Source organism: Callithrix jacchus, chromosome 19 (genome assembly GCF_049354715.1).
Source record: "Callithrix jacchus isolate 240 chromosome 19, calJac240_pri, whole genome shotgun sequence".
In the NCBI taxonomy this organism is placed as follows: domain Eukaryota; kingdom Metazoa; phylum Chordata; class Mammalia; order Primates; family Cebidae; genus Callithrix; species Callithrix jacchus.
Window position 1 is genome coordinate 42,239,838 of NC_133520.1, and position 1,153,433 is coordinate 43,393,270.

General features: G+C 39.3%; 3 protein-coding genes, 4 long non-coding RNA genes, 2 other non-coding genes and 2 pseudogenes across 63 annotated transcripts; 7 read left to right on the forward strand and 4 right to left on the reverse strand.

Moving 5' to 3' along the window:
• The first annotated feature begins 55,444 nt into the window (after positions 1 to 55,444).
• On the forward strand, positions 55,445 to 399,121 carry AKT3 (AKT serine/threonine kinase 3). 15 transcript variants are annotated; one of them, XM_078357220.1, is made up of 18 exons: positions 56,932 to 57,094; positions 66,223 to 66,417; positions 68,324 to 68,481; positions 162,951 to 163,121; positions 163,599 to 163,778; positions 188,096 to 190,154; positions 203,460 to 203,585; positions 231,726 to 231,837; positions 243,129 to 243,273; positions 247,937 to 248,068; positions 280,529 to 280,594; positions 281,922 to 281,990; positions 327,929 to 328,051; positions 336,309 to 336,437; positions 347,153 to 347,367; positions 355,055 to 355,142; positions 386,757 to 386,859; positions 393,609 to 399,121. In XM_078357220.1, exons 6-18 carry the CDS (start codon positions 190,073 to 190,075, stop codon positions 393,692 to 393,694), a joined length of 1,476 nt encoding a protein of 491 aa, XP_078213346.1. In that variant the 5' UTR covers positions 56,932 to 57,094; positions 66,223 to 66,417; positions 68,324 to 68,481; positions 162,951 to 163,121; positions 163,599 to 163,778; positions 188,096 to 190,072; the 3' UTR covers positions 393,695 to 399,121. The 15 variants fall into 15 exon arrangements, with proteins under 15 accessions (XP_078213345.1, XP_078213351.1, XP_078213352.1 ...); XM_078357223.1 differs by lacking the exon at positions 162,951 to 163,121 and having other exon boundaries at positions 188,096 to 188,234; positions 190,057 to 190,154; XM_078357219.1 differs by lacking the exons at positions 56,932 to 57,094; positions 162,951 to 163,121 and adding an exon at positions 55,445 to 55,652.
• On the reverse strand, positions 205,336 to 217,933 carry LOC108589217 (uncharacterized). The gene is made up of 4 exons (XR_008478037.2): positions 217,832 to 217,933; positions 213,610 to 213,674; positions 211,680 to 211,734; positions 205,336 to 205,702 (listed from the first exon to the last, which is right to left on the reverse strand). It is a non-coding gene; the product is annotated as an uncharacterized LOC108589217 (long non-coding RNA).
• LOC118149568 (U6 spliceosomal RNA) lies at positions 266,628 to 266,734 on the reverse strand. Its single transcript, XR_004737146.1, has one exon. It is a non-coding gene; the product is annotated as a U6 spliceosomal RNA (small nuclear RNA).
• Positions 269,369 to 280,518, forward strand: LOC108589103 (fatty acid-binding protein, brain pseudogene; annotated as a pseudogene). Its single transcript, XR_013530025.1, has 2 exons — positions 269,369 to 269,457; positions 270,367 to 280,518. The product of XR_013530025.1 is annotated as a fatty acid-binding protein, brain pseudogene (transcript).
• On the reverse strand, positions 398,750 to 640,989 carry SDCCAG8 (SHH signaling and ciliogenesis regulator SDCCAG8). Of its 16 annotated transcripts, none has more exons than XM_078357215.1 (18): positions 640,849 to 640,989; positions 626,690 to 626,855; positions 625,895 to 625,980; positions 622,371 to 622,484; positions 613,513 to 613,638; positions 608,258 to 608,386; positions 598,068 to 598,132; positions 594,416 to 594,604; positions 586,028 to 586,166; positions 570,997 to 571,149; positions 560,662 to 560,796; positions 557,200 to 557,316; positions 524,067 to 524,209; positions 485,591 to 485,718; positions 483,326 to 483,434; positions 473,289 to 473,420; positions 409,421 to 409,547; positions 398,750 to 399,087 (listed from the first exon to the last, which is right to left on the reverse strand). In XM_078357215.1, the coding sequence occupies exons 1-18, from the start codon at positions 640,930 to 640,932 to the stop codon at positions 399,058 to 399,060; spliced, it is 2,172 nt and encodes a 723-aa protein (XP_078213341.1). In that variant the 5' UTR covers positions 640,933 to 640,989; the 3' UTR covers positions 398,750 to 399,057. The 16 variants fall into 16 exon arrangements, with proteins under 16 accessions (XP_078213341.1, XP_035136911.2, XP_002760907.4 ...); XM_035281020.3 differs by having other exon boundaries at positions 570,997 to 571,152; XM_002760861.6 differs by lacking the exon at positions 640,849 to 640,989 and adding an exon at positions 640,134 to 640,316 and having other exon boundaries at positions 626,690 to 626,842.
• Positions 627,225 to 629,550, forward strand: LOC108589215 (rRNA-processing protein FCF1 homolog pseudogene; annotated as a pseudogene).
• A 125-nt stretch (positions 640,990 to 641,114) lies between the features above and the next one.
• CEP170 (centrosomal protein 170) lies at positions 641,115 to 778,332 on the forward strand. 23 transcript variants are annotated; one of them, XM_078357202.1, is made up of 21 exons: positions 641,115 to 641,341; positions 658,046 to 658,158; positions 671,676 to 671,821; positions 680,949 to 681,038; positions 689,760 to 689,838; positions 699,156 to 699,214; positions 699,309 to 699,471; positions 700,829 to 700,963; positions 708,852 to 709,328; positions 713,704 to 713,867; positions 714,054 to 714,347; positions 732,537 to 732,686; positions 734,424 to 734,550; positions 738,060 to 739,892; positions 747,258 to 747,492; positions 760,515 to 760,692; positions 762,875 to 763,045; positions 766,058 to 766,146; positions 773,289 to 773,382; positions 774,443 to 774,494; positions 776,032 to 778,332. In XM_078357202.1, the coding sequence occupies exons 3-21, from the start codon at positions 671,717 to 671,719 to the stop codon at positions 776,319 to 776,321; spliced, it is 4,785 nt and encodes a 1,594-aa protein (XP_078213328.1). In that variant the 5' UTR covers positions 641,115 to 641,341; positions 658,046 to 658,158; positions 671,676 to 671,716; the 3' UTR covers positions 776,322 to 778,332. The 23 variants fall into 23 exon arrangements, with proteins under 23 accessions (XP_078213328.1, XP_078213330.1, XP_078213331.1 ...); XM_078357204.1 differs by lacking the exon at positions 714,054 to 714,347; XM_078357205.1 differs by lacking the exon at positions 714,054 to 714,347 and having other exon boundaries at positions 760,515 to 760,611.
• Positions 696,783 to 740,744, reverse strand: LOC118149507 (uncharacterized). Of its 3 annotated transcripts, XR_004737029.3 has the most exons (7): positions 740,642 to 740,744; positions 735,744 to 735,890; positions 720,314 to 720,484; positions 719,381 to 719,448; positions 700,314 to 700,499; positions 699,250 to 699,372; positions 696,783 to 696,980 (listed from the first exon to the last, which is right to left on the reverse strand). It is a non-coding gene; the product is annotated as an uncharacterized LOC118149507 (long non-coding RNA). The 3 variants fall into 3 exon arrangements; XR_004737028.3 differs by lacking the exon at positions 696,783 to 696,980 and having other exon boundaries at positions 698,229 to 699,372; XR_004737030.3 differs by lacking the exons at positions 696,783 to 696,980; positions 719,381 to 719,448 and having other exon boundaries at positions 698,232 to 699,372.
• Positions 778,333 to 830,561: 52,229 nt separating the features above from the next.
• Positions 830,562 to 877,489, forward strand: LOC128930218 (uncharacterized). Its single transcript, XR_008477927.2, has 4 exons — positions 830,562 to 830,638; positions 831,017 to 831,201; positions 874,322 to 874,471; positions 876,703 to 877,489. It is a non-coding gene; the product is annotated as an uncharacterized LOC128930218 (long non-coding RNA).
• On the forward strand, positions 846,415 to 846,575 carry LOC118149635 (U1 spliceosomal RNA). Its single transcript, XR_004737197.1, has one exon. It is a non-coding gene; the product is annotated as a U1 spliceosomal RNA (small nuclear RNA).
• A 221,048-nt stretch (positions 877,490 to 1,098,537) lies between the features above and the next one.
• Positions 1,098,538 to 1,105,880, forward strand: LOC118149466 (uncharacterized). Its single transcript, XR_004736908.3, has 4 exons — positions 1,098,538 to 1,098,726; positions 1,098,917 to 1,099,005; positions 1,101,930 to 1,101,986; positions 1,105,474 to 1,105,880. It is a non-coding gene; the product is annotated as an uncharacterized LOC118149466 (long non-coding RNA).
• Positions 1,105,881 to 1,153,433: the final 47,553 nt, after the last annotated feature.

Here is a 1,153,433-nt window from a genome sequence, read left to right on the forward strand (position 1 = left end):
GGATCCTGCCACTGCAGCTGAAGATGGGTTGCTGCTTACAGAATACTAATTGCTATTACTATTCTGAACTGATCTCTCTTGTGAAAGAAAAAAATATGAGAGGAAGCTCATTCTGGGTTGGTCACTTAAAACCTAAGCTAAGTTGGGAGAAATTCTATGTGGCACCTGTATACATGTATTCAGATAGATAGATATTACACACAAATGCAAATATAAATGTATAAACACACACACATATGTATACCTAGAATTTTTACTGAGATTCTTTTGTGGGTTTGTACCAAGTCAGAAGTATCATGTCTTTATAAGTTTTGTGTGCTAACTTTGTCACAGCAGTCTGTCAACAATATTTGCTGTGGTCTCATGTGTACACAGAACAGTAGAAGGCTGATCTTATTGTTTGCTTCGCTCTATTTAGACAGAACAAATTGACCTAAGAGTCTGTTTACCAGAGATTCATCATCGATCATGTATTCTTTGATGTACCTTCTCTTTCGTGGATTTAACATCAGATGTTAGCAAACTTGAAGATAAGAGGAAAGGTATTCATCCTGTACCTGCAGAGAGGTTCTTCTGATTTGGTGGGAAAGCTAGGAATTTGGAATCAGGGGACCTGGGATTGAACCCTGGCCCTGCTATGTTACTGGAGCATAGGCAAGTGACTACATTTAAGCTCCAGTTTACCATCTATAAAATAAAAGGAAAAACCCTGCCCTGACTATATCACAGGATTATCGTCAGGATTACGTGAGACCATAATATGAACCAGCTTTGTAAACTAAACTACTCTACAAAGCGAGGGATTAGTAACTATGATAATAATTTCACACATTGGCTATGAAATGGTACAAGCTGTCAGGATTAAGGATCACAGTTCAGAGGAGGGCCACTTTAAATTATTGTCAACCTATTTTCCCAAGCACCAGTTAATACTACTATAATAAGTTCAAAATACACTTCCATTTTCTCCTGCTGGGATTTCATTCCATTGGATGGATTGTTCAAAACCGAAAAATCATTAGAAGGGGCAGGAAGTAATTTGATTCAACGAAGATCTTTTCATTTTAACAATATTCTTTCCAATGCATACGCGGTAAAGAGGATCATTAAAATAATCTAGAATATATCTGAAAAAGCCTTACCAAAAAATGAAACAGTTCTGCATATTTTCTGTTTAATTACTTCCTCTCAGGAACCAAATTTATAATAGGACCATTAGGGAGATTTCTAGAGAGATATATCCTCAGTGAAGAGTATTTGAGTACTTGAATGTTGTAAGAAACATTCGAGAGCATTCTGAGAGCCTTCTCTTCAGAGGCATGCTCTTCAGGAGACGGCCCATTGCCTTCTTCTGGCAAAGACTAAATGAACTCACCACAGAGGAATGGAGGAGGGGGTTCGGATACTAGATCAAGGTTTGGGCTAGATCAGTAGTTAGCATTTTTGGCTTGCCAACCTTTTCCCCCAAGTGAAAAAAAATCATCACCACAATTTTATTTTTAAAAATGCAGAGGGTATCTTAATGCTGAAAAAGTGGAATATGTATAATCACAGAATAAAGAATAATCCTGCAAATAGAGACAATCCCTGATTTAACAATGGTTCCACTTTACTACGGTGTGACAGTGATATGCCATTTGGTAGAAACCACACTTCGAGTGCCCATACAACCATTCTTTTTTTTTCATAATGAGTACAGTATTCAATACGTCACATGAGTTACCCAACACTTTGTCATTAAGTAGGCTTTGTGTTAGATGATTTTGCCCAACTGTATGCTAATGTAAGTCTTCTGAGCATGTTTAAGGCAGGCTAAGCTAAGCTATGATCTTTGGTAGGCTAGGTGTATTAAATGCATTTTCAACTTACATTATTTTCAACTTATGATGGGTTTATCAAGGTGTGCCCCATCATATGTCAAGGAGCATCTGTATAATCATTTAGCTTTTATTAAAGAACTGACTACATTGTCCTTAGCATTCTGGTTTTACTGTGAACCTGAAAAACTTCCTCTGAAGCCAGCATCTGTTGTTGAACTCATATTTGATAGCAGTCTGGAAGTCCTTTCAACCTGAAGATGCTATGATCACACAAACACCTTTAAACAAAATTATTTACTATTTTTCTAGCACAAAATAACACTTTTCAGTTAGAGTATGTGAGCAGCTATTTGTAAAGTTATGGATAATTTCAAAATTTGAGAGTCTCCGCCATCAGTGAGAGTTTTGATGAAAAATGGTTCGATACTTTCATCACAATTCTGGTTACTCACCATCATACAATGAATTCACTTAAACAGCTAACAGAAAGTAAACTAGAAAAAAATCCATTTCAGATTTTTCTCTATTGATAAAATTGCACACGCTGTTCAGATATTGTAACAGAGGACATTTGACATTTTCCCCCAGGTGTAAGGAGGTGGCAGGTTCAATTTCTCAGCAGCTTGCACTGGTGATTTCAGTTGCTCTTTGCCAGGGGTGTGGAATTTGTCTGCTGTTTTCTATTTCTATTAGCTGTGAGTTTCTCTGCATTTCAAGTTCCATCTGAGAACCTGACTAAACTTAGCTCATTCTAGAGAGAACAGCTCCCACTGAGAAGGTGTCACTCTCATGACCTAGGTGTCTGAGAAATACAAGCTCTGCAGTTTTGTTTCTTACGAAAGAGAAAAAAAATATGAAAATCTTATTTTTTCCTAGCCATCATCAGATATTTACTAGACTGGGCCATTTTACACAGAAGCACAAGAATCATGATAAATTGTTTCTCTACAGAACAAAGAATTTTTTAAAACAACTGATGTTTTAAAAAAATGTTTCCTATAAATGGAATGAACAAGATTGTGGCTGTGTGATAATATTCAAAACTTTATAAATGTGCTATACATAGCATTTTCATTTAGTGTTTTAGGCATTCTCTGCCCAGTAGAGTGGCTGAAATGCATAATAATTGTTTCTGTCTAAATCAGGTTTCCTTTTTTAAAGCTCCTGGAGGGACTGAGTTGATTTCTTGTCCTTATTTTCTCCCCATATTACAGCCTATCCTGAACATCAGCAAATGTAGGATAATGAGTTCAGGGAAAATTAACCCATACTACACTAAGGCTCGTATATTTATTCACTCATTTGCTGAATGTCTACCCCATGTAAGGCGCTGTGCTAAATTCTGGGGTTACCAAGGTGTAAGAAAGATTTCACAGTGTGATGGGATCTAGGTTACTATGTATCAATTTAAAAGTGGTCAGGCCAGTGTTTCTCAAAGTCGAAACTTTTTTTTTAACCACAATCTACTGTAGGAAATAAACTTTATATCTCATCCCTGTACTCATATACATGCATATACACAACTTCATGGACACGTACTTGTCCAAACACAGGTACACCATACTCAACTGAAGCAAAATGTTCACAAAACAAACTTCCTCTTTCTACATGTGACACACTGCAATGTTTTCTCTTCTATCTCATTTAATTTTTATTTAAAGATGGATATAACCAACTAAGTTGATTTTATAGGCCAGTAATTAGTCACAATTTGCAACTTGAAAAACAGCAGTCTGGGAGCCTTTTGCTGTAGCTCCTTAAGCTGCTAAAAATATCAAGAACTGTATTGGACATAAAAACAAAAGACATTACTGAATTATGTTAGAGTACTTATCCTGGTTTACCTTAAGAAAGATATTGCTGGCCAGGCACAGTGGCTCACGCCTATAATTCCAGCACTTTGGGAGGCCGAGGCGGGTGGATCACGAGGTCAAAAGATTGAGACCATTCCGGTCAACATAGTGAAACCCTGTCTCTACTAAAAATACAAAAATTAGCTGGGCATGGTGGCGTAGCTAGTCCCAGCTACTTGGGAAGCTGAGGCAGGAGAATTGCTTGAACCCAGAAGGCGGAGGCTGTGGTGAGCCGAGATCATGCCATTGCACTCCAGCCTGGGTAACAACAGCAAAACTCCGTCTCAAAAAAAAAAAAAAAGAGAAAGATATTGCTTATCTGAAAATATGGGACATTCTTTGATGTGGAAGTGGTAAGTGTAGATCTAATTAGGTACCACTTTATAAAGAGTAGTCAATTTAAGGCCTTGATTATACAGCAAATGGTATATGTGGGGAAAAAATGAATAAAAATTCCTTAAACTGAATCTCTTGTTCTGCTTCCATTTGCCACACTTGCACACTACATTTTTTACAGTCTAAAGGGAAGATAAAGGTGATGCCAATATCTGATACAGTTAGATGTTTTCAGACATATGTCCAAACATTGCAAGAAGCAGCAGTGGAAAATCCAAGACATAAATGTGTTAATTTTCAAATACATTCAGACATTAATTGATAAATTGCCTCATCAATCTCTAAAATATGAGTGCTGAAACTGTTGCATATTTTTATCAGCTATGACTGCCTTGTTACCTCATCTCAGTCTCCATTGGATTGCCCACTGTGGCTCACTCCCTGGATTGCTTTTTTTTTTTTTTCATATTCTTTTTAGGGGATCCATCTAGTCTCTTGCTTTGAACTTTCTCCTGAATGCTGAGGACTGGACAGCCCATCCAGATCTCCTCCAGACCTGTTAATCAACTGCCTATTGGGCCGATCAAACTGGGGGTTCTATCTATAGATACCAGAAAACAAACATATCCAAAGCCAAACTGCCCTCTTCCCCCATGATAAATCAGGTGCTTCTTTTCCGAAGCTCCCTAACTTGCTAAGTATTACTAGATGAAATCAGCCTGTTCCTACCCATGAGTCATCCTTTCTCAGGTCCCAAAGCCAATCAAACAAGTCCCCCAGTTCTGCCAACTCTACCTTCTCAACATATGCTTTAACTTATCCCTTCTTCTTCGCACACATTGCTCCTGCTGTCCATTCTGGCCCTTGCCACCTTTCACTGCTGCAAAGCCTTCCAATTAGTCTTCTGCCCCTGGCCTAAGACCCTGAGCTGCATAGGCCCAGGTGGAGAGCCTTTCTGCTCCACTGTCTTTGGGAAGCTCCAAAGTGCCTGCCATACCCATTACCCTCTTCCTAGGGCATTCTTAAGCCAATTGCTTTTATGTTACCATGAGCCCCACACCTGGCCACAGCAGATGAAAGAATCTTCCCCAGAGGTAGCTGATGGATCACAGACCTAGGAGGAGATCCAGCATCATGGATTTGGCTGTGTCCCCACCCAAATCTCATCTTGAATTGTAGCTCCCATAATTCCCAAGTGTCATGGGAGGGAACCAGTAGGAGGTAATTAAATCATGGGGCGGGTCTTTCCTGTGCTGTTCTCATGATAGTGAATAAGTCTCACAAGACGGGATGATTTTAATAAAGGGGAGCTCCCCTCATGAGCTCTTTTGCCTGCTGCCATGTAAGATGTGACTTTGCTCCTCATTCTCCTCCAGCTATGATTGTGAGGCCTCCCCAGCCATGTGGAACTGTGAGTCAATTAAACCTCTTTACTTTTTGACGCAGAGAAGGCCACTGACAAAATTCAACAGCTCTTTATGCTAAAAACCCTCAATAAACTTGGTATTGATGGAACATATCTCAAAATAATAAAAGCTATTTATGACAAAACAACAGCCAATGTCATACTGGATGGGCAAAAACTGGAAGCATTCCCTTTGAAATTGGGCAGTAGACAAGGATGCCCTCTCTCACCACCCCTATTCAATATAGTACTGGAAGTTCTAGCCAGAGCAATCAGGCAAGAAAAAGAAATAAAGGGTATTCACATAGGAAAGGAGGAAGCCAAATTGTCTCTATTTGCAGATGACATGATAGTATATCTACAAGACCCCATCGTCTCAGCCCAAAAACTCCTGAAACTGATAAGCAACTTCAGCAAAGTCTCAGGATACAAAATCAATGTGAAAAATCACAAGCATTCCTATACACCAATAACAGACTTAAAGAGAGCCAAATCAAGAACGAACTGCCATTCACAATTGCTACAAAGAGAATAAAATACCTAGGAATACAACTAACAAGGAATGTAAAGGACCTCTTCAAGGAGAACTACAAACCACTGCTCAGTGAAATAAGAGAGGACACAAATGGAGAAATATTCCATGTTCACAGTTAGGAAGAATCAATATCGTGAAAATGGCCATACTGCCCAAAGTAATTTACAGATTCAACCCTATCCCCATCAAGCTACCAATGACCTTCTTCACAGAACTGGAGAAAACCACGTTAAACTTCATATGGAACCAAAAGAGAGCCCACATACCCAAGTCAATTCGAAGCAAAAAGAACACAGCAGGAGGTATCACACTACCAGACTTCAAACTATACTACAAGGCTACAGTCATCAAAGCAGCATGGTACTGGTACCAAAACAGAGCTATAGACCAATGGAACAGAACAGAGGCATCAGAAGCAACACAACATATCTACAACCATACAATCTTGGATAAACCTGACAAAAACAAGCAATGGGGAAAGAATTCCCTGTTTAATAAATGGTGTTGGGAAAACTGGCTAGCCATGTGGAGAAAGCAGAAACTGGACCCCTTCCTGACACCTTACACTAAAATTAACTCCAGATGGATTAAAGACTTAAACATAAGACCCAACACCATAAAAACCCTAGAAGAAAATCTAGGCCAAACCATTCAGGACATAAGAGTAGGCAAGGACTACACAGAGAGAAGAGTACTAAACACTGGGGTCTACTGGGGGGAAATGGGGAGGGCCAGTGGCAGGGGGAGGTGGGGAGGGATAGCCTGGGGAGAAATGCTAAATGTGGGTGAAGGGGAGAAAGGAAGCAAAACACACTGCCATGTGTGTACCTATGCAACTGTCTTGCATGTTCTGCACATGTACCCCCAAACCTAAAATGCAATAAAAAATTTAAAAAGTAGGCAAGGACTTCATGACCAAAACACCAAAAGCATTGGCAACAAAAGCCAAAATAGACAAATGGGACCTAATCAAACTCCACAGCTTCTGCATGGCAAAAGAAACAGTCATTACAGTGAATCGGCAACCAACAGAATGGGAAAAAATTTTTGCAGTTTATCCATCTGACAAAGGGCTGATATCCAGAATTTACAAAGAACTCAAACAGATTTACAGGAAAAAAAGCCCATTCAAAAATGGGCAAAGGACATGAACAGACACTTTACAAAAGAAGACATATATGAGGCCTACAAACATATGAAAAAATGCTCATCATCACTGGTCATTAGAGAAATGCAAATCAAAACTACATTGAGATACCATCTCATGCCAGTTAAAATGGTGATCATTAAAATATCTGGAGACAGCAGATGCTGGAGAGGATGTGGAGAAAAAGGAACACTTTTACACTGCTGGTGGGAGTGTAAATTAGTTCAACCATTGTGGAAGACAGTGTGGTGATTCCTCAAGGACCTAGAAATAGAAATTCCATTTGACCCAGCAATCCCATTACTGGGTATATATCCAAAGGACTATAAATCGTTCTACTATAAGGATACATGTACACGAATGTTCATTGCAGCACTGTTTACAATAGCAAAGACCTGGAATCAACCCAAATGCCCATCGACGATAGACTAGACTGGGAAAATGTGGCACATATACACCATGAAATATTATACAGCCATCAAAAACGATGTTTGTGTCCTTTGTAGGGACATGGATGAATCTGGAGAACATCATTCTCAGCAAACTGACACAAGAACAGAAAATGAAATACCGCATGTTCTCACTCATAGGCAGGTGATGAACAATGAGAACACATGGACACAGGGAGGGGAGCACTACACACTGGGGTCTATTGAGGGGAATAGGGGAGGGACAGTGGCAGGGGGAGTTGGGGAGGAATAGCATGGGGAGAAATGCCAGATGTGGGTGAAGGGGAGGAAGGCAGCAAATCACACTGCCCCGTGTGTACCTATGCAATTATCTTGCATGTTCTGCACATGTACCCCAAAACCTAAAATGCAATAAAAATAAATAAATAAATAAATAAAACCCTCTTTCCTTTATAAATTACCCAGTCTTGGGCATGTCTGTATTAGCAACGTGAGAACAGACTAATACAATGGGGGTACTCTGCACTGGGTTGAATGTGGCTGCGACCAAATCCTCCCTCTTGGAAAGCTAAGACGCACAAACAGGCTGCAAAAAGCAATTGCATCTCTGCATGTGGAGGCACCAGGGACTGCCTAAAGCTGAATGGGCAATAGGACAGTACCAGGGCCGGAGCTATGGAAACAAGAAAAACAGGAATAACGTCTTTCCTGCTTTTATGAGGTCTGGCTGTGCAGTGACAGACATGGTTAGATGTCTTCACTACTCTCCCATGAATCCTTTCAGTCATCCCCCATGATTAAGCAAGGCTCTATTGCTGAAACTTCTAAAGAGCCCGACATTGCTCACCTCTTCTAATCCATCTCCTACCTGGTTGTAAATGATTCTCCAAAATGCAAACATGGGGTGCGTTCCTGCCTCACAATTCCTAAAGGACAAAAATCTCGAGTCCTGAGCATGTCATACCATCCGGCCCTGCCTCTTCTCCCTGGCCCTAGGCTTCTGCCTACACTGCAGCCCAGGTGAACTTCAGCCTATGCTGTGCTCTCTCATATGCCTGACTACGCACCCTTCCTTTGACCTCAATCCGCCCTTTTGTCCCTCCATAAACTCATTTGTCAAGTCTCAGCTCACACACTCTCTCCTCAGTAATACCTTTCCCTCAGAAACACTGTCTCCCAGGCAGTGCCTTTACAAACTCCCACGAAAGCAATCATCATGTACATCATAAACCTTCAGAAGCTTGTTGTTAGTCTGCCTCTAACTGGAATGGGAAGGCAGGGCTTTGTTTAGTAATTCCTAGCAGCCTTAATTCCTTCCCTTATTGAATGAACACTTACTGGACACTTATATGCATGAGCCTTTGAAGATGCAAGACAGGCACAGTCCTTGGTTTCCCAGAGCTATGGCATGGCAGGGACAATTGGCATTCAATAACACAATGTGGTGGGTATCATATCAAGGGCAGAACAGGGGATGTGGGAGGCAACTGCACAACTGGAGAAGGTCTTTGTAACCTACAGATATTCACACCAGACCTAAGTGAGGAGCAGGGCTTCACAGGAAAGTTTTGACAAAAGAAGGAAAGGGGAAAAGACAAAGAAAGATGTCAGCAGAAAAGGAAGCAGCATATGTAAAACCATTAAGGTAAGAGAAAGCTTGGTACGTTCACATAAAAAAAAAAGCTTAGGTGGCAGGTGACGAGGCGGAGAGAGGGCAGTGGTCAACCCACTGGGGGCATTTGGGTCATGCTATTGACTTGCCATTTTATTCTAATGGCCAGTGAAGGCTTTTAATCGGGGAATCTGATTATACTTTCAATGACCAATTAGCTCTTGAGTATCAGTTAGAGGTGAGGAAGGGAGGTGAGTTAGAGGGCCATTGAAATTGCTTAGGTAATTTATGGTGGCAGTGGAGGTAAGGGAAGTGAATGAAATTGGGAGATGAAGGGGCTGAATGATCAGGACTTGGTGACTGGTTCAATGTAGATGTGTGGTGGCCCTGTAATGTGTCAACTTGGCTGGGCTGAACTACCTGTCCTGGAATTCCCTTCTGTGTGTATTTCCTGAGAAGGTGGCCCAGGAGAGAGATTCTGGTGGGAGACTTGGAGGATGGAAGTGAAGCAACAGCCATCTTGTAGCTCACACACACTTCACTGACGGGGGCAGTGGCCGGGCCTGCTACTGCTCCATCCTCCCCTGGACCCTCCTGTGGCTTCTCCCACTGCTGATCCAGCAGCTGTGGGTGTCCACGCTCCAGTTCACACCACCATGGCCAGTGGCAACAAGACCTGACCCAGGTCTCAGTCTGCCCTAGAGGGCTCCAGCTCATGTTTATGGGTTGCAGGCTGTTCTTGCTGTCCTCTTTACACCTACCTTTCCCTTCTGACTGTCCATTTAGAGGACTTTAAGCTCCAACATCAAATGCAAAAAGAACAGCCTTTCAGAGATGCATAACCATAACACTATGTATGATCAAATCCCTGTAACAAGTTCTTTCAAATGTGTGTATGTGTATGTGTGCTATCTACTTAAATCTATCTATAAATTAATATATATGTAAAATACACATACACACATACACACACACACACACACACACATCTTCTTGTAGTTCTGTTCTCTGATGGAAGTTTAGCTGATATAGCAGGGTTGAAAAATCAAGAATAATTTATAGGTTTCAGATTTTTCAGATTTCTGCAACAGGGTGGATGGTGATGTTATTTTGAGAAAGAGAAATCCTGGGTAAAGTACATGTGTGAGTAGAAGATGAAGAATTCTCTTTTGGCCAGGTGACGTGTGAGGTATATACAAGACATTCAATCTAGCAGGTGATCAAACAAGGCAGGTCTGAGTTGAGACTTAAGCAAACAGCATGAAACATGCCCAGTCACAGTAACAAAATTTCAAAATAAAAAGAACCCAAATGAAATGCCTCTTTAGCAAATTTTAATAATTCTGTATAATAAAACTCTAAAGGATCAGGTTTTTTTCTGATTCAGTACATAGTGAACCTTAAAAAAAAAAAAAACGTGTTGAGGCCTGGCACAGTGGCTGAAGCCTGTAATTCCAGCACTTTTGGAGCCCGAGGCAAGTGGATCATGAGGTCTGGAGATTGAGACCATCCTGGCCAACATGGTGAAACCCTGTCTCTCCTAAAATACTAGCCAGGCGCGGTGGCAGACAGCTGTAGTCTCAGCTACTCGGGTGGCTGAGGCAGGAGAATGGCTTGAACCTGGGAGGTGGAGGTTGCAGTGAGCCCAGATCATGCCACTGCACTCCAGCCTGGCCACAGAGCCAGACTCCATCTCAAAAAAAAAAAAGGTGTTGAGTAGTTGAGAAGCCAATTTAGTATTTTAGAACATGGTAATAACATGTGGTTTGCTAGTTCCTTATGGATAACTCAACTTTCTAAGAGTTTTCATAAGTTACTAGAACAAAGCTTTATTAAATGTATAAAAATTGTATCAACTTTCATATTTAATAAAGATTAATGAAAATTCTCCTCCCTAGCTCCAGTGAGGCCTTTGATAGTCTCATGACATTCCCATCCCACTTTCCCAGATTAAGAGAACACAAGCAACTGCTTTTACAAATGTCCTCTAAAGACCCCTCCCAAAGAGAGATGCTCATGACAGTGAAAAACAGAGTAGGAAGAGAAGGAGACTATGCATCTCAACTCCAATTATACCCACCAACCTATTTTCTCCCTCTTATAATCTGCTTTTTAATTGACAAATACAAATTGTGTATACTTATGGTGTATCCCCTGATATTCTGATATACGTACACATGGTGGAATGACTAAGTCAAGATAATTAACATACTGACCACCTCACATACCTATCATTATTTTGTGTGTGATGAGAGCATTTAAAATCTCCTCTCGGCAATTTTCAAAGATACATCATTCCTAGCTAGAGTCACCATGTTGTACAATAGATTTACAGAACTTCTTCTTCTAACTGAAACTTCCTATCCTTTGGCCAATATCTCCCCATTCCCCAGGCACACTAACCTATTTTTATGATGTGTGTCTGATGCTATTTTTGAAAAATTGATTGTGTCCTGAATTCTTTTGCTCTCAGGCCTTTAGAGTACGGTACTTCTTTTTCAAATGACAACAGTGACCTAGCAACCTATGCAAATTATTACATCTTTCAAAATGTGCTCATTATTCTAAGGGAATAATATGTATATGGAGAGCCTGTCTTATTACAAAAATGCTCTTGAGATTTCTTCAACTGCTCTAAATAACGAGTTGCTTGGCTCATATTTGCACATATTCAGTTTCAATATCAGGATGCTAATATAAAAAGAACCCACCCAAAAATCCCGTTAATAAATTTTAAGAATTCTCTACAATAAACATCTGAAGCCTAAGGCTTTTACCGAGTAAAAATATCACATGATCCCAATATCTTACCTAATAGATGGTTAAGTTTCATTGCACTATGTGAGACAGGTCAGGTTTTCAGTTCTCATTGTTTCCAGGGATGAAGGAATACACAGAAATTAGGTGACATGTGATAACGCAGTAAGCAGCTGTGTTAAAACTAGAATTTACAACTTTTAATTCTCAAGACTCAGACTATTCAAGCCACAGTCCCGCAAAGTCTGCTTTCTTGGTAATAAATGTCAACTGTATTATTTATCTGAAGTGTAAAATGAAATCTACCATAGAATTCTGTTTATTGTTTTAACTAGAAAATTGGAAAAATACAATCCGGGTGAATACAAATATTAAAACTGTAGATAATCTTTTTTTTTACAAATTGAAAACAGCCTAATTAAACCAACAGAGCAGGTAAGGCAATTCTGTTATTTAGTGACAACCTCATCTGTTTGAAATAACCACCTTAATAATCAATACCGTGTTGAGACTTTCACCTAGCATTTATTAAGGGATGTCTTGTTTTGAACAATCATTTTAAATCCTAGTAAACTGAAGAATTAATTAGCAAGCACGGAGGCTCAGCAAACTAATGCTTTAGTCTGTCAAACCATCTGCTCGGGAGCACCCCCCTCCAAATCTTGGCATTATTGAGGATGGGGGAGCACAGTGCTTTTGATGCTTCTGCTGGTAGACAAGTTGCTCCTTGATATTTAACCATTCCATCTTCCAAATACATAGGAAGAAGCCCAGTCTCAGAAAGAAGTTCATCAAAGTTCTGGCTCCTTTCACACTCACAGTCAGAACCACAGTTCTAGGCTTTCTTTAAGGGCAAAGAGCATGTGTTAAGATAGCTTACGTATGCCAAAGCAGCTATTTCAGAGGGTCTATCTTCATCCAGTTCTTCTATTCGGGTCATTTAAAAAATTCCATTCTTGGAATTTTCTTTTGCATTGTTTTGCATATTTATTCTCGAACAGTGGAAAAGAATCCTCATCTACTTAACATGGTTGGATATTTCATGGTAAAATGTTCATAACTGTGCACACCGATGAGACAAAATTTTATTTTATCATTTTTAAACTGACTCAGGAGGCAATTCAATAAAGGAGTTCCAAAAAGATGTTGAGCCAAAGACAACATGATTTGAATAAACATATAGCTTCTTCTGGGGGCTGCTCATGTTTGGGTGTAAAGGACTATTTCAAAAAATAAGAGTTTCATGTCCCTAAAAATGTTTACCAATTGAAGTGCAAACCTGTTGCTTCCCTATTCTGATAACAGTAAACTGATTTCCTTTCGAAAATCAGCCCCTCTCACCTACTCGAAGTCCATCTAGGCTGGGGAGGGCTGAAGTGGTGGCAAGAGGGGTGCACAACTCAGACCAGACCAACTAGGCACATTCCATCACCATGGCTACAATAATTGGCTCAGGGATGGGCCCTAATTTCAAGCTGGGCTAATGAGATTTAATTCCAGGACTTTGGCTGAAACTATTATAAGAGACAAACTTGCTTTCTCTTAAGAATGTAAACCATGTGAAGGGGAGGAAGGCAGCAAATGACACTGTCACGTGTGTACCTATGCAACAATCTTGCATGTTCTTCACATGTACCCCAAAACCTAAAATGCAATTAAAAAAAGAATGTAAACCGTAACTTCTAGAAACCATTATGGGGAGACCTTCCTGAGAATGTAGCCAGTACCAAGTAAGGCAGAGCTGAAAGATGGAGAAAGAGAAAACTGATAACATCAAGTTGCTAGATCCAGCTCAGCCTGAAGGTAGCTCCCTGAACGAAACTATATGAGCCAACACATTTATTTTCTGGATTTATATCCATTTGTGTGTTTCCATATGTATGGGTTCAGTCAAGGAAAAAAGACCAAAATGTTATAGCTCACATGCACATATACAAACATAATGTGGCTATGCTGTGCCCACTTAGCTTGTTACTGAGCTATTGCTATCTTTAAGCACTTGCGCAGTTCATTTTCCAATTTCTAGCTGTACAAAGTGTTTTAAATTTCTGATCTATTTTACAGTGCTGTAGATTTGATGGTGGGAATGAGGAAGAAAAGGTGGTTAATCTTTAAGACGATTTTTATCAATGACCCTTTATGTTTGAAACGAAATGATTTTGAGAAAGATGTATCCAAAGCCAGCAATTTGAACTTAACAGGCTAAGAGAATTTAAACCAGAAATCAACCCTGACATCTTTTACTTTCCCTGTGTGTTACTGAGTTCCTTTTGCCACGCAGGTCAGCAGCTCTTCAAGTCTTTCTGGCAGGATATTTCCTGGGCTATCATAAAAGACACTCCTGGTCTATGATATCTCAGCACAGTAAACCCATCAGAGGCTGTTTTTCTGGAAAAATATGATCAATAGATCAATAGATCTGTTTCCTCAGGGGTAGAGAAAGAACAAACAGTGAGTCCTGATAAACCTTCTCTGGCATTGCTCATTTCCTCAAGTGCTATACACGGAACACACTTATTACTTTAGTCCTCTGCTATTAATAAGTCCTTCTTGAGGAAAAGCTAAAAGCTCTAATTCCATCCAGATGCAAGCAGTATGTAACACCGAGCACCTCTTCCCTGATGTTCTAGCAAAATTACTAAGAGTACGTCATGACTCATGCGTTCTCAAGCATTCCTCTCTGCCCTAAAATCTGAATCCAGGGAATTTGGAGCAGGTTGCCTCTCAGCAATTTGAGTTTTCAGCAACTGTAACTCACACCGTGGCTCTGCAATATACTATCTCTCCTCATAGAGAAAAGCAGTTGCCATTGAAAAACTCACTCAGGAGTTGAGCTGTACATCCTTCAAGTCCCTCAGAGAAAAGTTGCAATGCAGTTCGCTGCAAACGCACAGCATCATCAAAAGAAGATTTATAAACAAGTTCTTTGCTGTAGACTCTGTCATACTACCACTCCACACGCAAGGAGTCAAAAACGCTTCATTCTGCTGGGTTCAATGGAGAGAAATAAGCATGCACCAAGCAGTCTTATACGTTGAACCGAAAGCTCAGATACAATGCAAGGATGTGTCTAGGATTTTTATCTGCTCCTTTTTTCTACCGGAAACCCAACGTCTGGTACCCCATTTGCACTGTGAAACTCTCTCTGTTCCTTTCCATAGTGATATTCTGGATAGTAAGTGCTTCTGAGAGGCAATCATAGCATTGGATAGTCTGAGTACATTTTTCAAGAATATTCTGGAATCTTTTGATAGAAAGTTTAGGAAAAAAATATTTCAGCCATTAAAACATATATGAAGAGCTTAACTAGAACCTACCCTACTGTACCCCATCTCACTTCCAAGTAAAGCTGTGTTAAGGGAATAGCTGTTCAAAGGAAAAATAAGTATACGGGAAACTATCGCTTCTGTCTCGGAATAAGTGCTACCTGGTGCTTAAGATTATAGTGGGAAGGGGAAGATAGTAACCCCGAGGGAAGTATGAAAAGGACAGGGTGTTTCTAGAACACTTTTTCCTATGAAGTCTATTCGGGAAAGGGCAAGTAAGGGGAGGAGGTAAACGTTTCACTAAAAGCGTGGATGTTGATACAGAAGTTGTTAAGGAAAACACTGCTTAGTCCAAAAGTTGCCTCTTTTTATTGGATTCATTTCAAATAAAACTATCTGTTTAAGATCTTTGAAAGAAATTTTAATTTAATTAATTAATTTATTTAGAGACAGGGTGACAGGGTTTCACTCTGTCGCCCTGGCTGGAAGGCAGTGGTATGATCATAGCTCACTGATAACTCATGCTTCTGGGCTCAACCATTTCCCCGCTACAGCCTCCCAAGTAGCTGGGACCACAGTCGTGCACCTCCACGTCCAGCTAATTTTTGAGTGTTTTGTAGAGAGGGAGGTCTCACTATGTTGTGCAGGCTGATCTCAAGTTCCTGGCCTCAAGCAATCCTCCTGCTTCGGCCTCTCAAAATGCTGGGATTACAAGCATGAGCCACCATGGCCAGCCTTTAAAAGAAATTTCTACACATTGCACTAATAGGTGGCTTGAGTTTTCTTTTGTTATTATGTAATTTCCAACTTTGAGGAAAATACTAGTATTTATAGGTAGTACTTACAAATTATGCAAATTGAAAATATAAGAAACCTTTTGTTGCAACGTTTATCTCACCACCTAGAGTGACTAAGTTTTCCAAATTAGTAAAGGAAGTTAGAACAATGAGTCAGTGAGTGGATCACCCTAATGAATAAAAATAAAATTTATGCTTCTCCCAGATGGACTGCATTTTTAAAATCTTTATTAAATTTTTTTTTTTTTTTTTTTTGAGATGGAGTTTCACTCTTGTTACCCAGGCTGGAGTGCAATGGCGCGATCTCGGCTCACTGCAACCTCCGCCTCCTGGGTTCAGGCAATTCTCCTGCCTCAGCCTCCCGAGTAGCTGGGATTACAGGCACGCGCCACCATGCCCAGCTAATTTTTTGCATTTTTAGTAGAGACGGGGTTTCACCATGTTGACTAGGATGGTCTCAATCTCTTGACCTCGTGATCCACCCGCCTCGGCCTCCCAAAGTGCTGGGATTACAGGCTTGAGCCACCGTGCCCAGCCCTTAAATTTTATTAATTCTCTGCCTAGATCTTGTTCATAGTTTTTCTCCATATGTGTTTCAACTGTTCAGTATGGTATAGTATTCATACATGCACAATCCAATATTAAGTCACAGATGCGGAATGGACCTTGATAGATAATCTAGACATACGAATAGTGAGGTGCATTTTGATTTCCTCAGGACCACAAACAGGCTAGCGCCTTCTCTTGCCACATTGGAGAACCACTTCAATATTCAACGCAACCTTTAAGAAAGAAAGATACTCTCTGCTGCTCATCTAAATACCATCTACAAAACTAGTGAAACCATTTATATGTCTGTTTTTTAGACCTGTCAAATTTTACATGTAATTCGATTGGTGTAGCAGGTCTTACTCTATGTTAAGGAAATGCCTTTCTCATAGATGGCAGCAGGTATATGAATATACTGAAGCATGAGTATATTGTTTCTTTCTTTATTCAGCAAAGGTTCTTGAGCACCTACTATGTGTCCGGCACTGTTGCAGGTGATGTGGTGACTGAAGAAAAAGACCCGGTCTCTGTCTTCAGAGAGATGCACAGTATAGAGGTGGCTGTGTAAACAGCATCATGGCGAAGGCTTTCCAGAAGCATGAGGGAATGGCCACTGAGTGACTTGTGCACAAACTAGAAATTATATGCCTCTAGTTTTAAAGAGCAAAGAGTTAAGAGCAAGAGAGACAGCTGGGCTAATGATAAATAAACTTTTAAGTTAAAAAAAAAACACCAAAATTTTTGTGACCAATATGGAGATTAATAGTGTGACCATAATGCTTTCTTGGAGAGAAAAGTTGAATTTTGAAGGGAAAGACGCTAAAAATCCTCAAGGAATCAGGTTAGTAGCAAAGCAATGTGGAGACTGAGAGCGTATAAGAAGTGCTATGAGAGAGTCTACGGGGACTTAAACAGCAAAGTTCGGGAGCTGTGGAGAAGCCCAGGAATATTTCACACAAGCCTAAGTAGATGAGTGCAGTGGAATCAAAGAGAATAATAAAGTCCTCTTAATTAGAGCAGCTGAGTCTTGTAGCCCAGAAACCTTTTAATGCCAACCTGGCTTAAAGTCTCAGAACTCTCATAGAAGTGTCTGACTCCAAAAGAGTTTAGTGAGTTCGATTTCCTTTCTTCTACGGCTCGTTGCAAATTGCAAAGGAAAATCGGGGCTGGAAGAAATTGTGATTACAAATACATAAACTGTAAAGGTGCCATATTTGCCTAGGTATTTGTATTTCTTCACATTTTACCCTGCTGTAGTCCAGCTGACTACTCTTTAACAGTGTGCAAAGCCCTTGCAGTTAAGAAATATATTTGTATAAAAATATATGATTAAAATTAATAATGTTTTTAACTCAGTTAATTATGCTTACGGGATTTTTGGCTCTTCAGGGGCTGAAGTACCAAACATCTGCACCCCCTGCACACACTCATACCTGTGAAGGCAGCTTATCTTAAATGCAGGCAAGAGGAAATAACAGGAACAGCAAACATCCGATGAGTTCTGCTACATGGCAGACACTGTATTAATTATTTTGCATGTTGTATTTTAATTAATTCTCTCAAGTACCTCAGAACCTAGGAACCATAATTATTATCATTTTACATCTTAGGAAACTAAAAGGAAATTTGCAGGAGTTTACACAGTTGGCAAGCAGCAGAGCCAGAATTCCAGGCCATAGGAGATCTGACCCCAAAGCCCACTCTGTCCAGGATCTCATGATACAAATTTGCCTTTTTTGAAATATAAGCAGCAGGTAAGTACTGTCTTCTGAGGAGCAAAACGGAAAGAAAATTGATATGCGTTAGGGATGTGAAAGTGGAAAATGAATGAAAGCTGGGAAGAACAGAGAGACAAAGAGCAGAGATCAAACACGGCACATACAGGCAGGGCATGGCAGCTCATGCCTACAATCCCAGCACACTGGGAGGCTGAGGCTGGGGGACTGCTTGAGGCCAGGAGTTGAAGACCAGCCTGGGCAACATAGTGACACTTTCTTTTTTTTTTGAGACGGAGTTTTGCTCTTGTTACCCAGGCTGGAATGCAATGGCGCGATCTCGGCTCACCACAATCTCCGTCTCCTGGGTTCAGGCAATCCTCCTGCCTTAGCCTCCCGAGTAGCTGGGATTACAGGCACGCGCCACCATGCCCAGCTAATTTTTTTTGTATCTTTAGTAGAGACAGGGTTTCACCATGTTGACCAGGATGGTCTTGATCTCTTGACCTCGTGATCCACCCGCCTCGGCCTCCCAAAGTGCTGGGATTAGAGGCTTGAGCCACCGCACCCGGCACCTCATTTCTTAAAAAAAAAAAGAAAGAAAGAAATTTTTTAAAAGGCACATAACAAGAATGGCACTAAAAATAATTTTAGTGAGGATCTCCCTGGATTAGTCAGGTTTCTTTAGAAAAGCAGAATCAATAGGAGATAGGTAGACAGATGATAGATAGATATATAGATAGATAGTAGAGAGATAATAGATAGAGATTAGCTAGATGATAGATGACAGAGAACGATTAGACAGATAGATAGATAGATATTGATTATAAGGGATTGGCCCAGGTGACTATGGAAACATAAGTTCCACAATTGGCCATCTGCAAGCTGGAAGCCCAGGAATGTCAGTGGTGTAGTTCCAATCCAAACTCAAAGGCCCAAGAACCAGAGTAGCCAACGTTTCTAAGTCCTAGTCCAAAGTCCAGGGCTAGAGAACCAGGAGCAATGTTCAAGGTTAGGAGAGATGAATGTCTCAGCTCAAGAAGAGAGAGCAAATTCACTCTTTCTCCACATTTTAACTCATGTCCTCAATGAATTAGATAATGGCCACTCGTATTGGTGAAGGCAAATCCTCTTTATTCAGTCTATGGACTCAAATTCTGATCTTTTCCAGAGGTATCCTCACAGATGCACCCAGAAATCATGTTTTACCAGCTACCTGGGCATCCTTGCGCCCAGTCAAATTGACATATAAAACTGCTACATTCCACAACCACTTTGCTCCTTTCCCATCTTGTTCCCCATCATCGAACTCCTTATTTCATTCGATACACCTATCATGGCTCATATTTTTGCTTCTCTTTAATCTTGCCACACGAGTAGTTCTGTTTCCCCTCAATGTACATATAGCATAAAGCTACACCTCACACATAATCAGCACACAAACACTTATTGAATCAGTGATTGAATCAATTGACTAATGTAATTTTCAAAACTAGAGGATCTACTCCCAATAATGTCTTTACCAGTCGACTAAAATTTGTTCTTCTCTAACAACAGGAGGCACTACCTAGCACATATTCTCATGGGTTTCATCTCTGCCTCTTGGGCTCATCATTCATATTTGTATAGCAGTCAAGACCCAGGGGCATATGGAAAGGAGGAGGGTGCACTTACAGAGGGAAGTATGGATCTCACTGAGATCAAAGAGAGGCTATTTTGATTAGTAGCTTCTGTGCTACTTAAATTTGTTATTAAAATCATTTCAGAATCACCTCCTCAGAAGAGGTGAGTTTTCTGAAGAAATACGTAGGAAAAAGGTGATGTCAGATGGATAAGAGAATTCTGTTTCCACCATTGAGGGCCATGTGGAAGCACACGAGGAGGTGGAAGTGGAAGGGAAGAGTGGAAGTGTTAAGCAGTTGTGATTTAAGAGGGTGGAGGCAGCAAATGTGGGAAGACGAGGAAATGACAGCACTCAGTTGAGCAGTGGGCTTAGCAATCTGGCAATAAACCGGAGCTAACAAGGCCCACCTGGAGTGGTTAGTGACAAAAGAAACATTTGTAGCTCACCGAGAAGATTTAATTGAGGAGAAAATAATATGATGTCTGGCCAGCATGAGACTCATGCTGTATCTTGGACCCAACTTCTTTTGGAATTCTGAAACGTGTAAGAAATGACTGACATGTTTGTCCTTCTGGACTGAAAGCTTGTTTCTTCGGTGATATTTTAGTACCCCTGCCACAGGATCGTTATTTGCTCCATAGAGATTGTATCTTGACTTTCATGTTTCTTCACATGAGACATTTCATGATTACGATCTTTCTTATTAAAATTGTTTTATTTTATTATTTAACTTCTTGGCACAAATGTGCTTTTTATGCTAATCATAGATTTATGCCTTTTAACTTTTTATTTTCCATCTTTTCCATGATAGTTCAACTTTGCTTGGTTATTTTATTTTTCTGCTGTATACTTATAAAACCTGTCTTCCATATTTAGGCATAAAAGATTGACTCACCTTAGAGATTCCAATATTCATTTTCTTAAAAGCCTACAGTCCATCTGTTACCATCTCATCAGATATTAAATTTTATTACCCTTTGTTGTTTCCTGCAACTTTTGGCAGAAGAGACTATTCTCCAACAAGCCCACTTACTTCATATGGCAAGAAATGTATCAAGGTTTTGTCAGCATTCACTATAGACAAATTATTAAGCGTGTCCAAAAAATGTTTATATTTACCACTTGTTATGTCACGGGTACAGGGTGTAGGGTGGGGGAGAAGTAGATCACAGATACAAAGAAAAGACGCGGCCGGGCACAGTGGCTCACGCCTATAATCCCAGCACTTTGGGAGGCCGAGGCGGGTGGATCACGAGATCAAGAGATCGAGACCATCCTGGTTAACATGGTGAAACCCCGTCTCTATTAAAAATACAAAAATAATAGCTGGGCATCGTGGTGCGTTCCTGTAATACCAGCTACTCGGGAGGCTGAGGCAGGAGAATTGCCTGAACCCAGGAGGCGGAGGTTGCGGTGAGCCGAGATCGCGCCATTGCACTCCAGCCTGGGTAACAAGAGCGAAACTCCGTCTCAAAAAAAAAAAAAAAAAAAGAAAAAGGAAGCATGGAAACTGGAGAGCGGTATTAGTTTTCTATCACACTATAACAAACTACACAGTAATGGCTTAAAAACACATATATTTATTACCTCGCAGTTTCTGTGGGTCAGGAGTCTGGCATAGCTCTGCTGGCTTCTCTCCTCAGGCTCTAGGCTGCCATCAAAGCATCGGGTATGGTGCATTCCTTTCCAGAACTCAGGGTCTTCTTCCGATCTCATGTGGTTCTTGGCACACTTTAATTCCTTGCAGCTGTAGGACTGGGCCTGGCTTTCAGCAAAGCCACTCTTGACCCCTGAACACCATATACAGTTCCTTTCCATGTGGCCCCCTCACAGGCCTTTTCACAACAAGACACCTTGCCTCTCAAGGGCAGCAGGGCACCTTGTCCATTCTGAGAAGTAGAGTCCCATAAAACCTAATGTATAATCACCAGAGTAACTGCCCCCATCATCTCTGTGACACTGGGAGTCGATGGAGACCACCCTGACTCGGCGGAATGAGACACTCCTCCGTTTCTCCACTGGAGTTATGTCCACTGGAGTTTTCTCCACTGGAGGAGGCCTGGAGGCCACTAGAAAAGACTCAGGACTTCCATGATCATCCATCGTGCTATGGACTAAGTTGTGTCCCCACAAAATTCCCATGTTGAAACCCTACCCAATGTGACTGTATTTGCAGATGGAACCAATAAAAAGGTACTTGGGGTTGAGTGAGGTCATAATGGTGGGCCTCTGATGCGATAGGATTAGTGTCCTTATAAAAACCGGCCAAGTACAGTAGCTCACACCTGTAATCTCAGCAATTGGGAAGGCTGAGGCAGAAGGATCACTGGAGCCAGGAGTTTGAGACCAGCCTTGGAAACTGAGGGAGAGACTGTCTCTACAGAAGGAACTGTTTATTTTTTTAATGAGCTGGGTCTGGTGGCACACACCTGTAGTACCAGCTACTTGGGAGACTGAGGTGGAAGGATCACTTAAGTCCAGGAGGTCGAGGCTGTGGCCTGGGCAACAGATCAAGACCCTGCCTTAAGAAAAAAAGAAGGGACATCAGAGAGCTAGCACATGTGCATGTGTCCTGCTCCAGCCCATGCTGAGGTCTGAGGGAAGGGGGTGGATGGGTAGCAGAGAGCTGAAAGAACACTCAGGGGGGCCATAGGCAGGTGAAATATGGTTTTTATCATGTTCTCTGCCAGCTTTTTTCCAGCTGCCCACTCTGGCCGCAGCCCTTCTCAGCAGCTGGCTCTGCAGCTCCTGCTGCCCCCATGGCTTTTCCTTACAGGGTCAGCAGCTTCACTCCCTCTCTCTGAATATGAGCCATAGGTATAGCATCAGCAGGGCAATTATACCTTTTACAGACAATAGTGGCTCAGCGCCAAGTATGAGCTTTACACAAACAGGTTATACAATGAGTGGAATTGTGTGCCTGTGCTCCAAACTCGCTGAGTCACACTGGCCCAGTTGTCTGCCTTGGCCTATTCTTAACTAAAGCACATCAATTTTTCCCGACATCATGCTGGTGCGCTCTCTCTCTCTCTGTCTCTATCTCTCTCCCACTCTGTATCTCCTTTACTCACATAACTGACAAAGTACTAGTACCTAGAATATACAAAGAACTATCAGTTCTTTAAAACCTCAACAGTTCAAAACAAAACAACAGCAAAAAATCCAATTAGAAAGTAGACAAAGGACAATACATTTCACTGAAGAGGATACGTAAATGGCAATATGCACATAAAACGATGTGGTTGTTGGCACACTTTAATTCCTTGAAGCTGTAGGACTGGGGCTGGCTTTCAGCAAAGCCACTCTTGACTTCTAGGAGATCATATACAGTTCCTTGCCATGTGGTTACCTCCCACCATCACTAGGTGTTAGGGAAGTAGAAATTAAGACCACAATGTGCTGTCACTACATACCTATTAGAACAGCTAAAATAACAAACAGTGACAACATCAAATGCTGACAAGGACACAACGAAGATGGAACTTTCATACGTTTACATTACTGATGTAAAATAGGACAACGACTCTGAACAGTACTTTAGCAGTTTCTTTAAAATCTAAATACACATTTACTCTGTGATTCAACAATTGCATTCCTGAGCATTTATCTCAGAGAAATGAAAACTTACATCCACACGAAGACCTATACACGATTATTCATAGCACCTTGATTTTTTAATAACCCCAAATTGGAAACAACCAAAATGTCCTACAATAGGTAAAGAGTTAAGTAAATTGTGATATATCCATACCATGGCACACCATTCCACAGTTAAAAGGAACAAACTATTAGCACATGCAATAACGTGGATAAATATCAAAAGCATTATCCTGAGTGGGAAAAAAATAATCTCAAATGGAATACTTCATAATTCTATTTATGAAACATTCTCAAAATAAAAAAATACTACAGCAATGAAGAGCGAATTAATGGTTGACAGGGATTATGGATAGTGCGGAGGAGGGGGGTGTGTGTGACTATAAACCAGCTTATAAAGGGGATCTTTCTGGTGATGAAATCAGTCTATATCTTGTGATGGTAGCTATATGAATCTACATATGTAATAAAATGACATAGAACTATACATGTATGTTATGACAGTGTCAATTTCCTGGTTTTACTATTGTGCTATTGTTACATAATATGTAACCAATGGGGAAAAACTGGGTGATGAATAGAGAGGACCTCTCTGAACCATCACTGCAGTTTGCTGTCACTTTAAATTATTTCAAAATAAAAAGTTCCAAATTTGAAAATATATGTGTGTTTATATATGTATGTATGTATCTATTTACTGGTAAAATCACTATAACCTTTAGGTGTTTTGTTTTAATGATTTTTGAAGCTACTAATTTAGGACAAGAATATTTCTATACCTCTACTATGTTACCCAGTCTGTGTGTTGGTGGGATGACCTTCAGTAAACTCTCTGAACCTCTGTTTCTATAGCTGTAAAATTGGGATAATTGAACTTTACAAGCCCACAGAGTTTTTCTAAGGGTCAAACAAGGTAAAGTGAAAACCCCAACACTCTGCCTGACAAATGACAGGCACTGAGTGAAAATTAATTTCTTTCCTTCCTTCTTGTTTTTCTTTCACTTTGCGTTGCATTACTTGATGAATCCTTATTTTAACTGGGGTTTCAAGTACAATTCTGGCTCCATCATATCATGGTTTTCCCCCTTCTCTTTGATGTAACACTTTTCTTCAGTCAAGCTACAGTGGCTTTAACCGAGAAAGTTTCTACAATGATGAACCTTCTGGAAGAGAACTTGCTTAGTTTTTGGGGGTTTTGTAAAATTCTTTTTCTCCCCTTTTTAAAAATGTCAGATGCCCCTTTTCCAATGCTTTGCTTAGGTTGCTAAAGGAAATGATTTAGCTGGGTGCAGTGGCTCAGGCTCCTGTAATCCCAATACTTTGAGGGGCTGAGGCAGGAGGGTTGCTTATGGCCAGGAGTTCAAGACCAGCCTGGGCAACACAGTGAGACTCCGTCTCTACAAAAAGCTTTTCTTTAAAAAGAAAAAGCCAAGTATGTTGGCACATTCGCAGGAGCTTCAGGCTGCAGTGAGCTATAACTGCACTACTGCACTCAGGCCTGGGTAACCCACCGAGACTCTGGTCACCCCCAATCTCCCGTAAAATATAATAAGAAAAAAAATAAAGATAATGATTCACAGCCTAGATAGATAAAATCTGATGGATAAAAGGAATTGAAGCTCTTTGTAGAAATGTTCATTCAAATATTGGGGCAGGCAATGACTAAGATAAGCCTTGATTGTCTTTTTGTGCCATAAAGTAAGAAAATGATGAAGAACTGACGGGATCATGTCCAAAGGAAACAGAAGCTGAATCAAATATATTTCCACAGGTTAAAAATGGCACAAATTGGATATTAAAAAGAATTAGCAAGAAGAAGGCAGCCAAAACAGTATAATCTCCTTCACTTCCCCCCAAAACATAAATAGCAACTAAGAGAGCGAAACAGAAGACTCATGAGTGACCTCTAACAATACATCTAGGTGACAAGTATGTTTTTGGTCCCCCAAGTACAAAACACCCTCACCTACAGCATGTCAGTAGTAATATCAGCATGTGCACTAGAGGAAAAAAGTAATGACCGATGAGCTTCTAATGGCCTTGAGATCATGACGACAACAAGAATCACCATGTGGTACTCACTACAAAGTACAAGTTCGTCTGAGAACAATGGCTGAAATTGGGAGGGGGCTCTGGAGGATACACCTTACCGGCAAATTCACAGGGATCATGTTGTAATCAGGCCTAATGATAGAAAAGGTCTAATGGAGCAGTCTGGGTCTCAAAACTCTCAGAATTAACAATCTCAATCTCCTCTCTAAGACAAAATGCAGCACTGAAAGCAAACTACTGAAAAGAGAATCCAGATTAGGCAGGATTCGAATTATAAGGGAAAATAAAGAGAAGATCTAGCTAAAAGGTGGAAAGCAAAGTAAGGAGAAAAAGGAAACAAATCTCAGAAATTACTTTTGGTCACTTTGGAGGAAAAAGACCCAGAATATTTAGATCTATAGAGCAAGAAAATTTCTTCTGCCCTTTTCCTGAAAGCACTGGAAAAAAGATTGTAGTTAAATTCATACAAAGTTTTTATAAGAAAAATAGAATAGAATAACATGCCTGTGGATAATAAAATTATGCCAGGAAAACAGGCCCATAAAAAACCCATAGAAACTATAATATTTTTTAAAACTCAAAAAATAAAAGCTTTGTAAAAATTATTAGATGAAAACATAGATCAAAATTAGAGAAATGGAAAAAATCAGATAATTATTGAAAACAAACATTTAAGAAAACAGGTGACAGGACTCAAGAAAGAATTAGAAAAAATAAAAATAATTTTAGAAATAAAAACAAAACAGAAAAAACACACATACACTTTAAGGGAAACAGAAAACGGAAATGTGGAAGTTAAAAAAAATTAAGGAAAAGATAAGAATTTGAAAGAAAGATAAATATAGAAGATAAAAGGCTAACATTCATGTAACAGGAACCTGAAAGAGAAAATCTAAACAACAGAACAGAATTAATGTTAAAAATTATAATTCAAGGCCCGGCATGACAGCTTTTGCCTGTAATCCCAGCACTTTGGGAGGCTGAGGCAGGCCTGTAATCCCAGCTATTTGGGAGGCAGAGGCAGGAGAATTGCTTGAACCCAGGAGGCGGAGGTTGCAGTGAGCTGAGATTGCACCACTGCACTCCAGCCTAGGCAATAACAGCGAGACTCCGTGTCCAAAAAAAAATTATAATTTAAGAAAACTTTTTGAAATAAAAATAACTTGACACTATATATTGAAAGGGTAAACAACTAGTAAAAATGTTGGATTTTTTTCTGTAAAAATAATCCTCCAGACATCAAACAAAAAACTAAGACTCTTGTAAGGAAGGATAAAAGGCAGATTGTCATTAGACTTTTCTAAAGCAGAAAATGTAAATTATGGATTTAATATCCAGGCAAAATTAATTTCAAGTAGGAAGGTAAATTGCTATAAACAGGCAAGAACTCACATAATACTATTCCCATATGGATGTCCAGAAAAATCTACCAGAGCTTCAAAAACTAAAACAGACTAGAGAAACATCAAAACAAGAACTAGTGCAGAGTATTATATAAGTAAATAATCACATGAAGAACTAAGACTAAATGACAGGGTCTACAGTCATGACCTTACAAGGTCAAATCCAGAATAAAATAACATAAAAAAGTGACGTTTAAAGCACTTTATGATGTTAAAGGCTACAATCACAATGAAGATATAATAGTTATTGATAGTTAGATACCTAATAAAATAGCAAGAATTTTCACAGCCCAGCAACCACAGAAGAGGAGAATTAACAAACATGCAAATAAAAGAATTTAGCAAATTCTTGAAAGAAAGAGATAGAATATAGACAAAAGCCACATACCTACAATAGAAACCCAAAAGAGGAAACCGAAGCAATAGAATAGAGCAGAAAAGGATCATTAAGAAACATACAAATAATAGAAAATTTTAACCTAGTTCTCAAACCAAGACAGATCACAGGGATAAAAATTTTAGTGAAGACACAGAAAACCTGAATACAAAATCAATGAGGTAGATGTACAGGAATATATTGAGCTCTCAAGCCCAATACTAGGAACTATCTACTTAAATTACATCAATACTCATGAAAAATGATCACATGAGGCCATAAAGAAAACCCCAATAAATTCCAAACAATTGTCTGACAATAATGCAATCCACCTAAAAATAATGAAATTTATAAAAACCAGAAAGCTCTTTCCTCCAGAAAAATTCAGTTAACAACATTTAATTCAAAGAAGAAATACAGACTGGACGCGGCGGCTCACGCCTGTAATCCCAGTGCTTTGGGAGGCCAAGGCAGGTGAAATATTTGAGGTCAGGAGTTCGAGACCAGCCTGGCCAATATAGTGAAACCCTGTCTCTACTAAAAATACAAAAAATTAGTTGGGTATGTGACAGAAGCCTGTAATCCCAGCTACTCTGGAGGCTGAGGCACAAGAATCACTTGAACCTGGGAGGTGGAGGTTTCAGTGAGCCAAGATTACATCACTGTACTCTAGCTGGGGTGACAGAGTGAGACTCCATCTCAAAAAATAAAAAACGAATAATGAATAAAATAAAACAACACACTTTTTGGACAAATAACTATTTTTCAAAACAAAAGTATTTAGAGAGAATAATAACATCATTTTATATTTTTGCAAACTTCTTTAATGTCTGGCTTAGTATGGGATAACTGGATACTCCTGTGTGTTTCTGCATTCAATTTGTTGCAATATGTTGTTTTGGTTGAGGTATGTGAAGATAATCTGGCTTCACACACTTATGTAGGTGGAAAAAAGAGCAATATGTTAATATCTTTTTTTGTATACATGTGAATATTCATCTTTGATACTATACTAAAACTTGGCAGGTGGTAGCTGCTTAAATGTTAGGTACAATGTGGAAAATGAAATCAGATCAATTGAACTTCTCACTGTTAAGTACATTAAAACCCATTTGTCTATCTAGCAATTTGAATGGTTCTTTTACCCACATGGCATCATGCATTAATCATTTGGAAAGTATTGGCTTGCTGAGTTTTATAGATCTTCAGAAGGTTGACATATTACAATATACAATATTGAAAAAACATAGTTGTTCATATCACTACTGATCTCATCCATTGTAAGCTGTCAAGTTCATGGTGACAAGTACAATTTTTCAAACCTCGAATTTTTACTTGAGAGCTCAAATGTTGCCATTGGCAAAAAATACAGCGGTAATTTTTCTTCAAGTGTCAGGATCACTACATTGCTTCTTGAGAAAATTGCTGCCATTTATCCAAGTTTGAATTACCATATTTTGTTAGTTGTTCTTTAAAGTAAAAGTGATGCTCCATTTAAACATTTAAAAAATGGCTAGTTCAGCTTGCAACTAAAATAATACCACAAATGCTTTTACTCTGGACACTATACTTCAATAGGCAGCAGAAATGCCTTATATGCATTTCCAACTCAATAAATAGAATATTTAAATGACATATATTTAATAAAATTAATATTTTACTCCTTGATCCAAAAGATCTTTAAGTGAAATTTGAATTTTTTGGTTTTTTTTTGGCAAGTACATGTTGAATGTCACTGACTACACTCCAGTTTGTTGTGACTGTCCTGATTTATGCTAAGGCAGTTTTCTCTACCATCACTTTTACACAGTAAGTGTAAATGTCCCTACATGAAAAAGGAAATTAACCTTCTAGGTTTATTATGAAGATGGTTTTCATCTCACAAACACCCCTGAGAGGCCTTTGGGTACTTCCAGGGGTCCACAAACTACACATTAATGACCTCTGGCCTAAACTCTCCAATTAAAAGGCAAAGGTTACCACACAGAGTTGAAAATAAAAAAAAGCAAAACCAAATTATATGCTGTGTACAAGAAAGAAACTTTAAATATAAAAACACAAATTCATTAATTAGATGAATAATAAAAATATACCATGCAAACACTGATCCTGAGGCAGCTGGAGTGGCTCTAATAATATTAGATGAAGTAGACATGAAAAAGTATATGCTCATCAGTAAAAAGGGACATTTCATAATGACAAAGGATCCATTTGTTAAGAAGACATTATAATACTGAATGCGTATGCACCCAATAACACTGATACTAAAGACATGAAGAAAATATGGCTTAAATAAAGGGAGAAATGGTCAAATCCCCAATTGTATTTGGAAATTTCAACACCCCTCTTTCAGCAGAGGCAGGTGGATCACTTGAGGTCAGGAACCACCAGGTCTTTCTCACAACATGTGGGAATTATGGGAGTACAATTCAAGATGAGATGTGAGTAAGGACACAGAGTCAAACCATATCGGCTTCCATCTCAACAAACTGAAACAAATTAAACTCAAAGCAAATAGAAGGAAGAAAATAATGACGACAAGACCAGAAATCAATAAAAATAGAAAATATAGAAAAGCAATAGAGAAAATGAAGTCAAAAGATGGTTCTATGGTTCTACGAAAATATTTAAAAGATTTTTCTTTTTCTCTTTTAAAAAATATATGATTTGTATTAAAATTAATAAACTTCTATCTTGACTGATTAAAAAATAAGATTCAAATTACCAATATCAGAAATGAAAGAAGGGCTATCACCATAAACATACTTGTTTTAGGAGGACTGTAAAAGAATGTTATGATTAACTTTATGCCAATAAATACAACAATTTACCTGAAATAGAAAAGTTTACTAAAAGATATGAAATGCCAAAACTGAGACAAAATGTAAAAGAAAATCTGAATATCCCCATATCAATTAAATAAACTAAATTTTTCAAAGCCTTCCCACAGAAGGAGAACTCCATGCTTACAAAGCTTTACTGATGAATTCCATTTAATATTTGAGGTAGAAATAATACCATTTATACACAAGCTTTTTCAAAAAACAGAGTAAAAGAAACACTTTGCAATTCATTTCATGAGGACAAAATAACCCTGAAAACTAGACAAGACATTACAAGGAAAGAATACTACAGGCTAATATCTTTTATGAACAGAGATACAAAATTCTTTTAAAGAATAGCAACTCAAAATTAGCAATATGTAAAAAGGATAATACATTGTGACGAAATGGGATTTATCCAGGGAATGCAAGGTTGGTTTAACATTCAAAAATCAGCTAATGTAATTTACCATCTTAACAGAACAAAAGAGTAAAAACCAAATAAGTATCCCAATGGATGCAAGAAAAGCTTTGAACAAAATATAATATAAATTTATAATAAAAATTCTTAGCAAACTAGAAATAGAAGAAATTTTTCTCAACCTTATAAAAGGCCCCAGTGAAAAAATTACAACTAACATTTTACGTAATGGTAAAATACCCCACTTCCCCTCACCATTTCTATTCAGAATTATACTGGAAGTCCTAACTAGTATAATGAGGTAAAGAAAAGAAATAAAAAGCATACGTACTTGAAAGAAAAAAATCAAATTGCCTTTATTTGCCAATGACAAGATCATATACATAAGGAGCTTCGTAAAAGCTATTAGAAATTAATAAGTCAATTTAGCAAAGTCAAACAATATAAGATCAATATACACATATCAATTCTATTTCTATATGCTGGCAACAAATGACCAGAAATTTTTTACTTTGTTAAAAATGTACCATTTATAATAGCTTCAAAGACCATGAAATACTTAATAATAAAAGTAACAAGTATATGTAAGACCTGTAAATTGAAAGCTAAAAAAAAATTATTAAGGAAAATTTTAAACTACCTAAATTGGTGAAATATGCCATCATTACTAATTAGAAATTCAATTTCTTTTTTTTTTCTGGAAATTCTATTTTCCTTTTTCTTTTTTTACTTTTTGTTGCTGTTGTTGTTTGTTTTTTGAGACAGGGTCTCACTCTGTCACCTGGGTTAGAGTGCAGTGGTGCCATCTTGGCTCACTGCAACCTCTACCTCCCAAGCTCAAGTGATCTTCCCACCTCAGCCTCCTGAGGAGCTAGGACCACAGGTGTGCACCACTATACCCAGTTAATTTGTTTCTTTGTAGAGACCAATCTGGGCAACATGGGGAAACCCTGACTACAAAAAATACAAATGTGAACTGGGTGTGGTAGAGCAAGCCTGCAGTCTCAGCTACTCAGGAGGCTGCAGTGGGAGAATCACGTGAGCCTGGGAAATCAAGGTTGCAGTGAGCCATGATTGTGCCACTGCAATCCAGCCTGGGCAACAGAATAAAGTTAAAATGGGCCATATAATCCAGCTACTGCACTCCTAGGTATTTACCAAAGAGAAATGAAAACATACTTCTACCCAAAGACCTATACAGGAATATGCATAGTAGTTTTATTCATCATAACCAAAATCTAAAAATAACTACAATGTCCATCAACAGATGAATAAACAAATTTTGAGATACCCACACCATTACTCCCAGCAGTGTTATGAAATGAATAACTGAACACACAACATGGCTGACTCTCAAAGAACATACCGCAAAGAAAGTCAGGTACAAAAGAGTACATATTGCATGATTCTCTTTATACGAAATTCCAGAGAGAACAAAACAAAGCTATAGTTACTGAAAGCAGATAAATAAGTCCCTGGAACCAGTTCCCTGGTAGGAGCCTGACTGCAAAAAGGCACAATGGATCCTTGTTCAGTGGTAGAAATGTTCTCTATTTTGACTATGGTCATTATTACACAGGTCTATGTATTTGTACAAATTTCTTGAAACTACATTTAAAATAGCCAGACATGGTGGCACTCACCTGTAGTCCCAACTACTTGGGAGGTTGAGGTGGGAGGATCACTGTAGTCCAAAAGTTCGAGGCTGTGGGAGCTATGACTGCATCACTGCATTCCAGCCTGGGCCACAGAGTGAGACACTGTCTCCAATAAATAAATAAATAAGATGTAACTTATATAAAAGAATGTTTGAATAAATTTTCTTTCTTTCTTTTTTTTTTTTTTTTTGAGACGGAGTTTCGCTCTTGTTACCCAGGCTGGAGTGCAATGGCGCAATCTCGGCTCACTGCAACCTCTGCCTCCTGGGTTCAGGCAATTCTCCTGCCTCAGCCTCCTGAGTAGCTGGGATTACAGGCATGCGCCACCATGCCCAGCTGATTTTTTATATTTTTAGTAGAGACGGGGTTTCACCATGTTGACCAGGATGGTCTCAATCTGTTGACCTTGTGATCCACCCGCCTCGGCCTCCCAAAGTGCTGGGATCACAGGCTTGAGCCACCGCGCCTGGCCAATTTTTTTTAAAAGAAGCTAGAAATTCAGATTTTTTAAATATGACATCTGTTGGGCATGGCGGCTCATACCTGTCATCCCAGCACTTTGGGAGGCTGAGGCAGGAGGATTGCTTGAGGCCAGAAGTTTGAGACCAGACTGGGCAACATAACAAGATCTTACTTCTATATTAAAAAAAAATTAAAATTAAAAGTAAAAAAAAACAACAACTAATTAAAACTTAAAAAATACTTTTAGACTAAGGTGATACATCTGTGACTCAGAATTCTGCTCCACAGTTTACCAAGTATATTAGCCAACATTCTGCAGAGAAAAAGAACCAATAGGAGATATGTATATATATACACACATATATAGATAATGCATAATATATACATATATATGTAAAATGTACAATGTATGTATGTATGTATGTGTGTATACACGTATACATATGGAGATTTATTATGAGGAATTGGCCCACATGATTACAGTGGCCGAGAAGTCCCACAATCTGCTGTCTGCAAGCTGGAGACCCAGGGAAGCCAGTCGTGTAATTTAATCCAAGTCCACGACCCTGAGAGCCAGGGAGCAGATGGTGTAACTCCCAGTCAAGTCTGAAGGCATGAGAGGGGGTTTCCAGGCCAGGGAAGTGGAGGGTGGGGGATAGGAGCACAGGTGTAAGTTCTGGAGTCTGAAGGCCTGAGAACCAAGCGCTCTGATGTCCCAGGGCAAGAGATGATGGATGCCCCAGCACAAGAAGACTGACTTTGTCCTTTTTCCACCTTTTTGTTCTATCGGGTTTTCAACAGATTAAATGATGCTCTCCGACACTGGGAGAGCATCCCAATTTTCTTTAGTCAGTCTTTCAGAAACATCCTCACAGACATATCCAGAAACAATGTGTGACCAGCTCTCTGGACCTTCCTGAGTCCCGTTGTGACACAGAAAATTAACAATCACGCCAAGTTTTCTGACAAGTCTCTTATGTTAACTTTACAACAACTATTGATTTCAGTACTATTAGTACGTCAATTTTACACTGATGTCTCATTACATATTTTTCCCAATTTCACATAACTTTTACATAGCAAAGTGAGGACTAAAACCAGAATCCCAACTTTTCAAATCCTTTGTCTGATCCATTTCATTTTATAGTTATTAACAGGTTTTTCTTTAAAAAAATTAATAATCTGGCTGGGCACAGTGGCTCAAGCCTGTAATCTCAGCACTTTGGGAGGCCAAGGTGGGTGAATCACGAGGTTAAGAGATCTAGACCATCCTGGTCAACATGGTGAAACCCCGTCTCTACTAAAGATACAAAAAAAAATTAGCTGGGCATGGTGGCGCGTGCCTGTAATCCCAGCTACTCAGGAGGCTGAGGCAGGAGAATTGCCTGAACTCAGGAGGCGGAGGCTGCGGTGAGCCAAGACTGCGCCATTGCACTCCAGCCTGGGTAACAAGAGCAAAACTCCATCTCAAAAAAAAAAAAATTAATAATCTTAGGTTTCTTCTTACTTAACGCAATAATGAAATTAATGAACAAGTGATCTTGAGCTACATCTAATTTCCTTTTTTCCTATTGTTCAACAGGAATAGTTATGTACTTAGCATCATCACACATCCCTTGAGTCCTTAACTTATTTAATATATTTTTAATGCATTAAGTCTCTCCCTAGTTCAAATTTCTCTTCTTAGGAATCTCTTATGATTTCCCTCATTTTGTGCTCACAGGATTAGAGTCTCTTTTATATCACATCCTGTTAACAAGCGTAACATGGCAGCCTAGGTCCTAAACTCCATGCTCTAACTAAAGAATAGAGAAACATAAAATAGTATGTAATTAACATCTTCAGAAAAAAACACTATTCCTCCACATTTTACCAATGTAAGGTGGGCTAGTGAAAAAGGGGTTACTTATCGAATGGCAAAATAATATTCATTAATAAGACACATATAACAATGTATCTATAAATTGTTATGCTTTAAAAAATGTATACACATGTGTGCTTCAGAGTTCCTGTACTCAAAACAAATTTGAAACTTAATAAAATTTATATTAAAGTTCTGAATGTATTTCTAAGTAAGAATTCTTAATCAACATGGAATAAGAGACCCTCCTACAAAATACAAAGTAATAATAGGAATTCTTGTTTCCAGTTGTTGTGATAAAAAAAAAAAAAAAAAAGTGTTTTTCCTAGTCTTTCACTCAACAATTGACAGAGAATATCTCTGTGACCTCGGTCACCAAAATCTGTGGAGATTTCTCCCCATCAAACAATCTTCGTGCTTCTCCTCTGGACACCAGCTGGGTGTCCTCTAATTCAATTCTGACACTATCTACCTGAGATTGTGTTACATCCTATGGGTGGAGGGCTCGGTCCTACAACTTCCCCCAGCTTCAGATGCTCATCGTAAGTAGTAGGCTGTCACTTACTTTAACTGATTGGCTATAAACTGGGGTGCTCACAGCCCCCTCCTTGCATTTGTAATTTGCTGGAGCAGTTGACAGAACTCAGGGAAACTTTACTTATTTTACTAGTTTATTTATAAAGGAGATAATAAAAGATACAGACAAACAGCCAGATAAAGAGATACATAGGGCAAGCCCTGGAAAGGACTGATGCATCATCCACCTGGTATCGAATATGTTCATCAACCTGTAGCTCTCTGAACTCGGTCTTTTGGGTTTTGATGGAGGCTTCACTATGTAGGCATGATTAATTACATAATTGGCCATTGGTGATAAACAAACCTTCATCCTCCCCAAATGCTGGGTACTGGGGCTGAAAGTTCCAACTCTCTAATCTCATGGTTGGTTACCCTGGCAATTAACCCCCACCTTCAGGCTATCCAGGAGCCTACCAAGAGTTGCCTCATTCGCAGAAAGGACACTTCTGTCACTCAGAAAACTTCATGAGATTTAGGAGCTCTGAGTCAGAAACGAAAGACCAAGTTTTAGAAGCTCTGAGTCAAAGACCAAATATTAGAACAAAAGATTATCCTAGCACCCTATCTACAAAGGCATTAGGAGCTCTGTCCCAGGAACTGGGGCAGAAACCAAACATTAGAATAAAAGATTCTTCTAACACCCAGGAAATCACAAGGGTTTGAGGAGCTCTGTGCCAGGGACTGGGGACAGAAATCAGTATGTGTATCTCTTATTACCTCACACCAGTAAAAACTGTTCCCATATGAGGAAACTCTTGGGCAGCAAAGTTGAGCACACACGTATCTTATGATCTAAAATTTCCATTGCTAAGTATTTACCCCAAAGAAATGCATACATATGTGTACAAATGACATACAAAAATGTCCATAGGTTGGGCATGGTGGCTCATGCCTGTGATCTCAACATTTTGGGAGACTGAAGCGAGCAGATCACTTTAGCCCAGGAGTTTGAGACCAGCCTGAGCAACACAGCAAAAATCCCATCTCTACAAAACATACAAAAATTAGCCAGGCCTGGTGGCATACCTCTGTAGTCCCAGCCCCTCAAGGGGCTGAGGTGGGAGTACTGACCGAGCCTGGGAGGCAGAAGTTGCAGTGAGCTGAGATTGTGCCACTGCACTCTGGCTGGGGCAACAGAACAAGATCCTGTCTCAAAAAATATGTATATCCATAGAAGCATAATTTTTAACAGCCAGAGTGAAAACAATCTAAATGACCACCAACAATGGAATAAATTTTATGTCTAAATGTGACATATTCATACAATGGAATAGCATATGGCAATGACAATGAACAAAATACTGCTCACATGAATCTTACCAAGATAATATTGAAGGAAGTCAGATTTTAAGAAATACACACAATATGATTCCAGGTATATAAATTTAATGAAACTAGCAAAATAATTTATGATGTCAGTAGTTAAGAGACTGGTTACCTTTGGAGAGAAAGATGAAAATGATCATTTGGAGGGAGTCTGAGGGGGGACTCTGGGATGGCTGCTAATGTTTTACATCTTGACCTAGGTGACGGCCACATGAGTGGATCATTTTTCATAGCTTATTGAGTAGTACACTTAGGGTATGTGCATATACATATACATATAGTACTATAGCCAAAAAGTCCATTTTAAAAATTGAAGGTTGTATTTCTATTTATGTATTTTTTACTGCTGTGACAGATTAATTTTTACACGGTTCTAAAAAGGCATTTCCAGACAGATAAAAGTTAGGTCTTCACTAAGGAAAATATGAAGCAGTACTCCTCAGTCAGGTCCACGGATTACTGTCAGTCTGTGAGTGTTTGCTCCCAGTCCTGATGGCAGAAGTCCAGGGACTGGAAGAAAGCATTCAGCAAACTTTACAACAATTTGACACAGTACTTTTTTGTCTGTTGAATCCAAAAAAATAAACATGTGGGTATGTATTTTGTATGTCTTTGGTTTTTTCATTTAATTTTTTCCCTAGTAATTCATGTTATTGTACTTTTCAAAAATACTAGGCTGTGATGATTAAAAGAAAAAAAAGACAGGTCTTTCAGCACAGAGAGTTTAAGAAGCACTGTATTAAAGGATGTACTTCTGGAAGGACGATCCAAGATACATGAAATAATGGTGAGGAAAGAAATGGAACTATTTGGATAAACAAAAAAATTAGTGACTGTATCAACATTAGTATCTTATGGGGATTTAAAAAATGACATTTAAAGATACACTACTGTAAAGATATATTCAGTTGGTAGGTGTGGAGAGAATAGGGTTTAAGCATTGTTTTTTTGTTGTTGGTTTTTATCCCTCCCATCACTCCAGGAAGAGGGTAAAGGTACTGATTACCTTTAGGCTTCAAAATTGTAATTGTGTATGTTGTGATTTCTAAAGCCATTACTAAAATGATAGACAATGAGATTAGGTACCACATCCATAGAGGACAAGAAAATGATAAGAAATCAGTCAAAAAGAAGGTAAGAACAGTGTCAGGCTAAAAGGCATACACACATATACCACTAACAGGCCAGGACACAAAAGTAAAAGTCAGGTATACTAGGGAAAGTTGAAGGCAGAGAGCAGCTGAAAATGCCACCCAGGCTCTCACTTGTCAGTATCACACAGAGAGGCACGCCTGAGGAGCAGAACTCCAGTGGAAGGATCCTGTCTTATGCAATTCTATATATTCATGAGGGACAAGGAAGGAGGCAGGGGTCACCAATGAGGCCTTCTAATGGTCAAGACTTCCTGGTCAAGAAAACAATCTTATTAAAGGGGGTTGGGGTTTCTGGAACTCAGCTGATAGTATTTTCCAGACGCTTTATGTGCTTTCATTGAGCTAATTTCTTCCAAATGAGCTTCTTGTTAAGCTACAGAAAGTGAAGATGAAAATAAGGTCTATCTCTTTTAAAAGGAGAGGAAAAGAAGTCTGGAACAGGCAGAACTAATATAAACTATGAAACAGGATAGTGATTTTTTAAAAACACAGTTTTGTCAATTGTTATATTAAATGTAAATGAACTAAATTCTCTAGTTAAAAGACAAAATTTTCAGACTTCACTTCAAAAATCCATATAAAGCCTAAGTATACAAAAAACTTTAAAAAAAAAAAAAAGGACAGAAAAGGGTGCTCCATGTAAATAATAACCAAAAGAAAGCTGATACAGTCTCTCTCTCACACACACACACACACACACACACACACACATATATGTATATTACATGTATATACATATATGTCCATATGTGTATGTATATACTCATAACCATATATGTCTATATAGCTCTATTATGCTCTATCTCTTCTCTGTCTCTCTTTATGGACACATACACAAACATGGGCACACACAGTCATGCATTGTTTAATAACAGGGATATATTCTGAGAAATCTTTCATCAGTCAATTTTGTCATTGTGGAAACATCATAGAATGTACTTACACAAACCTAGATGGTATGGCCTACTACATACCTAGGCCTATTACAAATCTATTTTCCCTATGCTGTACAGTACGTTACTGTGCTGAATATCATGGGCATAATGATATGTATAACATAATGATAAGTATTTTTGTATCTAAACACAGAAAAGGTATAGTAGAAATACAGTATTATAAGGCCAGGCACAGTGACTCATGCCTGTAATCCCAGCACTTTTGGAGGCCCAGGAGGGCAGATTTCGAGGTCAGGAGATCAAGATCCACCTGGCTAACACGGTGAAACCCCGTCTCTACTAGAATTACAAAAATAATTAGCTGGGCATGGTGGCACGCACCTGGAATCCCAGCTACTCCAGAGGTTGAGGCAGAAGAATTGCTTGAACCCAGGAGGCGGAGGTTGCAATCAGCCGAGATTGCGCCACTGCATTCCAGCCTGGGTGACAGAGTGAGACTCTGTCTCAAAAAAAAAAAACAACACACTATTATATCTTATGCAACGACTGTCATATCTGTGGTCCATTATCAAACAAAATGTGTTCATGACACAGTTATGAGGCACATGACTGTGTGTGTGCATAGTTTTTAACATGAGACAAAATAGATATGATGATCAACAGCCCTATTAAAAAGGGTCTTTTCATAATAATATAAGGTTCAATTCATCAGGAAGTCATAAGAATTCTAAATTTGTATGTTTCTAATAACATTGCCTTAAAATATATAAACCAAAAATTGGCAAAATGTCAAGAAAAATAGACAAATTCACATCAGAGTAGAAGATTTTAACATTCCTCTCTCAGTAACTGATAGATTATGGAGACCATCAGTAAAGATATAAAATATTTTAATAATATGATTATGATTTTTTAAAATGTTATGATGAACAGATATAGAACACTCAACTACAGAATGCATATTCTTTTCAAGCACACATGTAGAATATTTACAAAAATTTACAAAAAGCTGGGACTGGGACACAAAGCAAGCCTCAATAAATTTTAGGATTGTAATTGTGCAAAGTATATTCTCATATTTTGGGGAATTGAAAAATAAAATTCTAAGGAGAAGTCACAACACAAAAATTTTTTTGAACTCAAAGATAGTTAAAATATGACATCTCAAACATATAAGACATCACTAAATAAGTCATTAGAGAAAAATGTATAGATGTACATCATATGTTAAAAAAGAAGGCGGGCACAGTAGCTTACACTTGTAATCCCAGCACTTTGGGAGGCCAATGCTGGAGGATTGCTGGAGAAGGAAGGCTGGAAGTGAATAAGCTATTCATCTATGTCAAGAAGTTAGAAAAAGAATAGCAAAATAAAATTAAAGAAAGTAGAAGACAATAATCAAGACAGCAGCAATTAATTAATTACAAAACAAGTATAAAATAAAAATAGTCAACTAACCCCCCATTTGCGTTTTTTGAAAACATTGGTAAAACTGACAAACCTGTGGTGAGAATCAACCAGGAGAAAGAGGAGAAAGAGAATACGTAAATAACCCATATCAGGAATGAGAAAGAAGTTATTACAGGTTGTCAGACATTAACAATAAAATAAGAAAATATTATAAAATCTTTATGTCAGTAAATGAGTTTAAATGAAATAAAGAAATTCCTAAAATAATCATGATATATTCATGCGATAAAATATCATGTGGCAGTAAAATGGACAAATACAGCTACTCACGATATAGATGAAACTGAAATACATACTATTAAGAACAAGGAGAAAGTCACAAATAAACTTACTTATGAACCGATACATTAGAGGAAGCACTGTGATGAAAACTAAAGGAACGATTATCCCAAAGTTGGGGGGGTGGGTAGTGGTTACTCTTGAGGAAAGAGGGGCTCTGACTGGAGCAGAGCACAGCGGATCCTGAGTTCTGCTTATGCTGTTTTCTGGACCTGGGTGGTATCAATAGTTATACAGGTGTTTGTTTTAAAATGATTGGCCAATCTACATGCACGTTTTATATACTTTCTATATTACATTTCATAATTTTTAAAAAATAATACAGAACTAAAAAGATAGTCATGTGGGTACGTTATTTCACTCAGTTCTTCCTCTTTCTCAAACATGGTATGTTGCACACTCTGAGAAAAGCATTCTTTTCTAAGTTATTAACATATGATTCTGGAGGCTGGGCTGCCTCATGATTCGCCCTCTGTCAGCTGAAGACCAAAGAAGGCCAGCGGTATAGCTTGAAGGCCTGAGAACAGAGAGCCACTGGTGTAGATCAAGCTTGTTCAACCCGAGGCCTGAGGGCAGAACACAGCCCAGGATGTCTTTGAAGGCATCTGAATACAAATTCGTAAACTTTCTTAAAGCATTATGAGATTTTTTTTTTTTAAGCTCATCAGCTATCGTTAGTGTTAGTGTATTTTATGTGTGTGTGGCCCAAGACAATTCTTCTTCCAGTGTGGCCCAGGGAAGTCAGATTAGACACCCCTGCAGATTCTAGTCCTAGTCTGAAGGCTAGGGAACTAGGAGAACCAAGGGCAGTTCCAGCTTATCAGGAAAACAGTGAGAGATTCCTCCCTTCCTCCATTTCTCATTTTATTCAGGCCCTTTATAGGAGGGACTGTGATCGCTGCCTCTGGGGAGGGCTGTGCTTTACTCATCTACTGACTGACATGCTAATCTCTTTCAGAAACCCTTCACAGACAGACCCAGAAAGAATGCTCACTAGCTGTCTGGGCATCCTGTGATCCAATCACATTGACACAGAAAATCAGCTATCACAGGAATTGAGCTGATTTCATCCCCTTTTGGAATCAGAACTTTGATTGCCATAATAAGGTAGCTAATATCCAGTATATATATTTGTCTAAGGCAGTCCTTTTAATTAAAAGTTATAGTGCCCCCCCTCATGGTGGTTCACGCCTGGAATCCCAGCACTTTTGGAGGCCAAGGTGGGCAGATCACCTGAGGTCAGGAGTTTGAGACCAGCCTGGCCAACATGGTGAAACCCCGTCTCTACTAAAAATTTAAAAATTAGCCAGGTGTGGTGGTGCGTGCTTGTAATCCCAGCTACTAAGCAGGCTGAGGCAGGAGAATCGTTTGAACCTGGGAGGCAGAGGCTGCAGTGAGCTGAGATTGCACCACTGCACTCCAACCTGGGCAACAAGTGAGACTCCGTCTCAAAAAAAAATTATGACAACAACAAAAGAATCGAATATTAATTTAAGCAGATGTAAATATCACTATAAATTGCAAACAGTGGAGCTCTGCTGTTAAATTTCAATTTCCCTCCACTAAGGAGTTGGTGAAAACTCTTTAACATATGTAGCTGAGGGTGGTGATGCATGGCTGTAGTCCAAGCTACTCAGGAGGCTGAGGTGGAAGGATCACCTGAGCTCAGGAGTTGGAGGCTGCAGTGAGCTATGATTGTGCCACGGTACTCCAGCCTTGGCGACAGCCAGACCCTGTCTCTAAAAAAACTGAAAATTAAAAAACGAAAACTTAGCCAGTAGGGCTACAATAAAATCTCTTTTTGGAGTCAACTCTGTAACTCTCCTCTTTTTGTCAAAGTTCTGCTGAGGCTTTTCTACTGGTGTACACTTCTCTGCCACTTTCTTGTGTTTGCTTCTTCATTACTATTTGTGGAAAAATCCTCCTTGTTTCTGTGACTGCTCAAAGATCAATTCCTTTAAAAATCTTTTTGGAAGGAAAAAGTACCTTTTAACTGGACATTTAGGTAATGAAAATGCTTTTCTATTGGATATAAATGTTGTTATCTGGTGCATCATTATCCATCGCTTCTAGGGTTCCTATTTAATCTTTTCATTTCCACTGTGCTGCAGTTTCCACCACACCACACTTAACAATTTAGGGCTTGCTTTTACATGCATTAGTTAGCTATTAAGTATCAGGTGAATTGGAGAAAAGCATCAGGTTAATTACGAAAAAAAGTGGAGAGAAAATGTAAAAAAGAATTTTTGAATTTGAGTATGTTATATTGTCAAGATACGTCCTTTAAGTCTGAACTAAAGAATGTGGCAAATAGTGGTGTCTTTTAAATTTCGAAGTCAGGGCACGAATCACGTAATCGGTAAATAGATTTTAAAAAGCACTCTGGGGTCAGGATTTAAGAAAGGCTTCTTTCTGGTGAACATAGAAACAAAGGAAGATCAAATGAGGGAAAGAACCCAGTCCCATCTTAAAATCTGACTTTTGGGTCAGGCGTGGTGGCTCACACCTGTAATCCCAGCACTTTGGGAGGCAGAGGTGGGTGTATCACCTGAGGTCAGGAGTTCAAGACCAGCCTGGCCAACATGGTGAAACCCTATCTCTACAAAAATAAAAAAATTAGCCAGGGGTGATGGCAGGTGCCTATAATCCCAGCTACTCAGTAGGCTGAGGTGGGAGAATTGCTTGAACCTGGGAGGAGGAAGTTGCAGCAAGCCAAGATCTCATTGCACTCTAGCTAGCCTGGGTAACACAGTGAGATTCTGTCTGAAAAAAAAAAAAAAAAAAATTGATGTTTTGAAAAAGAGCTGTGGGTGGCAACCCTTGAAACAGTCATTGGGCAGTCAGGAGTGGGGGTCTGAAGTCATGTTTTGAAAATTTTAAAAGTAATCAATAAGGTATTTAATGGGAAACAGGCTTGCTTCCTGTTGTTTCCCACAGCACGGGATATTCATTTAAGAATAATCGGCGATAAAATAATTATTTAATTTATAATGATTTTCTTATAGTGATTTGGGTTGATAAATAACTTGTATATTTTAAAATTTACCTCTTTTTCTTTCTGAAGTCATGGTATTATGATTTCAAAAGACATTGATTGAATTTGGGGCAGACCTCAAACACAACTAGATTCAAAAGCTGAATAGATGGGTTGACAAATGAGGACACTGTTACCAGTTTAATCCCCATATGGGCCAATTAGTATCACATAGAGAAGAACTCTGTTCCAAAGCCACAGATTGCACCATTAACCCCAGTCAGCCGTCTCCAAATTGAGTGTCATTGATCACAAGAGGCCCAGGTATGAGTGTCGATAGCTCAGCACAAACCATCATCACCTCTGAGAGCAGAGCCCTCCTGTTACCTCATACATCCTTCCTCCTAGACATGCCAGAGAATATTACCGTAGATGGAGAAGTTGAAGGCCCCTCTGTGCCTCCACGTCCTGCACCCCACAATCCTGCTGTAAAAGGTGAAAAATTGTAGCTTCCATTTTTGTATGAAATCTGCACGCTTTAGAGGAAACTGATAATAGCATTATTGATAAGCAATATGACCGGCAAGCAACAAATGATTTATGAATTCATTTCATCATCACTTAAGGGTACCTCAGAAATTCTACCATTGCCTCAAATAGACAAGAAAAACCAAATACACGTTTTCCACCTCTTAGAACCTTATTACTTCTGGCTAGTTTGTAGAGTAATAAAATTTAATATCACAAATAGAATTATATTAAATATGAAACCTGTAAAAGATGACACCTAAAGTTCTTGATTGGTCTAAAATGTAAATTTTTCTTAATCTTATTTATTCTCTAAACAAACCAAATCATACCTAACTTCTTGCTACAGAAAAATTTTAGAGCCATCCTTAACTTGGGACTCAGCCTGCAAAATCATCTCAAAGAGTAATTTGGGGTAAAATGAGGTCAAATTAATGTAATTTAAAAATAGACATTAATAAAAATAGTGCCATCCCAGCCATCACTTCTACAAACCTATAATAGATGTTGTGATATGTGAATTCATTGAACATCCTTATCTTTTAGTAATACAATGTAATTAACTTAATGATAAAGCTGATTTTAATAAAAAGCTGACAATTTTTCTGCGTAACCAAGCCAACACTCTTGGTTTTTTTTTTTTTAATGAATCTTTTGAACAAAGCCAAAAATTTGGAGACTAAAGAGACGATTTAAATCCAATGGCTGGGGGTCTGGGTAGATTTGTGATCCACTCCTCAGGCAGAAATTACTTGCATATAGGACTAGAGTTCATGGACGTTTTCCAAATGTTGAAACGACTGTATTTACTTTATCTTCTGTCTGTATGATGTTTACTTTTTGCATTCCTTGTCGCTCTTGGCTTGTTACTTCTTATCCTAAAGAGACACCCAAACACTAAATATTGTTTCCCTCTCTTCCAAAAGTACTATAGTAAAGGTTTCAGAGAATAAAATAGCCCTTTCTCCCTGTTGTAAATGTGGATCCCAACTGAGAAATATAAAAAATAGACACTGGAAAAGAAAATAGCAGCTTGACATTAGTAAAAGCTGGATTAGAGGATGTGTATTAGGCCTGCAGACAAATAAGCTTGCAAACACTCTCCCCTAGAAGCAGAACAGTACATGCCACCCCCATGGGGCAGGCCTCGTTTGGTATGGGGGAGCATTCAGGCTAACCTGTCTTCCAAACAGGGAGCCCCAGAATGGGCTAAGTGCCCAGTACTTTTCCCTGGACTCCTCCATCAGGTAGGTCTCCAGTGAGGCGGGAGTCAGGGATGGCTCAGGCCAGGAATGTAACTTCCATCCACATGGAAACAAGAGGGCAGAAAGAAAGGAGGTTGTCCCTCCACAGAGCTGTTTGTTCTTTAAACTTGGATTTTCCCAAGGCATACTGGAGTTCCTTCCTACAGCACTGACTGAGACTCCAGGGAACATGTGCTGTCAGCAGGTTGACGTGTTTTCTCAAGCTGGAGTCCCAGTGAGATGGACTGTGGGATGGAGACAGCAGGGAGTCTGTGGAGTGTGCTCTCACAATCAATGCCTGTCAGGGGGTGAAGGAGGCAGGACTGGGCAGGGGAAAGTGCTGTGCAGTCACAACAAAGACCCCAGCTGATCCCCTGCTAGAGGCTGGGGGTCTGGGAGAGAGATGCCCAGTGTGCCCACCTATATGGGCCGGCAGACTCCTCCTGAACTGAGCCAAGGGGGCTGGACTTCTCACCTTCACATGTATGGTCATTGGGAAGGCGGTATAATTTGTGGTAGTGTGGCTCTCGGTAGATGGCAATTCCTAGAAAAGGGACTTATGTGTCAGTGGCCAACAGTTCCAGCAGCTGGTAAAGTGGCTGCTTCCATCCTGAAAGGAGGGGTCTGCAGATCCAGGCAGTGACTGCAGCATCCACCACTTCGTTGAAGGAACCCAAACACAAGACATACACCAACTAAAGCTAAAGGAACTGAAATGGAAGGTGTCACGGTTCTGTCTTCATCCTACGTTATTTCCAACAAGCACCCAACAAGCATTGCCACGTGGCCCTTCCTCCTCCACGCCATGAAGCATGAAATGTCATATTTCACTCTATCCATGCCCATCTTTTTCACATTCACTCTTGTCTTGCAGAGGTGTACACCTTCCCTTCAAAGTTTATCCCTTCCCGTTGATTCTCTTCCCATATCCTTCAGAATCATTCCTTAGTATCTGTTTTTTCCTTCATTTTCAAGCTCTCCCTCTCAACTAGTTCTTTCCCTAACCCTGTTTATATTATCTAGTTTATCTCACTGTTTTTTAAAATTTGTTTTTAAACTTTTTTCAGAGATGGGGTCTCACTGTGTTGGCCTCAAACTTATGGTCTCAACGGGTCCTCTCACCTCAGCTTCCCGAGTAGCGGGGACACACCATGCCTGGCTCTTCATTCTTAATTTTTTTTAAAAAAGAAGTTTCATTGCCTTGGATCCCCTTCTGGCTATCATTCATTTCCCAAATTCAGGTGTATAAGAAATTTAACATTATTTCTAGAACTCAACTCTGCTTCTATTTTGAGCCTCCATTCTGCTTCATGGTTGGAAACTTCCTATCTGCCTGGGATTGTGATGAAGCTCTTGAGGGAAGGCAGTGTGGTGAATGACTTGCATGGGAGCAATTCATCTGGACAGAGAAGGGCTACTCGTCTTGGTTGTCTGTGCACACTGGTGTCCTCTGAGATATTGGTCATCTTGATTGCCCCTTGACTGTCCTCAAAGTTACTTCTGACAGAGTTACCTCTGTCCCCTCATTTCCATTTGCGGGTGTGTTGAAACCAGGACGCTGATCCTGCACCATTGTAGGACATGGGAATCTGAAATCATCCTACAGCCCGTGCAAACTCAGAAATCCCGATTGTACAGGAATTACCGTGTTCTGTGCTGCTGCCCAAGTTACACTGGCCCCAGGAAGCCCTGAGGGGCCTGAATGCCTTCATTCACCATCGGGGCATATCTGCGTCTGGTCCTTCCTTCCATCCAGGATCCCTTAAGGAAAGAAAGCACAACTTCCCTCTTCTTTGGGAATCCTGAACCTTCTTTCTTGTACTGTCCCCATGGAGCAGGTAACAGAACCAACCCTTCCCCAGAGACCCGCCCATCTACTCCTGTCTTCTCTTCCTCCTGCTAGGCTGACATTCTTTCTAATGGTGGTGGTGGTGATGTGCATGAAACCTTGTTCTTATAGCATCGCATCTTCTCCCTCATTCACTGTTTTAAGCCCCAGAGTAAATTCTGTTTTCCACTGAGGGTTAGGCTTCTGGAACTAAAAAGTCAGGAGTCTTTTCCTCATGTCTCTGCTGTCATCTGTTTCCTGAGACAAGGATCTTCTAGTTCATTGGACAGCAAGTAAGGGCCACAGGGAGTCAGAAACTAGGGAACAACAGTTAATATCCCAAACTAAAGTAATGTCCAGCTACATTGAAGCAAAGTGCCAGCCCAGAACTTGGCTCCCAGTAGGTTTCAACAAATAGCAGTTTCTCCCCTCATCTCTCCGTTTCCCTCTTCCTCAATTTGCCATTTTCTTTTAAACACAGTTCAATGAAGCTTTCAATCCCATTATACCCCAAAATTACTTCAACCAAGGTAAGCAATGCCTTCCCAGTTGTAAAATTCAGTAGGCACTTATCAGGGTTTACCTTTTATTTCACCACTGTGCAACGTTCACACTGCAAACGCTGCCCTCTTCCTGATATTCTCTCCTACCTTGGCTTTCGTAACTCCTTTTGTTTCTCTTCCCACCTATTTGACTTTTTTCCCTCCATCTCCTTTTGACCTCCAGTGCTAGTGCTTCCTAAGATTTGGTTCTTACATCACATTGCTGCTCGGAGCCACTTGCCCCATGCTCCAGTGCAAGCCTCCATCCAAACCAAGTCTTTTAGTCAGACACCTCCATTTCCATATTCAAGAATGCTTCTGATACTAAATCAGTAGAGTGCTCACTGGAGCACTTGGCACAAAGTAAGAACTCAACCGTGTTAGCTATTGTGTGTATTGTTATATCTACCTGGAAGCCTCACAGGTGCATTTGCATTTTAACATGTCCAAAATGACTCATCTTTTCTCTTCATAACCCCAGCGTCTTGCCAACCTTCTTCTCCAAAATTAGCAATAACAACCATAGAGTATGCATGTTCATCCACACACACGCAGTCCATTACTCCTCCTGGTGCCAGGAGGGGAGAATTCTGGGCATCATCCTTCATTCCTTCTTCTATTTACCACCCCTCTGCCCACCATCTGATCATTCATTCCTGTTGATACTACATCATCTTATTCAAGAGTCTTCCTCTCCCTCTCCACTGCCCCTGCATTCATATAGACTCTTCTTTCCCCTTATGATAATTCAAGTCTAGTTTGAGCTTGAATTATCGTATCACTCATGTCACTGAGACATATCTCATATCACAGAGACCTTCCCTGCACCCATTTTCTTTCCTTGGAGTCCCCAGCGTTACTCTCTTGTGGTTTTTGGCGTGCTCTTTTCACCGCAGGAATGTTCTCCTCCCTCTGCCTGATCAACTTCGGACCTCATTTTAATGCTCAGCTAAAATATCATTAATCTGTCTTTAGGTTGACCTCACTCATTCCCTCTCATTTCACGATTAATTGCTCCCAAGGGTGTGTTCTCATATCCCTTTACATACATTTCTCCCACAGCACTTATTTGTGTTATAGTTGCTTATGTCTCTCTGATAACTGGAGCTTCTTGGAAGGAAACTCTGTGTTGAACTTATTTCTATCTATAGACCTTTATCTATAGGGAGAGTCAAGAAACGTTTATGGAATTAAGTTGAAGTGAATGCCAAAATACAAACTGTATGATCCAAGGCTTAAAGTATTTTATCAGGGAAGACAATGGGACTGGTAAATATGCAAATAAGTTTTATGATACCCTGAGTGGAGATTTAAGAAAAAGAGGGTTATCCCCATCAAGGAGAGAGTGCATAAAGAATAATGAAAGTTGGAGACTTTGTCTTTTTCTTTACTCTTCGTAAGTTTTCCCTCATGGATTAAAAAAGCTTCTGCTCATAAATATGATTTCTACATGTCATGTAATTCAGACTTTCTCGATATTTGGGAAAAGACAGCTATGAGGGAGTAACTTTTCGGAAGATGGGGTGGAAAGAGACAGTGCAGGCAAGCGTGATGTGTATTTAGCAAATTGTTGCTCTCTGAACATTGTATACTCAAGGATCCCGATGATTCTTTGAATGAAGCAAGAAAAAGGTAAGGAGTTTAAATTAGACCCCAAAGTCCAGTATTTTCTCAATTTTTAATACCTTGATAAAGAACAAAGGAAGGCACACCTCTCTTTGGTAATCATAGACATTAAAGGGAAATCAAGGCAGTCTTACATTATTTTAAAAAATCTGGCCAGCGTGGTGGATCATGCCTGTAATCCCAGCACTTTGGGAGGCCAAGGCAGGTGGATCACCTGAGGTCAGAGTTCGAGGCTAGCCTGGCCAACATGGCAAAATCCCGTCTCTATTAAAAATACCAAAAAGAAAAAAAATTAGCTGGGCGTGGTGGCACACATCTGCATTTCCAGGTACTTGGGAGGTTGAGGCAAGAGAATTGCTTGAACCCGGGAGGCGGAGGTTGCAGTGAGCTGAGAATGTGTCACTCCATTCCAGCCTGGGCAACAGAGCAAGCCTCCATCTCAAAAAAAAAGTATGTAAAAATTCATTATTTATAACTCATGCCTGTATCTGGAGGTTTTCATAGCTCAGCATGACCTTTGTGCAAGTGACTGACTCTCAAATTGCACATTTATCTTTTTATTCTTGATTTTGTGGCATCTATACCACAGCATCTTCTGAAATAAAATTTCAATGTGTGCAACTTTAAATTGCTTCATAAAAAATTTGAGAAATTAGCCAAGGGCAAGAGTCTCTAAAAATATTTAATAGTAATGTAGGTAATAATGTATGAAAAAGGCAATTTGTTACAACATATTTATCAAACAAAAATACAAACATGTAGAGAAGATACTATTATAATTAATTTTGTGCCTCCAACACCTGTTAAGTATCTTATTCAGTAATAGCTGATAATGTTTTAATACATGTAAGCATACATCTAAATAAGAAACAGAGAAAACAGGGATACCACAGGGAAGATTTTTCTTATTTTTTGAGATAGGGACTCACTCTGTCACCCAAGCTGCAATGCAGTAGTGCAATCACAGCTCACTGCAGCCTCAACCACCTGGGCTCAAGTTATCCTCTCACCTCAGCCCCTTCAACCACCAACAGCTGGGACTACAGGCATGAACCACCATGCCTGGCTAATTAAAAAAATAATAATTTTAGTAGAGACAAGGTCTTGTTATGCTGCCCAGGCTGGTCTCAAACTCCTGAGCTCAAGTGATTCTCCTGCCTTGTCCTTCCAAAATGTTGGGATTACAGGCATGAGCCACTACTCCTGGCTGAGAATATGCTTTTTAATATGAATTTTAAGTTGACGTTTCAACTGAGATCTCAAGATGCAAAAGTATGAAATTTCAAGCTTGGTCACTATTATGAAGGAAAGAGTTCAAAATTGAGCCTATGACTCAAATATACATATCCACTTAAAAAATACAAAATAGTGCAGAAAATTTGAGATAGAAGAGGTTTGTGAAGGGGAGACTTGCGCTCCTCACCTCCCATGCAGAGAAGATGAAGGATGCTTCTTCAGCTCATGCCAGGGGCTTCAGGGGGCTTCCATGGGTTGCGTGGAGAGCTTGGAATGTGTTTCTTGCAATGGCGGGTGGACGTGGGGCAGGGGCATTTTGTGGACTGGGAGCTGACTCTCATTCAAAAAACTGGGAAACAGGCTGCCCAACTGCTCGGAAGAGAATGGCCTGCTAGGCAAAGGATGCTTGAACGTCTCCCGTGGCCCAGACAGAGTCCTATGGGAGAGACAGAACTTGCCTGGAGCCATCTGGAGTTGTACCTAGGAGACTTTGTCCCTGAGTGGTGAGGAGACTCCAAAAGGCCTTAAGAAAGAGAAGCTGAGGGGCCATCAGGAGTGCTGGCATCACACATCACAGAGACTGCAGTTAGGGTACCTCAGAAGCAACTCTCCAAAAAGTCCCTGGACAGCTAGTGTTAAGCACACGCCAGCAGCCTCATGGGCGTGTGACCTGTATGGAATACAGGCTTATATACTCGGTTTAATGCTCTGTTCTCAAAGTTTAAAAATTCTTAGCTCTTCTCCAGCAAGGGGCCCCGCATTTTCATTACGCACTGGGCCTTGCAAATCATATAGCTGGTTCTGTGTGCTGGGCTGAGAGAATGCAAATCTGGTTGACAATGGTACCAGCTGGGTAAGAACTGTTTTGTCCTTCACTCAGACTGACTTGTGGAGTGGAAGAGAAAAATAAGATAGAGAAATTGAGAAACTGAGCCTGCCTGCTTTCCCCACTATGGCTTTCTGCCTATAGAAAGTTTGAATTCTGGCCAGGCAGGGTGGCTCATGCCTGTAGTCCCAGCACTGGGAGGCTGAGTCATGAGGTCAAGAGATTGAGACCATCCTGGCCAACATGGTGAAGCCCCATCTCTACAAAAATTCACAAGTTAATTGGGTGTGGTGGTGTGCACCTGTAGTCCCAGCTACTCGGGAAGCTTGAATCTGGGAGGTGGAGGTGGCAGTGAGCCGGTTACACCACTGCACTCCAGCCTGGCGACAGTGAGACTCTCAAAAAAAAAAAAAAAAGTTTGAATTCTAAATCAAATTCAGAGCTTTGATTCAAATCCAATTACTGAATTGAGATAGTGTTTGCCATTTAAAATGGTCTGTCTAGTCAACAGAAAAATTCTCAGACTGATTTTCTCCTGCTATGAAAAGCCAATGTTATTTAATGACAGCACAGAATCAACAGTTGAAGGACTTCATAGTGGGTTAAAATAGCGAGACGTAGATTTGAAACTTTTCAGTTAATTGTGAAAGTATTTTCACTAGTAGAAAAACTGTGTTTTAAAATGGACGGAGAAGCTTTTTGGAACAGTACTGTATTTACATGGGATAACTGAGGAAGAACAATAACTTGAGGTAATTGTCCAGGCAAAAGATGGAGATTTACCATTATTATTTCACTGCTAGCTGTTTCATTGGAAAGTTCAATCTCCATAGAGCGGATTCAGAAACAACCAGAAATGCATACCACCTCAGGAAGTTAAAATTATATACTAAGGGCCAGGCGTGGTGGCTCATGCCTGTAATCCCAGCACTTTGGGAGGCCGAGGCGGGTGGATCACGAGGTCAAGAGATCGAGACCATCCTGGTCAACATGGTGAAACCCCATCTCTACTAAAAATACAAAAAAGTAGCTGGGCATGGTGGCGCGTGCCTGTAATCCCACCTACTCAGCAGGCTGAGGCAGGAGAATTGCCTGAATCCAGGAGGCGGAGGTTGCGGTGAGCTGAGATCGTGCCATTGCACTCCAGCCTGGGTAACAAGAGCGAAACTCCGTCTCAATTAAAAAAAAAGAAAAAGAAAAAGAAAGAAAGACATCAGGGGAAGGGAGAAAAAAATTAGTACCCATAACTATTGCAATGAACTGTATGGCCTAGTCATTTCGGGATGCTACAAGAAAATACCACAGACTGGGAAGTTTAGCCAACAGAAATTCAAGCTATACCCTTTTAGAAATTGTGCTATTAATCATCTAGGATATATTCACTAATTACAGCTGTAGACTTAACATGGTTATTTCCGAACCAACTGTGGCGGAGAATGCCAACATGGATTTTCGTATTTGTTTGTAGCAGCTATTATTAGATTAATATAAATATATTCACATTTATGGTAAAGGAAGTTTAGCTTGCTGACCATTCACTGTGTTTTGGGTACTAATATTTCATAAAATTTAATTCACCTAGGTTATTGAAATAGTTGTAACTGCCATTTCACAAATGAGAAAATTAAAGCTTAGAAAACTTAAGCAACTTGCCTGAGATGAGACAAATTATGCAGAGAGAGGATTTGAACTCTGGTGTGCAAGTCTCCAGAGCACTTTTATGTTCTTTCCAATAAGTATCTTGCATCAAGAAGAAAATACTATATAAACTGTACATAGTATACATATTACTGCATTTGTTAGAACATTAGAACATGTATTTCTTCCACAAACACTTATTCTGTGCCTACTTTGTTCCATGCCCCATCCTAGGACAAAACACCCTTTCTATCAAGACGGAAGAGCAGTAACTTAATTTTTGTTATGTGATGCTCTGGTCTGCATTTTTGTGTTTCCCCAAATTCATAGATGGAAATCCTAACTTTCAAAGTGTGTTAGTAGATGGGACCTTTGAGAGATGATTAAGTCATGAGGGTTTGAGCCCTCAAGAATGAATGAGATTAGTGCCCTTATAAAAGAGGCTCAAGATGGCTAGGCAATTCACTCATGCTTGTGGTCTCAGCTACTCAGAAGGCTGAGGCAGGAGGTTTGCTTGAGCCCAGGAGTTCCAGGCTACAGTGAGCTATGATCATGCCACTGCACTCCACTCTGGGCAACAGAATGAGACCCTGTCTCCAAAAAAAAGAGGTTCAACAGAGTTCCCTCATTCTTTTTAATAGGTGAGGACACAGCAAGAAGTCACCATCTACAAATCAGGAAACGGAACCCTCTTTAGACACCAAATCTGCCGGTGTCTTGATCTTGGACTTCCCAGCCTCCAGAACTGTGAGAAATAAATTCCTGTTCTTTATATGCTACCTACTTGATGGTATTTTGTTATAGCAGCCGGAAGGGACTAAGACATTAGATGCTCTGAAATTCTAAATATCCTTCCAGTTTTAGTTACTCCCAAGAAATGAGGGAAGTACCAAGAAATAGCTCAATATCAAATTTAGACATTGGTAGTAAAGAATGAACATTTTGGGAGGCCGAGGCGGGTGGATCACGAGGTCAGGAGATCGAGACCATCCTGGTCAACATGGTGAAACCCCGTCTCTACTAAAAAAATACAAAAAATTAGCTGGGCATGGTGGCGCGTGCCTGTAATCCCAGCTACTCAGGAGGCTGAGGCGGGAGAATTGCCTGAACCCAGGAGGCGGAGGTTGCCGTGAGCCGAGATCGCGCCATTGCACTCCAGCCTGGGTAACAAGCGCGAAACTCCGTCTCAAAAAAAAAAAAAAAAAAAGAACGTTTTTCTTAAAATGCATAAATAACTACTACTGAGAAATGCATTTTTCTTAAAATGTATAAATAACTACTACTTAAGAATACTTGGTGTAATAAAGACTGAAGGCTTTCTTTGCAAAATTTAGGAGGGACATTCCCAGGGATGAACATGCTGGCTACACCCCATGTTATTGGACGCGATGACAAAGAGGAAAAAAAGTCTAGCACGTACTCTGTATGGAGCACTGCCAAATTCATACAGGCACAGTCTGAGAGAAAGAACAGTGTTATTTAAATAAGTAATAGTCATAATTAATAGTAATTCTATTATAAAATCAGACATGCTTCTATTATGGAAATTGATGAAACTACTGTAGTCCATAAACAAAAATAGAGCAGAAATAAAAATTTGCAATTCTTCAAATACTTGAAGCCCAGAGTATGTAATTCATTCTCATATACTTAATTTTAGGGTTTAATCCATCTGAGATTTAATACAATCTAACCAGACTAGGCAAAATATTTTGAGGCAGTATGGGTCATGACACCTTCAGTTCTTATAAATATATTGATGTTAAATTTGGGAACAAATGAACATCTCACTGATAAGAGGTATCTAGCAATTCAATAATTCCAGATACCCAAATTCTCAAAAGTTAAGTATTTAAAGTTTCAGATACACTTTTTAGTGCTGGTGTCATAAGGGACTATTTTCTTAAAAAGCAAGCTGGGGGTACTATGGAATAAAAATATGACCCATTTTTGTTTTATAGCAAGAAACCTGTAACCCAGTAATTTTGCCAATAGTAACTGTGAGAGGTCTAATAATTATGGGAATACATTATGTGTATTTTATAGATGAAAAGAAATAGGATGAAGTCTGTTTACTAATCAGCTCATAGCCTGCTGGGAAATATGGGAAAAGGGGAAAGGCACAGTGGAGGGCTTTATCTCAGACGGACTGTGTTATCTTAAAATGGCAAAATTTCGCTCCAGGGTGATCAGGGAAACAAGTTTCCCCTACAAATTGGAGAAAACGGAATTAAAAAAAACAAAACAAAACAAAAACCCTTTTAGCCGGTTTCCTACTCCTGTCCACAATCCCAATAGATGGACATTTGAGAAAAGATGTAAACTGAGATGTGTAAATATTAATACAACACACTATATAAATACCAGGGGTGCTTTAGTATAAAAGAATGACTACCATGAGAGTTGTCAGGACATAGAAAAGCAGAGAACGAAGTGCATGTCAGGAGAAGGAACTCTCCGCAGAAAGAAGCCACAGGCATTAACAAAAACGTTGCAATGGGAGAAAATAAAAGGTACATCAAGAAGGCAAGGGCCACGTGGCGGGATAATAGGGATGCTGGCCTAGTGTTTCCAGAAGCGACAAAACTTGTAAACTTTTATAACTTTCTGAAGTGTGCAGCATGGTAAAACATGGTCATTCTGCAAAAAAGTGTCCCCAGTGTGGTCTCAGGGGTCATGGACTTGAAAGAAACGGTCTCCTCGTAATGAATGTAGTACCTCGTGGCTTTCCCAAAGTCATTGACAACGAATATCCCTAAAAACGGTGTGATTTTAAGAGTGAATTACGATTCGCCCGCAAGCTGTGTACCGTGTGTGGACGAATGCTTACAGCTAGCGGTGCGGGAAGGCCGTTCGGAGAGGTGTTCTTGGTCTGCTGTGGTCTCCGGGGATAATCAGGAACGGTTCGTGCGCCGGACCGACCCCGGGTCCCTCTTCCCCGAGGCGCAGGGGTGGGGTCGGCTCCCGGCCGGCTCCGCGCTCTCGGGTTCCTTCCTCATTGGGCACCGCCCACCTCGTGGGCTTCCAGGTGCGAGCCCTCACGCCGGGCCGATTTTCCCCGAAGGGCGGCGGCGGGCCAGAGGAGACGCCCGGGGCCTCGTGGCGCGCGCGTCCGCGGCCAGGGCCGGTGCGTGGGTGCGCGGAGAAAGCGGCTGGGCGAGGAGCCTCTGTTCCCAGGCCTCGGGTGCCCGCCAAGGGCCACGCGGGCGCGGGGGAAACCCAGAACTTCCCGCCCGGGAACGACTGCCCCCGCTCCGGGCTCTGGCTGGCTAGGGGGATGTTCTCGCGAGAGGAGAGGGGGCGCGGGGCGCCGCGGGTTTGGGGGCGCGGGGAAGCCTGAGGACGAGGGCCGGGCAGGGAGGGGAGCAGAGGCGGCGGGCAGGGCCGGGGACGCGGGGAAGCCGCTCCCGCCAGTCGCCGAGAGCCAGCCCCTGACGTCAGGAGTTTTCCTCAAAGTCAACAACAAGCCCCGCGGCGGCGGCGAGAACCGATCGGCGGCCGCCCCGAGCGGGAGGAAGGAGGGGGCGGGGAGGCGGCGAGGGTCCCCTCGGCGAGGCGCAGCCCAGGAGGAGGCCGCAGACCCCCACCCCGCTCCGGGCGCGCCCGGGGGCCTAGAGCCGCCGCCCCTCCGGCGTGACCCGGCCCCCGCCCGAGCGGTGTTTTCTGGTGATGAATTTGTAGCCGATATCCGATTCCCAAGTAGAGTCTCCGCCTCCTCCTCTCCCCGCCGCCGCCCTCTCTCCTCCCTCCCCCTCCCGCCGCCGCCGCCGCCGCCTCCCGCTCCAGCTCCGCGGCCCGGCCCGGCCGGCTCCCTCCCTCCCTCCCCTGCAGCCCTTCGCTTGCCCTCCCGCCGGCCGCACCGGGCTCCAGGAGACCAGAGGCTCTGTGGGGTGGGGGGAGGACAGGAGGGGAGGAGGAGGGAGGGGGGACCCCCGAGTCGCCCCCTCTCCTCCCCCCGCCCCCCCGGCTCCATCCTCCGCCGCCGCCCGAGCAGCTGCGGGGCCGCCGCCGCCGCCTTTGCAGGTAACAGCCACCGCCCCCCACTCTCGTCCCCTCCCCGCCTGGCCTCCACTCCCTCCAGGTCCCCGGCCCGGGTGCGCCCTCCCTGCCACCTTCGGGCGGGGGGTGGCGGCGGGGTGGGGTGAGGCGGGGGCTTCTGGGTTGTCCCAGCGCCGGGGGCGTGGGCGGGGGCTGGGTCACCGGAGGCTTCGGGTGTGGGTGTGGAGGCCGGGGGATGCCCAGCGCGGTTGACACCGACACCCCCCGCTTTCCGGGGGAAGCTGGGGGGCGGCGGTGCGCAGCGGGCCGGGGGAGGGGTGTTCCTGGCCTAGCGGTACTGTCTGTGTCTGGGCTGCCCCGGCCCGCCGCCTCCTCTCTCTGCGCAACTCTCGCTCTTTCCCCTCGCCCCTCCCCGCCCGGGCTGCGCGGCGTGGGGAGGGGGCGCCCGCCTGGACCGGGGACGGCGGCGAGGTTATATAACGCGTGGAACGCCGGTGTCAATGTGTTTGGGTTGGGGGGAGGGAGCCGTCTGCTGCGCGCCCTGGCACTGAGGCTGTCTGCGCGTGGGGTGGGGTGAAGGCGAGGATGCACAGGCGTCCCCGGGGTCTCCTTCCTTCCCCCACCCTTCTCCGCCACCGGCGCGCAGGAAAAGACGGCACTGGTGGGGTGGGGGTGTGTGTGGGAGGTGGGTAACGTGCTTGTCTGTGTTTTTAATAGTAGTGGGGTTTTGATCCGCTTGGGAGTTGTGTTCTAAGAATAGAAATGTGCGGAAGATGCTGGGTTTGGCTGATCCAGTGATGCTGTCGCTGCTGGCGGCGGCGGCGGCTGTGGCTGCAAGTAAACAAACCAGCCTCTTCCTTGTCCACCTCCTCTTGCGCATCGGTCCGCATCAGCCATGATGCCGGTGGGGCCCTTTAGAACCCAAAGTTGAAGCCTAGCTGGTTGCTGTGTTGACCCTGACGCCGAGGCAGGGTCATCCCTTGTTTGGGATTTCCCGGGAATTTTCAGTTAGCCTAGAGATAGAGAAGCTCGTTGGGGCCAGGTTTTTCCAATGCCGGTATTTACTGTTTACGTTCTGAAAGCAGAGGGAAATGCTTACCCATGAGTCAAAGCTGGGATGCTCACATTTCTTCCATCAAAATAATGTTGTTATGAAAATAAAACCAACTCATTTCACCAATGTGGCATTTTGGTTGAAAGCCTGGTAGTTTGCAATTGATGAAGTTTCCAAATAGAAAGTCAACAGTGAAACCTATGTTTCTACACTGATTAATTTCTAGCTCCATTAAAATGGTCAGACTTCATTTTTAGTTCTTGAGGCTAAAGATATACAACAGTGACTTTTTGTGGTTAATACATTGGCAGTTGTCTGAAGTCAACAGTTTAGACATGGGTTCCATATTTGGTAAAGCATGGTCATATTACAGCTTTTAGTACAACTATAAATCACTAGCCAACCACTGGGTTTTGTCTTTGGTAGAAACTCATTGGCTTAGGTTATATATTTACTTAGGAAAGCCAAAGGTGTAAGAGTCTAATAAAGATGGTGTAGGAAATGAAGATTAGTTTTCAGAACTTGAGTATCACTTGCAAAATGTGTATAGACGAATACAAACATTCCAGGAGGTGGTTGTCTAAAATACGAAAATGTTTTATAATTAAAATAGCAATGTATTACTAAATAACTAGTTTCCCAAAGTTTATGAAAGTTAACGCACGATTACATGCAAGATATTTATCAGGACTGTAATTTTTTTCCTTTTGCCAGTATATTATCTTGATTTGGAAAATTTACCAAGGAGATTGTACTTGAAAGTTTACCAGGGAGATGGTACTTGATCTTTTTGTTTTCCTTTCCGGGGTTGATCCCAATATCTTTGATTGGCTTGAGTTTCCAATTTTAAAGTGAGGGAGGGCATGTAGTAACATGAATGAGACAACGCTGAAATTTCGATGAATGTAGGGCTTTAGTTTTCAGGTGTGTTTGTATTGTGGATTTGCAGCATGTTTTCTTACAGCATTTAAAAAAATAGTCCAAAGTAATCCTCCAAAAATTATGAAATTATTTGTATTCATTTGGCTTCCTTTCCATAACTGTTACTCGAGTGAATTATTTTCCAATTTAAAATTAATTTTTGGCTTAATAATCTTGACATTGACTCTGAGTTGTATATCTCAGAGTACTTTAAGTTTCTGCTTTGGACTTTTAAAGAGTATAATTTTACAGATGTAAAATATTTTACATAAGATTATATTTAACAAATACTGGAGTGTGAACCGTTTGCTGGTTTAATTAAAAACTTAATACTTAAATTTCATTCAGAAAATTGCTGTCATTAGAAGGGGTTTGTTTTCAGAGTCACTGGAAATCTAAACGTGTTGAAACTTACTAGGGAACAAATGTACTTAGCATACAGTCTTGTGGAAAGTAAAGACTTTAGATTTTTTTAAAAACTGTAGCTTTTGATTTAAACATATGATAAATTTTCTTATAAAAATACAGTGGAAATTTCCAGCTATCTGGGTTTTTTAAAAATGAGGAACCTGTTTTACAAATTGATTTTGTGGAAGTTTAGCCTTTACTTAAACTTGGTGTATTTCTGTGAAAAGATAGCTATACTTTCTTTTGTTGTTTTATCTTTTGGTTCTAGAATTTGTCCTTGGGAAGATAAGGCAATTTACTCTTAACAACTTGTTAATTGGATATTTAGCGTGATTTGATAGGAGCTTGTTTTTATAGTGTGATTAGGTTTTTGAAGTGTTAAAAAGAAATTTAAAGCTATCTTAGATTTGAGCAACAAAATGTAAACTGAAAAACCGTTTCGATGTTTTGAGCAAATCAGTCTTGTAATCTGACTTGCAGTTTTACTTTGAAGTTAATATGCATTAATGCACACAATTTTTGTTAGAAGATTTGTGTTACTCCAGGTGTCAGCATGTGCATCAGTATTTTAAATCCTGGTCACACAGCATACCTTCTCCTGCAAAGATAGTCTTGAATCATCTGACAGCAAATACTTTGTCATGACCTTTTGCGTAGGACAGTTTAGATTTAGTTTAGAGTTAATGCTAACCAATGCCCGGTGAGCAGTTGCCATGTGCCAAGCACTGTTGTGTGTGCTTTACCTGTATTGATTTAATCACTGAAACAACCCCTGCTATATTTTTGAAAGTGATTTTCACATAAGAAAAACTTGTGGCACTCTAAAAATGCCTTTTATTTAAACTTTCCTAATTCTGCAACACTTTAAGTGTTTTTCTTAACTTGATTGTACCTATTATTAAACAGTGACAGTTCTAAATTTGGATAATTTGGTACAATAATTTCCATAGCATCAAGTTAGTACAAAAAGTGTATTGACCCATTAACATTCCCATTCATTTGTTTAAAATGCCAAATTAAATACTTCAAATGTTTATTTTATTATAGCATCATAGTCTTTCATCAAATTAGATGTAAACTCATTTTCTCTGCCAAGTAATCCTTAAATACTAATGGATAGATAAAATTTATATATGCTTCTTGACCTGTTGATATGTTTTTTGGTTCTGCTTATTTTCAGTACTCTATCACCAATTACAGATATTTCTCATTTCTAAATATTAACAGGGGAAAGTAAGACGATATACTACAAGAAAACACTAGAATTTCAAATGAGAATTTTTCTTCCCTATATTAGATAATGCCTGTATATATTGATGGAATTTTAGAAATTTATAATTAAGAGATTCCCAAGACAGATTTTAGGAGGATTTTACATGTCTTATATTAGATAAGAAAGCATCTGACTCTATTTGGGGGACTAGGGGATGGAAGGGGAAGAAGGATAGTATTTTCCAATAACAGAGCTTTGCCCACATTTTGTCTGAGTTGAATTGCTGTTTGAATGTTTTATCTTCCAATTATAAAACTTTTGAGGATGCAAACTTTGTATATATAATCATGTCTTTCACCTATGGTGCCATCTGTATACGAAGTAGATATTCCATAGATTTTAAATTGAAGAATCATAAATATTAGCTCTGGAAGAGCTGTAAAGCTATTCAGAGTTAATCTAGTCTTACACTTTTATTTTTCTGGCTCAGGAAACTGAGGTATAGGTAATTAAAGTGACCTTATACATCATCACTTTGGATGGGTCAGGGACTGAAGTTTCTTGGTCTGTTGCTCTTCCTAATGCACCACTGTGATGAACTTTGTTATAGGATTGCGTACCTATTGGTTAGTTTAATCTGGAGTAAATCCTGTCAAGCTGATTCTTGATATTTAATGGAACATATATCAATTGCATTTTATGTGTATGGATTTTTTTAAAAATTAGGCTCCCAAGACAGATTTTAAAATGATTTTTTTTTTTTTTTGAGACCAAGTTTCACTGTTACCCAGACTGGAGTGCAATGGCACGATCTCGGCTCACCGCAACCTCCGCCTTCTGGGTTCAAGTAGTTCTGCCTCAGCCTCCTGAGTAGCTGGGACTACAAGAGCGCACCACCATGCCCAACTAATTTTTGTATTTTTAGTAGAGACGAGGTTTCACCTAGTTGAGGATGGTCTCGATCTCTTGACCTTGTGATCCACCCGCCTCGGTCTCCCAAAGTGCTGGGATTATAGGCGTGAGCCACTGCGCCTGGCCTAAAATGATTTTTACATGTATGTTGGAATAATTTGGCCAACTCTGCAACCAATTTTTTTTTTTTTTTTTTTTTTTTTTGAGACAGGTTCTCACTGTGTCGCCCAGGTCCAATCACCGCCTAGACTTCTGGGCTCCTGGGCTCAGGTGATCCTCCCACCTCAGCCTCCTGAGTAACTGCATCTGCAGGTGGCTGTAATCATTCCCAGCTAATTTTTGTATTTTTTGTAGTGGTGGGGTTTTGCCAAGCTGCCCATGCTGGTTATGAATGGTTGGGCTCAAGTGATCCACCTGCCTTGGCTTCCCAAAGTACTAGAATTACAGGTGTGTGCCACCATGTGTGGCCACCTGAAATTCTTTTAGTAGCAGTTCCCAACCTGTCCTTGGTATTACAGGTGCCTTCTCATAGAGGCAGCCTACACTTTACATGAGAAATGGAGGGAATAATTCATCTGTAGCTTAGTGATTTAGGGGAAACAGGCTAAGCATTTTTCTATTAGTTTCAAATTAAACCACTAAGTATATCACCCAGTACAAGTTGCTTTTTTATTTTTAATAATGGACCTGTTGATCGAAATGGTAGTCAGATGCCCTAAACAAGGGTAAGGAAAAGGCCAGGAAAATGCTTCATGTTTTTGTAGAAATGTTTTTAAGTTAATCAAATTGATTTTTTAAGAATTGGCAGTTTGGAAATAGCCAGGTGTGGTGGCGTGCGCCTGTTATCCCAGCTACTTGAGAGGCTGAGGCAGGAGAGTCCCTTGAACCTGGGAGGCAGAGGTTGCAGTGAGCCAAGATTGTGCCATTGCACTCCAGCCTGAGCAACAGAGCGAGACTGTCTCAAACAAAACGAAAAACAGAATTGGCAGTTTGGAAGAACTGACATGTTGTTTGGAAGTTTGGAGTTTTGCCTATTGAGATATTTTGCCATATTCTGAACCTCAGTGAAATTATCTATAGAAAGAACTTTAAGAAAATCCCACAAAGTACTCTAGAGAGAAAAGTAGGTATATAGCTTATGTAGCTCACTTTCTCTATATTATTTTTTTTTTAACAGGATAACATCTCTTAATAGGGAGACTGTCTTGGAATTATTTGAAGTACAGAGCAAATTGCCCAGAATTTCCTATTTCAGAGCATTTCTTTTTCCTCAGATCCTGCTAAAAGTTTGATATAACCCTATGTATTTATTATGGTATATATTAGTTTTACTCACTTCTTGAAATCAGAAAATGCCACAGAATTGTATTGTAATTACCCTTGACCATAATTTGCTTTTCAAAGTAGCAACATTCTGTTGTGTTTGAACTTCAGTTGTCCTTTACTAATTCAGTTTGGCTAGCATATATAAAGTCTGTTAAAAAATTGTGGAGAGCAAATACATTTTAGGTAATACTGATTACAGACAAAGAGTTTAGAGGAGGTTGTATTATTGAATTGTATTCTGGCTTTTTTTTTTTTTGAGACAAAGTTTCGCTCTTGTTACTCAGGCTGGCGTACAATGGCTTGATCTTGGCTCACCGCAGCCTCTGCCTCCTGGGTTCAGGCGATTCTCCTGCCTCAGCCTCCTGAGTAGCTGGGACTACAGGCGTGCGCCACCATGCCCAGCTAATTTTTGTATTTTTAGTAGAGACGGGGTTTTACCTCGTTGACCAGGATGGTCTCGATCTCTTGACCTTGTGATCCGCTGGGATTATAGGTGTGAGCCACCGTGCCCGGCCTGTATTCTGGCTTTTAACTTAGATATTAACTTATAGGAAATTATTAACCTATGAATTTTGTTCTTTGTAAAGAATTGCTGGGTGCCGTTTAATTTTATGTAAACTTACTTTTAGTCTTGTTATTTCATTTGTAATGCCTTAGTTATATTTAATTTTTAATTTATTTAAAAAATTTTACTTTTTGGACTTTTGAAAAATCTGATACTGAAAAAATATTTAGAACTATTTGCAAATGTTAATTACATGTTTTTGAGAGTTCATATTGTGTTACTTGGTAGAAAGCATATCAAACTGATCGAAGACTTGAAGGTAGTCAGTTTTTTTTTTTACTTGTTGCTAACTTGTTATAACTGTGGGGAAGTAATATTATTGGTTGGTCACAGGTTCAAAATTGTGACTGTAATAACTACTGCACAAATTTGTTTTTTACAAATAAATTGATACATGTGAAAGTTGTTTGATAAATTACAAGTTTGGAAAAGATTTTTATAAAGAAACCACGTAGCTTTACTTACCTCCCTGGAACTCAGTATAGTCCTTGTCACAGAGTAGACAATCAGTACATATTTATTGACTGAATAAGTATATGTGTGTTATATATTTTTGAGTTAATATTTTCAAAAGATGTTTAAAGAAGTTTAATTTTTGCTTAAAATTGAATGGCCGGTTGCTATAAGTCAACACATATCTTTTACAAATTTTTAAAATATCATTAAGAAAATATGCCATTCTTTCCCATTTTCATTTCCATAATTGATTATTTTGGTTAGATTAATGCTATATTGATAATATTTATTGTTTTGTTTGGAGTTGAAACTCGATCTCAACAAAAATGGGGAAAAACTCAAGGATAAAAAGGGTAAGTTTATTGTGCTCTAGTCCTAGTGGAGGTCTATAGGAAACATACCTTAAGGAATAGGGCAGAGTATTTATTAAAATTTTAATTATAATTTATATATAAGTCTTCTTTAATGTTTAAATTCAGTTTTATTTTTAGGATGGCTTAATGCCATTCTCTCTGTTGATGTATATTTGTTTGCTTAGCCTGTCTTTTTGTTAGCTGTCTAAAGCTGCGTCTTCATTCCTTCATTTATCCACTCATCCATTTCATATTTGTCCGCATTGCTTAAGTGCTAGGCACTATTAAAATGCTTTACTAAATTATAATGTGATTGAATGAAGTGAAATATGCAAAATGTTTTGTAAATTATAAAATGACATTCCAATGCCATTATTATCATCATCAAATTCTCAAGCACTCAGTTCTGAATGAATATACCTTTAGTGTAACTGCTTTGTGTAAAATCTAAATTGAATCTGTCAAGAGTTTTGTGTGAAACTATAAGAATGGGAAAAATGAAATTAGCAATGAGATGTCTGATGCCATGAGCTTAAAAGAAAAATAAGCCAAATTTTTTCTGTTATCGTTCATTGGATGGAACACATTTGTAGAAAAGTTAGGGCTGTGTCTAGAAGGAGGTGAACTTTTGTCTACACTAGGAAACGGATGACAGAGTTCCAGCTCATCTTGTGGATTAGTGTTTTTAGTTAACCTGGAAGACTGAATGGGAGAGCGAAGATGCTGTGGTGCAGGAGTGTTCCTTCTGTAGGAAAGTTAAAGCACATGGTTTGCTGCTTACTAGTCAATACAATTGCTTTTATACACAAAAGACAGCACTTATTTCTAACTTATAATTCCAGAGTAGTCTACCTATGACAGCTTTTAAATTATGTCCAAAGAATGTATTATTTTAGCCAGTAGAGACCCAGGAGCTGTTTTTAAGGCTGAAAATTATGATTATAGGGACTATTTGATAATAGTTTAAGTGAAAATGGATAAAGCCATCTCTATAATATATGCTTGGGTTCACTGCCTCTGATGAAGGTTGTAAATTCTGTCCTGTTGATATACATTTTAATAGTTTAATCTTTATTTCCCCCCCCTTTTTTCCCTGCATGGGTAGGGTAATGGGATTTAACAGTTTAATCTTAAACATATGAGCACTGATAAAATTTATGTTAAACTAGTTTTTAGAAACAGTTTCATTATAAAACAAAATTGATTGATTTTTGGGTGGGTCTGGATATGTCAGTGTTTTGTTTTATTCTGAAGAGGTGATGAGTTGAAAGAGCCTGTGCTTGGTTGTCTGGTCCTGGTTGGCCATTTGGTGACTTTTTGATCTTGGGCAAGTTACTTGATCTGTCTTGGTCTCTGTTTCTTCAGCTATAAAATGGGGGTCCCTCCATCTTTAACATTCTGGTAATAAAATGTTCACTTCAAAAAATAGAATCAATTTTGAAAATGTTTTTCAGTGTTCTTTAGAAACACTAAATATATTGTAATACAAGCCATTTTAATAGAAAGTATGTATTTATATATGTTAATTGGATATATATTATGTTTTATTACTAGTTATTATCCTAATCTCCTTTCTGTTTCCACTCCAAGAATAGTAAGATCTGAATTGTCTTTTACCGATATTATATAGTTTCATAGTAAGGAACCAAGAATGGCTTTAATAGATGTTGAGCCCCTTGCCACAAGTATTACCAAAGAGAAGTGCCACAGTGCAGCTCTTCTAGAGACATCATGCACCAGTATCTTGCCAGTTTTGAACTTAGAATTCTTTAGGCACTATAAGTAGTTAACCCTTTCAGTTATTTAGCCCTATATTACGTAGCCAGTTGACCATGTTGGATTCTTGAGGATGTTAAATCCAATTAAAATGATGTTTAGATTGTTTACTGAAGGTTTTTTTTTTTTTAAATATGTGTGGTGAAATGAGGCTTGTCATTATGTGACCATGTTCTATGACAGTAATAAATTTAGGCTTTGCTGAGATAAAGTTATACATATTTCTTTATTTTAGAACCTTTAATATGCCAATAGTGATGTTTCAAGAGAAGGAGATGTTTGTGGAATTTCCCACTTACTGGCCCACAGAATTTCTCTTTTTCATCTTTATTTTCATTATTTTTCTAGAATTTCTCTAATTTAGTATTCTGTCAAACGTACTTTGGGAAAATACATCCAGATTCTAATACCCACCTCCCCGTTTTTTTTTTTTTTTAAAAGAGAGAGGGTCTCACTCTTACTCAGGCTGCAGCAATGTAGTGCAGTTATTGCACTGCAGCTTCAAACTTCTGGGCTCAAGTGATTTCTCCCACCTCAGCCTCCTGAGCAGCTGGGACTGCAGGTGCACGCCACGGTGCCCAGCTAATTTTTCTTTTTTTTTTTTTTTTTGTACAGACGTGGTCTCACTTTGTTGCTCAGGCTCGCCTTGAACTTCTGGATGTAAATGATCCTCCTGCCCTGGCCTCCCAAAATGCTGGGATTACAAGCTAATATACCATTTTGACTCTCTACAGCAACAGACTCCCATGGTGATTTTGAGCAGTCTCAGCGTTACCTCTGGGTTCTGCATGTGTCCCCTGGATACATGAGGTTGGTGGTCTTGTATTCAGCTACAAAGCTTTTGTTGGGCTGTTTAGAAAATATTTAGTCTTGATTCCTGACTGCTAAATGGTTAGGCTCTACACTTAATTTGCATTGAAGAAAAACCTGTAATCTATTTTAGCACTAGCTTGGGAGTGTATAATTTATCACAACTCAAGTCGAGAGAGAGTATGTTTGTGCAGTCCATCTATCCATTTTTCTAGTTATCTAACATTCTTACATATGATTTTTGACCACATAACACTGGTGTACCTGGACCACATTTTTTGGTTCCTTTCTGTGCAAATGGATTTACTCAATTATATGTTGGCGTTTTCCTTTTTAGTTTGAGAGTGACAATAAGAAATATTGCTGTGTATGAGGATGATTTTGAGGACTTCATTACAAACATGTTATGAAGAAGACCCATGGGATAAATTAGATTTTTGTCCTAGGAAAAGTGGTATTTCTTCTGAGGATTTTTTTTTTCCTTTTTTAAAAAATTTGTGCAGTGTCAACAATATGGGGGACCCCATTACTACAAGAAAATAATTTAAAAAAAATTAGCTAGGCATGGTGGTGTCTGCCTGTAGTCCAGCTACTCAGGAGGCTGAAGTGGGAGGATCACTTGAGCGCCAGTGAAGGCTGCAGTGAGCTATGGTTGTGCCACTGTACTCTAGCCTGGGTGATAGGGGGAAACCTTATCTAAAAAATTGTGGATGCTGTAAATGTTGAAACCTATTATGTTGTCTTATTTTCATTCTTTTAAGAGCTCCATGTCAAATTTGTGGCTTATCTTTCCCATATAGGTATGCTTTGACTTCTTTTTATCTTGAGAGAGTGTAGTTTTGGAATGCAGGCTCTGGAGTCAGACATTCTGGGTTCAGATCTTGGCTCCATCATTACTAGGTGTGTTGAAATCAAGCAAGTTGCTTAGTCTGTGTGAGCCTCAGTTTTGTCCTATCTGTGAAGTGGAGTTAATCGTATCCTCACAAGATTAATCAAGATCACATGAGAATAATAGGTGTAAGCATCCGCAGTGGTTCTTGGCACATCCTGAATACTCAAGTTTTTTTTTTTTACTTTCACATTCCCTTTGTTTCACTTTTATCTACTTTACAAAATAATTGATGTCATATTATGTACTTACTGTAATCTTCCTAAAATATTTCTTGAAACAGGCAAAGAATACATAAATGATGGGTTCTTGGTAGGTTGTAGTTTACATCAATTAAAGTATTCATGGCCTGGTGCGTTGGCTCACTCTTGTAATCCCAGCACTTTGAGGGGCTGAAGTGGGGAATCATGAGGTCAGGAGTTTGAGACCCCGCCTGGCCAATATGGTGAAACTTTGTCTCTACTAAGAATACAAAAATTAGCTGGGCATGGTGGTGGTCACCTGTAGTCCCCCCTACTCAGGAGGCTGAGGCAGAAGAATCACTTGAACCCGAGAAGCGAAGGTTGTAGTGAGCCGAGATTATGCCACTCCAGCCTTGGCAGTAGAGTGAGACTCTGTCTCAAAAAAAAAAAAAAAAAAAAAGTATTCACAATTGCTTCTGAAATTACAGGGATTTAGGGCACTTAACTTTCATTCTGTTCCCTCATTCTTCACCTCAAATGAACATCACCAAACAAATTTTCTGTATTATTTGGGTAGGTGTGACGGGTTTTCTTAAGACTTTTGTTGAACCCCTTAGGTTAAAAGTTTCACTATCATTTGAAATTGGTCACAAGACTAGGGAAGTGCATTCACTATAGAAGTATTTAATAAATAAGTTCCCCAGTTTGAAGAGCTAGACTTTTATGTGAGGTCAGGCCAGTTGAAGACATTTACAAAGAATTAGTTGTTTGTTATTGCTATGTGAGTTGCAAGAATGGAAAAAAAAGAAATTCTTTCTTCAATACTTCCTTCCAGGCTGAGTCATCACTAGAGAGTGGGAAGGGCAGCAGCAGCAGAGAATCCAAACCCTAAAGCTGATATCACAAAGTACCATTTCTCCAAGTTGGGGGCTCAGAGGGGAGTCATCATGAGCGATGTTACCATTGTGAAAGAAGGTTGGGTTCAGAAGAGGGGTAAGTGCTCCACAAACTGAAAATCATACGGTTGTTAAGAGTGCTAGCAGTGAGTGGTGTCTTAGAAGTTGATCTTTCTTTCTGATGCTCTTAAAGTAAACTGTGACAGGCTATTCCAGTGAGAGAGAAATGATATTTAACATGTGTGCTAGGAATTTGCTTGTTATTAAGGTATTTGTAATTCTTGATTTTGGGCATTTATAATCTAGTTAAGTTAGGTTTGACTTTCTGCTATGCTGTGCGTATGCATGTTACAGAAAGTGTTATATTTTTCTGTGGTGTTTACAGGTTCTATAATCTGGAGAGATATCTTTATAATTTAATATATGCAAAGTACTATCTTGTATGCATTTAATCACATGTAAATATATATATAAGAGAATGAAGCCAATTTGGATGGTGGAAGGGGAATGGCTTAAAATAGGACATGGGATAGGGTTCACCCACAAATTCATGGATTAATCCCATAAATTAGGTAAGTAAAGCCCTGATGTAAAAGGCCAAATGAATACAAGGATTTTTGTGTATGTATGTTTATGTTTAATTTCATATTTTTATTTTTCATTAGGTGTAGTATACCTTGTTCACTCCTTCTTTAGATAAATAGCAAGTATATTATTTTTTATTAAAGGAAGAACTCTTCAATATAACAGTTTATCATCTGCGAGATCACCTGTTTATGTGGTCAATGTATTCATTAGAAAATTAGAGTTTAGATTAGTTGCTAGGCAACTGCTGTTTACTCACATGGCCAAGTTGAGTAGGATGAGGACTGTTCCATTCTCAGAACTTTTTCATTCCTTTCTGTCTTCTTTCTGGTTAAAAGTTGCCTCTTAAATTTTTTTTTTGTTTTTTTTTTTTTGAGATGGAGTCTCACTGTCACCCAGGCCGAAGTGCAGTGGTGTGATCTCAGCTCACTGCAGCCGCCGCCTTCAGGGTTCAAGTGATTCTCCTGCCTCAGCCTCCCGAGTAGCTGGGACTGCAGGCGTACACCACCATGCCCAGCTTATTTTTTGTATTTTTTAGAAGAGACAGGGTTTCACCATGTTGGCCAGGCTGGTCTTGAACTCCTAACCATGTAATCCTCCCGTCTTGGCCTCCCAAAGTGCTGGGATTACAAGCGTGAGCCACTGTGCCTGGCCTAAATATTAATTTTAATATTCTTTGAAGGTCTGTGCTAAATACCTATGCTGCACAGCTGTTGTCATAGTTAAATGTGATTATGCATTATTTTAACAATGAGGCTTATTGAGTTGTAACTTGCATAATTAAGCAATGTTAAGTTATAATTTGATGAGTTTTGTTAGATATATACAGTAGTGTAGCAGACACTATGATCATGATACAGTGGTTATTTTCATTACCCCAAGAAGTTCTTTTGTTCTCCTTTGCAGCCCAGTCCTCCTCCCTTAACCCTGGCAACCACTTTATCTGCTGATACTATAATTTTGCTTTTCTAGAATTTCGTATAAATGGAATCATGCAATACATAGTTGTTTTGTGCCTGATTTCTTTTACATGGCGTAATACTTTTAATATTCATGTCGTCATTAGTTTGTTCCTGTTGACGGTTGAGTAGTGTTTCATGGTCTAGATATATCACAGTTTATCTGTTAAACACTTGTGGATGTTTGGGCTGCTTCTAGTTTTTTGGTTAATATGCATAAAAAGTGTGGACATTTGAGTGTCTTTGTGTAATATGTTTTCATTTGTCTTGGGTAATAACCTAGGAATGATATTGCTGGGTTGTATGGTAAGTGTATGCTTAACTTTGTAAGAAGGGTTTAACAAACTGCCCAGCTGTTTTCCAATGTGCCTGACCATTTCTATTGTCAAGTGTAATTTCTTTCAATGTCATTCTCTTGTTAGAAATTAGGAAAGCATTTTCAGGTTTCAGTGCTTTATAAAGGCTTTTTTGATTTCCTTTTAAAACATATTTATATTATTTTCCTACTTTTTTTGGAGGAGGAAAAAAATCACTTAAACCTTTTTGAGGTTTACTAACCGCTAAAATCTACTTTTACAAGATTGTTGTGAGGGTTAAATGAGGTGATGGATGTGGATGTATTTTTGACAGTTTTAATACAATCTAAGCTATTGCTATCGCCACATGTTTATCGAGGATTTAGGATGATTCCTGAGTCTGTTTAATTGATTATATCTTTGAAATACCATAATAGAAAGTATTTAGTTCATGGATTATAAAAATGAGAAGGAATATTTTTCCCCCAGTAAGGGAAAGGGGTCTCAATAATGTGTATGTGTTTATTTGGAGATGAATAGTCACGTAAACATAAGAATTTAATACACAAAGGTATAAAATGAAAAATACAAGTCCACTCCCTATCTTTTCTACCTCCTTTGTCAGAGGTAATCATTTTGGAACTTTTTTCCTATTTTTAATCTTCTCATGATTATGCCAATTTTATATATAATACTACTAAACTTTAACCTTAAGTAACCTATCTCCTCATTGAAAAAAAAAAAAAATAGAAGGATTTAACTTCTAATACCAATTCTACCTTCTTCCTTTTATTTGTTTTTTTGGTTGGCTTTATGATTAAATTTAGAGTGTTCAGACATTGTCTCTAAACTTGTCACTTTATAAGTTTTAAAAAAGAAATAGCATTCCTCCTCTTTCCCTTGAATTCCTCACATTGCCTGTCCAGTTTATGCCAACTATAACATTTATTTTATATGTCAAAGTTTATAATATTTACATTTGCTGATTCTGAAAAGCAGTTAAAATATTATGTTTTATAAATACGGCTAAACAAAGTGATATGATTAAAATCTTAGAGAACAGATGGATTTATTTTACTTAAAGTTCTGGGATACATGTGCAGAACGTGCAGGTTTGTTACATAGGTATACATGTGCCATGGTGGTTTGCTGCACCTGTCAACCCGTCACCTAGGTTTTAAGCCCTGCGTGCATTAGGTATTTGTCCTAATGGTCTCCCTCCCCTTGCCCCCCACCCCCTGGCAGGCCCCGGTGTGTGTTGTGATATTCCCCTTTCTGTGTCTGTGTGTTCTCATTAGAGAACAAATGGATTTCTTATACTCTTTTGGTACTCCAGAGCCGCCATACTTCAATTTGGTTTATAGTTTGGACTGTGACTAATTTTCCTGGATTTTCTAATTGCCACATTTACCCTCTGTTGGTGGAAGAGTTCAGGCTTTCATTATATCATCTGGTTATCCAGCTTTTTTATTATACTTTTGAAATTCTAGCATGAAGTTAAACTACTTTTTGGATATGATAACATGTTATTTGGTTCTTGGACAAATTCTATACTTTCTTAGATCTTACGTCTTTTCATTTTAGATTTGTCTTACCATTCTTTAGAGTACTTCCTGAAGTAACTTTTTCAGAAGGAATGTGTGTGGGTGCTTGTCAGTATAATGTTTGAAAATGTCTTTTTCACTTTCACACTTGATACATAACATACATTGGCTGGGTATAGAACTCAAGTTTAAAATAATTCTCCTTCAGAATTTTGAAGGTTGCATTCATTCCACTGCCTTTTAGTAACCAGTTTTATTGATAAGGGATTTGATGCTAATAGGAATCATTTCTTTGTACACAGTCTGTTTTTTGTTCCCTAGAAGCTTTTTGTGTTGATGACTCCTTCTCCTGGGAATTACAAAACTTAAGGAGGATGAGTTATAGTCCTTTTAAAAATCGTTATTTATTTTTGAAATTAAAATTTTTTTAAGAGATAGTCTTGTTATGTTGCCCAGGCTGGATTTGAACTGTGCTCAAGATCTCCTGCCTCAGCCTCTCCAGTAGTTAGGACTACAGGCTGTAGTCCTTTTTATATTCATTCTCTAAATGTTTGGTGAACCCTGGGAATGTGAAAGTTTAGGTTTTTCTTCTACTCTGGGAAATCTTCTATAATTCTTTGATTATTTCTTTCTTTGTATCTTCTCTGTATTTTCTGAAGCTCCTGTATTGATTTGCTGTTTCAAAGGTTTTCTTTCATTTTCCATGTCTTTTCCTTCTTTCTCTTTTTTTAAATGGGAGATTTCCTTGACTTTTTCTTTTGGCCCTTTACTGATTTATTTGTTTCAGCTGTTACTTTGCATTTCCAGGAACGTTTTCTAGTTCATAGTCATCTACTTTTATCTTATAGATGTAAGCTTTAATATTGGGACACTACATAGATTTAAAATTTTTTTCTCCTCTTTGAATAATAACTCCTTCAATTTGTTACAGTTCTTTTTTTGTGATGTTAGTTTTCTTCACTGGTAATCTGTTTGCCTGTACATTCTAGTATGAAAAGTAATAGATTTACTAGTAGAACCTTCTCTTTTTAATTTTTCCCTGTATTTATAACAAGTTAGATTCACTAAATGAGGATTTGTGATGGTAGTAATTAACTACTCTTGAAAGCATTCATTGAAATACTGGGGGAAACGGAATTTGACATTTTTTTCCCCACCATTTTTAATTTTTTTCTTTAGAGGTTTTCAGTATTATTTTAGCGATAATTTTGTATTTTAGTCAACTAAATTTGATTATATAGTGTATTGTAATTTGGCTGGATTTTTGGGTCAAAGAATTTCTTCCAAAAGAGCATTATCAGATTTACTGCTAGTTTATCCTGGACAGAATATAATCACTTGAACTTTGGTGTACTCATTTGAAAATAAATATGATAATATCTGCCTTCTCTACCTCACAGTGTGGTTGTGAGCATTATGAGACAATGTGCATAGAGGAGTGTTTTAAAATTATGTACTCAATAAAAGATATTGATATAATAAAGCTGTATAGTTATTTGAATGTTGGTCTTTTTTCTCAAGCCTATATTTATGAATTCGTTCTTGTTATCTCTTTTCCAGATATAATCCAATTTGTACTTTTAATGTAAGTTGTTTTTCAGTAAATATCTTCTTGGAAAATAACAAAAAAAAGGACTGAAAGATAAATATTGATTATCACGTGGGGTAAATACTTTCCTAACCTTAGTTATTAGTGATATATGAATAGCAAATTTTTTTTTTACTTTTCTGGACAGTTGGAAATGATAAGTATTGAGATACCACATTAACATAATATTGTTGTTAGAAATGGCAGTAAAAGAAACATCACGGAGCAAACATCAAGTGAAGTATTGTCTGCATTTTCCTCCTTGCCGGATCCAGGAGAGCTCCTTACAGCTTGGTTGCACATCAGCATAGGAGGTGTCTATGCATATATTAAATACTAATTAAATTATCTTGCTCAAAGATGAACCTGTAGGTATGTTCTAGGTGACTCTAAGTCTCTAAATTCAATTTCAATACTTGTATTAATTTTTTCCCTTCTACCTAGTGATGATAATTGCTATGAAGATACTTAGTACATTAACAAAGTAGGAAATTTAACTAGTTTAAAAGGCCTTAATTACAGAATTAAATAAATTGCAATGCTATTGATTAAGGGCTTATTACAATTTATTAACTTTCATTTGCTGCGTAAAACTTTCATAAAAACGCAAGTAGTCTCTTATAAATGTGGAAAGCTAGTTCCTTGATAATAAGTTAAAATCTAATGTATAATTAGTTCATAATGTTATTGTTTTGAGATTGGTATAAATCTAAGAGGTGGTTTTTATCATTAAAAGCATTTTGATGAAAATGCTGCATGTGTGTGTTATTTATTATACTTTCAGTATCTAACAAATTGAACTTTCATGTTGTATTCTCTATGTGTAACCAGTTTTGGCTTTCAAATAATTTTTTCCCTTAATTTTCCTTGTACTAACTTTGTCCTTTGAATAATATTTTTGTTATATTCCATGAAATGGTTTATTTAGATTAACTAGAGTGTTGGTATTTGGTAATTCCAGGGTAAAAATTTTATGTCTATGGGTTGTCTCACAAGATAGCTTACTTCTGCAGCACAAAATATACTTTAGCAACATAAAGATTGTGAGTGGGTTATGTTGTAAGATGTGATTGTTGTTATGTAGTCAAATTTAACAAGTTGTTACGGAAAACAAAACAGTTTTTTGAGTGTTTAAGTTCAGGGGCCTTTTCTTCTTTTATTTTGTACACGCATGTGTTTTTGTTGTTGTTGTTGTTCATTTGTTATTCACAAAGTGACTTTAGAAATATAAAATGATTAGGAGAAAGAAAATGACAGTATGATTTCCTGTTTACTACCCAGCAGCAAGCTTTTTCCATAGAGAATGAAGAGCTGTGGTAGCGACCGTGTAAACCACATGGTACATTAGAGAAGCTCACTTTGACTGTTGAGGTTATACATGCAGAATAAACATAAGAAAATTAAATTTATTTTCTAATGGTATTGAAAGTCTGATATTTTACAGTATCGTAACTATATTAGTTAAATTAGCTTTTCTTATAGTTTCAGTATATTCGTTTTGAAAAATCCAATAGAAATACATGGAGCAAACCATCAAATAAGCTTTCATGTACATTTTAGAGTTAATTATAGAATTATAAAGTTGCTGTTACACACTTCCTTCTTCTCAATCAGCAATCAAGTTTTATGTATTGATTACAAAATTATGATTGTGTAATTGATGATTACAAGATTATGTAACTTGAAGTCTTAGGAACTTCACTTACTAATACTAAAGATTTTCTGCATAGATGCTCAAATTATCTGCAAAGATGTACAGCTCTGCCTTTTCATTTTCAATCTTTATTCCTTTAATTTCTTTTTCTGGTTGTATTTCACTGGATAGGACTTTCGGTACTTGTTGAATAAAAGTGGTAAGAGTGGATTTTTTTTTTTTTTTTTTTTAGGGGAGACGGAGTTTTGCTTTTGTTGCCCAGGCTAGAGTGCAATGGCATCATCTTGGCTCGCTGCAATCTCTGCCTTCTGGGTTCAAGCGATTCTCCTGCCTCAGACTCCCGAGCAGCTGGGATTACAGGCATGTGCCACCATGCTTGGCTCATTTGGTATTTTTAGTAGAGACAGGGTTTCTCCATGATAGTCAGGCTAGTCTTGAACTCCTGACCTTAGGTGATCCACCTTCCTCAGCCTCCCAAAGTGCTGGGATTACAGGCGTGAGTCACCGTGTCTGGCAAGGGTAGATATTTTGCCTTATTGCTCACCTTATAGGGAAAGCATTTATTTTACCACTGAGTATCATGTTAGCTGTTCCTTTTCTGTTGCTGCCCTTTATTAGGTTGAAAAACTTCCCTACTATTCCTGGTTCGGAGAGTTTTTATCATGAGTGAGTGGGTGGTCAGTTTTTTCTAAAGATTTTACTGCTTCTATTGAAATAGTCATTTGATTTTTTCCTTTGATTCTCTTAATATAGTGAATTACTTTCATTGATGGAATAAATTCTATTTGTTCATGATACATTTTAAAAATATATTACCAGTTTAGACTTATTGATACTTTGCTAAGGGTTTTTTTTTTTTTTTTGCATTTACAAGAGCATTGACCTGTAAATTTTGGTTTTGATATCATGGTTATGCTGGATTCATAAAATAGGTTGGGAAGCATTTGTTTCTTATAAGGTGGGTTGTATTTTTTCTTCAGTGTGTGATAAAATGTATAAGTAAAGCCATGGGTTGGAGCTTTCTTTGTGGGAAGATTTTTGATAATAAATGAGATTTCTTTAGATACAAGGCTATCCATATTTTCTATTTCCTCTTGTATCAGTTTTGTTAAATTGTGTTTTTTAAGAATTTTGTTTTCATCCAAGATGTTCCTCTAAGTTACTGGGTGTAAAGTTTTTAATATTCCTTATCCTTATCCTTATTTTTTTAGTGGAGACAAGATCTCACTCTATTGCCCAAGCTGATCTTGAAGTCCTGGCTTCAAGCAGTCATCCCACCTTGTCCTCCCTAAGTGCTAGGATTGTTGATGTGAGCCACTGTAGCTGGGCTCATCTTCATTTTTGAAGGATTTTAAAAATTGTATATAGGATTCTGATTTGATAGTTGTGTTTTTTTCATCATTTTAATTATGTCATTTCATTTTCTTCTGGCTACCATTGTTTCTGATGAAAAGTCAGCTGTTATTTTGACTTGCTGTTTTCCTATATAGTCATGTGGCATTGATGTGGTTAGGCTTTGCGCCTACACCCAAATCTCATCTTGAAAATTGTAATCCCTATGTGTCAAGGGAGAGACTAGGTAGAGGTAGTTGAATCATGGGGATGGTTTCCCCCAAGCTGTTCTCATGATACTGAGTTTTCATGAGATATGATGGTTTTATAAGGGGCGCTTCCCCTTTCACTTCTTCCTGCTTCCTTGTGAAGAAGGTGCCTTCTTCCCCTTCCCCTTCTGCCATGTTCGTAAGTTTCCTGAGGCCTCCCTAGCCATGCTGAACTGTGAATCAGTTAAACTTCTTTCCTTTATAAATTACCCAGTCTCTGGCAGCTTTTTGTTTTAAATTGAGATGGAGTCTTGCTGTGTCACCCAGGCTGAAGTGCAGTGGCACAAACTTGGCTCACTGCAATCTCCTCTTCCAAGGTACAGGCAGTTCTCCTGCCTCAGCTTCCCAAGTAGCTGGGACAACAGGCATGTGCCACTGTGCCTGGCTAATTTGTGTATTTTCATTAGAGACGGGGTTTCACCATGTTGGCCAGGCTGGTCTTGAATGCTTGACCTCAGGTGATCCACTTGCCTTGGCCTCTCGAAGTGCTGGGATTACATGTGTGAGCCACTGCGCCTGGCCTTGGGCAGTTTTTTTACAGAAGCATGAAAATGGACTACTACAGCCATATAATGATGTTTTTGTCCATAACAGATTGCTAATTATAGTGGTCCCATGAAATTATAATATGGTATTTTACTATGTATTTTCTATGTTTAGATACACTAATATTTATCATTGTATTACAGTTGCCTACAGTGTTCAGTACAGTAACATGCTGTACTGCCATCTTCCTCTCACTTTCAAGCTATTTTGGCAGCTCTGAACTCTATCATCTGTTTATTCAAGCTAGGTTTTCTGAGTTTTAGCGATTTCACTCTATTCCAAGGAATGGGAAAGCACCTTGAGTAAAGGCATAAGTGCGAATCTCATTTGTAGTTCCCTTCTTTAAAGTCAGTTTCCTTCCATTTTTGCCTGCTTTTGCAGCTTTTCTACTGATTTCAAGTTGTCATTTTTTATATTTTATATAGAGTTTATAATTATATGTAGGCGGGTTAGTCTGTTAAAAGTTACTATACTACTGAAAGTGAAATTTTGCTAGGTATGTGTTTTAACGTCTAGATACTCAAATTTGTTTAAGCTTCACAATTCACATACTGTTGCATTCCAATTTAATCTTATAAAAATTATATAGAAGATTATGAGGAGTGCAGTTTATAAAATTCATCAGAAATTATGAGGACTACGAGTATGAAACTAATAGTTTAAACCAACTGAGTTCCAATCACTTATCTAGAAAGATAACTTAATCTTTTCTTAAGCACTTATGTAGAATTTCAACCTAGAAGAGACATTAAAAGTTAGCTAGTTTTTTTCTTTTTCTTTTTTCTTTTAGAGTATGAGTCTTGGTATATTGCTCAGGCTGGTCTGAAACTCCTGGCCTTCAGAAGTCCTCACGTCTTGGCCTCCCAAAATGTTAGAATAACAGGCATGAGGTGGCCTCTCTAGTCTTATATCCATTCATCTACAGATTTGAAAACTGAAGCCGTATTTCAAGTTAGGTGTAGAGCCAGGACTATTACCTGAGATTTCTTTATTGCTGGTCTTGGATACTTCATATTTTCTTTCTTTCATGACATTTGGGAATAGATTGGATTTCTTTAAAAAATATTTTGTATCATGTTGGGGAGGGGCTCAGAAGTTTTGGGTGGAAGGGTTTAAAATCCTTTGAGAATGGAAAAGGGGGAGTGTCTTCCACCTTGAGTAGTAGTATTCACTGCTCTACATCCAAGTGGAGAATGCAGAGAACCTGTACCTCTTGAACTTGTGTTTTCTCTCTTTGGGTAACTGTTTGCATAGTTTCTATCCTTTGACATAGAGAAACTTTCTTTAGTTATGCTGGTGGCATTTGATAATCAATCGCATTACCTTTTGATGCGGTAGCCCTGCTACCTACCACTAATTTTCTCTGTTTTTGGTTATGCTAGTTTTTCTGCTTAGCATGTTTTTCCCTCTGTCTTTTTAAGTTAAAATCTCCTATGTCCTTCAAAGGCAAATTATATCACCTCTGCATTATTTACCCAGATTGTGGTCTTACAAAATTAGAATAATTTCTTTTGTCTGTATAATGCTGGAACAGTTTCCTGTCTTTACCTCCTTATGACTTCTTACTGATTTGTTATTGCATAGACTTGTTATTTCTCCTTTCCATTGTAAACTCCTTGGCAGCACTGGGTCCAATACAACTTAATATTTTGTACAGTTTATAATTTTCTTTCTGAAATACAGCTTACCATTGTCTTGAACATAGTAGTCTCTTAATCAGTATTTGACGAAAGAATTGGGAAAAAAATAGCAATTCTAGAAGTTCAAATACCAGCATGTCACAGATATTAGGGCAAGGGACTAGAATTGGGACAGCTGAGGCAAGGTAGGAAACAGACTAGATCACTGTTAAGAAAACAGCCTAATGTACCAGATAGGGTTTTGGTAAGGGCAGCATTGGAATTCTAGAACCATGTTGTATATCTGTTCAGTTTTTGTGTGTGATAAAGCAGACCTGACAGGGTAGGAATTAGCAGATTTGACTGAATGGTTATTCCTGGCAAAGGTGGTGGGCTATACCCTTATTGTCCCAGAATGGACTAGTAAATAAGGTATCTAAATCAGGTAAGTGGGACAATAGATTGGGAGTATTGTGGTATCTATGGTTTGGAAGATTGATGCATATTTTAAGGGTAATTTTTGCTTTACTCTTAGAACTGTAAAGTACCTCTGATTTCATGAAACCTAACTTTCTAAGCCTATAAGAAGAATCTTTTCTACTGTGTTTCTGATGGATCACTTACCACAGATATTGTGGGCAACTGAAGTCTCACTGTATCTGTTACATTAATTTATAGCTCAGAACACTGGTGGTCTTTGTCTGCCCTCAGGTCTGTATTCCATTTTATAGGCCTTCAGATTTTTGAAGATTGCTATAATGTCTTCCCTTACATCCTTCTTTTTAAGCAAAGTGTTCTTAATTCTTTATTATGCTTTTTATAAGACAGGGTTTCCAGCCCTCTCATACATAGTACAGTTGACCCCGGTATCCACGGGGGATTGGTTCCAGGACTTGCGGGAGATACCGAAATCTGCCAGTGCTCAAATCCTCTGCTTAAAAATGGTATAGTATTTGCATACAACCTCACACACCCTCATGTATACTTTAAATCATCTTTAAATTATTTGCAGTACCTAATCCACTGCAAATGCTATGTAAATATTCTATGTTAAGTAGTTGCTACACTGTCCTGTTTAGGGAATAATGACAAGGAAAAAAGTCTTAAGTGTTCAGTACAGATGATTTATTTTTTCTGAATATTTTTGATTTGTGGTTGGTTGAATCCACAGATGGGGAGCCCATAGATATGGAGCGCTGACTGTATTGGTGTCCTACGGTGGAAATAGCTTCGTTTGTCAGTGTTTCTCTTACAACGTAGTGCTCAGAAGTGAATGTGTTTCTGCAGATGTGGTTGATGCAGGGAAAAAGAACAGTGAGACTGTTAGCCTCTTCTCATAATCTGTCACTGTAGGGGCCTTCGGTGCAGTCAAAGGCTGTAGCCACTTTTTTTCAGTTTTACTCTTTAAAGGAACTTTTATTATATTTTGATTATATAAATCATTTACAAAGTCAATTTATTGTCCAGATGTTACCAGTTTATATTCCTAGCACTAATATGGAACGTTTCTGCTTTCATATACCATAGTCATTGCTGGGTGTTACTCTTTTTGGTTTTTGCCATTATATTGCTGTTTTATTTTGCATTTTTTTGTTATCAAAGTTTAACTTTGTTTAAATGAATTGATTTTATTCTTGTTCTTAGTCCAGTTTTAAATATGAGGCCTATCCTTAACCAGGTTAAGTTTTTATTTATTTGTAAGAGCTTGTTGTGTATTGAGAATACCTTTATTTGATCTTTATTGTTGTGAATATTTTTCTAGTTTGAATATACCTTTTAATGTTACGGTATATTTTTGCATTGTAAAATGTTTTAGTTGTGAAATAGTTAAATGTGTCAGACTTTTCCCACTCAAGGAGACCATTGAGGTGATACTTACAATCTCTTCAACTTTTTCCTTTGAGAATCATTATGATTAAAACCTAATCTAAGTATTATCTAAGTTATCTTCTTAAAAAGAGTCAAGCAGTAAATATATAGGATATGGTGTGATTCTTCTACTTCCATATTCTTTCTCAGAAATAACCACTGTCAAGTATGTCATGCCAATATAGAACTAAAATTTTTCAGAAGTATTTAACTAGAAAAAAATGCCAACTATGGGTAGTATTTTCCCCTTGTCAAGAGATTCAGATTAAAGAGATTAGGCAGGGTCAGGCAGGGGCATAATTAAGGAAAGGAGGCTTTTACACTTTATTCTATGTAAACATTACATCTTTCTGTTTAGCCTCACATTACATAAATGATATCATAATCACTCACTTTGTCTTAGAGATTTATCCATGCCATTGCAACCTGGAATTCAAAAAACAAAAGGTGACTAGTTTGACTTAACTTGCTCTTAGTGAATCTGTTCTTTCTTCTTGTCCATCTACTTTAAAAATGTCAAAGTACATCTGATGCTTGAAACAACACAGGAGTTGGGCACAGACCATCTGCACAGTCAAAAATGCACATATAACCTTTAACTCCCCCACAACTTAACTGCTAATACCCTGCTGTTGACGAGTAGCCTCGCTGATAACATGAACAGTCTATTAACACACATTTTGTATGTTTTATGTAAAATGTGCTATATTTTTACAATGAAGTAAGAGAAAAAATGTTAAGAAAATCATGAGAGAAAACGTATTTTTCATCAAGGGGAAGTGGATCATCATCCACTTCATCCTTGGTCTTCATCCTTGATATCTTCATGTCAAGTAGGCTGAGGAGGAGGAAGAGAAAGGGTTGGTATTGCTATCTCAGGAGTGCCTGAGGCAGAAGAAAATCGAGGTACAAGTGGAGCCATTCAGTTAAACCCATGTTATTAAGGGTCATCTGTACCTATATATGTCATTTGAGTGTAATGGTTTAGAGGATGGAACTTGACTTCAAATTCTGGCTTTGTCATTTATTAGTGTCTGTGGGCAAAATCCTTAATCTGTCTTAAATTTCTCTGTAAAATGGAGATGATAAAAGTGCCTACTTTATATGGGTGTAAGAAGCAAAGCTCGTAATGTGTGATTAGCTCTTATCAGACTGCATGGGACATATTCAATAGTAAATAATAGCTATTTTATTTAATCTGTCATATATTACTAGTTTGATAGGAACTTATGTTTAGTATTTACACTCATCCATTGTTTCCTTCTATATAGACAGGATATTTGCCCTTTTAAGGTTTTTTTTTTTTTTTAAACACCCTTCAGATGCTATATGTTGCTCAAAAATCATTGATATTAACTGGAACTCAGAGTGATAAGCTACTTGATAACTATCAGTATCAGTGTTTTCACTGTGATGTTTCTCTTTGGAGAAGACTAGTATAAAAGAGGAGTTAATCAGTATTCTTTTCCTGTCATCTAGCCTTAATGTTGTACTCTCTTCCTCAGTCTTTATATTTCATAATTTAAAAATTCATGTTTGTCTGTAGTAATTAAAAAAATTCATTGTATGATTTTGAACTTCTAATAGTTGTTTTCTGTATTTGGTCTTCATTATGATACTGGTCCTATGTTTTTCAACACTTTTACTTAAAGGAATTAGTACTAAAGCAACAAGTATCTACATTCATTCCCCCACCCCACTCAGGATTGGGTAAGGCCAAATGGTTATCTTTTAGTTCTTTGGTTAAACTGGATGATTAAAAATGCTTGCTGTGGAACACTAATTTCCTTATCTTACTTAGTTGGGAGCTAAGACATTTCATCTAAACTTCCTGGGTCAAGAAATAGAGGTTTCAGTTTATTTTTTAATGTAGAATACAAACCAGTTTAGAAAAGCTAAAAATGAAAATGAAAGTAACAACAACTGAGAAAACAGGGCAAGGGTATCTTAATTTCTCAATATTTTTAGTAGGAAGTCAGTTGATATGGTTTAATAGGTGACAAATCAAGAAACATTCACAATGCCAAAAGTATTAAAAGTGGCTGTTTTTGAGAAGTGGAATGGAGAATGAGGGCTTGTATGTATGTGCTCTTGTATGTATGGGAATGGTGGAAGAGATACTTTTATTTTTGAGTCTTACATGCTTTTATGTACTACTGAGTTACCACTTTCTACATGTATTGGTTAATAAAACATCCTACATGAATCCAGTTTATGAAAATAAAAGCATACTTTTATACATTGATAATATATAAAAATTGGATGGAAATATACCAAAGTATTAAAAGTGGTTATTTCTGGGTATTGAATTTTTTCCTTCCTTATGTTATTTTGTATTTTTTAAAATTCCTAAAATGCATGTATTTTATTAATATATTTTATAGGAAAAAATAGTAAGAGAAGATATTTAGGACTTCCCAGCATTTAATTTGTCCTGGGTTTAATTTGTCATATTCATTTAGCATCTGAATGCTTGTTTTTTATTTATACAAGTCCTGGAACTTCATTTAAATTAAAGGAATCCTATATCATATTCTTTGAATGCTTAGTAATGGTGGCATTCTGCTGAAAATAACAAAACCTAGCCAAAAGTAACAGCAAAAAAGGACTTTTTTTTTTTTTTCCTCTTAAGGGTATAGGTCGGCAGTTATAGTTAGCAGATCAGGATAGAATCATCAAAGATTGAAGCTATCTCTGGTTTATCACCTTTAGCTTGTTTGCTTTTCATATCCTTGTTGCTTCCAGGTTTCAAGATGGCTGTCGTAATGGGCATTACATCTCTGTTCCAGGCAGTCAGATGGAACAGAAGCAGGCAGATAGCTGGTGGCAGCCACTCTGTCCCTTATGTTAGGAACGCAAAAGCTTTTTCAGAAGCTGTCAGTCGGACTTCCTTTTCCAGAACTGGGTTATGTGCCACCCCTAGCTGTGAGAAAGCAAGTATTTGGCTTTCAATTTCTATAGTGGGAGATGGCAAGAGTTAAGAAGTTTTATAATTGATGTTGTGTTAGCCAACCAGCAGTCTGGTACAAAAAGTTTTGTAAATATAACTAATGTTTGTGTGCTTTAGTTCTCTATCAGATATCCAGGAGAGACAGTAGCCTTTCTAGAGGTCAGATTGACAATTGGCATACCAGCATTCTCTAAAATTTACTTTTGTGGGGTTATTCTGAGATGTAGCCATTTCTCTTTTCCTAGGAGTATTAGGTTTATGCTCCCTTCTTAAAAAAAAAAAGATAGATAGTTTTTTGGTATCCTGAAGTGATAAAGAATTATGAGGCTATTAGGAATAGTGCTGCAGTGAACATACGCTTGCATGTATCTTTATAATAGAATGGTTTATATTCCTTTGGGTATGCATACCCAGTAATAGGATTGCTGAGTCAAATGGTATTTCTGGTTCTAGGTCTTTGAGGAATCGCCACACTGTCTTCCACAATGGTTGAACTAATTTGCTTTCTCACCAATGGCATATAAGCGTTTCTCTTTCTCCACAGCTTCACTAGCATCTATTGTTTCTTGACTTTTTAATAACTGCCATTCTGACTGGCATGAGATGGTATCTCCTTGTGGTTTTGATTTGAATTTCTTGAATGATCAGTGATACTGAGTTTGTAATGTTTTTTTGGCTGCATGTATGTCTTCTTTTGAAAAGTGTCTATGTCCTTTGCCCACTGTTGAATGGGGTTGTTTTTTTTCCTTGTATGTTTAAATTCCTTGTAGATTCTGGATATTAGAACTTTGTTAAATGGCTAGAATGCAGTTTTTTCCTCCCATTCTATAGGTTGTAAATGGCTCATATTATTTTGAGGTATGCTCTATAAATACCTAATTGAGAGTTTTTAACATTAAGGGTGTTGAATTTTACCAAAGGCCTTTTCTGAGTCTTTTGAGATAATCACGTGGCTTTGTTTTTAGTTTTGTTTGTGATGAATTATGTTTATTAATTTACTTAGGTTGAACCAGCCTTGCATCCTGTGAATGAAGCTGACTTGATCGTGGTGAATAAGCTTTTTGATGTGTTGCTGGATTCAGTTTGCCAGCATTTTATTAAGGATTTTTGCATTGATGTTCTTCAGCAATATTGGCTGAAGTTTTCTTTTTTTGTTGTATCTCTGTCGGGTTTTGATACCACGATGATGCTGGCCTCAAAATGAGTTAGGGAGAAGTCCCTCTTCTTCAGTTGTTCGGAATAGTTTCAGAAGAAGTGGTACTAGCTCTTTTTTTGTACCTCTGGTAGAATTCAGCTGTAAATCTGTCTGGTCCTGGGCTTTTTTGGGCTAGTATGCCATTTATTACTGCCTCAATTTCAGAACTTGACATTGATCTATTCCCAGATTCAACTTACTCCTAGTTCATTCTTGGGAGGGTGTATGTGCCCAGAATTTTCCCACTTCTAGATTTTCTGGTTTATTTGCATAGAGGTGTTCATAGTATTCTCTGATAGTAGTTTTTATTTCTGTGGGGTCAGTGGTAATATCCCCTCTATCATTTTTTGAGTCTATTTGATTCTTCTCTCTTCTGTTATATATTAGTCTAGCTGGTGGTCTATTTTCTTTTTTAAAAAAACTAGCTTCTGGATTCATTGATTTCTCCCCTCCACCCCCAGAGAGCTTTTAGTGTCTTTATCTCCTTCAGTTCTGCTCTGATCTTGGCTATATCTTGTCTTCTGCCTGCTTTGGGGTTTGTTTGCTCTTGGTTCTCTAGTTCTTTTAGTTGTGATTTTAAGTTGTCAACTTGAGATCTTTCTAGTGTTTTGATGTGCACATTTTAGTGCTATAAATTTCCCTATTAACACTGCTTTAGCTGCATCCCAGAGATTTTGGTGTGTTGTCTCTTTGTTTTCATTGATTTCAAGGAACTTCTTGGTTTGTGCTTTAATTTCATTATTTACCCGGGACTCATTTAGGAGCAAGTTATTCAGTTTCCATGTAATTGTGTGGTTTTGAGTGAGTTTCTTAATCTTGAGTTCTGATTTGATTGCGCTGTCATCTGAGAGACTTTTATGATTTCAGTTTTCCTGCATTTGCTGAGGAGTGTTTTACTTCCAATTATATGATTGATTTTAGAGTAATAAGTGCCATGTGGCACCAAGAAAAATGTATATTCTGTTGTCTTTGGATAGAGAGTTTTGTAGATATGTAGATATCTATCAGGTCCAGTTGATCCAGAGCTGAGTTCAAGTCTTGAATATCCTTGTTAATTTTCTGTCTTGATGATCTGTCTTATATTGATGGTGGGGTGTTAAAGTCTCCTACTGTTATTGTGTGGGAATCTAAGTCTCTGTGTAGGTCTCCAAGTACTTGTTTTATGAATTTTGATGCTCTTCTATTGGGTGCATATATATTTAGGATAGTAACCTTTTCTTGTTGAATTGATCCCTTTACTCTTTTGATCTTTGTTGGTTTAAAGTCTGTTTTGTCAGAAATTAGGATTGCAGCCTCTGCTTTTTACTGCTTTACATTTGCTTGGTACATATTCCTTCACTCCTTTATTTTGAGCCTGTTTGTGTCTTTGCATGTGACATGGGTCTCTTGAATACAGCACACTGATGGGTCTTGACTGTTTATCCGTCTGGTTGATCTGACACCTTGCCATTCTGTGTCTTTTAATTGGGACATTTAGCCCATTTACATTTAAGGTTAATACTGTTAGGTGTGAATTTGATTCTGTTATGATGTTAGCTGGCTGTTTTGCAGACTTGTTGATGTAGTTGCTTCATAGTATCATTGGTCTTTGTACTTCAGTGTGTTTTTGCAGTGGCTAATAATGGTTTTTCTTTTTCACATTTAGTGCTTTTGCAAAGCAGGCCTGGTGGTGGTGAATTCCCTCAGCAGTTGGTTGTGTGTAAAGGATTTATTTCTCCTTCACTTATAAAGCTTACTTTGGATGGACATGAAACTCTGAGTTGGACGTTTTTAAAAAAATGTTGAATATTGGTCCCCAATCTCTTCTGGCTTGTAGGGTTTCTGCTGAGAGGTCTGCTGTTTGTCTGATGGGCTTCCCTTTGTAGGTGACCTGGCCTTGATCTCTGGCTGCCCTTAACATTTTTTCTTTCATTTTGACCTTGGAGAATCTGATGATTATGTGTTTTAGGGTTGATCTTCTCTTGGAGTATCTTACTGGGGTACCCTGGATTTCCTGAATATGAATGTTGGCTTGTCTTAGTAGGTTGGGGAAGTATTCCTGGATGATACCCTGAAGTATATATTCCAACTTGGTTCTGTTTTCCCCGTCTCTGTCAGTTACCCCAGTCAGTCATAGGTTCAGTCGTCTTACGTAATCCCATAGTTCTGAGAGGTTTTCTTCATTCTTTTTCATTCCTTTTCTCTAATCTTGTCTACCTGTCTTACTTCAGGAAGCTATTCTTTAAGCTCTGAAATTCTTTCCTCCGCTTGGTCTGTTTGACTGTTGGTACTTGTGGCTGCCTTGTGAAGTTCTTGTGTTGTGTTTTTCAGCTCTGTCGAGTCGTTTGTTTCTCTCTAAACTGGTTATTCTGGTTAACAGCTCCTGTAATGTGTTATCATGGTTCATAGTTTTTTTGCATTGGGTTAGAAAATGCTCCTTAGCTCAGCAACTTTTGTTATCCACCTTCTAACACCTACTTCTGTCAGTTCATCCAGGCGTTCACCTAGTTGTGTGCCCTTGCTGGAGAGGTGTTATGATCATTTGGAGAAGAGGCACTCTGTTCTTTTGGTTGATTCTTTCTCATCTTCATGAATTTGTCTAGCTTAGATCTCTGAGGCTGCTGGCCTTTGGATGGAGTTTTTATGGGGACTTTGTGTTGATACCGTTGTTGTTGCTTTCTGTGTGTTTTTCTTCAGTTAGGTCCCTCCTTCATAGGAAAACTGCTGCAGTTTTCTGGGAACCATTCCGACCCTATTCACCTGGATCCCTCCCACACCTGGGGGTGTCACCACTGGGGGCTGCAGAACAGCAAACATGGCTGCCTGCTGATGCTCTGGTGTAAGTGGGAATGCTCCTGTATAAGATGTTTGGCGATCCTGTTGGGGGTCTCTCCTAGGAGGCACAAGATCCAGGACTGCTAAATGAAGCAGTCCGGCTGCCCCTTGGCAGAGGGGATGCACTTTACTGGGGGTTATCCCACTCGTCCAGACTACCTGGATGCCTCAGAGCCAGCGGGGGGGAAAGAGTAAGTCTGCTGATGAACAGATACTGTGACTGCCCCTCCCTGCAAGGGCTCAGTCCCAGGGAGAGCAGAGTTCTGTCCCTAAACTCCTGCTGGAGTTGGTAAAATTCCTGGGAATTTTACCAGGGAGGCCCTGCCTGGTGAGGAGGGATAGGTCAGGATCTGGCCTAAAGAGGCATTCTGACCACCATCTGCCACAGCCAGTGTGCTGTGGGGAATCCTCCTGGGTCCATACTGTCCAGTCTCCCTGGCACCAGCAGGGGAAAAATGGCAGACTGGAGCTACAGTTGGCTGCTACCCCTCCCTACAGGAGCTCAGTCATCTTAGGCAGCAAGCAGTTGCAGTGATAGCTGCTCTTCCTTCCCTGGGGAGTTTAGTCATCTTTGTCATCAGGCAGCCTCAGTGATGACTGTGGCCCCTTTCCCTGGGAACTCCGTAGTCTTAGGCATTCTACAGCTGAGTGGCCACCAAGAATATGCACAGCTCTGTGCTTGGGACCCAAGGCCCTGGTGACGTGGGCTCATGAGGGGGATATCCTGATCCACATGTTGCATAGATCTGTGGAGCATGGTTTCCTGGGCAGGGTCACTCCTGGGCATGGTCGCTCACTGCCTCCCTTCACTGGGGGTTGGGAGCTTCCCTTGCCCCATGTGGCTCCCGTGTGGGCCGTCGTATCATCCTTCTTTTGCTCACTCTCCACGGGTTGTGCCAGCTGCCCAGTCAGTCCCAGTGAGAGAACCTGGATCCTCAGTTGCTGGTGCAGGATTCACTTGCTGTTTTTGTTGTTGTTGTTCTTTTCTTTTTTCTGTCTCTTTCTCTCTCTCTTGCTCCCTCCTTCACTTCCTCCCTCCCATCCTCCCTTCCTTCCGCCGCAGCTGTTTCTCGTTGGCCATCTTGATTGGCCCTTGTCATTGTGATTTGTATGGACTTATGCATAACATATTGCTGAATAAAATTATCAAATTAGACTTGTTTAAAAAAGTTAAGTCTTCATTGTTTTCATCAACCGTTGGATAAACTTTTATGTTAATTTTTCTTACCAGTTAGAGATACTATATTTATTCAACACCAAGCTATTTTTTTTCTTAGTCCAAAAAAAGTATTATTGCCTTATACTTTTGAGGAGTAAAAAATTTTTCTTGTAAATGAGCATATTTGTATCTAGTTTTTGGACAAACTAATTTCTTTATTTACTTCTAGAGAAATATGTGCCAGAAACTGGGATGTGTGAGATACCGAGATGAAGAAACATTTGCCCTCATGGAGTCTAGAGTCTTGTGGGAAAAAAGGACTTCAAGATGAGTCAGTTAGTTTCCTCATCTATAAAATGGGTGTAATAGTACCTGTCTACCTCATGAAGGTTACTGTGAAGATTAACTGAGTTAAATTATGTAATAATGACTTAGAATTTTGCCAGTACATAGTAAGCGTTCCATAAATGTTGGCTGCTGCTGTTATTTCTACAAAATCAAGATTTGTATAAAGTGCTGTGGGAAGTGCAGACTAGGCAGGGATCGACTTTCTAGAAAGTCAGGGGAGTGATACAGTTTTATCCTGCTCTCAGTTCTACTTCATAGTTTCCTTGTTCATCTTTGCTACTCTGATACTTAGTGCATAGTAAGTCCTCAAAAACTGTTCAATGAATGAATGAAATGAATGAAGCAAAGAATGAGAATATACCTACGTAAGTGGGATTGTTAAGACAGCTTCTTAAAACATCTTAAAATAGATGTGAATAAAATTTGAAGGTTTAATATTGTAATTTAGTGTTTATCTTCCATGCCTGACTTAATCCATGGATAGAATTTAGAATATTTTTTTCAAGCAAGTAAATAATGGAAGATAGTTTAGGAAATGAAAAAGCTATTACTTTCAGCCAGGGTTTTGAAACAAGCTGGGTTTTCAAACTATTTATGAAACAGTCTTGTTAAGTTACCCAGGGTGCCGTGCAGTGGCGTGATCTCAGCTCACTGCAAACTCAGCCTATTGGATTGAAGCGATTCTCCTGCCTCAGCCTCCTGAGTAGCTGGGAGGAGATATGCGCCACTATAGATATGCGCCACCATGCCTGGCTAATTTTTGTATTTTTAATAGAGACAGCGTTTTGTGTTGGCTAGGCTGGTCACAAACTCCTGACCTTAAGTGATCCGCCTGCCTTGGCCTCCCAAAGTGCTGGGATTACAGGTGTGAGCACCATGGTTGGCCTCAAACAGTTTAAAACAATACTTTCTAGCAGGGTTTTGAAATACAAGTATCTTACTACAGACATTATGCATATATTTTGGCAGTGTTGTGTTTTTGTAGTTCATTATTGCTCCATCAGTTACCAGCGTTGTGTAATGGACTATCCCAACCTTTATTGGTTTAAGACAATAATGACTTATTTTTTTCTCATGATTCTGTGGTTTGAGTCCATGGTTCTTTGGTGATCTCACCTAAAGTCATTTCTATGGCTGCACTTAGAAGGCAGCGGAACTGAACTGAAAGATGCTAGAATGGTTTATTTCCATATTTGGGTCCTTGGTGCTTGAATGTTGGCTCAGAGTGCCTCAGTTCTCCTCCATGTTGCCCTTCTCCAGCAGGGCAGCCTGGATTACTTCAGAGCATGTTACTACTAAGAATAGAAGCCACCAGCTCTTCTAAAGACTAGTTGCAGAAATGGCAGATCTACATTTTTTTGTGCAACAAATTAAAAGATTCACCAGCTCAGATTCAAGAGGAGGAGAAATAAATGGAGTCCATCTCTTCATAGGAAGAATGTTAAGGAATTTGTGACCGCCTTTAATTCACCATGGTAGCGTATCACTTTATTGTCTTTGACTAGATATTTGTAGCCTGTCCTCATCTGACCTTTCTCCTCTTATACATTTTTATTTTTTATCTTTTTTCTTCGTTTTTTATGAATATTTGTAGTTTGTCTTATCTTTCACTGGTTCAGATTTCTATTCTTTTGATACAAACTTTCTACAGTGGATTTTTGTTCCGCCTTTGTGTTGCTTTACTCTGCCTATATGCTTTTCTTTTCTAGTTTACAAGTCATGTATCCTACATCTTAGATGCCTTTTCTTGATACTATTTTAACTTTATGTAATCTACTTACAAATTTTACTCAGAATATAAATAATAGATGCAGTAGTCGTAGCACTAAAGGTAGTGTCAGAAATAGCAGAGTGGTGCCTACCATGTTATGTTAGTGACATTAGAAGCCTGTATCTTTAGTTTAGGGATCTAGTGGAACATGACCAGACATCCCCTTTTGCTTGATCTAGTGGAACATGACCAGAGATCCCCTTAGCTTTTGGATCATCACTATTGAGTTAAATACTTTCACAGAATAAATGATAAATTAACCTGAGAATATAAGCTGTGTAAGCAAAACTTCACAATCTAAGTATAATACAAGTGGAAAATGTTCTTCCTCATTCTACACATGAAATTTTGTAGTTCTTAGAGATAATTATTGGTCAGAAAACTCCTTTTGTCAATGTTTAATAGAACACATATTCATGAATATTCTTGAGTTTACATCTTCCAGTGATACATCTTCATCCCATGGTCCTAACAGTTCATGACCTTTGGAATCAGAGATCTTATTTTTACTCTGTATCAGATGTTCTCCCCCAGTCCCACTACCTGCCTCTGTTGCAAGGCTGCCATCTTCTCAGCCTCCCAAATTGGATTTGACTGTCACTCCACTAGTTATCTCTCACTGCATAAGAGATTACCACAAAACTTAGTGCTTTAAAGTAACAATAAGCCACAGTTTCTGTTGGCCAGGAATTCAAGACCAGTGATGCAGAAGGCGTGGGGAAACCACCATCAGCACTCCTGTTCAAACAAAGGACAGTTAGGAGGTGTGTGGGAGCCACTGATCCATAGCAGTTCTGAAATTCAGCAGGTGTTTTGAGGCAACACCTTGCATCTTTCTAAGATCTTAAAGGACTTTAAAGTCACTTCTTCAAAAACACCCTGGATATTTCTAAGGTCTTAAAGAACATGAAGTCACATCTTCAGCTTGATCTTTAGATCATGTTTTCCCATGATGTCGTAGATTTGATCTTCTCCAGAATCCATTTCTTCTTCTTCCTTTTTTTTTTTTTGAGACAGAGTCTTGCTCTGTCGCCAGGTGCCAGGCTGGAGTGCCATAGCGAGATCTCGGCTCACTGTAACCTTCACCTCCCAGGTTCAAGCAATTCTCCTGCCTCAGCCTCCCAAGTAGCTGAGACTACAGGCATGTGCCACCACGCCCAGCTAATTTTTGTATTTTTTAGTAGAGATGGGGTTTCACCATGTTGGCCAGGATGGTCTCCATCTCTTGACCTCTTGATCCACCCACCTTGGTCCAAAGTGCTGGGATTACAGGCGTGAGCCATCGCCCCCAGCCCCGTTTCTTAATTTTAATATCAATGATCATATGAAGTTGCTGGTAATTTTTAAGCCTTATAGTTCCTTGCTCTTTTTTCATTAACAGTACTCATTTAGTTTATCTCTCTTTTAGATTGTATATGTAAACACTACCTTCAGTGCTACTACTGCATCTTTATTTATATTCTGAGTAAATTTTTAAATAGATTACATAAAGTTAAATGATACCAAGAAAAGGCATCTAAGATGTAGGATACGTGACTGGTAAACTAGAAAAGAAAAGCATATAGGCAGAGTAAAGCAACACAAAGGCCAAACAGAAATCCACTCTAGAAAGAAACAGTTTGTATCAAAACAATAGAAATCTGAACCAGTGAAAGAGAAGACAAACTACAAATATTCATAGAAAATGAAGGAAAAAGATAAAAAGTAAAACTTGTAAGGGGAGAAAGGGTGGATAAGGAGGATGTTGATTTAAATGTGATTGGAAAGAAGAGGAAATTACTTTCACTTTTAACTTTCTATTTTGAAGATTTTGAAATATATAGAAAACCTGAATATATAGTGTTTATGAGCACATAAACATCCTTAACATTTTGTCACATTTGCTTTATGCAGACTTCACGTTTTTTTTTTTTTTTTTAATTTTGTGACCAGGTCTCACTCTGTTGCCCAGGCTGGAATGGATCAAAGCTCAGTGCAGCCTCTAACTCCTGGGCTCAAGCGATCTTCCTGTATCAGCCTCCAAGTAGCTTGGCCTACAGGTGTGCACCCACTACAGGTGTGGCTAATGTTTTAATTTTTAAGAGATGGGGTGCCACTAGGTTGCCCAGGCTGTCTTGACCTCCTAGGCTCAAGTGATCCTCCTGCCTTGGCCTCCAAAAAAGCTGGGAACACAGGTGTGAGCCACGGTGCCCAGTCCATATACTTTTAAATTTTTTAATTGAATCATTTGAAAGGAAGCTGTAGATACCACTTTATCTCTTAAGTTCTTGCCTGAATTTCCAAGGATAGGCTATTCATAATCACAATATCAACACAACTGAGAAAAAACATATTTCATAATTATACGTAATATGGTAGTCCATAAAAGTTTATACAATTTTTAAAATCCTGGGTCCTTACAGTATATTTTGTTACGCCACCTGAGAATTTTTTATTCTAGAAAATAAAAATCTGGCATTATATTGCTTTCTATGACATTGATTCTACTTTTTTTTATTATGTACTTTTTTATTTCCATAGATGCTTGGGGAACAGGTGGTATTTGGTTACACAAATAAGCTCTTTAGTGGTGTTTTGTGAGATTTTGGTGAACCTATCACCCAAGCAGTATATACTCATCCCAATTTTGATTCTAATTTTTTTGAGGATTTTATATCAGTTGTTTTGTGGAATGTCCCACATTCTGAATTTGTCCAGTTTTTCCTCATTATTAGATTTAGGTTGAACCTATATAAATGATACATACTTGACCAACAAGGTGACTGCTGGATCTCTTCACTATAAATATATATATATTTTTATTTATAAATCTGTGGGATGATAGTTTCCCAATAGCCTTTTACCTCCATTGATGATATTGCCTGAATCAGTTTTTACATTATGAATTATAGGGAAATTGCTTTTTAATGGCCATATGTAATAGATCCATATTTACAAGGAAAGATGTGTTACTACCATTGAAAGAACCCACTCTAGGCTTTTCTTTTATTTTAAAGTTAATATATTGTTTGGATCATGGACGTGAAGGTATTTGTTGTTTGAGTTCCATGTATGCTTATTTTCTTTAGTGAATAATTTTGAAAAACTTCGATTAGAAACAAGTTAATGCCAGATCTGTCAGATAGTTTTAGAACTCCTAACAGTGAGACACATCAAACAGCTACGTGGTATTTATTGAGACCCTACTAAGGTATAAGGAGGCACACCAGATAATATAATGTACTTAGCATTAAAAGTTGTAACCTGCAAGTACTTACCCATTTAAGAAGGTAAGACATATATGCATGTAAAGATTGAAGAATATTTGTGGCAGGAAACCAAAATGCTAAATGACTGGCTTACTCAGTTAATACATTTGGTATTCAGAAAGCTAGCATGTTCAACTTTGACACCTGCAAGGCACTGCAGGCATATGAAATGTCTTGATTATGGTTTTGACATTCTGAATGAACTTGGACCTTTCAAGTGTTTTTTCCCTAATAAATACTTACCAAGGTCCTATTGTATTATAGCAACTAAAGAAACAAAAAGAATAAAACATGCTGTTTGCGCCTGAGGCATGAGCTATTGGGTGAGGTGAAAACCACAGGAATCTAAAATAATTTAAAAAGTTCTATAGTAAGGTATCTGCTTAGCGCCATGGTTCTATAGAAGGGAGAACTAGGAAGTCATGTTCATTGGGTGACGGGTGTGTGGCAGGAAAGGCTTCGTAGAGGAAGGGACATTTGAGACTGATAGGAATTTTTTTGGCTGAGAAAGGAAGGAAGGGTATTTTAGGCAATAGAAGATGGGACAGCATGCTGACGAGAGTGTGTGTGTGTGCGTGTGTGTGTGTGTGTGCGTGTGTGTGTGTGTGTGCGTGTGTGTGTGTGTGCGTGTGTGTGTGTAAGCCACGGTTTTAGGGAAGACAAGTGATGCCATTTTCAGAAAATTTGGGGGTAGTCCTAATTTGGGAGGGAAAATGTTTATTCAGTCTTTTGTGTGTCTGTTGTAATGTTGCCTCATATTGGAGAATAACAGAGTTTTAATGGTCGATATAATTTTTCAGAGAAAGCATATGGAAAATGAACATTGAAGAATGGACTGAATAATGAACATGAGAAACATTTACTAACAGGGAATGAGAGGAAAAGGAGACCTGTTTGGAGAAGTCCAAAAGCCAGAGAGCTAAAATATAATGTCATTGAACCAATGGACAAGATTGTACAAGAGGATAGTTAAATAACATCACGTTACAGCAATGTGCAAGAGGAAGTGAAAGCTAAAGGGGTCATTGGATTTGATGATAAAAGGAATATCATGAATTCAGTTTCAGGGATTTGTGGGAAGGGAGGAAGCTAGTTTCTCTTTTGGGGAATAAGCAAAGAGCGATGCTTAAATATCAGATATTTTTTTTTTTTTTTGAGACGGAGTTTCGCTCTTGTTACCCAGGCTGGAGTGCAACGGCGCAATCTCGGCTCACTGCAACCTCCGCCTCCTGTGTTCGGGCAATTCTCCTGCCTCAGCCTCCTGAGTAGCTGGGATTACAGGCACGCACCACCACACCCAGCTAATTTTTTGTTTTTTTAGTAGAGACGGGGTTTCACCATGTTGACCAGGATGGTCTTGATCTCTTGACCTCGTGATCCACCCGCCTCGGCCTCCCAAAGTGCTGGGATTACAGGCTTGAGCCCCCGTGCCCGGCCTAGATTTAAACTGTTTGAAAAATCTGTCAGTGTGAAATAGGAGAACGATAAAGTGAGCAGTTTGGTAAAGTGTAATTTTATTTTAAAGTTAGAGAAATTTTTTGTGTGTGTGATGGCAGAGGGGAGCATGTTAGTGTGGTAGGAAATACTATAGCTGGCAGAGAAAGAGTAAGATGGAGTGAAGGTTGGGAGGAGATGAGAACGTAGGTGATGGCATTAATCTTTGAAAGGAGGAGTGGCAAGTTGCTCCAGAGGGAAGGTGAGCGTGAGGGATGAGCAGAGGAAAGGAAGAATTACTGAGGAACAGAAGAGGAAAGAGGAGGGAACTTCTCTGTGATGGTTATGATGTTATCTGTGAATTTGGAGAGGGCAAAATCATCATTTTAGAATTTCCTCTTCTATATATGTATCCCAGGAGCATGAATGAAGAAATCTCTACTCACCCAGTGTAACCTATAGTTGGTGAGTGGCATGGCAGTAGGCTGAAAAGGCAAGGGAGTAGAGTCTGGTATGTTCTACCATTAGAAAAATGTTAATACAAACAAAATATCAGACATTGCAGTATTCTAATACTATTTAAAAATGCAATTAATGTACAACATGGTGACTACAGTTAGTGATACGTATTGTATTCTTGAAAAATGCAGAGAGCAGATATTAAGTTTCTGATCACAAAATAACAGGTAATGCATTTGTTAGCTAGATTTAACTATTCTACAATGTGTATGTACTTAAAACATTATGTAGTACATGGTAAAACAAGTGCAGTTATTCCTGATACATAAAGATTTAGAATAACCTTATTTAGGAACACAAAATATATTACTGATTTAATTTTAAAAGTTTTGTTACAGTAATTTAAAAGTATATTTTAGATAGACAAAATCATTAATTGACCTAATTTTTAAATGTTTCAAATTTTACAGTGTAGTGTTACTCTTTAACTGAGGACTTCTCTCTGAGAACAGTCAGTACTATTAAAATTTTAAGCAGCAAAAATCCAACTCCAGCTTAAGCAATGAAGTAAAAAATTAAACGACAGTGGATTTATTAGATTAAGTAAACGGGAGACCAAGATGGACTGGTCTCAGGCATGCCTGGATCTAGAACCCATATGATGATGTCAAGGGTTCTCTTCTGCTATGTGTTGTTGGGTCTGTTTCCACCTTTCATGGCCTCAATCTCAGGCAGGCTTTTGTGCTGTCGTTACAGCCTCAGGGCAACGTCATCGGCTCCCTGTTTGAAAGGAAGATGGACCCTCTTCACCAGTTTTACTGTTAAATTTACTATCTGTAATTCGCCAGATAGTAAATTTCAGAGGTGACTCTGTGTTCCTCCTTATGTCAGTTTTCCATCCCTTAATGTATCACTGTAGCCAGGAACCAGGGGTACAGCAGACTTGATTGTCTAGATCCTGGGTCACGTACTCATTTCTTCAAGGAGGTCACTGTGATTATGAATTGTAGGACTAGTGGCTTTTAACATTTTTGGCACATTCCCTTTCAGTCTTAAGTATGTCTGTGTGTGTGTGTATATATATAGTGTGTGTGTTTGTATGTATATGTATATCTTTGTTCTGTAACAAACCAAGTGGTCATATGAAAGCCTTGTGTCGAAATCACATTCCTTAGGAAGGAATTAGTCTTTGATTGCTTATATAAGTGAATCTTCATAATTTTTTAGTTTATGTTTTCATAAAGATACTGTGCTTATAAGTGTTTTTCATGTACATATTCTAATATTTTTAACTCCTTCACAAAAATGAAATAACTCTACATGGATAATTTCAGTAGTAACGAAAGGAAACAAAACCATCCTGACCTCCTCTTGCCCCACCAACGTGGATTTCTCCTTGGGATTATGAAAGCAGCGTGATGAAAGAGAATGTATAGCTGGCTCTGGAGCCAGACAAATCTGTACTTTTAATGTGTTGGGAGGATTCGAGATAATTACGAAGAATCCTTCATATAGTAGTGCTAGGCTCATATAGTAGGTGCTTGATAAGTGATAGCTGTTATTTATTTTACATTTTTTTGTGACAGGGTCTCACTCTGTCCCCCAGGTTGGAGTGTGATCATAGCTCACTGCAACCTTGAACTCCTCCTGGGCTCAAGATGTCCTCCTGCCACAGCCTCCCTAGTAGCTGGGATTACAGGTGTTTGCAACCATACCTGTTAATTTTAAATTTTTTTGTAGAGATGTGGTCTTGGCCAGTTGGTCTTAAACTCCTGGCCTCAAGTGATGCTCCCACCTCAGCCTCCCAAAGTGCTGGGATTATGGGTATGAGCCACCATGTCTGGCCTGTTACTATAATTCTTATTGTTAAGCATTGATTTTTTTTGTGATGCTGAAAAGCACTGGATGTGAATCAAGTCCTGGATTTTAGTCCTAACTTTTTTGGTAACCAACTGTATGCAGCCAACATATAAAACTACTTGACATCACTGGGCCTTTGTTTTCTTACCTGTAAAAAATAAGTGGATGGATTAGAAATCTTGTCTAGCTCTAAATTTCTAGTATTTAATGAATGAGAGGTTTTTATGTTGCCCAGGCTGACCTCAAACGCGTAGCCTCACCTCCTCAAGCACCGGGACAACTGGCCCGAGCCAGAATTAAATAATTCTATTAACTATTTAATAGAATAATTTGGGTTACAGAAAAATATAGAATAGAAGGAATTCTAGTATACTGTAAGATAATGATGTGTTTTGATGTAAAACAGATTTGGATTTGAATTGTAGCTTCTCTACCTACCAGCTGTGTGAACCTGGACAGATGTGCCAAACTTTGTCTCTTTAAGAACAACGGTAATGACTGGAAAGTTTACAGTAAAAATGCATCTTGTTTGTGTTCAGTAAAATTTTGTTTTGATTAGTATCCGTAAAGTCTCTTTTAACTCCATTATTTGATATTTCCTTTCCAATAAATTCTAGCTGGGAATATTACTTTAAATTATAAATGTCTAGCTACTTTTGTTACAGCTGCTTGTCATGGTTTCGTTTGCGACCATGTAGTCATGTAGAGTAGAGGGTTCATATGGACCTTTCCATAACAAAATTTGACTCTACCTTACCAGTAGTTAGGCTTAATAGTGACTAGGCATTTGGAAATAAGCTATGTCCTTGGGGTCCATTAAGATTTCTACAGTCAAGCCAGATATCAGCTAAAATGATTGTCAAAACCAAAGAAAATAATGTATGTAAGCCTTTTAGCATAGTGTTTTCCATGTATATTAGCTTCCACTATTGTTTTTATCCTATAGGAATATTTTTTTTCTCATATCAGATCTTAGGAACGTCAGATCAGAAAGAGTAAAATTGTAGTTTGGGGTTTTGGTTGGCCTACTTCAGGTTTTGGATACAAGATTCCAGTAGCATCCTTATAAAAATTGCATTAGATTTTCCATTGGATATTTGCTTTTGACTAAATGTGGCTTGATCATTTTAATTTTAGTGCTTCAGCTTTTTTGAAAGAGTTGATTAAATTGGTAAACACGCAAAACGGCTCTTGGTTTTTACATGTTCCCTTCTGCAGATTCTGCTTTATATGGCTTTATATGGCTCTCATGGTATGAGTTTGCTGCTTTATTTCTCAGTAGCTCTTGAACTCTGTTTCAAAGAGTTTCCCTAAGCTCAAAATTCTCACGCCTGGCTGACTGGCCTCTAGGGAGTATTCCGAAGGCAGTCACTGGCTTATTATTATACTTTGTGGTTGGCTGGATAAACATCAGTGGTGTTTAAATAAAATACTTAATAACCCTGAAAAGATTTTTATTACTATTTTTAAAACTTTATCCATGGCATGGTAAGTCCTGTTTTAGCATTTACATATGAAATGCATGGGTTGGTGGAATTATTAGGTCAAAAGTGGTTTTTAATGATTTTTAAGTAATGAACAAGAAAATGTGAATGACCTTTCTTTTAAAGATTTCATTCTTTGTTACATCTCCATCTCTCTCCTAGTTCAGAGACAATAGAAATTGTTCTTAGTATTCATTCATTTATTCAGGAAATGTTTAATACTCATTATGGGATAGGCACTGAGGAATAACAGCAGTGAGCATAGATAACATACCTTATATTTTAAAAAGCTTAGTAGCTCATTTCATTTCAGAATAACTTTGTAGTTGCAGCATAAAATTAAGCTATATAGTCAGCACACAGGTGACGTTTGGGTAGGCTACATGGTAAACTTCAGCTTTACAACATGGTTAACTTGATTTAACTTCATGTTTCTGAAGTATTTTGACCTCTTCAACTCTTGTCCCCCATCACTCCTACTAATCCCACTTTCAGAAACAATAGTTAAGTATTTGCTAGGTTTCTTTAACTGCAACTGACATTATTAGGTAAATTATGTGCTATAGGGCAGAAATGGTGCATATCAACAGTATTCTATGGCTTATTCTAACTAGTTGGGTGACATTCTCTTAATTTGCCTGAGATAGTTCTGGTTTACTCTTGTTGCTGCAGTGTGATTATTAATACATAGTCTCTTCTTTAAATCTCAGAGGTGTCCTGGATTGAATGATAGATTATGTGGTCCCTTATAGCTGACACTCTCAGTTAGAAAACTTCTGTGCCAGGCAGCACTGTAAGCATTTGATGTATGTGAACCTCCCGACAGCCATGTGAAGTTGGTACTGCCTTGTCCTGTCCTTGTTTTACAGATGAGTAGACTGAGGTACAGAAAAGTAACTTGTCTAAGGCTGTACACCTAGTAAGTAGAAGGGTCAGGATTCAAACACAAGCACATTTGGTCCTAGAAAGCATATTTGTAAACAGTGTGCTTTTCTGGTATAGATGAGATTGCTCAGTCAGCGTGTTTCAGAGAACAGTGAGAGGATAGCACTCTGGAGAATACTGACTCTTAAAAGCCAGTAAAGGAAATAGAAACTTGGAAATAAGGCAGAGAATAAGAGCTAAACATAATGAACTTTAAGTCATATACAGAATTCAATTATTTGCATCCCCTCCCCCCTCCCCAAGAATTGTCTGCATTCTTTTTTTTTTTTTTTTTTGAGTTTGAGTTTCTCTCTTATTACCCAGGCTGGAGTGCAATGGCGCAATCTTGGCTCACTGCAACCTCCGTCTCCTGGATTCAGGCAATTCTCCTGCCTCAGCCTCCTGAGTAGCTGGGACTACAGGTACGCGCCAGCAGGCCCAGCTAATTTTTTGTATTTTTAGTAGAGATGGGGTTTCACCATGTTGACCAGGATGGTCTCGATCTCTTGACCTTGTGATCCACCCGCCTGGGCCTCCCAAAGTGCTGGGATTACAGGCTTGAGCCACCGTGCCCGGCCCTGCATCCTTTTTAACTGGAAAGCAATATTTTTCTTTTCACTGTTTAATAAGTGCCCCAAAGTGCTAGTTTTCTCTTGAAATACAGAAAAAGAGCATTTATTTAAAGCGACTTGCTTATGTGTGCTTTGTTTAAAAATTAGAGACATTTTATTTTTTCTTAAGTAACAGAAATCAGACTTTTGGCCGGGTGCGGTGGTTCACATCTGTCATCCCAGCTCTTCGGGAGGCCAAGGCAGGTGGATCACAAGGTCAGGGGGATCGAGACCATCCTGGCCAACATGGTGAAATCCAGTCTCTACTAAAAATACAAAAATTAGCTGGGCGTGGTGGTGCGTGCCTATATTCCCTGGTTCCCAGGAGACTGAGGCAGGAGAATCGATTAAACCGGGGAGTCGGAGGTTGCAGTGAGCTGGGATCATGCCACTGCACTCCAGCCTGGGTGACAGAGCAAGACTCTGTCTCAAAAAAGAAAAAAATCAGACTTTCAAATAAGCTTTTTAAACCTAGACTAACTTATTTAAGACATTGTCATAGATTTGAAAGTTAATTTTAGGAAAATTATAGAGCCTTTTAACCATCCTATGGCCACACTTTAGTGTTGTTCTTTTCATTTCTACCTCATTTGAAGTCCAACTTCACTGTCTCTCTGTAGCATCCCCATCCCCTATGCCCAATCTGAAGGTCGAAGAATGCTGAAGTATATTTTATTGCTTTGTTGAGTAAAACTTTGTTTCCAAAAGTATGAATTTGCTTAATGAGTCAGCAGCTATAAATATAATAAACAGTATGGTTTTTACAACCATACCTTTGTGGTAAATGTGCAGTTCTTAAAATTTTAAATGTTAATGTTCAGTGAAATTAAAACCAACAAACTCCATGAAATAGGTAGTATGTATGTATTCAGTAAGACTCACCAAACATTACTTGAGGTTCTCTTATGGTTAATTTTTCTGCTTTGTACCTAGGGATAAAAAGATGAGTAAAACTTTCCTGCATTTTCCCCCACCCATTCTCTCCCCGTTTTCTTTCTTTCCTGCCTTCCACAAGCCCTACTGAGTGTCTGCTTAATGTGCCAGATCACACAGTATAGAAAGAGCTCCAGGATGTAAAGAAGAATGAGATTCTAGTGCCTGCCCTAGTTCACTTATTCCTTAGGAAGACAGAGCAGTCCTATGTCAGCCAGCTCAGGAAAGTGCAGTAACTGTTGAAGCCAGGGCCACACCCTGTCTTGTCTGGGTTCACTACCCCACTTTTCACTCATGCTTTAAGGATGAACAGAATGTAAATCATCTGAAAGGAGGAGCAAAATTAAAGTATTGAAGAAAGTATGATGAGTAACAAAAAGAGAGGAGATCATTGGTGACTAATGAGAGAGCAACTGCTGTGTTAAGGGGTTGATGACCACGTTAGCCCCTGTGGAGTCGAGGGTTAAGGAGTGAATGGGAAATGAGAAAATAGACTTCAAAAAAGCTGGATGTCATGGAGAGGAATAGAGGATGGAGGTTGAACGTGTAGTAAGAGCGAGTGAATATTTTTTAGAATGGGGAGATACTAAGTGTGTTTGCTGACTAGGAGTGAGCTATAGAACTGTCCAGGTGAGATGGAAAGAGAAGAGAGAGAAGATACGAGAAAATCCTTTAGGAAATTAGGTAATATCAAGAACATAAATAGAAGGCTGGGCACAAAGTCTCATGCCTGTGATCCCAGCACTTGGAGGCTGAGGCGGGCAGGTTGCTTGAGCCCAGGGGTTTGAGACCAGCTTGGGTAACATAGCAAGACCTTCTACAAAGAAGGAAAAATTTAAAAATTAGCCAGGTGTGGTGGCACATGCCTGTAGTCCCAGCTATGTGGGAGGTCAAGGGGCTGAGGTGGGAGGATCGCTTGAGTCCAGGAGGTCAGGCTGCAGTGAGCAGTGGTTACGCCACTCAAGCACTCCAGCCTGGGTGACGCAGTGAGACCCTGTCTTAAAAAAAAAAAAAGTAAAAACTTTTTTTTTTCTATCCTAACATTTGAATTACTTCATAAAGATGTTTAGTGATCTATTTTATTAGGTGGAAGCCCTTCTAATAGGTATATATGCTAAATCATTTAAGAAAAAGGAGCTATATTGTCACATCAGGCATTCTTGTATGAAAATGTTAGAAAGTCCTCTTTCATCTATACCTTCCCCACTGTTCAACCCTTCCGTCAAAAGCAAATATTCTGTGGTAAGAAGAGAGAATATCCATTTTAAGGGTCATTTGTGTCAAATTGTCCTAACTAGCTTTTGGGATTGGGAGGTGTTATTTGGGTCATACATAGGAAGTTTTATTTTCAAATAAATCAATGTCTGAGAATCCTAGGATTCTCATTTTGTAGGTCTGGGTTGAGACTGAGAAGCCAGTTAATTCATTTAGCCACGAAATGTGTATTGAATGTCTTCCTATCATATATTTATTACCATATTGTGTAGGTCGTGTTAGAAGACATTCCAGGTGTCTACTCTCTAATCGGAGGACAGATAATAAACAGGATAATTTTAAATAGTGATAAATTCTGTGAAGAAAGTATACCATCCTATGGTATGGGAAGGTGGGAGAGAGAGAGCTTTGCATAGAGTGATCTTGGGAGGAGTGTTTTGAAGGGATAACTCTTGTTTTTTCATCGTGCTTTTTAAAAAATATATATAACATAATGTTTACCATTTTAACCATTTTTAAGTGCATTTCAGTGGCATTAAAGTAAATTCACATTGTTGTGCGACCATTCACCACCATCTACTTCCAGAACTTTTTTCATGTTGTAAAACTGAAACTCTATACTCATTAAACAGTAATTATCTGTTTTCCCTCCCCTCTCAGCCCCCAACAACCACCATTCTTTCTGCTTCTATAAATTTGACTGATCTAGTGCCTCATATAAGTGGATCGTACAGTATTTGTGTGACTGGCTTATTTAGCATAGTGTCTTCGAGGTTCATTCATGCTGTGGCGTGTGTCCGCATCTCCTTCCTTCCTTAAGCCTAAATAACATTCCATAATATGGATGTACCATATTTAGTCCACCTTTGAGCTGAGATCTGAAGAATGAGAAGGGGCCATGCAAAGAACTAGAAGAAGAATGTTCCAAGTAGAGGAATGAGTATGTGCAAAGGCCCTGAGATAGCAGTAAATTGGTTGGTAGTTAGGGAATAAACAGAAGACCACTGTTGTTAGGATATAGAAAGAGAGAGGAAAGTGGCAGGAAAGAATGGTATTGAGTAGGATCCGAGATACATGTACATTGGCCATATCATTTCGGGCTTTGAAAGACCTTGGCTTTTAAGTGGAGTGGGAAGTTGCTTATTAGGAAGTTTCTAGTAGGGGAGTGACTTAGTCTGATTTACATTTAATGGCAAAAGCAAAAAGCACCCAGACTGCTGTGTGGACAGGCATCCTTGTGGATTCTAATGCAGGTTTGTGATCAGACTTTGAGAAATACTGATTTAGTCCTTTTGACAAATACTAGTTTAGTCCTTAAAGTCAGTATCCTGAGATAGCTGATTTCAAAAGAGCTCTGTCAGGGCTTTTGACCAAAAATGACAGATTGGCTACACCTGTATCTCCTCCTCTTTTCTAATTCCTGCCGAAATGGAAGAAAGAAAACAAAGACTGGGAGAGGTTACAGCAGGAGACAGAAGCTTTTGAAATAAGGAAGCAGATGGACAGGTAGTGAATGACTTCGCAGAGAAATCATCACACAGTACCTGTAAGTGCACAGCAGTACCTGTAAGAAGTGCAATACTGTGTTTGTCCAAAGCCCCGAAGACACGGAGCATTTGGAGGTGCCAGATACTAAGGAAGATGGGGGTCAGAAATGGGGCTGAAAACAGGGAGGCTGGTGGGAAGATTTGTGTACACTGACAAGTGGAATCCTACGATTTTCTCCCTATGTATCCTTGTAGATGGGTGACTCTCCACCACCAAACACTTAGCTTCAGGAGAACACAGTTTATTTTTTGCAGAATTAATGAAGAGGTGCCTGGACTGTGAAACCAGGGGCAGTGGATTGTTGCTTGGTTTAAAACAAGGAGATCAAGGGGAACCTGTGCCTGAACAATAGACCCTTAGCTGTCTTCCTCTGCTCTCCTTCCAGAACTCCACAGTCAATCCTGTCCTTTCTCCTTTGGAAGACTGAAAATAACAGCGTCTTCAGATACTGATAGGGTTTCTGCTGAGAGTACTCTAAGTGAATTCTACAGTTTCACTAAGCCCTGTTCTTCCACACAGATCTTCCAGTCAGTTCTTTTCAGGGACTTACTCTTAGATACGAACTAACAATCCAAAACCATTGACCATTTGGGGGAAGGCTCCAACATTAAAAAAAAAAAAAGATCAAAGTAGGCAGAGGTTGAAGACGGAGTGATACTTGCAACACTGGGAGAAAACAGATACCATAGGGATAAAAATAAAACTTTAAAAATCTCCAGTATTAGAGAAGATGTGTATTTCTCTCCCTACTAAAATTATAGTGCATGTAAGAGCAGAAGTCCATGAGGGTAAAGAGAACGGAATGAGAGATGACAGCAGGCAAACAACGTCAACTAAAATATTGGAAGCTGAGAACCTGGTGCGTGAGTGGTAACAGAATTTAGCAGAGCTGAGAAAGCAGAGACAGTCCTCTGGTGTGGGTAGTTGTGCAAAAATTGGTATTCTTTTAATTAATGATGTGCTTTGCTCTATTTGGACTACTTGGTTCTTATTTTTGGGTAGTATGCTCTGTCCCTGTTGAAGCTGTTAATTGGCTGTCCACCAGTGGAGAAATCAGAATTATTAAAATGTGGTTCTCTTATTTTTATGGTTCTCTTAAACAGTCATGCATTATACTCTTCTTGTGTCTGAGCCAACATTTCATAGGAGTAGATAACACCCATTTCTGGTGGCATTGACAGCAGGGTTGAAAAGAAAATCACAAAAGAAAACATGCCTAACATTTAAGAATGTGCTCTAAAGTTTGTTTGTAAAGTAGTTGTTTAAAACTTGGCAGTTTTTTTTTGATATAATGTTATAAATGGGAGTTATTCTGGACCAAACTTTAAATGATGTTTCATTAGCAATTAAATGGGCATCTGTAATTTCCCAGGGAGACCTAACCACATTATATAGTATTTTTTAATGAAGAAAACCCTGGCCAGGTACAGTGGCTTTTGCCTGTAACCCCAGCACTTTGGGAGGCTAAGGCAGATGGATAGCTTGAGTCCAGGAGTTTGAGATCAGCCTGGGCAAAATGGTGAAACCTTGTCTCTACGAAAGATACAGAGAAATTAGGCAGGCATGGTGACATGCACCTGTAGTTTCAGCTACTTGGGAGGCTGAGATGAGAGAATCACGCACCCCTGGGAAGTTGAGGCTGCAGTGTGTTGAGCCATGATTGTGCTACTGCTTTCCAGCCTGGGTGACAGAATGAGACCCTGTCTCAAAAAAAGAAATAAATAAATAAAAAAGAAAAAAAATGCTTTTTAATGGTAAGATGGCTACATGGATTTAGATTTAGACTTCAAATCCTACTTCTGCTATTTTTCTACTGTGTAACCATGGGTAAATTACTTAATGTTTCTGGGTCTCAGTAAAATGAGAATAATATCTAATAAGAGGGTAGTTGTGATGATTAATGGAAATTAAAGTACGTAAGTCACTCAGTCGAGCTCCTAGACCCTATGGAGTCAATAAATAGTAGTTTTCTTCACTTTTTTCTTTTTAAGAGTCAGAGTCTTGCTATGTTGTCCAGGCTGGAGTGCAGTGGTGCGATCATAGTTCACTGCAGCCTTAACCTCCTGGGCTCAAGGGATCCTCCGTTTTGAGCCTCCTGAAGATCTAGGGCAACAGGTGTGTGCCACTGTATCTGGCTAATTTTTCGGTAGAGATAGGGTTTCACTATGTTGCCCAGCCTGGTCTTGAACTCCTGGCCTCAAGAGATCCTCTTACTTGAGCCTTCCATAGCATGTGGGATTACAGGTTTGAGCTACCTACCATGCCTAGCTGTTCAATTTTACCCGTCTGTGGTATGTGGTAGAAGGGAACATTTGTTTTCTAGAGCCTATGGCATGTGCAGGTTGGTGAAAATACATAAAAAGTTTGAGTTATGCATGGTGGCTCATGCTTGTAATCACAACACTCTGGGAGGCTGAAGAGGGAGGATTCCTTGTACCAGGAGTTTAAGACCAGCCTGGGCAACATAGTGTAAAAGAAATTTATTTTTTTACATATTTTTATCTCTAAAAATATTTAAAATATTTTTAAAAATTTTGAAATGGAATTTGTGCCTTAAAATTCAGCCTTTTTTATTCGCAATGTGTGTATTCCTTGTCATACATTTGCTGCTGTAATGCTGGTCGAAAAAGCATAGAGAGTGGACTCAGGCAGTTGAAGCTCTGGCTAATTTCCTATTCTATGAACTAGATGTGTGACATTATAAATGCTCCTTCTTCACTTCGGGTGTTATTCCTGATTTGGGCAGTGAAAGTGGTTTATTACAAGATGATTTCTAGCAGTTTCTGTTCTGACATTAGATGATCTGTGATATGTGAAGCTTAAGACATCTTTTTCATTACCTGTTTATAAGAGGTCTGAGGCTTGTGATACGTTTACTGTTATAAATTCAGCTTAATGTGTTTGGAGGACTTGAGATGATTGGAGATTATTAGACTGATAGTTGATGTTTGGCTTTATTATTGGAAAATAGTTCTAGTTATGAAACCTATTTTTGAGTGGAAATATACGAGGAATGGCCATTGGTTTTCTTCCTACAGAGATAAGTGATCTCTTGGTGTTGTACACATGAAGCTCTTACCTCTATTTTTAAAGTCATGCAGATTTTACCTTTGCTCCTATAAATCCTTCTCCCCTCCACCACATAGTTGTAAGCATTCTTACTCCTAGGGTGATATGGAATGTGTTTCAAATCATGTTTAGTGATTGTAAAGCTAACCTCAGCTTAATTATCACTGCCAAAGGAATCCTCTGACTCCTAGGCTGGATTATGTTGTTTGCTTTCATGGTATATTTCCATTTTCATAGTCTAGGTTTTATATCTATATCTATAGCTATATATCTATATATCTATATATCTATATCTATATCTGTATCTATATCTATATCTGTATGTCTGTAATTGCATAATATTTTGTCAACAAAACTGGAAGCTCTGGGAGGGAAGTGACTATCTCTTTCACCGACTTTAGACTTTTATCTATAATGTCTGGCACATAATTAACATTGGGGACATATTTTTGAATAAGTGAATAAATTGTTTTCCCGCAAATAATAATAGAAATTTAGTGGTAAATAAAAGCTCAGAATGTTTATTAGAATCATTATTATAGCCTTTGTTATTACCAAACAGTGAATTTAAGAGGAAAGAATAATCAAGGTGTTTGTATAAAAATGACTTTTATTATTGTTTATGCAAGAACAGTGAACATTCCCTAGTACAGGAAGCAACTTTCAAAAACTGCTGGCAGAACTAAGAAGTCAGACTGTCCTTGACCCTTAGATCAAATGTTTTTGAGCCTGAGTTTCCTTAAATCTTCTTCAATTGAGTGTAAACATTTTGACAAAATGGAAGATTTATTTTGTTAATATTTTGGTCTTCATAAACAACCTAACTAAATTTGCTAAAACAATAAAAACTTTCTGATTTTTACTAGTTTCATTTTTTAAAAAGTTTGTTTCCTTTGTTCCTGCATAACACTTTAAAATGAGCTCAGCTGTATTAGCAGATAAACATGTTGATTCATTTGGTCCAGAGCTACTGAATGAAGCTTGGAGGAGCACAGTTTGTTCTTTACACCACCCAGGGGCAGAATGTTTTTCTTCCTCTCTTTTCTATTGAGAGAAGGGGACTGGAATAAGTGACTGCCCTTATTTAGGTTTGCCTGAATTGTTTAGGAGGAAATGGGGAAGGATTTCTTCACCACTTATCCTTTGTCTCATTTAAATTGTCAGTAACATAAAGTATATGCACTCGTACTGTAATATACATGTTGAATTATTAACTTATTGTCATACATTTACAGCTTTTACAAAACCATTTTACTTAATGCTATGGGAACAGAGTTGTCTCTAGGCGTGTTGCATTTTTGAGGACGGACTTAATTTTGTAAGCAAAGAGAAGTATGCTCTATCCAGTGGAGTGGAGTTGAGATAATGCTCATTTGGCCCCTCATATCCATTGTGGGTTCTGCATCTGTGGATCTACCAACCATGTGTCAAGAATACTTGCGGAAAAAAAAAAAAAAGAATGGTTATGTCCAAACTGAACATGTATGGAGTTTTTCCCCTTCTTTTCCCCTAAGCCATACAGTGTAACAACTATTTACATTGTATTAGGTATTATAAATAATCTAGAGGTGATTTAAAATACAGGCCTACCTTGTTTGATTGCACTTTGCTAATCATTTCTTACAAATTGAAGACTTGTGGCAACCTTGAGTTGAGCCAGTCTGTCAGTGCCATTTTTCCAAGAGCATGTGCTTATGTTGTGTGTCTGTGTCACACTTTGGGTAATTCTTGCAGTATTTCAAAAATTTTTATTATTATATCTGTTATGGTGATCTATGATCAGTGATCTTTGATGTTACTATTGTAATTGTTTTGGGCACCACGAACTATTACCCATGTAAGGTGATGAACTTAATAAATATGTAAGTTCTTGCTGCTCCAGCAACTGGCTGTACCCCTGTCTCTGTCTCTTCTGAGACAGAACAATATTGAAATTAGGCCAGTTAATGACCCTACAGTGGCCTCTACATGTTCAAGTGAAAGAAAGAGTCACATGTCTCTTTGGAAATCAAAAGCTTAGAAATGATAAAGTATGCCAGCCGTGGTGGCTCAAGCCTGTAATTCCAGCACTTTGGGAGGCGGAGGTGGGTTGATCACGAGGTCAAGAGATTGAGACCATCCTGGTCAACATGGTGAAACCCCATCTCTACTAAAAATACAAAAAATTAGCTGGGCATGGTGGCGTGTGCCTGTAATCCCAGCTACTCGGGAGGCTGAGGCAGGAGGATTGCCTGAACCCAGGAGGCGGAGGTTGCGGTGAGCCGAGATCGCGCCATTGCACTCCAGCCTGGGTAACAAGACTGAAACGCTGTCTCAAAAAAAAAAAAAAATGATGAAGTATAGTGAGGAAGCTGTGTTGAAAGCCGAGATAGGCGAAAAGCTAGTCCTCTTGAGCCAAGTGAATGCAAAGGAAAATTTGTTGAAGGAAATGAAAAAGTGTTGCTTCAATGAACACATGAATGATAAGAAAGCGAAACAGCCATATTGCTGATAAGGAGAACGTTTGAGTGGTCTGGATAGATCAAACCAGCCACAACATTTCCATAAGCCAAAGCCTAACGCAGAGGCAGGCCCAAACTCTCTTTAGTTCTATGAAGGTAGGTGAGGAAGTTGCAGAAGAAAAGTTGGAAGCTAACAGAAGTTGGTTTATGAAGTTCAAGGAAGGATGCTGTCTCCATAACATAAAGTGCAAGGTGAAATAATAAATGCTAATGTAGAAGCTGCAACAAGTTATCCAGAAGATCTAGCGAAGATCACTGATGAAGGTGGCTACACTAAACAACAGATTTTCAGTGTAGACAAGACACTCTTCTATTTGATGAAGAAGATATTATCCAGGACATCATAACTAGAGAGAAGTCAATGCCTGCCTTAAAAGCTTCAAAGGACAGTGACGGTCTTGGTAGCCAATGCAGCTGGTGACTTTTAAGTTGAAGTCAGTGCTCCTTTACCATTCCAGACATCCTAGGGCCCTTAAGAATTACGGTAAATCTGTATTCTGCCTGTGCTCTGTCGGTGGAAAACAGAGTCTGGATGACAGCACATCTGTTGATAGCTGGTTTATTGACTATTTTAAGCCTACTGTGGAGACCTACTTCTCAGAAAGAGAGATTTCTTTCAAAATATTACTGCTCATTGACAGTGGACCTGGTCGCCCAAGAGCTCTGATAGGGATGGACAAAGAGATGAATGTTGTTTTCATGCCTGCTAACACAACATTTATTCTGCAGCCCAGGTATCAAAGTAATTTCAACTTTCAGATCTTATTGTTTAAGAAATAAGTTTTCTAAGGGTATAGCTGCTGCCATAGGTGGGGATTCCTCTGATGGCTCTGAGCAAAGTCAGTGAAAAACTTTCTGGAAAGGATTCACCATTCTACATGCCATCAAGAGCGTTCATGAATCATGAGAGGAAGTCAGAATATCAATATTAACAAGAGTTTGGAAAAAGTTGAATTTCAACCCTCATGGATTACTTTGAGGGGTTCAAGACTTCGAAGAAGGAAGTAACTGCAGATGTGGTGGAAGTAGCAAGAGAATGAGAATTAGCAGTGGAGCCTGAAGATGGAAATGAATTGTTGTAATATTATGATAAAACATTAATGGATGAGGAGTTGCTGCCTTTGTTTACTTAAAAAAATTTTTTAGAGACAAGTTCTCATTCTGTTAGGCTAGAGCAGATGCAGTGGCATGATCCTAGCTCACTGCAGCCTTGAACTCTCCAGCTAAAGCAGTCTTCCCTCCTCAGCCTCCTAAGTAGCTGGGACTACAGGTACACACTACTGTGCCTGGCTAGGTTTTTTTTTTTTTTTTTAAATCATCTTTTGTACAGAGAGGGTCTCACTTTCTTGTTCTTGAACTCCTAGCTTCAAGCAGTTTTCCTGCTTTGGCCTCCCAAAGTGCTAGGATTACAGGCCTGATCTACCACCCCCAGCCAGGTGTTGCTTCTTATGGATGAGCAAAGTAGGTGGTTTCTTGAGATGGATTCTACTCCTTGAAAAGATGCTGTGAACATTGTAGAAATGACAACAAAGGATTTAGAACATGACATAAAGTTTTGCTGTGGACAAAGAGTATGGCATGTTACAGAGAAATCTATTCTAAGGGAGAGTCAGTTGATGTGGCAGACTTTATTGTCTCATTTTAAGAAATTGCTACAGCGACTCTGACCTTCAGCAACTGCCACCCCAGTCAGCCAGCAGCCATTTACATCAAGATAAGACCTTCTACCAGCAAAAAGATGATGACTTGCTTAAGGCTCAGATGACCCTTAAAATCATAATGCTATTACACAGTTAAAAGACTATGGTGTAGTGTAAACATACCTTTCATATGCACTGGGAATCCAAAAAAAATTGTGTTACTTTATTGCAGTGGTCTGGAACTTAACCTGCAGTGTCTCAAGGTATGCCTGTATACAGGACAATGTATGTAGGTTATATGCAAACACTATACCATTTTATATAAGAGACTTGAATATCTGTGGATTTTAATAATCTTAGTGGGTCCTGGAATCGATCCGTCATGAATACCCAGGGATAGCTGCACTCGCATATAATGAATTTATAGTGGAGATTCTGTGAAATGTTTATAGAATTGTTATGATATACCTAGGATGATCATTGGTGTTTTGGGATGGCTTTTAGAATGACCAAGATATGTGACATCTATTACATAGACCTTGTGTTTCTTTCAGCATGCTTGTTTCCTGTGTTTTGTTCCATGTTAGATGTCATTAATTTGCAAATGATAAGTTATATTCCCTGCCTTCGAGTAGCTTACCGTCCATGTATCATTTCCCAAATGTACATCATTAGCAGGTGGTAGGTATTCCTCAAAAATAGATTATTGTCTTTGATTAAGCTTCAGAAACTCCTGGACTAAACAAAATTGGAAGTTTTTTTTTTTTTTTGAATAGTGTTTTCAAATGTATGCATTAGGGAATTCCAGAAAGTGACTGTGTGTTGCAAGATGTTCCAAGCTTTGTTGGCACACTTTTATTTCTCATGAGACCTCTGAGGTGGGATCTAAGGGGAATGGAGGGTGGGGGGAGAGAGTGGCAGTGGTGTTTTTAGGAAGATGATGATTAATGTTGGAGAGGAGTGGGAGGACAGTAGCTGTGTACCTGGCCCAGGCTTCTCAGTCCAGATGGCAGTAACTCTGAAGACAGGGAGAGACTTCTTCCAGAAGACGAAATTGATAGAAACCTGATGCAAATTAATATACTCAAAGGATCTTTGTCAGACTGGAGAGTCTTGGGTGAATTGGGGTAAATATATAGTAGATAAGCATGTGGAAAACTAAGAAAATGAGAAACCAATTATTAATCGCAAGGGAAACAAAATATTATGCAGGAAAAGAAAAGTAATTATTGTTTACTGCTTGGCTCAGCTCTGAATACTCTATGTAATGACAATGATATAAGCCTTAAATATTGATCTAGGCAAAGTTAGGATTGTGTTGAGATGTCGGGGGTGGGAAGTATGGAGGATGCCAGGACCAGGAAACAGCTATATCTCAGACTTCCTCAACGGCAGTCACTGAACAGACTAGAGAAAGCTTTTGGGAAAAGGAAATACTGGAGAGGGATCTGGGACTAGTTTTTTATAAGGAACCTTGTAGATCCAGTTAATTTTAAAAATATATGCATGGGTAACATTTATTTTTACCTTTTCAGATATTTTTATAAATGAAAATTTTTACAGTTGTTTTAGCTTTTCTTTGAAATGTTGTCTTTTTGGGTTACAGTTTCACAATGTGTAATTGGAATTGAAAACTGTAAATTCACCTTGTCATTGCCTTTATAATTTAGCTACGGAGATCTTACTTATGGATGAGATGATGGCTGGCAGGTCTTCCACACCAACTACTCTGGGACCAAGGTTTTCTAGATTAACCTAATCCTACAGTGCTTTATTTTGTGTTTCCCATTTCTAAATTTTAAACTTTCTATCTGTTATTATGCTCTTCTGTGTGTATTACATTACACACTGTGTTCTCACATCAGTTCTTACATGGACCACTTCTTTTTTTTGCCTCCTTTAATGTCCTTTTCTTCACAGCTTCTTTAGCATTTCAGTAACAGGGATAACTTTGTGTGGTGAGAAGCTACTGTGTGCTTTTCTCTTGACCCTTCTGCCCAAACATGGATGAAAGGGCAGAACAAGAGACCTGTGGGTGAGTAGGAAAGGCTGAGGAATGCCATCACCCTCCAGCATTTCTGGTTCAACAGCTTCTAATCATTTTTGCCATCTCCACCCTCAGTGCTTTTAATAACTTCAGGGTTCATGATTGACTGGTTTACTATTACTTGCTTATTACATACTTATCTTTTGGATTCATAGCTCTTGTTCGTAAAAACGAACTTGTTAAATTTTGCTAAATTAAGTAGAAAAGGAATTAATTGAAGATACTTGAAGTCTTGTGAATAGATGGAAAGGCCAGGCTGTTAAGATTGGGGCTGCACAGCTAGGAACAACAGTACCTTCATTCCTCAGATAGCTGTAGAACAATACTTAGTACCTGAGTGTCCTGCTTTTAAAGAGTACAGTTCTTTATTAAAACTTGTAGGTCAAGAAGTTATTACTTGTATTTTCAAATAGAAGTCTTTGAGAAAATTGTGGGATGATTGGATTTGTGCACATCTTGGGATTTTAAATCCAGAGATAGGGATAAAGGAAACCTGATTTTCAGGAGATGAAAGCATAACTTTGTTCTAGTTTGTGCTTGAATACCTCTTTTTGATCAGGATTAGAGGATAACCTTAGGCCACTGCATTTCCCTGTGTGTTACTGTTAAGACATAGTCGAGATCCCTTGATTAAAATCCTCCACTGGTGTCTTGTCTCATGTGGAAGAAAAAATCCTAACTGTTCTTGATCTATGAGGCTCAGAATGATCTGGACAGGTAGATTTACCCTGCAGCTCGTAAAGCTTACGGCCTCTCTCACTTGCTTAGTACCTTTCTGAAGCTGGACTTAATTGGTTAAGGCCACTGTAGCTTTCCACTTTGACTTCTTTCCTGTCATACATCCTGTTCTTTCAGGCTGTGTTAGGATGGGCAAAGGCAATTCTGAAGTCCTAAGGAGAAGATGCGTGGGGATATGTTTATGTGACTTGCAATCTCTTTCATGTATGTTTAGTTGTTGCTAGCTGACTCCATGTAAGAACACCTTCCAGGAATTTTTTTATGGCTGTGCACTCTGCCAGTGCAGCTGGCATGGTCCTATGAGGGTTCTTGGCCTAATGTTTGCATAGTGTTATGAACTCATACTATGGCACACCTAGTCAACACTGGAAGACTATGGGTAGTGGACGAGAAACCAAGACTGGCCTTTTGCAAGTTTTGTAAGTGTCCTTCTAATCTTATAACTCACATGTGAAAGAAACCTGAGGGGTTTTCACAGATTCAGTATTCTGAGACATTTACATGGCGTCACCATGTTGTGAAGCTGAAAGAAACTTTCCTAAACTGTTAGTAGTAAAAAAAAAAAAACTTTGATTCTCTATTGTAAATAAACGTCTGAACTATTTTCTTTGTTTTCTCTGTAGAAAATTATAATATAAAATTGAGCTGCACAGTGGCTTGCATCTGTAATCCCAGCTACTTGGGAAACTGAGGTGGGAGGATCACTTAAGCCAGGAGTTCAAGACAGCTTGGGCAACATCATGAGACTGTGTCTCTACAGAAATAAAAAATAAGGAATATAAAAGTCCCAACTACTCAGGAGGCTGAGGCAGGAGGATCCTTTGAGCCCAGGCTTGTGTGGCTGCAGTGACCTATGGTTGTACCACTGCAGTCCAGCTTAGGGGTGGGAAGGGGAGCACAGGAGGCCTGGTGGCCGTGGCTACTGTTCATGTGCCAAGAGCGTGTGCAGATGTGCAGCATGAGAGGTATGGTGGTGCTTGGAGAGCAGTGCCCAGCATGTGGGAGATCATGTTGCCTGGAGAGCTGGCAGTGGCACCCAGCATGAGGGAGAGGCTGGTATGTTGGCTGTGGGTGTGAGCTTGCCTGGTGCAAGTACTCGGAGGGGCCAGATTCTTATTTAGTATTTTTTGATGTAGTGGGCAATTTTCAAAAATTTGTAGTTTGATGTTGTTTCCTTTCTTATTCTGAATAAATATTTGATTTAGGACATACATTTGTTTTAATAGTTTTGTATTTTTTTTTTTTTTTTTTTTTTTAAGAGGGCTCTTCTGCCAGTTGTATAAGCTTTAAAATTCTATTAAAACCTGGATTCACCCTTGGATTTCCTTGTCTGCCTTTTCAATCTTGTCTCATACTTACCCCTCATTCCCTGCAGTCTAAGCAATGTAATCTTTCTGTTTCTCAAATGGATTATGTTTGTTCTCATGTCAGGTTTTTTGCACTTGCCTGGTTTACTCTTTCTTTGGCTTTTGGAAGGATTTTCATTATGTACTTCTCAAGATAGGTGTTTTCTCAGAGAGTCTTTGAACACCCAATCTAAAGTCTCTCTTTCTTCCTCCCTCATCTCTATCCCATCATCCATTTTGTTTTCATAGCATTTATCAGTATCTTTTTAATTTGCTTGTATTTTGGTTGGCTGTCTCTGCCTTTTAGAATGTAAGTTCAGTGTATTAATATGAGAGCTGTGTTGTTCACTGCTGTCTTCTGAGAGCCTAGAATAATGCCTGGACTGTATTAGCACTCAACAGATATTTTTTGGATGAAAAATTACTAAAGAGCTGGAATTTGTACATTTTCCCATGTATTTATTTATACTAGCTTAATTTCTTATTAATTTTGTGTTTGTATATGGTACTGGTTTCTATTATTAATTGTATAAACTCTTTTGATCTTTTCTGCTGAAAATATTGACTAAGTTATTGACCATTCATTTTGGTTGAACATATTTTGTTATAGACCATTCAAACAGCCAGAAAGCTGTAGAGAATAATAAAACAAGCACCCAAGTACCCATGTCCTAGCTTTGCATATTTTGTCACCAGAGTTTTTAAAATTCAGAATTAAAAATTTTAAGTTAACTTTTCATTTACAAATTAAAATTTTTTTAAATTCACTTTAATTAATTCGAAGTTTATGCATTCTTTTCTCATCTTCTCATTTTTTCCTACTTATCTAGAGGTATACCTAGTTCAGATGAAGACATAGGGTTAGATACAGAAGGGGCCTGAGCACTGGAGCTTGTCCTGTGGAGTCAGGGTACACCACGTACACCACCCTGCTGGCACATGGGTGCCTTCACTAATCCAGAAGTTCTTCAGGCCCGTGTTTTTGGCTGTTATATGTAGACATGGTTTAATCAAATCATTGACCATCGTTGAAATTTTTAGCTCCTCTTTCCTTTCGGGAGGTGAGGGTGAGGTGAAGCTGAAAGTTCTAACCCTTTCATCATGCCTTAGTCTTTCTAGTCACTGGCCATGATCCTGAACTGCTCTAGGGGCCCCCACCCACCAGTTCACTTCATTAATATACAAAAGACACTCTTGTCACTCCAGATATTCCAAGGTACTTAGAAGCTCTTGTATTAGGATTTGGGGACTGATACCAAATTTATAGCAAAAGATGTTTTATCACTGCTATTACTCATGAAGTGGCAAGAGTTTTAGGAGTGCTGCTAGGGACCCAGGATCTTGGGAGGAAAATAAAATATGTATTTCTTGTAATACCACAGTTTCACAGGCTTGAATACCAGGATGTGAGGATCATTAAAAGCCATCTTGGAGGGTAGCCACCAGAGTCTTGTATGTTTTCTTATAAAATACCTCAAGTTCTTTCACATTTAGGTCTTGTTTAATCCACCCAGAATGGGGTGTGTGCGTATGCATGAGTGGCCTTACATGTATTGTATATGGTGTTAAAGGAATCTAATCTTACTATTCTTTCAAAGATATGCTAATTGCCCCAATTCTATTTGTTAACAAATTCATCATCATTGTTCCATTTATGTATAGGTTTGTGTCTAGGTTCTCTATACTTCTCTGCTATGATCTGAATGTTTGTGCCTCCCTACCTCCCCAGGTTCATTTGTCGAAACCTAATCTTGGATATGATAGTGTTAAGAAAAGGGGTTCTGGGCGGGGGAGGTAGTTAGGTCATGATGGCTCTGCCCTCATAAATGGGGGCAAGAAGAGACCCCGGTGAACTGGTTAGTTCTTTCTACTATGTGAGGACACAACAAAAAGAGTGCCATCTATGAAGATTGGGCCCTTTCCAAACACTGAATATCCTGGTGCCTTGAACTTGGATTTCCAGCCTCCAGAACTGTGAGAAATAAATAAGTTATTTCCTGTGTTTATAAGCTACTCAGTTTATGGTATTTTTGTTATACCTGCCTAAACAGACTTAAGATGTTTTTCTCCAGCCTATTTTTCTGTTCTTATGCCAATACCACTTTACAAGTGTCAGTCCCCGTAAGGCAAGTCTTACCCTATTTGTTCTTCATGTTTGGCTTGGTTCTCTTGTTTCCAAAGGGCCTTTAAGAGGGAATAGTTGGCTGGGTGTAGTGGCTTACTCCTGTAGTCCCAGCACTTTGAAAGGCTAATGTGGGCAGATCACTTAGCCCAGGAGCTTGAGACCAGGCTGAACAACATAGCAAGACTCCACATCTACAAAAAATATAAAAATTAGCTGGGCACAGTGGTGTGCACTTGTAGTCCCACCTGCTCGGGAGGCTGAGGTAGGAGGATTGCTTGGGCCTGGGAGATTGAGGCTACAGTGAGCTGTGATTGTGCCACTGTGCTCCAGCCTGGGTGACTGAGCAAGACCCTGTTTAAAAAAGGAAGGATTAAATAAATCCATCAATCCATGTGAATTTTAGAATCAATTTACCAGGTTTCATCAGAAATCTTGTTGGAATTTTGCTTGTTTTAAGGAATATGAAAAGGTGACCTTTTTTCACTTAAGATACTTACTGAAGATAATAGATACATTTAAACAGTTGTTAAAAAATCCATAGATTCACCACCCAAACATCAACATTATTGTGGCATTTAGAAATCCATAAAGATTTGATAAGGTGAAAGTGAAATCATCTCTACAACAAAAGGTATATACTGGGTTAGAAATAAGGGTTAATACTCTTATACAGTGTGCTTCTATAAATCATTAAGAAAAAGATAAATGACCCAATAGGAGAATGGACAAAGAACGTGAACAGGCATTCAACAGAGAAGGGAAGTACAAATGGCTAAGAACAAATAAGAGCAAGAAAATGCGAAGTAAAACAAAGTGAACTAGCGCTTTCACATTCTTATAGCATTATATATAAATGAAAAAAGTTGGAGACAGTCTTTTAAGTACTCACTAAAAGACAAATGTATTTATTCATACTATGGAATTCTAAGCAACAATAAAAAGATTATTATGTACTAACATGAAAGAATGAGTTTAAAAATGTAAAGTAAAACAGTAGTTCATATAATGTGGTATCATGTTTATAAAGAAAATTGTATATACATTAGATTTTTCCATAGAAAAAAATTTAGAAGGCTATATATAGCTCTATTAACAGTAGTTACCAAGAGTGTAGAAGTATGCCAGACAAAATAATTTAACTGTTATTTGGATTTTGTTTTTAAAAATTATGCCCTACTTTGCAATTAAAACAAATTTAAAACATTTTTGCTATAGTTTCCCTTAGTGTTTGTTTTTTCCCTAGGCATAAGTTTATTTTTTAAATAGTAGTAATCTATAAAAAGGTACAATTGTGTTCTTAAAATTTTCATTCAATGGAAGGATTCATTCAAAGGAATATTTGAATGCAAACTGGAGTCAGAATCAATCTCCGTTACAATTCCACATCTACTGAACGTTTTATATTGACATAATTCAGCCCTATTTAAAAGTTAGAACAGTTACAAAGTTCATATGCTTATTTGTCAGATATTAACATTTTTCTACATTTGTATTATTTTTCTTTTTTTCTCTTCTCCTTTTCTTCCCTCTGTTCTGTCTCCCCATTCTATATATGATATTTTAAATATATAGATTTTAAGCATATTTTAAAATACTTAAATATATTTATGTTCAAATATATAGAATTTTTTTTGTTAACCATTTTAGGGTAAATTTGAGACACGGTGCCCCCTTTAGTCTTACATACTTAAGTGCATGTTTCCTGAAATGAAGGTGGTATTCTACATAATTATAGATACCAAAATCAAGAAATTAACATTGATATAACATAGTTATTCAGATATTGCAAGTAATTGCTTTTATAGCTCTCTCCAAAAAATAATCTTGAGTCATATGTTGAATTCAATTGCCTTGTCTTTCTAATCGTTTTTATTCAGGAGGCACATCATGTTGATTTGTCCCAGTCCTGGAAATGTTAACTTTGATCACCTGGTTATGGTAGTGTCTGCCAAGTTCCTTTTTCATTATACAGTTACTATTTTTTTTTCTTTATGGTTAATAGAAATTTTGTAGTATGATTCTTTGAGATTATGTGGATACCTGGTTGCTCCTCAGACTTTGGCCCACCAATTTTGGCATCCATTTATGGTTCTTACTTGAATACGTTATTAATGATTTATGGCAATTTTCTAATTCTGACATTTCTATTTCATTTTAGTTGGCTTTTTACTATAAGAAAATTTTCTCCTTCATGAATTCTGACTTACTCAATGGGTTATAATCTTTTACTATCATTTATTTTGAAGTGCTTAAGTGATCCTAGATTGGGCCCATGAAAGTACTTTGGGGCTAGCTCCTATATTCTTTTGACATGTCTCCATCAATTTTTGAGGACTTTCTGGGACAAGATATTCCAGGCTCGTTGTTTACTTTCCTAGCTCTAGAAGCAGCTCTCTAGGGAGCTCTGGTTCTTCTTGGTGGAGAGTAGTATTAACTTTCCTTTATTGTCAATTCTTTTATTCTTAAGTACCATTGTTCTTCATACAGTGTTTCGCTTATCCTTTCCTGATCCATTCTGTTTTTGCGTGAATACCATACTGTTTGAATCATATAGGTTTTGTATTTTGGTTAATTATTTATCTTATTAAATATTTCTTTGTATTTGACAATGGTGAGCAAAGTTGCTTGTCTCCTGGAACCTCATGATCTCCTATTTTCCTTGATCTCTTTGAATGTTATTCTCATTCTTCTTTTGAATTTTTCTCCCCGAATGAGGTTTTTACAGGGTAAAGTTCTCCAGGATTCTGTTTTTGCTCTGGAAAACCAGGCGTTGTCACTGCTCAATATTGTTGGAGAAGCATCTACATTGTAGGAGTACCTACAAACTTTAGGGACGGTTTGACAACATATATCAAACTTAAAAATGTATCTTTTCATTTCTGGGAGTGGATCATATAGGTAAACTTAGGAATATTTGTTATGTGATATATACAAGGTGATTCCTAGAACTATTGTGTGTAACAGCAAAAGATTTGAAGATTATCAATAATAATCCAAAAAGCTGAACATTTTTCTCCCCTTTCCTCTTCATGGCTGCATGAGACTGGATTTTCTTTATATATGCCAAGACAACGCATAGCAACAGAATAGGGAAAAGCCCAAATGTCCATTAATAGGAAATTGGTTAAGTAAATCATGGTACAGAAATACAATGGAATATTATGTTGTTGATAAAGAATACTAGGATGAGCTCCATTCAGTGATGAGGAAGAAAAAAATAGGAAGAATAGAATTTATATGGAAAATAATGGAAAAACCACCTCAATTTAAAAAGGTACTAACACTTTTGTGTAAAGGAGAGGAAATAAGATATAGCTGTATAGTTGCTTATGTTGTCATGAAGAAATTTTGGAAGGAAAAACAACTAATATTCTATTCCAGTTAAACAGGGCAGCTGGACAGGTGTAATGAGACTTTACTGTATACCTTTTTAATGTTGGATTTTTGACATATACATATAATTTTTTTTTTTTTTTTTTTTTTTTTTTTTTTTGAGACAGAGACTTGCTCTGTCACCAGGCTGGAGTGCAGTGGCATGATCTTGCTCACTGCAACCTCCACCTCCCAGGTGCAGTGATTCTCCTGCCTCAGCCTCCCGAGTAGCTGGGACTACAGGTGTGTACCACCATGCCCAGCTAATTTTTGTATTTTTAGTAGAGACACAGTTTCACCATGTTGGCCAGGATGGTCTCCATCCCTTGACCTTGTGATCCATCCACCTGGGCTTCCTAAAGTGCTGGGATTACAGATTTGAGCCACTGTGCCTGGCCTACATGTACTATCTATTTAATTCAATTTTAAAAAATTTCCAATATAATTTAACATAGTTTTGACACAGCATACGCTTTATACTTTGTACCTTTAAACCACTGGCCTATAGCACAATGTTCTTTTTTTTTTTTTCTTAAGAGACGGAGTTTTACCATGTTGGCCAGGCCGGTCTTGAACTCCTGACCTCAAGCAATCCACCCACCTCGGCCTTCCAAAGTACTGGGATTACAGTCATCAGCCACCACGCCTGGCCAGAACAATGTTCTTAACACAGTATAGAAAGCCTTTTTGTCTGTCTCTATAGGATGATACTCTGCCACTTCCAGCTTCATGCTTTACATTCTAGTGACGTTGAATTAGTAGTTCTCCACGTGGTACCATTTTATATTTGTGTATTCTTTACCTGTATCTTTGTAATGTCTTTTAAGAACCAGTTTGTGTCATCTTCTCTGAGAAGCTGGCCTCAACCTTTCCAAGGCTTAGTTGGGTGATTCAGTCATAATACTCTGTATATTTGTCTATTATTGCTTTTATATTGCATTGTAATGATTAACTTCTTTATAGTACTTAGATACCCAAAGATTTGCTTTAGTGTATTTTTTTTTTGGAGATGGATTTTTGTTCTTGTTGTCCAGGCTGGAGTGCAATAGTGCCATCTCAGCTCACTGCATCCTCCGCTTCCTGGGTTCAAGCAATTCTCCTGCCTTCGCCTCCTGAGTAGCTGGGATTACAGGCATGTGCCACCACACCTGGCTGATTTCTTTTTATTTTTTTTATTTTTAGTAGAGATGGGGTTTCTCCATGTTGGTCAGGCAGGTCTCGAACTCCTGACCTCAGGTGATCCTCCCTCCTCGGCCTCCCAAAGTGAGCCACCACACACGCAGCCCTAGTGTATTTTTCCACTATATTCCCAGTGGAAAAGCATTAATGTATTTTCTTTGCTATCTTCGTCTGTAGGGTAGGTGCCATCCCCCAAATAACGGATAGTTTTTAATGGAGACATGCAGGAATGTAACTAACATAAGATGGAGTGTAGTAAGTGAGGTAATAAGCAAGGTCATACTTTCAGAGGAAGCCAGGCTTTGAAATAAATCTTAGAGGTCCCAAAGTCCAGATGTAAACATTCTAACAGGGCCTATTTAGGAGCTCCAAATAATGTGGGGGTAGCTTCAGTATAAAGGCTTCATGCCTCAAGGTGAATTAGGGAGAAATGGAAAAACAGGGACAGATTGTGAGAGGTCTAACATTCTAATCTAAGGAATTTGAATTTGAATATTATTACCTTGTGGGCGGAGTGGCACTATTGAATGCTTTTGAACAAGGAATCAATATCTGTACTTTCAAGGTGATTTTATGCTTTGTGTAGGGTCTTCCAAAAAAGATGAGAGCTGGGGGCACCTGTTAATACATTTTGTATTATAAACTACATTGTTCAATATGGGATCCAAAAAGGAACAACCACCCACATTTCCAAATTCCATGTTTTTGACCAGATAGTTCCTTCAACCTAGAATTATGTCTGATTCTAACAGTGACATTCGTTTCATCTCAAGTTGTCATGAGAAAGACAACTTACATGTTACTTCCACTGGTGATCTCTGATAAATTTCTTACAAATGTTATTAACTGTATCCTGTTCTGACTGCATTGTATTTATTTCTGTTAGTTTTTCTCGTACTCTTCCTGTTTGTACAGTGCAGGGGCCCCCAATCTCCGAGCTGTAGACCAATACAAGTTCTTGGCCTGTTAGGACCACGTCTCCCCACCCCCTGCCATAGAGCAGGAGATGAGCGTTACCACCTGAGCTCCACCTCCTGTCAGATCAGCTGGCATGTTAGATACTCATAGGTACACAAACTCTGTTGTGAACTGTGCATGTGATGGATCTAGGTTGTACGTTCCTCATGAGAATTTAATGATAAATGTAATGCACTTACATCATCCCCAAACCGTCCTCACTCCCCATCCCCTATCCTGCCCGCTCCCAACCCTGTGGAAAAATTGTCCTCCATGAAACCGGTTCCTGGAACCAAAAAGGTTGAGGGCTGCTGTTAGAGTGCTTGCCTTACTGTACCCACAGTTGCTTGCTCCTGGAAACCTTTGTTTTATTTAACCCACTCATGTAGCACTTAACTACATTATATTACTGCCTGATGGTTTTTCTGTTTATTTCACCAAGCATTTCTTAAGTGCCAGACCTCGAGGAAGTCATTCTTTGTCAATTCATGTGTTTGTCTATAGTACTTGATTATGATTAGATACATGAATTCCTTAAGGACACCTTATTTTTTTCTGTTGCGCTTAGCACAACTCATGATACATTTAGGCACTCAGTCATATCAGTGACATCACCAGAACAGTATTGGTTAAAAGTTGGGTTTAAGTTCTAGCCCTATCACTGTCTCCTGGATCCACAGTAGGGAGTGTATTTAGTCTGTGTAAGCTATAATTTTCTCTTCTGTAAAATGGGGACATAATAGTTTCTATCTGAATTAGTCTGTTCAAGCTGCCACAACAAAGTTTTATAGTCTAGGTTTTTTCTCACAGTTCTGGAGGCTGGATACTTGAGATAAAGGTGCCAGCATGATGGGGTTCTGGTGAGGGCTCTCCTTCTGGCTTCTTGCTCTGCCTCACATGATGGAGAAAGAGTGAACAAGCTCTCTTGGTGCTCTTGTAATAAGGGCACTAATCTTATGAGGATGAGGGCCCCACCGTCATGACTTCGTCTAACTAATCTCTTCCCAAAGGCCTCATTTCAAATATCACATGGCGGGTGGTTAAAGCTTCAACATATGGATTTTGTTACAGTCTTCAGTGGAGACAGACAAGCAGGATTAACTTATGGAAAGCATTCAGCAGTGTGCCTGTAACATAAAAAATGTTATTATTTAACCTATCATCATCATTTTGACTTGGCCTAAAATTAGAACCAATTTGGTGATTTTGCTCTTCATTGATGGAGAGTATGTGATAACATTCATTAAGGAGGTTAGTGTAGGAAGAAAGGGAGAGTTGCAGGCATGCTGTGAAGAGATGCTTTCTTCACTATATCAGTAGAGAAGAAGAAGATGGTTGCCAACCTCGGATTTATGGATGAATCCTAAGTATGCTGTGAATAGAAGAAAATAAATGCTTTAGTATTCTTTATTCTGTGTGCACTTTAAAATGCAATCCTTTAATTTGTTTTTATTCAAATCTCTATTTTCTTTTCTCCAATTTAATTGATGGATTGGGTTTTTCGGTAAGCCTGGGAAAGTAGAAGTATCATTTTGATCTTTGTCTATAAATAATACTAAGTTTATTTTGCAGGATTTTGTAAAGTTCTATATTAAACATTTTGGATCTTAACTATATTTCGGTATTTTTAAATTAGAGTATAATCTCTATCTATTCTCTAGTCTTTGGATTTAGAGTTTTTCTTCTCTAATGAGTCCAGGACTGATTTTATTAGCCTTTCTGGAACTGTTAAAAATTTGTTATTTCATTTTTGACAGTAATTCTCTCCACCTTTACTTTATAGAGTTCTCTTCATTGGATCCCACAGGTAGAGAGGAGGTACAAGATTCATAAAATGGCGGGCGGGTGAGTGACTTAGAATTTGGGCTACAACTTGGGGAAAGAAAGTGGTAGTGGTTACTCCTTAATAATAGGAATAAAAGACAGGTGCGGTGGCTCACGCCTGTAATGCCAGCACTCTGGGAATCTGAGGCAGGAGGATCGCTTGAGCCCAGAAGTGTGAAACCAGACTGGGCAACATGGTGAAACCTTGTCTTTACAAAAAATACAAAAATTAGCCAGACATGGTGGCACCCACCTGTAGTACCAGCTACTCAGGTGGCTGAGATGGGAGGGCCCTTTGAGCTTGGGAGGTCGAGGCTGCAGTCAGCCATATTTGCACCACTACACTTCAGCCTGGGTGACAGTGAAACCCTGTCTCAAAATAATAATTGGAATAAAATGTGAAATTTGGACATTATGTTGTCTTGGTGAAATCTGTAAATATTGAGAAAGCATAGAGCAAATAGTATATCCTAAGTATATATTTTCTTTGGCTGTAGAGGGTAAAAAGATACCATTAAATTGTGGTTTGGGGCTTTTCTTTTTTTTTTAATAACAAAAACTTCAACTCTTAATAAATACTATTTTACTTGAAATTAGTAGGCAGGTATGCTTCTGGAACCACAGAAATCAAACTTGAGAGAGAAAATACAAACAATTATAGAGGCAGTCTAATTAACATGAACATAAAAATAACCATTAGGTGACAAACCTTTTCACAAGAAAAATGGTCTGTGCCGAAGATCAACTTCATAGACATTAGCTCAAAGCTGTGATTTTATACACAAAATAGTATTGTAGCAATGGTATAAATATAGGAAAAATTCTAGTCGTGAAAGGAGTGGAGCCCGCAAATGTGGAACTGCATGAAAAAGAGAAAAGTTAGTAGTGTGTTTACCTGTGGCAGGTGTTTATGTTTCACAGTGTACAAAATAAACTTATATACTGGTTTACTAATGAATTTATGAATTTGGATGGGACTAATTGTAAGAAATACTGCAAAGTGGGAAAAGTTTGTCTCTAGGACCCTTTTATGGCCCTTTTCTCCTTGCTCTTTCAAACTCGTCATGTAGCAGTAACCATCCATAGATGTTTCTCTGTTCACTATCAGAAGAGATCTCCAGGATCTGTAGGCTTTGTTAAGTTATCTTTAAAATGATGAGTAAACACACTAAAGTATTGATGGATTGTTTCACATTTAATTGGAGCTCTTGAAGATCCAAACAGAATTTTCTCATGGTAAAACTTCAAACATTGACATCTGTTAGGGGAGATATTTACAGAGAAAAGAGCTTTTTGAGTCGACCCCTTAATTTACAACCTGTTGCCAATTGGGAAGGGAATTAACATTGTTGTAGGCTTATATACTAGTGTCGGAACCTCTGTATGAGGTGATAGACAGTATGATTTGATTCTCACAATGAGCTTGTGAGTGTGACATTCCCATTTTTAAAAACTTTTTTTTTAGGGGGATGGGGGTCTCACTATGTTGCTCAGCCTGGAGTGCAGTGGCTATTCACAGGTGTAATCATGGCTTACTGCATTCTGGAACTCCTGGGCTCAAGCTATCCTCCCGCCTCGGCCTCCCCAGTAGCTGGGACTATAGCTTATTCACGTTTTATAAGATACAAACTAAAAGAGGCACCGAAAGACGAAATGACCTTCCTAAAGAGGCCACAGTGGAGGCAAATCGTTAAAATCACCAAGCCAGTATTTCATAGTCATTTTATTCTTCTGTTTCACTCATACTTGGTGAACATGACAATATGTTTAATTACCCTCCAGAATTCCTTTACATGCCTCCAAAGAGATGATTCTCCAGTTTCTTTTTGAATCACCACATGAGACCATTCTGCTTGTCATTGATTAGTCTTACTTGAACCTTTTGTGGTATTTTTAGCTAAGAGTATATAGAAATGCCTTATTAGCAGAGATGACTGACAACAATATTCCGTTCTAAATATATTGTTAGGTTTTTTTGTTTTTTGCAGGTTAGCTAACTCTGAAGTTTGTACTTAGAGCAAATAAGTATTGTTAAGTTATGTGTCAATAATGTTTGGAATTATCACAGCAAGAATTAACAAATTTCTTGTTACTGACACTTTTGAGTAGATGTATTCAGTATTATAAGCAGTTTTAATATATCCATTCAACAAAGAGTTACGAAGTACTTACATGTGCCAGGGCTGTGTTAGGTTCTGCACAGAAAAGAACATGGAAAACACGTGGTCTGTGCCCTCAGAAGATGATTTGGGAGGGAGGCAAACTGATGTAACTAGGAGCATGCACTCTAATAATCTTAGTCATGGAGGTGTGTAGTAGGAAGAGTGGGGGCAACAGGAAAGAAATAGTTAACTGTGTTTGAGGGACTCTGGGAAGGATTCAGAGAAGAGGTTTTAGTTTAAACTGAAGCTTAAATATTTTGACTACAAGACAATTCATGGTCTGCTTATACATTTTGCATATACAACATTTGCACATATAGCATTTCCCTCACATGTACATTTAAATGCAGTATTTAGCTTGAACATCTAGCCTCTTCCCTTTTCCCTGAAATAATATGTAATCATGTAGATTCTCCTCCCCCCATGTATCTTTTTAGAAGGCTTTTCTCATAGCTTCTCAGTTGTTTCCCTTTAGTTCTCTGCTCTCCTCCAGCTCTTAAATTGCTCTGGCTTTTAGAAGCATGGCAGACTCTATTTCTGCAGTCTTTAAAACAGCAGTGATGAATGAAGGCTGATAACTGTGGTGGGAAATGTAGGAGAGAACAGGGTGATGGAACTAGGTACCTGAATACTTTATCGTTTGTACTGTCACAAATGTTTTCTTCTATTTAGAATAATCTCCAGGCTTAAAAGTGTGACTAGCTATCTCTCAAGCAAAAAATGAAGTTAGAAACAGCTGTCTGGAAAGGAACATTGTATTCTGTCGTATATTATTTTCTGGCACATTTTGGTTGTAAGGCTTTTTGGGGATACTTAGAAGGATTCCACTTTGATTAAGCTAACATATACATACCTATCTCTGTCTTCTCATAGACCTGCAACTTCTCCCAGACAGGCACATTGGTGGATATTAAAGCAATTAGTATTACTTGAAAAACCGGCATGATATTATGGCAAGAGCTCTGCATTGGAATTAGGGACTGAAATTCAGGTCCTGCCTTCATTCTATGTTTAATTTGTTGTCTGTCTTTGAGCTAGTCAGTTAACCTCTCTTAGGTTTCAGTCTTCCTGTTTGTTAAATAATGGGATAGGATAACGCCCTCTAAGGCTTTTCTTAGCTCGGAAATTCTATCATTTTATTATTGACGGAGTTGGATGTTCAACTGACAAATCTTTATCGAGTGCTTCCCACCTTTAGGCTCTGTGCTAGGTGCAGTCAAAAAGAGACAGAGGATAGTTGAAGATCAATGGAATATAATTGAGAAGCCAGAATTTAAGCCATACATATGTGTCCAATTAATATTCAACAAGGATGGCAAGGCGATTCAGTGGGGAAGAATAGTCTTTAGGAAATGATGATGGAACAACCTGATTTCCACATGCCAAAGAATGAATTTGGACCCCTTACCGGATACTATATATAAAAATTAATACAACATCTATTAAACACCTAAATTATAAAAACTAAAACTCTTAGAAGAAAACATAGGGGTGAATCTTTGTAATTTTGGATTGGGTAATAGTTTATTGATTTGACACCAAAAGCACAAGGAGTCAATGAAAAAGATACAGTGTACTTCATCAAAATAAAAAACATGTATTTTCAAGGCTACTGTCAAGAAAGTGAAAAGGTCTCCCAAGAAATAACAATTTTTTAAAAAGTGAAAAGAATATAGTATGGGAGAAAATATTTGTAAATTATGAATCTGATAAGGGGCTAGTATCCAGAATATATTAAGAATTCTTATAACTTAACAATAAAAAGACAACCCAGTTAACAAATCTGAATAGACAAATGACCTGAATAGACATTTTCTCCAAAGAAGATATTCAGATGGCCAATAATACATGAAAAGATGCTCAACATCATTACCCATTAGAGAAATGCAGATCAAAATCATGTGAGATACCAACTCATACCCATTGGGATGGCTGTAATCAAAAAGACAAATGATAAAAAGTGTTGGTGAGGTTATGGAGAAATTGGAATCCTCATATGCTGTTGGTGTGATAGTAGAATGGTACAGCTGCTTTGAAAAACAGCAGTTCCTCAAAAACTTAAAACATAGAGTTACAGGACTCAGCAGTCAACACCTGGGTATATTTCCAAGGGAATCAAAGTCATATGTTTGCACAAAACTTGTATGTGCATGTTTGTAGTGATATTATTCATTGCCTCCCAAACCACAAATGTCCATTCAGCTTTAGAGTAGATAAGCAAATTATGATTATCCAGAAAATGGAACATTATTCAGACAGAAAAGAAATGAAGTAACCTTGAAAAGCTCAGCTAAGCGAAAAAAACTACACACAAAAGGCTACATACTATATGATTATTCCTTAATATGAAATGTCCAAAATAGACAAATCCATAGGGATAGAAAGTGGTTTAATGGTTGCCAGGAGATTAGGAGGGGAAGGAATGGAGAATGACTTCGGGGTGATGAAAAGTTCTGGAATTAGTAGTGATAATTGCACCATCTTGTGAATGTAATGACTATGGCTTGTATGCTTTAAAATGGTGATTTTTATGGTATGTGAATTATATCTCAATTTTTAAAAAGACGTGACACCTAACTAAAACTCTTTTTGATAGGGATAGAAAAGAGTTCTGTAGGAGCATACAGAATGACATTCTGCCCTACTATGTGAATTTGACAGCAGACTCATGAAATAAGTAATATTTAAACAGAGACCTGGAAAGTGAATTGGAGTTACTCGGGTGAAAAAACTCTTAGCAGTGGAAATAAGGAAACATGTAAGAAAATATATCAGTTAAAATTAACAGCTGAAAGCCAATTTTATCTGTAACAGGTATATGCTCGTTCTGTCACTATGTAAGAATTTGTCAAAGACTTTTTTGCATTAAGTAATTATCCCATAAAGAACCATAGCAATATAATATTTGTTAAGAAAATATGTATGTATACCAGCTTCTGGGGAAAACAGGGCATCTATTTTTTATTTTTTGATTCTAAATATTTTTAAATTATGTGGCATTTTATAATTTTAAATATTTTTGAAACCAGAACAAAATTCTAGAATTTGTTTATGCTTGATTTTTTTTTTCCCTCCTCTCTGTGTTTTATAAGGCAAGTTTTCCACCTTTGTTCCTATAGAAATTTTACTGTTTTCATTGCTTTTGACAGTTTAAGATTAGTTTCACAACCCTGTAAGCAAATAGTAAATACAATTAGAGAAAAATTAAAATATTTCTGTTTCCTGGTAGGCACTAAAACATTAAGAAAAATATTCAAGCATATACCAAAGTAGAGAGACAAGTATAATCAACACCCATGTAATCATCACCAGCTTCAAAAATTTTCAACTCATGGCCAGTCTTATTTTATCTATATATCCACCTACTCCTCCTTTACCCACTGGATTATTTTGAAGCAAATCTCAGCTATTATATCATTTCATATATAGGTTGTATTATCTGTAAATGACAAGAAGTCTTTTTAAAACTATATACTATTGCTGGGCGCGGTGGCTCACGCCTGTAATCCCAGCACTTTGGGAGGCCGAGGCGGGTGGGTCACGAGGTCAGGAGATTGAGACCATCCTGGTCAACAAGGTGAAACCCCGTCTCTACTAAAAATACAAAAATTAGCTGGGCATGGTGGCGCGTGCCTGTAATCCCAGCTACTCAGGAGGCTGAGGCAGGAGAATTGCCTGAACCCAAGAGGCGGAGGTTGCGGTGAGCCGAGATCGCGCCATTGCACTCCAGCCTGGGTAACAAGAGCGAAACTCCGTCTCAAAACCACACACACACACACACACACACACACACACACACACACACAATTGAGTATTTTTAACTTGAAAATACTTCTTTCTTGTGAAGAAAGATTATTTAAAAAGTTGTCTATTAGTGGAAATAGTTACTCTGTATAATTTTTTGTTTGCTTATATATCTATTTCTTCTAATATTAAGTATTTTTATAAAAATGGAGGTTATGAGAATGTGGTTCATGTGTTAGTCTTTATACTCTTCGTTGTGATTATAATTAACGAGATCTTAGGCATGATAAAACTCTAGCCACTAATTATCTCCTTTTACCATAATCAATGGCCTTTACTCTGTTTTGCCTTCTGGGTGTGTCTATCTTTTAATTTATTGATTACCCACTCCTTATTGAAACATTCATCTCCCTTGGTTTCCCTGATGGGCTTTCCTGGTTCATCACTGCATTGGAGTGCTCTTTAACTGACTCTTTTGATACCTACATAGTGTGACTATATCTCATTCTCACTCTGTTCTTGAGCCTTTTGTGCCCTCTGCAAATTTTTAGCTCTTCTGCTGTCATGGCTACAAATCTTACTTGTGTATGAGTGAATTCCAGGTGCTTATGAAAATAACAAATCAAAGAACTTCTCTTTAGCGTTGTAGTTGGAAAAAATTTCCACATGGATATGCCATTGGCATCATAAATTCAGATTTTTTAAAAACTGAGACTATCTTTTTCATTAATAACAATTTCCTTTCAGCTTTCCTCTACTGACAAATCACCAGACTTGGAACCATTCCTGTCTTCCACCTCCTCCAATCCCCTGTGCACGTTATTATCTTCTACTGTTAATTATTCCCTCAAAATATGTGTTATTTATGTTTTCATGATTATTGCCTATTCTAGGCATTTTTTTCTTCTAGGAAACTTTTTCACTACTCAGGTTGGCTACATGTTCTTCTCTGTGATTCCATAAAGTCTGTGTGTTCTTCACAGTCAAGATAATATATTGATGTGTCTTTTCCTCATTTGAATTCAAGCTCTTGAATGGCTGAGATTGGAGATTGGGTATTGTTTATGTTTGTGCCATAGAACATGAGACATTGTAATGTTTGTTAAATGTTAATTGAACTCCTACTTTCTTTATATTACTGCAATATCTACCAAGGTCTTGCCTTTCCCTGGCAGAACATTGTGCATAAAGTTATCTTAATTCTTTGTGAAGCCAATGAAGACAGTAGATTCTCTATTAAAGTACCCTGTACATTTCCATTATAGAACTAATTGCAGTTTAAAATCATTCATTTTCTTTCTCCCCCTGGAATACTCTGTAATGGTAGCCTTACAGTAGGACCTTAATAAATATTTATTGAATATGAATGGATGCTCCTCCTCACCGGTTGAGAGGAATGCACCTATACATAATACAAATTATTTAACAATAGTTACAAACCTTAAGCCTTTGCTCTATTTGCTACCAGACTGATCTTTCTAAAATAGTGCTTTTAAAAGTTCAAACTTTCTCTTGCCAGACTTTCAATAACTTTTGGGAATACAGAGGCAAATAAAGACATCATTCCTGCATTTTAGGGAATTTGGAAATAAAGGGAAAGAAATGCTTAAGTCTCCTTGGACAGGCCAAGGAAAATTTTGTTGAGGACATCTGATATCTTTAAGGTTCTTTTCAGCCAAAAAAATTGTATAATTCACAGGTGCCATTTTCTGTGACAGTAGGCAAAAACCTGGGTAGCTGCAAAGAGAAGACAGATAACTGCCAGCAGGGTATTTTTGGCTGTTCCTGAGGTTGCCCTCATTCCCTTTAACTTGACCGTTTACTTCAGCCTGAGGAGTAACTTCGGAACTTAAATCTAAGTAGAGTTTATTTTTGGATTATCCATTCTTTTGTTAGCAGAGATAATTGAAAGGAGAATTTAGTAATGTTTTATGTGACTTTACTGAAGACAGTTCAAGCTTTATGGTTTAATTTTTGTTTGGTTAACAAGGGAATCAGGACACAGCACTTCTCACTACTCATAGATTATATAACTTATTTATCATGTTTATTTTCTCTTTCAATCCCACTAGAATGTAAGCTCTATAAGAGTGGATTTTTGTTCTTTGCTAAATAAATATTTGTGAAATGAATACTTAAGAAGTCATTGGTGGCCTTACCAGGGTAGTTTTAATAAAGTGATAGAGGTGGAGCTGGTTTACATGGTTGAGGGTTGCCTGGGCTTGTGGTTCAAAATCAAACAGTAATAGTAGTTTGTTTTATTTTTTCTTTCTTTTTCCTTTTGCAAGTTTGGTGGTAAGGGAGTTATTTATGAAAATTCTCTTCTTTTTACTGCTGGTAGCTTATAAAAGCTTTTAAAATTAACATGTCCTCATGTTTCTTTTTAAAACTTAGATGAGTTTTATATTCATTAAACATATTACTATAAGCCATATAATCTCAACTACTTTGGATTTTTTAGATTTTTAGAAAAAGTAAAATTTTAGGTATTTTCCTCTTTATCTTAAATACAGCTGTGAAATGATGTATCAATAAGTGGTTTTGGATTAATTTTTTAAAGTTACTAAATATGCATCAAAGTAAATATGTATAAATGAATTTACATTATTTAAAATTCTAGAATTAGACATCTGCCTAATGAATGCTGTTCTAAATGTTGCTAAATGATTAATAGTAATTAAAAGGTTAAACACAAGCTGAAGAAAGCTTTGGATTTTGAAATGTTTGCAGCAGCTAGTAATCTGACTGTTGCAGACGTTTTTGTCAAAGTTGAAAAAGTTAGAGCTAATTAATTTCCTGGGAGACATATGATGAGATCGTAGGTGTGATAACATATTTGAGTAACATATGGTAGTTATGGGGCACCTTTCTAATGACTGCACAGCCAGTTAAATATAGACTTTTTTGGTTTCATTTATTTCATTACCATCCTTTGTTACTGTGTATTTTTAAACTAATTTTGTTTTCTGTAATAGTGGTCGGTACCCGGGATTTCAGAATTTATAATTAAAATATTAGGAATATAGTAATTCTCTTTGAAGTTGAAATAAATTTTAGTGGAAGTTTTCTTAAAAATACAGCTATTTCCTACCAATGTACTTGTATATTACACTTTTAAGGTTAAATAAATGTATGGGGAATTTTTTCCCATAAGTATTTATTATATACCTTTTGACTAATTTTATTCTAGCCCCTTTTACTTTATAGTTATGTTTCAGTTTCTGAATATTAATAAACAGATTAAAGAGGAATTAAAATTATTTTTATATCTGTTATTCAAATAGTATCTAACACCTTGGTAAAGAAAATTTTGACATGAGAATTTTGCAAATAGAGACAAAATAGTGACTTACAGTTTATGTTTTCATTTTTAAAGGTTGAAATTTTACCAACATTTATATGATTGTAATCTGTTATATAAGCCCCAAATTTTCTATCATTCAAAAATATCCACAGTGAAATCAGAGTTCAGGGTAAAAATGTTTGTGGTGCTACAGAGCCAGCCACTGGAGGGTGTCCATGTTAACTTCTTGGTCTCAGTATTCTGCTGATGAGACGGATGAAAAAGAAGACTGTCATTTACAAGTCTTTTGAGATTAAAGCAAAAGTACTGTTCGTGCCCAAAATGGAAGTAAACAGAAAACGAATAGAATTTTAAATCTTAAAGGAAATACGATACGTAACTACTGGAATTAGTAAGCAAATAACTAACATTCTTTTGCTTTTTACTCAAAAATGCTAGTCAATAACTACTGTATTTGTGAGTATACTTAAAAATTTATATGCAGCTATGAGGTTCTAATAAGTACAGAAACATCTCAAATATATTTACTAAACTTTTTTTTTTGACATTACTCTAATTGTTTTCATTTAAACTTGACTATCCTATGAAGAATTTTGATGTGTATATCTGCTCTCTGACTCCTTCCTTGTTTTAAATCTGTTGCAGATTTTCCCTTATCAGTTGGCATGCTTTTAGCCAATAGTGATAAATAGATATCCATGAAGGGCTGATAGAATCTTTTGTCCTGAATGGGCTTTGAACTCAAGCCTAAAGGAAAATATTAAGGTGAACTTTCAGGTGATGCACAGTAAAGCATTAGTTTCTCATTCATTTAATAAAATTTGTAAAGTTTGTATTATTACATGATTATAATAGCAGGATTTTAGAGACAGCAGGATTCTCTGAAATATAGTTTACCAATTGGAAAATTATTTTAGAGGGATATATTCTGAGGCTGTAAAGTTTATATAATTTTTAATTGATAAGATTGTTCTAATTAGAACCTTTAGAAACAAAAATTCTACTGATAGGCTATTCACTTCTTAAAAATGTATGGGAATTTCAGAATAAAATGAGAAATTGGTTTTAGTTTATTAATCATTAATGGCAGTAAAATAAACTTTATATCATTTTTCTTTATTAGAGTAATAAGCCATACAATTTTGTATAGCTAGTAGGCAATACTTAATGAAGAATGAGGGGGATTGATATTTGATTTCATAGTTGAGTAATTATGCTTAAAAATATCAGTTTTTTGCTTTTATAAGTTGCTAAAATATTTTCTACTCAGATAAGTCTGTCTTTATGTCATAAAATAAGTAAATGACAGATATCAGATACATAAGCCAATATTAAAATTCACTATAATATACTTGGCTCTAATCCTGAAAGCTCTGGTTCATTCTAGAAATGTTTCTGGAACAGTAAGTACATGAATTTGGGAGATTAGAAGATTTACATTTTAAATACAGTGTCAATGCTCTTTACTTTGCCATGCATAAATCGCACTGCCAGATGTGCTTAGGTCAGTGTTTTAACCATTCACATATTTATTTTGTGAAATTATTTCGTGAGTCCTGAAGGGACTTACAATTGAAAAGAAGGGTTTTTGAGAGAAAGTCTGTTATTAGTCTTCTTAATAGTATGGAAAACAGTCCATTTGGAGCACGATGCACTGTGTCACATAGAAACAGTTTTTGGATGCTTTCATAGCCATCTGTAGTGAGTGGATCATTGATTATACATCAGTCAGATAAAAAAGATAATTTTGACATTATCTCTTCTTCCTGAAATACCTTGCTTCTAAAAAATGTGTGTTAGCTTGATCAAATTATTACAAAAGAGTTTCAGAGGGGGCAGTTAATAAACATGTAGTAAATTTATTATCTATGATTTTTAGTATTTTCTGTTGATGTAAATTTAAGAACAGATGATCAGCAGTCTAGACTGAGAACAAATGATTACTTTTTCCCCTCTAGGAAGGAAAGATAATTTTAAGAAACAAAATTTAAATCTATTTATTTCACATGATTTAGTTACTAAATACATGCCAGAATTTCTTAGACACTCAGAATTCTAAGAAGATATTAAACATATTCTTTAGAAATTTGAGGATAACTGTAGATGTTTTTATTCATTTACAGTTGCCAGGTATCTTGACCAAAATCTGTTGTTTTGACTTTTAGAAATTGTCCTAGCATCCTAATTTCTTATGAGGTACTGGATTTGGATTAGTGACTACAACATTGAGGCGAGATATTCCAGGATAAAGGAACCAAAATTCTGTGCATTTTTGCTTCAACAGGAAAACACTTACTATATATTTCTTAAAATGTATACATATTTTTCAAAGCATTTCATCTTTTTCTTAAAAAATTTTACATCGTTAACGGTATCTCTTCCCAGCTAACATTTACTTCTTTTTATATATCAAACATGTTGCTATGGGCTTTGCTTATAGTTGTCATTTAATGTGTTTAAATGGTTAAGGGTAAAGTAACTTATGTGAGTGGGATCAGAGGGTATTTTTTCCTTAGTGACTGGCCTGTTTCACTTAGCATAGTGTCTTTAAGGTTCACCCATTTTGTACCATGTGTCAAAACTTTTAAGGCTGAGTAGTGTTCGATTGTATGTATATACCAAGGATTACTTATCCATTGATGTCTTTTAGTTTTTATTTGTGTGAAAATGTATTCTTTTTTCCACATTTTTAAAGGATGTTTTTACTGAGTAAAAACAGTTCTAGGTCGGGGTTTATTTTCTTTCACTCACTGAAGATAACATTTCTTTAGCTTGTCCATTGAGCCTTTATTTTTGGACATTGTATTTTTCAGTTCTCAAAATTTGTTTCTCTTCTAGATTAGACATGTCTCGTGTAGTTTTGTATTTCACTGAGGAAAATTTCAAGTTTGGCTTCTATCTCCTTGTACAAAGAGTAAATGTAGTTTTTTCATTTATACTCTGTGTCCGATACTTTTAGTCAGTATTTGAAGTTCCTGTAGGTCTGTTTCTGTAATTTGTTGTTTCTTTTAGTTCTTGCTCCTGGTGTCTTGGCTGATTAGATGCTGGTTATAAATACTGCTGATGGTTATTATTCCTGGTAGTTATGTTACAGAAAGGGGCCTCAGGTACTGAACCATTGCTCTAGGGGAAATAGAGGATTAGGTTCTTTCAAGTCTCTGATCATGTCTTCATCAACTGTTCAATTATATAACCTTGTTTTATGTGTGTTTCTGTTTAAAAACATCTTATTTAATATTATTAACTTTGGACTTATGGCCACGAACACTATAACTCATGCCTGAATGAAGCTTATTTAAACATATATTTATTATCTGAAAGGCACATTATAGCCTTCTTTTGCTGAGGAACACTAGATGAGACTTCAGCATTATACTTGAGGGCCATTAAAGTGAAATCACCAACAGGAAGCACAAAAATGTGAAAAACATGGCACTAAATATACCACAAAAAGGACATTGTTTATAGTAGGAAAGCTGAAGCAAGAAGGCTGAGCAACACCTGGTGCAGCCTCATCTGAGAACACGGGCCTCAGGTGATTCAAATGTTTTGCTGCTCTATACCTGCAAGTAACTCCTAAAGCACCCAGATTTTTTATTACAAATAATTCTTTTTAATTGCATTTTAGGTTTTGGGGTACATGTGCAGAACATGCAAGATAGTTGCATAGGTACACACGTGGCAGTGTGATTTGCTGTCTTCCTCCCCTTCACCCACATCTGGCATTTCTCCCCATGCTATCCATCCCCAGCTCCCCCCCTCCCACCGCCACTGTCCCTCCCTTATTCCCCCCAATAGATTATTACAAATAATTTTTAGGTGAGTAGGTGAATTTGCAAATATAGAATCCATGAATGATGAAGATTGAATGTGTTTGCTGGACACGATATTTGAAAATTATTTGTAGAAATACGAAGCCTTGGTTGGGCATGGTGGCTCCCATGGTAATCCCAGCACTTAGGGAGGCTGATGCTGGAGGATCACTTGAGCCCAGAACTTAAAGACTAGCCTGGGCAACATAGCAATATCCTTTCTCCATGGGAAAAAAGAAAAAAAGCCAGATATAGTGGCACAGGCCTGTAGTCCCAGCTATTTGGGAGGCTGAGATGGGAGGATACGTAAGCCCATGAGATTGAGGCTGCAGTGAGCCAAGGCCACATCACTGCACTCCTGTCTGGGCAACCAAGTGAGACCCTGTCTCTAAAGAGACAAAGACAAATGAAGCCACAAATAAAGTTACCTTCTTTTGTATTTGCTGATGCCTTTGAGGCGTTAGCAATCCAGGAATACCCTAACCCAAGTTTAAAGCCCAAATTTCTGATTTACTCAGATGACCTGAATCTGGGTTGCAGATCTGTGCAAGACTTAGTTTATTTTTTGATTCTCCATTGACATTAAATAATAGCCATTTGTGATTCCAGCTTAATATGGGAATTACCAGAGTCCTCATTTTGTCTTAAGTTTTAAAATTGTTCTCAGTGGAGTATTCATCTGAATTATTTAATCTGATATTTACAGAAGCAGAACCTTCCTTCCTTTTATCTTTCTTAATTTTAATTTCTCCTGCCTTGTAATTTTTTTATTACCATCTTCACTTTTTCCTTATTTTTTCTTCGGGTTGTGATGCATATACTACAATTGTAAGATTACATAACTGTTCTCATTTAAGTGCATTTCTTAGACTTACACTAAGATGTGGCCTTTAGATTATTTTATTAATGTAAGAAATAAGTCCATTGATTTTAAAAGGAAACCTGGACATTGGAACAAAATCATGAATTTTTATTTTTTCAATTCATAAAATTATTCATTACCCAACATATTATTTTGGAAAGGTATAGCATAAAATATGATTTAGTAATTTAGCTTTCACTTAAGGTTTTTTTTTTTGAGATGGAGTTTCGCTCTTGTTACCCAGGCTGGAGTGCAATGGCGCGATCTCGGCTCACTGCAACCTCCGCCTCCTGGGTTCAGGCAATTCTCCTGCCTCAGCCTCCTGAGTAGCTGGGATTACAGGCACGCGCCACCATGCCCAGCTAATTTTTTGTATTTTTAGTAGAGACGGGGTTTCACCATGTTGACCAAGATGGTCTCGATCTCTTGACCTTGTGATCCACCTGCCTCGGCCTCCCAAAGTGCTGGAATTACAGGTTTGAGCCACCACGCCCTGCCTGAGAATCTTAACTAATGCCTGATGATCTGAGGTGGAACAGTTTCAGTCCGAAACCTTTTCCCCCTGCCTCCTCCAGGGTCTGTGGAAACAATTGTCTCCACGAAATTGGTACCTGGTGCCAAGATAGTTAGGGACTGCTGCTCTAGATGATCTGGCTCCTCATTACTTTTCTGGAGTTTCTACTAGTTTTCCTCCCTTTGCTTCATGCTCTAACCGTTGTAGCTTTTTTATTTTTCTGCAACATGTCAGGCATTTTTCATCTTAAAGCTTTGCTGTTCCCTAGTCTAAAAAGCTCTTTCCCACAGATATGTGCATTGAGCTTCCTCACATTGTTTTAATTTTCCTTAAAAGTTATCTTCTCAATGAGACTTCCCTTGATTACTTTAGTCCACCCCAAAGTATTATACTCCCTCCTTTCCTATGTTTCTCTTCTAGCATTTTTCATACTATATATCCTTTTTTCTCCCCCATGAAAATAGGAACTCTGTGAAAGCAGTGATTTTTGTCTACCATTTTCCCAGTGCCTGTCACAGAGTAGGGCACTTAGTATTTGTCAGGTGAATAACAAATGAAATTTATTACCATAACCTGTTTAAGAGCTTTAAGTATTAATTAGCCAGTGGCAGTGGCTCACGCCTGTAATCCCAGCACTTTGGGAGGGTCACCTGAGGTTAGGAGTTTGAGACCAGCTTGGCCAACATGGTGAAACCTCCTCTCTACTAAAAATACAAAAAAAATTAATCAGATGTGGTGGCGTGTTGTAGTCCCAGCTACTCAGGAGGCTGAGGCACCAGAATCACTTGAACCCAGGAGGCAGAGGTTGCAATGAGCCAAGATCACACCACTGCATTCCAGCCTGGGCAATAGATTGAGACTCTGTATGGAAAACAAAACAAAACAAAACAATTATATAAATCTGTATCAAAAAGCAAGTAGAGACTACAAGTGTAAGAACTTTGACATTGCATTTGTTTTTGTTTTGAAATAATTTCAAACTTATAGAAAAGTTCTAAGAATAATGCTTTTTCTTTCTTGCTTTTTTTTGTTTTGTTTTGTTTTTTGAGACAGTTTTACTCTTTGTTGCCCAGTGCAGTGATGCCATCTGGGCTCACTGCAACCTCTGCCTCTCATGTTCAAACAATTCTCCTGTCTCGGCTTCCCCAGTTGCTGGGATTACAGGCACCCGCCATCATGCCCAGCGATTTTTTGTATTTTAGTCGAGAGAGCGTTTCACCATGTTGGCAAGGCTGTTCTCGAACTCCTGACCTCGGGTGATCCACCTGCCTTGACCTCCCAAAGTGCTGGGCTTACAGGCATGAGCCACTGCACCCAGCCAATAATGCTTTTTCTAATGAACCATTTGAGAGTGAGATGCTCCCTCACTGTTCATTACTTTGGTGGATTTTTGTAGCATTGACATTCTCTTATGTAAAAATAGTATATTCAGGCAAGATATTAATCGCGATATATTAGTCAGTGCTGTCTAATTATCAGATCCCATTCAGATTTTGCCAATTCTTTCAATAATGCCTTTCATTGCAGAATTCTAACCCAGGATATGTTGATTTGATTGTCAGGGCTCTTTAGTCTCTTCATGTGGAATGGGTTCACAGTCTTTACTTTTATGACTTTTATGCTTTTAAATATTATGTGCCAGTTATTTTGTAGAGCATCCTATAATTAGGGTTTGTCTAATGCTTCTTCCTGATTAGATGTAGGTTGTACATTTTTGGCAGCAGTATCACAAAAGTGATGTTTTGTTCTTACTATATTCTGAATTGATACTCAATTTTGGTTTATTCCATTATTACTGATGTAAACTTTGCCCACCTGAAGGTAGTGACTACTAGTTTTCTCCACTGTAGACGTACTCTTTTGTCATTTATTATTTTCTAAGGAGGTAATTTGAGACTATGTTAATATTACGTTTCTCTTTCACTGATGAGTTTTAGCCCCTATTGATGATGTTTCTTGCCTCATTTAATTGTGACTAAGATGAATGTCAAGTGGCGACTTTCTAATTTGTTGTTTCTTCAGCATTCATTACTTGGGATTCTTTGATAAGGAATCTCTCCATTCATAGATTCATTTATTTTTATCAGTGTGGGCTCATGGATTCTTTTATTCAACAAATGAGTCATAATTCTTTAGTGTTGTCTGTTTCGATGTGCAGAGTGTCTCAGATTTGGTCAGTGGGATTCCCTTCAAACATCTGTGTCCTTTAGCATGTCTCTCTCATTCTTTGAGCACCTTCTTACTCTCTGGCACAGTAAGATGTTTCAGGCTCTGCTGTGATATCCCTGCTTCAGCCCTGGAGTCATCAGTTTTCCAGGGAATCGTGATTCCTTTTTGTTTAGAGAATATTTAGAGCTCTAAATCTGGGTATTAATTGTGTTCCCATGTTGAGTGTCACTCTTCTCAAGCCCTCTCAGTAATAAATAAATAAATAAATAAATAAGTAATAGGAAATAATTGTATGACATGCTCATTCATGCTTATGATTTCTGCATCTGTATATTAAAAACTGAATTTGCATTGATATCTCAGTTTCTGAACCACACCAAAGAGTTCATTCTAGCTTCATCTTTTTTATATTTGTAACTTCCAGTGAGAAACTGGGGTTCAGTTATCTATGTGACTTACATGGTTCATCTTCTGTGTATAACAATCTCTCAGTCATGCTGGCCAGCACTCCTTGTGGTCACTTCCTTGATTGGGCTTCACCCTCTCCTAGCTTCCCCCTACAGTACCTGCAGATTCTTACTTCCTTTGGCCATGCCTGAGACTTAACAAAGGCCTTCACGTTTTGATGCATACTTTGGGGATTCCCTTATCCCACCAAAGTTCATGCTTTGAACTTCAGGTGAGATTGCTTTATGATAAAAGTGTTCTTTTACTGTCTGCCTTTGATGATGTGGTTGAGTCTTAAGAGTTTTATTCTGGTCTTTTTGAATATGGTTTGCTGTGTTCTAAACTTATCTAATGACTAACTTAAGGCTTGCAGGGATAACATTACAAGAAAACACTTTGGGGAATCCTGAGTGTTTTCTTTCTAATTTACTATAATTTATAATTCTGTAACATAGAGAGCATGTTAACATGAAGCTCATCTAGCTAATAGTTTTGTTTTCTTATCAGTGAATCTATCAATATACTAGTACTTGGAGAATTTCAAAGGTAGGCTTACACTTTAAACCCTTAATTTCTGTTGCTTCAAGTGGGTTTGCACATATGACAGAAGACAGGCAAGAAGAAAGAAGGAGCCAGTATAAGAATTTAAAAAGGAGGCCAGGTGTAGTGACTCATGCCTGTAATCTTCGCACTTCGGGAGGCCAAGGTGGGCAGATCACCTGGTCTCAGGAGTTCGAGACCAGCCTGGGCAACATGGCTAAACCCTGTCTCTACCTAGAAAAAAAAAGGGCAACAAAATTAGCTGGCTGTGATGTCGTGTGCCTGTAATCCCCGCTACTCTGGAGGCTGAGGCACGAGAATCACTTGAACCTGGGAGGCGGAGTTAGCAGTGATACAGGATTGTGCCACTGCACTTCAGCCTGGGGGACAGAGCTAGACTCCGTCTCAAAAAAAAAAAGGGGGGGGGGACTTGAGTGATGCATTTATTAGTTTGGCAAATTATTTATTGACAATTTCATGCATATCAAGGTTTTCCACTGGAAGATTGTGGTCAAAATAGACAGGCTTCTTGACTTGATGGAGTAGTTTCTTCAGCATTTTTGAACTAGATAATTCTTTGTCATTGCCGGCTGTCTTGGGCATTATAACATGTTTAGCACAATCCCTGGCTTCTGCCCATTAGATCAACTGTCTCCAGCCTTTTTGGCACCAGAGGCGAGTTTTGTGGAAGACAGTTTTTCTGTGAACTGGGGTGGTGGGTGGGGGATGGTTTTGGGATGAAACTATTCCACTTCAGATCATTAGGGCATTAGATTCTCAAAGGAGCATGCAAGGTAGATTTCTCGCATGCGCAATTCACAATAGGGTTTGTGGAGAATCTAAGGCCTCAGCTGATCTGATAGGAGGTGGAGCTCAGGTGGTAATGCTTGCTCACCTCCTGCTGTGCAGCCTGGTTCCTGCCGGGCCACAATCCACGGCCCAGGGGTTGGGGACCCTGCACTAGATGACAGCAGATTCTCCCCCTCCATTCCTCAGCACATTGGCAGCAGTCAAAAATGTTTCTATATGTTGCCACATGTCTACTGAGGGTGGGGAGCACATTGCTAGTCCTGGTTTTGAGTGCCACTGCCCACAGTAAAAATCAAATGTAGATAGACATTCTGTACAGCTAATCATTTAGTGTAATTATCAACTGTGATAAATGTTAATTATGCAAAGTACAGAGAGCCATGAGACTATAACCAAGACAATAATGACTCCATAATGAATTTGGAGTTCATTCAAACAAATCAATTCTCTTGAGTATATACTAGGTATCTGATGAGAAATGAAACTTAAGACATGGTCTTTTACTTTAAGGATAAGCTGGCTGTGTATCTTCCAAGCCAGTACTCTTTTGAGAGTGAACGAGTACTCTATTAATAAGGAACCTGGGACAATAAATAAAAGTGAGGCAAATTCTATGTAAGGACTTCCATAATCTACTTCCATGCTTTCATTATCTACTCAAGGGAACAAGACCAGTATATGAAACACTAGAGAATAATTCGAGACGGTACATAAATTAAGTGCTGACCTATGTCGCAGTGTTAGAAGAGAGGTTCATTGTTACTTCTCCATCTTGGCTTTATAGAAGGCTTCATGGGAAATGATGGGATTCTAGCTCTTCAATTTAGTTCTAGAGGTTTGCCATAAAATGTCTCAATGTTCCTATTCAGTTATTTTACACTCTACTATGTAAGCCCTAACCTGTTCTAGAGTTGTGTTTTATATAGCAGATGATAGAGAACAGCTGGAGGGAGAGTCTTGATGAGGAGTATATCGTGATGAAATGGTTACATCTCCTAGAAAAAAACCATTTTTATACCAATCTTGATCAGCATTGAGGTACAAAAGAACAGTATTATACAGCTATCAAATCTACATACTGAAATAATATTTTTTTATTAAACCAAATTTTACGTTTGTTTTTTTTTATTGAAAACAGATTTCCTACGATCATTCATATAAGTGGACATTGTTGGCTTATTTCTCTCTTAATTTTGGGGGTAAATTTTGAAGATACTAGATTTTGAGAAACTGTATGTTTAGGGGGGAGAAAGGAAGAAACTGTTGGAAAGTGAAAAAGTTTAGTGCTTTTAGGTTAGTCGTAGCTCACCTACCTAGGAACCTTCTGCATTCAAATACCTTGCTTTATGTTTCCTAGCTTTCTTTTTAAAGTGTTGCTTTTATTTTAATTTCTTACACTACACTTACCCCATAGATTATAAATTTATTTAACTTCTTAGTCATGCTATTACTTTTTATAAAGGTTTATGCATGTCTGGGCACTGTGGCTCATGCCTGTAATCCCAGCACTTTGGGAGGCCGAGGTGGGCAGATCATGAGGTCAGGAGGAGATCGAGACCATCCTGGCAAACATCGCGAGACTCTGTCTCTACTAATATACAAAAAATTACCCAGGCATGGTGGTGCGTGCCTGTAGTCCCAGCTACCGGGGATACTGAGGCAGGGAGGCAGGGGAATCGCTTGAACCTGGGAGGCGGAGGTGGCAGTAAGCCAAGATTGCAGCACTGCACTCCAGCCTTGTAAAGGAGCAAGACTCCGTCTCAAAAAAAAAAAAAAAAAAAAAAAGGTTTAAGCATGTTCTTTCACTTATTCCTTAGAAGCAGTTTGTATTCTTTGTGTTTCCTGTTGAAATCAGATGGTGATGTAGGGTTTAAATTTTGAAATATGGGACATTTGGAGAACTTAAGGCAAATCAAAATGGCATAACATAATGGAGGAAGCATGAAGACCTTGCAACTGGTAGCAATTTCAAAAGGATGTGGGCAAAGAATATATACTAGGAAAGGGGGTAGGAATTATGCCAAAGTTCCATTTGCCTACTTCCATTGTCTGCTTAGGACGAATTCTGTATCTAGAAAGAGGGATGAAAACTTTAACTTCTTTTCCCCATCCCCACGGTATCATCCCAAGGTCCTAGAGTTAGAGTTGATTTAACTGGTGTTAACTAGTACTGTTAAACCAAGTTAGTAGGCCTTTATGACATCATCCTCAGATTTAACTATTTATATAATTATTCTCTGGAGCAAAGCATTTAGAGTACCCAGAAGCTACAGTGAATTTCACACCACTTACAAACCGGGAACTACCTGCAAAGTGTTTCTGTTATTTTAAAATCTAAAGTCTATTTGAATTTGAAGAAAATAAAATGAAAAATTGAAAATACCAAATCTGAGACTTGCGTGTAATTGAAATGAGGTTGTTTTAGAAAATTAAATTTGGCAAGTGATTAATCCTTAATAAGGAGTAATTGTTTTATCTATTTTAGGGAAAAATTAATTTAACAAACCTATTATTATGTGAAATTTAGGTAATGAACATGGGTAGTACATAATTTCCGTAACATTTATAGCATCGACCACAAAAAGGCTGAATTAGTGTCATCAAATACAAAGAATGTTCATTTCAGAATCAAAGCTGTTCGGAAAGCACTGCTCATAGTTACCATAATTAATTCAACATTTCAGGACTATTTAAAATTGTTATGTCATATCACTTTACAGATGCATATATACCTGATTTGGAATAAGTGTATTTGTTGTATTTTTTAGTATAGAAATTTTTTTTTTTAGTTAAAATGTTCTCTCATGTAATGATTTTTGGTTTGGTACCAAAAGCAGAGAAAATTTCAGTTATCTTAAATAATAAAACAGAGGTTTCCCAACTTGCACTGTTTTGGACCCTGTATACTACATTAACCCAGCTCAGCAGGTGCCTGTGATTGGCTAACCAATCAGAGTACTAATTCTGTAGTGTCCTTCACCTTTTTCTAAAGCTAGTTGAGTTTTGGTTGAGTGGGGTGTAAATGTGAATAGCAGATTGGCTAATTTAAATGGTCTTAGATAGTTGTAGGCTCTAGAGCGGAAATTGCTGGAGGACATCCAGCCTCCTGAAACTCTTGATATTGAAGAACTCACCTGAAATAGCTACAGCCTACTTTTGTGTCCGCCTCCCTACCTTCTCTGCAAGCCCCCTTCCCCCGTGGGCTGGATCCTGTTTCAGCTCTCCCATGCATGTTTCAGGAACTATTCCTGTAGACAAAGGTTCATTCAGCAATAGAATGTCTTTTCCGTGTTGCATTTCTAAACAGGAGTCCATACATATCACGCAGATTAAAGTGAGTGCCGCTCTCCCCACAACAGTGGACTCAATTTGCCAGGACCTCATAGCAGAATATCCTGTCTGACTCTCTCTCCACTAGACTAAGGAGAAAAAGAAAAATAACAAAAATGAAGAATTGATCGTTTTAAAAGATGAGTATAGCATCCCCCAAAAAGAAATGAGTAACGATTACGTATGTAAAATGTAGATACAACTGCATTTCTTGTGGGATTACTGACTAAAGCTTCTTGATACGTAAATCTAAATTCAAACATTTGGCATGAATGTCCACTTCATTTATCATTGCCTCGGATGTGCTTTAAAGAGTCTGTCACAGCTGGTCTACAAATGGATTTTTGCACACACCCAAACTTACCTTGTGGCAAATGTCTTCTTATAAAATTTGTATAGATGCTTCAAATATTGTTCTTCATGATTCTGTGCTGCTAATTTTTCAGAAGTCCTTCTCTTTCATGGTCTTTTTCATTTTTTTGAGAAGCATTTAAATTGTTGAGTTTGGTGTAAATTAGAGTTGTGACAAATTATAGAGCAATTTTCACAAGTAAAATTGGGCCAGATAGCTCAAAATTAGAAAATTAATCCTTTTCCAAAGCATTATCTCACTTTCTCTATGTGTGTATAGACTAATAGTGTCAGTACCAACAGCTAAAACAAAAGTCAGTTTTCTTTCTTTTAAAAATTATTTTATCATTTCTTTTTAATGAATTGAACAGTTATTCTAGTATTAGCATTAATTGGCCAGGCATAGTGGCTCATGCCTGTAATCCCAGCACTTTGGGAGGCAGAGGTGGGCGGATCATAAGGTCAGGAGCTTGAGAACAGCCTGGCCAACATGATGAAACCTCGTCTTTACGAAAAATATAAAAAGGAGCCTCCCAGCTACTCAGGATGCTGAGGTAGGAGAATTGCTTGAACTCAGGAGGTGGAAGTTGCCGTGAGCTGAGATCGCGCCATTGCACTCCAGCCTGGGTAACAAGAGCGAAACTCCGTCTCAAAAAATAAAAAAAAAAAATAAAAATGAGCCGGTGTGGTGATGAACACCTGTAGTTCTAGCTACTTGGGAGCCTGAGGCAGGAGAATTGCTTGAGCTTCGTAGGTGGAGGTTGCAGTGAGCCGAGATTTTGCCACTGCACTCTAGACTGGCCAACAGAGTGAGACTCTGCCTCAAAAAAAAAAAAAAAAGTGTTAGCCTTGATCAACAAGCATTTACTAAAAGCTTACTGGTAAAGAGTAGTACATTCAGATTTAAAGCATTTTGAAGAAATACCCAGAATTGGAGGACAAGGGCATTGAACTTGCCATCCTTATAAAATACTGTGTGTGTGTGTGTGTGTGTGTGTGTGTGTGTGTACACGTGCATGTATGTGGGGGGAGAGAAAGTGGGAGAGGGAGGCATCATAATAGAGAATTTTTAAAAACCTTAGGACACATCTAAAGATGATACAAAATGTATGTTAATATAAAATTTGGTTATTAGGGACAGTGAATTATGATTGGAAATAGTGCAAGTTTAAATGAGTAGGGTTAAAGCATTACTTTGAAGGAAAGGAGGATAGTAAGCAGAACATAATTTTGAGTTAAATTCATAGGCAAATCCATTTCTGTTTAGAAACTGAAGCACTTTTTTTTAATAAAAAAGACTTTGCCTCTTTATTTGCTGAAATATACAAGACCATATTGCATGTAGCTTGTATGAGAAGGAGAAGTAAGCAGAGGAGTTATGAGGGAGATGGGACGAGAATAAAAAGATGGCTGCACTTTAGATGCCAAGCAAGAGCAATTGTTGTAGCATCATGTCAGGATTTAAGGCAAACAAGGCCTCTAAAGGGGCCACTGATAATCTCATTGGTGACTTGGCAGAGATCAATCTCAGTACAGTAGTGAAGATATATAGCAAATTGCCAGGAGTTGAAGAGTGAATGGATATTGAAGAAATGGAGACAGTCATCATAGATTTTTCTTTTATTTTTTGATAAAAGGAAAGAAAATAGCAAGTCAAAGAAAGATGATTTTTGGAGGGGGCATGTTGAACATGTTCATAGGTTGAAGGGAAGGAGTCAAAATGCAGAGGGAAATTCTGAAGATCCAAGGGAGATCATCATTTGACATAATCAAATCTTAGAGATAGGTGACTATAAAGATGGGACACAAGAAAAGAGGGGTTAGTTCTTGAAAAGAAGAATGTATTTGTCTTCCTTTGGTGTATAAGTAAAGGGGGTATTCTGAATGTTTCAGGTAGAGAGCTGGGAAGTCGAAGTTATTCACATTTAATAGTTTCCCTGTTTTCTGGAAAGTAAGGGTAGTATAAAATGAGAAAGATGGGGTTTTGGGGGGAGGGTTTGAAGAGGGGTAAAGAAGATACGGCGTGATTTCTCTAGAAAATAATCATGTGATCATGTGATTAATCTTAATCATACGAACTACAGATGAGTGAAATAATTTCCCAGGTTTGCATGAATTATGATAGATTTATTTGGTTTAGTTTCATAATTTAGCATGACAGTACTCAGAAGAGTACCACATAAAGTAGATTATATCATATACCTAGGATGGAGACTGACAAGATGTGTGTAATGTAAGAAAAAGTAGATTAGAAAAATAATAGAATGATCAGGGATTCCATAGAGATAGTGAGACAAGTAGTAGGGACCTTTTCAACTGAGAATATAGGGAGAGAATTAGGACTAGAGGTGGTAGGGAAAAGGATGGAGGAAGTTCAGTAGAACTGAGGAAATTATAATATTAGCTTAAAATGTTAAAGTTATTCATGCAACAGTATGTGAGGGCCTGCCATGTGGTAGGTACTGTACGTTTGTATTTACTACAGATGAAGTACCAAGTATTTCAGCGAAGTTACCACTAGATGTCACTCTGATTCGTATGGTAAGGATAACCTTGACATGTACTCAAGATTCGGGCTTTGAAAGTCAGACCTGTATAATCAGGCAATTTTTAATAGTCTATGAAGATCAATTCTTTATTATCCAGAAATCTTACTCATGTAACTAAACTTTTTTTGAGAGAATATTTCCATTAGAACTCCTCAAATTTGAAAATTTCAAGTGATTAATACTGTCTTGGCATTATTGATTTATTTTTATGCTAATCACACTAAATAGTATTTCTCAGTGAACTTAAAATTTTCTGAAACTCTACAGAAAATTTTTTATATTGTTTTAGTTGTCTGCTGAATTGGTTCTGGTTTTATAAAGAGTAATGAATTTTTATAAGCATGAATAAAGCTGCTTATTTCTAAGTGGTCAAGATTGTGCACGTGAACACCAAAGTCGTGAGTGTAAAGTTTTACTCTGTGTGGCCTTCTTATCAACTAGAAGGAAGAACACTGTGTCTAGCCACCTTTTTTTTTTTTTAAGTCCCATTCTTGTTTTCTACCCAGTCAGTATAGCTTTGCCTCTTTATCTTCATGTTTAAATAAAGGATCATGTTTAGTGAGCTTGTCAGACTTCTGCATATCCACAATATTTCCAGCTAGGTTCTTTCAAAACCTCAGAACAATTGTGGGTAGCTATGGAATATACTTATTAAACAAAATGCAAAAACCCAGACACACAAAGAAACCATGTTGACTTCCCCAGAAACATATATACAATACAAAGGCACACTGTATGTTTTAAAAGATACATTTCTGTTTCTGTATTTTCTTTTAATTTTTCCTTCATTTGACAGGGGATTATACAGCATAGCTAGAACCGTTAGGCCTTAATGTAAAACAATTTGCAGATCATTATGGTCATAAGAGCATAGCATCACATTTTCTGCATGTGCTATGCCTAAGTTATTCCAGTGCTTGCTTCAGACATCATTTTATTACTGACTCTTACTTATCCTTGTGATTCATTATGTTCTTAAATGATTTTTAGGTATGTTTGCAAGAAACCTATACTGTGTCTTTTTTTTTTTTTAATTTTTGAAAGATGGGGTTTCTCCACGATGGCCAGGCTGGTCTTGAACTCCTGACCTCAGGTGATCCACCTACCTTGGCCTCCCGAAGTGCTAGGATTACAGGCGTGAGCCACCGTGCCTGGCTACTGTGTCTTAAATGAACTATCTTAAATTTATCCCTTTTGATTTTTTTTGTGCTTTGGACAAAGTCAGTTTATAAGTTTAATATGGTTTTCTATCATAACTCCCAATGTAATACTAAGAGTTTGATTTGGAAAGGTACCTATTTACTAAGCATGATTATAATCTATGTAAAAACAAATATTAAGAAAGCACTTCACATCAGGTAGCCAGGAACGGAAACTGTGGCACAAACTTGGTAAGCCACAATAAAGGAAAAAAAAATACGTTGTTTGGAATAACTGACAGAAGATGCCACTGCAACTTGCTTTGAGAATTGTCAGACTTCCCTTTGACTGTGGAAAAAAACTTAACGTTTTTGTTAAGACCATGTGTTAGGTAACATTTTGGTCTATTATTAAAGATACCTCCCTTTAATCTCTTCATTGTCTCTTGGGAAAAAGTCATTTTGCTCTGGACAAGTGAACATGATCATGCTGCATTTGCTGAGCTGTGCTGGGTAGAATACAAGTACCAGAGAGAAGGTCAGCTAAAACTTAGCAGCAATGCCAGTGTAATTTTACTTTCCTCAACTTTTGTTGAAGCAGTCATTAAGAATTACATTCTTTGATAAAAGTCATGAAAATGTGACGTAAAAATTCTCTATTAGTGAAATTCCTCTTGAAATTATCCTCTAATTCCCTTTTAATTCTCAAATTCACTTTGCTATATAACTTTTCACAGGGCAGCTTCTGACATTTTTGTTTGTTCTTGGAAAAATGTTCATTTCTTTGCAGTTTTACAGTGATAATACCCTGTATTTCTTTTTAGGAATATGTTCCTTTGTTGTGTTAGAAACAATAAGTTTATTTAGGTAATAGCCATCTACACTCTCTATCTCTAATCCCCAAAGGCCTTAACCTCCATTAGGAACAAATGTAGATTTTTGTTTGCTTGAAATAGCTTCCTGGGCATGTAAAAACCCTTTTGACATCATTATTTAGGGGCTCCCATCCTCCCAATGGAATCACAGCCTAATACAAAAACTTTGCAGCTGGTGAGCTCCCAAAGCCCCTTTGGATGATTGTTGTTAAACTCAGCATGGCAGCTTGCAGTTGTTCCTTTCCCGTACTGCCCTCGCCCCACCCCCCCATGTTCATGTTCTTCATGACAATGAGAATTCTTCAGAGGTAAAACACAGGGCTGAAGATTTCTGATGCCTCCTTCATCCTCTGTTTCTTCTAATTCATTTACCATTCTAAGCATATTTATAAAGCTCAGTGGAGATTATCAAGGGAAAGATTCATCTCTCTCTCTCTCTCTCTCTCTGATAAACTAGTTTCTTAAAAAAACAAGCAATTGGATATCAAAGCATTGAATATGCAGAGGTTATGGGACCCCTCATCTTTTCTGTAGAGTATGTTAGATTCAAGTAAATTAGAAATCAGAGGTGAGGTCCTGGCTGTGACCTAGTTCAAACTAGGAAGTTTCTTGTGTTATGCTATATTCTTTATTGATAAAGTGAGAGTACAGATAACCCAAGCAAGTGGTAATTAAATGATTTATTAACTTAGTTACACACTAATTGACCAGAAATTTTCTCTAAAGTTTTTGTTTTAACTTTTAACTGGCTGTATCAAGTACAGGCTTATGTTGGTATTATTTAGGGGGAAAAACATTTATTACTCAAGATAAAGCATGTTTAGCTCACTGAAATGTAAAGACAGAATACATTTTAATTGAATAATTACATGTTTTAGATGAAAATTATAACCATAATTGAGAAAGATCTACAGAGACCTGGGGCTGAAAGGCCAAGTTAGAAATGGATGTTAAAGTATTGGAAAAAATACACAGAGACAAACATCTTAGAAAATAAAATACTACCTATGTTTGAGTTTAGTAAAATAAGCGTCGAAATAGGGCTAAATGGAAATACAGACAAAGCAAAATAAAAAATCATCTACTGAACCTGAAAGATCTTTTTGATTCCACACAGGGAATTTGTTTTGCTGAAGTTTTTGATACCTGCATTAAAATTGTATTTTAGAGTTAATGCGGATTTTGCTACATTAATTTTTTGGAAGTTCTCAATGTATTGAGGTTTGGAAACTATTTTCAGGATGAATACTACTGGTACTGCAGATGCTCACTTTATATAATTATGTGTCTTGAATTAATTAAATCCTACTTCAAAGGCATGTCTCAGACATTCCTTTGCATAATAAAACCTTCATTCCTGGTGCCAGTGATGAAATGAGCAGCAGAATGGTTTAGCAGGTGTGTCCAGTGACACCCTGGGACACACTGGAAGAAGAATTGTCTTGGGCCACACGATGAGCTAAAAAAAAAAAAATCACAAAATTCCATAATGTTTTAAGAAAGTTTGTGAATTGTGTTGAGGTGCATTCAAAGCTGTTCTGGGCTGCATGTGGCCTGAGGTTTACAGGTCGGACAAGGTTTGGTTTAAAGGGAATAGGGACAAATTCTCACTTTAGAGAGCTGAGTCCTGACTAACATCATCTAGGACCGCATACTTTTGTGACCCTGCGTAAATCACTTTTCCTGTTTTTGTAAAATAAGAATTGACCAGAATCATCTCCAAATCTTTACATGTTTTACTATGCTAAGATCATTTTAAAATAAATAATTTTGTTGTCATAGCTCATTTTCTTAAAAATTGATATGCCCAATACTTTTATTTTATTTTTGAGACAGGATCTCCCTTTGTTGCTCAGGTTGGAGTACAGTGGCATGGTGATAGGCTCAGTGCAGCCTCAACCTCCTGAGCTAAAGCGATCCTTCCACCTCAGCCTCCTTAGAAGCTGGGAGTACAGGTACACACTACCATGCCTGGCTAATTTTTAAATTTTTCATAGAGGATGGGATCTCACCATATTGCCCAGGCTGGTTTTGAACTCCTGGGCTCAAGTGATCCTCCTGCCTCTGCCTTTCCCCCAAAAACAATCCTGCTAGGATTATAGGCCTGAGCCACTGTGCCCAGCCTACTTTTATTTTAGAAATGAGAGCTTCAGTAAGATCATAACAAGAAAATTTAAAACCTCCTGCTTGTAAAAGAACATCTTTTTGAGAAATTAGTACAGTTTTTTCTAAATGATCAAGGACTCATGTATACAGTGATCACAGATGAGATCCCCTCATGGTGATGAGAATAGCCATTTCAGAAATTGCCACTGAACATACTAAAGAGTACTGGGATATTGGTGGTGTAAATACGATACATGAAGAGTTTCTGTTTCTTTTATGTGTAATAATTTCTTAAGGTATGAGATGCGTAAAAGAATCGTAAGAATGCAGCTCTGTAAATATTCATGAAGCGAGCATACCATGTAACACCTGTGTTAAAGAGACAGAATATTACCACTACCTTATAGGTCTTCCCTTCCTCTACCCTTCAGTCACTGCGTCCCACCAAGCTAACAGGATAATTTCTACAGCATATATTAGTTTTGCCTGCTTTTGAGTGTGAAATCATATGGTGGCTTTTTTAACATTTTATTTGTGAGATTTATTCATGATGTTGTGTGTAGTAACAGTTCATTCAGGCCCGTTGCTGTATTATATTCCCACTACATGACTAGACCCCAATTTATCTGTTCTATTTTTTGGATTTAATTTGTCTTTACATTTTGGGTACGTCTTTGGGTTTGCATACATACACATTTCTGTTGGCTCTGTACATAGAAGTGGGACTGCTGGATCATAGAGTGTGCATATGTTCAACTTTTGTTGATGCTGCTAGATGCTTTCCTTAAGTGTTTGTTCTTTATATCCCAGCTGCAGTGGATAAGTTTCATTTGTTCTATATCTTCACCAACACTTGGTGAAGTTTTTGGGAGAGGTGGGCTCTCCTTGTGCTTGGTTGCCCAGGCTGGTCTTAAACTCCTGGGTGTAAGCAGTGCTTCCCCAGTGCTGGGATTATAGGCATGATGTGTAATGCCTGTAATACTACCCCTGGGCAGTATTGTGGTTTCAGTTTGTATTCTCCTGATAACTAATGAAGTGGAACATTTTTCCATATATTTACTATTTATTTGGAGGACTAAAAAGATTTATGACACTTGCATTTTAAAATATTAAACTTTCTGATGTTAAGAAGGGATATTGTAAATTAGTTATCTAAAACATTTGGCATAATCATTCAGTCTGTCTCTGTATTTGATATGTTGTGAAATTCTTTGAAAATCTTTTTACTTAATAAAACTACTCTTTCAAATTACGAAATTGATTTCAAATGCTGCCTTTTCAAGTGTTATTAAAGCTATGTATTGATAGTATTTTTGAAAACAAAACTAGAAAAAATGAAGTAGTTTAAACAGTAGTTTTACCTTCCGGGGAAGTCTTTTCTAGGGAATTTCTTTCCCCGGATACGCAAGTCCCTTATATACAAAGTTTTTCCTTCCAGGGTAAAATTATTTGGCATTGTAGAGGATATAATTAAAAGTTGATCTGCCTAAATAATTTTAGTTTTATTGGCCAGCTACAACCTTATTGTGTAACACAGAGTATGGAAGGTTCTTGAGCAGTATTTTGGAGCTATGTTTTTGAGAGAGAGACCAACTTTTCCATGTGGTCTTACATTTTCCAGCTTTCCATGCACTTCCATTGGATCCACATGACTAGTTTTTGTTCAGTGGATTGTGAGTGAAGACAGTATCTGTCACTTTGGCCTGAGGCAGTTAAGAGCTAACTCCTTCTGACCTCTTCTGTTGCAGTGGTGAACATGTACACGTTCTAAAGTTTATGTGTTAATAAGCTAGTGTTTGTTGTTGCAGTCAATGTTAAGTAACCTAATAGAGTTTCATTTTAGTAAATGTTAAAAAAAAGAAATACCCTGGACCCCCTGAAATATTTTTATGCCCATGATTTTTTTGCGATTGGAGTGCTGTCTTTTAAAAAAGACTAGGGGTTTGGAGAATTTGCTTATGAGAAGAAATTGTTTTATGGGGGGAAAATGACAAAGGACAAATGTTTGTTTTATCATTCTACCAAATGAGAAGAAAACTTTTACAACAAAAGTTTAGTTTCTGATTATCAAGAGTTTTATTTATTTGAGCTGGAGTCTCACTCTGTCGCCTTGGCTAGAGTGCAGAGGTGCCATCTCGGCTCATTGCAACCTCCACCTCCTGGGTTCAAGCGATTCTCCTGCCTCAGCCTCCCAAGTAGCTGAAATTACAGACGCCCACCACCATGCCTGGCTAATTTTTGTATTTTTAGTAGAGATGGGTTTCACCATGTTGGCCAGGCTGGTCTTGAAATCCTGACCTCAGGTGATCTGCCTGCCTCAGCCTCCCAAAGTGCTAGGATTACAGGTGTGAGCCACCATGCCTGGCCTCAGAGTTATATTATTTACATGAAATCCAATTTTATGAGATTAAAAATTGTTTTAACTAGTTTTGGTTTTTAAAATAAATTTTCAATTTAGGAAGGTGGTAACTATCAGAGAGGCATATGACACAGAATGCAGTGACTCCTTGTCATCCACAGGGGATTGGTTCCAGGTCCCTTGCAGATACCAAAATCCAAGGATGCTCAAGTCCCTTATATACAGTGGTGTAATATTTATGTATATTGTTCTGTTGTTGTTGTTATTTTTTACTGTTTTTTCTATCTGTAATCATTTGAATCTGTGGATGAGAAGCTCAGAGGTTCAGAATGACCTATCACAAACTGAAGATTATGAAAAAACACTGTAGTTTACAGGGTTTTAAAAAAAATACTCTTAATACAGACTACTCACAGTCTAATTAAAATAAAAATATTTAGAAAAATAAAGTCTTTTTCATCTTTAATTTCTGATTTTTTTTCCACAAAAGTGATTTTTTGGAAAAGTTCTGGTTCCATTTTAGAAAGAATTCCCAGCAACCCAAAATAAGCCTGAGTTTGTACCAAGGTAGGAAGTATTTTATATTTTATCATCTCTGCTAGTCTTGTATTACTTAAGCAACTTTTTATTATAGGACATTTGGAAATTGAGATGTTTAGCACAAGGAAATGATCTTAAATAGAACAAAACTGGTTAAGAAATTGAATAAAAAGTCTATTATGAAAATATGCAACACTCTCATTGACCTAATTAAAATAGCTTATATAAGATTATTGTTGGAGGATGTCCTATAAATTTATATGGGAAATTTTGATTCCTTCTCTTTAACTCCATATGGTTATTGCCAAGATTAATATTCTTACATATATATTTTAACAAATATGTATGATAGAATTGTCACTTTAAAAAGTTTTATTTTTAAAAACATTGGCATGAGAAAAAGATGAATGCTTCTTAATAAATTATTGGAATAATTATTTATTAGTGTTACTGGAAATGGGTGATTTATTGTCACTTTTTGGGTAATAGGGATATGTTTTGAGAGAGAAACAAATACTCAAGGAAACAAAAATCAACAAAGACTAACACAATTTCTGCAGAGAATACAGATGCATGTTTGCATGAAACAAAGGTTCCATCATGAAAATACTAAAATTCTTTGAAGAACGAGGCTGGAGTTTATGCTGCTAGTGTTCTGTATTGACAATATAAGGAACATACAGTTACATATGTGATGAAGGTAGTGACATTAATGATATAAGTTTCCCAGATGTTCAGATTTCCCGGTATTTCATGGCTTGAACAAATATTTGATGAGACCCCTCCCTCAAATTGTATACCCTGGAACTTAATAAATATGCCTGGAAATTTTATGTAGATGAAGTATTGGGGTTTCTAGAGGACATGGTGTAAATCACGCTTCCCTACCTGGCCTTTGTAGAGTATCAGCTACAAAATGAAGAGAAAAGATAGAGGCTAGAACATAATGATGAAAGTCAAAGTGGAGGTCTTAGCTTCAGAGCCCAAGACCAGCTGATGGAATTGCAGAACCAGCCACCTTGTTGAGGCACACTTCAGGTAATATAAATAAGACAGTGCCACAGAGCAGGGGTTTTTTTCTCTAAAGGGCCAGATGTAAGTATCTTTGTAGGCATTATAGTTTTTATTGCAATTGTAGCTATTCTGTGATTGTAATGCAAGAAATAAAACTTTATTTAGAAAAATAGGCTTTAGGCTTTTGTAGTTTGCTGATCTGTTGCATAGAAGAAAAAGGCACATTCGCATTTTCTGCAGCCTACTAGTTTCAAAAGGAAGAAAAGGGGCTGAGCAGAATCCTGCATACCAAGGATTTTTCCTCACCAGTTTTTCACCAGATGAAATACTCACATCTTACCAGAATTTGAGTGAGTTCAAAGGGGGAGAAAGAAATCTGAAATAATACTAATAAGCTTTTCTCAAAGTTCCTTGACCCTAGAATTTACTCTGTTACTCAGGTACACTGCCCTTTCAGTGGACTCAAAAGTACCTATAAAACACAAAGTATTACCTTATACGGCATTTTCCATGTTTGAGAGTCTCAATGTTTTGGTCCTAATTTTGCCATAGTTTCTCTTATTTTTGGTTAGTGATAGTAAAACCATGTAATGAGCTCTGAGGAAGACCCTTCTCTTCTGGCTACATGTGGTGACATGAGGACATGCCTTTGGCATATTTTGGGTAGCTCAGGTTACTCTGTGGATTGATTCATATTTTTGGTTGCCTACAAAGTATGAGGTATTTTGATAAACGCTGGATACAACAGTGAGCAAGAGTGATCTGATTCTTAACCCTCACAAGAGCTCGTGTTGTGTAACAGAAAAGGCTCTAAAAAGAAAAAGTGATCTCTAATTTGAAACCAAGAGACTAGCAGCACATACCGAGGAGGACAGAGCTCAGCCTGTTCCAGGATTTGGAGAAAGTGTTGTTTACTTGGGGAACAGAGTGTAAGGGGAAGGTGGAGATAGCTGAGGCTGGAAGAGGAGGAGGGAGCCTAGGTTGCAAAACCTCTGTGAAGCACTTGGGTTTTGTCAGATCAGTGAGAAGTGGTTGAAGGGCTTTAAAGCCATAGGATGATGTGAATAGTCTCTATTTTTGAATATGTTGAGTCTAGCTAGGTTAGAAGAGTCAAAAATTGATAACCTACAGTTGTACTGTTCAATAACGTAGCCATGGGCCAAACTGAGCACCTGCACGGTTACCAGTGTGACGAGGAATGAGTTTTATGTTTTAGTTAATTTTGATTTAAAAATTTAACTTAAAATTTTATGCAATATATTTTTTTTAACATTAGTATTTTGATTGGACTGCATTTCACATAAGCTCTTGAAAATTTAGAGTCCAAATTGACATATAGATGTAATATTCACATTGGGTTTTGAGTTCATCATATAAAAAAGAATGTAAAACATCTCAATTTTTTCTATTGGTTACGTGTTGAAATGATTGAGTATTTTACCAAATATATCCAAAATACAATTTTACTGTTTCTTTTTGCTCTTTTATATATGGCTTTTTAAATTTAAAATTACATGTATGTGTCACATTATGTGTCTTACTGGACTACTCTGGCCAGATACTAGTTCAGAGGCTCTCATAGGAATCTAGATGAGAGATCACTGTGATCTGTACTAGGGTTGTGGCAACAGCATAAGGTGGATGAGTTTGAGAGCCATCTAGGAAATAAAGCATAGGATTTGCCATTTGATTAATTGAGAGAGATGGTGAATTTGTTATAAGGAAGAAAAAGGGAGCCTCCAAGCACAAAAATACAAGAAAATGTGGGGTAGCAGAATGGCAGCTTCAGACACGTAAACTAAGAAGAACAGTGCATGTTATTTTTCATTGAAAACTAAACTGAAACAATGTGGTTAAAACAGTGTTCTACCAGTGGATTTTAGCATTTTTAATGTTTGCTTTTTAGTGTATACTACCTACTAATTGGTTTTTTAGAGGTATATAATTTTGCATTTCTTAGACTAACTCAACACAGAATTTTACTATGTAGGTTTACCATCTTTATTTCCATATCATTATCTATTCATCCTCAACCTATACTAGGTGGGAAGTGAGACTGGAGACTTTTATGGATACTTTTGAGCATATAAATTCCCTAAACATCTTTAAATTTGATAACAAAAAATTTATTTACATTTTCTTTAAGATGAAGCTCGTTCCTTCTTAAAAGAACAAGTACTTTATTTACATATCAAGGTTTACTAGACCCCCTCCCTAGAGCTGAAGCCCTAATGGTATCTGATGCATGTTAAACGTTTAATACTTTACCCCATTGTCCTCCCAAGAAATAAGATGCATTTCTAGCTTCATTTTCCAGTCTCTTAAGCTTATGAAAGTAGTCGAGACAGTTTGTTGACCCCAAAGAGACCTTTTAGTCTCTGGCTTGTGAGACAACAGGGTCTGCACTCTTCATTGGCATTCAGATCACAGGCAGCCACTGGGCTTAGTGCAAAGCCAAGCCCAGCTTTAGGATTTAGACAAAGCCACCCTGGCAAAGGAACCCAGTTGTCAGGGTAGCTGGCTGTATTGTAAAGAACTGTTGCATAATGGAGAGACCAAGTAGAACTATTAGGATGCAAATGTGAAAAAAATGGTGGAGCTAACCTGCAAAAACAAACATTTCTTTTTTGGTGAAGAGTCTAGTCATTGTTGCTTTCTTCTGTTTTAACTTCTCTGGGCCAGGGATGTAGTTGGTGCAGTGTGAATGTATTATCTTCAGTCATAATGCTACTCTGTATTACTTTGAAAAGAACAGTTCATTTGTGGGAAGAAACCACAGTACTCCAGTGTTTTGGAATCTTTTCATAATTTACAAGTGCATCCTACTTTAGTCTAGATCAGTTTTATGTGTGATTTTTATTCCAGATTAGATAGGAAGTCCTTTTTGCCCTGGCTTTTCTTTCATCTGATTTATTACAAAATACTGTTCTTACCATTGTCATCCAATGACTTCTCCCAGTGGATTCTCATAGTTGTCCTGTTTAGTGTAGAATTTTTTTTGTAGGCTCAAGAGGAAAGCTGTTAAATTTCTTAAAACAAGAATTGCTTTATTTTACTAATGTCTAAGGAAGTCTGCCCTGTCCCCTTTCTCTTTTTCACTTTCATTTGTTCATCCCTGTATTGAGTGCTCACTTTTTCTTTTTCTATTTCTTCCTTGTTCTTATTTTTGTACTTTCAGAAGGAAATCTTTAATTTCTTTATAGAATTAAGAATTCTTTATAGAATCTATAATCTTTCTTAGCAAAACATTATAGAACCCCCACTTTGATAAATGCTGTAGTAGGGAAGGGGAAATAATGCTAGCAAGAAGCAGAAGGAGTAACAGCAGGGGCTCCTACCTGGATTTAGGAGTCAAGGAGGAATAATTATACCTGTGCCTTATTGAGCGGTTACTATATACCAAGCACCATTTTAGGTGTTTTACCTAAATTAATCTCATTTAATTCTCACAACAATCTTAAGAGGAAAGCACTGTCACCCCCATTTTGCAGATGAGTATACTGAAGCATAGAGAAATACAGTGACTTGTCCAAACTCACATTTTGTGTATGATAGAGCCAAGAAAGGCTCTCTAGAGGTTTTGAGAGTGAAGCTGAGATCCAAAGGTAGAGTAAGAGTTGGCCTGGTGCATTGTGAATGGAAGCAGGATACGGGGAGAGGGACCAACAAAAGTATGACAGAAAGGACTCTTGCGTTTTTTAGTAAGTGAAAGTAGGTCAGTAGGGTTTGAGGGATTCTGTGAGAAAGCGACTAGTTGGAAATGATGCTGGAAAGATTATTCTGTGTTCAGATAGTATTTTATATATGTTATTTGTGTGTAATGGTTCCGCCAGTACTTGTGTCTGAAATGCCAGTTACATGGCTGTTGTCTGTTGGGAAGGTGGAAATAGCAAGATAGAGGTGGCGTCTATCTGGATGGAGTTACATGGACTTTGAGGTGTTTCTAAGTAGATGAATCTTAAGCAGAGTCTAATACGTCTGTCTTGTTTTAAATCAGTATATGCCCTGACTTTCTCATTTTGTAGTGAGGCTTCCATTTTTTTATCTTAGAACTCAGTACTTTCAAGGCTCCTAATTTCTTAAGGTTGCCCTATAATACCATTCTCTTCGTTCTTGTTTTGTTTTGCCTTTTAAATAGCTTTACGAACAAAATACCTCTGTAGCTGTAATTTTTCTAACTTTTAAACCTTTATTGGTAGAGCCTTTTTTTTTTTTTTTTTTTGGGCTAATTCTTGCTTTTCATTTTCTTCCGGGACTATTCTTCCTTAGCCTTCTTTAGTTCCTTTCTTTCTAGTAAATTCCATTAACATTGGCATCAAGTACAGCCATTTAAGGCCTTTTGTGTTTTTTCTTGACCCCAGTTTTTTGGAATCTGAATGTTGATTATCACTACTGGCAATGATTGGCAATTGTGATTTCTAACATTGATTGTTCACTGTGGTATGTGCCAGGCACTCTGCTAATTTAAGCTTTATAACAACTTTCTGTGGTAGGTGTTATATTATTATCCAGTTTTCTAGTGAAAGAAATGGAGTTTCAGAGGAATTAATGTTATCCAGGCTACACTGATAATAAGTGGCACAGCCAGGATTTGAATCCACGTATTTGACTACAAAGCATATACTTTTTACCCCCAACTCAAGCTTTCTGTCTAGCACTTGCATTTTCTTATTTTTACAGTTTAAAAAAAATACGTGGCAGATGGTTTAAGCTAAATATAACCAAAGCTAAATGCATCTCCCCCTAAATCACTTACCACTGTACTTAATATTTATTTAGAATGTATTTTGTGTTTAGCACTAGCAAAAGGAAGCAGTTTTACTTTTTAATATTTGAAATACTTTCAACTTCAAATTCATTCTTTCATTCTATTTATTTGTCCATGGCACTGTTTCAAATACCTGTCATTTGCTTCTCTCCTCTACAGTTTGACCCATTAGTTGGGTTTACATTGTTTCCCACATGTGATTGTGTCAAGCACGCACCCACTTTGCAGCTGTCTTATAAGAGAGGGAAATAGTTGGACAACTGATATCAACTGTGAGAATGACTGGCGATGACCATGATCTGGCTAGTCATAGCTAACGTTTGTGGCTAGGTATGCTACAGCAGTTTCTAATAATGAAGAAAAATGCTGAGGAAGCACAGCAAAATATTTTTCTGGCTATAAAGTAATGTTATAAATTGCTTTTGGTATGAGTAGCCTATTGTTAAAGTTTCCAATATACTTAGATGATATTTTTAAAAACATCTTGAAAAACAGTCATGTGGTACAGAATGACGTTTCGGTCAATGATGGACTGCATATGACAGTGATCCCATAAGATTATAATGGAACTGAAAAATTCTTGCCTAGTGACATAACTTCATAGCACAATGCATTATGTTTTTATGGTGATGCTGGTGTAAACCAACCTATTACATTCAATTTTGTGTAAAAGTATAGCATGTACAATTATATACAGTACATAGTATTTGATAATAATAAATGACTGTGTTACTGGTTTATGTATTTACATAAACGTACTATTGTCATTTTAGAGTATACTCTTTCTACTTTTTTTTTTTTTTAAAGGTTAACTGTAAAACAGTCTCATACAGGTCCTTCAGGAGGTATTACAGAAGAAGGCATTGTTATCATCAGAGATGACATCTCCGTGCACATTATTGCCCCCAAAAGCTTTCCACTGGCACAAGATGTGGAGGAGGACAGTGATACTGATGTCCCTGACCCTGTGTGGGTCCAGGCTAATATGTATGTTTATATCTAAGTTTCTAACAAAAGTTAAAAAAATTTTTTTAAATAGAAAAATGCTTAAAGAATACCACTATAAAGAAAGAAAATATTTTTGTACAGCTGTACAGTGTATTTGTGCTTTAAGCTAAGTGTTATTACCAGAGGCAAAAAGCTAAAAAATTGAAAAGTTTATAAAGTAAAAATATTTTAGTAAGTTGAGTTTATTATTGAAGAAAGAAAAATGTCTTGTAGCCCAGGTGTGTATGTTTATAAAGTCCACAGCAGTCCCAGAGTAATGTCTTAGATCTTCATAATCACTCACCACTCATTTCCTCAGAGTCACTTCTAGTCCTACAAGCTCCATTCATGGTAAGTGCCCTGTACAGGTGTACCACTTTTTTTTTTAAATCCTGTGTACTGTATTTTTACACTACCTTCTCTATGTTTAGATATGTCTAGTTCACAGATCCTTACCATTTTGTTAAAATTACCTATAGTATCATTTTATTCAGGTTTGTAGCATAGGAACTAGGTGTGTAGTAGGCTATATTACCTAGGTTTGTGTAAGTACACTCTATGATGTTCACACAGTGAGGAAATTTCCTAATGATGCATTTCCCAGAATGTATTTTCATCATTAAGTGATGCATGACTGTAATGGACTAATGTGATCTGATATTCTTTTTCCTTTTCATAGTTGATGCTATATGTTTTCAAACAATACTTCAGCGTTTCAGTTTATTTGTGAACTTTGATTTGTGCACTCATTCACACACTCATACATATGTTTATTCACTGCTTCATGAATTCTTTATTGATCAAATATTATTTACTGGAAGCTCCAGTGAGATACAGGAGTTACAGCATCACACAGTGCTGACGTCGTCAACAGCCCTCATGAACTTGACAGTACATTTATCACGGGAATGGATGTAAGAGAATTAATACAGCTCATTTTTTTCTGTTGAGAGTTCGTGCCATATTTGACTTTTGGATTTTCTTAGATACTGATACATTTGAAAATCTTGACGTTAGAATTAGGCTAATGGTTACAGGTAGGCCTCAGGTTATTCAGCTTTGTTTCACTGCACTTTGTACATCCTGCGTTTTGTACGAAATGAAGATTCATGGCAACTCTGTGGAGCAAGTCTGGCATTTTTTCTAGCAGTATATGCTCACTTCATTAGCATTTTAAGCCGTAGTGTTTTTAATTAAGATATGTACTTTTTAGAATATGTAATGCTATCGCACATATAATAGACTGTAGTATAATGTAAATATAAGTTTTATATGAGCTGGAAAACCAAAATTTCATATAACTTGTTTTATTGTAGAGGTATATAATTGAACCCAAAATATCTCTGAGTTATGACTTGTGTATAGCTTTTGATTTGTTCACTACATATGTTTATAATTGTTAGCTTATACTCATTGGCATTCTGAAATTTCCTTTTTTTCCACTTAGTATTACTGTTTTTATGCTCCGTGCAATGTAGTTACAGCTTTAGCTAAAGCTATTGATAGGTTATGCCTTTTAGCTGCTGTATAGTATTCCATTTGAATATATGGCGCTACTTTTTATTTATTATTTAATTGATAAGACTTTTAGAATATTTCCCTTTCCTCTTCCATTCAGTCAATACCACAATAATTCAGGTCTCTTATGAGTCAAAACTTTAAACAGCTTTGAAAAAGAACTATCTTTTGTCTCATTAATGTATATTTTAAAATAGAAGTATTGGATTTTGCCTTTAGTATTTTTGATATTTGGCAGAAAGTTCCAGGTGAGTTAGTTTAAATTGAATCTAGTTTGTGTGCTTTTCATACCTTACCAGTGAAAGTCCTGAACTGGTCATTTTACATGGAGCATATGAATTGACATAGCACAGTACTGAACAGGTAAGAGGAAACAAAGTGTAGAAAAGCAGCTAATTATAGTAATTGCAGCTGGTTTCAAAGAACTTCTAACAGTTTGTGCGTAATGCTTACTTGAAAGCATCAAATGGGTGCTAGTTGTGAAATAGAACACCTGTTTGTTGTTCAGCATGTGTTGATGCAGATGATTGTTGTTGTCAAAGCACCTTGATGTAGAGTAGTCCTGTTTACATTTACATTCTCCCCAAAGGATTAACAGTGTTCTCTCAATAAATTTGCAGTCTATTCTCCTCTCAAAGGCTGCTGTTTGGAGGGTGGTGTGAAAGAGGCAACAAGTGCTTGCTAATCACTTGAATATACATAATTAGCTACAGTCTGGTGCACTGGATTCTTTGTAGAACCATAAAAATACTGACTGGCAAATGCACATGACAATAGATGTGTCACCATATAGTCCTTGAGAGTGCTTGTTATTTGTTCGTCGGTATTTATTCTTGATTTTTTCTCAACATGAGTTACATTTTTATTATCAGTACACATATTCTTTGCCTGTTCCTTTTAATGAACCGGTGTGTCGCATAACAGCTCTTAAGTCCTCACTCGGAAGTAGTGTTGTAAATTTCTAGACTGCTTAGAGTCCAAGGTTGTTATTTAAAAACACATTTGCTATATTTAGTAATTCCAAAGATTGAGAAACATCCACTCAGCCACAATCTCTTCCCTTTGGTAGACTCAGCAAGGGAGTGGAGGAGCTTTTTAGTGGAAAAAAGAGGCAGCTTTAGTGTGCCCTGTTTGGAAGCTGTTGGCATGGGAAAGCTGCAGGTGTGGGTATCTTGTGTGACTGGTCTGGGGAGCATCTTAGCTTTTTCTGGTTGGACCTGGGTTGTCATTGCCCAAGTGCTGACCGTTCTGGGCTCTTGGCTTCAGAGCTTGTGGTTTGCCATGCTGTGCTAGTTGCCAACGTTGTGGCTCAGAGTTCTGTGGTTATACCTGGTCTCACTGTTGTTCATTTCTATTCAGCCTCTCAGTGGTAGTGGTGTTAAGATGAGGCAAAATTTATTTAGGAAAAAATATGTAAACCTATATGAAGAAGAATATTAAGTAAATGATGCCGATAATGGCATGTGTATATGACACAAACTGTGAAGGTGGTAAATGAAATTAGGAGGAAAGGAAAAACTGTTACATGGTGATTACATGTGAGGCATTTCACTGAGTGTTTTCCCATTTTATTTCATTTTATCTTAAAAGCTCTACAAGTATGACATAATAATCCTGAAATTAAAAATGAGGGTACTGAGGGTTCCTGAAGTAAAGGGGTCCATGGCTGCCAAGCTAGTAACAAGAGCTAGAACTCTAACCCAGAGCTTACTGACTCGAAAGATGGTACTCTAAAAAGAGGCACAAACTATTAGTTTACAAATGTGACAATTCGGTGAACAGAGATTCTTCAGTGCTTCACTTTTAGTGCCATCTATTTCTCTTCACAGAACACTCTTTTTGGATGAAGAGGATTTAAAAAATAATGTCTCTATTGATTTTTAAATAGCTGCAGTGGCTAGTTTCCAAGCCTGCAGCTATGCACTTCCTTATTTCAGGTTGGCCTCACTATGTGCATAGAGGACACCTTGGCTCATCCTAGTTGCTCTGCTGAGACCATCCAGTAAGAGTGACTCAGAGCTTGCTTGTTACCTCCTCCTCTTGCCCCTTCGTTCTTGTTGTATATCAAAGCAAACGTTTTCTAAATTCTTGTAGATTCTTTGTTCTCTATTGCCTTATTATTGGTTATACTGCATGCCATTTATCTTAAAAGTACAGATCGTTGAAAACATGAACTGCTATAACAACATAATATAAATCTACAGCAGGCTCTTATATATTTTTTTTGCTTTCATTTTGGCTTGTGGTAGATACTTACATATAAGATTTTTTGCTACGAGCAGAAATAATCAAAATGTCACAGGATCCTTCAGGTTCACTTCGCCAGCCAGGAACCTTTGTGGCTGGTGGCATCCTGCTTGAGTTTCACTCATGCCCACTCTGCTTGTTCCACCCACTTGGCCTGGTAGCTTGCCCAACCTGGATCCCATGCCTGCCGAGGGCAAGCCAGGTGCAGAGCAGTGATGGGTGTGTGAGAGAGCTAGCGCAGGGTCCGACCATAGTGCACAGCCAGGTGTGCTGGCTGCTGTGGTGGGGTGGGCAGCTCTGGCTACTGGCACAGGCACTGGCTCCCTGCCAGGCTGCAGTTGGACCAGGCGTAAACAAGCAGCTTTCACTGCAGGTGCCAGTGTCTGGAAGAGGGGAATGAGGTGACACCCCAAAACTTGGGGACACCAGCGACTGCAGAGCCCCAAGGAGTGGGTGAGGCGTGCTCTGTCCCTCTTGCCATCCACAGACTGGCGAGCAGGGGGAGCATGTTTCAGCTTGGTCAGTCCCATCACCTCACTCCAGCTCCCAGGCTGGCCCAGCACAACTGCCACTTCCTGTCACATGGGGCAGCTATCCAATCTGGGCAGAAGGCTGTAGTGTTACAGCTCTGGCATGGGAAATCTCGAGGTCTGGGCACTTAGAAGGGTTACTGCTCTTCACTCCTACAGTCAGGCAAATGGGAGCATGTCACCACCCACAGCTTGGTGAGCTGGCCAGGAACGCATTGTAGCCCTTTTCACTCCCACTGTTGGGTGGGTCCCAAGTTCTGGTCCTTCTTCCAGGAAGAATGAGGTTATGTGGAAAACTGGAGGGTGAGCAAGGTGGAGAAGTTTTATTGAGCGTCAGCAGAACAACTCAGCAAAGAGGAGACCCAAATTGGGTAGGTAGCTCCTACCCGCAGGTGGGTAATCTTGACTTGTGTTTGAGTCCAGTTGAAGCTGGGGGTTTGTATGGGCTTAGAATGGGGAAAGTACGTGCTGATTGACCTGTGAGTGGGAGGAAGTGCTTGCTGAGTGGTCCATGGGTAGGCCTGGAAAAAGCACCATTTGATTGGCTGAAGGCATAAAGGGAATTCTCACTCCAGGTTGTGGACTCCACCTGGCACTGCTAGATGGGTTTTCAGGCTTCACGCTGTGTGTTACATGAAGGTTGGGTTTCACTGGGAACCTGCCCCTATCTGCCTGGGAATTTGTCTGCCTCCTGCCAGTATCACAGTTTTATTTCCGAAATATACAAATATTTAAAGCTGTTAGTAAGGTGTCAGTAGAGAGACTTGGAAAATACAGACAAGATGAAAGTAAATTATTCTGGTAATAAATGACCCATTTTCTTAAGGGAAAATATATTCATAAAGAAGAACATTATAATCTCTAACTTACTGTCCAGAGATGTTACTAATATTTTATGTCTTCTTCATCTTTTGTCTGTGCACATATTTTTATATATTTAAAATCCAGTAGTTGGAATTTTGTGTCTTGCTTCTTTTAGTATTATAAATATTTTCCCATATCATTATGGACTTTTAATATGCATTTTATAATTATTTAGCTCACAGTTCTCCATGATCATTAGACAGTTAAGACAAATTTCAGATCTTTTTTTAAGGCATATTTTTACAAGTGAAATTACTGGCTCAAAGGATATGGTTACTTTCATGTCTCTGAGGCACTTGATTTTGTTCCTGGAAAGGTTGTACCAATTTATGTTCTCACCATATTCTCATGCTTTAAACTCAGTACACATGCTCTTATTTTCACTTGAATTTTGAATCCCATCCTTCTAATCTTTTCAAAATCTCAACTTTAATCATTCCCTCTCTTGTATTACAGTCTCTCCCTCACTGCTTTCTCATTCACGTCAGCATATAAACATGCAATAGTACTTTCCATCCTAAAATGAAAAGCCCTCTGTTGACACAAAGTACGTCCCATTCCACCACTGCCTCTATTTCTTCATACTTTTAATAAGATTTATTGAATGCTTTGTCCACACTGGCATCTTACACATTCTCACCTTGTATTAATTTTCTGCTCTAAACTCTAGTTTCTTTGCATTTCTTACTCCTCTGAAGAGTCTAGTAAAAATCATTGACATTCACGTGAACATTTTTCTGTTTCTCCATCTCAATACCATTCAGCACAAGTAGCAACTCACTTCTTGAAACCCTATCTTGGTTTCTCCTAACTCATTGGCTATTCCTTCTTAATCTTTTATCAGTTCTTGATACACTCTCTAATGCCTTCGTATTGGAGGGCCATGTGACTCCATCTAGGACCCCTGCTGAGAACAAATACTGATGTGTGTGATGAATTATATTGTTTGCTGAGAGCTGCGGCAAGGAAAACCGAGCCAGCCCCTGAAGTGGAAAACTGCTCAGGGTGTTCTAAAACAGTAAACAATCTGAATATGTCTCACACCAGATGAACTAGTTCTTTGAACACAGGATATGTGACTCTGCCTCCCTCGTTACCTCATAAAGAATGCTTTCTGGTTTATCTTTAACCTATAGTGAACATACACTAGCTGCCTGGTTAGTTTATCTTTAATCAGTGAAAGAACATAGAGCATCCACTGGTTAAACTTACCACTGGAATGCAAAGAGTAAATACATGGGTCAGAGTCTGCTCTGGGCTCTCAGCTGGGAATGCTGTCAGCCCCTGGATTCCCACCTTTGCACTCTATTTCCATGTCTGACTCTTAATTCCATCACTGCTGCCTGGGTTGGGGTCTCCACCATCGAGCTGGTCTCGGCAGACTCCTCTCTCTCAGGAAAAACTAAATTTCCCTGAAGTCTTTTTTTTGTCTCTAATAACTCTTTTCCTCTTCTGGGATGGACTCTTGCATATGACTCTGGCATTAGAGTTCATAGTCTGTAAGTGAGTTTGTGCTTTTAGTGATACGTATTTTAAAACTCACTGATCTTAGCTTTATTAAGGCTTTAGATTTTTGAAAAATTTCTTTCAAGTGATTATTCTTTGAAATCTTGATGAACTGACAGTGTATGACTAGAACAGTTATTCTACAGAAGCATTGTGATTGCTTTTCTGGTCCTGTCTGCTGTCATAAAGTTTTAGGTGAAAAAAAGTTTTCTGATCTAAATTCGCAATTGCTAGTATGATGCATTAGCATGCTATAAGTTCACAAGAACCCCTTGAATTATATTCCTGAATGATTTAAACTTAAAATTGGCATAGTATCAAGTTCTGGCTGCCCAAGTGTCTCCATCACAACCTGTAGATTATTGCCTGTCACAGAAAGGGAGAACACCACCTGGTTAGAACTTTGGCAGTGTCTTGGAGGGAAGAATGCAAAGATAGTATGTACTGATTGGTTTGGTTAAGGGTGAGTCAATTTGTGTGTGTGTGTGTGTGTGTGTGTGTGTGTGTGTGTGTGTGGTTTAATTAGGAGTGGATGAGGACCATTATACAATAGCAAGGGATTCAAAGAATCTTACAGAAGTTTGGTTAAGGATGAGGCGTGTGTGTGTGTGTGTGTGTGTGTGTGTGTGTGTGTGTGTTAGGATTGGATAAGGACCATCATGCAGTAGCAAGGGATTAAAGACTCTTACAGACTGTTGGCACTTTCTGTTGAATAGTTGATGCATGTTTTAGAAATTTGCTGTAATGATCAATCAAACCATTTGCCAGAGTGAGGCTCTCCTTGAATAGTCAAGTCATGTTAATGTGCACTGTAAGTTGTGTAGGAAGTTGGTAGTTTTAGTCTTTAAGTTGTATGCAGTTTGCATTAAACTGTTAGTGTCATAGGACTACAACATACTACATCAAGCTCTTAGAGTGGCTTTCACTTACTTTCAAGAGATGTCTCTGAGTGCTCTATAGTTAGGTCAGTTCTTATAAAATGTCAACATCCCTCTATGCCTAACTATCAAATCAATATTATAATTATCTTTTTTTTAAACTACTTGGATTATATCTATTAAGTTTTTTAGTTTGATATTTACAAAATAGTTACGATGCTTTATTTCTTGGTTCTCTTTTTTTTCCCCCCTTTGCTAGAATAAGGGTGGAGGTTCCTTTTCTGTAGACTTAAGAAAGAGGATGTGAAACTTGGTTTCATGAGTTCTAAATACCCCAAGTTATTGTTGCAAGAAGAATAGGGTTTTCAATTTTGCAGTGTCACCCTATATATTACCGTGACTGGCAAGAGTCCTTATAATAATAACCTTTTGGGGCTGGGCACAGTGGCTCATACCTGTAATCCTGGTACTTTGGGAGGCTAAGGTGGGAGGATCATTTCAGGCCAGGAATTCTAGACCCACCTGGGTAACACAGCAAGACCCTGTCTCCACAAAAAATGAACAAAATTAGCTACACATGGTTGTGCATGCCTCAAGTCCCAGCTACTTGGGAGGATTGCTTGAGCCAAGCAAGAGGTCAAGACTGTGATGAGCTGAGACTGTCCCACTGCACTCCAGCCTGGGCAACAGAGCAAGACTCTGTCTCAGTCAGTCAGCCAGTCAGTAAGCTAACTTACTTTTGGTATTGTAGGCTGATTTATGAAGACTGACCCTAAGATTAAATGTTGCCATTTGTCTGCCCTTTATTTTCTTCCCTTAACAATTGCGGTGGTGAGCTGCCTTGTCCTGATTTTGACCCACAATGTGTGTTCAGCCTCAACACTTACTATGTAGGTTATGCTCCTTTTAAATGTTAATGTTTCACATTTGTGCTTGTGTGAATTGCCCATTTTCTGTCATAACCTGGGGGTATGGAAGGAGTCTGTTGAAGACCAAGGAGGTAGGCTTTGCCGCAATACTGACATCTTTCTTCTCCGCTCAGGCAGGGAGCCTTGGCTAGCCTACCTATTGCAACTGCCTAAATAGGAGGTGATTGGCAGAATCTTACCTGCTTTGCTTTGACTTTTCATTGCTAGAGTGTGCTGAAGGATGCCAGGTGTTTGGGGAAACAAGTTCCTTTTGGCTTTCAATCCCTATTCTTGCCAAATCCTTACCTGCTTTTTCATGAGGTTGCCCTGGCTTGCAAGAAAAAGCAAGACAGAAACATAAATTTGATTCTTAATTTGAGCATTCTGACCCATTTTCAGCTTTATATATCCTTGGTCCATTTTTCTTCCTGTTATTTTGACAACTCATTGGTGGTGAGACTGAGTGCTTGTTCATAGAAAGAGAACGTTCTCTTGGGTTGAAAACAAGAATGATGGTTGATAAGTTGAACGACAGACAAGATTTTCAGGAAAATTGGTAACTTATTTTGAGAATTTACTGTTGTAAGTTACAGAAACTGAACTTAAATATTACTGAATAACCATATTAAATATTTGCCACATTTTAAGTTGTTCTCTGTGTTGAGTTCACATTATAGGTGTAAGACATATTTAGTAAGTAGGTCAAATGATATTAACCTGTATTTTTTTCCCGTAGGTTAAAAGACACCTGACTCTTCCAGATAATTTTTCAGATTTTACCACTGGAATTTACTTATATATCCCCTAATACCTATATAATCCATCTTGTTCTGTTGTTATTTACCGTTTATAAATACTTGAAATGGATTTGGCTTACATATTGGGGTGTGGGTTATTCTCCAGATGAAACTCCCAAGTTTATCAAACTTAAGATCCATTATAATGCCTAGCAACAAAATAATTAAAACAGAGTTGAAGAGATGAGTAGCACCCTAGCATACTAGACATTAATGTTGGAGGTATTAAATTCCAGATCTGGCTTTGCTAGGCCTTTATGAGAACTAACCTCTTAAAAAGGTCAGCAGCTTTCCTAGGCTTCTAAGTGCCAGAAAAATGAGTGAATAACCACCTTTCTGTGTGCACTTTTAGCTATTACTTTGAAAATTGTAATAACTTATATATTGCTTGTGTATTTTGATTCACCTGTGACATCTGTATTCCTTTCATTAAATTATCTAAATTGTATAAACCAATTGCCACTAATTTTTCTTGGCAGTAGTGCTTTGGAAGAATTAAATATGTTTGAACTGTATATTGAAGTAGCCAAAGTGACCTTCAGAAGGAATGTAAGGATCTTAAACATAATATTTTATCTTACTTAGTTGTCACAAGGACCTTATTTGGGTTCTTATGCCCCCCCACCCTTAACCCTTACAAATCTCTGTATGCAGTGAGCAAGCAGTATTACTGCTGGAGTATATTCTTGTCTCTGAAGCAGAGACGCAGAAAGGGCTGAGCTCTGGCGCTCTGTTATTCTGCTAGATTGGTCACATATTTCTGGAGAGTTGTGTTAAAAAAATTTTTTTCCTGCACCTTTGCAGATAGCACTGTGCTCCTGTGGAATACTTTAAAACTCACTCTGAAGTCCTATCCATCAATCCTTCAAGTTATAGCTCAAGTTTCACCTCTTTTATCTTGTCTTCCGTTGTCACCATTTGAAAGTAAACTCTTCCTTCTGAAACTCTGTTGGCACTCTTCAGAATTTTCTTATTGCCCTTATTGCAGTTTATTTTTTTTTTTCTTTAAAGAGAAGGCCTTACTCTGTCTTTGAGGCTAGAATGCAGTGGCCCTGTCATAGCTCACTGCATCCTCAAACTCCTGGGCTCAGGTGAACCTCCGAGTAGCTAGAACTGCAGGGATGCATCATCTGGCCAGGCTAATTTAATTTTTGTTAGTTTTTGTCTAGACAAGGTCTTGCTATGTTGCCCAGGCTGGTCTTGGACTCCTGGCCTCAAGTGATCCTCCTGCCTCAGCTTCCCAAAGGTCTGGGATTACAGGCGTGAGCCACTGTGCCCAATCCTACTTTTGTTTCTTGTAAACTTGCTTTTCTTTCTATATTATAAGGTATCTTATAACAATAGTTGCCTTTTCTTCATCTTGTTTTCCTCAGAAGCTGATAAGTATTTTGTTGGCCAGAGATGTGAATGATTTAATAATGGATTTTAATTTAAAATTCACTTTCTTCTCCTAGGAGATAATTCAGCTTTTAAGTTACTATTTCTTAAAGGGAGGGCGATAGTCCACCTATTAGAACCCCATTTGATCCTTGTTAAAAGTGCAGTTTCCTGGAAAATAAAATTAGAACTCGCAGGTCTGGATTCTAGGAGACAGGTGCATTTGTATTAAGTGCGATGGCAAGACATATTTACACGAAAACTTAAGATTCATTCTCTTAAATTATTATGGAAATCAACAAGAAGATTTTTTTAGCTTAGAGGTGTTTATTTTATAAACAATTTTGTAAAAATACATAATTAAGACAGCACGTCTTATAATGTAGAAAGATTCCTTACTTTTGCCGTTGAAAAAATATGCCTTTGGAAACTAACGTCTTTATTGATTCTCAGTTCTTGGTCTTGATTACTGATTTGCTCGCATAATAGTTCTCAAAGGTATGTAGAGTTCAGGAACAAAAAATAGAGATAGTACTGACTGGACTAATTATAGTTAGTTTGTAAAGTAGAAAATTCTACAACTGCACACTCACTGATAGTCTTACCTTTCTCTGGATTGTTTTTTCTTTTTTTCCTCAATTTTTATATATGTTAGCCTAACTTGTATTATCTTGTTTATTTGCTGTAACTTTTTCTTTTGAGGACCCCAGGGATGAGGGCCTGGTCTTCCCTCCTGTATCACACAGCATTGTTACAATGGCTCAGAAAAGCATTTCTGAGTAATTTGAGGCTTGTTTATATGTTTGTTATAAAATGAAATTTGATGTATCTGACTCGGAAAATAAACATATAAATTTTGTGGGAATCCATTTTAAATGAATTTTCTTGAGAGAGACAGATTCAACTTGAATTTTGCATTAGTATCTGAAATGAAGCCAATGAAAGCACCTCTTTTCTTGAGAAACAGGGTGTTACTCTGTCTGTCAGGCTGGAGTGCAGTGGTGAGTCATGGCTCACTGTATCCTCTACTTCCTGGGCTCAAGTGATCTTCTACCTCAGACTCCCAAGCAGCTGGAACTGCCACAGGCTCCAGTATTCTTGGCTAATTTTTTTTTTTCGTATTTTTGTAGAGGCAAGATCTCTACCCAGGTCTCAAACTCATGTCATGTCCTCATGCCCTTCCCCCTTGGCCTCCCAAAGTGCCGAGATTACATGCGTGAACCACAGTGCTTGGCCTCAGTGGAAACACTTTATTCTTTATTGTGCCATTTTCCACAGGGGTTGCTGGCTGGATTGTACTTTATAGTTGTGAAAGTAATGGTGAGGTGTAAGGGCTTTGAGCGTAGGGATCAGATCCTTGAATCAGTAGTCATGTAAATGAGAAGTATTAATATGCCGTAGACTAGAATTATCTATAATTTTTAGAGAACATTTAACTTGCATTCTTAGATCTGGAGATGGAGGGGCAGTTGATTCAGACTACATTGGCTTCAAAGTGATAAATTCTGTATTCGCCTCTACTAGGACGTATAGATAAAGAAAATAGCTTTGAAAGTATGGCTCTTTCTTCTTCTTTTTCTGAATAGTGACAGGCATCTATGAATAGTGATGAATTCAGGAAAACTCCTAGGCTAGACGTTATCTTGACAGTTGGTGGACAGATGCTCCTGATTTGAGTGTGAGACTGAGGTATTCAGAAAGCACTTCAAAACACTCTCCTATGCCAGCTAACATTATTTTCATTATATTGTGATTGAGTTTTCAGTTGCTTTATAATAATCCCTCAGATAAAGGGCGTGGTGTGAGCTGGGAAAAATAATTATGGTTTATTTTGAGCATAACAACATATAGTCATTTTTATAAATTGTTTTTCAGACCTTATTACTTACAGATGAATGTATTAAAAACACATATTAACAATTTCACCTTGAACATTTTGAATGAAAATAATAAATATTAATGTTTAAATCAAAAGTGGCCTTAATAATTTTGAAAATGGGTGCCCAGACTTAACCGCATTTCTTCAGAAAGATTAATTGCTTCCTAGACAAGATACTTACAGTGATACTTGTTTTTATATTGCTAATGTCTAATATAATATTTGAGGTATAATTTGCCATGGTGTTTCTTTTTCTGAGTTAGTTGATGTTTTATTGAAGACATGAATCTTTACGTAATTCTCTCCATTTAGGAAGAAATTTTTACATCTTTTTCAGAGGGGATTGGGCAGGTCATTCTCATCCAGGGCGCTCTAGTTTGGAATTTGTGTGTATTATAAAGGCCTTCTTAAACTTTATGCTTTGGTCTGGGGGTATGATGATCACTAGAAATGGTGAAGTTATGTGATTGGAGAATGCCTTTTATAAAACAAATTTTGACAATTATGTTGTTTTCTCCTTAGCATTTTATTCATATGCATGTACTCAGAAGCATGCACAGAATATTTAGAAATGTTAAAATTTATATGGAGCTGCTTTAATGGAACTATTATAAATTTAGGATGTTGCTATTTTAATGTATATCTTTTTCTCTGAAGTTTTATAGAATAATATTTCTCTTTTATGATAACCAGTTCAAATGTAAGCATAATATAATAAAACCTTAGGCAGGCAGTCTAGTCTTTGCAACAAGATTATAGCAGATGTGTCAAAATACATGAATTGTTCTTAATGTTAAACTTTTGTTTGTGAGAATAACGTTATACCTGCTGTGACCTATTAAGCTGTGTAAATTTCAGTGACTGTAAAATTAAAATGTATTCATAGCCAAAATGTATTTGGAAATTATTTGGAATGTCTCAGCCTTGGCTCCTTTAGAGATTTTATTATGTAATATGTAGAAACTTAAATCTGCTATAAAAATGGAAAATTATTAAATGCCTGTGTTACTTAGAAGTCGTCTAGAAAATTATAATACCTGGGTCACATTTATCTTTTCTTAAAAAAGTTATCTGTAGGGTAATGTCACCTCTGATGTGCCTTGCCTGGGAGCAACAGAAGTGTCAGCTAATACTATACGAATTTGTTTTCTGTTAGCAGTGACATTCTTTAATTCTACAAATATTTTGATGCCTTCTAAAAGTAGCTACGATTACATTGGCATAGTAAATTTCCCAGGGTTAGTAACTCCTTTTTCTCTCCATTATGTAAAAATAGTAAGAATATATAAAAATCGTAAGAGTACTACTTGTTTGTATTTGGTAGTATAGTAGTGGAAAGAGAATGATCCCTTTCCTCCTCATCGTAAGGGTTATGGCCAACACTCCTATAACAAAAGACAGGTTAGTAAGATAAAAGCATAACAAATTTATTTAATCATAGTTTTATGTGACACAGGATTCTTCAGAATGAAGACCCTGAAGATACAGAGACAACTATCCATTTTTTAATGCTTGGATTCAGTGAAAAATGGACTGCTATGTAGAAATAGGACTGGACAGAAAAAATTATGATCTAATACTAATAGACTCCATGCAGACACGCAGTAAGACCTGGCTGTTCAGATTCTTCTTGGCTTCTCTCTTGTAATATTTTTTCCTCCTAGGTATGGGACAGGACCCCTCTGGAATGAGGGTCTTATGACCTGGTACTGGACAAGGGTTGGTCAGAGAATTTCTACACAGAATTTCTGTCTAGGCTACTTCCTAGACAGAAAGGTAAGGGGAAGGTTAGAGTAGTAATTCTAGTTTTTATGGCTGGCTTTGGAGAAGAGAGTTCTAGTTTTTATTACCTGCTTTGGTGAGGAGGAATTCTAGTTTCTATGACTTGCTTTAGGGGAGAATGAAGGGCCAGCGACAGGAGGACAGGAGAAGATGAGACAGATCTTGGTTCTGAGACTGCTTCTGATGCTTTCCAGTGTCCTTTAGTGCAAAGTGCTTTGCATGCTGAAGTGCCATATTTTGGAATATTTTCTGAGCCCAGCATTAGCCCTATTTGCCAATGGAATATGTTGTGGCAGGTGATTTAAAAGAATGGCTTACATGCTTATTTTCCCAAGAGTATACCATGAGCTTTTGGGAATAATCGGACCATCTGGGAATACATAAGAAATAAAAGGAAAAGGACAAGAGATTACTGCATTTTGATTGGCTCCAAATTGCATTAACCCTTAATGTGTATCTACTTTATAATTTTTAAAGATACTAATATTTGAGGAGATGTCTTTAATCAAATTACTGGTTTAAGATAATATTGTGATATAGACAAGTCTGTTTTTTTCTCCTCATATCTTTTAGACCAGAGCAGACAGGCCAAGTTAGGCTGGGATTCTGTTTATGATAAAAATGGTACAACTCAAGGTAGTATCGATAAAACACATGTAGATTATACTTAGCTTTTAATTATGTTTTGACTCTTGCTTATGTTTGATTTAGAACTTTTTTATATGAATTTCTTTTCTTTTGGCATCTTCAAAAAGATTTTAAGATCATTTTTATTTTGGCAAATATATGTAACATAAAATTGATCATTTAACCATTTTTAGACATACAGTTGCTTTCATTTCTTATGTCTCTCTCATAGCACTAAGGTTATTAAAGAAGTGTTTAAGAACATATAATAGATGTTCCGTAATAGCTGAGATTGGCCAAATCAATTTGCACGTGTTACACCTACCCTGCCCCTAACACCAATCTAGACTGTTTTTCTCAGCTGTCTTGAAGTTTAGGTGTGGCCATAAGACTGAGTTCTAGCCACTGACGTGAGCAGAATTAATGCATGCCACCTCTAGGCTTGACTCATAAACATCTGTGTTCAGTGTTCTTTCTCTCTTACCTTCTGATGGCAGTCATGAAACCAAGGAAATGGAAGAGCCTCTAGAAGGAAGGAGTCTGGGTCCTTGAATCACTGCCATTGAAAGGGAACATATGTTTTCACCTTTCATGAGCCAGAAACAAAACTTGCATTATAGTAAAACACAGTTCCCATGATTTATCTCTCTCAGCAGCCAGCATTACCTTAACTGATACACTTAATAGTGATTAGAGTACATAATTTACTCAAAATATACTTCTCGTTTCTTAGGAATTGGAATTGGTAGTCAAGAAAACTAAAATTGAACTGAGGAGTGAGATATTGGGGTGTGACTCCAATTGGAGGAGTACTCAGTGTGGAACTTGAGATAAATAAAAGAATAATTTGGAATGCTTTGTTAGGGAATTGATACAAAAAGTTAGAGAGTTATAGTATGAAGAAATTAGGAGAGCAATCTTTGGGAGTTGTAGGAGTAGGGAGGTATTATGAAATATGACAAGTCTGAGAGTTGGATAGGATTTAAACACTATTGGTTTTTTATAAAAGGCATTTTTCCACATTCCACATGCAGTTTGCGAATGTTTTTACAATGACTGTGTTGACATACATGATACCCAGAAAAAGGTGGAATGTTTAAATGAATAGAACTGCATACCTATAGATCTTGTTTCCTGTGAGTTAGATTGATTACTTGAATAATTTCCCTAATGAGTCGTTCTCTTAGGGAATGACTTATTTTATCCCAGGAAAATAATTGGATTATGGCTTGTTTTGTACATATATGAAATCCAGTTGGTTGGGCTTCTACAACACCTAAATATAGGTGAAATTCCCCTTGTGTTTTGGACATGCAAAATATTGGATAGATTACTTAAAAAGAGATAATTCAATTAATTTTGCTGGCATGTACTCTTCATATTTGAAGCTGATACAATTTAACCTTTTGGGCCTCAAAACTGAATTTTATCAGATAATAAAAAACAGTAGCTAGGGCTGGGCCTGGTGGCTCATGCCTGTAGTTTTGCACTTTGGGAGGTTAAGGTGGGGCAGATCACCTGAGGTTAGGAGTTCAAGACCAGCCTGGCCAATGTGACAAAACCTTGTCTCTACTAAAATTACAAAAAAATTTAGCTGGGCATAGTGGCACATGCCTGTAATCCCAGCTACTTGGGAGGCTGAGGCTGTAGAGAATCACTTGAACTCAGGAGGCAGAGATTACAGTGAGCAGAGATCATGCCACTGCACTCCAGCCTGGGCGACAGCGTGAAACTGTCTTTTTTTAAAAAAAGGTAGATAGATAAAATGTTTGCGGCTTTAGTTAGCTTTTTTTTAAAGAAAGCTTTAAAGTGAAGAATTAATAATTAAAACTATACTGCATAACTGACTTGATGTTTCCAGTTTTCATCTCCTATGTAAATAACAGCATAGAGAATACACACAATCATTGACTTACGGACACCCATGTCCCCAGTTGTGTGTATGTTGAAAATGGTTATAAGACGTGGGGATTTTCTTACCTCTTCATAACCGCTTCAGCTACAGATCAGATTCCTTTCTAAACAAGTGGTAAGAGACCATCTCAGCTGAGCTCCGGTGGTGCTTGAGAAGCAATTGCCACCTCAGTTGAAGAGGAAAGGTCATCTGTTTTCTTATGCATAGCATCTAGTGTAAGAAGAAGGTAGCTCTCTTCTTCGACTTTACACTTGTTCCCATACTTTAACAGGTGTACCCATAGAAATGTTGTGTATGCAGCATAACTGGATTCTAACTTAGACTTTATTTGAAAAATAGGAGTCCTATTCAAAGGGATTTGAGATCCCAGGATTTCTTCAAGTATAATGTAGAATGTGTGTTTTATGATCTAAATTAGCTGGACTTGAAGTCAAAAGAACTGGTTTAATAATGTGTCTCTTAACTTGAAATCTTGGTTTCCTAATCTGTAAAATCACAGTAATACTACAATCTTGCTGTTGAAAGTAACTATGGGGCAGTTTGATACCACGTTTCACTTAAAACTCAAATTTCTTTTATAGCACCTTTGATACGTGGCCATCCAGTGATGGCATGCTCCATGTCTTTCTTTTCTTTAATCAGGTGCTTACAGCTTTGAAACTCTTGAGCATAGAATACCTGTATTCACATCTGACTTGTCTCTTTAATATGCAGTAAGGAGAATGAAAGCAAATTATTAAAATATCAAGTAGTTTAACTACTAGAGAGTGCCTTTTCAACTAATGACGTGTAGGAACTAGCTACCATTTGTATTAATAATTTTTAAAAATCATAAGCTAAATTTTAAATCTCTGACAAAGTAAATGCCATTGGAACCCAGCCTGTTCATCATGTGAAGTCTGCCAGTGCTTCTACTAGTTTTGATACTACCTAGTCCTTGAAAATTAAAAATCTTCACCCACAATTTAAAAGCCACTGGGTTAAGGCTCTTGTTGGGAAGACATTTCAATTACCTAGTGTACAATAATAGTAAATAAAATAATACAAATTCAAATTATATGGAAGTTACTTAACATTTCTAGAGTAACACTAAACCACATTCTTTCATATATTATGTATAACGGGTAGCATTGCCTGTAAGAGGTAGCAGCAAGCTGAGTTTGTGAAGGAACAAAACTTACGAGTGAGCTAAGGGGCTGGTTGGTAGGGTGTGGAAGACGCAGCAGGCATACTGAGATCCATCCAGGGCTGGGAGGGGAATGGGAAAAAGAGACCAGCGACAGAAGCCAGACGTGACACAATTCCTGAACAAGATAAAGGAAAGTGGTTTAATCACCTTCCAGATCTAACTTGCACGAGGGCTACCTATATTCTTTGGATGAAGTGTTAGTATTAGAATGACTGGTTTTTCCATGTATTAGCCTCAGTGGATCTTTGTTCCTTGTAACTGAAAGAGCTCTAACAGAGCATTAAGGTCAAAGGCCACTATCAAGGATACATATTTTGCTGAGGTCTCCTTCTGAATACTATTCTAGACATGACCTCTCCTCTTTCCATTGTTTTTTCTATATCATCATTATAAAATATGAGGTAATTACTCGTTTTTAATTTCTTAGCTCTCTGAATTTAAAATTCTGTGTTAGGTATTCTCATTGCTTGATTTGTGTTTGTTATAGAAATGAAGTTTGTTGTGAACTCTGCATTGCCTGAGTTTCTGCTGAGGGAGTTGGTGTCACTGTGGTAGGTTTTTCGCACCTCGAGGTCTTGGGTTAGGCCTTGCCATCACTGTTAGTGCATCAGTCGACCACCGCTCTATTTTCTTAGTGGTGTGCCGGTCTTTGACTTAGTATTTGTTAGCATTTAATAGTACCCCATACATTATAAATTAAATTGTATTTGGTGCCTGCTAGACTTTATAAGGAATTATTCACATTTAAGAGGAAAACATCAGCTTGTTACTTTAGTGGCACATTTGAGTTCTGAAAAGATACAACGTAGGTTTATCAAAATGAGAATGTTTACCAGACCCACTAGGACCATTTGGTTCTGTGATTCTTATTTATGAACATTTTCTTACAGCTTTCTTCTAATTACCCCATTTCCCCTTAGGTAAAGGATATCAGCATTGTGATTATATGAAGGAAGCATTCTTCTTAAAAACTATGTATTGGAAAATATTTCTTACTAAAAGAAACTTTTAAAACAGTCTTAATTTTTCCTTACAGACAAATTTTTTTGCAGTGTCGTCATTGATATAATGCAAAATGATTTCAGGTAGTTTAGAAATTGTTGATAGATTTAACTAACAAAAACTGTTGATCAAATACTGTAACGACACATTTCCTGAAGTCAAAGCCATGATTATTCTGTTAAATTTTCAGATCTTATATTCACATTCCATTTACCCTAAGTATCATCAGAGTACTCAGCTTACAGACGTATCCTCAACTTCCTCAACTTGATTTTCCTAATGGAAACAAATTCTTTTTTCTCCCACCACTAAGAATGGCTTTTTATTCATATGTGATAAAAAGATAAGTCATTTGGTAACACTTTAGAACCTGTTTTCAAAATAACGAAAATTTTCTCTTTTTTTTTGTTTCCCTCATTTATTTAACAAGAAGAGGTATTATATACTGTTTCTCTGTACATTTTTAGAAAAAGAATGATCCCCCCCCGCTTTGTAGAGAATGATCCCATGTTTTGTTGAACACCAGAAAGTATCATGACATTGTTAATACAATAGGATTCACCTGGTTTGAAAGTACACACATCAGACTTCTGTTGTTGGTCACATAGTTCTCAAAACATCTGTCTGTGTCAGAACCAAAGCCAATCCAGTATAATGAACTTTTCAGACCCGTGTTAATATTTGAAAATATTTAGTCAACTGTAAAGTGTACAAAAGTATTTTTATCCAAGGTGTAAATGGGTCATACGGCCCAATACCAGTAGCATAAAGGGAAGCCACTATGACTACACTAGCAGTGGGTGACAAAGTTTATTTCTGTTAAGCTGCAATGGAGATTTACTACAGAGAATTAGTAATGGTACTTGTTGGATGAAGCCACTCTTTCTTAATGTAATTATGCCCAATTTTTTGGGTGGGTTCACAGTCTTCTAGAGTAGCATTGGGATGTTATTACCATTGATATGTTTTTAAAGACAGATTACTTCAAGCTTTAGTAAGGACTCTTAGTTCTATCTTGAACTAATAATACCTTAAAATATTTTGCTTATTCATGTCCCAAAAATATTGATCAGAAGGATATTTGTGCTCACATGGAAACTGTAGACATTCAGACCAGTGATTTTACTCCACTTGAAATGTAAAGGGTTCATATGAGTGCTAGTTGAGTATGCCAGCTTTAGAACATAGTTAATATTGAGTAAACACAGAATATTTTACCTAACGGGCACACAGATGGCATTACAATGAATTTACTTCTGATTCTTGTTTTTTAGTATGACTTTCTTCTCAGGAAAATGTCATTTTGATATATATTTGACTTTACTAACACTAGTGCCATGATAAGCAATGCGCTAGTGTTAGTAAAGTCTTTTTTCAAATAGATTTTTATAGAATTTTGAAATAGACAAAAATATTACGTCAATTTATGTTTAGATTTAAAAAAAAAGTTAAAACTTTTCTGTATTCTCCTCTCTGTGCCAGATAGGTGTTTGGCACATAGTACTTAATAGCTATTTAATAAATGACAGAATTTCTTGTCCTAAAATTGTTAGGACACACGGAAGGAAATTCTGTTGCATCTAGGTTTACTGATACATACGGGAAGGAGTTACATCTGCTTTAGTGAAATACAAAATTAAACCAGGTGATCTTTATGAAAGAGCATTCTTACAGTGACATATTATCTTTGAAATTGGTCAGTAGAAATCTTACCAACACCTAGTTTATTCTGTTGGAATTTTCAAAATATACTATACCTTAACTTAGAAACACTCCAATGCACCTGTATTCATTATTTTTTTGTTGAGTTAAAGAAAAAATATTTTTACAAAGTGGACACATTGTTTAATTTTGTTTTGCATTTTACTAGATTGCAGTACAAGGCCAGTAAATTAAACCCAGGCAGTTCTGTTCTAATTACACACAACTTCTCTTGAGTATCAGATATTCAAATCCATTTTATGAATATGGTAGAGAGAATAACAACTGTAAAACAAAGCAGTGTGCATGTAAGTGACTGTTAGCGTGCATTTCAGAAAGGATAAATGCTCACCATATGGTACAATTACTGTGTCCAAGTTTTCAAATTAGCTTCTCTCATCCTCCTTATTACTGTCTTTAAAAAGAGAGGAAAAAACCCAACATGATTTATCTACTCTGCAGCAGAACTCTTGACGCAAAACAGCAGCCCAGTTCTGTCCAGTTTTTTTTCCCCCTTAGCATAATAGAGGCTGTCGGACTTTTTTATACTAATTACTGTGTGAGCCTCAGATGAACCCCCTTCAATTCACAGGGCTTTGTTAAGGGAGGAGCTGTCAATGTGTCTGCCCGTTTGCAGCTGTGCTGTGGCTTTAGCTTGCTTAACATTATGCTGCTTTTTAGACTTGACAGAAGGGTTTTTTTTTTTTTTTTTATTAAGGCAAAGCAGCCTTGTAGCGAAATGGTTTAAGCAGCTGCATTGTAGGGAAGCACAAAGAAGTTATTATTGTGTCTGTTTAGGGGGGTAGGATGGAGGGGGGATATTCGGCTGCTGTTGATGCCGATTGTTGACTTGCCATCTGCCAGATAGGGAGAAGAAAAAAATGACAGCTCCAGCAGGGTGTTCAAGAGGTTGTTTGGAGAGACGCATAAACATGTGCAGATGTCGAACTGAATAATGGCTAGAACTTGAGACGGTTTATGATGCTGCTGATGTTTGTGCATATACAGAATGAATGTATGTGTGGATTTGGTTAACCAAGGGTACATACTAATTATCATTGTTTTCCTGCCTCCCCCCTCCCTTATTTTGTTAATTAGCTTAGGGGTTTAATACTTCCTCTTCTCTCCCTTATTCATGTCTAGTTTTAGAAAGCAACTTCTTTAAATGGCAATACAAACCTTCTTATTTCTCCATATTGATGACAGATACCCGTTTGGTTTAATGTTAGGTGTGAACTGGTAACTGACAAGAGGAGCTTTTGATTAAGAAATCAGTCAGGTGATTTGGTATGATCTTAATGCATGCATGAACGTTTTAACACTAGTCAGCACTTAAACTATTTTAAACTGAATCGATTTGTTTTATAGCCCACCACTAGGGGCGAGGTAAAGAGTACCCAGTTTATTTTGTGGGTAATTCCATAATTTTGAACTTAAATGTCCTTAGTTGTGAAACAAAGTTATTTAGTAACCTGGCCTTTTTGATCAATACATAGTCTTTTTCTCATGGTTGTCATGGATTCTATAAATGACAGGCGTGTATTTTCATCAAGCATTAATGAGTTGGTTGTATATTTCCTTTTGATACATTCTTGTCATTAGGTGTTAGAGATTTGATATATCTGTAATGTTTTCAAATGCTATGATAACACTTATATTTAGATGGAAGTGAGTATGTTTACTTAAATGTCTGGTTTATTACTTTCACCTTAAATAATTAAGAAGAAACAGTGACCTTAGGTAAAATTTTTACATGTTACTTATTTTCTAGAACACCAGAAATTTTTGTAACATTTCAAAACCAATCACAATATGAATGGAATAACTAGAAAAGAAAAAGAGAAGCTCTGACTTTTCTTTTTTTCCCTTTTTCCCCCCAAATGTTTACCTTTATTACAGAAGAATATATGTGTGGAGAACTAAAAAGTGCTAATTTTGACTTTTGGAATTCATACCTTCCTGAAACATTTAAAATTTTGTTGCATAATTATTAAGCAGAAATTGTCTAAAGCATGGTTGAAAGGCCAATGTACTGACAGAGCTTTGTATCCAGAATAATGTCTTTCTGAAAGGATTAAGGGAAGGTTACCTGTTATTTTCAGCTTTTCATAAAGAAATATAGAAGTCAGGTCTATTCAGAAAAACTTCGTTTTACTGTCAGTTTTTACTCAAGTGACTGTAATGTGTGTTTGCTGAAAAGGCATAGAAAATCATCAGCCACCCTGACTTTTCCTTTGCCTCATGTATTTATTTCTTTTGTATAGGTGGCCATGACTATATCGATATTTGTGTGTAGGATTATGTCCATGTATTTATAGTTTCATAGACAATCCTAATACCCCTACTAAGTTTGGAGGCAAGCAGTATGCCGTTTTTAAAGTAGAAGGTGTTTGTTATTAAAGGGAGAAAGTATGGTTTGCCAGTGGTCAGGATATTAATGAGTGACTGGGAAAAAGAAGCTTATGCCAACTTCACACAAGCAAACTTCCAGAGCTATGCTTTATTAACATATGTTACTTCTAATTCTTTCAGAGCCATTTGCCAAATCTTAATATTTCAATCACCTTAATATGTATACTTGCCTAAGGCAGAATGTCTTTGAAGTTACAAAGACTAGATTTCAATATCACTTAACTTAGATGAGTGAATTTACTCATAGTCACTTAAACTCTTTAAACAATAAGTGCTATTCAGGGATCTTGTGAAGGTAAAATGAGTTAATATATTTAAATGTCCTGAATGAATTAAGTAGTAGCTGTTAATAATGTTTTTATTAGGTGTTATATGCAAGTCTAGAGCTCTGTAGCTATTACAATTGGAGTATTTATATAATGCTCTGACTATTGCAGAATAAGAATACCAAGCTATAGAGGCTGTTGAAGAGAATGATCACAGATAGCCAGTTGCTTCCTGGAACCTTATATTTATTTAGTGATTTATGATGGTTTATCAATATGGAGGGAAATCAGTTGTTTAAAGAAAATATAAAGGCAGTTGAATAAAAGTATTTTGGAGGTATGGTATTAGTGGTTATGTAGTGATGATGATTTCACATTTTATTCTTTTCTTTTTTTTGAGGTGGAGTCTCCCTCTGTCACCCAGGCTGGAGTGCAATGCCGTGGTCTTGGCTCACTGCATGCAACCTCTGCCTCCTGGGTTCAAGTGGTTCTCCTGCCTCAGCCTCCTGAGTAGCTGGGACTACACGTGCATGCCACCACACCCAGTTAATTTTTGTGTTTTTATTAGAGGCAGGGTTTCACTGTGTTGGCCAGGGTGGTCTCAAACTCCTGACCTCATGATCTACCTGCCTCGGCCTCCCAAAGTGCTGGGATTACAGGTGGGAGCCACCATGCCCAGCCAGCTGATTTAACATTTTATTCTATAAAATTATTTTTGTACTTAAAAAAGTAACCTCAACTTATTGTGGAGCTGAATTTTTCTCTGCTGCGGCCAATACTTAAGCTGTATTTGGGTTATTAAGATTTTGGAATACATAGTTAATAAACATGATTGTAATATGAACAAACAGTAAAAATTCCATTTCTTCTCATGGAGGTTTAAAGCATTATTTGATTATCACAGCTCTTTATTTTGCAGATGAAGAAACTCATCAAGCTCACATAGGGATGAAAGTGCTGAGATAAGCAGAAGTGTTTTCTTAGAGAAGAGGATATGGCTTTGGTCGACAGGAGGAAGTCAGTAAACTCAGTAGAGTGTGATTAATTCCCACACAGATGTAGGTGATGGTTCTGCACATTTTTCTTTTCAAATTGTTGTTTTGGTCCAGCATTTACAGTAGTAAATATTACTCAATGGTTTTGGTTGATGAGTCAAGGGATGTTGTACCTGGGAGAGCTGCCTAATTTAGTATTTAAGAGTTGTTTATAGGACTGGGTATAGTGACTAAGAACTGCTTTTGTTTAAAAGAATAAGTTGGTTACACTAGAAAAATAACCCTCACTTTTGAATGCAGTGCTAGTAGCTTCATATAAGAATGTTTTAATGTTTAATGGCACATGGTGATGGGTGCCAATATTTCTAGATAGATAGTCAAGTGTTACAGTCTCAATTTTTAAACAAGTGATGGGATGTTTATAGAAAACAACTTACAGTACCAAAGAAGTAGAAACATCCATAGCCTATGAAATGTATCACAAATGAGGATGAAACTGTGAGGACATTTTCGCAAATAAGTGAAACTGTACTTGGTGTATTTTCAGGATCATTCAGAAAACTCCAGAAACTTTTAGCTTTAATGTGTATTTGAATTGTGCCTCATAAAAATCCTGCGTGAATAGTAATTTTTAAAAATATTGGCCACTATGTTGAAAACAGAGTATTTCACTGTCTGACATATTCTTTAAGGCATCTTGCTTAATGTTTTGGCTTAAAATTTTTAATGTGTTTTAGTATCAAAAAATCTGATAGAAGACGTGGGTAAACTTGGTAGCACTTTGTAGAAAAGCAGGAAAAGCACCAGCCCTGCAGTTTGTCCGTTTTTTTGGCCAGTCACTTTAGTTGCTTGACACTGGAACACGGCATCAAAGTTCATAATTTTACACTTTAAGCATGAAAGTATAAATAATGACATAGAAGAGCAGCTGTTGTTTCCTGGTGCCTTTTTGAAGAGATACCTAAGTATATATATTTATTATAGAAAATAATTTTATGATATGACCTTCTTTCCCATTCCTGAATTTGTAGCATATAAACTGTTAAGCTAGTTACTTTTACCTTTTGTTTTAGTAAAGAAAGATTTAAAATTTAATTTAAAATTTTTCGATCTTAAAATATCCATGATCTTACATACCTTAAAATGAATAAAACCGTTTAATTCTAGTAGGTCAAATTTCAAAAATCTAGTTTATTCAAAATTGTAACAGATAATGGCAGAATTGCTGAGTGGAGAACTATACCTTAAATTATAGAAGCAAGGACTTTTTTGAAAAAGTAAATACAAATCTAGATAAAACACATTTTTACTAAATGGCAGTCAGTGTCATCCATGTAAGATCTTGCTATGTGGAAGTAAATTTGCTGTTTACCTGCGTGTAATAATTTTTATCTTCCTTCAATAGAAGCTCTTTTTTATTTTTCTTTTAATATTAGGTTTTTGTTTTTTTCTTGTGGGAGAAGTGGTGGGACCTGGAAAGTTGAATAGTTACTAATTATGTACAACTCTGACATGAAGATTAGCACTTTTTATATTCTTAAAGGTCTATCATGCCACTGGATTATATTAGGGTTAGTTACTTAAGGTTTTGTGTATCAAACTTTAATAAGTGAATGCTAGGAAACTTTTCCTTAGCAAAAGGAATAAAACACCCAGTGTACATTGATTGGCTTAGATTCTAGAATTAATGATTCTTTTGCTATGTAATGATTCTTAGTGTAAGAATCGGTTATGAAAACTCAGTGGGTGCTTTAACTCTACATTGCCAATGTGTCATTTGCATTATATTTTATTAATAAATAAGTGATTTGTAACAAACTAGTACATTGGTGTTGGCTGCTTTTTTTTTTTTTTTTTGAGACGGAGTTTCACTGTTATTACCCAGACTGGAGTGCAATGGCATGATCTTGGCTCACCGCAACCTCCGCCTCCTGGGTTCAAGCAATTCTCCTGCCTCAGCCTCCCGAGTAGCTGGGACTACAGGTGTGTACCACCATGCCCAGCTAATTTTTGTATTTTTAGTAGAGACGGGGTTTCACCTTGTTGACCAGGATGGTCTCGATCTCTTGACCTCATGATCCACCTGCCTCGGCCTCCCAAAGTGCTAGGATTATAGACATGAGCCACTGCGCCCGGCCTGGGTGCTTTTAAGAAGACACATTGGAATTGAATTATTATCCTCCTCACATTACTTTGTTTTTACTGATAGATTGTATGTTTTGATGTCATGCAGTTTTTAAAAACAAATTAATTCTACAGAGAGCAAAACAGGAACTTAGAGTATTTATGCAATGTGAAGTCCTTATATAATTTTTTATTTTACTGTGTTTTGAATGACTTCAATGATACTGATGCTTCCATGCATTTTCCTTCGTGATGCCTTGGTTTTAAGAAAATCTTTCCTTTCGAAGTCAGTGGAAACATTTTAAAACAGCAGTATTATGCTTTTAGAGGTACAGATAATGATGAGGAAGGAAATATTTATGTATACGAACAAATATGCCCATTTCATCAAAAAATTTCGTTTTTATTAGAATGATTTGTCTATGTGTTAGGTAATACTGCCCTCAGAGGGCCAAGGTAAGTAAATTCATTTTTAACATTGAGAAGCAGCTTTTCTATTTATATTATCTATAAGCTTTCTTTGGGGAGTGCTCAAATTGCTTATTTGAGTAATTGAATAGTGTTTGATTTGTGGTTGCATTTCTTTGATTTGTTCTGTTCTTTTAAAATGTTAGCTATATCTGTGCCCTTCAATTTGACAGTGTCATGTAAGCACATTCAGTCCTATTCTAAGAAAATGATAACATGACTGGACACATTGTCAAATTAGATGGGTTTATAGAAAGTATAAGAAAATTACATGGGAAAGCTAACATGATTTTACTTGGCTGATGTGTTTTACCTTTTGTGTCTTTGATAGCAGATATTCTAGTATTCAAAATTATTCGAAGCCATACTTTTGAATATAGAGCGTTATTCATTAAAATGGAAGCAGAGATTGCCTTCAGTTTTAAAAACTTAAGCATAATTACATCTTTCAAATACAACATGAATCAAGATTAATTTACTTCTTAATTTACTATATGCAATGTCTATACATAAATATACTAGAAGTGGAAATACAGCGCTGTTCCTGTACACTTGGAAAAGCACACGTTTTTAAAATAGAGGTAGAAGCCTAATATTGATGTGTGGCGTAACATTTCTGTTGAGTTAAGAGTATTGGGGATTAAATGATTATTACTTTATGTGATAAGAAAGGAAGAGTGGGGACGGCCTGATATGAAAATCATGATTATATCCATGTAACAAACCTGCACGTGCACCTTCTGAATCTACAGTTTTAAATGTGCAGAACAATGAGGTGTGGCCTTTTTTCTTTTTGTATGGAGTAACTTTCTTAAAAGATAAGTTGAAAGAAACAGTGAAATGTTCAGTAGTAAATTCAGTGGAAGACTTTCGATTTTTTTGCCCTATAGTTACTTGTTGAATTAAGAAAGGTGATTTCTATGATAGTTGTATTGTCAGTTTTTCACTGAGATTTCGTTGGTTAAGCATAAGTGACACTCAATTCATTATTCTTAGTACTAATGAGAGATGAGGACAGGACATAAGCAAAGTCATTATAAAAATATGAATGTTATCCACAAAAAATACCTCCTTTGCTCAGCTCATGTGGAATAGTGATAGTCTAGACAAATAAACAAATTCCATTTTATTTTAAACACTCTACTTACTTTTGTACAGTCTAACATATTGTACATGTTAGATACTCAATCTCCTCTGATTGGTTTCCTTAGCCTTACTCTGAGATGTTTTATTTGGTTAACAAATGCTTGCATAATGCTTGCTGTGAGCCAGATGTTTTTCTACATGCTTTACAAACATTTCTTCATTATTATTGTTCCCATTTTCCAGAAGAGGAAGCTGAGACCCAGAGAGATTAAACAGCATTCACTGCCTCTCAGTCACACAGCTAGTGAGTGACAGAACTGACATTTGAACCCAGGTAGTCTGGCTTGAGAGTGTGCGCTCCCAACCACTGTTTGAATCTTAACTCTGCCCTTTACCAACTGGTCCCAGTGTCTCAGAGCCTCAGCAGAGCTCTCTGTGGAAAGTGAGAAGACTGCAGCGCCAGTCTCTCAGTGTAGCTGTGAAGAGGTCTCTTGTAAGTGAAGCCTGAGCACAGTGCTTGGCTAAGGACGTTCATGTTTACTTTTTTCCCTTGCTTTTACCATTTCTTTCTTTCACCACTTACATGCTATGGCACGAGTCTCAATCAGTACATTGTCTAAGAAAAACAAAGGAGGGAAGAGAGGCGTTATGAAGGGCATGAATTCATCCTCAGAATAATGGAGCTCATGGTTTGATGCAATGTCATTTTAGGGTCCATACTACTGGACATTTATTGCAGGAAAAACTCCTTGGTAAGAGTCTAAGATAAAATCCTATTCTACTTGTTTTTCTTCTGTAGAGCGTTGATGTTAGTACAGGAGTGGGGTGGGTGGGTTGGACCGCCTGAGAGTATTTTCAGATGGCGCAGGCCGTCTCGTGATGAGCAAGCACTACGGCCTGCCTGCTCTGCAAACTGCCAGTCACTGCTGTATGAAGCACCATGATTGTTATTTGTCATACCCATCAGGCATGTTCTAAGAGAAAAATGGACTGAGCTGTACAAGGTTGTGTTACAGTGAGACTTCTCCGTTTGAGAGAGCTTTCCTGACGTGAGCATAGTCTTCATTTTGAATAATGTAGATTTATTTATTCATTGAATTAATGGTTATTGCCCGCCTGTGCTGTGGTCGTTGCTTGCATTATGGACTCGCTGCTTCCATGTTTGGTATTCATTAAGGTTATTTATTACAGTATATATAGCATGTATAATATTATGTTTTGATAGTATAAGGTGGTAAAATTGGAAATATTTACAGTAAGGAAGTTGTAAAGTTTCTGATGAAATTATCTTTTAAATTGGTCTGTATTTATAATAGTTTAAAATTCTATGACTATACTTTTTGAAAATAGTGCAAGAATGACTGTGTGAAATGCAGTATGTGGAATTGGAAACTTTGCTTTAATGCAAAAAAACAGATTAAAAAGAAAGCTCTGCTTTCACAACCTATAAGAGCGTAAATGTAAGCAAAATAATAATTTAGCTCACATTTAGCCCATCAGGAAGCTGAGTATAGACTGAGGAATTCTCCACAACATATCTACTGCTATTTAAACTAAACTCACAGTTTATTCTTCATTAAATTGCCAGGACGCTTTCTGTTGGCTAGTCTGTGTACATGCTTTGTTCTATGTCTTCACTCCACACTCCTGTGCCCTCCTTACTCACTTTGCTTTTCTCTTAGAGTAAAACTGGGTACTGTAACTCTATTAAGATGTTATTATGTTTAAGAGAATAATTTAAAAGCATCACTTTGGTTAAAAGTGTAATGTTTCCTAAAAACATGTGTAACAAGAATTTGATTAACCAATTTACCGAATATCATGAAACAAATACCAGAATACTTATGGGTAGATGGTAATGATGCCGTTTTCTGGAAAGCAAAAGAAAATTGTAAAGCAGATAAAAGCACGAGCAAACCGGCCATACTGAGATCTTAGACAAGTTGGCACTCTAACGTCTTGTGCTACTACTCAGTGCATAGGTATTTTTCTCATCTCATCAGCTTCAAAGCAAAACATGGTCCCCAGCTTTCTTTAGGAAGTAGATAAACTGTACTTAATATTGCTTCTTGGCCTTTTGGCTAACATCAAGTGAAAACTATACTTAATATAAAAACGATAAGTTCATGCATTATGCAGTAGAAGAAGACTTTCTTGACTGTAATATACTTCTCAAAATAATCATTAAGGAACATATGTGGCAAAGCACAGGAATGTGGGTACATCTGGAAAGCCTTTAAGGCGTCTTGGAAACACAACACAAAATCACTAAAATTGTAAACACTTTCCATGTGGCCAGTTGCAGTGGCAACATTGACCAGTCCAAGAGCAGACAAACATCTCAATGACCCAGATCTCAACTGGGTGAAATAACCAGGAGGAGAAATTCAGGTGGTTAAAAGTATGTTCTTATTAATCAGTATTATACAGTAATCAGTGAGAAAGACAAGAATGGGCAGTATCTTAAAACCTGATGTTTCCTAGATGAAGGCATCATAAAACTATTACCATGCTTTTGCTTGTGTTGTCATGAGGCTTCAAGGAGTAATGGCTGCAGTGCCTCATCTTGGAATCAATGTAGCAGCAAATTGGAGACTCCTATGCTGATACTCTTCCCAGTCCCTTCCCCCACACTTACACATCAGACCCAGAAATATCATTGACTACCTTTTTCTCAGTCCACGAGATGCTATTTAGAAGTGCCAAGGAACAGAGAAGCTGTTGCTATCCCTCAGTATGACATTCTGGATCACTAAGAATGGTTAAAGAAATGGGAGACATTTTCACTTTAAAATTTTAATTACTAAACTCATCCCCTTTTCTTCTCCACCTCTCACAACTGCCTACTAGACTTAAAGCTCCACGAGGGCTGGGACTATGCTTGCATCATTTATTGCTGCATTCTTAGTGCTTGTACGTATTTTGACACTCATTGAGTATTTTTGAATGAATAACTATCAGCCCATTTTCCTTAATTCTAAGTAAAAATATTTAAAGTGTCTTTTTTGATCTAGGTGCTCCTGAGCAGCAGCATCTTAAAATGAGTGAGTTGGGCAGGAGTTTATAACGCTTAGACATTGCTCAGTTTTCACAGACTGTTAACACACATTCGAAGCTGGTTGATGACAAATGGTCAAAGACATTGTGTAGACATCAAAATAGAATTTAACACTTTCAAGTTGCCTGAGAGCAAGGAAGGAACATGTTTCAAGACGCAATAAAAGATAAGTGATAACCTAAAAATTTAGGTTTGCAGGAGCTGGAAAATCTAATCAATATGTATTTAATAAGTACCTATAATATGCAAAAGCACTTTCATTTAAAAAGTTACATTTCGTATTGTCCCTGTGCAGTTGAAAAATTACTATGCTAGTTTATTGCAATGTAGATAATATAAACAAAATTCTTCAGGAACTTATTTTTTTGAGATGGAGTCTCGCTGTGTTGGCAAGCCTAGAGTGCTGTGGCACCATCTAAGCTCACTGCAACCTACGCCTCCTTAGTTCAATTGATTCTGCTGCCTCAGCCTCCCGAGTAGCGGGGATTGTAAATACTCACCACACACCCAGCTACTTTTTATGTTTTTAGTAGAGACAGCGTCTCGTCCCGTTGGCCAGGCTGGCCTCAAGTTACCTGCCTTCCTCAGGTTCCCAGAGGGCTAGGATTACAGTAGTGAGCCACCCTGCCTGGCCCAGGATTATTTTTAAGACATCAATAAAATACGGTTATGATCAGTTCAGTGAGAAGCACATTTCTTTTACTCCCTGAGGGACATTAATAGGCTTCCACTTAGAACTAATTGTATGCCTCTATACAAAATTGTAATCGGTAATTTTAAAGACTGTAAATGTTTTATTTATCATCATGCATTTCTTCAGTAACTATAATTGGTTACTGATATTTAAGATGTATTACATAATTATGGACTCTATATCCAGTATTTTTTGTGCTAATACTTACTTGTGAAATCCATTAGTAGAAAAGGTTCTGCCATATTCTTTTAAGTAGTTCATATGCGAAAATTTGTTTGGTGTCTGTCAATAAGCAACTACGTATTTACTACATTGTGAATTATGAAATTAGATTTTATAACGAAATTAACATTAGATCTGTTTTTTTCTTAGGTAAAAATTGACTCATGAAAACTTTTATTTAAGAGTATTGCCAAAGATAGTTTCTTAAAGAATGTAAATTTGTTTTTATGGAAAACTGCCTTTTTTTGGTTTAAAGCTGCTCTTTGAAAAATCATAAAATGTTTATATTTTTAGGGCACTGTAGTTAGTGTGTATGATTTATAAGCGTTCAGAGGAATCTGACTTATGCTCTTTTCTTTGACAGACTAGTTACCCCTCTGATATCCAAAAGAAGTCAAAGTATTAGCCTTTCGTGAAGTTAGAATTAGGACTAGGTTCTAGAACACAATGTAGCCTTAAAATGTAATCAGATACTCATCATTATCTATTTGTGTGGTCGCTGTGTTTAGATGTTGGATAACCTTTTCACTTCTTTACCTAACATACATGTTTTATATGAGAGACATTTTTAAATGAACGGCTCATTTGTGTAAATGCTTGTGAATAAGTGCAGTACTCATTAGTGGAAAATTTAATGTGTGGTTTGTAGATAGATTATAAATTATCTTATCATAAAGTGGTAATGGTATCTTTAATGATAACAAATCAGATATTTGAAATATGCCAGGTAAAGTTCTAAGGGCTTTTACATAATGTCCTCACAAAAACCCTTTTGGTGGATAAAAACTATAATTTCTGTTTTTCAGGTAAGGACGCTGAGATGTAGGGAGGTTAAGTTCATGCATCTAATAAATGGTACAATTAGGATTCAAACCCAAGCTGTGTGACTCCAGAATCCTTCCTCGTAACCATTACATTGTTCTACCTAGAGCATTTTAATGATAAGTTGGAGTGGGAAAGAAACTGAAGGCTAATTTCCGAAGTATATTGACCTCATATTGATCACAACAATTTGTTGTACCTATTGTTACACAACATAGCATTTGTTTAAAATAAAATTTCTTTAGTTCTGAAAATGTGGCCACATGCTTTTCACATTGACAGTATGGCCGCCGCCTGCCTGCCTGCCTCCCTCCCTCCCTCCCTCCCTCCCTCCCTTCCTTCCTTCCTTCCTTCTCTTCTCCTTTTTCTCCTCCTCCTCCTCCTCCTTCTTTCTTCTTTCTTCTGTTGCATAAATTCTATGGCTCTCTCCCTCTGTATATAATAAAGATTGTGAAAGAGGTTATTTTTTCATTAACATAGGCATTAAATGTAGATGTCATCTATACATATTTTTCCTCAGAGTTGTACAAGGATAAATAATCATACATGGTAAAAACTTGGATTGTGATTAAACAGGGAAAGTAAATATTTAAAATAACGCATTCTGAGGAAAGCTAATCTTATACTTGTTTTAGCTTTATGATTAAACAGTTTAAGTAACATCTATTCCTGACATGCATGTGAGAATGCTCCCATTGTCTTCCTTACGCAGTGATTAGTTTTAAAGCCTATGTTACAACAAGTATGAGTGACCATTGGTATCTTAAAAAGTTAGCAGCTGTATTGGAAAATTAGAATTTTTGTTTGTTATACAACTTGGTAATTAGGGTTTTAAAAATTTTTTTTGTATTGTATCTTAGGTAAGAAGCATTTTAAAAATGGCGATTGTGTTGTTTCTAATTGAATTCTAAATGAACTAAATGAATTTCAATAAATTTTATGGGATTTGTGAAAAGCAGTGCTATAGTTTCATAGATTTCTTTTCAGTTGGATTGCATCTATATTAGTTTAATTGCATTTCAGTGAATCCACCTGATTGTGTTTTTAGCATAGTCCCTGACAGTTGAAGGTGGAGATGAGTATTTCGGCAGCATTCTCAACCAGTACCCAGTTTACCTCACATCTTTCTGCCTTTCATGAAGTTAGAATTAGGACTAGGTTCTGGAACACAATGTAGCCTTAAAATGTAATCAAATACTCATCAACGTTATCTATGTGTCTGGTCACAAGACTGAATTATTTCTGTGGGTCTTTTCCATTTACATGTCTGAACAAATCTAGATATTCCCTAGTTAGTCTAGATGAAAGACTGCACATTTAAATCAATCACTATTTAGTCCATAGACCTACCGTTCCAGCTTCTGCTTTGGCACTTAGGACTTCAGCTTCTAAAAAATCAAAATGTGATTCTCAGTAGAGTGTTGTTGGATAATGAAATAAAATCCTTATATATGACTAATTTAGGTTGAAGATTATAAAGTAAAAATGCAGTTTGTCATTATTAGGTGAACGGCAGGAAGGGAGCACTGTCAACTTTATTGGGGAACTCTGGTTTGAATGTATATAGTCCATGATAAAGATCTATTTGAATATCCTGTCAAAATGTTTTAGGTGGAAAATGAGCATGAATCTAGGCTCATACCAGGTCCCATCTCAGGTTGTCATTAAAAACTAAGCCTGGGGGGCACAGTGGCTCAAGCCTGTAATCCCAGCACTTTGGAAGGCTGAGTCAGGTGGATCGTCTGAGGTCAGGGGTTTGAGATCAGCCTGGCCAACATGGAGAAACCCCATATCTACTAAAAATACAAAAATTAGCTGGGCGTGGTGCTGTGTGCTTGTAGTCCCAGCCACTTGGGAGGCTGAGACAGGAGAATTGCTTGACTCCGGGAGGTGGAGGTTGCAGTGAGCTGAGATTGTGCTATTGCACTCCAGCTGGTGACAGAGTGAGACACCATCTAAAAAAATAAATAAAATATAAAAATAGGCCTGAGGGCCAAAATAATAGTGTTTTTACTCAGCTGTGGAAATTCAGGATGTTTTCTATGACCAAAATTCTCCCAAAACCATTAAAATTGTTTGTTTATTTTAAAAACAACAGGGAATAAAATATTAAGTGAAGCAAGAAAGTTGGCAAAGGTCCAGAATCTGAAGGTATTACGACTAAGTAAAAGTATGAATTCTACTTAACAGTGTCTTCCAACCTCATAATTCACAAATTGGATTCTCTACCATTTATAGTAGTGATGTGGATTTTTTCCTCTTTGCATTCAGTAGGTATTAAATGTGAATCTGTACATGTCCTATGCCAAAAACTTAATGAATAAGTAGTATTTGTTAGCTCTATTAGCAAGCCATTGGTTATAGTATTTAGAGGCTGTATTTCCTAGGACTACTGTCATAAACTCATAAAAAGTGCGTGGCGTAAAACAACAGAAATTGATTCTGTCACAGTTCTGGAGGCCAGAAGTTAGAAATCAAGGTGTCAGCAGGTTCACATTCCCTGAGAAAGCTCCAGGGGAGAACCCATTTGTCGTTTCTTCTTTTTGCTTCTGGTGGCTTCAGGTGTTCCTTGGCTTTTGGTCCATTGTTCCAGTCTTTTCCTCTGTGGTCACATTCCCCATCTTTTTCTATGTGTATTCAAATTACTCTTATAAGGATGTTTTTAATTGGATTTAGGCTTACCCAGATAATCCTCCAGGGGAAGTTCCTCCTCTCAGAATCCGTAATCATTAATCACATGTGTTGCCATATAAGGTAATATTCTCCTTCACAATAAGGTAATATTCATAGGTTCCTGGGATTACATTTGAGGGTCCTCCATTCAGCTCAGTATCAGAATCCTTGTTTGGAAATTATTTTGGTATTGATAACAGCATAAAGATAGTTACAGCTTCCAGCCAAAGAGTGTGCAAAAGAAGTGGAAGCATCCATTAAGGTATATATAAAGTGGAAGAGGTTGGGTTGGAAATCTTAACCAGTTGTGACTGCAGTGCTTGCTAAAGGTTTATCATGATGTACATTACATTTTGGATGTTACATTACATATTGGTGGGTGTCCATAGAACAATTTCTTTGGGATACTTGGCACATCATAAATGCTGCTTTTTTGACAAGACTTTCCATTATAACCAGGCAGTGTTTTAAAATTAGTTGAAACTTATGGACCATAAACATAAAAGTAGAATGCAATTTGGGTTTAATGCATCAGGTATAAACTTAGGTGCAAATTCTGTGTTTAAAATGACTTTTAGCGATCCATCTTAAAACGATTGGTGGAAGGGAGGGTACCTTGTTTTGGGTACTTAGCCTCATGAAAGCCAGGACTCTGTCCATATTTTAGAACAGCCTGAGAACGTAGGCCTTATCTGAACTCTCACTGCCTCAACTTCTGAGTTAGAGATGAAAGTATTCAGTTCTTTTTTGACCAGCTAGGCGAAAGATTTGACCAGCTAGGCGTTGGGAGCCCCTGGGTTGCAGGAACGATTCCACTCTTTACTTTGTTTTGTTCATACCTTGCGAGGTTCTGCTTTCAGGAAATATTTAGCACCCTCCAGATGTTTAGGGGGCACCTGAAATCTGGTGTAATACTGGAATTAAGCTTTATGAAGTTAGAGACCTTATTTTCTTCTTCTTCTTCTTTTTTTTTGGCCCAGCCTCTGTAACAAATTAATAATGAATGCATTCTAAGCATTTTCTCAGAAAGTTCATGTTATAGATGAAAAATGACAAGAAAATAGATCGAGGAGTCTTCACTGAAAGTTTGAGATCTACTTCTGGCCTAGTATGACAGTATCATTGTTGATTAACCGAATCAATTCACAGTTACTTAAAAAGTTTGTGAGAATACTACTTTTTTAAGCAAGAAGGGAAATTTTTACTTTTAAATATTTCTTATATGTGAGTGAATGTATCACTATCTTGGTATACTGTATTATGCTTAAGGGATGCATAATACATTTATTTTTAAATAGCTTTTTGTCAACTAGAAGTCCTGCTATAGATCATGGAAAATATTTAAAAAATTTTTAAATTTGCTTAATAAAAAAGATATAAGATTTATGTAATGATGTTTTTGTGTCTTTCATCTGTGGATGTACATAGAGGGAAATCATGTTTAGAAATGAAAATTTGATTTGTTTTAATTTCACATTTTTTGAATAAGTGTTTTCAGTACCCTTTAAAAATAAAAAATGGTGTTATTCCATGTTTTCTTTTATATTTTTCAAATGAATTTGATTCATTTTATCTTTGGTATAAATTTAGACTATTGCTATTTAGCTTGAAAGAATTACAGCATATTGTGCCAGTATAAATCTCTTATTGCTGTACAATAACATTTGAAATCCACGTATGTCATTAATTGGAAAATTAATACCTAATGATTTTGAATTTTTATAGGAATAAATTGAAAAAATAAGAGCAGGTAAGAAATGAATTATTTTATTTTTCAACGTGGGAATTATATATTAGGCATTCTAGTTTTATAAATTCGGCTTATTAAGTCATATGCTTATTAATACTAGGGCCATATTGTTTCAGTAAAATGAAGAGGAGCTTCACTTTTTTTTCTTTTTAGCTTTAAATTTCTATATTGCTCTTACGTGGAAGATACTGACCTACATATCCTCTATATATTCATTTGTTTAATAAATCATGCTTCAGTGTTAAGTGGTAGGCATCAGCTTGGGCATGTAGAGTATTCTCACTCCAAGGAGAACAGCTGACAGTATATGCTGGCTCTGATGGAAATTGAGCTTTTAAGCAAAGATTAAATTTGAGGAAACAGATCTATCCTCATGAACTTGTCAGCTTTCCAGTGTTTACTTTTTTCATGAGACTGGTAGTGATAACAAATGTGATCGTACAATGAAATTGACAACATTAGGAAGATCCGCATAGCACAATAAGCCAGTGTTTTCTATGTGACCAATGCATAATGTTATAAAGTTATATTTATAATGTTAAAGATTCATTCAAAGTCTGGTATAGATCAATGAATTTTCACATAATGGTACAGAAAGTTCACTGATAAAGTTTCAAATTCTACATTGCAACTGACCTTTTAGAAACTATCCCATGTTGAATTCTGGTATGGTATCAAAGAATGATATTCATAACTATCTGAATATTTTTCCTTTTTTCAGCTTTATATCTGTTTGAGCCAGATTTTTCCCTCCTAAATTCAACCAAAACAACATACCGCAACAGTTTGAAGGCAGGAACGGCTAAGAAAATTCAGCTGTCTTCTATTAAGCCAAATATTAAATAGATTTGTAAAAATGCAAAGCAGTGCTGGTCTTTGCAATTTTTTAAAGAAAATAGTGATTTTTTAAAAAAAATAAAAATCATTATTTGTAATGAATTTATCGTTATTTTCAAATGAACTAAAAAAATTCTGTTTTCAATTTTGAATACAGTAAACAGATAAAAGTCTACATGATCAAATTTGTTGGTGTTCTAAGTAATATTTAAGGATGTAAAGAGTTTCTAAGATAAGAAGTTTAAGAATTGCTGATTCAGAGAAATGATTTGATACCTGAAATACATGTTGGGGTGAGGTAAAAGATTTGGACTACATTTTGGTGAGAGACTGGACTTTACAGTAAGCGGTAAGGAGTCACAGAATATTTTGAGCAGAAAAGGGATATAATTAAAGTGGGACACACGTGATTAATCTGGAGGTGATAGACACATGAGGATGGAAGTGGGGAATGAGTGGAGTGCGGAAAAATAACATTAACAGAAGAGTAGATATAACGCATTAAGGGTTCAATTTAGACTGAGCTCAATCAGAGAGACTTGCTATGACCGTATTAACCTAACTATGAATAGGATAAGGAGGGAAACCGTCAGATGTTAGGTTTGAGTTTGGGTCACAGGAAGAAGCTGATTTGTAGGGAAAGTTGAACTCTCTTCAATGTTTTTGTAATTCTTTGCCTAAGCATTTGAGATTTAATCACCAGGTAGAAATAACCATTAGAGAACTGAATGAAGACCAGATAGCTTTCTATCTCTTGTAGCATCATGGAGCACCTCTGTTGCTTAAAATTAAGAGTTGTCCTTTAGTAGGTAAGCAAATGGTAATGTGGTTGCTAAAAATGTGCATTTTGATATTAGGCTAGGCGATAGCTTAAATTGTAATAAAGTGCACATTTATTGACTCTTACGTGCTTGGCCCTGTACCATATATTCTTAACAGTTACTATTTCGCGTATGTGTGAGTTTGTGTGTGGGGGGAAAGCCCTGTTAACCCATGTTCTTTTGTTTTCTTATGAACGGCACTGCAAAAGGATTATTTTTCTGTGAAGAGCAATAAAATGTTGCTTAAAAAAGTTGTAGTCAAGATTTATTAATGAAAATAGAGTTTTCCCTTTGGGAAAACAAAAGACACAATTAGGGGAAGAAAAAGATCTATTTCTTGCCCCTCTTATGATAAGTGTTTTTAATGGAAATTCATTGATACCGTGTGGATGATTTACCAAGGCTTTTTAAAACGGCTGAAAATATGCTCTAACAACCATCTGATAAAATGAAAAACTGCACAAAATGTGTACTCAGATGATTTTCTGAAGGAATAATGGTGCAAATGAATTATCAAAGTGTGAAATCACTAAAAACAAAACATGTTTGGGTTTTTATTGAATCTTAATTGTAGGCTTATGTATTTTCTTTGTAAGCTAAGTTAAAAGAAAATTGCATAACTAAATTTTTGAAGGCCAGTGTTGTAGGACATATATTGTACCATAATTTATTTTTTGCATAAAAGCTGCTGTTCATTTTTTTCAGCATTAACATGCGTGCTTTCCTCATGTAGGAGAATATATAAAAAACTGGAGGCCAAGATATTTCCTTTTGAAGACAGATGGCTCATTCATAGGATATAAAGAGAAACCTCAAGATGTGGATTTACCTTATCCCCTCAACAACTTTTCAGTGGCAAGTAAGTTAATTATAATTGTTGATTCACCTTGTATTTATTTTTATGATTTTATGTGTCAGATAACTTAGGATATATGAGAAACCTATGAAAAAGTTTGGGTTTATATTTAATGGAGAAATGTTCAGCTTTGATAGAATTTCAATTTCTAAGCATAGTGAATATTGATAATATGTGGTCTTATGCAATGCAATAGGGTTTAATATTTTTATTTAGAACTTGAATGTGATAAATACAGTTCCCCAAATATGTACCTCAGTATTTTCTTTATAAAATAAAAACAAGGACCTTTGAACTTGGTTGTTAGATTAAGCATGGTTATAAGGTGTTGTGGTACTTAATGCATTTTAAGCAGTTTCCTTTCACAATCTTAGCTCTTTTGGTTATATGATGAGAAACCGGTGATTTACATTAGAAATCATCTTCTGGGGAGATTTTTTGTTTGTAAATTTTTCTTCCTTACAAATATCTAACAAAAATGTTTAAAACTTAGAAATTTTTTATTTGCTTGAACATAGCATGAAATAAAGTGAAAGAAGACGATGATAATGACAATGATGATTATTGTTACTGCCAGGCACTTCTGACTTCTTAAATTTACTGATTAATCAATGAGAGAATCGAATCTTTCTGTGTTAATTTAGAAGCAAAGTTTTTTTAAGTTATATTAAACATATCTAAGATCTAGCTAGTCTGTATTATTAAGCTTAAATATTTAATGAGACAACATCCTTAATTTTGATTTTGGTCATATGTTATCTGTAAGCCACATTTGGGAAAAAAGATATAAGGGAAATTTGAAGCTCAAAATGCAACAATAAAAATTCAAGAAAATAAAAGTCTTTGAATGATAAAATTTCATTTTACCATTATAAAAGCTCCGATCTTTTTATACTCCTATTATTTTGTTCAGGTTAGCCCTTGTTAGTGGATTAGAATGACTATTGTATTTTTTTTAAGTAAAAGCTAAAACTATAAACCAAAGCATTAAAAGATTTGTGAAGTCATTTGATAAGGATACTAACTTTAAAAAAAGCTTTCTCTGTTTATATCAGTGGATTCTTATATAGATATTTTAAAAATGAGATCACTATAAAGTATGTGTATTAGTTAAGGAAAACATCTTTTTTTTCCCACCAAAATGCTCATTAGATAATAATAGCTTTCTTTCAGTAGAAAAGTATTTTTTAAATCCTATTGTCTACTGAAATAATATCTTGTATTTTGTGTTGACTTAACACATTTTCATTTTAAAGACTTTTTGGGTGAACATTTACTTTAAAGTGATAGAGATTAGCTTTTAGACATAAGCAGCATATATTATCTAAATGCCCTACCTAAAGCCAGTGTAGCGTTTTAGTTTATCCATTTGACTAGCAAATGTTATTGGTTTTTCAGAAATAATTTATGAAAGTACAGAATTCCTGTATCTGCTGATCAAAATGCAGCATTTTTTGACCTTATGAAATTTCACACCCCAACGAGTTTTAAAGACATACTGTATGTCACAGTCTGCCAACATCTGCTCCAACACTTCCACTGGCAGAGGCTGAAATAAATGCTGCACTCTTGAGGAAGGATCCTATTTAGTGACTGACAGTCAGCTTATTTATCTATGAAATGAATATTATTTGACATCTGTATTCATGTATAATCAAGTAGCTGTAGATAGTTGACTCAAACTAACAAGTAAAGTTGTAGATCAGCTCCTTAGTTTTCAAAAGTATTATTAACACGAATCTTACACGAAATACATTTTTAAAAATTTATTACTAAAGCTTGACTTACTGCAATCTTAAATTTTGTAAATAAGAATTACATGAGGAAATAACGAGTCTAGTGAAATGGGTACTAGTTGAAGAAGTTGTTCAAATTCCAACTTGGCCACAGGCTGCCAATAACATGACCTTGGGCAGGTTATTCTCTGAAACTCTGATCTTCATTTAGTTTCTTCATCAGCACGTTAAAAATATTTGGATTCAGTGGATTTGTAAGGTCCTTTTCGTCCCTGACATTCTGTGATTCTGTGAGGTGGACTTTGAGCAGGCCCTTGAAGAGTGAGTAGTAGTTAAGTAGATTAGAGGAGAAGGATATTCCAGGCAGAGAGCAGTGAAGAATGTCTTTATGAGGAATTAAGGAAGGAACAGTTGGTGAAAGAGAGGGTTACTTCGCTATGCTTTTCGCTTTGCCCTAGTCCCCTTTATTTAATACGTTTTTAAAAGATAATTTTAGAAGGTATTTCTAAAGTATGTTGGGAAATGTATATATGTATATCCCTTTGGTCGCTACCATTTGAGTCCATTATTTTTCTGATATTTAAAGATATTACTTCATATTTAATCAATGTTGGTTTTAATGATATTTTACCAGAATAGGCTTTTTATTTATATGGAACAAAAACAGAGTATAAAAACTGTGAGAACTGTAAGGGGCTCGAGAATTTCCAGTCTTCATTCAATTTTGAATTGCTTCCCTTCTGATTTAAATCTTTCAAAAAGATAGTCTTATACTCATTGTTTTCACTTCTTATCCCACTGCAGTGTGTATTCCTCCCTTATTCATTTGACTGAGACAACTTACAGTAAATTCTTGAGTAACCAAGAAAAAAAACAGAAGAGAATAGAGAATGAGTCCTAAGAAGCCTCTCTATAATTCTGCTTTTTCTATGCTGCAAATATTGGCCCACCCTGACCAATATTCTTTTCTTCTCTGAAACCTTTTTATAGTCCCTTCTTAAAAAATAGGTCATTCTACATTTCTAAGCCCAATTTTAAAAGATGATGTGAAATATTTACTTTTTTTTTTTCTTAATTTTTTTATTTTTTAAGACAAGCTCTCTGTCACCCAGGCTGGAGTGCAGTGGCATGATTATGGCTCACTGCAGCTTCAGCCTCCCAAGTATAAGCCATCCTCCTATCTTAACCTCCTGAATTGAGGGGACTACATTTGCATGCCACCTCACCTGGCTAGTTTTTTTGTACAGGCAGGGTTTCACCATTTTGTTCAGGCTGATCTCAAACTCCTGGGCTCATCGAGTGATCCTCTCCTTGGCATCCCAAAGTGTCAGGATTACAGGCGTGAGGTACCGCGCATGGCCCAAATACTTACTCTCTGACTTTTCTCTCTCTCTCTTTGAAAGTAAGGAAATTTTGGAACCTAAACCTACCAACGAACATCTTTATCTCATCCGAGCTACTCATATGGCTAAGGTGGGAGGATCATTTGAGGGCTAGACTCTGAGACCAGCCTGGGCAACATAGAGAGACCCTGTCTCTTTTAAAAAAAAAATCTTTGCACAAATATTATATACAGAGATTTTAAATATGTAGAAAAATCAATTTATTCTTATTAATACTTCTAGTGGTAGACATACATGGGGATAGAGAAAAAGCTTATGACTTGATTCTTAGTTGTATATAACAGATAATACAACCTAGAATCATAATCATGTAATTCTAGAAAAACTATAGACTATATAAAGATTTACTATATAAACGTATATGAATGACAGATCAGAATAATTCACTTTTGAAGTATTGATTAATCATTATAAACTTATACCTGATAGTGAAAGGAGTATATAATACAATTTTTATATGTAAGAATTTGTCATTGGCTATGGAAGACATTCACATAGAACATACAGCAGTGGGAGGAAAAATGGGATGAATTGCCAAAATGAATTCTGTAGAAGGTAGCTCCTGTGGAAGCTGAGAGAAGTAATAGGTAAGTGTTAGCAAGGGTGACTAAGAATTCACTCTTGAGATGAGGTTAACATGAGCCCTGACGAAAAGGGTTTGATTAAGATTTTGGAAGACAGAGGACATTCTCAGTGAGATTAACGACATAAGCAAACAAATGAAGGCAAGTATTAAGGAGTAGCTTGTTTTGTTAATGATATAGCCAATATCCTAGAGGGATGGAAAATTTTTATTGGAGGAAAAAAAGCTCAGAGAGTTAGTAATCAGATTATGGAAAGCCATGAATATCAGTATGATGAAGTTTTTGAACATCCAAGTTTCCAAATCATTATTCATTTTTTTTTTAAAGGACCTCTTTATAGTGTGCAGTGGAGGGGTTACATCCTTAGACAAACAGGCCATGAGTCAGTCACTAAGCTGTTGTTTAGTCCTCATCCTTTTCAGTCTCACTGCTACCACCCTAGCTCATGTCTTCATCGGTTCCTTTCTGTATTATGTTAAGTCTCCTAATCAGTCTGTTAACCTTCAAATACTATCTTTTCTGGAATATTTGGAAGCAATTTATATAGGATAGATTCATCTTCAAAAAAAGTTTCTTTGCAAATACTATATCCTTCTTAGAGAAATGTCAGATGTTCTTCATTTTTCACAAGAAGCTGCTGAATTGTTTTTCAATGTATATCCACAATTAAACTCTTGCCAAAGTAATAGCTATGTTTATACCCTGTATCTTTTCATTCTGTTATCCTTAATGTTCTATACATTTTCTTTTTGACATACATTTGCTATATTCTGGTCAGGTTTAATTACATACAAGATTTCTAACCCTGTGTTTGTTTTTAATGATTTTTAGATCATTTAATTATTTGATCACTTGAAGACTTGGTGTTTTCTTTTTTTTCTTGATTTACTTTCTTTAAACTTTTAAATTGATACATATTAGCTGTACATAATTTTGGGTACATGTGATTATTTGGTACATTCATATAATGAAAATCAAGGTAATTGATAAATCTATCACCTTAGATATTTGTCTTTCTTTATGCTATCATATTTTCAGACAAATGGAAAGTTACATCTGTTAATAGGTGTATCCCACTCTAAGGAATAGGAATAGCTGCCTTATTTTAAAAAGTAAATTACCATAAATTTAAACAAATTTTGCTTTTTGCCTCCATTTTCATAGGTGATGTTATGTTCATATATTTGCAGAATTTAACTTTAAACCAAGTTTAGAATTGGGAATGGAGAAAAACTTTTGTAAAAACTATTTTAAAAGGAAATCATTTTAAAGAAAATTATAATGTAATAGTGGCACATATTTTCTCCCTCACACTGCAAATCATACTCCAATTTGAAAGGAACAAAAATCCCACAAAATGTCCACTCTTTCATCCTTTTTTCTTTATTTTGCACAATGAAAGTGAAAAAGCAGAAAAAGTGTAAATTCATCTTAATGGAAGTGTCTGTGGCAGTCAGGAGTTTCAAATCTAGCTCCTATGGGTGAAAACAACCCTCTCCATCTCTGAAAGATTTCATCACTGTTATGTCTTTTATAACCATAACTTTTTGTGTGTATCATCTGAGTTTCTTACTAAATATTATCTCCTTTCATTATAACTACAGGTGACCTGCTCAGATTTCTGTTTTAGAGCCTTCCTCCTCTTCTCTAGTAGCTTCCATGGTCTCCCACCCCTTTCCCGATTTGTATTCCCAAGCCAGTCTTTTTAGTTACAGTCTTTACTTTCTGATCCTTTTTCATCAGAATATCAGCAATTTGGGGGCTTATTTAGAATCAAAGGGAATGGTAAACTTGCAGAAGACAATGACCGTGCATACTCATTTTAAAAATGCCCCATAACATTATACTGGAACATTGGACTTGGAGTCAGAAGACCTGTCTTTGGGACTTGGTTCTGCTACTTTACTAGCTGTGTGACCTTGGGCAAATCACATAACTTCTCTGATTCTCATTTTGCTCATCTTTAAACAATGGAGCTAATAATACCTTCTTCACAAGCTTACAGTGAGGATCAAGTGAGATCATATAGTCAGGTGGTGTGGCTTACCCTTTGGGAGGCTGAAACAGGTGGATCACTTGAGTTTCAGGAGTTTGAGACTAGCCTGGCCAACGTAATGAATGCCCATCTCTAGTAAAAATACAAAAATTAGCCAGGCTTGGTGGTTCATGCCTACAGACCCAGCTATTAGGCTGAAGCAGGAAAATTCTGTGCCACTGTACTCCAGCTTGGGCAACAGAGCAAGACTTTGTCTCAAGAAAAAAAAAAAAAAAAGAGAGATAATATATTTGAAAACTATTTGTACATTGTAAAATGTTATCCAAATAATATTAACATAAGATAGAAGGTACTCAGTAATATTTGCTGAATTAACTGGCAATCATACTTCTTTCACTAAATTCCATTGGAGTGAGGAGGAAACCACTTTACTGAGTTTTCTTTAAAGAGTCTTATGAGAAATTGCTTACAACAATCTCTTGTAGTTGAGGCCAAATGCTATTGTTTGGTTGGAGAAAAATTTCCAGTTTCATTTGATGCCTAGGACTTTGATTAGTTGGGGCTATTTTTTCTTACGACTAAACAAAGTGAGGAAGATTTCCCAAACCCTGCTCATGGCCTCCTTCTGGCCAAAAAAGAAGACATCACTATGGCTAAAGAAGTAACACCTAATTCTGTGAAGAAAGTCAATGGTAGCTTGAGGGGGATAGAATTGAATCTGTAAGTTACTTTGGGCAGTATGGCCATTTTCACTATTGATTCTTTCTATCCATGTGCATGGAATGTTTTTCCATTTATTTGTATCCTCTCTGATTTCCTTGAGCAGTGGTTTGTAGTTCTCCTTGAAGAGGTTCTTTACGTCCCTTGTAAGTTGTATTCCCAGTTATTTTATTCTCTTTGCAGCAATTGTGAATGGGAGTTCACTCATGATTTGGCTCTCTATTCTTGGTGTATAGGAATGCGTGTGATTTTTGCACATTGATTTTATATCCTGAGACTTTGCTGAAGTTGCTTATCAGCTTAAGGAGATTTTGAGCTGAGACCATGGGGTTTTCTAAATATACAATCATGTCATCTGCAAACAGACAATTTGACTTCCTCTCTTCCTATTGGAATACGCTTTATTTCTTTCTCTTGCCTGATTGCCCTGGCTAGAACTTCCAGTACTATGTTGAACAGGAGTGTTGAGAGAGGGCATCCTTGTCTTGTGCAGGTTTTCAATGGGAATGCCAGAAAAGAGCCCATATAGCCCAGACAATTCAAAGCAAAAACAACAAAGCTGGAGGCATCACACTACCTGACCTCAACCTATATTACAAGGCTACAGTAACCAAAATAGCATGGTACTGGTACCAAAACAGATATATTGACCAATGGAACAGAACAGAGGCTTCAGAAATAACACCACACATCTACAAGCATCTGATCTTTGACAAACCTGACAAAAACAAGTAAAGGGGAAAGGATTCCTTATGTAACAAATGGTGTTGGGAAAACTGGCTAGCCATATGCAGAAAACTGAACCTGGACCCTCTTTCTTACATCTTATGCAAAAGTTAACTCAAGATGGATTAAAGACTTAAATGCAAGACCTAAAACCATAAAAACCCCAGAAGAAAACCTAGGCAATACCATTCAGGACATAGGCATAGGCAAAGACTTCATGACTAAAACACCAAATACAATGACAACAAAAGCCGAAATTGACAAATGGGATTTAATTAAACTAAAGAGCTTCTGCACAGCAAAATAAAATATCATCAGAGTGAACAGGCAACCTACAGAATGGGAGAAAATTTTTGCAATCTATTCATCTGGCAAAAGGCTAATCAGAATCTACAAGGAACTTAAATTTACAAGAAAAAAACCATCAAAAAGTGGGCGAGGGGTATGAACAGACAATTCTCAAATGAAGATGTTTATATGGCCATCAAACGTGAAAAAAGGCCCATCATCACTGGTCATTAGAGAACTGCACGTCAAAACCACAGTGAGACATTATCTCACGCCAGTTAGAATGGTGATCATTAACAAGTTGGGAAACAACAGATGGTAAAGTGGATGTGGAGAAATAGGAATGCTTTTACACTGTTGGTGGGAGTGTAAATTAGTTCATCCATTGTGGAAGACAGTGTTGTGATTCCTCAAGGATCTAGAACCAGAAATACCATTTGACCCAGCAATCCCATTACTGAGTATATACCCAAAGGATTATAAATCATTCTACTACAAGGACACATGCACATGTATGCTTATTGCAGCACTATTCCCAATAGCAAAGAGGTGGCATCAGCCCAAATGCCCATCAGTGATAGAATGTATAAAGAAAGTGTGGCACATGTACACCATGGAATACTATGCACCATAAAAAAGGATACATTCGTGTCCTTTGCAGGGATGTGGATGAAGCTGGAAACCATCATTTTTAGCAAACTAACACAGGAACAGAAAACCAAACATTACATGTTCTCATAAGTGGGAATTGAACAATGAGAACACATGGACACAGGGAGGGGAACATCACACACCAGGACCTGTCAGGGGGTGGGGGCTTAAGTGAGGGATAGTGTTAGGAGAAATACCTAATGCGGTTGATGGGTACAGCAAACCACCATGGCACATGTATACCTGTGTAACAAACCTGCATGTTCTGCACATGTATCTTAGAACTTAAAGTATAATAAAGTAAAAAACGTTTATACAGTAAAAAAGAATATTCAATAAACATATTGATTGCTTAAAAAAAAAAATAAAACCTTTGGATGAGACTCAGGGTTTGTGGTGAGGGCAAGAGGAACGGGATGTGGACCAAATTCTTTAAACCCTAGCCTTTGGAAGACAAACCTTCTGCAGGCTGAGGAATTCACACTAATGTGACTATTGTTGTCCCTTTTTTTGTCAGAAGTTGTGTGTGTGTGTGTTTTTTTAAGTAATAAAATCTTGAGTATTTTTCTGACTGGTTGAAGGGGATCCCATCCATTGGAGGAAAAATTAAAATTAATTTGCTTCCTAGATTACTCCCTTTTTGAAAGGTGGAGGATGCAGTGGGGATTATTTTTAAAGGAAGTCAGGCAAGTAGTGATCAGCTTCAATAGTTTATATAGAGGACATAGAAGAGATTCCAGCCTGACCACCTTCCTTTATTCCTTTCTTTTCCCCTCCTTCCTTTCTTCTGTATCTGCCTTCCCCCTCGCCCCCACTTAACTTTTTCTAAGGTTAGCAATCAACTATTAGTTGTTGATGGGTGCTTAAGTAATTAGTATCATCCAATTATTTTTAAATACCTGACTCCTTCCTTGATTTTCTTTTCTAGTCTTCTCAAATAACAACCATTTGCACCTGCTGTGTTTTGAAGTTTACTACCTTGTGTGTATGCATGTGTGACTTAAAGTAACACAATTTGGAAACATGGGAGTCATCAAAATATTTAAATATATTTTTTCGGAAGTCTAAATTCTAATATTTAGAAAGTTTTTATTGAGGGCTTTTATGTTCTGAACATTGTACCAGGTACTGAGGGGAAAAAAGAAGGAAATAAGGAAGGAAACCAACCTTTCTTTGAGAGTTACTATGTACCAAGCCCTTTCACATATGTTATCTCATTTTATCTTCACAACAGCACTGTGAGGTAAGTATTATGTTCCCCATTTTAAAGAAACTCAGAGAGGTTATATGACTTGCTTAGGCCACTATCTGGCAAATGGCAGCGCCCGCAGCATGAACCCATGTCTACCACAGTGAACCTATAATTTTCTGTTCATTTTCTTATTCCATAGATACATGATCTAGCCCTTGGCTTCGAAGAATTTATAGTCTAGTAGCAAAAATATGCCACAAAGCCTTGGAATTGGTATTTTGAGATGTTTTATGGCTAAGTTCTGAAGTAAGTTTTGCAGTTAATATATGCATTTAAAATTTAGGAAAAGGAGGTATCATTAAAGACTGAATTGTAAAGAAAAGCTTCTCTAGAAATTGAGATTGTTTGGAGAAATAGTAAAATTTTGAAAGATAAAGTTACTTTGCAGGTAACAAGAATAGCATTGATGTGGAAAATTATTTCTGAGAAACTTTGAATTTCTTTTTATCTTATTGAAATAAGTGAGTATAAAATCCTCAGAAATGAATGAAAGCTCCAGATGGTATATTATTTCCTTATCCCTGTATAGAGCGAAAAATATCAAATGAGGAAGAATAATGAATGATAGGAATAAATATAGTACTTGAGTACTTAGCAGAATGCCCTAATTATTTTGGACACTGTTTTCTCAGGACTACAGTTAGGCACTAGCTACCCTGTTTGTAGCTTACCTCGTGTTTTATTTGCAGTTTCTGTAGTAACATTGCGTCTTCTCTCCCAGTTGAATTCATCTCTCCTAGTAGAATATAAAATCATTTTATTGACACAAATAAACACTCCATTTTAAAATCCTACCTACAGGTTTTTAAAAAAATTAAGCTAAAAAGGTTTTATACTATAGCTTGGAAAGGGGTATATTATCTCTTTACATATTTAATTTCTAAAAATTTGCCTTTTATGTAGAGAAGTTGGGGTATTATGGATGGGAAGTGGAGGGTAGGGGTAGGAGGATCAGCACCTGCAGCCTGTGTATGGTAAGGCAACTGTAGTATATTTACTGTATATATTTTTGCAATTAATTATTGATAGCTCTGTATATCTCAGTTTTTCAGATAAAAATTTACTGAGTGTAGTGCCACCAACACCAGCTAGCCTTTGAAACTGAGCTAAGGATCCATGTACAGTTTGATCTTATTACCGATTTCAGCATTTTCCTCCATAACACCCTTCTATATCTGAAGGGTAAAAATAATTCTTTTCGCGTATCTTTCTGACAACATTAATTTATGACCTTAGTAAATTTATAGATTATTTTGGTTAAGTTGAATGTAGATACCTACCTGATTTATTTGTTGAATTTTTTTTTTTAGTGTGTCATTTTTAACTTAAATACTTAGTTTCTAGAGAAAGGATTGTGTGTAATTAGTTTTTGACACTGTAATTAGAAAGTTGATTGTATACCCATTATATTTGGTGCTTTAATCCCATTTTATGATTAATCAGAAATTAGGACAATTACGGTTTAAGGAAGTTAGGGAAAAAATTAATATTTTTAAAGAGCCTGCTTTTTACAAGGTGCTTTATTTGTGTAATTGCATTTTGTTATCACATGAACAACATGAAATAAATATTATTAAAGAAAAAAATCTAGATGATGGATCTGAGACCTAGAGAGATTGGAAAACTTTCCCAGAGCCTCAAAGCAAGTACATGGTGGAACTGTGATTGGAACTCTGATCTAACATCTGGCGTGAATGCATTTAATCATATATGGGGTTCAGAGATTACAACTCTGTTCAAGTAATATGTAGTCATTACCCACAGAAATTTAGTGCTATGCCAGGTATCACCCATTGGGTTAACAGTGGAGTCTTATTGTTGTCAAGAATTGAATTTATATAACAGTGATACTTTTTTTCTGCTAGAGCAAAGGAACAAATATAGATGTGGTAGATGGGTGGCTGATAGAGTCTTACTATGTAATGTTGAGCCAGTTGCTTAACTATCCTGGGACTCAGAATTTTGTCATCTGTAGAGAGAGAGAGTCAAAGTGAAGTCTGGCTCTCTCAAGTCCTTTGTTCTAATTCAGTGGTTTGCCTGTCAGCAGCAGATAATTTCTTGAAATATTGAGTGTGTTGATGAGTAGTATAGTAATAGATTACCACTTGTTGAGTACCTTGTGCTACATTCTTCATATACATATACATATACTCATACATACACACACACATACGTGTGTGTTAGTAAGATATATTTAATGTTACCACCAATCATCCTTGAAGGACAAACAATTTATTTTATAGCTGTAGAAAGTAGGCTCATGGAATTTCCCAATGGCAAGGAATTCTTTCAGAGTTGGAGCTGGGAGATAAACCCACAGCTTTTGAGTTTCCAGACCAGTGCTTTTTCATATTCCTACTTAACTAAAGGATCTCTGACTACCTTACATTAGGGCCTTGAGGTGAGAGGTTTTCTAGTGTGGGCAATTCGGAAGATAACGGGGTTTCCATGCCTCTAGACTAGTCTGTCTGTCAGTATCATGGATCAGATCTTGTTATTCTTGACTAGTACATGAAGACAAGATGTATTTGAGAGCTTTTGGATAATTCCATTTAGAGAAGTGGCAGCTTACTGTAGATGATTCACTGGTATATGAAGATTTCAGTATTACTTACCAATTATGTCATAGAAGTCACAGGAGAGAGACTGATTTTTTTAGAGGCAGAATCATTGCATATTTAACACACTGAACTTGAGGGACATGTTTTATTGCTTTCTCTGAGTTGATACATGCTAAATTACTGGCCTTCTGATTTTTTCACCTCTATATTTTTATTTTTATTTAAAAGCATTTATTACACTTTGAGTAAAGTTAAATGAGACCTAAGGCCACATTAGGAAGAAGGACCTTTAAGCCTTGGAATTTAGGAAGGATACAGAGGCTTTCTTTTGGGTTGGAAATAATACATAATCAAGCAGATGCTAATGGAAAAATGAAATGCAGGGGAAGAGAAAAGAGACTAGGGTGCCTGTTTGGAAGTTTTATAGAGGAGAGTACATTGCCCCTTTATTACAATAATGTTTCTGAACTATAATAAGGTCTTTCATTGCAAGTTCAGCTTTTTTCATTCATTTGTTTTGTGCTCTGCTTCCTCTGTTACTAATTGTCAGCACAATAGTCTTCCAACTATGAAGTCTCAGTGTCCTTTTGGACCAATTTGTCATTGTCTTTCTCCCTCTCCCCCCAACCCATGCACTCAGAATCTATTACTATGGTTGCATTTTTAGACATTTTTAATGTTTTAAAATGGCACTGCTTTTGAAACCTGCCAGAATAGTTCATGATAACTGAATCATCCAACCAGCAACAGTTACTGCTTCCAAAAGCACACTGATAAAGTTTTTGTCTCTACAGGGTATTCTTGTAAGATAATTAAAAATAAACATCGAATACTCTTTACAGCGTTATTTCACGTGCATTGTTTCCTTTGAACCTAACATTAGTCCTGTGGAATATTTTGTTAAAATATTTGTGTTAAATTATTTACAGATTTACTGTTTGCCTCATAAATTGCTGATATTTCTGTGTTATATCTGTATTCTTTAGGAAGTTATATCTCTATTCTTTACCTATATATGGCTTTTTAAAAAATAGATTATTTTATTATGACTAATTAATCAGCAAAGTTGGCTTAGACTGACAAGCCTGAACAAGTTCTGACATTAGGCTCCAGGCAACTTTAGTTACATGTTAATTCATATTAGGGTTTTAACATTTTGGCCAATGAATACTTAAATGTACTCTCAGCCTTGTTCCAATAATCTGATATTGACAGAAAGAGATAATTCAAATATAACTTCTATAAGGAAGTTCTGAAGCAGTTTAATAATACTTGACAGCTTATCTCTCACGTAAAAGAACTTTGTCTTATTATATGATCAGAGTTTGTTGGTGCTTTTCAATATAATGTCAATGTAAATGGCAATTACTTTTAATGCATGACTACTAACTAAAACTTGGGTCAGTTTTCTCTGGGGAAAAAATATTTCAATTCTCTGTCATTTGTTTATATCAATTTATTTGCATAAAACTAGAAAGTGAAATATGGTTGACCCTCGAGCGATGCAGAGGTTAGAGACTTCAGTCCTTGTGCAATCAGACATCCATGTTACAACTTTTGATTTCCCCAAACTTAGCTACTAACATTCTACAGTTTCCCAGAAGCTTTACCAATTATCTAAAGTTAATTGACACATATTTTGTGTATTATGTGTACTATATACTGTATAATGTAAACTAGAGAAAATATTAAGAAAATCATAAGGAAGAGAAAACATTTGCCATTCATAAGTGGAAGTGGATCATCATAAGGATCTTCATCCTCATTGTCTTCATGTGGAGTAGGTTGAAGAGGAGGAGGAAGAGAAGGGCTTAGTTTTGTTATCTTGGGTGGCAGAGATGAAGAGGTGTGGAGCAGGTGGAAGGAGAAAGGCAGGAGAGACAGGCACACTTGGTATAACTATTGAAAAAATTCCATGTATAAGTGGACCTGGGCAGTTCAAATCTGTGTTTTCCAAGAGTCAACTGTTTTATAAAGGTTATTAGAAAAAAAACTTTATTTCCTTTCTTGAGCAGCCAACATCCTAAAAACTGTGTGTGATGTAAAAAGAGACATGAATTTAGAGCTAAAAAACCTTTATTTGAGACTCAGTTTTACCGTATTAATGGCTTGATGATTTTGAATAAGTGATTTCAACATTAAGTAGCTTCCTTTTTAAAGATTCGTGAACTGGAAATAAACATACTTTAGAACTTGACTGAGAGGATTAAGTAAGAAATAATGTATATAATGTTGTAGAGAAGCAACTGATAATATGCTAAAGTAATTAGTAGTCATTTAAAAAATAAATTTTGGAGAAGGATATAATGGAAAGCAAAATTTTCTTACTTACATTGGCGAAGATTTAAGATGAGATTTTTTTCCCCCATTCTTCTAGAGATCAGTGAATGAGCTGATTGTTTTACTTTACTTCACTTAGCTTGCTATCTGTCAATTAAAATGGATTATAAAATGAAGTGTTTTTGTTGCTGCTGCTGTTTTTGCTGTAGTAAAGACCCAAGAGACCTCATTATGTCCGTGGTTGCAGCCATCTTTCAACGCCAGGCTACCTTATTTGGAGTTAGAATTCCTGAATGCAAAGAAAGCACATCTTAGACCTTAAAGTTTAAAGAAGTTAGAGACTACTTTCCAAAAGGTCTTTTTTTTTTTTTTTTTGACACAGAGTCTTGCTCTGTTGCCCAGGCTGGTGTGCAATGGCATGATCTCAACTCACTGCATCCTCTGAGTTAAAGCAATTATCCTGCCTCAGTCTCCCAAGTAGCTGGGATTACAGGCACCTACCATCATGCCTGGCCAAGTTTGTTTTGTTTTGTTTTGTTTTTAATAGAGATGGGGTTTCTCCATGTTGGCTAGGCTGGTCTCGAACTCCTGACCTCATGTGATCTGCCTGCCTTGGCCTCCCAAATTTCCGGGATTACAGGTTCGAACCACTGTGCCCAACTTTTATATTTGATGCTTTTTTGTTTGTTTGTTTTTGAGATGGTGCATCCCTCTTGTTTCCCAGGCTAGAAAGCAGCGGCATGGTCTCAGCTTACTGCAACCTCTGCCTCCTCAGTTCAAGTGATTCTTCTGCCTCAGCCTCCAGAGTAGCTGGGATTAGAGGCATGTGCCACCAGATCCGGATAATTTTGTATTTTTTAGTAGCCACAGGGTTTTTCCATGTTTGTCGGGCTGGTCTCCAACTCCTGACCTCAGGTGATCCTCCTGCCTTGGCCTCCCAGAGTGCTGGGATTACAGGTGTGAGCCACTGCACCTGGCATATATTTGCTTTTAATGGAATTATTGGATTTGTTTATAATCCTTCACAATTCATTGTTTATTTGGACAGTGCTTTACTCTGGATGAGTAGGCCTACCTTTAAATTTTTCTCCAAGGGGGTAAAAAATCCTTTATTATTTACATCTAATCCTTTCTATTTTTCCTATGGAAAGAAACATATCTCAAGTATTAGAGCTGTTGCTCCAAAATCAAGAATGTGATTAGGGTGCAAAAAAAATGTGTATCTATATATATTTTAATTTATGTTATTAAGAGTTATTTAAACATATATATGTGCTTAAAACATGCATTCTTTTAAAATATTATTGATCTTAGAGGTGGTCTAAACCAGGTGATTTAGTTCATCTTTATTATTAAAAAGTTTATTTAAAAATAAATATAGCTTCCACATTCTGGCCTCACGCAGTCCTCCTTCCCTGGCCTCCCAAAGTGCTGGGATTGCAGGTGCGAGCCTGTGCGTCTGACCGGGCAATTTAGGTTTTGAAGAAATAATTATCTCAGGTTTTGGGTGGAAAGAAATCATAACATTTTTTTCCCTAAATAAAAGAGTGTGACCTTTAAAATATTCAGGATATTTTATGAGAAAAAATAAGTTACGAGAAATTTTATTGTTTCTGAAATGTTTCTTGAAGCTTTTCTTAAAATTCAGTTTTTATGTGCTTAGATTTTGATGAATATAAAAGAACTATGAGAAGTGTTCCAAATTCCCTGAAGCTTATAGTTAAGGGGTTTCACTCAAAACAGTCAAGTAAATCACAGCATATGATAAAGTACCAGCATACGGGATATAAATAAAAAGTGGAGATCTTCAGGGATAGGGAGTATGAATTGGAATACGATCTTGAATGACTAGAATCGAAGTAAAAAGGAAGGGAGTGTGTTTCAGGTGACAGAAACAGCATGAGCTGTTAAATCATGAAGTTAATCAGAATTTTTAGGGGACAGTGAAGAGAGATGTTTATTAGCAGAACGTACTCACAGTTTGGCAGTGAGGAATACAGTTTCGAACTTTTTGTTTTAGTTAATGAGGCTTCCTTAGGACTAGCTTTGAAAGTCAGGCTAAGAAATGTATTTGAACATTGTCCTTCAGACAGGAAAATATTTTTGAAGAGAATGATATATAGATTATGAATTTGGGTAGGACTCATCTAACTAGTAGTATATAGATCAACTTAGGGAGAAGGGTAGAAAAGGGAGACCACCTGGGAGGTCTTTTCAGTGATAGAGATTTTGACACCCAGATTGGGTGTCCGCAGTGGGGGGAACAAGAAAGGATGATTGCAAGAGTCATAATGAACAAACTGTTAATAGGAATGTTGGTGGCTTAGCCATGAGGGTTGCAAGAGAAGGATGAGTCAAAGATGACTGAGGAAGTGTTTCTTGGGTGATTAGGAAAATAATATGGAAATAAAATAGAAAAACTATACTGCTATAGTAATTTTCAACTTGGAAGATAAAACAACAAAAAACAAAACCCTTTTGGGTATCTTGAGGATGAAGGAGTATAGGGCCTCAAAGGAGATGCTAGTTTTGCCACATGGAGATGGAGCTTGATGAGAAGGGCTAGGACTGAAGAAGCAGATTTGAGCGTCATCAGACATCAGGTGTCAGTTATGGACGACCACTGGGAAGCTGGTCTGTAATTAAACCCAAAGTCCTTACCGACTGGAAGATCTTTCTGACCTCATCTACGTTTTTCCTAACTTAACTTGACTTCAGTTACACTGGACTTCTTGTATTTCACAAATACATCTGTGGGATTTCTCCAGCTGTGAGTCTGCATTTACTGTTCACTCTAGGTAGCTTAATCTTCCTGTACATAATCTGCATTGGCCTCTCATTTCATTAGAGACATCCTTTTTAATTAATCTTTCTTAAATAATATCACCTCCTTGTCACTTTACCTCAATGACCTAATTTTTCTTCATATGTTTACAAGCACCTACTGTGTTATAAATTAATTGTTTTGCTTGTTTATTGTTTGACTACTCATCCCCTGAGTAAAATATAAGCTTTATGAAAATTAGGGACTTCGTTTTGTTCACTGCCATTCAATGCCTAGGTTGCTGGCTGATAGACTGTGGTACTTAACAAATATTGTTTAATTAAGTGTAGATTTACTGGGGAGAATGGTCAGAAAATAAAAGCATAACAGAAAGGTCTGAGCCTAAGAGAGCAACTCCATTTGGAAGTAGAGGCCCTAAGAAAAACTAATGAATGGTATGAGATGGTGGTAAAACCAGGCAAGGCAGTGTCATGGAAGTCAAGGAAGAGGAGCTCAGAGGGTAGGGAGCCAAGAATATCAAATGCTGCAAGGAAATGAAAATGAGAACAAGGAAGATATACCTGATGAAAAGGAGGCTTCGGTAGAGTGGTGGAGACCACAATTTAGCTAATTGGTTAAGGCATGAGAAACAAAGGCCAGCCTTGTAGATAATTTTGAGTGATTTACCAGCAAAATGAAGGAGAAGAACTGGGGCCATTAGGCAGAGGAGGAGCAGCATTGAATACAAGCTCTGTAAAGAGTGACTTTAAGGCTGTGTGCGGTGGCTCATGCCTATAATCCCAGCACTTTGGGAAGTGGAGGCAGGTGGATTCAGAAGTTCAAGACAAGCCTGGCAAACATGGTGAAAGGCTGTGTGTGCGGTGGCTCATGCCTATAATCCCAGCACTTTGGGAAGTGGAGGCAGGTGGATTCAGAAGTTGAAGACCAGCCTGGCCAACATGGTGAAAGGCTGTCTCTGCTAAAAATACAAAAAATTACCCAGGTGTGGGTGGCGGTTGACTGTAATCCCAGCTACTTTGGAGGCTGAGGCAAGAGAATCACTTGAACCTTATAGGCAGAGGTTGCAATGAGCCGAGAATGCACCACTGCACTCCAGCCTGGGTGAGAAAACAAGACTCCATCTCAAAACAAAAAAAAAGTGACTTTGAATCTGCTTCTTGGTCTATGTATATGTTTATTATATATTTCACTATGGTATGTATGCACTGGTAAGCTACTTTGAAGATATGAGAGTAGAAATTATCTCATTGGTACAGATGGAAACTCGAGGCATTTAAGTTGTAAGTTATTCTCAGTAGGAGCTAAATAATGGGCACACATGGACATAAAGATGGAAATAGAGGCAATGGGGATTCTAGAAAGGGGAAGGGTGGGACAAGAGCCCGAAAACTACCTACTGAGTACTGTGTTTATTATTTGGGTGATGGTTCACTAGAAGCCCAAATCTCAGCTTTATACAATATACGCATGTAACAAACCTGCACTTGTACTTTCTGAATCTAAATGTTTTTGTTTTGTTTTGAGATGGAGTCTCGTTCTGTTGCCAGGCTGGAGTGCAGTGGCACAGTCTCGGCTCACTGCAGCCTCTGCCTCCCAGATTCAAATGATTCTCCTGCCTCAGCCTCCCAAGTACAACTGGGAGTACAGGCATGTGCCACCATGCCCAGATAATTTTTGTATTTTTTAGTAGAGATGAGGTTTCACCATGTTGACCAGGATGGTCTTGAGCTCTTGACCTCATGATCTGTCCACCTCAGCTTCCCAAAGTGCTGGGATTACAGGTGTGAGCCACCACACCCAGCCTAAAAATTTTTTTAAGAGCTGTATCACAATCAAATCTAATAAAACTATTCTTTAGTATTACCAAATAAAAATTCATATTCAGATTCCCCAGTTGTTGCCCAAACTGGTTTGTTTAGACCAGAATGCATTAAGGAGAACTGTGCATTGCATTTGATTCTTATAAATCTTTTAAGTCCCTTCTAGTCTAGCAGGGTATTAGACTACCCTCCTTACCCCATTTTTGGGTACATTCACTTAATATAGAAATTATGTCATTTGTCCTGCAAAAGTACTCTCTTCTGGAATTCTCTGATTATTTCTATGAGATGTCATTTAACTTTTTCCTCTACCTCTGTATTTACTGTAAAAGGCAGTTAAATCTAAAGATTCCATCAGATTAATGTTCAGAATTTTTACCAAGATTGTTTCCTTGGTGAGTCTGTGTACTTCATATTGTATTATGTCAAGAGGTACCTAATACTTGGTTGACCAACTGTTAGTAATGCTGTCATTGTGCACTGGGTGATGGTGGCGACAGTGTCATCACTTCATTATAAACTTAAGCTTCCCTCATGTGGTTGCCAGATGATCTGTGGTTTGACATGTTGGCAGTAATGATTTTTGCCTGAATCAATTATTTTATTAGGGGTAGATGATCTTTTATCTATTTTTTAACATTTTATTTCAGTTAGCCAAGGCACAGATAAATTGGCATAGTGTGTTAGTCATTCTGTTCATTTATTTATTTCAGACCAGATGTTTAGGCGTAGTACTAGAAATCAAATAGTATGGACCTTCCCCTAAGGGAATTTTCAGTCTAATGTACATTTTTGTTGGATTGTTTAAAAATTTTGTTATATCCCAACTTCATCCTGTTTGAAATATAAATAGCCTTTCTTAGAAATAGTACTCATAATTGTTTTTCAGATTTTAACATGTTATTTAGTAACATGTTAGGTAATGAATGGTTAGAGATCCTGTGTACATCTGAATAATTGACTTTTATTTGTTTGATGCATTATGACTGTAGTAAACTCTTTACTCTGGTGTATGAGTACAGTGGAGTCTTAATGCCACCATTAAACATCATGGTGAACATCTTTATTTACTGAAATGGAAAATATCCAAAACACATAATGTTATTAATTATGGTCTCATTTTTATTTTAAAAAGTGCTTAGAAAAGGTCCAAAAATGTATGTATTCAAACATTCATAATGGTTATATCTGAATGGTAGGATTCTGAGTATTTTTATTTTGCCTGTGCTTATGAACTTTTCTGTATTAAGCATGGATGATTTGTATAGTGAAAGTAAATCAAGAAATATGTTTAAAAACCAACTTGCCCACATAGCAATGTGAATTTACTTATGACACCAAGCTGCACACTTAAAATGGTTAAAATGGTTCATTTTATGTTACGTATATTTTACTACATTTTTTAACAGCCCATGGCAATTATACTGCAAAAACCAAAATCAAAGCCAAAAAATCAACACGCCTAATTCCTTGAGTCCACTAGATGTTTACAGGCCTCTTATAATTCTGTTAAGAAATGTCTCATGTCATTTTTATATGTTAACTATTGTCTCAAAATGACCACAGTATTTTTATTTGAAATTTCAAGTAGGCAGTGGGTATGTAGAGAGCAGTTGTTCCAGAAGACTCTTGAGGTGTATGTTTGTTTAATTAGAGGCAGGATTCTGTGGGCAAACAAGATAGAGAAATGTTGATGGGGAAAATATTGGCTCTGTAAATGTGCTTTTGGTAAATGGTAGTATCTGTAGTGACCATATTTATAAAAGAAAAATGTGTTAGGAGAAGTTCACATTAACATATCATGATTTCACATTCAACTCAAGTTCGTAAATAGTGTTTCATGTTAATTCCAGAATGGTGGTTTATGGTAATTAAAATGTCACAATTTGGAATGTGGATCATAAAGTGAAAAACATCTTCTAGAGGGAAATGTCATGTTAGTAACCCAATCTTACTCCCCTTATTTATTGAACTCCTTGTCTTATGGAATCAAATGTAAGAACTTAGTTTTCTCTCCTCTCTCCTGTGTGGAGAAAGGTATGTTGAGTCTGGGTGATAAACAGGCAAATGGTTCAGACAAAAATAACGAGAAATGTGAAGCTGGATTGATGCAAGTCTGCAGATCACTTTTCCATTATTAGTGATTGAACATTTTTTAAATCATTAACTTCATTAGTATTGCAGAATGTGAGAGCCAGCAGTGAAAGAACCTAGAGACTCTCCTGCCTTCCTTTCTGCTATCCCTTCCACTTTCTTTCCCTTCAGCTTCGCATTCTAAACCACCTCCCATTACTCCTACCTAGAGAAACTAGATGTGGAGGATCAGGATCCTGCTAGGGGATAATCCTCATTCACGTCCATCCCTATATTGTGGAGAGAACCAGAAGCAAACACAATGGAGCCCTCTCCTGCTCAAATGTTATCAGTTGAAACTTTTCCTGGATTTCCTTATATGAGAAGAAGTGTCCTAGATGGGAGAAGGGCCAAGCACAGGGAAGGTATGGAGAAGATAGAGAAGAGGGAACGGACAGTCCTGTCGCTTTGACAGATGATTATTGATTTTTAAGGCACTTTTCCTAGCACTGTATTCTCTTCAGAGGAACATGGGATTGGGATTGAGATAGACTTGCAATAAATCCTTATATAGTGACTCATAGTTGTGTGTTTTGGGGTAAGTTATTTAGCTTGTCTTGAGTCTCGTAAATTCACTCATTTATAAAACGGAAGATAACACCTTTTAGGTTTGTCTTTTGGATTAAATAGGATTTATGCACCACTCTGTGCAGTGCCTGGAATGTCATGATCACTCAACAGTTAGCTGCTGGAATTGGTCCCTACCTGGATACCTGCCTCACCTAAGTCACCTTCTACTCAGTAGATTAAATGAATCTCTTTAAGGTAGATGTATTCAGTCTTAAGTGGGCATTGTGCTTTTTTGCCCCTAGATAGTGAAAACTTTAAACAGAAAATAGAAATGCTTTTTGTTCCCTTCAGAGAATCTCCATGGTATATCATAGTTTAAGACCTGAAAAATAAACTTGATTTATGGTCATCATAACTCAGAGCCAGCATTATTTCATGATGTGATTTAATGAAAAAATGGAATCTATTCTGTCTTTGTGTTTCCACATTGGATGTTAGTAGAATTTATTTTAGAATAAAATTAGTGTTTAAATGGCTAAAGAGGTTGGTTGAAAAGAAACCTTTAAACATTTTAATAAAATCTGAACAGATGATCTCTAAAAATTTTTTTTAGTGTATGTATTTCTTGATTTGACATGTTGCAGTCCCTCTAATTGGCTTTCAGGTTTGCAGAGTAATTACAGCTTTGAACAGACTTTGTCATCTGTGGCTCAGAATGGTGTAAAGTAAGCAGAACACTTGAAATTTAGCTTGTGGTTCATGTTGCTCAGGAGAGTTTAGTGTATAACTATCTAATATAAGTACCAATGTAAGAGCACTGAAAAGTATCATGTGTTTTAATAAAAGTTAGCTGCCTGGGATTTTGTATAAGAACATTTAGTGACATGTGTATATTACATGATTCCAAAAATTATAATCACTTGGTTAATAGCTTTTTAGAATCTCTATCCAAAGTTTCTACTTCTGTTTTTAAAATTTAAATGGCCCTTCCCCGTTTTGGCAGTCTTTATATAACCAAAAGGAAAATACGCTTCTAAAGAAGTATTGGCTAATCCATTTATTAACCACCATTTCCTTTAAGAATCATGTGTTTTTGATTTCTTCTTATGGTCAACACGCAAGAACTCAAAAGTTTTTCTGTTTACTGGATCACTGGTTTTAACATGGTAATTTAGAGTTTTAACTTTTTTGAATTCGGATTCAGCTTTTTAAGTTACATTTGTTTGGTACAGTAACAAATCCTAAGATATTGGTATTTTCTGGGTAGTGATCCAACTCCTGCTGGAATATCTTGATAATTGCTCTTCTTTTCTACAGTCCCAATTTAATGGATATTATTTAGAAATCGAATGTGTTTGTAGAGTATTTCATACTGAGACCTATAAAATAAGAGGTATATTTCTATTATATTGTTTGTTTGTAATTACATGTAACATTTTTGTTGGACTAGAGGGTTCACAAGGATTTGATTAAATCATTTATGGCATGAGTGAAGTACTACTTTATAATTACATGAATAGAATGTTTAACAAAGTATGGTGTGTGCTGTGAACTCATCGAGTTTCTTACTCAATTTTTGTGCGCCCAGAATTTTGCACAGTGCTTGGCCCATAACCGACATTTCATATATGTCATTTGGTTCATGAATACTTAGCAAATTCAGTAAGAACAGTCAAGTTGTGCATACTACTTAGTCATTATGTTACATTCTAATATTTTTCCAAACCACTCCATACATAAATACAAATATTGTATTCTTTTCTAAGCCATTCCTTTTCAGTGATCTGCTTGAGAATGGTAAAGTAATATGTTTTATCGTTGTTTTTCGCAGGCTTATAAATTATAGTAATTAATTTTTGGAATCTGATAACATAGTATTTTAAGTAGCTTCTAAAATTCTAGTGTTGAGAAGTTCTTTAAATTATATCATTTAGGTATAGTTTTGAAAATAGTTAATTCATAATATAGCTTTTAAAGATGATGAACCTGAGGGCTTAGATACAAAATACTTCGAAGAGGATCACGCTGATTGTATTAGAGCCTGAATTTGAATTTCTTACTCTGATTTCAAAGTCCATTGTCTTAATTACCTTCGGTCATCGTCATGGGAACCTGAAGTAAAACTGAAATAGTGAACCTCAGACTGGGCATTCTTTCTTTGCTTCTTTGCTGTATTTCTCTGTACCCCATAGTTTATTCTTGAGTATTTCTCTTGGGCCTGCCCCTCTTTTCAGTGTCTGTCCTCCATTGTTTACTTGAAAGCCAGTCAATCAGTTGCCCAGTCATCAAGTGTTTATTGTATACTCCTATGTGCTGTCACTGTCCTAGGTGCTGTAAGAAGACTTGTGCACACAATGCCATTAAGTAATATAGCTATAAGACCAAATTAACATTTGTTAAACACATGCAGGACAATGTAGTGAACCACAGGCTGGAAATTTAATAGGAGCTTCAAAAAGAAAGATATCGGGAGGAACAGTGGGCTTCAAAGAGAATCAGACTGATGGGCTCAGTCAGTCACAGGAATTGGTTGGCTCTTTGTTAGTATAAATTAGTATAATGTCTGATATTTCAAAACTTATATCTTTCAAATGAACAGTATTTTTATTGCTTATTTTTTTATGGAGTACTATATTTGGTATTTTTAAACTTTCATATTTAAAAAATATATAACACTACTATACAAAGCTTAATTGTGTTACAATAGAATTTATGACCTATTGATTCTACCACCTTTTCATTATCTTACACGTCCCCAGGTTCTCACTTCCCTCCATACCCATTTTAAATTTCTTAGTGGATTATCGTAATTACTCCCTTGCCTTGCTTCCTCTATTCTTTTCTGTTTTCTTGCTTTCACAGACTTACCTGGTTAAAATACACCCTTGCTTAAATTCATTTCTTTATGTTCCTCACCTGTACACATGCAGCTGAATATATCTGGGAGAAAATATACAATCATGATCTCTGTTATTACTTTAAATTCTTCATTATTAAATTCGGATTGGTCCTTAATGCTGCTCAGCAGACATGGCATATTTCCCTAGTCTCTTTGTACTTTCATTTTCCCAGAGTACTGTTTCATACCTTTTTTTTTTTCAGAGCCCAGTGGATCCTTTTGTAACCTTACTTCCGATGGCCTTGCATCCTAATTCGCTGACAAAATAGAAGCAGTGAGAAAATAATTTCTATCAGTTTCCCCTTGCTTCTATACTCCTCATTGCATTTGGGCCCTTATATCTTCTTTTCTCTGAGTTCATCACTGAACTATTTATACTCCTGATTAGAGCCACCTCTTTACTTGTCCAGTAAATTTAATCCCTTCTTGCTTACAAAGGAGGATTGCTCCAGAAATTATCTTTTAGTGTCATCAAAATTACCTTTTTGTTGGATTATTACTATCAGAATTCATTCATTTGGAAAATATGTATTGAGTACTATGTGTCAGGCACAGTTCTAAGTGCTAAGAATATATGAGTGGAGTTTACAATTTGTTGAAAAGACAATAAGCAAAAAGGATACTAAAAAACTTCATCACCAATATTAGAAAATGGTTACATTCTATGGAAAATAAAAAGTAGAGCAGATAAGATGCAGGGAAAGTCCTAGGTGAGGGATGCAAATTGCAGTATTAAATAGGATGGTTAAAGTAGACAGCTGTGCAGGTGTGTGACGGGGAAAAGAATGCTAGGCAGAGGGCACAATTTAACAAAAAGCTCTAAAGCGGAAAGAGTGTAGTGCATTGTTGAGGAAATGCAGGGAAGCCAGGGTGGCTGGCAGGGTAGCCTGAAAGAGAATACTAGGGAAATAGGTCGGAAACTTCAGTGGGGTTGGTGGGAAGGTCAGATTACATAGGACACCTGTTGATCACTTAAAGGCCTTAGTCTTCTATTCTTGGTGAACTGAAACACTGCAGAACTTTGTTGCAGATCTTCATTTTAAGATTTCTGGCTGCTGTGTTGAGAAGAGACTGCAGTTAGGGGCAGGGGAAAGCTATTCTAAGGTTTTTGGAATCATCAGGTGAGAGACAATGATGGCTTAGTCTGAGGTTGTGGAGGTGGTGAGAAGTTATCAGAAACTGGTTGTGTTTTTAAAGTGGAAACACCAGGATTTGCAGAAGGAGTAAATGTGATGTCAGAGAAGAGAGGACTCCAAGGTGATTCTCGGGTTTTCAGCATGGGCAATTTAAAGATTGGAGGTGTCATTATCTGAGATAGAGAAAGCCACAGTAGAGGTTGGCAGGAGGAGGAGCAGGGTTGAGAGAGGTCAGGAGGAGTTCACTTTTGGACATGTTCAGATGTCTCCCAGAGTAGTTTCTGTCTTTATAGTCTCTCAACATCTCTAAATAGGAAGAATCTGGTCTTAGGGCAGCTGGAAGGTTTAGGCACTGGATACTGAGAATCTAAAGGAGAATTACAGAAGTGGAAAACCAGTTATGAATGGTCTCCCATTTACAATAGTTCAATATAATTTTTTTTTTTTTTTTTTTTTTTTTTTTTTTTTTTACTTTGCTATGGTCCTAACAGCAATACACACTCAAGAGAAACTGTATTTCAAATTTTGGATTTTTGTCTCTTCCTGGGCTAGTTATTTGCTATATGATACTCCCTAATGATGCTGGGCAGCAGCAGCAAATCACAGATCCCAGTCAACCATGTGATCACAACATGCACAGTAGATACTCTACAGTGTACCGTGTTGCCAGCATTTTTCTGGATGCTCTTATGCTTTGTGTTTTCACATCTCATCATGTTGACAAGACACCCATGTATGTGTAGTATTCAACACTCTACTACAAAACAGGCTTTGTGTTAGATGATTTTGTCCAACTCTAGGGTGATGGAAGTGTTCCGTGCATGTTTAAAGTCAGCTAGGCTAACCTATGATGTTTGGTCGTCTAGGTGTATTAAATGCATTTGCCTTACAATATTTTTGACTTACCGTGGGTTTATTGGGATGTAACACAGTCATAAGTCGAGGAGCATTGGTAATTGCCAATGGCACCAATCTCAAAAAGGAAGATCACTTTATGTTTCAATCTGGGTGATGGAAAAATTATGAAAGCCAGGAGGGGAATGAATTTTAGGGGAAAGATGCTGAGTTTGGTTTTAGGGTGGTTCAGTAATTCAACCAGGTAAATTCACTATGGGTTTAGACATGTGTGTCTTAAAAGTTTGGATTTTGATTTTTAGGGCTGATTGCTGAAAACATGAAAACTTGTAAGAAAAGAAAAACTAGGCAGAGATCCTTGGTTGAATGATTTCTTTCAGTGTAAAGGGCCAATAAAGAGCTAATCTGGGGCCAGGCACAGTGGGTCAAGCCTGTTATCCTAGCACTTTGAAAGGCTGAGGCAGGTGGATCACTTGAGGTCGGGAGTTCAAGACCAGCCTGACCAACATGGTGAAACCCTGTCCCTACTAAAAATAGAAAAATTAGCTGGGTATGGTGGTGCATGCCTGTAATCTCAGCTACTCTGGTGGGGGAGGCATGAGAATCACTTGAACCCGGTAGGTGGAGGTTGCAGTGAGGCAGGATTGCACCACTGCACTCCAGCCTGGGCGGCAGAGTGAGACTCCATCTCAAAAATAAATAAATAAATAAATAAGGCAGCTAATGACTCGGAACTATAAAGACATAGAAAAGGTAGTCGATGGTTGGTAATGATGGAGATAAGACGCAGCAGATAAGCACTGAGAGAAGACTTGAATTTTTCAAGTGAGATCAATTAGTTTCTTCCAAAAGAGCAGAGTCAGCAGACAGCCCTACCCTATATTCTCTTGGTGTCCAATACCGTTTAATCCTTTAAAGCCCAGCTCAGATGTATACCCAATCATAGTTAATGCTTATTGAAAGCTTACGTATTTCGTGTTATGCTCCTATTACATGAATTTATTATTTCCACATCAATTCTATGATGCAGATACTGTTATTGTTTCTCACTTAACTGTTGAAGAACAGAGAGTTTAATTAATTCGTCCAAGTTTGTATGGTTAATGGTATGAAAAAATAATTGAATCCAGGCACATCAGTGTCAGAATCCATACTTTTAGGCACTACACTATGCACATGTTCTTTAACATTTTCCTAGTTATTCATGAACAGAATTTAATCACATTTAGACTGACTGGCTCTCCGGGCTGTTGGATACTAAGTTATAGGCAGTTGATATTGTCAAGGTTATAATCTAGGTAAGGATACGCGACATTTGTCATTTTCTTAAAATGATAAGTAATACTGTAAGATAGTCTATGGTAAGTGACAAGTGAGGGATATGGTAATAAGTAATGACAATATAGAGGATGAAATGGTCAGTTTGGGAACAGGTGTTATGGAAGGTTTCATGGAAGGATCAGTATTATTTTGACTGCAGGTGATACATATGAAGAGGTAGAATAAGTGGGGACAGTATTTCAGATAATGAGAACAGCTGAAACAAAGGCATATTTACAACTTTGGTAAAAGTAAGATGTGTTTGGGGAAATTTACATAGTCCAGTTGAGGTAGTTAATGTGGCCAGAATGGGTGAAGGATTGGAAAGGAATGCTAAGGTCAGGTTGTGAATAATCCTAAGTGGAGATCCATGGAAAGCTGTGAGTTTGCAGTGGATTTTGTTTAAAATAGAACTCTGGATTTCTCAATTATTTACTTCTTGGTTTAAATATATGCCTATTTAAAGAAACATTTTATTTTATTCCTAGAATGCCAGTTAATGAAAACAGAACGACCAAAGCCAAACACATTTATAATCAGATGTCTCCAGTGGACCACTGTTATAGAGAGAACATTTCATGTAGATACTCCAGAGGAAAGGTAAGAAATTGATTTTTCCCATTTTGTGAAAAAGCAATCAATCTAAAGACATATTTGCATCTGACTTCATTATTTGTAAATATACGTCAGTGTATTTTTAAATGCTATAATCTCTAAATTCTTGTTTCTGGTATAACATGAATAACAGTGGCTTACAAAATAATATTTAATAAATTGGAATCTCTGGACACGCTAGAAGATATACTTCTTCAGAGAAACAGAACATTTAAAGGTTAAAATATAAATTAAAAAAGACATTTTTATAGCCAGCTACCTTTTTTTAAAATTGTAGGATTGTATTCATACTTGAAATTCTGAGGTTAGTGATACCAAAGGATGGCAAGCAACATGCATTCTAAATTAATTGCACATGGCTGCCTGAAGCACTGTGTTGCTAAGGATTCTAAGATTGGGTCTTAGGAGCAGGAAGGAGGATTAATTAGCACTGATTGTCATTTTTAAAGAGGGTAGTGACAATACTGTCACTGTGGTAAGCAACTTGTCAACTTTATCAGGTCCACTTTTTATCCTCCTGATTGATCAATTTTTACAACCACTTCCCAATTCTATATCTGCTCACTTTGATACTGAGTCAGGTTCAGAGACCACAGTCACAAAATTATCAACCTGCCCATGTTACTAAATTGATCCCAATCAGCAACTTTGTGAAGTTAAATCTGACTAGCTTTTCCAAACGAATAAATTGAGTTTTAACAGTCTTGTCTAAAATTTTAGTAAAAGCAACATGGTAAAGTATTATTTTAATAACACTTTTGATAATAGAGTAAATGATAGTGTATGAATAAGAAATGTAGAACAGAGTTAAGCACTGATATATTCTTTTGTATACTTCCAAAAGTATACAGATATATTTAGGCTTTTAGTATATATACAGTTCTGGGTGTGGATTCCCAAATTCCTATCCTGCCTGCCCACCCTTCCCTCACCCCCATCTATCCTGGGCCTTTTCTTCCCTGATAGTACTGAGCTTTTCAGTTTGTATCTCCACCCCATGGCCCATAAACATTAAGTTGGGCTAATTCCTATGTATCTTTTCAGATATGAGCTTAAAATGTCATTTTTCCTACAAAACCTCTGACTCTTATAGACTAGTCAGGTTCCCCTGCTATATATATACTTACATATTTCTTTGTACCTTTCTATCAAGTATATTTTATAACTGTAATCCTTCCTTGCATTTCTCACTAAACTTTCAGATTCTGGACAGCAAAGATCATGGCTTCCTCACTCATTTTAAAAATCTTTAGCATAGGCCAGGCGCGGTGGCTCAAGCCTGTAATCCCAGCACTTTGTGAGGCCAAGGTGGGTGGATCACGAGGTCAACAGATCGAGACCAGCCTGGTCAACATGGTGAAACCCCGTCTCTACTAAAAATACGAAAAATTAGCTGGGCATGGTGGCATGTGCCTGTAATACCAGCTACTCAGGAGGCTGAGGCAGGAGAATTGCCTGAACTGATGAGGCGGAGGTTGCGGTGAGCTGAGATGACGCCATTGCAATCCAGCCTGGGTAATGAGCGAAACTCCGTCTCAAAAAAAAAAAAAAAAAAAAAATCTTTAGCATATAGTCCTTGGCCCAACACAGTATTTATTGTCTGGCTAGATAAATGGAACTTTCCATTTATATTCTTTGAAAATATCATTAGTGGATTTATAACATCTATTGAAGTACAATTCATTTTGCCATTTGTGTTTACAAAGGTGGATTTATGTCAGATCTTAAGACTCTAAAATCCTTTGCTATTCCTATAATAACATGCTACTCTTCTGAACAACTAGTTTTCATTTGTATTTATAACTATAAGAAAAAAACTGTATTCTTAAAATGAAAAACAGCATACTTATTTGCCATTGGTATGTGCATTTCTGAATACCTCTAGAATCTGGTGTTTGGAAATTCTGTATGACTTTAGTGTAATATCATTGAAGACTTAGAGAGGGTTAGTGAGAGTTAGAAAAACTCTTTATTTTTAACATTCTGCTCAGTCTACAATTTTTACCTGTCGTAAACTAAATGTATATCTCTCACCTATCTTCTATTTATTTCAGTTCATGAAATAAGGTTAGACTCTATTTTTTCTCAATGGGGAGCCTGTCGTCTTATCTTCATTTATTTGATAATCCATTTTTTCCCCCCCACTGTTTGTGGATAGCACATATACATGTTTGGGTTTTTAGGATTTAGTCTTTTTTTTCCCCCCTTTGACTTTTCTGTATTCTAGCATTAATACCACATGGCTTTAAATAGAGAAATTTGATAAAATTTTTAACTACTAGTATAGCAACATTTCCCTTATTTTTTAATAAAAGTATTCTTAGCTACATTAGTGCTTTCTTTTTAAAAATTTAAAAAATTACATAATATGAAATTTTCTTACCTTTTTAAGGGTATAATAGAGTATTGTTAAGTATGTGTGCATATTGTTGTAGAGTAGATCTCTAGACCTTTGTCATCTGGCATGACTGAACCTCTGTTCCCATTGAATAGCACTTTGCATTCCCCTATCCCCTGCCCCTAGAAACCACCATTCTGCTTTCTGCTTCTGTGAATTCAGCTACTTTAGACAGGTCACATAAGTGGAATCATACAATGTGTGTCCTGTTACTGTCTTATTTCTCTTAGTATAATGTCTTCAAAGTTTATCCATGTTGTAGCATATTAGAGGATTTTCTTCTTTTTTTAAGGGTGAATAATACTCCAGTGCATGTATGTAACACATTTGCCTTTGTTCATTTTTCTGAGCCAGGATCTTGCTCTGTCACCCAGGCTGGAGTGCAGTGGTGTGATTGTGGCTTACTGCAGCCTAGCACTCAGGCCCAGGGGATCTTCCCAGGTTAGCTTCCCCAGTAGCTGGGACTACAGGCACACATGCAACTAATTAAAAATAGTTTTTTTTGGTAGAGACATGGTTTCTCCATGTTGCCAGGGCTTGCCTGGAACTCCTGGCCTCAAGCAATCTTCCTACCTTGGCCGGATTTACAGGCATGAGCCACACGCCTGGCTAGTACATTTATTTTATCCATTCATCTGTTGATGGATATTTAGGTTGTTTCCACCTCTTGGCTATTGTGAATAATGCAACAATGACCATGAGAGGGCAAATATATTTTTAAGTTCCTCATTTCACTTTGTTTGAATAAGTATCCAGAAGTGTGATTGCTGGCTCATATGGTAGTTCTATTTTTAATTTTTTGAAGAATCTCCATACTGTTTTCTGTAGCACTCACATTATTTTACATTTCCAACAATAGTGCACAAGGTTCTAATTTCTTCATATCCTTGCTGACACTTATTTTTCTTATTCTGTTGTTCTTTTAAAAATAACGGCCATCCTGGCAGGTGTGAGGTGATGTTTCATTGTGATTTTGATTCACACTTCCCTGATATTTAGTAATGCTAAGCATTTTTCAAATACCGATGTCATTCATATGTCTTCTTTGAAGAAATGTCTATTCAAGTCTTTTGCCAAGTTTTTAATTGCGTGTTTTTTGTTTTTGCTATTGAGTTGTAGGAGTTCCTTATACATTTTGAATGTTAATACCTTATCAGACATATGGTTTGCAAATATATCCTCTCATTCTGTAGTTTGCTGTTTCATTCTGTTGTTTGCTGTGCAGAAACTGTTTATTTTGATGTAGTTCTACTCATCTATTACTGCTTTTGTTATCATTAAGAAATCCAAGTTATGAAGCTTTTCTTCTGTGTTTTTTCCCTAGTAGTTTGTAGTTTCAGGTCTTACATTTACTCTTTGATCCATTTTGAGTTTGTTTTGTGTGTGGTGTAAAATAAGGCTCCAATTTTCTTTTGCATGTTGACACCCAGTTTTCCCACACGATTTGTTAAAGAGCCTATCCTTCCACATTGTAACGTTGCTCAGGTTGGCCTTGAACTCATGGCCTCGCCTCCTCAAGCGCCAGGACGACTGGCCGGAGCCACTGTGGCCCCCTATCCTTCCGAATTGTGTTAGTCATGGCACCCTTGTCAGAGATCATTTGACCATATATCTATGGTTTTATTATCTGGGCTCTCTGTTCTGTTCCATTGGTCTATATGTCTTTATGCCAGTACCAAACTGTTTTAATTACTGGAGTTTTAGGATTCATTTAGAAGTCAGAAGTATGAAGCCGTCAGCTTTTTGCTTTCTCCAGATTGTTTCTGCTGTTTGGGACTCTGGATGGTTTCTGTGTAAATTTTAGGATTTTTTTTTGATTCTGCAGAAATGCTGCAGGATTTTGCTAAGGACTGCATTGTATCTGTAGCTTACTTTGCAGCCTTCATGTCTTAACCATGTGAAATCTTCCAGCGCCTGGACATGGGATGTCTTTGCATTTGCTTGTTTCTTCTTTAATTTCTTTCAGCAATGTTTTATAGTTTTCAGTGTATAGATCTTTCACTTTACTTGTTAAGTTTATTCCTAAAGTAACTTACTCTTTTTGATGCTCTTGTAAATGGGATTTGCCTTAGTTCCTTTGGGCTGCTGTAATAAAATATCATAAACTGAGTAGCTTATAAACAATAGAAATTTATTTCTCACAGTTCCGAACGCCAGATGTTTAAGTTCAAGAGTGCTGGAAAATTCGGTGTCTAGAGAGGTGCCTCTTCATGGTTCATAGATGTCTTTCCCCTGTATTGTCACATAGTAACAGGGCCAAAGTAACACTCTGAGGACTTTTCTATAAGTGTACTAATTTAATTTATGAGTTCTGTCATGACCTCACAGAGGCCCACTTCCTAATACCATCGTCTTTGGGGTTAAGCAACCCAAAACATTTATTCTTTTGTAGACCCATTATCTGCAAACATTAACAATTTCGTCTCTTCATTTCTGTATTATTTATGTATTGTTTTGAAAATTTATGTATTATTTCTCTGCGTTTTTAAGCAATGTTTAATAACTTGATGATAGCAAATACCTTTTTTTTATGATTTTAATGGATACACTTATCTACTGTTAAATACGATTTGTATATGGACTTTATTCTGCTGTGTATGACCATCCACAATATAGACTAAGGTTATTTTTCTTTCTTACAGCTAACTACTTTCATTGTCACAACCATGACCACTACACTCTCAGTCACACTCAGAGACACGTGCCTGTGCACACACATACCTCGCTCCCACCGCGTTCCAGATATATTGAACTCCCTGTAGCTTCCCAAGTACTAACGCTGTCCTTTGCTTTTATATTACCTGTAGCTCTTTCCTTCTTTCCCTTTTGCCCCTACTGCTAGGAACACCTCATATCCTTTGCTTGTCTCTTCCTCATCCTGGTAAGTACCAACTCATTTTGCACATCCACATTCAAGAATTACCTTTCTCTTTGGGTTCCCATCAAAAGCGATTATTATTGTTATAACACCACTGTACTCTGTGTATATTTCGGTCATTTTACTTGTAACACTTTATTATACTTATTCACAGTACCAAGGTTCCCCCACCAGACTGTAAGTTCTTCCTAAGCCATTCCTTATTTAAACTTTAGTAGCACACATGTATTAGACATTTAATTAGATATTTATTAGTAAATAATCAGTTTGTGAAAATTGATTTTTTTTGTATAAGTAGTCTATGTACTTTTAAAAGATTAATTTACTTCTTTATAGGGGTCTCCATTCTGTTTTTGAAATTCATTATGTTTTTAAACATTACTTAGGAAATGGAAGATTGGATGCCCTCTTTCAATTAGTCAGGTACTTTGGCCTGATGCTTTTTGCAGGATTTACCCAACCCCCACCCCCACCAAATGGTGTAGGGTTATAGTTTAAATACCGTCAATTATGGTGAATCAGGTAATTTGGGTCAGTAGTCTAGCTAACTACTACTAGTAAAGCTGTAAAAGACTTTTGTTTGTTTTTGCTTTTTAAAACGCATCAGAGGGCTGATAAGCCTAAGATTTATGGGGCTAAAACTTTATTGAACACGGAAACCCAGAGAGTGAACCTACTTTTTTCCCTTTGAGTTACCTGCCAGTTCTTGTAGTAGTATTGGAGATGGAGAGATTTTGAGTAGCTCCCAGAGCTGGGAGTGATATTTTGGAATCTAGGATCTGCCAAAGAGGAGACATGGTAAACCACTACCTTTTGGTATTGGTAGCTTAAAGGACTGTACCATATAAGAAAGAGTAAACAGGAAATAGATTTGCCTTGAGAGGACTGATGTATAACTATAAATTATTTCAGTCCTGACATTGAGTGAAGGTGATTTGCTAGTCTCCTAGGAGCTTGCTAAAAGCAAATGTAAATTTTTTCCTAGGAGTTTGCTAAAAGCAGATGTAAATTCTCTCTAAAAGATTATATCTTCCTAGGCCTCACATTATCTCAGTTTTCATGTTCTGTGTCCAGGACTTGTTAAAAATGAGTTCACAATGTGGCCAAAATCGTAGAGGAAAAAAACAGACAATAAAATCATATTCATAGGAGCTCTTCTGTAATCCCAGCACTTTGGGACGTCAAGGCAGGTGAATCATGAGGTCAAGAGATTGAGACCATCCTGGCCAACATGATGAAACCTTATCTCTACTAAAAATACCAAACTTTGCTGGGTTTGGGCACTGAGATTACATGCCTGTAATCCCAGTTACTTTGGGGAGGCTGAGGCAGGAGAATCACTTGAATTCGGGACGTGGAGGTTGCGGTGAGCTGAGATTGCGCCACTGCATTCCAGCCTGGCGACTGAGCGAGACCTCGTCTGAAGAAACAAAAACAATAAAAAAACGAAAACAAAAACAACAAAAATAGTGGGCAAATCCCCAATGTAGGTAGAGAAAAAAATGTACTTCGCTTTCAGAGCAGCAACAAATAGACCAAAAGGTAATGTATCAATATGTGGAATAGAATAACAATGAAATATAATGGAATGATGTTCCCAAATAATGGAATGATGATGATAGAATGATATCCCCAAAGATCTGAAAGAAAATAAATGCTCAGAAACAAGTATTTCCCACAAATAAAAGTAAAATGAAAATATTTTTAGTAATAAAATTGAGAGAGGCTGGGTGCTGTGTCTCATGCCTGTAGTACCAGCACTTTGGAAGGCTGAGGCAGAAGGATTACTTGAGCCCAGGAGCTCAAGACCAGCCTGTTTCCCCCACCCCCCAAAAAGTTGATAGGATTTGTCACTAGCACTCCTGTAATAACTAACCTAGTATTCTTTAGACAGAATAAGAATAATCTCAGACAGGAGGATAGATACAGAAAGGAACGAAAAACAAAATGGTTAAATGAACCAATAAATAAAAATAAGCATTGATTTTAAATATAATTTATTTTGTGGTTTAATTCTATAAAGAATGAAAAGTATCTGAAGTAATAACATAAATTGAGTTCGCAACAAAAATGGAGTTAACTTTTTGGGAGGTTGCTGTAGACTTTGCTAAGTCAAGGTTAAATATTATAATTTCAATTACAGCTACCGAAAGGATAGAGTATGGTGGCTACCAGGCTAATTGGAGGAGAAATGGAAGTATAAAAAAATTATTCTGGCATATGTTATATAAGTGGACCATATAAAGTTAGGGATATACATAAAAATAATTACAAAAAAAGATGACTGAAAAGCCAACAGGAAAATTTAAATGGAATTTTGAGAAAACATAAAATAATTTTTTAAAAAACAGGCAGGAAAGGAGAAAAAGAGATAAATATATAGGTTGAAAATAAATAGATTGGAAAAGATTGATCATGGAAAGAGTAAACATAAGAAAGATGGATTGCTGTATTATTTCAGATTAAATGTATTACCAGAGACTATTAGGATACTGTATAATGAGAAAAGTATCTATCGAACAGGACAATATAGTAGTCATCAACACATATAACAGAAGTAAAGGGATAAAAATGGGCAATTTCACAACCATATTTGGAGATATAAAAATTCTCAGCACTTGGTAGAGCAGCTACACAAAAAAATCAGCTAAGACATAGGATAACATGATCAACCACCTTGATATATCTGATACTTATAGAATACTCAAAAGTGGCAGAACAGACATTTTCAAGTACACATGGTACATTGATCAGGATAGAGCATATTCTTAGTCGTAAAAAAATTCTCAATACATTTTGGAAGATTAAAGTTATACAGTGTGTGTTCTGTAATCACAGTAGAATTAATTAGAAGTCAGTACTAATAAGACAATAGAAAAATGCCATTTACTGGAAATTAAACAACATAATCATTGCCTCAAAAACAAAACTCACAAGAGCCATTAGAAAATAATTTTAAATGAACAGTAATGAAAATAAACATATCAAAATGTGTGGGGTGTAGCTAAATGAGTGCTTAGAGGGAAATTTATAGCCTTAAATACCTGTTTTTAAAAAGAAGGAAGTTCTCACATCATTAACTTAAGCTTCCATCTTAAGAAACCAGAAAAGTAAATGAAACCCAAAGAAAACGGAAAGAAACAATACCAATCAGAAATCAGTGAAATAGAAAAACAGAAGAGTAGAGAATAATCAATAAAACCAAACAACTACTTGGAAAAAAAATTAATAGAATTGAAAAACGTTTTCGGATATAGTTAAAGAAAAAGAAGACGCCAATTACTGACACTGTCCCAAGAAAACATTAGAAAACCCATTAGCAAGGAATGGATGTGAATTAGTAATTAAGAACCTTTCCTCAAAGTTTTCAAGCCCAGACAGCCTTATTGGTGAGTTCTAGCAAAAATTTAAGGAAGAATTTTGACCAGTGCTATAGAAACTGTTTCAGAAATAATGAGAAAGGAATACTTCTCAACTTATTTTATAAGGCCACTGTGAAACCAGACAATACTATTTTAAGAGACAACTATGGCCCAATACACTTGTGAATTATATGCAAAATTTGTTAACAAAATATCAAATTAAACAAAAGGTAAAAAGGATGATACTTGTGACCAAATGAAGCTTATTTCAAGAATTAAAAGTTGTATTACCATCTGGAAACTGTTAAGCTAAGTTCACCTTATTAATATAATAAAGATAAAAAAGCTGTGATCATTTTATACAGATACAGAAAAATAATTTGACAATTTTTATTTTTATTTTTTTTGGAAACAGAGTCTTGCTCTTTTGCTCTGGCTGGTGTGCCATGGCATGATCTCGGCTCACTGCAACCTCCATCGCCTGGGTTCAAGTGATTCTCATGCCTCAGCTCCCGAGTAGCTGGGATTACAGGTTCCCACCAGCACGCTCAGCTAAGTTTTGTATTTTTAGTCGAGACAGGGTTTCACCATGTTGGCCAGGCTGGTCTCTAACTCCTGATCTCAGGTAATCTGCCTGCCTGGGCCTCCCAAAGTGCTGGGATTACAGGCGTGAGCCACTGAGCCTGGCTTACATTTGACAAAATTTAACAAACTTTCATTAAAAAGATGCAGCTGGTTAGAAATAGAACAGAACTTACTCAGGTGATCAAGTAAGTGTATGTATAAAAGATTTACAATTTATATAATACTCAAGGGGGTGAAAACTCAATGTTATTTCTAACTTGTGAAACAAAGCATGTATGCTGCTCTCTTTACTTTTATTTAACATTGTGCTGAAGGTCTTATCTAGGGCAATAAAGCAAGAAAATGATGTAAAAGGCATATGGATTGGAAACAAAGTAAAGCTGCTCTTGATTGCCTACAGTATGGTTGCATGTGTAGAAAATCCAGAAAAATAAGAGCTACTAGAACTAATAAATGAATTTAGTAAAGTTTCAGTGTACAAAGTCAATATACAAACATCAATTGTATTTTTAAATACTAGCAAGAACAATTAGAAAGTGAAAGAAAAAACCCTCCACAATAGCATAAGAGAACAGTCTTGTGTCACTTAATGACAATTATATGTTTTGAGAAACACGTCATTAGGTAACATTATGTAAACATACTACTTGAACAAACCTAGATGGTGTAGCCCACCCCGTACCTAGATTATGTGGTATAGCCTATGGCCCCCAGGCTGCAAACCGTACAGTGAATTACTGTATGGAATACTGTAGGCAGTTGCAATGTAATGGTAAGTATTTGTGTATCTAAACACAAATAGGAACACAAATCCTATGCTTTCCTATAAAAGCATAGGAAAGCTTCAGTAAAAATACAGTATAGTAATCTTAGGGGACCACCATTGTGTATGCAGTCCATCATTGACTGAAACATTGTTATGTGGTGCATGACTGTATGTAGGAATAAATTCAGTTAAAGATGTGAAAGATCTTTACACAGAAGATTACAAGCATTGCATTGGGAAACTAAAGACCTAAATAAATGTAGAGCTATACCATGTTCATGGATTGGAAGATTTAAATCAAGATGGTAGTTCCCCCAAAATTGATCTATACATTTAATATACTTCCAGTCAAAATTCAAGTAGACCTTAAGAAGCAGACAAGCTGATTTTACAATTTATATGGAAAAATAATGACCCTTGATTTGATAGCCAAATGTCAAAAAAATAAAGCTTGATACAGGTGCTCTTGAGACTGATTGTTCAAACTATGAGCTGTGACAATTTCATTTTTTTTTTTTAAAGAAACTTAGTATGATCCAGAAATAGGGAAAGGTTTTGGCTTTGAAAATCTTTCCTTGGAATGTCTGTTGGACCTTGTAATCTTAAGGATGTCAATTATGGACTTGAAATGCTTAAGCAAAACACTTTTAAAAACTGCAGCAAACTTTCAGGGGTCAACTTTAATAGTTAGAATGGGCCAAGTGTGGTGGCTCATACCTGTAATTGCAACACTTTGGGAGGCCAAGTTGGGCAGATCACTTGAAGTCAGGAGTCAAGACCAGTCTGGCCAACATGGTGAAACCCCATCCCTACTAAAAATACAAAAATTAGCCAAGTATCATGGCACATGCCTGTAATCCCAGGTACTCAGGAAGCTGAGGCAGGAGAATCGCTTGAACCTGGAGGGTGGAGGTTGCAGTGAGCCGAGATGATGCCATTGAATCCCAGCCTAGGTGACAGAGTGAGACTGTTTAGAAATAGGATATATACAGTCAAATAAAATATAACTGTTCATTTAAGTGATTTTAACTTGAGTTTTCAAAAAATTTTTTCTTCTCTCTCTTTCTTCAGCATACTTCCAAAAAACGTTACTGTAGACTTTAGGCCTGTGGTGAAATGTATTTAGGATTCTTTTCACCTTGGGGTGATGGTGGGAGTGTATGCTTATGTGTGTTGTGTGTGTATAATCTGAATAGATTTTATTTGTATCGATTTCATATTTTAAAAAGGAAATATTTAAATAATTTGCCATCTTCTATTAATGGGAAATTGTACTCATTTTTACAGGGAAGAATGGACAGAAGCTATCCAGGCTGTAGCAGACAGACTACAGAGGCAAGAAGAAGAGAGAATGAATTGTAGTCCAACTTCACAAATTGATAACATAGGGGAAGAAGAGATGGATGCTTCTACAACCCATCATAAAAGAAAGGTAGAAAATAATAACTTATTCCCAGCACAACATTCATTTGTTTGGAAGAAACATACTACAAACTACCATTTGCAGAGAAATGGCAGCCAATTTTCTTATGATATATAAATATATTGATGGGTTTTATTCACATGAATCTGAACTATATGTTGTTGTTTAGAACCAAATAGGTGACTATCATTTCAGTGATTCAGCACTTCTTTTCTGTTTGTTGAACTGAATCTCTTTTCTTTTATGTCAATTTAACCTGCCTTGTTCCTTAGTCATTGCAAAAAGAAAAAAGTCTAGCTGCACCCACCTACCTACTCAGAGATAAGAAAGCTTCTTTTGTGCATGTGTAAATTATTTCATTGAAAATGATATGAAGAATAGTGTAAGTCAGATATGATTAACTGAACCACAAATTCAAAATATTTCTGTAAATTTTTTGTTTTGGAGACTCAGTTGTAGTAAAAAAATTCTAAGCGAATCTGCTTTAGAATGATGTTTAATTATCTTTATGTGGACAAAGAATAGCTAACTTTCATAGCTAATATTTATCAAACACTTATTACATAAGCACTTTAAACATTTTTCTTCATTTTGAACCTCAACCATATATGAGATAAGTACCAGTATTACCCCATTTTATAGTTAAGGGAACTGAAGAATGGAAGGATTAAGAAATTTTACCCACAGTTACACACAGGGTGGGAGCCAGTACTTAAACCCAGGCAGTAAGACTCCAGAGTCCTCATTTTCTAGCACTACCTTGTAATACTAAAGTTGTACTGATTTTTCCAAGAGTTTCCAAGCTTTGTTATACATTGAAATTTACTGATATCCAAATGTCATATAAGGACATCAGTTTTTCATAATATTTTGAGACACAGAGTATAATCATAAGAGAATATCTGCACAATTGTATTACTAATAGAACTTGCTTATAAGTGTAACAGTTATAGAGATGATAGAGGCTCAAGACATATGAACCAAGAAAAATAAATAAGCTGTATATTGACATGGTACAGTATACAATTAAAAGATCTTACATATTTGAGGTTGTGTTTTTTTTTGAAATAATTTAAAATAGTTTTAAATTACTGCAGAAGTTAGTGCAGAAAAAGAACATTTGTACCACTACTAACTCTATAATGGTCCTAATGACTTAGCTTCAAGTGGTAAAATATTACTTTCATTTTCATAAGGTAAATGATTCTACAACTATACCTTTATGTATATCAATTATCACAAAAAATTGCAGAAGTTTGGATTATTTTTAAGACTATAACCACATATTCTGAAATAAGAATAGTGTTTAATAATTTATAGGATACATGTTCTTCTTTGTTTAATTTTTGCCAAATGGGCAATAGGATTAAAAGAATAGGTACTGATTATGGTGGCTATGATGAGAGTGGTCAGACTGCTATTTCTTGCATGAAATAGAGTTCACTACCTCCCTTAGTGGTAGAGTATCGCCATAGTGTCTGCTCTGCCAGTTAAAAACTTGCTTGGAAAGGGAAGGATGTTGGGTAGCAGATAAAGAGGCAAGGACTTCACAAACAGATTTAAGTGCTCTTCTGTGTTTGAATTAAAAGAAAGTGCTCTTCTATGTTTTCATTAAAAGATAATGTTTCAAAGGAATTTGATTAGAGAAATGAGAAGTGCCTAATCTTGGTCAGCCAAGCTGCCATTCTTATATGCATTGTCAAGAATGTGAAGGAGCATAGCATAAAAGGATAAAAAGCCAAGTGAGAGTCAGAGTTCTACTTAATTTTTAACGGACCAGCATAGGCCTCTCTGGGATCAACTGGCTATCATCTCATGACTTAGGTTTAAAGTATAAGCAGTGCCTTCTGTTTTCCCATTAAGTTTGACTCCAGTTCTTGGGATTGTATCACCTAATTCCTGACTGCGGTAACTCAAAGCAGTGGCTAGTATCCATAGTAAAAGAGAAGAAAGAAAAGAATAGACAACGGCTGGACCTGCTGAAATCACATGATCTCACACTGCATAAATATGCCTATTCAAAAGGGAGAAGTGATATAATCAATGTAGAAGTTGAGTAATAAGACTAGCTCCATCTCTTCTCATGAGAATTTGTGGCAGCCATCTTTGGGCACGAATAGCTTGTTATCTAGTATTCTCTGATTTTTTTCTACTCTATTAATGAAATTAAATCTAATATCACCTATTATTTGTTCAAATGGCACTAGGTGATTTATTATATTTAGTATTTAGAGCTACGTGTTTGATTTTTAGTTGAATTAATAAATATATATTGTTATTTTCCCTATCTTTTTGCTACTTTATCTTTTCCTTTGAACTAGAGATATTACTGATTGAACACACTATAACTTGACATTTGGGGGAAAATTATCAAAATTATGAACAGCAAAAAATGTTGAAAGTGAATGTAGGCATTAATTTATAAAATTTTAAGAATTGTTATATAATGTGCATGAGAGATATTGGAATATAGTTTTCTTGCATTGTTTTCCTCTAATTTTGGTATTGTGACAAAATTGGGGTTCAGCCTGGGAGACCACATGGCTTCTTGGCTTCACACAAGAAGGAATTCAAGAGCAAGCAACAGAATAAAGTGAAAGCAACTTTATTAAAGTAAAGGAATAAAGGGGTGGCTACTCCATAGGCAGAGCAGCCCTGAAGGCTGCTGGTTGGCCATTTTTTTAGTTATTTCTTAATCATATGCTGCATAAGGAGTGGATTATTCATGAGTTTTCTGGGGAAGGGGCAGAGAATTCGCAGAACTGACAGTTTCTCCCCTTTTTAGACCATACAGGGTAACTTCCTGATAGGTCACGTCATTTGTAAACTGTCATGGCACTGATGGGAGGTTCCTTTGGCATGAATTATATATGCTAATTAATATGTAATGAGCAGAGGGGTCAACCAGAGGTCACTTTAACAGCCATCTTGGTTTTGGTAAGTTTTGACTGGCTTCTTGACCGTATCCTGTTTTATCAGCAGGGGCTTTGTGACCTGCATCTTGGGAAACCAGACTTGCCAGACTCCTATCTTAGTATCAGGGTGATGTTGGCCTCAGAATGAATGAGAAGTGTTCCTCATTTTAATTTTCAGAAAGAGTTTGTATAAAATTGGTGTCATTTCTTCTTTAAATATCTGTAGAATTCACCAGTGAAACCATTTGGACCTGGAATTTTCTTGGGTGAGAGATGTTTAACCACAAACTTAATTTTTCTTTATAAATAGAGGGTCATCAATTTATCTGTTTCTTCTTGGGTGCACTTTCATAGCTTAAGACTTCCAAGAAATTCACCCATTTCATTGAAGGTGTCAATTTTATTGTCAAAATGCCGTTTGTAATACTGTCTTACATTTCTTTCAATATCTGTAGAATCTATAGTGATGCCACCTCTGTCATTCCTGATATTGGTAGTTGGTGCTTCTCTCTTGCTGTTTCTGACCAACCCAGCTAGAGGCATATCAATTTTTATTGATTTTTTAGAACTAGCTTTTGATTTTGCTGGTTTTTCTCTATTGTTTTCCTTTCTTTTTAAAATTTAGTTGATTTCCGATCTGATCTTTATCATTTTCTTCTAATTATTTTGAGTTTAATTTGCTTTTTTAAAGTTTCTTAAGGTGGAAGCTGAAGACATTGATTTGAAACATTTCTCATGTTTACTTTAGATAAATGGTAGAAAAAAAGTTATAAAAGGCACTAAAACTTTCCGTGACTTGTGATTTTAAGATAAAACCTAAATACTTACTTTGTTATTTATGAACTTCTAAACTGAGTATAAATTTAAACTGACCACATACAATCACCTCCTCTTCTATTCAAAAACCTATTTAATATGATAGTAAAGGAATTTCAAAAGAAGGCAAGTCCACAAAAATGAAAAGCTGGGTCGGGGACGGGCATTAGGCCACAAGTGCTTTCAAAAGTTTGGAAGTTTCTGGAAGAATGTTGATAGAGCAGAGCCGGGAAAGTGTACACAGAGGGGACTGTAGAGACAAATGCTAAGTGTGACTGGCAAAATCCTTGGAATTACCTGACTTAAGCAGGAGAAGTGAAACCGAAAACAGATTAATTAAAGATACTCTTCTTAGAACTCCCTGCCTTGCTGTTCTGAATTGCAGCTATTCTCTCAGGAATAACTGCTTTCTTAGATTTCTTGTTAATGGAGCTATACGAGGATCTCAACATTTCTTATAAATATATCTTACATCTTTTTCTTTCTTGGATTTTATCGTTATTTTGCTAGAGTAAATTCTCAGATAGCTCCTTCCAATGCACTGCTTTTTCAGGCATATTTGCAAATTGTTTGTGTGGAACATTTTTGATTATCACATTTTCTGGGGGTAGCAGCACTCCTAAATCCTTGAAAACTTGTGTCCTTAAAAATGAGTGAAAATAATTTTTTTTTCTTCCTTGCCCTTTTATATAACTAATAATTTGGCTGAGAAATTTTAGATTCAGAATCATTTTCTCCAATATCTGAGAACTGCTTAAATTATTTTCAGCATCCATGGTTGCTAATGAGACAGCCAATGCCAGTCTGATTCTTTTTCATTTAAATGTGCTTATAAATTGGTAAAATTTATTTTTGAGTGGATGTTGTAAACACATACATATATGCTAACAAATAAATTGCATCAAATACTTCATATTATATTTTTAATTTGTATTTTTCAGACAATGAATGATTTTGACTATTTGAAACTACTAGGTAAAGGCACTTTTGGGAAAGTCATTTTGGTTCGAGAGAAGGCAAGTGGAAAATACTATGCTATGAAGATCTTGAAGAAAGAAGTCATTATTGCAAAGGTAACTGATCGAAGTTGATCACTAAATTTTTGTTTGCAGTGCGCATGTGTTTGTGGGCTCTTGAATTTACATGCTAAAGGATGCAAATTCCATTAAACAACCAAAATATGGTTGTAGACTATGCTACAGTAATTTTTGTGTGTTAATATTTATAATGTTAAACATTTTCAGACGTTTATAATATCTGCATATTATATACTAAAGCTATTTTAGTCTGTTAAGAAAATAGAAATGTTCATGTTTGTGTGTTTGGGAAAATGTTTTGTGGTCTACATCATAATTATACTACCATTGCTTTGAATATTTTCCCCTATTCTGAATTTCTTATTAAGATTCACTAATGTAGTGTAGATGATTTTTACTCATAAATTCTAAAGCTTACTTAACACTCAATAGAAAAGCATCCTCAATAGATTTGAAAATACTGGATTGGCGAAATTAAAATAAGTTATTTTATGAAGACTTTCTTCCTACCCCTGTACCTTTATTCAGCTTACACCTTTTTAAATACATACCATGTTCATGATGTCAGTTCTCACTCAGAATTCTGCAAGAAATCCCAGTTTCCTCAGTAGATACTACAAACACTTTACAAATTAGTCCATGCTTTATGTCTTACTTCAACAAATCACATAAATTACTGGTATACTTTATGGACTAACGTAATTTTCAGTTATTTGCTACTATAGTTTCCTCATCTGGAGTGTATTGCCCCATACACTTCGTGAAACTTTGTTTTCCTGTCTTTGTACGTTTGTTTTGATCTCAACTCCTTTACAAGTCAGTGCCTTTATTGGAAGGAGCATTGGCTTTGGAATCATATGCATCTCGGTTCACATGTCACCTAATAATCTTTAACATCCAATACTTTTTAAAGCAGAACTTTGGGGAGGTACTGCTGTCTTAGGGACATATGGAAATGTTTGTGGGGGGCACATATTTGCTTATCACAATGACTGAGGGGGAGGGACATTTCTGACAGTTACCAGGTAGAAGCCAAATGTGCTAAATATCTTGCAGTGTTTGGGCAGCCAATCAGAGCCTTAGTGTTTTTTTTTATTTACTTATTTTTTATTTGGTATAATAAAACCTCTGGGCAGGAATATTTTGAGGATTATTAGGATATGTAAGGCATTTAGCATCCTAGCTGGCACATTTTAATTAAGCTGATATTTTCCTGATATTTTCTGGGAGGTAGTATAATGCGGGTAGTTTATGCCACCTAGTGAGTAATTCAACTTTTCATGCCTTTATTTCCTTATCTACAAAGTATGGCTAATAGTAGTACCTGCCTCATATAGCTATTTTCAGGGTTAAATGAATAAATAAATGTAATAGTACATGCCATCACTATTTTATAAACTTAATAAAAAATTACAAATCAAATGAAATTCAAATTAAATATGTATTATTATATTTGCTGTGATTATTATGACTGCCTACTGTGTATTACTACCTACTGTGTATCAAGCACCAGTAAATATCCGTTCCATTCTGTTTTTCCTTTTATATACTAGCCTCAGTTGTACCCTATTAGTTAATTTCCATTCATCAGACTGGGGAATATCCTATTAGACACTGTCTTTTCTCACTACTTAAACTTGATTAGACACTGTCTTTTCTCACTACTTAAACTTTTCCGAGTAACTGTACAGAATTGATATATTCCACAAATGAGAAAATGTTCTGATTGATATAGTACCTTGGTGTTTTCTCCTAACAAATCCGTTTATCAATATCTTGAAAAAAAATATGCTTATTTATAGCAAGATGATTAACACTATGAAGTTTTGGGGTATAATAAGACCTGGGGTTTGGTTCCTGATGTGCCCTTCTCAGAGCATCATTTCAGAGAAGGAGTGATGTTGATATCTTTTTGCTGGTGATGTTAACTTTGATTGCTTGACTGCAGTGGTACCTACTGTGTTTCTTCACTGTAAAGTTGCTATTTCCCCCTTCATAATTTATCAGTATGGTAGAGGAAATACTCTGAGACTGTATAAATAATTTTTTTAACTTTTATGTACCAATTGAACATTCGTATCAGTGGATTTTGCACATAATTATTACTGTGGTGTTCTAATGGTGATTTTCTATTTCCTTCCTGATACTTTTATTCATAGTCAAGTTAAAGGTTTATCAATTTTGTTAAGCTTTTCAAAGAACCAACTTTTGGTTTGTTAACTTTTCTTTATTTTATGCCTTGATATAATCTTTATTTTTTTCCTTCCTTCTGCTTACTTTGGGTTTAGTTTATTTTTTTTTTTTCTAGATCCTTAAGTTCTAAAGTTAGTTTGCTGATTTGCGATCTCTCTTTTTAGCATAAGCGTTTATGGCGTTAAATTTCTCTTTTAGCACTGCTTTTGTGGCATCCCATAAATTTTAGTATATCATCTTTTTGTTTTCATTTATCTCAAAGTATTTCTAATTTCCTTTGTTGTTAAGGGTCTGTTGTTTAATTTCGACAAATTTGGGATTTTTTTGTTTTCTTTATATTATTCTAACTTTATGTTGTAGTTGGAGAAGATAATTTGTCTTTAAAGTTTATGGATAATTCGTAATCCAACATATGGTCTGTCCTGGAGAATGTCCCATTTGCACTTGAAAAGAATGTCGGTTCTGTTGTCAGGTGGAGTATTCTGTGGATCTAATAGAGCATTTTGTGTATCTCTCTGAGATGTAGTCGCTTTGTTGAGTTACTGAAATCTTAATATTGCTTTGCATGTTTTCTGTCTCGTTGTTGTATTAATCATTGAGAGGGTGGGGTATCGAAGTCTCCAACTGTTACTGTAAAATGGTCAGTGCTTTCTACGGTTCTTTCCATTTTGCCTCATATACTTTGATGGTCTGTTATTAGGTCTGTAAATATTTATAATTGTTATGTCTTGCTGTATTAACCCTTTTATGAATTAAGTCTTTTTTTGGTCTTTTCTGACCTTTTCATTTAAAGTCTGTTTTATCCGATACTAGAATAGCCACCCCTTTCTCTTTTGGTTACTATGGTAGTACCCCCTTTATCTGTAATTTTGCTTTCCATGGTTTGAGTTACCCCCAGCTAGCCACAGTCTAAATATAGATGAGTACAGTAAAATGAGATATTTTCAGAGACCACATGCATCACAGTAACTCTTATTGCAATATATTGTTACAATTTTTATATTTTATTATTGTTGTTAATTTACTTTTAGTATCCATATATAAAGGATGTGCCTAATTTACAAATTAAACTTTATTATATCTAGTGTGATAAAAACACACAGTATATGCAGTTGGCTCTCTGTATTCCAAATCCATGGATTCAACCAATATGGATTTAAAATACTCAAAAATAATAATAAAAAATACTACAAAAAATTAAAAATTCAAAAACCAATGCAATATAACAGCTGTTTACATAACATGTATATTATATTTGATACTATAACCTAGAAATGATTTAAAATATGTGGGAAGATGTGCATAGATTATATGCAAATACTATGCTATTTTATATCAGGGACTTGAGCATCTGTGGATTTTGTTATCTGCAGGGGGATTTAGAAACAAATCCCCCACAGAAATCAAGGAATGACTGTATAGAGTTTGGTACTATCCATGGTTTTAGGCATCTACTGAGCTTGAAACATATCTTCCATTGATAAGGGGAACTGCTATATTTTCATGGAATATTTTTTTCCTCTTTCACTTTTACCCTCTTTGTAGCTTTTGGAGACAGCATGGAGTTGGATCATGCTTTTTGTTTGTTTGTTCAATTGACTTTCCGAATCTCTTTTGATTGGAGAGTTTAATACATTTACATATAAAGTGTAATCCATTTACATTTAAAGTGAGTCCTAGTAAGGACTTATTTCTGTCCTTTGGCTGTTTATTTTCTATATGCCTCGTTGCCTTTTCTGTCCCTCCTTTTCTATATTAATGCCTTCTTTTGTGTTTCAGTGATTTTTGAGTGAAACATTTTAATTCTCATTTTCTGTTGTGTATATTCACTAGCTGATTTCTTTTTACAGATTACATTTAATATTCTGAAGTTACAGTAGTCTAATTTGAATTTATACCACCTTAACTTTACTCTTTACAACTCTATTCTCACTCCTTTCAGTTGTTGGTATCTTTATGCACTGTGTGTCCAAAAACAGAGACTACTAATTTTTTAATGCATGAGTCTCTTTAATTATGTAGAAAACAAAAAGTAGCATTACAACACAAACTTACAATAATACTAGCTTTCATAATTTTTTATGTATTTACCTTTACCAGAGGTCTTTATTTCTTCATGTGGCCTTAAGTTACTGTCTGGTGTCCTTATATTTAAACCTGAAGGGACAGGGACTCTCTATAGCTTTTCTTTTTAAAAAAACAAACAAACAAAAAAAGGAATCTTGCTCTGTTGCCCAGGCTGGAGTGCAGTGATGTGATCTCAGCTCACTGCAACCTCTGCCTCTGGGTTCAAGGGATTCTCCTGCCTCAGCCTCCCGAGTAGCTGGGATTACAGGCATGCACCCCAATGCCCAGCTGATTTTCATACTTTTAGTAGAGACAGTTTCACCACGTTGGTCAGGCTGGTCTTGGACTCCTGACCTCATGATCTGCCTGCCTTGGCCTCCTGAAGTGCTGGGATTACAGGCATGAGCCACCGCGTCCGGCCACTTTTCTCGTGAAGAAAAGCATCCAGTGCTAGTGAATTCCCTGTTTCTGTTTACCTAGGAATGTCTTAATCTCTGCCTAATTTTTTAAGGATAGTTTTGTTGGATTCTTGCTTGATTTTTTTTTCCTTCAGCACTTTGAATGTATCAACTGATTGCCTTCTGGCCTTCAATGTTTCTGATGAGAAATCTTCGGTAATCCTATTTGGGTTTCCCTTGTATTCTGTTGATAAGCCAGCCGAACAGACTCATTGCTGATATGGAAAAAGTTGAAGTCTTGATAGAAGGTCAGACCAGCTGCAACATTCCCTTAAGCCAAAGTCTAATCCAGAACAAGGCCATAACTCTCTCCATTCTGTGAACGGTGAGAGAGGTAAGGAAGCTGCAAAAGAACAGGTGGAATCAAAGAGAGGTTGGTGTCCGAGGTTTAAAAAAAGACATGATCTTTATATCCTAAAAGTGCAATGTGAAACCACAGATGATGACACAGAAGCTACAAGTTATCCAGAGATCTAGCTAAATAATTGGTGAAGATGACCACATGAAGCCACAGATTTTCCTTTAGATGAAACAGCTTTCCTTTGGAAGAAGATGCCACCTAGGACTTTTTCTTTCCTTTTTCTTTCTTTCTTATTTATTTATGTTTTTTAATTTTTAAGTGTTTATTTTTATTAGTATACTTTAAGTTCTGGGGTACATGTACAGCTCGTGCAGGATTGTTATATAGGTACACATATGCCATGGTGGGTTGCTAGATCCATCCCCCGTCATCAACATTAGGTATTTTTTCTAATGTTATTCCTCTCCAATCCTCCCACCTCCTGCTATCCCTCCACTAGCTCTCCCACCTGCCAACAGTCCTTGTTGTGTGATGTTCCCCTCCCTGTGTCCATGTGTTCGCGTTGTTTGACACCCACTAATGAGTGAGAATATGCGGTGTTTGGTTTTCTGCTCTTGTGTCAGTTTGCTGAGAATGATGATTTCCAGATTCATCCATGTCCCTACGAAGGACATGAACTCATCGTTTTTGATTACTGCATAATATTCCATCGTGTATATGTGCTACATTTTCCCTGTCCAGTCTATCATCGATGGGAATTTGGGTTGATTCCAGGTCTTTGCTATTGTAAACAGTGATGCAATGAGCATTCGTGTGCATGTGTCCTTATAGTAGAATGATTTATAATCCTTTGGATATATACCCAGTAATGGGATTGCTGGGTCAAATGGAATTTCTATTTCTAGGTCCTTGAGGAATCGCCACACTGTCTTCCACAATGGTTGAACTAATTTACACTCCCACCAGCAGTGTAAAAGTGTTCCTATTTCTCCACATCCTCTCCAGCATCTGCTGTCTCCAGGTTTTTTAATGATCGCCATTCTGATTGGCGTGAGATAGTATCTCAATGTAGTTTTGCTTTGCATTTCTCTAATGACCAGTGATGATGAGCATTTTTCGTATGTTTGTTGGCCTCATGTATGTCTTCTTTTGTAAAGTGTCTGTTCATATCCTTTGCCCATTTTTGACTGGGCTTGTTTGTTTTTTTCTTGTAAATCTGTTTTAGTTCTTTGTAAATTCTGGATATCAGCCCTTTGTCAGATGGGTAGACTGCAACAATTTTTTCCCATTCTGTTGGTTGCCAGTTCGCTCTAATGACTGTTTCTTTTGCCGTGCAGAAGCTGTGGAGTTTGATTAGGTCCCATTTGTCTATTTTGGCTTTTGTTGCCAATGCTTTTGGTGTTTTGGTCATGAAGTCCTTGCCTACTCCTATGTCCTGAATGGTTTTGCCTAGGTTTTCTTCTAGGGTTTTTATGGTGTTGGGTCTTAATGTTTAAGTCTTTAATCCATCTGGAGTTAATTTTAGTGTAAGGTGTTAGGAAGGGGTCCAGTTTCTGCTTTCTGGACATAACTAGCCAGTTTTCCCAACACCATTTATTAAACAGGGAATCCTTTCCCCATTGCTTGTTTTTGTCCGGTTTATCAAAGATTGTATGGTTGTAGATATGTTGTGTTGCCTCCAATGTCCCTGTTCTGTTCCATTGGTCTATATCTCTGTTTTGGTACCAGTACCATGCTGTTTTGATGACTGTAGCCTTGTAGTATTGTTTGAAGTCCAGTAGTGTGATGCCTCTCACTGTGTTTTTTTTTTTTACTTATAATTGATTTGGCTATGCAGGCTCTCTTTTGGTTCCATATGAAGTTTAAGGTAGTTTTTTCCAGTTCTGTGAAGAAGGTCATTGGTAGCTTGATGGGGATAGCATTGAATCTGTAAGTTACTTTGGGCAGTATGGCCATTTTCACGATATTGATTCTTCTTAACCATGAACATGGAATGTTTCTCCATCTGTTTGTGTCCTCTCTTATTTCATTGAGCAGTGGTTTGTAGTTCTCCTTGAAGAGGTCCCTTACGTTCCTTGTAAGTTGTATTCCTAGGTATTTTATTCTTTTTGTAGCAATTGTGAATGGCAGTTCGTTCTTGATTTGGCTCTCTTTACATCTGTTATTGGTGTATAGGAATGCTTGTGATTTTTGCACATTGATTTTATATCCTGAGACTTTGCTGAAGTTGCTTATCAGTTTCAGGAGATTTTGCGCTCAGGCGATGGGGTCTTGTAGATATACTATCATGTTGTCTGCAAATAGAGACAATTTGGCTTCCTCCTTTCCTATTTGAATACCCTTTATTTCTTTTTCTTGCCTGATTGCTCTGTCTAGAACTTCCAGTACTATATTGAATAGGAGTGGTGAGAGAGGGCATCCTTGTCTAGTGCCCGATTTCAAAGGGAATGCTTCCAGTTTTTGCCCATTCAGTATGATATTGGCTGTTGTTTTGTCGTAAATAGCTTTTATTATTTTGAGATATGTTGCGTCAGTACCGAGTTTATTGAGGGTTTTTAGCATAAAGTGCTGTTGAATTTTGTCAAAGGCCTTCTATGCATTAATGAGATAATCATGTGATTTTTGTTTTTGGTTCTGTTTATGTGGTGAATTACGTTTATAGACTTGCGTATGTTGAACCAGCTTTGCATCCCCGGGATGAATCCTACTTGATCATGGTGGATAAGCTTTTTGACGTGCTGTTGCAATTGGCTTGCCAATATTTTATTGAAGATTTTTGCGTCTATGTTCATCATAGATATTGGCCTGAAGTTTTCTTTTCTTGTTGAGTCTCTGCCGGGTTTTGGTATCAGAATGATGTTGGTCTCATAAAATGATTTGGGAAGGATTCCCTCTTTTTGGATTATTCGGAATAGTTTCAGGAGGTATGGTAACAGTTCCTCTTTGTGTGTCTGGTAGAATTCGGCTGTGAACCCATCTGGACCTGGGCTTTTATAGTGTCGTAGGCTCTTAATTGCTGCCTCAATTTCAGATCTTGTTATTGGTCTATTCATGGTTTTGACTTCTTCCTGGTTTCGTCTTGGGAGGACGCAAGTGTCCAGGAATTTTTCCATTTCTTCCAGGTTTACTAGTTTATGTGCATAGAGTTGTTTGTAATATTGTCTGATGATGGTTTGAATTTCTGTGGGATCTGTGGTGATTTCCCCTTTTTCTTTTTTTATTGCATCTCTTTGGTTATTCTCTCTTTTTTTTTTTTTTTAAATTTTTTATTGGATTTTAGGTTTTGGGGTACATGAGCAGAGCATGCAAGACAGTTGCGTAGGAACACACATGGCAGTGTGCTTTGCTTTCCTTCTCCCCTTCACCCACATTTGGCATTTCTCCCCAGGCTATCCCTCCCCACCTCCCCCTCCCACTGGCCCTCCCCTTTTCCCCCCAATAGACCCCAGTGTTTAGTACTCCCCTTTCTGTGTCCATGTGTTCTCATTTTTCATCACCCGCCTATGAGTGTGAATATGCGGTGTTTCATTTTCTGTTCTTGTGTCAGTTTGCTGAGGATGACGTTCTCCAGATTCATCCATGTCCCTACAAACGACACAAACTCATCATTTCTGATTGCTGCATAATATTCCATGGTGTATATGTGCCACATTTTTCCAATCCAGTCTATTATCAATGAGCATTTTGGTTGATTCCAGGTCTTTGCTATTGTAAACAGTGCTGCAATGAACATTCGTGTACATGTGTCCTTATAATAGAACGATTTATAGTCTTTTGGATATATACCCAGTAATGGGATTGCTGGGTCAAATGGAATTTCTATTTCTAAGGCCTGGAGAGATCCAAAATTGACACCCTATCATCAAAATTGAAAGAGCTAGAGGAGCAAGATCAAAAAAACTCAAAACCCAGCAGAAGACAAGAAATAACTAAGATCAGAGCTGAACTGAAGGAGATTGAGACACGAAAAACCCTTCAAAAAATCAATAAATCCAAGAGCTGGTTTTTTGAAAAGATCAACAAAATAGACCAGTAGCCAGATTGATTAAAAATAAAAGAGAGAACAACCAAATAGATGCAATAAAAAATGATAAAGGGGAAATCACCACAGATTCCACAGAAATTCAAACCATCATCAGAGAATATTACAAACAACTCTATGCACATAAACTAGTAAACCTGGAAGAAATGGATAAATTCCTGGACTCCTGCATCCTCCCAAGCCTAAACCAGGAGGAAGCTGAAACTATGAATAGACCAATAACAAGGTCAGAAGTCGAGGCAGCAATTAAGAGCCTACCACACAAAAAAAGCCCAGGTCCAGACGGGTTCACAGCCGAATTCTACCAGACACACAAAGAGGAGCTGGTACCATTTCTTCTAAAACTATTTCAAACAATCCAAAAAGAGGGAATACTTCCCAAATCATTTTACGAGACCAACATCATCCTGATACCAAAACCCGGCAGAGACCCAACAAGAAAAGAAAACTTCAGGCCAATATCCATGATGAACATAGATGCAAAAATCTTCAGTAAAATATTCTCTCTCTTTTTTTTTAAATTAATCTGGCTAGTGGTCTGTCTATTTTGTTGATCTTTTCAAAAAACCAGCTCCTGGATTTCTTGATTTTTTTCAAGGGTTTTTTGTGTCTCTATCTCCTTCAGTTCTTCTCTGAACTTAGTTATTTCTTGTCTTCTGCTAGATTTTGAGTTTTTTTGATCTTGCTCCTCTAGCTCTTTCAATTTTGATGATAGGGTGTCAATTTTGCATCTCTCTACTCTTCTCATGTGGGCACTTATTGCTATATATTTTCCTCTAGAGTCTGCTTTAAATGTGTCCCAGATATTCTGGTATGTTGTGTCTTCGTTTTCGTTGGTTTCGAACAACTTCTTTTCTGCCTTCATTTCATTGTTTGTCCAGTCAACATTCAAGAGCCAGTTGTTCAGTTTCCATGAAGCTGTGCGGTCTGAGTTAGTTTCTGAATTCTGAGTTCTAACTTGATTTCACTGTGGTCTGAGAGACTTTGTTATAATTTTTGTTCTTTTGCATTTGCTGAGGAGTGATTTACTTCCAATTACGTGGTCAATTTTAGAGTAGGTGTGATGTGGTGCTGAGAAGAATGTATATTCTGTGAGTTTGAGGTGGAGAGTTCTGTAAATGTCTATCAGGTTTGCTTGTTCCAGGTCTGTGTTCAGGTCCTGGATCTCCTTGTTAATTTTCTGTCTGGTTGATCTGTCTAATATTGACCGTGGAGTGTTAAAGTCTCCCACTATTATTGTGTGGGAGTCTAAGTCTCTTTGGAAGTCTTGAAAAACTTGCCTTATGTATCTGGGTGCTTCTGTATTGGGTCCATATATATTTAGGATCATTAGCTCTTCTTGTTGTATCGATCCTTTTACCATTATGTAATGTCCTTCTTTGTCTCTTTTGATCTTTGTTGCTTTAAAGTCTATTTTATCAGAGACGAGAATTGCAACTCCTGCTTTTTTTTTTGCTCTCCATTTGCTTGATAAATCTTCCTCCATCCCTTTATTTTGAGTCTTTGTGTATCCTTGCATGTGAGATGGGTTTCCTGGATACAGCACACCGATGGGTTTTGGCTTTTTATCCGATTTGCCAGTCTGTGTCTTTTGACTGGTGCATTTAGCCCATTTACATTTAGGGTTAATATTGTTATATGTGAATTTGATACTGCCATTTTGATGCTAGCTGGCTGTTTTGCCCGTTAGTTGATGCAGATTCTTCATTCTGTTGACGCTCTTTAGCATTTGGTATGTTTTTGCAGTGGCTGGTACTGGTTGTTCCTTTCTATGTGTAGTGCCTCTTTCAGGAGCTCTTGTAAAGCAGGCCTGGTGGTGACAAAATCTCCGAGTACTTGCTTGTTCGCAAAGGATTTTATTTTTCCTTCACTTCTGAAGCTCAGTTTGGCTGGATATGAAATTCTGGGTTGAAAGTTCTTTTCTTTAAGGATGTTGAATATTTGCCCCCACTCTCTTCTGGCTTGGGTTTCTGCCAAGAGATCTGCTCTGTCTGATGGGCTTCCCTTTGTGGGTAACCCAACCTTTTTCTCTGGTTGCCCTTAGCATTTTCTCCTTCATTTCAACCCTGGTGAATCTGACGATTGTGTGTCTTAGGGTTGCTCTTCTTGAGGAATATCTTTGTGGTGTTCTCTGTATTTCCTGGACTTGAATATTGGCCTGCCTTGCTAGGTTGGGGAAATTTTCCTGGATAATATCCTGAAGAGTATTTTCCAGCTTGGATTCATTCTCTTTTTCACATTCAGGTACAGCTTTCGAATGTAGATTAGGTTTCTTCACATAGTCCTACATTTCTTGGAGACTTTGTTCATTCCCTTTTGTGCTTTTTTCTCTAATCTTGCCTTCTCGTTTTATTTTACTGAGTTGATCTTCTACTTCTGATATCCTTTCTTTTGCTTGGTCAATTCGGCTGTTGAAACTTGTGCATGCTTCGTGAAGTTCTCTTGTGTTTTTCGGCTCCATCAATTCACTCATATTCCTCTCTAAGTTGTCCATTCTTGTTATTTCATCAAATTTTTTTCAAGGTTCTTAGTTTCTTTGCATTGAGTTAGAACATGTTCTTTTAGCTCACAGAAGTTTCTCATTACCCACCTTCTGAATTCTGACTCTGTCATTTCATCACACTCATTCTCCATCCAGCTTTGTTCCCTTGCTAGTGAGGAATTGTGATCCCTTGGAGGAGGAGAGGTGTTCTGGTTTCAGGGTGTTTTCCTCCTTTTGGTGCTGGTTTCTTCCCATCTTTGTGGATTTATCCATCTGTCGTCTGTGTAGTTGCTGATTTTCAGATTGGGTCTCTGAGTGGATGTCCAGGTTGTTGATGATGAAGTTATTTCTCTTTCTTAGTTTTCCTTCTAACAGTCGGCCCCTCTGCTGTAGGACTGCTGAGGTCCACTTCAGGCCCTGCTTGCCTGAGGATCACCTGCAGCAGCTGCAGAACAGTAAGGGTTGCTACCAGTTTTTTCTTCTGCTATCTTTGTCCCAGAATGATGACCGCCAAATGTCAGTCTGATCAGTCTTTGTGAGGTGACTCTTTGGATATACGGGGGTCAGGGAGTTGCTTGAGGAGACAGTCTGTTCTTTATAGGAGCTCAAATGTTGAGCTGTGAGCTCCGTTGTTCTTTCAGATCTGCTAGGCAGGTATGTTTAAGTCTGCTGCAGCAGAACTCATAAACCGCCTTTTTTTCCCCAGGTGCTCTGTCCCAGGGAGTTAGGGCTTTATTTATGAGTGTCCGTTGTGCTACTGCGTTTTGTTTTTTTTTTTCCCCCAGGGCTGCCTTGCCCAGCAAGGAGGCAGCCTAGTCACTGTCTGCCTGCAGAGGCTTTGCTGAGCTCTGCACTGCTGCTATTGAGCTTCCCTGTAGTCCTGTTTATATGGGTGTGGTTAGAACTGCCTCGCAATGGTGGCCCACCTCTGTAATGGCAGACACTCTCTGTTATTGTGGGTTGCCTCAGCAATGGTGGTTTGCCTCAGCAACAGCAAGCTGCCTCAGCAATGGCGGACTACCTCCGTAGGGGTGGAGTGCCTTGTTAATGGCAGACGCCCCTCTCCCACAGAGCTGCACCATCCTGGGTTCAGCTATGCTTGCCATGAAACTCTCAACCCGAAGCGTTTCTAATTGCTGGGTTTTTTTTGTTTGTTTTTGTGGGGGTGGGACCCGCCGTGCCTGATCACCTGGCTCCCTACCTCTGAGCCTTTTTTTTTTTTTTTTTTAAGTTGAACGGTTGACTCTCTCCTAGGTGTTCCAGTCGCCTGCTGAAAGAGCACTGGGATCTGTGTGATTTCCCGTGTGGCGACCCACTGCGCCGGCTGAAACAACGGCGCTGCCCGGGAATCTCCTGGCCAGCTTAAAAGGGCAACCAGACCAGTGTATTTTATATGGAGAGCCTCCACGCCATGGCAACAGCAGAACAGCCGTGCCAGTGACCCATAGGGCTCCTCCACCTAGGAATCTCCTGGTTTGTGGGCAATAAAGATCCGTCTGAAAATGTGGCGTCCACTCACCCTCTGCACTTTGACTGGGAGCTGCAATCCTGAGCTTCTCCTAAAAGGGCCATATTGGATCTTTCTCTGTCTCCAGATTTTTTAATGATTGCCGTTCTAACTTGTGTGAGATGGTATCTCAATGTGGTTTTGATTTGCGTTTCTCTAATGACCAGTGATGATGAGCATTTTTTCATATATTTGTTGGCTGCATAAATGTCTCCTTATAACAGAAAAGTGTCTGTTCATATCCTTCACCTACTTTTTGATGTTTTTCTTGTAAATTTGTTTAAGTTCTTTGTAGATTCTGGATATTAGCCCTTTGTTAGGTGGTTAGGTTGCAAAAATTGTTTTCCATTCTGTTGGTTGCCGGTTCACTCTAATGATAGTTTATTTTGCTGTGCAGAAGTTTTTAAGTTTAATTAGATCCCATTTGTCTATTTTGGCTTTTGTTGCCATTGCTTTTGGTGTTTTAGTCATGAAGTCCTTGCTCATGCCTATGTCCTGAATGGTATTTGCCTAGGTTTTCTTCTAGGGTTTTTATGGTGTTGCATCTTATGTTTAAATCTTTAATCCATTTTGAGTTAACTTTTGTACAAGGTATTAAGGAAGGGGTTCAGTTTCAGCTTTCTGCATATGGCTAGCCAAAAAGGAGAAGTCAGTGCCTGGCTTAAAACTTCCAAGGGCACATTGACTCTCTTGGTTGTGGCTAATGCTACTGCCAAGTTGAAGCCAGTGCTCCTTTACCATTTCAAAAACATAGGGCCCTTAAGAATTATGGTACCTCTACCCTGCCTATGCTCCATCAGTGGAGCAGCAAAGCTTGGATGACAGCACATCTGCTTACAGTATGGTCTACTGAATATTTTAGGCCCATTGTGGAGACCTGCTCAGAAAAATTCCTTTTTAAACATTATTGCTCATTGACGGTGCACCAGATATGAAAAAGCTCTGATGGAGATACACAAGGAGATGAATGTTCTTTTCATGCCTGCCAACTCAGTGTCAGTTCTACAGCTCATTATTTTAACTTTCAAGTCTTATAATTTAAGAAATATACTTTGTAAGGTTATAGCTGTCATAGGTAGTAATTCCTCTGCTGATGGATCTGGGGAAAGGTAATTGAAAATTTTCTGGGAAAGATTCACCATTCCTAAGTGCCTTGAAAAACATTCAGACTTCATGGAAAGAGGTCAGAATATCAACATTAATAGGGGTATGTAAGAGGTTGATTCCATTCTTCATGGATGAGTTTGAGGGGTTCAAGACTCCAGTGGAGGAAGTAATTGCAGATATGTTAGAAACAGTAAGAGAACTGGAATTAGGAGTGAAGCCTGAAGATAGGACTGAATTTTATCAGCCTTATGATAAAACATGAGCAAACGAGGAGTTGCTTCTTATGGATGCGCAAATAAACTGGTTTCTTGAGATAGAATCTAGTCTTTGAGAAGATGCCATGAGCATTGCTGAAATAACAGTAAAGCATTTAGAGTATTACATAAACTTGGTTGATAAAGCAGTGGCAGGTTGTGAAAGGACTTACTCCAATTGTGAAGAAAGTTGTGCTGTGGGTAAGCAGCATGGCATGTGAAAGAGAAACCTTTCATGGAAGAAAAAGTCAATATGGCAAACTTCGTTGTTTTTTTCATTTTAAGAAATTGCCATGCCGGGTATGGTGACTCATGCCTGTAATCCCAGCACTTTGGGAGGCCAAGGCAGGGACATCACTTGAGGTCTGCAGTTTGAGACCAGCCTGGCCAACATGGAAAAACCCTGTCTCTACTAAAAATACAAAAATTAGCTGAGCCTGATGGAGGGCACCTGTCATCCCAGCTACTTGGTAGGCTGAGGCAGAAGAATTGCTGGAATGCCAAGATCGTGCCACTGCACTCCAGCTTGGGTGACAGAGCAAGATTCTGTCTCAAAAAGAACAAAAAGAGATTGCCACAGCCACTTCCAACTTTTGCAGCTGCCACCCTGCTCACTCAGCAGCCATCAACATCAGGACAAGACCTTCCACCAGCAAAAAGATAACTTGCTGAAGGCTCAGATGACCCTTAGCCTCTTTAGGCAATGAAGTATTTTTAAATTAAGGTACGTACATATCTTCAGACATAATGCTGTTACACATTTACAGTATAGTGTAAACATAACATTTCTGTGCACTGGGACACCACAAAGTTAGTGTGACTCATTTTATTGCAATACTCATTTTGTTGTGGTGGTTTGGAACAAAACCTGAAGTATCTTCAAGGTATGCCTGTATTTAAAAAAAAAAAAAGGTGATTTGGTTGAGACATGAAACATTGTTTTTTGAGAAGCTCAGGTTTATTGATGTAGAGAAGAAACCTTTCCTTCATTACAGGTCTGACCATACTATTTGGTTGTCCCATGAATAATACTCATTTACTTATACCGTCACAAACACCAAAATGGTGTTTAGTCTTTAGAATTTATCAATAGACAAAGCACCAAAGACTTAAGTATAGTTATAGAACAGACTTAAAATGTTGTTATAAACCTTGTCAGTGTAAAAGAAATGCTATAGTTGATAGACGTCAGCTGAAAGCATGTTATAGTTTAAAAAAAAAAAAAGCGAGAATGAATTGGAGGCCAGAGACAGAAGGCGATGGAGCCATCAGGCTGCAAAGGCAGAAGTTGATGGAGCCATCATGGGCCTAGAGAACAGAAATACAAATTACTGAGGATTAGTTACAGACCTTGAAATATAATAGAATTTCCCCGGCTTGGTTTAGAACTTGCTTAGAATCAGTGATCTCTTTATTTCTTCCTTTTCTTCCTTTCTGAGTGGGAATAGCTATCCTATGCCTTTCCTACCCTTGTATTTTAGAAGCAGATTACACGTTTTCCAGTGTGAGAGGTCCATAGATGTAGAGGAATTTAGTCCCAGGATGGATTATATACAGAATCTCTAACACTTGGGACTTTCAAGCTGATGATATTTAAATGAGATTTCAGACTTAGAGTTGATACTCTGTTGGTTGATACTTTTGGGGATATTGGGATGGGGTGAATGTTGGGATGGGATGAGCTGTAGTGGGTTGAATGGTGGCCCCCAAAATAATATGTTCACATCCGATTCCCTGGAACGTATTACTCTTGCTTTATTTGGAAAAAGAGTATATGCATATATAGTTATGCAGATAGAATTAAGAATCTTAGTAGATCATCCTTGATTATCTGGGAGGGACCTAAATCTAATGAGAAGACATCCTTATTGGAGTGAGGCGGATAGAGATTTCACTTACACGGAGGAGAAGGTAATATAAAGGTGGCAGAGGTTGGACTAATGTGACTTCAAACCAAGGAATGCCAAAGACGACCAGCAGCTTTAAGAAATTAGGAGAAAGGCATAGAATGTATTCTTCAGAGCCTCTGGAGGGATTATGTCTCTGCCAGTCTTGATTTTATACTTCTGGTCTCCAGAACTATGAGAAATATATATATATATTTTTTGAGGCAGAGTTTCACGCTTGTTGTCCAGGCTGGAGTACAATGGTGTGATCTCTGCTCACCGTAACCTCCAGGGTTCAAGCGGTTCTCTTACCTTAGCCTCCCAAGTAGGTGGGATTACAGGGATGCACCACCATTCCTGGCTAAATTTGTATTTTTAGTAGAGACAGGGTTTCTCTGTGTTGGTCAGGCTGGTCTCGAACTCCCGACCTCAGATGATCTGCCCACCTCGGCCTTCCAATGTGCTGGGATTACAGGCCTGAGCTACTGCGACTGGCCAAATTTTTGTTGTTTTAAGCCATCAAGTTTTGATGATATTTTGTTGTAGAGGCCACAGGAAACGAATACAGTCAGGTACCCAGTATGTGAACTTTTCCACCTTCAGAAGGGATGTCTGCACCAGATGGCCTGCAGCAGTAGTAGTCTACTAAAGTGCCTTTTCCTCAGTTTATTCATATTCTTTCCGGGTTGAGTTAGGTGGTTACAGAGCTGGCGGACTCCTCTGACTACTAGGCAGTGCACCTGCATTCCCAGTCAACTCCACATGGGGTTAAGGCACAGTCCATCTCATTAGACCCTTAGGAGTTATGGAATTATGGTTTAAAAGTCTAATTAGAGTTTTTTGCTTAGGGATCATTCCTGCTTTGGGCATCCACAGTTGTCTTCCTGCTCCCAGGACCACTGCATTATATAGGAAAAAGGAAAGTTGAGGTCATGTAGCTAAGAACTGTATAGTGATAACATCGTGCTCCTCCATACCCACTTCCCCACGTCCAGAAAGGTGGAGAAGTCTATGGAGTGGGGACCTTCCCTTAGCCCTCCTCAGGTAGAGTGTGAGCATACATTTGTGAAACATACATTTGTTTAGACAAATGTTTCTATTTCCCATTCCTGTTCTCTATCAGGTTGTTATTCTGAGGATGTTATCTAACATGATATGTCTATTTGATATGATAACCTCTTTGCTTGTTTTTGGATACTATGGACTATAAAGTATATTTTTTGGTCTGATGACGTGTAACTTGGTGGGGGTGCAGTATCTTCTGTTCCAGTCATCTTACAATATTTTGAACTTTTGTATCTCCCACTGGGTATGCAAAGCTCAATCCACTGTAAATGTCTATTTCTAAGAATGACCATTTATAGCCTCCTGGATATAATGGCAGTAGTGTAGTGTACTTGCCAATGGTGTATGGGAGTGTGGGGACTTTTTTATGGGGAATGTACACCATAGTCATCTGCAGTCTCTTTCTCCCTTTCTGGCAGACAGGATGGCTCTTAATAGAATTTTGTGCATCAGAGGGTACAAGAGGAATACATCAGTTGTTAGCCCATCTCTGCATTGCTGCATGTCTCCCATATCTGCTCATTTTGGAGATCCAGATAGCCACCTCAAACAAGCATGCTGGGACATCCACTTGCTGGTTCCATTCATCTCCTGATCCTAAAGAAAGTTCTTTTGATGTTCTTTCATCAACATATTCTACTTTAATGTACCCCTTAAATTCTCAGTGATTCTCATAGAGCCATTGCCTCATTAATAATCCATTTATTATTTCTTTATTTTTTTGAGATGGAGTTTCGCTCTTGTTGCTCAGGCTGGAGTACAATGGTGCAATCTCAGCTCACTGCAACCTCTGTCTCCCAGGTTCAAGAGATTCTCCTGCCTCAGCCTCCCAAGTAGCTGGGATTACAGGCATGTGCCACCATACCTGGCTAACTTTTTGTATTTAGTATAGATGGGATTTCACCATGTTGGTCAGACTGGTCTCGAACTTCTGACCTCAGATGATTCACCTGTTTCCACCTCCCAAAGTGCTGGGATTACAGGCATGAGCTATCACACCTGGCACATAGTTTATTAGTCTAGGTTTTTAATGTCTCTCATCCTCACCATATGACCAGGTAAATGGCCATAGCCCATTCATGGGTGTACATCTACACATCAGGGCTTTTATGCTTGTTTAGTTCTTCCGTCATTGCAAGGAACACAGTGTACAGTTGAGCCCCTTGAGCTGATTTGTTCTTAACATCTTCAGTCAGTTTCATATCAGTCAGTCATGGTGTGATAGCCTTTTTTTTTGATATGGAACGCTTCACGAATTTGCATGTCATCCTTGCGCAGGGGCCCAGCTAATCTTCTCTGTATCGTTCCAATTTTAGTATATGTGCTGCTGAAGCGAGCACGGTGTGACAGCCTTCTAAACAGGAGGCTGGCTGATCACCTTTGAACTGCCATCCATCTGTAAAGCAAGCCACATTTGGTGGTCAGTGAGAGCTCTTTGTAAGACACTAACATTTGAAAAGTAGGATGTGGCAATAGGATCTGATAGCTTCTCAGATTGTTCCAAAGTTGGTTTGGAAGAAAAGAGGAGGCTGAGCAAGTGACTCATGGCTGTATTCTCAACACTTAAGGAGGCTTAGGCAGAAGAATCGCTAGAGTCCAGGAGTTCAAAATCAGCCTGGATAACACAGCAAGATCCCATCTCTACCAAAAAAAAAAAAAAAAATTAGCCAGATGCAGTGGCATGTACCTGGTAGTCCCAGCTACTTAGTTGGGTGAGATGCAGGATTGCTTGAGTCTGGGAGGTTGAGCCTGCAATAAGTTGTGATTGCCCCACTGTACTCAGCCTGGGTGACACAAAGTGAGACCCTGTCTCAAAAAAAAAAAGGGTTTCTTCTACTGAATATGATAAGTGTCTTCTTCCTCAGTGCATTCCTGTTAAGCCACTTTCATTTCATTAGGAAACTCTTCTGGGTACTTGTTAGAGTGTTTCTCTGCCATTACCCAAGACGTGGTATTTTAGGTTTTAGGATTATGTTATGTCCTTCAGTCATTAAAACAGTTTCAGTTAATGCCCAGTAACAAATCACCTCTCTAATGATGTGTTCTGTACTTTCTTGTCTGGTCCACGATCCCAGTAGTTGCTGCTGAACAGCATTCATGGACTTTTTGCAGTAAGTTCCAGTCTGTTTAAGTATGAGTTGCAGACACTTCTAAAATCTTATCTGAGTATGTATCATAAGGACCCAAAGGCATTCATTGAGCTGCTGCAACTTAAATAATAGCCTGCTGTTGTTTAGGTCTCCGCTCATGTCCTTTCAGGTAGTTTTACAGATTGGATTTATCACTAGTCCCCAGAAACAGAATTTTTGCTCTGTAAAACCCAAACAAACCAGGTACAGTGAATACCTCTTGCTTACTTTCATGGTTATGTAATAACAGCAATTTAATTTTAGTTGCCTGTAGAATGTTATGGGTGGCTCCTGTCCAGGTTATTCATAAGAATTTATCAGTTTGGGTAGACCTTGGGTATTTGCTAGATTTATCCTCTAGCCGTGTTATTCATGTGTGCCACCACTATTTTCAAGTCAGCCCTAGCTTGTTCATAGGTTTCTGATACTGTCATAGTATCATCAATGTAGTATATTATTGTATCTGGACCTGTATCAAGCCAAAATCCCTTCTAAACAAATTATAATGGTAAGCTGATAAATTCAGTTAAACCTGTAACTGTAGTATGTTTAAACTGGGATCATTTCCACTTGAAGGCAAAGGGCAGTTGGTTTTTTCCTGAGATTGGGACTAAAAAAAGCATTTGCAAAATCTCTGAGTCAGTCTTAGTCTCTCTCTCTGTCTCTCTGTCTCTTTTTAATTGAAACAGGGTCTCACTGTGTTCCGCAGGCTGGTCTTGAACTCCTGGACTCAAGTGATCCTCCTGCCTTGGCCTACCAAAGTGCTGGGATTACAGGTGTAAGCCACTGTGTGTGGCCAAATATATCTCTTTTAGCTTGTTTTATTTTGAGGACTTTTGAAGCCATCTCAGAATTTGTTGGTAACAGCACTCTAGCATCTAACATGTCATTAATTCATGTGATAAATCTCTTTTGATTCACCATGATAGAGTTTCAAAGTAACAGCCTAGGTGAACTGGGGAAGTTCCAGAGATTCTTATTTAGCATGTTCTGACTGAAGGGAAAACTGACAAGCCTTCTGCAGTGTAGTAGCTGAAGCTTTCCTGGTCAGACATAATATCCTTCCCCAAAACATATTCAGGTAATGTGTATGCAACTATTTCACATGGTTCGTTCAAACATGTTAATGTCAGCCATTTCATCCCTATATCCTGTCCATCTAATTACTGCCCATGCTAGGACTTTACCAATGGTTTTGTAGTCACAGGCACTGAATTCTATGTCAGGAACCCCTGGAAGGTTTCTTTTTTACCTTGTATTGTACCAACAGGTGTGCATTTAGCCTTCAATTCCTACTTGGAGATTTAAAAAAAACCCTGGTTCCTTCTGAATCCTCATCCTGATTAATTTGGTAGCCCATCACCACTCATGATTGGAACTGAGGTTCTTCATTGTCATTTTTGCCTCTCAGCTTGGTGGGTTCCTTGAAGTTAGGACGCTTAGAGTGTGTTTGTTTAGGGCCCTTCAGTGTTGGGGGACTGAGGGCTTGCATTGGTAACCCTAACCTCTGATAGTGCAGCATTAAGACCTGTGTGTTAGCTCCATCAGTGTCCATTTGACTCATCTCTTAGTAACCACTTAATAAAACTTCATCCTGCTTGAGACTTCCTTGACGGTTTTGCATTTCCCCATTCAGTTGTGATTCAATCTTATTTTCTTGGCATCTGTAAGACACGTAGGAAGAAGCTGAGACAAAATATGGCACATTTCTTGGACCATTGATAGATTTTGCAGCAGTTGTTTCAGATGCCTGCATAGAGGGACCCCTTAGTCACAGTATTTACCACGATCTAAAGGGCATATTAAGGATGAACAAACATCCTGATGACGTGAAGTTAATCCAGCATGGTTTGCATATGCAGCTTATCAGCTATGTCATCTACAGAGTGCCCCGTGGCATTTAAAGGAGCAGAAGGAGTGTTTCCCTTTTCAGCGTAAACATTTTACAACGGCTTTTACCCAGCCCACCAGACTAGCTCCCTTTAGGAGCAATGTGTTGTGTGTTTAGATAACGTACAGCCATCTATGATTGCTCAGTAATAAGCTGTGGCTCCTACATCAACCCAAGCTGACTTCTTCATCCTGCAGTATTCATAATCGAAGATACTGACCCCAAGTTAGTCACTCTCACAGTCTGTTTTCCTAAATGTTTGTCAGAAACCCAATGAATACCAATTCACAAGGTGAGATACCTCCTTCACACTATAACCCCTGCTTCCAGTAGTATCTTGGTTTTTTTCACCTACCATTTAGACTGTTCTTGGTGGCCAAAGGCCATAGAAATGCTGTCTGTTTTTTTCAGCATAATTTTCCATTGGGTTGCTTTCTGGAGGCTAACAGCCATAGCTCAGACTAACCCAAATCTGAGCTTTTTGAGCATCAGAATTTCCTTAACACTCTCTTTTACCTTCATTTTAGTCATTTAAAAAATACAATAGACTGGGCCAGGCACAGTGGCTCACATTTGTAATCCAGCACATTGGGAGGTCGAGACAGGTGGATCACCTAAGGCCAGGAGTTTGAGACCAGTCGGGCCAACGTGGTAAAACCCTGTCTCTACTAAAAATACAAAAAATTAGTTGGGCTTGGTGGTGGGGGGCCTAATAATCCCAGCTACTGGAGGGGCTGAGGCAGGAGAAGCACTGGAACCCGGGAAGCAGAGGTTGCAATGATCCAAGATCATGCCACTGCACTCCAGCCTGGGAGACAGAGCAAGACTCTGTCTCAAAAACAACAACAACAACAACAAGAAAAAAAACAAAAAACAAAAAACACCACCAACAACAAATGAAAACGACTCCAGTGGCAGTCAGACCAGAAGATCCTCACTTCTGTCTCTAAAGTGGGCAAAGGGCAAGGAAAGAGGAGGCTTTATGTAATACCTGGAAGCTGGCGGACAGAACTTTGATGAGTGCATGAGGACTCTAGACATGGGCTTTGTCACTAGGCAGGTGGGAAATGTGAACAGACCAACAGTAATTATCAGACAGGAAGGAGACAAAAGGTGGTGATTGGGAACACAGAGGTTAGTTTCCATCTGGGAGAAGAGTTTGATGAAACCACTACAGATGACAGAAACTGCAAGTTTGTTAGTCTGGATAGAGATAAACTCATTCATATACAGAAGCGGGATGACAGAAACATTTTATAAGAGAAACTAAGGATGATGAAATGGTTATGACTTTCGGTGATGTGGTTGCTGTTCTCCAACATAAGAAGGCATAAAAATGTTCACGGTCTGGAGTTGGAAGAGCTCTTCAGTTTTCCTGTTTACGCAAGTCTCAGTGCTATCCTGCTATTACAGTATAGTTGATGAGAAGGTTATTCTTGGTATTGAGGTGGAATATGGTGATTTGAGAGTTTTTTTTTATTCCAAGCAGTTAGCCCAGTTTTAACCTGGAAATTTATCATGTTTTATACTTAAACTTTTGTCTTAAAAAATCAAGTGGATACATTTTATAATTTCCTTTGAAATGCAAGGCAATTTAGAAGGAAAATCTTTTATGTGGGGAAAAAATACAAGTTTCCAGTGGGTTGTTTATTTAGCTTGTTTCTCATCATTGTGAATCTCTTTTTGTATTCAGTGATCTAATGCCTTGAGATTTTAGTCTATTATTTCTAAATTCTGTTGACAACTTGTATATGTGGTAACTAAGCACAGTACAGATGCTGTCTCATGTCATTTGGTGACTGTGTACCCATTTAGGCATCAGAGGTTTTTCATTGTCTGCCCTGTCATTATTCCTTTTTTCAAACAATGTTTTTACCATGTTTTAATGAGTCCTATTTCTGATGCCAACTGTGTCACGTGTCCCTAAGATCACTCTCCGGCTCAGTGATACATGACTCACAAGACTCAGAAAAGATTCATGGTTATCGTTTATGATATTGAAAAGAAATATATTAAAATCAGCAAAGGGAAAACCACATGGAGCAAAATCCTGGAGAAACCAAGATTTTGGTGTAACCTTTAAGGTATCTTCTTCCAGTGGAGTCACACGGATGATATATTATAATGAAGTCAAGGGTCTCCAGAGAGACAGAACCAGTTGGATATATGTGTAGACAGATGAGAAGAGGATTCACTGGGAAATTGGCTCCTGCGATTATGAAGGCTGGAAATCCCCAGACAGGCCGTCTGAAAGCTGGAGATGTTGGGCTGCTGGTAATGTGTCTCTGTCCAAGTCCAGAAACCTCAAAGCCTGGGAAGCTGATGGTGTCATTGTCAGTCTGAGGCTAAAGGCCCAAGAACCTGGGTTTTGGTGGGAAACTGGGGGTGGGGGTGCTGACATAAATCCTGGAGTCTAAATGTCAGAGATCCTAGACTTACAATGTCCAAGGACAGGAGAAGAGGAGTGTCCCGGTTCCAGGAAAGTACCTTTTCTTTGCCTTTTTTGTCCTATTTGGGCTCCTAGCTGATTGGTTAGTGTCTGCTCACATTGTGGGTGGATATACCCCACTCAGTCCATCAATTCACCTGCCAGTCTCCTCTGGAAACACAGACACAGACATAGCTATTAGTAATGCTTTAACAGTTCTCAGGGCCAGGCGCGGTGGCTCACGCCTGTAATCCCAGCACTTTGGGAGGCCGAGGCGGCTGGATCACGAGGCCAAGAGATCGAGACCATCCTGGTCAACATGGTGAAACCCCATCTCTACTAAAAATACAAAAAAAAATTAGCTGGGCATGGTGGCGCATGCCTGTAATCCCAGCTACTCGGGAGGCTGAGGCAGGAGAATTGCCAGAACCCAGGAGGCGGAGGTTGCAGTGAGCCGAGATCGCACCATTGCACTCCAGCTTGGGTAGCGAAACTCCGTCTCAAAAAAAAAAAAAAAAAAAACAGTTCTCTAGGTATTTCTTAATCCAATCAAGTTGACACCTGAGATTGATTATCACAGATGCACTTAATTCTCCCAGTTTTGACGTGTTCTCAACTGAAGCAGCTTACCTAACCCTTCATGTCTAGAGTTTTTATTGGAAGTCAGTCACCTGCTTGACTGTCCCAAGATGTTCGGATTCCAACCTCTCAGAGCAAAGTCAGGCACAAAGTATTCATCCTGCATCCTGCAGTTAGCATAAACTATCTAGTCAAACTGGTACCACGTGGCCCAAGATCCCGGGCATACAGAAATATCTTAGCAGGCAGAATATTTCAAAGGCTCAGAATTCATTTCCCAGGAGCTGGCCAAGGACCAATTCTGAAGACTGACTTTTTTTAGGAAAGTGTAGATTTTGGGTAACCCAGGCCTGATACGTTCCCCCTTTTGTGCACAAGTCCATTAAAATAATTACCCAATGCGTTTGCTTGATTACTGGCATCTCTTTTTCCCTGGACTCTTCAGTTATTACTGGTAGACCTTAACCACAGTCTCTTAACATGATCAACCAGCCACTTTGATCTGTTCTTTCGGATTCTTTTGAATCTCTGTATTAAACATTACATCAGTGATTGTGGTTTACTGTGGGAGTCAGATAATGGTTTGATCTGCTGTACCTTTATCAACTGTCATTGTTCTACTGGAAGTTTGATTTCATTGATTTATGTTCTGGAGTTATTTCATGTAGTTCGTATAGCTTCTATTCCTCAGCAGCATGTTCCAAGATTATTATTTAGTAGTTCATTCACTCATTATTTCAATAAACACATGTTGGACACCTAATTATTTGCTAAGTACTGCTCTAGGCACTGGGACCATGTGAATGAATAAAACTGACCAACTCCTCTCCTTTGGGAAATTATATTCAGGTCAGGAATTAGACAATAAATAATACAAATAATCATACAGTATGTAAGAAACTAATCCATACTACGGAGAAAACTGGAGTAGGGAATAAGTAATAATGATGGTAGTGATTTGGGTACTTAATGCGGTTTTAGATAGAATGATTATGGAAGCCATCACTGAAAGTTGAAATTTCAGCAGCCATTTGAAGGGGATTAGGAAACAAGTCCTTTAGATATTTTGAAGGAAGGATCTTCCAGCTAGAAGAAATAGCAGTTGAGCAGTTTTCTCACTGAGGAAGCAGTTTTCTTACTTAGCACATTCTGACACATTCTTTGAATAGCCAGGAGTCTAGCATGGGTGGTGTGGAACAAGAATGGTGTAGGATTGTTTGTAAGGATACTGGATTTTACTGGGAATGAAGTGGGAAGCTTTCGGACATGTTTACACTGTGTAGTTAAACAATCTAGTTTTCAGTATCATTTTGGCTGCAGTGTTGACAATAGGCTGTGGATTGGAAGCAGATCGTTGCTAATTGCAGCAGTCATCTAGATAATTGAGGATAGTAGCTTGTACTAGGGTGGGAGCATTGGAGGTGGTCGTGATAATGAGACCTTGATGTATTTTGATGAAGAGCCAGCAGGATTGCCTGACAGGATGAATATAGAGTATGAGTGGGAAAAAAAAAAAGAATTGGAGATCATTGTTAGGATGTTTGGCCTAAGCAACTGAAAGGATGGTGTTGCCATTTACTACAGTGAAGTTGATTGCAGGAGAAACTTTTTTAAGGGAGATTTGGAATTAGGTTTTGGACATGTCAAATTTGCAGTTTTTGTTAGATACTCCAGTTTATATCATTGATTATACATCCATGCCAAACGGGCTTTTCTCGAGTTTAGGAAAGAAGTCCAGATTTGAGGTTTAAATTTGGAAGTCTGTCAGCATGTAGCCTGTGTTAGAGCCATAGTCTAAATGAGTTCACCAAAGGAAGGAGTGTACCCAGTGAAGAAAACTCTGAGGATTGAGTCATGGAGATGCTTACAGAATAAGGGTTTCAGAGAAAAGGAAGCAGCAAATGACACTGAGGAAAGGTAGTCACTGCAGAGGAGGAAAATGAAGAGATTAGGATGTCCTGGGACCCAAGAGAAGACCCTGTTTTCAGGAGGAAAGAGTAACAAATGTGTTGTTACATTCATGTCTTCTCTTCTGAGTAGGAAGTAAGAACGTATTTTGAACATGTGAAGGAGTAAGATTGAGATAAAGAGACAAATTACAAGCTCCTGTGCTTGGAGGTCAGTACAGACCTGGGTTCTAGTCTTAGCTTAGTACCTTGACTAGGTAAGGGTTAGTGTGTACATTTTTAAGCATACGTACCAGGCAAGGAAGGAGACCTAGGAAAGATTTGAAACAATCATCCTGAAAAATTGAAGAGTGACCTAAGTAGCGATGGATGAAAGAGGCCTCTGAAGATGCAGCTGAGATTGGAGGGGGATTCCAGTGATGATAGTCAATATGTTTATGCAATATTTATCTTTAGATTTGAAATACAGGGTTGAGGGTAGAGATGAGCTTGTTTCAATCCTGCAAATGAGAGAGGCAGAAGAAAGACTGGAGTCCAGAGTGATTGTATCATAATGGAAGTCACAGGAGTTTATGTAGCCCTCCATTGAAGGAATATTTGGAACAGCTGCATGAAAAGTATCAAACACAGTACTTGAGAAAGGTGCTGTAATGTTTTAGTTTACAGAGAACAGTGGTGCTTTCATCTTCTCCATCAAGGTGAAAAATCTTCAAAAGAGGGACTAGAAATCAAGGAACAATGAGAAGACAGTCTGACAGTTGGAGAATGGTAGAAGTATTAAAAGTCATCATCTGGGCCAGTGCTCAAATTTACAAGAAACAAAAGTTAGAACTCCAAATTTAGAGCTTGATAAGTGTGACATCTCTCCTCTGGCAGGGAAAAAAAAAAGTATAGATTGCTAACATAAGGCTTGTTGAGACAGTGGAAAAGTAAATAATAATCACTGATAATCATTGTAGTTTAATTTGTAAAAGTGTGTCATATCACTAATCATCAGAGAAATGCAAATCAAAACCATAATGTGATATCATCTGCATTAGTCCATTCTGACACTGCTATAAAGAACTGCCCAAGACTGGGTAATTTATAAAGAAAAGAAATTTCATTGACTCACAGTTCTGTATGGCCAGGGAGGCCTCAGGAAACTTATAGCTGAAGGGCTGAAGAGGCACGTCTTAACATGGTGTCAGGTGAAGAGAGAGCGAGTGTGTGAAGGAGCAACTGTTAGAAAACTTACAAAACCATCAGATCTTGTGAGAATCCACTCATTATCACAAGACCAGCATGGAGGACACTGCCCCCTACCCCCAATCCAATTACCTCCCAGCAGATCTCCCCCTTGACATGTAGGGATTATGGGGATTACAATTCTAGATGATACTTGGGTGGTGTCTAACTATATCATCAGCTCACCCCAGTTACAATGACTTTTATAAAATAAAATGAAATAAAATGTTAAAGGGAACTCTCCTGTGCTGTTGGTGGGAATGTAAGTAAGTATAGCCACTATAGAAAACCATATGAAAGTTTCTCAAAAACTAAAAATAGAACTACCATATATACCCAAAAGAAAGGAAATCATCATATCAAAGAGACATCTACACTCTTATGTTTATTGCAGCGCCATTCATAACAGCCAAAATATGTAATCAACCTAGGTGTCCGTCAGTGAATGAAAGTATAATTGTGGTATACATACATAGTAGACTATTACTTAGTTATAAAAAAGAATGAACTCATGTCATTTGCAGCAACATGGATGGAAATGGAAGCCATTATGTTAAGTGAAATAAGCCAGGCACAGACAAATATTACACATTCTTGCTCTAATGTTGGAGCTATCAAACAGGATTACATCAAGATAGTAGAGTGACTGGGAATGGTAGGCGGATGGGGGATGAAGCAATAGGTACAAAAGTACAGTTGTAATAAGATCTAGTGTGAGCTGGTTCAGTATGGTGACTATAGTTAACCATCTGTGTATTTTAAAATAGCTGGAAGAGAAGAATTTGAATGTCTCTAGCGTAAAGTAAAAGTAGAAGTTTGAGGTGATGGGTATAAGGTACCCTGATTTGGTCGTTACACATACCGGATGTTCAAAACCACACATGTACCTCAAAAATGTATACAACTATTAGATATCAAAAAAACATGTGCCAAGGTAACACTTCTGTGCCCTCTTCCTCCCGTTTCCCCCACCTGATTCATGTCTTCTTCTAGGTCTCATTTATAGCTCTGGATGGATGGAGGAAACAGTTTAGACAGAATGTATCTTTATTTCAACTAGTCACTTGAGATTTGTGGTCAAGATGGAGAACGGAATAATGTGAGCAGAGTCCCTAGTTAAGTAGATAGTAAGTTATTTGAAGATGGGAGGCAGTTTTGTGAAGTGGAAATGACCTTTGATGTTGAGCTTAGAGGTGGGATCAGTTGGTGCAGGGATAAAAGGAGATGACACTGGTGGTGTTCTTGATAAGTAAGGGTAGAAATCTTTTTTTCCCCTCGCTGTCATCTCCTACACCTCATTTCCTCAAATAATCTAAACACTGAGTGGTCGAATGAAAGGAGAACTTCAGATCATGTGTAGTAGAGGGTGAAAGATACATTGGAGAGGATTGGGAAAATAAATATTAAAAGGAAAACTGTTGCTCTGCCTCAAGAAATAAAATCCTATTCCCCCTAAAGCTTATATGAAAGAAATTAGATTTAAAAATTTATTATTTACTATTTTACCATGGATGAATATATGTAAATTTGTATTTCAAAAGCTTTTCCATGAAAAAATGTATACCCAAGCATTTCTAGAACTCTTCATTTATAATTATGATCAACAAATGGATTTTTAAAAGGCATCACATTGCTTTAGTCACTGTTTTACCACTGTTATTTTTAACTTTTTGTTTTGACATGTTGCTTTTAACTGTAATTAAAAATTATTGGCATCTGTGTTTACTTTTTAGCTTGCACATACCTTATCTTCATAGCAGAAACTAATTAGTATGTGAAATACAGTACCATTAAATATGCATTAATGGGAGGAAATTCTAATCTAATCAGCTGTAAAAATATCTTAGAAAATACATTTTGCTATGTGCATGGTGTTCACTGTAATTCCATTCTCATAACAAAGAAATACTGTTTTCGCTTTTGCCTCTATACATCTTAATTGGCTCCTTGGATGTGGTCAGATTACAGGTTTAGGGGGTAAAAAACTCTTCCCTCATGAAACTTACTAAGTGATTTAGAAAAATAACTATTGTGTGTGATGAGCCTGTTTTAACAAAATAGAATGTAACATCCCACTGAAATTTTTCAAAGCGCTGGAATATGTTTTTTACTTCCAAATAAATTTCATACATACCTTTCTTTAGTCTTTTCCTAATTTATTGACCCAGATCACTTAACATCTTAAACCCTCACAGGTAAGTGTTATCTTCTGTGAATCTCTTTTTGAACTGCCTATAAAAAATGTTTCTTTGATTGACTCTCATGTTGGAGGCATGTAACTTTTATATTATTACTGTTACCCTTAGATCTCAAAGCTGTCCGCTTTTTTTTGTTCCTGCTGCCACTGTAGTAGTCCAGCTCATCCTCACTTCTCTCCCAGAGTATTGTAATACTTTCCTAATTGATCCTTCTTGTTTCTGTTGTCCTTCTTAGAAGAACATGAGTAGACTTTTAAAAACATTGTCACCCCCACCCCATCACTCTCTCCATGTCCCACACCATCACAGTACCCCACTTACACTCTTCCAGTAGCATTGGTTTCCCCTACAACCCCATTGACAGTAGTGGATAACCTCCACTTTTTCCTTAAGACCCCTTATCAGAAGGAGTCATTATTTAAGGTGCATAATTTACTTGTTTGTGTTTTCCACTGCCCTGTAATCCCAAGAGCAATGGGATTTTATCCTTTTTATTAAGTTACTTTATACCAGCACTATGCTTAGCAATTTATAACTGCACATTAGTAGTTTTGTTTTTTTTTTAGTAAATGGATTTGGTTCAGTATATAACACAATAGTCGCTTGTATAATGCTTAATCGTGTATTTCACGTTCCCTCTGTGATGTTCATTAACGGTAGTATCCCCTTCTCTGATTTTTCCCATTAACACTGAACACCATCTGTGTCAAAGTAAAACTGATGAGAGCAGAGAATTTTGTCTGTCTGTTCAGTATCCTGTCTCTGGTGTGCAGAGGAATACCCAGAAGATATTTATTGCATATGTGTTGAAGGAGTGGGTGGGTGGGTGGATGAACTGCACACTTGACATCTTGGAATTCTTTCCTGTGATACACAGTTCAGTTCAATAGACATTTACTAAGTATCTGCTATATGCTGACCATTAAGTTAGCCACAGTGTATATGGAAATCAATAAGAAATCAGTAAGTTCTGGTGTCATTTCTGCTTTGATTTATTTTTTTAACAATGTTTGCTGTTATTCTAATTAACTTAGGAACTATAGTATCACATGACAGTGGCTTCCAAATTGAGCACTTAAAACTGGCTCCTATAAAACAAATAAGACTGAGATGATTTTATGTTCATGCTTTCCTTCACTTGTTGTTAATTACACTTTCTTTTCAGACACAATTGGTCTGAGCCTCTAGGAATGGTTGTGAGATTTTAGCTCCTTTGATTAATCTAGTTATCATTCTCTTTTGAGTTTAAGGCAAAACATTTTTATAAAGATAACAAATATTATGCAGTGTTCTGATGTTTTGTTTTTCATGTCTTTCTTATAATCTAATTTTGATTTGCTGACAGTGTGAAGAAATGGATTCAGCAAGGGCTTTGTTTAGGATATTGCGAGAACAGAGATGCCGTGTTAGTTTCAGCAGTTATCTTCCTTTCATTTCTTCTTTAAGAGAGTGTTACTTTTGAAATATGAAACATTACCTCCAGTTCTCCATATGTTGAAGAAAACACTAGTTTGCTTTTGATATCAAGATGAGATTTATGCCCAAAGTTGCGGAAAAAATTCTTAGTTAATTTTTGGTTGGAAATATATTCAACATTTAAAATGATCACCTACAGTAGGAGGGTTGCGAGCTTTTTTTAAAAAAAGAAACACATTAAACCTGTAGTCTCTGGCACTAAGCTATGAGGACGAAAAAGCATAAGAAGGATACAATGGTGTTTGGGGAATTGTGGGGGAAGGATGGGAGCAGGGTGAGGGATAAAAGACTCTACATTGGGTACAGTGTGCTGCTCAGGTGATGGTTACACCAAAATCTCAGAAATCACCACTAAAGAACTTATTCATGTAACCGAGCACCACCTGTTTCCCAAAAAACTATTGAAATTAAACCAAAACATATGTGTTATGCCTCTACCACCACCACCACCAAAAAACAAACCAAGCAAACCTGTAGTCTCAGTTACTTGGGAGTCTGAAGCTGGAGGATTGCTTGAGTCCTAGGAGTTTGAGGTCAGCCTGGGCAAATAGCAAGACCCTATCTTTAAAAAATAACAAGCACATTAGACTGGGTATGGTGCCTCATACCTATATTCCCAGCTACTCAGGAGGCTGAGGCAGGAGGAATACTTGAGCCCAGGAGTTCAGGGTTACGGTGAGCTATGATGGTACCACTGTACTCCATTCTGGGCAACAGAGTTAGAACTTGTCTCTGGAAAACAAGTGTATTAAAAAGTTATAAGCAGAAAGGTATATATTTTAATACTCTGTTCCTATTTCTAAAATATGTAATTTAGAACTAAATACTACATGTGTATTCTGTGTTCTAATAACTAATTTTTTTAAAGTAGGAGAGTTATAAATTCTATCATATTTATTTTGAAATACATCCTTTTATCCTCCCGAATAAAATGTATTAGAAACATGTAGATGTTAAATTACCTCATGCTGAAAAATTAGTTGATAAGTCGTTCCCTTCAAGAGTAAAAGCTCGATATTTAATTTTCTGGTTGATTTTTATGTCATTATTGATATACTTTTAAGTATGAGTGGATTTATATGAACTTGTAACATACAGCTGCCTGAATTAAATCATTAATTTGAGGTTTTGGGGTTTTTTTTTGTATTTTGGTGGCGAGAACGCTGAGTGATAAAGGAAGCATGCCTTTTAAAAATCCTTTTCTATCTCTGGGTTTAACCTCTTCCGATTCTAGAGAAATAGTGAAACTATTATCTGTGCTCAAAACATATAGTGAAGGTTTGCTTTTTTCTTTCGTAGGATGAAGTGGCACACACGCTAACTGAAAGCAGAGTATTAAAGAACACTAGACATCCCTTTTTAACAGTGAGTAATTAGAGGACAGATGTTACAATGTTTGAAATTTAAGGAATTTTGTATTAGAAACTAAGTTGTGAAAAATAACATTCATTTAAATATGCCATTTTCTTTGTGGAAAGACCGTAAGTCAAATTTCTTATAACTTGTTAGAATATATGGATTTTTACAGTATGTATGCATTGGTAATTCCTCCCATTTTGCATTTGTTACTCTTTTTAGAATTTTTTTGCTCTCATGAATCTCTTGCAATTAAAAACAAAAGCAAACCATTGAATTAATGGATTACCTCTGGCATTTTAGGAAGACTATTGAGGAAATGGCAGATTTAAAAAAATTTCTTATTAAATGTAAAGATTTTAGGTTTTATTGGTTTCTGATAAATATTTTAATAATCAGAAGCATTTCTTCAAATATGTCAGGCAGAAATGTGTATTGAATATATTTTATAGAGATGAGACTTCTTTGAGGAACAGAGTACTTTAAGAAACCCAGGAATGCTAAATACATTAGAGGTGGGATAAGTCATGCTATGTTTTTTTCAACAGACAAAGTATAAACTGTTATTATATGATATGCCTGTAACTTAGTTGTTTTGAGAGAAACTGGATTTTTCAGTTCTGTTCTTAGATTCTTTGTAATACAGGAATAATTGGTAAAGTTTCTGTATTTTCCTGGTTCCAATTAACTATATTGAGATTAAAAATAATAGCTAGACTTTCAAAAGTGGAACCCTTTAAACTGTTGGGAATATCTGAAATAGACATTTTCAGAGCAGTCAGTAGATAACTAGATTTAACTTTGCTACCTTTTTGTGTGTTTATTGTCTAGTGTAATAAGATAGCATTTTGGTATTTTTATATATAACCTACAAAATTACTCAAACCAACTCTCGAGTTGGGTTCTGTTATGCCCTCAGTATGCAAAAAGTGATGGCGACATTGTGTTAGAAACCTGAGTGTAACAACTGTAACTATATTCCTAAGAAACTTCAACTGGTGCAATTTGTTGGCCACGCTGTGAGGCTGCATGGGTGAGAGCCTTGAGCACTATAATGCAGCTACAAGCTGATGGCAAATTAGATGGCGAAGTGCTTATTGCAATTACGTTTGCTTTTACTTGAAATTTTAATTTTTCTTGTAATAATACCTATTGTGAATTAAGTAAAATTTGTTCTATATTTCTCATAAACTCTTAAGCACTTTTAAGTAGTAAATAAACTCTTAAGAAATAATAACTGTTTTCATCAATCATGCTTACTGAGTGTTCTGTTTTTAGTACCATCATAATTATAAGAATATAGGATTATAACATTTTTTCTTTTTTTTATTTCAAGTCCTTGAAATATTCCTTCCAGACAAAAGACCGTTTGTGTTTTGTGATGGAATATGTTAATGGGGGCGAGGTGAGTCAAGAAGTAAATCCAGTATTTGCACGGTAGTATTTTCATTATTTTAAAAACATTACTAATACAAGTTATCATACAGCAGTTCTCCATTTCTTGATAGGAATTTTTGTAGCTCTTAATACTACTGAATAGATGAGAACAAAATTATTTCTGATGAGATCTAATGATTGTTTTTATGTAACTACATTTATATATTGGAAAGTATGATTTTATTCTTTTTCCTGTATTTTTAAATGTAAAAAGTTTTACCACAAGTATGATTTTTGAAATCACGTTATTAAGTTTTGAAAACCAGAAATATAAGATTTATTATGTTTTATAGAGTTTCAGGTAGGCTGTGAACATTTTGAAGAGTTATTTTATTCGTTCTAAACTCAGTGAACAGTAGTCCATGGGCACATTATCACATTATGGCTGAGTTTTCTTTTCTTTTCTTTTCTTTTCTTTTCTTTTCTTTTCTTTTCTTTTCTTTTCTTTTCTTTCTTTCTTTCTTTCTTTCCTTCTTTCCTTCTTTCTTTCTTTCTTTCTTTCTTTCTTTCTTTCTTTCTTTCTTTCTTTCTTTCTTTCTTCCTTTCTTTCCTTTCTTTCCTTTCTTTCCTTTCTTTCTTTTTTTTTTTTTTTTGAGACGGTATCTTGCTCTGTTGCCCAGGCTAGAGTGCAGTGGTGCAGTCTCGGCTCACTGCAACCTCTGCCTCTTAGGTTCAAGCACATCTCTTCCCTCAGCCTCCTGAGAGTCTGGGACTACAGGCACTTGCCACTATGCCCAACTAATTTCTCTACTTTTAGTAGAGACGGGGTTTCACCATGTTGGCCAGGCGGGTCTCGAACTCCTGACCTCAAATGATCTGCTCGCCTCAGCCTCCGAAGTGCTGAGATTACAAGCATGAGCCACTGTGCCTGGCATCTCTTCTTCTTTATAGTATTTAGAGTACTATGACTTTTTTATTTCTTGAGATAGAATCTTGCTTTGTCGCCCAGCTGGAGTACAGTGGTGCAGTCTTGACTCACTGCAACCTCCACTTCCTGAGTTCAAGCGATTCTCCTGCCTCAGCCTCCTGAGTAGCTGGGACTGCAGGCGTGCGCCACCACACCTGGCTCATTTTTTTGTGTTTTAGTAGAGACGGGGTTTCACTATGTTGGCCAGGATGGTCTTGATCTCTTTACCTCGTCATGCACCCGCCTCGGCCTCCCAAAGTGCTGGGATTACAGGTCTGAGCCCCTGCATCTGTCCTGCTGTGACTATATTTAAGAGACTGACAATATCTTACAATTTTGGAAATAAATGTAATTGTTTTTATTAGCACGTTTCACTCATTCCTTTGTTCTTTCTCCTTTCTCTTCCTTGGTTTTGATCACCGTTAATATGAAGGAAAAGTAAATTTACTGGAATAGCTAACTGGAAATATTTTTCATTGTAGGCTTTCTGAAATTAATTATTAAATAGAGTCTTATGTCTCATAAACTTAAAATATTCTTATTTTCCAAAACAAATTAATTAAACATCCTTTATGGATTTCTTTTCCTGTAGAATTATCTGATTTGCAGGGATTCGTTTGTCGCAAAACTTCCTTCATTCGGGGCTTGCGTGGTGGCTCAGACTTGTAATCCCAGCACTTTGGGAGGTTGAGGCGGGAGGATCACTTGAGCTTAGGAGTGAGACCAGCCTGGGTAACATAGTGGGACTGTCTCTACAAAAAATAAAAAAAATTAGCTGGGCATGGTGGTGCACTCCCAGCTCCTGTACTCCCAGCTACTTAGGAGCTGAGGTGGGAGGATCACTTGAGCTCGAGAGGTCAAGGCTGCAGTGAACTATGATCATGCCATACTTCCAGCCTGGATGACAGAGCAATACCCTGTCTCAAAAAAAGAAAAGAAAAGAAAAGAAAAGAAAACCTTAATTCATTAATTTGGTAAACACATTTTGAGTGCCTGGGCAGAATGGGTTTATCAAAATGTGTTAAGATATTATCCTTGTATATAACTTCCTTTCTGTAAGTTCATTACAAATTAGAATGTGTAGTGAAAGACCTAAATTCTAATAAAGTCATGAAAGAAAATGCTTAATGGATGATCTAGCACTTAGGGTAGGCTTAATGAGGTTTCACTCGGGGAACTGATTTAAGAAGCTGTTTCAGGCAGAGAGGATGGGCAGAATCACTGGTGGGAGATGGGAAAAGAAAAACTTAAGTAATTAAATAATAATAAACCTGGCATACAGGACTGGGCCCTTGCAGTAAGATGTCTGAGAAAATACAGAGAAAATGGATGTTGTGAAACTGTGGGATTGGTACATCTTTTTTTTCGAGATGGGGTCTGGCTCTGTCATCCAGGCTGGAGTGAAGTGGTGCCATCTTGGCTCACTGCAACTTCAGCCTCCCAAGCTTAAGCAATCGTTCCATCACAGCCTCCTGCGTAGCTGGGGCTACAGGCACGCATCACCATGCCTGGCTCATTTTTGTAGAGAAGAGGTTTTGCCATGTTGCCTAGGCTGGTCTTGAACTGCTGGCCTCAAGTGATCCACCCACGTCAGCCTTTCACAGGGCTGGGATTACAGATGTGAGCCATCGCATTTGGCCTTATTGTTACATCTTAATGACTAATTAATTAGATCTGGGTAGAACCGAAGAGGTACAATGAAAAGTGATCTTCAGTTGCAATTTGGGAGCCTTAACAGATACGGTGCAGGTATGAAGAACATGTTAAGCATATAAATTTGGTTTTGAAAAAGTTTTTCCTAAGCTTTTTAGGGAATGTGTATGTGGAACTACTGTGGAGAGTAAGTAAAGAGTTGAAACTGTGGATACAGTTTTGGCAGCCATTCCCATAAAGATTATTATTTACGTTACGGAGGTGGAAATGAAATCAATGAAACCTCTATGTCAGTATCTATCAGAATTTAAAATGCACTCATACTGGGACTCAGCAGTTCTATTTCTAAGAATTTATCCTGCAGATATACAGATGCGCCACAGAATGATACATAGATAAGTATACTTATTGCAGCACTGCAGTACTTTAAATGAGCCTTCAGTAAGGAGTCTGCTTAAATAAAATGTTACATTCATGCAGTGGAATCTCTGTATCCATCAAAAAGAATGAGACAGCCCAATATGGGCATTTATAGAAGTTAAAAAAAACAGTGTAGACAGAGTATAAAACATACTTCTGTTGTGTTAAAATAAAATTAGACCATAAACATGTGTATATATGTTTGTGCATTGAGCATGTCTGAAATTATGTGCTGGATATTAGTGCTTGTCTTTGGGAAAATAAACTGAGTGGCTAGGGATAACATAGGAGGAAGACTTTTCATTTATGTATTTTTCTGTGTCTTGTGTGTTGTACCACATACATGTATTATCTAATAGTTGAAAGTAGACAGATGGATAAATGAATGACTAAGGGAAACAGTAAGACAGATAAAACAGTCTGCAGACAAAAACTTGGGAAAACACTCTTAAGTGTCTCTATTTTTTAAAAAGTATCATATACTCATGTCTATAGTAACAGTTTCATAATTACCTATTTACTTGTCTATCTTTCTCCCAAAGTGTTGACTTCCAAAGAGCCTTGTTCGCTGGTATACCCCTAGCACCTTATACAGTACTGGTACATAGTTGGTGCTTGCCAAATATTCATTGGATTGTTTGAATGAATAAGTGAACAAATGGATAAACATTCCCTTGGGGAGTAGGGATAAGAGAAGTTAGCAAAAATGGTGAAATAGGAACTACTGAGGAGTAGGAAGAAAAATAGAAAGTGATATAGTGTACAGTTTATTTTATAAAATTTATATTTTAGGAAAGAATAACTTTGTATTTGTAAAATACATATGTATTAAGTCTTTGTGGAAGGCACTCTGGTAGATATCTAGGGTATAGAAATCTGAATTAAACATAGATCTTACTCTCAAAGAATTTATAGTCTAGTGGGCAAAAGATAGGGCACAAAAATAATACTATATATGAAACAATTATCACTTCTGTCATAACAGGCAAATAGATCATGGGACTCTAGGGGGTTGAAGGAAAGCTTCCTAGAGGGGGCTACCTGGCAACTGCAATTCCTAAACCTAGAGTACTTACAGATGAATTAGCTGACGATTGTTGTAAAGCAGATTTTCAGATTCGCCGGATGGTTTTCTTTAGCGCCGATACTCCTACATTATTTTTCTGGTTCAGCGTATCTTTATTTTCTTCAGGTTTGGATTGGGTTATAGATAAGGGCTAAATTATTTAATATTTTGAAGCAGATGAACTGAGTCTCTAAGGTTTCACTCCATTACCCAGTCTGGAGTACAGTGGTGCTGTCTTGGCTCACTGCAACTTATGCCTCTGGGGCTCAAGCGATTCTCATGCCTCAGCCTCCTGAGTAGCTGGGGTTATAGGTGTGTGCCACCATACCTAGCTTATTTTTGTATTTTTAGTAGAAATGGGGTTTGGCCCTGTTGGCCAGACAAAGTCTTGAACTTTTGGCCTCAAGTGATCTGCCTACCTCAGCCTCCCTGTATGTGGTATATAATTTCAGTGTGCATAGATGTGCATAGGTAATTACAGTGTTGATATACACGCACACACACACACACACAATTTATGCTTATTGTTCATTGATTTTTAATTAGCAAAGCATCTTCTTCTTAGTCTATACTCTAGAAAGTTTACCTTGAATTATAATTTGAATTGAGAGTTTAGCATGCTCTTGATTATGCCTGTGATGATTATGTGTTTGTCAGTATTGGTCACATGCCACATAGCAATGTTTCAGTCAGTGATGGACAGCACAGTGGTAGTCCCATAAGACAAACATGCACAGGTTTGTCACCTAGGAGCAATAGTCTATACCATATAGCCCAGGTGTGTAGTAGGCTGTGTCACCTAGGTTTGTGTAAGTCATTCTATGATGTTCACACAATGATGAAATTGCCTGTGTTAGTCAGTTCTCACACTGATATAAAGAACTGCCTCAGACTGGGTAATTTATAAAGGAAAGAAGTTTAATTGACTCACAGTCAGGACTGGGGAGAAATGAGGAAACTTAACAATCATGGCGGAAGGGGAAGCAAACCTGTCCTTCACATGGTGACAGGAAGAAGTGCTAAGCAAAGAGGACCTTATAAAACCATCAGATCTTGTGAGAACTCACTCACTATCACAAGCATAGCATGGTATTAATACCCCGTGATTCAGTTACCTCCCACCAGAGCCCTCCCATGACGTGGGGATTATGGGAGCTACAGTTCAAGTTGAGATATGGGTAGGGACACAGCCGAACATACCATTCTGCTCCTGGCCTCTCCGAGATCTCATATCCTCACATTTCAAAATATAGTCATGCCTTTTCAACAGTCCCTTAAAGTCTTAACTAATTCCAACAATAACCCAAAATACTAGGTTGAAAGTCTCATCTGAGACAAAGCAAGTTCCTTCTACCTATGAGCCTGTAAAATCAAAAGCAGGTTAGTTACTTCCTAGATATAATGGGGGTACAGGCATTGGTAAATATACTCTTTCCAAGTGGGAGAAATTGGCCAAAACACAGGAGCTGTGGGCCGCATGCAAGTCCAGAATCCAATAGGGCAATCATTAAACCTTAGAAGCTCCAAAATGATCTCTCTTGACTCCATGTCTCACATCCAGATCATGTTGATACAAGATGTAGGCTCCTATGGCCTCGAACAGCTTTACCCCTGTGGCTTTGCAAGATACATCCCTCCTCCCAGTTACTTTCATGGGGTGGCATTGTGTGCTGTGGCTTTTCAGGTACACGGTGCAAGCTGTTAGTAGGTTACCATTCCGGGGTCTGGAGGACAGTGGCCCTCTTCTCACAGCTCCTCTAGGCAGTGCCCCATGGGAACTCTGTGAGGGGCTCCAACACCACATTTCCCTTCTGCACTGCCCTAGCAGGGGTTCTTCATGAGGACTCTGCCCCTGCGGACATCTAGGCATTTCCATACATCCTCTGGAATCTAGGTAGGGGTTCCCAAACCTTAATTCTTATCTCTGCACCCAGCAGGACTAATACCACTTAGAAGCTGCCAGTGCTTAGGGCTTGCACCTACTGAAGCAGTGGCCTGAGCTGTATGTTGGCCCCTTTTAGCCACAGCTGGGACTGAGGCAGGTGGGATGCAGGGCACTATGTCTCAAGGCTGGACAAAGCAGGGGACCCCTACTTTTAAGCCATGGCCCTGGCCCACAAAGCTATTTTTCTTTCCTAGGCCTCTGGGCCTGTGATGGGAGGGGCTGCTGCAAAGGTCTCTGAAATGCCCTGAAGACCTTTTCCCCCTTTTCTTGGTTATTAACGTCTGGCTCCTTGTTACTTATGCAAACTTCTGCAGTAGACTTGAATTTCTCCCCCTAAAATGGGTTTTCTTTTCTATTGTCAGGGTGCAGATTTTTCAAACTTGTCTTCTCTGCATTCCCTTCAGTGCTTTGCCACTTAGAAATTTCTTCCACCAGATACCCTAAATTATCTCCTTGAAGTTCAAAGTTCCACAGATCTGTAGGGCAGGGACAGAATGCCACCAGTCTCTTTGAAATATAGCAAGAGTCACTTTGACTCCGGTTCCCAAAAAGTTCCTCATCTCCATCTGAGACCACCTCAGCCTGGACTTCATTATCCATATCACTGTCAACATTTTGGTCAAAGCCATTCAACAAATATCTAGGAAGTTCCAAACTTTCTCAGATCTTCCTGTTTCCTTCTGAGCCTTCTAAACTGTTCCAACCTTGCCTATTACCTGATTGCAAAGTTGCCTTTACATTTTTCACATTTTCAGATATCTTTATAGTAGCACCACACTCTTTGTGGTACCAATGCACTGTATTAGTTCATTTTCATGCTACTGTGAACTGCCCAAAACTGTATAATTTATAAAGGAAAGAGGTTTAATTGACACACAGTTCTGCAGGGCTGGGGAGACCTCAGGAAACCTATAATCTTGGTAGAAGGGGAAGAGAACACGTCCTTCTTCACATGGTAGCAGGAGAGAGAAGCACTGAGCAAAGGTGGAAAAGCCCCCTCATAAAACCATTAGATCTTGGCAGAACTCACTATCGGGGAACAGCATAGAGGTAACCACCCCTGTGACTCAATTACCTATTACTGGGTCCCTCCCACAACACATGGGGATTATGGGAACTACAGTTCAAGATGATATTTGGGTGGGGACACAGCCACACCATATCATCTCCTACCAACAGATTTTTCAGACCGTATCCCAGTTGTTAAGTGATGCATGACTATATTTAGAGCATCAAAAATTTTTGATGGAGGTGGATTGTGAGATAAATGTTGGCTGTGAAAAATCAACCCTGGCTTCTTACAATGGAATTGTGTCATAGTTGCACGTAATTTATATGAATTAAAAGAAGTGGGCTCAATAAGATATAGCTGAGATACATAGACAGTCAAGTTGATTGAAATATTGTGATTGTTCTGCACTTCTTCTCAATGAGTCTATTCATAGAATGACCTCAGGATGAGAGAGATAAATTTGCTATTCTTTACTCCTTGTTAGTTTCTACTTTTCATGCATAGAGCTTCATGGAATATAAATTCTGGTGGTGTAAAACACAAAACTTTCATGAAATGTTGTAATTGAATGCATTGTAACTGCAGGTGTTCATTTAAAGAAACTATATTCTGGCCAGGCATGGTGGCCCGTGCCTGTAATTCTGGTTCTTTGGGCAACTGAGACATGTGGATTTCTTGACGCCAGAAGTTTGAGACCAACATAGTGAGATCCTGTGTCAAAAAAAACAAAACAAAACAAAACAAAAAACAAAAATTGTCCAGGCATGGTGAGGTGTACCTGTAGTCCTAGTATATTAATCAGGAAAGCTGAGGTGGGAGAATCACTTGAACCCAAGAACTCAGGGTTATAGTGAGCCATGGTTGTGCTTACTGCACTGCAGCTTGGGTAACAGAGTGAGACCCTGTTTCTAAAGAAAATAAAAGAGAAAAGTCTACGTTCTTGTACCAAAGATAGAAAACTGTCCTGGGTTTAACTATGTTGAGAGATGACAGCGTGTCAGTCTCCAGTGTAATACCTTTCTAAGGAATGTTTGAGAGTAATGTTATTATTTTTGATACTTTATGGATTAAAGAATCTACTACGGTATAGTTCATTCATCTATTAAACATTTAATGAACAACTTCTGTGGGCTAGACCTCAGAAGATTCCCATGTAAGGCAAACAGTATGTTCCTTTGATGAGTAATTAACTTGGGAGATAGACGAGAGAATGCATGTATACGCCATAGTGACATGATTGCTCTTATGATACTGGTTGCTATGGATGGAGAGAATGAGCACTTCAGAATGAATCTGATGGACAGAGGAAAGGACGGCGAAGGGTGCCAGAGTAGGAAACTCTTCTTAAAGTGATTGCTTAGCTAAGACTTAAGAATGCCTATATGTTATATCACTAAAATTGGGAAGGAGAGCCTTCCTACACAGGTAAAATGGCATGCGTAGAGTACTTAGGAGCAGACAGGTTCCCTCATCCCCTGAATACAGCACAGTATGGATAATGCATAGAGTTCTGCAGAAGAAAGCCAGAGAGTCTGCACAGGTAGTCACATTAAGATAGATTTTCACTCTCAAGTCATTTAGATTTTATTCTGAAGGCAGTGGAGCATCATGGGAGAATTTCTTTGAGGAAATGTTTAGAAAGAACTTAGCACTATAAAGCTTGAAGTGGAAAGGACAAAAGTGGAAGCAAGAAAAGTACTTGGGAGGCTGCTGCAGTTAGGTTTTCAGTAATTCAATTATGAGCTGAGCACAGTGGCTCACACCTATATTCCCAGCACTTTGGGAGGCCAAGGTGGCAGGATCACCTGAGGTCGGGAGTTTGAGACCAGCCTGACCAACATGGAGAAACCCTGTCTCTACTGAACATACAGAATTAGCTGGGCCTGGTGGTGCATGCTTGTCATCCCAGCTACTTGGGAGGCTGAGGCAGAAGAGTCCCTTGAACCCAGAAGGTGGAGGTTGCAGTGAGCCTAGATCGCGCCATTATACTCCTGACTGGGCAACAAGAACGAAACTCTCTCTCAAAAAAAAAAAAAAAAAAAAAAAAGATAAGGTTATTAATTAAGGCAGTGTTAGTGGGAAGGAATCAAATTCTAGTAATATTTAGGTATTAGAATCACCAGGATTCACAAATAAATACACAGAGAAGTATCATATGATTTTCTGTTTGCTGCTTGGGGAATTGTGGATACTGGAGTATTTATAAAAATAGAAAACACAGGAAGAAGCATGAGTTCTTAAGCAGATCATGCTGTATTTGAGGTACCTAAGTGTGGCTGCCAAGGAGGTGGGGAAAGTTAAGTCAGAGATACAGATAGGCATCATGAGCAGGGCCAAAACCGAGGAAGTGAAAAAATATCCCATGTGAGGAAAGTACATTGGAAAGTATGTACAGTTAGAACATCAGTGGCCAAGAATGGTTGCCTGGAAATGCCACAGTAAGACATGCTGTGGACACATCTGTAGATGCAGTGTGACTTTAGTGCACAGATGTAGATGCAGAGAGCAGCCTAAGGAGGATTCTGGGTAGGAGGAGCCAGACAAGAGAAGCCGTAGAAGCTAAGGAGAGATTAGGTACAACAGAGTATATTAGATCCTACGATGTTAACTGAGAATCGTCTATTGATTCCTAGGGAGACTACCAGGGATTCTTCCTTTTCTGGGTTGGTGCAAGGTGTGTACCTTGGATATAGTATAGAATGTATAAGACTTGCTTTGGAGTGCAGTGGAACAAGGTTGTAAGAGTGAGTTCAGTGCAAGTTTGGTGAGGCACTTGTAGAATTAATTGTAAAATCTCTAATAATGAGACCAGTCACACTGCTAATATATCTAAGCAGCTCCCTTTTTACTCCTTAAATGTTATTAAATTTACATGAGACGCAGAAAAATATCCTGGGGGAATAAAGTAGACAAAATTTACTAAGGAGGTGTTTTTGTTTCCTTTCATTTAGGAAGTCTCTGCTTAGGACTTATTTCTAAAATCTTACTCATAGCTTCATTTATTTCAGGCTTATAAGTTGGACCTCTGCAAATCTCTCTCAAGGCTGAAATTTACTGAAGTTAAAGATTCATTAGGGGAGTAAAGGAAAATCATCATGTAGAAATGCTATTCATCTAATAAATTCTTCACAGTCCTCTATTTTCTTTATGTAGGTTGTAATGAACCTAACAGTTTCAGTTATGTACTACTATCTTTGTCCATACTTAGTTGATTGTAAACTCTATATTTTCTTTGAAAACATGTATTTGGTTTTTTTGCAATATGGCTTTCGGTTTCATGCCATTCTTGAGATTCTCATGCTTATTCAGATTTCTCATTTGGCTGGCATTTTGTTATCAGTGAACCAAAATAATCTCATTTTAAATTCACATAAGACAAAGGCACCAGTAGTCAGCATTCTAGTTCACTTTACTAATTTATGGAGGTGTGATTTGGGTGATTTTAAATTAAACTATCATTTCATATTTGTAGTGATGATTTTTAAAATTTTATAGTTTTCAGTTACATAAACATCTTTGTTGTTAGGTGTCTGACAAGCTAATTTCTTTGCTATCTTAGTTATTAATATATTGTGTAGGTTATATCAGAATTCTGTCTTTAACCCAATGCTTTTTCAGAATTCCCAAGTCAAGAAGGATGCATTACAGTATTAACATTTTCATCTAAAGTTCAAGGCAGTATAAAGTTGGGAAACATTGTTAGTATATAATTTTATGGTATTTCAACAGCATTAAAAAAAAAGAGTTGTTAAACCAGTATCTCACTGCATTGAATGTAATTGAATGTGTTGAATATAGTTATTAGGAGACTTGACAAGCCTCAGCATTTTAGATGCTTACTTACAAATCTAAAATCTCAGATCAAGTGGCTGGAACTGCAGGGGCCTAGAAAGCATCTGTCTGTTTATATGGTTCTTTTCTGTGTGGTTATGGCAGAGCATGGCCATTTCAGGGTAGTCAAACTTCTTACACAAAGGCTGGCTTACCACAGAGTATTTCAAGGGAGGGAAAACAGAGGATGCAACATATGTATAATTGGAAACCCTGAGGGGGGAAAAAAACAGAACAGTGACACAAAACAATGTTTAAATATGAAAAACTATAAACACATAGTTATAGGCTTTTGTGTTCTGCAGTTTTCACTTATAATTCTTTTAAAATTCATATACAGTGCATATATCAGTTGTTTGCTTCTTTTTATGGCTTTGATCCATTGTGTGATGTACTGTCGTGTTTACATAGGTGCCACTGTGGATAGATGTTTGAGTTCTTTGCAGTTTTGGCCTATTAGAAAAAAAGCTCGTGAATATTCCCATACAAATCTGTGTGTGAATATTTATTTTTAACCTTCTGGGGTAGATACATAGAAATGGAATTTCTGTGTCATTTGTTATGTTCAACTTCATTAAAAACTCCAAACTCTTTTCAAAATCAGCCATACTATTTGCATTCCCAGGATGTTACTTGACGATATCACCACACTTGGCATGGTAGTCTTTTAAAATTCTATACTCATTCTGGTGGATGTTTAGTGGTATTTTTATAGCTTTAATTTGAATTTCTCAAATAACTAATAATATTGAACTGCTTTTCTTGTTCTGATTTGCCAGTTACACATCATCTTTTTTGAAGTATCTGTTAAAATCTTTTGTCTATTTTTTAAATTAGGTTGTTGTCTTCTTAATATTGAATTGTCGGGTATCTTTGTCTATTACATGTAAGTGCTTTATCGTATATACGTTTTATAAATACTTTCTCCCATTTTATAGTTTGTCTTTTCATTTCATAATGGGGAATTTTTCCAAAATATGTTTTCGTTGTAATCTGTTAGAATCAGCGTTTTAATACATAATTTGCATTCAGTGAAATTAATTTTTACTGTACAATTTAGTGAGTTTTGCCACCTTCATAAAGCAGTTTCCCATCATCACAATCATGACGTAGAACGTTTTATCACAAAAGAGCCTCGCACGTCTCTTTATAGTCGATTCTCTCCCATCACTCTCACCCTCAGAACCACTGATAGGCTTTCCAGCCAGTACCTTTTGAAGGGCAGACTTTTAAATTAGAGGAAACACAGTCTATCAATAATTTTCTCTTGTGATTTATATATTTTGTTTTTAAAACATCTTTTTCTAACCCAAGTTTGTTAAGATTTTTTTTCTGAAGTCAAAGCTAGATACATGGGGTGGCAGCAGGTTGGGGAGATTTAATGTTAATAGTTTTAGCTCTTGCATTTGGGCCTATGATCCATTTCAAGTTAATTTTGATGTTTATTGCTATATAAGGGTCATGTTTCATTTGTTTTTTGCAAAGGGATATCTAATTGTTCCAGTGTCTTTGTTGAAAAGACTGCCTTTCTCCCACTGAATGTCCTTGATACCTTTGTCAAAAATCAATCATGTATGTGTGGGTCAGTTTCTGGACTCTGCATTCTATTGCATTGGACTATGTCTATCCTGAAACCTGTACCATGTTGTCTTCACTATACCATATACTTGCTTTAGAAAAAGTGTTAAAATCAGGCAGCTTCAATCTTTCAATTTTATTTTTCTTTTTCAAAATTGGTTTGGCTCTCTGATTTCCTTTGCATTAAATTATAGAATAAGCTTGTTGAATTCGTCATTGTGATTGTGTTATATCTGTTGATCAATTTGGGGAGAATTGACAGTTTCACAGTGTTGTCTTCTGATTCATAAGCATGGCATATATTTTCCTATTAATTACGTTTTTAATTTCTTTCAACAGTATTATGTAGTTTTTAGTGTACAGGTCTGAAACATTTTTAAAATTTATCCTTAGGGATACTTTATAATTATTTTATGTTTTTATATTATAAATGGTTTATCAGTCATTGTTAAAAATTTCAGTTTGTAATTATTTCTTGCTAATACGTAGACATAAAGTTAATGTTTACTTATTAGCTGTGCCAAACTCATTTATTAGTTTTAGTAGTCTTTTGTTTTAAATATATTGGATTTCTCTGTGTAGATGATCATGTCAGGTGAGAACAAAGACAGTTTTACTCCTCTTTTCTAATATGTGTACACTTCCTTGCCTTATTAAGCTATTCAGGAGCTTTAGAACAGTGTTAAAGAGCAGAATAAGAGTAAATATCCTTGCTTTATACCTAACTTTAGGGCAGCAGCATTCATCCTGTCAACATTAATTCTGTTGTTTGCTGTAGATTTTTTATAGATGCTCTTTATTAAATTGAAGAAGTTCTATTCATAATTGCTGAGTTTATCATCTTAAATAATCTTAGACCAATTCGCTCTGCTTCTTTGTTCTGTTCTTATGGTGGTAGCTTTAGGGTTTAGAATGTGCGTCTTTTCTCATCACAGTAGACTTTCAAACAGTATGCTGTCACTTTACTTGTAAGAACCTTACAACAGCATACATCTATTTTCTTACCTTCTATCTGAACCTTGAAAGGCATACATCTGTTTCCCTACCTTCTGTCTTTGGTGCGGTCGTTCTCAGACATTTTACTTCAACGTATGTTTTGACCTTCACAATACACTGTTTTTGCTTTAAGCAATTATATTTAAAAATTTTTGTAATAAGAAAAAACGTTTTATATTCATAAAGTAGTAATTTTAAGTGCTGTCTTTTTCTTCATGTAGGTATACATTTTCATCTATTACATTTTCGTTTTGCATAAAAACTTAGTGTTTGTTCTTTAGTGCAGGTCTGACAGCCATAGCTTTTCTTAACTTTTGTTTGTGTGAGAAAATCTGCATTTTGTTTTAAGATGTCTCCCTTTCTTTAAAACAGTTTTATTGAGTATAACAACAAATTATAAATAATTTGCACATATTCAAAGTGTATAACTTGATAACTTTTGACCCATGAAATCATCACAATAAAAATAATGAACATATATGTCATCCCCACAAGTGTTCTCCTCTGCAGGAGATTTTAGGATGAAAGGTACATTTGAACTAAATATTAAAGGATAAATATGTTCTCCAAATAAGGTTACTTCATTTACTCAAGAATATTTATTAAATGCTTACTGTGTCACATAGAGTTCGCTTAGATGAATCAAACAGTCATGATTCCTAGAAGGAGATGCATATTATAAAATAAGAAAACAAAGTAAACCCAATAAAATATAGCAACAAACCAGAGTGCTGTGGTATGAGAGAGAATAATGGAGAAGCTACTGTGGATTCAGTTATCTCTTGAGGAAGGAGCATTAGATTGAGATGTGAAGGGTCTATGGGAAGGAACGATCACTGCTCTGACGAGAGAACCCTGTTGAGATTGAGGCATTAGCACACAGCTGCAGATGCAGTGATCTTTTGCAAGGATGGGTTGAATATCTGTCCACTCCTAGACCCTGGGAAGACAGCTGCTCTCTAGTGCAGTTCCTATTAGGCTATTATGAAAGAGAGTTCTGGAGAAAATTGTTTCTTCATCGAATGATAAAATATACTTGTATATTTAGTAGTTTCAATAATGCATTTCCATTACTGTATTTCTACAGCATGGCTAAGCTTAACAACAATTTAAAAAAAAGCTAGTCTTTATTAAAGAAGTTAACTTGATAAAGATAAGCTCCGTACTTTAGCAACAAATAACTCACTTGCCTTTTTGAACAATGACAAGATTATTCAACTATTATGTATGATTTTTAACACTTCTAATGAAAATATTTTATCTCGAAAACCTTGACTGATTTTTCTTATAAATAAGCTTTTGAGAGGTATTTCTGAATTTAATTTTATTTTTTGCAAATGTATTTATGAAGAATATATTACGTGTCATATACTAGGCATGGTGCTGAAGATGCAAAGATACAGTGTACTTTCATAATTTTCTCATTTTCCTATGCCTTCACCAAAAAAAAGTAGAGCATTAAATTTATAAGCATAAATCAGTACATTAATCATTAGTACATTTATTTGAAACCTTTGAATAATTTTTTTCTGTTACAAAAGTGATAATGTACATTTGTTGCAGAGAACTTCAAAAAGCCAAAAAAAGTTATTTTAATTCTGTCAAAAAAGTACTTTCATTGAATGCTACTGTCCTCGAGGCAGTCACTGTGCTATGTACTTAGCATACAGATAATCTCTGCATTTAAGAAGAGCATAGGCCTGCCTCAGTGGCTTATGCTCAGCACTTTTGGAGGCCAAGGCGGGAGAATCACTTGAACCCAAGACCAGCCTCAGCAATATAGGGAGACCCTGTATCTAGCAAAATAGTTAATTAGCTGGGTCTGGTAGCCAGTGCCTGTGTTCCCAGCTACTCGAGAGACTGAGGTGGGAAGATTGCGTGAGCCCCAGCGGTTGAGGCTGTAGTGAGCCATCATTGTGCCACTGCATTTCAGCCTCGGCAACAAAGTGAGACCCTGTCACCAAAAAACAAAAACAAAAAAAGCATAATACGCTGGGGAATTAATATTAAATAATTAGAAGTGATTTTTGAGATATAAAACAGAAGATAACCACTCTAAATCTTACCATCTAGAAATAATTGCTATTACCATGTTAATATATTTTCCTCTTTTTATACCGTATACATATTTCCAACTTTATTACTATTTTAGAATACATACTTGTTGCCTATTATGTTGATATACTTTATTAAAACCTTCTCAAATCATTGAACATTTAGTTTATTTTCATTTTAAAGTATAATTTACATATGATAAACTCATTTTAAGTATATGATTAGATGACTTCTGATGACAAACATATATGCACATAGCCCCCATCACAATAAAAATATAGAACATTCTCATTGCTTCAAAAAGTTCTTCCATGCCTCTTTGCAGTCAGTCTCTCCTATACCCATAGTGCTTTTACACGTGGCCCGAGACACTAAAGATTTGATTCATCTTTTCTAAAATGTCATAGAAATGAACTCAAACAGTATATACTCTCTTGTATCTGCTTCTTTCATTCTACATACTATTTTTGAGATTATTAACTTCGTTGGATTTCTCACTCATTTATTCTTTTTATGATGAAGTCATTATCCATTGCATAGCTCTACCAACATTTGTTAATCTCTCCCACTGGTTAATACATTTGGATTAATTCCAGTCATTGCCTAATACGAATAAAGTTGATAGGCCTGTTTCTTTTCTCTTTAATACTGAAGAATATGGTTGTTGGGTTTATGGTAAGCGTATGCTACATTTTACAAACATTCAAAACTGTTTTCAAACATAGGTTGTGTCATTTTACATTCTCATCGTCAGTGTAATGAGAACTTTAGGTATTCTATGTCCTCACTAATGCTTGCTGTGGTCAATTTTTTTCATTTTAGTGATTCTGTCGAGTATATAGAGATAGGTTACTGTGGTTCCAAATTGCATTTCTTTGATGACTAATGATAGTAGATGTCTTTACTCCTACTTTTGGCCATTTGCATATACTTTATATGACCTTTCTATTCAAATATTTCACCTATTATTCAGTTGATCTTCTTACTGAATCTTAAGATTTCTTTGAGTGTTCTGGTTACAAATAGTTTGCCAAATATTTGTATTACAAATGGTTTCTTCCAGACTGTAGCTTGCCTTTTCATTTTCTCAGTGATGGTTTTTGAGGAACAGGAGGTTTTAATTTTGGTGTCTTATTTATCAGTTCTTGCCTTTTATGGTTTTCACTTTTTTGTGTACTTCCTAAGAAATTTTTGTATACTCTAGGTCACACATCTTTCTCCTATTTGTTATGTGCCACATGCTATATAACAAGTTTCTGTCAACAGTGAACCATATGACAGTTCCATAAGATTATAATACAGTTGAAACATCCCTGTTGCCTAGTGATGTAAATGCTATAAGTCATACAGCAGTATATTACTCACATGGTTCGGTGACGCTACTGTAAGCAAGGCTACTGTGTTGCCCGTTGTATAGAAATATAGCACATGTAGTTATATACAATATGTAATACCTGATAGTACATGACTGTGTTACTTATTTATGTATTTTATATACTATACTTCTCATTGTTTTTTAAAGTGTATTTAAAAAAAAAAAAAAAAGGTGGGCTGGGCACGGTGGTGGCTCACGCCTGTAATCCCAGCACTTTGGGAGGCTGAGTCGGGTGGATCACGAGGTCAAGAGATCGAGACCATCCTGGTCAACAAGGTGAAACCCCGTCTCTATTAAAAATACAAAAATTAGCTGGGCATGGTGGCGCTTGCCTGTATTCCCAGCTACTCAGGAGGCTGAGGCGGGAGAATTGCCTGAACCCAGGAGGCGGAAGTTGCCGTGAGCCGAGATCAGGCCATTGCACTCCAGCCTGGGTAACAAGAGCGAAACTCCGTGTCAAAAAAAAATAAAAGGTAACTAAAACAGCCTCAGGTGGGTCCTTCAGGAGATATTCTAAAGGAAGGCATTGTTAACATAGGAGGTGACAACTCTCAATGCCTGTAATTGCTCTCAAAGACTTTCCAGGGGGACAGGATGTGGAGGTAGAAGACAGTGATATTGATGATCTTGATTCTGTGTAGGCTTAGGCAAATTATGTGCTGTGTTTTGATTTTTCACCAAAAGTTGAAAAAGTTAAAAAAAAAAATTATAATAGAAAAATGTTAATGGAGTAACGCTGTAAAGACAATGTTTTTGTATAGCTGTATAAATGTGTTCATGTTTTAAATTGTTTTAAGAGTCAGGGTGTTTTAAAAAACTTAAAAGTTTATAAAGTAAAAAAGTTATCAAAAGCTAAGGTTAACTCATTACTGAAGAAAGAAAAATACTTTTTAATGAATGATTTTATACAGTATATAGTGTTCATAAAGTCCACAGTAGTCACCTGTGCCTTCACTCACCCAGTGACTTCGTCAAAGCAGCTTCTGGTCCTGCAGGTTTCATTCGTGGTATTGTAAGTGCCATAGGCAGGTGTATGATTTTTAAATCTTCTATATCGTATTTTTACTGTACTTTTTCTAGATGTGTTTAGGTACACGTGCCTAGAGCACTGAGTACGGTAACATGCCGTACAGGTTTGTATCTAGAAGTAGTAGGCGGTGCCATTTAGGTTTATGTAAGTCAACTCTGACGACACTATGATGAAATTGTCTAACTACGCATTTCTCAGAATGTATCCCTGTCATTAAGCAGTGCATGACTGTATTTTCTTCTTAAACTTTTTAAGTTGTGCCTATTACACATGTAGGCCTGTGATCCATTTAAGTTAATTTTTATGTATGCTGTGAGCTAAGAGTTGAGGTTCATTTTTTCCTCCTATACACGTCTGGTTCTTTTACTGTCTTTCATTGAAAAGGCTGTCCTTTAGCCAGACATGGTGGCTTATACTTGTAATCCCAGCACTTTGGAAGGCTGAGGCAGGAAGATCACTTGTGTCCAGGAGTTTGAGATGAGCCTGGGAAACAGAGCAAGACCCTGTCTCTACAAAATAAAAAATTTTAAAAAATGTCCAGGGATGGTGGCACAAGGCAGAATTGGGAGCATCACTTGAGCCCAGGAGGTTGATGCTGCAGTGAGCCATGTTTGTACCACTGTACTGCAGACTGGACAGCACAGCAAGACCCTGTCTCAGAAGAAAAGCCTATTTTTGGCCTGATTGTATGACTTCAGTACCTTTGTTGAAAATCAGTTTGTCCTACATGTGTGGGTCTATTTCTGCACCATCAATTTTGGTTCATTGATCTTTGAGTCTCTCTTTACATCAGTACCATGCTAACTTGATAACTGTAGCTTTGGGAGAATATTTTGAAATAGACAAACTTTGTTTTTTGTTTGTTTTCAGAATTGTTTTGACTCTTCTGTGTCCTCTGCATTTTCATATAAATTTATTATCATGTTAATTTTTACAAAAAAGCCTGCTGTAATTTTATGATTGCATTTAATCCGTAGTCCTATTTAAGAATATTGAGTCTTCTAATCTGCAAACACACACTCTGTTTGCTTATGGATATCTCTAATGTCTATTGAAACACTGTAGTTTTAGTGTATATGTTTGTACAACTTTTCATTTTTTCTTTGTATATTCCCATTTTTTCCTGTTTACAATTGTTTGTTAGCATATAAGAATATAGTTGATTTTTGTGTATTGACCTTGTATTCCATGACCTTCCTAAGCGCACTCATTAGTTCTAAAATCCCTTTTTCTAAGTTTCTTTGACATGTCTATGTAGATAGTCTTGCTTTTTGTGAATAATGGTAGTTTTGCTTCCATTCTAGTTTGTATGGCATTTATATATTTGTTTGTTTATGCCTCTTTCACTGCCTATGACTGCTAGTTCAGGGTTGTATAGAAGTAGTGAATATTGGTTTTGTTTCCTGTCTTGGAAAAAATTCAGTCGCAAGTGTGATGTTAATCATAAGTTTTTCATATATACCAAATCAGGTTAAGTTCTCTCCTGTTCCTAGAAGATTTTGCCATCAGTGGACATTGCCTTTTCTTTAAAGGTTTTTGTGCCTCCATTGAGATGATCATATGGTTATTTATTTATTTAGACACAGAGTCTCATTCTGTCACCTAGGCTGGAGTGCGGTGGCATGATCTCAGCTCACTGCAACCTCCATATCCCAGGTTTAAGCGATTCTCCTGCCTCAGCCTCTCAACAGCTAGGACTGCAGGTGCCTACCACCACACCTGGCTAATTTTTAGTAGAGATGGGGTTTCACCTTGTTGGCCAGGCTTGTCTCCAACTCCTAACCTCAAGTGATCCACCTGCCTAGGCCTCCCAAAGTGCCGGATTACAGACATGAACTACCACCCCAGCTTCCTTTTTAGCTTGTTCATTTGATAAATTACATTGATTTTTAAATGTTAAGCCAGTCTTTCATTCTTGAGATTAGCCATCTTTTATTCATAATGTATTGTCATGTTTATATATTGTTGGACTTGAATTAGTGAAGTTTTGTTAAGATTTTACATCTATGATTATGAGAGATACTGATTTGTACTCATCTTTTCATATAATATTTCTGTCTGGTTTTATATTATCGCAGTGCTAGCCTCATGCATTGTGTTAACAAGTGTTCTCTTTCTGGAAGTGTTTACATAAATTTGTAATTATTTCTTCTTTCAAGAGGTGGTGGAATTCAGTAACTTTTGGGGAGCTCCAGTTTTCATTGTGGGTTGATTGTTAACTATAAACTAGTATTTAACTTTCCCCATTTTGTGTTCAAGTTAGATAATATCGTTTCACATGTATCCTAAGATCCTTTCACTGGTACAATTTTATTTTCTCCTTGAAGCCTTTGTGCTGTTGTTACATTTTACATTTGTTTGTGTTGTAAATGCTACCATGCATTATTATTTTTGCTTTAAAAACAGAAGAAAAATTAATTTCTGTTCTCTGACATTTTGAAATGCTACCATTTTCAGTCCTTCCTTTCCCTTGGGTAGGTCCTGTTTTCCATGTGGTGCCATTTTCCTTTATTCTGAAACATTTTCTTCAACAGTTTCTAGTTCATTGTCTCTGGTGGTGAATTCTCTAACAATCTACCTGTCTGATGAAGGCTTTGTTTTCCTCTCATGTTTGGAAATGTATTGTAGCTATGTATAAAATTCTAATCTGCCATTTTTACATGTCATTACTACAGAGATGTCACTCTGCTTTCTTCTGACTTACACAGTTTCTGTCAAGAAGTGTGCTTTGTTGCTTTGTGCCTCACCTGTCTCTCTCTGGTTGCTGTTCAGCTTTTCTCTTTATTACTTTCTTTCAGCTATTGATGATGACGTGCCTTGGTATGGTTTCCTTCACCGTTCCTTTGCTTACGATGTTTTAAGCCTTGTGGATCTGTGAGCATATAGTTTTCATTCAATTTGGAAAATTTTTGAACATTGTTCTTTAAGTGTTTTTGTTACTCATTTCTGTTGTTCCATCCTGAGAATCGAGTTATTTACATATTAGACATCTTTATGTTATTCAACTGTTTGCTAATGCTCTCTTCATTTCTTTTAGTCTTTAATTTTGGATTTTTCCCCTGTGTCTTTAAGTTTAATAGTACTTTCTTCTCCATTGTCTAGTACCATCTAGTATGTTTTTTATCTCAGACATTTACATCTCTTGAAGTTTGATTTGGGACTTTTGTTTTTGCATCTTCATCTTACTGTGCTTCCCTGTACCTTTTGAACTTCTATATTTTCAACAGATATTTTGTTATGATATTCTTCTAATTATATCTTCTGTGTCATTTTCTCAGCCTGTTTTTATTCATTGATTATTCTCCTGATTATAAGTTATTATTTTCCTGTTTCATTTTATGCCTGTTAATTTTTTATTCGTTGCCAGACATTGAATTTTACATTGTTTAATGCTGGGAATTTGGGGTTTAAAAAATGTTTTTTGGCATTGTTCTTATGTATAAACAGTATGATCTATGAATGCTTACTTTTAAGCTTAGTAAGACTGATCCGGAATATCCTTTGCTCTAGCACCAACACTGCTGCACTATTGAGGCAGTGTTTTGTTTTTTTTTTTTTAATATTTTAAGTTCTGGGGTACATGTGCAGAAAGTACAGGTTTGTTACATAGGTATACATGTGCCATGGTGGTTTGCTGCATCCATCACTCTGTCATCTAAATTAGGTACTTCTAATGCTATGCCTCCCCTCTCCCCCGACCCGCTGCTGTTCCTCCCCTCACCCCACACCTCCCAACAGGCCCGAGTGTGTGATATTCCCCTCCCTATATACATGTTTTTTCATTATTCAACACCCACTTATGAATGAGAACATGCAGTGTTTGGTTTTCTGTTCTTGTGTCAGTTTGCTGAGAATGATGGTTTCCAGGTTTATCCATGTCCTTGCAAAGGGCAGGAACTCATCCTTTTTTATGGCTGCATAGTCTTTCCTGGTGTATATATGCAAAATTTTCTTTATCCAGTCTATCATTGATGGGCATTTAGGGTGGTTCCAAGTCTTTATTGTGGCACTGTGCTCAATAGCAAACATGTGTGCATTTGTCTTTATAATAGAATGTCTTGTAATCCTTTGGGTATATACCCAGTAATGGAATTGCTGAATCAAATGGTATTTCTATTTCTAGGTCCTTGAGGAATCGCCACACTGTCTTCCACAGTGGTTGCACTAATTTACACACCCACCAATAGTGTAAAAGTGTTCATTTTTTTTATATCCTCTCCAGCATCTGTTGTTGTCTCCTGATTTTTTAACGATTGCCATTCTAATTGGTGTGAGGTGATATCTCACTGTGGTTTTGATTTGCATTTCTCTAATGACCATTGATGATGAGCTTGTTTTATATGTTTGTTGGCTGCATAAATGTCTTCTTTTGAGAAGTATCTGTTCATATCCTTCACCCACTTTTTGATGGGGTTGGTTTTTCTTTTCTTGTAAATTTAAGTTCTTTGTAGATTCTGGATATTAGCCCTTTGTCAAGTGGGTAGGTTGTAAAAAATTTTTCCCATTCTGTTGGTTGCCGGTTTAATCTAATGATAGTTTGTTTTGCTGTGCAGAAGCTTTTAGGTTTAATTAGGTCCCATTTGTCTATTTTGGCTTTTGTTGCCATTGCTTTTGGTGTTTTAGTCATGAAATCCTTGCCCATGCCTATGTCCTAAATGGTGTTGCCTAGGTTTTCTTCTAGGGGTTTTTTTTTTTTTTTTTAAAAGAAAAAAAAAAAATTAAAAAAAAAATAAGTAAAGGAGAGGAAGAAAGAGGAAGAGAAAGAGGGAGAGTAAATGGAAATATTGCTTTATTTTGAAAAAAATTGGGTATTAATAATGGCCAATCAATGTTTCATTTAAACTAATGGGTGGGTGTGATGTGGTATTGACAAGAATGTATATTTTGTGTATTTGAAGTGGAGAGCTCTTTAAATATTTATTAAGTTTACTTGTTCTGGATCTGAGTTCGAGTCCTTGATATCCTTATTAATTTTCTGTCTCATTGAATCTAAGTCTCCTATCTGGGTGTTAGGATCGTTAGCTCTTGTTGTTGCATTGATCCTTTTACCACTATATCTTTGTTGCTTTAAAATCTATTTTATACGATACAAGAATTGCAACTCCTGCTTTTTATTTATTTATTATTTATATTTGCTCTCCATTTGGTTGGTAAATCTTTCTCCATCCCTTTGTTTTGAGTCTTTGTGTATCCTTGCATGTGAAACAGGTCTGGATGTAACATGCCGTTGGGTTTTGGCTGTGTCTTTTGATTGGGAATTCAGTCAATTTAAATTTAGGGTTACTGCCATTTGATGTTGACTGGCTGTTTTATCCATTTGTTGGTGTAAATTCTTCTTTATGTTGGTGCTCTTTACTTTTTGGTGTATTTTTAGAAAGGCTAATACTGATTGTTTCTTTCTGTGTGTAATGCTTCTTTCAGAAGCTCTTGTAAAGCAGGCCTGGTGGTAATAAAATCTCTGAGTTCTTGCTTGTTCATAAAAGATTTTATTTTTCCTTCAGTTGTGAAGCTTAGTTTGGCTGGATATGAAATTCTGGGCTGAAGGTTCTGTTCTTTGAGGATGTTGAATATTGGCCCCCACTCTCTTCTGGTCTGTAGAGTTTCTGCCGAGAGATCTGCTGTAAGTCTGATAGGCTTGCCTTTGTGGGTAATCTGACCTTTCTCTCTGGCTGCCCTTAGTATCCTCTCCTTCGTTTCAACCCTGGTGAATCTAACGATTATGTGCCTTGGGGTTGCTCTTCTTGAGGAATATCTTTGTGGTGTTCTCTGTATTACCTGGGGTTGAATGCTGACCTGCTTTGCTAGTTTAGGAAAATTTTCCTGAATAATATCCTGAAGGGTATTTTCCAGCTTGGATTCATTCTCTCCGTCGCATTCAGGTACACCTATCAAACGTAAATTTGGTCTTTTCACATAGTCCCACATTTCTTGGAGACTTTGCTCATTCCTTTTTAGCCTTTTTTCTCTAATCTTTTCTTCACGTTTTATGTCATTAAGTTGGACTTTGACCTCTGATATCCCTTCTTCTGCTTGAACAATTCGAGTGTTTAAACCTGTGCATGCTTCTCGGAGTTCCTGTATTGTATTCTTCATTTCCATTAATTCACTCATACTCCGCTCTAAGTTGTCTATTCTCAATAGGATTTCATCAAACCTTTTTTCAAAGTTCCTAGTTTCTTTACATTGGGCTACAACATGTTCTTTTAACTCACCGAAGTTTGTTATTATCCATTCCTTGAAGAGTGATTCTGTCATCAGGAGGCGCTCGTTCTCCATCAAGCCTTGTTCCATTGTTGATGTGGAACTGTGATCATCTTTAGAGGGAGAGGCGTTCTGACTTTGAGTATTCTCAGCTTTTTTACGCTGGTTTCTTCCCGTCATTGTAAATTTATTCTCCTGTCGTCTTTGAAATTACCAACTTTCAGATTAGGTCTCTTGAGTGGACGTCCAGGTTGTTAGTTCCCAGGGCCAGAGCAGCGGCGTTAAAACTGATGTTGCTTTTCTGCCCAGGATTCTCCTGTCTGGCTTCCTTCTTGTGTCGGTAGTAGGCGACTCTGCCTTCCCGGGGTTCCAAACCTCGGTCAGAAGGGGAACCGGTCCCGTTTACTCTGCGCCAAGCGCTGCCGCGTCAAGGTGCCGGCAAACCGCTGCGCCGACCACGAGAGTCGCGCTGGCGACTCGTGTGTTTCCACCACTGGGGGATCTTCTGCTCCGTGAGCGACCAGACTTTGTCCGAAAGTGTGGCGTCCTCTAGTTCTCCGCGCCTTCCCTGAGAGCTGCAATCCCGGGATGTTAGCGATCGGCCATCTTGGATCGTTCTCTCTTCTAGGGTTTTTATGGCATTAGGTCTTAGTTTAAATCTTTAACCTACCTGGAGTTAATTTTTTTATAAGGTGTAAGAAAGGGATCCACTTTTAGTTTTCTGCATATGGCTAGTCATTTTGCCCAACACATTTATTAAATAGGGAATCCTTTCCCCTTTACTTGTTTTTGTCAGGTTTGTCAAAGATCAGATGGTTGTAGATGTGTGACATTGTTAATGAGGCCTCTGTTCTGTTCCATTGGTCTGTATCTCTGTTTTGGCACCAATACCATGCTGTTTCAGTTACTATGGCCTTGTAGTATAGTTTGAAGTCAGGTAGTGTGATACCTTCGGCTTTGTTTTTGTTTGTTTTTTGCTTAGGATTGTCTTGGCTATATAGGCTCTTTTTGGTTCCATATGAAATTTGAGGTTTTTTTTTTTTTTTTTCCATTTCTGTGAGAAAGTCAATGGTAACTTGAAGGGGATAGCATTGAATCTATAAATTACTTTGGACAGTATAGCCATTGTCACGATATTGATTCTTCCTCACCATGAGCACAGAAATGTTTTTCCATCTGTGTGTGTCCTCTCTTATTTCCTTGAGCAGTGTGGTTTGTAGTTCTCCTTGAAGAGGTCCTTCACATCCCTTGTTAGTTGTATTTCTAGGTATTTTATTCTCTTTGTAGCAATTGTGAATAGGAGTACCCTCATGATTTGCTCTCTGTCTGTTATTGGTGTATAGAAATGCTTGTGATTTTTGCACGTTGATTTTGAGATGAAAGCTGAAGTTGCTTATCAGCTTAAGGAAATTTTGGGCTGAGATGATGGGGTCTTCTAATATCCAATCATGTTGTCTGCAAATAGAGACAATTTGACTTCCTCTTTTCCTAATTGAATCCCCTTTATTTCTTTTTCTTGCCTCATTGCCCTGGCCAGAACTTCCAATACTATGTTGAATAGGTATGGTGAGAGAGGGCATCCTTGTCTTGTGCTGGTTTTCAAAGAGAATGCTTCTAGTTTTTGCCCATTCAGTATGATATTGGCTGTGAGTTTGTCATAAATAGCTCTTATTATTTTGAGATACATTCCATCTATATGTAGTTTATTGAGAGTTTTTAGCGTAAAGAGCTGTTGAATTCTGTTGAAGGCTTTCTCTGCATGTATTGAGATAATCATGTGGTTTTTGTGTTTGGTTCTGTTTTATGTGATGGATTATGTTTATAGATTTGTATATGTTGAACCAGCCTTGCATCCCAGGGATGAAGCCACTTTGATCCTGATGGATAAGCTTTTTTGATATGTTGTTGGATTTGGTTTGCCAGTATTTTATTGAAGGTTTTCACATCAGTGTTCATTTTGGATATTGGCCTGAAATTTTCTTTTTTAGTTGTCTCTGCCAGGTTTTGGTATCAGGATGATGTTGGCTTTATAAAATGCATTAGGGAGGATTCCCTGTTATTCTCTTGTTAGGAATAGTTTCAGAAGGAATGGTACCATCTCCTCTTTGTACCTCTGGTAGAATTTGGCTGTGAACCTGTCTGGTCCTGGATGTTTTTGGTTGGTAGGCTGTTAATTGCTGCTTCAATTTCAGACCTTGTTATCGGTCTATTCAGGGATTCAAATTCTTCCTGATTTGGTCTTGGGAAGGTGTAAGTGTCCAGGAATTTATCTGTTTCTTTTAGATTTACTGGTTTATTTGCATGGGGTGTTTATAATATTGTCTGATGGTAGTTTGTATTTCTGTGGGATTGGTGATGATATCCCCTTTATCATTTTTTATTGCATCTATTTGATTCTTCTCTTTTTCTTCTTTATTAGTCTGGCTAGCAGTCTGTTTTATTGATCTTTCCAAAAAACCAGCTCCTGGATTCACTGAGTTTTTGAAAGTTTTTTTTATGTCTCTATCTCCTTCATTTCTGCTCTGATCTTAGTTATTTCTTGTCTTCTGCTAGCTTTTGAATTAGTTTGATCTTGCTTTTCTAGTCTTCTAATCATTACATTAGGGTGTTGATTTTTGATCTTTCCTCTTTTCTCTCGTGGGCATTTAGTGCTATAAATTTCCCTCTAGTCACTGCTTTAAATGTGTCCCAGAGATTCTGGTACATTGTGTCTTTGTTCTCGTCAGTTTTGAAGAAGATCTTTATTTCTGCCTTTATTATTTATCTAGTAGTCATTCAGGAGCAGGTTGTTCAGTTTCCATGTAGTTGTGCGGTTTTGAGTGAGTTTCTTAAATCTCGAGTTCTGATTTGATTGCACTGTGGTCTGAGAGACTGTTTGTTATTTAATGTCTCTCAGCTCTGTGAGCTCTAGGAACTATTATTACATATATACAGCTTTCCATTCCTTCTCTGCCTGTCCTCCTAAAGTTTAACCCTACACATGCATTGCCTAATATTCAACAGCAGACTCGACTCTGCAGATTCTGTGTAGGTTCCTCCTCACTAGTTTTCTGTCCTGCAAATGCCATCTACTTCATCATCCTCAGAATCTGATGTTTATCTTCTCAGCAATGAAACCCTTGAATTATGCTTGTGATTTTTTTCATGAATAATATGTCAATAGTGCCCCCAGACAAAAGGAGGGTAATCATATGGCTCACCTCATTTGTTTCTGTTGTAATAGCCACCAGTATATAAAGATGCTTACCTCACTTTCACTGTCAATGCTATTTCTTCATGAATTTAAAATTGTCCCTTTTTAAGTTTTGTCTCTGTTGCATTGATTATTATAAGGTGACCTATGTTCATATACATTAATAATTTGTAGCCCTCTCAGGTTAATTGTACCTTTATCTATTTCCATTTTTTTCTTTGTGTTTTATTTTTTGATTTTTTTTTTTTTTTTTTAATTTTTTATTGGATTATAGGTTTTGGGGTACATGAGCAGAGCATGAAAGACAGTTGCGTAGGTACACACATGGCAGTGTGCTTTGCTTTTCTTCTCCCCTTCACCCACATTTGGCATTTCTCCCCAGGCTATCCCTCCCCACCTCCCCCTCCCACTGGCCCTCCCCTTTTCCCCCCAATAGACCCCAGTGTTTAGTACTCCCCTTTCTGTGTCCATGTGTTCTCATTTTTATCACCCACCTATGAGTGAGAATATGCGGTGTTTCATTTTCTGTTCTTGTGTCAGTTTGCTGAGGATGATGTTTTCCAGATTCATCCATGTCCCTACAAACGACACGAACTCATCATTTCTGATTGCTGCATAATATTTCATGGTGTATATGTGCCACATTTTTCCAATCCAGTCTATTATCAATGGGCATTTGGGTTGATTCCAGGTCTTTGCTATTGTAAACTGTGCTGCAATGAACATTCGTGTACATGTGTCCTTATAGTAGAACGATTTATAGTCTTTTGGATATATACCCAGTAATGGGATTGCTGGGTCAAATGGAATTTCTATTTCTAAGGCCTTGAGGAATCGCCACACTGTCTTCCACAATGGTTGAACTAATTTACACTCCCACCAACAGTGTAAAAGTGTGCCTTTTTCTCCACATCCTCTCCAGCATCTGTTGTCTCCAGATTTTTTAATGATCGCCATTCTAACTGGCGTGAGATGGTATCTCAATGTGGTTTTGATTTGCATCTCTCTGATGACCAGTGACGATGAGCATTTTTTCATATGATTGTTGGCCTCATATATGTCTTCTTTCGTAAAGTATCTGTTCATATCCTTTGCCCACTTTTGAATGGGCTTGTTTGTTTTTTTCCTGTAAATCTGCTTGAGTTGTTTGTAAATTCTGGATATCAGCCCTTTGTCAGATGGGTAGACTGCGAAAGTTTTTTCCCATTCTGTTGGTTGCCAATCCACTCTAGTGACTGTTTCTTTTGCCGTGCAGAAGCTGTGGAGTTTCATTAGGTCCCATTTGTCTATTTTGGCTTTTGTTGCCAATGCTCTTGGTGTTTTGTTCATGAAGTCCTTGCCTACTCCTATGTCCTGGATAGTTTTGCCTAGATTTCCTTCTAGGGTTTTTATGGTGCCAGGTCTTATGTTTAAGTCTTTAATCCATCTGGAGTTAATTTTAGTGTAAGGTGTCAGGAAGGGGTCCAGTTTCTGCTTTCTGCACATGGCTAGCCAGTTTTCCCAACACCATTTGTTAAACATGGAATCCTTGCCCCATTGCTTGTTTTTGTCAGGTTTATCAAAGATTGTATAGTTGTATGTATGTTGTGTTGCCTCCGGTGCTTCTGTTTTGTTCCATTGGTCTATATCTCTGTTTTGGTACCAGTACCATGCTGTTTTGATTACTGTAGCCTTGTAGTATAGTTTGAAATCCGGTAGTGTGATGCCCCCCGCTGTGTTCTTTTTGCTTAGAATTGACTTGGCTATGCGGGCTCTCTTTTGGTTCCATATGAAGTTCATGGTGGTTTTTTCCAGTTCTGTGAAGAAAGTCAATGGTAGCTTGATGGGGATAGCGTTGATTCTGTAAATTACTTTGGGCAGTATAGCCATTTTCACGATATTAATTCTTCCTAACCATGAACATGGAATGTTTCTCCATCTGTTTGTGTCCTCTCTGATTTCGTTGAGCAGTGGTTTGTAGTTCTCCTTGAAGAGGTCCCTTACGTTCCTTGTGAGTTGTATTCCTAGGTATTTTATTCTTTTTGTAGCAATTGCGAATGGCAGTTTGCTCTTGATTTGGCTTTCTTTAAGTCTGTTATTGGTGTAGATGAATGCTTGTGATTTTTGCACATTGATTTTATATCCTGAGACTTTGCTGAAGTTGTTTATCAGTTTCAGGAGTTTTTGGGCTGAGGCGACAGGGTCTTCTAGGTATACTATCATGTCGTCTGCAAATAGAGACAATTTGGCTTCCACCTTTCCTATTTGAATACCCTTTATTTCTTTTTCTTGCCTGATTGCTCTGGCTAGAACTTCCAGTACTACATTGAATAGGAGTGGTGAGAGAGGGCATCCTTGTCTAGTACCAGATTTCAAAGGGAATGCTTCCAGTTTTTGCCCATTCAGTATGATATTGGCTGTTGGTTTGTCATAAATAGCTTTTATTACTTTGAGATACGTTCCATCGATACCGAGTTTATTGAGGGTTTTTAGCATAAAGGGCTGTTGAATTTTGTCAAATGCCTTCTCTGCGTCAATTGAGATAATCATGTGGTTTTTGTTTTTGGTTCTGTTTATGTGGTGAATTACGTTGATAGACTTGCGTATGTTGAACCAGCCTTGCATCCCTGGGATGAATCCTACTTGATCATGATGAATAAGTTTTTTGATTTGCTGTTGCAGTCGGCTTGCCAATATTTTATTGAAGATTTTTGCATCTATGTTCATCATGGATATTGGCCTGAAGTTTTCTTTTCTCGTTGGGTCTCTGCCGGGTTTTGGTATCAGGATGATGTTGGTCTCATAAAATGATTTGGGAAGGATTCCCTCTTTTTGGATTGTTTGAAATAGTTTTAGAAGGAATGGTACCAGCTCCTCCTTGTGTGTCTGGTAGAATTCGGCTGTGAACCCATCTGGACCTGGGCTTTTTTTGTGTGGTAGGCTCTTAATTGCTGCCTCCACTTCAGACCTTGTTATTGGTCTATTCATAGTTTCAGCTTCCTCCTGGTTTAGGCTTGGGAGGACACAGGAGTCCAGGAATTTATCCATTTCTTCCAGGTTTACTAGTTTATGTGCGTAGAGTTGTTTGTAATATTCTCTGATGATGGTTTGAATTTCTGTGGAATCTGTGGTGATTTCCCCTTTATCATTTTTTATTGCATCTATTTGGTTGTTCTCTCTTTTCTTTTTAATCAATCTGGCTAGTGGTCTGTCTATTTTGTTGATCTTTTCAAAAAACCAGCTCCTGGATTTATTGATTTTTTGAAGGGTTTTTCGTGTCTCAATCTCCTTCAGCTCAGCTCTGATCTTAGTAATTTCTTGTCTTCTGCTGGGTTTTGAGTTTTTTTGATCTTGCTCCTCTAGCTCTTTCAATTTTGACGATAGGGTGTCAATTTTGGATCTCTCCATTCTCCTCATATGGGCACTTATTGCTATATACTTTCCTCTAGAGACTGCTTTAAATGTGTCCCAGAGGTTCTGGCACGTTGTGTCTTCATTCTCATTGGTTTCGAAGAACTTCTTTATTTCTGCCTTCATTTCGTTGTTTACCCAGTCAACATTCAAGAGCCAGTTGTTCAGTTTCCATGAAGCTGTGCGGTTCTGGGTCGGTTTCTGAATTCTGAGTTCTAACTTGATTGCACTATGGTCTGAGAAGCTGTTTGTTATGATTTCAGTTGTTTTGCATTTGTTTTGAGCAGTGCTTTACTTCCAATTATGTGGTCAATTTTAGAGTAGGTGTGATGTGGTGCTGAGAAGAATGTATATTCTGTGGATTTGGGGTGGAGAGTTCTGTAAATGTCCACCAGGTTTGCTTGCTCCAGGTCTGAGTTCAAGCCCTGGGTATCCTTGTTGATTTTCTGTCTGGTTGATCTGTCTAGTATTGACAGTGGAGTGTTAAAGTCTCCCACTATTATTGTGTGGGAGTCTAAGTCCTTCTGTAAGTCATTAAGAACTTGCCTTATGTATCTGGGTGCTCCTGTGTTGGGTCCATATATGTTTAGGATCGTTAGCTCTTCTTGTTGTATCGATCCTTTTACCATTATGTAATGGCCTTCTTTGTCTCTTTTAATCTTTGTTGCTTTAAAGTCTATTTTATCAGAGATGAGAATTGCAACTCCTGCTTTTTTTTGCTTTCCATTAGCTTGGTAAATCTTCCTCCATCCCTTTATTTTGAGCCTTTGTGTATCCTTGCATGTGAGATGGGTTTCCTGGATACAGCACACTGATGGGTTTTGGATTTTTATCCAATTTGCCAGTCTGTGTCTTTTGATTGGTGCATTTAGTCCATTTACATTTAGGGTTAATATTGTTATGTGTGAATTTGATACTGCCATTTTGATTCTAAGTGGCTGTTTTGTCTGTTAGTTGTTGTAGATTCTTCATTATGTTGAAGCTCTTTAGCATTCAGTGTGATTTTGGAATGGCTGGTACTGATCGATCCTTTCTACGTGTAGTGCCTCTTTTAGGAGCTCTTGTAAAGCAGGCCTGGTGGTGACAAAATCTCTGAGTACTTGCTTGTTCGCAAAGGATTTTATTCTTCCTTCACTTCTGAAGCTCAGTTTGGCTGGATATGAAATTCTGGGTTGAAAGTTCTTTTCTTTAAGAATGTTGAATATTGGCCCCCACTCTCTTCTGGCTTGTAGTGTTTCTGCCGAGAGATCTGCTGTGAGTCTGATGGGCTTCCCTTTGTGGGTGACCCGACCTTTCTCTCTGGCTGCCCTTAGTATTCTCTCCTTTATTTCAACCCTGTTGAATCTGACGATTATGTGCCTTGGGGTTGCTCTTCTTGCGGAATATCTTTGTGGTGTTCTCTGTATTTCCTGCAATTGAGTGTTGGCTTGTCTTGCTAGGTGGGGGAAATTTTCCTGGATGATGTCCTGAAGAGTTATTTTTTGATTTTTTATATTAAGGATATGAACTTTGTCACGTTATAAATATTCCATTTTATTTCTTTTTTTGCTACTTTATGTGGCTAATTCTACTGGATTTTTCTTTTATTCCATTTCTTTTTAATTTTTTTCAACTTTTAAGTTCAGGAAGATACATGTGCAGGTTTGTTACCTGGGTATATGGCCATGATGCTGAGGTTTGGTGTACACATCATCCCATGACCAGGTACTGAGCAACAGTACCCATCCGTCTTTCAGCTCTTTTTACCTCCTCTCCTCCTCGAGTAGTTTCTGGTTTCTATAGTTATCATATTTATGTCCATGAGTACCAGTTGTTTCGCTCCCACTTACAAGTGAGAGCAAGCGTTATTTGATTTTCTGTTCCTGCCTTAAATCACTTGGGATAACAGCCACCAGCTGCATCTGTGTTGTTGCAAAGGACAGGATTTCATTCTTTTTTATGGCTTCATAGTACTCCGTGGCATATATTTGCCACATTTTCTTAATCCGGTCTGCCATTGATGGGCCCCTAGGTGGAGTCCATGTCTTTGCTGTTGTGAATAGTTCTGCAATGAACATGTAAGTGCATGTGTCTACTTGGTAGAACAATTTTTTTTGGGGGGGGGTACACAGTAATGTGATTCCTGGGTGAAATGGTAGGTAGCTGTATTTTAAGTTTTTTGAAAAATCTCAAAATTGGTTTCCACAGTGGCTGAACTGATGTACATTCCCAGCAGCAGTGTTAAAAGCATTCCCTTTTCTCCACAGCCCTGCCAACGTGTTATTGTCATATTGGACTGATTATTGTTTGGTGTTTTAATAACAGCCACTCTGACGGGTGTGAGATGGTATTTCATTGTGGTTTTGATTTACACTTCCCTGAAGATTAGTGATGTGCGGCCTTTTTTTGTTGTTTTTGGTTGCTTCTGTGTCTTCTTTTGAGAAATCTCTGTTCATGTCATTTGCTCATTTTTTATGGGGTTCCTTGTGTTTTGCTTGTTCAGTTGTTTTTCTTAAACATTTTGGATGTTAGATCTTGGTCAGATAGTTTGTGAATATTTTATCCCATTCTATAGGTTGTCTGTTTACCCTGTTGATAGTTTCTTTTGCTGTATGGTTGTTCTTTAGTTTAATTAGGTCTCACCTGTCAATTTTTGGTTTTGTTCAATTGCTACTGAGGAACTTAGTCATACATTGTTTTTTCCAAGGCTGATGTCTAGAATGATGTTTCTTAGATATTCTTCTAGAATTCTTAGTTTGAGGTTTTACATTTAAATCTTTAATTCATATTGAGTTAATTTTTGCATATGGTAAAAAGCCTCTGCATATAGCTCACCAGCCATTGAAGCACCATTTATTGAACAAGAAGTCCTTTTCCCATTGCTTATTTTTGTCAACCTTGGCAAAGATTAGATGATTGTAGATGGCTGGCTTTATTTCTGGGTTCTGGGTTCTGTTCCATTGGCCTTTGTGTCTGTTTTTGTATAATACCATGCTGTTTTGGTTACTGTAGCCTTATAGTTTGAAGTCAGGTAATGTGATGCCTCCAGCTTTCTTCTTTTTGCTAAGGATTACTTTCGTCATTCTGGCTGTTTTTTGGTTCCTTATGAATTTCAGCATAGTTTTTTTTCCCCCAATTCTGTGAAAAATATTGTTGGTAGTTTGATAGGTATAGCCTTGAATCTGTCAATTGCTTTGGGCAGGCAAATATGGCTATTTTAATATCCCGATTTTTCCAACCCATGAGCATGGAATGTTTTTCCGTGTGTTTGTGTCATCTATGATTTCTTTTAACAATGTGTTGTAGTTCTCCTTGTAATGATCTTTTACCTTTTTGGTTAGGTGCATTCCTGGATACTTTGTTTTTGCGTGGCTATTGTGAATGATTTGGCTCTCAGCTTGGATGTTATTGGTACATAGAAATGCCTACTGATCTTTGTACGTGGACTTTCTGTCCTGAAGCCTTGCCGAAATCATTTATTAGTTCTAACAGCCTTTGGTGGAGGCCGTAGGGTTTCCTGAGTATTGAATCCCTATCATCAGTACAGAGAGATAGTTAGACGACTTCTTTTCCTATTATGATGATGCCTTTTTCTTTCTTTCTTTTGCCTGATTTGCTCTGGCTAGCACTTTCCAGTACTGTGTTGAAATAGGAGTGGTGAGAGTGGGCATCCATTCTTGTTCCAGGTCTCAAGGGGAATGCTTTCAGATTTTGCGTGTTCATTATGATGTTGGCTGTGGGTTTGTCATAAATGGTGCTTATTATTTTGACATATGTTCCTTTGATGCCTGATTTGTTGAGGGTTTTCATCATAAAGTGATACTGGATTTTATTGAAAGCTAATTTTGTTTATGTGGTGAATCACATTTATTGATTTGTATGTGTTGAACAACCTTGTGTCTCAGGAATGACACCTACTTGATCACGGTGAATTAACTTTTTTATGTATTTCTCAATTCAGTTTGCTAGTATTTTGTTGAGGATTTTCACACCTATGTCCATCAGGGATATTGGCCTGCAATTTTCTTTCTTCATTGTGTCTTTGCTTGGTTTTGGTATCAGCGTGTTGCTGGCTTTGTAGAATGATCTTTTTTTAAATACTTTCAGTGGAATTTATACCAGCTCTTCTTTGTACCTTGCATAGAATTCAGCTGTGAATCCATTTTGCTCAGGACTTTTTTTGCTTGTAGGTTTTTTTATTACTGATTCAATTTTGGAACTCGATGCTGGCCTGTTCAGTGTTTCAATTTCTTCCTGATTTCGTCTTGGGAGATAATGTGTTTCCAGGAATTTATTCATTTCCTCTAGATTTTCTTGTTCATATTTGTAGACATGTAGCCTCTGAAGATCTTTCGTATTTCTGTGGACTCAGCTGTACTATAATCTTTGTCGTTTCTGATTGTGGTTATTTGTATCTTCTCTCTTTTCCTTTGTTAATCTCACTAGCAGTCCAGCAATTTTCTTTATCCTTTCAAAGAACCAACTTTTGGCTTCATCACTTCTTTGTGTGGATTTTTGGGTCTTAATTTCATTTAATTCTCTGATTTTAGTTACTTCTTTTCTTCTGCTACCTTATGGGTTAGTTTGTTCTTCTTTTCCTGGTTCCTCTAGGTGTGATGTTAGGTTATTCATTTGAAATCTTTCTAACTTTTTGAGGTAGGTGTTTAGTGCTTTTAGCTTTCCTCTTAACACTGCTTTTGCTGTATCCCTGCGATTTTGGTGTGTTGTCTACCTATTTTCACTTATTTCAAAGATGTTTTTATTCCTACCTTGATTTTGTTGTTTACCCAAAAGACATTCAGGAGCAAGTTGTTTAATTTTCATGTAATTGTGTGGTTTAAGATATCTTCTTGGTATTGTTTTATCTTTTCATTCCACTGTGGTCCAAGAGTATGGTTAGTATGAGTTCACTTTTTCTTTAAAAATTTTTTGGGACTTTAAGGATGAGCATGTTGGAGTATTTTTCTGTGTGCACATGAGAATGTATATCCTGTGGCTGATGGGTGGAATATTCTGTAGATGTTTTTCAGTTTCTGTTGGTCAAGTGTGTTGAGTTTAAGTCCAGAATTTGTCAGTTTTCTTCCTCAATGATCCCACTAATGCTAGTGGGCTGTTGAAGTCCCCCACTATTATTGTGTTGCTGTGTATGTCTTTTTGTAAATCTAGAAGTACTTGTTTTATGACTCTGGGTGCTCCATTGTTGGGTGCATACATATATGTGAGAGAGATGTATGGAAGATACAGATACATATACATACACACACACACGGAAGATATATACACATATATGCAATAGTTAAGTCCTCTTGTTGAATTGAACCCTCTATCATTAAATAATACTCTTCTCTTCTTTGTGCTTTTTTTTTTTTTTTTTTTTTTTTTTTCTGTCGTTTGTTTGAAGTCTGTTTTATCTGATTTAAGAATAGTGATTCCTGCCCTTTTTGGTTTGGTTTTCCATTTGGATGGTAGATCTTTCTGAAACCTTTACTTTGAGCCCATGACTGTCATTATATATAAGATGGGTCTCTTGAAGATAGCCAGATGGATGAGTCTTGTTTTTCTATCAGCATACCCCTCTGCCTTTTAAGTGAGGTGTTTAGACCCTTTACATTCAAAGCTAATACTGTTATGTAATGTTTTGATCCTATCATGAAGTTATTAGCTTGTTGCTTTATACTTTCTAGTGTGTGGTTGCTTTATAGGGTCTGCGAGCTATATGTACTTGTGTGTATTTTTGTAGTAGTATTTATTTTTTCTTTCATTTCCGTATTTAGAACTCCCTAAAGCTGGTCTAGTTGTAACAAATTTCCTTAGTGCTTGTTTGTCTGAAAAAGATTTTACTTCTCCTTCACTTATAAAGCTTCGTTTGGCAGCATATCAAATTCTTGGTTGGCATCTTTTTTTTAATTTTTTTTCTAAGAATGCTAAAATTAGTCCCCTAATCTCTTGTAAAGTTTCTGCTGAGAAATCTGTTGGCGTGATGGCATTCCCTTTTATCTGCCCTTTTTCTCTAGCTGCCTTTGAGAATATTTTTTTAAATCTAGTGTTGGCCTTGGACAGTCTGGTGACAGTATGCCTTGTTGATGTTCATTTTGTGTAGTAGCTCACAGTTGTACTCTGGATTTCCTGTACCTGGATATCTCCCTCCCTAACAGGATTGCCAAAGTTTTGAGTTATTCCCTCAAATATATTTTCCACATTGTTTACTTTTTATCTTTTTGGAATGCCAGTAATTCATAGGTTCTATCACTTTCTGTAATCCCATATTTCTTGAATACTTTTTTCATTTTTTAAAAGTATTTTTTCTTTATTCTTGTCTGACTGAATTAGTTTGAAATGCTGTTCTTGAGGCTCTGCAAGTCTTTCTTCTGCTTGGTCCAGTCTATTGTTAAAGCTTCTAGTTGTATTTTGAAATTCCTTATGCGAATTTTTCAATTCCAGAAACGGATTGATTTAAAGACGCTTATTTCTTCCTTCACTTCCTGGATTTATAAGTATCTTTGTGTTAATTTTCAACCTTGTCTTGGATTTCGTTGCGCTTACTTTCAGTTCATACTTTGAATTCTCTATCTGCCATTTCTGAGTTTCCATTTTGGTTAGCGACCATTTCTGGAGAGCTGGTGTGATTCTTTGGTGGTATCCCTACATTCCGATTTTTCATAGTGCCAGAATTCTTACACTGCTTTCTTCTTATCAGGAGACCTTAACATTTGTAACTTCTGTAATTATTTTCATGTGGGTAGGATTTTTTCTTTTCCTTTCTTTTCCTATAATACTGCTGTATTTTTTTCCCCTTTCCCTTTTCTTCCCCTCCCCATGGGGTGCTACTGTGGCGAATTCTGGGTAGGATCTTTGACTTTGTTTCTTTAGCCCTCTGTTCTTCTATTGGCCCATTTTATACCAGGCTGTGGCATTTGACCTACAAGCCTGTAGATGGCGCTTGTAGGTAAGAGCCAGCTGCAGCCAACATGGCTTAGTGTATATCTTGGTACTTGTTTACTGGCAGAAGCTCATTGTTGCCATAGGCAATGGTCAGTTCATGGAATGTACACTGCTCACTGCTCAGCCCCAGGGTCGGGGGATTGGCAGAGGGCAGGAATGGCAGGGCCAGACCTGACAGGTCCACCTACAGGTCCCTTGATGATAGGTATAGGCACTAGTGCCATGGTGCCAAGGGAGAATGGGGTGAGTGGCCACCAAGGGCTCAGAGATGTGCCTAGTTGTATAGCTAGGAAACTTCGTCAGCCCCAAGTTCTCTGCACAGGGATGGCGGATGGTCGATGGTCTAAACATCTAGTCCAGGAGAGTAGGTGCTCAAGATGCCTAGAACATGGAGCAGAGACACCTCCTGCACCAAGATTTCTGCATAGGAGGGGTGGGGCGACTCAGACTCCAGAAGCAGGTAAGGAGGTGCTCCACATGCCTAGAGATCTGCCTGGGTATAGAGCAGAGAGAGCTCTGCTTCACCACAAACTATGTCCAGGAGGCATGCAGTGGCTCAGACTTCTGAACTAGGCAAATGGGTACTCTGAATGCTGGAGATCTGCCTGGAGATGGAGTAGAAAGGACCCCACTGCACCACGATCTCAGGAGAACAGAATGGGGTACCTAGCAATGGCACATGCAGATCTGTTCCAGGTTGCCAAGCTGGTCATGGCTGCCAGTTCTGCAGCCCGGGAGAAAATGCAGCTGTAGCAGCTCTCCTGCTGCCCCAGGCTGTGACAATAGGGGAGAGCACAATTCTAGCCCTGTTGTTGGGACATTTTCCGTGATTTTGGCTGTGAAGCCCCTGTCCCACTCCAGAGCAGGTGTTTTAATCTCTGGTCCAAGACTAGCATGCTTCTGCAGCCACACTGCTGGGTCACCAAGGAATGGCTGACTTTTTAGGTGCCCGAATTAGAAACATTGTCCTGCTCTCTTTCCTGGGTCTGGGAAAATGCCTGCGGCTTTTCCCTCACCGTGACTCCAAGCCACTCCCCAAGTTACCTCAAGTACTGGGAGTAACAAAGTGCTGTCCCTTGGCCTGGGTTGCTTGGATCCCTAGTGGAAGGATGAGTCACAGAGGGAGGCTCCCTGCCTCGCTCACACTGGGACTTCACTTACTTTGATCAGCTGGGTGCTGTCACGGGGCTGTTTGCTGGCCTTCTGGGATCTGGGGTATACTTCATGATTCCGGTGGATTTGTGTTTTCCTTCTTGAATTAATGCTCACAGAGTTGATCTTTATATACTCTCTTGCTATGTCCAAGTGGCTGAGACATGCAGAAAGCCTCTAATCCACTGTCTTGAGGAAAAGCGAAAAATTTATTTCTTCCATTTCTTGTATACTTAGAAAATTCTTCTCCATCTTGAGACTACATATGTACTTATACATATTTTGTAGTTTTTAAATTTTACATTTGACTAATACATATGAATTATATTTTGTTATGACATGAGAGGAAAATTAAATTTTATGCTGCTTCAGAGTTAATTATTGTGGCACTGTTTATTAAATAGGCATGTTCCCATATACCTTATCATATATTGTCATGTTCAAGTATTCTGTGTGAAATTTTTATGACTTAAAATAACTATCCTTGCTTCATTATTTGGTCCTTTAATTTGTATGCCTATTCCATGTGAATTGTCATAGAATACCTCAGTTTCCTTAGACAATTTTTCATGAAGGCACTATTTAATATGTTGCACCAAAAACCCTCTGGTTCAGTAATACCTTGGCTCATCTCATTCATTTTTTTTCCTAAAGGAATGGTGTATTATTTCTACCTTCAGATTCTCTTTTCAGCCTACCTAAATATGACAACTTATCTTTGAAAGGTAAAAGATGACCTAATTCCCAAGTCCAGCAAATGTTCCTGTCTTTCTGTCTGAAATCTTCTTTTCCCTTCACTTCTTCAGCTATACGCTTGCTTCCTTTTTTAATGTCTCTTAGTATTCCATCTCCATATCCTGTTGGCTTCTTTTTCCTGTCCTACGTATAGTAGTACCCGAAGATTCTATCTTCACTTCTCCTTTCAGTTTTTACTGAATTCCTAGGCTGTTGTTTGCTCTCCGTCTTAACAATATCCTTTCTATGAATGATTTCCGTATCCACTTTCAGGACCTTGCAAGCTATGTTATCAAATGTCTATTTAGATATCAGCATGTCAAAATAAAACCCATTACTCCTCTGTCCCCATCCGCATCATTTTTCTTTATATCAGCATCTACATAGCAATAGAAAAACCTCAACATTGTTGATCTCTCCCTTGACCCAAGTGGTAAACCTAGTTCCCTCTGCAATATTGATTCTCTTGAAATATCTGTTACTACTACCTTAGCTGATGTCCCTTAGAAGTTCTCTGCGAGCTCAAATATAACTTCTGATAATATCAAACATACTTATTCTTTAAATATCTTTTCTGCTTTATAATACTTACCATAATTTTAGTAGAAAAGTTTGTCTTTGTAGTTCTTGTAACCAGATAGTGATGTCCTTTCAGATTGGTATGGTTTTCTCTCATTGTGTCTGTACCTTTTCACAACAGCTAGTGTTATATAGGTGATAAGTAACTTTTTTTGTTGTACTTTAAAAATTGTTAAGCAAGGTGTAGTCTCATGTGTTTTTAGTTGATTCTCTCATTGCTACTTGAATTGCCTTTTAAAAATTATGCTAATTTTATTTTATTTTTAAGTTCCAGGGTACATGTGCAGGATGTGCAGGTTTGTTACATAGGTAAATGTGTGCCATGGTCGTTTGCTGCACCTGTCAACCCATCAGCCCAGCATACATTAGCCCTTTTTCCTGTTGATCTCCCTTCCCTGGCTCCACCCCATAGGCCTCAGTGTGCATTGTTCCCCTCCCTGTGACTGTGTGTTCTCATTGTTTAGCTGCCACTTATGAATGAGAACATGTGGTGTTTGGTTTTCTTTTCCTGTGTTAGTTTGCTGAGGATAATGGTCTCCAGCTCCATCTATGTTCCTGCAGAGGACATGAACTAATTCCTTTTTATGGCTGCATAGTATTCCATGGTGTGTATGTACCACAGTTTCTTTATCCATCTATCATTGATGGGCACTTGGGTTGATTCCATTGCTTTGTTATTTGTGAACAGTGATGCAGTGAACATATGCATGCACGTATCTTTGTAGTAGAATGATTTATATTTCTTTGGGTATATACCCAATAATGGAATTACGGGGTAAAGGGTATTTCTGGTTCTAGGTCTTTGAGGAATTGCCACACTGTCTTCCACAGTAGTTGAACTAATTTACATTCCCACCAATAGTATAAAAGCATTCCTATCTCTCTGTAGCCCTGCCAGCATCTGTCGTTTCTTGACTTTTTAATAATCACCATTCTGATTAGTGTGCGATGGTATCTCATTGTGGTTTTGATTTGCATCCTCTAACTATCAGTGATGTGGAGCTTTTTTTCATGTTTTTGTTGGGCACATAAATGTCTTATTTTATGTGTCTGTTCACATCATTTGCCCACTTTTGAATGGGGTTGTTTTTTTCTTGTAAATTTGTTTAAGTTGCTTGTAGACTCTGGATATTAAACCTTTGTCAGATGGCTAGGTCGCAAAAATTTTCTCCCATTATGTAGGCTGTCTGTTCACTCTGATGATAGTTTCTTTTGCTAGATAGAAGCTCTTTAGTGTAATTAGATCCAACTTGCCGATTTCTGATTTTTGTTGCAATTGTTTTTGATATTTTCATCATGAAATCTTTGCTTGTACCTACGTCCTGAATGGTATTACCTAGATTTTATTCTAGGGTTTTTAAAGTTTGGGATTTTATATGTCTTTAATCCGTCTTGAGTTAATTTTTATATAAGGTATAAGGAAGGGGTCCAGTTTCAATTTTCTGTATGTGGCTAGCTAGTTCTCCCAGCACCATTTATTAAATAGGGAGTCCTGGCTGAACATGGTGGCTCACACCTGCAGTCCCAGCACTTTGGGAGGCTGAGGTGGGTGGATCACTTGAAGTCAGGAGTTTGAGACCAGCATGGCCAACATGATTAAACTCTGTCTCTACTAACAATACAAAAATTAGCACCTTGTGCTAGCACATGCCTGTAATCCCAGCTACTCAGGAGTCTGAGACAGGAGAATCACTTGACCTTGGGAGGTGGAGGTTGCCCTGAACTGATATCATACCACTGCACTCCAGCCTAGTTGCCAGAGTGAGACTCTGTCTCAAAACAAACAAACAAATAATAAATGACAGAGTGAGACTGTCTCAAAATGAATGAATGGGGAGTCCTTCCCTATTGCTTATTTTTGTCAGGTTTGTTAAAAATCAAATGATTATAGATATGTGGGCTTATTTCTGAGTTCTCTATTTTATTCCATTGGTCTGTGTGTCTGTTTTTGTACTAGTACCATACTGTTTTGCTTATTGTAGTCTTGTAGCATAGTTTGGAGTTGGGTAGTGTGATGACTCTAGCTTTGTTTTTTTTGCTTAGGATTATTGTGGCTAGATGGGCTCTTTTTTGGCCCCATATGAATTTTAAAATAATTCTCTCTAATTCTTTGAAGAGTTTCAATGGAAGTTTAATGAGAATAGTATTGAATCTATAAATTACATTGGATGGTATAGCCATTTTCACAATATTCATTCTTCCTATTCATTAGCCTGGAATATTTTCCCGTTTGTCTGTCTTCTCTCTTATTTCCTTGAGCAGTGGTTTGTAGTTCTCCTTGAAGAGTTCCTTCACTTCCCTTGTTAGCTGTATTTCTAGGTATTTTATTTTCTTTGTAGCAGTTGTGAATGGGAGTTCATTCATGTTTTGGCTCTCTGTTGTTGGTATATAGGAATGCTTATGACTTTTGCACATTAATTTTATATCCGGAGACTCTGCTGAATTTGCTTATCAGATTAAGAAGCTTTTGGGCTGAAAGGATGGGATTTTCGAGATACAAGGTCTTGTCATCTGCAAACAAAGACAATTTGACTTTCTCTCTTTCTGTTCGAATACCTATTTTTTTTCCCTTGTCTGATTACCCTGGTCAGAACTTCCAGTACTATATTGAGTAGGAATGGTGAGAGAGGGCATCCTTGTCTTGTGTTGTTTTTCAAGGAGAATGCTTCCAGCTTTTGCCCATTCAGTATATTTGCTCTGGGTTTGTCATAAATACTCTTATCATTTTGATACATGTTCCTCAATACCTAGTTTATTGAGAGTTTTTAACATGAAGGGATGTTGAATTTTGTTGAAGGCCTTTTCTGTGTTTGTTGAGATAATCATGTGGTTTTTGTTTTTACTTCTGTTTATGTGATGAATTATTTCATTGATTTGCATATGTGGAACCAAATTTTGCTAATTTTTAACCTAAAATTCTTTCATACTTCTTATATACAGAAAAAAAAGGCATGCTCATGTCAAGGTAGTAAAGATCCTAGCCAGTCGAACCTCATCTTTTTTTTCCAGACGTTCTATTGTTTCTCTGAAGGCATGTTATTTTTCAGCTACATGTGTTCCCTTCATGTGTTTTCTTGCCATGGCTCTTTTTCTTTCTTAGTATTAATACTGTCTAAATGTTTATTAATTACTTACTATGTGCAGGTACTAGCCTAGGCTGTGTTGGAAATACAAATGAATAAAACTTGAGTAGCACTTTTTTGTAGATTACATTTTCTTTGTGAAAAACCGATTCTTCAAAACTTAAGTAAAGCATTATCTTATCTATCAAGTCTCCTCACATGACGCCAGCACAGATTAATCCCTCCTTGCCTTCAAAGTATTTTTAATATCTGAGTTACTAAATTTATAACAACCGTCTTTTAAAAAAAAATCAATGCCTGTGTCCTCTACATTCATACTGCTTCATGGCAGCAGTTCTGTCTTTGGCTTAGACCCCTTTGTGGAGTTACAATTGTTACACAAAATGCTGTAGTATTTAATAGTTAGAACTTGATGAGTTTGGACTTCAGTGCATACTCATGAAAACATTACCACAATCAATGCTTGTAAACATAAGAGATTCTGTCTTAATCATCATTGTATTCCCTCTTTTTTTTTTCCCATGCCCAACGTGACTTTAAAATAATTGATACTCACTAAATGAATGCTGAATTGAAAAGGTGGTTCAGTGCCAAAGTAGAAACCGAGAAGGACTATCCAGAGAGTTAGGAGGAAAATCAGGAGAGAGTCATATTACCAAAGCCAAGGAATGTGTTTCAATAAAGAGGGCAGTAGGTGATGTCCTAAGCTTCAAAATTGGAAGAAGCAGTGCAGACTGTAAATAGGTTATTGGATTTGGTGATTAAGAGGTTGTTGGTTATCTTAACAAGAATAAGTTCCATAAAGAAGTAAGGGTACACATCAGATAGCAGACTGAGAAGTAAATTCTTTCCCTTAAATATAATTTTTTGCTGATACTTTTATAGAAATTGGCTGGCAGACACATTGAAGATATGTAGTCTAAATAAAGATCTAGAATCCTGCATACATTATATTGATTTAGGGAGGATCCATATTTTTGTAAAGTTAGATGAGTGGATAGAGTAGGCTTGACATTCTTTTAAGGAAATTTAGAAACCTAATCACTACTTTCATCTCATTAGAAGACTACCACAACTCCACAGAGATCACATGATTTTCTCATCGAAGTTAGTGATATTTTGTGTGGCAGAAATTATTTTAACCTGGAAAATGTGGCTCCTTCTACTTTCTATCCTTGTTAGGATGGTAATACATTGACGATATAAAATGAATGAATTTTTAAAAATATCTCTGAGTAATTATATAAATGATTTGATTTTTCACATACTATATTTGATTATTTGGAAGACATATTTAACATTTCTGTAATCAGAATGCCTTTTATAATAGATCGTGCATCATAGTGTTACCTGACACCCTTTTTTTCCTTGGTGTTTTATAAAATGATGGTGCAGTCCCAATTGGTAGCATCTGGGATTTGATAAAACACAGTAATATACTAGGAAGCATTAAAGTTTAGAGACTGCAAAATATTTTAGTTTTAATATAATTATTGTTGTGCTACACTTTTTGGGGGCTATAGGTGATATTTTTTCTCTCTCTCTGTTTAGTATGCCAGTGGGGCATGCATAAAGCTTATCATAAAATCATAATATGCTGTTAAGCAGAGGTGGAGGTAGGAAAGGGGAAGAATGAATTCATAGGGAGCCTGTTTTATGTTACCTGAAATAATGATTTGGTGTGTGCAGAACAAATCTTAGTTAACCATAATTTTCACCAATTTTGTAGAAACATTAAGGGTCAATGATCCATGGAAAGGAGTAATTTCTGATCTTGCAGTGAAGGGTACGTTGACTGGTCGGTTCATTTTTTTCACAGATGTGTTGTGTGTCAATACCATGATACCTGGCATTATATTCAGCATTGTAAATAATCTTTCATTGTTCTAAGCATGTTTCAACTCTGATAGTCGATTCACAGTGCCTGAAACCTGCTCTTTCTTCATGTATGCTGTGCAGTTGAGCGATAATATTTGTTGTTTCTGTAATGAGAAGGTTGCCTGTTGGAGAGCTGGCTGCTTGGTCACAGTAAGAACCAGTGAATGCTGGTGACTGTCAAATGCTGTCTCTTTTAAGTGTTTACCTAGGAAATGGATGACCTTACAGTTTTAAGTGACTATATAAGAAAAGATTGACATCGTAGCTAATTATTACTGAAAATAGAATATACACTGAGAATTACGATGGGAATAATGGGTGTTTCTCAGTTCATTTTGGGCATTACTAAAATAAATTAAAAACTTAAAACTTTATCTCACCATAAAAAAATGATCACTTTGATTTTGAAAGTATTTTTAGAGATACCATGATGTATCAAAAATTGTAGAATATAACAAGTTAACATAAATCAGTTTTAGCAAATTGGCAGTCTTCTCTTTGAAGTCAAATAATTAAGTAGAAAATATATCTATGCTTGTGTTCATTTATTTTAGTAATGCCTCAATACCTAATCCTTGAAAGAGTGAAGCAACAGTATAGTGAGGGGGAAATTGCAGTCTGATGATGCATACTTTTTTTCTCTGGTAACTGAAGGTTAAATGGGTAGCAAGCAGAATGCCTTAAACAAGATTGGTATATTGATTAAAACGCTGATTTAACAGCTCGCAGTTTCCCCTTGGAAACCTGGAAAAGATAAGCCAGCTGCTGTCTAAGAGTGCTCAGTGTCCACTGAGAGTACACTATCTATCATCACAATATGGTGATGAGAGGTGTTTTATGTTTGTGTTAATTTCCCCCACTAAATCAGTAATTATTACAATCCTGTCCCTGCTGTTTACCCTGCAGCTGTTTTTCCATTTGTCGAGAGAGCGGGTGTTCTCTGAGGACCGCACACGTTTCTATGGTGCAGAAATTGTCTCTGCCTTGGACTATCTACATTCCGGAAAGATTGTTTACCGTGATCTTAAGGTAAAAAAAAAAAAAAAAAAAAGTAATCAAAATTTGTTTTTGCAGAGACTATAGGGACGAACATAAAACAATTACAGAGTTATACAGTTTTGAGAAAAGCAGATTTACTTGGAAAAAACACTATGTTTAAAAATTTAGTTCTCTACATTTAAAAGGAAATTTCCTTCACTAGCATGTATGAAGTTGCTTTATTCTGAGTTTTTGGTTTTCAAAGTAATTTCTGCTCAACTACTCTGATCAAATAGAAATGTTAAACATATGATTAAGTCACATGACTTTACAAGTTACATTTAAAACAAGTTTTATTATGTTCATAATGTTTTATGAAGAAACAGACTATCGGAAGAGACATACTCATTTTGGTTTTAGCATTAACTTTTGGTGGGTTTAAATACCTGAATCATTTGATGTAATCACCATTGATTAATTTGCTTAGTTTTTTATTTATGAAAGCACTGTGTTTGTTCTGTTGGTAATAGTGTCTTGACTGCTCTAGGTTCTGTTATGATGAGAGCCTTAGGATAGCTCAGGATTGGTAAAGGGCTGATAAAATAATTGAAGCTTCACTGTTCATACAGTCTTTGCTGTCGACTACTCAACTCCATCATTGGAGGATGAAAGCAGCCTCAGATAATATGTAAATGAATAAGTTTGGCTATGTTCCAGCGAACAAAATAGGCGGTGGGCGCAGTTTAGTCCACAGGTTGTAGTTCGCTGATCCCTGGAGTAGCTCGTGCAAGGTAATAGTCATTCTCATGATAGTCTTAGGAATTAGGTTGGCTGCATTAACGGAATTTGTACCATGACACTTATTGAATGAAGCCTAAATGTTACAATCTTACTTGTTAAAGAAGCAAATCATGTAGTAATCTTGACATATATATAAATTTGATGCAGAATTGCCTTATTGATCAAATACTGTTGCATGTAACATAATGATTGGTAGAAATAGAAGTTACATAAAGCTTTTTATGAAATTTCTGTTTTGTTTGAAATGAGGTGTGTGTGTGTGTGTGTGTGTGTGTGTATATATATATATGTGAAATCACATACAAAAGAAATCATAATTATCCCCTCACTCCATTTCAAACGTGATTCTTCAATTATCTACGTAAGCAGTTGTCTAAGTTATTTCAAGATGTTCTCATATACCTTTAGATAATGATCCTAAGGAGTAACCACTGTCACAAAATAATTTGAGACAACAGTGAAACATATGTGTTTGTATAATATGTTGTTTATTAAAATTTAAAAGAAACTATAAGATGCTGTATTTAGGAAAAACGGAACTGCGCACCTGTGAAACATCTAGATCAGAGATGACCAACTAAGTGCCAAAATGGGCTAGAGATGAATACAAATCAATAGTTTGTATTTAGCCTGAATCTTTTTATAACTAGGAATGTGGCAGAATTCAGGATTTGTGTATCTGATATCTGCATGGCCAAATAATCCTATGCTGTCAAAATATCTTAAATATTCTTTTTAAGGAGTTAGTTATGTGGCATGACAAAATGTGTGTTAACTTTCCAAATATGCTTATAAGTAATTAGGTCTTCTCTTCCTGATTCCACTTCTCACATTCCCACTTCATGTTTTATGAATCCTATTTGTAGGGAGGAAAAAAGGGGAAGGGTAGAAAAAGGGAGGCTTAGATTTAAGGAAATCAGAACGATTTTGAAGTAATAGGTAACATCCAGAATGCGCAAACTTAAAAGATTGAATTCTTAGCTTAAAAACTGCTAAAGAGAAGAAAATTAATTTGATTGCAGTGTTGAATATGGTCTTGGTCAGTAATCTTTAATAATTTCTCATCAAATGAATGAACATATTGGTATATTGAAGCTCATTAAGTGAGTTCCACTGCCCCGTTATTTCTGATGATGGAATTAGAATAAATTTGTTAAACTACAAGATAAAGTTTGTACTTTATCTATGAACATCAGTCAGTCAGTTACCACATACACAGTTCACTGAGTTTACTAGACAATTAAGTAGTCTCTGCTCATGGAATTCATTTCTTAAAAAATACAGCCTTAAAGATCTAAGTATATATTTAGCATAGGACAGGAACTGTAAATGTACACCAAGAAAAATCCATGACATTTAAGCAACCAAACATTCAAAACTTACACAAATGTTATTTGTATCCATAGTAACAGGATTATATACAATACAATAACATATTTGAGGTAGGGTCGCAGAAATCTTGAGCCCTTCCTTAATTTATAGGTGGTGTCCTTCAAACCTAGAAGCATAGTAAATGGCTTCCTAAAAGTAATCATCTAAGTTGGTTTCAGTCAAAATTTTTGGAACTCATGAATCCTAGATCTTTATTGAATGTTCTTGTCACTGTGTCATTCTGACTTCCAGAGATGAAATGAAATTATAGCTGGGGGATACGTTGGATTAACTTTGGGAAATCTTTGTAAGTCTGACCTTCAAATTAAACTGCAAAAGATAAGGGAATGAGTGTTTCAAATATATTTATACCAGTTGTATTTAAAAACATCACGAACTGATTTAGGTACTCACTTTGATCAGTCTCAGATTTGTCTCTGTTCTCATTACTAGTAACTCGGACTTTGTTCAAATGCAAATCCAATTGCTCTGCCTACAGTAGCAGCACTTCTCAAGTAGATCCATACCTGTTTGCCGCTGTCTCCGTTAGCACGGAGGCAAAGCCTTCTTTTATGTGCAGGTTAACTTTAGATCGTTTTATCGGTTCCTGTTCCCTAATAAATTGGTGTTTATAGCAACAGAAAAATTATTGAAACCTTTGTTGTACTTTAGAAAGTAAATTCATTTATTTGTGAATACACATCATATAATGAAGTTTTTAATTTTGATTAATGACCCAAATTCCTTGTGATTACCTAAGGAAAACTGCTTTTGCTTCTTGATTGCCTAAAAATTTGAAGAAATCTCCTCAAAGACTTCTTCAGTAGTGCAAATTATATGTTAAAATCTTCTTTTCTGCTTAGTTCTTATTTTACAAATACAACCTGTATTTTCAATGACCATGGCCATCTAAGCACTGTGTAGGCTGAACAGGGACATTTGCAAAGGTGAATATAATGATACTGGAATTCATTAAGAATTAATTTCTCACTAGTTTATGTGAGAAAATAATACCTAAATTGTTGCTATATCCTATTTGTTGAAACACCTAATTTTGTTTTCTACCTAATGTGAGGATATTTAACCATTTACATTATCAATATGAGAAAGCACCAAATAAATTTAGATACTCTCTAACACTCAGTAATGGCATGAAGGGGTGGCTTCCAAGAGTTTTACCTAGTCTTTCATGTCCTCATCAGCTCCCTGATGTTCACCTCAAATAAATGCAGTTTGGATGATGGGAAAAGCATGCTCGCTTTGCTTGCTTAGTGTCAAGACACATTCCCCAGCTCCCACTTCTAACCAGACGGTCACTCTGGATTTCCTCCTTTATAGAAATCTTAAGCCGTTGCTCTTAATCCCTTCCACTTCTAATATTAAATTGTACTGATAGTGGACTATGTTGCTTCTTCGTAATAAATTTGTAAATAGCCTGGCAACCTATTTGGGCTCTCTACTATTTATATTATGAGTCCATTTCTGGATTAAGAGGTTGAAGTGAAGAAACGTTTTTCTTTCAGAATTTCAGCACACTTTCCTCATCCCATGGTCATTCAGTCTCTGCAGGTTGGTTTCTGACATTTTGGCACTTGAAGCCCATAAACTTAAATCTGCAATGTGCAGGGTAGGAATTCCTTCCTGCCTTCATGGGCCTGAGTGAGTCTTGGTGCCTAAAACTGAGTTGGTTGTATCTGGGCTAAAATGTGGTGTAAGAGTGACAGGAATTATTAATTGCTATTGCTGCAGTAGTCGTCAGAACCCTTAGGAACTGCTGTTTTCATTCTTTTGTTTAATCACAATGTCAGTCATTTAATTACAATGAACCGTATATATGATGTTTTTAAACTTTCACATATTTTAGTCTGGCCTACATTAAAGCATAGCTTCTCAGACTGAGCGCTACAAACAGGTTACAGCCATGCCTCGACCTGCAAAGTGTTCAGAGAAGCCTCCAGGCCAGTGAATTCTGGTTTCAAGTATATCGTCCGGTGAACCTGGTATGCCTTACAACTTTCAATCTTTATTTTACTGTGAAGTGTGAAAGGCTGGGAAGCATTGTATCAAAGACAGCTAGGATTTTTAAAGTTTAGTTTTACTCTAGGCATTAGCAAGAACAGGAGGAAAAGTAATTGTTGTTATAATTTTGTGCCCACTAAGCACAGGAAAAATTTTAAAATCTACCATTTCTTCATAAACACACTAAATCAAGACCCTCTGTCAAATGATGCCTGTTCACTTCAACTGGGCGAAAAATGTTGCCTTTTTTTGGATGGAAATTCTATGAGGTATTATGTCTAATTTTTTTTTTCTCTCAAAGGCATGAACTTTTAGATAACCCTCTGATAGAAATAGTAAGCATTACTCAGATTTTTAATATACAGTCCTTCTTATGACTTCGTATATGACTTCACTACTTTTGTTAGTTAATTCATCCATTAAGCATAAGCATGCTGCCCTACTCTCCATTTTGGACACTAAGATTGGCTGTGAGTATCACACAGTGCATGTAAAGTTTCATAAATTCAGAGTACCTGAGCAGTCAGTGACAATTTGTGTTTTTGTATTGTGTGTCTAACAAAGAGAAGAATAAAGTGATTTAGAAGAGAAGACTAAAGAAAGATCATTCGTAAATATTTTTTTCCTCCTTTACACAGTAGAAAGATTTCTGAAAATGTATGACTACTGTAAATAATGTAAATACTACCCAATTATGTTAGTGTTAAATGAACCAAGGCAGTGATTTCCAGATATCATTGATATATCTAGGCCATTGATATGCTTTGAAAAGAATTACAGGTGTTTCTGTGCATTCTGCAGGTTCACCAATCAGTTTACTAATGGTTCTTATATTTTACAGAAACTCTGTTAATGCATCCCGTGTAAAATTATCATTTATTGTATAATAGAACTGGACATTTAATTATCTCCTGGTTTATCTTTATATGAGATTAGACTGGGGACACCATTTTTAAAGCTAATGCATCTCTATTTTATACTTTTGGTGGACAAGTTTTAGTCATTCATTCTCAACAAAATGACATTTTAGGATGATGAGAGAAGACAAAATAATTGATAGAAGAATTTGGACATTACTCGGGCACAGTAGCTCAAGCTTGTAATCCCAACACTTTGGGAGGCAGATGTGGGCAGACTGAACCCAGGAGTTCAGGATCAGCCTGGGCAATGTGGCAAAACATCATCTCTTAAAAAAACAGAAAAGAAAGAAACAAAAAACTAGTGGGGAGTGGTAGTGGTGTGCACCTGTGTACCCAGGAGGCTGAGGTGGAGGGATCAATTGAGTCTGGGAAGTTGAGGCTGCAGTGAGCTATGATTGTGCCTCTGCACTAGCCTAGGCAACAGAGTGAGACCCTGTCTCAAAAAAAAAAAAAAAAAGAAATATTTGTGTTTTGTATTTTTTTTGACACAGGGTTTCACTGTGTCATCCAGGCTGGATTACAGTCGTGTGATCTCTGCATGCCACAACCTCCCCACACATCTTTAGGATTATTTCTTACTATCTCACTGTAATTTTTTAAAAAGCGAATTTATGAAACAAGTAGGGTAACTGTCTTGGTTTGCCCAGGACTGCCCAGTTATAGCACTTACAAGTCCTGCATTCTGAGAAACCCCTCAGTTCTGAGCAAACTAGGAGTTGGTCACCCTCAGCCTATTCCTCACCCAAACCTCTCCTTGCATCTCATTTCATTCTTCATCCCACAACCATGATCTGAGGTTCAGAGATGAGATATGAGATTACAGAATTAGGTGTAAGTAGGAATTCACACACACACACACACACACACACACACACAGAGCTTGGTATTAAAAAACTGTGTTTATACATTTTGATTCTTCTTTATCCAGCCACTTCCAAAATAGCTTTGTCAAAATATGGAGAAATAGTGCATCCTGTCTGTCATGTTTCCACGAGGACTTTCCCATGCATACAAAGCATATGAGGAGTATTGGCACATTACACACCAAACTAGATGGGAATGGAATGGTGTAGAAAGTAAATTCACATTTTGTTCAATATTATATATTATTTGAAATTTTTACAAGATTTGTCAATGTATTAGTAAAAGTATTCATTAAAGATCTTCAGCATTTTATGTATTTATGTATTAAACATTTTTTAAATAATAGGGCGTACACATTTTTATTTAGTAAAACAACAGAAGCTTTAGTATATACTTAACGTTTCTTGTTATGGCAAATTGGGAAGGAGGAAGAAGAGAGGTTGTTTGAAAGGGGTGGGAAAATGAGAGAAACCAGAGGCTGAGAAGAGACAGACCAAGGTGGAGAGAAAAAACAGGAGAGATGAAGACTCTTGATGTTTCTGATTGGTTTCAGTATACAAGACTTACTGTCATTTGTGCGAATTGGGCTTGATTTCTAGGTTCTGGTTGGTAGAGAAACATTAGGAAGACGCAAGATAACTGAATTTGCATAAAATAAAAAATTTTAATTTGGTTGGGCATAGTGGCTCAGGCCTGTAATCCCAGACTTTGGGAAGTTGAGGTGCTTGAATTCAGAAGGTTGAGACCAACCTGGGCAACAAAGTGAGACCTCATCACCGTAAAAAACCAAGAGATTAGTCAGGCATATTGGTATGTTCCCATGGTCCCAGGCATTCAGGAGGCTGGGGTGGCTTTAACCTGGGAGGCAGAGGTTGCAGTGAGCTGGCATCACACAACTGCACTCCAGTTTGGGTGACAGAGTGAGACTCTGTCTCAAAAAAAAATTTTTTTTAACAGGTTCAGCAGTATATTTAGGGTTCATTCAGCTTTCTGTGGAAAAAAATGGAAGCCAGATTTACTACTGTGAGAGATGCTATACATGAAATGTATATCAAGCATTTGGTTTAGCTATTTAGCACATGGAAATACTGTAAAAAAGGAGTTTTGTCTATTCTGATCTTTGCTTCAGTGACACAGCTTGCCTAACTGTATTTAGGTCTGGTTTATAAGACATTTGACAATGTGGCAGAGAGTATGATGTCATATTTTGTATGACTGATATTTGTTTATGTTCTTAAGTGGAGGTCTGTTTTAAATTCGATATTAACTGCAGAGTCCAAGTACGTTCTTTCAAATGTCCTCACATTAAGGAGGAGAATACTCTATTCTCTAAAAGTTAACTCTCATTTATCCTGCTAATAGATTTTTCACATTTTGTATATTTTTTCTGTATGACAAAAGAAGTACCTTCAGGTTGTATCTACATGACTAGGCAAAGTTTTATGGGCCCTGACTACATAAGGCTGTACTATCACAACTCAGAACTCATCTGCAACTGTGTGATGATAATCATAATCTTAGGTTCAAATTAGCCCGAGGGGAACTGGCTAGTTACAATGTTATTTCTGATTGTGCTGCCTTTGTACAAATTTCTCCCCACTTACATTTCATAATTTTCACCTGAGGCACATGTTCCTGTTAAACCTTGGTTAAACCTTTAAGATTTTCTTTGGTGTTTTGATTTAATAGGTTCAAAGAGACTCCAACTTTATAACATTTATGCTATATATTTTTATTAACTGTTGAATGTTTGACTTCGATATTCTTTTTCTTTTTATGTTTAAAAGGGTTGGTATTTCTTTATTACAAAGAACTGCAAAAGAGGATATCGCCTTACCTTACAAAATAAGATTTAGGTTTGATTTACAAGCACCACCAAAACACATTTCTGTAAGTGAATATTTTATCATAGCAATAGATTCCCAAGAGAAATTTTTGAAAACCATCTGTATATATCTAGAAGAAGATACTCATTTCTTTGGGATTGTTTAGATCACATTTACTTTTTTTTTTAAAAAGAGAGGATTGATGTCTGCTTTGAAAAGTTGATTAGGCTTTATAATTTTCAGAACTTACACAGTAATGACTCTTAAAGCCATATAATTCATTTTCATTGGTTTAAAAACAGATTAATGTTATCATTCTGAAGTATTTGATAAAACATGTTCCTTTTTACACATGAAGCAACAGGGTTTGTAAGTACTGGAAGTTCTGTCAGCTACAACTATGTCCTGTTTCTGAAACACTTTACTCAGCGTTCAGTAATTTTTCCAAACGGTGTTTTCCTGTTGAAGACTATAGAACAAATTATGTCATTTTTTCTTAATACACAGTTGGAGAATCTAATGCTGGATAAAGATGGCCATATAAAAATTACAGATTTCGGACTTTGCAAAGAAGGGATCACAGATGCAGCCACCATGAAGACATTCTGTGGTACACCAGAATATCTGGCACCAGAGGTAGGCTTTGGTTCCATTAATAGGAAAAATAACATTGACATAATTTTTTTGCAAATTAAACCATTTAAGCATTAAAAATTAACTGTAGTACCTACTACTTTTATCTGTATTTCAACCTGAATCAGAATTTTTTTGTTCTTGTTATAATGGGGTATTATAGGTTCAAGTATATACTGAAAGTAGATTAAAGTCAATTTTTATTTCTTGGCCGTATCTGTTTTATCTTGGCTATATCGATTTTGATTCATTTATTATAATAGAATATTTGATTTCAGCAAGAATATTTATATTTTTGTAAACCATCTTGGACTTTCCTTAGAAACAAGCAGTGATTTTTAATTTATACTATTGTGTAAAAATTATTTTATTGGGAAAGTTACTGGAATGGCAGTCACTACATTTGGTATTTATGTCAAAGGAAGCTCAGAACTGGCAACCTCCGTGTGCTAAGGGTTCCACAATAATTTATTAATTTGTTTGTTCAGCAAATATTTATTGTGTATCTGCTCTATCTCAGGTAGTTACAGGAGCAAGAGAGAAAAGGACCCTACTCTGAGGGAACTTAACTTTCAGTGGAGGGAGATAGACAAAATGAATGAATGAATGAATGAATGAATGAATGAATGACGTAATGTCTTAAGTTCCATAAATGGAAGAGAAAAATAATTAAATGTAAGGGTGCGACGTGGCTGTTGTAGATGGTGTTCCAGTTACTAATGCTGTATAACAAACCACCCTAATTCTTAGCAGTGGAAAAAACCATTTTATATAAAATAGTGGATTTTCTGAATCCGGAACGCAGATGGGGACAGCAAGGATAGCTAATTTATGCTCCACTGCGTATGAGGGCTAGTCTTAAAAGACTTTATAGTGAAAGCATGATTCTGTGGCTGGAGGCTGGAGCCATCCAGAAGCACCTTCACCCATATGTCAAGACAGTTCTGCTGGCTGTCCATTGGTGCCTTATTTGGGCTGTTGGCAGGAGCACTTCTATGTAGCCCTTTTCTCTATGTGGTCTGGCCTTCCTCATAATGACAATTTCATTGTAGTCAGACTTCTTTCATTTGAGCTCGAAAAGCAGATGTCCTAGGGAACGGGCTAGAAACTGTATGGTTCCTTTGTTTCCAACGAGTAAACCATCAAGAGTACTAACTTCTTAAAAACTTGATTTCACAGATATTTTTTATAATGGGAGTACAATTCATATACCATGAAACTTACTCTTTTAAAGTGTGCACTTTGGTGATTTTTAGTATGTTCACAGAGTTGTACACCTATCATTGCTGTCTAATTCCAGAATATTTTCATCACTCCAGCAAAAACCCCATGCCTGTTAACTCCTCATTCTTCCTTCCGCCACAGGCAACCACTGATCTACTTTTTGTATCTATAGATTTACCTATTGTAGGCATTTCATACAAATGAGGTCATACAGTATGGAGTCTTCTGTGGCTGACTTCTTTCACTCAGCATCATTTTCAGTGTTGCTCTCTGGTTTAGCATGTTATTGTTACTGCAATCCTTTTTATGGCTGGATGATATTCCATTGTATGGATATACCACATTTTGTTTATTTGTTCAGCAGCTGATGTACATTTGGGGTGCATCCATTTTTTGGCTATCATGAATAATGCTGCTATGAGCATTTGTTTATGCATCTCCTCTTATGGCCTATTTTCAGAAATCACACATCATTTCTGTCATACCCTTCCTTTCTAAAGCACTTGTAAGCCTGCATAGGTTTAAGTGGTCTAGACAGAGGACCCCACCTTTACATAGCAGAAGAGCATGTGAGATGGGAGATACTACCACAGCCGTCTTTGGAAAATAACATCTTTCACAGATAGGATGTTCAGGGAAAATGATGGTTGATGGAAAGAGATGGTACCTATTGCAAAGGTACAGGGGAAGAGCTTTCCAAAGAGAGCAGCTGGTGCCCCATTTCCCCTTAAACTCCAATATAGTTAGTGTGGCTGTAGCCAAATAGGGAGGTGTTAATATTTGATGGGTGAGGGATACTATTTAATGAGCACCTACTGTGTGCCACATGCTGTGTAGATGCATTACATCTATCATTTCATTTAACATTTGGAATAGTCTTTGATGATTGATAGCAAATAGAATTTTTTTTAAAGGTGAGGGAACATAAGATCAAAATGTTTAAGTGTGTTCTGTACACAACTAGGAGATGGTAGAAGTGTAATGAAGATTCTAATTAGTTTATCTGACTATGAAGCCCACTTTTATTTTTTAAACTACGTACGTTCCAGCCTCAAAACTCGTAATTCGAAGACCACTTACAGATATAAATAATCATAATTTTTAAATGAATGCTTTGTAAATGTCCAACAGGAAAAGATAATCAAAAGAAATGAGGAAGTAAAATAAATCCCCAGTGATAACCAGCTTTCCTTATACATATAGTAATCATGCTGGTCTAGTCTAATAGTTCTTTTCAACTAGGGATTAAATTTACATTTCAACAATGTTAAGTTACTGTAAATAAGTGCTACTGTTTAAAATATAAATTTCCTATTGTTATTTTTTTGCCAAAAATATCATTTTCTCTCTTTAAAATTCTGTGGTTTGGCATTCTCTATTTTTGTGGTTGAATTAGGTAAAACTTTAGTCTATTTCTTGTTTATTCAAATACAGTGTTTTCTGGAATAAAATTTTTATTATAAATGTAATGAAAAATTATTTGTTTCTCTGGAGTTCAGTTACCCCTGCTGTACATTTGCCATGGAAGAGGATATGTCATATTTAGAATAACAAAATTAGTTGTGTCACAATTAGGGTAAATTATTGCTGAAGAAGATGGAATACATCTCATTTAAGAAGCAGATGATCTGAGAAACAAAGGTATTTCCTATGCAGTGTCGTCCACTGAAAAACAAATTAAGAATTTAATGCAAGAAGAGTCCACTTGTTTCTGAATGGAAAGTTTACAGTTCCCACAAAATTATCAATTTCTCTTTATAGACAAGAAAACATTTCTGCATACTTCAATGTTCTAAAAGTCTGGTTTTTAAAAACAGTTTATATGCCCATCCTTGGTTGATACAGGTTGATTCATAATTAAAATCTCAGCACCATATTTTTATAGGGAAGAGTGACTATTGTTTTTGTTATTTGACTATAAGAAATCTTGAAACAACTAACTTGTTATGAAGCTTTAACTTTTATATTTTAAATGTTGTGTTGCATATTGTATTTTTTAAACTTTGTGTTTACCCTTACTTAAACATAAGAATTAATTCCTTTATTCTGGTCTTCAGTGTGGACCATTTTACTACAGAACACTCATTCATTCATTAAGGAACTATTTATTGAATATTTATTAAGTATCAGGCATTATGTTAGGTACTGGGAATACAATGACGGTAGGAAATGTTTTTTATTTTCAAGTGGTTTGCTGTTTACTAAGGTGATAAGATATGGAAAACAGTTATTTCTGTGCGAGAAAATAACTGCTTTACTAGTTACATACAGTGGAGTGGAAGGAAAGGGAAACGTGCTTAAGCCTGCAGGGAGGGACCGGCAGTGAAAAAGGGGAAGCAGGAAGAGAGGAGACTGGACACATAGATAGGGATTGAAATGTAACTGAGTTTTATATTTGATCCTGTGGTTAAGGGAGAATCACTTGTAAATTTAGAGCAAGGCAATACTGTGATCAGATTTACATGGTCAGTGTTAGGGAGGGATTGGCAGGAGCTGAGGCCAGCCTCTTCCTTTTACCTAAGATGGTATGTCTCACTTTTTTTGGACCTTGAAATTTCTAGTACGTGACCATTATTACTGCTGGACTTTTCATAATAGTACTAGAAGAAGTAGTTGTGTATCAAATCTGTAATACATTCTTGACTGCTACTTCCCTTGTGAATGACTCACTGTCAACATTTTCCCTTCTGTTTTTTTTGCAGAAGACTTGCTTGCATATTATGCAGGAATCCTGCTGCAACCTATACATCTTCTAGCAATATTGTTCCTTCACCTTTCACGTTGTTTTAATCTGGTAGAAAGACAGGTGAAGGGCATTTTGAACATGCTTCACCAAGAGTGTTAGAAATCAGTTTAAAGCCAGTTTATTACATGCCCAAAGTCAGATTCATGGCAGGTTTTAAAATAAGCTTAAGTGAATTTAATTTGTTTCTTGTGACAAATTAGGAAAAGATAAAACTTCTAAATATGCCATTTGTTGAAAAAAGTATTTTTAAGGCATTTGTTCTCTTACCCCTTTTGATGAAGAATGCAGCTTACAATGCAGTTTTCCAACTTGGGAAGCATTTAACAATATTGTTAATGGAGAACGGGCTGCTTTTTGTTTTGTGTTGTATTTTTAACAGGTTATAGAGGTTCAGTACTCGCTGGCATATACACTATGCATTTAGTGTGCTGCATGTCTTAAACTGCATTTGCACGTATAGTTTTAAATGAATGTACTTTTGCTCTTTTGTACATTAGAAGGAAATAAACTTGACATATAGTAAATTATAGGCCATGAGATTTTGTTTTTATAATCTATGCTGTATTTTCACACCTAGAAATTATAAAAGAAATTAGAAATCACATATAAACTCTTACTGTTAAATTTTATTATTTGATTTGGCTCCTATTGAATCCAAACCATTTTATGCAGTGCTAATTATTTAGAGTCTCAGCTTTGCTCTTGAGTTAGCAGTACCTGATCAACTTTCCAACTGTAAAACAGTTTGAAAATCAAATGTAGCTTACATGCAAGACCCAACAAAATTAAAAGTGTTAAGTGCGTTTTGGCAGTTCACTTTTATTATGCCCAGTCCTCAAATGTACCAGCAGATAATCATCTGAATGTTAGTTATTTTTCACATGCTTATGTGATCACACAAAAAGTACATGCTAAAAAGAAGCAGATGGTGACAGATGGGGAAGGTTGAATAAGGTGGTTTTGGAAACCTAGAGAAATGCACTTCTGTAATAGTGTAAAAATAAAAATTATTTGATAATCAAGTTAGAACTAACAAAGATTGCAAAAAAATGACTTGATTGTTGGGAAATATGTAATATCTAGCTGTGGTTGTTGAGCAAAAGAGTACATAATTTTATTTCATCTAAATGTGAAATGATTTTTTTTCCCCGAGTGGCTAAAGTGCAGTATTTGATTTATTCTTTTTAGTTTTTTAGAACCCCATTCTTAGAAAACATTTCCCTTGCTATAATTTTACTTATTTTCTTTTGAAACCGACTATCTTTAATATCTTGCATACAATGTAACATTTTAAAAGTAGCTGAAATAGATGAGAATATTTTGATAACCATTTTGAGGCAAGATTTGCTCAAAGTCATTGTGTTAGGTCATAGTACAAATGGAGATTAAATTCTATGTAAATTTAAAATCAAAGATATATATTAGTTTCCACAAAGGGTAGTAAAGAAGGTGCTAGGGTGTGGAGTAGTGTTGTAGGCATGGGGAAGAGTTAGAAGCTAACTTGATTGAAATGTATTAAATAGAATTTTCTTTATTTTAAATCCAACAAAGAATAAATGTAAAGTATGTCATTTTGTGGGTGCTGCCAATATTGTTTTTAGGAGATCTGAAGAGAAATGAATGAAGCTAAAGTTATATATGTTTGCACATTTAATCTGTAGGTAAAAATAGTAGCACATGTAGTTTCATTCTGATTAGTCTTTATACAAAGTTCTACTAAATTCCAGCAGATTGTAAAACTAGTCTTAGAATCTCTAAGCTTTTTGTGAAAATAAAGAATTGTTTTTATGGCCTTTCTAAAATTGTGGACAATCCTAACATTTTATTTACTTATTAATAATTCCTATAATATCTATCCTTCTGGGTTATTTTTGAAAACCTTCATCTTCCTAGTAATTCAGAGAAGGTCTCGTTATCGTGATTAACGGGAACATTAGGGAGTGCAGGGATGAGTTCAGATAGAAGTTGTCTGCTCTATAGTTAGAGTTCGTATTTCAGAACTTCTCTCATAGGAGTTGGCTTACTATTTAGTTGAATATATTTAATTTCTTTCTATAGTATGTTGCTATTTTATACGTTTTTCTGGGTAATATTAAAAGCCATTCCATTTTATCTCATAATTGGACATTGTTTAAATATGAACTAAAATGGAAATAACGCCTCACAATGTTTATAAGTGGCATCTTTTACTTACTTAGAGGTCTGTCAGTTCTTATAGTATCTATTTTTCGCCCTAACTTCTTTTCAATGTTATATGGTCTTTTGGCTTTAACAGAATATTTGCATTCAGTACTTTGGTGTGATTCTAGTTTAAGCACAAAGTTTAATTTTAAATTCTGTGTAGCATGAGAACATATACAAAACTAACCCTAACTGGGAGCACTGGTGATTACCTGTAGTATTTTACTATAGCTATTGTTACTTGGGTTATAAAGACTCAGTGTCTTGGAATCCCATAATGTCTATTGATTCAGAATAAAAAAGAAGTATAGAAATCTCTTGGAAGATATGTGTAAGTATGATTTAATCATCGTTACTGTATCCATTTAGCCTTTCTCTTGTTGAAGGATTTTTCCTATGCTAGCCAGAGTTTGCTTTTTAAAGTACGATGTTAACTGTGTACAAGTATTTGTGTGTGCATGCTAGGAGTGGTGGCCATAAAGCTTACAGCATTCTAATTCATGGCAAATGGTATTGGCAGTTGCTGTCACATAAGAATTATTAAAGCAGGGAGAAATAGTTATAAAAATATATTTATGAAGAAAATACCAAGCAACTGTAGAATTTATAATCTTATAAATTGAAATGGATATGTTTCCTGAAGCTGCAGTTGATTTTAAAATCTGAATGAGAAAATTTATAGGTCATTTTTTTCTTAGCCCATACCTGTGATGTGAAGAATATATGAAAGGCTCCCATAAATGATAAGTGATATAGATGTATATTTAAGTATAAAACACAGATCTATCAGTTACCTGAAATGTTAGGCTACCAGAAAAAAAATTTTTTTGAATTAGCGGTAAATTGGTTCATCCAAGTTCGCAGTTTACTTTCACAACATAGGTGTGCAGACAGTTTGTTTAGATGTTTAATTTTTCCCCCCATCTGTTCTGTCAGGATTATTGATTGAGCAGTAAGCCACTCCAGGGCATACATAGCCTCCTTATAATTGCTTGCCTCGGGTGCATTGTGTGGCCTGGTGGGCAAGCTGAGAGAGGTGTCCGTGTAACCTCCTAATAAATCCTCCTGATAAAAGGAATATTGGAATGAATAGATTTTATTTTAATACCCGTTAGCCAAATAAATATTTACATTGGTAACTTTAATTGATGGTATCATTTAAAAATGTATAGCTTTTCACTTAATATCATTCTTTGAAGTGAATAACAATTCAAGAACTATTTTTTTTTTTAATTCACCTGCTTGTTTTATAAATGGAAGTGTCCTCATCAGATATTATGGAATAGTAATCAGCTATTTCCAGGATATTCAATGTTAGTTTGTATTTGCTGTAACCTCCTCGAGGCTTAGGTTTTATCGTTATCAGAAGGTACAGCAGTTTCTGGCTCCTATTAGAAATGAAGCCTTGTTTGCTACTTTGTGCTCTGTTTGAGTTTTCATGTAATGTGACCTCTCATCATTTTTTAACATTTACATTTCTTTTAATGTTCCAAATCTCCTCTTGTCTGTCTTCTCTGTGTGGGCATTTGTGTTAAAGGTAGGTATAAAGTACAACTACATCTGTGGTTACAAAGGACTGTAGGGGTAAGGGAAATGCCAAATGTCTGCTTTCCTATTTAAAATTTGAGTTTCATTTAAAAGTTGGTAACGTTGCTTTTATGGAAAAGAGATACAAGTTTATTTCTTCAAGATAAATCTTTTCACTGGATTTTTTTTCAGGAGCATACTTTGATCTGCATTTATATCCAAAGTGTATGAGAAATTACATTTTAATGAAGTTGACATATGTTCTACCATTGTTGTACCTGTCCGTTATATCACTATTTATCATACCTTTCAGCCAGCCCTCACAATAACCATGAAATAAATAAACCTTTTAGCTAGAAAAAAAATTCTCAGAGGTAGCCAGAAAGAATTTACAATCCTTAAGTTAAAAAAATGTAAATTTTATATTATGTATTTATAGAAAAATAAATGCTTTGGGTAGGGAGAAAAAATTATGTTCTAAAAATAATCTGAATGAGGTTATTGGATTAAAATTGTTTAATTTGACTGTGGGATTTCCAGAGTATTTTAAAGTATTGTGTTTTGAAATAATTTAGATTCAGGAAAGAGAAAAAGGATATTGTTTAAATAGTGGGAACATATATATCCACATGTAGGATGCTATAATCATTATTATTTTTATTTCTTATATGTTTCATCTTATAGCTCTTTGGAAATAGGATTTGAATAAAAGTTTTTCTAATTGATGGTGAAGTCTCTTAGGGAAAGAGGAATGGCTTAGTTGTTAGGGCGTTTTCTCTTCAGTATTGCTTAAGTTTACATGCCAGTAAGACAATACCTTACTTCAGTTTTGTTCAATACAAAGTGATATGGCAAACAGTTCTAATTATAGCATTATTTATCTGTATATCAATTAAAGCACGTATGTTCAGAGGCAAACTCACTTATTTAGAAAATCAGTATTCATTTTACAGAGCTAAGTAAAATGTATTTTATCAAACAGAGTTTTTTTACAATGCAGTTTTATTTTTCAGTTGCTTATTTCTCTTCAAAAATAAAAACCCTCTTTTTATGTACTCACTTTCCCTTCTGGCTGCAAACCAGGTATTTAAACAAAAATAAAGGATTGCCAGTTTTGCCAGCTGGGGATGAGAACCCGGCTGGTGAAATGTGGGTTCCGGAGGCAGTTAATCCAGCTTTTATGCTTTTTATGGTTTTATGAAAAAAGAGGTTAAAAACCACATTTGGCTCCTTTTCGTGTATGCCACTGTTTTGTTGGTGTTGTAGGAATACAGTTAAAGGTTAGATTTAAATTTTTAGTTGTTATTAGTTAAAATCCTGTGTCAATTAGATGAAGGCCCACAAACGGTGTGTTCTACTAATTGGCCATGAGGTAGATCCTTGCATCGTCAGAAGTCACTGGTATTTTAAAAGTACACATGCAGCACTTCCTTTAATGTAAATACATAAGTAGAATTTCTTCTGCTTTTTTAGGTTATTTCTTGTTTTCTGTTCGTTCTCATATTACTCATTTCAAACAAGTAAAAATATGACATTCTTTTGGCTAATGATGAAAACTAGAATTTGTTCTTCTTCCAGAAAATGTTTTTCTTAGTTTGTGATTAACAAAAGATTTCTAGAAAAGCATAGAATCTAAACTTGTGTTCGTATCTTACCAGTGAAGTTTTCAGTTTTTTTAAGCCATAAAACAAACATTGATGTAATTGAATTAAAATTTTTTTCATAATAAAAATGCTTAGTGACTAAATTTTTAAGTAACATGTTCTTTTCTGATAAATTATGTCCTTGGTCTTTACCCTACCAACGTGCCTTTCATAGTATTTTTAGGTAATCATAATGTAACTGTCAGAAATACCACCTGTAATTCTGTGAGATTATTGGGAAATTTAAATAAAAGTCATATAAGAGTAATATTCAAGAAAGTATTTAATTTGAACCAAGAAAGTTTGGAATACAAGTACTACTTTCACCTTATCAAATGTTCTCTTGTGTGATCGGTTATAAGTGTTTTAAATTGATAGATTCATATAGGTGGTTTTCCTGATCTGGTTTTCCAAAGCTGAAAGGATCAAATACAGTAAGTTTTAAGATTATCAGACATAGTTTTAAAATAAAATATTTAAAGTTCCATATAGATAGGAATATTCCATTGGATGAGGAACAAATCTGAGAAAAAGATAAAACCAAATTTTTCCTGGGACAAATGGTAAGTTACTGTGTTCCCATTTGAACAGGTTGCTCCAATGGAGGTAAACAGATACTTTATATCATTTCTAACTAAACTTATTTTGCATGTAATGTATTTTGGGAAAAATTTAAGGACATATACCACACAGATAGTAAGTAAATTTTTGGCTGTAACAGAAATGTTTGTTGTGAGGTATAAAGCGGTGGCTATGAAAGGTGATTTATTACTACTCATACCATCAGCCTCTATATTCACTTTGTTGATTACATAGTTCCAGAAAGAGCTGAAACATAACAGGGACCTCTAAAGATTTTCAAACTTATTTTAATGGTTGTCGTGCCCTGTACATTTCTCCATTACATTGTCTTTCTTTACTACTGTCTTTCACGGTTTAATTTCTATTATTTAAGTTATTCTTAAAGCAGGAATGTGCAGTGCACATAATATGCTCTGTAATCAGCACACCCTAACTCGTGTGTTGTTACTTAAAGTCCACATGGGTGGAACCAGAATGAAAAAGTCAGTAGGCCCAGGAAAAAATATGTAAATATGCTAGCTAACGTTTTTCATTTGATCCTTATGTATATTCAGGTACTTGGGATTTTTTTTTGGTACGACCTGCCCCCATTTTTGGACACTGATCATTTCTGGATTTATTTTGAATATTTTACATATTTGGTGTGATTTATATTTTTTATAGGATGCTTCAGAGTTTAAATGTCAAGATCTCAAAATAGACTACCTAGGCTTTGAAAGTTAAGATTCATTTTTATGTAAAAATCTTACGTTTTATGAATAATGCTTTAAAAGTTAACATATGATAAGTAATGTTTTTCCTGCTTTCACTTTTAGGTGTTAGAAGATAATGACTATGGCCGAGCAGTAGACTGGTGGGGCCTCGGGGTTGTCATGTATGAAATGATGTGTGGGAGGTTACCTTTCTACAACCAGGACCATGAGAAACTTTTCGAACTCATATTAATGGAAGACATTAAATTTCCTCGAACACTCTCTTCAGATGCAAAATCATTGCTTTCAGGGCTCTTGATAAAGGATCCAAATAAACGGTAAGCTTCAAATAACGCTCAGTGCATTGCTGATGAGTGTGGTTAAAAAGTGAGATATGGAAATTAATTCAAATGTAACCAACTCCAAGAAGCAGTGTATTTGGTGTAGACATCTTCCTACTGAGAGTCTGACTTATTTTTGACTGCGTAACATGGAATGTTTAACAGTTTTTCTCAACTCTTTCCTAACTTGGAAATTCTATGCAGTTTTTACCAAATAAGGATTTTGAGAGTTTCATTATTCATATTATGAGTGAAAATGTCTTAATTGCTCTGTTACTTGATCTTGTGGGGATGGGAGAATACCTTTTCTTTCTTTCAGTCTCTGGGCCTTTGTATTTCTTATAAAAGGAAAATACCTATTTTTCAGTATTCTCCTCCCACCACAACCTGTGTTAACATATCTAACTGCCTGGTTTTTTTTTTTTTTTGTTCTTTTTTTTTTTTTTTGAGACGGTGTCTCGCTCTGCTGCCCAGGCTGGAGTGCAGTGGCATGACCTTGGTTCACTGCACCTTAGTTTCCCAGGTTCAAGTGATTCTTCTGTCTCAGCCTCCCAAGTAGCTGGGACTACAGGCACCTGCCACCTTACCCGGCTAATTTTTATATTTTTAACAGAGACTGGGTTTTGCCATATTGGCCAGACTGGTCTTGAACTCCTGACCTCAAGTGATCTGCCTGCCTCAGCCTACCAAAGTGCTGGGATTACAGGCGTGAGCCACCACGCCTAGCCTCTAACTGCTTTTTCATTTGTCGTTTGAAAATGCTATTTTCTCTGCATAGCTGAAAGGGTTAATGACAAAAAAAGAAGAAAATTATACACAGTTTGCATTTCTGTTTTTGTAGCTGCAGCTATGACCTAAAGAATCCTTGGGCTCTTGCTGCTTTGTTCATTGTGCTACAGGATTTTTTTGTTCATGTTCATAAATTCACTCACCTATACCTTTTATAAATCGTATGTGAAATGACTATTCATTTTAAAATGTCCCTTAAGATGTGTGTTTGTGTATGTATATATCTAGCTTCCCATCTAGGTATCTATGCATATCAGTATTTCTCTGACTCTACTCATTTGAAGCATAGATGATTTCATTTATTGTTTTATTTTCTATAATACCTCACATAGGGTTTTGTTAAAATGTTTCATTTATGCTTGATGCATGCTCTCTCTCTCTCTCTCTCTCTCTCTCTACATGAATATACACACACACACACACACACACATGCATACATACATATATATTTGTGTATACACACACATGCATGCATACATATATATTTGTATACATACACACATGCATACATACATATATATTTGTATACACACACATACATATATATTTGTATACACACATGCATACATACATATATGTTTTTATACACACACGCATACATACATATAAATTTGTATACACACGCATACATACATATATATTTGTATACACACACGCATACATACATATATATTTGTATACACACACATACATACATATATATTTGTATACACACACATACATACATACATATATATTTGTATACACACACACACACACACACACACACACACACATACACATACACTGATTGGATTGAGTGAATCCCGAAGAGTTGGATTTCTAAGTCTACCTCATAAATGGTTTTCACAGCATGCTTCTAGCTTTTAAATTTACAAGGAACATGACTTTATCTTCAACAAAACTAAGCAAACATAATAAGAGATACTGTCTTTTTGCTTTGCGAAGAACCATACAAAAAACATTTTGTAATCCTAGCTACAGATATTATTTCTGTGTATAAAGTGATTTTGTTTTCTTTTTCAGAGCACTTTCACATCTGTAACTCCTTTGATGTTTCAGTAACCTTGTTGGGTGGATAGGGAAGATACTATTCTCTTTTCCATTTGATAGAGTTGAAAACAAAGGCCCAGAGAGGGTTAGGTGACTTACTCAAGATCTCTCAGAACATTCCTACAGACCAAGAGTAGAAATCGAGTTTCTTGGTGCCTATTTGCCATTTCTTATGTGTCTTATTTTCAGTGCAACAATATCTGAGTTCAGGTTTTGAAATGTCTTCCATTTAATAGCATTCTTTTACAATTAAGTAATGAGTAGCATCTGTTGATAGGTAATCTTTAAACAGAGTGGTGGCTTTTATCTTTTTTTTTTTTTGAGTCTCTCACTAGGTTATAGTGTAGTGGTGCAGTCTCAGCTCACTGCAATCTCTGCCTCCTGGGTTCAAGCGATTCCCCTGCCTCAACTTCTTGAGTAGCTGGGACTATAGCTGGAACTACAGTTGCATGCCACCATGCCTGGCTAATTTTCTTTCTTTTTTTTTTTTATTATTTTAGTAGAGATGGAGTTTCACCATGTTGGCCAGGCTGGTCTGGAACTCCTGATCTTGTGATCTGCCCGCCTTGGCATCCCAAAGTGCTGGGATTACAAGTGTGAGCCATCACGCCCGGCCAACTTTTATCTGTTTGATTTTTTAATCTAATATTTGGCTTGGTATTCAAGGCAGTGAATTTTTATCTCATCCTTTTCTTATTCCTGCAGGTAACTTTGACCACTCTTTACTTTGTGGCCCTTTTTATAAGTGGCTGGTAGAACAAAATATACTTGTGGTTTTCATGTGTATGTCTCATTCATTTTTTTATTTGTCAGCCCACTCCATGAATAGCACATAGTTGGTAGTTAGGAACTATTGAATGAATGTGAGGCAAATTCTTAGAATGTTAACTGCCTGGTATGTATTAATAGAACAATTCCTGTTTGTTCACCAGGAGGTTGATATTGATCTAAAGGGAAGATGCAGTATTTTCAGTGATCTAATATTTTATAGTAGATGTGTCAAGCCCTTCCACTGCTGCATCAAGATACAGGGAATACAAGAATGACTGAGATGAACCAGTCTCTGCTCTAGATGTTCACAGAAAAATTCGGGCCACAAAACATACACTCACGGATGTTCAGATCAAACTATGTACAAAGTACTGTTGAAGTTAGTAGCTTTGTCTAGGGGATTGGGGGACTTGAGCTGAATCAGGAAGGAGTTTGAATTTGCAGTGGCACTCAAGCACAGAAATTTACATGTAGAGTATAGCTAGGATTTTTTTTTTTTTTTTTTTGAGACGGAGTTTCACTCTTGTTGTCCAGGCTGGAGTGCAATGGTGCGATCTCGGCTCACTGCAACCTCCGCCTCCTGGGTTCAGGCAATTCTCCTGCCTCAGCCTCCTGAGTAGCTGGGATTACAGGCACGCGTCACCATGCCCAGCTGCAAAATAACATGGCATTTGAGAAGTTCAGTGACTGGAGTGTAGAATATGAGTTGGCTGACATTGGGAAATGAAGCTGATACGTTAGATTGTAGGGATCTCAGCTTTCTTAGAAAAATTTAATCTTTATGCAGAAGGGGATGAGATAACTGCTGAAGTATTTGAAGCAAGGGATTGTATGATCAGACTTGTGTCATGGAAAGGTAACTCTGGCAGCTTTGCCATGGACAGATGAGATGAGTGAGGACCCAGAGGCAGGCAGAGCAGTTAAAAATGTTTATGGGGCCAGGCAAGGCACAATGGCTCATGCCTGTAATCCCAGTCTTTTGGGAGCTGTGGCAGGAAGATCACTTGAGGTCGGGAGTTCACGACCAGCCTGGACAGCATAGCAAGATCCATCTTTGTTTTAAAAAAAATGCCGGATGTGGTGACACATGCTGTAGTCCCAGTTGCTTGGGAGGCTGAGGTGAGAGACTCGCTGGAGCCCAGGAGGTCGAGACTGCAGTGAGCCAAAATGATGCCATTGCACTCCAGCCTGGACACTAGGGTGAATTCCTGCCTTTAAAAAAAAAAAAAAAAAAAAAAAAGAATATTTATGGAATCATTCAGATGATAGATGGGGTCCTTTCTGAAGCAGTGATACACAAGTGATAAATAAATAGAGGTGAATGATTAGCTAGAAACTGTGAGGAAGTAGAAGGAGTCAGGAATGCCTCTGAGGTTTCCAGGTAGGGTGATTCACAGACGGGGAATGCAAATGAAGGAGGCTTGAATGAGGGTAGATGTTGATATTAACTTTGCATATACCGAGTCTGAAGTTTCTATAGAAAACCAAGATGGAAATGTCAAGTGAGCAGATGGAAATAATAGAATCAGTGCTTAAAAGAAACACAGTACCTGATTATATGGATTGGAAGCCATAAATATATCTAGGAGGTAGCTAGAGACAAAGAGAGTAGTGCTGAGGGAAGGTGTGAGGAGAAGAGGGCCTAGGACAGTGTCTTAGGAAACCTCAGTTTCAGGGGTAGAAAGAGGAGAAAGCCACCAAAGGACCTTGAAAAGTCTTGGGAAACATAAGGAATGATAGCATTATAATATACCTCTTCATTTTTTTTGTGCAGCTATTTTAAATACTACTGGAATTTTATTGAATTGCTGTCAGTTCTGTCAAAGGGTCAGCTATCATTTTGCTTTGGTTTCTTGCTCTCCATCCCTTATGTTCATTTTATCAATCCCTCCTTTATCTTCCTATGCAAAGTTGATAGGAAAAGCATGACCTCTTGTATTCACTAACATTAGGAAAATGCGTATTCTGTGATGTTCTTCACAGGAAAGAATTCGTAGTAGCTGAGAATTTAGTTTGGCATTCTGATACTGTATTTTAGACATAAATATCTTACTTCAAAGCATATTTTGTTATTATTTTTGAAGTCTTAAATTGTATATTAGAGAGCCATTGACACTGAAATTTTTGACAGTTTCACACATTGAGGAAGTGTGTTAAAGAATTTCTCCTAGCTTCTAAAATGGAAGTCTGATTGTATTCTTAGACTCTGCATAGTATTCATAGCTGATATTTCAGTTTTATATGTATTTGATAAATATAGAATAAATGCTGGCTATGTTCAAAACCAAAGTATTGCTAGAAAACTTGAGTTACAAAAATGGATACTAAAGCTGGATTAAAGCATTTTGTTTACAAAATGATTATGATTCTCCACTCCAACTCTCGTCTGAAATACAATTTAAATGAAATACTATTGAAATACACTATAACATAAGTGTAAGAAAATGCCATGGAGCTTTGAAATGTCTAATGCAGACTATGTTGATGTGCACTTGAAAATACTAAATGCTTTTCAGAAATGTGTTTTGGTGCTTTTGCTTCTCTGGTTCCCTAAGTACAAGCTTTCTATAGAATGCCTTTTGGATAATCCAGCACTGACCCGGCCTTCAAAGGAGTTTGCAGTCTCGTGGGAAGAAATGTAGACAATTGAAATAGAATGAAAAAGAGGGCAGGGACTGAAATGCTGAGCCCTCACCGAGTTCAGAACTACCAGTCTGAAAATTCAAATGCAAACATTGAACAGCACTATTATGATCAAATCTAAAAGTCCCATCTCTGGGGTATAGTTCATTTAGAGAATTTTATAAGGAGCTGGGAGTTGGAGACCCATCTGGTGGGAATCAGTTATCACTAAAGAAACTCAGGTATCAGCTGATTGTTTTCCATTTTGACTGTGTGTCAAAGGATCCTATGTCCTTCCCAGTCATGTATTTCTTATATCGAATAACCAGAATTCATTAGAATTATATAGTTACAAATGATTTCGGACCTACGATGGCTTGACAGTTTTTTGACTTTAGGATGGTGTGAAAGTGATGTATATTTAGTATGCTTCTCAGCTAATGATGGAGTGGCATCCTGAAAAACGCATCTTAAGTTGAAATGTAGGTTTATCTAGACGTAACCCCACTGGTAAGTTTAGGAGCATCTGTACATGGTTTTCTTCCAACCCAATATTGTGTTGGAGTTGGCATATACCATCGCACAAGAACCAGCTGTTACATTTTCAGCAATGTTGTGAGCTGGTTGTAGATGATAGTCGTTATTAAAAAATAAATTATATAAATTTTCTGATTAAGAAAGGAAAAGCAAAGGTCATAATACTCAAAATGCATCTCTCCTTAATTTGTTACGTTTCACGGTTGTCTTTATTTTCGAGATGAGTTACGTCAGCTGTATCTGTATGGACATAATAAATAATGATTTACTGTGATGCAGCTCTTCCTGCCTCCGTGTTCAGTGACATCACATTGGTAGCTTGAAATGTGCCGTGGTGGGAGAATTTATACCACCCAAATTGGCAAATACTGTGAGTTGGGGCTGGACTTATGTTTTGTTGATTATTTAGACGAAAGAGAAAATGTTAATAATGCAGATTAAATTTAAAAGTTTGTTGTTTCCATATTCATTACATTGTAAATAGCAACAAAAAAATGGGTATTCTTCCACTCTTCCAAATTTTTAACCATTTAGCAAAGAATTCACTCACGTTACTGACAAGTGAAGTCTCGAGTCTCCATTTTATGACTTTTATCTTTGACTTTAACAGAAACAAAAATGTCAGCCAGTATTCATGTTAGAACTAGTCATAAGTTATATCCAGTAGTGGCTTTGGAGTACAGTAAACATTAAGTCTTCTGTAAAAATCAGGTGACTAATTTACAATACAGAACAGTGTATATTTTATGATGTTTGTAAATTTTGTATTTTGCATTCTTTGTCATTAAAATTTAAATTTATGTGTCTAGGGTGTGGTGGTGGCTAGGCCAGGCAAGGTCTGGTCCCAGCAGCTCCATGGCTGCTCTGCTCTGAGCACCTGGCATGTCCTGTACCCTTGCAAAAAAAGAAAAGAAAAAAATTATATGTCTATAAATATACGATTGCTCACAGAGAGCTGGTTTTTAAGCATTTACCAACACACATAATTTCTAACAATGAACAAGTCCAAACAGCCTACTATGTTAAATTCAAATTTAAATAGGCTTATTTCTTCTTTCTTTCCTTGTTCTTTTTCTTTCCTTTCTTCCTGTTCTTCCTATTTCTCATTTTTCTTTCTTTTATTCTTAGTAGTATGTACTATATTAAACTGAATAAGCCAGAAAACACCTGAATTTCTTTTACCGGTTATTGTATTTGTCTGTTTTCCTACTGCTATGAAGAAATACCTGAGACTGAATAATTTATAAAGAAAAAGGGGTTTATTGGACTCACAGTCCACATGATGGGAGGCCTCAATCATGGCGGAAGGTGAAGGAGGAGCAAGGGCATGTCTTACATGGTGGCAGGCAAGAGACAGCATGTGCGGGGGAACTGCCCTTTATAAAACCATCAGATCTCGTGAGACTTACTCACTTTCATGAGAACAGCATAGAAAAAACTTGCCCCCCATGATTCATTTACATCCCACCTGGTCACTCCCATAACACGTGGGGATTATGGGAGCTACAGTTCAAGATGAGATTTGGGTGGAGACACAGCCAAACCAAATCCCTGTGTTGTGTAACCCTTGCAGTGACCCACCAGCAAATACTATTCCCCATTCTACAGAATAGAAAACTAAGGGTAAGCCTCTTCTCTGTTGTCACACATCTCATAAGTGCTGGAGATGGTTGCTTCTTTCAGATCTGTCTCCAAAGCCTCTGCTCTTTTTCAAATACCATACTGTTCTAAAGCTAGTTCTTATAAGCATATTAGGAAAAATAGATCCTACAGCAAAAGCTTTTATTTTTATAGCTATTTATCCCAAGAACTATTTTTTACACAGAAAATAACACTTTCACAAAACCATTTTTGTTGTTCTGAGCTTACGTAAATGTTTTACACTCATTTGATTTTATTTCTGTTCTCATAGCCTTGGTGGAGGACCAGATGATGCGAAAGAAATTATGAGACACAGTTTCTTTTCCGGAGTAAACTGGCAAGATGTATATGATAAAAAGGTAAGATATTTTCGTGGCATAGTATGTAAATATTTTGGCTACACTGCTAAAATGAATTTATAGTAAAAATATTTTAAGTGAATAAAAGTTAATGATGTAATGATACTTTCCATTCTGCTAACATTTTAGTGATTGATTATTGAACTTCTGTGCACAAAAGTTTTCTTATAATTTTGACTCCCCAGATACCTCTTGAAATTTTATTCAGTGTGACCACAGAATTTTTCTCTTTTTTCCATAATAATTTGTTTGCCTCTCATTATTTGTTTAATTTTTAAAATGATACGGTGTTATTTTTTTCTTTAAGAAAACTAGTTTAAAAGTTATAATTTTAAAATTTGCCCCTGTGTCTTTAATTTTAAAGAGAACACTGCAGGTTTATTTATAAAAATTCTTGTTTTAAAAGGAATTTAAAGAAATTTGTTTTTAATATTTAATGAAGTAGTAAAGACAATGTCTTATTTTGGACTTCTCTGTCATGAGAAACAGAACTTTATTGCCCACAAAATGAATACTGCTAGACCAGTCACAGTGGCTCATGCCTGTAATCCCAGCATTTTGGGAGGCTGAGGCAGGAGGATTACTTAAGGCCAGGAGTTTGAGACCAGCATGGGCAACACAGTGAGACCCCATCTCTACAAAAAACAAAAAAAATCAGCTGGATGTGGTGGTGCACTCCTGTAGCTCTACCTGGGAGGCTGGTAAGGCAGGCAGGAAAATCACTGGAGTTAGGAGGTTGAGGCTGCAGTGAGCTATGATTACATCACTGTACTCCAGCCTGGGTGGCAGAGTGAGACCCAATCTCTTTTAAAAAAAAAAAAAAAAAAGTACAAATAATATATAAGTTTAGTTTTATCATGATCTGCTTAAAACTTTTTTATATTTGTATATTTTGGAAGACAAGGTCTCTTCTGGCCAGGCTGGAGTGCAGTGGTACGAGGACAGTTTGCTGCAGCCTCTACCTCCCCAGGCTCAGGTGATCCTCTCACCTTAACCTCCTGAGTGGCTTGGACTGCAGGCATGAGCCACCATACCTGGCTAATGTTTTGGTACTTTTTGTAGAGATAAGATTTTGCCATGTTGCCCAGGATGGTATTGTATTCCTAGGCTCAAAGAGTCCTCCCTCTTTGCCTCCCAGAATGCTCGGATTAGATGTGTGAAACTTTGGGAGGCCGAGGCGGGTGGATCATGAGGTCAAGAGATCGAGACCATCCTGGTCAACAAGGTGAAACCCCATCTCTACTAAAAATACAAAAATTAGCTGGGCATGGTGGTGCGTGCCTGTAGTCCCAGCTACTCGGGAAGCTGAGGCAGGAGAATTGTTTGAACCCAGGAGGCGGAGGTTGCGGTGAGCCAAGATCGTGCCATTGCACTCCAGTCTGGGTAACAACAGCGAGACTCTGTCTCAAAAAAAAAAAAAAAAAAAAAAAAAAAAAAGATGCGTGAACCACTGCATCCACCCTTCTTGTTTTTAATACTGCAATTTTTGCTCAAGTCCAGGAACAGGAAATTATGCCTGTCCCTCCCTCCCTTTTATTTCTTTACTACCTCAGACATTGATTTTGATACTTTGATTTTCAAATGCTTGTATAAAATTTTTACCATGAAATGTTTTTCATTCCGTAATGTACTCAGAATTTTTGTGTAATTATTTTTAGTTAGTTCATCCATTTCAGTTTATTCCAACATGTCATATTTTTCTCTGAAACATCTATTAGTCAAAATCATTTATTTGGGGTCTGTTATATGCCAGCTTTTCTTCTCTGTTAACCCTTAACATAAAGATAGAATTATATGAATAACATGAGTTAGTAAGAAGTAACCCAAGTACTTCGTGTCTGTATTATGTTATTGGTAACCAGGAATATGGTGATTTTCTGTTTCTTGTAACTAGGAATTTAAAATAGGTACGTCATATTAGACACCTCTACTCGATTCAGCTCACATGCATTGAGTTTCTACTATGTATAAAGTACCGTGTTAAGTACTGAATCCCTTACAGCCTTTATGAGAAGTATGTGAGCATTAAGTGTCCTAAATGTTTCCTGGCTTCTTACAGGCAATTTTCCATCCACTTTGTATCACTGAGGATGATCCTTATGAGTTGCATGCATGTATAGGAATGGCTCCAATGAGCTATGTACTGTTTTTGTCATGTCAGTAAACTACAAAAGAACCTGGAAGAGACAAGGGTTTGCTGTGTCTCCCAGAAATCATGCATAGTTTTATTTTTAATAGCTAATAATAAGCTACAAGGAAATATCATCCCTTGTAGACACCGGATCCTGGGAGGACTTACTCCAAAAAAAAGGAAAAGAGCTATTTCTTTAAGAGACAATGGTTAAGGTACCAATGTGACACTGTAAATTTAAAGAAGGGCCAAAATAGGGACTTTCCTCAGTCCCGTGAGAGCAATAAGATTTGCTACAGAGTTTCCTTATCTCAGTGTTCAGCTGTTCATGTTAAATAAGAGTTTGGCCCGACCTGGACAAAGCTCTGAGAGTCCAACCAGTATACCAGTAAGGAAGCAGGGCTTATCCTATTTCGGCTCCATTGGGCCAGACATGCCCAGTGTAAGAGTGTTAGTAAGAGAACCAGGCAGCTGCCATGTAGGAATGGAATTAGGCAAGTCAGCAGCTCTGGCAGGGAGGAGGAGCTACCGAAACATCTTCAGATGACTTATGTAGATTAATTCGTTTAAGTTTTTTTTTTTTTTTTTTTGAGACGGAGTTTCGCCCTCGTTACCCAGGCTGGAGTGCAATGGCGCGATCTCGGCTCACCACAACCTCCGCCTCCTGGGTTCAGGCAATTCTCCTGCCTCAGCCTCCTGAGTAGCTGGGATTACAGGCACGCGCCACCGTGCCCAGCTAATTTTTTGTATTTTTAGTAGAGACGGGGTTTCACCATGTGGACCAGGATGGTCTCTCTCTTGACCTTGTGATCCACCCGCCTCCGCCTCCCAAAGTGCTGGGATTACAGGCTTGAGCCACCGTGCCCGGCCCTCAAGTTGTTATAATTATTTTTTAAAAATGGGTGCCACTTAATCTGAGCAAAAGTTTTAAATATCTTGAATAAAGAAGCACAACCAAAATATGACTGTTGCTGTAAACGGTAGATTGGTCGTGGACTGATGCCATCTACAGGCTTACTCTTGGTTTCTTATGTGACCGCCAAGGCTCTGGTGTTCTCTGCTGCCACATACATACTCGAAGGGGCAACTTCTTTATAGCAGCACTTTTAAATTTCAGTCTCTTTCTAAAAGGAAAATGTGATTGAGTCTATTTGGGTTTGTATCGTATAACAGGAGAACTTGAAATTAATTTTGAGAGCCAGCCTGATGTAAGCTGTTTTAATGAATTTAGTTAAAATTTCAGTGCTTTGGACAGTGTAATTTACTATATAACTTATAAAATAAAACATTTTAATGGGGTCCTCACATCTTTAAAATGTGTAATTTTTTGTAAAAGTCAATTCATTCCTAAGATCAGGTATTTTTGTTACATTTTTATTAATAAGGTTTGGGAAATTTGTTATTTTTGTTTATTATCACATAGTTCTTGGCTCTTTTTTCTGCTTATTGCTGCACATTGAGAGGTGATGGCACATTTAGGTATTCTGGTATCTGTTGAGATCTGAATCACTTTATAGGCAAAGTATAAAGTGAACTTATCTTAATTACAGGTAGCATGATGTACCACTCTAAAGAGCACAGTATCAAAATATAAAAGAACAAGGTTGGTTCCTAGTCCTGGATTTGCTTCTTGCTTTCTTTGTGGAAATGGACTAGTTATTTACTCATGCAAAAGATAAAATATTTTATGTACCTTCAAGCGTAAAGATTGTCTAGCAGGGTGTTTTATAGCCTGAATTTATCTAGATTACTGTCTATATAGATTTCTATATAAATTTTACACTCAGTTTGTCAGTCTAAGCTAAGATTTTGTGTGAGATTGTGTTGAATCTCTAGATAAATCTAGGGAGAACTGACCTCTGAACAGTGAGTCTTCAGATCCATGAGTGTAGTTTATTTCTGTTTATTTAGGTAGCCTTTAATTTCTCTCAGTAATGTTTTGTAGATTTCAATGTTTTAAGTTTACACAAATTTTGTTAGGTTTATCCTTAAATGTTTTATGTCTTCCAATGGAAATGATATTTAAAATTTCATTTTCACTTTGTTTTGCTGCCAGTATATAGTAATACAGTTGGTTTTTTCATATTGGCCTTTTCTCCTGGAGGCTTGCAAGAATTAGTTGTAGTAATCTTTTTTGTAGATTACTTACGGTTCTTTGCACAGAGAATCAGATCTTCTGTAAATAAAATTTTACTTCATTTCTAATCTGTATGCATTTTCTTTCTTTCTTTTGCCTTGTTATATTGGCTAAGACCTTCATTATAATGTTGACTAGTGGTAAGAGTGAATATCCTGACTTTGTTCCTAGTCTTAGGGAGAAAAGCATTTTTTACCATTAAATATGATGTTAATGAGTACATGTAGCAGCCAGATCTGGGTTTCTAAATATTCTCCGATAAAAAGAACCAAGGATCCTTGAGGAAGTGACTGATTTCAACACTAGTATGGGTAAAAAAGGGAAAAAAAAAAAAAAAAGGTGAGCCTGGAGAATTTTGTGGTGTCAGAGTGTAAGGAAGGAGCCTTTAAAAAAAAAAAAAAAAAAAAAAAGACATGTAAAGCCACCAAACCTGAAGAGTCCTGTGGCAAAAGCTAAAACCATTTCAGTAATAAAAATAGTTTATGATCCAAAGAATACAATACATAATCATGAGACTATACTGCATAAATAAGTGATTGATTGTCTAAATAAAGTGTTGAGAGGGCCGTGTCTTTTTGACACATGAATTCTAATGAATGAATGTAGTAGAGGTAAGGAAAGTAGAAAATCACCATTAGAACTCCAGAGCAAAAACTGCTCATGCAGGATTCACCTAGGAATGCTAAAATTTGTGAGCAAAGGTTTAGGAAAGACGGTATTTCGTAGTCTCAAGGTATCACTCTGTGAACATTTATCATTTACAAAGGTAAAATGACTGACTTTACAGCAGAGAGATCTGACAAACACGGTCTTGACCAAGTGATCATGGTTAACATCACCAGTAAGTAAGATGTTGACGTCATGGAACCCATGATAAGATGCTCTGAGAAGGGTGCATCACTTTTGAAGTGCTCTCCTCCAAGATGCGTAACCTCAGGAAAATCATGAGGAAACCTGAAGAACTGACGTGAGGAGACATTCCTTAAAATACCTGGCCAGGTAACTTCAAAAGTGTCAACCTCATGATAGACAAAGCATGATGGAACTCTCGTACACTGGAGAGACTAAAGTGGCATGATGAGTAACTGCAGTGTGAAATCCTGGGTTGGGTCCTGGACTAGGCGGGAGCATTAGTAGAAACTGGTGAAATCTGAATAAAGTTGGTAGTTTACTTAATGGTATTACACTGTTGTTAGTTTCTTTGTTTTGATATTCATACTATGGCTGTATAAGATACTAGCATAGACGAAGGTAGGTAAAGGATATATGGTAACTGTGTGTACTATATTTTTGTAAGCCTTCTCTAAGCCTAAAATTATTTGAATATAAGAATTTGATATTAATGTAGGTGTTTTATACCTCCTTTATCAGGTTGAGGAAGTTCTAGTCCTAGGTTACTGACAGTTTCTTATATCATGAATGGGTACTGAATTTTATTAAAGCTTTTTCTGCACTTATTGCAGTGATCATATGGCTTTTTTATGTTTTATTAAAACGGTAAATTAACATTGATTTTCCAAAGTCGAGTGAAGCTTGCATTCCTATTGAAAAACCCACCTGTTTCCGATGTGTTATTATATATTGCTAGTGTTGGTACATTGTATTTCTAAGGATATTTACATCCTGAAATCCTGAGTGATATTACTGTATCATCTTGTTTTCCTAAAATGTCTTTGTATAATTTTCACTTCAGGATCATGCTTGCTTTTTTCTTTTCTTCTTTTTTTTGAGACAGAGTCTTGCTTCATTACCAGGCTGGAGTGCAGTGGCTCGATATTGGCTCACTGCAACCTCCGCCTCCCAGGTTCAAGCAGTTCTGCCTCAGCCTCCCGAGTAGCTGGGACTACAGGCACGTGCCACCATGCTCAGCTAATTTTTGTATTTTTAGTAGAGATAGGGTTTCACCATGCCAGGACTGTGTTGATCTCTGGACCTCGTGATCCACCCACCTTGGCCTCCCAAAATGCTGGGATTACAGGCGTGCCCAGCCCATGCTTGCTTTTTAAAAACAAAAGAAGTATTCCTCCTTTCTCTTTAATTTTATAGAATTGTTTATGTGGAATTTGTATTATTTATTAATTAAATATTTGGTAGGATTTACCAGTGAGGCTCTCCCTGGACCTGGAGTTTTGTCTTTGTTGGGAGGTTTTTAACTGTGAATTCAATTTATGGGGCTGTTGTGGTTATCTGTTGTTTCTCGAATGACTTTTGCTCTTTGTGTCTTTCAAGGAATTTGTCATCTAAGTTAAGTTTCTCTCTAAGGACTGTTTGTTAGTCATGCTTTGCAAGTTTTGATGTGCTGTGTTTTTATTTCAAAAGAGTTTTAATTCCCCTTGTGATTCCTTCTTAAGGGTTATTTCTAAGTGTGTTGATTAATTTCCAAATATATGGATTTTTCAGATGTCTCTCTGTTACCGATTCCTAGCTTAATTCTTTTGTGGTTGGAAAACATAGTTTATATGATTTTAATCGTTTTACACTTTAAAAGATTTGTTTTATGGCTGAGAAAATGGCTTATGTTGGTGTATGTTCTATATACACTTGAAAGAATCTCTACATTGACCCTTGAACAATGCAGGAGTTAGGGAACTTTTTACTCCCCAGAAACTTAACTGCTAATAGCCTACTATTGACAGAAGCTGTAATGAACAGTTGATTAACACAAATTTTGTGTATGTGTTATATAGTGTATTTTTATAGTATCGTAAGCTACAGGGAAAGGAAATGTTATTAAGAAAATTGTAAGGAAGATAAAATGTATCTACTATTCATGAAGTGGAAGTACATTATTGTAAAGGTCTTTACCGTCATTGTCTTCGCATTGAGTAGGTGGAGGAAGAGGAGGGTTGGACTTGGTCATCTCAAGAGGTGGCAGAGGCAGAAGAAAATTTGGGTGTAAGTGGGCCCACGCAATTCAAAGTCGTTTTGTTCAAGGGTCAACTGTACTCTGCTTTTACTACGTAAATTGTTCTACCAATGTTCATTAGGTCCAGACAGTTAGTAGTATAGCTCGTGTCTTTTGTATTCTTACTGATTTTCTGCCTACTTGTTCTGTTGGTTTCTGAAAAGCGTTGTCCTCAGTTATAATCGTGGACTTTATCTTTTAGGTTTTGCGTCATGTATTTTGAAGCCCCAATGTTAGTTGCATACGTATTTAGATTTAGTGTTGTCTTCTTAGTGAATTTACCTCATCTTTTTCTTTTTTTTTTTTTTTTTTTAAAAGAGATGGGTTTTGCTATTTTGCCAAGGCTGGATTTGAAGTTCTGGGCTCAAGCAATCCTCTTTCCTCAGCCTTTCTGGTAGCTGAGATTGCAGACACAGATCACTCTGCTCATCTTTACCTCCTTATCATTAGGAAATGTTTGTATCCATGACAGCAGTCTCTATTTTGAGATCTACTTTGTCTGATATTAATATAAGTACTCCAGCTTTCTTTTGCTTTCGTGTAACATATCTTTCCCTACCATTATACCCTTAACCTATGCCAATTATATTTAAGTGGATATTCTTTTAGACAGCATGTAGTTGAGTCTTGTTTTTGTTCTTACTCATTAGAAAATATGACTTAATGCAATGTGTAGCCTGCTCTCATTTAATGTACTTACTGACATAGTCGGGTTTAAATATACCATCTTGCTGTTTGTTCTTTATTTTTCTTCTTTGTTCTTTTCTTCTCTTTGCCTTCTTTAGGAGTTGTTGAATATTTTATGGCTCCATTTTATCACTGCTGTTGTCTTAGTTGTATGTTTTATTGTTTGAAAGTGGTTTCTAGCATTTGCGGTATGCATGTTTAACCTAGTCTACCTTCAGTTACATAACCAGCTCACTCCAACAGCCTATTTCTATTTCCTCCTGCTATTCTCTAGGCTATTATTTCTTAAATTTACTTTAATATATGATAAACACAATACGTGGTAATCGTAATGAAATTTTGCTTTAGATAATTGTATTTTAAAGTGATTGAAAATGCTACACATTTACCATTAACACTTCCCATTCCTTTATAGAGACCCATGCTTCTGCCTGCCATTATTTCTTTCTTTATTGTTTTTCTTTATTCTTTATTATAAGGCTCCTTTAACTCCACTTCCATCTCCCTAGGTTTGGAAAAATTCATGGAAAAATATATTTTAAGGAATACAGGATTGGAAATGAAGGAAATGTAACATTTCAGAATGGGAAAACAGTGTGAGAAAAAAATAAAGTAGTAACAAGAGAAATGCATGAAGATATGCTGAGTGGAGGAACTGGGAGTCTGTGGTGGATGGAAACTGGATGTAAACAACAGGTGGCCTGTGAATATAGTGCGGATTCTTGAAGGTTTACCTCATATGTTTGCTTGATCCACTTACCAGAATTGTAGATGCTGAAGTAAGGAAATGACATACAGTAATTGGATTTTTTCAAGTTTTGTCAGGATAGATTCTTAGGGAGAAGCGTCTGGAAAAGAGAATTTCATTAAGATACTACTGTAGTAATACAGTGTTAAGTGACAGAGCCCTTATGAAAGCAATGTAGGCAACGAAGGAAAAGGAAGTGTGAATTCCATAGATATTATAAAGAAATGAGGACTCATAGTTTAGTCTAACAGTACTGGGGAGAATACTGGGAGAAAGTTTAAGGAGGAGGATTATAGCTGGTTTTGGTAATTAATTTCAGATAGAATTGTCTAGTGGCTAGAAATATAGCACTAACTTTTGGGAGTGAAACTGGAAATAAATATGGATGTTTCGAAAATCCAGAGTTTAATTAGAGCTGTGGAAATGATTAAGGAGGAGAAGGCTAAGAAAATGAATAGGAGAGAGGGAAGAGAAAATTTGAAAGGGAAGTCAGGAGGGAGGGAGGCAGTGAGCACACGGAAGGTTGGGATTGAGTATTGGAACATATTCATGGTCAGCAATGGAAGTCGGTTTGACGACACATTTTTGCAAGGTGTATCAAGATGATTTGTAAAGTATCTTGCCAAAGTTGAAGTGGAACTTTGCTGACTGAGTTTTGGCTTTCTACTTGCTGGTTGAGATACTCAGCCTGAAGGGCTTGGGGATTGACGGCAGTTACGGAGAGGTTAATGATTGTAAGCTACTGCTTTTACCAGTGAAGCAAGGCCAGAGGAGTAGAACAGATACACCAATGGAAGAGAGATGAAAGGCTAAAAATCGGTTTCTGTTCGTTATTTTTCTTATCACAATTAAATAATGGCCCACTTTTAAACTTTGGGTCAAAGAAAGATGTGTTCTAAATATCTGCTAGACATTCTGATGGCTAAACATTATAATTAGTGTCTTCTTTTGGTCATGAGGCATTGTACCTAGGATATAAAATCACAAACAGCTGTCAAAACCAGTTCTAGCATAAAATATATACAGTTAAAGCTTTAAAAGCCTTCAAATTGGGTTAAGAAATATAACTACCTGTTGCTTACAGAAGTCTCACCTAGAACAAAATTACACAGGAAACTTGAAAAAATAATAATGAGGAGAAACTTAATAATCAAATGACACAAAAAGTAAACAAGTGACAGTAATTTGGGACTAAGTAGATTTCAGATATTAAATGTGATAAGTAGCATAAATGACAATAGTGGAGTCATCAATGAAAAATAATTTTTTGCACCAAATAACAGCATCTACATACATAAAACACTATTAAAAATGCAAGAGTTAACTCAAGATGGATTAGAGACATAAATGTAAGACCTGAAACCGTAAAAAGGTATAGAAGTAAAACCTATGAAAAATTCTTCTGGAGATTGACCTAGGCAAGGAATTTGTGACTAAGACCCCCAAAAGCAAATGCAGTAAAAACAAAAATAAATAAATGGAACTTAATTAAACTCAGAAGCTTCTGCATAGCAAAAGAAATCATTAACAAAGTAAATAGGCAATCTTCAGAGTGGGAGGAAATATTGCAAACTGTACCTATGAAAAAGGACTAATACCCAGAATCTATAAGGAATATAGCAAAATTCCTTATAAGCAAATCAGCAAAAAAAAAGGTCAAATAATTCCATTAAAAAGTGGGCAAACAACATGAGTATACAGTTCGTGAAAGAAGTTATATACAAATGGCCAATAAACAGGAAAAAATGTTCAACATCACAAATCATCAGGAAACTACAAAATAAAACCACGAGACACCACCTTACCCTAATGAAAACGGTCATTTTTAAAAAGTCAAAAAGCAACAGATGTTAATGTAGATATGGTAAAAAGAGAATGCTTGGGCCGGGCGCGGTGGCTCAAGCCTGTAATCCCAGCACTTTGGGAGGCCGAGGTGGGTGGATCACGAGGTCAAGAGATCGATACCATCCTGGTCAACATGGTGAAACCCCATCTCTATTAAAAATACAAAAAATTAGCTGGGCATGGTGGCGCGTGCCTGTAATCCCAGCTACTCGGGAGGCTGAGGCAGGAGAATTGCCTGAACCCAGGAGGCGGAGGTTGCGGTGAGCCCAGATCACGCCGTTGCACTCCAGCCTGGGTAACAAGAGCGAAACTCCGTCTCAAAAAAAAAAAAAGAGAATGCTTACATGCTGTTGGTAGAAATGCAAATTATACAATTATTACAACCTCTATGGAAAACAGTATTTCTCAAAGAACTAAAGGTAGATGTACTGTTCGATCTACAAATTCCACTACTAGATATCTACCCAAAGGAAAAGAAGTCATTCTATAAAAAAGATACATATACTCATGTTTCTCCCAGCACAATTCACAGTTGCAAAGATAGGAAATCAACCTAAGTGCTCATCAACCAATGAATGAGTGGATAAAGTAAATGGGATACACACACACACACACACACACACACACACTGTTTGGGTGATGGGTACACTAAAAGCCCAGAGTTGACCACTATACAGTTGATCCATGTAACCAAAAACTATTTGTACCCCTAAAGCTATTGAAATTTTAAAAATATATTTAAAAAATTTTAATCTGTAGGAGCTGATAGAAATATACCTATTTCACATGTCTAGAGTTGAACAGTTCATTGATCTTTACAAATATCTGGCTTTTGCTTTTGTCGATTTTTCTTCACTGATCTCTGCTCTAATTTTTATTGTATCTTTTCTTCTCCTTACTTTGGACTTAATTTTCTAGTTTTCTAACTTGAAACTTAGATTATTTGTTTTATATCTTTTCTACCTTGTGCATTCAGTGCTATAAAGTTTCCTCTAAACATTACTTTCACTGTATCTCACAGATTTTTATGTTTTATTTTCATTTACTTACAAATAGTTTTAAGTTTTATTGAATTATAATATGTCTGTTACTTAGAAATGTGTCATTTAGTCTATAGGTATTTTGGAGCTTTCCAGCTGTCTCTCTGTTACTGATTTCCAGTTTAATTTCATCATAGTCTGAGAGCATACAATAGCACCATATTGTTTCACAGATAGTACAAGTGCCATAGAACTGTATTCCCCAATCCTCCTTCCTGTCCCTTATAACACTGCTGTCATAAATTTCATTTACCTGTAAGCTGTAATCATCGAATACATTGTTGCTGTCATTATTTTGAGCAAACTGTTATGTCAGATTAAGAATATTAAGAACGGAATTTTATGTTACTTTTGTGTATTTCCTTTCTAATATTCTTTCTTTCTTCACATAGATACAAATTTCTAGCCTACATTATTTTCCTTTTGGAACAAAGTCTTGCTCTGTTGCCCGGGCTGAAGTGTTCAGCTCACTGCAGCCTCACACTCCTGGGCTCTAGCAACCCTCTCACCTCAGCCTCCCCTGTACCTGGGACTAAAGGCATGTGCCACCACGCATAGCTAATATTTTGTTAATTTTTTTTTTGTAGAAACAAGGTCTCACTAACTATGTTGCCCAAGTTGGTCTTGAACTCCTGGGCTTAAGGGATCCTCCCACCTTGGCCTTCCAAAGTGCTGATATTTTAGACATGAGCCACCATACCTGGCCTATATTCCTTCTTTTTGATAAACTTTTTTTTTTGCCATTTCCCTCTAGGCAGTCTACTGGCAACAGATTGCCTCAGTTTTTATTTTCTGAGAAATTCTTTGTTTTTCCTTGACTTTTGAAGGATGATTTTGTTGGATACAGAATTCTAAGGTTGGTGGGTTTTTCTTCCAGTGCCTCTTTACATATTCACTGCACTTTTCTTGTTTGCATGATTTCCAATTTCATTCTTCCTTTTTAGGCCAGGTTATTTGTTGTTGTTTTCTGGTTTTCAAGATTTTTATCTTCGTCTCTGATTTTTCTACAGTTCAAATATGATATGTCTGGGTGTGGACTTTAGGTATTTATGTTGTTATGTTTGCTTTTCTCTGAGCTTCCTGGATCTGTGTGTTTTGGTGCCTGTCATTAATTTTGAAAAATCATCTTGAGTCATTACTGCTTGAGATATTTTTCCTATTCTTTATCTCTTGTCATTTTGGTATTTTCATTACACATGTATTACGTCTTTTATAATTGTCCTACAGTTTCTGAATGCTCTGCCTTTTCATTCTTTTTTTTCTGTTTGCATTTCATTTTTAGAAATTTCTATTGATAATTTTTCAGGCTCACTGATTGTTTCTTTGGCCATATTCAGTCTATTAATAAATCCTTCAAAGGTGTTCTTAATTTCTGTTGTGATATTTTTTATTCCCTTTTTATTTATTCTTAGAATTCCCATCACTCTGCTTACATTACCCATTTGTTCTTTTATGTAGTCCACTTTTTCCATTAAAAGGCTTAGTATATTGGCCATAGATGCTGTAAACTCCCAGTCTGATAATCCCATATCTGTATCTGGTTCTGATGCTTGTGTTTTAAACTTTTTTTTTTTTGTCTATTAGTATGCTATGTAATTTTTGCTTGAACATGTTGTATGTAATGTACTGTGTAAAAGACACTGAGGTAAATAGCCCTCCAGTGGAGGTTTTATATGTCTCTGGATAGTTTAGCCAGCTCAACTAACTTACTAATTCTAGTACCCATTTTTTTTTTTTTTTTCAAATTTCAGGATATATTCTGCATAGACGATTATCTATTTCCACTCTCTATGAGTTTTGTTTTATTTTGTGTAACCTTATTACACTGATCAGGATTACCAGAACCATGCTGTTTCAAAATGGTGAGATTAAATATTGCATCCCCCATTGAGTATTCTATTAACTGTAGGTTTTTCATACATGCTATCTCTCAGGTTAACAGAATTTTCTAATATTCCCCGTTTTTTTTTTTGAGCACTTGAAGAATGGATTCTGGATTTGTGTTTATGTTTTGCTTCTATTTTAATTTGTTAATGTAGTGTATCACATTGATTTTTGAGTATTAGGTTAATCTTACATATCTAGAAGAAAACAGTCACAGAATATTATCTTTTTTATATATAGCTAAATTTGATTTAATATTTTGAGGATTTTGAATCTATATTCATTAGAGATGTTGGGTTATACTTTTCTTATGTTGTCTGATTTTAGAATCACAATAATGTGACACGTGAAATGAATGGTGTTCCCTTCTCTTCTGTTTTATGGAAGAGTTTGAGTAGAATTGATATGTCTTCTTTAAATGTTTGACAGAATTCTCCTGTGAAGCTGCCTGGGTCAAAATTTAATGGATATAGGGTAATTCTAGTTATCTGGCCTTTTTTTTTTTTTTTTTTTAAATAAGATTTGGTAATCTGTGTATAGTTCAAGGAATTTGAAAATTTTATGTCTTTGTTGAATTTATTGGAATTAAGTGATTTTATTATTTTCAAAGAACTAGACTTTATTTTCATTTATTTTTATTTTTGTTTTATGTTTCCTTTTTTTCTATATTTTCTGCTTTTTATTTATTTCTTTTTTTTTTTTTTTTAGCTTATTGCATACTAGATTTGAATTCTTTATTTTATGACAGAGGCATATGGTACTATATGTTTACCTCCCAACACGGCTTTTGTCCATGTCCTATAAATTTTGATATATTGTATTTTGACCTAATTTTATTTCACAGTGCTGAAAATTTTTTGGCAGTTGCTTCCTTAACCCTATGAATGAATTACTGCGGTGTTTTGTTTGATGTACAATATTTGGAGATATTTCAACGATCTTTCTGTTTCTGAGCTCTGGTTTATATCTGTTGTTGTTAGGCAATGTATTTTGTATAATTTCAGATCTTTTAAATTTGTTGATTTGTTTATGACTCAAAATATGGTTTATATTGATGGATTACATGCACTTGAAGAGAATGGGTACTTTGCTTTTGTGTAGAATATTCTATAAATGTCAGTGATAGAATTGGTTGGTTAATAGTGTTAGATCTTCTGCCTCCTTACTGATAGCTTAGTGACTTGCTCTTAACAGTTACTAAAAGAGAAGTGAAACCTTCAGTTATAATTATGTCATTGACTGTTTCTCTTTATTGTTCTATAAGTTTTGACATTTTTTTAGTTGCATTTTTAGGTGCATCCAAATTTCAGTAGTATTATATGTTTTTGGTAAATTTACCTCTTCATCATTTGGGTTAACTAATTTATTGGTATAAAGATTACAAAGGAAATAAATGAAATAGAGAATTGAAAAGCAATAGAGAATAATGACCAAAACCAAAAGTTGGTTCTTTGAAAAATCAACAAAACTGACAAAACTTTAGATTGATTTGCTAAGGAGGAAAAAGAGAAAAATGAAATACTAAATCAGAAATGGAAAGGGGGTATTACTACTGACTTTACAGCAATAGAAAGGAGTGTAAGAGAATACTATGAAGAACTGTATGCCATCAAGTTGAGTAACCCAGATAAAATGAACATATTCCTAGAAATACACAAATCACCAAAATGACTTCAGAATAAATTGAAAATCCAGATAGACCCATAACTCTTAAAGAAATCAAATCACTAATCACAAACCTCCCAGCAAAGAAAAGCCCAGGGCCAGATGGCTTTACTGGAGAAGTCTACCCAACACTTAAAGAAAAATTAATGCCAGTCCTTCTCAAATTCCTTCAGAAATTTGAAGAGGAGTGAACCCTCCCTCAGTTGCTCTATTAGAGGAGCATTACCCTGATGTCAAAACCAGAAGCACTGTAAGAAAACTACAGACCAGTGTCCCTAATGAATACAGATGCAAAATGTCTTAACCAAATACTAGCAGACCATTCAGCAGTGTAATTAAAGGATGCACCTTAACCAGGTAGATTTATCTCAGGATTGCAAGGGTGTTTCAATGTATAAAAATTGATCAGTGTAATGTCCCACATTAATAGAATGAAGGAGAAAACCTGCATCATCATTTCAGCTGATGCAGGGAGAGCATTTGACAAAATTCAACATTCATTTATGGTAAAAACACTAAAAAAAAAAAAAAAACCTAGAAATAAAAGGAAACTGCAACAACATGATAAAGGTCATATATTAAAAACTCTTGGAAAGACTTTCCTTTAAGGGATCATTTCTATAGTTTGGAACACCCTCAGCTTACATTATATTCAATGGTGAAAGACTGAAAGTTTTTCCCCTGAGATAAGGAAGAAAACAAAGATATCCACTTTCAACACTTCTGTTTAACATGATACTGGAAGCTGTAGTCAGAGGAGTTAAACAAGAGAAACAAAAAGCAATCAAATTTCATTTTTGTTTGTTTGTTTTTAAGATGGGGTTTCACCATGTTGGTGAGGCTGGTCTTGAATTCCTGACCTCAGGTGATCCACCCACATAAGGCCTCCCAAAGTGCTAGAATTACAGGCGTGAGCCACTGCGTCTGACCAGCAGTGACCAGCAAATTTGACCAGCAAATTTCAAAGGAAGAAATAAAACTGTTTCTGTTAATAGATGACATGATCCTATATGTAGAAAACCCTAAAAACACAAAACACACATGCCACACTTGAGCTCTCTTAAAACTAATAAAATCAGTAGAGTTGCAGTATGCAAAAGCAACCTAGAAAATACATTGTATTTCTGTATGCTAGCTATCAACAGTGTAAAAAGGAACTTAAGAAGAGCAATTTCATTTAAAATAACATGAAAAAATGTTTTAGTAATAAATTTAACCAAGGAGGCACAAGACTTGCTGCTGACTATGAAACACTGTTGAAAGAAATTAAGATATAAATGAATGGAAAGACAGCTCAGGTTTATAGATTGGATATTTAATATTAAGATGAGAGTGCCAAAAATGATAATACAGATTCAGTGCAGTTTTTTCTTATTCTCGTGGTAGAATACTATTCAAGAATTAAAAAATGAATAACTCGTTTATAGGTATCAATATTGATAAATCTCAAAAAATAAACACAGAAAAACAAATTACTGCGGATATTTATAGAATGATAGCATACTACAAAAACTGGAAATGTACCATGAAGAGCATTGTATTTATTAGCATTTATATATATGGGAGAAAAGTATAAAAACTTGCATGTAAATGATATGAAGTAACTTGAGGACAACATTTGCTTGAATTATAGGTGATTGCCATTCTCACAAGTTAAAATGGTTGAATACTGCCAGGTGCAGTGACTCATTCCTGTAATCCCAGCATTTTGGGAGGTCAAGGTAGGAGGATTCCTTGAGCCCAGGAGTTTAAGACCAATGGCAAAACCCCACCTTTACCAAAAATGCAAAAATCAGCCAGGCATAGTGGTGCACGACTGTAGTCCCGGCTACTCAGGAGGCTGAGGTGGGAGGATCAGTTGAACCCAGGAAGTCAAGGCTGAAATGTGCTGTGATCATGCCACTGCTCTCCAGCTTGGGTGACAGAGCAAGGCCCTGTCTCAATCAATCAATCAATGGTTGAACGTTAAGGAGTGGGGAAGAAATAGGTATTTAGCAGTAACCATTTTATATTTGAAAAAAAAAACGGATATTGGAAAGTACATATAGTACAATGTTAACATCCGTTAGACTTGGTTGTCTTATTTTCTGTTCTTGATGCTTAAAATAGTTCTTTTTTTATTTTTAATTCAAGTGAAAGTTAAAAGAAATAGGACATTCAGCTTAGGCTACTCAAGAAAAATTGAAGGGTAGAAATGTCCCCTTTGTAATTTCTGATTGTGTTTATTCAGATCTTCTCTCATTTTCAGTTATTCTAGCTAGCAGTCTGTCTATTTTGTTAATGCTTTCAAAAAACTCCTCGATTTGTTCATCTTTTGTACTGTTTTTGAATCTTAGTTTTCTTCAGTTCTGCTCTGATTTTGATTATTTCTTGTCTTCTGCTAGCTTTGGGGTTGCTTTGCTCTTGTTTATCTGGTTCTTTTTAGTTGTGGTGATAGATGATTGTTAATTTGATATCTTTCTAACTTTTTATGTGAGTGTTTAGTGGTATAAACTTCCTTCTTAATACTGCCTTAGCTATGTCCCAGAGATTCTGGTATGTTGTATCATCATTCTCATTCATTTCAAAGAATTCCTTGGTTTCTGCCTTAATTTCATTATTTACCTAAAAGTAATTCAGGAACACATTGTTTAATCTCCATGTAATTCTATGGTTTTGAGAGAGTTTCTTAGTATTGATTTCTGTTTTTATTGCACTGTGTTCTGAGGGAGTGGTTGGTATGACTTCACGTTTTTAAAAATTTGCTGAAGTCAAACCATTAATGTTTGCATATAGTATGGTTCTATCTATACCCAAACAACCTGATCCTCTCTGCCCAAAAGCTCTATAATTCAATAAACAGCTTAACAAAAATGGACAAATTAACGTAAGCTATATCTAAGGATACAAAATCGATGTACAAAAGTCGGGATTCCTATGCACCAACAACATCTAAGCTGAGAGCCAAACCAAGAATGCAATTCAATTTACAAATGCCACAAAAAGAATAAAATAGGTAGGAATACAGCTGACCTGGAAGTGAAAGATCTTTACAATGAGAACTGCAAAAACTGCTTAAAGAAATCAGAGTGGCACGTGCCTGTAATCTCAGCTACTCAGGAGGCTGAGGCAGGAGAATTGCCTGAACCCAGGAGGCGGAGGTTGTGGTGAGCCGAGATCGCGCCATTGCACTCCAGCCTGGGTAACAAGAGCGAAACTCCGTCTCAAAAAAAAAAAAAAGAGAAATCAGAGACGACACAAACAAATGGAAAAACACTCCGTGCTCATGAATAGGAAGAATTAATATTGTTGAAATGGCCATACTGCCCAAAGCAATTTACAGATTCAGTGCTATTCCTATTCAAACTACCAATGACAGTCTTCACAAAATTAGACAAAGCTATTTTAAAATCCATGTGGGCCCCAAAAAGAACCCAAACAGCCAAGACAATCCTAAGCAAAAAGAACAAAGCCAGAGATGCTACATTACCCAACTTCAAATTATACTATAAGGCTATAGTAACCAAGCAGCATGGCAATGGTACAAAAACAGACACATAGACCAATGGGACAGAATAAACAGCCCAGAAATGTCACACAGTTACAACCATCTGATGATTGAAAAAGTCAACAATAAGAAGCAATAGGGAAAGGACTCCTTCTTCAGTAAATGATGCTGTGATGACTGGCTAGCCATGTGCAGAAGGAGAAAACTGGACCCCTTCCTTATACCATATACAAAAACAACTCAGGAGAAATGTAAAACCTAAAACTGTAAAAAGCTCTATAAAATAACCTAGGAAATACCATTCTGGACATAGGCCTTGGCAAAGTCTTCATGACAAAGACTCCAAAGGCAATTGCAACAAAAACAAAATTGACGAGTGAAACCTATTTAAAGAGCTTCTGCACAGCAAAAGGGACTAAACAGACCTAAACAGAGGAGTAAACGGACCTCTGCAGAATGGGAAAAAATATTTGCAAACTATGCGTCTGACAAAGGTCTAATATTCAGAATCTATAAGAAATTTAAATAAATTTACAATCAATAAAACAACTCCATTAAAAAGACACATGAACAGACATTTCCCAAAAGAAGACATACATGTGGCCAACAGGCATGTGAAAAACCACCTACATCACTAATCATTAGAAAAGTGTAAGTTAAAAAAACCACTATGAGATACCATTGCATGCTGGTCAGAATGGCCGTTATTACAAAGTCAAAAAATAACAGGTGCTGGCAAGGTGGTGGACAAATGGAAACACTTACACACTGCTGGTGCAGATGTAACTTAGCTCAGCCACTGTGGAAAGCAGTTTGACAATATCTCAAAGAACTCAAAATCGAATTACATTTGACTCAGCAGTCCTCTATTGGGAATGTAAATTATTCTGCCATAAAGACAGATGTACACACATGTTCATTACAACACTGTTCATAATAGCAAAGACATGGAATCAACCTAAATGCCCATCAGTTACAGAATGGATAAAGAATGTTGTACATATATGCCATGGAATACTATGCAGTTATCAAAAAGAACAAGATCATGTCCTTCGCAGCAAAATGAATGGAGCTAGAGGCCATAAGCCTAAAGAAACATAGGGAACAGAAAATGAAATCCTGCATGTTCTCACTTGTAAGTGGGAGCTAAACATTGAGTACATATCAACACAAAGGGGAACAGCAGACATCAGGGCCTACTTTGAGGGTGGAGGGCAGGAGGAAGGTGAAGATCAAAAAGCTACCTGCCAGCGACTGTGCTTATTATCTGAGTGATGGAATGATATGTACACCAAACCCCCCATGACATGCAGTTTTCCTGTATAACAGACCTACATGTGTGCTACTCAACCTAAAATAAAATTTAAAAAATAGAGAAAATTGAAGAGTAAAGAAAGAAGGCGCAGTAGCTAAAGGGAACACATAGAATGGGATGAGTGATACTTATATGCTCAGGGGAATGATCCAAAAGAGTGTAAAAATGGAGCTATATAGAAAAAAGTAATAAGATAAAAGCATATAGATAGTAAGATGTAAGGTTAATAAACATAGAAAAAAATGTAAGATCTCTGAAACGTAGCCTATAGAAAGGAGGTGGGAAAACCTCGTAGTGACATTGATTGGAAAGAAGTAAGATGCCCACCAAAGCAAATGTGTTTATAGGCATTTAGGCAGAAAGTTGTGGTAGTTTCTGACTGAAGGCCCCAATTACTGTTGTTGTTTTTTTTGAGAGAAGGAAAAAAAAATGAGTAAAGGAGAGAAAGGAAGAGAGAGAGGGAGGGTGAACGGAAATGTTGCTTTATTCTGAAAAAAAAAAAATGGGTATTAATAATGGCCAATCAATGTTTCATTTAAACCTATAAGTAGGTGTGATGTGGTATTGACAAGAATGTATATTTTATGTATTTGAAGTGGAGAGCTCTATAAATATTTATTAAGTTTACTTGTTCCGGATCTGAGTTCGAGTCCTTGATATCCTTATTAATTTTCTGTCTCATTGAATCTAAGTCTCTATGTATCTGGGTGTTAGGGTCGTTAGCTCTTGTTGTTGTATTGATCCTTTTACCACTATATCTTTGTTGCTTTAAAATCTATTTTATCTGAATTGCAACTCCTGCTTTTTATTTATTTATTTATTTATTTATTTTTGCTCTCCATTTTTGGTTGGTAAATCTTTCTCCATCCCTTTGTTTTGAATCTTTGTGTATCCTTGCATGTGAAACAGGTCTGGATGTAACATGCCGTTGGGTTTTGGCTGTGTCTTTTGATTGGGGGATTTAGTCGATTTAAATTTAGGGTTACTGCCATTTGATGTTAACTGGCTGTTTGATCCATTCGTTGATGAATATTCTTCTTTATGTTGGTGCTCTTTACGTTTTGGTATATTTTTAGTAAGGCTAATACTGGTTGTTCCTTTCTATGTGTAATGCTTCTTTCAGAAGCTCTTGTAAAGCAGGCCTGGTGGTAACAAAATCTCTGAGTATTTGCTTGTTCATAAAAGATTTTATTTTTCCTTCAGTTGTGAAGCTTAGTTTGGCTGGATATGAAATTCTGGGCTGAAGGTTCTGTTCTTTGAGGATGTTCAATATCGATTGGCCCCCTCTCTCTTCTGGCTTGTAGAGTTTCTGCTGAGAGATCTGCTGTAAGTCTGATAGGCTTGCCTGTGTGGGTAACCTGACCTTTCTCTCTGGTTGCCCTTAGTATTTTCTCTTTCGTTTCAACCCTGGTGAATCTAACGATTATGTGCCTTGGGGTTGCTCTTCTTGAGGAATATCTTTGTGGTGTTCTCTGTATTACCTGGGTTTGAATATTGACCTGCTTTGCTAGTTCAGGAAAATTTTCCTGAATAATATCCTGAAGGGTATTTTCCAGCTTGGATTCATTCTCTCCGTCGCATTCAGGTACACCTATCAAACGTAAATTTGGTCTTTTCACATAGTCCCACATTTCTTTGAGACTTTGCTCATTCCTTTTTATCCTTTTATGTCTAATCTTGTCTTCTTGTGTTCTTTCATTAAGTTGGACTTTGACCTCTGTTATCCTTTCTTCTGCTTGAACAATTCGAGTGTTTAAACCTGTGCATACTTCTTGGAGTTCCTGTATTGTATTCTTCAGTTCCATTAATTCACTTATATTCCTCTCTAAGTTGTCTATTCTCAATAGGATTTCGTCAAAGCTTTTTTCAAAGTTCCTAGTTTCTTTACGTTGGGCTACAACATGTTCTTTTAACTCACAGAAGTTTCTTATTATCCATTCCTTGAAGAGTGATTCTGTCATCGGGATGCAATCGTTCTCCGTCAAGCCTTGTTCCATTGTTGATGTGGAACTGTGATCATCTTTAGAGGGAGAGGCGTTCTGATTTTGAGTATTCTCAGCCTTTTTACACTGGTTTCTTTCAATCATTGTAAATGTATTCGCCTGTCATCTTTGAAATTACCAACTTTCAGATTAGGTCTCTTGATTGGACGTCCAAGTTGTTAGTTCCCAGGGCCAGAACGGCGGCGTTAAGACTGATGGTGCTTTTCTGCCCGGGATTCTCCTGTCTGGCTTCCTTCTTGTGTCCGTAATGGGCGACTCTGCCTTCCCCAGGCTCCAAACCTCAGTCAGAAGGGGAACCAGTCTTGTTTACTCTGCGCTGAGAGCTGCCGCACTGAGGTGCTGTCACAGCCGCTGCGCCCGTCTCAGGAGTTGTGCTGGGGACCCGTGTGGGTCTTCCAAACCTCGGTCAGAAGGGGAGCCGGCCCTGTTTACTCTGCTCCGAGAGCTGCCATACCAAGGTGCCGGCGAAACCGCTGCGCCAGCCACAAGAGTCGCGCTGGCGACCCGTGTGGTTCCTCCACTGAGGATCTTCTGCTCCGTGAGCGACCAGAATTTGTCTGAAAGTGTGGCGTCCACTAGTTCTCTGCGCTTTGACTGAGAGCTGCAATCCCGAGATGTTAGCGATCGACCATCTTGGATCGTTCTGTTGTTTTTTTAAGAGATGAGGTTTTGCCTTAATGCCCAGGCTGGAGTGCAGTGGCACAATCACAGCTCACTGTGGCCTTGAATTCCTAGACTTAAGGGATCCTCCCGAATAGCTGGGACTACAGGTCTAGGTCCCACTGTCTTTACAGCAGAAGTTCTGCCTTCTTACTAAGAGTGAGAAGAATGTTATATGGTTGATACTAGAAGTTTTAAGACAGTGACTGTCACATGTAGGGATAGGCTCAGAGGGAGCTGCGGAGAAACCCAACTGGGGACCTATAAAGAGGACTCAGATTGCTGGAGGGCCCAGCTGAGCTTGGAAATTCCAAAGCCCAGTTTTATGCCAACTGCTAAAGCTTTGTTTCTTGAAGGAAAAAAAGTATAATGATTTAAAAACATAATCAAATATTATATAAAGCACAACTTAAAACAGCAAAGATTTAAGAAGCATTCCAGGAAGATGGATTTATAATGTTTGGCTGATTTTGAGACAGATTTTAATACTTACTGTATTGCTACTTATCTTTCAAAGATTTCCTTCAGAAAAGAAAAAACTTGCCTCTAGAGAGTAGTTTAGGTAGTTTATAGTTTATTTTGGTCACTTGGTTAATATCCATTTCAATGAGATGGTAACTGATTAAATAAATAATATTTTTATTTATCATGCTCAAGGCCCAGAGAGAGGCCTCAGTGAAATAATGCCTCCTCTGAAAGGGCCTAAGGGAATCTTCCAGACCTTACTATATTCATTCTAAGTGTTTCGGTTTATTCATTAAACATCTGTGTTTCTATTTGGTGATTAATCTTCATCTCCATCCCAGATTCTAAGTTAGGACTCTTAGTATTTATTATTTTTCTACATATTTCCCATTTCCAATGTTCTTTTTAAAATTAATTTTATTATTGCAGTAATTCACCCTTTAGAGTATACACTTCCACGGTTCTTAGGGTCTTGGTGGACTTGTGCAGCCGTCACTGCGGTCTGATTTCAGAACACTTGCAGTTCTTCATTTTTTTTTTTTCTTGGAAGATCCGTGTTTTCTTCTGGTATAATTCCCCTTCAGTCTAAATAATTTTTTATACCATTTTTTTGTAGTGCAGCTGGCAAAAAATTTGTTTTCTTTTATGGGATGATGTCTTTATTTTGCCTTCATTCTTAAAGGATATTTTTACTGAATATAAAATTGTGGGTTGATAGTTTAGTCGGTACATATTTAAATATGTCTTCCTTGTAAGTTATGTGGTATATTTCACTGGCTGTTTTCAAGATATTTTTGTTTGTATGATGGCTTTGTAATTTGTCAGTTGACTAGACAGATACATTTCCCAGGATTCCCTTTGCTATTTAAGATTCTCACAGGAGATTTGGAGGATAGACGGGAAGGAGCAGCCATTTTGTAGCTCATTCGTGTTTGTCTGCTAGACCATTTCATTGGCATGTAGCAGTGGTCAGACATGGATCTGCTCCATCTCCCCTGCATCCTGTTAACATTTGAGCCTCTTGCTGGGCTGGGATGTGTGTTTAGCTCCATAGTGAAGGTCCCCAGCTTTTGCAGGCTATCCACACCAGGAAGGTCAGCTGGTACGAATTAACATGGGTTTCAGTGTGTCCTCCTGGTCTCCAGCTTGTGCTTCTAGATTCCATTTCATCTTTCCTCTCCCAGCTTTACTGGCATCTTCCCATCTCAACTTAACTGCCCTGTGGACATCAAGACCCAGCGGTAAACTTGAACATAACAGCCTTGCAGAGGCAGCATAACTAGCTCCCAAAATCAGGTAAAGTCAATTCCCTGTAATCTCTTTACACACAGAGAGAGTAGTTCTGCTTCTCTCATGGAACCGTGACAGGCTCTGGTTTTCAGCTTTTTGACTCTGTTGTGTTTAGGTGAGGTTTTCTTTGTATTTATTCTGCTTGGAGTTGCCTGAGCTCTTTGAATCTCTTGCATATCCTTCGTTAACTTTGGAAAACTTAGCCATTATTTCTTGAAATATATTTTCTGTCTTATTATCTGTCTGTTCTTTCTTATTTCTCTTTATTCTTCTTACCTTTGGAAGTTGTCTTACAGATACGAAGTTCTGCTTTTTTCACATTTTTTTCCTGTGCTATTCAAATTGGATAATAATCTCTGCTGTATATAAAGTTTACTGACTCGTACCCATAGAGAGAATTCCTTATTTCAGATATTTTAATTTTTTTAGATTTTTCCATTTGGCCCTTTTCCTAATAGTTTCTGTGTCTGCTGAGATTTCCAGCCTTTTTATTCATTATGAACCTACTTCACATCGTCGAGGGTAATTACAAAGCCACTCTAACGTCTTTGCTGATTGCAGCACCACGGCATCAGTTTCCTTTGGTGTCTTTTTCCGGTGTATGGGTTCTGTTTCCTTTTTTTTGTTTGCTTAATGCTGAGTCATTTTGGAATGCATCTTGGGCATTGTGACTGGTAGGTTGTTATGCCTCTGGATTCGGTTACGTTGCAACAACGAATGCTGAATTTTTTATTTTCCCAGGCCAGTCACAGACGAACTCAAACTGCAAATGCTGTCTTTCTCCAGTGGGTTAAGGTTTCCAGTTGGTGTATTTAGACTTCACTAGGGGGCTTGGAGCCTACCCTGTTCATGTATGTGGTCCAGCAGTCAGCAGAGATTTGGACAGACTTTATACTGAGATTTTAGGGCTGCTTCTCTTTGGCTGCCTCTTTTCTGAGATTGCACCTCCCTCACTTTAAAGCTGCTGTACGTTTTCCAGCTCTGTCCTCTGATTCTTCATGGCAGTAGGACTGTGGGTTGCTAATTTAAGCTTTTTACCCTGCTGGGCATGGTGGCTCACGATGTAATCCCAGCACTTTGAAAGCTGATGCGGGCAGATCACAAGGTCAGGAGATTGAGACCATCCTGGCCAACATGGTGAAACCCCATCTCTACTAAAAATACAAAAAAAATAGCTGGGCGTGGTGCCATGCACCTGTAGTTCCAGCTGCTCAGAAGACTGAGTCAGGAGAATTGCTTGAACCCAGGAGGCGGAGGTTGCAGTGAGCTGAGATCGCGCCATTGCAACTCCAGCCTGGCGACAGAGCAAGACTCCATCTCAAAAGGCAAAAAGCCATAAAAATGAGAAATTCATTTGGTACCATTCCTTATTCCTAATGCCCATGCCCTCTTCAGTATCTACCTGTTTTCAGTTGCTTCCCAGAACCTTTCGATTGATTTCATGTATTTTTTTCTGAAAGTTATGTGCAGGAGGGTTAATCCAGTCAGAGCTGCTTGGCCATGATTGGAAGTGAAACTGAGTATTTGTTCTTAATTATGCATTATTGCATGCCAGATGTACACCTTTTCTTCATGTGGCACAGCAATGTTTTGTATTCATGCAAGGAAGTATCTCACAGATTCACTTCTGTGCAGCATTCTAAAGAGCTTGTGTGAGAGCGCTTATTTAAACAGTGTGAATTACCAGTGAATGTTATGGTTAGTTTAGTTCAGCCACAACATAATTCATGGTTGTTCCCCTTCTTTTTTGTTCCAATTCTCGGTAACAAATCTAGAGAATGTGTAATTTCATTACCTTTGACAGTGCCTTTTAGACTTCAGTAGGGAGCTTGGAATCTGCCCTTGCATAGTTCAGGAGTCACCCAGAGACTGATGCCCGCTGAGTAGGCCTCAATGGCCAAAAGACCAAAGAACCTCCTGTGAATATTTTTCTTGTGTTTACTCAGCAAATATTTAGTGCTTATCTATAAGTCATGCACCACACAAGGACGCTTCAGTCAACAGCAAACCACATGTACTGCAGTGGTTCTGTAGATTATAATGACCTATTGTTACTGTACTTTTTCTACATTTAGATACACAAATACTTACCGTTATGTAACAGTTGCCTACCCTATTCACTACTGTAACATGTACAGGGCTATAGCCTAGAGGAAGTGGCCACCTCATACAGTCTAGGTGTGTTGTAGGTTACACCATCTAGGTTTCTGTAACTACCCTCCATGATGTTTGCACAATGAGAGAATCACCTAACGTGCATTTCTCAGAAGAGATCCCTGTCATTAAGCGACACATGACTGGAGTATGCACTAAGTGTTTGTACATAGGCTGCATTTTTCTTTTCTTTGAGACAGGGTCTCACTCTGTCACCCATAGGAGTGGAGTACAATGCAGTGATGCCATCATAGCTCACTGCAACCTCGACCTTCCACCTCAGCCTCCCAGGTAGCTGGGATCACAGGCATATGCTGCATACCTGGGTAATTTTTTAATTTTTTTGTAGAGACGGAGTCTCTCTGTGTTACTCAGGCTAGTCTTAAACTCCTGGCTCAAGTGATCCGCCCACCTTGGCCTCCCAAATTGTTGGAATTACAGTATGAGCCACTGTGCCCAGCCTTATATGTAGGCTTTTATAACAAAATTAGCTCGTAGGTTGGAAATTGTGTCATTTCTCCCCAGTTTACATACTTATTCAACTTTTGTTCATGTTCTTGAATATTTCTAATGAGAAATAGTGTTAATGGCTACCACACTGCCGACGTTAGACAGTGCCTATAAAATTAGCTGAAGAAGGGAAAACGAAGATTGTTTCACTAGATTCTTACTGAAGGTCTGGTGGTTACAATAAGTGCAACTTGTCCATAAACGCTACAAGATGCTGTCTTTTCGTTACCTTCTCCTGCCTTTTAAAAAGGCTCCCAGTATTTCACTGATGAAGGCCCTTATGTTGTAATGTATAAGTGAGTCCTCTCCAAGTGTAACTCAGACCTTCAGATAATGTGTCGTACCTCTGGATGTTTGCCTACTGCTCTCACCTCAGGGACTTGAAGTTGCGTATTTTCAGTGAAATGAAATTGATGCCTTGAACCGAGAAACTTGATCCTCTTGTTTAAGAGCATTGGATGCTACATTTTCTGAAAGCAAATTGGTTTCAAATAAAAATTTGTTTCAAGTTTAGTGCATTTGTCAGAAAAATATGTCGTTTGCAGTTAATGATACTATAGCTATTCATTGAGTTGATCCATAAAAGTAGCTGAGATTTACAGAAATATTTTTGACTTTATGCTTCCTAAATGGGAGTTTACATTCTGTCAGTTGATATAGAAATGTTTTGAGAGATGTGGGCAGAGAAAAAGAAGAGATGAAGATACTGGTTTAAAGCTGAAATAGGAAATGAATGTATTACTGTGCTAGGGCTGCCGTAACAAAATACCACAGACTGGGTGGTTTAAACAACAGAAATTCATTTTCTCACATTTCTGGAGGGGCGAAAGTCCAAGATCAAGATGCAGGCCGGGTTAGTTCCTTCTGAGGTGTCTCTCCTTTGCTTGCAGATGACCGTCTTCTTCCTGTGTCTTCATATGGTTTTTCCTTAGTGTGTCTACTTATGTGTCCAAATTTCCTCTTATAAATATACCAGATTGAGTTAAGACCCACCTCAGTATCTCATTTTAATGCAGTTACTTTTTTAAAGGCCTTATCTCCAAATAGTCACATTCTGAGGTACTTGAGGTTAGGGCTTAAACATGCAAATTTTAGAGGGACACATTTCAACCCATAATAATACAATATTTGAAATTTGTTCAGCTATTGTTTAAAATAAATATGAGAGGACTTCAAAAAGTTAATGGAAAATGGAATTAAAAGATAAAAAATACAAACTTTATTTCTCAATGTAAGCTCCATCAAGTTCAAGACACTTTTGTAAGCCATGATACTGGTTGTTAGTTCATCCCTAAAGAACTGAGGGTCCTGGGAATGTACCCATGTCATTGTAGTCTTTTTTACATTATTACCTGAAGAAACACTGGTGCTCTTTAAAAGCTTTCTTAAGTTTAGGGAAAAAAATAAGTGAGAAGGAGCCACACCAGGACTGTAAGGTGGATGCCTAATGACTTCCCATCAAAGCTCTCATGCATTGACACAGATGAATGTCAGAGTAATCTTGCCAGGTGAAAGAAACCAAAGAGTACATACTGTGTGATCTATTTGCATAAAACGCTTAAAAATACAAGCCAAGGCCGGGCGCAGTGGCTCAAGCCTGTAATCCCAGCACTTTGGGAGGCTGAGGCGGGTGGATCACGAGGTCAACAGATCGAGACCATCCTGGTCAACATGGTGAAACCCTGTCTCTACTAAAAATACAAAAAATGTTTAGCTGGGCATGGTGGTTCGTGCCTGTAATCCCAGCTACTCAGGAGGCTGAGGCAGGAGAATTGCCTGAACTCAGGAGGCGGAGGTTGCGGTGAGCCAAGATCGCGCCATTGCACTCCAGCCTGGGTAAGAAGAGCAAAACTCCATCTCAAAAAAAAAAAAATACAACCCAGTCAGTCATGGCATGTCAGTCATGGCTTGCAGGGCGTGGGAGAGAGGCTGGAATTACACAGGGGTACAGGAAGACGTTTGAAGTGGTAGATGTTTTCACTGTCTTGATTTTGGTGACAGTTTCATGGGTATAAACAAAGGTCAAAATGTATCAATTATTTTTTCTTTTTGAGAGGGTTTTACTCTTTCGCCCAGCAGTGGCATAATCTTGGCTCACTGCAACCTCTGCCTTCTGGGCTGAAGCGATCCTTCCACCTCAGCCTCCCAAGTAGCTGGGACTACAGGTGCACACTGCCACACCCAGCCCAAATTGTATATTCTTAATGTGTGCAGTTTAGTGTATGTTAATTATGCATCAATAAACTTTTTTTTTTTTTTAAGTCCTTGCCCTCTTGGAACTTAAATTTTACTGGTGATGACATGTAATGACAGTAATAAACAAATATATGTGTATTGTATGTGTGTATGTATGCATGCCTGTGTATCAGATGTCACAAAATCTTGAAGAAAAAGCAGTGTGAAGATAGAAAGTGATGGAGAGAATAGCTGTTTACTACAAGAAAGCAGTCGGGAAAGTCCTCGGTCCACATGGCATTTGAAACAGACTGTTTTAAGCTCCCCTGTAGTCTTTTGAAAACTGTGTTAAGGTAGGTTTCAGTTTGTTAAAGTTACAAGGTGATCATTCTCTCATCTAAAAGGACAAGTTTCCCCTAACTTGAAGGCAAATTTAAATTTTTGACATCACAAAGAACCAGATGAAAAGGTGGGGCAGAAGTAAGCAAAACCTACTCCTGGTGCCTAAGAGAAGCCCATTTCAGCCACAGGAATTTCTTGTGGTTCACTTGATTGGAAAGATAAAGACCTATTTTGTGAACATCTGTAGAAAAGTGAATCAGAAAGAAAAACTCACCCAGAATTTCAGTCTTCCAGTTTCCTGCCAGACCGGGGCAGTTACCCCCTCGTTTTCTGAAAGACAACAAAAACAAAAACAGAGCCAACGCTGCTCCAGCCTATGTCGCCTCTGGTGTTCCCTGTGTGTGTGCGTGTGTGTGTGCTGCTGGTGAAGAGAATGCACTTATCCTGAGAAGCAGAGGGGAGGATTTCTAACAGTGGCATGACCTGCTTGCTTGTGTCCCGGGATCCTAGCAGAGCAGCTAGAAACCTGGGATGGCACCATGGCAGGTTTCTCCTTGCCACTGGCAGAGGAGCCGGTTTCAAGTCAGGGATCAGTAGCTATTACCAGCTGATCAGTGGAACCTAGACTTGGTTCATCCCCAAAAGGTTGCCTGCTAATCGTGAAGACATTAGAATAGCTGTGCTGGGGCCACAGGGAATTCTAAAGAGAAAAGAGATTTGTAGCTTGTACCATAAACTGAAATGTGGTTCTTTGTTTTGAAAACCTGCTTTTAACTCTGCTCGTTCCCCGATTCTTAAAAATATAGTTCTGTCTAGAGACTAACTTAAAGATTTTGCCTTATTATTTAATATAAATTTGGTGTCAGAAAAAGTGGGAAAATGCACTGATCTCAAGCCAATTGTGTATTTCTGTTTCTGTAAAATTTTTATAAAACATGCTGATTTTTGTCATTCTGTTTGCCATTTTCTTATCCCCGTGAGGATTGTATTCTAAAGCAGCATCCCCCGTTGTGAATGATACTTTGCAGAGCATGTACTCTGACTCTGCTCTGGGATTGAACATTCTGGGCTAGAAGGAAACCTGTGGGTTCTACCTACCCCTCAAGGCTAGAGCCCTGAGAAGCAGGAGCCCGGTGTTAGCTCCTTTTCCCTCCCAACCAGTGGAGGTTCACCGGGCTCAGGCATCCGAAACCTTCAGTAGCCCAAGCCTTTCCTTCCACCCCCATGCCTGATTCCCGCCCTGTCAGTCCCAGAGGAGTTACTCTTAATCTCTTTTGGGCTGTGGTTCCCTTTGAGGATCTGATGAAAGCTATGGGCAGAATTTTGCGTGGAACTTCAGAGGCCACCAAGAATCCCTTTTCCAGAGCAGGGCAGGCATTGATGCCCATCTCATATCAGCAAATTCTTTGCAAAGTACAAAGTTAGCGTTCTTTACAGAGGGCAGAGGCAGCACTCTTATCTGTAAGCTGATGATAACTGTTTTTTTTTTTTTTTTTTGAGACGGAGTTTCGCTCTTCTTACCCAGGCTGGAGTGCAATGGCGCAATCTCGGCTCACCGCAACCTCCGCCTCCTGGGTTCAGGCAATTCTCCTGCCTCAGCCTCCTGAGTAGCTGGGACTACAGGCACACACCACCGTGCCCAGCTAATTTTTTGTATTTTTAGTAGAGACAGAGTTTCACCATCTTGACCAGGATGGTCTCGATCTGTTGACCTCGTGATCCACCCGCCTCAGCCTCCCAAAGTGCTGGGATTACAGGCTTGAGCCACCGCGCCCGGCCGATAACTGTATTTTTAAGTTGTGTTTTTATTAATAGCCTCTTCAGCTAGCACTAGAAAGAGGTTGCATCGTGTCACAGTGGTCTGCATTGATAGGGTTTTGTGTGTATGTTTGTTATTGGGAATAAAGGACTAGGACAGATTTTTCAGTATCCCTCTCCTTTCCTGCTCTGCGGTTCTCCTGGTCCATTAGATGTGATACAAAACCACCAGTTACCCATCATTTTGTTTAGACTATTGACTGGGAAGCCAAATACGACGTCCACCTTGTGCTGCTACTCATCACTGTAAACTTTTGTCCTGTTCATTTGATTATGTGCTCGCTACCTTTTTCCTAGAAGGAAATTTTCCTGAATTGAAATCAGTTAATAAAACTTTTTCTCTCTTTTTACAGCTTGTACCTCCTTTTAAACCTCAAGTAACATCTGAGACAGATACTAGATATTTTGATGAGGAGTTTACAGCTCAGACTATTACCATAACACCGCCTGAAAAATGTAAGTAAATTTAGAGGGCGATCGATACATTTCTAATGTAATTTCTTCTAATGTGACTGGAGAAAACAGTCTTTTAAAAAATCATCCCACATTTTCAAGATCAAATTCCACAGTGACTTATTCCGTTCCATTTAAGAATATTGAATATTGAATTGAATTTAGGAATATTGAGTTTCCAGTGGAAATACCAAAACACAGGTAGCTGCAAGAAACGCTCTTCTGGGCAAATTAGAGGGAGGGGAGTTGTAGATGCAGTTGCAGACCAGACCTCCCGTACTGTTCTGCACTAGAGTCTTCTGACACCAGCCGAAAGGACTGTGAAATAGAGACTCCCCTCTTTTCCTGAACTGTTACTTCACACATCGCCCTCAGGATTTTGTCAGTTCTGGCCTCCTACTTGCTTAATAGTTTTAAAATCCACTTTAAGTTGAGTCATCCCTTCTTACTTAGCTGTCTCTTAAATAGTAATATCTGTGAAGACATAATTCAGTTTGCTAGTACTTTTGGATACATAGAAATTACACACTTAAGAAAACTGTGTTCATGTACCACCTTAAGTCACTTTATATACATGAGTATGTCTCACACTTTGAGAAATACCATAAATAAAGGGACCTGTAATGAAGGAAAAGGTTATCAGACATAATTTATAAACATTTTCATGCTGACAGAGGTCTGTATCTAATATCAACTTAGGAATGGGGATAAGGTTGAGTTTCGGGTCAGTCTTTGGGTATTCGTCACATACCTTTTGGTTCACATAATAGCACCATGTTAATTTTTCTCTCCTTTTCCATTCCTTCCCTGTATTTCCTCTCCTCTCCTTCCTTTTTAAGAGGCAGATTCATCAATAGTGCTGATGTGGACTCAGCATCCAGGAGAGGGAAGATTGGAGGGAAATGCTGTGCCAAATATGATCACTGGCAACAGATTTTAGTGTTAAAAGGCAAACAAGGAGTCATCTAGGCAAAGAGGCCTTAACTGGCAGCCAGGGAACCGTGAACGTCCTGAAAGTAAAGGTGTGATTATGTATGTGTGCTTTTCTTTCTTTAGATTCACAAGAAGTTAAGGTGCTCGGGGTCCTGTTGCGGCCAGTCATAGCCAGGAGCAGGGTTACGAGCTTGGCTGATGTGTAGGCTAAGTTGTGAAATACTAGTACGTACAAGTGAGCCACTCATGGTCTGTCCTGTGGTAAGGCAGAGTTTCCACCCAGTCTTGCGCCATTGCTAGAATTTTAGTATCACTAAGAGTCACAGACAGTGTTGGAAAGCCTGTGGAGTCGTGGGCAAGTAGCTCAGGGCTTTCTGAGTAGAAATAATGGGCATAGGCCCTTGGCTTCTGTCCCCAGCATGGACTGTGGCATTATAATTTTCCACAGTCCTGGGTAACACCAGTGAATTGCTGGATTGGCCCATGGGCAGTTCCTGCCATTGAGCCTTTGCTAGGCCCTTTCATTTGGATATAATCCTAATTGTAAGCAGGCCATATCATTTCTCTGCTTAAAGCCTTCCCGTGCCGTCCCATTGTACTCTAAGTCCAAAGTTGCTCATATTGGTTTGCCCAGCACTGACTGATCTGGGCCCTGTCAACCTCTCTGACTGCTTCTTTGTTCCCTCTTACCCCACTGTCCCTGGGTTGCAGCCATACCTTCAACATGCCACGTTACCATGCCTCGGGATCTGGGTGTCCCTGCCTAGAATGCTCTTCTCCCCTGAGACTACATGGATGACTCCTCGTTGTTCTTCAGCTTGCATGTCATTCTTTGACCTGGTCTGAAGAACATCAGACAACCCTCCCTCCCACTCTTCATTCACTGCATTGGCACCTTTACTTGCTGGTATTTTTCTGGTTGATTTATTTGTTTAGTGTCTCTTTCCACCATTAGCATGCAGTGGCTCAGAGAGGAGGGATCTGGCTTGTCTTGTTGTTAGCCCAAGCTCCTAGTTAGATGCCTGGCACAGTGTGTGTATTAATAATACTTGTTAGGTGCATGAATACACAGAACATGGTGAATGCCTAGGAACTTAAGAGCCGGGAGTAGACCCAGGCTTGCCTTCCCTCTGAATATCCAAAGCAGACCCTGGGATAGGAAGGCCTGACAGGTCTCTGTCCTCAGTCTCAGCCGCTTTGAGAAAGTTTTCGTTCTTAAATAGAGCATTTGGCATTTGTGTATCTTTAGAGCAACTAAATATGTTATTTTGGAAGTCGTAGAAATAAGTAGGCTCTAAAATGTGGAGCCATGAGTAGATATTTTACTTCAGAAAGCTAAAGGTGAAATCCCAATTTGGGACACAGAGTGAGGTTGAAAAAGCCCAGGACTTGGACCTGGGGAACCTGCCTTGTGTCAGGCTCTGCCCCTTACAGCTTTGGGAGATGGCAGGTCACTCTGTCCTCTCGAAAAGCGGGAAGCAGGGCTGATAACCTCTCGGTGGCCTGTTTTTGTCCTCCCATATGCCTGAGAAGCCGTAAGCCATCTCTTTGGGATGAGCACCGAGAGTTCTGCAAATTTGGATCACCTTATTTTCATTTCTGCTCAAGCACCGGAGTGGCCAGTCCGTAGTGTTACCGTGTGCTGTGGTCCACTCCAATTAGGGGATGATAGACCCAACACAGCAAACACCTGCAGGAGTGGTGTGCGTGCAGGGCAGGCGGACGGGGCTGAAATGCAGGGCTCAGAAGGGTGAGCCTAGAAAGACCAGAGCAAGTCAAAACTGATTTGGTTACAGATCAGGTAAATTAGAAGCTGTTGTATATGCGTCTTAGCTAGTTATTTATTTTTTCATGATTGACGTGAATTTTAAACCCCTAGCTTTCAAGGATCAGAATCTCTTCAGAATTCACCTTACCTGCCTTATTCCCTACTCCACACCCACAGGTCACTTGTCCTGATGAGAATTTGTCATTAGTATGCATTTTATTGCTCAATTTCTAGGACTTCTAAAATGAGACTGAAATGTTAGAAGGTGTTTTACGTCCCCCAGCCCAGTTTGTAGAACATAATTTGAACCTGGTTGCTGGCTTCATTATCAGCAGTATAAAAGCCATCAAGAATGTTTTTCCTGTCATGTCATATTTTGCCACTAATGGCAACTCTGTTCTTAAATAACATGTTGTTTCAGACATGGGTCATGCTGTAAAAGCCCGACAACCTGGGTGTCTTTAAATGATAGTAGGTTCCCTTCTAGATTGAGCCAGAGATACCTGGAAGCCTGCATGTTGTAGTAACTTCCAAGATGGTTATCAAAATCCACCTGCAGTTGTTGCCCATGAAAGTCCGGATTTTGTCCAGGCATGGTAGTGCACACCTGTAATCCCAGCACTTTGGGAGGCCAAGCTGGGTGGATCACTTGCGGTCAGGAGGAATCTGAGACCAGCCTGGCCAATATGGTGAAATCTCATCTCTACAAAAAAATAGAAAAATTAGCCAGGCATGGTAGCGCATGCCTGTAATTCTAGCTACTTGAGAGGCTGAGGCTGGAGAATTGCTTGAACCCAGGAGGCGGAAGCTGCAGTGAGCCGAGATCATACCACTGTACTCCAGCCTGGGCAACAGAGTGAGACTCTGTCTTTAAAAAAAAAAAAAATCTGGCTTTTGTGGGGTGTGGTTCTGCCCTGCTCCTGGGCCCTGGGCGGTATGGAAATGAGAGCCCAGGAGTGTCATCTGGGCACACCACAGTTGGGGAGGGGAGGACACTGTGGACTTCCTGTGTTTTTCCCTATTCAGGACCTCTCTAGAAAGGAAAGTCAGAGTAAAGAGCACAGCAGAGTGTGCCCAGGCAAAGACTAGCATGGACGCATCTGCAGGCACCTCTGTTCAGCAGCCTCTCTTGCTGTCTGTGTAGCTCAGCTCAGCTCAGCTCAGCTCAGCGCTTAGCACTGGGGACCACCTGGCCCTGGGCTTCCTGTCTTAGGGGAACCGCCTTGATGGTGGTTAACTGCCGCTTCTGGGTTCTTCTAGGGCAAAGGGGCAATATTTTTAGTTTGGCAGTTCCGGATACATTCTAAATTCCCTTACGGGGCAGATAAAAGGAGAATCAGGGCAACTTTGAGCTGTGATTCCATTTAACATAACCTTTTTCTTGCAGCTTTGGATAGTTTAACTGGTGAGAAACCATTGCAGCTCCCTAAAGGCTAACACATAGAGGTTTTCTTGATAAAAGTCCAGAGCAGTACCGCTCGTTAGCAATTGTCTTCCCACTTGCCACCTTGCTTGTATAAAACAGGATACAGTTACTGTTTAGAACAAATCATCAGTTAGAAAGGCAAAATGTTCCATTTTCTACAAACAGCTGCAGTAACATGCCAGATTGTCCTCACTGGTGTTAATTAGTTGAACAGATTTCGGAATGTATCATCTTTCGTTATAGCCATTCATGGTCCTCTGCCTTCCTCTTACAGAAAAAGGGTTTCTTTGAGATCTGGTCACTTTTACTGCCATATAATGACATTTGTTAAATGTTCTAAGAAAATCAAGCAACTGATGTTCCTTGGATCCAGGAATTCAAGAGATGTAGCGTGTAGAGCTGATCATTGTCTTCTTTTTCCAGATGCGTGTTTTTGGGAGACATAGTTCATGTGCATTATCATCACTGTTTCCTATGGACAGTCTCTCATGGCAGGAACTAGCTTGTATGCGTTGACAGGCTCCGACTCAGTCAGCTGCCCTTCCTCCGGCCCCCTCCCACCGCAGCCCCTGCCCAGGCTCTCAGCTCTTGTTGGGCCATGATCAGAGATGTTCATGCCCCACTGTTACCAAGCCTGACAACAGAAGGGGGCTGGGATAATGGAGTGAGATCATCAGCTTTAAAGAATATCAAGGATTGGGGTCCTCAGGGTTATCTGTGAAATTTCCTATATTCAGAATTGTGATGAATGTGTTGCTGAAGTGACAGAGTGAATGTTCTCCCTTAATTCTTAGCTGACACCCAGCAAGAGTCCCTCCTCCTCCAAAAGGGTGTCCAGCACCTGCCCCTGTTGACTGTGTGGCTAACCTGGGTGCTGAACCTCGCCAGGCTGGAGTGAGTCCTGCTGTGCAGAAACACTAGCAAAATAAGGCTGTTGGTGAGGAAAACTGTTTATTTGAAATGTGATTGGCACATGTCAGAATCTGAACATTAAGGTTTTAGCTGCCTGTATTCTCTAGAGAGTTTTTATACTGTGTGGCTCAACTGCAGATATGCCACCATTCCCAGCTCCTCCTGTTTTTGCTGTAGCTAAAAATACTGCTGAAGGTATTTTATATAAAAGATGTATGTGGCTTGCTTGGTACAAATACTGGAACCAATAACTTTATAAGGGGGTGGAGGTTTCCCCAAACCTTAATAACTTCTAGAAATCCTGACTGCAGTTACAATGGTCTGCTTGCAGAAGGAGAGAGGGCCTCTGAGTTCAGTGTGTTACACAGAGCAGGGAGCCACAAATACATCTTCATGGGTCGGTTCTCACCTAATTACAAGGATATCTGCTGGTACATTAGAGGTCATAAATTTTGGCTAATGCCAGCTTGATTACATTTCTTAGATTCTTTTGCATTAAGAATGGGATACAGAAAAGAAAAACAGTGAGACACAAACAGAAGGGTTTATTCTTCAGATGAAGGCAAAGCGTCCTCCTGTTTGGGGTGACGGGATCAGAGCCTCAGTGCAGTGGGATCTGGCCTGTAGGTTTTCTTTGTTTGCATTCATTTCCGGTTGATGCTCCCTAGAGAGGTTAGAAAGGCAAAAAAATTGGTAATGTACTTCCTAGGTGGGTTTGAGGAAACTGAATGAAGAGAAAAAGGTTGAGTATTTGAAAGATTCACTTATTTCTATTGCAGGCCAGCATAGAGTAGAGCAGGGGATTTAAAATGGAGCCCCTCCCCAGGAGACCGTGAGTGCAGGGGCCCTTGGGAACTTTGTTGAGAGTTCTGTCTGTTCATGGACCTGACGGGTGCTCAGCCCAGAGCAGATGCCTGGGAGCGCATGTTGACTGAGTGGCTGACCATGCAGCCACATAGAAGAAGAGCCTCCCGACAGTACAGGACTGTCATCATAGGACATTTATAAGAAGAGGGTGCTGATCATCTGTGATCTTTGAAATACAGGAAACCAGGAAAGCTGAGAGGAGGAACACTGTAATTGTAAGCAGCCTGTTTTGATGCCTTTGAAGTCTCTATTCTCTGGTGTTTGCTGATGAGCTAGGACTCAAGATACTGACATCATTCCCTCTGGTTCTTTCACTTAGTCCCTTCATTGTAAAGTTTTATTATAGGGAAATTGGAAGAGGTAAGTTAAGTCTGATGCTAGATGTTGAATAAAATTTTGTAGGAAGCTATATTTTGCAATTTCACTGAAAGTATCACAAAGAAAAAAATACAAGCATTGGAAGACATTTGATGATGGATTCTGTAGACTTTGGATGCTGTAGGTTTAACTGACTTGCAGTTTTGATATATGTGGTTACATGAAGTGCAAGGTTACTGAAGACTGCTCCTCCTTTACAATTTCTGTTTCCTTCAATACCATTTTTTCACTGTTACACTGAGTCTTGAAATTTTGATGTCTTAGAGATGATTCTATAGTGTTATTTCTTCATAGACTGAAAATCAGATGATTTTTAAAGCACAATTACTGTATAGCTTATTGATAAACACAGGTTTATGGGAGCTATTGCCTGTATTCATCTTTCCTATGTTCAGAGTTTAAAAAAATAGACCAGAGATAATGTTGCAAAAAAAACGTGAAATTAAAATAGATGTTTCCTGCCCACAGATGATGAGGATGGTATGGACTGCATGGACAATGAGAGGCGGCCACATTTCCCTCAATTTTCCTACTCTGCAAGTGGACGAGAATAAGTCTCTTTCATTCTGCTACTTCACTGTCATCTTAGATTTATTACTGAAAATGATTCCTGGACATCACCAGTCCTAGCTCTTACAGATAGCAGGGGCACCTTCCGGCATCCCAGACCAGCCAAGGGTCTTCACCCCTCGCCACCTTTCACCCTCATGAAAACATACATATGTGCAAACACACTCCAGTTTTTGTTTTTGCATGAAATTGTATCAGTCTAAGGTCTCATGCTGTTGCTGCTACTGTCTTACTATTAGAGCAACTTTAAGAAGTAATTTTACAACCTTTGGAAGTCATGAGCCCACCATTGTTCATTTGTGCACCAATTGTCATCTTTTAATCTTTTAGTTTTTCCCTCAGTGAAGGCTAAATGAGATACTGATTCTAGGTACATTTTTTAACTTTCTAGAACATAAAAAACTAACTAGACTAAGAAGATTTAGTTTATAAATTCAAAGCAAGCAATTGTTGAAGGGTGGTGACGTGCATATGTAAAGCACATCAGATCCATGTGTGAAGTAGGCATGTATCACTAAGCTGTGGCTGGAATTTATTAGGAAGCATTTGAGAGAAGGACTGAACAACCGTTGGGATATATATATTTTTTTTAATTCCTGGTGGATACTGTAGCAGAAGCCCATATCACACGTGGATGTTGAGACTTCACGGGCAATCGTGAGCAAGTGAACATTATTCTACCGAGAAACGAAGGCATATGCACAGTCAAGGTCACCTAAAGGGTCTTATGATACAGTTTGCGCCAGAGAGCATTTCCCCCTCTGCTCAGAAACCTTTCTTCCTTCTTGACATTTATCACCTCTGATGGCTGAAGAATGTAGACAGGTATAATGATACTGCTTTTCACCAAAACTTGTGCACCAAGGTAAACAGGTGTTTGCCTTATTTAATTTTTTACTTTCAGTTCTACGTGAATTAGCTTTTTCTCAAATGTTAAAACTTTGAATGTCCTTTTATGATTTTGTTTATATTGCAGTAGTATTTATTTTTTAGTGATGAGAAGTGTATGTCATGTTAGCAAATGCAGCTCCAACTTACATAAAATAGACTTACTGCAGTTTCTCTTGACCCATGTGCAAGGAATTGTACACGCTGATGAGAATCACGCACTTTTTCTCCTATGTTAAAAAAAATGATAAGGCTCTGAAATGGAGTATATTGGTTAGAATTTGGCTTTGGGAGAAGAGATGCTGTCATTTAACCCCTTGGTACGGAAAGTGAGGAAATCCCCAACTATCCATGCCAGGGGGTTAATGAAACAAATCGATGTTGGCATTTGCTCATCTGAGAACTGAAATGTGATGATGACCTGGCAAAGTAATGATGAAAATTGAGACCTGAGTGATGATAAGAAACGATCTTTACTTGGCAAAACGGACACATCTTGAGTGTTTAGGAAGTAGACAGTAAAGGCTAAGAACCTGATGTGGTTATTGTGATCATGGTACATTTATCACTGAATTAAGCCATCAGGGAAGAAAACCACCTCCAGCTTTTATTTTTCTGTGTATACTCATGTCCCCAAATTCCAACATTTCTCACTGAAAGGGGGCATGTATGCAAACCTCATCTTTCTCCATAAATGATGATCTTCAGATTAAACCCTTTGGTGCTAGGAGCTGGCATTTTCCAAAGCAGCCTATGAAGTCCTAGGGGCAGGGGGCCGTTCTAGCGGCAAGCGGAAGGCCGTCCCACTCCGTGGAGTGATCATGGAAATGTATTTTAGTCACACTCTGACAGCTCCCAGTGGAAGACTACAGCATGACGTAGTATTATGATTGCATTGTATGAAAGAGCAAGTGACTTTCTAAGTAGAATGACTCATATTCATATGCAGATGTCTTAGCCTCTTTACGCTGGAAGAGTGGATGTATAGCTGTGAAGCCACTGCTGGCAGTGGGTGGGCCACTGGGACTGACGGGGTTACAGGGCATTTTACTAAGGCAGCTCAGACATATTCAGACATCGATGTTATCCTTAGTTTTCATATTTCTACCTGAGTGAAGTTCATCCTTAGTATTGAGTAGGAAGTTACAGTAAATGGCAGTTCATTCTTACTTACACACACAGCTACACGGCTAATCTTGTTTTTTTTCCACTTAGAATTATGTTGACTGTTTCACTTCGACAAAAAAGTAGACTAGAAGTTTATGTTCTTTAAGTTGTCTTGCATTCATGATATAAGAATGAAACAGGTGAGAGGAAGAGAAGCAAGCTGAGCCTGGCTGACGTTCAGAGCACTTCTCTAGAGGGAAGCATGACACCGTACACCAAGCACATAGCTTTTCGTTCTTTTGGTTTCCCTCACTCCCTGAAGTTGAAGGTGATTTCCATGACCTTGGCCAAGGACACTTGCTAAAGATTAGTGACTGGCACTCACAGTGGCCCGGCAAGCCACGGCTTACAGTGGCTCTCAGTCCTCAGCCACACCTGGGCTCAGCCACTTCTGTTCCACCCTCTGAGACTCCACTGGTGTCACACAAGGTAAGGTTCTCTTCTCGGCTTTGATTTTGAGAATCCCCAATTTTCCCTTCCAGATCGATCTGTCAGCTGCCATGGAGGAATAAGAAAAACAGAATGTGTGTAAAGGGAGATTTCTAAAGCTTCCCTTGTGTTGCCCATAGTTGTAGTTTTGGGTTCTGGCAGGGGGAACACCCTGAAACCTGGGATCATTCTGAGAATACAGTTCAGACTTTGCAGACTCCAGCCCATACTAACTGTCATGAAGCTTGACTTCTTGTCATAGTGCAGCCATCTTGGAGGAAATTGGCCATTTCTGCTTGGATTGTTGGCCGGGTTGCGCTCAGCTTTGCTTTCTACACTAATTACATAGCATTATTCAAGTGCTGGTTTCCATTCCCATACCCAATCTCCAGCTTCTTAAAGCTGACTGTTCTGGCAGGGGCCACTTGCTTCATAGAGTACAAAAGTAAGGGCCTTCCTACTAACTGCAGGGTCTCTATATTACACCTCAGCGTACACACTTTGCTGCTACTGTTTGTACTGTCTACAGTAGAATCTCCTTACCTTGCTCCTGGTAGTGCATTACAGGCAAGCATGAAATGTAAAGTATTTATTTAAATAAAAAGAAAACCTCTAAATTGGTAATTGAATTACCTCCCTGTAGCTTTATAGTTTGTGACATTTCTTGACCTTGCTAGTTCTATCATTAGATCTGCACAAGATCTAGTCATCTGGTTCAGGATTTTAAGCAGATGCAACTATAAACCCAAGAAACTGTATTACTATTACTGTTGGTCATACCAAAACTGTCTATTTCCTTAAGTATATGACCCACAAGGATGTGAAATAACGAAACTGTTTTTGTACACTGTACATCCTTAGTATTTTTACACGTATATGATAGGGATGGACATTATTTTCCTTCGTACAGACAGCTTAAATAAAGCACTATGTCAATCTGCTACTTCTCTGTTTATTGTTGTTGGATGTGGTTCTCTAATCCCCCCAAATTAAATCTTTAATGACATTTAATAGCCCCAGCTGGTACTAACCTACCTTGTATAGAATGTGACAGGAAAATATATCCATTCCTTGTAGCTCAGACACATAGGGGGTCATTTGTGCTTCAACGAAATGGCAGTGGTGCGGTTGTACAGCCTTTGATGGAGGGCTGCTTCCAGGGGTGATGCTGACCTCTCAGCGCTGGATTTAGGACAGATGTCCTGTGAAGCCAGGGATGGAGTAGGTCTCAGAGCCCTAATCATCTGTACCACAAATGGTTTGGAACCAGAATCTTAAGGAATGTAGCTTGTCATTGACGTCTTCCTGATAATGTACTGCTTCTTTCTTAGAGTGTATTTCTAACATGTCACGGCAAAGTAACAAGCGCAGATACATGGGTGATGGAGATGGGTGCAGTGGCTGGACTGCAGTCTGACCTAACACTGAATCATTCTGGATGGGGCCTTTTTCTGATTTTACCTCATAAAGCTTCTATTGTAGAAACTCGGCTTCGCTCCTGTGTCGAAGCCAGACAGAGGAATGGCTTTCGGGTCCAGAGTGAGTCAGGCACGTATGTGCATGTCACAGCCAAATCTGAGGGCATTCTCAGACGTGCTCTTCTCTCAAAACCACCGGGGTTGACAGATCCAGGAGGCTAAAATAAAGTGACCTCTATAATTCTTTAAAGGTGCTATTTTTAGAATATTGTATAATTTATTCACAGTATATCTAAAACAGAATTAAGGACAATTAAAATATCTTATGTGACAGCCTTTATGTCTAGCACATTTGATGAAATAAAAAACTTCTGAATCTGAATAGTTCTGTTTCAGGCTTGAACCTTTTACATGCTCAAGAGATTCGAATGGTCTCTGTGTAGAATCACGCCACCGCCTCCAAAGCCTAATCCACATCGCTTCTGAGAGGCAAGGCTGAGCCTATGGTGACATCATCATCAGCTCTGTGTTGAGATGGTGCTAAGGATGATGGATTGCTGGCCAGGCAGGGCAGCCGAAGGCCAGGGGCCTGTCCCAACTGAAGCCTTGCCTTTAGTGTTTCATTGTCATGGTAAAATGTAACACAGTATGTCCAGTGTCCATTTTTATTACTTTAAAGCATTTGAAGGCTTAACTCTGTATAGTAGAAATACTATTTTAGACTAAAATAAATAATTATCCGTGTACAGATATTTGATATACTCTAAGTAAATTTTCTAATTTCACTAAGTATGTTTTTAGGCTCCTCTCAAATACTGCATATTTGGAGAAAAGTATCTGACACCACTGAGCCAAAGATGCTTTTTTGTCCGTTTTCGTTGTTTAACAGAATGGAGAGAGTGACGCATACTGCTTCCTGGGGTCTCCTGATTGTGCACAAACTAGGGTGGTAAAATGGGGTCTGACGGGACATGTGATTAAAGGTGAAGGATGATGATTGATTGATACATAGATCATGAAAAATGGCAAGAAAAAAAGTCTGGTCCTTAATATACTTTGGCCTAGTTAAAATATGTGCCTTTTTGGTGTGTTTTGTTCATCACTACAAGAGAAAAAGGAAACATTACAACTCAAGTCTTTAAAAAGTTCATTTATTGAAAATTAATTATATGTATAACCTAGCATACGAATGAGCAGATTTAAACACATAACTTCAAGCCATTTCTGAAAACATACACCAGGAGCTCTCCTCATCTAGAGTCAGACTCCAGCTCCAGCCTGGCCGCATGTGGGGACAGTGCACACGGCGATGAGGACCAGCCCCACTGCAGGCTGAGGCGGCGTCACTCTGGGAAGGTCGTGGTGCGTTGTGGCATATTAAGTCTAAATCAGAAGAATGTAAATATCTCTTTGTAAATCATTTATTTCACTCTGTTCCATCCAGGTCAGCAATCAGATTGTGGCATGCTGGGTAACTGGAAAAAATAATAAAAAGTAAGTTTCAATAGATCATGTTCTTCAATGTTTGTCTTCTCATTTGCTGATTTAGTCACCTTTTATGATGAAAACTTTCGGAGGATAAAACCTGTTGCTAGAAATGTGGAAATTACATGTAACAAATTGAAAAGTTTATGCCTCATCTTACCCACATCACAGCTCCTGTCACGTAGGAAGTAAGGTCAACTGGTTTAATGTATTAAATTTGAAAACAGGACTACAGACACTCATGTGTCTCTTAAATAAGGACAGTCTGGTGTTAGGACGTGGCCAGAGAGCCATCGCTTCTCCTGTCCAGGAAAGGACACATTGATTTGGGCCAGAATCTCTTCACTGAAAATTGATCTGACCTCATTACGGCAGGTAATTCTAACAAAAACAAGGTGTAGGCCAAGTGCCCCTGAGAAATTCCTCGTGAAACAACGCAAGCTGAAACACCTCCAAATTTGTAACTGCGAACAATTTAGTTAATACGTAAAGTATTTTCACACGGAAACCTCCCACGTGTTGGAAGAGGGGATGAGGTGGACTGAGGGTCTCTTAGTTTTACACAGATAGAAATGTTCCAAAGCCGCTTCATGCAGATTGGGTTGGGGAGAGTCACGAGTTAGGAAGGCACTGAATACTGGCCTGGCCGCTCAAGTCAGCTTAAACCACATCAGCAACTAGGGTCAGACACCACTGGAAATGGTTCCATCCCACAAAACAGGTCTTGAGTTTTTCCTGTGCACCGTGGGGAGATGCCCGAGCCGCAGCCCTCGCCCTCTAGAGTATAAAGTCCAGAGAAAAGCCAAGGTGGTATTTTCCAAAGCCCGGTTTTCACTTCAGATCAGTCAGAACATACTGCAGGGCCAGGGGCCCAATGTGGCCCTTCTCAGTTAGAACCGTCTTCCCAAAAGAGAAGCGGGCCTGCCACTCCCCCGAGAGGATTTTCCAGGCTAGACTCCAAGGGAGGATTCTTGTCCACCTAGTTTAAGCCGTCATTACTTGGGGATTTCCAAGACAGGACAATGAGTGAAACCCGATCAAAATTCATTCAAGAGAAATGCATGAAAATCAGCCTGTTGCCTTTTTTTAAAAATGAAAAACGGTCATGTTTACATTTCAAGTAGATTTCCCAGTGTGTGAGAGACCCTGAGGACAACTTTTTCATGAACGGTCTGTGAGTAGCCGGATGGTTTCAACAGCATAGCTAGAGTAGGTGTGCAACCTGGCCTCAGGCTGAATGCAGGTGGGGCTCTGCCATCCGATGAGCGGAGCCCTCCCTCCCAGGCTTGTGGAGCCAGGTGGGCAATTTACTGGGCCCACAGAGTGCTGCTGTTCTCTGGGCCCTTTCTGAGGGGCCCATGGGGAGTCCATCCCATGCCCTATTCCCTAGAACCCTGCCATTGCAGAGGGGACTTCTGTCCTCAGTGGGATACTCACAGCACAGAGACTGCCACCAACACAATCTGATTGTCACACACAGGGTTTGCACCGAGCTAACCTGCCTTCTAGGCAGCTGATGGAACTGACCCAGTACAGTTCTGCTGAATGACTGGTTTGAATGACCCTCCACCCCAGCTCCATGGATTGGTCACATCAGGCAGGTGGTCTCAATCTTGACACAGTGGCTTCCTAACCTTAGAAACTGTAGGATGACTCTGAATACAAGGATAAGCATAAATTACAATAGATACACTTAAAAATAACCAGACCCAACGGCTGGGCACAGTGGCTTATACCTGTAATCCCAGTGCTTTCGGAGGCTGAGGCAATAGGCTCGCTTGAGTCCAGGAGTTTGAGACCAGCCTGAGAAACAGCGAGACCTCATCTCTATGAAAAAGTTTTAAAAATTAGCTAAGTGTGGTGGTACACACCTGTAGTCCTAGCTACTCAGAAGGCTGATGCAGGAGGATTGCTGGAGCCCAGAATTCCAGGCTGCAGTGAGCTATGATTGAAACACTGCACTGCAGCCTGGGTGACAGAGCATGACTCTGTCTCAAAAAAGTGAATGAAAACATTGAACTTTGGGGAGAAAACACACTCACATACACAACATACATAGGCGTAAAGACCTGAAGTAAAATGTGGAATTTTTTGATAAGCTCCAGGAAACAGGGATTTCTCATGAGTCTACGTAACAGTTGTGGGCGCCCAGGGCACCTAATAATTTATCATCATTGGAGCTGTTCCCTGCTGGCACTCAGATGACTGCTGAAAACAGGTGACCTCCTAAATCCATGGGCCTGCACAGGAGTGACACGTGTGGGCCTCACCAGGAACCAACAGAAGTCAGCCTGATTTCCCTCCTGCAGCACATCCGCTCCGGCTGTCTGCACGGGCTTTGCATGTCATGTTCAGGTGAGAAGGACCATTTCCATCCCCACTTCCACACTGTCGTACCATTCACTGCTCAACCCCATGCCTACAGCCGTGCCTGCCCCACGGTGAGCATTCAGCCAGCATTTGAGGGATGGATTTGAGGGATGGAGAATTTATCGTATGAGGTCACCATTTTGTCACCTCTGTTTGCTGCCTCTTGGCTAACACACCATTCTTAGTGCTTCCCCTCTCTGACCCTACAGCATGTCCCGAGACACAGAAGCCCTAGTCACTGCCCACGTCTGGCATTATCTGCCATCACTTCTTAGGGATATGAGTGATGCTTGTTTCCAGAAAGTCCTGCCATCGACACCACAGTGGCCATGGTCTGTGGTCCAGAAGAGAAGAGCATGGGCATGCCAGTGGGACATGAGCCCTCAGCCAGCATTTCCGTTCTGCCTTTCCATTTACCATCACTGCCCTTGCTGTGGCCCTCCTGGGGGTGTGGCTGTCCTGCAGCTTAGAGGGTGCCGACAGGCACCCTGGCCACTGCTCCCCTGCTGTGTTGTCCGCAGGTGGCGGAAACGTGCCCCCATCTGCAGGCACACACCTGCTAACCATTTTCTTTCTTCTCATGTTAAATCCTGTGGGGCGCCTTGTCTCTACAAACCCCGCCTCGTTTATTTCTTGTTTGACTGTTAAGTTCTGAGGGTAAGAAATGAGTTGCTCTGGGTGACCTGAGCTGTTCCCCGGGCAACCACGCTATGGGGTCCAGCCAGCCTTTTCTGCTGCCTTGTTCCCAAGCCAGTCAGAAAGGTCAGCAGCGGCAGCCTGGGGAGATGGTGGCAGCCCTCGCCTTGCTCGCGGGAGACCTGCCTGGGCTTTCTACTCATTCTCTGTGGGTAGCTCTACGCAACTCTTCTAAAGGTAACATCCCCCTCCTCCCCGCTACCCTTCTGCTCACTGGCATGCTGTCTCTGTTTGGCCAAGTCAAAAAACGGTCCTATTCCTTGAGCGTCTGGCAGTAAAGCATCTATTTGTAACCGGAGAGGGCAGACCCCTCCCCGACCTCCATCTCAGGCATTTCAAAGCTGGCCCTGTGTTGACAGAGCTTCAGGGCAGTCCCTGCCTCGCACTGTGGCTCGCCTCCACCTCGGCTTCTGGGCACCAGGGCTGGGGCTCGGCAGCTGTTGCAGCCAGGCCCGGCTCTGCCCTTGCCCACTTGAGTACCTGCCCCCATCCACACATCCTGTGGCCTGAGAAGAAGTTCATTTCCCTGCCCAGCCACCTCCCAATTCCATTCACTTCATTTCTCTGGGCCTTATTTTTCTATCTGTACAAAATGGTTATTTATCCCAAATGGCCCTTTCAAGCCCACAATGATCTCAGCACTAATCCTGTTGGTTTCATAATCATCTGTGCTGAGCTCTGGGTAATCCGAGGCACTTCCTTTTAAAGGGAAGCTGGTTCTTCTTTTTTCTCTGTCAGAAATCGAGTAACATGGAAGCTAACACGTCTCTGAAGTGATGCACAGCTGAGATTTGAACCCAGGCAGTTTGACCTCAAAGTCCAGACTCTCCCATGTGAGGCTCTCCTGCTTGTTCTGGCAGATTAGGGAGAGCAAGTTTGATATGAAATTAAGCCTCCAAATTGGGACAGGAACCTGGACTAAATAAGCCATGTGAGCTCTGACTGGTGACCAACTCACTAAGGAGCTGTGCCACCAGCATGCCCTGCAGAACTTTGTGGAAGTATGGCCTTCGGGCAGGACTAGAAGGGAGCACACCTCTACACAGCTGAGGGCAGTGGGCCACCTTCAGGCCCCTGCAGCCCTGCTGTCCCCAGCACAAGTGACTGAAGATCTGGCTGAGGAGCCTCATTCTTTCCGGTTCAGGCCTATCTGGGAATCTGGCTTTGCCAGTTGCAAAGCAGGACAGGAGTTCACGGCAAGGTCACGACAGAGCAGCGATCATTCTTCCCCCATGGCTGCCTGGCTGGGCCTCTGACAATGGCAGCCACATGGCCGTCAGAGTTCAGAGCCCTCCTTCCCTTCCACTGTCGGGCTTCGCTTTGTTGCCTCTGGGCTCCGAGAAATGAGCAGGGCCACAGAAACCAGAGAAATGAAAAGCCACAGAGAAGGCCACCCGGCAGACACAAAGTGAGATTTGACCTAGGACAGCCTCTCCAGCTGGACGTGGGCGAGACAGGGAGGCAGCCCCGTGCAGAACAGGGAGGCCTGAGCACACAGGAGGCTGGGGTGGAGGCCCTGCTCTGTGGGGCCGCCTCTCCTCCCCAGGGCGCACTCAGGCACCAGCGTTCCTTCCTTCCCAACCGTAGGCTCTTGGTTTGTGTTCTTCCAGCTTCCTTAGGCTCCCTAAGTCATGAGAACTTCCTCTGCACATAGGCAGGTCTGTGTTTTATATGAACCATGTTTCCATGGTAAATAGATTTTAAGAATTCCCAAAGGACAGACAGTGTCACCAACAGCAGAGAGTGGAGCCTCTGGCTGCCTCGTGTTTGAAAGTGTTAAAAATAAAGACAACACTGACATTTGGGGTTGTAATGTGACGGAATTACAGTCTTTTAAAGGCAAGAACCACTTAACTACACTACATGTAATATTCAGTGTTTTGTTCACTTGTCTAATTGGATTAAAATATTTAGCTCCCTTTAAAATCTTGATTGTGAATTTATATTGCAAAATGTAATGTCTGACTCAGGAAGCAGTAAGTAGAGCAAGCGTATCTGAAGGAATATAAAATTCAGTGTACTTTTCTCCCATGATTCTTATTCTGAAAGTAGTCACTCTTGGACAAAGTGAACTGTTTACGGAAGAGCAAGTCTGGCTAAGACGGAGCCTCGATGCACTTTTCAGTATTAATGGCACATGGGTTGCTCAGTGGAAGAACAAAAAGTTTAACTGTCTGCTGTTGGAGGTGTTTGGGGAAGTTTCTCCGAAGGTCGCAAGATGCTGATATGTTGGGAATGCAGCACCCGGGGTCTCGTGTCATTCTTTAAAAACACTCAGGCAGCAGGCAGTTAATGACATTTTAGCTGCATATGTTCAAGTTTATTTAAAAAAATATGCAAGTCACTTTGGTTGACAGTGTCTTGTACACAGTTTTGAAAGAATCAGGGCAAACTTTAACAGAGTCAGTTTTTATTTGAAAAATATTTTCTGGGAATGTATCAGTGTTTATTCTGGAGCCTGACAATTCGGGTGAAAATCAGGATAAAAACAAAAAAACAACAATTTGGTTGAAATCAAATTGTTTGTTTTCATCTATTTAGAATTCTTTCCAAAAAATCTTGGTTCAGGAGGAGGCTTTCTAATTTATTTTATTCAGTGTATTTGCTGTTCTATTCAAGCACCATCTGTCTTACAGGTAGCTAACTTTGTGGTAACTCCTAAGTCAGCTGGGCAAGGCCCCCAGGGCTCCCGGAAGGACCACAGTAAATCAGGTGCCACCTCCAAGGCCTAGCATGGGCAGCCGGCAGCAGCTCGGCCTTGCAGGCAGGCCTGTCTCAGCAGGGAGCCCTGCTGTCCCAGAGCTGTCACTTCTCTACAGCCTCCTTCTCCCTCAGCTTCCGGTGGCAATGGGCCTTTCCTCCCTTCATCATCGCCTGTGTCTCTGCGGCCCCTGCTTGTTTTCGGCTCTCTTCTATGAGTCCTTCGGTATAATGAGATAATGTCGATGATCTTGAATATAATCACATATGGCTGCTAGATCCATGCACAAGTTTAAATCAAATTAGAAAGTAAATTCACTGCCAAGAATGTTTAAAAGTCATAGGGCCAACTGATTAACCACTGACAAGTCAGTTTCCGACTCTGTTTTCTAAACTGTAAGTGATTCATAGGAGGGGACTAAAAGGGAATCACTCCCCAGACTGAACACTGCAGACAGAAGCAAACAGCCTGCTTAGGAGACGGCGGCTATCAGAAAATGCAAGTCAGCCAGAACCACGTTCATCACCGAATAAGCACAGACAGAGAAAATCATCTTGATGGCTGACATCATCCTCCAACTGGACAGATAATTTGTTTCCCCCTCTCTCAGATGCCATTCTCTCCAAGACTCCTATTCCCTCACCAGCCGGCTCCACCCTTCCCAGCCAGATGTTAGAGCCCCGAGGCTCTAGGTCACAGACCGCCGACCCTGCTCCAAGCTGTCAGGCCCTGCCCAACCCCCCGCCACCTCCCCCACCCCAGATGCTCCCTCCTCACCCCCACTACGAAGGTTTCATGCTCCCCCAGCCAGGGCCTGCCTCTCAAGAGGCGAGAGTTCGACTACCCAGCCCAGCCTCAAACAAGACAGGCCAGGGTGTCTGACCACCTCAGCACATAGAATGCGGGGCACTGTGTCTGGGAAGAACTGGGCTAGTGCGCCAATGTCCATTTCTCCATAAGGACCAGTAAGAGCCATTTCAAGACATTTAAAAGCCGTTTTCTTGAAGTTGTTTGCCCCAGGTGAGGCAGGAGATCAATAATGCCATAATATAGCCACCTTAAACCAAGAACAAGCCAAGAGGCCAGGCTTGGTGGCTCCTGCCTGTAATCCCAGTACTTCAGGAGGCTGAGGCGGGCAGATCACCTGAGGTCAGGAGTTCGAGACCAGCCTGGCCAACATGGTGAAACCCCATCTCTACTAAAAATACAAAATTAGCTGAGTGTGGTGGCAGGCACCTGTAATCCCAGCCTCCTACTTGGGAGGCTGAGGCAGGAGAATCGCTTGAACCCAGGAGGTGGAGGTTGCAGTGAGCTGAGACTGCACCACTGCATTCCAGTCTGGGTGACAGAGTGAGATTCGGTCTCAAAAAAAAAAAAGCCAAGAAACACAATCAATCATGAGCTTGAGCCAGTGCCCTGAGCCCTGCCCACTGCAGACAGCAGCACCGGGGAAATGGGAGGGTGGGGGTTCTCGTGGCCAAAACCATCCCTGTGCCAGCTACCACTCCCTTGAGCTCCCTCTGCCAGCCACGTTTTTGTGAGTGTTTGAGAATTTAAGCAGAAACCATTTAGAATAATAAAGCCTGCTAACAGGCTAGACACTTCCTGTCGGAGGCCACAGGCCATCCCGAGCCCCACCATCCATCACCCGCTCCGGGACAGCGGGGCTCAGGACCCAGGACACGGAGTGACAGGAAAGGGTGGACTCAGCTTCAGAACTGCTGCCCCACCTTTTCTCCTCAGGGTATTCAGTGGACAGAGATGTTTAGAGTTTGACATGCAAAATTACCTTATGCTTATCCAGGTTGAGAAATGGAAGCCTTTACTTAAACCATCTCTCACCTGGACACGAGGGCAGCTCTAACTCTCAGCCGCCCATCTCTAACCTGGACACGGCGGGGTGCGGGGTGGGGGGTGGCGCAGCTCTAACCCTCAGCCACCCAAGATCTGGACCCACAGGCCACTCCAGGAAACAGAGAGGTTGGCTGAACAGTCCGGAGCACTCAGGTGGCACCTCCTTCAAAATACCTGCTGGAATCCACAGGAGCCCCGGCTCACGTCACAGGCTCAGAAGCCTGACTCACAACTCAAGTTGATTCCATGGCTAGAAAGCATCGCAGAGGCTGAAGCTCACTGACAGCCCCTACCTAGAGGTGAAGGCCAGGCTTAGGCAGGAAGAGCCAGCTCTGGGTTTGGATATTCAGCAGAGCGCTTGCAAACCTGGATCCCTGCCTCCTCTCTGACCACTAATATTTGCAACTGAAAGCCAACATTTCCTCTACCAAACTCCTTTTGTCATGTTCATATTAAAATAACTCCAAGTGTAAGATTTGAATCTGAAAGGCCGCTTTAGAGACGAGCCAGATGGGCCAGTATCAGATAGCACAGGATGGGCAAATCACTGCTGTAGCTTCAGGCAAAAGAAGAAAGACCTGCTAGTTTTTCTGAGGACTTTTTGAGGTTTGGGGTTTTTTTTATGCGTTTTGTGAAAATTTTGCAACTCATTTGGCGATAACCAGATTTGTAAAGGCCTGGAAGAGGCTTCTAAGCATTGGTGATCCATGTTAAGATCTGAGCGTGCTGGAAAGCAGGCAGATGGAGAGTTAAAAGGTAAAGCCCACGTTCTCGTGATCTAGCCCAGAGCCCAGAGGAAGCTGCCATGTGCTCCAGCTTCCACAGAAAACTCCCCACATCCTGAGGTCTGACAGAGTTCCTGGCTTTATAGGCCAAAGAGTCACTCATGCCAGGAGTCAGGGTCCCTGCCTTCTATGTGACAGGAGCCTAGTCACCTGCCAGGAGACCTAGTGGCCTCAGTGGCCCTGAGCTTTGGCTGGCCAGGCCTAAAGTAGGTGCTGCTGGGGCCCTCGCTGGGGACCTGCCCACAGGGCTGGGTTCTGGGCTGGGTCTGGTGGAGACTGAGGGACTCGTCCTGGAAGCAGAGGGGGAGGGGAGTGGCCCTGGGCCTGTGGCTGCTGCTCTGCAGACCTCTGCCTTCCCCGAGCCTCTCCCAGGACCCTCTCAAGATGGAGTAAGGAAACAACCTCACATGTCCTCAGCCTGGATGCCCAAGGGCCTGTGGGGCATCCCAGCTGCACTCAGCATACCCAGCAGCTCATGAAGCCAGGTGTACACCATGCCCACTGTGCAGAGGGGAAACTGAGGCTGAAAAAAGGCTTAAGTGACTTGTCGGGGGGCTTCAGCACAGTGACACAGCCTGGAATAATTCTTTGTTCCTACCAGCCCCAAACACTTCGTAGGTTTTCAAAATGTCGTGTCCTCCAGAATCACCCAACAGCTTGTCAAAATGCAGGGCCCTGCCGTGGCGCATGCCAGGTGAGGCCTGGCCTCCTGGATGAGCTGTGGCAGCGTGGGCTGTGGCTCAGACTTCGAGCAGTGTGCTCCGCAAGGTCCCTGCGAGCAGTCCCGTAAGCATGGGGACGGGGACAGTAGAGGCCTTTCCACCTCCAGGTCTTAGGTCAGAGACTGGCACCTGGCTGTGCTCAGTTACTAACTGTGAACAAATGTTTTGTAGAGGGATTCTGGACTGAGTGGGAAAACTCAGTTCTTACAGGTTCCCGGAACGCAGGGCCGTTGTGTACGGAGAGTAACAGAGAACTCCGTTTTCATTTTCAGATGCATTTTTCATGTTAATCATTCCAAGCACTTACCGCGTGAACCCCGGGCACTCACAGAGCACCTGGGTGCAATCCTAATTAAAGGCAGAGGCCTTGGTGAGCCCGAGGACCACCTCATTATCCTAACAAACGGCCTGATGGGGCAAAATGCACAGCCTCTTCGACAGGAAGAGAAGCGATTTAGAAAACGAGGTTTCATACTGCCTTCCAAACTCCAGCAACACTTTCCTTCCTGCCTTGCCCTGCTGATGGCCACAATCAAACCTGAATGGGGAAAGCCTGGGTGTGGAGTCAGACTTAGGTTCCATCTGTGGTGTCCCTCCTCGCTAGCTGTGATGCTTGTCTGAGCCTCAGTCTCCCTATCTATAAAATGGAGACAACGATGTCAACATCGCCAGCTTGTTCAAGGGTGAAGGGAAGTGACGCCTGTTCTGTGCGTAACACTGCCAGGTGCTCTGCAGACACTCCCGATATCACCCAGTCATCAGGCAGCTAATTTAGGCCCAGATGCCTGCACGCCATTCAAGACCTCTTTCCTAATTGGAAACACCTCTTTCCTCAACCAATTTAGACCAATTCAAACCATACGCGACCTTCAGAGGCAGCTCAAGGCCACCCTCCTCCAAAAAGCCTGTTCTGCCCATGGCCATCCTCCCAGTCCCCCCTGCCCTTGCACCCTCTGCAGTGCGGCCTGCACGGCACAGCTTGGCACTCAGTGTGGTTCTCTGACTCACGGGCTTGGGTCGCCAGGACAGGCCCATGGCTCTGCTTCTCTGGGTCCCACACTGTGCCCCGCACAGTCTTCAGGACCTCCCTCCCAGCTTACTACTAACTGATGTGATCAGTGGGAATTCTGGCCTACTGAGGTGCGTGCAAGGCCCATCTGTAGACTCCCGCCCTATGCCGGGTTCTGCACAGTACCTGGGTTCGCAGACGGTCCACCTCTTCCGACAGGCTCTGCCTCTCCAGGAGAAGCTGGTTTTGCTTGTTGAGGAGCTGCACCAGCTGCTGGGCTGTGGCCTGGCTGTGCTTATCCAGCTGCCTTAGCCTGGAGAAAAATCCACGGCAGAATTAAAGAGGGATAACGGCAGACACCAACCTTTCAACAGGCTCTGGGGCTGTGTGCATCTGAGGGAAGCCCCTGATAGGGGGACGATGAGCAGGACACCTAGGGTGACCCTGAGGTGCCAGGCTCTGGCTGGCAGTGGGCCCTTGGTACGCACTGTGTGAAAGTGGGTAACATTCTAGCAAATGTGCGTGGAGACCAGGAGCCATCTCAGTACAGTGTCAATTAGAAAACACGCAGATGGGCTGGGCGCGGTGGCTCACGCCTGTAATCCCAGCACTTTGGGAGGCCGAGGCGGATGGATCACGAGGTCAAGACATCAGGACCATCCTGGTCGACATGGTGAAACCCCGTCCCTACTAAAAATACAAAAAATTAGCTGGACATGGTGGCGCGTGCCTGTAATCACAGCTACTAAGGAGGCTGAGGCAGGAGAATTGCCTGAACTCAGGAGGCGGAGGTTGCGGTGAGCCGAGATCGCGCCATTGCACTCCAGCCTGGGTAACAAGAGGGCAACTCCGTCTCAAAAAAAAAAAAAGAAAGAAAGAAAGAAAGAAAACACGCAGATGAGTGGGGTAAGGAGAAGAAGAAAGGAAACTTTGAACTCCCAAGCAGAGGTCAGAGATGAGGGACCTAAATGCCTCCATTGTTCAACTGGAAAGGTCTCCGGCAGGCTGAGCAGATGCCGCCCCGGCTGGGAAAGTGGGTGAGGGCCGTGGAAACACTGAAGTAAGGGCTTTCCATTATTAATCACTCAGTCAATCACGAGCTCCGGCATCGCTGTCCAGATGTCTTTAAAGATCCTAAATTTGTCCTCTCCAGACTTGCTAATTCACTGAGGCCATTATCCTCATCCGTCCACGGTCGGCTTTCTACAGCCAGGAGCACACGCACCCGTGGAACTGCTGGCTTTGGGTTAAATTTGGAGTTGAACCACTACCCCGAAGTGTTCTGGAAAGAAGGGAGACGCGTGCCCTGCCTCACCTCCACACCCATCAGAAGCACCAACAGGCACGTTAACTCGGATTCTCACACGGAAAAGGCAGTAAAGCTCACGGTGCATTTCAAGCTGCAGGATACTGCGCCGCAGACCTCGAGGGCGGTCCTGCGGCCTCTGGCCCTTGCCTGCCCTCAGCTCGGGTTCTCCTAGGGCTCCGAGCACAACTAACCATTTACATGGCCAAATATTTGGGCCTTCAGGTTGGGACAGGTTCCTTTACACAAAAGGACGGACACGTGGGCACAGGCACCAATACCCCCGGGAGCCGGCGATGGTCCCTTGCCCTCCTCCCACCTTGCCCTGCTCACACCCCTTTTCCCACCTGGTTCCCCCGCCCTTCTCAGCCTCGGACGGATTTGGCTGGCGTCTTTGGTCAAGGGGCCCGAGCCCCCAGCCTTGGCACTTCCCCAGAACGCTCCGTGACTCCCAGTTTTCAGCCACACTCAGCGTGGTAGCATGGTGCTGGTCGGCCGGGGTGCCCTACCTGTGCCGGGGAGGTGCGGGCAGCAGCTGAGACACCCTCCAACCCCGCAGAGCCGGCACTGTGCATGCTCCCAGGACGTCCCGCCCCCCTGGGCTGAGTGCCTCCTACTGGCCACGCCCACAAGCCCGCACCTGCCCACGGGCCTCGTGCTGCCCCAGGTTCTGGCGAAAAGTGTAAGGGCTCAAGGACGTCTTAACACCTCTTTTGGGGACAGGTGCTCCCTCGACGGCGAGCCTGGACAACGGCCCGGCCCGGCCCTGCCCTGGAGCCCTCAGAACCTGGAGGAGACTAGACCCCCCTTCTATGGAGCCCTCAGAACCTGGAGGAGGCTAGACCCCCCTTCTATGGAGCCCTCAGAACCTGGAGGAGGCTAGACCCCCCCTTCTATGGAGCCCTCAGAACCTGGAGGAGACTAGACCCCCCTTCTATGGAGCCCTCAGAACCTGGAGGAGACTAGACCCCCCTTCTATGGAGCCCTCAGAACCTGGAGGAGACTAGACCCCCCTTCTATGGAGCCCTCAGAACCTGGAGGAGACTAGACCCCGCTTCTATGGAGCCCTCAGAACCTGGAGGAGGCTTAGTCCAGAGTGTTTTGCAAACTGGGGGCCTGGGAAGTCCACAGCGATTACTGGGGTGGAGGAGGAAGGAGATCACCTAGACCTGCTGAAGGAAGTGCCTGGGTGTGAGCCCTGCAGGACAGCAGGGGACCAGCTGACCAGGGTTTCCACAGAAGCACCCCTGCTGTGAGGAGTTCCTGGAGACCACATTCACAGCTAAGAGCTGAGGATGGAGCCCAATGGACTCATTTTTTAAACCAACATGAAGACTTCCAATATTATAAATATGGGGAAAAGAGATTTTTTAAAAGTTACTTATTTTTGGAAACGCCTCCAACCCTGCATAACCCAGCCTACCCTCTGTGAATGGATGTTTCTTTCTTTCTTTCTTTCTTTTTTTTTCCTTTGAGACGGAGTTTCGCTCTTGTTACCCAGGCTGGAGTGCAATAGCGCGATCTCGGCTCACTGCAACCTCCGCCTCCTGGGTTCAGGCAATTCTCCTGCCTCAGCCTCCTGAGTAGCTGGGATTACAGGCACGCGCCACCATGCCCAGCTAATTTTTTGTATTTTTAGTAGAGACGGGGTTTCACCATGTTGACCAGGATGGTCTCGATCTGTTGACCTCGTGACCCACCCACCTCGGCCTCCCAAAGTGCTGGGATTACAGGCGTGAGCCACCTCACCTGGCCCAGATGTTTCATTACCATGATTCAGAGGAGATTTCTTGGGGTGTCCCAGACACATAAGCTCTTTTCTCTTCCACGGTGGTTACTGCTCTCTTGTATCTGTGGTTCTGAGTTCACCTATTCATCCACCCACAGCTCCACATAGCACCACTGATGGCTGCTAACGCCTACTGAGCCATGTGCTGCTGTGCCACCATTACCTATGTAAATTTAATCGATTAATCAATAAAACAGCTTTTAAAGTCCATAATTATCTTAATTAAAAATTCACTCCAGTCCTAGGAGGTCCACGCTAGTGTTATCGTCCCCATTTCACAGATGAGAAAGCTGAGACGTTAACTTGCACCAAGTCACACAGGTGATTGGTAGAGCTCAGAGTCCAATCCAGGCAGCACAAGGTGCTCTTAACCATTGTTAATGGTGGTCAACTCATTGAGTTTATTCGCCAAACAAACCAACTCTTGGTAAACACCTCTTTTTTATTTTGAGATGGGGTCTTGCTCTGTCGCCCAGGCTGGAGTGCGGTGGCGTGATGTCGCTCACTGCAACCTCTGCCTCCCGGGTTCCAGCGATTCTCCCGCCTCAGCGTCCCCAGTAGCTGGGATTACAGGTACGTGCTACCGGCTAATTTTTGTATTTTTAGTAGAGACGGGGTTTCACTATGTTGCTCAGGCTGGTCTCTAACTGAACCCGCCTCGGCCTCCCAAAGTGCTGGGATTGCAGGCGTGGGCCACCGCGCCTGGCCAGTAAACACCTCTTAAGGGTCAAGTACTAAGGTAGGTACCGGGAGTTCATGGAGAATGATAAATGTTTCCTGCTCTTGGGAGGTTTGCGGCCAGTGGGGGAGAGACCCACTTGTGAAGAAATGTGCTCAACTCCAACAGGACACCATGGGGAAGAAGTGCGCAGTATTACAGATGAGAGGCCTGGGAGGGCTTGCACCTGCCTAGACATCCGCCCCTCCCCATGGCTCATCATCATGTGCAGAGCACTTACTTGGCAGGCACTGTACGTATTGTTTATTTAGTTCCATGAGGCAGGAACCAATTATTATGCCCACTTTAAGAATGAGGAAACTAAGGCAGAGACGACATAAATTACTCATTCAAGTCACTCAGTGGGTAAGCTGGGATGGAAAGGATGAGTGGGTGGTGTTCTGGGGGGGCAGGGGCGGCAGTGCAAAGGGCACTGCCTGTCTGGAAACTGCAAGCTATGCGGTGTGGCTGGACCAGAGGCTGCGGACTGCTGGGAGGGAGGTGAGGCTGCATCTGTGGCCAACCCAACAAGTATGGACTTTGTCCTGCAGGCAATGGCAGTGCCATTTACGGGACAAAGGATGGCAGGAGGGACCCGCCTGGAGGAGAAGAGAAGTTCTGGGGTCAGGGCGAGGCCGAGGTACCTGCGGACACGCACTCACAGGCAGCTGCACAGCGTGGGGTTTAGGATGGGCGGAGCTGAGCTCTAGCTGAGTGGGCCAGACCTGCTGGGAGGCGAGGCCATGAACGTGGGGGCCAGATTGCCTGGGAAGGGTTGGCCAAGATTGTCAGTGTGGGATGCTTGCTAAAAATGCGGATCTCTGGCCCGCAGGCCCCGCTGGCTGGGGGAGAAGCTCTGCTGCAGTGAGAGGGAAGGGCGCACCCCAGGATGGTGCTTTAGGGAACCGCAGTCAAGGGCTGGCAACGGACAGGAAGCCGGAAAGACACTAAGAGTGGGATCCTGGAGGGAGGAAAACCGGGAGAGAGACCTGGAGGTCCAGGAGGAGAGGTGTCAGTGAGGCGCGGCCAGTTTGCGGGAAATACCACCTGGTGGCAGAGCGCCCTGCGGAGGCTCCTGGCTGGGGCAGAAGCCAGATGACTGGGGCTGGAGAAGGGGGTCTATTCTGGGGAGGGGCTGGGCTGCTGGGAGGTCGCAGGATGGGTGCAGAGGGTGGAGCCACTGGAGCTGCTGGGGAAGAGGCCCTGGAGGAGAGGGGGGCGATCTTCAAGGCAGAGGAGAGCGCCCTCCGCAGAAGACTGGGACCCTCCTCCCCAAGGCCAGAGGGGATGTGGGCGCGGTGCTCCTGCTCAGCAGCCTCCAAGATCCCCCACGTAGAGGGCACGACTGTTTGCTGAGAAACGGGACAAGGCAGCGGGGAGGCTGTGGTGGGGACGAGGGCGCCAGCGGGAGGCAGGGACACGTTGCCAAGCCGAGGGGGTGCGCTCTAAGGAGGACCTGGGCGTCCGCCGCCCCCTCCCGCGGCCTCGCAGCCGCGGCCCCGCGCTGGCCCTTGGCCTGCCGGTCTTTCCCCTCCCCATCGCCACAGGCCTGGAAACCTCTTTCAGCGCTCCAGTCTCAGAGCAGCTGGCATTGTGGACAGTGCAATTCCTTGTTCTGTGTATCTTGTTTCGAGCCTTTTCTTCTAGGAGGCATTAGGTAATGAAAGGGGCAAGGGGGGCTGCCATCATGGGGCCTGGGAGTCTGTTGAGGCAGAAGCAGCCCCCCACCGCCTGCAAACCACACACATGGAGCTCCATGCAGCAGGAAACAGAGACGGAATCACCAGATTTCAGAGCTCAACCCAATTCAAACCCTTCTTTCCCCCGCCCATATCTCATCCTTGCGACAGGCAGGGATTGCATCCTGTCCGAGGGCCCTAGGATGCACATGGTATCTTCACTGTGGGAGCCGTGACCAGGCCCCATCGGGGCAGGAAGCCAGCCCTCCTCCAGGAAGCCCCTATGCTCCCCTGCCCTTACAGCAGAGGGTAGGGGCCGCCTGTCCATGAGGAAGGACATTTCAGGGAGCCTACACCCAGGCTGGTGTGGCTGTCCTCATCTCAGGCACAGGGAGCGTATCCTTCAGGATCTGCAGAGGTACAGCTGCCACCCCTGCCTGGGCAGGACTGGGGACCTTGGGGGAGAAAAGCAGCCACCCCATGAAGGGGCAGAATGGGCAGCACGGGCTCCCCTTCCACGCAAGGGCATCACCAGGAATTTCAGGCATGTAGGGGGCAGCAGTTGCCATGGGAACAAACAGGCCTGGGCTTCTCAAGGCAGATGCCGATGAAATCAGAGGGTACTCGTAAGTGTGCTGGGCCCAGGCAGGCCTCTATTGGTTCAGCAGCCATCCTCTGAGCCACACCCTGCAAGCATGATCAGAACCAGCATTTAAAAAAAAAATGCAAGACTTTAAGATAAGATGGAGCAAGTGGTGAAATACTAAACAACTTTATAGAGCTGAGTGGGCTGCGGAAAATATCTTATGCAAAACAGAAGCGGTGCAAGCTGCCAGCTCTGGTCCTGTGCTTCAGACACTCATTTGCTATGAATACTGTGAAAGCAAATGGATACATATATTTAACATTCTTTATGTTGTATGTGATACATACAAAATATATGCAATGTATAAATAAGTTATGAGGTATAATAACCAAATGAACACTTGTGAACCTAGCACCAGCACCGCAGGCCACTACCAACGGGTTCCTTCCCCGGAGGTGGCCCATATCCTCATGCGTAAATGTTTCTCAATTGGAGATGTTGCTTCACTCCACAGTTTCCCCTGGGAGCTGCCTACAGACTACTGTGGGAGGCTGCTGTTCTTATTGTTTTGGGTTTTGTTTTGGTTTTGGTGGTGGTGGTAAAGTCTTTTGTTCTGAAATGTGTTCAGACCAGAGCCTCTTTGCTGTGGTCACTCTGACGACAGCAAAGATTTTCCTTCCTCTTCTTAGAGAAGTGTTCTCAAAGTGCTTAGATTCGCAGTTTCCCTGGGAGAGGCATCCTCCTCATGAAAATGAAGAACATTTTTCAAACAACATATGGATTTAAAAGGTGCAGTATGTGAAAAGTGTGCACTCACTTTGCTGGGCTCGGCAGTCTCCTCCGATATTTACGGAGCATTTATTAATGCCCGAGATGGTAAGCATTTTACGTTCCTTAAGTAAGTTAATCCTCATGACAATACTACAGGATAGGTGTTATCATCTGCATTTTATGCCTGAGAGGAACAACGTGCAGAGGTGTGATTGTCTCCCAAGCGCACACAAGGTGAGGTGGAGCTAGGATTACCTAAGCCACCCAGGACACGACCCCACAGTGTGACTCATCACTCTCCTTCTTACACTCTGTCCTGGTCTCTCACTCCCCTACCCTTTGGTCCCATCTTCTCAGGCACCTCTTCCCCCTCCATCAGACCTTCAAATGCTGGTGTGACCCAGGCCTGGGCTCAGCGCTCTCCTGACGGGACACCTTCTGCCTGCATGAGTTTTAAAATCTACACTCCTGGCTCCAAGCGGAGAGGCTAACGATTCTGAGCCCTTGATCTCAGCCTCAGGCCTCTCCACTGCGTTTCCAAGCCTGCCTCAAGCTTGCACCTGACACAGTGGAGTCACCTCCCAATGCTCCTGTGTCCCTCTCTGTGTCCCCCAAGCCACCATCCCCACAGTTCAGTCTCCTGGTTCCACAGATGAGTCCTCTAGGCCCTCTGAACCTCTCCCATCCCATCCCATCCCATCCCACCCATACATCCATTCCATGACCTTCACTCCTGAAGTCCAGCTCCAGCATTTCATATCCAGATTCCCACAAAGCCTTCTCACGGAGCTGTAGCCCCTGGAATCCATATTCCCCGCAACAGCTAGACTAGAAGGATCTTGCGAAACAAAACTCCAGCCCTACCTCTCTGCGTGATGATGATCCATAGCTCTAACCTGAATCCTATGAGTGCTCAACTTGAAATGGGGACGTCGGTTTGAACCCCTATCACAAGCTATTTTACCGTAAGCCTGAAACTGAGTCTCTCCCTCAGCCTCAGGTTCTCCACTTGTAAAACTGAGAAAATAAGATCTCCAGACCTCCTGAACCATCAACTGTGAGGGTGGGGCCCAGCAGCATGTGTTTGAGTAAGCCCTCTGGATGGCTATGATGAATTCTTAAGCATGAGAACCACTGGTACATTCTAATTCACAGTATTAATCACACATATAAAATGAGTTCTTCTGGAGAATAATTTTTATGTGGCTTCAATTTTCATCATCAAAACAACCAACTGTCTAAATGAAAACTATCCTAGTCGGCTTCTAAAATGCTTTGGCATCAGTCATGAGAACTTAAGCAAATCCTGTGATCACTTTGAATCTCAGTTTCTTCACATGTGAAATGAGAGGCTAAAACTAGAAGTGAGGTCGGCAAACTTCAGACTACAGGCCACTGCCCGTTTCTGTGTGATCTGCCACTTGAGAGTGATTTTTACGTTTTAAAATGATTTTTAAAAATCAAAAGGAGAATAATATGTGAACACTGCATGAAATTCAACTTGCAGCGCCCCTAAATAAACTTCCGTTGAAACACAGCCATGCCCGTTCATTCACGTTTTGTCTCTGCCTGCTTTTGCACTCTAACGGCCCAGTCGCTGCGACAGAGCCCATATGGCCACGGAGCCTACAATATTTATTACCTGACCTTTTAAAGTTTGCCAGCCTCGGGGCTAGACGACGGCTGAATCCTCCCAGCTCCATATTTCTACAATCCTATTACTTTACAGATTTGGCTACGTTCCTATCTTCAAACGTCGTCAGCTACACGCATAGCTATACACCTAGTCACCGAGTGGAAGTTTTGAAAACGCAATTACTGCTCTAGGTCATTAGTTCTGGGGAATACACCATGTTGATGTAAAGTTGTATTACTTTGTTCCAACACTTAACCATTGCTGTGGCGTTTTACATAATTCCATCTCATGAACAAGGTCCTGCGGAATCAGCGAGAACAAGCAGTGTGCTGAAGCCTGGAACGCGCTCTAGCCCAACATCCTCGCTCAGAACATGAAGGCACTTTCAGTGGCTGGTTTGCTGTTTAAATTTCCTTTGCCTGGCCGGGTGCAGTGGCTCATGCCTGCAATCCAAGCACTTTGGGAGGCCGAGATGTGCGGATCACGAGTTCAGGAGTTTGAGACCAGCCTGGCCAACATGGTAAAACCCCGTCCCTACTAAAAATACAAAAATTAGCTGAGCATGGTAGCGCGTGCCTGTAGTCACAACTACTCTGGAGGCTGAGGCAGAAGAATTGCTTGAACCCAGGAGGAGGAGGCTGCAGTGAGCCGAGATTGCTCCACTGCACTCCAGCCTGGGCAACAGAGTGAGATTCTGCCTCAAAAAAAAAAAAAAAAAAAAAAAAATTCCTTTGTGTAAATCTACGCTATTCAATAATGGTTTAAATAGAGGATTATTCCTGAGGACTGTGCCATGCTGCAGAGGTATACACCTTCAATGAAGGGAGTGTATGTCCTGTACTGCCCCTTCCCTGCCTCATTCTCTCAGATTCCCAACTAGCCTCAGCTGCCTGCAGAGGAGAAACGGAGGCTCCTTGGGGATGCCCCCAAGTGATGGGGGATCGACTTGTGCTCTTCTCATCAAAAGAATCATGTTATATTAGGGCTGAGAGGCACATCGGAGAGCATTCAGTTTAGCCCATTCTGGTAAAACCACGAACGTGTAAGTGACTTACCCAAGATCGGGCAGCCTGTCTATAGCAAGGAGCTAGAACCCACATCTCTTGACTCCAAATCCAGTGATCTTTGCAGCATCTCAAAATCCTTTTTTTGAAAGGCCCAGCAGTCTTCGATTCCACGTTAAACATAAGAATTTAAGGGAAGGACCCTGAGAGAGAGAACGCACTGGGCAACCTTCCCAGAAGCAACTGACACAAGCTCATTTTCCAAGTCCTGGGGGCCTGAGAAGGGAGGAAATCCCTAGACCAGGGCTCCTCTGACAGCTTAGTGAGGAGAATCAGATTTGATTTTAATTCTTTTAAAATTTCCAATCTATTGCAGATTAATGGTTTTACGAAGTACAGTAAAAAGGAGAAAGCAGTGTTTGATTGCTTTGAAACCTTCTGACTCAATTTCAGCTCTTGTCTCATCCCAGACCCGTAACAGTTTGACAACCACACTCTGGAAACCACACTGAGCCACACTGATCTCATCCACACATTGGCATTGGTATGAAGGATACAAACATAGGAGGCCAGAAGCTCGGAAGACCATGGTAGGATACAAGTTGCTGGTGGGCTCCCACTGCCACAGTGGCCCCCAGTGAATCTCCAGTGAATGCGCCCATGGCCAAGGGGACACTTTGAGCTCTTCAAGCTGCAGCACTGCTGCCTCCGGCAAAACCCCAAGGCCTCTGACAATATCACCAAGGATCTTCGCAGACCAACTTTTTTAAAACAGTGCTTCTACCAAAAAGGAGGCATGGTTTCATGTGAGGGCAATCAGATCTGTTGTATCACTACCTTGTAACCTTCTTAAAGTACAAGTGCTGTCTAACCAAGGCTGAGTCTGTAATACCTTTGGAGGACTGGGCATGGATAAAGGATCCTGACACCATGAAATGACAGTGACAGGAGTTGACGCGTCAAGAACCTTAGACTTAGAAGAACCTAGAAGATCATCTGCCTGAAGCAGGAGTTATCCTACTCAGCTTTGTCTCGAGCAAGAACAGAGTCATGGTGAGGATAGCCCCACTGTGCAAAGGAAATGGGACAGAGTAATGGAAATTGCTGAAAATCAGAATCTTTGCAGAGTAGTATCCATGCTGCATGTAGCTTGAGGCCACACAGAAGCACCAGCAGGAAAACCCACACTGCCATGAACACCGCACCCTACCTCACCCTAGAGCCGTCCTTAAAAACTGGTTTCTGTGGAAGTAATGTCACATTTATAAAAAATTACAAGAATATTACAGATAATACCAACATACCCTTCATTCAAATTCACCTATTGTACTAATTTTGGCGCATTTGATTTTGATTTGTTATACTCTCCTGCCTTTATCTCTCTCTCTCTCTGTGTATGTGTGTACAGAACCAGTTGAGAGTAAGCTGCATGCACCATTGCCCTTTTATCTTATATGCTACAGTGTGTATTTCCTAAGGATAAAGATATTTTCTTACAGAACCACAGAATATTACCAACTGTGGGAAACTTCACATTGATCTAATAGCTTCATCTAACCTACCAAATTGGATTCTAATCTTGTCAACTGGCCCAATAATGTTCCTTTCTTCCCCCTGAAAAGATCCTTCACACCTAGTTGTCATGTCTCTATTTAGAGTTCTTTAACCTGGAATGATTACAGACCAGTTTCATTTTGTTGAATGCTATTTGCAATTAAATTACCAGAAGTCTTAAAGGAAGACATGGAGCTGTCACATGCATGGAGGTCCTGCTCAGTTGCCATCCTGGGTTTGCGGGCATACTGCTGTGTTTTCAGGAAGTTTCTGTTTGAATGAGGTCTTCCTGGTGCTCCCGTAATTAAAACCCTCCTGGAGTGGTCCCAGAGTATGTCAAGTTCCACACTGGGGTGAGGTCTTCTCAGTTTCCTTCATATTTAACCATTCTTGGGACAGTGAAACTGGCCACAGAGGTGTGATGGAGTAAGAGTGGGCCCACGGCAGCTAGGTAACCAGATTCAATCACTACAGCGCACTTATTGGCACACATCTTAATTAGGTTTTAATGCAAGTAATTTGATAACAACTCCTGGCCATCCAGTACAGAACTGTCAATGCTGAAAGCTTTTTATTTAGCTCCTCTTCTGTCTAAACCAAGGCAGCCTCCCCGCTGACCCTTGTCAAAGAACCCCATCTGCTGGTTGCCACGGTAACTGAAGGCGACCAATTGAGCTGAACAGAGCGACTCAGAAATAAAATCTGCAGCCAAAGGAATTCTGCAAAGAGCAATAAATCATTTAGTAAAAGGGGTCCTCCACACAGTGGTGAGTGTTGGGATAATATGATGGCATAACTCTTCCAGCTAGAGCGTCCATGACAGATCCGAGTGATTAGACCTGCTGGAGGTTCATTTGGTTTCTACTAGGCTCCAGCAGCAGACGGGATGGAGCCTGCCCAGTTGTGTGCCACTGTGGGGAAGAAGAGATAAGCAGAGTCCACTTTTAATATTTGGGCTGCAAAATTTTGATTTTTAATGCGTGGCAAGAGAACCAGTCTAGGCTTCCAACACTCCTTCCTCTGTTTTTCAAAAGTAGCACTCGTTCTGTGAATGCCCCGCTGTGGCCCAAAAACCACCTTGAGCTTGAGGAAGGTGACAAAGAACAAATACCAAGATGGCTTTGGAATACGCCAGTTTAGCACCATCTCCCGATCAACTCTTAGGAGTTCCAACCAGAAACCCTCTATGTGCACAAGCCTTGTGTCCTTGTGAAAGCAGGGGAGAGCCTGGGATTCAACTCAGAAGGCCCAGAGGATCTCCCAGGATAGTCTGAGAGCGGCCAAGGGCTTTGCCTCTCCCCAGGACTGGGTTACTGCTGCTTATAGAGCACAATACACATCCTTTCTACATTAAGATTTCCTGAGTAAGCGGCACCAGAACGAAGGGGGAGCAAAGGCCTTCCTGGGAGCTGCTCCCGGTGACAGTGCACAGTGCCCCTCACGGCACAGGCCATGGGTCGCAATCACCGCCCCGCTCCTGGTGAGCACCTGCTGGTAGACTAGGAATCTGCCGCAGGCAATAGAAAGACCCCGGCCCAGACATGCTAAATCATCCAGACAGTGTTCACTGCTATATGCCTGTGTCTTGGCTGTGCTGGAAGAAGCAAGACTTGGTGGCAGGAGAAGCAACTGCCCTGACAGCAAGGGACAATAGGAGAGGGGCTGCAGGACAGAGCTTAGGGCCTGTGCCTGTCTGGAGGTGGCCTGCCCTGCCAGCTCCTCTCCTCCCAGGCGAATGCCACCTTCTACAGAGGTGCGTTGGCAGGATCCAGACATTCTCCCAAACCCTGACCCAAAGTCATCCCTAGAGATAATTTTCTGCTTCAAAAAAGAGCAACAGCTAAACAGAAGGTACATTTTCCCCCCATTCTATATGCTGCCAATAAAATGCTTCAGTCTCGGAGTTTGGTGAAATTCCGTTAACGGGGTTAGGAGCGGCTGTGCGTGCTAAGGATGAGCCTCCTCCCATACTCAGCCAGTCCGGGGAGCGCTTCTCGCCGAGCGCTCCGCGGCCACGCTGCGTCCCGGGAGCTCCCAGCCCACCTTCCACCCCACGCTGGGCAGCTGCGCCTCTGCAGGTGGAACAGACCGCAGGGCTCCACGTGCGCCTCCTGCACGCCAGCACCTGCTCTCCGGCCACCGCGGAGCGCTCCAGGCAGGAGACGCCCCTCTCCCTCGCCGGCCAGGGTGGCCTCGGCAGCCAGCTCCCAGCCCGGTCCTCTCCGCCTCCCGCCCACCCCGACCTCCCGGCGGCTGCTTCCTCTCTGGATACTAGGCTCGGGCTAGGCCGAGCCCCGCAGCCCCGCGAGAGGGCCGGGAGTCCGCACCTGGAAGGCAGCCGGCCGGTGCTGGGGGAGGCTGGGTGCGAAGCATCTGGCTCAGGCGACCCCGCGGGGGCTCGCAGGGCCTCCGGACTTTGGCAGAAGGAGAGGATTAAACCGAGATGGCGGTTGAGAGGAGGAGATGGGTGAAAGCTTCATTAACTCCATGCTCATGTCTCAAGTTCTTTCCCCTGAGAAGCAATGAGTAGAACGGTTGATTTCCTTGCGATGGGAAAGGTGCTGCGTGATTACATTGGCTTTTCTTACCTTTTAATTCCTTATTTGTAAACAGATGAAGCATTGTTTGTCAATGATCATGAAGGACTCAAATTTTAGTAAACAGGAAAAAGGAATCTTGGCTAACAGGCCAAAGAAATATTGCCACCCATTTAAATTTCTGTGTTAGTGATTAAGCTTCTCATGTGACTTAATTGAAACTGGCAAGGATCTTAAGAACTCAGAGAAGTGAGCGTGAAAAGGTGCTGGGCATGACAGTGTCTCCCCTCAACTCTCCTCCAATAACCAAACGCAATTTTTAAGACCAATCCTAAAACGTGCCATAAAAAACGGGGCTTCCTGATTCCATAAAAATATTTACAGTAAGTACTGCTTTATGACAGTTGTTCATACTTGAATTCCTTTTCCTTCTTTACAAAGTTACCATTTAGTTTCACTTTTGAGCCCTACTTCCAATTCTTTGTCTCTGCTCACTCTCCCGCTTTCCCTCCATATTTCAATTCCCAGACACTCTTGAACTTTTGCACACGCTGCCAGTTTGAGCCTGCACAGAATAATCAGTATATTAATTCCACTCGGAGACAGTGAGATTTTTCTAACACAATCTGCCCAACCTGAACTCTTTCCTTCAGAAACACTTCGCCTTTAAAAAGAAACTTCCCAGCATGAACCTCATAAGAAGCGACATGTAACAGACAGTGCATGTGGCGCTGGGCATGCAGCTCAGAATTAAAAGAGAATTTTTTACTTTGTTTCTTCAGTGCCATGTGCATAATGTACATGTGGATGAAACTGACATCAGACATTTAAAGCAAAAAGGGGTGGGGGGAGGGGGATGTGATGGTGGCGGGAAAGAGAGAGAAAATATGTTGATAAAAACAGTAACTTCTGTTAATCTACATTTTTCAGTCACTGTCTTAATTAAGAATGATGAAAAATATGTTGCAGTTTAATTGCATTGTTTCAAGAAATTCTAAGGCTGACAAATTTGGGACCGTGTACACTTGGAAGGTAAAAGGGATTAAAGTGGTGACTTCTTCCAATTGGTGGATAACAATCAAAATTATGCTTTCTACAGACACCCCCCCACCCCCGCACAGACCCTAACCTCGGAAGACAAAGTAAGAATATCCTAGCACTTAACACGTTCAGCATGAAATGAGCTCTGAACATTTGAAAAAGTGTTTAAAAACCTATTATGTGAGATAACTTTTAGATACAAAGACTTCACACAGGAGAAACAGTACTTTATCTGAAATTTCTGGTTGACATTTATGGTTGCAGAAAATATTTATGAAGGAATTTGGTACCAATCTTCAAGTGATTTTCAGATGCCCTTGTTTAAGGTGGTAACAGTTGTTTGCCGGAGTCAGTTTGAAGACACCTGAGATTTCTAGTCTCGTGCCCTTTTCTCCTACTGGAGCTCAGTCATACATTCTCCAGGTTTCGTTTCTGTTTTTGAGGAAGCTTCTGCAAATCAATTAGAATGTATTTTCATTGCTTGAAGTGCCTTTGAGGGAAGCTGCAACATACGTGACAGCTTCCTATTTCCCACAGTTGACCATGGGTAACTCATTTTTAACCCGGATGCTGCTTTTCTTACTTGCTCCCATTTTTGGGGCCTTGGGCAATTGGGGTCATTGCCTGTGAGAAAGGAGGAAGTGATTTAGGGAACAGGGTGCCCTCTGTTCCCATGGCATGTAGCACAAACCACAGACAGACCTCTTTCTCCAGCCCTGGACTTAGAAACAAAGAATGGAACAAAAGCACCCATCAGGTACTGACTCTCAGTGACTCAAACTCATGACTTAATTCAAACTGGTTTGATGATTTAGTCAGATAAATGGACGGTTTCTTTGACTCAACTAGCCACTTTATCTTCCATCAAGCACAATACACCTGGAGCCTCAGGCTTTTTATCCATCCCAGGGAAGAGGCCGACCTAACAATTTCAGCAGCTAAAGACACTGCACTGCATGTGCAGTGCCCCTGAAACATCAACAAAACAAGATCTGTTCGCCCTAAAAGGCAGCGGAAATGTCCAGAGAGCTTTCCTAAGAGAACAAACTCACCAGATCTGGTCTAGCTGTGAAGTCTCACTGCTTCGTCCCCCTCCAGCCCCCCAAAATAAGAATGGCCTGAGAACCTGACCACAGCTGAAATACTGCCCATGTGATACCAGTCTCATAGTGTTTCAATTCTTCAATTTACAGTACATTAATGCAGTATTTAAACTGTGTATTAGCGAGTAGGATCCTTAGGTCTCAAATTGCTGCGTAAATGGTACACGTGACCTAACAGTCCAGTGCTTTTGCTAGTATGAAATTAGTGATTTTTTTTAATGCCGCACATGAGGTCCAAAATAGTGACAGTACATATTTCTCATGTGCTCCACACCTGGGACTACAGAAAACTGTCAGTTAAGTCATTAAGAAATGAAAGATTTTCCATCTCCTGAGGTTTCTGGGAATTCTGATAGGTGGATACATCCTCCTTTCCCCACAACCCCCAATAGCAGGGCAGCCTCCTCCGAAAAGGCATTTGTCAAGAGGCACCAAAGTCTGGCCTGCTGAGCCGGGACCCCCTGTGGAGGGCCCAGGAAGAGGACACAGAAGAGGATGGGGCATTAATTACCAGATTAGGCAGAGAGGAGAGTTCGGGCGGACACAGAGGCAGACAGAACCCACGAGCGTAATAAGTTGAAAAGTTCCAAGTCAAGTCTTAGAGTTCAAAGAACATTAAATGAAGAATACGTAATACGGGGGGAGAAAAGGGAAGCAGTACCCGCCCGAGGGCCAATTGCCTCTCCAGCAGCGGCAAGCCTGTTCCTGGGCTCTCAGGACCATTTGTTCCATTACACAATCTCCTGAAGCCATTTAGAGAGAGCTCAAACAACTGCCTGTACCAACACGACACATGGCTTCCCATCCCGACTCTTTGCTAATCCAGACGCTCCAACCATCTTTCCTTAAGATGCCATATGGTTGGCAGAAGCCTGTAGATCTAGCAGCACATCTGCTTGTACGTTTCTTCTTCCCTCCATCCCCCCAACAAAAGAGGGATAGAAGGCAGACCGAGGGAAGAGCATGCTTATATACCTCTGCCTATACAGATATTTCTTCTTAAGCACTCCAACAACAACTAAAAAACTACAAAAGAGATGACTAGGAATTATTCAGGGCTCAATCATTTTTAACTAGAGAACACAATTTTTTTTTTTTTTTTTTTTTGCTTGTTGATGCTATGAAAGAAGATCACAAAAGCAAAGGGTGGACAGTCTCCTTCCTCCCAAGGATGGTGGCTCGAAAATCACTTCAGAGCTCTCTCCCTCTGGGAATCCTTGTGATGTTTTCTGGCCACAGGAGGGGGACAGCACCCTTGCCTGAATCTATTTCCTTTCTTTTCGGTCAAGGAAGACAGACAAGCTGAGAAACTAGCAGACACCCAGAGCCTGCTTTGTTAGCAAGCACAGCACGGCTGTATGCTAATGAGTCGGCACCGATACAGGGCTTTTTTGGTATGATGAGCAAAGATTGTTGACACCGTCGAAATCCTGGCTCTCCTGGCCTGTGAGTGCACGGGCTGCCTCCTTGGAATCCAGCCCCCAGTGAGACAGGCTGCAAAAAAAAAAAAAAAGTCGACTCTCCTAATGACTGAAATCTGGCCATTTGTAACTTAGAGCAGTTGGGAAAAGTGGGGGCAGGAGAAAAATATTCCATCAGGCCAGTGATCAAAAACACACAGGTGAAAAGTACGAGTTTCTTCTGAACTAGAAGTGAAACCCGGCGAGCACATGTGAGTGATGAAGGCCAGGATGCTGGCTTTAGGGGTGAAAACCCAGAAGGTGGAGTGAGGGGGGTCCTGAGGGCCCAGCCCTGTCCGGGGCAGCTGCGGCACTTGCTCCACATCTGGGCAGAAGGCACTGCACACCGGGGCCAGCCTCCTGGGTGGCATCATCTCAGTCGCAGGTGACTGGTCTCCCTGCAAATCTGCTTAGACCTCGTGTTGGTTAACCAGACGTGGTTTTTCACGTGTGTGGAAATATGATCCAAAGCAAATATTCTACTGTTGCTAGACTTTGTGTGTGTGTGTAACAAAGAAGGGTGGAAAGGGAAGTGGCATGTTTTGAGTATGGTGCACATTATCTGACAAACCCCCTTCCTTGCCTGGAAACTCTGAGAGATAGGCATTATTATTCCCGTTTAATAGATGAGGAGACTGAGGCTCAGAAGATTAAAAACACACATACACTTTGGCAAAGCCCTGTAGCTAGGAAGGGCCCGCACTGAAAAGCCCATGCCTCTCTCCCTACAATACGCTAGGTTCCAGATGCACACATGCACGTGTCGGCAGATACATTACCTCATGAATATGCCCAGGGTCCAATATGCCAATCTGAGCAGATCACTGTTAGCTGGTGAGCAATAAGCTAGTTATCATTAGTATGCAGGCAGGGGCATCAAATTGTAAATTCAGTTTACTTGTAATCTACAATATGAATGAAAATTCATGTAACTGAAATGTAAAAACATGAGGAGAGACTGAAAAAGCATTGAAAATTATAATAAAAATCAGAATTTATCCATTCAAAAAAGTATGCCCTTCAGATTATTCACCTTGAGGGCAGACAGCATGTGTATTACGGTCATTACCCAGCACTCTGCCGCATGTTCTTTTATTTGGAACTGCCTTCCTAGCCGAGGGTTTGGTGGCACAAATATCTTCTGTAGGTAGCTACATAATAAATTTGTGAGTGAGTATATATTAAGCATGTTTCATCAAAATCATACATTTTAACAAAAAAAAAAAGCATACAGTGGATGCTATACTACTCAAAAATGACACATCAGCCTAAACTAGATAATATGAGCCCAGTTCAACCATTAGTAAAGTCAACAAACTATTATTAGCAATTCTCAAGGTTATCATCATTGATACGTGGCTGTGTAGAAGGATGAATGTGCATTTAAAATACAACAGATCTGGGTTGACATCTGAGCATGATCCTAAGCTAATCCTTGGAAGCCTGTTTCTTCACTGGCTATAGAAAATAATACTATGTCCCTCACGGGATTGTTGTGAGAGTTAGAGAGTATACAAAGTGACCGGTGCTGAGTAGATCCTCAGTACATAAATACACAATCATTATTATTTTCAGAGTGCTTCTCATGTACGTTAGCTCAGTAAACTCTGAAGCCCAGCTCTGTTATGCAGGAAGTATTCCTTCAATCGAATGAGTGAGGTGATTGAGATTCAATAATAAAAATAACAAAAGCAATAAACAATATGTATTGAGCCCTTTGTGCAGTTTCTGTGTTAAATGCTTTTTCAGCAATTTTATTTTCATTAATTTTTTTTAGAGACAGGGTTTCCCTCTGTTATAGGCTGGAATGCACTGGTGTGAATACAGCTCACTGTAGCCTCAAACTCCTGGGCTCAAGTGATCCTCCCACTTTGGTCTCCCAAAGCACTGGGTTTACAGGTATGAGCCATTGCATCTGGCCCCATTTTAAAATCTTAACATAAGGCTGGCATGGCGACTCATACCTGTAAACCCAACACTTTGGGAGGCTGAGGTGGGTGGATCACCTGAGGTCAGCAGTTTAAGACCACCCTGACCTATATGGTGAAACCCCGTTTCTACTAAAAATACAAAAATTAGCTGGGCGTGGAGATGCACACCTGTAGTCCCAGCTACTTGTGAGGCTGAGGCAGGAGAATTGCTTGAACCTTGGAGGGGGAGGTTGCAATGAGCCAAGAATGCACCACTGCACTCCAGCCTGGGCGACAGAGAAACACTGTCTCAAAAAAAAAAAAAACTGTAACATCACCCCTTTGAAGAAGGTATGGATAATATATGATCCTCATTTTATGGACAGGGTAACTGAGGCTAAGAGATGCTACAATATTTTGCCTAAGTTCGCACGGGTAGTAAGTGGTAAAGCTGGAAGGTAATCCCAGGTCTTTCTTCTAAACCTATTATCACAGCAATGGCCGTAAAATCCTGTGCCCTTTGGTCCATACAACACTGTCCTAAAGCTACTGGGCATTGACAAGGACGTTTTGTAGCACAACAATCCTTGTCCTTACCACATTGCTGCGTAAACTCTAGAGTCCACGGTTCAATCATCCTATGTATGTTGACACACACTCACACACGTATATGAACGCTGGGTGCTCCCTACCGCATAGTTAAAAATGAAGGCAGTGCTCTTTGTAAGATGGCAGGACATGACATAAGCAGTTCAATACTTCACACACAAATATACACCAACAAAGCTGTCATTATATATGTGGAATCTGATTTAACATCACGAAAATTGTCAGAAATTTCTTATCAAGAGAACAGTCTTTCGGTAAAAATGAACTATCCATAGAAGGCTCCCGAATCAAAATTATTTGCAAGGGATGCTAGGACATTTGGAGATTGCTGATCAGATGCTGACATGAAGAAATGTAAACGGGTGGAACTGAAATCTGGATTTGTGGTGCACATATGTGCTCAGCCAGACAACTCTCTCCGAATACAGCCTCTGGGCTTCCCTTGTGAACTCTCCTCTTGTTTCTGCTGAGAGAGACAAGGATGCTGTCATCTCAGGTGGGTCTCTCTCCCATTCCGCTCACTCCCTCACTGTGTCTCCTACCTGACTGGAGCTGGACTGACTGCCATAAGCCAAGTGTCTCTCACTGGTTCTCACCTCTGGTACCGCAGCTTCCACAGTCCTGATTCCACTGCTGACTTCAATCCAGTTCAAAGTGGAACAGGGAACAGAATTTAAAATAGACAAACAGGCTGGGCATGGTGGCTCACACCTGGAATCCCAGCACTTTGGGAGTCTGAGGTGGGAGGATCACCTGAGGTCGGGAGATCGAGACCAGCCTGCCCAACATGGAGAAACCCCATCTCTACTAAAAGTACAAAAAATCAGCTAGACGTGGTGGTGTATACCTGTAATCCCAGCTACCTGGGAGGCTGAGGCAGGAGAATCACTTGAACCTGGGAGAGGGAGGTTGCAGTGAGCCAAGATTGCGCCATTGCACTCCAGCCTGGGCAACAAGAGTGAAACTTTGTCTCAAAAAATAAAATAAAATAAAATCGACAAACAATTGAAAGCCTTTGCTATCCCTCCAACACTTTCAGATTCATAAATCTTGGATCGCATAATCAGTCAATGGTCAGCAGCAGTGTCCAAGAGGGTCTGAGCACAATACGTTGTGAATGGAGATGTGTTGCTTGGAAGTCAGTGCCGTTTAGGCACACGGTGCCCCACAGGTTTCCAACTTTAAGGGACTAAATCATGAAGGCATCTAGAAAAGATTCTGGAAGGTAGCATTAGGAAGTGGCACTCCTGTCCCTCAAGAGTGGAGACCTGCATATTAACTGTTCCACTGAAAGTGAGACTTGATTCCCCAGTGACAGACACCATCAATTGTTTGCCTTTCATTAACTTAATAGGCTGGAATAGTCCTGGATTTTACCGCAAAAACAGAAATTTTTTATTCTAACTTAGCTAACAGTATAGGTGGCATGAACTTTCCCTGCCGTCCGAACCTGAGTGCCTTTCCCCAGTCAGCTTGTCCACTCTGAATGGGCTTGTACCTTTCCGCAGTCAGCTTGTCCACCTGTGTAACATCTCCTCCCCCGGCATCATACACTGATTTCCTATTACTGGCTGTTTCCTATGCGGGCACTTGAAGCAACTCCCCTAGCTAACGTTTGGTGAGTACTTACCATGTGCCTGCCCTGTCACTAACATTTCTGTGTAGTAACTCATTCAATCCTTGAGAGAAGCCTGTAACACGGGTAACACAACTGTTATAACTTTACAGATGAAGAAGTTTAGGCCCATGTTAAGTAGCTTGCCCCAAAATTGCACAGGACAGAAATAGTTGACAGGATTTGAACTTAAGCTGTCTGGGTTCAGAACACACACTTTTAACTACTCTTCTCTCCAATGAATCTCAGAGGCATTAAGTAGGAAAGGGTATGAGGCCCAGCCTGCCAGCCATGGGAATCTGTAACATTTATCCTCTCTGGGCCTGAATTTCTTCAAAGTAAAATTTAATGTTAACAGTACTTCTACCTATGTTGCAAGGTTGTTAGAAGATCACCTATATCAAATAAATCAAATATTGATAGATATCAAATGCCAGTTCTCACCATCTTCATCAGAGCCTCAAACTGCCATCCTTTAGGTGTTAACTGGGGCCCCCAAAATGAAAAACCAAAGTCCTTTGCTTTGCCAGTTAAATAAGGGAGCACAGACTTGCTCATACTGCATTGGTATTTCAAAGCTTTTACCAAAATGGTCTCAGATGAATTGAGTAAGTAATGAAGCCAGCCAGCCCCACTAAGATACACAGTGACAGTCAGACCTAGAATACAGGGTTTGGAAAAACCAGTGGTATCTTCTCTTCAGAAAACCCTGAAGTCACGCTAGGCATCTGCCCGTGGTACATCAGGATATTGAAAATAATACCAGACAACAGATTGGACACAGCGAACATGATGAAAAGGCAGATGAGATTATACATAAAAAAGAAATGCTGCCTTTCTGTTAGAGACGGAAAAAAATTGTTAATACAAATGAACAGCTGTTTGGGAAGAAAACATTATTTCCCAAGCCCAGACAAAGCTCTATTTATTACATTTCAGAGACATTTAAATTATAGTGTCTGAAAAACGATCCTATCATGGGTATCTGTGACACCTAAATTATCTGAAAATCTGAAAGGTTAAGCTGAAACAGAGGCTGTGTGAAGGACTGACATAGAGAAAGTTCTTTTTTCTGAAAGGATGAGGTGAATAAATCCTTGCATGGCATAACTGGATGAGTACTGAGTTTTAGGACTGAACCTTCTGAATCTCCAACAGAATAGTACATTCACAATTTATTCAAAGATGTTCATGTATGCTATTCCAAAATTCTAAATGCAAAATTCACTGCTTCCATTGGCCTGGTGATACTCCTGTGTTCACACTGGTTCTCCTGGCCCTCTACTGCCTCTAGCTCCAGGCCAGTCTCAGGTGCTCCACAGAAGGCCTGGTTGCGCCTCTGTGCCCACAGTGCCAGGCCAGGGCCGTCATGGGAGGTGTTGGGCACGGCAGCCACTGAGGTAGGCCTGGGTATGAATTTGTTCTCAGCAGTCCTGACCCTCCCTAAAGAGACCATGACTCGCCTGTGCCTTTCCCTTGGACCAACATGCACCCAGCCATCTCTAGGCACTTCTAGAGAGTAAACCATCACACTTTAGTAAAACATCCTGGCTAAAGAGAAAGAAACTGTATTTGGTTGGCCCTAGGAAAAGTGAAACACGATCAGATGATCACACTGGGAGTCACTGCTGTAGCCCAGGGCAGATGTAATGCTGTGTCTCTGTCCAGTCAATTCAATTAAAATGCAGACTTTACAATGCAAAAACAACATAGAAAGGAATCCTCAAGTCTATAATTACCTGTGACATGTACTGATGCTTTCAATCTAGGTTTCTTCACAATGGGGCAACCAGGACTTGAATGCCAGTGGTCACCCAGCGGGAGTCTGCTCGCCCTAAGCAAGCATGCCTGCCTGCCTTCCCTTCCTCACCTCCTGTTTATTGTTCCGCCTTACCTCCTACACACCTCACAGGGTGTTGTACAGCCTAGTTAGTTTTCGAAGGCTTGCGATTTTTCTGATGAAAGGTGTTATGGTGTTATGTAAATACACAGTATTATTTTGTCTTTATTCCAGCAATACTGGTTTGAAATCGTTCAGTGTATGTAAATATGTGTAATAACGTGTATTAATTTGATTTTTTCAGCAGTTCCTTGGCATCCCAGTTAACGAAATGGCAGCAACCTTACCTGCCTGATGAAATATTAAGTACGGTTTCAGAAAACGATTAATTGGTCTTTGTTCCCTTCAAATCAAATGCTGGCTGTATTAGTCTGCTAAGCACTTGTAATCACCTGCTTGAATACCATACAGAATTACTAAGTTGTGACCTCCCATGAATAAAACAGAGGTATACGCAAAGGTTAAGGCTAGAACATAGCGACTAGCCCATCCCAGAGGATGGGAACGAGTGTTTAAGCTCCCGGAAAACCTAAGCGTGCAACATTCAGAAAGAGCACCACCAATGCCACCACGTGCTTCAAACTGCAATTTACAAAAATAAATACCACTTTTAGGACCAGGTGTCAAACCGGGCCATGTTAATTTTGACAGCCACTTTTGTTCCCCGCTAGGAACACCATTTCATTGTACCATGTTAACAATTTTGGGGTCCAGAGGACCTGAGCACAGCAACCCAACATTCTACACAGGCCTCTGAATGAAGGGTTATTTTCAGCCTTCTCCTCTAGCAAGGACACTGACCTGAGAGTTCACATCTTTTACCCCTTGGATGGGTATTTCCAAGAGATTTCATTATTTAAATGGTCTAAGTGGGCATGTGCCCTATCAGCAGAATGTCATTACCCTCCCTATCAGAGATGCTGGAGTACCACCCATGCCAACAGCGTCAAAGGCACAGGCTCTGGACGTACCATAAAGTCCAGAGCTAACATTCAAGCTCATTGGGGAGCTAACATTTGAGTGCAGCAGGCAGACAGTCACAGTGCACTGTGGTAAGGGCCATGTGTGGAGCACAGAAGAAGGAACAGGTCAGCATGAGGAGACCGGGAGGGGCTCTGTAGAGTGACGACAAACTCCCCATAAAGTTGGGGAGAAGATGTCAGTGGACTATTAAAAATCCTCAAGAAACTAATCACACGGTGGAGTTAATGAGTAACATTACCATAGACAACATTTTTGTCACATATATTATTTTTTCCCTCCCAAGATAAAAATCTGCCTTTGGACCCATGATGTGAGTGGATTGTACTGTCCTAGTCATTACAGGAAGCGACTTCTGTCAGGCTGGTTGTGGGGCTGCAGAGCCACAGGAGCAGTCCCGCTGGCTGGCTGGGCAGTCAGGAGGTCCAGCAAGGCGAAGAACCATGTGCTGACACTGGGGATGACAGGACTGTCAGCCAGAAGTCATGTGCTTCTTCTCATTTGGGTCTTAAGTCTAAAATGGTTTTCTAAAGTGCACAATCCAAAAAAAATTAGAAGAGAAAAGGCCTTATTCTCCTCTGCCTACACTGCATCTCCTGAGGCACCAAGCATCGCCACTCGACAGGGCCCCTCCTGGTCTCACGCTGACCTGTTCCTTCTTCTGTGCTCTACACATGGCTCTTACCACGGTGCACTGTGACTGTCTGCCTCCTGCACTCAAATGTTAGCTCTCTGACAGTCAGGTCTGAATCCTGCTGGTACCCACAGCACCTAGCACAGTGCCCAACACACACAGGTGTTGAATGAAAGGATGCATTTTTAAGAACAGCATCAGTGGACTTGACTGGGTTTGGAAAGCACCTGTTGGCCTGAGAGGGTAAGGGTAAAGATTTATTTATCTTTTTAAATAGATGGCTTTCAAAGAATCACTGACAAAACCATTTCCACCTTTGGTTGAAGTAGAGAGTTGGTTGCATGTGTGGCCCTCATCTACTCTTTTTTTGCCTTCCAAGGAGACTAGGCTTTTTTTTTTTTTTTTTGCCAAAAAAAACTAGATGAGAGAAGGCAAACGCCTTGGTGCACAAAAGGCCTTGGGGACTTTCTAGGTAAACAATTTCCCTGGCAGCAGCTGAGGACTCAACAGCACTATGATTTTTCTAAAGCTGTTTAAATGCAATGCACACATGGATGCTCGCCTCTTCTAGCTGTACAAAAGGTAGGAATTTTAAGGTAATGTAAAAAAATACAACATGAATTTATTCTACTCTTCATGCATTTGTTTTTCCTCAACAAATATTTTCTGAGCGCCTACAATGTCTTCTCTACTGGGTACTGGGATATAGGGGAGAACAAGACAGCCAAGATTTCACTCCAAGGAGGATGTGCAGGATCACATTTGTGAGGAGGATGTGTGTATGACAGTGTTAGGAGGGACACCTCCCTGGTCACTGTCCTCACCTTCACAGCCACACAGCCCCTTACCTAAAAAGATACTGCTTTCCGTCATGTCTTTATATGCATGAGATGACTTTTGCTGTCACCTGTTTACTGAGGGTTATTTTTGGAGACAGGGATGATAGGAATGAGAACACTAGAGCTCACCACTCTGCAGCTTCCTCCTCTTCTAGATCACGCATCCCAGCTTGTGCAGCTGGGTGAGCCAGGTGACTGAGTTCTGGAAAGTGGGGAAGGACAGAAAGCAGTGGGCTCACTCCTCAGCCTGGCCCCAAAACCTTTCCTGCAACTCCCTTCGTTCCCTCTTTGCTACACTGACGCAGGGTTGAGAAGTGCTGCAGAGAGGTTAAGGTAAAGGCATCTTAAAGAACCAACGGGATAAGATCCGTGTTTCACTTACCTGAAGTCCAAGTACCTCTTATGAACTCTGACCACAGTGGCTACCAAAATATATTTGGTATTGACCCTTCCCCCCAAAGAGGTCGTGACCCATTTTGGCCTAGACCTTGCATGTGGGAAAAAGCAGTAAATATGTGTGGAAGGGCTGTGGGCCAGTGGACGTGAATCTTAGAATCTAGAAGAGGAATTCATTCGAGAAAACATATTCCTTGACTGTAAGGCATTATAAAGTATTGATTTTTTAAAATGTACCATGGTACATTTAGATGCATCAATAGTCCAGAAATAAGGAATAGGATGCAAATGAAACAGAGTGCCTCAGTGGTAACAAAGGTTCCAATGAAATAAACATTGGAACTCAGCAGAATGGTCATGTAGCTCAACTCTGTATGAAAGAGAAAACATCTCTCATCAGTGCACATTTTGTGAAGATGAAGAAAATGGACTTCTGAGACTTCTGGAAGACTCTGAAAGTCATGCCACAGACACAGTCACAAGGAACTGGTAACTCCTCAAAACCATGCTGCAGGATTAAAGCGAAGACTTCAGATGCCACTCTCCCCACACAGAATTCATAGGGACCTCAAGGTCAGTGACACCTTTCAGAGCACAGGCTGGAATAGTCAGAGTGACCCGATGTGCTTTCCCTTTGACCAACCTCCTATCTGACTGCATTTTACTCAATTATCCATGTAGTTGTATTTTGACAGCTCCCTTTACAGCAGCAAAACAAAATGTGTGCATCGCAAATGGCAAAGATTCAAATTTCAGCTATGTTTATCCAAAATAGCACTGAACTGCTTCTGTACTTATGCTATACTGCCTACAGCTTTACGGAAGGGAAGACAGATGGGATGAATTTAGCAGGGAAACAGCTGTGGCTCGAAGAAGAGACAAGCAAAAGTTTTGCTATCAGGCTTCATTATGTATCAAGGTACCAGTAAAATGTGTATCCGTAAGGCAGCCAAAAAAGTGTTTTTCATTTGCCTAGTGATAATTACCTTTTCTCAACAGCTGACAATGTTCTAAGTAGCATTAAATAGGTATAATAATTAAGCAGTAAGAGACAAGTGTCAGTGCCTTGCTGGGAAGTGTGGGTTCCTTCAGATGTGCCGGGAGGCACAGGCTAAGAGGCCACGGACCTCCACCAGCTGAGAAAGGGAACCAGCCTAACATGCGGCTGTCAGGAGTGCCACAGACAGGAAAAAGGAGAAATAGCTACACAGGGAGGAGGGAAGCTGGGACTTACTGGTATGACCATGACATTACTGAAACAAAGTTAAGTCAATGCCCATCTCCAGAATTTCCATCTCTTTCTTAATAATAAACATGCATCAGTCACACTTCGCTCTAGTCAACTAGGGTGGCTCTACCTAGAGCTTGTGAAAATGAAAAATTGGGCTTTTTGTCCCCTGCCTCATCTTTATCCATGGTAAAATCTCCAGTCAGATCTTCTCCAAGACGGACCTGCTTCAACTTTCTGCGAACAGGAAATGTCCAGTTTTGACATGGCTGGCCCGGTGATAGTCACGTTGTGAGTTGGGTGGATTGGGAGTGACCGTTCCCTGCCAGCACCAGTTCCATTCCTGCAGGTGGCCTCAGGGAAAGCTGACAAACACGCCACCGGAATCCTCTTGTAGATCCTCCAGAGAAAGCAGTGCTTGGCTACACACACTTTGTGTTTAAAATAAGAGATCAACCATTTTGTGAAAAAAATTGTGCCTCTTTGCCTCAGGAGAGGTTTCTGTATTGGGCGACCAAAGAATAATTGAATGCACGAGCATTACTAACACCTGGTAAATTGTTCTAATAAACAGACTCTTTACAAATCTAATGTATGTCACGCTGGTGAATCACATCATGTTCCACTCAGATCAATAACATTAATATTGCCATGGTAACAGAAGGAAGAAAGGCAGAGAAAGCCTTAAAAAAGGACAAACAAAATAAGACCTATGTGCAATAATCCCTTGAGTGACAGTGACATTTGGTAGTACAAATTTTCCTAAACAGCTTGGAATTACCACATCACCATTTATTACCATTGAGTGGTAATTTTTAAAAAAGCATTGGCATACTCAAAAGTGCAAACTGATTAGAAGCTTACTAGCTTCTTGAGGCCTGGGCAAGAGGATTACTTGAGGCCAGGAGTTCAAGACCAGCCTGGGCAATGTAGTGAGCCCTCATTACTAGAAAAAAAGAAAAGCGGCTGAGTGTGTTGGTATGCCTGTAGTCCCAGCTACGCAAGAGGCTGAAGTGGGAGGATCGCTTCAGCTCAGGAGTTAAGGCTACAATGAGCTATGATTGTGCTACTACACTCTAGCCTGGGCAACAGAGTAAGACCCTGTTTCTTAAAAAACAAAACCTTACTCGCTTTCTAAATATTTTAGTATTGCCTTCTATGCCCACTCTTTCAAAGGTTGTGTTTTCTTTCATTTTATGTACAATTATTTCTACCCCCCATTCCCCAAGCCTTTCTGTAGTACTCCTCCAGTCTTTAGTGACTAGTTTCTGGCAACACGTGCTGAACCTCTGGTCTCCTCCATCTTACTGCATCCTGAAAAGCCTCATGTTAGCCACTGATTTCCCAGGTTCAACAGGACCAGCTTCTCTTTAGAGGCAGAAAGATATGATGGTATTGTAGTGAGAGCACAAGCTTCAGAGTCAGGCGAACCTATTTAAAACCCAGCTTCCCCTCTTATGGACTGTGCAACCATGCCCACATTTCCTTCCTCCAGGCCTCCACTTCCTCAATCATAATTTGAATAAGCCTTGAAAGACTATTGTAAGGCACCTACAGTAACGTCCCAGTGAACTGTCAGTAACTAGGGGTTACTCTTTTCATCATGGGAGGGAAAGGCTTCGCTGAATGTCCTTGCTGCCACTCTTACTTCGAATTATTGCTCTTCTTTTTCTTCTCACTCTCCCTAATCTGCCTCAAATTTAAGGTAACATAAACATGTTTGAAACTGGTAATATTTTACTATCTCCACCACATTTTTCTCCATCTATCAGAACATAACAATTTCCCACATAGAGGATACTCATGCAATAGCTTAAAGCATGTATCTTGGGAGTCAATTCAGAAACTGATCAGAGGTCCCTTGTAGGAAAACGGTGACAGTTTAGTGGTAGGAATGCTGTTCAGAGAGCACCAAGAGAGGGAATATAAAACAATGCTATATCTCACTGGAATCACAGGAAGAGCTTCTACAAATTTTCACTATTATGGGAGCTGAAATATTGCTAAGATTCTTCACATCAGCATCCCTTCTCCACAGATGTGGCAGCAACATGGCCGAAGTTTAAGTTTGGCATCTGTCACTTAGTAACTGTGTGACCTTCAGCCAGTTAGTAAACCACAATGTGCCTCAGTTTCCTCATTGGTAAAATGGGGATATTGCTGGTACTCACTTTATATGCTTGTTATGAAAATTCAATGGTTCAGCAGGTAAGCGCTTAGAGGAGTAGCTGGTACATAGCAAGCACTCTCCAAAGTGAGCTGCTGCTCTAACAGTGATAAAATTACAATATCATTTTATATTTATTAAATCTTACATAATTATATATTACATAACAACTGGTACAGCAACGGGTGTCAGAACATTTTTATATGGTGGCAAGAAGTTTAACTCAACATTCAGTGCTATCAAACTGTGGAAATTAGGGAATTAAGGAAAAGGCCAGGAACCAAGAATCCTCGAAGTGCAAAATGAGAGCAGGGCCAGGGTCCCAGGCCACGGAGGCTAAAGGGATGATTGTGTTTCTTACAGCAAAAACCTTAAGATCGTGTGTGCTGAATAGTCAGGTGTCTTCATGAGAACACTCCCCAAATTAGTAACTCACTCTGACCCACACGGAAGTCACGATGGGATAGAACTGTATCTTGTGTCTCCTGAGCCTTCATGTGGAATGGGTCCTGAAGGTTCCTGCAGGATCTCATCCATAGCAGGACACCAGACAATTATATTCCTGATGGAGAGTGATGCCTTGCATATTACAGATAAATTTTAAAATTTGTTTAGAAAAGAGAAGAAAACACATATTAACCGACTAGCAGCAATGCCGTCTCACAGTGTCAGTCAATCAAATCCCTGTCTCCCGGTTTCCTCACGTTGTAAATGGTAATAACCACCCTTGATAACCACTTAACAGAGGGATTGGAGAGTGCCAGCTGAAATCCACAAAGCACACTTGACGTTGCAATTATGTAAACATAGACATGATCTCTCTTCTAAGAATCAATTTTGAGCGACTTAAATCAATGTCTTAAGGACAAAGCTTTATAAAATGCATGAAAAATTGGACTTAGATACTATACTTTGAAATCAATCATCAGCATTACAAATGTCATGTATGCGCAGACTGTTACCAGCAGAGAAGTTCAGAAGTAAATACACTGCATTTGAAAAACTAATTCTCAATGCATGATGCCAGTCAATAATGGGAAGCCACTGCAAATATGGAAACGGGCGGGCCAAGCAAAGCAAATGCATTTTTACTTGAAAGGTGAATTCTTTCTCTGTATTATCTACAGGGCTCCTATGAGTCATTTAACATATTCAGTTCTGATCAACCAGTTAAACAGAAAGAATGATGCTTTGGATCTAAAACCAATTATTAAGGAATGTGGACATTTACATGAATTATTTTTGGTTTTGTGATAATTTTCATTGTCGATACAACACTGGAAATTCTTTTATGGCTTCAGGATCAACAGAATAGACACACGCTATTCTGAATATGAATATTTATAAGATTTTTCCATAAAGAAAACATATGAAATAATCAATAAATTAAGTTTTTACAAAATAACTTGACCAAAAGAGAATGGCAGAGCTGCCGATCACTCACAGAGCATCAAGGTTTCTAGCATGCATGAGAAATACCTACGGTTCTTCCACCCATTTTCCTTTTTGGAAGTTTATCACTGTATATTCTGTGACAATCTGCTCCCCTAGAATTTGGAATTTGAATAAAACAGATTTGGTTGCTTTTTCCTCAGATGAATGCACAAAGACCCTTAAAAAACAAATGTTCTTTAAAAGTGTGATGCCTGTATTTAACATTTATTAAAGATATAGCATCTACCAAAAGATTTTCAAGCTGAACTCTAGGTCTTCTGTCCGAATTCTACAACAGAAAGTTAAATATGATCAGAATGCAAGGTCCAGCAAAAGCACAATAAGAATGAAGAGATAAAGATGGAAGATTGCCCCCCAAATAAAATAAAAACCAATCCCCTACCCCTCTACCAAAATGAAGCAAATTACCCTCCCTCGACCCGCTTTTTAAATGTTGGCAACGACCCACTTTAACCTAGGCATATTGGAATAAAAATAAAAGTGAAAAGACTAGCTTTATGTATTTATACGAAAACAAAATAGGCAGAGCTAACAGCTCACTCTAATTTCTCTTATTTGTTTTTCTCTAAGCAGAGTCTCCCATACTGGTTTACTAGTACATTCAGAGGCATGCATTTTTTAAAAACACTACTTACTCTGTCACTATATCTCCAAATTTGTCATCTGACTATATTTGTGCAGCTTCGTTATACTAATCGCCAAAAGTGTCCCACGTCATTTAGCTTTTGATAACCTGAACAGCCCAGTGACCTTGGGTCATCTGCATGACCCAAACCAGCCACAGAATTAAGTGAATTTCCCTATCAGCCAGGGCGCGCGATCAAGGATGAGAGCAGAACCTGGTAACTCTTCTCAGACCTAATGATGTCAGGCTTTCCTGTTCAGTAAACCAAAACAGGGAGAGAAAACTGAGGGGCAAGGCTTTCCACCAAGAGAAATTCTGTCTGCCCTGGTTCATTCGATGAGTAAGGAGTTGGAAGATCCAGAAAACTAGGATGGTGGAGACTAAACTGACTGGGTCCCTGCTCTGAGCTCCCACAGCCCCCTAGCACAGTGTCAGCCCACACCAGCAGTCCTCACTCCTGGAACATGCATCCCATCGGTCTAGAGGCCATTCGGACCCACTCGCTTGTTTCCTTTGAGAAGCCACAACAATATTTGGCCAAATTAGAAGCCGCTAATTTCTTGAGTAACATTATCAAATGTTCTTTGCACTTGAAATGTGGCACACACAGAGGGTTCTAATAAACTGAATCACATTTATATGCATTACAAGGGGAACTTACTACAAAGAATTATGTTGCTAAGTGAAGAATGACTACTTCACTAACCCATTTTGTAAATCTGGATTTAATATGTTGGGTTTGCTTTAAGTGAGATACTGACAACAGCTCGGCTATCAAGCTGAATTTGGAGTAAGGCATTTTAAATTAGGGTCATTTATTAAATTTCAGAGCCTCTCGTCTCAGCATGATCCAGTGTGATCAAGACAGATAGAAGTAGCTGGGTGCGATGGCTCATGCCTGTAATCCCTGCACTTTGGGAGGCCAAGGCAGGTAGATCACTTGAGGTCAGGAGTTCGAGACCAGCCTGGCCAACACAGTGAAACCCCAACCCTATTAAAAATCTAAAAATTATCCAGGCATGATGGCTGACACCTGTAATCCCAGCTACTCAGGAGGCTGAGGCAGGAGAATTGCTTGAACCCAGGAGGTGGAGGTTGCAGTGAGCTGAGATCACACCACTGCATTCTAGCTCAGATGACGGTGAGAACCCGTCTCAAAAAATAAAAATAGCTGGAAGTAAAGCAATTAATGTTTAGCAACTGGCCTACTTTTTCATGTTAGGGCAAAACAAAACTTCAAAATTCCCTAGGAATTTTTTTGTTATAGCTTTCAAAAGTTTTCATTTCTTCATTCTGAAATAGAGTCCTTCCTTTCAAAATTATACTTTTCTTTTAAAATGTGCCCTAGATCTTCCTTGTCTTATGAACTCCAGCGTAGTATGTATGATTTTAAAATTAATATTGATTTTGGTTATTGAAAACAAATGAACAGTTATAAAATTATGTGATGGTGGATTCTATTCATTTCATCAAGCAGATTATTTCCACCATATCTAGGAAGATTTTCCTGATTACTCCAGAAGCCTAGCACAGTGGATAACACGTTGGTTATGTTGACTGAACTCCTGCCCAGGTAAATGGCCCACTCTTCCCAAGTGCTGTGCTGCTTCCTAAGCAAGATAACAGGGACAAATAGAAGACAGTATAAGTTACAGAAAGAGCATGGCTTCAGATACCTCACTTGCGGAGTAATTTAACTTCTCCAATTCTCGTTTTGCTCCTCTCGAGCACACGGTGATTATTATTAACAAGAACATGTGAGATGACATACTTAGCTGGAGCCAAATTCGTATTAGCCAGTCAAAAACTACACCCTCTTCCCTGACTCATACTCGTTCCAACGTGCCCAAATGGGTACAGTGTAGACTGTGGGGCACTGGGGCAATGGGGTGAGGAAAGGAGAAATGCATTCAGAGTAGATGCATCACCTCCCACAGCTCCAAGAGAACCAAACGAGAGCGAACCAGGCCTCTGCCCGCTGACTGGGTGTGAGTCCCGGGAACAGGAAACTCTGCTTTTAGTCCCATGGAAATCAGTTCCCAGATGCTCTGCTTGGCCTCTGTGTCTCAGTATCACAGTTGCAAAGGAAGACAATACTAATAATTCATCTTGCACAGTGTATATGAAAAGAAGTATCTATTTCATGTTTTAAAGGTCATTGAATATATAACAGCTAGATAGTTAAAGCTAAATACCATATTCATCAGTGAAATAGAAAAGTTTAGCAGCATTCATCTGTTCTCATTTTAAATTTACCACAGTATGTAAATTAGAGGATTTAAAAAAGCATCAGGCAAAAATCTGAGCTAGGTGCGAATGAAAAGCACAATCAGAAGCAAATTTGTGACTGCTTGAAGTGTAAGAGTTTGCCAAATGGGATGGTACTTAGATTTTACTACTAATCTGAGTTTATGTAAAGCCAATAGAAAGATCCCAATTATTGTTATATACCCAGAGTAGGAATTTGCTGCTAAACTGCTGGAGAATATCGGTCTCAGGTTGGCTTTTGTAAACATCTTATTTTATGTGCTGAAATTATCACAGGAATACCACACACAAAGCTGAACTTTAAACACTCAGTCCCAGCATTATAGATATAGTCTGAAGAAAATAAACCAAATAAAATTTGGATTGGTGGCTGAATTACCTGATTTTAAAAATATTTTGCTGTAGTTGAGAAAATTGATTGAGCCAGAAACAGCAGTTGTTCTACCAAGTTAACATTTCAGAATACGATTAATGGCAAAATAAGATAACCTGATCATTCTTAACAGGATTTTCTTACATCCAGAACATTCACACTATATCAGAAATGTACAGAGGCGGGTTTGTGATTCACACTCTTGGAGAGCTCAGTGGGCCAATATGTTACATTGAGACATCAGCCTACTATTTAAACAACACCCTGTCTGGTTTCTATGGAACAAACTACCTTCGAAAACAAAATGAACCACATTAAATAAAGCCAAGGGAAAGTCAAACTTGGGAGTGCTGCCATGGCCTCTAATCCAAAAAGTCCAGGAGTCCTGGACTTCTACGTTGCACTGACCCTGCTGGGCTGGGCCCCGAGCCCACCAAGAATGTCCTTTAGAGTCAGAAGGAGCTGCAGCAACTGCACTGTACAGCCTGTGGGACAGGGAGACAGACCCCTGAGTGCCAATAGAAACCTGCTCCAAAGTTTGCGCTCCCCAGTCTGAATTCCCAGAGTCCTTTTGATTACTTCCTGCACCCTTAAATAACATAATGAGATCTAATCAATTCCGGAAAAGGAAAGTCATAAGATAAATGTATTTTCTACCTCATAATGCCTAGTCCTTCAGAACACTACACTTTTTGGGTTCCTGCTATGTTCCAGGTACTGTCCTAAGGCAGCAGGAAATCAGTGATGAACAAGACGGACAAAGTCCTTGCCTCATGGCGCTCACTCTCGAGAAGGAAAACCAACAGGGTGAGAACAGTCACTCAGTTCTTCAACGTTCTGAGAGGCTGCTAAGGATCAGATCTAGACCCTCGCCCAGCACAACAGAAGCCCTTGTAGAATAATTGGATCTGCTTCTCAGAAAAGAAATGAGTAAACATTAGGTTTTATATACATTTTCTGAAGGTTCACAGCCCATCTACGCATTTCAGTCTAAGAATCTCATTGCAGGCTGGCCACGGTGGTTCACACCTGTAATCCAGCACTTTGGGAGGATGAGGCAGGAAGATCACTTGAGCCTAGGAGTTCAAAACCAACCTGGGCAACACAGTGGGACCTCATTTCTTTAAAAAAAAAAAAAAAGCCAGGTATGATAGTGCACATTTACAGTCGCAGCTACTCAAAAAGCTGAGGGACGAGGATCCCTTGAGGACAGGAGTTCGAGGCTGCAGTAAGCTGTGATTGCACCACTGCACTCCAGCTTGGGTAGCAGAGCCAGATACTACCTCAAAAAAAAAAAAAAAAAAAAAAAAACCTCATTGCAGAGAGAAAGAAAAAAAGAGGTTTATAGCAGTAATGAACCAAAGAAACAGAGGAGGGAGGAAGAAGGGTCTGAGAGCCAGGGGAAAACATGATAAAAAGAAAAAAAAAGGGATCATCTCAGGGGCAGAGAGAAGTCAAAAAGGCACACTGGAGAAAGAGACAGAGGAGTCTGACCCTGTTTGCAAGGGTTAGCAAGGGGAGGTTTCCTAGAAAACAAAAGCCCTCAACTGAGCCTGTTTTTTACTATTTGCATTTCCTTTTACACAATTAACACATGCTTAGTGCAGAAAATAGAAATGGTCACAAAGTGCAGTGGAAGAAGGCACGCCAGTAATCCCAGAGAGCGCTAATGTATTCCTTTCTGGTGTGTGGCCTACCGTCTACATGTGTGTGCACATGGACATGCATGAGCATGCAAGCACAGGTGTAATGAGGGTTGTGTGTGTGTGTTTGTGTGTGTGTGTGTGTGTGTGTGTGAGAGAGAGACAGAGTTTTCACTTTTGTCCCCCAGGCTGGAGTGCAGTGATGCGTTCTGTGCTCACTGCAACCTCCATCTCCCGGGTTCAAGAAATTCTCCAGCCTCAGCCTCCCAAGTAGCTAAGATTATAAGTGTGTGCCACCACGCCCAGCTAATTTTATATTTTCAGTACAGATGGGGTTTCACCATGTTGGCCAGGCTGGTCTTGAACTCCTGACCTCAGGTGATCTGCCCACCTCGGCCTCCCAAAGGCCTGGGATTACAGGTGTGAACCACCACACCCAGCCTGATGGAAGGGTTTTTAAACTGTGGGTCATGGCCCTTTAGTGGGTCATGAAATTAGTTTAGCAGGCCACAATCAACTTTTTATTTTATTTTATTTTTTGAGACTAGGTCTGGCTCTAATGCCCAGGCTGGAGTGCAGTGGTGTGATCTCGACCCACTGCAACCTCTGCCTCCTAGGCTCGAACAATCCTCCTACCTTAGCCTCCTGAGTAGTTGGGATTACAGGTACACACCACCACACCTGGCTGATATTTGTATTTCTTTTTTTGTAGAGAGGGGGTTTCGCTATGCTGTGCAGGCTGGTCCTGAACTTGTGAGCTTAAGCAAGCTGCCCATCTTGTGCTGGGATTCCAGGTGTGAGCCATCGGGCCTGGCCTACAATTTCCTTTAGTATACATATGTGAGTGTCTGTGTGTGTGTACAATACGTGCTTACTTAAGATGGAGGGTACTCTGAATGTGTACATTGAGGCAAGTGTTACGGCAGAACCGCTGGCTCTGCATAGTAGAAGAAGGGGAGGAAATTCTGGGCTCCTGGGAACATGAGAGGCAAAGAATTAGACACTTATAGGGAAAGGAAAGCAAGAGATGGGGGAAAGTTCCACGGTGGGACTGCAGCCTGAACAGGCCCACAGAGGGGAGAACTAAGTATTAACGGAGATTGTTATGTTGTTTCTAAGGGAGGTGTGGTGTGGATGTCTCCATCTTCTTATAATACCTTCAGGAAAATCCATGCTGATCAGCAATGCATTTGTGCCTATGAAGTCTTCTGGGAAGCTCAAGGAGACGCTGAGTTCTACGTACAAACTGACATGGGGCAGAATTTGAGTCTACATGCATGAGATAGAAGCTAGAGTACAAAGAAGATGTGACATTTGGGGTCCATATCCATCTGTGTATCTATCTATATACCTTCTGTGTGTGCAAAAGATGAAATAATATATAGTACTTTTTTTTTTTGAGATAGAATCTCATTCTGTTGCCCGGGCTGGGAGTACAGCGGTGTGATCTCGGCTCACTGACACCTCTGCCTCCCAGGTTCAAGTGATTCTCCTGCCTTAGCCTCCTGAGTAGCTGGGATTACTGGCACCACCACTATGCCCAGCTAATTTTTTGTATTTTTAGTAGAGAAGGGGATTCACCATGTTGGCTGGGCTGCTCTCGAACTCCTGACCTCATGATTCGCCCACCTCAGCCTCCCAAAGTACTGGGATTACAGGCGTGAGCCACCTTGCCTGCCCAAAATATACTACTTTTATCCTATTTCTCCTTAGGGGATATATTTTGAACATTTTGTTATATCAATAAACATTTTTTTCAACAAGTGATTTTATCAGCATTTTAGGATTTCATTGGAGGAAATTTATATAACCTGTTTTTGTTTGTTTGTTTGTTTTCTTTTGAGATGAAGTCTCGTTCTGTCGCCCAGGCAGGGAGTACAGTGGTGCGATCTTGGCTCAATGCAACCTCCACCTCTCGGATTCAAGCAATTCTCCTGCCCCAGCCTCCTGAGTAGCTGGGATTATATATGTGTGCCACCACACCCGGCTAATATTTGTGTTTTTAGTAGAGATGGAGTTTCACCATGTTGGCCAAGCTGGTCTTGAACTCTTGACCTCAGGTGATCCTCCTGCCTCAGCCTCCCGAAGTGCTGGGATTATAGACATGAGCCACCATGCCCAGCCTATATAACCTGTTTATGTAACTAGCCTCCCAATAGTGGACATTATGATGAATATTTTATTTATTTTCATGTTATTCTCTTAGAAATACTACTACTTCTGGAGTCATAATTAGCAGGACTGACCAAAGAGAGGCAGTGTTCACTTCTTAAATTACATGTTATTATCTATTTAAGTGTGTCTCCTGTAAAGTAGGGCTCTTTTACCTAGGACCAAGGACAGCACTCACTGTATCAGAAGTTTACTGCATAACGAACTGAACAGATTAAAAATGCCGTCCCAGTGCAGGGAGAAGGGATCGGCTCTGCTGGGTGGCCAAGGAGATCCATCTATGGGCAGTGTGGAGTCAGAGGCAGGACAGTGAATTGATAGGATGAAATCCCTCTCCGGATTTCACTTATTGTGAAAACTATAAATCTTGTTGAATGGTCACAGACATAGGGGACATATAAACTTAACAATAAAGATGCAGGCTGGGTGTGGCGACTCATGCCTGTGGTCCCAGCTACTCAGGAGGCTGAGGCAGGAGGATCCCTAGAGCCCAGGTGTTCAAGGCTGCAGTGAGCTATGTTTGCACCACTGCATTCCCGCCTGGGCTACAGAATGAGACTCTGTTTCTTAAAAAATAAAAAATAAAATAAGGCCGGGCGCGGTGGCTCAAGCCTGTAATCCCAGCACTTTGGGAGGCCAAGGTGGGTGGATCACGAGGTCAAATGATCGAGACCATCTGGGTCAAAATGATGAAACCCCGTCTCTACTAAACATAAAATAATGAGCTGGGCATGGTGGCGTGTGCCTATAATCCCAGCTACTCAGGAGGCTGAGGCAGGAGAATTGCCTGAACCCAGGAGGCAGAGGTTGCAGTGAGCCGAGATTGCGCCATTGCACTCCAGCCTGGGTGACAAGAGCGAAACTCCGTCTCAAAAAATAAATAATAAATAAATAAAAATAAAAATAAAATAAATAATAAATAAAAATGTAGAATTGGTGCAGGAAAATTAAAACCAAATGAAGACATGACCAGCAAATGCCATTTTGAAACCTTTGGCTTTCTGCAGGTTCATTCCCAGGGATATAAAGAATGTCACTAGGAATTAGACCAAAGAAACAGGTACTAACAGTACTAGTTAGGAAAAATCCCTCGATCCCTCCCTTTTTCTCACCTCTCATAGTCCTCACCTGTAAGCCAACTTTGCCTCTTCAATATTTCTCCAGCCCGTCCCATCCCTTCCCCTTCCTCCCTATTTTAGGCAGCCATCATTTCCTACTTAGTTTCCCTATCTGGTTCCCTAACATCCATCCTTCATGCTGCCCCACAGTGAGCCATTACAGATGTGAGTCTACTCCTACCCAATACCTGCAGTCTTCCTCTGTGCCTGGCATGCATCCTTGCTCATCCTCTAAAGTAAAGTTCTAGCACCCCTTCCTCCATGAAGTTCCCCAACACCTCTTAGGCTGGGTTTGTGCCTCTCTTCAGTGATCCTATGCTGTCCCATGCATCTCTCTACTAAAACAGGGGCTAGTAAGGCTAGAATACATGCTTTCCCACCAGAAAAGAATGCTTGGAAGTCAGTGATTGATTTATTTTCCACAACTCCAAGGTCTGCAGAATTCCTATCATGCAATAGGTATTCAATCACTTTTGTATTTTTCGTTGGTTTTCTGTTTTAAATGAACCAAACTATATGGTAGCTTAAAGGAGTTGTAAAACAGCTAATAAAGCCAGGTGAATTCAAACCCTAAAGGTGTGATGGAAAGAACTGAGGGCACATATGGAATCAGCCTATATATTAATCCAAACCATTACCTAAAAACTTTTTTTTTTTTTTGAGACGGGGTCTCGCTCTGTCACCTAGGCTAGAGTGCAGTGGCTCAATCTCAGCTCACGGCAACCTCCACCTCCCAGGTTCAAGAGATTCTCCTGCCTCAGCCTCCCGAGTAGCTGGGACTACAGGTGTGCAACACCACGCCCAGCTAATTTTTACATTTTTAGTAGAGATGGGCCAGGCTGGTCTCAAACTCCTGAACTCGTGATCCGCCAGCCTTAGCCTCCCAAAGTGCTGAGATTATAGGTACGAGCCACCGCGCCTGGCTACAACTTTTAAATTAAAACAATGTCAGGTCCTAGAGAATTACTCATTAATTCAATACAGTTTCATATACTGGGACTTCAGTGATTGATAACACATGGATCACACTGAAGACCCCACAATCTAATGAGGAGAGAAGGACATCGAATGGCGTGAATACAGTGCTCTAAGTGGTAGAAAACAGAGACATTTACCACAGAAACAAGAAGGAGTGACTAACTGCCTAGAATTAAGGAATGTTGGCCCCTAAAGATGGCTCATGTTTTTAACCCTGCCCCTTCCCAACCTTAAAAATCCCACCCTGAAAGAGCCGTTCCTGCGAGGAATTTGGCAATCAGATCCAAACACATTTTCGAGCTCTTCCTTGGAGCCATTTACTGAAGTGGAGGAGACAGGATCCCAAGATGCGAATGTGGACCCAGGGGAAAAGGGCCAAGAGACCGCCCAAATTGCCACATTTGCAGTCACTTCGGCCTCGCTACTCTAGGCAAAAAGCCAAAAGGAGTCCAGGACTCCACGATCCAGCCAGGCCTCACGGGAGATAACCCTGCTAGTGAACACAGTGGCATAATTCGAGATGAGAAACATGAAATTCAACACTCACACTATGTGCTAAGGGCCATGTGGAGAAACTGGAGCACTTCCAGACACTGGTCACAAAAATAATTATTTTAAAGTGGAAGCAGCACAGAAGTTAAGTATATTTGGTTTGAACAAGAAATGATGATCTGTTTCCAAGCACCCTCTTCCAAAGGCTGTTCTGCCTGGCTACGGGAAAGAAGAAAAGTGTTTCCCAGTCTTGAGTCTATGCTGTGTTCTCTCCTTCATCTACGATACGGAAATCACTAGCAACATGTAAAAAGCCAAACTTAGCTGATTTTTTAAAAACAAAACTGTCACAAATTTTGCAGCTTAACAATTATTCTTTAATGTATCAGCCACTGGGGAAACTGAACACTTGGAAAATATATAATTCATTCCAAATGGCTATCATAAAATTTGTAAAGTCAGAGTCATTTATGTAACTGCTAACAACCTTAGCAAGTTGCTCCATTAAACATGACTTACAAACCTTGAAAAATAAGGCCCAACTAATAACACAATGAGTTGTTAAATAGCCTAACTAGAGCAAGGGGGCCCTTCTAGTTATAATGAGACCAAAGCATATTTAATAGCGTGATTAATATTTATGGAGTGTCCACTGGATGTGCATCATTATACAATAAAACCATAGATTTATATTACTCAATAATAGGAATTAGACGCACATAGAGTGAGTAGGCTTTCCAAATGTGAAGATATACATGAGAGGTTATAAAATAGTTTTTAATGGTGTACATACACATCAAGTTCTGCTTTTGTCTCATTTTTACCCTTCTACATTTCAGGAGATAAAAAGGATGATAAAAATATGATGATTTTTAAAAAGAAGATAAAAATGACTACAAATCTATTTAGTAAATGCCTTCTAAGGGCCAGGATCTGAACTACAGGCAAGAGATACAAAGATGACCAGGGAATATATGGTTCCTGTTCTTAAGGAATTCACAGTCTAAACAAGTCAGACAGTCAGAGAATAATTACAGTGTCCTGTATGTTTGAGCAAAGTGTTGTCTGAACAACGCACTGAGTAACACAGAGAGCAGGCTAAGGAAGGCTGTACTGGAGACAACAGCTGACCTGGGTCTTGGGAAATCAGAGGTCTCTATGCAGGGAAGGAAAAGGTCTTTCAGGTTATGGGAAGCACAGGGAAAAGCACAGGAAAATTCACCTGGACTGTGAATTCTCAGAGACAAGGGTTCAGTCTTAAATATATTTTCAGCCCCTAAGCCTACCACAGGCCCCTGTTACCATTGTCAGAACTCAATAAATATCTGAAGAATGCATGTATGGAAAGTGAAAGAACTGTAAATAAAATAAAGAAATGAACAAACAGTAACCTTCTTCCTACTTATATTCAGACATGATTCTAGATTCCTGAGAAGAAGGAAGAACACAACAACAGAAAAATCCCCTTTCAGAGCCCAGCAACGATAAAAAAAAAGATGTTTATTCTCCTTGTTTGTTACAGCCAGATTAAGTAATGGACATAACCAAGTCCTCCAGGACCTGCTTCTGTCTAAATCTATGCCTTGACAAGATCCCAGGTGCCCAGATGAACCACAGCTCAAGCGTCACCTGGGGATGGCAGCTTTGTTTAGCAATGCGTGTTCCTGCAGCAGCTCCAGCCATGAGCAGCTCTCCCCTCCCAGCCCATGAGTTAGGAAGCAAGGGTTTGGCAACCACGCTTCCTTTAAATAAACTAAAGTATTTCCTTTACTACAGCGTAAGGGAAATAAAGTGAAAATAAAACCACGGTTGGGACATAAAGGGGGAAAGACGATCACAAGGCCATGCAGAGACTATTCAGCTCCTCTAAGAAATACCACAGGGAGCCATTTACACACTCAGTTTGGTGACATATCTCCAACAGCCACCCCATAGGGCAGTTAGCAGCTCTTCACACCATGTCCTCTTACCCTTCTCTATGAAGTTCTAAATGTTTACAAATATTTTTATTTATATTATCATTTTACTTATAACTTAAATTTCAAAAATGGTTAATAATTCCTAAGACTTATCAATGCTTTTAATATCCCAATGTACATTTTGACTCTCTAAAAGGTAGATAGTTTATGCAGTATGTCCCAAACCTAAGATATCATGCAATCCTTTTTTCAAAGACTATCTGTGAAGGACTGACTATCTCTAAAACACATTTGGAAAAATGCTGCCCCACCCCTTTGGATCACAGCAGTGTAGCAAAGGAGTAAAGTGCGCGTGCGTGTGTGTGTACATGCACACGTGCACTATAATCATCATCTTGATAAATACTAAGACCTAATTAAGGAAGAAAAATAGAACGAATGCTCAGACCCCTTTCCTCATCAAAAAACAAAAGGAAAAGTAGAAGGATTATATTCATCCAATTTAGAGAGAGAATAGTTGTTCATTATCTATTGATTTGCTCATTCCTCATTTAGGAATGAGACTTAATGCATTCATAATACCTTTTAAGAATGAGGTGTGGGTTCTTTTTTTTTTTTAAACAAGTCTTGGAGTCTTGTTTTGTCACCCAGGCTAGAGTGCAGTGGCATGATCTCAGCTCACTGCAACCTCTGCCTCCTGAGCTCAAGCGATTCTCCTGTTTCAGTCTCCCAAGTAGCAGGGATTACAAACATGCATCATCATGCCTGGCTAAGTTTTCTATTTTTGGTAGAGACGGGGTTTCGCCATATTGGCCAGACTGGTCTTGACCTCAGATAATCTACCCGCCTCAGCCTCCCAAAGTGCTGAGATTACAGGTGTGAGCCACCATGCCCAGCCAAGCAGAGGTCTTAATCCAAGAGTTTTCTAAACCCATCTGAAGCCATCTGCATTTTCAGCAGTACAGTCTCCTAAGAAAGCAGTCCTTCCAGAACTTTATGCAAGGAGCAGACCAGCTTCCCATCTGAGAAACCATGGCTGCAGCCCCAAGCAACCCCAAATGGGCAGCAGGTCCTCTGAGAACCTGTTACATGAGGTATATTCTCTAGGCTGAACACTTGCCACCTTTTTATTGCCAAGTAGCTATGGAGAGTTTGCTCAGTATAAGAAAGCTCCACTGGTCCAGCTTCTGGGTAGGGCGAGGCTGACGTTCTTAAGCCAGGAACAGAGAAAGCAGAAAGGGAACAGAGAAAGTTCCCTTTCTTCTGCCTCCAAGTTGGCCTCTCTCTGACACAAAGAAAAAGACTGGCCAGGCACAGTGGCTCACGCCTACAATCCCAATGGGAAGTCAAGGTGGGTGGACTGCTTGAGCCCAGGAATCCGAGATCAGCCTGGGCAACAAAGTGAGACTCTGTCTCTATAAAAAAGAAAATACAAAAATTAGCTAGTGTTGTGGTGCATGCCAGTAGCCCGGGCTACTCAGGAGGCTGAGGTGGAAGGACCAACTGAGCCCAGCATGTTGAGGCTGCACTAAGCAGTGATAAAGCCACTGCACTCTGGCCTGGGCAAGAGAGTGAGACCCTGTCTGAAAAAAAAGAAGGGGGAAAGACAGTACATGGAGAATGCAAAGCAGATTCTTCCTAAGCAGGTACTTCCTTGTACATCTTTACTTGTCTGACTCTGGTAGTTCCCTCCAAAGTACAGTAGAAGCTCTCTAAATGGAGCACCACTTACCCTGATCACCCAACAAACTAATACTTCCCCTTTCCCTCTGCCAAACACAGGAAGGGTGTGCTGTCCACGGAACACTCAGTACTGTGGCCAGTGACTGCTGTGCTCCCACCAGTTCTGTTCTCTTCCTAAAGTCAGCTGTGTTTCTTCCCAAGCCTGTGTGTTCTGCTTACATAAATGTAATTTCATGTTTGGTGAATTCAGAAGTATGACTGTTAAAAAAAAGAGTTGCCGAGTCTATGAAAACAAAATGGAATGATTTAGAAACATTCAACAAAGCTGAATTCCCCCTTACAAAAAGTGTGCCTGAAATAAATGCAAAAGACTTGTTGGGTGAGGGTCATTAAAATAGCTAATTCTGCACGAAGGCCCCTTCCCAAGTGTCTTTATGTCCTCACTTGGTTTGGAGAAATCAAAATTGGGTGCAACAAAAGATGCATTTTGGGTGTTGTTTATCCAGGGCAAACGACAAGGCATGTCAAATCAGGGATCCATACACACAAAAAGTATGTCTCAGCCCCACATATACATCTATGTCATGATTTTTTGACCTTTCAATTAATCATCCAACTTCTGGGGTCACTGGACAAGATAGCTTCTGCTAAACATCTGAAAATTATTTATATCAATTTTATATTTTCCTTTTCATCATTAGTACTAGCCCATCTCCCTATTTCTGGAAGCATATAATTTATTGAGTGGGGGCTGGGTGTGGCAGCTCACACCTATAATCCCAGCACTATGGGAGGCTGAGGCAGGCAGATCACGAGGTCAGGAGATTAAGACCATCCTGGCTAACACAGTGAAACCCTGTCTCTACAAGAATTACAAAAAATAAATTAGCCGGGTGTAGTGGCATGTGTCTGTAGTTCCAGCTACTCGGGAGGCTGAGGCAGAAGAATCATTTGAACCCGGGAGGCAGAGGTTTCAGTGAGCCAAGATTGTGCCACTGCACTCCAGCCTAAGCAACAGAGCGAGACTCTGTCTCAAAAAAAAAAAGAAAAGTTATTGAGTGGGTAGAGTAGAAAACACTAGACCTGATGTCAGAAAACAGATTCAAGTCATTACCTTGACTGTGGTCTTGGAAGTCACCTTATCTCTTTGGGTTTCAGTTTCCTTATCTATAAAATGTGGTGCTGGGGATGGGGATGGGAATGGAGAGTGGGATACATGAGAAGACATGAAGTTGGAAGAGAAATCTTTTAGGTCTCTTCTGATTCTATAAAATGTCATTCTATGTAACCTGGCTCATATAAGACAGGCAGAGTTCCTTAGAAATTAATTAGTCTTGGCTGGGTGTGGTGGCTCACGCCTGTAATCCAAGCACTTTGGAGGCCAAGGCGGGAGGATCACCTGAGGTCAGGAGTTCAAGACCAGCCTGACCAACATAGTGAAACCCTGTCTTTAAAAAAAAAAAAAAGAAAGAAAGAAAGAAAAAAAGAAACAGAAAGGCTAGAGTCCCACAGAGCAGCAAGAGGCTGCCAAGAACTGTGTCAGAACCAAGACAACCCAGGGGAGCCCCAGTTGTTGGTGTCATGGCGGATGTACTATTAAAATTAATTAATAAAAAAAGAAATTTATTAGTCTTTAGAAACACATTAGAAAAAAATTTGGAAAAAGATGTTATTAATGATGAGAATAAGTAAATCTACTTGAGAGAAGTAAACTTTTTTAGGAATTTTAATTTGAAAGAAGAAAATATAAAATTAACCATATATAAATGATTTAAATAAGATTTCAGTTACCAACACAAAATAGAAATTGATATCCTTATAATTTGAGAATAACAAAATATCTAAAAGATGCTATATTTTAAATGTCCATGCTATCTATAACAACAAACAAACTTTAGAAGACACTATTCTTATTAATTTACAGTTCCAAAGTAGATCACAAAGTTGTAGTTCTGGGAATAGCATGCAAAATAAAATGAAATAATTTCCAGTACTAACTTTAATTTCACTAACAACAATTATTGATTGGTGGAAATAAATTACACAAAGAAACAAATGCCACTTTCTTTAAAATCTGTAGTTCTGGCAAGGTGCAGTGGCTCATGACTGTAATCCTAGCATACTGGGAGGCTGAGGCGGGAGGACTGCCTGAGCTCAGGAGCACAAGACCAGCTTGGGCAACACAGTGAAACCACACTATTAAAATACAAAAAATCAGCTGGGTGTGGTGGCATGCACCTGTAGTCCCAGCTACTCGGGAGGCTGAGGCAGGAGAATTGCTTGAACCTGGGAGGTGGAGGAGCTTGCAGCGAGCTGAGATTATACCACTGCACTCTAGCCTGGGTGATAGAGCATGACTCCGCCTCAAAAAAAAAAAAAAAAAAGAAAATCTTTTAGTTCTGAAACAAAACAAATATAAAGTTAAGCCTAAGACTTAATCTAAGTCACACTTGAATTCCTTTACGAGCAATGTGGCTTGTCAAAAAAAAAGTATTTCTAGATAAAAAGAAATTTATTGGAGCACGGTACCTAACATATTGTTTTGCTGTTTCTTTCATTTTAATTATTAATCAAAATGGTGTCTGAATTACCTTCTGTGCCACAAAAATTATACAAAGTAGGCTCATATATAAACATAAGAGGTTTAAATCTAAGTACACATCATCCTTTCAAACCATTTGTCATTTGTCAGTGAGAAAAATAAAACGAGTGTAATATTCGGTTTGTATGCTGCCTTGGAGTCTACATCAAGTTTTCTTTTATGATTCAGCTATTCCAAGAGTTCCAAGAGTCTGAAAATATTTCATTAAAAATTAATGTGTTATCCACACAAATGGCAAATATTGAAAACTAGGAATATAAATAAAAAATAATAAAAATAGTAAGTCTACTAATACTGAAGAGGAAGGAAGACAGGAGGGAGGAGAGCATGTGAAAGGGAGAGAGATTTTAAACATCCGGTTTCTATTCTGGACCGTTATGGAAACAGACAGACACAGCAAGCGGAAGCCAAATTTATTCTTGGGCTCTGACAGGATTTGTTTTCGATCTTGTCATTATTTTTACTATATTCTTCCTAATAATATTTCTCCCGTGTTTTAGATTTCCTGACCGACAATACCAGTCTCATTAAGAGCTTACAAATGAGAATTGTGGAGGATCCAGGCACGCTGGCGGGGTCCAGCTGCCTTGCGAGGCTACTTGCTGGGGGTTTAAAGCTTTCCCAGGAACTCTTCAGCACTAAGGCACACAACTCTGTGTGTGCACATGACCCCATCCTATGCATCCTTCCCAAGTCCCATTGAGTGATTTTCTTAGGACCTAACACACAATCTCTGGCAGAGCAATAGCTACCTAGTCTGTCACAAAAAGGGGAAAATGAACGAATGAGGCTATTTCACTAATGCTGGTGCAAAGGCAATACATTCTCCATGCATCCTCTTTGCCCTTTTTGTAAGAATTATTCCATTAAATAGCAAGCAAGTACTTTCCTTACTCTATCTCAAACCTTTCCATTTACATGCCACTGCGAGAAAGGTCCACTGCTTATCAAACATGCAGCCACGGACACACACTAGTTCCTCCATCAAAATAAAACACAATAGCGCCCCTCTACACCAAAGATAATGAGGGAACTATTTTGAAAATATGAAAGATTTGTTTAACGCAGGCTATAAAAACATCTCTTTGCATCAAAATAAGTGTCCCTCTTTATTGCATACTGATTATTTTCTATAGAATTTAAATTGTACATACAATTATATTTGTGCCTTGTTTAATGTAAATTGATTGTCTCAATTATTGGGAAAGGATTTGAATTTTAATGGACTATTTTGCTGGCGATATGCCAAGCAAATCAGCAGAAACTCTAATAGCTCTAGCTGGAGGTACACAGCCAAACATTTAAATCAGGAGGAAGATGTGGTTCCAAGAATTGATCCTACAGTAGACTGAAAAGGTCTGTTAGCTTTTCTCCATGAAGAAGAAACCAGCTTTAACTTTCAGACTTAGAAGATTCTGTGCCTATGAGGCTGTCATTTGTTTTCTGTCTGAAAAAAAACAGGGAAGATCCACACGAGTGGAAAGAAATTTTGTGGCTATATATTTTTTTTAATGTTCTTTTTATCCCTATGGATTAAGTTATCTATGAAAATCAGGGCTTTACCCTTAAGGTAGAGCTGACGTGAAATCCCACAGCACTGCGTCACGCAAGCTCTGAGACACAAGTGAATGGGATGCTTCCGTGTCTTTGGGAAGCCACACCAGGAAGTTGGCTGTAGATGCATCACAGACACATGCCACATGCTTGACATATCTCCTTCTTATAATCCGGAGTCTATGACGTCAAACAAATCTCCTTCATTCTTACTAACATAGGCAAGAGCCGGCCTTAGCCATCTTGCTACCCAGATGGTTGCAACATTTTTATTGTTAAGTTACAACCAGTGATAGCAGAGGCATAGATACACACCTGCCCCAAATTGCCAGCCTTCTACTAAAATCCTTTTCACAATTCCTCAATGATTAAGAAACACTGTTGATGGGGAGGTAAATATCACCTCTTGGTGTGACATAATGAACTATTCATTTACACAGCAAAATTTATACCTCATTATTAACCATCAAGAATTCATTTTGAATGCTATCAATTTGAGGTACTTTGTAAAAATAAAAAGCTTTATTATAATAATTTCCATCTTTAAAGACCCTCTTTTTGCCATGGAAAACTGGCAGTAGTAATGTAGACACACACATAGGTGTTACAACAGCACAGAGTATAAACTGAGCGTTGGGCCAGTGAATCAAGATTTCTTCTGTTATTCATCAAATTTTTCTGAATGAATTTCTATGATGCTAAAGAATCAGGCTCAATATAAGGCATTTCTTTCTATAACAACATTCAGAAGTCTAGAAATGGTCGTAAATTATGATTAGTGACAGTTGTGATTCTTCCTATATGCTCGTCTGACTCATATAAAACAATCTCAATGTTAAGATGTTCAAAGTCTGTATAATAATCTGTACCTATATTTACAAAAATATATTTTAACAAACCTAGAGTGTTCTGACAACTAGATTTTTTATTAAAATTCTTTGTTCCCTAATTAGTACATGTCAGATTTTAGATAATAAAGTCTATCCATATGAATTTGAATAAAATGCTACTCCTAGGCCCACCATTTATCATTTCACTGTAGAAGAGCATCAATTCTGACCATGGATTTCCTTCTAGAAATGAAGTGGGTAATTTAGAAATGAAGACACAAAGCAACAGGACCGTGAAAGGAGAGCAGGAAAGCATCAGACAAAGAAAAAGATAAAGAAACAGCAGAGAAGCAGCATGGGCTGGTTAGAAAAAAATTAGGCATGAACAGCACATTTGGCATCTTAACACCATCCATCCCCTGTACCCACATTTGTAGAGGACTGTGTGAGCTTCACTAAGCAGCGAGTCAGCAGTACATCAGCTAGATGGATGGCTATTTTCTTTTAATGACACATTTGCCTAGCATATAAATATTAACATTTATGTTTTGTGGAAAAGAGTGACTCAAAAGCCACTTTAATGCTGTTTTTCTATATTCATACAAAATGCCTTTAAAATACCTGCTCCTTAAACTGCTATATATTTTCCACAGATAAGAAGGAGAAAATGGTTCTGCCCATGTCATATACAAAATAAATTATTTTATGGATAATGGCTGTTTTTAAACCACTTAATTTCTAGACAAGGAAAGCCCAGAAAATATCAATAAATATCATCAAGATATTATACAAAACCAAACATTCGCTTCAGTCTGCTCAAGTCCCATCACCAGCAGACTGCATGCTACACATGGACAAAACAATGCACAAAACTGCTTTTCCCCTCAAATATACACATTCAACTCAACAAAGGAAAACACTTTTCAGAAGCACTAAAGGCGGTGCTTGCCTTATGTAATCACTCAGAAGTTATTTTGTTCAAAATTACCAAAGAAATGTCAAAAAGCCATAGTATCCCACAAAGCAGTTAATTCATTCTGTTTGATTGAGTCTAGATTTCAATCCTTTGTATGGCATCAAAGAGCACAATTAGAACACTGCTGCCTACAGGGCTCTGCACAGTGTCAACCCCACGTCAACGCCTTCTAGCCATTTCCCAGAATTCCTGGAATTCTTTCTGAAACGGACCCACAGGCTCTCTCAAAGGCACACTGAACTGCCCTTCCCAAGTCAGGTAACAAGGGTCTGCCTTGGAACAAAACCTCTCAAAAGCAGCTTGAAATCGAGTGTTTCCCAAGACAAAAAAGTGGGGTCCTGTCTAGCAGCAGAGCTTATTTAGTTTTAAAGGAAGACTTGCTATTTAAGGCTTCTCTTTTCTTTTAGGTTAAATTTAATAATGGCATATTATTAATTTCAATTGCAGAATAAAACTGAAGAACTTATTATTTTATTTAAAAAAATACACTGTTTTGTGCGTGCCAGGCAAGCAAGCTCTAAGCTCATTTAAGTCTCATAACCCTATGAGGTGGGAAACTTTTCTGTTCTCTCTCCTATAGATGAAGCTGCTGACTCATTGAGGGGTGAAGTAACTTGTGCAAGGTCAACAGCAGGTTCAGTGGCAGGACTGGCATTAGAACCCAGGCAGAAAGCTCCAGAAACTGCATATTCTTAACCAGTATGCACCATATGCTCCATTAGCAGTCAAAAAGTGTTTTTAAAAGCTCATTTAGTCTTGCTATAACCTAGGAAGCTTCCTAAGGCACATTAGTCTGAAAGGCCCCTAGCAGAGAATTTGACTCTTAGATGTAACAGACACTGTTACTAGCAAGTTGAAATGGGAAAATCTGCCAGAGAGCTTTGTGGACTGGGAGTCTGGGGACCTGGAGTTCAAGCCCTGCTGAGATGCTGGCTTGCTGGGGAAACTCAGTCAGGCACTGCAGCTCAGTAGTTAAAAGCATAAGGACTTCAACACCAGAAAACCCTGCATTCCTAGACTCACAATGCCACGTATTAGCTAAGTGGCCTTAGGTAAGTTACATAACTTCTTGGAGCCTCAATTTCCCCCTCTTAAAACAGAAGACAATAAAACTGTCTCAACAGAATAGCGCCAATGATTGTGTGTGTGTGTGTGTGTGTGTGTGTGTGAGAGAGAGAGAGAGAGACAGAGAGAGAGAGAGAGGGACTCTCGCTCTGTAACACAGGCTGGAGTGCAGTGGCACAATCTCAACTCACTGCAACCTCCACCTCCCGAGTACAAGGGAGTCTTTAGGCTCAGCCTCCTGAGTAGCTGGGATTACAGGCACCTGCCACCACGCCCAGCTAACTTTTTTTATTTTTAGTAGAGACAGCGTTTCACCATGTTGGCCAGGCCGCTCTTGAACTCCTGACCTCAGGTGATTTACCTGTCTTGGCCTCCCAAAGTACTGGGATTACAGGCATGATCCACTGCACCTGGCCAGATAACTAAACTTAAAATGGTAAACTGGGTTCAATGGCATGAACCTGAGGTCCCAGCTACCTGGGAGGCTGAGGTGGGAGGATTGCTTAATCCCGGGAGGTGGAGGCTGCAGTAAGTCATGATTGTGCCACTACACTCCAGTCTGGGTGACAGAATGAGACCCTGTCTCAAAAAATAGAAAATAAAATAAAAATAAAGTAGTCAGCAGTATTGTAACACATGATCACACATTGTTTTCCATTCTTCCATGCCTTACCTTCCATTCCCTCACTCTCACTGCCCACGGATTGCAGCCAAAACATTCGTATTCAATCCTTGTGCAGGTTCTAAGACAGTAGAAATGAGGAAATTGGCAAAATCTTCATTGTAGTCACTCACTTGGTTAGTTAACATATCTTAAAACAGATATGGAAAGATACAAACCAGAGAAATGTCAAAGGAATGGAAGTGGTTGGATAATACTAGCAAAATCACGGCGAAAAAGTCAATAAACTCAGAGATTAGAAACTACACCAAGTTAAAGATGGGCCACGATAAGCAGGAAGTTATCAGGAGCCAGTCTGGCTCACCGAGTATGAGGAAAGCCTCATGGTACTGAAAAGGCAAACATCTCAGAATGTTCAGAATAAATCTTAAATATTTTCACAGGGTTCAAGAGAAAGACTCTTCCAGGTCTAACTTCTGAGGGTTCCACCTCCTACTAGGAGGTCGGAAGACAGACAGACAGACACACACACACACACATACACACACACACACACACTCCCACTCTAACAATGAACAAAAGCCAGATAATCTTCAAAGTCATATATTTTTCTTGAGCCAGTCAGGGAGCTGAGGTTGCAAGATAACCAGCTAATGTAAATTCTAAAAGGTGACATGTCTCTCTGAAGACAGACAGAACACTTGAACCGTTCTATCTCTGGCATAGCATGGAAAGGGGAAACGGCTACTGTAAAAGCAGATAAAAGGAAAGCAGCCAACATTGTAATGGGTTCTTAGAGTGTGGGCTAGTGTGCCAGCCTGGAATCCCTGGGAGCCCCAAACACAGGAGGACGAGAGAAACCTGCACTCATTCTTGAGGACTGTGCCACAGGCTTCCTTCCACTGGATGCTCACAGGAAAGATTGGAGTCAGGGCAAAAAACCCGCGAGCAGCTTCCCCACTCCAAGGTGGGGCATAAGCACACCCACTGCCCACTGACTAGACTCAATTTTTTCTATGAAGCAAAAGCCTCAAGCTCTGGGAGGAGGGGCAAGAAACCGTCTCAGGAAGGTGGCCATACATATGGCAATAACTTTTTAGCTACAACACCAAAGGTATGACCCATGAAAAAATGTTGATAAACTGGATTATATTAAAATTTAAAACTTCTGTTCTGCAAAAGACAGTATCAAGAGAATGAGAAGACAAGCCACATAATGGGAGCAAACATTTGCAAAGGACACAACTGATAAAAGGACTATTATTTAAGTTATTAAAAGAACTCTTAAAACTCAACAGTAAGGAAATAAAACATGATTGAAAAACAGTCAAAAACCTTAACAGACACTTCACCAAAAAAGATATACAATGGTAAATCCACATAAAAAAATGCATCCACAGATGTCATCAGAGAAATGCAAATGAAACAACAATAAGATATGATTACACACCTATTAGAATAGCCAGCATCCAGAACACTGACAACACCAAATGCTGGTGGGGATGGGGAGCAACAGGAACTCTCACTCATTGCTGGTGGGAATGCAAAATGAAACAGCTACTCTGGAAAACAGTTTGGTGCTTTTTTTTAATGAAACTAAACATATTCTTAACATACGAATCAGCAATCATACTCTTTGGTACTTTCGCCAAAAAGCTGAAGACATCCACACCAAAACTTGCACATAGATGTTTAGAAGCAACTTTAGTCAAAATTACTAAAACTTGGAAGTGACCAAGATGTCTGTCAGTGGTTAATAAATAAACTGTGGTACATCCAGACAATGAAATATTATTCAATACTAAAAAGAAATGAGCTATCAAACCATGAAAATACATGACAGAAACTTAAATGCATATTACAAAGTGAAAGAACCCAATCTGAAAAAGCTACATACTGTGTGATTCCTACTATACAGAATTCTGAAAAAGGCAAAACTATGGACACACTAAAAAGATCAGTGGTTGCCAGGGTGTGGGGTCAGGGAGGGATGAATAGGCAGAGTACAGAGAATCTGCAGGGCAGTGAACATGATCATATCATGATATCATACAGAGCATGTTTAATGGTAGATATATCTCATCATATGTCTGTCCAAAACCATAGAATGTACAAAACCAAAGGTGAACCCTAACATAGACTATGGCCTTTGGGTGATTATGACGTCCTAGCGAAGGCTTACTGATTGTAACGATTACACCACCCTGGCGGGGGATACTGACAATGTGGGAGGCTATGCATGTAGCAGGTATATAGGCATCAATCTTGCTGCAAACCTAAAACTTATGTTAAAAAATTTCTTTAGAGTGTTCCTTATTCCTAACTATGCTGAAAATATTATTTTTAAAAAGCAACTAGTTAAATGTATCCCTCTTGAAATTTTATTTGGTGCTCACTCACACTGAAAATTTTTACCACCAAATAGAGGACACACAACCACACACATTCACACGTTCACAAACACTTAGAACATCATAGGCATATCCCAACTTGTGATCCAAAATGTCGTTCCATAAATCAGTTGTTGAAAATTCAAAAGGCATTTTGCCTTAGAAGTAACATTATGTAAACATGGTATTTTGGTTCACAGACTAACTCACAAGAGTCAATTTAACCTATAATATAAATAAACAACCATTCAGAATCTAAGCCTCTGAAGTTCCTGCTGAATCCTAGAATCCAGAACAGAGCTCAGCATGTATTAAGGGCCTAATAAATATGTTGAATGAGGATAAGAATGAATAGTAATGTGAAGCATTTGTTGAGCACTAACGCTGTGCCAGGAACTATCCTAAAGACCTTTTTATGGAATATTTTAGGCAATTTCCACAACCTTACAAGGTAGCATTTTGGAGATAAAGAAAGTGAGGAAGATGAAGTTTAAGATTAAGGAAGTAGCTCATGACCACGCAGCTACAAAGAAGCAAACTGAGGAAAGCCCAGAGAACTTGGTTTTAGGACACATGCTGTTAAGTACGATGCATACAATCTCTTTACTTTTGGCTTTAGGTCTTAAAAACAAAGGACTAGATCCCGAAGGTAGGTAGCCCAAAGAGTTTAAGTTCCATACGGACAAGGCTGTCTGTGTCCTGTGATGGGTCCCAAGCGTGTCAGCAGTGTATAATAAGCACTCAATAAATGTTTGATGGCTAATCTAAGGGTATCTTTTCCTCTTCCTGCGTACTGGGCCTATCCTAAGCAAAAGTGTGACTTACAATTTCTCTGACGTTGTCCTAACTTTGTGTACCTCCTTTTCCCATTGAATGTTCTCCCCAGGGATCAGTTATAGCAGCTGCCTTGTCCCAGCAAAGGTAACCACACAGGCTGCTTTAAATAACTCATTATCCATTCCCAGATCAAAATTCTAACTCCCACAGGGTGGCAAGGATCCCAACTTATTGGGAGGGCAGCAGTCTGATCTGGCTTTCCCTCTAAAGTATAAACAAACGTGGCTTCCAGTGCTTTCAGGGAGTTGTCAATGCACACAACTGGCTTACAAGGGATTGCCTGTGAACCCCAACTGGCTTATAATTTTTGAATAATTTGAAAAAGGATAAACTTTTCTAAGTGATTTCGGCATTCGCAGCTTCCTGCATTCTTCTATGTGATACTCTCAGATTGTCTGTTGTTAGACCCCTGAGGTGAGAGAGCCTGCCTAATCCAAACATGTCTGTGGTCCAGTGAAACAAACTCTAGGGAGAACAGAGGAACATTTTGAAACAAACAAGATGTAGTAAGATTCTTGTCTAGCAACATATAAATCACTTACCATTTCTTCATAAGAATATAATTTTATATTATGAAATAATTATATATAAATCTAATTTTGTTAATCTGTTCTTAATAGTATGTTATCAGTTATTTAAAAACAAAGATTTGCAAGCAGCACTTCATCAAAGGAGTGCCTCTCTACAGAAAATTGGCAAGGTGGTGGTAGGAGGTGGGGATCACATCCCTGCTTTAGCAAAACAGAGAATGGATGATTCCTTTCCGAATTACAAGTCATATGGGACTTGAAATGCAGTTATTGGGAAACTATTATACCGCTGATGGAAGTATGCAATACTGCACCGTAGGGGGTTAACAAAACAATCCTAACAAGCTAAATTACGATGATGAAGCTAAATTAACAGCAATTTATAATTAAAAGCAAGAGAGCAGCATTTGAAAATGAAGATGAGTTGTGCATAGTGGCTCACACCTGCAATCCCAGCACTTCGGGAGGCTGAGGCGGGCAGATCACCTGAGGTTGGGAGTTGGAGACCAGTCTGACCAACATGGAGAAACTCTGTCTCTACTAAAAAAAAAAAAATACAAAATTAGCCAGTCATGGTAGCACATGCCTATAATCCCAGCTACTTGGGAGGCTGAGGCAGGAGAATCACTTGAACCCAGGAGGCGGAGGTTGTGAAGAGCCGAGATCACACCATCGCACTCCAGCCTGGGCAACAGGAGCGAAACTCCACTTCAAAAAAAAAAAAAGGAAATGAAGATGACCTTGGAACAACGCTGATAACCTAGTAATAATTAAAATCCTTTCCCCAAATTATCAGAAGTCAAACTAGCAGCACTTATGTTATATTGCGCAAGCTCTGCCGGGTGTGGTGGCGGCCAGTAGAATATTGCATTAGCATTCTCATTAAGTTGTTTTGGCTTACAAAAACCAAATTTCAGTACTTTTAGATTTTTTACTTAACACATTTAAAACTGTCCATAAGAACCGACAAAAACAGCTATACCTCGGGGTGAGTCTTCGGCTCATCACTACCCAGGGAGCTTGGGTCTACACCTTGATCACATTCCTAAGCAAAGGATGAACAACTCAGACATTTCCCCAGGGACAGCGAAAGTTTTTGACCACACATCCCAAATCTCATATCAATAAAACAGAGAGAACAGGAGATTTTAAAAAATAAACACTTTAAGGGCAGCCAACTCCTGTCTAGCCTGCCAAGGGAGGCTGGTTCCCCAGGAGAGGCTTTCTCCTTGCATCTAGGTGTCTGGAAGCATGGACGCAGCCAAGAGTGACTTCCCAGGAGGCAGCAGGTGCTGTCACGGCTCCTCTGCACTGCAAGCTTGCAATACTTAGCTCAGCCCAAACAGAGAGGAGGCATGCAACCACGGGAGTGAGGCTGAGTGTATCTTTTACATCTTCGTGTTTCCTGGCCTAGCACAATGACTGGTACAAAACAGATGTTCAATAAACACAGAACAAACAAAGGCTGGCCTCAGGTCACCTTTCCAGCACCCTATCCATAAACCTGCATTTATCAGCTCCTATCAGCTTTTCTGCTACAGCTGCTGCAATGGCAACGGAGGAGGCAACCCTTTCCCCAGTTCACCACCATTTTCTGCTCAGCGCTCGGTGCCCCAACCCGCCTCTCTTCTCAGGAACCTTCCACGCTGCACTTTGCCTCAGCATCTCCAGAGTTCTTTTGACTCCTTAAACCCCCTTCATAGAAATACATGGAATTTATTAAAATATTTCATTATTATAGATAATAAAAAGGAACTTTTTAAGTAAAAATAATTCATTTAAAATAAGCTAAGTTTGAATTTTTGTAACATAAAATTTTAATTTTCCTGTGCAATAAATAATGCCACTATTTCATTTACATAAATTAAATCCACAGTGAATTAATTATAAAAGAAAAAGGTACTATTGGGTAATAACATGTCTTCTCACCAAAAGATACTCTAAAACATAGATTTAAATTTAAACCCGTTAAAAAAATCAATAACAAATAAAAACAATTTCATCATTTGTTTTGAAATGTTTGTTTTTTGAATGTAAAATTCAACTGCTACTCTCATAGCTTTCTCTTTTTTTTTCAATTTTCCCATTTTTTTTTTTAACTTTTGAATTCAGGGGTATGTGTGCAGGTATGTTACACAGGTTAACTTGTGTCACAGGAGATTGTGAACAGATTATACCTGTCACCCTAGTATGAAGCCGAATGCCCATGAGTTATTTGTCCTGATCCCCTCCCTTCTTCCACCTTTTCCCCTCTGGTAGGACCCAGGGTCTTCTGCTGCCCTCTAAGTGTGCCTGTGTTCTCACCGTTTAGCTCCCACTTATAATGAGAACATATACGGCATCTGGTTTTCTGTTCCTGCACCAGTTTGAAGGATAATGGCCTCCAGCTCCATTCATGCTCCTGCAAAGGACTCTTTTTGCTTTTAAATTATGAGATAAAGATTAGATTTCAGGCTTCTATTTTCAAGCACTTTTCGGAAAATAGTAGATAGTGTTAATTCCCCAAATTAAAATGTCAAATTAGATACAAATCAATATTGTATTTTGTATTTTTAACACTGGCTTTTGAAGAATCAAATTTATATTACAATCATAGCACTTATGGATTTGGTAAAGATCATCCTAAATCTAGTTTATAGAAGAACTATCTATTTTAAACTCATTACCAGATTGTTACACTTTGATCAGAAGCTTCATGTCTTTAGACAACGGTTTTTATGGATATAACTTAAATAATATATTACTGTCCAAAAGGGGAAGAACTCCTGTAACGCTGTGTAACTGACGAAACACCCAGGGTTACTGGGAGCTGGTGGCAGTGGGCGCCCAGGTGAGAGGACACAGGTGCTCAGCAGGGCTCCACTGGCTCTGTATACACTGGGGGTTTTCACATGGTTCTATTTTCTAGGGAGAAACATGTGAATTGATACCTACTTTAAAATAAAAACAGAAAAAAAAATTGGCACCACCATTTTTAACATGAATTCCCTGGACTGCCTTTGTGGACACCAGGGGTTCCAAACCACCAGCTGAAAATTTAACTTTCTTCATTTTGACAACTTTAATGATCTTTACAATCAAAATTTAGTGCACTCACATCTACTCCAACTTAAAACAAAATATTCCCTGCTCCAAAATGCCCCTCCCGATACATGCCCACCACCAGTGTGCCTCTTAAATCTCACCGCCCTTGTGGCCAAATTTCCTGAAGAAGTGGTTTACATTCGCTAACTTTTCAATTCACTCTCATCTTGTTTCTGCCCCACTCTTCAATGAAACTTGTTTTTTAAGGTAACCAGTGATGACCACGCCATTTTCAGTCTTATGCAACTGCTCAGCAGCATCTGGAGGGGCACTTCCTCTTTCCTGAGGACTGCCATCCTTGGCCTGCATCATAACATGCTCTTCCATTTCTACTTATTTCTCAGGTTGCTTCACTTCAGTTCCTTTTCCCAACCTCTATGTTTCCTTTAAAAACGTTAGTGTTCTTTAGGATTCGGTAGGACCTCCTTTCTTTTTACTCTTATTTTTTTGCTCTGGGTGACTTCATTTACTCCCAAGGTTTCAAATATCCTCTATAGGCCAAAGGAGATTTCTATCTCCAGTCCAGACCTGTCTCCTGAGCTAAGCCCCTTACGTACACATGCTTATTCAACCTATCCATTCAAACAATGCATCTGAACATTAAATTCATGGCCAAAACTGAGTACTTGCTCTCATCCCAAACCCAGGTTGTCTCAACCACAAACCTGCTTCTTCAGAGTGTTACCTAGTTCTCAACAAGTAGCAGCACTAGGCACCCACTCACTGCTCATGCCAGAAATATGGGTGCCATCCTTCTCCACCCAGCACTGCCAATCAATTAAGTCCTGTTGGTTCCACTTCCTATACATCTCACCAATGTTTATTTCTGTCACCATTATTGCCACTGCAGTCCAAGTATCATCATTGCTTGGCTGACTCCTCCAAGAGTTTCCTAATTGGTCTTTTTTCTTTTTTTGAGATTAAGTCTTGCTCTGTCACCCAGGCTGGAGTGCTGTGGTGCAATCTTGGCTCACTGCAACCTCTGCCTCCCAGGTTCAAGTGATTCTCTTGCCTCAGCCTCCCGAGTAGCTGGGACTAGAGGTGCCTGCCACCAGGCCCAGCTAATTTTTGTATTTTTAGTAGAGAAAGGCTTTCCCTATCTTGGCCAGGATGGCCTCAACCTCTTAACCTCATGATCCACCCAAAGTGCTGAGATTACAGGCGTGAGCCACATGCCCAGCCCCTAACTGGTCCTGAGTAAACACAATGGCTCTGCTCCAATCTGTTATCTGCTCTGGAGTTAGAATGCTATTTTTAAAATGTAACTCTGATCACATGTCCTCTGTTTTCTATAAAATCTTTTGATTTCTTCCCATTAGTAACAAGATAAAATAAAAGATCCGTGATACGAGGTCGAGAGATCGAGACCATCCTGGTCGACATGATGAAACCTCGTCTCTATTAAAAATACAAAAGAAAAAATTAGCTGGACACAGTGGCGCGTGCCTGTAATCCCAGCTACTCAGGAGGCTGAGGCAGGAGAATTGCCTGAACCCAGGAGGCGGAGGTTGCAGTGAGCCGAGATCGCGCCATTGCACTCCAGCCTGGGTAACAAGAGCGAAACTCCGTCTCAAAAAAAAAAAAGATCCGCGATAAAAAAGCATAAAGACCCTGCTTTTAGGTCTGTCCCTTGCCGACCTCTCCAACCTCACTGTATACCATACTTTCTTTTGTTCTTTGTGTTAAATATACAGTTATTGCTCTTCCTCAAGAGCACCATGCTTTCCTATCTCAGGACCTTCCATTTTACAGATTTTCCTTCTCTAGAACAGGAGGCAGCAAAACTTTTAGGAGGGGGCCAGATAGTTCTCCAATTCCCACTCTAAAAGGCGAATAATCTAACGCAATTGCTTACGGATTCAAGTGTCGTGTTCTCACTGAAACTTTTCTTAATCAGTGTTAAGTCCCCTCCTGGGACAGTGGCTCATACCTGTATGTAATCCCAGAGTTTTGGAAGGCCAAGGCGGGAGGATGGCTTGAGGCCCGGAGTTCAGGACCATCCTGGACAATATAACAAGATGTAGTATCTACAAAAATTTTTAAAAACAGGCTGGGCATGGTGGCTCATGCCTATAATCCCAGAGGCCCTGAGGATCACCTGCGGGTGGATCACCTGAGGTCAGGAGTTGGAGACCAGCCTGGCCAACATGGTGAAATACCATCTCTCCTAAAAAAAATACAAAAATTAGCTGGGTATGGTGGCAGGCACCTGTAATCCCAGCTCCTTGGGAGGCTGAGGCAGGAGATTCACTTGAACCCAGGAGGTGGAGGTTGCAGTGAGCTGATATCGTGCTACTGCACTCCAGTCTGAGTGACACAGTGAGACTTCATCGCAAAAAAAAAAAAAAAATAGCAGGGCATGGTGGTATGTACCTGTAGCCCTACTACTCAGGAGGCTGAGGAGGGAAGATCATTGAGCTCTGAAGTCCAAGGTTACACTCCACAGCTTGGGCAACAGAGTGGGACCCTTTCTTAAAAATAATGGAAAAAAAAGATAAGTCCCCTTATTAAATGTACTTGTACCACAGCATATATTTCTGCTTCACAGAACAGGCCATTATTGTACAGTCGGCCCTTAAGCAACATGAGGGTTAGGAGTGTCAAAAAGCTATGTAGAACTTTGACTCCTCTCAAACTCAACTTCCAACAGCCTACTGTTGACCAGAAGCCTTATCGATAATATAAATGGTTGATTAACACATATTTTGTATGTCATACTATACACTATATTCTCACAATAAAGTAAGCTAGAGAAAATATAAAGAAAATCATAAGAGAAAATACCTTAACAGCACTGTATGGTTACATATTGATGTCGTAAGTTTACACTGTCTGTTTACAAGATGAATTGTCTGAAGTGACAGGCGACTGCAGCTGCAAACTTCAACCTAAGCTACGTATCAAGCAATGCAACTTTTGCTTGTAATGTCATGACTTTTCTCTGCTTCTTGAAAGTACTTCCAACATCACTCGTGGTACTTCCTGTGGGTCCCACAGTGTTATTCAAGGGTTATGGTATTGCATTAAACATGGTGAAAAATACATAAGAACTGCAATAGATCACTTTTTATGGCAATAAGCAATTTACTGGAGAGAGCAACTGTTCACATAGAGATGATTTGGTATACACAGCATTTTAAGTGAATACTTGCAGTACTTGGGCTCTTCGCAATAGCAACAGGAGGTGGTTACAAAATTATCACAGTAGTACAGTGTGTACTACAGTTAATTTCATGCAGTTTTGATTTAATACTGCATCTTTACACTTCTCTCAACTGCAAATGGTACCATGTATGATCTGTGTGTAAGTTTTGATAAATTTTAACTTTTTATAGTAGATTTGCATATATTTTATGGTAGTAAATGATAAAGACCAGTATCTACAGATATTTTATGTATTCATGACATACCTAACTTTAAAACTTTTTTTCATTATTTCTAGGCTACATGGTCTGCAGGTTTTTTTCAAATCATTGCACATTTCCAAAACACTGTCCAATAAATTTGTTGAAAAGAATCTGTGTAGAAGTGGCCCCAGACAGTTCAAATCTGTGTTGCCTAAGGGTCAACTATAATTAATTAGACCGTTGTGAGATTGTTTTGTGAATATCCATCTTCCCTATAAGGATGTAGGCTCTATTAGAGTGGGAACTATATCTACTTTGCTATTTTATTCCAGCATGTGATAGAAAATGGGAAACATAGTAGCAATCAATCAATCAATCAATCAATCAGTCACTGTGGAATGAATGAATCAATAATTTGCTACCTGACCTTCATTTGGCATGTTTATCTTTCTTAGCCTTAGTTCTCCATCTGGAAATGGAGATGATAAATGCAGCTACTGTCAAGGTTGATTCAAGGTGCACACAGAATGTGTGTGAGAGCATTTTGGGAACTCTAATGCAATACACAAATAGAAGAAAATACATGGAAACATGCCTCAGTTGCATAGGACTGGGGCAAACTATGGCCCAATGGCCAAATCCTCTGGCTCGCTTTGTTGCTCCTCTAGCTAGCTAAGAATGGTCTTTACCTTCTTAAAGAATTGTGAAAAACCCAAATGAGACCACATGTGGCCTGCAAAGCCTGAAATATTTACTCTCTGGCCCTTTACAGAAAAAGTCTGCAGACCCCTGGCCTAGAGAAGTGCCCGGGCTTAAGTAAACATTTTAACAGTGAATGAATAATTATTACTTCACAAACACATCCATATGTTGGTATTTTGATAACTGACAAGCAGTGCCATTTTCTGGCTGCCTGTCTTCCATTCAATAAAGCAAGTCACTGATGTAAAAATCCCTCTCCCTCCCCAGGATAATACGTTTACTTTGCATTTTAAAAATAGAAGGAGTCTATAAATATTTTCATTTCCTTCAATTATATCAGGAACTATTTTTGAAACAGAAAAGGCATGGATGGCTAGGGAATGGTGTGGGGATAGAGAGCTGGAGGCTATACAAACCATGTCCACTGGAAGGGTGACTGCTATCACTGTACATGCGATTGCTGCATGGAAGTCCAAGTCTACAGAAACCTATTGACTGTCTGCTGTAAAATACCGAGATAATTTCCTCCCCAGGGAATCCATTATCACACAGAAATTAGAAATGGTACGTGGATAAAAAAATAATAAGAGGCTGCATTTATTGCCAAAAAGAAATCCCCAATACTGCACAAAAAGAAAAGGATTTTGGAGTCAAAAGATCAAGATTCAAGTCTGAACTCTACCACTTATTCCATCTGTCACTTTGAGCAAACCTACTAGCCTTTCTGAGCTCAATTTCTTCATCTAGAAAAAGAGGAATAATCGTTGATGACATTTAGTAGATGGTCTTTCTGAGCCAAGTGCTTTACTATATTACATTTGATCTTTCTGTCAAAATGCAAAGTAGATGTTATTACTGCCAGTATATGGGTGAAGAGACAATCACTCAGAGAACTTAAGTGACTTGCTCAAAGTAATCCCACTAGGAAGAAGCAAAGGCTCTGTTTGTAGCCAAGTTCTGACTCTCACAATGCTGTTAGTGCAACCTCTGATGAGATATTTAACCTCTATAGACCTACTATGTGCTTTACCTTACAAAAAGCATATAAAGCCTCATTTCCAGAAGAGATGATTTGAAATTCCTCCATATTACAATTTTGCCAACTTATACCTTAAAGGAAAATGGTTTTCCTCCCTTCGTCCATATTAAATCTAATTCTATGACTTCAGAGAATAACAGAAAGAGGATGTGCTCTCCTCCTTGTGTATAATAACAACCTAAATTAAGGAAGCATAAATACCTAAAATAAAAGTCCTAGATTTTGAGCATGTTCGCTGAGTAGCATAATGATGATAAATTCTACTTATTCCGTGGCAATTCCCCTTCTGTTTGTAAACCAAACACATTCAACGCTTGGCACGTGAGTTATCATTAAACCTTGATTACCTTTGCCTCATTGTCTCATGTACTCTCCCATGCTGGACGCACTGTTCCTCCAATTCATCATTTCTTCTCTGTAACTTTTCCAATTTGTCGTATGTATACCTTTTTTCTTGACTGAGTTGAGCTATTTCAGATCTAGAGAGGTGAAAACACAAACATGATAGATGTTGAAGGTTCTTATTACGAGGGCATATTGTTATTATATAACCTTAACATTACCTTAAACTCCGTACTTAAACATAACAGTATAATGACAACTATATCCTTTGCAAAAGGAAATATTTCAGAAATTGCAAGACACATTGTAAGACTCAAGTGTTACACAGAACAAGGAATAACAACTTACTCTAATAGAAATGGAACGAGACAAAAATGATAATGATCAAATCTCTTTTTTAAAAGACTATCATTATCATTCATTTAACAAATACTTACTGAGTGCTTATTCTAGGCCAAACACTATGCTGTCAGAGAAGAAACCCTAGGCCTAATTTCTATAACAGTTTCTTTTAATTAATATAACCAGTGTAATGGCACACAGTTAAAATAAAAATAGTTCTATAATAGTTAATTTTATGTGTCAACACAGTTGGGCCATGGTGCCTAGATATTTGGCCAGACATTATTCTGGACATTTCTGTGAGGGAGTTTTTTAGATAATATTAACATTTAAATTAGTAGACTTTGAGAAAAGCAGATTACCCTGCATGTGGCTTCATCCAATCAGTGGAAGGTCTTAACAGAACTAAGAGGCTGGGTGCAGTGGCTCACGCCTATAATCCCAGCACTTTGGGAGGCTGAGGTGGGAGAATCACAAGGTCAGGAGTTGCAGACCAGCCTAGGCAATAATGGTGAAACCCCGTCTCAACCAAAAATACAAAAAATAGCCAGGCATGGTGGTGGGTGCCTGCAGTCCCAGCTACTGGGAGGCTGAGGCAGGAGTATCACCTGAACCTGGGAGATGGAGGTTGCAGTGAGCCGAGATCTCACCACTGCCCTCCAGCCTGGGCGACAGAGCAAGACTCTGTCCCAAAAAGGAAAAAAAAAAAAAAAACATGTATATAGAACAAAGATTGACCTCCCCTGAGTAAAACAGATTTCTGCCTCCAGAGTGCCTTTGCACTTAAACTCCAGCACTTCCCTGGGTTTCTAGCCTGCCTGCCTACCCTGAAGATTTTGGACTTACCAAACCTCCACAATTGCCAGAGCCAATCCCTTCAAATAAATCCACATCTATCTAGACCCAGACCTAGATATACAGGTAGATAGATCAATAGACTGATTGAAAGATACCCAGTTAGATCTATTTCTCTAAAAAACCCTGATTAATACAAGTTCTAAAAGGCATAATAATGAAACACAGCGGTCTTCTGTCCTCTGACCTCCAATCACAAGGCAGTGACAGATACTTTCAATTCTTATAAAGCTATTTCTTTTTGTATTTACCTTTATGTTTATACCAGCTCTTGTTCCATCAATTAAGAAATTTCTATTGACTTTCTATGGTAGATGAAGATTAAATTCTTTTCAATGCCCCTTTCCCCTCCTTCTATCTCTAGCTTGTCAATGTATTGACAAGTATTTCAGTTTGGGGTTCAATTAATATTCATATTTATATTAAAATCAATACTTAAATATTGGCCTTTGCTATCCATGTGGCATATTATGATGCCATGTGCCTTATGTACATTTATTTTCTCCAAACTAGTAGGCATTAGTATAGTGTGACTGAGTGACAAGACACCCTTTCTCATGGAAGATTCTCAAATATCAGTATCTGTCATTTTTTCTCTCTGGCCACTGTCACTCACGAGAAGGATTTTCCAGTTTCCTGCTGTTGTGTACAACCCTGTCAGAGGTCCAGACACTGGCTGGAAATAGAGAGGTGAGGATGTTACCTATACACTTTTTTTTTTTTTTTTTTCACTTTTTCTTAATCCTTCTACTCTAACTTTAGTGCCTCTATTTTAACCACAGCTCTCTGGTTCAATCTCTTCCAAGAGAAAGCCCCTAATCTTCTGTGTGGAGGAGGGGCAGGTACTTGGCTGCAAGTGGTGAAGGTGGAACTGTCAATTTTGGTTTCAAACTGATGATTTCCTATGTTCCACCCTTCCTTTCCAAGTTTTTCTGAAATTCTGAAAGCAGACCAACTTGCTTCACATATACGTATACACCTCTGTAGACACTGAAGGTTCGCCTTTACCCATTCTGCTAAGTCGGGTACGATTCCCCCCCATCTTCTTTCTGTCTTCATATATTTCATTGCGAGTCAAAAATATCTCCTTTGGTGATAGCTGATATTCTTCAGGAAATATCCTGTCGTTTCTGTCTTAGATGACAATCCAAGTCTCAAAACCTGACGATCGGAAAGACGTTTATCCAAGAAAAATTATATTCCTTTCCTTGTACTAAGTAAACTCTAAATTGCTGCCTGCTGCCAGCATCTGCTCATGCCCTAATGCCTAATGAGTTAGAATACCAAGTTTAAAACTCTTGTATATTATGAGTCATTTTCAGGTTAATGATCGGTTTGTTTTCTGAAGACTCCTGATGTAAAACGGATTCCTTTCAAAAAAGGATTCTTCCAGTAGGCAAGATAGTCTTTTCTTCCTGGACAGGAAAGGATTTGGATTTGCTAATGGAAATCTCACCTTAAAAATCGTTCATCCCAAGGACCAAGCTGCTCACATATATGGGGGGCAAACTCTTGCTTTTAGTTCACCTCATTCTTCATTTTGTTTTCATCTTGATTCAAATGTCATCCCAAAGGAAGCTTGCCCTGATTAGTATCTCACAGTTCTCAATATGTCAGCACATTTTTAAAGCTACCTCTAGCCTTTATGCATACATTAGCTTATAATTTATTCTTTTAACTTGTGCTCTGTGCCTTGTCTTTCCCACCAGATTCTGTATGAGAGCATGGATTATCTAATTTTCAAGCTCAGGTCAAGTGCTCAATCTACATTTGCTTCTCCTTATAAGAACAGACCTATATTTGAAATAGTCTAAAAGGAGTTAATAATGACTTACATTTCTCCTTTCAGAATCACATGTAACAAAAAATAATTTAGAGGCAGTTATAATAAATTTTTGATCTGGTATCCCTTTCAATATTAGTATCTCCTATTATACCATGCACTAAAACAAATTCCAAAAGAAGAAAAAAAAATCTTTAAGCCAGATTAGAAAAAAATGTGGAACACTGACCTATTCTCAGGCACTTTCCAAACCAAAGGGCACTTTTTAAAAGAAAAATCACATAGAAAAAAATAGATTTTACAATATTAAAAATACAAAACTTTTACACATAAAAAAATCGTATGTTGAAAATATATCATAGGTTTGTATGAGAGTATTCATTGTACCATAGTTTCTAGAAACAATCTTTCTTTGCAACCCATAATCTGAAAACCTAACTAAGAAAGCTGTCAACAGAAGCTTGGTTATATCACTTATTATTCTGATAATATGGCTATTTGTGTTATTTATTGATCTAAAACTGTAACATATTGATAAAAAGAGAGAAAACATTAAAAATCAGCATGTATGATGTGATTTATGTGATTTAATTTTATAATTTAGAAAAATATTTTGACATGTATACCAACTATTAAGATTGATTATTTCTGGATGGTAGGATCAGGAATGTTTTCTCTGTTCTTTATTCATTCTTTTCTATTCTTTCTAATTTTTTAAAAAAAGATATGTATTTATATTTAAAAAATAAATTCATTTTGAATTTGAAAAAATATCATAATAAAACAAAATGTAGATGTCACTAGTGGGAGAGGGAGGCTGTGTGTGGAGGGAACAGGGAATATGTGGGGATTCTGGACCTTCTGTCCAGTTCTGCTGTGAAAATAAAACTGCTAAAATAAAGCTTATTAATTAAAATCAATGTAAAGAACAGGAAAATATTTACAAAAATAAGACAAATAAACATTAAAAGCATCATTTCATGAAACACTAACTGTACTCTCCATCAAAATTCCAATTAAAAAGCATAAGAAATATTTAAAATATCTACAGAAGAAACACAAATGATCAATAACATTTATAACATATTCAATTTTACTATTATTCAAAAACTAGCACAACAAAACCAGATACCACTGCCAAATATTTACTGCATGCCTACTCTATAGCAAATACTGAAATCCATCCTTTACATTAATGATCTCAGTCCTATAAAGTACTTGTAAAGCTTCATTTTCTTTTCTCTGTGAGGTAAGTATGAAGTTTAACGACTTGCCTCAGGTCACCCAAGTAGCCAAGCCCAGATACAAATACTACTTAGTTCACCTCTACAGGGGTAGTTCCAACCACCGTGAACTAATGCCTCGCATTCTTTTTTAAGGTATCTCACCTCTTCTTAATGTTATTTACTAATATGGCTACATATACAGTGATTAGAAGTTAGTGTAGTACTTAAACAAGGTAAAAAACAATACCCTTAAAATGATCCATAGTCTTAGACCAGCAATTCCCTTTTAGGAACCTCTATTAAGAAAACGATCAATAATTTAGATTTAGGTATAAAGTTTTTGTCACATGATTATTGATAATGGTTAAAAATTGGAAACATCTTAAAAGCCTAATAATTATTGTACAGGCAAATCATTTAATAAGTTTTTGTTTTCAGGGTATTTACTGATATAGAAAAATGTTCATTAGATGAGCTATCAAATGAAAAAGCAGACGCAAAACTGTATATACAGTATAATCTCAATCACGATATAAATGTGTGTATACAAACACATGCATGAAAAGTGACCGAGGGGAAATATGTCAGACGTAAGAATAGTTATCTCTGGTTGGTAGTGGCATAAGAAACTTTCCTTAATTCTTCTTTGTATTTTCCAAATTCCCTGCATTGAGGATATCTTACCTAATCACAAAAATATAAATGTTCTTTATAAAGTACATATTACTATCAAGTACATTATTGCAACAATCTTTTTTCTGCTTTGCAATTTTTGTTTTCTTTATTTATAATTGTAATTTCCCTACAAACTTTCATTTTTCAACAAAAATTTGGTATATGTCCCTGCACATCATCATTTTTCTGTGTAGAGCTCACACTATGTTCTTAGAACTAGTAGTTTGCAAAGCTCAAAGAGTAAAGTTACAGGTTTTCTGTTAGTTTTGAGATACATTTGTGGCATGACTCTCCTGTGTCATATAAAAGGATAATAGACTCTAATCCATTTTCATAGAAAATTTAGGCAATTTCTGGCTTTACAGAAGCATGAACTTTCCCCTGTATTTTTATATACCAGTTATATTGTATAATTGCATTTGCATGAAATATATTTTACTACTATAATTCAGATTCAAATGATAATTGCTTTCAAAGGGAAATATGATATCTTAATTTTTTATTCTTTTAGGTTCTAGTTTGACTTTTGGTAACAATTAGCAGAGGCCAATATCAGTCTCCTCGTGTAGAAAATAGAATTTTTATAGTATCCCAACCTAACATCATCTAAACGTGGAGGGAAAAACAGTTTAACCGGGTGTGTGTTCTTCACTTCAATTAAACTTACACAGTTGGATACCTACTGTTGCCAAAACAGTAATATAATTTATACATTATAGTCCACACAGTAAAACTACACTAAAAGTCATTTAACAATATTTATAACACCATAAAGTACAGTGTTAAAATATATGAACTGCAATATGTACCAAAATTATAAAATTTGTTTCTCATCATCAGTGATTAAAACCAGGATCATTGCTCTACCCTCAATACTCACAACCCTGGTGACAGATTAGAATTCAAATCTTAATGATCAATTTACAATTAACAAGATAGAAGTGAAACAAATTAAACCAACCATTATATATAACGAGACCCCATGGACTCCCATTGTTCTTCTTAATTACAAAACACAAATCACAAATACACAATGGGCAGGGTTAGACATCAGTCCACAAGCCTAGCAACCCAGAAAGTGACAATGACAGAAAAGAAAGAAGCAAACCCACGTAGACCCTGGTTCTATCTCTACCCTGTTCTTTTCAATGTGCAAGTGGCGAGAAGCTAAAACCTAGCACACACTTCTCTCCCCTCTGTGCTGGCAGAGGCTCACTCCTCGCCAGCGCACAACCCTTCCAAGCTCTTCCCAGGCCAGGTGTTAAGACAGCACTGCAGACCGCACTGCAACGTTTTACTGCTGATTCATCTAAGTGCGTGGGGAGAGAGAATACTTCCTTCACTTTGATAAAGAAAAATCACAGTTGTACCAAAGATATTTAAATAGCTCCATTTACCTCCCTCAAAAACAACCCCATAACTGTAATAAGCTCTCAGAGTACTGGGGAATACAGAAGGAAGGGTAGCGAAAGTTTATGTGAGCTTCAACTAAAATCAGACAGAACGTCTGCCTGGTGCCAGTTAAAAGCAAAATGGAATTAATTCTCTTGCCTGACGGTCAAAAACAAGCTATATAAAATGCACAGAATCAGCAGCTCATTTTTAGTTTTAAAATGGGATGTGCCATTCACAAACCCCAGGGTTACAGGCACCACTACGTGCAGTGTGGAACACACACAGGGCGCAAACTACTGTGCTAATCACTATGGAGGCTTCCAGAAAACAGAAGCAGTCGTCGCTGCCATAATGCAACTTAGGGTCTACCTGGGGAGAAAACACATACAACAGACACACACACACGGAGGTACCATTTCAAAACATTTTCACAGAGCAACAGAGCAGCCTAGCGCGAGGCTGGGGCAGAGAGCAAGGGTGTAGTGCACACTGAGCCCAGGCTGTCAGCTGTCCCGTCATTCTGCATGGACTCCAGTCAAATGACTAGATCTGTGAGTTAAAAGCTTATTTTAAATGGTAGAAATCCATTTGTTTAGTTGGCATTTTGAATAACAAGGCTCTTAGAGTAATGTTGCTAGTAACAGAGGAGGGAAAAATATGTCTTAATTATTGCCCAATACAAAATAAATACACTTACTTTCAGGAAAAATTTTACTCCAATACTCTGAGGAAAAGCTGGATCAAAATTACCATATGACTGCATAACTATTTTGGAGACTGGGTTTCCACAAGGACAAAACTTTAGAAACTCCAAGGTTTTCCTCACCTCAAAGCACAGGGCAAATGATTTATCATCCCAAGTCTGGCATGGGGTATGCAGAGGCACAGTCCTGGAGGGCTTCAGGGGTGACTACATTAATAACTTGTATTTTAAAAGAAACAGTCTGAGCCCTTCAAGTTTTATAGGTGCTTACAAAGCAGAAGGTAACATCAAAATAAAACATTCAATTTGACATGAATGAGTTAATGAGTTGTTGAAAATGTCATAGTAGGAACCAGGGAGAAATGAAACTGGAACTAAAAGAAATCAAGAACAAACAAACAACCCTAAACCCACAATTTGTCCTTTCCACTGCCTTCCTGTGAGGTGCACAAAATGCACTTTTTGTAAGTTTTAGGGGCCCTTAAGAGTTTTAAAAATAGCAACAATTTATCAAGTGTTTACTAGTTGCTAGGCCTTGGTTCAAACTGTAAAGTTAGAATAGGTGCCTATTTTAATGCATCAGATCTACAAAATACAACTAGATGCACATTTTCCTGATCTGGCCTTTTGAAAAAGGCTTGCATTGTGGCATAGACTTATTTCTGTCAGCATATGACAGTGAGACTTTCCCTGGCAAAGACAACAGCTATGTGAAGTGATACCCAAATTACCAGTCAAGACCCTTAAAACAATGTCACCAGTGAAAACAATAGCAGCTACTGTGTATTACTGTGTGTCAGACATTGTGCTGGGCATTTGATACATGTACCTATGGGTATCTATATATGTAATTCTAATCCCCACAACAATCCCACACAATGTGGCTTTAGAAATGTTTTTACAGAGGGAGAGGCTGAGGTTTGGGGAGATTAGGCTATGTACCCAAGGTTACAAAGCCCCAAGTGGTAGAGTGTGATTCAAAGCTAGTTCCTCTGAATTCCCACGTGTTCCTGATTGCACACTGCCTGCCATCAACAAAGGCACAGACAGGCATCAGAAGTCAGGTCAGGATGTGGGAGCAGCACCACACCTATCTGTTGCATTCATTTATCATTCATTCATTAAGTGCCATCTATGTGTCAGATACAAAAGAATACATCCAATTTACAAAGTCGTGTTCAGGAGCTGGAGGAATGAGAAGCAAGAGGAGCTGCAGAGGTGCTGAGTTAGACCAGTACAGGCTAAGGTGACAGATCTAGAGGAGGAAAGAGAGGGCCTAGGGGCACAGAGTGGGTTAGCCGTGTCACGTGCCCAGGATGCTTACTTCTCCACGGGAATTTAAAGGTTAGTTTTTCCTTCCCAAACTTTCCCATCATTACTACTGTGGCTTGAATTTTCTTTAGCAATAGATGTAAAATACTGTAATTACTGTAAGAAAGAACATATACTTTGGAACCAAAAATACCTAGGTTAGAGCCCTAACTCTCCCACTCACCAGTTATTTAAACAGTTTTGGTTTCCTTATCTGCCAATGAAGATAATAATTCCTGTCTCAAGTTGTGGTGAGAATTAAATACCAAGCACCTTTTTGTCTCTTTTATAGATTAAATTTCTCTAATTATGTCTCCTTGGAGAGCAAGATCAGTAATCAATCACAAACCAATTTTAGACCTAACACATTAATACAAAACCCAGATTAATATAATTTTATCCATAAATGATAGAATCTGGTTTCTTTGCTTCTAACAAATTACTTTTGGATCTATGTGCCGCAAATCAAATATTTCTGGTTAAGTATAGCTCCTGTTGATATTTTATGGGTCTCTCTCATGACAAAGTCATTTGGCTTTCCAGATCAAATTTCCTTGAAATATCTGGTATTTTGGCACACAGGTTTTCCCCTACCAAAATACAATTATTAGTATATGCTAGGAAGGTGTGCATGTCAGAGTACATTCTTGGTGGTTACAGGAGCCTCTGCCTTCCTGTGAGCAGGGAGAATTGGATGCATGAGCCCTGTGATGCCCCAAAAGAATCAGCGATGGGGATTCTATCAGCTAAGACAGTTTGTTGATGCAGGATCCCAAGATGGAGCTCAGAGTGATCAGATATGCTCTGATCCTCCTGGAAATCCATTCTAAATGAAACATGTAGGTTAGTAGTTTGTTTGCTGAGCCATATTTCTTGCTCTCAATAGATCTAAGTGAGTTTTGGAAAAATACAGAAGAGAAGACACACAGGCTATTTTTTGTTTAAGTTATCATATAAGGTAATACTTGACATCTTATCAGTTACGTGAATATTGCCTTCTACAGTTCAATTTAAAGTGATTCTGTCCAATGTCATTCATTTACAAAAGCAGAAACTACAGTCCAAGTGGGTCAAATAAATTTGTCCAAGATTATATAGTTACTGCCGGAGCTAAGATGAGGACTTGGGCTTCTTGCAGTTTAGAATACAAAATAATTTATTCATTGAGATAATCTGACTAGAAATTGTGTAGAAAAAAGCCATTAAGATTCCAATCAATGGATTTATAAAAGAGTAGTATGCCTATAAAATAAGTGATGGCTGTTCTATTAAAATATTAACAATTTGAAGAGAGGGGAAGAATAGTTTTGGTTTATTTATTTCAAAGTATCATCTACTCTTATCTTACTATATACACATTTCATCTGTTACCATTTAACCTAAGATAGCTTTTGAGTTCATGGTGAATTGTAACAATAGATTAAAATGTGTTAACCATGTCCATGTAAGATTTTATAACTGCTTGGTTTGTCTGCATCCTTATGTCACTACCATGTTGATCCTTGTTTTCTGAAATTTCAGTTTTCAATTCTAAACACTAAAAAGTCAAATAATAGTATATACACATAATCGAGAAAAAACATAAGTGTATGGACAATTAAGAAAGTGTCTACATGGAGAAAATATTTTCAAAGAAAACATTAGCAGATACCTAATTTTGACATTAAACTATACAACAGTATAAATGCTGTCTTTTAAGGAAAAATTAGTCACACAAACAGTGCTCTTGAAAGTATTCATAACATCACCTACCTGCTTTTTTGAGAGATTTGTTCCAGTTTCTTGGCTAATGTACAGCATTCTTCCTTTAACTTTGTCAAGAATGTATTCTGGGAGGTCAGCAACAGATACTGTTCATTTTCTAGAAATAACAATAAACCCCACCAACATAAGATGTTTATGGTTGTAGCTCTGCAGTGCTTCCATACGTAGAGTGATAAGGTGCTTAGACCCTATACATTTCCTGTAAGCCACTAGATCACCTCCAGTGTCCTAAGTCAGAGGACTGATCATCTGGCAACACACTCAATCTTTTGAGTCATTTATTTTCAACATAATTATACACCAGAAACATTTTTCATCATACCAGCTTGGTGTAACATTTTAACATGTTAATAAAGTGTCAAATACCTCAAGTGGAGTCATAGATGCTTATATCTCTGTAATATGCAAGATATTATATTTTTATTTTGACAATTTTACTATAAACAGAGTGTCAAAAATTCTCACAACCAGATAATTCAAAACTAAAATCATCGAGGACTTCTCTTCTACACTGTAATTCATGCTTCGTTTCATATTTGCACACATGGTTTCCTACCACCACCGCCTCCAATCCTGCATATACTTCTCTAATTATGAAGGTTAAAATGTGTATTTTCTTTAGAATTTTAATTTCATTGTCAACAGCATGAGCTTCAGTGGAGATCTGGTCAAAGACACTGAAAGCAGTGTGATTTTGTGTGTGTGTGTGTGTGTGTGTGTGTGTGTGTGTACACAAGACAAAAGGAAATGTTCTTAAGGTGGTTTTAACGGTTAAATACACTCTAATCTAGTGCTTAGTTTCTGCCCAAGACTCTGATAACTTGGATCATGCTGGCAGTGGGGGCAAACAATAATTTATCCTACAATTTCCTCTTTTTGTTTTAGTGGAAAAACATCTACTAAACCTGGTGAATTTTCATTTCTTCTGGCCAAATGCTGTTAGAAGAAAATCTCTACTGAGAGTGCTAGAGGGAATTATGTGAGTCAATATGACATTTGCCTCTTCATAAGTAAATAGATTATTTAATGACTTGCATGTTAGCAATTTTTCACCCATCGGATAAGAAGTAATTTTTAACTGTATCATCAAATACAATATATTAATACATTAAATTATATGAAAATTACCTCTAAGCATAAGTTTTAAGAGTCCTTTATTTCTTTTCAATTTTACCCAATAATTGGCAAAAAGCATATAGCATACAAATCAAAATAAATCCAGGCACTAAAATTAAGCAACATTTTTCTGGAAGAGACAGGATCAATTAAACTTTTGTTTTAATGGTACAATCAGTGTGGAGTATGCGGTGTGGAATTATAATGACTGACACTGTCTTGTTTTGACTAACACTGTCTGTGAACACACAACTCAAAAGTGAAAGAAACCACATAATGCTCTGACTGAACAAATCAAACTGTCTATTTTCAAAGTGCATTTTACTTTCAAATTAAAGGTAAAGAGTTACTGGCCAACTCAGTCTGCAGAATAGTGCCAATGTGATGAGAGATGGCAATTTTTAGCCAAGCTGCCAGCTGTGGTCAATGCCTTGTATTAGTGAATTTTAACAGCAGTTGTGAGAACTTGAAGAATGCAAAGGATTAAACATCACTCTAGATTGGGTTGGGGGAGGTGGGGAAATCATACAAATGCTAAAAATGTTCGAAGCTGCAAAGATTAAATAAAGGAACATATCAATTTGGAGCCACTGAATTACATCCAGCTGCGACAGTGAATTAAGAACCGATTAATGGCTAAAGCTTTTCTCCAGTTTGGATGCTGAAGCAAACTCATTAGGCTTTTAGAGCAGCTATAATGTGTGTACTGTGGGAACTGTTCAATGCTATTCAGGAGACTCTAACTGTAAGCTCAGAGCATTTCCCGCAGAGCTTCTGATGCTATTTTCTTTATATAACATGTGTGCCTGAAAACCCAGCCAAAAACAAGCCCTTTGTTTTTCTACTTTGTTGTGGTCTCTCTCAGCTTTACGTTTCTTGAACACAGGTAAATAAACTCATAATCCAGATGGTGCAACAGATGTGAGAGCAGCACTCTGAAATCAACAGACAGTGGGCAATACTTTCCATTTTCTCTTTTAAACGCTAACTAATATGTAATTCGGAATCTCCGGTGTAGTTAGCATCTGCTCCCTTCGGCCAGCCAAAGGTTACAGGTGTTCCTGATGTCATTTCACAGTAAGGCGTGGGCCTGGCTTGCGAGCGAGTGCCCAGGCTCTAATCTTTCCTACCACCTACCAGTTTTGTCATGCTGGGCCTCCATTTGCTGTATCTTCTGTGTCAGCTCCTGCTCTCTTTGCTGGGCCTGAAGGGCTTGGGCCTTTGCTTCCTTGCTAAAGCTCTGCTGAATGCTATCTTTTTCCTGTCTGCAAAACAGAGAGGAGACATACAGAAATTTAATCTGCAGATGCACAAACCCCCGTCCTGTCCCCTTATAGAACAGAGAGAGCCGATACGCAGTAAATTGTTAAGCATAAGACAACGACCTTTCTATTTACCCTCCCCCACTTCAGGGGGAAAACCTAAACAACCTTTCAAACGATGTTAAATACGTGCCATCAATTCAAATGGACTAAAGTTTGCAGCACAAAAAAAAATCGTAACTAAATAATGGTATTTTGTAACTTTAAAGCACAAACCTTTTTTTCTCTCACAAACATTCTTAATGTTTTATACTGCCAATGAATCCTTCATCTTCTGAATGATCAATATTTCCTAAAGATACTGGAATTCTAGGAACAGCATGATTAGATTCTTAATTTAAGCAAAATTTAAATTCTTAAAACTAAGCTTTGCAGACCACTTCTGTTTTTACTCCTAAACTTAAAATGGAATCTTAAATATAATGCAGGAGACTCTATCTAGAGGCGAGTAAACGATTCTGCAGTGCCACATGCATGTTTTCACTAAATATTTTCACACATCAGGCCATATAATGTGAATATAAATATGAATATGAATATGAATAACTTCCCCAAGCATTTCATAATAAAATCCCTATTGGGTCACGTTGAAAGAAACTGTAGGATGAAAAGCTTCTGTAGTGAGACAACATCCCATCGTACTGCGATAGCCCTTGACCTGTCCCACTGGGTCAACAACCAAGCACAGTGGCTCCAACAGAGAGAAACTTCCTCAACAATTAGAATCTGGGGAACGCAAAGGGCCTCATTGCTGGCAGCACGGTGGATACTGACACTGTGTGTGCACGTACATGTGCGCGCACACACACACACACACACACACACACACATTAGGAAGGTTCTTTAAACTCTAAATATGGGCAAGTGATATAAGGACTTCCTTCAATTAACTGACTTAGTTATTTCAAACTCCTGATCTCCTTGTGGGCATTTCTCATCCATGCTGCTTTAGTTTACTAATTGAGATATTTACTGCTTAGCCTTTGCCAAACTAAAAATAAACAATTCCATAAAGCTATCACTACTAGTCTATGTACCGCTGTGGAACTTCAATTCAGTAGCTTCTAATTATAAAGCAACATAAGGAAAGCCTGTATTAAAACTGGTCAATGCATGTGGTCATGTTGTAATGTAAAATTCTGGAATGAAAACACACCCACACCTCACTCAAATGGAATCATCGGGGGTCCATGCTAAATGTGAAATTAGGTCCTGTCTGGTACTTTTAATAACAACACCTCCCCCTGGGATGTGGTCCAGGGTCTTTCCTTGCACTTAGTTCCAAACTAGTATATTACAACAAATGGATAGTCAGACGAGGCTACTTTTCGCCTCCTCAGTCACACCACGTATTTTCTGGCCATGGATCACTGCACATGTCTCTTCCTCCTCCTGGAATGCCCTGCCTCCCACCCACTCAGTCCCCCTGCTACTCCCTTAAGGCCTAGCTCAAAATTCTTCCCCTCCCCTTCCCGTCTCCTGAATTAACTATTCTTCCCTCAATGACCTCAGTAGATACTGGGTACCTCCTACAAAGATAGCATTTATCAGACTCCAGTTACTGTTTTACATGTCTGTTTCCTTCATTGTCTTTGTCTCTAAACTCAGCCCAGCTCAGTATTTGGCACATAGGAAGTGAGCAGTGATAATTTCATGATTGGATGTTCTTATATTCTTGTCATAGGGTAAAGGAAGGCTGCTATCTTGAAGTGTGGCTGAAGAATCTGCTTAAGTCTTACATGAGGAGGCAAAAACTTTTCAGACAAGTTAGAAAAACGTGCTTGGAAGAGAATGGCTCTAATGGCTCTACCAGCTGGAGACCCTGCTGCAAAAGGAGTCAGCTGAAAAACAGCCCTGGAAACTCTCACTGAGTAACTAGCACCAAGTCAGACCCCGAACTGGGGCAGGAGACAGGTAGGGAAATCTGGAACTCTGCAACCCCTAACAACTGGGTGACATAAATGCATTTTCCAAAACCAATATCCATTTGAGAGTGAAAAGGGGCACTATTAATGATTATTCCAAGATAATCCCATCACAAACTGGTACTTACAGTTCCCTAATGTAAAGGGGTTGTCAATCTCACCATCAATTTTTAGAATAAGCTGCCTAATTACTGATACTATAAATTGACTATAGGCCGGGCACGGTGGCTCACACCTATAATCCCAGCAATCTGGGAGGCTGAGGAAAGCAGATAACTTAAGGCCAGGAGTTAGAGACCAGCGTGGCCAACATGGCAAAACCCCATCCCTACTAAAAATACAGAAATCAGCTGGGCGTGGTGATGCGTGCCTGTGATCCCAGCTACTTGGGAGGGTGAGGCAGGAGAAGCACTTGAACCTGAGAGGAAGAGGATGCAGTGAGCCGAGATGGTGCCACTGCACTCCAGCCTGGGTGACAGAGTGAGATTCTCTCTCTAGATAAAAAAATTTTAAAAATAGACTATAGGTAAGAACTACTGTCATAATTATAGTCCTTTTTATAAAATAAAATAATTTAAAAGACGTCTACCAACACAGGCTGAATTACATATCAACGTACGTTTCTTGAATCCTTCCCCAGCTTTCATTCTTTTTGGGAAACTGTACATTATGTTTCATCGCCTAGAAACAGGACAGAGTCTTGCCTTTCTCCCTCCTTTCCCCTTCCGCTTTCCCATGTTGCCTTCTCTCTCCTTTTGCAGGTTCTTTCTGACTTGGTAGGCTTTTTATAAAATCCCAGAATGTCAGAACTGACAGGGAACCTCAAATGTGTTTCAAAAAACCCTTTCACTTTACCATTGGAAAAAGAAAACCTACTAAAAAATCCCTAAGGGTCACAAAGAATTTAAAGTCTGCTTACAGTTTGCATAGTGAATGATTTAAAGGCAGAGGTAGGATTAACATATTCTTACTTATTTAGGGAGGCCTATTTTATAATACTCTAGAGCAGGACTATGCAATCTTTCGGCTTCCCTGGGTCACCCTGGGAAAATTATCTTGGGCCACACACAAAATACACTAAAACACTAACACTAACGATTGCCAATGAGCTGGAAAAAAAAGAAAAAGAAAATTACAAAAAAAAATATCTCATAATGTTTTAAGAAAGTTTATCAGCTTTGTATCGGGCTGCACTCAAAGCTGTCCTGGGCCGCCAGCTGGACAGCTCACTCAGCTTGCGGCCTGGCTGGTTTTGACTGTGGCCCAATATAAATTCATAAACTTCCTTAAGACATTATGAGATTTATGCATAGGCCTTTTTTTTTTTCCTTTTTAGCTCATCAGCTGTCATTAGTGCTGGTGTCTTTTATGCGTGGCCCCCAACAACTCTTCTTCCAGTGTGGCCGAGGGAAGCCAAAAGGTTGGACACATTTGCTCCAGAGGTAACACAACAACGGATTGAAAAAATTAATAAAAAGCACTTAGGTATTCAAGGAGGGACTAGAGAGAATCTAAATCAATTTATTAAATATTTATCATAACTCTTATGGAAAGGCACTCTGCTAGGCACTGGGTCAAATAAAGATAAATAAGACATGGTCCTCGCCCCTAGTAGGGAGTTCAAAATGGCCAAGAGAAAGTAGGTGGTAAAATACTTCATAAGAAAGATACAAGGGGAAAATTTACCAAAGCATAACAAAATGAGAGTCAAATCCAGCTGGGTGTGAGAGCCTGGTGAAGGATAGCCAAGCCAGATTCTTCAATTGGTTTGCTTTAATTCCCACTCAAAACATTGAGTAGGGCCGGGCGCGGTGGCTGACGCCTGTAATCCCAGCACTTCGGGAGGCCAAGGTGGGTGGTTCACGAGGTCAAGAGATCGAGACCATCCTGGTCAACATGGTGAAACCCCGTCTCTACTAAAAATACAAAAAATTAGCTGGGTATGGTGGCGTGTGCCTGTAATCCCAGCTACTCAGGAGGCCGAGGCAGGAGAATTGCCTGAACCCAGGAGGCGGAGGTTGCGGTGAGCCGAGATCGCGCCATTGCACTCCTGCCTGGGTAACAAGAGCGAAACTCCGTCTCAAAAAAAAAAAAGTCTGTAGGTATGGGGGGCAGGCATGGTGGCTCAAGCCTGTAATCCCAGCACTTTGGGAGGCCGAGGCGGGTGGATCATGAGGTAAAGAGATCGAGACCATCCGGGTCAACATGGTGAAACCCCGTCTCTACTAAAAATACAAAAAATTAGCTGGTCATGGTGGTGTGTGCCTGTCATCCCAGCTACTCAGGAGGCTGAGGAAGGAGAATTGCCTGAACCCAGGAGGCGGAGGTTGCGGTGAGCTGAGATCGCACCATTGCACTCCAGTCTGGGTAACAAGAGCGAAACTCTGTCTCAAAAAAAAAAAAAAAAAAAAAAAAAAAAACATTGAGTAAAAAGAATTGCTTGGTAATTATGGGCTGAAAGATTTATTCACAATCACTCAAAACCAGAAACAACTTAAATGTCCATCAAGTGTTAACTGGATAAACTGTGGTGTAGTCCTACCGTGGCCAAAAAGGAACAGTGTTACACACAGCACTTGACCGAACCTCGAAAGCAATACACTCAGTTTAAAAAGCCAGACACCAAAGACAATATTCTGATGTCATTCATAGGCCACTCTAGAAAAGTAAACACTAGGAGACAGAAAGTAGATGCGTGTTGCAAGGATTTGGAAGTAGGAGATGGGTTCCTGGGAGCAGAAGGGCACAAAGACACATTTTGGGTTGACATAAATGTTCTTCTATGTGACAACTATTATCTTTCCACAATACTATACATTTGTCAAACCACATTCACCTGCACAGTTAAAAATTGGCAATTTAAAAATTATATTTACATTTACCCCAATAAAGCTGATTTTTAAAAGGAGCAAATCAGTGGCTCACACCTGTAATCCCAGCACTTTGAGAAGCTGAGGAAGGTGGATTACTTGAGTCCAGGAGTTCGAGACCACCCTGGGCAACCTGGTGCACTCCCATCTCTACGAAAAAAATACAAAACTAGCCAGCTGTGGTGGTGTGTGCCTGTAGTGCCAGCTACTCGAGAGGCTGATACAGAAGGATCAACTGAGCCCAGGGAGGTTGAGGCTGTAGTGGGCCACGACTGCACCACTGCACCACTGCACTCTAGCCTGGGCAACAGAGTGGGAGATTGTCTCAAAAAAAATTAAATTAAAGGAGCAAAGGAACATCCACCACTATTCTCCAAGTTATCCACACCACCTGTAATCCAGGCACATGTAGGCCATGTCAATGTTTTCTTCATAAAAATTCAGAATTAAAAGGAGTGAACAAGTACTGGCTAGGCCTCAAACACAGTCTACATATACATGGAGGTACAGTCACTCCTTTTTTCCAATTATAGTTCTGGTTGACTGTATTTTCTAAAATTGGTGACAATGGTATTTATCATCCCATTGTTCAGAAATGGGACTGAAGCATTACTTTACATCGTTGATACTCAATTTTTTCATATCATTTATTTTCATTTATATTTATATCATTTTATATAAAATTTATATAATTTTAAGTCTTGCAATTTAAAAAATGTTCATGTCAAAGAGCAAAAATGACTTGTTAAACAGATTTTTTAAAGTACATTTTCTAATGGTGTTAAATTGAGCTCAATAATGACCCTGGGACAGAAACCATGAAAGGCTCAAGTCTGAGAACAAGGACCTGGCAGTTGGGGGTTGAGGCACCAATCCCATCTTCCATGTTCCTATTCACCTTTTTACTGATGTCTGAAGTTCCAGTGTGAGATATGCAACTCTTTTGGTTAAAAGGTGTTTCCCTTTTAAGATAAAATATTGACAGCTTCGTGATAGTAGCATATTGGTATGAAAAAACTTGTGAGAACATTTATAACATGCTTACTGGCTGAAAATCATTCAGAAATACAGAGAGTAGCAGTGGGGAGGTTCTGGGTGCTGAGTGCTGATGTGACTTTAAACACAAGCTGTACGTCCGTCCCAGTATTGGTGATATTAGCTTTGAGTGCTTGGTTAACATCACTGCTATGCTAGAAGATACTTCACGACTGGCCTCCAGGGGGTAGGAAGTCCCTCTTTTGTAGTGTTTGCCAATTTTCAGTGTAGACACTTCCACCATGCTCTATTTTAAGCCAAGTTGGGAAGAAATACACACAATTGGCTCTCATGAGCTGGTGGAAATCAGACCCAGCACAACAGTAGTTAGGTGAGCTCTCCCAGGCTTCTCTACTGTAAAGTTACTGATTTCCTCTTTGTATCAAGTATGTGTAAAAGTAATTACTTTTAATAGCAAAAGTCACAATGAGGTCATTTGTTGGGATATACTGAGACTATGCAAACATCCTATTCTTCATTGAACTCTCACCTAATAGTTTTACATCCCAAAGTGACTTTTTTAGTCCATCATTCTTTCTTTAGTTTTCAGTTAACATTGTGTTATAAAAAAGAGCTTTCCCTTCTCCGCATTTATTAATTCATTAATATCAGCATACAGTCACGGATTCATATCTTATTCAGTGGGTTATTATCCATTATAATCATCATTTTTATGCTCAATGTATCCTGGATTTGGCCAGTGGGAACCCTTTCAAGGTGGCTCTTATGTGGCATGTCTCTATTATTCTTGCATACTTCTTGGCTTTCTATCTCCACAAAATGTTGCAGGCTCATCTTGTAATGTCTTGTACCTGTCTTGGAATCAGCACTTGACCAAGCAGCTCTTATTGTGCCTGTAATGGAGAATGGTATTTGGAAACCAAGACCTGTCACTATAAGCTATAAGTGGTACTCACTGCTACCGCAAAATCACTGCTACTAGGTCACCTTCGTAGGCTAACTCTGGATATGAATACACATACAAGTGTATAAATGTGAATATAAATATAAATATTTGTCTGTATGCTATACGAATATACACATACACATTCATACTGGTCTTTCCAATTATAATCCAGCAACATACATAGAACCGTGTCTCCCTTTTTTCCATAACTGTAATTTTTTTTCCTCAATAATAAGAAACTTGGTTCCTATTATCCTCAGCATAGTTATTCGTTTGTTCAAACTTGGAATACACAGAAAGTAGTTTCAAAATTAATAACCTACTATGGAAAGCAAATCTATTAGCAAATAGGATTAAATATCTGCTTACGGTTTTGTTTCTTTTTGCCTTGTTTTGTAAACAAATGTATACATACTTTTTGAGTTTATTCTCTTTGTGCTCTGGGAAGATGACACCTTGAGAGGCAATGGAGTATAGCCGAAAACTCACAGAGGTACAGGGTCAGAGGATGACATCCACCACTTATTGCCTGTGTGGCTATAGACCAATCACTTCATTCCTTTAAGCCCGGGGTTCTTCGACCAGACAGAACAACAAAAAATCCAACCTTAAAGGACTAATCGTTTTAAGAAGCTACCATTTATTAATGTTTACACATAAGCTAAGGTCTTTAAATGCATTATTTTAATCTTCATACCAACCATACAAAGTAGATTCTCTTAGTATCTTCACATTATGGATAAGAAAATGGGGGCCTAGAGATATTATATAATATGTCCAAGTGCTTTAGATATTAAAGGTTTATACCCAGGAAATCCAGGGCTATCTGTTTCTGAAGTCCACACTGAATCACTATGCTTCAATCTTTTCTTTTGTCAGGGATGCAGAGAAATCAGAGAAGGCTGCAAGGATAACAAGTGTCTATTTCAATTATCTATGTGGGAATGTGCCATTTAATAGCCATATTATCCGTCTTGACAGCCAAATCCCAAGCTGTTCTCCTACGTCTTTCCCTGTTGTCTCCCAAGCTACTGGATCACTTTCTCCTAGAGTGATGCCGTCAATTAGTTGTATCCTTCTCAAAGAAATATATTCACCTTTGTAAAAACACTGAAAGTCCCCACAAACACATCTCCTGCCTCAAGTGGTCAAAGACTCTAGAAAAGGTAAGTCATGCGCATCAATCTGGAATGTAAATCCATTGAGAACAGGAACCTTTGTTTTGCTAATTTATCCCCCAAATCCAGAATGGTGCCTGGTATATAGTTGTGTGGTCAATGAACATTTGATGAATGAATAAACGAATGAATGAATGAGCAACTATCAAAAGACAGAAAGTACTAAGTATCCTCATAGGTGTAAGTATCATCCTGTCTACTGACTACAGTAAGAGAATGTGATAAGATAATCCCTATTTTTGCCAAGAATTTATTATTATTGACAATAAAACAAAACAATAATAAAATTGGTAGACAGCATGATGTCTCTCTTGTTTGGGAAGAACCCAAATTCTATGCTTATTTACTGCTGACAGGGACTACATTCTCTTATTTGAGCAAATGTGGAACTACTGAGAAGAAACGCAAAGGAAAACACAGGAATGGGATTCTGGAATCTCTGCTTCCTTAGGTATGCAGAAGACTTAATGGTATCATACATATTTCCTGGAGTAAATTACTTCCATTTTCTTCACTGAAAGTATGTCAGAACTTTAAACACGATGTTGAAAGATGAGTTATCAGATCAGAGAATGAGTCACTTCTAGGGAAGAAGGCAGAAACAGAAAGGAGGTCAACTTCTTCCAAGGGAATATATACAAAAGAAAGGAAATATTTAACAGAAACATCTCCAAAAATAACTTTCCCTCCAAAAATGTTCTTACAGTATCTCCAAAATAATTTGAAAACTTACCTTCAAGGCAAAAGACAGTGTAGCAGACTAGATACTGCCTGTTTCTATCACATATGCACAGCTCCCATTTACTTTTAAAAGAAAAGCGCATTCTCCTACTATCGACTGTAGTTACTACAGCATCATCCCTTGCATGTCTGTCTTTTCTATTTTAAAAAGCACCTGCAGATGCACTGACCTCTCTATTCCTCATAACATTTCTGTGAGGCAGGGAGATGGAACAGATATTCCTGTTTGGTAGATGAAGTGTCTCAATCTCAGGGAATTAAGAGATTTTTCTCAAAGCCATGCAGCTAGTAAGTAGCAAAGCTGGAACCTGAATCTGTCTTCCCACTCCAAGTCCAGTGTTCCCTCCATTCCATGGCACTGCCTCACATGATGGGTCTGTTTAATCAAACAGTGTACTGCGCATCCATTCAACAAATACTTAAGCAACTACTTTGTGCCAGCCACAAAAGTATGGGGACGCATCAGTGTGCAAGATGTAGACCATGCCCTCAAAGAGTTTATGGTCTAGGGGGGCCGGGCACGGTGGCTCACGCCTGTAATCCCAGCACTTTGGGGGGCCGAGGCGGGTGGATCACGAGGTCAAGAGATCGAGACCATCCTGGTCAACGTGGTAAAACCCCGTCTCTACTAAAAATACAAAAATTAGCTGGGCATGGTGGTGCGTGCCTGTAATCCCAGCTACTCAGGAGGCTGAGGCAGGAGAATTGCCTGAACCCAGGGGGCGGAGGTTGCTGTGAGCTGAGATCGCGCCATTGCACTCCTGCCTGGGTAACAAGAGCGAAACTCCGTCTCAAAAAAAAAAAAAAAAAAAAAGTTTATGGTCTAGGGAACAAAATAAACCGTTTTTTTGGGGGAGAAAAAAAAACAAAACAACTAATAACATAGTAAATATAAAGTAGGGCTAAATTCCTGCCACTATACAGAAGAAAAGAATAGGAATTGGGGAGTAGCTGGGGACAGGGAGTAAGGATTTCAGGAAGCTTAAAAAAATTAGAAGCTTAAAACATGAGTAGTAATCTGCCATTAAAAGAATATGAAGAAGATGACTACAAGTGAAGTGGACAGTATGTGTAAAGACCCAGGGTGCAGAGATAACCAGGTGCGCTGGGGAAACTGCAAACACCGTTGGCAGGACTGCATGCTGGAGGATGTATGTTGCAGGGTAGTGTGCGGTTGGTGGAGGGGAGATTATTGAAGACAGATGAGACTTGGAGATGTAGGCAGGAGCCAGAAAACGAAGCTATTTTTAAGGCCCTCGTCCTGAGGGAAGTAGGGAGCCAATGTAGGGTTTCAAGCAGTGGAGTGTTGTGATCACACTCGTGCTTTAGAAAGATCACTCTGGCTGCAGTGTGGGGAACAGATGGGGAAGGGACAACATTAGAATCAGGGAAAGCACTTATTACTACAGCAATAGTAAGAGCAATTTCTGGAATGTTTCTCTAGATACAGTAGATACCATAGGTAGATACTGAGGCCAAACAGCCCAGTGCATTTGACAATGCACACTTTACTTATTTTTGGCCTTAAAATGTTTCCACAGCTCAGCGTGCCCGATGCATTAGGTGACTGCATGGGGCAAAGTTCCTGTGACATAGTAAAGCACTACCACATCCTGCTGTACAACCCCATGTACCCAATTCGCCACACAAAATAATCAGGACAAATACACTATTACCTAAAATAAATTCAATCACGATTTGACCTTTATATCTTCATATTTTTTAAAACTCTTATTTTCCCTTTCAATTTATCTCTATAAAATAACGACTTTGATTCATTCTTGGCTTTCTTCTCTGAAAAATATCACTTGATCTACAAATTCCCAGTAACGAATCCCTCTGATGAGTAACTTCAAATCAGGTATTGGTAAGATCAGTTTGTATGTAGGGTCAGTATGTATTCCAGCGGCATTTCTATAACATGTCAATGGAAATGCATCATTATCAAATTGTAGTACAACTAACTGAAAAGTTTCTATTCTATTATTAAAATGCTTTAGGAATTAATTTCTAGGACCTATTAAATGGGGAACATGTTGGTTCCTTTGTGGCTATAAAATTTATTCAGAAATATGTGTAAAAGTAAGAATTATAATTACTAAATATATTTTATGTCATAAGTATGACAGAGTAATGCATCATTTATCTAGAATGCCAAGAAAATGCTCCACATCGAGAATTGTCTAGGTATTAGATCCATAGAATTCTGAAAATTTGCAGTAGAAATGTCTAAAATGTGTTAATTATGTCTCTGCTCTTTTTTTTGAGACGGAGTTTCACTCTTGTTACCCAGGCTGGAGTGCAATGGCGCGATCTCGGCTCACCGCAACATCTGCCTCCTGGGTTCAGGCAATTCTCCTGCCTCAGCCTCCCGAGTAGCTGGGATTACAGGCACGCGCCACCATGCCCAGCTAATTTTTTGTATTTTTAGTAGAGCCAGGGTTTCATTATGTTGACCCGGATGGTCTCGATCTCTTGACCTTGTGATCCACCCGCCTCGGCCTCCCAAAGTGTTGGGATTACAGGCTTGAGCCACCGCGCCCGGCCCTCTCTGCTTTCTTAAGCAAACTATACCAAATATGATAAACTCTCCTTAATAATTAATGTAATAATTTAAAACAAGTTAGGCCCACTTACTGCTGCTATTCCTTCTGCTAGTAAGTGCCTATGCATCATTGCTCATTGCTCTATCTTCAAGTGCCTAATAGAGTGGCTGAAAACAGAAGGCACTCAATAATATTTATTGCAAGAAAGGTCTCAGATGGGCCGGGCGCGGTGGCTCAAACCTGTAATCCCAGCACTTTGGGAGGCCGAGGCAGGCGGATCACCAGGTCAAGAGATCGAGACCACCCTGACCAAAATGGTGAAACCCTGTCTCAAAAAACAAACAAAACAAAAGAAAAACAGAAGGCACTCAATAATATTTATTGCAAGAAAGGTCTCAGATGTTATTCTAAAGAACCAAAAGCATACTTATCTTCTTATTATAATTTTTTATTGGTTGTTTTGTTGTGATTTGCTGCCATGCTTTTTATTTTAATTTTTTTCTTTTTAACATCTAAAAGTGCATTAGGTTAGTTCCACAGAGGCTGCACAAAGGGCTTTTGTGATAGTTATTTGCTTCTTCAAAGTGCTTTTTAATTTATATCTCAATTTAAAGCTATATTCAAACTAGAAGTCTAAGTTTGGGCCAGGCGCAGTGGCTCGTCTATAATCCCAGAACTTTGGGAGGCCAAAGTGGGCAGATCGCCTGAAGTCAGGAGTTCAAAACCAGCCTGTGCTAACATGGTGAAACCCTATCTCTACTAAAAATACAAAAATTAGCCAGGTGTGGTGGCAAGGGCCTGGAATTCCAGCTACTCGAGAGGCTGAGACAGGAGAATCACTTGAAACCGGGAGGCAGAGGTTGCGGTGAGCTGAGGTTGTGCTGCTGCACTCTGGCCTGGGCGACAGAGCAAGACTCTGTCTCAAAACAGGCAAACAACAAAGAAGTCTAAGTTTGAGTCACCGGGGACCTGCTGTACCAAAGGCAGCAGAATTTTCATTATGGCTGAGATGGTGTGCCTTTGGTGAAACATCCACTGTGCATGCATACAGAAATCAGGGCTGCAGCCTAGGGACTACTAACCTTGGCTTGGCGGACAGACCACCGTAGTCCATTTTTAAAGTTTGATTGGGATCTCTGCAGCCTCTCCATCTTTGTGCACAATTTGGGAGGTAAAAAGTACTACATTTACAGAAGAAAAACTGACCTCAGCCCGGGTTTTCAGATTCCTACTCCACTATTCTCACTCTGCTAATTGAGAAAATCATTGTTCTTGACACAATAATTAAGTCACTTTCTTCATCAAAACATTTTGCCTTTTAGTCACTTTGTGATTTAACATTATTTCTATTTGACTTTGTAATACTTGTTTGTGACTATTTTTATCTATATCCTTAATTATTTCCTGCGCTTCAGTAACATGTGTCTGCTGGATCTTTCTCTTCCTCTAGCCAGTTCTTCGTCTTCATCCCCACCATTCCCATAGCTCCAGAGCTGCCCTTTCCATTCCTGGAGATCTACTTCTTCCAGCATTCTAAATCTATCTTCAAACTCATTTCCACAAGGCAGCCTGCCCTGAGCATATCTAAACCAGAGGAAGTTGTGTTCTGGAAAATAAATATAAGCAACTGAAATCCTAAAACACCTCTAAAAACAATGGCATTGCTTTTGGCCTTTATCCCTTAGCATGTAAGCTGCATTGCCAGAAAGGCATTTGTACACAAGGAGGCAGAAGTTTAGAGAATAGGCTTTGGTGTCTGCTAGACTTAGCACCAAATTCCCCCACTTACTAGCTGTGTGCCCTAAGTCAGTGGTCCCCAACCGTTTTGGCACCAGAGACTGGTTTCATGGAAGACAATTTTTCTAAGGACCAGGGTAGAGGGGTGTGGTTTGGGGATGATTCAACTGAATTACATTTATTGTGTACTTTATTTCTATTATTATTACACTGTGACATATAATGAAATAATTCTAAAACTCATCATATTGTAGAATCAGTGGGAGCCCTGAGCTTGTTTTCCTGCAACTAGAGCGTTCCAGCTGGGGTGATGGGAGACAGTGACAGATCGTCAGCGCTTAGATTCTCATAAAAGGGTGTGCCACCTAGATCCCACGCACGAGCAGTTCACAGTAGGGACAGCGCTCCTATGAGAATCTAATGCTGCTCTGACAAAAGGCAGAGCTCAGGTGGCCCGGGATTGGGCACCCCTGACCTAAGTAAGTCACATAAGCTACGACTCAGTTTTCTTGATGAAAAATTAGGTTAATAACGGGACCTGTCCTCACTGGACTATGAGGATATCATATGTAAAGTACTGTTAGTACAGCACTGACATATAGTAAGTTAAAATATTAATCAGTACCACATTACTATTATCCTCATTCCCTACAAGATGACTGCTCAATCTCAAAGCCAGACTTGAGGAAAGGACAAGAACTTTCCTCAGTTTACTGACATAAGCTACACAGGGGGAGGTGGCGTTGCACAGGGGATGTGAGCTTGGCACACACAGGGCTGGGCTTGAGCCCTGGCTCCCCCATGTGCTAGCTGTGTTATTTCAAGGCCGAACTTCGTCTCAGTCTAAGCCTCAGCTTTCTCATTAATAAGACGATATTATCAGAATTATGTGAGAACTTCATAAGGCAACTGGCAATATCCAGCCCAGATCACCATTTGAAAGGTTCCTAAATTGTCTAAATCCAGTTAACAGATTGACTTCTAGTTATTTGTCAAATTTATTTTCAAAAACTCTTCAACATATAAAGGCAAAGATGGGACAGTAAGATACAGAAGAACTTATAATGTGATGCTGGTACATTTAATCGTTCATTTCTTCAAGCAATGACCAGTAAGTGGTATCTTCCTCTCTTCTCCTCCTCCTCCTCCTCCTTCTTAAAGTGGTGATTCTTCAGAAAAAGACTAACCAATAAGAGTCATGGCTACTGCCTCCAAAATTCAAAAAAATGATGACATGATTTTCTTGTTTCAATAAAAGATTTCCCATTTTTGTAGAAACAGAATTCAGGGTTTAAGCTCCTGGGAATCTAACTGCATCTATGATGGGCACCGTGGGAAAGCTGGAAAACAGCAACAAAAGTCTAGGGCTGGTGTGGCAGCCACTGGCCACGTGGGACTAGTAAGCACTTGAAACATGGCTAGGTTGGATCAAGATTCGCTGTAAGTGCAAAATACACAAAGGGGTGTGGAGACTTATGAAAAAAATCAAAATGATGTCATTAATAATGAGATACAGAAATCACATGTTAACATAATACTATTTTCTACACAATGGGTTAAAGAAACTATGTTATTAAAATTAATTTCACCTGTTTCTTTTACAATTTTTTTTTAGATGGAGTTTTGCTCTTTGCCCATGCTGGAGTTCAGTGTCACAATCTCAGCTTATTGAACCTCTGTCTCCTGGGTTCAAGCTATTCTCCTGCCTCAGCCTCCTGAGTGGCTGGAACTACAGGTGTGCACCACCATGCCTGACTAATTTTTTTATATTTTTAGTAGAGACGGGGTTTCCCCACATTGGCCATGCTGGTCTCAAACTCCTGACCTCAAATGATCCACCTGCCTTGGCCTCCTAAAGTGCTGGGATTAAAGGGATCAGCCACCATGCCCGGCCTCCTTTTACGTTTTAAAATGTGGTTGTTAGAAAATTTCAAATTATGTCGTGAAATATATTTTATGGCTCCCACTATGTGTGTGTGTGTGTGTGTGTATATATATATATATATATATATATATATATATATATATATATATATAAAATTTTTTTTTTTTGAGACGGAGTCTTGTTCTGTTACCCAGGCTGGAGTGCAGTGGCATGATCTCAGCTCACTGCAACCTCTGCCACCCAGGTTTCAAGCAATTCTCTGCCTCAGCCTCCCAAGTAGCTGGGATTATAGGCATCCACCACTACGCTCAACTAATTTTTGTATTTTTAGTAGAGACAGGGTTTCACCATCTTGGCCAGGCTTTTGAACTCCTGACCTCATGATCCACCTGCCTTGGCCTCCCAAAGTGCTGGGATAATATAGGCATCCACCACTACGCTCAGCTAATTTTTGTATTTTCAGTAGAGACAGGGTTTCGCCATCTTGGCCAGGCTGGTCTTGAACTCCTGACCTCATGATCCACCTGCCTTGGCCTCCCACAGTGCTGGGATTACAGGCGTGAGCCACCGCGCCCGACCTAGATTTCTACTGGACAGCAGTGGTCTGAGTGTCACTCCTTTGTCTATCACCCTATAGCAAAGCATCATTTTAAATCCTGATTCCACAAATAAAAATAATTAGGTGCCCAAAAGCACTTAACATAAATGCCTCATGAAGATATCAAAACTCATAATTTTCAAAAATGATTAAAATGACCTTTTTTTAAAACTTCGATAAGTTTCTCTTTAATTCAGCCTCTCACCTGTTATCTGAACGGAGAAACAAAGGAGAATTCTGGTAGAACACCAGGAACGACTGAAGCTGAAGTCGTCACCACCGTACACCAAAATGATACTTTTTTTTTTTTTTTGTAAGTCAAATTTGGTCTGAAGCAACTCCCAAATACATATTCACATTTAAAATTAAATTATAAAGCATATGAAAAAGTTAATCGACATAGCCATGATGGCAAATTATTTAAAAAATGTTCAGTTATGTACCTAGATTGCAGACTCCTTCCTAAAAAGTGAATGAAAATAAAATTGAAACTCTTCATCATTGGATAGTCTTCCTATAATTTTTAAATGGCAAACAGATTCTCTGAGATTTTCCCCACGGATTTCTTTCCTCAGTCTCTAGTAATCATCCTCATATCATTCATTACTTGTTTCTGGTAAGAAAGGACTACTTTCCAAGTTCATCAGGAGGGCCTTATAGTCATATTAGCTTGTCAATCAATGTGTCTGCCAGTTTGGTAAGCTGTTCCACTTCCTGGGGAGTTAATCTGTTGCCTTTGTAGTTTTTGCTTATTCTCAAACATTTTCTGCACCTTGAGGAATACAAATAAGCTGGTGAATGTTTCAAACTTTTATAAAAATTGCTGGAGATGCCAGGCACAGTGGCTCATGCCTGTAATCCCAGCACTTTGAGAGGCTGAGGTGGGTGGATCATCTGAGGTCAGGAGTTCGAGACCAGCCCGGCCAACCTGCTGAAACCTTGTCTCTACTAAAAATACAAAAATCAGCTGGGTGTGGTGGTGGGCACCTGTAATCCCAGCTACTCAGGAGGCTGAGCCAGGACAATCCCTTGAACCCAGGAGGCAGAGCTTGCAGTGAGCCAAGATTATGCCATTGCACTCCAGCCTGGGCAACAGTGCAAGACTGTGTCTCCAAAAAAAAAAAAAAAAAAAAATTGCTGGAGTTGATTTGTTGGAGGAAATGTAATTTGAGAACCCAGAAAGTGGGGTGTGTGGGTGGGAAAGCCAAGACCACACACAGTAAGTCTTCATGACAACAATTCCAGTCGTTATCATTACAAGACAGTTATTTATAGAAAACCTTATCAGTAAAAACCATTTAACATAATTATAAATTATAGGCACCTCCAAGTGTATTTACAGAAAAAAGAATACATTGAGTACTAAACTTCTCGACTCCCAGAGCTTACTGTCCATGAGTTGATCCATTTCTTCATAACACAGGAAAGAACACACACAAAAGGGAGGAATATTGCCACATCATGGATTGAAGGAAAACAAAATCTAGTGCAGAGTCTCACTTAGGGGTCCATAATGCAAATCTGTGCCAATAATTCCTGGCAGGAAATTGTCGAAAATGTTTACATAGAAAGGTATCTACAATAACATCTTATTCTAGGAAATCTCATTCAGAGTCATGCTTTGAAAGGTGTCTAAAGTCAATGAACTGACTGGCATCTTGTTATTTAATCGTCAAATTTATTTTCTAGAATAAACATAATTAAAAATAAACAGAATTATCACATAAAGGCAAAATTGGGACAGTAAGATATGGAAGAACTTGTAACGTGACTCTGGCACAGCTAATGGTCTGGCTACTCTCCAAGTATGGTCAAAGATGCTCCCCACACCCCACACCCCCATTTTACAGAACTGACTAAATGAAAATTGAAAGTTACCAACCTGTCTACTCATTTCATGAACCACATGTGTTATAGTGAAAGTGAAGTTGCCCTGCAGGGTGGGATAGGGTAGAGAGCTGCAGAGGCACTGACGAGATACAATAATGAACAATCCCTGTATGATCATTCTCAGCTGTCCTACTACAAATTAATTTAGTTCAGCTTTTCCCCAAGTGTATTCCTAAAAACCTGATTCCTGGAAGATGTGTGGAGATTTGATAGAAAAGCTTCCATAACTCATACACATTTGGGAAACACTGAAAACTAAATTCCTTTCTAAGAGAGTCACAGTATGCACTAACATATTAAAAGCTCTGAGAAGCCCTACTGTCAAGAAACCTGTTTTAGCCTGTTTAATGCAACTTTCCAAAAGGAACTGGTGACAGAAGTTATTTTTCACAACATCCACCATCAGAAGCAATGCAGTATAATGGATAAAATCACAGTTGGGAGCCTAACCACCTAGGCTTAACTGCCTACTCCACCACTTAGTGCCGTGACCTTGGTAAGGTACTAACCTCTGAATACCTCAGTTATCTTATCTGTAAAATGGGGCTCATGGCAGAATCTACCTGGTAGGGCTGTGTGGGAATTAAATGAGTTAAGGTATAGAATGTGCCTATCACAGGGCAAGCAGTGTGCATGTAGGGAGGTTGTCTTTACTACCACTCCCAGAAGAATTTCCAAGAAGTCGACTGGGTGCCATGACTCACGCCTATAATTCCAGCACTTTGGGAGGCTGAGGCAGGTGATCGCTTGAGCTCAGTCAGGGGTTTGAGATCAGCCTGGTCAATATGGCGAAACCTCATCGCCACTAAAAATATAAAAATTAGCCAGGCATGATGGTGCATGGCTGTAATCCCAGCGACTAGGGAGGCTGAGGCAGGAGAATCACTTGACCCTGGAAGGTGGAGGTTGCAGTGAGCTGAGATGGCTCCACTGCACTCTAATGTGGGCAACAAAGCGACTGAGACTCTTGTTAAATAAAAAAGTTCCAAGGAGTGAATCTGGTAATTACTGTTTGTAAGCTAAAGAACCTATGTGGTTTGTTTCAAGAACCAGCAACTGTGTGCCAAAATCCAAAAATAATTTTTTTTTTCCTTTCCAAAACAGGCTGTGAAAGGCTTGCACTGAAGGATTTTAATGGGGTTTCTCAAACAAGCCATATCATCAATGAGTACAAAGAAGTATAACATGGGATGCAGGAAGAGCACTAGACTTAGAGAAAGGAAATTCAGACTCTACTTTTTGCTTTCACTCAACCACTGTTGGTACTAGGCATATCACATAGCTTCTCTGCATCTCCATTCTCACACATGTAAGTGTCGGACTAGATGGAGAGTTTCATTAATTCATTTAAGATGATCGCAAGTCACAGAATGTTTACAAATTTACATACTAGTTTCTAGATTTTACACACACACACGTGTGTGTATATGTAATTACATAAACCTTGTCTGGTAGGTTGTAGGATATTTGTTAAAAAAAATCACAGACTTTATTTTGAAAATTCACATACTGCCTAGTGTAGCTAGAACAGAACATGTGCTCAATAAATTCTGAATGAATACCTGCTTAACAGCAATCAACTTGTTATCCCTTCATTCAAGAAAATTAAAACCTCATGCAACATGAGACACTTTACTAGGTACAACTAAAGTTACAGATTTCTGGGAAGCTACTAATTCTACCTATAAAAAGCTTGCAATCTAATCTGTGGTATGACTGTAAATGATGGCACTGATTGCTGCAGTTTCTCTTTACTGTATTTCAGTTTGAATCCCATAGTTCAGGAGAGTTTTATGGTATTATTTTACACAGCAGCACCATGCTAGTAGCATTATTATATAAGTAAATTCAGCAACTATGATGGAAGAGACGGCAAAATCAGTACGCTCTCATCAAAGTAGGTATACTCCAGCTTTATACAAAATTTTAGATTAAGAAGAAGTTTTTAGATAAAAATTTCTTAACAAGTGGGAGAAAAAAATGTACATTTTGCAAATGATTTCAAAATACAGGTCATCAACTTCCTTTTATTAAAAGAAATCACTTACCATTTTTCCTTCAAAATATAGTTGTATATTGCCTCACTCAGATTAAAAAAAAAGATCAAAATGGATGATCTTCATGTACAGCATAGGAGTAAATAAACATCATCTATAACTGCTAATCAAATTTCAATTCTTCATATTTACTGACTAAACCAAGCTATGGATCGTAGATATTATCTCTAAACTCAAAACATCCAGCCTTAATCAAATGCAATCTATTCGATGCAGGCAGCTCTAAGACAAGGAATGTGAATCTAGTGATCATTTACTTCATATGTTTCATCTTTGTGAATAGCAGAAACTTTTGTGGATTATTTAGGATATCTTTAAAACCTCAAAATAATTGTGCATCTTTATAATCTTTCCTGGTGATAGCTTCTTAATAGCTCCTCCTCTGTTGGCGTCTCTTTGTCAGAAATGTAATGTAGTACAATTTTCAAGGAAAACGGTGGTAGACAAGGCCCCACGCAAGTGGTATGTAAGAAGTGACACACAGAGTATCAGCAAGGATATCTTTGGTTTTCAGAGGAGAATGTTACATTTTAATAGGTCTTAGAAAACAAGAAAGTCTCATTTCTTGCTCCACTGTATGTACACTGTTCTTTTTGTAAACTGTACTTGAGTTTGCAGGTGTCTGCCCAAAGGCAGGTCACTGAAAGTCAATGAAAATCAGGTCAACCTCAGCAGCAGAAATTAACCTGCAGATCGTGGCAGGCAAATTGTATTTTAAAAAGCCTTGTTCCTACTGAAACAATCAAACCGAACTTCACAAAATGCACAGAGATCCAAAACAACAAAAGTAACCAACAGCATCGATTCTAACATTGCAGATTTCTTAGATATTACAGATGTCACCCAACAGCGCATGCATTTGCTTCCCATATGTGAACAAAACTGAGGCATCACAAGATAAATCTGAATGGAACGTTAACCTTCACTTTAAATTTTTTTCTTTTCCTAGCTGATGACACAATTTTAGTATTATCATAATGGAGCTTCTGGCTGGAAAAAAATTAAATTAATGGATGGATTTAAAAAGCTTAAAACTTAAAAAATAAACAACTTTCAAATATCTATACTTGAAGGTGTCAAGAGCCAAGATGAATGTATTTCAATTGCAACTTCCAAACTAAACTCACAAATTACTACCATTATGCTAAGTGTTAGCTACCCCACTGAGCAGTTTTGCTTTGTGAATTTTTACCTTCCTCTATGAACACTTTTAGCCACTGATCGCACAGCCTTTCAATGTTTTCTGCCTTTTCCTTTAAATAAACTGGCTCTGGCTCCTTCCATCTGGTTCCCCTTCCGTCAGCAACCCTGCACCTGTTCACACCTCCTCTCCTGTTGGATTCCACTGAACATTTCCTCCTCTGCCAGGGCTATTCTGGCACTCGCAACCTTTCTGTCATTCAATCCATCTGTCAGAAGTGAACTTTGTTTACCGCAAGCTTCTGCTTTCTTCTTCAAGAAGCAAAGCCCCTCAAGGTCATTGTCAAATGAACTGTCGGCGTGGATTTAAATCCTCTACTGCTAACCAGCAGAAGATGAAGTTCTGTTGTGTAATGTACTTGTGAAAATTACTTTTGGGTTCAGAAAGACAATAATTTGGAGTCAAAGTAGTAAGACATGGTGTTTTAATGATCATTTGTAAAACTAGACAGCTGATACGTATTTTCTTCATGTGTGTCTGCACTTCTCATTATATTGAGTATGAACTATATGTATAAGCAGCAAAATAAAAGTTTTAAAGTGAAATCAAAATATCATAAACAAGTTTACACTCCGTAAAAATTGCATCATACTGTATAGCATTAACTTGAGGAATAAATATTTTCACTAATGAATTAGCCAAGGGAGAGAGTATTCCAATTAAGAAATTTTACACTGAAAGGCTTAAAATGTACAAATATGTACCATTTCAATTATAAGCTATATATTAACACACAGCTCCATTACTGCTTTGAAAAACCTAACCCATAATACACAAATCAATTCATGTATATTTAAAACCCCATCATTTAAACAATAAAGTTCTGTTTCAATAATGTTCAAATATATGCTGCCAAACAAATACATAATATATCTAAAGAAACATAAGTTGTAGCAATAGTCTAGTTCTGTGAAAAAAATAAACTCATAGAAATTAGGTGAAAATTAGACTCTCAATTGAATTTATTTTGTGGCATGTATAGCTGTCAAGTATTTACTCTTCCTTCATAAATCAGACATGAAATCACTTCATGTTGAATTATTTACCAGTATTTTAGACACCATATTCTTTAGGAAAAGGGCAAACCAATGACTCAATCCTAATTTCTTATAAGAAAACGGAAGATAATTTTTTAGGAGAAAATGCATGGCAAAAAAGAAACACTTTTACAAAGGAGCCCTTAAATGTGAACCTAAATGGCCCTTCACTCATAAGGCTGCTTTTATATGTTGAAGGATTGCCCCCAGGTTTAATCTTATGTCAGACGCTTGTATTAAGTAAAATTGTTCAAATCTGTAAAATTTTCTAAATTCTTTTTAGAAAAAATAAAAATTAAATCTTTTTTATTGATACAAAAATTGAATGTCAATTTTATTAACAAAGGCAGTGCAGAAAACATGGAATTTAAAATTTAAATCTTAACGGTCTGACTGATTAAACATTTACAATTTATAAAAAGGATTTTACCAAAGCAGTTTTTCAGACATATTTTTTAAAATTGTGAGGCTAAATTTAAAACAAAAACAAAAAAGATAGCTTAAAATCTAAGTAGAGACACACTTCTTAGCTATAATTTCAATTTTATTGCTGACCTTCAAAATACCCAGTGTCATATAAATCATTCTCATGTAATATATAATGTAATTTAATATATGGATTTTAAACTCAAAATATGAATTCTAAGAGGTGTTTTCTTTTCATCTTCCTAAAACCTCATTTCTAAATAATTTCTCTTCATGTGGAAAAAATGTCAAAAATATTGCTTAAGTTTACCCAGCAAGTTTGTTAATGCTTTTCTGGGTATTTTTTCCCTTTAGTGTGATCTGTGCTTGACAGCAGTTTGGTCACCTGGATCCCTGCTTCTGAACAGCAGTGAAAGAGTACTGGTAATTTGATCACCTCCATGGTCTGATTTGCTACATAAAAGAAAGAAGCATTTGCAAGATGCTAGTTTAATAGAGGCTGCTTAAATCACCGTGAAGGAACTCTTCACTCTTAGTAAACTGCATTTCAAAAACACACTAGTAGCCTTCTTTTGGATAATTTGTATGAGACGAACAGAAACAAAGGAAGAACACTCAGTTTTAACATCACTTACAGTCGCACACAGATGCGTAAATGCGACACACACACACACACACACACACACACACACACTTTTCCCTTCCATAAGCACGCAAGAAAAAGAAAAGGGAGATGAGATTATTACTTTTGTAAATGGACTAATTTAGGAATTCAGAGAATTTTTACTATTTACTTGCTTAATGTGTAATTGCTTATCTTATCTTTCAAACAGAAAAACTAGGAAAAAGTTTAGATAGTTTGATACTAACACCTGAAACACAAATTTTACAGGGAAAAAAAAGGAAAAGGAGGCACTGAAGTGATGTTGCCAGGTTACACTACGGAAGAGTAAAGCCGTATCTAAGGGCACTGCCAGGTGAAGACGAAGAGCTGATGCCATTCACATTCTTTAATATCAGTTTTCCTAAACCAGCATATGGACGTAGGATGGAAGGTAAAATATTTAAACTCCTTAATAAAGAACTGACCTTAATTTATCTACATTCTGAATGAGACTTGTAGTTCCGCTTTCCTAAGAACTGCAAATGATGAAAATACTATAATTTTCTCTGGTTTATTTTTCTTCTGCCTATGTATTTATGAAGTCTTTTAATAACAGAGGTATTCATTTTTCCACCCTCTTCCTCAATTACCTTAAGGGAAGACCTTTCAGATGTGGAAATATTTGCAGGACTGCAGGACAAAGAACTGGGATATTTTCATGGAGTTGATCAAGGAGGAAAAATTGATTTGTGAGATTCTGTTCAGAGTAAGAAGAGACTAAATGACAACTTTAAATCTGCCACAATCATTTACTAATGTGGTGCTATATCAAATAAGTCTAATTTTTTGACAGCACCAAATTAGATTTATTGCAGAAACTGCTGCATAAATAGCATATGGCTATGTTATACCACCTATTTCAAATCCTGTAACGTTTCCCCCTCCCCCTCCAAAATGAATAAATTGAGCCAAGCTATAAACCTTCTGCAAAAAAAAAGAAATATACAAGTTCAAAAGCAGATGTAGGAGATCTGGATTTCTTTGTTTAAGTCGTCGTTTTCATACAAATCTCCCAACTCTATACTTACAGAACCACAACTCCTTAATACGTTATCAAATTTTAATAGGTCAGTTTTCGCTTTTATTTGCAGAATGATTTTATTTTTGTTGTAAGGTTTTGGGCTCTGAATTATGCTTATATTTTGATGTTCAACCCACAGTTACATGGGGGAAAAAAGAAGGGCAAGTGGGCAAATGAAATCAAACATAGCTCAAATGAGGTTAGGAAAAATTATTAAGTAGAAATGCATGTATCCACGGTCGCTTTTAGTTAGTTCTTCATTCTGTGAAAGACATGTGGTAGAAATCACATCAAAAAAATCTTTTCTAATTTTAACTATAGCCTTGATACTGCAAACTCTTTGATGCATAAAATGTATAAAGTGATCATTCCATGTGCTACACTGTATACGTTAGATTGGCAGAACCATACAAACAGCAAAAAATCAAGGTTCCCTGGTAGCTGGGACTGAAAACTCCCATGACAAATTCAGAAATGGACAATTCTTCCTTTCTCAATCACTACCCCAATGCCCACCCCCGCCCCCCAAGTTTGACACAATTCAACTCAATTTTCCGTTTTGAACAAAGTTTCAGTTCTTCTGTAGATGGGAAAGACATTGCAAGGTCTTATCTCAGACCAATGGGCACACCACTGCAAACATCATGGCACTCGGCTACCCCGCAGACTCCCTCTCTGTGGTCAGTCTTCCCAGCTGCCCTATCTGTTACTGTCTGATTAGTTCTGCTAAGGAGCCCCTCCCCTGCCAGCTTTCGGTGCCATCTGTTCTACACAAGATGGCTGCTGCCCAGCAACCTAACACTGCCCTCCTACCTGGCACCCGGCTACCATCCTTACCCCAAAGTGCTAACACAGGTTCTCACTGCTGGCAGAGTCAGGATTTCATTACTACTACTTTGACAAGTGCAGGGTTGTTTGTAATTTCTCTTTTATCCCGATTTTGATTGTACAACCACCTCCCACTGATTCAGTTTGCTTCAGTTTTGTTGCTCACAGATTTTACTCTCCACATTAATCTCCCTCTGGCATGTTACTGCATCTGTTCCCTTTTTTATTATTAATTTTCAAATTCCCACCATTTTTGACAAAAAGGAGGTAATCTACACTCTGTTTCTGCCCATTTCATTTTCTTTAATTTGGAAGATAAGTATGAAAGCATGCCAAAGAAGTTAATTCTCCGTTAACAGTTTATTTTCTGGCATCCCTAAGCCTTTGTATATGAAAAACAGATAGGAATAAATGTTGACTGAATCACAACAACATAGTCGCCACCATTCCTGCATTTAATGAAAAGCAAACATATGAAACAGCATCTGAAAAGTTTATTAGTTACATGAGTTGTCTCACGCTGCCATTCTTTTCCCCACTTTTTAACAGATAATTCTGTGTGCAAACCAGTTTGAGGGTAGGATCTGAATTTGGGTTCCTCCACAGTTCTGACATGGGCTCGATTTTCACTGTAGATGGATTTTATCATTCCTTAATATCATTATCATCTTTCCTCAAACCAAACGTCGTTAACTAATTCAATAGCAAATGATTCCGAATAGATGCCTGACTTCAGAAATAGGTTAAGGCTAGAGAACAGCCATCAGTGCAACAAGGCGGAACTTAAAGAGCCCCTGGGTTGCAGAGCTGCTTCCGTTAGATATCGTTCTGACAGAGTTCACATCAGGAATGGCAAGATGGTTTGCCCTCTAAAGACAAAGAGGGTCATTTAAGATGCAGAAAATCAGAAGTAATGTATTTAACAATATACTGCTCTGTGCCCCTAATTTGTCAATACCATAACCTTGCCATAAAGAGCTTCAGTAGGGTGAGCATTCCCTTTATTGCTCTAAAGTTTTCTAGACTAATCAATACATTGACTACCAATTAATTGTATCTGAAGTCATATTAAAAGCATGTGAACCCCTGAATAGATAAGCAGCACTTATTTACAAAACCCTGGATGAGTTAAAATGATTTTGCATATTCATAATACACATCCTCCTAAAATCACAGTTAAGGTCTATAGGAAATCAAGTACAATAGGAAATTTTCCCCAAGGTGACAAAAAATAATCAGAAGTAGAACTACGACAAGTGTCAAGATGAAGCAACGTCCAGCCTGGTGAACGACACTTCAGATGAGCTGCTGGGAAAAGGCAAACCTGGAACACTGCCCAGCCCACCTGGAATGCTTCATCCTGACCACCTTCCACCTCCACCTTGTGCATACATTCCAACAGTGACTTGCTCTTTATTTTGTTTACTTCTTTTGCTCATAGAATTCTAATAGCTATTTCCTCTACACTGGGTACATTCTTTTGATAAATTTCCTGGTCAGAAATAGGCTTTTTGAAGTTAGACACAGGAAAGGTGTCAGAGGAATGCCCTGCTTATTCACTGGCGCCCTCCCTGGGGAAGAAACCCCTTTGATATTCTGAAAACCAAGTAGCCTGTGGCTCTCCCTCCCTACCCCCCATGGCTTGGTCAGGGCAGGAGATGCTCAGCCCTATCACAGGTGACCCTGCCTGCTGGGGAGGGGACACACAGAGCCAAGGTGGAGCAGTCTTACCTCAGCTAGATGTGAGGCTGCTTCCAAACGTTTTCTGACCTGCATGGTGCCCACTCTGAGCTGCTGAGACTGACTGCATCCTTTGCTGGGTGGCTCTAACAGAGTTGCAGCATAATACAAATGTGTTTCCTTGCAGTGGACCCTGGCCTCCCATGAGACATGGCTTGGGAGAGGGCACTGAGGAGACTGGATATTCCCCAAGCCTCTTACTTTCTCAGGATCCTTAAAATGAGCTCTAATTCCAGGATTTATCAATCAATGAATCAAAACATACTTTGTGGGTAGCACAGGAACACTAAGTAACAAATGAGCACTGCCTAATAGCTGATCTCAAGAACACATGCATTGGGAGGAGGTGTTTAAGAAGAAGTTAAACATCAAAGCTGGGCACAGTGACACACACCTGTAATCCCAGCTACTGGAAAGGCTCAGGTGGGAGTTTTGCTTGAGCCCAGGAGTTTGAGGCCAGGTTGGGCAATGCAGTGAGACTGTGCCTCTAAAAATGTATATAAAATAATGTGAACTGATTAATTTTAGAAATTTACCAAAAGAAATTTGACATCAGGTTGACAGGTTTTGGTTACAGTCCTTTTACTTTAAAATAGTATTGGCGAGCAGACTTTCCTTTAGAGAGATACTCTGGCCTGGGCTACTATGAGAAGAATTCTATGTTTTTGCTTTTACTTCCCTATTTTCTTTGAACTTGATGCTCATTGTTGTTGAGTCAGGCAAGTGGTGTGGGCAATACATTCTCGGTTTCCTCTGGGCTTCTTCAGAAAATGAGTTGGCTGCCGCTGCCACCATGCTCCAGGCTGTAGGCCTATGTGGCAGGGGAGAGGAGTACATCCCCAGTGTAGATTTTCATTGCATTCACATTTGGGCTACGCAGAACTGAGAGGAGCGAGCCAGGGAACGTTAAGCAGAACCTGCAAACACACATTTCCTGGCAGTGTCTGACTTTCTAACCTCTCCAATCCGGGCCACACCGAGACCAGGGTTCTTAGCCCTTCGAACAGGTGGAGCAGAGCGGGCTCGGGCGGTGTGGTGTCCACCAGAGCTAAATGAAATGCCTTTTCTTTCTGGCTCTCTGACAGCCTGTTTTCTCTGATACTGGGTGGGGGAAGGAAAAGAGGGCGCAATTTAAAACAGCACCAAGGCCATCTATTTCAAGCCTTGAAGATGTTGGTTGCACATATATCCATTTAAAATTATTTTTGACACATTCTCTGCTTAATTTATTCATGAAAGGAGTACAAGAAAAAAATGAGCTTAACTTTGAAGTGGAAACTTTAGGCTAAAAATTCTTGAATAAAACTCAGGAGGAAAAAAGATAAAGTTCACTGTAAAATACCAAGAATATACATCAGTGTTATAATATTCTCTTCAAATAAACCAAGAATGAGAGCTTGGCTTTCTGACCTAAGCTTGTTGTTATCTTCAGATGAGGGCAGTTCCTTTTTTCTTTCTTTCTTTTTTTTTTTTTTAATTTTCCCAACAATAAAGAGCAGAGGCAACTTTATTCAATGTTTATAGAGAACCTGCTAAATGCCTGGTGCCTAATTTGGTGCTGGGGCCACAGAGATGAAAGAGGCCTGGTTCCTGATCTGGGAGCTGAGATTTTACAATGCCAAAAGTATTCCTATCTCAGTTTGAAACAAGTGTTTGCCCTTCAACCCCTGCCTACTCTCCTCCCTCCTGGATACCCGAGCTTAAGCTTCACCTTTGGAGGCTCAGCTTCCTCATCTACAGAGGACTGTTGTTTCTCAAGCTTGCTGGAAACAGTGAGAACCATAGCATCTCAAGCTTCTTGTGGTTAATGATCAGCATATCTGTTTCCATTTCTAATCTTTTGCAAATAATTTGTAAAAACACAATAAAAATGAATTACTAGAAAAAATTGAAATGACACTGAAAAAAAAAAAAAAGCTCACTGATCATGCATTTGGAAGTTGTGGCAATTTAAAATTGATATAGAAATTGCCTTCTCTAGATTTCGGCACTTAGCTCATCGTAGACATGAACAAACAGCCCGTCATGGACCACAGCTGGAACCGCACCGCTGCAGAGACCACGCACAACACATGTGCACGCTAGAGATTTATCTGTGCATCTTTCTCCTTATATTCTAAGAGTTCTCTCAGTAAGACAACAAAGAGACCTTGTTGCTGTGAAGAACTGATGATGCCTCCTTGGACTTCCCACATGTTGACAATGGAGACTACCATGTCCAACCAACATGGACAGAAATGTGCTCTTCTCTCCCCGCTTTCCACTTCAAACCATTTCTTAGAGGAAAAATTAGGGATTGCATTATTTATTTGTTATTATTATTATTTTGAGATGGAGTCTTGCTCTGTCACCCAGGCTGGAGTGCAATGACAATCAAAGCTCACTATAGCCTTAAACTCCCGGGCTCAAGCAATCTTCCCAAGTAGCTAGGACTCAGGCACACACTACCACGTAGCCTCCCAAACAGCTAGGACTACAGGCATGCACCACCATGCCTGGCTAATTTTTAATCCTTTTTTTTTTTTTTTTTAGTAGAGATGGGGTCTCATTATGTTGCTCAGGCTGGTCTTGAACTCCTGGCCTCAAGTGATCCTCCCACCTTGGCCTCCCAAAGTGCTGGGACTATAGGCGTGAGCCACTGCAGCTGATCAGGGATTATATTTTTAAAAGACAATAGGGGCAACAGTGCAGATACTTTGTGTTTTACTTACCCAGGATCCCTGACACCCTTCCCCTAGTTAAGAGCACCTCCCCTTCCTTAGTGCACCTTTCTTCCCTTACTCCATTTGGTTCTGAAGCAGCCACCAGCCACAGCACCCAAGTGTGTGTGAGTGCCAAAGGATGATTTGAAATTGGAAGTGAAGGAGCTAGAAAGTCACATTCTTATGCTTTGAAATCAAGGGTATTTCCTTTATTATCAGTTTCAGAATGAAGGATGTTTTACTCCATGGTTTGGAAGAATCTGAAATAATTAGCAAAATTCAGATAGAAATTGAGCCCCACTATGGAAAGTTAGGATATGAAAGCATGTTGGCTCCAAGAAACCTGAGGTCAGCTGCATGCACCTGGATTATACATGGCCTGGTTATAAAAATTCATCAATTTCTCCTTTTTGGATTGCAATTCACCCAAAAAATCCTGACTCATATTGATAGGCTGGGAGGTCAAACAATTAACTTCAGCAAAGTGTCTGTACAAGAGGTCAGGCACGGTGGCCCACACCTGTAATCCCAGCACTTTGGGAGGCAGAGGCAGACAGATGGCTGAGGTCAGGAGTTTGGGACCAGCCTGGCCAATATGGTGAAACCCCATGTCTACTAAAAATACAAAAATTAGCCAGGCATGGTGGTGCCTTCCTGTAATCCCATCTACTTGGGAGGCTGAAACAGGAGAATTGCTTTAACCTGGGAAGCAGAGGTTACACTGAGCCGAGATCACACCATTGCACTCCAGCCTGGGCAACAGAGAGAGACTGTTGCCTCAAAAAAAAAAAAGTATCTGTACTAGTTACTATGTAGAAACGGAATGCCCTGGAAAGGAAGCTTCTCTTAATCTCCCCACATGATGTACCCACTGTAACAGGATAAACTAGGGACTGCTCTGCTCTACCCTTTTCTCACTTTCAAAAAGATACAAATCCTACAGGTCAAGCTGCTGTCTCTCTAAGTCACAGGTCAGACCTTCCCATGTGGATCACAGAAGCAGGTCACATCATAAAACCTGTTTGGTGGACTCTAAAATTCATGCTCTGAGAAATTCTTCGAAGTACATACATATTATTAAAAAGACCATTTATGTAAAAGGAGAAATAAGAATTGTTAAGGTTTTATACTTAGGACAATCCAAGTTCTAAATTCTCTGGATAATAAGGAAACAAAAAAATCTTCCTGCAGTAGTTACCCTCAAAACCAGATAAAAGAAAAAAAAATGCAGGATTTAAAAAAAATGTGTTTTGGGCAAAAGGTATGGGAAAGAATGTCTTACTAAGCAGTTAATAAGAGTCATATAAAAGTTAAGAAGTGGTTGCTTTATATCACAAATTAACCCGACCACATGTGTGTAAATGGTAGTCATATGATAGGAATTTAAATCCTATAGCTCTTTACAGACATTTGGACATGTCAAAAATAAATACTTGAGGAATTTCTACTTTTTAATAACAGCCTCTCTTGCTTCTTGGTGAAAATTAAGTAAGGAAGTAAAGGAGAATGACAACTGCATTATAACATGTTTAAATGACCATGGCAAATAATGGGCCAAAGGATACTATGTTTCTTAGAAAAAATTCAAGCCAAAATTCACTGTCATGTATTCATATCGGTGCACAGGGGAGCAGCTAACACTTATTTCTATTGTAAATTCATGTTACTGATTTTCTAAGTTGTCTTTTTCAGAACAATTGCATTAATCCATTTCTCTAGTAATTTACATAGAATTACAGCTTAATGGATAAGGGTACAAGCTTTGCAGGCAAATTACTGGGGTTCCAAACCTGCTTCTATAACATATCAGCTGTGTAACCTTAGATGACTCCTTTGCCTTCTCTGTGCCTTAGCTGCCTTAGCTGTAAATTAGAGACAATAAGAGTCTGTACCTTAGAGAGCTATTGGTAGGATTATTGGAGAAGCACTCAGCTTGGTTCCCGGAACAGCAAGGGATCAGCAAAACGTTAGCCACTGCTGTTGGCTGTAACTCTGTTATTTTTTAAAGAGCTGCTACTTGCAGCATGGTACCACACAGATACTAAGATGAACGTGTTCTTAACCTGCAAGGTGACAGTGTCCGAAGCCTGTATGACCGCTGTGTGCCCTGTATTTATGATCGCTGTGTGCCCTGCATTCAACTTACTCTTATGTAGATGTCTGCACCTCCCAAATGCCATTGATTCCCCTGCATGGAATGCCCTTCATTACCATTCTCCTACCTCCAAATCCTACCAGAATCAGTAAGAAGTCATTTGTCTCTCTCTCTCTCTCTGTAATCCTTTTCTAGAACCTCTCTTCCGGATCCGACCATTTATCTTACCAACTACATGTGTATTTTCTTTTTTCTTTAATTTTGAAGACAAGGTCTTGCTCTGTTGCCCAGGCTGGAGTGCAGTGGTGCCACCGCAGCTCACTGCAACCTTGACCTCCTGGACTCCAGCCATCCTCCCACCTCAGCCTCCCAAGTAGCTGGGACTACAGGCATGCACCAGCATGCCCAGCTAATTTTTTAATTTTTTTGTGGAGATGGGCTTTCACCATGTTGCCCAGGCTGGTCTCAAACTCCTGGGCTCAAGTGATCTGCTCGCCTCAGCCTCCTAAAGTCCTGGGATTACAGGTGTGAGCCACCACCCATGACCTATTCATGCATTTTCTTCTCTTTCCTACCAGTCTGTAAGCTTCTGAAGGGCAGCAGCTGAGGCCACTTTATCTTTCTAACTCCCATTATCCCTAGCACAGTGTCTTGCAACAGAAAATGCTCCATGTAAAATGAGTAAATAAATGGATGAGCATTTTTCAATGTACCTGAAAGTCTGTTACGGAAAAGGAAGAAGTTGTTTGAATAATATTAATCGTAATAACTGGAAGAAAACAGCCTTGCTTTGTTTTCATATATGCTAGGCTAGATATGTTTAGTGATCATGCTTATGAGGCACTTGTTTCAAAAACTGTCTTTTTTTTTTTTCCCTAGAGATATGGTCATGCTATGTTGCCCAGGCTGGCCTTGAACTCCTGGGCTCAAGCAATCCTCCTACCTCAGCCTCCAAAGTATCTGGGACTGCAGGGGTGCACCACAGTATATAGTTTCACTGCCATCTTTGAATTATAGGAAACTCTAGTTTAAGAGTGAGTGAGTGAGTGTGTGTGCGTGCGTGTGTGGTTTTGAAACAAGCACGTGTAAGTGAGAGGCCTGGTGCACGTTACTAACCCTACTTGCGTTGTTGGAGTGATTACCATTTGGTTCCACTACTTAAATATATATATTTATACAAAGTTAAAAATAAAAAAGTGATTACAAAATCATAATAGAGTATCATCTGGACAAGTAAAATTCCCAATGAAAAATTTTAGCCTTATCACTCTCTTATACTTTTTACTCTGATATATGTGAGACGATATAAATATTTATTTGTACAGCAGTACTGAGCCTGAAAGAATAGTCATACATCTGCAATACAGTCGCCATTTTTATTAATGACATTACGCTCCAACACTTTGCGAAGTGAAGAGCTGGTGCTCTGAGAAATCCAATACTGACAAGACCTCTTCTCCTACTTGAAGGATGATACATTCCAGGAGTAAAAAACAGCAAGGACACAAAAAACTTCCAAAGATTGATTTCTTCCCCAGATTTGGCTTTTTTCCTCCTTTGAGTAATTCATTGACTCAAATGCCATCAGTACAAAGTGGGAAGCTGGATTCAAAGGGAGAATCCTGACAAGAATCAGTGGGGAGGACTATGGTAGAAAAGCCAGGATTTCGGGGAGACCTTGGAAAGAAGGTGAGATTATAAGAGAGCCAGAGAAGCTCAGAGGGGTATTCTAGGTGTGGAGAACAGCAAATGGAGAGAAAAAGCCCTCTAGAAGTGCAAGGGGAGCTGGGTGTGCTTACATTTGTCTGGAAGTCAGCAGGTAAGAGGGTTTCATCTTGGATGAAGCAAGACTGGAAGGGTGAGAGCCTATCAGGACGACCTCACATGCCATGCTGTCATTTGCCTTTCTCTAATAGAGTGGCACCATGGAAGGTTTTCAGAGTAGAGCAACAGAGTCAAGGCAGAGGCTTGTGAATATTCACTGGGCAATGGTCAGCAAGAGACTGGAAGTGTGTTGAGACAATTTTCGTATCCTTTGTGAGAGGTCAGCAGAACCTAAGTTACAATGAATTTAAGTGGTGGGTCTGAGGGTCATTTCAATGAACTCTTTGAAGTTCAAACTAAAGGAATACCTTAAACAAAAGATCATCCAAGCAATTTAAATGCCTAATGTCCAGAAATAGGAACTTGATAATGGGTTGTCTTAAATCATTATTAGAATCATTGATTATCAGAACTAGAAGGAAACTTATAAATCATCTACTCTCACCCCATTTTTTTTTTTGAGACGGAGTCTTGCTCTGTCGCTGGGCTGGAGTGCAGCGGTGCGATCTTGGCTGACTGCAACCTCTGTCTTGCAGGTTCCAGCGATTCCTCTGCCTCAGCCTCCTGAGTAGCTGGGACTACAGGCAGGCGCCACCATGCCCAACTAATTTTTTGTATTTTAGTAGAGACAGGGTTTCACCTTGGCCAGATGGTCTCGATCTCCTGACCTCATGATCCGCCCATGTTGGCCTCCCAAAATGCTGGTACTACAGGTGTGAGCCACTGCACCCAGCCTAGTCTTATCTCACTTTATAGGTATGTAAGCAGGCCCAAAGACTTAAGTAATTTGTCAAAAGTTGCAAAGAATGCCTGGAGTGAATGCCTAGAGAAGATACTATAACTCAGGTTTCTTCAATCCTAGGCTGTCTGGGGACCTCCCCTAAGAAAAGCACATGGTTTTAATTGTTACCCCACCAAAATACCATTTGAACTATTCTTCTTTATTCTTTTCTTATATATCCAAAGACCCAATTTCAGTCATATTGGCTGGTGGTAGTTCTTCCATTGTACTTTAAAAACATGGTCCTTTCTACGTGCTTTTATCCACTCCCTAGCTACAACGAATACCTTTATGTAAAAGGATTCAGTTCTAAGCCTCTAGTCATGACTTTTCTCCTCATACCCAAACCAACACTGGAATCCTCACTGAGGTTGCAATAAAATTTTTCTCTGCTACCTCTTTTAAGTTCCTCAGTTGGCGTAACAGATCCTCCAGTCAACTTGGGCTAGAAAACTTAGTCACCTTTAATTCTGTCCTCTCTTATTCATGACTCCAAATGCCTCTTCCTTTCAATTCACTGGGATGTTATTTCCTTTCACTTCACTGGGACAGACATAGCCCAGGGTTCATTACTCTCACCTGGACGATGGTGCTTGTATTCTAACTGGGGTCCCTCACAGTCATCTCTTCCTCACACCATCCATTTTTCACAAAGCTCTTCAATTACCTTCTTAAAATACATATTTGAATCTGTCGTTGTTCAAGCCCTCTTGACTTCTCACTCAAACTAAACAGCCTCCTAACTGAGGAGTAGGCGAACTTTTTCCATAAAGGGAAAGACAGTGGATATTCTAGGCTTTGAGGACTATACTCAACTCCAGTGTGGTAACGATAGCGCCACACAGAACATGTAAAGGATAATGGTGGCATCGGCCAATAAAACTTTATTTATGGATGTATCATCTTTATGTGTCAAAAAATATTGTTTTCCCTTTTTTCCAATCACTTAAAAATATAAAAACCATTCTTAGTTATGCCAAACATAATATATGAAGGATAATGGTGACATTGTCCAATAAAAGTTTATTTATGAATGTATAATCTTTATGTGTCAAAAAATATTTTTTCCCTTTTTTCCAATCACTTAAAAAATATAAAAACCATTCAAGTCTGACCCATCAAGCAAAAATGACCCAGATGATGGGTCAGACTTGGCCCATGGGTTGCAATTGCTGACCTTGGCCTAACTGGTCTTCTTGTCTCCTATATCAACACTCAAAGTTCCCTTTCCACACTGCTGTCTGAGTCAAGCTCCCAACACAGAAAGTCAATCATGTTGACACCTCTGCTTAAAATGCATCAAGAGTAAGTTGGAATGGGCAAAACTCCAGAGTGTGGCCCATAAGGCTCTTCTGCCGGGCCCTGCTCCCCTTTCCAGTCTTATCCCCTACCAAACACCTCATCTGAGAGGCAAGTTTATGTTTTCTCCCATCTTTATGTCTCTGCATATATTGGTCTCTCTACCTGGGGTACCCAACCCACTTTTTTCCACTTTCAGAATTCTTACTCATGGTCTCATGAATCAAGATTGTTGCCAAATATCCCCACCTCCCTCACTATCCCTTTTCACCGTCAGCTTTCCCTGATATCAGCTTTCCTTGACTATCGCCTTCACCTCTGCTGCAGAACGGCTCAGTCTTCCCTCCTGTGTGCTCCTGGGATAATCTGCTCTTCTATCATTGCACTGTGGTCACACTATTATATTTGCCTATAGAGATGTAGCTTCTTTACTAGAGTGTGAGTAATATAAGGGTAGAAACTGGGTTTTTTTTCTCTCTGTGCCTAGAACCAAGCAAAGTACTTAAAAAATAGTAGGTGCTCAGTAAATATCTGTTGACTAAGTGAATGTTAAACTCACCAATTTGGGTCCTTTAATTAATACTAAATTTCTATCCTCCTTTTTTTTTTTTTGAGGCAGGGTCTCACTCTGTCACCCAAATTGGAGCCTAGTGGCGCAATCACAGCTCACAGCAGCCTTGAACTTCTGGGCTCAAGTGATCCTGCAGCCTCAGCCTAAGTGGCTGCATCTATAGGTGCACTATTGTGCCTACCTAATATTTTTTATTTTTTGTAGAGATGGTGTCTCACTAAGTTGCTCAGGCTGATCTCGAACTCCTAGCCTCAAGTGAGCCCCCGTCTTGGCCTCCCAAAGTGTTGGAATTAGAGGTGTGAGCACTGTACCTGGCCTCTATTTACCATTTTAAAATCCAATAAGGAGAAACACCAGAAAAATGGCAGGTTGTTTTTTTCTTTTAGATTGATCTACAGATTTCTACTATAGTTTTAAAATTTTCTTTGCCCTTAAGATTTGGATGCTTATTTTGTCATTACGTTAAACATGGTTTCCATATTCAATTTTCAACTTTGTTTGGAATATGCCATTTGAAGTGTTTAAGTTGAGACTGTGTGGTAAGGTGTTATCTGTGTAGGAGTTATGTATTTCAGCTGATCTACACTGAAAAGGAACGACACAACAGTTCTCAGTCACACACCTGAGTATACTGAATCAATAAAGCCTGATGAAGGGTAGCAAACTTAAAAAAACACACACACACAAAAAACCAAAAAAGTACTGTATATCAGAAATAGCCCAACAACCAAGTCACACTGTCGGTGCAAAGGAGAGATATAGACATTTCCTTGCATTCTAATTGTCATCTTTAAATTTATGAATGTGGATTTTATAAAACATGAACATAGACTAAGCATAAAATGCTTACAAAAGAGTACTGCACTTAGAAAATAATTTTTATTTCCTGTAAAACTACATTTAAATTTTTGTAGAATTGGTTTAAATAAAGCTCAACAAAAAAAGCTTTCTACGGAACCAAGCAAAACCGTTTTTCTTAAGAACAAAGGAATTAGTTACCACTCGTTCATTTTCAGCAGTTGCTGCATCTTAATATGCTCTGCTTGCAAGAAATTGATCTTGTCAAACAGTACAAATTGATATTACACAGGGAAACTCTCTACGGACTTTGACTTCAGAAATTAACTCTGAATAAGACAGAATGGCAAAAGGGGCAAAACCAGCATTAATATTTATTTACTGAAGCTCAGCCACGCTGAGACATTAAAAGCTGTCCTATTTCTGAGGTTTAGCAGTGCTTAGCACACAAATGGTTGGTTCTGAATAGAAGTCTGACAGAAAAGAAAAACTATTAGCATCACCATGATGAAGCTAAATTCTGAAACTTCTACGATTAAATAACCACAGGCATTAAGCTAACAGTACATTCTCAGTTCTACAATGACAATACCTTAAGCATTAAAAGGACAGTTATTATTCTGCAATGTTAAGCAATTTTTTCTCATAAATGTGTTTCATCTATTAGGATTTTTTTTCTAGATACCATACATGTATAAATAATTTATTTTATTTCTTTCTTTCTTTCCTCTTTCTCTTATTGTTTAAAAGGGAAGATGTCAAATCATTTGGAATATTATCGTAACAAAATGTTTTAAACGAGGTTTGATTTTAACAGAACCAGAGGCATCTTAACACTAACCCAAAACTTTGGGAGGTTCACCAACCTCTAGAATATTTTTTTCTCCAAATGCAGGCTGTTCAAGTGGTGCTTTTCTCCATCTGTTAGCATACCGTGCTCAGAATTACATTGTCATGTTTAATGTAAAAGGGATCAGTCCCCTTTCATAGTTTAAATTCAACATATTACTATGATTGGAAGACCAATGTTTTTCTAATTTATAAACCAAACCGAGTATCATAAACTTACATTTTATTTACACAAAGTTCTCTCTAAAAACTGAAAAACTCTAAGAACTGAGCAACACCAAAGGCTTCATGTGAACATTGAAAAATTGTAATAAAACTCAAAGTGAAAAGAAACCACATATGATAAAGTGAAATATGTACTATCTCTATTTGAATTTTTCTCTCAATGTGCAGTATTTATGAGTGTGTGTTTTTCCAATACAGCAAATTCACAATACTTACAACCCAAGAGTCTTACTGTAATTGAGGGCTGAGCTACATATTTACTAAAGTTGACGACAATGATGATCACATCACAAAGTCTCATGATGGAAGCGAAGTAATCTGAAGCCTCAATGGTGAAAGAAAGCCTGTGTAATAATAATTCGAACATGAGCAGTGCCAATCTATTTCATCTCGAAATTTTACACCTCCTTAGGATGCAGATTCCTTATTTTGTATCAGTTCCATTTCAATTTGCATCTTACAATTTATTTACTTTGTCTCTTTCACCACTGACAGTATTTTATTATTTTCCTAAATAAATTCCTCAGCTCCTTCAGTTCAAGATTTTTATTATACGTAGAATTAGAAGAGGTAGTAGTGGTGGTAGGAGAAATATGTCATTTTGCTTATATTGATAGAGAATCACCTAAATATTTGAGCATTGTAGATGAAAGGTTTTGTAATATATCAGTAATTCCCTGCCACACTTATCATTCACATGTCTGGGTGTTTTGCTTACCACATCTCCACTTTTCTTAATATGCCTGAAAGCTATGTGTGAACTGAATGACTAAGACTAACTCTAACAACTGTTTGGAAGCCTGTGGCAAAAATCAGTGGAATGAAATCGGTGCTATGGCGCATAATGGGATTAGGGAGTACCTGGTGAGGTGCAGTTGGTGCTCGGATTCGCCCAGCAGTTCTGTTAGTTTCAGGCACTCCTCTCTGGCCCGGGCTGCCTTCTGCTGCTCCTGTTCCAAGCGCTGCTTGCTTTCACTCAGTTCTGTTCTCAATTTCTCTATTTCCTTAGGTAGAGAGTAAAGGGAAAAGCATCCATATAAAATATATGCACTTGAATTCAAAATTAGCTCATTTTTATGTTTTGCCATGAATTTCAATGTGATAAAAAATTATTAGGAAATTTAGGCTAGCTTCCATTTTATGACAAAGGGAATTAGCACATCCAAAAATGCACATTAGTGAGGTTTTTTTTTTTTTGGATTGCAAAATAAAGTCTAATTTTGAAAATGAAATGATTAAATGAGAGTATTCAAAGTGGATAATTGCACTACCATTCTAAAAGTCATTCCCTTTTAAAAGTAATATTTACTTAAAATGCCACTACCTTTAAAATGTAACATTTTTGTGTGAGATTCAGACACATGCAGTGATTTACATCAAATATGTACTTTTTATTCTAAAAGATCAAATTATGGCTTCATTCGGGTGTTTTGAAAACCAAATTAAAGGTTAAAATAAACAATTTAAGAGATATTTTAGAAAAATGTGAGGTGTAAGAAATGGCATGATTATAATGTTCAATATTACTTGAAACAAATTTCAGAAAAAAAATAGCATGAGAAATTTAAGCATTGATAATGTATGAGATTTCTGAGCTAAAATAATATTTCCATTTAAATTTGCAATTTAAAAAGTCAACAAGAACACTGTAAGACTAATAAATATGAATATATAAAATTTCTGAAGGTTTATTTTTTGGTTTCAGGATGAAATTATCCTTATCTTACTGAAATTCAAATATTTCAAAGCAAAAATACTCATACAGGCCACAATTTTAAATAATTTATATACTAAAGTAGAAATATTTATTTATTTATAGAACATCTGTAAAATTAAGCCAAAGAAAATAAAAGATGAACACTTAAAAATATTTAGGTTATTAAAACAAGAAAAAAAGAAGAAAGGGGAGAAACATTTTCCAATTCAGCAGAAAGCAAGAAGCAAATTTTTGATACATAAAAATGTAACCTCCTTTTGGAAAACAAAATCATGTTTAAGTAGAGGGATTTAAATTTAGTATTTAAATAAATTTCTAAATTTCTCATGTCCTTTTTCAATATTCTGAATAACCTCCAACTACATTTAATACAGCATGTAGGATAAATTGAATAATTCATTTATACTTTTTCTTGATTAATAAAGTGTAACTATTCAGTTCATCTCCATCAACACCATACATTAACCAACAATATAATCACTTATTACAGTTCTCATAGATTGTTTTTTTAAAAAAACTATGTAATAATTATAACATTTTCATTCAGTGTCAATTTTCTCTATCTTTCATATTGGAATACTAAGTTAAACTGACTGACTTCTTTAAAATACTGTTATTAAAATTTGACCAATATATTTTCAATGTCATAATCCAATACAATTAAAGAGATAAAAATAATAAAGATCATTAAATTTTTATTATCTAACATTTATGAAATTAACAAAAGGAAAGAACTATAGAATTGGAATTATATGTTAACTTTAAAACTTCAAAAATGTATTCATTAATTTTTTTACACAGTGCTGTATGCAAGAAATTGTACTAAATAATATGATGAACTCAGAGTTCCCATCTCTACACTCAGGAGTAAATAATTCATCTGGGCAAATGAGACATATATATACAAGAAGACGATCAAAACGCAAAGCATATAAAAACACCAACTGAGTCATCGAAGATTCATGCCTCAGTAGCCAGATGAGGGATATATTAGCATAAACAAGAAAAGTGAGAAAGAAGTAAGGGCACAAAACTCTGGAGTGATGATACTTCAAATCACATTATGAAAGGTCTAGAATTATAGATTAATAACACTATATTTTTCTTATAGATAATGGGGTGACATTAATGGTTTAAACAGGTAGGCAATATGACAGAAGCTGAGCTTGAGAAAACTGGATCAATGTGTACACTCAACTTAAGGTGGCAAAGAATGGCAGAAGGGAGACCACGAAAAGATAACTGCAGGATTCATGAGGAGTGGAGGGACTTCACACAGAAATATAAAGAGAACATGGAGATTTCATGGAAATCAAAGGAGGGGAATCGGAAGACCAAAGATGACTCCAGAATTCTGAACTGAGAGAATACAAAAGAATGACAGAAATCGAAAATGTATAAAATTTCCAACTTTTTTAAAAAGAAAAGATACAGTTTTTATAAGCACTAAGCAACAATAACAACATATGTACCTTACACTGGTAATTAGGTTTTAAGTATAAATTAGCTTCTTTCTTTTTCTCATGTAACAAAAGGTCAAGGGTTGTGTTCAAAGACAGGCTAAATTCAGAGGTAAAGAACATGGGTCCAACAGCCAACACAAACCAGGGCTCCAGACACAGCTCTGGCACTTTTATGTGACCTTGGACAAGTCACTGGACTATTATACAGTTTCTTCCTTCTAAAATCAGAGGAATAAGAAGCTCTTAAAAACTGTTGTGAAGATTAAATTAGGCTAGGAATACTTAGCAGAGTGCCTCACCATAGTAAAAGCTGAATAAAAGACAGCGATGAGCATTATTATTGATTTTTCCCTCCATCTTTCAAGAACAGCAAAGTGATAAGAAAAAATGGCCCACCTAAGAATATGTGACTATCCCTAACAAGTTCTCAATTTAAATCATAACAATTCCCCCTCCCCAGTAAAGCAGTATTTTGGTGAAAACTGAATACAACTTCTTCTATTGTAGTATTTTTGTTAGGAAGATGGAAAGTTACTGCCTGCTTCTGATCATCCATGCCAGCAAAAGAGCTTATTGGTGCAGATAATCAAAATCAACAAATAATCTAACCAGCTGGACCAGGGCTCAACACTTACTCCCTGAGTCAGGAAAATCTGCCATGGCAGCAAGTCCAACAGTTAGAAGAGAAATCTCTTGCCAGAAATGCCACACTCCCACTGGCAGGATAACCCTTTGCCTCACCCAACTAGGTCAGGCTGCTTCCCTGGCTGTATATAGTGGCTTGGGGATGAAAGACCAACCACAGTCATAGGCCAATTGTACATTACTCTCAAAGCACACTATTAACCTGCATGTCTACAGAGCAGTTTGATGTGGCCAACTGGGCAAAGGCAGGTCCAGATAGCTTTACACTTCATCAAAAGGTATGTTTCAAGTCATGAATATAACCAGCAGAACAACGAAACGTAGAAACTGTTAAAAGAAAACAGTCCTAGGGATCGAATTTGGAAAAGGGGAGACTTGATACTGTTCATATATATTCCTCTACACTGTAGGAAGTCTTTTTCTTAATCATGGGCATATGTAACTTTATTTTTATTGTTGATTAAATTTGCCGATCAAAGAGATGCACCCAATTTAAGTCAGAGTACTAAATGGCCAGTAACAAGGAAGAGCAGTGCCCATGCCCTACCTCACCCATTTCAAACCCAATCTCCAGTGGCACACACCATCAGCTCTTCCAATGTTTATCTTCGTATTTTTAAAAGACAAACTTACACACTATTTGTCAAGTTTTCAATATTAGACCTTTCTTATGTGAAGAAGGGTGACAATTTAGGTCTCATACAACCACCCTACATACCCACCTCATGCTCCCATATAACAATTTTGGTTAAATTATTAGTCACTAGTTCACTTACATTATAATGATTATGAAAAATTTGCTCACTACTGAGACAAGCGTTATCTGGTCTAAATTAATTTTGGGCCAGGCACAATGGCTCATGTCTATAATCCCTGCCTTTGGGAGGCCGAGGCAGGCAGATCATGAAGTCAAGAGATCGAGACTATCCTGATCAACATGGTGAAACCCTGTCTCTACTAAAAATAAAAAAAAAATTGCTGGGTGTGGTGGCACACACTTGTATTCCCAGCCGCTCAGGAGGCTGAGACAGGATAATTGCTTGAACCCAGGAGGGGTAGGTTGTGGTGAGCTGTGATCACTCTGCTGCACTCCGGCCTGGTGACAGAGCAAGATTCCATCTTAAAAAAAAATTGTCTTATGTATAATTTTATTATTTCTAAAATTGCTAGGTTTTTAATAGTTTGTTTTTCTAGGTAACTGACATTTTCCCCCAAATACTCAAACATATCTGTTAACCATCAATAATATCTTTTCAAATAACCTAACATATTAGATAAAGTATAAGTTCTTTTAAAAATTTTTTCCTGGACATATGCTTCTTGGCATCTTATGTATGACCTGGTTGATCTCTATCTTGTGTTAAGCCTTCCCATGCTCTTTTATAGTTCTGTTTTCTGGGTCATAAGTTACCATGTTTCTCAATTTATTTCCTTTTTTGGTTGAAGTACAATCTGCAGGTAGCTTTCATAAGAAAAGTTACACGAAAAATACGTTTTGAGTATTTGCATGCCTGAAAATGTTATTATTGTATGCATACACTTTGGCTGGGTATAAAACTCTATTTTGAAATTAGTTTTCATTCAGGATTTTTAAGGACTATTCCACTGTCTTCAGGATCCTGACAGGACAACTGAAAAGCCCTATGTCACTCTGATTTTTAGTACTTGGTCTATGAATTACCTTTTTTTGTCTTTCTGGAAACTTTTACAGTCATCTCTTTTTCCTTGCCATTTTGAAACTTTACAACGCTCAGTCTTGGAATGCAGCTGTTTTTCGTTGTGTGGAGTATCCAGTGAGCCCTTTTCAATCTGAAGGCTTTGTTTGTTTGTTTGTTTGTTTGTTTGAGAATGTTTTCTTCTACTACTATTTTAAAATATTTTGATGCCATATACTTTAATATTTCCTCTTCCTGGAACTCCAGGACTTAGTTGCTGGATTGATTATCTCATTTTCTTATATTTTCCATTTCTGTCTTCTGATTCTATCTTCTGGAAGATCTGACTGATGAAACCTCCTTTTGAATGTTGAGAAAATTTTCTACCATAATTTTTATTTCTATGAGCTATTTCTTGTCTCTATTAACACTTCTCTACATAGCATGCTAATTTACATTCATAGAATAATTATGAATTATTCATAATTATTCTATGAATGTAATATCTTATTTCTGTATTAGAATATACAGTATATTTTAAATATTCTCCTTTGCTTATTATATGTTGCCTCAGTTTTCTCCAGGCTCCTTTCTTGTTTGTTTGTCTGATTTAGACTCTCTATTATGTTGTATGTTTGCCTCAAATACAGGATAATACTTGGTTATCCTTTTATATTTAAGAATGAGGCAGTTAACAAAAGTGTGGGTTTAATACTTTTGGGGTAATATGATAGTTTAGTCATTTTTTTTTTTTTGAGACAGAGTCTCGCTCTATCACCAGGAGCCAGGCTGGAGTGCAGTGGCACAATCTCAGCTCACTGCAATCTCCGCCTTCTGGATTCAAGCAATTCTCCTGCCTCAGTCTCCTGAGTAGCTGGGACTATAGGTGCGTGCCACCACGCCCAGCTAATTTTTGTATTTTTAGTAGAGACGGGGTTTCACCATGTTGGCCAGGATGGTCTCGATCTCTTGACCTCGTGATCCACCCACCTTGGCCTCCCAAAGTGCTGGGATTACAGACATGAGCCACCGCGCCTGGCCAGCTTAGTCATATTTGTTGTTCAGCAAATATTCACTCCCATCTCCCTTCCACTGAGAGTAAAACACATTATGCCTCCCAGTGACTTTGGGCTTAGCCATATGATTTCATTTGGTCAGTGGAATTTGCATGGCTGTAATGTAAGAAAAAATCATAAATATGTTTATGTTTATGTCACATTCTGGCAATTCTCCATGAGAAGAGTATGCAGTGGGTCGCCACAGTCCCTTCAGCCTAAAATGCAGAAAGAATACACGGAGATCAGAACCAAACCCCAATCACAGCCTAGAAAACACAGAACCCACAACCTGAAGCAGAAACACCTAGTCAAACTGAGCACATATCAGCCAAATCTTACTTGACCTGCAGACTCATAAATATAAATATACATGGTTGTTACTGCCAGCCATTGAGTTTTGTCAATTGACTTGAAGGGAATAAGGAGTGTTACAACTATACCACCTTAGAATTTTATTTGATCTTTGAAACAACTGCATGAAACACACAGGGCAGGTATCTCTGTTTATACATATAAGAAATTTTGGGTCAAAGACATTGAAAATTGTCTAAAGTAGTATACCCAAGCCTTGAACCAGATCTTCTGACTTCACTGCCTCCACCACACCATATAGTAAATTATGCATTGCTTTCAAACATTTTTTTGGCCAAGATTCATAGTAAAAATTCCATTTTAAATCAATCAGAGACAGACACATATATAAAGGTAAGAAGCATAAACAGTATTAACTCTTACTCTGTGAGAGTTATGTGATCTGCTCTGGCATTTCCTATTCTCATTTTATTCTATTTCTCTTATCTTATCTATCTTATCTCATTTATTTGAGACACTCGGGCACCCAGACTGGAGTGCAGTGGTGTGATCACAGTTCACTGCATCCTTGACCTCCTGGGCTCAAGTGATCCTCCCACCTCAGGCTTCCAAGTAGCTGGGACTACAGCCATGTGTCACCAGACCCAGATAATTTTTTTTAATTGTGAGTAGAGACAAAGTCTCACTATATGGCTCAGGCTGTTCTCAAATTCCTGAGTTCAAGCGATCCTCCCACCTTAACCTCTCAAAGTGTTGGGACGATAGTATTAGCACCACCATGCCCGGCCAATTCCACTTCCTTAAAAAAAATTTCTCACTTCAATCTATAAACTTGATTTCACAATCCTACAATTTGAAAAGCATTCTGTACTTCGGATAATTAAAATATTTTTTACATAAGTTAAGTAGAACCAAATAAAAAGTTTCATTAAGAGCAATTCTACTATACATTTTTCCTGATTTCCTAAGAAAAAATATCCAAAGAAATGAATGTAAAACCTATTTGAAAAATTATATATCATCTTAATTCAAAAGAATAACTTTGCCTGGAAAGAAAAAGAAGCATACATAAACTATAATAACTCAATGGTAGTGATGTATTCCTGAAACTAAATATTACATGACTTAAAATTATTTCACCATCTTTAATATAGAGTGATTTGTTTATGTAAAAGAAAATGAGAATGGAGTGAAAAAAGAATTACAGAATATTAACAAGACTAGATCCAAAACTCCTCACAAGTTACAAGAAGGAACTAGTGGATTTAAGGCTGACAAATTTTGACAATGTGAATTTATCACTCAGAAACCAATGGATGAATTCAAAGAATATATTTCCAAAAGTAAGGTAGTACATAATACTGAAAATTGAAACATCATCTATCACTCGGGAGAAAATAATCATTTCTATAAAGTTTTGTATGTATAAAAAAACGTACTCATTGGAAATTTAGTGTTCACCAGTTCATACTTTCATTAACTTACAGATGTTAAGATTGATTTCATCAAATCATTAGTAAATTTTCATCTACATCTGCAGTAGCTTCCTTTGTCTATTCAAATTTAAGCTAATTAAAGAATGTAGGTCCTCACTTGCATGAATCACAGTGTAAGTGCTTGGTAGCCACATGGTGATTCCATGGCTACCACACTGGAAAGTGCAGGTATAAAATATTTTCATCATCACAGAAAATTTTTTGGCATAGCACAGGTCTAGAATATAGCAAATTTATTTCTAAGACTCACTCTCCAAGCTAGACACTCGGGAAACCAGCCTATGTGAACAAAAGGATATTATAAGTAGTAACCCATTTTAGAAACAGTCAAAAATAACTGTCCTCTTCACTAAGCAGATGTAGAAGGTTGCTGATACCATTCTAGAAATCCTGTTCATGGTCACCATTGTTGACTGCACATAACATTGACTTAATGCTTTTATTGTGGACCTAACAGTCACACTGATACCAGCTACCATTTTTAGTGCTTACCATGTGCCAGGCACTGTCTTAGCATTTTATATTTTAAAATTCCATTTTGTGTTCATGACAACCATATAAAAATAAGTATCCTATTCCTGTTTTACAGATGAGAAAACTGAAGCTGACAGATGTTAAGTAACTTACATAAGATTATACAGTGGCAGAGCTGAGATTCAAACGGGGTTAGTCTGATTTCAAGTCCTAAAATCTTTCCACTACACCATATTGTCTCCCTAAACAAACCCAGATATAACAGAAAATAAAGAGAAAATGACACAGTCTGCCTTCTAAAACCTCTTGGCCTACAATTTGACATAGATGGAAAGCACAAACAGCACAGACACAACAGGAGAAGCTATAACTCAGATGACCCGGATCAAATATCATGCTACCAAACACAAGGATCTCAATTCGCAAAGCCTTGGGCATGGTTCACTCTAAAGAAGCATTTTTCCACGACACTTTAGGGCTAGTGACTTGAAGACGTCCTGGGGTTTGGATTTGCTTAGCCTCAGGTCCCACTGTCTACACCTTTTACAACATGATGAACTCCACACCAGCCTAAGAATCAGTGTGCAACTCAACCTTTCAAGCTTAATAAAATACGTAACGATTCTGTGGAACTTTTCGGTTTCCAGTTGCTTCCTATGTGGCTATTTAATCAATCCTTACTCTAAGCAGATATTCTTGAAGGAATTTTAAGAAACTTTTTTTTTCTTTGCATAATGTTAACAGAAGTGGCATCAACTGATCACTTAAATTCAGAAGCACTTCCTCAGAGCTAAAGCAGCTCTCAGCCAAAACAAGTGTTCAAAACAGATGAGATGGAACCATGGCAGGAAAGAAGTGCCTTTCTAAAAGTATGTGTCTAAAGAAGAGGAGAATTTAAGGCATCTGATATAAAGCTGACTGTATTACATTGCGATAATACAGCAGACTTTTTAACTAAGCCAAGTTTACACCACTGTTCTGTCATGCCAGAGATTCAGTGAGAAAAGAATCACTGCAACTATGCGGTCAGTTTACAAAAATTAATTCAGGTAATAGCTCTACTTTTTTGGACTAGTCTAATAAAGACTTTATGTTTGCTAAAGGTGAAAAAAGAAACCTGCTTTGCGCTCTCATGAATGTAAGTTTCTGGTCATTCTGGATAAAATATCAGGCCATTCATTGAATCTGCAATTTTTTTCTTTATAATATTATGGGGCCTTTTTTTGCCCCTAATCCTATTGTGCTTTCTCAGTGTACTAAATGAGTAAAATATTAACGATGTTCAAGGTATTGTATGTTGACATATTTACATACATAGAGATCTTGAAGTTTTATGTCTGCTGAAACTAGGAGCAGACATAAAAGGTGTAGAGGAACACTAAGAGAGTCCTGGGTGAGGAAAACATCTGAAATAAGGCGTGATTGTTGAAAAGCCATAAAAGAGAGGTGATAATTTTTTCAAATGATGCATTGCAAAAGAGTTGTTAAGGTATTGTGAATATCGCCAAGAGTTACTGGGAGAAGTAGATTCAGATCACAGATTGAAATGGATAAAGACAACCCGAAATTGTGAGTAAAAAGAGATAAAGTGAAAGAAGACAATGTGGAAATAAATAGAAAAATCTTAAAATAATGAAAGAGTCAAATATATAAATCTCCTAATTGTTGACCACACTAGTTATCATCTGTCAATGGGTATGGAGCTTTAAAACGGTCTGAGAATACGTTTTGCATTGGTTCAATGACAGAAGAACGTTATCAAGAGCTAAACTGTAAAAGACGGCCATCAACCACAATGTTAAAGGACCTACCACTTCAGAAGCACACCCGCCTACTGCCCAGGCTGTATCTTCCATTTCTTACTTTTAAGGTCCCCTGTTTCTGCTCTTGAGTCTGATGTCAATGGCCCTCAAGAGACACAATCTCCTATCACTCCGCTATTTGGTACATTTCATCCCTGTCTTCAAACATTATGATCATAAAATCAGATGGTTCATAGTTACTGTTACTGCAAAAGAAACATACAGTTGCCACATGCAACAGAAAGAGATAAATGGAAGAAGTACGAATCACTCCACCCATCATTCAACTCAATGAATGAATGCCCTGTAGTTAGCATGAGGTGTGAGACATGAATCCTCTGAGCCCTTGGTCACAGTACATGTGTATCTTTCATAGTTTGACCATCCCACAACACTACGTGGTGGTAATTTCATCTAAGAAATGGGTATATTTTTCATACAAAAGCACAAACACTGCCAAACACAAGCATGGAAATCATGGAAATAAAATAATATGGGTTAAAATCTTTGAGATAGAGTATGAATGTCTCCAATGTGGCAGGAATCTATGGCTCTGAATGCATATAAAATCCATGTAGACTATTAAATTATGAAGAATTTATGAGATTTTTAAAAGTAATTTTGATCACATGCAATATGTAACCTTTTAAGCTGAATTTAGAACATAACCCTCTCCTGAGATGTCATTCCACTAGGATAAAGTGCACTGAGTTTATTTCAGCAGTATGATTTATTTCACTGGCTTCGCAAGTAATTTTTATTCTATTTTATAAACATTCTAGAGGTTGAAGGGGTCAGTTATACCTTACTACACTTACTAGGAGAAATTTGTTGTTTTGCCTTCACTTGTGAAGATATTAGATTTGTCCCTACAAATATCAAGGGTCTGATATCACCGTAAAGATTTGGAAAGCAGCTTCCTAACACGCTCTTCCCCTTTACTCGGCTGGGAGTGGACTGTTTTTAGTACCTGACGATTGGAGGATTACAACCTTTACTGTATCTGTAGGAAAAACATCCCAGGGATGCTGCTCAATCACTTACAAATCCACCTAAACGAACTATCATCCAAGAGAATGTTTCTATGTTTTGTTCAGAGTTCTGTCACAAGAGCTACGTTAACAAAGTTAATAAACTCAAAACATTTTGGATATTTGGCAGTTCCTTGTTTTGTAAAGCTGGTAATCCTATGGCATCTATTCTACTGCACATACTATAAAATGCTATATTGGGACATTTAAATATGATGGTCTTATAATGTTTGTGGAGAGAATGTAACTAAAAAGACTAATGTAGACCTATATTCCTTTGCTTGGTATACATACAAAGGGGATCCTTTAATATGCGATGACCACCCAAATGTTATGATTTTTAAAGAAAGGAAGTCTCAAAAAGTAACAGTTTGGAACTTCTTTTCTTTTCTTTTTTTTTTTTTTTCAGATAGGGTCTTACTGTCACCCAGGCTGGTGAGATCACAGCTCATTGCAGCCTCAACCTCCCCAGCTCAAGAGATTCTCGTGCCTCAGTCTCCCAAGTAGCTGGGACTACACATGTATGTCACCACACTGAACTAATTTTTATATTTTTATTTTTTGTAGAGATGGGGTTTGCCATGTTGTGCAGCCTGGTCTTGAACTCCTGGGCTCAAGAGATCCTCCCGCCTTGGCCTCTCAAAGCGTTGGGATTACAAGCATAAGCCACTGTGTCTAAGCTGGCTTCTTATTTTCTAGAAGGAAATTATGTCAGCCGTGTTCTTGATATTCCAATTTAATGAAAGAAAAAATCATTTTCCACTTAAAATGTTAATATATAAGACTAATTTTATATATATATGTACATAAAATATTTAGATATGTACATGCATTTTAAGATATACATATATATCATACTATATTAATATATATGGATGCATATATTAAATATATGTAATATATTCGAGTCGACTTATAATACATTTAATATAATAGCCCTTGGGACATTAGTAAACAAAGTGCCAGGAGGAAACCGGGACTCCTTCCATTCCTCCCTGAGATCAATCCATGACCCCTTGGCAGAAAAGCAGAAAGAGGGTGGCTGGTGAAGATCACCCCACTGTTCCTGAAGTGAGTCACCAGTGTAAAGCAGCCTTTGACCTGGGTTTGCTAATAAACTGGCACAATTTTTAAAAATAGCAACTCTAAATTTACCTCATGTTAAAAAAAAATTACATCTAACCCCGATCTAATCCTTTTGAAAGCACTTCGAAAGGATTTTTCTTGCTACACTAGCTATATTCAAATGAAAAATAAACTTGGAGTTGTTTCTTTCAAAATGAACTGCAAAACAAAACAAAACAGGAAAACATCTTTTCTGATGGGACATCTCCATGTAAAAAAGTAGTCTTTCCAATGGCCAATAAAAAGGAAAAATCTAATAAGTACAAAAGCTGGTAAAGAAAAGAATTACCAAAGAAAAATAATCTTTAAACAGTTACCCAAAATGCAGGAAAACATACCACAGCATAATAAAAAGGAATATTCACTACAGTTATTGACTTTCATTACCATTTGAAAATAGTTTTTTTGCCAATTGAGAAAATCATCCAAAGCAAAACTAAAATATAATAAAATAATTCCAGTTTAGGAAAGCAAACTGTTAATTTATTCCCTTAAACTATTCCTTCCCAAGCTCTCAATTCAACACAATAAATATTTTTGAGCACATACTATGTGCCTGCTATGTGCCAGACATCATATATATAAATAGACATAAATGAATATAATATAGATATATATAAAATCCAGATGGCCAGATAATTTTATATGTATATCTACATATACATATATGCACACACACATACACACTATATATGAATAATATCCAAGCTAGCTCACTCATCTCTTCACTTTCTTTTCTTTCATACTTATTAAAATATTAATTGATTATCATTTTGATAAAAAAACAAGTGCAAGTCCAATGATACATCTAAGTTATATCATTTCCTCTTCAAATTTACAATCATCTGGGCTACAGCAAACAACAGACATTATTATAATACTCTTACTTAGTTTTCATAAAAATTTATAGCAGAAAATTATCTTATAAGTATTAATATTAGGGCTTTAGGATTCATATTAAGTGAAGTCTAATCATCATTTTCACATTATATTGTTATATTTTGGCTAATTACATTAACTTATGTCTAAATACTAAAGCTATTACTCAATGGCATAATTGAATTGAAATTATATTGAAATATAAGATTGAAAAACCTTGGTCACATTGCCCACTACTACTTACAATGCTGTAGCTCCTACAGCATTCCCTATGTGTAGAAATATGGCTACACACAAGTAGAAGGAAAGATTAAATACAAAAACCACACTAAAGCAATTTCAATAAACAAGAGAACGGCAGGCACTTTCAAGTAAGATAAAGATACTTTCACTATCTATAAAAAATAAATTTAAATGAATTGAAAATATTGCTATTCCTAAAGTTACAAAGTGATTTTTCCTTAAGAAAACTTCATATGTCAATTTAAGTGCAGTAAGTTTCTTATTGACTTCAAGTTTAGAAAATACCATTTTCATTATTCAATGTATTTACAATGCTCACAAGTTCTTATTATGAGGTTAAAAATACTTAAAAACAACAAGGATACCATTCATAATCCTAAATTAAATAGTTTGTGAAAAAGTTTGGTCTAAATTGACACTATTACCTTAAATGAACAGCAGCCTAATTGTCATTTCAATAGGAAATTTCAATACTTTTCTGTACTTCTACATACGCTTCAGATGTAATATTTCTCAGCTACTAAAATTACAGGAAAACCAACATATATGCAGGCATACTTTTCAAAGTCAAAAAATTTTTATTGTGGAAGAAAAGTATTGACAACTACAAAGTCACAATTTCCAATGAAAGCCAGATAATTACTCTGCTAGTATTACTATAGTAAACCTAGTTTCTCAGATATGGCATCAGCTACTAAAAATTATTGTGTAAAAGAAATTGGCCCATTTATTTTTAACCAGCACAAAAGTAATTTTTGGCAAAACTACTTTGTCTCTGAGATGGTGCAGACGTTTTTATTACTTTTCTACTACCACAAATTAAGACTCTGATACTAAATGTTACTCTTATAGAAACTGCCTGGAGAACAATCAAATATTCTGATTGCTAAAGGGAATACACACGGAAACTTTGGGGTTATTTTGTACTTAACTTTCAAGACTTTGGGGTTATTTTGTACAGTTTTTATTTAGCAAATACAATTCCTGTTTCTTAAATACTATGCTGGTTATATTTTTTGCTAAAGTGTACTCCTATCTAAATGGGTGCAAAACATTTGGGAGTAAACTCCCCTGTGAACATAAAATATTATGTCTGTTTCATAAAAAACAAAATAGGCCTTTAGGAAAAAAACATGCAGTTAGGGACACATGACACTCAGTCATCATTTTAATCTATCCCCTCACTTCACAGGTGAGAACGTGGGACTCCAGTGAAATTAAACCACTCACTAAGCCCACTCAGCTGTACTAGAACTCAACCTCCAGACTCTTCGCTGATACCCCATTTCCCTTCAAATGTGGAATAATGCCAAACCACAACGCTAACTTGGTTACAAGCATAAATAAGCTTCCACTGGCAATAATTAACTTTTAAATGCAATAAAGAAAACGTATCATGTTTCTCCTCAGACAACTGTTAATCAACAAGAACTTTTTTGTTTTGCTCTTTTATTCTCTTATTGGTTCTGTCAATCTCTGACAACTAGAACAAATTTAAGACTTACTCTTTTTTTTAAGCAGCATCTTAAAGCCATACATATTATTTCTTAATTTAGAGAAAAAAATGCATTTCCTTAGGTTTGATTTTTGTCAATATTACTGTTTGGTACAGGTGCTAGGACAAAAGAAAATGTTTATTTTTCTCTCAAACCAAGAAAATCTCAAACATTTGTGGTACCTATTAAAGATCTCCCAGCCTTCCAGTTAAACTAAATGGTTTTGTTTTGTAGGAAATTGTATTTTAATCTTTCACTAAATGAACTTCAAACAACGGAGAAAAGAGTCTTATTTTTGTAGTCTGAATCACTTAATAGTTCAGACCATGGAACAGAGTCCTCTTCTTGGCTATACACACACACTGGCTCTAGCTGAGGTCACCTCTCTTTCTATCCACCTACCTACCCAGTTTCTGTTATTCCTTGGGTACCTAATTACAGAGAACATCAATATCAATGTTCTGGCTCTCAAATCCTAAAGAGAGCAAGAGAGGTAAGGTATCCCTAAAAACATACCTAAAGCATTCACACCTACAGGCTCTTACCTAACATTTACGCTCGGACCACCTAAACAGCATGTCTGCATTCAACTTACCTTTAAGCTGTTACTCTGCTTGTTGGTGACACAAAATAATTCCTCTTCCACTGGAAAACTGGACAATTTAACCTTATTTTGTTGGAAGGTTTTCATCGAAATTAATGAGATGTTCTTATGTGAAGAGGAAACGGCAATTGTAACAACAAAACTAGGTTTATTTATAGAGACATAACTGATTGAAAAAAAAATCCTTCTGTACTGAGACACGGTGTACGTGATCTCACCTTATGGGGAGTTTTTAGAAAACTCACTTTAGCTGTGGGTTATGTAAATATTTCTGTAAAATTCTATTTGAGGAACTTAAGAAATTATTGAACTTAGTTTTAACTCAAAAATAACCTATATTTTCTAACTAATTTTAGCAAGCAGCACCAAAATGTGAAGTACATTTTTTAGTTAATATTTTGAGTGTGTTCTTTTAAATTAACAACTTCCACATACAAAGGAGTAAACTCATCTCTTCCATTTATTGACCATCTATTCTATTCCTGTGCACGTACACAGCTTTTCATAGTTTAGAAAACTTTCATATACATTACTGAATTTATGTGCTGTGGTAATTAGAAAACTAGCATAATTCTTGCTTTCAACCATTTTCATAAAGAAAAATAAAATAGGCATAGAACAGAGAGATATAGGGTAATGATTAGGACAAAACACTTTAAAATGGAGAGTAAGTCAACAGAATGAATGGGAGAAATCTCAAAAAATGATTTTAAAGATGCTAATTTCTCAAACTGCCAATTTAACCCACTTATCCAGGTTATTTAGATGAAGAAAATGGAATTTCAGGCAGACCCATTTCAATTTTTCCCTCCCATTGGGAGTTTCCCAACATGGGTTTATATCCTGCCAAACTACAAAGCTGCTATATATTTACAAAGGCACTTTGATTTCTTAGCCATCCATGCCCAATTTCTTCACTACCTGCCATCAATGCAAGCTTCTGTCACATGGTTCATTGGTATCTAAGCCCACTACTTATACATAGCAGGTATAAAAATATTTTTTTTGATTTGACTAGAATTATTTTGAAGGTGGCAATGGTCTGGTTCATAAACAGAAAAACAAGCATAATCTGGTTCTTAAGCATCAATTAAAACAAATCATATAGAAGACAGAACAGCAAATATCGAGTTATAAAGAAGCTACAGGTCATAGACTCTGTGATGCTCTCTGTGCAATGCTATTTTGACCACTGACTTTAATGAGGATGCCACCGATGTGCTGATTGAATGTGTCTGTGACATAAACCTGAGAGGAATGATTTATTATGGCAACATGTTGAAAAGAGGATCCAGGAGAGCTCAGACAAGCTGATGCAACAGGCCCAAACAAAAATGACTAAGTTTCAGACAGATAAATGCAAATGTCTATATTCACTGCCCAGTTGTAGGTCAGCAGATACGTGCCATGAGGGGTTTTCATTGAATTTTAAGCTCCATAAGAACTTACGATGAGAGATGTTTGATAAACCATAAGGCAAATGATGGTGGGCTCTGAAGTGAGATTAACACAAGCTTAGGCAATGGCTCCACTGCTATGTACTGGTTAGCTGATACCAGCAGTCTCATAATCAGTGATCATCAAGATTCTGGAAAGGAACTTGATAAAATGGGACACAGACGGGAAAGATACGAGGGTGGAAAGGTAAGAATCACAATATTGGCAAAACTAATAAATACTGAGTATTGAGCAATTATTATATGCTGTGCATTGTATTATGAGGTTAACACAGATGACCTCAAATTTCGCAAAATCCTGTAGAGTAGCAAGTGTATCCATCCTCATTTTATAAAGAGGAAGACCGAAGCTTGCACGTTTTTAGTGACTTGTTCAGGTTCAGCAAGTAGTGGATAGAAGAATGAGAAATTTATTTGAGGCAGTCTCTTGGCCATCTATTCACCCATCTGTCCATCCAGTTACTGTGACCCTAATTGCAGCTGGGGCACCAGAGCACCAGAGTAACAAAAAGAGTAAGACAAGTAGAAGTCTCTGTCCTCAAACAACTTACATTTTAATGGGAGAAACTGATTGTTTAAAGTAAATGGACAATAAAATAATAAAAAACTTGTAATAAGCTCCGTGAAGGAAGGGAACAAGGTACTATAAGAAAATAACAGAATATACATTAGTAGCCAGTGAAGTAGAGACATTGAATTGGAAACCAAAAGAAAAAGTAGCTGCTACTTAGTCAAAGGAAGACTGGGAAAGAAGACATACAAAAGATGTTTGTCCAAAGGCAGTGGCATGTCTGAGAAGCTAAAAGAAAACCACTGAGGCTCCAGTGAATGGACAGAGGAAGAGTTGATAGGAAGAGGGTGGGAAGACAGGCAGTGGGGAGATCATGCAGGACCTTGCAAACTGTAGAAAGGAGTTTGGATTTGTGTTTCTAAATGCAAATGGGAAGCCCTTCCAAATTGCTAAATGGAAGAGCAATGCAATTCAATTCACATTTTGCTTTTGCAAATATGTTGAGTATGAACTAAAGAGGACATAACTTCATGAGGCTAATGTTGTGATAAACAAGATGATAATAAACTAATGAGTTAGATATGGAGTAAAATAAAGCAGAAAGGGGGTAGGAATACTTGGAAAATGGTTTACAGTGTAGAACAAGGCAGTCAGGAAAGGGCTCACAGAGATGATTTCAGCGATGACTTGAAGGTGTTATTCTTGTGATACACAGGATATCCTGGAGAACCCAGGTGAAGAGAAGAGCAAATCCAAAGGCTCTGAAGTGGCTGTGGGGGCAGGCTGTTTAGCACCTTGTGGAGTCAAGGTGCCTTTGACTCAGTAACAGCAGAGGCACCTTGACTTTGCCTTTGGCTGTTACTGAGGTAGGAACCACTACATGGCTTCAGAAGGGTGACAAGGGTTTAACAGAATTTCTCTTGTCCTTATGCTGTGATGGGGTTAAATGGCGAGAAGCAAGGAGCCCTGATTAACAGACTGTTGCAGTAACACAGCTGAAGACGACAGTACCTTGAACTAGACGGTAGCAGTGGATATATGTGAAGATAATTATATGGGCAGCAAAAAGGCCTCTGAAAAAATACTCAATACCATTCATCACTAGGAAAATGAAAATTAAAACCACAATGAGAAACCATTACATATTTACTAGAACAGCTAAATATAAAAGACTGATCAAACATTTTCAACACATGTAATTGTTAAAATATGAATATCATTATAAAAGGAGTTATTCTCATCTTGATTCTAAAACTTTCCATCAGATATAGCACAACAAAGACTGACCGAGGAGTGAGAAGCTTGGCCATCTCATTTAGGTACTATCACTAAGTATCTGTGGCAGGCCTCCTCTGTGCTGAGTACCGGAGACATGATGAAGGGGAAGCCATGACCCAGACTTTAGGGACTCTACAGCCACTTCTGGCAAGTAATTTCAGTTTTGTGAGGCTCTGTCTTTCCCTTCTCCTCTATTGCACCCCCTTTTGCCCTCCAGGTACACACAGAACGCCTCTGTGACTCTGTCCTGTTTGCCTGAATGGCCTTCACTTCCCACTCTCTTGCTCCCTCCAGACTGGGCTAAAATATGACTTTGATGATATAATTTTCGTTTTCCAAAATAACAGCTTTATTGACATAATTCACACACCACAGAATTCATCCACATAAAGTATACAACTGAATGGTTTTTAGTACATTCATGAAATTGTGAAACCATTACCACAATTGATTTTAGAACATTTTATCACCCCAAAAGAAAATCCATACCCATCAGCAGTCCCTCCCATTTGTCCCTAACTTGAGACCTGGGCAATTGCTAATCTTTCTGTCTCCATAGATTTGCCCATTCTAAACACTTCATATAAATTGAATCATACAATATGTTGTCTTTTGTGACTGGCTCCTTTCTCCTAACATAATGTTTTCCATTGTAAGTCTATGATGCTGTAGAACGTATTGTTACTTCCTTCTTTTTTACTGCCATGTAATATGTATGTATGTATACACACCCCACATTTTATTTACCCATTCATCAGTTGATAGACATTTGGGTTGTTGCCAGTTCTTGGCTACTATGAATAATGCTGCTATGAACATTCATGTGGAAGTTTTTGTGTAGCATGTTTTCAATTCTCTCGAGTATAGAGCTAGGGTGGAATTGCTGAGTCATACGATATCGCTATGTTGAACATTTTGAGAAACCGCCAGAATGTTTTTCAGACTGTATGACTTTAAATTCTACTAGCAGTGTATGGGCGAGTTCCAATTTCTCTACATCCTAACCAACACTTGTTATTATCTATCTTTTCTATTATACTTATCCTAAGTAGATGTGAAATGGTTTCTCATCTTAGTTTTGGTTTGCATGTCCCTGACTGATGATGCTGAGCGTCTTTTCACATGTTTATTAACCATTTGTTAACAGTATAGTTATTATTAGCATATCTTCTTTGAAAAAATGTCTATTCAGGTCTTTGCCCATTTAAAAATTGGCATGTCTTTTTATCATAACTTGTAAGTATACCTTACATATCCTAGATACAAGTCCCTTATCAGATACATGAGTTACAAAAAAATTTCTCCCATTATATAGGTTGTCTTTTTTCTTGATAATGTTCTTTAAAAGTCAAAAGCTTTTAATTTTGGTGACCTTCCATTTATTTATTTTTTTCAATTCTTCTTTGTGCTTTTGGTGTCATATCTAAGAAACTATTACCCAATCCAAAGTTCCTAAGATGTGTGCCTATGTTTTTTTCTGAGTTTTAGAGGTTTAGCTCTTACATGTAGTCTTTCAACCATTTTGAATTAATTTTTGTCTACACTATGAAGTAGGAACCCAAGTTCTTTTTTTTTGAGACATTGTTTCATTCTTGTTGCCCAGGCTAGAGTGCAATGGTGTGATCTTGGCTCACCACAACCTCCACCTCCTGGGTTCAAGCGATTCTCCTGCCTCAGCCTCCCAAGTAGCTGGAATACAGGCACGTGCCACCACGCCTGGCTAATTTTGTATTTTTAGTAGAGACAGGGTTTCTCCATGTTGTTCAGGCTGGTCTCAAACTCCTGACCTCAGTTGATCTGCCTACCGCGGCCTCCCAAAGTGCTGAGATTACAGTCATGAGCTGCCGCACCCGGCCCCCCAAGTTCTTTCTTTTACATGTGGGTATCAGGTTTAGCAAGCACCATTTGCTGAAAGTCTGTTTGTTCCCTACTGAGTTTTATTATCCTTGCTGAAAATCAATTGATTGTAAATATGTAAAACATTTTGAACCCTCTCCCACCACAGTAAACCACACCCTCCACTGAACCCTCATCACATTGAACTTCCTTACCAGACTGTAAGAGTTGTTAAGGGCAGTAGATATACTTTCATTTTCACTGCAATCCCTGTGGCCTATTTGTTTGCAACACATAATAGGTTATCGCTATCAGTGAAATAAAGGGATGCATGGAAATAAGCTGACTCACAGTCTAGTCATCTACAGAATGGAGGGGTGGACTCAGTTACTAAAGTCTTTTGGACTCTTGGTGCCCACCAAGCCATTGCTCTTCATTATCTGAGGCCCTTCCTTCCATCCTTTATAGGTGGCCATTGAAATAGAAAAGACTAAAGATTAAAGTTACTTTCATAAATTCCATTGCTATGTGAATAAAAAGCATCTTCTGAAAAATGCCAAGGTACATAAAGTTATTATTATATATTATTACTACTTTTCAGACAGGGTCTTGTTCTATCACCTAGGCTGGAATGCAGTGGCATGAACACAATTCACTGCAGCCTTGACATTCTGGGCTCAAGTGATCCTCCCATCTCAGCCTCCCGTATAGCTGGAACTACAGGCACATGACATCACACCTGGCAAATTTTTTTTTTACTTTTTTGTAATATAGGGTCATACCATGTTGGCTAGGCTGGCTGCTAACTCCAGGGATCAACAATCCTTCTGCTCTGGGCCTCCTGAAGTGCTAGAATAATGAGACTAAGCCACCATGTCTAGCATGAGGTTATTCACGACAATCAGCAGTGGCTGTAGAGGAAAAGGGATTTTCATACCAGTAATAGTTTTTTAAAAAATTCATTATTGTGGTTCCCTTCTGAAAATCCTGATGCATTATACTGATGGCTATGTGGTCATGTTTGCTTATTCTGAGTTATAGTTTAAGGTGAAGCAGTATAAATAGGAAAAAAAAAAGCCCAATTCTTCTTAGCATAAATGCCTCTAAAATGTCTTCCTCTAAAATCTTTCCCATTTTCTCTTCCCACTTTTCCCCCTCTACTTTTCTTTCCTCTCTTGTTTTTATACCTAAGGATAATTCTAGTATCTTTCTTGCTCTCCTAGCCATTAATGTAAGTCTATGTTACGTCAAATTCAGCATTGAGATACTTCAAAACTTTGGATTCTGCTCAAGAAAAATCAGCAAGTCACACTAAGGTTATACATTAGTAAGATATATAAAAAGATATATGTCTACATATAGATGTAAAAAGACATACAGATATCTGATCCATTCATTAGTCTGTGTTGACTTCACCTTTAAGATGAAACAGGTCTGGTTCCTGTTATATAAAATCTTGCCTGGCTTAAATCGCTATCCACATAGTGGACCATCAGTAAATTACGGAAGAAACACTGATCCTCCTAAAGTCCTGTGATAAATTTAGTTGAAAATGACACCCTAAAGTTTTTAATGCAAACTAAGATATGACAATTACCTCTCTGTATGCGTGAATTCAGATTTCTTTGCAGAACATTCTAAGCAAGCTAAAGAACAGTCCACACCAGGCACAGTGGCCCAGGTCTGTAATCCCAGCACTTTGGAAGGCAGAGGTGGAAGGATGACTTGAGCTCAGGAGGTCAAAACCAGCCTGGGCAACACAGCAAGACCCTGTCTCTACAAAAAAATACAAAAAGAATTAGGCGGTGTGGTGGCATGCACTTGTGGTCCCAGCTACTTGGAAGATGGAGGTGGGAGGATCACTTGAACCAAGGAGGTCGAGGCTGCAGTGAGCCAAGATCATGCCACTGCACTCCAGCCTGGGCAACAGAGTGAAACCCTGACTCTAAAAATAATAATATTGATAATTAATTAATTAATTAAAAAGAGTCCGACAGAAAAGACAGCACTTGTAAAACAATTCTTTCCCTTCCATCTTGTTAAGATCTCCTTCAAAGTTTATTTTTACCTCCCTTGTTTCCTTCGCAGCCACACTTTCTATAAAGATATGAGCATCCCTTGTTCTTTAATAGGAACTTTCAATGACAGCTTGACTCATGAAGAAAGGCTAATACTACTACTTGTGTAATTTATTACCATGGAGAAAGAGTGGGGGACAGAGAGAGAGAGAGAAAGAGAAGGTATCGGGACTTCAGTTGTAAGTAGAGAGATTTTATACAAAGAATTTTCCATTCCTATAGGGAACTCCAGAAATGTTCAGGGATGGCAGAAGGCAGGCCAGAAATAAAGACCCTGCAGCTTTCTTGCCTTTTTCCTAAATGTAAGTGTAACGAATCCACTTAAGTACAGATGTTAACACCAAAAAGAGTTAAATTAACTTGACCATCTGTTAAGAAGAGTAATATGAAAAATCTAAACACCTTGCAACTCATTAACACTCATGAGCAGCCTCGAGTTACATCAGGAGTCTCTGTGTACGGTAGTCTGTCTCACACTGAACTTTAGTGAGGGGCAGAAACACGCTGGGGATGTGTAAAACCTCTAAGAGAATTTAAAAAAATAGTTTTTGCTTTGATTTGGATGATTTATTTTTAAAAGAACCCCCAAAACAAAATCTTAAGATGATCATACTCTGGGTCATCTGTGCCCAGAACTGCCACAGCTTTTCACTCCATGTTTGCATTTACGAGGGCACCAAGTGAAAACAAAAGGTGAAAGCATTAACTATGAACGCTGTGTTTCTGAAACGGGAAGCTGTCGATGTATCCTGATCATCGTAAGTTCACCTACCCAAGAAACTCTGGCGGAAGAGTTTACTCTCACAAGTCTTGTAAAAGCTGGCTACTCCCCTTAGAATACTACCTTTGAAAGTCTGCCAGTGCCACAGATCCTTCCAGTAGAACTGAAATTTTAATTCAGAGTGCGGCTTCAATCCTTGCTGCAGATTAGATGATGACTGTCTTGTAAGTAAATTTAACTCTTCACACGGCTAGACATGTTCCTGTTCTATTACCAGTCATAACGAAAATATCTAAAATTGCAGATGACAGTCAAAATTCATTTTTATCATCTTAACCAAAGTGTCATTTATATAAAATGAGAGTGAATAACTGAAAAATATAGAATAAAACTGAGGCTCCAGGCAATTTCTATTGATTTTATTAATGTTTAATTCACAATTAAGACGGGCAAAGAAATATTTCCTATGTTTCTAGAAATATAAGAATTTAGAGCTAGAGAAAACCTTTGCTACCACTTGTCCAAGCTTCTCACTTCGCTGGGAAATAAACCTAGGCTCCGAGAGGTTTGCTCAGGAAGTTAGCTGGAAAAGCCAAATCAGAAAGTTAAGTCTTTGTACTCACAGTCCTTAGGTAAAGTATGTATGTTTACCTGTCTGTTCTGTGTTTCACCTTTCATCAAAAGTCATGTGCTAATCTTCCACAAATCATCAAGAAAATTGTCAATTCTTTCTTCCTAGGAAACCAATCCTATATGAGTCTAACACTGTTAATAAAATGACATTTTATTTATGTTATCTGAAATTTGAAAGATCTAAAAATTTTTCTATCACATAAAAACTAGCACAAAGAAAATAAAAAAACATATGCATACATTCCCAAACTATAACATGACTTCTATGCCTGACTGCAGGGCATGCAGTATATTGTTAAGTATACATTTATACTGGGATTCTGAGTGTTACTGAAACCCATTTTCTATGGGCAATCTATTATAACAGAGAAGTGGCACTTGAAATATGGAGGTCAGTTATACAAAAATGCTATGGAATCAAAAGACTCATATGTTCTTAAATGCGCCCTCCTTTCTCACCCCCACTCCTTTGCTCAAGCTGCCATGCTGAACCTTCCAACCAAATAGAGTTCTTCTTCTTCTATCTGTGCTGCTGTGCTGGGCAACATTCTTTCTGTTCTGTTTTGTTTTGAGATGGAGTCTCACTCTGTTTGCCCTGGCTGGAGTGCAGTGGCACAGTCCTGGCTCACTACAACTTCCACTTCCTGGGTTCAAGTGATCTCGTGCCCCAGCCTCCCGAGTAGCTGGGATTATAAGTGCATGCCATCACAGCTGGCTAATTTTTGTATTTGTAGTAGATACAGGGTTTCACCATGTTGGCCAGGCTGGTCTTGAACTCCTGACCTCAAGTGAGTTACCCACCTCGGCCTCCCAAAGTGCTGGAATTACAGGCATGAGCCACTGTGCCCAGCCCTGGGCAACATTCTAACCACCCTGCAAGGATGTTATCTCTCCCCCTCCCAAATCCCCATACCTTTTGCATTTTGCCGACAGTTCCTATGTTCTCCGTGACATACATTTATTGGCATGCCTGCTTTACTATGCCTTTCTGACAGAAATTCATTAGAGCCCCATAGCATGCACATAATACGTGGTTATTGAATTAAAGCAACATACGAAGTTTAGGGGAAAAGGGGCCTAAATCTATCATAGTGGCTGTTCTCAAAATCTAACTTACTATCATTTTCCCTTAAAAATATATGTAAATGACCACAGTAACATCATCACCATAAAGAATAAGGAGCAACACAGAAAAAAATCCCTAAGATAATGTTAAATGGGGAGGCCGAGGCAGGTGGATCAGCTGAGGTCAGAGGTTTGAGACCAGCCTGGCCAACGTGGTGAAACCCCATCTCTACTAAAAATACAAAATTAGCTGGTACATGCCTGTAATCCCAGCTACTTGGGAGGCTGAAGCAGGAGAACGGCTTGAACCCAGGAGGCAGAGGTTGCAGTGAGCTGAGATCGCACCATTGCACTCCAACCTGGGCAAGAAGAGTAAAACGCTGTCTCAAAAAATAAAAACAGATAATGTCAAATGAAAAAAGAAAAACCAAAACTAGGATCTATTGATATTTGCAAATATGATAGATGCATATGGACAGAAAGTGGAAGGTAAAACAGAAGAATAAAAACAATTTGCACTGTTGGGTGATGGTATGTCTGGCTTCTGTTAATGTGCTTATGTTTATACACGAAATGTTTTTAAATGCATACATACGTAGCAACTAGTAACATTCATATTGGCTATTGGTACTAATATTTCTGGACGATAAAGGAAAAGAAAGCATATGTAGTTATCTTATGTCTAATGTCTCTCGGCTTGTCGGCCTGCATGGACACATTCAAAGAACTGCCACTGCTTGGTAGCTAACAGAATTGCAGAGTTGGTACCTGAGAAGACACTCTGCAAAGTTGGCAGTTGGCTGGTGAGTCAACTTTCATAGTCAAAACAAGCAAGCAAAAAATGTTCAAAGAACCAAAATATATGTCATCCACCGAAACTGAAAATATAGCAAACATTATATTTCCTCGGGACACACAGGAATATTCCTAGAGTCCAGTTGATAGTTTTATATTCCTATCCAAAGGCAAACATTTTTTTCTGAATGTTCCTCCTATAAGGCAAATTATTTCTAAGACAGCCTGTTTTGTTTCCTATTTACAATCTTATCTTCTAAATAGGCCTAAATTGCTATTTTCAGATGTACTGTTTCTGCTTATACATTTGATTTTTAAAAAATAAATTATTATGTTGAATAGCATTATCATCTTTGTTGGAAAATCAAATGACAAATAGAAATTTGAGCACGTTAATTGAAAACAGTGTTTCTATGAATGAGGTATACATACACTGCCTCAGAAAACAACTCCCTAAATGCTAAATGCCCTAATGATCTGCAACGTGGTATTCTTCACTGGATTGATTTGGAAATGCTCCTTTATGCAGAAAAATTGAATTAAATATTTTTTACTGCTAATTTTGTGATTTTACCAACATAATTATGATTTTAAGCGAAGGAAGTAATTTGGCATGGTGTTTTATGAAAATAGTAAGTTCAATCAGTAAGTGAGACTTGTATTAAATGGATATATTTTAAATTATTTGCATAATCCAATGAATCCTACTTGTCCCATTCAAGCATCATCCAAGTCAAGAACAAAAGAGACTGATTTATTAGACATATGCCAGGCTGAAGAATTTTCTCAGAACTCTTGGTTAGGCTGTGATAAGAACACAAATGTATCTAAGTATGCTGAACAATGCTTTAGGGCATACTTAGAAAAGATGCTATAAAAAAGCTTTATTGCATCACACACATGGAACCAGATTCTCCCTCTCATGGGCTGTAGCCAGCATGAAGTTCACACTACATTAATTTGCACTTGTCGATATGCTGCTTTGCAAGTATTCTTAAGGCATGTTCAAATGTGTACTGTGACTCCTCAACTAGAACATAAACTCCCTAAGGGCAGGACCTGGGTCTCCTAGTTATTACCCCACAGTGTCTAGCATACTGGTCTGGGTAAACCAAGCCCTCTGGAACTGCTGTTGTCTTAGTAAGGAGCAGGGACGAGAATGTGCTAAGCCTACAGACTGAAAGAGGGTGTGAAGAATACTGGAGAGCATCTCTGTCATCACCAGGACCGAGTGATTACATGTACCAAAGCCATGCCCAAATGGCCCCTCTCCCAGTCATTTTCAGAGGGAGAAGTGAGACTGCAGGTGGTAGTTGGATAAGTTTCTTAAGTCTGGTTCTCGAGAAGTCATCCATTATCTTAGCATATTCCCCAAAAACCTTCTGAAAAAGAGTACACAGCTTTACAGACACAAAGCAGAGAATAGAACGGAACAGGATTTTACTTTAATCTGTAAGTGCTAGGTTTCAAGTAGAAAAGACTAACACTGCTGTTATCCACTTTTAAAAGCTACAACGATGTATTTCTAGGATGCTTCCAGAATCAAATAGAAGACTGGACCTCAGAGGTCCATGAGCTGGGTAAATCATATTGCTGCTATTATTTAAAACTAAAATTTCCAGGGAGAAGTTTCCATGGCCTGCTGCAGCGACTGCAATCTTCTTACTATGAGAAAATTCTTGTTTCAGGTTACTGTGATTTCTAATTGTTGTAATTAAATCCCTTTGTTCCTGTTTTGTCCATATTGAAGATTCAAATCAGGTGTTTAACTTTTTCCTTGAAATAATCTGTCAAACCCTTAAAAACATAAAGTAATACTGCAGTCTTCTCTAAGTAAAAGGTACAATTCTTCAACTTTTTTTCATTGCTTTTATATTTCTCTAACTTTAAAAATGACTAACTTAGGCTGGGCGCAATGGCTCACATCTGCAATCCCAGCACTTTGGGAGGCTGAGGTGGGTGGATTGCCTGAGCTCAGGAGTTCAAGACCAGCCTGGGCAACACAGTGAAACCCTGTCTCTACTACAATACAAAACAAAAACAAAACAAAAAACAAAGTTAGCTGGGAGTGGCAGCATGCACCTGTGGTCCCAGCTACTCAGGAGGCTGAGGCAGGAGAATCGCTTGAACCCAGGAGGCGGAGGCTGCAGTGAGCTGAGATCGCACCACTGAACTCCAGCCTGGGTGACACAGTGAGACTCGATCTCTAAAAAATAATAATAATAAAATAAAAGGACTGACTTTAAAGGCTTGCAGGCCTTCTTCTCCTTTCCTTACACAACGTCATACAATATAGATGCTCTTCTTCCAACGGCCTAATTAATTCAACAGAATTTAGGTGATAATGCCTGTGTTGCTACACTCCATCCTTAATGTCAGTGTCCAAGTGCTGAATCCCTGCTGTAGGTGTGAGCAACCCTCAAATCCTTTCTGCCCTCATTTTTCCAGCCGAATTTCGGATCTGTTTCTTCTTGATGTACTCCACCCGAAATATTTGCTTTCATTGCTCCATGAAAGTCATTTCAAACTTTGATGTTTTCTACTCAATAGGAGCCACAACTCCAAAGTTATAACGTGTACAATAGCAGTAAAAAAACAAACAAAGCTTTCTACGTCAGCCTTCTTATCTCTGAGTAATAATATTGGAACCAACCTAAACACAAAATTGTAAATATAAAATAATACTGCACTTATGCTCCCATCTGAGCCACTAGCAAGCCACATGCTACTAGTAAGAGAATGCCATGATCACCAGTGATATGCTTACTTGGTAAGGCCATTAGATTTTTAAGAGACCAAAGATGTGACACATTTGTTGTACTGCAAAATACTCCAAAACCATTGCTATTTAAGATACACGGGTCTTCAAACTCAAAGCTCAGCATTCTAGGAAAGCAGAGGAAACTTAAAAATACAGTTGTGTTTCTATATTCAAGGTAGGGACTGGCGACTTTTTCTGTAAAGGTTCAGACAGCAAATATTTTAGCTTTGTGTGCTCCATGGTCTCTATCACAACTCCTCAGCTCTGCTGTGGTAACAGGAAGTAGCAATAAGGCAATATGTAGACAAGTAGGTATGGCTGAGTTCTAATAAAACTTTATTTATAACATAGACAGCAGGCCAGATTTGACCTATGCGCTGTAGTTGGCTAATGCTTTCTTATGAATACTGGGTACATGAGCATACTGAATATGCATATTTGTCTGTATATGTAAGTGGGGATATATACACATATATTAGCATGCGAAATCTCATTTGCCCATTCCCGTCGTCATGGCAGTTTCATGGGCACATGATCAGTGCAGTCACACATGTGCTGTTTGGAAGGGTCCTTATACTTGCAGTTTCAGACTCTATGATCAATGTTTTGAAATGATTAGCAATTTTATCTTAGAATTGTGTTTTGTAGGTGTACTCTGATGGGACAATGGAGACTGAACTCCTACATGTGGTCTCATCTTTCCACTGCCTCATTGCAGCCCTGGGCAGTTCTCAGAAATATATTCCTCTCCAGCTTCTTCAGTGCCAACCCTGCCCTGCTGCTGTTACTGCCCTCCACCCCAGGTGAACCAGGGCATGTCACTGGGAGAAGTGTGTGTCTTTTGCCTCTGGTAGGATCCTGAATGTGTGTTTAGAGAGGACTGAATCAAGTATGCCCATCCCTGGCATCTTAGAGCAGGACAAGGAGGTACTAGTTCCTGCCCCAAGCTGGCAGCACCACAGCACACTCTGGATTCCATGCAGAGCCTCTTCCCCACCCCTGATCCAGACAGCAAATAGGTTCCAGTATGGAGACTGCAGTCTCCCAGGGGTCACCTGTCTGACCTCCTTAGGTTAGGGGAGAATCACCTCCCTGCTCCACGCTGGGGCATGGTGTAGGTCCTGTGGCTAGAAGAAGGAAGAATCCAGAAGCTCATGGGGCACCTGTGGGGTCTGCAGTCCCGCATAAATATCATCCCTATGCTGAAGAAGCCTAACATCAAATAGCAAAAAAATATGGCATGTCCAGTCTGGGTTGGTCTGGGAGGAGGGGCAAAGAGAGAGACTGAAGAAGAAAGGAAAGCGTTTTCAATTTTGGTTGTTTTTAATGTCACTTCTTTCCTCCTTTCTGAACAAAATGGTCCTGTATTTTCACTTTGCACTGGGCCCTAAACAAAGGTTGGAGGCTGTAAAGAATCATCTTCTGAGATTCATTTACCGAAAGGGAAGTCGACAAAAAATTCTATCTACACGTCACTCATTTCAGGTCAGCTAATCCTTGTAATGCTAGGGCTTCCTGTAACATTCCTAAATCTCAAATACAAGGCTCTGAAATCGATTACGTATTTTGGGTTTCGGATTCTCTGAAGCTCCTTTTGGGATATGATTATCAGGCATGCTGTATGGTAGCCACTCCCTCAAACAGTTCACTACAGGAGTAATTTACACTTCTTTAGAATGAGGATGAAGCATTTTATAAAGATAAACCACCATCAAAGCATTATATACAAAATTTAACAGACAACAACAAAGAAAGGCGAAATTTTACTAAGAGTTCTATTTATTTCCTATTGAAAAGGGTAATACCAGATCATTCTAACATATAAAAACATACTTGTTTTCCTAATTTGAATAAACCAACTGTAATGCAAACATTTTTGAGACAAATAAATGTAAATATAGGCTGGGTACAATTTGATATTAAAGAATTATTGTTAACATTGTTAGGTATAATGACACAGTGTGTAAAAATATCCTTCATAGACACACATGGGTATTTATGAGTAAAATAACATAATGTCTGAGATCCATTTAAAATACTTCTCAAAAGAAGAAAAACAGTAGAGGAAGATGACAGAAGAGAAGAGGAAGAAACTGAAGAGAACAAAGTGGAGCAGAAAAAAACATGACAAAGAAGATGAAGGTAACAACGAGGACAGAAGTTGAGAGAAAAAAGAGTGAGATTGATGGAATGGGATTGTGGAAGAGGATTGGCAAAATGATGAGTGTAAGTGATGGAAATGTGAAATTCATTATAATATTCCCTTTACCTTCATATATGTTTTTAAATTCCCCTGATGAAGTGTGTTTGTGTGTTTGTGTGTGTGGGTGTGTGCGTAACCACTGCCTAAAAAAATTTCTAATAAAAATCAAAGTGCATATTTCACATTCTCCTCCATACCAAATGCCTTTTTTTTCTGGTGCAAGAAGCATCCTCTGAGGCTGACAAGGAATTCTCTGAGCTGAAGAGATACAAAGGAGTTGATGGGAAGGATAATCCGCCCATCGGTTCTTGACACAATGTAAAGAAGAAAAGAAGAAAGTGGGTGGAAGAGACAGCCATTGTTACTCTCCTGACCTTTCCTTCTAATTATACCAGAGTCAAGGCTCAGGTCACCAGGAAAATTATTTTGGTGGTCAACCATTTGCCCTATTTTGTATACATCAAAAAAGCTCTTGTTCTCACACATTCCAATCTCACAGTTTCCCACCTACTTTAAAAATGTATCAAGCGGTCAGATTCACTAAAATATGTAAGCATAAAATGACCGCAGTATGAAGAACACCTTGCTTGCAAACCTACAGATAGTCTTCTTGTGATGCTGAATTGTAAGATACACAACACTTAAAATTTGAATATACTTTATATTATTGTAAGTATTTCAGATAAATGTTCAACATGCCCTGCTTTTAAAAGCTAAATGTAAATTTCTCTCTTGAGTGCAGATGGTGGCCAAGCAAAGTAGTTCTTTGGTCTTACAGACAGAAGGTCAGGTCATGGCTGAAAGACCAAAGAACAATTGCTGCTTTGCTACTCCAAATCATCCATGGAATGAGACACCACTACTTTCTTTTCTGAAACTGTCTGTTCAATACAAAATAGTTCAAAAGAGTACCTATAAGATTTCCTCACATTCTGTCCAGGAAAAAAAATGGTAACAAGCACATCACATCACAAACATCTTGTAACTGTTGAGAGGTTTTATTCCTAAAGCTGTGACCTCCTAAAAAGGCACGTCTCTATCTTAAAACATATCACTGTAAGTCATTATGAAAACTACTGTTGTTTCACTATTATCAGAAAATGTTTACAAATGAAAAGTGCTCCTTATAAAATCCTGCAACTTCAGCCTTCATACCATCATGGGTTAACTAAAATGAGAGTTAATACTGCAAATCCTTCTAATAAACAAGTTATTCACTTACAAGTGATAGATATTATACTTTTATTGTTCCTGGGTTTTTTTCCTCTAGAACATTATAGTGAAATTTTAAATAACTCGGAAACTCTCTCCTGATGTATTTTTCCAGTTAGTCCAAAATATTATGCTGACAGAGTGCTGTAGAACAATACAAAAGGCATATGATAATGCCAGTCAGTATGCCAATATGATTCCTTTTAAAAAAAATTACAGTACATCAGGAAAGAAAAGTTATCTGTGATGAACTTAGTAGACTAGGCCTTCAGTCCCTGATAGAAAGTATTTTCCATTCTACTATCAGGCACGCCCCCAACTGGATGAAATAAAATAGGTTTCATTATCTGCACATGTTAATAATGAAAAGTCTGAAAATTTGAAACCCATTACACCACCAAAAATAGTGGTGCAAAAGCAGAATTTTACTTTGGTTGCCAGGATTTTAATTTAGCACTAAGGATTTCCGTTATGACTTGAAAAGCTTTTTGTACTAAACTTCGTTATCGCTTTCATTTTCAATACTTTTCCCAATTGTCTTTGCATCATTTGTCATAAAGAGTTAACTGGCTCAAAAGAGGAAATATGTTGGAAAATATGATGAAAAACCTCGAACTAGAACCATATTTTTAAAAAATGTATTTGGAGTGACCTACTTCTAAATTCTAAAACAATTTCTTTAAAATACTGACATGAAGAATCCAGTCTTATTATTTTAATTGAATAAACAACCTACTTTCTTGAATATAATGAAAATCTTCAAAGTCCTGTACTGTAACATAAAAACAGAAAATCCAAAGTCAGCCTATTAGAACTGCCTCTCTAAAAACTTTATCCCTGTTGTCAACTAAAATTGGAGTATCTACTTCATCTCAACAAAGATATAACATAAAACATCTGTTCAAAACTGAAATTGAAGTATGCAGCTTTGATCGCCTAACATTTCTAATGTCACTGTATTTAGGCTTTGTGAACAAACGTATTCATGGTTATCTTAGCTAAAACTGGTTTCACTCTGCCAACAATCAATTTGATTGACATATTTACATATCAACTCATCTCATCTTACGAATTTTAAACTTTTTCATTTAAAATTGGATTCAAGTTGGCATCTTTCAAGAACTTTATGTATGTATATTTTAGGTTCAAACTGTGCATTAGAACATTTCTTTTTACTTTTGTAAGTAATAGATACACAAAACCAAATGTATATTTATGACCTGTCAGATTGGAATTTTATTTGCATGCTGTTGTATTCTCACCATTTCATGTGAAAGGTGATAATTTTAGGCAACTATAAAAGAAATTTTCTTAACAATATAAACTGGATCGTCCCATTAGTTAGAAATGATACAAATAAATAACAGGAATAAAACAACATCAACTTGAGAAAGAATGCTACTTATATCTACAATTGCTGCGATCATGATGTGTCCTCTCTTACCTGATCTTTAATTTCAAGATCTCTGTTAGTTTTTGCTCTGTACTCTCTGTGCTCCTTTTCTGCCTCGTCTTTCTCCATGTTGGTTTTATTCAGCTGATAGCGCATTTCTCCACACACCTGTTAGATTGTAAAAACTGGATGATTACCTGCTGGAATCTACCAAGCAATGCTTGCAATTAAATCTTTTGGTGCCCCCTAGAGGTCATATAGATAAAATACAACTAAACTTTTCTAAGAATGCTATATTCAAATGTAGCCTGCTAAGATTCAGAAGCAACATGAGGGATTATTGATTTTAACAATTTCAAAGTACAGCTAAATAAATGCATAAGTAAGGAATTTAAGTAATGTGCCCAAGATTATTTTATATAAAATAACAGTTTCAACTGCATATTATCAACCAAAATGCACTATCATCTAACTTTTTAAATAGGCAAAGTTAGTAGTTAAAATGTTAAGCTATGTTATTATTCATTCACATGGTTATGGTTAAATATTCACTCTATATTATAAAGTTTTCTTTTAAAGACTTCATCACTTATGCCCTTTAAAAAGGAAATGTATAAAGAAATTTTTCTCTGCTAGTAGACATATTATTGATATTTATATCTGTAGTATCCAGTATTTACTGCAAGGTTTGCAGATAATGTCATCTTTTCATACACAATCCCAGGTATTCAAGTCAAGGAAGATTTTTCTGGCAAAAACAACATGGACTGGAACTAAGCACACTATGCACTTATAACTGTAACCTTCAATATAAAAGAAAAAATATGCTTTTAAATGAAATAATTGTAATATAGCATCAATAACGAACATACATAGCATCTTAAAAGTGTTGCATATTATCCTTTATACTTGACACTAAGAACTTTGTTTTATTTATTTTTTCCAATCCAGGGCTGCTACAGACACAGACATATATTTGAAAGTATAATTAGCAGATAAATCTAAACAAGCAAATTATGGGCCTTTTGAGATAACTGAGAACCTACAGAGAGTTCAATTAATGTACAAGTCTGCGAAGTTTGCTTCTAATTTACAAATATATGGCTCTTATAAGTAATATATTATCTAATGGTTATGCTTTCTTGAAACTTTTCAATTTTGATATTTCTCTAAAAATGATGATTTTGAAAACTTCATAAGTCAGTTTCATCATTAATGAGGTATTAGAATATACTACGGTATAAAACCTATACGCATTTAAGCTGGGCATGGTAGCGCATGCCTGCAGTCCCAGTCCCTCTGGAGGCTGAGGGGGAAGGGTGGCTTGAGCCCAGGAGTTTAGTACTGTGGAGTGCTGTGCTGGTGCCTGTGAATAGCTACCCCAGCCTGCACAACACAATAAGATCCTGTCTCCAAACAAATAAAACAGAACCTAAAAAGCAATTTTAAAAATAATCTACATTTAAAAGCTATAGTGACAACACTGGAGAAAAAGTCAACAGGCTTCCTCCCTAGTGGCCCTCAGAAAGCTAGAACAATAATGAGGTTATTAAAAATTCTACTGTAAATTCAAATGGCTTCAATGTGTGAGAGTTTACTCTTCCCATTTCAAAAATTATAAATGTATAAAAGCTATTAATTCTAAACCTAAATAAAGTTAAAAATTCAGAGTGACAGGAAAAAAATTAGAGGAGCCATACTTTATTTTCTTTCCCAATTCTTCAACAGTCCTATGTAAATCTAGGAATAAAAGGAATAAAACCCCCAGCTGATAATATCAGAAGACCACAATTATGCAGCTATGATGTTTAAAACCCAACACCAATACGAACTTATTACGTAAAAACTGTTTAAGCATTGGGTCTTATTCAAAATTATTTCATCCCTTAATTTTACTCCTAAAGTTCCCTGCTTTCCTACTTTCAGTTTGGCATTTGCTAAGTTTATCCACAAAACTCAAATTCCATTTAATATTCAATTAACACATTAAATTGAACTAGAACTGTATTATCTCCATGGAGGAAACCACCTCAAGGCAGTTTAGTCTAATCACTTTTCTGATGCTTAAGTCCTTTCAGATACTTCTTTTTTTTGAGACGGAGTTTCGCTTTTGTTACCCCGGCTGGAGTGCAATGGCGCGATCTCGGCTCACCGCAACCTCCGCCTCCTGGGTTCAGGCAATTTTCGTGCCTCAGCCTCCTGAGTAGCTGGGATTACAGGCACGCGCCACCGCGCCCAGCTAATTTTTTGTATTTTTAGTAGAGACGGGGTTTCACCATGTTGACCAGGATGGTCTCGATCCCTTAACCTCGTGATCCACCTGCCTCAGCCTCCCAAAGTGCTGGGATTACAGGCTTGAGCCACCGCGCCCGGCCCTCAGATACTTCTTGAGACACAGAACTCTCTTTGCTGTACCACATTTCAACAGTAAGTTGTCTCTCTGTTATCAACTGAAAATTGTCTTATCATAGCTTCACCCACAAATCTAGGGTAAGCATTTCCATCCTTCTGAACTAATGTCTTCACTTCCACCCCATCTTCACACAAAAACATCACGCTGATCGGCAAATTTGATCTTCTTAAACTTCTACATTAGCTAATATGAATGCTTCAAAGCAAATGGACAATTACAGAAACTCAAGAAAAAGGGGAAACATTAATTTTAATTACTGAATTATAGAGCAACAACAGCATTACAAATATGTCAAAATTTAGGAAAATACGTCAAGTAACAGAAGGCAATATGGAAAGAGTATTTTAAGCAAATCACCTGTGTATTTAGCAGTAAAAAATAAATTAATTTCATTTATTACATTACACATGCCCACATTTGGTTTCTTAGTTTTAAAGCATTAACTACGGAAATCTAGATGGACTACCAGTATTTCTTAAAATATGTACCTTCCATATTAATCATTGCCAGTAAAGACCATTAAACATTTTAGTTCTTGATTCACAAGCCAGTGACGCCCACAGCACAGACATTGTAGTATTTCAAAGTATAAAATAGGATCATGTAGTATTAGAGTCTTTATTTTAATGACCAGGTCTGAAAAGCAATGGGAAGTGGAAGATTTTTTATGTTAAGCATACCTTTTAAGTTGTAAATATGTTTCCTTGGCAATTATGGTAAACAGCAACCCTATCTATGGCAAAAACAAGGCATTCCTAAATTTAGAAAAATAAGGTTTATCAAATATTCAATAATTAAAGTAATATAACTCTTATTTATTTGTAAGTCTGTCTCTGCCACTTAACCCTTAAGTTCTTCGAGGACATTACTTGTGTCTAATTCATCTCTGTACATGCAATACCCATTAAGGGCCTGCATACAGTAAATGAATGTTTGCTGAGTAACCATTAGGTAGCCTTTTATTATTCTTGAAATCACAAAACTTTTCTGCTCCAAACTTCTTCCTGATAACAATAAGAGCTTTGGACATTAGGAAAAAAAAATTTTTTTTAAGAAAATAGTTCCTTAAGTAACTATTAAACTAAAATCTCTCTCTCTACCTTTGTGACATCCATTTCCCGAGAGGCAAGCTGACCTTGAATTTCCTCTAGTTGATTAACAGCTGAAATCTTTTCCTTTGTAATCTTTTCCACCTGGGCCTCCAGTTGGGCAATATTCTGAGACAGGAGCAACATCTGTAAGGGAAAACAAAGGTCCTAAACAATAATGTCATTTGACAAAACAAATACTAAAACTTCTTGGAATTAATAGCGTCTCAGTATAATCACTGCCATATTCTGTGGATTGGGTATGTTCATTTCTCTACCTCCTCTACTCACCTATGCCCAGTGAATTAAAATATGTAGTTCTCTCCTACTTCTCTACTATTCATTCCCCTGATCTCTAATCTCATTTTGAAACATGTAAAACAAGATGATAAAATCAAAGTTTTGGCTGAAACCCTGAAATGATAGATATCGAATACCCAAGTAAGTTATGGAACAGAGCGCCATCAATACATTCAGAGGAAATGTGGAGGAATCAGACAACTCTTAGTCTTCCACATGGAGGGCATAAAAGGAGTGATAGGAAGAGTAAAGAAGTTTAGATAGAGCAACTGATCTTCTGTGACTCCCACTACCCTCCCCCCCACACCAACAAACAAGAGGCTCTGTGAAGTTCCCTTTGTTGGTAAAACCCCACCTATCCTTCCCATTATCTGGTTCTCCCTCATTTCTCCGATAGGTTTCAACTCAGCCCTTATCTCCTCTCCTCCAGGAAGTCTTCCTGACTCCAGTTCCCAGCACAAAATAGGCAGCCCCTCCCATGTTCAGGGTTGATATTCACCTGTCCCAGTGTGCACTGGGACGGTTATGCCTGTTGCTTGTAGCCTGTGTCCATTCTCACTGATTGTTTCCCATGCTGTAGTGATTAATATTTTGAATATCACTATGGCGTGTGCTCACAAATCTCTGTGTATATACCTCCGTCACACCCTAACCTCTGCGTACCTCTATCACAGTACTCATCCCACTGTTCTTAGTTGTCTGTTTCCTCATTTGAGAAGTTCCTCAAGAGCATGTTCTTCAAGAGGTACCAAATGTTTGATGAATGAATAATTAATTAGAATAAATGGCTTTCCAAGGGACTCTATGGATATTAGGTTCTCAGTTTTTCTTCTCAAGATTAGAAATACTTTCAAGGTCTTAGGTTTATTCTGTATAGTTTTTGGTTTGCAATTACATTTTGTTCTGTTCCAGGAAGTCCAAATTTTCTAGGCTCTTAATTTCTTATTTGTACTGGCATTTTTTTTAAATGTAAAAGCAGCAAAACATACAGGAATACCTATCAATTTTTATCTGATAAAACAAGAACTGGTGACAAATTTTAAATAATGATGTTTAAAATTTACCATTCTACACTGACATGGATGTGAATTCAGTTTTATAACTAAAATCAGTTACTAAAATTATAGGATGAAATCAACATTGAATCAAAGGTTTAGTAAATTAAGACCCTTACATCAACACAATGAAGATAGGTGTCTGCCTATGAACTACAGTACTAGTTAAAGTTGACCCTATCAAAGTAATGAGCCTAGTAACTATTTTCTAATCTAGGCAGAGGTATTAATGAACTTTTCTGAAGATAGTAAAGAATTGTATATTTGACTTGTGGTTGTTTACATGTCCCTATGATCAAAGAATTGTCTACATATCTAATTTTCACACACAGTTTTACTAACAACAAACTACAAAGTATTCTTGGGCACATTACAATCTCTAAACCTAAAGTTGAAAAGGAGTTAAATACGACAAATCAAAAACATCAATTTAATTTCTTAATTTAAAATTTCCAGTTCATGAGCATATATACTATGAATGTGTAATTAAACCTTTTCTAGAATCATACAATAGCAACAAACTTTAATTACCAGCTACTAAAAATCATATTTTACTTATTTATGTGGACATACATAACTGATGGTAAACTTCTTAACATTGTATGGTTTTTGAAATAAATATAGTGACATTTATTTTGCTATTTATAAATTCTAGTCCATTTCTCTTATAAGACATGTCACAAATCTCTTCCTTATGATTCCTCCCTCTGCCACCCATCATTTCCTTCCTTTGCCCACTACCTGTCTGCTACCTCCTGTCACCCACTTTCTGAGGTCTCCCCTCCTGTCGTCACACCTTCTTTTTCCCCACGCCCACCATCTGGAAGTCAACATTACACGGCAGGAGCTTCTCCACCCACATCTGTTGCAGAGCCAGAAGTAACACAGACACAGCTGCAACACTGCTGGATGTCCAGGACGTCAGGACGTCGACATCAGGTAAGTCCTTTAAACTTTGACAGGGGCAAGGAAGAGACAAGGACGCCCAGGTTGGGAGAGGCTGATAGAAATTTCTGCAGAGCAGTCCCTAGTGTATTGAACACGGTATGAATCTGTACTCCCTATACAAGAGATACAAGAATTAAGGATTTTCACAATGAATACTGTCAAGGAAAGCAATCGAGAAAATGTGAGGACCTCAGGGGGTGCTCGATAAATATGTGATCAATGACTGAATGAACTGACAAATCTGAGTGCTCAGTGCAGCTGAGGACCATTATTGAAGATAACACACAAACTCACAGCAAGTGCCAGGGGAATGATTCAAACCTGTGTAGGTAGAAGGCATCTGTTCTCCTACAGCTTCACACACAAATGGAATTTTTTTAAAATAAGAAAAGTAAGGGAGAAATTTTAAAAAATACATGAAAAGAAAGAAAATCTGCAAGTTTCACAAGTGTTCCCACTGGTAGGAAAGCAGGAGTGCCTATTCTAGCACTAACTTTAACAACCCAGCACTTACAATGTTATGATTAATTGGTCAGTCACCCTATTAAATTATGTTCTTGCCACGCACAGTGGCTCACCCCTGTAATCCCAGCACTTTGGGAGGCCAAGGTGGGTGGATCATGAGGTCAGGAGCTCAAGACCAGCCTGGCCAACATTGTGAAATGTGTCTCTACTAAAAATACAAAAATTAGCCAGGTGTGGTGGCGGGCGCCTGTAATACCAGCTACTCAGAAGGCTGAGGCAGGAGAATCACTTGAACCCAGGAGGTGAAGGTTGCAATGAGCTGAGATGTGCCAGAGCAAAAAACACCATCTGAAAAAAAACCTATGTTCTTGTGTCAGGCAGTATGATATCTATTCTCTCTTTAAATCCTCTAAGAAAGGCTGGGAGCCATGGCTCACACTTGGACCCTAGCGATTTGGGAGGTTGAAGCATGAGGACTGCCAGGAGTTCAAGACCAGCCTGGGCAATGTAGTGAGACCCTGTTTCTACAATCGTTTTTTTTTTAATTAGCCAGGCACAATGGCACATGCCTGTAGTCATGGCTGAGGCAAGGGGATTGCTTGAGCCAAGTAGTTTGAGGATATGATGAACTATGATCACACCATTGCACTCCAGCCTATGTGACACATTGAGACCCTGTCTGCAATAAATAAATTAAATCCCCTAAGAGAAGGAATTATATTGAATTAAGTTTCATTTGAAAAAATGAGATTCAGAAAACTAACTTGTCCAAGTTCATTCAAACTAATAAATAAAAGATAAAGCTGGGCTTTCCAAAAAATTTGTCTGCTTTTAGTAACACAAAGGACCAAGGAATCGATCCAATAAGGCTCCTTCTCTCTTCCTCTAAAACAAGAATGGCCACAAGTTACAATTTATTCAGTGCCCACAGTAAGTCAGGCTTTACATTAGATATTATCTAAACATTATCTCACTTAATCCTATCAATTTTTTGATATATTATAAACTTTATTTACTCCTCTGAAACTTAGAGAAGTTAAGTGAATTGTTCAAGGTCACAGAAAGGTCAAGTTGGATTCAACTCCAAATCCTTTTCCTCCAAAGCCACTTTCTGGCATTTCCTGGTGAGAGCTGGGACCTCAGTGCTACGACCACTGTCAGCTCTTTGTTCATACATCTTTATTTAGAGCAGGATCTTAAGAACAAATGTAAGCAAAGGCTTACTAAAGACAAAATCAACTTAAAGACTAGAAATGTATGGTATTGAATAGAGATCCAGAAATAAAGCTGCACACATATAGCCATCTGATCTTTGACAAACTTGACAAAAATTCGCAATGGGGAAAGGACTTCCTATTCAATAACTGGTGCTGGGTTGCCAGCTAGCCATATGCAGAAGAATGAAACTGGACTCCTACCCTTCACCATATATAAAAATTAACCATTCTGGGTGTTTCCTACATGGGCTTTGGGAAAGAATTTATGACTAAGTTCTCAAAAGCAATGCAACAAAACCCACAAACTGATGAGTGGGACCTAATTAAACTAAAGAGCTTTTGCACAGCAAAAGAAATTATCAACAGCGTAAACAGACAACCTACAGAATAGGAGAAAAAATTTGCAAGCTATGTATCAGACAAAGATCTAATATCCAGAATCTATAAAGAAAGTCAACAACTGAACAACCCGAAAACAACCCCATTATAAAACGAACAGAAGACATGAACAACTTCTCAAAAGAAGACATACAAATGGCCAAGAAACATATGAAGAACTGCTCAAGATCACTACTGAACGATACGGTTTGGATTTCTGTCCCCACTCAAATCTCACATGAAATTGTAATCCCAGTGGGGGACTGGCCTGGAGGGAGGTGATTGGATCATGGGGGCAGGTTTCTTCCTCACTCTTCTCATGATGGTGAGTTCTCAGAAGACCTGGTTGTTTAAAAGTGTGTAGCCCCTCCTCCTGCTCCCTCTTCCTCCTGATCCAACCACAGAAGACATGCCTGCTTCCCTTCCACCATGACTGAAAGTTTCCTAAGGCCTCCCCAGCCATTCTTCCTGTACGGCCTACAGAACTGTGAGCCAATTAAACTTCCCTTCTTTATAAATCACCAGTTTCAGGTATTTCTTTATAGTAGTGTGAGAACAGACTAATACACTAATCATCACAGAAATGCAAATCAAAACCACAACAAGATGCCATTTCACACCAGTCAGAATGGCTATTAATCCAAAGTCGAACAACAACAGACCCTGGTGAGGCTGCAGAGAAAAGGACACTTCTACACTGCACATTAGTTCAGCCACTGTGGAAAGCAGTTTGGAAATTTCTCAAATAACTTAAAACAGAACTATCATTCTACCAGCAATCCTATTATTGGGCATAATTCAAAGAAAACAAACTGTCTTTCCAAAAAGACACATGTACTCACATGTTCACTGCACCTCTATTCACAATAGCAAAGACATGGAATCAACCTGGGTTCCCATCAGGAATGGACTGGATGAAGAAAATGTGGTACATATACACCATTGAACACTATGCAGCCATAAAAAAAGAATGGAATCAGGTCTTTGGCAGCAACAGGGATGCAACTGGAGGCCACAGTCCTAACTGAATTAACGCAGGAACAGAAAATCAAACACTGCATGTTCTCACTTACAAGTGGGAGCTAAGCAATAGGTACTCCTGGATATAAGACAGCAACAATAGAAACTGGGGATGACTAGAGAGGAGAGGGAGGGAGGCAGGGGCTGAAAAACTGACTACTGCGTATACTATGCTCATGTAGTAGGTGACAAGATGATCTGTAAATCAAACCTCAGTGTCATGCAATATCCCCACATAAAAAACCTGCACATGTACTCCCTTGGATGTAAAATAAAAGTTAAAAATAAATAAATAAATAAAAAAATATGCTGCATTTCTGTCACCATCTTTATTCATGCAACAACTGTCAGTAGAAGAGAGAGGTTCTGTCACATATGAAAGCACCTGGAACACTGCGAGGTACACTTCAGCCTTCATTCTTCCTTTCTTATCAGGAATCCTCATCACATACTTCTAAATTACTCAGCAAGGCAAATAGTTTCCAGCAAACAATCAAAAAATAAAAATTTCCTAGGTGTGACCAATACCCGGTCTTTGCTATTGATACCATTCTCTCTCACACCAACACTCAATTCACAGCTTCATCTCCCTTCCATGTCTCATCCAGATTGCTTACAGGCAGCATTCCTTCCCCCATACTCTGAGTTTCTAAACCCTGCCTCTTCTTGGAAGCTCCATTAAAATGCCATCTTTTTCGCAAAGCCTTCCATGATCTCTTGCAGACAAGCAGTTCTGATCCTCTGAACTCTCAGCATTGTAGTCAGACCTTTCCAATTTTTCTTTTCCTTGTAATTCATTTATTTCATTCATCAAACATATACTGAGCACATTTTACATGAGAGAGGAATGTGCCAGGCAACGAGGATGCTACATGCAGAGGACACATACTGAATTAGGGAAGGCAAACTATTCAACAAGAATTTGTAATAAACTGAATTATGAGAGCCCATAGGAGAGGATCCCAATTCAGCTGTAGGGGGCTCTGAGAGGAGGTGGTACCAAGAAAAACCCTGGGCCAGGTGAGGCGGCTCACGCCTATAATCCTAGCACTTTGAGTGGCCAAGGAGGGGGCACCGCTTGAGCCTCGGAGTTCAAGATCAGCCTGGGCAACATGGCAAACATTTGTCTTTACAAAAAAATACAAAAAATTAGCGGGGCATGGTGGCACACTCCTGTAGTCCCAGCTATCTGGGAGGCTGAGGTAAGAGGATTACCTGAGCTTGAGAGGTCGAGGCTGAGTGAACCAGGACCACCCGACTGCACTCCAGCCTGGGTGACAGAGTGAGACCCTGTCTCAAAAACAAACAAACAAACAACTCTGAAGAATCCGTTAAAGAGGGCAGAGGAAGATTCCTCTAGGCAGGGGGCAAAGCACATGCAGAATCCTGCACTGAAAAAAAAAACAGTATGGAAGATTGGCATATTTTCATGCTTGGGGAAGTACAAGCAGGCCAGTCAGTGTGGTGAGGGTGCAAAGGAGAAAAATGAAGGAAGATAAGACTGGAGAGCCAAAGAGAGAAAGAATATTGTAGTCATTACGCTATGCTAAAGGATCCTAAATTGTATCCAGGACTGCAGGGAGACGTGAAAGGATTAAGAGACTGACGTACTGAGATGTTCACATGAGAAGGATCGTCCCAGCTGTGGCTCAGAGAACAGAGAGGAAGGTGAGGCTGGAGGTGAGGACACCACAGGGGCTGTGGGAACCACCCAAGGATGAGATGTGGGGAGCAGCAGGATGGAGAGACAGGGCAATGTAAACGCTTAGGGTCTTAAGTTTTAGAACCTGGTGATGATAAGATGTGTGGCGTGAGAAAGAGCAGGGAGAAAAGGGTGACAAGATTTCTGTGCTGGGTAACCGAATGAATAGGGTCTCCTGGGATAGGGAAGGTAGCAAGTAAAGCTGGTTTTGGAGCTCAGTATTCAGTTAAAGATTTAGAAATCAAATAGCTTTAGTCCTGAAGCTTTAGTTCCTAAAACTATATATATACATGGAATTCAAGCCACAGTACTGCTAAAGACACCTAAATCTTTAGCTCCCTGCTAAACTCTAGATCCTTCTATCAAGCTGCTTTCTGGATGGTTTCCTTCTTTGCCTTAAAGTACTTTAAACTTAGAGTAATGTAAAAGACATACATCATCGTTCTCCCAAATCAAGAATATGAATTGAAAGAAATCAAGGAAAAAGTACCTTTTTTTTTTTTTTTTTGAGACAGAGTTTCGCTCTTGTTAACCAGGCTGGAGTGCAATGGCGCGATCTTGGCTCACCGCAACCTCCGCCTCCTGGGTTCAGGCAATTCTCCTGCCTCAGCCTCCCGAGTAGCTGGGATTACAGGCACGCGCCACCCTGCCCAGCTAATATTTTGTATTTTCAGTAGAGATGGGGTTTCACCATGTTGACCAGGATGGTCTTGATCTCTTGACCTCGTGATCCACCCGCCTCGGCCTCCCAAAGTGCTGGGATTACAGGCTTGAGCCACCGCGCCCGGCCCGGAAAAAGTACCTTTTAAGGAAAGTAAGACTACAAAAAAAAATCAGCAAATATAGCACAAGCAGCTCTTTAGTGAACATAGCAGTTGTAATTTCATTGGCTGTGGCACAGAGGCTGAAATGCAGTGGGCTGAAGAGTGAAAGGTAACAAAATAAAGACAACATGTATGGACAAATCCTTCAAGAAGCTTGACCACTAAGAGAAAGAGTTATAGAGGGAGATGGAATCACTGAAGTGGTTTCCAACCTTGGCTGCCCATTGGAATCACCTGGGTAGCTTTCGCCATTCCCGACGCCTGAATGCTACTCAGACATTTCGATGTCATTGGTTTGGGGTACTGTTTGGACAATCGGATTTTTAGAACTTCTTGTGTAACAAAAATTAAGAAACACAGATGAGAAGAAAGATTGTTTTGTTCAACAGTAAGAGAAATTTGAAAGTATTTTCCTGATGATAAGAAAGAGGCTGTAGTGAAGGAAAGACTGATTCAGAAAAGCAGAGTGGACAAATGGAATGAGCTCCTCGAAGGGGAGAAAGGAGATGGGACGCACATGAAGGGAAAAGGGTCAGGAAGAAGTCTTTCCCATTCAGACTGGGTTGGAATACAGGGGAAAATGTATTTTAAGGCATGGGTAAGATCAATAGTTGAGGTGGTTAACACCTAATGACTTCAATTTTCTTTGTTAAGTAAGTAAGGCTCTCTGCTGAGAATAAGGGGGAAAGCTGTATTTCAGAGAATTTGAGAAGAACAAGGGATTTGAAATCGTCCTTAAAGAAATACATTCAAGATACCATCACTTTCCACCCGGACTACGATCATCACCTCCCAGCTGATCTCTAGGCACCTATTCTGTTTCTCCTTCCAATCTATTGACGAAATGATTCTTCTCAAACATAAATGGCATCATGACACTGACCAATTTAAAGTCATTCAATGGCTTTCCATCACTTTTTGGACAAAATTTTACATCTTTCATATGGATTTTAAAGCCATTCATGATTCTGTCCCAGCCCAATTCTGCAAACTCATTCCCACTACTCTGTCCCTCTCTGTGCTCCAGCCATCGGGGCCTTCTCCAAATGCCTAGGAAGTGCGATACTTTCCAGGTCCCCCAGTCTTGGGTGTGTTATTTTCCTGGGCCCAAAACCCTCTTCCCCTTTTCACCTGACCACTCATCAATGCTTTCAGGTCTCATTTTCAAAATCTCTGTCTCAGGAAAGTGTTTTGTGACTGCCTAGACTAGGTCAGATCCCCCGTTACACATTCCCACAGTACCCTGAACAGAACTTGGCAGCTTTATTGCAACTATGACAAAAGCTCACTTAGGAAACTATTTCTGTACCGGCTACTTCTCCTACTAGTTCGTAGGCTTTATGAGGAAGCTGCGTTGTTCCCGTGACTACGACATTCCCAGCCCCTTCAGTTAGTATCTGGTGATTGTGGAATGAAGAAGAGAGAGGAAAGCAAGAGGACTGCTGGAAAGCGCTGAAAGAGCTGTGGACACTGAAGACCTGGATGCACAGCTGCGGCATCTGCAAGGCTGTGGGTTTTGACAGCTGCAGTTTTCAAAACTGGTAAGAAGTTTACAGGAAATGCCTCAGTTTACTCATAAGACTTAAAACTCACTGGGCAGAAGTGGCGATTTTTCTCTTTCCATATCTTTAGGCCTGCACACTACTTTGTACCCAGCACATATGCTCAGTATACGTTCACTGAATGAGTTGATTATCACACACTGGAATCTTACACCAACATAGCATTTAAGAGTACAAGCTGTGAGTCCACTTTTAAAAACAAACATGTAACACAGTTGTTTTGGTTACTCGATGGACCACAACTTGCTCAATTCTAGTCTAGTTAGCAACTTTAAAGCTAGGTCCCACTCAACTCTCTATTCTAGTTTTGTGAACTCTTTTTCAAACACTGCTCATTTCATGTTATCTGTACCTTTTGCCTTAAATCTTTCCCTTCATCTGGTTACGGTCGTTATCGACGATGTAACTTGTCAGAACTGATTTCATACAGAGTCTATAATCACTTTTTCTTAGTTACTCAGTTTCTTACAAGTGTTTTATCTTCTGCATGTTTAATTTAGGGCTAGGAGATTAAGCAGGGGAGTCACCTCTTTATTGTAGCCAAGGCTGAAATAAAATCTGAGTAACTTCATAGCACTCCTCTGGGAAACACGAGAGAAAAAAGAATCAAACAGAATCTCAGGATTTAAAGTAAATTTTATAATTTCATAGTATGAAATCTAATTATTTTATTGGAAGAGGTCAGAATAAATGAATGAGAAGCATATGAAAAAAATAACATTTTTATGAACTCTAAATTATAAGAAACTTAACTACTTACACAATAACAATGAAAAAATTTAAAGTTCATTCAAGAACTCCAGCCTACGGAATCATCCATGGCATCACAAGAAACATTTCTTATGCAATGTGGATAATATTGGAGTCCTTAAGTACCTTTGATCCCATGTCCTCCCTTTCTTTTGTGATTTCCTTTTTCATCATATCTTTCTCAACGGCCCTCTTCTCTTGCTGAGATGCAAGTTCTTTTTCCAGTCGCTCTGCCTGCCTCTCCAGCTCGTTCCTCAACTGGTCACACTGGATTAAAGCCTGCTAGGATATAAAAGGTTGAATGGGGAGTTGAGAATTTAAAAACAACAAGGGGAAAATGAGATAATTAAGCTTTAATGGTATTTAAAATAGTTAAAATTCACTATAAAGCCCATTAGAATAACTTCGTATTTGTTTATCAATACTACTTATTGACCCAAAAGAATATCCAGATGTTACATTTATTGACATATTTCAATTTCCATGATTAAAGCCCTATTAATTAATGACAAAATTCAGGTAATGAACCTTGATGAGGGCCACAGATGAGTCAGAATTTTGAAAAAGGGAACCAGAAAAACCAGTTATTCTAATATTTTCAATTATATATCATGTTTATATTACATGAAATAAATATCCAATTTAACTGATTTCTTATTTGTTGATGGATAAAATTTATTGGAATACTTCAAATGATAGATCGATCCAAATAGTAAAATGAAATGTTGACCATATCATTAAACACAGGCATCTTGTGTTTAATACTATATAATATTCAAGTTTCCTTAAGTATAACTAAGGCAAAATTTAGTTCCCTTTCCTTAAATATACAACTAAAGTCAAAATTATGTAATAATCATAAGTTAAATGGAAAGGCTCAAAACAGTATTCACTACTTAGTTTTATGAAGATCCTTCATTTCTGGTAAAGCTCATAATTGTCCTTTATTCTAAATTTCCCACTTGCATTTAATGAAATAAAAACACCCTAACTTCATTTTGGCCACTTTTACAATATCTTTATGTGTAATACCAGATAATAAAATACGACTTCAAAATCCCAATTTTGGGAGGTTTTTTTTGTATAAATGTATAGGGTACAAGTGTAATTTAGTTACATGCAGAGATTGTATAGTAAAATCCCAATTTGTAAAAATCCTCATAAAAATAAGGTACTATAGGATCTTATAGTCTTATTCCAGTGGCCCTTATGTACAATATCCATCTCACCCAACCTATCTTTTCTCCTGAATTGGAAGAAAGAACCCCAGGTCTCATGACTTACATGTGTGCTTATAAGTTTCATAGTCACATTTGATTTTAATGGCGACGGAAATGGCCTCAGTAAGTACTGTCAGTTTTATGCATAGTTATGCTTCCCTCTGGTGAGCGCTATAATAAATACAGACAATAAATATCTAGGATATGTGAATTTCCCTCTCCTTATCTGGAAAGCATTAAACTCCAGTTTCTTCTGGTATCTTCTGAAAAGTTTCTATTCTTCTAAGCATAAAATTTAAAGGTAAAATTCAATTGTCTCAGATTGACTAATAAACAAATACAATGACTAAAAATGATTCTCCTAGGGAGATAGTCCCAAGTCCAAATTCTAGCTGAGAATGCCTGGAAAAGGAAATTTTAAATTCCATTTTCAAATAAATGAAAAAGCATACTTTTTCTATAATTTAAGGCCTGAGGGCTTGAAATATGAATTAGTCACTCTTTCTGATTCACAGTGTAATTGCTCTTGTGAGAAATATTTCACATGAGCACAGTAAATGCTCATAATTTTCCCTCATATAATGAATACTATGGATAGATAAAATGATTACTTAATATAAACCAATATATCCGGTCAGAAAGTTTTTCATTAAACAAAAACTCACCAAGATAGGATGATAGAGAGAAAAGCACAAAGTGAGAAGCTGTAAAATCATGTAAACAAAACCACTGCTGAAGCCTTGGTTTAGTGGATGGTCCTCCCTCTATTAGGACTAGCCACCACCCATGGGTGATGACGAGTAAGGAGCAACAAAACACTGAATACAAAAAAAATTGGTTATTGGCCAGGCATGGTGGCTCATGCCTGTAATTGCAGCACTTTGGAAGGCTGAGGCAGGTGGACTGCTTGAGGTCAGGAGCTGGAGACCAGCCTGCCAACATGGTGAAACCCTGTCTCTACTAAAATACAAAAATTAGCTGAGTGTGGTGGTGGGTGCCTGTAATCCCAGCTACTTTGGAGGCTGAGGCAGGAAAATTGCTTGAACCCAGGAGGCTGAGGTTGCAGTGAGCCAAGATGGTGCCACTGCACTCCAGCCTGGGCAACAGAGCGAGACTCCACTCCAAGAAAACCAAAAACCAAAATGAAACAAAACAAAAACCGGTTATTGATGTTGCTTAGTGTGTAACCAATGATTTCATACTATAAAATAGCTTTTACCCTTATTTGCTTTGATTTTTGACATATATGCCTGGCCACAATGAAGAAAATAGAAAAGCATAGTAACACTTGGAATCAAAAAAATGATTTAATCTTTCGAAAGATAACTCTACAATGGACACCACATACTAAAAGATTTTGGTCTACCAAACAAATATTTATACAGTATCTCCATTAAAGCTTTCTCTTAATTCTAGAGTTTCTTCTCCTGGTTTCCAGAACCCCTGTCGACTGAGTACCCCTCTAACCATTCAGTAAGGACATAATAACCGACTTCTCAAAGGGTAGGTCAGTAAACAGTCAACTACCAAATGAAAGATTTTTTTTTTTTTCTGAGACAGTCTCGCTCTGTCGCCCAGGCTGGAGTGCAGTGGCTCCATCTCAGCCCACTGCAAGCTCCGCCTCCTGGGCTCAAGCAATTCTCCTGCCACAGCCTCCTAAGTAGCTAGGATTACATGTGCCTCCCACCATGCCCAGCTAATTTTTGTATTTTTAGTAGAGGCAGGGTTTCACCATATGATCAGGCTGGACTCGAACTCCTGACCTCAGGTGATCCACCCACCTCAGCCTCCCAAAGTGCTGGGATTATAGGCGTGAGCCACCACGCCCAACAGATAGATCTTTATAGTAACTGAATTCTCAAAGGCTGTCAGTAAACTGTTGATTACCATTAAATGATAGATCTTTATAGATGACAAAGTTAATTTGAGGTCTGTGGCTGTTATTTCTCTCAGTAGACCTAAGTCCTGGCTTCTCTCCCTCTGCCTGAGCACAGTCCCTTCCTTGGTGGAAATGGCTGTAGGTTTTGGGAAGTTAGGGAATTATACACTCCCCCCAACCAGCAGACTCATTCCTGAAGGAACCTTTTCTTTTCTGGGAAATTTCTTTATGTGTGGTCATTCTATGTTGACATATTAACACTTTTCAAACACAGTTTCTTAGACTTGATATTCCCAGCCCTGGTTTTATTTATTTATTATTTATTTATTTATTTTGAAATGGAGTCTTGCTCTTGGTGCCCAGGCTGGAGTGCAATGGCACAATCTCGGCTCACTGCAACCTCTACCTCCCGGGTTCCAGCAATTCTTCTGCCTCAGCCACCTGAGTAGCTGGGACTACAGGCGCCCACCACCTCACCCGAATAATTTTTGTATTTTTAGTAGAGATGGGTTTCGCCACGTTGGCCAAGCTGATCTCAAACTTCTGACCTCATGATCCACCCACCTCGGTCTTCCAAAGTGCTAGGATTACAGGCGTGAGCCACCGCACACAGCCAGTTCTGGTTTTATTAAACCAAAGGGTAGACACTACTATCTTAAGTAGTCAAAATATTTTCCAAAACAAAATTTATATCAAGTCAACTAAAATTTTAAAACAGGAAACCTACTGTAGATGATATTAGAGTCCTTCCCAACTGCTAGGGTTAGTTTTTAAGGAATCCTTGTGACAAAATAATTCATAAATAACTAAGGAATTAAGATCTTATGAAAAATATACAGCTCACACTTACGAACATGAACTTTAAAAGTTTGCAAATGTTTTTATTTTTATGTAATAAACCCCACAAAATTAAAAAGATTAACACATTTTAGGCATCTAATTTATGATGAATGCAAACTATTGATTTTAATTTATAAACCCTTGCTAACCAGAAACTTACCAGTCTATCCCTATGTACCATTTTCAAGATATTTATACTTTGTTTTTGTTTTGTGACAGATAATGTGCATATCAAGAAGCATTATTTCCTATACTTGTGACTACAACCAAATACTCAAAACTTTTCTGATTTTCTTTTTAATCCAGGCTTCTAATTCCTGCCTTTCTGGCTCCCTGTAATTCAAGAAACAGAATAATACGGATATTTGAAAAAGGGGGAAAAGGTGTTTGTAAATATTTGTTCAATCTACCAGGTTGCTGCTTAAAAAATTAATCTTCAAAATATCACGTGTAACCCATAAATATGTACAATTATTGTGTATACATAATAATTTTTTTTAAGCTCACACCACTTTCCCATGAAGGTATATAGCAGGATAGGTCTTAGCAAATTTGAAATAAATACTTTGCTCAATTTGTTATGATTTAAAAAAAATTTTTTTTTCCTTAGAGGGTTATGTCATTACAGATATGCTTACGGTAAATTCATGCCAAAGCCTGTGCCTTCAGGCCTTTCCATATACCTCTCAACAGTTTCCCTTCCAGCGTAAGCAGGCAGGTCAAAGGCCCAGTTAACCTTTTTATATGCTTCTCCTGGCTCGCCTTCCCCAAGTGTCACTACAAAAGCCTCTACTTTTCTCACCATTTAGTCCCAGGTGAATTTTTTTACTCTTTTAAAATTATCATCAATTGAAATAACTTGCATTTTCAAACAAAAACATGTATTGAGCACTGACTATGTGCCAGATATATTGCCAAGTGGTATATATGGATTATGTAACCCTCTCAATACATTTTAATTGGTTCTTATCACTCAGTTGAAGAAACTGGTACTTTGAGATATTCAGTAACTTGCCTAAATCAGAGACCTAGAAAGTGGAAGAGTAGGGAGTTTATCCAAGGTAGTTCCATACAATAATCTATGCATGACATTGTATACTTCTCAAGTTCTATATTTATTTTCTCATAAAATCCTCAGGCATTTTCACTGCCACTGTGAATGTAAATATATAATTCCTTCTACTTAGCATGTAATACCCAAATGCCACACTAGATGGCAACAAATGTCAGGGAACTAAACAAAGTAACCATTTCATTGCTCAGTAATATTTAAAATATGTACGCCATCTGACTTTTTAATACTCAGAAGGCAAAAATTCTAATGTGTTTTAACATATCTTCTAGATAAAAACTACTAGACCTGTCATACATTTTATAATATGCTTAATAATCCTTGCATTCATTATTACTAATTTACTGAAAATGCAATAGATTCCTAATGAACAATAGCACTGCTTGCTCTTAACATTAAAAAAAAATTAATTACAGGCCAGGCACAGTGGCTCACACCTGTAATTCTAGCACTTTGGGAGGCCGAGGTGGGTAGATCATGAGGTCTGGAGTTTGAGACCAGCCTGATCAACATGGTGAAACCTTGTCCCTACTAAAAATACAAAAATTAGCCAGGTGTGGAGGCATGCACCTGTAATCCCGGCTACTCAGGAGGCTGAGGCAGGAGAATCTCTTGAACCTAGGAGGTGGAGGTTGCAGTGAGCCGAGATCATACCACTGCACTCCAGCCTGGGTGACAGAGTGAGACTCTGTCTCAAAAAATAATAAGTACAAAACTTCACATTATTAATAATTGACTTCCATTCAACAAACATTTATTATGAATTAAGATATAAATGGTCATGTGTGAAATACAATGATAGATGTCACAGACCTGACTGATTTCAAGGTCTTTTGGTGTAGAAAACTATGTCAACAGCTACCAAAATTATACACCACATCAATAGGAATATAGAGGAAAAAGATTAATTCAAACAAGAAGGGGCTGGGGAAACCTTCTGGGAAGACTGCCACCTGAGTTAAGCTTCATAGATTGAACAGATATTTCACAGATTAATACAAGGTAGAAAAATATAGCATGAGCAAATCAACGAAAATGGGCAACTGAAGGTCATGTTCTGGAAACAGTGAAGCTTACGAAAGAGTAGAGTAAAAGATAAGATTAGCAAAGTTAGAGTAGGGCCAGATTGGTCTTTTATTCTACTGCAAGAGGGGAGCCTAACCAGGGAGATTTATAACTCAGGAATTATAAATGTTATGAAAGCACTGTGAGAAGTATGCTGGAATTAGATGAAATTTGAGGGAAACCAATTAGAAAGTTATTGCAATTGTCCGCCTACTTAGTATAAGAGTATGTGCGGTAGCCCACACCTGTAATCCCAGAACTTTGGGGCCCAAGGAGGGAGAATGAGTTGCACTCAGGAGTTCAAGGCTATAGTGAGATGTGATCGCACTCCCACACTTTGGCCTGGTGACAGAGTGAGGCACTGTCTCTGAAGAAAAAAAAAAAAGGAGTATGTGAAGATGTGAACCAGGGCAGTGGTGTAAGAATGAAAAGGTAGGCATAGTTCAATAGAAATTTGACTCTGAGGGGCCGGGCGCGGTGGCTCACGCCTGTAATCCCAGCACTTTGGGAAGCCGAGGCAGGTGGATCACGAGGTCAAGAGATCGAGACCATCCTGGTCAACATGGTGAAACCCCGTCTCTACTAAAAATACAAAAAATCAGCTGGGCACGGTGGTGCGTGCCTGTAATCCCAGCTACTCAGGAGGCTGAGGCAGGAGAATTGCCTGAACCCAGCAGGCGTAGGTTGCGGTGAGCCGAGATCGCGCCATTGCACTCCAGCCTGGGTAACAAGAGCGAAACTCCGTCTCAAAAAAAAAAAAGAAAGAAATTTGACTCTGGAGAGAGCGAGCTTGGGAACTGATTGAGTGTCAAGAGCAAGCATAAGGAAGAACCAAGATGTTTTAAAGAATGCAAGCCAGGGCTGTGGTGAAGATGGTGACGCCATTGTCTGAAGACGGTAATAGAGAAAATGGTACAAGGAAAAGGAACAGTAGATGGGAAAGCGGAGCCAGTGAATGGTTCGGTTGTGTAGTTTCAGATGCTAGCAGTCTATCAGCCATAAAAAAGATCTAGTAGCAGCACAATATGCAGGGCTGGGCTCAGGAGGGCAGTTAAAGCTAAAGGCATAATTGAGTATTCAACAGTAATATTTGGCCATGTGAGGAGAAATGAATCCCAGCAATCCCAGCAAGTCAAGGAACATGGGAGAAGGGCTAGGAACTAACTCTGAGGAATGTCCACACATAAGGCTTGTGGAAAACAAGAAACAAGTTAAAAGTAGACAAGAATGGTACTATGTGGATGCATGAGAGTAAAATATCAGCTAAATCAAGGGAAGGAGATGATATGTTATGGCAGGACAGTTAATGGGGTTCCAGCACCATAGAGTTTGAGTCGCATGAGGATTGAGATGAGCTCAGGAAGTGACCAGTGATGACGAAGTGAGCACTTCAGCAACGTGAAATCAGGCTACAGTCTGCCCAAAGCCTGACTGCCATGTGCTTGGAAGCAAAAGGAAAGCTACCAGGGTAGACGACTGTTGTGAAACATGTGCTGGTGAAACGATGAATGGAAGGTGATAAACGGAGTGAAAGCTGATCACATGAAGGCTGCTTTTTGTTTGTTTAAACAAGAGCTGTGGACAAGAGGAGGAGGAAAAACAGTGCAGAGGAAAGGATGAAGGATGCAAGAGAAATGTGACGACACAGAAGTAGTAGGAGACATCAAAAACTGAGAGAAAGACACTCATCTTGGGAAATGAGAGGGCCCGAAAAGAAAGGAAGGTAAAGAGAGGAGACCTTAGAGGGATGAGATGCTGAAGAGGCTCTTGTCAGTTGCTCCGGATCTTAGTGAAGTGAGAAGGAGGTCATCTGATGACAGTGAGGTGCTAGCAGTGGAGTTGGAAAAGTGAGGAACATGGGTTTCCCAGGGAGAGTACATAAGGGAGTCAACTGCAGAGAAAAGAATTGTTCGACAGTCCCTACAACCACTGAAAGTGACCAGTGGAACTCATGAAGTGGCTTTCTTGAGTGACTTCCTGCAGCAACGCTTGGGAGGCTGAAAGTAGCCAGAAAAAAAAAAATGCGATTGGGCTTAATTTTCACCGGGTACCTTTACTGGCAAGGTAGGTAAACTGGAAAGATAAGAAGAAAGGAATTGCAGAGTGCTGGTGAGAACTGAGTTGAAATTTCCTTCCTCAGTAGATATTTGCTGACTACCTATCTACCGTGAGATCTATGCAAGATGCCATGGAATTTAACAGTGATCAAGATGGAGAAATTCCATAATGCCAGTGATTTTGTAAACGGGGACTAGCACAAATGGATTAACCATTGTTGAAGTTGTTACAGATAGCAGAGAGCTGAAACTGCAAGTCATGTAGTCCAGGCATGTGCAATGGGAAAAAGCTTTAGGCTCCTAATTGTTTTTATTTTAAATTTTACTGAGTACATAGTAGATGTATACATTTGTGGGTACATGAGATGTTTAACCTCCTAATTGTTAATACCACCAGCCTGGCAGACTGGCAGCCTTGGTATCATCTGGGACTCATTAGAAATGCCTCTGAGACCAATCTTCCTGATCTTGTCCCAGACTGAGGAGACAGATTTGAGTGTTGTCTCTTGTCTCCTTGCCAGTCAACTTGTAATAAAGCCTTTTCTTAAAAGCCAGTGCCATAGTACTGGCTTCTATATGCAGAGGGAAGCAAGCCCTTGGCTTGGTGACAATTTTAAAGTTTAACAGAGATTTCTCAAAGAACATAATATAGAGCTACCATTCAACACAGCAATCCCATTCCTAGGTATATACCCAAAGGGATATATATTATTATACCAAAAAGATACATGCACTCAAATGTTCATCACTGCACTATTCACAATAGCAAAGGCATGGAGGCCAGGTGCAGTGGCTCACACCAGTAACTCCAGCACTTTGGGAGGCCGAGGCGGGTGGATCACTTGAGGTCGGGAGTTCAGTACTAGCCTGGCCAACATGACGAAAACCTGTCTCTAAAAATACAAAAATTAGCTAGGTATGGTGGTAGACAACTGTAATCCCAGCTACTTGGGAGGGTGAGGCAGGAGAATCACTCGAACCCAGGAGGCAGAGGTCACAGAGATCACACCACTGCACTACAGCTTGGGTGACAGAACAAGATTCCATCTCAAAAAAAAAAAAAAAAAACCAGACATAAAATCAACCTAGATTCCCATCAATGGCAGACTGGGTAAAGAAAATGTGGTATATGTAAACCTGGGAATGTATACATTCATAAAAAACAATGAAATCGCATGCTTTGCAGCAACATGGATGTAGCTAGAAGCCATAATCCTAAGCAAATTAATGCAGTAACAGAAAAACAAACACCATATGCTCTCATTTATAAATGGGAGCTACACACTGCACACGTGGGCATACACATGGGAACCACAGACCCTGTGGTTGAAAAGTACCTGGTGGACACTATGCTCAATACCTGGGTCCACCATGTAACAATCCTACACATGTACCTCTGCATCTAAAATCAAAGCTGAATTGTTTTTTAGATGGAATCTCACTCTGATGCCCAGTCTGGAGAGCAATGGTGCGATCGTGGCTCACTGCAACCTCTGCCTGCCAGGTTCAAGTGATTCTCCTGCCTCAGCCACCTGGGTAGCTGAGACTACAGGCATGCGCCACCACACCCAGTTAATTTTTGTATTTTAGTAGAAACAGGGTTTCACCATGTTGGCCAGGATGGTCTCAATCTCCTGACCTCGTGATCCACCTACCTCAGCCTCCCAAAGTGCCGGAACTACAGGCATGAGCCACGTCCTTGGCCAAACCTGAAACATTTCTTCAAAATAGAAATGTTTCATGAAGGATACAGACAAATAGGCAATAATAATACATGTTGATGAATGCTATAAGTAGTGGTTCTTAACCAGGGGTGAATTTGCCCTCCAGAGGACATTTGGCAATGTCTGGAGACATCTTTGGTTGTCACAGCTTGGGGGAGGAGGGTGTGAGCTGCTGGCATCGAGTAGGCAGAGTCCAGGAATGCTTCTATACATCCTACAATAGGCAGGACAGCATCCAAGACAAAGAGTTACATAGCCCAAAATGTCTGTAGCGCCAAGGTTGAAAACCCTGCTATAAAGGCATATAAGGAGTACATGAAATCTAGACATGAGAGGTCAGAGGTTTCCTAGAGGGAGTACCATGTAAGCTAAGATATGCAAGGCTAGAGAAAATATCCAGGCAGTGGAATGAAGAAGAATGTGCATGGTATGTACCAGGACTCGGAGGCTGGAAAGAGTATAGGGTAATCGTAATCAGTAGGGTTATCACCACTATCGTTATTTATTGAGAAAATATTTTGTGCCAGGGTTTGTATAAGATAACCAATATGCATTGGCCTCATTAACAATCCTCTGAGTCACATATTTCTCCAATTTACAGATGAGGAAACACCGAGGCACAGAGAGGTTAAAATAACCTGTCCAAGGTCACACAGCCAGTGAATGGTGGAGCCGGAAGTTGAATCTTGGTCTGGCTAACGCTAGTAAGCCCATGTTCATTCCCTAAGGTCTCCTGCCTTTGATAACAGCTGAGTGTACTGGGGCATAGGGTGTGAGAGGAGAAAAGCAGCAGCAGCCCTGGAGGACAAAAGGGAGCCACATTCTGACAGACATCATTGGCACGGCAAACAATGTGGAGGTTGTCCCGAAGTCAGTGAAAATTCACTGAAGGATTGTAAACCAGAGTCACGTGATCAACTGTATCTTTAAAAAAGATCGCTTCTGGCCGGGCGCGGTGGCTCATGCCTGTAATCCCAGCACTTTGGGAGGCCGAGGCAGGTGGATCACGAGGTCAAGAGATTGAGACCATCCTGGTCAACACGGTGAAACCCCGTCTCTACTAAAAATACAAAAAATTAGCTGGGCATGGTGGCGCGTGCCTGTAATCCCAGCTACTCAGGAGGCTGAGGCAGGAGAATTGCCTGAACCCAGGAGGCAGAGGTTGCAGTGAGCCGAGATGGCGCCATTGCACTCCAGCCTGGGTAACAAGAGCAAAACTCCGTCTCAAAAAAAAAAAAAAAAGATTGCTTCTGGCTGCAGTGTAGGGAATGTAAGGAAGGAGGGGAGACAAGCTAGGAAGAAATGGAATAGATAAATCCAGCGATCACAGCTTCCATAAGAAAAGTTCTGAGTGAAAGAATTTAAGAAAACATTAGAAACTCAGATCTGTACTTAGTGACTGGTTAAAAGTCAGGGGTGAAGGACAGTGTGAAATCCAGTTTTCCGATCAGAGCGTATTAGTGAATAAAAGTGCCAGCCAGGCTGGGCGGTGGCTCACATCTGTAATTGTAGCACTTTGGGAGGCCGAGGCGGGTGGATCACAAGGTCAGGAGATGGAGACCATCCTGGCCAACATGGTGAAACCCTGTCTCTACTAAAAATACAAAAAAATTAGCTGGGCATGGTGGCATGGGCCTGTAATCCCAGATACTCGGGAGGCTGAGGGAGCAGTATCACTTGAATCTAGGAGGTGGAGATTGCAGTAAGCCAAGATTGCGCCACTGCACCCCAGCCTGGATGACAAAGAGACTCTGTCTCAAAAAAAAAAAAAAAAAAGTGCCATCCTGTAAGCTAGAGAACAAAGAAGGGGCAGCAGATCAGGGAGTGAATATGTGAGTTCAATTTGAGAATGTAAAATTCATATGTAAATGGGAACAAAAGAAAACCAGCCTGGACACAACAGGTAAAATCAAGAGATAAAAAAGAACGCTGAAGAACTAGAGGTGAAACAAAGACATGGAGTAGATTTAACTTTGAGAGGGAGAAAGGAAGAGAAAAGGCTCTAGTCAGAGTGTGGGTTCAGAGTTTGAGATCTTAAGGGCACTTCAGTTTATGTGGGAGTTAGCACAGAAGTAGGGGGAGTATAGTAGAGTTAAGGAAGCTGAAGAGTATTACTGTTGTGTGTATCAACAACATGGAAATTCAAACATTTAAGGATGACGAAAGAGATAGAATGAATAGGAAAAGGATCAGATGTTGAAGAGGAAAAGGATCAGATGTTAAAACTTTTAAAAAGGGGCCAGACAAGGTGGCTCATGCCTGTAATCCCAGCACTTTGGGAGGCCGAGGTGGGTGCATCGCCTGAGGTCAGGAGTTCGAGACCAGCCTGGCCAACGTGGTGAAACCCCTGTCTCTACTAAAAAATACAAAATTAGCCAGGCATGATGGTGCAGGCCTGTAATCCCAGCCCTTTAGGAGGCTGGAGCAGGAGAATCACTTGAACCCGGGAGGCAGAGGTCACAGTGAGCTGAAATTGTGCCACTGCACCCCAGCCTGGGCAACAAGAGTGAAATTCTGTCTCAAAAAAATAAATAAATAAAAATAAAATAAAACAGAAAGGACCAAAGAGCGTCTTCTCAAATTAGAGATTTTATCAATTAGGAAGAAGAAAGACAACACTGATTTCAAAGAGGAGTGTGCTATGGTTTAGATACCTGTCCTCTCCAAATCTCTCATGCTGAAATGTGACTCCCAATGTTGGAGGTGGGGCCTGATGGGAGGTGTTTGGGTCATGAGAGTGAATCCCTTGTGACTGGCTTGGTGCCCTGTTTGTTTTCCTGAGATCCGACTGTTAGAAAGAGCCTGGCACCTCTCCTCCTCTCTCAGTCCTGCTCCCTTGGATGCTTGCTCTCCTCTGCCTCCTGTCAAGGTGAAAGCTTCCTGAGGACTTACCAGAAGCATATGTTGGCACCATGCTTCATAGGCAGCCTGCACAACATGAGCCCAAATAAACCACTTACTTCTCTTTATAAATTACACAGTCTCAGCTATTTTCTTTTTTGTGGGGGGAATGGAGTCTCACTCTGTCTCCCAGGCTGGAGTGCAGTGGTGCAATCTTGGCTAACTGCAACCTCCACCTCCCGGGTTGAAGCAATTCTCCTGCCTCAGTCTCCCTAGTAGCTGGGACTATAAGCACCTGCCACCATGCCCAGCTAATTTTTGTATTTTTTCTAGTACAGACAGGGTTTCACCATATTGGTCAGGCTGGTCTTAAACTCCTGACTTCAGGATCAGCCCACCTCAGCCTCCCAAAATGCTGGGATTACAGGCATGAGCCACCACATCCTGCCTTCAGCGATTTATTTATATCAAGGAAAAATAGATCAACACAGAGTGGTAACCTAATTTCAAAGAGGAATAGCACCTGAAAGTAAGCGCCGTACCCAGCCCTGGAAATGGCAGTGAGGAGTGAAGCACTGCTCTTTCCCCCATTACATCCACATGAGATGAAATGACTGGCAAAAGGGCATTCACTCGCTGGTGGTTTTAAAAGGAATGGTATCGAAGTCCAGCTAGAGCTCAGAACCACTGAAGAAACAGAAGAACAGTTTGAGGAAACAGTATGTTGGGGAGCTTGGTCATAACTGAACCTAAGTCTCAGAAGGCAAGAGGGTCAAGTGGGAAGAGTTATGGATAAAGACAAATGGATATAGCAATGGCTGACAAGAGGCTTAACCCAGAATTGAACAGCCCTAACATTTGTTGAACTTTTATTTTAGGTTCAGGGCACCTGAGAAGGTTTGTTACACAGGTAAGCTGATGTCACGGGGGTTGTTGTATAGATTATTTCAGGTACTAAGCCCAGTACCCAAGAGTTATCCTTCTGCTCCTCTCCCTCCTCCCACTCTCCATCCTCAAGTAGATGCCACTGTCTGTTGTTTCCTTCTTTGTCCTCCTAAGTTCTTAAATTTTAGCTCCCACTTATAAGTAAGAAGATGTAGTATTTGGCTTTCTGTTCCTGCATTAGTTTGCTAAGGATAGTTGCCTCCAGCTCCATGCATGTTTCTGCAAAAGACATGATGTTGCTCGTTTTATGGCTGCATAGTATTCTATGGTGTTTGTGTACCACATTTCTTTATTCGATCTGTCAGTGATGGACATTTAGATTGATTCCATCAATTTAGGTTGATTCCGTCAATTCTATCTTTTAGGTTTGCTATTGTAAAGAATGCTCCAATGAACATTCACATGCGTGTGTCTTCGTGGCTGAATGATTTATATTCCTCTGTGTATATACCCAGTAATGTAGCCCTAATATCTTAATAAAACACTGAGATTAGTACATGGTTTAGATCAGCGCTATACAACAAAACTTTTCATAATGAAAATGTCCTATATCTGCAATGTCCAATTTTAGCTAAATGTGGCCATAAGCACTTGAATTGTATGCTAGCATGTATAGGGAAAATACATGCAACTTTAACGGTTAAGATGCGACCCCAAATATAGTAATGAATCCACAGAAACCCCCTGTTATTCCAAGTGCCTATAACACTGTCTGATCACTAAGTAAAAACTGTTATTCTCATTAAGTATGTTTTAGTTACCTTACAATAAGTCCAGACTCAAAGATGCTACTAAGGCCAGGAGTGGTGGTTCACGCCTATAATCCCAGCACTCTGGAAGGCCAAGGCGGGCAGATCACCTGAGGTCAGGAGTTCGAGACTAGCCTGACCAACATGGTGAAACCCTGTCTCTACTAAAAATACAAAAATCAGCTGGGTGTGATGGCATGTGTCTGTAATCCCATCTACTCGGGAGGCTGAGATAGGAGAATCACTTGAACCTGGGAGGTGGAAGTAGCAGTGAGCCAAGATCATACCATTGCACTCTAGCCTGGCAACAGAGTGAGACTCCATCTCAAAAAAAAAAAAAAAAAAAAAAAAGATGCTACTAAATATGTATATATTATTTCTTTGGTATTTGAATTTTCTCAAAACTTCCCAGTTATTGAGGAAAAACATCTGTCTTTAGTCACATATGAACATATACAAACTAATGCCTGGGTGTTGAGATTTTTGCAGCACTGCAAATTACCAGCAAATGAAAAGATTGAGCATATCGGTCTCTCAAAGTGTCATGCTGTACTACATTCTCTGAACAGTGATATAACAAGAGCATTTGCAGAGGAATAAGAATTCTCCAAATAGCAAATTTGTTTAATTCAGAAGTCAACATTAACAGACTGATAATTCACTTTGTGTGTTTGAAAAACAGTTTAGTTATAGAAGAATAACCAAACAAATACTCAGAAAAAAAAGAAAAGAAAGATGCCTTTATTTGCATCTTCTTAGACTTGCCTTGGTTTTTTCAAAATTGGCTTCCTCAGATATTTGCCAAACTTGTTTCACCTGTTCATAAGCACTTGCTTCCCTTTGCTGCGTTTCTGCCAAGCTGCTCCTTACAGAAACTAGTGCAGACATCAAGTCATCTCTTTCTCTGCAGCACAAAAAGAACATTCAAAACAAGAAATGATCAAACGATCATGTCCTCATAAGTCAGGAAGAAAAAAGCATTAATATGTATTAGAAGAGCCAGCGTAGGTCGGCTGAGCACATACTAAATAAAGCACGCCCCAGAGAAAGACCCTGTGTCCTCACTTGGCGAGTGGCAGGCAGAGCAGCCAGAAAGGCTAAGAGCCTTGGTGGCAGGACTGCCTCTATAGAGGACAATCGTCTATTGTGGAGAGGGCTGCAGGGCAAAGCCCAGGAAGGAGCAAATTAGTTTTTAAAAAGTTGGGGGAGGTGCCGAAAAGAAAAAAATGCCACAAAGTAGGGAAAGTAGGAATTGTATCTCATGGTAGCAGTCAACATTCTGAGGCAGGACTAAGGCTTCGTCCATGCAGCAGATTCTCCTCTCATTTACTTGAACAAATATATGTCCTTTCCTTTTCATCTTTCTCCATAATCCTCTTTCGCCCTTCTCTTTCAATTACATTCTTTCAGTTACTTATGAACACTTGTTGTTCAATGGTTAGTACTGAACCCCTCCAATCCCCTGGTTACGCATATAACATTCACAATTTAACACAGTCTTATCCCACTGGGTTTTATCGTTGCCAAGACCCACCCCTCTTCAGCAATTCTCAGAAGCACTCTATGCTAAGCTAACATAACTGGGGGTAGAAGTGAACCAAATGCCAAAATGCTCTGGCATGGAAAATAGCAAGGATACAATGTCAAAGATTAAATAAGTCCCATATAGAATATTCTAGGATATTTGGAATTTATCTGCTGAATAAAAATATCCAGTAGACCAAAGAGAAAGTGAGGCAGGAAACTTTCAAGACACAGAAAGCAAAATATGCATGCTGGACTGTTACATATGCTATTGCCTGTTTGGTTAAAGAGCTAAAGTTTAAACCACGGTTTCAAATTCAGTTGAAATAAATTCCTGCAGTTTTCTTTCTATTGCCAAGTTCTAAACTATGAGAAAAGGGGTAACTATGATTTAAAAAAAAATTAGCAAGTTTTAAAGAGTCATAGTTTAGAATATTACAAATTCTGCTTGCATTACTTTCGGAATTAACCAATGATTCCATTTAAAACATCTCTTAAAGATAAAAATGAACTATTTGTGGTATTTGGAAAGCAGCCACATTTGAAGAAATATGTAATACTGAACCAAGTTACAATTATTAGCAGTTTCATAAAAGCTCTTTTGTTAAAGAAAAGAATAAATTGCTGCAAATATAAAATTCATGGAAGAAGAAATTTTTCACTTTAGAATTTCCTGATTTGTTTTAAATTGATAAAAATAACTTAATTTTTCTTCCAAGGAAATGAAAAGAAGTAAATTGTTTTGATCAAATGTAATCAAACACAATTACTATGTGAAAAAGTGGAAGAATCAAGGCAAGATTAAATTATCCTAGTTAAGTAAAAAATAAACACCAGCAAAATTGAGTATGCATCTATTTGCATTTCCATAAAAGCTCTATAACATGGCTTCATCAAGGATATGCAATCCACTTAGGACCTATGATTCTAGAAGAAAAGAAAATTCCCTCTTCAGGGACAGCAAGCCAAGATAAGCGTCTTACATTCACCTTTCTTAAATCTCTAGGACCTAATGAAGAGCAAAAATAACTCTTCAATGAGATTCTTATCTGTTCCTGATACCATACAATCACCAAAGCCAAAGTTCCAAACAACAAAGGCTGGGCGCAGTGGTTGATACCTGTAATCCCAGCACTTTGGGAGGCTGGGGTGGGCAAATCACTTGAGGTCAGGAGTTCCAGACCAGCCTGACCAACATGCTGTGAAACCCTGTCTCTACTAAAAATACAACAATTAGCTGCGTGTGGTAATGCACACCTGTGGTCCCAGCTACCTGGGAGGCTGAGGTACAAGAACTGCTTGAACCTGGGAGGTGGAGGTGCAGTGAGCCGAGATCGTGCCACTGCACTCCAGCCTAGGTGGCGAGCGAATGATGAAGAAAGCTCAGTGTTTGTAAGTACACAGACAGACAGATCACAACAGGATAAAAATCTATCAAACTGCTTCTTATGGGAGACTTTTGTTTAATATGCTTTTCTCTTTTCAGAATATCCTGTTGTTAAGAGTAGTGTATGTCACACAGTAGATGCTCAAAAGAATAAACAACAACAAAAGAAATAAATGAATAAAGAGTCTGCTATAGAAGGGTGTCAAAAGAGGTGAAGTAAAGCTCCCTTTCAGTTCTGATATTTTATGATCTAAACTGAAAACATCACGTAACTGTTTTTAAATTAGAAACTAGAGTTCAGTTGCTCTGGTTTGAAAGTGTTTTGGAATACTAACTCACCAAATTTAGACTATGGAAACAGCAAATTATCAGTGATAAAACTCCAATATACAGATGTGTTGTTAAGCCCATCATTCGACAGTGAGACCACAAAACAATTAGACTTGAACTCTGCGTACCCGCTGGGCTCACACACTCCACCTTTCTGTAAGGCAAATGCAAGCATGCTTCAAGGTGGCATTCAGCTCACCTGGGAGCCTGCAGGTAGTCATTCTGGCAATTTGGATTATCCACTTATCCACTCAGGTGTAACTAAATCTTGGTTTTGGTTTTGTTTTGTTTTGACTCAGCCAGTACGTATACCAAATAGCAAGCACCCCCACAAAAAGTTTTTTTACAAAGAGCCCTGGGCTGGCAGTCCCCTGTCCCGACACAAGGCCTTGCTTCCTACACCATTCCTATGCTCATCTGGCTTCATCTAGTTTGATCTTTCACTTTTTAGCCCCACACTTCTCCCTTAGGTCTGACAATGCTACTCAATCTGCCTTTCAGAAATGGCCGATTCCAGCCACCTGGGGTAACTGCCCAGTTAGCTACAGTTCTGCTCTAGATCCCGCAGTCCACAGAGCCAGGCCAGGGCCACACCTGAATGAGGCTCTCACAATGGGAAGCTGTACAGATACACGTGGCATAGCAATGTGAGAGTGAAAGAGCAGTTTTCCAAATTACCACCTTCCATGGCAAAAGCTCTGTGAGTGCTTGGAAACACCATGTGAATGCGCTGATGACTGCAAGCAAAGCCAACACACTGTGTTAACCCTGCAACATTCCAGGATCCAGATGAAAGAGCAGCTGAGCAGAAAGATGACGTAAAGATCATGAGTATTCTGAGGTGAAAAGCACGTACTTACACGCACTAATGAGCATGTAATATTTAAGAAACTTAGTGCAACAATCAGAGCCAAAAGGACTGAGAAAGTCCCTTAATAAACTCAGCCAAGTGTTTAAGCAAAAGAGTTGGTCTAATGCAGATGCATGCGCTTTATCTTGAAATGTGGAAGGCCTAAGAAATGTCTTATAATTTCTAAATTATTCCAGTTGTTATTAATTTTAAGCATTATTAGGCATCACTAATAAGTGTTACCATACTGTTTTCAAAAAGAAAGTCTAGAAGGCTGACTACAACATTTCTTTGTTCCTCATTTCTGGGAAGTTCTGCTGAAGTCTTTTAAAGCCAACTCTGCAGAGCACTGCCAATGATCCGCTCCAAAATCACAAGCTGGACTAAAGCCCCGGAATAGTGCCCTTGGAATCATTTCTCTTTTTTGAAAAGTCCAGTGAAACTTCTCCAAGGTGCTATGAGGTACAGAAAGAAATTTAATATAAAGCAGGTCCATCTTGATTACCATGTTAAAGTATTTTGATCATTAAGCAAGAAAAAGGCGCTACTATTACTCTTACCTCCCTTATGACATAAAGAGGCCCACGTGAAAAGCAAAGGTCAGAAATGATATGAAGACTTCAAATCAACCTAGAAAAGATATCCAATGTCATCGACCGTTGTTAAGCATATTCTCCAAAAAGTCCCTGAGTTGTAACAAACCACCAGAAACATACAGTGGCCTGATCTCCAAGTCATGCCTGATTCCCTCCATGTCAACTATACAAGCCATTTTTTTTAAGACAGAGTTTCACTTTTGTTGCCCAGGCTGGAGTGCAGTGGCATGATCTGGGCTCACTGCAACCTCCACCTCCCTGGTTCCCGTGATTCTCCTGCCTCAGCCTCCCAAGTAGCTGGGATTACAGGCGCACACCACCACGTCCAGCTAATTTTGTATTTTTGGTGGAGACGGGGTTTCGCCATATTGGTCAAGCTGCTCTCAAACTCCTGACCTCAAGTGATCCACCCACCTCAGCCTCACAAAGCGCTGAAATGACAGATGTGAGCCACTGTGCCCGGCCATCAAGCCATGCTTGTGTCATGAATATATATTCAAAATATTACATGCTAAAGGATACAACAAGGGGGCTGAAAGCTGCTGTCACAATACCATGTTTACCAGGAAACTTCTGATTTATCGTATTTAAGGTATCATTTTTGAACATTCCAAGTTAAAGTGATTCAGATAATATAACAGCTTATGGAGGGGTCAGGCTTCTAACTATATATAAAGTTAGAAATCCAAACCTAAAAGGTACTAGATGCACTTCCAATTAGCATAGCACTCAATATTCAGCCTTCTGCAGTAATAAGTTTAAGAAACGAAACACCAGCTTAGGCCAAGAGAATGATATAGAAAAAAAAAATTCATTGACAATAAAAGCAGAAACTGTTCAGAGTTAATAGGTTTAATAACCTTTCTGTTATAAATGTAGAACATGAGACAATGATATGCTGACAAGGCAGAAAAGTGAACTAAGTAGGTTGACATTTACTTTAGGAGGCTAAGAGTTCAAATTTAGGATAGAGACAAAAGAATACATAACTGATCAAGAACCTTAATTTCTGAATGACTGCCAGGCTTAGAAGCAACCTAAACATATAGCTTCCTTTAAAAATATTTTTTTCATAATCTAAAAGGATAATATGAAAGGCAACATAGTAACTTGTTATCTGTTGGTTAGGCTTTTTAAAAAGATTTTTTGTAGAGACAGGGTCTCACTATGTTGCCCAGACTGGTCTCAAACTCCTGGCCTCAAGTGATCCTCCTGTATCAGCCTCCCAAAGTGCTGGGATTACAGGCATGAGCCACTGTTTTGGCTTATTAGTTTTGCTAGACTACCTAGTTTTAAACTCTGACTATTTTTATGTGCAACTTTTAATATGCTTTCTTTCTAAAATTAATTTTTAAACTATATTCTCCTTGTAAAATTAGTTACCAATATTGTTAAAGGCCTATTTGACACCTTTTCAATTTCATTGCCTTCTTCCACCTCTCTAGTGGTAATTACTGTTAAATACACTCTTTCAAATATTTTTTCATGTATATCTATGAACCTAGAAGGAGAAAAATGTAGTATGGTTGTATATGGACTTAAAAAATACAAGAGGTTTCATACTAGATGTATCTTTAGCCATTTTGTTTTGTTTTTCTGGCAACAATATATTTTGGATATGGTCCAACATTAGTACACACAGAACTACCTCAGTTTTTCATACTATGCACAAAATTTCATAGTTTATCTAAACCATGTTTAGTTACTCTCCTTTGAATGACATTTAGGTTGCTCACATCTTTATAAACAATGCTGCATTCTAATGCTTTTATAGTCTGAATTATATCTGAACTTTGAAACTGCCATGAATTTATTTTTTGTAAGGTATAGTTCTGTTCTTTTTTTTTCTTTTTCAAATATAAACAGGCAAATTTTTAACTTCACTGAACCTCAATTTCCCTAACTATAAAATGGGGGTAATAATCTTCCTCATGAATGTTTTATTAAGATTTAAAAAAATTATGTTCTTAAATTGCCTAGCACAGTCCTTGACATATAATAAATGTTGGCTGGGCGTGGTGGCTCGTGCCTGTAATCCTAGCACTTTGGGAGGCTGAGGTGAGTGGATCACCTTAGGTCAGGAGTTCGAGACCAGCCTGGCCAATATGGTGAAACCCCATCTTAAAACAAAATAAAATTAAAAATGTTCACTACCTGTGTTAGTTGTATCTGAAAACTATGTTCACTACCTGTGTTAGTCTGTATTTGTTTATTTATTTATTTAGAGATAGTGTCTTGCTCTGTTGTCCAGGCTGGAGTGCAATGGTGCGATCTTGGCTTACTGCAACTTCTCCCTCCCTGTTTCAAGCAATTCTCTGCCTCAGCCTCCTGGGTAGCTGGGATTACAGATGCCCACCACCACACATAGGTAATTTTTGTATTTTTAATAGAGACGGGGTTTCACCATCTTGGCCAGTCTGGTCTTGAACTCCTGACTACCTTGGCCTCCCAAAGTTCTAGGATTACAGGTGTGAGCCACTGCACCTGGCCTTAATATATATTTAATAGTTATACTGAATATATATGAATAAATTAACAACATATTTAATAATTAAAATACGTAACAAAAACAGAACCAAGCAGTATAGATCATAAAAACTACCAGTCAGTCCACACTGGAAAGTCTATGTTCATATAACAATCAGTAGGTTAGGTAGATATGGTGGCTTATGCCTATAATCCCAATACTTTGGGAGGCTGAAGTGGGAGGATCACTTGAGGCCAGGAGTTCAAGACCAGCCTGGGCAACACAGTGAGACACCTATCTCTACCAAAAAAATTTTTAGCTAGCTGGGTGTAGTGGCACATGCCTACAGTTACTCAGGAGGCCGAGGCAGGAGGATCACTTGAGCCCAGAACTTCAAAGTTGCAGTGAGCTATGATTGTGCCAATACATTCCAGCCTTGGCAACCGAGTGAGACTCCAACTCAAAACAACAGCAACAAACTACTCCCCGTGCCCCCCTGGCCCCCTGCTACCAACAGTGTAGGTTAGCCATGTGTGGACACCACAGCTACAAGACATATTGATCATGCTTGGGAGAATGGAAGGTACAGAATGGTGTTCATATTTATTGAGCATTTGCTATATGTCAGGAAGTGTTTTAAGCACTACATAAGTTTTCTCTAGTGACCCCTCATGTTAACTCTATGGGTTTTAAACTACTCATATCACTAGTTTAAAAATGAGAAAACTGAAGCACAAAAAGGTTAAGTAACTTCTGCAAGATTCCATGGCAAGTTAGCAGTAGAACCAGAGTGAACCCAAGCAGTCAGCTTCAAAAGCAGTTCTCCTTGTCACAGGCTAACCTGCCTCAGTAAAATCCCCAAAAGATCTTAAATCTCAAGAAGCAGATATTATTACTCCAAACAACAGAAGACTCCAGGATCAGAGAAGAAAAGTCATTTGTTGAAGGTCAGGAATGGAGAAAAACTGGTGTGACCTTAATGACCACAGTCATGTCACTCCTCCACACCATTTCCAACTGGAGGACCTCTGACTGTGGAGCAGTAAATGCCAAAATGCCTTGTCACATGAGCAGCAAACATTACTGGGTGCCTACTACCAGCCAGCCAATCCTTTAGGACCAAGGGCTACAGAAATAAACAAAACACCATTGCTGCCTCCAGGTGTACACGACATATTATAAAATCACAGAAGAAAGGAACCTATGGCAGTCAAGGACAAAATGGGGTAGGGCTGGTGAGAGACTTCTAAAAGGAAGTGATTTGGGGTTATTTAAGTTAGCAGAGCAGACAGAGAGAGGTGAGCACAGGGAAAAGTAGGGGGCGTGGAAGGACGTACACTATAAACTACCACAGGATTCTACGTTACATAATAATTCTCAATTTCCACTGAATAAAATTTTCACAGGAAAAGGCTTCCTCTGGAATAGTGAAAACAGAACAAAATAGATGTACACAGAGAATTGCTTCACTTCAGCCTAGATGGAAATGCTGACAACACAAAAGCTCATCTGTAATGTGTTCTTAGTTAACCCTCAAATAGCAATACTGGGTCCTTATAATATTCCTTACAACAGACACATGATGAAGACATGGTAATAACTCATTCTACCTGAAGTACAGCAGAAAAATCCAAGATATGGCAAAACCAAAGAATTTCTATTACACCTACTTTTGTTAAGAATAGTATTGACTTATAATTATAGAGTTACAGAACTGGACAGAATTGTAAAGACAGTCTAGTTCAATTATCTCACTTGAAGATGGACTGAACCCAAGAGGTACTATTATTTCTTCAAAGTGACATGGTTTCCCATAGTTGGCAGAACCTACCCATTTGTCTTCAAGGGAGTTCCAAAGAAGGAACCTTTTAAAATCCATTCTATTTGAAGATAAGCAATAATCACATGTGACTTAGCATGAGGTGAAAAGAACACAATGCCCCTTTAAAGACATAATTTTCCATATGGCCAAAGACTCTGTGCTTAGAAGCATACTTACTTAATCAGTCTTTCAATGGTCTGCATGTGAACATTACTATGGGTTTGGGAAAGAACAGCTTCATGCTGAGCACATTTCAAACAAAGACCCCCAACACGGTTAGAAGTATTAGCAGCCAGAAGAAACTCTTTATGCTTTAGTTGCTCTTTAAGATCTTCACAAGTTTTCTGATATTCAGCTAAGTCTTTCCTAAAAAGAGGGGGGGGGGAATTCCAGAAAATGAGCAGGTAAAATGACATGATTTTAAAATGAATTATCACAATGTTAACTACTACTGTCATTTATGGGCGTTCACCTTCTGCTGTCGTTTACACACAGTGTCTTATTCCTACCACAATCCTGAAATTTGGTGGGGTGATCCTAATTGACACGTTGAATATGATGAGACTTGAATATATTGAATAACTAGCTCAGGTTCTTGTACGATTTTGATATAGATTAGAGTCTGCCTGATACTGGCTCTCTTGTCACAGGGTCCCATCTCCATTAATGTTATATTAACCACAAAACAAAAATAAAACTCCAAACCTAAATCCCAACAGTTTTTCTTAATAAAGGGGTGGGCTAATATAACAGCACAACATACTTGGGGTGAGGAAAATTCCCTATTTCAAGTATTAACCTCTTAAAGTTTTTAGAGTACCTTAAAAGTTCACATAAAAAAACATGGATTTTCTGCTGGGTGTGGTGGCTCACGCCTGTAATTCCAGCACTTTGGGAGGCCAGGGCGGGTAGAACACAATATCAGAAGTTCAAGACCAACCTGGTCAAGATGGCGAAACTCCGTCTCTACTAAAAACACAAAAAAATTAGGTGGGCATGGTGGGGGATGCCTGTAATCTCAGCTACTCAGGAGGGTGAGGCAGAGAATTGCATGAACCCGGGAGGCAGAGGTTACAGTGAGCTGAGATTGCCCCACTGCACTCCAGCCTGGGTGATAGAGCAAGACTCTGTCTCAACACCACCACCACCGCCACCACCACCACCACCACCACCACCATGAATTTTTATCCATCACTAGCTTATTACTGCCCATTTTTCTTCAGAAAGAAAACATTACAAATTATGTAATAACAAAATTCTACAAAGAGCTGTTTCAAAACAAAGTGAGCTACAGAAGGAAGTTACATAGAACCTGCCAGCCATAAGACTTCACAGGTAGTAGCTACTAGCTGGAAACATGCGGGCTGCCAAAGAAAGGGCTGTGGAATGGTGGGTGTGGGGAGGGGTGAGTGTGAGTGCGGGTGTGATGCTTGTTCATTTTTACTGTATCAGCTCACGTCAAGATGAAGTTTTTCTCCAAGGTGACTTCCTAAGGATTAAATAACTGATACATGGGTTGTATTTCCTACCTTATCCCAGTGAAGCTGTGGTAAAGATAGCTTGGCAACTGAGCTTCCTTGCCTAGATGTCTCTTTTGTGTTCTCTCTCTCTCTCTCTCTCTCCATATATATATATATATATATATATATATTTTTTTTTTTTTTTTTTTTGAGACAGAGTCTTGCTGTCACCCAGGATGCAGTGCAGTGGTGTCATCTCAGCTCACTGCAACCTCTGCCTCTGGTTCAAGTGATTCTCCTGCCTCAGCCTCCCAAGTGGCTGGGACTACAGGCGTGCACCACCATGTCCAGCTAGTTTTTGTATTTTTAGTAGAGACGGGGTTCACCACGTTGACAAGTATGGTCTCGATCTCTTGACCTCATGATCTGCCTGCCTTGGCCTCCCCAAGTGCTATGATTACAGGTGTGAGCCACTGCACCCAGCCTATATATTTTTTTAAAAAAATAACTTTTTAGCGGAAACAGGAGACTACTGAAGGCAGGTACTTGATCTCCATCTCAGCCCACTCCCTGTTGTCGTTGTCAGCATCTCTGTGCTCAGGGGCTATGGCCATCTTAACTGGCTCCCTGTCACACATGAGAAGCCAACAGCCTGGCTGTCAGACAACTGTTGAGATTTTGGGGGCTTTCAAGCAACCCAGGAAAGGCAGAAAAGACCCACAGGCAATCTAAGCATTAAAAAAAAAAGCTAATTTAATGGCATTCCAAAGTTGAGGGGGAAACAAGGAGCTGCTTCTACCCTATCCCCAAAATAATAACAAACTTGAGAAGTTTTCTTTTTCAGTATCATGTAGAGAATGTCTGACTTTCAAAACCTTTATAGAAAGAACTTGGAATGCACATTCTGAAGTCAAAGGGTCCCCATTACTAATTTCGGTCAGCTCCAAACTCAAAACACTCAAGTAGATTTGGTTGCTAGAAATGGCAAAAGAGAAAGTTAAAAAGAAGACTGACTGTATTTCTTTAAGAAATGCCTCTTTAAATAATCTTAAATTATAGTAAAAGAAAATGAAGAAACGGATAAAAAGAACAGAGTCTACTTCATTGCAAGTTGGTATTTAATATAATTAAAGATGAAATATCTGGGCTCTGAATGAGACAAAAATAAGTCCCATTCCCGTAAGTACAGTGATCTAGAAATACACTACTGTGAAGTGTATTTCTGAAGAATCAAGTCATAAAAAAAATAAAGTAGGACAAAAAGCATGAAAGCAAAAATTAGAGTTTTAAAATGTAACATTTCTTTATGAAAAAGTAAAAATCTCTAGAGAAATCCTAAAACTAATCAGGGTCATCTATGAAAAACAGAAAAATATTAAAAAAATAAATCAGCATATACAGTGAAAGCTATGAGCTCTGGCTTTTATTATTATTATTATTACTATTAATATTATTGAGATGGAGTTTCCCTCTGTCATCCAGCCTGGAGTGCAGTGGAGTGATCTTGGCTCACTGCAACCTCCCTCTCCTGGGTTCAGGCAATTCTGCCTTAGCCTCCAACAAAAATATTAATTCCTGCTGTCTTTTTCTACTCATTATGCATAAATCACTAATGATTAATCTGTACTATATAGGTCTTACTGGGATCTCTAATCAATAGATTCTATAAAAACTACATGAAGATTCATCATATATACTCAAATTCATACAAATACTCAAACTATTATATTATTGTTGTAATTTTAAAATTAGATGAGGCTGGGTGCAGTGGCTCATGCCTGTAATCCCAGCACTTTGGGAGGCCAAGGCAGGCAGATTATGAAGTCAAAAGATCGAGACCATCCTGGCCAACGTGGTGACACCCTGTCTCTACTAAAATACAAAAAATTAGCTGGGCATTGTGGCACGCACCTGTAGTCCCAGCTATTTAGGAGGCTGAGGCAGGGGAATCACTTTAACCCAGGAGGTGGAGGTTGCAGTAAGCCAAGTTTGCACCACTGCACTCCAGCCTAGTGACAGAGCAAGACTCAGACTAAAAAAAAAATACTTATAATCTGAAAACTGCAGTGCTTTATTTCATAGTTATTTTGCTTTAGTATCATAATTTCTATAAGAGCAGTTAGTGATTCTTATTTCTATGAGAAAACACAAATATTTTATAACTGATGAAGAAATAGGACTGCGATTTGGAAAAGAACTCAAATTTTAGGCCCTTTTATCCTTTAATAATCTGAGGAAATTTTTTATATTTTACATAACATGTCATCAAATAAGTCTGATAATGACTAAAAGTAGTTCAGCAAACACTGAAATATATTTTAAGGTCATTATGCTTTTGGTGTGACTATAAATGGACGATTTCACTTTACCTCAAAAACTTCAACTGGGATTCCAGAGTTTCATACTTTTCTTCATAGGTAAGTTTTAGTTTCTCCTATAGAAAAAACAAATAAATGAAAGTACATTTTTCTCCATCTCCTGTGTTTTGTAAAGTAAACCTTCATTATTAATATTAAACTCAATTTTTTTCTTTTTACCCAATTGGGAGAAATATGTCATCTTAGAAAATATTTTCCCTAGTCCTCTCCAGAATTTTGTATTGGGTGAATGCCTACAAAGAACTGTCGAGTCATAAAACGGTGACTACTAACATATTTTCCTTTTCTTTCAAAATTGCACACTTCAGGTCTTATTCCTAAAAGTGTGACTCTGGGAAAAAACAGTTGTAACCCATAAGGTCTATTAGGGCAAAGATCAAATCTTGTTAGAATCCTCCACTGTGGCTGTTGCATATTTGGCATACAATAAATATGTGCTGGATGAAAAATCAAAAGTAAAGTTTTAAATCACATGATGACAGACTAACTGTTACAAGCCTCTGTTGTTATCCAGTTATTCTTTCATTCAACAAATATTTATTGTTTATCTAAGATGAAGGTGGTTTGAACCACAAGAAACTTATAAAATATTCTAGAAAGGAATAGGAAAATGAAGAGTTTCAATTACAGTTAACCCTTGAATAACATGGAGGTTAGAGGCATTCACCCATGTAAGTTGGAAATCCATGTATTACTTTTCTTTTTGTTTTAGACAGAGTCTTGCTCTGTCGCCAAGGCTGGAGTGAGTGCAATGGCGACAGACTGAGACTCACTGCATCTCTTGGCTCACTGTGACCTCTGCCTCCTGGGTTCAAGCTATTTTTGTGTCTCGGCCACCTGAGTAGCTGGGTTTTAGACATGTGCTATCACGCCTGGGTAATTTTTGTATTTTTAGTAAGATGGGGTTTCACTGTGTTGTCTAGGCTGGCCTGGAACTCCTGAGCTCAAGTGATCTGCCCACCTCAGACTCCCAAAGTGCTGGGGTTACAGGCATGAGCCACCATGCCCGGCCCCATGTATAACTTTTAACTCCTCCAAAACTTAATTACTAATAGCCTACTGTTGAGTAGAAGACTTACCAATAATATACTCAATTAACAAACACATATTTTGTATGCTGTATTATATACTGTATTATTACAATAAAGTAATCTAAAGAAAAATAATGTTATTAGGAAAATCATAAGAAAAAGAAAATTGTATTTTCTACTCATCAAGTGGAAGTGGATCATCATAAAGGTCTTCACCTTACCATCTTCACACTAAGTAGGCTGAGTTGGGGAGGAAGGGGAGGGGCTGTCTTGTCTTCCCAGGGATGGCAGAGGCAGAAGAGATGGACAAGTTGAGAGGGAAGGCAGGGGAGGCAAACTTGGTCAGCTTTATGGAAACAAGTGGTAATTTCTCTCTTACTTTTTTTATGCTCTTTCTTGTCTCTAAAAATGTTTCTATACAGTATCAATCCTTCTTCCATTTGCTTTAGTTTCAATGCCTATATATAGAAGGGTCCATGTCATAAAAGAAGTCAAAAGCAGTCTTGAATAATCAGAACCCTCTGTCAGATTATCTCATGTCAAACTGTTTTCTGACACTGCTTCTGTGCTTCCTCATTTTCTGGCACTGGTTCAGAAGCACTCATCTCCATCAAGTCATCTTCTGTTACTTCCTTTGTGTGGTGTCTATTAGTTCTTGAATTTCTCCAAGATTCGTATCTTAAAACCTTTCACTCCCAACCTTTTCCACCACATCCACAGTATTTTTCATGATTTCCTTGACTGACTGTTGTAAATCTCGTAAGGTCATGCACAACATCTGGACAAAGTCTTCTCCAGTAGGAATTCTTGTTATGGGTTTGATGACTTTCATGGCTTTTTCTATAACAATGATGGCATTTTCAATGGTGCAATCCTCTCAGACTTTCATGATGTTCTCGCTATTGGGGTTCTCTTCCAGTGCGCTGAAAATCTTTTTCATAGAGTACTCGTGTAATGAGCCTTAAAGGTCCTTATGACTGCATGCATCTCGAGGCTGAATCAGAGACATTGCGTTTGCAGGCAAGGAGACCACATTGATGCCTTCGGTGCTGAACTCATGGGGTTCTGGATGGCCAGAGCCATTGTGCAGTGTCTTACTGGCAAGGTACTTCCTAACTTCAGGGACAAAGTACCCATGGAACCGTCTAGAAAAAGGGTTCTCATTGTCCAGGCCTTCTTGTTGTACAACCAAAAGACTACTAGTTGGTGTTTGTCATTTCCTGCCAGTCTCGTGAGTTGGCAGCTTTATAGATAAGGGCAGTCCTGATTACATTTGCACAAAACAGTAGTTAGCATATCCCCTTCTGCATCAAACCCTGGTGCTCACTTCTCTTCCTTAATAATAAATGTCCTTTGTGGCACTTCTTCCCCCCGAAAAGAGAGAACTTACATCTACATTAAAAACCTATTCAGGCAGATATCCTTTCTTCTAAATAATTTTCTCCCCTCCTCTTTTTGCTTTTTTTGAGATGGAGTCTCACTCTGTCACCCAAGCTGGAATGCATCAGCGCGATCTTGGCTCACTGTAACCTCTGCCTCCCAGGTTCAAGCTATTCTCATGCCTCAGCCTCCAGAGTAGCCAGAATTACCGGCACGCAACACCATGCCCAACTAATTTTGTATTTTCAGTAGGGATGGGGTTTCTCCATGTTGGTTAGGCTGGTCTTGAACTCCTGACCTCAGGTGATCCACCTATCTCAGCCTCCCAAAGTCCTGGGATTACAAGTGAGAACCACCACACCCAGCCTCTCCTAAATAATTTTCTTAATGGCATCTTGGAACTTGTCTACTGCCTCTTGGTCGATAGAAGCTGCTTCTCTTGTTATCTTGACATTTTTAAAGCCAAATCTCTTTCTAAAATTACCAAACCACCCTTTGCTGGCATTAAATTCTCCAGCTTTAGATCCTTCATTTTCCTTTTAAGTTGTCATAAGATGACTTTTTATTTTCTCAAATTATATTAGAGTCTACAGGTATGCTTTTCTTATAGAAATCCTGTACCCACATAAAACCTGCATTTTCCATGACAGATAAAAAGATATTGTGCAAAAAGTACTAAGTTTTTGTACATGCTGGCACAGCTGCAGTGATGGCTTTATAAATTTCCTTTTCTTTTTGTACAATGGTCCTTATACTGGATTAATTTATCTTGAGATGGGGCAACCACAGCTGCAGGCTTCAATCTATGGTACACATCAAGCAATACAATTTTTTCGTACAATGTCATGACTTGGCTTCTGGGAGCACTTCCAGCATCTCTAGTGGCACTGTGCGTGGACCTCATGGTGGTACTCAAGGTTTACAGTATTGCACTAAACATGATGAAACCTACACGAGAACCACCAAGAGATCACTTTTTCCTGTGATATGCAATTTACTTGGGAGACAAACTGCTTACGCAGAGATGACCAGTGTCACATGATGTTTTAAGCAGATACCTGAAACACTTGAACTCATCACAAAAGCAATAGGAGGTGGCTCTGAAACTATGATAGTAGTACAGTATGCACTAAAGTTAACTTTATGCTGTTATAATTTAATACTGCATCTTTATGTTTTCTTGCGTTCCTCCTGAGAATGACTCCATGTACAGTCTGTAAGTGACTGTGTACACAGGTTTTGATACATTTTAACTTTTTTATAATAGATTGGTACATATTTTATGTTAGCAGATGATAAAATGGACTGTTATCTATATATATTTTATTCATTAATGACATACCTCTTTCTTAATTTTTTCATATTTCTAGGCTACATGTTTTATCTGCAAGTTTTTTCAAATTGTCACAAATCTCAAAAAAATTTCCAATATATTTCTTGAAAAAAATACACATACAACTGAACCCACATAATACAAACCCATATTATTAGAGTCAACTATACATAAATTGCTCAAGTGAAGTATACGGAAATTGAAAAATTTAGAGAGGCAGTAACTCCTAATTCAGCCAAAGAGAAGTAAAGAAGGTCTCACAGATGCTCAAGAGAATTTGGAGAAATTGGAACACTTTTACACTGTTGGTGGGAGTGTAAATTAGTTCAACCATTGTGGAAGACAGTGTGGCAATTCCTCAAGGACCTAGAAATAGAAATTCCATTTGACCCAGCAATCCCATTACTGGGTATATAACCAAAGGATTATATATCGTTCTATTATAAAGACATATGCACACGTATGTTCATTGCGGCACTGTTTACAATAGCAAAGACCTGGAACCAACCCAAATGCCCATCGATGACAGACTGGACAGGGAAAATGTGGCATATGTTCACCACGGAATACTATGCAGCCATAAAAAAACGATGAGTTCCTGTCCTTTGTAGGAACATGGATGAATCTGGAAACCATCATTCTCAGCAAACTGATGTAAAAACAGAAAACCAAACACCACATGTTCTTGCTCATAGGCGGGTGACAATGAGAACACATGGGCACAGGCAGGGAAATATCACACACTGGGGTCTTTTGGGGGATGGGGGGCTAGGGGAGTAACACCGGGGGGCAGGGAGGTTGGGGAGAGATAACATGGGAGAAATGCCTGATGTAGGTGATGGGGGAATGAAGACAGCAAACCACCACGGCATGTGTGTGCCTATGCAACAATCCTGCATGATCTGCACATGTATCCCAGAACTATATATATATATGGGTTGTAAATGGAATTCGTGGTTTAAAAAAAACAAAAAAGAAGGTCTCACAGAGAAAATGTTAAGATTTGAAGGATAATTTCCAGCAGAGCAAAACGCACAGAGGCTGAAGAAATCATGCTGTATGTTTGGACAGTAAGTAGATCAGTATCACTAGAATGTAAAATGCGAGGTAGAGGGGTGGCTGGAAGTGGGCAAAATAGGTAAAGGTGGGCCACAAGAGAATGAAAACATCAAGACTTTCATTTGGTACACATGACTCCTGTAGTTTCCCTCTATTCCCTGTAGAACAAACACTGGATGGCCACTGAAAACTTTTAACAGAATTGAGTCTTAAAACATAACTGAAGTGTGAAGAAAGGGAAACCAGTAAGGAAGTAACAAGTGCATAGGTAAGAGATAAGTGTATGAGCACAATCAATCCCGCAGTAGGAATTTAAAAAAAAAAAGAATTTAGTATAGAGATATTTAGAGAAATACTAACAGAATCTTATGACTAAATAGATAACAAGGGAGAAAAACACACTAAGAATAATCCTGGGTTTCTGGAGTGAGTAATCAAGTGAATACTGGTACTAAAGTCTTTTTCAGACCAACAAAAGGAAGTACAAGGGAATCATAAAAATACTCAATTAATTCACGGCTGGGCATGGTGGCTCACACCTGTAATCCCCGCACTTTGGGAGGCCGAGGCAGGCAGATCACAAGGTCGGGAGTTTAAGCCCAGACTGGCCAACATGGTGAAACCCTGTCTCTACTAAAAATACAAAAATAAGCCAGGTGTGATGGCACGTGCCTGTAGTCCCAGCTACTCAGGAGGCGGAGGCAGGAGAACTCCTTGAACCTGGGAGGCAGAGGTTGCAGTGAGCCAAGACTGTGCCATTGCACTCCAGCCTGCGCAACAGAGTGAGGCTCTGTCAAAAAGCAAAAACAAAAAACAAACAAACAAAAACTCAGTAAATTCAAAGAAGGCAGAAAAAGAGGTAAAGGGGAACAAATAAGAGATGGGTAAAAAAGGAGCCAAATAGCAAGATGGTGTATTTAAACTCAGTTGTATAAATAATCACAATGAATGTCAGTGGTCTAGACATCCAAATTAAAAAGCAAATATTGTCAGATTGAATAAAAAGCAAAATCCAACTATATGCTTTCTACAAAAACCCTCTTTCTTTTCTCTCTCTCTTCCCTCTCCTCTCTCCTCTCTCCTCTCTTTCCTCTCTCCTCTCTCTCTCTCTTCCTTTCTTTTTGAGTCAGAGTCTTGCTCTGTCACCCAGGCTGGAGTGCAATGGCATGATCTCAGCTCACTGCAACCTCCACCTCCCGGGTTCAAGCGATTCTTCTGCCTCAGCCTCCCAAGTAGCTGGGACTAAAAGTGCCTGCTACCACACATGGCTGATTTTTGTATTTTAGGTAGAGACAGGGTTTCACCATGTTGGTCAGGCTGGTCTTGAACTCCTGACCTTGTGATCTGCCTGCCTCGGCCTCCCTAAGTGCTGGGATTACAGGCATGAGCCATTGCACCTGGCAAAAACCCACTTTAAATATAAAGGTACAAATAGGTTAAAATAAAAGGAGAGAAAAGATATATCATGCTAACACTAACCAAAAGAAAGTGACATTCAGTCAAAATATAAAAATCATGTGCTTTTCTCTATACTAGCAATGAGTACTTTGAAAATTAAAATTTGAAAATATGTGTCATTTATGATAGCAAAAAAATAAAAAGTTAGGAATAATTCTAAGGAAAGATGTATGAAACCTTTACTCAGAAGACTATGAAAGGTTATTGACAAAAATTAAAGATGACTCAAATAAGTGGAGTGATATGCAGTTTACAAGGATTAGATAATATCACAAAATGTTGATTCTCAAATGACCTATAATTTATAATTTAAAGCCATCTCAATCAAAATCCCAAAATGACTTTTGGAACTTCACAATTCTGAATTGTATTTGGAAATGCTAAAGGCCAAAGGATAAAGAACAATGTCAGAAGACTTGGTCTACCAGATTTCAGGCTATAACAATCAAGACAGTATAGTATTAGCACAATGAACTACAACACAGTCCAGTTACAGACCCAAATATATGTAGACAACTTATCTATGAGAAGGATACTAACATGAAGGCAAAGAACTATCTTTCCAAGAAATGGTACTTGGATGTATAGATAAACACAAAGGAAAAGAACAAACTATGACCCAATATACAAAAATAAATTCCAAGTAGGTTGTAGATCCAAATGCAAAAAGTGAAACTATAGGCCAGGCAAGGTTACTTGTGCCTGTAATCCCAGCACTCTGGGAGGCCAAGACAGGGGGACCACTTGAGGTCAGGAGTTCAAGACTAGTCTGGCCAACATGGTGAAACCTCATCTCTAATAAGAATACAAAATTAGCCAGGTGTAGTGGTGCATGCCTGCAATCCCAGCTACATGGGAGGCTGAGGCAGGAGAATCACTTGAACCTGGAGGCAGAGGTTGCAATGAGCTGAGATCACGCCACTGCACTCCAGCCTGGGCTAAAAGAGTGAAACTCCATCTCAAACAAAAAAAAAAAAAAAAAAAAAAAAAAAAGGGCCAGGTGTAGTGGTTCATGCCTGTAATCCCAGCACTTTGGGAGACCAAGGTGGGCAGATTGCCTAAGGTCAGGAGTTTGAGACCAGTCTGGCCAACATGGTGAAACCCCCGTCTCTATTAAAAATATAAACAAATTAGATGGGTGTGGTGGTGTGCACCTGTCATCCCAGCAGCTCAGACGGCTGAGGCAGGGGAATTGCTTAAACCAGGAAGGTGGAGATTGCAGTGAGCCGAGATCACACCACTGCACTCCAGCCTGGGTGACAGAGTGAGATTCTGTCTCCAAAAAAAAAAAAAAGATCAGTCTCTAACAGTCATAAACACAGTACTAGGGGAAGGCATAAAAGAGAAAGGAATTCTAATGCAGAAAAGGGAAGAGAGGAGGCATGCTATCGGGGAAAGTAGAATGAGAGAGGGCATTTCAACTATACCCTGCAGATGGGAAACATTTCAACAGGTAGAGGGTAAGAAGGAAACATTTTGGGAGGGAGGACTGCATAAACCAAAGCCAGTTTTTCAAAGAGAAATGAAAGTGGATTCTAAGTTTATAAAGTAGCAACCAGTGAGTGGTCTGCATGCCGAAAGATAAGCTTTGTAAGGGTGACAGGGGAAGAGTGAGAAACTAGTCTGGAATGTTAGCTTGACGCAAATTGTGGATGACTTGACACACTCGTCTTTATCCTATGGGTATTAAGTAGCTACAGTAAACTACTCAGATGGTGGAAAAAGATTCGATTTACTTAGTCTTTCCAACTTTCATTTCTGAAGAACTGTACTCTTTCCTGAGTAGAGTGAAGCTTGGATCAGGGACTAAGACAGGGGAGGGAGACCGTGGGCCAAGAGCCTTTAGAAAACTGTAACATCTGTGGATGATAATGAGAACCTGAACTATGATTCATTTTATCTTCCCCTGGAACATTCCATGTACAGTGTTAATCTTACTCTTTCATCATTGTTGATCAACTCTGACATGTCAAATTTAATGCAAAGAGGACTTCAGGTTAGCAAAAGAAGAATAAAGGTCTGTTACATACATCAAAGGATTAAAAAGTATCATTTGGTCTTAAAATAGAATTGTTTTGAGCTTTGGGAAATTAGGACATTCAAAAGCAGTTGTGTGTATGGGGGATACAGAAAGCCACAATATGCCTAGGAAAGATACACACTCAGAAACATCCTGAGAAGACCTTAGGCTTTCACCTACAGCTGATCCCTAGCTCAGAGCAAGCCTCCTTAAGTGGAGCCTTGCTCCAGCCCCAGCACGGAGTCAATGCCCCAGCACGGAGCCAATCTGAAAAGATGGGGAGAGGTGGGTTGCGTTTTCTCTCCCCCATTCTCCCTCCCTCCCTCTGTCTCTGCCTCCCCCCACCACCCCCAACTTTGTGGGGGCATAGAGGGCATTTGTTTTCACCTCCTGGAATTCAAGGAAATCTCTGTCAAACGTTAGCTGAACATGAGCTAAGAGAATGAACACTTTAATAATCACAGATGATATGGAATAGTCTTCGCAAAAATAGTTTGGAAAAGTCTCAAAACAAAATGACTGCTACAGCCTTCAACAGTAAAACAAGACAGCAAATCGTAGGAAAGGAGTTAAAGATTTCCAGAGTTATCACATTATGATAAAAGTGAAATGTTCAATTTTCAACCACAAAACAAACAAGGAACACAAGGAAACAAAAAAAATGCTCCCTCAAACGAACAGGATAAGTTGACAGAAACTATCCTTGAGAAACCAGACATCGGACTTACTGGGGAAAGACTTTAAAATGATTCCTTTAAATACACTCAAAGAGCCAAGAGAAAAACATGGACAAAGTACTAAAGAAAAGCAACAGCTGGGCGCGGTGGCTCACGCCTGTAATCCCAGCACTTTGGGAGGCCGAGGCAGGCGGATCACGAGGTCAACATGTTGAGACCATCCTGGCCAACGTGGTGAAACCCCGTCTCTACTAAGAAATACAAAAATTAGCTGGGCGTGGTGGCGCACACCTGTAGTCCCAGCTACTCAGAAGGCTGAGGCAAGAGAATTGCTTGAACCTGTGAGGTGGAGGTTGCAGTGAGCCAAGATCACGCCACTGCACTCCAGCCTGGCGCCTGGCAACACACCAAGACTCTGTCTCAAAAAAAAAAAAATCAAGAAAACATATTATTAAAAAACCAAAAAGAAATTCTGGAGCTAAAAAGTATAATAACTGAAATAAAAAAATCATTAAAGGTGTCCAAGACCAGAATTGAGCAGGTAGAAAAAAGAATAGGTGAACTTTAAGAAAGGACAATTCAAATGATCAAGTCTAAGGAGCGGAAAGAAAAATGAATAAACAATTACTATATGATCCAATAGGTCTATTTTTGGGTATATACTTAAAATAATTGAAATGGACTCATACTCGTATGCCAATGTTCACAGCAGAATTATTCATAACAGTGAAAAGGTAGAAACAACCCCAATGTTGGTCAACAGATAAATGGATAAAGTTTGGTATATATTTACAATGGAACATTATTCAGTCTTGAAAAGAAATTCTGACACATGCTACAACATAATGAACCTTGAAAATATTATACTAGGGGAAATAAGCCAGACCAAAAAAACAAGTATTGTTTAATTCCACTTATGTCAGGGATCTGAAATAGGCAAATTTACAAACAGAAAGTTGAATAGAGGTTACCAGGGCTGGCGGGGAGGGGAATGGAGATATTGTTTAATAGGTATAGGGTTTTTTGAGATGATCAAAGAGTTCTGAAAATGGGTAATGTTTCTGAATGAGTAACATTATGAATGTACTTCACGGAGATAAACTGTACACTTAAAAACGGTTAAAATGGTAAGTTTTGTTATATATATTTCACCAGAATAAAAAAAAAGTACAAAAGAGAAAAAGCAAAAAAGATGTATGAGAGAAAAGCACCCAGATACTCACCAGTTCTAGCTGCTCACCAGCAGATGCAGCTTTCCCAGAATCTGCATTGTCATAAGAAAATGGTCTTTTGGCAGTGTCGCCCACCCCAGAATCTTCACCTGTTGCAATGCAAGAATTCTGCATGTTTCCCTAAAATAAAATGTGGCAGTTATGCGATTGAATTCAACTTTTAATAAACATGCATACTTTACAAACAGAATACCGATTCTCACCTTTGATGAAAAGAAAAAGAAAGCATATGCTTCTACACTACAAGTCAAGAATCATTTTACATTTTCAGGCTATCAGGGTCATATTCTACAAGTGTTGCAAAGTCATATTCCTTCAGGTACAGGCAGTAATCTAAATATGAGCAAAGAGGGCTAGATTTCAGTGCATTCAACAAATGGAATTATCCTTTACTCCTCTGAAGACGTATACTCTCGAAGTACACGCCTCTCTCTTAGTTTGTCTTTCATTTTCCACATTTCACAAAGGCATGGCTGATAATTTTTGCCACAATGCTGCCTTCTATGTTCTCTACCCTGTTTTATGTACATCACATATATTAACTAATTTAATCATTACAACAATTCTATGAGATAGATAGGTTACATTGTTGCCTCCATTTTATACAGGAGGACACTAAGTCACAGAGGTAGCAAGTAGAGTCATAGAGGTGGCAAGTGGCTAGTAAGTGGCAGCACTAGGATCTGAAACTTGTCAATCTGGATCCAAATATTTATGTGGTCTCTGTCCCTGGTTCCTGACACAGAACTCTTAAAACCCTGTAATTTCCTGAGTGCTGTGTGTGATAGTGTGATAGGACCACCTTTCATTAAAATATTTGGTCTTAGTCATTGGTTCCTGACACAAGTGTCTTAGGACCTCCACAGTGATAAAAGTATCTTTTTGTATGTTAAGATGACTGGTGGCTGGAGTCCATAGACGATTAGAACTTATAGCCCCTCTCCCCCACCTCAAGGGAGGAAAGGACTGGAGATTGACTGAATCATCAACGGCCAGTGATTTAACTAATCATGCCTATGTAATAAAACCTCCATAAAAATCCTATATGATGAGGTTCAAAGAATTTCTGGGTTGGCGAATGCATCCACATGCCAAGAGGGTGGTGTACCCAAACTCCACAGATAGAAGCTCCTCTACTTGGGGCCATCCTGGACCTTGCCCTGTGTGCCTCTTCAATTGGCTGTTCATTTATATCCACCCTCTCAACAATGAATGTAGTAAGCAGCCCAAAGATCTGGGGGATTTATATGTACAAGAAGGAGAATACTTATATTAATTTAATTCAATGAATAATTATTGAACACTTGCTAAGGGCCAAAGGATATGGTAGTAGTCACAGAGAGGACAGGTCCCCAAACACTGAACTATACTGCAGTGTCATATCATGCTAGACTGTGGCAAACTACATTCAACTAAAGTAGTATTCTGAGGTTCTGTTTCATACTATTCTGGAAGTTCAGTTTAGTGCAAATATTTGTGTAACACCTATGGTGTTCAGACATCGTGCTAAGAGACTGGAGGACAAAAATGAGCATGATCAATCTTAGCTCCAAGGAGTTTACAGTCTAATAAAGGAGACACACGCCTAGGCAGGTAATTTCAATTTAATAATGTCAGTCCCAGGCCAAAGGTGTGCACAGGGGCCTCTGCCAAAACAGAGGGATACTAAGGGCACCCAGAAATCCAAGAAAGATTTTCTGGAAAAAAATTGACACTGGTATGATATCTTAAAGGATGAGTAAGGGTAAGCTAGATGGAAATGGCATTCTAAGGAGAGAGAACTTCATGACAAATGCCGTAGAGGTATGGAATACATGGCACCTACAGGGGGGTCTTAGACAATTCAACATTACTGGAGGTCAAAATATAAGGTGATAAATGTCAGAAGATGAAGCTACAGAATCAAGTAAGGGACTTACGAGCATACCATGCCACGGAATGAGTTTGCACTTTAGGTAGAAGCCAATCCCCTAAGACATGATTGCATTTAAAGTTGTTTTTTGAGATCAGTGAAGGAGGGTGGTACTAATTTTCTAGATATTGGAAGAAGCATGTAGGCCACAGATCATTTACTTATGATACAAAATATTATCATCCTTTGGAAAGAAGTGCTAGTCTAATGGATATTTTGTTCTTTCATAGATAGCTTTAAAAAATTTGAATGCTATTTAACCAAGATTTTTTTTTTTTAATCTCTAAGTGTGTTAAATCCCTGAAGATCATTCAAAACCTTTGATTTCCTTTTCTGTTTTTTTGTTTTTTTTTTAATTTCCTGAGATGGAGTCTCACTCTGTCACCAAGCTGCAGTGCAGTGGCGTGATCTCAGCTCACTGCAACCTCCACCTCCCAGGTTCAAGCGATTCTCCTCCCTCAGCCTCCAAGTAGCTGGGACTACAGGTGTGTGCCACCATGCCCAGCAAATTTTTGTATTTTTAATAGAGATGGGGTTTCACCATGTTGGCGATGATGTTCTCCATCTCTTGACCCCGTGATCCATCCAACTCGGCCTCCCAAAGTGCTGGGATTACAGGTGTGAGCCACTGCACCTAGCATGATTTCTTAACTGGGGCAGGGGGGGCTGAAGTATGGTATGAGAGGGGATGAGAACAAATATGAAAAGGCAGACCCACCCTTAAACTGGTGGGTACTATCTAATCAGCTGCCAGTGAATATAAAGCGGGCAGAAAAACATGAAAAGGCTAGACTGGCCTAGCCTCCCAGCCTACATCTTCCTCCCACGCTAGGTGGTACTTCCTGTCCTCAAACACTGAACTCCGAGTTCTTCAGCTTTGGGACTCGGACTGGCTTCCTTGCTCCTCAGCTTATAGATGGCCTATTGTGGGACCTTGTGATCATGTGAGTTAATACTACTTAATAAACTCCCAGATATATATATACATCCTATTAGTTCTGTCCTTTGAGAGAACCCTGACTAATACACCATATAAATGTTTCAATTGTCTTTTTTTTAAAGGCATTATGAAATGCTGAATATCAATATTTAAATCAGCAAATTTCAATATAGCAAGGGAAGATTAAGCATCAACATTTTAACTGACTCATTACAAAAACCCCATCCCCCCAAAAGAAGATATTTCTAAACACTTTTGTTCATGTTATAACTTCTGACACAGCACTGTGTATGTATTGCCGAAATGTCTGGTTCTTCGTTTGTCTTGTTTTTATTGAGGCAAGGTCTCACTCTGTTGCCTGGACTGGAGTACAGTGGTGTGAGAAGGGCTCACTGCAGCCTTGACCTCCTGGGCTCCTCTGACCTCAGTCTCCCAAGTAGCTGGGAACACAGGTATGCAATAGCATGCTAAGCTAATTTTTTTTTTTTTTTAAGAGATGGAATCTCACTATGTTGCCCAGGCTGGTCTGGAACTCTTGGGCTCAAGTGATCCAGCAGCTCAAGTGATCATCCTTCTGAACTGCTCAAATTGCATGTGTAAGATACCGCATCTGGCCTTGAAATGTTTCACTTCACACAGGTAAAAAATGGAGGTAACAATTCAGTAATAACAAATAACAGAAGACTAACATTAAAATAGATGTCAAGTTCATCTGGCATATCTGCAGTAATCATTTCAATATCTACATTACATTTAGCTGAGATGAATGTTTATAAAAACAAAACCGCTCTAAAACCTCATCCTATGATTCTGCCTGTAGTTTGGTTTAGCACATTTTCTTTGCTCGTGCTACAAGGCATGTGTGCTCTTACCGTCATTTCCTTCCCCTTTTGCATTACTCATTTCTCTTGTCCTCTGATTCATTCGGCTGTCTAATTTCCTTTCTCACTTCACTTCCCCTTCTTCCAGTTCTTTGCCATTATATAAATACTGAAGACTATGAATAATTGAATCACTGCTTGCTAAGTGACTACATATTTGGAAGAAAGGCAACTGAATATTTTTAAAATAAGTTACTTCTAAGTATTTTCTATATGGTGATATCTTCCTCAAATTGACATTAAAATAATAAGCAACTAAGATGGAATTTTTACCACTAATAATTATATAAATCTTCAGGAAAAAGTTATATAGTGAGGAGAAAAGAACTGATCATACACTTAAATGGAATTGCAGAACATTACACTGAAATACTAATTAGCCCACTTCATTTATCAGAGTTCATATACTCCTATGCTTCTCAATAGCAAATCCTAACATATACAACTCTAGGATTATAAATGAACTATCAATTCAGATAAATAATTTAAAAAAAAACTTCAAAAACAAAAATTAGAGGATATCACAATAAACCATGAAGACTTTCATATGTTTTCTTAATGGCTGATTTACTAATGATGACAAAGGCAAATCCCCCAGAGTCAACTGCAAAGTGAAGCTGGAATAGGCAAGTATGAAAACTTCCGCATGGAGAGTTAAATTTGTCTCAAAAAGCAGAACAAGCTGTGATTATAACTTACTGCAAAACAGTTAAAGAAAGTTTAAGACAAAAGTACTCTGCTAAATCATAAGAAAATACTAAGTTTATGCACTATTTAAATGTCACCACAATAATCTTATGTCACACAATTACAGAGATAATCTGACCTAATGTTCTGCAAACTGTGGACCACTGACATTGGAATCACTTAGGCAACTTGATAAACGTTTATATTCCTAGGAGCCAACCAGACCAAGTGAATCAGACTCACAGGGGATGGAGTCCAGGAATTTGCACTGATAACTCCTGGTATAGGCTACTCTTCTCAAATTACCAATAAAGAAATAAAGGACCTACGGGATTAAGCTATGTAAAGCCTTCTAAAATTACTCGCTAAACACCAATCTTCTTAGAGACAATGGGAAGACTAACATTTTGATTCTTGGACCCCAAGTCTACATCATGCTGCTAATTAGGCTTCCTAGACTTCAGACATCAAGGAAAATTTAGAGAAATCCAACGGAAATCTAAGCGAAGGTTCTGAATGAACAGTTTCCAGACTTAACAAAGTCCTTCTTGTATCATATACTTCCTGCTTTCAGACCAGCTCTTCCATATGGAAAAGCAGAAATGGTATGCTCAGAGAGGAAACTCTAGCAAATATCACTATATCGTTCCCTCTGAGAAGTCATTCTACCACAGTGAAGTTTGATATTTGAGGTCTCAAAGAAATACCAACATAGTACTTTGGCCACACTTCAAGGAGAAAATCTAAGAAGTTAAGGAGGCAGGGAGAGAGGGCAGAAGGGAATATTCACACTAAAATAAAATTTATGATTTAAAATAATGCTCACAGATGCATCCAGAAGTGTTTGTTCCCTCATTGTCTCCTCTTGTCTTTGAGATTTCAGCTCTTGCTGGAGCCTTTCATTTTCAAATACAATTACTTGTATTCTATTTTTCATGACAAAGAGTTCCTCCTATAATAAGCAAAACCAAATACATTAAGCATTATTTAACAGTATTTTCATCTGTTAATTATTAGAGGAACCAGCATGGTTTAAAGTCTGGAAGACTTATATTCTCCATTTCCAGAAATATAATTATATTTAGACAAACAAGATAATCTAAACTTTAGCTAGATAACAAAGAGAAGGCTGGGGTATATAGCAATGGGCCCACTGACGGCATCTCACAGAAGTGTGTCGTTTCTGACAATTTCCTTTTCTCCGAGGAATCGAGGCTCAAAGAAAAGCCTTAATTAAAAGGGTTATCCAAGACATTTTAAAGAATGGGGTAGACTGCTGAAAAATGAGGTAAGATATATTATTGCCCATGATCAAATACCATTCATGTGTTAAAAAGTGATGGAAGATTAAATAGAGGGAGAGTCTGAGATAGAAAGGCATCGACAGGCATGATGATTACCCATGAAATGGTAGCCAGAGAGGAGAGAACTGCAGTAAAACATTTCATGGAGAATTCTGAAAGAGTATTTCCTTGGCTTCACAGGGCATAAAATAAAGAATTATAAACCAATAACAATTAGAATTACCGGATGTCACATAAAAAATTACAGGTCAACAATAATAGAATAGCTATTAAGTGGCACCTCACTCTCCGGAAAAATACTTCAATTATATCAATATATCAATCGTATAGTACTTAACCTAATATTCATTACTAGTGTAATCAAAAGCAACTGTGCAACATGTGAAAATTCCCAATTATTATATTTTAAAATCCCAAAGATATAATAAAAAGCTGTAATTAAAAAAATATTCAATTTTCAATCTGGAATGTAATGAGCTTGGAACACCTCACTCCCATCTTCCCAACAGGAAAAACACTGAAAAAACTGAAAATCAACAACTCTTCTTAGATCCATCAGAGAACTGAAGTCATAGGAAAACCTGCTGCCCAAAAATTGAAGAGATGAGTGGACACGGAGACACACAGTTTGCTGGAGGACATCAGAAACCTCCGCAGGAGACAGAAAATCTAAACTGTAATTGATAACTTGCTGGAAGCTCAGGGTCAAAAAGTTTGAGAGTTTAAAAATTCCAGAACAGGCGTGGTGCCTCATGCCTGTAATCCTAGCCTTTGGGCGGCTGAGGTGGGCGCATCACAAGGTCAGCAGTTCAAGACCAGCCTGGTCAATATGGTGAAACCCTGTCTCTACTAAAAACAAAAAAATTAGCCAGGCATGGTGGCGTGTGCCTGTAGTCCCAGCTACTCAGGAGGCTGAGGCAAAAGAATCCTTGAACCCAGGAGGCAGAGATTGTGCCACTGCACTCCAGCCTGGGCAACAAAGCTGGACTCCATCTCAAAAACAAAAGAAAAATTCCAGAAAGACCCAGTCATAGGGGGACTGCCCTGCCACCCCAGTTTTATCTCCAGCACACTACCAGGATTTCGCAGTAAAAAAAGATAAGTTCCCTACATAACCTAAAGGAAGAAGAAAAGCAGCCACTTTGAAATATGCTCAGAACATTGTGCTCTTTGTAACAGGCCTGACTCAAGGGAAACTATTTTAGCAGAGCCTAACTGACGGGAGTACTGCTATCACCTAACTGACCTAAAGGAAGGTACTTATCCAACTCCAGCACCCTCCAGCATTCCATGTGGGAGGCCATGGACTCCGGCTTCCTCTAGCTATCCTGTCTAACTGAGAGGGCAGGGGAGACTGAGCAGCACTTGTGAACGTCACAGCCCGAGGCGCAGTCTTACTAAAAGACTTAGATCTAGTCATAGGACTGTTGAACATGTCTCCTACTCCCACATCTAACTACCTAGGGCTCCTGTACACTAACAGAGAAATTCAACAAAGAACTACATATCTCAGATTATATTTAGGAAGAATTCACTGGGGTAACCCACAGACAAGAGAAGAGACAAAACCAGGACACGGAAGGAAATTTTAGCCTCTGACATGTATAGTGACAGCAAACACAGCCTAACTTCTAACCAGATAAACAGAAAACCTCATGCTAAAGGCCCACTTATCTCAGTTCCTTTTACCCAATGCTTCATGTCCAGCATTCACCAAACAATTCCAAGACAGGCTAAAAGACTGAAACACAGTTTGGAAAGATTAAATAAGCATCAGAAGTAGTCTCAGATAAGGCAGAGATGTTAGAATTATCAGAACAGGAATTTAAAATAATTATAATTAAGGCCGGTATGGTGGCTCATGCCTGTAATCCCAGCACTTTGGGAGGCCAAGGTGGGATGATCATCTGAGGTCAGGAGTTCGAGACTAGTCTGACCAACATGGTGAAACCCCATCTCTACTAAAAATAAAAAAAAATTAGCCAGGCATGGTGGTGCATGCCTGTAATCCCAGCTACTCAGGAGGCTAAGGCAGGAGAATCACTTGAACCCAGGAGGTAGAAGTTGCAGTGAGTCGAGATTGTGCCACTGCACTCAAGCCTGGAAGACAGAGCAAGACTCTCTCTCAAAATAAATAAATGAATTAATTAATACATACATACAAATAATAATTATGATTACTATGCAAAGGTCCCTAATAGAAAAAGTAGACTAAATGCAAGAACAGCAGGGTAATGTAAGCAGAGAGATGGAAACTCTATGAAGAAAAGAAAATGCTCAAAATAAAAAAATATTAACAGAAATAAAGAATGCCTTTGATAGGCTCATCAGTAGATTGGACATAGCTGAGGAATGAGTTAATACACTTTAAGAACTGTCAATAAAAATTTCCAAAACAGAAATGCAATAAAGAAAAAAACTGAAGACAGAAAAATTATATAAGAACTGCAGTACAATTATAAATGGTGTAATAAACAAATATAAATACGTAAATATATATATAACAGGAACAAAAAAAAAAAGGAAAGAAAGGAACAGAAGAAATATTTCCGTCAATAATGACTGAAAGATTTCCTGAGTTAATGACAGGCACCAAACCACAGATTTAGGAAGCTCACAGAACACCAAGCAGGATAAATACCAAAACAAATAATATACTGAGGAATATCATATTCACACTGCAGAAAATCAAAGACAAAGAGAAAAATCCAAAAATAAGCCAGAGTAGGCAAACAAACAAAACCCCAAAATCACGCCAGGCGTGATGGCTTATGCCTGTAATCGCAGCACTTTTGGAGGCCAAGGTGGGTGGATCACTTGAGATCAGAAGTTCGAGACCACCCTGGCCAACATGGTGAAACACTGTCTCTACTAAAAATACAAAAATTAGCCGGGCTTGGTGGCAGGGACCTATAATCCTAGCTACTTGGGAGCTTAAGGTATGATAATTGCTTGAATCCAGGAGGCAGAGGTTGTAGCGAGCGAGATCTCCTCCAGCCTGTGCAATACAGCAAGACTCAGTCTCAAATTGGAAAAAACAAAACAAAAGAAGAACAAAAATCAAACAAACAAACCAAAACCTTACCTATAGAGAAGCAAGGATAAGAATTACCTGTGACTACTTTTTAGAAGGCACGCAAACAGAAAGAGAATAAAATGAATGAAATATTTAAAGCATTAAAAGAAAAAAAAATCCACCAACCTAGAATTCTGGATTAAGCAAGTTTAACCTTCAAAAGACAAAGAAAAATATTTTCCTAAACAAACAAGAATTGACGGAATTTATTGCTAGCAGATATGCCTTGCAAAAAATGTTTAAAAAGTTCTTCAGAAAGGAGAAAAGATGATAAGGTCAGACACGGCCATCTATATAAAGAAAAAAAAGAAAATTAGAGAAGGAATAAGTGGATATAAAATATTTTCTTATTAATTTATTAGACAGATGACACTCTGTGTTCAACATCAGAATTGCAATAGTGTTCATAGTAATTGCAGTTTATGGATAACTAAAATTAATGACAGAAATGTTATAAAGGATGAGAGAGGTCTTCGGAATTCCATTAAAAGGAATTTATACAATTCAAAAAGTGACATCGGGTTACTTGAAAGTAAACTTAGGTTAGTTATAGTTGTGTATTGCAAACTCTAAGGCAACCAGTAAAGAAAACAAAGAAGAACTACAATTGATCAACTGTTATGCTAAGACAGGAGAAAAATGCAATCATACAAAAATTAGCTGGCTGTGGTAGCTCACGCCTGCAGTCCCAGCTACTAGGGAGGCTGAGGCACAAGAACTGATTGAACCCAGGAGGCAGAGGTTGCAGTGAGCCAAGATGGCATCACTGTACTCCAGACTAGGTGACTGAGAGAGACTCTGTCTCCAAAAATAAAAAATAAAATGCAATCATATAAAATGCTCAGTCAAAGCCACAGAAGGGACAGGTGCAGAGGCTCACACCCGGTAAGCCCAGCATTTTGGAAGGCTGAGGTGGGAAGATCACTTGAGGCTAGGAGTTCGATACCAGCATGGGCAACATAGTGAACCCTCATCTTTGCAAAAAAAAAAACCCCACAAATATTAGCCAGGCATAGTGGTGTATGTCTGTAGCGTAGTCCTAGCTACTCAGTGGAGGAGGAGGTGGGAAGACTGCTTGAGCCCAGGAGTTCTAGGCTGTAGTGAGCTTTGATTATGCCACTGCCTAGGTAACAGGGCAAGACTCTATCTCACACACACACACAAAAGCCAGAGAAGGCAGCAAGAGTGGAATTTCTTTTAAAGAAAGAAAAAGAAAATGAAGATAATAGTAACAAATATGTTGGATATTGATCCAATTATAACAATAATCTCTTTAAATGTAATGGTCTGAATATACCAACTAAAAGTCAGAGATTGTCAGAGTGGTTAAAAAAAGAACAACAAACTATATGTTGTCTACAAGAAGGCTACAATAGCCAGGCCAGGTGGCTTACATCTGTAATCCCAGTTACTTCGAGGTGGGAGGGTCCCTTGAGCATAGGAGTTCAAGACCAGCCTAAGCAACACAGTGAGACCCCCATCTCTACACAACAACAACAAAAAACTCAGAACAAAAAAGAAGCCAACTATAAATACAAAGACATAGATAGATTAAAAATAAATGAATAGTGGCTCACGCTCAGTGGCTCCCGCCTGTAATCCCAGCACTTTGGGAGGCCGAGACGGGTGGATCACAAGGTCAGGAGTTCAAAACTAGCCTGGTCATCATAGTGAAACCCTGTCTCTACTAAAAATACAAAAATTAGCTGGTGTGGTGGCATGCACCTGTAGTCCCAGCTACTCATGAGGCTGAGGCAGGAGAATCACTTGAACCCAGGAGGCAGAAGTTGCAGTGAGTGGAGACCATCATTGTACTATAGCCTGGGTGACAGGCTAGAGTATAAACAAATAAATAATATAAATAAATAAATAAATGAAGGAAGACATATCATGTTAACACTAATCAACAGAAAGCTGGGGTAGCCATATTAATTTTAGACAAAGCAGATTTCTAAGCAATAAAAATGATCAGGGATAAAGAGGTACATGACATAATGATAAAGAGGTCAGTTCATCAAGAAGATGTAATAAGTCTTAATGTATACATGCCTAATAAAAGGGCATCAAAATGTATAAGGCAAAGGAAAATAGATGAAACTACTATTACAGTGGGAAATTTCAATATCCTCTGTCAGAAATTATCAAAATCAGAAAGGACACAATTGAAATGTACAGCAGCATCAACCAAGTGGATCTAATTGACATTTCTAGACTGCTTTATTCAAGAACAGCAGTACACACATTTTCTTCAGGCTCACACAGAACATTCGCCAAGAGAGACCACATTGTACAAACCTTATGACATGTAAAAGAACAGGAAAGTATGCTGCCAGACCACAGTGGAATTAAACTAGAAATCAGTAACAGAATGACAGCTGGGAAACTCCACAAATACCTGATGATTACACAACACCCTTCTAAATGACACATGAATCAAAGAGGTATCAAGAGAAATTTAGAAATATTTTCAACTAAGTAAAAATTAAAATATAGCTTATAAAAAGCTATATACTTATTAAAAGGATGCAGTAAAAGATGTGCAAAAAAATTAGAAAAGAAGAAAAATTTCAAATAAATAATCTAAGATTCTACCTTAGAAGGTGGAAAACCAATAGCAAATTAATTCTAGAATAAGCAGAAAAAATATATAATAGAAATTAGAGTGAAAATCAATGAAATTAAAAATAGAAAATCAATAGAGAAAAACAAAATCAAAAGTTGGGTCTTTGAAAAGATGAGTAAAATGATAAGACTCTGTATAGATTAGCTAAGAAAAAAAGAGAGAAGATACCAATTAGATTCCATCACATAGTAAGATCAGAAGTCAAAATGGGGCCATCACTACTGATCTCATGAACATTAAAAGGATAATGAGGAAATGTTCAAAAAACAGGATAACAAAGAAATACTATGAACAACTCTATGATCATGAATTTAGTCACCTAGATGAAACGAATCAATTCTTTGAAAGACACAACCCATGAAAACTCACAAAAGGAAGAACAGATAATTTGAATAAACCTGTATTTGTCAAGAAAAGTAAATCAATGTGAGGAACCTTTCAAAACAGAAAGCACCAGAACCAGATAAGTTCAGTGGTGAATTGTACCAAATACTTAAGAAAGAAATTATGCCAATTGTCTACAGTATCTTTCATAAAATGCAAGAGGAAGTATTTCCTAACTCATTTTATGAGGCCAGCATTAACCTAATACCCAAACCAAGTGACAATGTTATATGGAAAATTACCGGTCAATATCTCTAATGAACAGAGATGCAAAAATCCTCAACAAAATACTGGCAAAGCAAATCCAACAATGTAAAAAAGAATTACATACCAGGATAAAGTAAGATTTACTCTAAGTAACAATGTCAAACATTGGTTTGACATTTGAGCATCAGTTAATGTAATCCATCACATCAACAATGAAGAAGAAAAATCATAATTAAACAGTAGAAGTAGAAAAAGGATTTGACAAAATGCGGCAGCCATCTATGATAAACACAGATGGTCCCTGACTTCCAATGGTTTGACAAACATTTTTTTTTTGACTTTATTATGCTGCAAAAGCAATATGCATTCAGTAGAAACCATAATTCAAGTTTCAAGTTTTGATCTTTTCCCAAGCTAGCAATATGCAGTATAATATTCTCTCATGCTGCTGGGCAGCAGCAGTGGCAGTGAGCTGTAGCTCCCATTTAGCCGTGCAATCACAGAGGTAAACAACCAATATTCTATAGTATAGTAAATGCATTTTCAACTTACAATGAGTTTATCAGGACGCAATCCCATTGTAAGTCAAGGAGCATCTGTACTCTGGGTAACTAGGAATAGAGGGAAACATTCTCAACTTGATAAAGAACATCTACAAATAACCCAGAGCTAACATACTTCATGGTAAGAAAGTAAGTTTCCCACTAAGATCAGGAACAAGGCAAAGATGGCTCCTCTCACAACCATTCAACATCATTTCAAAAGTCTTACTTAGCTAATGCAATAAGACAATTAAAAAAACAAAATCTGGCCAGGCGCGGTGGCTCACACCTGTGATCCCAGCACTTTGGGAGGCCAAGGCGGGTGGATCACGAGGTCAAGAGATCGAGACCATCCTGGTCAACATGGTGAAACCCCGTCTCTACTAAAAATAAAAAAATTAGCTGGGCATCATGGCACGTGCCTGTAATCCCAGCTAGTCAGGAGGCTGAGGCAGGAGAATTGCCTGAACCCAGGAGGCGGAGGTTGCGGTGAGCTGAGATCACGCCATTGCACTCCAGCCTGGGTGACAAGAGTGAAACTCCATCTCAAAAAAAACAAAACAAAACAAAAAAAGAAACAAAATCTGGCTGGGCACATTTGCAAAAGCCTGTAATCTCAACACCTTGGGAGGTCCAGGCAGGAGGACTATTTGAGCCCAGGAGTTCAAGACCAGCCTGGTCAACATAATGAGACCTTAACTCTACAAAACAATAATAAAGAAACAGCCGAGCTCAGTGGTGTGCACCTGTGGTCCCAGCTACTAGGAAGGCTGAGGTAGGAGGATGGCTTGAGCCCAGGATGTCAACGCTACAGTGAGCCATAATCATGCCACTGCACTCCAGCCTGTAAAACAGGGCAAGACCCTATTTCAAAAAATTAATTTGTTGGAAACATGCTCCGTGCCACAAAGAAAAATCAGCTCTGAGACAAAGGATCTCTCAGCAAGACAATCTTTACTCCCTGCGGAAAGGGTGCTTGAAGGATATTAATGACATTAGTAAACTGCACACGGTTGAACATATAACCCTCTAGTGTCACAAGCTATATGTGATGCATTTGGTTTCTTGATCATTACTATCAGTACCCTATGAACCATTCTTACTCAGAGTCAAAGGAAGAGCCTTAATACCGACAGTGGAGAAGATTTGGTCCACTAGTTTGGAATCCCTGATTGTTGTACCACTGCTCCAATAGGTTGACAAATGTGGGAGAATGATTGGTATTTGTATTCCAAAGCATTTGTCATTTGCTGGGCTACGGCCAATGGGGTAGGAAGAAAAAATTCTGAAATATGAGAGCATATCATGAAATCATTAGATATATTAGTGAGCTACTGGAAAACCAAGCAGTCAGAAATGGTACAATCGAGAGTATCAATCCCAAGTCTGACAAGCTCTTGTAACACATCAGTATCTCAATCAGGTAATAATAACAATGGTTAATGTATTGCTACAAACGTGAAGATTAATAGTAGCAAATTTTTATACAATGTATAATTAATGTAAGCTTTAATTTATTTAGTTTTAAATTCTTAATGAGAAACTTACCTTGCAGAACTTAACTTCCGCCTCTAAATGCTGAATATATTGAGACTGGTCATTAATGATAGGAACGAGGTTGGACATAGTAGGCATACTGGTTTCCTCATGTTCTGATGACCCCTACAGCAAAACAAACAAACAATTCTTAAAAATCCAAATTAAGCATGCTTGGATTTAGCAAAGAATCAGTTGTTACCTTCTCCATACTCAATTTTGCACTGATGTGATATAAACATAGAATCAATCACAATGTAGCTTATAATATTGACATAGCTTGGATGTTTATCCCCCACAAACCTCATGTTGAAATGTAGCCCCCCACAACATTGGAAGTGGGGCCAGGTGGGAGGTGTTTAGGTCATGATGAGTGAATGAATGAATGAATACCTTGTTGCTGGTGCTATCCGCATAATAATGAGTTCCTGTTGTGAGTTTTGGTGAGATCCGGTTGTTTAAAAGAATGTGGCACCTCTCCCTACTTGTTGCTCTGGCTCTCACCACATGAAATGCCTGCTCCGCTTCACCTTCCACCACGACTCAAAGTCTCCTGAGGCCCTCACCAGAATGTGATGCCAGTACCACACTTCCTATACAGCCTGCAGAACGATGAGCTGATTAAATCTCTTTTTTAAATAAATTACTCAGCCTCAGGTATTTATTTATAGCAACATGAAAATGGACTAACACAAATACTTGCTTCTCTAGCCTATAAATTCCACAAACACACAAGTTTTGTGGATGTGAATATCATTTTTTTTAAAAGATGCATGGTGAAAGTGGTTATAAAAAACACAGAGTGAATGGAAAAATGCTGGGGTAGTAGTAGTATAACTGGCTCGGAATGAACTGAGTATTTTAACGAACTGGAAAAGTGACATTCCATTCAGTAATCCTGAGCTACAAGGGGCAACGCTCTCCAAAAAACTGCCATGGAAGAGGATTTGCCAAAGCTGCAGCAGCTCCCTGAAGGAGAGATTCTTTAAGAGGTGTCTGACGCCAAGCCTGTGTCAATGAGATAAAATTCCACCTAAAAAAGGAAACATTCGCAAAATGTAGTTTTTGATTTTTGACTCTAGTATTGAACACAATTCAAGTGTATGCTGTTCTGGAGCATAGAACCTCTAAGAGTAGAGTCCTAAAGTAGAGATACACTGCACTGAGGGGTCCAGTGACGAGATTTCCAAAAGAAACGCTAATGCTACTTTAGCTCTGTAGCATTCCTGGAACTGTTAATGTATATCTTTCTTACCTTATCTTAAAATGAATGTGACATAGTTTGTAAAATCATATACCAATCACACGATTTCTTTTTAAGGATGAGGAAATCAGGAAAAGGGAAAACAAGGGCCAACCAGTTAAACAAACCCAAAGGAAAGCTTGAAAAGAGACACAGTGTCTGTTTTTCAGCCATTTTCTTTCTCAACACGGCAGAAATTTTAAATGATAATCAGATACCAGCTATCATGGCAGAATAAAATAGAACTTTGGTATATTTAAGCAATTTAAAACCCGAAGTAACTCTAATTAAATGAATTATCAGTCATGAGTAGAAATCAAACAATTATAATCACCCCACATTAATAGAAATAGGTTCAGAGGTAGGCAAATATCAATTACTACTATAAGTAAACAGGAGGAAGTCAATATGAAAACAAAAAGCTCAAGCTAAAATTGTATGAAATATGTTCACATGAAATCATTTGTGTGTGCTTTGAAGGGGTTTAGTTTAGATATCTGCATTTTAAGATAATAAGTAATACATTTCTTTTTCCATCCTAACAGTGCCTCAGTTTTACTCTCAATATGTCAACATATTTCTAATATGTTACAGTGGCTACAAAAGTGCATTCTAAGGGCACAATCTTAAAAAGCTATTACTATTATGGTTTATAATTATTACATGCAGACTGCACACATTTAGAGTCTAAGTTCCATTCTTTTACATAGCTCTATATAAATAGACTTGTGTATTTTAAAGTGTACTCTGTATGTACTAAACTCAATCTCTTAATGAAGGTCTTCCTGCCTCTCTGGATTCAATAAGCTCCATAGTGTCACTGCTCAGATTTTAAAAAGCTAATGAGCACGTCTGAGCATTCGACAGATAAAGCAACTTCATCTAGTAGACTTAAAAGCATTCCACCAGTTGCGTGCTTAAGAGCATCTTAGAAACCAGATGCCAATAGTAATACATTCATTAAATAATATTTTATTAAAACCATAATCTATGAATATTGAATATGCATATGAGGTACATTTCTCTAAAGTGGGAATTAAGCTTAAAAGTATGTGTCAGCCTGGAATGAAGTGTTAATACAGGAGTGAAATTCTGACATTTCAGTGAAGAAAAAAAGGTGATAATGTCTCCATACTTTTCAGCATATAGGTATTGTACTCAACTATAAAACACATTGAAAATGTAAGGTGTGGCCGGGCACCATGGCTCACACCTGTAATCCCAGCACTTTGGGAGGCTGAGGCAGGTGGATTACCTGAAGTCAGGAGTTTGAGACCAGCCTAGCTGATATGGTGAAACCCTATCTCTACTAAAAATACAAAAAATTAGCCTCATGTGGTAGTGCACGGCTGTAATCCCAGCATACTAGGGAGGCTGAGGCAAGAGAATTGCTTGAACCTGGGAGGCAAAGGTTGTAGTGAGCTGATATCATGCCACAGCACTCCAGCCTGAGCAACAGGGTGAGACTCCATCTCAAAGAAATAAAATAATTAAAAATAAAATGTATTATTTTGAAATTTGAAAACTAAAAAAATATTACAACAGAGAGCTAGAATTAAAATTAAGTAACTTATAAAACGCTTTGAAGATATACATGACCCTCCGGAAATCACTAAAACCATTACGTTACCTTTTACATATATTCTCCTTAAACTTATATAATTTATATTAATTCATTACATATTATATATTTATATTACCGATTTTGCCAACAGTTGCAAAATAAATTCTCCAAACTATTCCCTTGCTCCCATTTTCTAAGTAAATGATAAATTTAAAATATCAAGATTTGCTCTGCCATGGAAATCTATTTTTTTCAGCCAAAATAATCAGAGGGAAGAGAATTACATTTAATGTTTTTCACTATTAGCATGCCCTGATTAAATTTTTTCTGCAGCATGTACTACAAAATGACACAGTACAGCAAAACAAAGGAATGCTGGCCGGGCGCAGCAGCTCATGCCTGTAATCCCAGCACTTTGGGAGGCCAAGGCGGGTGGATCACCGGAGGTCGGGAGTTTGAGACGAGCCTGACCAACATGGAGAAACCCTGTCTCTACTAAAAATACAAGACATTAGCCGGGTGTGGTGGCGCGTGCCTGTAATCCCAGCTACTCAGGAGGCCGAGGTGGGAGACTCACTTGAACCCATGAGGCGGAGGTTGCCGTGAGCCGAGATCAAGCCATTGCACTCCAGTCTGGGCAACAAGAGCAACACTTCATCTCAAAAACAAACAAACAAACAAACAAAAAACAAAGGAATGCTTTGTCAAGTTGGAAAAGTTGATACTTACCAAAGGGGACATCTTTTTTCTTCTTGACGGAGATACTTCACTTTCCTTATCGGCTTGTTGGCGCAACAAATCTTTGAGCTGATTAACTATAGAGCAAAAGCAGGGGTGTTATTAACCTTATTTGAGATCCATGGCTTATTACCACCCATCCACCCGTCCAAGTAATAAAAATTGCTGAAATATATATTACACATCAAGAAGTCTGCTGATACAAAGACCAACATAAAAAAAAAAAAAAGAATTTCTACTCCCTCAGAGCTAAGACTCTAGCAAGCCTGAGAGAGACACTAATAGATATACGATAAGTTTGTATGTAGACCTAGAGCTATGCACAGTGCTACAAGAAGAAGCACCTAACTGTGCTTGTTTTCACAGAGGAGATAACACTGCAAGGATGAGCAGGAAGGAGTTCACCAAGCAGAAAAGGATGAGAACAATTCCAGTTAGAAGGCACTGCACATGTCAAAGCATAAAAGCACAGCGAGGAGGTTATTATAACTAGAACATGGGTTATGAGATGCATGATTAGCATGAGAAGCATACCAAGATGAGCTGAAAAGGCAGGCTGGAGCTATCTTAAGAAAACACTGTTACTTTATAACTAGAATTTTGGACTTTGGCCTATAGGCATTGGGAAGTCAAAGGAAAAAAGATTAAGCAAGATCATTAAATTATCTGATTTGTGTTTTGGAATAACATCATAGCAGCAGAACGAAGAATGAATGAGTTATTATTTCATGCAGTTTCCAAAATTCACTATGCATCATTCAGGCTAGGACTGACATGCATACTCACCAGCATGGCTCTGCTGCAATTCGAGCCAAGCTGTCCTGGCATCCTCATTTCCTGCACTGGTGCTAAAGGAAGGCTTTGGTGCCTCTTCTCCAATAGTGACGTCACCTTCTCTCAGGGCACATTTCAGTTGGTGAATGCTTCGACTGGCACGTTCTGCAACAACAGCCTGGTGAAAGTTAGGACCAGTGAAATCTGGGTGACCAAAAGGACACCTGCTCGAGAAGGCAGTTTTTAAAGGTGAAATCATTATTTCTGGTAATTTATGGAAAAAAGCAGAGTTCTGTTTGTAGCTTGCTGAGGGATGTGCCAGAGAAGATGAGAGAAGATTACGTTCATGGTTTAGAGGCAGGAGTTGATCTCTAAGGTCCGTGGCTACCACTGTGGCAGTTGACATTCACTAGATATAGCATCATCAGCAAGGAGGATTAAATGACAGAACTCTTGCCGCCAGCTCCCATTAAACAATAACTTGGTAATGGAAGTGCTCTCCTTCTTGTCATGCCTGACTCTTCCACCACACCAGGAGACACGGGGGATGGAAGAGCAGTGGGGAGGTGGGAAGAGTCAGCAAGAGGGACTGCGTCACACTAAGGTCCAACCTAGGGAAGCCTCATTGTCCCTGGGGACAGGAAATCCCTCCCCACCAAGAGACATCCACCTGTCTGGCCTAGTTTTGATAAAAACTTGCATAGCTAAGTGGGGCTTATAGTGGCAGCCCCTTGTGGCACAGCTCTTCCTATATACTGCTAGCTAATCACATCTCATAGATTCTTAGTTAGTGCAATTTACCACCCCTAGAACACACATAAACTATCTAAAGTGAAGTATTTTAAGTTATATTACTGTGATAGTTCATCTCTAAAAACAGCTTCCAAGGATCCCAGCCTCATTCCCTTGTTCTCATCTAATCTGAAACTGGGACTGTAACCTGCATTAACCAATAGAATGCAATAAAAGTTACAGCATGTCAGACCCAAGCCTCATCTTTAAAAGCACTGGCAGCTTTTGCTTCCTCTTGGAATGCTTGCTTTTGGGAACCCTAAGCCACTATGTAAGATGTCCAGCTGCACTGCTGGAGAGACCTATGAAGAGGATATGTGGAGAGGAGAGGGAGGCCCTGAGACCACAAGACGAAAGACAAGCCTCTCACCTCACTCCACCCCTGTGCCTCCCCTACCCTGACAGCCCAGTCCTCCAGAGGACTCCAGCACCAGAGGCCCTCTAACGGCAATGGCATGAAAGAGACCTGATTCATTACCAATCATGTAAGAAAATACACGTATAGGCGGGCGCGGCGGCTCGTGCCTGTAATCCCAACACTTTGGGAGGCCAAAGCAGGTAGATCGCAAGGTCAGGAGTTTGAGATCAGCCTGGCCAACATGGAGAAACGCCCTCTCTACTAAAAATACAAAAATTAGCTGGGCATGGTGGCAGGTGCCTGTAATCCCAGCTACTTGGGAGACTGAGAGGCAGGAGAATCACTTGAACCCAGGAGGCAGAGGTTGCAGTGGGCCAAGATCATGCCACTGTACTCCAGCCTGGGCAACAGAGCAAGACTCTTGTCTTAAAAAAAAAAAATTATAAACATATGTTCTAAAGGACCTTGAAAACAGTTTCCATTTTCTCCAGGTGCATTGATTTCAAAGTTTGGAACAGAAACAAAAATAATGTTAGTACTTAATAGAAAAAAAAACTCTGTTACACAATACAGTTTCTTTACTTACAGCAACTCATTTTCTACTTTGATTAAAGAAAACACCTATTTCAGGTCAGGGTTCAACAGTGAAATTCTATTACTCAACTACACAAGAGACACAGTTAATTCATCACTATATTTTTCTCCATACCAATCCTGTGTCTACACAGATCTTTCTTTGAAATGAATTTGGTGCTGATTACTAATGAAGACTGGCCTTCTCTGACTCATCATGAGTTTAAGAAAGTTCACATAAGACGCATTCCTGGTTCTGGAAGTACATGAAACTGTGATGTTTTTACAACCACTTAGAGTAGAAAAGAGATTTGGTAATGGAAAAGGAAAATCAAAGTGTTACATGATAAGCAACTCAGTTCACAGAGCTTTAGATTTATGCCCTAAAATCCATGAATACAGCATTTACCTTTATTGAACCACCGGAAAGGAAAGAGACAGTTTGACTAACATAAAAATGTATTCCAGGTAAAAGTATCGCGCCACTGGTGATTAGGGAAAAAACAGGAGTGTGGCGTGACACAGGGAAGCAAAAGAAAATGAGGAAGTATGCGACCAGGAAACGAATGCTTGGTCTCAGAGATCAGAAGCTTAAAGAAAAGCATAGATTAAAACCTAAAAATAAAGAAAAGAAGGATCCCAGCATGTGAAAGGAAACAGAAGTTCCCCAACACCCTTCTTGCTTATTTTTCCAATATAATATACAGCTGGGCCCACCTTACCATGTCCTAATTGATACCAACTTTATCAACTTTTCCATAAAAGCCAAACTGGACTTAATACAGTCAATGATGGACTATCTGTATGCCAAGTGTATCCCTTGTATAACTGATTGTGTAATGGCTAACACTGAGAAATTGGGGCAGAAGTATTGAGTGGCTCTGAGGATCGCCAAGGATCCAAGACTTGAATGATTACCATGTACACACAAGGAACCTATGCAGATGACTGCTTAAGGGTAACTCAGCATAAGTGTTCCATTGTGGTCACAGTTGACTGGGACCTTAAAAGAAGAATCCATAAGATTCCTGGAGTTCCTATCACGTACATTTCTAACCATAGATACAATACTGTGCCAGATGATTATGGAGCCCCTCGATTCTTTTATTTGTTTATTTATTTATTTATGCGACAGAGTCTCACTCTGTAGCTCAGGTTGGAGTGCAGTGGTGTAATCTCGGCTCACTGCAACCTCCACCTCCTGGGTTCAAGCGATTCTCCCGCCTCAGCCTCCCAAGTAGCTGGGACTACAGGCATGTGCCACCATGTATTTTTGTATTTTTAGGTAGAGATGGGTTTCACTGTGTTAGCCAGGCTGGTTTTAATCTCCCGACCTTGTGATCCGCCGGTTTCGGCCTCCCAAAGTGCTGGGATTATAGGCGTGAGTCACCACTCCTGGCCAGAGCCCCTCAATTCTAATTCTTACAAGACACAGTTCCTCTGCCTTTCTTCGACCAGCTTTCTCTTGTTGACAGTTCATTACACAGGCAACAGCATGAATTGTTATTCTGTTGACCTGTTTACTCTATTACAAGCTGAGGATGCTTAAATATGCTTTTTTTTCCTTCCAGATGAAGTTTCGCTCTTGTTGCCCAGGCTGGAGTGCAGTGTTGGGGGCTCAGCTCATTGGGCCCCTGCCTCCCAAGTTTGGGTGGTTCTCCTGCCTCAGCCTCCCAAGTGGCTGGAATTGCAGGCACGTGCCATTGCATTCAGCTTTTTATTTTTGTGTTTTTAGTACAGAAAAATATGCCTTGGCCTCCCAAAGTGCTGGGATTGCAGGCATGAGCCGCCATGCCTGACCTGCTCACTTTTTGATGCTGTTTTAAAATTGATATTTTATCTCATAAAAATTTTAGCAGGTGGCTCACACCTGTGGTCTCAGAACTTTGGGAGGCCAAGGTGGATGGATCACCTGAGGCCAGGAGTTCAAGACCAGCCTGGACAAGATGGCAAAATCCCATCTCTACTAAAAACACAAAAAAGGTTGGCCAGTGTGGTATCACGTGCCTGTGGTCCCGGATGCAGGGGAGGCTGAGGCAGGAGAGTTGCTTGAACCAGGGAGGGCAGAGGTTGCTTGAGCTAAGATTGTGCCATTGCATTCCAGCCTGGGTGGTGGAGTGAGACTGCCTGGAAAAAAAAAAAAAATTAATGATGGTAAAAGGGTACAAAATCTCAGACAGGAAGAATGCTTTATACTTTTTTTGAGTTTGGTTGTACAGTGTGGTACATAAACTTAATAATGGAGTATTATACATTTCAAAATTGATGTTCTCATCACAGAAATGTATTGGAAGTACCAGACATGTTAATTAGCTTGATTTAATTATTTCAAATTGCATCCACAATTTATGACATTACTTTGTAACCCATACATTTATACAAATTGTCAATTTACAATAAAAAATTTTTGTTGCAACTTTAAAAAAATGTATTCCATGGAGCTTTCAAATGACTTCATCTCTAAGACAAGTAATAATTATTTATTTATACCTAGTCTGAGTAAAAGCTAATAAGCTTCACCCTGAAGCACAATACAGCTGGAGTTGGATTTTTGGTGAAGACTTGAATAATTCCACTTGGAAATGACATTGTCATGTCACCAGTGATCTTCACTGTACACCTAAAACAGGGATTTTGAAAAGTGCTGGGATTACAGGTATGAGCCACCACGCCCGGCCTTCGTTAAGGTAGTATAACCATGCTGCTATTTGTGTATGGTAGTAATATTACAAGCAACTTAGAATATAGTTGTTTGGATGAGAGAGAATATATTTAACCAATCACTACTAAGGTATATTTATTTAGCACCCTCTCCCATTATTTGTTGTTATTTTAAGGAAAAAGAAAAAATCTGAAAAATTCTGCATAGTTAAAAGTCTCCACAGGCAGAGTTCTTTCATCAGATTACAATAAGGGCAGGATTTTAAGAGCACTTTTCATTCCTTTTCTAATGTGCTTGTTTAATCTTTTAGAATTTATAACATTTGAAGACCACATGTTAAATTGCACTATGAACACAATATTATGTGAGATAATGAGCTGCTAAATTTCAACAACTATCCCAAAGAAAAGTGATACACAAGGCTTTAGGGTTTGTTTGTTTGTTTGTTTATTTGTAACTACTGACTTCAAAGTTACTAGGGTCCGAGAGGAAAAGAAGGAATTTGCAAGAACTGTGCCTAAAACTGAAACTACAGAGTTGACATTTTAAAGTCATTTCAACGCTACATTTCAAAACATGCTAGGTGCTTTTCAAATATATACAAAGCAACATAATTATATACCGTAACACAAACACAGTTCATCTTGAAGAAGAGTAACACTCAGATGATTCAGGACAGATGAAACCCCATGGCTTTTCAGCTGGAGCCATTGCAACTGAGGCCCCCATCATTCCTATTAAGACTACTACTCCCCAGATGCGGTTATCTGCTCCTTACATTTCAGGAAACCAGATTAAACAGAAGGTTCCAGTTATCGTTTCCTACCCAATTGCTAATGGGACATAGCTTTATCTGTTTCTAACCAAGAAAGCAAGAACACATTCATTTCCTCTTCTCCTCTGAGAGGGCAGTAAGGGTATTTCACAATGCATCCTGATTCCTTTTCCCCACCAGCAACCAGGCACTGACTATAAACCTAACTATGACTACAAACACAAACAGGACCCCTGAGTCCTACAGATCACGTGAATGTAAGTGCAAGTAAATATTTCTGCTAATGCACTATCCAAACATCTATCAGTACAATGAGCACTTAAAAGGTACCTGAGCTAATGACTGCTGACAAATTTCAGTCTGTCTTGTCCACTTTCTTAGTACAGTTTCCCTTCCCTACTTCCTAAGTTCTAACTGTTAGTTTACCAGTGGGTGTCTCTTTATCAAGATGTTTTTGAACAAACACAAGTACATCTCAGTCTAGGAAGAATCACCACTGATATACACACTGTGAATTATTAATTTCTTCATTCTCCATCTGTCCTGGGAGATGTGAAAGAGAATTGCCCCGGTAACGAGGGGCGGGGGGACCACTCCCTGCAAAGCGCCCAGCTGTCTCGGGAAAATAGGCAATGAACCATTCCTCCCTAGGCTGAGACACGAGATGCACTGCAGCTCCCAGCACAAGCTTAGATTAGGGCAGACACGCAGAAAAATGAAACCACAGTGAGATAAGAGATACATCTGTCTGTCCACACTTGACTGGGCCTTAGCCCAGCTCAGAAGATTGCTGTCACTGTTTACTAGGGGACCAACAGGTAGCACAACCAAGATATAAACAGCAGAATCCAAAAATCAGACAAAGCCAGCTTTGTGAAAGGCAATTACAATTGTGAAAGAGATTTTAAATACTATGTAAAATATTTTTTTAAGTCTCAAAGAAAATACTATCCTAAGACTCTAATAAGTGAAAACATGCTGAAGTGGTTGGCACCAGGAGTAAAAGATAATCTGACAAAGATTCAAAGACATCCTAAGAAAGCAATGTCTGGAAGATCATTAAAGATATGTAGGTGTTGGCAAATCCAGGAGATTGGCTATTGCAGTCTGAGGGATACACCTGGTATTTCTTTGGTACCAACTGAGAGGACCGATTCACCTGTCACTTTCCACTGATAAAAGAAGTAATCCTAGCCAGGCTGGCGGAAGAACATAGGTAAAATCACCAGCAAATATAGTCTGTATATCCTTACTTGTAATTACTGCAAAGTATGATTGTTGCAGAGCAAGGACTATGAGCAAAGCCTGTTGGGATTCACTCAGGGTGGCTGGCAAAATATTACGGAAATATAGGGAAGTTACAGATAAGTCTCAAACCTTTTGCAAAGTCAAAAGGTTTCAATGATGCTGGCTGAAAGCAGCCCGTTCTTATATCAGAACATTAAGTGATAGAGTGAAAGAATTCGTGCAGAGCAAGGGCTACAGGCAAAGCCTGTACTTCTAGATCGTGATTTCTCAGCCTCAGCACTACTGACATGTTGGACCTGATCATTCTTTTTTGGAAGGGGCTGTGTCGTGCAAGTGTAGCAGCATTCCTGGTTTCTGCCAACTAGATGCCAGCAGCACTCATCTCTACCCCCAATTGTGACAATAAAAAATAAAATAAAATGAGATCAATAAAACAAGACAGTTTACAGTCTCGAGGAGAGACTTGCTATCACACTGACCACATTACTACACTGTAAGTGTTGCTGCCTCTTGACAGAAAATGAGTGTGACCATGTGGCCATGAGCTATTGTGCCACAAGAGTGGTGGTGGGGAGGACACAACCTGAGACAGTGCCATGATGGGACATATCTGATCCATGTGTCAGGAATAGGTGTTATGTCCATCAAAAGCATGAGCTCAGAATTCATATTTAGCTTAATTTTGTTTCAGGGCCTAAGAGCAAGACTTGCCCTAAGGCCATTCCTTTAAATAGCCAGTGGGCTCTGATGAAGTTTGACAATCATCTGGGTTGCTTTAGCAAGTGCACAAATGCATTTCCAGATACTTTCTATACTTGTGGACTCTGAGAAGAGTCATCATCAAGTAAAACGGCAAAAACCTGAGCACAAACTGGTGATGTGATCTGAGTCTTTAAACATCCCAAGATAGAATAGTATTACTCTCAGTATCTCAATACCTGTTTCTGACAAAGAACACGAAAAAGTACCCTTCCAATCTCATGACACTGAACCACAGCTTGGATTTAGGTTATTCCGGGGATGACTACTTACTCATAAAACACTCATTTTTTTTCTGGTTGCTAAATCCTGGATTTTGCCTATTTTATCTCATCAGTAGTAGGAAAGAAAAATTGAGACTGTACTTTTAAATTCTAGTAAAACAAAAGATCATAGAAGTTAAAAGTACTAAGAAAAGCCAGGCGCAGTGGCTCACACCTGTAATCCCAGCAGTTTGAGAGGCCAAGGTAGATCACTTGAGGCCAGGAGTTCAAGACTAGATTGGGAAACATGATGAAAACCTGTCTCTACTAAAGATTAAAAAATCAGCTGAGTGTGGTGGTGATGCCTGTAATTATAGCTATTAGGAGGCTGAGGCAGGAGAATCACTTGAACTCCAGAGGAGGAGGTTGCAGTGAGCCAAGATCACGCCACTGCACTCCAGCCTGGCTGAAAGAGTAAGAACCTGTCTCAAAAGAAAAAAGAAAAGCCACATGAGTATATAAAACAAAAAATGAATATGCATAATTTGATTATCAGCAAAAAAACTCTTAGGCTTATGTGCGTATATTCACATATATAGAGTATACAGCGAAGAATATTTAAAAATCCAGAAAACATGACAAAAGCAAAAAGGAAGAAAAAAGAAATACAAGTTTTATGAAAAAACAGGAACATTTATTTGAGTTACACACGTTTTCCTAAGTCAGCCAAAGATCCAGATAATCCCACTGCTGGCCCATCCACTGACCAAATTCCTGGCTAGTAAGATTAACACAGCCCTTTTACAACTGAGAGTCCTTCCCTGGTAGGGGAAGGACGCTCTGCAGGATCTGGATAGATCTAATCGTATAGGAGTAAAACATAGGAAGTCAACCTTATCTCTGGTTTTCTTGAACTAAATCAATTCATAAAGACAAAGCCCATCCTCAAGATTACATATAGTTTTTTCTATATTCGTTCCTCTCACTTTCTATGTACCTGGTTCAACTCCTTCTCCTCATTTCCATAAGACAAAAACAGAGCCCTTATCATTCATCTGGTTCAACCAAGTGTTGACGGAAGGAACATTTACGACCCAAGGGTCAGAGAGTGGTGTCCAAAGGGGAATCAGGCTCTGGGTGTGTTTTGCTTGGCTTCCTTCTTGGAAGAAAAGAGGGAAAAAGAGAGAAATAAAAGAAGCAAAGAGGGAGGGAGCAAGAAAGAAAATGTTTTTAGAAAAAGTAGAAACTGGCCAGGTACGGTGGCTCACGCCTGTAATCCCAGGACTTTAGGAGGCCGAAGGCGGGTGGATCATGAGATCAAGAGATCAAGACCAGCTTGGCCAACATGGTGAAACCCTGTCTCTACTACAAATACAAAAATTAACTGGGCGTGGTGACACATGCCTGCAATCCCAGCTAGTCCGGAGGCTGAGACAAGACATTTGCAGTGAGCTGAGATTGCGCCACTGCACTCCAACCTGGCAACGGAGCGAGACTCCATCTCAAAAAAGAAAAAAACAGAAACTGCCCAATTTGGCCATAAGTCTCATCATTTCCCTAGTGTCTTCCACTGATTCCATCACACCTTTTGATCATTTGCTTGGCACTAAAGGCAGGAATTCTCACATCCAGTCCAAACTTTTCATTTTACAGATAAGGAAATAGGAATCCAAGAACAGTTTCCTTAACTTGCCTACAGTTACACAGATGATTATCAGCAAAGCAAAGTTAGATCAGTGACATGGCTCCTAGTCCACATTCTCTCCTCTGACTCCACCACACTCTTCCCATAAATTCATCTGAAGACCGAAACACCAAAATGTTGAAAGAAAAGGGTAAAACCAGGATGCAAAATGTATGTAATAAAGAAATTACGAGTTCCTGTCATCCAAGAAGTTTGTTTCATTTTCCCTTATACGCACCCAACCAAAGGTGGCTGGGAATTAGGTGAGCAGGTCATGTATACAGGTTTTGTTGATAAAACTGTATCTATTCCCAACCCTGAAGCAAGAGATGAGATGTGATTCCATTATTAAGACTAGGATACTACATTTCTAGCAAGTTCTCTCCTTTCTGATATCCCCTTTCACTCAAGTGTGCAGTACTTAAAACAGAGCCTAGATTGCCTGTGATTGTGGCTTTTCTCACTCTTTCTCGGCCATAGAGTAAATGAACACCTAACCATACTGCCAAGAGACCTCCCAAATCACTTCCAGTTCTAGATTAAACTCTGTGGCTCCCAGGATACCCAGGATATGTATACTTGTAACCACACTGAAAACTTTCAGACCCTTTACTATGCAGGAATAATACAACAGATGTGAGGGGGGCAACAAAGCCTTCTGTTTTTTCTGCCAGAACTCTTGTTTTGAAGAAGAATCGTTAAACATCTCCAATTTCTTGTAAAGGGGAATAAGTGACCAAAAGCAAGAGATATCTTTTGAGAAGTCAAACAGCAAATACACTGAAAAGTGTAAGGGGATGGATGAAAGGTGAATGTGGAGCTGCTCCAAGATCATCAGGGTCAAGGAGAGGCAGGGATCTCATTTTAAAAGCAAGAAAGTGGCAGGATGCAGTGGCTCACGCCTGTACTCTCAGCATTTTGGGAGGCCGAGGTGGGTGGATCACAAGGTCAGGAGGGCACGACCATCCTGGCCAACATGGTGAAGCCCCATCTCTACTAACATACAAAAAACTAGCCAGGAGTGGTGGCACACGCCTGCAGTCCCAGCTACTCGAGAGGCTGAGGCAGAGGAATTGCTGGAACCCATGAGGGGTGGGGGGGTGAGGGGGGGTGGGGGGGTGCTGCAATGAGCTGGGATCACACCACTGCACTCCAGCCTGGTGACAGAACAAGACTCAATCTCCAAAAATGAAAAAAATAAAGAAAAAAAAGGCAAGAAAGTAAATGCTGATTTGGTTTTCCCATTAGAACTTCAAAATCTTGATATATCATAATAATATCATAATAGTACCAAAATTAAAGAAATGAGGAAAAGATCCTTTTCAAATGGAAATATTATCACAGAAACAGGAAAAGCATTTTGCATTTTTATACGGCTACTTCCTAGCTAAATATAAATGAGGGGTTGTTAGCACTGACTACGTCATTTACAAGCCAGAGGAGTAACTGGTGAGGAAAAACAAGTAATGTTTATTAGGCTTCCATTAATCATAAACTAGGCAAGACATTTTGAGGAAATAATGGTGGATAGACAAAATCAAAACAAAGTAAGACATAGAGCTTTACACTGTACTTTATCTTACTACATAGTAATACAATTATTAAATTATTAGGCACACTCAAAATAAGGAACTGCCACATAACTCCACCATTGCTAATCAAGAAACAATATTTAGCTTTAAAGGGCATTATCGGCAGGGCATGGTGGCTCATGCCTACAATCCCAGACTTTGGAAGGCTGAAGCGGCAAATTACTCGAGGTCAGGAGTTTGAGACCATCCTGGCCAACATGGTGAAATCCAGTCTCGACTAAAAATACAAAAATTAGCCGGGCATGGTGGCCTATAGTTCCAGCTACTCGGGAAGCCGAGGCAGGAGAATTGTGTAAGCCCGAGAGGGAGAGGCTGCAGTGAGCCAAGATGGCCCCACTGCACTCTGGCCTGATGAGACTCCATCTCTAAATAAATAAACACAGGAAATTATACTACTCAAAAATGGCAACTTATATTTGTGAAGAACTTCTGACTGTATTTAAGTTCAGGGTTAAGTCAGTTTTGTTTCCTTCCAGAAGTTGTTATATAAGGTAACATACAAAAATAAAATTGCTACTAAATAAATAATATGTTGTGAAAAACCCATACACATTTCAGGCTACACTTCTTGATTCAATGTTAAAATTATGACCACATTTTTTTTAAAGTTGTTTAACTTTTTCTATCCCTTGTATTTGCTCTTGGTGAAATGTCTCCACTACCTTATACTGTTATGAAACTAAATTTAAATTTTATTTCAAACTAAAAAACGTATTATCCTTGAATGAAAACTCTTCATTCTGTAATTATTGAAAGCAGTACCACTAGTATTAAATGTATTACTATAACATTAATTTAAAATGAACCCCTTTATTACGTAAAAATGCCTAATGATAAATAGCCTCCAACAATTACATAAAGGCTTAAAATAAGGTCAAAGGCAGAGAAGCATCAGGAAAAACTTTCAATGAAAACAAAAAATTGCCCAAAATTACTCATACCATTGTGCATATTTTTCTTGCTTCCAAATGAAAAGTTAAAAGTCCTTATTTCGTATCTAACAGCTCTTGAAACATTAGTAGGTTGAGGAAGGTGTTAAGACCAATTTTTTTTACTCCTGCAGTGTGAATACTGAGAATGTCAGTTTGTAACACAATTGACAGACATAACAATCCATAATAACCCTTATAAAATCTAGAGTGATGAGAATATAAACTTTCTGATATTTAAAAACCTTCACTTTGCTCTAAGTATCAAGTATAAATAACAACATTTAATGAGGGCTTGTCTACTAAGCACTGATCTCTACCCTTATTTTCTAACATAGTAATCTATAATTTTTTTTTATTGTCTTTCTCCCCAACTAATCTAGAGACTCCATGGCAATAGGAACTTTGTCTTGTTCCTTACGGCATGTGGAGCACCTGATATGCTTAACACATAGTAGGCACTGACATATAGTAGGCACTGACACATAGTAGGCATATTATGAAGTACACCATATGTTGCAAAACTTAAGCGTTCTAAATGTCGTAAATAGCCATGACCTAGAGGGTTATGAAAATGCAATAGAATGGAAAACAGAGTTTATTACACTTAGAATAAAAATGCTTCAGTGAAACAGTTTATATGTACATATGTGTCACATATAAAATTTCTTTTTTTTTGTTTTTGAGACCGAGTCTCACTCTGTCGCCAGGCTGGAGTGCAGTGGCACAATCTCGGCTCACTGCAACCTCCGTCTCCCAGTTTCAAGCAATTCTCCTGCCTCAGCCTCCAGAGTAGCTGGGCGTACAGGCGCACGCCAGTTTCACCATGTTGGCCAGGATGGTCTGGATCTCTTGACCTCGTGATCCACCCGCGTCAGCCTCCCAAAGTGCTGGGTTTACAGGCTTGAGCCACCACGCCCGGCCAAAATTTCTTACTATAGGTAAACATTTTAAGAAGTCTTAAAATTACTGCTTCATGGGGATTATTTCATTACTTCATTTGCTCCCCACAGTAACGCTGTGGACAATTCCATAACTTCCATTATAACAGAATCGAAATTTCTAGATGTTATATATGCTGTCCAAGGTAACAGTGCCATCTAAAAGTACAGACATTATTAAGTCCAACAGAGCTGAAAGGGAAATAAAGTACAGACATTACTTGTACAGATACTTGCTCATACGGTAATGTAGTAAGAAAATCTGAATTAAAAAGGTTTTGATAATAGTAATTACGGCTTGATTAGTAAAGACAAACCTAAGCTTTGAAGGCAGACAAGCCTGATAATACCTGACGCTGCAACTAACTAGCTGTGTGGGCTCGAGCCTGTCATTCAACCTCTCTGAGCTTTCGATTTCCCCATGTGTAAAATAGATATGTTCAGCTGCAAATGATTAATTGCATGCAAATAGCCTAGAACAATTAAATGGGGGCTGTAGTGATTTAAATAATTAGTGTCCCCAACACACACACACACACACTGATCCTACAAATCACATTCAATCCACTACGCCATACTTTAAATGTGTAAAAACTGTGAATCTGACTTTTACTGGATTAAACAGCAAAGTATGGAAACTGGGCAAAAGTGACATAGAGCCATCCAAGAGTTTCTGCCGTCGCTGGTTGAGAAACATGCCCAAGTTAAGATCAAGGAGTTGGTTCAGGTAACTACGGGAATCTAAGGAAACAACGTTGCTTAACTGTAGAAACAAACTCAAACTATTTCATCCTCCTCAAAAGATCACAGCAACACCCATCTCGCTCCTCTGTAGCCTAGCTGGGGCAGAACGCAGGTGTTAGGAAACGCACCTGGTCTGCTCCCGCCCTCTAGGCCCCGGGCACCTCGGGGCTAGGAACAGAGGTTTGGAGCAACTCACCCCGGAGACTCCGTTGATACTGCCCCAGAATCTCCTCCAGGGTAGAGTTCTCCGGGGACTTCGCCATGCACACTCTAGGCCCAGAGCTGGGAGTTACGGGGGGAAATGTCCAGCTTTCTCGCTTCCGAGAACAACAGGCCCGTGGCCGGGGAGCGCCCGCCCCCTTCCTGCCGCGGCTGTCACAGGGGAGCCTAGAATCCCGCACGGAGCTCTTGGGGGCTATTCCCACCCACTGGCCCTCCCGGTGGACGTCGGGAGTTGTAGTCCTCAGGTGCAGAGCCTGCAAGCTTGACAATTCTGAGAGCCTTCCAGCTACACTACAATTCCCAGAGACCACCGCGCCACAGGCTCTAGCTTGGACGGTTTGGCGGCCACAGCCTGTTGCCAAGAGACAGGTTTCCAGGCCCCGCCCTTTTTCCTGCAGCCCAGCCTGGTTTAGTCCCGCCTCCATCCCATCCTTCAGCTGCCTGGACCACCCAAATGTCAGAAAGGGCTCACTGAAGGCCTTGACGCTTGGAAATTTGCTAACATGCAGCAGTTGATCCCTAAGTCTACTCTAGGACTCAGATAGTAAGCTCTGAACCCTGCTTCAGTTGCGATATTTTTCAAAATGGTCGAATAAATCCTCAAGAAATAGAAACTCTAAAATCTTCCAAACAGCCTAGATTGTAAAGGCGGCCGACACTACAACTCCTAGCATGCCCAGCAACCGGACCTCCACTTGGAGTTGGCGCTCTGCCCACTGGGAACTGTAGTCCTCGTTGGTTGCGGTCCCACCTAAAGCCAAGGTCCTCTTCATTGTTTAAGCTGGTCTCTTGGGGCACGCCTGCGCAGTGGCCAAGCTGGAAAAGCGAGTGGGTGAGACCCTCGCACAACCCCTTTTCATTGTCTGTGTCTGGCGCCTGCGCAGTAAGGGATCGCTGGAACTGGGCAGGAGGAGGGGATCGGGTCCGGCTCCTCGCCATTTCCCGAGGCGCCTGCGCACTAGGCAGCCGCTCTTTGCCGTTACCGCTATGTGTGGGGCGTGTGTGGAATAACGTTATTGCCCGGCGGAGCTGAGGGCCCCGGAGCTCGACCGCAGCGGCAGCGACAGCGACGACAACAGCGGCGACGACGACGACGAGGTCGGGGGAGGACGGCGTGCGAGAGACTCACGGGACGCGACGCGCCCCGCCTCCCCCGTCCGGTCCCTCTCTCCACGGTGAGGGGTAAGTGATGCGATCGGCTGCTCGGTGTGGGCGCCGCTGCCTCCGCGGCTGCTTTTCCACATCCTGCTTCTCTGGTTTGCGGCGAGGACTCGGGCGCGGCCCGCCACGGGGCGGGGGTGCGGGGCTGCGGGGCTGGACCGCGAAGGGGGCGCTTCCCGGATGCTCCGCGCGGCGCCGCCACCCCCACCCTCTCCCGGCCCGGGACCGGGGGGCTTGACAGGGCCACTCCTCCCATCCCCCACCCGCCGCCCCCGGGAGCTCCAGTCCTGCGGGCCCCCGGCTTTCCCGAGCCCTTGCCCGCCGCCTCGGCGTCTCCTCAGTGCGTTGAATCATTTTCAGCTTTCGCCTGGCTTTGTGCAGCCCTCCCCCCTCCGCCGTAGCAGTTTGCTAGGGGTGCGGGCGGAGCATTGGAGGGAATGGCTGCGCGGCCGCTGGGGAAGGGATTTCTCCCCGATTGGAGCAGCTCCCGGGGCCGATCCCTTTTGTGTGGCTGGTTTTGGGGTGTGAGGCGGTTGGCGAGGTCAGGCGAGGAGCCTTTCGGACGCGTCGGGAGGGCGTGGAAGACGCGGTGTCATGCACCGTGCCAGGCGACTGCACCCCGCGGAGGCTCTGGCCCCGTAGTAAACCTGGGGGAGGAGAGAGTGGCTTCCTGTCGGCTTCATTGTCCTAGGATTCAAATATAGGGTCTGGGTACGGTTCGCTTCCATTTTATGCAAGCGAGAAAAAAAATAACATTTGCAGCTGCCTAACACAGGGCGGGAAGACGTGGAGATTGGATTCGAAGTCACAGAATCTCTGTTCAGTGGTGTTTCGTAGAGTTTTATTTTATTTCATTTTTTTGAGGAATGCAAGGAAGACAGACTATGTCTGCTGGAGTCCAAGTACTGCCAAGGTGATCAATATAAAATTACTAGATGACGTTGGAGCCTGGGCTAGAAAGGGCCTGACAACGAAGCTGTTGTGTCAGGGAAATGAACCAGCAGAATTGTTTTCTCATTGGGCGGGTAATGCATTTATGTTCCTGAGGGAATAGACACATCTTGCTGTTTTATTTTTTAAGCAAGTAAAACAAACGAAACAACTGGCCCCGTATAAATCTGTTTCCAAAGTTAACTCATTTTTATTCTCTTAATGGAAATTCAGACATTGAGGAGGAATTTGGCGAAGTGGATGATACATTTGATTGAAAATGCATCCTTTAAAATGATTTCCTCCTTAAGCTTACAAATGCATATGGCCGTTTGCTGGCGTTGCTACTTGAAACACACCAGAAGAGAAAATAAAGCAGGATGGGGAGGAGCAGGTGGAGGAATAATGTGAGGTGAGAGAGTTACATTGTGACTATAGTATCTGGATCTTCACTGGTATATCCCGAGCTGAATATGCTTCAGAGACTTAGGAATTCAGCCCTGGAAACAGTGCATTGATGAATAGCAAGTTATGTATTTTTCTGTCATTATTTTTAAAAAGTAAAACTAGGGTTGCCTTTAGTTCTTCCTAACTTTGGAGATAACACAGAAGAGCCTAAGCGCACTTGACAGAGGAAAACACTCAAACACGGAAAGTTAACTGACTTGTCTGCCCAAGCCAAACTGCTCCTGTAAGGCAGAGCCAAATGAAACTGAAGGTCCATTCCACTGAAGAGTGATCTTTCCTGTGTCCCCCTGGCCCTTTGACCTGCGAAAATGTAGAGAAAGCTTCCCTACGTGCTCCTTGAGTATGCTGTGACTGCCCATGAACTTGATTCTCACCGTTGTATTTATCTAGTTCTTGCCTTTGTCATGTAAAAGTAGGAATTCTCCTGAAATGGACCTTTAGTTTTATAAAGTAACTTACTAAATGAGGAAAGATGTCCTAACATGTGCTTTTAACAAACCGTTGCAGTGTTTTCCTTACTACTTAATAGTAGCTGTATTTTAATATTATTTCTTGAAATTCATTAGTATTCTATAGTAGTATGATGATCAACTCTATAGACAGTGTTGAAAATAAAATTTCTGCATAACAAGAACCTATAATGTTTATTTTGTTACAATTAATGAGCTGTGATCATTAACGGATTTTTAGTGATTACTTTCAACTTAGAATTTAACTTTTAAGATGTATTAACTTTATGTTTCTTATTGGGTTGATTTTACCATAAAGTGCTTTTTATCTTGCCTTATAATTTTAATCGTTTCATCTTACATTGCATTTTAATAGACCTTTTTAAAGGATATATTGTTTATATTAAATTTCAGCTTTAAACATCTGTAACTAAATTTCAGTGTGTGGAATTATATGCAATCATGCTTTAAACGTATTTTATTGGTAAATTTCATTGTGTTCTGAGATTATTTTGTATGTAAATAATCTGCCTGTTCCCTATTTTAACATGAGATAGTGAATTTTTTTTTTTACTATAAACTTTAGCATACGTTCTGCATATTAATCCTATTATGGTACTTTTTAAAATTCTGTGCTTCGTGATTTGTTTGATTTGTTCTAAGTATGAATTTCTTGCTCTTTTTTATCTGCTGAAAAAAGAACTTGTTTTATTGTTGTATCTGGTTGCAGTCAGATAATGCTTATCTGGTACTAAATATTGTACGTGCTTAAGCTGTTTTGTCAAAATGATTTTTATTTCACAAAATTGTATTTCTGAAAAATATTTTTTCTTTACTAATTAATATGTAAAGACTTCTTTCTCATCTGTCTTGAACAGTGGTATGTTAAGCAGTGTACTCTTCAACTGTGTATCTAACAGACAACATATTTAATTGCCAACTAAAATATCTGTACAGTTGCAGATTATTCTGGGAGTGTGACAAAAGAGCAGTTACATGCCATTTGAAAAATGCTTAGTGAGTAGATAATATCGACTGGAGCATTCAGTGTTGAACTGTTTCATTAAGAAATGGGATACTCTTGATGGAAAGAAGTATCAGACCATCTTTATTTCATCAACAACCAAAATTTTTATTCGAATACCCTAGGTTTTGATTTATTTACTCACATATTTCATGAAGGATTGTTCAGTGATGAGTTAGCCATTATGAGAGATAAAAAACATCTGTCCGGTAGTGTGGTTGATTAAACTGGATATATTGTCCAGTTTAGCTGAAATGTTTTAGCCAAAGCCAGTGACATAGCCAACGTATGTTACTGGTAAAGCCTACTTTTATACTAAATAAAGGTGGAAAAGCAAAAGCAAATTAAAGAAAAAAATCTCATAAAATTTACTTCCATACAAACAGGGATTGCGTAAAGTGTGGAAGTGGAAAAGAATCTCAGGCATGCATTGTTTAGGTCTGAAAAACAATTGAGACATAGAAGAGAACAAGTCATTTTATAGTATATCAGTAATTAATAAATGATCTGGAAAATATTATCCTTTGAAACACAATGTTTATTGAATAGTTGAATAATACCTACTATATATTAAATGTCTCCTAAGTGCCAGGAAGTATATATGTGTGTGTGGTATGTGTATATTTAATTTATGCATCAGACTTCTAAATTAAGGTATTATTTTTACACATTGAGAAAATTTGAGGCATAGAGTTAGTGAATAACTTTGCCTCTGTGTCACACATGACTAAGTGATAGAGTCTATAACTGAACCTGTGTCTTTTTGGCTAAAGCCAAAATTCTTTCTACTCATCTTTTTTAGTAAGTAAAAGGGTACCATTTATTTCCTTACTCTGGTTCATAAACTTTTAGAATTGAAGGGAACTTTAGAAGTCAGCTCCTACAATGAGCCACTCACTACTCTGAGATGTTATTGGATCCAACTTCTCCATAACCCTTCCCTAGACATAGGAAACCCTGTTCAGCTTTCAAAAAGTGTAAGAGGAAGATCTTACTTAAATTGAGCTAGTAGCTGCTTTTACTATATAACTTCTTCTCACTGGTTGCAATTCGTCTTTAGGAGTAAGATGGAGTAAGGTTTTTCTCAATATATTAGCTAGACTTTCTTTTGTCTAAATGTTACAACACCTGCAGCTTCATATGGCTTCCATTGCCATCCTCATGTCTCTCAACTGGATTCATTCAGTTTTGTCAGTGCTATTTGTGTTCTGATCTTGTTTCCATATTTAATTCTGCAGTTATGGTCTGAACGTAAAGTGCAGTGAAATTGTCCCTTTCCTTATTTCAAGACGTACATTTATGTTTGAAGTCTAAAGTTGTACCAACTCTTTAACATCAGTAATTGTCTTTGCTAATTCAAAGCAAAAGAGAGAGACAGAGGGAAATGTTATATGGCTTTACAAGTTATATTTATGTAATTCAGGGGATTATTATTTGAGATTTTGTTCTGCTTTTCTAATGTTCAAAATGGCTTTTATTAAATAATAGTGGTCGTAGGTGTTAAGTTTCTTTTGATATTGGTCATGGGGTTTTATTTTCTTTTCGTGTTCTTAATTAACCAATAAAAAGTTGGCAGCCTTGATTCTTATTTTGTTTCTGAAAAATTGGTCTGGAAACCACTGATGTAGTCAACATAAATCAACATTTTGACACTTAGCTAGATCTCTCCCGTTGTGTATATACACACAGATGATGTTTTTTAAGCAGTATTTTACCATTGCTCCCTATTAAATTTCATCTCCTTGAATGTAGCCATAGTTAAAACTTGAGATCTTCTTGAATCATGATTCTGTCATCCAAGGGATTAGCTTTCCTTTCTGGCTTTTTGACATTTATAAATTTAACAATCCAAACTTCTTATGTCTTCATCCTGGCCTTATACTTGATATAGCCAAGGACAAAGCCATGCACATTTATAAATAGAATAAATGTTACATAAATAAAAGATGTTGGGAGGAAAGGTGACACAAAAAGAATGAAAACCATTTGGATGGCTTTGTTTGTTTGTTTGTTTGTTTGTTTGTTGAAAACAGAGTCTCACTCTGTGGCTCAGGCTGGAGTGCAGTGCCATGATCTCAGCTCACTGCAGCCTCCCCCTCCCGGGTTCAGGCAGTTCTGCCTCAGCCTCCTGAGTAGCTGGAACTACAGGTACATATCACCACACCGGCTAATTTTTGTATTTTTAGTAGAGACCACCCACATATATTTCACCATGTCGGCCAGAATGGTCTTGATCTCCTGATCTGATCCACCTGCCTTGGTCTCCGAAAGTGTTGGGATTACAGGCGTGAGCCATGACATCTGGCCTTGTTTTTTAAATTAAAGAGAAAATGATTATATCCTTCAGTAGTAAAGGAATTAGGTGAAACTTACAATATGATGGAGGATATGGATAATTATTTTATAATAAAAGTCAAGTGAGGATAGATGCTATGAAGAAAAATTAATCAGGGTAAAGAGACAGTGAGGGAGGACTGCTATTTTTACTTTATTTTCAAGTGTTCAATTCATTCAGGTAGTTTAAAACATCAAATAGTATTTTGAAAGGAAATAACATGAAAAAACCTCTTCACCCTGTATCTTATCTGCTGAGTTACCACTTTTGCCAATCCAGTAAGTAGCTATTGTTATTATTTCTTATGAATTCTTCAGTGAACTTTTTTTGTTTTTGAGACAGGATCTTGTTCTGTCACCCAGGCTGAGGTGCAGTGACATGATCACAGCTCCTTGCAGCCTCAATCTGCTGGGCCTAAGCGATCCTCTCACCTCAGCCTCTTGAGTAACTATGACTACAAGTGTGCACCACCATGCCCAGCTAGTTTTTTGTAGAGATTAAGTCTCATTTTGTTGCCAAGGCTGGTCTTGAACTCCTGAGCCTAGGTGATCCTCTTTCCTCAGCCTCCCATGTTCTAGTATTACAGGCATGAACCACCGTGCCTGGCAGTGAATTTCACTTCAAGCAAATATAAATATATATTTTGACACAACAAAAACAGTCTCTTTATCCACTATGCTACATCTAGAGAGTTATCTTAGAGTGCTTAGGGAATCCCTCTTTCTAAGGTGACAGCAGAGACCTTGCATTAGGTAAGGAAGCAAACCACGTAGGTACCTGAGGGGGAGTATGCAGTGGTTCTGAGGCAGGGATGGGATGAGTGAATTTGGAAAACAAAGAGCCCACTGTGGCTGAAGGAAAGTGAGGAAAAGGTGCTTATAGGAGGAAATGAGGTTGGATAGAGATTTTATTGGTTGGTTTTAAGTGCTATGAGTGTTGATTGGAGGATTTTGAGCAAAGCAAAAGAATTGGGTTCTGGTCATTCTTTAAAACACTGGGAACCATGAGATAAGCTATGAAATGACTGGAATGATCTGGTTTAAAAGACGTTAATGAGTGACAGTAGTGGCAATAGTGGAAGTTACCAGGTTTTTTTTTTTTTTAACATTTTGGACACGTTAAGTTTGACATGTCTATTAAACACCCAAATGGACACATCAAGTAGACAGTTTGTAGTCGGGAATTGAGGGGAGAGGTTTGGACTGAAGATAGGTAAATTTTAGCATCACCAGTAGACGAGGAGATCTTTTGGGTAGGGAGTTAGACTGAGAGGAGATCCAAGAATTGAGAATTGGTACTTTCCAACATACAAATCTGAGCAGAAAAGAAGGAGCCATTGAGGAGAACTGAAAAGTGGCCAGTGAGGTGTGAGGAAACTAGAAGAGTGTGTTGTCCCACAAGCCAATTAAATGAAGTATTTTTAGAGATAAGGGGTGATCAATCTCCTGTATCACCTTTAATCACCTAAATACTTCGTAAGAAATCAGGCAGTATTCTCTTTCTGTGTGAATGGCCTCTGAGAAAGCAATTTCCTTTCTTCAATCTGGTTTGTCAACATGAATGTTCATAATTATTCTCCCCTGGAAACTACTAAAATCTAAATTCCTCAACAAAGTTTTACTCATAAATAGGCCAATGCTGTTTCCTCTGTGGATGGGTATGGCTGCTGCTGCCGCCTCTGATGTTTGAACAGAAGTGATGCTGATTCGTGAGAACAATTTATCAGGAAGCTAGTGATATTCCAGCTACTTCAGAGGTTTTCTGTGGTAGCCAAATGAGGTCGATGTAAAAACCAAATGAAAGGTATAATTGCAGGTAGGGAATCTCCGTCACTTACTGCCCCAAGTGTGGTACCAACTTGATAGTGTTAGATTTGAAGAACTATGTTGGCAAATAAAAATATTTTTTCATTCTGAGTCTGTAGGAATAGTTTTTTACTTCCTGTGCATTCTGTCCCCATGGGCAGTTTTGCACATGATTTTATAATATTCTTGTGGGTAAAGAAAAGGGCTTGATGCTAGAAAGACGGTAAGAACAACCAGGCTAGGTCCGGTGGCTCACGCTGTAGTCGCAGCACTTTGGGAGGTCAAGGTGGGCAGGTCACTTGAGATCAGGAGTTAGAGACCAGCTCTGGCCAACATGATGAAACCCCATCTCTACTAAAAATACAAAAAATTAGCCAGGCTTGGTGGCATGCATCTATAGTCGCAGCTACTCGGGAGGCTGAGGCAGGAGGTTCACTTGCACTCAGGAGGTGGAGGTTGCGGAGACCTGAGATCACACCACTGCTCCAGCCCGGGCAACAGGGTGAGACTCCATCTCAAAAAAAAAAAAAAAAGCAACCAGGCTTTGAGATAATAGCTTTTTTCCCTAATCCTAAGCTCATCCTTTAATTCTAAACAGTGTCAAAATAAAGAGAATTTACGTAGAAAAGTAAGCAAGTTAAAAGGCTTCCTTTTTTACTGACTTTTTTCTGGGAGGTGTTCAACTGAGTAATGGTTTGTCACATGTTACATGGTATAGAAAAAATGCAAATTCAAAACTGAGAGACTGGTTAGGGATTTTGAGCTCTAGGCAGCCAGCTAGAAGCTGATTTGAGGAAACAGGAGGATAGGGGAAATGAGTCCGCTTGATAATAATGGGGTAAAGCACAAAATACTTATTTTGATGAAAAGGGAACATTGTGAATACAGGACTTCCTGTGGCAAGCTTTTTGATGCAATAGGACTATACCTTCAAAATATATAGGTATCTTGAGGACCTTTGTTAATATTTGCTGTGATCATTGAATACTTCTCATTGGATTAAAAAAAATGCATATAATGCACGGCAAATTGAAGGCCTCTTTATTTTTTAATACTTTTTTTATATTACCTATCTAATCCTTATACATTGCAGAAAATTTAGAAAACAAGATTTTACCATTAAGTACTAGCCAATAATCCCGTTATGTATCCTTGTCTATTCTGGTTTAATTTGGTAACATTTTATCGTAAGTTAAACTTTCTAGCTGTAGTTTTTTTTGTTTGTTTGTTTTTTTTTTTTGAGACGGAGTTTCGCTCTTGTTACCCAGGCTGGACTGCAATGGCGCGATCTCGGCTCACGCAACCTCCGCCTCCTGGGTTCAGGCAATTCTCCTGCCTCAGCTTCCTGAGTAGCTGGGATTACAGGCACGCGCCACTATGCCCAGCTAATTTTTTGTATTTTTAGTAGAGACGGGGTTTCACCATGTTGACCAGGATGGTCTCGATTTCTTGATCTCGTGATCCACCCGCCTCGGCCTCCCAAAGTGCTGGGATTACAGGCTCAAGCCACCGCGCCCAGCCTCTAGCTCTAGTTTTTAAAGGTGGTACAGAATCTGTCTTCTCAAACATGTAATCTACTTATATACAATTGATGGAAATTAAAGGTTTTTGTTTTGTTTTTGAGATGGAGTCTCGCTCTGTCGCCTGAGCTGGAGTGCAGTGGCGTGATCACAGCTCACTGCAACCTCCGCCTCCCAGGTTTAAATGATTCTCTTGCCCCAGCCTCCCGAATAGCTGGGATTATAGGCACGTGCCATCATGCCCAGGTAATTTTTTTGTATTTATAGTAGAGACGGGGTTTCACCATGTTGTCCAGGCTTGAACATCTGACCTCATGATCTGCCCACCTTTGCCTCCCACAGTGCTAGGATTACAGGTGTGAACCCCTGTACCTGGCCAAGGTATTTTTAAAATTGTAAATAACAGGCCACGTGCGGTGACTCATTCCTATAATCCCAGCACTTTGGGAAGCTGAGGTGGGCAGATCACTTGAGGTCAGGAGTATATACATGTTAAAATCCTTTTTGGGTAAAAATAACAAATTTAAAAGGCAAGTGACAATCTGGGAAAAAAATTTTACAGTATCTATTACACAAAAGTTGTTAAAAGTAAGCCTAGCAGAGTGACACAACAGAAGCATGGTGATCCTAGAATTTGTTACCAGTGAATATAATGATGAACATTCCCTTAGAAAAATAAGCAAAAGGCACACACGCACAAGCAATCTTTTTCCTTTTTTCTTTTATTCTTCCACCACTGACATATGAAATTGTGTGTTTCTTCATCCCTTCATTAGTGCTGAATATTACATATCTTTTTAAATTTTGCTTTCTTTTTTCTTTTTTTGAGACAAAGTTTCACTCTGTTGCCCAGGCTAGAGTGCAGTGGTGTGATCATGGCTTGCTGCAGCCTAGACCTACTGGGCTCAAGGGGATCCTCCTGACTTAGCCTCCGAAGTAGCTGGGACTGTAGGCATGGGCCACCATGCCCATCTAAGTTTTTTATTTTTTATAGAAATAAGTTTTTATAGAAAGGAAAATTTCTCATTTCCTTTTCCTTATGAAATAATCTCACTACATAGCATTTATTAAATATATGCCTATATTTTATTGTATTTGTGATTTGAATTTTCACATACAAATGTCTTAATTTGTAATTTCTTTAAAATGTATTTAGCAATATATAGCCTGTTGTGTCAGTTTATTGCATAACTCTCCATAGTTTTTGATCTCTTTTTTTTTTCTTTTTTTGAGACAGGGTCTCACTTTGGCCTCCAGGCTAGAGTGCAGTGGCAGGATCTTGGCTCATTGCAGCCTTGATCTTTTGGGCTCAAAGCAATCCTTTCACCTGAGTCCCCCATGTAACTGGGAATACAGGGCACACCCCACCATGCCCAGTTAATATTTTTGTGTTTTTGATAAACATGGGGTTTCACCATATTGCCCAGGCTGGTCTCAAACTCCTGAGCTCAGGTGATCTGCCCGCCTGGGGCTCCCAAAATGCTGGGATTACAAGCATGAGCCACTGTGCCTGGCCCAGAGTTTTTACTTTCTAAACTATTTGTTTTTTAATTTCCTCTTTTCACTAGAGTTAAATTGGGTGATAAGTTTTTGAGGGTGTATGTATATGAGAGCGAGTGTGAGATAAGGAGCTGTGTTGGGGGGTTATTCTAGATTTTTTCTTTCTTTTTTTTTTTTTTAAGAAAATTCTCAAACTTACAGGAGAGTTGAAAGAATTTCACAGCGACTACTCATACACTTACCATCTTGATCCTACCAGTAACACGATACCAGTTTTATCACATATCTAGCGGTTTATTCATCATTCTGTTCATCACTGTATCTTATATTCTGAAGCATCTCAAAGTAAATTGCAGATATTAGTATTTGGGTGTGTTTAAGAAAAGTCCTCTTAAATTAATTGAGACTAATTATGTTTCAGTTTTACATTTTCTGAATGTACTGTTGAAATATTTTACAATCAATCACTGTTAATTAAACAAAGTTAAAAAAAATGAACATACTGTTTTTCACTCCAGTGGTATTGGTGAACTAGGTGTTTCTGTAAATAGCTAGCTAACTAAATTGACCCGGATGACATCGAGTTAACTCCTTTTGGGGGTGGGGTATGTGTGTGTGCATACGTGTGCGTGTGCATGTGTGTGTGTTGTCCTCTACTTCTAAAGAGGAATGGTAAGTTGAATTTTGTTTTTGTTTTTTAAGCTGAAGAGCTATATAAGGAAGCATATATTGTTTCTCTAATAACCTTTAATAGCAAATCCAGGAGTAAATTATTCATTCTAAATTTTGTATCTTACTACCTTCCACTTCCACTATCCCCCTACCCTTCTTCGCCTATGTGAGGAATTCTGTGTTGGGCTATTCAGTAAAAATAAGAGCCCTTGCTTAAAGTTTTACCCTGTGACTCTTTGCTTCCTTCCTTCCTTTCTCATTCCTTCCCTCTCACTCTGTTGCCCAGGCTGGAGTGCGGTGGCATGATCATAGCCTACTGCAGCCTCAAACTCCTGGGCTCAAGTGTCCTGACCTCCCAAAGCACTGAGATGATAGGCATGAGCCACCACACCTAGCCTTTACCCTATGATTCTAAGTGATGTGTCACAAATTCCAGTATGTTAAGGATCTACTGTAAAGAATCGAGAATTCAAAATGTATAAATTGGGAGGTCAGAACAAATAGAATCCAACTCGGTGAAAGGTAAATAGAGTAAAATTTAGAACTTTGGGGAGGGCACCATACCCTGGGGACAAGGGGATGGGACTGTTTGGTATCTAGCAGAAGCAGGTCTAGTGTTTGTTGTGAATAACATTTGGAACATAATTCATTAATAGAATCTGGCACCTTTTCCTAGTAGATATGAGATCAATTACAAGTTAACATCCCCTTCCCTTCAAATATAATGAGATGAGAGGCAGGAATATTTCATCAAAGAGTGCTGTTTTGACAACTATTTCCTTTCATCTCCTCCTCAGCTGTCTGTTTTTTGTCACTAGGATTTCTAATGTTTGACTTTTCTTTCTCTCCTGTTCTTGGGCCCGGTTTGTAGTCTCCTCCTCCAGTCTACATTCTAAATCAGTACATGGTGCTTTTCCTGTGCTCTAATATCTTTTCTGTTTGTTTCTTTTGAATCTCGCAGTCGGCTTCATAGCCCACTCTCTCTACCTCTCCCCTCCCATATTGTCAACCCATGCAGTCTAAGCTGAAGGAGTCTATTTGAGAGATTAGAAAATAGGCTTTGTGTGTGTGTGTGACAAAGTTTTGCTCTTGTCACCCAGGCTGGAGTGCAATGGCACGATCTCAGCTTACTGCAACCTCCATCTTTCGGGTTCAAGTGATTCTCCTGCCTCAGCCTCCCCAGTAGCTGTGAATACAGGCACTTGTCACCATGCCTGCCTAATTTTTGTATTTTTAGTAGAGACGAGGTTTCACCATGTTGGCCTGGCTGGTCTCAAACTCCTAACCTCAGGTGATCCACTCACCTCAGCCTCTCAAGGTGCTGGGATTACAGGTGTGAGCCACCGTGCCCAGCCTACGTTTTCTTGATGTAGTTAGGAAAATCTCTTTATAGCTCTCATCATATCACCTTTTATATTCTAAAATACCTTTGTAGAAGGTGAAGCATTCCTATCATATGTCATTTTAGTTATAATGGCATTTTTATAAGAGAAGGGATGTTAACACTGTTTTATAAGGCGATTAAATTACTAGTGCCTGGTTTTTCTGATTTGCACTTTCTAGTTGTTTTTTTTTTTTTTTTTTGTCTTTTCTTTTTTTTGAGATGGAGTCTTACTCTGTCACCCAGGCTGGGGTGCAATGACATGATGTCCGCTTACCACAACCTATGCCTCCCAGGTTCAAGCAATTCCTGTGCCTCAGCCTCCAGAATAGCTGGGATTACAGGCGTGCACCACCACGCCCAGCTAATTGTTTGTATTTTTAGTAGAGATGGGATTTCACCATGTTGACCAGGATGGTCTCGATCTCTTGACCTCGTGATCCACCCGCCTCAGCCTCCCAAAGTGCTGGGATTACAGGCTTGAGCCACCGCGCCCGGCCCAAGTTTTGTAGTCTTAATGTGGAGCATATTTGCAACACTTGGTCTGAGCTGAATTTGTGATTCAAAATATTCATATTTCTTAGTACTTCTAAATAATTCATGCAAAAAGTTATGTTTCATTAACTTTCTTTTCATTTTTATGTTCAGAGGCGCCCTCCTGCACAAAATAAAATTTGCCTTCTGCAATTCTCTGTTCATGTAGGTATTATTAAAACTGTGAATTTTGTTTTCACAGTGTGAAAATGGAATTTTAAGCACTTTGTTGTATAAATTAGTGCTTCTGGCTAGGCACGGTGGCTTACACCTATAATCCTAACACTTTGGGAGGACAAGGCAGGGGGATCACCTAAGGTCAAGAGTTTAAGACCAGCCTGGCTAAAATGGTGAAACCTCGTCTCTACTAAAAATATAAAAATTAGCTGGGCATGGTGGCGGCCACGTATAATCCCAGCTAAGGCAGGAGAATCACTTGAACCCAGTAGGCAGAGGTGCCAGTGAGCTGAGATTGTACTATTGCATTCTAGCCTGGACAGCAGAGCAAAAACTCTGTCCCAAAAAAATAAAAATATAAATAAGTGACTACTTCTTAATCTGTGCACAAAAAAGTCTGTAGAATTAAAAAAAAAATACAGATACCTATATGTTACCAGTTATAAGTTCAAGTCTTCAGATATGAAGCCTAGACATTGATAAAAACATAATACACATAAAAGTATGTATTTATTGTGCTTGTATTAAAAATCTCCACAAGTGATTCTAGGTAGAAGAACCATTGGCTTAAGGTGATCTCCTTAACCAAGGGTCTTCCTAGGAAATAAGGGGGAACATCTAATGGTGATAGCCACTGCTTAACTTCAGAAGTAATGAGATGAATACTGAAACCGATCAGATGGGTCACTTACTGCAATTCTAGTGTGAATTGTATTAAATGGATTGTATTCTTTTTTTTTTTTAGATGGAGTCTTGCTCTGTTGCCCAAGCTGGAATGTAGTGGTGCAATCTCAGCTCACTGCAACTTCCACCTCCTGGGTTCAAGCGATTCTCCTGCCTTGGCCTCCCAGGTAGCGAGGATTATCGGCATGCACCACCATGCCTGGCTAATTATGTATTTTTAATAGAGAGGTTTTCATCATGCTAGCCAGACTGGTCCGAAACTCCTGACTTCAGGTGATCCACCCGCCTCGGCCTCCTAAAGTGCTGGGATGACAGGCATGAGCCACCACACCAGGCCAGATTGTATTAATATTACTGAGTAATTAGAAAATTCCCAATGAATTTTATGTCAGATTTCTAATACTGGCCGTTGGCCTACTGATAAAACTTTACCAAAAAATTTTATATTGTGCCACAAGTACCTATTAATATTTATTGAACATTCACTAAAGTTTCAGGCATCTGTGCAAGGTACAAGAGATACCAGAATTACTAAGTAATAGTCACTTTACTCAAGCACCTCAACTTATAGGGGAAAATAGACAAAAATAAACATATTTTATACAAAGAAGCTTAGGAGTTCCTGTAGGTATATTTGAAGGGCAAGATAGCTGATCAGAATTGGGAGGCTGGGAATTTTATGGAAGTGTTTCTGGGGGAAGTGATTGCTGAGAAGTTCAATATGACAGGTCTTGGAACAGAGTAGAGCTTTCACTTCTAAATTCAGTTGAGCATGGAATACAGGGAGGAGTAGAGTAATGCGGGGGGGTTACAGGGCTTTTTATGAAAATTGAAGTTTAATTCTATCGAGCTCTACAGGTAGCTATTGAAAATTGAGGAGTAAAATTAGTAGATTTGCTTTTATAAATGTAATTTCGATAGCTGAAGAAAGGAAAGATTTGGAGAGTGGGAGGCTAGAGGTGAGGGGTTCAGGTAAAAGAGTTCTACAGTAATTTGTTGGTGAGTACCAGTGGGATAAGAGGAATGGCACCAGGAAAGATACCTAGGAGGTAGAATCGAAGGGGCATGATGACTTACCTGAAAATAGCTAGATAGGGAGAGAAAATACCTGGGCAGTTGGTGATGTTATTCACTAAGACACAGAGAATAGGAAAAGAGGCACATTCATTAGAAAAAGGGGTTCTGCTTTTTAAAAATTATGAGAAGGTCATGAGGTCGTTGAATGGAAAATAACTAGTAAGCAGTTAGAGGTAAGGTCTGGATCTTGTAAAACAATTTTGACTTAAAATTATATGTATGACATTATAGTTAGCGATATTGGAAGTCCAGGGTTTTCAAAGAAGTCCCGAAGGGATTATGTATAGGGAAGTAACCCCTAAAAAACAGAATTTAAAGAAGAAGTGAACACTTTCAAAGAGATTGAGGAGTGCCCACAGAAGAGAGAGAAAACCAGAGTGATATTTGTAGGAGGCAAGAGTGGTCAAAGATATTGAGAGGTAATTTAAGATAGGAATACTAAAGATCGTTAGATTTAACACTTGGGAGGACATTTTAAACAGTTCTTCAAATTCCAAAAATCACTTTGACTTTGGAAATTCAAGTTTACTAATATGTTGACTAAATTCTGTTACAAAATTACTTTCTGATTAGATGATTTTTGTCTTTAATACATATATATATATATATATATATGTATATATATATATACCATACACTCTAGTATGTCTGCTATATGAAAATTTATAATGAGGAAAATTATACTTTTAAAAAACGTATCTACCATTAGGTTTGGGTTACTTCCATTTTTTAGCTATTGATGCCAATAATCTTTTATCTATTTTAGCTGCTTTTTACCCTTAAAATTGCTGAAGCTCTTCTCTAAATGAAATACGTCTCAATATTCTTTTTTTTTTTTTTCAGGACAGTTCACTGTGTTGCCCAGGCTAGAGTGTAATGGCGCAATTTTGGGTCACTGCGTCTTTGACCTCCTGGCCCCAAGCCATCTTCCTGCCTCAGTCTCCCTTGTAGCTGGGATTACAGGTGCACGCCACGACACCTGGCTATTTTTTTTTTCATAGAGACAAGGTGTCACTTTGTTGCCGAGGTTGGTTTTGAATTCCTAGGCTCAAGCGATCCTCCCATCTCAGCCTCCCAGAGTTGAATATTCTTTAGGCTGGCTGTGCCTAGTGATTCCCTCCCTTAAGAGAATTCTCATATTTCATCTTCTCAGAAATAATCAAACTACAAAACAATTCCAGTGAATTATTACATACCTCATGGCCTTCTGGTAAAGATAAACCCTAATCACTTTAAACATCAGTAACCTAAGAATTACAATATATGAAAGAACAGACTTGCTAATACAATGAATATTTTAAAATTGTAGACAAAAGATAGACCTGATTGTTTATGTAATTTACTAATTTATATGAAATTCATAATGATGCTGCCTTTTTGGAGACAGAGTCTCACTCTGTCACCCAGGCTGGAGTACAGTGGCATGATCTCGGCCCACTGCACCCTCCACCTGCCAGGCTCAACTGATTTTCCTGCCTCAGCCCCCAGTAGCTTGGATTACAGGTGCCCACCACCATGCCCGACTAATTTTTTGTATTTTTAATCGAGATGGGCTTTCACCATGTTGAAGAGGCTGGTCTTGAACCCCTGACCTTAGGGTGAGCCACACACCTCAGCCTCCCAAAGTGCTGGGATTACAGGCATGAGCCACAATGCCCGGCCTACAGTGATACTATGTTAAATAAATTAAAATACAAAGCACCTTATTTTCTTTTGATTAGATTGGAATTTTCTTTTCCAGCATCCATTATTTTATCGGCTGTAGGTATGAGTTATTTAACGAAAGCTATCCTTAATGAAAGTAACAGTGTCATTTGTTGGTTTGAGAACTGAACTAGCTAGAGTACCACTAGCCATGTATGAATATGTAAATTTAAATTAATTAAAATTAAATGAAATTAAACATTGATCTTTTTAGTTTTATTAGCAGTATTTTAAGTGCTCAGTAGTTAACACATGGCTTGTGGCTAACATATTAGACAGGAATATTTCCATCATCACAGGCTATTGCACAGTGCCGGTACAAAGATATTTATAAAAATTATAATTTAACATGAAGATAGAAAGAAAAACTGAATAATTTAGGCTAGTAATTAGCAACTGACTGTTATGCAGTAAAGAGTATTAGTGATATAGTCACTACATACATTCTTTTTTTTTTTTTTTGAGATGGATTCTCGCCCTGTCGCCCAGGCTAGAGTGCAGTGGCACGATCTCGGCTCACTGCAACCTCCGCCTCCCCGGTTCGAGCGATTCCCCTGCCTCAGCCTCCAGGACTACAGGTGCATGCCATCATGCCTGGCAAATTTTTTTGTATTTTTAGTAGAGACGGGGTTTCACCATGTTAACCAGGATAGTCTCGGTCTCCTGACCTTGTGATCCACCTGCCTCAGCCTCCCAAAGTGCTAGGATTACAGGCATGAGCCACTGTGCCTAGCCATTACATTCTTAAAATATACTCTGAGAGTTTTTAGTTTTCTACACTTTGAAGTTTCAATTCGGTTTTCATATGTTATTCTGATACTGTGATGGAAATGATTTGCACCACTTCCCAAATAGTTAATGTATAGTGAATGAGTAAAGGTATTAAAGATGAACAGAACCATTTTTAAAGGGCACAAGAATTAGTGGTATTGCCCAAATTAGTTGCGCACACATGGCAGGGAAATTGTTGTCATGAGTGAGCTAAGAACAGTGAATCACAACGTTTGGCTTTCAGGGTCTTACAGACCCTTAACTCCCACTGCTTTCTTCCCATTGTCACTCCCTCCTTTAGACAGTTTCAGCTCTTTGAAACAGCTTTGTGAGCCTTTTTCTGCTCCTAGTGCTCTATGATCTGACAGTTTTTCAGATTTATAGTTGTTTAGTGAACGTAGAGATAGTTTACTATTCCTTCAGATTCTAGGTTTCTAAGAAACCTCCATTTTACTACACTCCAACTTACTACATTTGCCTCATTTCTCTAGATTGATCTGCTAATTTTGGTCAGCTTGTTTTTGGGTTTTGGTGTAAATAACGGATTACGTTTTGTCTGTGGACTTCTCGAGGAGAGAATGTGGCTGAGAAGATTGGAAATAGGCTAACATTTACATGAACTGTTGGCAGTTATTGCCCAGCGTGTCAGAGAACTCTTTAAGTTAAAATGTATTGCACATCAGTGATACTCAAACTCTTGCCAAATCCCAGACTGTCGGAATCACCTGCATCATGTTAAGGTATATTTAAGAAAAATACAAAGGAGATAACAATTTGTGGGAAAAGCCCAGTATTTCGTAGCTGAAGGCCCAGATTTGAATCTAGGTGGCTCCTGTTTATACTGTATTTGTAGCCTTGAATAAGCCTTTAACTGTAGTTTTCTTCAGGGAAAAATGTTTTTTGAATGATTGTTTGGGGAGTTAAATGAAAGGATGCAAGTATTAATATAAGCAGCTAGCACACTGACACAAAGGAGGTACTTGATAAATGTCTGAATCTAAGCCTTAACTGATTTTTTGGTGTAAAGCAACACCAAAATTATGCTTTAATAAGGGTAGTGCAGTTCTCCAGAAGAAAACAAGTTAGACTTTGCATTTTTCATAAACTGGCAGGGAAAACCTAGCAAGAATTTTTAATGCCTAGATAATTTATGGAAAAGTGTAACTTTTCCGTCAAATCTAAGTCTTCTTTAAAAAATATGTAATAAACTCAGATATAGAATATGTGGCTTGGCATTTGGAATGTCATCTTCACCTATTTTTATGAAAAGTGGGGTTTTCTGTTTTAATGCTATTTCAGATTTAAGTTGCAGCTTATATTTCTTTCTTTTATACCTATTTGCTTTAATTTCCTTTTAAAAAAGAATTAATAATGTATATGGCAGATGGTAAAGGTAAAATTTAGAGCAATCATTCCAGAATAATCATGAGTGTATGAAAGCAGAAATTTTCCCAGTAATGAGTTTGTTCACATGAGGATGAAACAAGTATCTTCGTAAGTATCCAAAAAAAACACAGCTGTGGATTTATTCTTTTGGAATAACTATATAAATAAGGGTGGAGATTTAAAATAAATAAATTTTTTCCAAGAGTGTATTTCATTATGTAGAATTTTTGAATATGTTCTAAGCATATATCACTCTCTCAAAGATATTTCCCTACCACCCCAGCTTAAAGAGCACCCCCCGAATTATCTTCTTCTCTTTGGTTTTTCATGTTTCCTTCTTCCCATTGTCCCTGAAGTTTTCTTATTCATTTATTTACTATTTGTCTATTTTTGCTTCTATGACATTAGGAACTTTTTCTGTCTTGATCCACTCTCTTTCCTCAGTGTCTTATAGTGCTTACTACTGGGTTTTATTTTATAGTACTCTGTAAAACAGAGTCATCATATGTAATCATTGTATAATGTTTATGTTCATTTTCTCCAACTTGAAGCATTTTTGTAGTTAAAAACAATTATGTATGTATACACACATATGTGAAATTCTTAGAACAGTGCCTGTCTCACATTAAGTGTTCAATAAATTCTACCAATTACGAATAAAATGATTTGCTTTTATAATCTGGTTTCCATTTTATTTGATCCTGAGTGATAACGTATATTTGCACCTTACTTGATCATGAATCCTTAGTTGAATTGCCACTCCTAATTATTTCCTTCATTTTCAGAAATATGTGGCATCGAAAGACAGACTGCTGGTGTTGAGGATATAGTTTATGTTAGGAACATTTTAGGGGTGAAAATGTGAAATAGTATTCCTGAATTTATACATTTGTTTAAAATTGTGTCTTTTAGATACTTGGTGTGATGGGGTAAAAGACACGACAAAATTACAGATCCCAGTTGATCTAATGCCTTAGTGTGTTTATTTTAGTTTATAAGCTGTACTACTGTTCAGATTACAGTTTTGTAAGGTAAAGTTTATCATTTTTACCCCCCTTTGTTTATATTTTCATTGATTTTATTAAGAAAACCAGATCTTCTTTCTCGTACAATATATTCATTCAGGAAACAAAGCTAGGTCCTGGGCCAAGCCCATGGAGATTATTGTCACCTGTTGGTACCAAAAGAAAAGTTGTCACATGTATGCCTAAGTAGATTAATATCTTATTAAAATGAGAAATACATAGGCTAAAAGAAAGCATTTTCTAATATGTAGAGGGCTAGTCCTACTGTGAAGCCAGGTATTTCTTTCTCTGCAATAGCAGGAGTTGTAGGGTAAGAAGAGGTTTATTCTCTGTAAAGCCATCTGGTGATGAATCAGCCAGCCAATTGCCAGAGAATAAGGACAGATTGCCCCTAACATGTGTTTTAGCTCAAGTAATTTTATACACTGACTATCATTTTTATAATAATGATTTTTTCTCAGGCTTAATAATTTGAATAAACCAGTTTCTTTTTATGGTTGATACGGTGCCCTATTTTGTAGTTCTCTTGTAATATTGTCATGTATCAAGTGCACTATTCATTATTGCCTGTCTCAACTTAAGTATTATAGTAATTAACATCACTCAGACCCCTCTTGCCATCATTCCTTGATTTGAATTATATGTGACTAGTAGCAACTTTTAAAGATATTTCTAAAAAGCAGTAAAATGTACATAATGTTGAAACCTGTGTAGTGAAGCTGTATGCTCTGCTCAATAACTGCAATTTTTCTTTGTTTCATGTTTATTTAAATGTAAAGCTTGGCTATTAATATTTTAGTCCATTAAATCATGAAAAGAACTCTGATCTAGCAGGAAGCCAGTTTTAAAGTTAATGATAGCTTTAGCTGTAAATGTAATGATGTAAATGGGACTGGAAGGTGGGCCAGTGCTCACATCCATCTGACATCCAAATGTCTGAGCTTTAAACTTTGGTGAGATCACTGGTGAAAACAGCTTTACGTGACAAAAAGACAAAGAGGCCAGGTGTGGTGGCTCACTCCGTAATCCCAGCACTTTGGGAGGCTGAGGCGGGTGGATCCTGTGGTCAAGAGATCGAGACCATCCTGGCCAACATGGTGAAACCCTGTCTCTATGAAAAAGACAAAAATTAGCTGGGTGTGGCAGTGCACGCGCACGCCTGTACTCCTAGCTACTTGGGAGACTGAGCCAGGAGAATTGCTTGAACCCAGGAGGCGTAGGTTGCAGTGTGCTGAGATCATGCCACTGTACTCCATCCTCGGTGACAGAGACTCCATCTCAAAAAAAAAAAAAAAAAAGACAAAGAATAATAAAGAGGCAACCGAAGAGAACTGGAACTAGGATTTAATGGCTAGATTTAATTGCTGTTAAAGGTTAGATTATTAATTTCACTTCCTGCCTCTGGAAATTTCTAGGTTATCCTCACTTCAAGACTTGTAGCAGCCCAGAGGCTACTCATTCATTGAAAATAGCTTGTCAGATGCTCACTCCAGATAAAACTTTGGGCTAAGCTCAAGGGATATGAAGATGAAAAAATGTCTCTGTATTTCAGCTCTGGGCTGATTTACAATGATACCATCCCTACTGCTACCATCCATGTCTGGAGTAATGACAACCTCCTGTTGTTCTAGAAATACCATAGGCTTATCTCTCTCATGGCATCTGCTAACTACCATTCCCTATAGTAGTGAGTTCCTTGAGGCAAGATTTTTTTGTTTTATCTTTGTGTGCCCCCGATCCTCAGAATGCATGGATTCTGCAGGCTTCTCAATAGCTGTTGAAAGAAGGGAGGGATGGAGGAAGATGGTTTTTCTGCCTTCAAAGATCTCATCAACTTGAGATGTAATCATATAGTTACAGTATAGAATTATTAATGCCAAAAACTGTAGTCTAAATTATAGTGTAATAAATGTTTGAACAAATATTGTGGGACTGCAGAGAAAAGAATGTCTGACTGTGCCCTGGGGAAGTGGGAATGAACTTACTGAAAAACAAAACTGTTAGTTTTGTACTTTCTCATACTCTGAAATTTCTTAAGTGCTGAAATTGATAAGTACAGTAGATAGAGACTGATATAATGTTGTATTATATCTAGTCTGCTTTCAAGAATAAATACGACAGTATTAGAAGAGACAGTGAAGGCTAGGTATGCTGGCTCACACCTGTAATCGCAGCACTTCATGAGTTCAAGCAGAGAGAGAGAAATAGAGAGAGAGTGAGAGTGCATTGTACTGACAAAAAGAAACCGTGTCAAATATTGTGTAACTAGAAATATCTTAATTTCTGCTTGCTTTCAAAAATGTTTGAAAGATAGCCAGTTGGCTTTTTCCCTCCTTTTTCACTGACCTCCCACTGCTTTCTAGCCTCCATAGTTTGTGAGAAGAAATCTGCTGTTTATCTTACTGAGGATCCATTGTACATGAAGAATCACTTCTATCACTGTTTCAAAATTCTATTTCTTTAGGTTTTGTCAATTTGACTATAATGTTTCTTATGTGGAGCTCTTTGAGTTTATCTGCTGGTCATTTATTGAGCTTCTAGGATGTGTATATTGATGTATTCTGAAAGTATTTTTTTATTAAGACTTGAAATACTTTTCTGTCATATTTCCTTCTGGGAGACCTGTAATGTATATGTTAGTATGTCTGATGGTATCCTATTGGTGCCTCAGGCTCTGTTCATTTTATTTCATTTGTTTTTCTGCTTCTCACATTGAAGATAAGACAACTTCAATGATCTTATTTTCATGTTCACTAAACCTTTCTAACTCCTGTTTATATCTGCTTTTGAGCCCCTCTAGCGCGTTTTTCTTTTTTCTTTTTTCTTTTTTTTTTTGGGAGGAAGGCAGGAAGGGAGGGAAGGAGGATGGTAGGGAGGGAGGAAGGAAGGGATGAAGGAAGGAAGGAAGGGAAGAAGGGGGAGGGAGGGAGGGAGGGAAGGGCAGGGAAGGGAAGGAAGGAAATCAAGCAATGAGAGAGACATTGCTGACCTGGATCTAGAGGTTTACAAGTTGATTTCTTTTTTTGAGAGAAGGAAAGAAAAAAAAAATAAGTAAAGGAGAGGAAGAAAGAGGAAGAGAAAGAGGGAGAGTAAACGGAAATATTGCTTTATTCTGAAAAAAATTGGGTATTAATAATGGCCAATCAATGTTTCATTTAAACTTATGAGTAGGTGTGATGTGGTATTGACAAGAATGTATATTTTGTGTATTTGAAGTGGGGAGCTCTATAAATATTTATTAAGTTTACTTGTTCCAGATCTGAGTTTGAGTCCTTGATATCCTTATTAATTTTTTGTCTCATTGAGTGTAAGTCTTTATGTATCTGGGTGTTAGGATCATTAGCTCTTGTTGTTGCATTGATCCTTTTACCACTGTATCTTTGTTGCTTTAAAATCTATTTTATCCGATACGAGATTTGCAACTCCTGCTTTTTATTTATTTATTATTTATTTTTGCTCTCCATTTGGTTGGTAAATCTTTCTTCATTCCTTTGTTTTGAGTCTTTGTGTATCCTTGCATGTGAAACAGGTCTGGATGTAACATGCCATTGGGTTTTGGCTGTGTCTTTTGATTGGGGGATTTAGTCGATTTAAATTTAGGGTTACTGCCATTTGATGTTAACTGGCTGTTTTATCCATTCGTTGGTGTAAATTCTTCTTTATGTTGGTGCTCTTTACTTTTTGGTATATTTTTAGAAAGGCTAATACTGGTTGTTTCTTTCTGTGTGTAATGCTTCTTTTAGAAGCTCTTGTAAAGCAGGCCTGGTGGTAATAAAATCTCTGAGTTCTTGCTTGTTCATAAAAGATTTTATTTTTCCTTCAGTTGTGAAGTTTAGTTTGGCTGGATATGAAATTCTGGGCTGAAGGTTCTGTTCTTTGAGGATGTTGAATATTGGCCCCCACTCTCTTCTGGCCTGTAGAGTTTCTGCTGAGAGATCTGCTGTAAGTCTGATAGGCTTGCCTTTGTGGGTAACCTGACCTTTCTCTCTGGCTGCCCTTAGTATTTTCTCCTTTGTTTCAACCCTGGTGAATCTAACGATTATGTGCCTTGGGGTTGCTTTTCTTGAGGAATATCTTTGTGGTGTTCTCTGTATTTCCTGGGGTTGAATATTGACCTGCTTTGCTAGTTTAGGAAAATTTTCCTGAATAATATCCTGAAGGGTATTTTCCAGCTTGGATTCATTCTCTCCGTCGCATTCAGGTACACCTATCAAACGTAAATTTGGTCTTCTCACATAGTCCCACATTTCTTGGAGACTTTGCTCATTCCTTTTTAGCCTTTTTTCTCTAATCTTTTCTTCACGTTTTATTTCATTGGGGTTGCTTTTCTTGAGGAATATCTTTGTGGTGTTCTCTGTATTTCCTGGGGTTGAATATTGACCTGCTTTGCTAGTTTAGGAAAATTTTCCTGAATAATATCCTGAAGGGTATTTTCCAGCTTGGATTCATTCTCTCCGTCGCATTCAGGTACACCTATCAAACGTAAATTTGGTCTTCTCACATAGTCCCACATTTCTTGGAGACTTTGCTCATTCCTTTTTAGCCTTTTTTCTCTAATCTTTTCTTCACGTTTTATTTCATTAAGTTGGACTTTGACCTCTGATATCCCTTCTTCTGCTTGAACAATTCGAGTGTTTAAACCTGTGCATACTTCTCGGAGTTCCTGTATTGTATTCTTCAGTTCCATTAATTCACTCATACTCCTCTCTAAGTTGTCTATTCTCAATAGGATTTCATCAAACCTTTTTTCAAAGTTCCTAGTTTCTTTACGTTGGGCTACAACATGTTCTTTTAACTCACCGAAGTTTGTTATTATCCATTCCTTGAAGAGTGATTCTGTCATCCAGATGCGCTAGTTCTCCATCAAGCCTTGTTCCATTGTTGATGTGGAACTGTGATCATCTTTAGAGGGAGAGGCGTTCTGACTTTGAGTATTCTCAGCTTTTTTACGCTGGTTTCTTCCCGTCATTGTAAATTTATCCTCCTGTCGTCTTTGAATTTACCAACTTTCAGATTAGGTCTCTTGAGTGGGCGTCCAGGTTGTTAGTTCCCAGGGCCAGAGCAGCGGCGTTAAAACTGATGGTGCTTTTCTTCCCAGGATTCCCCTGTCGGGCTTCCTTCTTGTGTCCGTAATGGGCGACTCTGCCTTCGCGGGGCTCCAAACCTCAGTCAGAAGGGGAAGCGGTCCTGTTTACTCTGCTCCGAGAGCTGCCGCGCCGAGGTGCTGGCGGAACCGCTGCGCCGGCCACTAGAGTTGTGCTGGCGACCCGTGTGTTTCCTCCACTGGGGATCTTCTGCTCCGTGAGCGACAAGAATTTGTCTGAAAGTGTGGCGTCCTCTAGTTCTCTGTGCCTTCACTGAGAGCTGCGATCCCGGGATGTTAGCGATCGGCCATCTTGGATCGTCCCTCTAAGTGCGTTTTTCTTATATAACTTATTCTGCTTTTCAGCTCCAGAATTTGTTTGGTTCCTTTTCATAATATTTGTCTTCCTGTTGATATTCTCGTTTTTCTCATATACCATTTTGCTAATTTTTTTGTTGATGGTTTTTTTTTTTAGCTCATTCATCATATGTAAGATAGTAAACAGTTGATTTAACACTTTCAACTAATAACTGCAATGGACTTTAACAGGATAGTCTTTGTCACATCTTTTTTCTTATTTTCATTTTGTTATTTTTTATTTTTTGAGAACTATACTTTTTATCTTTTTTATTTATTTTTATTTATTCATTTATTGTGAGGCAGTGTTTCACTCTGTTGCCCAGGCTGGAGTACAGGGCATGATCATGGCTCACTGCAGCTTCAACCTCTTGGGTGCCACCATGCCCAGCTATTTATTTTTTGCAGATATTAGGTCTTACTATGTTGCCCAGGCTGGTCTTGAATTCCTGGGCTCAAGGAATCCTCCCACCTCCACCTCCCAAAATGGTGAGATTACATATGTGGGCTACCATGCCCTGTAAGAACTAGACCTTTTAAACATGTGGTGGTAGATCTGGAAATGTAATTTTTCCACTCTCAGTAAGGGATTGCTGAATCTTACTTATTGAGTGTTGTAGTGATGATCTGTTTGTGACTTTGGTAAACTGTTTTTGCAAGGTGTGTAGTTTTTGTTGTATTTGGTCACTGGAGTTTCTTCTCTTTTCTCTGTGGTTAGCAATTAACCTGATAAAGATTGCTTTAACTATCTGGCCTCAAAAAGGTGAAAGAGAAACAAACACACACACTTTGTCTTTATATAATAAATTCCTTGGAAGTTTCTTAGGCCTGTGGGTATTGAAACACTGGTGGCCAGCTTTTATGTCGGTTCCTCAGTAATCAAAAGCAGCAGTGGGATCATGCAATCCAGTATTTGGAAGACTCGGTCCTTTTTGCATACCCTGGCTCCAGGAAGCCACACTAGGAATGCAGGAGGCTGTCTCCAGTCTGCTCTTGGAGTTGCTGGGATTGTGACTATGGAATGGGTGATAGCTGCTACGATGAAGGATGGAAATTCCATGACATTTACCATCCTCTTTTACTATACGCCAGAGTTCCAAAATAGTCACTAGGTAATTTCTGTCAATTGATATCTTCTTGTGTTTTTTTTCCCCTTACAGACAGGATACCTGAAATGCAGAAATGTAATGTATACATTTTTGCAGTGATTTAGAAAGCATGGGGGACTGATAATTTAACTCAGAAAATCTACTCTAAAACCCATGTCTATTGCACTAATCCAGAAATTCTGGAAAGAAGTGTACCTGTATTACATCAGGTTAAGACCTTATTCATGTTCTATACAAGTTGCAAACCCAAAGGCTCCTTTTCCACCATTTAGAGGAATCTGAGTTGAATTATGTGCCTTGGCAACTGAGGAAACTACCAACCAGGTTTTAGTTTTATCCATGTGTGTTAGTAATATTCAATTAGTAGAAAATGAGTATCCAATACTGAGGGACCAGTAGGAAAGCTGTCTGACAGGGAGAGAGTCCCATATAAAAACACATAGTAGCTTTGGTTTATATCACATTCCCACTCAGCAGAGAAGCTGTAAGTGGACTCTCAGAGTCATTCCCCCAGCTCAATAAATAAATACCCCACATCTTGAGTATTACGTGTTTTGTTTGTATTTTTCAGAAACTGTATATTCTTTTAAGTTATATTAAAGTTAAGATGAAATATGTAAAAAGCCATTATTTTTATTTTATCCAACTATATACTTATTACATTTTTATATTATATAATTATATATTACATATTTGTATTTTATATAATTACACTTAATATGTCAATCCTTAAAGTATGTTTTTATAGCATATGAATAATGCTTACTAACTTTGTGATTTTACTATGTTAAGAAACTGTTTGTAATTCATATTTGGCTGTCATGTTGTAGTTTACTGTATGTAGGCTAGATTTATTTTCTTTTAACATGTATTTTTTTTAATATTTTAATAAAAATTTCTTTCTTTTTTCTTTTTTTTTAAAGACAGGGGGTTTCACCATGTTGGTCAGGCTGGTCTTGAACTCCCGACCAGGTGATTGGCCTGCCTTGGTCTCCAAAGTGCTTGGACTATAGGCGTGAGTCACCATGCCCGGCCTTTATCATGTCTTAATATTGTTTTTTTTTTTTCAGTTTCCTTGAGTAAATGTGTAACTGTTGACCTATTTATTCATGCTGTGTTTTAAAATTGTCCTTCCCTGAAAATGCAGTATGCGGATGATATACTGCATTTAGATTGGAGGGCTTTTTTCTCCAGTAAAATTTTGATTCCCTGTTATAGACTTGGCCAGGAAGCATATATTCTGAACCGGGGAAAGAAATGCTAAAAACCAAGTAGACAGATGGAAGACCAACAACATCTGCATTAAGGAGTTGAGTAAATGGGAGACCTAATAATCCACGTAAATCAACTGTATCAGATAAGCTGAGAAGGGAATAAAGTTGATTGTGTTAGGTTTATAGAAAATTATTTGATTGCTTTGGTGAAACCCACTGTTTTTTGTATAGATAACATATAATATACAGGATTTTACCTTAATGTAAAGTTCTGCATTTTATAGGATTTTGCTTTAGTGTGTAGAGATACATTTCTTCTTGCAGAATATTTCATTTCACTGCAGTATAGTTTGCTTCTAATTCAAAGTGTAGTGGAATATACCATTGCATGGGAAGATATTTACAAGTATAGTCTTTTGATTCTTAAGAAAGAACTTGAGTATATACTGACATTATTCTTATTTTATTGAAGAAGAAACTAAGGGGCATGGGATAAATAGCTAGCCTAAGGTCATGCAGAATAAAAAGTGATGGAACCAGGATTCAGACTCATATCTGTCTATTCGACTCCATGGCTTATGCCCTTAATGACTAAGCCCCATTACCTAGGATATCCATTCTCAAAGCTCTGTCCACAGGTCTTTGGGAAACCCTTACAAGGTCCACAGGGTCAAAAACCTTTTTCATAATGCTATCAAAGCATTATCTGCCTTTTTTATTGCGTTGACATTTGCCCAGACATTACAAAAACAATACAAGTTTCAGGCTCTTTAGCATGGATCAAGGTAGTGGCACCAAACTCTGCAGGGAGTAAGTGTCTTTATCACTACTACATACTTGTAAGGTTTTTTTTAAAAGTTAGTTTCACTTAAGAATTATCTTGATGAAATGATAAAAATTATTTATTTCATTAAATCTGACCCTGGAGTCACATCTTTTGAATATTCTATATGACTAAATAGAAATATGCATAGAGCATTAATGCTGTATACCAAAGTGCTGGGGCTTTCTGAAGGAGAAATTGTGTCATTATGTGAGTCGTCTGCGGAACTAAGCTCTTGATTTAATGAAATACCATTTTACTTTAAACAAATGACTGAAAGACACATTTTGTTGTATAGACTTGAGTATTTGGTAGACAATATGAGTTTGTCACTTCAAGGAAAATAAGTGATGGGTTTTTTTTTTTTTGACTGATGATAATGTTTGAGCTGTCAAGAGGAAGTTAGAATTTTAGAAACTTGATTCAGCCATCATGAGCTTAGCAGCTGCCCTGTACTGAAAGAGTTTTATGATAAGAAAGGTGGTAATGTTAATAAATGTGATGTTTTAAAATAATGTAATGAAACACATCAATATTTGGAAGATGTACATTACTCAGGAAAGCAATATTTTCCAAAGGACCAATGCATACATAGTGTTATAAAATCCCATCAAAGTATAAGATGGATTTTTATGTAACATTGTTTTTTTTTTTGCATGCACTTAGGGCATATTTTATATAACATTGTGTGAAAAGTTCATTGATATTGTTTCAGATTCCATATTGCAAAAAACCATCAAGAAACTACTGCTTATATAGCTTTGATGTAGTATCAAAGAAAACTATCTACAATTATTTGAAAAGCTTGTTAAAATACCTCTCCCTTATCTACCTATTTATCTGTCTGAAGCCAGGTTTTCTTTACATATTGCAAGTTAAGCAGTATATGGCAATGGATTAAATTCAAAGCTGATATTAGGGTTTTTCATTTTGTTTTTTAAGGTAGACATTAAAGAAATTTGTGTTACGCACGCTCTGAATGAAGAAACTACCTAAACAGGCTTTGTGTGAGCAGCAAGACTGTTTATTTACCTGGGTGCAAGTGGGCTGAGTCCGAAAAGTGAATCAGTGGAGGGCAGTGAGATAGTGGTTGGTTTTATAGATTTGGGGTAGGCAGTGGAAAGTTACAGAAGTTACAGTTCAGGGTGGTTTTTGCAAACACGGGGATGATGCTGGGGTAGTGTCACAAGGTCTAAAGTCCAGTGTCACAAAGTTGGCTTATCAGTTAAGCCAGAGCAATGGTAGAATGTTGAAAGTTTGGTTAATTGGGTACACAGGAGCTAGCTATTCTTCTTTTGTTCTTTTTGTGGGGGTTTGTGTGTGTGTGTCACAAGGTCTAATATCCAGTGTCATAAGGTTGGCTTATCAGTTAAGGCAGGAATGGTTGAGGCAGGAACAATGGCAGAGCTAGCCTTTCTTTGTTCTTCAGACTTTCTGGCTCTGGGATGCCATCCTGAGGTGTACGTGCAGGTCACGGGGGTCGCCAGGGCTCAACTAGGGTATGGCCTATGGTGAAGACAGTTCAAAGAACCTTGCAATTTGTAGAATGTAAAATAGTGCTACTCTTCTCACTTATTTTTGTTTCAGAAAGTATGGTTACTTTGTCATAGAAATGTTAGTAATTCTTAAATGAAATTCAGTTATTGTTATTTTAAATGAATTCATAAATACCAGTTTGATTTCTAATATGTAAACTATATACTTATGTATATGTATTACCCATGTAAACAAATGCTCTTTGGAGTTCGTTTTTTAAAGAGCATAAAAGGGTTTAAGAACAAAATGTTTCAGAATTGCTCTAGGAAGATGTGTTAAGAAAATAAAGTACACATGAGGAAAAAGAAATTGAAATTGCATTCTGTGGTTTACACTTGGTAGACAAAGGAGCAGTTTATTTGGTCTCCATAGTTCTTAATCAGATATCATATATACTCATTGAATTCATTGTATCTAAGACATTTATTGGTGCAGTATTGCTCTTTTTTTAATGCTAACTTGATGCTAACGTGAGCATTATCTTGAGGATTATAGCATTTATAAACTTTGCTAAAAGGCTTCCAGAGGTACGAAAACTATAAAAGCTTACTAGCTGAGCACCTACTTATTACCTTAGCCTCTTCCTTTTTAATTGGACTCTTAGTGGAGTCTGTGGGCTTACTTAACTGATGAGACTTTAGTATATATGTCATTTCCTGGGACCTGTGGACGGTCCATTTAGTCAAATATAAATACTGATGAATGCAATTCTGTTAGGACTTCAGGGTTTGGTGAATAGCCACTAAAGCTAAAAATAAATGAATGTATTTTTTTTTCATGTTTCTCTTCAGGATGACGTAGCTTTGCCAGAGACTTAGAAGCTAAGCAGAAAATGAGCTTAACATCCTGGTTTTTGGTGAGCAGTGGAGGCACTCGCCACAGGCTGCCACGAGAAATGATTTTTGTTGGAAGAGATGACTGTGAGCTCATGTTGCAGGTAATTGTGTCAGCCTTATCTACATGTGTTTATTCAAAACTTGAAATTAGTATAACATTTTTTTCTGCTCCTTTAGAAAACAGTTCTGTTTGGATTTGAACTTTTTCTCCTATTGGCTCCATCCATTGTTCGAATTAATTTTTTGCCCTTTGAATCATCTAAAGAAAGTTCCAAGTCTTGAGGCTTATGTTTTGAAAAATAAGTTCTTAGACTAAGGAATTTTATAAGTAAGTAGAAAGTTTCACACTATACACTTTTAAAATGAGACATTGCAAACGTTCATAAAATCAGCATAGCATGAAATACAACTGAATTTTGATTGTTGATACTTCAGTGATAATGGAAGTTAGTTTCATCACTTAGAGATGTTCATTATGATGCCTGCCAGGAGTTCAAACACAAGCAAACCTTGTTTACAGTTTTTAAAAGTAAATTTTATTATGTATTTTTAAGGTACGCAATGTGATGTTATATGATACATACAAATGGTATAAAAGTTACTGTAATGAGGCAAATTAACATATTCATCTCACATAGGTACCCACTTTTTGTGTGACAAGAGCAGCTAAAATCTGTCCACTTAGCATGAATGCCATATGTAGTACAATTTTATTACCTGTAGTCCTCATGTTCTACTTCAATCTCTAGACTTGTTCATCCCACATATTTGCTACTTTGTATACTCTCACCTACATCTCTCCATTTCCTTTCCCTCAACTACTTTTTATTCTGTATCTCTGCATATTTGATATTTTCTTTTTAGGTTGCACATACAAATGAAATCATACACTATTTTTCTTTCTGGCTTCTTTCACTTGACATAGTGTCCTCCAGGATCATTCATAGTGTGGCAGATAGCAAGATCTCATTCTCTTTTAGAGCTGAATAATATTCCATTGTATACATACATCACAGTTTTCTTAATCTGTTCATCCATTAATGGACACTTAGGTTGTTTCCGTATCATTGCTATTGTGAATAATGTTGCAATGAACACGGGAGTGCAGGTATCTTTATGAGGTAGTGATTGCATTTCATTTGGGTACATGCCAAGAAGAGGGATTGCTTGGTTGTATGGTGGTTCTATTTTTAATTTATTTCAGAATCTCCATATTATTTTCCATAAAGGTTATACCAATCTGCATTCCTATCTATGGTATACAAGATGTATGCCCTTGCCAACATTTGTTGTCTTTTGATTTTTTGGTAATAGCCATCCTCTTGGGTGTGAGGTGGTATCTCACCGTGGTCTGGATTTGCATTTTCCTGATGATTAATAGCATTGACCACCATTTCATATACCTGCTGGCCATGTTTATGTCTTCTTTGGAGAAATGTCTATTCAGGTCTTTGAAACGGGCTATTTGTTTTCCCCTGTTGAGTTGTATAAGCTCTTTATACTGAGTCCTTATCAGCTATCTCGTTTGCAGATACTTTTGCCCCCAGTTTGTAGGCATTTCCTTTGCTGTGCAGAAGCTTCTTTGTTGGATGTAGTTCCATTTATTTATTGATTTTTGCTTTTATGGCCTGCACTTGGTGTGATGTCTAAAACATCATTGACAAGGCCAACGTCCAGGAACTTTTTCTTTGTGTTCTTCCTAGGAGTTTTATAGTTTCTGTTACTATATTTAGGTGAGAAAAGATTTTTTTGGTTGTGTAGTTTGGAAAAATAAGGGAGTTTGGCTAAATTTGATAAAATTTAAAAATGGCAAAACAATCTTTTTTTTTTTTTGAGACGGAGTTTCGCCCTTATTACCCAGGCTGGAGTGCAACGGCGCAATCTCGGCTCACCACAACCTCCGCCTCCTGGGTTCAGGCGATTCTCCCGCCTCAGCCTCCTGAGTAGCTGGGATTACAGGCACGCGCCACCATGCTCAGCTAATTTTTTGTATTTTTAGTAGAGATGGGGTTTCACCATGTGACCAGGATGGTCTCGATCTCTTGACCTCGTGATCCACCCACCTCGGCCTCCCAAAGTGCTGGGATTACAGGCTTGAGCCATGGCACCCAGCCCCAAAACAATCTGCAAGTCTTGAGAAAGAACAACAAAGTTGGAGAAGTTGCACTTCCCAATTTTAAAACTTAATAGAAAGCTAGTGGTACTGGCATAAGGGTACACATAGATCAAAGGAATAGAATGAAGACAGCGGAAATAAACGCATGCATCTATGGCTGCTGCGAATTGAATTGTGCCTCCCCAAAAAGATATGTCAGTATACTTTCTATCATATCTGTGAATGTGACCTTATTTGGAAATATGGTCTTTGAATATATAATGAAATTTATATGGAAGTATTAGGTTCGGCCCCAATTCCATATGATTTGTGTCCTTATAATAAGAGGAAAAGAACAGACACAGAGGGAAGTTAGCCATGTGAAGATAGAGGCAGACATTAGTGTTATGCTAACACCGGAAACTAGAAGAGTCAAATAAAGATCCCCACCTCAAGGCTTCCGAGTGATGAGGCCCTGCCAGCGCCTTGACTTTGAAGTCTGTCTTCCAGGAGTGTGAGAGAATAAACTTCTGTGGCTTTAAGCCATCTTGTATGTTACTTTGTCATGGCAGCCCTAGGAAACTGCTACAAATTGCAGTTGATTTTTGACAGTGGTGCCAAGTTCATTCAGTAGAGGAAAGAAAAGTCTCTTCAACTGATAGGGCTGGGACAATTGGATTTCCTTATGCAACAGAATGAAATTGTGCCCCTATGTGACACCATATTAAAAAAAACTCAAAATGGATCATTGAGCTATACATAAGAGCTAAGTATCCATCAGCAGAAGAATGGATAAAATGCAGTATATACATACAGTGGAATATTATTCGGCCATAAAAAGGAATGAAGTTCTAATGTATGCTACAACATGAATTAATCTGGAAAACATTATCCTAAGTGAAATAAGCCAGAAACAAAGGATAAATGTTATATGTAAATCCAAGCATGTCCTTTTTATTAATGCTGTATAGATTGATTGATTCATTGAAACAGAGTCTCACTGTCACCCATGCAAGAGTGCAGTGGTGTGATCAGAGCTCACTGCAGCCTCTACTTCCTTGGCTCAAGCGGTCCTCTCACCTCAGCCTCCTGGATAGCCTACAGGTGCATGCCACCATGCCTAGCTGATTTTTTTTTTTTTTTTTTTAGAGATAGATTTCACCTTGTTGCCCAGGCTTGTCTCAGACTCATGGGCTTAAGCAGTCCACCTGCCTCAGCCTCCCAAACTGTTGGGATTACAGGCATGAGAACTACCATGCCCAACCTATGCTTTGTTTTCTTTTTTTTTGAGACAGAGTTTCGCTCTTGTCATCCAGGCTGGAGTGCAATGGTGTGATCTTGGCTCACCGCAACCTCCGCCTCCTGGGTTCAGGCAATTCTCCTGCCTCAGCCTCCTGAGTAGCTGGGATTACAGGCATGCGCCACCATGCCCAGCTAATTTTTTGTATTTTTAGTAGAGACGGGTTTCACCATGTTGACCAGGATAAAGTTGATGAGGAAACTGCATGATCAGACAATAAAAAATAACTTAAACCTTTTCCTCAGGCTCTACTTCTGAAAAACTGTTGTTCTTTATCTAATAGCAGCCTACTGCTTTTAAGTACTGTCCTAGACCCAGTGTATTCTTGGAAATACAGTCCATAGGACTACATTGGCCTGCTGGTCATCTGGTGGTCTGAATTGATGCTATAAATTATTTTGATGTTTTCTCAAGTTTCTGGTTTTATCTCAGAGCCAGAATTGTTTGTTTGTTTGTTTGGGTTCTGTTTTTTAAAACTACTCAGTTTGTTGGTTTCTTAAAATTAGTCTGACCTTTGTAACCTCAATACTTCTGCTATTTTATTATCTTAGAAAACATCTCTACCTCATTCTTTATGAATTGAGATTAGTCAAATGGCATATGCTATTTCTTTTCTAGCAAACCTTTATTAAGCATCTGCCATGTGCCAGGTTCTCTGCCAGATGCTGGGGATCAATGTATATACAGATAGGGTCTGTGTATCCTTAAGGGTTTAGAGTCTGGTAGAAAGAGACATACATGTAAACATGTAGGTATAAATAGCATGACCCAGGACAGTGATGGGAGTTCGTGTAGGGTACACTGGGTGCACAAAAGAGAGATTGGTGACTTCTGCCTGTGGAGGAATGTGGGGATGAGAAATTCAGAAAGACTTCAGTCTTAGAAGATGGAAGGCTAAGAGTGTGGTTGAGGACATGATTTTGAAGATAGCATGGCATTTATCTGTTTAGGTAATTTAAATTGTTGTAGTTTATCTATAGAATGTGAAGGCAAACATTTTGAGAGATTAGGACTTGGCGGCTAGAAAAGGCCAGATCTTGGAGGGCCTTGGGTGGTGTATTAAAAACTTTATATTTTTTCCCTTAGTAAGAGGACTCGGGAGTTTTTAAGGAGGGAAGTATTGCCTTGACTTGTTCTAAGTCCAGCACCTATTCTTTAAACTAGTCCATATTATTGCCAAGGAATTGGAAACTGGAATCTGTAAAAGGAGTTAGGAGATTATAGAAGGTGGAGTTCTAAAGAAGAGAGAGTATCATTTGAAATGAATAAAAGAAGCCAAGAGTAGGAGAGATAAGAGGTAGGATGTGCCTTCTAGTTATATATGAATGAAAGAGAGGAAAAGTATCTAAAATCTGGAGTTTCTGGCAATAGGTGGAATTGAGGAAACAGGTGAAATTGAGGTAAGAAGGTATACTTTGGGAGAATAAGATGATGGGTTTGACATTTCTAAGAGATACCTTGATTGAGATATTCAACAGAAAGCTAGAAACAAATAACATAATATTGAGGAGAAGAGTCTGAGCAAAAGGTAGAGGTTTGGCAGGTGTGAGCCTAGAGGGGATAATTGAAGCCAACAGGATCTTAGTTATATAGAGAGGGAAATAAAGTCCGGGAGAAAGGGTATAGTTGCTTAGGAGAACAAGTAGGACCAGAATATTCGCTGTTTTGCTGCTGTCAAAGTGCCAAAGTACTATGCCAGTGAACTATTATAAGTAAATGAGAGAGCTTAGAGAATGAGGGAATATAGTCAAAGAGACTATTATGGTTGAGATTCCAGAGGTCGAATCAGTTTCACCTGGTAAAGGCTATCAGTGGGAGTGATAATACCAAATGTGGTAGGGATTTGGATTGTGGGAGTTGAGAATGTTAGGTTTTTATACAGTTCATCCATGTGGACATTTAAAATCAGTCTTGGTGAGATAGTGGTTTTAATGAAAAAGGACCTCAAATCTTCAAAACGTTTAAGTTAGAGTGACCCCAAATGATTGCAGCATCTGAGGAGACCTTGTGTGTTTGTGCAATGAATACATACAGAATTGGTAATAAAAGCTTCAAAACAGTAAAGGGTTATTCATTGAAGGGGAAAGTAATAGTCTAAAAGCCGCAAGAGTAAACTGGAGGGATTCAGACTCCAGTTTTGAATTCAACAGGATGTTGGCTTTAGGAGATGACTAGCATCTTCTTTAAGGGAATGCAATGGAATTAGTGTTTTCTTGGGGGTAAAGCCGGCAGATTTCAGTTAAAGAAAGAAAGGAGGAGGTAACAATCCATGAAAAGCTAGAAAACCAAAGAGTTTGAAGTAAAATGGATTCTTGAGTGTAGTGCACAACCTTGGGAAGAGTCTCTATCGGAAGTAAAAATCAGATGGAGGAGGCATAGACTCGAAAAACACTGAAAAACAAGCTCATCCAACCTGGGGCTCAGGACAGCTTTGATGCGGCCCAACACAAATTCATAACCTTGCCTAAAATATTATTAGATTTTGGGAAATATTTTTTTTCAGTTCATCACCTATTGTTAATGTATTTATGTGTGGCCCAAGACAATTCTTCTTCCAATGTGTCACAGGGAAACCAAAATATTGGACACCCCTGCTATAAAAGGACAGGGACTATAATCTTTCATTCTTTCCAGGAGTTTAAGTAACAGGAATAAAGGGCTTGGTCGAAATTGCCTGTCTTTGCAGTTTTAAGCTCAGATCAGCTAAGGTTTTTCCATTAGTATCAGAAATGTGATTAAGTTAGCAGTCTTTGCTAGGATTTAAATTATATATTTCTGAGAGACTTTTATTAAATTGTCATTGAAATATTTAAATGGGTTGTGAATTTCAATTCGTCATACACCTTCTGGTTCAGTTTAATCTAGAGGAAATGTGAATTTGATTATGTACAAATGAAAACAGATTAATGCTTAAGTGGTTAGATATCCATTACGTATTCTTCCTGTTTTCCTTGACCCAGTCATAGATATATCATGTTCAGTAATCTCAGTCTTCTGCTTAATTCCTGCAATGGGTGCTGAAACACATTGTTATTTTATGTCTATGTCATAATAACTAAAAACATAGGAATTTTTTAAATTGGCTGCTTTCCTAAAAAAATAGTTACACAAATGGGATTGTCTCATTCTGTGAGTACTAAACGGATACTCTTTGCCTTGAGTTCCTGACTACTCTTCTTGAAAAGTTGTTACTCTCTTTCTTAAACAAACAAACGATGTATTCTTGTGATCCCACATAACAGGCCCCTCCGCACTCCTAGTGTCCCCACAGTTGGAATGGCATCTCACTAGAGTCAGTGGACTCTATTGTTCTCTTATGTCTTCAGTGTGCTCTGTCTTTTGCTGTAGGTGTTTATGTACCATCCATATTCACCAGGAGCAATTGGAGGGCAGGGTACATTGTAGATTAAGGATATTCCAGATATTCCAGATTTCAAACAAGTTGTAGACTTAGTGAAGCAGCCTATCAATTACTTCCTCCCCAAATCATTTTTTCTCAATATCCCTGATCTGTGTTTATCACACTCCTTCGAAAGAGTATCAATTACTTCCTCCCCAAATCATTTTTTTCTCAATATCCCTGATCTGTGTTTATCACACTCTGGCTCCATGAGCAGCCATTCAACTTCTTTATTCCTATACCTAATGGTAACCTTTCACTTTACTTTGGAATTTGCCTCTTCTCAACTCTAATTTAGATTTTTCTCCCTTGAATTTCAGTCCATTGTCCAAAGGATTTCTGCCCTTTTTCTGTGTACTCTTTTCCTCAGAGAGAGGTTATCTGTCAGGGTCCATTCAGTATTTATTGAGAGCCTACATGTAGTTAAAATCTCACTTACAACATGTAGAGGTTTAGCCTTAGACTAGATCAACTTGATAGATCGACAATATGGTGAAATTATTTTGCTGAGTGGTGCTGTGTTGCTTCTTACCAACTTAAGAACTGAATTTTAAGTAATTTTAATTAATTAATGAATTTAATTAATGAAACTTTCATTAGTTTAATCAGAAGAACAAAACATTAAAACAATGAAAAAAATGAATTTTAAACAATGTTTAGATTTAATGCAGGAGTTTCTTTCAATCTCAAGTTGGCCCACACTCAAGTCTCCAGCAATTAATCACTTCACCTTTGATTCTTTGTTGTCCTACCAGTGGCTGTTTCTAGCAGTGGCATTTGCTCATGGCAAGCTGTGATTCTCTCTGTGTTTGCTTCTCTCTCTACTTTTCAGGGTGGCAGTTTGCCTTGTGACCTCAAGTTGCTGATAAAACTAAGATGGGTTTTTGGATTTCGGTTTGTTAACACTTTTCTTATTATGAAGATGGGAATGATGACTTCCAAATTCTTTCCATGTTGGACCAGAAGCTGGAAGTCATGTCTGTTCCCCAGTTTTGATGCTTCCTTTGCGTTTAGTATACCAGGGTTCATACAGTAAGTAACCCTGTAATACGTGGTGATCAAGTTCAGATTCATTGGTTCAAGACTGTTTCTTCTGTGACTATAATGATATTTCCTTTTAATACCAATTCCTTTTAATACCAGGCTTATGGTTATTCTTTCAGGTGCTTCTGTCTGCAGATAATTCACTAAGCTCTGGAGAGAGAGAGAGAGAGAGAGAGAGAGCGCACGAGCGCTTTAAAAGAAACTTAAAAGCAATTTTCAAAAACTACAGTTTGCTATTAAAATACCTTTTGTGGCTTCCAGTCCCTTTCCCTCTTAGAGCTGTCCCATGCATTCCAGTTCTAGAACCCATATTTTAAGTGAAGATAGTTTTGTTCCGAAACATATTATATTGTGTACCTTTCCTCTAAATCTTTGGACTCTTTAAATAGTTTATGCTCATTTTTAGTTTTGAAAGAAGAAAATCCTACAAGGTAAATGTTACTTAACAATAAGATCTATAAAGCATTGTAAAATTAAAATGATAATTCACAGCCGGGCGCGGTGGCTCAAGCCTGTAATCCCAGCACTTTGGGAGGCCGAGGCGGGTAGATCACAAGGTCAAGAGATCGAGACCATCCTGGTCAACATGGTGAAACCCCGTCTCTACTAAAGATACAAAAAATTAGCTGGGCATGGTGGCGCGTGCCTGTAATCCCAGCTACTCAGGAGGCTGAGGCAGGAGCATTGCCTGAACCCAGGAGGTGGAGGTTGCAGTGAGCCAAGATCGCGCCATTGCACTCCAGCCTGGGTAACAAGAGAGAAACTCCGTCTCAAAAAAAAAAAAAAATTATAATCCACTCGATTTCTCTAATACAATTTTAAATTTAAAAATTTAAGCTAAGGCTGGGTGTGGTGGCTCATGCCTGTAATCCCAGCACTTTGGGAAGCTGAGGTGGGCGGATCACGAGGTCAGGAGTTCAAGACCAGCCTGGCCAATGTGGTGAAACCCATCTCTACTAAAAATACAAAAAATTAGCCAGGAGTGGTGTTGCACACCTGTAGTCTCAGCCACTTAGGAGGCTGAGACAGAAGAATCCCCTGAACCCAGGAGATGGAGGTTGCAGTGAACCGAGATCATGCCACTGCACTCCAGCCTGGGTGATATAGTGAGACTCTGTCTCAAAAAACAACAACAAAAAAAATTGATACATTTAGCAAAGTCAGCTGATATAAATTCTCAACAGTAGAACTTTAAAATTTGACTGCTTTCCTCTTTGGGGAGTAATGCTAAATTTTTGTTGTATAGTAGCACTATTTTAATCTCACTTAATCCAAATTTACTTTAATATTTCCTTGTGTTTACTGTCTTATTAATATTAGGTATCTAGTTAAAATGTGTTTGATATTTATTCTAGTATTTTTGTATTAACTTAAAAAAATTCCTTTCAGTCTCGTAGTGTGGATAAGCAACATGCTGTGATCAACTATGATGCCTCTACGGATGAACATTTAGTGAAAGATTTGGGCAGCCTAAATGGAGTAAGTTCAGAGTTTATTTTTTTGTCTTGTTTGAACATTTGTTTAATATAGTTTTTAATTTTTTTAAAAATCAGCTTACATTTTCTAGCTATATTTCCTTTTTATTTAATTTGTATTTTACTTTTAAATGCTTATTAGGTACATAGGACTTTGGGAACCATCCACTAAAATAGGAAACTAGCCCATATTTCAACAAAGAAACTGCAGAAGCAGTACATACGTGGGAATCCAGAAAGTGGTTGTCATTGTCTGTGATGGCTACAAAAGACTTCTTTAAGGATTTGAAATCTAAGCTTGACTTCACTCTATGGCTGGAATTTATATGACGGAAAACAGTAAAAATTCATGGCAATAAGAATGCAAAAAAGTACTTTCAGGGACAGAGAAGTAATGGTTAACTTTAGAAAATAAAAATGGAGCCTAGTGCAGTGGCTCATGCATGTAATCCTAGCACTTTGTGAGGCTGAGGCAGGTGGGTCACATGAGGTCATGAGTTCAAGACCAGCCTGGCCAACATGGTGAAACCCCATCTCTGCTAAAAATATAAAAATTAGCCGAGCTGGTGCTCATACCTGTAGTTCCAGCTACTCAGTAGGCTGAGGCAGGAGAATCACTTGAACCTGGGAGGCAGAGGTTGCAGTGAGCCAAGAATGCACCATTGCACTCCAGCCTAGGCGACAGAGCGAGACTGTGTCTCAAAAAAAAAGAATGGAAAGATGGCAGATGGAAAGATGGCAGATGGAAAGATGGAAAGGTACCAGAGAGTAGACAACTTTCTCTGCTACGTTAAAAAAGGTAAAACACAACCATTTGCCTTAACAAGTATAGTACATTATCTAAATGCCAGTGTTCATTATTCTTGGAATTCATACTTTGAATATATTTTTCTATAACTGCTGTGAATTTTTTCTTATTTCTTCATTTGGTCTTTCTACATTTGGCATAATATAAGTAGCTACAAACTAAAAAGAATGCTAAAGTTCTGAATTATTTATCTTATTTCAGTTTTTTCATTTTCTTACGGTTCTCGTAACACAAGCAAGTACAGTGTTGTTCATATCTGTGCTCTTGAAATTCTTAAAATGAATTTAACAGAAATAAGTGAATCCCAACTGCTCCAAACTAGTGATACTTTTCAAATATACATCAAACATTATATCTAAGAACATGCAGACATTTGGCAAATATGGAAATATATATATTTTTTTGATTACCAATTCTGAACTGGCCTGCTACTGAAGGACTTTTATGTTTATTCTTTAAGTATAAATTTTTTGTAGGCATGTTTTCCTGTTGGTTTAATTCAAGCCTTTTTTTTTCTCAAAGCACATAGAATTAAGTCTGCATTCATGTTTGCCCTGCAAATCCTCACATTGGCATTACCCACCTTTCCAGACTGATGCTCCATCATTGCACATTCCCTTGCTCTTTTTCCAAAACAGTAGTCTTCCTGCTATACTGTCTCTTTCTTCAAATAATTTAGAATTTCTTCAGTCTACTGTTTCTCCCATCTCCTTGCCATTTATAAAAGTTTTACATATTTTTTAAAGTAAAGCTCAAATTCTACTTCTCTTTGAAGGGATGAAAGAGAGGCCCATTTAGGAATTTAAACCTGCTGATGTTAACATGTTGAAAGGATTGAAATAAACAGAGATGGGAAAGTAGATAGAAACTATTGTAACATTAGGCATGAATGTTAACAATTTTGCTTTTCAATTCCTGTTTGCTAGAATTTCTCTCTTCCTTCTCCACACTCATAAGCCTTCCTGCGCTTTATCAGCCTGGTATTAAATCTACTTTTACAACTCTGTAGCTATGCTGAATTTTGAACTCTTGAATAAGTTCATGTGCCTTCTGATTCTGTGACCACGGTGCCTAGCAGAGGGCTCTGCACAGTCCATGAACCCTGGACTTTTTTGAGTGGAACTGAATTAATTTTCTACTTGAAGAATTTATAGTGAAAAATTTTAACTTCTATATGTGGAATATTTTAACAATGTTATATTGTCTTTAAGTCTAGAAAGTTTTATCATGACAACAGATTAACAGTGGTAGTCTGTATATCTTTACATTATCATTTTGGAAAATTACATCAGCATTTTAGTCTTTTGAAAGACTATGATCAAATATGAAAATTATTTGTTGGTTCCAAAAAGAATCAGGTGAAATATGAATGATGTCTCTCTAGGTTGGTCTTTCTTATAATTTGATTATACTGAATAATATGATGAAAGATCCTAACTCACAGAGAGAAACATCTGCATTTTGAACTTGAAATCAGGCCCTGGATTTGTAACCTGGGACAAATCACTTAATCTCTCTGAAATTCAGTTTGCTCGCATATACTGTCTCGCAAAGTGTGTGAACATGTAATGAGGTGAAGTTTATAAAGTAAAGATCAGTGTAGAATCTTGCTTTAGCAATTAAATAATGAAAGGATCATTCCTGCTCTGTATGAGGATTAAATGTAACAGTACATATGAGTGTGCGCTTAGTATAGAACTTTAAAGCATTACATAAATGATAGACAGCCTAAGAAACATGCCACAAAGCTCTTTAGTAGCCAGAAAAATGTCAAAAACTACCAACCGTCATGCACTGTAGGCATAAGAGAACTCGTAGACTGGTATTCACAGCCTGTCTACTCCTATGATCCATATTATTCTAGACCTTTAAGCATCAGGTTGAAAGCAGTCATTTTGGAGGTAGGGGGACACTGTAGTAGTTATGAGCCCAGCTTTGATGTCACCTTGGACAAGTTACCGAAGTTCTCTATTCCTCATCTTTTGAGAAATAGAAATAATAAAATGGTACTCACAGGTTGTGTAAATGTGTTGTATGTGTTGTGAAGATATAAATAAGCTAATAATTTTAAGCACAACAGTACATAGTAAGCATTCTATAAATGTAAGTTATTTTTATTATGATAAGAAAAGCAGCAAAGGCAAGTTTAGCACTCTGTAGCCTACATACTTTTCAAAGAATTCACTAACTGTTTAGAAAAATCACTTAAATGCAACTTAAAAATGATTATTTCTACTCCTGTCTTCTTTCACCCTACCCCAGAATACACTCCCAAGGGACCTAGAGCTACAGTTTATGGAATTGCCACCAGAAATGAGGTTGTTGTGCCTGAGAAGGCTGCAATTGGCTTTGTTGCTGATATTTTAATGGTCCATTTCCCTGCAAGCCCATTGAAGGTTCTCTTTCCTTGGGAACCCATTTGCCTTCAGTTCCTCCTGCCTCCTCCACTAGAGCACTTGCCCCTCTGGTAGCCACCATGGCCTCTGCCCCACCACTTCTGTGCCATTCCAACCCTGTCATTTGCTACTGGACTGCCCCAGCAGCAATCTGTGTTCCAGCTACACTGTGTCCCCTTTGCACACTAGAGTTCCTGCCAGTATCAGACCTGTGTGGCATCGAGTAGAGAATGGTCATCTCTAAAGGTTGAAAGGAAAGGTTAGGGAAGGAGAGGAGGCTTTTGTAGCTGGCAGAGAGATTGAGGTGATTGTGCTCTGTTCACTTTCCCGGATCATCGATATAATGTTTGCTGGCTATATGACTTTATGCTATCAATTATGTCATTTAGTTGCATGTAAATTAAATAGGTATTTATCTAAGTTTGGTTTGCTTCTGTGGGGTTAGTGGTTTGAATGGAGTATTTGGGGAGCTGGTTTGGCTTGGGGACCTAATCTTTGTTGACGTGGAACACTCATAGGATTTGTAATTCAAAGACCTGAGTTCAAATCCCAACATTACCACTTCCGGACTCTGAGATCTTGATGATTACTTCATTCTCTTTGCCTCATTCTCCTCACTACCAGGTAGAGGTGTGATCAAATGGCACTGACAAAGAAACAAAACTTATTTTTTCCATATCTAAGTTATTACAATTTGATGTAGTTAAGTGATTTTCCTCTTGCTCTTCGAAATTTTCTCTTTTCCATTGGTAATTTTAGACCTTGAGAAGACTGTTTTCTCACAGATGTTTTCACTTGCATGTTTGTGAGCTAAAACTCTGCATCTGGCTCATATTTACTAAGCCTTTTTAGACTTTAGGGAATAGTTCAGTCGTAAATGGCAGCATGTTAAAATTATATATTTCTTGATCTCTGAAAATACCTACTACACATGTTCAACACACAACAGGTGCTTAATATTTATAAGAGAGTTAGGCAATCTTAAATGGATCTTCTAGGTCATCATAGGCCTTTTGAATAAATTTGGTGTTTTAGGTTATTAGACAGTTTCAAATAAAATTGGCTCAGAACTGTAGCACTTATCTTCAATACTGTATCTAGTTGTTGATCCTTTGCATACCAGACATCAGTAAATTAGCATTTTCTTTCATTCTTTTTCATCATTTTCCTCAGCTCTCTTGTTCTGTAATTACAATCATGCATCCCATAATGGCAGACCCCATATACCACAGTGCGCGCACAAGATTATAATGGAGTTGAAAAATTCCTATCTGTGTTACAATTGCATGCAATATTCAGTATAGTAACATGCTATATAGATTTGTAGCCTTTAGGAGCAGTGAGCTATACAATATAGCCCAGGTGTGTAGTAGGCTATACTATCTAGGTTTGTGTAAATACTGTACACTCTATAATGTTTGTACAGTGAAATAAATCGCTTAATGATTCATTTCTCAAAATGTTTCCCCATTGTTAAGCAAGGCATGACTGTATCCTCCATATACTTTGGTAAACTCAAAACATAAATTTTAAAACACTCTGAAATCTTCATCTTGGAACTGAACCTGAAGAGTTTATAAGTCTCCGAAGCCTTTGAATTTTCTTTGTATTACCATTTCAACCTTTCTGTAAAACATGTTGGAAGCTTGCGATTTAAGATTACTCGTAAATCATCCTAAGATATAATCTAGAGGTTTTTTTTTTGAGACCGAGTTTCGCTCTTGTTACCCAGGCTGGAGTGCAATAGCACGATCTCGGCTCACCGCAACCTCTGCCTCCTGGGATCAGGCAATTCTCCTGCCTCAGCCTCCTGAGTAGCTGGGATTACAGGCACGCGCCACCATGCCCAGCTAATTTTTTGTATTTTTAGTAGAGACAGGGTTTCACCATGTTGACCCAGGATGGTCTCGATCTCTTGACCTCATGATCCACCCGCCTCGGCCTCCCAAAGTGCTGGGATTACAGGCTTGAGCCACCGCGCCCGGCCTTAATCTAGAGTTTTAATGATATTCCACTATCTCCATATATATATGCTTATAACTAAGATTGTAACTTTTCCTAATATCTTTTGTAGACTTAAAACTGTTATTTTATGGCATATTACAAAGAGCTATTTATGCATAGACATTTGAGAGTATTATAACCTAATCCCTTTATGTATTTTACTGTAACTTCCTCACCACGGAAGGGCAGTCTTCTTAAATAAGCTATTATGGTCATCTTAAATGTAATAAAATAGAAGATGATAAAATGGAATTAAAAAGGAAAGAATAATGTAATTTTTTAAATTTCAATTTATCAAAGAAAAATTTGTTGGGTGTTTATTTGATGTCTACATAGGCAATGAAGCATAACCTTTGTTCTGTGTTCTATAAATCTAGCAAATTCTAGGCCTTTAACTCTTAGTATGCCAGGAAAGATAGTTATCACCATTTGCCATCTGTATCCAGTGTACCCTTTTTAAAAAGAACATACATTATATATATATTTAATACATGTATTTGTACAGATAATTGACAAAAGGAAGAATAAAAGAGTAATTAAAACAACTTGAAATTTCAATAAAAAATTAGACATGACAAACTCAAATTTTTATTCCATATTTTTCTGGTGTTTAAAGGTATATACTACCCAAAATGGGCAATGTTATTTGAGTGCAACTAACTACTCATCGGTTGACATGTATTCACCTGGAACATGTATCCATCTTATAAATGTTGATTCCAGATCTCAAGTAGTGTATATCTTTAGTTGGTTCTAGTGTATTATTTCTGGTTCTTGTTTTTGCATGGTCAAAACAGTGTTTTAAAAACTTTACCAGCTTATAATTTTGTTAAGAGGATGGCCATCTTTTCTTCCTCTGTAACCGCAAAACACTTGTTATTTTTAGATTTATAACACTTTTTTAAAAATGAGGCTGGCCTTGGTGACTTATGCCTGTAATCCCAGCACTTTGGGAGGCCAACACAGAGAATTGCTTGAGCCCAGGAATTCAAGACCAGCCTGGACAACATAGACCCTGTCTACAAAAAATTCCAAAATTAGCAGGGCATGGTGGCATGTGCCTCTAGTCCCAGCTACCAAGGAGGCTGAGGTGGGAAAATCACCTGAGCCTGGGAGGTCGAGGCTGCAGAATGAGATGTGGTCCATGCTACTCCATTCGATCCTGGGTGACAGAGCAAGACCCTGTCTTGAAATCACCAAAAACAAAACCCCAAATCATTCAGATTCTTTTTGAAAAATACTGCATGACTTTTTTTTTTTTTTGAGACGGAGTTTTGCTCTTGTTACCCAGGCTGGAGTGCAATGGCGCGATCTCGGCTCACCGCAACCTCCGCCTCCTGGGTTCAGGCAGTTCTTCTGCCTCAGCCTCCCGAGTAGCTGGGATTACAGGCATATGCCACCATGCCCAGCTAATTTTTTATATTTTTAGTAGAGACAGGGTTTCACTGTGTTGACCAGGATGGTCTTGATCTCTTGACCTCATGATCCACCTGCCTCGGCCTCCCAAAGTGCTGGGATTACAGGCTTGATGAAAATTTCTTTTTTCCATGGAAACATTCTTTCTCATTGATTCTTGCATTAGGAAAAAAAAAGGGTCTATGACTGTCTTCATCTGAAGACATGTAGTCTAATAATTTGCTTATGCTATCAGTTTTATCGTTATCATAGTCTAGAATGCCACTTTCTCTTGCATTTATCTTATAACTATGAAATCTCTTCCTGTTTTCTTCTCTTTGTCTTTGTGAATGTTAAATCAGAAATTCTGAATTTTCAGCTGTGCTCTTTAATAGGTGAAAAAAGAAACCCCGAAATGTATAAAGATTTTATCTCCAGATGTGTTTTATATCTTCTTGGCCACTGCAGTAAGATAACTAAAGAATGATGAGATAGTGATTTATTTCACTATTGCATCATGCTTCTAGGTCTGTGCTTTTCACAATAGCCAATAGCGATGTGTGCCTGTTGAGCACTTGAAATGTGGACTAGTGTAAATTTTAAAGACATAGTACAAAAAAAAAGAATGTAAAATATCTTGTTAGCTTTTATATTGATAATTTATTGAAATGGTACTATTTTGGATATGTTGGGTGAAATTTATAATATATTATTAAAACTAATTTCACCTCTATCTTGTTTCCTTTTTTATGTGCCCACTGGAAAATATAATTTAGACAGGCATGGTGGCTCATACCTGTAATCCCAGCAATTTGAGAGGTCAAAGTGGGCATATCATTTGAGCCCAGGAGTTTGAGATCAGCTTGGGCAACACAGGGAGAACCTGTCTCTTAAAAATAATACACAAAAGTTAGCTGGGCATGGTGGCATGCACCTGTAGTTCAAGCTACTCAGGAGGCTGAGGTAGGAAAATCACCTGAGCCCTGGAAATCAAGGCTCCAGTGCACCATGATGACACCACTGTGACCCTATCTCAAAAAGGAAAGAAAGAGAGAAAAGGAAGGAAGGAAAGGAAAGGAAGGAAAGGAAAGGAAAGGAAAGGAAGGAAGGAAGGAAAATAAATATAATATTAAATGTGGCTTACAGTATTTTTTTGTTGGTTATTGCTGTTCTAAGTCATTCTGTTATTCTTTTGTCTTATCATTTGGGTCACTTTTAGCATTGTTAGAAATAATTGATGAATAAAGATGAAATAGTTACTAGGATGATAAAATAGCAGAAAAATAAGATCATTAAAACCTTATAATATATCTCAGATTCATAAAGGAATCCAAAGGACCCGTATGACAATTGCAAAATAAAATGAGTAGTTTTATTCTTTTTTCTTTTTTTTGAGACGGAGTTTTGCTCTTGTTACCCAGGCTGGAGTGCAATGGCGAGATCTCGGCTCACCACAACCTCTGCCTCCTGGGATCAGGCAATTCTCCTGCCTCAGCCTCCCGAGTAGCTGGGATTACAGGCACGTGCCACCGTGCCCAGCTAATTTTTTGTATTTTTAGTAGAGACGGGGTTTCACCATGTTGACCAGGATGGTCTCGATCTCTTGACCTTGTGATCCACCTGCCTCGGCCTCCCAAAGTGCTGGGACTACAGGTGTGAGCCACCGCGCCCGGCCTTATTCTCTTTTCTTAAAGTAAATTTTCTTCTTCTTCTTTATAATTATTCCAAAAATAAAAGTAATGAAATGTTTATCCTTACACATAGTCAGAATTTCTCAGAAAGCTAAAATTGGTCCAGTGAACTTTGATGGTATAGTAACAGTTAAATATTTCACCCTTAACGATTTGCCAGCTTCAGATTAAGAGCTTTTCTTGGCACCATTTTTAAGAACTATTCTAAGTGCCTAAATTCATCTTGGCAGCACTGAGTTCTTTGTGTGTTACCAGTAGTGGAGATAAAAATCACTTATCAGCCTGTAGGCTGTATGGCACATCTTATGATACTCAGGCTATAGTGGCCACCATATGATATGTACTTTTAAGCATCAGATTTGAGAATTTGCTTATCTGAAATGTAAGAATACTTCATATGTAACCTAACATCTCTTTTTTCTTTCTTGTAGACTTTTGTGAATGATGTAAGGATTCCAGAACAGACTTATATCACCTTGAAACTTGAAGATAAGCTGAGATTTGGATATGATATCCTTAAATGATTTTGTGTACTTATTAAATTTATTCAAATATATTTACTCTGATGGAAATTAACATTTTTGAAACATAATTCACAATATAGATATGCCAGAAATTTCTAATTATTGGGTGCCTCCCTATACTAAAATACATGTTTAAAAATAGTACGTATATATTTTTAGTTATTACGCCTGTTCCTAAAAATAATCCTGGAAAAGTTGGTGGACTCAGCGGTTTTTTTTTTCCTATTTATATAGTTTCAGCAGCAGTCTCCCTGAACTGCTGTTGCATATATAATTTGAGCATCAAAGAATGTAACTGGGGAGAGAGGACAGGGGAATGTCTAATTTTAGTCCAGCCTAGGGATTGCTTTCAGGTGGAGCATGATGCACATCAGCCTCCTGGGATGAATGTAAGAATTTAAACCTGCTTTTCCTTCCATCCCTACCGTCACTGTTTTAGGCATCACAGCTTTATTGCCTATTTAATTCAAACTTGTCAATATCCTGTTTCTTCTAAGACCGATACTCCCTGATTAATCTACATGATGCATTTATGTGTATTGAAAATTCTTATGTTTAAAATTAGAAATCTAATAACTGAACAGGGACATGACTCTTAAACTCCATGGGGTAGTGTAAAGAATCACTAGTGAAGGGAAGGAGCATGATTGCAGAAGAATAAAAACATTTCTGTTCATAATGGGCGAGAAGCTTTGTAGAAAGGACTTATTTACATTTAATTAAAATATAGCTATTCACTATGCTGAATGTTTTGAGTTTTAGTTTTTTCGAATTACTACCTTTAATCACGACTTTGGTAATAAAGAATGTATTAAGCATAGCAATTTGGATGGACTTTTGTCACTGTAGCAGAAAAAGTGTAGTCTCAGGGAAATAGAGTTGCTGCTCAAAGTAAATGTATTGACACTATAAAATTGTCTCTTGAAATTTACAAAAAGTAGCCCGGGCGTGGTGGCTCATGCCTGTAATCCCAGCACTTTGAGAGACTGAGGCAGGCAGATCATGAAGTCAGGAGTTCAAGACTAGCCTGACCAACATGGTGAAACCGTATAACTACTAAAAATGCAAAAAAGTTAGCCAGGCATGGTGATGGGCACCTGCACTCCCAGCTACTCAAGAGACCAAGGCGGAGAATCGCTTGAACCCAGAAAGTGGAGGTTGCAGTGAGCCGAGATCGCACCACTGCACTCCAGCCTGGGCAACATAGTGAGACTCTGTCTCAAAAAAATGAAAAATAATATTTAATATGAAAAATAATATTAAAATTTTTACATTTTTAATCTAGAATTAAATAAAAGTTTTGTAGCATACCTTATAATGTTCACACTTGTAGAGCCAAAGGAATATAAAAAAGCCAAACCATTAAATAGTATACTTGCATATATTTTAAGTCTTTTTAAAAAATATGCTTCACGTGAAATAAATAAGAATTAGCATTAAAGCCTTAATGAAGAGGTGTCATTTTCTATCAGCATAAGTTTCATCAAGAACAAATACAAATATATTTTGAATTTAGGTACCAACTTTAATCCATTTGGCATCAACTGTTTCAAATCATGAGAAAATACTAGGAAATTCAAGTTTTAGTAAAACTCTGTAAAGTTAACTTTGAATTTTATATCAAGAAGAAACTGTTGAGGAAGAAACCTCATGCTTTTATAGATAGTATACTCATTTCTTAATAGCAAACTGACATTTTTCTCTTAGGTACCAGCTTATAATATGTCTGTCTAAAATTGTTGGGACAAATGTTTTGTCCCAAAGACTTTCTCAGAGTTGTACACTTAGTGTTGAGCCATAACTACTGTCTGGATGCCCAGAGGAGACTTATGTAATTTTATTATTTTAAAATAACATCTGTTATAGTGGCAGAAATTGTATTATATATATAATTTTAAAGGCAGATTTTATATGTTTACTTGTTTCTATATTTAGCTATACTAGATTAAAGACATTTTTGTACTTTATTCTAATTAAAATTAATAGGAAATCTATAAACTGCTATACTTTGCAGTGGAAAAGTATTTTAATTAAAATGCTACAGCAGGCCAGGCGTGGTGGCTCACGCCTGTAATACCAGCACTTTGGGAGGCTGAAGCAGGTGGATCACCTGAGGTCAAGAGTTCAAGACCAGCCTGGCTAACATGGTGAAACCCCTTCTCTACCAAAAAAATACAAAAATTAGCCGGGCCTGGTGGCAGGCACCTGTAATCCCAGCTACTCAGGAGGCTGAGGCAAGGAGAATTGCTTGAATCTGGGAGACGGCAGTTGCAGTGAGCCGAGATTGCACCACTGCACTCCAGTTTGGGTGACAGAGCGAGACTCTGTCTCAAATAAATAAAATAAAATGCTACAACAATAGAAGGAGCAAACATGGATTGAGACTAGGATTAAGCAACATAATTTATCTACCAGAAGTCTTTTTTCTAACTGGAAAAATAAGTGAATTAGAAAAGCACGTACTCAGTGAAATACACACATTTTAAAAATGACAGTAAACTCATGAGTAGTAACAAATCTTCAGGTAGCCAAAAATGAGGCTGATAAGGAAACCTAAGTTTATTCATTTCCTAATTATTTATTAAATGTGTCCTATGTGTCAGGCACAGTCCCAGTGGTTTGGGGAATATAATTGTGAATAAAATAGATCATAATCACTGTCCTCCTGTAGTCTACACTTTAATGGGTTTGAAGGCACTGACAGCACACACAAGAAGTGAGGGTATTACAGGGTGCTAAGTTCTATGGAAAAAAGTGAAAGGGGGAGGCAGAGAGCTGGTGTTGGTAAATGGGAAGTTGGAGTTTTACAAAGAATATTCACGAAGACCTTACTGAGAAGCCAGCACTGGGGCGAAGATGTGGAGAACGTAAAGAAGGTAGCCATGTGGATACGTGGAGAAATTGTCCTGCAAACAGATGAGACTATAGTGCAAAGGACTTGAAGCAGAGACATGTTTGACATATTGGAGGAATAGCATTTAAAAGCCAGTGTGGTTGGAGCCAGCAAAGAACGTGACTATGTTAGGGGTCAGAATATTTCAGTTCTTGTAGGATATTATAAGATTTTGACTTTTATTCTGAGTGAAGTGGGTAGTCTTTGGAGGGTTTTTTTAATCAGACAAGTGATAAATGACATGTCTGAAAAGATCCTCTGGCTACTCTTGTTCAAAGAAAACTAAGGGTGGAGTGGGCAGGGGTATAAAAAGGGAGACCAGTGGGGAGGCTATTGCAGTGGTTCAGGAGAACGGTAAAGGAGGTTTGGCTCAGGGTGATGTATCTGGAGGTAATAAGAACGGAGAAATGAGGAATGCAAGGATTCTGTGCATATTTTGAAGATGGAGCCAATCAAAGTTTCTGATTAGATTGGATGTAAAGTAAAAGAGTCAAGGATGAACCAGAATTTAGGCCTAAGCAGTATGATAAGGAAGGCAGCATTAACTGATAGAGAATTCTATAGGTAGAAGTTTTGTGGAGAAAATAGGAAGAATCTTCTCAAAATACCAGCTTTATGCTCAACCAAGTTTTCACAATTTTTCTGTTTTCTATTTGATTTATGTTTACTATTTCCTTTCTTCTAGGCAGAAGCTGAGGTCATACAGTTGAGACCTTTCTTTTCTAATACTGATATTTAGAGCTATAAATTTTTCCCTAATTACTACTTTAATGTTTCAGATTTCCCTTTCAATTTCTTCTTTGAGTCATAGATTATTATAAGTTTGTTTAGTTTCTAAATATTTGGGGAGTTTTCCAGAGATATTTTTTTACTGATTTCTAATTCCATTTTGCTCAAAGAACATACTTTGTATGTCTCAAATCCTTTTGAATTTATTGAGACTTGTTCTGTGGCCCAGAATATGTTCTCTCTTGGTAAATGTTTCATATGTACTTAAAAAGGATATGCATTCTGCTATTTGGGGGTTGGAATGTTCTATAAATATTAGTTAGGCCAAGTTGGCTTGGTGGTGGTGTTCAGATCTGCTGTATTTTACTGATTTATTGTCTTCTTCCTCTTTCAGTTATTAAGAAAGAGGTATTGAAATCTCAGGCAGTAATTACAGGTCAGCTTCCTCCTCCATGCAGAACTTTATATTCGTGTCATTTGCAGCACTTTTTCTTATACTAACAGTGATATTTATTTATTTTTATTTTTGACTTTTTAAAATTATACTTTAATTTTGGGGTACATGTGTAGAATATGCAGGCTTGTATAGACAACTGGGATTATTATGTTCTCTTGGTGAATTATCCCCCTCTATCATTATGAAATGACCTACTTTATTCACAATAAGATTCTTATTGTGAATCTGGTTTGTCTTAATATTATAGTTGTTCCAGCTTTCTTTTGTCTATTTATATTTTTTTAACTTTTACTCTGTTTGTCTTTATATATAAAGACGGCAGCATATAGTTGTTTTTTTATCTGATGTGATAATTTCTGCCTTTATTTGGGGATTTAGGCCACTCACATTTAATGTGTTAATTGATGTGGTTAGGTTCAAATGTATCATTTGAAGTTTGTGTTCTGTTTTATGTTTTCTTTTTCTCCACTTCTGATTTCATTTGAGTTATTTGAATTTTTTTTATTATTTCCTTTTATCTCTTTTGTTGTCTTATTAGCGATATTTTTTGTTGTTGTTTTAGTGGTAGCTTTAGGACTTATAATGCCTTTAATTTCAAGTTTGATCCCCAGGTGACATACCACTTTACATATTGTACGAGAACATTACAACAGTATACTTTTTTGTCTCCTAACCTTTGTGCTATGATGTCATGTATTTTATTTTTATGTGTCACAAACCCCGTACTCTATTGTGTTAATAAAAACTCAGTTGTCATTTAAAGGGGTTGCTATTCTCTCAGAGATCATTGTCTTTTGTTGGCTGATGCTGATTGTCTTGTAAAACATTGTTTCATGTGTTTTACCTATCCCTTAGTTGTTTCATGTAGGAGAATAAATCCAATTCTTTTACTCCATCTTATCCAGAAGATAGGTAAGTTCATTTGGGGGATGTTGAATGTAAAGTTGAGTCCAGGGATGAAGTAGAAGCTAAAGACATGAATGTGGGGGTTTATATTATATAAATAATATTTAAAACCATAAGACTGAGTGAGGTCATTAAGGGAATTAATACAGATTGATGAGAAGTTCAAGGACTGACGCCTGGTACATTCCGATATTAAGAGATGGGTGAGATTAGGAACCAGTAAGAGACTAAGAAGAAACCACTGTTGTGCTAGGAGGAAAATCAGAGTGTAGTATGGTTTCCACATTTAGTGGGAAATCATTTAAACCTTGCTTAAGTATCTTAAATCTCAAGATCCAACCCCCTCATCATTTCAATCATATAAGTCATCGTAAGTAAGAACCCAGTGCCTTTTATTTTAAAATTGTGATTTATATATTTTCCCAAAGAAGTTGCATATTACTGCATAATGGCCCACACAATGATTGGGTTAGTCATATTAGAAACCAGGTTGAAAAAGTTCCAACACATCATGTCATAGCATCTAAAACTATAATTAATCTGTACTTCCATTTGGTGGGCTGTCACCACCAAACTGCTAAATATGATCGAGGGGATGCTAAAAGGCGCAACGGCTGCGAAAGTGATCCAGGGGAAGTTAAACCTAAGTAAAAATTAAGAACTTTCCTTCAGAGAAGTTAAAATTTTTCCTTATTTATTTGGTATCCATAATAAAACATGAACATATTAATACTATTCAAATTTCAGAACTAGAGGACATTTCTCAAAGCTTAAAAGAACTAAATTTTAAAAATCAATGGAAATGAACTTTTTTTGATGAAAGAATGAAGTGATAGAGAAGTTTAAATCAGTTTTTTGGAAACTATGTTTTTAAAGAACCGGGTCTTCCACAAGTTAGAAAGATAGTCATCTCCTAAAATAAAATGATACGTTTTTCTGAAGGTATCAGCAAAATTAAGCAAATAGATAAAATTTTCCCATTGAAAGTTTCCTGCTATTAACTTTCTTTTAAACCCTTATTATCTCCTAGGACCTACCATGCTAATACTCTGTGAACTCTAATTTAGAATAATTGTATGTTTTATTAATTATTGTTAAATAAGGGAAATTTTTTATATTTTTAATGCAAAAGAAAAATTTTTTGGGTAACCGTAAGGATTTCTTGGGCTAGCCTTATTACATATTTTTTTAAATCCCATGTATAAAATATATTAATTTTGAAAATGTTTTTCCACTCTTCCTTGCATAAAATAATTTTATTCAAGTATTTTTATTTATCTGACATGATTTTGAAAAGAAATGTTTACAGTGATATCTCGCATTTCATATTTTAGATCATACCCCTCGGAATAACACTTAAAAATTTTGCCCTGTTTTTAATCTTGTCATTTAAATAAAAGGGTGGGAAGAACCGTATCTAAGAACACATTACTAGTATGCAGGTGAGTTTCTACCTGTAACTTAGTTAAACATTTCTTGTATAAATTGACCTAAGTCAGTACAGTGGGATGACTTAGAATAGAAATCATAGTCTTACATAAAGGAGTGGGGAATAACCTATAAAATTATGATTTTTTTTTTTTTTTTGAGACGGAGTTTCGCTCTTGTTTACCCAGGCTGGAGTGCAATGGTGCGATCTCGGCTCACCGCAACCTCTGCCTCCTGGGTCAGGCAATTCTCCTACCTCAGCCTCCTGAGTAGCTGGGATTACAGGAACGCGCCACAGTGCTCAGCTAATTTTTTGTATTTTTAGTAGAGACGGGGTTTCACCATGCTGACCAGTATGGTCTCGATCTCTTGACCTCGTGATCCACCCGCCTCAGCCTCCCAAAGTGCTGGGATTACAGGCGTGAGCCACCACCCCCGGCCCAAAATTATGATTTTTAATAAGCAGTTATTCAAACTTATTATAACTTACTGATATCATAAGTAATTGTACCTCAGTTTGTCATTTTTCTTTATTAGCAAGTTAAAAATAGCTACATGAGTCTGCATCACTAAGAAGATGGTGTAGCCTTGGAGGTCAAAGCTGGGGCTAGAGCAGTCTCCAAATCTCACAGTTAGGCCAGAGTTCTCAGATGAATTAATCACCCAAACAAGAGACTCCTTGAGGTCTTCTTCATTTTCACACACAGAAACCTTTCTGGAACGTAAAATGTTTGAACCTGAGAATGATGGCTGTCTCAGGCTCTCCATAATCTGAAGCATGTCCAGGTTTAAAGAGGATACCCCAGACTAGCCCGCCTTCAGGCACTCCCAAGAGGCAAGATGAAGCACCAGAAAACCCTCACAACAGGTTAAAATCACGTGTTTTCTGTTGAAAAAATGGTAATGACTGTCAACTTTTAATGCTTTTTTTCATTGAAAAAGGAATGCCATGAATCTTCTCTAGCTGTTTATGAGTCTTGGGGTAAAACAAAGTTATTAGACATTATTATTATCATATTTAAAGCAAAGTTTTTACCATCATATTGCTTCATGGAACTCACATCTGTAACATTAGATAAAAAGCAGTTTTCAGAAAAGAATGGAAAACTTCAATAATATCTGCAGTAGTTGAGCCAATGTCAAGTGAGCACATAAAATGTGAGCCAGTTCGAAGTTTTATATAAACATATATATGCATGTATATGTTTATATAAAATTCATATTATATAAATACGTGAATATATGTATACTTATGAAATTCTAGGTTTTTTCTTATAATAGCTTAATCATATTTTTTCTTTTTTTTTTTTAAATCGTGATTTTTTTTGATACATGGATAAATTGTACAGTGATAAAGTCTGCAATTTTAGTGCCCCCACCATTGGAGTAGTGTACATTGTACCCTAATAGGTAGTTTCTCACCCCTCACCCCCCTTCTGACTTCCCCACTTCTGAGTATCCAATATCCATTATACCACTCTATATGCCTTTGTGTACCCATAGCTTAGGCCCAACTTGGAAGTGAGAACATACGGTATTTGGGTTTTGATCCTGGTTACTTTCCTTGGAATAATAGCCTTCAGTTCCATACAAGTTGCTGCAAAAGACACTATTTCATTGTTTATATTGGTTGAGTAGTATTCCATGTTGTATATATACCACATTTTCTTAATCTGCTTATCAGTTGATAGGCATTTAGGTTGATTCCATATGTTTGCAGTTTAGACATTATCTTTTATTAAATATACTTAGTTATGATATGTGATTTCCATATGTACCAGCAAATATATACCAGCATATGAATGTGATAAAAAGGAAAGTTTTAATATTTCAAAGCTATAGGAAAAAGCAATGTAGATTAATAGGAGAGCCCAGGCCTGGGATTCACTTGACTAGACTCTTGTTTTGCTTTCTGTCCACTATCCAAGTTCTTTATTTATGAAACAGGAAGGATTAATGGAATTGAACAGAATATTTCCCAAAGCTCTTTATAATTATTTACAATTCTGAATTTTTATTATTTTAACAAGTAGAAACATAGAGTAAATACTCACTAACGAGTTTATTACTTCCTTTATGCTTGGGAAGTCATCTTTTCCCCCCAAGTAGTCATGATAATTACAGCTTTCTACACTTGAAGTCATGGGTGCTCTGAACTCGTAAAGAATAGAATTTAGTACATGGTTATAAAAGTCCTTTCATTACAGAGTTAAGTAATGGTGGGAAATGTGACCTCTACTCTTTAGTGAATAGATCTTTTTAATATACAGAGGCATTGTTCTTTTTGGCTTAATAATGAAAGCATTCATTATATCTAGCACTTGGTTCTAATCTAATCTTCGTATAGAACTCATTGTTTGATAATGTAATGTGACCTTGATTGCAATCATGGGGATGGTCATGGTTGTTGCTGCTGTATGGACCCTAATTATAGCGTTTCTTCTGCACTTGTGAAATGAACTTCATTTTTATCAATACCTATGAAGTCTGAGTAATCAAATTCTTTTAGGATTGCTGTTGGTTAATCATTGATGAGATACTTCTTTACATTTTTGTGATTTGCTGTTAATGTAATCATGTACTCTTTCTTCATTGTAGTTATATTATTGTTAAGGAAAATTGAAAATGTCTGTGCTGTGATTAATTACCCAGTTGTTTGCTTCTTTAGGGCCACCATTACTTAAAATTAGAAAATGTGCTGGATCTTAAGATTTTCACTACTTTAAAATGAATTTGTGAGCATATTTTAATATTTAATTCTTCAGGGGAAATATAATAATTCTGCTATAATTACCTGTTGAAATACAACAATTTCTAAATTATATTTGATGACCATTTTTAGCTCAATTACCAGAAGTTTGAGATTATATTCTTCCTTAGCCCCATTTACATACAAATCTTTTTACTGTAGTACAAGGAGAAATGAGGGTCCCTGAAGAAGCTCTAAAGGTAAAAGTGTTTACTTAGCTTCTTTTGAAACCTACTATTCACACGGTTGACTTTACTTCTTGATGTTTCACTTCCATTTTTCAATGTTTTATAGCATGAGAAGTTTACCATTCAACTTCAGTTGTCCCAGAAATCTTCCGAATCAGAATTATCCAAATCTGCAAGTGCCAAAAGCATAGATTCAAAAGTGGCAGAGGCTGCTCCTGAAGTGCAGCACAAAGCTACTGAAGCACTGAAGTCTGAGGAAAAGGCCATGGGTAAGCCTTCCTCTTCCAGAAGACCGTCTTTAGGCTTGATTGTGAAGACACTGCATGCTTTGTTCTCAGAAAGCTGGCCATGTCCATATAACAATAATTACAATGATGATAATTCCCAAGTGTGTTTTAATGCTGCTAGTGCTTTCATTAGAAAACATTATAAAACATAATTATATGTGCCAGTTGTGTATAGGTGTGCTTAACTATGTTTAAATGTTTAAGGGAGGTAAATATAGTCATCCTTCAGTACCCAAGGGGGATTGGTTTTAGGACTCCCATGAACGCCAAGATTCATGATGCTCAAGTTCCTTTTGTAAAATGGCATAGTGTTTACACATAACTTATGCACATCCTCCTGTATACTTTACATCATTTCTAGATCACTTATAATACCTAATACAGTGCATACGCATCACTTCGTTTGTGTGGATTCAATGTAGTACTTGGCATAAGGCAAATTTAAGTTTTGCATTTTGGAACTTAGTGAAATCCCCCCCTCCTCTGCCCCTGAATATTTTTCATCTACGGTTAATTGAACTCATGGATGCAGAACCTGCAGCTTCAGAGGATCAGCTGTGTAATTTACTATGTAATTAACCTTAAAATATTTTTATTATTGTATGTTTATCTGCATTTTCTTCTGCAGCATAACAACCAAAATGAATTAAAAGGAAAATTTGTTAAATCTAATGTGGCTATATCAGAATAATTTATAATTCTAGGAATGTTATAAAATGCTTTACATAAATAATCCCATTCAAACAGAAACAAGTTTTTAAATGGATAGGCATACTACATTTGCTCAAACAAAAATATGTTAGTTCTGTTAAGAACTAGTTTACCTTTAGTTACTGTGTGTCCTTGAGCTTGAAAACAATTGGAAAATGGCTCCTCGGGCCAAAATGTGCTTCAGCTTTGACTTCTCCGTTTACCCATAATGAGCCATTTCTGATCAGACTGGTTTTGTTCTTCTCTAGTTGATTATTGCCTAGTTTCAACAGACTTGTTCTTCTGAGGTTCCTTTGTGTCTAAATATTCAAGTAAAATGACATTTGTTACAAGTGGTTCAGTTATATACCAAACAACTCATAATACTTTAACAAAAAGCTGTTGGGATATGTAGCACGTTGTGTAACTTAGATACCACCCAGTGGAAGTTTTATTTATTTAGTCATGTCCAACATTGTATGAGATCTTACACAAATACCAAGTTATTCAGGATAGATTTCATTTTAGCTATCTAGACTATACTTTGCTTTTTAATTTAATTAATCAACTAGGCAATTCTAGCATTCTGCGAAAGCATGCTTTTTTCTGTTTCAACTGCTTTAGAGAGATTTTTCCCACTTCTTTCCAGATATTTCTGCTATGCCCCGTGGTACTCCATTGTATGGGCAGCCATCATGGTGGGGGGATGATGAGGTGGATGAAAAAAGAGCTTTCAAGACAAATGGCAAACCTGAAGAAAAAAATCATGACGCTGGAACATCAGGTAAAAAAGTCTCAATGACTGTGACATTAAATGGACATTTTGAAAAGCATTTGTAATCTAAGCAAACATCTGTCTACCATTAAAAGATATGATCTAGTATTCTATAACTTTATTTCTTTAAAGTTTGATTAATGTTTTAATGTAAAATTTTAAATTATGAGTGATTTTTATGTAAAGTATTACTTTTAATGTCTTTATAAAGCACTTTTATTTAAAATATATTTTACAGTTTAAATGAGATATTAAGATTTGGAAAGTAGATTAAAGATGTAACTAGGCATTTTAAATATATAAAAATAATTATTAAAATATATCAATTAGATATAGTACCAAAATAGTAGATACTAATTTGTGTTTTTATTAGATCCTCAGCATATAATCATATTTTAAAATTAGTACCAAAATAGTAGGTACTAATTTTGTGTTTTTATTAGATCCTCAGCATATAATCATATTTTTTAAATAAATTAATTTGTTCTTTGAGATGGGGGTCTCACTGCATTGCCCAGGCTAGTCTTGAACTCCTGGACTCAAGCCATCTTCCCACCTCAGCCTCCCAAGTAGCTGGGATTACGGCACACACCATCTCATGTCCAGCTTAATCATATTTTTAAATGAACAATTCCCACTTTGTTAAGAAATGTGATATGAAATTACAGATTCTTCAAAACCTCAGTGTGCTCATTTTGATGAGAAATGGCAGCAAGAAGATTAGTTGAGTTTGGCAGCCAGAATGAAAAAATAGTTCTGGGTCAGAGTTTCAGATTAATAATCAAGGAACATATTTTAGATACTTCTGATATTGTTAATGGAGTGGTTCAGTCTTTAAACCAGAAAATCAAGACTTCCAGGAAATAAATTGAGGTATCAGTTGCCACATAAGGACTTTGCAAAGACATGAGAACAGAAAGATGGAGCAGCCAGCTTTTGAGATAACAGCAGATAAGGATCCAGAACTGGAGGAATTAAGTCCAGGCACCTGGGATCAGTGTGGAAAACTTAAGTCTGGCTCTGAGGCAAAGATACATTTCATGAGAACTCTTGTCAGTTTTCTACTTTTCACCCTAATTCCACAAAATAAATAAGACATTTTTCTTAGCTGGAGAATAAGAATATTGATTCTGTATGTATGCTCTAATGGATACAAATCTAAGAAAGCTAGCATTATCAACTCGATCTTACAGTGCCCACGGCTAAATCTGTCAAGTCTGCAAATAAATTTCCATCACAGCTTTATTGTTTCTGTCACCAGCAGTTTTCTTCATGCCCACGCGCAGAAACAGTATTACTTAGCATGCTTTCAGATGTAACAACTGCTACCTGAGACTAAACAGAAAGGAAATTCACTGGCTCGCGTAACTGAACCCCATCAGGCTTGTTCACTGCAGCATCTCAACAGTGTCATCATCAGCTAGCTAGCTTCTCTCTGTCTCTCAGCCTTGCTCTTCAGAGTGGTTGCAGACTGAGGAGTTTACCCTCATTCTCATAGGCTGCCTGCAGTACCACTAAGGGGTACTCGCTGCTTTGATCCTATCCAGCAGAAAAGCCAAACGGTTACTTCCAGAAGACCTCCAAGAATTTGGAAGAAGAATCTTGCCAAAAGTTCTCAACATCTCTTTCATCTCATTGGCTTCTCACAGGTTCAGGAGAGGCTCACCTGCTTATTTCTGAACCAGTCCCTAGCAAGGCAAGTTAGATTATCCTTAAACCAATCTTGCTCACCTTGAAGCTGTGTGTGGTGTGAGTTTTCCCCTAAGCCACATGAGGTATGTCAGGGGAGAGTGGATACCAGAGATATTTGGAGTCCTTTTAGGAGGGAAGAACAGGGAAAGGATATTGAAAGAAAATCAAGGATGTCTGCTTTATTGGTGAATGTTGTGTGTTCCCTTCCCTTCTCCTTGTCGGTCTGTTGCCATTCCCCATACTCTGGTCCTGAGTGATGATTGGGCCACCAACCTCCTGGTTTCAACCCTCCTGCAGTTTATTTTATATAACATATTTAAATTGATCTTTATTGTATTTGTTCAAGACACTACAATGCCTGTCTTTTGCCTGCCAAATAGATTTTAAACTAAGTTTTATATGTCAGAGTTTTCTAATTTGTCCCAATTTCCAAGGTCAGCCTTATGTCCCATTACCAGTTGTTTGAGTGCTCTCTCCCAATGCACCCTCCATAAATTGTGCTAATTACCACCTACTCTTTTCCCACAGACATAAATACACACACACATTAGATGATACAGAGATGCATTCCAAATGATGTCTGTATATTTATTGTCAGTATGTTACAGTCTCATTCACTATATTGTGTGTATGCCTTCTCCCCACAACTAAACTGTACATGTCTTATTCAGGTACCACATAATATACTGTCATTGTGCCCTAGCCACTTAGTACTGAGAGGGGGAATGATTTACCAATTAGATGATTAAGAAAACAGAGCTGAATTTAATGATCGCCAAACTCTGAAAATCACTACTATAGTAATTTTATCTTGCCATTAAAATTTTAGTCCTCCTCTGTCACACACAAAACAGCTTTTGAATCTGAAGCACGTAATTTCTAACAGACAATGAAGTGTATCTGTGATTTTTGTACAAAAGGCACAACCATGATTTATAGTAATAGCTTACACTTCAGTAGTGTTTACTTTATCCAGACATTCTTCTAAGTGCTTTGTATGCATTTAATTACTTAATTATCACAGCAGTATCTAAAGGTGTAGTTACTATGATTTTATAGATAAAGTAACTGAGGCATAGTTAATGTACTTGTCAAAGTCACCCAACTACGAATAATGGAGCTGGGATTTGAACTTAGATCGCCTGACTCCAGAGTCCACGCTCTTTACCACAAGCAGTTTTAATATTTCAGCCATCACTACTCTTACAAACACACACAATCACTCTAAAAGAATATACTTAATAGGGTACAAAGGTTTAAACAAACACTCCAAAAACAAATAGGGATAAAAATTGATTCCTTCTAGTTCAGCATAATAATTTCAAATGTGAAGCATCCAGCAGTACTTTCATCTGTATGAATGTAACTGAATTCTCAGCCTGTGTGCCCTTCCTGCTGGATGATCAAAAGCTGTCTCATAATCTTGGGATTCTTTTTGAGTCATAATTAAGTGATTATATATTGCATCAAATTCCTTAAAATGCTCTATCAGATACAGCTGATTAATAATACCCTTAGGAGATTCCCACTTGCTTTCTTATGTTAGTATGAGAATATTACTGTTTCAGATTTATCATTTGCAGCTTTTTTAAAATATAGGATGAGGGAAAACAGTTTACTGCCTTGAAATAATTTATAACACCAGCAGAAATTATAGAATCAGATTTGCCAAGTGTTCTTTAATTTGATCATTTTGAAATTAAAGTATTTTAAAAAAATTAAACATTCTTTTTGAAGTTTCAAATTGTGGAATATATGTGATTCGTTTAATAATTTATGCTGTAAGCATACTCTTAGAGAAAGCAAAAAGCAATTTTCTTTTTTTTTTTAAGACAGAGTTTTGCTCTTGTAGCCCAGGCTGGAGTGCAATGGCACGATCTTGGCTCACCATAACCTCTGTCTCCTGGGTTCAAGTGATTCTCCTGCCTCAGCCTCCCGAGTAGCTGGGATTACAGGCATGTGCCATCATGCCCAGCTAATTTTGTATTTTTAGTAGAGTCAGGGTTTCTCCATATTGGTCAGGCTGGTCTTGAACACCTGACCTCAGGTAATCCACCGCCTCAGCCTCCCAAAGTGCTGGGATTACAGGCATAAGTCACCATGCCCTGCCAATTTGCTTCTTAATTATTAATTTCTAGAGTTACATTCCAGAAAGGATAATAGAGTGTTTGCTACCTAGCAATTTTTAATGGCCCTCTCTGTGTGTTCATATATATCCAGAAATTCCTGAAGACTTGTTGTATAGCTTTAAAAAGCCTGGTTTAAGCAAATATTTACTTCAGAGCATTTTTGTTCTCCAGAAATGTTGCACACCTTTTGAGATGGCATGTGCAATAGTGGACAGTAGATTTTTGGCTCTCTTATGTTGATTTTTAATCCAGTGAAACTAAATTTGAAAAGTTTCTAGTTGTAGCTCCTTTAAAGCAAAAGGAGTTTCCCAGTCTTCTTAATTTGAAGTACTTGGACAGACTAGGTTGATGGATGTCTTAAACAGAATGAGCTGGTATAATTATAGTCTTTGTCATCTCAAACAAGTTTAATATTTCATTGAATGTAATACAGAAGAATGAAAAGAACATTTATTCTGGATGAAGTATATTTTAAATATCCCTTATAATAATATATTGTGTTAAGGTAACACAGTCATGAAATACCTTAACATAAGCAAACCGATTGCTCTTTGGTTTAGATATACAGAATTAATTCTAGCATAATCAATCATCAAATAATTTTTTAAAATCTAGTAATTGAGATTAATAATATATTAGTCTAAACAAATACTATGTAGTTTAATTTGGTATAACAAAATGAGTTTTGATGATAGATGAATGTTAAATTTCTAAATTCCAGAACATGTTCTGTTCATGTTCCGAGGGAGGAAAGGTGTTTTATTTTTCTACGTTGATTGGAAAAACCGTTAGAGTTTTTCTATTAGGTACTTCTCAAGTGTAGTTGGAGCACACTTCATCTGTTTTTTATCATCTTTAGGTAAATGAATCCTTCCACATAATGAATTTTGCAGATGATTGAATTTTACTTTTACAGCTGATTTTTTTTTTGTTTAACTATTTCCTAAGTTTCTATTAAATTCATTACCCATATCACCATTTCTTGAGCAGAGAAGGTTGAGTATAATTTAAAACGTTTCCTTATGACTCAGAATCGTTTATCATCAATTATTGATATGTATCAACAATAGCAATATCAATATTATTGCAAATCAATCAGTTATATTAGTAGTATAATAATATTGATAGTGCCCTACCATAATATCCTCAGGAGACTTTGTAGTATATAAGATTGTTTGCCCTGTATACTGAATGGTACTGGACTACCATGTTTTTGGGGCCGTTTGTCTGCTGTTGTTTTTCACATCTTACCTCTACCACTTGACTTATTTCTTAGTGCAGTTTGTCTGTCTGTAATCCTCACTTTTGTACCCTATCCGAGATTTGCTACATGTAATCTGAGTAAATAGTAAAACATCTCTCAGTGAAGATCTTAACTTTATAAATATTCAAGTGTAAAGTTGATGAATATTCAAGTGTAGGCATTGTCATATCTGTCTTGGATTTTTCAGAGTTAGGTTTTGGTATTAGCTTTTTGGCTTCCTGATTCTCAGCTGTTTTTGAAGGTTGAGGGGGAACCATTTATTTGTATACTTGCTCTGTGTCAGGCTTTGTTCTAGGTAACCTACATTATCTCATTTAATATTCATCTCACTAAATCTCAACACTCTTACGGGAAGATACTGCTTTCTCACTTTTTGATGAGGAAAACGAGGATGACAGACTGATTAGAGATAAGAGTTATCTGATTTCAGATCTTGTCTGGGCTTTGCACGAAACCAGGCTGCCTGGTTGTGATCATCAGATGGGAACATGCTGCCTTTCCATTCTGTTGTGCTACTTGACTTGGTTAGGTACTTGATTTTTAGATGAATTAGTTATTAACTTGTATAAGTCTCAGGTTTCTCATTCTTTGAGTAAAGGCGGTTTTGAAGTAGTACTAGCTTAGGAATGGTAACCTTCAAAACAGTGCAGGGCAGTTGTTGATCTCAGCTGTGCATGAAACATTAAAACGTGTCAGTGTTAACTGTGAACTTTTTTTCTAAGGGAGGAAAATTGAGATAATATTCCTTTGAAGCATGAGCAACAAGTGGTTGATAAGTGCTGTCTCCCTGACCAGCTTTTTTGTGTTACTCGCTTCATAGCTGACCCACATCAGTTTTATTTTGCTGTCTGTGTTGTGGTATTAGAAAAGTACCACCTTAACATTACTCTGTCACCTGAAGGATGAGCAAAGCGAAAACTATGTATCTACGTGGGGGCAGGGAGAGAGGACAGGTTTATGAACCAGTTGTACTGTATGGACTTGAACAAGTACAGTATGTTGTACTTAGTAAAAAAAAAAAGTCTAAAAAATAATAGAAAAATAACATGAATGAACTATTAATATATGAGGAGTAGTTAATACATTTTATTCTAATGGAAATTTTAACTGACATGACTTAAGAGTAAACACTCAAAGTCCAGGTGAACATTTTATTTTTAAGAAAAAAGATAACTCTTTAATCAAACATTTTTTTAAAACTTTAGTTCATGTTGTATAAATGTATAATTATTTCTATGATAATGTAGAGTTTTTCCAATACTATTCTTTCATTTTCAGTGATAAGGAAAACTGAGTAGATTTTGAAAGGGATAATTTTTTACAGTGAAAATTATAATATATTCTTTAATATTACTTGTTATCTTTGCCTCCTGTTTAGATTTCTTTTTACAATTCTTGTTATTATCTTTATTGTGAAAATGGGGCTTCACGTCTTCAGTGCCCTATCCCACACATTTGATTACTACAGGGAAGTTATTGTAGCATTCTTCTGTAACCTAAAAGCAGTCAAGATTTTTTTATTATATTCAGACTACTGTCAAGAAACCAATTATAGTACCTGACAGATCCCACTAAGATTTAATCTTTATAAAGATGTTTCAAAAGACCAGATGCTTCACTAAATTAGAAAATGTTTGGAAACAACCTTGTCTCTGTGTACTGCCTTGTTTTCCTAATAAGTTGTCTGTAAATGATTTTTCTGTCAATCTGTTTAAAAGCAGAATGGATTCTTGACCTTTAGGGAAATAAATCTCATTTGAACTTTCTCTTCATCTTGATAATGGACATGCTTCTTTTGCTTCTTCAACAACAGCACAATATCATCTTTAATTTTTTTTCTTTTGCATTTACGCTATCTAATAACATACTGAAAACATTTTAGTTACCATTTCCATTTATGTATTTTATTCGTAAATGCATCTATTTTTATACTTTTATATTAGATTCTGAGGCAATAGAAGAATAGTGATAGTGTTTCAGAGTTGCCTGCTCCTTCTGTCAACTCATGTTAATCTGAGGTTTACAGTTCAGCTTTCCTCCAAGGATTTTTGACACTTGCGCACATTCTGCTGCATAGAAATGCAAATTGATTTTCTTCCAGAGTTATTGTCTGGAAACTGAATTTTCTGTTTTAACCTTATTTCTTTAACACTGCTGCTTGGATTGCAAACCACACATTTCAGTCTTTATAAAATGTTGGTATCTTCTTGCAAGGATCACACTTGGCAACTTCTTTGTCATTCTAAAAGTCATGTTTCTGAATGTAATGATGAAGAATGGTAAGTGGAATCATTATTTCCTGAAGATCACTCACGTATTTACTTTATGTTTGTATTCTCAATTGAGCACCTGTTCTCCTTTGGAGCACTACATGTGTTCATATATATTTCAGATATCTCATCTTGGTGACTTGAGAAGGAAGTTCATGGTTTTTCTGTCACTTTTTATGTATACATTGAACATGCATCTCCATCTGCATTTAATTTTAATTCTTTTGCACCTTGATGAATTCTAGATCTGAGTTGGAAAAAATATGGACCTAGCCACAGAAGATCCATTTCTTAACTGCTTTGTTCTCATTTGCCATTACTACTGCTTATCTTGCATCCCCTATTGGTAATCAAATAGCATGTTTTTAACGAAGATTCTTTCTGCTCTGTGACACTTTTTCTGTGATATAAATGCCACTGGGTCATCCAGACTATGATCTGCCATCTGGTTCTCACGGAGTAGTACACATGGCCATTACCAGACTCCTTCAAGTACCAGAAGCAATCAAATATTTTGAATTTTCTCTTATTTTTCTCATTAGGGTGCAGCATAGATGCCAAGCAAGTTGAGGAACAATCTGCAGCCGCAAATGAAGAAGTACTTTTTCCTTTCTGTAGGGAACCAAGTTATTTTGAAATCCCTACCAAAGAATTCCAGCAACCATCACAAATAACAGAGAGCACTATTCATGAAATCCCAACAAAAGACACACCAAGTTCCCATATAACAGGTGCAGGGCATGCTTCATTTACAATTGAATTTGATGACAGTACCCCAGGGAAGGTAACTATTAGAGACCATGTGACAAAATTTACTTCTGATCAACGCCACAAGTCCAAGAAGTCTTCTCCTGGAACTCAAGACTTGCTGGGGATTCAAACAGGAATGATGGCACCAGAAAACAAAGTCGCTGACTGGCTAGCACAAAACAACCCTCCTCAAATGGTTTGGGAAAGAACAGAAGAGGATTCTAAAAGCATTAAAAGTGATGTTCCAGTGTACTTGAAAAGGTTGAAAGGTAAAGTGATTTGATCATTCAGAACTTCCTGTTTTGTGATAAAGGAAATCTAGTCTTCAGTTACTATGCTACTTTTAGAGAATTACATGGTAGAAAACGTTCTGCTTTTTTCAAAGGTTATATTTAATTTTAAAACTCAACATGAAGCCACACTGCTCATGTCCCACTTCCTCATTCAAAATTGTCTTTCTTCATTTCTTTGACAAAACCAGATTGGATTTATGAGCTTATATTTATGCTGTAAAATATGTTTCTTTTTCTTCCTGGACATATATAATTTATTAAGTTCACCAGTAGAATTTTCTAGAAGACGAGTTCCATCATTTTCTTGATTTAAGGAAAATATGTATTCAATTCTGTTCTCTATTATGATCAATTTCTAGATTTTGAAAGAAATTTTAAGCCATTCGGTGTGAGCCAAAAGTTCCGCTTGGGTAATACAGTCAAATCATGGATGAAGTGCTTTAAAGTATTCTCAGTGGCTACTCATAAAACAGAGATTTTTGGTTTAGAAATATTTGGTAGGATCTATTAATCCAGTTTAAAAATTTTTAATATTCAGACTTAAGGAAAATTAGAGTTGAATGTTTATTTTTGAAATAGTTATATATACTTTATTTGTGTAGAACTTGGCCAAAATTAGCAAAATTTGTATGTTTGTACATTTATGTATCAGCTGATCAGGTTTTTTTCTCATTGTTTTTACCAATTGAATTTATTTTAGAATTACTGAATATACATTTATGTTACTCTATCTTATTTTAATTTAACAAGCTTTCTATAAGGAAAATGACTTTGAACAAATTGTGATTATATGTTTATCTGACCATTCTGTCACTATATTAGGAGTTTTTGTGCTCCTGATACTTTATCTGGTACTCAAGCAGGTGATAGGTACTCATTTGAATAAACAATGGGTAACTTCTCTGTCAGTGACAAGACTAGGCTTGATTTAATCTATACCTTATGCCCTGGCATTCGAACAAGTAATGAAGAAATAGTATTCGTATACTTATTTCTGATTTGCTTCTAAGACATTTCAGGACTGTGAGATGATGTGATTACCTAATAATTATTTGGATTGGAGCCTATTATAATATTTAATTATAATTATCAGCAATTACCTGGCATATGTATTTTTGAGACATGATTGTGACCTTCTGGAAAATACATAACTGAGACATTTTATTTATATTTATATAATTTATATGTATATAGGTTAACACTCACAAATAGGCTCTTTATATGAATCGGATAAATAATACTGATATCCTACCTAGTACAGTATAAGAGATAGCTGAACCTTGAGAATTTAGAAATTACTTAGACTTTTTAAAACCACTGTTAATAAACAAAAACTGAGGTAAAATATCCTTTTGAAAGATAATCATTTGAAAAAATACCTTTATTAAACCCATTTATATTATAACTTATTTTAGTCATTATAACTATTTTCTGTATTTCTGGCCATTATTTTTAAGCCATTATTTTAAAACATTCTCTTCTAACAAGGTCCTTTCGTGGGCCTAATTCCAAATAGAGCAATTAATGTCCACATGTACACTGCATCTGTATTTTGATGATTAGATATTTTAAACCCTTACTAGAAATTATGTAATCATATTACTATTGTCCTTTAAAGTTGATTAATAGGTAGACATATATTTGTGTATGGTGCCACTGCAAGAACTTTTCTTTTTGATTTAATTTAAGACCATTTTACAAGCCATTCAAGATACTGTTTTTGTTAATATAACTCATTTTTGATCCAAGATAGATCCATTTTACTTTTCCAGATATGTTTATAAATGACATGTGAGTTTCTCCAAAAGTCAAAGCTTCCATTGTTAGATAACAATTTTCCATGATTTAGGATATAAAAAGTATATTGCCAGACTCTAAATAAATGTAATTATAACAAATAATAAAAATTTTACAAACATTGGGTTTTCAGCAACTGTTTAGATCAAAGAATTCAAAGTAGGCAAAACAAAACTAAAACAGAAAACTCTGCTTCTACCATCAAGTGCAGGTGCTTTGGGACAGTGAGGAAAATAAAGCCCATACACTGTGACCCTTTAGGAGACTTGCCACTTCTTTGGCTGCAGCTACTGACTTGTTACAGCTAAGCTATCCTAAAAATTTATAAAGGACTCCAACATATTTAGGCATGGTTAATGATAAGCAAAGGAAAGAAAAGAATTTGGTGAGGAGTGTTTCCTAGTGACCTTTTTGATGGGTAGAAATAGAAAATTGCGGCTCTGATGAGATGTTGACTTATATAACACTGAAAAATACGAGAGGGAATGGTAATTTTCCAAAAAAAGAAAATGACTCATCCATAAGAAAATTTTTGAACTACAAGTTATAGGAAAGATATCTGAAGGGGCCTGACACCACTAAGTGCCAAACTTTATGTATTGGAACCAGAATGAAACTCTGTGAAGATGGTATTTACATTAAAATTTTTGAGTATGAGTGTGATCTGGGTTGTTTTTGTGGTGCAGCAAATATTGGAGTTTGTTATTTTCAGCTCTTAGAAACTGGATTCCTTTCCAATAGAGCCAATACAACAATGAAATAGGTTGTAAAGTGTAGTGTTTACAGTGAAGTCTATGTTTGAACGAGTGAGTTTATTTGGGTTTGCCTTTCATCTGCTGTCTGTTATTCCTGGCTTAATTACCTGAGGCAGGGATTTCATTAATTAATCCCATTTTTTCTTTTCAGATTGCATTTCGAGTAGTCAATAATTTGAAGAAAGATCTTCAGATTTGTTATCATATATGATTTTTATAGTATTAATCACTATTAATTTGATAGCAGTGATCTCCAAATCACCTTCATTTTGATCTTATTCACTGTCTTTGTTTCCTTTGCCTATTACTTTTCTGAGACTTAACCCTTTTCTATGTGTTCTGCAGTTCTCTCTTTTTCTTCTCACTCGTTTTATGTACCATATTTTTATAACTAGTGCTTCTGGGTTAAATCATTAGGACCAGTTAGAAAGCTCTAAATTCATTAGGGACAACCTATAAACATTAGAACTCAACTTTTTCCTTAGACATATGTCATTCACTTCTCCCACCCTGCAAGTTTTTCATGTCTGATCATTATTTTGTTTGGTACCATATTATTCAGTGGGTGTTCACATTAAAATTTGTAGCCCAGGTAATCTGATTTAAAAAATCAGATTAGTCCTGGAAGCATTAGAATGTACCTTGTTGAGTAAATTCATTCATAGCCATAGAAGCCTAAATTCATTTATAGCCAAAGAAGCTTAAAATTCATTTAAGCTCTGATTTGTGATTTCATCTAAAACATGCATAGAATAACTCTTGACTTTCTAATAATTTCATGCTATAATAATACAATATCATTTGATTATTTTTATCATATACTTATCATTTAGGTAATGAACATTTTAAATCAGGAAAAAAAATAATTTTTCTGTTGTCACATCCAAAACCTAACAGAACCATGAGGAATAATTATTTAGTGGCTTTTTCTTGCTCTAAAATAAAAAAGCCTTTGTTAAAGAGGTGACCTTTCAAAGTTCAAATATATTCTAACCTGATACGCTTCATGGGGAAGATATCTGGTTATATTTAGTACCATGCTATTTGCCCAGTAGGTCCTTAGATCTCGGTGATTTCATAGATGACTCTTTTCATTGATAGACCTCTCAGCACACTTTATTTAACTCTTTGAAGCCACTAGAGTGCAAATGCAATTTTCAGAAATTCTCATAGCCAGAAAGATATTTGAAAAAAAATTGTGCAGTAATTAGTGGGGACTACCAATTTGAATCTTTTTAATAAAAAGGAAAAATATGCTGGGCTTCTGAAAGTATTGAACATCAGTGAAAGTTAAGATTCATCACATAAAAAAAGAGATTCATCACATTTTTATGATTCTTGTGTTCTTTTTTTCCTGTGTAACAGTAAGCATTTCAGGTGGCATTACCCTTTTTGTTGTCTTTTTCTAATCTGTAATGCTAGAGTAAAATCTTTTATTGCTAAATAAGGTGTATAATTTGAAGGCAGAATTAATGTTTATTGATGTTATGAACATAAATATCCCAGAGACAGAGCATCAGTTATGTATTAAGACATTGATGAAACATTATAAAGTTAAAATTTGGAGAAAGAAAGGCGATCGTATTCAGTTGTTTAAAAAGGACCTCATTGTTAGTTGATAAAATTTGAACGTAACCATTGCAGTTGAGCAAGTTTGCAGAGCCTGTTACTGAAGAGAACATATGACTTTGGATTGAAAAGGAGGAGGGAAGCAAAACAATTAGCACTTTTGTATACCAGTCTAATTTTCTACATGAGACCTTTTCCTTCTCTATTGTGTGGTTTCTCTTTGTGTCCAGGAAATAAACATGATGATGGTACGCAAAGTGATTCAGAGAATGCTGGAGCTCACAGGCGCTGTAGCAAACGTGCAACTCTTGAGGAACACTTAAGGCGCCACCATTCAGAACACAAAAAGCTACAGAAGGTCCAGTCTACTGAAAAGCATCAAGACCAAGCTGTTGTAAGTCAAACTGCTTTTATGATTGCATTCTTTGATGAAGACAATCCCAGAAAAAGAAGGTCATATTCTTTTACACAAAGTGCGGGAATCTTGTGTCAGGAAACTACATATTCAACACCACATACAAAACTTGAGAAAGCAAAATCTCCAACAGCAGATGCCAAAGTGGTTTCTTTGTCTTTACAGACTAGCTCTGCGCATCACAGAGGGGGGCATGGTGTTCCACATGGGAAATTGTTAAAACAGAAATCAGAGGAGCCATCGGTGTCAATACCCTTCCTACAAACTGCATTATTAAGAAGTTCAGGGAGTCTTGGGCACAGACCAAGCCAGGAGATGGATAAAATATTAAAAAATCAAGCAACTTCTGCTACTTCTGAAAAGGATAATGATGATGACCAAAGTGACAAGGGTACTTATACCATTGAGTTAGAGAATCCCAACAGTGAGGAAGTGGAAGCAAGAAAAATGATTGACAAGGTAAATAATTGAAATTTGAGTGTGATCTTAGTTGTTGTGTGGTTTATTTGACTGGCAGAAATTATTGGAGAGCCAGCATGAGATGTCATACTGTCGGTGGTATTGGAATTTTAGGGTTTTGTTAGGGACCTGCAAGACTGACAGTAAGACCTACATGCTTTGTGCTGATATTCTGAATTTGCCTGAGTTTCATACACAAAGCCCTGTACATTTAAAAGGTTTGGACCTTTTAAATTTGTGTAAGTTAAAGATAGGTTTTAAAAATAGTATACTTTGGAAATTCTTACTTTGCATTTATTTAAAAATAAAAAGGAACAACCAACAAACATTGCTGTATACCTCTGTTAACATAAATGTACCTATTAGCCAATAGTAGTTAACCATAGATTTCCTGCCTACTGATTTCACGTTGGAAGCAGATGAAAATACATGTTTTAGCTTTGTTCTTTGTCCTTATTTTTTTTTAAATTTCTATTCCCTGCTGTCATTGGTGATAGAAATATGTGAAAACAAATCAGTTGTTTATGATTTAGTTTACTAGTTTAGACAAGTATATGCCCAGTTTTGATGGTTATCTACATTTCAAGTATGTTCTTTGATATTATTGGTTGGTGTGTATAAGGATTGTTGCGTGGTTAAAAAGTAATTTTTCTCAGGTTTTGCAAATGGTAATGAAAGGTTGACTTTAGAACTAGCTATCAAGGTTGTTGCAAAACAACCCCTAATATTTATTTAGGTTTTGCACCAGCCTTATATTTATTTACCTCTTGCAAAATAGCAGTATCAGTTTGACTAAACATTAATCTTTTGTTTGAATTATTGTTACTCAAATGCGCGGTGTGGGTTACCAGCATAAATATTGCTTGGAAGCTTGTTAGAAATGCAGCTTCTCAGGCTCATCTCATATATACCAAGTCAGAATCTACATTAGAAACAAGCTCTCCAGTTAATTAATGTGCACAGTAACATTTGAGATGCACTTATTTAGATGATGAGTTTCTGGAATGGCTTCTCAGGGAGGAGGGCAAGGTAAGATAACCCTTGGGGATGCAGGAAAAATGTTAGAACTTACGTTTACTTTTATTTTTATATTTTAATTTTTATTTTGGAGTGTGTTCTGTAGTGTATAAAATCTCTTACTATGCTGTAAGAGAGTATGTATAATATCTAAACATACATTTATCGAGGAGTACATGCTTAAAGTTTACCATTGGGCTGCACAACTCCAAACTTTTGGAGATCCACTGTCTAGGAAATGGGTGTTATGTGAGCAATATTATAGTTGTTAACAAGAAAATTGTAGTGTTTAAGAAACATTTAATGTTTCTTAATGACTGAGCATAATGAGTGATGTTTTCCCATTAAAAGATTATTTTGCAGTGAAGGATTATTTATATTATATATATGTATATATGTTACAGTTTAAGAACATGGACACTTGTAAGCAGAGAGATCTGGGATGAAATGTAAACTCTGCATGTACTAGTGTGTGCCCTTGGGTAAATTAACCCCTTTAAGCCTCAGTTTGTTTTATCTCTGAAACGGAGGAGATAACACTAGATTATAAAAAGACTTCAGTAAAACATATAAAAGGCTTATCACAATATCTATCTTATTATATTGTTTTATAAATGCTACCTTATTATTACTGTTGTTAGGAGTTTCCACATTTGAATCTCTATATAAAGTATTGACAAATCCCAGAATATTCTTTCAGCACTGAAAGGATCAAATGTAAAACCAAGTGAAAGTGACAGCGTGAGGGGCTAGCTTGGCCAGGATGGCAGAAAGCCAAGAAAGAAGTCACTGTAGCAGATGAAACTCTTTCGGAAACTTCTAAATAGAGAGGGTGGCTACAAAACCCGGTTTATACCTGTTGTCTGTAATTATCATAAGCATCATTTTTTTATTCTCAGAGTCCATTTTGATAGCAAATTATATGGTCACACTATGGATAGACAAACCCAAGACTTTAGAACAGGAGTCATTTAAAGGAATAACGGTAGTATGTGACTAGGTACATAATTCAGTCAGTCTTAGTTTGTATAAACCGGAAAATGAAGCTGAGACCGTACTGCTGGGAAGAACAAGGCTCACTATGTTATCTTGTGACTGCCAGAGAAAAAGAGCTGAGATTCTATTAGCTTGAATCCAAATAAAGCTGAAAGCCAAGTTTTGGCTAATTCAGTTCCAGCTCTGGGGAAACAAAAGCATGGAACCAGGAATCATATGTCCGAGTAAGGTGAAGTAACCTGTGGGTGTGAAGAAAACAAAGACCAACAGCCAGAGGAAGGCATAAAAAGCATTTTTGGAGGATAGGAGTAGATACAGGCATCGTTTCAAGTTGCTTGGCTAAGTATTGTCATCCAGTTTCTCCATTTTGAAGTTTAGGTGTGTGGGATCGAACTTGGGGCCATCAGCTGTTACTTGTCTGAATTTAAATGTTCTCTGGTCCTGGAAACGTTCATGTGGTCTAGCTCTTTTTCACTTCATCATTTGAGAGGTGTTCTATTTCATTGATTAATTTATTTAGCAACTTTAATTCAGCATTAACTGTGTGCCAGTCTTTGTGTTTAGAAGAGGGTGATTCATAATGAACAGACTTAGTTCTTTCCCTCAAGAAATAACTGTGTACTGGAATAGAAATACACAGATGAAAACCAAGACTTTAATAAAAACAAAGTATTTGGAGGAAAGCTACCAGCAGCTTCCCAGAGGAGATCTCAGGTCTTCCTCAGAGGACATTCCTTCCTCAGAGAAATCTTTAGTCATCCAGTTAAAAAAAAAAAGGAGTCACTGTCATCAATTTACTTCATTATAATCAAAGCTTTATTACTACTTCACTGGTTCACTGTTTATTCAGTTTCCTCCCCAGTCCCATTGGAGAGAGACACAAACAAATGTAAACTTCGTGACTGTAGGAACCTAGTACCAGCATATAAAATGTCCTTAATATTGCCAGCGGAACTAGTCATGAAGCATGTAATTAATCCCATAACAGGTATGCTAGGTAGAGTTTTCCAGAAATGTGGAACAGCCTATTCAAAAGCACAGGAGCACACATGACTTGCTTAGAGGACCACAGTTACTTTTGAGGAGATGAGATTGGACTCAGTATTGAAGTTCTTTGCATATCATACCAAGAACTTTAGGTCTAATGCTGAAGGCAGTGGGGAATTATTGACAGCATTTAAGTAGAGCAATAACATGGTCAAGTCACTGTCAGAGTGTGAAGTGTGGATTGAACCATCGAAATGCCAGAAGCACAGAGGGCAGTTTAAAAGCTGCTGTCATGTCCAGCAGTGAATCAGTTAATGTGTAGGTCTTAGGTAAGAGGCCTGGGCTAAAAATACAAATCTGGGAATTACTAGACAATAGAGGGTATTATGTTTTGTGGTGTTATACCTGAGACTGGGTAGCTTATAAAGAAAAGAGGTTTATTTAGCTCACAATTCTGCAGGCTGGGAAATTCAAGAGCATAGCTCTGCATATGCCTGGCTTATGTTAAGGGCTACCTGCTGGGTCAGAACATGGTAGAGAAAGTCGTAGGAGAAGTGGACATATGCAAAAAGGCAAAACAAGAGGGGCAGCCTCACTTTATAACAGTCTATTATAAATGGGGACTAATCCATTCCCATGAGAACAAGAACTCACAAGACAGCATTCATGAATTCATGAGAGATCTGCCTTTTTGACCCAAACACCTCCCACTAGGCCTCCTCTCCCAACACTATTCCACTGGCAGTTAAACTTCTACATGAGTTTTGGCAGGGACAAACCACATCCAAACCACAGCAGTAATAGAATACAAAATGAGAGACGAGATCAACCAGAGAAAATGTATAGGGTGAGAGGAAATAAAGTATGAAAATCTCAGCAAAACCAGCATTGTCAGGCAAAGGAGAAGAGCAAAGCAAAGGAAACTTAAAAGTATCAAACAAAGGAATCAGAGAAAACCAAGAGAATATGTAGCATCTTGGAATCAAAAGCAGAAGTAAGAGAAGCCAGTAAGCAGCAGTATCACATGATACACTAATGTTAACTATGAAGAGCACAGAATGCCTTTTCAGTTTTTCTCCAAAATACATTGTAATGCTTGGTCTAAAGAAGATGAGCAAACCATGTATTTTCATCTTATCTTGGGAAAAGTGCATAACATTAAACTGGGATTTCTTTAAAGAGATGACCAAGCTAAACTGCTGTATCCTGATTTTTTTTTGCTGGTAGTAGATAAAAGATATTGAGCTACCCGGCTGGGCGTGGTGGCTCACGCCTGTAATCCCAGCACTTTGGGAAGCCGAGGTGGGTGCATCACGAGGTCAGGGGTTCAAGACCACTGTGGCCAAGATGTGGTTAAATCCTGTCTCTACCAAAAACACAAAAAAATAGCCATGCATGGTGGTGGGTACCTGTAATCCCAGCTACTCGGCAAATACCTGATATTTGTAAAGACCTCTTAAGTTTTACATCTAAATTTACATGGAAATACACTATAAGAAAGTGTTATTGACTGCCAAAGGCATTTATCTTTCATAATAGTGATCATCTCTCCCAGCCCTCTCTCCCTTGGTCTCTCTGATAACCAGTGTTCCATCACAGTACCAGTTTCTTCTCTCCACTCTTTGATCAAAAGAGATAACCACTGAGGCAAGAGGAAGACCTTGTTGGGGTTACTTCCTAGCCTCCTAAGGCAAATAGGGGAGACTTGTGATAAGAACAGGAAGCTAAACATTAAAGGAACAAGAAAAAATATTGATCATTGTGGAGGGCTTGAGGAGCTATCTTTTTAAAAGAAATATTTCTCCTCATAAATTTCATATCTTAGACCAATTATGCCAGAGACTTTTCTTGTCCTGAGTTTTGATTCTTGTTCATTGTGTCAATATATCTCCCCACAAAGGCCTCTTATTAGTGTATTTTCTTCCCTCCTAGGGCCTGGTCACTGCTGGTTCTATAGGCAACAGTTGGTAGGGAAGAATCTAGAGCCAGGAGACTTATAACAAAACTAGAAACACGGAATGAAGAACACTTACAGCAGTGAGTCAAACAGCTCAAGGAAGTTAGTGCTGAGAACCGGGATCCTGGGGAAATATTCCAAACCCTGAAAGTCACAGCAAGATTTAAGAGGAGATCCAAGTAAGAGCCAGGGAAACAATGATAAACCATAATCAAAATCTATGTAGACATTGCTACATGAACTCAGAGGAAGGCAGTCTAGCCAAAGCCCACTCAAATATAAAATTAGATGTGCATGGGAACTCAAGTAGGAGATCAAATAAGAAGAGCATTGGACAATAGGAGAAGACTTTGATAACAGAGTCAGTATTTTTATTTTCGACCAAGCAATTTTTTCTATATTTATGTGTGTGTGTGTGTGTGTGTGTGTGTGTGTGTGTGTGTGTATTTTTTTTTTTTTTTAATTTCTACCAGGAGAGTTTTACTTTTGGTTTCTCTGATCAGTTCTCCTCAACCTTTCTTGACACCTGCTGTCTCCTTCCTAGGTATAAGAAACCCTCTCCTGCTATGTTAATTTCCAAAACTTCACAAGGGAACCCTCACCTTTTATTCAGTCAGAAGCCTAACATAGTATGTTTGCCCTCATTTTCCTTTCTCTACTGTTGTAAGAAATTCTATTTCTTTTCCCCTTTGAGGAACTTTCCACTTACTGTGTCTTTGGCGTACCTAGCTTCTCAAAATTCATTTTGTTTATTCCTTCCATATTTTTAATTGTGGAAAATATATATAACATAAAATTTTATTTAACATAAAATACGTATATATAACAAAATTTAACATGAACTATGTATAACATAAAATTTTCTCAGCAGTTTTTAAGTGCAGAGTTTAGTGGTATTAAACACGTTTATGATGTGCAACCATCGCCAACATCCATCTCTATAACTTTTTGTCTTGTAAGGAAGCTCTATATTCATCTCATAATTCACTTTGAAGTGGCTTTTACTGACCACTCTATTTAAAGTAGCTCCATCATCCACTTCTTGTATCTCTCCATCAGATTACCATGTTCTGTTTTCTTTATAGAACTCACTTCCATCTGGTTTACTTTCCGTTTGTCCACTCTAAGACGATGTTATTTGTCTTGTTCACATCTGTATCCCTTGTGTCTGGAACAGTGCCTGGCATGTAATAGATACTCAATAAATATCTTTTGAACAAATGAATTTAAAAAATTTGTGACATGCTTTTTCATCTGTTAGTATTTGTATATGATTCATTGTATATTGGCTAATTTATGTCAATGAATACATAGATTGATGAAATCCAGCCACGCCCCCACAAAGAAATTTTTCTACATTTTTGTGTGCTGAAACTAGTTTATATCTTGATTCCAAAATAACTTGTTAAAATATATAGTTTAAAACCTTGTATGTATCCTAAGCTTAGCTTTGTAATATTAAACATGAAAGCTGCAAAGATAGGTAGACAGATAGTCTTAGAAGAAAAAGAAATGTATAAATTTCAGGAGAGATGCCTTGAGAAATAGACTAGACTTCCCTTTGAGTTTCTAGCAATACCTACCTGACAGCTTCCAGCTGGAAAATCTGCTTTGCAAGGAAAGGGGAATATGATTATTGATGAATAGCCAGATTATAGGGACTATGAGAGGGAATGCATGACAAGGAAATGGACCATAAGGAGTAGAGGAATTGGACATTTTAATTATAGAGGCATTAGATGAGATCTAAGTGTAATTTGGAGATATGAAAGAATGAATAGAGAAAGACTTAGGAAGTAATGGAAGGGAAGAGATTATGGATGTAAGACTTGTAAGGAATGAGGAGAATCAAGGATACAAGGTAGATTAAGAGGGAAGACAAAGATTTAAGAGCATATTTTCACCAGAAAGATGAGCAAAGGCAGAAGATAGAGTCCCATTTAAAGAAAGTATGAGGTAAAATTCACATAATATAAAATTGACTCTTTTAGCCACTTAAAACGTATAATTCAGTGGCTTTTAGTACATTCACAATGTCGTGCCACCGTCAGCTCTATCTTAATTTCAGGGCAGTTCCATCACTCCAAAACAACATCTCAGATCTATTAAGCAGCCATTACCCATTCCTTCCTCTCTCAGCCTCTTGACAGCCACTAATCTGCTTTTTCTTCTATGGATTTGCTTATTCTGGACATTTTATAGAAATGGAATCATATTATATGTGGCCTTTTGTGACCAGCTACTTTCATTTGAAATAATGTTTTCAAGGTTCACCCTGTCGTAACGTCTTTCAGCACTTCATTCCTTTGTATGGCTGAATAAATAACTCACTGTGTGGGTAAACCATCCACAGATGGATATTGTGTTGTTTGTTCCTTTCGCTGTTGTGAATAACGCTGCTATGAATGTGCATGTACATATATTTATTTGTGTAACAGGATAAATTCTAAAATTTCTCTCCTGGCCCCCTTTCTGAGCTCTTCTAATAATTTTGTCTGACTTTTAAAAGTTGATTAAAAATATGTGATAAAAATAGCAGTGCTAAATATTCAGAATAATTTATTCCATTGAATTTTAAGGGAGTTTTTTTTTTTTAAAGTAAAATTAGATTTTCGTGGAAAATTACAAAAATGAATTCTGCTCTTAAATCATCCCGATTTAGTTCCTTGACAATAGTGGCTAGGATTCTGCATAATTCTTAAGGTAATTTTGTGTCAAATTATTTTCATGGGCCATGGGAACCTCTGTTATTGATTTGATCTAACAGAGACTCTGCTCTCCTTACCCAAGAAGTCTTTGCTCATTGAGGAGAGAGATGTTCTGGTTATCTGAGGTTGGAACTCAAGTACATTTTCACTTGGCCACCTTGATGTGATTGATACAGTAATACAATGCTATTTTTCAGTTGTTACTTCAAGATTGTAGAAGTTAGGTATTTAATCTGCCATTATATTTCTCATTTCTGTGGGAAGAATCCTGAATTCCAACTGATTTGGATATTTTTTAAACTAATAAAGTAGCATATTGCTATTGAATTATCATTTTGCCCCGCATCGCATTACTATATTTTTATGCCTACTTCTTACCCCATGGCCCTTCTCTTCCTTCACGATGGTCTCTACTTTCTGTCACAAGCAGCAGGCTTCCTGTATCTGATGTTACTGAATATAAATTTTGACCTCTCTACGAACATTGAATAGATGGGATGTTTATCCCCACAAAAGTTGACCTTGTATCCTTCATCCTCACCATTCTGGTTTCAGAATTGGACACCGTGGACTTTCTTAGCACAGACTGAGCTTTTAAATAATAATCACTATGATCATAATATGCTAGTGAAAAAAAATCAGAGTCAAACTTTCATAGGTTTGGTTTGTATTGTAATACTTCGTTATCTGGAGAATGTTTAGTCTCTTTTAAAATTAAAATTTAAAAATAGAGTTTGTTTCTTTTTTTTTTTTTTTTTAATTTTTTATTGGATTATAGGTTTTGGGGTACATGAGCAGAGCATGCAAGACAGTTGCGTAGGTACACACATGGCAGTGTGCTTTGCTTTTCTTCTCCCTTTCACCCACATTTGGCATTTCTCCCCAGGCTATCCCTCCCCACCTCCCCCTCCCACTGGCCCTCCCCTTTTCCCCCCAATAGACCCCAGTGTTTAGTACTCCCCTTTCTGTGTCCATGTGTTCTCATTTTTCATCACCCACCTATGAGTGAGAATATGCGGTGTTTCATTTTCTGTTCTTGTGTCAGTTTGCTGAGGATGATGTTCTCCAGATTCATCCATGTCCCTACAAACGACACAAACTCATCATTTCTGATTGCTGCATAATATTCCATGGTGTATATGTGCCACATTTTTCCAATCCAGTCTATTATCAATGGGCATTTGGGTTGATTCCAGGTCTTTGCTATTGTAAACAGTGCTGCAATGAACATTCGTGTACATGTGTCCTTATAGTAGAACGATTTATAGTCTTTTGGATATATACCCAGTAATGGGATTGCTGGGTCAAATGGAATTTCTATTTCTAAGGCCTTGAGGAATCGCCACACTGTCTTCCACAATGGTTGAACTAATTTACACTCCCACCAACAGTGTAAAAGTGTTCCTTTTTCTCCACATCCTCTCCAGCATCTGTTGTCTCCAGATTTTTTAATGATCACCATTCTAACTGGCGTGAGATGGTATCTCAATGTGGTTTTGATTTGCATCTCTCTGATGACCAGTGACGATGAGCATTTTTTCATATGATTGTTGGCCTCATATATGTCTTCTTTCGTAAAGTATCTGTTCATATCCTTTGCCCACTTTTGAATGGGCTTGTTTGTTTTTTTCCTGTAAATCTGTTTGAGTTCTTTGTAAATTCTGGATATCAGCCCTTTGTCAGATGGGTAGACTGCAAAAACTTTTTCCCATTCTGTTGGTTGCCGATCCACTCTAGTGACTGTTTCTTTTGCCGTGCAGAAGCTGTGGAGTTTGATTAGGTCCCATTTGTCTATTTTGGCTTTTGTTGCCAATGCTTTTGGTGTTTTGTTCATGAAGTCCTTGCCTACTCCTATGTCCTGGATAGTTTTGCCTAGATTTCCTTCTAGGGTTTTTATGGTGCCAGGTCTTATGTTTAAGTCTTTAATCCATCTGGAGTTAATTTTAGTGTAAGGTGTCAGGAAGGGGTCCAGTTTCTGCTTTCTGCACATGGCTAGCCAGTTTTCCCAACACCATTTGTTAAACATAGAATCCTTGCCCCATTGCTTGTTTTTGTCAGGTTTATCAAAGATTGTATAGTTGTATGTATGTTGTGTTGCCTCCGGTGCCTCTGTTATGTTCCATTGGTCTATATCTCTGTTTTGGTACCAGTACCATGCTGTTTTGATTACTGTAACCTTGTAGTATAGTTTGAAATCCGGTAGTGTGATGCCCCCCGCTGTGTTCTTTTTGCTTAGAATTGACTTGGCTATGTGGGCTCTCTTTTGGTTCCATATGAAGTTCATGGTGTTTTTTTCCAGTTCTGTGAAGAAAATCAATGGTAGCTTGATGGGGATAGCGTTGATTCTGTAAATTACTTTGGGCAGTATAGCCATTTACACGATATTAATTCTTCCTAACCATGAACATGGAATGTTTCTCCATCTGTTTGTGTCCTCTCTGATTTCGTTGAGCAGTGGTTTGTAGTTCTCCCTGAAGAGGTCCCTTACGTTCCTTGTGAGTTGTATTCCAAGGTATTTTATTCTTTTTGTAGCAATTGCGAATCGCAGTTCACTCTTGATTTGGCTTTCCTTAAGTCTGTTATTGGTGTAGACGAATGCTTGTGATTTTTGCACATTGATTTTATATCCTGAGACTTTGCTGAAGTTGTTTATCAGTTTCAGGAGTTTTTGGGCTGAGGCAATGGGGTCTTCTAGGTATACTATCATGTCATCTGCAAATAGAGACAATTTGGCTTCCACCTTTCCTATTTGAATACCCTTTATTTCTTTTTCTTGCCTGATTGCTCTGGCTAGAACTTCCAGTACTATATTGAATAGGAGTGGTGAGAGAGGGCATCCTTGTCTAGTGCCAGATTTCAAAGGGAATGCTTCCAGTTTTTGCCCATTCAGTATGATATTGGCTGTTGGTTTGTCATAAATAGCTTTTATTACTTTGAGATACGTTCCATCGATACCGAGTTTATTGAGGGTTTTTAGCATAAAGGGCTGTTGAATTTTGTCAAATGCCTTCTCTGCGTCAATTGAGATAATCATGTGGTTTTTGTTTTTGGTTCTGTTTATGTGGTGAATTACGTTGATAGACTTGCGTATGTTGAACCAGCCTTGCATCCCCGGGATGAATCCTACTTGATCATGATGAATAAGTTTTTTGATTTGCTGTTGCAATCGGCTTGCCAATATTTTATTGAAGATTTTTGCATCTATGTTCATCATGGATATTGGCCTGAAGTTTTCTTTTCTCGTTGGGTCTCTGCCGGGTTTTGGTATCAGGATGATGTTGGTCTCATAAAATGATTTGGGAAGGATTCCCTCTTTTTGGATTGTTTGAAATAGTTTTAGAAGGAATGGTACCAGCTCCTCCTTGTGTGTCTGGTAGAATTCGGCTGTGAACCCGTCTGGACCTGGGCTTTTTTTATGTGGTAGGCTCTTAATTGCTGCCTCAACTTCAGACCTTGTTATTGGTCTATTCATAGTTTCAGCTTCCTCCTGCTTTAGGCTTGGGAGGACACAGGAGTCCAGGAATTTATCCATTTCTTCCAGGTTTACTAGTTTATGCGCATATAGTTGTTGGTAATATTCTTTGATGATGGTTTGAATTTCTGTGGAATCTGTGGTGATTTCCCCTTTATCATTTTTTATTGCATCTATTTGGTTGTTCTCTCTTTTATTTTTAATCAATCTGGCTAGTGGTCTGTCTATTTTGTTGATCTTTTCAAAAAACCAGCTCTTGGATTTATTGATTTTTTGAAGGGTTTTTCGTGTCTCAACCTCCTTCAGCTCAGCTCTGATCTTAGTAATTTCTTGTCTTCTGCTGGGTTTTGAGTTTTTTTGATCTTGCTCCTCTAGCTCTTTCAATTTTGACGATAGGGTGTCAATATTGGATCTCTCCATTCTCCTCATATGGGCACTTATTGCTATATACTTTCCTCTAGAGACTGCTTTAAATGTGTCCCAGAGGTTCTGGCACGTTGTGTCTTCGTTCTCATTGGTTTCGAAGAACTGCTTTATTTCTGCCTTCATTTCGTTGTTTACCCAGTCAACATTCAAGAGCCAGTTGTTCAGTTTCCATGAAGCTGTGCAGTTCTGGGTCGGTTTCTGAATTCTGAGTTCTAACTTGATTGCACTATGGTCTGAGAGGCTGTTTGTTATGATTTCAGTTGTTTTGCATTTGTTGAGCAGTGCTTTACTTCCAATTATGTGGTCAATTTTAGAGTAGGTGTGATGTGGTGCTGAGAAGAATGTGTATTCTGTGGATTTGGGGTGGAGAGTTCTGTAAATGTCCACCAGGTTTGCTTGCTCCAGGTCTGAGTTCAAGCCCTGGATATCCTTGTTGATTTTCTGTCTGGTTGATCTGTCTAGTATTGACAGTGGAGTGTTAAAGTCTCCCACTATTATTGTGTGGGAGTCTAAGTCCTTTTGTAAGTCATTAAGAACTTCCCTTATGTATCTGGGTGCTCCTGTGTTGGGTCCATGTATGTTTAGGATCGTTAGCTCTTCTTGTTGTATCGATCCTTTTACCATTATGTAATGGCCTTCTTTGTCTCTTTTGATCTTTGTTGCTTTAAAGTCTATTTTATCAGAGATGAGAATTGCAACTCCTGCTTTTTTTTGCTTTCCATTAGCTTGGTAAATCTTCCTCCATCCCTTTATTTTGAGCCTTTGTGTATCCTTGCATGTGAGATGGGTTTCTTGGATACAGCACACTGATGGGTTTTGGATTTGTATCCAATTTGCCAGTCTGTGTCTTTTGATTGGTGCATTTAGTCCATTTACATTTAGGGTTAATATTGTTATGTGTGAATTTGATACTGCCATTTTGATGCTAAGTGGCTGTTTTGCCTGTTAGTTGTTGTAGATTCTTCATTATGTTGAAGCTCTTTAGCATTCAGTGTGATTTTGGAATGGCTGGTACTGATTGATCCTTTCTATGTGTAGTGCCTCTTTTAGGAGCTCTTGTAAAGCAGGCCTGGTGGTGACAAAATCTCTGAGTACTTGCTTGTTCGCAAAGGATTTTATTCTTCCTTCACTTCTGAAGCTCAGTTTGGCTGGATATGAAATTCTGGGTTGAAAGTTCTTTTCTTTAAGAATGTTGAATATTGGCCCCCACTCTCTTCTGGCTTGTAGTGTTTCTGCCGAGAGATCTGCTGTGAGTCTGATGGGCTTCCCTTTGTGGGTGACCCGACCTTTCTCTCTGGCTGCCCTTAGTATTCTCTCCTTTATTTCAACCCTGTTGAATCTGACGATTATGTGCCTTGGGGTTGCTCTTCTTGCAGAATATCTTTGTGGTGTTCTCTGTATTTCCTGCAATTGAGTGTTGGCTTGTCTTGCTAGGTGGGGGAAATTTTCCTGGATGATGTCCTGAAGAGTATTTTCCAGCTTGGATTCATTATCTTCGTCTCCTTCTGGTACACCTATCAAACGTAGGTTAGGTCTTTTCACATAGTCCCACATTTCTTGGAGACTTTGTTCATTCCTTTTTGCGCTTTTTTCTCTGATCTTGGTTTCTCGTTTTATTTCATTGAGTTGGTCTTCGACTTCAGATATTCATTCTTCTGCTTGGTCAATTCGGCTATTGAAACTTGCGTTTGCTTCGCGAAGTTCTCGTATTGTGTTTTTCAGCTCCTTTAATTCATTCATATTCCTCTCTAAGGTATCCATTCTTGTTATCATTTCCTCGAATCTTTTTTCAAATCTTTTTTCAAGGTTCTTAGTTTCTTTGCATTGATTTAATACATGATCTTTTAGCTCACAAAAGTTTCTCATTATCCATCTTCTGAAGTCTAATTTCGTCATTTTGTCACAGTCATTCTCTGTCCAGCTTTGCTCCCTTGCTGGTGAGGAGTTTTGGTCCTTTCTAGGAGGCGAGGTGTTCTGGTTTCGGGTGTTTTCCTCCTTTTTGCGCTGGTTTCGTCCCATCTTTGTGGATTTGTCCGCTGGTCGTCTGCGTAGTTGCTGACTTTTCGTTTGGGTCTCTGAGTGGACACCCAGAATGTTGATGATGAAGTATTTCTGTTGCTTGGTTTTCCTTCTACCAGTCTAGCCCCTTCGCTGTACGACTGCTGAGGTCCGCTCCAGACCCTGCTTGTCTGGGGTGCACCTCTAGTAGCTGTGGCACAGCGAGGGATGCTACCAGTTTCTTTTTCTGCTCTCTTTGTCCCAGGATGATGCCTGCCTAATGTCAGTCTTTTGGATATAGAGGGGTCAGGGAGCTGCTTGAGGAGACAGTTTGTACTTTATAGGGGTTTAATTGCTGAGCTATGCACTCTATTGTTCATTCAGGGCTGTTAGGCTGCTATGTTTGATTCTGCTGCAACAGAGCTCATTAAAAAACCCTTTTTTTTTTTTTTCTCAAGTGCTCTGTGTTGAGGGGTTTGGGCTTTATTTTTGGATGTCCGATCAGGTGTCCTGCCCAGCTAGAAGGCAGACTAGCCACTGTTTGGCTGCCGAGGCTCCGCCCTGCTGTTGTGTGATTCGCGCTGTTCCTGCCGGCTCTGCTGTGCTCTCCGCCACGCCCTGCGGCGGAGTCTCTTCGTTGTAGCGTGTTGCCTCAGCAAGGGCAGGCTGCGTCAGCAGTGGGCGTGTATCTCAGTAGGGACAGGTTGCCTTGGCAGCGGCTGGCTGCGTCAGCAGTGGGCGTGTATCTCAGTTGGGGCGGGTTGCCTCGGTAGTGGTGGACGCCCCTCCCCCACAGAGCGTCTCGGACCGTCTGCTCGGGATAGTTTGAAATCGCAGTTTTGTTCGTCCCACTGGGTATCCCAATCCCGCAATCCCCTGGGCTGGGCTACTGTCCAAGTCTTGTTCAGTCTCAAGTCCAGCCCTCTCAAGTCTCAGGTTGCCGGTTCAACAGGGCACCCGGACAAGCGCGCCCTGTGGGGATTGCTGGGTAGGGCCAGCTGCCGCCGCCCCGGCTGCTGGCTTCGCCAGGCAGACCTACTGCCTGGCGTCCCGTGTCTTTTTTATACTTGGGAGTTTCCCCATTCTGTGGGCAAGAAAGATCAGTCTGGAAATGCCGCTCTGACTCACCGTTTGCGGATTCAACGAGAAGAGCTCCAATCCTGGGTTGTTCTCACAGCGCCATCTTGAGTCCTCGATCTAGAGTTTGTTTCTTATGGATATTTGGTTTTAACTACAGAACAGTCCTGCATGGTTCTTTCAGGTGACATTCTGTTCCTTTTTTAAGCTCCTTTATGAGACCTAACCTCCTCAAAAGCATACAGATTTTTTAATCCCCTGTAGTGGCTAGACAAGTAGCTTCTGGATAGTCAATGCCATTCCCCCGTAACAGGTTGTTAAAATTGTTTACAGTAGCCACTGAGCTTTGGAAGTGAAATCCCAAAGTGAAATACCAAATATCATCCATATGTATTCAGAAGAAAAGATTGTTTCATGATTGTTGGAGTGGGATAGGGAGGGAGGTACTGCTTCTTACCTCAAGCCTAGAGACCACAGGGGAGGGGTCACGGCTCACTCCACAAATAGAGGTGTATCTACTTGGATAAAGGGAACTGTAGGAGAGAACATGTGAAAGCCACTTCCTACCCCCGTACAAATGAATTGTCTTTAAACATCTGCTGGGCCCAGACAGCTCTGCGTGCAAGTACAAGTTCACAAAGACATTTTCTATTCCTGTCCTATTTCACCTTCCTTTGTTCTACTCTGGAAGAATTAGAAGCTGACTGGCGAACTTGGGGTGCAAGCTTCTATTAGAGAGGAAGTATGAAAATTAGGTATCTCATCTCCTTCTTCACTGTGGACTTCTAGCCTACAGAAGCTCCTCGCTGAATGAGAGACCTGGCTTTTGAACTATCTCATATTTGGGATTTCGACTGAGAGCAGGTCAGTGTGAGGAGGGGAAGAGAATCATGAGCCTAGAGCTCACATTTGAAATACCTTTGAGCCTTCCAGTAGGTGGGTGACTGGTGAGTAACCAACTATAGTTAGTAACTGAAGTGAAGCCTTGGATGTTCCTAGGTGAAATCCCCTAGGAACCGAATCTAGAATGAAAGGTGAAAAAACCTAGCATACTTGGTCTCGATTTTGAGGAGCTCTCAAGTTCTGTACAATTATTAGCTCTTCCGTCAGACTGTAGGTACCTTTTAGAGGTGTGAAAAGTACACTAGCTTTAAGTATATAGACAGTATAAACTTTGTATTTTCATTTTCATACAAAAGTTGTCACAGTTGGATGTTTTTCTACTTTGACATAGAAACGAGTAGATATGGATTTCAATCTGGACTGGTAGACATTACTATCATTAATTTTTCAAAACACTCTCAAAATGGATATGAAATTGGAAGGCTTCTCTTTCCAGACTGTAATAGGTCCGGCCCTACCACTGGTTTGGAGAAGAAATAATTATTATTTACTTAATAATGTATGTATAGCTGTCTCTAATGCTTTAAAAGGAATCTGTTGAACGTCATCCAAGTATTTTTTGTCTAACTTCAGCTCCCCTTCCTCACAGGATCAGTTCTTCCTGTGATTTTTGTTGTCATTTAAACGTGGTGTCAGAAGAGATTTAGAGAGGTTCATGAGATTTTATTTGAAACTGCTCGTGCTTAGATGTTTGAGGAAATCAAGTTTTTAATTTGGATAAGAATTAAATATTAATAAATCAGAAAATCACTTAAGGTAATGTCTAAATTACAAGTCAAAGAGAGGCAAAAATGCAAGTTCATGTGGTTATTTTTACTTTCAAACTTGAGTTCGAGTTTCCTTAGTAATTATAAAATAAGGGAATAAACTTCAGTAACATTAGAGTTTAATGAGTTAGGAATTATTAATTTTTTTAAAGACGGACACAATTAACTTGAATAGCTATAATTTGCTTTCTTTACGAATGGGGGCTAAAGGTAGAGGACACAGGTAATACTCTGGTTTTTTCACTGCTGTTAAACTTAACTCTAATATTAAGTAAAATGAAGCAGTTTTTGTTTTCTCCCTTCTGTACAGTGTGCTTCCATGTTTTAAAATTCACACTTGATTTAAAATAACAATATATAATTTGCCCTTGAAGCAAATAAACATGGTGGAGTTCAAGAGAAAATTAAATCATAATTCTTGACAACTATAATGTTAGAATTAAATATGAAGTAATAAGGCCATCTAGTGGTAAAATTTTCAAGTTTTAGTGAATGAGAAAGTATGATATCTGTTTCACTAAATGTGAAAATTAGAACTTACCATATAGCTGTACTATAAGACCATTAAAACTTAATATCTAGAAAATAGTTTAGCCTGAGGTAGTTTCCCCTTATAGTAAATGAAGGCTCTCTGGTTATATCCTAAAGATCCTATCTGCAAATTGCTCATTCAAAGACATGATATTTTTCTAGATTGTAATAATCAGAGCCACAAACAATAACTATAAAGAATAAAAATTGGGAACAAAGTAGAGACTTAATAGCAGAATAGAATGTTAAAATTTATATACCTAAAACTTTTCCAATCTATTCTGCAACATCCAGGGCCTGTTATTTGCCAGGAAATGAGTAAAACTCGGGTCCTGCACATAAAGAAAAGCAAGCACACGATTGTTTTTGTCTTTGTATTTAGAACCTTTCAAAAGTGTTGAACATTGACAACTTGCTTATTGAAACAGTTAATCTGACTAAATAGGCCTGGAGCTTGTATTTCAAACAAAGGTTTTTAAGTGGTTGTTAGGCAAATATGGTTTGAGAATTATGTTATCCAACATGTCATAATTATACAATAAAATGGCATCTTAGAAAATTATATGTATGAATTTAACACAGATATGTGAATGTTAAACATTTGCTTGGGAAGGAACAGATAAAATGAGCCACCTGTTTAGAGTTTTTCAACAGGTATCACAAAAATAATAGAGCAAAGAAGCTGAAAACAAACTGAAGAGATACTATTCTTTTGTAACTCTTTGCATTATTGTAGTGTTTAACGTTGCTAAATCACTTTTTTTTTTTTTTTTTGAAACAGGGTCTCACTGTGTTGCCCAGGCTGGAGTTCAGTGGCACAATCTCAGCTCACTGTAATCTACCTCCTGGGTTCAAGCTGTTTTCTTGCCTCAGCCTTCCAAGTAGCTGGAACTGCAGGTGCGCAGCACCATGCTCAGCTAATTTTTGTATTTTTAGTAGAGACAAGGTTTCACCATGTTGGCCAGGCTGGTCTGAAACTCCTGACCTCAGGTGATCTGCCTGTCTCGGCCATGGCCTCCCAAAGTGCTGGGATTATAGGTGTGTGTCACTGTACCTGGACTGTTAAATCTTTTAACAAATAAAATATGTCTTGAATATTTCTCTTTTTTTAATCAAACAAGACATTTGCTAAATGTTAAAAAAGGATAGTTATTTCACATAAGCTGTGACTGCCTCCTTTCCTTTCTAGCTATCATAATTGGCTGTTACTGTCATTCAAGTTTTCCTTAGTTTTGAAATTAACTATTAAAATTAATTCAGAATATATTTTTTTCCACCTTTAACATTAATTACATTTTATCTTATGCTCAGACTTTTCACTTTCATTTATAAAATAATTTTTCCCTCTAGGTGTTTGGAGTAGATGACAATCAGGATTATAATAGGCCTGTTATCACTGAAAAACATAAAGATCTGATAAAAGATTGGGCTCTTAGTTCTGCTGCTGCAGTAATGGAAGAAAGAAAACCACTGGCTGCATCTGGATTTCACCACTCGGAGGTATACATCTCTTCTGCGTACCTATTTGTATGCATAAAGTATAAATTCTCCCCGCACCCCCAACCCTGCTGAGACGGAGTTTCGCTTTGTTGCCCAGGTTGGAGTGCAATGGCACAATCTCAGCTCACTGCAACCTCCGCCTCCTGGATCAAGTGATTCTCCTGCCTCAGCCTCCCAAGTAGCTGGGATTACAGGCATGCAGCACCATGCCCAGCTAGTTTTTTATTTTTAATAGAGACAGAGTTTTGCCATGTTAGCCAGGCTGGTTTCGAATTCCTGACCTCAAATGATCCACCCGCCTCAGCCTCCCAAAGTGCTGGGATTACAGGAGTGAGCCACTACACCTGGCCTGAATTCGTATCATCTATAAATGTCATTATTTTAAACAATCAGTGTATTCTCCTTGTAAAATGCTTCTAAAAACTAACTTACTACAAATTTATTTTCTAATGAAAGCCTAAAACAATTTTTCAGTAATTCACCTTTAGTTTTTATTAGGTTTTTAAAATACTCTTTTGTCAATGAGGAAAATATTACCTTTCAATGAGCAGTTAATGAGCTATATGCTCATGGTTCTGACTGGTATTATGAGATAAGACAGGAAACATATGCCGCTTATAATTTCTTGGAAGTATATGTTTCCTGTATATCATACCAAGAAACACGTACCTGGGTACTTCTGATAGATACGATTTATATACAGTACAGCCCAGGATATAATTAGAATAATATGAATTAATTAAGGATTGCTTGGTTAAGATAGTTACAGTCAGTATGTATAGTAGAGCTAGAAAGTCCTCACTCAGCTGCGATTTTTAGCTCAGAGCTTTTGAATCAGTCACTTCTCTCTTATTTTCTGTTTTCTCATCTACACAAATGGCATTTTTAATAAAATCTATTTGTAGAGAATTTTATGAAGTATGTAAAGCATCCAGCATAGTACTTGCCTAAGATTTATGCACTTAACAAATGTTTTTTACCTTTATCAGAAATGATACTAGAAATTCATGCCACATTGATGTGTCAAAAAGAAATGTGAAAAAAAAAATCTAAGAAGTATTATTATTTATTCAGGTAATAAGAGCTAACATTCAGTGGAAGCTTTCGTTCTCTGACTCATTATGCTACACTGTCTCTCAGGAATGAGCTAATCTGCCTTATACAAATATAAATATAAAATACAAATAGAAGAAAATCTAAAGGTATAAATAAATATAAATAAAATGTTACATTTGTATGAAGTATAAATAAGATTTATTTTTACATACAGGTAAAGAGACCCATGTGTTTGTTTATTAATGTTAAAATTGACCTTGTGATCCACCCACCTCGGCCTCCCAAAGTGCTGGAATTAAAGGCATGAGCCACTGAGCCCGGCCCAAATCTGACATTTTTAATAAAATCTTTGTTTTGACTAGTTCAAAATAAAGTTTTTGTCATGGCTTTCCACTCCCTGCTTGTCGTTACAGTTTTCATATGAAGCCTTGGCTTTTCTTGGATTTTCATTGAGAGATGTCATTTTTAGTGACTTAGTTTTTTTTTTTTTTTTTCCCAGAGACAATCTTTATTTTCTAGAGAATTTTTATTTTATGTAAGAGAAAATTTAATAATTAATATAGCAATATGAGGTTTATTTATGGGTTTGTATGATAAGTTAAAGTGACTAAATGAAGTTCTCGTTCATGAAACTCCAATATGACCAGGCTGCATTATTTTCTTATTTTTCTCCTCCTTTAGGAAGGCACATCTTCATCAGGAAGCAAACGTTGGGTTTCACAGTGGGCTAGTTTGGCTGCTAATCATACAAGGCATGATCAAGAAGAAAGGATAATGGATTTTTCTGCACCTCTTCCTTTAGAGAATGGTATTCTTTCTCTTTCTCCCTTTTTTCTTCTCCTTCTCCATTTCTCTCTCTTTCTCTCTTACTCTTTCCTTCTCTGCTTTTTTGTGAATCATATATCAGTTGTTATTATAAAAGACAAGCCAAATCTATATAGTAAAAAGTAAGTTAAACCTTAATAAACATATTCACATATTCTCATGCTGATATGTGAATTTTTTATAAATAAAAAGCTGGTTTTTAGTAGACATGTTATATTTTGAGGGATTTTAAGCAGGGGAAAAATTCACAGTGATAAAACTTTTTAAAGAGACTTTGTGGACTTCGTAAGTCCGGACTTCCTAAGGACAGTCAGATGGACAGACACCAGCTTGGATTTAATTGTTCATTCCAAGGCACTTTTCCTTTTAGTTGTAAATTTCTGCTGTTGAAAATAAGAATGATTTTTAAATGTTGTGTTTTTACTTTTAAATGAAAATTCTTCCTACTCTTTCTGATATGCTGATATCTTAAGATATGATTTTGACCAATGCAGCTATCATTTAAGTATAATCTTAACTGAAGATAAGGAAATAATGTGTAAATGAAGCATATATATATGGGTATATATATTACATATATAGATGAAGCATATATATATTTCATACATATAAATTAAAAATTAAAAATAAGATGAAGATAGGTCTAAACAATTTTATTCATAAATAAAACAGATATTGAGTGCCTTCTTTATGTCATACGTTTAATGAAAAGGAATAATCTTACAAATCTATGTAGTCTGATTTTTATTACCTTTTATATTTACGTGAACAGAAATATAAAGGCTTTTTAGACAAAATGAAATCATATGCCTCCAAGGATTTCATTATTTGTTCATTAGTTTCCTAGTTAAAAATAAGCCCCTGAAAGGGGGATGAGGCGATGATGGTCAAAAGGTACAAAATCTGAATTAGGAGGAAGAAGCTTTTTTTGTTCCCCACTGAGGTCTATTGCACAGCATGGTGAATATAGTTAATATATAGTATTGTACATTTCAAAATTGCTAAGAGTAAATTTTAGATGTTCTTACCACAAAAAATGTTAACTGTTCGAGGTGATGAATATGCTAGCTAGCTTGATTTAATTATTTCACATTGTACTTATGGTCCTCATTTGGTACACCATAAACATCTACAATTATAAATTGTCAACTTACAATAAAAAATTAAAAAACTTACCCAAGTTGTAAAATAAATACTCATTTATAGTTGAAAACAAAAAGACCCTCAATGAGATTTTGTAGCTGGCTTTTATCTGTTATCTTAATTTTGTTCTTGTTGAAAATGGAAATTTGTTTGGTCTCAGGCTTGTGGCACCCCAAAAATCTGTTTTAAGAATTTTGTAAGTATTAGAAGTATTTGAGGAAGCTACATAGCATTGTACTAGAAAAGCTACATCATTTATTTATGTTAGAATCTAGAAGTAATTGACAGTGTTACCAGAAATTCTTTGGAGGGAAGAAAATCATTTGGTTCATATAAATTATGTTTAGGAAACAAACCAGACAGAAGGCTAAATATATTTACCAAAGATTCTATTATAAAGTTATTTAGTATTATCTGAGAAAAGCAGAATTCTACCCTTGTTATAAAAAATAATAGCCCACTTAGCTTTCATAGTTTCATTTCTGTTTTATCATATTCTAAATGAATTTATTCAAATAAACTGGTAAACCCACTTAAATTCTAAAATGTTTTTGTTGAACATATGAAATACATATATTAGGAGTGGTGGGGCAGTATGAGAAATACTAGAAAAATACAAAAGGGTAAAATAGCATTACATTTTAGATGTTTCGGTTAGCACTAAGGAGATAAGACATATGAAAGAAGAAACAAAATAAGATATAACATGATTAATGACTAAACGAAAGTTAAATATCAGTTCAGTAAGTGTTTTCCTCCATCATAACCATTGTATTTATATGATATTTAAAAGCTAAACTTTTAAGATTATAAAGAGGAAAAAAAGACCCACAGAAGCTGTATCTAGTATCTTTTCTCCATTTATCCCTAAAAGATTAGGAAGCTTTATATGTTAATTTACATTTCCCTGAAAAGATGTTTCCCTTTTCTCAGAAATACTTTCCATTTTTAACAGTCAAGAAAAGTCTTAAATGTTCTTAAATTCTCTCATGTGGAAAAATCAAAATATGTATTTTCTCATTGGCTTCTACTTACTTGACAAAAAAGAAAGGGATTATGTGTTTCCATATGTGGGCTTAATAGCCAGAAGACTATAATTAAAAATCCCTCAATTTATAAAAGTTTGCCATGTTTTGACTATGAAAAGTCTGCTATTTTATAATTTTAAAAATTCTTTTAATCAGCTATAGATTATTTTTAAAATCTTGTTAAAGTTCTGTATTTTTAATTTTACTTAAAAAATCCAAAATTGTCATTCTTTCAAGTAGATACTAATGCTTTTTAAAGACTAGGTATGTTGTTCTTCTCTACTATGTAATTGAAAATATAGAAAATAAACAATGTTTATTAGACATTCTCTGTATAAATCTGTAATTGTTAGATTCTGGTTTTTGTAGCAAACCTCAAGGATGGAAAGTTACAAAAGTGAGAACGAACACAGTCAACTTTCCTTCTATAAAATGCATTAAGAGGAAAAAATAGCAATATATTTAGGTTTAAGATCAGAATGACCATTATATACCATTATAACTATAGCTAATAACAATGCATTGTATATTTGAAATAGATGAAAGTAGATCTTAAATGTTCTCACCACAAAAAAGGTAAGTATGTGAGGTAATAGATATGTTAATTGGCTTGACTTAGCCATCGCATAATGGCATACATCTATCAAAACATCATGTTGTATGCCACAAATATGTATAATTTTGTCAATATATAGAAAATATATGAAAGATCAGATGACTCTTCTTTTTATCTCATGCAATTTTCCTTCCTAACTTCTCTAGGAATTGCTTATTTGTGCAGCCTGAAATTGTACTTACTTTTTAAACTACTTAGTCACAATGTTGGCTCATTCGTTTTTTATACTTAAGTCATTTTTAACTTATATCTCAAAGTCTAATATAATATTGCGGGCCCTCTGTATGCATAGGTTTTGTAATAGTGGGTTTTGCATCTGTGAATTCAACTGAGGATTGAAAATATTTGAGAGGGAAAAAAGGAGTGATTGCCTCTCTACTGAACATGTACAAACTTTTGTTTTTTTGCTTATTCACTAAGCAATACAGTATAACAACTATTTACATAGTTTTTACATTGTATTAGGTATTATAAGTAATCTAGACATGGTTTAAAGTATATAGGAGGGTGTGAGTAGGTTATATACCAATACTACATTGCTTTCTATAGGGTACTCAAGCATCCTTGGTATTTGGTATCCTGGGAGAAGAAGGGGTCTGGAACCATTCTTTGTGGACACTGACAGACAACTGTATGATACTCCTGCTCCTTTTATTTTTATTTTTTGCCTCAATTAGTTGCTTCTTTGTGTTTTTTATTTTATAGAGACAGAGATCAGTGAGTCTGGCATGACAGTGAGAAGTACTGGCTCTGCAACTTCCTTGGCTAGCCAGGGAGAGAGAAGGAGACGAACTCTTCCCCAGCTTCCAAATGAAGAAAAGTGTCTTGAGAGTCCCAGAGCAAAGGTTATAACACAGAGGTCAGAGATAGGAGAAAAGCAGGACACAGAACTTCAGGAGAAAGAAACACCTACACAGCTATACCAGAAAGATAAACAAGATACTGACAGACCTTTGAGTAAAATGAACAGGGCAGTCAATGGAGAGACTCTCAAAACTGGTGGAGATAATAAAACCCTACTTCACTTGGGTAGCTCTGCTCCTGGAAAGGAGAAAAATGAAACTGATAAGGAAGCTTCTTTGGTAAAGCAAACATTAGCAAGACTTCAACAGCAAGAACAAAGGGAGGAGTCTCAGTGGACACCTACTAAATTGTCTTCCAAAACTGTTTCAGGTCAGACAGATAAATGTAGGGAAGAATCTTTTAAACAAGAATCACAACCTCCAGAAAAAATTTCAGGACATTCTACAAGCAAAGCAGAAAGAATGGCACAAAGTGAGAGCAAGAGAAGAAAAGCCGAGGAAATTCTGAAAACTCAGACTCCAAAGGGAGGCGACAAGAAGGAATCCTCCAAGTCATTAGTGCGACAAGGGAGCTTCACTATAGAAAAGCCCAGCTCAAACATACCCATAGAACTTATTCCCCATATAAATAAACAGAATACTTCTACTCCTTCTTCTTTAGCGTTAACATCTGCAAGTAGGATACGGGAAAGAAGTGAGTGTTTGGATCCTGATTCTAGTATGGACACAACCCTTATTCTAAAAGACACAGAAGCGGTAATGGCTTTTCTAGAAGCTAAACTACGTGAAGATAATAAAACTGATGAAGGACCAGATACTCCTAGTTATAATAGAGACAATTCTATTTCACCAGAATCTGATGTAGATACAGCTAGTACAATCAGTCTGGTTACTGGAGAAACTGAGAGAAAGTCTACCCAAAAGCGAAAGAGTTTTACCAGCCTCTATAAAGATAGGTGTTCCACAGGTTCTCCTTCCAAAGATGTTACAAAAGCATCATCTTCAGGTGCTAGGGAAAAAATTGAAAAGAAAACAAAAAGTCGTTCCACAGATGTGGGTTCAAGAGCAGATGGTCGTAAATTTGTTCAATCTAGTGGGAGAATAAGACAGCCTTCAGTGGACCTAACAGATGATGACCAAACCTCCAGTGTACCTCATTCTGCTATCTCTGATATTATGTCATCTGATCAAGAAACTTATTCTTGTAAACCTCATGCTCGGACTCCCCTTACCTCAGCTGATGAGCATGTACATTCCAAACTGGAAGGAAGTAAAGTAGTGAAATCTAAGACTTCTCCTGTAGTACCTGGTTCATCCAGTAAATCCACCACTCTTCCAAGGCCACGACCTACCAGGACTTCCCTCTTGCGCAGAGCACGACTTGGTGAAGCTTCAGACAGTGAACTTGCCGATGCTGACAAAGCATCTGTTGCTTCTGAAGTATCCACAACAAGTTCTACATCAAAACCTCCCACAGGAAGGCGCAACATCTCTCGGATTGATTTATTGGCTCAGCCTCGTAGAACACGACTTGGCTCACTGTCAGCTCGTAGTGACTCTGAAGCAACAATTTCTAGAAGTAGTGCCTCTTCGAGGACCGCAGAAGCCATCATTAGAAGTGGAGCCAGATTAGTACCATCAGATAAATTTTCTCCTAGAATTAGAGCTAACAGTATTTCTCGACTCTCAGACTCCAAGGTCAAAAGTATGACCTCAACTCATGGCTCTGCATCAGGTAAATTGGATCCAGATTTTGAATAGCATTAGCATGTTGTATATTTTGGGGTACCTTTTTTAAAAAAAATTAAGTCTCTAGTTGTCTTCCCAAGATACTCATTCAAAAGAAAAACGTTATGATATACAGGGTTTTTTTTTCCTATGAAATAACTTTATTTAGCCTAGTAAATGGAAAAGTCAGAAGTTATATATACTTCCAATTAAAGTCCTGGGGCAAAATAGTGATTTCAAAAATTAGGAATTCATTGAGCAGATTTAGCAGTTTTAATTTTCCAGTTGGTGAAATATTTGGATTTGTGTGTCAAAATTAGATTATCTGGAATTATCTGGTTTAAATAATAGGAATTAACATTGTGCTTCTAAAAGCATGTATTTAACCTTTAAATATCCTCACATAATTCAAAGCGGTGAAGAACTTGAAAAAAAGCAGTATATGCTTTATTATTCCTTTCAGAGTTAAGTGAAATAATATTTTGTTCTTTTTTTTCTTACCTATTTTGAATGTCTTTCGTTCTTTATCTATACTTTTTAAAGTTAAATTTGTTTACAGTTGGAGCAGGTGAAAACTAATCCTTAATTTATTTCAGTGGAAGAAGATGAATTCATGGGGAATCACTCAGCATATACTGGTCAAACCGAGCTGTAGAAATTTTACTGGTTATGAACATTATCTCACAAAGTGCTGTTATATCATTTAACCCTAGTAATTAGGTGTAATTGAATATAATAACTACAAAAAGTACTTACTCTCCACCAGAATTTAACTGCTATTATTATATTTGTTTGCTTATGTACTTCATAGTCAGAGCTGAAGCCATTGAGATACATGTGTGACCAAAGAGTGATGAGGTGGATATTTGTTTGTATCCTGTAAGCATGCTCTCATTACTTCATAATGAGCTTATATGAGGGCGTGGCTGAAAAGGCCAATGTGGGAGAGCATCTGTTATAACAGACATGAAGATGGCTGATTATTTTCGGTCAGCAGACATCTAAGTGAGCCCTAAGTCTTGAGTTAAGTAAGAGTGGAGGGGAAGTTGATGTGAAATCTCATCTTTTTATTTTTGATTGGTTCACATCTACCACACTGTGTCCTACAAGACCCAGAAGGAACGGTACTTTGCATACGATACTTTTTTACCTTTCTTCCTCTTTTTACTGCTGCTCTCCTCCACTCCATTCACCTGTCTCTCTTTGCTGGTCAGTGAGTTTGGTAATGATGGTCACTGTCTCTAGTAGGAATGGATGTAGGCTGAAGCCAGATAACATATAATCATGATTCTAATAAAACATAGACATCATTTTCCTTATTACCCCAGTCTTCATTTCCATACTTGAAGCTTTGGCTGGCAGTTCACAAATTTATTGCCAAATATTTTAAAACTAACTACTGTATTTTGGTTGATTTTTGTTCTGTTGTTGCTTATAGCTCTAACTCTTCAATTCACATTTCATCTATACTGCATTTCCTGATGAAATTCTTCTGCTATCCTCCGTGTTTTATCACCTCATCCCCATTTAAGTACATTAAGATATGTATATATTCTCCTGTCTTAATGTAATTGGTATGTTACCAAGTAGCTTGGAGTACCTCTTAACACATGATGTGGCCTTATTCCTCGATATTTAGGATAAGGCTTGAGATGCAGGCTAAATATGATTACATCAGCAAGTCTAAGAAACAACTGCAAGTTGCTATTATAAAGATAAATTTCATTTCTGCTGCCTTGAATACAGAACTTGATAAATGTTCAGTTAGTTGTCTGTGTCCAAAAAGAACCTTGAATTGTGTATGAAATTTCCTAGGACAAATTGAGGTATATGATTTTGGTCTTTTCATACTTAATAGCAGTAAATTAAATAATTAGACTCATGGAATATTAGAGTTAGGAGGGTTATTCCCTTGAGAGAACTGAGGCCAAGAGAAGAAATAACCTGCCTTATCCACATGGCTGTAGCAGGTATGAGAATTTTGTCATGCCCAGCCTGTTGTTTTTCGACCATATTTATTCTAGCTCTAAGAAATAGTTTAGTGTTTACTTGTGAGCAAGCTTCGAGAAGACAGAATCTACTGGATTATTATCAGGAGCATATGCAAGGTCAATATACAATATAAAGGTTTTGGTATCGTTTACTAAAATCTTTGCTGCTCTGATGTTTTACCCAGTGTATATTCTTTATTCCACCTTATGAGCTTAAAGCCACATTGTAATCTAGGGTTGTATATTCAGATTCTCTCAAGATGCGCATAGTATTACATCTTATCTAGGACAGTGGCCAGGATCTTTCATTCAGTGGGAACATACTATAATAGCTGTATGGAGAAGGTAGTCAAACAAACAAACATACCTGTTCGATTTTGCTAATTTAGGTGCCTTTGCTATTATGACATTTCTGTTTAAGATAATCATAACATTTTGAATAGAAAAAGAAAAGAAAAATCTTATCTTTTGAAACATGATTTAAAAGAATGTTAAATCATGCTAATCAGTGTTGCTGTGCATAGTATAAATTTTCAAGACCTTGGAAATAATATGAACCTAGCACCTGTGATGTTGTCCCAAATGGATATGTAAAAATAGTTCTCTAATGCTTCAAATTCCATATTTTAGATTGTGTCTTTAAAATACTTTTAGGCCAACACAGTGTTTCATGCCTGTAATCCCAGTATTTTAGGGGAGGCCAAAGTTGGAGGATTGCTTAAGCCCAGAAGTTCAAGTCTGCAGTAAGCTGTGATCACACTACTACATTCCAGCCTGGGACACAGTGAGACCCTGTCTCTATTTAAAAAAAAAAGGTGTTTTTTTACCTTTTTTAGCAATATTAAGAGAAGAGTTCTTTATGTTTCTCTGATGTAATTTGCTTCTAGGAGTTTTAACTAGTTCCCGCCCCCCCAAAAAAATTCCTTCAATGATTCTTTAGTATCAAGTTGTAACTGAAATATCCAGATTTATTTTGGCAAGATATATTTAAATTTAAAGACCTCGAATTATCAAAATAAAACACTTGGTTTTCATTGTGTTTTAAGTGCACATTTTAGAAAATAAAAACATTTGTTAATATCCTTAGAGTTTTCTTAGACTGTTTGCTTTCCCTTTTTAATTCTAATCTTCAAAATGTATAGACAGTAGAAATTAAATGTTAGACATGCATTGCTTAAATTAACTCCTTCTCCAGGTCAAAGGCCTAAACAGAGGATTGTCAGTTTTTCTCCCCAAGTGATCTTATTGCTGAATGCTCATAAATATACATGCAAAAGATATTTGTGGTAATTCTCCACTAAAATATTCTGATGTAGTATGAAGATGCAATGTGTGTTTTCTGAAGTGTGTGCAAAATCTGTAGTTGTATGTTATAATGCCAACAAAGAAATTGGAACACTCACAGAAATATGATACAACTCTTTTTTCATTTTTAATTCTCTAGACATCATGGGTGATAGTATGTTTTTGTAGTGAATATAGTAGGTTAGTACTACAACACAAGAGGGAATGTTGCCCATTTTATAATTAAAATAAATTTTGTAATGAATGCTGTAGCTCTAGCTACAAGATAAATTAAGCCCATCTTGGAACTTTCATTTTAATATATATGCTGTCTAGGCCTTTACTAACCAGTAAGTTTCTTAGAGATTGGCATTTCCAACACCTATAATATGAATTTTAATTTAATGATCTATCATTAAATGCCTTATTAATACCAACCTATCAAATGAGCCTAGTAATATACTAATAAAGTCAAATTTATTTTTATAAATTGTTACTTAAGCCAAATAAAATTCAAGAGAAAGAAATAAAGTTTTTCTTCAACACAGATAGAAATCAGAAAAACTATCATTACATGAGAAATTTAGGATGTCTTTTTAAAACAACTTGGCTGGACACAGTGGCTCCACCTATAATCCTAGCACTTTGGGAAGCCAAGGAAGGCAGATCACTTGAAGTCAGGGAGTTCAAGACCAGCCTGGCCAACATGGTGAAACCCCATCTCTACTAAAAATACAAAAATTAGTTGGGGATGGTGGTGGCACCTTTAATTTCAGCTATTTCAGAGGCTGAGGCAGGAGAATTGCTTGAACCCTGGAGGCAGAGGTTGCAGTGAGCCGAGAAGATACCACTGTACTCCAGCCTGGATGACAGAGGGAGACTCTGTATCAAAAAAAAAAAAAAAATTTAGTGTGATTGGAAACAAAAATATAGAATTTGTATAACATTTGGAATTTCAAAGAATGAGTTTTGAACTCAGAGTCCATAGATCTGGCTTATACTTTGATTTTAGCAAGGTAAGACCTCTCTGGGTCTATTTCTTCTCTAAATGGAAGAATTTAGACTCTTGTCAAAGGTCATTCTGTTCTAAAATTCTATGAAATAAGTAGATTTGGGGGGAAATTTTAAATATTTTAACTTGAAGTTTCTTTGGTGTTAATTAACAGGTGATAGGGAATTTTCTTTAGAAAAATAAAAAGGATAGCCGCTGTAGTTTGGAAGCAAATGTTAAGAGAGCAAAAAGTTTTGAAATAAATTCTTTGAGAAAAATAACAGGTTAGAGGCCCTACCATTGAACTCTCTTTCCCAGTCCCTTCTCCATCAGTAGCCATCGTTTCACTCCGTCTCAGCTCTGCTGCTTTTGTTACACAGACTGTGTCCAGAGGTAACTGGAGCTTTTCTTAGCACACTACGTATGATATGTTTTCCACTGGCAAAGGGAGCTCTTAATTAATGATTTTAGTCATATTTTTACTTCTGTGCTATACGCTAATTATTTTATCCAGTTTTCTCCTCAGTTTTAAAAGACTATACCTAAAGATGTTATACCTTTTTGTTTTTAAAATATGCTTTATTCTTTTGATTGCTTTTTTGTTGTTGTTTTTGTTTTTGAGATGCAGCTGATTTTTGTATTTGTAGTAGAGACAGGATTTCACCATGTTGGCCAGGATGATCCCAATATCCTGACCTTGTGATCTGCCCGCCTCAGTCTCCGAAGGTGCTGGGATTATGGTGTAAGCCACCATGCCTGGCCCCTGATTGCCTTTAAAAGCTATGGTTAGTAGCTTTGCTATTCTTACAGGCTTCCAGGTGACCGGCCTATGACAAGAGATGGAAAAGCTGTGTAAAAGAAGTTTTTCTTTTACTCTCTTTTCCTCAAAATAGAATTGTGTTTTGAGCCTAAGCTCTGACTATTAAAAGTTAATTCTAGCCTGGCTCTACTTATATGTGGTCACCTGACATTTAAAATATATTATTAGCACTTGGTACTCAATTTCTCATTCTGCTTTCATGTAGTCTGCCATGAAATATGTCAGCCACTGATGCCATTCTTTCTCAGTTATCTCCTAATTAACTGTCTTAGTTTTATCATACTTATTGCATTTTCATATATTCTGCAGTTTATTAAAGCTCTTTGTTAATTACTTTTCTTTTCTTTCTAGTTTCTAATCGTATGTATGGTGACCATAGTTTCCTAACAAAAAATCAGGAAATTTGATATAACATGATTTTTTCTTATTTATGAACTATACTGTAAGATAGCAAAACAAACACATCTAGCATTTAATGAAATGCTTTTCTGAAAAGTACAGATTTGTTTGCACTACGTCTGATTTTGTCTGCCATACTTCTGATGTTTTTCTAGACTCTTTAGTGTTGTTCCTAAACTTTTCCTGAAATTGGTTTCAAGTCTCAGGATCAGTTCAACTCATGAAAGTTTTTATATATCTAGAAATGAGTACATTTTCACCATGGTAAAAGTATTGTCTATGTTAATAAATTATTTTACAATGTTAAAATCAGAAGTTATATTTAAGCTCCTCTTCGAAAAAAAAATCTATGCCTAATTACCTAGTGTATGCATTTGCATACACTTTTACAGAGAGCCATAAACTTCTACATATGTTCACTGTCTCATGCCTCTGAATCTAGTTCCAAACATCTGAATCTCCAAATGGGAGTGCGAATAAGGACAAATCAGCAGGGTCTAATCTATGGCATATTTCTCATTATAGGATTCTCTGTTTCTTAAGCCAGTTCTGGTGGCAGTGTATGCCAGTTTTATCTGAGAGCCACCTCAGCCTTAGAGAGCCCTGGTAGAAATGTAGTTTTTGGAGGAAAAGACATAAAAGGTATAAAATTTGAGTGGAGGAGGGTGGAAGAATTCTAGATTTCACTCATCTATGCAGCTTAGGGTCAGTTTCTATTAAAAAGGAGAAAGATACTAAAGCTTTATCACTTTAAACAACAAGATTTAATGCTTTTCACTAGGTTTCGGAAAAGTAAATGTTTCTATCCAGGAATTCTTACATTTTTTTCAAGAATATTTGTTAAACATTTGCTAGCCAACCCTTCGCTGAGTGCTAGGTATATGTTACTGGATTAAACAGACATGGTTCCTGCCCTTGTGAAGTTTACCAGGAATTAGCCATCATCTCTCTTTTGTACCTCTATTTATGCTTCACAAATTATTTATATGTTTGATTCTCATATTAACAGTAGTGAAGTGTCTGCATTAATTTGTCTTGATTTTTTCAATGTGTCAGCAATATCATTTTTAAATGTCTTTACTAACTGTAATTAAGAACGTGATTACCACTTTCCTTAGTGTGACCCTTCACAGTATCCCCTGTGCCTTCAGTGTCAGTGGTTGTGACAAAAGCTTGTCGAGTTGCGCTTTCTGTAGACTTTATGCCATTGTCCCTTTTCACCATATGCTTTCAGTGTCACAGCAGCAGAGAGTTGTACTGAAGATGCTTTGTTGTGTTTTTTACCATGTAAAAAGATTTTTTCCAACCATAGCGTAACAGGATGTTGAATGACAGAGGTAATGTTTTTTTTTTTCTGCCATAAAGGCATAATTTCCACAGCTGGAATTATGCACATCTGTATGTTGGGAAAAGAGAGTTTTTACCATCTCCATGTTGAAAGTCCATGTGGCATGAGGAAATCTTTTCCCTTTTTATTTTTGTTGTCATTGATGTTGTTACTGTCTCTTTTTTTGTTGAAATATTCATGTTGTCACTCAAATGAGAAATATTTGCAATTGAAAAGTACTCCAGTTAAACATCAGTGGATAGAGCTTGCTTAGTCGTTTATCATTAGTGAAATTTTTCATCTGAATGTTTATTCACCACACTATGGAAAACATGGTCTTTCAATTGTTTTTGATTATTCATTGTTTTTAATTCACCGAAGTGTAATGTTTCTCTCTCTAAGAAGTAGTAGACTTATGGTTTTTGTGAGGTATGTGTATGTCAGTTATTGAAAATTGTGCTGTGTGTACGCTCTCATGGTGTTTTAAAGTCATGACTTTTATTTTACCTCCTTTAAATGATAACATAATAATTCTTTTTTTAATAATTAAACTAATTTAGTAAATTCAAGATGGAGGCGCTTTCCTACTGATTATGCTTCCACCTCAGAAGATGAATTTGGATCAAACCGTAATTCCCCTAAACATACCCGTCTACGTACTTCTCCAGCCCTGAAAACCACTCGCTTGCAGAGCGCTGGATCAGCAATGCCTACTAGTTCTTCATTCAAGCACCGGATTAAAGAGCAGGAAGACTATATCCGAGATTGGACTGCTCATCGAGAAGAGATAGCCAGGTTGGTTCTCAGGACTTATCTTTAAGGATTGAAAATTTCTAGGAACATGACAACTTGGTAACAAAGTTTAGCTTGAACTTGATTTTTACTAATAGTCTAAGAACTGAAACCCTCAGATAACTGTGAACTCCGTTTAGTCAGTAGTATTACTGTCTACCCAGCTTTTTTCCTTTTTTTCTTTAATGCCAGTGCTACTAATCTATTGTAGAATTAATTTATTTTTGTCTTTTCTCTATCCTGTCTCCTCCCTTTTTAAGAATTTCTTTTAAAGATGGTGATAAATAAGTATAACTTTTGAAAGACAGTCAGTATCAGATCTATATAATTAAGAACTGTGCAGACAATTTACTGATTACTTTCCTTAAAACTTCCAAAAATGTAATAGTATACCTGTTAGAGATGTTGCTAATGTTCTCTGGAGAGATTTAGAATAGGCAGATTTTCACTCATACTTTTATGATCTCATTAGATATGGTTAGTTCAACCCTTTAATAAGTAAATCAGCATATGATTATTTTGAAGATTAAATAAATCTGTTTATTATAAACTTTAAATTATGTACAAAAAATAAAATTTATGCTACAGATGTGATTTTTAATTAATAACTTACGATGGTTGAACTTTGAAGAGAGGTTACACTCAAGCAGATGCTATAGTTGTTAAAATATAAGGATTTTTTTGTTTAAAGTTCGTGAGATACTAAATTTTACTGCAGTATACTGTATGTTACCTAAACGTTTTCACTGTGTACATACTAAGCTTACTTCTGTCTTGAAGACCTTAATCTTTAAGTTGTACACTTGAGAACATTATAAGAGTTTATACATATTTCATAGATGCTTTAAAAAACAACAAACTTTTACTATATCTTAATGTTCATCTTTTTGTTCTTTATTTCATTGACTTCTGTGAATTGTGTTTTTTCTGGCTCATTAGTTTAATATAATGTTTGGTTTTTTTTTTATTTTTAAAGACTATTCATTTGTCATTGTTTTTATTCTTGGGGAGAACGTGCCTTTCTAATCCATTGTGCTGCTTAAAACATTTTTGCTTTATCATGCAAATGGCTTTTTAGGAGACTAATTACTGAAGCATGTTAAGCCAGTTGTTCTAGTTAGAGGAAAGGTATATATATATATATATGCTTTGGAATCCATGGATCATTATGGGCCAACAAAATGCTTGTAGTGAGAACCTCTTGACACATTTTTTGTGTGTCTAGGCATAACTAGCAACAACAGGTCTTGTTGTTTTCTCATCATTTTTCCCCTTACCTTGAAAAAGATGTCCAGCTACACAAGATCCAGGGGTGCCTGTATGTCTAGATGCCTCCCTCCCTTCTCAAGGTCCCTCTACCCCAAACTAGAAAGACTGAAAAACTTCTGAGCCAAATACACTTCCCTACCCCCAAATAAAAAAAAGAGTTGTACTACAAAGGGAAGGGGTATAGGGGCGGTACACTGTATTTTCACTTGGTTCCATTTTGCTGTGTGCATTGTGTTACTATTATCAGTGTGTATGTACAGTATCTATGGCAGGACTTTAAGGCTAGGCTATTTCACCTCCAGTGACCATGCCTTAGCTCTCTACTTTGTCAGTAGCACTATGCCAATAAAACTTGCCTTTGGGATTTTAACTTTTTAAGATATATTTCCCAGCCATACATCTCAAAGCCAGAGAAGTGGTTTTTTTTTGTTCTTTTAATTTTATATGGAGAAAAAAAGGAGGGTGGTGGGAGGAAGGAAAGAGAAAATATGGAAAGAAATGCTGATCTTTAACATTTCTGTAGGGCTATGATAAGTTTGCTTAGGGTGAGAAAATTTATTTTCAAATTTCAAATAAATTGACTCTTCCTTTCATGAAAGATTTCCTTGTAGCAATGTGAGGCTGTTTGGTAGCATTTTACCCAGAGTAGACCTTCTTTCAAAATTGCAGTCAGTCCTCCCAGATCCTGCCACCGGCTTACCAACTAAGTTTATGTAATATTCTGAATCCTTCGTTGTCATCTCAACAGTGTTCACAATAGCTTCACCAGGAGTACATTCTATTGCAAGACACGAGTTTCTTTTCTCATCTGTAAGAAGCAACTTCTCATCTGTTAATGTTTTATCACGAGATTGTAGCAATCCAGTCCCATATTCAGGCTCCACTTCTAACTCTAGTTCTTCTAGTTCTCTTGCTATTTCTACCATATCTGCAGTGACTTCCTCCACTGAAGTCTTGAAGCCTCAGAGTCATCCATGAGGGTTGGAATCAGTTTCTTCCAAACTACTCTTAATCTTGGTATTTTTACCTCCTCCATGAATCACAAATGTCCTTAATGGCATGTAGAATGGTGAATCCTTTCCAAACGATGTTCAGTTTACTTTGTCCAGATCTATCAGAGGAACCATTGCCTATGGCAGATATAGTCTTGCAAAATGTATTTCTTAAATAAAGGAGTACATTTTCTGCTTAGAAGTCAAAATGAGCTGGGTACAGTGGCTCACACCTGTAACCCTAGCAATTGGGAGGCCGAGGTGGGTGGATTAGGAGATCAAGGTCAGGAGATTAAGACCATCCTGGCTAACACCGTGAAGCCCCATCTCTACTAAAAATACAAAAAATTAGACAGGCGTGGTGGCACGTACCTGTAGTTCTAGCTATTCGGGAGGCTGAAGTCAGAGAATCATTTGAACCCTGGAGGCAGAGGTTGCAGTAAGCCGAGATCGCACCTCCATGATCCATAGGCTGCAGAATGGATGTTAGCAGACATGGAAACAACATGAATCACCTTGTCCATTTCCATCAGAGCTCTTGGATAACCAGGTGCATTGTCCATGAGCAGTAATATTTTGCAAATAATCGTTTTTTTCTGGACAGTAAGTCTCTACAGTGGGCTTAAAATATTTAGTAAACCACACTGTAAATATGCCATAATTCAGGCTTTATTGTTCTGCTTGTAGAGCACAAGCAGAGTCGATTTAGCATAATTCTTAAAGGCCCTATGACTTTTGGAATGAAAAATGAGCATTGGCCTTCAACATAAACTCACCAGCTAGCATTAACCCCTAACAAGAGAGTTAGCCTGCCCTTTGAAGCTTTAAGCTGGGCGTTGTCTTCTCTCTGGCTATGGAAGTCCTAGATGGCATCTTCTTCCCAAAAAAAGCTGTTTTGTCAACATTGAAAATCAGTTGTTATTATAGCCACCTTAATGAATTATCTTAGATCTTCTTGATAACTTGATACAACTTCCATATAGCACTTGCTGCTTCTCTGTGCACTTTTATGTTAAGGGGGATGGTTTCATTCCTTACGCCTCATGAACTGACCTCTGAAGACTTTTCTTCTGCAATTTCCTGACCTCTCTCAGCATTCACAGAATTGAAGAGAGTTAGGATTTTGCTATGGAGTAGGCTTTGGCTTAAGGGAATGTTGTGGCTGGTTTGATCTTCTGTCCAGACTGCTCAAACTTGTCCATATCAGCATTAGGCTGGTTGCTTTCTTATGCCTGTGTTCACTAGAGTGGCACTTTTAATTCAAGAACTTTTCCTTTGTATTCACAACTTGGCTTTATGGCACAAGAGGCCCAGCTTTGGGTGATTGCTGGAATAGTAAGGCGGAATTTAAAATGGTTCCATGGTTGATCAGATGGGAGATTGGTGAGAGTAGGGAACACAGAAGGCATAGAAAAAGAAGATAGGCTGTATTTTGGTCATACTGACACCACGATGCTTAATGGATAGCCCTATGAAACATTTGACAGTTGAACCGTGGCTGTGAAACACAGGAAGCCATAAGAACTAGGCTCATAGTTGTAGAGTCATTCACAAAGAGTAAATACTTGGGGCCATGGTGGTAGATGGTATCACCAGGGAATGGTGAGGGAACTGCGCCTGCTGCTGAACTCTGAGGGATAACCACATTTACAGGGATGCAGTGTAGCCGAATGGTGAAGCATGGACTCTGGACTCAGACTGTATTTGTGGTCTGAGATTCAAACCCAACTCTACCACAAGGTCTCTGTGACCTTGGGTGAGCTAATTAACTGTGCTCTAGTGATCTCATCTGTAAAATGGACATAATGGTGCCAACCTGAGAGAGTTGGCAAGTTGATGCACATACTTAACCTAGTGCTTGACATACATACAGTCAGCGATCAATAAATGTTATATTCAAGAAGGATACAGAGAAAACAGTGGCTTATGATTAGATTTAGAACTTTATATGTAGCTTTCCATTTTCTACACATCTCATACCTTCAAATTTATGACAGTCCAGATATAGGAGTTTCAGAATCAGTATTACATTCCTACAGTTTATAAAATGCTAGGCTTACCTTATTTGTGTATAAGAATCCCAACCAATGCTTTGTTCAAATATGCAAAACAAACAATTATTAAAGAAATTTTTTGTTCTCATAATAAAAACAGTGGTATGTAAGTGATGTTTTTTAATATTAAAATGATCATTAAATATATGTTTCAGCTGAGTACAGTGGCTTATGCCTGTAATCTCAGCACTTGGGAGGCCAAGGCCAGTAGATCACCTAAGGTTAGGAGTTTGAGACCAGCCTGGGCAACATGGTGAAACCCTGTCTCTACTAAAAATACAAAAATTAGCTGAGTGTGGTGGCATGCACCTGTAATCCCATCTTCTTGGGAGACTGAGGTAGGAGAATTATTGAAACTCAGGAAGCAGAGGTTGTTGCAGTGAGCCAAGATCACACCACTATACTCCAGCCAGGGTGACAGAGCAAGACTCTGTTTAAAAAAAAAAAAATAGGTGTGTCACAGAACACCTACCAGTCCCATTTCCTGATTTGTTGGCCCCAAATAAAACTGACTTGGGATAATAAGACAAAAAGCTTTTATTATTCTTAAATCTTTTTTTTTTTTTTTTTTTTTTGAGATGGAGTTTCACTCTTGTTACCCAGGCTGGGGTGCAATGGCGCAATCTCGGCTCACCGCAACCTCCACCTCCTGGGTTCAGGCAATTCTCCTGCCTCAGCCTCCTGAGTAGCTGGGATTACAGGCATGCGCCACCATGCCCAGCTAATTTTTTGTATTTTTAGTAGAGACAGGGTTTCACCATGTTGACCAGGATGGTCTCGATCTGTTGACCTCGTGATTCACCCGCCTCGGCCTCCCAAAGTGCTGGGATTACAGGCTTGAGCCACCGTGCCTGGCCTATTTCTAAATCTTTTTCACATAATTTATTAGTAAAATTCAAGTAAAAAGAGTACTGATCAAATATATTTGAAAGCATTTTAAAATAGACTATGTTTTAGGTTTTTCAAGCCTAAAATATTTAAAGTTATGAATGAGTAGTAATCTTAACAGTGAAAAACCAAATTACTTGTAATTTTACTGTTTCATCTTGTTTCGTGGTAGGAGCCAATTTGATTTAGTTGTCAGAATTAAATGGTATGGGTTTTCTTATTGTCTATAAGGTGATATAATGCATTTCTGTGTATTACAATTTAGCTAACAAGTCTTTAATTATAATATAATTGAAGGATATACTAGTTTTGGGGTTGTGAGTGGAGGTGAGTTTTGATAATACCAAAATGTTTTTTGTTTGGGGGAAGATACTATGGATATAAAAACTACATAATCGGGGAATAAGGTATATCTGCTAAGTCAGTTTTAAGACATAATTTATTGATTCGTAATATCTCAGTTGTAGGCCCTGTTATTTTGTTGGGCTAGGTAAGATCCAAACAGCTAGATCTTACCTAGCCCAACATGTGGGAAATAAAACATCTGCCCACATGTTCAGATGACAGTGATTCTTCAATTTCTATGGAGTTTTCCACATTCCCTAGAACTTCCCTATTCCTTCCTCGTATTCTCTACCCAGGTCTCTAAAAGTACTCTGGCTATCTCAGTTCTTGTCTATTCAGTAAGTACTTTCCTCTCAGATGACTTCGGACCATCTTCTTTTAACTTGCTGATTTTGTCTCTGGTGGAAATAGCATGGGTTTGCTAAAACCTTCAAAGTTATCATCTTGATTACCTCTTTATTTGCAAATTCCTCTGCTTATTTGAAGCCTATTCATAAGTCTAGTTTTGAGACTAGAGACTTTCTACATCTTACCAAATATAACTTACCTGTAGTGATAAACATTGCATTGGTGATAATGCGAGGTGCCTTGAAAAAAATTAAATTTCTATCTCTTTTGATGGCTAGAAGTAGATTCCATGTACTTTATTCAGACTCTGCTTCTCTAATCAGGCCACTCATTGCCCGTGCTGCCCAAAAGAAGCCTCCAATTTCAACTCATTATTATCGCATCCTAAACCTTTTTTTGGCTCAGAGTAACTCTCCCCCAGTTCTCCATACTTTAGTTACATAAGGAATGGGGTGTGCCAAATTTTTTCTTTAAGGTCTTATATTATTGAATCAAAATGCCACTAACATCTAATAAATTAGTAACTGACAGTTTTCGCTAATAGAAGAGAAAGATCTTTCCTTATCATTAGGAAACTTTTTTTGTGAAACCTCCTTATAGTTGGTATGCAAGTCAAATATATGAGTTAATCGATACATGAATTAATCTTTAAGCCTCTTAAGGACTGGACTTTTTGTTCTTTGTTGTACTGTGAGATCATGGTATCATTTATAACCATTGCTTTGTAGATACCAAGTAAATTTTTTCAATTATTTTATTTTATTTTGAGACAGAGTCTTACTCTGTCACCCAGGCTGGAGTGTAGTGGCGCGATCTCAGCTCACTGCAACTTCCACCTCCCTGGTTCAAGCAATTCTCATGCCTCAGCCTCCTGAGTAGCTGAGATTACAGGCTCATGTCACCACGCCTGGCTAATTTTTTTTGTAATTTTAGTAGAGACGGGGTTTCACCTTGTTGGTCAGGCTGGTCTTGAACTCCTGTCCTCAAGTGATCTGCCCACCTTGGCCTCCCAAAGTGTTGGGATTATAGACGTGAGCCACTGCACCCAGCTGATACCAAATAAATGTTGTAGAATAAATGATTCCTGGAGTTTTCCCAAATTTGTATATGTCTCCTTTGGTTTTTGTTGGTGGTGGTGGTTTGTTTGTTTGTTTGCTTGCTTTTTGAGACAGAGTCTTGTTCTGTTGCCCAGGCTGGAGTGCAGTGGCATGATCTCAGCTCATTGCAATCTCACCTCCCAGGTTCAAAGTATTCTCCTGCTTCAGCCTCCTGAGTAGCTGGGACTACAGGCACATGCCACCATGCCTGGCTAACTTTTTGTATTTTTAGTAGAGATGGGGCTTTCACCATCTTGACCAGATTGATCTTGAACTCCTGAACTCAAGTCATCCGCCTGCCTCAGCCTCCTAAAATGCTGGGATTACAGGTGTGAGCCACTATGCCCAGCTCACTTTGTTTTTAAGAAGATATCTAGCTCATTATCAGTAGGCCCTGCATAGTTTAAATGCTTAAGATTCCAAATTGAAAATTTTTAAGTCAAACTCTAAAAATTTTTCCATAGAAATTCCTTGTCTTAGCCCCATTTTTACCTAGCTACAGTTAATTTTTTTGAAAAAAGGTAGGATGTGAGAAATTCTATTTCTGTTTTATCATAATTGTATTATTCCCTGTATAAGATATGATCATCCATAATGAAACATTTCAGGGATTTATATATGGAAGTCAGTGTTGCTTATTTATATTCATGCCTGCATATGTTGGTTTCATTATACAATATTTTAGCTCATTTTGAAATTCGTGGTTTAAAATACAGAACTGATGTGAATCACATTTCTAGGAAACCTTAAATGAATTTCTTAGGATCATCTTGAGCTGTTTACAGTGGTAACACATGTAAAGGCATGTCAAGAAGAACTGAAGATGAGATGTGGCTTCACAAGAAGCCAAAGGCTAAATTAAAATTATATGCTGTCTACTAAAAAAGAAAGAGAGCCGGTTATGTGGCAGAATAGCATAAATGTGGTTTTGTTCATTGCTTTTAACAGCAGAGAAAAATAATCTTGAATGATGAGCCAAAACCAGGAAAAGTCTTCAGGGGAAAATGTACTTATAAGTACTTATAAGCCATGTAAATTTTTTTTTTCATACAGAGTCTTGCTCTGTTCCCCAGGCTGGAGTGCAGTGGCACTATCTCGGCTCAGTGCAACCTCTACCTCCCAGGTTCAAGCGATTCTCCTGCCTCAGCCTCCCGAGTAGCTGAGATTACAGGCACACACCACCACGCCTGGCTATTTTTTTTGTATTTTTAGTAGAGTGAAGGGTTCACCATGTTGGCCAGGCTGGTCTTGAACTCCTGAGTTCATGATCCGCCTGTCTCAGCCTCAAAGTGCTGAGATTACAGATATGAGCCACCGCGCCTGGCCATAAATTTTTTTTAAATTATAGCCTTATCACCTTAAAGCACATCTGGGTACTTTTTATGTACTAATAAAAATGCTGTATTTTTATTTGTAGGCAGTGAAGTAATAAGAATAGTGTCTTTTATTTGGAGATAGCATTTCCAAGTATCTGTTTGACCTTGCTAAGTATTCATGCTTTGTAGCCAATGATACTGAGCATTCTATCTGGATTGCATCTAGAAGGGGGATTTACAATTGATCTTTACTGGTTAGGGAACATCTAGAACTTTTTGTTCACACACAGATGACCACAAGTAAAAACCTTACATGTCCTGTTTCATAGATCCAGTTGCTGCCTGCATTCCTGTACTTCTTGACTTCACCCGCTCTGTTTTCTATTACACCGTTTCTTACAAGTATACTTTTGCTTGCATTGTATAAGTAATGAGAATTTTAAATGAAGTAAAGTTAATTTGCTAATAACTCGGGGTTTTTTTTTCTTCCCATGCCTTGCAAACCTTAAACCACTATACTTGTTTTATTTGAGGTAGAGGGGGAGAGCATAAGTGAGCTAATCACTTAGGAGGGAAAATATAAGCTAAACCAAATACTTAATGAAACAAGATTTGTTTATACCTATGGAGATATAAAATGCTTTAAAAGTTTGCTTTTAGCCACATGCTTATGAAGTTTTACTTTATACCTGTCTTTGAAATTTTGGGGCCTGATACACTCTTTAAAAACGATATGGCTTTTTATTATTTGGCTTACTGGCATTTATATCATTGCAAGGAATTAGGAAGAAGAGAGACTGCTAATTTCTTCTGCATTCTTCTTCCCATATCTCATTACCATGATCTGTATTCAGATTAAAAGTTTCCCTGGTGCATCCTATTATAAATCATATTTTTTTTATGAATAGCTGACCATATGTGTCACCGTTGAGGAGACAAAAAAAAACCTGAAACATGTAGCCTGTGTTCTAAATGAGTTCATAATTTATTTATACAAGGATTAAAAGCTAATTCATACCATTCTTAACACCTTTGCATCCTCACACCTTAACGCCCACTTACAAATGAAAACATATGGTATTCGGTTTTCCATTCCTGAGATACTTCACTTAGAATAATTGACCTCAGCCTTTTTTTTCTCCTTATATTTTCTCTTCCAGTTTTTCTGAGTATCTTTCAGCTGATATCCCCTTTTTCCTCTCCCAAAAAATTTTTTTTCTTACTTAACTCTTCTAGGTAGTGTGGAAATCATGAGTTTTTCTGGAATGATCCTTAAATGTCTCTCTTTAACTCATTTTACATTTTAACACTTCTGGTCATTTACAAGCTAGACTAAATTATTTCTTAAAAGCTGAGTCATTAGTTATGATCTGTTAGCCAATGTTAAAGTAACAGGAGTTTAACTTGCTGTCAGTAGCTTCAGTTTTAGGATTCTAAAGCTAGTATACATCATTAATAGCCCACCAGTTGCTTTTTTTCCAGTGATACCGAAGGAAACTTAATTCTAGTGGTTCATGTGTGTATCCTTTGGAAAGCTAGTTACATGTAAAAACTTTTGAAAACTAATGTACTATTAAAAAGTAAGGCAGTTTTTAAATAGCTAATTTGGAACAATGTTTTATTGGCAGTTTAAATCAATAAAGTCTGGTAGTTTGTACTGTGGTTGTAATATATAATCTTGCAAAGATTGTATGTTAAATTGGGCATATCACTAGGACTCTAATTTTTAATATATCCTTTAATCTTCCAATATACCCAAAATGTACAATTGTTTTTTCCAGTATATAACCATCAGTGAAAAAAAAGAACATTGTGACTGAGATGGTTTATTTAAGAAAAGTATAAACTTTATGACTTAAAATACATTTCTTATGGTATCTCACCTTTGTTTCTTAAATAATGCATACTTATTTCTATAAAATTGTTGAAATCTAATCAGTGGTTCTGACACTTTTTATTTCTATAAAATTGTTGAAATCTAATCAGTGGTTCTGACACTTGGGAAAACAGAAAGAATAGTACTTAACCCTTAGTTTATAGTTTGTTCCTTTGGTACTATCTTCTTATCCAAATTTTATAATAAAATGGAATTAAATGTGAAACTATCTATTAGGTTTTCACATCAACAATGTATGTTGTGTATACATTAAGAATCGCTCATTTTGCCCAGGGTTGATGGTTCACGCCTATAATCCCAGCACTTTGGGAGGCCACGGTGAGCAGTTCACCTGAGGTTGGGAGTTGGAGACCAGCCTGAGCAACATGTAGAAACCCATCTCTCCTACAAAATTAGCTGGGCGTGGTGGCACGTGCCTATAATCCCAGTTACTCGGGAGGCTGAGGCAGGAGAATCGCTTGAACATAGGAGGTTTCAAGTGAAGGTTGCAGGGAGCCAAAATGGAGCCATTGCATTCCAGCCTGGGCAACAAGAGCAAAACTGCCTCTCAAAAAAAAAAAAAAGGCTCATTTTAATACATATTTTACTGTATCACATGTTGAGATTGCTGTTTCCATGTTTTTTCTAATTAATTCGTACTGCTTTTCACAAATATCAGAAGCTTCATTGTACAAACTGTCTGCATAAAAAACCTTAATGAAAAATAGAGTTTTGGATAAACTGATGCTATCTGTATGTTATCTCATTAAGCTTGGTTATTCTGTTTCTCATTCTAGTTCATTTATTTTGGGGAATTGTAAGAATTTGCTTTATTATATAAGGGAACACTTTAAACCCATTTTCAAAAGAATTACATCAACAGTTAATGTTTTAAACAGTTACATCTGGAGTGATCATGTGAGATGTAGCATGACAGTGAAAAAAATCTAGTAATGGCACTTAATATTTGTGACGTTGGCCAAAAAAATAGTGGCATGTCTTCTATACCTCATTCCTTCCTCATCTATAAAACACAGTGATTAATACTTCTCTTACAGAGCAATTATGCAAATCAAATTAGTTAAGGAATATGAAGCTGCTTTATAATGTACTCATTATATTATAATGGTGCCTTCTATTTATTCTGAGCTTCATGAGGACAAGGACCCTGCCTGCATCTTCATTGTTGTAGTCCTTAGGACCTAGCACAGTGCCTGGCACATAATAGGAATCAGTAAATATTTGTTGGCATTCTTACTACCTTTTTGTTTGGTAAATAAATGAGGAAATAACTATCATTTCTTACAAAATTTATATTGACCATAAATTGCTTCTGTTGATCCATAAGCTTCAACTTAATTCTCTTTTTAAATCTATTTTTTTGTGCAGTTACTAATGTGTTCCAAACTCACATTTTACATAAGTTAAAAAATGTTACTTTAAGCCAGGCACGTGTCCATAATCTTAGCTGTTTGGGAGGCTGAGGTGGGAGGTGCTTAACTCAGGAGTTCAAGACTAGCCTGGGTAGTGTGGTAGCCAGACCCCCTTGGCTCTTTTTTTTTTCAGTTACTTTGTATTCCCTGTGGACTTTGAAGTTGCAGAAACTTGCACATATACTTTTAACAAGATTCTGTCATTCCAAAACCTTCCCTGTGGAAATAGCCACACTGACTTTATGGGCAATGGATGCAACTTGGAAAACTTTAATGTCTTGTTGAAAGGAAATGTTTCTCAAAAAACAAGAATATCAGTGGTAGGTTTTCTAAGTTTCTCCCTCTTAAAAAAAAAAAAAACCTAAAAGAAAAATCTCTATTTTCACCTTCGATTATCACTGGTAACAGTTATTTCATTCTTTAGTCCATGTAGATAAAAACAAAAGGCTTTATGGAAATTAGCACTAAAACTTGGAGCTGGTCCTGCATTAGCTACATCTAAATGCGTGATCATGAGCAAGCCATTCAGGTTCTCTGAGACTATGATAAAGTCAGATAAATCCTACCTCAAAAGAACTTTGTGAGCCTCAAGTGACATCACATGTACCAGAAAGTGCTGTGCATAGTGTACAGTGCTCTGCTAAAGAGTGCAGAGTTCTTCATTTCTTGGTACTGTAGATCTCTTTGACCATCTTGTGAAGCTTGTAGAGCCCTTCTCAGGAGTAAATGTAAAATACTTAGAATTACAAAGAAATCCAATTATATCGAAATTCAGTTATCAAAATATTTGAAAGTAATAGAGTAAGTTATGGTTCTTTATTAACATTGAATAAAATGTATTGTTCTGTGTTTAATGACCAGTAATTTTGAAGTAGTGATGACCATAAATGATGTTTTGAGATACGTGTAGCAACTGTAATGTGATATCTGTTGATGACAAAAATCACCAATAATGCTAATACCACTGTGGTTTGTTGCCTGTATTTATAATTGAAAGAAATCTAAGCATCACTTAGAGGTTAGTGAAAATTATATTGTGATTGTTTTTTTCTCATTTAAGTTCATAAACTCCTTTAATTCTCTCCATTGTTCCCAAGTTTAAGAACACCTATGATATATTAATGCTAGTCATTAACACTAACAGTGTATGTTAAGGGCATATCTCTACTCAAGTGTATTTAAAGTACATTTGTCAAAGTGATATCTTGTAGGTTATTTGGAGTTTAGTTTCATTAATCTTAATGTTGGAATTAAGGTTTGAGACTTTGATTATCAAAATAGCAGTTAATTTGGGATACAAATATTTAATTAGATATACAACTTACATGACTGATTCTCTCATAAATGATTGTTTCTAGAACTGTTTATTTAAAAGGCATTAAACTTCTTTTCTAAAATCATTACCAGGATCAGCCAAGATCTTGCTCTTATTGCTCGGGAGATCAACGATGTAGCAGGAGAGATAGATTCAGTGACTTCATCAGGCACTGCCCCTAGTACCACAGTAAGCACTGCTGCCACCACCCCTGGCTCTGCCATAGACACTAGAGAAGAGGTAGGAGATCTTCATGGAGAAATGCATAAGGTTCTTTCTTTTCTTTATTTCTTTTGCTTTTAGCTTTTTGCTTAGTTTATTTTAGTTATGTCCACCCTCCCTGTTTGCATGAAGCTCTGCATTTTCCAACTTTGCTTTAACAATTTATTTTATGTTTTTGTAACAAAACTACTAAAGGCTAACATTTGGTCTACTATTAACATGAAGCTGGAAAATTCTTTAAAATCAGATTTTTGCCTGCTAATTCCTGGTCCATAGCTTCACTTGAAACGTGAATATAAATGGTATCTTGAAAAGCAACCCAAAATTTGATAAATGATTATATAAAGTTCCTAGAAAGTTTGCCTATGAAAATGCTCCAATTAATAGGGTATTTTCATGGCTAGTTAACTAGAAGACACTGTGATAACAAAGAAAGAGAAAACTCCTACAGCATCACTGCTTTAATAATTCTGCTGATAAACACACACATAAAGATAATTGAAAAATTGAAATATGTGTAGTATACACACATATAGATATATATTCAGAACATTTTTATGAAGTCTGGAATGTAAGCGAGCATATGTAGACTATTACTCCTCCAATATCAGGGCCTCTTACAGTACAACTCCAGGAGGCACCATTTGCATGACACTGCTCCAGACGGCGCGCTTTTAACATGTAATACAAAAATAATGGTATTCTTTGGCCAAGTTGGCTGTTTTGATCTGGGGCAGAAATGCAAGCAAAGGATTGGCATTTAAAAGAATGAATTTCTGTGTTTGGAGGATGGCAAACTGTGGCCTTGCTGCCAGTTTTAATACAGACCAAAGAACTAGGAATGGTTTTTACATTTTTGAATGGCTGGAAAAAGAAAGTCTAAAGAATGCTAATTCACAACATAAAAATTATATGAAATTCAAATGTTGGTGTTTATAAATAAAGTTTTGTTAGAACACAGTGACACTCATATGTTTGACTATTATCTATGGCTATTTCTTTGCTACAGTGGCAGAATTGAGTAGTCAAGGCTGAGACTGTTAGGGCTGCAAAGCCTGAATTTTTATTATCTGTCTCTTTTTACATAAAAGTTTGCCAGCCCCTGGTATTGATTATTCTGCTTCTTTAATTTTACAAGGTAGTCCTAAATAGTAGGCAAAAATGGCTAGCCTTTCTGACAAATTTAACTACAGTAAACTGTGCTGATATTTTCTTCATTTGCTTTTTTGTCACACTTATTCTTTAATCTGATTCTTTAATGGTCACTTTTTTGTTTGTTTTCCTTCATGTGTTGTTTAACTTAATAAATGATACTTCATCAGTCTGTGTAGAGTTTTGTTACCACATTGATCAAATGTAACTGTGTATGAAATCATCCTTATTGATGAAAACCTAAAGGATCGTCCTGGTGGCAAGACATACACAATTCTTCTGGTATATTTAAAATGATGAAGATATTATTTTCTCAGCTCTCTAACTAAATTTTACCTAACATGATTATACATTCACTCAGACACAGTAAAATTACTTGAACATTTCATTGAATAAACCTCATTTTTTTGTTTTATTTCAGAATATTGTACTAGGTTGACTCCCTCTTCAGTAAACCCGAGTTACTTAGTATTGTATGTCTGTAATTTGCACTGTAGATGGCAGTATATAATTTTTATTAGAATGTGTAATTTCGGTAGCATTGTTAAAAATGTATTTGACTAAGACCAAAGTATTTATTTTGTGGATTAAAAAAATATTTTCCTTTTGTAAACTTAATTGGAATTTGCAATTTATGTATCTTGTGAAGAAATTTGACACCTGGATTTGGGGAGGAAAAAAAGGAAAAAACAAGATAGGAAACTAAAAGAAAAAGAAACAGTATTTTACACTGGTAAGGCAATGTGAGTAAAATGAACTCATTGTCCATCTACATGGCTCAGCTTTTTTTCTATTTACCGTCTGTTTTCCATTTGGAGAAAATCATGGAAGAATTAAACTTAACATATATATTTTGTATTTTGAAAATAAAATCTATGTAGATGAACCTCGATTTTATAAAGGAAATACCTTTAAATGCTTATAAAAAGAAAGAGTAATTGGTTTATTGAAGATGTCATGGCCTCTGTTACTACTTGAGAATGGAATAACTTCTGTCTAATCATAAAAATTGTAATGCCAACATATGTACTTTTTCAAACTACTGTCTTCTCATAACGGTTTGCTTTTGTCCCAATAGTTGGTTGATCGTGTTTTTGATGAAAGCCTCAACTTCCGAAAGATTCCTCCATTAGTTCATTCTAAAACACCAGAAGGAAACAACGGTCGATCTGGTGATCCAAGACCTCAAGCAGCAGAGCCTCCTGATCACTTAACAATTACAAGGCGGAGAACCTGGAGCAGGGATGAAGTAAGTAAACGATAAATTTTAACATATGGCAGAAGAGGCATGTTCGTGAGAAAAGGAGGAGCCATTCAGTAAGTAGGGCTGGGAAAAAAGTGGTTCTCCTTAATAGATGCGATGAAGTTTCACCATGACATCACATCATATACAAATAATTCCAAATGAATTAAGTTCTTAAGTGGTGCAAGAAAAACTAAAATTATTACTTAAAAAATATAGATAAATATCTTTCAATATTATAAAAGGGAGTGATTTCTTAAGAGAAACAAAAAGTTTTGGCCTAATATACATTTGAGTATATTAAAATTAAGGACATTTTCTTTATTAAAACATAAAGAAGGTGGAAAGACAAGTTACAAAGTTTTGCAAAACATACGGCCTACAAAGGATTAGTATACTATATAGATAAAGAACTCCTTCCACTTAATTCAGAAACACAATAGGAAAATCTGCAAAAGACATCAACAACATTTCACCAAAGTGGGCAGATCACCTGAGGTCAGGGGTTCAAGACCAGCCTGGCCAACATGGTGAAACCCTGTCTCTACTAAAAATACAAAAATTAACCAGGTATGGTGGTGCATGCCAGTAATCTCAGCTACTCAGGAGGCTGAGGCAGGAGAATTGCTTGAACCTGGGAGGCAGATGTTGCAGTGAGCTGACCCACACCACTGCACTCCAGGCTGGGTGACAGAGTGAGACTCCATCTCAAACAAAAAAAGAAAATACTTAAGGCCTACAAAACATGAAGAGATATTGAACTTAATGAGTGTTCAGAGAAATGCATTTCAAGACTACCTAGAGATTATAATCATTCAATTGCTAACAAGTTAAAAAGTGTTAAAATGTTAAGTATTAGAGGAAATGTAGACACATAGGCTTTCTTATGTGTGGTTGGTGGAGGTTAAGTTGGTGCTGTGGCTCTGAAAAAGTTTGACACTATCTCCTAAAGTTGAAAATAAAGACATCACATGATCTAGCAGTTTTCTTGCTAGTGTATGTACAAGAAAAATCCATTCCCATTGACAATAGAAGTTACATTTATAGTAACACTGTTGACAATATCAGAAACTTGGAAATTGTTTACATCAGCTGAAAAGTAAATGTTTAAACTGGTATATTCCCAAATTGAACAAGTATAGAGTAATAGAAAATTCAAGAATATAAAGGAGTTTCTTCACCAAAGAATGGTTATTTCAAATACTTCTGTGGAAAGAGGTGACTTAGGAACAACACACAGAGGTGGTGTAGGCTTAAGGAATAGTACAGAAAGAAACAGCTGACAAGAAGAGATTGATCTTAGATTAATATTTGTGGATCTCTGCATTTAAGGAATAGGATCTGAGATTATTATGTAAGAATATGTATGTTTCTCATTGTGTTGAGTAGAAAAATATCTACCTGTTGGAAAAGCGTGTAGCTAGCCCGAAAGTTACCATTGCAGTACACTAAAAAGTTTTACAGCATACTTGATCTGTCCTGGCCTAATAGTCGATTTGTTCTTGGTATCAGGAAAAGGGCCTATTCTTTAATCTTACTCATACTCATTCTGTTCTGATGTCTTGGAAGACAGATTTCTCCAAACCTTACAAAACTGTGGAAGAAGTTTACGTTTTTAAAAAGGGTGGAAACATCTAGATGGATAGTTATCTCAAGGTTGAAATCAGGATTTTAAAAAAATACTTTGTGACAACAAACTTCACTTCATGAGCATAGAAAAGAGAAATACCCTATTCTGTGTTGCAGTCTTTCCTTAGACCCTCCTGCCCTTTCTCATGCCGTCCTAATTTGTATATGTCTTCCATCCTTACTTGACTTGTTTTCTTAAGACCCACAAAGACCATTTTGCATATTTACCCTTTCCTTGACAGTGTTACTTTTCACAACCTAAAAAACCTTTTATTGCCCACTAAATTCAAATCCATGTCATTCTGAAGTCAGTTCATGTTTTTCCATGATCACTTCTTTATTTATGCCATTCATCAATGAACTCTCTTTCGTTAGAATTATTACAGCACTGAATCCCAAAATTTACCTAAATTTATCTGAACATCTCTTTTGATTTGTAGGCCTTAGGCTTTCTGATAAAACGCTTAATAGTATTCCCTGTATATTACTATCATCTCCCCCAGTGGTCTTTAAACCTTTTTGCCATCTAGGGCCTTACCTTATTTTCAGTGTTTTCTTTCAGACTTTGGATACAGTACTGACAGTATAATGAGCTAATTTTGAAACCCCCATCTAGACTCAAATTTTGTCCTTTTTCTGCCATGCTACCTACATTAGCTTTAGCTTGGCAAACCTCAGCCCATAGGCCAAATCCAACCTGTCACTTGTTTTGTAGAATTTTTGTTACAACACAGCTATGTCCACATACATAATTTGCTCATTATTTATGGCTGCCACTCTGCAAAGACAGAGTTGAGGAATTGTGGCAGAGACCATATGTCCCTCAAAGACTAAAACCTTGAGGTTGGTGACCCCTGGTTTTGCCCATAAATCTCAACTGGAGTAATACCAACACCCATTATAAAAACTTAACTATTTTGAGTAAATTTTTTAAAAATGTATCTTTCCCACTAGACTCTATCCTGGAGAACAAGGATTGTACTCTTCTTGATTTCTGTATTCACATTACTTGATGAAAGAATAAATAATAAATTTAGCACTCTAAGTTATTTGTATCTTCTCTTTTATAATTGAGTTGGAAGTGAGAGAGAAAGGATCACGATAGTCATTGAAGTTAAACTGAGAATAAAATGGATTGTTTTTGGAAAGCGTTAGGACCAAAATAATATGGAAACTTGACAAGTTATTTAATAAAAGAACTCCTTTATTAATAGTGTTTCTTTCACTTTATTTTAGTTACATATTACTTATATTCTTCATTGGTTTATAATTAAAATAAGCGTAAATACTAACTGCCCCTAACTAAAGTGAGTTGTGACTAGTGATCCCAGTAGTTATACAATACAGTGATAATATTTTAATATCTACTTTTTTCTTTGGTCGTTTCAGGTCATGGGAGATAATCTGCTGCTGTCATCCGTCTTTCAGTTCTCTAAGAAGATAAGACAATCGATAGATAAGACAGCTGGAAAGATCAGGTACTTTTTATTATTCCATCCTCCTTGCTGACATTAACAGTTACCTGTTCCATTTTTGCAAGCTTGCTACTGCAGCTGTTAGGAACTAGTGAAGTGCCTTTACCACATGCCTTCGTCTTGAGACCTCGGTGGTAACCACAAACTAAACAGCATAAAAGAGACAAAAAGACACACAAATGTCTTAAATAATCAGCCCCTTTATAAGTGAGAATTAAAAACTATAATCACTGAGATTAATTTTACTAATAACCAGGAGTGTTTTGCTTTTCCACAAAACAATAAATAAATTAACAGACTTTGGAGACTTCTTTTAAAAGATTTCAAACATTAGTTTTGTCTTCCTCCTCTGTAAAGAAGATAGCACATGAACTCTTGCAAGACTTAGAAAACTTATGTACCAACCCCTTGAAAATTAAAATGCTACATGGATTGCATAGTTTTTGTTCCACATTTAAAAAATACTTTTGTTACTTATGTTGAATTATAAAAAAATTTCAATATCTGGTCTCTTTAGTATCCTGAATCTTGTGCAAAGGGACTGTTTTATTGAACATTACATCCTTTAGTTCCCTTCCATGAAGTATGTATCCCATAAGCATTTGTTGAAATGAATAATTGAAAGAAATAGCTTTGTTTCTTTTTAGCTTGTCTACTCCTAGAAAGGAGTCATTAAAAGAGCTGGTGAAAGTAAGGACTGCATTAATGAGCTTTTGGGGAGTGAAAGAGGTGGGAGAGAAAAGGCTCTAATAAAATTATTTGTTGAGAGAAGAGGACAAGCCTAATAGGCAAAAGACTTGAGGGCGTGTTTCAGCCTTGCCCCTTACTATGCAACCTGGAAGAAGCTACCTATTGTCTCTCAGCCTCAGTTTCATTATGCTCTACAGAAATAGGTATATTTTCACTGTCTGCTCATAGGGTTGTTGTGAAAAGAAGCAAATTATTTATTACTCACATACATATATATATATATAGATTATTTTTTTAACTATAGTGTTACCTCACTTTGCTTTTTGTTGCTTTTTCTCAAAGTTAAATATCTGTCATCAGGATGAATGTGTTTACCTTAGGAGAAATTTGTCCCAAAGTAAATATCTGTCCAATACTACTTTATAACTTTAAATTCATTAATAATTCAAAACATAAATAGACTTACAGATTGTATTTAACAATACTTCAGAAATCCATGCTGCTATTGCTTATTTCTGATTCCTATAATTAAAATTTTAAATGTAATGAAACAGTTTCTGAACATGGTTTGTAAATTATAATATTCCACACAAATATCATTCTATATTGCTTATGTGTTTTTATCAGTGTTCGATGAGTACCAAGAAGCCATTAATGTTTTTCAAAAACAGTTTTAAAAACAGCATTTAAAAATAAAAATATTCTTAAAAACAGCCTATTAAAACAATCTATTTTAAGTTACTGTAAATTAAGTTCGCACTATCTTCTAGACAAATTGAGAAATTAAGAAGGAAATGTAGAAAGATGGCCTATGTAGGTAAATTTTACCTGGCATGTTAAGAAACAGAAAGAGCTTACTTTTATATCTTGAGCCTGTATCTTAAAATTTTTCTTAAATGTACCAGACCTTCTCTTCACTTTATTGCCTTCTAAAAGAATATTAATTTAAAATTCCTTATGTTAAAAATAATGTACTCTGCCTATCTTGTCCTGTCTTTAAGATTTATATCTTTTTAGCAAAAGTAATACATGAACATGGTTAAAAAATACAAATCTTCCGGAAAAAAATATATATTATATCTAATAGCAGGTGTGTTCCCCCACTCCGGGTTCATTTCTCAAAGTTTACACAAATACAATCTTATTTACTTTTGTAACTTCATCTTTTCTCTTAATCATATCTTTACTTTTTCCAGAGAGTATCAGTGAACTGTATTGACAGACCTCTCCATATTTGACTGGAATATGAGGCATGCTGCCTTAGTTAAAAAAACAATTGAGTCTGGGTGCAGTGGCCCATGATTGATAATCCTAGCACTTTGGGAGGCCAAGGCAGGCAGATCGCTTAAGCCTAGGACTTGGAGATCAGCCTGGGCAACATAGTGAGATTAAAAAAAAAAAAAAATTAGCTGGCCATGGTGGCACATGCCTGTAGTCCCAGCTACTTGAGAGGATCACTTGAGCTCAGGAATTCAGAATTACAGTGAGCAGTGATCATGCCACTGCACTGCAGCCTAGGCAACAGAGCAAGACCCTATATCCAAAAAAAAGGCAATAGAGTGTTTAATGTGTGGCTTTTCTTAAGTAGTACCTTGTACATATAATGTTGAAAGTGTTTTTAATGATTATCATTACATACCTATCCATTTTTTAAACTAATTTACCTTTATCAATCCCTATATATTCTTACGAATTTTAAATAAACTTAATTTTCTACAGAATAATATTTTAATATTTACTTATTCACAAATAAGTATTAGGTACATTCTGGGCACTTTATAATTAGACATTGAGAAAACAAAGACCCCCATTCTCATGGAATTTACATTCTAGCTCATTTAGACCAATCAGCTTGTATTAAGTTAGCGATTTCTGCTATCTACACTATTTGTCTTAATTTCATTATTTCACTTGAATATTACCTGTATTTTACTACTCACACTTTCTATAACCACTTGAAGCCGAACTATCTCCATCAACTTTTTCTTAATACTGAAATCACTAGTTACATTGATGAGATAAAAAGTATAATAACAATAATAATTGCAGGTATAAATTGAAACCTTATTAACTAAAAAATGTTAAGGCTTACAGTTGATTTTAGAGAAATTAGATGCATGGTGGTTTTTAAATGCCACATTTTATAAATCCTGATAGGGCTTATAAATGAGGCCGTTGTTTTGCTTTTACTCACACTCAGTGATGAAGTAATTAGCACCCTATTGTCTTAGGTTAGATTTCTCTAGTGACTCCATCATTCCTCAGTTTACTTCTTTCCCTAGTAAGAGAATCTCCTTCACTGTGTAACCCATTCACCTCTGATTTGCTAATATATCCTATGGCCAGAGACAAATGAAGTCCACCATTCCCTGGGGTAAAGCCTAACTGAAATTTGTAGGGAAAAAAATCTTAACTTATTAGTTATTACACATGAATAAATAAATCTGTAGGCCTCAGTCACACACCTGCTTATTAATACCATGAGTCATGCCTTAGATTTGGCTCAAGCATTTGTTGTAGCTAAATGTAATATATAATTGTTATCATTTTGATTTTCATTCCACTAAAATTGTTTTCTGAAGCTGGGGTATTATGGAAGGATTATTAACCAAAGAAATAAATAAATGAAATAAACATTGGTTCAGATAATCTTATATGGGAATAAAGTCTCCAGATTCATTCATTCATTGATTTTTGACTGTGTGTTATTTGTATAGCACTGTTTTGATGTCCTCACAGTTGAGTGCAGAAGGCAGGTAAACAGCGAATTACAATTGAATGTGTTAAGTGTATAAAGGGAAATATAGGATGGTTACTATGGAAGCCCATAGCAAAAGCACTTGGAAAAATTTGGAGAAGGGCTCCTAGAGAAATTGCCATGCAATTTAAGTCCTGAATGATAAGGGGAGGAGTTAGTCAAAAGCTGAGTGAAGTGAAAGGGCCAGATTATGGTGAGAGATGACACTAGAGAGATGAGGATGAATCTGTTTTGGCAGAATTTGTTAAGGAGTTTGGATTTTATCATTAAAAACCATAGGAAGCTAATATATCAAATATAGGTCCTCTTGATATACCAGTGTTATCCATAAAAATATCATGAGAGTCTTGTATAGTCATGTGGCTTGCAGCTGGGAAAACCTGGAATCTCCCTACCTATAAATAAATACACTATGTGTTTTCATCCTACCTACTGAAATACAGGTCTTCCATCCCTGATAACTGGATTCTTAACCACTCATTCATTTATTCAGCAGACGTACACAGAATATCTGCCTTGTAGTATTCCCTTCCTTACCACAGAGCAGCTTTCCTACCCTCTGTAGTCTCCCCCAAGGAAAAGTCTTTCCTGTAGCTTTGACATTGAATTAAAATTGAGAACAAAAAACACACTGCTTGATTGATTGATAAATTGTATTGTCTCAGAAAGGGACAGAATTTATAAAGTTAAAAAAATAGATGCATAAAAATCCCTCAATAAAGTTATACATAAATACAGAATATTTAATGTATTTGAATTGCCTTCAGTTCGAATGTTGAGTTTTATTATGCATAAAGCACTATGGCAGCCTGTAAGGAAGGTACTGAGAGGATAAAACCATTTCTATTATTAAAGAGTTTTCAGTGTAGTTGGCAAGGTGAGGCACATGTACAATCAACTATTATAAAAGATAGTGTATAATAGGTGAGTGCTCAGTTAGAGCTATAACGGCAAAGGAAGGATCACTTTCACCTAGGATGATTAGGGAAGGCTTTGGGAAGAAGATACTATTCAAAGGTAGGTCTGAGTTGCGATAACCAAATCCAATGGGTAGAGACCTGGGCCGTCTGCATGGAAAGTGCCAGGGTAGTTTGAGAATTGACTGGTCTTTAAGCTTTGTATCAGAAGTTATAACCTCGAATGTCTGCTGGGATTCATCCTAGAGGCACACATATTTACACCGAACACTTTCTGTGGACTCCGTTTTTAAATATTGATACAGGACCTCCTGTTTCACAGCATTCTCACTGCATTCGATGCGAAAATTCACCCCTTTAGGTTGTCTCCCAATGGCCTTGCATTGGTAGACAGTCAGTTTGCAACTCCGAGTTTGCATGTTTTAAGGGATAGTACTAGAGAACTGGTTATGGCTTATAGAATGTGAACCTGAGACTTCTGTTTGTTTCCCTAAAACCAAAGGCTTTATCAAAAAGTATTTTAACTTAATTCTTAAATTATTGAATGAAATAAACTTTGGAATTTTATCTGTTTTCATGCTGGAGTTTAGACTATTTTGAATCTATAATGTAATCTGAATATCACTTTGAAAGCTATGTTTTTTATTTAAAACTTATAAGGACCTTTGAACAAAAACAAGTTCTGATCATTATAACCTGGTCTAAACTAATTTTTTGGTCTGATTTTCTGCTTTTCTAGTATTTAAATATTAGAGTTTATTTCATAAAACCAAAATAGCAAGTTTGACTTGATCTGTACCATGTTATTTACAAATGGTTTTTTGTTTTTTTTGTCTTGAGACGGGCTGGAGTGCAGTGGTTATGATCATAGGTCACTGCTGCCTCGACCTTCCTGGGCACAAGCGATCCTCTCACCTCAGCCTTCTTAATAGCTAGGACTACAGGCACCTGCATCACACCTGGCTAATTTTTTTGTATTTTTTGTAGAGACGAGGTCTTGCCATGTTGCCCAGGCTGGTCTCGAACTCCTGGCATCAAGTGATCCACCCGTCTTGGCTTCCTGAAGTGCTAGGATTACAGGCATGAGCCACTGTGCCTGGCCAATAAACTGTATTTTAAAATAAACCTTTTATTTCTTCAGTGGGGCATTTTTTTCAGGGGCCATAAGTGACCATTCTAAGCAATTTTCACCGAAGGTGAAATGTCTGTTCTTTAACAGTTGTATATACTCAGTAGCCATCCTCTGGAAAAATTCACTGAAATTTTAGCAGTGTGGCTAACCAGAGACTTTCTCTATTGTACAAGTCCATTACAGTTCTAAGTTGGTTCATGAAATAGTCATTATTTTCTTATTTTCCCTCAGTCATAATAATTTAGAAAAGATGACTGGCAATGGTGGTTTTTTTTGGGGGGGTTTAGAAAATTCAATAGTAGGCCGTAAGAATATTCTTATACCAGATTCTAGACCCATTGTCGCCTTAAGCGTATGTTCCAGACTTGATGTGATGTTAATGAATTTCATCTTTTTAAATAAGGTAAGCATATTGATCTTTGAAGAAATAACAGTACAAATATTAACTTGGTTTACAACTTAAATGCTGATCAGCTTCCAGTAGTAATAAATCGACGTGAGGTTGTGCAGTTTATATAAGACTATGAACTAGATTTCCAGACTTACTGAAGAAATTTAAAAAGATACCAAAAAAGTAGCTAGTATTTACATCTTTCTAAAACTGCTGAATCATGTCTGATAGATTCTGAAGTGTTAGACAAGTGTCCCACATTTGAAAGACACATCAAAATTTTATGGCCCTTTATTTTATGTTATTTGAAGTTGGTTTCTAATATAGGATAATTATTGGGAATTGTTTTTATCAAAAGGATAACATCCTAATTTCCTAATTTTTAATAGGTATTAGGTTCAAATATACTGACAAGAATTAACCATTTTTAAGGAAAAGTACAGTACTCCCAATCTGCAGTCTTTAAAATAATATTCACACTTTGCTTGATCCATAAGGTGCTTACTCCTGTATAAAGAAGTCTTAACAGACACAATCGTTTAGACCTAATTCAGCCTGTCTTCATCTCCCTTATTCCTATACTGCATATATTCTGTCTGAACAAAAGTACATTTGCTTTATGGGAACAGTTACAGGTAGTTTCTGCTTATACTCAGGTGATACCTGTTGTTCCAGGATGCCCCACTGGATGCCTGCCACCACGGATAGTTCTAGACCCTAATATACTGCGCTTTTTCCTACACATACATGCCTATGATAAGAGATCAACAACAGTAACTAATAATAAAATAGAACATTATAACAATATGCTGTTAAAAAAAAGTCATGTGAATGTGGTCTCTTTCTCTCTCTCTGTCTCACTCTCCTGAAATACTGTATAGTTTTGGACCATGCTTGACTGCCACTAACTAAAACCATGGATAAGAAGGCATTGCTGTATTGTTAATTATAAATATTATAGTTTTGAAGTCATATCATCGTTTACATTTGTTTTATGTTTTGTTTTCAGTAAAGAATAAGATAAACAGTAAAGAGTTTATGCATGTATCAATAAGTATTCAGTTACTTTTCAATATGGATCTCATATACCTGAATTAATTGGTATTGTTGGCTTCATATTTTCATTCTCGACTTATGCAATGGTTGTTTTTTTTTAATTTGTGTACCTCTGAAAAGATACATTGTTTTGATATTATTAAAAAAGTAATAGGTTTTTAAAAATAGGAAAAGTTATACGCTTACTTTTTTGATTTATAGAATATTATTTAAAGACAAAGATCGGAACTGGGATGACATAGAAAGCAAACTGAGAGCCGAAAGTGAAGTTCCCATCGTGAAAACCTCAAGCATGGTACCATGATTTCTCTTGAAGTTACAACATTTTAAGAGAGTTTTATTTTGGGAGAAAGGCCCTTATTTTTTGGGTTGTTCATTGATTTACTTTGTCAAAAGAAGATATAAATGCAAAATTTGGGGAAATTTTATTTCTTCAACTGACTCACAGGTTTAAAATGTTGATTGTTTCAAAGTTGCAGAGGGTTTAAGGAGGAGTCTTTTGTGTTCCTTACTAGTATGTATTGTTGTTCTTGTAATACTTACAAACATGAAATTTTTAAAGAACACCAAATTTAATGTGAAAATATTAAGTTGACAGAAGTTGTTTCTGTTTACTTACTTGATATAATGCTTGTCTCCTTTTTAAAAGAATTTGTACAGATCTTCATTGCTCAGAATATAATCCTAATATTGAGGTTGCAGTTTATATGTTTTTACAAAGATAATGCGTAGGCACTTTTGCATAGTCATTGCAAGGTTGATTAGTAAGAATCTTTAAAAATCTTTGTGGCGGGACACGGTGGCTCACACCTGTAATCCCAGTACTTTGGGAGGCCAATGAGGGTGAATAATTTGAGTCCAAGGGTTCAAGAACAGCCTGATCAATGTGGCAAAACCCCATCTCTACTGAAAATATAAAAATCAGGCAGGCATGGTGGTTTGTGCCTCTAATACCAGCTACTTGGGAGGCAGAGGCAAGAAAATCGCTTGAACTTGGGAGGATGAGGTTACAGTGAGCCAAGATCATGCCACTGCACTCCAGTCTGGGCAACAAACAGAGTGAGACTCCATCTCAAAAAAGAAAAAATTGTTTTGCTTAAATAGTATAAATGACTTTAAACTTTACGTCTGCTGCAATCATCTCATTGAAAAAGTTATTCTATTTCAAATGTTTAAATATTTTAATTTGAATCTTGTTTACTAGATACCATAATTATTTCATACATGTTACTATTAATGTAGTACCATGTAGATAATGTTAAGTTTTCCAAATAAAATGAGAGTGAAATTCATTGCTTGTAAACTGGTAACATGTAGCTAAAGTAAGCTAACTTTTGTTACTGCTTTCCCTACAGGAGATTTCTTCTATCTTACAGGAGTTGAAAAGAGTTGAAAAGCAGCTACAAGGTAAATTTACTACTGAACTAAGTATAAAGAGCTAATAATTTACAATAAGTGCCTTCTAAGTTGTGTTTCTTAAAATATTCTTATTATTAGGATATTATTTGATTAAAAGCAATGACATACATAAAATACAGTTCTACATATTCACGTTACTCATCCAAAGGAACTTTTTTTAATTATATTATATTTTTAAAAATTATATTATATTTTTAAAAATTAAAAATATAATAAAGATAAATGAGCATATTTTAGTTTATAGGTTTGACATTAGGCTAGATGTTATAACTAATTGAAATTTTGTATGTATTAGGTATAAATAATAAGTAAAAAATAAATAATAAAGTTGTATATGTAGCTAAAACAGCTTGATAATTAGCATTATTTATGTGATTTGACAATTCTTAAATTACGTTAGTGGTATAACCTACAACAGTATTCTGATACAAATAATAGTTGCTTGGGTTGACAAGCAATGAGTACATATTACACATAAGGACCAAAAGAGAAAGGAGAGAAGAAAATGAGAGACTGTGACAGGGACATTGTTTGGTTTGTGTCAGAGCTGGATTATGCATTAATGCCTATGTATGCCTAGGACTTCTTGACCTAGAAGTCCCCAGTGGTACAATAAGCAGGTTCTATAGCCAACTGCTAATTCTACTGAGTCTTTATTTATTGAATAATCATAGGTTCATATGTGGAGCCTATGGAAATGATTTTTAACCTTTATTCAGCCCCAACACACCTAAGGGTTATGATATACCCCATGAGTAAAAGTAGCTTGCTAACATAATGATTGTTAGCTGGTAGACTGGGGTATACTTTTAAAAGGGCCTTCAAAATGATTCTTCTATCTGTGTTACTTCCTTCTCCCAGCTCTCTACTCTGCCCAATGCCAAATTGAAAATCACAGCCTGAGAACTTTCCATGTCAACCCAAAGATCTTTTGGATTGAAAGCTGATCTTTAGCTGACCCCTCCCATACAGGTAGCAAAGTCTGCTTGGCTTTGCAGGCTGCCCTCAGTGGTATAGACAGCTGATACCCTAGCACTCTGGCCAAGCTAAGTCACAATATTCTATGGTAGCATTCAGAGTATGCTGATGTTCTTCTGGCCTCTCCAGACTTGAGGTTACTCTGAACGCTGTCTTAGCAACTAAACCCCCAGTAATCTGAGTGATAAATACGGCTTAGATGTTTATTAAAAATCATAATAATTATTTTCTGCATCCTCTCACAATAATGAAAACAAATTTCAAAAAGATTTTTCTTGAATTCTACATCTTCAAATGCCAGACTTAAAAATCTCTGAAATGCCCGGAAGTGACACATCAAAGGACCCAGAGAAAGTATTCAGGGCTCGGTAATTGACAATACAGAGCTATGGAATTACTCAGAATGGAGTTTTAAATATAGTATTGGAAGAGTAGCCACATTTAAGATCATATACACACTGATAGTTTAAATATTATCCAAATCATAAACAATGTTCATATCTGAATGTAACTGCATCTGGAATTACATCCTTTTCCCCTATTTTAGCAATCAATGCTATGATTGATCCTGATGGAACTTTGGAGGCTCTGAACAACATGGGATTTCCCAGTGCTATCTTGCCATCTCCACCAAAACAGAAGTCCAGCCCTGTGAATAACCACGGCAGCCCTGGTCAGACACCAACACTTTGCCAGCCAGAAGCTAGGGCTCTTCATCCTGCTGCTATTTCAGTCTCAGCTGAATTTGAGAATGCTGAATCTGAGGCTGATTTCAGTATACATTTCAATAGATTCAACCCTGATGGGGAAGAGGAAGATGTCATAGTACATGAATGACTTTCTCTTGATTACTGAAAAATCATTACCTGTGGAATTGCTAGGAATATTGGAAGCAGCATAGTGTTGACGTACACAAAACAATACAGCTTGGTCAACTACAGTCTTGTAATCCCTGTCTTCTTCATTTTATTTATTTATTTTCTACATATAATGTAGTATGTCAATCCTTTCAAACCATTTAGATAACCACTTGATGCACAAATAGGGAAAAAGCAGATTGTGGCAGTGTCATCTTTTATGGTCTTACGACTTTCAAATTGAATTTTATTATTACACCCTTTCCCTTCATAGATCTTTTTTTTAAGCCATGCTGTGACCTACAAGCAAACTAAATAGCCAACATTTCTGAACCCCTATGTCTCCTGTGCCAAGCTGCTCCCTGAAATGGACTTCTTCATCTGTACAGCTTTGTTAAACCATTCTATTTGCTTCTTAATAATAGGATTTATATTAGTACTCATTACCACTGGACACAATGACGTAACTACTATCCGCAGAAAAGCAGACCTTTCACAACAGTCATACTGTGTCCTAAAATTTTCCAACATAGATGTGATTTATATAACTTTGTTGATAACGTAAATTGTCTTGGGGTTTACGGAACTTAACTATTATGTTTGCACTAAGATTTGCTGGGAGTGGTAGGTGGACATATCTATATATCAATAAGGACTAACCGTCTTTTTTGTACATAGGAGATTGATAATACTGTACTTGTTTTAACCCCACAGTGTTTTACTCCACTTTCAAAAACATCGATTTGGCACTTTTTTTTCATTTTTTTTAATGAAAATAAGATTTTGTCTCTCATTTTAGGTAAAATGATAACTAGAAAGATTAAACTAGACAGATAGTTTAGGTGGAGTATATTTTTAAAACTAAGAACATGTATATTGGTCCTGTGTTACCAAGTTTATATGTGACAGTTGAAAAAAAAAAATTCCCTTGAAATGATCATGAGGTTAAAATTGTCTTCATTAGGGGAATTGGAGAACCAGTAGTCATAAGATTAGTTGGTAGTTTCACTCCCAAGCAATGAATTGCTTCTGTGTGTTTCCCTGTAGGACTCAGTAGTAAATCCTGTCTATCTTACACGTTTATAAGGACCCTGCAAGACAGCGACAGAGGCCTTTGGCCTGTGCCACTAAACAAGAGGCCTGTGAAAAATTTCTTCTTTCAACTTGTTTTTTCTCTTTCCAGTAAGTTCACATTTGGATGACTTTAAAACGTAATTACCTTTGTGTTTCCAGAACACTATAATTGGGGTGTATCTTAATTCAGTTAAATATGATTGAAAGTAGACCTGGATTTTCCCCCTTGACCCCATCAGTCTATAAAGGTTAAACTGCAACTTTTATGACATGGTCTTTAATATTTCCACAATAATCCTGTGCTATATTCGCTTTAAGAAACAGTGTAACTCTATACACTTCAAGACTTTACAGGATTTTCTAAATCCAGTATTGTTGGATCAATTAATAAAGATACAAAAAATCTTTTTATAGAGATATAAAAACAAAAGTATAATGGATCTCATATTTTTCTTTAAATTCAAAAAAAAGTAAATGAACTATTCTCCTTGTAAAGCTAAATTCCCCATTCTGTCTAATAAAGGAAAACTGAAAGAAGGTTTTAAAGAACATAAATGGAAAGATACAAATGCTTTGAAGGAATAAACAAAATGTTAAAACAGGGTCAATCCATTTGAAAAAAAAGTTGGACAAAGTAATCAGCATTGCTCCCTCTTTTTAATACTTGGGTACTGATTATATCCACATGGAAGTAGAAGGTAAGGAGTTTAGGAAAATATTAGAATCTACTCTGCTTACATTCTTGTTTAAGTGTTTACAAGTTTGGTTCAATTATAAACATTTGGCCTTTTACTATGTTATTTTAATTTTGTATGAATACATTATTCTCCTTATTTATTTTTGTTACATTTATTACTTATGTTATTTTGTTATGCATTTACAACTCCATTTTTAAATAAAGTGTTTCTGGAACTTTATATGATGATTGTATATATTTTTTCTTTTACCATCTTGCTTGCTAATACTTCATCAACTTATCAAATGAATATTTATAAACCATTTCCCAAGGCTTATAATATAGCCAAAGAAAGAATCCTCCACTTTTGTTAATATGTGATAACTGAAATCTCTTATTTTGACTATTTAAAGAAAAAAATCTTAGCAAATTATGATCAGTATAATTCACTTATCTTAATGCCCTGATGTAATGTGCATGTACAAAGTCTTTATTTTTAACCAGCTTTAGATCATCAGAAAGCTTTATGACAGTGATATATTTGGGGAATAAAATAGAAATTTAAAATACCTTGGTCATCTGAAATTTGATAACTATCAATTTGTACTGCTTTTTTAACCCTATCACTCAAGCTCAAGAATCTTAAATGTCTCCTTATTGCTATTCAAAATCCTAAGTCTCACAGAGTAACCTTTTGAGACTTTGTGTGACCTAGCCCTGTTCTTATGTGCGTATCTCTGTGTCCCAGTACAATATCTACCACCATTTACAAGTTTCTTGACCATCATGAGCTTTTCATCATTCTGTTCCCTGCATCTTCCTCCCTCCGCCCTTCCTTCTTGCTTTCCCATAGTCCGTTCATTCTTCATGGTCCCACCAACCACTTCATAAAGCTTCCTTCACTTGACTGCACCATGTAGGGCTGTGCCACCTATATGCATTTTACCCTTCCCCCATGACACACACACGTTTCTTCCCTGGTAACTAAAGTAATCTTCATTTCCTGGGTAGACCCTTTGCTTTGAAACATCTCTGCTGTTTTGCCTCTTTCATCTCTCCTTGGGTTTACTTGCCATGTCTCTGCCTGACATGAAACCAAACCTGGAAGTGTGAGATCCAGACCCACTCCCTACTAGTTATCAGTGTGTTCCTCCATCTCATCTGCAAAATTAGGATACTGTTGTATTTATCCAAGTCCCTTTTAGTCTAAGTGGCCTTCGACTATGTGAAGTGTCCTTGAAAAAGCTTTCTCTGAGTCTCTGTCATTTCAAATCTTTCTTTCATTGTGTTTGCATAACACAGAAAGTTCTTAGAAACTAAAAAGTGTATTTAAGTGAATCAGCATTAATTGAGATGTATGTACTTCCTTCAAGAAACTCTGTTGGGAGATAGCCATGGAAACAATTCAGCTAAGGTGAGATAGAATGGGATCTCTACACCTAGGAGGCAAATGCAGGCTTTTTGTGTGTGTGTCTTACATGTTTAGGTAAGGGGGACAGGTGGGGGCCAACAGCCACAGACGTGTGGCTGCCAGTAAGTGTTGGGGAAAGATTTATGAAACTTCAAGTAATGGTCTCTCATGTGACAACAGCCAAGCCTGCTTGTTCCTATAAATCTTTAACGAAACATAGCTGTTTACATGGTTTAATCGTAATTTCAAAATCTACATGGTTGCTGTTTTTGTGTTTTACCCCAGTGCTTTAAAAGTATCCTAGCCTACATGCAGAAATGTGTCAAGGCCTCTTAAACAGAAATGGAATTCGTGATATTAGTTCTTTGGCTGATTCTTGTTGCTTCTTTTCCTCAATCTTGACCATAAGGAAAAGTTCCACGCCAGCCACATTCTGTCTCTAATAACACCTCACCACCTGGAACTGATTCTTGTTGAATATTTAATTCTCTTAACTCTTGTACATCCTGCGATGTGCAACAAACATTTTGTAGATTTTGTTAATTAAAATATTTTAGAGTTATTATTACCACTATAATTCTCTACTGCTACTATGAGGTCTAACCTTGAACAGATGGATGGAAAATTGTTTTAATTTTGAGGCATAGTACATTAGATCTAGAAATGCTCAACACTGTAGATCGGCAACGTCATAGGAGAGGTAACTGAATCAACAATAGCAAGGAGTAAGGGGCTGTCTTTTCTAGGCAGTATAATAAATGCTTTACATGCATTGTCCCCTTTAGTGCTCACGACTCATTACTAAGCTGTTATTCCTGTATTGGAGATGAAGGAACTGAGGCGGCAGCCCAGTAGGGATTTGATCAAAATGTATTTGGCTTGGAAATCCAAACTGTCATCCATTCTCCATGGGCTGTCACCCAGCAAACAACTGGTAGAGCCTGGACAAACCAAGTGACTTGTATTCACCCTTTACAGTTTTGTCTCATGACCACAGACCCGAAGAGGTCACCAGGTCTTTCTTCTGCTTTTGAGTAGAACTTCTAGAACTGGGGATCCTGACATTTCCCCTAATACACTTCTCTACTGATGGCAAGCAATGCTGAAATGCTAGGAATGTCTTTGTTATGTGAAACAGATTCTTTGAAAGAAGATAACTGTCTCCTTGAAATCTGGATGCTGAGTGCTTCCGGAAGAATACTGTGAAGAACCTCGTGGTTTTGTGAGCTGACTGTACTCTCCACTTGTTTCAAAGAGTTGAAAACCCAGGGCTGCCAATAGAAACTCTGGTGAGTCCGCATCAAAGCTATGTGACCGGTGAGCTGCTTCCCAAGCTATTTGTTACAACACTTCTAGAAAAGACAAAACACCAATAGTGACTGAGAAAGATCAGTGCTAGAAGGGGTCAGAGGTGAGAGGAAACTGCCTACAAAAAAAATCACAAGAGAGTATTTTGGGCATGGTGGCAGTTATTCACAGGGGTAAGTGTCATGAAACTCACCAGGTACATTTAAAATGATATTTTTTATCATATGTCAACTATTTCTCAGTAAAGTTGATCCATGTTAAAATGGCATGGATAGTTTTCTATAACTTTGATGCACATAATGACTTCCTCAGACTGCTTCTTGGGGAACCCTTCACCTCTTTCTCCTGCATTGCTGCACTGATTCTTAACTCTAAAGTGTCCTATTATTAGGAAGTGTCACTGTGACCTCTCCAAAGCTACCGCTTTCCTCTCCAGGGTCAAGCTAGGAACCAAGCTGCCTTCAAAGGGAAGAAGTTGATTTTCATAGGACAACAGCAAGCAATCAATGGTCATTGTGAAGGGACATCGTTGAACTGTATTCCTTTTTGTTTAGCTCCAGCAGGTGTGCTAACAGACTGCTCAGCTCAGGTTCTGTAGTCTGTTACCACTTGGAGAGATCCCTGGTTCCCAATGAGGCTTCCTCATCCACACTGCCAACAAAGACAAGCACCTAGGCTGGCTGTGGGACATACATGTGGTCATTTATTCAAGTATCTCTATGATCAAGCTTATTATGTCACCATCATTTATATATTCATAGGAATGAATTCTGTCCTTCTCCTTAAGGAGGACAAAGTTCAAAGCCTACCATGGGAGGTAAACACTTAATTTTAATACAATTCGTGAAAAAGCTTTCAGCCCAGATTGCTCCCTTCTACCTAGCACTAGCCTTAAAGACTGACCAAACTATTATTGAATACATTTTTACAAGATGGATGAATGGATGGATGGATTAAAAAGGAGCAAGCAGAATTCTGATCTAAATCAGTCTAGAAACAGGATATAGACTAGAGGTTGACTATGGCTGGGGTTGGGGGTAGAAGTGGGAGGTTAAGGGAGGGAGTTACGGTTAAAAGACACAGAATTTCCTTTTGGTATCATGAAAATACTCAAAATTGTGATGGTTGCATAGCTGTGTAAATACATTAAACACTGAATTGTGCAATTTACAACAGGTGAATTTTACAGCAGGTGAATTGTTACACAATTACAACAGGGCAGTTCCCCCATGCTGTTTTTGTGATAATAAATGAGTCTCGTGAGATCTAATGGTTTTATAAGTTTCTGGCAATTCCCCTGCTTGCACTCGTTCTCTCTCTCCTGCCATTCTGTGAAGAGGTGCCTTCTGCCATGATTGTAAGTTTCCTGAGGTTTCCCCAGCCATACAGAACTGTGCGTCAATTAAGCCTGTTTTCTTAAAAATTACTTACTCTCAGGTGTTTCTTCATAACACTGTGAGAATGGATACTGTGCCATGAAAGTGGCCAGTTTTGCAGTTATTTCCATTCCTCCTTGCCTGCATTTCTGCCCTCTAGATTTTCCATTGTGTTGGTTTTAACATAGTATTGGTTCCCTTGTTAATTGATGAGTTAAATAAAATTTGGCTATGTGGTTTTTTAAAAATAAAAAGAAAGCAAATGGAATATTTCTCATGAAGACTTTTAGTTTATCAAAATGAATCATACTGGAAGAACTGGAAAGAATCTTAGTATCACCACCCTAAAATGGGCAGCTACTATGTGCTGACACTGTACTGGGTCCTTCAGCATCATTTACTCTTCACAACAACCTAGACTCTTAAATAAGAATTCGTAGTCCTACGTTACAGAAGACGTGGAGGCTAGAGCCAAATAAGAGACTAGATTACAAAGTAAGTGAGAGAGTCAAGATCTAAACCCTGGTCCAACTGACTTCTTCAGTCCTCTTTATTTTCAGTTATAAAAAGACAACATAATTATAGTAAAAAAGCCAATTAGTGGAGTTAAGACTCTTGCAACTAAACTTAATGTGTTATTAGCTTTGTGCAAGTGCTTTCAGCTGTAGCCTTCTTATTGTGAGATGGGAGTCGCTCTGTGGCCCAGGCTGGAGTGAAATGGTATAATCTCGGCTCATTGCAACCTCTGCCTCCTGGGTTCAAGCAATTCTGCCTCAGCCTCCTGAGTGGCTGGGACTACAGGCACGTGCCACCACACCTGGTGAATTTTTGTATTTTTAGTAGAGATGGGGTTTCACCATGTTAGCCAGGATGGTCTCTATCTCCTGACCTCTGATCTGCCCTCCTCAGCTTCCAAAAGTGCTGGGATTACAGGTGTGAGCCACCGCACCCAACCTGTAGCTTCATTATTTGTAAAATGGGGTGGAGGCAATGTTGGATTGTTGATCTCTAAAGTATCTTTGTGCTATATTAGTGGCTATTCTGTACACTATAGCTATTGCTCTCTTCCCCCAGATTTCTGGAAGAAACGTTTTGTTAGTGCTACAGTAATTCTGTCTCTCTTCCTGTCCCACTTAACAGGTGACTCACCAGGTGTTCATTCTTTTGTTCAGAGTTATTCTTCTTTAAGATGCTTTTCCCAGAAATGTTCAGTCCTCTTGCTTCACCATAATGTTGTGGTCATTTCACTTTTGCCCACATAAAGGCTGCCAGTGGTTTGGGATGGATTAGTGTGTCCTAGTGATTATGGCATCATTTCTGGGAAAAGGGCCAAGCACTTACTGAACCCCTCCTTTTTTTTTTTTTTTTTTTTTTTTGTGGGGGACGGAGTTTCGCTCTTGTTATCCAGGCTGGAGTGCAATGGCGTGATCTCGGCTCACCGCAACCTCCGCCTCCTGGAACCCTCCTTTATGGCAGATGCCGTGCGGTGCTGCCAGTGAAGTATTTTGAAAATTTGCCTTCCCCATGTTTCTCCCTTTGGCCAACCCAATTGCTCATGCACTGCTAGGAGAAATACGGCAGGGCAGAAAGGAAAACTCAACTGCACTTCTCTCTGGTTTTGAGATTTTTCCAGACCAAAGCACAAAGTAGAATATATATGATTTTTAGAAACATGAAAAGGAAGCAGATTCTCAGGCTTTGATAATGTCTTAGCTCGATGTGAAGCAAGGATATCTTCCACACTAAAAAAGGATCCTGGGTCCCCAGAGAGATCACTGCAGAGCCACTGGGGAGACAACATCCTTGAGGAAAAGCTGCAGCACTGAGGAAAAGTGTGTCTGCGCAGCCAGGGCTGCAGGCAGCCTGGGAAAGACTCCCCTTGACTTGGTGTCCAGATGGAAGCAGCAGGGATGGGACAGCAGGCTCTCCAAGGCAGCTTCTGTGCAGAGCTTGACAGTGTGGGATTTTGTAGCGTACCTTGGGGGAGCAATGGGATACCTCAAAATGTTTAAGCATCCTCCCAGCTGTGAAGGGGAGCTTGAAATAAAAATTAAGCTGGTTTAGAGAAAATGTGATATTTCTTGTATATCCAAGTTTATCGATTGTGGATTGATCAGTCTTTATATATATCCATTGTAAAGAGAGCTCTCTCTATATCTATCTATCTATCTATGGCTATATCTCTCTCTCTGTGTATATATACACATAGCTCTAAATATATATGTGTGTGTATATAGATATACAGATACATGTGGAGAGAAAGAAAGGCTATATCTGGGTATCTAACCTTAATCTTTAACAAAATACTGAGGCAGTTTTTTGTTTGTTTGTTTTTCTTCAGAGACGGGATCTGGCCCTGCCACCCAAGCTGGAGTCCAGTGGAGCGACCATAGCTCACTGTAGCCTCCACCTTCCTGGGTTCAAATGATCCTCCCACCTCAGCCTCCCAAGTAGCTGGGACTACAGGCATGAGACACCATGACCGTCTGATTTTATTTTTGTAGAGATGGGGTCTCACTGTGTTGCCCAGGCTGGTCTCAAACTCCTGAGCTCAAGCAATCCTCATGCCTTGGCCTCCCAAATTGCTGGGATCACAGGTGTGTGCCACCGTACCTGGCCTGTGAAGTAGTTCTTATTGCCATTTTTGGGGTGAGGAAACTGAAGCCCAGGCAGATTTGGTTATTCACTTCTGGCCCTACAGCTAGAAGAAGCAGAGCCAGAGTTTGAGCCAAGGTCATTTCCTCTGGGACAATCTGGCAAATTAAGACCAGGCAAGGTGATTCACACCCATAATCCCAACACTCTGGGAGGTCTAGGCATGTGGATCACTTGAGTCTAGGAGTTTCAGACCAGCCTGGGGGGGGGGGGGGCACGGCAAAACCCCATCTCTACAAAAAATACAAAAAGTTTGGGTGGGGCACAGTGGCTCACACCTGTAATCCCAGCACTTTGGGAGACCGAGGCAGGAGGATCACGAGGTCAAGAGATTGAGATCATGCTGGCCATGGTGAAAACCCGTCTCTACTAAAATACAAAAAATTAGCCGCATGTGGTGGCATGCACCTGTAGTCCCAGTTACTCAGGAGGCTGAGGCTGGGGAATTGCTTGAACCCAGGAGATGGAGGCTGCAGTGAGCCAAGATCGTGTCACTGCACTCCAGCCTGGCGAGAGCAAGACTCTGTCTCAGAAAAAAAAATTACAAAAAGTTAGCTGGGTGTGGTGTTGCACACCTGTAGCCCAGCTACTTAGGAGGCTGAGAATCAACTGAGCCTGGGTGGTCCCTTCAACAAAACATCATATAGTTTTGAAAACTAACTCTGAGATTAAAGGAGAAGTATGTAACAACTATGTTTTGTTAAAGAGATATAGGATATATATATATATATATATATTAGATATATATATATATATTAGATATATATAGATATATACAGTGGCTCACACCTATACTCCCAGCACTTTGGGTGGGAGGATCACTTGAGTCCAGGAGTTCAAGACCAGTCTGGGCAACATAGTGAGACTCCGTATTTACAAAAAAATGGAAAAATTAGCCACACATTGTGGTGTGTACTTATAGTCCCAGCTACTGGGGAGGCTGAGGCAGGAGGATTGCTTGAGCCCAAGAACTTGAGGCTGCAGTGAGCTATGATCATACCACTGCATTCCACCCTGGATGACAGACCAAGATCCTATTTTTTTAAAAAAAAAAAGATTTATAGGAACATTGCGACCTGACCAAAAACAAAGAATTTCCCAGCCTTCTTAGACCCTTGCTGGCACCCAGATGTCTGTAGTCATCAGTCACCTGCTGATCCCCAGCCCCTCCTCTTCCACCTGCCCTGAACATAAAAAGAGACTGAAATTGTCCTGACTGAAGATGGCACTTTAGGATGCTAGTCCATCATCTTCTTGGTTTACTGGCTCTCTGAACAAACCTGACTTTTGTCCCACCAACTTTTTTTTTTTGAGATGGAGTTTTGCTCTTGTTGTTGACCAGGCTGGAGTGCAATGGCGCAATCTAATCTTGGCCCACTGCAACCTCTGCCTCCCGGGGTCAAGCAATTCTCTTTCTTCAGCCTCCCAAACATCTGGGATTACACGCACGTGCAACTATGCCCAGCTAATTTTGTATTTTCAGTAGAGAAGGGGTTTCATCATGTTGGTCAGGCTGGTCTCGAACTCCTGACCTCAGGTGATCCACCTGCACTGGCCTCCCAAAATACTAGGATTACAGGCATGAGTCATCACACCTGCCTTGTCCCACTGACTCTTGTCTCTCGTGTTTGGCTTTCGGCAAGTGGCTGAGCCTAGGTTTGGTTACAACATATAAATGAGATCGTGAGGTATTTGTCTTTCTGTGCTTGGCTTATCTGACTTAGCATAATATCCTCCAGGTTCATCCATGTTGTTGCAAATGACAGAATTTCCTTCATTTAAAGTGAATAGCATCCCACCGTGTATATATACCATAAATCCTGCATTGTCTTTATCCATTCATCTGTTGCTGGACACTTAGATTGATTCCATATCTTGGCTATTGTGAATAGTGCCGCAATGAGCACTCGAGTGCAGATATCTCAGCAACAGACTGACTTTATTTCCTTTGCATAGACACCTAGTAGTGGGATTACTGTATCGTAGCATTTCCATTTTAATTTGAGGTATGCCCGTACTGTTTTCCATAAGGGCTGTAGTCATTTATATTTCCAGCAATAGTGTGGACATACAAATAATAAAACTGAGAAATATAAATTTTCTCCACATCCTCTCCAACACTTGCTTTCATCTTTTTGATAACAGCCATTCTAACAGGTGTGCAGTGATACATCATTGTGGTTTTGATTCGCATTTCGCTGATGATTAATGTGGTGTTGAACATTTCTTTTCATACACCTATTGGCCATTTATATGTCTTCTTTTGAGAAATGTCATTTCCTATATTGTCTGGCTATATTTTCTTTGCTGACCCCAATAGGTGACGACGATTTTGTTATGTCATTTTCCATGGAGAGAAGAGAAAGATATTTCAGTCTTTCCTCCAGCATAGTTGATCAAGTTTATGTTTTTAATAGTTGAGCTGTACAAAATAAGACTTCGTGCATAGGTGTACTTGCCATTTACTGTATTGTTGTATGTTTGTGACGTAGAAGCACAGTAGTTCTATGAATTCTATTTTTTTCATTGTTCCCACAGGAAAGAAGACTAATGGTACATTTATAAATATTTATGTTGCATTCACAAGGATATTCCTGGTGAAAAACTTACTTTTGATGAAGCATTAATAAAAATCTATTTCTCTGTTTACAATATTATATGTCAGATGATCGAAAGGTTATTTATCAAAAACTACAACTAAAACTTCTTAACAGCAACCAAAAAAAGCTGCAATGCAGAGGACTAATATGTTGCTTATGGATGTATATTTATGCAGAAGTACAAAAGCAGATGTGGGGATGATACACACTAATTTTTGTTTGTTTGTTTTGAGACAGAGCCTTGCTTTGTCACCCAGGCTGGAGTGCAATAGCACGATCTCAGCTCACTGCAACCTCTGCCTCCCTGGTTCAAGTGATTCTTGTACCTCAGCCTCCCGAGTAGCTGGGATTACAGGCGTGTGCCACCACACTCAGCTAATTTTTGTATTTTTAGTAGAGACAGGGTTTCACCATGTTGACCAGGCTGGTCTTGAACTCTTGACCTCAAGTGATCCACCCACCTCGGTGTCCCAAAGTGCTGGGATTATGGGTGTGAGCCACCGGCCCAGCCAATCCACACTAATTTTTGAATAGAGCTATGCCCAGGGATGGGGGAAAAGAGAGGGTGAGGCACATTGGGTGAGGCAGTAGCTGGACTGTAATATGCTGTTTATTAAATAAATATCATGTTTCTTTACTAAAAAGATGGGTTCGAAGCAAATCAGATAAAATACTAATAGCTGTTTTATCTTCATGGTATATCACAGAATTTATCATTTTCTGTGTTTTTTTAAAATGTGAAAAATTATTTCACATTTTAAAAAAAGTTTTACGCCGGGCGCGGTGGCTCACGCCTGTAATCCCAGCACTTTGGGAGGCCGAGGCGGGTGGATCACGAGGTCAACAGATCGAGACTATCCTGGTCAACATAGTGAAACCCTGTCTCTACTAAAAATACAAAAAATTAGCTGGGCACGGTGGTGCGTGCCTATAATCCCAGCTACTCGGGAGGCTGAGGCAGGAGAATTGCCTGAACCCAGGAGGCGGAGGTGGATGTGAGCTGATATCGCGCCATTGCACTCCAGCCTGCGTAACAAGAGAGAAACTCCGTCTCAAAAAAAAAAAAAAAAGGTTTTAAGATGTCTTCCCTTTTCCCCTTCATTAAATTTGTGTTTAAAGAAGGCCAGTCAGTTAATGGACTGAATTGGGAGTGGATTTCTGGTATTTCGGATCAAGGATAAGTCATTAGATCTCCTTGTCATATACTTGGTGGAGATCAATGTAAAAAGAAAAAAAAAATGGTGCTGAACTTCTTTTCTGAAACTGAGCTAGCATTGCTGAAAAGAACAAAATCACAGATCCCAGAACCATTAAGCCTATTCTTTGGCTCATGTAATTACAGACACGAGTTTTTACATCCAACATTCAGACCTCTGTATCTCCTGCTTTGCATTCAGAAAAATTTATAGTCAATGAATATCTGAATTCCTAATAGAATTGCTAATGGAAATTTTGGAATTTCATTTTTTTCTAAGTTTGTTTTTTAATACAAAGTCCCTTTGGTCAATGACTTAGCTGTGGTCTCACCTAGGTTCAGGGAATGGACTTCCCCAATTCTCCAAGTATCTCTTGGTAGTTCATTACATGGTTACATAACACATTTCCCTGGCTTATTGCCTTAATTGACCTCCACAATTTTCTAATTCAAGAAAGTGTTCCCAGAAAACAAGATTGAGGGACTGGGGACAGTGACACAGGGAAGGAAGGAAGGCTAATAAGAATGCAGTCTCAGCTTGGTCACTGCTGTAGACAGCTGGGGCATGACTGCCCAGGGCCACCTAATGAGCCATGGAATACAGTCCTGAATGAACTGCTTGTGGGCCTGAAAGAGGGAGGAAGCCTTTCTTTGTCAGTTTCCCGCTCCTATTCTTCAAGCATGCTCTTGGGGCACTCATTCTCTTGTGCGTTGGGATGATGCTTGTGTGAGTGCTGGGCTGGTTGCTGCAGGTGTTCCATGCTGTGGTGTCAAAAAGCAAGAGACGTGTTGCAGCAGAAGGAAGGTGTTGCGAGGTTACATCTGCTCGAAGCTGCTTGTGTAGCAATGGCTAGGGTGAGACGGACGAAGGATATGAGCCAGGGCCTAAGTTTTGTGCCATCCAGGTCGATCCTGTGAAAATGGCTGTCTCCTGGGTTGTGTGGATGAAAACCTACTGCTCTACCGTTCTTCAGTCACACAAGAGAAGACAAATCCGTGTGTCGTTCCCATCTCGTCACTCAGGGAGCAAAACCGTACATCAGGGTTGCTGACTTTCAGCACTGAGAATTGTTTTTTCCTTATGTCTTTGAATCAAACAATATTGTATGAAGTAGGCCATGTCCTGGTTTTCAGAGAAAGCAGGAAATCCATTTCAGAGTCCCTCGGGAGTGTCCAGATGTAATGCATTTGGAGAAAATGCTATTCATGAAAGCCATTGGGGTTATTACATCCTTAATGCCATAAGCAAAGAGAAGGCATTTTCCCCTTTTGCATTATGTGTTTTAAGTGTGTGTTATAAGGATAATGATGCAAAGACTTCATTAGGAAAACATGTTGCCTACACTGCATTTTTTTGAGACAGGGTCTCACTCCATCACCCAGGCTGGACCCAGGCTGCAGTGGCGTGAACATGGCTCACTGCAGCCTTGACTTCCCCGGGCTCACTCAGGTGATTCTTTTACCTCAGCCTTCCAAATAGCTGGGATTACAGGCATGTGCCACCACACCCAGCTAATATTTTATATTTTTGGTAGAAACGGTCTCACCATATTGCCCAGGCTGGTCTTGAACTTCTGACCTCAGGTGATCCGCCACCTAATCCTCCCAAAGCACTGAGATTGTAGGTGCTGGTCTAAACTGTATTATTTATCTCAATTTTCAACTTTGGATTCTCTAAGTAGCCATGTTTCACCCTCACTGAATTTAGAGAAAGAAAAAAAAAAATACATGTAAATATTTTTTCTCTTAGACTCTAAGATCCTAATGAGGAGTTTATAATTAAGGCGGTCTTACAAATAGCTGCAATAACCTGCTGGAAATGTCGGTACACAGGGCATGTCTGCACCTGTCTATTGTTCTAACTGTTGGCTGCACACCTGGGGAAACCGAGGAAGAACATACCCCAAAGTGCAGGGAACCTGAGGAGTTCCCCAAACCCCGGGCTACCAGAAGGAAAGAAAATCCCTGGAGCCTTGAGTTAGGTGGTTTTTAAATAAAACAGTGGGCAGATTTATTTTATGCTTTAATATGAAATGTATGGGCATCCCTTTACCAAGAGGCTCTATGTAATCCTGCTGAATTGTTTAAAAAAAAATCCAGGCAATCTATGCATGACAGAGTCACCCTCGTCTCCCATCTCACACCAAGCCTACTCTACTTTGAAAGAAATGAAGAGCTTTGGCGTGTGATGAGACTGATACCTGGAAGGGAATCACGTGCTGCTCTGCACTATACTCCCATGACCCCACTGTCAGAGAGGGTTGACGGACACTAGCAGACCCTCACCTGAGCCAGGGGCGGGGCCAGAAGACAGGAGGCTGACATTTGTTGCTGAACACCCATTATGTGCCACATTGTGATGTAGAAAGTGGTTGCTGACTTCCAGGCCTGTCTGTCTCAAAGTGCATTTCCTGTGGCTCACACCCGTAATCCCAGCACTTTGGGAGGCTGAGGTGGGTGGATCACGAGGTCAGGAGATCGAGACCATCCTGGCTAACACAGTGAAACCTCGTCTCTACTAAAAATACAAAAAATCAGTTGTGGTGGCACATGCCTGTAATCCCAGCTACTAGGAAGGCTGAGGCAGGAGAATCGCTTGAACTTAGGAGGCAGAGGTTGCAGTGAGCTGAGATTGCGCCACTGCACTCCAGCCTGGGCAAGAGAGTGAGACTCTGTCTCAAAAAAAAAAAAGTGTCCCACTGGTCCAAACTGCACAGGGTCCAGCTCCCAGGTCCGCTAGGTGCTCTCCAGGCATTGAACAGGGAACTTGGCAGTCACCAGGCCTCAGTTTCAGCCTGGTCCTGAGGGTCTCAGAGTCAACCCTGGCAGCCAGCTGGTGTGGGATCACTTCCAAGCAAGGGTCACAGGACATTACATAATTTCCAATTTTATCTGAGTCAGCAAAAAAGCTTATGTTGCTCAAGGAATTCTACAGGGATTTGCCCAGAGTGGAGAAGGCTGGAATGAAAAATTAACACATCCAAGGAGAAAAATTCAATAACTTCAGTGTTTCCAAATTGTGTTTCTGGATCCCTGGGATCAGGAGACTGGAGGAAAATGTGATCCACTTTTTGTTGTATTTCAGCCCAAAGCTGCAGCCGACCCCTTGGATGAGACCATTGTGTGAACCATGGCTGCAGCCGCCAGGCTGTTTCCTAGCCTGTTTTAGTTGGCAAAGCACTGCCATATTCTTGTGTCACAGAATGCTCAGAATAACTCTGTTGGCATTTTTGACTGACCCGCCGCACAGATGAGGAGAGCTGGAGTGTACTAGTGACTTCCCCACTGTCAAAGAGCTTCTTTGTGGTAAGGCCAGGATTATCACCTGGATCTGTTGACTCGGGCTCTGGGGGGCATTTGTGACACCGGACAACCAGAGGAGAGACCGACTTCCTCCAGGCTGCACTGGGAATCTGCCTATATATCCCACCGACTTTTCAGGCTTACAATGTTTTAACCCCTGATCTCCCATCTCACACCAAGCCCACACCACCTGCAGACTTCCCCGCCTCAGCTGCACCAATACCATTCTTTTCTTTCCATGTGTTTTTGATAAACCTATTATCCCCCAGCTTCATTGCACTGTAACTGCCAAATACAATTATATAAATGTAAGGAGTACAATGTGATGATTTGATAGGTTCATAGACTGTGAAATGATTCTCGTAATCAAGTGAGTTAAGATATCCCCTTGCTTTCTGCGGTTATGTGAAAGGGGAATAAAATCCTGGGACCTCAAACTCCCTATGCCGAAGGGAAAAGTTAAGTTTGAGAGTGAGGCATGCGAAACAACAACAACAAAAAACCAAACCTGCTTTCCTTTCGTTCCTAAGCTCATAGCTGGAAGCTAGAAGGCCACATACCTCTCCAGGTGGCTTCCCTCACCCTGTGTATTGGTTCATTTTCACGCCGCTGATAAAGACACACCCAAGGCTGGGCAATTTACAAAAGCAAGGTTTAACTGGACTTACCATTCCACGTGGCTGGGGAAGCCTCGCAATCCTGGCGGGTCCCGTCTTACACGGATGTCAGCAGGCAGAGAGAGAGAACCTGAGCAGAAGAAATCCTCTTTTAAAACCACCAGATCTCATGAGGCTTACTCACTATCACGAGAACAGCCTGGGAAAGACTTGCCCCTGTGATTCAATCACCTCCCACCAGGCCCTTCCCAAAACTGTGGGAATTCAGGATGAGGTTTGGGTGGAGACACAGCCAAACTAGATTACCCTGACAGTGTAAATTAACTAACTGCTTATGTTCACAAGTGGGGGACAAAGACAAGACTATGTTGGCCAGGCTGGTCTCGAACTGCTGACCTCATGATCTGCCTGCCTCGGCTTCCCAAAGTGCTGGGATTACAGGCCTGAGCCAGTGTTCCCAGCCTATTTTTATCTTATGTAAAATGCAGATTTACTGAGTGTGACAGTAAGGCATAACTGTTCCTCTGCAGCCTCCTTTCATGTGTGCCATGTGAATTCAGTAAGCACTAATGAAAGCGTCACAAGAATACAACCGCTCATCTTCTTACCTACCCACTCTTGCTTCTTTCCTCCTTGCCCTCCTGCTGCTCTTTCCCCTTTAAAATATTGAAGTCTTCAAAACCCCCTTTGGAAAAAACATGGGCCACAGATCTTACCCTAACTTGTGTATCTTTTTCCCAGTGTATCCTCAACCTTAGCAAAATAAACGTCTAAATTGATCGAGGCCTGTCTCAGACACTTTTTGGTTCGCAACTACCTTCTGTGTGTGTCTGTGTGTTGTGAGAACATTTAAGATCTACTCTCTCTTAACCAATCTCAAGTATACAATAATCAGTAACCGTAGACACCATGCTGTACATTAGGTTCCCAGAACATATTCATCTATCTTAAAGTGTGTACCGTTTGACCAACGTCTCTCCACTTTTCTCGTTCCCCAGCCCCTGGCAACTGCCTTTCTAATCTCTGCTTCTGAGTTTGACTTTTAGATTCCAAATGAGTGAGGTTACCCACTATTTGTCTGTCTCTGATTCTCATTTCACTGGGCATTCTGTGCTCCAGGTTCATCCATGTTGTGTAAAATGATAGGATTTTCTTCTTTTAAGGCTGAATATTATTCTGTTGTAAATATATATGCCATTTTCTTTTTTTGAGATGGAGTCTTGCTCTGTCACTGGACTGGAGAGCAGTGGTATGATCTTGACTCACTGCAACCTCTGTCTCCTGGGTTCAAGCGATTCCCCTGCCTCAGCCTCCCAAGTAGCTGGGACTACAGGTGTGTGCCACCATGCCAGGCTAATTTTTTTTGTATTTTTAGTAGCGATGGAGTTTCATCATGTTAGCCAGGATGGTCTTGATCTCTTGACCTTGCGATCCGCCCACCTTGGCCTCCCAAAGTGCTGGGATTACAGGTGTGAGCCACAGTGCCCCGCCACATACTCCATGTTCTTTATCTACTCATCTGTTGACAGACAGGTTGATTCTACCTCTTGGCTATTGTGAATAGTGCTCCCATGGACACAGGAGTGCAGATATTTCTTTGAGATATTATTGTTGTTTCCTGCAGAGACGTATCAGAATTGGGATTGGTGGATCTTATGGTAGCTCTATTTTTAGTTTTTTGAGGAAGCTCCATATTGTTTTTCATAACGAGGTACCAGTAGCTTAGAAGTGTCCCTTTTTCTCCACGTCCTCACCAACCCTCGTCACCGCTTGTCTTTCAAACAGCCATCTTGACGTGTATAAGGTGCTATCGCATTGTGGCTCTGACTCCCATCTCCCTGACGCTTGGTGACGTTGAGCATCTTTTCATGTACTTGGGGGGCTTTTTGGTGTCTTCTTTGAAAAACGTCTGCAGGTCCTTAAGCCAACTTTGTTTTTTCAGTTACCCAATTAAGCAAGTAAATGAACAAACACAATCCTTAGAGTCATCCTTGTCTCTATTTTTCTCTCACACCCACATCCAATTTCTCATGAAATGCCACGGACTTTACCTTTAAAAATACCCAGGATTTGACCACGTCTCACAGCCCTCACAGCTGTCACCCTGGTCTGAATCACCACTGACATTTGCATGGATTCTTGCAGTGGCCTCCTAATTGGGCTCCTGCTTCTTCCCTTTGTCCCCAATATAATAGCCAGAGTTATCTTTTTTTTTTAAAGACAGAATCTTGCTTGGTCACTCAAGCTGGAGTGCAGTGGCACAATCTCTGCTCACTGCAACTTCCGCCTCCCCGGGCTCAAACGATCCTTATACCAGCACACCCAGATAATTATTTTGTATTTTTTGTAGAGGCAGGTTTTCGCTACATTCGTAGGCTGTTCTCAAATTCCTGGGCTCAAGGCATTTGCCCACCTTGGCCTCCTAAAGTGTTGGGATTACAGGTGTGAGCACCACACCTGGCCCAGAGTGATTTCCTTTTTTTTTTTTTTTTTTTTTGAGATAGAGTCTCACTCTGTCGCCCAGGCTGGAGTGCAGTGGTGCCATCTCAGCTCACTGCAACCTCTGCCTGCTGGGTTCAAGTGATTCTCCTGTCTCAGCTTCCCAAGTAGCTGGGACTACAGTCATGTGCCATCACACCCAGCTAATTTTTGTATCTTTAGTAGAGACGAGGTTTCATCATGTTGGCCAGGATGGTCTTGATCTCTTGACCTCATGATTCTCCTGCCTTGGCCTCCCAAAGTGCTGGCATTACAAGGGTGAGCCACCGCACCTGGCCCAGAGTGATCTTTTAAGAGGTGACTTAGATAATAAATCTCTGCTCAGAAACCTGTACTAGCTCATTTCACTCAGCGTAAAAACTAAAGTTCTTATGATGATGACAAAGTCCTCTTTGCTCGCCCCACCCCATTTCTGTGATTACCTCCATTCCTACTATGTGCTCCTATTCTACCCCAGCCACCCCAGCTTCCTTACCATTCCTCCAACAATCCAGGCATGTTCTCACACCAAGGCCTTTGCTCTAGATGTTCCATCTCGAAATGCTCTTTCCTCATAATTTCCTTAACCAACTCCCTCACCTCCTTCACATCTTCACAGGGTTCCCCTGAGAACTGTTCAACACCACGTCCTGCTCCATATCATTGCATTCCAATCCTGCCTACCCTATTCTTTTTGTTAGTTTGTTTTTTTAGGTGGAGTTTCACTCTTGTTGCCCAGGCTGAAGTGTGGAGTAGCTGGGATTAAAGTCATGCGCCACCACACCCCGCTAATTTTTGTATTTTTGTAGAGACAGAGTTTTTCCATGTGGTCAGGCTGGTTTCAAACTCCTGACCTCAGGTCATCCGCCCACCTCAGCCTCCCAAATTGCTGGGATTATAGGCGTGAGCCACCACACCCAGCTATTCTTTTTTTTTCTATAACCCTTATTTCTTCTGTGTTATTATCATATATAGGTAACTGATAAACCGTGCTATTATTCAAATAATAGCCCTAACCCTGTCTGGAGGATTATTCTTTTCCCACCCTCATTGGCATTGGACATGGCCACATGACTGGGTCTGACTGCTGACATATAAGCAGAAGCACTGTCACTGGTAGGCAGAAGCTGTAGGAGCCAGCGTGGGGTTTACCATGTTCTTATCCTGCCTGACTTTTGCATTTGACTTCTTTCACTTAGCAGTGGTATTTTTGAGCTCACCCATTTTTGAGTTGATGACACTTTGTTCCTTTTCATTGCTGAATAGTATTCCAAAGTGTGACTGAACTACAATCTGTTTATTCAGAGTTGCAGATAATGGCTGCTCCAACAGGCCGAGTCCTAGAAGGGTGACAGTCTGCCACAGAGCTGTAGTTAACAAGCAATGGTCAGGTCCCATGGGTCAGAAAGGAACGATTGTGGTAGAAGCCACTGAGAGTTTGCAATAGTTCATCTACCTTAACTGGTAGATATCTGTGCTTCTGCTCATCGATGGACCAGAATCATAGAGAGACTTTTGCGTGTAGCAAGTCTTTAAATAAACATATGGGAAGTGAATGGATGTTGAGGAATATGATTTAAGGAATGGCAGGAATATTTCCAATTCTGAAATATCCTTCCCTCTCTGGTTTCTAAAACTTGAAATTGTACTTCTATAAATTTACCCTTTTAAGGTTCAGTATTATTATTCATTAAACATTCTTAGAGGTATGCCGTAATTGTTTAAATTAATTTTTTTAGTATTAATGACATGTAAAACATGATTTCGGACAACGAAAACACACCCTAGTAATTGGAAAGAGTCATTGGCTTGCGGTGGGGGGCAGGGTATCCTAAAACTCCCGGGTGCTTGCGTCTGTTTTTATGTGTAGGCAAAGCAGCTGCAGTAGTCTGAGGACAGTGCTCTGAAAAAGCCAGAGGCATGTGGCATTAGAAACAGAAATATGAACCCTGAGAATGAGGTTCTGGAAATGGTCAGAGGAATCTGAGGGGAACAGATGGGCGCTGACATGTCCACTATACCAAGAGCTCCATCCGTGACTGTTTCCTTTCTGTCGTTTCTCCAAATCCTGCTAAACATGCTCCATCTTTCCTGCCAAGTCCTTGCGTTGTTACACATGTTACTGATTTATTATCCTGCATGGTGCTTACATGTTCATTTGGTTCTCCTCCGGACTAGGATGTGAGCTTCATCAGGGCAGAGATTGTGAATGATCTATGGGCAAGCCCGTGATAGGTGTTCAAAATGTATACTGAAGGCAGGGGTTATGTTAACGAGGTCATTTCACTTTAAAAGTTAAGACCCATTCATTCTCATTCTTTCGTTTTTGTATTCTCAAAACGGTTTTGAAATGCTTTTATTTTTGAAGGAGTAATAAGTTTGCATAGGGAAAAGAGCTCCATTTGGAATCATTAACATCTATTTGTTTCTGTAACTGTCACCTGGGTGCTGGGATTTAAAATCCAGTCTGACTTGCCGGGTGCTTACTAACTTTGTGGATCAATCCCACCTGGGTGGACCATTAGCTCTGTCAGGGTACCACTTCCCCCATCTCTGCCCTCCTTGATCTATGGAAAACTAAATTCCTTTTCTGACAATGGCATTGAGGGAGATTAATATATAAGAGAGAGGCTGGGTGGCTCACCCCTGTAATCCCAACACTTTGGGAGGCTGAGGCAGGTGGATCACAAGGTCAGTAGTTCAAGACCAGCCTGGTCAACATAGTGAAACCCCATCTCTACTAAAAATACAAATATTAGCCAGGTGTGGTGGTGTGCACCTGTAATCCCAGCTACTCATCTGAGGCAGGAGAATCATTTGAACCTGGGAGGTGGAGGTTGTAGTGAGCCACGATCGTGCTATTTCACTCCAGCCTGGGTTACAGCGCGAGACTCTGTCTCAAAAAAAAAACCACTATATATGTATAAATGAGACAATGCTAGCTGTCCTAAAAAATTGTGGGCAATGACATTTTAGATAGTACCATTAATGGAGCTGTCATTCTTGAACACAAGTTTAAACTCGTTTCAAAGTTGATTTAAGTTTTCAGGTGGTGTCACCTCTTGATACCAAAGAGAGGCCTATGTCCCCTGGCTGCCACATTAAACAAAATAAACTGCACCCTCCAGATACTCATGTAACAAACACAAGTGTCTGCTTTGTTCACAGCATGAGATAGGTGCTGACAGAATTCAGTGATCAGGAAGGTCCGTTCTAAAAGAGTACAGAGACTGGCCGAGGTCGAGTGCTAGAACAAACAAACCCTTATGTGTGCCTTTAGAGAGGTACAGGAAAGTGTTCCACGCATCCATATGAAAGTTTTATTTTATTGTCATCTATATATTTTAAGGTAATTTTTGATTTTACAAAAGAACCTGTTACAGGATTTCTCTAAATGAAAACCTTCCTGATTGAATCAAAACTGTCATTTGAGGCTGGGCATGGTGGCTCATGCCTGTAATCCCAGCACTTTGGGAGGCTGAGGTGGACTGATTTTCTGAGGTCGAGAGTTTCAGAACAGCCTAACCAACATGGTGAAACTCTGTCTCTACTAAAAATACAAAAATTAGCCAGGCGTTGTGGTGGGTGCCTATAATCCCAGTTACTCAGGAGGCTGAGGCAGGAGAATTGCTTAAACCCAGGAGGTGGAGGTTGCAGTGAGCTGAGATTGTGCCACTGCACTCCACGCTGGGCGACAGAGCAAGACTCAATCTCAAAAAACAAAACAACTGTCACTTGATCTACCACAACTACAAATGAATTTACACACAGCCCTTTGGCCATGTGTTTATTGGGTAAAAGATGTCACTCCTTAACCTCCTTTTATTTGCCCCCAAATTACATTGAATTTCAGTGATAATTAATGTTAAGCAGCCTCCAAAAAAGGCAGAATCCCAGGATTGGAGGGGCTGCTAAACAGAGACTTCCACTTACAAAGACAGAGCAAAACAAATTCCTGTTCTATATCTGAGAGCAACTCCTGAACATGCAGACCAGACTTGAACCTCAGTCTCTCTCATGTGTCTTTTTTGAAAAAATTCTTTTGTGCTCTGGGATATTGTGAGAAATAGAATTACATCATCTCGTAGGCTTCTGATCAGCATGTGAACACCGAGTTCCAGATGGCAACACAGAGTTTTAATTTCACTGTGTGCTGAAATTATTTAGTGATCCCTATTGAACAGCCAGTGGCACTGTATTCTGGACTACAATAATTCTAAATGATTCAGATCTCACTGTAAACATGCCCGCTGCACTGTGACTGCGACATTTCTGGGATGGCATTTGATTCTGTTTTGCCTCAGTGTATTCACAGGCGGCCAAGTTCTTTTTTTTTTTTTTTTGAGACGGAGTTTCACTGTTGTTACCCAGGCTGGAGTGCAATGGCTCGATCTTGGCTCACTGCAACCTCTACCTCCTGGGTTCAGACAATTCTCCTGCCTTAGCCTCCTGAGTAGCTGGGGTTACAGGCACGCGCCACCATGCCCAGCTAATTTTTTGTATTTTTAGTAGAGACAGGGTTTCACCATGTTGACCAGGGTGGTCTCGATCTCTTGACCTCGTGATCCACCTGCCTCGGCCTCCCAAAGTGCTGGGATTACAGGCATGAGCCACCGCGCCCGGCCGCCAGTTCTTATTTACAGATAGAAACCTTCTACCTCTCTTCCTCCTTAAGATGTGTTAAGATGCATTGAAGCTGTGAGAGTTCAGACCAGTCTCAGTAATAGCAGAGATGCTGGTCTGGCACCTGGGTCTCGCTGGCTGTAGACCTCAATGAACATGAAGCTCAGAATGTCAGCCCTGAGTATTAGGGAACCAGAGAAAGACAAGTGCAGTGGATGTGGGGTGGAGCTGGAAGGAATGAGGATGATTCAGAACTTCGAGATGGATCAGGGCAGCCAGCTCACAGCATCAGGCCAGTGCTCAGATCTATAGCACTCAGTGGTCATAAGCGGGCAGGCACCTGGATCCAGGTGGTGACAAGCTTATTAATTAATTTAAAAAACATTAGCTGGGCATTGTCTTAGTCTATTTGTGTTGCTATAAAGGAATACTTGGCTGGGTGTGGTGGCTCACGCCTGTAATCCCAGCACTTTGGGAGGCTGAGGCAGGCGGATCCTGAAGTCAAAAGATCCAGACCATCCTGGCCAACATGGTGAAACCTTGTCTCTACTAAAAAATACAAAAAATTAGCCGGGCATGGTGGCACATGCCTGTGATCCCAGATACTCGAGAGGCTGAGGCAGAAGAATTGCTTGAACCTGGTAGGCAGAGGTTGCAGTGAGCTGAGATTGCGCCACTGCACTCCAGTCTGGGTGACTCTGTTTCAAAAAAAAGGAATACTTGAGGCTGGGTAATTTATTTCAAAAAGAGGTTTATCTGGCTCACAATTCTGCTGGCTGGAAGGCCGGGCTTCTGGTGAAAGCCTTGGGCTGCTTCCACTCACAGTGGAAGACGAAGGGCAGCAGGGCAGCAGGTGTGTGCAGAGATCACATGGCAGGAGAGGAAGAAAGAGACAGCAGGAAGGTGCCAGCTCCTTTTCAATAACCAGTTCTCCTGGGAACTAACAGAATGAGAACTCACTCCACTGCATGCCCCACCGGGGGTATTAATCTATTCATGACGGATCTGCCCCCATGACCTAAACACGTCCCATTAGGCCCCACCTCCAGCACTGGGATCAAATTTCAACACGAGATTTGGGAGGACGAATACCCAAATCACAGCAGGCACCTACTAAGTTCAGAGGAATATCTAGAGTCCAGGCAGATCAAGAGGCAGGGATCAGGAAACAAGACTGCAGAAGTTAAGGAATGAGCCAAAGAGCTCTGCCAATAACTCTAGGACGAGGTCCCTGCTAATTTGTGTCAACGTACCGAGTAACGACCCCCAAGAAGCTTGCCATTTTGAGCAGGGTTTCTCAAAAAGTGGCCTGTAGACTTACAGCATCACAATTTTGTTGGGTAAAGGGAGAAGAGTGAAGCATGAAACAAATGCAGATTCTGGTGTCGCATCCCAGACAGACCGAATCCTGATTTCCTGAGGACGCTGAATTTCCAAAGAAAACAGAGCCACTCACTTCCCACTGTGATTCTTCTGCAGCTTTTTGAGAACCACAGATTTAAAGGGATCTTTTGGTAGCTTTGTTTCGGCAAATGAAAAACATTTTTTGAAAAAGTAGCTGCCAGAGTTTGCACAAAAGCCCACAGTTAATAAGAAGCCTCCTAACTTCTTCACTGGAGTTCTCTGTTGGCACCACGGCAGTCATCGTTTACGTTACTGACACTGAACTCGTGAAATAAAGCGATGCTGGAAATGAATCTGGAAGCCAGGCCCGCTGCACCCTCCTCCCAGTCGGAAGTACCTCATTGTGAAGTGACACGCTGTCCAGGTGAGACTGGCCCTTCCTGGGGGGCAAGGACTTCTGTTTTCCACACCTCTGTACACCCTGCTTTTAACCCATGACTAGAATATCACAGGGGCTCAATCAATAATCAGCTCTGCTTTACAACCCATCCCAAAATTCAGCGGCTTAAAACAGCCGTCTTACTTTTGCTCGCGAGCTGTGAGCCAGCTGGCATGGGCTGATCTACTCTTGATTCAGCTGAGGCTGGCTGTCAGCCACAGGTTGGGTTCATCTCTGCTGCACGTGTTTTGCATTGCCCTTGAACTAGCAGGCCAGCTAGGGCGTGTTCTTCTCCCGGCAATGGCAGAAGCCCAAGAGGGAAAAGGAAAGCATATGCAGCGTCTGAAAGTTTATGCACAGAACCAGTAAACCATCACTTTTCCCCTGTTCACTTAGGCAGAGGGAGTTACTCTATTATGAGTCGGGACGTTGACATCTTGAGCGGAAGGACCTGCAAATTTACAAAGCAGAAGTTATAGATTTAAGGAGGGATGAACAATTGGGGCCAATAGTCCAATCTACCACTGCTAGTAAATTCCTGAGCAAAAGCAACTTTTTATATTTTCTGGAGGGCAGAATTGGGAAAATGGGGAAGCAGGACAGTTTCAAGGTGACAGTGAATTACCAGCACCATAGATTCATTAGGAAGCTTAATATAATTCTAGTTACCAGCTCTATTCATGTGCTTATGAAGACTGCTTTTGATAATTCATATTTGATATTCTCTAATAAGCCAAATATAAGAATATCGAAGGCCAACTGTAATTTTACACATAGAAAGGAAACAAAAGAATACTCAGTCCTCACATTTTGCCTCTCTCTGGGATGTGTGTGGGCAGTGAAAAGCTGTGGCTGCCCACAACCACACATCTCCCCTGGAGAATTGAAGTGAAATCCAAGCACTGCTGGAGTTATGCCTAGAAATTACCTGTTTTCGATGTAACACTTGGTAAATGGCACTAAAACCTCATTAATCTTCAATTAGCTGTAAATGGGCACCTCACATCTTACTACGGTTTCTTCCTCCTGAGAAACCATTAGTCCTTTCTTGGCAGAGGCAATTATGTGAACAGGCAGAAAGCTCCTTGCATATCTTAAGTGCAGGTCTCCAGTCCTTAATGGTACTTAAGACGTGGGCTGCCTGTGATTCTTGATTGATGCCATGTGATGACCCGGGCGCGTTCCGTCACAGTGATCCTCAGCACGCCTCCGTCCCCAGGCTTTTGTCAACTTGCGTGTTCCAAAAATCCCACATCCCTGATGACTTCAGAGGAGTGTTGCAAGGATGGAAAGGGTATGTCTGTTATCCTTACAGGGATCAGGAAGGTGGGTAAAATCTGAGTCCCTGAATCCCCTGGAAATAAGAAATTGAAAATGCATGTACATTCAGAATTTGGAGCATAGAAGGTAGAACTCCCCTGCAATCCAGCAGCACAAAAGCCTCAACATTCCTTGCATCTCTTGTGAACTTAGTGGCCCTTGAATGACCTAATATATGTCTTGGTCCATCTTTTTCTTTTCTTTCTTTCTTTTTTTTTTTTGAGACAGGGTCTCTCTCTGTCACCCAGGTTGTAGTGCAGTGGCATGACAGCTCACTGCAGCCTCAACCTCCTGGGCTCGAGTGATCCTCCTACCTCAGCAGGGAGTCCCTCAGCTACTTGGGAGGCTGAGGCAGGAGGGAGTTACATGGCCAAGTGCAATGTTATAAGTTGGGGCCGTTTACATCTTGAGCAGAAGGAAACTGCAAATTTACATGGTAGACATTATAGATTTAAGGAAGGATGACAATTGAGGCCAACATGGGACTCCCTGTAGTCCCTCGGCTACTCAGGAGGTGATGTGTACAGGTGTGCACTACCTCAGCCTGTAGGGACCACAGGCACTCACCACCATGCCTAGCTCATTTTTTTTTTCTTATAAACATAAGAGAGGGGATCTTCTTATGCCACTCAGGCTGGTCTCAAACTCCTGGGCTCAAGCGATCTGCCTGCCTCCGCCCCTCAAGTTCAGGGATTGCAGGTGTGAGCCACCACCCCTGGCCCTTGTTCCATCTTTATGGCTTCTATAAAATCTTCTGAACACTTAGGACTTGTAGCTCTTATTGTTACAGCGCTGCCTGCCCCTTAAACGAAGGTAATGGTGATGGCGGTGGTAGTGCGTGTGTGTTTCCTATTCGGCCTCCAGAAACCCAGCTTCTCAAAAGAAGTCCCCCAGCCCCTTCTGCTGCCAGCTGTTCTCCACTGCAGGCCTGTCTTCATCGGGTGTTCCACTGGCAGATGCTGCATTTCTCCCTTCGGACCACCAGGATGGCTCTACAGCCGCATCCACTAGAGATCAATTGACGTTGGTCCTGGCTCACAAATGGAGTCCCTTTGCTGCTGTGTCTGTGAAGGATTCTGGCCACTGCTTTCACCAGTTTTTAGCATCATTAAAACACTCTGGGTCCTAGTTAAGCTGTTTCCAGGTCTTTCCTGTCTCACAAAGGAAAATGACCGTTGGGCCATCCCCAGGAAAAAAAATGTGTTACCACTGAGCTCTTTCCTGCATCAGACTACATTAACCTCTAGAGCTCATGCTTGGATCATCATCTTTTTAAGGCAGTTAAAATTCAAGTTCATTAACTATCACTTCTGGCTCATTCCGCAGTCGGCCAACCTTGTTCTCTCTTAGAGCAGATGCCTTCACCTCTTTCCTTGTGACCCTGGGTGTTGAGGGGAAGTTCTCTGCAGATGCAATCTTGCTTTAGCATTATTTAGTGGGTTTGTATTCTCGTGTAAGTCTTTTGATCCCCTCTCCATTAAAAAGCAGCTTGAGCTTTGTGTATGTGGCGAATTCATCACAGTGTTCTGGCAGGATTTCTAAATACAGGGAAAGGTGATTATAAAACAATTCATTATGTGATAAACTTGGATGGATCACTCACAGACACATTTTTGATTGTCAACGCTAATTGAGACAAGAAAGAATATGGGTAATTGAAATTCTCTGCTATCCTACAAATGCTATTTTAGTTGCTGTGGTGGATTTTCAATGTGTCAGTTTAGCTTTGCTGAATTACATGTTCCAAAATAAACTTTCCTATTGCTTTCTGGATGGGATGGGCCACAAACCAGATTATTCCAGGAGATCTGTGGGGAGGGGAGTAAGGGAAGTCGTAGCCACTGTGTAGCTCACACACATCATCACTCATCTCCTGGCTCACCTTGTTCACATGAGGCAGGGGGTCAGGCCTGCAACTGCTCCACCCTCCCGAGCCTGCCTCGGCATCTCCCACTCCTGGGTATGTGTTTAGCTCTGGAATGGTGTTGGTGACTGAAGGACAATCTGGACCATCAAGGTCAGAGGCAACAAGAACTGAAAAGGACTTCGGTTCATTTTTGTGGGCTCCAGCTCATGATGTGGTTTCACGTTGCTCTTCCTCTTTTAATATCCATCTTTCCTTCCTGATATATGAATAGTTTGTATACTTGGCCCACCCAAATCTGATATTGCACTGTAATCCCCGGTATTGGAGGTGGGGCCTGGTGGGAGGTGACTGAGTCATGGAGGTGGAGTTCTCATGAATGGTTTAAGCTCCACCCCCCTTGGTACTGTCCTCACAGTAGTGTGTCCTTGCAAAATCTGGTTGTTCCAAAGTATGTGGCACCTCTCCCCACCTCTTGCTCCTACTTTCACAATGCAGCATGCAAGCTCCCACTTCATCCACCAGGACTGTAAGTTTCCTGAGGCCTCCCCAGAAGCTGACGCTGGAGCTATGTTTCCTGTACAGTCTACAGAACTGTGAACCAATTAAACCTCTTTTCTTTATAAATTACCCCTTTGCAGGTATTTCTTTAGTGCAATGCAGAATGGCCTAATACAGTTCTCAACTGTCCACCCTATAGATGTCAACTTCCATCAGACACAAAAACAGCTTTTCAGAGACGACTTAACCAGCTCCCACAATTGCTTAAGAGTAAATATCTCTGTTAACCTAAATAACAAACGGAAGCTCTCTAAAAGATAATTATTTGGGAATAAATAACTGCCATGGAAATATGCATGCCATAGTAAACTATGTTGGTATTCAGGGAGGTTGAGGGAAGACAAAGGGTTTTAAAGGAAAGAATAATTGTTTTTGAAATAATTAACCTGGGTTACCAAGATCAATAGCAAGGGTGATGCCGGTCCGAGAGTATACAGGCAGTTGCTGAGCAGATGTCCTTGCAGAAGTATTTTTTATGTAAGGTTGTGACAGCCTTTGTGCAAAGTTGTAGTTGTTAGTGTCTTTTGTGGTCATTTCTCTTAGCAGGCATGTAAGCATGAGATTCTTCTCTTTGTGTCCTTCCCTGGCTCTATTTGTCAAGGTTATCTTTACATTAGTGACTCCACTTTGATTCTGACAACTTACATAACTCTAACAAAACCCTGTGTGTATCTATTTCTATCTCTGTTATCCCTGTCTCTACCATGCCTATCTCTATTTTCATCTCATCTCTGTATTTCTTTTTCTATCTCTCATCTTTAGTGCTGTCTCTCATCTATCTCTATCATTTCTATCTTTATCTCTAACACCTGTATCTATATCTCTATTTCTATAAATATATATATTTTGAGATGGAGTTTCACTCTTGTTGCCCAGGCTGGGGTGCAATGGTGCGATTTCAGCTCACCACAGTCTCCACCTCCCGGGTCCAAGCGATTCTCCTGCCTCAGCCTCCTGAGTAACTGGGGTTATAAGCATGTACCAGCATGCCCAGCTAATTTTGCATTTTTAGTAGAGATGGGATTTCTCCATGTTGGTCAGCCTGGTCTCGAACTCCTGACCTCAGGTGATCCACCTGCCTCGCTCTCCCAAAGTGCTGGGATTACAGGCATGAGCCACTGCGCCTGGCCTCTATTTTTCTCCCAATGCTTGTTTCTGATTGACCTTGACTGATACAGTTTCTTTTTTTTTTAGGAGAGAAGGAAAGAAAGAAAAAAAATGGAGTGAAGGAGAGGAAGAAAGAGGAAGAAAAAGAGGGAGAGAGAATGGGAATGCTTTATTCTAAAAATGGGTATTGAAAACTTCTTTTATGCCAATAATAGTGCTTAATAATGGCTGATCAATATTTCATTTAAACCTATGAATAGGTGCGATGTGGTACTGACAAGAATGTATATTTTGTGTATTTAAAGTGGAGAGCTCTATAAACGTTTATTAAGTTTACTTGTTCCAGATCTGAGTTCAAGTCCTGGATATCCTTATTAATTTTCTGTCTCATTGATCTATCTAATATTGATGTTGAAGTCTCCCACTATTATTGTGTGGGAGTCCAGAGAGTCTAAGTCTCCTTAAAAGTCTTATATATCTGGGTGTTAGGATCGTTAACTCTTATTGTTGCATTGATCCTTTTACCACTATATCTTTGTTGCTTTAAAATCTATTTTATCAGATGTGAGAATTGCAACTCCTGCTTTTTTTTTATTTATTTATTTTTGCTCTCCATTTGGTTGGTAAATCTTTCTCCATTCCTTTGTTTTGAGTCTTTGTGTATCTTTGCATGTGAAATGGGTCTGCATGTAGCATACCATTGGGTTTTGGCTGTATCTTTTGATTGGGGGATTTGGTCGATTTAAATTTAGGATGACTGCCATTTGATGTTAACTGGCTGTTTTGTCTATTTGTTGTTGTAAATTCTTCTTTATGTTGATGCTCTTTACTTTTTGGTATATTTTTAGAAAGGCTAATACTGGTTGTTCCTTTCTATGTGTAATGCTTCTTTCAGAAGCTCTTGTAAAGCAGGCCTGGTAGTAATAAAATCTCTGAGTACTTGCTCGTTCATAAAAAATTTTATTTTTCCTTCAGTTGTGAAGCTTAGTTTGGCTGGATATGAAATTCTGGGCTGAAAGTTCTGTTCTTTAAGGATGTTGAATATTGGCCCCCACTCTCTTCTGGCTTGTAGGATTTCTGCTGAGAGATCTGCTATAAGTCTGATAGGCTTCCCTTTGTGGGTAACCTGACCTTTCTCTCTGGCTGCCCTTAATATTTTCTCCTTCATTTCAACCCTGGTGAATCTAACGATTATGTACCTTGGGGTTGCTCTTCTTAAGGAATATCTTTGTGGTGTTCTCTGTATTACCTGGGGTTGAATATTGACCTGCTTTGCTAGGTTGGGAAAGTTTTCCTGAATAATATCCTGAAGAATATTTTCCAGCTTGGATTCATTCTCTCTGTCGCATTCAGGTACACCTATCAAACGTAAATTAGGTCTTTTCACATAGTCCCATATTTCTTGGAGACTTTGCTCATTCCTTTTTATCCTTTTTTCTCTATTCTTGTCTTCTCATTTTATTTCATTAAGTTGGTCTTTGACCTCTGTTATCCTTTCTTCTGCTTGATCAATTCGGCTATTCAAACTTGTGAATATTTCGCTAAGTTTTTTGTTGTGTTTTTCAACTCCATTAGTTCATTTCTATTCCTCTCTATATTGTCTATTCTTTTCAGCATTTCGTCAAACCTTTTTTCAAAGTTCTTAGTTCCTTTACATTAGGTTAGAACAAGTTCTTTTAACTCCCAGAAGTTTCTTATCATCCACCTTCTGAAGTCTACTTCTGTTAATGGAACACAGTCCTTCTCCATCAGGGCTTGTTCCATTGCTGATGAGGAACTGTAATCTCCTGTAGAGGGAGAGGGGTTCTGATTTTGGGTATTCTCAGCTTTTTCAGGCTGGTTTCTTCCCTTCATTATAAATTTATCCATCTGTCGTCTTTACAATTACTGCCTTTCTAATTAGGTTTCTGAGTCCAATTTATTGATTCCCAGCGCCGGAATCTGAGCTGGGAATCAGCTGCGCCAATTGACCCACTGCGCCAGCCAAAACAGCGGCTTTAAGACTGATGGTGCTCTTCTGCCCAGGAATCTCCAGTCTGGCTTCCTTCTTGAGTCTGTAATAGGCGACTCTGCCTTCCCGGAGCTCCAAACGTCAGTCAGAAGGGGAGCCCGTTCCATTTACTCTGCACCAAGAGCTGCCACTCCAAGGCACCGGCAAAACCGCTGCACTGGCCACAAGAGTCATGCTGGTGACCCGTGGGGCTCCTCCACTGGGAATCTTCTGGTCCGTGAGCGACAAAAATTCATCTGAAAGTGTGGCGTCCTCTTGTTCTCTGCGCTTTCACTGGGAGCTACAATCCCGAGCTGTTAGCAATCAGCCATCTTGGATCTCTCAAAATTTGTGTTGACTGATACAGTTTCTGTGGTCAAATACCTCCCAAACAATCCACAGCAGGTAAGAAGAAAGGTTTTGAGGAGGTGAAGCAAATGTCCGCATTCTAGAGTCTCTGGAGAAGAGCAAGGGGCCTTAGTAGGCAGAGCAATGCTGACTCTGCTTTGCTGAGCTTGGGCTGGACTTTCACTCTCTGGTTTACAGGCTGCTAGTAGGATTTGTCTCTTTAACACTGTTTTAGCAATTTGATTATGATGTGTATCGGTGTAGTTATCTTCACATTTCTGGTATTTGGTGTCTGGGGCTTTTTTTTTTTTTTTTTTTTACTTTCTGAGGTTTGTGAGTTTATGTTTGGCATCAGATTTGGAAAGATTTTGGTTATTTCTTCAAATGTTTCTTTTGTTACTCCTACTTACGTCTTATTCAAAGACTCTAATTGCATACATATCAGGCTCCTTAAAGTTGTCTTGATGCTGTGTTCATTTTTAAAGTCATTTCCCTGCTGTGTTTCATTTTACTGAGTTTCTACTGCTATGTCTTTAGGTTGACTAATCTTTCCTTCTGCAATATCTAATCTGCCATTAATCCTTCTAGTGTATTTTTCATCTCAGATTTTGTACTTTCAATCTGGGTCTTCTTAAAACATATCTTTATAACTTTCACGACTACTTAGCATGCTCCATCTTTCCTCTACCTTTTTGAACATATGGAAATAGTTACAATAACAGTTCTGACATGCTTTGCCTACCAAGTCTATCAACTTTGCCATTTTGGGGTCTCTCAACCTGCTATGTGGGACATGATGCTTCTTATTTGTTTGGGTTTTCTTGAGAGTTGTTTTGTTTGGTTGTTTGTTTAAAAGTAAGTACTGTAGTAATGCAAATTATCGTAAATTTCTAAAACAGTCAATGTAGACACTGCTAGCCAGAGTTCTCAACCACCTTTGAAAACATGAATTTATTAATCTTCATAAAAGCTTTGTGAAGTAGAAAGCGTAATTCCTTCTGGGAGAGAGCAGCTGAGGTACTTTTGTTTAAGGGAAATTTTACTTGCTGCATATAATTTAATTGCTCCATTAGTAATTTGTAGAAGTTCCCTGTGGTTTTCTGGAAGTGCCATAAGCAGAAACAATGGATATAAAAAACCGAAGCCCAAATTCTCACCATTTATCATAGGAAGTCGGGGAGCCACATGCCTTCCAGACACCCTAATAGGTACAAGTAGGCATGGGCAAGTGCCATTTGCCTCCAGGCTCTGGATGTAGGTGCAATTTCTAGTATTTCTCTCAGGAGGGGATGGGCACTCTCCTGGCCCTGCATGTTAGGAACTGTCCATAGACCTACCCCAAACATCTCTTCTAGCCAGCGTGGCAAGGGTCAAAACTTTAACACCCATATTGTTTAGATGTGCGAAGGAAAACAGCTTCTTAATTTCTTTATGCCTTATCCAATTAATCTTTTACAGGAATCCCTACCTGCAGGAGAGGGCAGGAAGGACAACTTTAAACTTGCTAATTACCGGTAACAAAATCTCTTCCTTTTTAGATGGTCCTGTTAGGATAACACTGGCTTCCAGATTTCTGCTCTCAGCCCCTCTCTGGGACGGTGTCTGCGTGTGTTTCCGGGACACCCGCGATGGTGGGGCAAGGGGGAGACTGTGGAGCCTCTGGGGGTTGTTAGATTTAGCAAATAAAATACATGACACAGGGGTAAATTTGAATTTTAGATAAACTCCAAATAATTTTTAGCATAACCATGGAACTAAATGAGTACTTAGAAATTGTTTGCCTTTGGAATGCAGAGGTGAGGTGAGCGCTTGAGCCCAGGAGTTAGAGATTATAATGAGGTGTGATGGCGCCACTGCACCCCAACCTGGGCGTCAGAGCAAAACCCTGCCTTTAAAACGATAACAACAATTGTTGTTATTATTTGTTGTTCATCTGAAATTCAGACTTACCTGGGCATCCGGTATTTTGTCAGGTGATTCAGCACTTCCACATCCCCTCCCGGCGGACTTCCGGCTTGTCTGCTCACCACATGGAAACTTGGAGGAGACGTGGGCAGCTCTCTAGTCATTTACCCCCATCGGAATCCTGTCCTAGCACATTTGTGAGGCAGAACGTGAGATTTCCAAAAGACGCTGGGGCCTCTCCATCCATTAGCAGGGAAACGGACTGGTTTTCTTGAATGCTTTTCCACCTGCCTCACTGTTTCCTTAGCCCCATCCCTGTGTGAGGTTCAAATCTTGGGGAACTATGGAAAGGAAATGGCTGTGTGACCTTGTTCTTTCTCTACCTCCCGGTTCCTTTTCTCATTCCACTGGGGTAAAGAGCCAGGCTTACTTTCTCTATTCCATCTTCTCCTTTCCAGTCACATCATGTCATGGCTTAGAATTTTTTTTCCCCATGTATTTTTATTTTTAAATTTTAATTTAAAAAAACTTTTATGGATACAAAGCAGGTGTGTATATGTATGGGATACATGAGATATTTTGATACAGGTGTACAGTGCAATGCCCTAGGTTAAAGGCAGGTAGGGTACTTTCTGCTACACTCAGGAAGAGATGATAACCTGGAAAGGCTAATTACAACTCTTATTATGGGACAGTTTGAAACTAGAAACAACCAAAGGTGAGAACACATTGATTTTCGAAGAGGATACAATCTGACTCTCATACAGATATAAAATGGGCACACATCAAAGACTTCATGTAACTCATTAACTAATGAAGGAGCCAGAAAATTGTTACAAATTGTTCAAAGGAGAATCCAAACAGCAGACAAAATTATACTCTATTATTAAGAATGCTGAACATATTTACATTAAGCGCATTAAAAAAAAAAAAGAACTGTCTTCTTCTACTTGAAGTTGAGGGTGGCAGAGGGGGAGCCAATTGAACTTCCTGGGGACAGAATTTATATTTCTACAGCAGAAATTATTTGATTACCAATATGTTTCTGGAGGTGACTTCTATTTCCATAGGGTTGTACCATAGCCTGGTCAATCACTATGATAGGTAGGAATAACCCAGGTGGATGAGACAGTTATGATGCTCACTAAAATTCAAAATCTTTCTCAATGTTTTTCAAATTTAACATATTAAGAGAACTACCCTATTATAGGTGTTTTTCCACCCTCTTGAGTCACTTATAGGACCTAATCTGACCTTCACCGATTGATTTTTGTGCAGAGAGACACAAGATAAGAACCCTTCCTGGGCCTGAAGTGGTGAAAATATCTTGAATTCTTTAGTCAAAGATATCTGGGTTTGAATCCTGGTCCTGCTTGTTCTAGCCATGACTTTGGGAAAGTTGCATAATTTTGGAGACTCAATTTCCTCAATTGTTGAATGAGTATTATAAAACCTAATCTAGGTGGCTAAGAGGATTAAATGAGATGATGTGCATCAAGTTCCCAGCATAGCACCTGTAAGGTCTTTTAGACCAACTGACAGCACCATGGATGCCTCTGTGACCTGCAGGGGCATGACAGATGAGTTCCTGGAAAGTCTGAAGTAACTGGGAAACTACAAAAGGAGAAAGAATGATCAACCCCTGTGGCACCTAATTAACTTTGAGACATTCTTCTATTGTTCCTTATTCCTGCCTCAATGGATAAGGCAATTGGACTTTGTAACTGACCTTGGTCAACCTCGTGACTCCAGACCCTACGACCCCCTCCCAGCTTGCAAAAACCACCCTGAACTGTAACCTCAGTAACTTTCCGCTGCCTTCCCCAAACCTACAAAACCAATTCCTATCCTACTGCCCTCTGCTGATCCTTTTTTCGGACTCAGCCTGCCTGCACTGGGTGAATAAACAGCAATGTTGCTCTCACAAACCTGTTTGGCGGGGGTCTCTTCATTCAGAGTGCTTGTTTTAACAGCACCTATAATACAGCGGGCTATCAACAAAGTTTGTTGTACTGAACTGCAAAGGAAGTTTCCTTCTGTGTCAAGGTTTCCTTGTTTCTGGTTCCTTGTTCCATTCTGTGGACTGATGAGCCCAGCATGCCCTCTTGCAGTGTTTCTGGATGCCAATTGATTGATGGATTTCTACTCCAATGCCAAAGACACGAGGGGATTAAAGAACTTAGGTCAGTAAAGTTAATCCTCTAATTTTGCAAGAGACTGAGACCCAGAGAGTGAACAAGTTGTCCAGGTCACCCAGATGGTAAAAGGTAGCCTGGCTTAGAAGAAAGGGCAGTGACTACTGATTCTAGTCTTGGCTCCGGCATTTGCTTGTCTGACTTTGGGTAATATTAAGAGTTACTATTTCCTGGCTGATGGCTATTTGCCAGGTGTTGTGCTGGGCATATGCTGTGGACTGAATTTGAATCCCCAAAATTCATATGTTTAAGCCCTAACCTTGAATATGATGGTATTTGGAGATGGGGCCTTTAGGGATGTCATTTGGTCATAAGGGCTCTGCTCTCATGAATGGGATTGGTGCCCTTATAAGAAGAGATATGAAAGAGAGGCCCTCTTTCTCTGCTGTGTGAAGACACAGCATGAGCCATCTGTCTGCAAAACAGAAAGAGGGCCCACACCAGAACCAGATCGTGCTAGCACCCTGATCTTGGATTTCTGGCCCCAAACGTACTGTGAAGTACGTTTCTGTTTAAGTTACCCTATGTGTTTTGTTGTGGCAGTCCAAGCTGACTAAGAGAGCATGTTATAATCATCTAATTTCAGTCTCACAATGCTGTGATATCAAACTGGACTCACTCACATCTCTTTGGCTCATAAACCAAAGGTACCACACTGCCTTCCCCTATGATTGTTGAAAAACTGTGATTCTCCTCTTAATGAATCTCGTTGTCTCCACTTCCCTAGAAACTATAGAAACCATTAAATGTAGACATTACTTCCTCTACCCTTTCCTTCAAACCTACACATTCCCATCCTTCCTTTCATCCTTTATTTCCCATCCCCTGGACTTGAAGGAAGGGCTGTGTGTCTCTCCTCCTGGCCAAGATGGACCCCTCCAAGCAGCTCTTGATCTCTCTTCTCTCTTCCTCCAAAACTCTGCACTGTCATTGGCAGCCCCTCTCTTCCTGGTGTTTGAAACTTGTTCTTTCCTCTGCCTCCATGCCCTTAGCAAATAAACCTGGTTGGATCTCTGCTGCAAACATTATACTCTAGCAGAAGTCTTATCCCCCTATTTTTCTTCCTGATTAAGCTTGTTTCAAAGTACTATGGCCTTCTGTCCTTGATACCTCTCATATTTTCACTCCTCAACCTTGCATTGCTTAATCATAAAAACACGGAACAAAACAAAAAAAGCTTCAGTTTTGATCTTGATTGAGTGCATGGAAGTGTCCATTCATATGTAAATGCAAATTAAAAATAAGTGGCCTAACTTTTTCCTGTTGAAAATAAGGAAAGGAGAGCATTTACTTCAGAAAATTGTCATCATAAATTCTTCCTCCTATCTTTGAAATGTATATAAATCCTTTTGGCAGCTTTATGGCCCAGGAGTAGGGTCTTTCTCAAAGACATGGAAACCATCTCTTTGCTATTTAAACATCAAAGAAGAAAGAAAATAGCACCGTGTCTCCCAGGTTCTCTGGAAGTGGAGGCGCCTAGCTTGGGTGACAGCAGGTGCCTTGGTCCAACTTTCAAAACTACCTCCTGTCGCAAAGATATAAAACATTTATTTTCTTTGTATAAAGCAAATTAACTAACATAGATGGTCACCCCAATTGGCAGGTTAATCAAGGATAAACTATCTGTGACAAATGGTGCTGTCAATTCTTACTTGAGGACCAGTTATTATTTATCTTGAGAACATGTACATAATAGGTTGTTTCTGCTTGGCTGTATAAAGGGATGATGGTTCTGACTTCGTGGATTGTGAGTCTCTTAGGGGATTGCCTGTAGTGCAAATTGCAATCTGGTTTCATGCTTATTCAATAGTGAATGGTTTTGTTTCTCTACTTCCTCTGTGGATAAAATTTTTGGGTTGAGAGATCTTGAATTTAAACACATTTCAGCCACACGTACTTGGGAGGGCTTGCCATAGATGACACTCCCATTTGGCTCTGTGGCATCACTCTGCACTGTGTTTTGTCCTGGGTCTCTGGCATACCTCGGCCTCTTGCCCTAACTTACTTTCTTTGGCCCACTTGTTAAGCCATATCTCCTCCCAGGTTCCTATTCAAGTTCTCGTCTTTTCTTAACATGAAAAATTTCAGCCATGCTAGGGATTTTCACAACTGACTGCATGCTGATGAGGGCTAATTAAAAAAAAAAAACAACCTTCAGTCTAGATCTCATTTCCAGACTTGAATTTTAATTATCTATTAGACACCATCACAGAGCACCTAAAACCCCCATTAGCACCTAAAACTCACCATGACAAAATAGTGGAGTAGAAATAAATCATTTTGGTTTGGTTTGGTATAAAAAAAATCTTTGTTCACATGCTAGAGCTGAGTCATAGCTGTGACAATTAGCTCTGTGACTTTGGAAAAGTTATTTCTACCCTCTTCAAGCCTCACTTTTCCATCTGACAAATCAAAATAATAACAGTGTTAGTATGAGTATTACAAGAAATAATTTATAAAAATCAAGAAAGCAATTGCATTTACTATAATATCAAAAAGAATAAAATTTGGGCCGGGCACGGTGGCTGACGCCTGTAATCCCAGCACTTTGGGAGGCCGAGGCGGGTGGATCACGAGGTCAAGAGATCGAGACCATCCTGGTCAACATGGTGAAACCCCGTCTCTACTAAAAATACAAAAAATTAGCTGGGCACGGTGGTGCATGCCTGTAATCCCAGCTACTCGGGAGGCTGAGGCAGGAGAATTGCCTGAACCCAAGAGGCAGAGGTTGATGTGAGCTGAGATCGCGCCATTGCACTCCAGCCTGGGTAACAAGAGTGAAACTCCGTCTCAAAAAAATAAAATAAAATAAAATCTAGGAATAAATTTCACCAGGGAAGTGAAAGATCTGTACAATGAAAACTATAAAACATTGATGAAAGAAATTGGAGAAGACACAGGGAATGGAAAGATATTTCATGTTTATGGATTGGGAGACTTAATAGTGTCAATGCTGTGACCGAGAGAGTTGTAAGGGAGGTGCCACACTCTCAGATGGAGTCAGGAGTCCTTTATTGCTGACGACCGAGGGACAGCTAATGCTCAAAATTCTCTTGGCCCCTAAGATGGGGCTTGATTCCTTTTTATACCTTGCTTAGAGAAGGGGGGTGGCAAAGTGGAATTTTACAGAAGCAGAACAGGCAAGTTAGTACGAGGAAGCTGGTAACCAGGAGGTTGCAGTGAGCTGAGATTGCACCGTTGCACGCCAGTCTGGGCAACAAGAGTGAAACTCCATCTCAAAAAATAAAATAAAAAGTTTACTCTTAAAATGAGTTACCGCTGGAACCTTGTTCTAGTGTTTTCAATGCCTTAGCCTTTCCCACTGCTTTTTGTGTGGTGTGTGAATTCTGCAGTTGTTAGAATCGGCAAACCAAAAGTACTTTTTCTGTCTTGATTTCATTGTGGTTAAAATGAGATAGATCCAGTTGAACAAAACAATAGGATTGTAGGAATAGAATTTTCCTCTGGGCGTGTCCTCTATACTTGGTTTTCAACTTTACCTGAAAAGAATTTCAAAACTAAAAATACCATATGAATGAAAAGGTAGAGCCTGCAATTTTGAAAGCATTTCAGGCCCTGTGGAATCTGTAGGCATATTAACTTTATGTAATCGGAGATGCCATAGAGAAACTACTTAGCTTTGCAAAATCAAGGTGATATAATTCTAATAGCACAATGGCATAAAACCATAACATACCTGGAAAAATGACATGCAGCATATAAGAAGTAAAATATATCTCAAACGCGTTTGTCCCATGATCAAGCCCCAATATTTACAGAAGAATTGTATATAAATGTAGGAGTGAAAAAAAAAAAAAGAAAAATGCTAGGTTTTCAAAGAACGAGGACATTTGGGGAGCAAACTCTTTCAATAAAAAAAGAAAGCAATATGACCCTAAAATCTAGTTTAAAATGGAATGTTGTGCTAATGAATGAAACAAATCAACAGAAATCATCCAGTCTCAAATCTGCCCTTTGCCAGGTTCTTGGAACACAGGTGACCCCACTGACTCTATTTCTAGTTGAAGGAATACACATTCTTCCCTCCACCCAACAAACAAAGAAAAACAAAAAGAGAAGAGGAGTTAAGAGAGGGAGGAAAATGCAAAAGTAAGAGGGGAATAGAGGCATATCCCAAAGCTTTTCTAGCTTGCTTTCTTCAAGATTGGAGAAGAAAGTCCCTTGTCCCATCAGCAAATTCTCCACTGGGGCATTTACAATGGCCTTGATGATGTGCCGAGGATGGGTGGCATTGCTGATGCATAGTGATTTTTCAAAAGCAGACCCAATTTTACTCAGTGTTATGACTGTTCTTCAGTTCTCTGCAGAAAATGCCTTCTTGCTTCCATGGGGATTGACCACTCCCTCCACCCTGTCCTGGGTACATCAGTTGGTACCCTTGGGTTTTATAAAAGGAGCCATTTTAAGTTATAATTGCATAAGGGAATTTGGGGAGCAGAGCGGAGTGTGGCTTCATTTCAAAAGGCAATTAATTGCATGTGTATTAAAGGCCACTGCTTTTCCCAGCTTGCCCTTTGTTCCATCATCTGCTCTGGGTCACTTGTGCTTTCTGCTTTTAACATTCGTGTTGCTGAAGTCATTACTCCAATTCATGATCCATGAAACTGCTTCAGCAGTGAAAATGGCACCCCTCAGTTTCAAATCAACATTTTTATATTTCCCTCTAGGTCAAGATCCAAACTGTGGAAGAAATCAGGATATGCCAATTTTCCAGAGCAATCAAGTTTTCTGAAAGTCTACTTAGCCATGCAGTTACAAAGTCCCCCTCTTGCTTAAACAAAGAAAATTAAAAAGCACACCAGAAAAGTCTTTACTTGTTAAAAAAATACATATTTATTGTAGAAAACATGGTAAGGAAAAAGAAAATAGAAACCAACTAGAATTCCTCTAGTTAGAGATAACTAATATTTATTTATGTTTGTGTGTGTAGAGAGAGAGCTCTTTTTATAGACTATACACACATATAGTGTTTAATAAACTTTTTTTTTTTGAAAGGGAGTCTCACTCTTTCACCAGGCTGGAGTGCTATCTCTGCTCACTGCAACCTCTGCCTCCTGGGTTTAAGAGATTCTTCTGCCTCAGCCTCCCAAGTAGCTGGGACTACAGGCGTGTGCCACCATGCCCAGCTAATTTTTGTATTTTTAGTAGAGACGGGGCTTCACCATGTTGTCCAGGATGGTCTCAATCTCTTGACCTTGTGATCTGTCTCCCTTGGCCTCCCAAAGTGCTGGGATTACAGGCGTAAGCCTCCGTACCCGGCCTCTTTCATGAACTTTTTTTTTACCCCCCACAGAATAGATTATAATCTGTTCCCTTTGTTATCACCACAGCATTTGAAGACCTTCTGGAATGAGGGAGTTGCTTTTCCATCTAGAGACCCTGTCCTTTCGAAAGGTCCTTTCTCTGTCTGTGGAAAGAGCTATTCTGGCCACGGTTACTGCCGAGAAAGGAGGCATTAGACAAGACCCAGTGTTAAGTGCAGAACTGCTCTGTTTTGATTAATATTCTGTTGTTTTGGGAGGATGTGGAAGTATTCTGAGCTTCAGGATATTTGATCGCGATTCATTAGTCTCTCTGAGAAGGTGCAAAATTCAAAGATTAAATATGAAGAGACGAATTGTGTAATGTCTACTTGTCAGTAGCAGAGAAGACATCTGAGCAAATTCAGAATTTTAGGCCCTGTCTCCACGTGCCTAATGTGAAGAACAGTCATTTGTGTAAGTGGGTCTTGGTGTATATGGTCCTGACATCAGGTCGCTGAGTCAGAAACTTAAAAGCAGCAACGAAAGTGAGGTGCCCTCCAGTCCAACATTTGGAATTTCTTCTGCAGTGGTCCCCAACAGCAGGTGGCAGCCTCATCCATGATTGTATTCTTCTTCTTCTTTTTTTTTTTTTTTTTGGAGACAGAGTCTCGCTCTGTTCCGAGGCATCAGGCTGGAGTGCAGTGGCGCCATCTCAGCTCACTGCAACCTCCACCTCCTGGGTTCAAGCAATTCTCCTGCCTCAGCCTCCCTAGTAGCTGGGACTGCAGATGCGCGCCACCACCTCCAGCTAATTTTTATATTTTAGTAGAGACGAGTTTTCCCCATGTTGGCCAGGATGGTCTCGATCTCTTGACCTTGTGATCCGCCCACCTCGGCCTCCCAATGTGCTGGGATTACAGTCGTGAGCCACTGTGCCTGGCCCATGATTGTATTCTTAAGTGATTATGGTATTATTCGTTTTATTGGCAATCCATTTCACTGATAGATAGTTCTAGAGATCTGAAATACTGAGATTTATCTCAATATTGCTTATATGAAGATAAATTCTGCTTTCCAACAACTCTCTTGTATGTGTCTAATGTCTGCTGTGTGGAGTGCCACAGATTATACTTCATGCTCGTCTTCCTGCATCTTTGCACCTTTTTTTTTAATCGTAAATACCTTGAGTTTTTGAGTGGTTGACATGCCAGCTGGCTTTCTCAGGATGTACTTCTTGTGTATAAATTTCCTTCTCTGTAAGGTATTCATACTGAACGTGACCTCCAAGTGTGTTTGGGTTTGTGCAGAAGGCAATAAGACTGTGATTTCTGATGATGAAAACCTGGAGCATATGTTTCTGCAATCAGACCCTGAGACTGAATTAGCCTTGTTTTATAGCATCTGAGTCGCGCTGTTGGAGGAAAGCGCACATGATGGTCATTTGTTTGCTTCCCCACCATACAATTCTCTACCTTTGTCCTTCTTGCGAGATTCCCTCGAAAGCCAACTCCCACTGAATGCACCACTCAGGCTCTCTGCTTTCGAGGTTCCAGTTGAGTTTCATCTACGGGAGGTCTTGGAAGAAATTTTGAAAGTAAGAGCAAATAATTGCTTAACCATTAGATAAAAAACAAAACAAAACAATGAATATGTCCTTCTACCCATGGGCTCAGTTCCTACTGGTGAGCCTTGGTGCCAGTCCTGGGTACTTCACCATTTCTAATCAGTTCCTGTTTTAGTCTGTGGGGTTTTTTTTTGGTTGTTGTTTTGTGTTTGTGTGTGTGCTATTACAAAGGAATGCCAGAGGCTGGGTAATTTTAAAGAGAGGTTTATTTGGCTCACAGGTCTGGAGGTGTGCAAGAAGCATGGCACCACTATCTGCTTTGGTGAGGGCTTTAGGCTGTTTCCACCCATGGCAGAAGGGGAAGAGAAGCTGGCATGTGCAGAGGTCACATGGAGATAGAGGAAGGGGTTTGTGCCAGGCTCCTGTTAACAACCAGCTCTTGTGGGAATTAAGAGAGTGAGAACTCACTCGTCACCAAGGATGGCACCAAGACATTCATGAGAGGTCCACATTCAAGACCAAAACACATAATTAGGCCCCGCCTCCAACAATGGGGATCACGTTTCAACATGAGTTGAAGTGGTCAAATATCCAAACCCTAGCAGTTCCCTTAACCCTGGAAAGAGACCTTTTATTGCACTCTTTCTACTTAACCCTTTGAGAGTGCAACCATTTCCTGCTAAGACTGTGACAGATAGAGAGACCATACAGACCACTAAAATGCTGAGGAATTTTTCAAATGAACTGTGCCCAACAGACCTCCCTGATTCTGAATATATAAAACTCTTTTTTAAAACCCCAAATATAGTACTTTGAACTTCACCCATAGAGAGTTATTCAAGTTGGCTGACAGCCAGTTATTTCAGGTTGTTGAGATCATCTGGCTCTTGATTTTATTAATCATCTTAGTCTTCCTTTCCAACAATTTGCTGACTTGGTGCAAATTTTATTACTATGTGATCTCCACCTTCATCCATGGAGAGGCAGTATAGTATCATGAGGAAAAATAGGCTTTGGAGTAAGTAGAAATTAGGTTTGAATTACCAGCCACATGGCTTGGGAAACATTACTTAAACTCTCAGCTTCTATTTCTTTATCTATAAGGTATATATAAAGCCTGAAAGTTTTGGCTGAGTTTAGTAAAAGTGTCTGTGAAGCCCTTATAACCTGCTTGGTCCATGTAGGCATTTGATAAACCTGTGGTTTTCTATAGTGGAGGGAAATGCAAGCTATCTCAAAAAGAAATCAGGGAAATAAGAATGCCATCTGAAATATGTCATATGAGAATGAGAGGAGTATAAACTGGTTCTGAGTGTGGGGTGAGGAGTAGGGGAGGGGGGTAGACAAGTGAACTGCCCCTGAGACTTCCAGGGAGGGGGAAAATGATGTCACTGGGAACTGTAGTCGTTTGAAAGGAGAGCAATCAAGCATTGCTTTCTGTTCATTTTCCAGTGGCTTTGCTTCTCCAGATGCTTTTGCTCCTTAAATTCTCTCTGCCTTCTCCCGTCTCCTCTCCACCCATCTCTTCCCTTCCTCAATTCAGAATTTTTTCTTCCTCTTTCCAAGGCATCGTGGTTTGATATGTAAATTAGCACTATGTTTCTATTTTCTAATTTATTAACTACTGCATTTATATATTTTGAGATGGAGTGTCACTCTGTCACCCAGGTTGGAGTGCAGTGGCGGGAGCTTGGCTTACTGCAAACTCTGCCTCCCGGGTTCAAGCGATTCTCCTGCCTCAGGCTCCTGAGTAGCTGGAATTACAGGTGTGCACGACCAAATTCAAGGGAGAGCATTTTTCTCTCCCTTGAATTTGACCTGGGCGTGTGTTACCAGCTCAGTTGTAAAATTCAGGGAGAAAGAAGTCTGATGAGGAGTCAGTAGGATTCTCAGGTTGCTAAGAGCTTCTCAGAACCATGTACAGCTCCCACAACTCCCTGGAGTTTCCACACCTGGCTAGTTTTTGTATTTTTAGCAGAGACAGGGTTTCACCATGTTGACCAGGCTGGTCTGGAACTCCTGATCTCAAGTGACACACCAGCCTTGGCTTCTCAAAGTGCTGGGATTACAGTCATGAGCCACATGCCCAGCCTGCTTTCACATTTATGAATACATTGTTTCCACTTTCCTAGGGACAGTTGATCAACCTTTACTAGCTTTTGTGTTGTTGATACTTAATATATTTATTTTTATTGTGCTATAGCTATTTCCCACATGCGACTTTTTTTTGAGACAGAATCTCACTCAGTTGCTCAGGCTGGAGTACAGTGGTGTGATCATGGCTTGCTGAAGCCTTGAATTCCTGAGCTCAGGTGATTCTCCCACCTTAGACTCCCAAGTAGCTGGGATTATAGGAAAGTGCTACTATACCTGGCTATTAAAAATCATTCTTTTGTAGTGATGTGGTCTCCCTATGTTTCCTAGGCTGGTCTCAAACTCCTGGCCTCAAGTGATCCTCCCACCTTAGCATCTCAAAATGCTGGGATTACACATGTGTAATATGTTTATTGTCACTATTTCCCACATATTCTGGAAATTTTATTTGGATTTCTTTCTTCATTTTTTTTGAGACAGAGTCTTGCTGTGTCTCCCAGGCTGGAATGCAGTAGTGCAATCTTACCTCACTGCAACCTCCACTTCCTGGGTTCAAGTGATTCTCCTGCCTCAGCCCCCTGAGTAGCTGGGATTACAGATGCCTGCCACCATACCCGGCTAATTTTTGTATATTTAATAGAGGTGGAGTGTCACCAAGTTGGCCAGGCTGGTCTCGAGCTATTGACCATCAGTGACCTGCCTGCCTTGGCCTCCCAAAGTGTTGGGATTACAGGAGTGAGCCACTGTGCCCAGCCTGGATTTCTTTTTGACATAGAATTTTTAGGAAAAAGCATTAAAATTTCCATGCTGTAATTTCTGGTTTTGTTGTGTCATGATCAGAGAACATAAGCTGTAGCATTTCTATGTTCTCTACTTTGCTTATATTTTTTGGGGGGCAGGTTGTCTAATATGTACTCAATTTTGTAAACATTTCATGGACATGTAAATTTCAATGTTTATTTTTTCAGGCTACAGGCTTTGCGGCATAATCTTTTTTTGTTATTTTAGGACCTTTTATATAGACTTTTTATTACCTTTTTGCTGTGTTATGAGATTAGAAGGGTAAGTTAATGTCTCATTACCATCATTTTTCTTTCTATAGCTCCTTTCATTTTCTGATGTTTAAGCTTTATACAATTTTTATGAATAAAAATTGTGCATACATATCTTTGTGCATAATGTTATGGATTTTATCCTTCATAATGAGCTTTTCTCTCTCCCCTGAATTTGATCTGGGCTGGTGTTAACAGCTCAAGTGTAAAATTCCAGGGAGAAAGAAGTCTGATGAGGAGTCAGAAGGATCTTTGGGTTGTTAAGAGTTTCTCAGCACCACGGACAGCTCCCTTAACTCCAGGGAACACCGTGATTCTGTGTTTGGAGTATTGTGAAGCAGTTAGAGCAAAAACATGGAGAATCACCTTCAAATGGTAAATTGGCTTCTGACATACATAAGAAATGAGGCTTAATGGGCTATGCAGGTCTGTTGTCCAAAGCAGAGAAGTTTTCCTAGTGTCTTCACTATTACTGTCCCTTTAGGCAAGATTACCCATATGATGAGGGAGACTGCATTAGGCTATTTTGGCTGAGGCATATTTTTTTGTTGTTGTTGAGGTGGAGTTTCGCTCTTGTTACCCAGGTTGGAGTGCAATGGTGCGATCTTGGCTCACCGCAAGCTCTGCCTCCTGGGTTCAGGCAATTCTCCTGCCTCAGCCTCCTGAGTAGCTGGGATTACAGGCACGCGCCACCATGCCCAGCTAATTTTTTGTATTTTTAGTAGAGATGTGGTTTCACCATGTTGACCAGAATGGTCTCAATCTCTTGACCTCATGATCCACCCGCCTTGGCCTCCCAAAGTGCTGGGATTACAGGCTTGAGCCACTGCACCCGGCCTGGCTGAGGCATATTTTTATAAATTCAGCCAATTAGCTTCCCTTATTGTAGTTTCTTGCTAACCATACATTGTTCTGATTATAATTTAGTATCTCATATAATTTCATCTGCAGAGAGAGAATGTACTAGCCATGACAATGCTTACATATCAGCCCATGTGACTGCAAGAATCTCCATGTATTTTGATAACATGGCACCCAGATTCTACACAGTATTCTCTGTGTGCTTAGTGAGTGTGATTATATCACCTCCAGAAAGATTCATTCTTTCTCAGGTGTTGATGAATCAACTTTTGCATCTACAACGTTGAGAGCCAGAAATTAAAATCTTATTAATTCACTAAGGCATCCCTACAATGGCAGTCTTCCAACTCTCTCCATTCTGGGGTACTTTGGCATCATTGTACACTTTCCAATAAAAGCAGGGAGCATATGTGATTAAAGGGAGAGCCCTGTGGCACTCCTGCAAAATCTCCCCTCCCAGTTCACATTGACTTATAAACCAACACTCATGATCATGTGATACTCTAACTGGATCTGGGATCCTGGCAGGATGACATGGTGTAAGGCTCAAGCAGCAATTCAAACATCTGTTTATTTCTGAGAGAAAAAGTTTAAAGTTAAATAACATCTTTTTTTTTTTTTTGAGACGGAATTTCACACTTGTTACCCAGACTGGAGTACAATGGCACAATCTTGGCTTACTGCAACCTCCGCCTCCTGGGTTCAGGCAATTCTCCTGCTTCAGCCTCCTGAGTAGCTGGGATTACAGGCATGCACCACCATGCCCAGCTAATTTTTTGTATTTTTAGTAGAGACGGGGTTTCACCATGTTGACCAGGATGGTCTCAATCTCTTGACCTCATGATCCACCGGCCTCGGCCTCCCAAAGTGCTGGGATTACAGGCTTGAAATAACAACTTTTAACAAACATTTATCTTTGACTAAAAAAAAGGAAACAAGCACTTAATTTATGAATTTTCTAATTGTTCTTCTCAGCTGAGAATATTGGTGTTGAATATTAGTCATTATCCAGATTTAGCACAAAATAATCCTAAAGGCTAAATGACATTGTCCTACAGTGGGCACCTGAAGACTGGCTATAAAAGCAATCCTGACACTACTGAGGCTGTGACAGTGACACTTTGCTTTTCTGTTAGGGCCTTGGGAAAAGTGTTCCCCCCTGAATACAGTATAACAAACTTGGTTCTTATTTCTCTTTCTTACCCCCTCCCCAACTTTTTCCTTCCCTCCTCACCACGATATGCACACATACAAATACATTGGTTTGTTTATATTTGACTTTCTAAAAACGTGTTACTAGGAAGGCACGTTAATGTATTTCTCCTGTGCTGATAGCAATTAGGCAACTCTGGTTTCCATCTGAGGCAATTCTTAGGTATTAAATGCCAGGAGAAGGGCATCCCTCAGTTTTTATAGAGAGCCTTTCTTTATAAAGACTAATGACCACATTAGTTAATTAGCCAATCGATAATACTTACTAAATGTCAGTACAGCAGAAATGAACACCAACAGAAAATCACATTTACAAATGCAATTTACTTGGTATTCTAACATGCCATGTCATAATAATTATTGAGGCTTCTCTTCTCTGCTGCATTGGTCTAATGAATGTGGCTAGAGAAATACGAGTGCCCATGTAGCCTCCTGTGTGACTTTTCTAAAAGTGATGTTCCTGGATAAAGATGAAGTTTAAAAGCTGGAATGAATCAGCAGCAATAGCAGGAGGAGAAAAGTGAGTGAGGGCTTTCCAAGAAGCCATCTGGCAGGTTGGGGTTCTGAGAGAAGCTCTGGTTTCAAAAGCAACTCAGGAATTACTTCTTTCATATTAGGATGGGATGGTAGGAGACTGGGAACTCTAGGGATTACATGTTAATTTCCTGTCTATGATCCTTAGAAGAGGTTTTGAGACTTGCAACCTAGGACCTTAACTAATCATTTTCCCTCAGCATTGATGTTGATAGAATTATTTTTTAAATGAAGCTCTCACTCTGTTGCCCAGGCTGGAGTGCAGTGGTGCAATCTCAGCTCACTGCAACCCCTGCCTCCCCAGTTCAAGCGATTCTCCTACCTTAGCCTCCCAAGTAGATGGGATTACAGACATGTGCCACCACACTCAGCTAATTTTTGTATTTTTAGTAGTGACAGGGTTTCATCATGTTGTCCAGGATGGTCTCGATCTCCTGACCTCATGATCCACCTGCCTTAGCCTCCCAAAATGTTGGGATTACAGGCATGAGCCACTGCACCTGGCCTTGAATTCTTTATTATACATGCTAATATTGGATTAGTCAGGATGGGCTAGATTATGCTATGTTAACAGCCATTCTCTAATCTCCGTGGCTTAACAGGGAGCTCTGCCTATCATGGTCACTAGGGACCCAGGCTTTGGGTATCAGGCTTTAGCACATGGAAAAAGTATGAACTCTCTCATCTCAGATTCTTAAAGCTTCTGCTAGAAGTTACATGCCATTCTGTTCATATGTCATTGGCCAATGAGTCACATGGCTCTAATTTCAAGGAGAGTATAAAATTTCAATCCTACCATGTTTCTAGAAGAAGAACCAGCCCTAATCACAACTTCACTACATGCTTATAGCTTGTCTTATAGAGTTTACTGTATTCTCCTGATATAATTTTCTTACATGCTCACCTGGAGAGGAAGCTCTTAAACAGAAAAAAAAAATCCCAATAAATTTTCCTTTAAAAGATCTATCTCAGCTGGGTGCAATAGCTCAAGCCTGTAATCCCAACATTTGGGAGGCCGAGGTGGGCGGATCAGGAGTTCAAGACCAGCCTGGCCAACATGGTGAAACCTGACTCTACTGAAAGTACAAATACTGGCCTGGCATGGTGGCACGTGCCTGTAGTCCCAGTTGCTTGGAAGGCTGAGGCAGGAGAATTGCTTGAACCTGGGAGGCGGAGATTGCGATGAGCCGAGATCATGCCATTGCACTCTAGCCTGGGCAACAAGAGCGAGACTCCGTCTCAAAAAACAAAAACAAACCAAAACAATAACAACGACAAAAGAAATAAACAAACCAAAATCTCGGGCATGATGGAGCGCCATGGAGTCCTTATTAATGAACTCAGTCTCTTCAATCAAATAAGATATTGAGAACTGAAGTTAAAATTTGAATAATGCATGCCAAAGGAAAAAAATTAAATGACTTTTAAGACAATTGAGGCAAGAACGACTGTGGCATCAGCACAATTCAATTTAATAATGTATTAAATATTTTGCAGAAAAGTGAAAACAAATTGCTAGTCAGATCAGTACAGCACTAAGCCACCATTTGGTCTAATTTCTTGTTGAATTGACAAAACAAAGCACTAGTTTAGTTATACAAACAACAGAATTTGCTGGTAGCATGATCACTGGAAAATAAGATGTGTGCTTAATTCTTGTATGTTCTGAGCCCATCTAGGAAGAACGTAAAAGATGAAGAACAAAGCAATCACAGGATGTTATCGTGAAAATATCACCTTTGGCTGAAATGAAGTTTTGGTTAAATGTGGCACTGGCATTTATTACAGCTCACCCTTTTGGAATGAAAGCCTATGGATTGAACATTATTATTATTTCCCATTTTCTTACCAATCTATCCCAACACACACACACACACACTTGCAAGGACACACACACGCACACACGCGGGCACCCACAGCATGCATGTGGTGCACACAGCGCATCTTATGCAGTTTCTATTGTTGGCAGCTCTGCTTTCATTAGGTGTTAGTCCACTGACTTAGTTTCTCTTTAGAGAGACGAGATAAAACAGAACTCATTTCCACCCACTTAGTCTGCTGGAACCTCTAACAGTTACTGGAATGTTAAAAGTAGTAAAACAAAATACAAACCAGGGAGCCCACTTACTCCCTAAGTCTGCAGTTTGGTGTTCAGCTTTAAAACATATGCTTCAGGCATCCTGTGGTGGCCACCAGAGGCTTTGGTGAGCCATTGTCACCCAGGTGGCTAGGGAAGGGCTGCAATGCCCCTCTGAAATAGAGAGCCCATGTTTGTCCTTCAGAATGGCTGCTCAAACTAATTTATTGCTCAACTTGAAAGGCCGTTTTTATAACCCACTGCAGTTGTGCTTCATGGGTTTCTCCACGTGTCCTGTCAAGCGTACTGGGAAATTACTTTTGTAGATTTCCTCACACTGCAGTGACTAGGGAAATCGCCCATTCATTATTATCTAATAAGGAGAAAATGGAAACTTCTCGAAGCACTGCTCCCATCCTCCTCCCCAGCCCGCACAGACACTCACCTCACGCTCTCCCTGCCTCAGGTGAGCAGAGGGCCCCACCTTCAGAGGCCGCCTCCCTGCCACCCTCACCAATCTTATGACCAGACCATCTCCAAGGAAATCTGTTTCCAGGCAGCAAGGGACTCACATAAAGATAAGATCACTGAGAGAACTTTTCCTCCATGATGGGCAGTTTACATTTTCCTGGGGTCCACAGATCTGACAGGATTTATTACATTTTCTAGTTTGATATTGACCGCTGTCTGATGCTGGGCTGCCACCATGTCCAAGACTGAGGGGACTCACAATCCAGCCGGAAGGCATGGATCAATTCCAACTGTCCTACCCCTAGCCTGTGACAGTAGAACGCTCTCAGACTCTGGCAGAGGAGTTCCGTGGGCAGTCTGCGTGATCTTCCACTGTGTCTCCCAGCCACGCTGAGCAGCAGAACAGAACTGGTGATCATGAGTAGGTCTCCCTTGAATTCATTGGCTTGATTTGTCCTTGAATGCCATGGATGGGTTTGTTTCCTCCTTGTCCAGAGTGTCTTGGTCATCCTGATTCTTGGGCTTGGCTCCCAGGTTGATTTTTGCCCTGGCATAAAACAGACACTGTGGGCAAAGACACCTGCAGCCTTGGAGAGACCAGAGATGCTGGATGCTTCCTGCTCGGACTCAGGAAAGCTGAAAGCCTTTGATGAGCATCTTTTGGTCCGGTAGTTAAAACCGCACTGGGTTCTTTATAGTGGTTAGCTCTGGGCTATGGGATTGTGAAGAACATTTATTTTCTTTTTTTGATTCACCTGGATTTTCTGCAACAGACATGTATCGATAATATACATGATGCCATTCAGAAATTGCCCCATCATCATGTTGCTGTTCTTGTTATTGATACTGTTGTTTTCTGACGGATAGAGATCTAGGCCTGATGCTTCGAGCCGTGTGAACAGCATTTGCTTTGATAAGCATTCTTACATCTTAGTCCTTGGGAATTTTGAATGAAAGTGTTCTGTGTGATTAAATTAACAGGTTTAGAGTAGATGGGTGTCCTGGTTACTTCCTTTGTTCTTCTCTTGGTAGCTGCCTGAGCTCCCAGCATTGGGAATGGTGATTATAAATATAACCATGCTCTCTTCTTATTAAGTGAAGAGCCCAGGTCTCTCTTACCCAGAATGGGATCATCTTTCTACCTCAGGATAGTTACACTCTTAGACCTCATGGGTTTAATTAGGGCCACAGGAGTGGTCAAGGTCCTTTTTGTTTTGCCCCATTCCTTTTGGAAAACATTTAGTTTATGTCCATGTTACAGAGGGCAAAATACAGTCACATAGTCTCACTAATGTGGTCTGCATGTCCCTTTACAAGGAAAATGCAATGTGACTTCACTACTCCTTTCATCAAGAAAAGGAGCCTCTTTACCCTAATCTGGGCAGGTTTGCCTAAAAAAAAAAAAGGAAGGAAGCAGCATTATGTGACTTTCAAGGCTAGAATGTAAGAAGCCTTGGAGCTTCTGTTTTACTGTCTTCAAATGCTGCCTGAGACTGCTGTAAGGTCTAACCTACTGGAGGATAAGGGCTCAGCCCAAGAGCTTCAAGGGTCCCAGTCAACAGCCAGTCCTGTGATTGAGGCCATCTTGGACCTGCCAGCTCAGTAAACCCTTTTTCTGAACACGGCCCAATGAAGGAACCCTGGAAAAATTAAATAATGTGGTCAGTTTGGGGTGGTTATTACACAGCAATAGGAGATTGAAAAAGCCCAGTGTGGGGATTGAAACATCCACACCCTGTTCATGTCCATACACAGTTAGCAGAATATGGATGTGGGAGTGGTGTTGATTGCAGGTGAGGTGGAGAAGCAGTGACCAGAGCATGAAGACCTTATGTTCCACGGTCAGGAGTTTAGCCTTGACCCTAACCGCAGCCATAGATCGATTTAGTCAAGAGAGTAACATGGTCATATTTTCATTTTAGAAAGTGACTCTGGCATCTATGTGGAGAATGAACTTGATGGTCACAAGGCTGTTGAAGCCAGAAGACCATTTGGGAGGTGATTGCAGTAATCTATGTAAGAGTTAGTTATGAGCTGGGGAATGGAGGAGGTGTTAAAGAGGAAATGGGCTGGAAGAGCTGAGGGATGTTAAAAAGGCAAAGTTGTTGGGACTTGTAATTGATGGGGTGAGGAAACTGAGTGGAAAACGGAGTCAGCTCTACACACGGAGAGCCCTGGGGCCAGAGGGAGAGCATATTTGGAAGGGAAGATGATGATTTTAGTTCTTAAAATGTTGTTTGTGGAGGAGGCATTCAGATGGAGAATTCTGTTGGGCAGTTTTATGTAGAGAGCTACATCTAAAGAGGCCAGAAGTAAGTTCAGTAAAATTGAGGGTGACCAATAATTGTAAATTTTAAAGAGAACATGTATTTTCCCTTTTGCTTAAAGATAACACAGCTATAAGTAAGAAAGTCAGACTTCTATTTCTTCTTACCAAAGGTTATTACACAACCTACAGAAGAGAATGTAAACACTGATCTTTAAGATGAATTGTAAAGCTCAAAAGAGAATGAGAAAAATTGTGTTTCATGATTTACGATGGATAACATTTTAGAGTTGATTTCATAAGAGAATTCATTAAGCCAATATACAGCCATGGCATTTTAGCTGTAGTGTTTAAGTATCTTTAGCTCTGATTTTTAATTAGCAGAAGCAAATAAAGAGCTTCGTTTTAACCATGAGAAATCTCTCTTCTGTATTTTAGGTGACTAAATTTGTCCAGATGCTGCCGTTCAAATAATCACAGTGATTGCCGACATAATGGTTACATTCCTGAGAAGTAAGTTCGTACTTTGCCTCAGTTTGCTCCCCTGTAAGATCATCAGAAAAAATAAGAATAAAACTGGCTAATAGGTATTGATTGCCTCTGGAACAGCTCAGTGTGAAGTGCCAGACAAAACACGTAATAAAGAATTGTGTTAGTGCCAAAGAGACTTTAGAGCTCATTTGCCCATCTCTTTCCCTCTCTCATTTCTTTCTGTCCCCGCACTCCCCCAACACTGATACAGACACATAGGATATTAGTAAAGGATAGCATTTGTTGAGAGCCTTTTATGTATCAGGCACTGCCTCTAAATGTTGGGTACATACTAGCTCATTCAATCTTCAAATCAACGCCACAGAGGAGGTACTATTACTCTTCTGTTTTATTTTACAGCTGAGAGACTGAGGTATGGAGAGGTTAGGTAATTGTTCAAGAACACCAAGCCAGTGAGGGTGCCACTGGACCTAAGATGAGGCAACCTGGCCCTGAGACCAGACCCATGGAGAAGCATGTGGACGCTGACAACATCATAAGTTATAAGGAGCAAAAGAATAGCAGCCTCAGCCCTGAATTCTGCCGTAAGTTTCCCTCTAATCTTCCCTACCTCACTCTCAATCAACTGAAGAGCTGATCAGGAAGCAACTATGCACCGCCCTCCCCTCCACGCCTCCAAACCCGGCTCCCTTCCCCGCCTCCAAACCCGGCTCCCTTCCCCAGACTCAGTGCCAGCCTGTGCCAGCCCCCAAGATGGCAGTGCAGAGCCATGCACTAGGTCGGCTGCACACCCAACAGTCGCCTGTGGGTTCCTTATTTCTGTTAGAGTTCTGCCAGGAAATGGTTTCACTGTCAATGGGTTAACTGGGAAGGGTTTAGTGAAGGGGCTGTTTACAGGGTTAAGGAGCTAACTAAAAATGGTGAAGCACCCAGGGACTGGCACCAGAACTTCCCCACAGGGCTGAGGCCACAGAAGGTTACACCCATCGTTATTGTAAAGAATGGTTAACTACCTATTTGCTTTTACTTTCAACGTTTCTGCTGGGTCCTGCAGCGACCAAACTCAACTGTAATCTAGACAGCAGAGAACCTGAGTGCCACATTCAGTGGGCGTCGGCTTCCTAGGGAATCTTGCAGGAAGGACAAAGGTAGAGAATCTGTCTGATAGGGGAAGCAAATGAATGCCCATCATATGCACTTTCCTCCAACAGAGCAACTCAGATGCCTTGAAACAGTGCTAACTCAGTCTCAGTGTCTACTGCAGTAATATTGTACACACTCTAGGCCTTAATCATAAGAAATTACATGCCCATTGCCCTGTGCATCGACCAGAGAACACTTTTTTCTTTTGAGACAAAGTCTTGCTGGAGTGGAGTGGAGTGATCTTGGTTCACTGCAACCTCCACCTCCTGGGTCCAAGTGATTCTCCTGCCTCAGCATCCTGAGTAGCTGGGACTACAGGCATGTGCCACCACACTCGGAAAAATTTTGTATTTTAGTAGTGGCAGGGTTTTACCATGTTGGCCAGGATGGTCTCGATCTAATGGTCACCTGTCCTGTGGGCCCTCACTTTGAAATGTTTTGCCTTTTTTGGCAAAAGCAATATGTAGCCTCCATGTATTGATTTATGACTTTGCCTGCAGCCTCTGCCTTCCCACCTTTAAAAACTGTTACACTGAGGCCATCAGGGAGATTAGGCCTTTAGCATTAGCTCCTTGCTTGCTGCCTGCAATAAATGCCTCAGCTTCTGTCTCACCAATCCCAATATCAGTGCTTGACTTCGACGTGCTGGGTGGGTGGACCCAAATTTGGTTTGGTGACCCTTTGAGCTTAGAGTCAAAATTCTAGTTTTGTCACTCTGCAGTTTTGTGACCTTGGGCAAGGTACCCAACCTCGCTGAGCCTTGTTTGTCATGTGTAATGAAAAGAGCTATACTTAGCTTGTGAGATAGTCCTCGGGATTCAGTGAGATAATAAGTACTCACCAGACAATACACATAATTACAGAAGAATGACCTCGTCTCTGAAGTGGGCAATTCAACCCATTTCTGGGAGATTTTTGGCATGATTTCAGATATCTGGTGTGATTTTGTGAATGGATTTATTGTTAGTAGCTTTCATGCTCCAGAATTTTCTTGAATAATAGGGTTTCCCAAAGTGCATTCCATGGAATACTCATTACTCATTCCATTCCATGGAATACTCATCCTGAGTAGCTGGGACTACATCTCATTCCATGGAATACAGAGGATGTTTACATCCTCCGTAATAAGCTGAGTAGCTACAGTACATATCTAAGAGGGGGCTCTAATTCTCAATATTTTCCAAATTTATTAGATCACAGATTTTGCTTTTAGTGAAGTACCTAAGAAAACTTAAGTTCTGTGAAAAGTACTTTGAAAAAAATGTACTTTGAGAAATAATGCTTTAAAAAGAAAAATATTGAGTCCTGTACCAGGGGAGATATCTAATGTCTTATTCTATTAAACAAAAAAGTCCCACTCAAGAAAATCCTCGTATTCTTCATAGACTTTAGTTTAGGTATGGGGGCCAAAGGATAGATGACCATTTCAAATGATCCATGCTAAGCCAGGAGGAGAGCTCAAAGCCTGGTCTGGTGAGTAAGTTGTGAAGGGAATATGAGGAATAAGTGCACTTCTGTTGCAAAGAAATCAGGAGATAAGCTTACACATTATGCTGTGAATGGAATAGATCATAAACTCGGCAGTCTCCCTGTCACAGCTATGGTAACGATTACTGTTTAGGCCTTAGGGGAGCTTTAGGAGAACCAATTTCATACTTGAGTCACACTGACTTAAAGTGAAATATTTGAAATCATTGTTGAAATCACGTGGAGGTCATCAGCAAGCAGGTGAGATTTGAATGCCTGTCATTTCCTCAGGCTCATGTCCTCTCATTTTTTTTAATGGAATCTTGCTCTGTCACCCAGGCTAAAGTGGAGTGGTGCAATCTCGGCTCACTGCAACCTCCACCTCCCTGGTTCAAACGATTCTCCTGCCTCAACCTCTCAAGTAGCTGGGATTATAGGTGCTTGCCACCATGCCTGGCTAATTTTTGGATTTTTAGTAGAGAAAGCGTTTCATCATGTTGGTCAGGCTGGTCTCAAACTCCTGACCTCGTGATTCACCTGCCTTAGCCTCCCAAAGTGCTGGGATTACAGGTGTGAGCCACCACGCCCGGCCCTCTCGCAAATATATTCTTATTTTCGAATGTATTTGGCTCAGAAAGCAGACATATGGTTAGTCAAAAATCACCTCCCATGTTCCTTTGAAGTCTTCCTTCACTAGAAGAGCTTCCAAGTTATTCATTGAGAAGCAAAGCAAATTCAAAGATTATGTCCGTAGGCACAAACTGAATTTTAACAAATGCTGGCTGCATAAACAATTGTTTTACAGAAAAGAATTTCTCTTCCTCTTTTCCCTCCTCTTCTTATTCCTATTTGTTTCAGACCTGAGTACACATATTAGCTGTAGAGGCTATAAGCTACTGGAAGCACATTTGAGCCTGAAATAAACTGAAACTCTTCTGTCTTGGTTTTTCACTTGTAAATGGGGATTTTTATGCCTACCTCAAAGGTGCGTTGCAAGGATGGAGGGACAGGAAGTGCAGCAAGCGGCCGATGATTAGAAGCCTGGTTTTCTGAGCATCCTTGCAGCTATGGGCTTCAGTCTACCAGAGAATGTGAGGGGCTATTCTTCTAGGGCAGTATAAAAAAAAGAAAATGAAAGTAGCAGTACTCTTTCCTAATGGAATCATAGATGGATGACCAGAATTTGTAGAAGCTGCTGTGCCTGAGGAAATAGAAAGTGGGCAGAGGTGGAGGGGCAAGGTGTAGGAAGTGGAGTGAAAGGAAGGTAGGGAGAGTTTGGTCATAGCCTGCGCTGCTCCTCAGAGGTACGTTAGCCCCTTTGGAACAGTATTAGAAAATCGTGGCTCTATCAACTCATGTCTGAAAATCAAATGCCATTTTGAAGCCGGAGATGACCAATCTTGTAAATGAGGTGGGGAGAGAGGCAGCCAAGCCAGCAGCTCCTGTGATTAGCCACTTTGCCTGGAGACAGCTCTTGGAGGTTCCCCAGGAGCTGTCCAGCCTTATGTCATGTCTGGTCGGCAGAGTCCCAAGGAAGCTTGACGTTCTTTAGGCATCTGTGCTTACATTCTCACTGGCCTAATCACAGGGAGGTGACATGGAGCCCAGGCCAAGTGGATGAGATTTCTACTGATTGGGACCTCCATCTTCTTCATACCTTTCCTACCTTTCTTTGTCCATGCATTCAACAGACATTTGTTACCTAGTTAGTGCCAGGTACTAAGCCAGGACCTGGGGAGAGAAGATGAATAAGACACCATCCCTGTCCCTCAGGAGCTCTCAGCTTCTTAGGAGGGACATGCACATCCTAATAAACCCAGTGCATCTCATGAGTGTGTAGGTTTAAATTGTTGATATAGGCACACACAGACAGAGGGACCTCATTGCTAGCAGGATCTGCAGTATTTCATGCCCATTCTTCTTTCTTCCCTTGCTGCTGATATCATCCTTCCTTCAAGGAATTTGGGGAGATAGAAGACTGAAAGTGGCCTTTTCTGCACAATTCTTCTTGAAAATAAACATTTGCTGTCTTCTTAGAGTCTGACTGTACCGATAGCTACCACTTATTCACTGCTTCTTATCCACTGGGCTCTTGCTACGTCATTTACACATATTATATCATTCAATTTTATTGAATATTCTCCATAACACTTCCATGGAGATATTTTTCCAAAGAAGGAAAGGTGAGACTCAAAGTATAAGTCTATTCTTGCATTGCTATAAAGAACTACCCGAGACTGGGAAACTTATAAAGAAAAGAAGTGGGCCAGGGATGGTGGCTCACACCTGTAATTTCAGCACTTTGAGAGGCCAAGACAGGTGGATCATGAGGTCAGGAGTTAGAGACTAGCCTGGCCAACATGGTGAAGCCCCATCTCTACTGAAAATACAACAACAACAAAAATTAACTGGGTATGGTGGCACATGCCTGTAATCCTAGCTACTCAGGAGGCTGAGTCAGGAGAATTGCTTGAATCTGGGAGGTGAAGTTGTAGTGAGCTGAGATTACACCACTGCACTCCAGCCTGGGTGACAGAGGGAGACTCTGTCTCAAAAAAAAAAAGAAAGAAAGAAAAAGAAAGAAAACAAAGAGAGAGAGAGAGAGAGAGAGAGAGAGAGAGAGAGAGAGAGAGAGGGAGAGAACAGGAAGGAAGGCAGGAAAGAAAGAAGAAAGGAAGGAAGGAAAGAAAGAAGAAAAAAAAGAAAGAGGCACTTTGGGAGGCTGAGGTGGGCAGATCATGAGGTCAGGAGTTTGAGACCAGCCTGATCAACATGGTGAAACCCTGTCTCTACTAAAAATACAAAAATTAGCTGGGTGTGGTGGTGGGCACCTGAAAGCCCAGCTACTCGGGAAGCTAAGGCAGGAGAATTGCTTGAATTGCAGTGAGGTTGCAGTGAGCAGAGAGCACACCACTGCACTCCAGCCTGGGTGACAGAGTGAGACTCTGTGTTAAAAAAAAAAAAGGAAAGAAAGAAAGGAGGTTTAATTGACCCACAGTTCCACAGGCCATACAGGAAGCACGGCTTGGGATGCCTCAGGAAACTTACAATCAGGGCAGATGGCAAAGCTCAATTCAACATGAGCTTTGGTTGGGGAAACAGAGCCAAATCTTATCAGTAGCAAAGGGATTTTCCTACACAGCTTAAGTGAGTTTAAGTTCGTCTGACCCCCGGTAGACTCCCCTATGACATTTCTGATCTGCAAAGATCCTGATCCCCAAAGCCTGATCCCAATTGGATCCTAGAGCCAAGAGATGAGGGGTGAAATAGTCACCTATTTTGTGTGCTTTCAAATCAGATACGGCAAGATACTTTGAAAAATCAGTCATCTGGATTAAGCAATGCCTACCTAAGTATGAAAGACCCTTACAGGAACTAAACCATTTCTTCATTTTTTTTCCATGTTCTTTCTGTGGCTCTACCTATTTTGTGGGTTAACAGCAAGACACCAAAGCTGATCAAGTTTTTCTTTGACACTGAATTGACTGGTTGTCACAAGAACAGGGAGTCGTTGGCCTCATCTCATCTCATAATATTTCCATTTCTTTCTTTCAACTAATGGAGTTGGTGCTCCCTGCTCTCCCCAGGAGACCACAGGGTCTACATGATAACCTGCACTCCTAATCCTAAGGGAGCCAAGAGCAGTGATGGTGGCCCTCTGTTTGCCCTAGGTTACACTCTCCCCATGTCAAGCTCTTGGAACTGTCCCTGTGAATGATGTGCTGATTGGAGATAATGGTGACAGTGATAATTTAATGATTGCACTTTGTATTTCTCATCTCTTCGTGGAATCACAGAAGGATTTGTACATGTCCTGACTCAAAATAGATCCATTAGTTAAACTATTATGAGATAAAAAGGCTACAGATAAAAGGCTGCCCATTGAGGCCCCAATGGGAGAGAGCCAAATGGACTTAGAAATTCCCGACCAGGGGCAGTGGCTCATGCCTGTAATCCCAGCACTTTGGGAGGCCAAAGTGAGTCGATCACCCTGAGGTCAGTATTTGAGACCAGCCTGGCCAATATGGAAAACCCCATCTTTACTAAAAATACAAATATTAGCCAGGCATGGTGGGCACCTGTAATCCCAGCTATTCTGAGGTAGGAGAATCTCTTAAACCCAGGAGGCAGAGGTTGCAGTGAGCCAAGATCATGCCACTGCACTGCAGTCTGGGTGACAGAGTGAGACTCTATCTCAAAAAAAAAAGAAAAAGAAAGAAAGAAAAAATGAAAAAGAAAAATTCCCATTCACTGTCTTTTTCTCCAGAAAATAGCCAATTTCATGTAACTGTCTAAATGATGGTTTAAGTATAAGGTCTACACAAGATTGTGCATGAACCTGCAGGATTAGGAGGGTGAGGATTCCCACCTAGGTGGGCGTACTTGCTCTGCCATACCTGGGCGGGACACCAGCCTACTTCTGTGATTGTCAGGAGGCACCAAAAAGGCTACCCTAGGTTTTCTGTCATTTGGTTCAAACGTTTCCTCTGCTGGACAAATGTAGAAAAGAGGAGGCATGAAACGGATGCTCCCAGCGCAGAATGAAAAGCAATTATCTTTCTGTTGTGGTTCCTTCCTCTTTGGATGCTTTTCTTCCATTCCAGCCTATCCCCTTCTTGGAAAAGCTGCTCTACCAATAGCAGAGAAGAAACAGCCCTGTGTACCTGACATGCTAACCCTAGGCACAGGTGATGGGACTAGGGATAGACACCTGAGCTGATCTGGGCAGATGCCCTCTTCCGGCCATTGGGAATTGACAGAGGGCATCAGGCATCTAGAACATAATAGTATTTTTACATACTGCAAAGGCATCCACTAGGCTGAGGGGCACCAATTATATCTCAAAAATTTATCCCAAATATGGCTGAGCACAGTGGCTCATGCCTGTAATGCCAGCACTTTAGGAGGCTGAGATGGATCGATCACTTGAGGTCAGGATTTTGAAACCAGCCTGCCCAACATGGAGAAATCCTGTCTCTACTAAAAATACAAAAATTAGCCCGGCATGGTGGTGTGCACCTGTAATCCCAGCTGGTTGGGAGGCTGAGGCAGGAGAATCGCTTGAACCAGGGAGGCGGAGGTTGCAGTGAGCCAAGATCATGCCACTGCATTCCAGCCTGGCCAACAAGAGCAAAATTCTATCTCAAAAAAAAATGTATCCCAAACTTGGAAGTAAAAATAAGATGACTGTCTTTCTAGTGCAATACTGGAAGTTGCCTAAGAAGCCACCAAAGGTTTTTATTTTTTTAACTCTTAAAGGGACTGTATCTTTGTTTCACTTACTATTTACTATTGATTTGGGTCCAGACTCTGCCAAGTTACATGTTAATTTTTGTCTGGTAGAGATGCAAATGATTTTTGTCCTGTAAAAACATTTTATTACTCTATAGGACATTAACAAGTGAGGTTTCTAAATTAGCAAACTTATATCAGCCTGCTGGTCCTGATGGTCTGTCCAAATCTTTGTCCTTCCCGTTCTCTTTTCAAACAGCTCTACCTCCTCCGGTTCTTTCTTTTGTGAAGTAAACAGATCTTTGATACACACTCCCTATAGGCTTATATAAGAATCGTGTTTTCACTTTTTGAAAATTATGCTTTGACAACTCCACTGAACAGGCTGGGGAAAATCTTATGAGAATTGTTGGATAAAAACAGGCTTTCCTCTAGCATGGCTGATCTGAGGTTCATTCCCAGACATGAGGGTCTTGGATCAGGGTCAAATATGTGGGTGGCTGGGCTCAATCGCTGAGATACCCATTTCATGAGGAAGGATGGGACTCATATTGGGGAAAACAAAACAGGCAGAATGACAGTGAAAAGATTAATCCTTTCACTAAATTGGGAAAACAGAAGAAAGTGTTGTTGGATAAAGAGGGAACTTTAGCACAATGAGCAGAGACAAGCTGGTGAACGTTCCTTACCCAGAGTAAGCTCTGATGAGAGGCCCGTGCTCACATCGTTAGTAATGTCCACAGCTAATAATATCAGCAGTAGTAAGAATATTACCCATAATGCAAATAAGTAGCTCTCAGGTTTTTTATTGCCCGTGGTGCTGGCAACCTTATACATATCACTCTTTACCCCAGCCCCGTTCATTGGTAATATGACGAAGAAAGAGACTCAAAGAAAATAAATGATTCACTCATATGTTTTTACACAGCTAGAATTGCTACAGAAAGGATTTAAAGCCAAGTTTATCCAGCTCCAAAGCCTCCCTCCCTCCCTCCCTTCCTTCCCTTCCCGTCCTTCTTTCCTTCCTTCCTTTGTCCTTTCCTCCCTCCCTCCCTCCCTTCCTTCCTTCCTCCTTCCCCACTTCCCCCTTCCCTCCCTTCCTCCTTCCTCCTTCCCTCCCTCCCTTTCTGCCTCCCGCTCTCCTTCCCTTTCTCCCTCCCTCCCTCCATATTTCAAACATCTATTGGGTATTTACCATGTGCCAGGCACTGTGCCAGGCTCTTGGGATAAGGCAATAAACAAAGTCCTTGCTTTCAGGGAGTTTACATTTCGGTGAGAGGGACACAGAACCAAATGCATCTCTGTGGCAGCAAGTGCTATGAAGAAAATACAGCTTTCATTTGCATTGTTTCATACCCATCCTGCAGGTTTCCCACCATCCATCACCCCACCCTCATGTAGTGCTTTCCTCTGGCCGGGAGAATCGAAGGACTTCACAGCAACATCTGCAGTCCCTTTGTTTCATTGACTTTGGCACAGAGAAGCAGACACAGGAGCAGACAAAGCTGCTGGAAGCTGTCAGGCTCCTGGCAGTCAAAAGCTTAATCACATGTTCCAAAGGCAGCGTGTGATGTCACTTCTCTGGCCCTGGAAAGGAGACAGAGGTCACCTCCTTGAGAGTCTGAGTTGGCCCCACAGCTCCCAGGGGTGCAGCTGAGCAGCTTCAGCAGACTGACTGCAGAGACCAGGAAGAGGCCATTCCCTCTGACTGGAATTGGGCTCACTGATGCAGGAGCAGCAGCTGAGTTAAAATTCATGCTAAGAAATCAGCATTCATCTGTGTACATATTTAAGCCAGGATCTCAGTGGCGAGGGCATGGCAGCAATGCAAACAGGAGCAGACCTGAAGTCGGCTACCCTATGTTTGCTGCTTCACCTGCTCATCTACACACACACACACACCCTCCCCGACACACACATGATTCCAGAAGCTTCTGGGACAGTGACAATTTAAAGGTTCTGCCTGAAAAACACCTGCTTAAAGTGTTGGGATTTTTTTTTTTTAATTTGAATTGTTGTTTCATTAATAGGGCTTCTAAATATCAGTTTTGCATTTTAGCCACTTCAAGGCATTCCCCCTGATTCTGAGTGTGAATGGGTATAGAAGACCAGGGGTTGGCTGGGTGCGGTGGCTCACGCCTGTAATCTCAGCACTGTGGGAGGCTGAGGCGGGTGGATCATGAGGTCAGGAGTTTGAGACCAGCTTGGCCAACATGGTGAAACCCCATCTCTACAAAAAATAAAAAAAATTAGCCGGGTGTGGTGGTGGACACCTGTAATCCCAGATACTCAGGAGGCTGAGGCAGGAGAATAGCTTTAACTCAGGAGGCAGAGATTGCCATGAGCCAAGATGGCACCACTGCACTCCAGCCTGGGACAGAGTGAGACTCCGTCTCAAAAAAAAAAGAAATAAATAAATAAAGACCAGGGGTTGTTGACCAAAAGCCTGGAGCATTCAGGTGAAAGGCTGTTCTGCAGGGCAGGAGGGAAACAGAGCAGGGTGAGATGGACGGTCAACCTTGAAAGGCTTTACACAGTCCCTGCTAGGTTAGCCTTTGCCTCTCCTTTCTACTGGGGAAAAGTCTGGATTGCAAAGACCAGGGTCTCTATAGTGGCGTCTCAGACACGCAGGCCTGGCTTCACAGCTGGGTTCCTGTTTCTTCATTTGCTCATGGCCCTCCGTGGTATCATCTGATGCAGCTCCTTTCCCTCCTGCTGGCCAGTGCTTACAGTGGGTCCTGATGAATCTGAGGTCATGGATTCATGAGCCCCATTATCACCATGCTGACTGCACTGCTAACCTGGCTTTGTGTAGCTGCAAACTTGGCTGCACATTGGAATTCCTAGGGAGAGTTTTAAAAAATCCCAGTGACCAGGCTACAGTGAAAACAGACCAATGAAATCAGAATCTCCGGGTGAAATGGGACCGGTAATTTACAGAATCTCTCCAGGTGATTGATTGCACTATTCAGACAGGTGAGAGCACCAACGCCCTGAGTTGAGAGCAAGGGCTGGTCTTGTGAATCCATTCACACAGATAGAAGTACATCCTCACATTGGGCATGTTGGTAGGCATACACCTAGGTTTCTGTGCAGTGAATGCATGTCTTACTGGTGACGAGTCAATAGCAAGCCATTCAGGGCCGAGAGTACCCTACTTCTGTGCCTAGCATGAGACATGTATCTAGGACCATATTTTTATTCCCATCTTTTTTTTTTTTTTTTGAGAGGAGTTTTGCTCTTGTCGCCCAGGCTGAGGTGCAGTGGCATGATCTCACTGTAACCTCTGCCTTCCAGGTTCAAGCGATTCTCCTGCCTTAGCCTCCTGAGTAGCTGAGATTACAGGTGCCTGCCACCACACTCAACTAATTTTTTGTACTTTAGTAGAGATGGGGTTTCACCATATTGGGCAGGCTGGTCTCGAACTCCTGAGCTCCTGATCTGCCCTCCTCGGCCTCCCAAAGTGCTGGGATTATAGGCATGAGCCACTGCGCCTGGGAAGGCAAAATCCCCTCGCTCACCCAGCTGGAAGAGGGCAGAACTTCCCTGTACGTGCTGAGACTGCCACTGTTCGAGCAGAGGAGAAACCTCTGCAAAATTTCACTCTATGTTCAGTGGGTGACTTGCGAAAATGACTTGTCAAAGCCTTTTAGGGCCAATAAATTAGAGCTTTTGCATCACATTTCCATGCAGAAGAATTGACTCCAAGCCTTAGATCCAATTCCACTGGTTCTCATAGCTCTGGAGTGGACCAAGTCTAGTAATAAATCCTCCAGGCTGATGGCAGGACTTTGATATATAATATCTGATATCTGATCTGCCCTCGGTAGTGGTCTGGCTCAGGACAGATGGAATATTAAAAGCAGTAGCAATCTTTTTAAAAGTTATATGCGCTTTTGCCCAGGTATCAAGGGTCTCTGGCTGAGCCAGCCTGCAGAAGCAATTGTGCAGGTTAAAGGATCTGTTAAACCGCAAGAAAGTGTCTTCCCACTTGGCAAATCAAGGGTCCATGGGATGGGGAGAAAGGAGGGGATGGGGCTTGTCTCTTGGGCTGTACTGGCCCCAGTGGTGATGTTCCCTTTCACCGCTGCTGTTGGGACCACAAGGCATCATCGTCGAGCCCACTGGTGCTCAGGTGGAAGAAATCAGCAGTGCTGGACCCTGGCATCCTCAGGCCAGGACAAGACGATGGGCCCTGTTTGGGTTGGAAACAAACTGAGTCAACTGTTTTTCAGGGATGGCGCTGGAGATGAGCCAACACATCCACGACAGTGGGGAGTGAGGTGGGACACAAGTCCACAGCCGACTCACTCAGTACATTCCAATCTCCTTGGGCGCAGAAAACCACAGGAACAAACCAGCCAGAAGCCTATTTATCCATGGGTCTATCCCATGCCTTGATCAGTCTTCCTAAATCCCACCTTTGCAAAAGCCTCTCCAGTCCGTGAATTTTCCATGACTTCCTGATATACATGGAGAGACGTCCAGACTCCTGATCTAAGATCCAACACTCTCCGGAATTCCATCTTTCCCTACCTTTCTGGAATTATTTCCCATTGATTTGCCATCTACCTGAGCAAGCTGGATCTAATGGCTATTCTGGCTGTTTTCTGAAAATGCCCTGAGGTGTCTCTGCCCCAGGCTTGTCTCCTCTGCCCCCAGAGCACTCCCATCTCACTCCCAGAGCTGCCCAGGCCCAGGCTTCCCGCAAAGACCAGCTCACAGTCTTCCTGTTTGTCAGTGGTCATCTAACAGAGGCCTCGTTCCACCGAAGCCTCCTTTCCTTAGATTTGAAAAGCAGAACAAGTTCTAATCTCATTTGTAGCCTTCAACACAGTATTTTTTTTTTTTTTCAGAGCTGGGGTCTTGCTCTGTTGCCCAGGCTTGAATGCAGTGGCTGAATCAGAGCTTCATTGCAGCCTTGAACTCCTGGGCCCTAGTGATTCTCCTCTTTCAGCCTCCTGAGTAGCTGGGACTGCAGGCATGCACTACCACGCCCACCGAAACACTATCTTCATGTGTGTGTGTCCTTCCATCACCAGATGCTCATGGAAGGTAGGGCAGAAAGATTTTGAAAAATCATTTTTTCCTTATAAGAGTCATCTTCATGATACCTAGTGGGTTCTCTGATACATCAGGTAAATTCACTTCCTGTGGCTGTGTAACAAATGACCACAAACTTGGTGATTTAAAACAATGCCCGTGGCCAGGTGTGGTGGCTCACACCTCTAATCCCAGCACTTTGGGAGGCTGAGGTGGGTGGATCACAAGGTTAGGAGTTCAAGACCAGCCTGGCCAAAATGGTGGAAACCCATCTGTACTAAAAAATACAAAAATTAGCTGGGCATGGTTGTGGATGCCTATAATTCCAGCTATTCAGGAGGCTGAGGCAGAGAATTGTTTGAACCCAGGAGGCGGAGGTTGCATTAAGCCAAGATCGTGCCACTGTACTCCAGCCTTGCAACACAGCAAGACTCTGTCTCAAAAAAATAATGCACATTTTTTATCTCATGGTTTCTGTAGGTTAGAGGTTTGGGCGTTGCATGGCTGGATTGTCTGTTTAGGATCTCACAGGGTTGAGGTCAGGGCTCAGCCAGGTCGCTTCTCATCTGGGGCACCAAGTCCTCTTTCCAGGCTCACGGGTTGTGGGTAGAATTCAGTTCCTGTGGCTGTAGGACTGCGGTCCCCATATTCTTCCTGCTGTTTGTCAGTCTGGGGTGCTCTCAGCTCCTCAAGGCCACTCTCAGGTTGTTGACACAGGGTCATCTATCTTCGAAACCAGTGGGATGATTTCTCTTGCACTGAATCTCTTTTGCATCTCTGGTGTTCTCAGTTCCAGATTTAAAGGGTTCATTTGATTTGATCAGTCCCACTCAGACAATTATTTTGTGTGCTGTTGTGTGTCCCTTTTTTCTTGGAAGTGGATCTACCAATTTTATCAGGTTCTTAAAAGGGTCTGGGAATGTTCACCCATCACAGGCATCCACACCAGGCCAGTGAAATCAGACTGCTGGAGATTCCACATTCTCATGGGCAGCCTGGGTGGAGAACCACCTATGTGGAAGGCACACTGGGCTCCAAAGATAAGGGGCCTTGCGTTTGATCTCATTACCAGTGTCTATTAGCTCTGAGACCTTATGGAATCACTCAGCTTCTCAGGGCCGCATTTGCAAGTGCGGATGATAATAGTAAGTTCCATCTCTTACAGTTGTTAGGAGGATTATAATTATATAAAGGTGCTTTGCAAGCTCTGAATCGTTAGCATTTGCCGACTGTCTCATCAGTGTGAAGAGATACTGAAAAATGGGTGGGATACAGCATTTTAAGTGAAAAAGAAGGTAGAGGTTTGGGCATTGCATATCCAGACTCCCAGTCTAAGATCCAATGCTCTCCAGAATTCCATCTATCCCTAACTTTATCAAAGTCAAATGTTAGATACTGTGTACTTTGTAAAGTCTGTTGCTGCTGAGGACCAGGCAAAGTGCTATAACCTCCCTGGAAGGCAATTTCCCATAAATATCAGCGGGTTAAAAAATATCTAAGCCATTTGACCCTAAGATAATGTTTCTAGGGATTTATCTTAAGGATTTAATCAAGGACACATACACAGATTATAGTAGTACAAAATTGAAGCCCATCTAACTATTTAAACATAAGGGATTGTTTAATTATACATGAAAAATTATGTAAACCATTATTGTTGGCCGGGCGCGCTGGCTCGTGCCTATAATCCCAGCACTTTGGGAGGCCGAAGCGGGTGGATCACGAGGTCAAGAGATCGAGATCATTCTGGTCAACATGGTAAAACCCCGTCTCTACTAAAAATACAAAAAAATTAGCTGGGCACGGTGGTGTGTGCTTGTAATCCCAGCTACTCAGGAGGCTGAGGCAAGAGAATTGCCTGAATCCAGGAGGCGGAGGCTGCGGTGAGCCGAGATCGCGCCATTGCACTCCAGCCTGGGTAACAAGCGAAACTCCGTCTCAAAAAAAAAAAAAAGAAAAAAAGAAGAAAATAAAAACCATTATTGCCTTTAAATATCTGACATGGAAAGAAGCTTGTAACTGAGTCCTATTTCCTTATCCATGTTCTATCAACAAGGAGCAGGGGTGTCCTGTTCGGAGCTCCCAGGCAGGGGCTGGAGACAATGGATGGGACCGGGCACCTGTTGGACCTGTGGTGAGGTCATCAGCGATTGCTGTTGGTCTCAGCAAGTGAGGTCGACCAGTTCTCAGTCACATTACAGAGAAGGATGAAATGCCCTAATCAGAAGTCAGCTCCCCTCCTGATCCTGGAGGGAATTTTGCCTGTTCACTGACTCTTTCTTACTGGGGGCCTCTTCTGTTATCTGGGTATTGCTCCCTGTTACAGTCAGGTTGGGGACTGATCCCCCTGGGACCTCCTGGTGGGGCTGAATGCTCCTTCTTTGTAACGTCCCTCCCCTGTCATCATGGCTGCGCCCCTTCTTACCTTCTAGAGACATGACTTTTCATGGGCCTCGTCTCCCTTTCCCCCCACCAGTAATCACACCCTTCAAAGGCAGGAACTGTCTCTATTTCATCTTGGTATCCTAAGCCCAGAGTTCTGAACTGAATCAGCATGCCGCCGGGGCCTGTTGCACTGTGATGCTGGAGATGGGGGTGACTTCCAACAACACTGAGAGCTGTCTCTTTCTCTCCTTCCAACGGAAGAATCCACAGCACAGCTGGGCTCATCCCAATGCCGGGAGCTGACACTGTGATTGATCAAAGGCAATCATTTCCATGGCTCCTATAAATGAAAAGAGGCAAACTAGGTAAAATATTTGAAGACATTTGTTCTGAGCCAAATAGGAGTGACTGTGGCCCTTGACACAGCCTTCAGGAGGCCTGAGAACATGTGCCCAAGGTGGTCAGGGTGCAGCTTGGTTTTATACATTTTAGAAAGGCATGAGGCATCAATCAAGTACTTTTAAGAAAGACCCTGGTGGGGGAGATACCATGATCACGAAGGTGGTTTTCTCAGGGCGAGATTTATCCATTGCACTCTGGATGTGCTGACCCCTGCAATTTCCCCAAATGTGGGAAACTTGACTGCATAATTTGTAGTAGTGGGGGACTGCGTTCGCGCTTTTCCCTGGTCTTTTTAAAAACAAAACAAAACAAACAAAAAAAAGAAAGACGTTGGTTTTCTCCAGAAAGATGGGACGACTCAAAGTGAGAGGAGAGGGGGACTTCCAGGCTACAGGTAAATTTAAATGAGTTTGTTTAAAGACCTGGGATCCATAGAAAGGAAATGTTCAGGTTAAGATATAAGATGATGAAGACCAAGATTGTTTTGAAGTTTTGTAGTGGCTGCCCTTAGAGACAATACATGACGAATGTTTCCTATTCAGATCTTTAAAAGGTGCTAGACTGTTAGTTAATCTCTTTAGGATTGGGAGGGCCTGGAAGAAAAATATCTAGCTATGTTAATAGAGATTCTTTACAAGTGCAGATTTTCCCCACCAAGGACAGCTTTGCAGAGCCATTTCAAGATATGGACAAGAAACCCATGTTTTGGGGTAAAATATTTTGATTTTCTTCCTTGTCTCATAATGTGAAGCCAGAGTCAGGCGTGAAGTAAGTCACAATATATAGGGTTAAATAAAATCCGTCTGATGAGAATTTATGGTTTGTAGGGCATGACTCCCCAGACCCCTTAGATAGAGAATTTTGGGAAGATTAAAAAAAAAAAATCACTCTGAGCTGGTAGTTAAAGAACAGAGTTCCAGTCTCTGCAGTGAGGCGGTGGCAGGAGCGCCCTGGGTGGGAGGAATTTCAGGCTAAGCTTAGAACAGGACTGCGGAGACAAGCATGCAGCTGGTGATTTGTGTCACACAACGAGCCTGCCCATCTCAGGCAATGATTCTGGAAGCTCATCACACAGCTGTTTGAAGAAGCAGGAACAATGAATTGATTCTAAGTGACGTAGGGGAGTGTTTCTCAAAAGTATTCTCTGCATTATCTGCTTCCAAATTGCCTGGATATTGGTTAAAAACTAGACCCATGGTTCCCCTTCCAGACTTCAGGATTAGAATTGGCTGTGAGAATGAGTGGGAATCTGTGCTGTTATAAAGTTCCACATGGCTCTCCTGCATATTAAGGCTCAAAGGCCATGGACCCAGCTCCTGCATATTGGGCATAGGTATCTCAGATGCTGTCTGTTTCTTTGCTTCCCTAACTGGCAGGACTCTGTCCTGTAACCCTGTGGCTGGGCCAGCTCCTGTGTCTGAGACAGGATACCCTGAATCCCCATGGATTCCTCAACCCCACACCCCTCTGAGGGCCATCCTGCTTCAATAGGCCTGGCTTCCTAAGGACCTTTTATCATCACCCAGGCCCAAATCCAGAAGCAAAACAGAAGTTTCTTTTGAGATCTCTAGTGGGAAATCATCAGTCACATTAAGCTATAGCTGAAGGTGAGGAAATGCATTTTATGAAAACCCTTACCCTCTGTCAGAGGTGATTTCACTCAAATTTTCCAAGCTCAAAATAATTGACCCCCTACCAGGGTGCACTGGGGAAGGTCTGGCTGGAAGGCCCTGAGCACAGGAGTTGATTGCTAGCTATGAGGCTGCACTTGTTCCTGAAGGAGAAAGCAGCAGGTTGAGGGAACATTCCCCACCCTGCCAGGGGTGAAAAAGCAGGTGAGTACTGGAGGGCTGACACTGGAGTTAGAGATAATGAAAGGAGAGGAGCCAGAAGAAGCCACGGCCTGGGAGGAGTCTTTGCTCCCTAGGGGATTCTCTGCAACTCACTGTGTGGGGGATGAGCTCACCTTCTTGCACCTGTTGTTGGGCTGAGACAAATTTTCACAGAGAGCAATGCCTCCTGGACAGAGGCTCTTCTCCACAGGGCAAATGTAATTAGATGAGAGAAAAACAAACCTCTGAAACGCTAATTAGGCACAAAGCCCTTAGGCTTTATACATCTAAACAACTAAGGAACAGTGTAAGGTTGTCTAGTCTGCACTCCCGACATTCCTGGCCCAGCTAAGGGTGGGGTGAGAGCTGTGCTACAGATCCCATGGTTGGCTTTTTTGTTTTTGAGATGGAGCTTCACTGGCCACTCAGGCTGGAGTGCAGTGGCATGATCTTAGCTCACTGCAGCCTCCGCCCCCTGGGTTCAAGTGATTCTCTTGCCTCAGACTCCCAAGTAGCTGGGACTACAGGCATTCACCACCATGGTTGTTGTAAGTAAAACTTGGAGGCTGCAAAAGAAATAGCACTTGAAGATAAATCCTTTCAGTAAGATTTACTTCTATAGAAGGGTGCATCTCACGGATGGAGCAATGGTGCTCCACACCTGGGCAAGGGCGGAAAAGGGGTACTTACCCCTGATGGAGGTCACCCCTATGGCTGTGTCGTTCCCCTATTGGCTAGGGTTAGACAGCACAGGCTAGACTAATCCTGATTGGCTATTTTAAAGAGATTGGGAGTATGAGCTGGAGTGGCAGGTAGTTTGGTGGGAAGGATGGTTAAGGGCAAGTCAGAGCAGGTAGCCAGGGGTGACCTAGGTCAAAGCAAGTGACCAGAGCAGGTGACCAGGGCAGTTGACTGAGCAGTTGACTGGGATGAGTCAGGACGGGGCAGGGGATGGGGGAACAGATGTGAACTACTGATTAGAGCTGTGGAGAAGGTCGTTTACTGAAACTACAAGGAATTTCTACTTTAAAATGGAGGACAAAGAACTGAACATACTGAAGTGCTGATTCTTTGAAGAGAAACTTAGAACTCATTGTATCCAATAGTGTCTGGCTAATGTTTTGTGTTGTTAACAGAGATGGGGTTTCATCATGTTGACCAGGCTGGTCTTGAACTCCTGACCTCAGAAGATCTGCCTGCCTCAGCCTCCAAAATTCTGGGATTACAGGCATGAGCCACCACGCCCAGCCCCATGGTTGGCTTTTATTCCTTCCATTCTGCCACCCCAAAGCTGGTCCTCTTGAGAGGTCCAGCTCCAGAAGCTGGAACTCAGGTGATCTGCCCACCTGGGCCTCCCAAAGTGCTGGGATCACAGGCATGAACCACTGCTCCTGGCCCTAAAAGTAACATGTTTAAGCTTTGTTTTTGGTAAGTCCAGAGATGAAGGTCTGTCGGTGCCTGAAACTGGATTGTTTTAAGTGACTGATGTGCTGGGATGACAGTGAAGACGACAAAATAGGGACGCCTCTTCCTAAATGTTAGGGCCTGAAGGGACTCCTCATCAACAGCAGACAGGATTTTTAACTTCACTCTGGGATGGAGGTAGTGGAGAAGTGACCCTGGCTGGATCAAAATCTCTCCAGCCTGGGAGATTTTGCCCAAAGACCAACACTGGGAAAATTGGACTTTCAGGTCAGCATTCTGGGAATTTCCCGTCTTCCCTGGGTGGGATCATCCTGCCCCAGTTGAGGGAATAATTCCACATAAATAGAAGATGACCTGGGAAGTCAGGGAGGAGGTGGAAGACCACCATTCTAATCAGCCTCCTTCCACCTCACAGTGAGGTTGGCCTCAGATGGTGCCCAGGAACCTGCCAGCAGCGCCACTTTGATGGTGCCGAGGTCATGGGTTCAGGAATCCAGCTTTGCTTTCTACTCATGTCTCTCTAGCCACTGAAAAATGTAGGGATATCAATGAGGAAGATCTTAGAGGGCTAGCTTTGGTCCTCTTGCCAGAGAACCAATATTGGGCCACGTCTGATGTGCAGAAATATCAATATTTTAATAGTGCTTCATAGGATATCTTAGTATCTTATAAAAAGTGGCACATCAAATTATTGATCCAGTCATTTAAAGCGCATTAGCAGAGGATGCCTATCAGACCAAGACATCCGGGTATCTGATCCACTGAAACGGTCCAGGTGAGGAACCTAGGCTAAGCCTCTTGGCATCCTTGCGTGAGCCCGGTGCATGACGGGGCCATCAGTATCACTGTTTTCTTTGTGTTTTTGTCTGAGTGCTGAGAAGAGCGAGGGACTGAAGCTCATGTTTGTTTCTAGTTGCTGACCTATGCTGTCCATTAGGGAAATGATTTGTTTTCTTGAACCCATCATGGGAATTCTTTGGTTTTTAATCAATAGAAACAAATGGACTTTATTTAACTAACAGAAAAAATTCCGAAGAGGCCAGGCCACAAAGGGGTTTCTGTAAATGTTATATCATTTCTGTTCTGTGCCCCCAGCTAAGGGTATAAAAAGTTCAGGCTACCTCCAGGGGCTCTTGCCTACTTAAATAGTATTGCTCAGAGATGAGCTAGTACTTTGTTTTAAAACTTACATTTTTTTTTTTTCATTTTTTGAGACGGAGTTTCTTTCTTGTTGCCCAGGCTGGAGCACAGTGGTGTGATCTCGGCTCACTGCAGCCTCCTCCTCCTTGGTTCGAGTGAGTTTCCTGCCTCAGCCTCCGGAGTAGGTGCGATTACAGGTGCACACACCACGCCTGGCTAAGTTTTGTATTTTTAGTAGCAATGGGCTTTTATCATGTTGACCAGGCTGGTCTCAAACTCCTGACCTCAGGTGATCTGCCTGCTTGGGCCTCCCAAAGTGCTGGGATTACAGGCGTGAGCCACCCCTCCTGGCCCTAAAATTAACCTGTTTACGCTCTGTACTTACGAAACCAAAAGCGCACAGAATGTCATCTAAGTAATTAAGTCAGCCGTTAAGATGCTTAGTTACGTCATGCAAAATAATCATCTCCAGTGAGTCTTCAAATAATTCAGTAGTTTGATGTTATGCCAGCACAGCCTTTGTTGAGTTTTCTTATAAATCTTAATGAAAAATTTAAGGTTTTTATTTTTTTTTTTTAAGGTTTATATGGATAAATATTTTATTTTTATTTTTTTATTTTTTAAATTTTTTATTGGATTTTAGGTTTTGGGGTACATGAGCAGAGCATGCAAGACAGTTGCTTAGGAACACACATGGTAGTGTGCTTTTCTTTCCTTCTCCCCTTCACCCGCATTTGGCATTTCTCCCCAGGCTATCCCTCCCCAACTCCCCCTCCAACTGGCCCTCCCCTTTTCCCCCCAATAGACCCCAGTGTTTAGTACTCCCCTTTCTGTGTCCATGTGTTCTCATTTTTCATCACCTGCCTATGACTGAGAATATGTGGTGTTTCATTTTCTGTTCTTGTGTCAGTTTGCTGAGGATGAGGCTCTCCAGATTCATCCATGTCCCTACAAACGACACAAACTCATCATTTCTGATTGCTGCATAATATTCCATGGTGTATATGTGCCACATTTTTCCAATCCAGTCTATTATCAATGGGCATTTGGGTTGATTCCAGGTCTTTGCTATTGTAAACAGTGCTGCAATGAACATTCGTGTACATGTGTCCTTATAGTAGAACCATTTATAGTCTTTTGGATATATACCCAGTAATGGGATTGCGGGGTCAAATGGAATTTCTATTTCTAAGGCCTTGAGGAATCGCCACACTGTCTTCCACAATGGTTGAACTAATTTACACTCCCACCAACAGTGTAAAAGTGTTCCTTTTTCTCCACATCCTCTCCAGCATCTGTTGTCTCCAGATTTTTTAATGATCGCCATTCTAACTGGCGTGAGATGGTATCTCAATGTGGTTTTGATTTGCATCTCTCTGATGACCAGTGATGATGAGCATTTTTTCATATGATTGTTGGCCTCATATATGTCTTCTTTCGTAAAGTATCTGTTCATATCCTTTGCCCACTTTTGAATGGGCTTGTTTGTTTTTTTCCTGTAAATCCGTTTGAGTTCTTTGTAAATTCTGGATATCAGCCCTTTGTCAGATGGGTAAACTGCAAAGATTTTTTCCCATTCTGTTGGTTGCCGATCCACTCTAGTGACTGTTTCTTTTGCCGTGCAGAAGCTGTGGAGTTTGATTAGGTCCCATTTGTCTATTTTGGCTTTTGTTGCCAATGCTTTTGGTGTTTTGTTCATGAAGTCCTTGCCTACTCCTATGTCCTGGATAGTTTTGCCTAGATTTCCTTCTAGGGTTTTTATCGTGCCAAGTCAAGGTTTTTAATTTTTAAAGACTTAAACATTTTTAATTAACATTTTTTGGGGCTGGGCTCTTGGTCTATCACCCAGGATGGAGGGCAGGGATGCCATCCTTTCTTTTCTCACTGTAACCTCAAACTCCTGGGCTCAAGCAATCCTCCCACCTCAGCCTCCTGAGAAGCTGGGCCCATAGGCATGCGCTACCACACTCAGCTAATTAATAAAATTTTTTTTTTGTAGAGACAGGGTCTTACTATGTTGTCCAGGCTGTGCTTGAACTCCTGGCCTCAAATGATCCTCCTGCCTCAGCCTCCTGAGTAGCTGGGATAGTTCCTAACAAATGAAAGGGCCCCCAGCTTTGAACTAGCTGTGGGGGTGGATCTCACTGTGTTCCTTTGGGAATTGCGGATGTGGTCGAGAGAGAAGAGTGTACTCTTAGGAACATTTGCTAATTCTGTTCCTCAAAATAAGGCAGGGAGAGAAGAGAAAATGCATTACTGTTTGCTGCCTAAAGGTTTATTTGCTTGTATTCCTTTGGGAAATGGAATGACTCTGTGCGCCTGGGTTGTAGTTGATGGAATAAAGCATCATTTTATGCTGTACCCGAGAAATAAATAATGGCTGAACCGATATAAAACAATAAAGTGGGTCAGCTCCCTCTGGGAACGTTCTGTGTCTGTCGCTGGACCCCCACGTCCATGAATACATATGGATAATGGCTGCCATTACTTTATAGTTATGGGCCTGTCAACCCTATATGTATTAATACACCCCTAGGCTTTCCTTAGTTCCATAAGGTCATAAAAGCGGTTTCCATAGCAATGCTATATATTCAGTTGGACATATCTTAAAAACAAAACACTCTCTGCTGAATTGTAAACTGTCGCACAAGGTAGAGGCTGTTTGGCAAGGGCACTCCCTGCACCTGCCCCCGCCTAATAGCAGGGCCTGAGCTGGGGCAGAGCTGGCTAGTCCGTGGTGCCTGTGAGTCTGAGTTCCGGTGACTCTGGGACAACCCTGGCTTCCGGGGCCTGTCCTATGCTGCCGAGTGAGTTCCTGCCTGCCCACCTTTGTCACTCTTTCGCTTTATGACTTCAGGATGACATTTTTTGTTGTTTTTTTGAGACGGAGACTTGCTCTGCTGCCTGGCTGGGGTGCAGTGGCGCGATCTCGCCTCACTGCAACGTCCACCTCCCGGGTTCAAGCGATTCTCCTGCCTCGCCTCTTGAGTAGCTGGGACTACAGGCATGTGCCACCATGTCCAGCTAATTTTTGTATTTTTAGTACGGGGTTTCAACCATGTTGGCCAGGCTGCTCTTGAACTTCTGACCTCCAGTGATCCACCCACCTCAGCCTCCTAAAATGTTGGGATTACAAATGTGAGCCACTGTGTCTTATCTAAATTAATTTTTTTCTTGAGTCCTTGGTCCTAAATTGAAAAAAAAAAAAAGAATAAAAATAAAATATTCATCACCCATTGACCCTGAAAGGAATGGCTGCACTAAGAATTCATGATGTGCCAGCCACTGCTGTTGGCACCTTGTGTGTGTGTGTGTGTGTGTGTGTGTGTGTGTGTGTGAGAGACAGAGTCTTGCTTCTTTGCCAGGCACCAGGCTGGAGTGCAGCGGTGCGATCTCAGCTCACTGCAACCTCTGCCTCCCACGTTCAAGCAATTCTCCTGCCTCAGCCTCCTGAGTAGATGGGACTACAGGCTAGTGCCACCATGCTCAGGTCATTTTTTGTATTTTTAGTAGAGATGGGGTTTCACCATGTTGGCTAGGATGGCCTCAATCTCTTGACCTTGTGATCCACCTGCCTCAGCCTCCCAAAGCGCTGGGATTACAGGCATCACCTTATGTGTTTTAAGTCATGACATCCATCATCATAGTAACCCCAATGAGGCAGCTGCAGTCACGATTTCTACTTTGCGTGTGAAGAGAGTGAGGCACTGACAGGATTGGTCATGTTCCCAAAAGCACATCATCAAGACAAAAATCCAGGCAGTCTAGCTCCAGAACCCAGCTCTTCATACACTAGCGCCTCAATCAGGAAGAGTTGCTTACAATACGCCTGGGACCCTTAGAAACACAAGACCAAGGAAGTTCACTGGGTTCCAAGCTGTTATATTGCCTCTGTAGCTCCCTCAAAAGGCAATTTTATTCACTGAAACAAAACCAGGCCAGTTGCTGTGGCTCACGCCTGTAATCCCAGCACTTGGTGAGTGTGAGGTGGGAGGATCGCTTGAGCTCAGGAGTTTGAGGCCAGCCTGGCCAACATCGGGGGACCTGTCTCTTAAAAAAAAAAAAATTAGTGGGGTCTGGCTTGCCGGCTAGTCAGGTCCCAGCTGCACAAGAGGCTGAGGCAGGAGGATCCCTTGAGCCCATGAGGTCGAAGCTGCAGTGAGCTGCAATTGTGCCACCATCACACTGCAGCCTGGGCAAAAGAGCAAGACCTTGTCTCAAAAAGCCAAACCAAACCAAAATAAAAAAACAACTAAACAAACCTCCGTGGAAATAGAGCGATTTCAAGCCCTCTATTTGTTTCAACTCAGTGAAGCGCTGGTGTTTCACATGCCATTGCTGAGCAGAAACGCTGTGATTTACTTTCCTCTTCCCAGCTCAGAAAGCTTTCTTAGGCCCGTAGGAGCCCGTAGATGACCAACATGCAATTATAAATGCCGAGATCATAAAAACGGGGCGGAGTGGGGGTTTGTTTGCTCAGCAGCTTCCCCTTTCTCCTTCCAGGCCACTCACTCAATTTTTAATGTATAGGTTCTCTAAGTGTCCCCAGCTGGGCGCAGTGGCTCATACCTGTAATTCCAACAACTTGGGAGACTGAGGTGGGCAGATCACCTGAGGTCAGGAGTTCGAGACCAACCTGGGCATCATGGTGAAACTCCCTCTCTACTAAAAATACAAAAATTTGCTGGGCGTAGTGACACATGCCTGTTGTCCTAGCTACCAGGGATGCTGAGGCGGGAGGATGGCTTGAACTCAGGAGGCAGAGGTTGCAGTGAGCCGAGGTTGCGCCACTGCACTCCAGCGTGCAACAGAGTGAGACTCCCTCTCAAAAAAAAAAAGTAGGAAGTGTCTTTATGAGGCCATCCACAGAAATGCAGCATACAGACGCACAGAGCAAGCCACTAGTCAAGGCTCAAATCCTGGCACCACTGCTGGGCAACCGAATGACTTTCAAGAAGTTACTTAACTTCTGTAAACAGTTTCCTTACCTGTAAAATGTGGATATTAGTACCTACTTCATAGTATTCTTCAGAGGAAGTGTGCAAAAAAAGAAATGCTTAGCACACTTCCAGAAACATAGTAAGCAGGGAATAAACGAGGCCCTCATGGTTGTTAAGGTCATCACATCTTTGCTCAAATACTTTTAGTGACGGGAAGCTACCGGCCTCCTAAGCTTGCCAACAGGCTATCTTAGGAGGCCGGTAGCTTCCCGTCACTAAAAGGATTTAAACTTCTAGATATGGAAGACCAATTAACCCAACTTCATTCATTCCCTGGCAAGAAATCTGAGGCATGGAAAGATTAAATGACTTATCCAAGGAGGAACCACTAGCCAAGGGCTGGGCCAACACGAACTTCCGAGCATCTGATGTCTGCTCCAGTGTCCTTTCTTTGCTCAAATTATGGTCGAATCTGCCTTCCTGTAATTTCCCCTACGGGTCCAATTTTTCCCGTTACAGTCCCTGGCAGTACATCCTAGATACCTTAAAAACATGAGTGTTGAAGTGACAGTTCACATGACCCATTGACAGACTGTCATAAATACTAGAATTCTTGTTTTTTGTCTTGGTACTTCACAGATAGGAGATGGACCAGAAGAGCTGCCCTTTGGTTTTGAAGATGGCCTGGCTCTGCTGTTTCTATTTCCTTTCCACATTGTGTTGAGATAAGCTCTCGCTGTGTCACCTAGGCAGAGTTCAGTGGCATGACCACAGCTCACTGTAACATCGAATTCCTAGGCTCGAGTGATCCTCTCCACTCTGTCTCCCAGGTAGCTGGTACCACAGGTATTTGCCACCATGCCTGGGTAATTTTTTTTTCTTTTGTAGAAACAGGGTCTCACTATGTTGCTTAGGCTGGTCTTGAACTCCCAGGCTCAAGCGATCCTCTCTCCTTGGCCTCCCAAAGTGCTGGGATTACCAGGCACAAACTAGAGCTTGCCAAGAAGAGTAGTCCTAACACACAATTACCCACATCATGTCACCTGGACTTGTTTTGAGTAACACTTTATTCATCCTTCAATCTATCAATTTATCTCTCAAAAAGAGTGTCTACTTTTTTCCAGACACCATGATATATAGAGCAAAAGACCTGCTTTCTGCTCTCCGGGTGCTAACAGCAGTGGAATGACAGGTCCATAAACGATGGCAATTGAGCAATAAGCAATATGATGGAGACAGGATGGGTGCAAGCATCTGTTTGGGTTAGGGGCACAGGTAAGAAGGGAATGGGCTCAGGAAGGGAGTCAGCTGAGGAGGTTATCTATGGCCGTGCAGGAGTAAGTGGTGCCATTTTCTGTGGCAGAGACAGGCTAAGTGTTCAAGCATCTGTCTCTCCTTCTTCCTGTGCTTACCAGTGATCTTTGTGGTAAGGAGGCCACGTGACTGAGGTTTAGACAATAACATCTGAGAGGTGATGCCTGAGACTTCACGGCCTGGCCCACAGACTCTCTGCCTTGCCATTCTTTGTGTGCTTTCTCCGTCTCCAACTGGACAAAGACAGCAGATGGGCAGCCATGTGTCTGTCACAAGAAGGAAGGGGCTGGGTCCCTGACTCAGATGAGCGCCTCCTACTGATCAAAAACATGTGCTTTGGGCTTTAGGTTGGTAAGAAATAAACTTGTATTATGCTGAGAGCCTCTCTACATTTTGGGGTTAATTTTGTTGTTGTGGAGGCAGTCAATGTCGCCTCTAATACTGCGATTACTCTTGGATTTATTTATGCCATGTTGAAACCAACCCAAGTAGCCATGCTGGTTTGGAAAGATACAACTAGGAATCCTGGCTTCTCAGTCTATCAGCCGGTAGACTAACTTGGGAGCTAGATTCACAAATGTTCCTCTCCCGGAAAATTCCATTTGAGATATATTTGGCCCTTTATCCTTAAGGAAATCATCTTAGCCCTGATTGAAATGTTCCTGTTTCTCCTAGATACCATGGCTTACTTTAGAGCACGTTGCTGCCGCTGAAATCTACAGCTTGCTTTTTTTTTCCCCCCTAAGCAAAAAGGAAGGGGCAGGGAAAGCAACTTTATTCCCTATAAAGAGGAGGAAAAGAGTTCATGGCTTCAGTGAGCCCTGATTGTGCCACTACATTCCAACCCGGGTGGCAGAACAAGATCCTGTCTCTAAGTAAAAAAGAGAAGAGAAGAGAAGAACGAACACCTCATCGGAATAGCTATCACAGAATAAGGGTCAGCTTGGAGATGTCTTCAGCCCCTTTTTCTCCACCCTAGGCTATAGGATCAGTCAGTCAGTTATCTTTGCTGACTGTCTACTATATCTCAGAAAATGCAAAGGAGGAAAGTATTACATATGAAATGTTGAGTTGAGGACACACCAGAATATGTTTTTCACCTGCTATTTCTCAATCATAAATATAACATACATATTTAAATGTGCTTCATACTGTGTACTTATGAGCGTCAAAGAAACTTTTGTGCAACTGAAGATTTACATTTTTCCCCACAAATTCTATTTTCTAGCCAACAGATAGACTAAAAGTTTATATATAAGGTGCAGCTAGACTAAAAAGTAGAAAACAATGAAAGAAAGCATAACTTTTATGACATTGACACAATGAGCTACTTATGACTCACAATAATAGTAACTACAAAAAATTACAAACTCACTGTGGGCTTGAGTAATTCAGATGAGTCTTTCAAAACTATAGGTGACTCTTGAACAACGTGGGATTGAACTTCATTAGTTTACTTATAAATGTATTTTTTTTCAACCAAACTTGGCTCTAAAATACAGTATTCATGAACAAGAAACTCTGTAAATAGAGGGCTATCTTTCCTATACACAGGGCTGACTACAGGACTTGAGTATGGTCAATTTGGAATATGTGGAAATTCTAGAACCAATCTTCTGTGCAAACAGAGGGAAGAATGTACGCCCTTTGATAAATGGATAAATGGAGGTAAACTTGGGTAACGTTGGATGTTCTGAGATGTACCAACTTTGACTTCAGAAAAGCAATGCCTTAGGGTCCTAGAAGCCAACTCTACATAACCAAGCAGCCAGGAGCAGGATGCAGGAGCTGAAATACCCACTGAAGACTCTTAGAATCACATGTCAGAGGTCAGAAGCAGAAGGGTCATTGAACATATACTGGTCCAACCTCTTGATTTTACACTGTAGAGACAGGCTCAGAAAAGACAGGGGACTCTCTGCATCACTCAGTGACTGGCAGCAGATGTGAGATTGCATCCCAGATATTCTGGTTTCAGTCTGGAGCTCTTTCCCTAAAGCCTACTTTGCCTCGTGCAGCAGTCCCCAGTGGGGCTCACGGAGCAGGGACAATGCCATCTTTCCAGAGGGAAAGGCAGTTGGCTGCCGTTAGCCTCTATCGCACTCCTATTTGCAAATTGCCATCCAAATATTTCAAGCAATGTAAAGACAACCAATATTTTGATAACTTACTGTTTCTAGGAACTGTTTTCAAACTCATTTAATTATCATAAAAACCCCATGAGGTTGGTTTTGCTACAATCCCCTTTTCATAGCCAAGGAATCAAGGCGCTGAGATGTCATGGTAGTAAGTGGCAGAGCTGCTGCTCAAGTCCTGGCAATTTGGCTCTAGAACTCATGCCCTTGAGTGCCGGGTTATAACTAATTGTGAATTCCCCTGTGCTAGGTTATAACTAATTGTGAATTCCCCTGTTCACGGACCATGTTTTTCCTCTATGCTAAGGCTGCTCCTGCAGGGATTCTTTGCTTCTGCTACACCTGGAACCCGCCTGTGTTTTCCTAATTAACCTTCAAGGCCTACAGTAACTGTCCTACCTCATTCAGGAAGTCTTTCTGGATTTCCTCCAGGTTGCAAGGCAATAATTTTGCGTCCAGATCCTTGAAATACTCCTATTCAGCACTTTCCTGCCCCTCAGTGCAGCAGCAGCTCTCTTTAGACACAGGTGAATTACAGCCTAAGGCAATGGCACGAGGACTGCCAATTAGGCTGTAATTCACCTGTGTATAAAGCAAGCTCCAGGCTCCCTTTTCCGTTCCCGTTCGGCTACCAACTTGCCTGGTGACTCTGGAAAGTCTGTCAAACCATCTGAGGTTTTTGAATCTTTAGGAAGAACTGTTGGCCGTTTTGTAAACCCCGGTGACGTGATTGATTCCGGTAAGAGTTGTGAGTCTTAGCAGTGTCTTACCAGACTTAGCATGAGTCTGCCAAAACATGAGGTGGGAAGATGCTGGGAGCAGGCTCTTTGGGTGCTTTCAGTCTGTCACCCCACAGATTGCTCGCTATGTACAAGTGGAAAGCAGACCTTTTCTCTGGAGAGACCCGAGGTCACCATCTCAACTAAGAGATTAAGCATCATTAAACAGGGGTGGTGTGAACTTGGGAGCCTCCTGATGGGACGCAGTACAAAATGCACAGCAGTAACTATGAACATTTTCTTTTTCTTCTGATAGATTTATTGAGGTGTAATTCATACACCACACGATCCACCCATTTAAAGCATACAATTCAAAGGTTTTTATATTCACAGGGTTGTATGGCCATCACCAGAATCTAATTCTACAACATTTTCATCACCCCCAAAAGAAGCCCCAGAGCCATGATCAGTCATTCCTATATCCCCCTCCTCCCACCCTCAGCCCTAGGTAATCACAAAGCTACTTTCATTTCTACATATTTGCTTTTTATGATCATTTAATATAAATGGAATCATATATTAATAATGGTTTTTTTTTGTCACTGGCTTCTTTCACCCAGGGTGTTTTCAAGGTTACTTAAAGTATCAATCAGCACTTTATTCCTTGTATAATATTCCGTTGTATGAATATGCCATGTTTTATCTTTTATTTTTTGAGACGGAGCCTTGCTCTGTCACCAAGGCTGGAGTGCAGTGGTCCGATCCTGGTTCACTGCAACCTTTGCTTCCTGGGTTAGGCAATTCTCATGCCTCAGCCTCCCGAGTAGCTGGGATTATAGGTGTGTGACACCATATGCAGCTGATTTTTGTATTTTTAGTAGAGACAGGGTTTCACCATGTTGGCCAGTCTCGTCTCAAACTCCTGACCTCAAGTGATCCACCCTCCTTGCCTCCCAAAGTACTGGGATTACAGGCATGAGCCATTGAACGTGGTGAATATGCCACATTTTAAAAATCTATCATTGAATGGGCATTTGAGTTGTTTTCCAGTTTTTGGCTATTATCAATAATGTTGCTGTGAACACTGTGTACAAGCTTTTGTTTGGACACATGTTTTCATTTTTCTTGGGTGTATGCCTCAGAGCAGAACTGCTGGATCAGGCGGTAACTCTGGGCTGCATATTTTGAGAAGCTTCCAAGTTATTTTCTAAAATTGCTGCACCATCTCATATTCGTACTTAAGTTTTCTTGTCAAACATGTTTAATCTGGTTAATCAAGACATTAGACCTAATTTCTGCTTTATAGGAAACTGACAGAGAAAAACATTAACGGACACCATGAGGAGGCAATGAAGTAAATCTATAAAGCAGGGCATTCTATAACCAGCCTGAGCCCTTCAAAAGTCAGGGCGCTGGTGTCCTGACAGAAAAGGAGTGGTGGCGACTGTTTTAAGTTCAAGTATGCTAAAGAGGCGGGATGCAGTGGCTCACGCCCGTAATCCCAGCAGTTTGGGGGGCTGAGGTGGCCGGATCAGCTGAAGTCAGGAGTTCAAGACCAGCCGGGACACCATGACAGAACCCTATCTCTACGAAAAAATGAAAAATTAGTTGGGCATGATGGTGGGCACCTGTAGTCCCAGCTACTCAGCAGGCTGAGGCAGGAGAACTGCTTGAACCTGGAGGCAGAAGTTGCAGTGAGCCAAGATTACACCTCTGCACTCCAGCCTGGGTAACAGAGCAAGACCCTGTCTCAAAAGATGCTAAAGAAACATGACAACCAAATCCAATGTGCAAACCTTAACTGCATCTGGTTAGAACAAAACAGTACTAAAAGACATTCTTGGGACAAGTTAGGATATCTGAATATACTTGGGATGTTAAGTGGTATTCAGGAGTTAAACATTTTCTTAGATATAACCGTAGTACTCTGGTTAGGTAGGAGAATGTTCTTATTTGTAAGAGATGTGGCTGAATTATTTTGGGGTTTTAAATGTCATGATCTCTGCAACTTTTAAGTTGTTCAAAAATACGCACACACACACACACAGCGATAAAGCAAGTAATGGCAGCTGTTAGTTTATTTTTTCTTTTCTTTTCTTTGTCTTTTTTCATTTTTTTGAGGTGGAGTCTCACTCTGTCGCCCAGGCTGGAGTGTAGTGGTGTGATCTCGGCTCACTGCAACCTCTGCCTCCCAGGTTCAAGCAATTCTCCTGGCTCAGCCTCCTGAGTAGCTGGGACTATAGGTGCATGCCATCACGCCCAGCTAATTTTTGTATTTTTAGTAGAGATGGGGTTTCACCATGTTTCACCAGGATGGTCTCAATGTCTTGACCTCATGATCCGCCTGCCTCGGTCTCCCAAAGTGCTGGAATTACAGGTGTGCACCACTGCGCCCAGCCAGCTGTTAATTTTTTAATGGAGGGATGAGTATGTGGGTGCTCAGTATATTTCTGTAGCTTTTCTGACTGTTGACATTTTTCATAACAAAAAGTTGGAACGAAAGGAGATCACATGTTTCATGAATGATAATTTAGCCATCTCTCCCCAGTTAGACTGCAAACCCCTGAAGGTCTAGGGCCTGACTCTGCACCTCTGCAGCCAAGCCCAGTGCTCACAGGTTTCTGGTGCTAAGGCCTCAATACAGGTGCCTGGCCGTTAACGAGAGGCAATAGAGAAATTCGCACAGACTAGCAATTCAGAAAATGTGGCTGTAGTTGAAGAAGACATTGATATTCTTCACTCTTTATAGCCTCAGCTTGGAAAATGAGAGGGTGGTAATTGCAGTCATGTACCCGATGCCTGCCAGCGAAAACAAACTTTTCTAACTTTGCTCCCAGAGCAGTTGATGCAAAAGAAAATAGAAATCAACCAGCCTCCCAATTAGCATCACTCATTTTGATTTGATTGCTGTTTCTGTCCAAGCTAAAGCAAATAGCTAAGTCAAATCCTGAAACAACGCATAACCCCTGGGGTACCGCACTGATATCATCGTCCTGAAACATACAGGCTTTGCAAAGGTCCTTGGCAGATATGACTCATCTCATTAGATAGGGATGGCGGCTGTTTTAGATTAAAAGGTAGGGGGCATTTCAAAGACTAGCCCTGGTGGAGGGTATGATGATGGGATATTAGGGAAGCATTAGGGTCACCTGGGCCAACTGCGTGCACTCCTAATATATTATTTTGGCCTTCCATTTTATCCCTGGCCCTCATTGCTAGGAGCTGGGCAATAATTGTCCTCTGCCAGAACAGCTTCTTTCATTTTGAAACACAAATTGAGCCCCCTTTTCTCTATAGTATTGGTTTTAGGATTATGGAGTGAGTGCTAGATGTATGACATGTACTTCAAGAGAAACTGAATCAGTGCTTGAACTAGGTAAGTCTTTGAATGAGGCCATTTCTCATTCAAAGGTGGCTCATCTCAAACCTCTTGGAGACGCATAATTTCAAATGTTTTGCCTTGTTTATTCCATAAACTGATAAAATGTCCTAGACATTTCTTTCTTTTGGAATTAAATATATTTCTCAGATTGCTTACAGATTGCTTACTTCTAGCCCCTAGTGATACAAACATTCTATTTCATGCAATGTGATTTATCAGTTTTTGGAAAGCATAGTCACTATGCAAGTTGTCACCCAGCAAGAATGGGTTGTTTCCCCAGTAAAGAACAGCTTCATTTCAGGATGGGCGCAGTGGCTCACGCCTGTAATCCCAGCACTTTGGGAGGCTGAGGCGGGTAGATCATGAGGTCAGGAGTTCGAGACCAGCCTGGCCAACATGGTGAAACCCTGTGTCTACTAAAGATAGAAAAAATTAGCCGGGTGTGGTGGCAAGTGCTTGTAATCCCAGCTACTCAGGAGGCTGAGGCAGGAGTATTGCTTGAACCCAGGAGGCAGAGGTTGCAGTGAGCCGAGATTGCGCCATTGCACTCCAGCCTGGATGACAGCTCAAGACTCTGTCTCAAAAAAAACAAAACAAAAACTGCTTCATTGTATCCAAAAGTCTGATCACATGTGCTGAATTCTAAGAAGGGTGCTCTTTAAAATATTTTGCATTTTTGCTAAGTCGTGTATTCAAACCATGTATCCAACATATAGTAAACTTTTATTTGCAGAATATATGGTGGCCATTGCTCTACCCACATGCTAGCCCTGTAACCATCATTCTGAAACAATCCTTTAATTAACAGAATTGAGGCTGAGTACAGATGAAACTGGTATCCATTAAGATTTCTAGGAGGACAAAACCAACCCCATCAAATTACAAACAAGGAAAAGAAAACTGACACAAAAATCAAGTGATTTGCCCATGGCAATGTTTTCTAAGGTGTGTTTCGGAAGAACTGATTTGGGAAAAGATGCACACCAAGTCCCTCTGTTGAAGGTCTCAACGTAGGTTAACATGTCGAAGGCTTGAGAAAGTCCCGCAGTGAGAAATCTGTTTAACTCTGTCTTATTTCAGTGTCTCTAAGTTTATTGACCCACAAGGTGTTTTTTAAAAACTGCATAACATCAGCTGGGTGCAGTGGCACATGCCTGTAATCCCAGGACTTTGGGAGGCTGAGGTCAGGAGTTCAAGACCAGTCTGACCAATGTGGAGAAACCTTGTCTCTACTAAAAATACAAAATTAGTCTGGCGTGGTGGTGCATGCCTGTAATCCCAGCTACTCGGGAGGCTGAGGCAGGAAAATTGCTTGAATCTGGGAGGTGGAGGTTGTGGTGAGCCAAGATGGTGCCATTATACTCCAGCCTCGGCAACAAGAGTGAAACTCCATCTCAAAAAAAAAATAATTGCATAACATCAATTAATATCTCAAGGAAGATAGTTTGGGAAATGATAACCTTTAATTACTACAAAGAACAACATGATACTCAAAGTATAAAAAAATTAGGTCACAATCAGAGAAATTTGAATGCTAACTGAATATTTGATAGCAACAAGTTAATATTAGTTTTTAAAGAATAATATTCTGGTTCTATGGAATTTTTTCCTTGAGTTGTTAACACACACTGAGTTATTTACACATGAAATGATTTAATATCTGGGTTTGCTTGAAAATAATCCGAACTGGGGCAGTTTAGGGTAGTTGGCTGTGTGAATCGAGGTCAGACATCAGTTAACTGTTTGAACATGACTTTTTCTGAAAGAACATGTCATGTTTTTAAAAATTCTAACATTGGGCCGGGCATGGTGGCTCATGCCTATAATCCCAGCACTTTGGGGGCCAAGGTGGGTAAATCACGAGGTCAAGAGATCAAGACCAGCCTGGCCAACATGGTGAAACCCCGTCTTTACTAAAAATACAAAAATTAGCTGGATGTGGCGGTGCGTGCCTGTAATCCCAGCTACTCGGGAGACTGAGGCCGGAGAATCACTTGAACCCAGGAGGCAGAGGTTGTAGTGAGCTGAGATGAGGCCACTGTAGCACTCCAGCCTGGTGACAGAGCGAGACTCCAGCTCAAAATAAATAAATTCTAATGTTCAACATCTGAGTGTCTGAGTGTTGCTTTGATAACACAAACTTGCTTCCAAAAGTACCTCTAAGTAACTTCTAATTTATAGAATAATAATAAAATGACTATTTCTTTTTCTTTTTGATGGAGTCTTGCTGTTTTGCCCAAGCTGGAGTGCAGTGATGCAATCTTGGCTTGCTGCAAACTCTGCCTCCTGGATTCAAGCAATTCTCCTGCCTCAGCCTCCCAAGTAGTTGGGATCACAGGCATGTGCTATCACGCCTGGCTAATTTTTGTGTTTTTAGTAGAGATGAGGTTTCTCTATATTGGCCAGGCTGCTCTTGAACTCCTGACCTCAAGTGATCTACCTGCTTCAGCCTCCTGAAGTGCTGGGATTACAGGTGTGAGCCACTGTGCCTAGCCCAGTAAAATGAGTATTTCTAAGCAGATGCTAAAGATGTAGGAGCATTCCTTAGCATCCAGCTAAAGACTACCACTGTGCAATAAGCACTTGCTAATTAATACATTGACATAGCAGAGAAGTGAGGGGTATTCCAATGCATTTTATATATCAGCACACTTTATTTCCATGGGTGGGATTTGTGAGAAACCCAGAATCTTAAACCAGTAGACTAAAGATGATGTTTAACAAGTTATGACTAGGAGATCAAGAGATTTTATAGACCATGGTAAGCTCCATTGGCTCAGAGGCGCCACAGAGCAAAGGACATGGCTTTGGAATCAGATTATTGGGTTTGCCTCCAGGAATTAATACTCTCTAGCTATGTGGTCCCGGGCGAGACATTTTAGATCTTTTTTCTGTTTCCTCATCTATAAAGTTGGAATAATAACAATAATAATATCCTCCTTAGAAAGCGGTTGCGACTATTAAACCAGATAATCTAACCTAAAGCACTTAGTGAGTATTCATTCATTTGTTTATTTTTATTTTCTATTTTTTGAGACAGAGTCTTGTTCTATCACCCAGGCTAGAGTGCAGTGGTGCAATTTCAGCTTACTGCAACCTCTGCCTCCTGGGTTCAAGTGATTCTCGTGCCTCAGCCTCCCAAATAGCTGGTACTATAGGCACCTGCCACCAACTTGGATAATTTTTGTATTTTACATTTTTTGAGATGGAGTCTCGCTCTGTCACCATGCTGGAGTGCAGTAGTACGATCTCAGCTCACTGCAACCTCTGCCTCCTGGATTCAAGTGATTCTTGTGCCTCAGCCTCCTGAGTAGCTGGGACTACAGGCATGCGCCACCATGCCTAACTAATTTTTGTGTGTGTGTGTATATATATATATATATTTTTTTTTTAAGTAGAGACAGGGTTTTACCATATTGGCCAGGATGGTCTCGATTTCTTGACCCGTGATCCCCCTGCCTCGGCCTCCCAAAGTACTGGGATTACAGGTGTGAGCCACCGCACCCAGATAATTTTTGTATTTTTTGTACAGACGGGGTTCTGCCATGTTTCCTAGGCTGATCTCAAACTCCTAGCTTCAAGTGATCCACCTGCCTTGGGCTCCCAAAATCCTGGGATTACAGGCGTGAGCCACTGCACCCAACCACTTAGTGGTTATGTAATAATCATCTATCAACATAGTCATCGCCATCAACATCATCTTCCTAGGTAGTTCACGGCAGGGATGGCTCATGTTCTGAGTAACTCTTAGGTTGGTCCTGTCATTACTGAGTCATCAATGGGCTCACGGCCCAAGATGCCAGTGCCAATGCATCAGCTTTTGACAAAATAAAGGCTTTATTGTGAGTTGACTGGCAAGCAGACAGGAGGAAATGCTCAAATCTGTCCCCCTGAGCTGGAGTTTGGGTTTAGTTTATAAGCATAAGGTAATGAGATGTGATCTGATTGGATTTTGCACTAAGGTGATGCTGGGAGGTCTGGTCTGACGTCCGGCGATGGCAGAGCTTGATCTGCTTACACCCTGGATCCTACCATGTGGTATCCACTTCTTCATTCAGTTCCTACCCCTCAGTGTGTGCTCTTAGGTTTCCCCTGTGGTTGCACACTTGGTTCATCTGGGCACGCTTGGGTTATGTGACCTTCAATCTGTGCTCTGTGACAACCGAAAAACAACTACAACATTGTTACATAAAAGTGGAGCCAGATTGGCCTGGTGTGATCACACTCTGAGCCCGTGTTTCTCAGCAAAGAATGGGAAGCAGTGATGAAGCTAATGGAAATACATAGCCACAAAGTAACCACAATTTCAAAGAGACAGAGAATACTTTTTTGTTTGTCTGTTTTTTGAGACTGGGTCTTGCTCTGTTGTCCAGGCTGGAGTGCAGTGGTGTGATTTCAGTTCACTGTAGCCTCGGCCTCCTGGGTTCAAGCAATTCTCTCACCTCAGGCTCCCGAGTAGATGGGATTACAGGGGTGCCCCACCACCCCCAGCTGATTTTTGTATTTTTAGTAGAGACGGTGTTTCACCATGTTGGCCAGGCTGGTCTTGAACTCCTAACCTCAGGTGATCCACCTGCCTCGGCCTCCCAGAGTGCTGGGATTACAGGCGTGAGCCACCATGGCTGGCCAAGACACAGAATACTCTTGTATGTATGTTTGGAAATATGTTTTCCCTTTTGAACGGCCTTTCTTACAACTTTTTAAAATGAGAAGTGTAAGTGATAACACCTCAGTCTAGTGTGTTGAATAGAAATTGGGCGGGATTCTAAATATTAAGCCTTTATAAGTAATGTGCTAAATATGGTTGGCAATGTAGATTATTCTATTTTTAAATCATTGTAATATTCCCGAACAAAGCATGGATGGAATGAATATTTACATTTTAAATTCTAACAACTGTTATACTATCTTTTATAATAATTTCATAGATATGCCACCTAAGGAAAAAAGTCAAGAGTGATTATGCAATGAGGGGCTTAGGCATCTAAATATTTATTTCAAGCAACATTTAGTCTTTACATATCTTCAACATCCCTGCACAATTCCTTTGAGAATTTAAATAACTGCTACCAAAATGTCCTATTGCTCTTTGCACAGAAAGCCAATCATTGAGGCCGATTGCAGTGGATCACACCTTTAATCCCAGCACTTTGGGTGGCTGAGGCAGGTGAATTGCTTGAGCCCAGGGGTTCAAGACCAGCCTGAGCAACATGGTGAAACCCTGTCTCTGCCAAAAATATAAAAATCAGCTGGTCTTATAGCCCAGCCTCAAAATAAATAAATAAATAGATTAAAATAATAAAAAAAGCCAATCACTGAGACAGTGAGCATTGCCAAGGAAATAGGCTTTAATTGGTTGCTGCAGCCAAAAACATGGGAAGTCAGTCTCAAATCCGTCTCTCCAACTGACTAAAATTAGGTGTTTATACAGCAGGGAAGGAATTTACACATGGGAGAACAGAATTAGAGAGGGGTAAGGAAGAGGATTTGGTCAACAGGAACTATGTGTAGGGGATAGGAATTAGAGAGGGGTCTGGCGTCTCATTTTCCCGATGCATTGATCTAATAAGTTTTAGTTCTTTGATACTATCTGGGAGGCCTGATGGTGGGTTTCCTAAGAAAGAAACTCGGATAAGACAAATGTAAGTTTCTCAAGTTTTAAGGCCAGAGGGGTCAATTTCTATTTGTTTGTTTGTTTACTTATCTATTTGTTTTATTATTTTTTGAGACAGAATCTTGCACTGTTGCCCAGGCTGGAGTGCAGTCCTGCAATCTTGGCTTACTGCAACCTCTGCCTCCTGGGTTCAAGTGATTCTCCTGCCTCAGCCTCCTGAGTAGCTGGGACTAAATGTGTGTGCCACCATGCCCAGCTACTTTTTGTATTTTTAGTAGAGACAGGGTTTTATCATGTTAGCGAGGATGGTCTTGATCTCCTGACCTCGTGATCCACCTGCCTTAACCTCCCAAAGTGCTGGAATTACAGGCATGAGCCCCTGTGCCTGGCTGTTTATTTCTTTTTAAACCCATAAACTTCCATTCTATAGTGATATTGGTCTGACTTAAAACCAGTTCAGATGATTTGGGACTGTTAAATTAAAAGCATGCATATATTTTCAAACCTCAGGGCTCTGCGTTTCCCTGGGAATGTCACAATGATTCCTTGGGACTTGAAAGAAAATCTTCCTCGGTTATTCAGAAAATTTTAGCCATGTCAGCACCTCATGATTTTCATTCTGATCATGAGCAGCAGTGGAAGGGTAGCCTGGTCTGGACTAAAGGCTTTGTAAAATCGTTTCTGAGCAAATTATTTCACTTTTGCTAAGCTTTGACTTATTTATCTATGAAAAGTTTTTCAATGGCAACATTTGATTCAAGAGTTAGTAGGTATAATATATAAAGTTTAGCGTATAACATGCGAAACACTAGTCATTCTTAATTATTTATGAATAATTAGTAAGTGACTTACAGGGCTTAATTTTTTTTTTGGGGGGGGGACAAGGTCTCTGTCACCAAGGCTGGAGTGCAGTGGCACAATCATAGTTCACTGTAACCTCAAACTCCTAGACTTGAGGGATCCTCTTGCCTCAGCCTTCTGAGTAGCTGGGACCATAGGCATATGTCACCACCCTTGGCAATTTTTCTATTTTTTATAGAAACAGGTCTGCTAACTTGCCCAGGCTGTTCTCGAACTCCTGGCCTCCAGTAATTCTTCCACCTCAGCCTTCCGAAGTGCTGAAATGACAGGAATGAACTATTGTTCTTGGCCATCTAATAGGTATTTTTAAATTGGTTTAGCTTGATCAGAAGTTTTGAAATGTTGACAAAACCTGTCAGATTCTTCCCCCTTTGGAGATTATGTCCACTTTTGGCCTACAAGTTGGGAATGAAAAAGTTGCATGTTTCTCTCTCTTTGGAGGGGCATGAGTTTAATTCAATAGGTTGCTTTATAATCTCAGCTCTCTGATGAACTGAAAAATATTATTGTTTTGCAGACCTTATCACTTGTTCTGGTTGAGGAGGTGGTACTAACATTCTCTTGTGACTTTCTCTGTCCTAAATCAATGTAGCGCATTGAGTGGTGAGTGGTGAATGCTACTCACCTGACCTCTGCTGAGAAACTGTTCATGGAAAAAAGACATTAGACAGAGAAATTGGACCATTGACCAGTTAGGTGAATCACCAAAAGAACTGAGCATCTTTGAAAAGATTTATTTTAATGATACCTTGAAAATATGTGGGTCAGCTTCTTCAACATTCACTCTATGGTTTCTGGCTAGTGATTACGTTGTTGAATAAATTTCCTAAGAGAGCCCACATCCAGGAATGTTTAATTGTATAAAAATGTACATATCCAAGAAAAATATGATCCTGTGGGCCTTGTCATCTACCTTTCAAAGAGCAGTGGGATTTGCGTTTCTTCTCTTCTTTCCATGTCTCTTTTCTTTGTGATGAAAACAAGGGGAAAAATATCTCCAAACCTTAATCAGAAAGCTTTTATTTCATTTGAAATGGCCAATATATGTAGATGTGTTTTCCCAGCTTTGCCTTGTAGCTGGCATTTGCGGATATGGTTTGTTTTCTCGATTTGTTAGCAAACCATCCTGTGTCATCATAAAATGTGAATGAGTGACCGAGTCCACAGCCCTTTGATTGAGGACATGCTTTTTATCTCTAAAGGAAATTTCCTAAGCTGTTTAGTCCTTGAGATTGCTAGCTGTCCTTTAGGATATTAAATGCAGGGAGTTTATGGCACTTCTGTTACCTTGTTAGAATGGTATTATATAATCTCAGCCATGGGTATTTTCCATACCTCTTTGACCTCCATATCCTCCTGAGCACCAAATCTGATAATAAAAGGAGCACTTACATTAAAAATAAATAAATGTAACTCATCTTTATGCCCTCGACTTCTTACTAATCTCCCATTTCCTACCTCAAGAGGATGGCTCTTTGTTCCTGTAATTTACTGTTGAGAGTCAGGTTCTGCTGAGAATAAGGTGGAGTTTAAAATGGCTTATGCCTGATGGTACAGTATTGTTAGAACTTGCTGGGGTAAGTTGAGAGCTGAATATCCCGGTCTATCTTGAGGCCTCAATTCTCTCCCCATTTATGGGAGCTGACATTCATTCAAATAGCTGAACTGGAGCATAAAAGTATTTGAATCAAATTAGGGTTAGAGAGAGGAGGCCCACCCTTTTACTGAGAACACAGCAGTAGCTGATCATCAATGAACTACAGTTACACTCACATTCTTCCAGGCTTGAATCGATTTTTCTCTGCTCTATTAAGCATGCAAAAATAAAGAGCTCTTGGCCAACACTAGAACAGACCTTAGCATTTCTGGTGTTTATTTCTGATCATCTGGAGTTATTGGCTTAAGGCTAGGTAGATTTTTCTTGGTCCAGTCATGTAATTGAAGGGGGTTTGCATATTAGGCAAGAAAAACTATTGCAAGGAGTGGAGAGGGAACAGGAGAGACTTATTTGGTTCTAAAGCAGATGTAGGTTGGAATATTGTCCTAGAAAAATAGGACCCAGTTTGTATGATAAGAGAAGAGCTGAGGAATAAACATGAGGTCAAGATAAGAGTGAGCAAGTCCCATTTATTTAGTCCCAAAGAATCTCCTCATTGTGGGCACCAGCTGGACTGGATAACAGGTCTCAAACCAAAGGCAGTCTGCGTTTTCCCAACTAACCAATAGGAAGGCCGGCCTAAAGAACCATATCCTAGGTGAGGCTAATTTGTGTTTCATCATCCCCTTCACACTTGCTTGGTGTCTTTAACAATCAGGAATATCTTAGTGTCCTTGGCTGTTGGCACAATTGTATTTAACTTGCCAATTATTCAGAAAGAAGCAAAGATCGCTGCCGTCTGGACCCTGGTGTTATCTTTGACTAGCTGGAAACCAAGCAGGGCAATCAACCTCAGCTAAATGCCATGTCCTCACTATTAGTCTGGGGCCAACAGGCCAGGCCTATGGTTACCCTTAGTGCTGAGTTGGAAATGTATCTACAAATGCCAGTGAGAATCATACGCTCGTGCGTGCACACACACGCGCGCGCGCACACACACACACACACAGAGTGGAAAAGCTGTTTGAGCCAGAGCTGTCATTTAAACAGTTTGCCATGTCCAGCTGCGTAGGTACCTTTATTCTCTCAGTTGGCTTTTATGCCACCCTGGCATGTGATTAAAGGGAGCATAGGATTAATGTCCTTCTTGACAACACCGTCAGAGGCATAAGACCAGGAGATAATTTATTATTAAGAGCACTATCAATCTGAGCATGATTTGTGGCTGGCTTTCCAACTGGGCCACAATCCTCAGGAGAAGTTCCCCACTCCAGCCTGGCAACAAATACATTCCTCACCTTGAAGAGTCTAAACCTCAGACAGCAGCCAGAAACTGAAGAATCTCATTGCCTCCTCTGAAAGCAGGAGACTTTATGCACAGAAACATACAAGAGTGGGACCAAAGGCAGGGACCACATTGTGTTCACCACACCATTCCTAGCATCTACATCCAGCCTGGCATGTGGCAAGTACTCACCAATATTTGGTAGCTAAATGACTCTAATAAATGATTGGATGAATGCATGTGAATTATTTAAGTTTTAGTCTCAACTTTATTTGCAAACTTTTTGGTGAAGCTCAATTGAAATATTTATATATTACTTATAATATGCAGAGTTTCCTTAGCAGGGGTGGGGGATGGGTGGGGGGAGTCTTGCCATGGAAGTGGCAAGACACACTTTTTTTCCACATGAAAACGATTATTAGGTTTGCTAGAAAGTCAAAAGCAGTGGTTCTCAAACCTTACTAATTACTAGAAACATTTAAGGACATTTAGAGAAATATGGATTCACTAGATAATTTCTAATTCATAAGTTTATGACTGAAACTGACCCAGTTGTCCCATAAAACTGATTTTTATGTTTTCTTTTGAATAAACATGGAGATTGATCCACCTAGTCTTGCAACTTGAGAAAGTTGCCTTTGTCTTATCTGAGTTCCTTTCTCAGGAAACCAACTATTCAGCCCCACAGATAGTATCAAGGAACTGAAGATCACCAGATCACTGCGTCTGGACAATGAGATGCCAGACCCTCACCCATTATGATTGCCTGACTACCTGCTTCCTGTTGACCAGCTCCTCTTTCTTACCCCTCCCTATTTCCTGTTTTACTGCATGGTTACATTTCTTCCCTGCTATATAAATACCAAATTTTAGTCAGTCAACGAGATGGATTTGAGACTCATCTCCCATCTCCTTGGCTAAAGCACCCATTTAAAGCCTTCTTCTCTAGAAATACTCATTGTATTAGTGATTGATTGGCTTTCTGGGTGGCAAGCAGCAGGACCTAGACCAAACCCCTGATGTTTTGGTAACATGATGGAGCCTAGTAATCTAGATTTTAAAAAATGGATTCTAAGACCACCTTTTAATGAGCTGGTGTTGGGAGCTACTGGCTTAATGTGTCCCACCTTCTTGGTAAATGTAAGTGTGAGCTCATTGCTGCTTCAAGTTTCTTTGTATTTCTTTTCCAGGCAGTGGTATTTTAATATGGACAAGACTAAAGAGAGGGGACTAAGTTGATTTTAAAGTGAAAATTGTGAAATAAGTGCAATTTGTCTTCAATATACTACTTCCTTGTCGATATGGGCTAAACTGTGTTCCCCTGCAAATTTAGGTGTCAAAGTCCCAACCCCTTTCAAGGGGTTATTACCTCATAATGCAACTGTATTTGGAGACAGCGTATTCAAAGAGGTAATTAAAGTTAAGTGAGCTCATTAGGATGGGCCTTATTTTAATGTGACTAGTGTTCTTTTTAGGAGGGGAGATTAGCACATGAACACACATAGAAGGAAGACCATATGAAGACACAGGGAAAAAGCGATTCTTTGCAAGTCACAGAGAGAGGTCTCAGAAGACACCAACCCTGCCAACACCTCGATCTCAGTCTTCAACCCTAACCCTCCAGAATCATGAGAAAACAAATGTGTTGCTTACATCCCCAACAGCCCCTACACACTAATACACTCTTTCTGGAACCCTCTCTTCACTCCTTGCCTTCCCCAGCCAGGGTCTTGGGTCTCTGAGGTCTCCTCACACAACTGCTTCATCTGGGGCTATCTCTGCTTCTAGGACTCCAAGTTCCAGATCCATGCCTTTTATTCAACTCAGAGATCATCTATCAACTCATGCCACGTAAAGTGCTGTTGCTGGAGCAGGCATGGAGAAGCTGAGAAGATGCTGTTTCCAGGTTCTCATTGCACCATCCCAGTGGACCTGTCTGTAAGTCAGTCCCAATGGGTTTGCTAGGTGACTTCTATAATCTGATCAACAAATTTCTGTCTGGATTATTGTAGATTTCCTAGCCCAAATTCATTCTTTAAGAATGATCACCAAAGAGGAGCTCCTTGGGATCATCTATATTCTCTTATTTATTTTTCTATCTTCAACATCTAGCAAAGTACTTGATACACAGGCAATGTCCAACACCTTCTTGTTTTCAGAATCAAGGGGATCATCTCACTTCCTCTCAAACCCTGTTGGTGTCTGAGATCTCATTACGTATTGACATGACAAGGAAACTAACTAAAATACATTATAATTAATTTATATTACAAATATAATGTTGATTATGATGCTAATAAGGACATAAGAATTTCTTATTTATAGTGTTGGTACAGTCTTCTTTCCATTGGCCTTAGCTCTGACCTATGAAAATCTCACACTTGAAATCCATTTAGCATCATGTATCTTTTTGCACCCTACTATGCGGTCGGCACTGGGTATACAGCAGTGAACAAATGAGATTCTCACCCTCATTTAGGTAGTCTAGTAGTAGGGACAGATTAATATCTAAATACAAATACATAACCACAGACTGAAAAATGCCCTGAAGCAAATGTATGTAAGATTCCATGAGAAAGGCCAACAGAGACATTCTGTTTTAGAATGAAGATTCACAGAAAGGAGCTTTGGAAAAGTTGCACTGAAACTAACATCTGACAAACGAGTAGTCATTACCCAAGGGAGAGAAGGGGAAAGAATATTCCACTTGAGAATGCAGCATATGTGGAGACCTCGAAGAAGAACGTAGTCATATCCAGAGCCAGAAGATCCCAATGTGGCTGGGAGATGGGTGTGTGGGACTGAGCAAGGGAGGGTGGTGAACAGTGGCACTTTGTACATTTGAAATATTTTTCCCTCTTGTTTCACCTAAATGGTGAACTGCCACCTTAAGAGGATGTGGTTTCTGGTCCACGTACCTTTCTGGCCTTTCTGAGTTCTTCTCTGTCAAGCTTGTGCTTGGCTTGAGCCCAGGTGGACAACCCTTCCAGCAGCCCTGAGAACCTGAGTATCTGTCCCTGGGGCAGTGTGTCTTAAGTTTCCTGCCCTAACAGGGTTTAATCAGGACTTCACCTTCTACCTAAAGTACTGTAGCTGTGTCTTCACTCCCGTCCAGGACCATAAATTCCTGGAGCAGGATCCAGCACCCCCAGTCCCTGCTCCAAGGCTGGGACCTCATCCCTGGGCTGTTTCCCTTCCTCTTATAAAGACCTCAGCTCTGCTGTACAATTGCTACAGAGTGGGCACCAGGCAAATCTTGGAACTAACAGTGGAAATCAGAAAAACAAAAACCCACACAAATCTATGCTAAGTATGCATTTTGGCCTAGAGGGGATTTTATTTTACATCACTTTCTGCCTTATTAAAGATGTTAAATGGTTTGTGCTACCAGGATGCAGGAAAGGTATCTTTCTAGTCATGTTTTCGGTTAAAAAAGAAACAGATCAGCCAGGCACAGTAATCTCAGCACTTTGGGAGGCTGAGGTGGGTGGATCACTTGAGGTCAGGAGTTTGAGACCAGACTGGCCAACATGGTAAAACCTGTCTCTATTAAAAATACAAAAATTAGCTGGGTGTGGTGGCACGCGCCTGTAATCTCAGTAACTCAGGAGGGTGAGGCAGGAGAATCACTTGAACCTGGGAGGCAGAGGTGTGCAGTGAGCTGAGATAGTGCCACTGTACTCCAGCCTGGGCCACAGAGCCAGACTCAGTGTCAAAAGCAAAACAGCAGATCAGTTAAGAGAGTAATTTGACACTTCATTTGAAGATTGCCAAGGACCTTGAGTCTTTGTGGAACATTGTTAATTAGTAAGTTGTGCCTCACAAGGGCTTTAGTGTGTTTTGTGACAATAATCCTTTCGGTTTATAGTTTTCTTTGAATCTTTTAGAAATTTATCACTTTTGACAGAGTTGCTCCCTTATTTGAGCTATTGACCTAAATTTATCCCTTTCAAAGGGAAAGGATTGTGTCTTATTCAGTGTTGTGTTCTACGCTTGGCATAGTCCCTGGCACAAAGAGGTGCTCATAGACATTTATTTATTTTATTATGGAATTCTGGGATGTGCAGGTGATCCCTGGAATGTTCCTGTTTATATTATGATGTTAATTTCATTGTACTGAAACTTTGAATGTAGCTCATAACCTCAGGGCATCATGTTTTCTTGTCCAGGTCCTCCGGTAGCATGAGGAGTTTAAACTGGGAGCAAGTACCTTGTCTTCTGTACTACTCTGGACCGGGAGTTCCCCACTGAGCTTAGACTCCTGGAGAATAGAGCCTCTTCTTACTTAGCTTCATGATTATTCGACACAGTCCTGGGTATAGGGTAAGTGGTCACCAAATGTTTGTTGAAGGCTGTGAGTGAATGTATCAGCAGAGAAGCAATTGTACTGGTTCTATGATTGTGATCACTAGGACAGCGAGTGGTCAATTCTGTAGAGATTCGCTTCTTCCTTAGAATTGGCTTCTGAAGCTTCTGTTCTCAGGCACTGATGATAAGACTGTCTAGAAGAATCCTCCTTGAGCATCAGATCAACCCATCAAAGGGGATCATGTGGCTGTCTTCGGTTGAATTCTCTGCTGCATCTTATATGGGGACAAATAATGCTCTTTTGCTGGGGATGCGGTTTGAAAGGTCTTTCTCTGCCTCAGCAATCTCAGGGAGCATTGGCCATCCCCAGAATCTCTGGCAGATATACAGACGTCTTGTTCTGAATGCAAACAAATTCCTGTAACCCCTGGGGAAAAACTTTATAGGCAAGGTCAGAACAAGTCATGCCTCTAGTAGAAACTGTCAAGATGCTGTGATTAGAGTGATAAAGCCCTTGACACTCTGCGCACACCCAAGAATGCCTCCCCTATGCCGTAGAACCTGCAATTCTCATCACTTCTCAAAGACGAGCAGTCTAAGGAAGATGACGCATTTGCTAGTTTATACAGTAGCAGGGATTAATTTAGTAAGGTACTCATATATTTTTTTAAAATTCTGTATTAGATTGCATGAGTAAGAGTCAGTAGGGACCCAGCACTTTGGGAGGCCGAGGCGGGCGGATCATGAGGTCAAAGAGATCGAGACCATCCTGGTCAACATGGTGAAACCCCGTCTCTACTAAAAATACAAAAAATTAGCTGGGCGTGGTGGCGCGTGCCTGTAATCCCAGCTACTCGGGAGGCTGAGGCAGGAGAATTGCCTGAACCCAGGAGGCGGAGGTTGCGGTCAGCCGAGATCGTACCACTGCACTCCAGCCTGGGTAACAAGAGTGAAACTCCATCTTGGGGGGCGGGGGGGAGGAAAGAGTCAGCAGGGAGGCAGGGCCGTGACCAGGAGGTAGACCTTAGAATATGGAAGGAGAGAAGGAGCAAGAGGGAAAAAGAAAATGAGGTTACGTGGGATGGGGAGAGGAAAAAGAGAAAGTAAGAGAGAGAGTTCATTTTGTGCTAAATCCTAAATGGAGCCCATGGGAATCAGAAAACTAAATATTTATGTCCTCATCTTATACTTCTTTTGTTGATATTAAATCTTAAGTTAATATGAGGAAGGGGAGAAGTAAACCAAATATTCACGTTTTGGGTATCAAAACCCTCAAAATTGGCAAAAATGTTAGCCTTCTGAGGGTGGGAAAGTATTTATTACTGTATCCCTAGTGTCTAGAAAAGTGCCTTGTACCTAGGAGGCCCTGGGAAAATATTTATGAATAAGAAAATGAATGAATTACTACCAAACACTTAAAGAAGAGTTAATATCGGCTGTGCGCAGCCGTTCATGCCTGTAATCCCAGCACTTTGGGAGGCCGAGTCGGGTGGATCATTTGAGGTCAAGAGCTCAAGATCAGCTTGGCCAACATGGTGAGACCCTATCTCTACTAAAACTACAAAAATCAGCTGCGTGTGGTGGCAGGCATCTGTAATTGCAGCTACTCAAGAGGCTGAGGTAGCAGAATTGCTTGAACAGGGAGGTGGAAGTTGCAGTGAGTCTAGATTTCGCCTCTGTACCCTAGCCTGGGCGACAGAGTGAGACTCCATCTCAAAAAGAAAAAGAAAGAGAAAATATCAAAACGATTCCAAAGAGTAGAATAGGAGGGAACATTTCCCAGTTTATTCTATGAGTCTTGTGTCACTGTAATACCAAACTAAAGACATTGAAAGGAAAGAAAACCACAGACTAATGTCTCTTGTGAATATACAGGCAAACAAAATACTAGAAAGCAGCAACATACACAAAGAATTAAGCATACGAAGAAATAGGATGTATCCTAAGGATGCAGGGTTGCTTTAATGTTTGAAATCAATGAATGTAATGCACCATATCAATATGATAAAAAACAAAAAGATCATCTCAATAGAGAAAGTATTTGACAAAATCCAACATTCTCTCTTGATTAAAAAACAGCCAACAAATTAGGAATAGAAGGAACTTCCTCAGCCTGCTAAAGGACATCCCCAAAAACCCACAAGGATATATGGTTCTCATCGTTTCTATTTAACATTGTGCCTGAGGGTCTAGCCAGGGCAATTCATCAAGAAAATAAAATAAGTGGCATCCAGATGGGAAACAAAGAAATAAAACTATCTCTAGTAACAGACAACCTGATTATGTATGTAGAACATTTTAAGATACCCTCTAAAACACTTGAAAAACTAATGCATGAGTTCATCAAGATTTCAGAATATAATATCAATATGTAAAGATTAATTATATTTCTATACACTTGCAACAAACAATCTTAAATGGAAAGTAAAACAATTTCATTTATAATAGCATCAGAAAGAATAAAATTCTTAGGAATAAATTTAACAAAGAAGTGCAAAGCTTCTATGCTCTGGAAGCTACAAAACATTGTTGAAATAAATTGAATAAGATTTCAATAAATTGAAAGAGATCCCAATTCCATAGACTGGGATACTGTTAAGATGGAAGTCCTCTCCAAATTGATCTACAGATTTAACACAATCCAGCTGGCTTCTTTGTAGAACTTGACATACCGAGTCTAAATTTCAGAACTGCAAGGGACTCAGAATAGCTAAAATAATCTTGAAAAAGGACAAAGTAGGGGAACTCGCACTTCCTGATTTCAAACTTCTTATAAACTAATGGTAGTAATCAAGAGAGTACTGCCACAATTGAGTAGAACGGAGGGACCAGAAATTAGACCAATGTATCTGTAGTTAACTGATTTTCAACAAGGGTGCCAAGATCATTCAATAAGGAAAGAAAAGTCTTTTCAACAAATGGTGCCAGGGCAATTGGCTATCCACCTGTGAAGCAATGAAGTTGGACCCTTGCCTTACACTAGGTAGAAACCTTAACTCAAAATGTATCAAAGACCTAGATGTAAGAGCTAAAATTATACAACTCTTAGAAGAGAACATGGAGATAAATCTTCAAGACCTTCAGTTTGGCAATGGCCCAATAGAGCAAAAGCACAGTCAAAGAAAAAATATCAATTGGGTTTCATCAATATCAAAAGCTTTCATACTCCAAAGGACACTATCAAGAAATTGAAAAGACCACCCACAGTATGAGAGCAAATTTTTGAAAGTCATATATCTGATAAGGGAGTTGTATCTAGCACCTATAAAAACCACATACCACTCAAGAATAAAAAGAGAACTAACTCAATTAAAAAATGAGCAGTAGCACATTTTATGTGCTTCTGTTATTTATACAAATGGCCAGTAGCACATAAAAAGGTACTTGACACCATTAGACATCATGGAAATACAAATCAAGACCACATTGAATTACTTCATACACACTAGAATGGCTATAACAAAAAAGTCACATAAAAACAAGTGTTGGTGAGGATACGGAGAAATTAGAACCTTTTTATGTTGCTGGTGGAAATGTGAAATGGTGTAGCCACTTTGGAAAACAGTCTGACAATCTCTCAAAATATTAAATATAGAGTAACTCAATGACTCTGCAATTCCAGTTTCAGGTCTATATCCAGGAAGAATAAAAACATACGTCCACACGAAAATTTATACCTAAATGTTCGTTGCAGCATTATTTATAGTAGCCGAAATAGCCAAAAGTTTGAAACAACCCTAGTGTCCATCAATTGGTGAATGAATAAGGGAATGTGGTAGATGTGTACAATGAAATACTATGTGGCTAAAAAAAGGTTCATAAAAATCACTGATACATACTACAACGTGAATAAATCTTGAAAACATGAGGCTTGGGGAAAGAAGTCAGTCATGAAAGATGGCAAATTGTCACTGCATTTGTATGAGTGTCTAGAACAGGTGAACTGTGGAGACAGAAGGGAGATGAGTGCTTGGTTATAGAAAAGGCTATGGTAGGGTTCAGTAGTAGTAGTGAAACAGTATGAGGTTTCTTTTTGGAGTGACGGAAATATTCTAAAATTGTGGTAATGCTTGTACAACTAACTCTGTGAATATACTAAAAACCACTTGTACACTTATGGTGTACATAAATGTACCATATGTACATTTATGGGTCAATTGTACCATAAGTGAATTATATCTCAAAGCTTTTATCAAAAAAGACTATCAATCAGTAACTGGAGAGTTTGAGAATTTAAACAGTCCATTATAAAAATAACTATGTAAAGAATACCCCAAGTTCTAAAATTAATCAATAAAACCGTTAGACATCACAAAAGATTTTACTGTTTTTAAGTTAAGTTCATTAGGGTTGAGCCTTTCAGACTGCTTGCATTTACTCTGAAGTTCTACCCAGCTCTCAGATTCTGTGGAGCTATGTATTAGGGAGGAACCTCTCATCAACCAATGTTGGGATGAGTGAAACAACATGATTCATTTATATACATTTCCAACTGGTAGAATAGAATTGGGTGGCACTGTGACAAGCTCTCTAATTCCTATAAAGCTGAGATCCCTGGTGGCCTAGGCTTAGCACAGTGTGGCTTTCAGAAGAACAGCAACCTGACATTTAACAGCAATTTTTGAAATGCAATTTTACTACGATGAATAATTCCCTAGATCATTCTCAATACGGAGCAAGCTTATTAAAATCTTTTTTCCACTTGCCTGTCTTTTGCAGCAACTCATGATCACAACAGTTACTCTTGTAGCTTTTTCCTCCCTTATCTGAACTCAGCCCTCTTTTCCCCTTTCAAATCTCTTTCCAACTTTGTCCTGGTGGCTCCTGGTTTTTTTTTGTTTGTTTGTTTCTGATTTTTAAATTTTTTTTTCCCTTGCTGTCTCCTCTTCTGTCTAGTTTATACTCATTGGCTCCAAATTATCCACCATTTCCTGTGTAAATAAACTCAGCTCACTTTGGTGCCTGTTAACATCCCTCCTGCCACTTATAACCCCATTTTCATACATCCAAGGAAGGTCACAAAGATGGAATTCACCTTAACATGCAAAAGGGGGGAGTCGCTGTAATGTCACTTTTCTGGTGATACCGCCCAAAACATCTACAAATTAGAAGTGACAGGTCAAGACCGGAGGTAGAGGCACCTATGGGAAGAGGAAATGGGCATCACCTGGTGCTTTCTGGAATCTTCTATTCGTCAGGGCAGCCAGAACATCAGTTGCAAGCAGGGGAAAGATGGCTTAGTTCTCTGTGTGCTCAGTGACTGTCAACCCAATTTGAAGAAAGATTATTTAAAATGGTAGAAGCCATGGATCCTCCATTCACATTCATCATCTTTGGAGGTCTGACCCCAAACCTTGAAGAAGGTGCCATAGAATTTAAAGGCACCTTAAAGATCTAGAAGAATCCAAAATGACTTATTTAAAACAGAGGCCTGAGGACGATGCTTCAAATGCCAACATAAAAACAGGCTGAAAGGGATAAGAAATCATTAATTCCAGGAGCATTCCGGCTGCTTTTCAGGTTGTCAGTCAATAGCACTTACTGAGTGATTGTCTGCTGTGTATCAAGCACCAAATTAGCCTTGAAATTGCACATTCTGCAAAGAGAACTCTCTCTCACCCCCCAAACCCCCCCGGCCACCACAAGTATATCTTTCTCTGCAAACAAACTACTTCTGGGCTTTCTGTGGCATTTTGGATCTCTCTGAACATCAGTTAAAGAGATTAGTGCCCTAATTTCACATAAATATAGGAGGCAGAGAATGCTCTCCTTGGTTCCCCTGCTTATTCTCCTCTTAAGTGGGTTAGAAAAATTTGGTCAAAGATGAAATTCACACTGGGATGGCCCAGGTTGACTTTAGATTTGCTTGATTAAAAACGATTTTCTGATGTGCCATCTATGTCTTAGGTTTTATAAGAGAAATCTTCCTACTTTGGTGTCTTTCATTGAGAGAAGACAATAGGCATCCTGTGCAGATGTGTGGGCATCACTGTTTAAAGTGTCAGTGGAGTTCTCTAAAGGAAGATGCCAGCAACCTCCAATCAGTTAATGAGTCTAGAGTCATTTGACATCTGCACTCATTGAGAGAATAACTTTTACAAGGGCCGAGGAACCAGCTATTCTGATCTGAACTCTTGTGTGCGTGTGTGTCCTCTATTTCCTTTTCCCAGCTCACCTTTTGTCTGTTTTTGAATTTGTTAGCACCGGTGAGTAAAGGTTAAAGGAGAGGGAAGGAACAGAAAGTCTTGCTAGTCAGACTCAACTGAAATGCTCTGGTGAGTCTGATAGGAGACAAATAGCAGAGTTCCTAAAAAAGAATCTGTGACTTCTACGCTTTCTGTGTACGGGAAATGAGCAGTAACAAGTAGCAAGATGGAAGTCTGTGACTTCTCATCTGCTTGTGGGTCACCATGTGCAGATGGCTGGCTGTTCCTCCCAGGCACCCTCTTGTACCCTGAGTTTCCACTTCCATTCTTTGTAAATTGAAATGCATCCTGCCTGGCCTTGGCTAACTTTAGGAAGGCATGCTTGGCTGAAGATGACTTTCTGAGTAGGAATCTCCACCATCACCCTTATGTTCAAGTCCGGTGGTCTTGTTTTCTTATCAAAATACAAGGCGAAGTCTTATCTGCAACCAGGGAGAGAGACTGTCTTTATAAGTAGGATTCCCAACTGCAGACTAGATATCAAGTTCCATCTTTCCTTTGAAACGCCTCAGCTGCCTTAACAAGATAAGATTCTATATATTTGTAAACTCCAGGTCCACGATAGGGGCTGGTAAATTGTGCCTTTCTAACATTGCCATGGATTTTGAGCTTGATTGGATGTATGTCTAATAAATGAATGGCATTAAGTCTTCAGGTCTGAAAAAGTAGGTGCTGCAGGAAATAAATAGCTGAGAAAATAGGACATTCTTTTTAAATGGTCTTCAGCAATTTACTTGTAAAATGTGAGGATTCTAAAAGAAGAAACTTCTTAAATTTGTAAAATAAAAAACATTATTACTTCTGGCAACTGAACAAAGAGTGCTCTGAATCAGGAGTTATCTGGGAGAGGTTGCACATGAATTCATTCTGCATCCAGTGGGGTATAGGCAGCACAGTAACCAGAAAGTGCACTGCAATCATTGCATGATATCTGATGTTGCTAAGGTAAGGACGATACCTTTAAATTAGTTTTTGTGTTGTGGGGGTTAGGGAAAAGGAGGAAAGGTGGGAAGAGATTTGGTTGTGGCTGGGTGCAGTGGCTCACGCCTCTAATCGCAGTACTTTGGGAGGCTGGGATGGGTGGATCATCTGAGGTCAGGAGTTCGAGACCAGCCTGGCCAACATGAGGAAAGCCTGTCTCTACGAAAAAACACAAAAATTAGCTGGGTGTGGTGGCTCACACCTATAATCCCAGCTACTTGGGAGGCTGAGGCAGGAGAATTGCTTGAACCCAGGAGACAGAGGTTGCAGTGAGCTGAGATCCTGCCACTGCCCTCCAGCTGGGAGACAGAGACTCCACCTTAAAAAAAAAATGGTTGTAAGCCTTTCAAATGTGCGGCAATTCACTGTGGTTCAAATGTGGAGAGTTGCTGCTGGGAAGGCTGGTACAGAGGAGGAAACTCCACTGAAATTGTGACTGCCAAAGTGTGTTTCCCATCCCTATAATCACGTGAATGTTCTGAAGCAATTTTTCGTAAAACATTGTTTCTGACAATTGCTATTTTAATTTTCCATTCTTTGCCTAGCTCATGGCTGTGAAAGTTGCTTAATAACTGCTTATTCTTGCTAAGAATGAACAGCATAGTAGACTCTCTACCACTTTCTGGATTGCCAAGAAATCTGATTCTTCTCAGTTTTATTATAGCTATTGCCTGGATTCACTGTAGCCATTGGGTATGAATTCTTGAGCATTTATTTGGGAGATTACAATTAATAAGGCATAGCCTGGGTTCTCAGGAGCTAATCATCTAGCAGGGAGGACAAGGAAATAGACACCTCAGTGCTTTAGCACTGGAGCCAGTGCTGTGCTGGGGTGTGGAAAAAGTACTACTAGAGGTAGAAGGCACAGGGAGGAGGTTCTCAAAGACCTTTATTCCGAGGAGGTTTAAGGACAGGGGCCCTCTGTAGAGAACAGTCACGTGTGAATACACGGGTCTTCAGGAAAGAATATTTCCACATCAGGAAACATAATGCTAGAATTTTAGCTATTTTACAGAGGTTAAATCTTGGACTCAGATTTAAAGTGCAAAAAGATGATTGAGTCACCAATTGTTTCAATACATGTTTCTTAGATACACTAACCACATGCAAGAAGTTCTCTCCGTACTCCAGAGCCTTCCATTCGCCCCACCTTAGCCACAGTAGGTTAACAGATTAAATACTGAGCACATAATGACCACTGCATCAGTGATAGATTGTATCCTGCCAAACCGAAGAGTTATGATCTTGCAGCTGGAGATGCTGTTTAGATGGTAGTACTTTGCTCCGTGTTCACACGGCCTGAGGCGTTGGAATTTTATATACAGATGCTGGAAGAAAGGAACTGATATGTGACAAATCAGTTGGAAAGCATCACAGGAGAGAGTTTCCCTGTCAATTAGAGGCTTTCCTAGAAGTGCCCCTACCTGTGGGTCACAGAAGGAGATCCTTATGGTGCTAGTTAGGAAGGGCTGTGGGGATGGGCTGTGGAAAGTCCCACAGTAGCAAGGAGGTGGCATTTTCAATAATTCTAAACCTCCTATTCTCAGAAAATCTCCTTCCATCCCTACAGAAGGCCCCTTTTGAAATTCAGAGGTACAGTACCCTTCCTCCACATCTCCTCTCCCTTGTGTGGGCCATACCTAGGGTGGACAAGGGATTACTGAACTGAAAACAGCAGTCTCCAGCTAAGCCAGGTTCTGGTGCATGTTCTCAAGAGCATGGCATGATGACAGTGCCAAGGCAGAGGTTGTGAGGCTGAGAGAAGACTGGCATTATTCCTGATGCCATGCAGAGGTTTAGAGCTAAGGTTGCAAGCAGGTGGGGATACTTGGTGGAAGCATCGTGTGCGTGGGTAGGATGCACGGAGGCACAAGGAGACAGACTCCATTCACTTTCAAGTATACCTGAACAGGTCGACCACTGTTAAAATCAGAGTATTTATTTATTTGTTCTTCCTTTCTTTTTTTAAAAAAAATGTTATTTTAAGTTCATGGGCACTTGTGTAGGTTTGTTATATGGGTAAACTCATGTCATGGGGGTTTGTTGTATAGATTATTTCATTACCCAGATATTAATTCTAGTTCCCATTAGTTATTTTTCTGATCCTCTCCCTCCTCCCATCTTCCACCCTCCAGTAGGCCCCAGTGTGTCTTGTTCCCTTCTATGGGTCCATGTATTCTCATCATTTAGCTCCTACTTATAAGTGAGAATATGCGGCATTTGGTTTTCTGTTTGTGCATTAGTTTGCTAAGGATAATGGCCTCTAGCTCCATTTATATTCTTGCAAAGGACATGATCTCATTTTTTACGGCTGCATAGTAGTCCATGGTGTATATGTACCACATTTTCTTGATCCAGTCTACTATTGACATTTAGTTTAATTTTGTGTCTTTGCTACTGTGACTAATGCTGCCTTGAACATATGTGTGCACGTGTCTTTATAATGGAATGATTTATAGTCCTTTGGATATATACCCAGGAATGAGATGGCTGGGTCAAATGGTGATTCTGTTTTCTGGTCCTTGAGAAATTGCCACACTGTCTTCCACAATGGTTGAACTAATTTACACTCCCACCAACAGTGCATAAGCATTCCTTTTTCTCTTCAGCTTTGCCAGTACCTGTTATTTTTTTCACTTTTTAATAATAGACATTCTGACTGGTGTGAGATGGTATCTCATTGTGGTTTTGATTTACATTTCTCTAATAATCAGTAATGTTGAGCTTTTATGCATATGTTTGTTAGCCACATGTATATCTTTCTTGAAAATTGTCTGTCCATGTCCTTTGCCGGCTTTTTAATGGGATTGTTTTTCTCTTGTAAATTTGTTTAAGTGCCTTATTGATGCTGGATATTAGACCTTGGTCAGATGTGTAGCTTGCAAAATTTTTCTCCTATTCTGTAGGTTGTTTACTCTCTTCATAGTTTCCTTTGCTGTGCAGAAGCTCTTTAGTTTAATTAGCTCCCATTTGTCAATTTTTGCTTTTGTTGCTATTGCTTTTGGCATCTTGGTCATGAAATCTTCGCCCATTCCTGTGGCCTTCTGGTATTGCCTAGGTTGTCTTCCAGGGTTTTCGTAGTCTTAGATTTTACATTTAAGTCTTTAATCCATCTTAAGTTGATTTTTGTATATGGCATAAGGACGGGGTCAAGTTTCAATCTTCTCCATATGGCTAGCCAGTTATCCCAGCACCATTTATTAAATAGGAAATCTTTTCCCCATTGCTTGGTCTTGTCAACTTTGTCAAAGATGAGATAATTAAAGATATGCAGCCTTATTTCTTGACTTGCTATTCTGTTCCTTTGGTCTATGTGTCTGTTTTTGTAACAGTACCATGTTATTTTGGGTACTGTAGCCCTGTAATATAGTTTGAAGTCAGGTAGCATGATGCCTCCAGCTTTGTTCTTTTTGCTTAGGATTGCCTTGGTTATTGAAGTTCTATTTTTGGTTTCATATGAATTTTAAAATAGTTTTTCCTAGTTCTGTGAAGAATGTCACAGATATTGATTCTTCCTATCCCTGGGCATGGAATGTTTTCCATTTGTTCGTGTCACCTCTGACTTCCTTGAGCAGTGTTTTGTAGTTCTCCTTGTCTCTCCTTGTCTTTCACCTCCCTGGTTAGCTGTATTCCTAGGTATTTTATCCTTTGGTGGCAATTGTAAATGGGATTGTGTTCCTGGTTTGGTTCTTGGCTTGACTATTCTTGGTGTATAGGAATGCTAGTGATTTTTGTACACTGATTTTGTATCCTGAGACTTTGGTAAAGTTGTTTATCAGCTTAAGGCGCTTTTAGACTGAGGCAATGGGGTGTTCTAGATATAGGATCATGCTGACTGCAAACAGGGACACTTTGACTTCTCTCTTCCTATTTGGATGTCCTTTATTTCTCTCATGCCTGATTGCTCTGGCCAGGACTTCCAAAAACCATGTTGAATAGAAGTGGTGAGAGAGTACATCTTTGATTTCCAGGGGAATGATCCCAGCTTTTGCCCATTCAGTATGACGTTGGTTGTGGGTTTGTCATAGATAGCGCTTATTATTTTCAAGTATGTTTCTTCAATATCTAGTTTGTTGAGAGATTTTAACAGAAAAGGGTGTTGAATTTTATTGAAAGCCTTTTCTCCATCTGTTGAAATAATCATATGGTCTTGTCTTTGTATATGAGATGAATCACATTTATTGATTTGTATATGTCAAACCAATCTTGCATCATAGGGATAAAGCCTACTTGATCATGGTAGATAAGCTTTTTGTTGTGCTGTTGGATTTGATTAACCAGTATTTTGTTGAGGGTTTTTGCATCAGGGTTCATCATGGATATTGGCCTGAAATTTTCTTGGTGGCAGCTCTTCCCCCTGGCTGTGTCTAGTTGGCCATCCTTCCCTCTCTCTCTACCTATTTGTTCTTTCAACAAACACTGAACAATGTCAGGCAGTGTAATTATTAATTTTATATGTCAACTTGACTGGACCACAGGGCGTGCAGGTATTTGGGTAGGCAATATTCTGACCAAATCCTGCTGTTTCTCTGAGGGTGTTTCTGGATGAAATAACACTTAAAAATTTTAAATTTAATTTTTATTTGTTTTTAAATGTCTATAAATATATGATGTACAAGTGTAATTTTGTTGTGTGCATAGATTGCAGAGTGGTGAAATCAGCGTTTTTAGGGTATCCATCACTCAAATAATGTACATTGTACCCAGTAATGAGATTACCATCGGAGGAGGTAGATTGAGGAAAGGAAAATGCTCCCCCTGATGTGGATGGGCCTTTTCTAAGCTGTTGAAAACCTACATGGAGCTGCTGAAGCACATATGGAGGCACCCTGGCACCCACTAGCACCCAGCCAGAGCCATCGAGCATGCACCCCACCACACTGCACTGCTGCTGCTGCAGGCACAGGCACATGCAACAAGGATGGATCCCACTGCGCCCCCAATGCAAAATGCTTTGGCCGACACCACCTGTCAGAGTGTAGTGACCAGCAAGCTCAATAAGAAAAAGAACTCTCTCTCTGTCTGATTGTCTTCCAGCTGGGGTATCAATCTTCTCCTGGTTTCTGACTCAGGTTCTGACTGGAATGATTACCATCAGCTCTCCTGGGTCTGGACTTCTCAGCCTTCATAATCATGTGAGCCAATTTCTTACAACAAATCTCCTCTCTTTTTGCATGCACATGCACACACTTGCACGTGCATGCACGCGCACACACACACACACACGCACACACACACACGATTATTGGTTCGGTTTCTCTGAAAACCTTAACTAACACAAGAATTATTCTAGGCACCAAGATAAAGTGAATAAGAAATAAGGCCCCTCCTCTCACTGACCTTACATTCTTATAATAAACACAGCAAACAAACAAGTGAACATGTATGATATCAAATCATGCACAAGCCTGTGCAGAGAATGCATACAAGATAACATGGTGGTAAGTGACTGGATGGCTCTTTTAGATTGGGTGGTCACTGAGTCTTTATGAGGTGGTGACATTTACGCTGAGATGTGATGACAAAAAAATTAGCCTGACAGAGGAACTGGAGGTAAAACCTTCCCAACAGAGAGAACAGTAAATGCAAAGGCTCCGAGGTGGGAGCAGGTGTGGTGTGAGTAGCAAAGATGAAAGTGACTAGTAGAATCTAGTGAAAAAGAGGCAAGGGGGAAGAAAATGAGGCCAAAGATTTATCAGAGCCCAGGTAATGTAGAGTTCTCTAAACTATGAGCCAGAGAGAGTTTGAATTTTATTGTAATGATAATGAAAAGCCATTGACAATTTGGGTTCTAGGTAGTAATAGGATCTAATCTGAATTTTTAAAATATCACTCTGGCTGCTGTGTAAGGACTGAATCATAGGACTTGAAAAATGACAGTGGGTCCATTTTTCCATTACTCTCTGCTTCTCCACAATACTACTAAACTTTAAATTTAAATAAAAAGGTAAAACCCAGAAGTACAATGAGAATTAAAGCAGACTTGATAGCAACACTAATTTAGAAGGTGAAAAACAGATGGATGAGTCGTATCCGATTTGTCAGCTACAAGAAATTACCTGACTTGTCAGGTAAAAGGAGACAATGGAAGAAACAGAGGAACATCTGATTACATTGCAGAAGCCTTCCCCCACAAAGCTCTTGCAAAGGCTCAGGAATCAGCAAGATCAGGTGCCTCTGGAAATGAGGTCGAGGTGAAGGCTGAAGCATTGGTTGATGGTCAGTTTAAGAAGCAAATAGACTTTCAAATTGATTCCCTCATTCCATGTAGTTGGTGACTGCCCCTCCTGTGCCCTTCAGAAGAATGATTTGTTCTTCAGAGAGGATGAAAATTGAGGGTCTCTAGACTGGAGTTACCCTGGCACAGTGAGAGAAGAGGTATTAGGATAAAATCAGGAGGATCAAATGAAAGTTTACATAGCATATAAAGTCTTAGAAAGTTGACGGCAAGACTTTTAACCCTCAGACAGGATACTGGAAAAGCTTTTTCTGGGGAAACTGTACTAGTCTAAGAAAAGAAGTTCAGATGTGACATGGGGATTCCCAAGGAAATAGTCTGAATAGATCACCTGGGGAGGTCTATAGTTATGTGCACAGTTAACCAGCTTCTTAGCACCTCACTGAAATATTCACAGGCTGCCAAGGATCACAGACATTTGGGCTCTATTTTTATATTATAGGTTAATAAAGCCAAAGAGATGCACAAACAAACAGAACAAAGTGTCATGGAGGAGATTTCCCTATAAGAAAAAGAAAATGTAAAATCAGACAAAAATTATTTATACTAATTTTCCTGAAAAGATAAAAGAAGATATTGCATCTATAAATCAAGGATAGAATGCTAGAAAATAGAAACATTTAGAAAACAAAGGAATCTTGGAACTTAACCCCAACTATAGGTGTGATTAAAAACATAACACAGCAAAACAAAAATCAACTCAGTGGATGATTCAAAGAAAAAAGCTGAAGAAAACTTCCTGGAAATATAGCAAACCAAAAAATTAGACCAGCTACAGTAGCTTACCCCTATAATCCCAGCACTTTGGGAGGCTGAGGCAAGCAGATCACTTGAGGCCAGGAGTTCAAGATCAGCCTGACCATCATGGTGAAACCTTGTTCCTACTAAAAATACAAAAATTAGACACTCAGGATGGTGCGCACCTGTAGTTCTAGCTACTTGGGAGGTTGAGGCATGAGAATTGCTTGAACCTGGGAGGTGGAGGCTGCAGTGAGCCAAGATTGCACCACTGCACTCCAGCCTGGGTGACAGAGCAAACGCTGTCTCAAAATAAATAAATAAATAAGATTAAAGACAAAAAGAAAAAAGAAAATTTGAAGACCAGGATTCCAAAACTTAAATAACATGAATTAAAGAAGTCAGGGAAAAGAGAGGAAAAAAAAATTAAGAAACGGTTTCAGAAAATAATCCAGAACTAAAGTACAGAAATCTTCAGATTTAAAGGGTTCTCCGAACGCCCAAGCGTGGGTGAAAACAGACTCACATGCATTGTGAAATATCGGAACACTGAGGAACACAGAGATGATCATGAAAGGTTCCAGAGGATAAAAACCAAACATCAAGACAGTTGTTAACTCCACGGAAAAGAAAGAGTTGCCTGAGGAAGAAAGGTAACCGTGCCTACTGCAGGGATTAGCGGTCAGTAGTGTTAACTGCTTCTTAGGGGGACTTACTGGCATTTGCGGAATTTTTTTGTGTAGCAATGCTCTGCATATTGCAGAATTGATAGCATCCCTGACCCTCACCCACTAGATACCACTGATGCAGTTTCCCCTCCCACCCCAATTCTCTGACAAACCAAGATGCTACCGCACACCTCAGATTTCCTCTTGGGGGCATTACTGAGCCAGCTTGAAAATCACTGGTTTACAGAGTAATAATAATGTAAATCCTGATTATGAAATCAAAATGGGTGGATTGTGAAGATAGAGTAACTAGGAGGTTTGTAGTCAGAGAACAAAAGCCACACCCTCATTCTTCACAACAGCGAGTCAATAGATAATGCCAAAAACTGACTAGTCATGATTTATTCAGAGATATGGAGGTAAATATAATGGATTAATTAGACTAGTGGAAGGTGGTTATTTTCAGAGGGGGGAAATAGGATGGTAAAGTGTCATATGTAAATTTTCAGTGCCACAAAGAATAGTATTGGGACAAATGGTCTCTCAGCAAAGCAATTTTTTACTTCCTGCAAAAAGGGTACCACCATTAGCAATCTTGCCATGAGAGTACACTGAACAAGGGAAAAGCAGACATATTTATCCCTTATGCATTTGGGGTCGTCCTTACTGCTGTGTCTGATCTCCGTTGGGTGTAGCCATATCTCACAATCTGAAACTAAAACCCAATTGGCTAACAACTTAAAACTTTTCTAAAAAAAGTAAAAGCATTGGAGAGCAAAAAGGAAGTGCAAGTAAGGAAGGGGCAGAGGCTGCGAGCTGGGACACGCCTGTGAGCATGTGCGGCACGGGTATCCTGGTTAAAGCACAAGGACTCAGAATGTGCTACGTGCCCGTAAGCATGTCTAACAGCTACACAGCATAGGGCTTAACAAAGAGTTATTAACACACTTATGATTTATTCTTTAACAAAAAGCATGGGAAAGTATAATTCTGATTAAATTGAAAATGAGATTGGGAGTAGCACTGGAAGCATGAAAACTAGTTAGGAAGATCAATTTTTATCTATCATCTATCTATTATCTTTCTACTTACCTCTCTCTCTCTCCTCTCTCTCTCTCTCTCTTTGAGATGGAGTCTTATTCTGTTGCCCAGGCTGTAATGCACTGGTGTAATCTCAGCTTGCTGCTACCTCCACCTCCTGGGTTCAAGAGATTCTTGTGCCTCAGCCTCCCAAGTAGGTGAGATTACAGGCATGCACCACCACGCCTGGCTAATTTTTGTATTTTTAGTAAAGATGGGGTTTCTCCATGTTGGCCATGAGTTGGTCTTGAACTCCTGAACTCAAATGATTTGCCCACCTCAGCCTCCCAAAGTGTTACCTACCTATCTCTATATCCATCCATCCATCCATCCATCCATCCATCCATCCATCCATCCATCCACATGCCCATTTTACAAAAGGTGAAAATGCGGCTTAGCAGGCTTAGAGAGGTTAGTAAGTAGCTCCAGGTCAGAGTCAGTAGAGGGAGGAGTCAGAGTGAGCTGAAGCAGTTCAGCTCTAAAACCCAAGCCCTGATCCCTCTCATCTTTGCAGGCAGAAGAGCAAGTGAGAGGAAATGGTGAAGGGAGCAGGCAGCAGGCTTGAGAGAACATTAGGTGTTCTCTGAAGAGCGCTTTGAGACTGGTGTTGCTGGTTGACCTTGTGGCAGATGTGATTTAAAGAGCTCTCTGCTCACAGACCACTGTAGAAAAGTACATGAATGAAGGGAGCCCTGGTTCAAGCTGTTCTGGACAGGCACTCCCAGAACTACAAGAGAAGAAGGGGAACTAGCACTGAGCCCCTGGCTTTAAATGCCCCCTTCTCAGAGGACCTTTTATCCAAGGCCTAAAGAGTTGCACACTTCAGATGACTGGTCCCCGGGGTACTGTCTCCAACAGCAGGTTGAGTGTATTTAGAACATCTCCACTGGTGTTTTCTTTTGTAATTTCAGAATTATCCTATATAGTATTTCTCTATGAGTTTATTTAAAAATGATCTTACCTCAAGAATGGTTTGATTTTGTTTTTCAGCTTTTTTTTTTCTTGACACAAGGGAAATATCATCCCTTTTCGAAAGCACCTCATTTGTTAACTCTGCCCTCTTCATCACATCAGGTATTTTATATATACTTTATCATTATTTAATTTAATTAATTAATTTATTATGAGATGGAGTCTTGCTGTGTTGCCCAGGCTGGAGTGAAATGGCATGGTCTCAGATAACTCCAACCTCTGCCTCCCAAGTTCAAACAATTCTCCCGCCTCAGCCTCCCAAGTAGCTCGGATTATAGCCAGCCACCACATCTAGCTAATTTTTATATCTTTATTAGAGACAGGGTTTCACCAAATTGGCCAGGCTGGTCTGGAACTCCTGACATCAAGTGATCCACCTGCCTCGGCCTCCCAGAGTGCTGGGATTATGGGTGTGAGCCACCATGCATGGCTGACATTATTGTCATTTTAATAAAAATATTATCTTTTATCTTTGAAGAAAGTCTGAAAAAGATTAGAAAATTACAAATAAGGCCAGCGCAGTGTCTCATGCCTATAATCCCAGTACTTTGGGAGGCCAAGGCGGGCAGATTACGAGGTCAGGAGTTCGAGACTAGCCTGGCCAACATGGTGAAACTGTCTCTATAAAAATAGAAAAAAATAGCCATCGGCGGTGGCACATGCCTGTAATCCCAGCTACTCAGGAGGCCGAGGCAGAAGAACCACTTGAACCCAGAAGGCGAAGGTTGCAGTCAGCCAAGACTGCACCACTGCACTTCAGCCTGGGAAACAGAGTGAGACTCTGTCCCAACAACAACAAAAAAAGAAAATCACAAAAAAGAAAGCAGAAGCCATCCAAATTCTACCACAGAGACAACCACTACTTATAATTATGTGGATGCGAGCCTTTTTATGCACATGAGAACTCCTTGAGGATGTGGTCAAGAGTTTCATCTACAATTCTCCAGCCCCAGCCCACCTGACACTGAAGATGTGTTTGCTAAAGCTTCAGTTAGGCGTGCAGTATTTAAGTAAAAAATATATTTAAAGATGTAAAAAGAGCTAGCCTACTTGCATAGAGAGATGAGGAATCTTTGAAAAATCTGAGCACTTTGGGAGGCTGAGGCAGGTGGATCATGAGGTCAGAAGATCGAGACCATCCTGGCCAACATGGTGAAACAAAAAATTAGCTGGGCATGGTGGCACACACCTGTAGTCCCAGCTACTCTGGAGGCTGAGGCAGGAGAATCGCTTGAACTGGGAGGCAGAGGGTGCAATGAGCCAAGATCGCACCACTGCACTCCAGCCTGGTCACAGAGCAAGACTCCATCTCAAAAAAAAAGTCCATATATCAATTGTAAGTTACTAGCACATTTTCAAGATCTTTTCCAGGTCCTCCACAGTCTCGTTCCTTTTCCAGAGCTTATTTCATGTGATGGGGCAACATTCTCTTTAGGGTCTCATGGAGCATGAGCTCACTGGGCTCATTCCCACCTTCGAGGACCCCCTTGTCTAGAATATTCTTTCCTCATGCTATTTTGCATATCTATAGCCTATCCATTCTTCTTGTTTCAGCTTAAGTTCAATCTTCTCTCTAGTCATCCCTATTACTTGGCTTCATTTAGTTCTCTTTCTCTTCTGCATTCTGCAGTCCATACAACCTAGAGCTTAGCTCTTCCTTGTGGGCCGACTTGAATCATAGACCATGATCGTTGCACTGAGGTTTGCCTTCGTTCTTAGCAGAGGGCCAGGTACAAGGTAGACAGGCAATAAAAATAAATGTATATTTTAGAGCATGTACTCGGAACCATTGCATACAGCTAATCCTACGTTTGGGAGGTATTCTTCTTTTTCTTTCTTTCTTTTTTTGAGATGGAGTCTTGCTCCATTGCCCAGGCTGCAGTGCAATGGCACAATCTTGGCTCATTGTAAACTCTGCCTCCCGGGTTCAAGTGATTCTCCTAGCCGAGCCTCTGGAGTAGCTGGGATTACAGGCGTCCACCACCCTGCCTGGCTAATTTTTTTTTGTATTTTTAGTAGAGATGGTGTTTCACCATGTTGGCCAGGCTGGTCTTGAACTCCTGACCTCAGGTGATTCACCTGCCTTGGCCTCCCAAAGTGCTGGGATTACAGGCCTGAGCCATCTTGCTTGGCCAGGAGGTAGTTTCTAGGTAATTCTGAGATGGGCTCCAAGAATGTTCTTTCAAGGAAGTGGAATTCCAGCTACTGGGCTTTGGGTGATATTTTTTTGAATAGAGTATAAAAGAGATATGAAATATAGGGCTGGATTCAGAAGGCTGAGATGGGAGGATTGCTTGAGCCCAGGAATTCGAGGCTGCTGTGAGCTATGATCCTGTTACTGCACTCTAGCCCGGGCAACCTATTGCTAAAAGAAATTTTCTAAAAATTAACCAGGCATGGTGACCCATGCCTGTAGTCCTAGCTACTTGGAAGACTCAGGTGGGATGATCACGTGAGCCCAGAAGTTCAAGGCTGCAGTGAGCTATGATCGCACCACTGCGATCTGTTTCTAAAAAATAAAAAATGTGGACTGAGCATGGGTTAACAGCTGTCTGACTTGAAAAGGGCAGCTCGGGCGGGGTGCAGTGGCTCACGCCTGTAATCTCAGCACTCTGGGAGGCCGAGGTGGGGCAGATAATGAGGTCAGGATATCGAGATCATCCAGGCTAACACAGTGAAACCCCATCTCTACTAAGAATACAAAAGATTAGCTGGGTGTGGTGGCGGGCGCCTGCAGTCCCAGCTACTAGTGAGGCTGCGGCAGGAGACTCGCTTGAACCCGGGAGGTGGAGGTTGTGGTGAGTCGGGATGGCACCATTGCACTCCAGCTTGGTAACAGAATAAGACTCTGTCTAAAAAAAAAATTGACAGTTCATCTTCTGGAATCACTAAGCACATAAAAGCCCAAGAGAGCCGCCAAGTAAGTGGGAGAAAAGCACAATAATGCAATCCAGTTTGAGACTTCATACACAGAAATGTTTCCTTCAACTCTTAGAAAACAGCTCCCACAAGAGCAGATATTTCAAGTTGAGTCTGTGAACTAGAGAGGTTTGCAGGGTAAGAATGAGCCCATCCACCTGTCACAGGCAGCCCTAACTTGCACCTGGGTCATTTGCTCTTGTAAAATGGAAGAGCTGGCCAGGGAAAGTGGCTCACACCTGTAATCCCAGCACTTTGTGAGGCTGAGGTGGGTGGATCACCTGAGGTCAGGAGTTTGAGACCAGCCTGGTGAACATGGCGAAACCCCGTCTTTACTAAAAATACTAATAAATAAAAATAAATGAATAAATAAATAAATAAAATTAGCTGGGTGTGGTGGCACATGCCCGTAATCCCAGCTTCCCGGGTGGCGGAGGCAGGAGAAATGCTTGAACCCAGGAGGCAGAGGTTGCAGTGAACCGAGATCATGCCCCTGCACTCTAGCCTGGGCAACAGAGCAAGAGGAGACTCTGTCTCAAAAACAAACAAAAACAACAACAAAAACGCATGACCTGACCACTAGGGAGAAAGCTCCAGCCACTTCTTAGCTCCTCTCTTATTTTGCAATTACCCCTACAAATGGGTATGTCAATTTAACAGCAACTCAAAGGTGCCGGCTGAAGTCAGGCTGCCTCCCCAGCTTCTTTTCAATCAGCCCTAATGGAACAGTTTCTCCCAAGGGCTGCATCCTCACAGCCCATTCACACTAATCTGTGATGGTTTGAGTTAAGGGTTCTAAGATGGTCTTTACTTATAACGCCTTTTCTTCTCCCACGCTCTTTCTGTGAGATGACCCTTTTTTTTTTTGCATTTTAGGTTTTGGGGTACATGTGCAGAACATGCAAGATAGTTGCATAGGTACACACATGGCAGTGTGTTTTGCTGCCTTCCTCCCCTTCACCCACATTTGGCATTTCTCCCCAGGCTATCCCTCCCCAGTCCCCCCCCCCCCGCTGTCCCTCCCCTATTCCCCATAATAGACCCCAGTGTGGAGTACTCCCTTCCCTGTGTCCATGTGTTCTCATTTTTCATCACCCGCCTATGAGTGAGAATATGCGGTATTTCATTTTCTGTTCTTGTGTCAGTTTGCTGAGAATGTTTCACCTTCCAAAGTAGGTAGATTGCTCCTGGGCTGATGCTCAGCATGTGGAAATTGAGGAGCTGCGTGTGGTGACATCTAGCAGCTGCATGGGAAGTGGTTTCTCAGGGGCGACCGCTGGCTGTGTCACCACCAGGGGAGGCCAGGCACGGCTTGAAGCCTGGGGACCCAGAGCTGGGAGGCACCCACAGTTAGAAAAACATTTCCTGTATCAAATTGGCATCAGGGGAAATTAGCAGAGTAAATGTGGTGAATTTAATGGATTCCACTGTGGGAGCCTCCTTCTCGTCTGTGTGCACTTGAATGAGATAAAAAATGAACTATTCACATATAGTCAACAGATAACTTATTCATAAGATATCATATCACTGTCTTTGGAAGAAGCTTCCAGAAACAGTTGACTCTAAGACTCTTGCTGGCCTTCTGGCCTTGAGGGATGAGCAGGAACAGATACCGACCTCTGGCATTTTCTCTGAGCCTGTGGCGTGTTTGTGGTTGTTTGAAATCTCTGAATATCTGTCTCCTTTAACACCTAAATAAAATAGAATAGGTATCTTGTGGTGATAGTGGGGGTGGTGTGTGTGGGATGGAGTGGGGGGAAGTAGAAAACACATAAAATACCTCTGCCCTCCAGGACCTCAATTAGTAGGGGAGATAGGACACACCCACCCAGCTGTCATGCCAACCAGAATTCATTTTGTGAGGTTTAGAGAGGCAAAGTGCTGTGGATGTCTTAGGTAGTTTGGGCTGCTGTAACAAAAATACCTGGGCCAGGCACGTGGTTCACGCCTGTAATCCCAGCACTTTGGGAGGCCGAGGTGGGTGGATCATGAGGTCAGGAGTTCAAAACTAGCCTGTCCAACATGGTGAAACCCCGTCTTTACTAAAAATACAAAAGTTAGCTGGGGGTGGTAGCACAAGTCTGTAATCCCAGCTACTGCGGAGACTGAGGCAGGAGAATTGCTTGAACCTGGGAGGCAGAGGTTGCACAGTGAGCCAAGGTCGCACCATTATACTCCAGCCTGGGCGACAAAGCAAGACTCCATCTCAAAAACAAAACAAAACAACAACAAAACGCTTAGCTGGCTGTGGTGGCATACCCAAAGTCCCAGCCACTCAGGACGCTGAGCTGGGGGATCCCTTGAACCCATAGCAAGATTCTGTCTTTACTAAAAAAAGAAAAGTAGAAAATTAACAAAAGTACCTTAAACTGGGTGGCCTATAAGTAGCAGACATTTATTTTCATTTTTAAAGACTGGGAAATCCAAGATCAAGGTGCCAGTAGATTTGGTGTTTGGTGGGGGCTCAGTTTCTGGTTCGTAGATGATGCCTTCTCTCTGTATTCTCACATGATGGAAGGTCCTCTTTTGGGTTTCTTTCTTTCTTTCTTTTTTTTTTTTTTTTTTTGAGACGAAGTTTTGCTCTTGTTGCCCAGACTGGAGTGCAATGGTGTGATCTCCGCTCACTGGAACCTCCGCCTCCCGGGGTTTAAGTGATTCTCCTGCCTCAGCGTCCCGAGTAGCTGGGATTACAGGCATGTGCCACCACACCTGGCTAATTTTGTATTTTTAGTAGAGACAGGGTTTCTTTATGTTGGTCAGGCTAGTCTCGAACTCCTAACCTCAGGTAATCCACCCGCCTCAGCCTCCCAACATGCTGGGATTACAGGTGTGAGCCACTGGGCCCAGCCGAGGTATCTTTTGAGGACACCAATCCCATTCATTAGGTCTCTGTCCTCAAGATCTAGTTACCTTCTAAAGGTCCCACCTTGTCATGCCATCGTTTGGGGGTTAGGACTGCAACATATGAATTTTGGGGGAGGGCACAGACATTTGGGGATCAGGAAGAGAGAGTGGTGCTGACTCTGGAGAGTCTGGAAGAGGTGGCATTTGAGCATGGCTTTGAAGAGATTTCAAAAAGGTTTTGGGGATTGCTAGGAACAAACTCAGGTCCAATGAAGCTCCAGTGTGTGCAATGCAGAGCAGCCTGTAGTTCTATTGAGCCAAAGAGGGTGCAGTATGGAATCGTGGGTTAGGAGCGTGGACTCTGGAATCAGCCTGGGTTCCGATTCTGCCTCTATCAACTCTGGCTGTGTGAGTGTGAGCAGATCACTCAACATCTCTCGGCTAAAGTGTCCCCATTTGTATGTGGACCCTTAACACAGCCCACAGCATCTCACGGGTCTTGTTCATGACTAGATAGGAAACCATCTTGGCTTTGCATCCACTTCATTCCCCTTCTTTCCCCATCAAGTCCCAAGGCTGGACTTCAGCAGTACTGGGGAGCCCCTTCTCTCCCTGCCTCCCTCTTTTCTCCTCTTTGGTCCACTCTTTGCACTTCAGGGTCCCAGCTCCCTCTGGCAGGTGCCTCCTTTCTTGATGACTAGTGTTTCTACTGTAGAACTACAGAGAGGCCTTAGGGCTTTTCAATTCTGTAAATTGTAGCATCTGCAAGATAAACCAACTTTTCTTGCTGGTGTTGGTCAGATCCTCACAGACATTAACATTCACCGAATCTCTCGTTATTATACTAAGTTAGACCCTGCTTCCACCCAGGGGTGAGGAAGGGGAGTGACGAAGAGAACCAGAATTGTGTTTTCCACACGTAAAATAGAAGGAAAGTACTTGCCTTACAGAGACTTTGTAGCAATCGAATGACAGAATGCAAGCAAAGCCCACAGCACAGTGCCAAGCACAGAACAATCTTTCAACAACGACCATTCTTAGCGGTTATTACAGTTGTATCCTGAGGGTTGAATCTGTAGGGGCTTATCCTATCCTCTAGGAACTCAGATAGTGGAGATGGTTCAGTGCTGAAATCTTTCTAGAATCTTTCTTGTCCCTGTGCAAGGCCCTTTGTTAGCTGCTCTATCTAAACTGCTTCTAAAAGCCCTAATGGTTAGTATTACATTCATAAAGATTTTATTATTTTTGTTTGCAAACAACCTTATATGTTTGCAAACAACTTGACTCTGGCCAACGTTTGCCAGAGGAGTTTTTTCAGGGAGCGTTGAGGTCTCCCATAGAATCCTAACAGCTGGACCCCAAGCTTCAGGACGGGTCAGAGCCTGGGCAGCCCCAGGGACCTGAGTGGCAGGACTTTGTACATCTTCTCCCCAAAAGGTTACTAGGAATGTGACTTCAATCCAACTTTCTAGTCCCAGTTTCCTCATCTGTAAGCATCTGTTACTCGTACACAGTACGTGGATGTATTCTGAGGATGTAAATGAGTTAATGGAAAGACAGTGCTTAGAACAGTGTTTAGCGTACAACAAACCCATCTGTGTTTGCGTTATTATTATTTTTGCACCAAAGGCTCTCAGGTTTCTGCCTTGCTGGACAAACATCCAATTTCCAGGAAAGAGAATCGAGTTGCCTTATCTTGGGGCCAGGTGTTGCCTTGGGCTGAGCCAGGTTGTAGCCTGGGTGGTGATATGCTTAGGCTTTGTGTCCCCACTGAAATCTACCTTGAATTATAATTCCCATAATCCCCATGTGTCAAAGGAGAGACCAGGTGGAGGTGACTTCATCATGGGGACAATTTCCCCCATGCTGTTCTCATGATAGCAAGTGAGTTCTCATGAGATCTGATGGTTTTATGAGCGTTTGGTAGTTGCTCCTGCATTCATGCTCCTTCCTGCTGCCCCGTGAAGAAGCTGCCTTGCTTCCCCTTCCCCTTCCAATTATTAAGTTTCCTGAGGCCGCCCCAGACATGCTGAACGGTGAGTCAACTAAAGCCCTTTCCTTTATAAATGACCCAGTCTTGGGCAGTTCTTTACAACAGTGTGAAAACGGACTAATACAAGTGGAAAGATTACTTGGTACAGTCATGGCCCCCCACGGAAGCTTACTACTGCAGTCACTAGTCCCATTTTACAGATGAGGCAACTAAAGATCAGATGTGTCTGTGTTTATGCTCAAGGTCACATTGAGTCATCAGCAAAATGTAAAACCTAGATTGAAATGTAAATTTCTGTGCCTCTGAAAACCCACAACACCTTCCCCCCCAATCTACAGTCTACTGTGTTCTCTCGTGTCCTTCTAAGCCGTTCTAACCAAGTATCTGAATCAAACTCATGATGTGGCAAACTCACCTGGAGACATGGTAAGTGATGAAGGATAGCAAGAAGGCAATGATATGCTAATACCTACTTCACAGCAAACTGAAGAGAGAAAACTTGAAGATCACTTTCCTATTTTAAATTAGGTTACACAGGCCATTAAGCCAGCGACAATAGATTTTTAGATTTTTGGGCAGAGTGTACAATAGCTAGAACTTATTGTTATGCAAATGAGAGCCAGACATTCCAGGTGAACTACCCTGGGTCCAGCTTAAAACCAACCTTGTTGCCAACAACAGCCATATAAGGATGAAAAAAACGTTTAGACATTTATCTTGGCTTCATTTTACCATATAATTATCTTCTATATGCTGTCTATTTGTGATGAAACCATCTATTTAGTTTCTTAAAATAAAAAAAAATTGTCAAGAAGGAGAAGTTGTCTTGGCTTTGATGCTGGTGCTAATGATGGGTCTTTTTTATCATGAAAATCGTCATCTCAATGTAACTCTGTCCCTTTCTTTTAATTATATAAACATAGCTCACGTAGTCTGATGGTGGTGTCACAGTGAACGGATTTTTAGGAGGCTGTGTAGAAAATCCTGCGAGTTCTGGAAGTCCATGGGTTATTTTTTAATTTTCGGTTTTGCCAAAGAATATTCTTGAACAGCAAGTAACAAAAGACATGCATACATTGTACATAGACTTGTGCTTGTCTAAAAACACCCTTCACTTTACCAATCCACTGAACGTTCCCTGGGGCAGGGATCCTGTCTCTCTTGCTTATTATTTTATACCCAATTCCTGACCAAAATTTATGAGTGTTCAGTATTTTTCAAAGTGACTTGGATTCCAGGCACTTTGGCTGTCACCATTGTCATCACTGTCATGCGGATAAGTGGCCAGACAGGCCAGTCGTGATGATCAGTATTTTGGGGGACATGTAAACTGAGGTTGAAAAAAGTCAATTTACTCGTCTCCAGATTAAAAAGTCAATAAGTGAAAAAACAGAGGCTAGAATCCAGGGCTCATGTCTCCAAGCCTGTCCTTAGTTCACTAGATGGTACTAGTCTCCCTTGGTCTCTGTTCCCCAATGTTTGACAGCATGAATGGCACGTGGAGTGCTTTGTTTCCATCCCTACACCAGATGGGAATGACGCCAAAAGCCATGGAAAATGATCTTCAGTCTGCATGAAATCCTCATATGATTGTTCCAATAGGAAAATATTTAAAAATGAATAATAAGTTAAAAGACATTTGGAGTAGATTAAGATATCTAGCTCTCAAATATTGCATGTTCTCATTTATAAGTGGGTCTAAGTGATAAGAACTTACGAACACAAAGAAGGAAACAACAGACACTGGGGCTTGCTTGAGATGGGAGGGTGGGAGGAGGAAGAGGAGCCAGAAGAGGTAACTGTTGGGTGATACTGGGCGGAATACCTGGCCGATGAAGTAATCTGTACAGCAGACTCCCATGATACGTGTTTACCTATGTAACAAACCTTTCACATGTACTCCCAAACCTAAACTAAAGTTAAAAAAAAAAAAAGGGACCTAAAACGAAGCTTCTAAAAGCAAAGCAGCATTTATTTCCTAAATCCAGAGTGCTGACCTTCATCGTGATTTCATGGGTTTTTGTCTTTATAAGACATCATTAGGCTCCTGTTTTGTTTATAACTTTAAGATGATCAGTAACAAACAACCTCGTGGTGCCCGTAACCATTTTGTCTATTTAACTGAATTCTGAAACTCATGACAAAGGTATCTAAACTCCAAACGCTATCACTTTAAGAAAACATTTATCCTTTCCAATCTCCAGCCCCTGCTTCTTAAATTTTTCTGCCCTCTTCACAGAGCATGTTTCTGATTTTCTTTCTGTCTTGATGTTGTTTCCTTCCCTAATTCCTCCAAGTCTGGAATATATTTATGGCGCACTCAAGGAGCAGTTGTGTGTGTGCTAGAGATGGCTTATATTGGCTTACTGGAAACAACTGTTAAATTTTCAGGAATTTTGAAGTTGGTTATGAAACCCAGCCATTATAAAAAAGCAAAATTGTGGCCTGGTGCGGCGGCTCATGCCTGTAATCTCAGCACTTTGGGAGGCTGAGGCAGGCAGATCACAAGACCAGGAGTTTGAGACCAGCCTGGGCAACATGGTGAAACCCCATTTTACTAAAATACAAAAAATTAGCTGCGCATGGTGGCAGATGCCTGTAATCCCAGCTACTTGGGAGTCTGAGGCAGGAGAATCACTTGAACCCAGGAAGCAGAGGTTTCAGTGAGCTGACATTGTACCATTGCACTCCAGCCTGGGTGACAGAGTGAGACTCCATCTTCAAAAAACAAAAAAAAATTGCTATAACCTATAATGTTTATATATTATTTATATATGTTTACAGTGTTTATATATATTTACATATTAAATGCAGGTAATAAATATATAAAACTCATCATTTTATTTTATTTTATTTTTGAGACAGTCTTACTCTCTCGCCCAGGCTGGAGTGCAGTAGCATGATCTCAGCTCACTGCAATCTCCGCCTCCTGGATTCAAGCAATTCTCCCTGCCTCAGCCTCCTGAGTAGCTGGAGTTACAGGTATACACCAACCTGCCCAGGTAATTTTTGTATTTTTAGTGGAGACAGGGTTTCACCATGTTGGCCAGGCTGGTCTTGAACTCCTGACCTCAGGTGATCTGCCCACCTCGGCCTCCCAAAGTGCTGGGATTACAGACGTGCGCCTCTGTGTCAGGCCAAGCTCATCAATTCCTAAGGAGTTGACTACATCTTTATGTCATCGATGCTCTTGGGTTGTCTCCTGTATTGTATCTGTATGCAGGAATTACTCTATAAAAGTGTGCTGCTGTCTGTCTTTTCCCAGCTCTGCATTCAGTGATGTCACATTGGTAACCTGAAGTTGCTCTTGGTAGGCGTGTTTTCACTGTGGGAGTTGATATGTACACAGCAAGGATTTTGTCTTTGTAGAGCTGGTTGTTAAACGTTTGGCAGCACACGCTCAGTGCAGTGGTGAGGCTATAGCCATTGAAGAACGGCATGGTAGCTTTCCGTCTCTGTTAAGCAATCGTGTCACCCTGGGTAAATTGCCTGTCTCTCCGCGCTTTCATTTCCCCTGTCTGTAAAATGGATTTGTTGTGAGAGTCAAACCGTAGATGCCTGTAAGACGTATCACAATTCTTTCCTGACTCATCACAGGGAATATGCTTAAAAAATGATTGCTATTGTAATTGTTAATACTCCAGCCTTCTGTTTATGTAGTAGGAAAATAATATGTCTTTTCTGAGATAGCTGCGGCTGCTTTTGTCGTCTGTGGAAGCAGCAAAATGGGTATTTCTATTAAGACTATGCCTTGGTGCAGCCAGAGGGGACTTTTTTATGGACAGAAAAGTGAAAAGCCTCCTTGACACAGCCTATCTGGGCGACAAGATAAGTACAAGATAGAACTGACTTCATCTGCATGATAAAGGGAGGAGAATTTTGAGATTCCACGGGCAATTCAGGAAGTAGGACTGAAAGCAAACGCAGAAACGTGTAGAGAATGTGAGCCCTCCGAGTAGAGTGTGCGGGCAGGGAAAGGGGGCTAGCAGATGAGGACTAGAGAAATCCACTCAAGGAGAAATTTTCCAAGGTGGGTTGTCCAGCTGTGGAGTGAAGTTGTTTCTGGTGTTGGCTTTATTTTCTGCCGTTCCTGCCACACTGAATAAAAGTGTGGGTCATTGTGTTAGCGGGCTTTGGGGAGCCGATACGAACCAATTAGAAAGGACATAGAAGATTCAGTGGAAGGAAAAGTTGTAAAAAACAAACAACAAAGCTGCACCCCCCACAATTTTCTGAGAATCTACAGAAATCTTAGTGAGAGCACTGAGTTTCCCATAGAATATAATATTAGTTGAATGTTACCATTCAGTAATTCAATAGAGTGCTCCACCCACGGCTGGAGAGTCAAGTCCAGGACAGTTGATCCCAAATGGACCGCATGTGGAAATTGGAGCCATTTTACTGAACTATTGAAGGAAAGTCGGGAAGACTCGGAAGACATTTAGGCAGCAGATTTATGGGTTGCAAGTGTCAGTCTCACCCAAATTATACACAGATATTTATCCAATCTGTATTTTTAGTCCTAATTTCCCTCAAGCTGTATTCTGCCCGTTCAACTGCCTCATGGACCTTTCTACCTGCACCTCGAAATTAACACAGGAAAATCAAGGTTGGTGTCTCATCTCCACAAACACGCTCCTCCGCATCGCTCATTTTTATGAACGCACCATTTCCTTCCAAGGCATTTGAGATAAACAAGTACTAGAACTATCAACCTGACACTTCATGTCCTCATAACCCAGTACATCAATTAGAGGGGCTGCTATTGGCAGCATTCCCTTTTCTGTAAAGGATTCTTGATAGTTATAAAGCGTTACTATCCAGACTCCATGACTCAGATAGTTACCTTGTAAACAATCAGATTTCCCCTTATTTTACAAACCAGTACTTAGTGGACGGGAGTGGTGTGCCCATTGTCATCCCATGAGCAGGGCCTTGCTGGTCTTCTTCCTCCTGGGCCAGGTCCTCTAAGACCCGTGGCTCTCTACTTGCCTGAGGGCCAGCTGTACCTGGGGAGAATCCCAGGCCCCACCTCCAGACATGGGTTTACATTGCTTTGCAGCATTGATTCTTTTTTTTTTTTTAAATGCAGAGTGGAGTGCAGTAGCATGATCTTGGCTCATTGCAACCTCCGCCTCCTGGGTTCAAGTGATTCTCCTGCCTCAGCCTCCTGAGTAGCTGGGATTACAGGCATCTGCCACCACGCCCAGCTGATTTTTGTATTTTTAGTAAAGACAGGGTTTCACCATGTTGGCCATGCTGGTCTTGAATTCCTGACCTCGGGTGATTCACCCACCTTGGCCTCCCAAAGTGCTGGGATTACAGGTGTGAGCCACTGCGCCTGGCTTGCAGTGTTGATTCTTACAGAAAGAGCTTCCCTGGTGGTTTTACCTGGAATCAAGGTTGAGACTGTTCTAGATCTTGACTCTCCAGCCATGGGTATTCTATTAAATTGTTGAATAATGATATTCAACTGTCATTTTCCTAAGTGATAGAACTAATATTGTTTTCCTAAATGATATTAGTTGGCTACTACTGAACATGTACTCGTGATTTTAAAAAGAAAGAGCCATAGTTATTACATTTGCACTTTACTTATTTCTGCCTGTGCCAGTGTGATGACTGTCCTGAGAGTTAGTAATGGCTTACACACGTTGCTGGCTGAGATGCTACTTCTATATTGCTTCCCACAAGAGTTTGGCATTTGGATGCTTTGCTTTCAGCAAGGGAAGCTTTAACATGAAGAATCAGAATGCTTTCAGAAAGGATTTATTTTATGTGGAATGGAGTCAGGGAGAACAAAAACCAAGAGGCACTGCTCATGGGATGACAATGAACAAGGCATTCCTCTCCCTCAGCTACTGGTTTCCTGCTTAATTAAAGGACAGGTTTCCTGAGAAGGCAGGTGTATGATTGTCAATGTACAGACACTAAGCCAAGCGTCTTAAGGACTTGGAGTGAGGCTTCATCTGTTGCTGGAACTACAAGGTGAGTGCCTCACCTCTTCGTTACTGATCAGTGTTGGTTCCTTATGTCCTGTCTGTTTCTACCTGGTAAACATCCATGCTTTTCTCAGTCCCATAGTAAATACCATTTATCTTACCACCTTCTTGAGAGGCCTTTCCTGACTCACTCAAGTTGTTAATTTCTCCATCACTGTGTTGCTACGGCATCTCAGGAGAACTTCTTCTTTCATAGGTGTAGTGTTATTGTGATAGTTTCATAGCTATCTTCCCAGCTATGCTCTGGGATTCTGGTGGGCAGAGATGATTCATTTTCATGGTCCAGGGTGTGCCCATTGTTTACTGTAAGGTCTTTTAGGCCGACTGACTGCACCATGGATAGCATGGTAAGCTCTGTGACCTGCATGTACACTCAGATGAGCTCCTGGAACTAGAAAGTCTGAAGTAACTGAAAAACCACAAAAAGAAAAAGAATGATCAACCCCTGAAGTACCTAATTAACTTTGAGACATTCTTTTATTGTTCCTTATTCCCGCCTCAACTGATAAGGCAACTGGACTTTATAACTGACCTTGGTCAATTGTGACTCAAGATCCTATGACCTCCTCCCCAGCTTGCAAAAACTGCCCTAAACTGTAACTTCTGTAACTTTCCACTGCCTACCCCAAACATATAAAACCAACTCCTATCCCACCGCACTGTGCTGACTGTCTTTTCAGACTCAGCCTCTCTGTACCCAGGTGAATAAACAGCCATGTTGCTGCTCACACAAAGCCTGTTTAGTGGGTCTCTTCATTCAGAGCATGTGTTTAACATTTACCACACAGGATGTGCCCACAAAATGCTTATTAGAACAACTGGCTAAATGACAGAAGGGTCAGTTAAGCAGGGTGGGAGGTGTGGGTGAGTAGAAGGGCCTGAGGAACACTGTCCAAGTGGCTAGAGGCATATTGTTCTGATCGAAACTTTATTTTGAGAAATGGTGTCTTTGAACTGAGAGTAGAGGGGAAAGCAGGTATCATCCAAATGGGTTCTTACATGCTGACGAAATTGACTGAAAGCAACACGTTAAACACGAGGGCTTCTCTGTAGGTGCATTAGATGTGACCCTGTTCTACACTGGAACAGATCAAGAGAGGGTGGGCAGGAGTGCAAGGCATTGTATCCATTATCCAGAAATGTTTGTCACACGAGTGACACAAATAATACTCAGGACTCACTGCCTCCCATGATTGTCTCAGGTGACATATGAATGGTGCATTTTCTCATCAAGAGATGTGTCTCTTTAAATGACCTGGGAAAAAAACAGAGACTATTAATCCCCAGGCCAGCACATTGCTGCAAAGTAGCTGAGTTATCAACCTCTCCAATCTTCAGAGTTATTTTTACTTTTCAATGTCTCTTTAAGTACTAGTGATAAAGGGTGTGTCAGAGACAAGAAGTTAGTATGGTGAACTTTGGAAGACAGCCTTGCCCTAGCCTTCTAAAAGGCTGAAATCATTCTCCAGGCAGGTCCAGAGTAATGAATGCTGTCTTTGAGGGCATGTGGGTTTACAAGACATCTATATGTGCAGTCTAGGAGTGAGGAAAGTTGATAGAGATGGCTTGCTGTTTTTCTCTTCTTTGGAGGAATTTAATTAGGTGTCTAGGATTTGGAGAAGGACAGATTGAAGGGCTTGCAGCACCCATGGTGGGGTGTGTGTGTGTGTGAGAGAGAGAGAGAGAGAGAGGGAAAAACAGAGAGAAAGAAGGGTGGGAGGACAGGGAGATGGAGGAGAAGAGATGAGGAAAGAGAGAGGAGGTGGGGGGAGAGGAGGAAAGGAAAATTATTCTCTGTTTTCCTGAAGGACAGAAAAAGGGCACTAGTTAGGCAGATGTTAGGGGAAGACTGTGAGTGTTGTATAATCCTGGAACTGCTGCCCTGAACACGCATCTCCAGCAGAACTGGCTTATAGGTGACTGGCTTGTGGGTTACCAGAAGGCTAGGTCAAAGCCATCTTCTAAAGTTAGTAGGAGGAGTGCTCTCAGGGTTTTTCTCAAGGCTCAGCAATGCTGAGCAATCCTTCTTTCTTATATGGGTCTATCAGGACATTTTCCTAAAGGCTCTGAGTCCTGAGAGCACAAAGACCATTGAGAAAGATGGTTTGCTGAGGCCTCATGTTTGAGGCAGGAAGAAATCACTAAGGCCTCCCTGTGAGTGAATTTCCAGACCTTTCCTGTGATCAAGTTGAACTTTACTTGCTTCTGGATTTGGCTCTGTGCCTGTGGGCCGCTCACTCTGGATATCCAGATAGGGCAGCATGAGCCTGGCCAGACTCCAGGAGGTGGAGGTGGAGGTTGGGCTAGCAGTTTCTTCTCCATCCTGAGAGGGTTGTGTTAATATCCACCCACCATTCCCAACTAGATTGTACAGAATTGTTTTGCTAAGCTAGCTCCCATGCCCCCTCACTTGGAATGAGAGTGCAGAAAATCTAAATTACATTTTCTTTATTGCTGAGCAATCATGTTTGATTCATTTTCAGTTTCTTTCATTTTTGAAACGGAGTCTTGCTCTGTCACCCAGGCTAGAGTGCAGTGGTGTGATCTCGGCTCACTGCAACCTCCACCTCCCGGGTTCAAGCGATTCTCCTGCCTCAGCCTCCTGAGTAGCTGCGATTACAGGTGAGCACCACCATGCCTGGCTAAGTTTTTGTATTAGTAGAGACGGGGTTTCATCACGTTGACCAGGCTGATTTCAAACTCCTGACCTCATGATCCACCCACCTCTGCCTCCCAAAGTGCTGGGATTACAGACATGAGCCACTGCATGTAACAGTTACCCCTCTGCGCACTGGAGGAGAAATAGACAACAATGTTTTTCAAAGACTGACTCTTTTATCTTGGTTTTCGTCTGGTCTGAATTTGTCCTTTGTTTTGAAATGCAGCTTTGCATTTCTTCTCACTGCCCTCCTCCCTCGCCAGCAGCAGTTAGAAGAAGCAGTGAATAGTCCCACAGTCTAGACCACAGAGAGAGATGAGGAGAGGCCAAGCTGCCCTGAAAGGTCTCAAAAAAAAAAGTCAACTTGAAAAAGGCAGATTAAAAGGAGAAGAGGCATACACATTTATGTAATATGTATACACGGGAACCTTCAGAATGAAGACAAAAAATGGGATAGTGTCCATTTTTCTGCTTAGGTTTCCTGTGTATGAACAGCCATGTAGAAATATGATTAGATAAAGAGGGACTGGTCTAATGCTGATAGACTGAGTGGGGAAACTCAGCAAGGCCTGTCTGTCTAGATTTATTTTGAGACATGATGTGTTTGAATTGAGACTTAAGGGGAAAGCATGTGGGAAAGCCCACATGGGCTCTTACATGCTGGTGAAATTGACTGAAAGCAACGTATTAAACACGAGGACTTTTCTGTGGGTGCATTAGATGTGACCCTGTTGTATGCTGGGATAGAATGAGAGAGGGTGGGCCTCTCTGAGTAAGCATTCCTTCCTTCTTGGCCTCTTGTCCTTCCTTCTGGGTGTGGGGCAGGACTGTTTCTGGAATGGGGATCTTATGACCTACAGTCAAATAAGGTAGGTCAGATAATTTCTTCATGGTCAGTTTTTTTTTTTTGAGATGGAGTCTTGCTCTGTCACCCAGGCTGGAGTGCAATGGCACAATCTCGGCTCACTGCAACCTCTACCTCCTGGGTTCTAGCGATTCTCCTGCCTCAGCCTCCCAAGTAGCTGGGATTACAGGCACCCACAACCACGTCTGACTAATTTTTGTATTTTTAGTAGAGATGAGGTTTCACCATGTTGGTCAGGCTGGTCTCAAACTCCTGACCTCAGATGGTCCACCCGCCTCGGCCTCCCAAAGTGCTGGGGTTACAGGTGTGAGCCACTGCACCCGGCCTAGTTTTTTACATAGAATGACAGAGGAAAAGTTACAGTCATATTTTTAGGTTTTATGGCTGGCTTTGGAGAAAAGGGGTTCTGGTTTTTGTGACCTGCCTTGGGGAAAAGGGATTCTAGTTTCTACAGCTAACTCTGGGGAAGCTGCAGGGGCCAGAAACAGGAAGTTAGGAGAAGGTCAGAGGAAAACGTTTGCTTCTGAGGCGGCTTCTCAGGGCTTCCTTCCGGAGTGATGTTCTCTGAGCCCAGCAGCCGCACACTGGAGTTGAGCTTTGGGTACGCTCTTGGCCGCCACTAACTAGTACTATACTCTTCTAAGTCATTTCTCCTCGAAGCCTTAGTTTTTTCATGTGTCAAATAGAGGAAGTGGTAATTACAAGGTGCTATGGGAGTTAAAGGGGAAGACTGAACAAAATGAGCACTGACTTTACATTGGCTGAATGAATGAATTTGAGGTGAGCGAACCTTGAGCTTGGTTTAGTGGCAGGAAAGTCCTGATCAACGTCTTTCTGATTGCCACGTTGTTTCTTTACACAGGTGGATTTCGGTTGTTAAGAGACCAATCATCTGAATTCTTTTTTTTTTTTTTGAGACTGAGTTTCGCTGTTGTTACCCAGGCTGGAGTGTAATGGCACGATCTCGGCTCACTGCAACCTCCGCCTCCTGGGATCAGGCAATTCTCCTGCCTCAGCCTCCTGAGTAGCTGGGATTACAGGCACGCGCCACCATGCCCAGCTAATTTTTTGTATGTTTTTAGTAGAGACGGGGTTTCACAATGTTGACCACGATGGTCTCGATCTCTTGACCTCGTGATCCACCTGCCTCGGACTCCCAAAGTGCTGGGATTACAGGCTTGAGCCACCATGCCCGGCCTCATCTTAATTCTTAATGAAATGTTTTCTTCGCTGTTCGCTGGTCTCTAAGAAAGTTCTGCATGTGTTAATGTGTATGCAATCAGTGTGTGTGTGTGTGTGTGTGTCTGCGGGTCTCTGTGTGTGTGTATGTGTGTGTGTGTATGTGTGTGTGTGTGTGTGTGTGTATATGCACGTGTGTTTTCTAGAATGGTGTTTTGCATTATCCAAATAGTTTCTATATGGAGAACGGATCACCAAATACTAGTCTTCTGAATAGAAACATGTATTTCAAGCAATGCAAATTGGGACTATGTTTTGTGGTTATGTATTTATAGCACTAAACTATATACCATAACCTATATTTTGTTACACCAAATCATGGCAGCTCCAAAAGAATTAGCGGGTAGGGAGCTGGAAGGTTGTACAGCAAGGAGTAGTGTCGGGTGTGGTGTTCTTGGGCAGTTTAGGGAGGTGACATTAGAAATGGGTGGCATAAAACAGTCTGCATTTTTCAATCATTTCATCTGATTCTAACAGTGTCTCTTGGACATTTAAATCAATCGTTGTCTCCATTCTATAGATTGTAAAACATAGAGCCAGCTCCTTAGGTAAGTTGTGTAGCAAAGGCAGGGTGAAAAGCCAGGGAATCTGCCTGGAGTATTCGGTTTCTCTAACTGGTCTCCCAGCTTCCATTTCTGTGCTTCCGAATCATCTCCACACAGCAAGCAGCAAGAGTGGCTCTTTAAAACGTAAATCAGATCCTGTCAGTCTCCTGATGAAAACCTCCCAGCAGCTTCCGGTTGCAGTCCTGATCAAGCCCGTGTCCTTGCAAGGCTTACAGGTCCCTGGGTGAGTGGGCCTCTGGCTCTCTCTCCCCTTCTTCACCTTCCATTCTGCCCCTTGCTTTTCCCAAACATGCCAAGCACTTCCCTGCCTTGGGCCTTTTGCATGTGATCTTACCTTTGCTGGGGTGCTCCTCCCGTAGACCCACATATCACAGGCGTCTTCTCACTGTGAAACCATCCCTATATCTTTAATTAATCAGGGAAGCGGCGGGCAGGGGGCAGAGGGAATGAAAATAAACCCAGCACGCAGCACACTCAGCATTCATCATGAGGCCAGCTTGCTCTCCGAAATGCTTTCTCAGAGCAGTCTGGTGCCTTTTGCCCTAGAATTACGTAGACCCTAGATTGTAGTTCCCCTGAAATGGTCTATAGGTAACATTTTGAACATTATAAAATGTTAAGTTTTCCCTTTGAGGTATTCTTTCAGGTCCTGCATACCAGCGACACTATTGATGGAAGCTGGTCAGAAGGACCCCAGGAGAATTGAACTCACCAAAGAATGCAGTTTCCACATCCTGATGATTTTATCGGCCTAACCCCAATCAATCGATGAACCCAAATCTCCAGCCCCTTGCCTTCTGTAATTCCCTTAAAAATCCCAGCCCAGAAATCCTTAGAGAGATGAGTTTGAGGGTTTCCTCCCTTCTCCTCTCTTGGCTGCCTTGTGAGCATTAAACTCTCTCTCTGCTGCAAACACTTCTGTCTCAACGTAATTGGTCTGATACTGTGCAGCAGGCATGTGATCCTCTTAATCTTTGTAACAATCATTTGGGTCTCAGCTTAAGTGTCACCTCCTCAGAAAAGAATTCCTTGACAGTTCGATCTAACAGAGCGCCCCCTCCCTCACCTTAGTTACTACTGTAGCCGAGCTCTCCAGCCAACACACCTTGGTACATCAGTGTGGTGTTGGCGGGAAAAAAGGATGCTGCCATAGTGACCTCTCTACCCTAGGGAAGGCCTTGGGTAGCTCCTACCCACAGCTATGTTTTCACTCCAGCACTCTGTAGAGCCAGCCCACGCTGGAGCGCAATGGCACTATCTCAGCTCACTGCAACCACCACCTCCTGGGTTCAAGCAATTCTCTTGCCTCAGCCTCTCCAGTAGCTGAGATTACAGGCAGACACTACCACACCCACCTAATTTTTGTATTTTTGTTAGAGATGGGGTTTCACCATATTGGTCAGGCTGGTCTCGAACTCCTGACCTCAGGTGATCCACCACCTCCTTGGCCTCCCAAAGTGCTGGGATTACAGATGTGAGCCACTGCGCCCGGCCCACTATCATGTTTGATGCCTATGATCATATGAACATGTCTGGGAATCACTGCAGGTATCATGCTGTATTACTTTCATCATAGCATTTGTGACTATCTGAAATTTTTTTTGCTCATTTATTTCATTTCCCTTCACTGAATGAAACAGACTTGAATTTATCCTTTTATTTAAAGGATTTAGCATTTAAAAATGACACCTGCCACATAAGAGGTGCTTAATATTTATTTGTTAAAACATTGAGCCCGCCCCTATTGTCATAGGAGCAGTGGCAGGGACGGGAAATTGTATTAGAACTTGAGGTGAAATTCAAGCGTTGAGTGGGTGAAATCATCCTACAGCTGTTGGCAGGGCACTTTAAACTTTAATCATTGTAAGGATTTAAGCTTCGACTACAAGCCCAGAAATAGAATAAATGCAGTCATGTAACATTACTCTCCAGAAGAACAAACTCATAGCAAAATCAGCAGATTTGAATATAAGCTGAGTCTGAGGCTGTGCAAGTTTCTGCCAAAATCAGTATTTGTAAATTCGTAATATTTATTTAATATTTAATACTAAAACCAAATTGCAGAAATTTAATGAGATAATAACTTTCATTCTTTGGGGAATATAATAAAGCCAAGCTATAAAAATAAGCTTCTCTTTTTATTGTGAGTTTCTGCTTCCCATAAATTTCAGCTTTCAGTCAGTATGTAGGTGAATGAAGGTCAAACCTTGTGGCGTGAATGATCAAAACTGCTACAGCTGTAATTCTGACTGCAAACTGCTAATTTTCTCTGGGAAAAAACACGAAGGTGCAAAAGGAGTTATCGTTCTATGTAAAAGGTAAAGCTATGCTAATAATAACAACTGGAATTTCAGTAGGTGAATTTTATCTCTGAGTTTTATCCTCACGATGCACACATAAAAGTTTGCTCAGGGAGTCTTTTTTCTCCCTCCTTCTCTGCAATTTTTTTAAATGACCCACCCACCCATTTCTTTTCTTTTCTTTTTTTTTTTGTTTGAGAGGGAGTCTCACTCTTGTTGCCCAAGCTGGAGTGCAATGGCTTGATCACAGCTCACTGCAACCTCTGCCTCCCGGGTTCAAGTGATTCTCCTGCTTTAGCCTCCGGAGTAGCTGGGATTACAGGCACCTGTCACCACACCCAGCTCATTTTTGTATTTTTAGTAGAGACAAGGTTTCACCATGTTGGCCAGGCTGGTCTCAAACTCCTGATGTTGTGATCCACCCACCTAGACCTCCCAAAGAGCTGGGATTACAGGCATGAGCCACTACATCCAGTCAACCACTCACACAACACACACTTGGGTCTTGGACAGCATAGCTCTTTTTCATGTAAGGAACAAACACCATCTCTATTGCCAAATTGGTAAGAAGTATTCTTACAGTGGTTTCTGTGACGTGACTTCAGATGGCATCATTATCTGGGGAAGCTGGGTAGCCACAGATCCTGCTTCAGGCGCTGGTTAAGTCATTTGTACTTTGCTCAGGCAGCGTGTGTTAGGAACTGCATTCTACTCCATCACCGCACTTTTCATTTTTTGATATCGATTTCTTAGAAATAGGTTTCAGTATTCTGGAGGCATTACCTGTGATGGCAAAGAACAATCTTAAGCTCTATCTAATGAGGTCTCTACAATTGGTTTCATAGTGAAACATTCAGTCAATCAACCTCAGTCTTAGACAAGGGAACTAAACAACCAACTTTACTGACTTCGCTCCTCTGAAGATCTTAAATTTTGTCTGAATCGACCTGATGGTTTTAGATGGAGCAGCTTTTGCCTGCGCTGTAAGTCAAGGAGAGGGGAAAAGAAATTGAGCAATTAGATTGTGTAGCAGGTTTACCTGTAAGAAAGGTCAATTGACTTTTGTTTTGATTGAAATTAAAACTTTCCTTTCCAGGCTTTTAAACTGCTCAAGCCAGAGGCTTGTTTGGGTGACAGCATGGTTTGATACGTACTTTGTGACCACAGTCTAAGGTTTTTCTTCACCTCGAACTCCCTGTTCAGGCAGGTGGTCTCCTTACTGTCCTGCTAATAAGCAATCCCCATTTCTGCCACTGCGACGTTCCTCACCCCGAGCCTGTCTTCCATATACATCACACAGATCAACGGGGTCCTATGAATGCCAAACTGAATTATCAGTTTCTTCGTTAAATGAGATGTGAGTTTTTGGTTAAAACAGGCATCTTGTAAATAATTTTCTATTGCTCACTGCAAGAGTTTTTAAATTAGAAGACCAGCTTTCTGAAATTCGCCTAAGGATAAGAAGAGCAATTGAATGTGATCCTGGGAGAATAGGGAGTGAGAGAAGGGGCTCAGGATCCTGCAGATATCCCAGAGGGTTCCCATGTCAGGCAAGTTTGTCAAACTGAGCTGCACTGGGAGCTGGATGTGGGAGAGAATGCATGTGAGTTAAGTGCTTTGATGTCTAGCTGGTGAAACAGTGTACAGGTCATTGCTCCCCCAGCTTCTCTGTGCTGAGCCATTTAAACCAGTTCTAAGGCTTGGGTTGGCCATCAGTCCAGAAACACAGTCTTTATATCAAGCCACCTCGGAGCTAATGTTCTGCCTTAACATTGCAGAGGAGGAAACTGAATTTTCAATAGATACAAAGCGTAAGGGGAAGAATTAAAATTACAGCCCGATCACCAAACTCAGGGCTGTTTGCATGGGCCTGTCTAGTCAAATAAGGCCAGGTATTCTGAAGAGCTCTACCAGTGGGGTTTAATGACCTGCTGACACCATCTTGAAATTCCTTACAATTCAGAGTATGTGTTTAGTAAGTGCAGTCCGATGGGGCAATGGAGCATGAACCAAGGTCACATGCATAGTGTGCATGTCCACCATTGTACGCCAGTATGTGACCATCTGGTGACTGCAATACTGTGCCAGCATAGAACCCAGTTGACTTATGCGGCATGGCGGTTCATGAGACTCAAAGTGAGTATAAGGTAAATATTTTCCACCTGAAGTCGAATAGCACACCAGAACTCAGAGAAATCACAGATCAATTCTAAGTGAACTTTGAAGACTTAAATCTGAAAGCCCAGACTCAGTAAACCTGAGACTACATCCTGAGGCAGGTTAAATGAGGTACAGGGTACATAGTATATTTTTTTTACAGGGGATACGTGTGGTACCAAAGGCAGGTGGTGGAGCCACAGGTGTGTTCTTGTGATTCTGATTGGTGCTCAGTGGCTACATATGGAAGATAAGGTAACTATGTAGTTGATGGGTAGGGAGAAAGTTAATGATTGCCGAGGCATTTTAGGGTCTGGTGGAGGGTGATTGATTTTATCTGGTCTTTCTTCTATATCTGATAAACAGGATTACAACCAGTACCTGCCAGTGAAATATTTAATAAACTCCAATTATGTTGCCGATTGCCAGGGGTTCAGCCAAGCTCTGGTTGCTTGCCTCACGGACAGTCACTGGACACTGAATCTCCCTTCCTCCCTCCGTCCCCTTTCCTCTCTCTTTCTCTATCTTTCTTTCCTTCCCTTCCTTCCTTCTGCTCTTTTTTCTTTATCTCTTTCTTTTCTTTTCTTTCTTTTTCTCTCTTCTTTTCTCCTTTCTTCTTCTCTCTTTTTTTTTTTTTTTTTAGTGGGATCTCACTCTGTCACCCAGGCTGGAGTGCAGTGGTGCAGTCATAGCTCACTGCAGCCTTGTACTCCTGAGCTCAAACCATTCTCCTGCCTTGGCCTCTCAGATGGTTGAGATGACAGACATGAGCCATGGTGTTTGGCCATATTTCCAGGGAAGAAAGGCTTTAATGCAGGTGACATCAGCCAAAAGATGGAGATAAACCTCAGATCTGTCTCCCCTTCTGACTAAAATTAGGGGGTTGTAGAACAAGGAAGGAATGTAACTACATGCGGGAAACAGGAATTAGGGAGAGATAAGGAAGAGAAGCTGGGCAATGGGAAGCAGGGAGTCGGTTGGCCGTCATGATAGGTGTCAGGTCTGGATGTGGTGAGCTGGTACGTTTCAGTTCTTTGATATTATCTGGAAGGCCTGATGGTCAGTTTCCTGTGAAAGAAGCTTAGATAAGAAAGTATAAGTTTCAAGCTTTATAGGATCGGGTCAAGTTCTGCATGTATTCAAAAAACCGTAAATATCAGTTCTATGGAAAATGGGCTGGTTTCAGTCGTACAGGCGAGAGGTCAGCTTTAGTGTGTAGGCCTAGGTTTTATTACTCATGTGGCCCAACTGAAGCCATCTTGGGCCACTATTTAAACTTTTTCTTTTGAATTTTCGTTTTTTGTTTTGACAGTGGGAAGGTTCATGACTGAGTGTCCCAAAAAGCCACATTTTCTGTTTGGACCAGAATTTACTTCCAACATGGAAAGGAAATGGAGTTTTAAGAAACATGCATGACGAGGGAGCCCCGTCATGTTCTTTCTTGCTTGTGTTACTTCCCAGTGTTAGTCAAACACTTATGCTGAAAATGAGGACATGGAAAGAAGGGGAATGCAGAGAAACCCACTGTCCCTTTTCCTTTCAGTTCTTCCTTAACCATCAGTAAGTTGAAGAGGGAGTGCATTGGTAGAATATGTGCATGATTCATGATCCACAGGTGGAAAAGAGGCCAGGTGGGGTAGCTCACACCTGTAATCTCAGCACTTTGGGAGGCCCAGGCGGGTGGATCATTTGAGGTTGGGAGTTTGAGACCAGCATGGCCAATACGGATAAACCCCATCTGTACTAAAAGTACAAAATTAGCTGGGCATGGTGGCGCATTCCTGTAATCCCAGCTACCCGGGAGGCTGAGGCAGGAGAATCGCTTGAACCTGGGAGGCAGAGGTTGCTGTGAGCCAAGATGGCGCCATTGCACCCCAACCTGGGAAACAAGAGTGAAACTCTGTCTAAAAAAAAATGTGGAAAAGAGACAGCTGAGTTGTTTTTGTGCAACATTTCCACCATCCTAGTAAGACAAAACACCTATGTATGTGTGAGCCATAAAATAGAAATTGGGTAATGTCTGTGGTTCCACCCTAATTAAGTGCTCTTATGATTGCACATAAAGCTGGAGTTCTAAGGATGAGCACTACAAAGGTGAATAGCAAAATCACCTTTTTAATTTTAAATTTCAATTTTATTCTACTTACAACAACATTCAGTTGCAAAGAAAAAGCACCATGACAAGTTGAGAGAGAGAGACTGTGGAAAGAAAGGGAAAGCCTTTTATTTTTAACAGCACTTTTGCCATCCTGTTTGAACAAGGAGCCTGCATTTTCATTTTGCACTGGGTCCCACAGATGAGGTAGCTGGCCCTGCTCCAGTGGTGTCTGCATTCTCAGCTTGCAGCAAAGTGCCTGTTGCCCCCTGGGAGAGTCAAAACAAGGGCAGTAGATGGAAAAGGAGGCAGGAAGGGTACCCCGGAGGCATAACGATGTCACTCTGGCTTCTCCGAGAAAAATCTGTGTAGCAGCTTTACCTTGGTCTCCATGGAAACCAGTAATGTATTAAAAATGAAAAGTTAAAGCATCTTTCCCCTGGCTGCCCCTCTAGGAAGGAATCTCCTTTAACCAAAGTATGTTAATAGATGCAGCCTGATGCTGGCTTCTGCCAGACCTAAGGTGACAAAGTTCTGTTCTTTAAAGCACAGGCTCCATGAAGCAGTTACCTTTTCTCCCCCTTCTTCAAGTCCAGTGAACAAGATAATAAAAGAGCAGAACCAATCCATTGTATACCAATGACTGTGGGCTTAGGGCTTCTTTTAAGACACATAAAATTGAGCTTTTCTGTTGCTTAGATTTGTTAGTTTGTTGCTTTCCATTTTCTTAGAACTGAAAGTCGAGACCTTTCTGAAAGGTTTGTTTATCATTTGGTCTAAGTCTGGTTTGGAAACCTGATCTCTTTCTCAAGATTGAGTTTACTACCGGGAGGAGGTAGTGAATTCCGCTATTTCTATCCACCTGGAGAATCAGGGGTGTCTTCTGTGATCAAGGAACGAAGCCACCCAGGGTGACAGAGAGGCAGACCTCTGCTTAGCCACTCTGCTAGCACTGGGAACACTTGGTGGACCTCTCTGGCTGCGATGGGGAAACTTTGCAAGTTGTCTTCCATAAGAGCATCAGGGAGGATGCTGCATTATGACCCCAAAGAAATCCTCAGAGAACCTGTCTCCATGAATTCAGTCAAGTTGGCCCCTAATTTTTAAGAATGGTAATTACTATAAAGAAGGAGTGAAGGGCTCTCAAAATCCTCCATAGTGATTTTTCAAACTACAGAATCGCTGTCTCTGAGATTTAGAGATCTCCCTTTACCCCAATTCTCTCTCTCTCTCTCTTTTTTTTGAAACAGAATCTCACTCTGTCACCCAGGGTGGAGTGCAGTGATGTGATCTCAGCTCACTGCAACCTCCACCTACTGTGTTCAAGCGATTCTCCTGCCTCAGCCTCCTGAGTAGCTGGGACTACAGGCACCCACCGCCGTGCCTGACTAATTTTTTGTATTTTTAATGGAGACAGGGTTTCACCGTGTTAGCCAGGATGGTCTCAAACTCCTGACGAAGTGATCTGCCTGCCTTGGCCTCCCAAAGTGCTGAGATTACAGGCATGAGCCACCACGCCCAGTCCCAAATTATCTTTATAGTAGAAATATGTCAATTAAAGAGCAGCATCAGGTAGGGCTTTTCATAAACTCTAATGTATGGTTACTGCATAAGCAATGTCATGCAAAAGAAAAAACACAAATACCCGACTCCCCCTAACCCTGACAGTCCTGCAAACAAGAACACTGCTTTGCCCTGCATCTGGGGAGCCATCTAGCTGGAGCTCTGGCCAGATCGCCCACAAACTCACCTGCATTGCCTCCTTGATGGGAAAAGAAACAAGCGCACTAATGGTGCATTTCAGTGGAGAGGAGATAAGTGTCCTAATTAGCAAGGTTCTGAAAATGAGTGATTGAGGCATTATTTGATCTGATTTGGGGAGCCCTACAATCTAAAGCCTGAATGCATTAAACGAGAGCGAATTGGAGTCAAAGGGTATGTTAGGCAGAAAGAAAGAAATGGAAAGTCTGTAGGGGAAGAAAATCCTTAATTGAGTTTTCTATTGAAATAACCAATAAATCGCTTGTTAGAAATAGGTTAAAAGAAAAAACATATTTATATATTCATTTCCCATTTTTGTTTTGGGTCTGGCTTGCTGTCCAGGAAGCTCTAATTCTGTGGTCTGTTACCATGAGAGCGTTACTGTGAATAACAAGGATGTTTGCAGATAATGACTTTCAACATGATAGAATTGTCTGAAGTGTAGTGTGCTGGGAAGCCAGGTTCCTTTCTTTGCACGGCTCTTATATTGTTCTTTACAACCTTGCTGAAAAACCAACTCATGGCAGAAGAATTCTAGGCTTTCCTGCCTTTTATATCCCAACAGATTTTAAAAACCATTTAAAAATGACTACCTTTTGTTCTCGCTTATATTATTGCAGTGGCATAGTGCAGTAGAAAAGGCATGGGGAACTTGGCACAGTGGCTTGCACCTGTAGTCCCAGCTACTCAGAAGGCTGAGTCAGGAGGATTGCTTGACTTAAGGAGCTGGAGACCAGCTTGGGCAACAGAGTGAGGCCCTGTCTCTTAAAAAGCACAGAAAAAAGCATGGGGATGTGTTAAACAGGTCTGGGTGCAAAGTCCAGTTCTTTCACACACAAGCTATGTGATTTTAGAAAAGCTGTAACTTTCAGATTCATCAGCTATAAAGCAGGGATGAGGGTAATACCTACCTGGAACTGTGTTGATAAGATTTAAATGAAGTAATGAATGTCTGAGAGAATTGTTCAATGCAATAGCGCCCTACACTAGTGAAATAGCTTACACTCCCTGGAACCTGGGAGTATGCTATCTTACATGGCAAAGGGACTTTGCAGATATGATTGAGTTAAAGACCTTGAGATGGAAAGATTATTCTGGATGATTTGGCTGGGTCCAGTGTAATCACATGGGTCCTTGAAAGTGGAAGAGGGAGGCAGAAGAGATGGTTAGAGGTCAGGACTCTGCCCACCATTGTTGGATCTGCAGACAGAGGAGGAGCACAGCAGCCAGGCAGGCAGGTGGCTTTTGGGAGCGAGGAAAGGGAAGGAAATGGATTTCCCTACAGAGCACTCAGGAAGGAATGTGCGTCTGCCTGTACCCTAACTTCAGTGCAGTCAGATCCATGCCATAATTTTAACTTTTAGAACTGTAAGGTAAGGAATCTGTATTGTTTTAAGCCATGACCTCTCTGGTTATTTGTTGTATGGCAGCAATAGAAAATGAATACACTTGCCTCAAGTATCATTCTCCCTCCAACAACCAGAGGAGTCTTTCCAAAACCTGGAAAATCCATGCACCTTTTCTGCTTGCAGCCCTTCAAATGCATCATTTTCACTCCAAGGACTCCAGAGTCTAACCATGGCCCTGGGGACCCTGTGGGATCTGGCTCTGCCACCTCTCTGACCATAGCTCTGTAAATCTTCCCTCTCTTTTGCTCCATCGCTGTTCTTCAGACATGTCAAGCTGTCTCTTCACTGCAGGGTCTTTGGCTCAACTCGGATTCCCTCCACCTGAAATGATCCACCTTCAGAGAGTTGGATGGTGAGTAAACACAGTTAAAGAAGTTGGCTGGATGCAGTGGCTCATGACTGTAATCCCACCACTTTGGGAGGCCTAGCGGGGTGGATCGCTTGGAGCTCAGAAATTTAAGACCAGCCTGGCCAACCTGGTAAAACCCTGTCTCTACTAAAAATACAAAAATTAGCTAGGCATGGTGGTGTGTGCCTGTAATCCCAGCTACTTGGGAGGCTGAGGCAAGAGGATCACTTGAACCTGGAAGGCAGAGGTAACAGTGAGCTGAGATCACACCACTGCACTCCAGCCTGGGTGACAGAGTGAGACTCTGTCTCCGAAAAGGAAAAAAAAGTTAATCCATGTGAACAACTTAAGACCGCACTAGCTTCAGCTAGCAAGTAACTGCCGTGTTTTCTTTAGATGGAGGCTCGCTATACCACCCAGGCTGGAGTGCAGTGGTACAATCTTGCTCAATGCAACCTCTGCCTCCCAGGTTCAAATGATTATTCTGCCTCAGTGTCCCAGTAGCTGGGACTACAGGTGCACGTCACCAGGCCCAGCAAATTTTTGGTATTTTTAGTAGAGACAGGATTTCACCATGTTGGCCTGGATGGTCTCAATCTGCTGACCTCGTGATCCACCTGCCTTAACCTCCCAAAGTGCTGGGATTACAGGCATGAGCCATCGCGCCTGGCCTGCAAGTAACTGTCTTAATAACGGTCTCAGCTCATCTGTGTGGCTTGCTGCTACTTCCTGTCCCTGCTCAGCTTAGCACGGTCATGCTCCAGCTTTTATCACATTTTCCACTCTGTACTTATCACTCTCTGATATGTTAGGTACTTATTGGCTCGTTTTTATGTTCTCCCCTGCTCTGTATGCTCTACGAGAGCAGGCACTTCGTTTTGTTAACCGTTGAACTCTCAGCCCCTGAAAGACTGTGTGGCACCGGTAGACTCCTAGTGTTTGAGAATGAATTCATTCCCATCAGGAATGCTGAGGAGGGTATATCTACAGTGAATCTGAGGTTGAACTGAGATCTCTAAGGTTGTTTTCATCTCAGAGTTGAAGATGTTGCATATTTTCATAAAGCCGATAAGAGGTAGAACCAGCACTTGAATTTTGATTTTTTTCTGTTTAATCCAAGGCAAAGTTTGTCATAGTTACTTTCTCATGTCCCTTCTAGCTGATGCCTTTCCCGGTAGGGCCCTCCCGTGGGACTTCTTGGTTTCTCCATGCTTCTTCCTCTGGGAAACATATCGGACTTGCCTGAGTCCTTAGGTACCTGCTTGGTGCCATGTGATAGTTGATATTCACACCTTAATAAAACAATTACATACCCTCAGGAGGCATGAGGCCCTAACAGAGCTCAAAAAGCACATGGCTTCAGAACACCTGTGAAGGAACAAAACGTTGACCATGAAGCAGGAAGGAAAAAACACCTTTAAAGGAGTCTCTCCAAATCATGTCACATAAAGGGTTGGCATTTGGAGCTCCTTACACTCGAGCTGTGATTTGTTAGTGATTCTGTAGAAACTGCAAAAATGTAGGCTATGCCCTATTTGAGATTTATACCTGCAGTGGTATAGGTCATTGATAGTCATCTGGATATTAGTCCCTGGATCTTGGTGGCATTTTGCTGCCACATGCAGACTTTGTGTACACAGAAATAGTGGATCAAATATTTTGAATAAACTGACTTGCTTAGTCTTTTTTGTGTTGCTTTATGTAAAGGAATGCCTGGGGCTGGATAATGTATAAAGAAAAGAGGTTTATTTGGCTCCTAGTTCTGTAGGGTGTATGAGAAGCCTGGCACCTGCATCTGCTGCTTGTCAGGGCTTCAAACTGCTTCTACTCATGGTGGAATACAAAGAGAAGCCAGGATATCACAGGGCAAGAGAGTAGGAAGGTGCTGGTCTCTTTAACAGTCAGTTCTTGCTGATTGTTAACTAATAGAACAAGGAATCAGTAAGTATGGGAACGACAGTATTAAGCCTTTCACGAGCGGTCTGCATCCATCATGTAACAGCTTCCATCAGATCCCACCTCCAAATTTGGAGATCAAATTTCAACATGAGGTTTGGAGGGAACAAACATCCGAACCATATCCCTGACTATTCAGGCTATTGATAGATTTTTAAAAAAACAGCATGAATGATGGTTTTTTTTGATTGAATTAAGAAAAATCAAGGCTGAGTGTGGTGACTCACACCTGTAATCCTACCACTTTGTGGGGCTGAGGCAGGAGGATTGCTTGAGGCCAGGAATTCAAGACCAGCCAAGGCAACATAGGAAGACTCCTTTCTCTACAAAAAGGAGGAGAGGAGGAAATAGAGCAGTGAAAGGGGATGGGGCAGGGGGAGGAGGCTAGAGGGAGGAGAATGAAGAGAAAGAAGAGGAGGAAAGAGATGAAAAAAAGAATAAAAAAGGAAGAAAATCAACTGGTTGACTAAAATGTCAATCAGCATTTTGGTGCAAATAATGAACATCACTTTTAGAAATATTTTCTTTCCTTTTATGGTGGCAAAATATACATAACATTTACCACTTTAACAATTTTTAAGTGTATAACTCAGTAGTATTAAGTACATCTACAATGTTGTGACGGCATCACCAATATTCATTTCGAGAACTTGTTCATCATTTGAAACAGAAACTCTGTACCCATTAAGAAAAACTGCTCATGACCCCCTCCTCCCATCTCCTGGTAACCACCATTCTACTTCATGTGTCTGTGAGTTTTCTTGTTCTCGGTACTCCACATAATGGGAATCACGCGGTATGTGCCCTACTGCGTCTGGCTTCCTTCACTTAACACGCTGTTTTCAAAGTTCATTTATAGTGTCGCATGTCTCTGAATTTCATTCATTTTAGAGACTGAATAGTTTTCCATTGTATGTATAAACCATGTTTTGCTATCCACTCACCTGTTGATGGACATTTGGATTTCCACCTTTTTGGTATTGTAACATTGCTATGGAGGTAGTTGTACGAGCATCTGTTTGAGCCACTGCTTTCTGTTCTTTTGGGTGTATACATAGAAGTGGAATTGCTGGATAATCCAGTTTAACTTAATTCTGTGTGTAACTTTTAAGGAGCCACCAAACAGTTTTCCACAGCAGCTGCACCACTTTCTATCCCAAAAGCAATGTACAAGTGTTCCAATTTCACCACATCCTCGCAAGTGCTTGTAATTTTTCATTTTTTAGGATAATAGTCAACCTTTTGGGTTTGAAATGGTGCTTCATTGTGGTTTTGGTTGTTGTTTCCCTAATAGCTAGTGATGTTGAACATCATTTCATATGCATATCGATCATTTCTATGTCTTCTTTGGAGAAATACCTATTTCTTTTATCTGTTTTGAATTGAGTTACTTGGTTTTGGTTGTGGTTGTTCAGTTTTATGAGTACTTCGTGTGCTCTGAATGTTACTCTTCTCAAAGTTTCATAGTTTTAGCTTTTACATTTAGGATTTTGAGCTATTTTAGACTAATTTTTGTGTGTGTTGTAAGGTAAGGGTCCAACTTCATTCTTTTGCATTTGGATATTCATTTTATGTAGCACCATTAATTCCAAAGACGAACTTTTTCCAGTTGAATGGGCTTTGCACCCTTGTTGAAAATCAATTGCCTCTATATGTGAAGGTTAATTTCTGGGCTGTATTTCAGTCTGCATGCCTGTGCTTATGCCAGAACAACATTCTTTTGATCTGTATAGCTCTGTAATAAGTTTTGAAATCAGGGATTGATAGTTCTCCAATTTGTTCCTCTTTTTCAAGATTGTTTTAGCTTTTAGAGGTCTCTTGAGATTCTATGTGAATTTTAGGATGAGTTTTCTATCTCTGCTTTTTGACAGAAATTGGCATTGAATCTGTAGATTGCTTTGGGTAGTATTATCATGTTAACAATGTGAAGTTTTTCAACTCATGAACATGAAATATCTTTCAATTCATTAACCTGTTTAATTGTTGTCAGTAGTGTTTTATAATTTTCCTTGTACAAGTCTTTTGATTTCTTGGTTAAATGTATTCCTAAGTATTTTATTTATTCTGGTGTTATTGTAAATGGAATTGTTTCTAATTTCCTTTTAATATTGCTTTTTGTTGTATATAGAAATGCAACTGATTGGCATGTTGAATTTGTATCTTGCAACTTTGTTAAACGTATTAGCTCTAATGAATATTTTGTGGAGTCTTTAGAGTTTTCAACATAGAAAATCATGTCAGCTACAAAGATAATTTTTCTTCTTCCTTTCTAATTTTGATGTTTTTTTAAATTTCCTTTTTTCCCAATTGCTCTGCCTAAAACTTCCAATATTATGTGGATATAAATGGCAAACTGAACATCCTGGTCTTTTCCTCATCTAGGAGAAAAGCTTTCACCGTTGAGTATGATGTGAGCTGTGAGTTTTTAATGTATGACCTTTATCACGTTGGGGAAACTTCCCTTCATTTTCAGCTTATCGAATGTCTTAATCACAAATGGGTGCGAATGTTGTGAAATGTTTTTCTGTATCAATTGAGATGGCTGAGCTTTTTCCCCTCATTCTGTTAATGTGGCATATTACACTGATTATTTTCCATACATTGAACATTTGTGCATTCCTGGAATAGATGGTGTATAATTCTTTTAATATGCTTCTGTATTCTGTTTGCTAGGATTCTGTTGAGGATTTTTATATCAGTATTCATTAAGATATTGATTTGTAGCTTTCTTTTCTGGTATTGTCTTTCTCTGGCCTTAGTATGCTGGCTTCAGAGAATGAGTTACAAACAGACCTTTGTCTTCAATTTTTTAAGAAGTTTGAGAAAAATTGATTTTAATTCTTCTTTAAATGTTAGACAGATTTCATAGGTGAAGCCATCTGGTCCAGGACTTCTTTGTTGCGAGGGTTTTGGTACAGACTCAATTTCTTCACACTTTTTCTTCTTCATTATTTAGCTTTGGTAGATTGTGTGCTTCCCGGACTTTATCTATTTATATAAGTTAACTAATTTGTGGGCATACAATTGTTCCTAGTATTCTCTTATAATCCTTGTTTCTGTAAGAAGGTTCGTAGTAAGCTTTATACCACATTTATTTCTGATTTTAGTAATTTCAGTCCTCTTTTTTATCAATGTAGCTAACATTTGTTAATTTTGTTGATCTTTTCAAAGAACCACTTTGTGGTTTCATTGATTTTCTCTATTGTTTTATAACCTCTTTTATTTATCTCACTCTATTCTTTATTTTTCCTTCCTTTTGCTAGCTTTGAGTTAAGTTTGCTCTTTCTATTCCAGAACCTCATGGTGAAAATCAGGTTGCTAATTTGAGATCTGTTTTCTTCTTTAATGCATGAATTTATAGGTGTAAATTTCCCTTTTATCACTACTTTCATTGCATTTCATAAATTTTGGTATATTGTGTTTTCATTTGTTTCAAGGTATTTTCTAATTTCTCTTTTGATTTCTTTGGTGAACACTTGGTTGTTTAAAAGTGTGTTAATTTTCACATATTTTGAGCTTTTCAATTTTCTTTCTGTTATTGATTTCTTTTTTTTGAGATGGAATTTTGCTCTCATCGCTCAGGCTGGAGTGCAATGGCGTGACCTCTGCTCACTGCAAACTCCACCTCCTGAGTTCAAGTGATTCTCCCAAGTAACTGGGATTATAGGTGCCCACCACCATGCCAGGCTAATTTTTTTTTTGTATTTTTAGTAGAGACAGGGTTTTACCATGTTGGCCAGGCTGATCTCAAACTCCTGGCCTTAGGTGATCCACCTGCCTCGGCCTCCCAAAGTGTGGGATTTTAAGCACAAGCCTCTACACCTGGCCTCTATTATTGATTTATAGTTTTATAACTTCAGTCTTTTAAATTTTATTTATATAACTTCAGTCTTTTATAATATATTGACTTGTTTTGTGCTTTTATATATGGTTCATCCTGGAGAACGTTCCAGGTGCACTTGAGAAAAAGATGTAATCTGCTGTTATAAACTACTGTATATGGCTGTTAGGTCCAATTGGTTTATGGATTTAGCAAATCAGGTTGTTAATTTGAGATCTTTCCTTTACTACATAAATTTATAGCTGTAAATTTCCCTTTTAACACTGCTTTCATTGCATTCCACAAGTTTTGGTATGTTGTGTTTTTGTTTGTTTCAAGGTATTTTCTAAGTGTTGTTCAAGTCCTCTATATTTTTATTGAACGTCTTATCATTTTATCTATTGTTTAAAGTGGGCTATTGAAGTCTCCAACTATTATTGTACGACTCTGTCTACCATTTCAATGCTGTAAACATTTCTTTCACAAATTTGGGGGTTCTGTAGTTTGTTGCATATATGTTTAAAATGATATATTCTTAATTGATTCCTTTATTAATATATAATATTCTTCTTTTGCCCTTGCAACCATTTTTTGAGTCAAGTTCTAATTTTTCTGATATAAATATAGGCACTCTTGCTGTCTTTTGGTTACATGAAAATATTTACACGAATATCTTTTTCTGTTCCTTCAACCTATTTGTGTCTTTAGACCTTAAGTGAGTTTCTTGTGACAGCATATAGTTGAATCAAGAACTTGCCCATTCTGTTATTCTCTGCCTTTCAATTGGAAAGTTTAATCCATTAACTGATGAGAAAGGGTTTCCTGCTATTTTACTATTTATTTTCTGTATGTCTTACAGATTCTTTGCCTGTTATTTTTCTTTTTCCTTTTTTTTTTTTTTTTTTTTTTTTTTTTGAGACAAAGTCTCACTCTGTCACCCAGGCTGGAGTGTAGTGGCACAATCTTGGCTCACTGCAACCTCCGCCTCCCAGGTTCAGGCAATTCCCCTGCCTCAGCCTTCTGAGTAGCTGGGATTACAGGCGTGTACCACCATGCCCAGCTAATTTTTGTATTTTTAGTAGAGATGGAGTTTTGCCATGTTGGGCCGGCTGATCTTGGACTCCTGATCTCAGATGATCTGCCTGCCTCAGCCTCCCAAAATGTTGGGATTACAGGCGTGAGCCACCACACCTGGCCTGATTTCTTTTTTATTTCCTCTTTTTCATAATCTATGAATCCTTTATAGTTACTATGGAAATTCAATATAATCTAAATTTTTAGGAGCCTAATTTGAATTGATACCTAGTTGATTTAAATTGCCTGCAAAAACTGCTGCTGTATAGGTCTGTCCCTGCTTTGTTATTGGTGTCACAAATTACATCTTTTTACACATTGTGTGCCCAATAACATAGATTTAAAATAATTTTTATGCAATTGGCTTTTAAATCCTGTTGAAAATAAAAAGTGGAGTTACAAACCAAAATTACAAGCCAAAATTACTAGCTTTAATGTTTGCCCATAGATTTATCTTTAGTAGAGATCTTTATATCTCCATTTGTCATTGAGTTGCTGTCTATCATCCATTTATATCAACTCCTTTCTAACAGGGCAGGTCTAGTAGTAATGAACACCCTCAACTTTCGTTTGACTGGGAATGTCTAAATTTATTCTTCATTTTTGAAGTACAGTTTTGCAGATATAGGTTTCTTATTTGACAGTTTTTTCTTTCATCACTTTAAACATATTATCCCTCTGCCTTCACATCTGAAAGGCTTCTGCTGACAAGTCTATTGCTAATCTTTGTTTAAAAATTTTTTCTAACTCACAAATAATGATTGTTAATATAAATGTTAAATATAAATGTATTTAATTTAAGTATAAGGTACAATGTGACATTTGAACGTATGTACACATTGTAAAATATATTAAATCGAGTAAATTATATCCATTAGCTCACCGACTTATCTTTTTTGTGGTAGTAATATTAACAATGTATTCTTTTGGTAGTTTTCAAATATGCACTACATTATTATTAACTTTGCTTACCATGCAGTATAACAGATCACTAAATTTATTCCTGCAGTCTAACTGAACTGTACTTTGTGAACAGCGTCTTTCCTTTGTCCATCCTTCCCCTAACCCCAGCATCTGGTAACTACCTTTCTACTCTATGAGATCAACATTTTTGGATTCCACATATATATGAAGTTATACAGTATTTGTCTTCCTGTGCCAGGCTTATTTCACTTAGCATAATGTCCATCAGGTCTATTCATGTTGTCACAAGTAATAGGCTTTTTTTTTAGATAGAGTTTCACTTTGTCGCCCAGGCTGGAGTGCAGTGGCACTGCAACCTCTGCCTTCCAGATTCAAGTAATTCTCCTGCCTCAGCCTACTGGGTAGCTAGGATTACAGACATGTTGCCACCATGCCTGACTAATTTTTTTGTATTTTTATTAGAGTTGGGGTTTCACCATATTGTCTTGAATTCCTGACCTTGTGATCTGCCTGCCTCAGCCTCCCAAAATGCTGGGATTGCAGGCATGAGCCACTGCACCAGGCTGGTTTTCTTCTTTTTAAAGGCTGTGTAGTATTCCAGTGTGTATATATACCACATTTTATTTCTCCATTATCCTTTGATGATAATCCTATTGATGCTCTCTTGTATGTGATGAGTTTCACCACTGCAGGGATTGGGGAAATCTCTTCCTCACCCTTTCACAGGTTTATGGCTGAGGCCTGTATAACAAAAGGCAGATTAACAAGAGGAAAGAATACAAATTCACTTAATATATATTTTATGTGACATGAGAAACTTCGTAAAGAAGTGAAGACTCAAAGACATAGGTAAACCAGTGGCTTTTTTTTTTTTTTTTTTTTTTTTTTTGAGACAGAGTCTAACTCTGTTATCCAGGCTGGAGTGCAGGTGGTGTGATCTTGGCTCACTGTAAACTCCGCCTCCCATGTTCAAGTGATTCTTGCACCTCAGCCACCTGAGTTTATGAGATTACAGGTGTGCACCACCACACCTTGCTAATTTTTGTATTTTTAGTAGAGATGGGGTTTCTCTATGTTGGCCATGCTGGTCACAAACTCTTGGCCTCAAATGGTCTCCCTGCCTCAGCCTCCCAAAGTGCTTGAATTACACGTGTGAACTACCATGCCCAGCCAAACAGGAGCTTTTTAATGTTAGTTTTGATGAAGAAGTGAATAGCTGTGAAGAATGTTTGGATAAAAAAGTATGATCTAATGGTAACAAACTGGGGGGAACTTAGCAAGATCTGTTTCTTCAGATTCTTTTCTGTGTCCCTGTGCCTTCACAGATAAGAATGTTCCTTTTCTCTGGGTCTAGAGAGGGCATCTCTTGAATGTGGGTCTTATGACCTGTTTCGGGGGAGAAGGTCAGAGAATGACCTTCCTAGGTTTTACGACCAACGTCAGGGCAGAAGGTGAGGGGCAAGCGAAGTGAAAGTGATGTTTCTGCTTCTGCTATTTTCTCAAATATTAAGATGCCATGTTTTAGGGTAGTGTAATCCTGAACTCCATCACCATCATCAATATTTTCCTAACCCCCAAACTCTTTCCTCTGTTCTCCATATTCAAACCAAACACGAAGGCCTCTAGATTTAACTCTGTCCTGTTTCTCAAATGTCCCCTTTCCTCTCTATTCTTATGGCTACTTAGTTCATCATTTCTTGTTAGAATTACTATATTGCTTCTTACCATGTTTTCCTAAAATGTGTTTGATTTTCTCCAAAACATTCTCCACATTGCATAACTAACCTGAAACAATTATGAAAATGATATTCACCTTCTCACACAGTTGTTCATTCGGTTCCTCCTGCCCTTTAGCGAAGTTCAAACTCTGGGCATGACAGGTAAGGTCCTTTAGCACATGGGTCTCCAGCCTCAGTTGTCTGAGCTAATGTGGGTGTTTCTTTTTGCCTTTTACTGAGCCTTCAAGCATACTCACTCATGGGTGACACAGCTGTCTGCAAGTGCGTACTGTTTTGTCTCAAAACTTGTAGTGACAGGTGTGTCTTGTCACTTTCTGGTGTACGCGGCAGATCTGCCTTGTTTATCATTCCAAGATGAGCTCCGATGTGAGTGGCTCTGACAGTGCGGAGTATAATCAAGTGCCCTTTGAATGGAGGGAGCACAATTTGTTGCTTTTAACACATTTTACAGTTCGTAAGGTTATCAGCCCCTCAACTCCTGAGTTTCTTTCAAGCTTGGCTTTGAATCTGTAAACACAACTGATTTATATCACAAAATTGACATAAAATATAATACTTATTGTTTCATTTTATAAATCCCTTACCCCATAAAAAAGTATAATTTAAAAAACAATTAGGATTTTGTTTTCCTTCATCCATCTCACTAAGGAATATATCATAATTCTTCAACAGTGAATTTTCTGTAAGGGAGAAAAAGATGTTTTAACATAAATTTAGTTAATTTTTGAATAATTGCCTTGCAATTATAAATGCCAGACTCAATGCTTCTTAGGGTTATCTATGAATAACAGATAAATAAAATGAATAACAAATAAAAATAAGACCTCATTTTGAAAATACCATAGGAATTTCATGTGTCCACTTTTAATTTTTACCAACACTCATCTTTAACCTTTTTTTCTGTATATGAAGAAACTTAAATTTTAAACACTAGAAACATGTTTCTGCTTAATTCCAGTGTCAAGTCTTTTTTTTTTTTTTTTTTAATGAGACAGAGTTTTGCTCTTTTGCCCAGGCTGGAGTGAAGTGGCACCATCTCAGCTCACTGCAACCTCTGCTCCCCAGGTTTAAACAATTCTATCTGAGCCTCCCAAGTAGCTGTGATTATAGGCATCTATCACCATGCCTGGCTAATTTTTGTATTTTTAGTAGAGATGGCGTTTCTCCATGTTGGCCAGGCTGGTCTTCAACTCCTGACCTCAGGTAATCCTCCTGTGTTGGCCTCCGAAAGTGCTAGGATTGCAGGCATGAACCACTGTCAAACCCTTTCTTATACAATCTAGCCATTCAAGTTAGCTTACAATCATGTTGGTCTTTCCAAACAAAACTGCGTTTTATAATAAAAATTGTTTAAAAATAAAATATTGGCTATTTGTCAAGAACATGCACATTTTAAAATAAGATTTGAAATTTAAATAGTGACTGACAGGGAGACAAATTTTTTAAGCAAAAGGAATTGAAAATTGTTTTAAATTCTAAGAAGAAAAAGACAAAAATGAAAATAAGTTACGAGCCGGGCGCGGTGGCTCACGCCTGTAATCCCAGCACTTTGGGAGGCTGAGGCGGGTGGATCACGAGGTCAAGAGATCGAGACCATCCTGGTCAACATGGTGAAACCCCATCTCTACTAAAAATACAAAAAATTATCTGGGCATGGTGTCACGTGCCTGTAATCCCAGATACTCAGGAGGCTGAGGCAGGAGAATTGCCTGAACCCAGGAGGCGGAGGTTGCGGTGAGCCGAGCTCGTGCCATTGCACTCCAGCCTGGGTAACAAGAGTGAAACTCCATCTCAAAAAAAATAAAATAAAATAAGTTACATTCATTCAATAACTTCACCTGAAAATGAAGTCAGTTGGAAATGAGTTCAGTGATGTGTTTTACTGAATCATACCATAGGATTCATTTGTTCAGGCAGAAGTTAATTTACCTTAAACTCAATCAGGAGCAAAACTCATTCCAGTACAATGGAATCTCCTCATTGAAATGGCTGTTCAAAATTAAACGTTCAGTTACAGAATTCCTCGAACTTACGCCATTGAATTGTTGTCTTATTTTTACATATAGCGTGAATCCCAAATGTGTAAAATATGATGAAGTGTGTGCACTGGACAAGTGTATGGTTATAAACAATGGAAACCAACTCTGGCTGATGAGAGCCAAACAAGACTTAAAGGAAAGTCATCAGATAACTCAGAAATTTGGGGGCACACTGGCAAATAAAGCTAGGAGAACAGGAAGGACCCAAGGGAATCTAGGTCACCAAGACCCCAGACACGGTTCAAAGGCAACTGTGTGGGTACAGCCACCTCTGCATCCTCCCGACTGAGGTCCTTGACTCTCAACCCCATTGCCTCCACGCCTATAGAACATCAGCAGAGCGGCATCAGCCATAGCAACCAGGCCTACTTCTTGACATTAGTGGATTCAGGCTCAAAGTCCCAGAGAGAAGGCGCCTCAAATGAGTTTGGGGAGATCAGTGCCATATTGGAAGCAAAATTCCAAAGAGTTATGAATTGAATTGTGTCTCCCCAAAATGTATATGTAGAATTCCTAATCCCGAGTCCTCTAGACTATGACTTTCTTTGGAAATAGGGTCATTGCAGACACAATCTTATAGGTAATAACTTAAAATGAGGTCAAGCTTGAGTAAGGTAGGCTCCTGATTTAATATGACTAGTGTCCTTATAAAAAGGGGAAATTTGGAGATAGACAAACCCACAGGGAGAATGCCGTGTGAATATCAAGAATGCCAGGCATGAAACAGAGTCCTCTTTATAGCCCTCAGAAGGAACCAACCCTGCCTCTACATTGATCTTAGTCTGGTACCCTCCAGACAATACAGCTTCTTTGGTTCAAGCCTCCAGGTTGTGGTACTTTGTTATAGCAGACTTAGCAAACTATTATAATACACCCTATCTCCAGCCAAGACTCAGCAACAGCAAACTCTCCATTCTCGCCGCTCCTATTCAACGTAATTTTGGAAGTCCTAGTCAGAGCAATCAGTCAAGTGAAAGAACTAAAAGGCATCCACATTGGAAAAGGAAAAGTCAAATGATCTCTGTTGGCTGATGACGTGATCTTATACCTAGAAAACCTTAAAGATTCTGCCCAAAGACTCCTAGACCTGATAAGTGACTTCAGGACATTTTCAGGATAAAAACTAATGTACAAAAATCAGTTGCAATTCTACACCAACAGTGCTCAAGCTGAGACCAAATCCAGAGCTCAATAGCATTCATAAGGGCCACACAAAAAATACTGTTTGTGCAAAAGTAATTAAGTTTTTGCTGCTATTTTCAATGGCAGAAAGAGCAACTGATTTTGCACCTAAAATCCTTGGGAATATATTTATCCAAGGAGATGAAGCACCTCCACATGGAGAACCACAAAACACGGATGAGAAAAATTGTAGATGAGACAAACAGATGGATAATGAAACATTCCATGCTCATAAGTTGGAAGAATCACTATTGTTAAAATGTCCATATTGCCCAAAGCAATCTACAGATTCAGTGCTATTTCTACCAAATTACCAACACCATTTTTTTTTTTTTACAGAATTAGAAAAACAAAATTCTGAAATTCATATAGAACCAAAAAAGAGCCAAATAGCCAAGGCAAAGCTGAGCAAAGAGAATAAAGCTGGAGGCATCATATCATCCAACTTCAAACTATACTAGAAGGCTAAGATTACCAAAACATCATGATACGGGTACAAAAATAGACACATAGACTAACAAAATAGCAACCCCTGAAACAAAGCCCCATATATACACCAATTAATCCTCCTCTGAGTCAACAAATGTAAACATGGGAAAAGGATACTCTATTGAATAGTGCTGGGAAACTGGCTAACCATATAGAGAATAATGGCATCGGACCACTACCTCTCACACACTAAACTAAACCCAAGATGGATGAAAGGCTTGAATGTAAGACCTCAAACTATACAAATTCTAAAAGAAAACCTAGGGAATACTCTTCTAGACATTGGCCTAGGCAAAGAATTTATGACTGAGTCCTCAAAAGAAAATGCAAAAAAGACAAAAATCGACAATTAGGACATAATGAAGGAGATTTTTGCACAGCAAAAGAAACTGTCAATGGAGTAAACAACCTAAGAATGGGAGAAAATGTTTGCAAACTATGCGTCTGACAAATCACTAATATTCAGAATCCATAAAGAGCTTAAGAAAAAACCAAATAACCCCATTAAAAAGTGGGCAAAGAACATATAAACATGAGCAGATACTTCTTAAAAGAAGATATACAAGCAGCTAACACACATATGAGAAAATGTTCACTGTCACTGATCATCAGAGAAACGCATATCAAAACCACAATGAAATATACCTTCATATCAGTCAAAGTGGCTGTTACTAAAAAGTCAGAAAATAACAGATGATGGCGAGGTTGCAGAGATAAGGGAGCACATTCGCACTGTCGGTGGGAGTGTAAATGAGTTCAGCCACTGTGGAAAACAGTGTGGAGATTCCTCAAGAAGCTAAAAGCAGAATTATTATACCATTTGACCCAGCAATCCCATTACTGGGTATATATCCAGATGAATAGAAATCATTCCACCATAAAGACACATGCATGCAAGTGTTCACTGCAGCACTATTCACAATAGCAAAGACATGGAATCAACCTAAATGCTCATCAATGACAGATTGGATAAAGAAAATGTGGTCCATATACACTATGGAATACTATACAGCTGTAAAAAAGAATGAGATCATGTATTTTGAGGGAACATGGATGGAGCTTGAAGCTATTATCCTTAGCAAACTCACACAGGAGCAGAAAACCAAACATCACATGTTGTCACTTGCAAAAGTGGGAGCTAAATGATGAGAACTCATGAACATCAAGAAGGGAATAATTAATAGACACAAAGGCCTACTAGAGGGTGAAGGGTGGGAGGGAGGGAGAGAAGAAAAGGTAACTATTGGGTACTGGCTTAATACCTGGGTGATAAATAATCTGTACAACAAACCCCCATGACACACATTTACCTGTTTAGCAAAGGGGTATCCCCGAACCTAAAACGTTTTTTTAAGTCAAAAAAGGATAGATGTTCATGAGATTGTCGAGGAAAGGGAATGCTTATACACTATTGATGGGAATGTAAATTAGCTTAGCCCCTGTGGAAAGCAGTTTCAAGATTCTTAAAGACCTAAAAATAAAATTACCACTTGACCAAGTAATCCCATTACTGGTTATATACTCAGAGGAAAATAAATGGCTCTATCAAAAAGACACATGCACTCATATGTTTAACAGCACTATTCACAATAACAAAGACATGGAATCCACCTAGGTGCCCATCAGTGGTGGGCTGGGTAAAGAAACTCATACATATACACTGTGGAATACTATGCAGCCATAAAAAGAATGAAATCATGTCCTTTGGGGCAACATGGATGTGGCTGGAGGCCATTATCCTAAGTGAATTAACACAGAAACAAAAAATCAAACACTGCATGTTCTTATTTATAAGTGGGAGCTAATCATTGGGTATACATGGACACAAAGATAAGAAAAGCAGGCTCTAGAGATCCTGAAAAGAGGGATTTCAGCAACTCCTCCTCCTGCTCCCCGAAGTGGTCTCTTCCTTCCGTGATTGGGGCCTGCCCTTAGCTCAGTATTTGAGCTGGGGGCCTCTGATGTGCTTCTAATAATCCTGTTGCCCAAATAGTGAGCACAGTACCTAATAGATACTTTTCCAACCCTTGTTCCCCTCCTTCCCTTGCTCTTTTCAGGATCTCTAGTGTCTGCTTTTTTTTTGAGATGGAGTCTCTTTGTCACTCGGGCTGGAGTGCAGTGGTGTGATCTTGGCTCACTGCAACCTCTTCCTCCTAGGTTCAAGCGATTCTCCTGCCTCAGCCTCCTGAGTAGCTGGGACTAGAGGTGCATGCTACCACACCTGGCTAATTTTTTATATTTTTGGTAGAGACAGGTTTCACCTTGTTAGCCAGAATGGTCTTGATCTCCTGACCTCATGATCTGCCCGCCTCAGCCTCCCAAACTGCTGGGATTGCAGGTGTGAGCCACCCTACTGGCCAGAAACAATCATCATTTTACTGTGTCCTCACATTGCAGAAGCTATGAGGGAGCCATCTTGGAGTCCCTTTTATTGGGGCACCAATCCATTCGTGAGATCTCTATCTAATCCTCTCTTAAGGCTCCACCTCCAGATACATCACTTAGGAGATTTGATTCCAACATACAAATTGGGAGGAACAAAAACATCTGGTCTACAGCATCAGGAAAGCTTGAGCCGCATGCACGCGGAAGGGTTCTATAATCTTCTATGCATATTTGCTGGTCTCCTCTGGATTTTTCTAAACTTCTCTGGGTTTAGAAAAATCTTTAATTGTAGTTCTTAATTCAGCGAGGTCCCAGGTTTAAATTCTACAGTCACTGACAAAACTTGTTCATGGAACAGAAGAAACTTTAGAGGCAACTGGTCATTTGGAGTTTTAGGAGAGTTGTTAGGGAGGGTTTGGGATCTGAATGAGAAGTAGGAGGAGAAGACGAAGGTGCAGAAGAAGAGAGATTAGGATGAGAAAGGGGAAGAGGGACACCTGGATGTAAGCGTCAACTGGAGGGCAAGAAAGTAGGGGAGGGTTTACTAAGAACATGAATCTATTAGGTTGGCACAAAAGTAATTACAGTTTTTGCAATCACTGAATCTAGAACTACAATTACTAATCAAGACTATACTGTTGGGACTGATTGTTGTAGATTGTGTTCAGAGTTCTCTTTTTATGTGTAGACTGGTTGTTATCCGTTTGCATATCTATCTTTCAAAATGAAAAGTCACTGTGCAAAAACCACAATTAGTTTTGCACCAACCTAATAGTCTGTAGTTGCTTAAGTGTGTCAAATTGCACCTTAGGTTTGGCCAGAGGAGTTCTTAATGAAACAGTTCTTGATTCACAATAGCATGTGAAAGCTTCTGCATATCAACCACAATGTACTGCCCACTGGGCCTGAGAAATCGTATTCCTTTTCATTCTTACGGAACCTCTCAAACGAGCAATGTTGTTCAAAGCAAATGTTCCCCAGAATGGTTGCAGAAGGCTCAGTTCTTGATGAAGAACTATTATAACGCTGTTTAGAAAGGCCGGCGCAAGAATGAAGATTATAATGAATGTACACACAAGGAGTTTTACCAGGAAGCAGAGAGGACTCAGACGTAGCCCCATGAGGGCTGGTGACAGGCAGTAGGAGCGTAATGCTTCTGCACCTCACGGCTTGGGTCCTCATCTTGACAGTTGGTCACTTCTGAATGAAGACACAAAAATCCATTCTGCCAGCAGGTGGAAAGCAAAAAAAAAAAAAAAAAAAAAAAGACACTCTCTGGGTCACAACCAGAATGCACAGAACTAAGAAGGAAGTAGAAAGGAGAACTTCATTCCGTTTCATTGGTGACCCACACATAGCAAAGTGTGTCCAAATGGATGTCTGACCAGTGAGAACCACAGATGTGCCAGTGTGTGAGGCTGGCTAAAGTAACAGCCTTCTAGGGCCTATGACTGTATTCTGCCCTGTCATTCTTCTCCTATGACAACACTTTTGAATGGGACAAAACAAAACGGTAGCATAGTGACAGCAAAATGAATGAACGGGAGGACTAGATTCCACCAAGAATGTCAAAAAAGTAGGAACCAATAACAAAAACCAGGTATTTCTTCTACCAAATGTAGAATTCATAACTAAGGAACTCAGGGCACAGAGAGAGAGTTCAGAACCAGTGCTCAGTTATCACAGCAGTGCTGATCTGGCAACCGTGAACAGAACCAAGATGCCTTGGTGGGTGCTGTAGGGTCCAAGGCAAAGGACAGTGCAGCAGACACCTCAGTGGGACCTCCTTAATAGCCGTGGAAATAATTGGAGACCACGCAAATCAAAACAAGAAAAACTGTGCATTCCAGCTTTGCCATAGCAAGGAATTAGACACCATCACTTGTGTTTGTTGGAGACTCAGAGGCAAGCAGAGGAGTGAGAAAACTCCAGAGTGGAAAAAGGGGCAAGGCTCTAGATGTGCCCTGATTGGAGGCTCTTGACACGGGGAAGCTGCGAAAGGGCTCAGCAGAGCTGAGTATCCTATTTTCCTGGTAAGGGTGCATGTTTGGCCTTCTCAGTTTGGTCCTCAGTTGGAAGTAAAGGCAAAAATTAGGCTTGCTGTCAGTTACTAATCAAGACTGGACTGTTGGAACTGATTGTGGTAGGTTGTGTTCAGAGTTCTCTTTTTGCATGTAGAGTGGCTGTTATCTGTTTGTGTAATTATCTTTCAAAATGAAAGGACAAGTCACTAAAGCAATAACATTTGCAAATGATCAATCTGATCATGAACTTTTATTCAGACAAAAACATTTCATAGTACTCATTAATAAAAGATAAACTATTTAAAATGTAAAGTAGATTTCAATAACATTTCTCCAAGGAAAATATACTATTCTGATATGTACAATATCATTAGTCATTGTGGACATCCATACCAGCATCATAATGCAAGACAGCTTCATACTTAATAGAGTGGTGGTAATCAAACTGTAGACAATAACAAGTGATGACAAGGAGGGAAAGAATAGGGACCCCCCCCAGACATTGCCTACAGAAGTGCAAACTAATGCAGCCACTTTGATAAACGATTTCACAGTTTCTCATTGTGCCATGTGTAGAATTACCATATGACTCAGCAGTTTCACTCCCAGACAGGTACCCATAATAAATGGAAACCTATGTCCACACAGACTCCTGTGAAAGCTCATAGCAGCACTCTCTGTGGTAACCCACAATGGAAACAACCCAAATACCCATCAACTAGCAAAAGGGAAAAAGAAAAGTATATCTACATAAAAGAATACTATTCAATGATTAAAAAAATGTAAATGGGCAGTGCACTTGGCTCAGAAGGAGTAACCATTTCAGCTTCGTCAGCTTCCACAGGAAAGAAGGTGACTGAGGGCTAGTGGCAGGGGTCCTATGGAGGCCATCACTGTGCCATGGCCAGCAGAAGCACATGGCATGAGCCTGGGGCCACCTCATTTCCTCCAGGGTGTTGAAGGCATCTCTGTGTACCAAGGTGTTGCACTGGGACTCCAGGCCAGCTTGGCAGGAACTCAGGGGAGCCTCCCCATAGCCAAGCTTGGGCAATGGCCTGGCCTGCTCTGGGCCCAGGAAGTTCAGCAGCCAGGCAGACAGGCAGTGCAAGAAGCCCAAGTTTCTACCTCTTTTGTAGGGTTGGTGAGTAAACAATGAGTAAATATTTTAGTTAAACATTAAGAGAAAAAAACCCCACTTTCAAAGCATACAGGACAAGTTGAATCACTTATAAAATAGGACCTCAGAGAGTCTAACAAAAATACAGCTTCAGGCATCTTTTGCTTTTTTAGAAGAAAAACAATGCATCGTTTTGCATTCTGTGTATGATAAGTGAATGTTACTCATAAAGGACTCTAACTCCCTAAGCCAATGTATCCACTTCCACCATTAAAGTGGATTCAGGGGCTTGGCATGACTGTCACCAGACACAGGCTTTCCTTAAATAATTGATGCTGGTGGTCTCACTGCGCCATCAAACTATATCAGGATATACTCACGTTGCTTTTAAAGGACTTTTATACAATTCCATGGTCTGCAGAACATATGGGTGGTAGCTCATAGTATCTTTTATTAATATAAACTATTTTCCCTTTCTCCAATGACAAATTGCTCCAAATTAGGGTTTTTAGACTACTATAACGGTGCCTGATGAGAAATTCATCTGTAGACCACAGCTGTGTATTTTATTTGACCCTACAATATTTTTTTTTCAACTTTTAAATTTACTTTTAAAGTTTTTTGAGATGGAGTTTCATGCTTGTAGCCTAGGCTGGAGTGCAGTGGCGCGATCTTGGCTCACTGCAACCTCCACCTCCCGAGTTCAAGGAACTCTCCTGCCTCAGCCTTTCGAATAGCTGGAACTACAGGTGTGTGTACCATGTCCAGCTAATTTTTTTTTATTTTTCTATTTTTAGTAGAGACAGTGTTTCACCATGTTGGCCAGGCTGGTCTCAAATTCCTCACCTCAGGTTATCCACCCACCTCAGCCTCCCAAAGTGCTGGGATTACAGGTGTGAGCCACCATACCCAGCCTCAACTTTTATTTTAGATTCAGTGGTTTCATGTGCAAGTTTGTTACTTGGGTATATTGCATAATGCTAAGGTTTGGGGTATGAAAGACCCCCTTACCCAAGTTCTGAGCAGAGTACCCAATAGTTGTTTTTTTGACTTTTGCCCCCTCCCTTTTCCTTCCTGCTCTAGCAGACCCCAGTGTCTATTATTGCCATCTTTATCTCATTGAGTACCTGATATTTAGCTCCCGCTTATACATGAGAACATGAGGTATGTGGTTTTCTATTCTTGAGTCTGTTCCTGTTTGCTTAAGATAATGGCCTCCAGGATGCATCCATGTTGCTGCAAAGGTTCTGATTTCATTCTTTTTATGGCTGCATAGTAGTCTGTGGTGTATGTGTTAGGCCATTCTCGCGTTGCTATAAAGAAGTACCTGAGATGGGGTAATTTATTAAGAAAAGAGTTTTAATTGGCTCATGGTTGTGCAAGCTGTCCAAGCATGGCACTGGCATCCACCAGGCTTCTGAGGAGGCTTCAGGAAGCTGTTACTCACAGCAGAAGGTGAAGCGGCAGCAGGCACTTGACATGGCGAATGCAGGAGCAAGAGAGAGAGTGGGGGATGTGCCCCACACTTAACTGTGAGAACTCGCTTGCTATTACAAGGGCACCACCAAGGCCCTACATCTGACTTTGGGGATTGCATTTCAACATAAGATTTGAGTGGGGACGAATATCCAAACTATATGAGTGTATGTGTACAACATATCCTTTTTCTGATCTGTCATTGATGGGCACCTAGATTGATTTCATGTCTTTCCTGTTGTGACTGTGCCATGATGGACATGTGCATGTGTGTGTCTTTTTGGTAGAATGATTTCTTTTCTTTTGGGTATATACCCAGTAATGGCATTGCTGGGTCCAGTGGTAGTTCTAAGTCCTTTGAGAAATCTCCAAACTGCTTTTCACAGTGGCTGAATTAATTTACATTCCCACTGACAGTGTATAAGCACTTGTTTTTCTCTGCAGCCATACCAACATCTGTTGTTTTTTAACTTTTAAATAATAGTCATTCTGACTGGGACAAGATAGTATCTCGTGGTTTTGATTTGTGTTTCCCTGATGATTAGTGATGTGGGGCATTTTTCCATTCGTTTCTTGGCCACTTGCATGTCTTCTTTTGAGAAGTGTCTGTTCATGTCTTTTGTCCATTTTTTACTGGGATTTTTTTTTGCTTGTTCAATTGTTTAAGCTCCTTAGACATTCTGGATGTTAGACTTTTGCCAGATGTGTAGTTTGTGAATATTTTCTCCTACTCTGCAGGTTGTATGTTTACTTCATGGATAATTTCTTTTGCTGTGCAGAAGCTCCTTAGTTTAATTAGGTCCCACCTGTCAATTTTATTTTTGTTGCCAATTGCTTTTGATGACTTAGTCATAAACTCTTTCCAGAATGGCATTTGCTACATTTTCTTCTAAGATTCTTATAGTTTGAGGTTGTACATTTAAATCTTTAATTCATCTTGAGTTAATGTTTGTATACGGTGACAGGTAAGTATCCAGTTTCATTCCTCTGCATATGACTAGGCTGCTATTCCAGCACTGTTTATTGAAGAAGAAGTCTTTTCCTCATTCCTTGTTTTTTTGACTTTGTCAAAACATTAGATGGGGATAGGTGTGCATCTTTATTTCTGGGTTCTCTATTCTGTTCCCATTGGTCTATGTGTCTGTATTTGTACCATCACAGCTCTGTATTATTGCAAGCATTATAAACCCTTTGGTGGCAAGGGAGGTGATTATTAGCAATGCAAGGACCAAGTGCTGCAGCAGCAGCAGTGGCAAGCAGCTGCGTGAGAAGTAAAGCTTGGAATTTGAGATGGTCCCTGCAGGGGCAACCACCCTGCATGGCAGAGCAGGTGGCCAACATGATGGGAGGCGCGGCTGTAACCATCATGGAGGCAAACACACTAAGGACGGCAGCAGATGTAAAGGTTCTAAGTGCCAATGGCAGCCTTGATTTTGGAAGCAACCAGCTGGGACTTGATTGGTTGAAATACTTACACAACAAGATGCTTTCCATGATCCCCAGTCAGAATTTGTGAGTGTCCCATAGAAGTGGATGCCTGTTGGGGGTCCAGGTGCAGGCAGTGGTTTGGGGTATATGTGATTCCTACAGCCCAGTCATCACCGCAGAACGGAATCTGTGGAGTTGGGGTTGAAATGAAAAGGGGCAGCTGAAACACAGTGACACCAAGAAAGCTGAAGCCCCCAAACATATAGAGGGTCTTTGTCCTGGGGTTACTGTGTCAGCAGCATGTGGGTAGACCCACACCCCAGTGTTGCAGGAAACGGGCTCTGCATTTGTCTTTGGAAAGAACAAGATGCAGAAGGTGGGCCTTGGTCGTCAGACAGCTGCAGCTCCTAGCCATGCGCAGATGATGTACGAGGCCAGCCATTCACCAAAATGGCCCATGGGGTGGAATTCAGTAGGATGATGGACTGCAAAAATGAAAAACAACCTTTATTCCTTTGGGAGTCCTGAATATGATCATCTGGGACCAACGCACGATGAGAGGTTCATGCCCCCACTGCTGTGGATAGAGTCCACCTGGGAGCTGATGCCCAGGTGAGTGGCTGTCTTCATGGAGAAGAAGAAAGATGAGCAAATGTTGCCAGCACCACTCGTGGTGTGCAGGTGTGGCCTATAGAGCTAGCCACATGCCGGTTCTGGATGCTCAGGAGCACATCTTCTTCTGAGGCTGTGATGGCTATTGCTGGCTGGACCATGTGGAACGGAAAAATGAGGTGGTTCATCTCCTCCAAGCTGTTTGACTTTCCTGAGACGGCATCCCCAGATCTGTGCTGGTTATGCCTGGTCCTTTGCTGTCAGTAAAGAGGGTGGTCTGTTTTTCTGGGAGGCCACCAACACTTCTCATGAGTCTGTCATGTACCTGAAAGCAGTGCTGAACCTCTGTGGCTGGAGAACTTGGAGCCTGGCTCACAGGAAGAGCAGCATCATGGTGGCTGCAGATTATTTGGGGCCGGTCCCTGACCTTTGGTGAACTGGGCTGAGTGGAATCACAAGCCCACAACTCCCACTGCAGCCCAAGATGTGAAGATGCTACATGGTATCTTCTCAGAGCAGACTGCCATGGGTTACTTGTGCTCCTTGGTGATGAGAGATGAAAGCAATACTCAGGAACGGCCAGAGTACAACCTCCCCCCACACACACCAGTTCTCCCAGAAACTCCTCTAGTTCCATGGCTCATGGCCACTGTCATTTCCATGTGCACTGTGACATGAAGTCAAAGGAAGAATTTAATATGATTATTCTGAAGGACATGCTTTGAACAACTTTTTGCATGTAGTAACATGATGATCGTTATTAAGAAATGCTTAGGAGTGATTCTTCACTATGGCACTGAAGACAAGAACTGGTGCTTTCAAAGAATCTGGCAAGTTGACCACATTGACAAAAATGACCTAAGCTTTTCCTATAAAGAGCATTAAGTTATTTTGGCAACCCCAGGGACCCACTGCTATTTGGAGAGGGGGTTCAGATAAAAATAATGTCAGTCATAAGCACTCAGCTCTCCCAATGGTCTCAACGTCTGTGTAACATTTGCTGTTGCTGACGGAGGTTTGATCAGCAAAGACCACTTTCAGCTCTGCTTCAGCCTTGGACTCTGAGGCCCTGGGCTGTTTTTCACACCTCTGAAATCCTAAAGGCACTTACAGGTTTGTCCATGACAAACTGCTTAGGGTAATGAAAATGTCAGGTGCTTTTACTTCAGCCTCCAATTGAATCTGCTCCATGTAGGAACTTTCTGAAGCTAGTTTGAATGGCTAAAATATGAATTAATTTTTAAAATTCAATTTTTCAAACATGCAGCTTTTTCAAACATGAATTTTCCACATCATTGCAAGAAGGACTTCAGAGTATTTTTTCCCTTTTGTTCTGTGAGGAGACAAGGACTATTTTAATTCCCCAGCTCTTAATTATTCTGTTTTCCTGTGTGTTGTTACTATTCAGATAAGTCTGACTTTCTTTTTCATTCCTTTCTCCCACTTCACTTATCTTCTGCATGTTTAAATAGCTAATTAGCATCAAATTACTTTTTTTAGGTGCAAGTTTGCCAACAATTTTAGGCTTTCATAATCTGCCAAAACCATTAATCTAAAAAGACTGTTTCTAACTTTCTTTTGAAAATCTAAAACACTTTTGAATATAACATAATATATAAATACAAAAACTTTTATAGTGTGATATTTTCATCATGGCACAGGTAAATCGGCTACGCTGCTATAGTTACTGTTTCTTGTTGACATTTTAATTTAAATGACGAGGTAGCAAAGAACAGTTCCAGGGAAAAATTGTAATACATAATCTTACAAACATAAAATACTTCCATTTTGTGTCTTATCCTGTAGTCCTTGTTTACACGCTTTATAAGGTTTTGTTTGCTGAAATCATTGCGTGCCTGTCATTTGGTTTTGGTAGTCTTTGACTAAAAGCCCCGTTATCAGAATAGTGGTTACCTAAACAGACAGGGTAAAAAGCCCAGAGTGTAGCAAGAGAAACGGGTACACGCTGAGACTGAAGACAGTGCTGATAGGGACAAGAACACTCAAGGATTTGGAAGAAGTCAATACTTATGAAATTGACAATTATATTTTATTCTTTAACATTTGGCATATACATGAGAATATACATGAAATATACGTATAAAGCATGAGTATAATGAATGCCTGGAGCCCACCACCCAACTTAGGATATCGAACAAATATCCCTATTTGCATTGATCTATGTGTGCTGCTCCATACTGCCCTACTGCATACATACACCCAGAGAAAACCACTCCCCTCAGTTTTGTGTTATTTCTTTGCGTTTACTCTTATGTCAGAAGTTGAGGTAATGAGTAATCCAACTTCAGGCATAAACCCAAGCCCACAGAGAACCCAACAGCTTGCAAAACTATCAAAATTCTAAAGAAAGAGCAAAGAAAACATAGAATAGTGTAAACAAGAACAAAATACAAAGAGGCCAGAGTCATTAAAATATAAAAGATAAAATGAAATGAACGACAAAACTAAACTTATGTGATGGTAGAAGGGAGTGCACTCAAATATTGAAAAAAAAAAAACCCCTCAGAATGAGCTTAAAAACAGACATCAAGTAATATGTCATCTAAAGGAGGCATAGCTAACATGACGTAACTCAAAACTTTAAAAAGAAATGATGACCAAAAGTCTATCAGGTAAATATTAAGTAAGAATATGAAATGGCCAAGAGTGCTACTGAAAATGAGAGGTTTAGTCCTCAATGAGGATATTAAAATAATCAGGTTTTACAGATTAAATAAGAGTTTTGAAGTATAACAAGCAAATGAGTATCTTCGTAAATCTAAGTAAAAGTTGGTAGTAGCACAATAGTTGTGGTAGATAATATACCTCCCAGTTTTTGATATGTCATGCAGATAAAAGAAAATACAGCATATGAGTGATACTTGATACTTATTTTCCAAGATATATATCAAATCTAGGCTGGGTGTGGTAGCTCACGCCTGTAGTCCCAGGTGGGAGGCTGAGGCGGGGGATCCATTGAGGTTGGGAGTGTGAGGTCAGCCTGGCCACCATGGTGAAACCCTGTCTCTACTGAATGTACAAAAATTAGATGGGCATGGTGGTGGGAGCCTGAAATCCCAGCTGCTCAGGAGGCTGAGGCAGGAGAATCGCTTGAACCCAGAAGGTGGAGGTTGCAGTGAGCCGAGATCATGCCGCTGCACTCTAGCCTAGGCAATGGAGTGGGACTCCATTAAAAAACAAAACAAAACAAAACAAAACGAAAAAGAATGAATACATATGTAATAGCAGCCACAAAAATTAAAACAAAACAATCAGAATGTTATTTCTTGAAAAGAAATTAGGTAGATCTTTCAAACTTCTATATGCTGTAATATTTAAGGCAGAAGTACTGATGACGTCCAGAGAGTTGTAAGAGATGTTGTCTGCAGAAGATAAACCACAGGAAAGTGTTTTTCCCATTGCCTCCCTGTTCTTTCCCACGCCTACTCTGATTCTGAACTGGCTGCAGAGGGCAACAGACAATCCCAGACTATCTCGGCTGCCTTCGGTGTAACCAGTTGCCTGGCTCACCTCCCTGCCACTCTCTTCTTGCACACTGTCACAAGCTTAGATTCACCAATGAATAAGGGGCCAGAGACCATTTGAAATGACATCCTTTTCGTTCCCCACATTGTGAAACTGATCCAAAGCAGGGATCAGTTCTAAGCCTCTAGTGATGGTGCAGAATCAATCACAGCAACCTCTGCGACGAGGTTACTGATCAGTTGATTTTGGATTAATAACCAAAACCACTGCTGGTCTGCAAACTAGGAGCGGTCTTTGAGGACAGGCATGGGATTCCTGTCTAACAAGTGTTTTCTTGTTTAAAAATAATAAATCTACTTTTGTTTAACTGACAGGTGGCCTAGAATTGCTACTTTCAGTTTTAGAAAATCCATAAGTGGCTGTCTTGGTTCATTTGGCTGCTATCACAAAATACCACAAACTGGAAAGTTTATGAAGAACAGATATTTATTTCTCACCCTTCTGGAGGTAGGAAAGTCCAAAATCAAATTTCTGGCAGATTTGGTGTCTGTCAAGGGTCTGCTTTCTGGTTCAGCAAGATGACAAGATAACACCTTCTTGCTGTTACCTGGCATGAAAAGGGAGGTCTCTGGAAACGGTTTACTGTGAGCACTAATGCCATTCATGAGGAATAAACCTTCAAGACCTCATCACTTACCAAAGGGCTCACCTCCTAATATCATCTCATTGGTGATTAGGTTTTCAATAAATAAATTTTGGGAGGACACCCACATTCAGACCATAGCCGTGGAAAAGCAAAGCTAGGTTTTGGACTTTGAACCGATGCTATAAATAGAATGAGACTCTTGGAAACCTTGGTAGGAAGTGAATGTATGTTGTATTTGGGAGAAGCCTAAGTCACCGGGCCAGAGGGTGGATTAGGGTGAGCAGAACTGCACCGTGGCTCTCCAAATCCTACTCCCTGCTGTGCACACCTTGTATAGTCTCCTCTCAAGCATGGGTGGGGCTGATGAAGATATGGGATGTGACTCTGTGATTAGGTTACTAATCAGTTGATTTTGGATTAATAAAAAAATGAGATTATTCTAGGTGGACCTTCCCTAATCAGGTGAGTCCTTAAAAGAGGTAGCACTGGGCACTTTCTGAAGTCAGAGAGAGTCAAACAGTAGAGATAGTCTCTTGCTGCCTAAAGAAATAAAGCTGGTATGGGTCCTACAACCACAAAGAACAGAATTCTGCCGAGAATCTGCATGACCTGTGGGAAGGACCCTGCGTTCCAAGTACGGGCACAGCCCAATGGATACGTCGATGACAGACAGCCTCTTGAGACCCGAGCTGAGAAGCTGGCTGAGCTCTGCCTGGCCTGACCTACAGGACTGAGATAATAAGTGAGAGTTATTTTAAGGGCCTGTTGTTGGAAATTTGCTATGTAGCAACAGCAAATGAATGGAAGAAGAATGAGAAATGGCAGAGGTTTTGTTTCTTTTTAAAAAGTAAATGCCGTTTTGGTTTTTTGGGCGCCCATAGTTGTATTTTATTTCCAATTTCCTTTTCCCTTCTCCCTACCATCCTTCCCTCTCTTCCTGCTTCTCTCCTTCCCTCTACACATTTTACTTTGAAGCTTCTCTTTGCAAAAGTTGTCAGAACCAAAATGAAGCCACTAGTGTTAAGAAAACCCTGACCAATAGAGTCGAGGAAGGTCATGAAGATAGGGCCCTCACACTTGTATGCCTGACAGCAAAAAAGATCCACAAAACCACAGCTGTGCACAGAGGCCATCATAAGCTTACACAAAAAATCCTCTGAAAGGTCATTTTTCTAGCAACTGCCTGTCTAACCTAAGACTGGCATCACCCGTGCTATTGATCTTTTGATCTTTGCAGCCAAGGATAATTATTTTAAAGTAAGTAATTCTTCACATTTCGTTCTTTAAAAATGTTTGTCTGCCTTCATCTCCTTAAATACACGAGTAATTTACTGTGGCATGCATTCTCCCATTGCAACAGTCTATTTCCAAATAAACAGCTCTTCTTTTAGAGAGCCTCTCTCTGTTTGTTGTTTAAGTTGGCATCTTCCTATTCAGACTCGATCCATGCATCTGTCCATAGTCAGGTACCTGTGTCATCAGCGCAGTGGAAAGGGCACTGGGCTGTGAGTCAGTCACAGAGTGTTCCTTCCTTAGCTAACCCAGGGATTTGAGCAGCACACATATAAATTATTTGCAGGTGAAGCCAGATGTCTGGAGGCCCTGTTTACACAAATGCTCTATGATTCTGTGAGCGCCCACATCTGTACGTGAAACGGAGAGACTGCTGACACTGTCTTTGGGTTGCTGTGGAGGATGGTATAAATGGCTGCAGTCAGTTTGTCTTGAACTTGCAGACACATTCCCTGGAACAGGCTCATGATGTTCCTAAATCACACCACAGCCTCACTGGAGATCCTTATGGAAGCTCTGAGGTTGGAGCGCTCATCCTTGGCAGTCTCTGATTTACCTTTCCTGTGGCACGGTTCCACTTCCTTACCAATAACATGCAGGAAATCTAAAATAATAAGTGTCAGAAAAATGAGGAAGAACTCCTTGTGAGATTAATCGTCTCTTGTCCTTTGGGGAGATTAGAATTAGCCTCTAGCAATTCTACTGGTGTGTAATCAGCATTACTTTTTTTAAGTTCTAGGGATTAAAAGATGCAAAAATCAGACTCTCAAGTAGCTTACATTCTATTTGGAGAAGGCGCATATCTGACCATAAACAACTGTAAATAAATCAGATTTTAAAACAGAGAAATATAAGCAATATATTATAGGGGTTCAGAAGAGGGAGGGAGATTTTAGGGTTGAGAATTCAGTGTTTTTAAACCTGTTGCCAGCTTGTGGATGTGAAAAAATTGAGAGTTGTTAGAGGAGGGGAGATAATTTTGGAGACAGCTGTTGGACAAAGTCACTATTCCTTAGCTATGGAAGGTATTTTTTTTTTTTTTTTTGACAAGGTCTCACTCTGTCACCCAGGCTGGAGTGTAGTGGTTCGATCATAGTTCACTGCGGCCTTGACCTCCCAGTCCACTTCAGCCTTTCTAGTTGCTGGGACTACAGGCATGTGCCACCATGCCCAGCTAATTAAAAAAAATTGTTTTTTGTAGAGATGGGGTTTCACCGATGTTGCCCAGGCTAGTCTGAATCTCCTTGGCTCAAGCAATCCACCTGTTTTGGCTTCCCAAAGTGCTGGGATTATAGGTATGAGCCGCTGCGTCTGGCCTCATTTCCTAGCTATGGGAAGGTTGGAAGTTTTTGGAACCAGAAACTCAGTGCCACAAAGATAATTAGCCCCGAGACAAAGGATCTTTTCGAGACGCAATTTTACTTCCTAGACTGCAGGAACGGCACTCTCACTAGCTACCTTGCCACAAAAATACAATGAACAAAGGAACTGTGGGAAGTAGAAACGTTCCTTTTTAAAGTTCCTTTTCTTGTTAAAGTATAAGTGTGCTAGTAACTCTGTGAAGCCCTATCCTATGTAGCTGTTAGACCTGCCCCGCTTACAGGCACATAGTACACTCTGTGTCCTTGTACTTTAACCAAAATATCCGTGCTGGACGTGCTAACAGGCATGTCCCCAGCTCTCTATTGCTTTTAGCTGTTTAGAAAAGTTTAAGTTGTTAGCCAACTGGGTTTTAGTTTAGATTGTGAGCTCTGGCTCCAGCCAACGGAGATCAGACCCAGCAGTAAGGACAACCCCAAATGCGTACGGGATAAATGTGTCTGTTTTCCTTTGTTCATTGTACTTTCGTGGCAAGTTGGTTAGTGAAGGTACCCTTCCTGCAGTCCAGGAAATAAAAATTACATTGCTGAAAGATCCTTTGTCTTAGTGCTAATTCTTTTTTTTTTTTTCAGCACTGAGCATCTATTTCCAACAGAGTGGTGCTTTCTCCTTCAAGTGATGAGCTTGATGTGTCCCCTGCAGTTTGAGGGAATAGTTAATTAGTGTCTGGTTTACCCTGAGAAGTAGACAGGGGCAGAAACTGAGGTAGGCTGGCTTCCCTGCCACTGCAGAAGAAAAGAAATTATATAAGTATGACCTGCATTACTGATTGGTTGAGACAAAGCATTATTAATGGACCAGATGTGCTCACACAAGGGGATGCAGTGTATTTTTTTTTATATTGTGTTCAAGGGAGCTATCTAGAAGAGATAGCAGATCTTGCAGAAAAAATTTGGAAGTGCTAAATGTTTAGGGATAGAGAAGTGGTTCTCAACTGGTTTTGGTCTTAGTACATCTATACATTTAAAAATAACTGCATGTAATCCCAGCACTTTGGGAGGCCGAGGCAGGTGGATCAGAGGTCAAGAGATGGAGACCATCCTGGTCAACATGGTGAAACCCCGTCTCTACTAAAAATACAAAAAATTAGCTGGGCATGGTGGCGCGTGCCTGTAATCCCAGCTACTCGGGAGGCTGAGGCAGGAGAATTGCCTGAACTCAGGAGGCGGAGGTTGCGGTGAGCTGAGATCGCACCATTGCACTCCAGCCTGGGTAACAAGAGCGAAACTCCGTCTCAAAAAAACAAAAAAAAAAACTGAAACTGTAAAGAATCTTTGTTTAGATGAGTCATAACTATTAATCCCTACTGTATTAAAATTAAACTAAAACATTAAAGGTTCACTTTTAATTTATGTAAAATAGCAATAGATTCATTAAATGTTAGCATAAATAACATTTATAAATGAAAAATAACTAGTCTCCCAAAATAAAAATAATACTCCTAGAAGAAGGAATACTGTGTTGCTCTATGCTTTTGCAGATCTCTGTACGGTCTGGCGCAGCAGGAGACTGCTGGATTCTGCTTCTGCCTTCAGTCTGTTGCAGTATGTTGTGTTAGTTGAAGAATAGGAAGAAACTGCGCCCTCCCAGACATACGTTGTTAGAAAAGAGAAGAGTATTTGAATGATCTTTTCAGATAATTCTCAATATATCATATAACCTCTGGAAAACATCACAGGTACACTTGTGAGAGAAAGACAAAATCGAACATTATTTTACTATGTTTATGAAAAGGTTTTTGACTTTTTCATAATGTCTATTCAGGAAAACATTAGGATGTGTTAGACGTAAGTAGTATTGGCACTAAACCCAATTAGTCTACCTTTTATTCCATCTTTTGAAGCTTGTCTCCAATCACCGTCATCTTTCGTCTTGGGAAAGAGGATCTTGATTGGAGACAAGGTTGAAAAGATAGAATTGGGGTCATATTGAATGAGTTTGGGCCGTTCGTGCTCAGTTTGCTGGGCAGCGAGGACGGATGGGAGCCGTGTGAGTGGAATCTGCTTTTGGTAAAGTGGCTTTTCTCCTTTCCACGGAGAGTAAAGGCCATTCATAACAGAGAGCGTCTCACACGCAGCACGTTCAACAAAACTTTAATCTTCTTCTCCAGGAGTATTTCTGAGCCTTTTGGCTCTACATCAAATTTGTCTTTCTGCCCTGCCTTCAGGTATCGAGACTCACTCTCTCCAGTTCTGTCCATGGCAAACCTTGCTGCTGCAGGGCGTGCAACATGCTGTTGGAAGGGAAGTCCGCCACTCTGTGTTGCGTTAAACGCTGGGGAGGGCAGCCGCTCATCACATTCCCACAGCGTTTCCTTTTCCTTTTCATTCCGAGTCTGTGAATACGCTCTCTCCCTGCCTACTGTTTCTTTTCCTGCAGTCACTTCCCAAACTTCAGGAGTCTGGCGCATGTGGAAGCCTCATTACAGCTGCTTCAGGGACCATCGGATCGGAGGCAATAAACAGGCCCAGAGACAAGCCAATTAGAGGCTTGTTAGAGAGTCAGGGCAGTGTGTGGACCTTGCTTCTCTCAATATCACCCTTGAAGAGAGATGCCTGGTATTTCCCGGCCATGGTCAACAGGACTTAAGGAATAAGCCATCCTGCCTCATTTGCAGAGAAGGGTTCATGTAACAAGTGCCACACCTGAAAATGACCCAAAGAGCTCTGCTTCTTACTCAGAAAAAACTCTCTTAGTAAGCCTGTTTATTAGCAAAGGAGTGGGTAGGCAGGAGGGTTTGCTAATGTTTACGCCAGGCACTATAGCAGATCATCTCATGTCAACCTAAGCACAACCTAGGAGCTGGATTTTCTTATTCTCATATTGCAGATAGGAATAGTGAAGCTCTGGGAGATTAAATGACTTGTCCAAGCCACACCATTACTAAATGGTAAAGCTGCGCAATTGACGCAGGTTTCTTTGGAGCCAAAGGCCCTCCTTCCCATCCGGCGATACTGCCTTCATTTTTCAGGTGTCCACACATGGCCCAAAGGTACAATATCCTCTGCTGGCTTGCTGTCAATAGGTTTAGTGTCCTTATTAAGAAGGAACTACCTAAAGGACAAGAAGATCAGGTCAAGGTTTTCCTTAAAGTTTAACCCTGCTTTGGGGGAGTCCGCTTTTCATGTTTGTTTTTAAATTTGGAAAGAGGTAGAGGAAGAAAAGCTGAGGTTGTTTATTTTTACAAATTAAGAAAACTGCTTGCTCCTTTGAGGAAAAAGAAATGTGGGTATCAAAAAAATAATCCCTTCCTTGCTTCCTTCCTTCCTTCCTTCCTCCCTCCCTCCCTCCCTCCCTTCCTTCCTTCTCTCCCTCCCTCCCTTCCTTCCTTTCTTCCCTCCTCCATCCCTTCCTCCTTCTCTCCCTCCCTCCCTTCCTTCCTTTCTTCCCTCCTCCCTCCTTCCCTACCTCCCTTCCTTCCTCCCTTTCCTCCCTCCCTCCCTTTCCTTCCTTTCCTTTCCTTCACTTCCTCCTTCCCTTTTTCTTTCTTTCAGATTTAAGACTTTTTGTATTAAAAGTTTCAAAAATACAGAAAAGTAGAGATAATAATATAATGAATATCTATGTGGTCATAAGTTCTCCTCTCTAGCTTAAAAACGAGTTAGCCCTGAGAATACTTTTTCCGTGCCCTTTCTACTTGTCCCACAGAAGAGAGGAATCATTTCCTGAATATAGGTTTGAATGAAGATCTGATTTTAGCTCCTGCACTGACAGACATTTAGTTTCTAATAAGATAAGCTCTTCCTGGCATTTCAATTTCTTTTCCTTCCATCCACTTCCTTTTAATTCTGAAACATAGGAAAGCTCCTTGGTAGCCATCTTCATAGGGCTGTTTCGAGAATTAATGAGCTGAGAGAGATGCCATCTTGAGCTGCTTTAGAGAAAAAAAAATTAATGCACAGCCCATTTCTCCTGCTTCAATGTATTTTTAGAATGAGAGACTGTCTTATCGTTCTCTCACCCATACACGTTCTCAACAGACACCACTCCAGGATGTATTGAATGATAGAAACAGGGGCATGCTTTCTAATTGAATAATGATAATAAGAAAAGATTCAGGGCCATTCTTAAACGTTAGAAAATGTGAAGAATAATTAACTGATAATGGAAATAATGAAAACAATAAAGCAGAACGTTATTTCCATTATCAATCAGCAAGCAAATTTCCTGCATCACCATGCACTTGCTCCTTCCTTCTTGGGCTTTGCAGAAAAGTTTAATTATTTAATGTGATGCTACAAAAGCAGTAAGAGGAAAGGCATCCCAGCTCTGTCTTTATTAGCTGCCTGACCTTGGGCAAGTTAGGTCTACTTCCTCAGCCTCACTTTCCTCATGTGCGACGGGGACAGAGTGAGGGTAGTCCCTCTCTTGGGTGCTGTGAGAATCAAATGCAATGACTCATGCACAGAACTGCAAGTTGTGTCTGGCTCGTGCTTCATTGAACAGTGTTAGGTGAAGGGATACTGTGGATTCTGCAGCTGATTACCACAGTTTTGGCAGTTGTTGTGGATGAATTTTACAAGTGGCCCTTCCACCAAGTTGCCCCATTGCCAGGAAGGTTGCCCCATACGGGTTTCCAGAGCAGCTTGGCTCCTAGGACACGGGCCAGACAGGGAACGACTTTGCCCAGATTCCCCCTCCAGCAAGGCTGGTTGTCCCAGCTGCAGGGAGTGTAGTTAGCAGTCACCCTTCAGCTGTCAGCTCTTTCAGGGTCTGCTCAGCTACCTGGACCTGCCTTGTCTGAGACTCCCCCCTCTGTGGGCCACCTGCATCAGGTCATTTTGGCCCAGTATGGGACTATTCTGATGGACACCAGAGGCTCTGGAACTCCCCATGGGTTTGTGGAGGCCTTATTGGGTCTGCACTAAGTGCTTTCTTAGTGACAGAAGCCAACGGAGGCCTTTGAAACTACTGTCCCTGGTTAAAAAAGTAAATTAAAACTGTGTCTCCTTCTGATGTTGGGTGGTAGGAAGATGGAAGAGATGAGTGTCAACCTCAAGGATGTAAACGATGCCAGTATGGGTGATCGTCACCATACCTCTGTTCAGTTCATAGTCTGGCCCCGCAGAAGCTAGACGGCCCCTGCAAACTCAACCGAGTAGTAGCCACAATTCAAGCTGTCATTCTGAGCATGGCGCCTCCACTGGAGCACGTTACTACAGTCTCGGGTAATTTGTTGTGGCTACTATGTGGCCAGTGTATTTATTTTTGTCTCACTTATAAAAGACAATCTGAAATAATTTCAAACGTAATGCAATGGACCCTTATATATATGGTATATTATATATGTATATGTGTGCATACTTACAGCTTGTGCCACGACGGTGTTCACTCTCCTGCCCTCTGCAATATAGACCTTGTTCATATGGACGTCCACTCTGTGAAAAAGATGATGTCAACCAGTCTGGATGAGCAAGAGGTGGCTGACATGCTGGTGGGCTTTGAAAGACACATGTACTCCAGAGAGTGGGAGAGAAATCTGAGATTGAGGGGTGGTCATATCGATTCCATTTTTAGGTGCCTGAGGTTCGCAGGCATGTTGGGATATCCCCTCTAGACTAGAAGATAAATAATTAAATCTTGCATTTCTTATCAAGAAACAGTGAGCAGAACACTGGGTGAGCCTCTTTGTGTTTTAAAGGCAGCACAGTCCATGCCGCACTGGGTGATACAAAGCTCTCAGCTTTGTGTATGGAGCCCAGGGCAGAAACGAGCTCTGTCGCGGGTCCAGGCTGTGATAAAGCATCCCTCATGACAGGGCTGTCTATGTATCAGGGATGGAAAAAGATACTGTGTGGAGTCTGTGGAGCCTCAGAGAGAGAATCATAATGCAGGCCCTCAGAGTTCTGGAACGTGGCTACACCATCTGCCAAAGAGAATCACACACCATTCTGAAGAACAACTCCTGGTTTGCTGCTGGGCCCTAGAGACAGATAATTGACTCTGACCGTGCACACCAAATGACCACGTGGCCAAAATTGCTTGTCAGGAGCTGGGTCTTACCAGGCCCGTGAAGTCACGAGGGGGAGTGGGTCCAGCATCAATAAATTATAAGATGATGTGGTCCATTTGGGATCGAGCATGAACAGGACCACAGGGTGGAGGCAAGCTGCATGCGCAGGTACCTTGGCTCCCACACATCCATGGCTGTGTTCCAGCAACTCTCCCTTAGCTCATGCCTGTAACTGTTGGGGTATTAATCCTATTGTTAACTGAAAAATTATGAGATCTGTACATTTGGAAAGGAGACTATTTCTTTTTCTTTTTTTTGAGGCAAGAATCTTGCTCTGTCACCCAGGCTGGAGTGCAGTGGCACAATCTTGGCTCACTGCAACCTCCACCCCCAGGGTTCAAGCCGTTCTCCTGCCTCAGCATCACTGAGTATCTGGGATTACAGGCATACACCACCACACCTGGCTAATTTTTGTGTTTTTAGTAGAGAAGGGGTTCCACCGTGTTGGTCAGGCTGGTCTCGAACTCCTGACCTCAGGTGATCTGCCCACCTTGGCTTCTCAAAGTGCTGGAATTGCAGGCATGACCCGGCATGCCCAACCTGGGAGACTATTTCTTATAAACGGTTACAGCCTGCAAAGTGGCCATTTTGACAGACTGGGAAGGATATCTCCAGCTGAAGCCGGAAATAGGCACTTTGAGGGATTAGAGGATGGAACGGGTTTATGCTGAACAGGTAGGCAAAACACACATATTCAACAGGTTATAGGAGGAGCCATGAATATTCGTGAATGGAGCCCTTATGCGTGTGTATTGAACAAACATGTATGTTACATGCTGCGTGTCCTATGTTTACATTGGGTGGAGAGTTAACATTTAAATGTATTATAATTAAGCCTCGGACATCAAAAGTGAGGCAAGAATATGAAGTCGTTGAAGTGTGTAGCCTCTATAAACTGCCAGAACTAGCCTGTGGTCTGTGGTTTCTTCCTTTTTTATAAAATTTTTATTGTTATACTTTAAGTTCTGGGATACATGTGCAGAACACACAGGTTTGTTGCATAGAAATAATGTGCCGTGGTGGTTTGCTGCGCCCATCGACCCGTCATCTACATTGGTTATTTCTCCTAATGCTCTCCCTCCCCTAGCTCCCCACCTACTCCCCAACAGGCCCCAGTGTGTGATGTTCCCCTCCCTGTGTCCATGTGTTCTCATTGTTCAACTCCCACTTATGGGTGAGAACAGGCAGTGTTTGGTTTTCTGTTCTTGTGTCAGTTTGCTGGAATGAGGGTTTCTAGCTTTATCAATGTCCCTGCAAAGGACATGAACTCATCTTTTTTATGGCTGCATAGTATTCCATGGTGTATATGTGCCACATTTCCTTTATACAGTCTATCATTGATGGGCATTTGGGTTGAGTCCAAGTCTTTGCTATTGTGAATAGTGCTGTAATAATCATACATGTGCATGTGTCTTTATAGTGGAATGATTTATAATCCTTTGGGTATATACCCAGTGATGGGATTGCTGAGTCAAATGGTATTTCTGGTTCTAGATCCTTGAGGAATCACCACACTGTCTTCCACATGGTTGAACTAATTTATACTCCAACCAACAGTGTAAAAGTGTTCCTATTTCTCCACATCCTCTTCAGCATCTGTTGTCTCCGGACTTTTTAATGATTGCCATTCTAACTGGAGTGAGATGGTATCTCATTGTGGTTTTGATTTGCATTTCTTTAATGACCAGAGATGATGAGCATTTTTTCATGTTTTTTGGCCATATAAATGTCTTCTTTTGAGAAGTGTCTCTTCACATCCCTTGCTTGCTTTTTGATGTGGTTGTTTTCTTCTTGTAAATTTGTTTAAGCTCCTTATCGATTCTGGATATTAGCCCTTTGTCAGATGGATAGATTACAGAAATGTTCTCCCATTCTGTAGGTTGCCTGTTCACTCTGATGATAGTTTCTTTTGCTGTACAGAAGCTCTTTCATTTAATTAGATCCAATTTATCAATTTTGGCTTTTGTCGACATTATTTTTGGTGTTTTAGTCATAAAGTCTTTGCCCATGCCTATGTGCTGAATGGTATTGCCTAGGTTTTCTTCTAGGATATTTATGGTTTTGCGTTTTCTTAAATCCATCTTGAGTTAATTTTTGTATAAGGTGTCAGGAGGGGGTTCAGTTTCAGTTTTCTGCATATGGCTAGCCAGTTCTCCCAGCACCATTTATTAAATAGGGAATCCTTTCCCCATTGCTTATTTTTGTCAGGTTTGTCAAAGATCAGATGGTTGTAGATGTGTGGCATTATTTCTGAGGCCTCTGTTCTGTTTTGGTCTATATACCTGTTTTGGTACCAGTACCATGCTGTTTTGGTTACTGTAGCCTTGTAGTGTAACTTGAAGTCAGGTAGTGTGATGCCTCCAACTTTCTTCTTTTTGCTGAGGATTATCTTGACTGTACAGGCTAATTTTTGGTTCCACATGAAATTTAAAGTAGTTTTTTTTCTAATTCTGTGAAGAAAGTCAATTGTAGCTTGATGGGGATAGCACTGGATTTATAAATTACTTTGGATAGTATGGCCATTTTCACAATTTTGATTCTTCCTATCCATGAGCATTCTTGTATGTCTTTATAGCCATGTGAAACTGTACTGATAAAGAAGGAATTTGTTCTGCTGTGTCGTCTACTGGCACCAAGTATTTCCTCTCCTTTCCGATGCACTCCTTTTCCTTTCTGTTTAAATGTTCTGTTGTGTGTTTGCACCGTGTGTTAAAACTGTGAGCTGGCCTGAGGCAATTCTGGAAGCACACAGTATATAAATCATGAAATAAATAAAGATAAGACATTTTTTCCTCCTACTTCCTAAATAGAAAATAGCCAGAATGGTTTATTTTAGAGGTAAGGAAACTGAAAGATTTAGAGAAAAGAGAAGTGAAAAAATTAGAGATAACTGCTGGGCCTTCTGCAGGATAATCTCATTGTTTACCGTGTCCATAGGCGCGTGGCACTAAAAAAGAGGTATTCAAAGCACCCAAGCATTGCCAGGGCTGCCTTTGGGACAAAGAGGAACCATTTCCATCGGACACAAAAGTGGTCCCGTTGTCGGGTCTTCTGTTTTGTTTTTATTCTTTTTAGATCAATTGTGCGAAAGACATGTCAGAACATACTTTGTATTTACCTCATTGTCTTTGATAGCGAAGCCGCCGAAGACTAAGTCTTTTTTGGCTATTTTTCCTCTGGCAGCAATCACAGTTATATTGATACAATGATTTCCTCTGGTGAAAGAGTTTCCTTTTTAGGTATATCATTTTCAAAAGAAATGATAACTTGTCCGTCTTTCTCTTCCTGAGATGGTTAACATATTTGTATGGATAACTGGTGATTGGGAGCCATCGGTTCAGGCTGTTTCCATGTGTGGGCAGGGGTCTCCATCCCAGAGTCTCCCTGTTCTGTTCCAAAGTCACAGAGTTTACCATAGGCCTAGGTAGCCATCTTGTTCACAACCAGGTGTGGGGCTGAGGGAGGACAATTTCCAGTTCTCTGCATTTGTGCTCAGATTGGTTCCAGGAACCTGAAGGCAGTCCTCCAAAGATGCAGTGAACATTTGAGTGGTTGGGAGGAAAGTATACAGAGGCAGGAGGGGTGAGGGACACACAAAGGCAGCAAAAGGGGTCAAGGGGACCTGGGCAGAAGGCTGACATCACCCATCACAGTCCACCCCTTTCACTGCCATGTCCACCACTCACATATCAACAATAAGTTCATTCAATCCCATCTCAAATTCTCTAAGATGGCATTGGGATACAATTTCTGTAGAAAACTTTACAAGTGAAGGGTTAGTAGGTGTATTCTTTTGCTAGGGCTGCCATAGCAAAATACCACAGCCTGGGTGGCTTCAACAACAGAAATATCTCTTATCACAGTTCTGGAGGCTAAGTCAAAGATCAGTGCATTTCAGGCATGGCTCTTCTGTGGCCTCCCTCACTGGCTTGCCCATGGCTGTCTTCACGCTGTATTTTCATGTGGTCTTTCCTTTACGTGTGTGCATTCCTGGAGGCACTGTGTGGGTCCTGATCTCTCCTTTTTATAAGGACATCAGTCAGATTAGCCCCCAGGCTAACAGATTCATTTTAACTTAACCACTCTTTTTATGCATGTATGTATTTATTTATTTTTTGAGATGGAGTTTTGCTTTTGTGCTCAGGCTGGAGTGCAGTGGTGCAATCTCAGCAGACTGCAACCTCCACCTTGTTACAAGCAATTCTCCTGCCTCAGCCTCCCAAGAATCTGGGATTACAGGCGCCCACCACCATGCTCAGCTGATTTTTGTATTTTTAGTAGAGACAGGGTTTCACCATATTGGCCAGCCTGGTCTCTAACTCCTAACCTTATGATCCACACACTTTGGCCTCCCAAAGTACTGGGATTACAGGTGTAAGCCACTACACCTGGCCAAAAAATTTATTTCTTAACAACCATATTAATTGGAAAATAAAATTTTTTGGTAGAGACAGGGTTTTGCTATATTGCCCAGGTTGGCCTTGGACTCCTTGGCTCAAGTGATCCTCCCGTCTCAGCCTCCTGCAGTGCTTACAAGTGTGAGCCACTGCACTTGGCCACCCCTCTAAAGGCCCTATACCCCAATCCAGTCCAGTTCTGAGGCACTGGGGGTTAGAAATTTGAGGGGACACAAGTCAGCCCGCAACAGTGAGAGAAGCTGCTACAGCTGTCCAGTGTTGTAACTGATATGAACCATTTCCTTTCCATCTCAGTGGCGGGTGATAAGATTTGAACTAGACCAGCTGACTTTGCATGCAAGACTTTGCTGATATATTTCTTCCTTTTATCTCATTCAGAAGAGCTCAACTTCTGTTAAAAGATTTTCTAACTCATCTTTGAGACATTCCTATAAGTTTTGGGCCAATTTCTCTTCCCTCCCTAATTTTAATTTATGAACTCTGTGCTGCATTTCTTTCTGGATTTGGCACTTCGCCTGGTCTCACGGTTTCTGTCCTTCTAGATTAACATTTCGTTAGGGGTCTCTTCTTGACTCTCGGCTTTGACTTTGCGTTGGATACCATCTTTGGTTCTCTCTTGGCTCCACTTTCCACTGCCCTTAGCCTAGCTTAGTCCTAAGTCCAGCCCCTTTCCAGAACTTCTGCCAGGATCACCTCCCACAGCTCTCACATATAGCAGAGGGGTTTGAACAGCGTTAGCAGTGTTTTACTCTTATTTTGCTGTGAAACAATCAGAGAAGCTAATTCACATTAAGCATTTAGTGACTGGAAAAGGCATAGAATATAATTGACACCATGGAGATTTACCTTTACACAGTGGCTTATACTTTAAATCAAAGCAGTAATTTCAGACTGCCTGAGTAACTAATGGAGGGTACATGTTAGTGCAACATGGTTATTTCCTTCCAGGCTTGGTTACAACTGAAATGTCGTTATGTTTTCATATATGACTCCCCTTAATTTTAAAACTACTTTCTTTTCCATAATCGTAATGGAAAGTTTTCAGCCATAAGTTCAGAATTCTAACAACTAGGTCATACCAAAGAATTGCGCCACTCTGATACCCTTTAGTCACATGAAATTCAAATATGGTGGATGAGGCTGGGCACGGTGGCTCATGCCTGTAATCCCAGCACTTTGGGAGGCCAAGGAGGGTGGATTACCTGAGATCAGGAGTTCGAGACCAGCCTAGCCAACATGGTGAAACCCTGTCTTTATTAAAAATACAAAAATTAGCTGGGCCTGGTGGTGGGCAACTATAATCCCAGCTAGTCAGGTGGCTGAGGCAGGAGAATTGCTTGAACCCGGGAGGCGGAGGTTGCAGTGAGCCAAGATCACGCCACTGCACTCCAGCCTGTGTGACAAGAGTGAAAGTATCTCAAAACAACAAATAAATAAAAATAAAAAATAAAGAATGTGGAGAATGTTTATTTACTGACTTGGGTTAATGGCTATTTTTCTTTCGGTAGGGAGACTGCTGGAGTGTGTATATGTGGGGTGGATGGAGGTGCGTGTTTATGTGGCAAGAAAATGAGGAGAGTGCTAGAAGCTGGGTGATACTTCGCAGATACTGCCATACCTCAGAACGTGTTCATATCGATTCACCTGCTGCTCTATCCCCCTGGGCTCTTCAGTGGTCAGCGCTAGATATACCCTGTCATTTGTTATTTCCCCGGCCCCTGGCACAAGATCAGATCTCAGTAAATGTGTATAGATTTAATGAACTGGTGAGAATTGTAGAAATGTCATAGAGTTATATGGGCTCTAAATGATCATCTAGTTTATACCCCCTATTTTGCAGAGGAAAGTGCAGGCAGTAGATTGTGTGTCTCCCACCCCAGCGTGTTGGTGACAGGCCAGAGATCAAAACTGGATTGTCTGACTCCAAGTGTATTGCATGCTCTGTTTTCTCATACTGCTTTGGGTCTGAAGAGTTCGTAAAAGATAGTTCGCAAAACTGCTAATTGGCAACATACAATATAATACAGTTTACTTTTGTTTAATCTTTGGAGCCTAAAATGTGGGGATTTTTAAGCCATTGAAAACAAGGGCAGTATTTAACATAACCGATTTATTTTTCTAACAGAATCATTTTCTTAGAGAAGTATTCTAGAAATAGTGTTTTCTACCTGAAATTGCTTCCTGGTGATGTCATATATTGCTTCCTAAGCCCTGGAAGGTGGTTTAATGGATCTCGCATGACTTGACATTAACAGTTTTCTGTGACCCACTTTTACATAAAAGATCGTGTTTGAGAGGGAAGAAAAGAACAGGCAGATATTCAAATGAAGAAATGTCCATTAATGGAAAAAAGAGATTTGAGCTTTATTATAAAATATATGAAAAGCAAAATGAGAGAGTGTGTAGTATCATAAAGAAGAAAGCTGAATATACGTTAAAGTTACCCGAAAGACATTTCATGCTGTTCTGCTTGATGAAGTGACTTGTAATCATAGTCCTATGGTATTTTTTCTCAAGGTAAACCTCATTTTTCTCATATGTGGAAGAGTGGATACAAGAGTTATTAGTTGTGTGTGTATGTGCATGTGTGCATGCATGCATGATTGTGCATGTGTGTGTGTGCATGCATGTGATTAAGAATTAAGGTGATATTTTATTTTCAGGAGTGTTTTTTGAAAACAAGTGTTAATACCCTCAGGAAGAGTATGATGCTGAATTTCAGTCAACATACCGTTGTGTAACATTGTAAACATAACCACACTCTACTACTGGATATTTACCCAGAGGAAAAAAATTCATTATGTGAAAAAGACCTAGCACAGGCATGTTTATATCAGCACACTTCACAATTGCAAAAATATGGAACCAGCTTAAATACCTATCAATCAACAAGTGTACAAAGAACAAAATGTAATATATATACACACACACACACACATATATATATGCATATATATGTATATAATGGAATACTACAAGCCATAAATAGGAAGAAAATAATGGCATCACAGCAACCACCCAGGATGCTTGCTGTGAATGCTGTTATTCTAAGTGAAGTAACTCAGGAATGGAAAACCAAACATCGTCTGTTCTCATTTATGAGTGGGAGCAAAGATATGAAGATGCAAAGGCATAAGAATAACATAATGTACTCTGGGGACTTGGGAGAAAGGTGGGAGGGGGTGAGGGATAAAAGACCACACATTGGGCACAGTGTACACTGCTTGGGTGAGGGGTGCACCAAAATCTCATAAATCACACCTAAAGAAGTTATGCATGTAACCAAATACCACCCGTTGCCCAAAAACTATTGAAATAGTAATAATAGTAAAAAAAAAAAGCTGTAATTATACCACATTCTTACCATTAATTAGAGCATTATAAATTTTTGGTATATACTGGAGAAACAGGGACAAGATGGCAATGGGAGGCAGGACTAGATTGCAACTCCTACTCAGATGGACAGAGCAGTGTCCAGAATCTACAATGAACTCAAATGAATCAGCAGGAAAAACAATCCCATCAGAAAATGGGCTAAGTATATGAATAGACAAGTCTCAAAAGAAGGTATACAAATGGCCAAAAAGCATATGAAAAAATACTCAATGTCACTAATCATCAGGGAAATGCAAATCAAAACCACAATGCCATGCCACCTCACTCCTGCAAGAATGACCATAATCAAAAAATCAAAAACCGGTAGATGTTGGCATGAATGTACTGAACAGGGAGCACTTCTACACTGCCGGTGGGAATGTAAACCAGTACAGTCACTATGGAAAACAGTGTGGAGACTCCTTAAAGAACTAAAAGTAGAACTATCATTTGATCCAGCAATCCCACTACTGGGTATCTACCTAGAAGAAAAGAAGTCATTATAGGAAAAAGTAAAAAAAAAAAAAAAAACATCCTGAGTATGTTTATAGCAGCACGATTCACAATTGCAAAATTATGGAACCAACTCAAATGCCATCAATCAACAAGTGGATAAAGAAACTGTGGTATATGTATACAATGGAATACTACACAGCCATAAAAAGGGATGAATTAGCAGCATTTGCAGTGACCTGGATGAAATTGGAGACTATTTTTCAAAGTGAAGTAACTGAGGAATAGAAAATCAAACATCGTATGTTCTCACTGATATGTGGGAGCTAAGCTAGGAGGATGCAAAGGCATAAGAATGATACAGTAAATTTTGGGGACTTGGGGGGATGAGTGGGAGGGAGGGCGGTGAAGGATAAAAGACTAGAAACTGGGTGCAGTGTATACTGCTCAGTTGATGGGTGCACCAGAATCTCAAATTACTCCTAAAGAACTTACTCGTGTAACCAAACACTCCAGTACTCCAGTAGCCTATGGAAAAATAAAAAATAAAAATAAAAAAGATTTTTGACATATACTATAGCAGGCTATTTCTCTCTTTTTTTTTTTTCAAAAATATTTTGTTCATTCTTAGAACCTTTCTGTTTTTTCATTTTTAAAAACATTCATAAAATGAGATTTGCTTTCACTTTCAAATGTATTAGCTTTGTCAAGTTATGGGAAGAATTGTATTAGAAATTTTTTTTGGTATTAGACTGGATTTATAAGTTGATTGGGTGCAGTTGAAATCTTTAAAAAACACTATTAAATTTGTGGGTTTAAGCCCAAAAGACCCTAAATAGTAACGAGAAAAATCACAATGATTGCAAAGACTTGGGTTTTCCGGAATTTGTGCATTATACTCTATATGGTAAATATTCTCTTGGTGTCTTTATTATTGTAGTTAACTAATCACCACTTAGATTTAAATCTGAGAGTAAAACCTATTTTCCAAGGAATATAAAAATGACATTGAATTATTATATTTACTCCAAATGCATAAAATGCTATTTATTTTCTTCTTATATATGATTTTTTGAAACATGTGGGTAAGACTGAAAAATAGTAACAGTAACTTCATTTCTTTGAGCCAGAATAGTTTCTAATGCTTTTTCCTCATCAGTAGCTTAAAAATGAAACATCCATTTCTCTACTGATTCTTTCAAATTTTGATGGCAGATTGGGGTATAATGATTTCAGATTTTCAGTTAGCACTCAGTAAAATCTGCCAAATAGGCTCCTTTCAATTGCAATTATGCTTTTGTCAAATTTATAGATGTTTCACACATGAAGGATGAAAAGATCCAAATTTTGCTTTATAGAAAAATTATCTCTCTGATCAATAGAATTTGTGGAGTTGTACCCCATAAAGTTTGGTTGACAAGATGCCATTGGTTGAAATAAAATTATAATACAGGAATAAAAACCATAATGTGTTTTGTATGTCAGATAAGACATTGGCTAGAAAGATTGAAATCATTCCCAGAAATTTGTTTTAATCATCAACTAATATTTGAAAGGATGCTGCTGAAGAAGCTCATGGTTTCATAAAATAGTAGAACAAGAAAGATTCTTAAAAATAATTATAAGCCCCTTCTTTTTTATTTATTAATCTACTCTACCCTCTCATTTACACATAGTTTTATAAACTTAAGCTGAGGTTATGGGCAGGATACAAAGGCAAAAAAAAAAGAAATAATAAATCAAAAGGCCAAAATTTGTCTTATTTGAGTTTTTCATGTAGAAATTATTTCAGGCCAGGTCATTGAATAAGTAGAGATAGATGGGAGAATAGTTAAAAATGGGGCCATAGTATAATATTGAGATGGGGTTGGGGGAATCAAATTAATAAACTTTAGATTTATATTTAAAACTCAGTACTGTTGGGGTGAAGGCTTTCAAGATTTCAGCACTGGACAGCTCTTTCACTTAAAAATAGTACTTCAGAAAAGGAGTTACACTGCTAAAGCCTAAATTGGAACTTTCTCTTTCCTTGTTTCTAGGACAGAGCTTTTGTGAGTCTTGGTATTTAATCAGAAATACGAAGTAACACAGTTTAGAAATATTAAATTATCTAAGCATCTGGATTAATTAAATTTTTAGTAGAAGAGAGATGCATGTAGACTGAAGGGGCTGTTTGAATGCACAGTGGGATTTAAAGCAATATCTTTTGTGTCCTGAATTGGGAACTGGAAAACAATGTGTCAGGTGCTGAACATCATAAAAGTCTTTGTCTTTGGGGAAGATCCTAAGGGGGATAAAGGAGGGTACGCTAGGTGATATTATGATCATCAGCAAAGCTGTTGAGAATCCATAGAACAATGTATTTGCCACTAGCTAATATGAATGATTCACTGAGCTACTTATTTTGTCTTCAAAGAATGAAACAACCTGCTTAACTTTTATTTTTAATGTTTTGTCTGAATTCATTGTTACATTGGTTCTGGGTTGATATACTATGGCTTTATCCCTCAACATGTATAGAGCTTCATACCTCAAAGTGGTGATTGGCCCAGGATTCCTTTCTGAGGTTCATGCTGAGCTTTTGCAGTCTAAGTTCACTCTGGGAAGAACTCTCCAAAATTCTCTCTTAATCTGACAAGGAAAAATCATGACTGCCTCACTGCTTAATTCTCAAAAGATCAACATCATTTTTCTTTCTAAGGTTTTCAGCACCTAAAGCAAAACTTGGGCTTTATGGTTTCTTTTCAATTTCAACTAAACTGAATATTATTTATTTATGAAACATATAGAGCTTACAAAGTGTATATTTAACATTGCACATAGAGTTAAGAAACCTCGTTTCTTTTGGGTATAGAACTATGGTATTTAGGCTCTTTCTACTCCTGGAAAAGTGCTGAGCCAGAAAAATCAGGAGTATATCTATAAAGTTTATAAGTCATGATGTACTCAAAAGCCATAGTTGCCTGAACAACTTTTCCTTTCACTCTCATCTTTCCTACTGATAGGTAACAGGGCAATAAAAGATAAATTTCATGATAACTGTTTGGTGCCCACATATTCTTCTTGCCTATGCCTTCTCCATCTTGAATGTCAAAAAGGGGTCCTGTCACGTCGACTCTCACAGAAAGTTAAATAAAAGGTGATACTTCAGCCCAGCTCTCTGGACTGGAACTGAGTCGACAGAGTTAGGTTCTGCTTTATGGAAGTTTGGCAGCATGGAAGTGTAAGAGAGCACTGGGTCATTCCACTAGGCTCTGGAATTATTACATTAGTGCCTCCAGCGTGCATTCTGGAGCTGTAGTCTAGAAAAAGAGCACCAATTGTTTGCATCCCTGAATAGAAAATGTATGACAGGATGGCTTATATGCAGTATTACTGGCACATAGTCTTGATTGTAATCAATATCTGAAGTCCCATTTTGATTGCCAGCTCTACAAACATGTATTAGGGCAGAAACTAGATATTCTTTTCTATCTTATTAAAACTGCAGAAAAAAGCTCATTTGTCCCTAAGATTTTCATTGGAAAAAGGTAATGAGATTCCCTCATACCATATGAATGAAGATCACAATACATTCTTTAAAATGTTCTTAATAAGCAGTAAGGCCAGTTAAGGAAGAAAATAAAGTCAGTATTCATAAAACTATTAAAATGTTTCCTGATAAGGTGTTAACATCCAAAATAGACAAGAAACTCCTGCAATTTAATAGCATAAAAACAAAAGCCCTATTAAAAATGGGCAAAGAACTCAGACACAAATAGCCAACAGGTGTACGCAAAGGTGCTCAACATTACTAATTATCAGAGAACTGCAAATGAAAACCACAAAGAGCTATCACTTTGCACCTGTAATAATGGCTATTATTTTTTTTTTTTTAAAGAAGTGTTGGTGAGGATGTGGAGAAAAGGAAGCCCTGGTACACTCTTGCTGGAAATGTAAATTGTCAGTCTTTATGGACAGTATGGAATTCCTCAAAAAATTAAAAATAGAACTACCATATGATCCAGCAATTACGCTTCTGGGTATTTGTCTAAAGAGCTGGCATCGGAACCTCAAAGAGATTTCTGCATTCCCATGTTTATTGCAGCACTATTCGCAATAGCCAAGATATGAAAACAACCTAAATGTCTATCAGTGGATGGATGACTAAACGAAATGTGATAGATACACACAATGGAACCAATAAAGAAGAAGTTTTGTAGATGGACCTGGAGGACATAATGCTAAGTGAAAATGCCAGGAACAGAAAAGCAAATACTGTAGGCTGTCACTTATGTAAGGGATCTAAAACAGTAAGACGAAACAGAGAGTCGAACCACAGTTGTCAGTAGCTGGGAGTTGGGAGAAATGGGAAGATGATGGTCGAAAGGTACAACATTTCAGTTATAAAGGATGAATTCTCAAGATCTAAGACAGCATAGCACCTATAGTTAACAATACTGTACTGTATATTTAAAATTTGCTAAGAGGATAGATCTTATGTTAAGCGTTCTTATAATTTAAAAAAATGGAGTGGGAGGAAACTTTTGGAGGGGATGGATACGTCCATGGCCTTGATGGTGGTGATGGTTTCAGTGGTGTATTCTTACCTCCAAACTAATTGAGTTGTAGACATAAAATATGTATAGCGTTTTGCATATAAAAAACAAAAATGCTATACTGTGATTTTTAAAAAGCATACATTTTATGGTGTTAGGACATTCCAACATAAAAAAAATTCCTTCCAAGGCCCAGGGAATCCCTGGGGCAACTTTCATCTACGAAGATGAGTCCATGTTCATAGAAACTATATCAATGATGGCTTCTCATTTGTAAAACCTTGTCTCTCTCCCATTTTATGTAGAAAATACCCTGAGCTAGATGACATGCCGTTTAGAAATGACTTTTTAAAAATTCCATTTAAAAAGATCAATTGAATGATTTGTTTGAAATTGGCAGGAGCAATCAAGCTATCTTTGTAAGTAGTTAAAGTTTAGGCCCATGTATTTTACACCAGCTGTCCTTTCTGCTTGCAATCCCCCTTTCTATCTTGACTGCCTAGAAACTTGTTTTCATACTTCCATGTCCGGTTTAGATGTGACCTCCTTGGGACACCTACTCTGACAATCACAGGTGGAAGAATGGTGAATATTCTGTTTCTTATTCTGACAACAAACTCTCACACATATTGTAACACTTTATAGAGGGGTATTTATGAAACCAACCCAATAGTCCCGTAGACTTTTCTTTTGGGTAAACATAGAAATGGATCCTTCTGCTGTTAAAGCTTGAAACCTGTATTTGTTTTATCTTAGTGCCTTCCTCAGAAAAGGATCATCAGGCCTCTCAAGAAAAGTATCAAAGGTCTGGGTGTGGTGGCTCATGCTTGTAATCCCAGTATTTTGGGAGGCTGAGGTGAATGGATCACCTGAGGTCAGGAGTTTGAGACCAGCCTGACCAACATGATAAAACTCTATCTCTACTAAAATACAAAAATTAGCCAGGCATACTGGCGGGTGCCTGTAATCAGTTGCTTGGGAGGTTGAGGCAGGGAGAATGGCTTGAACCTGGCAGATGGAGGTTGCAGTGAGCTGAGATCATGCCATTGCACTCCAGCCTGGGGGACAGAGCAAGACTCCATCTCAAACAAACAAAAAAGTGTCAAAGAACCCAAACTCACCAGATCAGGGCACCAGATGCCTACATTCCCTCAGTGTTTTCTTACACACTGTTACGTTTCTTCCCTGCTGTATAAACCCCATAGTTTTAGTTGGTCAGGGAATGGATTTGAGACTGAATTCCCATCTCCTTGACTGCAGTACCTTAAAGCCTTCTTCCTTGGCAATATTTATCTCAGTGATTAGCTTTCCGTGCGGTGAGCAGCAGGACCTAGACCGAACCCTTGGTGTTTCAGTAATATTTCCCCTTTGGTAAATGAGATGAGATACCTCACACTGATGAGATACCACAGCTGGATGGAAAAATCCAGCTATTAGTAATCTGTGGCAGATATTTGTCAACTCTCCTTCGAGCCTCCCATCTCCCTGGGAGACAGTGTTAGGAATAATTTCCCTGGTTCTAGGGTCTGCATTCAGAACGGTTGTTTTCAGTCGGGGTGGCACCCCCTCAGAAGACATTTGGAAATGTCTGGAGATATTTTTGGTTGTCATGACTTGGGTGATGCTCCTGGAATCTCATGGGCAGGGTCAAGGTTGTTGCTAAGCACCCTACAATGTATAGGTTATTTCCTTTCCCAACAAAGAAGTATCTGACCCAAAATGTCAGTGTTGAGGGTGAGAAACCTTGGCTTAAAACAACAAAAAGTATTTGAAGTGAGAGGATGTTGGAGTAGATGCCTCAGTCACATTCATTTTAGTAATTGGAGGAAATTGGAGGGAAGCAGTGAGGTCACGTTAGGGGCCTGGCTGGCAACTAAAGCCAGGTCTCCTGGGCTGCTATAGCCCCATGAGGTCTTCCGAGACTGTCTCTCTGCTTTGCAGTCCTGACAATAGCACCAAGCGGTGAAAGGGTTTCGGGGCACTGACACTCAGATAGATAAACATGCATGAAATGGACACAGAAAACAAACTAATATACTACTTTGTAAGCAGAAATATAATTGTTGAAAAGACTAGACACACAAATTGTCTTATGAGGACAGTCTCTTCCTGCAAGGGCATCGACAGTGTTAAACAGGTTATAATCAAAGGATTTCTTGGTGAACATAGACTCAGAAAAAGAGGAGTTGGCTGGGCCAGTGACATATTCTGAGAGCTTTGCCTGTGCATTCACTGTTGATTAAATACACTTATCAAAAGGACAGGGTGCTCTTGATGGGTAAGAGGAGGTTCAGTGGATGGAATTCTGGACCTTCCACCCAAGGTGCCACTGGAACAGCTCTACCTATATTGGTTTTATTTATTTGGGTTTTGTTTAAGATTTCATTAGGGAAAAAAAAAGGTTCTACTACCTACAAAGTTAGAAAATCTTCCATGTAGTCCGCCGACCCATGCCCCGCTCTTACCGCTGCCAAATGTGTTTTCTGTTTGGCTGATCTTTCCTTGATTCTCTAGGCTGAATCCTGCTGTGTTCACAAAGGTTTTCTTCAGACAAGGCACTCTGGAATCAGTGGATTACTGTTTGGCTTACTAAACATTACTACCCTGTTAGGGGCTGAATGGTGTCCTCCTACAACATGTTAAAGCCTGACCCCTAGTGTCTGTGAATGTGACCTTGTTCAGAGATAAGGTCTTTGCTGATGATCAAGTTAAGATAATAATCTTATAAAATAAAAAGTGGGGAGGAAAACTGGACACAGAGACAAATACGCATGCAGGAGAACACTTTGTGAAGATGAAGGCAGAGACTGGGGCGATCCAGCCTCCAAATCAAGGAACGGCAAGGATTGCCAGTAAATACCACAGCTAGGAGTGGGCATGGAACAAACCTGGCAGACCTCAGAGGAAACCAGTCCTGCTCATATTTTGATATCAGACCACACACAACACTGCCAGAGTACATTTCTGTTGTTTAAGCCGCCCAGTTCATGACACTTGTGACAACTCTAGGAATCTAATACGGTCCCACATTTCATCCTTGAGATTAATTCCAGGTCTCATCAATTGCATGCTGATGGCTCATCTCTGAGTATTTTCAGCAGCAGATAATCTCATTCATCAGGGGTGGTTTTTTTTTATTAGCTTACTCTAGATTGGCCATCAAATTCTTGTGGGAGTATAGGGTACATGTCTTACAAAATTTCCCTTGTATCAAGAAAACATTATGTACCTTTTATTTTTTCAGTCTCTAAAATGATGAACTGAGAGAACCAGTGAAAAACAAGTAAGCGGAAAGCACTTTGGGCTGATCAGAAAGAAAATGAGTTGGGTCACAATGGGCTCGCACTACAAACAGGGTCACCTTAGCTGATTCTTTTTAGATGCAGATATTATTATTATTATTATTATTACCAAAACATCAAGGGCACAGGAGGAACAAGAACTTTTTAGTCTTAAGTTGGCGAATGGGTTGTGAATAGAGCCCTGGCAACGGCAAGCCGCTCAATAAGTTGGTGCAAGATGAATACATTTCTAATTATCAGTTTCCATGTAAAAGCAGTGCAGGCAATAAATGTTGGCACCCTGAGCTGAAGGCTTATTTGCATTGTTTGTTAAAACTCTTAGCAGTTGTGCAAATCATCAGGTGTTTGAAAACAACAGATAGTGACCTCACAATAAATTTTGAGTGTCCTCATGCTAGGACTCAAAAGCTATCTCTTGCAAAATACTAAACGGCCCTCCAGAAATACTCCAGTCAGTCCACAGAACAACCCCAGAACCTTCTCTAGGTCCCCTTCCCAAAGAAACATATCTTTAGGTTGGACCAATTTCAAGGTTTTCTGTCTTAAAGTTTGACACCCTGTTCATCGAATTGTTCAGCGTCCTAAAAAGCATCATCCTTGATTCCTCCCTCTCTGACCCTCTCTCACAGCCAAGCCATGACCAAGTGCTGTCATTCTTTTTGACCCGAAGTCGTTATCAAATCCATATGCTTTCCTGACTGCCACTGACATCTCCCGAACAAGCTATCATCATCTGTCATTGCAGGACTGTAAAAACATCCTGATCATCTCCCTTCATTCCTTCTCACTCTAGTCTCAACCCTCTGATACACTGTAGCTCGAATAAATCTGATTCCATCCTACCTGCCTCAGACCCCAATTCTGCTTAAAAATGCTTCCGCTCCTTCTATTTGATGAGTCAAATTTTGAGCTCTTACACCGTCAGGAGCTGAAGTGAACGAAATCAAAGACACAGCCCTTGACCCCAAAGAGCTTAGCCTGGAAGTAGAATGTGAGAGTATGAGGAGGAAAGACATGCATCAAAGAGTTACACGTTTTAAAATAAAAGGTAGGGCTGGGCGAGGTGGCTCATGCCTGTAATCCCAGCACTTTGGGAGGCTGAGGTGGGTGGATCACGAGGTCAATAGATCGAGACCATCCTGGTCAACATGGTGAAACCCCGTCTCTACTAAAAATACAAAAATTAGCTGGACATGGTGGCACACGCCTGTAATCCCAGCTACTCAGGAGGCTGAGGTAGGAGAATTGCCTGAACCCAGGAGGCGGAGGTTGCGGTGAGCCGAGATCGCGCCATTGCACTCCAGCCTGGGTAACAAGAGCGAAACTCCTTCTCAAAAAAAAAAAAAAAAAAAAAAAAGGTAAAATTACAACAGAGATAAATGCTAAGGAGAGGTGCATGGGCTATGTGAACTTCTACCAGAGGAACTGGTCTTAGGGAAAGCTTCCTCTAAGAAGTAATGATTGAAAGAGAAGGATTAACACCAGTCGAAGAGGTAGACAGACTGAATACTGTATTTAAAAAGCCCCTTGCAGGAGGGAGCATGGCTTTCTTTTCTTGGAGAAAAGAAAGGAAGTCAGTGTGGCTGGTGCAGATAGGAGAGGCAATGTTTAAAGCCAGGCATTTTGTCACATGAAGGCTTCTGATCTGTCTCCTAGGAGCAATGGGGAGACAATGAAAGGTTTTATGGGCGGCATGTTGAATAACAGGAATTTGATCATGTTTGATTTTGAAAAGATCTCTCTGGCTGTAGGGTAACCCATAGATCTGAGGAGCAAAAGAGAATATGGGGAGAATAGTTAGGGACCATTATAGAAGTCCAGGCAACAGACGAAAAAAAGTCCTGCGGGCCAGAATGCTGGTGCTGGAGACAGAGGAACGTGGGTAGCTTTGGGGGGTAAAATTAATAGGACTTCCCATTGCTCTTATGAGGCAGCATGTAGGATGGGCACCTATTCTGTCGCCTAAGACCATGTCAAAGTTCCCTTTGGGAGTGAATTTACGTGGAGACCTGAGACACAAGAAGAGATGAGAAGAAATGAAGTAGGAATAGGTTAAGAAGACAGCGGTTAACAAGGCTCAGATACCAGTCTTTGAGCAGTAGACACCATGGGCTTTAGCTCTGTATCCTCCCAGTCAGCATCTAGCATAGCGCCTGGCACCTTCTAAACCGTTAATTGTGGTTGAATAAATGTAAGTGGACTTATGAACTGGAGTTTGAAGCCAGTTTGTCTGATGCCCAAGATTAAGCTCCTTTTTTGCTGCCATGCTGCTTCAGGTGGTATTTATATAATATTTCCTTTTCATATAATAGTTGAGGAAATTGAAATTCAAGGTATCTCAAACCTAGCTGGAGAAAAAAGTAACTTCCTGGCAGATTCAAAAGTAGATAATTAGAGAAAGTAGATTTCCACCATCCATATGACACAGGATTTTTCTCAGCTGGACTCACGGAAGAGGCTTCTTGTCTGCTTGGCCCACCGTGCTCAATCCTTTGTGTAGTCTTACTCTGTCACCCAGGCGGGAGTGCAGTGGCGTGATCTTGGCTCATTGCAACCTCTGCCTCCTGGGTTCAAGCAGTTCTTCTGCATAAGCCTCCTGGGCAGCTGGGATTACAGGCATGTGTCATGACGCTCCGCTCACTTTTTTTTTGTATTTTTAGTAGAGACAGGGTTTCATCATATTAGTCAAGCTGGTCTTGAACTCCTGACCTCAAGCAATCCACCCGCCTCGGCCTCCCAAAGTGCTGGGATTACAGGCGTGAGCCACTGCACCTGGCCAAAGCACATTATTTTCTTGCACACACATACATGAGTGTTCCTCCCCATCAGAGGCCATTTCTTTGTTTGATGTTCCATTTCAGAAAGGATTTGTGCCAATAGCATGTTTTGCATTTTCTTTGAGCATCATTTCATAAACACTGCTACTATTTTATAAGACTCTGGCAGTCATGTAACTTGTCCTATTTTTGCTGTAAGGAATGCAACTTAGATTTATGACATTGTGGATTTGATCCTTTCCTTACTTTTAGTCACTAAACTCATTACTTTTGTACTGAAAGGCTGAATTTTACATTTCTTCCAGGACAACTACATTGGTTTACAAGTTAGAGGACTGTCTTTGCAAATTGATGCACAATCATTCAGTGGTTTTCTGTCCATATTTGACACGGTATAACAGACAACACACTAGAAGCACTGGAAGCAAATACCCAAAGAAATGTGGTTTTTGTCTATTCATTATTATATTTCCTGCTCATATATTTACCAGTTGCTGCAAAAATCCTGATTTGTCTCAGAACACACATTTGTACTGGAATTCTTTTCCTTCTCAATATTTACCATCTTCTCAGTTGTATTTAGGTTCTATTTTCACCACTACTTTCATGCATCAGTGCATCAAAATAATAATAAAAAAATACAAATCAGACAACATAAAACACTATATGCCTGTGACACAAAAACACATTAGCCAAGATGCCCTGGATCTAGTCATTGAAGGCTAACCAACATAATGAGATTCACCCAGCCATTTTAGCATACAGAAATCATTTAAGAATATAACCATTGTTAAAAATACAAAAGACTTTTGTTAAAGTCCTAATTTGTTTTTACATTTCTAAGTAAAACATATATAGAATAAACGTATTTCATAGTTTTTTGTTTGTTTTCTTCTAAACGATTAAACTACCTGCAAACCATTTAATAGATTTCCAGGGGACTTCTGGAAATAGCGTGTTGTCTGTCTGACCTGGTAGGGAATGGTGGAAGCTGGTTGTCACTGTCCAGATCCCCTTTTTAGCAGTGAATTTCTTACTTCCCCAGCTGATAGGTTGGTCAGCAGCTGATAGCTCTCAGCTAAGTCCCTCTCAGGGAATTGCCCTTGCCTGCAGAGAACCACCTTGCCCATGGCCACAGCCCTTCAAGTTCCAGGGATTAGGACTCAATGTCTTTGGGTTGTTATTATTCAGCCTGCTATGCTTTCTTCCCATTATTTTTATTTTTGTTTTATTTTACTGTCTTGGAATAATAATGATGAAAGTTGAATAAATGTGATGATTATCTTGTTTCTGACTATAGGGAGAATATGTATAATATTTTTCCACTTTATTAAGTGAATATGTTTTCCATCTCTAGTTTTCTGAAAGTTTTTATCTTACATGGTTGTTAAATTTTTTAAATACTTTTTTTGCATACTGAGATGGTTATTTGATTTTTCATGTTTAGTTTATTAATGAAATTAATTACATTGAATGACTCTCATGTGTTAAACCAACATCACACACTTGGAGCTACCCTACTTGCTAACAATTTATTATCCATTTTATATGTTTTTGGATTTGAATTTTTAACTGTTTATTTAGAATTTTAAAAATTAGTATATTATTTCTCTTTGCTAATATTAAAATGAATTAGGGAGTCTTCTCTCTGTTCTCTGAAAGAGTTAGTATAAATTTGGTATCATTTTCTCATTAACAGCTTGGTGGAAATCACTAGTGAAGCCATCTGAACCTGTAGTTTTCTTTGTGGGGAGGTTTTAAGTAATAAATTCAGTTTTATTAATAGATGTTAGACATTTCAAATTTTCTACATTTTCTGCGTTAATTTTAGTAAGTACTGTTTTTAAATACATTTAACCATGTTATCTAAGAAGTCAAATTCAGGCCGGGCGCGGTGGCTCAAGCCTGTAATCCCAGCACTTTGGGAGGCCGAGGCGGGTGGATCACGAGGTCAAGAGATCAAGACCATCCTGGTCAACATGGTGAAACCCCGTCTCTACTAAAGATACAAAAAAATTAGCTGGGCATGGTGGCACGTGCCTGTAATCCCAGCTACTCAGGAGGCTGAGGAAGGAGAATTGCCTGAACCCAGGAGGCAGAGGTTGTGGTGAGCCGAGATGGTGCCATTGCACTCCAGCCTGGGAAACAAGAGCGAAACTCCGTCTCAAAAAAAAAAAAAAAATTAAAAAAATAAAAAGTCAAATTCATTGGCATAAAATTGCTCATAATATTTATTTATTTTTATTTTAAGTTCTGAGGTACATGTGCAGAATGTGCAGTTTTGTTACATAGGTATACACGTGCCATGGTGGTTTGCTGCACCCATCAACCCATCATCTACATTAGATATTTCTCCTAATGTTATCCCTCCCCTAGCCCCCAACCCCTACCCATTCTACCAACAGGCCCCAGTGTGTGATGTCCCCCTCCTTGTGACCATGTGTTCTCATTATTTGACTCCCATTTATGAGTGAGAACATGCAGTGTTTCGTTTTTTGTTATTTTGTTAGTTTGCTGAGAATGATGGTTTCCAGCTTCATGTATGCCCCTGCAATGGACATTAACTTATCTTTTTTATGGCTGCATAGTATTCCATGGTGTTTATGTGCCACATTTTCTTTATCCAGTCTAACAATGATGGGCATTTGGGTTTGTTCCAAGTCTTTGCTATTGTGAACAGTGCTGCAATAAACATATAAGTGCATGTGTCTTTATAGTAGAATGATTTATAATCATTTTGGTATATACCCAGCAATCGCATTGCTGGGTCAAATGGTATTTCTGGTTCTAGATTCTTGAGGAATCACCACACTGTCTTCCACAATGGTTGAACTAATTTACACTCCCACCAGCCATGTAAAAGCATATCTATTTCTCCACATCCTCTCCAGCATCTGTTGTTTCCTGATTTTTTTTAAATGATCGCCATTCTAACTGGAGTGAGATGATATCTCATTGTGGTTTTGATTTGCATTTCTCTAACGACCAGTGATGATAAGCCTTTTTTCTTATGTTTGTTGGCTGCATAAATGTTTTCTTTTGAGAAATGTCTGTTCAGTTCCTTCACCCAATTTTTGATGCAGTTGTTTGTTTTTTGTTCTTGTAAATTTGTTTAAGTTTCTTGTAGATTCTGGATATTAACACTTTGTCATATGGATAGATTAAAAAAATTTTCTCCCATAGGTTGCCTGTTCACTCTGATGATAGCTTCTTTTGCTGTACAGAAGCTCTTTAGTTTAATTAGGTCCCATTTGTCAATTTTGTCTTTTGTTTTGCTTTTGGTGTTTTAGTCATGGAATCTTTGCCCATGCCTATGTCCTGAATGGTATTGCCTAGGTTTTCTTCTGTTTTTTTTTTTGTTTGTTTGTTTGTTTGTTTTAGGTTTTACATTTAAGTCTTTAATCCTTCTCGAGTTAATTTTTGTATAAGGTGTAAGGAAGCAGTCTTGTTTCAGTTTTATGCATATGGCTAGCCAGTTTCCCAACACCATTTATTAAATAGGAAATCCTTTCTCCATTGCTTGTTTTTGACAGATTTGTCAAAGATCATATGGTTGTAGATATGTGGCATCATTTCTGAGGCCTCTGTTCTGTTCCATTGGTCTACATATCTGTTTTGGTACCAGTACCATGCTGTTTTTCTTACTGTAGCCTTGTAGTATAGTTTGAAGTCAGGTAGTGTGATGCCTCCAGCTTTGTTCTTTTGCTTAGGATTGTCTTGGCTATGTGGGCTCTTTTTTGGTTCCATACGAATTTTAAAATAGTTTTTTCTAATTCTGTGAAGAAAGTCAATGATAGCTTGATGAGGGTAGCATAGAATCTATAAATTCCTTTTGGCAGTATGGCCATTTTCACGATATTAATTATTCCTAGCCATGAGCATGAAATATTTTTCCATTTGTTTATGTCCTCTCTTATTTCCTTGAGCAGTGATTTGTAGTTCTCCTTGAAGAGGTCCTTCACATCCCTTGTAAGTTGTATTCCTAGGTATTTTATTCTCTTTGTAGCAATTGTGAATGGAAGTTCACTCATGATTTGGCTCTCTATTTGTCTATTATTGATGTATAGAAATTCTAGTGATAATTTTGTGTCTTGAGACTTTGCTGAAGTTGCTTATCAGCTTAAAGATATTTTGGGCTGACACAATGGGGTTTTCTAAATATGCAATCATGTCATCTGCAAATAGTGACAATTGGACTTCCTCTTTTCCTGTTTGAATACCCTTTATTTCTTTCTCTTGACTGATTGTCCTGGCCAGAACTTCCAATACTATGTTGAATAAGAGTGGTGAGAGAGGGCATCCTTGTCTTGTGCAGGTTTTCAAAGGGGATTCTTCCAGTTTTTGCCCATTCAGTATGATATTAGCTGTGGGTTGGTCATAAATAGCTCTTATTATTTTGAGATACGTTCTGTCAATACCTAGTTTATTGAGAGTTTTTAGCATAAAGGGCTGTTGAATTTTGTTGAAGGCCTTCTCTGCATCTGAGATAATCATGTGGTTTTTGTCATTGGTTCTGTTTATGGGATGGATTATGTTTATTGATTTGCGTGTGTTGAACTAGCCTTGCATTCCAGGGATGAAGCTGATTCAATCATGGTGAATAAGCTTTTTGATGTGCTGCTGGATTTGGTTTGCCAGTATTTTTTTTTTGAGGATTTTTGAATCGATGTTTATCAGGGATATTGGTCTCAAATTTCTTTTTTGTTTTTCTCTACCAGGTTTTGGTATCAGGATGTTGCTGGCCTCATAAAATGAGTTAGGAAAGAGTCCCTCTTTTTCTATTGTTATTCCAGTTTCAGAAGGAATGGTACCAGCTCTTCTTTGTACCTCTGGTAGAATTTGGCTGTGACTTCATCTGGTCCTGTACTTTTTTTGGTTGGTAGGCTGTAACTTACTGCCTCAATTTCAGAACTTGTTATCAACCTATTCAGGGATTTGACTTCTTCCTGGTTTAGACTTTGAAGGGCATATGCGTCTGGAAACTTAGCCATTTCTTCTAGATTTTCTGGTTTATTTGCATAGAGGTGTTTATGGTATTCTTTAACGGTAGTTTGCATTTCTGTGAAATCAGTGGTGATCTTTTCTCTTTTCTTTTTTCTTCGTTATTAATCTGGCTAGTGGTCTATATGTTTTGTTGATCTTTTCAAAGAACCAGCTCCTGAATTCACTGATTTTTTTTGAAGGGATTTTTGTATCTTTATCTCCTTCAGTTCCAGTCTGATCTGAGTTATTTCTTGTCTTCTGCTAGCTTTTGAATTTGTTTGCTCTTGCTTCTCTAGTTCTTTTTATTGTGATGTTAGGGTGTCGATTTTAGATCTTTTCTGCTTTCTCTTGTGGGCATTTAATGCCATAAATTTCCCTTTAAACACTGCTTTAGCTGTATCCCAGGGATTCTGGTATGTTGCATATTTGTTCCCATTGGTTTCAAAGAACTTCATTATTTCTGCCTTCATTTCATTATTTACCCAGTAGTCAGGAGCAGATTGTTCAGTTTGCATGTAGTTGTGCAGTTTCGAGTGAATTTCTTAATCCTGAGTTCTAATTTGATTGCACTGTGGTCTGAGAGACTGGTTGTTATGATTTCCGTTCTTTTGCATTTGCTGAGGAGTGTTTTACTTCCAATTATGTGGTCAATTTTAGAACAAGTGCAATGTGGTGCTGAGAAGAATGTATATTTTGTTGATTTGGGGTGGAAAGTTTTGTAGATATCTATTAGGTCCACTTGGTTTAGAGCTGAGTTCAAGTCCTAAATATCCTTGTTAATTTTCTGTCTCATTGATCTGTCTAATATTGACAGTGGGTGTTAAACTCCCCCATTATTATTGTGTGGGAGTCTAAGTCTCTTTGTAGGTCTCTAAGAACTTGCTTTATGAATCTGGGTGCTCCTGTATTGTGTGCATATATATTTAGGATAGTTAGCTCTTCTTGTTGCATTGATCCCTTTACCATTATGTAATGCCCTCCTTTGTCTCTTTTGAATTTTGTTGGTTTAAAGTCTGTTTTATCAGAGACTAGGATTGCAACCCTCCTTTTTTTGCTTTCCATTTGCTTGGTAAATCTTCCTCGGTCCCTTTATTTTGAGCATATATGTGTCTTTGCACGTGAGATGGGTCTCCTGAAGACAGCACACCGATGGATCTTGACTCTATCCAATTTGCCAGTCTGTGTCTTTTAATTGGGGCATTTAGCCCATTTACATTTAAGGTTAGTATTGTTATGTGTAAATTTGATTCTGTCATTGATGCTGGCTTGTTATTTTGTCCATTAGTTGATGCAGTTTCTTCATCATGTCGACAGTCTTTACAATTTGGTATGTCTTTGCGGTGGCTGGTACTCATTGTTCCTTTCCATGCTTACTGCTTCCTTCAGAAATTCTTGTAAGGCAGACCTGGTGGTGATGAAGTCTCTCAGCATTTGCTTGTCTGAAAGGGATTTTATTTCTCCTTTGCTTATGAAGCTTAGTTTGGCTGGATATGAAATTATGGGTTGAAAATTCTTTAAGAATGTCGAATTTTGTCCTCCTCTCTCTTCTGGCTTGTAGGGTTTCTGCTGAGAGATCCACTGTTACTCTGATGGACTTCCCTTTGTGATAACCTGTCCTTTCTCTCTGGCTACCCTTAACATTTTTTCCTTCAATTCTTCCCTCCCCTCCCCTCCCCTCCCCTCCCCTCCCCTCCCCTCCCACTATGAGAGTGCAGTGGCACAATCATAGCTGACTACATCCTTGAATTCCTGGCCTCAAGTGATTCTCTCTTCTTGGCCTCCCAAAATACTGGAATTACAGATGTGATCCACCACACCTGACCAGTCTCCTCTTCTTATAAGGATACCAGTCATATTGGATTAGCACCCAGCCTAATGTTCACATTTTAAATTAAATCATCTTTCTAAAGACCTTATCTCCAAATACAGTCACTGTCTCAGGTACTGGTGGTTAGGAATTCAGTGTATGAATTTGGGGAGGCCAATATAATTTGGCTTACAACAGATATTCTCTGCTCCTTATGGGTGGTTTTAAATAATAGCAAAATTTTTTTTCTGTAATGTAGTACCTAGAACTGTAACTCCTTGGTATCAAATATTTGTATGCAGTCTGTTTCTGATGCATAATAAACCAGAAAGGCAACAAGGAAAAGTGGCTGAGACCAGTGTATTCTAACCCCCACCAGCCAGCACAGGGCTCATACCTTCACCTTGTTCTACCTGTGTGATCTTGGCAGGTCAGTTCAACTCTCTTTCAATTTTCTCATCTGTAAAATGGAGTTAATAATACTTTCTATCTCATAAAATCGAATTATTATGAGGATTAAATGAGTTCATATTTGTAAAGTGCTTAGAATGTTTCTTGAAAGAATATGAAATTTATAGTATCTTGAAATATTTAAAGCCCTGCTGCTACAAAGGGTCTCTGCGGTCTTCACTCTGACAAGCTCCTCTTTGATGTATGGATGCATTAAAGCCATAGCAGCCTCCATCCCTTCTTTTCTTTTTTCTCCCATCTGCCTTTTCCTTCTTCATTGGTCTGTGCTGTCTCCTATATCCTGATCATTAGCTATTCTGTCACCTCTCATGAGTCCCCCTTGAACCTCTCTTCTTGGACTGCCGGCCATCTTTGCCCCTAATGACTCACTTCCCATGTTTGTGACTTTGCTCCTTCATCTTTCTTATACTTTTATTTTCTGCTCCTGTCTTTACTTAAGTCTGTCCAGTAACATAATTCCATTTGATCATGCCTTTGGTTTGCATGAGTCAGAACTTGAATTAGACTTACAGTGATGTTTATTCCTTTGTTCTTGTCAACATGACGTTTTATTCTCCTACTGCTTCCTCTGTCAGATTCCTCTGATTATTTGTAAGTCAGTTGAGGGGCCAATCTAGCTACTTCTCCCATAGCTCTTGGGAGCTCTGGTTACAAGGCTGCCTCTGAGAGTCAACAGAGGGTGAGAGTGTATCCTGAAGTTTTCTTCACCTTTCCTACCTCTCAGATGCTATAGTGGGCTACAGATTCTTTCCATTCCCCCATGAGAGTGTTTTCCTTTTCGAAGACCTATTTGTCATCTTCTTTGCCCAACTGACAGGCTCTTGTGAATAAATATTTGATTTCCAATGGAAAAGAAAGAACTTCCAGGGAAATGCCCAGTTTTGTGAGCAATGGAGCAATCTTCCAAATGTCATTTGCATTTACTTTCTTTGAAATATCATTTCTCTTTACTGTATTTTTTTACATAGGGTAGAGGAACACTTTTACATGAAGTTAAGGACCAGGCTTCCAAACCAGGCAAGCCCAAATGAATTTGAATCCCAGCTCTGTGTGACCTTGAGCAATTTCCTATGGCTATAAACTGTAGTGCTTTATTTAGAAAATGAACCTAAAACACTTACATCGCAAAACGTAATTGTGTATTAAACGACTCAATGCCCCTAAAGTGCCCAGGCTATTAGAAGTTCTCCATAAACGGTAGCTATTACCATGATTACTCAAAACTTGAGTGTTATTAACATACATTCTCTTGCAATTCACAAGGAGAAATTGTGTAATTTACACTTTTCCTTCCTCCAAACCTCCTGCATGTTCCTGTGGCCCCCCAGGACTTTGAAAGAAATGGTTGTACTAGAAGCGGCTCACTCATTGGGTGTTGCGTGGCCGTCCAATCACTGGTTATAGAAAAGGTCCACCTGCTTCTGGGAGAACGGTGTGGGCCTTGCTCTTGACATGCTATGAAACTTTCAGGTGATTCTAACTCTCTCGATGTTTGTATTCCTGCAATGAAAGCTAAATGGTCGCTTACAAAGTTTCTGGGGGCTGCGGAGGGCTAATGTTGAATTTGACAAGAGTTACCTCCTACAAATTCTAGGATTTGAAAATGTTTCTGCAGTTGTCACTCTCTGTCTTGCTCTTCCCCATAGATTTTGAGCAAGGTTTGATATCTTGCTGCATTTTCTTTTCCCCAGTGTATGATTTAGCTCACATCAAGCAAAAACTTCAATTATTTTTATATCAAGGTTGGCAAATAAGTTTCATCTTTTGTAGCAACTTTTGCTGATTGGTAATGGGGAATTGGAGTCCTGTGTTGTAAAAGATTTGGAGGCATGGGTTCCTGGTGGGAAGGAGAATTCACCCAATCATTCGTATCTATTGTGGACGTGAGAAGCAAGGTGGGATAGCATGCTTGTCTCGTGCCTGCTGAATTTTTACCATTTTCCAAAGCCTGACTCCTTTATTAGAGCCCTGTGGGGGGTGAATCAGGAATTCAAATTGGCTTTGTTCTGCCTGAGCATGAATGCCAAGAGTAACACAGCCATGCTTACTGGCCTCATCACATAGACACAGCTGGGGAGGCTTTGCTTCAAGCCTCAGGAGACAAGGGAGAGTCTGTGACCAGCAAAACTGGCTGAACAGTGACAGACCATTTTCCCAAATGACTTAAACATTTTTTTTATGACACAAAATGACTTTAGTGTCAGATTTTCTTTTTCTCAATGTCATCAGTGTCATGTTGACATGGACCCAATCTCTTTTCTCTTTTTTAGGGAGATATAATCAAGAGACTGAAATGTTGGCATTCATCAAGACATTATGTGGTTGACAGGGACAGACAGAACAGCCTACATAGAGACCTTCTCTCCCTACTTAGTTTCTGACACCCAGTTCTATGCTGCCACCTGCCCCCACCTATCCTCATGGGCATTTTCTTAGCCCCTTGGGCTTTCATGCGCTGTCAGGCTTCATCTAGACATGACCACCCTTTTCATTCTGCCTGGACCCCAACACCTCATATCAGCATTGCCTTCTGTGTGGATGCCCTCCTAAAGCCTCTGACTCACACAGATCATGTCCCCTGGTGTAGACATCCTCCTTACCTTGCTCAGTCTCTGCTTCCTAGTGCCAGGCTGCCCTCTGCAGATGGGCCCTTCTTATCTTGCTGGTACACCGACTCCTCATCCCATCCTACTCCACCTCTTGGACAACCTCTTTACCACTTGGACTCCCACCCCCCATGCCAGGCATCCCTCCTGCATGTGTGCCCTCCTCACTCCATGTGGTCCTTGATACCTGCTTTGAGGCACGGTAGCCCATCCCATCCCTACCAGCCTGTCTTGCTCTACCTCAATAAATAGCTTAAGGATGCATTGTTTAGGAAACAACAGGAAGGAAAGGAAAAGTGGAAGCACTGTAAAAATGTTATTATATGTACTGAATTATGTATTTAATGAAATGATGTAAAAACAGAAAAAGCAAACGATAGGAAACACAAGGTGATCACAACAGGCAGAGATTTCCCTAGTGATAATCCAGCGATTCATATTTCGCTGTACATTCTTTCTCTTCTCTTTCTGTGCATACCTATCTGTGTCTAAAATGAATCTATCTTTCTACCTCTATCTATCCTGTCTCTTTCTGAACGTTAGGTGTTACTCATACCTAAACCCAGAACACAAAAATGCTACAATGTTTTAGAGAATGGAGAGCTTGGCATTTTTAATGCTGAGGCTTTGTCTGTAGCAACAGAACAATTTTCTGTAGACAAAATCTGGAACTCCATCTGGTTTTTTTTTTTTGAGGACTTTAGTCAAGGGATTGCCACAGGAGTGAGTCAGCCTATCTCAGCTACTCTGTGTAGAGTCATTCCATCTGTAAAAAGAAGATAAAACCTGCATATTTGAAATGCTCATAAAATACTCTAAAGGCATTTGATGAAAATGGTAAATGTTCAATAAATATTTAAATAAAACAAGACATGACTTAATGTACTTTTTCCTCATCATCTGGGGTCAGAGACATCTTAATAAGCATATACCCAGCCATCAGGCAAAGAAAATTTAGGCAGCTTAAAACATACTTCAACCGTGAATTTCATGAAATTTTCATTAGCATTCAAAAGACCCCCCCAAAAAATGTTTTCAGGAAAGAAAATGGAAGTTCATAGCCAGGATTTTAATAATGAACTTAGGTCTGCTTTTTGTTTGTTTCCATTGGTGTGTGTGTGTGTGTGTGTCTGTCTTTATAGATATTTAAACATATGGAAATATATATAATGAGAGAGAAATGGAGTTCCTTTCTCTAGGTCTGTTGATGCCCTTTTGATTGGGATGATTGCTCTTGCTGCCTAGGGCGAGAGGGAATCAGATACAGCTCTGATATAAGCTGGAAAGAGGTGAGGCAGAGACCAGAACTCAGGGCTCTGACTTCAGATCTGAGCCTGTTAAAAAAAAAAAAGTTGGTCTAAACACACACCCCGAGGATAAACTTCTAATGAAATTTCTGTCTGGCGCAAATGCGTAGGAGAATGTTCATTTCAGGATTGTGACTGGGGAAAATGATTCATAAATTCTGTGAGGAAACTCTCACACAATATCAAGCATTTGCCAACTCTAAACAATATAGGATGATAAAAATAGCCGGCTCCCTAGCTCCTGTGTTTCATGCAGGCTGTTGTCAGCAGGGTCTGCTGCCTGAGCACATCTCTGTGGCCTTTGGGAGGCTCTGGGGAACCCCATTTTTGAAAGCTGGTCTTGACATTCCTTTCAGGACACCTTACTATCCACCTCAGTACATCTCTGTCCTTATTAGCTTCATCAACATTTATGTTATTAAGTATCAGAGCCTTGGGGCTCCTGTCCATTTATCACCCTTTATGATGCCTCTTCTGCACTCTCTGTGATGCTACGTGAATGGATTATATGGTCAGGGGCCAATGTAGAGTTCCGGGTGGTCAGATCATTGTCTGCACATCAGAGATAGACGCTGTGTGCAAGAGTGGTGGACGTAGGAAGGCACAAAGAGCGCTACATACGAGGGACATTGCAAAGACTGAGTGACAAGACCTGCTTCTGCCTCTACCTCCAGGACCTCTGGAACGACCTCTCAAGGTGACAGCTTGCTCAGATGTCTTCCTTCCACTTGTCTTATTGTATTCCCCTCCTTCATCCTTCAAGTATTTGCTCAAGTTTTATCTCCTTAAAATTAAATTATTGACTGTGCGTAGTGGCTCACACCTGTAATCCCAACACTTTGGGAGGCCGAGGGGAGTGGATCATGTGGTCAGGAGTTCAAGTTCAGCCTGGCTAAGATGGTGAAACCCTGTCTCTACTAAAAATACAAAAATTAGCTAGGCATGGTGGCACGTGCCTGTAATCCCAGCTACTCGGGAAGCTGAGCCAGGAGAATCGCTTGAACCCAGGAGGCAGAGAGAACAGTGAGCCAAGATCGTGCCACTGCACTCTAGCCCAGGTGAAAGTGCAAGACTCCATCTCAAAAAAAAAAAAAAAAAGAATAAAAAATAAATAAATAATCTCCATCTCCTATCTGCCGGGCAACTCCTGACCTACTAGATAATTCTTTCTTTGTTATCATAAGTCTTGCACTACTAAAGGTTATATGTAGTTTAGGCCCAATCACTCCACTCTATTATACTATGGGGAGGTTTAGGGGACAGACTCTGTGTCTTTGTTTTGTTGACTCTGTGTCTTAACCTGGGAACTAAACAGCACAGCTCCCACATTCTGGTTGTCTGGCAGGTAGTAAAAGAATCAGTGACAAGGTTGGGCATGGTGGCTCACACCTGTAATCCCAGCACTTTGGGAGGCCGAGGCGGGTGGATCACGAGGTCAAGAAATCGAGACCATCCTGGGCAACATGGTGAAACCCCATCTCTACTAAAAATACAAAAAATTATCTGGGCATGGTGGCGCGTGCCTGTAATCCCAGCTACTCGGGAGGCTGAGGCAGGAGAATTGCCTGAACCCAGGAGGCGGAGGTTGTGGTGAGCCGAGATCGCGCCATTGCACTCCAGCCTGGGCAACAAGAGTGAAACTCCGTCTCAGGAGAAAAAAAAAAAGAATCAGTGACAAATACTGATCCAGTTTTGTAATTTTTAGACATTTAAAAATGTGATAAAATATTTAGAATATTTTAAAGTCTTCTTTAGCTTATTGATTTTAAAAAGAAACATCATGCAAGATTAAAAACATTCCTCTTCTAGAGAAATTTCTATTTCTTTTTTCTGCATCTTCTTCCTCCCAGTACATTTAAGCACACATTGCCCCAAACGAAGCTAACTTATGCACCATATTCCAGCCCACAGTTTAGCTTTATTATTGTCTTTCTTCTTTTTCTTCTAAAAAAGCAACCTCTATGTCTCTGTGGTAAGTTTACATTTTCAGAGGGAAAAGAGTCTATTGCCAAGGAGTCAGCTCAGCGCCAAAGAGAAACTCTTGAATTCTTCTTGGTTTGACTGAGACTTCTGAGAGTGAGTGTCTAGGGAGAAGAAGCTTGGCAAAGGTGAAAACAAAAGGACTGCTGGATTTTTTATGCACCTGTTCCTATTCCTGAGACAAGAACAGGACCACCTAGAGAATCTTTAGCCATTATCAGAGGAGGTAGATGGGAAGCCACGAATGAGATGCTGAGAGGGAGGTGGGTGTGCTCTCCAAGCAGGTTTTGCTCTTTACATATTTCCTGAAGAACTTGGTTTGTTTGCAAATGCTTACATTTCATTGGTATTCAGTCAGTTTGGAATCCTGATCAAAACTGGATTAAGCACAACAGAGAGTTTATTGACTCACATGATGGAACAGATGTAGACTTCAAGAAAGGCCAAGACCTCCTTTTTCTCCATCCATCTCAGTCTACTTGCTGGCGTTAGCTCTAGGATCAAGGCACGCTCCCCTGGTGCCTGCCAGCAGCTTCTGGAGCTGCACTCATGTGTCAATCCTGGAGCCAATCGCTGGTTGAGGTGAAGGGATGATAAGGGTTGCCTTTAGCCAGTCAGGACCTATTCATGGATGTGGGGGAGGGAGGCATCAGTTCCTCCTCAATTGCATGAATCTTATATTGTACAGTGGAAAAAGTATTATGCTTTCCCATAAAAAGGTACTGATTCAAAGCCTGGAGCCTGGACCCTTCATTCTAGTAGCTTCAGTTACCTTTTGTTTCTCAATTGGAGGTGATAATAGTTATCTCATGGGAGGATTGTTGGCAGGATTACATGAGATAATCTATGTAAAGTGCTCAGTATACTGTTTGGTACACAGTAGGTTCTCCAGCTTCCTTTCTTCTGTTCGTCCAGACAAGCCGCTGAACCCGTGCCACAACCACAAGACATCTTTTGAGAAAGATTCCATTTAGAAGCTTAGGAAGGTCTCAGTAGGCCTCCGACAGAAACTTGGACCTCAGCATGTGCTAGCAATGAGCAATTGTACACAAGATTTCATTCCGCTCTTTAAGGCCAGATAACCCAATACGCTTAACTCTCTTGACTACACTTTCTGTGTAGGCATTCCCAAATAACTTGGCATTTCCTGATCCCTGACTCGTTCTTTCACCCTTGTCTTGCCTAGCAACAGTTTTCTCCATACTTCTGGCCCTGCCGTTACTCATGTGAATGTGGGTATTGGAACGAAATGACTCGTCAAATATCTCTGCAGATAGTGAACCCCTTCAGCCTCAGGATCCCTCATCTGCAGTGTGTATTGGAGATGCGGGATCTTGAGGCTGAAGGGGTTCACTGAGGACTCCCTGTATTCTGTCACTGTCCAGAGCTTTCTTATCACTGAAAATCTAAACTGCAACATCACAAATCGGAAAGAAATCTGATGACAATCTTGCAAATATCCAACTCTTTCAATCCCATTTTCCACTGTCTATTCTTCGACCTCATGCAAAGTTTCATTCCATAGTACCTCATTTTTTTCCTCCCAGTTAGTAAAACCTTCTAAATCTTCGCTTGTTTTTCTAGAGCTGATGGTTTATCAGTGAAACCACTCTCCTTCCTCTCTTTCATCTTCCACCATCCTTGGCTTGGCCCCCAGTCCTGAGGATAAATCCCACCAGTTTGTCATCTCTGCTCCTATATCCATCTTGTTAAGGATTTCTGAGGAAAATACCCAAAGTGTTCAAATTGGTGCCTTTATGAAGCCATTGTCTCTGATCCCAGGTAAGCCCTCAACCATGCCTCACAACCTCTCAGGCAGGAGAGGCCTGGATCATTTCTTACACAATCTGCTTAAAATACCCACCATTCTCTTCAAATCTTTTCTACTCTCACCTTCTGATTTGCATGAGATACTCAGAACTAAATCCTGGGTTCCTGACACTCTCTTTAAAGAGATGCACCTGATCCTGCATTTATAATATATTCTTTCCTTCTCTCATCTAAAGCAAATATCACCTGAACCTGTCCCCTCTCACATCAACAACAAATAACTGCATGAATTATTCCCTCTCTTCTGGAAATGGCCTCGTCCTCTCCGTGTTCATTTGCATCAATGTGTACACGCAATCTTTGTCCTACCTAGCCATGAACTCATTTTTCTCTTTAAAGTCACAGCCAAGATTCTCCCAATTTTAGTTTGCTTTTAGGAGTTCTCATTTGTTTAATTGGAGATATTTCTTGCTGAGATTATTATAAACATCCATTTATCTGATTCCAGGGAACGTTTTTAGTTCCTGAACTCCGTGACACTGGGCAACGTCACTCATTTCTTATTTTGATCTGGTTCTTTTATCCCATAGAATAACATTTCTTCCAACATCCTTTTCTTCTAAGTAGTTCTAATATATGAATACAATTTTATTAAACCATATACTTCAAATAAATCTAGAATTGCTCACAGTATACACGGAAGTGTGTGTCAGTGCATACAGTGGTTTGCAAACCTAAAGAAGTGATCAGAGCATTTTCTTCAAATGAAAATGTATGCAGAAGTTTGATATTCATTCATTAATTTTTTCATTTACTGATTTATTAACTGCCTACTCAGTAGGCACTTAATGTTCTAGGCAATGGAAGTACAATTATGAAAAAGACACACACACACCCCCCTCCACACACTCATATACCCTGTGTCAAGGGCTCAGCCCTTGTACTCCTTTTCTCTTCTATATCTAAACCAATGACCCTGATGAGCTCATCCAGCTTCATGACTTTAAAGTAAATGCTTTCCACATACTGATGAAACTTCAATTTATATCTTTAGCTCAGACTTCTCCCTGAACTTCAGGCTCCTATATCCAATTGCATCTTAGATGCATCTCCTTAAATGTGTAATAGGCATCTCAAATTTACCATGTTCAAAGTCAAACTTTTGGGCCAGGTGTAGTGGCTCATGCCTGTAATCCCAGCACTTTGGGAGGCTGAGGCGGGTGGATCATCTGAGGTCAGGAGTTCGAGACCAGCCTGGTCAACATGGTGAAACCCCTTCTCTACTAAAAATACGAAAATTAGCTGGGCGTAGTGGCACGAGCCTGTAGTCCCAGCTACTTGGGAGGCTGAACCCACGAGAAGCACTTGAACCCCAGAGACAGAGGTTGCAGTGAGCTGAGACTGCATCACTGCACTCCAGCCTGGATGACAGAGCGAGACTCTGCCACACACACACACGCATGCACACGCACGCGCGCACACACACACACACACACACCCCAAACTTTTGACTTTTTTGTTTTTCTTAAGCCTGTGGCTCCTATAGTCTTTGCCATCTCAGTTAATGATAACCTCAGATTTCTAGTTCATCAGGTTGACCATCTTGGTGTCATTCTTGAAGTCTTTTTATTTATCTCCCAAATTATTTAGTTAATATACTCCTGAGGCTCTACCTTCATTATAGGTACAGAATCCAAGGACTTCTTCGCATTTTCACTGCTTCCAGCTTTGCTGGAACCACCATCACATCTAGCCTAGGTTATTGCAATCGTCTCATTGTTATCCCCGATTTCATCGGCTCTTGCAGTGCACTCACAGCACAGCAGAATGATCTTTTCCCAAACCGAACTTGCATCATGCATCTCAGCTGTCCAAAACCCTTACCCCACTCCCACCTCACTCAGAGTAAAAACCCAGTTTTTATATGATCCAGTGCCACCCACCCCCAGCTTCTCCTTGTCCCCTCACTCTCATCTAGCTACTCTGGACCCCTCACCATTCTTCAAGTGCACCAGGGAAGGTCCTTTCTCAGGACTCTTGTATCTGATATACCTTCTGCTTGGATGCTCTTTCCCTTGATAGCCTTGTGACCAAACTCTTCCATCAAAGTTTGCTCAATGTTACCTTCTTAGTGAGACTATACTACTGGAAACTAGCACCTCCATTTTTATCCTTTTGTCCTCAAAGGACTTAGAACCTTTAACATTCTATCATAACTCTATCTATCTATCTATCTATCTATCTATCTATCTATCTATCTATCTATCTATCTATCTAATCGTCTGCCTCTCTATATAATACTTTTTCCTTCCCCACCCTCAAGAGCTAAGTTCTAAATTACATCAAGGCAGAGGTTTTTGTGTGTCTTGTTCACTGGTTTATACATTTAAGGTAACACCAGATAGATGCTAAGTAATATTTTACACTGTTACAAACATTGCATAAATGTATAACATTTGTTTACTTTTCCTTTTGGTAACCATTTTTGTTGTTCCAAGCTTTTGCTATTGCTGTGACTAATATGCATATGGCTCTTAGTACAATTTGGATGGGTTTCTCTCTAGGGTATTCTGTTAGTCCATTTTCACTCTGCTGGTGAAGACATACCTGAGACTGGGCAATTTATAAAAGAAAGTTTAAATTAGACTTAAAGTTTCACATGGCTGGGGAATCCTCATGATCACGGTGGAAGGCAAGGAAGAGCAAGTCACATCTTACATGGATGGCAGCAGGCAAAAAAAAGAGAGCTTGTGCAGGGGACTCCTCTTTTTAAAACTCTCAGATCTCATGAGACTTATTCATTATCATGAGAACAATATGGGAAAGACTTGCCCCATGATTCAATCTCCTCCCACTGTGTCCCTCCCACAACAGGTGGGAATTCAAGGTGAGATTTGGGTGGGGACACAGCCAAAGCACATCAAGCACTGTCTAGATTTGGTTCCTTCAGAAGAAGATTTCAAGGATTGCATATATAGGAGGATGCTCACTAGGCAGTGCTCTTTGAAGTAACACCTGTAAAGACTGAAACACAGCAGGATTTGGTAGGAGTAGAAATTAAACTGTGGTATAGTTACAAAAGAAGCCACAGCTCTGGGGCTGGGATGGTCCTTAATGTCCCAAATCAGGGTGAGGAAACTTGGCCTTCATGCCCCCTTGATATAAGATGCCCCCAGAAAAAAATTTGTTTTTCTGTGGATGAGGCAGCTCCCTTCAACAAGAACACTTTTTTTGAAAGGAAATTAGTGTCTGGTTTCTGGGGGCTGTGGCATCCCTAGAATCCACAGTCACATTTAAAAAGAAAATGTAGTAGAGTGTGTGCAACTTCAACCTGACTAGATTTTACCAATGTATTCTTCAAATTGGCTGTATTGGCCAGGTGCACTGGCTCACACCTATAATCCCAGCACTTTGGGAGGCGGAGGCAGGTGGATCACCTGAAGTCAGGAGTTCGAGACCAGCCTGGCCACATGGTGAAACCCCATCTCTACTAAAAATACAAAAATTAGCCAGGCATTGTGATAGCCACCTGTAACCCCAGCTACTCAGGAGGCTGAGGCAGGAGAATCGCTTGAATCTAGGAAGTGGAGGTTTCAGTGAGCTGAGATCACACCATTGTACTCCAGCCTGGGCAACAGAGTGAGACTGTCACAACAACAACAACAACAACAACAAAATTGGTTGTACCAAGTCCTGCTCCCCTCTGCAATACATAAAAATTTTAGGGCTATTTTTCCTTTCTGCATTCTATATCTTTTTATTTCCTGTGCTATTTTTCTGGGTAAACTACAGATCTTTCATTTTTGAGGTGTCAAAATTATCTGTTTGGCTGTGTCCAATTTGCTTTTTAACTCATTATAGTTTATTTCATTTATATTTATTTATTTAGAGACAAGGTCTTGTTCTGTCACCCAGGCTGAATGCAGTGGCATGACCTTGGCTTATTGCAGTCGCAACCTCCTGGGCCTCAAGAAATCCTCCCACCTCAGCTTCCTGAGTAGCTGGGACTACAGTTACATATCGTCATGCCAGCTAATTATTATTATTATTTTTTGTAGAGAGATGGGGCCTCACTGTGTTGCCCAGGCTGGTCTCAAACTCCTGGGCTCTAGTGACCCTCTTACCCTGACCTTCCAAAATGCTGGGATTATGAGTGTGAGTCACCATGCCCAGCCTCATTATTGTTGGTTTTTGATTTATTTATTTATTTTTGTTTTTTCCCCTCACTAAGTTTTTTTATTTCTGGAAGTTTCAGTCATTTCCTTTAAAATATGCTTTTATTCCCTTAAAAACCCAATAGTTTCTTTCTTATGATTTGATTTATTTTTTACTAATATGAAACATTTCTATACTTTCATAAGTACTTAGATTTTGAAGTTCTGAAGCTCTAATTTTACTGGTTATTGTGTGTGTTGATTTTCATGCAGCTTGCTTGTTTATATACATGATTTCATGGTTGTGAATATATCATATTTGTGGGAATTCTGTACTGTCCGTATCTGTCTTCTGGAGAGATTTTGCATCTGCTTCTGCTGGGAACCCTAGAACTTCATTTTTTTTCTCTTTTTGTTCAATAGACTTTATATTTTTAGGTCAACTTTATGTTCACAGCAAAATTGAGCAAAAAGTCCAGAGTTTCCTCATAACCCTGGCCCCATATATGCACAGACTTCTTCACTCTCAGCACCCACCCCTGCCATTCACAGAGAGTGTGCTACATTTCTTACAATTGATGAACCTACATCAATACCTACCATCACTCAAAACCTATACTTTGCATTAGGGTTCACTTTGGTGCCCATTTCTTATTGAAAAACAGCTTTTTATTGTGGAAAACTTCAAACACATAGAAAAAAAATAAAATGTTAAAGCTTTATGCAAGAGTCTCTGTTTCAACTCTGTGCCTTGCAGAAGTCCAACGCCTTCTCTCCAATCTCCACGGGGCAGTTAATATCCAAGCTGCTTGGTTCTTGAGATTGATAAAAATGTCTTCACAGCAGAGAACCATTGCCGCTTGTTCACTCTGCTCATTTTTATATATTTTTATTTCTATTACTTTATTTTAATCTAGAGCAGAGTCCTACTCTGTCACCCAGGCTGGTGTGCACCGAGGCAATCTAAGCTCCCTGCAGCCTTGGCCTCTTTGGCTCCAGTGACCCTCCTGCCTGAGCCTCCCAAATAGTTGAAACTACAGGCACATGCCATCATGCCTGGGTAATTTAAAAAACCGGGAGACAAGGTCTTGCTAAGTGGCCTAGGCTGACCCCCAATCCTGGCCTCAAGTGATCTTCCTGTCTCAGCCCTCTGAGTCACTGGGATTAAAGGTGTGAGCCACCATACCTGGCTCGTATTTCTGTATTTGAATTTTCCTGAATTTATTAGAGGCTCAGGTATGCATTAGAAATATTTTTTAATATATTTTAGATCGCTTTTCCAAGTGGTTTGTAACAGAAAGCTTTCAAGTGCTCTATTTTGCTACATTTTCGGAATAGAATTACCTTGAGACTTTTCCACATTAAGATGCTTGCTTCCTACTTCCCACTCTCCTTCAGGAGCTTCTCTCATTTCTTCTGACCCTCAGATGTGGGTGGTTCCCTGGGTGTCACTTACACTCTCTTCTCTTCTTATCTACGTCCAAGCCTTCCACTAAATTGATAATTCCCAAGTTAGGATTTCTAGTCAAGCCCTAGCTCCCGACTGTATACCCCACTGCTTACTGAGTTTTCCAACTCTGGTGTCCCCCAGTTACCTGCTCATCTAAGCAAGTTCAGACCTGATTTTATTATTGTTTCCAACTGATTGACCTTCTTGTTACTGTCCTGCAGATGGAACATTTCAAATCACCATTCATGGAACAAATGCTGTGATTCACTAAGCTTCATAGGCGGCCATTTGAATACAGGCTCATGATGTCTGAGGGCCTGTTCTGCCAGGCTCAGCACCACACGAGGCTTACAACAGTGTCTTTACAGGAGGCAGAATTGAGCCCCAGAATCCAGGCTTTCCAGGCACATGACTGCCTCACCTTGCCTGGGGAAGTTAAGCTTTCGGAGTCAAGTGACAACACATCTGACGAAGGGGCAGTGCACACTGGTTGGAATTCTCTTTCTCAATGTTACCCTCATCCAAACTGATGCGGCGTCAGCCCCACTTTTACAGTTGCCCTGGGGCTCGTCATCCTCACATCCATGGTTCAGAGATGGGACTTACTGGTAATCTGCAGGGTTTTTCCTTTTATCTGCCTGGGGAACATGTAGCACATTGCTGGCCTGTAGCAGACTTTTAAGTCATAATACTTGTTGTGTCTAACTAAATACTTGTTGAATATAATACTTGTTGTGTTGACTACTAATTCTCACTGCCACTTGGGAAAGGCAATCTGAAATAGAGTGAAAAAAATATATATAGTTTTTGTGGCGAGACATGATTGGCTCTAATCCATTCATAAACAGGAAAATACATCAAACCCACTTTAAGTCAGAAGGAAACGTGGTTTTTGGTCTAGGTTTATATACTTGCACACAGCTGTTTCTGCATTTAAATTTTAGGCTTGCATACACTGACCTGTGATGGGTATGGCAATGCAGATGCGTATTTGTAAATGCAAGGTACTAAATGCAAGGAATTCTGTCTCAAAAACGAGAAGAGATTAGTCAACAGGGAACATCGTCTCTCAAGTACTGCTTCGAATAGCATATTAGATCATCTGAATGTGTTTTACAATTTAGCAATTTATTTCTTGCTTTTGTTTCCAGTTCGCAGCTTGGTATCTATTTATTATAGAGCATTCACACTCAGTGAATCTGCCACCAGGTTTTGATGGATAGAGCAAGGTGTTCTTGAGACAGGAGCATGAACATCTATAAATCTAAAACCTTGAGATACCAAGACATCAAAACAAAGTGTACCTGTTCTTACTAGGCTTGGGACAAAGGGCTGAATTTGACCTGTTTGTGCACTGCTCTCTTTAGCCTTTCCCTCTTAATGCTGAATATACCTTTTAAAAAGGAAATAATATTGGGAGGTCGAGGCGGGTGGATCACGAGGTCAAGAGATTGAGAGCATCCTGGCCAACATGGTGAAACCCCGTCTCTACTAAAAATACAAAAAATTAGCCGGGCACGGTGGCACGTGTCTGTAATCCCAGCTACTCAGGAGGCTGAGGCAGGAGAATTGCCTGAACCCAGGAGGTGGAGGTTGCGGTGAGCCAAGATTGCACCATTGCACTCCAGCCTGGGTAACAAGAGCAAAACTCTGTCCTATTGAGCTGTGACCTATTGAGTTCTTACCATATTCCAGGCACTGTACTATGTGTTTTACATATATTATTTCATTTATGTTCAATATGACTGTATCGGACAGGCTCACTAGGTATGAGAAAATTGAATCTCAAAGAGTGTGTGCCTTCACCAGTCTCATAAATAGACTGGAAAAAAATGTCATGATGAAGAATGCTGGTTCTGGCATTGAACGATCTAGATTTCAATCCTTGCTCAATTTGTGACTATGAGTCATTAACTTAATCATTCATGTCTCATTCTTGTCCTTAGGTTGATTGTAAAGATTTAATAAGTGAAACTAGGTGTGGTGGCTCATGTCTGTCATATCCAGACTTTGGGAGGCTGGGGCAGGAGGATTGCTTGATCTCAGGAGTTTGAGATCAGCCTGGGCAATATAGGTAGACTCCATCTCTACAAAAAAAAAATTATCTAGGTATACACCTGCAGTCCCAGGTACCCAGGAGGCTGGGGTGGGAGGATCAATTGAGACTGGGAGATTGAGGCTGTAGTGATCGTGATCATGCCACTGCACTCCAGCCTGGGCAACAGAGCAAGATCCTGTCTCAAAAAAAAAAGGATTAAATTAGTGACTAAGAAGCACTCTGACTAGTACCCAGCCTAGTAGGCACCCAACCATCAGTAGGAAATATAAGGGAGAACAAGGATTTCAAATCCGAGTCTGTTTGATTTCAAAAGTCATGTTCCTAGTCATTATTCTCTTTGCCTCCCCTCTAAGTGTTTTCTGAGAAATAGAAACACTTGGGCTTAGGGAGCTCTTTAAAGGAATAGTGGAGCTCAAGGCCATTTATCACTGTGTCATTTTGACAGAGGCAGGAGGCAAAGAACTCTCCTAGGCAGATAGGGGAGGGTCCCTGGAGAATCTCTGACCGGCGCCACAAGTGTCTGCACCAGATGTTTTGCACAGATAAGGGAACCTGCCCAGGGGGCTTTCATAAACCTGCCTGTGATGAAAAATTCCATTCCTTAACAGATGCACAGTAAGGGAAATAAATCAGTGTGGAGTGGCTCAGATTAAGGGCTTGCATGTGCACTAGAAGGATGGGGTGGAGCCACCAGGAATTCACACTTTATACAAGCAGGAAACCCAGCCCCATCAGTGGAATATAGAAGGCCTTGTATTCAACTGTGAAGGTGGCAAACAGCAACCTGCTTTCAGGACCCCTCTTTTTACTGAGTGCTTTCCTTTTCACGTAATAAATTCGACTCTACTCTTTGATGTCCGTGTACCTCATTTTTCCTGGTTGTGAGACAAGAACTTAGATCTAGCCGAGCTTGGGAGTAACAAAATCCTGCATCAATTCATTCAGTTATCACACCATCTCTCAGCCTGCCACACACTTATACGAGAAAGCAGAATGCATGTTTCTCCATTCTGAGGATCCTCTTTGTAAAATCATCCATTGCATCTGGAGATGGTGTCTGCCCTTAGAAAATGCAGTAGAGTTTGAAGTAGACATGATCTTGCAGATATTAATTACCCTGTGAGTAGGCACTTACGGCTTCTTTACATGCAATGCTGTGTCAGGTATCAGAAAGTGAGAGTTATACACAGTCCTTAAATCTGAAACCTTAAACTTAAAACCTTAGGTGATCTTAGTGTATAAGATCACAGAGTAATCTCCTAAATCACTGAGCACTGATACTCTCCTAATCCGCATATCCATTGACCAGCACTTCCTACAAATCCCAGAAAAACAAGTTGTTCATACCATAATTAGTTTGCCACATTTAGTCATACGATTGTCTGAGTTCCTCCAACTTTAAGTTGCTCTTCATTCCTCACTGACCTGAGGTAATGTGAAACTTTGTGGTAGATATGCCCATAGAGATATCCATATATCTACAAATCAATATCAATGCCTAGTACTTTGGTTTATGATTACAAACATCTCAAATAAATTAGCGTCTCCACTTCAATGAATTCATGCTCATTCTCCTTGTACTCCAGTTTCTCTATCTTTTTCTATACTGATATTCCTGCATAATATTCTCATTTTATCTACACTCCTGGTGTGACCTCGCATGGTGTCAAACTTCCACATTTTTGCATCAGTATCCTAAGCTTCGGACCCTTTTATTTAACTTCCTGCTGAACAGCTTCATTAGTATGTTTCACAGGTGCCACAACCAGGCAGGTGCCAAACTAGATTTGTTTCCTCTCCCTCCCCCTGCCCCAAACCTATCCCGTGTTTCCAGTTTCAGTTGATCATGCTATCACCCACCTCAGTCATCCAAAGGAGGGATCCAGAATCTTCTTAAACTCCTTCATCTGCCTCACTCCCCACCTTCATCCAGTCCCTGAGTCTTACTAATTCATCTTCAGCTGGGTCACTGCTCTTCCACCTTCATTGCATAATCTACTTTGAAGAGTTCAAGTACCTGAAGTACCCCATCAGTTTCTTCATGAAGACCTTGGCCTCTACTTGTCCTTCTTATTCATTCCCTATCTGGCTGCCTAACTACAGTTCCAAAGCGAATCAGATGATTATTCTCCCTTACTTAAAATCCTCTAGTGACACCCCACAAGGGTTTAGGAAGAAAGCTCTAACTTCGTGATCCTACCAGAGATGAGCTTTCTGCCCCAAACATGTTGGACATTCACAGCTCCAGCTTCCCTTTCCCCTGGTCTAGTCTCCCTTTTCCTTCTCCTTTACCTTCCTCAGTTTCCCATGCTTCCCTCTGATCTGAAGCAAAGCTCATGCCTGAACATCATTGCTCTTCAGCCTTCATATGCATAATCTGCTTTAGAGCTCAAGATTTGATTCAGTCATCATTTCTTCTGGGGGATCTTTCCTGATTCTTCTAATCGGTGTCTGACCATATATTGATCCCTCATTGTGTATCAGAAATTTTATTTAAATAGTTCTTAGTTAAATATTAATTTAATTTAGTTAAATTTAAATATTTACTTAGTTTTCATCAAGCCCCTGTGAGGCAGGTTCTACTATAGTCCCTATTTTACTCCAGAGGAAAGAGTACCAGGAGATAAAGTTATTTGTATCGACTAGTAAGTGACAGAGTGGAGATTTGAATCCAGATGTCTGTGGAGGACAGGGCTTGTGTATGAGTATTACTATTTAAGTCTGGATTAATATTTGTTAAGCAATTTGTAATTGCTTAACAAGTATTTGTGAATTGCATTAATTCTCAGGTTTAGTGCTAGACTCAATCTGAAGTAAGAAAATATATTTTAGAATTAAAAAATACATGTTGGGTTCTTTAGTCTTCTTCCCGAGCCTTTAATTTCCTTAGAATGCCTCAAATCACCCTTCCTTCCTTTCCTTCCTTCCTTCCTTCCTTCCTTCCTTCCTTCCTTCCTTCCTTCCTTCCTTCCTTCCTTCCTTCCTTTTCTCCCTCCCTCCCTCCTTCCTTCTTCCCTCCCTCCCTCTCTCCCTCCCTTCCTTCCTTTTGTTCTTTCTCTTGTACTCTTGTTCTTTCTCTCATTCATTTGTTCGTTCGTTCTTTCTTTTTGAAACAGAGTCATGCTCTGTTGTCCAGGCTGGAGTGCAATGGTGTGATCTCAGCTCACTGCAACTTCTACCTCCCAGATTCAAGCGATTCTCCTACCTCAGCCTCCTGAGTAGCTGGGATTACAGGTCCCTGCAACCATGCCTGGGTGATTTTTGTATTTTTAGTAGAGATAAGGTTTCACCATGTTGGCCAGGCTGGTCTTGAACTCCTAACCTCAGTTGATCTGCCTGCTGCAGCCTCCTAAAGTGCTAGGATTACTTTTGTGAGTCGCTGCACCCAGCCTCAAATCACACTTTCTAGGTGACTTATTTCTCAGAGGTAGAAGCAATTTGTTTCATATAGAATCAACTAACAAGTTCAAAAGGGCACCAGTATAAGTTCAACACAAACAAACTTCCATAATACTTCATCGGAATTTTAAACAATCGTCAGAGGAAATGTGTACCTGAGTGAAACAGCATTGGTTAGCCACCAACAAAATTTTGGACTCCAATTATTGTACTTATTTTTTTATCCAAGAAAGTAAATTTGTTTATTGGATTAAAAAAAATAAAATAGTATTTTTATGTGTTTATCCATTTTATGGTAAAAGTCACATCAATTTAATGATCATATTGTTGATAATGATATTGTATTTATTTTTGATAACTGAGTGACTAGGAGAGTCCCATTCACTCACTCTGTGTTTAATAATGGATGAAGACTCACACCTTGAGGCATTTTAACCCCATCTGTAAATCCTGAAGCTGTGACCAAATAGTGTTTTCTTCAGATTCGTAGCCAGCCTGGGAGTATAACCCTGGGTTCCCGACTCCAGTATAGCGCTCCTGTTGTCCTGTGAATACAGTTACACAGTCTCAATTAGCCTCCACTCTCTTTTATTACATCCAAATGAGTTCCTCAATATAATTAGGGTGCAAAAGTAATCGCGGTTTTGGCCATTGCTGTTAAAACTGCAATTACTTTTGCACTGACCTAATACCTTTAAAAAAAAAAAAAAGAGGTGGAACTGAGGCCTTTTGTTGATGAGAGAGAGACGCAGAATCATCTGCTGCAACGTACCTGCACGGGCATCACTCCCCACCCACATCCTCTACGACGCCATTTCTTTCCACTGTGCACCCATTCTTCCAGCCATGCCGAGTTTTTCCAAAGATTTTGAATTTTTGTCTTTTTCCCCTTTGCCTTGCAGTCCACATTCCGGCTGATTTGATCTTTCACTTCCCCTCCCCGGGGAAGCTTCTCCTGCCCCCCACCAAAGAGCTAGGCATGCCTCTCTTGAAGATTTCTCAACTTCACTTTTGCCAGGGAACTCACTGTATTCCAATCATGTGAGGGACTTGACTGTTCCCTGCTGGAGACTACAAGCCCCCTGGGGCAAGAAGCTGGATCTTCATCTCTGCCAGTGCCTGGCAGAGGGAATGTCCAGGATGCGCCAATGGAAGGAATAATGCCTGCTGGGCTTTCACTAGAGTGTAGGTGTATGGTGCCTAACACAGGGGTGTTCAGGTCCTAATTCGGCATAAAACGGAAATTGAAAGCAAGAGGGCTGCTCTTGTATTTTCTGTTTCACCCATTGGAGGGTTTTAAGATGTCAGAACTAGAGGAAAGATAAAAATTGACATCCATCATCTGGTAATTTAATCTCTACAATGAAAAGAAAGTATGTGACCCTTTGCTTCTTTGATTGAGTTATACCCTCTATTTAAATGTAAGGTTCTAGGGTGTGTGTATGTAGAGGAAAGACTGTTTTGGAAGAAAATGGAATCTCGATCCAAATACTTTTACAAACATTTACTTAAAATGGATTGTGGACTTAAATGTAAAACTATGAAACTTTTTGAAAAAAGGAGAAGAATCTTCAGGATCTAGGGCTAGGCAAAGAGATCTTAGACCTGACAAGAAAAGCACAATCCGTAAAAGGAAAAGCAGATAAATTGGGTCTCATTAAAACTGAAAGCTTGCTATCTGTGAAACATGTGAAAAAGATAAAAAGACAGGTTGCAGACCAAAAGAAAATACTTGGAAATCACATATCCATAAAGGACTAGTATTTAGAATATATAAAGAACTCTCAAAACTCTACATTAACAAAAATCTAGTTAGAAAATAGCAAACACGTAAACAGCTATTTCACCGAAGAGGATATACAGATAGAAAATAAGCACATAAAAAGAAGTTTTAGTCTCTACTAAAAATCCAAAAATTAGCTAGGTGTGGTGGTGGGTGCCTGTAATCCCAGCTACTCCGGAGGCTGAGGCACAAGAATTGCTTGAACCTGGGACGGGGAGGTTGCAGTGAGCTGAGATCATGGGCCACTGCACTCCAGCCTGGGCCACAGGGTGAGACTCCATCTCACTCCTTAAATAAAGTGTATATGGGATCTCTATATATTATTTCTTCTAACTGTATGTAGATATATTCTACAATTATCTCGGTAAAAATTCCAGTAAAGAGGCAGGGGCTTATTTATACTCCTGGTCTTTTCCCTTTAGCAACTTCTGTTTTTTTTTAAAGAGAAATCCTGTTCAGAGAACGTTTAGAGAAGACTGTTTATCACAACTAAATTGGAAATCATGGCAGCTGAGGAGAATGGCACCAGTCAAAATTTGACAGAGCTAAAATACAGTACTAAGAGAATGAGGTCATCTTTCTAGTTAAAACATAATTATTTGTGGCTTTCGATCAGCAGTACAGACTTGATCTGTTTCATGTTTGTATTACAGGCAAGACAATTCATGGTTTTAGAAAAGTTTTAAAAAGATAATTAGTTGTTCATGAAAAAAATAGAACAATTACTCAAAGCTTAGGTTTTCTTTTATTTTAGAAAAAAGTGCAACACACAGAAACACAGAAAAATGAGTTGCCCCATCCAAATTAATATTTGCCTCAAAGTTCTTTCTCTTTTCTTGATTCCATATAATTCACACCTTCCCAGGTTAGATGTAATTGTGACTTTAGTGTGTATCTGCTCCATGCTTTTCTCATTTGACTATCTATAAACACAGACACATAAACACAATACATTACTGTTTTATAAAAAATTACACAGATATTATACCACGTTATATTCTCCAGTTTCATTCATTACTAAAGATTCTGTTGGGCCAGGCACAGTGGCTCAAGCCTGTAAGCCCAGAACTTTGGGAGGCCAAGACAGGTGGATCATGAGGTCAAGAGATCGAGACCATCCTGGTCAACATGGTGAAACCCCATCTCTACTAAAAATACAAAAAATTAGCTGGGCATGGTGGCACGTGCCTGTAGTCCCGGCTACTTGGGAGGCTGAGGCAGGAGAATTGCCTGAACCCAGGAGGCGGAGGTTGCGGTGAGCCGAGATTGCGCCATTGCACTCCAGCCTGGGTAATGAGCGAAACTCCGTCTCAAAAAAAAAAAAAAAAAAAAAGATTCTGTTTTAGATACTTATTTCTGTTGATATATTTGGATCCAGTTGGTTTTAACAACTATAGAGTATGTCATCTGTATGCGTAACACTTTATCTATTCTTCTATTGAAGAGCATATCTTTGATCTCCATTTTTTTCCTTTTACAAGTATAAAAGAAGAACTTTGCACTTGCCGCAATCCTTTCTTACGTGCTGTCAAACCAAACAATGTTGCGCTGGTCAGGCGCGGTGGCTCACGCCTGTAATCCCAGCACTTTGGGAGGCCCAGGTGGGTGGACCATTTGGGGTCAGGAGTTTGAGATCAGCCTGGCCAACATGGTGAAACCCCACCTCTACTAAAAACATGAAAATTAGCCGGATGTGATGGCACATGCCTGTAGTCCCTGCTACTCGGTAGGGTGAGGCAAGAGAATTCCTTGAACCCAGGAGGTAGAGTTTTCAGTGAGCCAAGACTGTGCTACTGCACTCCAGCTTGGGCGACAGAGCAGGACTCTGTCTCCGGGACTGGTGGGTGGGGAGGTGGGGGCAGTTGATGCTGTTTTACTACCACCAGTTCTAATGGTCGAAAGCTAAATGGTGACTGAACTTGGAGCTACCTTGGTACATCAAACCTTCAGTGACTTATTAAAATCTCTTTCCTGGATAACGAGAAAAACAAAAGTCCTTATATTCTTAGAAGTAATAAATAAACATTGGCACTGGTTTGAAATCTATTTAATCAGTGATAGGTCTGTAGCTATGGTATTAAAGAAACAGCAGCATTGTTTTTAAATCTCTCTATTAAATCAATGGCAACTCACTGCAGTGAATACACCTCTGAAAGCTGCCAATCCGTAACAGCCTCATGCTTTGAAAGAGCACGATTTGGCATCAGATTCACTCCAGTTAATATGCTTCTAAGGCTGACGGCTACTCGCACCTCTATAATTAACAAAAGTCACTGTAGCCAACACAATCCGTGCTGCTTAGACTAGCACCAGCCTAGTCCTGCCTCTGTAACCATCACCACTTAATGCGAACTCTTCCCAAAGATCTTTCCCTACGAGATGAGCAGTTTGTTTAATGGGCTATTTGACCAGCCAAGCTGTCTGCTTCTTGGTTTCAGATACTGAATGATGTTTTCTCTTTCGACATTTACTACTAATTAAATTTAATCAACTGTGCATCGATAGGGAGTCGTTGTACCTTTTCCAGAGCACAAGCTTCAGTCTGTAATTAGCCTCCATGAATCTTCTTTTTTGCCCCTCTACCCCCACCAGAGAAATACTCAATTTCTGGATTTACCTGTTTTCTTGCAAGTAAATAAGTTCTTTCCTGGTCACTATAGTGGTCCTTATCTTTTTTTTTTTTTTAATACAAATCATATTGCAATGAACAATCATTTACAAGTCTTCCTATCTAGAAGTGGAGCAGCAGAGTAGAAAGTAATACAGCTTTACTAGAAATTGCAAGGCTGATCTCCAAAATGATATTCCCCATTTACGGCCACACCATTAATAGGGATATTTTTACCAACACTTTGTATTGTTAAACTCAAATTGTTGCCAATCAAATGAGTATGAAATGGTAGCTTAAGGTTCTCACTTTTTTTTTCCTGATTTACCCAAGTGTGGTTGAGTTCCTTTGGCTCAACTAAATTATTAGCAATTTAGTTCTTTTTCCCTATGTGACTTACCTGTCCTTAAAAACCATTTTTCTATTGTATCATTTATCATTTTCTTATAAGTTTGTAAGAGTTCTTTGCGAATCTTAGATACTAATCTTTGCCATATATACTGCAACTATTGTCACTTGTCTCAACTTTATTTTTCTTAAATTATAGCTGACAATTTAAATTGCTGTAAGATCAATTCCAACAGTGCTGTCCTTGTAATTTGTGCTTTCTGGTCTTACGAAGAAACCCTTCCTTATTTCGGAGCTATGAATACATTCTTCTGTATTTTCAACTGATGGTTTTTTCCACATTTTGTTTCCAAAAAATCCATCTAGAGTTTATGTTGGAGTAGGACGTGACATTTTGAGATTTAAATTAATGTTTTTATATCAAAATATGATTTTTCTGCAAATGAACTATAGCTGTGCACAATAGGAATGAATATGACGAAGTTGATGTTGAAGCAAAGGAGCAGGTCACAGAAAGCAACCTTGCCAGAATTTGCCAATAGATTGGATTTTAAAGAGTTAACAGATCAAGGGAAAAAAGAAAGCATTTTTAGGGCCGTATTACACACATGACATCACATCTAAAACAGACTGTATTATGGTTATTTTACTGACACAATCCCTGTTTATTGTAATACTTCAGTTAAGGTAATGCATTACCATTTACAAAACGCTTTCACAAGAATGATTGTATTTCAAAACCAGGCCTACAGTAGTGATTCCCAAACCACGGGCCGGCAGCATCAGCATGACTTGGGAGCTTGTCAGAAGTGCAGAATCAAAAGCTCCAACCCAAACCTAAAGAAGCAGAATCTGAAGCTTAACAAAAGTCCCCCGGGGTTGTTATACGCATTACAGTCTGAGAAGCACTGGGCTGGGGAATTTATTTGTCAGAAGCTCTCAGATGCTCTTAACAGTGAGCCAGGCTTCCAGATGGCTGGTTCATAGCATCTTTCTTCCAGGAAGTCCAAGTACTTGGCATGTGTACTGTTCATCTTCAAAACCGCTTCTCCTGCCCACTTCTCTCCTTTCTAGAAAATAAGAAGGTCATATCTACACACACACAAAGAAAATGGTGATGGTGATATGCTCAGATGAAGAAGGATCAGGTTTCTATGGTCAACTCTTGCATTCCACTAAGTCAGCTCTCATGGTCTTGGTAGAGGGTATACTCTTAACTGGAGAAGGATATATGGAAGTCAACTTCTTTGCCAGCTAGCCTACACATAAAATTCCCCAACCAACTGTTTCAAATTGGTTAGATGCCTCTTGATACAGTATTTATAGGGAGGACTTTATTGATAAAGTAGTTGTAGGAACAAATCCGTGTGATTTGCAAACTCTATTAAGGTCTAAAGACCCACCTCTTTAGCCAGAGAGAATTTTCATTCTTGCTTTCTCAAGGTTTTTGATTGACAAAGGCCTTGAGGTTGGACTAAATAGAAAAAACAAGCGGCTAATGAGTATCCTTTTGCCTGGGTTTGCTCACTCATTTTGCTACAGATCAATCCTGAACTAGACTCTCTAATGCATCATTCACTGTGTTGGCAAATCATTAATTAATTGAACTTGGGCACCTCCTTATTGCTAATTATTCTTCTGCCTAAAGAAGAGACCCATTATTTTCTCATCACTCCCAGGGCTGCATGTCAAAGAACATCCCATTTAACCAATTTTAAGCTATTAGCCAGAACTGATTTGCTAAAATGATGAAGCTAATGATATGTTGGGGTTGGTGACTTACTGCCCATAGGAGATAGCACTTGCTTGATAATCAGGAAATGGAAAATCTCTCCCTGGGCCATCACTGTGCCTAATTAATATCACATTATTTAGTGAATTACACCTTAAAAAAAGAGATGCTTAATGAAAACTTGTAGCGAAATGCAAAAATCGACATTAGGTAATTAAAGAACCACTCTATTCTTACTTTTGTTTTTATGACTGTCTGACCAACTCTGAATGTGGGCCTTTATCCCTGTGTCTAAAGCCTTCGTTAGCACGGTTAGCCAGTTTCTGCCCAGTTTCTCTTAGCTACCACAACCATTTAATGTTTTCTTCAAGTTTAAAGAAAATGTTTTCGTCAATTAGGCAGGAAATCGATTATTCAATGTTACCATTTTTAGCACTGGTTCATCCTCTTTGTTTTTTGACAGAAGGGAGAAATAAACACCCCATTTACAGTTTTAAAACAAAGACTTAAAGCTTCTTGAGGTCATGAGTCTACAGACCTAGCTAAGGACAAGCAAATACAACAAGAGTTCAAAAATACTGTTATGAATTGAGTTATGCCTTGGCTGCATGAAAAGCACCTTTTCCTTTACTGTTTATGTAAATGTCTAGGAAGCGAAGCGGGTGAATGCATGACTTAATTAGGTGAATGAGGGATATATTGTTTAGCGATTAGCAATGTGTTCTTCTTATTATAATTGCCCTAAAATGATCTCATTCTCTATCACCTCAGACAGTGTGAGAAGAAAGGTAACAATACTTTAATGTGTGGGCAAAGTGTGGCCACAGCCTCCTGACTTATCCTTTACTGGATTATTTTTCATTCCTCGATTTAAAGTGTTTGAAAGGAAGGTTTATAAGGTGAAAAGTAAAATACTCCTTGCAACCTTTATACCTCATCCTGGAAGAGAGAATTTAGACTCCTCTGGGTCAGCAATGACTCATAGGCATCCCATGGCAACATAGATTATTACTGAGTAGAGAAGCTTAGCCTTTGACCTGTCTCTGTGATGTACAGTCAGTGATAAGACCACTTAACGGCACTCTGGTGCCACAGTGTAAAGCCGCACCAACCATTTGTACCTGCCGCCACATGGCTTTGGGTTTGGTGCAACATTCTCTCATTTGAGAGAATTCTCTCATCAACACTTGAGGTTGCGACCTTGGTGTCTCTTCCAAGGGACTCTTAATTTAGAGATGAACCCAGCCAGACTCCTGAGTCTAATCATGTGACAGTGATGGGGAAGGGTTGATCAGTTATGTTTTAGGACAATATTTGCAAGGTAGGGTTCTCAAACCTCCTGTCTCAGAGTCCACGGAACTTTGGGAATGGCAAGTCTAACAAGCTCCCCATTTCAAGCATTGCTTCAGAAAGTAAAGTGACTAGGCAGAGATTACAATGGCCCAGGAGAGATGGCTTCCCCGCCAAGAATGTATGAAACTTATGGGCATTAGCTGCTCGTCGGACGGACTCTGGATTCTGGTCACTGCCTCTCATGATCCCATGCTATTCTTTTGAGGATTGCAACAGATGCAGTTTTGGATGCTTGGCTATATGGCAAGTTCTATGGACTGAATGTTTGTGTCCTCCCAAAATTTGTGTGTTGAAGCCCTGATCCCCAGTGGGGTAGTATGTGTAGGGGAACCTTTGGGAGGCAATTAGGTCAGAGAGTCCACTCTCATGGCTGGGATTAGTGTACTTATTAAAAGAGACATAAGAGAGATGATCTCTTTCCCTGCCACATGAAGACACAATGAGAAGAGATCCCTTGCCAGAATCCGATCGTTCTGGCACCCTGACTCAGACTTCCAGCCTCCAGACCTGTGAGAAAGAAATGTCTGCTGTTTAAGTCATCAGTCTATGTCGTTCTGTTATAGCAGACTGAGCTGACTAAAACAGTAAGGAAACAACAAAACTGGGCAAAAGGAAAAAAAAAAGTGGTATGTATGAGTGTATAAATGCAGATAGATCAATTCATCTATCTACTATCATCTATCACCTATCTTTCGATCTATCATCTCTCTATATCTGTCTAATCTTGTTAGATAGGTAGCTTTCTTTTCCTTATAACTCTGAAAATCAAACTCTTCAGGTTAGCTTTAGATTTTGAGCAGTTTAAGGCTCCGTTTCTTAGTGATTCTCTTCACTTTTTCTCATAGCCTTAGAACTAGAATTGTTCTAGTCTGTTTCATCTTCAGTCTAAGAAGCTGAAGGAGCTGTCTCCTCCCTGGTCTACTTAAAATGACTGACTGGAACAGACAGAAGCACGGCCCCTCTCTCGGGAGCAATGTTCTGTGTTTAGTAGAATCCTCTCTTCTGTGGTTATCTGCCTGGAATCTGCTGTGAAATGATGAGTCTGGACTAGAGGAGGCAAACTATTTTGTGAAGTTGTCACCCTATCTGGAAACTTCGGAAAGGCCTTTGATTTTGGAGTCTCATGTCTTTCCATGACCCTCTCCATGTGACTGCCTTGGGTTGTCACAGAAGTGATTCAGCGGCTTCCAGGAATCTGGACTCTTTGGGTATCGCTTACCTAGAAATACGTTTAAACCCTTTAGCCACAAGCATGACTGGGCCTATTAGTGGACGAATGGCCCTGCCCACTGTTAATCAGTGAGACAACAGTGGCCCCTGTGCATCCACCCTGAGCTTGTTTATTTCTTCACTAGAGGTTGAGACCAATCATCTCAAAAGCTTGCTGGTGCCAAACTCAAATTTTAATGCATCCAATTGTTTTAAACATAACACACAACAAGCATATTGTTAGCCTGATAAACTCTGCCTCTTTTGCAAACCCCATGAACCCTATCTTCTGCTTGCCCTTGACAAACTACAGCCCATGGCCAGAAGACCCCAAGTTGCTACTGCTCCTAGGAGCTCTCTGACTCAAACACTCCCTCCTGCTCTGCTGAGCGACATCATCCAGTAAGTCCCCTCTTCCAACCTCCTTTCCCCTGGGAATTCACTTCCCCTCCTCCCTGGCTGGTGGCCCCCTTGCTGTGAGTCTCAGGACAGTCTCGTGCCATGGGAGGCTTTCACTCTCATGCAACCCTGCCTAGTAAAGCTTGTCAGGCATTGCTCTCATATCCTTCTCCTTGATGGGTCTGGAAATCCCTCGAGCCCTATACCCAGCTACCAGGATTTGTATCATTGAGCAACATGATCTATTCTGGGGAGCTAGGAAAGGCTTTCATAAAGAATAGACATTTGAGCTGTGATCAGGCTTACTTGAAGAATAGATATTTAAGCTGTGATTTAAGGGTTGGGTAGGGCTTAATCTGGTTCAGAGGAGAGGAAATATTCCAGGTAGAAGATTATTTTATCCAAAGACTATGAGATGGGGATGGTTTCTTTGCTCGAAGGTGAAGTGTAAATAGGGAAAGTATTAAAGGTCAAGGTCAGTGAGATGTCTGGATTATGCAGGATCTTGTCATGAAACAAAAAACCGTATGTGTGTGCATTCTGTACTTTGAAATGAGAAGGAGGTAGCAGCATTTACTTGTTGCCTCTGGAAACTGCCTGGGGGCTAGAGTCCTGGGAGCTTGTCTGGATTTACTTTGGAGAGATTATTCAAATTTGAACCCAGGGAGACATATCAAGTTTTTTGGTGAAAGAGCACAAAACCAAGTAGAGGTGTCACAAATTCATGGCCTAGAGGCCGAGCTGTCCCTAAGATGTATTTTGTTGAGTTGTATGATACTATTTTTTTTTTCTTTTTTTTTTGAGACTGAGTTTCGCTCTTGTTACCCAGGCTGGAGTGCAATGGCACGATCTCAGCTCATCGCAACCTCTGCCTCCTGGGTTCAGGCAATTCTCCTGCCTCAGCCTCCCAACTAGCTGGGACTACAGGCGCACGCCACCATGCCCAGCTAATTTTTTTGTATTTTTAGTAGAGATGAGGTTTCACCTTGTTGACCAGGATGGTCTTGATCTCTTGACCTCGTGATCCACCCGCCTCAGCCTCCCAAAGTGCTGGGATTACAGGCGTGAGCCACCACGCCCGGCTTTGTATGATACTGTTAAAAAATAAATTTGAATAGCTTGCTGTCATTTAATAATTGGGACATTCCTTATAAAATCTGAATATCTGGCTTCCTTTGAAAATTAGAGATTTAGAAACACTGATACACATTCTAGCATGAAACCAATTTGTTGGAGATGAATAATGGCAGTCACCTTACCTGGTGCCTGCTGAATTCGTTTCTCTCTGGTCTCCTCGTCTCCGTTAGAGACGTGTCATCTTCTTGGCTTGGTAGGCATTTGAGTTTATCATGTCAGAACTGGAGGGGCATTATTTCCTTCTACTATCGAGAGCAGGGACCATGGTCTTTTCAAAATGAATTTTTGTATTTTTTAGTAGAGACGGGGTTTCGTCATGTTGGCCAAGCTGGTCTCGAACTCCTGGCCTCAGGTGATCTACCCACCTCATGTCAGCCGCCCAAAGTGCTGGGATTACAGGCATGAGCCGCTGCACCTGGCTGGGGACCATGGTTTTTTGCTGTTGTTTTCTTGGTATCCAGCACTGTCCTTGGCACATAATAGATATTGATTATAACGTGTATGAAATCTGGGAAGTGAGCTAAGATGGGACAACAGGAGGCCTCTCCTCTCTAACAGGCAGTGGATCAAGGCCAAATTCTTGGTGCTGTCAGGCTCATCTGTAGAGCTATGCAATTTGGACTTGAAACTTTCAGTTCTCCCACTTAGCATTAAGGTAACCTCGAAAGAAGGTCATCTTAACCATTTTAACTGAAGATTTCAGTGCTGTAGTCAATTTATTTGTAACCTTGTAAAAAAAAAGCTGCCAGTTTTTCTGGCAAGTTACCAACGTGAAAAGGAAAGGAAAGACATTATGCACAGTAAGAAGTTTAAACAGGCTCCTTGCTCCAGATACCTTCTTAGGAAGAAACAGGATGGAATTACAGCATATTAAGAGAATTAAGATGTAACATCAGCATATTTTGTGTCTGTGGAGGAAGCATCATTGGAAGTATTTAAATATATGGAACCTAATGCTAAAGTGTAAATTATACAAAACAGAACGAGTATATTGGCTTTTTACACATCTTCTCTTCTTCTCCCAAGTTATGTTTATGTAAATTTCCTATCCCACAGCAAAGCCAAAAATGCATTACTTTGCTTTCCAAAATGGATTGACTTAATCTGATTTTATTTGTAAAATGTATTCATTATGACAGTTATGGTTTTATAAAGTATGAGGAAGAAATAAAAAATGACCGCACAAACCATAGTCTAGTGTAGTGGTTAAGACTGGAGTCAAATTTCCTGGGTTTATATTGTGGTTTTACCATTTAATAATCGTGTGACCTTGTGCAAATCAGTTAATTTGGGCCTCAGTTGAATCATCTGTAAAATGAGCATCATGGTACATATCTCATGGAGTTGTTATAAAGATTATACAAGTTAGTATCTGTAAAATCCTTATAAAAAATAGTGTCTGGCATATAGTAAATAACATTTTTGTGAAATAAATTAGGTAGAAAAATCACAGGTAAAATTTTTGTTTACATAATTCCAGGCTTCTGTGTACAAACAATACAATTTACACGATCACATTCTTAAATGAATGTGCTTGTTTCAAATAAAATTTTGTTACCTATATATTTTAGTAAGTTTATTTATATAACAGTTTTAATACACATTTTATAATAATTTAAAAACATTTTATTTTATATTATGAAATATTTTATAAGGAAATGCACATGCGAAGAACAAAAGAACAATATACCAAAGTTAAAATATTTTTGATAAATGATTTGCATATCTTTGGTTAGGTTTATTTCTCATTTTATTTTACTTTTGTGTATGACAAACTAAAAATTACATTTCCTAATTGGCTGTTAACGTAGTATAGAAATGCAATAAAGTTAACACTGATCTTTAAATGTTTGGGCTTTGTTATCAACTGTTGAATTCTCTATTGCTTCTCAGGATTTTCTATATATACCATCATTTAATCCATAAAAAAGTTAGTTTTGTTTATTTCTGATCATAATATCTTTGATTTAATTTATTTTCTTACTGTACTGCTAGGTCCTTTAGCATTTTGTTGAAGAGGGCATCCTTGTCTTTTGCTTGCTTTGCTTATTTATTTGTTTTTGAGACAGGGTCTGCCCAGGCTGGAGTGCAGTGCTGTGATCTTGGCTCACTGAAACCTCTGCCTCCAGGCTCAAGCGATTCTCCTGCTTCAGCCTTTGGAGTAGCTGGGGTTACAGGTGCCTGGCACCATACCTGGCTGATTTTTGTATTTTTAGTAGAGACAGGGTTTCACCATGTTGGTTAGGCTGATCCTGAACTCCTGACCTCAGGTTATCTACCCACCTCAGCCTCCCAAAGTGCGGGGATTACAGGTGTGAGCCATTGCATCTGGCCCCTGCTTTTTTTTTTTTTTTAACCAGACTGCTTTCGACATTTTAGGATTAAGCTGAACTTTGTTCCAGGTTGTTGGTAGATATCCTTTATTAGGGTTAGGAATTCCCATAGATCCTCATTTGATAAGAGTTGTTCCTTCTGTCTCCACCCTGCATGAATGCATGTGGAATTTGTCATATGTATCTTTTTCTCCATCTGTGAGACAATCTTGCCATTTTTCTCAGTCTGTTAATGTGACGGATTATATTTTCTTAAATGTTAATTCTAGCTTGCGTTCTGGTCAAGTAACTACACTCGATCTTCCTGTAGTATGATTTTTGCCTGTCTTTGTTGTGATGTAAAGACATGCAAAGGTCATAATACAAAATAAAAACTAATTTTTTATGCACAAATCTTGTTTTAATTAGAATTAAGGATATATACCTGCATTGTACAATAAATATAAGGGAAGTCTTTTTTAGGTTTTTCTGAATCGTTTTTCAAAGTCTGGGCACACACATTTCTAGAACCTGTTTTGCCTAACTACTGTGTACCTGTCCTATATTCGTGTGTAAATTTTTAAATTGTTCTTTTTAATGGAGACATAATTATTCATTGATGGGATATCAATCTCACCAATCCCCAGTGAGATATATTTCAGCTGATTTTTTTTTTTTTTTTGAGACAGAGCCTCTCTCTGTCTTTCAGGCTGGAGTGCAATGGTGCGGCTCACCACAACCTCCACCTCCCGGGTTCAAGCAATTCTCCTGCCACAGCCTCCCAAGTAGCTGGGATTACAGGTGCCTGCAACCACGCCTGGCTAATTTTTGTATTTTTAATTACAGACGAGGTTTCAACATGTTGTTCAGGCTAGTCTTGAACCCCTGACCTTGTGATCTGCTCGCCTCAGCCTCCCAAAGTGCTGGGATTACAGGTGTGAGCCACTATAACTGGCTGATTTTTTAAATATTATAAACAAAAGTTCACTATTCCACGTGAAACTTGCTCTTGCTCCTTTATTTTAGATGGTAATTTCTAAAGAATGAATTTATTGGACTCTCATCTCTCTCAACTTATTAAATAATGTACCTTTATCCCTCTGACAGATCATTCTGATTCTGAATGTTATCAAGGCAGAATGAGTGCAGAAGTGCAATTTCTGAACTTATGATGAAATAGCCTCTAAACGAGGGAAAACCATTTATAACCTAGTACGTAAGTTCTAGCTTAGCCTGTTGTCAGGGTAATTTATAATAGCCCACTACCTCCCTGCCCTGACAGCTGTAATTGTTTTCATTGGTGGTCTTCTGATTACTTCCCATTTTCTAAGCTGTGTTAAATTGTAGTATCATTGTGATACCTAATTATAATATTTTCACGATTCCTCTCCTTTTTGAATCTATCTATATCTCCAGATCTATCTATCTATCCATCCTGTTTTGTGTAACAGAGTAGTGGAGGAGGATGTGAAGGAGTGGAAAAAGAGCAAAATATTTCCACGTATTCTGAAATCCTATTGGCCAAATAATTATTAAGCTTAAGGAGCACACAGTTTTAAAACAAAAACTGGAAGCTGAAAAGTTATCAGTTAATCCCACATGGAATAACTGATAGGGACTCACCTAGTTGCTAAGTGAGTTCAGGCCTATTGGCCTTGACCCTTATGCTAGCGTAACTGGTAGACACCAAATCCCCCTTCAACATCCAGTCCAAATGCCATCTCCTCTAGGGTACCACCTCTGCTCATGGAAAGATTAGGTGGAGAGGAACAAGGAAGATTTGGGGAGCATGTGTACTACCTGGGTGGGGTCTGACACCGTTGGTGGACTGAGGTTCCTATGTTGTTCAGGCCCCAAGAAAGGAGAGGAAAGAAATACAGGGGAGGAAGAGAAATCTAAAGCTACAAACTTGAGCTACTCCAAAAACTTTTCTGGCATCAGCCCTGAACAGGCCACTAAATCTCTGAGATCTTATGCTGCCCTTGGTGATAGCAAGCTAAAGCCACCAAACAGCACTATAAATTGAGCATCTCTCTAAATGGACATGGAGCACAGGAAAGATTCTAATTTAGGGAAGAGAGACAGAGTCAGTGGCTCTGAAAACAGAGTGAAGACTGGAGTACATTTGGTAGGACGAAAGCACTCCAGAAGATTCATTGACACCCAACTCAGAGGAGCAGCAGGCTACAGTCTCCATACGCTTCAAAGTTGGTTTGTGAGTCACTTGGGAAAGGCTCTGGAGGACTTTTGCAAGTTAATAAATATAACACACACAACTAACCAGAGAAGCTGTTCTTTCTCCTTACTTAGAAAACTGTCTTGAGCCCGAAGCCTAATGTAGTGTTTGAACTCTCGAGATTTTTGCCACCTTGTTATAATTTGGGTTTGCCAAAGTAATGTTGGAAAGCATTAATTACAGCAGGAAGGGCAAGTAAGAAAAGTTCTATGCATCTTATTGTTTAAGGTCTGTCTGCAGGTGGTGACAGAAAAATAGGTGGTCAGAATGTTAGAATTTGTGATTTTAAACCACATTATTATGTTTTTCCAACATTAATGGGGCTCAGATCACTGCTTATCCTGTGTCCCCAGGAAGAGGGCCCAGCCCACAGAATTATGTTAGTGCTCAAATAGCCCCAGAAAAATCCAATACTGTTGGATTTTATACGGGGTATAAAATCCACAAAATTTATGAGCTTTTCTCATACTTGCAAATTAAGCAAATAAACTAGCTTTCCCTTTATTTTTCAGAGATGAACAGTAAGTCAAACCGAACACATTTAGAGAGGAGCATAATGGGAGAAACTCTGCTGTGGAGAACTGTTGGGCTAGAACAACAAACAAGAGACATACAAAGAAACCCATAATGTTTAACCCATTGCAGGACTTACAAGAAATTAAAGAAATCTCTAAAGTTCCCTACTTTCCTCATCAAAAAATGAGTTAACTAGAGAAAGGAGATATAAGCAATAAACAAAAATAAATGAATACACGGTTTTGTTTAAAGAGATGGGGTCTCACTATCTCGCCCAGGCTGGAGTACAGTCACTATTTATAGGCACAATCATAGCACATTGTAAGCCTCAAACTCCTGAGCTCAAGTGGTCCTCCTGCCTCCACATCTGGAGTAGCTGAGACCACAGGTGCATGTCACCATGCCTGGCGTACATGATGAATTATTTTAGGGATAATGTCATCCCTGTGACTAGGAGTCTAATCTTCGGGCCAGCAGCAAATCAACCCTGAAACCTTAGAAGCTGAAATGATCATAACTCAGTGATGCTCTCCTGGAGCCTGGGCGGAAGAAAACACAGATCCTTTTGGAGAGAAGGCCTCTAAGGTTTCCATGGATAAAATCAACCAAATATTACCTCACAATCATTCATCAGCAAACACACAGGGAAACAGAATAAGAAGAACATAAAACATTTAGGTCCCAAAGACTTTGGATATTGGAACTAACAAATACAGAATATAAAATAATTATGTATAAACTAACTAAAGAAATAAAAGATTGCAATTTGAAAATGAGCAAGAAATGAAAGGCTTTACAAGGAGGTGTATTGAAGAAATAACAACATAAAAATTTTAGAATAAAAATATAATTGTTGAGGTAAGACATTCAATTATTAGATTAGATATGGCCAACAAATAATCAGTGAAATAAAAGACAGCTCTAAAGGACTTACCCAGAATGCAGCAGGGAGAGAAAAAGAAAGAAAAATATGAAACAGAGGTTGGCCAGGCACATGGCTCATGCCTGTAATCCCAGCACTTTGGGAGGCCAAGGTTGGTGGATCACTTGAGGTCAGGATTTTGAGACCAGCCTGGCCAACATGGTGAAACCATCTCCATTAAAAATACAAAATAAATAAATAAATAAATAAAATAAAATAAAAATTTAAAAATAGCCAGGCATGGTGGTACATGCCTGTAGTCCTGACTCCTCAGGGGGCTGAGGCACAGGAATTGCTTGAACTCAGGAGACAGAGGCTGCAGCAAGCTGAGATTGTGCCACTACACTCCAGCCTAAGTAACAGAGGGAGGCACTATCTAAAAAAAAAGAAGAAGAAGAAAGAGGTTAAGAGCTGTGGTGGACAGAGTGGGAATATCTAACAGACAGCTCATCAAAGGAGAAAATAGCAAGAATAACAGTAGGGTAAAATCTGAAAGGTCAATAGCTGAAAAATTTCCAGAACAATATACTCACAGGAGGATAATTAAAGAAAATCTCATGATTTATAATGAAACACCAAAGACAAAGAGAAGAGCATGAAAGCAGATGGGGAGAAAAGACAGATGATGGAAATAGACTTTTAGAAGTGTTCTGCAGAGTAACAATGGAATCTTGAAAAGAGTGGATTAATATCTTCAGTGTGCTAAGTGAAAATAACTACTAATCTCAAATTATGTGCCTGGGAAATCTCTTTTAGGATCTAGTGCAAAATGAAAACACTTTCAAAAATAGAAAAATGTATTGAGTTTACCACCAACAGACTCTCACTAAAAGAAATTCCAAACGATGCTTTAGGAAGGAGTCAAAGGATCTTGAGAAGAATTTTCTGAGATCCAAGGAGTATGGGAGCAAAGGAATTGTCAAACCTGTAAGTAAATCTATTCCAGCATTGTCAATGTAATTTAAGAGTTTAAAAATGGAATGAACCAATATACTTAAAAAGAGCAGGGGAGGATATGATGATGAAAACTCAACAGGAAAGATGTGAGAATTAAAAAGTTAGAAAGGAATAATTGTGGAAGGTGGTTAGATATTAATTTTTATCTTGCTACAAGGACGTATTTATGGTAAACATTTTAAAGAGAAACCATTAAAATAGTAAAACATATAAAGATACAAATTGGAAATATACTGAAAGAGCAACTACTTCATTAGCATGGGAAGAAAATTCCCCTTTCCCAAAAGAAGGCTTCATGTATTTGTGATTTTCTGTTTTTCCTCCTAATCCCATAAAGGAAAAGGGACAAAAATGTAAAAAGTGAAAGGCCAACCCTGCTTTAATGAGGCTAAGAGATGCAGAGTTAGGTGTGAGAAAATAATTACTTATGCAAAAAATTATACTTCATTTTACAGAAAAAAATAACCATGGAATTACTTCCTTAACCGTGAATTAACATTGAGCAAAGTTAACGTCTATAAATTAACTTGTATGGGTCAACTTCTAAAAGGGCATTCTGTAATGACCTTTATATATTTTTACCTAAGATTTGCTTTCTTTTTAATAATTGTGAAGTATAGATTGCAAAAAGTACATAAAAGCATATATGTGGGGTTTAAAGACCAGTAGTAAAACAAATATTATGTCCCTACAAACAATGCTAGAAAATGAATTATCATCCTGGAGGCGCTCATGTGTGCATTCTTCAATTGCATTATACTTCATGTCCACCAGAGGTAGTAACTAGCTGAATATTGTTCCCTGGTATTCTCCACTGTTGTTACTACACATTTTTATATTCCTAGACAATATGTTGCTTAATTCTGACTGAGTTATAGAATTGCAATCAAACCCATGTAGTTTTTCAATAACTGCTCAATATGATGTTTTAAAAATTTATTCATATTGATTTTGTGCCTATAACACATTCATTTTTATTGCTATGTGTTGTTCAGTTTATGTACATAAAAGTTATTTTTTATATCAACCTATAATTGGTGAGCATTTGTTTATTGCTGCAAATAATACTATTAACTAAAATACTTCTGCATGTTTCCCTGATGAACACGTGCAAGAATCTTCCTGATGTATGTATGAAATCGCTGTGTCATCGGGTGTATACATGTACAACTCCATGTCTTACTGTTATCAGGATTCATTTATTACTCATGCTGCATGCTCAGTACAAGGCAGTTCAGTGGGGTTCTTAATGCTGTCTTCACATAAGGACTTTTATTCTGTAACTTTCACTATCTGGAAAGTTACTTGGCAATGTGGAAGATAAGGGAAAAGTGGAAAATTACGCCTTGCTTCTTAAATTTTAGTATCCAGAAATAAAATACGTCACTTCTGCTCACATTACATTGGCTAAAAGCAAGTTTCACGGTCACACCTAGTTTCCTGGGAGCAGGGAGGTCTATTCCTATTGTTTGATTGGATGGAAGACAACTGGGAGTATTGGTTGAGATCTCTAATGTCTACCATAGCCCACCATTCTAGACACCAAATACTTGGCTCAGTCTCCTTCACTCATATAGAATGCATCAATATCCTTCCTAAGGGAATCAACACAAAAGACCTGTCCAGTCATGGCACAGAGCTCGAAATTGATGATTTCCGGGTGACAGGCAACAGTGCCTATATGAGGGGTTCTACTGGGGAGCGGGAGGTGGAAGGTGTTGTCAGTTGAGTTGTGTCCAGTAAAAAGATACGTTGAAATCCTAATCCTTGGTGCCTGTGAGTGTGACCTTATTTGGAAATAAGGTCTGTGCAGATGTAATCAAGTTATGATGAGGCCATACTGAATTAGGGTGGTCCTAATCCAATGACTGCATCCTTAGAAGAGGAGTAGAAGAGACAGATACAAGGGAAGAAAGTCATGTGGCAACAAAAGCAGAGATTGAAGTGCTGTGGCTGCAAGCCAAGGAATGCTCAGACTCACTAGAAAACCACCAGAGCCAGGGAGGGAGAGGGAAGGATTCTCTTCAGAGAGCATGTGGCCCTTCTAACCCTTGATTTCAGCTGTCTGGTGTCCAGACCAGTGAGACGACACATATCTTGTTTTGAGCCACTCACTTTGTAGCGTTTTGTTACAGCAGCTCTGGGAAACTAACACAGGTGGGTAATAAACATTTGTTTCTGCATCAGGTCAGATGTAATTCCTCTTCAGTTAGAAGCCTATGAACTGAAAAGACAAACTCTCACCCCACCCCTGCCGCCAATACACATGTACCCACTGTGTGATGCTGGAGCAGGGACGTGACAGGGCACGTGTGCTCTGCACGAGGGAGGAAGAACTGAATATGTAGTGACCTGTGGGGCCAAATGTGGTAGACACGACCGCTTCACTGCTATCCAGCTTCCCTTTCCTTCCAGTGCATGCTAGGATTGTCTTTCATGTCTCTTTGAAGTGAGTCATAGCCATGGAACTGGTTCTAGCAAATGGGTTTGGTCCACGACTTTCCAGCCATTATGAAAACCTTCATCAGACTGAGTCCCAAAGTGACTCTGATAAACAGAGCTCCCTCATCCACCTGCATGAGCCATGCAAAATGAGTGGAAAATCTTTGTTGCTTTGAGCCACTGAGATACTTGGGGTTGTTAGTCACCACAGCATAATCTAGCTGATTCAGACAGATGGAATGAGCCTGTAACTCAGTGGTCTATTCTTGTAAATACGGTTGACCTTGAACAACGTGGGTTAGAACTGTGTGGGTCCACTAGCACATAGATTTTGTTCTGCTTCTGCCATCGCTGAGTCAGCAAGACCCACCTTCCTCTTCCTCCTCAGCCTACTCAATGTGAAGATGATGAGGATGAAGACCTTTTTGATGATCCACTTCCCCTTAGTGACTAGTAAATATATTTTCTAAAATGTCATTGACTAGTCATTTACTAGTCAATAAAATAAGCTAAAGAAAAGAATATACTATTATATATTCTTTTGGTCCAGGAATGTAACGACTTCCCATCTAATGTTCTGTTCACTCCACTGGGCTCTGTGGTTATCATTATCACTTGCACCTGTTCATGTAATTATTGAATGCCCACGATATGTCAGGCACTGTTTTAGACATTGACATTTAAAGATTAAGAAGACATCATCTCTGACCTTAAGTAATTAAGAATAATATACTATTATTCTTTTCTTTAGCTTATTTTATTGTTAGAGTACACATGATATACACATAATACACACGATATAATACATGTAAATAATATATAATACACATAATAAATATACACATAACATACAAAATGTGTATTAGTTGACTATGTTATGAGTAGGCTTCTAGTGAACAGCAGGCTGTCAGCAGCTAAGTTTTTGGGGAGTCAAAAGGTATCTATGGATTTTTCAACTGCACAGGGAGTTGACATCCCTAATCTCTGTGTTGTACTGCATTTTATTAAAATAAAATAAATTGGTATGTGAATCTGATTTCTATTATCTTTATCATAATATTAGAGCATTTATTCTTCAGAACAAACTTCTTTGGTCCAGGAATGTAACGACTTCCCATCTAATGTTCTGTTCACTCCACTGGGCTCTGTGGTTATCATTATCACTTGCACCTGTTCATGTAATTATTGAATGCCCACTATATGTCAGGCACTGTTTTAGACATTGACATTTAAAGATTAAGAAGACATCATCTCTGACCTTAAGTAATTCCTTGTCTAAAGAGATAGACAAAGATGCAAGCACTTTGCATCATTGCAGAATGAGAAATTCTACATACATCTTTTTACTGTCTATCCACGGGGGTCAATGGGTCATGCCCGCTGTGAGCTGCCTTTGGGGGCAGATTCCTAGCGTGAGAAGTCATTGATGGGTGCAAATGGTCAGGGTCTTGGATAGAAAACAAAGGAGGTTATAACACATGATTCGTTATAGAGATCCAACGTTAGGAAAAAAAGACTGCTTTTTTTCAAGAAAAAAAATCAAGAAACCAAACATTCTGAGAATCAAGAAACCAAACATTCTGAGTTTTGAACAGGCAAAAATCATCCTAGGAGGCAGAGCCAGGCCTGAGCTAACACAGTGGGCAGGGCAAGTTAAGTGTGGCCCAGCGAGCCATGCTTGGGAGAGGGACTGGGGACCAGTAGAGATTATTGAAAGAACAAGGTGGGCTTGACACTTGCAAAGTGTCAAGTTTTGGGACAAAGTGTTACAAAAGCTAAGAGGAATTTGAATTGCTGTTTAAGGCTGACTAGGGATATTCCAATAATCAAACACATAGAATGTATTTCCAGATGGATAAGTGATAATATGGTTTCGCTATGTCCCCACCCAAATCTCATCTTGAATTGTAATTCTCATAATCCCCATATGTCGTGGAAGGGTCCTGGTGGGAGGATCATGGCGATTTCTCTCATGCTGTTCTCATGACAGTGAGTGAATTCTCATGAGATCTGGTGGTTTTATAAGCATCTGGCATTTTGCCTGCTTGTATTCATTCTCTCTCCTAATGCCCTGTAAAGAGGTGCCTCCCGACATGATTGTAAGTTTCCTGAGGCCTTCCCAGCCATGCAGAATGTGAGTCAATGAAATCTCCTTTGTTTATAAATTACCCAGCCTTAGGTATTTCTTCATAGCAGTGTGAGAATGGACAAATACAATAAAGAATGTCAAAAACCATAGTGGGCAGGGGAAAGAAACATGAAATACTCCCTGGGACTAATACTAAACATGAAATATTCTCTAGTTCACCGGGATGGCATGGGGAGAGCTGGAGAACCAGACAATTGCAAAGAACATTGTACAAGAGGGCAAAGAGCTTGGACTTGATTTTAGACATATTAGGAAGCCAAATGAAGGTTTTAATTAGGTGCGATCTGAGTTGTTCTTTTAGCTGGAGTGATTGTGCAGTGTCATGGAGAAGCAGCTGGTATGAGGGGGTCTGTGGCAGGACACCTGGGCAGAGGGACCCTGCAGCATCTAGGAAGGGACAGTCAGGGGCTGGAACAGGCAGTGGCAGAAGCACTGGGGAGGAAAGGCCAGAAAACAAATACATTGAAGATTTGATGCCTGACTGAATGTGGGGATAAGGAAGACACTGGTAAATTATGCAGATCGCCTCTTTAAAAAACGATGCTAAAACCCAGGACTGGAAGTCAAATATCTCAGTTCCAATTCTAGGGCATCAACGAACTGGCTGTTTGACACCAAGAAAAGCACTTTACCTCTCTGAGTTTATTTATCAAAGAAAAGGGTTAGCTGGAAAAATCAAAACATTGCTTCCAGATTGAAAATCCTATAATTTTAGGCTTTTTTCCCTTCACAATACTTGATTCTAAAACCAGTGAGATGTGAAACCTCTGCTATTTTTCTCCAAAGTACTTGATACATATACACAGCTTACATTGTCTTGAAGATCCTAAGGGTCTAGCATTTATTGAAAAGCGTTATGAGACAAATGATGAGGCCGATGACTTGCCTGTGAAATTTGGCCTTGATAAAAGAGTGTATCATAAACAGACTTAGGGAGAGGAAATGAGGGGAGCTCAGAGATGGGACATATGAATTAGGGAAGATCGTTAAAAATTGAAAACAGTGTTTCTCCCTTGCTGTATTTGTAAAAAGCTGTGGGTTGCAGAAATATTGAACTTCAATTCTTGAATCAAACAGGTTATGAAACTAATTGTTTTTCTTTGTTGTTGTTGTTGCTTTTTGAGATGGAGTTTTGCTCTTGTTGCCCAGGCTGGAGTGCAATAGCACGTTCTTGGCTCACCACAACCTCCGTCTCTTGGGTTCAAGCAATTCTCCTGCCTCAGCCTCCCAAATAATTGGGATTACAGGCATGTGCTGCCATGCCCGGCTAATTTTGTATTTTTAGCAAAGATGGGTTTCTCCATGTTGGTCAGGCTGGTCTCAAACTCCCAACCTCAGGTGATCCTCCCACTTTGGCCTCCCAAAGTGCTGGGATTATAGGCGTGAGCCACTATGCCTGGCTGAAACTAATTGGTTTTTAAGGTGTTCATGCATATTTTCCTCATCATTGAGAGCACTTCTAGAAGATTCTAGTTGTTCTGGTGGATAATTTGTAAAATTATAGCCTTCATGATCTGAGTCCCACAGTACAGTGTAGTAAAAATGGCCACAAGCCACACATTTAATGGGAATTATTAGCAATTTAAAAAATGTAGCCATTTCTCTTGATCATGTTGCCAGCTGATCTCCTGATGAATGTTTTATGTTAATATGTGAATGTTCTTTTTGGTCTGCCTCATTTTAATGAAGCAGCTTGAAAATATTTCATCCCACATTTCAAATATTTTGTTCCAAGGATACTGAATAATAAAATCTGCTCCTCGGCATCTTAAATAATAAATCCATTTATTCATGAGGCAATTAACTTTGTAAACTTTATGTAATTTAGGTTTTTCAGACTTCATGTGAGATTTTTCCAAGACACAGGAAGGATGTGACTAAATGGAATCTGGCCTTTGCTTTTTATTTTCCTAAGTGTACTATGAAGCCCAAATATGTCTGTCACACAGGCTCTTCAAACAACAAAATAAAACTGAAAAATTGAACGTTTCTCCCATAGGCCTCTAGGCTTCTGGCTTTAATATCCTCCTCCTCAACAGTGGCCTCACCTCAGTGATGGAAGACAAGTAGGTAATGAGTTCGGGAGAACTCACATTTTACCTTCAGTGTGCAAGAACACATTCTAACGCTTCCGGTGCTATGACACAGCCTTCAGGGATGTGAAGGAGAAAGAGGCAAGAATGTGGAGCACATCTCCTGTGGCTCTGAGGACAGGCAGAGAGAGAGAAAGCCTGTAATGACCACCTACAAGTCACTGGGGCCCGGTGACAGGCATCATTTTGATTTGAGCTGGAGTTTGTTTAGGGAAAGGTAAAAGGAGGGCATTATGCAGTCGGGGTAGCTGGCAAAAGTGAGGGAAGTGAGAGATTATTTATATTCATTCAATAAATGTTGAATCTAGTATTTTCTAGGCATCGCTGGGAACAGAGCACTAAAAAATATGGACGAAAACCCTTGCCTTCAAGGAGCTTATATTTTAGCGAAGGAAGCTAGGCAATAAAGAAACAAGCAGAAACTACAATATGTCAGAATGTGGTGTTTATGGAGGAAAATAAAGCTGGAGGATGGTATAGAGTGTGCTGGTGGGCATAAGAATACTATTTTAAACAGAGCCGTGGAGGTGATTTTTTTTTTTTTTTTTTTTTGAGACGGAGTTTCGTTCTTGTTATACCCAGGCTGGAATGCAATGGCGCGATCTCGGCTCACGGCAACCTCCGCCTCCTGGGTTCAGGCAATTCTCCCGCCTCAGCCTCCTGAGTAGCTGGGATTACAGGCACGCGCCACCATGCCCAGCTAATTTTTTGTATTATTTTAGTAGAGACGGGGTTTCACCATGTAGACCAGGATGGTCTCGATCTCTTGACCTCGTGATCCACCCGCCTCAGCCTCCCAAAGTGCTGGGATTACAGGCTTGAGCCACTGCACCCAGCCAGAGGTGATATTTAAGAAGAGAAGGAGGTGAGAGAGCGAGCCAGCCATTGAGAAAGAGGGGACCTGCAAGTAAAAAGGCCTCCCCAGTAAGACAAAAAACAGCATGAGCAAAGAAGGCCTGGAGAGGGGAGTGTGCTCAATTGTTCAAGGAGCCAGACAGTTAGAGGCGATGACCCCAGGGAAGCAGGAGAGTTGTGTGCCAGATGTGGGGCTGTCCAGAGTGCCATGTAGGGCCTCATAGATTCCTACTGTGCCTGAGGTAGAAGCCACTGCAGAGTGCTAAGTTGAAGGGTTGCTGTGCTCTGATGTGGATTTCCAGGTAATCACTCTGATTGCCATGTGGAGAATAAACCAAGGCGGGGGCAAGGGCAAGGGCGAAGCTGGCCTGCAGATCAGCGCATCTTTCAATAGTCCAGATGAGACGTGAAGGTGGCCTGAAGTCGGGAGAATGCAGTGGCAATGAGGCGTGGCTGGATCCTCAGTATATTCTGAAGTGAGGACCCACAGGACTTACTGACATGGATATGTTTTACAAGATAGAGGAGTCATAAATGCAAAAATTAATTCTGTCTGGGCAGCTGAAAGAATGGCATTGCAAGACTGAGAAGACCATGGGAAGTGTGAAGGAAAAGGTTTGGAGTTTCTGGACATGCTAAATACAAAGCGACTTCAAGCCACGGAGGAAAAACTAATGAAACTTGAACCCCCTCGATTTTGATGTGTGTTGTTTAGGAATACAAATAGGTGTGATAGAACTTCACAAAATGGAAGGGAACGATAAACACAGAATACAAGGTAGTGGCTTCATCATTGGAGAAGAAAAGGCAGAGGGATGGGTAGAGGAGGCGTACAGAGGTTAATGCAGTGAAACTGGCGATGCTCCAGTTTTTAAGTGGAGTTGAAGGTTCTCATTTTATTGGAGTTGATGGTGCTCATTTTAATATTATGCTTCATAATTTGCAGATACCCTCTTGTGTGAATCAAATGTTAACTGACAAGAATCTAAGAAGAAAATGAGAGCAATTGAAAACATGGAGTGTGGACAACTATTTCGAGGGGTGTTTCTGGGAAGGGAAGTAGAAATATTGAGTTGAAGTGAGGTCAAAAGAGGGTGTTTTAAAATAGGAATAAGTGAGATGACGTGCCCCTGCTGATGGGAATGACCCAGTAGCGAAGGTGACATTGATGGCACAGGAGGGAAAGTGCTTCCTTGTTGCAGACACGTTACTGAGTAGGAGGGAGGATGCAGGGGTTGCTGTTCTCTTCCTGCTGATTTGAAGGAGTTCCCTTTACATTTTAGGCAGCATGCTTGGTTTCAGAAATTGAAAATTCTTTCTCCTATGGTCACCTTGTCTTTAGCATCCTCCATTAAAAGAAATTCCTATTTTGGATGTTATCAACTTAGTTCATGTTTTGTTCAAGGTATTGTTTTTGAATTTTGTTTAAAGAAGCTTCTTCCTGCTCCTAAGTCATGGGGGTAGCCTTTTATGTTTTATTCTGTCAACTTTATAGCTTTACTTTTCTATTTTAGACCTTCAATTCTTCTAGCATCTACCCTTATTTGTAGCATTAGGTAGTGATCCAACTTTAAATTCTCAAAATGGTAAACCAGTACAATCTACCTTGTCCCCAGTGGTTTATGGAAAAACAATTGTTTGCAAGTTTTTGTTTTTTTTTTTAAAACTCCCCTATTTGTTTTCTCCAAATTTCCTTTTTATTGTTTTGATTTCTACTTTTTATTACAAATTATACTTCAGCATCCGGTGAGGCTCCCTGTGCGTTCATATGTTTTAAAATTGTCACACTAAAAAGCTGATACAGGTGGGGGAGTTTGGCACACTTGCAGGCACGTTGAAGGATGGGCTGGGAGGTGGGGAGTCTGTTTCCTTAGGGAATTCTCAATCTTAGTATCTTAATTTTTTCATTTAAGAAAACGCTCTTCTAATATCTTGTCTAAAAGACACCCATTAACTCCATGCTTTTAGAAAAGGGTGAGGAAGGCCCCGAGGGAAGGGATTGTGCAGAGGGAGACGTCGTAGAATATACAGACTGTTTACTTAAAGCACCTGCATTCACTGGCACAGCCCTGGCCTGCACCATGCCCGGGTGTCTCCAAGTCAGGAGACTGTGTTTGATACTATGAGAGTGAGTCTTCTTTCTGGGTTCAGATAGGGGCAGTAGTTTGGCTAATGGGGCTTGAGTAAAATATCTGTGGTTCTAGATTTTTGCTGAAACACCTTTGCCCAGTCTTCTTTAGGCAAAGACTTCTAGGCATACTCAGAGCCTCTGATTCCTGAGACTTAAGAGCCCACATGACATCAGTCATGTGGCTTCTTGGCTTGGACCTCTGCTGGCTGGGATTCAGCTTCCTTATGACCATGAGAAAGGCATTTCCCATTCCCTTGTCTATTTCCCAGGTTCCAGAATTGTGATGCACTTGCTGCTGCTGCTTTTTTTTTTTTTTTTTTTAATTTTTTATTGCATTTTAGGTTTTGGGGTACATGAGCAGAGCATGCAAGACAGTTGCATAGGTACACACATGGCAGTGTGTTTTGCTTCCTTTCTCCCCTTCACCCACATTTGGCATTTCTCCCCAGGTTATCCCTCCCCACCTCCCCCTCCCATTGGCCCTCCCCTTTTCCCCCCAATAGACCCAAGTGTTTAGTACTCCCCTCCCTGTGTCCATGTGTTCTCATTTTTCATCACCCGCCTATGAGTGAGAATATGCAGTGTTTCATATTCTGTTCTTGTGTCAGTTTGCTGAGGATGATGTTCTCCAGATTCATCCATGTCCCTACAAATGACACAAACTCATCATTTCTGATTGCTGCATAATATTCCATGGTGTATATGTGCCACATTTTTCCAATCCAGTCTATCATCAATGGGCATTTGGGTTGATTCCAGGTCTTTGCTATTTTAAACAGTGCTGCAATGAACATTCGTGTGCATGTGTCCTTGTAGTAGAACGATTTATAGTCCTTTGGATATATACCCAGTAATGGGATTGCTGGGTCAAATGGAATTTCTATTTCTAAGGCCTTGAGGAATCGCCACACTGTCTTCCACAATGGTTGAACTAATTTACACTCCCACCAACAGTGTAAAAGTGTTCCTTTTTCTCCACATCCTCTCCAGCATCTGTTGTCTCCAGATTTTTTAATGATCGCCATTCTAACTGGTGTGAGATGGTATCTCAATGTGGTTTTGATTTGCATCTCTCTGATGACCAGTGACAATGAGCATTTTTTCATATGATTGTTGGCCTCATATATGTCTTCTTTCATAAAGTGTCTGTTCATATCCTTTGCCCACTTTTGAATGGGCTTGTTTGTTTTTTTCCTGTAAATCAGTTTGAGTTCTTTGTAAATTCTGGATATCAGCCCTTTGTCAGATGGGTAAACTGCAAAAATTTTTTCCCATTCTGTTGGTTGCTGATTCACTCTAGTGACTGTTTCTTTTGCCGTTCAGAAGCTGTGGAGTTTGATTAGGTCCCATTTGTCTATTTTGGCTTTTGTTGCCAATGCTTTTGGTGTTTTGTTCATGAAGTCCTTGCCTACTCCTATGTCCTGGATAGTTTTGCCTAGATTTCCTTCTAGGGTTTTTATCGTCCCAGGTGTTGTGTTTAAGTCTTTAATCCACCTGGAGTCAATTTTAGTGTAAGGTGTCAGGAAGGGGTCCAGTTTCTGCTTTCTGCACATGGCTAGCCAGTTTTCCCAGCACCATTTGTTAAACAGGCAATCCTTTCCCCATTGCTTGTTTTTGTCAGGTTTATCAAAGATTGTATAGTTGTAGATATGTTGTGTTGCCTCCGGTGCCTCTGTTCTATTCCATTGGTCTAGATCTCTGTTTTGGTACCAGTACCATGCTGTTTTGATTACTGTAGCCTTGTAGTATAGTTTGAAATCCGGTAGTGTGATGCCCCCGCTGTGTTCTTTTTGCTTAGAATTGACTTGGCTATGCGGGCTCTCTTTTGGTTCCATATGAAGTTCATGGTGGTTTTTCCAGTTCTGTGAAGAAAGTCAATGGTAGCTTGATGGGGATAGCATTGATTCTGTAAATTACTTTGGGCAGTATAGCCATTTTCACGATATTGATTCTTCCTAACCATGAACATGGAATGTTTCTCCATCTGTTTGTGTCCTCTCTGATTTCGTTGAGCAGTGGTTTGTAGTTCTCCTTGAAGAGGTCCCTTACGTTCCTTGTGAGTTGTATTCCAAGGTATTTTATTCTTTTTATAGCAATTGTGAATGGCAGTTCATTCTTGATTTGCTTTTCTATCTTTCGTGAGGCGGGAGACTTTCCATTCCCTCCTGTTCATCTTTCTTGGGAGAAGGTGCCATTTCTGCTCTCCTTGAAGGCTAGGCATCTGGGCTGGAGCATCGCCAGCCTCCTCAGCTGAGCACCCTGAATGACTTGATATTGACATGATGTTCCACCCGATAAGAGGAACTCAATTCACCTGTTTATAAAGAAAAACAAAACCCCTAGTGCCTAGAAACTTACCAGGATGGGGGGGTCCCCTCTCCCTTCCACACTCTGCCTCCTCTCCCTCCCTCCCAGTCCCACAAAGGTCTTTTTTGCTTGATGCAAACTGAGCCAACTCCTCTTTGAATTGAGCCTGGTGAAGGTGGCAAATGTTATTATGTCCAAATGACCTTTTTGTTTCTTTTTTTGAGATGGAGTCTCTCTCTGTTACCCAGGCTGGAGTGCAGTGGTGTGATCTCGGCTCACTGTAACCTCCGCCTCCTGGGTTCAAGCAATTCTCCTGTCTCAGCCTCCTGAGTAGCTGGGACTCCAGGCACCTGCCACCACATCTGGCTAGTTTTTGTATTTTGAGTAGCGTTGGGGTTTCACCATGTTGGCCAGGTTGGTCTCAAACTTCTGAGCTTGTGATCTACCTTCCTCGGCCTCCCAAAGTGCTGGGATTACAGGCACGAGCCACTGCACCCAGCCCCAAATGACCTTTTCTGAAAGGGGACACAAACCCCTGATGTTCTAAAATAGAGAAGCCAGGGAGTCCAGCCGTGCAGCAGCAAGCTGTGTGACATACACTGTTTTGCAGAACTCTAACAGACCTGCCGGCAAACGCAACTTGTTCGAAACAAAAGGCCTTTGTCTCCCTTGTGTGCAGTTGCATCCAGCGTCCTGGTCAGGAAGCAGGTGACTGTATGTTCAGTGCTTCCTTCTGAGAAAGGAGAAGCAAGATATTTAGATCTCTGCTGAGAGGCAGCTATTCTCCTCTGGCTTTGTGCTGAGACTTGAGCAACAATCTTCCTAGGACTATAAGATGACTTCCAGGTTTGTATCGTTTTTCTTCCAAAGAGCTTCAAAACATGTGCAAATACAGATTGAAATCTCATCCCCACCCCCAGTTTGTAAACGTAGAACCAGAGAGACATGGAAATTAAGCAACATGCCACTCTACCACTACAGGTCAGAGACAGGATCCAGAACAAAGTGTAGGCCATTCGTCTTTGTAGACTGTTACAGAGACCCTCGTTCTGCTGGGATGATGGTGTAAGTGAGCAGATAATTTTCAAGATGCTTTAACCGTTGGAATTTTCAATGTTTGTTTATTAAACTTTGTGACTTAAGGCCATGGTGATGATTTCCAGGGTAATTTTAAAAATTAAAACATTTAAAAACATGAACAAGGTGCTGAGCATTTCATTGGCAAAGCTGAATCCAAACAAGCTCAAGAAAAGTTGGAGTACTGCCGGGTGTGGTGGCTCACATCTCTTATCCTAGCACTTTGGGAGGCTGAGGCAGGTGGATCATGAGGTCTGGAGTTCGAGAACAGCCTGGCCAATATGGTGAAACCTGTTTCTACTAAAAAATACAAAATTTAGCCAGGCGTAGTGGCAGGTGCCTGTAATCCCAGCTACTAAGCAGGCTGAGGCAGGAGAATCGCTTGAACCTGGGAGGCGGACATTGCAGTGAGCCGAGATCATGCCACCGCACTTCACCTTGGGCAACAGGGTGAGACTCCACCTCAAAAAAAAGTTGGGGTATCATCTGTCATAAAGGCAATTTGGATGATGAATTAATAATGAACTAATATTAATTCCTCATATGGAAATTAGATCGATTGCAGGTGTGCAGGGAAGTCTGGGCAGGTGAATTAATCTGTGATCTATGATCTCACACGGAATTCTGGATAGTAAATTTGATTCCCATGGTCCCAACAAAAGGAAACACCCACCCCCTATATCAAAGATGCCTTAAAACGTGACAGGTACAGTACAGTCATTGTAGATTGCCCCTAGGTGATGATATTTTGTAAAATAAAAGATGCAGGCCAGAACACTCACAGCTAGGAGAGTCACAGCCTAATGAGGACCCATAGTACTGATGATGGTAAATTCTAATCACATGACTCTTACTTCGGGTTTTTCTAAAGCACTGTTTATTGGGTTAGGTTTTTATTCCCCCTGGTCAAAGATATCCTTTGAAGCTGTGATGCTCAAATGATTGTCTTTCTCTGGGTCAACAAACACCAAGAGAAAATGGGAGCTGATGTAATTATGACATGTGATAGACTGGATTATTAGTCACAGTAGCATTCCCCTCCCCTGCAGTACTGCTATCCTTTCACAGTCTTAACTCCATAAAGGGTGAAGCATATTTCTCCATCCCTTGACTTTGGGCTCAACTATGTCACTGGCTTTGATCAAAGGGATGTTTAGGCTGGCTCTCTTACCTCTCTGCCACTGTCATGGGAAGAGAATGCCCAGATAGCTCAGTGGACCCAGGATATTGACACACACGTGGTACAGGGCTGTCCTAGCCAATCCTAGACATGTGCCCGAGAGACACATGCTTATTTTTATATGCTGCTGAGCTTTGGAGGTAGTGTGTTTCATAGAATTGCCGTGGCTATAAATGACATATACATCAACATTGTATTTGCCAAAGAACAGCAAAGGACAGAAAATCTTGTTGTTACTATCATTTCTTCACAGACAGGACATTTTGTTACTAAAAGAAAGAACATAATTTAGAATAAAAGTCACTCCTTTAAATGGAAATAGTTGACTATGGAAAACACATCACTGAATTCTCATTTTCCTCGCTTTTCAATGGGAATCTAGGAAAAGCTGATCATTGGTTTGTAGCAGTCTGGGGAATAACTAAGGAATCTCCTCCAGATAGGAGAAGGATCTAGGTGCAGGTCCCCCAGAAGATTTCTCCGGTCTCCCTAGCTACAGATGAATCAACGTTCCTGCAGATTTATTCTCTTGTGTCTCAGGATACTATTTTGGTGCTGTATATCTTTAATAAAAGTTTTCTTTCTTAAACTCTTCATGGGTCAAGCAACATCCCTTGCATTTAAAGTATGCTCTTTCTGAGAGGCTAAGGTGGCTGAAATAGCCTGGCAGAGGTCATGGGTCTGGGGGACATTTCTCACAGTGGAGCAAATCCTTTTCGTGCTTCGTATGGTGATTCTCACAGCAGACGCCCATGGTGCTTTTGACCATGGGTCCTTAATGAAAGCCGCCTGATTGGCATGGCTTAGACAGCGTGAGGTTGGATTTGTTTTCTCTGCGGTACTTTCTTTTCTTATTTTTAGCACCACTGTTCACAAAGAAAATAAAGATATTAAATATCGAATTGTGGGTTGCAGATTATAAATTATAACCCAAGCAAAGGAATTTGACTCATCCTCATGTTACAAAGCATGAAAGTGGTCATTCATGCAGGAAATTATGGTCTAGGGACAATAAAAACAAAGGACATTCGAGTGGATCACCTTCCTCAGGCAGTGGAATGCTAATTGAGTTCTTCAGGCTAGAGCAAACCCCACATCTGTTGCCTTCCACCAGCTCTGCTGCCCATCGCCTGTAACTTTGGCCAGCATCTTGAGTGGATCATCAGTTCCACGGCAAATCAGGCAGTGATTAGGTGCGGCTGTGGTAGGCTCTGCATTGCAAAGTCCTTGGATTTTTTGTTTTCGTTTTCTGAATTTAAAAAATTTGAACAACTATGTTTAACTATATAAATGAAGGCATGTAAAACTGATGAAAACTAAATGAGGTCTGTAGTCTTGTTATCAACACTGTACTAATGTCAATTTCCTGGGTTTTACATTATCTTAGGGTTGCCAGGTTCAGTGAATAAAAATACAGGACACCTAGTTAAATTTAACTTTAGATAAACAACAAGTAAATCAGGACACATATCTACTCAACAGTTATTTGTTATCTGAAATTCAAATTTAACTTTATACCTTATATTTTATCTGGCAATCCTAATTATACTTCGGTTATTTGCAACGTCACTATTAGGGGAAGCTGGAAGAAGAAGGCATGAGACGTACTATTTTTGCAACTTCCTATAAGTCTATAATTATTTCAAAACAAAAAGTTCTAAAACATCATATCCTCCTCTATTCATCCCACATTTAAAAATACAGGCATCCTCAGATAACCTGGATACAAAATGGACTGTCTGCCTGGCTGGTTTATATGTTATTTATTAAGCTACAATAGGTTTGAAGAGGCTGGGTACTTGTGTCTTAGCTGTGGAAAAAAACAGTGAAGACAATTGGCAAAGATAAATTGTGTGTGGCAAGCTTCTCTTCCAATTCTGTTAAAGTCTCAAATGCACCTTATCTGCTGGCAGTTGGGCAGCAAATAGCATTTTCACTCCAACGTGTTTTAAGTGAGCTCTCTCTGATGTCCTGCGTCTTCAGTGACAGTCTGTCATGGCTTCCAAAGCGATTTGGCTGAACTTCCTGGGCAAAGATGAGGCTAAATTGAAATTAGCATCTCAATTTCAATTTCTTGTTCTAGAGGAATGGCCTTCAAGACTACCAAATATGTTAGCATGTACTGAGTACCAATACAATTGGATTCCTGAGTTCAAAGGGCCCAATGCCAAGGTGACACTCCCAGGAAATGTACACTCTTCACCTGCTTAGGTAGCTGGCCCTGTGATCTTGGTGGTCTTTTAGGCCAATGAGGTCTGAGTTTCCCTCTTGTCCCTCTGATGTAATACAAAGACAAAGAATCTGAGCTCTTGGCTCCTTTGTCATGGAACCATTTGCTAGTCATGGCAGTCTAAATGTTAATACTCAAAATGTGGGTGGAGAAATGAGTCAGATTTGGTAAAAGAGGACTGAACCTCTTTGCCCAAGGCAGCACTATTTGAATTCCCCCTCCACATTTTCCCATCCTAGTATTCAGAGATGATATTCAAATATTTAGCGACATGACCAATGAATGCCTGATGCACCTATAATATTTCTTTCCTGTATTTTTAATCTGTATTCTCTATGATTACCTGTTTATAGAATAATTTTCTAGTATTTTTACAGAGAAGATAGAAAAATAGTCTAGTCTTTCCTGTGGCAGGTCTAATTTTAAAGTTTTAAAGTCATATTAATAGTTTAGAAAATGTTCTTTCAGATTCACAGCTCATTCTTGGCAATGTTTTGCAAAGTTTTTAGAATTATTAAAATGTTTTTTAGAATTATATAATTTTTTTGTCATATATGAGCAGGAAGATTTCAGAGACTTTCAGTTTTCTTGTTCAGTGACTGTTGTTAGTGATCTGAACTGGTGAAACTCACTGACCAAGTATCAAAGTATCTTTGTCAAGACATGGGTGAGTTGCCCAGAGGCCTTAGTGGGATTCCAGGGAACCCATCACAGCAGATACGGTTTAGCAAGAAAACTTACCTATACCAGAAAGTGATTGCAAAGAGCATAAATATATTCCACTCAAAGCAAATTGAATAGATTCCCAGTTTAACTTTTGTATAATGTTTGCCAACTGTATGTGAACATGATTATCATTTTTATTTGTATTTTGAATCTTTATGAGAGTAAAGCTATTTTCATTGGCTTTTGGGCTTTTTCATTTTTTTGTGTGAATTGCCATTTAAATTTTTTTTTTTTTGAGATGTAACCTCGCTCTGTTGCCCAGGCTGGAGTGCAGGGACATGATCTTGGCTCACTGCAACCTCCACCTCTGGTGTTAAAGCAATTCTCCTGCCTGGGCCTCCCAAGTACTGGGATTACAGGTGCTCGCCACCATGCCCAGCTAATTCTTGTACTTTTAGTAGAGACAGGGTTTTACCATGTTGGCCAGGCTGGTCTCAAACTCCTGACCTCACGTGATCCATTTACCTCAGCCTCCCAAAGTGCTGGGATTACAGGTGTGAGCCACCACAACTGGCTGCCATTTTAGATTTTTTTGTTTATTTTTCTCTTTACATCTTATCTTTTTTCTATTGATTGGTATCACTTAAAAATATATTTAAGATAGTAGTCTTCATGTTTTGTTAACCTTGTTTATAATGTTCTTTGTTGTATAGAAAGTTTAATTTTTTCTAATGAAATCTACAAATCTTTTATAAGTTCTATTTTCAGTCTTATTCTTAGTAAATCCTTTTTTATTGCCAGACCTAGCAATATTGACCAAATAGTATAATAATGAGAATAATAACAATAATTCCAACTGTTACATCTATTTATTGAGTACCCATTATTTGCCAGAGAGCTCACCAGACACTGAAGTTATGGAATCATATTTCTTTCAGTTATTAGCCCAGCAGCCTGGGTGGCCTTATCTTGCACATGAAGAAATTGAGGCTCAGAGAGGTTTGTCAATTTGACCTTGCCCAAGGTCACTGTGATCTGCTTGACTCCATAGCCTTGGCAGGACTGAGGGACAGGTGCTGAGTCTAGAGGGAAGAGGAGACAGGTGGGCTGAAAGCCAACTGGGATGGGAGGATGTGCACAGCTCCTTTCCCCGTGGTAGCAGAAACTCCTAGTCGTTGCTCTGGAGAAGAAGTACATTTTATTGACTAATCTTCCAAACAAACTTTAGGTTCATTTTGTCAATTTCAAGTAAAAAATCCTTTTGGAAATTTGACATTAAAAATAAAATATTTGCCAGGTGCAGTGACTCACGCCTGTAAACTCAGCACTCTGGGAGGCGAGGCAGGCAGATCACCAAGTCAAGAGATGGAGATCATCCTGGCCAACATGGTGAAACCCCATTTCTACTAAAACATACAAAAATTAGCTGGGCATGGTGGCATGTGCCTGTAGTCCCAGATACTCAGGAAGCTGAGGCAGGAGAATCTCTTGAATCTAGGAGTCAGAGGTTGCAGTGAGCTTAGATTGTGCTACTGCACTCTAACCTGGTGATAGAGTGAGATTCTGTCTCAAAAAATAAAATAAAATAATAATAAAATCTTCACACCCAAGATCTTATAATGCCTCATTTATTTAGGGTTTCTTTTACACTCTAAAGTAATATTTTATAGTTTTTAAAGTATTATCTGGCATATCTCACAAGGAGAGTGTATTATGAATGGGATCTTTTTAAAAATATATTTCTAATTGATTTTTTTCATATATTGTACAACTTCTGATTTTTATATGTAGATCTATCTGGCTGCCTTACTTGGTTCCCTTCTTTGCTATAAAACAATTTTCCAGTCGGTCATCTTTCAGTGCTTTGGTAGTCTGACCCAGCTTTATAACATTTATATAATTTTGCCACTTATTTTGACAGAAAATGTAATTTATTTATTATGTCCAGAGTTGATCTGGTTTTCTGGCTTGCTAGTTAGCAGCAAAAACATTTAAATATTAACATTAAACAGTCAGTGTTGGCTGGGCGTGGTGGCTCACATCTGAAATCCTAGCACTTTGAGAGGCCAAGACAGGTGGCTCACTTAAGGTTCAGGAGTTTGAGACCAGCCTGGCCAACATGGTGAAACCCTGTCTCTACTGAAAATACACAAATTAGCTGGGCATGGTGGTGGGCTCCTGTAGTCCCAGTTACTCGGGAGGCTGAGGCAGGAGAATTGCTTGAACCCGCGAGGCAGAGGTTGCAGTGAGCCGAGATCTCTCCATTGCACTCCAGTGTGGACAACAGAGCAAGACTCTCTCAAAAACAAACAAAAGACAGTCAGTGTCATTTATTTCAATCTAACAATTGAAGTAGTCTCTTTAGTGTGTTCTCAGTCTCTCCAGGGAACGAAAAACAAGCAGTTGTTTGGAGAACTGGCCTCTTCCCTTTTAATTTCCTCAAGATAGGGTCTGGGCATATGAAGAAAACTGCTGTCTTCCAGGTGGCCATGAGAAGGAGGATTCAGGTGGGTGGAACACTCAGATACTCTGTCTTCTTTGTGGTGGCATCTTTGCTCCGATGGAATTCAGTACTGTAGTTTCTGGATGCTGAATTTACAGCTCTGTTTTTTTTTTTTTTCACTTGATTAATGCTCTTGGATGCAGTGGTCACACTCATCCCTCTCCACAGGCCCCAGTCCCTTGGCTCCTGCCTGATCAACATGCACTTCTCTCAGTTGTTGCTGGCTGCACCCCTGAGTCTCAGCCTCATTCTCTGCCTGACCCTCTGGCTTGCTGGTCCCTCCCAGCCTCTGCTCTCTGATCCCAGGTTCTCAGACTCTTAATCTAGTGTCCTATGGTATAGGAGTTGATGGTAGCCTGTGAAAACTAAATGTCAATGTCCCACTCTACATGTATCTCCAATTTGCTTTAATGTGTTTTAACTCCATTATGCTTTTGGGTAATGATATGGTTTGGATCTGTTTCCTCATTTATAGCTCATGTTCAATTATAATCCCTAATGTTGGAGGCGGGGACTGGTGGCTTGGTGGGAGGTGATTGGATGATGGGAGCAGATTTCTCTTGAATGGTTTAGTACCATCCTCTTGGTTCTATTCTCATGGTAGTGAGTTCTCAGGACATCTGGTTGTTTCAAAGTGTGTGGTGCCTCCCTTTCTCCTTCCTTCTGCTCCTGCTTTTCCCATGTGACATGCCTGCTCCCCCTACACCTTCTGCCATGATTGTATGCTTCCTGAAGCCTCCCCAGAAGCTGAGCCTTCCTGAAGGCTCCCCAGAAGCCTCCCCAGAAGCTGAGTAAAGTTTATTGGGCACCATGCTTTCTATAAAGCCTGTAGAACCATGAGCCAATGAAACCTCTTTTCCTGATAAATTACCCAGTCTCAGGTATTTCTTCATAGCAATGTGAGAATGCCCTAGTCAATTGGAGTACGCCCAGAGCCCCACTTGGGAAACAGGAGACATGAGATGTCTTTGTCCTCAGTTTTGGCCTCTTATATATATGTCTCTTTTCTTGGTTAAAAGGGAAAATTGGGACAACATATGCCATCTTTGCTCTCTTGTATCCCTTTCTTATGAAGCCCCTGAAAAGGAAAAAATTTATTTGAGACTGACCTTTCACCATTTTTTTTCCATCATGTTTTTGCAGTCATAGAAAAACTTGTTAACTTTTCTGCTCCCCTCCAAAATTAACCCTATTTGCAAGTAAAATATTACTGCATTTTTTTTGGTAAAATCATATTATAATCTCTATCCCTACCTGCCCCTCAACAATTAGGGTAAAGATCATGTACTAAGTGATTCTGAAGATATTACTTTAGTTACAAGGGTATTAAAATAATTGCAGATAATTTTGTTTCTTTCTTGATTTTTCTTATCTTAGCGGCATCTAGATGCTCTGGCCAGGGCCTCTAGGAAAATGTTGAATAATAGGACTGATAGAAGGTAGCTGCTTTATCCCAACCTTCATGAAGTTACTTTAAATATGTCACCATCAAGTTATAATATTTTCTGGCAAATATCCTTAAGTTAAGGAAAATATGTTTTATATTTGGTTTACCAAGAGTTTTCTTTTTAAAAGATTAGGCACTAAATGTTAGTGGTGGCTTCTACTGGCATTTCATAATTTTTCTACCAAGTTAATATGCCCAGGTAATTAAATTACTATTCTACCCAGGTAAGTAAATCACTATTTCTAGCTATTCTTTTTTTTTTTTTTTTTTGAGACAGAGTCTGACTCTGTCACCAGGCACCAGGCTGGAGTGCAGTGGCACAATCTCAGCTCACTGCAACCTCCGCCTCCCGGGTTCAGGCAATTCTTCTGCCTCAGCCTTCTGAGTAGCTGGGACTACAGGCACACGCCACCACGCCCAGCTAATTTTTGTATTTTTAGTAGAGATGGGGTTTCACCATGTTGGTCAGGATGGTCTTGACCTCTTGACCTCATGATCCACCTGTCTCAGCCTCCCAAAGTGATGGAATTACATATTTTTAGCTATTCTAACCATTGTATTACATTTAAGTGACCTTTTATAAAAAAAAATAAAGCAACAATTTAGCAGTTCCGAGTCTCCAAAGGACATTTTCAAATGCACATTGAATTTCTCTGGTGGCAAACAATGACTCATAGACATTGTATAGCAATAAGAGTGTGTTGAAAATATAGTAGGGATATTTTGAAGAAACAAAGTAAGACTTTACCTGGAGTGCTACTGGCAGGCCTACAGCAGGGACAGGGAGAACTAAGAGAAGAAGAGAGAAACATGAATGGGGGCGAGCAAGTGTGGAATTAGGAAGAAAGGAGGGAAATCTTGAAGGGAGCCATTGAGTCTGGTTAGGTTTTCTTCATCACCACTGCATTGGTTGGGGAAAGGAGGAGGAAAATATGCAATGCTTACAGAGAAGATTCTGTTTCAGTCACCATATGTTTAGACTTACGTCTTCAAATGGTCAATTATCATGCAGTCGAATGAGTTGAGCATGATTTGGGAGGTAATACTAGAGTTTTCAAAGTGTTTCATGATTCTGAGATTAGAGGCCCTGAAATGCCCAAACCTTGGCCAGCTAGCAATTGTTGCTCCACCCCCACCCCCATCCCACTCCACCTATTTCAATCTGGCTGTGAATCTCCTTGCCTTAGGAGCTACATTCAAGACAGCTGTCAAATGAGAATCAAGATGCTAAGCCTGCACCCATTATTTCTGGGAAGAGCTGTGTTAGGAAATAAAGTTTAAGCTGGGGTCCTAAGTGGGTACCATCTACATGGCCATGGTCCTAAATGGAAACTTTGGCAACTTACTGCCTTCAGGATGATCTGTGGGAGAGGAAGCTGTTACACACCAGTAGTCAGGTGTGCATGCAGGCCACACCACCCAAAAGTAGAGAGTAGGTTCCCATTTCATTAACACATAGCCTCATCAGAAGGAAGGAAGGAAGATATAGCCTCTGGATCTTCCCAACTGGTCAAGGACTTGTCCTGCTCATCAAGGAACACAGAAGAGGCAGGCAGTGGAATAGTTCACAGTGACCTGTAATGACCTTGGACATCAGTGGATAGTGGTACCAGGCACTAGAGAAAGGGCCACATCAATGACTTGGACTCTTGATCAATTACATTTGTAGCTTTTTTTTCCCTATGTTTGTTTGTGAGTTTGGAGGAGCTCAAAGTGAAGCAGGGAGAAAGTAGTAGAAATTCTCCTTGTAATCACTATTCCTTAGTGTTTTTAACTGGTGAAATAAAGAGGAACCAAGTGATTTGTAAGGCACCTTATTGCTTTGGAATTCTATACTCATAGATTTACAAATGAAGAGTCTTTTAAAATTCTGTCTTACTATTCTTCTAAAGAGTCTTTCCCAAAAATGCCACTGATGAAAAGTTTGAAACAGAACAATGTGACCCCAAATTACCTTACACATCTTACTCTGATGAGTTCCAAAATGGCATACCTCACATACACTTAGCGATGATGACATACTGGAATATTTGCAGTTCAAAGTCTCAAGGTATTGCTTCAAAATACATTTTATAAAAGTATACAATTTCTCAGATTCTCACTTGGAAGATCAAAAAAAATAACAGTGGGCCCAATCATCACTTTTTCCCATGGCTTTGTAAATGATCGTGTCAATGAAGGCTATGTTTGGCTGCATAAAATTAATAAGAAAAAATTAAATGTTAGGAGTGTATTTCTCTTTGACACAACAGAAATCTTGGGGTGGGCAGTTCAGGCTGAAATGGTGGCTCAGCTGTCACAGTCATCAGGGATGCCTCAGGGACCCTAGTGCTGTTCTGTCATCCTCAGCACATCATTTCGAACCGAAGCTCTCCTGGTTGTCTAATACAGCTGCTGGTCATCATGCCTGCATCTTTGGGCAAAAGGGACCTCTCCCAGCTGAGTCAGCTCTCTTTAAGCAAACTCTCTAGAGTACTCACGTGTCACTTGCACTCATGTCTCACTGGTTATGCAAGGGAGCCAGAGAAAAACAGATGTTTCGTGAATCCATTGGTATTTTCATTGCAGTCCTATCTTGAAGAAGCATTTATTGAGTGTCTACTATGTGAAGGATTCAGTGGTGAATAAGACAGTGTTCTTGCCCTCCCGCGATTTCATTCTGGCAGTGAGTCAGACATTAAGCAACACGTTACAGAATGCATTGCTTCATGACAAATATTCCAAGTGCCGTGAAAGCCAAGCCCGGGGTTCTGTGAGCACTTAAGGAGGGATTGTAACGTACTGTGGAAGGTCAGGGAAGGCTTCCTTGAAAAGAGACATGGACCTGATTCTGGAGGAGGATTAGGAATTAGGGAAATTGTGAAAGATTTCCACAGATGAGACATTACTTATGAAAAACCATTAATACAAGGTTTAAAATGTAGTGATTCATTTTAAGAAGAAAGGGTTGTAAAGATCTGAGTTTGGAAGAGGAAGAAGAGTTCTGAATGTCTCGTTTCTCCTGTTTCCCCACGTGTCTACGTGTATGTGATCCTCTTCACACAAAAAAGAAAATTGAGCTAAAAGTCATATAGGCCTTAGTTTTACTATCATTATTTTTATTGACAAAACATGTTTCTTCAATTGTATTCAATCTTGTCTTGCCAAAATCTCACTGAAGTTGAACTAATAGATAATTGAGAAATAATACCGTGTACCATTTACCCGCACAGTTGGAAGACTGTGGTGCTTGCTGTCATTTCGTGAATTTCAGTGATACCCAAGACCAGGTTCTCCTCAATTCTCTCTCTTACTCATGAGGCCAGGGCTCAGCAAACGTCTTTGTCGAGAGGCATGTAAGAGCTGCCAGTCGGTAATTTTCATTATTAGCAAACTCACATGCTTGCTTTACACAAAATTGTCACAGTCAAGAGAAGGTGGGAAGACAGGATTGTGGCAGAGTGAGAACCCAATCAAAACACCAACGTTCTTTATTTTATTTTTTATGTTTATTTTTGAGACGGAGTTTCGCTCTTGTTACCCAGGCTGGAGTGCAATGGTGCGATCTCGGCTCACCGCAACCTCCACCCCCTGGGCTCAGGCAATTCTCCTGCTTCAGCCTCCCGAGTAGCTGGGATTACAGGCACGCACCACCATGTGCAGCTAATTTTTTGTATTTTTAGTAGAGACGGGGTTTCACCATGTTGACCAGGATGGTCTCGATCTGTTGACCTCGTGATCCACCCGCCTCGGCCTCCCAAAGTGCTGGGATTACAGGCGTGAGCCACCGTGCCCGGCCACCAACGTTCTTTATTTACTCATGATTCTATGGCAGATTTGAGAGAAAATGACCTGCGCTGAACTTTTCTTCCAGAGGATTAAGAGCTTTTCTAGTGCATATACAGGCCCTGCAGTAGCTCTTCGAGATCTGAACACACTTGGTATCAAGTCTTTTCATCTGACTTTTCTCCAATCTTCAGTCTCTAACAAAATGGACAAAAAGTTTCACTCCACTTTTTTATTCTATTTATTTTTTGTTTTACATTTTATTATTTTAGTTGACAGATACAATCATATATATTTACTGTGTACAACATGATAGTTTGAATTAGATACAATTATATATATGGTGACTAAATGTAGCTAATTAACATATGCTTTACCTCACACAGGTCACCATTTTTGTGGTGAGAACACTTCATACCACTCTCCTAGCTTTTCTCAAAAATACAATATATTGCTAACTACACTCACCATGTGGTACAATAGAGCTCTTGAAATTACTGCTCCTACGTAACTGAAAGGTTGTATCCTTGGGTCAACATTCCTCTGCTGCCAACTCCTTCAGACCTTGGTAACCACTGTTCTAGTCTCTGCTTTGATGAGATCAGCTTTTTTAGATTCCACATTTGAGTGACACCATGTGGATCCATCTTTCTGTGCCTTTCTCTTGACATAACATCCTCCAGGTTCATTCATGTTGCTGCAGATGACAGGATTTCCCTTTTTTTTTTATGACTAAATGATATACATTGTGTATATATACCACATTTTCCCTATCCAGGCATTCTTTGATGGACACTTAGGTGGATAACAGTTCTCGGCTATTATGAATAATGTATCAATAAACATAGCAGTAGAGAAACAGGCACACTGATTTCATTTTTTTTGGATGTATTTAGTGTATCCGATAGTGGGATTGCTAGATCATATGGTATTTCTATCTTAGACTTTTTTTTTTTTTTTTTAATTTTTTATTGGATTATAGGTTTTGGGGTACATGAGCAGAGCATGCAAGACAGTTGCGTAGGTACACACATGGCAGTGTGCTTTGCTTTTCTTCTCCCCTTCACCCACATTTGGCATTTCTCCCCAGGCTATCCCTCCCCACCTCCCTCTCCCACTGGCCCTCCCCTTTTCCCCCCAATAGACCCCGGTGTTTAGTACTCCCCTTTCTGTGTCCATGTGTTCTCATTTTTCATCACCCACCTATGAGTGAGAATATGCGGTGTTTCATTTTCTGCTCTTGTGTCAGTTTGCTGAGGATGATGTTTTCCAGATTCATCCATGTCCCTACAAACGACACGAACTCATCATTTCTGATTGCTGCATAATATTCCATGGTGTATATGTGCCACATTTTTCCAATCCAGTCTATTATCAATGGGCATTTGGGTTGATTCCAGGTCTTTGCTATTGTAAACAGTGCTGCAATGAACATTCGTGTACATGTGTCCTTATAGTAAAACGATTTATAGTCTTTTGGATATATACCCAGTAATGGGATTGCTGGGTCAAATGGAATTTCTATTTCTAAGGCCTTGAGGAATCGCCACACTGTCTTCCACAATGGTTGAACTAATTTACACTCCCACCAACAGTGTAAAAGTGTTCCTTTTTCTCCACATCCTCTCCAGCATCTGTTGTCTCCAGATTTTTTAATGATCGCCATTCTAACTGGCGTGAGATGGTATCTCAATGTGGTTTTGATTTGCATCTCTCTGATGACCAGTGACGATGAGCATTTTTTCATATGATTGTTGGCCTCATATATGTCTTCTTTCGTAAAGTATCTGTTCATATCCTTTGCCCACTTTTGAATGGGCTTGTTTGTTTTTTTCCTGTAAATCTGCTTGAGTTGTTTGTAAATTCTGGATATCAGCCCTCTGTCAGATGGGTAGACTGCGAAAATTTTTTCCCATTCTGTTGGTTGCCGATCCACTCTAGTGACTGTTTCTTTTGCCGTGCAGAAGCTGTGGAGTTTCATTAGGTCCCATTTGTCTATTTTGGCTTTTGTTGCCAATGCTCTTGGTGTTTTGTTCATGAAGTCCTTGCTTACTCCTATGTCCTGGATAGTTTTGCCTAGATTTCCTTCTAGGGTTTTTATGGTGCCAGGTCTTATGTTTAAGTCTTTAATCCATCTGGAGTTAATTTTAGTGTACTTTTTGAGGAAGCTCTATACCGTTTTCCATAATGGCTGCATTAATTTACATTCCTATCAATAATGTGTGAGGGTTCCCTTTTCTCTACATCCTCTCCAACACTTGTTATCTTTTGTCTTTTTGATAAAGATGACTAGTGATGCTGAGCTTTTTTCCATAAATCCATTGGACATTTGTATGTCTTATTTTGAAAAATGTGTATTCAGTTATTTGCCCAATTTTTAATTGGGTTATTTGTTTTATTGCTGTTAAGTTGTTTGAGCTCCTTATAAATTTTGGAGATGAACCCTTCATCAGATGTATGATTCGCAAATATTTTCTCCCTTTCTGTAGGTTGTTCCTTCACTTTGTTGATTAATTCCTTTGCTGTGTAGAAGCTTTTTAGTGTGATTTATCTATTTTTGCTTTTGTTGGCTGGTCTTTTGGGGTTATATTAAAAAATCACTGACCAGACCAATATTGTGGAGCTATTCTCCTATGTTTTCTTCCAGTAGTTTCGTAGTCCAGTCTTGTATTTAAGTCTTTAGTCCATTTTGAGTTGATATTTGTATGTGTTGTGAGATAAGGGTCTAATTTCATTCTGCTGTATATAGATATTTAATTGTCCCAACACCATTTATTGAAGAGACAGTTCTTTTCCCATTGTGTTCTTGGCACCTTTGTAGAAAATCAACTGACCATCAGTGCCTGGATTTATGTTGGGGCTCTCTATTCTGTTCCATTGGTGCATGTGTCTATTTTTTTTTTTTTTTGAGACGGAGTTTCGCTCTTGTTACCCAGGCTGGAGTGCAATGGCGCGATCTCGACTCACCGCAACCTCCGCCTCCTGGGTTCAAGCAATTCTCCTGCCTCAGCCTCCCGAGTAGCTGGGATTACAGGCACACGCCACCATGCCCAGCTAATGTTTTGTATTTTTAGTAGAGACGGGGTTTCACCATGTTGACCAGGATGGTCTCGATCTCTTAACCTCGTGATCCACCCGCCTTGGCCTCCCAAAATGCTGGGATTACAGGCGTGAAAATGGTGTTTTTAAAAACTTCTTTTTGCAGGTAGTTCAGTGTTAGTGTATATAAACACTATTGATTTTTGTATGTTGATTTTGTAACCCGCAAGTTTACTGAGTATGTTTATTAGTTCTAACAGTTTTTGGTGCCATTTTGAGGATTTTCTTTCTATAAGATCATGTGATTTGCAAACAGGGACAATCTAACTTCTTTTCCCATTTGAATGTATTTTATGTCTGTCTCTTTCCTAATCGCTCTGGCTAGGACTTCCAATACTATGTTGAATAGAAGTGGCAAGAGTGGGCATCCTTATCTTGTTCTGGATCTTAGAAAAATAGGTTTCAACATTTTTCCCATTGAATATGGTTTCAGCTGGGGTTTGTCATATATGGCCTTTAACACGTTGAGGTGTGTTCCTTCTATACCTAATTTCTTGAGCGTTTTTATTATTAAGGAATGTTTAACTTTGTCAAATGCTTTTTCTGGTACTATTGAAATGATTATATGGTTTTCTCTCTAATTCTTTTAAAATAATGTATCTCGTTTTTTGACTTATGTATATTTTCAATCATCCTTGAATCTCTGTGATGAATCCCTCTTAATAATGGTGAAGGACCTTTTTGATATGCTACTGAATTTGGTTTGCTAGTATTTTGTTAACAATTTTTGCATGCAAGTTCATCGGGTTTATTGGCCTGTAATTTTCTTTCTTTTTAAAATGTCTTTGCCTGGCTTTGGTATCAGGGCAATGCTGGCCTCATAAAATGGAGGTCATCCCTCCTTTTCAATTATTTGGAAGAGTTTGAGAAGAATTGGTATTAGTTCTTCTTCAAATGTTTGATAGAACTCAGCAGTGAAGCCATCAGGTCTTTATCTTTTCATTGTTGGAAGACTTTTTATTACTGATTCAATCTCCTTAATCATTATTTGTCTGTTAATATTGTCTGTTTCTACATAGTACAGTCTTGGTAGGTTGTATGTGTCAAGGAATTTATCCATTTCTTCTATGTTTTTCAGTTTGTATATAATTGTTCACAATAGTCTCACGATCCTTTTCTTTATGCTTTATTTTTTATAATGTAATGTCTCCTTTATTTTTTAAAAAGACACTATTATTTTTTTTAAATTTTTATTGCATTTTAGGTTTGGGGGTACATGTGCAGAACATGCAAGACAGATGCATAGGTACACACATGGCAGTGTGTTTTGCTTCCTTTCTCCCCTTCACCCACATTTGGCATTTCTCCCCAGGCTATCCCTCCCCCTCCCCCTCCCACTGGTCCTCCCCATTTCCCCCCAGTAGACCCCAGTGTTTAGTACTCTTCTCTCTGTGTCCATGTGTTCTCATTTTTCATCACCCACCTATGAGTGAGAATATGAGGTGTTTCATTTTCTGTTCTTGTGTCAGTTTGCTGAGGATGATGTTCTCTAGATTCATCCATGTCTCTACAAATGACACAAACTCATCATTTCTGATCGCTGCATAATATTCCATGGTGTATATGTGCCACATTTTTCCAATCCAGTCTATCATCAATGGGCATTTGGGTTGATTCCAGGTCTTTGTTATTGTAAACAGTGCTGCAATGAACATTCGTGTACATGTGTCCTTATAGTAGAATGACTTATAGTCTTTTGGATATATACCCAGTAATGGGATTGCTGGGTCAAATGGAATTTCTATTTCTAAGGCCTTGAGGAATCGCCACATTGTCTTCCACAATGGTTGAACTAATTTACACTCCCACCAACAGTGTAAAAGTGTTCCTTTTTCTCCACATCCTCTCCAGCATCTGTTGTCTCCAGATTTTTTAATGATCGCCATTCTAACTGGCGTGAGATGGTATCTCAATGTGGTTTTGATTTGCATCTCTCTGATGACCAGTGACGATGAGCATTTTTTCATATGATTGTGGCCTCATATATGTCTTCTTTCGTAAAGTATCTGTTCATATCCTTTGCCCACTTTTGAATGGGCTTGTTTGTTTTTTTCCTGTAAATCAGTTTGAGTTCTTTGTAAATTCTGGATATCAGCCCTTTGTCAGATGGGTAAACTGCAAAAATTTTTTCCCATTCTGTTGGTTGCCGATTCACTCTAGTGACTGTTTCTTTTGCCGTGCAGAAGCTGTGGAGTTTGATTAGGTCCCATTTGTCTATTTTGGCTTTTGTTGCCAATGCTTTTGGTGTTTTGTTCATGAAGTCCTTGCCTACTCCTATGTCCTGGATAGTTTTGCCTAGATTTCCTTCAAGGGTTTTTATTGTGCCGGGTTTTATGTTTAAGTCTTTAATCCATCTGGAGTTAATTTTAGTGTAAGGTGTCAGGAAGGGGTCCAGTTTCTGCTTTCTGCACATGGCTAGCCAGTTTTCCCAACACCATTTGTTGAACAGGGAATCCTTTCCCCATTGCTTGTTTTTGTCAGGCTTATCAAAGATTGTATGGTTGTAGATATGTTGTGTTGCCTCTGTTCTGTTCCATTGGTCTAGATCTCTGTTTTGGTACCAGTACCATGCTGTTTTGATTACTGTAGCCGTGTAGTATAGTTTGAAATCCGGTAGTGTGATGCCCCCCGCTGTGTTCTTTTTGCTTAGAATTGACTTGGCTATGCGGGCTCTCTTTTGGTTCTATATGAAGTTTGTGGTGGTTTTCTCCAGTTCTGTGAAGAAAGTCAATTGTAGCTTGATGGGTATAGCATTGATTCTGTAAATTACTTTGGGCAGTATAGCCATTTTTACGATACTAATTCTTCCTAACCATGAACATGGAATGTTTCTCCATCTGTTTGTGTCCTCTCTGATTTCGTTGAGCAGTGGCTTGTAGTGTTCCTTGAAGAGGTCCCTTACATTCCTTGTGAGTTGTATTCCAAGGTATTTTATTCTTTTTGTAGCAATTGTGAATGGCAGTTCATTCTTGATTTGGCTTTCTTTAAGTCTGTTATTGGTTATCACAAGACAAAAAAAGGCTTGTGATTTTTGCACATTGATTTTATATCCTGAGACTTTGCTGAAGTTGCTTATCAGTTTCAGGAGTTTTTGGGCTGAGGCAATGTGGTCTTCTAGGTATACTATCATGTTGTCTGCAAATAGAGACAATTTGGCTTCCTCCTTTCCTATTTGAATACCCTTTATTTCTTTTTCTTGCCTGATTGCTATGGCTAGAACTTCCAGTACTATATTGAATAGGAGTGGTGAAAGAGGGCATCCTTGTCTAGTGCCAGATTTCAAAGGGAATGCTTCCAGTGTTTGCCCATTCAGTATGATATTGGCTGTTGGTTTGTCATAAATAGCTTTTATTACTTTGAGGTATGTTCCATCAATACTGAGTTTATTGAGGGTTTTTAGCATAAAGGGCTGTTGAATTTTGTCAAATGCCTTCTCTGCATCAATTGAGATAATCATGTGGTTTTTGTTTATGGTTCTGTTTATGTGGTGAATTACGTTTATAGACTTGCGTATGTTGAACCAGCCTTGCGTCCCTGGGATGAATCCTACTTGATCATGATGAATAAGTTTCCTGATTTGCTGTTGCAATCGGCTTGCCAATATTTTATTGAAGATTTTTGCATCTATGTTCATCATGGATATTGGCCTGAAGTTTTCTTTTCTTGTTGGGTCTCTGCCGGGTTTTGGTATCAGGATGATATTGGTTTCGTAGAATGATTTGGGAAGGATTCCTTCTTTTTGGATTATTTGGAATAGTTTCAGAAGGAATGGTACCAGCTCTTCTTTGTGTGTCTGGTAGAATTCGGCTGTGAACCCGTCTGGACCTGGGCTTTTTTTATGTGGTAGGCTCTTAATTGCTGCCTCGACTTCTGCCCTTGTTATTGGTCTATTCATAGTTTCAGCTTCCTCCTGGTTTAGGCTTGGGAGGACACAGGAGTCCAGGAATTTATCCATTTCTTCCAGGTTTACTAGTTTATGCGCATAGAGTTGTTTGTAATATTCTCTTATGATGGTTTGAATTTCTGTGGAATCTGTGGTGATTTCCCCTTTATCATTTTTTATTACATCTATTTGGTTGTTCTCTCTCTTTTATTTAATCAATCTGGCTAGTGGTCTGTCTATTTTGTTGATCTTTTCAAAAAACCAGCTCTTGGATTTATTGATTTTTTGGAGGGTTTTTCATGTCTCAATCTCCTTCAGTTCAGCTCTGATCTTAGTTATTTCTTGTCTTCTGCTGGGTTTTGAGTTTTTTTGATCTTGCTCCTCTAGCTCTTTCAATTTTGACGATAGGGTGTCAATTTTGGATCTCTCCATTCTTCTCATATGGGCACTTATTGCTATATACTTTCCTCTAGAGACTGCTTTAAATGTGTCCCAGAGATTCTGGCATGTTGTGTCTTCGTTCTCATTGGTTTCGAAGAACTTCTTTATTTATGCCTTTATTACATTGTTTACCCAGTCAACATTGAAGAGCCAGTTGTTCAGTTTCCGTGAAGCTGTGTGGTTCTGGGTTGGTTTCTGAATTCTGAGTTCTAACTTGATTGCACTATGGTCTGAGAGGCTGTTATGATTTCAGTTGTTTTGCATTTGCTGAGCAGTGCTTTACTTCCAATTATGTGGTCGATTTTAGAGTAGGTGTGATGTGGTGCTGAGAAGAATGTATATTCTGTGGATTTGGGGTGGAGAGTTCTGTAGATGTCTATCAGGTTTGCTTGCTCCAGGTCTGAGTTAAGCCCTGGATATCCTTGTTGATTTTCTGTCTGGTTGATCTGTCTAATATTGACAGTGGGTTGTTAAAGTCTCCCACTATAATTGTGTGGGAGTCTAAGTCTCTTTGTAAGTCATTAAGAACTTGCCTTATGTATCTGGGTGCTCCTGTGTTGGGTCCATATATGTTTAGGATCGTTAGCTCTTCTTGTTGTATCAATCCTTTTACCATTATGTAATGGCCTTCTTTGTCTCTTTTGATCTTTGTTGCTTTAAAGTCTATTTTATCAGAGATGAGAATTGCAACTCCTGCTTTCTTTTGCTCTCCATTTGCTTGGTAAATCTTCCTCCATCCCTTTATTTTGAGCCTTTTTGTATCCTTGCATGTGAGATGGGTTTTCTGGATACAGCACACTGATGGGTTTTGGCTTTTTATCCAATTTGCCAGTCTGTGTCTTTTGATTGGTGCATTTAGTCCATTTACATTTAGGGTTAATATTGTTATGTGTGAATTTGATACTGCCATTTTGATGCTAGCTGGCTGTTTTGCCCTTTAGTTGTTGTAGATCCTTCATTATGTTGATGCTCTTTAGCAATTAGTGTGATTTTGGAATGGCTGGTACTGGTTGTTCCTTTCTATGTGTAGTGCCTCTTTCAGGAGCTCTTGTAAGGCAGGCCTGGTGGTGACAAAATCTCTGAGTACTTTCTTGTTCACAAAGGATTTTATTTTTCCTTCACTCCTGAAGCTCAGTTTGGCTCAATATGAAATTCTGGGTTGAAAGTTCTTTTCTTTAAGGATGTTGAATATTGGCCCCCACTCTCTTCTGGCTTGTAGGGTTTCTGCCAAGAGATCTGCTGTGAGTCTGATGGGCTTCCCTTTGTGGGTAACCCGATCTTTCTCTCTGGCTGCCCATAGCATTTTCTCCTTCATTTCAACCCTGGTAAATCTGATAATTATGTGCCTTGGGGTTGCTCTTCTTGTGGAATATCTTTGTGGTGTTCTCTGTATTTCCTGGACTTGAATATTGGCCTGCCTTGCTAGGTTGGGGAAATTTTCCTGGATAATACCCTGAAGACTATTTTCTAGCTTGGATTCATTCTCTTCATCACATTCAGGTACACCTATAAAACCTAGATTAGGTCTCTTCACATAGTCCCACATTTCTTGGAGATTTTGTTCATTCTTTTTTGTGCTTTTTTCTCTAATCTTGCCTTCTTGTTTTGTTTTGTTGAGTTGCTCTTCAATCTCTGATATCCTTTCTTCTGCTTGGTCAATTCAGCTGTTGAAACTTGTGCATGCTTCGTGAAGTTCTCGTGTTGTGTTTTTCAGCTTCATCAGTTCACTCATATTCCTCTCTAAGTTGTCCATTCTTGTTATCTTTTCCTTAAATCTTTTTTCAAGGTTCTTAGTTTCTTTGCATTGATTTAGAACATGTTCTTTTAGCTCACGGAAGTTTCTCATTAACCGCCTTCTGAAGTCTGATTCTGTCATTTCATCACACTCATTCTCTGTCCAGCTTTGTTCCCTTGCTGGTGAGGGGTTGTGGTCCCTTGTAGGAGGTGAGGTGTTCCAGTTTCAGGTGTTTTCCTCCTTTTTGCTCTGGTTTCTTCCCATCTTTGTGGATTTATCCACCTGTCGTCTGGGTAGTTGCTGACTTTCCGATTGGGTCTCTGAGTGGACGTCCCGATTGTTGATGATGAAGTATTTCTGTTTCTTAGTTTTCCTTCTAACAGTCTAGCCCCTCTGCTGTAGGACTGCTGAGGTCCACTCCAGGCCCTGCTTGCCTGGGGAACACCTGTAGCAGCTGCAGAGCAGTGAGGATTGCTACCAGTTTCTTCTGCTATCTTTGTCCCAGAATGATGCCTGCCAAATGTCAGTCTGATCAGTCCTTTGTGAGGTGACTCTTTGGAAATTTGGGGGTCAGGGAGCTGCTTGAGGAGACAGTCTACTTTATAGGAGCTCTAGTGCTGAGCTGTGAGCTCTGTTGTTCATTTAGGGCTGCTTGGCAGGTACGTTTAAATCTGCTGCAGCAGAACTCATAAAGCCCCCTTTTTTCCTTAGGTGCTCTGTCCTAGGGAGTTAGGGCTTTATTTATGAGTATCTGCTGCACTGTCCTGCTCAGCAAGGAGGCAGTCTAGTCACTACCTGCTGCAGCGGCTATGCTGAGCTGCTCTGGGCTCCGCCCTGCTGCCATGGGCTCCACTCTGCTGCTGTGGGCTCCGCCCTGCTGTCATGGGCTCTACCCTGCTGCCGTGTGTAATTCCCTGTAGTCCTGTTTATATGGGTGTTGTTAGAACTGCCATGGTGATGGTGGCCGGCCTCTGTAATGGCAGACTCTCTCTGTTATGGCAGGTTGCCTTGGCAATGGCAGGCTGCGTCAGCAATGGCAGAGTACCTCCGTAGGGGTGGAGTGCTTCTGTAATGGTGGACGCCCGTCCCCCACTGAGCTGCACCATCCTGGGTTCTGCTGTGCTTGCCGTGAAACTCTCAACTCTCAGCATTTCCAATTGCTGTTTTGTTTGTTTTTGTGAGGCGGGACCTGCCAAGCCTGATCACTTGGCTCTCTGCCTCAGGGCCCTTTTTGTTTAATTTGAACGGTTGACTCTCTCCCAGGTGTTCCAGTTGCCTGCTGAAAGGGCGCTGGGATCTGTGTGATTTCCTGTGCGGTGACCCACTGTGCCGGCTGAAACAACGTTGCTGCCCAGGAATCTCCTGGCCTGGCTTACTGTTTAAGTCCCATTTAATCAGATGAATGTGCTAATCTGTCTTCCCAAATCTCAAATTGCCAGTTTAACAGGGCAACCAGACCAGTCTATTTTGTGCAGAGTGCCACTGCGCTGTGGCACCAGTCAAAACAGCCACACCGGCCATGCACTGGTGGCCCATGGGGCTCCTACACCTGGGAATCTCCTGGTCTGTGGGCAATAAAGATCCATCTGGAAATGCAGTGTCCACTCACCCTTTCTGCTTTCACTGGGAGCTGCAATCCTGAGTTGCTCCTATAGCACCATCTTCTCCTTTCCTTCATCACCTTTATTTTTGTAATGTTTCTTTTATTTCTCTGATTTTGAGTCTTCTTTTCTAAGTCTAGATAAAGGTTTGTCTGTTTTGTTTGTCTTTTCAAAAGACAGACTATTGATCATTTCTATTGTTTTTCTAGTCTTTATTTCATTTATGTCTGCTTTGATCTTTATTATTCACTCACTTTTATTAACTTTGGGTTTAGTCTGTTTTTGTTTTTCTAGTCCCTTTGGATGCAAAGTTACCTTGTTTATTTGAGGTTGTTCTTTTTTGATGTAGGCATTTATTACTATAAATTTTCTTCCTAGAGCTGCTTTTTCTGTATCCCATAGCTTTTGGTATATTGTGTTTCCATTTCAATTTGTTAAAGAAATTTTTTAACCTCCCATTTAATCTCTTAATTAATCTATTGGTCACTCAGGAGCATGTTGTTTTGAGGTACTTATGAATTTTCTGAAGTTCCTCCTGTTATTGATTTCTCATTTTATACCATGGTGGTCAGAGAAGACACTTCATATGATTTGTATGCTTGTGAGGGAAGGTCCTGAGCACTCTCATTTCTGAAGGACAGATTTTTCTGGGTACAGTATTCTTGGTTAGCAAGTTTTTTTCTTTCTCTAGTACTCTGAATACCATTCTACTCTTTTCTGGGCTATAAGTTTTCTTCTGAAAAGTCTGCTAGCTATATTCAAACTCCCTTATATGTTATTTATTATTTTTTTCTTTTTTGCTACTTTCAGAATCTTCTTTTTCTCTTTAACTTTTGACAGTTTGATTATAAAATGTCTTGAGTACTCTTATTTGGATTGAATCAGGTTAGACTCCCTTAACCTCCCTATAACTGAATATTTACAACTTTCTGCAGGTTTGGAAGACATTCTGCTACTATTTATTTTTCTGTTTTTTTTTTTTTTTTTTTTTTTTTCCTGGAGACAGAGTCTTGCTGTGTTGCCCAGGCTGGAGTGCCATGGTACAATCTTGACTCACTGCAACCTCGCCTCCCAAGTTTCAAGTGGTTCTCCTGCCTCAGCCTCCCAAGTAGCTGAGATTACAGGTGCAAGCCACCTCACCCAGCTAATTTTTGTATTTTTAGTAGAGATGGGGTTTCATCATTTAGGTTAGGCTGGTCTAGAACTCCTGACTTAAAGTGATCCACCCACCTTAGCCTCTCAAAGTTCTGGGGTTACATGCATGAGCCACTGCACCTGGCCTACTGTTTCTTTAAATAAACTTCCAGCCCCTTTGTCTTTCTCTTCTCCTTCTTTAACTCCTATGATTCAAATTCCTCTTTTGATCCTGTCCCATATATACTATGTATTTATTCATTCCCTTTCATTCTTTTTCATCTTTTTTCCTTTGAAGATATATTTTAAATAGCCTGTTTTCGAGTTCACAGATTCTTTATTTTACTTGATCAATTATGCTGTTGATGCCCTCCATTTCATTTTGATTGTTGTATTTTTTACCTCCAAGATTTCTGCTTGATTTTTAAATAATGAGTATTTCAATCTTTCTATTAGATTTCTTATTCTGATTGCAGTTTTCTTCATTTTGTTGGACTATGTCTCTACATTTTCTTGATGTTTGCTGTAACCATCTAAGACAGTGATGCAGAAATATTTTGGACTTAAGAATCCTTTATGCTCTTAAAAATTATCAAGAACTCGAAGGGCCTTGGTTTATGTGTGTTTCATCAGTCAGTGTTTAATTTTTGAATAGTTACTAAAGTTGAGTATTATTTTCATAGCTTTTTCGAATACTCTGCTGCTAGCGCATATACATTTAGAATTTATCATATTTTAAATTGAAGTAAAAAATTTTAAAAAGTATTTATTAATTTTAAAATAGCAGTATTAAACATACTCCATGTTAACAAAAGTTAACAGTTTTAATAAGAAACAACCATTTTGCAAAAAAATAAATTAGTAAGAAGTGGCATTGTCTTATGGTTTTGAAAACTTCTTTGATGTCTGGGTTAATGGAAGTCAGCCAAACTCTCATATCTGTCTCTACATTTAATCTATTGCAATATGCTAGTTTTGTTGCAATTGCGAAGCTGTGCAGTAGGAAAAAAAGGATTATTTTAGTAACTTTTTCATATAATTGTGAATATTCTTCTTTGATACTATGTAGAAACTTGAGAAGTGGTAGCTTCTTAAAGGTTAGTTACAATGTCGAATCTGAAACTATATTAATGAACCTTTTATCATTGTTACTGAAATTTTACTATTATAGCTGGAAATTTGCATGGATCTTTCACCCACACATTATTTTGTAACATCATGTATTGGTAGATTGGGAAACAGTGGCTCACTCAGCTATGCAGATCTTCCAGAGATGATCTAGTTGTGGTATCTCACTAGTCTCAAAAAAGGCGTTTTTTTTTTTTCTTTTCAAGTATTTAGAAACTGTCATGTTCATGATGATGAAAATAAGTTTTTACAAAATTCTAATTTTCAGTCGAGAACTTTAATTTTATCACTGGCAACAAATCCTGTCAGTCGTTTTCCTCGAAGTCCCTGGCTCACTTTGCTTATTTTCAAGAAAATGTCTGTCAAATATCCAAGTCTGAATAACCATGGTTCTTGTGTTGTCTGTCAGCTGTTCTTTCAAATCAAAATAGTATTCAAGGAGAAGACTGACTAGATCAGCTCACAGCTCCAGCAATTGCTATGGTGCTTTTTGTTGAGACAACTACGGAACTTCAGGACATAGCGGGACTGTATGTGTAGTTTTCATTTCATCACACTGAATATTAGAACGACGTCCTCATGAATGAATCAAATGAACAATTGTTATTGCTTTGTTGTGTGTATTCATGAGGGAAACAACTTTTTTTTTCTGTTCATGCATAGAAGTGAAGAATACAATGACTGCCAATTCAGTTTGGTGCCATGCTCTTGATTCATGCAAACATATCAGCATTTTCACCCATCATTGCTTTTGCACTATCAGGACAAAGGCCAGTGTGGTGGAAAAGGCAAATAATATTTTTCTCTTACTATCAAATAGTTTCAATCTCACAGGCTTCCTGAAGAATTGTGGGGATCACCAGCTGTTTGTGGACCACACTTCACGAACTGTTATTCTAAGAGGTTAATTGTTTCGGTCTTTTTTAAATGTTTAGTTGCACTCCTATTTTTTTTTTTTTTTTTGGTTGGCAAAAGGGTGTATTTAATAGATCAGCAGACAGATTTCTGCCCCACCTGCCCTGCCCTGCCCTCCCCCTTTGGGTTTGTTTGAGGTTTCATTCCACAAATAAGCAGCAGATAAAATACTTTACAAGGTACAGCACAGTTGTATTAAAGAATAAAGAAGCCAATGCTTACTTTAAGAGTATTAGGCCTGGACTTCCCCTGCCCCAGGAAATAAAGCAAGTTTTATATACACTTCCTATATTTTTTTCTAACATTTTCTTATATAAATTTAAATATTTTACAAAAAAAGGGTTCTTTCCTCTGAACATATAAATTTGAGTGAAACACAGATTCCTCACCCAAGAACTTGCCCTCCTATGCTTTTCAAATAATGAGATGCTTTTGGTTATGTATATTTGTCAAGTAGAAAATCCCTACTTTTTATAATTTTGTTCCATAAAAGTTAAGGTACCCCACTCTTTCTTCAAGGAAGTAATGTCTTGGATTATACTGGAGTTTGATCATAAAACACAGGTAAAGAAAACATAAAGTAGACGTCATTAAACGTACCATTACAAGTACCATTTTACAGTGAGGAAGCTGAGGCACAGAGAAGTGAAGAACTTGGTCAAAGACACAGCTAGTAGGAGTGGGGCCAAGACTTGAATCCATGTATTCTGACTTCGGTGCTCACACACTGAGCCACTACTCTCCCGTTCAGTGTATTAGTGCAAGGAATAGTAACATGACTTGTACTTTGGAGGGGAAATCCTAACATGTGCTTGACTACTTAAACAGTACAATTTTACATTTAAAAAAAATCATCTCACATGGTTTGGCACGTGATTTACTAGGGTATTTTAGGTTTCTGCTACTTTTTATTTTCCAGTGGTGATATCACTGTTGTACAAAGTGCTAAGATTCCTAAGTACTAAATGAAGTCTCAGTAGAGTGTAAACAGAACTCTGAGTCTGGGTAGTGATGGTGTGCTTACAGTCTTACTAGGTAAAAACAGCTTCCGGACATCTGCCTATTGGTGTTTGAACTTTCCAATTATAATTGTGGATTTCTCTATTTCTACTTTCAGTTACATCAGTTTTTGCTTTATGTATTTTGATACTCTGTTATTAGGTGCACGTACATTTAGAATTAATATATGTTCTTAGGGAAATAACTCCATTATTATGTAATATCATTCTTTTTTTTTTTTTGAGATGGAGTTTCGCTCTTGTTACCCAGGCTGGAGTGCAATGGCGTGATCTTGGCTCACTGCAACCTCCGCCTCCTGGGTTCAGGCAATTCTCCTGCCTCAGCCTCCTGAGTAGCTGGATTACAGGCACATGCCACCATGCCCAGCTAATTTTTTGTATTTTTAGTAGAGATGGGGTTTCACCATGTTGACTGGGATGGTCTCGATCTCTTGACCTCGTGATCCACCCGCCTCAGCCTCCCAAAGTGCTGGGATTACAGGCTTAAGCCACCGCGCCGGGCTAGTTTCAGTCATTTTCTTATAGACAGCATACAGTTAAGTCATGCTTTTTTATAAAAAAAATTCAACACAATAATCTTTTGATTGGTGTGTTTAGACTATTTACATTTAGTATAATTATTTAATGATTAGATATACCATCTATCTAAGTTTTTATTAAAATATATTTTTCTCTTTTTGGCCTTTTAGGGTTAAGGAAACATTCTTTATAATACATTATGATTGCATTTAAAATAAAATAAAATATTATTTCTATTTCTCTTTAAAGTATTTTCAGTGTTTGCCATAGGGTTTACAATCTACATCTTTAATCAGCATCTGTCTTTAAATATTGCTGTACTGATTCATGCATAGTTAGGAACTTTACAATAGTGTATTCCCAATTTCTCTCTCCCATCTGTTGTGTTTTTTTTTTTACATTTTGCTTTTTTTTGTATTTTATAAAAACACAGTACATTTCTACTATTATTGCTTTAGTTATTTTTGTAGAAATAAAAAATATAAAAAATGAAATTTATTTGTACCTTAATTTACTCCATTTCTGACATGTTCTTTGTGTGAATTCAAATTTTTACAAGGTATCATCTGCTTTAGAAACTTTAAAAAGTTCTTTTATAGTGCAGGTTTGATGGCAGTCAATTTTCTCAGTTTTTATTTGAGAAAAAGCTTTGTTTTTTCTTTATTTTTGAAATATATAGGTTCCCATATATAGAGTTGTGGACTTCAAATTTCAGTATTTTATACCATTGTAGGATGACTATAATTAATAACATATAGCTTCGAGTAGCTAGAAGGAGGATATAGAATGTTCCCAACACAAAGAAATAATGAATGTTTGAGATAGCAGATGTGGTAATTACACCTGTCTGATCACTATACATTATATCTATCCAAACATCACCATCCACCCCATAAATGTGCACAATTGTTATATGCCAATTTAAAAATTTTTTTTAAAGAATTCTGAGTTGGGAGTTTTTCCCCTTTACTTTCAGTGCCTTAAAGGTGTTGCTCATTGCCTTGTGGTTTTCATGGTTTCAGACAAGGTCCCTTGTAATTCTCTTTGTTTTTCCTTATGTAATATCTTTTTTCTTTGGTTGCCTTGAAGATTTTCTCTCTTTTATTTTTTAACACTTTGAATATAGAGAGGTTTTAAGCATACGCATCATCTTTTTGTGTGCTCTGAGCTTCTTCGATCTGTGATTTGGTATGTGTCATTATTTTTAGTTTTGTTAACAATTCTATCAAAATTTTTCTCACCAGTCTTCAGCTGCGTCTTCCCCAAGTAAGCAAGTGTGCATTTTTCATCTCTCCCTTGAAGCACATGTCTTATTTTATAGTTCAGGCTATTTCGTTGCCTTGCAACCTCAGATTCCTTATAGATTATCATAAACTTACAGTTTTTCAGACTTTGTGTGTGTTTTTAAAGATGGAAGAGCTATTTTTATTAGGCTGTTCTTGCATTGCTATAAAGAAATACCTGAGGCTGGGTAATTTGTATAGAAATAGGTTTAATTGGCTCATGATTCCGCAGGTGGTACAGGAAGCACGGTGCTGGCATCTGCTTCTGGTGAGGCCTCAGGAAGTTTGCAATCATAGTGGAAGGTGGCAGGGAGTGAGCATGTCACATGGTGAGACTGGGAGCAAGAGAGAGAGCGGGAGGTGCCACACACTTTCAGACAACCAGATCTTCCTCATGTGAACAAGTGCAAGAACTCACTTATCACCACGGGGGTGGTTCTAAACCCTTCCTGAAGGATCTGCCCTCATGATCCAATTACCTCCCACCAGGACCCACCTCCAACATTGGAAATTACACCTCAACATGAGACTTGGAAGGGGCAAACATCCATATCATAGCAATGTTCTTTCCAGCTCTCTACATACCAAACAGAACTCCTAAGATTTTCTCCATGGAACTAATTTTGCACAGTAAAAACTAATGCAACAGGCTGATGCACACAGATTTCATAGATCTTATCAGCACATTTTCCATATTAACAACCATCCTTAGTAAAATTAGAATGACTTTTTGAAATTTCCGTAAATGCTGAAGAGACTCTTTTTAGAGTTGAGAAACTATCCTCCAAGTTGCAGTGTGTTCAGTTTTAGTGGCCAATACAGTGTCTGATTTATTCTAGAGCCAGAACACAAGGGCTATGCAGCCAAGGGATAAAAATTATAGTGGCTCTTCATACTATTCTATTTGTTTCTTTTTCTGAGACTGAGTCTTGCTCTGTTGCTCAGGATGGGGCGCAGTGGCATGATCTAGGCTCACTGCAAGCTCCGCCTCCTGGGCTCAAGCAGTTCTTATGCCTCAGCTTTCCATCTAGCTGGGATTACAGGCAGGCACCACCATGCCTAGCTAATTTTTGTGTTTTTAGTAGAGATGGGTTCCACCATGTTGGCCAGGCTGGTCTCGAACTCTTGACCTGGTGATCTAACCACCTTGGCTTCCCAAAGGCACTTCATATTATTCTTGAAAAACTTTTACTTCCTTTTCCTGTGTACCTTGGCAGTCTGCTAGGTTAGAGATCTTGGTTTCTAAGGGATAAATGTTGTCACATGTGTTGTCACAAACATTCCATTCAATTCAGTGTTGAAAACTGCTACCTGTCCACATAGGGCTCCTATGATGTACCATGAATATGGAATGTATGGGGTTACCATGTTAATTGCACTAGTTCATCCTAATTATCAAGGAGAAACAGGGTTGGCCCTACACAATGACAGCAAAGGGAACACAACAGGAGAAGAGGCGATCCTCTGGGTGATTCTTCGTGTTGCTGAGTACAGAGGAAAAGTTAATTGATGTTTAACAAAATCCAGAGGGACCATCAAGGGCGAGAAATTATGGAAGTGAAGTGTTAGTTCTCTCTACCAGATATAGAACCCTGACCTTCTTTGGCGTTGGCTGAGGGCAATGGGAACTTAGAATAGAGAATAGAGGAAAAAAGCATTAAACCAATTATAGCCTGGGAACAGCTGCCAAAATAGGGAGATAACATTTATTCATATTTTATCTCTTACTTGGCCATGTATATATATTCAAGATTTTTAACTAATTTTATTATTTTGTTCTATCCCCTTTCCCCACTCTTATGTTGTTATTGTTGCTGTTATCGTTGTTTTGAGATGGAGTTTCACTCTTGTTGCCCAGACTGGAGTGCAATGGCGTGATCTTGGCTCACTGCAACCTCTGCCTCCCAGGTTCAAGCGATTCTCCTGCCTCAACCTCCTGAGTTGCTGGGATTATAGGCGCCCACCATCACACCTGGCTAATTTTTGTATTTTAAGTAGAGACGGGGTTTTGCCATGTAGGCCAGGCTGGTCTCGAACTCCTTACCTCAGGTGATCCACCTGCCTTGGTCTCCCAAAGTGCTGGGATTGTAGTTGTGAGCCACAGCGTCCAGCCCCCAGTTTTAAAATATAGGCTATGTTGTGATGATTTACTTTACAATTTTGTTCCTAAGTTACACAACATCAGGACGAATTACAGATAACAATATGCTTTGTTGCTTAGTGGGCTCATGAACTCAGGATTAGGAATTGTTATTGGGAGTGATTCTTAATTTCTGAGCCTTCAAGTTTGTGGTTAAAAGGTTAGTGGCTGGCCAGGCGCAGTGGTACACGCCCATAATCCCTGCACTTTAAGAGGCCAAGGTGAGCCGATCACAAGGTCAGGAGATCAAGACCATCCTGGCCAACATGGTGAAACCCTGTCTCTACTAAAATTACATCAAGTAGCCAGTTGTGACAGTGCTTGCCTGTAATCCTAGCTACTCACTCGGGAGGCTAAGGCAGGAAAATTGCTTGAATCCACAAGGCAGAGGTTGCAGTGAGCCAAAATTGCACCTCTGCACACCAGCCTGCGCCACAGAGCGAGACTCCGTCGCAAAAGTAATAATAGTTAAAAACAAAAAGATTATTGGCAGAGACAGTAATGCTTACCATATTTCTATGCCCTCCCCTTCATTTCCAAATCTCCTTGCACTTGAGTCCATCCTGTGTGACTAGCCCTAGCTGATGATCAGTGGGTGAAAATGACATGGGTCACTTATGGGCCGAGGCAGTTTAGAGCTGTGTGCCTCTTTCAATGCTTTCTTCTTCTGCCACTGAAATCTTGGAGGCCACATGTCCAAGGTGATGCCGCCAGAAAATGAACGAAGGCTATACAATCTGGATATTAATTTGGTGAGTGATAAATGAATCTTTATTCAATTGCTGAGTTTTTTTGTTTTTTTGGTTTTTTTTTGAGACGGAGTCTTACTCTGTCGCCAGGCTAGAGAGCAGTGGCGCAATCTCGGCTCACTGCAACCTCCGCCTGGGTTCAAGCGATTCTTCTGCCTCAGCCTCCCGAGTAGCTGGTACCACAGGCGCGTGCCACCGTGCCTGGCTAATTTTTGTATTTTTAGTAGAGACGGTGTTTCACCACGGCCAGGATGGTCTCGATCTCTTGACCTCGTGATCCGCCCGCCTCAGCCTCCCAAAGTGCTAGGATTACAGGCGTGAGCCACCGCGCCCGGCTGACAATTCTTATTTACAGATAGAAACCTTCTACCTCTCTTCCTCCTTCAGATGTTATCACATATAACCTGTTCTGTTATGACTAATGTAAGATTACAGGATTGATGCCTGTATATGTACAGAGAGAGAGAGTTATATTTTATGGTATAATTAGAATCATACTTTCCTTGATATTCTTGGCATGTAAATAGGAAGTTGTGAACCAAAGTATTATGCATTTCTTATTGGCTACCATCTTAACCCAGAAATCTCTGTCTCTGTGCTATAGATTTATATATATCCATGGACAGATATATATATATATATATATATATATATATATATATATATATATAGAGAGAGAGAGAGAGAGAGAGAGAGAGAGAGAGAGAGAGAGAAAGCAAAAGAGAGAAGACAGTGGTTATTTTACTGGAACCAGTGACTGGAAATCAGAAGAAGACAGCATAACAAATCCTTTCATCGCTGTCACTGAGGCACTTGGTTTCTTGAGCAAAATGCAAGTCATGATACTCATACCTTGAATCAGCTTGATTCAGAGCCTGAATCAAATTCAAATAACCCATAAGAAGGCTGAGATGCATGTGATCGGTGTGTCAGTGGACTCTAAAATGCCTAAGAAAAACAGGTACTTCACATTAATAGTCCTTTCTGTTACAATTTTCCCTCAGCAAAATAGAATGTTGGTTGAGGCACAATGATTTTTTTCTACTTAATTTTTTCCCGTAAGAATATGCAGGACTTTTATTTTCCCTGTTTTTTTTTTGTTTTTGTTTTTTTTTGTTTTTCTCTAAGGGATTTATAACAGGACATGCACATTTTGTGCGTGTGCCTCTATAGGAAGGTCAGAAGACTGGTACAGGTCTAAAATATTTTGCTGGTTACCTCATTTGTGAAATGAGAACAGCTGGACCAGGTAATCTCTGAGGTTCTTTTTCTGCTCTAAAATTCCGTGATCCTGCTGTTGAAACAAATGCAATTTTCGGGGAGTGTATCCAAGGTTAATTTAATTTGTGGTGACCTTCATGATCTTTAGATTTTTCAAAGTGAGGTAATAGAACATATTATTCTCTGGAGCAGAGCAGCAGCCGTGAGGGTACAGAATATTGGAGTCCTGAGTAACCACCATTTCTCTTCACTATTGATACCCGGATGCGGACGTACCGCGTAGCAGCAGGGATACTTTTGAGGTCCACTAGAGCTGGCTCCCAGGGTGACAGGGAGTCTGTTGAAAAGCCTGCTTTCCTAGAAGCATTTCTTCCCAGCCCTATTCCAGGGCAGGAGCCTCCTCCAGTGTGCCAGCTATGCTCCATTACGATGGGAAGCGCTGTGTTAGGTCGTGATTGACAACCACCACCACCAAGAACCTGTTACTTGGCGCTGCCCTAAATAAAACGGGAAAGTCGCGGAAATCAGTTATTTTCCAGCAGGAACTGCCCCCTGACATTTAGGTCTGGCAAACTCATCTTCCTTACATTGTGAGGAACTTAACGTACTATCTCTCACAAGATAATTACAGCTTTGAACAGACCTAACGGGAAAAGATAGACTCCAACACAAACAAATGAAGCTGTAATGCAACTACCTTCATACATCAGGGGAGGAGAAGCTGCAGGTGTTGGGCTTCTTAGCAATCCTCATCTTTCAAAGTCGGAAGACTCTCTCTGACCTGCCTAAGTCTGATGCTGCCATTTGGTTCTAATCGCATGTAACTTAGTCTCTGAACAAATTCCTTAGAGCACTCCCGACTTCCAGGCTCTGTCGGACGTCTCTGAAGACTACATGTAAGCCAGATGCATTACTAAGCAGATCAACTCTTGTGGATGAGATTTTGTGATCCTGGGTTAATGTCTTTTCACTGCTTTGCCTCATGTTTTAATGATCAATAATCATCTTCAACCTTGGCAAAGAGACAGATAAAATCAGTCCTCTATCTTAATAGCTGTCTTCATTACCCTGGCAAAATTCATCAACTAGGACCTAAACCTCATCTAAAACGTGGGCACTCTTCCTAAGACATCCATCCCAGACAGAGCAGTCCTCATAATTAAGTCTCTGAGCCTTGGATGGTTTGAGCTGTGTAAGTACCTTTTCACAGCTGAACATGGAGGACTTGTATCATAATATACAAATCCTAAAACCTAGCAGAAAAAACGTTTCACCATCTCTCACTCTTAATCTATCTGGGTGAAACTAGAGAAGAATATAATTTTAAATTAGTCATCTGATGTAGACTTTGATATAAAAGGACAGTAAATAGGAAGCATTTCATGGGAAAAAAAACAAACCAAACCAAACAAAGGCTTGAGGTTTGGAGCCAGAAATTCATAGTTTGAATCCTGTCAATTTAGTGGTCATGTGGCCTGAAATAATGAACAAGCTGCCTGAACATCTATGTATTTACCAGCTAAAACAAGAGACATAACAAGGACAGCAATTGGAAGAATGCCCATCTCATATTGTGCTTGCCTGAATTAATTGCAAGGAATAGAAAAACACGGCCGTGCGTGGTGGCTCTCGCCTGTAATCCCAACACTTTGGGAAGCCGAGGTGGGAGGATCACAAGGTCAGGAGATCGAGACTATGGTGAAACCCCGTCTCTATTAAAAATAAGAAAATTAGCCAGGTGTGGTGGCATGTGCCTGTAATCCCAGCTACTCGGGAGACTGAAGCAGGAGAACTGCTTGAACCTGAGAGGTGGAGGTTGCAGTGAGCTGAGATCGCACCACTGCACTCCAGCCCAGGGACAGAGTGAGACTCCGTCTTAAAAAAAAGAAAAAGAAAAATGCCTGTCACAGCACCTGTTTCTCTCTTTCTTTTATGAATGAATGAGAGAATCTTATGTTGCCCAGGTTGGCCTTGAACTCACAGCCTCACCTCCTCAAGCGCCAGGACAACTGGCCCGAGCCACCACGGCTCCCCACAATGCCTGTTTCTTTTGCCCTAGCATCCTGCCCTGTGTTTTTTTCTCAAAAATACAGGACCAGAGTTTTATCCCTCAGCAGACAGCAATTACAAATGCTGTCTTCTAATGGATTAACAAATATTTACTAAGCCCCTGGTTTTTTGTTTTTGTTTTTGTTTTTTTGGTGTAAATTTATGGGGCACAAGTGCAATTTGATCACATGCATAGACTGTGTAGTGGTCAAGTTAGGATTTTACTATATTCATCACCCAAATAATGTACATTGTACCCATTAAGTAATTTCTTATTATCTACTCCCCTCCCAGCCCCTCACCCTTCCAAGCCTCCATTGTCTACCGTTCTGCTAAGTCAATGTGTACACATTTTGTGGCACTCCCTTACGAGTCAAATATTACATAATATTTGACTTTCAGTGTCTGGCTGGTTTCACCTAAGATGATAGCCTACATTTCCATCCATGTTGCTACACATAATTTTCTTCTTTTTTATGGCTAAATAGTAGTCCATGGTGCAAATACACCACATTTTCTTTGTCCAATCATCCATTGATGAACACTTACTAGTGTGTTGATTCTATATCTTTACTGTTGAGTCACAGTATGTTAAAAATTGTTTTCTAGGTGCTGCAAAGGATACAAAGAAATACGAGCTTGAACTCATGAGATTTACAAAGTACAGCTTAAACAGCTAAAACTGCTTCATTTCATAAAAAAAGACTGTATATGAAATTTTTCTAAATTAAAGATATGAATAGCACATGATTTTAAAGTCCCCCGGAGATCTGCTCCTGTGTCAATGTGGTAGGCTAAAGGAGACACGTTTCATTCTTCTGCATTTGGACAAAAACATCTTTTTCTCCATGATAAAAATTTCCAAAGTTGGTTGGGCTTCTGCGTATGTAGAATCAATTGACATATGGTGACAAGCATTTCACTGGAAAATGAGTAACTTACACCTTCTTCCTACTGATTCCGTACATTGCGTAACCTCCCGTGGCTGCCAACAACCTCCACATCGGCCAGCCCGTGACTTTCTTTGAGTCTTGCTGGCTGTCAGAGTGCTCAAGTTACAGCCTATTTTTCAGGTACACTAGCAAAATTATGATAATTATGCAATCTAAGTTTAATATACGTGGAAGATTTGGGGTAGAGTTAACTGTCTCTCAGGAAACATTAACTATTAAAAATTAGGTTTATGCTGGATTTAGTATACTTGAAATGGTTAAGTATTTTTTAAAATGGTTATGTGTTTGATTAAGACTGATGTGAGATGTAGAAAGCCTGTCTGCCCATCCACAGAGGGTGCATGAAGCATGTGGGAGGAAATTGAAATTCAATAGTCCCTGCAAAAGCCACTGGCTTCTGCTGCCCGAGTGCTCCTGCTCGTGTGGGCTGCTGGGGAGCCTTCCCGAAACACATAACACATTCATCTTGGAGAAAGATCATTTCTTAAATGATGTATTTTGTAAGCAACTTTTTATTTTAGAAGGAGAAAGATTTCCTTTCTGAGAAAGTGACTCTTGAGTTTATAACCTTTAAATGACATTGGCATTTTAACAGAAATATTGGATTTCCTTTTGGAGAAGCCACTGTCTTTGATCAAAGGATAAAATGGTAATGAATTTACTATTCACCACCTTGGTTAAACAAAGAAAAAATTCAAGGCTGGGTGCGGCGGTTCATGCCTGTAGTTCCAGCACTTTGGGAGGCCAAAGTAGGAAGATCACGAGGTCAGGAGTTTGAGACCAGCCTGGCCAATATGGTGAAACCCCGTCTCTACTAAAAATACAAAACTTAGCCAGGTATGATGGTGCACACCTGTAATCCCAGCTACTCAGGAGGCTGAGGCAGGAGAATCCCTTGAACCCAGGAGGTGAGGTCGCAGTGAACTGAAATCGCACCACTGCACTCCAGCCTGGGTGACAGAGTGAGACTACATCTCAAAAAAAAAAAAAAAAAGGAAAAAGAAGAAAACATTCAAATTACAGGTAAACTCAAAATCATTTATATTGTGAAATATCTGATACAAAATGGATATGTATAAAAGTGAAAATTCACCAATCTGTCCACTTAGCATTTGTATACTCTACTGTAAATTATACCTGAAAGTAAATAACATGGAATATAATACATATCGGAATTATAAAGCATAATAAACAGAAAATTCTATTCCCATCACACAACTTGAGAGAGGATATTACTAGTAGTGTGGAGGGCCCTTTCTTTTCCAGCATAAATGCATCCCTTTCTCTGCCTTTCAAGAGGTAGCTGTCTCTTGAATTTTATGTTTATTGTTATCCTCCATTTCTTTGTATTTTATTACATATATAATTTGACATTTACAAAGTAAATGTCAAAGAGCATCATTTACTTTGCCTGATTTTGAACTGTATGTAAATGACATTGCACACATCATGTCTAAGTTGATTATTTTACAGTCAGAGTGTAGCTTCTGAGTCCTCGTCTCTTACTTAGAATATAAGTCCCTTGAGGGCAGGACCATGTTCTTCTTATTCTCCATATTATCTATAGCACATGCCCAACACAAGGTAGTGGTCATACTTTTTAAAATAAATAAGTGCTGGATGTACCTTTCCCTGGTCCTGATAGAAAGCGTTTTAGAGAATGGGAAGTCCTGGCTTATGGAGGCTTAGTCGCCTTCTCCTTTTTTTTTTTTGAGACGGAGTCTCGCTCTGTTGCCCAGGCTGGAGTGCAGTGGCGTGATCTCGGCTCAGTGCAATCTCTGCCTCTCAGGTATTTTTCCTGCCTTAGCCTCCCGAGTAGCTGGGACTACAGGTGCCCGCCACCACGCCCACCGAATTTTTGTATTTTTAGTAGAGACAGGGTTTCATCATGTTAGCTAAGATGGTCTTGATCTCTTGATCTCGTGATCCACCTGCCTCAGCCTCCCAAAGTGCTGGGATTACAGGTGTCAGCCATTGTGCCTGGCTCTCTCCTCCCCTTTGAATGGTACAGGATTTTCCATTAAAATTGGCATGGTGATAGGGTTGCCAGATTTAGCAAATAAAAATACAGAATGTCTATTAAATCTGAATTTCAATAAACAACGAATTTTTATTTTAAGTACATCTAATGCAGTATCTGGGAGCATACTGATACTAAAGAATTCTGTTATTTATTTGAAATTCAAATTTAACTCATCATCCTGTATAATAACTGGGAAATCTACATGGGGATCTCTTAGAACATATTGCTCCTGATTCTGATCCATTGCTTCAAGTTACTCCCTGTCCTTTTTTCTTTCACACAGAATAGGAAAATGATAACCCTGGGCAAAATTTGTGCTGTATTCTTACACCGCCACTCTCTTCAGTCAGTAGCTGGATTCACTCTTCTGTTTTGATTGATTAAAAACACACACCACAAGTGACGATGATTATAGATTTGTTTCCCAATTGCTAGTTCTGTGCGTTCAAAGCTTTCATTATCAGGTACATTTTTCCATTCTAAAGCCCTAAAATGATAAATTACTTACCAAAAAGTCTAAAATTAAAAAAGAAAATATAGAAACACGAAAATATAAAGGAGAGAAAATGATGATCTTTGCTTCCTTTATTCAGAGACAATCATTATTAACACTGGTTTTTAATCTATTTTTGATCATTTAAAAATATACGTTTATACATGCTAATTCATATTTTTGAATGTTTATTCCACTTACACAAAGCCTGAGATTTAACCAAACTTTTAAGTTGTTTCTAATTTTACATAGTTACAAATAGCTTTAATAAACATCCCATTTAAAATCCATTTCTGGTATTCATGTTTGTGACAGTCACTATTCTACGTGCCGGGGTTGTTACAGTGAATACAGCAGTGTCTCCACTCTCAATTAACAAGGGAGACAGAAAATTACCAGATATATAAGTAAATATATGACATATGAGATAATGATAAGTGCTGGGAAAGAAAATGGGACAATAAGGTGCTGCTATTTAAAAAGGAAGATGAAGGGAGGGCTCTCCTAGGAGATGGCATTTAAGCAGAGACCTGGGTGAGTGGCGAGTGAGCAGCAGGGCATGTGGGGACAAGCATTCAGCAAGTGCAAATCCCACAAGGCAGGAGGATGCCCTGTATTCTTTCCTATTCAAGGCACAGAGAAAAGATCAGTACTACCATACTATGGGGAATGGGAAAAGAGTGGTGGAAGGTGATGTCAGAAGGTAGGGAGGAGCAGGGTGTGGGTTTTCTTTCTAATCACAGTGGGAAGCTATTTGTGCCTTATGCCTGGGAATGACCCTTTAAGAACGTCATTCTGGCTTCCATATGAGAGGATATGAGTAGAAACAGGACTGCCAGTTAGGATGCTACTGCAGCAGTCTGAGAATGGAAATGATGGTGGCCTGTGTTGAATTTGTAGTGATGGAGATGTGAGAAATTGGTTCAAGATATATTTTGGAATTGATATCGACAGCATGTGTCAGTAGATTGATATGGGAAGTGAAGAAAAAGTGGAATCAAGGAGGATTTTAGTTTCAGGATTTTTTGCTGTGTGTGAATGGTAGAGCCATTCTCTGAGATAAGAAAGACTAGGAGACTAGGAGTTGTGTGTGTGCCTGTGTGTGCATGTGTGTGCACATTAAGTGTGCCTGTGTGCCTGTGTGTATGTGTGTGTGCATGTTGGGTGTGCCCATGTATGTCTGTGGTGTGCCTGTGTGTGAACTGCTATGTGTCTGTACATGTGTGTGCCTATGAGTGCATGTGTGTCCATGTGTATGTGTACATGCATGTACTTGTGTGTACATTGGTCTGTTCATGTCTGACTCTGTGTGCATGTACGTGTGTACATGTGTGTGCCTGTTCTGCACCCGTATACATATATGTGCATATGTGCATGTGTATTCCTGTGTACATGAGTGTGCATGTGTACATGCCTGTTTGCACATGTGTGTGCCTGTGTGTACATTTGTGTAGGCACGTATGCCTTTGTGTGCATGTGTGTGCATGAATGCATGAGTGTACATATGTGTGTGCCCGTGCCCACATGTGTGTACACATATGTACATGTGTGCTTGTGTGTTCATGTGTGTATATTTGGTGCCCATGTGTGTGCCTGTGTCCCCAAGTATATGCCTCATGTGCATGTGTGTACATATGTGCACATGTGTGTATGGCTGTGTGTGAATTTGTGTGTATATTTGTGCCTGTGTATGCATGTACATATGTGTATGTGTGTACATGAATGTGTATGTACATGCATGTGTCAATGTGCTTTGCACATGTATGTGTCAGTGTGCATTGCACATGCATGTGTGTGCATGTGTGTCAGTTTGCATGTCTGTGCATGGTGTACATGCCTGTGCACATGTGTGTGCATGTATGTATGCCCATATGTGTCCACACATGTTTGTGCATGTGTGCGCATGTTTGTAGACCTGTGTGCATGTGTGTGCCTTTGTGTGGCTATGTGTGCATGTGTGTGTGTGCATATGTGTGCCTGTGTGTACATGTCTGTGTACATGTGTCTGTGCCTGTGTGTGCATGTGAGAATGTGTGTGCGTGTGTGTGCCTGTCTGTGTGCATGTTAGGGTGGTGGTGGGAAAGAATCGGTAGCTGTTTTTACCATGTCAAGTATGAGATGGCATTGAAAGATGCAAGGGAAGATTTCTGCTGGACGGTGGGGTTCCCAGTGCTGCAGCTCAGAGGAGAGGACAGAGCTCGGTGCCATAGTGGGGCCTGAGGCAGAAGGAAAAACCAATAATACTGATCTGTCTTTACTAAAATGCAGATATTTGTTAATGATGCATTTTTGGGTTTTCATTTTGTTTCTAAAAATAGTGTATTAAAATATTATTTATCAATATAATATATATTATATATCAATTATATAGCAGTGATTATTAAATTTTTGATACCCCTGAAATTTTAAGTTTGAGGCTAGTGCCTCACTTGCCTAACCCTGGCCCAGGCTCTTGAAGGACTCAATACTATATTGGCAGTATTTAAAATCATGAGCCTATATGAGATCCTTTAGAGAGGGAGTCTGGATAGAGAAGTCAGGAAGAGAATATCCAGTCAAGGAGACAGAAGAAAGAGCCAGTGAGCTGGGAAGAAAACAGGGACAGAGAATGTGCATTTATCATTATTAACAGTAATCACGATCACCATAGCAAATGCATTAATTTATCATCTCATTAAACATTACAATAACTTGTCTACAGCCATACACCTGAACGGGCTGGATTTAATCTGATTTTATTAAATATTACAACAACTATCCAGAGAGATACGTGCCTTATGATCCTTATTTTGTAGATGAGGAGATAGAAACTTAGGTTAAGTTCCCGGATTTCATTATGACCCCAGAACCCACTACATGTGCTCCTGACCACTGCATTCCCTCACCTCCTTTTATTTATACCCATGGGCCCCCTCTTTAGTGTGGCATTTTCTTTAATTTTTGACACAATAACAGGAAGAGTAGGAAAATGCTTACTAAGTTGGATTGGATGAGGAGATGGACAATTGTTTGGTGGGAACACTAAGTCACAGAGTTACAGCTAATAAGAAAACTTGCTGTATTAAAAATCTGGAATATATTTTGTTCACATTCCATCTATTGTAAAAATCCTTCTCTTTCATAAATGGCATTCTGTTTACACTTCTGTCTCAGTCTTGCTGAAGTCCAGCTCAAACACATTCTTTTCTTGAAGTCTTAGATAAACCGTTTATTTATACCTCTTTGTTTTTCTCATGTTAGTGTAGCATGCTGATGTTATATTTGCGAGGATGTGCTTGGGATGAATTTGTGAGAGTGTTGCTAAACTGAACAACACATCGTGATACTTAGCATTTGTTCAGCATTTACTGTAAGCCAGGCTCTAGGCTAAGAGTGTTTTATGTATTATCTCATTAAATTCTTAACACAAAATTATGGGCTGAATATGATGATTATCAACTTTCTTTTGATAAAGAAACTGAGACATAAAGTAGTTACATAATTTGACCAAAGTTACAAAGCAAGGAAGTTTCGGGGGCTGAAATAAACTCAGAAACTATGAGTTCTTCACCACTTTCTATTGCATTCCTTGTTCAATCCCCAATTATCACTGAAAAAAAATTGTGCACTGGCCACAGTTAGAGAAAATGTGAGTGTAGACAGACCCCTCTCCAAATGGCTTATTCATTTTTCTTTTATGTCTCTCGCATTATCTCAGCCCTCTGGAATTTTGTACGCCTATTCATAGTAGCCCAACAGGGCCAATATTGAAAACTCCAGGGTTAATGCATTCCTGCAGTGACAACACCTGTTTATTTCTTTCAAGCCCTGCTGGCATGCCGCTTTCCTCTTTTAGACACTATTAAGTCAGCACTCTGCACTAAACAATTTTCTCAAATTGACCTGGCCCTTCTGATAAACTGGCAGTTCTTTTTAAGTGTATACTTAGAGTCAGAAAAAAAAATTATTTTCCAACCTCAACTCTGGCAGAGAGTGAAAAGCTGCTTGTATTCTGCTGTTTTCTCAATGTTCTGTATAGGCATTCAGCACCAGTCAAAAGCCCAGGGTAAGGCCGAGTGGCCACAGGCATGGCAAAGGTTTCATCACATCTGAATACAGAGGGAGGAAATTACTTCATTGAGGGGAAGGCCTTTGTCTTCAGCCGACAATAAAATTTCAGGATGAGCAAAATCCCAGTGCCAATCAAGACCTTTTCACTCCTCTGTAGTATTTTTGAAGCAGTGTTTACATGGTAACCTTTCTCCCTCCTTCTAACTTTATTCTCCTCTCCATCAGAGTGTCTGGGTAAATCATTTAATATATTTTTCTCATCCATTGTTCTGATTTTTTTTCTCTCCATTCCTGAAGAGGTATATATGCTCCAATACCCTGATTTCCAGAGAAATCAGCCCCTGGGGGGTTTTCCTTGAAATGAATGAGCCAGTCAGCAAATACGTCCCTGTCCTCAAGTCCTACCTCTTCTTTCAATGTGTTTTCACCATCTGAGCCCTACTTGATGCCACCCTTTTATGGCCACTCCCATATTTACCTCTGACTGGTTCCCAAATGCCTTTCTTGGGGCAGATTGTATCCCAATCACTGTGGTCACTCATGAGAAACGTAGATCATCAGGTCATACCCCAGATCTGCAGAGTCATATTCTCTAAGGTTTGGCTCAAGAATCTATGTTTCAGTCTCTCCAGGCGAGCTGCCTTGACTTCAAGCATCCTCCTGTCTGACTGCTACCCCTTAACCACTGTGCTCACATCCTCTAGATTTTGCCCCAGACATCTTTCCAGCACGGGGAGGGACCTCTAGTCCATTGACCCACTGATTCTTCCCCTCCCCTCTCAGGTTTCATCTCCTGGCTTTGCTTCTTACCCATATTAGCTACCATGTCTCAGCAACATGGATTCTCTAGTCCCTGGTCTCTTTCTTCCTCCTTCTAACTTTTTTTTTGGGGGGCCGGAGTCTCGCTCTATGCCCAGGCTGGAGTGCAGTGGTGCTATCTCGTCTCACCACAACCTCTGCCTGCCGGGTTCAAGTGATTCTCCCGCCTCAGCCTCCTGAGTAGCTGGAATTACAGGCGCACGCCCCCACACCCGGCTAGTTTTTTTTGTGTCTTTAGTAGAGACGCGGTTTCAGCATGTTGGCCAGGCTGGTCTCAAACTCCTCACCTCATGATCCTCCCACCTCTGTTTCCCAAAGTGCTGAGATTACAGGTGTGAGCCACCGCACCTGGCCCCTCCTTGTAACTCTCTTAGAAACACTCCAACTCTGGGTTTGTCTAACCATCTCCCTACTCTGTTACCTGCACCTGCACAGCTAATATCTCAGAAGAAAACCACAAAACCAGGACAACTGGTCAAATTTTAATTCACTGTTATAAATTCACATGGATGGTCCATGCTGACAGAAAACCCCACCTTTCCTCCTCCCTGTCACTACTATTTCACACATTTCCTTTCCTTCTCCTTAAATCTCTAAGCCTCTTCTTCAATTCTCAAAATAGAAGCACTCAGACTAGAAATCCTTCATCTTGCCACCAGATGTACTGGCAGCCCACCTTGCACCTGTACACTGGAGCTTTGCTTTCCCACCTGCTGTGCTGGCAGCTGCATTCTGCTTCTGTGGAAAGCCAGCACCTGTGCTTTTGCTTTGGGTCCTGTTTACCCTCCCATCTTCAATAATTTATATCTACAATTTCCCTTAGTTTCCCTCCTGTATCATCAGTTTTTTTTGATGTCTTCCTGATTCTGCCATCAGATAGACATGTCTTCATATCTTCCATTAAAAAAATACTCTATTTGGCTGGGTGCAATGGTTCACGCCTGTAATCCCAGCACTTTGGGAGGCTAGGTAGGAGGATCACCTGAGGTCAGGAGTTCGAGACCAACCTGGCCATCATGATAAAACCCCGTCTCTACTAAAAATACCAAAAAACAAGCCATGTATGTTGGCACATGCCTGTGATTCCAGCTACTTGGGAGTTGAGGCAGGAGAATCACTGAACCAAAGAGACAGAGGTTGCAGTGAGCTGAGATTATGCCACTGCACTCCAGCCTGGGTGACACAGAGAGACTCTACCTCAAAACAAACAAGAAACAAAACAAAAAAACCCACTTCTTTGGTCTCATGTGTTTTACCCACTCACTTCTCCATTTTTTTCTGCTTATCTTATAGAAAAACTTTGTGTGAGATTTGACTGAACTGCTGTCTCGGTTTTTTATCTATTCATCTCACGCCACTTCAGTAGAACTGTTGATGCCAACCACTCTATCCGTGAAACGCCATTGACCAAGGTCTCCATAAGTTCCTCCCTCACAGACTGCAAGGCCAAATCTCTGTTCTTTTTCTTACTGCGCATCTCATTGACGTGGCTGGTACCGTTGATCACTTTCGTCTTCCTTAAAATACTTCCTTCTTTAGGCTTCTCAGTTTTCTGGTTCTCCTCTCATGTTACAGATTTCTCCCCACTAATCTCATGTCATTAATTGAGGAGTCGTCTTTGATTTCATTCTGTCCTTTATACCCAGTGTTTAAACTATCAGTACCTTTGGTCAGCATTAAACATTCATCCGAAATCCAGCTTCTCACCGTCCATATTGCTACAATCCTAGGTGAAGTCACCACCGTCTGTTATCTGGACTACTAAATAGACCTATTTACTCACTCCAAGCCTTGACCACTTCAAACATTCTCCAAAAAACAATCACAGTGGCCTTGTTTAAAGGGTAAATATAATACCACCATTTTCCTACTTAAAATTCGACTTTGGCTTTCCATTTAAATAGTTTAACTGCTTTAACTAGTAACATCCTACTTTGTTCTACAGGGCTCTCTGTTTACTCATCATTCAATAAAATGTACTGAGCATCTAATATGAGCCAGATATAGTTTTAGATGTTGCGGGAACATTACTGAACAAAATTAAAATCTTTCCCTTATGTGGTTCTAATAAGGAAGATAAATTTTAAAAACATTTAATAAGTAATATATATGGGACATTGAATGGTGATATGTGCTCTAAAAAGAAATAAAGCAGGGGAATTAGGAGGGACTTTGGGGTAAAATGCTGGTATAATTTAAAATAAGGTGATGAAGTAGGTGGATGAAGGAGAAGAGGGGAGAACCTTGGGAGTGTCTTGGGGAAGGGTGCTGCAGAGAGAAGCACATCCAGTGGAAGGGCCCCATTGGGGTGAGCTTGTGTTGGGTCAAGACATGGCTGGGAGGCCCGTGATCTCCAGCAGTGGGAGCAAGGGAGGTGATTGGAGGAGGTAAGGTGAGAGTGGTACCTGACCAGAGAAGGTTTGGAAGGTAGAAAATGTAGGACATTGTCAGCCATGAGAGCTTTGGCTTTAAGCTGAGTGAGATCAAAAGCTATTAGAAGGTTTTGAGCAGAAATGACTAATGTATAATAGGATCACTCTCAGGCCCTACATTAATAGACTAAAGGGGCAAGGTCTAGATATCAATTAGAAGGCTATTACAGTAATCCCTTAAGAGGTATGATGGTTTCTATCAGGATAGTATCAGTGGAGGAGGAGAGAAATGCTCAGATGCTGGGCACATTTTGAAAGTGGAGTCATCAGGGTTTTCAGACAGATTGGATGTAAGGTATAAGAGGAAGGGAAGACTCAAGGATGACTCTAACATTTTCAGTCTGAGTGACTGGAAGAACTGAGTCATCTGAACTATATTGGGGAAGATACAGAAAGATCAATTTATTTGGGGAGAGCAGAAATTGAATTTCAGCCGTGTTATTTCAGGGATATATGACTACATGATCCAGCCTCTGTCCAACTCTCTGATGAGACCACAGCCCTGGTGAGAATTTCCTTGCAGCCTTGTGGGAGCTGCAACAGGAGATGCAGCTAAGCAGCGCCCCGATTCTTGACATACAGAAACTGTAAGATAAAGTGTTTTGTTTTAAGCCACCTAACCTTCTGTTAATATCATTTTACAATATGGGATAAATAACACAGTGAGTGTGTTGTGTGATTGGTTTGATTTACCAAAGGTTTTTATTGTTTTAAAGAGTAATCTCTTTAGTACATTCAGAATTTGATTTTATTTATCAAAATATTTAAATTTATAAAACTAATACATGGTATAAGGTGAGATGCACTTGTTTTAAGATGTAAACTTCAGGCTTTACAGAGCTTTTGAAAATATTTTTCTTGGGAATTTTCCATTGTGTTCCTTTTTTTCACAGCACTTTTTAGAAAGAATATGCAGTTGAATAAATCTGATTCTTTAATCTTGCACATCTCATACTGGTTCATCCAAGGGTCACTAAAAGTACCAGGATAGATGTGGTATGTAGTTCTGGAAAATTAATTTTACCTGACAATTTGGGGAAATGCAGATTTGAATTCTTATGACATTAAGACATTTTGAAACATGGATATGCAAGTAAATCGGGAAGATGGTAACTTATGCATGTTGGACAACTCATGAGGAATGAGTGGAAATGTTGGCTGTTTTGAACTCAGGGAATCTGGTGCTCTTAACCCTGCTGGTAAGCAAAGGGGTATGAGGATGAATGATACTTGGCTGGTGTGGGCGGCTGTGTTGTACATCAGAAAAGGAGCTGCAGTATCAGCATTCCCAGACACTGGAGGCTGACACAGCCAGAGTTTGGTTTTTGCTTGTTTTTTTTTTGTTGTTGTTGAATGCACTTTTTGCCATACAATCAAGTGATGTTTTAAGCATATAATTACACCAGAAAGCCGTTGGGCACCTTTGATCAGCCCCACTTTCTTGCCTTGATGATAATAAACTGTGTAGTTGACAAGCTTGCAACTGTACTTCAATCTATTTCTTATTACACTGATTTTGCCAATATGATAATGTCCTCTTACCAGCAAATTTTCATGTTTTTCATTACAAATTAGTGTCATTCTTTACCTTTAAAAAAAAATAACATTCAACATCTATTTTTAAATGGGGACAGAAAATTATGGCTAAAAACAGGGAGTTGGAAGACTTCACTTGAACCCAGAGGAAATGCTGAAGATCAGACCTGATCCGAGGTCATCAAGGGGGCTCCCACAGCTCACTGGACGGTGCAGACGGGAGCACCTCTCAACCACTCCTGCAAAATCAGTCATCATGATGGCAGTTGATGCCAAAGCAGAGGGTGTACTTTTAATGCTTATTTAAAATGCTGTTTTAAATTTTGCTGAAAGACTAAGACACATGAGAAAGCCTCTATCACTAGCTACATAAAATCCATAATTTAAAAATTAGTAATGTTAATTTTGAATAAAATACTTGTAAAGTGAAAAGAGACGAGTCTCCATGAGGACCCTACAATGAGAAGTACCGTTAAATAACCGACTTTTAGAAGTGTATTGAGCTAACCTCATATAAGGTTAGTTAAAGCAATTCACTCTTAGGTTCTTCTCATGAAAAGGAGACCATGGGATGAAATCTTGAATCTGTTTTCGGTCTCAAATGGCTGCCAAGCTGAAAGAAGACAATTGTTAAAGAACCCTTTCATAGGATGCACTTATATGTGCTCCACAGACATATTGAAACAGCTGGTTGAGAGACTGTGTTGACCTGGTTCTTTCTATTACAGATGGCTGGAGGCATGGGCATGAATAATATGCTTGTTTTATTCATCTCAGGTTATCATATTTATAACAATGTTGTCTGTGAAGATGCTAACTTAGAAAGAACTTCTGGCAACATAACCAGTGAAGACATTCTCAACAAGATGTATGAGATATTTAGCAGGCACTGTATCAATTACAAAAAAAAAAAAAATGTATGGCCGTGTGCACAGATGGAGCTAAATTTGGAAAGGCAAAACTGAGAAGAGGAATACCTCACACCGAGGCTGTGAGCACACCCAGGAAAAGACCAGCAGCCACCCGCTCTCCTACCGAGACACCTCACCTCAGGAAGTTTGTCACTGTCTCGCTGTGTTTGGGGGTGCAGGGACACGAAATTATGACTTTTCTTTAAAAATTGCTTAAAATTCTCATTTTTAAAAAACACATTTGTCAGAAAACCAGATGTCTTTGAAAGCTGACTGGAATATGTAGACGTAATGTGGCTTAGCCAAAGAAAAGTGTTGGTCAGAATGTATTTTTCCTAAATGGACATCAGGAGTGTAATATTGGTAACTCATCAGCCTGCTTCATGTCACACTATCATCTTTAATTTACCCATAAACCATTTTTATGCTGTTTATTTAAATAAATATGTATTTGAGTACATGTATCTTTATTTAAATCTATATATTTCCTTTTTTTTTTTGAGATGAACTTGGCTCGTTGCCCAGGCTGGAATTCAGCGGTGCATCTTGGCACACTGCAACCTCCACCACCCAGCTTCAAGCGATCCTCCCACCTCAGCCTCCTGAGTAGCTGGGATTACAGGCATGTACAACAACATCTGGCTAATTTTTGTATTGTTAGTAGAGACAGTGTCTGATCATGGTGGCCAGGTTGGTCTTGAACTCCTGACCTCAAGTGTCAGGCCTCGCTGTGGCCTCCCAAAGTACTGGGATTACAGGCGTGAGCCACCGTGTCTGGCCTCTTTTTTATTTGGAAATGAGGTCTTATGATGTTGCCTAGGATAACCTCCAACTCCTGGACTCAAGTGACCTTCCCACCTCAGCCAGAAAACACATTTTAATAATGTGATGAACACCTATGAACTCACTGTCCAGCCCAAGTACTAGAACACTAATAACCGACAGCTACCAGTCAGCTTTTCTCTATCCCATTACTCTGTCTCCTCTTCAGCATCCAAAATTTTGTTGATTCTCTGCTTAAACAAGGCAAAAATTTTTAAAATGCACAAATATGCATATCTAAAGCACAGCATTTGGTTTGGCTGTAAAATTTATAAAACATTGTTTACATGATATGTAGTCTTCTCAATACTTCCTTTATTCACTCAGTGTTGTTACGAAGCATCTTCCATTTCTTTCAGGTAGCTGTAGTTCATTTTCACTATGATGATGTTTTGTTTTGTGAACACACTGCAATTTATTATTCATTTTCCTCTCAGTGTGCTTTTTGAGATAGGTATTTTACTATTATAAATATTCTTACACATGTCACCTGGTGTCCATGCGAAAGACTTTCTTCTGAGTTTAAACCCAGGAGTTAAATTGCTAGGGTTGCAGGGTGTTAAGATGTTTAAGTCAACAAAACGATGACAAACTGTTTTCAAAAGTGGTTGTATCAATTTGCCTTCACACTAGGTGGATCGTGTTGATCCACATACTCTTCAAATCTTTGTATAAGGAGACTCATTAAGTTTTGCCAACCTGATGGATGCAATCTGACATCTCATTGTGGTTTCGATTTTTATTTCTCTGATTTCTAATGAGATTGAACATCTCTTCTTATATTTTTTGGTCAGAGTTTTCAAAAGTTACCAATTTATTGCCTCTCAGTTCCAAATTCATTCTTCATGGCCTACTTTATGATAATGGAATCAGAATTCATTTTTCCCAAATTTTAAAATTTTTTATTAATTTATTTTTTCTAAATAATTTACTTTTCCTGAACTCTGTAAACTTTTGTGTTCTGTCTTATCAATATTTCTGTGCTCCAAGATCAGAATATATTTACTTCTGAATATTGGTAAATATTCTTTACCAATATTGTTTCAATATTTTTCTCTCCCACATGGCTAACAATTTTTTCCTAGCTTCTTTTATTTAAATGTTTTTCACATGATCATTGTTTCTCTCTTAACTGTATGGGAGAAATATACATATATATTCATATATAATATATAAAAATATATGTTATGTATATATACACACATACACCAAGTTTTATATACATGGTACTGTTTCTGACCTTTTAATCTGTTTCATTGGTGAATTTGTTTATTTGTCCACTTTTATTACAGTTTATATTACAGCTTTTCAAATATTTTTAATCAAGGAGTAACATTCATAAGCTGCACAAGATGTAGCAATCTAAAATGTACAGTTCAATGACTTTCACAGATGCCTTCACTCATGGAACTACCGCTCATATTATGTAATGAAACATTTCTATTGATTCATAAGGCTTCTTGTAGCCCCTTTCATGTTTATATTCCATCTCTCAGATATAACTACTATTCTAATATTTTTCATCATAGATAAAATTTTCTGTTTTTAAATCTCATGTAAATGGAAGCATACAATATATTCCCTTTTGAGTCTGCCTTCACTCACTCACTGTTGCAACATGTACCAGTAGCTTATTATTTTGCCTTAATGTATTTCATTGTATAAATATTCCACTATTTGTTATATGTTCTCCTGTTGATCATATTTCAGCTATTTTTCAGTTTTGAGCTGGTGTAATTAAAAGGCTGCAGTGAGTGACAACATACATTTATATTAGTGGACATAAGCACTCATTTCTCTTTGATGTATACCTAGGAGTGAAATTGCTGTATCTAAGACTGACAGTTTTTACTAATGTTAAAAATACATGCAATGAAAATATATGTTTAACGTTAGTAGAAACTGTCAAACAGTCTTCCAAAGTGGTTGTATCATTTTACACTCATATCAGGAATGTACAAGAGGACCAGTTTCTGTAAATCCTTAATAATGCTTGATATTGTACCTCTTTTTAATTTTAGCTATACTGGTAGATATGTAGTAGTATCTGACAGATACTTATTAAGTCCTGATATTTGGCAAGACATATCTGTAACTTGGCTTCCTTATTCTTCTCCTAAAAATAGTCATGATTATTTCGGACCTCTGTGCTTCCATATACATTTGAGATTTGGCATATTTAGTCCCACAAAAAGCCTGGTAGAATTTTGACTGCAGTTACATTGACTCTATACATTATTTTAACAAAAAACATATCTCTATGATATTTTGTGTTTCTTTTCATGAACACGTGCTAGCTCTGCATTTATTTAAACTTTTTTCAATGTAGTTTTATAATTGTATACATATGGGTCTTCCATTTATATTACTTTATCTTCTTCTTAGGTACTTTGTAAATTTTTTTGCTATTATGAATGATGCCCTTTGAAAAAGTAATTTGCTGGTTGACTTTTACTAGCTCACGAAAATGAAGTTAACTTTGCATTTTTATATTAATTGTATATCCAGTCACCTTGCTAAGGCATCCTATTGTTTCTAATAATATGCCTGTAAATTCTTTTGGACTTTCTGTGTAAACCATCATGTCTGCAAGTAATGAAATAATTTAAGCTTTATTTACTTTCTTCACATCATTAAGCTTTTAATTCTAAATTTTTAATTAATTTCTCATTTTATTTGACTAGTTAGTACTTCTCATTCAAGAATGAAATGTGGTAGTGAGCATCTTGTTCTTGTTTCTAATTTTAAATGGAAGACTCTAAAATTTCCAGTTGAGTATGTACTTTATTGTGGGGTTTTGTAGATAAACTTTCTCTTATTAGACCAGTTATTGTCAATCAAGTTTTCATTCTTGTCCCCCTAAAGAGGCTTTGGAGACTTTTCTCCCCAATTGCCTCCTTCACAACATTTTAATGCCACCAATACAGCTTACCTTTTCCTGCACTATATCTGTACCTTCTATATTGAAAGAGCAAGGTTTCTTCACTCCAGCATCCTGTAACTACTCTTTCTTTGCAGTCTTGGAGATGGTATCATTCTTTCAGTTCTTGCATTACAGGCATTTCTTTTTACCTCTAGTGTACTAAGGCTTTTTTAAACTTTAATTGATGTTACACTTTATCAAATGTGTTTCCAGGATTAGAAATTTCATTTATTTTTTCTACTTTAACATGGTAAATACAATGTATAGATTTTCTAACACTTAGTAATGCTCAAATTCATGGATGTATCAACTTCTTTACATACCACTGGATTTAGTTTATTAATATATATTTATGAGTTAAACATGCCAGTGACTTTCTTTTCTAGGATAGCTCTGTCTTTTTTTTTTTCCCCCTGAGATGGAGTCTCACTCTGTTGCCCAGGCTGGAATGCAGCGGCAAGATCTTGGCTGGCTGCAACCTCTGCCTCCAGGTTTAAGCTATTCTCCCACCTCAGCCTCTTGAGTAACTGGGACTACAGGCACATACCACCATACTCACTAATTTTTGTATTTTTAGTAGAGATGGTGTTTTACCATGTGGGCCAGGCTGGTCTCAAACTCCTGGCTTCAAGTGATTCACCTGCTTGAGCCTCCAAAATCTGTCTGGTTTTGATATCAAAGTAATAAAATGAGTCAGAGAGTATCCCTTCTTTTAAAAAATTAAGGCTTTTGTTTGATATCATTGTAGAATCACATGTAAGACATGAAACAGAGCAGTCTCCTACACTCTTTATGCAGTTTCCCTCGATGATAATGTCTTCAAAACTATGCAACAATATCACAACCAGAATTTTGACATTGATACAATCAAAATACAGAACATTTTCATCACCAAAGGCATTCCTTAGGTTGCCCTTTTATAACCACATCTACCACTCTTCCACCCTCTTCCCCCAACCCTAACCTCTGGCTACCACTAATCTTTATTCCATTTTTATGATTTTGTCATTTTGAGAGTGTTGTATATAATTCTCTGTGCATTCATTCAAATCATTGACTCTATCAATATTTCATTCCTTTTTATTGCTGAAGAGTATTCACAGTTTGTATTTATTATAGTTTGTTTAACCATTCACCCATTGAAAGACATTTGAGTTGTCTCTCCAGTTTTTCACTATTACGAATAAAAATCTTGCCAGGTGCGATGGCTCACACCTGTAATCCCAGCACTTTGGGAGGCCGAGGCGGGTGGATCACGAGGTCAAGAGATCGAGACCATCCTGGTCAACATGGTGAAACCCCGTCTCTACTAAAAATACAAAAAATTAGCTGGGCACGGTGGCGCGTGCCTGTAATCCCAGCTACTCGGGAGGCTGAGGCAGGAGAATTGCCTGAACCCAGGAGGCAGAGGTTGCGGTGAGCCTAAGTTGTGCCATTGCACTCCAGCCTGGGTAACAAGAGCGAAACTCCGTCTCAAAAAAAAAAAAAAAAAAAATCTTGTAAACATTTGTTTTCAGCCTTTTGTGTGAGCATAAGTTTTCATTTATCTGTAATAAATATTCAGGATTGCAATTGCTGGGTCATATAGCAGTTACATTCTAAGTTTTTAAAGCAACCACTAAAATGTTTTCTAGAGTGACTAACATTTTATACTCCCATAAGCAATGAATGAGTGATATGTAGTTTCCCCACATCCTTGACAGCATTTTGGGCTGTAAGTTTTGTGTTTTGTAAATATTTATTTTACTAAATAATATAAATATTAATAATATAATAGTAATATTTTATTTATAATATGTAAATAAAATAAATATTTTAGTTGTGATAGGTGTGTAGCAATATCTCATGGTAATATTAGTTTGATTTTCTAATGGTTACTAATGTTAAATATATTTTTATATGCTTACTTACCATATGTGTAGTCTTGTCTGCAAAATGACTGTTCATATCTCTTGCTCATTTCCTATTAGGATTGTCTGTTGTGTTTTTTTTTTATTAGTAGTCTGACAGTTCTTTAGACATTCTCAACATTAGTCATTTGTTGGATATGTAATTTGGAAATGTTCTTTTCCCTTGTGTAGTTGTCTTTTTTTTATCTTTTTAACAAGATCTTTAATGTAGCAAATGTTTTGCTGTGGTGTAATTTATCAATTTTGTTTCTTTTTTGGGATCGGGTTCTTTGTTATCAAGTCTAAGAACACTTTGCCTAGCCCTACATCCTAAATTTACTTTCTCAATATTTTTTTCCTAAAAGTCTTGGAGTTTTACATTTTACAGTCCATCATTTATTTTGAGTTACTTTTTGTATAAGTTGTGATGTTTAGATTAAGGTTCATTTGCTTATGAATGTCCAAATGCTCCAGCACTGTTTGTTGAAAAGTTTGTATTCCCTTCCATTGACAGACTTTATTTCTGGGTTCTGTATTTAGTTCTGCTGACACATTCCTCTGCCAACACCACACCCTGAATTAATGTAGCTATCTAATAAGACTTGAAATTGAGTACACTATTTAGTCTAACTTTCTTCTTGTTTTTCAATATTGTCTTAGCTATTTTAGTTCCCTTACCTTTCCATATATACTTTAAAATAATCTTGCTATACCTATGACATATTTTGCTGAAATGTGATTGGTTTATGTTTTTGGGGCCACATTTGGGAAGTATTTATTCATTATTTTTTGAGTACTTTTCCAGCCCTGTTCCCCATCTCCTCTCTTTGCTCGACTCTGCTGACAAAATTGTCAGATCTTTTGCTGTAGTTCCACAGGTCTCTTGGGCTCTATTCATTTTTTTTCAGTCTATTTTCATTCTTTTTTTCAGATTGGGTAATATCTATTGCTCTATCTTCAAGTTCACTGACTCTTTCCTCTCTTCCCTCCGTTCTGCTGTTGAATTCATCCATTGGGTCTTGTGTTTTAGCTATTGTAGTTTTAAATTCTGAAATATCCATGGGTTATTCTTAATAGCTCATATTTCATTTGTTTCGTGCATTCCTGTAATCACTGGTTGAAGCAGTTGTGTGATGATTGTTTTAAAATCCTTGTCAGATCATTCTCGTATTTTCATCATCTCAGTGTTGGCATCTATTGATGGTCTTTTGAGATTTAGTTGAGATCGTCCTAGTCCTTGATTGATAAATTACTTTTCATTGCAATCTGTATATTTGGGTATTATAAAACTCAATATTATTTAAACTTTCTGTTTTAGCTTCTGCTCTGGGAGGGAAAGGAGGGGCACTTCTCTGGGACTACAGATGCAGGTAAAAGTTCAAATTCCCATTCAGTCTTCATTGACTCACTAAGGCTGATGTTTAGTGTTTTCGTAGGGTGGGGATGGTTGTTCCACCTTCCCATTAGGTCCCCTCTGACACCACTCCAGTGGAGGTGGGGGCTGGTATCACCTCGTTACTATCAGGTAAAAATCCAGGTTCCTCAAGCAGTCTCCACTGACATCATGATAGGAATTTCTTTTTTTTTTTTTTTTTTTTTTTTTTGAGACGGAGTCTCAGAGTGCAGTGGTGCGATCTCGGCTCACTGCAACCTCCACCTCCTGGGTTCAAGCGATTCTCCTGCCTCAGCCTCTCAAGTAACTGGGACTACAGGCACCATGTCCAGCTAATTTTGTATTTTTAGTAGAGACTGGGTTTTACCATGTTGGCCAGAATGGTCTTGAACTCCTGCTTTCAGGTGATCCACCCAAAATGCTGGGATTACAGGCATAAGCCACCACACCTGGCCCACAAGTAACTATCTTAATAACTGTCTCAGCTCATCTGTGTGAGCTGCCACACCTGGCCCATGATGGAGCTTTTGCTACCAGCTGGAGAGGATGAAAGTCTTGGCTACATACTTGGCCTCTTCTGACACCACCTGGAGGGAGAACTGGAGAGTGTATGTACAGCCTCAACAGAGTGGAAATCTAGGCTATTCACCCAAACTTTGGAATGGGTAGGGAGGGGGCCACAGTTTTTTTCCCATGGTTTTGGCTAAAATAGAGCAGTTATCCTCTAAAAGGTTTTTGGCTGGCTATATTGCAAGCCTTTCCTGCTCTTTTAGTTAAAGAACATGGGCTATTGTTGAGGCTATCTTTTTCTGTGTCCATTGGCATTTTCAAGTTTCCAGATTTTTCAGCTCCAAATATGGGCTATATATGGCAAAAAGGATATCCAGGGACTCCTCACCACTGTGCCATTCCTTTGGTAGTAATATCCCTCCAGGTGTAAGAACCTTCTAGTTTGTTTTGTCTGTAATATCCAGGGTTTCTACTTGTACATAGCAGAAAAAAATACAGAAAAACACATCACTTCCATCTTCCTTTTAAAAATTGATTTCTACTTTTACAAAAATTAGGAGAGGTAGGAACACATCCCAAAGCATTACCCTAAGCTGGTCTCTTATGATGTTAGCAAAACCAAAGACATCACAAGAAAAGAAAGACAGCAATATTCATTGTGAATACAGATGAAAAATCTCGACAAAATACTAACAAGCCAAATCCAACAATATATAAAATTGATTATGCACCATGACCAAGTGGAATTTATCCTAGCAATGCAAGGCTGTTTCAACATCTGAAAATCAATCCCAGTAATATGCCACATTAATAGCAAAAAGGGCAAAAGCCACCTGCTTATCTCAATAGACACAGAAAAAGCATTGGACAAAATTCAATACATTTTCACATTAAACATGCTCAAAGTAGTAAGAATAGAAGGGACCTTTCTTGCCTGATAGAGGTATCTGTGGAAAACCTACTGCTAACACACTTAATGGTGAAAGACGGACCACTCTCCCTCTGTCATCAGGAATAAGACAAGGATGTTTATTATTGGCACTTCTAGTCCATCTTAATAGAGGTTCTAACAAGCACATTTGGCAATAAAGTGAAATAACAGGCTTCAAAATTGGAAAGAATTAAGTAAAACCATATTTGCGGAAGACGTGATCTCTCTCGTATATAGAAAATCCTAAAGAATCCACTAAAAACTATTCATAAAACAAATAAGTTCAGCAAAGTTGCAGGAATTGAAGTTTAATATATAAAAGTCAATTCTATTTCTATATACTGGAAATAAACAATGCAAAAATATAATTAAAAATAATTCCTTGTATAATAGTATCAAAATAATAAAATATACAGGAACAAATTCAGCAAAAGAAGAGAAATATTTAAACACTAAATATGAAAATTGAAAAGAAATTAAAGAAGACCAAAGTAAATGGAAAGATATCTCATGTTTGTGGATTGGAAGACTTAATATTATGAAGATGGGAAAGGTCCTCAAATTCATATATAGATTGAACACAATTCTACTAAAATCCTAGCTGTCTTTTTATTTGCAGAGATAGACAGGCTGATCCTAAAAATCACATAAAAATATAAAGAATCCAGCAATCTCTTGGAAAATAAGCCAAAGCAATATTGCAGAAGAAGAACAAAGTTGGAAAACTCACACTTCCTGATACCATAATTTAATACAAAGGTACAGTAATTAAGGCTATTTGATTATCTGATATAAAGATAGACACATTGATCAATGGAGTAGAATTTAGAATTCAGAGATTAAACACATATATCTATGGGTAATTAATGGTCAACAAACACACCAAGACAATTGAGGAAGCAGTGTTTTTTCAACAAATGGTGTTGGGACAGTTGGATCACCACATTTAAAGAATGAAAGTATTAACACCACATGTAAAACTGACTTACACAAGATCAAAGACTAAATGTAAGAGCTAAAACCATACTAACATTAGAAGAAAAAATATGTGTAAATCTTTGTGACCTTGGATTGGGCAACAATTTCTTGAATATGACACGAATGGCACAGGCAAACAGAGAAGAAAAAAAATAGTTAAATTGAACTTCATCAGAATTAAATACCTTCAGACTTCCAAAGACACTATTGAGAAATTGAAAAGATTTTCTACAGAATGTGAGAAAATATTTGAAAATGTATCTAACAAAGTTTAGTATACAGTTTATATAAAAACCCTTACAACTCACGGATAGGGAGACAAAGAACCCAATTAAAGTATGGGCAAAGGATTTGAATAGATATTTCTCCAAGGAAGGCATACAAACAGCCAATTCATACATAAAAATGTTCAGTATCATTAGTTATTTAGAGAAATGCAAATCAAAACCATAATGAGTTACACCTCACACTCACTGTGATGGCTGAAATAAAGTCTAACAATGAGAATCGTTGGTGAGGATGTAGAGAAATGGGAACATTTGTACATTGTTGGTAGGAATGTAAAATGATTCAGCCACTGTAGAAAACAGTTTGGCAGGTCCTCAAAAAGTTAAAGTTACCAGATAACCCAGCAATTTCATTCCTAGGTATAGAGTCAAGATAATTTAAAACATCTCCACACAACAACCTGTATACCAACATTCAAAGCATCATTATTCATATTAGTCAAAAAGTGGAGACAACCCAAATTTTCATTAATTGATGAATGGCAAACAAAATGTGGTAGGTCTATACAGTGGAATATTACTCAGCCATAAAAAGGAACACAGTACTATTACATGCTGTAAGATGGATGCACCTTGAAAACATAGGCTAGGTGAAAAAAGCCAGACACAAAAGCCACAGACTGTATGATTCTATTCATGTAAAATGTCCAGAGTAGGGAAACTCATAAACAGAAAGTAGATTAGTTGTTGTCAGGGACTTGGAGAGGGGAAAATGGGGTGTGGCTGCTAATGATATAGGGTTCAGGGATGATGAAAGCATTCTACAATTAGATCGTGGTGATGGTGGTAAAATTTTTGAGTATGCTAAACACTACTGAATTGTACACAGATGGGGTGACTTTTATGGTATGTTAACTATATCTCAAAAAATCATGAGGGGAAAAATTGGCCTCTATAGCTTTAACCTTTTAAATATTGGCATATTCTCATGTGCTTTGGTTTCCATACTTCCCCTTGGTTTGAAGAAATTGTCTAGACTTTTAATTTGGGAAGTTTTTGGATTCTTTTTACCTTTTATTTTTTGAAGTCTGCATCCTATTCCCCATATGCATATTTTCCTAGGTATAATGCCAGGGAGGAACTCAGGATCAGCCCTAATTTGTATGTTTGTGCTATCTCAGGTTAATTGAAAGAGAGGAGCCTCAAGGGGTGAATGCCACATGCACCAAAACCCAGTCATCACCCCTGTTTATTCTCACCTCATCATGCAACGCTTCATCAGAGCTTCATCTTTAAAGTCCCAATGAGCTGTTCATTGGGAGTCTCCCTAGGTTGAACTCTGGGGGTGTCAAGCAGAGTGGGTGAAGGAGTGAACACTAAAAGCCTATCAGACCCAACCTTTTATTAACTCTTCATTCTAAGGGGCTTTTAAAGCAGTGAAGAAACTGCTGTGACTTGTGCCAAATTCTCAAAATCTTTTGACATCAAGCCAGAGATGTTATCATTACACAGATGCTGGGCTCTTGAATGCAGCCCTCTTTCTCAAATTTGATTGATCCAGTATCTCAGAATGTTCTGCTACTAACCAAAGAAACTTGAAGAAACTTGCTTGTTCTCCCTACTGGTAATTGAAAATACTATTATCATATGAAGCAACATGGATATATTATGAAATGGAATGCAAAAACTGTGAATTTTGAAGACAGAGCACCTAACTTGCAGTAAGCCATTTTAGTCTAAATTGACACTAGACCTGTTAAGGTCCTTCCTCCTTGACTTGAAAATAGATTTTTGGTAGAACTACCTGACAGGCAGGATCCTAATTCAATAACCTACCATCCCTAGCTTGACACTGTTGCTGAAGCTGTTATGTGTTAGCAAGATGTTAAGCGCCTGTACACTAATTCCTGAAAATGCCATTGTATTTTTGGAACCGCACTGTCTTTTTGCTTGATTTAACTTGATGTTCTTTCTAAGTGAGTAATTTTTATAGTTCCTGTTAAAAAAAAAAAAAAAAAAACAAGTTGTCTCATTTGCTATGGCCCCTTGATTGTTGTTCCCTGATGCAATGTCTAGTACAAAGTTCCCATTGAAGAGTTTATTTTGGTTTCTGTATGTGGGTAAATCACATAATGCAGTTTACAGTGTGAATTTTGAAGAATGCCAGTCCTTCTAATAGTGCTTAGAAACACGAGTACAAATATTTGGCTTTAATGTATTGAAAGGCATTGTAAGAGGCAAACAACATAGACATTAGAGTTTTGACGTATTTTTCGAGGAAGTGGCTAGAAGGAGGAAGTATAGTGGCAGGCGTCTTTGGAGAACACTGACTAAAATTTAAAAAATTGTCCGCCAAGTTTCCCATCTGTTACATACTGGATTTTTCCTGTAAATATCAAGTTTAATGAAACATACATCCTGAATACATTGGAAGGGAAATAACAATTACCAACTCCTGCTTGGTTAAATGTTTACTCTAATAAATGAGTTGCCTGCACAGCTGTTCAATGTTATAATTTCTCATGGTGGCTAGTTTCTTATTTCCATCTTTGAAATGCTTTTTAAAAATCCTGGAAAGAACATTTAGTTTTTAAATTGAGAAGATTAGTGATAATCTCATTAGCAATCTGGATGGTAATTTTCATTTAGTAGGTGGCTTCTCTATGAATCTTGGGAAATTCTGAGAATTCATTGTCGCTAAACTTTTTGCTAAAAATATCCTTCCTAAACGGAAAAGTCTGTGTCATGCATGCTAGTGTGAATGTGGGCTCTTGAAGGAACTGGCAGCCTTGATAGATACCCTGCAAGTGATAAGGTGGTGTGTATCAGTCAGTGTTTACCACAGTAATGCTGCATAACAAACCACCCCCAAAGTCTGGACCATACAAGAAAGTATTTATTTCTAGCTCATGTATATATGAGTAGCTTATCTGGGCTCAGCTAGATTTGGCTCCAGGCCATGAGTTCAATTTAGAGCTCTTTTGAGCATCTTATTTTTCTGAGACAAGTAGGCAACTCTGCAAAGCATGTTCTTCTCACATTAATGTTAGGGTGGGAGAGGATGAGCCTAATCATGCCAGTGCATTATATCATACCCATTGGCCGAGGCAGACTGGTGGCTAAACCCAAAGGTTAGCCAAATTCTTCCTGTAGTGGGAGGAACTGCAAAAAACCACAGGACAAGATGTATGGATACTGGGAAGGGCAAAGAACTGGAGTGAAAAATCCAATCGACCACATGCAGTTTCCCTTGGAATGTATCAAGTGATAACCAAATGAATTTTAAAATTTCTTATCACAGATTATAGCGTGTGCACACTGTCTTTTCCTTTATGCAATGATAAAAGCTACTAGCTACAGCGTAGTCATAATTTTCAACTATGCCACCCTTTTACGTTTTTAAAGCACGAGAAACCTGTTTTAAACCAATTTTATGTTGACTACAGTTTATGAAATAAATAATGATGGAGCTGTACCCGTGGGAGGGCTGAGAGAGGGAGGAGTTGGTGATGGGGTAGTCAGGCAAAGTACAGGATGCCCAGCTGAATCTGAATTTCAGACAATGAAAAATCTGCTAGTACAGGTACGTCCCGTGACGTCCTTTGTTTTTCCTTCTCTACCCCTCCTCCTCCTCCTGCTAAATCTGGCAGCCGTAACCGAGAGCAACATGGAACATGTCCATTCCCCTCCTCCTTTACTACTTCCTGTAGTCACATGCACCTGATGCCCCTGGCCAGCTCAGACAGAGCCATGCTTCTCTCCCTCTCTGGGCTGTGGAGACCACAGGTTTCCAGACCCTAACTTGCCTTCTTCTGGCTCTCCCATGGAAAATATAGTTCAGAAATGCCTTTCTCCCACAGCACCTTCTGATCCTATCCTGTGATTCTTTCAGAAAAACTGTTGGAGGAACAAACTGTCACTGGCCTGAAGTTGGACTCTGGAAGAGCAGACTGTTGGAGACTCTGCCAGAGTTAGATCGCAGAGGGAGATCTGCTAAAGAAGCCATAAGAGTTTGCAAAAGGAGTTCTTTGCTTAAAAAAAGAATTACTGGAAGGAGTGATTGAAAATTCCATGCTAGGATGGTTTCTGGGCAGTGTAGTGATTGCTTTCTCATGAAGCACCTGAAAGATTCACTTTTGTTCAAGGTAAAGGCTCTATGGGCAGGCTTCTGCTCCTCCGCCTCCACAGTTCCCCCTCCACTGGACTCTGCTCTGCAGCAGTGCTGCCATCATGGAACTCATATTCTGAGGTTCCTGATGACCTTGTTTGATCATCAAGTTCTTAGTGGACCAGACAAGCTCTTGAGGTAGCTCTTCTTGCCCTTCAGAAGCGTGACTTTTCTGACCCCCTGTCCACACTGTGTCTGGAAAACAATGAGCGCCTTGCATTTAGACAGGGAAAGTCAGCACTGTTAAAACTGACGTGACTGATTTTGTTCCTTCAACGCTGGGATCTCAATTCTGGGAAGTCCGGGGAAAACCTCAGGCCATACTGAAATGGAAGTTGCTTTAGATTTATGTCTTTGTAAATCATAAACAGATTGGCCCATAAAAGCCGATAGATTGTTGAATTAAAATATTACTCCTTCAACAGCATGAGAGGCTTCCTGAAGAGTTTAATGAGTGGGGAATATTTAATCTGCTCTCATGCCGACATCAGCAGTGAGCTCAAAAGTCCTGAGAAAATGCAGTTAAGTACTTGAGCTTTTGTTGATTGAATTCTCCATATTCAATGGAAGTCCAGAATGTAGAAGTCTCAGGAAGACACGGGTGAAGGCCTTGCTGTGGTTAGTTCTGGTGCTGGAGGAGAGAGAAGGAAGAAGGGAAGCTTTGAATGCCCCTGCTTGGCAGGAGCAGACTGAAGCCACAGGAACCAAGGTGTTCTATCCATCCAAATGCTAAATTATGCAGTGATTTTATTCATTTACTTCAAACAGCAACTGCAAAGGAAAAAAGCAAAAATCCTTTTCATGTCTCAGAAAAGACATAAAACTGTATATGCTTTGGAAATAAAAACCCACACGATAAATGGAAACATTTAAGCAGAGTAAGAAGACTTTAATGAGAAACTAGAAAAGAAAGCTCAATCTGCAGTGAAAATAGGTAATGTGATCATTGCCACTTTAAATGCATATTGGAAAAAAATCCCCTAATAACTGTTCTTCTTAGTGTCTTGCATTTTAAGATCAGATCTTATTTTATTTACATTAGGAGCACAGCAATGTGTGTTGTTATTAAGTGGCAAAGGTGGGGTCTTTGTTTTGCCGAAGATCACACAGCACCAGAGGCCATTGGCTGGCAATTTATATAACCTTATTAGATGGCCCTGATATTTTCTGTGATAAAAGAAGTTATGGACATGCCTGTAAAGGGCTTTGTGCAGATGAAACGTTCTGGAGAAGCAAAGCTCACTTACCATCGCCTCTTCATCAGCGTGGTTTCCTCTCTGGATGAACATGAAAGCACAAAGCTCTGCCCCCTGGAAGCCAAACAGTGCTCAGTAGCAGAATACAATTTCAATTCACGACTTAGCGGAAAGATGCTCAATAGAGTCGATTCTACAAGTAGTTTGGAACTGCTGTAACGACACTGAGGCCATGAACATTTTAGACTCTTGCAAACTACTTGACACATTAGATGATTCTAATTATTATAAGAACCGCAAGGCTAATGTAGGATAAATGGTGCTGTCTGCAAGGTGACAAATCTGACAAATGCACATAATGGTCATGTGGAAGGAATAAGAGAGAGAGAGAGAACGAGAGAGAGAGAGAGAGAGATCAGTGGACATTTTAATGTATTGCCCATAACAGCACTGCTCCTGGCAGATTAGCGGTGCTTTTGTGTAGCTTTAATATGCGGAATAGACATGCTTTCATATTTGATCACTCACTGGAGATGCTGATGATGAATAGGTGTTAAAGTGGGAGACAGCTAATCTAATCTGCTCACTTTCTGGACATATATTATTTAATATGAATTTGCCCATAGGCACTTTTATACCACCCCCATATTTTGCTAGAATTTGTTTTGCCCAAAGCCCCCTAGCTAAAAAATGAACAAGCTTGGACCTAAAGCTAAATCTGTCTGAATAGAAAACCCTTTCTCAATTCCACAACATGGTCAGCACGGTAAGAATAGCCTTAATCACCATTTGCACAATCATTTACCAGACAGCGTCTGTAAAACATGGTAAATTGCCTTTTATAGGTAAAGTTTTAAAAAATATTTTTCAGTGGTGCATGCCTGTAATCCCAGCTACTCAGGAGGCTGAGGCAGGAGAATTGCCTGAACCCAGGAGGCGGAGGTTGTGGTGAGCCGAGATCGCACCATTGCACTCCAGCCTGGGTAACAAGAGCGAAACTCCGTCTCAAAAAAAAATATATATATATTTTTCAGTGCAATGACACCATTGTGTTGTGATCACATGTGTATGCTTCCGGTGGCACTTTCCTCATTCTCTTTCGACCCTGAAGCCAAGAAATATTTCCTTCAAAGTTAACAGTTTTGCAGAATCCTACCAAATAATGGAATATTGAGATACCCACTGGGAAAAGCCCCATGCTAGGTGTCTAGAGACTCCGGTTTCGGGCCTGCCTTGCCATTACCTAACATGAAATTTTAACAAAGAATTCTTCTATAACTTCCTTGTTGTAAAATGAGGACAATAAGTGGAGTCCAATGAACAAGTCCCCCAGGTCAGCATCTCCAGTTGTAGATGAGCAACCAAGGCCAGGGCAGGAGCAGGGGCAGGGTCCATGCTGAGGGTCCCATGAGTTTGCGGGATGCAGGCTATTTTAGGGAGGCCTTTTAGATGCTCATGGGCCTTCCCTGCTGGCTAAGTCAGGCTGTTCTCTGAGCAAACTTTAGGTAAATGCTTATAACTAGAGCCATCATTAGAAGCAGCATTGGGTTCCATTCAGCTCCTGGTGTGGTAATTCCCCTGTGTAATATATCTGCCTGATGATAAATGTTCCTATTAGTAATTCTCTGAAGATCCAGTTTGATCAAAGTTGCCCTGAAGTTTTGTGACTATATTTGTACTAATTGTTGGGGAAGGAAAGAGAGGTTCGAAGTCTACCAGATATCACAGATATCACCAGGGTTATAACTGAGTGTGTGTGTGGGGGGGTATGTATATGTGGACTTTCTGGAATACATTTTCAAGTAAAAAGAGTCTTGTGTGTGTTTGTGAGTATAAGTGTGTGAGTGTGTATGCATCACACACACACACACACACACACACACACACACACACAGAGAGAGAGAGAGAGAGAGAGAGAGAGAGAGAGAGAGAGAATGAATGAGCAAGCCTTGGTAGAGCCCTCTCTCTGCCCTGGATTCAAACAAAAGATTTCCCAAAATCACTAGAAACGATCTGGAGTAAAGCAGAGGCCAGACTGTGCTCTGAGGGTGGTTCCCTACTTACAGACCTGTCTCTAAATATACAAGAGAGACGGGATGTGTGGTTTCACATCTGACTACGCGAGGCTGTCCAAAGCAGGACTGTCTGATAGAATGTTCCAGGAGAACAGAACATCCCCTATGGCAACCACCAGCCAGATGTGGCTACTGAGCTCTTGAGATGTGGCTAGTATGACTGAAGAATTGAATTTTGAAAAGATTTAATTTATGATAACTGAAACTTAAATCTAAAAGGCCACAAGGATCTGGCGATTACCATATAAAACAGCACAGAGGGAAAGGGACACGTGTAGATACTGACATCGCTGCTGGGTGAAGCCTCCAGGTGCGTATCCAGCCAGGCAGCCTCGGCACCTGCAGTTTCCATCTGCCTTCTGCTACCTCAGGTGGACTGCAAGGGGACATCTAGTCTGAGACCCATTCAATTCCAGAAGCCCAGAAGTGGAGTAGAGGCTGAAGACTGGAGAAGAAAAATTTGACAAATCTTCATTGCATCTTCATATTTTTTTTTTTAGATGGAGTCTCACTCTGTTGCCCGGGCTGAAGTTCAGTGGTACAATCTCAGCTCACTGACACCTCTGCCTACCAAGTTCAAGTGATCATGGTACTGTTTCTGACCTTTAATCTATTTCATTGGTCAATTTGTTTATTTCTGCAATTTTGTTATATTTTATATTATAGCTTTAAAATATATATATAATATATATAACAATACAATGTATATAATATATAATAACATATATATATATATATAATTCAAGGCAAGTCTTGCTCTGTCACCCTGGCTAGAGTGCGGTGGCACAATCTTGGCTCACTGCAACCTCTGCCTCCCAGATTCAAAAGATTCTCCTGCCTCAGCCTTCTGAGTATCTGGGATTACAGGTGCATGCCACCACGGCCAGCTAATTTTTGTATTTTTAGTAGAGACGGGGTTTCACAATGTTAGTCAGGCTGCTCTTGAACTCCTGACCTCAGGTGATCCTCCTGCCTTGGCCTCCTAAAATGCTGGAATTACAGGCGTGAGCCACCTTGCCCAGCTTGAGACTGGGTAATTTATGAAGAAAAAGAGTTTTAATGGACTTACAGTTCCACATGGCCGAGGAGACCTCACAGTCATGGCAGAAGGCGAAAGGCACATCTTACATGATGGCAGATGAGAGAATGAGAGCCAAGCACAAAGGAAAACCCCTTATGAAACCATCAGGTCTCCTGAGACTTATTCACTACCATGAGAACAATACTGGGGAAACCACAGCCTTGATTCAATTATCTCCCACTAGGTCCCTCCCTCAACACGTGGGAATTATGGAAGCCACAATTCGAGATCAGATTTGGCTGGGGACACAGCCAAACCATATCACCACCTGTCTGCTTCCCAGCAAGGATCCACTTTCTGGCCTCCTGGTGTCCCACATGCTGGCCCCTCAGTCTGGGACACTTCTTACTGCTCCTCCCATCCTCTTTAATGCTCCAATACCTGTCCTCCCTTAGCAGTGTAGAATCCACACCTGCTGTTACTTTCCTGGGGCCCTGGGAGGTCATGGAGCACAGTGGTGCTCCATGGAGCGTACAGGTTCTACAGTGAGACAACTGTAAGCCCATTCCTGTCACCTACCTTCCACCAGGTCAGGTGGTTTTTCCTTTGTGCTCTGGTGGTACGGTGGCTGTGACCTTTCAACAACTCCAAATTACATTCTAGCAACCTGTTTTCTTTTCTGTCTCCTCCACTAGCCCAGGGTTTATTAGACTGCAAATAATAAAATCAACTCAGAGGGTTCTTCTTAGCAATAAAAAAATGAGTAAAATAGAATAGAAGAGATCGGAATTCCTTTTATGGCTCCTTGATTGCTTTGTGAAATCATAATTGTTTTATTTTTATACATGTACATAAATACATAAAATATATTGTATGTGTGCATGGAGTCATAATGTAAAATTATTTCTTATTGTGAATTGGGATGGCTTTAAAAATCTTTGCATTAGGCTAAAATTTCTGGAACACCAGGGCAGAGGCATATTCATGGCTTGTATCTTGAGTACAACAGTGGCTGGAGCACTAATGCAATGTGTGAGCCACTGACCTGAATAAATTCATGTTGAGGTGGGCAGGGGGAGGGAGGGAGGATGAAGGCCAGGGACAGGCAGGCAGGCTGCCAGCAGTGCTCAGGACCTGGAGCTTTGCCAGCAAGCCCAGCCCAGGCAAGCACTATTTCCAGATGCTTCGGGACTAAGTGTGAAGATCATGTTGGTGTTGATTGCGGGAGGGCAGTGGACACAGAAGGGCTGAGCAGTGTTCAGTGTGAGTGCTGAGGGTGAAGTCACAGAATCAAGCTAGATTGGGGGCTCAGCGATACAGGTTTGCCTCAGTGAAGATAAAGCCATGATTTGAGTGTCAGGACTCAGGTTCTGCCTTGTCGCTTCTGAGCATACCTTTCCTAGAGGTACCTGGTGGGTTCTCTCCATATGACCTTCTCTCTCATCTCTTTCCTCTCCTTGGTACTCTCATTTATAGACTTCTTTTCAGTGCCTCCCTCTTGTCAAGCCAATCTGAGTTAGGCCCCATGATGGGAAAAAGTCCTGGGTATTTCCTGAATTCCATTTTTTGTCAGTTACAGGACCCATTTCCCAAAGCCCAGGTCAGGTTTCTCCAAGTCGGTGTAAGCCTTGCTTCCTGTCTTCGTGTGCTACCCCGTGCCAGTCCCTCCCTCCCCATCTTTTGTTGGCCAAGGGAGGTCTTTCACTAGAATCTCAAAATATGGCAGGCAAGCAGGGAGAGAGTTCTGCTCCAGAAGCCTGCAGATGGACATCCTTTCCAGGGTAGCTGAGCAGAGTCACACATTCCCACCTCTACCCAGGGAATCCTCTGAGCAACAGAATGTTGTTAACTTTGCATCATTCCTTTGCCCCTCATACCATTAGAAAATTTATACACAGATGGCTGTGGCTGGCGATTCCAAGAGAGAGGCTTTTTACAGCAAGCGTGTTTATACTTGTGATTTTTTTTTTTTTTTTTGATGTAGCACTTATTTAGGAGAGAATCCCAGGTGTTGTCTTTTAGGTGAATAAACTGCCTGACACTGCTCAAGAATGCTAACAGGCGGGCTCTTCCTGGGCCAGTGGCTGAGCCAACGCTGGTGCTAAGGCTGGGAACAAGCAGCCACTTCTCTGGTAGTGGATGCTGAAAAATGAAAAGGAACTAATGACCACGCTGAAGTCCCTGAGATCTTTTCAAGGTGTCACTAGTTTTTTTAAAGCTCCCAGTCTGCATAGGAGCTTTGATACACGTGTTCCAAATGACGGCAGTCCTCACATCATCAGCATTGGGACTTGGAGGAAGTTCGTTGCTCTTTTGGATGCGGGTTTGTTGTCTATCTTCTGCATCCACGAAGAAAAAGGCAGAACTGATGTTTCCTGGGCACCTGCTATGTTCCAGGAATTGTAGCTGGTTGGTAAGTCACGTAACTCGATTCCCTTGCTTTTCTCTTCTTTCTCCATGCAGTCAACTCAAGTTTTTTTCCTGTTCTCCAGGCTATAACAGACAATGATACCTATGAGTATGCAGAAACATAATGTAAAGCACAGGAGGTAAGTCCTAGATTAGTGGAAGATAAATATTTGCCTAAAGAACATTTTCTCTTCTAATTGCTGATCACAGTGGATCTCAAACTTTTTAAAAGTATAGCCCACTTTGCTGAGAATAATGGTTTCCCACTTTATCCATGTCCCTGCAAAGGACATGAACTCATTCTTTTTTATGGCTGCATAGTATTCCATGGTGTATATGTGCCACATTTTCTTTGTCCAGTCTATCATTGATGGGCATTTGGGTTGGTTCCAGGTCTTTGCCTTTGTAAACAGTGCTGCAATAAGCATACGTGTGCCTGACAATGAGAACACATGGACACAGGGAGAGGAACATCACACACTGGGGCCTGTCGGTGGATGGGGGGCTAGGAAAGGGATAGCAGGGGGTGGGGAGCTAGGGGGAGGAATAGCATTAGGAGAAATACCTAATGTAGATGATGGGTGATGGATGCAGCAAACCACCATGGCACGTGTATACCTATGTAACAAACCTGCGTGTTCTGCACATGTACCCCAGAACTCAAAGAATAACAATAGCAATTAAAAAAAAGGTATAACACACTTTTTGTCAAACAAATAAATAATGAAATTAACATTTTAACAAAGCAGAGATGTTCTTCTGGTCGAAGAGGTTTGTGAGGGCAGCCTGGATCCCCAACCTCTGTGACCTCAGAAACACTCTCATGGGTCCTGAGAGCTTTTGGGATATTCAATGGAGCAAAAGAACAATTAGTAGCAGCCACCTCTACCAAGGGAATTCTCTGCATAACAGAATGCTGTTAACTTTTCATATACATCATCATTCTGACACTCATACCATCATAAGGTTTATTATTTTATTAGTTTCAGTATTAGTATCAGCATTATCATTCCCCTTCTGAAGAAGAGGATACTAAGGCTTAAAAAGTTTAAATATCTGCCTTAGGTAGTAGAGACTGAATTTAATGCTAGATAGTTTGACTCTGAAGCCAACATTCTTAACCATCATTTATCCATGCATTCAACAGATATTTACTGGGTACTGTCTATAGGTTGAACATGCTCTGTGTAGAGAAAACAAGAATTTCTGCCTTTGTGGAGCTGACAGTTTAGTTTGGGAAAGTGAGTGGGTAGGGTACAGAAAATAAACCAAGCAAGTAAGACATAGTATGTTAAGCCAGGAGCAGTGGCTCATGCCTGTAATCCCATCACTTTGGGAGGCCAAGGTGGGCGGATCACCTGAGGTAGGGAGTTCGAGACCAGCCTCGCTAACATGGTGAAACCCCAGCTCTCCTAAAAATGCAAAATTAACTGGGTGTGGTGGTGCGTACCTGTAATTCCAGCTACTCAGGAGCTGAGGCAGGAGGGTTGCTTGAATCCATGAGGCGGAGCTTGCAGTGAGCTGAGATTGCACCACTGCATTCCAGCCTGGGAGACAGAGTGAGACTCCACCTCCAAAAAAGAGAAAGAAATAATATGTTAAATAAGTTCTCTGAAAAATAATAAAATTGAAAAGGATACTAGAGTATATTGGGTACGTTTAAATACATAAAGTCATCAGAGGCCTCATTAAGAAGGTGAGGAGTATGACATTTTAGCTAACTTTGAAAAGTAAAACAAGCTTGGGTCAAATAAAGGAAGATACTTAAATCAAAACTTCTTCAATAATACTAAACAAATGAGATAAACAGTAAAGGGAACACAATCTTGAAAACAAGGCTTTCAGTGGGTCAAACCGACAGGCCATAGTCACATTAATCATTAGTATAACTTAAGATACGTTAAAAAATGGATTCCCCGTATTTGGCATCTTTGTCTAGAGAAGAGAAATTTTTTGTTATGGGAGAAAGATTGCTCATGGACACGTGCTCAGGGTGTTTTGCAGAAGCTGTGCATGTCAGGCGTTCCATTCGTCAGCAGCAATCACTCAAGGTATGCTTGTTTTAACGGCGACGGCTGGTTTTGATGAGGAAGAATTTCCTTGCTGATTTCAGCTGAACATTGGTGCATTCTGTTCCTTCACAGTTTGCTTGGCAGCTGTTTTATTGCTAATCCAGGCGCGATCTGATAAATTTAGCACTGATTAAAAACTGAATCCTTGAGCTATAAGATGCGTTAAGGTACAATTGCTTAGCACAATGGTTTTCTTTTCCTCTTAGGGAAACAGCTTACTAGGGAAGCCTGGTGTAAAACATATAATTCGATCTCAAACTTCTTAATTATCCATTAACTGAGGCAATTACGTCCTCTAAAAAGTCTAGGCTTTATGTAAGACCTAGTTGTTGTCTGTAAGTCACCTGAAATAAAACCACAGTCACAGACCACAAAGTCTTCAGCAAAAGAAAAGGAAGACTGAATTTGCACCTGACTGTTAGGCTGGCTGTGAGGTTACAGTTTTGTAAGCGACAAGGGTAGCAGCACTCAATGAAAAAGCCTCATGGATTTGACAATTGAATTATTACACAGAGCAGGCTTTGCATGTGGGCAAAACAGAGCCTCCCACACACTCCAGTTCAACAAGCTTTTGTTGAACAAGGACCGTGTGCCAGGCTTTGGACAAGGTGCTGAATTTACAGTGGTGCACAGTGATGGTAGGGTATTATAGGGTGGCTAAGTGGACTGAGAAAAATGCCAGCTATCCACATGTGACTTGGGGCATGTCCTCATTTTATGAGTGAGAGATCACAAGGAGATGAAGCTCAGCTTCAGCTTCCTGGAATGCATAAGCACCAGGTCTCAACACAATTTTGACTCTATTAATGCTTTTAGTCTTACTCTAGTTTTCTGTATTGATGGGCATGCTCTTTGACATTCTAGTCCCGTAAATGCCAGTAGAGGCTTCCATAGAAACTTAATGAATCCCAGTTTGTGGACGAGGCACTTGGTTTCATTAGAAACATATGCCCTCAGATCTATGATTTCCTGTTTTAGCTCCCTACAAATCACCTGAGAACTTGCTTAAATGCAGACTTCTAGAAGACATCCACACATTTTGGATTCAATAAGTTTGGGGTGAGGCACAGGAGGCTATCATTTTAATAAGGGCCCCAGAAAATCCTGAGTCAGATGGAGACGGGCCGCTGTTTGAGAAACACCGAGATGCATGGCGGTAATAACTGTCATGTTGTCATCGTAGTGGTAATTAGTGTAATGTGGAGCTGGTGTAGGTGGTGGCGGCAGCAGTGATGATGCCAGTGCTTACAGATAGTAGACGTGGAAGTGGTCACAGTAGTGGGGATGCCAGTGGTAGTGCTGGGGATGGTGACAGTGGCTGCATTTGTACTGATGGTTGCTGGTGGTAGCAGGAATGAGGGTATTGGTTGCAGACAGTAAAAGCAGTAATCGTGGTGTTGGTGATGCTGGTGACAGTGGTTGTGATAGCAGAGATGGTAGTGATCATTCTCAGGTACAATGGCATGGCTGCTATTGCTTACTTTCCCTGGAGAACCGTTAGACCCGATAAGAAAGAGTTCACAACATCTACGTAACTCAGCTTTTGTTTCTCTAGGTAGAGGGACCTCTAATGGCTTCATCTGCTCCTGAAATACATCTCTCCAGACCTGATATTACACATTGACTGCCAGGGTTGTTCTTCCAAGTGACTACAGACATTGCTCCTTATCTCCAGCTAAATAGCTCATGTTTACTGAGCACTTATTATGTGCTAAGCATTCTGCTTGGATTTTTCTCATTAAATACGTCACACAGCCTTATGAAATTGATGCTTTTATTATACCTGATTGAAAGGTGGGAACACTGAGGGTTAGGAGACTTAAATGACAGCTAATAAGTGGTTGAGTCAGATTTAAGCAAAGTGAACTTTTGGTAAATTTTGGAGTTTGTCCGGGCTATTCAATCCATTTCTAGGTGCCAGCACATGGCAGAAACTTATTAAATGCTTGAATGAATAAATAAAGCAAGACGACAGTTTAAGAATAAACCAGGTAATTCAGAGTACTGAACCCATATTAAATTTATTGTAGTCTACTCCAAAGTGACGTAACACTAAAATCTGAGCATTTGCCAGGTGATGGCAAGTATTCATTTCCATCATCTAGCCCCGTACCTGACACATAGTTAATCCCTTCAGTAAATGCTTATCATAGCAATCAATCAATGAAATGTTTTTCTCATACAGTTTGGTGAATAACTCATGACAGTATATTCACAGATGAGTCAAAGAATGTTTGCCTCGTATATATTGTTTTAAATAGCTGGAACCTGATAATGCAGTTTTTAAGGTACAGTGAAAGAGCTTGTCCTAAAGGGCATATCAGGATATGTGTGAGAAAGGATGAGTTTTTCCTGTGAAGGCAATCTTGCATTAGCTCCAGCAGAATGAGCCATTGCCTACCTGGGCTGGGGAAGTGGCATCTCAGTATCTCTCTCACCTTCTCCCTGACACTTTACAGGCTTTTGTGAAGAGGTCAGTTGTCATTCTCAATAAAATTGAAGGTTTCAAATGCAGCTGGCCCCTGGGGAGGAATGGATTTGGCTTGTTTGCTCTGAAAGGAAGGTGGCTGGGAGATCTGTCTCTCCTAAGAGCACACTGTGATTGGTGAGGGTAAATGGGGGATGGGTGGGGAGGTGTCTCAAAGAACACTGTAGGGACAAAGGGAATGCTGTGGTTTCACCAACCTTAAGTGCTTGCCTAGGTTCTTCCTGGCTTCTGACATCTTTTCCCCTCTCATAATTTTGACTACTCCCCCATCTCTCTATTAAATGCCATTTTTGCTCCAAGAGAAGCATAAATCCATTCAGGATTGAACCATGTCCTGTCTTGTCCTTGGGAAGGAAGGACCAGTATGGATTCCACTACCCTATACCTGAATGAATGGACCAGCGCATAGACTGAGGACTTTTCCCCTGGCTGTGTGATGCTCTCAAATGTATGCCCTCTAGTCTTGCAGCGTTAACACTGCCCAGGTTCTGTTTTCTCTGTGCATCTCTTTGTAGTTTCCCCCTTGAGTCCAGAAACTGCCTTTTAGCTGGAAATTTTAAAAGCAAGAAATAAAGCTTTTCTGCAGGAACAGGGGTCTCAGAGGAAAGCAATTACAGTCTTTGGTTATGAAACAACACTCTTAAGAGAATTATGTTTAAATAGTCTAGCCCCGTGTCCCTTTGCCTTTCCTATAAGGAGGTTTTATGAACAATAGCTGTAGAATGAAACAGACCCTAGCTGCCTGAGAGGACTAGCTCTAGCTAAACTCCATGGTCTAGATGAATGAATGGTGCTGTTTTCAGCTTTGCTTTGGTCTGATAGGGCATCTTAAAGAAATGTTCCGCTAACTCCGAAGTGTTAGGTCTGTGAGACTTTTAAGAAAATGTAAGCTGGACTTAATATATAGTCATCATTTTTTCTTCAGGGATTATATTCTTGAGAGTCCTCACAGTGATAGCAGTTTGCCAGTCACAGTAAATTTCCCAAGGACCTGTTAGGGATGTGCAGTTACAGCACTAAGCAGGGAACTTTGTACATTGTTGCTAATTCTCAGTGTGGGTTAAAAGAGAAGCCTTGATTGGAAAGGGTGTTGCCATTGTTAGTGGATAGCTTAAGATGGCTACTTTTTTGTGTGTGTAGGAAAAGTAACACTTTCTATCACCAACATGTGTCAATTTCACAAAGATTCATTATGGGTCTGCTCTATTTCAGCTCTCTATAGGGTGATAGGGTAAAAGTGTGAACAAAGCAAAGTCCCATCCTTTAGGGCTATCATTTGTTAGTAGGAAAAACAGAAATATAAGCTAATACTTACAATAGTTTAAGTGCAATAGCAGAGCTGTGATCGGGACGTTAGCTGGTCCTCTGTGACCAGTGGCGATCCAGGGATGATTGACTTAACCTCTCTTCTCACTTCTCCAGTTTCATCCACAAGGATCCCCAAAGTCTTCCTTTACTATACTTCCGCTTCAGAGTCTCAAATGTCTCGAATTCTCCTCTTGGTTTCACATCAAGGAGTCCCACCACAGTCTCTGTGGCTTGGGAGCCAGTGGACACCTACGCCTTCAGGAATTCTGCTCCTATTAAGAGAATTTTTGCACTTGAATTCAGAAGTATATACCAGGAAAGGAAAGAGTGTGATTCACTCCTCTTGCAGATCATGAAAGACTTCACACAGAATAATGATTGATCCGGATCTCGAAGACTCAGTAAGAGCTTTGTAAATGTCAAATGCTGTGTCTGAGAAGCACACGATACCATCCTCCGCAAAAGCAGTGATGCTTTGCCACCCTTCCTCATGTGGGTTGTTAAGACCAACAGTCCTTAATACTCTGGTTCTCAGCCACAAAGGAACTTGCGTGTCTCTCAGCACCCTGCTGCTCTGTAACTTGACAGCAAGGATTCCTTGAGTGTACTGTAAGAAAGGAGATGTCATGGAAGGGTGTGCGTGTGTGGGTGCGTGCATGCGTGCACGTGTGTGTGTGCGCGTACGTGTGTGCGTACATGTGTGTGTATGCATGCATGCGTGTATTTAAAGTAAGATGAGAGATTCTATATTATATTGAGATTCTGTATTTTAAGGGACAGATCAGGTGAAAGTAAATTAGTGTGATTGCTCTACTATCCAGTAGAATGGAGGCAAACAAAATTGATAATGTTTTCTTTATAACAAAACAAACAAGGAGAGGAAGAGTTTCAGTAAATGTCTTGCAGTGCTCTGAAGAGTCACGCTAATGCAGCCCTAAAATCCCAGCTGGGCATACATAAGACGAGAATCTGGAGTGGTCAAATTGCCAATGGTAGATCGAATGGACCTGGCTCATATATTAACAACGTGATTTCCGGCAATCACTTCCTGATCTACACTTATTTCAGACAGTTCATGAATAAAAAGGAGAGTTTGGCCATGTTTCTCTTTTTCTCTTTTCTCAGTGGTTTTACAGGTGAAGATAATGAGGACTGAAAGAGAGAGACCATATGCAGGGCACTGTATTGGGTATCTGTCTGCTTTGAAGGTTTCTAACCATGCGTTACGCTCCACTTTCTACTCTGAGCAGTTCTTTCAGAGGCACGCAGTGGGAACTCTATTCTGATGAGCCTGTCCATGCCCAGAGTAGATAGTAGGACCATTAACTTCATTGATCCCCCTTATGATGATTAAAGGAGGTTATGGAGGAGGAAAGGGCCAGGAGAGAGACATTATAAAGATCTATTTCTGAGTGGTGTACTGTCTGTTCCTTTCCTCTAGAGAGTGGTAAGTAGAGGTATGATCGCTACTCAAGTTAACAGCATATACAAAGTTCCCAACTGAGAGATCAAGAGCTCTGATGTAGGAGTCAGACTGGGTTTGAATCCCAGCTCTTCTGCAGCTTACTAGGCATGGGGCCCAGGCAAGATGCCCACCTCATGCCTTAGTTTCTCATCTGAGAAATTATAAACCTACCTCAAAGTAATACTCTAAAGGATAAGAAAGTTAATATACCACAAGCACATAAAGTAGTAAACACGCAGCAACCAGCAGCCATAGTGTGACACTTCAAGCAACGTGAAGCAGTCAATGAATACTTTTTCAAAAAAGATCATATTCAATTCTTTTCTCTTGGAAAACAAGATATTTAGCTCACCTATTTTGGATTTGAATGGTTCTAATGGAAAAAGTCAGGTTATAAAATTTCATTCAAAAACGAAATGGAAGAATATTGGCCAGGTGCAGTGGCTCACACCTGTACTCCCAGCAGCACTTTGGGAGGCCAAGGTGGGCAGATCACCTGAGATCAGGAGTTTGAGACCAGCCTGGCCAGCATGGTGAAACCGCGTCTGTACTAAAAATACAAAAATTAGCCAGGCATGGTGGTGTGTGCCTGTAATCCCAGCTACTCGAGAGGCTGAAGCAAAAGAGTTGCTTGAGCCTGGGGGGATGGAGGGTGCAGTGAGCCGAGATCATGCCACTGCCCTTGAACCTGGGCAACAGAGCAAGACTCCGTCTCAAAAATAAATAAATAAATAAATAAATAAAATAATATTGAGACACTTTGCACAATTCAGTACGGAGAGAAGCTAAAGTGGAAGAAAAATGTGACAACTGATGAGAGTTTGAGCAAAGAAAGGGAAGAGATTTTCAGAAGTCAGCAAGGAGGTAGAAAGAAGAAGGAAGAGGAGAAAGGAGAGACTCATTAGGAGTTGAAGGGTATGTTAGCTAGAGGGCTTGCTTCTGAATGTCAGCACTCATTCCTTCTATCTTTCCAAGTATTCATTAACTCATTAACCACTGCTCTCAATACTTAGTTACCTTTGAAATAAGGATAGGGCATGAAAGTAGACAACCAGCTGATGGAAATGCAGAACAAGATATGAGGATGAAACTGGAAAAAGAGACTAGGAAAGCATAAACACAGAGGGGGAAGAAAAAGTACAAATTCTTCTAAAAGAGAGAGGGAAAAGGGGCCAGAAACTAACCTTTGGAGAAAGTGTGTAGTTGGGCACAGGGAAGAGAAGAGGAGATGGGCTTAGCAGGGCAATGCCCAGAAAGACAAAGCAGAATAGAACTTTAGAACTTTATGAAAGAAGGGGTGACTGACAGTATCAAGTACCATAAAGGTCAAATGGGATAAGGGCTACAAACATTCAGATCTGCCTTGAATAAGATTGACCTTTTGTGTGGCAATAGTGAGATGATCTTTCTGGAGATCAGTTTGGCAACATGTTTTCAGTGTCTTTAAAATGTTTATCTGCTTTGACTCAGTATTTCTACTTCTAGGAACTTATCTTTAGAAAATAGTCAAAGATTTAATTTAGAAAAGTAGAACATGATAGTTTAAAAACTATTTATGTATTTCTTAGGAGCAAAATATAACAAACATCTCCAGTGAACAAGAGGAAATGAATTAAACAAACTGAATATCCATGTGACCAAATACTACGTAGTTCTGAAAAATCATGTTTTTAAGTAAAGCTTTCCAAATAGAAATGTAGCATTCAGATAGAAAAGTGTTCAAATCCTAAGTGTGCTGTTCCATGAATTTTTACAAAGTGATCACACTGTAACCACCACCTAGATCAAGAAATAGAACAATTATTCAGTGTCTCAGGAATTGCTTTTGTGAGCCCTCCTGATCATTACCTCTCCAAAGGGAATCATTATCTTGCCTTCTACAATCACCATAGACTAGTTTTAGCATATTTGGAAACTATATATATATATGGAATTGTCCAGTATATACTCTATCGTGTGTGTTCTTTTGCTCAAATAAACTATGTTCATGAACTCTTCACACTCTAGCATGTAACAACAGTTTATTTTCATTGCTATGTTTACTCCATTATATAAGTATATCATAAAGTATTTATCTATTTTATTGTTGATGAAATTTGGGTTGCCTCAGATGATCCTCTTGCCTCAGTCTTCTGAGTAGCTGGAACTACAGGCATGCACCACCACATCTGGATTGTTACCAGTTTTTAAATGATTGCAAATAATGCTGATACGAACATTCTCATACATGTTCTTGAAGCCTATATGTATTTCTTGCCGTTGGTGGGTATGTACAAGTAAATTTGTTGGGCCATAGGGTGTGTGTATGTTAAGCTTTCATTGGTATTGCCAAATTATCTCAACTTAGAGTTCCTCAAGCAGCATCTGAGAATTCCAGTTGTATTACATCCTTGTCAATACATTGTATCATCAGCTTTTCAAATTCTGGCACTTCTGGTGTCTGTATGTTGGTGTCTCCTATGGTTTTACCTTGTGTTTCTTTGTGACAAATAAAGTCAATCTGTTTCCTATGTTCATTGATTAGGTTTTGATAAAGTACCTGTCCAGATCTTTTGCCCACTTTTATTGGGCTGTTTCTCTCCTATTGAATTGTTAGAGTTATATATATATATTCTAGAAATGACTATTTTATCATTTGTGTGCGTGCGTGTGTGTGTGCCTGCATGTGTGCGTGCGTGTGTGTGCCTGCATATGTGTGTGCATGTATGTGTGTGTATGTGCGTGCGTGTGTGCATGTGTGTGTGCCTGCGTGTGTGTGTGCGTGTGTGTGTGTGTGTGTAGCAAACATCTTCCCCAATTCTGTGGTTTACCTTTTTACTTTGTTGTGACTCTTGATAAACAGAAGTTCTTCATTTTAATAAAGTTCAGTTTCTTGATATTTGATGGCAAATGGACTTTTCATATTTAATATTTTCCCATGCTAAGGTCATCAAGGTTTTCTCCTATATTATTTTTGAGAAACTTTGTTTTATGTTATATAGTTATATCTACAATCTTCCTACAATTGATATTTGTAAATAATGTAAGGTAGGAACCAACAGAAAGGAAGAAATAAAATCCGTATGTCCAGTCGACCAAGAGCCAGTTACTGGAAAGACTGTTTGTTCCCCACAGCCTCAGTGGCACCTCGTCATGTACAAGGTGTCCTTCTGTGTGTGGGCCCGCTCCTGGACTCTCCTCTGTACCATTCGTCTGTACCACTGAGGTCAGTGCCACACTGTTCTTCCTGTTCTCAGGCTTAGTTTTATAGTTGCTTGAGATGGATACTTAGAACCTTCATTTTAATCGTTTCTTCTTTCCTAATATGTGGATTTGAGGCTATAGATAGCTCTCTATGCACAGCTTTATCTATAGCTGTTTCTCACAAGTGTTTTGAAAGACAGATTTACCATAATTTACATACAGTCAGATTCACTCTCTTATGTGTGCAACTTGATGTTTTGACAATTGTATACAGTTTATATAACCACTCTAGCGACTACCACTACCAAGCAAACACACAGAATATTTCCATCCCCCAAAAGTTTCCTTTATGCCCCTTAGCTAATCCTGTTCTCCCACCCCAGCCTCTCTCAGCCACCGATCTGCTTTATGTCCCTGTAGTTTTACCTTTCCAGAATATCACATAAATGAAATCATACAATGTGCAGCCTTTCAAATATGGTTTTCCCCCACTTAGCGTATACTTCTGGGGAAGCTTTATTTATTCAAGTTGTTCTATTTTATTATTGTTATTAGTTGTTGTTAATCTCTTACTGCATCTAATTCATAAATAAATTTCATCAAAAGTATGTATGTGTAGGAAAGAAATAGCATATACAGAATTTGGCACCATCCACGGTTCCAGGGATCCCTTGGGAGTCTTGGAATGTATCCCCTGCAGATAAGAAGATTACTGTGCCTAGGAGAAGCAGAACTTCACCACCCCAGGCATGTTGGTATTTGTGTGTACTTTTTCTTTTTTACCACTTAGTTCAAATATTTTCTAGTTTTTATTATGATCTCAATGTTAGCCATAGATTATTTGTTGAATTATTAATCTATTAGATGATTAATTTCCAAATGTTCATGAATGTTTTAGTTATCTGATCATTATTGATTTCTAACTTAATGACACTATGGGCAGATGAAACTTGATTATAGCACAACATATGGTGTATATTGATAGTTATTTCATGTACACTTACAAAAAGCATATTCTTTTGTTGTTGGGTGCAATATTTTGTGTATGTGTGAATTATGCCATAAAAAATTACATTCTATGCTTACCATTGTTTCGTCTGCTTGACTTATCAGCTACTGAGAGTGGTACATTAAAATCTTTCATTACAGAACCAGAAATACCATTCGACCCAGCAGTCCCATTACTGCGTATATACCCAGAAGAATATAAATCATTCTATTATAAAGACACATGCACATGTATGTATATTGCAGCACTGTTTACAATAGCAAAGACATGGAACCAACCCAAATTCCCATCAATGATAGACTGGATAAAGAAAACGTGGTTCATATATACCATGGAATACTCTACTGCCATAAAAAGGAATGAGTTCATGTCTTTTATAGGTATGTGGGTGAAGGTGGAAGCCATCACCCTTGGCAAACTAACACAGGAACAGAAAACCAAACGCTGCATGTTCCCACTCATAAGTGGGAGCTGAACAATGAGAACACATGGACACAGGGAGGGGACCAACATACAACAGCGCCTGTTGGGGGGCAGGGGGCAGGGGGAGGGAACGAACTTGGAGGATGGGTCAATAGATGCAGCAAACGGCCATGGCACACGTATACCTATGTAACAAACCTGCACGTTCTGCACATGTATTCTGTTTTTTTTAAGAAATAAAAATTAAAAATAAATAATAAAATAAAATATCTTGCTATCATTGTAAATTTGTTTATTGCTCTTTTTACCTGTGTAAAGTTTCATCAATGTTTTTTGAGGCAATATTATTAGGTGCATAAAATGTAGAGTCATAGCTTTCTATTGATATTAACATTTTTAATTATCTGATCATTATTGATTTCTAACTTAATGATAGTATGGGCAGATGAAACTTGATTACAGCACAACATATGGTGTATTTTGGTAACTATTTCATGTATACTTACAAAAAGCAAATTCTTCTGTTGTTGGGTGACCCTATCATTATGAGGTGACCCTATTATCTGTAATAATGCTCTTGTGTTCAGCGCTTTTTTGTTTGATATGAAGATAGCTGCTATGGTTTTCTTTCACTTAGTGTTTGTATTGTATATCCTTCACCACCCTTTACTTTTAACTTCTCTACGTCTTATAGTTAAAGTGTGTCTTTTGTAAGCAGCATAGAGTTTTTCTCTTTTTGTGTTCAGTCTGATAGTCTTCTATTTGGCATTTGTATTTTATGTAATTATGGATATAGTTGTATTTATATCAACCCTATCACTGTTTTCTATTTGACCGATTTATTTTACTTTTCCCCTTTTTCTTTCATTTGGCCTCCTTTTAGACTATTAACTTTTTTAAATTATGATTTTGTCTTTATTTAGTGGTTATCCTAAAGATTAAAACAGGCACCCATGTTTAACTTAATCTACTATAAATAAACACTTTCACAATTTCCCAGACCATACAAAAACCTTAAAATACTTTTATTTTAGATATCCTCCTCTTTATCCTTTTACCATATTTGTCATTATTTTAATTCTACATACATATAAAATCTTTCAAAACTTTATTATAATGTCTTTCTTTTTCTTTCTTTTTGAGACAGTCTCACTCTGTTGCCCAGGCTGGAGTGTAGTGTCACCATCTCGTCTCACTGTAACCCCTGCCTCCTGGGTTCAAGCAATTCTCCAGTCTCAGCCTCCTGAGTAGCTGGGATTACAGACGCACACCCCCATGCCCAGCTAATTTTTGTATTTTTTAGTACAGACAGGGTTTCGCCATGTTGGCCAGGCTGATCTTGAACTCTTGACCTCAAGTGATCCACCCATCTTGGTATAATTTCTTTTTATAGTCAATACTAGTCCACAGTTACCTACATTTTACTATATCTGTGAACTTAATTCCTTTCTGAATGTCCATGTTTCAATCTAGGACCAGTTTTGCTTTTGTCTCAACCTCCCACTTGTACTTATTTATTTATGTATTTGCTGTGTGACGCCTTTTAATTTGGGTTTTTGTTTTACATTTAATTTGATTTGATTTTAAGTTCTCATATACGTGTGCAGGACATGCAGGTTTGTTACACAGGTAAACATGTGCCATGGTGGTTTGCTGCACCTATCAACCCATCACCTAGGCAGTAAGCCCAGCATGCATTAGCTACTTATCCTGATGCTCTCCCTCCCCTCCACCCCCACAACAGGCCCCAGTATTTGATGTTCCCCTCCCTGTACACATGTGTTCTCATTGTTCAGCTCTCATGAGTGAGAACATGAGGTGTTTGGTTTTCTGTTCCTCTGTTACTTTGCTGAGGACAATGGTTTCTAGCTTTATTCATGTCACTGCAAAGGACATGATCTCATTTCTTTTTATGGCTAAATAATATTCCATGGTGGATAGGCACTACATGTTCTTTATCCAGTTTATCACTGATGACATTTGGGTTGGTTGCATATCTTTGTTATTGTGAATAATACTGCAATAAATACACGTGTGCATGTGTCTTTATAACAGAATGATTTATATTCCTTTGGGTATATACCCAGTAATGGGATTGCTGGGTCAAATGGTATTTCTGGTTCTAGATCTTTGAGGAATTGCCACACTGTCTCAGAATGTTTGCACTAATTTACACTCCCACCAACAGTGTAAAAGCATTCCTGTTTCTCCACAGCCTCTCTAGCATCTGTTGTTTCTTGACTTTTTGATGACATCATTCTGATGGGAGGGAGATGGTATCCCATTGTGGCTTTGGTTTGCATTTCTCTAATGATCAGTGATGTTGAGCTTTTTTTTTTTTGTATGTTTGTTGGCCACATGAATGTCTTCTTTTAAGAAATGTCTGTTTATGTCCTTTGCCCACTTTTTGAATAGGGTTGTTGGCTTTTTTCTTGTACATTTGTTTAAGTTCCTTGTAGATTCTGGATATTAGACCTATGTTAGATGGATAGATTGCAAAAATTTTCTCCCATTCTGTAAGTTGTCTGTTCACTCTGGTGATAGTTTCTGTTATTGTGCAGAAGTCCTTTAGTTTAATTAGGTACCATTTGTCAATTTTTGCTTTTGTTGAAATGCTTTTGATGTTTTTGTTATAAAATCTTTGCCCATGCTTATGTGCTGAATAGTATCACCTAGATTTTCTTCTAGGGTTTTTATAGTTTTGGGTTTTACATTTAAATCTATATTTCATCTTGGGTTAATTTTTATATAAGTTGTAAGGAAGGGATCCAGTTTCAGTTTTCTGCATATGACTAGCCAGTTCTCCCAGCACATTTATTAAATAGAAAATCCTTTCCCCATTGCTGTTTTTGTCAAATTTGTTGAGAATCAGATAGTTGTGGATGTGTGCTCTTATTTCTAAATCTTTGGTCTGTTCCATTGGTTTATATGTCTGTTTTGGTGCCAGTACTATGCTGTTTTTGTTGTTATAGTCTTGTAGTATAGTTTGAAGATGGGTAGTGTGATGCCCCCAGCTTTGTTCATTTTGCTTAGGATTGTCTTGGCTATTCAGGCCCTTTTTCGTTCCATATGAATTTAAAGTCGATTTTTTCTGATTCTATGAGAAATGTCAATGGTAATTTGATGGGAATAGCATTGAATTTGTAAATAACTTTGGGCAGTATGGCCATTTTCATGATGATTCTTCCTATTCACGAGCATGGAAAGCTTTTCCATTTGCTCATGTTTTCTCTTATTTTTTTGAGCAGTGGTTTGTAGTTCTCCTTGAAGAGTTTCTTCACATCCCTTGTTAGCTGTATTCCTAGATGTTTTATTCTCTTTGTAGCAATTGTGAACAGGAGTTCATTCATGATTTGGCCCTCTGCCTATTGTAGATGTATAGAAATGCTTGTGATTTTTGCCCATCGATTTTGTATCCTGAGACTTTGCTGAAGTTGCTTATCAGCTTAAGGAGCTTTGGGCTAGAGTTTTCTAGACATAGAATCATGTCATAGGCAAACAGAGACCATTTGACTTCCTTTTTTCCTATTTAAACACCCTTTATTTCTTTCTCTTGCCTGATTGCTCTGGCCAGCCTTCCAATTCTATGTTGAATAGGAGTGGTGAGAGAGGGCATCCTTGTCTTGTGTTGGTTTTCAAGGAGAATGCTTTTAGCTTTTGCCCATTTAGTATGATATTGGCTGTGGGTTTGTTATATACGGCTCTTACTATTTGGAGGTATGTCCATTCAATACTTAATTTACTGTGAGTTTTTGACATGAAAGGATGTTGAATTTTATCAAAGGCTAAAATACAGGCTCACCACCCATTTTTATTTAGTTTTTGTTTGTCCAAAAATGGTTTAATTGCCCCTAAATTTATTAAGAATATTTTCTCTAAATAATAAATTTGAAGAAGGCAGTCTTTCCATTAGACCTTGAAGATATTGCTCCATGCATGGAGGCTCAATATTATTGTTGTTCTTTGTACAAATATGTCTTTTTCTGGCTAATTTTAATTTTTCTTTTATTATTCATTTTGAGTAGTGTTGCTATAAAGCACCTTGGTCTCAAACTTTTATTTATACTACTTGGTGTTTTTAATGCTTCTTACATATGTGATTTGACATCTTTAATCAATTATTAAGGAATTCTTGGCCATTATTTCTTGGAATATGGCTTTGTTTATTCTTCTATTCAAGTTCCAGAACTCCAGTATATTATTTCACACTGTCCCATGTTTTTCTCACTTTCTTCTCTATTTTCATTTCTCTTATTCTCTGTGTACTTCAGGTTTTGTATTTTCTACTTTCTTATCTTTCAGATGACTAATCCTCTCTCCTACTATGTCTAATCACTGTTAAGTTGATTTATCGTGTTTTTAATTTTATGTTTTCCTGCTAGAGAATTTCCACTGAACCCTTTTTTATAATTTCCAATTATCTTCTGAAGCTTCATAATTTATCAAATAATTTGCTAAACATATTAATCAAAATCAGTTTAAAATCTATCTCTGAGAAGACCACTGTGGTTTTTATTTCCTAGTTTTTATTTATTTAGTCCAGTCATTTGGTATAGCTGGTAATTTGAATGAGTAATGTATATGAACAATTATAGAGCTTTGGGTAGCTTTCTTCTTGAAATAGGAATTAATTGTCTTCTGGCAGGCATTTAGAGTGAGGCCAGATGACCTCGGCATAATCAGACATTTGGATGATTTGAAACTGGCTTTTGATCTTTGTGATAATCTTTTATCAGTTAGCTTTTACCCGCTAGGATGCAGCTGTTCCTTGGTCTCACCTAAAGGCCTACATTGTTTACTGGGATTCTCCTTCTTAACAGGCTCTGACCTCCAATTTTTATTTTGCCGGCACTAAAAACACAGACGTACTTAGCTATTTTTATGTTTCTGTTAGCTACTTGCTGCTTGGCTTCTTGGCCTCTCACTCCTCACAACGTAAGAAATGATTTAAGCCCTGAAGGCAGAAGCAGTACAGAGTACAGGATTTCTCTGCGCTTTTCTTTTCTTTTTTGAGATGGAGTTTCACTCTTGTTACCCAGACTGGAGTGCAATGGCACAATCTCGGCTCACCCCAACCTCCGCCTTCTGGGTTCAGGCAATTCTCCTGCCTCAGCCTCCTGAGTAGCTGGGACTACAGGCATGCACCACCATGCCCAGCTAATTTTTGTATTTTTAGTAGGGACGGGGTTTCACTATGTTGACCAGGATGGTCTCGATCTCTCGACCTCATGATCCACCTGCCTCGGCCTCCCAAAGTGCTGGGATTATAGGCGTGAGCCACCACACCCGGCCTTCTTTTTCTTTATTCTTATTTATACAATTAAAAATTTTATATCATTATGGTATATAATGTATATATTCATTGTAGAATGGCTAAATCCTCAAGATATTTATTACCTCATACACTTTTTCTTTTCTCATCTTTCTTTTTTGTTAACCCCTGAAGATTGTTGTCTCCCTGCTTGGCCTGTATGCTGTGAAGTGCTTATGGATGAATAAATACCTCAAGGGGAAATAATAGGGTAAATCATGGTCTCGCAGCCACGCATTTCCCTTCTCTGGGATACTGGCCCCTCAAGGCCTGGTTGCCTTGGTTGTTCTCCAATGTCTTCCTCTAGATGTATTCTGACATTTTATCCAACTTTTATAATTACTGTCTGCCAAAGATTAATTTGATTATTATATTACAGCCTGAAGAAGTTTCTGAAAATTCATGTTTTCCAATGTTTCATCACATAGAAACATACTTCCAATGTAATATTAAATTTTAAAAATTACATTAAATAATGTAGTCACAATTTTGATTCCTAAACATATGAAACAAATTGTATAGAAATTATATATATAATAAATTATTATATATATGTAATAAAATTGGAATTCTACACATACAAACACGTGAAAGATATATACTATAGTGGTTGATTCCAGGAAATGAAATTATACTATTCTTTAATGCTTTTTAGTGTTTTCCAAATTTTCATAATGCTTTACTTTAGCAGTATAAAAAAAACCTATTATTTAAAAAATAAATGCTTTCATAAAGTATATTTAATAGCCTAAGAGAAAGTTAAGTTGCTTGACATTTTTATTCTCAGAAGGTGGTCTAGGGCCAGAGAAGGGTTAGTTTGGATTGGGCAAAAGACAACTGGCTGACTCCTAGGGGAGAGGTCCGCTTTCCATATCTTATGCCACGGGCACAGGCACAGACTGTCTGTGTAAGCAATGTGGAAGGATAACAAGGATCATATTGGCCTTTTCAGCAAGTTTGGTGTGAGCTTTGGGAGTCGGATGAAATGGAACTTCCTTTCATTGTACTGTATTGAGCCATGCTGTTACCTTGGCTTCCCTTGTCTGGGCACAGACTCTAGCATAATTTTCCTTCCTGTAAATATACTACCCCCTCAGAGATGGGTTGGTGTATCTAATGAAATAACTGTAGTCTAATAGGTGTGTTTTTTCACTTTTCTAGGGAAAAGAAGAAACATTACCACAATATCTGAAGCATGAGAGCTTTTTGGAATTGTCCAACATCTCAAAAGTATTCAATTCATGAAAATTATTCTCATTCTGAAGTATTCCCGTGGTGGAATAGTGCCTCATGGCTTCCCTATTCTGGTGCTCTCTGCTCCCATTATTCTAAATTAAATTGGTACTGCTACTATAGAATTACTCTGTATCTTCTCCACTGCTGACTTTCATTTATCTTTGTTGGCAAATGTAGCGCAGCATCAAATAGTGGTTAAGGTCCCAGGCCCTGGGACAGACAGTTTAGGTTCAGAGCCCAGCTCATGTGTTTATTCATTAAAAAATTTTTTTTTTTTTAGTTTCCGTGATGAGTTGGATTCTGTTTTGGGACGTGAAGAAGTATGACTTGTTATGGTATTATCTTAGACAACTCAATCTTTATGTGGCTCAATTAGAACAATAGCAAATGAAGTTTAAATCTGACTCATGATTTATAGTTTGTAACTTCATATATCTTACATCATTTGATCCTTAGAATATAGTTAAGTTGTCAGACAGGTCTTATTATATCAATTGTGTCATAAAGAAGAAGGTTATTTTTAGAACTTTTAATGAGATTAAATTCTCCCTGCTAGTTTTACAGACAATAAAACTGAATTTAGGTAACATTCTCTCAGTCATAAAGTTAATAGCACTGATGGAAGTAAATCCAGATATTAATTGATTTCAGATAAAACATACTCCTATGCTGTCTATTTCTTTTAACACCACAAATAGGAAGATGCTGAAACAGAAATATTCAAGTTCATTTTGATTTTGAATCTGGATAGTCAAATTTCTTACAACCTGATTTTGATGTAGAGGAAAACCATGTCTAGGAGGTGAAACATTTTAGCCTTTCCCCTTCACTCTTCCTCTCCTCGTTTTATATGAATCAGAAGCTCGGGTTCCTAGTTCAGTGTGTTTCTTGCCATATAGCTCAGTTTATAGGAATACTTCATCTGAAGACTTAAAAAGTCGATTTTATTGTGCATATCTGAGGTTTGCACCATGATGTTACAGGATGCGTGTAGATGTAAAATGACTGCTATAGTGAAGAAGATTGACATATTTTCGTCTCACATAGTTACTTCTGTGGCAAGAGCAGCTAAGATCTACTTATTTGATAAAAATCTCTAATGCGATGAAATTGTATTAACTTTACTTGTCATGTTGCATGTCAGTTCTCTAGACTTGTTCATCCTACATTCCTGCTACCTTGTACCCTTTGACCTCCATCTCCCTATTCCCCGCATAGTAACCACTGTTTGATTCTCTATTTCTGTATATTTGACCTCTTTAAAAAAGATTCTAAGTATATGTGAGATCATGTAATATTTTTTTTCTTTCTGTGTCTAGCTTATGTCACTTAGCATGATGTTCCCTGGGCCCAAAATGTGATGGCAAATGCCAGCATTGACCTTTTTAAAGGCTGAGTAATATTCCATTGTGTATATACCATCTTTTCTTTATCCTTTGATTCATTAAAAGACAGGCTGTTTATATATAGGGTATATATATATATACCCTATGTATATATAGGATGTGAGGTGGCTGCAGACTTTTATCGCCTATAGCAAGCAATCTACTTAGTTTTGACAATAACACTAAGGAGAAGTAAGAATGAGAAGAATTCCAAGTCCCTTCGGAACCAATTAAACGTTAAGTTACCTCATTTTGACTAATTTAAAATTGAGCTAAGTGTCATGTTCTGAACAGATCTCTTCACTTTGCCTTTCAGATGTCAGTTACTATGGATGCCTATAATTTAAGAGTATATGCATGGCTATTATGAATAATGCTTTAATAAACATGGCAGTGCAGATATGGTGACTTCATCTCCTTTGGGTATATAACCAGAAAAGGGATTGCTGAGTCATCCCTTTTTTACTTTTATTTTTATTTTTTAATTTCCATAGGAACCTTAATACTGTCTTTTTTTTTTTTTTTTATCTTTGTGCTGATAGTCAAGTTGTCTGGGTTTTTTTTTTTTTTTTTGAGGGAAAAAGAGAAAAAGAAGGGGAAAAAAAGAAAAAGAGGGAAAAAGGAATATTACTTCATTCCTAAAATGGGTTTCAATAATGGCCAATCAATATTTTGAGTGTTTAAAGTGGTTAATGCATATTTTATGTGTTTAAAATGGAGACCTCTATTGTGTTTATTTGTTCTGGCTCTGAGTTCAAGTCCTGGATATTGTTATCAATTTGTTGTCTCGTTGAATCTAAATCTCATTATGTGTCTTATGTATCTGGGTGTTAAGATCTCTTATTGTTACATTAATCCTTTTACCCTTGCATCCTTGTAGCTTTGAAATCTATTTTATTAAGTGTGAGAATTGCAACTCCTGCTTTTTATTTATTTATTTTTGCTCTCCATTTGGTTGGTGAGTTTTTTTCCATCCCCTTGTTTTGAGTCTTTGTATATCTTTAGACATATTGTTAGATTTTGTGGATAATGTATATTTTGTGTATTTAAAATGGAGAGCTCTATTGAGTTTATTTGTTCTGGATCTTAGTTCCAGTCCCGGATATCGTTATCAATTTTCTGTCTCGTTGAATCTAAATCTCATTATGGGTCTTATGTATCTGGGTGTTAAGATCTCTTATTATTACATTAATCCTTTTACCCTTGTATCCTTGTAGCTTTGAAATCAATTTTGTCAAATGTGAAAATTGCAACTCCTGCTTTTTATTTATTTATTTTTGCTCTCCATTTAGTTGGTACGTTTTTTTTTTCCAACCCTTTATTTTGAGTCTATGTATATCTTTGGATATACCGTTAGATTTTGTCTGTATCTTTTAATTGGGAGATTTGGTCGATTTAAATTTAGGGTTGCTGCCATTTGATATTAACTGGCTATTTTGTCCTTTCATTGATAAAAATTCTTCTTTATGTTAATGCTCTTTACTTTTTGGTGTATTTTTAGAAAGGGTCATACTGGTTGTTCCTTTCTGTGTATAATGCTTCTTTTAGAAGTTCTTGTAAAGCAGGCCTGGTGGTAATAAAATCTCTGAGTACTTGCTTGTTCCTAAAAGATTTTATTTTTCCTTCAAATGTAAAGCTTAAATTGGCAGGATATGAAATTCTGGTCTGAAAGTTCTGTTGATTAAGTATATTGAATATTGGCCCCCACTCTCTTCTAGCTTGTAGGGTTTCCGTTGAGAGATCTGCTGTAAGCCTAATAGGCTTACCTTTATGGGTAACTTGATCTTTCTCTCTGGCTGCCCTTAATATTTTCTCCTTTGTTTTGATCTTGGTGAATCTAACGATTATGTGCCTTGGGGTTGGTCTTCTTGAGGAATATCTTTGTGGTGTTCTCTGTATTGCCTGGGGTTGAATAGTGTCCTGCTTTGCTAAATTAGGAAAATTTTCCTGGATAATGTCCTGGAGAGTATTTTCCAGCTTGACTTCATTCTCTCCGTCACATTCAGGTACACCAATCAAGCGTATATTAGGTCTTTTCACATAGTCCCATATTGCTTGGAGACTGCTCATTCCTTTTTATTCTTTTTTCTCTATTCTTGTCTTGTCGTTTTGTTTCATTAAGTTGGTCTTCGACCTCTGATACCCTTTCTTCTGCTTGATCCATTCGGCTGTTTAAGCTTCTACATATTTCATTAAGTTCTCGAACGTGTTGTATTTTTCAACTCCATAAGTTCATTTGTATTCCTCTCTATATTGTCTATTCTTTTCAACATTTCATCGAACCTTTTTTCCAAGTTCTTAGTTTCTTTACATTGGGTTGGAACAAGTTCCTTTAACTCCCAGAAGTTTCTTATCATCCACCTTTTAAAGCCTACTTCAGATAATGGAACACAGTCCTTTTCCATCAGGGCTTGTTCTGCTGCTGATGAGTCCTTTTCCATCAGGGCTTGTTCCGTTGCTGATGGGTTCTGATTTTGGGTATACTCGGCCTTCTTAGGCTGTTTTTTTCCCTTCATTGTAGATGAACCGCCTTTCTAATTAGGTTTCTGAGTCGATGTCTGACTTATTGATTCCCAGTGCTGGGATCTGAGCAACCCACTGTGGCAGCCTAAATAGCAGTGATAAGAGTGACGGTGCTCTTCTGCCCGGGAATCTCTGGTCCGGCTTCCCTCTTGAGTCCGCAACAAGCGGCTCTGACTTCCCGAAGCTCAAACTCCGGTCAGTAGGGGAAGCAGTCCCATTGGCTCTGCATGAAGAGCTGCTGCGCCGAGACGCCAGCAAAACCACTGCGCTGGCAACCCGTGGGGCTCCTCCACTGGGAATTGGCTAATCGGTGAGTGACGAAAATTCATCTAAAGATGTGGCGTCATCTCGTTCTCTGAGCTTTCACTGGGAGCTACAATCCTGAGCCGTTAGTGGTCGGCCATCTTGGATCGTGATCCATACTGTCTTTTGTAATGGCTGTACCAGTCTACATTCCCACCAAGAGTGTACAAGGCTTCCCTTTCCTCCACAACCTCATCAGCATTTGTTACCTCTTATCTTTTTTTTTTTTTTTGAGACGGAGTTTTGCTCTTGTTACCCAGGCTGGAGTGCAATGGCGCAATCTCAGCTCACCGCAACCTCCGCCTCCTGGGTTCAGGCAATTCTCCTGCCTCAGCCTCCTGAGTAGCTGGGATTACAGGCACGTGCCACCATGTCCAGCCAATTTTTTGTATTTTTAGTAGAGACTGTTCACCATGTTGACCAGGATGGTCTCGATCTCTCGACCTCATGATTCATCCGCCTCAGCCTCCCAAAGTGCTGGGATTACAGGCGTGAGCCACCGCACCCAGCCACCTCTTATCTTTTAGATCATAGCCATCCAATAGTCACTCACTCAATAGGGTGTGAGGTAGCTGCAGACTCTTATCGCCTATAGCAAGCAATCTACTTAGTTTTGACAATAACACTAAGGAGAAGTAAGAATGAGAAGAATTCCAAGTCCCTTCTGAACCATTAAACATTAAGTTACCTCATTTTGACTAATTTAAAATTGAGCTAAGTGTCATGTTCTGAACAGATCTCTTCACTTTGCCTTTCAGATGTCAGTTACTATGGATTACTTATAATTTAAGGGAATCTGCATGTATCTGGGCATTACTGATAGAATCCAGGTAAGATTCCACAGAAGCAAATGTTACAACAGTACATTTGAAATTTAATTTTAGGTTGGAAAATTGATATGAGGAGCTCTCTCATGTGGTCATGTCACCTTTGAGGGGATTTTACAGCTTAAGTTTTGTTTCCACCCAGAATTTATATTCATTGCCTTTCTGACCTGCAGTGCAAGGTGCATGAGTTAGAGGTATATACTTATTAGATGACTGTTTTTCACAAAGGACTTTCAGGGGAAACACCAACAGAGAAATTAACTTTAATATTTGTTGAGGCATAAAATTGCCCATTTAAAAGAAAATTTTTAAATAACATTTGTTAAATCAACACTGATCTTTTGGATCACATAGGTTCTAATACTATTTTATTTCTGAATTCAAATGGCTAAGAATCAAAGGGCAATAATCCTAAGAAAAAAAAGCTTTTGAATGGAATTTGAGAGAAAAGGAGAAATCAAGGAACTGATAGATTGTTCTGAGGGTAGGAAGCCAGTTATGATTAGATGCTTAAGATCTCCAGATTGGGAGTTTGTCAATAGTGTTTTAAAAGAAGACAGAGAAATTCATAGGAAGAGCATTCACTTCTACATGTGAAATTCAGGAGAAGCCTACTCTTCCCTCTATGTGTGCATGCATATGTAAATGTATATGCACAGTGCATATGTAATATGTATCAGAATTAACATTCATTCAGTTCTCACTATGCCTCAGGTTCTGTTAACCTCTATGTATGTGTTTTCCTATTTAGTTCCCATGACTGCCCTATGGTATAGCTACTTTTATTATCTTCATTTTACAGTACAGTCAAGCAGGTAAGAAATAAGGTCAATGTCACACAGCTAGTAAGTGGCAACATTTGGATTGTGTACGTGTGTGTGTGTGTGTGTGTGTGTGAACATGTATTTCCAATATTTTGGCCTCTTAAATCCTTAACATCATATCAAATTGGGAGAATTCACCTGAGATGTTCTCAAAGGGAGTAAGATATGGGCTCAAGAAAAATAAGGATTCCAGTGCAAGTGAAACATCAAGGAACAACCAGTGGTATCCGGAAGGCTTCTCATATCAGTGTCTAAGCAGAGGGTTAACACGTGGTCACGGGAGGAACGAGACAGAAAAGAAAGGTGCAAATGTTTGAACTTCTACCCCTTTTTCATTAAATCAAAATCAGGTTAATCAAAAATAGTTTATTCATATTTTAGGTTATTTCTATTTATAAAGTTAAAAAGAGAGCATAAATGTGTATATTATCAGAGAGCAATTAAGATCTAAATCTCATATATACCTTAGAGAGATTTCAGGGCCATCCTCAGGGACTTTCCATTTATCTCCAGGAATAATCACAAAAGTCTCAAAACAAATCTAAAGACCAAAAAGAAAATATACGTTTACCATATAGCAAATGCGATAAAGTAGAAGCCCTGCATTTGGAGTCTGGACCTGATTCGCCATTTACAGCGTGTGACTGGAACATTGTTCTGAACTTCTTGCTAACTGGAACCCCGAACAGCACCATTGTGCCTACAGCTTTCTCCACCGGAGGTTGTTTTTATTTTAACACCGTCGGCATTTTTCTAAGTTTTAGTCCTCCTGTGATGGTTAATATTGAGTGTCAACTTGATTGGACTGAAGGATGCAACGTCTTATTCCTGGGTGTGTCTGTGAGGGTGTTGCCAAAGGAGAGTAACATTTGAGTCAGTGGACTGGGACAGGCAGAGCCACCCTCAATCTGGGTGGGCACCATTTAATCAGCTGCCAGTGCAGCTAGGATAAAGAAAGCAGAGGAACGCGGAAGGCCTAGACTGGCTGAGTCTTCTGGCCTCCATCTTCCTCCCATGCTGGGTGCTTCCTGCCCTTGAACATCAGACTCCAAGTTCTTCAGCTTTTGGTCTCTTGGACTTACACCAGTGGTTTGCCAGGCACTCTGGGCCCTTCAGCCACAGACTGAAGGCTGCACTGTCAACTTGCCTACTTTTGAGATTTGGGTACTTGGACTGGCTTCCTTGCTCCTTTGCTTGCAGATGGCCTATTGTGGGACATCACCCTGTGATCCTGTGAGCCAACACTCCTTAATAAACTCCCCTTCACATATACATCTGTCCTATTAGTCCTGTCTTTCTAGAGAACCCCTGCTAATACACCTCCTTTCTCCAAAACCCTCAGTTCCCTTGAGACTCATGCAGCCTCCTCTTGTTAAGATCATCTCTGACTTCCTGGTCATCCTTTTTCATCTTGGCTCACAGTAGCCCTCTCCATCCCTACGTCTGCTGTAAGCTCTGGTGAATTCGACACCCGCACAGGGTGACCCCCATCTATCAGCTCCTTGATTTTCTCACCTCCTTTACTTTTTCTCTCCATTTCCCAGCTCAGCACCTGCTCCCCTCCCACTGTGTCATCATTGTTAAGTGCACTAACTCTGTCCTAAGCATCCCATTTTCTGAGCCTTCCCCTTCTTCGTCCAGCACGGTACTTTGTAATCCCTTCCACAACAATTCTTTCACCCCACTGAGCTCAGGCTTCCAATCCTTCTCCATTCTTTACCCATCCATCTCTCTTTTTACTTTCCTCTTTACTTCACATACATACCATTTTCCATCATTATTATCACTTTCTCCATCATGCTTACTGGGGGAAATCCCATTTTAGTTATCTGACTTATCTCTTTCTTTGTGTCTATAGCTGAGGGTTGAGCAGCTGAAGATACTGTGGTGCCTAGTTCCTCTTGAAATTTACGGCCACAAACTTCCACAGGCAAGCAGCTTTGCTTGGGAATCCTACTGTTTACCTCATTCATTGGCTTTTCTATTTTTCTACAGTGACTTTTTCATAAAACACATATTCTCCTCAAACTTCTCACACTCGTTCTCTCCCATGGTTGCCCCAACTCCTTGCTGATGATCTTGTTTCCTACTTTACAGAAGGAGGAGGAGGAGGAGGAGGAGGAATAATTTGTTTTTTTGTTTTGAGGTGGAGTCTTGCTCTGTTGCCCAGGCCAGAGTGCAGTGGTGCAATCTGAGTTCCCTGCAACCTCCACCTCCCAGGTTCAAGCAATTCTCCTGCCTAAGCCTCTGAGTAGCTGGGATTACAGGCACCCACCATGATGCCTGATTAATTTTTGTATTCTTAGTAGAAATGGGGTTTTACCTTGTTGGCCAGGCTGGTCTCGAACTCCTAACCTCAGGTAATCAGCCCGCCCCGGCGTCCCAAAAGTGCTGGGATTACAGACGTTAGCCACCGCACCCTGCCAGAAGATGTTTAAACTATCTTTCTACCTCTAATTATAAAAGGTATTTACTCACATATACATCTTTATATCTCCTGCTGATACTGTGGAAGAAGAGTTTTCCTTTGGATTCTGGAACTCATCCATGACTGCCTTCAAAGGGTCTTTAATCTGTGATTCCAAATGTCTCTGCATCAGCCAGTCTTTGACTGGGTCATCTCTTTTAGGTTATAAATAGCAGCCAGCAGATCTTGTGGTTTCTCCTCATTTTTCCCTGCTGGTCTTCTCAACAAAACTTCCTGAGGTAATTGATTAGACCATGAGTCCACGTGCGTTTACTTCCTGTTCTTTCTTCAACTCATTCCAGTCTGGTTTCTGTCCTCACCATTCAACTAAAATTGTGCTTTGAAAAGTTTAGTGAGTCTCGTGTTGCTGAATCCAGTGGACACCTTATCCACCCACCCCCCTCAGCAGTATTTTATGTAGTTAAGCATTTAATTATTTTTGCAAAACTATTTTGGTTTTGAGCCACCGCACACCCTCATTTTTCCTCCTGCTGTTTTGCCAAACTCTGTCTTTTATGCTGACTCTGTCTCCTCTACCTGACCTCTAACTACTGGATCCTCTCACAGCTCAATCCTGGATAATCTTGGCTGCTTATACTTTCTCTCTAGACCGAGTGCTTTAAAAACCACCTCTGGGGGATGATTCCCAAATTGAAGTTCTGTCCCTAACTTCTGTCCAAAGTTCCAGACTCACACGTCTAACTGCCTATGTGATATCAGCGTTTGGATGTCTAGTAGGCATCTCCAACTACAGTGATTGGTTCAGCCTGCTCTGCACTAACTTGTATTACCTCTTCCCCCCACCTAGTTTCCCCGATCTCAGCAACTGTCACTATTACCTATCCAATAGCTTAAGCCCCAAACAAACAAAGGGGCGGAATTAACCTTTATTTCTCCCTTTTCCTTACTTCTCACGTTAAATTTATCACCTATGACTAACATTCTCTAGATATCACTTACTGATCTCCAGAGGTTTTGGTTTCTTTTGCGCCTTGTTAGAAGGGTGTCTGACATAGCAGACGTGCAGTAAACATTTGCTATGTGAACATCCCATGTCTTATCACCTGCTCCTCAGCATGCAGAGCCTGAAGGCTGTCAGATTTGATCACGTCTATACACTCAAGGCAAAGAGCCAGGCAAACAACGTGTACGATATTTCTGTTAAATTTCAAAATTATTGATGTCTTCATAGAATTTCTTTTCTTGTTTTTCCTTTTATGAAAGAAATGGAGCAAGGAGCTAACAAGGGTGGTAAACAAGGAAAAAGTCCATAACACATTGCTTAGTTTTTGTCCAAAGGCCTATTGAGTACTATGGAGCTCTAGCTCTAATGCCTCTATTAGAGACAAGTAATCAAGGTTCAGAGTGATTAAGCAATTTTCAAAGGTCACAACTAGTTAGCGGTACAACCAAGATGACAACCAGATTTTTTTTTTTTTAATTTCTGGTCTGCAGTGTTGATATGTGGAGTCATTCATATGTCCTGGGCTGCAGACCCTGGCAAGTGTATTTTTATCGACACATTTAATCAGGTGACTTTGTACAGAACATGTCAGCCTGTTGTCACTTTTCAAATTACTTAGAATCCATTCCTAGAGAAAGAATCAATGTACATGTGAGGTGCCATATACGTGTGAATGAATTTGACCTCATGGTAGGTAGAGATTCAAGAGAGGGAGTTTTCAGGTTACCAAGATGTTTTAGGGACCTGCCGAGGATTAATAAGCGTATAATTGAGCCTTGGAAGCTTCTGGAAATAAAGGCATTTGCTGTTAGACATTTCCCTCTTGCATTTGACAGTGACTCATATATACTTTAAGGGAGCAAAACATAAATGTCTTCTTGATTCATCCATTTGAAGTCACTATAAATTTGTATCTGAATTTTATTCAAAAATCACATTTCAGTAAAAATGAATACATTTTGAAAATGAAGGATTCTGTATAGGCATTCAATTCCAAATTTATGAATGTGGAAACAGAATTTTAAAATACTGGTGATCTCTCCTGTCCTCTCAATGTGAGCCCCTAGAGTAGAAGAAGTTGTTGAAAGCTTTTCCATTGGGAGGAATCCAAGAGCCTATTGATTGGGTCTCACTTTTTATGTATCAGAATCTTTAGTTAAAACCATTAAGGAAACAAATAAGTGGACCTATAGTCAAAGCTTTCATCTGAATAAACATGGACAGAAGCAAAAATAGGTTACTTAAAAACACACTGACTGCACAGAAAGATAGTTTTATGGCTAAACTACTTAATGTAACAGATTGACAGAGGAGAATTAAAGTTTACTAGGGTTTTCTAGCAGCAAGCTATCATTTATATAGAAACTCTTGACTACATGCTGATGGCGGGGTCAGGAAGAGACGGCATGAGACATAAAAGAGATACTTGTCCTGTGGTGGTCAGCATGCCAACAGCGTGTCAGGATCACCCATCGTGCTATTAATAAGATGGAGACATTATTTTCCTCTGGAAAAATTCACTTTTCAGCATAACTTTCACTTTTCCCAGAAAAAGGTTTCTGATCCTTTTAGACTAGAGCCTTTTAGAAGCTTGTGCTTCCCATAAACGTTCATCCTTATCTCTTCAAACTACTTGTCATATTATATTGAAATTATTTATTTTCTTTCCTGACTTGCCTTTTGAGGGTAAATATTGACTTTTGTTTTCTATCATATCTTCAGCATTGTATTATAATAAGTATTCAGGGCAGGCATGGTGGCTCATCCCTGTAATCCTAGCACTTTGGGAAGCTGAGGTGGGTGGATCACCTGAGGTCGGGAGTTCAAAACCAGCCTAGTCAATGTGGCGAAACCCCGTCTCCACTAAAAATACAAAAATTAGCAAGGTGCTGTGGTGGGCACCTGTAATCCCAGCTACTCAGGAGGCTGAGGCAGGAAAATTGCTTGAACCCAGGAGGCGGAGGTTGCAGTGAGCAGAGATTGCGACACTCCAGCCTGGGTGACAAGAGCAAAACTCCGTCTCAAACACACACATATCAAGAACACATGATACTGAGAGAGGAAGGTGATGGTGTCTAGAGAAACAAGGCATGCTTTGGGAGCACAGCCGAAGGTGCTACCAGCGAGGTCCGGGCGCAGCCGAAGGTGCTACCAGCGAGGTCCGGGCGCAGCCGAAGGTGCTACCAGCGAGGTCCGGGCGCAGCCGAAGGTGCTACCAGCGAGGTCCGGGCGCAGCCGAAGGTGCTACCAGCGAGGTCCGGGCGCAGCCGAAGGTGCTACCAGTGAGGTCCGGGCGCAGCTGAAGGTGCTACCAGTGAGGTCTGGGTGGTCTAGGAAGGTGGGGGAAAGGAAGTGAGACACTTGCTGGGCCTTGATCGATGAATGGCAGCATTTTGATAATGATTAGGCAAAAGGAGAAAAGCATCAGGCTAGGGATGGAAATGGGATAAAAGTCAACCCCAACGCTCAGTCCTTGGTTATACCTATTGGGTCATATCGTAGGAAAATTAACTTTGACTCTAATCTTCCTTCTGATCGTTCCTGTTTTGTCTCATCCATGCAAACATCACAGACTCTCTCTTCAACTTTTCCGGAAGCGTCTCTTTCCCAGGCCATCACAACCATACTCTTCTGCTGCCAGCGTGCTATGCTGTCTGTGGATTTTGCCCAAAAGAGTATTTTATTCATCTCATCACCTCAGTGGCATCATCTCATTTTGGAAAAATTTAAAATGTTTTCTCCATCTACACTAGTTGGTTTTTCTTTGCACTATTAACTGCTTCCAGTATTTGTATTACTCACAGAAAAGACAATCCGATAGCAAAGAAAAATGCTAGGAATTAAACCTTAATTATCACCGTATTCATTCTATCTCTTTATGTGACTGAGTAGAGAGAGAAGATATCTCAAAGTGAATGCCTGATAATAAATAACTACACTAGTAGCTTCGTTGTCACCCTGGAGGAGATCAAAGAGACAGAATGTCTCTGAGAGTTTTCTATGCCACACCTGGTGGGTGTCTGGCTCACCAGTGGGAAGTGGAAAATGGAATGTTGGCAAGGGACCTGGTTCTCAATGAAAGACATTATTGTCTATAGCCAAGAGATAAAGCAGGAGAAGCTGGTGGAGGGAGGCTTTGGAGTGAATGGTCATACAGAAGTGAATGGGATCCTGCCCACTACGTTATGAGAAATTCTTACCTCTTAAGGAAATGAGTGTAATAAATCAGGGTGCAATCCTAAGTGGTTTGTTGCCAGGGCATTTTTCAGAGTGTATTAATGAGTGCATTCTTTTATTTATTCTCCCTTCCTATAGGCTAAGCTTAATACAGTAACTTAAATGAGTTACATAAAACCATTAATGAGACTATGTTCTTGCTATTTTTTATGCATCAGCAAGCTGAGGGGGAACTGCAAAGAGGAAGATCCGAATATGTTCTGTTTCTGCTTCTGCATTGCAGCCAGGGGCCCAGGAGGAGCTGGAAATGAGGAAAGTTTGGTGATAAACTAAAATCAACTCCACCTCTGTTAACAATCATGTTAACTCCACGCGAGACAAAGGTAAGGAGGAGGACAGAGTTTGGTGTAGGCCCCGGCCTTACTTAGGATGAGGAACTTGGGTAGTAAACTGGACTTACCTTCTTATAGCTTTCTTCTGTAATTATCTCTGCTCTTCAAAGAGGTGTCTGAGCATGAGATTCAGCAAAACTTTAGCAACTCAGGTCTAATGCAAATCACATGGGGCTGTTACCTAGGCTGCATTTACTCAGCAGTCAAACCATTCAAAATGAAGTAAGATTGGTTGACACAAAACCCAGTTTTTGTATGAAAGCCAACATATCTTGGCAATTAGGTTCAGAGGAAGCAAATACACTTTGAATTTTTTTTTGGCAAAAATGATAGCTCATTTATTATTGTATTGATTTAAGCCAAACTGAATAATTCTAAGTGCGCGTGGCCCGAGGTGAAGAAAACTTTCTGTTTTAAAATTTCCATTCATTCAGTAATGTCTTCCTCTCATTGCTCTTGTTTGGTGCTTACCCTTTGTCCGTGAGTCTGTTTTGGGGGGTGTGTGTGTGTGTGTGTGTGTGTGCGCGCGCGCGCGCGCGTTTGTGTGTCTAAACAGAGCAGCGGGGACTTGCCAGTGGGGAAAGAAGCAGGCCTAAAGCATTCAGCAGGCATGTGAGGAAATGAACGCTCTGGTACTCACTTTGAATCCACTGATCTTGACCTTGAACTTGGTCTCCCCCACCAGGACCTTATTCAGTTTCGTGTCACCCCTTGCAGGTAGCTACCAGGTTCATGCCCAACAATGTCACTGCTTGCCCAGCTTAGGCGTTTATGGCAGGTGGATTGCACCTGAAGATGTCCCGTTGCTGTGGTCCAGCGAGTATAAATTAATGAGTGATGCTGCTCACAGGTGCACCTGGAGGCCCTCCTGCCTGATGAACTCCTAAGCTTGGCATTTTTCTCTGAGGCAAAGCGTGTCCAGATGGCAGCTTCTGAAGAACCAAACCCAGCACCTGAATCAGCCCTGTTTTATGCTCAAAATGCTTGGTGCCAGGGCCGCTGTCAGAGGCTAAGACGAGGGAGCTCAGCAGCTGCTGGCTGTGAGCCTACCAGCAGGTCCAGCCTGCTGGGCTTTGTGCTGGGTCACAAAAGAGAACAAAAAGAGCATTGAGCTTTTGGTAACTCCAGGAAAAAATTCTGCTGGCCCCAAGCTTGGGAGAAGATTTATGGGCTATTTTAAGGGGTTCAACTGAGCCCAGAGAGTCCGACTTGAATAGCCGGGCCCACAGCTGTGATTTCTGAATAAGCTTTCAGCTTCAGAATTCTGTGCCCCTCACACGGGCTCTGAGAATACCCTCAGCTGGGTCTGAACAGCCTGAAGTGCTTTAGCTACTTCAGAAGTGGGAAGCTTCACCCCACTGGTGAGTACAGACGAATGGACCCCATCATTCACTCAGCAAGGACACTGAGCACGGCTGCACCCCAGCCTCTGAGCTCTGGGATCCTCCAGGACTGTGCTGGCCACAGAGAAGTTGCAGAATTATGAAACAAGACCGCCTGCCCTGTGACTAGGTAAACAGCGGAACTGTCTCAGAAACTTCGGAGGAAGTGCCTTTAGTCTAAGATGGCCTTGAAACAAGCCTTCCCAAAAGATGAAACCTCCCTATTCCTGCACCTTGCCCCCCTGTCCCCCAATTCTATGTAGGTTCTTAAGATTTCAATGCTTTGGAAATAGCTTTCCAAACTTTCATTTACTCTTAGCATTCCTTTCTAAGTAAGAGCAGAAGTCACACAACTTTGTGAGTTTAAGTTTTCTTATCTGTAAAGAGGATCAGACTATATTTCGAAGGCCTCTTCTGTCTTTTTTTCTTTTTGAGATGGAGTCTCGCAGTGGTAGGCCCAGGCTGGGGTGCAATGGTGTGATCTCAGCTTGCAACCTCTGCCTCCTGGGTTCCAGCAAGTCTCCTGTCTCAGCCTCTGGAGTAGCTGAGATTACAGGTGCCCACCACCATGCCCAGCTAATTTTTGTATTTTTAGTAGAGATGGGGTTTCATCATGTTGGTCAAGCTAGTCTCGAACTCGAATTCCTGACCTCAGGTGATTCACCCATCTCAGCCCCTCAAAGTGCTGGGATTACAGGTGTGAGCCACCGCACCCAGCCCTCTTCTGTCTTTAAGATTGACTAAAAAAGAAGTATAACCAACAGAAAAACAACAACAAAAAATAATCTGACTAAATTCTCTGACTCTCCCTGAACTAAGATGTGCCAGTTCATAATTAACTCGAATGCTTGCATTAGTTTCTCTATATTCTCAATATAAATATTAAATGCATCGTTAGTTAATGTTATAATCACTTGCTGAAAACGTTTGTGGAAGAGCCTGGGAAACCTATGATCTTCTTTCATTTAGCATTCTCAACAACTTTCATGCTTTCTTAGATTTGGAACAGTTTAATCACATGCAGCATGCCATTTCAATAAATTCAAACCCATTATTATTGGCCTTGCATATCACTGATTTGACATTTAATATTTATAAATTGAAATTGCAATTATTTGAATGCATAGAACTATAACAGCTGCTAACATGAATTCTCCTTAGGTTCTGGCAAGAAAAGAGTTTAATAATAATAGAAAAGTATGATAATAACAATGTCAATAATAACAGTTCGCCTTGGCTCAGATTCCCACTCTTTGGAGTGGAAGTGGGTGCATTCATTGTAGATATGATTAGTTGTATTGATAGAAAAGGAAGTGTGCTTCTGGGAAGCATAACGAAAAATTAACAAATATTTATTGGGTATCTTCTGCAAGGCACTAAACTAGAAAATGTTTCTTATGTCAGGTTAGGTACTTAGAGTATTCTATTAATAGTCCAGTAGAGATACAGTTAATCTTCAGTATAAGTTTCAGTACTAACCTGAAGAGCCAAGCCTCTCTAGGTAGACTTGAACTTCTCCAGGTGAATTTTTGCAGCGAGCTTTCTAAATGGTCTTCCAAGATCATGAGAATTCAGGATGAGGTCAGAGGACTCTGACTGCTTTGTCTGGAATTACAGAAATCAGAAGATGATAAACCTTCTTGGAAGTGCCACGAATTGGATGTGGTCAGATTTAACCACCTTCTTTTGTTTCAGTATAGAAATCTCTGCATGCGGGGATTTCTACCTCTGGCAAGTTGAAATGCTCAGTCACTGTAGGCCTAATTGGGTTTTTGGGAATGAGAAAGAGGCAAACACTGACTTTGTTGAATAGTCAGCAGCTTCTGTTAAACCAGCCTAGCTTTCGCCGTCCTGCATTCCAACTCTTCCTTGGGAAATATTGGCAGTTCTGTGCTTGCCCACCATCCTATTCACTCGGCAAAACCCCAGCCTTGGATGAGCCCAACAAGTGCATATTTCTACCTGAGTACCCAAAGTTTGCTGAAGATGATCACAAAACTTTTCTCACTCTTCTTACATACCTCAAATGGATATTTATATTTCCATCCAGTTCCCCTGTAGCTTCACTTTCTTACTGTTTCAGAAGCCTCTTGCCCACCTCTGTCTTGCCTTCCAATCTCGAAAACCCATTCTCAGCTCACAGTCAATTGATGACCGAGGAATAATTCACTGAGGAAAAATGGATGCAATCACAGGTCAGTAATCTCATCATCTAACTGCAAGGCCAGACAGCTTTCTGCCTGACTCTGCCTTCTCCCCGGCTGCAATGCACACTGCATCTTTGTTCCATCCTTTCTTTCCTCCTGCAGTTTGGTTTTTTGCTTCTATGTAGTTTCACCATTTTCACCCTTTCTACTAGCTCATTCTTAACATTGCAGTACTCATGAACATATAAACATATAAACTCATAAACTCATGAACATATAAACGAATGCTCCTCCTTTAAGCCCCTTCAGCTAAAGCCATTTTTCTGTTTCCATTAACGGGAGAACCACTAACTACACATTTTTATTTTCTCATCTCTCATCATCCTCTCAACTCACCCCTTTGACATCTATTGCCACACATCCTCTGAAACAGCTCCTGCTAAGATTACCAGTAAGATCTCAGTAAGACAGTGAGATCACTTTCTTCTGGCCAAATTCAGTAGTTCAATTTTTAAAAAATTTATTACTTGACTTCTCAATAGCATTTGACATAATTATACCCACTGTCATCTCAGAGCATCTTTCTTAAATTTTTTTTTCATTCATCTTTTAAATTCTATTCCTCTGTAGATTTTCTTAATGTCGCACCTTTTTGGATTTCTTCCTACGTAGTGCTGCCCCTTCTGAGTTTTCGTTACCATCTTCCCCTCTAAGGGGGCAAGGTTCTGGAGTTCAAGATTGGCTCTTTGTCCCTATCTACGCTTTATCTCTAAGTAATCACACTGTTCTCTGTGGCCTTGAATACCTTCCATAGGCTGTTGATCGCAAATATATATGTTTAAGCCATGATCTCCAACTAAGCTTCAAAAAAATCTCCAATTGCATGTTTAATAAATACCTCAAAGCTAATAGTTAAATAAAATATATTTTAGTGTTTCCCTAAAAACTGGATCCTTTTCTTCCATCCAGCTGCTCAAGCGAAAAACTAACAATAAGCCGTGACCCCACTCCTTCTTTTACCCCTACTTTCATCTGATACATAAATAAGTCCTATCAGCTCTGTCTTGAAATATAGCCTGATCCAAAGAGCTCACCATCTCTAGTGTCCCAGCCCAGGTTGGAACCACCATCCTTTCTTGTCTGAACCATGACAATAGCCTTGAACTCACTTTTCTTCGTCCCTTACAGTCTATTCCCACAGAGCTTTCTGGGATATATATATCTTTAATATAAACTAACATGCAATATAAATATAATTTGCTTAAAAACTTGTACTGGTTCCCTTACACATAACTTCAGTGAACACTCCAGACTCATATCTGTCTCAGGGTTTTTGCGGAGTTCTTTTTATGTCTTATGTCTCAGGGCATGTGGAGTTCTTTACTCCCAAATTAGAGCGTGTGTTTACCTTCACATTATGTGGATCTCAGGTCAAAAGTCACCTTTTGAGATAAGACTTCATGGATCACCAGCTGTTTATTGAGCTTTTAATGGCATTTTGTTGATGAGTGCTAATGCTGAGCATCTTTTCTTTTTTTTTTTTAAATTTTTTATTGCATTTTAGGTTTGGGGGTACATGTGCAGAACATGCAAGACAGTTGCATACGTACACACATGGCAGTGTGTTTTGCTTCCTTTCTCCCCTTCACCCACATTTGGCATTTCTCCCCAGGCTATCCCTCCCCACCTCCCCCTCCCACTGGCCCTCCCCATTTCCCCCCAATAGACCCCAGTGTTTAGTACTCTTCTCTCTGTGTCCATGTGTTCTCATTTTTTATCACCCACCTATGAGTGAGAATATGCGGTGTTTCGTTTTCTGTTCTTGTGTCAGTTTACTGAGGATGATGTTCTCCAGATTCATCCAAGTCCCTACAAACGACACAAACTCATCATTTCTGATTGCTGCATAATATTCCATGGTGTATATGTACCACATTTTTCCAATCCAGTCTATTATCAATGGGCATTTGGGTTGATTCCAGGTCTTTGCTATTGTAAACAGTGCTGCAATGAACATTTGTGTACATGTGTCCTTATAGTAGAACGACTTATAGTCTTTTGGATATATACCCAGTAATGGGATTGCTGGGTCAAATGGAATTTCTATTTCTAAGGCCTTGAAGAATTGCCACACTGTCTTCCACAGTGGTTGAACTAATTTACACTCCCACCAACAGTGTAAAAGTGTTCCTTTTTCTCCACATCCTCTCCAGCATCTGTTGTCTCCAGATTTTTTAATGATCGCCATTCTAACTGGCGTGAGATGGTATCTCAATGTGGTTTTGATTTGCATCTCTCTGATGACCAGTGACGATGAGCATTTTTTCATATGATTGTTGGCCTCATATATGTCTTCTTTCATAAAGTATCTGTTCATATCCTTTGCCCACTTTTGAATGGGTTTGCTTGTTTTTTTCCTGTAAATCTGTTTGAGTTCTTTGTAAATTCTGGATATCAGCCCTTTGTCAGATGGGTAAACTGCAAAAAGTTTTTCCCATTCTGTTGGTTGCCAATTCACGCTATTGAATGTTTCTTTTGCCGTGCAGAAGCTGTGGAGTTTCATTAGGTCCCATTTGTCTATTTTGGCTTTTGTTGCCAATGCTTTTGGTGTTTTCTTCATGAAGTCCTTGCCTACTCCTATGTCCTGGATAGTTTTGCCTAGATTTCCTTCTAGGGTTTTTATTGTGCCAGGTCTTATGCTTAAATCTTTAATACATCTGGAGTTAATTTTAGTGTAAGGTGTCAGGAAGGGGTCCAGTTTCTGCTTTCTACACATGGCTAGCCAGTTTTTCCAAGACCATTTGTTGAACAGGGAATCCTTTCCCCATTGCTTGTTTTGACAGGTTTATCAAAGATTGTATGGTTGTAGATATGTTGTGTTGCCTCTGTTCTGTTCCATTGGTCTATATCTCTGTTTTGGTACCAGTACCATGCTGTTTTGATTACTGTAGCCTTGTAGTATAGTTTGAAATCTGGTAGTGTGATGCCCCTCGCTGGGTTCTTTTTGCTTAGCATTGACTTGGCTATGCGGGCTCTCTTTTGGTTCCATATGAAGTTCGTGGTGGTTTTCTCCAGTTCTGTGAAGAAAGTCAATGGTAGCTTGATGGGTATAGCATTGATTCTGTAAATTACTTTGGGCAGTATAGCCATTTTTACGATATTAATTCTTCCTAACCATGAACATGGAATGTTTCTCCATCTGTTTGTGTCCTCTCTGATTTCGCTGAGCAGTGGTTTGTGGTTTTCCTTGAAGAGGTCCCTTACATTCCTTGTGAGTTGTATTCCAAGGTATTTTATTCTTTTTGTAGCAATTGTGAATGGCAGTTTGTTCTTGATTTGGCTTTCTTTAAGTCTATTATTGGTGTAGAGGAAGGCTTGTGATTTTTGCACATTGATTTTATATCCTGAGACTTTGCTGAAGTTGCTTATCAGTTTCAGGAGTTTTTGGGCTGAGGCGATGGGGTCTTCTAGGTATACTATCATGTCGTCTGCAAATAGAGACAATTTGGCTTCCTCCTTTCCTATTTGAATACCCTTTATTTCTTTTTCTTGCCTGATTGCTCTGGCTAGAACTTCCAGTACTATATTGAATAGGAGTGGTGAAAGAGGGCATCCTTGTCTAGTGCCGGATTTCAAAGGGAATGCTTCCAGTTTTTGCCCATTCAGTAAGATATTGGCTGTTGATTTGTCATAAATAGCTTTTATTACTTTGAGATACGTTCCATCGATACCGAGTTTATTGAAGGTTTTTAGCATAAAGGGCTGTTGAATTTTGTCAAATGCCTTCTCTGCATCAATTGAGATAATCATGTGGTTTTTGTTTATGGTTCTGTTTATGTGGTGAATTACGTTTATAGACTTGTGTATGTTGAACCAGCCTTGCATCCCCGGGATGAATTCTACTTGATCATGATGAATAAGTTTCTTGATTTGCTGTTGCAATCGGCTTGCCAATATTTTATTGAAGATTTTTGCATCTATGTTCATCATGGATATTGGCCTGAAGTTTTCTTTTCTTGTTGGGTCTGCTGAGCATCTTTTCATGTGCTCATTGGCCATTTGTATATGTTCTTTGGTAAAGTGTCCAATTTTCTTCCATTTTTATGGGTTAGATAATCTCATTATTAAGATGTAGAACTTCTTTATATCATCCTGATACAAATCTCTGTCAGACGTGTATATTGCAAATATTTTCTCCAGCCTGTGCTTACCCTTTCTTTTCTTTCATTTCTTACTTTTTTTCTCTCTCCCTCCCTCCCTCCTTTCTTTCTTCTTTCTCTTTCTCCCTCCCTCCCTTTCTTTTCTTCTTTCATTCTCTCTTTCTTTTGTTCTCTCTTTCTTCTTTCTTTCTTTCTCTCTCCCCTCCCCTCCCCTTCTCCTCTCCTCTCCTCTCCTCCGTTCCCCTCCCCTCCCTTCCTCCTCTCCTCTCTTCTCCTCTTCTCTTCTCTTCTCCTTCCCTCCCTTCCCCTTCCCTCCCCTCCCCTCCCCTTCTCTTCTCTGTCTCTCTCTCTGTCTCTCTCTCTCTCTCTCTCTCTCTCTCTCTCTATATATATATATATATATATATATATATATATATATATATATCCCTTTAATTCTTTTCTTTCAGGGTCTTGCTCTGTCACCCAGGCTGGAATGTCGTGGCACAATCTCAGCTCACTGCAACCTCTGCCTCCTGGGTTCAAATGATTCTCCTGCCTCAGCCTCCTAAGTAGCTGGGAGTACAGGCATACGCCACCAGACTTAGGTAGTTTTTGTATTTTTAGTAGAGATGGGGTTTTACCATGTTGGCCAGGCTGGTCTTGAACTCCTGACCTCAGGTGATCCTTCCACTTCGGCCTCCCAAAGTGCTGGGATTACAGGCGTGAGCCACCACACCTGGCCACTTTTATTATTTAAGTAATAATTTTTAAGGAGTAGAAGTATTTTACTTTGATGAAATTCAATTAACTTTCTTTTACAGATTAGATTATATATAGGAATTTTTTTTTTTCCTGTATTAAAAAATCCTCATAGAAAAGCATTCTTGCCAAAATCCTGGTCAAGATTATAAAGATTTTTCTCTTCTAGAAATGTTGTGATTTTATCCTTAACATTTATATTTATGTCAAGTAAATTTATGTAAAAGTAAATTAATGTTTATGGTGTGAGGTATGGGGCAAATATTTATTATATTTCTGTATGCAAATGTTCGATTATTCCAGTCCAATTTCTGGAAAATCCCATCTTTTTTTCATATATATATATTTTTTTTTGGTGGGGGGTGGGGGGAGATAGGCTCTCACTCTGTTGCCCAGGCTAGAGTGTAGTGGCTTTATCATGGCTCACTGCAGCCTCCACATCCAGGGTTCTAGTGATCCTCCCATCTCAGCCTCCCAAGTAGCTGGGACTACAGGCATACATCACCACTCCTAGCTAACTTAAAAAAAAATGTTGTAGATACAGAGCCTTGCTATGTTACCCAGGCTAGACTCAAACTTCTGGGCTTAAGTGATCTTCCCACCTTGGCCTCCATCCTTTCTTACCACTGAATTAGCACCATTGTCAAAAATCCATTTCTGTCTCACCACCGTCCAACAGAACTTTCTCAATGGTGGATGTAATCTTGGTGTGTGCTGTCTAATACAGTGCCACTAGACACTTGAAATGTGTTCACTTAAAGTATAGCAGGAGCTAAAGTTTTAATTTTATTTGCACTTAATGAATGGACATTTACATTTGCATGGCCACATAAGGCTAGAAGCGACTATACTGAATGGCACAGTTTTGGAATCTTTCTTCTATTGCACTGATTTCTATTCTTATATGAATTCTAATCTGTTTTAATTAGTGTGGTTTATAATAAATCTTCAAATCAGATAGTAAAATCCTTCCATTTTTTTAAATTTCCCAAATTGTTTTGGTTACTTTAGATTATTTGCATAGCCATATACGTTTTAGATGCAGCTTGTCAGTTGCTACAAACATAGCCAGCTGAGATTATAATTGGGATTACATTGAATTTATATATAAATTTTCGAAGATTTGGCATTCTCATCCACAAACATGATATGCCACTCCATTTATTTATCTCTTCTTTAATTTTCTTTAGCAATATTTTGTAGTTTTGTACATAGCTTAATAAATTTATAAGTATTCTTTATTTTTAAGCTTTTGCAAATGGTATTATGTCAGTTTGATTTTTGAAATGTTTATTGCTAGTGTATAGAAATACAATTGATTTTTCATTTTTCTTTTTTAACATTTCATATGAGTTTGGTATTTTACACACATTTTATGTTGGTAACTCACATGTGCTTGATAAGTTAACATATTGTTCTTCCACGCTCAATTCTTATAGTAAAATAGAATGAAACACACATTCTATAGGCAAGTCAAGTGATAGCACAACTGTCTAAAAAAATATCTAACAGAGGAAGAAGCAGCCCCTACAATGAGCATCTTGATGTGGAAAAGGCACTGGCTTTTTATTATTAGCCATGTGTCCCACAGTATCAGCTACCTGACCTGTGAGGCTGTTTCCTCCTTTGTCAAAGTGGCATGGTACCACCTATCTCTTTTTTTTATATATATGTACTTTAAGTTCAGAGGTACATACACAGAACATGCAGGTTTGTTACGTAGTTATACATATGCCATGGTGGTTGTCTGCATCCATCACCCCATCATCTACGTTGGGTATTTATCCTAATACTATCCCTCCCCTAGCCCCAACCCCCATTGACAGGCCCTGGTGTGTGATGTTCCCCTCCCTGTGTCCACATGTTCTCATTGCTCAACTCCCACTTATGAGTGAGAACATGAGGTGTTTGGTTTTCCGTTCTTTTGCTAGTTTGCTGAGAATGATGAGTTGATTTTTCTATTTGACCTTCTATCTTCTGATCTGGCTAAGTTCACTTATTGCCTATAGCAGCCTTTTCACTGATTCCTTACATAATTACGTCTTCAGCAAAAAAGACAGTTTTCCTTCTTTTTTTTTAATCTTCCTGCTTTTTACTTTTGCCTTATGCTTGATCATAGGGGAAAAGCATTCCGTTTTTCTATATGGTTGTGCCTAATGAGAGCTGTGTGTTTTTATCTCTTGTTTGCTTTGTTTTTGTAGAGGTCCTTCATTTGATTGGCAAGTTTCCTTGTATTCCTGGTTTGCTGAGAGTGTTTTCTCATGAATAGTGGTTGAATTTCGTCAAGCACATTTTCTGTATCCATTGAGATAATCATTTGACTTCCTAGTCTATTAATAGGATAGACTGCAATGCTCAATTTTCTAATGTTAAACCAAGCTTGCATTCTTGGAGTAAACTCCACTTGGTGATTATATATCTTTTATATATATTGCATTTTGCAAATGTTTTATTGAGGGTTTTTAACCTCTATTTTTGTAAGATATATTAATGCATCATTTCCTTTTCTTGTGATATCTTTTCCTGGTTTGGGTATCAGGGCAGTGCCAACTTTATCAAATGAGTCAGCAAATGTTTCCACCATCAACACTAACTGATAGAGTTTGTGTATGATTAATAGTATTTCCTTCATAAATGTTTAATAGAATTCCCCAGTGAAGCCAAGTGGACCTGAAAATTTCTAGTGGCAAGAAGTTTTATTCATTTTTTATTTAAATAACTCTTTCAGTTAGTTTAGGGCAGTGATTCTCAACAGAAATAGTTACGCTCCTAAGAGGACATTTGTCAATGGCTGGAGGCATTTAGGTCACAAGCTGAGAAGCTGATAGTAGCATCCAGTGGATAGAAACCACAGATCCTGCAAAGCATTCCATAATGCACAAGACCCAGCACACACACACACACACACACACACACACACACACACACAGAGAGAGAGAGAATGAGATGCAGCAGAACCCCCTCTAAAGGGACCTTCTGGGCCCCCACCAAGCATGGAAATAAGGGAAAAACTTTGAGACCCTTTAAGGGAAATTCCAAGCACCTAGCTAGCCTTGAGAAGGCACAGAAAGTGGATAATTGGATAATAAATAAAGATCATAAACAAATATATGCCAATAAAATCGGCATTGACGAATCATTCTAAACTAGGAACTCTGCACTTTGGAACAGCGCTTCGTGTGGCTGAACTGAACTTGGGTCCGCTTGCTTGGCACAGTAGAGCCCGACACCAACACTTGGGTTGGCAGCAAGAGAAAGGGGACTGATTTGCAGGCACAGTGTCATAAGCAAGAGGATAGTGATAATTTTTAAAATAGGCTCCCAAGCAAATCAGAGTCACAAGGTGTTTGGGTTCCCTACAGGAGTTAAGAGATAACATCTGAACCTGTGTTCTTGGGTCGTTTTTCAGAAACATGGACCCCCACCAGATGGAAAATGCTGACCGCTGTCGTGCACATCTCAGATGAGCGGGAACTAGCGGGAACTCACTGAACTCTTGACAGCTGTTCTTGTTCTCCGTTTCCTCCTGAAGGGCCTGGAGACAGTCAGGCCCACAGGCCAAATCTTCACATTTGCAGCCAGTTGCAAATCAAACAATTGCTGAACCTTCAAGCCCCAGCTTCACCATATCCCGCCTTTTGAGGCCAAACTATTGTACAACCCCTGAGTACTACTGACTTACAATTTTGTCTGCAATTTCTGCTTTTCTGGAATGTACCCAGCCTTTAAAAACCCTTGCTTGTAAGCCATCGGGGAGGTCAGGTCATAAGCATTTGCGGCCTGTCCTCTTTGCTCAGTGCCCTGAAAATAAGCCCCCTTCCTTCTCTTGCTGCAAACCTCTGTGTTAGTGTTTGGCTTTCCTGTGCCAGGTAAATGGAACCCAAGTTCAATTCCGGGACACAAAATACTGCCTCAAATGGTTATCTCAACAGCACAGCAAAATCATTTAAAAATATCCTATAATAAGATTGCTCAGCAACTAGAAATATAAGGTAACTTCTTTAACAAAGTGGAAAAAAAAGGAAAAAAAAGTCAGTAGTGCCAAAGCAGAGAAATTCTAGTTTAGAATTGTCAACATCAAGTTTATTAGCATATAGTTATTTACAATATTTAATTATTATCCACTTTTTGTAAAATTTGTAGTAACATCTTCTCTTTTATCCTTTATGATGTTGGTAATTTTTTCTTCCTTTCCCTCCCTCTCTCCTTCTCTCCTTTCATCCCTCCCTTCCTTCCTTCGTTCCTTCCTCCCTTGTCCAACCGGAAGCTTATAATTTTACTGATTTTTACAAAGAACCACTCAGTTCTTGGGTTTCATTGATTTTCTTCTGAGTTCATTCCGTTTCTGTATTGTTTTGTTTCACTGGGTTCATTGATTTTTCTATTGCATTTTGGTTTTTTATTTCATTGATTTTTCCTCTTTGTTATTTTCTTTTTCTACTTTTTTCAGGTTTAATTTGCTCTTTTCTTCCAAACATCATAAATTAGAAGCATAGAAATTGATGTGGGATTTTTTTTGAAGGTAGAAGTTCAGATATAGTTGGGACCCGTATTCTCTTCTTATGTAAGCATATAAAGCTATATATTTTATTAAAGTGCCTCTTTAGCTGTATCTGCAAATATTATGTTGTTTTCACTTTCATTTAGGTCAATATTTTTTTATTTTCCATGTCCCCTGCACAAGTTATTCAGTAGTGTATAACTAAATTTTCAAATATTGGGTATATTCCTAATATCTTTTGATGCTATTTTTTGTCAGATAGTGTACCCTGTTTGATATCAGTGCTGTTCTATTTATTGGGACTTGTTTTGTGATTACTTAAAAGGAATATGTATTCTGCTGTTTTTGGTAGCATGTTCTATAAATGTCGATAAGGTCAAGTTGATTGACAGCATTATGCAAATCTTTTGTATCTTTACTTTTTTTTCTACTTTAAAAGATTATTTCACAAGAGAGTTGTTGAAATCTCCTACTTATTTGGGGATTTGTCTATTTCTCTTTTTCGCACCGTCAGTTGCTATTTTTGCGTTTTGAGAATGTCTTAGTAGGACCACACACATTTAGGCTCGTTATGTCTTACTGATGGATGGATCCCTTCACCAGTTAAGTCTTTCCGATTACTCTTTTGGTTGCTAGAATGTTCTCGTTGTTCTGCGGTTCTCCTGGTAGCTTTCAGCAACTGCTTCGCAGCTCCCAGCCTTTGAATGACTACTGCCTTTCATTCAGTGATGGCTCACAATGTCTTGTGCGGATTTCTTTTAGATCCCCTGCCTTGCCCAGAGCCTTTGGCAATTGCTGATTTGTATTTGGTGAGGGTCTCGAATGCCTGCAGAATGCGTGCCCCTAGATGGCTATTGCATGATGGACATTCTACGATGAACACCTGACTCCTCCTTACCCCTGTCTGCAGCGGGTTTCTATTCCTCCCAGTGCACCGTTTAGATGAGAGCAGCTGCAAGTCTCTCCTATCCTAGGCAGGACATTCCCTGAAGTTTAGCTCATTTCAGTTACATTGTGGTCTCAGCTCCCGAACAGATTTTAAAACTACATTTAAAAAACTACAGCTTGTTTTCCTTGTTATGGAGGAAATTATAGTCTCTGGTGATTTTTTTTATGTCCTAACTGGAGCAGAAGTCTTCATAGAACTGTAATAAACAAATATATTTATTTATTCAACAAATATTTTTCAAGGGTCTATAAGTTTCAGGCACTCAGCCAGGTGTTGGGAACATGGAAGTGAAAATAAGAACGTCTCTGTCACCAATATTGCCATTGAGCTTATATAGTATTTGAGTGTAGGTGGCATTGATGACTGCGAAGAAAAAGCCTGCAGGGTAAAAAATAATGGGGACTGCGAGCAGGGCATGACTCTCTGAGGGAAAATATATGGACAGAGACCTGAATAATGTGAGGAAGTGAGTCATGCAAATACCTGGGAAAGTGTTTTTCAGGTAGAGGGTATGATTGTCTCAATGTTATAGATTCATGGAGGGCCAGAGCTGCTTGATAATTTCCCCAAAATTCACACAGAACTGTTAAGTGGTAGAGGTGAGATTCCAAGTTGTACCCATCTGGTGCTGAAGCACAGGCTTTGAAATCAGCTGTTCTCTGTTGGCGTCTTACCACCCAGGTGAACTATTTTCAAGTGGTTGAAACATGCTTTAGCGCATGATGAAGTTTGAAGAATGTGTTTCTACTACTGACTGAGGGCAGAAGTTTAAAAACGAATGGACTTTGGGAGGCCGAGGCAGGTGGATCACGAGGTCAAGAGATCAAGACCATCCTGGTCAACATGTGAAACCCCGTCTCTACTAAAAATACAAAAAATTAGCTGGGCATGGTGGCGTGTGCCTGTAATCCCAGCTACTCAGGAGGCTGAGGCAGGAGAATTGCTTGAACTCAGGAGGCGGAGGTTGTGGTGAGCCGAGATCGCGCCATTGCACCCCAGCCTGGGTAACAGGAACAAAACTCCGTCTCAAAACAAAACAAAACAAACGAATGGACTATGGCTTTGCAGAGACTGTCAAGTCTGGTGGACTCTGACAGCAACCTCCAGAATTAGGCTATGAAGTGTCTTGCAACTTTGTAGTTGAACCTCACAAAAGATGGATTAAATCTGCTTGGATGGCTTGGAAAGATATTCTCTAATACTACTGGGATCAGGATGGGGAGAGTTGGTGGGGGTGGATGAGTGGGGGACAAACTTACACTGAGAATGGATTGTAACTACATGTCACATAATGACATTTCATCAGTGATGGACCACATGTACCATGGTGGTTGCATAAGACTATTATTATTATTTGAGATGGAGTTTTGCTCTTGTTGCCCAGGCTGGAGTGCAATGGCACCATATCGACTAACTGCAACCTCCACCTCTGGGTTCAAGCAATTCTCATGCCTCAGCCTCCCGAGTAGCTGGAATTACAGATATGCACCATGACATCCAGCTAATTTTTTATTTTTGTATGTTTAGTAGAGACAGGCTTTCACCATATTGGTCAGGCTGGTCTCGAACTCCTGACCTCTGGTAATCCACCTGCCTCGGCCTCCCAAAGTGCTGGGATTACAGGCATGAGCCACCGTCCTTGGCCAAGATTATAATACTGTATTTTTGCTGTGCCTTTTGTTATATTTCGATACGTTTAGGTACACAAGTACTCACCATTGTGTTACAGCTGCCTACAGTACTCAGTACGGTAACATGCTGCACAGATTTGCAGCCTAGGAGCAATAGGCTGTACCATCCAGGTTTATGTAGGTACACTCGTTGATGTTCACATGAAACTATGCCTTTCTTAGAACACATCCCCATCATTAAGCAACACATAACTGCATTTATTTGGGAGCATACAGGTCATAATGTTGAGATTTTGTAGAAAATATAGAAGAGGCCTCAAAACCATGCTAAGTGGACAACAGACTGATCCACGTTATTCTTGTCAAGAGGAACAGAAAATACACTCAGAAAGACCTAATGGAGCTAAAAATAGAGTCTTCTAAGCTCGTTGAAGCTCCTCTTGCAGGGAATATCATTGCTGGGACAGTGCTTGTACTTCTGTCTCTGGTAAAGAGATATTAGCTAATATTGAAGTAAACATCAAATCAATTCAAAGTAACCCTGCTCCACTCTATTTCTTTTCTGTTGTCAACTCTAACATTTGTTTTCCACTTTAATTCCAGTCATCAAAGCCCATAAAGAATTGATGAATTATTGATGTTTTGCATAAGCCTGAAGGGCTATCAATACCTACTGGTGAATTGAACTGAGGCTTCATCCTGCTTCACATTTTCCTGTGGTTGGGAAATAGGATGTCTTATGACAGATAACATTTCTAAACAGCCAAAAAAATGTCCTTTAAAGCATTGCAATTTTTAAATACCTGAAGATCTTGAGTGTTATCATTACCTACTCCTTTAAAAAATTATCATTTGCCCAATCAATATATTAATAAATTTTTCTTACAATAAAGCATTAAAGATAAGCCTAAAGTTTTCTCTAACCACGATGCCTAATTTTTGTCTTCTTCTCAACCCCCTAGAGATAACTGCTATCAGGAGTTTAATGTTTATCCTTTCTGATATTTTGCTGTGCATATGGAAATATATTATTGAGTGGGTCTTAAAATATATTATCTTACTTCCTGTATTATTCTGCAACTTGCTCTATGATAAACCAATATTTCTTTCTCTGATTTCTTTTTATTCTATACTAAAGAAGAAGCTCATTTTGTCGTTTTCTATCTTAACAACAGAACACAGACAAAATAAACTAATCTCTACAAGGTTAGTTTTACAGTTCCAAATTTTAGTTAGAATGCAACTTGGTTAAACAAATTCAGTGGAATTTCAATAAAAGGTGGGCTAAGAGGGCAAGAAAAATTAAAGCAGTTAGCCCAAGGTTGCTTTCAATGGACAGCTTGACCAGGACTTCCTTAAAGGGACAGGTTTTTGCATTCAGGCATTGTTATAGGTTCCTAAGCACAGAATTGGATATAATGGATATAAAGAGACCAGCTTGGAATGTTACTGCCCGGACTGAAGTGCAGTGGCGCAATCTCAGCTCACTGCAACCTCTGCCTCCCAGGTTCAAGCAATTCTCTGCCTTAGCCTCCCGAGTAGCTGAGATTACAGGTGCCTGCCACCATGCCCGGCTAATTTTTTCTGGTATTTTTAGTAGAGACAGGTTCCACCATCTTGTCAAGTCTGGTCTTGAACTCCTGACTTCATGATCCACCCACCTTGGCCTCCCAAAGTGCCTGGATTATAGGCATGAGCCACTCTGCCCAGCCTGGAATGTTTGTGAAGTATCTTTGCATTATTCCAATGACTTGTAGGGACCATGAGCATATAGACCCCACTTCAGTGCCATCGTATAAGTTGATTCTTCCTCTTCCTGGCTTAGTATTATTGAAAAACTGTCAACAGACCCAAGGGCTAGTGTATAATGTCTAAGAGGTTGGGACTGTATCTCCTAACTGCTGGTGATGACTGAATGCCTGTATGTAGGAATATGGAGCTCCCCGTGACACAAGTATTGGTGTAGAAAATGGTGCAGGAAAGACTGTGGCCTTTTTCCCAAGAGGGCATATGCAGTAGCCTCTGGGTGGCCTCCATTATTCAGCATAGAAAATATCCCAATGGATTGGAGACATATTCAGGAAAAAAAAAGTGCTGGTGTAAACAAGCACGCCAGTCAATGGGGGAAATGCAGGATTCATGTATTAAACATGCTTCTGCTTCACAGGCAAGTTCTTGGCTGGCTTTTTCATTAGAGAGAAGTCTGGCCATTGTGAGTAACTCTGCTACCTGCTGAACCGCTAATCTGTAAGCGCCTGTCAGCTCACACCTGCTGCCTGCTCAAAACCCAGCTGTCCTCAGTGAATACAGAGGGCCATGTGGTAATAGAATTCCCCTGTGTTGTATCTTTTAAGAAAATTTTAAAATAGAAACTTTACGGTCTGCAACTATTTAAAGAGGTAAGAAATAGCTTAATTCTCGACTAAATTATAAATTTCCTGACTCAACAAACCCAGTTTCCATACCAGAAGGCATAACTTTATCCAAATTGAGAGTGCTGGCTTTTCTCATTGTTGTAAGCAATGAGGCAAAACCTTATACCATTTCTACAGCCCCTGGAAACCTATCTTCAGAGCATTTTCCATTTCTCACTCTGTTCAAACCATGAGAATTTCTCTATATTGACAAATATTCTTTTTTTCACTCTTATTCTGCAGAGTCACTTGGCAAGATTGTCCCGTTGCTTTTCCTTACAGGAGCACTTAATGCAATTTAACAAGTTGAAACAAAACTAAAATGAGAGCTTTTGAAAACAAACCAGCAATGCCTGTCCTGATTGGGCTGCACTGATATCCTTTTTGTGTGTGACTTATTCAACATTTTGTTACTCCTGATCATGCTGTAATTTATAATTGGCCACCATAAAAAAATTAATGATTCATTTAAAAATTCCTTTGCAGGCTGGACATGGTGGTTCACACCTATAATCCCAACACTATGGGGGGCCGAGGCAGGCAGATCACTTGAGCCCAGGAGTTTGAGACCAGCCTGGTCAACATGGTGAAACCCTGTCTTCACTAAAAATACAAAAATTAGCCAGGCGTGGTGGGGCGCACCTGTAAATCCCAGCTACTTGGGAAGTTGAGGCAGGAGAATTGCTTGAACCCAGGAGGTAGAGGTTGCAGGGAGCCAAGATCATGCCACTGCACTCCAGGTTGGGTGATAGAGTGATGTCTCAAAAAAATAACAATAAAATTTGTTTGCTTACAAATATGCCACTTGCTTTCTTACCATAGAACATTCTTAAAAGTGGGGGAGAATGAGAGAATGCATTAAGGATTAGAGTTGGCATACTCTTCTATTATTATACCTTTAAGTATTTTATTTTGGAATAATAGAAAACTTCCAGAAAAGTAGCAAGCATAGTACAAATTACTTTTGCCCCTGAACTATCTGAGAGTAAGTTATCAGCATGATGCCCATCACTGCTGTGGTGTGTATTTCTTACAAGTAAGAGCATTCTTTTATATAGTCACAATAAACCATCAGTATCAGGAAATTAACAGACCCCACTCAAGATCTGCCAGTTGTGCCAGCAACAAAGATGCTCCATATTTGTGTCTAGCTTTCATGCCTCAGCCCTCATTCTGAAAGTCAAAGATCCTTGAATCCTTTTAGTGCTGAATGGTATTTAGAAACCAAGCATTGTTATCCAGTGGTGCTTATTGCTTTTGGGGTGTTGCTGCTCTCAGGCCCTCTCAGAGGAGAGGGCTCAGATATGTTTGCACCTGCACACACACACTTACATCTTTATTTATTTTTATATGTAAGTATTTGTACATGGAAATTTATGAGTTCACATCAGTACCTCCAATGTTAACCTAACACTACAGAATTCATTCTTGTTTTCTCCCTTTCCATGTTTATAACTCCCTTCTCTAACAGTGAGAAACCCGGCTCCCATTATTCTTATCAGACTTATTTGTTTTTGTTTGTTTGTTTGTTTGTTTTTGAGACAGGGTCTCTGTCATCCAGGCTGCAGTGCAGTGACATGATCACTGTTCACTGCAAGCTCCACCTCACGGACTCAATCAATCCTCCCACCTCAGCTTCCTAAGTAGCTGGGACTACAGGCACATGCCATCATGCCCGGCTATTTTTGTATTTTTAGTAGAGACAGGGTTTCACTATGTTAGCCAGGCTGGTCTCGAACTCCCAGACTCAATCAATCTGCCTGCCTTGCCCCACCAAAGTGCTGGGATTATAGGCGTGAACCACTACACTTGACCAACATACTTATTTGATCAATCCCCCATATGTAATCCATTGACTATAGCACCACCTCTTCTCCCAGGCTGATGCCTCCTCATCCTACTTAAACTCTGGTAACTTGTGCCATGCCACTTTCTACTTTCTTTGTCCCATTTGTCCACTGACACCCTGCCATGGGATGCCCTTTCTTATGGGTGCTCTTCTATTGCTAAAATTTTGAAAGTGGTTTCCTGTGCTCTGGGTTCTTCAAGCCACTCCCCTGGGCTTTCCAGCAATCTTTAAGCTCATTGGTTTGACATGGAGGAGACTAGGCAAACAGTAGCAGCATTGTTTCAGCATAAGTTGTGTGGAGTTTAAAGTATGCCTCTTCGTGGAAGGGGGAAATATGCTGTGACCAATCATTCTCTTTTTCTGCTTCTCAATAAAACTAAGAGCCTGGCACTTACTTGTTCTTAGGAAAAAATGTTGCTGGTAGCACATCCTGTGACCTTCTGCACAGTTATCCTG

Bases quoted from the DNA above. Each gene is read 5' to 3' on its own strand.
- AKT3 (XM_078357219.1), top strand. From the start codon at position 190,073: ATGATCTTGGCTCACCGCAACCTCCGCCTCCTGGGTTCAAGCAATTCT. The intron at 231,838-243,128 runs GTAAGAAATTGA...TCATTTTTACAG, and splicing joins GTAGATACTCCAGAGGAAAG to GGAAGAATGGACAGAAGCTA. The intron at 248,069-280,528 runs GTAACTGATCGA...TTTCTTTCGTAG, and splicing joins AAGAAGTCATTATTGCAAAG to GATGAAGTGGCACACACGCT.
- SDCCAG8 (XM_035281020.3), bottom strand. From the start codon at position 640,932: ATGAAGAGGACCTTGGCTTTAGGTGGGACCGCAACCAACGAGGACTAC. The intron at 626,856-640,848 runs GTCCGGTTGCTG...AACTTTCACCAG, and splicing joins AGCGCCAACTCCAAGTGGAG to GCTGTTGTTGCAGAACGTGC. The intron at 622,485-625,894 runs GTAAGTATCAAC...GTTTTGCTGTAG, and splicing joins GAAAAAAGATGTCCCCTTTG to GGGTCATCAGAACATGAGGA.
- CEP170 (XM_078357202.1), top strand. From the start codon at position 671,717: ATGAGCTTAACATCCTGGTTTTTGGTGAGCAGTGGAGGCACTCGCCAC. The intron at 709,329-713,703 runs GTAAAGTGATTT...CTTTGTGTCCAG, and splicing joins GTACTTGAAAAGGTTGAAAG to GAAATAAACATGATGATGGT. The intron at 739,893-747,257 runs GTAAATTGGATC...AAACTAATTTAG, and splicing joins AACTCATGGCTCTGCATCAG to TAAATTCAAGATGGAGGCGC.